Raw genomic sequence first — 1,153,433 nt, 5'->3', positions numbered from 1 at the left:
CATTTGGTATGCTGTCATGAATAAAATTAGGTCCTGCTTTCAAATCCAGGTTTAGTTGGGGAGCATATTTTTAATCTAAGAATTAGAATATACTGTGTTAGCAGAGAGTGCAGAGCAGGACAGGTAAGATCTGGGGTCCCAGTGTACAGCCTACCAGGAGGTAAGGGAATCTTTATTATGCCATCAGTTAATACACTTGTGATATTTCAATATGTGATTTATTCCCCAAGAGAAGATGACCTACCCGGGATTGGGTACTAGGTCGGTCATCTTTGTGTGGATGACAAGATACAGACAAGCCTGGTTCCTGGAGGGCAGAGAAACGAAGAGCTGCTTTTGGCTTCCTTGCTGGGGTTCTGACTTTGAGGCTGCTGGGGCCTCCATGTCTTCTGCAGAAATGCATTCTATCTCTGCAGACCTAAGTGTGATCTTGTATCAGGCTTTGGGATGTCAGGGTGGGGCCACCCTGATCCTTGGCTCGGACCTTCCAGGACACCTGGGCCCTCATTCTGGGGAGTCCCAGCCTGGAGAGGCTGGTCCAGGGTCAGTGAAACAGAAAGGAGGCAAGTTCTGCTGATGGCTGCTTAAAATTCACACTACCACAGCAGCGTGGCACTTGGCCACTGGTGATCTGGCCACACAGAGCTTTGATCCTGGGGAAGGCAGGGTTTCTTTTGCTCTTGAGCTGGTTTGAGGGACACTGCCTTGGGGTCAAGCTTTGGCTTTGCTTCTGGTCCTGGGGATTGTCCCTGAAGGGGAAAGCTGGGGACAAGATGATGGAGCTTGAGTCCATCAGAAGTCAGCTAAGCCCTGAGACTGATGGCACCACGAAGTGGCATGGGGCAGTTACATTCATAGCATTGAGTTTACAAATGCCAAATGGGCCCCTGGAAGAGGAGAAAGGAATGGAAATGTACTTTTGTGGATACCCTCATAGACATAATGGAAATATTGAAGGCCTGGGAATAGATGAAGGTGTTGAGGGACCCAGAAGGAGAGAAGAGAAGAGATACAAAAGCATATCTTGAGGAGGGTGAACAGGAGATCGGGCAAGAGGAACGCAGAGGACTGCCCAGCAGTGTTCAGGACCTGTGGTGGTTAGAGAACAAGAATTTCTGTGGAGGGTGCCCAGGAATGTTGTGAGTGGTGGGGCTGCTCCACATCCCAAGAGTTTTCATAGGCAAATGCCTCAGCCCCACTATTAACTCATGTGTCCAAATATGTGTCCTTTGGTCCAGTATCCCTGTAGGCTGACTCTATACATTTGACTTCTTAAGGCACATTTTTGGTGACTTTCAACCCCTTCTTCTTTTTTACTAAAACATATTTAAAATTTCCCTGTAATATCACTGCTATGAAGTGTGAATGAAAAAAATGCTTTATCCTTAAGCAACTTTTTCTTTCACATTTCTCCTCCTCAACTCATCGTGTATGATGAGGGGCATACAGGTAATAATATATTTTTTCCCTTATACCTATTTACGATAATTTATGATCCATCTGTATCTCAGTGGTTCCAAACTTTCCACCACTAAAGACCTTTTTATTATTCCATTCCACCCACATTTAAAAGTCTGAGAGGAATTAAGAAAGGAAGTTTATTTAGCATTCATATGTTTTCCCACTTTTGGTAATTAAAAGTAACATAGCTCCCAATCAACTCTTCTGAACATTTCAGGATGCTGCAACACATTCATTTAGACAGAAATTGGCCTGTGAGATGAAAGGACCAGAGACAATGCTAGAGAAGTAAGCCCAATGATGAGCACCAACCTAAATATGAGATTTTTCTGAGTGTAGTGGAGGATCACCAAAAGATTTCAAATCAGGAAGGACACGATCCAGTCTGTATGTTTGAAGTTTCTCCCTAGCAGTAATGTGGCAAATGGATTAGCTGAGCTAAGGAAGTGGCAATGAAGGAGAGAAACAGATGTGTGAGAGAGATACGTGGGTGGAAGAATCAACAGAACTTGGGGCGTCATTTGGATACAAAAGGGTGAGAGTCAAGGATAAGAAAACAGCGTTTGGTGGAATCAGATTCAGTCTGAAAGGTAGCAAAGTAAAGTCATACAGGATTCCAAAGAATTGGTCCTCTCAGAGGCACAGCACTGTAAGACAGAAGGAATATATGTCTGCAGAGAAATTTATTAGCTGTGGTATAAATTTATTCATTCAACTATCATTGCCATGAACACTGATGGACACCAGATATGTATAAGAAACTGTCTCTTCTCTGGTGGAACTGAGTGTCTTCTTCGAAAGACAGACATGTAAATACATAAATAACTCATTATAATCTACTATAGTAATAAAGTATGTTACATTCATTCTGGTGTATTTTCCTCAATGTTTGTCGCATATATAACACTTTCTCAAAGATTTTATTAGAGCTTTCTGCTGTGCCTACACCAATATCATGATATTTTACTACAGCTTATTTTGCTATCACCTTCGTCATTTTATTTATTTATTGGTAATGCAGTAAGAGTTGAGACAGGAGTTGGAAAAGGCGGAGAAAAGCCATTCGTAGATAACATGTCTTTAAATACAGAAAACAAAAAAAATCACTTACAATGATTTATATTAACTAAGAATTTAGTAAGAGGTTTAGATAAAAGACAACAATTCAAAATTCAGTGGCTTTCTGGTTTGCCAGTATGGTAGATTTACTGGCTGTGTAAAATTCTTCTTTTTCCCCATTTTTGCAATGACTTCCATGGAGTCAGTGTATATTTCCACCCTGTGAGCCACATGACTTGCTTTGACTAATGGGAACAAAGGAGAAAGTGAGAATGAGCCAACTCCTAGCTGGGGCTCCAAGAAGCACAGCCCGTTTCCCGCGAGTTCTCTTGGAGCCTCTGCCCTGCAGCCTGCCGAGGGCATATTCCGGGTAACCAGTGCTTGTTCGGACAGTGTCTTAAATGAAGGACAGGAACTTAAATGAAGCCTGGAGTCCCGTCTAGATCATCTAACCCTGGACAAGATCAGACAAACGGCAACTGGCCTATAGAGGGCCAAACACGTTTGTTGCTACAAACTGCTGATTTTTAGAGTTGTTTGTTATGCCGGATGTATAAAAACTGACTAATACAATCAGCGATAACCAGTTAAAAAAATGTAATGACAGAATAGATTACATTAACAATAGCTCCCCAATCCCAGTTCTTAGCAATAGCTGTAACAAGTTAGGCATTTGACCTGAATGAAAAAAATACCACCAAACTTTACTGAGGTATTTGAAAGAAGACTTGAGTAAATTGAAAGTTATGTCATATTTTGGAGCAGAAAGAATTGAGGAGTATCAGTTCTTCCAAAGTTACTTTTTTATGTCTAATGAATCTCAAGTAAGGGCTTTAGATTTTCAGATAAATATACATGGGTAAGAATTGTGAAAATAATTTGAAAAGAAGAAATGTCAAAGCAGAGAGGCTGGCACTTTTAGATATTAAAACATACTAAAAAGTATAATATTGAAAACTGTGGTACTTGTCCAAATTGGATGATATTAGGCACAGCCAGAATATAGTTCTAGGAACAGTTTAGAATTTAATATGCAATTTAACATATAATAATATATATATGTAATTTAATTATAAAAAGATTCAGTCAGTAGATGGTACTAGAATAATTAGTTATATTTGGAAAAATGCTTATGTATGCATCACCTAACAAATTAAATTCCAGTCTAATTAAGGAGTTAAATGTAAAAATTAAATCATATTAAAATAGAAGAAAGTGTACGCAACTAACACAAATGTTAGGATTAGAAGAAACTTTATGGTTAAAACTATGTAAGTCAAATAGTGCTAGAAGAAATGGTTATTTATATGAAACAAACAAACAAACAAACCAAACTTAATCCTTATCTCACACCGTACACAGTGACTGCCATTTTACACGGCAGAACACTCTTGGTGCTCCATCTATATGCCCTTGAACTACCCCGGTGGTCAACATGCACAGTTCTCTGCACTCTGATAGCTGCACTCATGTCCTCTGGCCGTGGGGCCATACTTGGTTAATGTGTAGGGCACCCTAGAAGTGCCAGGGAGCTAATGCCCAGACCACAACTTGACCAATGGAGGATGGGTGTTTGTGGAGTGACACTCCAGCTTCCTCACCTCAACCTCCAAATAAGCCACTTGTCCCCAAATCCCTGTCTCAAGGGTGGTGATGATATATGGTGATCCAGTACACTCATATCTGAAACTAAAATTTTAAGAAACAATTCTTATCCCAATACATCAAATGCACTCAGATATTTTCTTTCCATGTGATTCTGCTGGACATGGTTCACTAAACTGAAGTGATGGCACACTCATGGGTCTCGGTTTGCAGTTCGGAAATCACTAGCCCAGAGGGGGGGCGTATTCAGGAGAGCTGGGTCTCGATCATAAGGGCAAGCTGATGGCCGAGCTCTTCCTTAGGAGGTATGGTGAACAGCTGAGGTCAGCTGGGGGGTTTCTAAGAGCCTGTGGAAGCCCCCATGCCATCAGATTTCAAACCAACACTTCTTATCAAGGGGCCACGTCACTGGCCTCTGCTGACCATTCTGGCACAAAGCCAAACAGAAACAATGTCCCCCTTTTCTCTGAATAGTCCTTCGGGTCATCTCAGAGAAGACCAGGGCTGGGAGTGCGGGTGGAGAGAGCAATTATGAAGGAGGAGGAGGGGTGGGATATGGGTGTTCAAAGGTCGGCCGCAGAGTATGATTAGGCAGTGCTTGGAGATTTATTCCAAGGGCCTTTCCTGACTGGAAAAACAACAGTAAAAGAAAGAAAGAAAAAAAAAGCCTACCCAAGCCCACAAGTGGGGTAGACATTGAAGAAAACTTTAATTCATAAGGAAAAGGGCTTGAATAATTGATGCTGCCGCCATGCCAAAGATAATTTCGGCTCTCTCTCTATCTCACAAAGACATTTAGCACTGATTGAGATCAGAGTGTCTCGGACCCCTGCTGCCAGGCCGAAAGGCACAACTGGCACAGGCCTTTCTCTGCTCTGATAATGTCTTCTTTATGTAGTTAATAAAGTGCACACTTCAGTCAAACTATATCATTACAGAAGACTTAGGGAGCTAATAATTTAAAAGCAAAGAATTGCCTCTGTTCTTTACTTTGAACTAAACAACGTTCTGTTGAATGAGGAGGACATCAAAGTCTTGTCACTATTACCAGTGTGGACTGAGAAGGCTGCACCGAGTGGGTACTTCAGTCATCAAGAATAAAAAAAAAGGGGAAGAAGGAGAGAGATGAAAGGTATTGGCTTATCCACCCAAAGGCAGTACCAGGTGTTTTATTATTGTTTTTTTTCTACCATGGAAGCATCAGGTGGTTATCGACGAGTGTCCTTGTTAAATGGATGTATGTGAATTGGGTCAAGACCACTCATTTTTCACCTTGACCCCATTCTGAACTTTGTCTCAGCTACCTCCGTGCTCACGTTCAGCTTGCACACACCTCTCACCATTCCTGGCCCTCTCACCCTGACCCCTCTGGTCCTGTTTTCCGGCTTCCTTGACCTCTCTTTGAGAAGGGCGGTAAAGCTGTGCCTCCCCCTCTCTTACCATTGGCTGGCTGGACGTGACGAGGTTTGTCTGCCCCTACTTTGCCTCTGAGACTCCACTGGCTTGCTGGATGGGGGCATCCTGTGCACATTTGTTTTGTGAGATGCACCATCTGGAGCCGGGCTTTCCTGGGATGGAGAACTCCTTTCCACCAGCACAACCCCCATCCCACCAGGCTGTGAGACCTCCCACCTGCACCCCCACCCCCGACCCGCTTAGGAAGGGGTTCTCATGCCTAAAGAAAAGTGATGTCTTTATTGAAGGAGGTTCTTAGGAGAAGAACCTTTGAGGAGAGGAGGTTCTTAGGAGAAAATTTTTGCAGAAAGGAGGGAAGCAGGACACAGGAAGAACCTAGCAAAGAAGTGGCTCAGCTGAAGTCTGCTCTTAGCCTGATCCCCCGCAGGGCTGGGGGGCATGAATGGCACCACAGGTTGTCCCACCTTGAGGCGAGGGGCTGGCCTTTGTACCTGGTACCAATCAGCATGGCCGCCCTGGTAGGGAGCTGGGCTAACATTCCAGGTAGTTCCCAAGTAGGAGGCTCATGTAGGTCAAGGGCAAGGGTCCGTTGCAGCCAACATGCACAACAGCTGGGAGACAGGTGCAGTAGCATGACAAGTGGCTCTGGGCAGGGTGCAATGAGGGTAAGTCAAATTATTTACCAGAAGACTTAGGAAACATACATATCATCCAACCCAGCAGTTTTGTCTTTAGGCTTTTATCCAGGGGGAAATATGGATATGTAAGAACTGTCATCATCATAATCATCATCTTCGACATCCTTTCTTGACCATGTATTTGCTGAGCACTTCACATATGTCACCTTCTTTAATTCTTTGACGGAGTCTGTGAGGTATTGCCAGTGGCTTATAAATCAAGAACCTGGGGCTTAGAGAGGTTATTACCCTTGCCTTAGAACCCACAGCTCGAGAGGGGTGTTCCCATGGGGTGTTCATTGCAATATTATTTACAGTAATAAGGATTTGGAAATAGCCTATTTCTCCAATGCTGGGGACGGTGAGGTAAATTATTGTGCGTCCATACCATGGCAGAGTATCCAGTCAGTAAGGGCCGTAATGATACCGGGCGGGTCCATAGCTGCGTTTGCTAAATGGAAAACTTAGGCCACACAGTTGCCTCATACTGGTTGGTGTGTGTGTGTTTCAAACATTAAGGGATATTTTTATATCTGCATTTCCTTTTCCCGTTTGCTGAGCCTCCTCCCTACCCACTATTCTTGGTATTAAAATTCAGCTCTTTGGTGCTTGTTGCCTCAGGGAAGGGATGTAAAATAGAAGGTTGGGGGAAAGGAGCGTCATCAGGGTTTGGGGCTTACACGGCAGAAGGCATGATGGGTAATATTTTCCCCAGCTCTAGCCCAGGTGAAGATTCTCCAGGGGTGACAGGGTGGGTGTGAGGCCGTGGAGGTATCCTGGGGGCGGGGGGTGGCAGAGGCCAGGAGCTTAGGGCGGAAGGGTTCCTGAGAAAAAGTCCTGGGCCTTTCCCTTCGCTTGGATGAGGCTGTTTTCTTGGCACCTGGAAGATGCTTCAAAGGTGCCAAGAACCTAGGGGACCTGAGGCCAGTTCCTGAGGGCTTTTGACCCCAGAGAGGGAATGCTGTGGAGGGGACCCTGTGATGGGTCCTCAGGCAGCTTCTACGGTGCAGCCTGGCTTGATCCCAGCCCCCTGGGAACCCACGAGGCAGAGGCCATGGTTCCCCAGGACCTGCAAATAGGAGTGAGACGCAGTGGGCAGTGAACCGTTTGGATGGATGCCTAGATCCATGGCCCACACCCCCTAGCCCTTGACTCCTCCCCCACCTCCTTCATCCCCCATGGGAATTTGGAGGCAACCCCGGGGAAAGAGGGGGATTGAATCAACGAGATTGAGTTCCCGCCAGCAGCAGCGTGTGGGCTCACCACAGACATCCAGTTGAGCTAGAGGCAATAAAGATTTATTTCTTGTCCACCTGAAGGTGTGGACTGGGATTTATGCCCATTACGTATGCACAGGAGAGGTGTAAAAGGGCGCACTGCAAAATTGTGATTCAGTGGTTATCACTGAGTGATTTGGGTTTCCTTTTAGGTGCTTTCTTGTGTTTTTAAATTTGCTTTTGGTTTTTTGGTTTTTTTGCAATAGAACATTCATTAATTCTGAAATTTGAAACAGGTGTTATTTCAGATCCTTCTCCAGCAACCAAACCCAGCACAATAATAACAGCTTACATTTACTACGGAAACTCCCTAAGCCCGACACTGGGCAGCCTACTTTGTCTCTTCCCATTCATGCCTCACAATGGCCCCACAGGGGAGGTCCGATCATGATCACATTTTACAGATCAGAAATGTGAGGCTCAGAGTTGTTAAGCCCCCGGCCTAATGTGGCAGAAACGTGTTCACGGTACACGTCTGTGTGACTCCATGTCCTGGGCTCTTTTCTGCTCACCCCCTTGTCTATCAGGGGAACTTTTTCTGCTAAACATGAAATCAGCCGAAGCGTCTGGGAGGGCGTTAGAGGTGCCAAGCGAGCCCAGGTGCTGAGCAGAGCTGGCCTTGCCAGTAAACAGCAGAGTCCACACAAAGGGCCGGCCAGCATGGGGCCCGAGGACAGCTGTCCATGCAGTGTGAAAGGGAAGCTTGGCGTGATGAATTACACGGATGCAGCAAGGACAGCATCGTTTCTGAAAGAACTGAACTGTTATTAAAAGACAAAGGCACATGAGTCGCATCGGCATTGATCTACTCAGCGTCATTTCCAAACGAGGCAGTGGTTTTGTTTAAAGGTCCATCCTCATTGAAGTTTGGCATAAATAGAAAAGCTCACACAGCGAACCAAGGTACAGCTTGGTGAATTTTCTCAAAGCAAGTGAGTCCATGTAACCAACTCCCAGGTGAGGAAACAAGCATTTCAAGACCTCAGAAGCCCCCTCCTGCCCTCTTCCATTACTTGTCTTTCCATAAAGGTAATGACCTCCCTAATGTCTAACACTGCCTGTTCTTGAACTTTATGTAGATGGGACTTTCTGAACCTTATATAAATGGATTGTAAAGTACATTGAATTTATTGCCATCCCAAGGGGATGGAAGAGGCAACAGGAGTGGAGGAAATGCCCTTAACTCAGGCTTCCAGGCTCCATCCCTGCTATGATGCTTCTATTGGTTCTTCATTGCTGTGCAACAAACCATGTCACATCCTAGTGCCTGAAAACGACAGCGGCATCCGTTTTGCTCATGGACTACAGTTTGGGCTGGATGGGACCTCAGCTGGGGTGATTCAGTTGGGGGTTGAGGGATTCCCTTTCAAGATGGCTCACCCACATGGCTGGCGAGACCTGCGGGCCTCAGTTCCTTCCCCTGTGGACCCTCCATGGGCTGCCTGGGCTTCCTCCCAGTAGGGCGCTCATGTTCCAGGAGTGAGCACCTCAAGACACCCAGCAGAAGTGCACGGCCCCCTTATGACTTAACCTTGGCGGTCGTACAGTGTCACGTCTGATATACCCGACGGGACAAGCAGCCCCCAGCCCCATCCAGGTTCACGGGGAGGAGGAGCCGCAAGGTTCTAGAAGGACCTTGTGGGAAAGAAGGTATCGTGGCCATCTTTGGATAATGCCATCTGCCACGATCCTTTACTATGGGCCCCAGAACTACTCTACAAGTCCTGTGACTTTTATGAAAATAGATGGGTCCTGGGGAGAAGTGGAGAAAAATACAGTAGCCTGAGGCAGAATAGGAAAGTCAGTGTGGTGGCCAGCTAGTGCTTTGGTGTTTTTCCTGTCTCTCCCTCTGGACGTAGACCCCTCCTTTCCCACTCTGTCCACTCTTAGTCAACCACCGCCCTAATCCTGCCTAAGAATGAAGCCAAAGTTGAGGGGCGCCAAGCTCAGAGGTGGTAAGAGAGGTTTCTTGTCATGATGTTTATGGTTCTGGTGTCATCTACACACAGAGGCAAATCTACCTCTGGAGTTTTTGTTTATATACACCAACAAATTCCTTTTGGGACAAAAGCCAGGTTGAGCTGAACTTCCAGAACGTGTAACCAAAAGTCTTCTGATGTACGTAGTGAGCTTCCTCCATAAATATTAGCATAGAGAAATCAGATCAGAGGTTTGCAATATTCTCCTTGGAAAAAAGATTCAAGGCTCCTAGGACCTGAAATCACCATGTAAAATACCTCCTCTTCCTCCAGAATGGACGGATTAGTGGCAAGGCCGGGCCCGAAAGAAACAAAGCCGTGGCTGGGTCAAACATGTATGGCTAAGGAAGATGGGACACGTTGGGTTGGTTCTGCTATGTTTCTGACACCCGCTTCTGGTCATTTTCATTGTGGTATCAAACCCTGGGCAGGATAGAAAACCTTTGTTAGTTGGATAAAGTTTCCATCTATCCATTCACCTATTCATCCATGCATCTGTATTTTGTCCTTTAATTAAACATGGATCCGTTGAGTTTAAATACCTGGCACAAGGCCTTCTGAGAGAGAGAGAGCTTGAAGCACCAGGTCAAGGTCAAATTAGCTAGACACTTCTGTGCCTGGAGGCCTGGGCTCAGCTAGATGCCTTTTTTTTTTTGAATCAGAAAAATGAGAAAATCCAACTGAGACTAGAAAATGCAATTTGCCACCATCCTTTACTATGGGCCCCAGAAATGCTATTGTGAGCACATCTCTTCCAGTACTATTACTTGGTGATTCAAACAATTTTCAAAATGGATGATAACTTAGAATGTTATCTGGGCCAATCTTCACCCAAACCTGGGGAGTTGAGGGATTTGTGCAAAGCCTGACATTACTTCACCCCCCCATGACGTCCTCTTGTGATGATAGCTGGCTGGTGAGGAGGGAAGAGAGACAGTGGGTCCAACATGTAGGTTATGGGGCAGTGGGGCCAGCGGTGTGGTGATGGGCACAGCAGACAGGACCCACACAGCTGAGACACAGAGCGCGTCTGCGCAGACTCAGAACACGGCCCCCTGCCTTGCAGAAGGCAATTTCGGAGTGGTTGCCCCAGGAGGAGGCTCACGGAGGGCGCCAGGGCTGCTCTGCCCAGTAACTGTTCCCTTTACTTCTCTCCTCCAAAAAGGAAATTGCAGGCTTGTTACTGCTTTTGCTCAGGACCAGGGATTATGAAGCTTAAACTCTTTCCTTCAAGCCATGTTCAAGTTTTAACTTAAAAGGGAAATGTTTCATTTTAGGCCAAATGCATCCCCCTCTTCCCTCCCTCCTGGAAGGAGAACAAAGCAATTCAAATCAGAAAACAGAGGGAACTCCGTGCGCACCGTCCACAGAGACCCAGCTCCCAACTGGACCCAACGGAATTTGATTGAAGTACAACTGAACCCCCCCACATTTGTTCAAATGTCATTTAAATAGAAACGTTTCGAATCTCTGCCAAGGAACTGCCCAGGGGGTGGCGTGGAATGGGTCGGGCCCTCGCTGCTCTGTGGGCTGCCTGGGCTGGAGACCACGGGGGCGGGCCCCCCGCGAGGCTGACTCAACCAGGCTCAGAGTGGGAGAAAAGCGGTGGGAAAAGAGGAGGGGGGCTGAGGAAGGAAGGAAAGGGGTGGAGGTGGGCTTTTGGAGCAGTTTCTACACTACAGATACAAGATACGACTGCATTTTGGCATGTTTTTCACTTTTTCTTTGCCTTTCTTTTTAAAGAAACAAATTCAAAGCCTTCAAGGATTTATGATCAGGAGAGTAATGGGGCTTCCAGGTCTGGCTGGTCATCGCTTTGGTGGCATGAGGCCGAGTCCAGCCTCCGGGCACCATGCAGCGGCTGTTTCAGCTTGTCAGTCTGGAAAGAGGACAATGTATCTGGCTTTCCTGGGCTTTGCCAAGGCAACTGGACAGGATTTGGTTTGAGGGTGGAGACTGAGGATGTGGTCTTGGTTTCTTTGCCTCCTGCAGTAGAGGCAGCCATGGGGCCAGGGTTTGATGGGGAGTCTGCAAGCCTTGCTACGGTGGACCCTGATGATGCTCTGTGGGGCGGAGTCCAGGTCTGTCACCTTTCCCTCCACTGTACTATTTTATAGATTGTAGCTGTAGGTAAAATTCTGTGGCAAGAAGATATCTGCTGCTAACACCACTATTTGAGGACCACTGGAGTAGGCATGTCAAAGGGCCCTTGGTTCTAACGTTCTATGAGATCAGCATTGGGAAGAGATTGGAGTGGGGTCGTTCCCTCACCCTTGGGGGCCCTTAGCATGAGAAGGAGTTAACTTACTGCATCAGAACCTCCCTTCCCAAGAAACTAGGCTTCTGGCTGTTGAAAATACCATGTCGATGTGAGGATATAGTATAAGCAACTCATTCAGCATATTTGATTCATATCAAATTATCATGACATGATTATGTCTGGTGCCTTTGTCCTTTGTCCTTTGCTCACGGGAAGACTATAAGGCAGTGGCTCCACATTTCTCAGGATGAGGTCACCTTTTAAACATCAAGAGGTTCTTGCAGACCTCCATATCATAGTAATTGGGCTTTCCTTATCTGTGGACAGAAAACATACATAATGAAAGAAATCCACCCTGAATTTACTAATTCCTTGAGATAGCTTGCATTTTCCTACTACATCTACTTGTATTTGAAAAGTCATTGCACATATATGTGTAATACATTATTCATTTTAGAATTTATGCTCAGTATAAAGATAATTTGAGAGTCTTTATAGCTATTTTAGAGTTCAAAGATTAGTGAGCATACACATATACAAACTTGCTGTTGTATGTAGATGAGGGATGGCAAATATGTGGAATCTATGCCGCCAGGCCCCAACCCCATGCGTACTCTATCACTCCACTTTTTTCCTGGAGCTGACACTCAGCCTCAGAATCCTTCTCAACACAGTATTCTATGAAATCACTATCTGTCTGTGGGAGTTGGCACATGAGGTCATATAAAAACTCGTTTCCTTCCTCTGAGATATACTGCGAGGTTTTAGAGGGTAGGGATCGGAGGATGCTTGCCTGGCATTGTTTTGAGCCTAAAGACCACAATGAAAGGCTTCTAGAGCTTGGGAAGGATTTATATGGACCTCATTTAATCAGGCTGGTCAGTGACTTACGCAGATGGAATTAGGAAAACCCTGCAAAGCTCAGTAATAGGGATCCTACGAGATGAGCCTCCCCCTGAATTGAAATTATTAACCTAAAGATGTATGAGAAGAGGAGTTCAGGAGTCGCTGACGTGAGGTCTTCCCCTCTCTTACAGACATTTGTTTTCTTATCCTGGAGGACCTCATAAAGCAGAAAGGATGTATGCAAACAGGCATAAGCCCTTTCATCACTGTGTTCAGCCAAGACGTAGCTTTGAGGAGTCTCTTTCTCTGAGGATTACCAGCGGAGGTGGCAGCTTCTGCAGTGAGTAGGGAGCAGAGATATGAAGACGCTGCTGCTCACTGTGTCTCAGCCAGTTGCTGAGACCATACATCTTCAGGGTGGAAAGGCACCCAAGAATTATCTCTGTTTATAGATGAGAAAATTGAGGCCCACATTGAACATTTAATTAATTATTGCATTAATTAATTAATAGTGGTCTAATTTAGCACGATCAGACTTCTATACCTTGGTCAAATTTCAGTGACTTTGGTTAAAAATCACAGAAGATATACCATTTAATGTCAAGATGGTATGCTAAGCCCCAACTTAAATTCATTGTGTATTTTGTCACTCTTGGTGATAGATTAAATTGAATGGAAATCGATTCATTTGCAGTTTACTTCCTTTGCAAGTGGCCACGTTAGGCAAATGTAAAATGCTCCCTTATTGGGGTGGCTTGGACAGAAACCCTGTGTCATTCAGCTGTTATTATCCTAGAGTCACAGCTGTATCAGCTTTTATTAGCTTGTGTAAGACAGCTAGTTTGGAGGACATTGTCCATCCCATTTATCAATGTGCTAAGTTAAATTGCCCTTACCTTCCCACAGCTTTTCTTCTTTTCCTTTTTTTGGAGATAAAAGGCCACAGGATCAAAATGTTAACTGGCCTTTTTGTAGGAATTGACAAGCTGATCGTAAAATTCATATGGAAATATAAGAGACCCAGTGTAGCCAAACAATCTTGAAAAAGAACCCAGTTAGAAGGCTCACACTTTTTGGATTTCAAAACCTTCTACAAAACCAGAGTAATCAAGACCATGGGGTCCTGACATAAGGACTGACCAATGGATTGATGGAGTAGAATTGAAAGTCCAGAAGTAAACCCATGCACTTACGATCCATTGATTTTTGGCGAATGTGCCAACACAATTCAGTGGGGAAAGGCTAGTCTTTTCAACAAATGGTGCTGGACAACTGGGTATCCATATGGAAAAGAATGAAGCTGGACTCCGACCTTACCTCTCATGCAAGAATTACCTCAAATTAGTCAAAGCCCTAAATGCAAGAGCCAATACTTTTAGAAGAACACATAGGTATAAATCTTCATGACCTTGGATTAGGCAATGGTTTCTTAGATGCGACACCAGAGGCAAAACAACATAAAAAACCGGTAAGTTGGACTTCATCAGATTAAGTGCTTCAAAGGACACCATCAAGAAAGTGAAAAGACAACCCACAGAATGGGAACAACTATTTCCAAATCGTATATCTGATATGGGTCTGACATCCAGAGGTCTTGCAGCAATAATTAGATGATGCTCATCATTAATCATTAGAGATATGCAAGGAACAGCCATGATGAGATATCACTTCCCACCTGCTGGGATGGCTGCATTAAAGAAAAACAGATAATAACCAATGTTGGTGAAGATGTGGGAGAACATTGCTGGTGGGAATGTAAAATGGTGTAGCCACTTTGGAAAACTGGTAGTTCCTCAAAAAGCTAAATATAGGGTGAAATGCAGCAATTCCACTCCTAGGTATATATCCAAGAGAACTGAAAACAAATGTGACCACAAAAGCCCATACATCAATGTTCATGACAGGATTATTCATAATGCCCAAAGGGTAGAAACAGCCTCCACGTCCATCAGCTGATGAATGGATAAAAAATACCCCCACGTTATAAGACAGAATGAAGTACTGAACCATGTTCCAACAGGGATGGACTTTGAAAACATTCTGCTCAGTGAGAGAAGCCAGGCACACAGGCCACATATTATATGATTCTATTTATATGAATATCCAGTCATAGGAAATCCATAGAGACAGACAGCACAGCAGTGGTTTCTGAAGGCTGTGGGTTGAGGGTAGTTTAGGGAGTAATTGCTAATGGGTACAGGATCTCTTTTAGGGGTGATGAAAATATTCTGGAATTATATAGTGATGATGGTTGAATGACTTTGTGAATATACTAAGAACCACAAAATTGTACACTTTTAATGGGTGAATTTTATGGTATGTGAATTATACCTGAGTTTTAAAAAAGGCCATGGGGATGAATTTGGGGGATGGATTAAGAGAGCTAAGAGGGCAACTGAGAGCTTAGGGGCATCATGACTCATTTCTTTGGCCACACTAGCATTTTCTTTAGTCATCCAATGTACGTGAGGCATTAAGATAGGTCACCTGTCCTTAGGAACAGTGGCCCGAACTAGGTGACTGGGACATGCATGTTTTGGTCTCATTTCTTCCATTGCTGAGTGACTTTAATCTGGTCGATGGACGTCTCTGATTTTTTCTTATATATGTAGGCTGGTTCCATGTAGAAGCAAGAACATGAGCTTCAGAGACAGAGTTGCATTGAATCTTGGTTCTGCCCTTTGCTCATTAGGAGAGGCAAGTTGCTCAACCCCGCTCACATTTAATTTCTGCATTTACAATGCGGACTGGTGGAAAGAATCAGTGCCAGGTACCAGGCTCCTCGTACATACCCAGTCAAGGTTAATGTCTTGCTTTCCCTTCTCCACATCTTCCCAGGCTGGTGAGAACTCAGTGTTTATACTTGTGGGAGCGTGAGTAGGGGAAGGCTGGGGGAAGAGGCAAATTGCCCTCCACGTGCCCTCACCCACATCCACCAGGAAGGGAATCAGGTCACAGTCAAAGCCCACAGTTCTAGATTTTGTCCGAGGACCTTTTCCCATGCACCCTCCAAGAGTTCGTTTGGACCATAAGGCTCAGGGCTGGATGAATTCCCCGAACCAGCAAACCACCCTAAACCAGGTAACTGTGATGAGTTTCCAGGAACCCAAGCCTCTGCTGCTTTCTCCCCACCTGGAAATATTCAGACTGCTTGGCAGGTTCCTAGGGACCTGCGCCATTGAACTAGCTGCCGTGATGTCCCCGGATGTCCCCTAGTGACCTTCCTGCCACGCCCTCCTTAACATCAGAGAACACCCTCAGCAGAGGCAGAAACTGAGTCAGACGGCTTCTTCCAGAAGGTAGCCCCTCTCTTTGCCCCCCTCCACACACTCGGACAGCAATCTGGGTTTCATCCTGCTTCTCTCTCAAGCTGTGAAGAGTATCTCTTCCTAACACCTGTCAGAAATTAAAGCGAGACCTGCTTTCAAATGTTCTGTCTGTACTTGCTGGCCAGGGAGGCAGGTCAGTCTGCAAAGAATCTGCATGTACAATCCCAAATATGCACTTGCGCTGAGACGAAAGAATGTCTTCTTGCTTTCAAGCTGGGTCTGGCGTGACCTCTAGGTTTTAATATTTTCAACAAAGTGCTATTGGACGATTCAACTGCATTCAGAAAGAGGAGCAATATCCTTTCATATATGTGCCGACTGGATTGAGAGTCAGATGAGAAGGCTTAGCCTAAAGCCATCTATTTTATTTTATCTTTTGTTTTCATGTTATTTAATTTAAAAAATCTCCACAGAAACATTATTGTTTTCATTCCTCGGTTTTAGCTTCTGTTTCGGTTAAGAGGGTCAACACGAGCTTTCTTCAGAAGACCGAGATGCCTGCATTTCCAAACACACAAGCATCAAGCCAAGTCATTTTTCTTGTCTTTCTTCATCTCTCACATCCAACCCCTCCACACCCTTCCCCCAGCTCCACCAGGAAGGGAATGTGGTCACAGCCACGTCCCTCAGGTCCACGCTTTGTCTGAGGGCAGCGTCCCATGAGTCCTACAAGAATCCCTCTGACTGTGCTGCCCCGAGACACTGGTCAGTGGTTCCAAATGCCTGTTTCAAGTGGTGAGGCCCCCCCATAGACAGGGAACCCCAAAGCTGCTGCTGCAGGCACAGTCCCGCGGGAGGCCAGGAGAAGGCTGAGTCGTCTAGAGAAGTCCTGTTCATGGGACATGGTCCCCTGGCTCTTGAGTTCTGTTTTTGCTTCTCCACTTCAGGCACAGAAGGCTCCATGTTGACAGATATGTGGTGGTCACTCCACAACTCAGCCTGACGATCAGCTTCTCACAATAATCAGTGTTGCCCCAGAGCATGCCACCCAGCTCCGTTTTACTTAGAAGTCAGATTTTTCCAGACAGCTTCCTTCAACACCCCGAAAGCCCTGTGGCACAGGACAGGGTGGGTTTACACAGATGCTGGCCTCTCTGGTGTCTGGAGCAGGTGCCTCATAACCTCTCTCAGACCACCCTCAAGGTAACAAGCCCCCCTCGGGTCTGAGGTATGAGAGGCCAGTCTTTGGAGAAGATTTCAGGGGGAATCCAGTACTTGCCTAATTGCTCACGGCTGATTGGGGTGTGGGGACCGGAGTCGTCACTGGAGGGCCGTGACACAGAGTCCAACATTAGTAGGGCACATGGGTGCTTTGCACAGCCCTGCATTGATTTGCTATGGCCACCCCTCGAGATTTTAGCATGCCCATTCACATACCAGGAAGCAGGCTCAGATGAGTGAAGTGTGTTACCAGAGGTCACAAAACCAGTAGGCTGCAGAGCTGGGGCCTTGTGGGAGGCCCTCAGAGCCCTTAGCCCAGGCTTGCACCACTGTGCCACCTGTAAAAACAGATGCGACCCCTTGGAGGCCGAGCAAATACCCAACCATCAGCGCGGGCTTTCGGTTTGTAAGCCTTTTCACATCTACTTCTGTTATCTGGTTTCCTCCTTCCCATAGACCTCTGACAGTGTGGCTGGGGCCACGGCAGACCTGGCCTGCTGATCTCTCCTCCAGGGACCCCACCAGCCGCACCTCAGAGCCTCCCCCAGGCATGTGCAGTGACCATCCTCTGCAGAGAGCCTGTCTGGGCCTCATGGCCTTCATTTGCACTGTGCACTGACGAGACTCACCTGTCCCAAAGGAGAAAGTATCTGAAAATTCCTTGAAGTGTTTTATTTTATCTAAAAAAATAGTTCATGGAAAATTATGTTCTATTTTTTCACAAACATTTCTTTTCTTTTTTAAACAATTGTTGTAAAATGGGTATAACATAAAGTTTGCCATCTTAGCCATTTTTAAGTGTAGAGCTTAGTGACATTAAGTACTGTTGCACAACCGTCCCCACAGTCATCTCCAGAACTTCCTCATCTTCCCAAACTGAACCTCTGTCCCCAGTCAACAGCTCCCCAGGCCTCCTCCCTCCCCCAGCAACCACCATTCTACTTCCTGTCCTTATGGATTTGACTGTTCTAAGTACCTCATGTAAGTGGAATCATATAGTATTTGCCTTTTGTGACTGGCTTTTCACTTGTCATAATGTGCTCAATGTTTATCCATGTTGTAGCAGGTGTCAGCATTTCCTTCCTTTTTAAAGCTGAATAATATTCTATTTGAGATATATATATGTGTGTGTGTGTGTGTGTGTGTGTGTGTGTGTGTGCGTGCACATATAACACTTTGTTTATCCATTCGTCTGTGTCAGTTTCTTTTAAATAAAATGTCTTGAATTGCTGACTAGTTAAACAGATCATTCACAGCATAATAAGGCCTGACATGTAGGGCCAGGGGTCAGTAAACCCCTGACTCACCTATGACCTGGGTCCTTCCCAGCACTACCGCCCAAAATTTGCCAAACATGCCTGCAAATGACTGCATGACCATTGTGTTCAAGAAGGTTCTTCCCCAGGAGGTTCTCCATAGACCCAGAAGGAGGAATTCCTCAGAACCACTTGGGGAATTTTGGGGCGGCAGCTCCAGATGCCAGGAGTAACTCAAGTCCAGCCTAGGCCCAAACCAGACCTCTGTGTCCCTTTGCCCCAGGAAAATCTTTGTATCTGCTTACCAAGTATCCATGTTCATTTTCCCTTCCTGGAAGGGATTTTACCTGGGACACTTGGCACTTTACCTTGGGCCCTTAGAGATACTTTGTCCAAGCTGAGAATGCCCGGTTGTGTGGCTGATGCCTTCCTCCAGTGTCTCAGGAGCAGAACAAGTGTGCCTGGGCACAGGCAAATTATGCAACCTTGCAAACAAGATTTCCAGGTGAAGCCCTTCTCCTCTGACTTCTGGAGAGCCTTAAGATGTTTTTAGGAACAGCTTTATTGAGGTATATTTAACATATAATAAGCTGCACATGAAAAGTACAATTTGGCTTTTTTTTTTTTGACGTATGTATATATCCATGAACCCATCTCCATAGCCCAGAGAGTGAACCCCTCCACTGGGAGAGGCTTAATGGGTGCTAGGTCCAGGGTCAGGTAGACCTAGGGTTAGGGCTGGGGGTCCAGGGCTTGGTATATCTTAGGCTATCACTGGGCACACTCCCCTACCTGGTGACATATGAAGAACCAGGGGTGGCAGGGAGGTCATAGTGACCTTGTCTAGACTCTACATTTATTTTTAAGAGACAGCCTTGCTGGAACCAGGGCCCACACTATTCCACATACTCTGAATGGTGCTGAAAGGATCTACTGTGCAGGGGCAATGGCCTAGGTTTAGAGTTTTCTAACTCCATCACAAATTGCCTTTTCTTTGACTTTGAAGCCCTAAGACTTCTTGGCGTGGGGCTCCCTCCTCCCCGCACACCCAGACTCCCGGCAGGAAGTAATGACTGAATTTTCAAGTGCCAGTGCTCCTTGACTCGTTCTCCAAATGGTCACTTCTGCCTGGCCAGGAGCTGGACTCTCCCTCTTCAGGAGGTGACGTCAGAGAGAAGCCACTTGGCCAACAAGGCGCTGGAGTGTTTGGAAACAAATGCCCTGGATTTGTTGCATCCAAGCCCTGTCCTGAGAGCTACCCTGAGGCTTGGGGGTTCGGGCTCACTGTCTTGTCCCCTCGAGGCTGCCCCTCTAGGATGTAGGTGCTCTGCTGACTCTACCTGCTTCACCTGTCTTAGATCTCATTTCATTCTCACCACAACCCTGGAAGCCAGGTAATATGGTACCCATTCTACAGTGGAGGACGCTGAGGCCTGCATGAAAGTAAAGGAGTTGTGTGAAGATACATGGCTAGGAGATGTCGAGCTAGAGCTCAGATCAGGTCATCCAATTCTAAATACAGGGCTTGTTCCATTACACTGCACGGACTTGCATTCATTTCCTAAGGCTGCAATGATAAATTACCACAAACCTGGTAGATTAAACTACAGGAGTTTATTCTTTCTTCAGCTCTGGAGGCCAGAAGCCCCAAATCAAGGTGCTGGCAGTGCAGGTTTCTTCTGGAAGCTTTGACCTTCTTCTGATAACAAGTAACAAGTTGGATGTATGTTAAGGGCTTCACTCCATGCCTGGCACCAAGAGCCCAATTAATATTAGTAATGAAAGTTAGGATATGATTGGTAGGATGGCTTCCTTCTCACTCTGAATAAAGTCAAAAGTCTTTGCTGTGGTGGATGAAACCTTTCACGATACAGGCCCACTTCTTCCCAATCTCTGCTCTAACCCTTCACCCCTCTGTTCTCTGCATTTCAGTTGCCCTGACCTCGTGGCTGTTTCTGTGGTCTGCCCTGGGCCTTTGCACTGTAGTTCTTCTCATCTGGCTTGATTCTAGTCTCTCTTTAAAGGTCATCTGATTTGAGACTTTCCCTGATGTCCCTATTTAAAATGCTGCCCTGTAAAAATAAGTGAAATAAAATTGCACCCCAATCCTCTCATGCATCTTCCTTCCCAGCACTTCTGGGCCTTGGGCTGCTTTGTTTCTTAGCACTTACTACTAACTGATTTATATATTTATTTCTCTGATTATTTATTTCCGTCTCCCTTGGGACTCTGTTTTGCTCACTGCTGAATCCCTAGCGCCCCTGGCAGTGAATGGCAGATAGTAGTTCTCAATTACTATTTGTTACCTGCATGCAGGCATGAATGAATGAAATTTGGCTTTACAGCCCCACTACAGCAAGGCCCTGCATACAGTCTTGCTCCACTGGCCATCTTTTGAAGAGGGAAATGACAATGAGCATCTACCATATATGCCAGCACAGCACTCAGTGCCTGAATTCGTTTTAATCTACTTTTCTAGGTGAAGAAACAGGCTCAGAGAGGCCAAGTCAGCTGCCAAAGATCACACAGTCATTAGCGGGGAAATGGAATTCAAATGTATGTCTGCCTATCTCAGCGCCTGCCTGTTTTCCATGGCCCCACGCTGGGGTCTCCCTCAGCTTTGGGTTCTAGAGGAGGAAAACATGGGTAAAGCTGGAATCTGCCCCCATCAGGGGACTCCATGGGAAATTCTCCAGCCCTGGCTCGCAGAAGAGGGTCCTGGCCTCTGGAATTCTTGGCAGGAGGCACGAGATGTGCCTGGATCCTCCTGTCACTGACCTTGAAGAAGTGTCTTCAGAAAGTCTTTTAATCTAAAATCCCCTGCAGCTTCTAGCCACCCACATCTTGGATGGGGTCAGCAGAACCCTCTCATATTTGACATTCCTTCCCGGAGATCCTGACCCTAGTATTCTCCAGCACAGCCCTCTTCTGCGTTCCCACCTCTGGGGTTAGTGGTGCGCCGGGGAAGGGGGTGTGGGGGCCAGAGGGACAGAAGACTCCATCCACCCCAGCGGGACAGGGAGCAGCAGTTCTCTGCCTCTTTGTCTCAGCAAACTCCTCCCATTGAAAGGCTCCAGAAGCGGCCATGGGAGGTCCTTCAGAGGAGGTGGAGTCAGGGACCATGGTGTCATGGCTCAGCACGTGCCAGTCCAACTTCAATGGCAATAGGCCACCACACAGGCCCTCAGAGTCGTCTCCTGCTGTGGGAGGGTCTGTGCTCCGACAATGGATGCCCACTCCCTCCATCTGAGGCTATTCTGCCATGGTGTCTCCACGAGGACCAAGCTGAAAGTGTTGGTGGGGCCTGCACACAACTTATTCCTGCCTCTGGGCCCTTTGTGCCCACCTGGAATGTCCATCCCACCTTCCCTGCCCATCCTTTGTCAAGTCGAGACCTAGCTCAGATCTCAAGTCCATCCTGAAGCCTTCCCAGGTTAACCTGCCTCAGATTCTGACACCATTTCCAACATGTCAGGATTTTCTCCCCCACCAAACAATTCTCTGCAACACCAATTGGTCCTACCCTTTAACTCAATTCTGACACTGTCTACCCAGAGACAGCGTCAGATCCCGCAGGCCGAGGGCTCAGTTCCACAAGACTGCCTCTCCCCCGACCTACAGATGCCAGTCACAAGCCCACGTGACTGATGGGCTATAGATGGGAGGTTCCAACCACACCCTCCTGAGGTTTGGTGACTTTGCTAGAACGGCTCACAGACTCAGAGAAACATTTTGCTTCCTGGATTATCGGTTTATTGTAAAAGGATGGAGCTCGGGAGCAGCAGGTGGAAGAGAGGCATGAGGCAAGGCACGTGGGAAGAGGCATGAAGCATGTGCGGCTCTCTCTGAGCACACCGCTCTCCCCAAATCTCCGGAAGCTCTCAGTTCTTTTGGGGTTTTTATACGGGCTTTATTATCCAGGCATGATTTATTAAATCATTGGCCACTGGTGACTGATTCAACCTCCAACCTGTCTCCCCTCCCTAACGGTGGGGGCAGGGGCGGGGGCCTGAAATCGCCAACCCTTTAATCACACGGTTGATTCTCTGGGTGACCAGCCCCCGCCCCTTGGGTCAGGACACAAAGTCATCTCATTAACACAACATAAGACACCTTGTGGACCTCTCATCACTTGGGAACTTCCAAGAGTTTTAGGAGTGCTGTGCCAGAAATGGGAACCAAGATCAAATGTATGTTTCGTATTATAAATCACACTATTACACTGCTTCAAATCCCTGCAAACTATTCCATGTGTGGGCTGAGGGGCTCTGCAGAGCCCAGATCTGACGAGAGTCCTCACTTCCCTGCTTGGGATAAGCCCCTGGGCTTTTGCAGCTCATAGCGGCCCCCCTCACTTTCTCTCCTAACTCAAGGGCCACTCTGGCTACTTTCTTTGGCCTGGCTTTCTCTTTTTCCTTCCAGACTTCTGCCCATGCTCTTCTCCCTGGGTTGAAGAGTGTTTCTCCAAAACTCATGTCCTTCCCAGAACCTCAGAATGTGTCCTTATCTGGAAATAAGGTTGTTGCAGAGGTAGTTCATTAAGATGAGGTCACACTGAAGTGCGGTGGCCCTTGATCCAATGTGACAGGTGTCCTTATAAGAAGAGACACAGAAACGTGCAGGGCGGTTGGCCTTATGAAGGTGGAGACAGGGAATGGAATGATGTAGACACAAGCTATGCGGCACCAAGGATTGCCTGCACCCACGAGAAGTTAGCATAAAGCAAGGAGATCTCCTCTGCTAGAGGGTGGTCCTGGTGACACCTTGATTTTGGACTTCTGGTCTCAGAAATGTGAGAGAATTAATTGCTGTTTTAAGTCATCCATTTGTGGTCCTTTATTACGGTGGCTGTAGGAAACAGATACCTCCTGGCATGGACACTGCCTCTCCACTTTCCGGTCACTGTCCGCTCTCTTCTTTTGACCTCCTCCTCCTGCTGACCTTCAGCCTCACCACATCATACCTCCCATTCTAACTTCCCCAAACCAGGTGGGGTTCTTCCCAAATGCATCACAGTTTTCATATTCTAGCGACTTCCTCGTGGTACCGAGAGGGCAAGGGTTCTGGAGTAGGGCTCCCTGAGCCATTTCAGGCAGATTGAAGCATGTTACCCAGAGCATTCACCGAGAGAAGGTTTCCTCTGAATGGGTTCTGTGGCTATACTTTCCAGAACTAGTACCTTCTCAGATCCCTTTGACCATCCCCTTCCTTTCTGCTCTGGGTTGGCGTCTTGCTGGGACACTTCTCTTCCAAAATTAGATGGAAACTCACACACTCACAACTCTAACTTCCTGTGGAGCAGCTGTCAAGGGGCTGGATGACAGAGGAATCAGCTTCTCGTGGACAGAGATTGGACCAATGGGACATGGAGGGGGCTGAGCAGATAAATACTTCTCCCTTTTGGGGGGACTACTCTGGAGTATATTTCCTCCTTGTCACCATTCTGGAGAAATCCTGTGTGCCCAGCAAGCACACCGGCTGAGCAACCTGATGGTGAATTCGCAGCTGGCGTGACGAGGCATCACTCATGTCTCTCCTTGCCTACTTTCCACTTCCTTCATCCTCACTGCCCTGGGCTTGTACCTCGCAAATAAAGCAGCAGCCCTTTCTCTTGGTCTCAGGCTTTGCTTTCTAGAGGGTTTAGTCTAAAACGGTGGTCAAATAAGATTAGGAAATACTATCCACTTGGCCCTGCTCCTCACTTCAAGAGACACAGTGCATTCTGAGCAGTTTTGCAGGAAAAACAACAAAACCCCCAGCACCTGTTACCTTACAAGCTACCATGTACTGAACACTTACTGCATGGTAAACATGAGTTTAAGTATTTTATCTATGTTAACTTGTTAAAAATCTCACTGTAACCCTTGGAGGCAGGAATTATTAATATTCCATTTTACAAACAGGGAAATCAAGGCACAGAGCATTTCAGTGACTTGTCTAAGGTAGCACAGTTAGCAAGCAGAGAGGCCTGGCTTCTGATCCAGGCAGCCTGGCTCTCATGTGTACACGTAGTCATAATGCTGTAAGTACTCTCATTTAATCCAGAATTGCCCTTATTTTTTGATGAGGGGGTTTAAAAGTTACATCACTTGTTAACATCAACTAAGCTGGTTCTACTGAAAACAGTTGGCTTTAAATTTATCTTGATTTTCTGCAGAGATGTCAGTGCAACCAGCGGTGAACCCCCTGCCCTTTTCCCCTCAGAAACCAAGCCCAGCCTCCTTAGAAGCTTGGAACTTTGCATTACAATAAATATTTGTAGGAATGGAAGGAAGGGGAAAAGGAGGGAAAGGTTGTTCTTATAAGAAGACCGGGATCCTTGTTTTAAGAGAGGAGTCAGTGGCACTTTCAATTTTTGGTTATAGCCCCAACGTTGAAAGGGCAAGTCTTCTATTACATGCACAGTTATCAATTGCTCTGCTTTTTTGTGGTTTCTAAGGCTGGGGATGGACAAAAAGAAATCCAGAAGGGTCTGCTGTGATGAGGGGACAAAGTCCCCTGGCTCCTGGCAGTTGCCATGCACAGTTGCACAGGTTGTGTACTGCACAACTATAGGGATGGCTGTTCACATGATTGTCTACTGTACAATGGGCCTAAGAGGGACCCACACTATACGGCAGCCACAGTGTGAGGTTTGGGTGGGGTGGAGTGAGGATAAGTGTGGGACTATAATCATTACAAACACAATCAGGCTTATCTGGGCAGCTCAGGGTGTAGTCCCTGCCATATCACAAAGCACCAGGAAATTCTGACACTGGCGCCTGGAAGCCTGCCCTGTCTGAGGCGAGGCCCGAGTTCTCGGAGGAGTGTATGGTGGCATTGCCCCGACAGGCTGGCACTGAGTACCCACTTCCTCCCAGAGCTCTGAATTGCCTTTAACAACATTTTGGCAAGGTCATTCTCTGTTGGGGGGTGGCTGCTGTGTATTGTAGGGTATTTAGCAGCACCCCTGGCCCCTATCCCCTGTTATAACACCAAAACGGACCCCAGACATTACCAAATGTCCCCTAGGAACAAATTCGCCCAGGATTGAGAGGGAGTGTTCTAGAGGTTAACTCAGTATTGTCTAGGATAGTACCTGCTGGCCACATGTGGCTCTGGAGCACTCGAAATGTAACTGGTCCAAACTGAGATGTGCTCTGAGTATAAAATACATACCAGATTTCAAAGACTTAGTAAAAAACAAACAAAAAACATGTAAAATATCTCAGTAATCATTTTAAAGCATTGATGATGCTATTCTGGATATATGAGGTTAATTAAAATGTAACACTAATTTCACCTGCTTCTTTCTACTTTTTTAAATGTGATCCCTGGAAAACCTAAAATTATGTATGAGTCTTGAATTGTATTTCTATCAGGGAGGGCTGGGTTAGCTTGCCCCTCCTTGCATTCAGTTATTTAAGCAACCTTACAAAATCAGTTTGCTAGGCCTGCCTCTCTCTTACCCCAGCTCCACCCCTGAGCAATTCCTGGGGAACCTTCTGCTGCATCTGAGCATCCAAAGATCTATGCTTAGGCCCATTCCCATGAAAAATACCCCTGCTTCTATACTTGAAAGGAATATAAGACTGTACATCCACTATACTTCAATTAAAGAAAAATGCTCATGCTTGAAACTTCACCCTCTCACTAGCTCCAGGGAGGAACCCCCCGATAGACTTGGTCGTCCAAGCCAGGGGCTCATGCAGGGCCCTCTGCTCCATAAGCATCTGCATTGCTGTGTCAGCCAGTCACGTGGTCCTACAGCTTTTGCCATTCTAGAATCATTCCACCAGTTTGTTAGCCTTTATTCCTGACTCTCGTCTCTTCCTTCTGCACTCTTCCAAATGTATTGCTCTGATGTGACTGAAGTTCAAGAAACTTCAGTGGCTTCTCCTGACACCAGGAGGAAGCCCACATTCCTGAGCTGGGTCTTCGAAGCCGATTGCAAACTGGCCGTGATTTACTTTGGGGGGAAGCGGGGGTGCTTATTGTTGTGGGTTTCCTTCCTGCTGCAACTCAGTGGGCAGACTTCCTTGCGTGTCCTCTTCACCTGGCATTCTCCCCTCCTAGGTCTGCCTGTCGAAACCTGTTCAACCTTTAAGACTCTTTAAAGTCCCTTCTCCTCTGAGAAGCCTTCAGAGTTTGCACTGTCTGTGGTCACCTATCTAATCATCAGAACATATGTTCTATAACAAGTAATGGGGAACAATCACCTGATTGTCTTGAGGAAAGTCTAGTGTCCAACTGTTCTTAATCAACCGCCTCACTTCTTGGCTTTTCCATGTGTTTAGATCTGTATTCACAGAGTTTGTAAATTTCTTGGACCTGACTTATATGAATACACTCATGAGAATAACCAGAAAGGGTATTTTAAACATAGGGATTCCCCCTCTCACACTGGAGATAAATGGTGATCCTCTTTAAGCATTCTGCTATTTCTTAAAACCTCAGCACTGTGCAAGGCACATCTGAGTATTCATAAATGTTTGTTGGTAGTTTTAGTGGAGAACGAGGCCCCCATTCAGAAGAGCAAATCAAGTGGGGATGGTTCAGGCAGGACGGAACTTTGGAAATATTTTGGGAACACCTTACAAACAACTGTCCCTCGTACCTGTGTGTAATCAGCCCCCACTCTGATGTCCTTCTCTGAGCGGGGGAAAGCGGCGAGCAGGGAGTTGCTGGCAGTGGTCTCCCCTGTCCTTTGGCAGAACATCTGAGGAACAGTCTCCCTGGCTGTCCTTTCAATTGCTGATTTCCTCACAAGTGATTATCCTGTCTTCTCCAGCCATCGTATAGCTCAATATTTGACCTGGCAAATTATGGCAATTAACCAGAATGGTGGACCTTATTTCTCTACATCAAATGGTGCCAGGCCCTGGATATGGGGCTGTAAACCCTGATTCACAGGGAGATAGCCTGGGAAGGAGGATGGTTCTTCCTGAATAACACACACACCACAGCCAGGCAACCTGAGTGAACTGCTGCTTTCCCTCCCTGTGCATTACAAAAAAGCCACTCTTTTTTATTTAGCTATAAATGGCCCTTCCTACTCTCCCCATCCCCTTTCCTGACAACCCAGCCAAGCTATGAGCAGCCTCACAAAGGGGCTGATGCTTTGCAATAAAAATTAGCCCTTCACTTTGCTTTGTCCTCAGTGCAGAGATCAGGGTCCTCGCAGGACATCTCAGGGACCAGCCCAGCCTGACCTGAGAGGGGGGAAGAACAGACAGGAAACCCTGCAGAAGAGCTCTGTCTACCTGGCCCCGAGGGTGAGCCCCGTTCTGGAGTTTTCTGGGCGCTGGGCCCAGAGCAGCCAGTAGGTGTCTCTGTTACACACGGTTCACATCCCCTTTGGTTCTTGCAGGATGACAAGCACCAGACATGGGATGCAGAACGGCCTCCATCCCCCTCTGCCAGGCTGCATTACCCACCTTGCCCATGGATGCTTGGGGCTCCTCAGGCCCTGTCTTCTTGGGAGGAAGCAGTGTGTGTAGGGGGTGCACTTTAGGAGCTGGGAGAAGGCTGGGAAGGCAAGACAAAGTGTGATGGGTGGGGGACCTGGATAGAGTACGGGTCTGCATGGAGGGGAAGAGAAGCTGGGAAGGCGAGCAGGAGGGGAGAGTGGGGCGAGCTGGAGGGAAGGAGGGGAGGAGGGAAGGAGGGAAGGAGGGAAGGAGGGAAGGATTACTGAGGAGTTAAGGACACTGTCCCTGGAGGAAGGATTGGGCCTGGGTTTGCATCCTGGCTCTAAGCCTTACAAGCTATGTGGCTTTAGGCAAATGATGCAACCTCTGTTTCCATGGATTCATGTATAAAGTGAACCTATAATACCTGTAGGGGTGTTGGGATGAGAACCCACATGAACGGTGCCTGCCACATCAGAGGCACTCAATATATCTTAGTTATTTCTTCTTAAGTAGACTGGGCAGGAGGAGAGGCTGGTGCAAACTTGCACGCCACTTACCCACCTCCCACTCCCATTAAAGACAGGAAGAAAAAGACAATAAAACAGGGCAGTGGACAGGAACAACCCCTTCCCTTGGGTTGCACAGAGATCTGATACCACCAAGTGATTAGATTGGCTCCGTGTGGAGGCAGGTTCACCCAGAGAAGCAAAGAAGCAGTCAGACATCTTAGAAGCCAGTCCCATTCAAACCATCAGGGCTTGTGGAGACGCCTCGGGGGGCCCCGCAGCTTGTCTGGTGCATATCAGGGTGGAGCGTCATTGAAGGAAAAGAGTGACTGAGACCCGTTTACCGATGACCAGCGGCTGAACCTTTCCTGGGAAGGTGCCAAAACTGACCACCAACCCCCTGGGGGACTTTGGGGTGGTACAGCTCTTTGACTAAGAGCAGGGACCCTAGTGTTCAAATCCTCTCTCACTGGATATGTGGCTAAAGGGCAAGTGAATTAACCCTCTTCGGGTCCTCCCCACCATGAGGATGCAGTAAGGAGCCAGGGAGAAACCTGCGTGAAGTGCCAAATAAATGATGACTATTTCTGAGACACGAGAGGAAATAGCTGAGTGATATGGTAAAGAATACATTATCCCAGATGAATCTCATTTGGTTCATCTTCACTTTAAAGGAGAGCACGGCAGGTTGCGGCTACCAGGGGGAGATCCAACTATTTTGTTAAACCAAGGCTCAGTTGAGGGTAACTTATCCAAAGTCATTTAGGCGAAGGAGAGACCTAGTCTCCTGTCTTTTCAAGTGCATTTAAAAATTATTACACTTCCTCCTGATGTCAAGATTTAATCTATAACAGCATTTCTACAAGTGTTTCCCAAAGGAATAGTTAATAGGTGCTTCTAGAAACAAGGTTTTAAGGATAGTTAGATTTGGAGAATGCTGAGTTAGAAAACAATTATATAGTTTTAAAAAAAATTGCAAAACTTCTCAGAGCCTTTAATATGTCTATATACATTGGGAATCTCCTAGATGCCAGTATTATGAAAAGCATTTCTCATAAGAATTAGCAATGCAAGCCTTGTTTTCTGGGACCATCTCATGTGGTTTGTATTCACGGAATATACTTTGGGTTCCATGTTGGTATGTGCTCACCTGTGTGTGTGTGTGTGTGTGTGTGTGTGTGTGTACACATTATATATAAAAGCTTTTGATTTGGGAATGTTTGCGAAGTAGTTAAGTATGAAAAATTAGCTTTTGGTCATGCTATATGATCAAGTCCACAAATTAGCACATTGAAGTGCAATGTATACCATGTAATCCATGTTGATTAATGTATATATATATATTTAACAGGAAGGATCCATGCCACATGACAGCATTTACATTTGCATGGGGGCATTACAAGTTATTTTTATTTCCTTATGCTTATCTGTACTTTGTAAATGTTCTACCATGAACACATCATTCTGTGGCCAAAAAGAAAAGCCATTCTTTATTGCATAATCAGTGTCATGGCATCGACTTGAAAGAATGCCTCTGCTCTGGGGATGCACTGCTGGGCCTATCTTGACGGATGACTTAAACAAAAGGCTGGAGCTTGGGCTCATCAGATCCTCACATGATACTAAATTTGGTGGGGTGGCTCCGACTCAGAAAGCCAAGAATAAAATTCAAAACAACCGTGACAAATTGAAAACATGGCCCTACAAAAACCAGATGAAATTTAATAGTACAATTATAAGGTGATATATTTAGGGCTAAAAGCGGTCAAAGTAAGTTTAGGATGAAGACAGACGGAGCTTCCATTTGGTCCAACTACTAGATGAGCCCCTGTTAGGTGCTTGACCTTGAGCTAAGGTCTGGGGTCAGATAGAGGGTTGGGAGAAAAAGACTTAGTGGTGATCGCTGTCCATGTCCACGGGCTGAGGGTAAATCAGCAAGACCATCCTCATCATCATCTGAATATTAAGTCCTGCCAGAGTGGCCTGGTATGACGTGTGACTCCTGGCCTGCCAAAGGGAAGGGTCTTTGAAATCAGGATGGCCCTCCCACTCTGGAGTTGCCATCATGTGGCCTCATCACATCAGGACGTCATCTGTCTCCTGCCAGGCTAGGGAAACACTTTGCATCACATCTATGTGTCAGAGCATATCCAGTGCTTTTGCTCTGTGCATCTTTGTCACAAACATTTTTGAGGCATAACTAATTGATGGTAAGGCAATCCTGCCACCAAAGATACAATCATGAAAAATAAAAGTGGGACTTTCATTCAAAAGGACATAATGAAACATGGAAAACAAGTAACAAAATTAAAAAGACTTTATCGCAAGTTACAAAATATTTGAATGCATTAAAAAAATGTGTGTAGATTCATGGCAATGTCACACCAATAACCAATTTTAATTTGTGGGTTATACTTAAGCACTTGCCTTTTAAGTCTTTTGTTCATAGTAGCATACATTCTTTTTTCTTCTCATTTGGCATCCCACTTTTTCTTTTTTTTTTGCTAACATTTCTTCCCTCCTGAAGAGCAGTATCAGCTTCCAAATACCAGGATGCATATTTACAGCTGCGTTTCGTGTTGCAAAAGCCTTCTCCCATGTTGTTTGTTCTCGGCATAGCATCACACGGGTATTGTAAGATATCCCAAAGTTTTACGGGAAATGTGGGTTCCAAACTCTGTACTCCTGTGTAGACCAGTATGAGGGATGAGATGTATATACTATAAAGATGGACGTCCTACGTCCATGGAGAAATGAGACCAAACCGTCAACCGGTTGGTGAAACTAACACACTGTCAAACCAACTGTCAACCAGTTGTTTTTTGGCCTTTATGGCAAAGTGCCTTACAGCCAGTTAGCTATGTGGTGAGAATGTTTGTGCTGAAAAATGCTTTCATAAAAGGTGCTTATGGCAAAAACTACCTGGAACCAGGTAAGAGGCCCTCAGGCCTGCAGTGGGGAAGTTAGAACTTCTGGGACATTTTCCTGGTTTATGGGGACAATCAAATAGACTAGTTGAAATCTGAGCCATCTCCAAAAAGCCCGTCCTGGAAAATTCAGGGCATCTGGTCGTAGTCAACAGAGCTCCTTGCCTTCTTCAAAGGCAACTGGATTCCGCACACATGAAAGGCCCGTGACATGCCCCAGCCCCCGAGCCGTCCGCCTCTTGGTTCCCGCATTAGTCGGCTCCTCATTAGGCGGCTGAGTTGAGTCTGTGACACCCCTCCCGAAAGGGCTTGAGGCTGGAGGGTGTCCTGGCAGGAGCCACAGAAATGATCAAAGCCGTGGAAACTAGGCCCTGTGAAGCAAGGTTAAAGGAATTGGAACTATTTCTCCTGGAAAAAACCAGGGACAGTCTGAAAAACCCAAGTCCAGAAATGAACCACACAAACTCCATGTTAGCCTTGATTTTTTTTGCTATCTGCCGCTTTCATCCAAAGGGGCAACCGGAAGCCCTACTGGGAGCTCACAGGGACGGGGTACTCATTATGCCCCTGGCGTTCTGTGAAGAGCGTTGCACCGTTATCTCAGGTCATCGTCACCACTGTCCTGTGATGGTCCTGCCCTCAGATGAGGCAGAGAAGTTGTGGAACTTGCTGGAGGTCATTGCTCTAGTGAGTGCCGGACACGGTATGCAAGCTCTGGCAGGCAGGCAGTTGAGCGCCATTTCAGACTGTTTTTCAACAGCAAATGTCTTTACACTGTCCTTGACCAATGAGCTCCCTCACCTCTTGTACAGCAGAAACTTGGAGCTGGTTGCTACAAGGAACAGTCCTTAGATGACTGAAGGCACGAGGTGGTCAGCAGATTCCATGTGAACTATGCCTCTTATACAGTGTAACACAACCGATCCCCCCTACCTTCTGTCAGGGGTTATGGGTTGAGTTGTGTGCCCCCCAAATTCCTATATTGATGTCCTAGCTGCTGGTACCTCAGATCGTGACTGCATTTGGGGACAGGGCCTTTAAAGAGGTGACTGAGGGAACAGGAAGGCATTAGGGTGGGCCTTGATCCCACACGACTGGCATCCTTAGGAGAAGAGGAGATTCGGACGCAGAGCCCCTCAGAGGGACGACCATGTGAGGACACAGGGAGGAGACGACCATCTCCAAGCCAAGGAGGGAGGCTTCAGCAGAAATCCACCTTGGCGACACCTTCATCTTGGACTTTTAGCCCCCCAAACTGGGAGCAAATAAAGTTCTGTTGTTTAAACCACCCTGTTTGTGGCACTATGGACGGCAGCCTGAGCAGATGGATCCACTGGGAGATCCTCCAATAGCCTCCTTTTCAGAAGAGGAAACAGAGTCCTTCAGGGTTCCAGTAGCTCTCCCAGTGCCACGCGGGGAGCTATAGATTCAAGCCACTTTCTTGTGACCTGGAGTCCCGTATTCCTTTCAATACTTGCAGAGCCCAGGGCAGAGAAAAGACACACACAAATATTGGACAACACTCACCTGGGAGGGCAAACCCCGATGGACATAGGCTGCATTTCGATTCCGTAGCTCAGCAAGCCCAGGCTGCCCCACCTGCTAGTGTGGATTTGCAAAGAGTTTTAATAGAGAAATTAAACAGGGGTAGTGGGTGGGGATGACCCTGCTGACTGCCAAACAAACAGGGACAGAGGGCCTGGCAAGGTGCTTTTAAAATGCAAGTCTGAGAAAGCTTAACCAGCTCCTCAGGGGAATAATAAAACGGATCAGAGTGTGGAGACACAAATGCAGCCCATCTTGAACTCAGTGAAGTTCTTGAAGATCAAAGAAGAGCACCCTGGCTATCATCCTGCTAGGGAAAATGTGGAATCAGGCTTTTGTAATTAGACCTCCACTTAAGTGCAGGGGCATGATTACCATTGAATAAATAGAAATAGAGGATTAAGATCCATGGGCCCCAGTTCTGAATCCCTGGGCCAAGTGGAAGATGGGCCTAGAGGGAGAGAGCAGCCGTGAGGGACTCCCAGGGGTCCCCAAAGACAGCCAGGCTCTGGCTGGCTTGGCAGGAAGCTGGTTTCTGGGTGGGGAAGTGGCTTCTGGAGGGATGGGCCAGAGAGCTGAGTCCTCTGATTTCTGTCCGCACAGGGCACAGTCTACCTATGACATAATGATGGTGACTACCTATGACCCTTCTGTGGGTACCAAGTATTTTTTCTGTTTTATTTTGAGGAATCATTCTAAGATATCCTTATCTTATACGGGAAGAAATGGAAGCATAGAGAAGTAACTAACCAGAGGCCACACAGTTCATAAACAGCAAACCCAAGTCTTTTTTTTTTTTTTATTAAGGTATCATTGATATACAATCTTATGAAGGTTTCACATGAGCAACACTGTGGTCACAACATTCACCCATATTACCAAGTCCCCCACCACAACTCATTGTAGTCACTGTCCATCAGTGTAGTAAGATGTTATAGAGTCACTACTTGCCTTTGTGCTATACTGCCTTCCCTGTGACCCACCACACACCATGTATGCCAATCATAAGACCCCTCAATCCCCTTCTCCCTCTCTCCGCCCTGTTCCCCTTTGGTAACCGCTAGCCCCTTCTTTGATTTTGTGAGTCTGCTGCTGTTCTGTTCCTTCAGGTTTGCTTTGTTGTTATACTGAATGAGTGAAATCATTTGGTACTTGTCTTTCTCCTCCTGGCTTATTCTGCTGAGCATAATACCCTCTAGCTCCATCCATGTTGTTGAAAATGGTAGGATTTGAGCAAATCCATGTCGTGAACCCCAGTCTGCCTTATTCCAAGGCCCCTGCCCTCTTCAACACACTGTTTTCTCCCAATTGCCTGGCTTCTCTTTGTTTTTCAAACTTTTCGGTGTTTAGCCTGGTCCTGAGTGTGGGGACCCAATTCCACTGGGTCCAATAATAACTAGGGTGAAACACAGACTGCGGGATCGATCTCACTGGACCAGCATACTACTGAGTATTACTAAAGCACCTGTTGACAGCGCTTCTCGAAAAAGTTTCTGTGGTCAGATAGGGGTGGGACTTATATATATGAGTCCCCTCTTTCAGAACCACAAACCATACTGGCATGTAAATGCCTGCTGTCCCCACTGTGTCCCCAGTGCCCAGCCCAGCACCGGACCCCAGAGCTATTCAGCAATTATTTAACTGAACGAATGATGATTATACTGAAACCCCTCCACCTGGATTAAAAGAGTGTATTAGTCTGCTCAGGCCACCGTAACAAAATATCACACACATTGGGTGGCTTAAACAACAGAAATCTTTTTCCCTCACAGTTCTGGAGGCTGCAAGTCCAAGATCAAGGTGCCAGCAGCAAGGCTGATGTCTGTGGAGGGCTCACTTCTTAGGTTGCAAATAGCCTCCTTCCATGTCCTCACACAGCCTTTCATCAGTGTGTGTGAAGTGAGGGGGAGAGACAGAGAGAGTCTCTGGTGTCTCTTCTTAAAAGTCCAGTAATCCTAGCAGATCAGGGCCCCACCCTTATGACCTCATGTAGACTTAATTACTTCCTTAAGAAGCTCCAAATATAGCCCCATGGGGGCTTAGGGCCTCAGCATAAGAATTTTGAGGGGGATACAAACATTCAGTCCAGGACACCCAGTATCTCAGTCTCATCTGTCTGGCAAATTCCTTCCTGGTGTGTGACACCACGGTATGGTGTCGTAGGAGACGACTTATTTCCAGAAGAGCTGGTAGGTGTCAGCGCTGTCTGACAAGAGAGCCGCAGACAACTGGGCTGTGGCGATGAATGCCCACAGTGCCAGGTTTTCCTCCTGATGGAGAAGCTGGAGGGTGTGCAGTGAATGAGTCTGGGGTTTAGAGAGGAGGTGGTGTTTGGGGGTGCTGGCAGAGAGAGGCAAACAGTAGCTGAGAGGCCAGGCTCTGCTGGGAGGGCACGGCAAAGGTCAGGGCATTCTTGGGTCAAACTCAGGTAACTTTGGCAAGAAAGGTTTCTCTCTGAAGCTGAGAGTTCAACATGAGGCCTGGCGTCCCAGTCAGTTTGGGCTGCTGTTACAAAAATCCGGAGACTGAAACAACAGGCATTTATTTCTACTGGTTCTGGAGGCTGGGATATCCAAGATCAAGTTTCTGGAGATCTGGTGTCTGGTGAGAGCCCACCTCCTGGTTTATAGACAGCTGTCATCCTGCTGTGTCCTCACATGGTGGCATGGGGCAAATAGAGAGAGACTGAAGATTGCATAAGCTCAGCCCAGCCTAGGGATGGGCATAAAATGACCTGGCAATGTGTGCACGTCCAAAGAGCAGGGCACGAGGCAGAAAAGAATCTAGTGGGAAGGAGGGAAAGCCAGCGAGTGCCTGCAAGAAATGGAATTCAGCTGCCATCCAGAGCCAGTGAGTGACGGCGGGGCCCTCCGACTCTCCCAGGAAGTGCACCTGGTGAGGGGAGTCAGTGCCAGGGCTTCCATCCTGCTTCAGTGAAGTCGACTCATGGAGACCTGCTCTGTCCTCAGCACTGAATCTGCTTAAGGGGCCTTCTGTAAGGTCCTTTCAACAGTGACGTATGGTTGCATGGCTCTGAAGGTATCTAGGGAGGCTGAGAGCCCATCAGCCAGAAACCAAAAGGTCCGGCACCACTGGAGGGAGGAAGCCACCTGGCCTCCCCTACCTTACCCCAAAGCGGAGCCCAGTCCTAAGGCCCAGGGCCTCATGGCACAGGCAGCTTGGAATATTTTTGTTCCATTCATGTGCCTCTAATGGAATCAAGACCAGGCTATTTATATTTGCAGATGGTGCAAACTTTAGTGGAACATCAAATGTACCAGATGTTGTTAGGACAGAGGAAAATTAGTGAACTTGGCTGATAGAAATCAAAGAGCCCTCTGGAGAAGGCTTTCTGGACCCAAGATGCACAGGACCCTCAACAGAGAGATGAGATGAAATGCTGGGGTGTGAGACCCACTGGATTTAGTACAGCTTCTGCAACCCGGGGAGGAGAGTTTACGTGAGCATGTTTTGCCAGGGGAAAAAATGCAGTCATTGTCTGTTCCCATTGTTCCTTCTGAGTCGATGCAGGGGACCCAAGCAGCAGGCGATTCATCTCCAATTATTTTCAGCAAAGGGAAAAAAACAGATGGTAAATAGCACTGAAAAAAAATTTTTTTTAAAGAATTAATATTAATAAAAGATGTGTTGGAGGCTCTGACAATCCTGGGGAACTGGGGCCCACCTCCTGTGTGGGGTTGGGGAAGGGAAGTAGAGGTAGCAGGGGGACAGGAGAGGTGGCTGCAGAGGGAGAGCAGGTTCACGGGGCCAAGCCACCGCTCCCCAGGTGACCCCTAAGGTGTCAGAGGGTGGTGTGGGAGGCGGTGCACCCTTGGGAGCCCAGCATCTGGTGGGAGCAGAAGCCTTAATGCCAGGAGGCGCCTGCCGAGCTCTGGGCTTGCCGGGGGAGGAGGCGGTGGGGCCAGGCAGAGGGCTGCCCCGCGCTCACAGGGAACGCTGGCGCCACCGGCCCCCCTCCCGCCGGGTGTGGCCCAGATGGCTCCTTTGTGCAGCTGCAGAACACAGAGGAGGCGGGCGGGTGTCCTCTCCTCCCTGGCCAACGCCAGCCTTTGTCCCTGGCCCCGCTCGGCCAGTCCCAATGTCCATCTGTCAGCAGTGCTATCAGGTGTCCACTGGCTGCCCAGCTGTCCCCTGAGTTTGGATTCCATGTTCAAGCTGAGGAACTGTTCTGGCTCCTTCAGAATCTATTTACATCACATGCAGTGGGACACGTGTGGCAAGGCAGGTTCCTGGAGACACTCCTTTATTCAACAAAACCTTCTCAGCACTGGTTAGTGGGGTTGTTCTAGGCCCCAGAGAAACCCTGGGGAAAACAAACCAGCTAGGTCCCTGCCCTCCAGAAGCTTACACTCCAGTAGGAGAGAAGCTATAGTCAAATGCACACACAAGTGCATATGAACCACTAGGAATTTAAATCAATGCATATAAAATGACAATCGGTGACAGTGTTATGAAAGAAAGAACCAGAATGCCACAAGAGCTACACAGGGTGGGTCTGTGCGGTGTGGTTTTTTACCGGGATCTGGAAGGCTTCTCCTAGCTTTTCTCATCTCAGAGGGCAGGGAGGCATGAGCTTGGAGAGGAAACTGGGAAAAGAGAGATGGTGTCACAGTCATGAACTATAGATATTAACATTAAAAAAACAAAAGGCTACTTTACAGGAAACCCCCCACCTGGAACCCTCCTGCTGCCATGGCTATCTGATTTTATTTCCTTCCTTGCTTCTGCTGCTAGGAAGCTCAAGGCAAAAGCATGGTTCACCTTCAGCAACAAACGTAACGGACTTCCTGGATTGTCTCTTATGATGTAATCTTGCCTCTAGCTTCAGTTTTTTTTTTTCCCTTTTCTCATATTCCCTCTGTTTCATATCTTTCATCTTAATATTTTGAATTTGCATTGTGCTGTATTATATATTTGTGCCTTTTTTTGGTATGCTGTTTGAAATCCTTTCTGAAACCAAGCATACGGTATACAAACAAAACAATATGGACATAGACGGGATTCCATTAACACCTAAAAAATCGTGCTTGCTTTCTGAGCATCTAAATCATCATGAGTCAGAAGAAAAAGCCATTGCGATAAAGGACATTATTGGGATAATTGATGAACTTGGAATGTGGATTCGATAAAAGCATTGCCATCATCGAGTTCCTAAATTTGGTAATTCATCGTGGTTATGAAGGTAAGGTCCTTGCTCTTAGGAAATGCGCACTAAGAGGGATGAGAGAAGATGATATCAGCCTATTCTCAAATGGTCCCAAAGTGGGGAGAAAAAAATGTCCATATATTTACATACATTTATATAAACCAACAAACAAATAAATAAATATAAAATGAGAGAGAGAGACTAGGGAATGAGGAAGATTACAATCTCATACTTGACAATTAAAGCACTTGGGCTTCCAAATAAATTTTGTTTCGCAGTTTTAATTATAGTGGCTTAATTCAAAACTTCTGGCCTCCCCGGCTCCCTCTTCTTGCTGCCTGCCCCTTCCCCCTCTGCAAAGACTCCCACCCCCACTGGAATGCTGAAAGAAGACTGAATTTTGGAGTTATTCTGGGAAGAATTGTTTTCGGGTAATTAAGCATGGTCGCCCTCTGCCTCTGGCATTGGTGTAGATATAAAAATCCCATCTGGGTCATCAGTGAGCGTTTAAGCTTTTGAGCATTTTCTTTTGGAGGCTTTTATTAATCCACTGGAGAAACACCTCAACCTTTCTCTCCTAGTCCCGATTTCCTGTCATTTGCAACCCAACCACTCTGGGCTTCAGAAGAGAGAGCCTTGCCAGCAAGGGTAATCACAGACTTTCTAGAATCGGAAAGAAGCACTTCCCACTGGCTCAGCTGCAGCCTCTGCTGGGCTGGAAGTCATTCCAGCTCCGTACTGCCTCCTCTTCCACTCTCATTCCTCTCTCTTTCACTTGCACCCCGAATCCCCCGTCCCCCAGCCAGGACTGGTGAGTACCAACTTGTCACTGTTAAGAAAACTCACGCAAGGTGCTGCTCCAACTTCCTCCCACCCTGCACTCCCATTCCTGAGGTGCCAAGACTGCAAGATGCGGAAACAGCCCTTTAAGACGAGTCTTCAGGTCTGGTCATGTCCCTGCTCCTGTCCTGAGTAACCCGTCTCAGACCACAGGGCAGACACCCCCGCGCCTCTGGCCTGGTTCCTGCCCGGCTGAAAGGACTTAGGGCTGCGGCCGTCCAGTGCACCTGATCATGCCTGCCTCCCCCTTAGCAAAGGCTGGGGGTGGGCGGTCGAAGGGGGCTTTTTATTTATCCACCTTCCTCTTACCACTGACCTCTCCCCTTTCTACAGGTGTCCTGATCATCTGCACTTGCCAAGTGAACAGGACGGGTGGTCTCCCAATCTTCTTTGATTGTCCTTTTCTGTAAGTCTCCAAGTCATGGAAAAGGCTATGGAACCTGACATTTAGTCCAAAGCAATCCCTGTGGGCCGGAGGGTCAGTGGAGGAGTTACACCGTTCAATCTGTTCGACTGTGGGAGGAGGGGAGAGGTGTGCTGACCGCAGATAGGCCTCTACTGAATTAAAGGGTGCTGTGAGCTCCGAGAAGGAGGGAGATGTCCCCTGCAGCATGCAGAAGTGGCACTTCATCCCCATCGTCCATCATTGTCCTTTTTCCAGCTCTCTACTTCCAACCCTCTCGTTCACGCAGTTGAGTGGATTTTGAACCCAAGCTCTTTAATCCCAGCAATCACCAGGCAATTGCCACGTGAGCAATCATGATGGCGATTGGCCTGGGAAGGGAAGCCAAGCCCTGGCAAAACAAAGGGATTTCACCTGGGACATGCTGAGTCGGCCTTGGCCGCCCGGCAGGTGCTCCTGGGAGGCTGGGCTGGAACAGGGCTTCTTGGGCAGGTGACATTGGGGGTGGGCACAGTGGGCCAATTGGGGCTCAGGGGTCTCTCTAGCCAGGGGCAGCAACGGCCATGGGCCAAGGTCAAGGCTGAGAAGTGGGTGCCCTGCACCTTGAACTCTGTTCCACCTCCTGGTCCACCTGTCTCCACTCCTACCCCGTCCCTGATGCCCTCATGCTGTTCTTAAACTACTCACGCCTCCCTGCAGGAGGGACCAGAGGCCCAGGTTCAAGTCCCATCCTAACCACCCGCCAGTTGGGCTTACTTTGATGTCTCTGGGGAGTCGAGGTGTCTGACCTTCATAAGGTGGTCTGTCCTTGACCTAGACAGTCTTGTCCTGCTCTTACTCTTAAGCAAGGGTGTATTTACTTTCCCTGGAACCCTTCTGTTTCAGCCTGCAAACTAACTTCTTCTGAGGTCAATGTAAGCAAACGGGTGACTGTGGTGTCCCTTCTAGGGAAAAGATTTGCATTTAATTTAGTCCTTGAGACAGTACGTAAAGGACTCAGGAATGACAGTTGGCATTTAGGGGTGCGGCTGAAGGCTGTGTAGCACTACTCGTCTCCCCTTCCATACTAACAGTCTGTGGCTCCACCAGAGCAATTCTCACTTACTGAGCCCCGACCCCAGGCTGGATGCTGTGCCAGTCCTGTCCCAAATCATTTAAGATAAGCTAGTGTTATCTCATCTTCTAATCAAGACTCTGAGACCCGAGATGTGGGAGTAACGTGCACAAGGCCCTGTTGCCGGTAAGTGGTCAAGCATCATTTGCAGCTTCATGCTGACTGCCTCCTGCATCAAAGGCACTTTAAAGAGCCCCATGAAACAGTCCAGGGGCAGTATTTTAGTCTTTAAAAAAACATATGTGTGCACGTGCCAACAGGGACACCACTCCGGGGCCGAATAATGACAGCTGACAGTTGTACAGAACTGACCATACGTGCCAGGCACTCTCCTAAGCCCTTCACATGTATCAGCTCTTGTCTCAGGCAACCCTATGAGAAAGGCATGCTTACTGAGGAAACGGAGGTACAAAGTGGCTAAGCAGCGTCCCCAGGTCATCGAGAGAGGCAGGGGGCCCAGCCGCCGCCCACACCCGCGCGGTGGGGCTGTGGAGCTCCTGCTAGCACGGCCGACCCCTTCCTGCTTCCGAGAAAGCTTCCCCGAGGTGTCGAGGGCTCCCAGAGACTCCGGGGCCCGCCTCCGGGGCCCAACTCCGCAGCAGCTGAGAGCAGCCGAGGAGGCCAGCCGATCCGTTTAATTAGGACCCCGCGGGGGCAGTTCGTCCTCAAAAACTGAATCGACTAGAAAGTGGAACTTAAAAGAGAGAAGACACGGCTGTGAATCCTGAGAAGTCATAACGTGCAAAAATCACAGCGTGCAGAGAGGGTGAGGAGAGACATGTCCGCCGTGGCTGGGGCTCGGGCTGGCTTTCCTGGGAAGGAGGGAGGCCGGGCCGGGCCTGCCGAGGAAACCCCCTGGTGCTTAGTGGCTGACACTGGGAAAGCCAAGTCCTTCTGTGGGAAAATCAAGGATGGCAGTGACTGTTCCCCCTATACTTAAACATGATTAAATATGCTCTCTGCAAAGAAAACAGCCCACCCCGTAACCAAACGCGGGGCACCCTCTTTCTCCCAGGCGCTATTATGGTGGTTTATGCGGTGTACTATGTTCTGAACCAGGATCAAGTCTATCAGGCCGAGTTCCAAACTGTTTCCTTTCCCTAGCAGCCTGGCCCTCACTTATGCCAAGGAGAAGGCCAGATGCGAAGGCTCCATCCCTGAGCCACGCTCGCCACTTGGGGTGAGGGTGGGCAGACCCTGAACGTGCCCAGGGTTCTTCTCTGTCTCTAAGCCCCAGAGGAGGTGACCCCCTTCTGAGCCTCCAAACATTCAATTTCCCTTCTCCAGGGAGATGCTTTGGGAAGAACAGAATCTTCTGAGGTAAGAAAAGAAAAGTATACATGTGTGTCCCTTCTTCATGTCAGGCAATTATAGAATTTGTGGGTAATTTGGTAAAACCAATCCCTGGCCCACTCCACCTGCCAATTCAACTCAGAAATAGAGATAATAGTTTCTAAAGTGACCCAATTTCTCTCTCCAGTGCAGTTAGAGGAAAGGTATTTCATTCTTTTATGAGTGTGGACACCCACTCACATGCATAAATACCCACACGTGAGATGGTACGCATGTGGGTGTGTGTTTGCACACCCTCACACACCTCCTTCCAGAATCTTGTAATTAGCACCTTGTAGAGGATGACTCAACGTATTAGAAAACGCCAGCCTAGATCCTGGGTGACTGACAAACCAGAAAACTTAATTTCCCTCTTTGTAGGAGAGATCTTTTAAGCTTCCGTTTGATCGCCTCAGCAGATTAGGCTAGGTCTGAACTGCTTTGGAGAAATTTGTTCCTTTACCCGACACCCCCCACCCCCCGACTCCACCCTCCTCCCCCTTAAGTGACAAGGCATCTGTGAACACTCACTAAAACTCTCTCCAGGCTTCTTGGGTTCGCCACTTTGAAGCAGAAATGCAGGAAGACCTCTGCAGGAGATGAAGATGTCCTGCAAACGAACACGGAAGTGTGGATCCAGCTAAAAGCCCCTCGGTACTCGGGATTAGTGGAACCTGACAAGGTGTGTTGGGATGGAAGATTGAGTTGAAAAATGTGGGGCTTGGATTCAGTCATATTGAACCCCAACACCAGTCACCTCTCACCCTTTCTCACAGATACAGGTACCCTGCCAGACCCTGGGATCATACCCACCTGCAACTTCAGAAAGTCCTTCAGTCCTTAGGACTGTTCCCCTATGTTGTGGTTCTCGAATTTCATCAGGTGTGCTAAATGCAGATTCTGGAGATCTATTGCCACAGAGTCTTACTGGCATAGTCTAAGGTGGGGCTCAAGGGCTTCTGATGCACGTGATCAAGACCAGACTGTTAAAAACACTGCTCTCGAATCAGCTGACAGTGGCGAATACCACGGGCTGTGGGCTGATGGTTATGTACTGCATTGGTGGTGATAATACTGAACTGTTGGGTTAATGGGCTGACAAACAGCCACAGTCTCTAGTCCTCTGGGTGCTGTTCCATTTGCCCTTCTTACCCCAGGATCTGGTGGACTCCCTCACAATTCAGACATGGAAGAGTTAGTGGCTGGTACAGTAGAGGGCCTCTGACCCTAACCTGCTGCTAAGGCCCAGCGTCTGCTCTGACTGGCCAGAGTCTCACTGGTTGTGGAGTATCTTCACTTCCCCCTATGCAAAGGGATTGTCTGGCAAGAACGCACCCAGCCCCCTGTGCTCTGTGCACTCCTGGGGTTGACTGCACCAGGGACATCATTAACCACTCTCTCCTGCTTGCAGCATCTTCTACACCTTCCCTGGTTTTTCTCTATCTGCTCCTTTTCCTTTGTTGCTCCTGTCCATGGTTCTGCCTCTCCGTGATGCTCCCCTTCTTTTGTCCATCCCTAAGTGGTGATTTAAGCATCACCTACATATCAGCATTTGCCGGGGTCTAGTTGCCTCTCCCTGGAACGTATTGCACTGTCAGCACTTCAAACTTCACAAAGACAAAACAGAGCCCCCGAATCCCTACAGTCTCCCCAGGCCCATCCCATCTGTGTAGGTGGTCTTCTTGAAAGGGATTTGCTCAAGCTGAAAGTCTAGGGGCTCATCCCCATTTCCTCATCACCCACATCCAATCCATCGGCAAGTTCTGCCAGCCTGTCTGGGTTCCACCTACTTCTCTCCACCTCAGCCATTACTACCGGAGTCCATTGACATTGCCTGCCTACTGTCCTGGCCCCCTTCTCTCCCTTTTGCCCCTGTGCAATCCCCTCTCTATCGGTGGGCAAGGTGGGTCTTATGAAAACAATCAGATCACGTCACTGTCTTACTTTAAGCTCTCCGAAGGCTTCCTCTTGTGTATAGACGGAGACCCGGGTCCTTACGTGGCAAAGCAAAGCGCCTGCTGCTGAGACCCGGACTTCACGCCTCTCTCTCTCTGGGCAACCCCAGCCCAGCCTCTTGGGTCTTTATTTACAACACCCCACGATCATTCCTGCCTCAGGGCCCTTTTTTCTAGATTGGCCTGGGATGTTATTTCCCCATGGCTGGTTTCTTCTTGTTCAGATCTCAGCTTAAACAGACCTTTCCTGACCTTGCGAACAAAAGTACCTACTCAGCCCCTCTCTCTCACCTTATTGTAATTCTCTGCAGGGTGCTTACACTAGCGGGTGTTTTAATTGTTTACCATTCACTTAATTGTTTATTGTCTGTCTGCCCAACTGTCCCTAATGAGGATGCTGTGCTTTGAGAATTTGTATCTGCTGGGCTTTTTTTTTTAATCTTAAGATTTTCTGCTTCCTCCCTGTTTATGGAACATTGTCACTTTTGCTGTAGTTGGGGACTCCCATCTCTGCCAGCTGCCCTACTACTAATATGTTCCAAACCAGGAAAGCAGTAGGCATGCTCATTGGAATTGTGTACACATTAAAAGCTAATAATTCTGAGCAAGGCAGAGACTCTCTAAAAATGAAAAGATGCGTGATGGTTCTTAGATGTTCGTTTGTGCATTAACTATGTCAAAATTACTTCAGGGAACATCTGAGTGGGACATTCCAACAACTCTTTTCTTGGAGGACCTGGTCCATGTAGGTGTGGAGAGGAGTCTGAGAAGACCTATTTGTCAAAAAGCAGCTGAGGGGGTCCTCATGCTTTGCTTCCCACTAGTTCAGTGCACGGGTGTGAGGATACCTAGCACCGGCCTGCAGGGAGCGACCTCTACCACCTGCCTCTAGGGCAGGGTTTCTCAGCCTCGTCTTTGCCATTTTGGAATGGATCATTCTTTGCTGTGAGAGGCTGGCCTGTGCACCTGAAGATGTTTAGCAGCATCCCTGGCCTCAACCCTGCAGATGCCATACACCTCTACGCCAGTGGGGACAACCAGAAATGTCTCCAGATGTTGCTCAGTTTTCTCTGAGGAGCAAAACGGCCCCTGGTTGAGAACCACTGCTCTAGGGTTTCGGCTGTGTTCCCAGACAGCCCATAGGAGACCCCTATATTCAATGGTCTAGAAGATTCAGTTACCCAAAATACACAACAACATATGTGGCCACTCATAAGGTCAACTTCTGTTATACTAAATGATTGTCTAAACCGCTAAGTGCATATGTGCTGGCTAATCGTGTACATGGAAATCAAGAACAGCTTTTAACTAATCAAAAAGAGATATCCTGGTCAAAGCTTATTTGAAACCTGCCATGTTTTAAAACACGACATGACTTACAAAACAGAATCCTCTAAGTTCCTTGGCTAAAATACTTTCAGGATATATTAGGTGTAACAATAGTTTGCTACATGAAAATGGCTTTGAAAATCTTAAAAGTGTTTTAAAAGAAAAGCTCTGCCCCCCTCTTTTTTTGCGAGGCATTAAATTGGATGTGAATATGACAGATTTCAAAGACTGTCAAAATAACGAATTTACATCATAAATGCATCGGCTTTCTTTTAAAAGGCTTTTCCACCACTCGGGAAGGCATTTAATGGTGAGCAGGTTCAAAATGTCGCCAACTCCCACTGGTACAAAAGGGAGGTGATCTCTACTAGACTCCCCAGGCTTCAGATAATGTCTCTGCCGCTTTTCAAGTTAATAAACTGTAACTCCTGTCAAACTGCAGATAAATGAAAGAGACAGCATCATTGTTTTCTCCCACATCTTGCTAAGAAAGATATCTCCCAATATTTTGGGAGGACCAGTGTGCCAAAAAATAAACTTGAATAAATCCACCCCACTGTGACTTTACCGGAGCAATGACAATGGAATTTCCACAGAAGCACTTTTCTGAAGTTTGCAGTTCAGATAGCGGCTCATTAAGAAGCTTCTGATGCATTTGATTGTTTCAAAGTTAGCCATCTAAATTTTTAATCATGTATAGGTGCAAGATAGTCATGGGGCTGTATGCAAGCACTGCAAAGCCTTTCATTTCCAAAGAGTCATGTCAATATAATACTTTCCTGAATAATCAGCAGGTAGGCTTGAGGAGGGGGTGGCTTCAAACAGCTCTGCTCTTTGATGGAGGGTGGACAGGTTTCTGAAGTTGCCTTTTGAAGGAGAAATAAGTCTGAACGTTTTGAAATCTGGATTCTTTTCCTTTTGGGGGAGTCAGGCTTCCATTTTCTTTTCTCCTCTCTTTTCCTTCCTTTCCACAGGGACAGAACTGCTATGAATACTAGAGGGGAAAATAAGGCTTACCTGGGAGCCCAGCCCCTCCAGCTGGGGTGTTTTGGACAAAGAGCACACTTGTTTATTCAGCATGCCTGGGTTTAGTTTCTCCCAATATTAACTGCAGATCAGTTTGTGTTGTTCTCTCCTCTTTGGGGACAGTCGATTTCTCTTTCTCAAGACCCTCATGTTTGACTGGGACCATGGGAGGGCATGGGAACCGGCTCCACGCAGTACTGTAGCTCTGGTGTGGGCCCAGGGTAGCAGCTCCTTCCTGTGGGAAGCTGTATGTACTGTGACCAAAGGCGAGGGGATGAAGGGGCTCGGGGAGACCTCGCTGCCCCACCCTGGGGAAGAAGGCCACCGCTCACTTGGATTGCCGGCTCCTGGAAGGCCATGAGAGCCACCTTTTGGCCTTGAGATAGCTCTAGATCTGTATTTACTGAGCATTTACTCTGTGCTGGTCTCTGTTCTAGTCGCTTTACTTGGATTGGTGCATTTAACTGGCACAACAACCCTGCGTGGCAGCATCTTTCATTCTCCCCATCTTACTGGGGAGGAAAGCTGAGACACAGAACAAGTGAGCTGCAGAGCCAGGATCAGAACCCAGGCAATCAGTTTGTTCCTTATAGCACTGTTTATAAGAGAGAAAATTTTGACACAACCTAAATATCAAAAATTACAATATTGCTTAAATAATCTGTAGCAGATCCATACCCAAGAATACTCTAGATGAAACGTATTGCAACCATTACACATGGCATGTGAAACAATTAATGACAGAACACAATTCATACTGTATAACTAAGAAAGCAACATTTGAAGCACTGTATATAAAAATAAGGCTTCATATGCTGGTAAATAAAAGTAAGTGTTCCAGGGGAAGAAGGTTATCAAGACCATTAATTTGCTCTGGCTGCCATAACAAAATACTAAAGACTTGGGGAGCTTAAACTGCAGAAACTTATCTTCTCACAGTTCTGGAGGCTGAGAAGGCCAAGGTCTTCTTGGATCGAGGTGCTGGTTGATTAGGTTCCGGGTGGAGACTCTCTTCTCTGCTTGCCGACAGCCACCTTCTAGATGTGTGCTCGCATGGTCTTTGTGTATATGGAGAAAGAGAGGGAGAGAGATCTCCTTCTTATAAGGCCACCAGTCCCATCTGATTAGGACATTACCTTAATGACCTCCTAAAAGCCCCACCTTCAAATGGAATCGCACTGGAGCTTCAGCATATGAATTTGGCAGTGGGGTGGGGGTACAATCCAGTCCACAGCAAAGACCAAAAGGTTACGACTAATTGTATCCAAGTGATGATGATAGAAATCATTTTTAGTCCTTTGCTTTCAAAAGGTTTTACAATAAATATCACTTGCCTAGTGTAGTAAGAAAAAAAAAGGTCCTTATAAACTCAGGACTTGTGGTTCAGGGTGACTTTAATCCATTCCACACAGATGAGTCCCGAGGGCCTCACCTCTAGCCAAACTTCTGGCCCCATCCCTTCACATCTGGGGTTATTTTATGACGCCACAGCCCGTCTCCCTCTGCCCTGGAGTAGCCCGAGAAGGGCTCAGATCAGAGCTTGCCCCGTAGCTGGCTCCTGGCCCGTGTGTGTGGCTGACACGGCCAGCCTGACCCTCGCAGGAGCTGTTCGGTGGCTGGAACCTTGGTAGGAGGCGTCCTTTCAGCAGCTGTGTTACTTGGAAGTAGGACCAAAGCATATTAGGTGAGTGGTAAGTGGTAACTTGAGAAACAAAGCCCAAGCAAGCCAAATGTCTGGGGCTTTGTTCAGAAGGACGCCACCGAATCGACAGCATGAATGTCTGGGAGGAGAAATTCGCCAGACTGGAACAGCTTGAGCCATGGGGCGGGACTGCCACGTGGGAGGCCCTAGACGTGGGTCTCCGCTTCCCGGTGGGTCTCTGCCACCCTCTGACAGAGCAGCTGGGGGTAGCACCGCCACCCCAGGCTGACACAGTATCAAGGACAAGATCTAGGTTTCCACATTTCTAAAATGACGTCCCCAGAACACATCAGTTTCTTTGGTGTCAGGCCTGCAGACTTGGGTGGACTTGCACAGATGAGCAGGAAGCATAAAAGCGAACTCAGGTATGTGCCATTCACTGAAGGAGACCTGGGCCCCAGCCCTCACCTGCTGATGACTGCAGGTGTAGCTTCAAGCAGGCTGTTTGACCCAACTTTCAAACAGAAATAAACACATGCACCCTGCCTAGTTTATGGGATTATTTTGAATGCAGTGTCTCTCTTGCTTACCACAGTATTCTTTGTGGCTTGTGCAGTGCTTGGCAACAAGATGAATTTGGAACAAGGATCTGTGCTGATTCAGAAGTTGAAACCACCTGATCCAAGAGATGGCCAAGTCACTACGTGAGCAGCACAGAGGCAAGCTCTCATCGGCTCAGCCAGGGAGGGTTTCCAGGAGTGGATAGATATGTGAGCAGAGGAGTACTCATCCATGCTTCTGGGGGAGAAAGGGGTACGGAAGATGCCTCAGACCTTAAATTCTTCAGCACACAGTGAAGATTCAATGAAGATGAGCAACTGAATGAAGAAAAATATCAGCTAATATCTACAGTAGTGGCTTCTGAAGTAGGAGGAGCCTTACACTTTGTGGCAGAGACTGACTAGCTGCTTCCTAACTCTTTTTTCCCCTGGACCCATAGCTAGATGACATTTCCCAGAGGGTTTTGTACGAGTGGTAATGCAGAAGCTATGAACACCAAGCCTAGTCATGAAAACATCTGGGAAACCAGGTGTTGAAGCCACAAGATGAAAGGGGACTGGGTTCGTGAATCAGAGGAAAGCCTGTCCCTAGTTAGGCGAACCTGTTTTGATTCTATGTAAGTAAGTGATAAACATCTATTTTGCTCGTGCTATTGTACATCTTGGTGGTTATTTAGCACCTGGTGTTATCTTAACTAAAATACAGTCTCTGGTATGATTCATGTCATCATCCAAGAGGTTCCTGGAGGCCGTGTGACATTGGGGAGACAGCCCAGGTGCACAGTGCTGGAGTCTGATGCACAATTCTATGGCAGTGGCTATAATAGAAATGAGCCACAGAGAGTTGGAAGCTTGTAGAAATGTAATTTTGACAATGCAGTTTCAAATGGCCCCAGTGAGGAAGTGAAGTGGGTTATGCCTGAAGAGACTCACTGCCAAGGGAATTTCAAGAGAGCTGAGGTTCTTAAAGACACATACAACCAAAGATGGAAAGACGTTCACAAGGACGAAGAGAGCAAAGTAGTCTAGAGTCAGGCAACTGAGACTTCTAAAAAACACTGAAGATGACTCCATTATTTAGGGCAAGGCTAGCTACTTAAACTCACAGAGCACATTTCAGCAGTGTAACATAATTAAGACTAGTTTCTCACTCCTGGAACAGTTCAAGGAAAGTATCCTGATTGGCAGGCAGCCTTCCACGTGGTGGTGCAGGGATTCATCTCCTTCTGCCTTGTGTCTCCACCCTCTGCCAGTCTCGGACCCTCTGCAGTAAGCTCGTGGAGGCCGGGGAGGTGGAAGTGAAGACCACTCACATCCTAAGCTCTTTACCCGGGAAGTGATGTTCATCACTTCTCCCACATTCCGTTGGAAAGAACCAGCCACTTGGCACCATTTAATGCAAAGAGGGCTGGGAAATGTAGTCCCTGGCAGGACAGCCCTTCCTAGATTCAAAGCTATGCTATGAAAGGGAAGGCTTAAATCATTGGTGGCTGGCTGGCTGTCTCTGTTACAATATAAAGGGATTTTCTTTTTTTAAAGTGACAGTTAAAACAAGATTAAAAAAAAAGGAATAGACTTGCTTTTTGAGTCTAATAGCATAGTAGTTCTGATGGAAAAGGGATATGAAGTTCCTCATCTTCTCTTGTTCCTCTATTTGGGATTTCTCTGAGAAGAGAATAATTTGTCTGAATAGAGCAGAACAGACATTGGTAAAAAGGAATTGAAGCTATCCCAAAACAGTTACTGACTCCAGATGGATCGGGTCTCCTAGCCTGAGTGGTTCTGCTCCAGAAATCACAACATTTGTGAAAATGATGCCAAAGTAGACCTCACGGACAGCAACAAAAGTGCACGAACACTAAAGATGAGTAAGATGTGCTCCTAGTTGTCATAATGAAGAAGGTGTCTTCATGCATGCTTGCTGGGGGGATTGATTACCAGTTCCGGCTCAAGTCCGAAAAAGTCCTAACAACAATGTTTTTAAAGGACAGTTTTTTATGCTTAGAAAGGTAAATAGTGATGGTTAAGAGTCAGAGACCAAGACAGGACAAGCTAATCTCTATTCCAGCTTCCACAGTCTTAATCTGGTAAACCAAGGAGATGCAGGAAAACCTGATAACTTTTTTTACAGAACTTGTCAAGATCTCTCATAAAATCCAAGGAGACTGTATGGCCTGGGAGATGGTACAATCAGGTGGATTTATGATGAGTTAACAAATCATACTGAAAGGGTTCTGGTGAGTAGGGAGCAGGGGCCCCTAACTCAGTGCCTTGGGAAGTGAGGTAGGGATCATCAAATAGTAAGAATGGGCCAGAGGCTTGATAGTAGGGAGTGGAGAGCCTATGTCCTGCAGTCACAACCTACACAGCGACACACAGCTGCTCTGGCCACACCAGCTGGTTATTGCCATGTTGGGTTGTCGACCCAGTATTGAGACATCTTCAGTCTTTCAGGAGAAGGTAGAAATCCAGACGCTGGCCACTGATTCAAAGTTTAAAAATAAGAGAGAAAATACTATGGCAGACCAAACAAAATACATCTGCAGGCTGCCTCTGACAACAGGATTGTCAGTGTGTGATCTCTGACCCCAAGTAAGATTTCTGGTAGCACAAGGCTGTGCCATTGATCCAGTTCTATTCAACATTTTGATCAATGACTTGCACTAAGCTCTAGAAAACATGTGGATCCAATTGGCTGTTGACCTAAAGCCAGAGGGACAGCTGGATGACTGACTTGGGATTCTGAATAACCTCAGAAGACTAGGACGAGGTCTGAACCACACAAGAAGGAGCTCTTGAATGGACAAATATAGGATCATGTACTTGGGTCCAAAAAAAAATCAGCCATACAAGAAAAGAATGGCTTAATAAGGGCACATGTTAAGAAAAAAAATACTGTAGAGTTTCAGTTGCCTGCAAATCAATACAACAGTATAACATAGTTGCCAAAAAACAAAGGCAATCTTAGACTGCATCTAAAGAAGCAAATTCTGTACAGCTCAAGCCAACCACATCTGGAGCTCCACCTTCAGTTCCAGGAAGCAATCGAGGAGGGGAATGGAGAAACTAGAGTACATTTGGAGGATGTCAACAGGGATGGTGAAAGGATTGGAAACTATTCAAATGAAGAATAGGTAACGATGTTAGGGCTACTCTGCTTTGAGAAGGGAAGGCTTGGAGATACATAGATGCTAGGTTCTAACATCCAGGAGAAGTCATGTGGATGGGGAATTAGACTTACTCTGTATGTCTAGACTGAGACCAAGGGGAAATAGTTCAGAAAGCCAGAGTTCAGCTCAACATTCAAATACCTTTAAAACACATCTATGGTGAGGAGGAGGACTGCCCAGAGAGGAAATTAGCTCCCACTCCACCCCTAAAGGTAGAACTATGGAAGCACAGGGTGGGGAACCTCTGTTCAGGAACAGGGTACAGGGAATTCAACTGTTAGATAGGTGGCCAGTGGACTAGTGATGGGCACACCTGAGATGGAAGGCAGCCAGAGACCAGGTGGGATCTAGGGTTTTCCTGGCTACTCCTCAAAATAAAGTAAACATGTAGTGAGGAATAGCATGTCAAAGAAAGTTTTTGGAGTGGTGGGGAGAGGCAATGACAATCGGAATTTAGGAGAAATCTAAGTATCATCACAGGTATCATTATAAGCCATAGTCTCAGAAGGGTCAGTCATGGTAGGTAGGGTTGGCTGTGGCACATCAGTCCTGTAGGGAGATATGGAACTGAATGTTAATTTGAAATTTTACTAATGGTTGTGAAGACACTGAGTTTCCTCTTGGTAGGTATTGTGTATTACCAGTTGAGCCACAAGTTCTAGAAAAGAGTCTCCTTGAATTCTTCAGGCAGAAGCTTTGTAGATGAACTAGTTCAACCTATTTGTTGTACAAATTAGGAAGTTGACCCCCACAAGGGGAAGTGACTTGTTTAGGGTCACACAGCTGGCAAGTGACAGAATCAGAACTTGAACTAAATCTCTTGACCCAAGTTATTTCCATGGTCGTCATGCTCAGTTTGGGTCCTCTGTGGAAAAACTGACCTCGAACCATGTTGATGCTAAGAAAAGACCCTATATTGGTGACTAAAAAAATGGTCTTGGTAGTAATTATAATGCTCTTCAGATGTGGAGCCCTCAACAGACCGGGGAGATGGATCTTAACCCATCCATTCTGGTTACCACGTCTTCTCCCCTCTGATTCACAATTCATCATAGTCTTTCTATACCATAGATCTCTCCCATCTGTGGTTCCTCTGACATCTTCTTGTCAAAGTGCAGATCCAGTAAGATCCTTGGAGAGAAACTGGAGCCTTCTCAGTTCATCTGTGGAGGCCAGTTCCCGAATCTATTTCATATTCTTTTCTTTGAAGTCCAGATGTCTTGATGGGACAGTCATAGCTGCCAAGGCCCATCCAACAGCCTGTGCCTGAACACATTCCACTCAGACAGACTCTGCCCAAGCTCATTGCTGGGCCGCTCATGTCCTTGACCTCCTCAGAAACACTGCTAAGCTGCCTTCAGAGGGAGAGATGCAGAGGGGTCTTCCTGTGAAAATGGGATTATTTCATTTTGAGGTCCTATCATGGTTCCAGTTTCCCTTCAGTTTCTCCCCACCAGAGGCCAGAAAGGCTGATGGAGCAATGCCCCACTGGAAAGCCGTATGCCCCCAGATCAAGGTCCATGAGTTAGAGCCCTTCTTGTGGTGTCCCGGAGCTTTGGCTGTCATTCTGCTGAGGTGAGGCTTCCTGGGACAGACCGAAAGGGGCACCCAAAGGGTTCTCCTTTTAGTCCGTCAGCGCATCTCATTTCCCTCCTCCACCTTTCGTCTCTTTCTGCTCCTTAGTTACACACTTTGAAAGTTGTAATTTTCTCAACAAGTTAAGAGAAGACCTCTCTCCATTCCAAGTTCTGGAGAATAAGAAACCTGCTCTCTTCCCAGAAGAAATTCAGTCTGGATCCAATAACACCAGGTAAATCTAACTCAAAACACAAAGCAGGAGGGATCAGCTGACTTCTTGTGACCGCAGGAAATGTTCATTTCATTGTTGCCAAAGGAGGAAGAGAATCCCCGGAGCTCAGAGTCATTCCTTACGCTCCTGGAGATCTGTGGCTGCTCTAGTAAGCATTACTAGCACTTCCCAGAGCGAGAAGTGAGCCTCCAGGTATGCCAGGCAACTTGAGTTACAGAGCAACCTCTGCTCCTCTGTTGTGTCATATCACTTCATACCAACTGTCTTGCAGTGGAACAAAATGGACCTTCCATTAAGGACTGACTTTGTGTAGACCATGAGCCTGAACCTTGATTCTGCCCATCAGAGACAACCTTGGTTAGCAGTGCAGTGATACTGGCTCACAGTGAGCAGAGAGTGTCTGTAGGCTGAGACCAATCCCCTTTGGTCACACTTTTAATGTTACCTTTGACTAGACCCTATATATCATCACAACTGTGCACCCACACCACAGTCACTTTCCTGGGTGAAACAACATCTCACTCAGTTTCTGTCCTTAGCACTCGGCCTGGCTCATCACTCTGTGATAGCCAGCCTCTAAGATGGTCCCCAGTTACCCTCTTCTTCTGGTGTTCATGGCCTTGTGCAGTTCCCTCCCACACCAAATAGGGCTGACCTGAAAAAGTCTGGCCCATTGCAGAAGTGACAGACAGTCTGACTACTCAGGCTAGGTTGTAAAAAAATATGACTGCTTTCTCCTCCATTTGTCTTAGACCACTCATTCCAGAGGAACCCAGACACCATGCTGTGAGGACCCTCAAGCAGCCCTGTGGAGAAGTCCATCTGGCAAGGAACTGAGCACTCCTGCCTGCATGTGAATGAATGAGCCACTTGGAACCAGATCCCCCAGATCCAGTTGAGCCTCCAGATGACTATAGCCCAAGCTGACCTCTTGACTACAGCTTCATGAAGCTTCATGAGAGACCCTGGCAGGTCCCACCCATCTAAGGTGCTCCTGAATTTCTGACCCACAGAAATGACAAGAGATAATACACGTTTATTGTTGTTGAAGCTGCTAAAATAGGGGCAACTATTAAACAGCAACAGACAACAACTGATACATACCCCATAAATGATTGGTGAAAGAATGAGTGAGTGAATAATGAATAAATACATCTGATGATGCCTATTTATGACCCAATGGCCAGTGCCACTCACTTCTTTCAAAAAGAGACAAAATGAGCATGTCCTTCCACAAAAATGCCTCAATCTCAACCAATGCAGGAGGAAGTAAGTTGACAGCTTAATATGGCTCCCATTCTACCAAAAGAAACTCATTTCCCACCAAACCCCATCAGGTAAGATATGCTTTAGTCTCCAAAGATCACTCTAGGTGCTGAGGTCTCTCCTTTTGCACCTCCTCACCATTACACATTTACCCTGGCTGGGGGTCCTTCCCCAGTTCTGCCTCCTGGTGACTTCTAATCATATCTCATAAGATGATAATACAAAAATATAAAAATTCTCAGAGTGAGAACTCACAGAGGTTCCCTGTGAGTCCTCAGGGACCTATGGACCCCAGTTCAAAAAACCCAGAACAAAGGGTTACCCACGTGTTGGAATATTATACAGTCATTTAAAGGAATGGTATAGAAGAGCAATTCATGACCAGAAGAGGTGTCTACATGATATATTGTTCACTGAAAAAGGAAAAGAGTTTATAAAACAGCAAGTGCACTTGAACAAATACATTATATAATATTTTTATTTGTATTGTTAATATGTGTTATATAGTTACATGTATAAATGTATGACTAATAGAATACATTCCCAGGTAACTTAGATGTAAACAGATATAGAAGAGAAAATACATCAGATGTTTTAGTTCTCTCTGGGCAGGGCATCATGAGTAATTTTCAATTTAGTTTTTATATGTTCTGTATATAATTCATATTTGTAATTAGAAAAAAAGGAAGTTATTTTCAAAAGGGAGAAAAGAGGGCACACCTGGCTGGGGGCTGACTCCTCCAGCTAGGGACAGGCCCCGCTGGTCGGGGCTGGAAGAACAAAGGGACACCAGCGCCCATCGGTCTTCGGGAATCTCCTGCAGCCACAGGGTGAGGCTTGACGGGAGCTCAGGCCTGGCCAGGCTCCCACCAGCATGTGGAGCGGGGAGTGGCCCATGGGCCACCATCTGGGCTGGAAGGTCAGCATCTCTTCCTTCCAACGCAGCAGGAGCCGGGTGAAGGAGTCGTCCGGAGAGCAGGAATAAAGAGCAGGGTCGAGAAAGGAGGTCGCTAGGAAATCAAGGGCATAAACAAAGGGTTCCTGGGAAGGGGAGGGTCCCTTTGATCCTGGGGTGGGAATGGGAAGAACTGGCTCTGGGAAGAGTGACCCAGTTTCTGCGATATCCTCAGCCCACGGCGAGCTGACCCAGTGTGCGGGGAGGGGCCCAGGAATCCACCCACCAGCTTCACCCCCAACCGTTACTCGGCCCCCTGAAACTGGACAGCGCTGCAGCCGGCCTGCGCCCACCTCCTGCTGGCGGTGCCAGCCACACCCAGCTCCTCACGCGCCCCCAACTCGGCACATGCTCACCCCTCTGCCCACAGTCTCCTCCCTCCTTCCAGGGTTACTTATGTGAAAATTAGGAAGTTACTCGTGTTTTGCCCACTGGCTGCTTTTGCAAGAGAGGCCTTTGGAAACTCTCCTTGTTTTTCGTAAAAGGGAAGCTCAAGAAAGGGTTGCTCTTAGATTTGAGCAACTAATTTCATTAGTCTGAAAGATACACCACACTGCAGATATGCTTAAGTTAAGGCTATGGATTGAGGTGGGGAGTGTATCCTGAATTATCTGATGGGCCTGAAATGCAGTCACAAGATCCTTATTTTCTGATCCTCTCAGATTCAGGAGGGTCAGAATCAGAGAAGGTGGTGTGATAGATGCAGAGGTGAGAGTCGTGCAGAGGAGGGGCAGTGGGCCAGGGAATGCAGGGGTGTCTGGAGGCTGGAAAAGCCAGGAAAAAAGAAGATAATACATTTGTGTTGTTTTAAGCCATTAAGTTTGAGGTAATTGTTAGAGCAGCAATAGGAAACTCATGCACTCCCTCTATGCCATGCTTGCCCTAAGCAGGTCATACAGTTTTTTTCCTTTAATATTTTTTCCTCTTTTCTTTTACGACCCCAGGAGATAAGCTGTTGTTTAATGGGTTGTTCCTACTACATGGATGGGAACCCAAGGAAGGGAAGGGAAGCGACTTACCCAGAGTCCCCTGATGATTGCCTCGGCTAGCCTGTCTTCCCCCTCTGCTTTTGGTAACGCACCCCAGCCTTTGAGGCAGAGTATTTCTATCACATGTACTCTCAGTGAAGCCAAGGTGTGGTCATGTAAGATAAACGAGGCCAGTCCCAGGATGTGAATCTTGAGCTAAGTGGATTAAGGACAGAGGGGTTGGAGCAAATACATTCCAGAAAAGGCATTTTCGTTGCTGTGTCTACTGCTTCCTGCCCACCAGCCCCCAATCCTTCTGGGCAATGGCCCCGACTCTCACCATTTTCCAAACCAACGTAAGGTGGTACAACCATTTCTCAAGGCACGTCTTGGAAAATAATGTGCAGCTTCTTAAAAAATTAACCAGATTCCTACCATATGATCCAGCCATTTCATCCATAGGCATTTATCAAGATAGATATATATTTATGTATACCTATCAAGATATATCCTACATATATCAAGATTTACCAAATTGAACACTTTAAATACATGTAATTTACTGTATGTCAATTTATACCTCAGCAAGTTTCCAAGAAGGCTTTTTTTAATAATAAAGGATGAAAGAATTGCTGTGGATAGTAAAAAAATACTTACATATCAAACTGACCAATACATTAAAATATGCTAATAAAGATGAAGGAGTGAGTTGAAAGACCTCCTGGGAAAGAGGCTTATAAGAGCCCATTCCGTTAGCTCAGAAGCCAAAGACTTGAGAAGTTCTACTTTAACTCACCCATTATCAGGGATAAAGAAAAAGAAAATACAAAACAAAAATACAAGAAAAAAAAAGCAATGATTACTTATGGAGTCCCTTTGCCATGCAGGCTGGACATCATAATCCTCTGAAGAGTCTTGCAAAGGAGATTATATCAGACCCATTTTACAGGTAAAGAAACTGAGGCTCAGGGTGCTTGAGAGACTTGCCACAATCACAGAACTTAGCTTTACTGCCACCTAAATCCTCCCTGTTCTTCTTCAACACTGGGGACCAGAGCACAAGGCAACATTAGTTCATTTGCTCCATTCTTAGCGGCCATGGAAGCCCAGAGCCCCACACTCCCTTGAAATAGATTGTCACAGGCACCCACCCCAGCCCAGCCCAGCACATGCAAAGACCCAAAAAGGCTCCATTTACATGGTCCCACAGGAAGCCTGCATTGAAAGCAAACACACACAGAGCTGATGCTGGTGACTCACCACTTCTTACCCTCCTCCCAACCAGTTGCATAAACTTTTCCAACGTATTGAAGTCTTGCAGAAATAGGGCTTCATGGGAAGCTATCAAGGAAAATGTTCCAGGAGCCAACCAGCAGGCTCTACTCTGAGTCCTCAGCCCCTTTTTGAGGTTTCTCTCCTTTTTTTCCCTCGGCAATTCCTTTCAAAAAAATTTTTTTCCCCTTACCATTGACCTTGTTAGAGTTGCTAGTACATTTTCCCCTTACACTGTAGCACTTCTGTAAATGTTTTTGTGCTTTGTTCTACTTCCTGCTCTCTTTGAGCTTGGCTGTGATGTCTGTTCAGTGGGGCCTTTCTGATCCAATTGCCTCTTGCCTGTACGTCCTCTCCCCAGGTATCAAAAACGAGGGCAGTGGGGCCTGGAGGGCCCCTCATTAGAGGGAGGCGGCTCCGCTCTCCCACCAGTCACAGGTGGAGAGGCCAGAGCTGATTCCACGAATGACCAGTATTGAAAAGAAAGTTCCAGGGGTGAGAGAGAGACGCAGACTGGCAGCGTCAGAAGCAGAAGGTTAAAAAAAGACAAGAAAAGCAAAAAAAAAAAAAAAAATCCCTGACAAAAGCCTTCTTTCTGACTGCCTAAGTGGCTCCCTTTCAGGACCTGAGGCTTTCCAGAAAAACGTCCTATGAAGAATAGACCATTTCATGCTGCAAAGTCTTCCCTCCGAGGGCAACACCTTGGGAAGGTTGGCCAAACTCAACGCTCCAGTCTGGAGATGAGGGACGTCTTTTATGTCAGCAGACTCTGCCATGCCCTCAGCTCCAAAAGGAGCAGAGTCCAGGAACTTCACTGGGATCCACGGGAGTCAGCCTCCTTGGAGGGCGGTGAGGTGGGGAGAGGGCCCTGGAGAGCTGCCCCGAGGTGGGTTGCACAGCTGAGCTCTGGGCAGAGAGTGGCCGTGGCCAGCAAGGGTGCTGGCTCTCTGCAAGCTCGTGCGTGCTGGTGCTTTACAAGGGGGGATGCTTACCCTGGCTATGCAAGCAGCACTGGCCTTGGGCAGCAGACCTGGCTTTGAGCCTGGCTGACCCGGTGTGACCTTGAGCAAGCTGCCCAGCCCTCTCAGCTTTACTTCTCTTTTGGTAAAGTGCTGACAGTATCTTGTCTTCATTCAGCATTGAATGCATGTTTTTTTGAGCACCTACTATGTGCTAGTAGCTAGAAATAGAAAGATGTCAAGGTGACAAGATGCCTGCCCGCAAAGACCACTTACTCTATTAGAGAAGGTAGACTGGTGAACTAATAATGCAAATCCAGTGAGATAAGTACAGTGAAGGAGGTGTGTACAGGGTGAGGGAATAGCATGGGGGAAATAGTGATTATTTCTTTCTAGAGAGGTCATTAAAGCTGACTTTATCTCCTGAAAGCTAACTCAGGAGTTTGAGAGCTAGATCTACCTGTCTACAGATAGATAAGGCAGAAAGAGATGATAGGCAGGGGATGCCTTTGGTGCCAAAGCACAGAGGCATGCTCAGAGAACTGTGATATGCTTTGTAGAGATGGAATATAGGCTACAGTTGTGTGTGTGTGTGTGTGTGTGTGTATGCGTGTGTGTGCGTGGATGCAGGTGTGTTGCAAGTCTAGGGTGCAATGAGCAAGACACTTACCTGAGGCCCAAGTTTAAGGGAGCACCCCTTATCTCTGCCATCAAGATAAATACAAATTTTGTTCAAAGTTTTGAAAACTCAAAATGAATGCAGAAGGTCCACGATGAAAATAATAGCAAGATTTAAAATAAAGACTGGATGAGACCATGTATTTGCATGTCTCACCTCAATGCCTCCAATCCCAACCCTGTTGCACTGGCCTCCGAGGTGGAAGGATGTTGGGGAAGACCCCACTTCCCTTGGCCATTGTGATCCCCCCCGCATGCGTCACCAACATGGGGCTGGCTTTTGTTTGCACAAAAGACACTACTGAAAGTATAGAGAAAAATAGGAAGAAATTAATGTAAGAAGCGGCATCTAAAACTGAATATAAACTGTGAATGTTTCCAGGATCAAAGTGGGTGGTGGGGGGAGAGAAAATAAGATACCCTCTTTCAAGCTGTTCTTGTTTGCCTTGAGGTCTTCTCCTCTCCTCCACTTTTAAGACACAGAGTCACTTCCTTAATTTCTATCTCTCTTTGGAAAAACATTTTCTCCTACCCAAAATGTTTGTCTCATCTGGGAGCTGTTTTATCACCCACCAGTGCAACCCATGGACACAATCATCCCTGAAGTAGAACCCAACTGTCTGAGGCTGTCGGTCTGGAGGATCACCAGGAGGGTCTTTGGGGGATGATAGTCCAGGGTGGGCACTGGCACTCCAGGTTTAGTCTCTTTCAGAGTCTTTCTGCAGGGTAAGGGAAGATAAGCCCCTCATTCTTTTCTGCAGGCTTAAAGCTTCTGCAGGTGAATCTGGAAGAAGACATGTATCTCCTACAGATACAATAAATTCTCAGAGACAGTAGAGCCTACATTTGTACTCAGGATAATATGTTTTCTAAAAACAACATAATTGGCCAAAAGTTTTCATAATCATTCCCTTATAGAGATACAGGAAGAGCAGTTTCTATTTTTCTTCCTCTGCTTATCCTTCTACTTCTAGAACATGTCCACTCATGAACCCGGACATGAGAAATTAGACTGGTAACATCAGCATCACAGACATGAACTCTTCCTGTCCACCTTGGCTACATGAAGACTGGGCAGATGTTTTCAAATGCCACTTTTTTGTCTTCTTTAACTAGATTAAATTCTTAAGCAGGTCTCTCAACACTCCTCCTGATCTCTGTAAACCGAAGGGGCTAGCATTACCAAGGTTTGTACTCCTCCTTCTAGAGCAAACCTGCAAAGGTGAGGAAACAGAGATCGTTCTGCAAAGGATATCAGGCACACTGTTCTTCTGCCAATAATGTTAGCCTTATTGTAAGTATTACTGATTTTTCCCCTAAGTGAAACCATAGATTTCAACCCTAATACATCAGTAAATATATCAAATATGAATGGACTGAAAGTTCTAATGAAAAGGCAAAGATTGCAGACTTAAATTATTTTTTATAAAACCTAGCCATATGACTTTCCCAATAGATGCATATAAAATGTAAGGCTTTGGAAAGATTCAAAGTGAAAGGACAGACTAGGGTATACCATGAAAACATGAAACAAAAGAAAGCTTGTATAACCATATTAAAACCAAATTGATTTTAAGGAGGAAAAAAGCATGACTAGAGACCAGAAAGTTAAAAATACTAAAAATTTAAGTTCATAAACAAATCATTCAATAGTTCTAAATTTTCACGCAACAAACAAGATAACTTCAAAAGGCCTAGAATAACACTCTTCAGAAACAAAAGAAAAAATAGAGGGACATTTTAATATATTCGTGAAGTTACAATAAAACAGACAAAAAAATCAGTAAGGATATCACAGATTTGAACAACATGAATAACAAATTTGACTTAATGGATATACATACAAAACAATGGAATCAACAACCCCAAGGAAACATTCTTCTCCAGCACTCATGAAAAAAAGCGCTTTAAAAATGACTATATGCTGCATGATAAAACAAGTCTCAACAAATTTCAAAGTACTGAAATCATACATAATAAATTCTCTGACCACAATGCAATGAAGTTAGAAATTAATAATGAAACAGTAAATAGAAAATGCCCATGTGTTTATAAATTAAATAAAATGCACTTCTAAATAACCCATAGGTAAAGGAATAAATCATAGTGGAAGGCAGAAAATGTCTTTAACTTACAGACAATGAAATATAAAATAATGTTAAGTTAAAAATTTATGCGATGCCATTTAATAAGAGATGCTTAGAGGGTGCTAGCCTTAGTTTCATTTGTGAGAAAAAAGAAACCCTGCAAATTAGCAATCTAATGACCAAACTTAAGAACCTAATAAAAAGGGCAGTAAATTAAACCCCCCCAAAAGCAGAAGGTAATAAGAAATAAAGCTTAGAGCAGAAATTAATAAAAATAGAAAAAAAAAACGTGAAATAGGTTCAATAATGCTGATTCTTTAGAGTGACTAGTAAAGTTGATTAAGAAAAATAAAAAAGAAGAGACATAAATAACCAGTATCAGAATTAAATTTAAAAGAAGTCACCCCTACGAATCTTAAAGGCATTGCAATTATAATAAAAGAAGATATTACAAAGAATTCCATGCCAATAAATTTAAATGTAATGGCAAATTTTTAGAAGAATTTAACTTACCAAACCTGACCATTGAAGAAGAAAGGTGAACAGTCCTACATCTACTTTAAAAAAAATTTAATCTGTAGTTTAAAAGTTTCCCGCAGTGAAAGATTTAGAACCAGATGGCTTCACTAGCAAATTCTTTCAAACATTTAAGGAAGGAATAAGGAAGGAATAACCATTAAGGAAGGAATAACACCAGTTTACATAAACTCTTCCAGTAGATAGGAAAGATGAAATGCTTTTCTATTCAATTTATGAGGATAGCACAGCCTTACACTGAAACCTGACAAGGTCTTTATAAGAAAGGAAAATTACAGGTCCATGTATCTAATGAATAAAGATATAAATTCTAACACAAGATTGGCAAGTCAGATCCTAAGATATAAAAAAAGATAAGGTGTCACACCAAGCTGAATTTATTCCAGGAGTGTAAGGTTTGTTTAATATTAGAAAACTAACCACTGTAATTCACAATATTAGCAGAATAAATAAGGACAAATTAATTATTGTTTGATAGATACAGAAAGTATATTTGGTGAAATTTTGCAGCCATTTATGATTTTAAAAAAATGAAAGTTTTCATAAATCAGGGATAGAAGAGGACTTCCTTAATAAAGGAAGGGTATTTACAAAAATCAAAAAGAAAACAAAACAAAAAACCCTACAATGTATTGCAAATATCACATTTAATGGTGTCAAGTTAACGTCACCCACTGAGACCAGGAAAGAGACATGGTGCCTATCACCAGCACGTCTGTTCACCATTATTCTGGAACATTTAGCCACTGTAATAAGCTAGAAAAAGATGCAACAGGATAAGTTTTATTATTCACAGACAACACAGTTGTGTATGTAGAAAATCTATAACCATTATTGACAAACTGAAATAAATGAGAGAATTTAGAAAATCACTTGACTATATAAATTCAATATACAAAACCAATTGCACTTCTACGTATGAACAACTAACAATGAGAAAAGGAAACTTTTAGAAATTGTACTTACAATAACATATAAAATCATTAAATGTCTAGGTAGGACTAAAACTAGTAGGGGTATTCAAGACTCCTATCAGAAAGTTACAAAATATTATAGAGGGAAAGTAAAGAAAACTCAACTTGTGGAGATATATAGTATATTTGTATATTGAAAGATTCAATATTATAAAGATATTAATTCTCCCAAGACTCATCTCCAGATTCAATGCAATCTTAATCAAAACCTTAACAGATCCTGTGTGTATATGTGTGTATTGACAAGATCATAAAATTTATGTAGAAATGCAAATAGCCATAAATAGCCAAGACAATCTTGAAAAAGAATGACAAAGTGAAATTACCTGCTCTGTCTGATATGCAGATATTAACCGCTATATAAAGGATTGTGGTCAGGGTGAGATATTAGGTAAGTGACTAAATAACAAAGTAGAGAGTCCAGAAACAGAAACAGTTGCCTACACATATGAAAACTTGATTTATCATACAGGTGGCACTGCAGAACAATGCAGGAAGGATAAGCTTCTCAATAAACAGTGCTAGGTCAACTGGACGTAAATATAGAACAAAATTAATCTTGATTTTTTATATACTATATGCAATAATTAACTCCATGAATTTGGGCCCTTACATCACACTATATATAAAAATTAACTCAAAACAATGGAAAACCTAAAACTGCAAAACTCCTAGAAGAAAACAGGAAAAACTTCATGACATTGAATTTGGTAATGATTTCTTGGATACGAACAGCACTAATGACAAAAGTGAAAACAGAGAAATGAGACTGATAAACCCCAAAAGTTTTACGCATCAAAGGAAGTAATCAACAGAATGAAAATTTTGTCAACTTCAGAAAGGGGAGAAAATAGCTGCAAATTGTGTATCTGCTAAGGGGTTAATACCCAGAATATGAAAAGAACTACAACTCCAGAAGAAAAAATAACTCAAATTAAAAAATGGGCAAAGGCCTTTGAGTAGACACTTTTCCAAAGAAGATATAGAACATAGCCAACAAGCATATGAAAAGATGTTCAACATCACTAATCATTAGAGAAATGAAAATCAAAACCACAGTGAGATATCACCTCATACTTGTTAGGATGACTACTATTGAAAAACTGGAAATTAATAAATGTTGGAGAAGATGTGGAGAAATTAGAACCTTTGTGTGCTGTTGGTGGGAATGTAAAATGGTGTAGCTGCTATGGAAAAGAGTATGGTGATTCGTCAAAAAATTAAAAATAGAATTACTGTATGATCCAGCAATCCCACTTCTGGGTATATATCCAAAATAATTCAAAGCATGATATCAAAGAAATATTTGCATATTCCTGTTCATTGCAACATTATTCACAATAGCCAAGAGATGGAAGCACATTCTAGAGATCTGTTGCACAACCACGTGCATAGAGCTAACACTGCTGAAGTGTACAATTAAAAGTGGCTAAGATGGTAAACTTATGTTTTGTGCTTTTACCACAATTTAAAAAATGCGCTTTCACCACAATTAAAAAAATAAATTCCAGATAGTTTTGGATTTAAATATGAATGGTAACAACACAGGAATATCTTCATGGAGTAAAAGAGATTTCTCTAGTGAAACGATATACGAAGGAGTTGATATTGCAGCCTTGAAACAGAATTTCTTTTTCTCAGGGAAGCCTCAGTTTTGCTCTTAAGGCCTTTCAACTGATTGGACGAGGATCATTCAGATATTGGAGGATAACCTACTTTATTTAAGATAAACTAATTGTAGGTGTTAATCACACCTACAGAATATGTAACAGCAACACCTCGGTCAGTATTTGCAGAACTGCGTACTATAGTTTCTTAGTCTATTAGGTTGCTACAACAAAATGCCACAAACTGGGGGCTTATAAACAACAGATATTTATTCCTCACAGCTCTGGAGGCTGGGAAGTCCAAGATCAGGGTGCCAGCATGGTGGGGTTCTGCTGAATGCCCTCTTCCAGGTTATGGCCTGTCAACTTTTTGCCATGTCCTCACGAGGTAGAAGGGACAAGAATGTTCTCTGGGGCCTCCTTTATAAAGGCACTAATCGCATTGTAAGGATTCCACCCTCATGACCTAATCACCTCCCCCAAATGCCCCACTGGCTCATGCCATCACGTTAGAATTTCAACATATGAATTTTGGGGGGAAGCAAACATTCGGATTCTAACAATAGTGCTTTAAATCATGGATTTTATTATTATTCTGGTATGGCCAGGGCAACAGATCAGGAGAAAAGATAGCTGGCTCTGCTCACATATTTCAAGGGGAGGGGGCATCTCTAGAGAAGGGAGTGGGGGGGCCACATAGAGAGGTACCAGGGTGGGTCAGGAAGCAGTGAGAGCAAGGGTCAAACATGAGGAAGCGTCTCTGCAGTTCCTACTGTCAGGAATGGGTGAGACGGGGCAGGCAGGGTCAGGACCAGCTAGTTTAAATGAGCCCAGCGGCTCTGAGGCCCCAAGGCTGTTCCCCGTGGCCAGACCCGATCCTGGGGTGACTAGGACAGCGAAGGTGGCCCTGAGTGTTTGAGAGTCTGGGAGAGGATTTGGGGGTCTGGGCTCTGGTTAGCGGAATGGTGTGCTTGCTCAGGAGCCTTTCTTGCTCTCTAGAAATTGGCTGCTGCCCACAGGGCAGCCCCTCCAGAGTCAGCAAGGCCCCCAAAATGGTAAAGCAGAAAATGGGAAATAAAAAGGCATGATTAATGCACATAGATACATAAAACTAACCATGGCAATAGATGATTAGAAAAATGAGAGAGAGTTCCCACCAGAAGGTTAAAACGGTTCTCTCAGGGAACAGTGAGATGGCGGGTGTTTTAATTTTTTTCTTCTTCTTTTCTGTAATTTCTAAATTTTCTGCATATGCCTGAATTACTTTTCTTATCAGTGTGGTTAGGGGAGGGGGATAAATTAAAAAATTGTTTTGGCATCCAGAGGGACTAGCTAAGTCACTAACTGGTTACTCATAGTAACTACCTAGTCACTAACTAGCTAAGCGGCTCTCCCTGTGACTTCTGCTCCTGTCTGTGCTGGTTACAGGTGATGCAGGCATCTCCCTGCCCAGCCCTCACTGCACCTGCTTCCCAGGAGCACAGGCTGCTGCTGAGGACCGCGTCACCCCCTCCTACCTCCCCAGGACACCCCATGGAGGTGAGACTGCCCAGCAAGACAGTGGGAGTTTCCTCTGAGGAGCCTGGGAGGAAACCTGGCTTTGGAGGGTTGTGTGTGTGTGAGTGTGTGTCTGCAGGTGAGTATGTCACCCACTTATATATATGTGGGTGAGTGTGCATGAGTGCATGGGAGTTTGTAAGTGTGTGAGTGTGGCAGGAAGTGTGCTTGGACATGAGTGTGTGTGAGTGTGCATACAGGTGTGTTTGTGAGTAAATGAGCATGCATCTGTGTGAGAGTGTACATCTGTGAGTGTGCACGTATGTTAGTACGTGTGCACGCGAGTGTGGGAGTGCATGCGCGTGAGTGTGTGTCAGGTGAGTGATGACAGGGTGTGTGTGCTGGGGGCAGGGACTAGAGGAGGAGAAAGGGTGGAAGCAGCCCAGGGGGCTCCGGGTGGCCCGGCCCCACCCCCACCCCCACCCCCGAGGGCCGCAGCAAGAACCCCAGGCTGAGCTTCTGACTCCTTCCCAGGATTCTCACGTGTGTAACCCCATGTTAGGTCTGCGTGGCTGACCTGGGAGGATCCCCACAACTGAGCCCCTCAGAGCCCAGCAGTATTTTTCAACCAGGAGAGGGTGCCCCGGAAGTGCAGGACGCCTCTGACATTTGGTGCAGGAGGCCAGGCACGCGGAATGCCCTGCCCCGCGCAGTGCAAGCCTGTCCTGCCTAATAGCCAGTAGAGATGGGTGTGGGGGGCTGGCACCCCCATCTTGCAAGTGTCCTCACTGCATGCCCAGCCCCGGGCCCTGCCCCTGGGGACTGCAAACTACCTCCGCAGTAAGACGAGAGCCCATCACCCCCCTCAGACTTCACAAGGCGCCAACACAAACAGCGCTGGGTAATTGCATGAGGAGAGAGTGAGGCTTGTGCCCACCCCTACCTCTCCCGGCCCCCACCTCACATGCGCCTCCCCAGAACCCGGATGACATGGTGGGGGGGGGCCGGGACAGACGGGCAAGGGCCAGGGAGGGAGGAAAACAAGGCCTTTCCTTCAAAGGGGACGTCCCTCTGCTCTGCGCTGAGAAGGCCCTTCCTGGGGGGAATCATCCCCCCAAAGTGATAAGGCCTCTCTGAAGGGGGGCCAGCCCCCAGTCACACTCCATCTTTGAAGCTGATCCCCAGTGCTGCCAGGGCTTCATGGGACGCCCCAGCCCCGTGGTGGGAAAGTCTTTGAAGTGTCTGATGAGGCCGAGCCGCTGAGCAGCTGACCCGCCTGACACGTGGGGAGGGAGGACAGCCCTCAGGTGGGGGGAGGGAGGGAGATGCTGACAGCTCCTCGTCTGCGGATGAGCGGGAGCCCAGAAGCGAGGGGGCCCGAGACCCCTCAGCAGGCCTTTGTCCCCGCCCTGCCGCGCTGAACGCCTCCATAGCTGATCCCCAGGACCCTGGGCATGCGGAGGCCCGGCAGCTCCTGCCCTGCCCCTCACATGGTCAGGGACAGGGACCCGCTCCTGGGGCCCCCTGGCCCCAAGAAAGGGGCAGGCTTGGGCCCGGCACCGAGCATCCCTCTCCTTATGGAAGAGGAACCGCTGAAGGGGATCTTCACCCTGCTGGGCCCTGCCACTCCAAGGGGGGCTGGCAGCAAGGGCCCCAGCTTAGAATGCGGCACCCAGGGCGCCTCCCAGGCCCGCAGTCAGTACCAGCTTCTTCACAAGAACCCCCAGTGATTCAGGAGTGCCGTGACGTTTAAGGGGTGCTGCTCCCCAGGAGTGAATAACCAGCAGCCCCTTGCTCCTCTCTGGGCAGCATGTACAATCCCGTCCGGATCAGAGCTGTGGTGGGAGGCGGAGGAGGCAGGCTGGCCTCAGCCAGCTCAGGACAAACACTTCCTCCTTTACAAAACGCCTCTGTCCTCCCAACTGCTGTGCAGAGTCTCAGTATTAGGTGTTGCCCTTTTGGAGACAAGGAACCATCTAAGCTCGTGGAGGGAGACGTTTGCAGATGGGTAAACCAAGGCATACAGAAGCTATAGACTCGATAAGGAGACGCAAATAAAGGGCTGGAGCTCAGGCCTCCTCCAAGCCCAGCACACCCCCTTTACCAGCTTGAAGACCATGGAGCTGCCAGGCCCAGCGAAGGACGCCGCGCAGGATGGGCAGTCGGGAATCCTGAGTCGATCTCGGTTCTGGCCATGTGTGGCTGTGTGCCCTTCACCTCTCTGGGGGCTGCTGACTACATGATCTCAAAGAACATTTTCTGCTCTGAAATGCTGTGCCTTTTACCTTCCCAGAATTCAGATTCTTTTCCTGTTTTTTAAAAGGTGATTTGACTTCTCGAATGCTGTTTTACATCCATCCATTACCTAAAACGAGGAGCTTATTTTATGGGACTGGGGGCTAGACTCAGGTTTCGAGTGTTGCTACCAGGGAGATGACGGTGCTAAATGCTCCGAGAAGGTCCAGAGGAAGCTGTCACTGAAGGAAAAGAAATTTCCCGGGTAACCGCTGGGTTTCAGCAAATGCCCTCTGGCAATTAACTACAAAATAAACCTCACAGGTGTAACCAGGAGCCTCCCCTTGCTCACCTCTCCTCTCCCTCCTGTTTCTGTGGCTTTTGTCTCTGTGACCTGTTTTCAAAATTTAAACGAATAGATTTTATTCTTTGAAGAAATTTCAAGTTTGCAAAAAATGAGTGGAAACTACAAATTCTCATAGTACTACTCTCCCCACGAACTTCCTCTATTTTTAACAGCTTACATCAGTGGTTCATTTGTTACGATGCATGAGCTGACACTGATACACTATTATGAACTTAAGTTCATCTTTTGCATCAGAGTTCTCTCTTGGTGTCCATTCTATGGCTTTGGACAAATGTGTGACGACATGTAGCCACCATTATGGTATCTTACATAATATTTTCACTGCCTTAAAAATCATCTGTATTCCACCTATTCATCCCTCCCTTCCCCTAAGCGCTGGCGCCCCCTGGTCTTTTTTACTGCCCCCATAGTTTCGCCTTTTCCAGAATGTCACAGAGTTGGAATCACACAGTGTGCAACCCTTTTGGGTTGGCGTCTCTCACTTAGCAATCTGCGTTTAAACTTCCTCCTTGTCTTTTCAGAGCTTGCTCAGCCACGTTTATTTCAGTGCTGGTCCTGTGACCTTGGGCCGTAGGGTAGAAGATCCTGCAGGGTGGAAGGAGGCTGCTGGGGCCTGAAATCAGGGTCCGAGCCTGCCCATCAGCCGAGTCTGCTGAGGGGCTGGGGGAAGGCCTCAGGATAGGGGCACCAGGCCACTGCCAAAGCTGACTCAAAATGGGTGAGTGAGCTCCCGGGAGGGCCTTGTAGATGGGTTCTGGCCTCCTCGGATACGCCACTCCCTCGCTGCAGGTAACACAAGCCATCTCTTGAATAGGGGATGCTGGGGGGTGACAAGGGGACCCCTTGCCACCTCACTCCATACCCAGCCCAATTGCCCCAACTGGACAAAGGAAGAGAATTCTGGGAGAAGAACCTCCCACCCCAGCCCACTTTAAATGTGGCCAGGGAAGCCAACCAGCCACCTCCTGCCCCCTCCACTGGCAGGCAGGAGGTTTGCCAGAGGAACCAGACAGCGCCGAGCACCCCCAATATGCATGGAATCGGCTGGATCTCATCTGTCTACCTCCCTCCTGGGCCAAGACAAAAGGGTCGCTCTGTGTCTGACACGGCGGCCCGAAGTGCTCTCACCCCTGCCGGCCCTGTCAATGCCTCCCAACCTTCTCTTCTTGATCCTGGCTTTATTCTTTGCCTGGCATTATTTATCATTGCAAAATGAGCAGCGTAACAAGCTTTTCACTCAGGGACACCACTCCACTGGAAGAATTCATGCGAAGTTTTGCACAGCTTGGCCACAGTCGAGGTCTTGTCTTCTGAATCTTGGTGGGCTTGGGGAGGGCTGGGGCTCAAAGAATTTCTGCCCAGTCAACAGAGGGTGGGGCTAGGGGCTGGAGAAGAAACACCGAAAACTGGAACCATCCCAAATGAAGAAAAGCCCTTTACACACTGTGGGGCACCTCCTCCCTAAAGGCGTTCGTGGAGCCGTTTTGAAAGTCTACACTTACAAATATGTAGTACCTCAGGCCTGTGTATCTCGGGCGTCATGTCTCTGAAGCAAAAACTACAAAGGTTTCTGATGTTTCTTTTTTTCAGCCTCTTCTTTTTCCACGATTTGAACTTTTTTAAGGCCCCCCCTTCCCAGTGAAGTCTCCTCCATCTCTTTTTCTTGCTGAAGCTGCAGATGGACACGAGGGTAGTGTGAAAAAAGCTAATTAAACTGCAGAGGCCCGGCGGGAGGCAGGGAAGGCCCCGCCGAGCACACTCGATGATTGATTTGCACTGTCACACGGCTCTGCTGGGCGTCATAACTTAGTGACAAATCAAGGATTACAGTGGCCCAGAGTAACTCTCTCCCTTTGTTTTCGGCAGACATCAAAGTGACCAAGCATATTAGTGTTTTTAATAAGTAGTTAAGTCAGGAGTTGCTTACTGTTCAGAATTACTTTGTGTACCACTGAAGGTGTTCGGGGGTGCGGAGGAAGGGTAAGAAAAAAACGGCTCCCGATTATTAGCTGGAAAAAAAAAAATAAAATACACAGAAGAAAGGAGAGGAAAAGGAAATGAAATGGAGCTCCCGTGGTATGAGCGAGTTTTTTCAGGGGTGTTGGAGATCTTGTGTTATTTGTCTAAGCCACACAGAGACCTGCTGGGGCGAGGCATACTGGAAATTAGGTTTTCTAAGGGAAAAAAATAAATGCTACATTTCTGGGGGGCTTCATAAGCAAACGGCTTCATTTTAATCAGTGCAGAAGGAGGCTGGGAGGGTCCCAACGATGCGTTTGAGGATAAATATCCTGCTCCCCAACAATTAGTATCATAGAATGATTGGGGCAGCTCACTTTATCCTGAACGTACATGTGTCTGGGAGGCACTGAGGTCGAAGCTGGTTTCTCAGGATATTTACCTTCAGCAGCAGAGTGGGGACTGAGTATGAGAGCGAAGGGGGAGGCTGCAATTTGTTCCTGCCCTAATGCCATTATCAGCCTTGTCATGCTAATGGCTCTCTAGGGGTAGGACTGAGCTCCTTGGCGGGACACTGTTGGGGCCAAGGCCCTATGACCCAGGATAGCCATTATACTCTGTGGGGTGCCAGCTCTACCCTAGTGGTGTTAAGCAGGTAGATTCCACTAGACAGGGAGAACCTCTGCCCTGATCACATGTGGATTCTAAGGTGCATTAGTCTATATCATTCACGGAAGACCATGCTCTCCTGGAATGGCGGAGGAGCAAAGATATGTATGGCTTGACTGTGTGACTCTGGGCAAGTCTGTCAACCTCTCTGGGCCTCAGTTTTTTATCCTGCAAAATTGGAAATAATCCTTTGTTCTTCACAAATTCCCAACATTTTGCAAATCAATCAGAAAATGGAAACCTGGAAAGAAGCACTCTTCCCACATGTACACTGGGGTCAACATGGGTGAAGGAAGGCTATGAAATCACCCACGTGGGCCTCCCATGACAGACCGAATCTCCAGGAGCACTTTCTTAAGAATTCTCTTTGGTCTATATTGTGCATAAAGTCCATCTGGAGGTAAGCAAGGGCTTTGACTTTCTTTTGTGTGTGCATATGAATCTACATGTTCCTATTTGCATCCTCATGAGCAAAAACAAGAAAAAAAAATCACAATAGATGATTCAGTTTTTATTGTTGTAAATAAGATGATGGAATTGGTGGACTGCGGTCAGAGGTGAGGGTGCTGGGCGATGCAAGGCACGTGGACATATACTATGGCCCCTACGGCTGTGTCTTAGCCTGGAGGATTCCAAAGTGGGATTTTTGTCAGTTTACTAGGGGGAAATGGCTTTTGAGGAACTGATGGTCCCTCAGGCAAATTTATGCTGGCCCAGGAGCCAGAGTGCGCCACCAACACGGGGACTGTGCCCTTAGAAAACTGGGCCCCAGGCCCCAAGTCTTGCTTAGTGATCCCATTGACAAGTCAGGATTCCCTGACTCTTTTATAAATTGCAGACCTTCTCTTTTTGGCATCATTTCCGACACATTAATTAAGTGGGATACAAATAAGCGTATCAGAGTCTATTCTTGATGTGTTCCATTCTATGGTAGAGCAAGCACCATATACAGGCCCAAGTGTGCCATGTTGTATTGATTCTTATTCATTAAAACTGCAGAATTAGTCTTTAAAAACTGATAACTTGCTTTGTAATGATTTTAGAAAACATGTGTGAGCCCACCTAGACTGGTATTCCCCTTCTCTAACTACAGACAACTTCTTCAAATGGATCTCCTATGGAAAAGTATTCTGTCTTATCTAATAATGTTGAATCTGCTCATAACACTCTCAACCAGCAATTCCACTCCTTGGTATGTATCCCAGATACTCCCACCCATGCCTCAGGAGACAGTGACCGGAATCATCACACCATTATTCCCAACAGTAAAAAACAGAAAAATGACTCAGGTCTCTTCCGGCAACAGCAGAAGAGACAAACTGTGGCCTTTTAATGTAGAGAAATGCTAATGATTAGGAAAAATGACTGAACTACAGTTGTGGGCATGGACACGAATAAATCTCAAAAACAAGAATGATGAATAAAGAAATTCAAGTCATAGAAGTCAATATGCATGTGATTAATATAAAAGGCAGGTCCAGGCACCAATAAACAACACATGGATTAGGGATATGTACACATGTGGTGAAACTATGAAGAGAAGGAAGGGGGAAGGAGAGAGGGAGAGCAGAGATGGAAAATGCCTTCATTCCTGGAGAAAGCTGGTGTCCCGCCAGCTCCATGGGACTCGAGTGAGTGTGTTGGGTATGGGGTGAAAGGTTGTGAGGATCATCTCGGGTCTTGGGGTTCCTTTACTGGCATGATCAGATGATATTTAAGAGACATGGTCAGTAGTACCAAGAGCTTTATAATGAGAACGCTCACATAATTGGCATGTTTTCTTCTACAACTTTCTGGAGAAACCAAAAAAGCCAAATGTGGTTCACACCAAGGATACATTAAAAACAGGTTGCTTCGAGGAGATGGTCGGGGGCTGGCAGAAATTCATGTGGGTCTCCTGCACCTTCTAGATCATGCACTTCCTTTTGTGCACATGCTGCTCATGAACTCCTCAGATGGGATGAGGGATATGTGGAGAGTATGGGGATGGGAGGAGAGGGGGTCTTAGTTCTGACACAAGGGCGAGAGGGAGCAGCAGGTGACCCAGAAGGTGGACAGTCTGGGCCTGCCCCTTTAGCCAGTAATGGATGTCAGTGACTGTGGGAGTGACCGCAGAAACACACCTGGCATCAGGGCAGCCCTCACATTAAGCACCAGTAGATACTATAAAGCTGGCAAATAAGGAAGAGATTTACTAGTTATTCATATCATTCATCTTAAAAGCAACATCCTCAGAGAGAGGTTGGGAGTGACCCCCCCAGTCACTTCACTTCCCAACACATCACTCTATTGTAATGCTCTGCAGAGCACTTCGTGGTATCTCACGTTTTTAGGATCTCTTTGTGTGTGTGTTTATTTCTGGTCTGTTCCATCCTTGTCCCTTGCTGCTGTCCCTGCCACTGGGAAGTAAACTAAGTTCTCTTAATATTTGAGTTGATCAGTAGCATCCTCCAAAGACTCCCTCCATTGGGATAATATTCAGATATTCAACACTATCATTGCACAAAGATCTGTAAGAAATAATTTCTTTTTACTTGTCCAGCAAGGACACCAAAGATATCGATAGCAGTAATTGCTTCTGGGAAGTACTAAGGAACTGAGGGGTAGGGATAAAAAGGTAAACTTTTCACTGCATATTTTTTTTCCTATTGGAATATTTCACCAGGCACTTGTATTTCCTATATTGAAAGTTTATTTAAATTAAAAATCTCAACATCTCTCTCTTTCTTAAGTTTCCTAGAGTGAACATTTCCATCTGCCTCCTTTGAAGTCCCTTGGTTCTGACTAATGATGCTTCAAGGGTTCACCTCCAAGTCTCTCCTGTGCATTTGGAATTTAGACAAAATATGTACATGTTTTTCTTGGATTTCCTTCCTTTTTTTTATGAAAGGAGTCAGGAGAAATTTCCAGAAGAATCTTAAGAAAGTCTGTACACCCCCAGAAGTGAAGGCCAGAGCTGGTTTTCTGAGCATTTGTTTGCAGAAATGTTGGGCCTGACCACAGACAGGTGAACAAAGCTTTCTTCTCATTCTTGTGGACGTCTTCTGGAGTTGGGTCTCTGTTCTTGGGCATCTCAGCTCCAGCCTCTCCAGAGGGTGTCGTGCCCTCTTGTCTGTCGCCGGAGGAGTTCCACTCTCACAGAAGGAACCAGGTAGAGGGGATGACCCATCATCTCTGCCAGCTGGCTGAGTTCCTCTCTCAGTTAAATCAGGAAGCTCATAAAAAGACTTTATCTCTGGGTGACCCATGCCTCCCAGTTTCCACCCGCCTGGTGCCTGGGAAAGGACAACAAAGGGGTGTGGAGAACAGTGGCCATCTGTGAAGCTGAGTCCGCACCAGGGGAGGCATGGGAACCCCAGGTGTCAGGCCTCCTCCCCTGGCCGGCTGCCCAGGTGGTCAGGCGTCCTCCTGGTAGACCAGACGGCCGTGGTGGTCATTTGTACTCCCTGGCTTCTGGCCTTACCCACATCTTTTCTTAAGTGTCTCAACTCCTCTAAAATGGTATGATAACTGGCTTAGTTTTCTCCTTCTATTTTTAAAAATACTTCCAGTGTCACAACTCTAGGATAACTATGCTATTTTGCTTCTTACCTCACCTCTCTGGATGGGGCTGAGACAATGTCAGTAAAATGTCACATCCTTCCCCTTTTCTCAGTCACTCTCCCCAGAGCCCCCTGCCTGGTTAACACTCTGGCCAGGGGGACTGCTGCCCTAGGGTTAGCAGGTGGCCCCATGCCCCTCTGCCCTGCCTGAGCCCCACCACCACCTGTAAACACCAGGGCATTCAGTCCTCTGCCCTGTGCCAGACAGTCCTCCCGGGCCCTTCAGGCAGACGCAGGGCCTCAGTGAGTCCTGAAGACAGCCCCTGCACCCCCGCCCCTCCCGCCAAGTCCCAGGGCTCTTGCCACTGCTGAAAAACACCTTGATATTCTATGCTGTCATTTTCCTACCTGCCATTTCATTAGTGTTTTGCCACTAACCTGAGAAATAACATAGATACGTATTTGTATGTCTCCTTCATGGATAAATTAACTGAGGTACAGATTTGTCTAAGGGCATTATTAATTTCAGGCTGCACAAGAACGGGAAAGTCTTGACTCCTATCCCAGGGCTTGTTCTCTGTCACTCCCATCTCAGAAACACTTCAGGTTTGTGGTGCTGTTCTGCCTCACGATTCATATCACAGACTGTTAGAGCTAAGGAGGACTCAGGGCATATCCACGTGCCATCCCTTCACAAGGGAAGTGCGTCCCAGTGAGGGATGGGGCTTCCCAGGCTAACATATGAGGGGGCGGCCAAGGCTCCACCTCATCCCAGACCTTCCTGGTGACTTGGACCCCCTGGTGCCAAGGATCCAAAGCCTCTTTTCCCTAATTTCTCTCTCTCTCTCTTCCTCCTGCCAGGGTGAGCAGGCAGCCCTTGGTCTCCCGACCCTCACTTCTTTCCGCCTGGCCTTTGTAGCTACTAGCACCGCAGGAAGGGCGCTGGAGAGACAGAAAGGATGGATGTGGGAAAGAAAGGGTGAGCCGGGACAGGAAGCAAGACCCAGGGCCTCAGGGAAACCCCTCATCATTTATAATGGTTAGGAGTTCAGTCTGGGAGAACTAATAAAGTAAAAAAAGGGGAAGAGTGTTGGTTCTGTAATACCACCCGGGTTAGAGTTGAGTAGGTCGAATGCCGTCACTGGGGTGTGATAATGACATGGCTCAGTGACAACACCGTAGTCATCAAAGATGTCAGGCAGATCTTGGGTGCAGTCCCCTCTCTGAGGCCAGTTCTCTGTCTCTTGCCTGCTCAGTCTAGCAGTATGGTCAGAGCTTCAGGGTTACAAGGGATTTGAAAAGGCCCCTATTTAAAACAAAACCCAAACCGAAAGAGGATAATTGTGTATCTTGAGTTCTGCCTGCGGCTCCCTCCAGTTTGGGTTTTTAGTATTAGGTCACGACAAGCAGCCACAGGGCCTTCTTGAGTAGCTAAGCAGCCCTGGCTGAAGTACGTTTTAAAGAAGCTGGAGCGAGGAATCAGCGGGCTGCTCGCTGACCTCTTTAGTTCCAGAGGAAGAGCCATGAGTCGCCCTAAATTGGGGGCGTTGGGACTGAAGTGCTGCTGAGCTGGGAGCATGGAGGGACAGAAGAGCACCTAGCTTTTGGCCTGGAAGTTGTCGAGTTAGTGGAAAATTTGGCCTGGGGTTTCCTGACCCCCTTTCAATAGTGGGCGTGGAGTTGACATTCCCCTAGTCCCTAGTAGCTCTTCCCCAAAGCCACCCCAGGTGATATACCGCCGCGTAAACACCCATGCTTGCTTCGCAAAGAGAGCTTCAAAACTTACCCTCCAGCTTACCCTTCCACTAGAACAATGCCCTGCAGTTCCTCCCATATGGAAAATTGGGAGCCACTGCGTAAGCAGTGAAGTCTATTTCCCTAGAGGGAAAAAAAACACCCAAGAAAACTTACACATTTAAAGAAAAAAACATCCCTCAAATTTGATGGAAACACCCTATTAACACTGGCTATCTTTGGTTGGTGAGATAAAGCCTAATTTTTTCTTCATCTGCTTTTTTCATTTCCAAATGTGCTATAATGTATATGTGGTCATATTATGCTAAAAAAGAAAAAAAACACCCTAGAGTTTTTAGAGACCCTGCACTCCTCAAAGGCAAGCTAATGAGACTGTCTTCCCCAAGGACTGAGGGGGCTCTGTGCAGACAGAGTCCCTGGAGGGAAGCGCTTCCCCATGGACGGCGGGCTCCTGCACTATCCACAGAGCCCTCTGCAGGCCCCTCGGCTCCATCAAGAGCTTTTCATTTCTTTCTGTCCCCACTGAGTCAGGGTCATAGGGGAAAAGCCAAGTCCCTCTATCCTCTAACTCAGCTAAATGGTGAGAAAATAGAGACTCGTCCAGGCATCCTGCTTTACTTTGAAGTCTGAACAAGTGCTTCTCAGTCTTTTTCTGACTCACTTGTCCCCGTCTCCCTTTTCTCCTCACCAGGAATAAAATATCTGCAGACTAATAACAGATCTCTCTCCAGACAGCTCAGGTGCAACACTGAGGTTTTAACCTTCAGTGCCCTGCACACACTCTGATCTTCAGGTCTGTAACACCCTGAAACTTTTACTCCTTTAAACTTAGGGCTCCCTATGACCCAATGAGTCCCCTCCTACGTATATGCCTAAGAGAACTGAAAATATATGTCCACGTAAAACTCTGTACGTGGATGTTTACAGTGCCATTATCCATAGGAGCAAAAAGGGGAAGAACATTAAATGTCCACTAACTGATGAATGGATAAACCAAGGGTGCTCTACCCATACACTGGGTGATTATTTGGCGATAAAAGGAAACAAAGTGCAGATCCACGCTACCACATGATACCAAGTGAAAGAAGCCAGACACAAAAGACCACATAGCATATGATTCCATTCATATGAAATGTCCAGAATAGGGAAATCTACAGAGATAGAAAGTAGCTTAGTGATTGCCAGGGCCTGGGGAGCTGGGAGCAGGGGAATGATAGTTCAAGGGTATGAGGCTTCTTTTTTAGGTGGCGATATCTTCACAGATTGTTGTGGGATGGTTGTCCAACTCTGTGAATATACCCCAAACCATTGAATTGCACACTTTAAGTGAATGAATTGTATGAATTACATCTCAATAAAGTTGCTTTTAAAATGCGTTGGCTACTTTATTCACAATTCAATCAATCACACACACTCACACATATGTTCACACTCACGCACACAGAGGTCTGGTAGCAGCTCCAAGCTGGGGCAAGGGAGGGATTCCAGGCTGAACCCAGCTCCGAGGCTGCCGGGCCCACCCTCCACGTGGAAGGCAAACATCCGGCACAGGAGTCCAGGAGTCCAGAGGGGTGTGCCAAGGAGTGGGGGCCAGCATGGGAGGGCTCTGCCCACCTCTGGGAGCAACCATTGAGTCAGGTGCAGGGCAGCGGGGTGGAGGAGGAGCAAGCACTCCGAGGAAGCCAGACCTTCCCCTGGGAGCTGCATTCTCTTCTCTCAAGAAAACCACTCTGTTCCCTGAAGCTGGCTGGCCCATCTTTTCCTCCTGGACTTGCTGCTGCTCTGGGGTGGTGGTGCTCTGGGCCCTTGCTCTCTGGCAGCCCGGTTGGGTTCCTTTCTCCTTGGATTGCTGACTCAAGAAGAAGGTGAAACCCTCCTATCACCTGGGCAGAGCTTTGTCAGCAAGATTTTGCCTTATGGGTTTTGAACTCTGTGCTTTGGGACATTTTAGGCCTTGAACTAAATTGTAAGCCAGAGACAGGGAGTCCTGTGCCAGCAAGAAGCTGAACTGGAGATTCCTATTTTCCTTTAGACAAAAGGAGGAACCCAAGACCCGAGTACATTGCTCTTGAACACAAACCACCCTTGCTCAAAGGTAGCTGCCATGGGGCAAAAAAGGCCAAGGGTTGGAATAAAGTCAAAACTGCCTATATCATGTTCCTTATTGACATTAGGCCATCATCCCATGAGCCTCAGCTTGCTCATCTCTATGGCAGAAACAACTGACAAAAACTGAAAAATGAGGTGATATATGTGTAAGTTTCCAAAACTCTTAATGCATCAGAAAAATGGGGTCTTAGCATCATTCTTCTGTAAAATATTTTAGATACCGGAAGCACCTTCTCCTTTGATCCTGGTTGGAAAATATTATTATAATTTCAGTAAAGATGAAGAAACTGAGCCAAGTCACCTGCCCACACTGTAGATTAGTGAATCATGGGACTCAAACCTCTTCACCTGGTGTGTCTTCCATTACCAGGGGTCTCAAAGTCCAGTGGCAACTGATCCACCCAGGGTGATTGTCAAAATCAAAGAGACACAGAATCCACCCAGAAACCATGGAATCAAATTCGCCGTGTGCAGTTTTAAGTCTCCTCCAGGTGATTCAGGGGCACACCAGCGTTTGTGTGAGCCTCTGCACCAAGTCAGGCAAAATTTGGAGAGAGAAAACCAAAGGAAAAATAAAGATGTCACCAGGCAAACTAGAGGACGAAGAAAGAAACTAGAAACCAAAATCTGCCTATATCTTATAATGATGGCCAACTTTACGGGGTGTTTACTTTGTGTGGGGTACTGTAAGTGCTATTATACTTGATATGAACTTATTTGAGCCCCAGAGCCACACTATGAAGCAGACACTATTTTTATTCCAAGTTTGCAGATGAGAGAATTAAAGTTTAGAGAATTTAAATTATTTACCCCAAATCACACGGCTAGTAAAGAGAGCCAGGAGAGACTCTTAACCATCTTGATATACCTGGAGAGAGCAAAACAGGCCCGGGTAGTGAGAAAGAACAAAGGGCAAGAGAAGAGGCGGCAGGGAAAGCTAACATGCAGAGAAGCTGTGCCCAGGTCCTGATCTGCATCCTGCCTGGGTGCACTGCATCTGAGAAGCCCATCCGGAGACTTGGCAAGTTTAAGATGAGACTTGGGCTCCTGTAGGAGAGCTCATGGGGTAGGGGTGGCAAAACCAGTCCCGAAAGTGGCCTTCCCTGCCGCTCAAGAGATTACCTCACAGGGGGTGAAATGGGTTGAATGGTGGTCTCCCAAAAGAGATGTCGGTGTCCTAATCCCTGCAACCTGTTAATGTGACCTTATGTAGGAAAAAAGATCTTTTAGATGTAATTAAGTTAAGGATCTTGATTTGAGGTCATCCTGGGTTATACAGATGGGCCCCAAATCCAACAGCAAGTATCCTGATAAGGAGAGGGGAAGACACAGACAGAGAGGGGGAGAGGCCATGCGAAGACACAGCAGAGACACAAGGGGCGCAGCCCCACGCTGAGGAGTGCAGACAGCCACCAGCAACTGGGAGACGCAAGGCAAGGAATCTCCCCTAGGGCCTCTGAAGGGAGCAAGGCCCTACCAGCACCTTGATTTGGGACTTCTGGCCTCCAGATCTGCAAGAGAATAAATATCTGCTGTTTTGAGCCCCCCTGGTCTGTAATAATTTCTTATTTGGGCACCCTAGGACACTATACACTGGGAAACTGATGACCAGTGGGATGGATATTGCTGTGTAAGTCTAACAAGAATCCCTTTTTCCTTTACATTTAAACACTCACTTCCTTTAGAGATTGCTCCCTCAAAGTCCTGCCACGTGCTTCTGGTGGCCTATCCTTGCCCCAGACACAGGGAAGGGCCTGTCATCCAGAAATGGCTAATCAGAGAGCCCCATCTCCTTGGCTACTGTCACTGACTGGCCCAGGGGTGACTCGTGGCCCAAGCCTGCCCAATTAGAGTCCTTCCCTGGATTTCTGTATTACTAAGAGGGCAAGAGTTATACTTTTCTTTCTGTTGGAAGTATTAAATTGGTGCATGAAGAATCCAGGCCCTGGGGGACATGTTCCTACTGTGCGGTGGAAGCCCATGTGCTGGAAGGAGGAAGGAGGTCCGTGTGTGAAAGGAAACAGAAGCAAGTGGTCAAATATGAAAGTAAAGGGATCCTGATAGTGTTTAAATTTCTGCATCCTGTTCACTCTGGGCCCAGCCCGCCCTGCCATGTCAACGGTTTACTGTGTGAAACTTCGTGTTTCTTCCCAGGCTAGCTGACGTTGGGTTCTGGTTCTTGCAACCAGCTTAGCTCAGACTAACAGAAAGGATTTAGAGCAATGGCTATTTCCTCCAGGCAGAGGAGGGGCATCTGGGAATAAACTGTACTGCACTGCTTGCATCTCTTCCATTTCAGGGAAGGTTTGAGGACAAGATCAAGGGCTAGTAGTATTATGTGTTGAAGAAAAGAAGATAAAGAAACATGCTTGAGAAAATGGGTCTCCTTGATCTTCAGTCAGAATGTCCAAAAGACTCAAAGGAGACCATTTGCCAAGCAGGAGAATGTTTGCTCCTATTTGGAGGAACCAGGAGAAGAGAAGAAAAATGAAAGAGTCAGATCGGGAGCCGCGCTGAGGTGGGCACAGAGGCCCCGACCCCCTCTCATGACCACGTGAAGCCACCTCTCCATCCAAACGCTGGCCCCAGGATCACAAGGACGTCTGAAACTTCTTTCAGGCATTTCCTTCCCTTCAGATCTCTTTGGGTTCCTCCTTCCCTATGTTGCTAATTTTCTATCTTTTCAAAGCTCTCTATTGCATTTAAAGTCAGAAGGCATCCTATTCATTGCTTCTGAATTTGAGGGGGAGGAAATCACAGAGGTCAGCCTTCCTTTTAATATAGAAAATAAAGGAGCAAAGCCGTGTGCGGATGTGTGAGTTCATGGGAGCGTACACATGGCCTGTTATTTCCTGCCTTAATCCACTTTTCAGCTCTACTGTGCAAGATTACAGGAGAGACTTGGGTGGTACCTCTTAGAATGGTTCCTCTCATCTCCTTCAAGAAAGAGACTTCTTCCCCAAAGTCGCCTTTTGTAGCTCACTCAGTCTGCTCTGAAGTCTCCACCAAGCTAATGACGGGCCAGCAAGTGGCTCCATTCAGCTGGGCACTCACCAGAGGCCCCCTGAGGACCTTGTTTGCCTAGGTGATTATTTTCGTATCTCGCCTATTATGTTCCCACGTGGCAAAGAGCTCCTTCTCTCTTGAGGCAGAGCTGAGAGGAGGTGCTCCCAATTAAAGCAGCAACAGAGAAATGGAGGAAGGCAGGAGCACATGTTTTGACAAGGTTCAACAGCAGGAGGGCCCACAAAGAAACTAAATTTGGCTGCTGTTATTAGTGAAAGAAGAAAAACGGATTTAGAGAAAGAGAGAGGATGTGGAATGGGGGGTGAACCATTGGTTTCCTTCCAGCATAACTGCTAACTTTCCAGCTGGGTCCTGATCACCTGCCGAGTCCCTCATGAGTGGTGCACAGGCCTGGAAATGCACATGGATCCTATTCAAAAAAGGTGGCTTAGAGTGGGTCCTGGAGCACAGAAAGGCAGTGGGGATCATTCATTTTACTAACCAGGGCTTAAAAAAAAAAGGTAATAGAGAAAAAAAGTACTGGAGAACAAAGGGTGGATGGCACTCATTCCCAAGCTAAGTTAAATTCATCATTAACATAAGTTTAACTTTTGATCCAGAAGTGGGGGCAAGTGGTCTTACGAGGAGGAGTACACATGGAAACTATGAGATAGAATGTCTTCAATGTGACTGGCCCAGAAATTACAGGGTAGTCATTCTCAATGGGGGGCAATTTTACCACCCAGGGGAAATTGGCAATGGAGACATTTTTTTATAGTCATAACTTGTGGTTGGGAATGGGAGGGAAGTGTGGTACTGGTATCTACTGGATAAGACAGGGATACTGCTAAACACTGTAGAATGCACAGAACAGGCTCAACAACAAAGAATTATTCACTAAAAGTGTCAACAGAGACACTGTTGAGAAACCCTGAATTGGCACACCCACCATAACCGTCCCAGGCTGCTTTAACCTGTAGGCAGTATATTCCCCTTCCCTAAATTATTCTCACTAAAGATCTGTGGATGCCACCTTTCTTAAGAGTAGTGTTTCCCCTACAAACTCTCCTTTCTGAAGTGGTGGGTGCAGGCACATTTCAATCATGACTCATCGCAGCCCCAGCTGCATCTTGTTGGATTGGACGTGGACAACTGATCCAAACCGGGCCACTCAGATTTTTCTCCCAATTATTTAAAGTTAAACAGGACACCGTCTATTAGTAAGGGAGGGAAGGGTATGCTGCAGAAACAAATAACACTAAAACCTTGGTGGATTAAAGAAAGTTTACTCTTTGCTCATATGCTCATTCCTGGCATTACATGCCAGTGTGGGCTGTCGGGCGTCGGGCGGGTCAGGACCGTTCTCTGATCTAGAGAGTCACTCAGGCTGTAGGGTGACTGACAGAGGTTCGCTGTCATCTCCACAGGAGGCTTCAGTGTTCACCAGGTGGGGAAGATACCCCTGGAGGGGCTCACACTGGCTTTTAAATGCTTTGCCTGGGAGGTGACACTGCCCCCTTCCCCCCTTAGCCCATTGGCCAGGACCGGTTGCCTGGCGCCACCTGCCTGCAGCGGTGTAGGGATGTGCCATCTTCCCAAGAGGTCTGAAGAAGAGGAAAACCGGATACGTACGTATGAGCCCTGGAAGTCTCACACAAGTTAGCTGTGAGAGGCTGGGCTGCAAGGCCCCAGAACCTCAGGCCTTGAGTTGACTGTAGAAGGAGCCAGAACAGGAATTATGGGAGAACAGCTCTCAGGAGCAAACAGAGGAGGCCAGTCAGCAAAGAGACCGTTGGCAGAAGTGTGGAAAGAAGCAGAGGACAGGGGTCGTCCAAGGGACACAGAATGTAGGTGCCTTGGTCTCGGGTAGCTTACTCCACCTTGCGTGGCGCCCCGTGCTGTGTTCTGGAAAACTCTGCGACGGCACACCAAAGGCCTGCCCTGAGCCAGCGGGCATAGATTTTTGTTCCTCATGCTTGCCAGCTGTAGTTCTTGAATCTGTCGTTCCCGGTCGAGGTTGTGGAAGGATGCTGGATTCTCAAACAGACGGAGCTGCCCCAGAGATGACAAATCTCCTAGGGCGAAGCTTTCCAGTAGAGCCCAAATTTCCACCAGCCCTGACCCAACACAGTTGGTGACGCAGACTGGTCCACACAGGCTATGGCCATTGAGAGGCTCAGAAAGACCTCTCGACATGCATGTGCCACCCAGCAATGCCGGGGCAGCGGTTCTGAACTGTTTTGGTGCCATGGAGCCCTCCTTAGAATAATGCTTTTAAACGACTGAAATATTTTTAAATGTGGAAAGTAAAATACACTGGGTTACAAAGGAAATCAATTACATCCAAATATTTAAAAATTGAGACATCTCCACGTACTTGTTATGAGCACATTAAGAAACTCTTAATGTGACAAGTTTAATACTTACCATAATTTCAGAGCAGTGATGAGCATAAATAACAGTGAAAGATATTTGCAACAACTATCGTGTGATATAAAAGCATCTATTCATTTTGTAGGCAATGAAGTAACAGATGCCACTAAAAATACTATGCTTTGTTGCCTACATTAATAACATAAGGATGTGCCAAATTTCCACTAGAGGTTTGTGAAAAGAAAGATAATTTTATTGTTTGGTAAAAATAAATACATATTTTGCTGTTAATGGAAATGAAAATGTATTTTTCCTGGTGATGTTCATGGACCCCTTGAATTCTATGACCTCTCTGTAGTCCACGGATTGACAGTCTCTGACCACAAGGCCCCAGACAGAAAACCCTAATAGGTTTTCTCAGCAGGAAAACAGCCAGAGAAGAGGAAGCAGAAATATTTTATTCTAATCTAAGCCATGAACAATGATTAATACCCAAGGCAAATTAACTTATCAGCTTAGTTCTGATTACCTGAGAGCACCCTGAGCATAAACGGAAGGGGGAAGTTTTGACACGGAACTCTGCAGAGGATACTGAATCGGGAAAATGAGACTTGGCCCACTCGAGTGGCACAGCCAGTGCCGGAGAGAGAAGCAAGCTGTCCCCAGGAGCAGGGACACATTGAACATGCTGCCAGAGGAAAGGGAGAGGTGACTGCCACTGCTCACTGGAGGAAAAGGAGATGCTTTCTGTGGCTGAAGGTGCTGAGAAAACAGAGCTTATATGTGTTTGGAGAAGAATCAAAACTGTCTGAACATGCTTCAGTAGATGAAGTGATGGACTAAGCGTTAGAAAGCTGGGTTCTAATCTCCATCTTGCCTCATTAATCTGCCATGCCATTTTGCCAGTCTGGGCCTCACTTTTCTCATCTGTAAAATGAGAGAGTTGGACTAGATCATCTCACAGCCCAACATTTCACAATGTCAAAATCAGCCAAGGATACTCACTCCAGCACTGTGATTCCCAATCCTGGTTGCACATTTTTAACAGCTCTCCAATGATTCAAATAGGCAGCTAAGGTGGAGAACCACTGTTCTAGCTTAAATTCACTTACCAGTTTGATAAACCAGGTAGAGTAGCAAGGTCAGACCACACCTGGGATAGAAGAAAGGAAATCAGGTTCAACAGGACTCAGGAAATGAAAGCAACAGTTACACAAGACATGGGGGTACCCAGGGAAGGCAGTGCCTATGAGGTATGGGTGAGCAGGGAATGAGGTAGTTTGGCCTGGAGTCAAGGGCCACTTCTGTCCTATTACCTAAGTGAACGTGGGCTGGTCACGTCCCCTTTCTGAACCTCGGTTTTCTTATCTGTAAAATGAACCCTGTGTAAATGAAAGGAGAAGAAAACCCAACACTGAATGCTCCATACTCCCTGGCAGGTTCTGCCCTAGGTTCCATATGCATGTTATCCACTTTCCTTCTTACACTGTCCTTGACAGGTAAGGAAACTTCTGTTAGAGAAGTTAGCGAACCTCTCCTCCACCTCACTGACTTGCTGCAGAGATCAAAATGAGATCGTGTGTCTGAAATAACGTTGCCAGCTTTAGCTAATAAAAATACAAATGCCCAGCTAACTTTGCATTTTAGATAAACAACAAATACTCTTTTAGTGTATGTCTCAAAGAGTGTTTTGATCAACAATGCAAATTTGAAACTATTTTATCAACCGTGAAGCTGGACACACATGTACAGTTTTATTGGGTCATTGGGCTTCTCATTAGTAAGAGGTTTTTCTGTATTAGGGATATTAAGCATCTGACATGTGTCCTAAATGTTTTTCCTATTTGTGTTTTATTTTTTACTTTGTTTATGGTGTTTGTTGTACAGAAGTTTTTAATTTTTATGTTGTCACATCTTCCAATCTTTTTCTTTATTGTTTATAGCATTTGTGCCATGCCTAGAAGTTTCCATCCAAAGATTATACAAATATTCATCCACGCTTTCTTCTAGTACTTTTATGGTTTCATTTTTTACATTCAAAGCATCTGGAATTTATTTGGGGAGGAGGCTGGCAATATTTTTTCCCCCCAAGTGGCTAGCCAGTTGTCCCAATAGCATTCAATAAACTGTCTTTTTCCCACTCCCTTGAAAATGTCCTTTACCATATACTGAATTCTGAGATTTACATGGGTATATTTCTGGAACCTCTAACATGTTCCATTAATCTGTCTTGTCTTTTCCTAGTATGACACCATTTATGTCACTGTAATTTTATAATATGCTTTATTGTCTGGGAGGGCTGTTTTCCCCTAATTTTCCTTCCTTTTTAAGGATTTCCTGGTTATTCTCACCTTTCTATTCATTCTAATGAATTTTAGATTTATTTCATCAAGTATCCAAAATCTTGTTGAGATTTTAATTAGTATTGGGTTAAGTTTTCAAAATAATTTAAAGAGAAAGGACCTCTTAAGAAAATCATATCTGCTTGTTCAAGAACAAGGGATATCTTCATTAGTTATCCTCTTCAGGTTTTCCAGTAAGGGGTAAGCACTTTATGCATGTAAATTCTGTGCAATTCCTATTACATCTATTCCTAGTATTTTCTATTCCATGGATATTCATTATATTTTCTATTTGATTATGTTTGTACATGTATGAGGTGTTTTATTAAAAAGAGACAAAAAAGTAAGAGAGATTAAGACAAATTTGATCTATGTTCTAGCCTTCCCTGAGTCTGTCTTCCTATAAAAGATTCCAGAGAAGGTTCACATCATTATGGTGATGTCATGGAGAAAAAAATCCTAGGTTCAGGGGCACCGGTTTCAAGGTTGGAGGGACAGAAGAATCAGATACAGTTGTCCTCCACCTCTAACTCACTGCCTTTCATGCATGATGAGCCCTGGAGCAGAAGGACCCGCGCCCTGCTCTTAGGAACCTCCTCCATCTTTGCCCGGCAAGGCCAGGCATCCCATCGGCTCTCAGGACAAGCCCTGCCGCTTCCGGCTGAGCCTCTGCTGCTGGCGTTGGGAACTTCTCCCTGGCTTTCTTCATCTCAGGGTGTCATCCATGATCACCTGGTCCTCTGAAGGGAGTCTGGCATCTGTCTGACACACGTTTGCTCAAAGATTTACATTTTCGATTTCCTTGCCCATTTTCTGACTGCATACATAAGAGAGAATTGTAAATGTTTAGAAAAATCAAAGTTCTTCTTAGACACCTGCAGTTCCATCAAGTTAGTATTCTCTAATTCATGCCAAGAACACCCTGAAGAAATGAGGTTGAATAACCTGGCCATTTTCTTGCTGATGTTTTCCAAACTTCATTTCCTCTCACTCTTGGAGTAGCTTCAAGTTTTCCGGGCAGTTTGGAAGCTTGCCAGGCATTCCTGCTTTCCTTGGGCTGGGGTGGTGCCGGGAGGGTGGGCGGGCACTGGGCTGGCCGAGACCGGGTCCGCACCAGGCAGTTAACTGGACGTTCCATTGCCCACTCCCGGCACAGGCCCTCTTGTCTGCCCTGCCTCTGTTTCGCCATCCTTCTCTGCCTGTTCCCTGTCTTTCATTTAGAACCTATGGGGTGCCCCCAGCTCGGCATAGGGCATTCCAGGCTGAGGAGGCTGCCAGCTCTTGACAAATAGCAAATACTTAAGTGTTAATTAATAAACACTCAGAAAGCATGGGCTGCATTTCCATTTGTCTCAGAGGGGAGAATGCAAATGCAGGAATGTCAGTGTCATCCCTCAGGTGAGATGTGGAAGTTGAGCACACTGAATGATCCCAAGGAGGGCCAGTCCTAGACCTATGCTCCTGGCCCATTAGAAGGAAACTTGCTGACGGATAGATGAAGTCTAGGACTTCCAGGCCAAGTGTTGTTTATCCACGGATCTCTGAGACCACGTTCCACAGGTTCATATCAGCTGATTGCACAGTTCTCTGCAGGTTCTTCAGTCACTGACCTTCAAATGCCCGCAGCCAGAATGCTAAGCACTATTAGGTTTCAAGTTCACATCACATTATCCCAAGAGACCCACGCTGTTCTTACTACCATACCTACCACTTGTCATTGGATATGGAAAACTCCATCCCATCAACTAGCATCCTTCTTTCAAATGCCCCACCAGGACCCTTTCAGAGAAGTCTGAAGTATAATGCATCAAATTTTTCCATGTCTTCCAACTTCCGGTTACAAGGGAGTGGGTGGGTCACATTATGATTTCCCCAGGCTTATATGACACATTTCTATTTTCTGCATTCTCTTTCAAGGGAGGGCCCTATCAGACCATCCCCTGGGCAGGGACAGAAGATCCTCTTCTCTAATTCTTTCCCCTGTTAGACACAGTCTTTGTGAGTGTTACAAAGAATGAATATGGCAGAAATATTTTTCCAATAACTGAATTCAAACCCTGATTCCACATACCCTAAGAGACTGCTGGCATTCTCTGTCACCTCCATTGAGCAGTGCTTCAGGAGACAAATTAGCAAGAACCTGGGACTGTTCTGATTGTGTGAGACCTGGGATGGGCACTTTGGGATATAACAAGATCTCACCAGAACAGTAAGTTTGGGAACAAGAAAGTTAAAGGGGAGAGAATCCTGGACAAGGGCTCAGCTCTCAACCCTGGGACCATTCCGAGTGCCCTTCCGTTTTGGCCCACTTACACACCATTCGTGGATCCCTAATTCAGTGTAAGCTTCTTATCCTTCAACCCCGCCTGTAAAAATGAGAACATCTGGGAATTCTAAGGCAGGGCAGTAGGGGAAATCATTTATTTCATGGGTCTTCTCCCTCTCCCAACCTCATAACCTTTTATTGCTTCACAGTTCACTGTCTCACTCTTTCCTCTACCTCCCACCACCGTCCTTTTGCACACACAGGTCCTGTGGGAAATTTCAGCTGGGGAGGGGTTCATGTTCTTTTGGAACAGCCGCTGAATAATGATAGTCTCAATGAAATGCCTGGATGGAAATATCAACTCCCCCTTTAACATTCTCTTCTTCCAGTTCAATATGGAGCAATTTCAAGGCTTGCCACAGCTAGGGCTTGGGGTCTGTCCTTGATTTCTGCTTCTGATCTGTTGTGCATTCCTGAGAACAATCTGGGGATGGGAGCGAGGTAGCAACAATGAAGAGAAGTCTCTGAAACCAAAAGATAATTGAGAAATCCCAGTAAGTTAATTCCCTTTGGCCCAGAGCTCACATATGGTCAACACATTAGAGACCTTGTCCGAAAGACCAGCTTGGTGGGAATGATTTCTGTCATAACTCAGACTACCTTCCCCCAAATAATCAGGCCATCAGGGCTCTGTGTGCCTTGGGTCCATGGCAGGTTTGACCATGTCACTGGTTTTAAACCCAACTTGATGTCCCTTCTAAGAATGGTCCACACTCTAGGAGATAAAGTAGCTGCCTTCATGAGTGATTGCTTCCAGACCCAATGAAGAGAAACTCGTGTGTTTGAAATGCCTGCCATTCTTCTCCATTTCACCATAAAGTAGCCAATTTAATTTTCCCCAATACTGTTTGATAACAACCATGTGTGTGTCTTCTGTATTTATATACTCAGGAAAGGACCTACTTGGTCAGTGTGAGATAATTTCACAAGAAAAATGGAACCAGATGTGACTCCTTTTTATTTGGTTCTACAAACTCAAGCAAACTAATTCCCAGGGTCAGTCTTTACTTGGGTTTTCAGTTACCTTGCAGAAGAGGATCCTTTTACACTATAATGTTTGCTTTTCTGAGGTACCTGAAAAACAGGAATGGGCAAACGATTTTAGGGAGTTGGATCTTAGCTCAGCACTTTCCAACATTTCCAGGATAGAGATTCAGTGGGATAGAAGTTTCCTCTTTTGGAATAGAACATGTCTATCCAATAATAGGCTTATCGGCTCCAGCTAAGCCATTCTTACAGCTACTGAGAATATACAAGCACTTTGGGCCTTAGATCCAAGGTCAAATAGTGCTAAGATGACTCATACAACACTCCAAAGCAAAGGAGTGGGCAGAACTGACATCAGAGAAAGGCAGACTTTTCTCTCTTTTCATCTTATTCCTGTTTTTATTTTTATTTTCTGTCTCATCTTGTGCAGGTAAGCCTGCCATGTACAGTGGTACAATTTGTGTACTGTACAAAAGCGTTCAGACAAGAGTGAATGGAGGCTGAAATCTAGCCCATGCTGTGCTTCTTAAGTGACGTACCCCAGCAGGAGGATAGCTACCTAGAGGAAGAAACACCTTATCTTTAATCCGTAAGTACATTAGTACTTTTCAATAGGCTGCATTCCTGTAGTCTGCCTTGCCTTTCAGAGACACTAAGATTGGTCATTAGGAGAGGCTTTAGATCCAAGTTAGTGGGTAAATATGTGGCACTTGTTGATTAGACATCACTAGTCGATCCCAGAAATTTTACACACTGAGCCCAAATTGGCCTTAACAACCCTTCTCTACCCAGTGAATCACTCTCCTCGGCCTCTACCCACTGAGCTGATGAGCTACAGGAAACCTATCTGCTATCTGTCTCAGCCAGCGATTGCCACAATAATGCTGCATAACAAACCACCCCAAAGCTCAACAGCTTAAAACAAGAGTCATTTATTTTTGTTCACCCACTTTGGAGGCAGCTGAAATTTGGCTGTTATACGGCGAATCATTCAAGGAGGGCTCCATCCGCTTCAAGCTGCAGTCCAGCTGGGCTTGGCTCCTCATTGTGGCTGGGGCTCAGGTGTTCCATGTGTGTCCATTCCAGGGCCTGTGCTAGAGGGTCAGCAGCCAGCCAGAGGACACTCTTCTCCTGTCGTGAGTAGAGGCACATAAGGGCAAGACCAGCCACGCAAGCACATTTTCAACAACACCGCTCTGGCCCAATCACACTATGCAGTAGCCAAGCCCAAAATCAAGGGGCAGGAAGTACACCCCTCCCACTCTAAGACCAAGGTTGGGGTGAAGAGTTGTGACCAAGCCCTGGAGCCATCACACCACGTCTGCCCTGAGCAAAGGGCCCGGGGTGGCATCAAACCACATTTGGTGTGATGACCCCTACTTGGCTGATATAACCCTTAACATCATCAGTAAACCTCCCTTCCCTAGCCAGTCAGCCTCCTGGCCCAGGTATGTGGATAACAGGGAGGACTGAACTTCAGAGCCCAGGGTGCTGGGGTACACTGCTTCTTTATATGCCCTGGCCAGTGAACCTACTGTTTAATGGTAATTAAGATGGAGCTTGCTTTAGAAAATGGGAACATGTAAACAGTGAGAGGGCCAGGTGGATTCAGGGGGCCTGGGCTTCAAGGTATGTGATTTAGAAGAACAAGAGAGTGAAGTAGAAAGAGCAGAGGTGATGGTAGCTTAGCACAGGGGTGCCCTCCCAATGCCCCCGTGGAAGTAAGCATGGGCCTGGAATCCCCTGCTGATCCTAAGAAGCCTTTCATTTTCACTCATCAAAAGTGAAACATCCCTTTAGGCCATACTGTTTTATGACCATCATCAAAGTTTAACCCAGAAAATTACAGAGCCACAGTCCTGCCCTCCAGGAGTTCATGATCTGAGACACACAGGCCACAACTCTAAGGAGTAAACCACCAAGACACTGTGAAACAGGAAGGTGGTAAAGGGGGCTACAACTGTAGATAAGAGAAAGCAGGGATCAATCCAGGCAGACTCCCTGGAGGAATGGGCATTTAGGAACTTCTTATGGAAGTAAGTTCTGTCATCTTTGAATAATGGCTGACTTAATAGAGGTCATGGAAGAAGTGGGGTGTAGAAAGAGAAGAAATTTACTGCAGGATAAGCTGATGGGAGAGGAAGAGAAAGTAGGAGAGAGCTGCATGGAAGGGTCTGGGAGCACTTGGTCTCATGTACTTCAATTGACAGTCAAGAGCTTTGCACCAGCTGCCTTTTTTAAAAATTTAAACTTACAATGGAGGATATTAAAAGAAAAAGTGGTGGGAAGACTTGTGATCTCCTAATCAGAAACTTAGTAAAGGGAATTAGGAAGAGGAGGGCTCACCAAATCTACATACTTTCCTTCCATACCAAACCACATCTAATCCACCTAACGGACTGGCATCTCCAAACATGTGGGTCAAACCCCTATCAGGCCAGGCTCTGTGATAAATACTTCACAGATTACAGCAAACCTGTGAAGTAAGGTTATTATCCCCTTTCACGGAGAAAGCAACTGAAGCATCATGAAGACACATTACTTAGCTGAGGTTACCTGGTTAGGGAATGGCGGTGCTGGGAACTGAATCCAGGCTGTCTGAGTTTAGAACCCACATCCTTCATTGCTATACCATATTACAGTATTTTCTAAGAGGCATTGCTTGCTTGAAAGGTGCCACATACATTGAGGTTCTTGAGTCAGACCCAGCCAGCAACTCTAGGATTCATTTGCCAATCAGACTATGAAGGTGTCAGCTGTCCAGAAAACGAATGTGGCTTCATTTTCCACATTGTACCAGAGAACATGTTTCCTAAAGCAATGAAGACCCTTGGGAATTTTCTTTTATCAAATAGGTCCCAGGTCTTTCCCTCTGCATTGCAAAGTCTTAGCACGTTTCCTTTTGGAGAGAAGTTCAGTGTCAGTGACGGCCAAGGGGGGTGCTGAGAGAAACACATTCTTCCCTTTCAAGCCAGGTTAGCCAAGTGTGGTTTGTCGGCAGGTTAGTCATTGATTTTCCTCTCTTCACCAGACAGAACTGCCATAGTTACCTGGATAAAAGCTGAGGAATAAAGACAGAATTGAATGGTCTAGGTTGAAAGAAAACTTTTGAAACAGGTTAGGAGACTCCAGTTGGGGGCTGGTTTGTAGTGTGAGATGCTCTTATATGAGCAAGGTGTCCATGGTTGTTTACATGTGGTTGAGAGGGAGGGAGAGGTTGTATAATTACCACTCCTTCCAAAAGCCTAAAAGAAACCACTTGCTTTTGTCTTCCTTTTTGTTTCTTGTACCCTGTACCCTGTTCTGCAAGCTCGACTTTCAGCTTGGAATTTCTAAAAGCATTTAGAGTATTGTTGCTATAATGTCAAGTTCAATGCAACCCATGCATAAATTTCATTGTTACCAAGGCTCCAGTTTTGCAAACAACTGGCCCAAAGTCACCACAGAGGGCCTATCAACGCTATGTCAGGGGGGTGAAAAGAAAGCCACATTACCCGAATTTGTGGCAAAACATGCCCTGCTCAGGGCACCCAGGGACCATTTCTGGAAGAATCGTCCCCCTGTAGAGTCCAGAGGTTCAGGGAAGGTAATTCACCTTTGGTAAAAACTAAGTAGAGGAAAATGGTGGGAATGGAAAATCAGAAATGTCAATTCATGTCCACAAATACTCTTAGAGTGCCTATAATCTGCCAAGAAGTATGCTAAATAATGCAAAGAACAAAATCCATTTTTAGCCACTTTTCACGAGAACTTCAAGAAATAATATTAACAAGAGGAAACAAAACAAATAGGCAGACTGGGTTCTCTTTCCAGGCCACAGGACTAAGGGCTCTGAATGGGATCAGTTAGGAGAAAGAGAACTCTATGTACAAAATATTGTGACTGCTGATGCAAGCCAAGCATCCCTTAGCTTTGTGTGGCTTCTGGACCAGTTCCCACTTAGCTGGCATAGTCAAGGTAAAGATCATTCAAGACTCCCCATCAACAGAGCAAAGACCAGGTGATTTTCTAATATGGGGATGGTTTGAGTTCAACTGTCCGTGCATCTCTACGCGGTTTGTCTTGTGATAAATGGCAGCTCTTTGCAAGATGGGCGATCAAAGTTAGAGTTAGTCGAAGTAAAACTATTTGGTCCATCTGGGCCAAGGCAACCCCTTAATTCTGGCCTTATTAATGCTATTCTTACTTGTTAACCAGCTCAGGCACTAGTTGACTCACTCCTTTTTTTCTTCTTAGCACACAAAAAGATTTTTATGTCCAGGTATCTCTCAGGAAGCTCCATTTTGACCCCCTTTCAGAAAACAGCCACTCCTTTTCAGCCCTAACTTACCCGGAGAGACTCAGAGATCTACACTAAGTCACAAAGGTCTCTTGAGCTCAATTTCCAGACCACCTCACAGGTCAAGCCAGGTTTTGGGGGTGAGTAAAAATTAAAGCAACATGTGCAGCCAAATGTGTGCAGGTTAGGGCTTTGTGATATTCGAGAATCTTCAAAGCTATCTGCCTGGTGTGGAAGGAAAGCTGTCTGTGTTCTGTAGATGTGGGTCCACATCTCAAGAGCAAGAATATTGTTTCTTGCACTTTTCACCCATAACAGAGGCTGACAATAGCACTTCTTGCCTGTTTTCTCAGGGATACGATCCTCTCCCCCACCGCCTTTAAAGCTGGGCCTGTGGCCTAAAGACTACAGTGACCGTCTTCCCTTGCAGTTGGCTAAACGCTGCTCAATGAGGTATAGGAAGTGGTTAGTGCTAATGCTGGGAACATTCCTTTTTTTTTTTTTTAACTTTTTATTAAGGTATTATTGATATACACTCTTATGAAGGTTTCACATGAAAAAACAATGTGGTTACTACATTTACCCATATTATCAAGTCCCCACCCATACCCCAATGCAGTCACTGTCCATCAGTGTAGTAAGATGGCACATATCCACTATTTGTCTTCTCTGTGCTACACTGTTCTCCCTGTGATCCCCCACACCATGTGTACTAAACATAATGCCCCTCAATCCCCTGCTCCCTCTCTCCCCACCCATCCTCCCACACCCCTCCCCTTTGGTAACTGCTAGTCCCTTCTTGGAGTCTGTGAGTCTGCTTCTGTTTTGTTCCTTCAATTTTGTTTCGTTGTTATACTCCACAAATGAGTGAAATCATTTGGCACTTGTCTTTCTCCACTTGGCTTATTTCACTGAGCATAATGTCCTCCAGCTCCATCCATGTTGTTGCAAATGGTAGGATTTGTTTCTTTCTTATGGCTGAGTAGTATTCCATTGTGTATATGTACCACATCTTCTTTATCCATTCATCTACTGATGGACACTTAGGTTGCTTCCATATCTTGGCTATTGTAAATAGTGCTGTGATAAACACAGGGGTACACATGTCTTTTTGAATCTCAGAACTTGTATTCTTTGGGTAAATTCCAAGGAGTGGGATTCCCAGATCAAATGATATTTCTATTTTTAGTTTTTCGAGGAACCTTCATATTGCTTTCCATAATGGTTGAACTAGCTTACATTCCCACCAGCAGTTGCTGGGAACATTCTTAAAGGAAGGGAATGTGTGCTTATCCTCCTGCTTTTTTCCTTCCTGCTGGCTGGAATGCAGACATGATGGCCAGAACTAAAGCAACACTTTTGGTCCATGAAGACAAGGGCTATACTATATGGCAATGGTCCTCCAAATTTTTGGTCTCAGACCTCCCTTTGCATGTGTAAACATTCTTAAAGATTAACTGAAATTTTGCCTATGTAGGTTATATATTTACTGATATTCATAGTATTAGAAATTAAAACAGAAAATTTAAAACTCAAGTGTACATGAGCACATATCCCATTAGCTTCAGAGCAACAACACTGTGACATCTCATGTAACCTCTAGAACATTCCACTATACATCATACTTGAGAGAGAATAAGTGAAAAGGCAAGTAACATCTTAGTTTACATAAAAATGTACTTGATCTTGATACCAAAATAAAAAAATAAAAATAAATAAAAATAAAAAATTTAAAAATATAAACAAACAAACAAATAAATAAAATATATATACTTGATCTCATAGATCTCCTGAAAGGATCTCAGAGACCCCAAAATCCCTAAGGGATGACAGAGCAGTCACTGGAAGGTGTCTTGTCTAGATGTTGGAGGAATTTGTGGAGCAAGTGACCGCTATATCGGACATAGGCTGTCAACCTCCAGGCTCTTCATAAGAGAAAATTTAAATTAAACTTTGTTGTTGAAGGTTTTGCTATTTAGAGTCATTTGTCCCTTGTGGAGCAACTTAATCCTAAATAACACACTCTCCTTGGAGGTTTAGTGGGATGTACCCTTTGACTGTGGCCCTATCCTCTGGTATTTGTCTCCCTAGAGGCTAAAAGTAACACATGCATTCTGATGCAATTGAGCAACTATTTTTAAAAGAAAAAAAGTTTCAAGAAGGCATTTCTCTTTCTCCTTTGTCAGTTTTTAAATGAAAATATCATCTTTAACTTACATGGCGAGGAGAGGAAGAGATGAAAAGTCTGAACCACTGATTGATTCATCTTGCTGTGCAGTTATGCTACACTGTAAAACTTGTTCCTGAATATGAAAGCACAAAGCAGGTCATAACATTAACTTAATCTGCCCAGTACCCCAGTGCGATATATGTTATTATCCTCATTCTGCAGCTGAGGAAGCTGAGACATGAAGGAGCTTGCCAATTACTATACGTAGTGTTTTCCATTTTCAAAGCATCCCTGCTCATTAATTATCATGTCCACTCAATAAGCCAATGAGGTAAGTAAGTGCCCTTTTTAAGCCCATCCAAGCATCCCTAAGCCCTTTATGGATCCTGAATTCATTAATATTCTTCCAACATCCCCTGAAGCTGTGGTGTATGTGTAAGAGAGAGGAGTAGGTATGCAGAGGCGAGAAAGAGTTTCCTCAAATTAGAATGTCCACCTGGGAACCTCATCCCTCACTCCTGCTCTGAACTCCTCTCTGAGAGTCTGATACCAATTATCTTCAGGGAAGAATCTGCCCCAGCCATCTCCTCCAGGGTGTACTGTACCTACAGATCCATGAAACACTGCTGCCTGGCCCAGCCAGCTCTCAGCTGCGTCCTGCGTCCCAGTAGAAACACCCTTCTTGAAGGAGTCCTAAGGTCATTCAATAGCCCCTCCAAACTCTCAGAAGGTATTTTCAGTAGGTCTAAAATATAGTAAGAGGAGGAAAACTATCAAGCTATTTATACTCCTCTGATAGCTCTAAGTAGTTGGGAAAATGACCCCCCCCACCTCCAAATCCAGTGGTAGATGCTGCTGCAAAATATGACATGACATTTATAGCTTGCAACATAGTGCCATGGGGGAGTATGCTCAAGGGTTACCATCCCTGCATGCAATTTAGTTTTGGGGGGGAATTTATGGGGAATGCTCAAGTGTTACCATCCCTGCATGCAATTTAATTTTTTTAGTGCTGGTGTTGGTAAGGGAAGAAATAGAAATAAGGCAGCCTTTTGGGAGGTGGGTATGATATTCACAAAAGCATTTTATAAGTCTGTAAGTAATGCCAAGTTGCAAGTAATGTCAAGTTACAGATAGCAAAATTGGTCACATTACAAGGGAAAATGAATAAAGTAGGTCAACATAATTTTTCAGAATAATGAGCATTTTTTTTTTTTAATGAGTGTTGAGTTTTTCCCTCATATTGCTACTCCACAGCAAGGTGATAATGTGTGGATTATTGAAGAATGAGTAAAGATAAACCAGGTGTTTGTCTTAATATAATACATAGAATTAACTAGTTTTCAATGTGATATTAATACAAATAACATTGTTCTTGCTCACATTAAAAAAAAGTCTTTCCTCTTCCTCTTCCTAATTAAAAAGATTATTTGTGGACAAAACAGGAAAACCCAGCCATGCCTATCAAAATCACAACCCATGAGCACTACAATAATTCACAATCACCACAACTGTCAATGATACATCAGTACTTTGGATTCATTACTGGCTTGACACTTTTATAGGGACGACTGAGAACCCACACCAATCTATTGATTCAGATGGAGACCAAGATGATGAACTGTGTTCCCCACCATTATGATGCCTCCATCATCAACAACAGGACGCATCCATTTTATTCTAAGTAACAAAGTAACTGGAAACGCTTAAAACTATTGAGAATGCATGCTCCAAACCAAAGCACTCCAAGGGCGGTCCTTGCTGTTGGTTCACCAACTGTTGTTACCATTCCTAATGTTGCATGAAAGCACAGGAATTGAGACTGAGCATCTAGAAACCTTTATAGCAATTTAACTTTGCCGTCACATCCAAGCACGTGATCCCTGGACTTGTCTCACTGCTCAGTGTTTAGACCATTTCTGGAGCTGTCTAACTCTCATGGTGAGTCATGCTGGTGACAGCTGCCTCCAAGTCTTGTGCAGTAGGACCATGTATTGGTCTGTGATTGAAAATTAAAATGAAACAAAACAAAACAAAAAGACAAAAACTATAGCAACTATAAAACTATAACAGAAAGTTTGAGAAGCACTGCTATTGCCCATGTTAGTTATGGGACCAGTCTCAGCCATTTATCCTCCATAGAGGTGGGTATTTTGCTGATGGGCAGAGTTGGGTACAGAGATTTGAATTCCTAATAAGGGAGCCCCCTAGGGCAGCCATGTCCTTTCAACCTGGGGTGTAGGTATCTGGGAGGGCACTGGAGTTGTTTGGAAGGGAAGGAAATGACCATCTTACCATGGAGGTTGCCAGGTCAGTGAGCAGAACACGAGCGGAATCCATCATGTGGACTCGGCCCCAAGACAGACAGATGTTCCAAATCCCTGGCTGCAGGCCGATCCCCAACTTCCCAGTTCCAGAAATTTTGAGGCAAGGCAAAACTGATGTCTTTGCAAAACTCTTTTTGGGCACAATATTTGATCAGATGCAAGAGAGAGTCAGTTTCTTAGTCATTGAGTGACTCAAGGACACCTATATACCCAGTTTGTTCATCTAGAACAAGTATCAGAGGTAATTAATGACCATACTGAAGTGGGAGTGGTGAGCACAAGAAGAATTCTTCCTGATACCCATCTTAGTCAATGAACTTCTTTGAATATTTTCTAGGTTTAGGTTTTAAAGGCAAATTTGTGCCAATATACAGTTGACCCTTGAACAACACAGGTTTGAACTGTGCAGATCCACTTATATGTGGATTTTTTTCAATATATATATATATTGGAAAAAATTTTTGAAGCTCTGCAAAAATGAAAAAGAAACCACTTTCTTTTCTCTAGCTTACTTTATTGTAAGAATACAGTATGTATATATAATACATATACAAAATATGTGTTAATCGACTGTTTGTGTTATTGGTAAGGCTTCTAGTCAACATTAAGCTGTCAGTAGTTACGTTTTGGGAGAGTCAAAGTTATACATGGAATTCTGACTGTGCAGGGGGGGTCAGGGCCCCTAAACCCTGCATTGGTTAAGAGTCAACTGTATTCATTCAGAGAATGTGCCATAAAAAGATGTCTGGAAACTTCCCATGGCTAGAGGTATGCTACCCAGTGCCATGGTCCACACCGCCTCTCCGGCCCCCTCTTTTGCCTGTGGGTCTTCTAATAGCCGAGTTGGAATCAAACATCCAAGGGAAAAATATTCTAAGCCACAGTTAAAGAACAGTATGTCTGTAATTAAGAAAATATTTTTAGTCCTTAAGCTGAAAACCCAACACATGTTAAATGCATGAAACAGACAAAAGAAAGCTGAACACTTGAAACATTTCATTTTTTAAAGTATGCAGATTTCTAAGAAAATGTCCCTCTGCGGGTATATTAAGTATTTACTTAATACTAATTGACAGTCATGTCAGAGTGAGAAGAATGGTCTGAGGAACATGCCTTTGGCCAGAGTGCTACATGCTGCTGTGTTCTTTAATACTTTCCAGTAATTGGGAAAGGACAGTTAAGTATCTCTCCGTATTGAATCATAATGGAAAGAATCAAAATTCAAGAATTATCTTACAGGCAAAAGTTTGGACAGTTCTTCCTAGAAATGGGGATGACCCAGAAGGTTGTAGCTCAGGTTCCCTCAAATGTTAAACTCCCAGGATAACTAACTTTAAATTAAGGGTATGTCTCTTGATTGCTCAGATAGGCTTAATTAAAAATGCTTTTACTAAATGTGCTTTGAACTTGAGTGAAGTTTGCCAGAGCCTTGAATAACTTATCAACATGCGGGCCAGCAGGACTTTCCTTGCCGCCCTGCCCTCCTCCCCTCCCTCCTTTCCTTCCTCCTTTCCTCTCTTGCCTCCCCCTGGCCCGTCTCTTTCCTTCTCCTCTCCCTTGTCTGGCCTTCCTTTTCCTTACTTCCTTACCTGCTGGCTTCCCTCCCTTCCCCTCCCTTCCCCTCCTTTACCCTCCCTTCCCCTCCCTTCCCCTCCTTTACCCTCCCTTCCCCTCCCTTCCCCCCTTCCCCTCCCTTATCCTCCCTTACCCTCCTTTACCCTTCCCTACACTCCCTTACCCTCCCTAACCCTCCCTTACCCTCCCATGCCCTCCCTTATCCTCCTTTACCCTCCCCTACCCTCCCTTACCCTCCCGTGCCCTCCTTTACCCTCCCTTCCCATCTGCCTTCTTCCTTCTCTCCTTGCTTTTTCCTTCCTTCCTTCCTTCCTTCCTTCCCACTTTAAAAGAAATCTTTCTCATATTCCTTCAGCCTTCTCTGTTTCTTTCTATTACTTCTTTCTCTTTCTTCCTTCCTAATTCGTCTTTCTTTCAACCTTTCTTTCCTGATTTAATTTTTAGCATCCTAGGTATGTGGGGAGGCCTCTTTTCCCAGACTGACCCCATGCAGTGCTTCCTCATCAGCTCTAAGCTCTGAAAGCAAAGGAAAACAGAATGCTTTCGATCATCTATTTCCAGGGCCATAAAGTGCCTTGATAGACCCTAGCTCAGTAAAGTGACTCGGAATGCTAACCTTGCCGCCTGCTGGTGCTTTCCTTCGCAAAGTTGTTCTGAGCAAGTTTCTTTAAAATCTTAGAAGCTTGAAATCCTCATTAATATAAGCTCAGTGTATTTATGGTGTCAAAATATGTTTTAGAAAAGCCAAAAGTAACCGTTACACAAGTTGCCTCATTATCAAGAATCTAGCATCATGCCTTTTATGTGCCATTTCTTTACACAATTACTATCATTGATGACTTTTAGCAAATACATCATGGCAAAGGATTACTCTCATCAGAGGCAGCCTTTGAAAAGGATATGCTAATTTCTAGGGAGCAAGAAAACATCAAAACAGTGCCAGCAAATAGCCAAGGGACTTTTATGTCTTAATATCCTTCAGAAGTGCTTTATCTCCTAGTGCAACGTGTATCATAGTATAAACAGGAAATGAAACAGCCGCAGCATCAAAGAAGTACTGGCCATGGTTGTAATTTCAGATCAGGTTTAATAAAGGTTATCTACAGTAGGCTAATCAAACAAAAGGGTGCATGTTTTAAAGAGCCATTTGGTAATTTCCATTTAAGGTGCCCTATCAAAGAGACCCCAACACTGTCTTAGGACTCCTGCTGCATCTCTGACCTTCTTTCCAACGTGACCCCAAAAGAGGCTGTTTTGATGTCCTAAATTTTAGGTGATTCTAATTTTGAGGTGATTGGCTTCTCAGGAGTTGGCTTGCTTTTATGCCGGCCTGGATTTCAAACATATATGTGTGAACACAGAATCAAAAATGGAAGAGTATGGAAAGTCCCCCAGCCATTGTATCCAGATCTGCGGCCAAGCAAAAGCAAGCTTACCTGTCCGGAAAGGTACTCGGTACCTCCAGTAGTGCAAGCCTCATCTCAAGTCTTGGGCAGCATCAGTTCATGGCTTTTCACCAGAGCACGGCCTTGGGAGCAACTGCAAGAAACAGTCCTTCCTCTACTCATTCTTAAGCCATACAGCCTCTGAGGCTCTGATTCAGGCGCCCAAGGGGCTGCTCGGTATTCCCGTGTTGGGAAATGGCCAAGGAAAGGAGTCCAGTCTTTGGCCTGTACATAGCAGATACTTTTGACAGCTAAGTCTGGAGGTGTCCGGAGAACAGAAGACAGATTCTTCACAGGCTGCCTCAGGATCGTGCTGGGGGCCATTCTGCTGACTTAGGGGACATCGCACTGCACCCCTGACCCACCACCCCTGCCCCTGCTCACTCTCCGCCTCCCCAGCCAAGGCTCCTGCCCCAGATGCCCGCCTCTTCCCACTGGGAAGGGACCACTCCCAACATTTGCAAGTCAAATATGCCATTCAGTTCCTCCCAGCGGAGGGGCAGATGGCGCCCTGAAAAGTGTTCTGTGCCCCTCCTTCTCACCAGGGAGGGGGAGTCCGGGAGGGAGAGGGTCTCAGCCTGGCCAAGCTGGGCCCGTGTGTCACTGGTAATGCCCTCCTTAGAGGCATTCCCAGCAGAATGCGGTAGCCCCTGGCCAGGGTCTCAGTTCGGTCATGAGGGAGGGGGAAAGGCGCGCGTGGGAGTTGCTAGCTGGGGACACCCAGTTCTGATTGGGTCCCTTTCCCCGACAACATCCCAGCTCTCAGCCCCTCCTGCAAGGAACGCCTGCCTTTCCCTGGGCCTTGACCCCAGCCCCTTTGCCCCGGGAGAAGTGGGGAGGGTCCTCTGGCACGCTGCCTGTAATCCATCATCTCAGCCTGTCAGGAAGGGCCGGGGCGGCGTCTCTCCCAACCCCCAGCTGTTTCCCTGACAGGTCTCAGGGCTGTGGGGACCCAGGCAAGCCAGACGCTGGTGGCCAGGGCCAGGCGGGTCAGCGCCACGGCTGGGGCAGTGCCATATGCCAAGGCCCACGGCTCAGGGCTGAATCAGCCAGCCGTCGGCCGCGGAGACCCTCCAGCTCATTGTTGGAGCAGCTGGAGGGCGGAGGGCGGGTCGTGCTTTGTTGAGAGTCATTCTGCCTTTTTCTTCTCTTCCCCAGTGCTGCCGGCCCCCCCACCGAGGCCTGGCTATGCCCTGCCCAGCACAGCACAGGGCTCTGAGCCGGGCTACGTGAGGGCGCTGTCGATGCTCTGGAGCCCCAGGGTTGAGTCTCCGGGCTCCACGATGGGCCACAAGCCCCTTACCCCCTCTCAGTCCCAGAATCGGGTCCCCGCCAGCAGAACTCAAACTTGACAAATTCCCACCACACAGGCCACCCAACCCATCCGAATTCCAAACCTGTCCTGTCATCTCTCCACCCTCATATTCTGTGTGTCAGAATCTGATAAAACAAAAACCCAATCACTCCCACAAACAATGCGGGCTGCGCCGTCCGTTCAGGATAACAGATCAAAGGCCCCAAGGACACACGGAGTCATAAACATCCATCTCAAGCCCCCAAGACCTTTATCCCTCGATCGTAACCCCACCCACTGCAAGCAGTACTTACAAACGGAGCGTGGGGACTCCAGGACGACTTTCAGGACAAGTGTAACTCCTGTCTGGGAAAGCCAGCCTTGGGGAAAGTTCAAGGGAAAGCAAGCCTAGAGGCTTGCCTGGAACTGGAGGTAAGCTTTCAGAATTTTCCTTCTTGAAACTGAACTTGTAGCCAGTAGGGCGGTTGTAATGGGCAAATTTGTGAGGGCTGCAGCCCTAGGACCATTATTTTTAATTTCATTTACTCAATGAGTATTTATGGAGGACTGCTTTTCACCTAAGCACAGAGGAACACCTGATAAATTCAGAACCCACCCTGTTTTACATGCATAAAAGATTCTACCCCTCAAAGTGTAATGATCATGGCAATTGATCATCCTCTATGCTATATTGTCCTGTCCGTTTCTTTGGGGAATCAAAGTGACCCATGAGAACTTGGATGGGCCAGGGTTTTGGTCCAGCTCTGCCCTTTATTAGCTGTGGGAGCCTTGATTTTTCTCATCTATAAACCTCATAGGATTGCCATAAAAATGAAGTTGCCAGTAATTATAATGGCAAATTTACTGAGTACTTAGAATGGACCAGGTATGGCACTAGGCATAATAACTTTTCTTGTTCAGTCCTCTCAATTACACTATAAGGTAGGTACATTTTAAAATTAAGAACCTAAGGCACAGAAAGATCAGGTAAGTGGCCCAAAGTCACACAGCTACCTAATGGTGCAGTTGAAATTGGAACCCAGACAAAAATGCATAAGTATCAAAGTATAATATGGAAGGGCAAGTAAAAACATTTAAATCTGTGCTGTCAGATACAGTAGTCAGAAGCTTCCTGAGGACAGCACAGAGAACATGCCTGTCACTGCAGACAATTCTACTGAACATGCTGATTAAACAGCAGTTGTCGAACATTTTTAGCAGAAATTATTTATCCCTAATAAAATCTCACATGAAATCTCAATGTGTCGAGTAAACAAAAGTACCATTTTAATTAAAATTGTATTAATGTATTTTATAAAATCAAATTAAAAGCATTGACTAATTACGTGATGAGAACCATGATATTTTTATGTTAATTTATGTATCATTTAGTTTCAAACATTTTCATCGTGAAATACTACATACACATCCATAGAAACAAATAGGACATAAGTATGTGATTTAATGAATAATTATAAAGTAAACACCCATATAACCACCACACAGGTCAAGAAATGGATCTTGCCAGGGTCTGAGGCACCCCTCGCCCTCCCCGTCTCCTCTTCTCAATTACATCTCCCTTCATCAGTGAGGTTGTTTCAATGAAAACAATGCTAACATGAGGGATATAGATATGAGATTAGCTCATGAGTTAAGAATAGTTTGGACATTTTTAAGTGGTTGGGGAAATACCAGAATAAGAACAATATTTCATGACACATGAAAATATATTAAACTCTCATTTCAGAATCCACAAATAAGGCTTTCTGAGAACAAAGCCATGCTCCCTTTTTTACATGTATCTGTGGCTGCGTTTGTGCTACAAGGCAGAGTTGAGTAATCATGACACGGGTTGTATGTCCCACAAAGCTGAACACATTGACTATCTGGCCCTTTACAGAAAATGCTTGCCTCCTCCTGTTCTAGATGGCAATTCATTCCTAAACCAGCCTCAGCACCCAGGGTGCAAATTATTTATTTCCATTTTGGTTCTGCAATAACAGGAAGAAGAGGAGAGGTTGACGTAGGTTTGTTTTTCACACAACTCACCTTGCCATTTCAGAGTAAGCTTATCCAAAGACTCAGAAGTAGCTTGAAATTTTATTTCCAGTTTGAAACACACGCAGCGTCTAACCTTGGCTTACAGCCTTTATCATAGATAAAGAAGTGAGGGAGTCAGCATCCTTAATTTAGAATAACTGCAAACAAAAAGTCTGTAATATAACATTATCAGGATGACGTGTACATTTACTCGTTATTAAGCAGCTAAAAATAAGAAAATGCCAAGAGTGCGCGGAGCAGACGGGTTTGAGCTCTGCCTCCATTTGCAGCCGGAGTTTTATGTGAGCACATGTGCCAAGACTGAATTTAGAAAAGACCAGTTCAGTTCCTCCTTTCTAATCAATGACACATTGACAAGATGTTCAAATATATGCTCAGAGCTAGTACGTACAGATGTGGCTGGTTTCTGATATGTTACAATTTGGTAGGTAACACCCATGAGTAGACCCTTTGGTCTGAAGGACAGTTTTAAAAACAGTCTTTATTTGTTTATTTTTTAACTGAAGTTGAATGAAATGGTTGGAGAACCACCCCAGCCACTCACACATACTCCGCTAGCGTTCCGACGATCAGGGACAGAGTGGGAATTTGCTGTTAACGATTCTTAGGCAGTGATGCTTAAAAAGTATGATGGTGGAAGTGGGCCTGTGAATCGGAATTGGGGGGAAGGCATTGCATTCATAGCACAGGCGACACAAAGTCAAGTCCAACAAAGCCTTGGCTATAGGGGCACGTGTTAAAAGGTTGAGAAATACTACCCTGAGGTTGAGCCGATTGTCATTAGCAAGCTTAGTGAAAAGAGGGATAGATCTGCACCAGCAGGCCATGGTTTTAGCACCTTCTAGCACCTTCTTGAGCATCTCCCAATACTCCCAGTCCTTCCCTTTCCCAGTCTCCATCCCCACCAGTCTTCCCTGACAGCTGCTCTCCCCCAGCCCCTCCCAGTGCCTGGCCAAGCCACACTCCTCTCCTGCAGCCTGATTCTGGAGGGCTCTCCTTGTGCCAGGTAAAAACTGACCACTGAAGCTGGCCCGAGATAATGGTTTCTCACACTGCTCCCTTCAGAACTTGAAATTCCATGGGCTCTGCAGGAGGCAGTGAAACCGGATTCAATGTGCATCATTGTGCCATCTTCACAATTTTGCCATAGACAAGACTCTAGAAATTCTATTCACATATTTATCTTTACTATCATATTATCATTAAAATTATTGAAATCTTTATTTCGGTATATAAGTCGATTCTACATAAAATTATGGCAATGTTTATTTGAAAAGGAAACTGTGTATCAGTTCCTTAAATGAAAAACGTGCAGGCCTACTGTGCACAGAAGGGAACTCATAAACATAAAATGAAATGGGAACAAAGTAACATAAAGTAGAGTCTATCTGGGTGCTGCTTGAGCGGAGGGTTCTGAGCCTGGGTTCTGTTCTGCTGCCTTCTGCAGGAGGAGGGAAGCCGGTTAGAGAGGTGTTCAAGCCACCCATTCCGGACTGAGCCTTCTTCTTTGCCTGGAGTCAGGAGGTCTGAAAGAATGTTGCGAGGAGTCTGTGCTGTGTGATTTAACATTACTTAGGCTGTATTCCTTTGCAATCCCAAACCCCCTCCTGTTCTGGGAGTCACACGGGTCCCATACATTGGAAACAATGCAGATGTGGTCACAGAGTCCAAGACTCGGAGCCCGCTGCTGCCGCTGATGAGCTCTAGGACCTTGATGAGTTCTTATAATTTCTACGCCTCCGGTGTCCCTTCTGTATAAGGACAATAACAGACTCTGCTTTGGAGGGAATGTTGCAAGGATTAAACAAGATATGACACATGAAGTTCTTAACAAAGCCCCCGCCATACGGGTACACAATAAATGCATTCATTGATTCAACAAATATTTATAGGCCATCTAAGCTGGGCTGGGCAGTGCTGTGGACACTGAGGATTCCATTGTTAATGGAAACAGAACCCCCTGCCCTTGGGGAGTTATGTTCTGGTGTTGACTGTGGCTGCTGCAGTGGTCCAATGGAGAGCACTTACATTACTCCTGGTCTCCAGAAGGACATCACTGTAGTCGCACAGAGACCTGGGGCGTGCCTAGGGGCTTGCAACAATTTTATCTGCTCTGTGTCATCCCCGCCCTCCAATGTCCTTGTCCCTGAGCTTGTGGAGATGTACTTCATGCCTCAGGCTTCCTGGAAAAGAGCCCTGCTCTCAGGGAGATCGAGGACTCCAGGTAACCAAGGCAACCTGGGAGAGGGACTCTGGGATGCTGGCCTCCCCTTCTGAATCATCTTCAGCTGGAGCTGAGCTGTGTGGTAAATGCTTTCCAAGTGGGGTTGGAATAATCGGAAGAACAAGGTCTCTGGAATACAGAGAACCCATTTTTTTCTCTTGTGAGGAGAGAAGAACTTACCAATGTTACCCAAACTGAAGCTTTAGGGCTGGGAGTTCTAGAATGTTCTAATGGGAGAAGAAACCAGGTTATAATCAAGAAGCATCTCTCGTGAGCATTTATGACAAAATTATTGTTTGCTTTTAGTGATTTTGTATTTGTTCTCTTAGATAGAAACACTCTAAATTCTGTAAGCTTCAGACCCCATAAGAGCTGGGGGTCTCTAGAGAGGTGGATGTGCTCCCCAGAGGAAGCTGGTCCACAGGCAGGGCAAAGCCACGAAGCAAGCAGGTTCTAGCGACAGCTCTTGCCGCAGACAAGGGGTGTGAGCATGGGTAAGTCCCTTCACCTCTCTGGACAATGGTTGCCTTTTAAAGGGGGTGGATGGGCTGACTTCTCTAAGGCCCTTACAACTGAAGTTGGAGCCACTCTTCTCTGCCCTGGCAGGCTCTGGAGCCAGAGGAACTGGAGGCAAAGGGACCACACTACTGTGCGTGGCCTCTTCACACTACTGTGAACCCAGAGGAGGACGGCAGCTTCTCCGGTCCCTCCGCACTAGATGGGCCACCCCGTCCACTGCAGGCAGCACTGTGAAGTTTCGGCACATGCCATTTTCACAGCTTTATGTCCAAATCAGCAAATAACATGATAGCTATTGATAACTTCCCTGTATTTCACTCATCAGAGTATAAATAAAAATGTGCATATTTCTAACAGGGAGTATATGAATGAAGGTTCTTGATGCCCATAATGATAGCCCTGTGAAACCTTCTAGATATACAGCATCTGGTTGAACAAGCCTGAGGTCATTTTAGGTAGGCAACCTGAGGGAAATATCATATGAAAAAAGTTTTTGCTGATCCTGAAGCTTGCATGCATTTGTTCATTAGTCTGGAATTTGATGCAAAAAAATTATTCATTTAGATAAGTAGATAAATAAATCCACATATAGCAGGTAGGATGCTTTTGGAGACAAGAAAACTTGCATCAAGTCAGCCTAAACACCAAAGAGATTTGGGGGTCTTATAATGAAAAGTGCAAAGGCAGGTGGGCTTCAGGAGTGGTTTGATCCAGACATTCCAATGCTCTAAAGACTCCATTGCTTTAGGTCTCAAATGTGTTTTCTCTTCTCTTTCTAATGTATTGCTCTCTTACTTTGAGTGCCCTGAGAAGTAAATCCTGAGACCAGGATTCTAGTAAAAATGGTTTATATGGGAGGTGATTCTGGGAACCCCTGGAAGGAGCATGGGGAAGTAAGACAAAAAATGAAAGGCAGCTAATATAGGGTGTGTTATCAAGCAAGTGACCACTAAAGGCAGCTGGAGCTTAATCCCACTGGGGAACTCAGAAAGACAGTATAGAACATGCATCTCCAAATTATTCTGTCCCAGGGGCAAGGGAGTAAGGTAGGTACGCACCTATTCCTATCAGTAGTTACAATGGACTGGATGTTTGTGTCCCCCTCTCAATCCATATGTTGAAAACCTAACCCTGATGTGGTACTAGGATGTGATGCTTTGGGGAGGTAATTAGGTCATGAGAATGGAGTCCTCATAAATGGGATTAGTGCCCTTATAAAGAGACCCCAGAGAGAGAACTCTTTCCACATGTGAAGACATGAAGTCAGCAGTCTGCAACCCAGAAGAGAACTCTCAGCGGAACCTCACAATGCTGGCACCCTGATCTCTGCGGCCATTTGTTAGCAGCGCAAAATGACTAAGGAATCACTGGTGCAGGGCAGGTGTCCCTTGTCATAAAAATTCCAACACAGTCAAAGGACTCATATGTACCATCCCCCTCCCCAGGGAAAAGGTCCGCCTCCGTTTCCTCTTACCAAGCCAAGCCTGAGAGTCCCTCTGGTGACTGATGGAGCCCATGCACCCAGCCCCGAGCTGAACCAGGGCACAGAATGTGCCCACCTGCCTAGCCCGGAGTAGTGCTGTCTCCCCGACACAGTGTGGATTTCAAACAGAGACCAAGGACTTTGGGGAAAGGGAGGGGGACACGGAGGACACAGGCATGTCCTGCACAGTGATGACATGATGGTCTGGACTCATAAGCAAACACTAGATGATTCAACTCCAAGGTACCAGAGATCTCCTAACAGGGGTCACAGAATAAAATACCTGGGTGTCAGGCACTGATGTCAATGGTCTGCTGAGCAGGCCAGAGTTCCCAAGGTGCATGCCCAGCCAGGGCAACTAGACCCAGCTCTCAGCTCCGGGCAAGGGCTGCCATGGGAGAATGTGGGCCCGGGGATGTCAGATTTCCTGATACTTCAAGAAATCTGGATTTTTATATGAAATCTCCCCATCTGAAATATTGGAAACAAATTCAAAATGTTTGTATACTACACAGGCCAAATAACACACATCTGTGGGCCAGACGCAGCCTTGGAGCGCCCGTTTGCAACCTCTGGTGATGATCCACCCCATATTTTTACAGAAGGGGAAACCCAACCATTCCTGACAGTCAGTGACTCGCCCGAAGTCACGCAACTGGTCAACGGCAGCTCTGGGACCATGCGTCACCACTGCGGTCTGTTGTATTTTTCGATCACTTGCACTCAGGAAAGATCCACTGAGCGTCCAAACCTAGGATGGCAAACTACAACCCTTAGGCCAAATCTGGCTGGCTGGCCATGTGCATAAATAAAGTTTTATTGGAACACATCCGTGCGCATTTGTTTACATATTGTCTATGGTGGCTTTCCTGACACCAGAGTAGGAGTGAGTAGTTCAGACAAAGAGCATCTGGACCACAAAGCTGAAAAGACTTCCCATCCGATCCTATCCCTTGGCATTTGCTTCAAACTCTTGGCATTTGCAGATGTCCGGTTTCTTGTTTCAACAATTTATGAGATGTCCCAATGGTCTGAGCGATGTTATTCAGTAACACATCGGAGTCCTACTCGCAATGCAGCAGATCTGGGGTGCAGGTCCTGGACTGAGGGGGACAGAGACTGAGCCCAGCAGCTGACGTTTATCTTGCTTGGGTGAGTTATTCTCATGCAATGGTGAGCAAGGATCCCACTCCTACACCCCTACACCAGCACCCCCACCAAGTCCTCTGTGGAAAACAGCCTTGAAAGGGGAAAATAGTTAAGTGGAATTAAGAGGCCTGAGAATGTGAAGGCTCTCAGAGGTAAATGGAAATTTTAGATAAGTGGGAGCAGGTTGGTGATAGCAGTGGTCCCAACACACACATACACACACACGCATACATATGCACACGCACACGCACACACACACACACACACACACACACACACACACTCTCCCCTTTGGAATAAGAGAATTTGACTTGTAAAGCAATTTCAGAGATCGTCCCATGCAGACAAAAATTGCACCTCTACGAGTGAGACTATGGAAATGGAGTGAATGGAAAAGGTGCTATCCCGTGCAACCCTCAGCCAGGACTCCTGATTGTTGCAGGAGCATGATCTCAGGAATGTCTGAGGGCCTCTGTCAGAGCAGCCTCCATTTGCTGGGCTCCAGGCCTCCACCTGTGCAATGCCTCAGCCTCTCTTACCACCATGTCTCCTCCCCGCTCCTGGGAGCAGGCTCCAGCTGCTCAGTGAGGCTGGCAGGAGATGCTGGGCATGCTCAGTTCAGCGTCCTGGGCTCACCTTGGCCACCGAGTGGCCCTGGCAGTGCAATCACATCCCTTCTCTGCCACGTGGAAGGCTCTCTGCCGTAGCAGGAGGGGGGTCCACAGCTCCGCCAGAGTTAGAGTGGGTAGGAACGCCTAATTCAGGCTTGGCTGTTAGGAAGCCCACTGTGGCTCTGTGCCTAAACTGCCCTTTTTAATCCAGCTTCTATTGCTAACTATCTCCAGCTATCTGATTCCTCTCTCTGTCTCTCTATTCCTCCCCCACCCCACCCCTCTCACTCTTTCTCCATTTGGAACTTGGAAAAGGGAAAGAGGTGTCACTTATTTGAAGCAAATGGTGATAAGGTAGCAGGGCAGCTATTTTACAATGCATGTTATAGGGGTATTATCCAGTGTGGCTCATATCATATATGTGGGGACTTTGATGTTCTCCATGCAAATATGAAGCAATTCTTCTTCTCAGTGGGGCCCCAGCGCTGTTCTAGGGGCCATTAGCTACCAAAGAAGGGTAAGCCTTTCCCACAGGATGGTTATTATCTACCCAAGACTCAATAGATGATCAGTAAGTGCTTGCTTAATGTATACATATTAACAATCATTGAACAAACACCACACCATTGGTTGGTACATCGTAAAGTTAATATATACAATCTCTTAAAGTAAGTGGATTATGCATCAGGCATTTGTTGCATGTGAATTTAACCCCAGAGTAGCTACTGCTACATGTCTTTTCATTAAATATTTATGTAAATATTGTCTAGGTGCAAGGCAACAGTTACTCAGCTCCCACCAATCAAGAAGTAAGATTGGTGGAGGGGAGGCATGAAAGGGAACAACTGGAAAAAAAATGCCTTAAAAAACCTGCATGTTCTTTGGACATCACCATCTCTCCTGTTTCCAAGGACCATTCTTCTCCTGGGATCAAATCCTTAAAGCTCTAAGAATGCATGGGCTCTGGTGCAGATCATTACAAGAGTTATTCTGGCCTTTCATCCTAAGATTAACTGGAACCAAATCAAGTTAGAAGGCTTTTCTGGAAAGAAGCATATCTGTGTGAATGTGTGCACATGTGTGTATTTATTTACATTTACATAATAAACATGCATATGTAATACATACACATGTACATGGATAGAAGGATAGATAGCATCTCAACTTTAATTTTCCTGAGCACAGATCAACTGACAGAGAAGTGGTGATGACCGCGACTCTCCTTCGTGGCCTACAGGAAGTGGGAAGGGTTCTGGAGATACAAAAATTAGGGACTAATGGCAGGTCCTGGGCTGAGGGGGACTGTTTCTGAACTAGCTTAATCTATCATGAGAACAAATTAGCAATATGTATCAAGAGCTCTTAACAAGTTTGAGGGCTCTGATCTGGTAGGATGCGTTCTCGGGGTTCTTACACTACAGAAAGAATCAGAATGCAGGAAAAGATATATGTGCAAAAATGGACATTATTACTTTATTTACAATTGATAGAGGGGATCAGCTTAAGTGTCTGATGACAGGACGACAGGTAAGACAGTCATGATTCATTTGCCTAGGGGGTGACCGTGATACCTGCCCAGGAAGGCAGTATGGTGGAGTGGTGGGTACGTGGTCTTTCAATCAGATTGCTGGGGTTCCAGTCCTAGATTTACCATTTGCTCACGGTGCAAGCTGAGAAAGTTCGCTTTCTGTGTCTCGTTTTCCCCATCTACAAAATGAAAATGTTGGGGTTTTGTGAGGATTAATTCGGTTAGTACAGGAGGTCCTTAGAGCGGTCCCTGGCGTGTGTGTTAGCCTTTTCTATGAAGACAGACATTTTGCAGGCATGTTTTGGATAATAATAGCTCTTAGGGATAAAGAAAAATTTATATAAATACATTTTTTTAATTGAGGTATAGCATATAATGTAAAGCATGCAAATCTTAGTAATAACAATAATTATAGTTTTCATAGTGGTCATTCTGGACCACGGGATTAACTGATTTGTATTTTATACTACACTGGGTTTTGTATTTTCTGATTTTTCTACAGCAGACATAAATTACTTTTAAAATCAGAGGAGGGGAATGTTCCCAATAATGAGAGGAGAAATGCCTGGAACGGACTACAGGAATATGCTGTTGGTTCTGGTCTCTGAGTATTCATGTTACGGCAGTTGGCAAAGGCCACGGACCAACGTATGATTTATTATTTTTTTGACTATCTAGATTGAAGGAAGTAATGGGAAAAATGTTAATAATGCAGGTTAAAGTTAAAAATATTTCATTTCTGTCACTGTTACATTGTGAATAGTACCTAAAATTTGAGATTTAGGATTACTGTTGCTTCTCCTTAATTTTAATTTTCTGCATTTTCCACATAACATAGTGACCATATATTACTGTCTTAATGAGAATGAGGGAAAAAGACGTTCTTCTAAAAAATTAGCAGAAAATAAACCACAAAGCTATACATTCTAGAATGAGTAGCAACATCGTATTTCAGCAGTCATTGACATGTGACCACAGCTGTGTGACACGCTATTATTTTATCTACCAGTAAGAAGAAAAAGACTTCCAGTTGAACTGCAATCCTTCATGACTTGTGAGTGGCATACAGATTTCAAGGGTGTTCAAATGAGAGAAAAAAAACGCATCCTAGATCTGATGGCATTCGTAGGTAACATCGTGCACACTATGAGCAAAGCAAAGTGGTTTCACAGTTGTGAGGCCTGTGCAGGCCCCATCACACTGCAGTGGAGAGGACCAGGAACTGGGAAGGTAAAAGCAGAGTAGACAAGCTGGGATCCCGGCTCTGATCCCCACTACCGGTGGCCAAGCAGGAAGGAGTCACGCACTCACGGTGTGGCTCCCTCGCTGGAGGACACCCACTGACTGGGCAGGGGGCTGCAACATTTAATTGGCTAATGTCCGGAGAACACTTTGAAGATGAAAGTACCAGGTGAGTGTCCTCACCGTACACTTCTTAAGATGATGCATGGAATAATAATGAAGTTCTCCCTAACTGGGCCTTTCATCCATAGATTTCAAAGCACTTAGTGAACCTTAATGAACTCTCCCAGCACCTCTATGAAGTAGGCATTAATAGCCTCTTGCCTTAGATGGGGAGACAGAGGAGGGTAAGTGACTCGCCCAGGCCCTCAGGGAGTCAAAGACAAGTCACCGTGAAAGCATTCATTCGCTAGATAGACCTGTGCTAGTGTCTCCTCTGTGCCAGGCCTCGTACTGAGCCTGAGGGACGCCCCAGCTAGACCTGGCTGGGAACAGCTAGTGAGCACGTTGTTCCATTTTTGGGAATTTTGCAAACCAGTAGTGAAAGAAAGCCATTACCTGAAATTAAATTATATAAACATATAATTAAACAAATTACATTGAAGACAAGGTGATAAAAACTCAAAAGACATTCCTCCCAACTATTTTACTACATTTTATTGTTACCGGTGCTCTTGAGGTCACTTACATCTGTAAGTATGTGCACCTGTGGTGCGTGCAAGGAGGAAGAAGTGTATGATGCTTTGTCACCGTGTGTCACCCTCCACTGCCCTCTTCAGGGATGCTCACACTGGTCATTTGGAATCAGCCACGGCAGGAGGATTCACACCATGGGAACTAACAAGTGCTACAGACCACGGCTTCGTTTGTTGATTCCTTGACCATGTTACTTTAGGATGAAGTGGAGGAAATGTTAATAATGCAGGTTAAAGTTGATCGTGTGTCATTTCTGTAACCTTGACATTGTGAATAGCCCACGAAAATCAAGGATATGCTCTTCCAGCATTCACACACCTTGATCAATTCAGCAAAGAAGCCACTCGCATTGCTGATGAATGAGTGGCATTCCTACATACAGCTGCATGGCTTCACTTTTGTTTTACTCATCACATAAAGAATATCTGTCAGCTTTCATGTCAGGACTCCATTTTCTTCAACTGCAGCCATAGGTTGGCTGCAAGTATTGAAGCAAATCAATGAAAGCACTGTATGAGAATCAGTTGGCTATATGGAATATAAGCAAAAAGAATTTATATTTTATTTGTCAATTGTATGCTACACCTTCTTTATATTAGTACAATTTGTTATCATATAGGCTTTTCCCCGGTGAGTCTGTTTTATGAGGGCACTGCTGGTGGGCCCGTGGCTGAGCAAGGCGCAGCCCTGGCCCCCTGACAGACATGCCAGACAAACGGGTACTTTCAGTGTGAAGCGTCATGATGGAGTCAGAGGCAGCCTTGGTGTGAAGGTGAGCATTGCTTACACGGGGGGGACCCTAGTACTGCGTTTCCGTGGCCAAACATTTTGAAAGATTTACAAAGTAGTCACTGTGAGACCCCTGCCTCTCCATTCGGACTTGCCCCCCATTTCCCCACCTTATGTCCACCAGCATCGAAGTGGCCTCGGTATTCAGGGGACCCCGCTGAGAATTAGGATTGGGGCTACGTTTAGTTTGGGTTCTGTGGATGTCTATGTAGTTCACCACCACCTCTACACAGAGGAAGTCAACACTAGCCATGAGAAGGCACCAGTGGCCCCCAGGAGGAAGCCTACAACCCGCTGTGCCAACCCACCCAGTAGGATGAGCACGGGAAATCGGGGATGGTAGAGGACAAATGAGGTTTGAAATGTGTGGAGCCAGAAGCTGGTCTGTGGAAAATTCTTCCAATCATCAGATGGGTAAAATTTAAGTGGAGGCTCTGATTCTCATCATTGTCCAGTCAAAACAGAAGTCCTTCCCTCTCTGGATAGGAGATACCCAATGGTATAGTCTTTACGATTGAAATGCACGAGCATTTGCTTTATTTTTTGATGGGAACCATGTGAAATGGGATGTATCAGAATCCCGTGTTTGTGGAGCACGAACCCATAGTGGCACCCCAAATAGCAAGTATGTGAAGTAGCATGTTTGATATATTCTAACATTAAGTAATGATCGCATTTAATTGACTTGCTAATGGGAGATTTCATTATCTTTCTAATTTCCCTGTAGAAAACGACATTACAAAATCATGGTCAATAAAATGACAATACAAAGTCCTACCATACAGTGCAAAAATGTAGGGGAAGAAATATTATAAAGGTGGGTTAAGGAGTTAATTAACTTAAAATTTTGTAGTATTTGCCAGCTTTTCAAAAGTTTACGCCATTTTGTGATTTATTTAATCCTCCTAAATAAGTATTCAGTTTTATACCTAATTTGATATTCAGAATTTAGATGCAGTTTTTTCTGAAAGATCTCCCCAAATTTGCATAAATTTTAGGCCCCGCAAAACCCCGGAGAGCCCCCTGCTGGGGTAAACACAGGAATGCTATGTGAATGCCAGGATGGGTGGCTATCCCTGAGAAAGCTTCCTGGGGAAGAGGCTACTCACCCAGAAGCATTCCTCAGCAGAGAGGGCAATTGCACTACAGAAACTGCAGGCCTGTACCCCTTCTATTTCCTCTGTGTTCTTTAACCTCCACTTCCTTCCTTCCATTCCTCCAGGCTTCCCTGGAGGGTGGATAGTTGGAGGGCCTGGTTCTGCCTTCCCCTCCAGCCACTGGCCTGGCAATCCCAAAGGAGACAGCAAGTGAGCCTGCCATGGTGAGGGGAGCACAGGCCCCCAGAGAGAAAGGGCAGGCCCTGACTCACTCCAAGATGCTGGGTGTGCCCCACTGTGCAAACATCCCCTGGCCTCCAAATAGCAGAATGACACCCCACCTCCACTCCTGTCCACCCTCCCCACAAACCACATCTTCTGCGTGGGCCCCAGGTTGGCCGTGACCCACCCTTAGGAAAGCAACATTCTACTGAAATGAAGGATTGCAGACCTTCAGGAGAGGGCAACAAAAGTGTCAAAAGAGCATCATGATTAAAAAAGAGAGAAACATGTATCTATACACACACATACACTTTGTGAATATGTGTGCATATATTTATGGATGTGCATGTGTATATATGTGTATGAATGTATATGCACATATGAGATATTTTTTTGTAAAGAGTAATACACATATATAGTGTGTGTATGTGTGTGTGCATTTTGTAAAGAGTAGTCTAGACAGATTTTAGAGTGTAAGGATGTGAATACAACCCCACATCCTAGCAAAAGACTACCTTCCAAAGACTTTCCGGGGAACTTCAAAGTGCAGGAGTGGGATTTAAACTTTTCCATGAGAAGAAAGCCCTGGTATGTCAGGAAAATCCCAGACCACACCCTGACTTGTGACAACAAGCAGTACTGTAGATAACTTCTTGCATTGTGGGTTCTTCCAGAAAGCTTGGCCACAGCCCTATAACCCACATGTCTGTGCTACAGCAAGCCTTTCGGCCATCCAGTGGGATGATGAAGCTGTTTAGTCCACCGGGTCTGCCTGCCTCTTGGACACCAGCTGGCCACACATCAGAGGGGCCTGTCTGAGCAGTAGTTGGAGTGCTTCAGACACTCCAGAAGTACCTTTCATCTGAGAAAGCCTATTTAGGAGTGCATGTTCCTCCTAATACAAGTTCCCCAGCTAAGAGGAAGTGAGAGTCCACCCCATTCAAAGGAACACATCTCACCCATCTCACCCCCTTGGCATGGCAGAGAGGTCCAAGATCTGTGGGCTGGATGGTGCACATCTGCCCCATCGGCTTCCCCATCCTGCACCTCCGTCCGCATCCCTGCCAGCACCTCCCTTTCTGACAATCATAGAAACAACCATTTTTTATCATATAGTCCTGCTGCCTTCTTGGCCAATTTTATTGGTCAGAAGCAGGTTCTGGGCTGGGCTGGGCCAGTCACAACCCACTCCTGAGAAACTGGAGTCTGTGATGGAGAAAGAGAGCCTGTCTTTCTGGGGGCTGAAGTCATACGACAGTGACCTGTGGAGTCAGTGTGACGGGGCTACTTGTAGTCCATGTAGAGACAAAGCCCATGAGAGGAGAGGGTTAATGGCGCCAAGACAGACAGTGGCAGGTGACGGGCATCTCCAAGTTTCAGCTCCTGGCTCCAGGTGGCCCTGAGCCCTGTCTGCTTTCCTTCTCTTCTTCCTACTTGGAGATGAACTCTTCTTTGGATTCCATAGGATTCCCTAGTATTCTTCTAGTAAAGTCTCCTTTTGTGCTAAGCTAGTTGGGTTTTAGTAACGTGGAAGGATAGTCCTACCTGGGTTGATTCTTCCAACAAGCTTCCCCAGGCTTCCACTTGAATGTATGATGTGATGTATAAATAGTGAGCCCACGATTCCGAAACGCTGAAGGTTATCCACATAAGACACAGATCAGGGAGATACGTGCATCCCAAAGACAGATAATTGGACAAAACCCCAGTAAAAACCCAAAGTAAAAAGTTAATTCACAAAGTCAGAATTAGACGTGAACTTTTAAATCTGCCTAATCCACCTCCCATCTGACACATTTCTATTTCCTGAAGGATTTAAACCCATTTTCACGGTGTTCTTATTATAAAAGAGCTTTCTAGTTTGAACCAAGATCTGCTTTCCTGTTACTTCCAACCAATGGTCTTAAGGACACACCCTGGAACTATACAAAATAGATCAAAGTTGTTCTCCACATGATAACACTTGAAATAGTTAATGTCAAACTACTATTATTATTATCCCCATTTATTGAGCAATTAGTACATGCACTTTTTTGGTTCCCATCACATGAAGGTGATAACATCCAGAGCCTCATTTTGCACATGAGGACCCTGCACAGTGGGATGGAGCTGAGGGTGGAAAGTGGAGGGGAGACAGGTCGTGATGGGCCAGGGATCTGACTGTCATATGTCACCACCTTCCAGCGAAGAAGGCCCAGGAGCCCAAGAACCTGCACCCAGCCTTCCAGGCCTACTGAACTTACATGTGTCACAAGAGGAGGATGGGACATACTCAGCAGTTTGTTGGCTTGATTTATTACTTTTAATGTCTGATTATTTAGGCATGCGGGATAGGGGCCTCTACATGTACCCTGTCCTGAGCCCTGCAGGTGTTAGATGTGAGCCTGGTGGAGACTGGCTGAGAGACTGTCTCTTGGTGAAGAGCAGCAAACCCTCCTTTCCATATCTGCTCCTTATTCTTTACTCCTGGTTCCACTGCCTTGGGTTTCCTGCAGGGGGCGCTTTGCCTTTCACGCACATTTCCATCCCACAGCCACCTTCCATGCCTTCACTCTGGGACTCTGTAGGCCAGCACGGTTCAACTCCCAGGTCAACACGTGGAGAGCATATTACTGCACAGCAAAGCACCCCAAAACACACGGGCAGAAAATAACCACGCTATTATCCTGACAGAGCCTATAGGCAGCAATTTGGGTGTGACACAGCGAGGAGAGCTTGGCTCTGTTCCAGGGTGCCTGATGCCTCAGGGGGAAGGCATGAAGACTAGGGGCGACTTGACCGCCAGGGGCTGGCATCTCCTGATGGTATCATCACCCATACTTCTTAATACCGGCTGCCAGCTGGAACTTCCGCTGGGCTGTTGGCCTGCACGTGACCTCTCTGTGGTCTTCCCTCCTGGGCAAGTCTGGGCTTTCTCACAGCACAGTGGCTGGTGTCAAGAGCCCAGAGGGCGAGCGTCCCAGGAGAGTAACACACGGCATTCTTGTGCTCTAACTTGAGAAGTCACATAGAATCACTTCTGTCATAGTCTCTTGGTTGAAGTAGTCATAAAGGTCTTCCCAGGCTTAAGGGGGAGGGGATGTGGACCCCACCATTCAACGGGAGGATTGTCAGAGGAACAGAAAGATTGCTGAAGGAGACGTACTCTGAATCAGGTACTCTGTACCGATAGGCACCATGAAGAGGTGACGGGGTTTTATTGCCAATGAGGGATCCTTGAGAGCTCTCTTTTTCCTCTTCCACAGTGGCCGGTAACGCTCATGACGGCAGCTGTTACATCAGTCTGGAGCAGAACACCTGCCAACCTGTGATGGACGTGCAGGGTGAGTGAGAAACACACATTTGTTATTTTAAGCCCCTGGGATTGGAGGGAGTTTCGTTACTGCAGCATAAGCTAGCCTTTCCTAACTGATACAGGAGAAAAGAGAGAGAAGGAACATCCAGGCGCCAATCCAAGGAGCACTGTGAGCAGGCCAAAATGAGGCTGATTGATAAAATAAACAATTTTTTTTTTTTTACCATTCTCTGGCTGTTGTGAAATTTGTAACCTTCTCATAGTAAGATTCTTTTGCATCTCTTCCAGATTTTGCAGGCTTATCTAAAGGAATTTGGACTGTGTGTCTTCAGTCATTCCCCACCCCACCACTTTTATTTAACCCATTCTAGACAGATGGGTTCCCCTTCACACAGATCTTGTCTGAAAGGTAACTTTGATACAATGGCCTGGGGCCAGATTCAAGACTCTGATTCTAAGACTCCCTCCCTTCACTTACCCCAGCTCCAGGTCAGCTGGGCAACATACTCGTTCTTCTGCAGGTTGGCAAAGATGCCCAGGCTTTGCATGCAATGCAAACAGTATCCCCCTCCACGCACTCACGGAGAATCCTCTGGACGATGCCCCAGGCTGACAGCAGCTGGCATTCATGAGCATTCCTAACAGGACACACTGCCAGGCAGGGAGAGGGAGAAGCTTGGTGCTGCTGGGTTCCTGGCTCTGCCAAGGGGCCTGGTTCAGACCATAGTCTTGCCTGATGGAAACAGAGGGCTTGAGTTCCAGCAGAAGCAGTCAAGACCCAGCCTGGATGGCAGGGGGTTGGAGCTCCCACTCCCACTCCATCATCTGCTCCTCAGGGCTTTTATTGCTGTCTGATCTTTAAAAATAAATTCAAGAGGAAAAACAAAGCAAATTGGTAAACAACAATGTGAAGGGTTGACATAATTTATACTTAGAGTCTGATTTTTTATAAGTATAATTGCACCATCTTTAATTCTACGGTCCTATGTTTTTCATCAAACTTTGAAAAAGAGTACCAAAAAAAAAAAATCATGGCCTGCCCTTAGTCACCTGGAGTTGCTCTAGGATTCTCTGTTCAGTCCATCCATGCCTTCCTAACATGATACCAAACCCCGCCCCAGGCTCCAAACAGACTTGGAGCTCTGTATGAGCAGTAGCCCCCCTTCCCCACCTTTTTTTAAACCACTCACTACCTTTGAGCATATTCCCTATATTTGGATTTTCCCCTTATTAGTCTGCATTTCCACAAGACAAAAGCCAGATGCTTACTTTCCCATCCTTCTTTGCAGCAAGGGCATGGCCAGGTAACTTAGGTTCAGCCAATCAGGAACACCTTCATGGGACAAGGATTCAGGAGTGACTCCCAGAATCAGGCACAGCACAGAATCCATTTAGTAAAAGATGGCTGTGTGAACACCTGGTTTACAGTGTAGACACAAACCTGCCAGAGTCAGAAGCTTTATCTGCAGTGGAGTCCTGGGCTCTGCCTGGCGTTGTCCAAGGAGCAGCCCTGGAGCAGTGCTGAGGGTCACTTGGCATTGTGACATGCTAACAGAACCTCCCAGCCTAGTTCTCTGGACCTCTCCCACTTTTAGGAAGCAATTTCTTTTCTGTATAACTTTCCAGAGTGAGTTTTGCTGTTTGCAATTATGAATATTGACTAATATGATAGTTAGCACAGCGCCCCTGCCATCCACATGCACGTTTCCCTTTCTATTGCAAGCCTCATAAACAAGAGAAAAACATTTTCCAAGGCTTTTTTCCAAGGTTTCTTGTCCTTTCCCATTCCAGTATGGTCCAGCAGAGCATCTGAATTTGGAGGCTTTGGAAATGTTGTTTATAGAATCCCTTCATTCAGAAAATATTAATTGAGCACCTGCCATGTTCCAGGCAGGACATAATATGTCCCTGCTCTCATGGGGCTCACAGTATAGTTAAGGGGATAGACTGGAACCAAATAATCACACCAAGCAATATAAAATTGCAGTTGTAACAAGTGCTCCAAATACGAGAAAAAAAAGAATAAACAAGTGCCTTAACTTGGAGATTCGAACCCATCAGGGATGTAACAAAAGGCTTTCTTGAGGAAATGACACTTGTTGTGGAAACAATGCTACATAGTCATCACACTTTCATTTTCTCCCAGGAACATAAGACTACATTTCCCAGCATACTTTGCATCTGGATGGGCCCATGTGACCAGGCTTTGACCGATGGAATAAAGACAGAAAAGAGGCAAGCTATTTCCAGGCCTGGCCATTGAACATCCCCCTTGCAATCTTTTATACTATCTCTTCCCCAGTTCCAAGAGGGCAGAGCCAGACAACAGGAAGATGTCGCTTCGGGGTGTCACCAGGGATGGCTGGTGGAGACACAGCAGAATTCAATGGTACTAGAAAACAGACTTTTATTGTGATAAGCCTTTGAGTTTTCTGAGGCTATTTGTTACTGCAGCTCAGCTCATCCTATCCTAACTAACATGCAGTTGGGTAGAGGACTGAAAAAAGAGTAGGAGTTAACAGAAAGAGGTGGCGGAAGCATTCTGAGCAGAGAGCAAAGGCTTTGTGGTGGGAGGGAGAAGGGCAAGAAGGAGAAGACGAATGGGGTGGGTGGAGTGAGAGTCAGCAGGGTTCAAGGTAGAGCAATGGGGGTCGGCAGGGGCCGGACCATCGGAGCCGTGTGTCAGGCAGTGAAGGAGCCAGTCCGCACGATCCACGCTTGCTCCCATTCCCGCTGCCCAGATACCTTGGCCGGGGGCCTGTTGGTTTGTTTCCAAGCCGGAGGCCCTGGAGCTCTTCACTGTTAGCCTTCCTCACTCCCAGATGCTGGGGGCCTTGAGAAGAAGCTGTACTTTTCTGTCCCACAGTAAGCTGCCCACATCAAAGCCCAAGAAGCCACAGGCATTTGGGGAGTTGTGGGTCAGATATTTAATTATTCTAATCTAGAAGTCTTTTCTCCCCACACTGCCAAGAACAGAAAGTTCCTTTTTGAAAAATAGAGTAGTTCACTGGGAGGGCTGAATCCCATCCTTGATCCACAGAGCTCTCAGACTCACCTTCAGACCTCCGAAGCCGGAGAACAGAGACACCTGCCCTCACCCGCAGTAACGGACACGGTGGGAGGCCTCTGGTGTGGGCTGTAGAGGGTGGTGAACGTGGTGTTAGTCGTGTGCCGTTTTTACGTATTTTGTTAAGAAAAGCCTCCTCTGCAATGAGGAGATGAGAGTGGACATACATTTCTAAACAACAACCTTGTTGATCTGATGAAACCAGATAAAGAAATTACTATAAAAATATTGCCTCATCTACAAAGCTCAGGACATTTTTTTCCCTTTTGCTCTTTTTTTTTAATCTTTGAGAAAGATAATGAAAGAGGAAGCTTGAAACCCCATTTCTATTGATGTTTGAATACACAACTGCTGGATTTAAGAACCAGGGGAGATCAAAGGGAATGGGTCCCATTTCGATAAAATTATAGCAGCGCTGGGGGAGGGTGTGGGGCTCATTTAGGAACTTGGAGGCAAGGAGTTGGTTATGCACCTTCATTTGTGCCAAAGAGAGAAGGAAAAATGCCCGAGAGTCCAAGGGATTAATTAAGAGTGTGGCTAATAACATTATAGCAGCTGCACACACATCCAGCTGATGCATTTCCCTGGGCAAAACCTTCAAGCCCCCAGGGTCAGTCCCATACAAAGGACAAATGCTTGGTGGTGACTCTATCCTAATTTCAAAGGTGGCTTCTCCTGCTATAAAATTTAGCTGGCCTGGGGTCATGAGATCCGCCCTTATGGGGTGTGAGATTGGCAGAAACAAATAGAGTTAGAAATACAGTGGCAGGTAAGAACCAAAAAGATTTCATATTAACTTTGACCGAATTTACTGTTTTCATTTTAAAATACATCTTCCAGTGGATTTCCATCTTCTCTACACCCACCAGTACAGGTGAGGGCTCCTTGCCTGACACCTGACTGTCCACTGACCAGGCTATTGGACAGATATGGCCAAGCAGGTGGAAACTTTTGGGAAAAACCCACCTTGCAGGGGGTGCTTGTAAATACAATCATTGGCTGCATAAATTAGTGCTTATATTAAGAGCTGATTATCTGTATTAACTAGTAGAGACATGAACATTCTTGGGGGCTGTCCTAGTCCTATGCTCCTAAATCCACACCGATTTAAGCAGCAAGAAATTGAAAAGCCTCACCAACTATTTTCATCCAACGCTGGTCATTGCAAATGAAAATAAACACTCAGAGATGCAACTTCAGACAATCAGTTGAGTGGCGTCCACAAACACCAAAATGATTTTAGTATTTGCTTAATTCCAATGTAACCAGGGAAGGTGAACCCATTTTGAAAAGACTGAAGAAAGCATAACTTACCCCTGTTTTTTCATGACCTTTTTAATGAAAAAACAATACTATTATTAATAGCTAGAACTTGCTTAGCTACTGGTAAGTCAGGCCCTGTGCTATATGCTTTATGTACAATGTGCACTTAAGTCATTCAGACCCTGAAAGTGAACCATCTGTACCTTCCTTGTAGTTGAGGAGTCTACCTACAGCTGAAGCAATCGGTGATAAAGACAGCATTTCTAGTGCAGCGGCAAATTACGTCCAAATTTTAAACAAAACCAGCTTACTCTCCCTGTGGCTACTTGTTCTTCGCATCTTGAAAAAGCATCAATAGTAAAGCATACCGTTATTTGGTACAATCTGTCAATAACAGTAGCATGATGTCATTAGCCTATATTGTGCTCTTGCTAAATGATGGGCACCGAGCTGAGCATTTTACACACTTCACCTCATCTAAGCCTCACAACAACCCCACGGAGCCTGTACTTTCATCCCATTTTGCAGATAGGGTCGCTCAGAGACCTGAGATAATTTGCCAAGTGCACACAATGTCTAACTAGTAGAGGTGGGATTCGAACGCACAACGTTCCAAATCACGTTCCACATTGTGTTTCCCCTTTATGATGACAATGACAGCTGCCACTCCCATGATGACTAGCTTCAGCCCCAACAGGTTCCTCCTGCAAGGAACCCCTCTCCAGGCACCTTACCCAGAGCCATGAGAGTTTCCCTCATCTTCCCAGCATTTGGTCCTACCCACATCTAAACCATCACCAAACCCCTCTGACTAATGCCTCTAATTCCTCTAAATGTTAGTCCATTATCTCTCAGCTGTATCTCCTCCTCTCCAGCCCCAATGCCTGTGTTTGGATCTTTAATAACAGACTAGAAGAATGTAATCATCTATGAGAGCATTAGAGATGTCAAAAACGCACTGATAAATGAAAATCACTTGACATGTGGCCAGTGGATCACTACAGACTTAAAATGCTCCATTACAGGCAGGAGGAATTAAAAAAAAAAACCTAATAAACTCTGTTTTGGAAAGTTTAAGTCTCACTCCCACCTCCATTGAAACATGTCTATGGCTGTGAAAATGGATACCGTTATTTTGGAAAATAATTTGGCCGTATATATCAAGAGCCATAAAAACATTTATCTCCTTTGACCCAGTAATCCCACTCCCAGGAATTTACTTGAGGGAAGTAATTCAAACTAATAAAAGAAAAAAGAGCTAGTGGTATACAGATGTTTATTACTTCTTTGTAATGGCAAGAATCGAGAAGCAAAAGAAATAGCAAATTATAGTGGCAGAATGAAGTAAATTTCAGTGCAATTAACTCAGTGGCATATTTTGCAGTTGGAAAAATAATAAATATGGGCACCAGGGAGAACCTTGGAAAAATATACAGGAAATGACGCTGAATGAAATATACATGCTTCACAATTGCAACTACATAAAAAAAATATATATTTACAGATGAAAAATGGACGGGATCAGGGAGAAATACAAATATGTATAGGATTGATTACTGGGATTATGGACATGGCTTCTTTGAAGCCTTATGAGTTGGATGAAATTGTTTTCAAGCCCCTTTGGGGCGTTCTAATGAAAGGAGTGGCTGTGACTCTGGGTGGGGGGCTCCAGCCCCAGAGCTGTGGCAGAGGGGGGATTCATGCTACTCACTCTACTGCACACACCAGGGCTGGCCAGCTCCCCAGAAAGCACCATGGCTGCCCTATGTCAGGGACGGCTGGCAGAGCCCTCAGAGGCCTCCCCTTCCTGGAGACAGAACCAAGCCCTTGTCCCAATTATGCAGACAACCCCTCAGTTTTGGTCACTGAGAGCAGCCAGGATCAGGGTTTGGGTCCTGACCCTTCCCTAAGGGTAGAGCTTGTCCAAGGTCTAAACAGCAAGTCAAGGTGCCCAGCCAAGGGGAGGAACACAGGTCAGGATCCTGGTGAAGGCAGGCGGAGAATGAGAGAGCTGCATCAATGCTGCCAATGACGGGATTCAAACCACAGTGGGCTCCAAATTTGGCCTCACTGACACTACCCCATCTGGGCCTGATCAACTGGCGATTCCGATCTTATGTGCCCAGCCAGTCTACTCCTCAGCTGAGGAACCTCAGCCATCCCACGTGGCATGGGCCCTTGCCTCTTTCTTTGCACCACTCCCTCCTGTTCATCCTAGCCCCTCTCCTTGACCCCAGTCCTGTCACTCACACCCGAGGGCACCGCTAGTCCCTCTGCAGGACCCAGCACTCACTGCAGTCGGTTCATCAGGATGGGGCCCGGCAGACGCTGTCCTGGGGTCATCGGTGTTGTCCCTGCTGAGCCATGCCAGACCTGCCCGTTTGCTGGACACTCGGCTGAGGCTCTCCACGGTGCCATCCTGTGAGTAGATACCACTTTTCCACAAACAGGATGTCCAACACTGGCTTTCACTTGGCTGCACACAGAAGGTAAGAAGAACCAGGCTTTGGCTGATTAAAACACAGCAGACTGCATGTCCGCAGGGACTCTGCCGTCCCTCTCTATCATCTTGGGCTTCTCTCCCAAGCAGCTGCCTTCGGATTTTAAAAATGCATTTGTTCAGGGGACGGGGTTTTTGCTGAGGCTGGCACTGGGCTCAAAGGAGTTTGAAACTGGGCAGTGCAGAATCACAATGATGGCTGACTTAGCCTTTGCTCTCTTGGCAGTGTCCTCTGTGTCCACGAGGAGGTGGACGAATCCCATCTACAGAGAAACGCACAGAGAGAAGAAGGCCTGAATAAATTAGCAAGATGTGATAAACAACATTTTCTTAAGAAACGCATGTTCTTTTCAAGCCCAAAGGTAAAGGAAACCAGGCTAATCCAGGATAGACGAGTAAGAATCTGCTTCAAGAAAGACAGAAGTATTATGCGTTTCTGCACATCACTTGAACGTCAGTGGGTCCGCCTATGTTCCTGAAGGTCTTTAGAAACAGAAAAGCAGTTTTAAATATTCCGCTTGCATTCTTCTTATATTTTGCAGCATTATTCCTATTGGATAGAGTTGATTTAGGATAGAGTGTCTTGACCTGGGCACTCCTGCCATTTGGGGTAGCGCTTTCTTTGTTGTGGGGGGTTTTGTTGTGTGTCCTGTGCTTAGAGGATGTTGAGCAGCATCTTGCCTCTACCCACTAGATGCCAGGACCACCTCCCACTTGTGACAACCACAGATGTCTCCAGACATTGCCCAATGTGCCCTGGGGGGGCAAAATGGCCACCCCACCCTTTTAGAACCTCTGATTTAGGGAGAAGAAGAGATGGAGAAGAGGATGTCAGTTTATTTGAAATAAAATTCAACCCAGCTCCTGCGCAGAGGGTCACTTCCTCATTGAGACGTTTTTATGAAGGGAGGGTTGGTGGAAATTTCTCTTGGAACTTGAAGAGAAAGATAAAGTTTCTAGGAAGGAGGACACACTAGAAAAGTCACTTGTCCCTGTCGGCCACATGATATACTCAGAATGTCCCTCCACAGACCCTTCCGGAGGCCTTGAAAGGGCCTCTGTGCGGGCAGGCATTCTCATAAACTCACACAACAGACGAAGTCAGGAAAATTTTTCTTTCAAGAAAAAAAATCATCTCAGGGTTCCTTGACATGAACATTTCCAGTTGTGTTTGGCGTTAAGAGCTTGACAGACTGTCTGGGCTGCAGAGAAGCTTAGAAGATTAGTCAGGCATGAAGAAAGCATTTCTGAAGTTCTCATGTATGTCAATTTTGTGTAAAGTGTTTTCTACCCTAATTGTTTTATTTCTGGCTTTTCCAGCTATACCTACTGGCGAAGAGATAAACAAGTGATGATGAATGACCTGGGACCTTGGGATACAGACGACAAGCTTGTATTTATCATCACTGCAAGTGAGGTCCCTTTATTTAGCAAGTGTACATATATATATACACAACCAGGTGCTGCCCTAAGTGATCCATAAATATTAATTCATTTCATACTCATAATAATTCTATGAAGTAAATCCTATGGTTGTTTCCCATTTTACAGGTGGGAATGCAGAGGCACAGAGAAGTTAAGTAACTTGCCCATGGCCACCCAGCTGGCAAGGGGCAGAGCCAGGACATCACATTGTTTTGGGGAATTAAAAAGAAGCAGCTGAAAATCTGGACTTGGTCTTCTTGTCCCATTTCTGTCGCTTTTCAATTTGCCCCACGTAGATTGCTTAGCTTTGCTGGGCCCAGTTTCCTCAGCTGTGAGAGGACGTAGTTAGATCAGTGTTGCTTGAAGTGCGCTGTCGTTATTGGTGGGATAAGAGAGTATTTTGTATATATCTCTGACATACACAAATACATGATTAGGTATTTTTTTCATAGGTATTTATTTTCATGTATATTAGAAAGAGCATATATATAATAGACTCTCTGTGTCTCTCTGTCTCTGCCTCTCTCTCTCTCCATATATATATACACACATATATATATAACAGACTAAAAAATAAAAAAGCTGACAAGGTAGACCCTGGACACCCCCCACCCAGCCTGGGTCAGTGTGCTGGGGTGGGGATGTCCACATTCCCTATGCCCAGGTGGACTTATGACTCGGGCCTGGCCTTGCTGATTACCCTGGAGGCAGGCACATCATGCAAGCGGGCCAGCAAGGCTTCAGGGAAAGCCCAGCATTGCCAGGGACAAGCCACTCCTTGGAGAGGATGGAGTCCAGACAGATAGGGAGCTCCAGGAGACAGAGAGAGAGGGCCGCAAAGGCACCATCTGAGCCTCAGAGCCAGCTGGGTGCACACCGGATCTACCCCTGGACCTTCCTTTCCTAAAGCACACATCTTTCCCTAGTTGGAATATGGTTTCTGTCCCTTGAGGAGTTTTGATGATCACAGTTAGGTGTGTGGCTTGGGGACAAAGTGAACAATCATTATTTTCTAGTACCAGGTAGTAACAACATCATCTACAAAGCCACAGCACCTTTGGTGGGGAGGAAGAAGAGATGGAGCAGTCACATGCGCACCTCTGCAGAAAGTGACATCTGTGCACCTCTTCTCTGAGGCAGGCAGCATGGGGACAGAAGAGAGGCACACTTGGGCATTGACTTCCCTCTCTCAACTGCCTCATCTGCCAAATGGGAACAATAATAAATCCTTGGTAAGGTCATCATGTGGCTGGATGGCACGACACCAGCAACCTGTCTAATGCTGTGTCCTGACCCAACAGGTGGTAGTGGTTACTGTACTGGACCAATGCTTTATACAAACAACCATGTGGAATGTGATCCTCACAGCAATTCTGCACTTTAAAATCATCACCCCTATTTTACTCCAGAGACACTGGGAGGCAGAGAGGTTAGGTGACTTGACTGTGACTACATGGCCAATAAGGACCAGGGCTGTTGTTCAAGCCCAGCTGGACACACCTGATCCAGGTCCTGAGTTCCTTGAAGGGACTGTCCGAGGTCTGGAGGCATGAGTCCAAGGAGCTAATCATCAGAGGCAAAGGGATTTGAAGACCACCGGTGGTAAAGAAGTAAGATAAGATAGCAAAGGAAATTCCCTGAGAGCTCTTCAGAGTCCTGCACACCTTGGAAAGTTCCTTGGAAAATCTCGCTGCCAAGACTCAGAGGGAAATCGGCTTCATGGAACAAGGGTATAGAATAATCCAGCAAAGCGCCCAGTCCCGATGCATCAAGACGAGCTGACATGCATACACGACCACAGGTCCCAGATGTTGTTATGGTTGGGTTACAGAGACTTGGAAAGTTTGGGCATGAAATGCCTGAACGATAACAATAGAAAACAGATCAAAAGCCCAAAGAAAGAAATCAGGAGAAATGAAAAACAGAAGGAACTGCAGGGGAAGATGAAAGAGGAGAATTACAATTTGACACCAAAGTGGAGCCAGTGTTTAAGGTTTTGCTGGCAGTTGACCCGTATCCAGATGAGATTTTTGCAGCATCAGTGGAGGTATGAAATTACCATCTTTGAGCAGTCCCGCAGACTTCTGGGACCTCAGGGTCAAAAGAGTTCTCTGACAGTCTCTAAACTTATCCCTCCCTTTAAATAATCTTGAAGGTGATCAGTGCCTGAATCTGCACAGACCATGTCATGGTCAGCAACTCCATAAAGACCAGGAAGGTCAGCAAAGTAGAAGAGGAATTGAAGATACATACAATCCCTGGCCAGTCTCCTAACAGTCTCACTACACAATGGATCAGAACACTATCAGTTTCTCAGTTAAGATAACAGAGAACCCAGTTTACACTGACTTCAGCGAAAAAGGGACTGTGTTGACTCAGATAACTGAAAAGCTAAAAGATATCTAGCTTCAGGTATGGTTTGATCCAGGAGTTCAAAAGATGTCACCAGAACTCAGTCTCTCTGCTCTACTCAATTTTCGCTTTATTCTCAAGCCTCATATGGAGACATGATGGCAAATTACAAGCCTATATCCTCCCAGGCTTGAATACAATAAATCTCTCTCCCAAAAACTGCCAGCAAAAGACACATCAAGGCTCACTGTCTCTAATTGGAGCATAAACCCATCCCAGTGGCAAGAGGAACATGGTATTCTGATATGCCAGGCCTGAGTCACATGCCTGTACCTAGAAGAGGTAATAAATTAAATTCCATCACCAGATTGAGAGGTGAGAGGGTAACTGGATGCTGTAAATCAAAACCGATGGGTATCCACTATTTGCCATCCCAGCTCTGACCTCTGAATATGACTCACCTTTGCCATTTTCTCCCCGTCAATAAAACAGGAAGTAATTGTATTATTACCTGGTCCCTAAATGTCATCCACATAAGAACCACCCACTGGCACCTTCTTTGACCATGTAGTGTCCTAGGTAATGAGGGGCCACAGAGGGAGTCCAGAACCTGGTTCATATCACTGAGAAACCCACACTCTAGTAAGGTTTAGGGGAACATTGTCCCAAAGGGGGAAATATTAATATTAATATTACATTTCTCATGAAACGTCTTGGCTCTTCAGATAACTCTCGGGAAGAGACTGCCCTGTCTCCAGCCCATACTTCAAATCTTAACCAACGACTTGATAGTTAACAACACACCTTTACATTTATTTTTGTTTTTGAGACTTCCTGTGTCTCTAGGAGCTATTTTTATTTGACTTTTTATGGATTAAGGAGGAAAGCTCAGAGAGGTTGGGTGATTCATGTGGGGTCACACAGCTAATAAGTGATTGTACTCAAACTTCAAATTTACTTCCCTGCCCCCATCCCAAAACACATGAGCCTAGGGGAAGTCATAAATGTCCTTGCTCACGCTGAATAAAAAAGGCCAGAGGTCCAACCAGAGATTGTCCCAAAACAGAAGGGCCAGAGCCATTTCAGGCCCATCTTGTCACCTTGCATTCTTACTACTCGAGCTATGTGACAAAACTGTGATTCTTCCTACCAAGTGAATTCATTCAGTCAACACGTGGTTTTTTTTGTTGTTGTTCATTTGGCTTGCTCCTAGATGCCAGGCACGGGGCTCAGCTCTGGAATTCCCAAGACAAAAACGGGTCCCTGCCCTTCCCAAATACACATTCTGGGAAGGCAGAAGAGAACTATTGGCAAAGCCGTGCGATGAAGGCAGTGGTTAAGGAGTGCACAACCAGCTCAGGGAACCGGGCAGAGGACCCCCAGGGAGGCTTCCAGGGGGAAGAGGCCCGGGAGAGAATGTGGGGCCTGTGAGGTATCAGGGTTGGGAATGGGAAGGAATGTTGGCATGAACAGGAGGTGGAAAGTAAAGGAGGGAGCCGGGGAGACAAGACCGGTGATTCTGGAAAGGCTGAAATGGGTACAGAGATTGGCTCCTGAACCCTGGGGGCCATGGGGGGCCCCAAAGGGGACAGGGACTTGTTTCAGTTCCCTCTGTCTGCAGCGCAGTCCATGGGTTGGATGTTGGTGAGTCTGCAGGAGGAGAGAGCAGTTAGGAAGCCGTCCGAGTCACGGTGGGAAGAGTGGTGGTCCCCGGAGGTAGGGCGGCACCGGGGGAGATGGCAGAAACACGCAGGTTGGAGAGGGGCTCGGGTGAGGGATGAGCCGGGCTGGGGGCTGCAGAGGGAGGTGCTATGGGTGGAGCATCAGAGCCGGCACAGAGGGGTCCCGGCCTGGGGACGTCGGTCAGCGGGGGGTGTGGGGGGCACGCGGAGGAGGATGCCAAGTGCTGAGCGGCGTCGGTGTCAAGATTGAGGGGTGTTGGGAATGAAACAGAAATCCACGTGACCGTGGGGCTTGGAGACCGATCCGGGCTGAGAGGAGAGCCGGAATCACCGTGGGATATCCATGGGTGGTCCTTAGGGCTCCGGAGTCGGATGCGTCACTTGGGAAGAGTTTATCAAATGAAAAACAGACCAAGAATGAAATCCCAGAAGACAACGCTTAAGGGGCATGAAGAAAACCAGGACATTTGGTTGTCCTGGGGGCCGGCGGAAGGGAGAGTTTTTTAAGGAGAGGTTAATAGACTGCAGGGAGGTCTGGGGAGATAAGGGCAACATGGCGCTTAGTGAATTTAGCAACAAAGAAGTCCTTGGCCTCCTGGGCAAGCACGTCAGTAGTGCAACCGTAGGACCAGCAGCCAGCAGGCAGCTGATGAAGAGGTGAATGGGAGGTGATGACATAGCTGCCGTGGCTGGGGACAACTCTTTCCAGAAGCTTGGCAGGGAAGGGATGGAGAGAACTGGGGCCATGGGATGCAGAGAGGGTTTGGAGCCTGAGGGGTTAAGCAGTTGTTATTTGAGGATGTTAACAGGTTTGGGCGTGTTTATATGACACCTTAGAGTCTTCAGCACGTGGGTGGTTATTGATCCAGAGTTCAGGGGGCAGGGTGAGCATCCCCCTGAGGCCAGAGGAAAGAAAAGGAGGGAGGGTCCAAATTTAGACAAATGTATCATTGTTGTGAAGGCAAAACTTTGAACAACCTGAAACAAAACATGTGACAACCTGAAATTTTATAAAGAATTAGGAGGAAGGAGCGTCTGCCAAAAGCGAGGGGGCCTCCTGGGGTGGGCCAGGCAGGCCTTGAGGACGGAGGTAAAGATTCTGAGCAGCACAGGAGGGGAGCGAGATGGGTAGCCAGTGGTGGGACCACCGACCGACTGTAGAAGCTCTGGGGCCCCAGGGGCCCAGAGCAGCCCCATTGTATGTTTTCAGATCTTCTGATCTGGAATTCATGGCAAGGTCAACAGGGCTGGGCTGAAATATTTTACTTATGTAGAAAAAATTAGCTAATGTGATAAAGATAATAAAATAAAATTGAGAAGATATTGTTTCATCTGCTCAGAGGAACACACTTTTCAAGCAGTTTAGCAGCAGCCAAGTGAAGGGATGAAAGGAAGACCCTGACCCATTCTTGGAGGGAGGGCTGCAGAATTCCTCTCGGACAACACGTCCTACCCTGATTGCTTTACTAAAAGCCCTTGAAAGTAAAGCCTTCCCAGATGTACTCTGATTTATATTTTTTGAAAATTCAGACTGGGCAATGGGAATGCATGAAAACACATATTTTAAAGTTAAATGGAATGTCACATTTTCAAAAATGAATGCTAAGAACCAGAACACCAGCACGGGGGAAAGTCCAAGTAATGTAAAGTATGCAAGCGGCTCTTAAGGTGCGTGCCTTTCCGCTTGGAGCGACTGTCAGGGCTCTTGTTTACGTCCCTGTAAACCCAAGCAGGTCCACAATGAGGATGGAGAGGGCAGGGGTGCTTAGCCAACGGTCCCTCCTCCCAGCTTTGCAGAGTGGTCTTTTCTGGAAGGTGGGGAGTGAAGGAGCAGGCCCTGAAAGGGAGCGCTGTGCTCAGCAGGCACCCTGTCGGGATAATAACAAAAGCTAACATTTATTGAGTCCTGCTGGTCTGACACTGTGCTAAAGGCTTCACGTGGGCTGTCTCTGGTGACCCCAACAACAACCTGTGACGTAGTTACCATTATCATCTGCATGTCAGAGATGAGGACACACCTATCCGAGGTGACACAGTCAGCAGGGGGCAGAGCCAGGACCAGAGCCCAGATTCGTCTGCCTCAAAGCCTGCACTTAACTGCCCTATTTGTTGCCCACCCTACAGAAGAGATGACTCCAAATATAACACATAATTGTCATAATGATATTAACCCATTTGCATCTGTTAATAAATTCTTTTCAGCATTTCTGATTACCTATAGATGTGTCTATGCTTCAGATTCTCCTTTGAACAGGTTGTAGCATTTTTCTGGAGTTCTCTCATTAATTAATGAATCGAATAAAATGTTTGATGTGTCTATTTTATATTTGCATGACTGTCATGATTTTATGTTTTTGAAAATTATTCTTTAACAGTTGGCATGGAAACATGTTTGTGCTGAAAAGGACTGGCAAACCATGGATTGTGGGCCAAATACGGCCCACTGTCTGTTTTTGTAAATAAAGTTTTATTGGAACACAGACATGCCAATGGCAGAGTTGAGTCATTGCAACAGAGACCACATAGTGTACAAAGAAAAATGTATTTGCTGTCTGGCTCTTTGCAGAATATGTTTGCATGATCTCTGCTACAAAAGAATAATTACCACCAAGTAGGACTCCAAAAGTATATTTTATGCACCTGTACATACATATTCATAGACAAAGTCTAGGGGGATGTACAGCAGAATGTGCTCTAGGAATCTTTCTTGATTTGAACATCGTGCCTACATACTCCAACTAGCAGTCATGGCAAAAAAACACTCTTTAGCTTTAACTGGAAGTCCAACTCAGAAAAGACTATCGTAATATGTCTAATATGAAATTATGCATTCAAAAATATTCATGAACTCTGCACAGTATGCACCCTCTTCCACTGGGTGATGGGCTTGTCCTGTTTTTTTTCCATGACTTTCCCAGTTTTAGAACTGCAAGTCCCATGCCCAGAGAATCTCCTGAGTCCCAAGCAAACCGGGACAAAGGTCATCCTAACTGGAAATCAGACTATCCAGGCTTGGACCCTGGATCTGCTACCTGTCAGCTATACGGGCACCCTTGAGAAGACCGTATAACCCTCTCTAAGCCTCACCTAGTTCAGCTGCTAATATACACCCCAGTTCTGTAGATCTAGTCATGGGGATGAAGTGAGGTTGCATGTGAACACGCACTTAGTAAACCGTGACAGTTCAATGCAAAGGGTTACTAACACACTGTCCCCAGTGTTTGACATTATAACACAAATAGGACAAGAGAACAATTATCTAGAAGGCGGTCATCTAATTATAGGTTGACCATATAATTTGTTATCCACACCAGGACACGGCTGAGCACGAAAGCAGAACTCTTCATAATTACACAGGAGTAAGAGGAGTAAACCAGGACTGTTCTGGGTAAACTGAGACCTGCTGGTCATAGACCACAAATGACTTGGGGCAGCCTCGGCTTCATGCGAATGCTCCCCTGCTGTCACGCCAAGAGAGCCCTGCACATGGTTTAAGGCTCTTGTTGTCACCATCTTGAAATTCTTAACTTTTGAACAGGAGGCCCCCATTTCTGGACCCCACAGACTATGTAATTGGTCTTGGAAGGATCCTATTGTGCAGCAGGCAGAGATGGTGTGACCTCTGAAACCCCTTCCAGGCGAAGGTGGTGAAGCTTCCTGGCCTCCCGGGCAGGAAGTTCTGTTTTAACCTCAGCTGGTTCAAATCCCCTGGACTTAAAAACAGCAGCACATAATGAGGCAAGGGATGGAGCCCGGGGTCCCTGAGCGGCCACATCACCCCACTCGGCCCCACTTGGAGCAGGTGCCGGCCTGCAGTGAGGAGCCAGCCAGCACCAGCTCGGACGTGTTCCTGAGGAACGGCCTCATGCCTCCTTGAACTCTGGTTTTGTCCTTGGCCAATATTTTTGCAGCCTGGCAGAGGCTGGGGCTTCTGAGCAGCTGGATGGGCCCTAGAGGGCATTTGCTTGTTAGTCATCCTGTGAAGTTAAACCCACTGATCTGGCAACTCAGCCCCGCTAATGGCTGCGAATGCCATTTATGGGGCTTTCAAAGGCAATAACTGTAAAATCCAGTCCACCGTCTTAACAAACCAGAACAAAGCTGATGGCAGGGCCAGAAGAGTGCAGCTGCTCGAGCAGTGAATGAGAAGGAGATCCGAAACTCTGGGGTGAACCCTAGAAAGACAGCCGGAAGCCAACCACAGTGCTGGCTGCCTAGCCTTCTCTGGAGGCGGGCAGGGGCAATGGAGACTGCCGTTTTCAGGGCGTGCCCTCCAGGACCCCGCAGTTGCCATCACTCCTGGCAGTTTCTCAACTCTGCATGCACGACTGCCATTTGGGCTTGATCATTCTTTGTGGTGGTGGTGGTGGGGCACCCTGTTCATTATCAGACATTTGGCTGCACCCCTGACTTCTACTCATTAGATGCCAGTAAAACACACACCTCTCCCTGTCGCGATGACCAGAAATGTCTGCAGACATTGCCAGGAACAAAACAGGCAAAACTAAGAATCTGGGTTTATGGCATCAAAGAACATCTAGGGCGACTGGGACAATTAGATTAGTTTACAATCATTGAGAGCTTGGAACAGTGCCTGACAGGGTAAGCAAGCTGTAAGGCAAGTATATGTCAAATGAATGAAATTGTTGTACCCCTGCTTCTCGACATTCGCCATGGAGACAGCATCAGAAATGCTGCACCAACTTACCCCCCATGCCAGCACAGCCCCCACCTGGGGTCTTCTTCCCACCTCTATCTGTGGCTCTACCACCTGCTACCAGACAAATGTCTCTGTCTCTCTGTGCTTCAGTGTCCCCAGCTGAAAAATAGGGATAATCACCGTATTCGTTTCATGTGGTTGTTTCGTGGTCAAGCAGGAAAGGTCCCTGCAGCAGGGGCTGGCACACACTAAGTGCTCCCAGACTGACTAATAGGAATGGTTATTACCGCCCAGCAGTGCCTCACAGGTGTGTAAAAACCATGCACATGCACACACTGTGTGGGCCTGGGTGCTGTGTTTGTGTGTTTAAGACTGGATACTGGGCTCTGGCCTCCAAAATCCGATCAGGAATTTTTTTTCTCTTCTTAACTCTCTTTGTTAACAGGGTTGGTGAGAGGATGGTAAAGTTGGGTCCTACTATAAAAGGCCCACCTCCACTTACTTTACGTGTTAGCAAGGTCACCTTGGGATCCTAGAAGCCCCTCTTCGGCAGATCTGTCCCCTGCAGCTCCTTCTCAGGTGTAGGGAATCGGTGCGGGTGCCTAAGAACAGGGCGAGCAAACACCCAGGTTTGCCCAGGACTGAAGGGGGTCCTGGGAGGCTGAAATCCGGAAAGTTCTGGGCCAGTTGGGAAGAGTTGGTCTCCCTAGCTGAGAGTTTGGTATTCTGTTTAGACTCCTGTCTGGGGTACAGCCCCAGTGGCTGAAATGAGCCTTCATTGTCTGAAACCCTGTCCCCAGAAGGAGATGTGGAGACCAAGAGATGCCCTCCCTGCCATGCCCCAACTCCACTCAAGGCAAACCCTGGTTCCCCACTTCCACAGGGATGTGGGCACCGCCCCTGCTCCTGCCCTGTTCCCACTCTGCCCCTTCCTCGTGCCTTGGGGTCTGTCTGGCAATGGCAGAATCCATCACTCCAGCCACCAGTGCAACCCCCCGGGCTTGCTTCCAGAGGCTCTGCCCCCCCTGGGGGGCCCCAAACACTGGACCTCTCTTTTTGAAGAGAATCACTGGAGCCAACCTTCAGTGACTAATCAGTGTCCTTCTGCTTCCTTCCAAACCTTCCAGAAAGCACACCTGTGGACGAGCAAAGCAATTAATGTTCTCATCCATAAAGGATCAGAATAAAACCCAGTGGCTCTTGTGAATTGTTAGAGCCCTAACCACCTCAAACATTTGGGAGCTTGGAGGTTTGTTTGATTTTCTCTGGTCTGGAGTGGGTGTGGAGAAGAGATTATCTATCTATGGACCTATCCATCTATCTAGCCACATATGTACATATATGTGTGTGTGTGTGTGTGTGTGTGTGTGTGTGTGTAATTTCAAACCCTCCACTCCAGATCTTTCTTCCAGAGGCAGAGAGCTTGGACCCGCCGGAAATCATACAGCTCTGAAATTGGCCTTAGGGAACCAGCCTGGGCAAGGACGCCAGGTGGGACAGACCCCAGGCCTTCCCGGCGGTGGTGAGGAAGGAGCCTGAGGGACCCCTCTGCAGAAGGCTGTGATGAGCCTAGAGGGGGCATTCTTGCTACTGGTACCGTACCAAGCCCCCAAGAAAAAGGAAAGAGAAACACCTCTCCCATACCCCACTCCCATTTTACCGGAGGGTAAAATGATCTGGGGAAGGAACATGAGGAGAAGAAAACTAGACAGAGGTGGAGAGGCCGCCCAGAAATGGCTGCTTTGGTCAACTTGGATTCATTTGCAGGGGAATGCAGTGTGGATGGAAAGCAAGCCTGTTTGCTCCAGGGAACCCCAGTAAAGGAGTGAGCTCCGGGGCTACTCCCCGAGTACAGGCCCCTCTGCAGACAGGTCTGCGCCACCCCTCCCCACGGGCACACACATCCTTAACAATCACTGGGGGGTTAATAACGGCTCAGTAGGCTTTTCCTTGACATAATTTACATCTTGTCTGAGCCTCTGCTTTTCAGGCATTTTTCTGCAGTGGCTCTGGGCCTCTTTTTTTTTTTTTTTAAACAAAATCCATTTAGTACTCATGTTTATTCTTCAAAATGTCTTAGATCAGCTTGTCCAACTTGAAACTACTTTTTTTCCCCATAACGAAGAAATTACCTGGCCCCGATCCGTACTGATCTTTCTTGCTCTCCTGTGGTAGAAAAGTGCCTTTTGTGGGGGAGTTTTAAAATAATTAACGCCAAAGAGTCCAAATGGAATTCAGAGTGGAGCCCATTGCACATTTTATGCTTTTGTGACATTCTTGCTCAGGAATGAACCTTTTATGAAAGATCTGTTTTAAGTTGCACCTTCCAAAACCTTATTTTTGTCTCAGAAGGGAAAAGGCAGAGGCAGGAGCTGAAGCGTCCCGACGCACAGCTTAAATCCCTGAGAATTTAAGCCTGACTTGGCCCTCCGAGAAGGTGGTGGGCTCCAGGCAGGGCTGGTATTGGCTTTGCACTCGGGCCCTGCCGGTTTTTCGATCAGGCTGTTTTCTTCAACTCAAAACAACCCCCTGAGGATTTAAGCACGTTTTCTCAGCTCTTCCCTGGAGGGGGAGAATCTCATTTGATCTCAGGCACCAACTGCTGACCAGTCAGATTTCCCACCTTCGCCAGGGAACAACCCCTTTGAATTCCCTGCCCCTCGTGGGGCCTGGAGGCTGATTCTGGCCCTTGGTCAGCAGCCCAGGAGTTGTTTTTCCAGGTGTGGGGGAGGGCTTCCACAGAGCCTTTTCCACCCACACTTGTCTGTTCATTCCACAGATTTTTACTGACTTCTGTTAAGAGAAAAGGATCCAAACACTTGGTGTAAGGCAAAAAGATTACTTCATGCCCTTTCAAAGTCATCCTGGAACACTGTGTAACAAGCCCTCCTGTCCTGGACTGGATGCGGACTCAGAGAGGGAGCTGCAAGCCACAGGTTTGCCAGGGATACTCTGAGGAAGGAAGGTTGGGACAAGGAGATGGCCTGTGGTGTGGCTGCCACGGAGCCTCAGCCCATCCCGCGGGAAGCTCTGGAGCTGAGATGGCCCTGCCGCGTTGTCCCAAACTGAGCCACAAGGACTAGGCTGGGTACCACCTGTCCAGGACCACCCAGGGGTAGGGGTGGGAGGCGTGACCTTGGCGGGGGGGTGGCCTGCCTCCTCCTCAGGCACTTCCCAGGAGGGACAGAGCACTCAGCCTTCGGCAGCCAACGCCTGCAGTGGCGGGGGGACTGCCATTGAGTAAGGATTCAACCAACTGCAAATTTTATTACTAGCCATTCTTTTTTTATCATGGTAAAATACATAAAATTTGTCATTTTAGTCATTTTTAAGTGTACAGATCTGTACACTTCTGCATTAAGTACATGCACATTGCTTATAACCATCACCACTGTCCTTTTCCAGGACTTTTTCATCATCCCCAACTGAAACTCTGTCCCCATGAAACACCAACACCCATGTCCCCTTCCCAAAGTCCCCGGAAACCGTTGTTCACCCTCTGTCCTCTGTGAAGAGAACCACTCCAGGGTTTCCATGTAAGTGGGATCATAAGCTTTGTTTTTTTGTATCTGAAATGTCATTGAGTATAATGTCTTCAAGGTTTATTCACTTTGGAGCATGTGTCAGAGCCTCTTTCCTTTTAAGGTTGAATATTATTTCATTGTATGGCTAGATGACTTTGTGTTTCCTGTGCATCCGTTGAAGGATATTTGGGTTGTTACCACGGTTTGGCTGTTGTAACGAAAGCTGCTTTAAACATGGAGGTACAAACATCTGTTCAAGTCTCTGCTTTCAGTTCTCTGGGGTATGTACCTTGAAGTGGCATTGCTGGATCAGGCAGAAGTTCTATGTCTAATTTTTTGAGGAACCACCATACTGTTTTTCCACAGTGGCTGCACCATTTTACATTACTCCCAACAATACCCTAGAGTTCCAATTGCTCCACACATCCTCATCAACATTTATTATTTTCAGTTTCTTATTTTACATACTAGCCTAACATGGAGAAGACAAGTAGTGACTCTATAGCATCTTACTACGCTGATGGACAGTGACTGCAATGGGGTGGGGTGGGGGGACTTGATAGTATGGGTGAATGTTGAAACCATAATGTTGCTCATGTGAAACCTTCATAAGATTGTCTATCAATGATACCTTCATTAAAAAAAAATACTAGCCATCCTAATGAGCGTGAAGTGTTATCTCATGGTGGCTTTGATTTGTGTTTCTGTAATTCGTGATGTTGAACATCTTTTCATATGCTTGCTGGCCATGTGTTTGTCTTCTCTGGAGGAATATCTATTGAAGTTCTTTGCCCATTTTAAAAATTGGGTTGTCTGGGGTTTTGTTGTTGTTCCTGAGTTGTAGGATTCCTAGCTATTCTTCAGAAGAGCAAAGCTCTGCCTAGCACGCACACACACACACACTCTCTCTAGGCCATGCAATAGAGTTGGAGTGATGGGCCAGTTCTCAGAAACATGAAGGAAGACAGTGCCACAGCAATGCACAGATGTGCCTGGAAATCAGCCGCTTGGGTCTGGCATGCAGGCAAGATACGCCAAGCAGCCCTGAGCACATCAGGACGCTGGCTTCCTGTGTGCAGCTCTGACCTAGCAAGATAAGTGGCCACAGATGAAGCAAGTCTCAAATACCAAGACAACTTGGCTCACCACGACCCACTGGGAGAGGGCTTGGGCTGTGCACGCCAGCCTCTGTACTGGACTCACCGATCTTATCTGAAACAGAGGAGTTGAACAGCTGGGGCCTGCCCTTCTCAGCCTACCCGAGGCCAAGGCAATGAGGGAGCCAGGGATCAGGAATGTGCGGGCTTAAAAGAGAGAAGATCAAGGTTTTCCCTTCTGTTAAATATGAAACCTGTTCTTCCAAGTCCTGTCTGGTTTCTCTGGGTCGAGCATCTCCCTCAGTGCCTGGAACACGAGAAGGGATTCAATAAAAGTTGCGTTGAACTTGATGGCCCAGGTGAAGCCTGGGAACAACCCAGAGGAAGCGTGATTCTGTCCTCTTAGGAGGGCAATCCAGGCACCCCATTGCTGAGAATCTGACACATCTTCACAGACATCTGAGATAGTTTCCATAGTGAAGCAGGACACAGCACTGCATGGGTATTCATTTTCTAGGGCTGATAACCAGTAACCACAGATGGGGTGGCATGAGCACCAGAAATCTATTGTCTCACAGTTCTGGGGGCTAGAAGACCAACATGGAAGTGTTGGTATGCTCGGTTCCTTCTGAGAGCTGTGAGGGCAAACTGCTCATGCCTGTCCCTCTGGTGGTTTGCTGGCAGTCTTTGGCATTCCTGGGCTTTTGCCGGATCACCCTGATCTCTGCTTTCATCCTCACATGGCGTGCTCCCTGTGTGTTCCCGTGTCCCTCTTCTTATAAGGACACCAGTCTTCTAGGACCACGGACTCCTCCTGCTCCAGTGTGCCCTTATTCCAACTTAACTCATCACATTGCAACAGGCCAAAAAAGGTCACATTCTGAAGAACTGGGCATTAGGACTTCAGCATATGAATTTGGGGGACATATTCAACCCATTACAGCATCTAAAACCTCCATCAGTCACCTCCCTTCATTCTGAAAAGCCACAGAACAGCAATATATTGTTTCTTCAGTAATGTTGGGGAGCAGAGGTGTCCTGTCATCTGGGGTACCCCCAGTCCCTAGCACAGGCTTATGGAAAAGGCAGCAGCCCACGTTTGAGCATCGCACACAGGCTTTTCCTTGTAGCCCAGCATCCCCGTTTCCTTCCTGGGTGACCTTGAACATGCTACTTAACCTGATGATCACTTCCCTCCTGCATATAAAGAATCAAGAGGCGGAGTCGTTGAGACAAAGAAGGTAAACTACAGTGCCTGACCCATAATAAAAGCTTAACCACATCAGTACCAGAGAACAGTAAGGACCACGTTTTTCAATAGGGACAGAGACTCCAATTTTTACCGGGCATATGGCCACCCAACTCCCCGTTGCCGCTGCGTGTGGTCATGTGACCAAGTTTGGCCAATGGTATCTAGGCGGGTGGCAGTTTCCAGGAATCATCCTGAAGAGAATGCTGGTGCGCATTCTTTGCCTTCCTTCTTCATCTCATCCACCTTCCTGCTGCTGATGGACAGGATGGCTGGAGCCGTCTTAAACCATGTGGTAGCGTTGGGCAAGGAGAGCTTGCGTGGTAGACCCAACAGGATGGAAGGAGTCTGCGTCTACCAGGGCTTCCTAGGGCCGAGCCCCCACACCAGCCCTGGACTATCTGCCTCTGGACTTATGGGAAAAAGAAAGAAACAGGCCTCCTGTTTAAGCTGCTATAACTTGATGTGCCCTTGTAGCTGAAGCTAATCCTAACGGATACAGTTGGGTCCATTCCCTGGCTCCCAGGAAGTGACCTTCCATGTTTGTTGGGTCGAATTACACCTGTGGTGTCGCTGGGAGTCCTGAGACAGTCACATGCACAGGCTTTCATTGTTAGACTCTTTCGCTCCTGCAGGGTTGAGCGTTCTGCTGGTGGACAGCAGAGGAGGGGCTGGTACCTTTCCCTCTGATCCCACGTCCCCATGCACGTAGGGGTTAGTCTGTGACCGAAAATAAAAGCCTCATTACCCTCTGTTATTTAGGAAGGCTCCCTGGGGCAGCGTGTTCTGCTGGTGGCACATTGAGGGTGGGTGAGTGGTGTGGGGAAAAAGGAGGAGAGAAGAAACAAAGCAGTTTCCTGAGCTCCTGCTCATTCTGCTTGCTTTCCCAGCCTCTCGGAGGAAGAGGGCTTTTTTTTTCTTATGCACATGATTAGCAATCCGGGAAGCCAGGAACATTTCTCCCATTTGGCAGATGGCGCTCAAGAGTTTGCTCGAGGCTCACAGCTATGCGGCCACCGCGCCAGGATTTGAGTCTGGGTCAAGGTCCCATAGCCTGAGCTCTTTCCAAACCCATATTCAACTCTCCGAAACCTGGGTCTTTGCTTTGGGAAAACTGTGTAATCCCCGGCCTGCACTCAAGTTGTTCTGAGTTGCTCTGCATGCAGGAAGCCAGGGCCACGAGGAGGAAGAAGCAGGATGTGCGGGAGGTAGAGGGAGGGACCAATCTCTGCTGCCTTGTTTAGCAGCTCTGTGGCCTTAGGTACATTCCTCAGCCTCTCAACATTCATTTCTTCCTCTGCAAACGGTAAGAATGCCCATCTCAAGGGTTTCCCATGAGGACTAAATTGGAACAAATGTGATAACTTACGTTAAGTATCTGGCAAAAGAAGGAGCTTAATAAATATAAATACTAACTCTCTTCCCTTTGGCTTCATCTAGAAATCCTGCCTAGTAAGGAATGTGGGAACCAAAATGGGGCAAAACTAAATCATTTCTCCAAATTGTCCCCAAGCCCTTCTGGCCTCTTGCTTGTCAACCTGGTAGAATTGATGGAGATGAATTAGAGAATCAGGAGGCCAGGAGCCAGTCCTGTCTCAGCCACTTGCTAGCTGGGTGACCTTGGGCAAGAAACATAACCTCTCTGAAGACCTAATGAGATTGAACACATGAAAGAATTTTATATATTATAAAGGGCTGGCCAAACCAAATGGTGCTCAGATGCAGCCGGGGGGTAGAAACCATTACTCCCCATGTTTTCTCTTTAGAGGACAGCTGGACAAAGGACTCTCCTCCACAAAGGACTGGGGACGGCAGTTTGGTTAATGGTCCTTCACCCAGAGGCCAAAGGGTGAAAGGTCACAGCAAGGCCTTGTCTACCAGGGGGATTCTTGCTGAGAGGCCTGGGGGCTTGCTGCCCTTGTGAGGCCCAGAGCAACTGGCTCTCTAACCAAAGAAAGGGACACTTTGTTTTCAAGATTCCAGGGAAGCTAAAAGAGAAGGAGGAGGGCGGGCAAGACTGAGGTTGCCAGAATTTCCCCCTTGCCTCCTGGCTCACATGCTGGACATTTACCAGAATCTAGATGCTCATTTACGACATGTCTCATTACTATTATTAGCTAATGTCTATTGAACATTGTCTAAGGCCCAGCCCCATGCAAAGGAAGCTCTGTCTCAGGGAAACCTCATGCCAACTGATGTAAGGTCAACTACCTTAGCATGCCTGTTCCACTGACCTGAGGCTGGGTGGGTCTCCCTGTGGGACCCCAGAGCACATGCCATCCTCCGTGAGTGCTTACTATGCGGACTTGAGAGGGAACGGCTGGAGACACGGAAATAACTGAGCAAGGCCTCTGGCTGGAAGCCCAGGAGAGGCAAAGGCTTAATCAGGGAGAGAGGCATACAGAGAGCTGGTGGGACCCCACCTCCAGCTCTCCTTTCCTTGTTCTCTAGCTCAGTAGGGGAACCACCATCCACCCACCAGCCTGGGATTTTAGAAACTTGAGAGTCAGGGTCTCCCATACCCTCACCCCTTACCCCTAACTATGGGTGGAGGTTGGGGGTCCTAGGCTAGGAGTGACTGGCAATCTTCATTATCCGGCCCCGATCACCAAATGTCTGCAGAAATCACTGCAGGTCTTGTCAGAGGGAAGGGGGACACGGTGAAGACCGCTAATCATTGCAAATATGGATCCGGTTCCTGGGGCTTCTCTGCTTGACTGGTGGTTTCATGAGTTTTTATTTCCTCCTGTAAACAGCCGTAGGATGTGGTTTGTGTCTCTACTTCATAGATGAGGAATCCAAGGATCAGAGCAGGGCAGGAAGAAGCTTGCCAGGGGTCACGCAGTGGGGGAGTGGGCAAGCTGGGTGTTCCCAGTCCAGGGCACTATGCCATCAGATTTGCACAGCTGGGAGAAGGGAGCGATTAATGATGCCTGGAAAAAAGACACTTCCAGAAAGGTTTCTCAGAGGGAATCTCTAGGACTTGGTCTAATCTTAGCATGGGCTTGGAAGCCAGGCTGCCTGGGTTCAACTCTTACCCCACACTCACCAACCAGCCTCTGACCTCAGTTCCCCACTGTAAACAGAGGTGTAATAGTACCTACCTCTTGGGATTGTTGTGAAAATTAAATAAGCTAATAAAGAATGCAGAATAATGTTTGCAACATAGTAATGCAAGAGATATTCTATGATGGAAGGGTAACAATAGTATTCCCCCTAGTAACTATTGAAGGGTAATAACAATTTGCCAGGAATTGTTCTGTGCCGGACACCACGCCTGGCAGTTTTTTTCATACTGTCTATACTCCTCACTACAATATGCACAGTATTGGTCTTTAATGCTCCACCTCAGGAAGCTGAAACCCAAAGGGGAGGTGGTACCAGCCCTCAGGATGGCCCCCAGGGCCCTTATCTCCTGGTAGTCATACCCCTGGGTACCCTTCCCCCACGTGAAGTAGGGCTGACCTGTGTAACTGGTTGGACGTTGTGGAGATGACCGTGTGTGACCTCTGAGGCCCGGTAATAAAAAAAAACAGTGGCTCCCACATGGCTCTCTCAGCTCACCAGTGTCGGGGAAAGCCCATGGCCAGGTCATGCAGACACTCTAGCAGATCCTCTGGGGAGGTGATGTGACGAGGAACTGAGTCCTCCTGCCCCTGGCCAGCCTTGATTGGCCAACACGTGAGTGAGTGGTCCGTCAACGCCAGCTAACATCTTGACGGCAGCCCATGAGACACGTGCAGCCAGTACCACCTGCATGAACCGCTCCTGAACTCCTGACTCACAGAAACTATGAGATAATGTTTTTTAAGGCTCTAAGATTTGGGGTAATCAGCTAATTTTGTGTTACTCAGCAAACAGTAATGAATATGGAGGTTGAGCAATTTGCCTGGGATGATAAGATTTAAACCCATATGTGCCTGGCTCCAGAGTCCATGCCCATGCCTACCCCACCATGGCCAAGCAGGGATGTCCAAAGTGGACAAGAAGAGGAAGGATATTCTGGGCAGAGGGGTGTTGCCTCCTGGCACTTGCCCCTCTAACTGGAGTCCAGCTGGTGGACAGTAATGGCAAATAAAGATATCACGTTGCTAAGGCCAGACCAGGCCTGGTTCAGGGGGTGAACTGAGGGTTGCCCAGGGGCTGTCAGCAGCTGGCTGACTGCCTCACCCCTTATTTGCTGAGGACCTATGGGAGGAAGGGGGTGGTCGTCTTGTTTGGAAGCCCCTAACTCAAGCCAGTGGCCATGGCAACACTCAGCGTTCAAGCTTCCTCCAAGCCTGGGAACTGCCCAGGGACCAGCTACTGCAGTCCAGATATGCCCCCCAGCATCCCAGGCTGCCACCTGCCCCCAGGCTGGGAACAGTGGCCTCCTCTAGGAGCTCTTCTGGGGGAAGGCCAGGGGCTCTCACCCACCCCGCACCCGGGGCGTGGAATTGGGCCACTTTCCTCTGTGCTGCCAGTTACCTCTGCTTAGCAGGGCACGTGATTCCGCAGAAGGGCCTAGGAACCTCAGAGCCGCGGGCTCTCAGCTCCTTTCTCCTGCGCCGCTCAGTATTCCAGGCCCCGGAATAGCCAAAGCACCCTGGCTCGCTTTGAAAGTGTCTGCGGAGCTTTTGATCCCCTCCCCCCCACACAGAAAAAAGGCATTTATTATTAGAGACTGTTCGTTCCAAGTTTTAGTGTCTTCAAGAGACAAAGTGAATTCTCTCTGCAGTTGAGAGAGCTTCAAAATAGGAAATTGGAGGGCTGGAGCGGGGGTAGGCGCTGGCCAGAAAGCCCCATCTATCACGCAGGAGAGGAGGAGGGCCCATAAAACCCAAGAGGGCCACAGGGGGCCTGGAGGCCAAGCAGGTTCCATGGATCCAGACCTATCAGATGCCAAGGAGGAGGGGAGGGCTGTGTGGGGCAGAGCCCTGCAGCCAGCCAGCCCTCGGCTGTGGTGGCCACAATCTGTCTGTCGGTCCTCCCGTCTGTCCTTACCACTACCCTCCCTGGCATCTCCCTGAAAATCTTAACATGTGCTGTGTGAAAGGACATCCTGAACATCCCACAGCCCCCAAAGGAATCCCCGAGGCTGATAATCAGAACCCAGCCCCCCTCCCCTGGTGCAAGACGCCACTTGTCTTCCCCAAGATCTTTTAAACCTATTACTTGTATGAGCCTCACATAGTACAGAGGGAGAAACAGGGGGGCTTGGGAGCCCAACAGACTTGGGTTCCAATTCTGACCCCGTCGCTTTGTGAGACCCTCTGGGTGACCTGGGACCAGTCCCTGGTGTCCTCGGCCTGAGGGCTGTTCAAGGATTAAATGGGTGACGTGTAGAGTGACCAGTGCAAGGCCCAGCACAAGGTAGAAGCTCAAAAACAGTGGCTGTAATTAGCAGGATAGGAAGGAAGAAACTGAAGCCCAGACAGGGTAGGTGACAATCTCAAGGTCACAGAGCACATTGGGCAGAGGCCAGATCAGGCCCTGGGCCCCAGATCCGCACCCACCTTGCCATTTATTTCTTCAAACCAGCTATACATCTCTTGTCCCCATTTGTGAAATTGGGGTGGGGATGCTACCTGCCTGTAGGGGACCCGTGAGGACAAGCAAGAGCAAGTGTGGGTACTGGTTGAACGTGTGGACTCTGCAACCGAAGGCCTGGGCTCAAATCCCGGTTCTCCTTTATGGACTCTGTATCCTTAGTAACCAGTCAACATCTGGGTGCCCCAGTTCTCCCATGTGTAACCTGGAGCTAATAAGGATCTACCTCATAGGCTTGTTGGCAGGATTAAGTGGGTTAATAGGCAGTAAACATCCCTTGATAAGCAGAGCATCAGTCTGATGTCCCACTGCCTAGGGGTGCCCATGCCACAGAGCTCTAGGCTGACCAAGCAGAGTTGGTTTCTGGGAGACAGATGGAGCTGGCAGCACAGTGCCCCCGACATTGACCCACAGAGGGCTTGGTGGGATGGGGAGAGGTGCTGGGACAGGATGAGAGGGACAAGGGGAATAGGAGCCATCCCTCCTCGCCCGCTACCATCAGCCAGGCATTATCTGAGATGTGCCTCCTTGCCAGCTCCATGGAGAGGTGGGCATGCACGCCAAGCTCTTGGGTAACCTGGTTTTGAGCAATTCTCTAAAGGAGTGCAAAGTCCCAAAGGAACACGTGTTGGCCCTGTCATTGTATCTTCTGGGTTTGATCTCTGTTTTAAAGACATTCATTAATCTGTCTCACTCTATTTTTAGACAACTCATGCCTAACCATCAGCCAGACTCTGGCTCTTTTCCGAGACTGGACTTTGTTTTCTGATTTTTAAAAACTGTCTTTTTTCCTAAAATGAGAGAGATCTGAAGCAATTTTTTGACACTCCCTTCAGGAGGGGGAAATATGCAGAGGTCACTTCTTGGCGTATCAACAGCTTTCAAACTATGGAAAGTCAGGGCTTGTTTTTTGATAAATGAAGACAACATAGTTGTCCTGCCAACAATGTGTTCGTCCATCTCTAATCTGGGACTTTTCACCCTGTTTTGTGAGTGTAAATTCAGGAGTCAGCTACCCCTGTCAGACTGGGGAGGCACAGGCTCGTGCTGTTGTCGTAACTTCGGTATTAGCGATGTCAACAGCTAGCGCCATGCCCGAAACCAAGGGCCTCCAGGAATGTTTGTGGAGTGAATGCCCATTCTTGCCATCCCTGCCCTCTCTTCCCTATGGCAAGGCCCGTGGCCGATTGGGGGTAGGCTGTGGGGGATGGGGTTTTGCCAGCACAGGCTCCTCTCCCATCCCTCTTCTGAGACAGAAACCCTCTTTCCACTAGGGACCCACCTCCTCTGGTTCAGAGGAGGTGAACCTTGCTCACGGACTCAGGCATGTGACCCAGGCCTGGGCAGAGCTCCCAGTCTTGGTGAAGAGGGTTGGTGCAGGCAGGGACCTGGGAGCTGAGGAGAGTCCAGCAGGGCGCGCCAGAGAAGGGGCAGCTGCCCAGCACGGGAGGCCCTAGTCACATGGAGCTACTTCAATTTCAATGAATCAAAACTAAATAAAATCGAACATTTAGTTCTTCAGTCACACTAGCCACATTTCAAGTGACCAACAGCCACACAGACTAGTGGCTCCTGTACTGTACGGCACAGATATAAAACCCTTTACATCCAGTGAGGCAGCTTCCACACGGCTTTATCCCTTGGGACACTCCTCCAGGAGCCCAGCCACCGTGCCACGCAGAGCAGACCACGCAGAGAGGCCCGTGTGCAGGAGAGCCAAGGCGTTCGGCTTCAGGCCCGGTTGCTCAGACCATGATAGCTTGTGCCATCTTGAAAGCAGATCCTCCAGGTCCCCCAGGAAAACAAAGCCAGGTGACAGCACATGGACAAGATGAGGCTTCCCCACCGAGCCTCAGCTGAGCTGCAGATTCAGGAGCAATCAATAATTGTTGCCCTCCCAAGCCACTATTTCGGGGTGCTTTGCTGTTTACAGCAACAGATCACTAGAGCAATGATGCTCTGCCTTTGATTTACAAAAGATAAGGTTATAAGGTTATAACCTTAGAGCAAAGTCCCCATCCTGGCCTCAGCCAGCACCCGTGACTTTATTTGACTTGCAACTAAACAATGGAAACTATCGAAGGTCTCTTTTCCCCCCTTTTAGACAGGAGTGGAATGAAGGAAGTACACTGGGGCTGTCTTATGATCTGCACTCCTCCACATGCACTCACGTAGGAGTCCTGAGTCTTACACGTGTATATGTGCATTTGTGCAGCTTTTCTGCCCCCTAAGGAACTAGTTATGGCACTTTGCACACAAGGGACACTCAACCCCAGGCATGATCATCAGCCACATAGTAATGACAAAGCCAAATGACTGCTTCTAATGAGAACAGTGATCCATTCAGGCACAGCTGCTCTCCCCAGCAATCATCACACAACCCTGGAGATGCACGTGCTCCGGCCACCCATCACCCGTCACCTGCTGCAGAAGAGGAAACAGAGGCCTAAAGCCAGGCTGCTTTGGCTGCCTACACCCTCAAAGGTCAGATTCTGAACTCCTGCCAGCACATGCAAGACTCCTAAGTGCTCTAAGGTTGAGCCGGACCTTCAGCCACAGGTACTAGGGACCCGCCTCAGGATGCAGGCAAGAAGGGACCAGAAGAGTGGCAGTCTATTAACAAGTCTCATTTGCTCCAGATGCACTGATCACCTATTGTCACCACAAGTCCTTCATAACAAAATCTCTGTCATGTTAAGATTTCCAAGACCTGCTGGCAAGAACCGACATACTGAATTCCAGTGCAATCAATAAATTCCAGGAGGGCCTTGACACACGTGGCCTGGGGACTTGACCCAGTATCATCTCCAGGGACAAGGAGGTGTTGGGGGCAGAAGGCAGAACACACAGCCCTTGCTATGTATCTCTCCCTAGGGGCTAGAATGAAGGCTAATGTGATGTGCCACGTGGACATCTGCGGAAAGTGGGAGGGCGTTGAATGCCCTGATAGCAAGTTCCTCCCCACGCTGCTCCCATGGGTAAGGTTCCCCAGCCAAACAACCCTCCTTATCAGGAGACTAGGTGCTGTTCCTGCTTTTCACCTGAGTCATGGGTTTCAGTTCCCAACCAACCCATGGAATTATCCAAGGAAGCCAATATATCTCCCATGGGAACCAGGGGGCACCTCACCCTCTTGATGCTACAAAGCAAAGCCTGCCTGTCTCCCAAAGCCCTGGTCATTCACTCTGTGCCTGAGCGCAGCCTCCACGTGGCCCTGCACAGCGTGCAGTGCCTCCTCCCCTGGGATGTGAGCACATGGGACTCACACGGTTGTTGATGTCATCTGACAGGTGCTGTGTCTTCTGCCATCGCGTAACCCTAGGGTGAGAATCCCTTCCTCACCAATGGGATGAATAAGAGGCAATTAAAACATTAGCCTTTACAAAAGGGTCTGGGGTCCCCTCTCCAGCAGCATTAGTGCGCTGGAATTAAGAGTTAAGAGCAGATGCAGTCCCTTTTGTAAGCTAAGCATGTGAGCTTACATGCTAAGCATGTAAGCAGGCTCTGTTGCTTCTGATTCCTCCAGAACATTCTCATCTCATTATGTCTACTAAACCCAACATCGTTCTTCTTCACAGACCAGCCATTCCACCACATTCCCTGTGCTGATGAATAGTGCGCCATATAGTCAACCATCGCTTGTGCCAAAACCTTGAGAGTAAGTCTCAACAGCTCATGTCCCCTCACTTCCTCTCCCCCAAGCCTCAAAGTCACCCAATCTCCTTCATGTTTGTTCTCACAGCTATCACCTCCTCTCCACTCCAATTCCTCCTCTTTCGCATGCACCTCAGTGAATATCTCCCGTCCCTATCCACTCTGCACTGGAATAGTCTAATATGTAAGACTGGCTAGAGCTTTCCCAAAGTCCCTTCAGGAATCACTTGGAAGTAATGGATCCTCAGCTTCAGAACAACGCACAGAGGCACATATCACACAATTTCCCAGAGAATTTCAAGGGATTCACAAGATCCCCATACTCATAAGGCCAGGCTTCACAAACGTTAAATCACCGGGGGATCTTGTTAAAATGCTGATTCTGTCTCCGTGAGTGTGGGTGGGCCTGAGAGTCTGCATTTCTTCCAATTCCCGGGTGAGGGGCATATTCTTGGACTGTGCTTTGAGTGGCAGGGAATTGATGCATAATGATGACTTTATCATCATGATAGTGACCAGTTATTATGTAATCTTATTTAATCCCTCCAGCACCCCTACGTGGGTGGTGTTATTAGCCCCATTTTATACATGAAAAAGCAGAGTTTTAGCCAGCTTAAAGTTCATACCACTAGTAGGTAGCATAGCTGAGATTCAAACCCAGATCTATCAGTCTCTGAATTCTTTGCTCTTAACTTCATATCAAAATGCTTCATAAGCCTCTCCCATCCCTCACATCACCAGGGCAGATGGGACTGTCCCCTCCTTGGGTGCCTGTGCCAAGAGCTTCTTTCAAAGTACCTTTAACGTTTTATCACAATTATTTGTTCACTGAGTCTTTGAATCCCAGCATGTAGGCAAAGCCTGGCACATAGAAGGTGCCCAGCAAACGTCTGAGTGGCTGGGTTTCTCTTGTACCCTCGGCTGGGCACCTCTCTCCAAGCTCAGCCGGAGACTGGTTTGACCTTCCTGTGAAGTCAGTGGGCACCCCATCAAGAGAAGCTGCACAAGCCCAGAGAGGAGAGCCCAGGCCCAGTGCCGGCAGGGTTGGGGCGACCTAACTCCGCAGGAGGCTCCGCCCTCTGAGAGAGGCCGATGGAGGCCATCTGGGCAGACCTGCACACTGAAGGCAATTGTGTCCCTCGGCCAAGAATCGGCCCCTGCTCCTTGCCAACCACTTACGGCAGCTGGGTGGAGGGGGGGCAGTGATTAAAAAGCTGGAGAGACTGACTCATGAGGAAATAAGGAAAAAGCACAACAGTCCCCAAATAAGTTTAGCTTGGCTCCCCTACAAAGGGGGGATGTGATAAGGGCTCCAGGTTAGAGGGCAGCACCAGGGAGGCAGAGAACTGTGAGAGGCTGGCTGGGGAGGACCCCACAGGGAGGCCACCTGACTGATGGAGAGGACTCGGGGAGCTGAGCTGTAGGCAAATGGCTCCGGGAACTCCAGGGTGGCTTTCCACCAGGAGCCTGGGGCTGGGAACCACTGCCAGAGGCTTTAAGCAGCCCCCCTCCCCAAACCTTGCTGGCTTCTCCAGCTTTGGCACCAGACTAAAGGTTTATTCCTTCAGCAACTACTCCCGTGCCCACTGGGTGGATCCCAAGCAGGCTCCAGGGTTGCTCAGCGAAGAGAACCATGTGCTTCCTCCCAGGCCATTTATATTCCAATAGGAAGAATCAGCCTCTGAAGCCTGTCTCCTCTTTCTAGAACGTTCCTCCCCCAGATATCCATATGGTCAACTCTCTCGCCATCGTAAAGTTGAATTCAGATGACACCTTTTCCATGTGGCCTCCCTTATTTATTACAGTGACCTTACTGACCACCTGATTTAACACAGTCACCCACACAGAGCCCACTGCCCACCACCGCTGCCACTGCCCGTAACCCCATTCTGCTCCTTATGTTCTGTTTTCCAGAGCACTTTGCAATTACTAACATGCTAACTGCTCACCTGTGTCGTCTACTGTTTAGTGCCTGTCTGCCAGCCCCTCAGAGGCCCACTGCTGACTTACTGCTTCCAGCAGCCAGGCTGTGTGCGCTGCCCGAAAGGTGACAGGACCGACATGGAGCAAATGCAGGGCCTGTCCCCCGGCTTCAAGGTCCTGTGTGAGTGCAAACACCTCTATACCTTGCTTGCCTCTTGACTCACCTCCTTTGGCCCAGCTGTCTGTGAGCCCAGTGGATTCCCCGCAACTGTAGAGAAATAATAAATAATCATCAGGCTAATGAAGATGGGGATGATTGTGTGGGAACTCCCGGCCCACAAGAAACAGCAGACTGTTGATATATCGTGGGAAAGACGCAAATAGTGGTCTCTCCCCTGAGTGGGAACATATGTTCTTAGTTGTGTAATAGCTGCTAAAAACAAATATATGCCCCGTTGGGGTCTTGCCCCTCTACTGAGGTGCAGAAGTTACTCAGAGGCCCAAGCTTCCCCAGAAGTGAGTGGTGATTACAAAGAAGCCCATTGCCCTCAGCCCATTAACTTGGCTACCAATTAAACAAGCCCAAATAACCAGGAGGGGTTAAGTGTGAGTTCTAGGGTCGAAAACTCTGGGACCTTAAATCCCAACTGCCACTTGGTACGTGTGACGGTAGTTAAGTTGTTTAATGGTGCCAAGCCTAAGTTTTCTCATCTGAAAATGGGTTAATGATAGTACCTCCCTCACTGGATTCTTGATGAAGATCAAGAATGAATGTCAATTGCTTAGCACAGAGCAGGCACTTAATAAATGTTCGCCATTGAGATTATGGAGCAGTTTTATTTTAGCGGCTGTGAAGGAAAGGAAATGTGAGAACTAGAGTCTCTCCACTCAGGGACTTAGAATATGGTTGGGAAGATGAGACAGGGCCCCACGGGCTTAGGGGTATGCTCACCCTCTGACCACAGTGTCCCCACATTCAGTTTGGTCTTTGAGTCAGTCAGCTGTCTTTTCAGCCCCCGGTGCACATTCCTCTACCTCCATCCTGCTTCACCCCTCATCCATCTTCCTCTCGCCTCTGGGGTGAAAAGTACATCTTACTCACATCTTCCTGCTCCTAATCCCACACGAGCAAAGCGCTTTACACACAGAAGGCATCCAATCATGTTGGTTAATATGAATTGAGATGCATGAAGACAGTTGATAAACACCACTTAACCAAGGTGCCTTGTTGTAGATAGAGGTAAACTGAGGCCATGGGGGTCAGCCCAGGGCCCCACAGCCTTTATCATCGGAGCCAGCCCTGGAATCAGAGCCCCTTGAGGCCTGGCTCCAGCCTCACCCACTCACCTTTGAGGTTCCCCACTGTGAGTGATTTGCCGTTCATATTCTTTGGCACCCAGCAACCCAAGAGAGCTGTGCCCATTATTAGAAGGATGCAGGGCCAGGGGCTTACTTTGAACTAGACAAAAGCTCAGGGAGTTCTAGAGAACTCAGAAGTTCAGAGCAAGAAGGAAGCATTCACATCTTGTTAAAATGCTAAATTTTGCCCCAGGGCCAGGAGTTTTGAAGGATTTTTTTCCAGGGGCGGGTGGGGGTGAAGAGGGGAAACGGGAGTGTGTCTGAGGGAGGAGGCCCCGGTGGGGAGGCCCCAGGCTCCCTCTACTCCTACTCCAGTTTTAATCTGAGGGTTCTGCCTTTGCTGGTATATTCCTGGGTCCAATTTCCTTTGAAAAGGGATCTGTGACTAAAAGGATGTTTGAAAGCCACTAAGTATTTCCAGCGCAAGATCAAGGTGCGGAGAAATCAGGAATGGCTGGGAAAGACGGGGCAGGTTTCTGGGGGGGATGACTAGAATGTGGGCAGGCGAGGGAAGAAGAGAAGGGCCCCAGTTAAGGCCTCTGAGAAGCATGGAGTGAGCGCCGGCCGGGCAGCCATGGGACAGCAAGGGGTCTTCTCCGATAAGAGCAAGAGTTTTCATGATAAACAGTTATGTTGATCGAGGATCAGGTTTGAGGGAGAATGGAGCGAGGTGGAGTTTAGGGGATGCACCTAAACTCTTGAAGCTGCTCTGGTCCCTCATTGATGAGATCCCCTATGTAGCAGGTCTAGATTTTAAGGGATCAACAATAATCTCCCCAAACCTGGTTCTGGAACATTCTAAGCAGTTCTAACCTTTTAACCTAAGCAGTTCCAGCAGCACCTAGTGCTTCTACCCTGCTGTGTCTGACCTCCTTGCTTTAGGAACTTACTCCCTAAAGGTTCAAAGGTATTTATCATTGTTAACCTATAAACATCTAGCCCGGCAGTTGTACTCTTGGGCCTTCATCTCAGAGAAATGAAACTTCTTTCATTTAAAACCCATACGGGAGTGTTCATGGCAGATTTATTTGTTAACAGTTCCAAACTGGAAACAACCCAGATGTCCTTCAGTGGGTAAATGGTTAAACCCAGTGGGTGAAGGGCTAAACAAGCTGCTCCGTCCATACCGTGGAATACTAGTCGGCGATAAAAAGGAATGACGTACTGATGCAGAACAACGTGGGTGGCTGTCAAGGGGATTATGCTGAGTACAAAACTCAGTCTCAGAAGGTTGCATACTGTTTGGTTCTGTTTATATCACATTCTTGGTATAACAAAATTATAGAAATGGAGAACACATTAGTAGTTGTCAGAGCCAGGAGTTAGGGATGGAGAAAGGGCAAAAGTGACTATAAAGGGGTGACACCAGGAAGAAGCCTTGTGGTGATGGAACCATCCTGTATCTTGACTGTGGTGGTCAATATACCAACCTCCACAGGTGATAAGATTGCATAAATCTACACACACACACACACACACACACACATGCACACGCACGCACACACACACACACAAGTGCAGGTGAAACTAGGTGGAACCAGAAAAAGCATTATGGATGTGTATCAATGTCAATTTCCTGATTTTGATATTGTTCTATACAGTTAACTCTTGAACAATGCAGGGATTAAGGGTGCCGACCACCATGCAGTCAAAAATCCGTGTATATAACTCTTGACTCCCTAAAAATCTAATTATTAATAGCCTACTGTGGACCAGACCAATAATAAACAGTTGGCTAACCATTATTTAATGTCATATGTATTATATGCTGTATTCTTACAATAAAGGAAGCTAGAGACAAACATCCTTTTTCAGATTGTCGCAAATCTCCAAAAACATTTTCCAATAAATCCACGTGTAACTGGATCCACAGAGTTCAAACCCATTTATTCAAGGGTCAGCTGTAGTTATGCAAGATGTTGTCATTTGGGGAAACTGGAAGAAGGGGAATGGGACCTTGGTAGATCTCTTTTTTTTCCAGTTTCCTCTGCATCTATAATTATTTCAAATTAAGAAGTTAAAAAATACCAGATATCCCTAGGAGGGGTAACAGTTGTGCTTCAGTGAAGAGCTTGTTACGTTGGTCAAATCTTTGGCAGATAGCAAAGGAGGTGGCAGGGAAACGGAGGCCCCAGAAGCTCAGCCAGCACCTCAACGTTGTGGGGGGTTTGCTCTGGCAACAAAGCAAGTAGACTGTTACAAAATTAAAGCAAAACAAAACAACACCAGCAGGATGTACTGTTAGGGTGTTTTTGAAAAAAAAATGATCCAGTGGTGTGCTAGAGCAGATGGATTGGTGACATTTCTTTTCAACTTCATGCTCAGTGAGCTATGTTGTAGCTTAAAATTGGCCATAGTAGGTGTAATTTACACCACAGAAATTGGCCAGTGCTACAAATCACTTTGTTTTACTAATTCAGAAAGCCAGTTGTTAAATATTTACTAGCAAACCCTTGAGACTATCTGACTAGAATTGTCTTGGACATTAAGGACACTTATCAGCATCTAAAAAGTGGTCCTAAAGCAGGGTGTCCCAGGACTGTTAAGCGTGGTAAACTGAACAATGGCCCTCCAAATAGTCACATCCTAAGCCCTAGAATCTATTAATGTTCCCCTATATGGTGAAACAGACTTTGCAGATATGTTTAAGCTAAGGATCTTGAGATGGGGAGATTATCCTGGATTATCTGGGCCTGATAAAATCACAGAATCGTTGTGAGGGATGCAGAATGAGAGAGAGAGATGCAAAAGGAAGAGAAGGTCATGTGATGACAGAAGCAGATTGGAGTTATGCACTTTGATGATGAAAGAAAAGCCCACAAGCCAAGAAATGAAGGAGGGCCTAGGAACTGAACTGGGTAGGGAAATGGCTTCTTCCCTCAGAGCTCCAGAAGCAATCAGCCCTACTGATACCTTGACTTTAGCCCAGTCAACTGATTTCAGACTTCCGACCTTTAAAACTCCAAGAGAATATATTTGTGGCATTTTAAGACACTGAATTTGTGGTAGTTTGTTACATTAGCAGTGAGAAATGAATACAGTTAGGAATGTGGTTTACCAATATCAGGTCTTCTCGGTCGGCATTTCTGTGAGTCCTCTGGCTTTTTCCTCACCGTCACAAAATAGCTGCTGTGGCTCCAAGTATCACACAGCCTCACATGACTATATCCAAAGGTCCCTAACTTATAACCTTTGTTAAGAGGGAGAAAACAAACCTTCCCAGAAGTCCCTGGCAAACGTTCATGCCTAAGGCTATCATTGGTGAAGGAAACAGAATTCCTGGGTTTGGCTCAACCTGATCAATCTTCATCCTTGGTACTGAGAAAGAGTTCATGAAACAAGCAATATTTGAACAGAATTGGGTCTCAGGGAGGAAGACTGGGGTAAAGAAACATGGCCCAGTGATCCCCGGAGGTCATGGGGTTCTTGGGTATATGGACAGTCCTCCTGAAACAAACAGCTCCCCTCCGTCCAGTGCACCAGATGTGGGGTCACTCTGGGAGAAAGTGGGGGCAGAAGGAGTAACTCTTACTGAGTGTGTACTATGTGCCTGGTGTCTTCCAAACCTTCTCACATTGTATTTTCACCATATCTCAGAAGCTTGGGAGCTCAAAAAGGTCTAGAAATTTGCCCAAATATACATAGCTAGTCAGTAACCAAGTTGGGATTGGAACTCTGACCTGTCCTGCTACAAAATGCCCAGGCTTTCCAATGACCACAGCTTCTCAGACAGGCACAACCTCGCTGCATTTTCGCTCCCAGGGCCCGCCCCTCCCCACATTCCCATCCCTTTCCTGCTGCTTCCCATCCCCGAGACGTGACTTGAATCCATCCTTACTCTTCACCAGGCTTTAACAGTCCACGGAGAATTCCGGGACTGTGGTTCTACAACGAGCCAGCAGCTCTGGTGCCTTCCCTGGGCAAGGGCTCCCAGAGGCCTTGGAGACGCACCCAGCAAGCCCCACACCACTCTGCATCGCATCCTCCTGGTCGCCAGTCAGAAACAGGAGGCATGAGGTTGCCGGAAGGGCTTTTCCCCGACCTTTGCTTCACTGGTCAGCTGTGTAAACCTCGGTCAAGGGACTTCACCTCTCTGAGTCTGTGGTCCTCATGTGCCAAGTGGGCTTGATGGGGTTTGGGGGAGAGTCATATGAGACAATTAGGATCACTAGTGCTGAGGTGCTTGGCCCTCAAGGAATTCTCAGAAAGTAACAGGCATTTGCCAATAGAAGACTTTGGGAAACCAAGCTCAGCTTGTGGCAACCTACAGGTGACCCCGGAACCAGTGTACGATGTATGGGGTACATACAGGTCTGGGAAAGGACCAGCCTAGTGAGCCCAGAGCACACTGCGTCCACAGTCACACAGGCACCAGGGAACAGCTCTACCTTCGTCCCCAGGCTCTGGGAAGGGAGCGAGCCCAGAGCACACCCTCTCCAAGGGAATGGATTGCCGGGGACCTAGCTCTGTCTCCCCGCCACAGGGGTGATGAGTGAGCTTCACTGCATGCATCTTCATTGCTGCCTCAAGGGATGTGACAAAATGTCAGGTGCGTTTGCTTGTCCCACTCCATCCGAGCTGGCGCCTGGCCGGGGTTGCTTGCTTAGGCGACTTGTGCCAGGATCAGTGGAAGGTCCGTATCCCCAGGAGCTGCCTCTCACCAGATACACTTTGACACCCATCACCAGCCTGCAGCTTCTTAGTTTGAACCACTGTTCACGCGTCTGTCCTCAGTGGCAGGGTTTAACTGATGGCTGCTGCCTCCTTTACTTAAATGATGGCTGCTCTCTGTCTTGTGACAGGGTACCTGCCCCATGAATACTTATCAGTTGGAGGCACCGGGCTGGGGCCCAAACAACTACCACCTGTCAGCTATATGAACTTGCCCTGGACACTTAATCCTCCAAGCCTCAGTTTCCCTTCCTGGAAACAGGTACGGTGCTGAGAGCAGTCACCCTGCCCGCCGCTGGTTCACTGGAAGGAGATAAGAGGCGTAGAAATGGAAGAATTTTGTGAACGGTCAGGCTCCACTCCAAACTAGACCATCAACACCAGATGGCCCGCTGAGCCCACGCAATGGGTGTGCTTACGGGTGTGTTTCTGAGGATTAAGGGCAAGGGCAGAACACACCCTTCTGATATTCTAAAAGCCACCCTCCAGAGAGACTACTTATAAACTCAACAAAGAGGCCTCCATACAAGTATAATCTATTTTGATCTATTCATCACATGAGGCTGGTAAATCGCCTGTCTTCAGACCTCAGTTTCTCCATGTGTAAGACAAAGGGGCTGACGGGTGATCTACTACTTGGCTCTGACTTCCTGTGGCTACGGAGAGACACTGGATGCTGAGACACAAACCGTGACGTCTACGACGACACCGCAGGCTGTCTGAGCACCAGTGAATTATCCTGGTGGGCACTGCGCTCCGCTGTTTCCATGCTTCAGCTCCTGCATCCCCACAACAGTCGACTTTACAGCTGGGAAAGAGAGGCTCAGAGTTCACCTCCCAAGGCCGCAGGTCATGAATGAGGCCAGGACTTTAACTTGGGCCAACCCCTATCTTACTCCTGCGTTTGCCAAGTGACACAGAGATTTTCCAAATTTGCAATGAGATATTTTCAGGTTGTTTTGTAGGGAAACAAGATATATTTTAAGAACCCTCGAGGTCAAGGGTAGAGTCCTGTAACAGGGTGAATGGCTAACCTCCCCAACAAACAACACCTTATGTGTAAACTGCACCCAGAATCAGAAATTTCAGGATGGAGGAAGAGGGGCTTCGGGGAGGTCGGACACCCATGGCACCTGCCAGGTCTGAGGAGGATGGAAGAGGCTGAAGAAGAAAGAGTAGGAAAAAGCTTTCTTCTGCCCTCAAGTTAGAAAGCAGGCTGAGAGAGCGAGATCAAAAACCAGTAAAGGTCCCTCATGTCCACCTCTCCCTGTTTTAATTAAGCAGCAAGTCCACCCCCTCCCCCTCAAAAATGCTTTGCACTCAGCAAGAGCTGCTGCCCGGCAGGTTTCAGTTAAGCCTTCAAACAACCAGCAGCCTCAGGAAATGCCAGCAGCCCACAGGTGCGGGCACGGCAGGGCCCCTCCAGCCCTTCCACACCCGGGCACGACAGTCACAAGATGGACCCAGAAGCTGCAAGAACACTCCCCAGACCCTCCTCCATGGGGCCCTGACCCATAAAAGTGAGCCTCAAATTGCACCGATCCTCGGTAGGAAATGCATCCTCTGTGGAGGTTCAGCCTACTTCTGCGTACATCCATAAATATAAAACTCAGATAAATTCCCACAAAACAATATCTACCACTGTTATGTGCACTGCATTTGTATTTTTTACTCGATTTTTTTGTTGTTGTTAATGCTGGTTGCAGACTTCTACATTAACTTCACTGCTCAGTGATGGCTGCATTTGGCAAACCCCAGCCTGCTGGATAGACACACCAAGTCTTCCAAATGAGGCCCTGGCCAGGCCTCCCACCTTTTCCCATGTCCTGTACTCTGCCAGGGTCCCATGCTCCAGCCAACTCCTGGCGGTTCCTGAATGTCCCTAGTTCTTCCACACCTCCAGGGGTTGCCAGATTCCTTGGGTAGCCTGGATGTCCACTCTTCTGTTTGCTCATTTTTTCTACAGTTGTGACCACTTTTATGAAGTCTTTCCTGAATTTTTGATTTGTACCACTGGCCATTTGCACACATGCCTCTGCTCTCCATTGATCACACAAGGCACGGTCATCCTACGGGGACTGGGCATGGTCATCCTCCAGGACCTGTTCCTCCTGTGTGGCCAGCATCCCACAAACCAGTTTCTCCATCAACATTTCTGAAAGGGAGAGAGCAGGTAGAAGGGGAGAGTGGGAGGAAACAGGATTTGAATCTCCCCCAGGGGACAGGTCCAGGTCCTAAGGAAGGAAAGTGGCGTTTATTGGGTGCCATCTCTGTGTCAAGGACCTTATGTGCATAGTAGAAAGAAGACCATAGTTTTCAAACCAACACTGCCTGCAGCCACCTTTGTCTCTAGGTGGAGCCATGATTCATCTTGGAGGTAAGACGTTTTTAAAAAAACCCTTAGAGATGCCTTCATGGGTCTTCTCAGAAGAAAAATAAGACCCCTTGGGCTTAATCCAGAAAGATGGGAATGAAGTAGGAGCCTAGGAAATGGGGAGATGGGAGGGGGCTGGGAGAGAGACAAGAGGAAGCCCCCAGAGGGGTCTGCAACTGTGAAGGGGCCCATGGATTGCTCTGTTTCCAGAGCAATGATGTCTGACCTTGAATTTAGAGTCCCCTCCACAACCCCAACCTTCAGTAACTTGTGTCTGTGTTCCTTTAGGACACACAGGAAGAGGGAAGGAAGACCTTCCTCAGTGTCACTTGAGGGTGATAACAGGACCTGAGTCACAGATTTGTGAGGCTTCTGTAGGGACCAAGGGCAGGCTGCCCCATGCCATTATGACATGCAGATTATTTGAGCTGAAAAAAATCATCGAGGCCCAAAAGACTCAGGAAGACACTTTGACCTCCCCCCCCCCACCAACTGCATAAAAAGAATTTAGATGGAGGAACCACCCCGGGAGGAGAGCTGCCACCCTAGAAGCTATATGATGATGTGAACTCGGGGTGGTGGACAGGGAGGGACTGTGGCTAAGAATGTGTGTAACTCTGAGGGGGGGCGGAATCTGTCTCCTAGTCTGGGGCAAATAACCTTTGAAACGGAAATCAGTCAAAGGGAGAAACAAAGTGGGAGAAACCTTTGTGGGAGAAAGCAACGTTTACTGCTTACAAGCAGTCATCCACTTCTGCCCACCAGGGTCTCTTGCAACCCAGCTGCAAAAAAAAGGGACCCCACCCAAACTCTCCAGTCCAGATATGCCCTCGCTCCTCCACGTAATCACCTATTGATGTGGAGATGGACTACTTCTCTGCACCCCTTGGAAACACCTACTGATAAGGAGATGCACTAAGGCCAGGCGAGAGATTCTGGAAATATTGCAATTTTACCCACAATGTTACAATGTCTCTCTGCGCCCCATTGTTTCTGTGGGGCCCATCAAGTATTTTGTTTACGAAATGTTTACTCTGTTCATACTCCTGAGAATTACTTCCGTTTTCCTTTGAAGTCGCAGGCTCCTACCCCTTTTCCTTGGTTCAGGATGGCATACATACCCCATTCTCCCCAGCCCTCTTTAGAACCCATGCCTATGACTTCCCCATACCTACATAATTAAACTTGGGTTGTTTTCCTCCTGTTAATCTGTCCCGTGTCAATTTTATTCTTAGACCAGCTAGAAGAACCTCAAGGGTTAGAGGAAACTGAAATTTCTTCTTCCCCAACAACTCAATGGGTTAATACAAATAAAGCATTTAGGACACAGCCTGGTACAGAACACAGGTTCCATTCATTTTATATCATCATTGACTCTTTAAAGTGAAAATTATTATACCCATTTTACAGATAAGGAAACTGGGGCTGGAGGACTCCCGGAGAATAAGCATCACAGAAGCAGCTAAATAAAGAATGCTTATTGAGTACCTATCCTGTGAAATACACAGGGGGACTTAGACAAAAGGCTACTCGTCCGATAGACACTGATGTTTCCAGGTAGTAAAGGGAAGCTCCAATGAAGGCTTTCTAAATTCAAAGGGCAGAGAAAACCCTGGGGAAGAAAAGGGATTCCAGCTGGTCAGGGAAAGCTTTGCTGAAAGAATCAGGCCTTGAAATCAGGGTTTGTGATTAGGTAGAGAGAGAAAACTTATCAACAACTCCCAGGCAAGGAGATGGCCTTAGTTATATTTGCATCCTCCACCTTCAGGCCCTGCACTAGCCGGTACTGATTACGGAAACAAATTGCTCGGCCAGAGAGGGTCAAGAGACTCAAATGCAGACTTTTGATCTCCAAATGAGGTTGCATATCCTGTTCCAAATCTGCTAGGGTGGAAAAAGGTGTCCCTATGACTGTCATTAAATGCGAAAACACAGTACATATAAAGCATGAAGAGCAGTCATAGGCCAGTGGCCCTCAAACTTGGTGGCATATTAGAATCTCCTGGAAGCCCCGACCCAAGTAAGTCTGAATCTCTGGGGGTGATGCCCAGGTGTCAGCAGGTTTTAAAGCGCCCCAGGGCTGCTGTGTTGGTGAGCACCAAAGCCAAGCTGGAAGCTCTCTTTCTTTGGTTAAAAAAAGACAGAAAGAAAGTGGCCAGAGCCTGTCTCCAGGCAAGAATCGCGAAGCAGGGAAGACCTGGCTTCTCCCTGTGATCCTGGTCCAGACCTCTTTTTCTCTTGCTGAGGGATTCTCTCAGCAACCTCCAAGCAACCAGCCAAGAGACGCTGTCCTGAATTTTCGGTCCTCAGCTATAGAACAAAGAACTCTTTGAGGCTTAATAAAGAGGCTGCTCAGCTCTCTGGCCCCTGGGCTACTAAGACCTAGAGTGAGAGTCCCCGTCTGTGCCATCTAGAAGGAGCGGGCCTCCGAGCACAGCTGTGGGGCTCGAGGACGCCAAAGGCAGCATGACTATCTCCCGCCCACCCTGTTCTGGCGAGAGAGGCTCAGCAAAGCTAGATGCTGGAGATGAAAGCCAGCAGCTCGCCCCCCCAGAGCCCCTGCACCGTGTTAGAACCGCAGCCTGCCCCCAGCAGGAGGGAAGCCAGCTTAAATCTGACTGGTTGGTAGGGATCCCTCTGTCGACACCAAGATCTCCTGAGCCTCCAGCTCCCAAACTTTGCTCTTTAAGGGTGCTCTTTCAAGCAGGCAGAAACTTAGCTTGCCTGAAGTAGTCCTGAGTTCCTCTTGTGTTAGACCGTTGGGAGGATAGGAAATGAGTACTTAAGAGGACCTGGAGCATGGGAATGAGAGCAGGGGGGAAAGGGCATTTTGCTCCACCATTTCCCACCCTCTCCAGCTTTGGTGGCAGGAAATACTGAGTGACAGTGAAGAAAAAGTCCATCAGTCTGAGCCTTGGTTTGGGACACTGCCAGCCATACCTTCTCACTTCTGCAGGTAACGGCCTTCCCTTAACTGTGTCCTCTGCATCCACCTCTCTGCATGTACGTTTCACAGATAGGCGTCATCCGACCCCCTCTGGCAACATCTGCAAGCCCAGCAGCGTGCCAGCCTGCTCTTCTTTCTCATCCCCACCCCCGACCCCCTTCAGGGCTAAGGGACAGTGGTGGCTGAAAGAAGCTGTCTGACAAAGTAAGGGGTGTGCCTGGGGTCTGGCATGTCCTCACTGTGAGCTGGACAGACTCTTCTCATGCATATCAGTTCCCAAGGGCTGTTGTAACAAAGTACCACAGACCCAGTGGCTTAAAACCACAGAATTTAATTTTCTCACAGTTCTGGGGGCCCAAAGTCCGATATCAAGGTGTTGGCGGGCCATGCTCCCTGCTCCAAAGGTTCTAGAGGAAGATCCACCCTCACCTCTTCCAGCCTCTCGTGGCTCCTGGCATTCCGTGGCCTGTGGCAGCACCGCCACGATCTCTGTCCCTGGCTTCCCATCGTATTCTTCCCTGTGTGTTCAGATCTCTTTTCTCTCGTGAAGACACCAGTCCTGGGATGTAGGGCCCACCCTCAATCCATGGGGCTTTCATCTCCAGATCCTTCACTGATTATATCTATGAAGACCCTGTTTCCAAATAAGGCTGTGTTCTGAGATTCTGGGTTGTTATTAATTTTGGGGGGACATTACGGAACCAACCACACCATGATTGTTGATGTGCCTTCATTCCTTTAAAAATAGTGATCAGATGAGGTACTGGAACAGCCAGGGACAAAAAACCCACAAAAGAGATGGAACAGAATGATAATGAAAATGCAATATATCAAACTTTGGAGGATGCACTTAAAGCAGTACTAAGACCCAAACGTACAGCTTGAAGTGCTGATAACAGAAGAGAAGAAAGACCAGCAATCAACTATTTAAGCTCCCATCTTAAGGAACTAGTAAAAGATGAGCAAATTAAGCAGATGGAAAGAAAGAGTGAAAACAAAAGCAGGTATCAAAGAAGTAGAAAATACACTTACAATGAAACCAAAAGCTAATTATTAGAAAATATCAATAAAATCGTAAACTGTTAGCTAATCAGGGAATAAAAAAGGGGAACACACAAATGATCATTATCGGAGTGAAAGAGAGGCAGCAATACAAATCTTATAGATAATGAAAGGATAATAAGGAAATATTGAGAACAACCTTTTGTTAATAAATTCAACAATTAAGATAAAATGGATGAATTACTTGAAGGACAAGAATTACCAAGACTCACCCAAGAAGAAACAGGAAATCAGAAACAGCCCTAATCTAGGAAAGAAATTGAGTTTGAAATTTAAAAAATTTCCCCAAAGGAATGCTCCAGACCTAGTGGCTGCAACTGGGAAATTAAGTCAAGCATTTGAGGAAGGTATATGCCAATCTTTACTGAACTCTTTCTGAAAACAGAGAAGGAACCACTTTTCAACTCATTTTATGAAGCGAGCCAAAACCTGATACCAAACCTAAACAAAGAGATCACAGGAAAACTATAGACCATTATTTCTGGTAGATATGGATGTAAAACTACTTAAGAAAATATTAGCAATTCAAATCCAGCAATAATTAAAATAAATAATACATCATGACTGACTGGGATTCATCCCAGGTATACTAAAATGGCTTAACATTTAAAAACCAACCAATGTTAATTATCCTATTAATAAAATAAAAGGGAAAATCATATGAATAGATGTAAAAAGGGTATCTGACTAAGTAAAATTTGCATTCATGATAAAAACTTGAAGGGAATAGAAAAAGAAAGGACTATCTTAAACCTGATATAGAGTATCCACAACAAACCTACAACTAGTATTAAATTTAATGATGAATGACTGTATGCTTTCCAGGTAAGAGTGGAAATGAGCGAGGGTATCTGATCTCATCACCTTTACTTAACTTTTTACAGCATGTTCTAGTCAGTGTATAAAATGATTATGTACATAGAAAATCCTTATGAAATTATTTTTTAAAAGCTAATAGAAACAAGTGGATTCAGCAAGGGCATATGATACAAGGTTAAAATTTAAACAAATAATTATATATCTATAGACTATCAGAAAACAATTTGGAAAATAACATTTTAAAATACTATTTATAATAGCATCAAAAAAAACCCTGTGAAATACTTAGGAACAAATTAAAAAAAAAAAAAATATATATATATATATATATATATATATACACTAAAAATGACAAAACATTCCTGAGAAAGATTAAAGAAGATGTAAATGTTATTCATGGATTAGAAGACTCAGTGTTGACAAGATGTTAGTTTTACCCAAATTAATCAGTGGATTCAGTCAGTCCCAGTCAAAATTCTAGTCAAAGTCCCAGTCAAAATCCCCAAATGCCAATTTTAGAAGAAATTGGTGAGCTGATTATAAAATTTGTATAGAAATAAAGAGGACCTAAACTAGCCAAAAACATTTTTTAAAGAAGAAGAAATTGGAAAGATACTTTCCGATTTCAAGATTTATTACAAACCTAGGGTAATCAGTGTGTGTTGGCATAAAAGAAAGATAACTTTATCAATGTACCAGACTGGGGAGTCCAGAAATAGACCCACACATGTCAATTCGTTTTTAATGAGGGTGCTGAAATGATTCAACCGGGAAAGGACAGCCTTTTCAAAAATGGTGTTGGAAACACTGGAAATCCATATGAGAAAGAAGTGAACCTTCAATCTTACCTTATACTTCAGAGAAAAATTAACCCCAAATCAATCACAGAGTTAAACTTTATAAAAGCTAGAACAGTAAAAAATTTTGGATGAAAAACATCTTTTTTTTGGCTTTGGCACAGGCCAAAATTAAAAACACATACACACACAAAACACACTATCAAAAAATAAACAAACAGATAATGGGACTTCATCAAAATTAAAAATATCTGCTCTTCAAAGACCTCATTAAAGAATTGAAAAGACTGGTAGAAAACATTTGAAATACAAACATCTGACAAAGGACTTGTATCCAGCATATACAAAGCATTCTTATAGCTCAGGAATAAGAAGAAAGTGACCCAATTATAAAAATAGGTAAACAGTGTGATCAGATGTTTCCCAAAAGAAGATATATTAATGAGCAATAAACACAGAAACAAGTCATCTATGTCATTAGTCACCAGAGAAATGCAATGACACATACCACATGAACGCTAGAGGTTTAAAATTAAAAAGCTAAATTATTCAAATATTGGAGAGAATGTAGAGCAACTGGAACTCTTATCCACTGTTAGTGGAAATATAAAATGATAAAACCACTTCAGAAAACAGTTTGGCAGTTTCTTATAAAGTTAAAAAGATACTGGCCTCCAACCCAGTTATTTCACTTCTTACTTGAAAGAAGTGAAAACAAGTGTTTACACCAACTGGTGAGTGGATATTCATGGCAAACTTATTCATAATGTCCCCACATTGAAAACAACCCAAACGTCAATCAACAGGTGAAGGGATAGACAAGTGGTGGTACCCCCATGCAATGGACTAATCCTCACCAGTAAGAAGGCACACACTACTTGGACACACAGCAACAAGGATGAATCCCAAATACTGAGCAAAAGCAAGCAGACACAAAAGAGTATCTACTGTATGATTCATTCATATGAAAAGTTGGGATTTCCAACTGTGGATGATTTTGTCCCCCGGGGAACATTTGGAAATACCCGGAAACATTTTTGGTTGTCACAAGTTGGTATATGCTACTGACATCTCTGCTCACCGGGTGCCAGCAAGTAGGCTGGGAGGCTGCAAAACATCTTATAATACACAGGGCAGCCCCTACGGCGAAGAACCCTCTGCCTGCAAATGTTCATAGTGCTGAGGTTGAAAAGCCAGGGCTAAACTAACCTATAGTGACAGAAAGCTGACTGGGGATTGCCACTGGCTGAGGGTGGGGTAGTAAGGGTTGACTGCAAAGGAGCACAAGAGTGAAGACAATGTTTTATATCTTGATTGAAGTAAAAGGAAGCATTTCTTTTTATGCAAGTTATACCTCAAAAAAACAGATTAAAAAAAAATTACTCTGAATGCTACTGTGAGTAAAATTGTAATACTTCCAGAATATCTTGCCTAGCTTTAGTGAATCTGCATATCAACAGGCATTCCTCAGGGGTGGAGAAAGGTAGTTTATCTCCATATCAATGGGTAATTATCTGGGTAACTGAGGGCTTATCTGAACCTGAGAGTTTCGGGGGAGGTCTTGCTTGCTTCTGCTGGAGCAGGGAAGAGACGGCCCTGGACTGCAATTTGTAAACAATTATCGGGTTTTAAACTTTATTTCTCCCTTTGACTGATTTCGGTTTTGAAGTTATTTTGCCCCAGGATCTCCTTTCCCCGTAGTTACAGCTACCTTGAAATACTTTTGTCATTCCCACCCATTAGGAAGCCAAAAGTGCACTGTTCTAACTAAATTACCCTGAGCAAATCTCTCAGTGCTGAAGATACATTTTTTATTGGGTAGGACCTGAGATACAGCAACCGGGTCACTCATCACATCCCACAAAATTGAATCCATGTTTCCTAATTAGAATTTGAGGAGGGTGGAACCAGGATGGGAACAAGAGCAAAGAAATCCTTTGATTTAATCAATAGTGTTATAGTATTAGGTTATTACATACACACATATGTGTATATGTGTGTATATGGACATATGCATGCAGCCATTTATTTGCAAATATGCCATTTGCATGGTGCCTGATGCAAAGAAAGTATATAATAAATGTTAATAACCTTTGCCCCAACCCCACATTCTTTGTGCTTTTATCTCTGCATCCAGAGATTGTTTTGATAAAGCCAAAGACTCTAACCTTTGAGCTAGCCTGCAATTTTTTGGAATGGAGGCATTGTGAAGACAAGGCAGCTTCTATCCTAACACCTCAGAAACCCCCCTTTTGGAGCCCTTTCTCCTGGGGTCCTAGAGCTAGCTCACACCAGCTGAAGTGTGAGCAGACTTTAGGTTTGTTTGAAATCTCCCATGGTGAGAGCAGTTACATGGTGGAAATTGGCAAATGCTAGGAATCAGGTCTTGCTCCCCGGAGTGTGGGTGGTTAAATGTTTGCCAGTGTATCACTGCCTCTGACTCAGAAACGAAATTCATACCAAAAAGAGAATGCACATGGGTGTGAACATGGACATTGTGGTTTGGAATTTATCATTTTTCTTCTGTCATAAAGACAATTCCAACTGCCTTGAAGATCCATCTTCCTGTAAAACAAGGGGGTGGGGGGAGAGTGCAGAGCCTGGATACATTCCATACAGTGATTTGGAAGAAAATTATAATTGGATGCATAGAGCACTTCTGGTTAAGCAAAACAAAATGTTTATTTTAAAACCTGTTCTTTGTGCTAGGATAAAGCTAAATGGGAATATAGAGTTGGGTGAGATCTTAGCCGTGTGCTCAAAGGGCAGAGAAGCCCTCATTTAGGGAGGGTCGGGCCACAGCCCCCGTTCCACCTGCCTTCTGATGTTTCATGCAACAGCCTGAGTGTCTGAGAAAACAGAAGTGCTGCGGCAACCTGCAGAGTTCTGGCACCTTCCTCCCTGGCTGCTTTTCCAAGCCACGAAGCCTGGGGTGGAAGGAAGAGAACGTTCCCCAGAGACCAGACTTTCTGGTGAGTCGCGGCTCTGCTCCCCACCTTCCTGGGTGCCGACCTGGCCCAGAAAGCAGAGTTCATTTACCTCCTGGCATGTGCAACAGTGAGACTGAACAGCCAGCCCAACAACAGCTCAGTCAATATTAGCAAAACTGAGGCCTTGGGAGTGGGAGCCAGAGAGTTCTATGGTTTGAAGGCTGTCCTAGAATTTACTTAAATCACCTTTAAAAATGTGATATTTTTTCCCTGTTCATCAAGGAACAGTGTGAGGTCACTAAGAGATACTTGCTAGCCCATGCCCTGGGCTTACGGGTCAGACTCGGAAGGCTGAAGCCTTCTCTGAGCCCCTGTTGAGGGCAGATGCTGGACGCGGGCCCCCTCCACTGCCCTGGGAAACGAGGAGGGCAGAGAGAGGGGGGGAGCTCCCCTCGCGCGGCCGGCCTGCGGGGGCAGCCAGGGCCAGAGCGGGGGCCAGAATCCAGGCCACCCCTGAAGAAGCCCTGGTCTCCTAGGGCACCCATTGGGGCCTGGGGTGAGGCTCATCAGCTCAGCCCCCAGCTCCCAGGGACCAGGGGGCAGGGCAGTCTGCCGTCCTGGGTAGAAACAGCCCGGGAGACTCTCTCTGCTGCCGTCTCCCTCTCATAGTGGGAGTTTCCATCCTTTAAACTTGATGGAAAAAATAAAGAAAAGAAAACAAAAGAAACCCAAAACTGCGGGTGGGGGGTGGGGGGAGGGCACCCCAGGTAGAAATCAATGAAGCCTTTAAATCTTCCGCACTGAAAAAGCCTGCATTTCTCTGTTGTCTTTGGGAACCCGCTGAATGGCTGGGAAACTGTTTTTAATAAACAAGAGTTCAAACGCTGAGGCTCCATAGCCAACAGTCACGCCTTAAACTCTAAACTTTACATGAAAACTCTCTCAGTGCCTTTGAACTCGCCTTCCCTCTCCGGCAGAGCATTCCAGTGTTTATGCATTTTTCGAGATTGCTGGCAGGATCGCTTTGAGTACTTTCCCGCTCTTTAGCAATCTCCTGCCTTCAGAACCTATTAATGCCCCACTCAGCAACATCAAGGTATTGCTTTGAAGTCCCTTCTGGCTACAGGCCTCTCGCACTCTTTGGTTACTGTGCAATCAAATAATTAAATGGATTCTCAGGGAAAAAAAAAATCATTCTTTTCCTTGGTAATTAAACACTCCAGGTTGGACAGGAGTGCTGGGTTGCCAAGGGAGGGAGGATCTATAAAGACTCTGAGCCCAGAAGCCTTTGCTCCTGACCCCCAGGGGAGAAAAATAATAACAAGAGAGGCAGCTCAGGGCTCACTTCCCTTATGCCCTGGCAGCGTCCCTGAGCCCAGGCTCTCCGGTCTCAGGACCTCCCTCCCGAGGGTGGGAGTCAGGGGGAGGGGGGCAGAGAAAGATGCATCACCCCGAGAGTTCCTTTTTGGGGTGGGAACGGCTTTTGCGGGAGCATCTCTTGACCAAAATAAGCCTGCGACAGACTGTAGCTGCTGGAAGGCGGAGAGCAGGGCTGCCCTGTTCCCGGTGTAATTATGCCTCTCCTATGGCTGGGAGGGGGGGACAGAAAGAGGGGGGCCTGGGTGGGGGGAGGGAGAGGGGTGGAGGAAGGGGAAAGAAGGGATGAGAACTGGATGAGAAGCTGGGAGAGGAGGGGAAGGGAGGAGGGGACGCGGGGCAGCGGGGAGTGCGAAGGGCCACAGGAGAGAGGAGAGGGAGGGGAGGGAGGCAGGGGGGAGGTGGGGAGGGGGGAGGAGGGCAGAGGAGAGGGAGATGGGGGAGAAGGAGGAAGGGGGCGGTGGGGCAGGAGGGGCAGAGCTCTGCGCAGGGGCTGCAGTCCCGGTTCTGTGCCTCCCCATCTTCTATCTTTCATGCCTCCACCGGGTTATCTTCTCCCAGATCAAAGCAAGCCTCCCTTATTTGGGGTGCAGTCCCAAGCTACCCTTCACCACCGCTCTGCTTCGCAACCTCCACTCTCTCTTCCCCACCTCCTTGCCTTGGCCTAAGTGGCTCCCCTCCTGGGGCTGCCCTTCCACGATTCTCCTTATCAATTCCTAGAACCCTGTAGCCCAGAAGGGACCTTCCCCCGGGGAGCCCCATGCAGAGGCAGCCCTCTGGGGCTCCAGACAAGCCTCCTCCAGGCAGCTCCTCGCCCTGCGTGGTAACATCTCATCCAGGCGCCCCTCCAGGGTGGGACCGTGTCTGCGCTTCTGTGTCCATCCCCCAGCCCCCCACCCCACGCCCCAGTGCAGGCACAGGTAGCTCCCAGGGGTGGCTGCAGATGGCGAGGATGTTCAGCAGGGGAGACCAAAAGTAGGCTTAGGTCTCGAGGTCACTTTAAGTAAAGGCCATGATATGCCCTAAGCCTTTGGTTGTGAGCGTCTAAACGTGGCATCCCCCATAACTGGACTTGTGCCATCTTTCTGTTGCTCCATGCTGTCTCTCAAAGCGGCCCATTTCCCCTCTGGAACCTCTCTCTCCCTATTTCGGACCATGTGATGACGTGTGTCCCCGGACCTCCAGGAACCTGGGCTCTCTGACATCCAAATTACCCTTGAGAACAGGATAGGAGCTCATAATAATTCTGAATTATTAGTCAGAATTCTTTTGGTTGAGTATGACGAAAACCCAAGTCAAACTGACTTAGGAGAAAAAGAGATGTGCTGACTCACAGGGCTGGGCTTTGGGGCAGTTGAATCTAAGGACCCAAGGGATGTCATCAGGACTTGGTTTCTGCCCCGCCCCTCCACCTTGAAGCTCTGAATTCTTCTTTCTTGGCTTCAGCCGCCACTAGGCATTGCCCACACTGTGGCCCCCAGAAGCCCCAGGTTCTGCCCTACCGTGTTGGAAGGCCCAGTAGATAGAGGACACCTCATTTTCCAAATGCCTGGCACAAGTCCCACAGCTCCCACTGGACCAACTTAAGTCACATGCCACCCCTGAACCAATCACGGTAGCCACAGTGATGGAACATACCAATTGCCCAGATCACGTGCCAGTTTTGTAGCTGAGGGGTGTCTCCCCAGAGAGGAACCAAGGTGCTGTTCTCAGGAGACAAAAGCACGGGTGCTGGGTCCCCTGGTATGGCAGATGAGACCTGCAAGAACCAATCTCCCTGGCGCTTTATGGTGACTCTCAGAAGGAGGTGGCTGAGAAGGCTGTGTGTCAGGAGCAAAGGGTGGCCATAAACCGGGATGAGAAATAAGACCTCATTAGGTATCAAAGGCAGGAGTTGAGGAGCAATAGGAGAGCCAGGCAAGCACGAGAGGAATCAAGAGGGTGTGATCAAGACCAGCATCTCCCAGCAGGTGAGGACAGGCAGGGACCATCAGCCACCCCTTCTCAGTGCAGACATGCAGCTACTGTTCCTGACTCAGGCCAGCTGCCTTCCTGCCTCCAGGTGAGAGAAGCTGTGCTATGCCTCTTGCTGGAAAAACAGGTACAGGTGGAGGATTCAAGGCAGGTCTGCCCAGTGACCAGGGCGGTTTGCAGAAATGATCATGAAGTCTGCTCAGAGTATTCATGCAGGTAGGGATTTATCCTAAAAAATTATGAGATTCCCCAAACCACTGAACAAGAGAGAATGCCATATCTTGGAAGGAAATGCCCCAGATATTATCAATTGGTATCTCTGAGTAGTGCGATTATAGCAGTGGGTGTTTGTCTTATGTAATTCTATGTTTTTTTTCAAATTTTTTTTTACCATGACCATTTTTTGAGGTTAGGGAAAAAATACAAATTAAAGAAAAAAGTCTCTAAGCTGCTCCTGCCAAACACTATACAAGCCAACTGTGTCCATCATAATCCACTCTCGCATTTAATTCGTCCTCGCCATCTCTCTGTCCCTCACCCTGGGGACCTGGCTGTCCCTCAGTCAGGACGGTTGGCCTCTGGCCGGCTGGGAAGCAGGTGGCCCAAGCAGCCCTGCCCGCTAAAGCGAGGTGGGGAGGGAGGGTTGTCTGCTTCTCCGGGGGCGAGGGCTGGGTCTGGAGGCCCAAGCCCGGGTTCCCACTGAGCCTGGCGCTGTGGAGGGGACCGGGCTCAGATGGCCAGCAGCTGCGCCCCTCCCCCAGTTCGCGCCCCTCCCCCTCTCCTCACCCCTGGGCTTTTCCAGGCAGGCTGAATGAACAACAAAGGCCTGTGGCCATCTCAGGCGAGCCAAGAAGTGGGTGTCATCTGGAGGGCGCTTCAGCCCAAACCTTTTATGTTAACAAACCATGTTGATCAGAAGACTAATTGCTTCTTGCTGTCTTCTGCCTGCCAAGTGCTTGACGATGATTCACAAATCATTTATACAATTGATTGTTGCGAAAGACATCACCCTCCTGGAAAAGAGACACCCAGGTACCCACTGCCTGCCTGGGATGGGAGCTGAGACTCAGTTTACCAATGAAGGTCCCCACCAGGACAGACACCATCCCCTACAAATCAATAAGACTCCCCAGTGACGAGGTAGCCAATCCCTTCTCTGGGGAAAATATGACAGAATTACCCACAGGCCTGTGCCAAAACCAGAATCCCAGAGAGGAAGAGATCTGGACAGCTTCTCTAGTCTAGGATGCAGCCCCCTGGAAATCTCTGGAGACGGAAATTCCGTAATTTTTCCCTATGACTTGTTTCAGGGTTTTATATCCTGGTAGCCAAGGTTACTTTTGGAGAGACTATTGCATCTCTTGCCTTTTGTCTTGTTTTACCATGAACAGAGGGAAATGGCTCAGCTCCGAGCTTCACATTCAGTACAGCAAACACTTGAGTGACCTGGATTTTTCCCATTTGACCCAGGCTGAGTGGAAATGACAAGCAGAGGTGTGTGTAACAGTCAGGGTGGAGCGTCCCCAGGAACACCTGGCTTTGTCGGCTGGGGTCCGTGAAGGGAGGCAGGCGGGGAGGATGTAGTTACTGAAGATCGGTGGGCAGTGGGAGGATGGAGGTCTCACATCTGGTTATAGGACATTTCTCCTGGACGCAATGCTTTTTATCCAAAGATAAAGTTTTTATCTTTGGAAGATCTGAGTTTTTCTTTTTCTGTTAGGACTGACTAAATGATAGCCGTCACTATTTTGTCCGTTGGGAGACAGACACCACTCTAGGTATTTGTTATGAGTTGAATCATGTCCCCCAAAATGTTATGGTGAAGTCCTAACACCCAGTACCTGAGAATGTGACTTTATTTGGAAATGGGGTCTTTGCAGATGTAATGAAGTTAAGATGAGGTCATTGAGGCCCCTAATCCAGCATGACTGATGTCCTTACAACAGGCGAAATTTAGGTACGGTCACAGATGTGTGCAGAGGAAGGACTGTGTGGAAGATACAGGGAGACCCAGTGAAGAGTGAGATGATGCAGCCACAAGCCAAGGAATGTCTGGGGCCACCAGAAGCCAGAAGAGGCAAGGAAGGCTCTTCCCCTACAGGTTTCAGAGGGGGGATGGCCCTGCTTACACCTCGATTTCAGATATCCAGCTTTCAGAGCTGCCAGACAGGTAACTTGTGCTGATTTGAGCTTCTCAGTTTGTGGTGGTTTGTTACAGCAGCCCCAAACAAATACAGCATTTTAACATAAAGTACGTAACACGGGGTATGAGATGCTTAGAAATGTGTTTAAGGAATTAACAAACAGGATAGACTGAGCCTTTGGTCATGACTTCCAAAACCCTACAGAGCTCCCCTGCCCAGGCGGTGTTGATGGATGCACTGCCACCGACGCAAGCCTGTTCCCAGACAGCAGTCTCAGCACAGTAGGGGCCAGTGGCTGGGCACGGCAACGGGAGTCTGGCCATCTCCCTCAGCTCCCTGGGTGCCCAGGAGCGTGGAGCTGGGGGAGAAGCCCGTGAGACTGCAATAAAGCCCCTGCCTCCGTAACTGCTTGTCAGCAATCACAGCCAAAGGCGCCTCTGCCTCCCGGGGCACAAACCTCAATGGCGGAACCCACCTTGCACCTAGACACAAAGCACTCTGGGAAATGAAGACTTTAGCTTTCCATTTCTGTAGCATAAGAAAGCATGTTAGAGGTAAAGAGGAAGGAAGATTGGGTGGGCAAGTCACAGCAGCCATCACAACTGGAGCTGCCCGGTTAAATGCCAGCTGCCCAGTTCAGTTTGAATTCAGATAAACAGCAGATCTGTTCCTAGTGTAAGTATGCTCCGGCTACTGCGTGGGACATTATTATACTAAAAAATTATTTATTGTTCATATGAAGTTCAAGCTTAAATGCATGTCCTCTATTTTAATTTGCTAAATCTGGCAGCCCTAACTAAAATGGCGTACATAGTTGATGTCCAGTTTTTCTGGTTGAGATCACTAGGAGAGGGTGGAAGAGAAAGCCAGTCCTCAGCCCTGTGGCCATGGACCATCTCTGATCCTCTCCTTGGACCACGTCTGATAGAAACAGCATGAAAGGCTCAGGGGCTCCCAACAATATAATCTGGTCTTAAGTCAAGCTTGGGAAAATGGAGCGAAGTCAGATGTTGGGTGAAAGAGGGCGGTGTGGCCACAGGATGTCTGGGTGACTTGTACCAGGCACTCTCTTCATCAGTCAGGGGGACCTTCTATCTGTAGAGCTCTGGTGCATCAAAGTCTGAGCCACAGGATTTGTTCTCACAGTGGCTTACAACTCAGGGGAGGAAAAAGAAAAAAATAGTCGAAGTGAGAATAGGCCGAGCACCTGAGAAAGCCAGAGGTCACCGGGGTGCTGAGCGGGAAGCCTGGGCGTGGGCGGGGAGGAGCAAGGATGCTCAGCTAGGCCTTGGCCAACACCTGGGAGAGACAGCGGGGGAAGGGCTTAGCAAAGTCAACTATGAAGACCAGATGGGGACCGGTGGGTGGTAACAGCAGCTAACGTGCACAAGGCCCTTATCAGGGGCCAGGCTCGCCTCTGAGAACTGTGCACACCTTAGCAGCTTCCATCAGGGCTGGGAAGGCATTTATGACTCTCCTCATTTTGCAAAGGGGCAAACCCCAGTAGAGGGAAGTTCGTTGCATGAGGCTATCCAGCTTGCAAGCAGAAATAATACCAGAAAAGCAGGCTTGGTTCAGGTTGAAGAGAACCTTGAATATCCAGGTTGAGATGTAAATTGATGGCATAAACATGGCTTATGTGTCAAACATGTGCAAGGCACTGGAGATTCAAAGACACGTAAGCCACTGCCTGGGACAGTCTGGCAGGACGTGGGCAAAGCCCTAAAAATCACCTTCGATACAGAAGTTCTACATGAAAAACCTTCATCCTAATAATTAAAGACTGTTTTGTTATCAATACAGAGTGTTCAGCTATGAAGATTTCATTACAATGTGACTTATAATTGCGGAATTTGGAAACTCTATGTGTCCAACCATAAGTGATTGGTTGAATAAATGATAGCTCGGCCATACATTTAAGTCATGTTGTAGAATATAGGAAAATATTTGATATGGAAATATGCCAGTAACATGTGATTGAGTGAAAAACAGATTGCAAAAGTGCATACCATATGGTCCTATGCATGTGTGTGTGTGTGTGTGTGTGTGTGTGTGTGTGTATTTTAACCTGGAAGGATATACTGCAGAGGTTTAATAGTAGTTATCTTATCTTAGGTGATAACATAGACAGTTTTTATTTTCTTTTGCTTTGATTCTATAAATATTAAGTGCCTACTAGGTGCCAAGCACTCTGCCAGGTGTTACATACGCAATGGTGAATAAAAGCATACTTACTCCCTGCCTCATGGATGAATAAGTGGGCAATTAAATAATTATTGTATAGTTACAAATTAGAACATGCAGAGAAAGAATGAAGGAGTTATGTGATGAGGATCAAGTGAGGACATATGTGGATCTGATGGTCAGGGAAGACCTCTGACATTTAAGTCATGGCCTGAAGGCTGAAAAGGAGACAACCTCAGAAAGGGCTGAGGGAGGGGATAAGTGCCCACCAGAGGGAATAGCATATGCAAAGGGCTTGCGCAGCAGAGCATATCAGGGGAGGTAAAAGGTCAGTGTGAATGGAGCAGAGGGAATCTGTGTTTTCAGAACTGAGCATTGTCAAGGTGGAGGCTCCCTGTTCAGGGGACAGGTGTTCTTTCTGTGGCAGATCTAAGATCCCGCATCACCCCTCACCCCCAACCCACACAGCTCTCCTAAACTGCCAGGCCTAAGGTTCTGTGCAAATGTACCTGTTTGGGCCCACAGACTCTACCAAGCAGACTGGCTACTTTCTGGGATAATTCTGGTAACAGCCAATGTTTACCAAAATACCTTAAAATTTATGCATGTGTGATGGTGGTGTTTTGATGTGTGTAGGGGTTTTGTTTGTTTAAACCAACTCACTTCCTAGAACAAGTCATGGTACACTAGAGACTTACTTTCATATCAGATTTTTTGAAAATCTGGTTGATAAAGTGGAAAAATAATTGCTCAGGAAGATGTAAATCACTCTTTTGAACTGTTTCCCTAATTTGGGAGTTTCCATAAAACCAAATTATTACTAAAGGTAAAAAAAAAAAAAAAGGAACATTTTTCTTTACCAAAAACAATGATAAAAAAAAACCAACCAATCTTACCTAATTATTCAACTGGAATGAAATATGTTCTTGGGGTAATTACCAATTTCCTTCTTTTTCACAGCATGATTACAGTCCAGGCACATTCTGGGGTGGGGGGAAAATAAAACAGGATCCTTTTCCCAAAACCCCACATTTCAAGCCCCTGTACACAAACTGGTATTGTAGGTGAGAATCCACACAGAATTAAGTACTGCGTAAGGTCACAGAGTTAATGAAGAAAAATTTTAAGATGCTTTGGGGCCCCAGCTCAGCTCTAGCTCCAAGTCTCTGTTCCCAAACGAAGCAGCCTGCCAGCCCATCACCCACCATGTCCTGGTTCTGTGCCTGGGGCAAGGGGAGCAGGGTGCCAGGTCCCAGGTGTTGCAGCAGAAAGTGGGGAGGGAGGCACTTTCCCAGGAGATGCTAATAATACAGGTAGTAAGGATGGTGCTGGCGCTTAAAGTACTCCCAGGACCCTGGGTGAGATCCTAGGCCTCGCCACCCCCTCTGCACCTCCTAGGAGAACACATTTATTGTCCCACTGAATAGACAAGGAAACTGTGGATCCCCAGTGTGACGCCGCCTGAACTGGACTCAGACCCCCAGTCTGCGCCTCCCCTCTGGTAGCTGGTTAATGTAACTTGATGGGGATAAAATGAGAACTAAGGAGTTAGATCCGATTTGAAGCTGGGATTTGGAAAGGGCAAGACTCAGGAGGGCTTGAGCAGCACCACCGTGCACAGGTGTCCCCAGGAGCGGCCAGAAGCCTGTGGTCCTGGCCACTCAGTGGGTCCCGGGTGGGTGGCTGCTCCCAGGTGAGACTAAAGCTGCTGAGGGGGCAGGGAAGCGTTTCTGGAAGAGCTGGGTCTTGAATGATTTGGGGATGGGGAAGAAAGGGGCACCAGCCTTGTCTCGGCTCTTATTTCTGAGTCATAGTTCCCCTTAGTACCAATAGGACTGCGGAGCCTCTCCTCCGAGGAAGGTGCAGGGGTCTCCACAATGTCCAGGGCTCACACATCCGTGCCCACGCACCCAGTGGGGAGCACCTGACCACTAACACGAGAGAAGCAGAGGCACAGGCCCTCTTAGAAGGGGCAGACAGGAGAGGCCGCCCCGTCGGGCTTGCCTTCTCAGTTGCCCACGGTGTCCATGGTCCCCAGGGGTGGCAGCCGAACGTGAACCCAGCTTGGCCGGAGACCTGAGTCTGTGCTTTACTTCACTATATACCCTTTGGGTGAATCAGAAGGCATGATGGTTGAAAGCTGTAACCAACACCCCCAAACACACACAGCAGGGGCATCTCCTCACCCCTTGGGATCCTTGGGATCAGAAAGCAGCTTCCATTCCCAGAGTAGGCTGGGAATGCCTCTGCGGTGAGCCCCCTCTCCAGCCTGGAACTGTCGCTCAGTGTCAGACTCCCTCAAACCCTCCCCCGCTCCCCCAGCAGCTGCCCAGCTCAAGTCAGCCCCTGGCTCCACACAGCCAGGACCCTGGCCTTATGCTACCCAGTCAGTCTCATGCCAGTTTGCATCAGGGACAAAAAGCCAAGCAGATGCTCTGCAGACCCCAGCCCACGAACACGAGAACTACAGTCATAGACACTTTGTTTCTAAAAAGATTGTAGGACTCCTTTATAGACCTGCTCTCCCAGATCTGAAACACAGCCCGGCACTCCTAGTGTCCAGCACTCAGGGAGGGGAACCTGTGTGTTTGTTGTGTGAACAACTGCCTGCCAACTCCTGGGCACCTGGACCAAACTATCCAGCAAATGGTGCAGCTTTCTTAGGGAACCACCTGCTGTTTGTTCCCACCTTTCCGGCCCAGACCCTCAATGAAGCCCACGTCCTTGTTCAAGCCAGTAGATGAGGTCTACTTAGCCATCGGGAGGGTGGCTGGTTAGCACTGAGCTCAAGGTTCATCAGCCCCAGTGAACATTCCAGATCTACACACCATTTCCTGAGAGGCTTCGGTCTGGATGCCTACTGAAATGCAAGTATTCCTGGGAAGACCTCATCTCAGCCCCTTACTCCCTGTACCTACCTGGCCAGATTGGAGATATCTGACTGGGCGGAAGAGGCTCAATATGAGCTAACAGGGAGGACACAGGTGAGACGCTGTCTACAGCCGGCTCCACGACCAGAAAATGCTCAGCCGGTAACCAGGTGCTTTTGAAGAACACTTTTCAAAATCCCAGGGCAGGCCCAGACTGGGTAAAAAGAGATGGGAAATCAAGCACAGACGTTCATGTACAAAAGGGTGTCTCTGTCCTGCACGCACCCCAGGGGGTTCACAGACGAGGCCAATGTTTTGAAAAATATAAAATTTTAATAAAGGCTACATCTCTTAATTACAATAATTAATGTACCAAGTAGTTTTCCTTAAATGAACTCTTTATAATGCATAATTTACAGTATAAGTAGAACAAAATGCCATGGCAAAAGTCATTGAGTACAAGACTTGTAATAAAAAGGCATAAAATATATTTGTACATAAGCCCCTTTCCAAAAAAAAAGGGAAACTTGAGCCCTCGATACAGGGCGACATACACAGGCTGGGATGCCGTGCAGGTACAGGTACTGTACTTATTTAACGTCAAGCACTAGAGATAGTGGTTTAATACTCTCTTGCCGAACGATATCTACAGATGGATAGTACAAGTAACAGTGGCAAACAGAATGTACACATTAACTTAACACAAAAACCCGAACGTCAAAACGAAGGTTTGGAGGAAAGGGTGCTGCTCAGTCTTCCCATAACTGTCCACTTCTTTGGGGTGGGGTGGTGGTGGGGGAAGCTTCCAGAATGGCTGTTGTCCAAAGACCAATTAAAAAAAAAAAACCTCCAAGGAATTCTTATTTCAATAAAAGCACACGCTAAAACACAAGTTTCTAGCAGGCCTCAGCGACTGGGCAGTGGGCCTTGGTGGGGAACTACAAGAAATGACTGGATGAAGCTGGGGCCCTCAAAACGAGGCTCCCTCCTGCACAATGGATCATCCCATCCAACACGATGACCCCAAAACGGTGGCGGTGTTGCAACGTTAAGTCAACTCCCAAGATTTTTATGACAAAATAGAGCAGCACACGGAAAAAATGCACCAATTTCTGCATGTGTCAATGGTAGGGCACCATTTAAGAGAGTCTATCTTCACTTGGAGAAACGCAGGGCAAAGCATAATAATTCCTCTTTTAAGGAAGGACTCATGAATGCACTCCTAGCCCAACTCCTAGATGGAACAATTACAACTTCCTCTCCCCCCACCCTCCGTGTTTAAAGCAGCATATCCATAAACTGGGGATAGAGGAGTCAACCGTTCAATAAATATCAGTAAGGATTCCTGTTCAGGTAAGCTATACACAGTTTCTCTTAGTTTATGGATTTCAGATCCCTAGGAAGTCATATATTATGTATGGCAGTCTCTCAGATAGTCAGCATCTTCAACAGCCAAGAGTGGTCATGTTTTTAATAAATAGTTCAGGCTTTTCTTATCTCAGTACCCAGCTCGTGAATAATGAAATCCAACCTCCCCCCACCCTCCCAAAGGCCAAGGGGCCAATTCTTCCCTAGACTTTGTCTTCTTCATTGGTTTAGTTCTCCTTCAAAATGGTCTACTGCGGTCGCTCACGTCCGAGACCGGCCGCGAGGGCTTCCGCCCCACGGTTCGCCAAAGCCAGCCCCAAAAGGCTCAATCGATTCTCTCCACTTTGCCCAGGATCCTGCCTTCGTACATGGGCAGCACCGTCTCATCGTCCCAGATCTCCTCAAAAACGGCTCCACAGGCAAACTCGTCGCTTGCTTTTTTGAAGTAGTACCTTAAAAGGAAAACCCAAAAAACCATCTTGGTAAACTGGCATTTTGCTCTCGTTTAAAAGAAAGGCACATCACCACCGAGGACCGCGGTATCTTGAGGATTCTGTCACGAGAGGTGTGTGTGGTAACCCCGCCCATCTGCTTTGAGATGGCAACAGGGGGCTGGCCTCGTGTCTTGGGAGGGAAGTGAGGCAGGTGCCCTGTGAGCGGCAGGCTGGGTGGCTTCCCACCTGCAACAGCTCAGAAGCTGCCCTCTTCAGCCCGGAGCCGCTGCTGTCCTGATGCACACGTCCACTTTGCAGAGTAGGGCTGCTTCTTCCTCCCCATTTTTATGGGGGTGGCAGTGGGGGGTGGGAGGAGAAAGCATGCCAGGAGCTCATCTGCAGCAGCGACCATAAAGGGTCCCTGACAGAGACCCCAGACTCAGCCACCCTGACCCCGTTCAGGTCTGCGGAAGGCTGACACCTCCTGCCCGTCCCATCCTCCAGTGCCCATATGCCAATTCTCCGGCCAGCGTCTGGCACGGCCACGGGACAGGCTGTTCCCTCTGCGGCCACTGCAGAAGGCAGCCAGGCCAACCTTCCTCCCCAGGACTGGGAACAGTCCTGGCTCCCCACTCCTCCCTGTTTCTCTCCCTTCCTCCTGTCCCATACCACCCTCCAGGGTCAAACACTACAGGCCCTTTCTTTATGTTTGCTGATTAAAGGGTCTTTCATCCCACCCCAGGCCCCCCTCTTCTAAGTCAGTTTAATTGTCTGGACGTCAATGACCAGCCTCTCAGTAGAATCACATTCAGAAACAAGTGCTTGTCCCCCGGCCGGCTGCTCCGGAGCCCCTTCCCAGGAACCAAGCTGAGGTCTCTTCCTTCCCAGCCCGCAGCAAGGAAGGCCCCTCAGGCGGATTAAACTCGCTCCCGCAAGCTGTCACTTCCAGCCAATAAAGGCCACTCAGAGGGAAGGTCACAGTCCCCTGGGGGAGGGGGACAGCCTCTCTAAAAGTTTGATTGTGTCTCAGAGTTAGGATGGTTGTTTTTGTCTTTTCTCTTAAAAAAAACTCCCCCTGCTCAGAGCTAAATTTCTTTGCTCTTTAATGAAGGCAAGCCAAATACTTTCATAGGAGATAAGGCTAAATGAAGTGAAACAGCTGGGTTTAGTCAAGGTTCTTTGTTTTTAGCATTCCCAGCTGAGCCACAGAATTGGTGGACAGCTTGCCTTTAAAGGGGCAGTGTTGGGGGTGCATGGTGGGGGCAGAGAGCTTGGGGGAGCCTGAGAGACGGTGGGAAAGTTGCGGGGGGGAAGGACCCTGCGCACAGGAGACCCCAAACAGTGGGGAAAAGGTACTTTTCCAAGTAAGAGGCTCACATTCTGACACCACCCTCAGTATGCCACTCGGCCCCCAGCCCCAACCCGCCTGGGGTTTACCAAGCTGGGCTTCCACAGCATCTCCAAGCAAACACACAATGACCTTTTACATAATTGCAACCTCTTCCAGAGAGGAGAGAGGCAGCATTCCCTCGGCCCCACCCCCAAGACTTCAAACACACTGTGCTGCCTTCATTTTCTCCAAGAAACGGGCTTTTCCACTGCAACATGCTTTATGTGGCAAACTTTGCTTTCTTCTGACATCTGGCACCAATAGCGTCTGGCACGTCTGGAGGGGCTGTTCTCCTGAACCCCTGCCATGCTGAGATTACTCAACACAGCTCAGGCGCCCACTCCACAGCCCCTTCATTGCTGGGCTTTTTTTACTGGGGGGTGGAGGGGTGGGCATGCGAACTAAATGTGGGAGCACCAGCCCCGATGGAAGGGCGAGGCAGGACAGCCTGTGCCCCCCATTCAGGAGGGCAGTGGGTGCAGCTCTGGCCCGGAGAGCAAGCGCAGGGCGAAGCAGCGGCTGGAAGGGCCTTGCCACAGCCTGACCCAATCAGCAAAGAATTTGAGAGTCAACCATTTGTGCAAGTCTTTGTGCATTAAAGGGGAGGCCGGGGCTTCAAAGAGGCTTATTAAGTGTGCCTTAGAAAAAAAGAAATCAGAGCCAGATGTGGCCGGAGCGGCTGAGTGTGGAGCCTCCCCTGCAGCCTCTGCCTGGCGTTCTGTGGCCCTTCTCCCCTGAAGGTCACCTGCAGTTCCACTCAAAGCCCAGCTGAGTCAAAGCTGAGATCAAAATGAATCCCTGGAGGGGCACACTTGTGTAATTAGTTTCACCTTGTGTCTGTTCAGGATAAAAAAACAGCAGCAGCGCAGCCAGGCCCGTTCCCCAAGCCCTTGGATACATTCTCAGAACTGTCTCTGCCCAGGTGTGGAAGGAGGAGCTGAGCCCAGCTCCATGCCCTGCTCGTCAGTCGCCTACAGGGTCCCAGCCCCTAATCCCCATCCCTCCTAAAAGAAGGAATCCCTCCGGGCCCCTGTCCAGACCAGCTCCCAGGTGGAGACCTTTGGGTCTCAGGGAGCCAGAGGTGGACTCGCCTGGGTCCAGGAGCAGAACCCACATATTCCCTTGGGATGAAGGCCGTTCAGAGGCACAGGTAGGACGCTGGGCAAACTACCGTGGAGTCGTCATCTGCCCCGTAAGGGGAGAGTGACCAGGAAACGGCCCAGGCTGGCATTTCCGCTGCAGATGGGAAAGGACGGCCAGCCAGAGGGAGGACACAATCCCTCCCTGAGGCCAGGCGGCGAGGCAGGCGGTGAAGCCAGCAGGAAGGGCAGCCAGCCCCGTCTACCCAGTGCCCACCCGTGGGTCCCGCCCCTGCTCTGGTACGGACAACAGCGCGTTCCTGCTTCACGTGCCCCGTCACACAGAGTGGGGCCGTTCTTCAGGCAGACAGGCTGAGTGAGAAGTCAGCCTCCATGTCCAGGCAATAGTCTCTGCCAGTCCCCAAGCCTTCCGTGCAGACAGTCTCTCCTCGACCCAAGCCAGGAGGGCAGCCTCCAGTCTCCTAGTTGGTCTGTCTGTCTTTCTCCTCACACCTCTCTCCCTTTCAGGCAGAACCTCCACAAGACGGCCCAAACCCAGCTCCCCTGGGCGCCCCTCCCCTCAGTCCCATTCCCCATGAGGCCGCAGTGCCCTCCCTGCCACTGTGCTGTCTCTGTTGGTGGCGAGGGGACAGAGCAGAAGAGCCAGAACAAAGCGTCGGGCAGCCCACTCCACGGCCTTCCTGGGGCTTCCTGAGAGCCCCCCAAGCCTTCCCAGGTCTGCCCAGGCCACGGAAGGGCTCTGGCTCTTGGTTCTGAGCAAAGAAACTCTGAAGCCAGGAGAAGCCACAGGACTCTTACCTATAATTTCCCTTTTTGCTGAGCTGCTCTTTAAAGTGGCCCAGGGTCAAGCTCGGGGCTTTCAGCATCCTCCTGTATGGAATTTCTTCTCCACAGAAAAAGTAAGTAACGACCAGCTCACTGGCCTGGAGTGTGGGGACCCCTGCCAGCTTCTTTGGTTCTTTGTGACTGAAAATAAGATGGAATGTGGTTAAGTTCAGCATTTGAGGGCAGCAGGTGCGTGCGTGCACACATACACACAGCCCTCTACACACTGCCCACAGAAATAAAATGTGGCTGCAGCTGTAAGTTCAAAGGGGGCTTGGGTGTCAGCCACCTCTAGTGGACACACAGTCAACCCCAGGTCGCCTGCATGGGGCACACAGGGAAGGACAATTTCCCTTTGGTTTTACAAACTGCTGTTGTTTCCTTCACTACCACCAAAGGGTGGACTGAGCAGTCATACAGGTTGGCACAAATGAGGTGCTGCCAATGAAGATAAGAGAAGAGAGACTATCAGGGAGCCGCAGGGGCACTCTTCCCAGTCAGGGAACCCTGCAGAGACAAACCCCAAGCACCTTCTGGGATGGCATAACCTTGGATGCCAGAGCCCACTGGAGGGGTAGCCCAGAGTCATTTCAACTCCCCTATTTAGTCCCAGTTGGTTAGAATGGCTTTAAAGATAAATGCTGCACGTCTAGATAGCTGGTAGGCTTAAGATCAACCAATTAAAACAAAAGGGTCCAGGGTGGTGGCTCATTCAGGTCTTCAAACATTGCTCACTGCTCAAGATGAAGAAGCTAAGAAAGAGAACTTCAATCATTTAGACCATTGTAGATCTCAGCAGCAGATTTCTCTTTAAATGCACCATCCTGTAATTAAATGAAGCCAGGCTTCTCTGTCCACTTTGCAAGACTGTAAATTTACAAAAAGAATCATGGCACAATTGGGGAAGATAGGCTGTTTGCTCCAAGCAAAACAACAAAGGTGCCTGTCTCCATCTCCATAATGGAGGAGAAATCAGCTTTCCTCCATCCTGTTCAGTGTGACACAAAGATGTTGCTAACTTGCTAACGTGCAAGCCGAATAGGGGCAACATTTCCATCCGGGTCTGTGGTCCCATTTACCCATCTGCTAATGGCCTCATGTCCCAGCTTTTGATTAGTGTGTGCCCAGGAACCCTGACACCGCCCACCATGTCAGGAAGGGACATTTGTGTGCAAGTCATGATGCATTTCTCAAAACAGGCAGGATTTTCGGGATCCTAATTTGTGGCAACATCTCTGTGTTAAATGTTCCTTGCTGCTAACATTAAAACCGAGGTGATTTCATATACTAAAGAAAGTTTTCAAAATTCTCAACACCAGGGAGTGAATATCCTGAAATGTCAACTACTGGGCGGATCTCAACAATGCCGGGCAGACACTCACTCTTCTGAAGCCAGGACTGGGTTGGAGAAGGGTGTGGCTCCAGCCTGACCAGTGGCTGAGTAGTTCCGGTCCCTCTGTTGACTGGCTGCACAGCACCTGAGCGGAAGATTCAGAGGTCAGCCTCCTGGCCCCAGGGCAAATGGGAAGCAGACAGAAAACCACTCTCTGTGGCCTCCTGAAGAGACACCGATCCAACTTCTATCTGTGGGGACACCCACCCAAGACCACGTGTTAACAGGGGCTCCTGGAGGCTGGTAAGGCATCCTGGGAACAGTCATCCTGAGCCCCACAGGAGCCCGGTACTGGGCACCACAGCCCAGGCAAAAAGCAGAAGATTCCCCATCAGTCACAGCTCTGTATCTGCTCACCTAACCAGCCTCAAGTGATGGGGCCATTTGCAGGAAATGGGATTTGTTAAGAATTACTGCAGTTCACTCTTCTCCTTCTAGGCAAGACTTGCCTAACAGATCCTGGTTAGTGTTTAACAAATGGAACTAAAGAGGACAATTTTTAGGGGTTGGAAAGGAGAATCTTAGGCAGCCAGAAGCGATTCTTCCTCCCTGAGGAGGCATTGGGGTCCAGGCAGCCCGGAAGGCCACTCCCAGGGACTGGCCAGGTAGCCACCTCCAAACCCAACCACTGCCCCTCACCTCTGACGCCTCTCCCACTCACCGCTGCTTTGGGGGCTTCGACACCTCGGCCAGCCTGCGGCAGGCCTCCTCCAGCTGGGCCAGGGTGTTGGGGGGGGTCAGTGGAGGCATCGCAGGGTCCTGGGTAAATGGGTGGGCTCGGGGGGTGGCACGGGGGTGCCCGCTGCTGCCTCCCCACAGGTGGTGCCGGCCGGCTCGCTCGGCTGGGGAGGTGCGGGCAGGCTCCACAGGGTGGGCCTTTTTCATGCTTTGGGCACTGAACAAGGAGCAAGGAGAAAGCAGAAGGAAAGAAATTGGGTTAGAAAAACTGGAAAATGTGACTTCGATAGAAACGTCTCTATTCTGCTTTCAGGGAGAGGAGAAAAATATAACTCTGCCATAACATGAACAGGGGGTGTTGCCAAAACACGGCATTTTTGTGGTCTGCTCAGTCCAATGTTTAATATTAAGATGGCAGAGCAAACAGTCACATTTGTTTTTGGCCAGTTGCAAAAATAGCCATCCCCACGGTACCCCCGCGGTGACTGCCCGTGGCCCGCGGCGGCAGCGGTGTTTACCTATGGGGCTTGGGCTTGCTCTGCCGCTCGCTCTCCAGCATCCACTGCCAGACGTCCTGCGACCTGTCCCCTTCCTCCCCGGGAAGCTGCAGCGCCCCAGCTCCGCCTGGGGCCCCTCCTTCCCTGGCCGGCAAGGCCAGGCCAGGCTCCATGCCTTTCCCGCTGCGTTTGGGCAGGGCGCTGCCTCTGCTGCTGTGGGGAACCGAGACCCACACCCACCCCAGAGACCCCGTTACATCTCTGGGATCCTCCCACAGTGCAGTGTGGCAGGTGGTGGGGAGCACCTGCTCCCTGCGCCCCACCCGCCCTGTGCCCTGCCCTGGAATAAATGCCTGTGACCTCTGACCCTACCTCCCACATGCCCAGGGCTCTGGCTAGAGAGATGCCCCAACTCTTGTCTGTCCGACACTTACCCCAGCTGCTCTGCCAGCACGGGCTCCGGAGCCCTGGGGTGGCTCTTGCACTTTGAGTAGCAGTAATAGTCGGCGCCCCTGGCGCAGAGGCAGTGCACCCTCTGTGTGGCCTCTGCCTCAATCTCCTCCTTGGTCTTGGGGACAGCGTGATGGTGGATGTAGTGGTGGTGGACATGCTTTGTCGTCTGCTTGGTCACGAAGCCCCGGGCCCCGAGGGGGCAGCTGGCCGGCAAGGCGGCGGCTGGGGGCAGCCTGCCCCCAGGCGGGAGGGGCAGGTGGTGCGTCTGGTGGCGGTGGTCGGGGGAGCAGGAGCCCGGGCTGTAGCGGCCCACGCCGGGGGACTGGCAGCCAGGCGTCTTGAGGACCCTGGACAGGTGGTCGTCCAGAATGGCCTGCGGGTCCTCCTCACAGCTGCCCGAGGGCAGGAGGGAGAGGGGGTGTGGGGCGGGTGCTAGCTCGGAGCCCTCCTTCTCTTCATCCTGGCAGGGAAGGCGGAGGAGGGGGCAGTGGCTCAGTGAGCAGGTGGGTCCAGGGGACCAGCCCGGGGAGGGGCAGAGCCCAGCTACCTCTCGGATCTGCTGCAGCCGCTCCTCCAGGCTGTGGCGGCTGTCCAGCTCCAGCTTCAGCTTCTCCAGCCTGGAGATGAGCTCGGCCGCGAAGGCGGCTGGTTCCACAGGGGTCATCTCCTTGGGCAGGCGGTGGGTTCTCTACATGACGCGGGGAGGGAGGAGGCGAGGCGTGGTTAGCAGGCCAGCGCCGGAGCTGCCGGGCCCGGCCAGGCGCACAGTGGCTCCACGTCCGGGCAGAGCGCGGACGGCGTGGCGGCCCAGGCTGCTCCGGAGCTTTATGCGCCTGCGCCGCGGCCTCGTGGAGAGCCACGGTCCCCACCAGCGTTTGCCTTGGGCAGGAGCAGTTGGTCGCACTCCGAGACGCCCTGCTTGTTCTCTCTGTAGTACAACCACCCATCGGTAGTTACTCTGAAGTAGAAAATCTTCAAAGACTGTTGTCAAACATCAAAAAAAGGCAGCCCTCTGAGGTGGGGGGAGCCGGGGGAGACCAACCGAAGGAATAAAAAGTAGAGTCTCAACAGAAAGGGAGTTGGAAATCAGCAAAAATAAGATTGGACAGGAGGTGGGGGGTTGGAAAAGGGAAAAAAAAAAAAAAAAGAGAGAGAGAAAAGGGAGTCCCACGGCCAGATCAGAAGGAGTGGTAATTTATTTCCCGGCCTCACACCGAGCACCTTTGAGGTGGTGTTGTCTCAACACTGTCCTAGATCTCCCTCGTTTCTCTCCACCCCTCCTCCCCATCTCTTTGTACAGAAAATGAAGGAAGATGCTGCAGGCTAGCAGCAGAACACTGCTGCGTCCGGCTGATCTACCGGGAGAAGGGAACATCTCCAAATCGGGTACTGAATGTAAAACGGCACCACGGACGCCGGCCAACAGCAGCACGCGGGGAGGACTCCCACTGCCCGGCTTTCTGTCCTCCCTGCCCCCTCCTTCCTCATCGCCCTCTTGCTTTGCCCTTTCCTTAGGGGTGGGGTGGGGGCAGCAGAAGGCGGCCCGCAAAGGCCTGCCTTTCCAGCGATGAGGGGGCCTGGCTACAGCAACCACCTAGCGGCAGACCCGAGGGAGGGGAGTGGAGGGCCCCCTCTGTGGGAGACGGCCTTCTCACAGGGCTGGCTTCAGGTGGCCCCTGATCCAAAGCGCTGCCTTGTGGAGAAAGTCGATTTGCACACCCCAGGACAAGATCATCTAATTTACAAGCTTGGGCAGTCGAACTTTTATTAACACACATGCCTCCCCCGTCCAGCCGAAAAAATTGGTATAATCAATATTGCTGTATATGGGTGTATTGTTACTGAAGAGGGGATGCTGGAGGCAACCCAAAACAACCTTAATATGCTAATTTAGGACAAGATTAAGTCAGCCCTGGACCACGTGAGGTGCTTTTGGAGAGGAGCTGCTCCACCAACAATCCATGCACTAATGCAACACAGATTAGCAAAGTGATGTGTTAGTTTTCTAAATGCAACATAACTGAAGGACCGATTAGATCCTGTGAAGCTGGCAGGAAGGATTCATAAACAGAGATGCCACTCTTAGCTGGGCACTCTCTTTCCCTCCCTAAGGAACAGTCTGCTTGCAACCTGGTTCTCGGTGTATGATGCACAGCTCCTGAAATGCAGGTGGAGAGGCCCTCTTGAGCACAGGGCCCACAGGGGCTGGCTGCCCTCCCAGATTTGGAAATAGAAGGGGAGGTCCCAGAAAGTCCTTCCCCACCATGCTGGCCTTTCATCTCAATCACTGGAAGCCGGTGCTCATGGGCCCTTCACTCTCAAACATTTCTTTTGTTGAGCACTTGTTAGGTGTAGACTCCACAGCAGGGACTAAGCCAAGTTCTGGGTTGGAAAAGACAGAACAGCTGTCCTGCGGGCTTCGGAGGTCAGCAGGAGGAATGGCCAAGCAGACAGATGAGCGGATGACTGAGAGGACAGGGCCGCGCAGTCCACTCAAGGAGAATGTCCCAGGGACATCCTCTTCCTTCCATAGGCAGCGGGGACTCCTCTGGTGTCCTCATTTATCCATTCAATCCACAAGATTTACTAGGCACCCATTATGTGCTAGGTCCCATTCCTCTGTGGATGGGAACTTAACAGACAAAACTCCCTGCCCTCAGGGGGCTTACATTCTAGTGGGAACCCAGTGAGAACATGGATTACCTCCAACTATTTCTTGCCTTCTGGGAAGGAACAGCCTATTTTTTTCTCATAGAGAATTTTCTTGCTGAATTGAGAAAATGTGAATGTTTAAGTAGGTTATCTTCAGAGCTTTGCTCTGCTCAGGGTCACATGGAACCACAGAGCGCCTCTCGCCTGGCTCCCCCCTCCCCTCCTTTCCCTCTAGCAGACCCCAGGCTGCTGCTCCTACCTGTCCTGTGCCTCCCCCCTCTGCCTCCCAGCCCTTGTCTTCAGAGCTCATTGTGGCCGCCTCTCCGTCCAGACTCTACTCACCGGGAAATGAGGTAGAGACACTTGACCGTTGGCCTTCACACTGCGATGCATTTCTCGCTGGAGCTGTTTCTTACTCCCCACTCGGTAAGGAGGGATTCCATCTCTAAGGGAAGGGAAAAGACAGAACCCACAGGCTCCTGAGGATGCTTTCAGCACACTGCCGGCCCCCAAGCTATCCTGCAATCCCACCAGTGGACAAGGCCACGTGCCTCCATGTGATAGTGTGCCACCTGTCCCCACACCATGGCTGTTCCCACGGGAAAATCTGAGATTAAGCTGCTAAACCTGCCATCAGTCATCTTTGGGAGCTTGGCTCCCTCTCGGATTCAGGATCATCACCTTGCAAAGAGCTTGGTGAGCTCCTCCCTTGGGCCCCTGCCTTAGAACCGGGTCACACTCCAGCCAGCCCATGCAGAGTGAAAGCTCTCCAAACAGGACATTCTAAGGTCCCTTCGGTGCTCCCTACAGTCTGTTACCACTGTCAAGTATTACCCCAAATCAGGAAACTGGGGCCTCATGGCCTGGACTAGGGCAAAATATAGCAGGGACAGGACCAGACCCATAGAGGGTTAGGCCAGGCATTAGGGAAGGCACATGTAATTCTCCAAGTCAACCACCAGATTACCACAAGGGTATCTTTAGGTTCCGTCCTTTCTTTAGCTCCAAACCCTAGCACCCCCCAACCAACAAATTCTCAAAGATGCATGACCTCTGTGGGCATAAGGGAAAGCCCTTATTATGTGGTCTTCTGTGCAATTCATTCAAATATTTGAGTCCCTGCTATGTGCCAGACCTTGTTCCAGGCACTGGGCAAGACAGCAGTGAAGGAAGGGGATAAAAATGCAGACAACTGCCCTTACGAAGCTGATGGGGTAGCACAGCCCATAAGCAGAAATAAACAAGCAAAATCTACAGTATGTTAGCAGGACCTAAGTGCCATGATTAAATACACCACAGTAAACAGGGAGAAGGGACTGCTGGGGTCAGGCAGGGAGTTGCCATTTTAAATGGTGCTGGGGGTGGGGCTCCAGCTCCTGTGGGCCCTGCGCTCAAGAGAGCCTCTCCGCCTTCACCTCCCTGTGAAGGTGACCTGTGAGCAAAGACCGGAAGGCAGTATGCACCCCTATGTCCTCCACCCCAGTTCCTCTTCACCTGGAGTTGCTACTTTTTTTTTTTAAAGGAATTTGGGTTTGTTTTTTTTTTTTAAAGGAATTTTGGTCTTGAAAGCAGTGGAATGGTCAAGGTGTAACTATTTCTTCCTTCTGGAGGCCACTTGTTTATAAAAGCCTCAGGGCTCCCACATTTCCATCCTGCATCATACTTGGAGACTGTAAATATTGAAATTAGGTATTTGGTTATTTCCCTTTCCCTGGTGTTCTGTTCATCACAGGGTAGAGGGAAGAAAAACATCTTTGGCTCATCAGCAGCTGTGCCTAAAAATACCCAGGAGCAGCCAGGGGTAACTGCGTGACCTCGAACTCCTTATCTGTAATGCCCTAGAACACTGCACGGCTGCATTTTCCGTAAGTCCGCTGATCCAGGCCACAGAATAGGGCCCCTGTGGGATGGTGCAGATCACTGTAGATCAATAGATCAGTGATCTATGTTAGCCAAACCTTGGTTAAGACGCACAACAAGGATAATCATATTGAGGATTCAGAAGGAGAGAACAGATCAGTATCTACAGCAAAGGCATACACCCACATGTGAGTCCTGTCCCAGAGACAGGCTGAGAGCAGACCCCACGCAGGTGCTGTGGAAGGGAGAGAGCTGCTGACCAGTGCCAGCAAAGCTCTCAGACTGCCTCCTAGGACTTGACTCGGCCCTCAAAGGCCACGTATGATCAAAGGTTCTAAATCCCGAAATGGCTGCGCCACCAGGAGCGAATTTACGAAAAATCAGTGTTTCATCATGGGATTGTTCATAAGACATGGGAAAAACTGGGCTTCCATGAACGTGACTGGCTTGACCATTACCAAATTCCACACCCAGTGACTGACTCCAACCCAAGGCCGGCCCCCATGTACAAGTCCTCCTGTGAGTTAGACACACCTGATACATAATCCAACTTCATTCTCACAAAAACCCCAATTCACCACATCTTACAGATGACCAGAGACACTCTGTCACTCCCTGGAGTCAATCAGTTGTAGCCAGATGCAGGACCCAAATCCAAGCCATTGCTGGACCCCAGAAAACGCGTGTCCTTCCCTGCACTCAAGCCCCTGGAGGAGCAAGCCTCCTGAGGGCATGAACGTGGGGGCACCACTTCCTCAGCCCTACAAGTCACCTGACATTCTGACGGGGTGGGTGGAAGATGTGGGAACATTCTAGAAAGTCCTCTACCACCACTCACTCACTGGCTGTGGGGCAGGGCAGGTGGTTCCCAAGGCACAGTGCAGACCACAGTGGAGGCACGATGTGGGGTGGGGGTTACAGTGGGGTTCCCACAGACTAGGTCCCATGCTGGCCTAAGCAGCCCAGCTCCTGACCAGCAACTCTTCCAGGGACTTCTTCAGGGTAGATGGCTCTGCTCCAGGCCTCCTCCTGACAATCTTGGGGGACAGGAATCAAGCATCCCACTGATGCCTCTGATGACACACACAGGGCTTCAGGAGTCCCAGGGGCCCCCATCCCTCCAGGCCTCTGCCCTCGATGTCCTTTGATAGCCTTCAATCTTTCCTGTTCCCAGAAGGACACCAGTGGTAAGGCCTTTATACCACTTTTTCTTTTTCCATGGAAGGTAAAAGAAAGAAGAGAGAACTGTGGGGAGGGAGATATGGGTGAGGAATGAATGACTGGTTAAGCCCATCCCATACCCATCTGCCCACCTGCCTGCCCCGGCAGGTGAAGCAGCTGCCGCAGGAAAGGAAACTTCTGGCCAGGGCAGAAAAGGGAGACTTCAACTTACAGAGGCTCAAAGAGGCTTAACAGGTGCCTTCATGGAGATGCCACTTTACTTCCCCCCAGCCAAGAATCTTCGTCCAAGACAGCCCCTCATTCCAGAAGGGGGCCTCTCTTCTTTTCAATCAGGCTCTGAAAGTCCATAATCAGTTTCTTGGCTGCTCAGAACTCTGGGCCGAAGAGCGCCCTGTCCAGTCTCCTTCGATCATAAACATTTCAGCTAACAAGCCCGCTGCTGGGCCAGCTGTTTCTGGGGAGCGCTGGTCCTGACGTGTGGACTCCACTTAGCTGCCATTTCACCTAAAGCCAATTAGCTTAGCCTTTTGCCTCTGCCGTGCCCAGCCTAACCTGAATGTCATTTTCCGGAGGCTCTGTAAGAGCAGACACACGTGTCCACTCATATTTTCATTTGGCAACCACTCAGAAGGCAGCCTCTGATCACAGCCAACATCAAAAGCCTGGTTTGTAAGATAAGATAATATTTGAAGTTCGCTTGGATGCTTTCCCTGATGTCCAAAGTAAACCCGTAAGATATAAGGAAATACAAATAAATAAATAAAATAACCTGTGCCACCCTCTGCGTGAAACACAAGGAAAGCATCTTGTGATCATGTGACACCCAGAGCAGAAGCAACCCACAAATCAAGCCGATCCAGACTCTAAGAGCAGCTCTGTGCAAAAAGAAGAGACAGACATGATTCCTCGCCACGGACATGGCTTTCACAGCACCTGGCCACCTACAACAGAAGCCACACTTGGGCAGCAAGAACCTGCAGTTTCTGAGGTTTCTAGCCCCACCGACTTCATCCCCCTAGGCCTGATGGTCCCTGGAATGGCCCTACAGCCTTTAGACCCCCACCCCTCCAAGGGACTTTTCTGCAAGTATAGCAGCTTAACTTACAAAAAAAAAAAAAAATGAAGTTAAAAAGCTATTCCTCCAAGAATGTAGGTCTCTGAGTAACACCCTCATAAAAACAGCCTCTCAGAGGCCTAGTATGGAAACCTAAATCCCCAGCCATGTTAACAGGGCTTTTTACTTAGCAGCAAAACAGGAGTCAGCAGAGGGCTTTGGAGAAGGCAATGATTTCTTCAAAGCTCCGTGTGCAGCTCCCAGAATGACCCAGTGCAAGCCAGCTCTGCCCAACTTCCACTCGGGCCTCTTGCAAAGGCCCCCGGGACTTAATTGGTTCTGTCGCAAATGAGACGATTGCCTCCCCAGGCTTGTGTCTAATGAACTCCAACCTTCTGGAGTCTATTGAAGGCCGCCTGCGACCCTCTCTCCCCCCTCCCCAGCCCATCCCCGCCCCAACGCCCAGCAGGGCCGCCAGCGCCGCTCCCCAGCCCCTGGCAGCCCCCCTCGCAGCCTGAGCCAGCCATTGTGACAAGGAGAACTGGCCAGGGCTCTTTTCATGCTTTATGGGGCGCTCCTATTCACTGGTTCAAGGAAATTTCAAAGGAGGCTGCTACCCTCTTATCCCCTCTGAGCTTCCCCGGATGAACAATGGGCTGAAAGCGATTCAGTTCAGCTTTTCATCCCCCACACACTTTATTTCTCCCTTGCTCAGCGCTCTCATCTGTGCGAGGCCCACAATTGGCAGAGCTCTGAAGAGGGGTCTAATCCCAGCCCTGGGAATCCCGGGTGACCTGCCCGACACTGGGCGGATCATACACATCCAGGACCGACCTGCCAGAAAGTGGCTCAGAGCCTGGGCTATCAAGGCATGCCAAGTCTGTCGGGCAGGAAAGCAGGGAGGGCCCCGGGGACCCCCAGCGTCCGCCCTCTTGAGACCCACAGGAACCCCAAAGCCCGGACATGCACCCCACCCAAGGGCTCTTATTCCAGGAACCTCTCTGTCCTCCACAGCAGGCAGCATGAGGCAAATAGCCTTAGACAAACAGCTCCCAGGGGGGTGATCCCACATGGATGAGCAATGTGCTCCCAGTCGGAATAAACATGCTCAAGTGAGTAGAGCTGTGACAGACACATCGGGGGACCTGCCCACTCGGCTGGAAGGAGCCTCAGAGTCACCCAACGCCGACGTCAGGGTCCAACACCAGGGCCCTGGGTCTGCAAGTCTCCTGTCCTCTCCTGAGGCAGTGACGCTCATCACTGGTCTGTGGCAGCTACATCAGGGTGGGGGGGGCACCTACAGCTTGGGACCCAAGTGTCTGCTGTGCCCCAAAGAGACAGCTGCTCCAGGGGGACCTGTCCTTCTTCCCAGTATCAAAGTGGACTTGACTGGCCCACATGCTAGTCCTTGCCCGCTGGAACGGCAGGCTCACAAGGTGACTTCCCTGACCCCTGACAGAGGCCTGCCCGAGCTTCAAGTCCAGAAGGGCTGTAGCTGGATGGGGAAAGGGAGATGTAATGTCATCTCTAAATAAAATGGAGAAAGCTCTTCTTCTGGGAAGGCAACAAAAGAGGGGTAAAGGGAGCACACAGGGGCAACTTAGAACCTCCTCCCTCCTAGTTTTCCCCTGGCCTACTACAGAAAGAGCAGTGTGACCACTAAAAAATTAAATATAAAAGGAACTTGGAGCCGCTCATTATCACCTGGTCCTAATGACGTATCTCACATTGGAAATTTTCATGCTTGTGGGGGAGGGATTAACAGGCAAAGGACGGGGGCCCTAGGTCTCGCCTGGATTTGAGTTCCGACTCTGACATGAGTAGCTACAGAAGCACTGGGCCTTGCTTTCCCATCTGTAAAAGTCAGAGGTGTCTGCTTACTTTTCTAGTTGGATCTTGTGAGGCTCAAACACATATGGGGAATACACCCAAGTTCTTTCCTCATGAGCCCAGAGTAACACCTCAACAAGGGGACTGAAATGCAAGTAAGGGCCAGGAAGAAAGCCAAAAACAGTCTCAAAGAACACTAAACAGAAGCTGGAGAGTCTTAGGTAAACTACATTTGACTTAGGAGATTCACTCAATGCCCTCATTCAAATCCAACTTACTCCTATTCTACACACGATGCTAAGACTCCCACGCAACCCACGGATGAATAAAAGCTGAAGGAGAAATGCTGCTAAATGCAAGCACACAGACAGTAGCACTAAAAAGCCAAAGCAGGCAGAAAGACCAAGAAAGAAAAGAGGAGCTATTTTTAAAAAGCACACACAGGGGTAGACAGTCTTATACGACCGAGTATTTTATACAATGATACTACCATGGAGTATGAAAATAGATCCTGATATCAATTATTTGAATCAAGAAATAAATTATGCCTGGCTAATACTATTCAATAAAGGCAGAGCAAAAACCTATTATTTTAAGAATTATGTCCATCAAAGTATAACTTTTTCAAGTATAGATATTAAAGAGTTTGGTCAACATGGAAAACTTCTGTGGAACCTTTCATTTTTCCATGTTGGATGAAAGATGTGTACTCTTAATTCTATTTTTCACTAATGCCAAAATGCCATTCCTTTTTGAAATGGAAACTTTCACCTTAAGGATCTCTCTCTCCTTTTACTATTAGGGGAATCTGAGACAACATAGTAAAATACACCGGAGTCATCAACAGTCAAGTTCTAAACCAACCTCATCAACTTTCCTTCCAACTGGTTCCATGCCACAGGCCAGTCACAGGACATTGGCCAATAGAAACCTGGTAATTTCAAACAAACTGGAAAGATAGTCCAGAAAAGGAGCATCTCTATGCCAGAACTTCAAAGCCTCAGTGGGTTTGCTTTTCAAAATTCTTCCTGCAGCAGGAGAGACACCTACTTCGAAACGCGTGTGGGAAGCCTTCAAAGGCCAACTCTAGAATGGTGCTTCTCAACAGGATGCTGGGGGAGAAGCTCAGGGGGAGTTTTGCCGTGACCCAGACTCTACGCCCCTCAGGTATCCTGGATCAGAATCTCAAAGGACAGCAGGAGATGGGAATACCCAGCCCACCACACACGCACACGAACAACTTATGAGTGAGGCTCAGATTCCCTGTTCCCGACCCAGGGAGCCCCACCGCCTGACCTTGAATGACTTAAAATGCAAAGCAAGACCCCACAGGATGTCCTGCGGACCTCATCAGACTGACCACCTGATGACTTGCTCTGTTTCCAGAAATCAAAGTCATCCATCCATCTGCAGAAGATCTAAGATCAGGCACGACTTTGGAGAGAACCCCTACTCAGCGGTAGAACCTGACACACAGTAGGCACTCTGCCAACAGTTCTCAACTGAAAGATGTCCATGTGAACACATCCAAGAGGGAACATTACAGTCACACACGGTGGCCCATGAGAGAGCTCTGGCTTTCTGACCCCTCTTCAATGCCTCGTCCTCCAGGAACAATGCACACCTCAACACAAATCCTTCTAACAGCACCTGTTGGTTTGCAGATGGGGTACGTGGGATTTAAGACCAGCCAAGCACTTCTGTCCATGGGGAGGGCAGGCAATATGACAACCAGATGATGGGTTTTTAAGCTCAAGAAATCTACAGATACTCACTTTAACCTTCTACCTTACTTAAGTTTATTCTGCTAAGGTGCCACCCAACTTCCCTTGCAAGGCTCTAAGCTTTACCACCCAAGCTCTCACCACCACCCTCCTCAACCAGCACCCACCACCGGCACCCTCCCCTCCCACCAAGCAGATGTCCACACACACACAGGGGGGCCTTGCAAAGCCAGGTGAGGATGGCTGAGGACTCTGCCTGGGGGCGTCACACTGCCAACCATGTACATGACAGGGACTCCTGAATACTTACACGCTGCTGTCCGTCATGGACATGGAATCATCAGTCAGCGCGTCACTGGATATCTCGCTATCATTGGCGCTGGTGGCTGGCGCAAAGGCATAGCCCGAACCCACGTGGTATGGATTCACAGGATCGTTCCTCTTGAAGGACCTGCAGGAGAAGTACAACAGCAGTGCATCGCCGATTCCCACCGGAAGCCCAGGACAACCTGGTGCACAGCCCCCACCTGCTAATGCTAACCTGCTGCCCAGGCCAGCGGTTCACCTGGGTGGAGGCAGGGGCCCCAGGAGGGAGGTCTGCTGAGCCACAGACCTGCCTGGGGAGAAAGGAGGCTGGGTCCTCTGTTGCCAAAAGCGGGCCTGCTGGGGGACAGAGGAACACACAGAGCCCAGGGGAGCCTCGGAGTGCTAGCCTCGTTTACAAATGATGGAACCGACTCCTCCAGGGGTGGAAGAGAGCAGGCAGGCAGTGGAGGTGAAGCACCCTCTCGTTCCTGCCCTCCTTGCTAGGCCTGCACCAGAAGAATGCAGTTCCAGGGCCCCAGGACATCTCACGCATCAGGGGTCTGCCAGCATAGCTTCAAGATGCCAACAGCTAGAGGCCTGGCACAGCCTTCTCCTGTCAGCCCTGGGCCCAGTGAGCTGGGCAGACGCGACAGAGAAGTCGAGAACACCGTGTAGGGCTCCCACCGCACCCCGAGTGGGGCCTCCGCCATGTCCTTCCCCCGCCCGGCCTCCTCCTCCGGGGCTGGCCAGGCCAGCAGGGTTCAGATGAGCCCTTTTGTGTCAGTGGCCTCTGCCTCCCATTTCGCCCTCTTGATCTCCCAGAACAACCAGTGTGCCTGTCCCCTGCTGGGCTGCATTCCTCTGGCGTCACCAGTGAGGGACTTAAGTGGGGGGAGCAGGGAGAAGAGGCCCACGAAGCCTAGGCTGCAGGAGCCCTCCTTTACAAAGACCCCGGCATCCCCACCGGCCCACTGAGTCTAAGACAACGGCCATGAAATCACCTGGAGTTGCAGGGAGAGGCTTAGAAAAGAGAACCTATTCTGCTGGACCACTACAGCTGGTCTGTAAAGAAGACCTTGGGTTGGCAGATGAGAGGAGCCCATAGAAGGTCAAAGCGGTCATCTGCATGTGTCTGTGGGGCTCGTGTGCAGGGCTCTGGGTGTATCCAGCCTGGGTCTCTGGTCTCCTGGCACCCGCGGCATGGTGGTGGCGGTGGGGGCACCATGAGGGAGGCAGACACCGTGTTCTCAGAGGCCCAGGCAAAGGGGCACGCCTTTGCACGCATCATCTCATTTAACCCTCCCAGCCCCCTGGCGAGGAGCACTGCCTGCTTTCAGATGCGCCCTTGCTAGGCCCACAGGACAGCAGCTTGCCCCAGATCACAGACCGGGGACTACTGGGCATGAGACTGATTTATGTGGCTCTCAAATTCTCCTTCTTCCTCCTAAAACAAGACTAGCCTCAACCTTGTAAAAAGTTCTAGAATAAGAGACCGGATGAGTGACCTGGTGGAGGTGGCCCTGGTATAGCTAACGATGGAGAGGACATGTCTGGCTGGGGTGGTGGGGGACCCTGGGACAGGTGAAAGCAAGATGAACCTTGATGGGTGAGCAGGTATTCAAAGAGGTGGCCCCAGGACGGGGGGAAAGGGAAGGGTCCTCCCGAGACTGGGCAGGAGGGGCTTGGACAGGTCAGTGAGGGAAGGGCAGGGAGAGGAGGGGCCCAAGGTGACCCCAGCAGCACGGGTGACGCACGCTGTGTTACCAGGTTGAACTGGAAGGAGGGCTGGGTGTGGGCAGGCAGCTGCGGCTGTGGTTTGGTGTGAAGGCCTCAACGGGGGGCCGTGGGGATGGAAAAGAAGGTGGAAGGGACAACTCACGTCTGTGAGAGCTTGCACTCTAGCTGGGGTGACAAACAAGGAAAGTTCCATTTTGAGTCATAACATTTTAGAACCAGCAGGGAACTGAGACATTATCTAACCCAAAACCTCAGTTGACAGATGTTAATAAAGACTGAGAACTGCCACTGAGTACACAGTCTGGGCGGGGTCTTTGTTGTGTCTCCGCTGTACCCCCAGCACACAGTAGGTGCTCAAGGAATGTCTGCTGCCCAAGGAGGTGATGGAGCCCCATGCAGGGGCCGGAGACAGGGGCACGTGGACCCCACATGTGGCCGCCTGGAGCAGCTGGATGTTAGCAGGCACTGTGACTGTGTTTTACTGAGCGAGGCTGGAACCTCAAGTCAGATCATGGGAATGTAACGTAGGTATAGAAACTACTGGAAAGTGCAAGCGAGGAACATCACCCTTAAACCCGTCGAATACCTTGGACCGAGTGGCCTTAACCTGTCACTTGGACACTCTGGCCCTGTTCTCCTGTTAACAACAAGAAGTCTCACCACCTCCCAGGATGTTTTATGATGATGAAATGAGGGTGGCAAGATCTTCCTTGCCTTAGAACTGGTTCCCATGTGCTCAGTATGGGATTTCCAGGCAGCAGGGCTAGAGAGAGGTGAGAGCAAAGGAAAGATGGTCGGTTTTTCTGGAGAAGGGATGAGGGATGAGTTAGTAAAAGGTCTCTTAGTTGATAAGGGAACCCAAAACGAGGGAATGGATGGTTTGTTTGGCATCACCACTAAAGGCAGAATAAGAGGACATGGGCTTGTAAGTCAGAAAGAGGAAGGCACATCTTAATGGACAGATTGGACCCATGGAGTGGCCACGGGCAGGTCATGGAATCACCCCATCTTTAAAACAGCTCAAGGTTCCCAGCTACCCAAGGTGCTTGGGTGGGGCCACTGCCTCAAAGCAGGATGGATGAGGCAACTTCTTCTGGGTCCCTTTCTACCCTCAGGAACTCAGTAATAAGTGAGTTCTGCAAGCTGTTGACAGGGACGGAAATCAAGAGGCCGAGAGCTGGTGCTGGCTTAGCTGCTGGCCAGTTAAGTGACCACAGACGAATCGTGGCCTCCATGGACATGGGGTAACCACCTAAAAATCATGCAGTTCAAGCATGGTCGTCTGCACAAAGGTCTTACATTCTCTGAAGGGTCTAACACGGGGGCTGTAAGTTTGGGGGGATCATGGTTATGCTCCAAACACCCACCCACCCACCCAGAACTCTGCGGTCCTTCTCTTCTGCCATGGTCATTTACCATGACTTATTATACACAGTGTTGGTGTGTTTGCAGGCTGAATACCTGTCCTGCGCAACTAGACTGTACATTCCACGATGGCACGGACCTGACCTATCTGCTTCATGGGTCTCCCCAGTGCTGAGAGCGCTTTGTGGCACACAGCAGAAAGGCCAAACTTTGCTGACCCTCACCTGGGATCACCAAATGGGTGGCTGAAAAGTTCCATGAGTCTAAGAGGCACAGTACAAGATCAAAAAGGCCAGGACAGCCTTAAACAGCACTCACTCTTTCCATCCCATCAGTGTGGCCATCTTTGTGGTATTAACACAACAATGTCCCAAACTCAACAGTTATAATCCAGCCTCTTCAGGGAGAAAATGACTCAATAGAAATTCCTCCTTCCCCCACAAAAACGGCACCTAAACTCCAATCCCACGTGTCCTCAGAGCTTTGCACTCATTGTCAAACACATGGATCCCAAAATAAACTTGCTTCCCAAACAGAGGGCTACTGTGTGACAGTAATTAAAAATGGAGTATACCACTCTGAGCTCAGTTGACTGCAAGAAAGTCTTTGGATTTTCCTACAATCATAACAAGATGAGAGAGAGGAAGGAGGTAGGGTTGTGGGGAGAGACAGAAACTCAATTTTTAAGAATCCAGAACTTTGTCAAAATCACCACATAATTTTAAGAGGATGGATTAGAGCTCTTTTCTTGTGATTACTTCAAAACACACACACATACACAGAAAGAAACTCAACCGTGCTACAGTAATTGTACCCAGATGCTTTGATTATTTCTTCAGGACTGTTGTGCTCCCAGTTGCTGCAAGGATTTTAAATTCCTAGGGAGAGTGGAGGCCTATGGTCTAGAATTTGCATTGGGCCTGCATCCACAGACCTAGTTTGCAACTTCAGTGTACAGAGCTTTCAGCTGTCAGGTAGCAGAGGCTCCTGGGGCCCTAAGGGAAGGGAAATGTTTGCTGCCCTCCCTCCTTCCCCAGGCCAATTCTTATCTCTTATCTTGATGAGATGCTGTGGCCCCTGCCCCCTCCTCACACACACCAGTGCAAAGCCTCCATCCAGAGAGCACAATGGAACTGACCTTTGAGCCCTCATTCTGGGTCCTCTCTCAAAACAATGCAACCTAAGAGTGTTTGCTGCAACCTAAAAAGTATTCCCCGCTAGGACTGTGTGTTTAGAGCTTTCTGGAGGCCCTCGACAATTTACTCTCAAAGTCACTGTCCAGAGGGCAACACTCTCTTCAACAAGCATTTTCCAAGGCAAGAGCAAGGGGCATTCAGTAAGGGGCATTCAGTGACGGGCCTGGCACTCAGATGGCACTAGGTAACTTGGGCCTTTAGGAAGCAGGCAAACTTTACAAGTACATCTTAGCAAACTGCCTTCATCAGAACTTCCATCCTCTAATTGTGGACTACTGCTTCCAGCATATCTTTCCTCTGGCATCATTTTCTTTGATAATTGAAGCCAAGCTTGATTCCAACGGCTTTGCACAAAAACGGGTCTCATCAGCGGGTTCTTTCAGAGAACAGGAAGCACTTGGAGCCAGCAGAGGGCCATCTGCTGGGCTGGACTGTCTTTAAGTGAGGCCAAGGCAGAGGGTCCCATGGGAGACAAACGAGACCCGCCTTGCGCAGGCCTGTACCAGGGCTGGTGCAGAAAGGGCAGGGCACAGAGAGTGCTCTGTGCACCCAACACTGTCTTCTTCCCAAAATAAATGCTGGGCTGAGCTCCTAATCCCAAAGCCCCGCCCCCTACACACACACCTCGGCACTGTGTGTGTGTCTGTGGCTGGGGTTTTTATACGTGCTTCTCCCGCCGGATCACTCTTGCTCTAGGTTATTTATAGAGACCATCAAAAGCCCAGGCATCCCACTCAAGCACTGACAAACCAGAGTCCTTCCCATGGAGGATAATTCCTGCTCTTCCGTTCCAACTATTTATATTAAAACTGACACCCAATCAGTAAGGACACAAACAAGGCATTAAAAATGAGGCTCCTCTGAGTGCTCAAGGTAAACACAGGGCTTGGAAAACTAGCCAGTATGCTCTTGGCCTCCAGCTACCAAGACTGTGACGAAGGGAGGCCCTCTGCAGGGCTAGTGTTTTCTGTATTATTCCTTTATTCACAGGACTTACGAAGCCCATTCCTATGCCAGGTCCCTCGCTTGATGAGTGAGTGTATTGGGAGGGGCAGGCGGACTTAAAGAGTTAGAACAAATCCCTAGCACCCCCAGGACTAGCCCAAGGACAGATTTATGTTCAACAAGTAGAGACAGTTGAGGCAGGCCAAGGGGGAATACTCTAATGAAACTTCAAATGAATATGGCAGGAAGCCAAGCGTAGCTCTTCGAAAGTGATACCCTCACATGCTTGCCCTTTTCACAGACTCAGTTATTATCATTATGAAATTATCCTAACGGTAACACTTTACATCTGTTCAAAACATTTCTTTACAAAAGGCTTTCATCTTTATTACTTGGATCCAAATAGCAGCCTATGACATAAACACAAGGCATGGCACCCACTCGTTTTACAGACAGGTACACGGGGTTCAGAAAGACTTCAACCCAGGTAGCAAGTGGTGGACAGGGCTGGAATTCGGGCCTTTGTGTAATTCAGCACACCTCCCAGTACACCACACATAAACTCGAATACCCTGCGTGTTAGAATGAAATTGGATGTGCCTTACATTGTCTTTGAAATGCCCAGTGAAGACATACGCGCTTCATGGAGTCCAGTAAAACACTTCATTTCAACCCAACTGTGGGAGAAAACACACATGAATATAGTATAGAAATTCAAGAGGTGGCTGAAAGGTGTCACCTATATATTAACTAGGCCCACGGCTCACAACCAGGAAGGCCGCCCTGGAAACACTAAGGCTCTTTGGCTGCTGCCACCAGGATCTCAAAAGCTTCAGAAGAGTCATCTCCAAAAAATTTAATCCCGGTAATATATCCCAGTTGAGGCCTGTGGGAGGGGGAGGGCCGCACCAAAGCTGGGTCTCTACTGCCCACCCACCATGGGGAGGGGTCGCAGCAGGGTCCAGTCTGACATCCAATACCACACACAGTGCTATTTACAAGGGTGGCGCTCCGGGTCTTGACCCCGGAGGCACAGGGGCCCACTGTCAGGAAGCTCCTGGAGAAGCAGTCTTACCACAGGCCTTGAGCTGCCTCGGCTACACTACTGCCGCCTGGACAGCAAGGTCCGCAGGGGTTTACCCAAAGGTTCACCTGACAGCCCGGCCTTAGTGGCAGCGCCCGGTGACTGCCCAGCTATGGAGGCCAGACCCAGTATCCTCCTCCAAATCAATCTGAAACCGAATGCTTAAATTTCCCGGAAATACATTTCACGTGATCCTATGCGTCCATTCAAAAGCCAATCCGTTGCCAGTTAGGTGTCGACCAGATAGATGTCTGAAGTGTAGGTCACCGGCTTCCAAGGCTGGGAGGGCGCCCCCTGGTGGTTACGAACAAGCTGTTCCTCCCTTAAAGCACTGCCTCTAGGCTCGGTCAGGGCTGCTACCCTTCCCTTCCTGCTGCTAGGGGACACTGGGGGCCCTATCCTACAGAGAGAGAGCAACCTCCACACAGGCAGTGTCACAGGAACCTGTCCCCAGTCCCTGACACATGGAGAAATGCACAATCATATCAAGATAAGCCCAACAGACAGCAACCAATTGCCCACATCACCACTCCCTTCCCCTGAAAGCTGTAAGCAACAACCTAGAATTAAGAGGCTCTATCTCGTTTTGGTTATTTAGTGGGGGAGAGAAAGAAAAACTCATTCTAGCTGGAGATCTGAATCTCAAGACTTGGCTATTCTGTAAAGAACTGTGTCTTTGAAGCCTCAAAAGGAGAAAGCACTGCCAGCCAACACCTCTTCTCCATCAGCCCTAAGCAACAGAATGATTAACTGAGGTCTGACCCTCAGGCTGGAAACATTTAAAACCTATATTAATATGGCAGCAGACTCTAAAGCTAAGGATCCTTAATTCAGGAAAGTCACAGGACTTTCTCTAGTTAGGAGGGTTTCTTGCTGGGTAAATAATGAAATCTACAAAGAGAACCACAAGCTCAGTTGTTAAACCAATTGCAAACTCTTATCTTAATACATAAGTTCAGAAGATCCCACTTACCCCACATCCAATGAGCACACACATTTTCTGTGCCTCCCCAGCCTCATTAATTCCACTCTCTACTGATGAGTGGTGAATGACCCCTTCTAAAACTGGTGCTTAGTGTGTATTTGGTGACTCAGAGGCATCAAAAGCTGCTGTCCTCTCCCTCTCTCAACCCCTTCTAGGGCTGGCCTAGGATAATAAGTAACCCGCATTAATGAATACTGCCTGCCACTGTTTGAAGTGAGCACAAGAAGACTGCAGGTATTTAGCTGTGTGTGTATCACTTCTCCCCACTTTAAACAAGAGCAAGATCACATGGTTCACAGCCAGGTGCCCTTAGCTCTCAACAGACCTTTGTCAGCTATCCATCCAGCCATCCACCTTATTTAACTCAAAGCATGTACAGGGTCTGTACCATATCCTCCACCCCCACTCCTCTGCCAAAGTCTTACCTGTATCCATTTTCAACAGTTTCTGTGGACCTCACACTTGCTGTAGCCCTCAGGGTTTTGCTGGACAAGCCAACCACAGTGGGTGAAAGTTTGCACTTGAAGTCTGCACATGTCCACTCCTCTTCTTCATTCAAGGTGGGTAGATAGCCACACACGACCTTCAGGCTCCCCAGGCCCCCGTTACTCATGTAAGCTGTGTTTTCTCCCCCACTCCTCACATATTCGAGGTATATATCAGAAGTCAAAAACATCTGGTAGGCATTTTCCTCCATCATGGACTGGATCTCGGTCTGTGCCTGGTCAAACATGATGGACTCAATCTGCTGCCTCTTAACGCCGTCTCTGATGTATGTCCTGGTGGCTGGCTTCAGCTGCTTGGAGACAATGCTGTTGTTCTCAATGTACCTTTTGTAGATCGCTTTGGCTACTCGTAAGGTTTTGGTATCCTTCAGGTTCATCTGCCTGAATCCATTGCAGGCAAACCAAAAGTCTAAGGTATCCACGCATTTCTCCCTTTCCAGGAAAGTCCGGAAGAGATAAGCACCGTCTTGATCGCCCAGCAAGGAGTGCAACGACTTGGTCCACCTGGTCAGAGGGGAATCCGGAGAGGCCCGGCCCTCGGGCTCCCCCAACCCATCTTCGTTCCGCCTTGCGTTGGAGGAGACAGGCAGGGGTTTGGTGGCCTGGCCCTTTCCAAGCCCGGGCTGGCATGGTGGGGTCTCCCCTTCCTCCCCTGGGACTGGGGGCCTGGGGGCATCCTCTCGGAAGCTGCTGCTGGGGTCTGGCAGGCGCGTCACCAGCACAGCGCTACTCATGGTGAGGGCGTTCTCACGGAGTTTGGGAATGTTTTTCTTCCAGTTTCTCTCAGCAATCAGCGTGGTCTCTCTTTCTCTCTCAAGTCAGCAGGGGCTCATCTGAGCCTCCTTTCTGGAAAGAAAAGGAAGGGGGGAGGTAGGGAGAGAGAAAAGGGTATTGATATAATCAAAACCAGATCTACCCAACATCAAAGCAAGAAAGTAAACAGGCTTTTCAACTCCTCAAATTCAAATCAAGCAACCCAGCTATCTGCGAGGTGCTCATCTAAAGTATCAGACGCTGCTTTGTCAAAGGCGAAATCTGAGCTCCCAGCACACTTGGGGACGGGGGAGGGGCGGGGAAGGTGAGATGGGCGCGCGGAGGGTGGGAGGTGGGGGCGGAGGGGCACGGGAGGTGCAAGACAGAACCTTCCAAAAGCTCACTCAGGCCGGCGCACGCGGAGCAGCCAGCCCACGCCTCCCCGCTCAGCTCCCCCCGCCCGCTGCCCCCCACCCCCAGCATCAACTCCAAAGACGCGCACTCGGGGCCGTTGGGCTGTGTGCAGGTGAAACCAATTTCGGTGAATTTCCCCACTCGGCTCTCGGCACAGATAACTCGAGCTCCAAATGTGCCCTTCCCCGGCATCTGGTTCCCATTCCCCCCACCCGCCCCTTCCCTCTGCACTCCCCCTTCCCACTCCTTAAAAACTCAGAATATCCTGGACTGAGAAAGAAGCCCGCCCCACACGGGGCGGAATGGGCTCCCGGACTCCCAGCTGGAAAACGCCCCCCTCCCCATCCAGATGTGAATGTCCGCTGCTCCCCCGCCTCCCGCCTACAAGCTGATTCAGTCTACACCTCTGTCTCCCCCTCTCTCCCAAACCAGAAATCTCTCAGCTGCGAGTTTGATCTTAAAACTTTGCAAGAGGAGAAACCTCAGAACTTGCCGTCCCCACCGCCCCCCAACATCCTGGAGCCTCAAACCCCACAAAACCGGATCAGAAACCGTCTCAAGCTACTAGACTGTGCCAAGAATCCCAATCTGTACTGGCCTCAAGTCTGTCTTTTTTCCAAAGGAAAAAAGTCTTATCTAACCAATAAACAAGCTGCATTTCCTTAGCACGGGAAGGATAGAACTAAGAAGGGCAGGGGCGTGCCGGGGGAATAGGGCGCGACCTCGCACCAGCGGCCCGATCTCCGGGCCCGGGGTGGGTGCGGGCGGCCCCCCACCTGGGGCCTCAGGCAGCCAGGCTGGGCAACTCGGCCGGCTGAGTGGCGGGGCAGCCGGTAGCACCGCGTTACCCAGGCGGAGGGAAGGTGGGGCGGCCCCGTTACCTGGAAGACGAAGGCGGCCCGAGCCCAGGCTCTCATCTCCGCCGAGCCCCTCTGGCCCGTCCCCCCTCCCACCCCGGCCCAAATCCAACCGAACGCGTCCAGAGTCCGGGCGAACGCGCCGCCGAGCGAGGGGCTGGAGACCCGGGAAGTACTTGCAGCACCCCGAGCCTGGATGCGGATCGGTCCCCGGCGCCGCCGCTCACAGAGGCGCCCGCAGAAAAACCACGGAAAGCAGCAGCCTAGTCCAGAAATGGCGACGCGCGGAGTCCCTGCCTCTCCGCAAAAGGGGTCGGGGCGGCCGGGAGCGCGGGACTTGGGCGGGAAGGAGGGACGCGGGGGACGCGAGCACCCCGGGCTCGGGCTGCTCCAGCGCGCAGACCGAGCCTCGGTGAGCGCTCGGAGCCCCTAAAGCGCGGACCAGTGGCCGAGAGGGGAGGACGGGAGAGGGGAGGAGGGCAAGCGGGGGGCAACGCCACCCTTTCATCCCACCTTCCGAAGGCGCTCCCGCGCACACTCACACCCCGACTCCCATCCATAACGACGAGAGCGAGGCGACACGCCGGGGGAATCTGCCCCCCTCCGCCCCCGCCGCCACTTGCAGAAGTCGCCGCGCTGGGGCCCCCGCCACCCCGCTGGGGAGGGGGCTCGGGCTGGGCGGCCGGGCCAAGCCCTTCGGAGCGCCTAGAGCGCTGAGCGCCCGGCCTGCTGCTCCCCTCCGCACCAGCCGGGAGCGCGCCCCGAAATAGCCGGCCTGCCAACTTCAAAGGGCCGCCCGGCACATCAAAGCGTGCGGGCCGCCCGGCTGCCGCGGCCTGGGCACTCACCATTGATCCGCGCGCGCGCTCCGCGGCAAGACCTCGCAGGCGCCCCGGGCAGGGCCCCGGCTCCGGCCCCCGGATCGGCTCGCAGCGGCAGCCCCGGGCCCCCCCGGGCCGGTCCCGGCGTCAGGGAACATGGGGAGTCGCGAGGCAGGGGAGGAGGTGCGGGGAAACAACAATCCCGGGATTACAGCGAGATCCACCGGCGAGGGAGGTGACGCCGCGCGCTCCGCCGCCCCTTTTATGCAAAAGATCCGAGTGGGCCTCCGCCCCCGCCGCGGCCACCCCCAGCCCCTCCGGCCCCCGCCCGGCCCGGCTTTCAACACAGGTCCTGTTTCCAGCAGCCACTCCGCGCACCAAATGTCCTCCGGGCGCTTCCAACAAAAACTGCGCTGTGGATTTAACTGTGCACTTCAAAGGCGCGAGCCGAGCACACGGTCCTGACAGGGAGGTACGGTGCGGCCGCGCCCCGGCCGCCCCCCGCGCCCCCTCCGCCCCTCCTCGGGGCGTGAGGCTCACACCGCCCGTCTAGGTCCGGTCTCGGTCGGACCAGACCCCTCCCGCCCCTGGCGCCCTCCACGCGGCTCGGCGCGACCTCGCCCGCTGTCCCAGGGGGGCTTTCTTTGAAGCGGCTCTCTGGGGCTGGCGCCTCCACCCCCACCTTTTACAGCAGGGCTTTCGGCTGTGGAGACGGGCGCCTCGGACGCTGGCGGCCCCGAAATCCCTTGCTAGGAGGGGTTATTTTTATTTCCCAGCGCTGGGGTTGTTACTGAGTTGCCAGGACCTTATCAAAGAGCAGCCGGCTGCAGCCGACTCCCCCAGGCCGGGCTCGGGGAGCCAGTGATCCCGCCGCGCCAATCACAGCCGCGCTCGGCTGGCCGGCCCCTCCCGCCTTAAAGGGACAGCGCCCCGCGCCCCGCCCGCGCGGCTGGGCCAGCCCCCGCCGCAAGCCCAGCTCCAGCGTTAACCCATCCCGGTGCTCTTCAGCCCCATCCCAGGCCCCCGCGGCCCCAGGGGCGCTCTCAGCCTGAGTTCTGGTTCAGTCTTTCAAGTTCTCAGGCCTCTTTTCTCTGGTTTCCTGCCCTCACCCTCCCTAGCTTTGGAAAAGCAACAGTTTTTTTGTAGCATTCTGGCCATTGCAAGAACTGCAAGCAAGCAGATTTTTTTTTTCTATCATCAAACACTTTTCTACCTCTATTCAAGTTTCCCTGGGATTTGGGCTTGAAGAATCTTTTAAAGGGAGTTTTAGTCCTGGGATCCACTAACAAGTGTCACAGGGTGAGCGTAAACCCGGACGTAGAAGGCATGTGTAGAAGGCATGAGCGTGTTTGTGCGCACGTGCATCAGAGTGTGGTTTGGGGCCACCGTGCATTTGTAGATGTGTGAAGATGGGGATGTGAATCTTTGAGCACAGGCCTGAGTGCTGGAGCTGGGCTCTGACACCTCCTTAGTAGGCCTGCCCCAATACCCTAAAGATTTCCAGCTTCCCAACCTGGCCGTCAGAACCCTCCTTGAGCACACATCGACCATCTTTCTGCAACAGTTGCATACCCAGCAGTCTCTTGCAAGCATCCCCCACCATCCTCCCATATGTTACATATTAAACAGACATGGAATGCTTTTTTTCCCCTCCACCCACAGTTTTAATGTATTGAAAACTCCTCACCCCACTGTCACCTTTGAATTACTTTACACATTCCCCCAATAATGTTTGTGAGAAACACATCCTTCACTCCTCATTTAAGAAAACAAGCAAATATGTCACAAGCCTAGAACATTATTTATTTACTCATCTATTGCTATAGAATGGTCCCTCATGTGATGAGCTAATAATTAAGTTTTCCTCCTCTTAAAAAACATAAAGGTGTCAATCAAATTTACTCAAGAAACAGAAGAAGGAGCCAGCATCATCAGAGCTGTGCCAGGCTTTGGCTCTCTAACTCTGCTCACTTTTTCTTTTATTTACTTTCTCGTTGAACTTAGTGGATGACAAATCATTTTTAATGCAGAGGTGCCTCTAACCTGTCATGAGGACTTCAGAACTTTGAAATGTACAAGAAGTGTGTCTGTCTGTTTAGGTTTCCTTAGGGAAAGAGAAGGAGGATAACCACCCATGAGCTGCTGGAAGACAAGCGGGGACCTTGCTTTGCTGCCCCCAGATGATGGGCTGTGCCGAGGGGCTAGAGGGCTTGCAGCCCATGTTGCCAGACTTTGCAGCTGTGGGGTGCCAAGGCGGGTGGCATCTCCCTGCCCAACACCTGCCTCTCTGTGTCCATGGTCTGTCTCCCCAGGCTCACCTCCCCAGGCAGCCAGGTAGCATACGGCCAGCAGTCAGGCTGTGACAAATGGCCACCTCAGGGTAAGCCAGGAAGGCCAGTGAAAGAGTGCAGCCCAATGACTCATCTTTGCCTTGGGACAACTGCTGGGGTAAGGAAACTGGAAGCCAGTCCACTTCAGGTCGGCTCCGTCTCACAACCTGACCTTCCGGAATGCTGGTATGTGGGTCCCATGGCCAAGGGCACACCCACCCCCTTCCTCGACCCCAGGAGAGCCAGAAACAAAGCTGTCATGGCTCCAGGGAGTCTTTAGGCCACAGATGGTATTATAGGAACAAAAGTGTGTACAGAGGGGAATGAATGCCCTAGAAGTGTCTATGATATGAACAGCAGCACATGTGTATGTGCATGTGTGTGCACTTGCACACACACACATGCACACACACACACAATGTGGGGGAGGGGAGGTAAAAAAAATCAAAACATCCAAAATCAAAATAAACAACGATCAGGAAGAGGAGGCTTTAAAAAAGGAAGTGGAAACTTGGTCTCCCTGGGTGGTTTTCCTCCCCTCCCAGCTGTCCCCACTGACCCTTCACTGCCCCCCAGCCAGCCCCAATCATCACAGGCTCTGCTTTAACCAAAGGATCTCCTTCCGCCCCCTCATTATCCCAGGGCTGCATCAGCAGGAAGGAGGGACAGGAGAAGGGGACCCAGGAGCAAGGCCTGGCTGGGTTTGGATCTTCTCACTAATGACCCCTCCGAGAGCCTGGTTTCTAGAACAGGTGCTGGGTCACCTTGGGCCAATGACTCCCCTGCTCTCTCCCCTCCCCCTCATATCTGGTGGTACATTTCCCATCCCACAGATGACTGGGCCAAGAGCTGAGAAGCCCTTTGAACCTTCAGATTTTTTGACTACTTGACAATGTTTCTGGAGGAGAATCCAAAGTCCTTTGCTTGTACCCAGCCCCTTGCTCAAGATAGCACCGTTTTCCATTTTCCCCTTCTCCCTGGCAGCAGCGATGTCATGTGACTTGTTGTAATCCTGTATGGTTGCCTGGAAACTGGAAAGCAAGGTGATGGACTTCTGCACATGCTCCCTCTTCCCCCTCCTTTAAAGAAAAACCCTACAGGATAAACAGCCCACTTTGCCCAAGTGCAGACAGACAAGCTTAATAAAGCAGAGTGTAAATTCTTTTCTGGAATTATGTACGAGGCTGAAATCCTAGAATCTCAGAAAATGAGGACTCGGGATGCCCTAAGAGGCATCTGGCCAGATCTCAGATCTTTAATCAGCCCTAAAAAAACCACTCTGGAGGGGAAGTCACACCAGCTGTGACTTCAGACCCACAACACGGCTTTCTAAGATTCAGTGACCTTTGTCTTCTATTTCTTTGGAAAAGTGCCACCTTAGACAATATACCTTTGTTCAGGGGGGAGGTGGAGAGAGACACAGGTAACCTTTCCTAAGACTCCAGGTCACTGAGCCTCTGTGGGCCCCCACGTGTTCACCTGTGGAGAGGAGGAAACCCCTCTCAAGAGGCTGTTGTGAGGACAAGCAGTAAGGTAAATGCACACACAGTGCTTAATGCACAGTTGGTACTCAAAACATGGTGGTTATTTCTGTGTAGTCACCCTGTTCCCTCAGCAGTCTGCTCTGGGAAGAAACTGGCACCCAAACGAAGATGCCCTCCAGTAAGGAGCCTGGCCAAGAGGGTCCTGCAGAGGTGACACAGCCACAGCCTTCCTGCAGGAGAGAGCAGGGTTGGGAGGGACAGGGGCTGTGCTGTGTCTCTTAAGGAGTCCTTTTCTGTACCCCAAAAGAAATGTCAGAATTTCCTAGCCAGGGGCTCTTTAAAGTGTTTCCCATTTAAGATGGGAAAATTGAGCAAAGAGGAGGGAAAGAGATTTTCTCACCATCAGTTTGCCCTCACTGGAGCTGAGCTGGCCCTCCCTAGGGGTTCCCTGAACCACGGTGGGGAGACCCAGGTCAGGGCTGTCTGAGAGGGGCCCTGAGCATCTCAAGTCTGACTTCCACAGCAGGGCTCATAAGCCTAATTCGGGATGCTTTTCTGAAGGAATCACCATAGGGCTTCAACTGGAAATTCTGCAGAAGCACAATGCCTTCCGCCCCTACTTATTTATGTACAGTCTTTACCGCCAGAACTGGGCTACCCTCAACAGGATCCCAGGTGGTTCCAAGGAGACATTTATGGTGGCAGATGCTTCCATAAGCATCTCCGTGGGCCTGGTCTACCTAATAACAGAGCCTGAAAGGGGGAAGAGAAGAAAAAAGTCCCGCTCAACTTCCTGCCATTCTTGCCCCATGAAACTTCCTCTTCCCTTTGCAAAGCGGGGACTGGGAATGTCAAGGTGGAGATTTTGAAGCCGCAAGCATGATAGGGAGCGTTGCCTAAGAAATCCTATTCATAGAAGTGTGAGGGGAAACTTATTTGTTAATAACATTGTTGTCTTTGGTGTGTTAAATTTAAAAACAGTTACGTTAAACAATAATTTAAAAGGAAATCTGATTTACTTTCAAGCGCTTTTAGTATCTATTGTAAATGGAGCTACAGATGGCTAGGTTTTTTTTGTCATTTTGCCATTTACTGTCTTGGAGTTTGGCTTTTAGGAGTTGGTCCAAGCTTGTAACCAGAAGAGATCATCAATATTAAAACTAATCCAGGAAAAAAGGTTCTGATTTTTGAAGTTATCATCTCCATAGTGTCAAGAGACACACATGAAAAAGGTTGTTTTCAAAAAAGGAGGTGATAAACAGGTAGGAAAGAGGACCCCGAAAGCCAGCACTCCGACTGGCAACACGGGAAACTTTGCTAGTAAATAGGTCCGTGTTCCTAAGTTCTCTCTCCGGACATTCTTTTCTGCTCCTGATGTTTCATCCAGCTCATTTTAAACAACTTCTGGCAAGTGAAGTTTTGCCAAGCTTAAAACCAGTTCCTTATTCTTTCACATCAGGGTTTCTGATTTGCTCTGAGCATTTGCACAAGCCGACAGGGCCTCCCTGGGCTCTAAGGGGTTGGTTGCGGTGGCACATAGTTGCCCCAGAACAACTGCAGCGGCTTTGGATTTTGCTCCCTTTTGAAGAACCTTTCTTATGTCGGGTCCTCAGCGTGCTGCGTCCTTATGTCACCTGCTGATGCTGCTCTGTGTCCCCACCCCTTGCCTTCTTGGCTTCAGAGCCTGACTCAGGTAGCATAAGATGGCTAGCAAACTTCTTTCAGGAGGAATCTACACTCGTTGTCTGTGCCTCCCCGGCTTTCATTGTCTCCTCAACTTATGACAGCCTCTCCACCACAGAAAGCATTTTCAACCAGGTAAAAGACACCCTCATTGTTGGGTCCCACGGGCCCATCTGCCGTGTGTAGGCCGGGCTTGTCTGCGGCTCTCTGCCCACAGGACTTTCTAACGGGGACGCCTCCCTCTCCTGCTGCTCAGGAAAGCTCTTCCGCCTCCCAGCCACTCACGTATTGCTCTTCCTCTGGGCTCCTGACCCCTAAAATGTCTTCTGGGCAATCGTCTGTCCCCACCTGAGTTCCAAGCTCCACTCTCTGCAGACCAGGGCCCCCCAGACCTAGAGCCCTGTCCTCTTTCACCATCCCTACCTCAGAGAGGCGGGCCACAAGGTCCCTTGAATTCAGCACCCTTAAAATGGAGCGTCGTTTGTCCCTCACTGAAGCCAGCCATCCTCCCATTGGGCAGCGACCTCACCATCCCTCAGAGAGAAACCTGGGTCATGTTGGTCTCCCTGTGCCTCACGCGTCCCCACTTCCATTCCCCAGCCCTGTTGATTCTACCTCCTAAAAATCCTCTCAAAGCTCTGCCTTCTCTCCACATCCACAACCCCCGACTAGGGCCTGGCTCCTCTCTTCTCTTGCCAGAAACAGCAAAATGTTCCAACTATTCTCCCCGCCACAGTTTACAGCCCCTGCCCTGGGCCCCCCTCCATGCTGCTACCGTAGAGAGGGTTCTGCCATCCAAAATTGACCATACCACTCCCAGCTTCAAATTCTCTCCTGGCTATACATACTTTTCGGTAAGACCCAAAGCCCTTAGCGTGGTGCTTTACATATAGCCCTGGAAACGGCCCGGCCCAGCCCAGATCCAGCTCTGTCTCCTGCTGCCACCCACATGCCCCTGCCAAAGGCAGTCCTGCATGGTGGCCCCATCCCCCACTCTCTGTGTCTTCACACTAGAGATTCCCCTGGCTGGTGGGCAGCCTTCTTGGGCTTCTTCACTCCAGCCTCATCCTCCCAGACTGGGAGAGGCGCCCCTCATCCGCCCTCCTAGGCCCCTGGGTACTACCCACTCAGCCATACACTCTATGAGGAAGTGGCCCTGCTTTAGGATACTTGCATGCCTTAGCCCAGTCCCTGGTTGTACTGCAATGTGGACAGGGTGGACAGGTGTCAAATAGTTAATGACTGTTGAAGCATACACAGGCCAGTCAGCAAGGATGCCAGCCTGGGTCCTTGAAGACCCCACCAGAGTCAGCTTTTGGTCACTGTACCACGGGGTTCTGTAACCAGCACCTTCGAGGTTGGGCCCTGATGACCCCAGCATTCATTCACGGCCAGCATAACTCCCTCTCCTGAGCATAGGTGGGACTTGTGGACTTGCTTCTAACAGATAGAATATGGCAGACATGACAGGATGTCTCTTTTGAGATTAGGTTATAAAAGGACTGTGATTTCTAACTTGGTGTTTTTTTAGGATCATGAGGCGGCCCTGTGGAGTGGCAAGGGATGAGGCTTGCCACTGACCACGTGAGTGACCTTGGAAGATGATACCTACCCAGCTGAGCCTTGACATGACTGGAGGCCCAGCTCACAGCTTGCCTGCAACTTCATGGGAGGCCTTGAGCCAGAGGCACCCAGCTAACCCATCACTAGACTCTGGACCCACAGATTCAGACGTATTCTTTGGGAAGGGGGATGGCAAAAACACACCTGGTGATAAGACTTTTGCCCTGTCATAACATTGCTAATGCTAAGAACCAAATTGAATAGATTCAGGTTACCTGAATCTTTTCTGCACCTTTTTAGATAATAGCACATTGATGGGGAATGGTGACACGCATAAACTGGCATTAACTATAACATGCTTGAAGCTCTTCAAAGGTTACTGGAAGTTTCTATAAAAATATATCAAATTTCTCCAAATAGGTTGTGAAACAAAACAAAAATCATTTTGAGATTTTAGTGGGTTGCAGGATAGTGACATTTGATCACATTCAAAAACAATATTTACTTTGCTGCCACTTTTCCCAGATGCTTTTTCTTCTCTAAATGGGAAGACAGAACTTACTGGTCTAGAAGGTAAATATGAATATTGTTTCTTATTGCACTCAGATTTAGGGGAGAAGAATGAGTCTTCCCTCTGGGGTGATAGGGAACCTGGAAGCAAGATGGTAATGGAAGTATCTTTTGAGATTAAAATGTATTCAGAAAGAGGGGCCTGGGGCTAATTTCTCAAATGATGGTGAGCCTTAAAGAGCCATCCTCAGAATTCCTGACAATGACTTAGATGGTGAGATTGGGATGGGGGGACACATTCCTGAATAACAGGAATTTATTCTGTGCCAGAACATTTATTCTGGGTGGCCCAGAATAACTTTGGAGATCTTCTTTATTCTTTGATAACCATTAAATGTCAGGGTACCATAAGAGTATGTCCTTTGGACAAACAAGGAGAAGTTGACTGCACACCTGATATGGCTGGACATACTTAATAATTTTCTTAGCAAAAACATTAGTATCCCAAACATAAATTAAAATGTGTGGATTGAGCCTCACCTCCTATTACTGATGCTTTCCTGATAAATATTTCTCACATGAATTTTGAGCATAAAAAGATGCAGTAATTATTGAAACTGTGGGATTTGTCTTGATAATCTTAATGAATCACCAGAGGATGTTTGAAAAAAATTAAGCAAAATAAACAAACCTTGAACTAGCCCAGCTCTTCAGACAAAAAAGCCTGGAGCAAGAAGCCACCAACTTCAACAGATGAGGAGGCAAGAAGGCAATTTTTAAGCCGATAATGTTTTATCCCCTCCCCATGAACAGAGTAGTTAATTTTTGCAGAATTGAATTTTTCAAGATCAGTTTGTTCAATGCATTAAATCCATCTACCTTTGTAAAACTTCTCATATGAATCCACTAATTTACAAATCAGAAGATGATCAAGACCTGGTGGCCTGACTTAGGGGTCACAAAATATGTTTACAAACAGTGAGAGAGGAAGGGGCTTCCTCCCCTTTCCCGTGTCTAGGCCAAGGTGGGGACAAGAGAGGATAGTGTGAAGGGCAGGTGGCAGGACCTGCTGAGCGGAGATGGGGTGTGTCTTCCTGGTGGACGCTCAGGGGGTGCCTTGGAGAAGCCCTAGCTGCAGGACAGGTCCAGAGGCTAAGACCAAGGTGAGCTCCGCCCCCCAGGAAGGCAGAAGGGGTGTGGAGGGGCCCCAAGGCCTTTCGCCCATTTCTGCCTTCTCAGGCGGTGCTGCCCACTTCACATGTAGGTCGAGCAGCTGTTCACCTGAACCTGGCTCTTCTGTACTGACATGACCCTCCCATCTTCCACCTTGAGCTTTGACCTTTTCCATGCTAAGGCTGCCTTCCTTCCGCCTCTTCAGCTGTGTTCAGACTCCCCTCTCTGAATTTCCTTGTGAAAATGTGTCAACCTTAAACTCTGCAAGACAGTGTAGGGTGCTGGGTGCCCTTAGGACAAAGCTTTGCCCTAAAAAGGACCTATTCCCAGGGAGCCAGGCTGGGAAGAGGAGGTCTGTCCTCCAATGCAGTGGGTGCTAGGGCCCCAAAGTGGGACCTAAGGCCAGAGTGCCTGCCCTCAGCAGCCTGCTGTCTGGGGGAAGGCGGGGAGGAAGACATCAATAACCCAGAGACTCTGGGATAATTTTTTGTGCAAGGTGCTGGGCAAGGGAGGTCAGAAGGATTTGGGAAGGCACAGGATGGATGCTCTGATTGCCTGGGGTGGGGCAGCCTGGTTACTGGAAGAGCCTAGAATGGGTGTTTCATGCTGACAACAGAGCCTGGAGTGGTGGTGGAAGGGCTGGGCTGTGGACAGCTGGGAACAGGACCTGCGCAGACCCAGGCCGGAGGAAGTTGGGCCTTTTCCAGAAGCCCATGGAAGCAGCCAGGGAGAAAGGCAAGGTGGGGTTGAATGTCTAGGGTGGGCTTGGTGGAGCCTTGTGGGCCACAGGAAGGGGTGGTTCTCTATTCTAACATAATTATGAGGCAGGGCAGTGTGGCATAATGGTTAAACATGGGGCTCTGAAAAGGGGTGGCCTGGCCCCCTACAGAGAATCTGTTACTTCTCTGTGCCTCAGTTTCCCCAAGTGTAAGATGGGAGAAAGACAGTACCTACCCTGGAGTTGGCATGATGAATAAATGAGCTGATACAGTGAAGTGACGAGAGCCCCACCTGGTACCACTTGGTAAAGATTAGTCATCTTGGAGAAAACACGAAGGAGAACATCGGGCTGGGGCCCAGCTTGCCCGCTAAGGACGTCCTATGTCTTCTGGGCTCTTTGAGACCGCCTTTCCTTAATGATAAAAGAAGAATAAAACTAATGGCATATTTGAAGTGGAGTTTGAGTGGAAATGTTCTAGCCAGTAATTTTAGTTTCTGAAAGAGGCAGGTGCTTAGCTTTCTGGCACAAACGGTTTCCCAAGGCCAGCGGAGGTCCCGGCATGCCTTTCGTCCTTCCGATGTTCACTGCGAGTCTTCAACCAGGCGTAGGGCTGCAGCCAGCTGACCTACTGTGTGACTCCCTCGGAACGTCACCCCACGCCTTGCTGAGCTGACAGGAGACGTCTGGGTATTGGCAGAAGGTCAACCTTGAGGCCCGGGAACCCCTGCACCGCATCGGCACCCCAGCTGTGCTGTCTCCCCCAGCACCACCAGCTTCCACTCTCCAGGCCTCTCCTCCGGCTCTGGCATGCACAGCTCTGACGTGTGTTACCATTCTTGCTGCGTCTCCAAGAGCCGCGAGGTGGGCCCTGGGGTGAGGGGAGGAGGCCAGGTCCCCACTTGTCCTCAGACCTACCAGGAGCGCCCCTTTCTCAGAGCACCCCCCAAGCTGCACACCACAGCACGCTGCTGCTCCGTTCCACCATTCTGATGATTGGGGTGTGGCTGCTGAGTCTATGATGTCTTCCTCCCGCACGTTGTTCCTCTCTGTAAATCCTGTGAGATGCTGTGTTCCATTGCTTCTTTTCCGTATAGAGTCCATTCCTTACTCATATTCTGTATCAGAAAGAGGCCTGTTCAAAGAGAATCCTCCAGGTGAGTGTTATAATGGCCGCAGACGTGTCAAGCCTTCCTGCCCGGATGCATTTGTGTTGCTGGTCAGGGCGTAATAAAGTGCAACGGTGTGTGAGATACAGGCAGGGCTTGCCCACCAATTAGGCCTCTGCGCAGTTTTAAGGTACACAGGCTGTAATATCGCGGCGTTTTGGTGGCATTGGACGACTCCCGGGGGGATAGGAGGTTTAGAGGATGACCCGGTGTCCAGGTCGGAGCCCCTCCCGGCTGCTCTCCGGCCCTGCGCCCTCTGCGCGCTGGGCTCAGTGCCCCGGCAGCATGCTGTGCTGTGCCCGCGGCTCCCGCCTAGGCTGTCCTTTCGCTGTGACTGCCTGGCACTGGCCTACACGTCCTGGAGGCTGCTGGCCCAGGGCTCCCAGAGTTCTCTTGGTGGAGCATCCTCAAAAGAAACTGAGGGGCATGCAAGCCCACTTGGGCGTCTCAGAACTGACGCCAGCACAGTGCCCTGCTTACTGGCAGTTAGTGCTGAAAGGTGGTAGGAAAGGAGGCAGAGAGGGAGAAGTGGGTGTGGTCATTCCGGAAGTCCCCGACACTACATCTGGCTGTCCTGCAGTGACTGACGGCCGGCCGCTGGTTTTCAGATTTCATCTCCCTCCCTGGTGGGGATCGGTGGTGGTGCGGGGGGTGGGGGGGTGGGGGGGCACATAGCCTTACTTGGAGCAGTGGATCCAGCATAGGGATTCTGGGCCCTGTTTTCCCGACGCGGGATGAAAGTGCAGGGGCAGGAGAGGGCAAGGGGCACATTTTGGGGTTCTGCAGTGGGACCCTCCATGCTCAGCCTTGCCCTCTTCAGTAAAGGGAACAGAGCCTCCAAGCGCTTCGGGGGTGGACGGCACTGGACAGGTCTCTTCCCTGACCACATCTTTTGACCACCTTTCATGGACAGGCCTGCTCCGGCCTTTGCTGGTCAGCTGAGGGGCTGTGTCTTACCCGCTGCCCTGCATGGGAGCACACTTGACCTCTAGTCCTTTAACTTCCAGGAAGGGGAGGGACCTCTGGCCCCAGAGTGGAGGGAACCAGCCAGGGGGTGCCTAGCTCTGCCCATCCCTCTCTGGGGTTGGCCTGCAGAGTCTCCCCCTTTCTCTGTGCTCTTATAAGCCCTAAGGTGCATAGGGCAGGCCCCCCAGGAAGATCTGAGGTTGTCCCTCCCAACCAGTGTCAGCCACACCAGTAAGCATGCCTAATGTGGGAGCCAGCTCTGGGAAGCCAATTATCTCTGATTATCTCTGTGCACTTACTTGATCAGCAACAAACTTGACATTTGCCTGACTCCCATCATTTCCATCTGCCTGACTCCCTGGTCTGCTCTTAATTTGCTCTGTGCTTCGGCAGGGAGAAGGGATGCTATATATTAGGCCCCCTAGAACCACAACACCCAATTTAGAAGTTGTTTCTATAAATGTACTCTTTGAGGTGGGCCTCAAAGGGGCACTTGAGCCTGGGAGGAGAAGGGGACAGAGGCGGGACACGTGGGGGCAGGACGCCACAGTCACCCCCTCCCCCTCTCCCTCATGCAGCCTGGGCTGGGCCGTTTTTCTATGTGTGTGAGGTACTAGATTTGTCCAGGGATAACTTGACTGACCCAGAGCTATCAGAGTGGCCTGGACCAAGCCTTCCACTTCTTTTGTACCCAGCACAGTGTAATGAAGGAAGAGCCAAGGAATTAATGAATGACAAGCAACACCACACTTAGGACTGTGGAGTCAGAGAGATAGTCAAGTTTCAAATCCTGACCCTACCACTGACCAACTAGCTGTGACCTTGAATAAGATGCATATATCCATTTTAAGCCTAAACATGGAGTTACAGATAACCACTTAAAAAAAAAAAACACTTCTAAGGAATTTTACGACTGAAATAATTTTCAAGTTCTCTATTTCTATGTGTTTCCCACATACCCGTCCTGGGTATGCAACAGGCCCATGGTGCTCTGGGTATCAAGGTAATATATGCAAAGTGCCAAACACAGAGAAGGCAGAGAGACTGCTGCGCGGTTAGGGCCCTTCCCTGCTCAGGGGTAAGTCAGGTCCAGGAAGCTGCCTAGAGGCCTGGGCAGGTGATCGCCACCCTCAATCCCGGGCGGGCAGCTAGCTTCTGGGCCAAGTCAGGCATTGCTAGAAGTCCCTCCAGGCTGACGGAGCTGGTCACGGGAATCCAAGGTCTGTCCCCAGAGGGAAGGCGAGTCTGCACGTCCCTCCTTGGCGCCGTCTTCCCTCACAAAGAGCGGCACTGTCTGAACCTCCAGGCTGAGGGCAGTAAAAGGGCCATAACGAGAGGGAGCTGCCATAAACCAGACACAGAGTCATTAGCAGCTTCCTCTGATAAGGGCTTCAAGGGTTCCGAGGAGATGGCCCTGGTTTCCTGGCTGGGTCCTTGTGTCCTAGATATGGGAGTCCAGGAGAGAGAGGGAGAGGGTGTACACCGAGGGCCGCAGGCAGGCCACAGGGGCTTTCAGGTAGTGACAGGGTCAGGGATGGCGAGGCGAGGAGAAGCTTCCTGAGGGCCAGGCTCTCCACCAAGCAAGGGCCTCATTTATGCCCCCGCCAAAGCCAAACCACTCCTTGAGGCAGACACAACTATCACCAAACTCCGTTACAGAGAACGCTGGCCTGGAGGCGAGACCTGCTTCATAATTTGCAGGGCACAGTGCAAAACATGAATGTGGGCCCCTCGTCCCACAGTTATTAGGAATTTCACGATGGTGACAGGTGGCGCCCTCCGAGTGGGTGACTGCCTGCTCTGACCACACAAGCATGAAGCCAGCCCCGCGGGATGGCTCAGACACTTGATGAAGGTCACACATCTAATCACACATAGTAAGCAGTGGTGGGGCCGGTGTGAACACTGCATAGTGAGAAAGAACGCTCTAGGTTGGTGTCCTGATTCCTCCCAGACCTTCTACCACATGGACCGTGCTGCCACCAGCCACACGCAGAGGCTCAGAGAGGGTAAGTGAACAGTGCAAGGCCACCCAGCTCCCTGTAAGGTAGAATCTCCTGGGAAGGCAGGGAGCTCAAGTGGGCCGTTGCCTTGTAAGATGCCAACCTCCACTGGCTGAGACGCCCTTCTGGAGCAGTGGCAGTGCCCCAGCTGGAAGGCACTGCTGGGGAACATCCCTTCAGGATGGATGTGTGGCCCTGCCTGCCTCGGAGGCCAGGGCTCAGGGCTGGCTGCCTAGCAGATGGGGGATTCCATAAATCCCCAGTGTTGGCTTCCCACTGTACCATGTGGCCCTGCTTCCTTTCTGGGGGACGACTAAAGTCAGTCCCCAAAGACCTAAATGCCTGAAGGCATCCAGTCTGAACTGCTAGTTTTTAGGACTAGAGTTATCAAACTGAAAAGACATTTTATTAATTTTCCAGCTGACTATGTAACCAGGGAAGGTGAATGGGGATCGCCTCGGCCTGCACCCTGGACCTGGCTCAGGCTCCGAGTGGCTCTGTGGCCAGACTGTTCTGGGCTGCCTGGGGGCCGCCGTCACCATGGGGGGTGCCCAGCCTCGCCTCCCATGTAGCCAGACTCATCAGATAACAGGAGCTGAGGCTCAGAAGGGAAAGGTCGGGGCCCCGACTCCTCCTCCCTTTACACAGCAAGGGTCAGCACAGAGAGGTGCAGCCTTTGGTCTTGACCGCAGGTCCTGCATCCAGGAACAGTAACATGGATACAGGCAGATGCTGAGAGGTTGAGACCCACTTCTTCCTTCTGTCCCAGTGGCCTCTTCCAAAGAGCCATCATACCTCTGCCTGGGGAGAAAGGGTCAGGTTTCCCAAGCAGTCCTAGAATTAACAATGAGGTGAGGATGTCATCTTGTGCACTGAAGATACTATTCCAAGCACTCATAGTTATGTATAATTATAGGACTTTGGAAATAACATTCATGTGTATTGGGGAAGTGATTAAGTAAATCATATACACTACATGGGCAGTACATAGGAACATTACATAGTCATTTAAAAGGTAATGCAGTTATAATGATTTTGGAAATACTTACTATACGAAGTTAATTCCAAGAAGCAAATGAAAAATTGTATAGAACACATATTCAGCCAGGTAAAATGTATAGACGACGATTTGACTAGTAGAAAGGAGACTTAAGGATCCTTTTTCTTTTGTTTTTTATACTTGGGTTAGCATGTTTGGGTGGCTGGCCACCCCCAGGCCCTTCCTGAGGGGCAGGTCTGGACATTTTGTACTGTGTGACCCAACCTCCTTTCTGGGCACAGCAGATTGGAGCATGTTAGGCCATGTCATTCATAGGCAGCCGGTCATAGGCTGACCAGCACCACGTGACTTGAGTATTCAGGCCTAGAAAAACGAGCTGGGCTGTTTAGCTTTCTCTTGGGCTCAGAAATTCGAAATGATCGACAAAGAAAAAACTGTGCTCCTGGGAACCAAAGCTGTAGAAGGGGGCCAGAGTGAGGCTTGGCGCATGGTTGCCATGGGCCAGGGACCTGTTGAAGTTATGAGGGACAGGGAGCAGAGGCAAGCAGAGGAAGCAGTCCCAGAGAGCAGGCCTATGTCCCGAGGATAGAGAGGCTCCCTAAGACCCTTGTATTCTGACAAAAACCCCCCCCCCCCACTATTTTCCCTTGGGGTCAACTGAGTGGGTCTCTGATCCTTGCAACTGAACAGTATTATCTAGTATTTTCCAAAATTTCTGCAACAATGCTATATTATTTTTAAATAAAAAATTTAACTACCAAAGAGGGGGTTCTATCCCATCCTTAGGCAACCCTACTATTTTGGGACCCCTTCTTTTATCAGGTCAAATATTTTAAATAAGTTTGGTCCTGCAACATTTCACCAGGGAAGAGAAGAGCTGCAGTTCAAAGTCATTTGGATGCCATGCAACCTAGGATCCCCAACTGGGGATCTTCAACAGAGCTTAGCTCCTCTCAGATGCAGCTTGTCCCTGTTTGTTCCATGCAGACCATGTTTTCAGACCACAGTCAGTGGGTCTGTGATTGCATGAGGCTCTATCCTTCCTTACACGGATGCGGACACTCATGCACCCACAAGCCACACAACGAATGGCCTGGAAATACCAGACAGGAAAATGGAAGAAAATATAAATTTGTCTTATAGAATTTGAAGTCCATTTCCTCAGCGAGGGGACTTTTGTTAGTGAGTCTGAACAGACAAGGATGATAAATTCCCGGCCTTATAATCCCTGTAGCATTTGCATTCCACTCACACGCTTCTGCCCTTGAAATTTTTGTTCCCCACGCTTTCTGCTATCTCAGGCTCTTGGCTAGATTTGCCAACTTGGAAGGGGCGGTAGGGTGGCCTTAAACGTTCTCTCCTCCTGGATCAAATGCATGCAGCCACACTCACCTATCTATTAGTTTTTGTAGACTTTCTGCCTACCTGCTTGAAATGCTGACTGCCGGGCAGAAAAGACCAGGGTGGGTGGAGGAGGGGAAGGGATACAGACTCTTCTCAGAGCTACCAGACAGGCCGCGGGGGTCACACCCCCTCCCTGCTGCACTCTGGGCTGCTGGGAAGAGGACAGGTATGGTGCGGCAGAAGAAAACTGCTTGCGAGACCACAGCCTGGGCTCATATCCCAATTTTACAATTTTACCACTTAAAAGCTATGTGGTTTGGGCAAATTTTTTTACCCTTTCTGAGCTTCAATTTTCTCAGCTGTGCAATGGGCATAAACCACCCTGGTACAGGCAGGGTAAAATGAGAAAATGACATACAGGTCCATGGATACAGTAAGTGCCCTGTAAATGTTTGCCTCCTTCTTAGGGAACCAGGCTGTGGCTGCCCTTTGCCTCCTTCCCCCTGGCCTTCCCAAAGGAAAATGTCCTAGATGCCCTGGAGAGCCTGGGGGTGGGTGGCGCTGGGCGTGATGACACAGGGCAGGCACCCCAGGCCAGGTGGGTGGCCACCTTCCCGGCTCTTTCACGAGCAGACCGATTGCGGGCTTTGCACTGTCAACAGGCGGTACTGCCCTAACCCAGGAAAGGGCACGTGGCTGCAACCAGGTTGGGAAACACATGTCAAACCCGATTCCAACCAGAAGAGCCTGGCCGGCTTCCAAAGACCGCTCTCCATCAGAGTCCTGCCAGGGAGAGACTTGTCTAGATCCTGTCCCCAGGCAGCCAGGCCTGTTTGTTCCCCAGAGTTCTTGGGTCCAGACTGATGAGCCCCACCTCTCTGTTCTGGGGGCTCCATTCAGAAGGCCCAAACCATAAGTCATGGAGCTCAAGGACGCAGCGACCTCCAGGAGAACCCACCTACCCAGCCTAGAGTTAAAGGGGCCAGTCCTCTCCCTAACAGGACAGTGAGCCGGGCCAGGCAGGAGGCTGGGAGACGCTGTTCTCCACCACTGCGACAAGGGGCTTGGACGGGCCGCTGGTCCCCCCAGGAAGTGAAATATCGCCTCTGTAGCAGCAGATGGGCCTGAGGCAATAGGCCAGGAAGCCACGGGCTTCTCTGCTAGGTTAAAAATGGTGGCTGAAAAAAAAAGCATACGCACTGCCACCCAAAAAACCAACCCCAGCGAGTGCAGCATACCAGCAGAGAGTCCAGAAGGAAAGGAAATCCAAATGTTTTGAGTTTAGCTATTAAGCATAGTTTCCAGTGAGTGTACTCATGTCTTGAAATGAAACAGATGAAAGCAACATGTGTCAATGGTTGTAGGAAGGCAATAATGTCATCAACAGGAAATAAAGAAACTGAACGCTGAAGCCTCAGCCCAGAACTTAACTCTTCTCCTGCCCGGGGTCCTGAAGGCTTTCTGCAGGGGAGGCTTAGGAAGCTTCCCGCGTCGCTGGGTCTCTGCCCCCGTGGGCCCGGCGGGGGGACGCCCTGCAAGGATCATGAGCACCAGCGAAAGGACTCGCTTTGTTTCTCAAGGGCTGGTGGCCTCGGAAGGAAGGGAGCCCCGCGGGCTCTGGGCCAGAGGAAGAGGAGCCGCACAGCCTGCCTTTCCAGGAGGAGCTACAAAGCCTTGGCTGTGGCACCAGAGTTAAGAATTCCTGGCCAGGCCGGTGCTGGCTGCGGGCAGAGGCGGCAGAGCCAAGGCCGGTGGGCCGGCCCTGTGAGGGTGGGAGGGCGGGCGGGGCCCCGGGGAGTCCCGCAGGCCCCGCTCCGAGGCCAGGGGTGCAGATGGTGTGGGCCGGGGTCTAGGCGCTCCCTCCTCACCCAATCCCCCCCACCCCCTGCAGGACAGAATAAACACAGTGCACACCACCCCTCTGGCCCACCCTCGGAGAACTTGGAAAAACGGCGACTTTGGGCTCAGGAAAGTGAAACTCCAGTCTACCTACCTGCCTCGAGAATTGTCCAACTAGTGTCTCCAGGGCCAGCCTGCCTGCCTTTGTCTCTGATGGATCAGCACTATTCCTATGGGGACACGTGCCTCACTGTTTATTTACCCTGTATATCACATGCAAATAATGCTAACATGTAAGAATGAAACAGAAAGAGTGGGATAAAGTAGATAATGCAGGATCACAGAGGGAGAGCATCTGTCAGCCTGGTTTTAGGCCTGGCTGTCGCACCTACAGGCCCAGTGCTGCCATACAGGGGACAGGCTGCACCTGCCACCACCCTCGGGTTCTTGGGGAGGTGCAGAGCTCTGCCCCGGACACCCAGGTGTGGGGGGCAGTGAGCGATTCCACGGATTATCAGACTAGCCTGCACAAAGTTATCCTAAAACAAATGGATGGCAGTGTTGTCGTGACAGACAGACACATAGAATTAATGGGCAGACATACCCTAATTCCTTCTCCCACCATGAAAAACAAAACAAAAACAAAACAACAACATCTAGAAGGTCTCAGGGCTGGATTCCAGTATGGGTGCTTTTTTATTCACTCTGATGTGATATACCAAAGTATTTGGGTTTAATATGCCCCCTATGAATCAGTCTGTTCTGGCTAGCATAACAAATTCCATAGATTAGGTGGTTTAAACAATGAACATTTATTTCTCACAGTCTGGAGGCTGGGATTTCAAGATCAAGGTGCCAGCCAATTTGGTTCCTGGTGCGAACTCTCTCCTGGCTTGTGGAGGACCACCTTCTCACTATGTCCTCACATTGAAGAAGAGCGAGAGAGGAAAGAGATCTGCCTTCTTACAAGGGCAGTAATCCCATCACGGGTGTGTGTGTGTGTGTGTGTGTGTGTGTGTGTGTGTGTGTGTGTTTGGCCCACCCTCATGACCTCATCCAATCCTAATGGCCTCCCAAAGGCCCCATCACCAGTATCATCATCTTGGGGGTTAAGAATTTAACAAATGAATGAATGAATGGGGGTGGGAGACAATTCAGCCACAGCACAGCACCATGGTTCAAGGAGCATCACCAGGCAGATCTGACCTGTGTCTGTAGGTGCCTGCCATGTGCCGTGCACTGTGCTAGGCTCAGGGCTGGTGTCACACACAGGCTTGGTCCTCCAAGAGCCCTTCTTCTGTGAGAGAGAAACACAGAAGCAGATGACATAACAGTAACAGAGTAAGGGTCAAAGCAGAGATGCACTCGAGGTGCGGGGCATGAGAGGGGGCACTGAGCCCACCTGGGATGAGATGACAAAGGGCCAGAACCAGTTCAAAGAAGCTGGGAAGGGCAGCTCCAGTAGGTGGAACAGCATGAGCAAAGGCCCGGAAGCTCGACACAGCCTTGGGAGTGCGGACAGCTCCTCCCAGACCCTTCCAGAACCGGCCCAGAGCTTCCGATCCCTGTGGAGTTGGCGGGCTAGATCAAGGAGGAACAATACTCTGCCAGGGGGTTCAGACTTGACTTTATAAGAGAAACTTTTAACATGGTTCGATCTTATCGAGCTGTGTTTCACTTAGTGCCTTTCTGTGGGTGTGTCAGCAGTGGGGGAGCTGGACTTGGCGAGAGGGGGGGATTCAGGAAGTGGTGACCCGGGTTGGGAGTCCATCATTACCTAAGAGGTCATAGCTGCCTAGATATTCACACTTTATTTCAGCAACTGCCTTAGCTTGGGCTCTCCAGAAGCAGCCCCTGAGATGGGAATGAGAATTATTAGAAGTTGTTTCAGCGAAAACCTGTAGGAGAGGAGAAAACTTCCTGCAGGAGGGAAGGAAGCCAGTCTGGCAAATCTGGGGACAGGGTAGTCCACCCCTCACTGTCATCCTGGCTTGGGGACAAGGGAGCTGGTACTTATGCTCCAGCATTTGCCAGTCACTGGTTAAGGGCAGGGGGCATATGATAGGGGATGCAGACACTTCCTGCTTGCCAAGCTTGCAGTGGAAGTGGGTTCTGGTAGCTTCCCCAGAGATGCAGGAAGGAGGCTGGGAGAGAAAGCAGGACGAAGCCAGTGCCCGAGGGAGGTGAGGGGGCCGGAGGACAGGGTACTGAGCTAGTTTTGTGCTGCTGTGATGAGACTGCCCGGGGCCTCCCAGTGCATCCCAGGGCCATGGGTCTCAGCCAGGCCTGGCCAGGAATTCGTGCTTGGGAGGAACTTATATGGTTTAAATCTAGAAGGTCAAGGAGAGTCTAAAACAGGTCTGTGACATCAGCTCCAGGATTGTGGGGACCTTGTGTCTCTAAAGGATTCCTTCCAGCTTTGAAAGGGGCAAGGGACATGGCAGAGAAAGGAACGTGGACCCACACTGGGCTCAGTGCGAACTAGGAACCATTGATGGCTGCAATAGGGCAACAACAGCAAGAACTGGGGCGGGTTTCCTGAAGCCCATCCACGGGCTGCCCATGACTGGTTATCTGAGTGTGGGCAAGGGTGAGTCCCCATCCATCGGTGACTCATTGCCCTTTATCCCCATAACCAGGATGGCTCTACCTGCCCTACCCATCTCTAAAATTGTTATAGAGATAAAAATGGGCATCCAGCCTGGGAAAGTTCTCCAAGAATATTCAAATATACTCCACTTCCAAAATGGTGAGTAATGTCAGATCTGCGCAGGCGGGGCGGAAAGTGACATTTACTGAACATGCCCTACAGGCCGATGACTGCCCTTGCAGGCTTCATGCAAGCGATGAGAAGGCACACAGGGTGGAACTTTGACCCTCAGGCAGGATACTGACAGAGACCTTGGTCTGTCCCTACAAGCCGCAGATACACTGAGACATGTGATCTCCACCCAAATGCACTTAATCACTGAGCATCCGAGTTACCTCTTCAGACTTGAAGATAGAGATCAAAGTCGGCCAGTCAATGAGGCTCTGATAAGCCTTCAACCAGGCCCAGAGCCAGCTCTCCACCCTCCCTCCCAGTCCGGCCAGCCATACTCCGCCAGCCTCCAAGGCCAAGCCAGCCTTCCTCGGCGCTCCAGAGCCATTTAGACCCAAAGTCACCCTCTTCCCCTTCTAATGGGACAGGCAAGCCAAGCCACTGCCTTTCTCTTGGGAAATCAGCACTGGGGGTGATGTGGCTTAGGAGACCCCTTTCGGGCCCCTTTCCCTTGGCAGACCACCACATCCTCCCTCTGGTAGGCTTACAAGCAGAACGACCCCCTCTGTGCCCCAGGCCCACTTACAAGGTCTACTGGTCTTGGACCCTCATGGTTGCAAGACAAAAGTCAAAACTATGCCTGTAACATCTGAATTATTGGGGAACCCCTCCATAACCACAGAGAACTTCTCTGTCAGGGTTTGTGGCCCTGGTACTGCAGGGTAGCCAGGCCCTCCTAGGACACCTGTGTCTACATCCAGGTCCCCATCCCACTGGATGGCAAGAGAGCCTCTCCGCATAGCTCTGGGCCCTAAGCTCTTTAAGGGCAAGGATGAGATTCATTCACTTCTATGTTCTCAGAGCATCAAACAAGGCAGGTGCCCAGCCGAGGCAGGTGGCCTGGAGGCCTAACAGGTGACTATTTTATCACACACCGCTGGAGAGACCGAGGTTTTGACAGGCTGTGGGACTTGTCCAAGCAAAGCTGGTCAGGGAAGGGCAGAGTCTGGACTTGAACACATGTCTGTCTGACTTCAAAGTTTGGGCTCATTCCAGTACACCACACATGTGTCTAAACTAAGACATCTGTGTTACAACATCGTAAAAATCAAAGGTTGGCAATACTCACATTCCCAGCATCCAGTTTCACACATGGACTCATTCTGTCCCCGAGCCAAGGACCTGTGACCCTGACCTCAGGCACCTCTCTGCTGACCGGGGTTCTGGGCAAGAGATGCAGAAGGTGAATGTGTAGCCCCTAGGGCAGGAAGGCCAGGCCAGGCTAAGGATCTTGCCAGTTACCTCCCAGTTCTCTCTTCTACAGAAGTATGTAGGCTATAGTGTGTGATATCTAAACTCACAGATGGCTTTTTAAAAACTTGGGATCTGAACAAACCATATGCAGGCAGACCTCAGAGATACTGCAGGCTTGGTTCCAGACCACCGCAATAAAGTGAGTACTGCAATAAAGTGAGTCAAATGAATTTTGGGTTTCCGGTGCATATGAAAGTTATGTTTACACTATACTGTAGTCCATTAAGTGTGCAGTAGCATTATGTCTAAAAACAATGTACACACCTTAATTTAAAAATACTTTATCGCTAAAAAATACTGACTGTCATCTGAGCTTTCAGCGAGCTGTCATCACTGCTCACGGGCCACCAGAGCAAATATATTGGAAAAATTTGAAACATTGTGAGAATTACCAAAATGTGACACAGAGACACAAAGTGAACAAATGCTATTGGGAAAAATGGCACCGAGAGGCAGGGTAGAGAAAGGGTGGTCACAAGCCTCTGGTTTCCAAAAAAGAGCAATAAAGCGAAGTGCAATAAAATGCGGGATGTCAGTATATTATTTTTTCCTATCAGGCTACACTGAAAACCAATCATAATTTTCTAAGAGCCAACCACATGCAAAGAACTGACTGAGCAATCCTCATTGGCATGACTGGTAGAGTCCTCATTGTACGGCCGATGTATGATCAAGGGGAGTCACTGCGGACCGACTGACTCAATCACAGGTGTTAAAAGGTGCTGAAGCCACGGTGCCGGCTGGCTCCTGGCCACAGCGGCTCCCTGGTCCTGCCCATCTTCCCAGAGCAGTCATTCTGCAAGGGGCTGGCAGCAGCAGGGCAAACACCCCACAAGAGGTGGGGGTGCAGAGGTGCCAGGAGAACCCGCAGCTCTCTTCTGCACCTGCCCTGTTCTTCCACCTGAGGCCCAAGTGTGCAATTCCACTCCAGTCTGGGGTGCAGCTTGAGATGCTGCAAGCCCTTTGGCTAGGACAGCAGTCATTCACACTCCTGCTGGTGGCCCACGCCCTGAGAGCTGGGCGGAGCCCTCTGCGCGCTGCCCAAACTCAGGGAACTTTTACAGAGCATGCACCCGATGGCAAGCACTCTACCAGCCCTGGTGGCCTGGGGTTTTTTCTGGTCCTTTGGGAGCTCAGGTGGCTCTATGCAGGAGCCAGCGAGAAGGGCAGATGGGCCAAGGCATGCTGGCAAGCATGAAGGTATTCCAGTAGCCTCCCCCTGAGGATGGCCCAGGAATGCGGCTGGAGAGCCCTGCCCTACCGTCTGCAGAGGAGTGAGGCTCTAGCAGCCCTGGAAGCTGTTCAAGTGTCATCCATTTCAAAGCCCTATTGTTAAACTTCTAACGGCCAAAAGGACAAGGCCAGCCTGAAGCCTCGCACAGGGAAGGCCTGGCGATTTCAGTGACCTGGAAGGCTGTCAAGCACCCCTTTAACCCAGGAGAATGGAGATGGAGATGGAGCCAGACAATTGCACAATAAATCAGGGGATGGGTCTGAAGAGGCCACACTGACCAAGAGGACGACCCTCTCGCCTTTGGGATTTACTCAACAGCCACATGCAGGTGTGCAGAGCCGGAAGGTGACCCAGAGGGTTTGGAGAGATGCTAACTAGGGATGTGGCAAGTGTTTATGCTAGATGTTGAGTCTCCATTGGGCAATTTTTCTAGTTTATTTTCCCCAGGTCTTGTCTGCTCCTCCATGGTTGGCCATGGGAGCCAGAGTTCCACCTCCGGGCTTGGTTCTGCTACTAGCAATTAGCTGGTGATTTGAGGGTGTCGCCTCACCTTTTTGAAACTCTATTTTCTCACTCATAAGATAGATGTTGGTCTGGTTGCCAGGCCTGATTCTCTCCATTAACAGTGGGGGCATCTTAGAGGATGTAAGGAAGGCAGGTTGAAGGAGGCGGAGGCCAGGATGGGGCTTCTGGGCTCCGGGGGTCCATCCGACTCCCCGAGGCCCCTGAAGTTTCAAGCCCTCTTCCCACCACTGCCCACCCCCCAGACCAGCGCAGAGTGGATCTGGGCTCCAAGGAAACTGGGATCCCTGCTCTGTAAATCCTGCCCCAGGACAGTGGAAGAGGGAGGCTTTCCATCCCTCCCCAAATCCTTACACTTCTTATGTGTGTTCATTTGATTTGAATTCTTGATTGCCATCGTGAAGAGGTGGGGGCCAAGTGGGACCTTCGATCTTCTCCTGCCCCTTCCCCCACGCCCCTCTCCGGGTTTCCGGGCTCTGTGGTTTGGCCGAGAAACCTGCAGTTAGCGGCAGTGCCTGCCATCCTGTGAGGGGAGCGCACAGGCCCAGATTGATGTCAGGTTCCCGGCCAGGCGGAGTGTTACCTGGAGCTTTGAAGCTCCCCTAATGACTCCAGGCCGTCTTCTCAAGCCAGGGGTTACAAATGTTAATAAAATTAAAGCCACCTGAGAGTTCAGCTTGGTGATCCTTTGAAAGCAAGGCTGTGATGGGTTATTACCTTCAATTATCTAGTTGTCCACTCTCTTAGCTTGGGGTTAAACTCTTAACTCTTCCCTTTGAAGTCATTATCCTTTTATCTATGACTGGACCAAGGAATTTCAGGACAATAATCAATGGAAACTTCATAAGAATAGAGGAGGAAAAAGGTGTGAATATCCTTTTAACTGCTGGCCTGCTAGGGGAGGATGGGGGATGGGGCAGGGAAGAGACCCTGTCCCCAACTTGAAGAAGAAATAAAGGGGGGAAGAAGCCCCAATAATAACCACCCAGTGAGCAATTTTCAGATTCCTCGGGAAAACGAAGAGGAATGGATAATTTGGGGGCGATCAGAGAGGTGCAGCCCTCATCAAAGGGGAAGAGAAAGTAATGAAGCAAAAAGACACAATTAAAGAATGGGTTTAATTAGGGCTTTGATGTCTGACATGGTGCATGACACTGTTCAAGGGAGAAGGGGACCAACTATTCATGCACCAGGAAATGGCTTGTTAAAAAGATCTGTCCCCCAAAGGGGCTGTCGGGGGAGAGGGGGGACTTTCATCCCGGCTTCTCCCACCAAAGAGGAAAGTCAGCCTCACACAGATCCTCATCACCAGGAGGAAAAAACATCACAACTATTACATTTCTTTTTTTTTTTTTTGCAAGAGTCTTTCTGGGCTCCCGGAGGCAGCAGCTCTTCCAGGGTCATGATGTTGCCTGGTTCTCTGGCTTAAAAAGAGGGAGAGAGAGGAGGAAGGAAAAAAAGGGGGAGCGGGATGCTAACTAACGTTGGAAATATGTGCTTCATTTCTCCATTTCATTTAATCCCATTTGGAATGCTTGTCTACCCAGAAAAGATGAATGCACAGAAAGGAAGAGTCTGTTTCTGCAGTTTCCCGGTCGTGCTGGAGCAGGGAGCCATCCCCTACAACCAACGGCAGCCCTACCCTGGTCTTGAATGGGACATTTCCAGCGTCTGCCCCTCCACCGCGCAGCCCGCATCTCTCTTTCTGCCTGACACACACATGCACACACACCGCCAACTGTGGTTTTGAAAGCTCACATTTTGCCCTTGTTACAACTCCCCCTCTCCTCATTAAAAAAAGAAATAGTAAAATAAAAACTCGCTTTATTGTGTGCAACATCTGGAAAGCTCCCTTCTCCATCTGCTGGGCCCTGACAGTGTTTTCAACCACAGAGCCAACCTCTCCTCCTGCCATGTGTCTTGTAGCTCCGGAGAGGGGAGCCTGCACAGAGGAAGCCTGGTAGGGGGTGGGTCAGACCGGCCTGCCCTTTGCCGGGCGATGTCAGGGCTCTGTAACGCATGGCTAGAGCTGGACCCTTTGGCCTGGGTTCTGGGGCCTGGGCTTCTTGGTGCTCCTGGGTTATGGGAGGCAGCTGGTGGACCCCCGAGTCTGCTCAGACAGGAAGCAATGGCTACACATTCTCGTGTTCCTGGGAATAACTCGGGCAGGCCCTCCTGCCAGAGCTGGGAGGGACAAACTGCTTTGAGACCCCAACACGTGTGCTTATGATTCGATTGGAAATGAGCCTGTCTTGGGTTTTTGTTTCAAAATGCCTCTGTCCTGGTTTTATTTCTTCTATCTTATTTATACACACACTTCAGCTAGGACTCTGGGAAAAAAAAAAAGGCAGCAGGTTTTCAAAAGTAGAGTGGTTTATGTGAAAAGATCAAAATGTTTCTCATACTTTCTCCAAAGGCCTAGGGCTCTTCTCTCCCAGGGACTGAACTCTTTCTCTGAGAGAGTAATCCTTTAAAGCCTCAGCCCTCATTTCTTTTAGGTCATTCTTCCATTTCTTGGATTTAAAAGAACTGGAGGGGTCACCAAAGTGGGCACATCACTCAAAATGAGCCACGGGGCTTGGGCCTTCTGCTTCTGGGGGTAAGGGTATAGAATGTGAGTCCAAGTAGTGACTCCGCAGGGGGAGAGGGGCAGGTGACCATGGCCCAGCCCTTGAGAAGTCACAGAGATTTGGGGTTGCTTGAACAACTGTAAAGGGCAATGGATGTCCTAGGCTGTGATGACCTCTGACGTACTGCACACATGTAAACACACACTTAGATGAGAGCAAAGGTGCCTGCACAGTCTGGGTGCTGCAGTGCGTCTGCTCCCAATTAGCACTGCTGCTAAAGTTAGCTTAACAAAAAACAAACTTCTTCAAATCAAGTGCAATTATTCTAGATACATAAAAGCTGCTTTATAATATGATTTGTGCAGACCCTAGAGGAACTTCTACTTGAATTGGAGGGTTTCATTTGCATTTTTGCCAGAACTACAACTGCTTAAACATTTCTTCTGTGAAGAAGTAAAAGATTTAAAAAGCACTGTGAGCCCCAATTGGCCCACATTAGGGATAATTGTAACCTCTCTCTCTCACTTCAGGATTTTCCATTGTACAGTGGTTTTCTAATCTTTGCACATTGGAAAGTAAGATGCTTCAGGATGTTTATCATAGGAAGGGGAAAAACTTATGAAGGGCCTAGCTTTTTTTAAGAGCCTTAAAATGTGCTGGGCTATTCTAACAGACTTTGGCAAACATTTCTTCGGTGATTTTTCCTCACAAAAGAAAGATAGGGGATGAAGTATGTTTTTAATAACTGGTTTTGGGGAAAGTCAAATCCTGGCTTCTGATATATGATTCTGCTGGACGGGGCTAGGCAGTACTGGGTTGTGGGGAGAGGACTCTGGGTTGGCACAGCGACCCTGGGATTCCAGTGTGGTGACCCTGAATGTTTTGGGGGGCCTGGGGTCAGGGGTTCACTTGGGCCTTCAGCATCTCTTTGGGGTATGCCAATATTTCCACCTTGCTATTTTTTTTTTTTTAATGTGACAATTATTTCTGCAGCAGGAGAAAATGGATGTTTATTACCAAGCAAAGCTAGACCTGAATTTACCAGGAGGGCTCTCCACAGAGGCTGCGGGCCACAGGGAGTCTGACTGTAGGAAGTGGGTGAGGGCCTTCTTCCCAGGCTGCTTTCAGAGAGAGGGGGGCTGCGTGTGCGGTGAGAATGGGCGTCTGGGAGAGGCTCTGTTAGAGTGGGCTTTGCTGGAGGCATCAGAGGGCCCAAAGCCAGGGACATTCTTTTAATAAGCTTCCACTGGGCTCTGATTTCAAACAGAAACAGGCCCAGGTCTGCACCCAAAAGCTGAATGGCTTGCCTTCCTCAGTCCGCAGTAGCCCACCCAAGGGGAGGCGGGGTGCATGTGTGCGTGCAGGGGAGAGAGGGGTCACTCCAGAATGCTTTTCGGTTCTGTGGGAGTCAAGATTGGGCATAAGACCCACAGACCCCACAGTAAGTCACACCCACCACCCCGTAACCTGGCTTTGCGGTTTTACCTGTCACCTAGCCTGAGTCTACACTTCACTCTGTTGCATTTTGGCTGAGGACAAGTTTCCTGGGACGAGTCAGCTGCCTTCGCTATGCGTCAATTTCTTAGGCTGTAAGATTGGGGGGTGGGGACCCTGCACCTTATAGCAGGTACTTAGTACACTCATTGTTATTTTTGCAATAATTGTTCTGTGTATACACAAAAGTGCAGATGGATTTCATGAAGCCTTCAAGACTGTAAGCTTCTTGAGGGTAGGAAATGCATTCCCCTCTGCATCCTCAGATCCTAGCATGCTTGCCAGGTTCCATGCTAGGTGCCGATAAGCGATGGGCACCAATCGGTGGCTGTGGTGGCTGTCCCAGACCACTGCAGACTTGCTGTTGGTCAGGAGCTGGGGAGAATCACAGTAGCCTTTTCTTTACAGGAGCCTAACCTCTAGGATAGTGACACTTGGACATTGATAAGTTTTACTGAACAGAAGTGGTCAGTGTCAGGTACAGGTTGAAGTACAAGCTGTGTCAAATGGGGGCACCTACTGGGAAAGTGGGGAAATACAACCTGATTCTATTAGACGCGGCCTGCAAATAGGCCAGAGGAAGAGGAAGAGGAAGAGAAGGAAGTTTGGAGTTGGGGGATGGCTGGCTCAGGAAGTAACAGGAGAGAAGAAGAAGGTGGAGAAGACATGCTTAACTTTGGAAGACTCAGCACGTTACCAAGTTCTCCGATTGCTGGCAGTCCGCCACACCTGCAGGCTAAGCACGGCCACTAAGCTGCAGACCCTCCTTCCCCGCGGAGCTGACCTGCAGAACGCCTCTGTTTGTCCAGCAGTTCTCATGAACCCCCCTCCATCCACCCTAGCTATTTTTCTGAGCTCCATGGCCCAATGCAGACATAAAATGACTGACAAGGGCATCATCTTTGACACTGGCACAAAGGAAATGGGATAGGTCAAGAGGAGATCAAAACAACGGCCTTGACGTATTCCCTAATGGATTGAACTAATCAGAGAGGTTGCCCTGCCTGCCCAGGACAACAGTGACTCTGGTGTTACCACAGAAGCCGATGGGAGGATAAGATTTACTTTCTAGTGATCTCTGTGGGAACCCACTCACTTCAGGCACTTGCCTTAAGCTTCGGTCTCGGGTAGAGCACATAATCTGATGAGGTTGTCCACCGTGGTGGCCGCTAACATTCCCTGAGCACCTGCTGCGTGCTGGGTACTGTGCTAAGGCTGAGCAGAGTGAAGGGTACTCCACTCTATTACCATGCTAACCTTGTGTCAGGACCATCTGAGCGGTTCATTCATATTTCTCACCAGCTAGCCACATGGCCTGAGTCAAGACATTTAAATTCTGACTTTGAGTTTCTGTGAAGTGAGGGAGGGGGACTAGATCATCTCGGGAGCCTCAGCAAAAATATTCTAAGCATTATGATGCAAGTGGAAAAGCACAGGTACTTGCCATCACCCCATAGAAACACAGTGTTGCTGGACCGGTAATAGATTTTTCCCACTGTCTGACATGATCATGTTCCACCACATCATCTCCCTTCCCATGCAGATGCGTTTTTCCATCAAAGCTGGCTGCCTCCCTGAGTCCTCACCACCATCGGTGCCAACCACTTTTGGTAGGCTCCTTATTAGAAGTGCCAGAGCACTAAGGGCCTCATGCCATCCTGTCCCTCGACACAAAGGGAGACAAATCCGATACGGGATGGCACATCCTCTCTTCTCTGAGCACCTCCCCAAGGGAAAGAGGAAATTGGGCCATGTGAGATGGAAGAATAAACAGACAGAGTTCTTTTTCTAGAACAGTTGTGTTGATGGCACAGTGGCAACTCATTCCTGAAGTTCCAGTAGTCCCTGATAGCTTGCTTCATATTTGGGGAGTTTTCTGGGACCAGCTGAGTGACATATGTTTCCATATCTTTTGAGAAGATTATCAGGCTTGAGCCTTAGCATCTTAACATTTCTGTAATTATTATTTATCCACTGAAATGGAAATACCTCCCCTCCTACCCTGGTTTGCAGGAACGTTGGGTAGGGTACGTCGTCGTCTGTTGTTCAAAAAAAAAGAGAGACTGTTTGGAACAGTTTGAAATGTCTTTAAAGGAACAGTCAAATCATCCATTCAACTAAATAGGAGTCAACTCCCCTAGAAATAACTTGCAAAAACTTCTTTGGAGTATGACATTTTCAAAGCAAAATTCTTTTCTTTTTTCAAAATACCACAAGCAACGCATTGAGTTCAGGGAATACTGCCTGCCAAACTTCAATTCTTATATTTAACCTTTCTTCTTCTTTTTGTAATGTCTTGCAAAAACATGCTTGAAACTCTTCAAAAACCTTTTCAGCTTGAAAGTTTGGGAAAGAGTCTTAACTGATGAAACCTTCGGTTCCTAGCTTCCCGGTATCATCCCTTCCCCCTCCTCTGGCTATGGAGAAAAATTATTACTGCCTGTTCACCAAACAAGGTTACCTCTGATCAGGCTGGGAAGTCACTGCTGACTTTTAAATCCATGCTACATAATTGAGTCTTAATTAACTCGTAGGTTCTTGGACTATTAAAAGTGAGAATCACACCCCCCCAAACTGTTGTTATGCTAGAAAAATGATATCAAACTTGGCCCACTGCCCTTGTATCATCAGGGCAAATAAGCATTGCATAGTCAAGTTCTGCCAAAGAAATGGGAAATAAATCTATATAGAGTGGAACTAGTGGCTGGTCAGTATGAGAATTGAACTTTTAAAAAGGTGTTGATCAAATACTTGTTAGAACAGGAAAATTGGATTAGTGGTGGTGTTCTGGGCATGACGTCCTTTGGGCTGAAGAAAAAATAATCATCTTGTTCTATTTCTCCTGGAGCCCAGAGCAGCACCCTCAGCCCAAACATCAGTCCCTTAATCTTATTTGCTTTTTCTCTAGCATGTATTTTATTAACCCATTTTCTCATTTACCCACTCTGAATAGCTCAGTGGGTAGCATCCTTCTTAGAAAGTGAATGCCTCTTTGCAGATACTGTGGTGCCACAGAAATGCACACAAGCTCCCAGGCCCGGTGCAGCAAAGAAAAGCCCCTTCTGTAATCCTGTCTGGTGAATCCGCACATTGTATTCCAGCCTGCCGGCAGTGCTCAGACCTTATTAAAACACGGGCAGTCAAGGAATGCAGCTGGCAACGGGCTGGCAGTTTGCAAAGTGATTAATATCTAGGTGGGGATGAAAAGCAGTCGTTCCCATCCAGGGCCCTCGGCAAAGGCAGCTGCTTTCCATGTATCTGCCACCCGGCAACAGGCTACGGTCTTAGACGCAGCGGTACCAGAGTGGATGGTCTCGCAGAGGCTTCAGGTGCAGCCTGCCTTGGACTCCGTGTCTTAGGAGACCAGCCGTGCGTTTCGATTCAGCCAGTGGCCTGGGTTCTCCCCTTCATTGTGCTCCCAACTTGCTGTCATGAGCTTGGACAGCCACTTCCCTCCTCGCAGCCGAGTTAAGGGGAAGGCCTGAGTGATCTCACTGTAGAGGGGAGTTGGGAAGAATTTTGGGACAATGACTACTTCTAGTTCCCTTGGAAGAAAGATGTAGACAGATTGTCCCTATTTCAAAGGCAGAGCCTTAAGGTAGGGATAGTTATAGATCTCCTCAGCTTCCTGTTCTGACTCCTATGGCCTCTGCAAAGTTGAGATGGGGGGAGGTTGGTGGAGAGCTGCACGGAAGTGAGCTGACTCAACTGAGTCCGACAACACTGCGCACCGACCAGCACCCACGTCCTTGCTCAGCCTGGAAATGCAAACAGAAGCCACAGCGGGCTAACACCACACTGCCCCAGAACCATGACTTCAATGGAAACCACTCAGGTTGGCAAGCACGTGAGGCGATGGGAACTCTCATGCACTGCTGATACTGTAAATTGGTTCAACAACCTTGGAAAATTGTTTAGCAATATCTACTCAAGCTAAATAAATGTCTGTCTTTATGGCCCAGGAGTTCTACTTCTGGAACATGTCTAGAGGAAATGTTGCACATGACCCCCACAACACATGTACAATAATATCCACAGCAATTGCATTCTTGGTAGCCCCAAACTAGACACAACTCAAATATCCTTCAATAGGTGGATGGACAAATAAATTGTGGGCTATTTATCCAATGGAAAACTACACAACAATAAAAAGGAATTAACTACTAACACAAATGTTAATGTAGCTAAAACGCACAGAGGTTTTGTTGAATAAAAGAAACCAGGCACAAGAAGACAATATTGCTTTTACATAACGCAGAACAACAGGCAAGATCAACTTTGGTGACAGAAGTCAGACTAGTGGTTACATCTGTTTATGGACACTGATTGGGAAGGGGCACACGAGAACTTTCTGGGGTGATGGAAGTGTTTTACACCTGAGTCTGGGCGATGATGGCCTATGTGTAGACACACATACAATCAGTCAAGCAGTACACGTAAGATGGATATGCTTTGCTGCATATAAATTTTACTGCATATACATTTTTTAATTAGTTAAAAAGCAAAATAAAATAAAATTAGTGCCTAAATATATGTTTTAACTTCTCTTACATGTTTCTTTCGTCTTTTAAAAATCAGACTATAATTTCTTCTGCAGAAAACCATCTCTTATGCTAATAGATATCTACTAGGAAAAACAAAACCCACTGATACCTCAAAACAATGAGACTCCGGCTTTTGCGTTGCAGTCGTTGGTCTCTGCATGCCATGCAGACTGGAGACCGCCCGCTGGGGAGAACTACACACATAGGGCAGTCAGTGTAGATTCCTCCTTACACAGGTTGAATACCCTCCCATTCATGCCTGCTTTTGGCCACTCTCCAGTGCCTCAAAATAGGTTTTTTTTTTTTTTAATGATTTTGTCAAGAGTTTATCATGGTTACCTTCCAGAGAGTGAGCTCAAGACAAGTTGCTCCGCCATTCCTGGAATCAGAACCTGACACACTCTTTATGTTCTTCATCCCCTCATCTTTTATACAGTGAACAGCCTCCTTCTTCCAAAAGCATGAGAATAATTGTGGTGTGGTTACTCTCCTGTCTTGGAACATCTGGGGTATGGGTACGTTTCTGTGTAGTGGGGGCAAGGAGAATGGCATCTCAGGAGATGGTGAGGTATGTCTGAACTTTTCCTAAGCATCCATGGGGCAGGGTACCGAGGCAAACCCTAAGGGCCCTTCAGCACAGAGCCCACATCATCATACTTCCAAGGCACCAGGGCCAAGAAAGCACCTTGCACAAAAACAGTAGCAGCAAATGCTGACCCAAACTGAACTCCTGCTGCCAAAGAGCTTTTAACATGCTCTTAACGACAACAACATGCATTTCACCAAGAAAACAGAAACCTCTGGCAGGTGATTCAGCCCCATTTGAAAACAGCTGCGTGGCAGGGTAGATGGGCATTAAAACCTTTACACCTGATCTGAGGTCCACCACTAACTAGCTGTGATACTGGGTAAGTCCCTTCCGGTGATGTGGCCCCAGGGTCCTCATCTCCAGATGGATGCAGGCCCAGCTGTCCGATCCAGGTCCATTTCTGGGGCTGGGAGCCCCAGCTCTGTGGAGAACATGAGTGTGTTTTGGTTCACAAAGAACAAAGGGGTCCTTGCTGACACTTCTGTTTGGAGCCCGGATTGAAGCTCAGGGCTGCAGTGTGACCTTGACCTGGGTCAGCTTCCCTCTCACACGAGGTCCTGACAAGGAAACTTCCAGGTGGTCGGCCGCTGCTTACCTCGGGCTTGCGATCCCCAGGGAAGGAGGCCGGCTGCCTTCTCTCCTGTTGAGGGCATCAGTACCACCTGTTTGAGCTCCGCTAGAGTTCTCATCTGCAGGAGCCGAGGTCGGGCGGCAGCAGTGGTAACAGTGACCCCAGAAACAGGAACAGTTGCTTTCTGAGCTCCTCCAGTGAGGTGCCGGCCAATTTACAAGCGTGAGAGTAAAAGCTGAGCAGATGTCTCAGAATTATCACCCTCGGAACCAGCTCCTGATTGCTCCCTGCAGTCTGCGCCGCTTCAGTCTTCCCACCCTGCTTAAGGGCAGCTGCAGGCTGTGGGTGGCTCCAGCCACACATTTTGGAGCCATCCTGCACTCTCCTCCCCACACCCTACATCTACTGCATCGAGAAATCCTGCCCCATCTGAATTGCTTGGGTCAGCCCCTTCATAATAGTAGTGGTGTATTCACTTCCCTTTGTTTTTAACTAATTCAACTGACCAGATGATTCCCCAAGATCATGGCTTCAGGTCAGACCAGCTCTGCAATTTTCTGCTTTTGTGGACTTAGGCAAATTCCTCCTTCATGCAGTTCCACATGGCTGCCCTACCCCACCTGTGCCAACTGGCTTAGGCCTGAGGCTCTCCCAAGGTGCCTCCAGCTTCGCTTCCCTTCTGTCTGCAAACCTGCGTCTACCTCCCACAGACCCTCCAGAGCTTGGGACGCTGGTCATTCTGCGGTGCCTGAGGATGAAAGTCCTCAAACCATGTCTCCACGGTGTTTGTGGGCAGTGGCCTCTCTTGCTTCCCAAGGAACAAGACACTGGGGATCGAATCTCACAGTGACTGGGCTGGAGGGCTGCAGACTCCTGGCTTCTCTCTTCTGCCAGCACTGGCCGCCTCCATAAGGACCAGGGCCGCTTCTAATGCAGAAGCCACCCCAAATCTTAAGTCACCCATGAGAGTTGTGGCCACTGAAGGGGAGGCATCTGAATTGGCTCCAGATTTAATGCAACATCTGCTGCTTTTTCAAAACAGAACTTAAAATGAAATTTGAAAAGTTCTATTGATTTTCAATGAGAAAAGTGTCATCTCAACCTCCTGGCCCTTTGCTCATCATGAAGACACAATGAGTTGGCATGGTGCAGTGGGTCCTTATGAGAATGAATGGAAATGACTGGTGATGGGGCCTCAAGTGCTTTACATTCAGAGACAGGATGTTCCCTGGGTGGGACTGAGGCCGAGCTGAGGTTGGCGGTGGGGGTATTGAAGGGGAAGGAGGTAGGGGACTCAGCACTCAAATTTAGGGTTTTGATAAAAGGCCCATCCTTTTATCATCCACCTGCCTGATCCGGCCTTCTGCTCATCTTGGGAATCTGGAGATGTTTAGTATTTTGCATGGGTTGGAGTGGTGGTTCACCTTGGAGAGGTAACATGCCCGGGGAATGCACAAGGCCAGCCTCAGTATAACCCTGTGCAAGGCAGGTGTCATATCCCTGTTGTGCACAAAAGGAGACTAAACTCGATGGGATCAAGTCATCTGTCAAGGTCACAGAGCTACTGACTGCTGGGACCAGGATCTGAAACCAACTCGGGCTGCGTTCCCTTTGTCATGCTCTGCCCTGGGCAGGCCTGCTGGTAAGAGGAGCTGATTCCTCAGTACCCACCGCCCCCTGGCCAGGAATGAGCCACTTCAAAGAGGAGCTGTGAGTGAGGGGAGAGGTCTGGAAAAGTGTGGGCTGCAGGATGCCGTCGATAGGCAGTGGATACTTCCCTTCCCAAAGTGGGAAGGGCCCTGGACTCAGCGCTTTTCCATGTGCTCCTGAGAAGGCAGCACTGAAGTTGCCAGAGTCGGCAAGAGGGGCAGGGAAGAAAGCCAGGACTAACCGTCATTTCCATCACGGTGACGGGGCGCTTTGGCAGCACCAGGCCCCAGCTCGGCTCAGTTCTGGCATTACTGCCTTCAATCCTGTAGTTACCTTGTGAGGCAGGTTTTCTGTCCCTGTAGGTAAAGCCTGTGCCCAGGCTGGAAGAGGCAGATGTTAGGGCCTGGCTGATCCGTTCCCAGTGCGAGTGGTAACGAGAGCAGTAAAGCGTCTGCGGGAGAGACGCAGCACCCGGCGGCTCCAGGTTCCCACCGCCTGCACCTGGACTTTGAAGCGGTCCAGGCTCCCGCAGGTCACCCCTCACCCACAGGCAGCCAAACAGCCAAGCCGTGCAGAGGGGACCTCCCACCTTCATAGACTGATCTCCCCAATATCAACAGCAGGGACAGACGTGTGCCTGTCCTTGCCACCCCAGTCATAGGAAACCTCCTTCCACTGTGCAGGGGCTACTTCCCTGCAACAGAAGATGCACCAAAGCACCAACCGAGCCTTCACCTGGTGGCCAGTTGGGGGGCATGTAGGGCGGAACCCCTCCTCCCGGGGGAGCTCCTTCTCTACTCCTTACAGGGGGTTCTTGTGATTCTGTCAAGTCTGGGATCGGAAGATCCCCTAGCCGTTGTTCGTGGCTTGTTAGAATAATCCAGGAGCTTTTAAAACATTCATAGGTCCCAGTCCAGGTCCAAGCTTTTTCTTTAATTGGTCTAGAGTGGGCAGCAGGCCCAGGTGTGTCTTAAAAGCTTCTCAGATGATTCAGTTGTGCAGCCTGGGTGAGGACCATCGTCCCTTCTCGCTGGGTTAGTGGAAAGGTCTTTATCAGACAGACCTGGGTTGAAGTCCCTGTTCTACCACCAGGACTGTTTCTCCCGGGAAAGTAACTTCTCAGCCTCATTTCTCCATCTGTAAAGAAGAGCTGATGAGACCCATCTCATGGAGCAGCTTTGAGAAAGGCCTGTAAAGTGGCTTGCCCTCAGAAAACAGATGGTTTCCGATTAGAACTGATCCAAACAAGAACCAGCATTTTTAGTTCAAAGTTGGCATGTTGTGTGCTGTTCAAGAGTCAACAAACCCAGAGACTTAAGGTCAGGTTCTTTAAGGAACTGTTTGCACCCCCTTTTTTCAAGCTATGTGCAAACTATAGGAGAGATGGGGTCTCCAGCTTTCTCTGAAGTAATCCTGCCTCCTGATGGCTTGTGAGGGGGTCGGAAGCTGTTGTTCCCTGAGAGATGATCTGCACATTATCCTATCTTGGAGCATTTTATTTCAAGCAAAACATGAGATGTAGCATTTTGAATCTGTCTTTAGCGACAGGAGATCCAAAGTTGGAAAACAGGAGGCTCCGCTTCTTTCCTTCTAAGACATCTTGGCCTGCCCCAGGAGCCAGCAACATTCGTTCACGCCCCTTGGCTGTTTCCATCATCGCCACATGGAAAATCAAAGACGTCAGCAATGGGATAGCCAAATCCTTATGTGTTTGAGTCTTTTGAAGGCATCCAGTTTTAATAATGTCCCTGTGTGAGGGCATCTGGCTGGATACCAAGGAACCTGTCTGATGGCTTCGTACTTTTCCCTCCCACCGCCCAAGAAGAGCTACTTATCTGCATCCTAGGATCTTGTCATAGAATCTTGGAGTTACAAAGAATCCTAGACATACAGATCCAGGGCTTATGCAACATATAATCTCTCCTTCCTACTGCTTCCCTGGCACCACTTCTCAAAGACTTGCAAGACAAGAACCACCAGGTTCAAGGGGAAGGAAAGGCCTGCCTCAGATGGTTACTCTGACCTTGCCACTAATGGGAAAGAAATGAAGTTCCAAAGAGAAAGCATTTCCTTACTTGATTCTAGCAATGGCTAACATTGGGAGACAGCAGCTTCCACACTGACCCTTTTCCAGCTGCTCAGAAAAGCATCTCTCTAGAGAACAGAGAGGAAACTGAGGGCCCAGGCACGAGAGGGAAATTGCTTGAGATCAGAGAGCATTCTGAAAGTGCCAGGACTCCTGTTGCAATTCCTGCCCCACTTCTCACACTTCTTGCCCAAGAGGACCCTTGCACATGCCACTCTTTGCAACTCTGGCAAGTGTTGTTCTTCTAGAAGATACCTTGTCAGGTGGTTTATGAAATTAAGCTTTGATGTCTGATGGCACATTTTCAAACAGACACTGTCCCCAGGGCCACCAAAGGGGTAGGCTGTCAGCCTTTTAAGATCACAGGACACATAAAGTACTAAACAAACTAGTAAATGGACATTGGCCCAAGCATGACCATTGTGAAAAAAAAAAAAAAGACTTGGCTCATATCACCACAAATTTAGGTGAGTGTATCTAATACATTATAGGGGAGGGGGAGAGGGGAGAAGAAATGGGCTTTGAGACCAAAACCTGGAGGTCTAGACCTAATTTGGCCAGTGGTAGCTAATGTTTGATCTTGGAAAAATCACTTTACCTTTGAGCTCAGAAAAATCACTTCACCAAATTAAACTCTCGATCATAAATGTTCCTTTGAAGGCTTTACTTCATGGGCTGGGTTAAATAAATTCCCTAAAAATATGAGTCCAGAGGTGGACAGAAAATAGCATCTTTGTACCAGCATTGCCCATTGCTACCAGGGCCTTGGAACTATGTTCAAAATTTGGGTCATTTCTAGAAAATAGTTACTGCAGTTATAACATGCACGAATGCTCTAGTGGTGACTGCTGGTGGGGAGAGAAGCTTCCATTGCTTGCTCCCTTTCATGAACTTTTCTGCAGAATTCTTTGATGCTTCTTAATAAGTTCTTAAAGCTTTCTCCTATACCTGACATCAAACCAACACGTGCATTTCCAGAAATGATGAAACAGTGCTTTGGTGGTGCTGAAAATGCCTTCCTGCTCTTGTGTGTTTAGGGAAGAAGTGGTTCTTTTGCCCAAACTATTGCTTGATTCTGAAGCATTAAGGATTCATTGCATCTGATTAGACTTCAACCATGTCATCAAAATTTTTTCAGTTCACAAATGAGCCTCATCACATTCCATTATAATCAAGAATTGGCTCTATACATACTTCAAATGTTTTTTGTGTCCTTCATAATTGTGCTCACAGTCAAATACGATGTCTTCCTTTCAATTAAGCGCTTTATTCCCAAAACAATGGCCTTTCTTTATTCTTTTGTTGATTCACGAATGTACACATCACATTTGCTTTTCTTAGATATGGTGAAGCATGAAGACATTTTAATACATGATGACTTTTTTTAAATGAAGTGCTGCAAAAAACAATCTATTTTTTTCTAAGTTGCAGATGGAATCTGGTGAATCACTGCCCATCTTGGCCTTGGATGAGTAGACTGTATATCCAACTGATTTATGGTATAGGCAATAGTGCTTTGGTGGTTAGTAGTGGTTTTAATCAGGTTAAGAGAAGACTTGAAAGCAGGGATGGGCACCAAGGTGCGCTGCTTAGTGTGAAGGGTTGTCTATAGCAGCTACAAGTGGCATTTCCCTTTCAGCATGGTCTAAGTGATTTCTATATTGTGACTTCTATATCTTAAACACATTACTAATTTGGTACTCACATAGTCATTATTTCTTGTCAATTTATCTGGATGGTGAACCTAAGGCAGACAGAGTTTAAGCAGCCAGCCTAAAGGTCAATTCAACCAGTGTTAGAAATTGAATTTGTCTATTAATACAAGCGTTTGCCTTAAATAAGGTATTGTGAACTATACTTGCACAGTAAAATATTTAATAGCTTGCCTGAAGACACAGTAAAATCATACTTTCTCTTTTCTGCTGTCCAAAGGCGTACTGTGAAATTCAACTACCCTGAGAGGCATAATCACAGATAGAACCATTATGACCAAGTAGGAATTTTAGAATAAAATCTAAGTACATAAAATGGAATTATTTAGATGGCATTACATGAAAGCTAATCTGAAATAAGACTCTACTTATTTTTGGCTCAAAGTCCTTCAGATGAGTGTAACCAGTTTTATATACATTTCTAGGAACAAAATTCAAGACTTCTCAACAATATAGTTGGAAACCTCTCCATTTATTCCTGAAGTCCTTGGGTTTTGAAAAGCACATCATGTCCAGCAGTAGCATGGTCAGTATCCGAAAATTAAGCTCATATTCCCTGTGGCATGTCTCAGCTTGCTTGTAGTGGACGCCATCTGGGCAAAGAGTGGTACCACTTCTGGGCCACCAGCAGCAGAAAAACCCCGAGTCAGTGTCTACAAACCTCCCTCTCACTGTCCATCTGGCGGGTCTCCGCGATGGACAAGCTAAACACCGACATGCTTTAAAGGTGCAACTGGGTCCCAACTTCTCTTTATTTGCAGCTGGAAGGGACACATCCTATTATTAAAAAAGAAATCCAGAGGCAGCTTAGCGGTGGCACATTTAATCACCATTAGTCATCTCTGGATGCTCCCAGTGGGGGCCCCCACTCAGCACGCTGGGGAAGCTATGGTCTGGTCAGTTCGAGTTGACTGCATTCTCCCACCAGCTCAAGGGCACCAGGGTAACCTGGGTTCCCTTTCTCACTTCTTTGGAGAATGGTCACATGGTCAGCAGATCTAAAACATTTACACCCACCCACCCACTGCTGGAGATTATAAAGTGACCGAATGTTCTGTTCTCATTTTTTCCTCAGTAGGAGAAAAGGCCTTCTTTTTCCTTCCCTCTAACGTCCGTCCATAATCTAAGCCATTGTGATAGAATTATAATGTCTTGCCTTATTTTCTTTCTAAGTAAGTCCCTATTAGTAACTTTCAGTGTCAGAATGAAGGAAATTTTAGAGTCAAACTATAATAAAAAAATAAGGAAAAGAAGGTATTTATGGCTTCTAGACATCATACTAAACATTTACAAAATACTTAAAGAAATTTAAGGTATTGAAGAGCTTTTATGTAGTAAGAAAATCTTACCTATATTTCAAGAATTTTAATACATTTATTTCCTTTTAAAAAAGGCTGTTTCCTCTCCTGGTGTGCAATACTAAAGCCCTTACACTGTCCTTACATTGCTGTTTTTAATGCAGTCTTCTACACTTCCAAAATGTATTCACCGTCATTCACCTGGTTTTCTTAATTATTGTTTGTTTTTTTGTTTGTGGGAGGGGCAGGACATTAAAAAGTATAATTTTGTGATCAAGTATATAACTCAAGCTTAAGTTCTACCTCAGAAGCAAGTCGACTTCTTGTTGCAGTTATAAAAAATAAAAATGCCTGAAAATCAACCATAATTCTGTATCAGTAAGGATCAGAAACAAAAATCTTCAAATATAGAGGAATGTCCCTCAGGGGTGACCAATTTTATTATCATGATGTATCTTGAGGACTGGTTTGCAACATGGCTAACTTCATTTAGTGACTGCAAAATGTACAAGTCGGTGCAGACCGTATGTGAGAAGAGCTGAACTTTCAAAAACATGTCTCTAAACTTTCATAAGTAAACCTGGACACCCACTCACATGGCTGGGCCTGCAGGAGTTGCAGTGTTTGTGAGGTTAGTGTCCCACGGAACCACTGCCAACTGCAAATTGTTCTCTAGAATCGAAGGAGGAAACCTTGCCTCTGACCACTGAGGAGCTCTCGGGCCTCGTGCCGGTTCTCCACACTCAGCCCAGACTGCAGCCGTCTGGGAGCCACCATGCCCTTCAGTTTGGACCTTCAAGGAATTTAGATGGCTGCTCTAAATTCACTGCCCCTGACTCCAATCTGCATCCCACACCTTTTTAGGCTGAAACCTTGGTCCCACATTCATTTCTTTCTCTTTCACAAACTCCTCAGTCATTCAGGTGCCAAGGTAGTGACTGAATCTCTGACCCCCTTTCCATTCACAGAGCGATGCCTCTCTCCCTGGGAATTGGAACAGCAGAGGGGATCCCTGCACACATTCCTAACTTCCCCTGCCTCCAGCCTCCTGTCTCCCCTAAACTAGCCCACCTCATGCTGTTGCTAGAGAGACACACACATATTCAGACTGTGTCACTCCCCTGCTCAGGACTCTTTACTTGCTCTCTGTTGCTTGTAAAATAAAGTCCAAACTCCTCCTCATCCATGAGGCAATGAAATACAGTAGGAGGAACGAGAATGAGGGAATTAGAGAGACGTGGGTTCCAATTTCTGCTTTCATCACCTATTAGAAATGTGGCCTTGGACACATTTCCAAACCTCTCTTTGCTCCAGTTTCCTCAAGAATAAATAATACTGATCTCATGAAATTATTGGGGATTGGCAGAAAATAAAAAATAGGCTTCATTTATTGAATGCTTATAGCATGTTAGAATTTTTAAATGTATTATCTCATTTAACCTTTATAACCACGTTCTACTGTTTCCTCCTTTTTCTAAGACAAGGAAACTGGGACTCAGAGAAGCTAAGCAACTGGCCCAATTCTGGATCCCTCAGATTCCCAAGCGCTTACCCATGTACTGTGTGTAGGTAGGCAATAAATGCAGTGCCCTTTGACTTCTATTTTCTGACTCCAACACACCTTTTAAATTTTCTCGCATATCGCGCTTCTCCAAGCATGTTGTGATCTAGATGATCTGAATGATTCCACTGGCTAAGACTCCTTCTGGAAAGCCCTTCCCACATTTCTACCCATTGAAATCCGATTCTTAGTCCAATATCCAGTTTAAATGTCACTTCCTTCTCTGAGATTTGATTTCAAAATGTTATTACCTCCTTGGAGTCTCCATAATATTTGATATTTCTCTTATACAAAGATCATGTTCTCTCCTGTATTACTGATCCCCCCCTTTCCATATATGTCTTATGTTCCCTCATGGATCATAAGCTCTTTGCAGGGAAAGAACAGGTCTTGTCCATCTTTGTATGTCTCACAGTCCCAAGCTCAGTTCCTGGTACTTGCCAGGCACACAGCAAAGGTCTATAGGAGATTTAATTTTGGAGCAAATTTATTCAGGTTTTGAACAGCTGAGTTCAATTTACAGTTTGCATGCTGTGAAATGCTCCTCATATGTTAGAGGTGATATCACAGACTGAATAAGAGTTATGATGTGAGATGGAGATGTGGCCAATGAGCCTTTCTCTTCTATCAATAAAATGGCAGAGAGAGGGGACACTACATGGTCTGAGGGACAGGGACCAGCAGTAGGACGTCTTAGGTTTGCTATTCTAATTACTCTATTAAAAGAAAAAAAAGGCACACACACTCACTCCAAATAAGACTGTAGAAAGTATTCTGAAAGAAAAAAAATATTCTCTTAATCCGCCCAATTTATATTTGAGTAGCTTCCAAATTCACATGCCCAAATGCGTAAGTAAAAATACTGAAGAAAACAATCAGATAACACAAGTGGGAACTCAATCAGAGAAAGGTTCCCTAACATTGTAAGAAATATCACTCTAGGCAGAAAACCAGATCCTTAACTCTGAGAGGGAGCAGGTGGAGACACGATGAGGCAATCCTGCCTGGGCTGCACGCGGCAACCACTGTGCCTGGCGTGGGTAAGTATTTTCATTACAAACACAATGATAGGTAAAGGGCCAAATTATCAGTTCTGCAAAGGATTTCACACAGGATTGTGACACTGTGGCAGCTGGGAAATGCGAAAGTGTTGAAGGGAAACGGGACTGGAATCCGAGTTTACAAAGAACTTTGAGAGCAGTAGCAGTGCTGATGTCAGGTAAACGACAGCTTCAGTCAACATGCATGAAGTACAACTGGAAATGCAAACGCGCTGGTGAGAAATCTCAGCAGATGGAAAGATATTTCTGCAAAGAGTACAAGATTCTCAGGACTCCCTACCACCCCGTTTGGAAAATAGTTCCTCTTCCTAAGGAAATGATGTCGTTTCTATTTTCCTTTCATTCTTAAACTGTCAGGCTCTGCTTGCTGAACAGAGCACAACTCCAGGCAAGCCAACTGTTTTGAGGTTGTCAAAGCACAAGCAGTTGATCAATCAAGCAGTTGGATCAATCGCTCAGTAAGATGAAGACAGCCGAATGGTGGCCTAGCTTCACTGACATCCCCAGCCCAGGTCCCAGCAGAGACTAGTGAGACACAGATGGTGGGTTAAGTGGCATAAATGGACATAATTCAGCAGTGGTGAGGCGACCACTGAGGCAATCAGGAGGCTGGTTCATTTGTTTATCTGGATGATTAGTCGAGTAGTTTTTAAGTGTTCTGTGGTTCAGAAATTCTCCCTCACAGGCTCATCAAGTTCACATCCTTCCATGAGCCTGATATTTCCTCGAAAGAAGGAAAAGCCATGCTAAGCATAGGGTCAAGGCTTTGGTGGACCTTTATAATGACACACTTGCTGTGAGATAATGGCAATAAACAATGCATCCCGTGCCCCAAGTGTTTAAGAGTTCAAAGAAGTGTTCAACTGTGGTTGCTACCATCTTCCGAAAGAATCATAGAGCAAGACATGACTCAGGGCTTCCCAAGCAGCGTTTCCAAATTCCTCATTAACCTGTGATTGCAGAAACACAACAAAGACTCACAAAATACTTCACAGGAAGAAACTTTTTAGCATTCACCTGGATTTGAGCTTCTCTGATCAATAGTTCACAGAACTCCCTGCTACAAAATATGTGGACCACTGAAAAATGATTCCATGGATCAAATCATTTCAGGAGAGATTTTAGGTTAAAGGAAGGTAGATAGGTTTCTTTACAGAAGGGTGTGGCAGATGAGAGATGGCCCCAGATTCTTTGACATTGCTGCGCTCTATGTCCTCTACCCCTGGCTTTGCCTTCGACAGAACACAGTAGAAGGGATGCTGGGCCCTTGCTGGGCTCATGCAGGCCTGATGCAACTCATAACTTCCGTGTCTGGCGTCTTGGTGGGCTTGCTCTTGAGGGCTCCTTGCAGCTGCCCTGTGAGTGACCGACCCACTGTGGGCTTGAGACCGTTGAGCTGCCAGGACTGGAGCCCCAGGCAACCCCTGACTGCACCTGCCTGGAACCCCAGTGAGGACAGCCTGGCTGAACCTGGCCAGCCCTCAGCACTGGGAGGGATGATAAGCTGGTGTTCTAACAGCCTAAGTTTGGAGGTGGTTAATGAGCTGTCTCGCCCTTGATGGGTAATCTAATCAATAACTATTTATCAAATGAATGAATGACTGAGTTTTATAAATGTGAATCTTGAGGGGGGGGATATAGTCCACCATGCTTCCTAAATGTGACATCTAATACTTGAAGACAAATCCTATGAAACAGGGCTTGATGGAATACTAGTTTGAGAAACATTCAATTAGAGGATTGAAACAGTACAGTTTGGGAAATACTGGTCTAGTTGTACCCCTTTATGTTATAGATTAGACAAGTGAGGTCCTGATAGGGGAAGAGAGTTGCCAAGGGAAACAAAGCTAACTAGTAGGCTCCAACTACAAACTAATTCCCTTTTCTAGCAGAAGTAAATGCATATGGACGAAATGATTTCACTCACATAACCGCATTTCAGATAACTGATTATGAGGCTACTCACTAGATAGCCTACTATGTCTACTCTTTGTGTCCAACTGTTTTCCATGAGACCTCTCTTAAACAGTAGACTCCCAAAGAAGATATAAAAGTGTCTTTACTAGCCTGATGTCTAGATTAAGCTCAGTTTTAAATACAGCAGAATCTATAGCAATATCTTGGGCCTTTGGTTTTAAAATATTTGCCTGATGGAAATCCTTGCTTAAAACTTAAATGTCTGGAAGACTGAATTTTCAACTGAACTAGGTATGGGTGAGGGATTTCGATTTTAAGATTCCTTCAGTCTTATGTTACAAATTCCATTTCTCTTCCTCCATGTGGGAGGTAAATAATGTAATCTGAAGTTTGACTCAGTTCTTAAAACAATATAGTGAAGTATGTTAATACAGGTCAAAATCTGGGGTCTTTAACTTTAACTTTTCAAATACCATTACAGCCTATGCCACAGTTCCTGATCAAGTCTCCAAATCCAAGAACGACTTCAGTAGTTGGAAAAAAGTTTTATCTAATTATCTTCTTTTCCTACTTTGAATTGACTAACCGTGTATCTTTTTCTGGTTTTATCAAAGGGGCTGCCAGGACAAAAGCACATTCAATTTTAAGTAAGCTTTAGTTAGCAGACTTAAAACTGATCATGAATTTTAGTTTCAGTAACTTGCAATTTCTACACCCTTTGATAATTCACTTTAAAGAGCAAACTGTCTTTAATGACAAGGCTTAAAAGAGACGACCTTTCTGAACAAAATATGAAAGCTGAGAAGAGATAGTTCTTTTAAGGAAACTAAAATGACCTTGTGTTCTGAAGCTTTCCTTCCACCATTTTTGATGTTTTACCTTTCCTTTTTTCTCTTAGAAAGAAAGCTGAAATACCACTGCCTTCTGTGGATGGTGATGCACTTCAATAAGAGCTGCTAATTGTTAATTCAAACTCAGTTTCTTCTTTCTGCACTTTCTCTGCAGCGTCCTTAATGAGGTTGCTCATCACTATAAGCATATGCCTGCTTCTGAGGAAATCACTGGTCATCTATGACATTACAGGGGAATGTTTGAATCCAAGCAAATTCCCTTGAGTCACAGTCAATTCCTTTGTACAAACTATGAAGCAAGTCCATCCATTCTGTGCTCCCTTTCTCTGTGTCCTCCTTTTTCCTGCACTGTGCCCCTGGACCGCTGCCCTCTGAGTTGCTGGTTGTTGAGCGGGGAGGTTGCAAAATCAGAGGACAGACCCTTGAAATGGCTGGCTGTGTGGTGACACAGAAATGGTGGACTCCGACAGGACCAGGACATAGGCAGAAGACGGCAGCTGACTTTCCTGTCAACCCTTCTCCTGCCCAGCCCCATGACGCAACAGCCACACCAAGAACACTGCGATCCCACAGCTCCCCTGCTCAGCTTGCTTCTAGCGCTTTATCAGCCACCACCTGTTGACAGTTGCATGCTGAAATGTGAAAAGCACCGGTGGAGGGCTCAGGGGCCGGCAGCCAATAATAATAACTTGAAATGTAGCTAAAATAGGTAGTTGTGATGGACAATTGATCTTCTACCAGATAAAAGGATGAACTCTTAGATGATTTTATAATAAGGCACAATGTTTATAATTTATTTCCTGAGCAATTGCTTCTTCTCCCAGTAGCCATTTATACACTCAGTGCTCAGTTCTGTAAGGAATTTTAAACATGTCAAACGCAATTTTTCTTTCTCTTTCTTTATTAGAGAATTTTCCCAAAAATTTAGTATTTTTGAATAGGAATAGCCACTATTCCTATCACATACAATCAAACTGACCTAAAGTTTCAGTCCATTTACTCCCAGACATGTATGACACGCTTCAGATGGGAAACAGGATCTGGGTAATGTCAAAGGTACCCCAGTGTTAGTAATTCCATAACCCTTGAAATAAGGAAAAGAGAATCGCAGGCAACTTCCCAATCACCTACTGATATTTACTCAGGGAAAACAAATACTCTTGAGTGGGAGTTCAAATTCCAGCATCCACTACAATTCACAAAGTATTTTCACTTCAAGGAGTTAATAACTTCACTCATGGAATCTGTTGAGCTTCAATCTGTTTTTCACAGCCTGTAGAAAAGTACTTAACACAAATCATGTAGCCTTAATCTTTCCCTTCTGAGTACTGAATCATAGTCTGAGTACCAACTGTCCTCATTTGTCAGGTGGTTTTAATAGCACCTGCTGCAATTCTTGTTTTTCCTGGATATTCTTTCAGCCAGTGTTCTGATTTATTATCTATGCAAGAAAGGCCTGATCTTTCAAAGGATGGAGACTTATATTCCTGGAGGAGGGGTCAGGGTGAACATTAGGCAGAGAGGTGTTGGGGCCAGAGACGATTTTGTGCAAAAACAGACCTCTTGCTGATGGCCGGCCACCGGCAGTGTTCATGCTGATTTTGGCCCTGCCTTTAGAAGTGGCTGTAAAACCTGTTACTTCCTTATCATCTCCACGTCTCAGTTACAGTACCAAAAAGGGCAATTAATCCTTGCACAACAAACAACAGAGATGGGCGTGGGAAAGAGTAAAGAATTTTGAAAAAGGGTAAATAAACGTTCCGCCCTGTCCTTTTACAGTAAACTAGATGGTTACAGCCCTGCCCACAATCCAGATTTTTAAGTGTCTCAGAGGGCCCACTGCACGTGCCACAATGCAGTCAAAGACTATGGGAATCCATCCACTGCAACTCAAAATCTCCTTGGCAGACACGGCTGACCAATCAGCGCAGAGCTGCTCAAACACTGTGCACGGAAGCAACGCCATATTCTCTCAACGGGGAAACGGGACCAACCAAAGCTCATTCTACCTTCACTTGCCAGCATGCTGAGTGTCCTTCTAACGGGCTCCTACAATTTTAGGCTTCCTTAATGGGTGTCAATTGATACAATTAAAACAACCATAAAAAGAGATCAAGAGAATAACAATAAAACCGGAGCTGCCTACTTAAAATTCTTACGCTATCCTGCCTCGGGAGTCCGAGGATCAGATTGGAGACCAACACGACCAATGACAAGTACTTGGACTGATATCAGATGACCCAGTGATTTTTATTCTAAATAAGTGCATGGCTTATGGATTTGGTCTTTGACGGGACATCAGGTATTTTTCCCTGTAGTACAATTTGAGATTTGTCAGTATTTTCTAGGGAAAAAATACCATGTATATGTTATCCTTATTTTAGCAAATGAGGTGAAATAAAAAGTGGAAATAAAACTAAGTACAAAATAATATTTTAATAGTACATGAACATGAACATGAGAACAATCTGAACATGTTAAAAGTTTTGATATGATACTACAAATGTGATTTTGATCGTGTACAACTGGTAGAATTCTATGCAAAAGCGTGAACAGGGCATATATAAGAAATCACTTATTTTTCCAATATAAGCAATTCTCATACACATGCAAATGCACACAAATATGGAAATCAGAAATAAAGGAATGTTAAAAAATAACTTAGGCAGACACAAATAAAACCACCCCATTAGTATATGAGTGATGCATGTTTTTATGATCTTAATTACACTTAAGTATTAAAAAATGCCATTGATCTCACAGTTTACTTTGTAACAGCCAAATCTTCAAACCTGCTGGAAGAAGTCCACAGTGTAGCCCAGACACACATTACTCAGTTAAGTCTTCACACAGTTACCTGAAAATCAAAAATTTCAGTTATGTCTTTCTTTAGGTTAAATGGGAATGTCAATTGTAAAATATGATCACATTCAGGAGGAGTTGGATAGAGGTTAAAAAGGATACTTGAGATCAAAATTTCATCATTTATACCTGTAAGGGATCAAATTCCATCTATAGCAAGTAACAGAATCTTATGAAAAGTGAATGACACACAGGTCTTCGCTTTTATTTCAACGCCAAATAAGAGGTTCTGTCTTATGCTGCACTAAAAGGAAGGGCGTTTCACTGAACTAGAGCAGGAAACATCACCCATGTTAGTGATGTCCCTGGGAACCTTTGACTAAACTTCTCAGGCATCCCTGAGAAGTACACACTGCGTGTGCCGAAGTTAAGACATTGCCATATCACGGAGCCATTTATCTACTTTGGCTGGAGAACATCTGCAACAGCGCCAGACCTCCAGGGGGCATGGGACTTTGAAGACGGGGGCTACCATATTAAGAACCGCATCATCTCACCATCCTAAAGGAAAGACAGTGTCTCCTTAACCCTGCATCTGGGTTTTAAGACAATGTCTTGTCACGTACAACCTAAAAAGAGGGATAATTTCTTACTGTGACTCTGCAGATGAGAGGCCTGGACTTATCAGGAACCTGTAGATTCTCTCACTTCATTCTGATCATACTGACTATACACTGTGATTATTAGAGGTGGGTGACTTCTTAAAGGTAGGCTATTTACTAAACATAAGTCTTTTTTTCAAAATTGATAAATATGTTTATTTTAATAAAGACTTTACTGTCAAACCAGGAGTTTCACAGGTGCAAACAACACAATGTAATCAGAAGTCAGTCTGATCAAGGGCTGTACCTTCGGTTTTGGTATGTAGTCAGTTCTTCTTGAAGGATGGATGCTCTCTTTTGCAGAAAGTTAACCTAGAAAAGACACCTTGTATGAGAAGGGGTGAATCTAGCTTAAAGAGCAGTGTTGTGCTGAAAATATGGTAGGATTTGATTTAGATTCAGACAATTCCCTAGATAAAACTCAAGACTATTTGTTGAATGTGAACGTTGTTTTTTTTTTTTTTTACATTTAATCTCATTGCATCCCTACCAAAAATCTGTCAGAGCCACAGAATCAAGTTCAAATTCCTTATTGCAAAGCCATTTTGACTTGGCCCCAGCCTATTTTTGCTGCTTCATTTCTCCTCACACCCTTCCCACCACCACCACCTTGCGTACCATGTCTTTTATGCAGGCCATTTTCTCTCTGGAATGCCTGGCTGATCTTCCACTATTCAGTTCAAATGTCACCTCGCCTGCCTACTGAACCTCGACTCCTCCCCAGCTACTCATTGCCTCCTACCTTATGCAAAGTAGTGGCTCTGCCTCTATTATTATTAGCACTTCTTGTGCTAATAAACCCAAGAGCTCTTCTGGGGCAGGGAAGGATGGCATTTAGTCATCTTTGTATCCCTAGCTGCTTTTACAGAGCTGGGCATGTAGCTGGTATTAACTAGCTGTTGAATGAATGAATGAGTGAGCAGAAAGAAAATTACTGCTTTCTGGAAACCTCAATCCATCCTGGGGATTCCCTGAGGTTGGAGAGACAATATTTGGTTAGTGGAAAGAACCTAAGCTTTGTCTGGAGTTAGGCCAACTTGGGTTCAATTCCTGGCTTAGCCTCTATGGCTTTAGGAAAGTTACTTAAGCTCCTGAGGCCTCATCTGTGTAATGGGATTACTGACAACTACTTCCCAAGGTTATAATAATGATGGGAAATGACTGGTAGAAACTGCCCAGTGCAGAGCTCACGGCAAGCATCACCCTAAGCCCTTGCTCTTGAGGGCTGGGAATGGAGGAAACTGGAGGGCTTGGCACAGTCTCTTAAATCAGACTTTTACAACACGGTTTGCTTATTTTGAAGCATGAGTTTCTGTATGATTAAAGATACCTATTATCAAGGATAAATTCAGAAGCACCCTCAACGACCAAACTGGAACAGCTGGGGATAACTTACACTACAGCAGATGTAATCAAGAGGTAGTGGCGTTTGATCATTTTAGAATTGTTTACTTTTGCCTCTTAGGTCTGAACTGAAACCATGGCAACAGTCAATTCTGAAATACCGTTTTGAAAGAGTACAGCTGGCAGAATAGAAAATGTGCTTGCAAGAGAGGGAAGCACGGCCTGTCTAAATGGGTACACATCCAAGTGGCCCCCTCAGTTTTGCTCTCTCTAATATCACCCTGGTCTTAATTTTATCCAATTGTGTAGATAACCCATGGAACAATTGATAATTTCGACGGATGCAAGGATTACACTGATTCATCTTCTCTTCCCCCACCATGTTTTGCAATCGGAATTCCAACAATTCTCAAAAAACACAAGCACCTGTGCTTTCAAACTAAATTTGCTCACCCTATGCCTATGACTCCCCCACGCAGCTGCCGATGCTGAGGCCCTGACGCAGCTGGCAGCCCTCTCTTTCTGGGTCAACATCCAGTTTTAGGAGGCTGGAGTGGCTTTTATTACAGTGAAATGATATGAACGATAACAGAAGCCCTGCAGGTGGATATCAGATTTCTTTCTTTCTTTCTTTTCTAAAAAAAAGAAAACCTCCTCCCAAGGTGCCAGGTCCTACATAGCTGACCCTGTGGAGGCCCTCCTATGGAGTTAATGGGTAAACCACACCTCGAGAAGAGTTTTCATGTAAACAAAGATTACTTAACCCTTTGTATTTAACCCCATCCTGCAGCACTTACTTTTACATAAGAGAAGCAATAGCTAACAGTAGCATACAGACTTACGTATTTCAGGTTAAGAGGCTTTTCATTAAGGGGACTAGAAAAAGAACAGCTAAAATTTGCTTCGCACTTCATCTTACCCATTATAAATAGCTAATGTAACATCATCCAACTTATCATTTGTTTTATTTGTAAATAAAAGCACCTATTCTGTGACAGGCACAGAGGGCAAACACATCTTTCCCTCAGGGAGCTTTTCCAGAAAAAAGTATGTTTAACAACAGACAAGTGATTTGCATATATTTTCTCCTATTCCATGGTTGGTCTTTTCAATTGCTGAATGCTGTCTTTTGAAGTAAAGTTTTGAATTTTGATGAAGCCCAATTCATCTGTTTTCTTCTGCTGCTTGTTGTTTTGGTGTTATAGCTAAAAAATCTCTTACTTCAGGCACCAAGATATTCTCCTTCATTTAAGAACACTTCTTAGAGTTTTCTTCTAAGAGTTTTATAGTTTTAGATCTTACCTTCAGGTGCATGATCCATTTTGAGTTAACTTGTGTATAATGTGTGAGAAAGGACTCCAACTTCATTCTTCTGCATGCGGGTTATCCAGTTATTCCAGCAGCATTCTATCATTCCCTCATTTAATTATTTTGGAATACTTGTTGAAAAATCAATTGACCAAAAATGTGAGTTTTTTCCCTCCGGATTTTCAATTCTTTTCCATTGATTTATATGTCTATTATTTGCCAATATCTCGCTGTCTTGATTATTACGGCTTCGTAGTAAGTTCTGAAATTGGGATGTGTGTGTCCTCCAAATTTATTCTTATTTTTCAAGATGGTGGTGGCTATTCTGGGTCCTGCTATTGTTTTCAGCCAATCTCAGCCATACAGAGATTTTTAGAAATATGGAGGTAAAATTTTTTTTGTAGGAAAAAAGATACATTTTAAATTTCTAAGTGTATGAGAAATGGGAATATGTGAACTTTCTCATGCTGGAGTTAAACAACTCATTAGACTGGCTAATAGGTAAAAGCTGTTTATAGAGGTACATAAAGAAAACTTCTGTTGGAAGTTTTAAAATAATTTCAAGTATCTAAGTTTAAGCCCATTTCATCTCTCTTATATACTATATACCAAGAACTACACATTTCAGCAAAAAATATTTAACCTAATTGTCTGAATACTTTGTCATTACTCTGCTTTGAATTTACAATGCTTCTTGTTCTAACAACCATATAAAATACACCAGAATAAAAAATGCTTCTAACTTGACCAGGCTTTTGATTTCTTTTCACTTTCACACAGTGAAGAATGAGCACTGTGCTAGGTGATGGCATTTTGGGACTGGTACCAAGAATAAAAGGGTGAGGCTATATTGGAATGTGAACTGTAAAGAATAAAGTCAGCCATAACCAAACGATTCAATTTCAAGGGTACTTTTAAGAAAATCTCACTGAGACAATGACTTAAACTAGTAAGAAAAAAATTCTACAAAACCTCCAAAGAACAAACAAACCTCAATTAATCCTGGGTAGTAGATTTCGTTATGACATCATGTTGATTTCTGGCATCCACTCAGAATCAAATTTATCTGCAAGTCTCTTTTCCAGACATACACATCCCCTAAACCCTTGGAAAATGCCTTGATTCTAGTAATTACCTGTGACTTTAGAGAGGAAATGGTGTCTTCAAGTTCTTGTCTGAGAGATGCTGGCATCAACCCTTTGAATTTTGTTTCATATTCTTGTCGTATGTAAGTTATCTAAAGTGAAGAAAAAGAAAGCTTATTTTATTTGCCACAAAAATGACTGTTTTGAATTTAAAGAATCTGGGAATAATATTTATTTATCACAAAGATAAGTTTGTTACACATGGTTGGAAACCAGACAACAAAGACGACATAAGGGGAAACACAGCTACCAACTGAAAATGGTTCTCAGACTGTCTTTGTGTCTGAGAGAGGCAGTTTCTGAAACACCTTATTTCTTCAAAATCCTTGTTAGCACAATTTTCAGCATTGGACAAGTAAAATGCCTGTTCTATCCTCTCCACTCATGATGTACACACTATACTAATTCTGCATCCTATTCTTGGTCAGGATGTGGATTATGATCACAGAAAACTGTGATTTGAGGGTAATTCATGGTATGTTGTTGGTTGGATTAAGACACTCCCTTGAAATGGCTACTTACCTGGGTCCTCAATATAATCCATATGATTACGAAGATATGAATGAAGAAGAATCTACACTTCCACGTCTCCAAGTCTCCTCAGCACAGGTGGTCTAAAGTGCCCTTGTCATTGTGAGCTTCTCTGGTTCATAGGTTTCCCTCTCCCTCCAGAATACAACCAGTCTTGTGCTCAACTAACTGATGGTCATTGGGCTGGTAAAGGAAAGGTTAGTGGCTCACCCTATTCATCTCTCTAAAAGCTAAAGATAGAAACAAATGAGGAAAATGAAAGAAAAGTCTTTAGCAGAATATGCCTGAATAGGATGCAGAGGTTCATGCGTGTGGGCATGAATGTGAGCATGCATGTTTCGGTGTCTTTCTCTAGTCGTGTTTCCTTTTTTCTCTTCCTCTTAATCTGAGATATGATAGAATTAAAAAAATTTATTGCATGTGTGCCATGTGTGACTTACTGAATATTAAAACTGAATTGCAATGCACCCCATAAATGATTCATTGGATCCATCTAGAAATAATGTAATATACTATGAAAAAATGTGCAGTGGGGTTCAGTTAGATGAGTCTATGGATTTACAGAGGATAATTTAAAATTACCAACCTTTAATTCCCAACTTTTTGTAAGCTAAACTGAATTCCAGAAGAAATGTGTTCTAATAGCTCATTTAATTATCTACTAATATCTCATGTGAAATGTGATAGAATATAATTCTTTGGTTTTTGGCCAAGTGGTATTTTTTTTTGAGATATGTTATAATCTTGTGATTTTTACCTAAAGGAAAATCAGAAACAATGAAAAATGATCTTTCCCACTGATGCAATATTTCATTTTTTTCCATCTTCTCTTCTTGGACTTAAGTCCAGTAGTTAAATCTTTCAAATGACTCAAATGAAAGGCAAACACGAGGCAAAACACATGTTTTATAAATCAGACCTTAAGAGCAACATTTATTGAGGGTTCATAGGCCACTATATTGACTATATTTTTCTATCATTTAACAATGGTTCTGAAATTTTGAGCTACTAACTCTTTTAAAAAGACTCACATGTGCTCTATTTCAGGTATCCTTGTTTTAGAGTGTCTGCCCACTGGCTGCACATTTGAAAGACCACTCTGCTGGGTATAAAAATGCTTCACTCCCACTTTCTTTCTCTCAGAAGTTTGGAGGCATTTTTCAGTGTCTTCTGGCATTGCTTACAGCTATGGTGAAGCCTGAAGCCAGGCTAGTATTTTCCCCCAGGTTGAATGTGACTTCCCTGCTTGGACGCCCATAAGATCTTCTATGTGATTCAGTAACTTCACTGGGGTATGTAATGGTATTAATGATTTTATATCAGTTTTCCTGAGACATTGTATGGGTCTTTCCATCTTTAAATTCAATTCCTTGAGGACAAATTTCTTCTGTTAGAATGGTTTGCATTCTATTATTGTTATATATGATTTTTTTCCCCCTAATTGTTCTCTTCCATGGGAACATAGATTTTGCATGTATTGGCTCTTCTTTGACAATTACAATCTTCTACAATTACAATTTTCTCTGTTACTTTGCTTTCTCATTTTTTATATCTATTTTATACATTAATTTCATTTTGTGTGATTTCCTCTAGTCTGATCACCATATTTGTTGCGTGTTTTCAGTTATGATTTTTCTGTTCTTGTTTTTTCAAGTATGGTTTCAATCTTTCTGTAGTTTTTTTGATTCTGTCTACCATTTTTCCTAAGTTCTGAGAGACCACTTTTCATCTCTATTGACTTATATTGTCTTTAAACATATATCTCTTCTTTTTTATTCTTCTCCATCTCCATTCACCTTTTTTCTTGACAGAAGATATATCAATGTATTTTGTAAATGCTTTCACATTGCAATGAACTGTGGTATAAAGAACTGTAATTTGTCTGAACCTTCCTTCTGCTTCTTAAGTAGTTTCCCATTTGATCTTTATTTCTTTGCTTTTTGTTTACATTCCTTCTTTCTTTCTCTCTTACTCTAGCAAGGTCTTATGCTAGCTGTTCTTTTTTTTCTTAAAAAGAAACGAACCTCACTTTTGCATAGGCCCCACTATTTGCTGAATGTTGAGGTAGGGGGAGTGGGCTGGGGAGAAGGCCACAGCTATGATTTGGTCTTATTGTCCTCAATATCCTTTGACCAAATCTATTATTTTTTTTCCTCTTGGGGCCCATTTCTTCTCAGTTTTCAAGTACTTTGGAGGTCAAGGGAAAGTCCTTAAGCCCTTTGGTTCATGCTCATAGTTCCCCTTGACTCTTTTGCCCCACTTCCCTTTTCACAACTGATGGTATCTCGATATTGGCAGCTAGGGCACAAACAGCAGAAAATCGCGTGTGAGCAAGCCTGCTCTTTGATCACCAGTATCCCTTCTATCACTTTTTAGATTCCAGATGCTATATGTTCCAACTTTTATTGCGGATCCAGACATTTCTACTTCCTGTCTACTTGTTTTTATTATTTTGGTGATCTGAGTGAACTTAAAATAAGCCCTTGGAAAATCTGAAATTACCTTACCTATGAGTGAGACTATCCATCAGAAAAATGTTACTACCTTAAATCCTTAAACCCAAATCCTGAATTTAAAAGTCTTTATACCATGAAGAATCTTGTTACTTTAATAAAGTCATGGAAAATTTTAACCAATCTGTTTTATCCTATTTATAAGGTTAATAATGGTACTACTAGCAAACATTTATTGAGTACTTTCTATGTACCAGATAAAATTCTAAGTGCTTTAATAAGTGCTTGATCCTTCTGACAACACAATGAGGTGAGCACAGAGAGGTAAGCCGGGATTAGGACTCAAGGAGTCTGACTTGCAAGCACATATTCTTAGCCACTAGGCTCTGCAGCTTCTCAGTCTTTCCAAATGCTGAAATATTTCTTCCACCTCAAAGGAAAAGGACCTCACAAAAACCAGTCGGAGCAGTTTCACCCACTGTACACTTGTGCGCTCCCTAGCATGAGGGCAGCTGGGGGAAGGGAGATGGGATGTACCACTACTGTCTTTCCAGACATCCATCTAGCCTTTGCTCTATTTTTTTAAGTGACAGTGATAACAACGACAATAACAATTGGTTCCAATATGGTATGGTTCCCCCTACTTTCCCATTGGCTTAACATTTTACTTTCTTAAACATTTATATACAAGACTAATTTAAAAAATCTATATAAATGCAATGCACATATTGACCTAAAATGAAAGTTTCACATACCCCCACATAAGAATAAATTTAAAGTCCAACCAGTAAAGGCTATGTCTAAGTTTGTCACATGGCAAAATGAAGAAGAGGAAGTAAAGAATTCCTTCACGTCACTTTTGACTCCTACTACTATTTTTCTTTCCCCACCTCTGATTCAGGATGTGTTTGCGGGGCCTTAATGAAGGAGTGATACCAGTTACCTTAGACTAGCCACAAACCATTAACTGCTAAATACGTCTCTCTCCCTTCTTCTTCCTGCCTTCCTCCGTTTCCCTTGTGATACTGATCTGGCCTGACAACAGATGAAGACCCAAGAGGAAGGTGAGTTGATCTAAGCAATGGTTTGATGGACATAAAATTGCTTTCATTAAGGGAGTTCAAATTTTATATATGAATCTTATTATTAGGTTTGAATATTAATTTTAATTAGTATATAATCCTAGTGAGTGGCATTTGTTAAATGTAGGAGAATTCAAAGACTGTTCTTGCTTAAGTACTTCTGGAAAGGAATTTCCAGGACTGTTGTGGCTCGTTTCCATCCCATTTCACCAAATGTATTGTATATAAGTAATTATCTGCTCTTCTACATTCCTCAACTGCATTACACTAAATAGTCATAAGGCTCTCTCTCTCTACAATGGTTACTTTTCTCTCCACTTTCCTTCATCTTCTTTCCTTTAGCAGAGGAAGATTAGGAAACTCAGGACATCGTGACAAACAATGACATTCCTGTAACATGATAAATCCCTATAAACTGAGGAAATGGAGTATGTGTATCAGGGAACCCATGTGACTAAAGATGGCTGTGCTCTGCACCATTGCAACAGACGGCCCACCTTTCCCTCAAAGGCATAGCATTGACGTGATTTCCTTTAAATTTTAAAGTGGACTATGAAGACCAAGAACATCCATTGCCAGAGTTTAACACTGCAATTAAGTAAAACGTATCCTGGGTAATCAGACAAACACTCATTTGCATAAATAGAAGTCTACAAAATGTACAGCACATGTAGTTGCCTTGAGCCAAGCGGGTCTCTGGAGATATATAATTCCATGTGACACTGAAAAAAGTGCACCTTGAAAATCCATTATTTCATTAAAAATGTGGGAGAGCTAAAAAATATTTAGTGTGAAAGACACTGTATCAGTCATGTTAATATGTCAACTTCCTGTTATGTATTAAAACAATAAATAAGGTAGAAGTGTGCAACTTTGTAGAAACAATTTAGGGATGGTGCCTCAAACCAAGCTATTTTATTACAAGTGTCTGTGTGCCAAACACTGAATTCACTTTTGAAGAGATGAGAAATGGAGAGGCCACCTACTGAGTCACCACTGGTACATGGTGTGGTTGCTTTATTTATTATTGTATTTTGAGGAAAGAGTAAAGAATTTCAGGAAAATGAATGTAACAGATATCACTTTACAAAATCCAAGCAAGCATTTCTGGGGTCAGTCCAGCAGAGGAAAAAGGGAACGAGGAAAGGAGATCTGTCGATGTGATCCCCACTTCCCTGCATCGCTCCTGGGACCACCCCAGTCCCCAAGAGCTTCCTCTCAGCTGGGCCTACAGCAATACCGGTGTGTCGGTTTTGTTTTTTGAATTGAATTTGCTCAACCTTTAAAATCAAAATCAAAATGCTTTATGTGGCCAAAAAGGTCTTGAACAGTCTAGCCCCTCTCCAGCTCTCGCCCTCCTGTCACCCCAGAGAGTCCCCTCATGTCCCCAACATCAGGCATGTTAGCTTTCTTTCAGTTCATTCACCAAATGGCGGAATGCTTGCCAGGGCCTTCCCCATTTTTCTCTCATTGTTTCTTCCTGTTCGTGCGGTTCTGCTACTCCTTTATCTGGACCTCTGGATGGTGGAAGGTCTTGCTCTGTGGTGGTATCACGGATGTTGTAGATCCAGGAACCCGGCATGTTGGGCCCTGGAGAGGAGGCTCGGTCCGGCGCAGCCGCCTCCCACCTTCGTTTGGAAAAGCCACGGCTCGGGGTGAGGCAGGCAGCAGCTCTCGTCAGCTCCCTTTCAAGAACGGGGGCCACGACCAGCCTTTGCTTTCAAGCTTGGAACGAGCCTCTTGTCATTTACCGGGCAAGGAGCCCTTTCAGCAGGTTTGGGCCCCGTTACCCCCGCGCCCTTCTTCCCAGCTGCTCTGAGCGCTGTTGGACTCAGGATCCCGTGCTGCGGCCGCAGCTCACTCACCACTTCGGGGTTCCATTCCATTTCTAGGCCACACAGATGTTCTTTTGCTTTTGATACCAAATAAACCATTTAACTCTTCTGGTTCTCTCTTTTACCAGTCGTGGTTGAATGTTTGGAGCGGAAGGGGGTGCCTCATAACATGACCATCTTGTGCAGGAGGACAGACTATTTTGTAACTGGCCTTTAAATTAACATAGTAAAGTGTAGGGGTGAATAGCTCGGATTCTGGAACGGGGATGTTTGGAGCAGAGTCCGGGTTGTGCCCCTAAACTGTGCGCCCTGGGAAGGTTAATGTTTCGGTGCCTCAGTTCCCTTATTAGGAAAATGGGAATTATAGCTTCTCAAGGCTGTTGTGAGGATTTGATTTGATACATGTTGAAGTTTTTTAAGAGTGGCATTTAGTAAATGTTCAAAAAGTGTTATTATATCACATAATGGAGCTTATACATATATATTCATTGTATTATTATATATATGCATATATATAAACAATTACATATATTTCATTTAGCCAATCCTCTATCATTAGACTTTCTGATTTCTAATTACATGCAATACTATCAATTTTTATAGCAAATTATTTGCATATATTCATGATTCATTTAAGGACTCCATGTAAACCTCTTCTCCATTTTTTGTTATCTTCTGATTACACCAGTACATAATGACAAAGAGCTTCTATGAAATCAGAATCGACTTTAAATGAATTTCTGTTTTATAATTAAAATAATCTACATACATTTGGGAAACAGTAGTTCCTGTTTTCGAGCCTGATTTATCCAGGCTACTGACAATGATTGGTGTACACAGGGGTTTTCTCAGACCCCCGCCAATAGCTCTGGCCCACAGGTGGGGAATCCTTGCTCCATACTACATGGTTTAAGGGAAGGGTCTCAGCTCAAATCGATCTCTCCTGCCATTCTGGATTTCTACCAACTAGAAATATATGGGAAGGTTAAGGGAAATTATCAGATGCTTCTGCTCATTAGTTTACTTAAACCCTGTCCTTCTAACACCTGGCTTAGCTGAATGTCATAGAGCAAATGGAATTTGGCTGATGAGTAAACTGTAGGGGGCTAGAGCAGGGGGACAGGAATAAGAGGCAACTTTACAGCACAGTATATGCTCTGAGGGGTGAAGGGGTGAGTATTGCAGAAGGGGGCTCAGGGTGAGTAGACAGCATCAAAAAGACACTAGGCTTTTGGAGGGCACTGAAAGGCAGGTAAGAGGTGGGCAGGAGGGAGGAGCACAGGGAAGGGGGCTGCTGAGCGACCAGGTGTAAGGCAAACAGAAATGGGGGGATGTTTCTGAGCAACAGGCCTCCATGCAGCAGAAAGTTTTTGCATGGACATTGTAGGGGAGTGGGTGTATAGAACCGACAGGTTTGACACTGAATTTCAATGTGGTTTGAAGAAGAAGAAGGAAAGACATAGTAGTAAAAGATAGTGCCAAAAAAGGTGCTCTAGTGCAGCTGAGAAAAAATGCACTGCCTCCTAAGAAATTTCATTTTTATTGGGGTTAAGGTAGTATGTGTTGCCACAGCAACAGTCAAGAGAGATCCATTTTAAGAAAGGTGCTCGGCAGCAGAGCTTGCGTACTTTGATTCTAAAATACAGAGTGAAAATGTAAAGGTAGCCACAGTTTTCTTAACAACCTTTAAAATATTCCTTTCCTCCTCTTTCTTCAATATGAATTTATCTTACACTTCTTGATTCCAAATGGTAGTCTCTCAGACGGAGGCTGCTGCTTGTGGGAATCCTCCATTCCCTGCCCACAGAGCCCGGTTTCCACCCCAAGGGAGAGAAGCCTGCTGCCGGCGGGGCCCCCCAGGAGAGGGGCCGGCTGATGCAGGAAGCAGCTGTGGACCCCTGCAGTGGGAGGGTGGCTTGAACGAGTTTCCGAGAAGGATTTTGGCTTTATGAGCAAGGTTCAGTTCTCTGATATGGTGGAGAAAATGGAGGCCTGAGAATGAAGAGAATGATTTGAACCTAGCTCTTTAGTTAGGTTTACATGCTCTAAACCCAGCTTCAGGCAGCTGAAAAAATTCCTGCCACCAGAAAGAAAATGTGGGTCTAAAAAGTACAAGATTTAACACACATTGAAAAGACGGGACCAGGTAAGATAGCCAAAGGCCAGAAAATTACCAGTGAACTGCCCAAATCTGTTCATGAATCACAGGCTTAAATATCTAATAAGAAGACCGAGGCTGTCACATGAATAAACACATGTGGATATCACAATTTCGGATGATATTCTGCATGCAAGCTGCACGTTTTACCTCCTGATGGAGATGAAGAAGCTGGAACCACACTGCAGGGCTCCTGTACATAAAGGCGGCCTTTGGAGGTACTCTTAGAATTTCACAAGGTATATGTAGTGGATACTTGTGAGTTTTGTCTACCAGCATTTATTCAAGAGTCTTGGGGTAGCTGGAACCCACTCCTCCCCCACGATGACCCACCAAGGCCTTCGGGGTGGAGCGTGTGACGGAGCCCAGACGATCATCACAGCACATTCCCCTGCGCCTTGACTGTTTAGGGCCTGGGTACTCGATTTAAGTTCAGGTAACCAGAGTCACGGGGCAGATTCTCTGTGATCCAGTGGATTTCACCTGGGGGGCTGTCATTCTGGGGTTGTGACAGCCACCTTGTTACCATGGAGAGAGACAGACAGATTGAGAGTGGAGCCCACCCAGAGGAAGAAGATTCAAGAAAGAGAGAAACTGGGCCCTTTGAAAAGTGGCACCTGAAATTAGCTCTGTCCTTAGATTTTTCAGTTTCGATTGCATTTTCTGTCACTTGAAACAAAAAGAGTCCTAGTCCAAACAATGTAGAATATGCAAAACATTAACTTCCATTTGTGTGTGTCTATTCAACCAGGGGTCAGCAAATTTTGGTCTGCAGACCAAATCTGGCCCATCAACTATTTTTATAAATAAAGTTTTATTGGAACACAGTCAATGCTCATCTGTTTATGCATTATCTATGTCTGCTTTTCCATGACAAGACAGGGCTGAGTGGTCTTGACAGAGCCCCTATGGCCTGCAAAGCCTAAGATATTTTTTGTTTAGCCCTTTTCAGAAAGCTGGTTGACCCCAGTAACAGAATGTGAGAACCCAAGGTAGGGACTGTGTGTGTTTTGCTAACTGCTGCAGCTCCAGCATTTAGCTCGATGCCTGACATATGGTAGCAACTCAATAAATATTTGCTGAGTGAATGAATGAATCAAAACCTCAGAGCATACAACTGTTGGTGTTAAGCCAGTCTTTGTCTTAAGCTGACAGGATCTTCAGAATGTCTAGAGTAAACTAATCATACAATCTTTCCTGAAATACAAAGAGTGGATTCTGTCTTCATGTATTGCAGTTCTTAATCAGCACAGTGGCTATTAATAAGTAGGCCAGCTTCAAAGCTAAGAAAATCGGAGGCAAACACCAGGGCCTAGAGGGCTGCTGAGATCAAAAGGGATCTCAGAGGTCTAGCCTGAAGGAGGGGAGTTCGTTTCAGCCACACTCTGTTCCCTTCTCTACATTTCTTCCCTCTTACTCACTAGTGGACTTTTTATGGAGTTGTGATATTAAGCGACGCATGCTTCTCATTTCTCCCCTAAAATTAAAAGCCAGCTCCTTTCTCATTAGAATATATACGTTTGGTTTCTATTTGTAATGTGTTTCTTCCTAGTAATATTTGTCCTAATATTTTTCTTCAGTTAGGTTAATATATACTATGAACACTCCCTTACTCCCTTCCAAAGAAAAGCGAGTAGAAGTCCTTTAGCTGGTGAAACATGCAACCCTTCCAGATGCTGCGGACGAGGAAGGTGGGGTGGGCACGGCTGGGGAGGGATGTGCTGAGGAGCACAGGCACTTGGAGGGCCAAGTTTGTCTGTGAGAGGGAAGCAACTCGTCTCTGAAAGGTCTGGAGAAAACCCCCAGGAGCGGAATAGAGGTTTTTTCACTTTTGTTTACAGCGCCTGGCCTTCCTCTCGGAGAGGACCAGCCCGTTATAGCTGAGACTAGACGTCCTGAAAAGGTAGAGCCCAGCTACCCAGGACCAAAAACCCAACCAAGGGGCAAAAAAGAAAAAGACTCCTGGGACTTTGAACTGACTTTCTTAATAAAAGGCCCAAAAGACTTATGGAATGAGATTGGCATTCGGTAAGGCTGAGGGGGTTTAGGCGCCCATTTGATTTTTACTCTTTGTATGTGGAGGTAAGGCTGGAACACTTGGCACATAGTAAATGTTCAGTAAAATGGACTGAAAAGCTATGGCTGAATGGGTAGGTGACACCTTGAAATTATGGAAGGCAGTAAAAGTCATGCCAATAAGTTTTGATCAAATGTAGTAGAAAATAAAGAAGTAAAAAGAAAATGGTACTTAGGAACACCTGCCTTATTCCAGGCACTGTATTAAGGAACCAATATGTAATCTTTCACATACTGTGAAGATTCACTTAATCCGTATATAAGATCAGGGAGACAGACAATATCACACCCATTTCATAGATAGGGTGTGATCGGCTCACGGTGAGCGACCACAGGAACGAGGGCTGAAACCTGACGTCTAAACCCTCGCCGTGCCCACGTATTACTAGGAAGTGAAAGAGCGAGGAGGACACACCCAGAAATACTGGGAAGAAATCTCAGGGCAGGAGATGGCCTGGGACTCCAGGGACAGCAGGATGTCGGGAGTGATCTAGGCGAGCGAGGAGCTCTTATTCTAAGGCAACAGCTCCGGAAAGGTCAGAGAGCAGAAGCTGACAATGAACTGGCTTGTAAAAAAGTGAGAGATGAGTTAAATGAGAATTTATGGCCCAGACGTGTGCCTAGAAGAAGTGTTACTGTAGAGATGCTAATGGGTAGAGGGGTTGTGCTGTGTGTGTGTTGGGGAGAAGACAGGATCTGGGCTTGCATTTGCAGAGCTTGAGACGCCGGGCGGCGGGGGGACATGCGGAAATACAGGAGTGGAGCTCATGAGAAGAGCCGGCACCGGACACCTGGGAATCGTGTGCCGGAAGAGGAGGCTGAAGCCTTAGGAATGGAAGAGCCCTCTGCGGGGCAGGGGAGGGGAGACTGGGCATTTCCCAGGGGCAAGGATTCACCCCCCATCCCCAAGGGGCTCCAGTGATTCAGATAGGAGAGAAGTGGAGCAAGGGAAAGATCAGGAATGGTCAGAGATGCGGGATGACAGTCAGGAGAGTGGGGGGCACAGCCCCGGGCTTCCTGGGGAGGTGGACAGTTAGATGCCGAGGGCTGCAGGGCTCAGGACCACTACTGTCTGCCTTGCGTGTCATTACCACGTATGAAAGAGGGCTGCCTGGAGACCATTAGCAGTCCCGAGAGTTTTTGGTGAGCAGCAGTGCTGCAGGCAAAGAGAGTTTAAGATGGCATGAGTTTCCTATTTTACATGTTTCCTATTTTAGGGAAAAATTTACAATAGAAGTGTCCACATCAAAGCTTCAGTTACACAGCATTCAAAATACCTGATTTAGTCAGAGATTTTTGACCTGGTTTGAGGGCCTTTTCAAAAGAGGCAGGCTCTGACTGCTCTTTCTTTTCTGCATATTTAAACCCTTGACAATTGTAAATAAGTTAAATCTCTCCCTGAAAGTGCCAATTATCTCCTTATGTTTGAGAAGGCGTGTCTTGCCAGATATGGCAGTCTACACAAAACACAACATAGGAATACAAAGGCAGTCATTGTCCCACTGGGGCCCCCGGGATTTACTGGGGCAGTCCCAGTGAACTCTAATGAGGATTTGGTGCATGAATCCCCTTACCTCCCAACTACTGGGAGCAGAGACCCCACAACCTCATAGCAGAGAATTTCAAGACACCATTGTAAACAGTCAGTGGCTAAATCCATGAGTGGGTCACCTTTACACAGCAGAGATAAAAGGAATTTTCACTCGATTACAAGTTAGGGAATGTGAAGTTATTAGAAGACTTCATTTAGGCTCTCTGGGTGAGAACGGTCAGGATCTGCATCCCGCCAACATTTATGGGTGATTACTCTGACAGCTCTGTGTGGAGAAGCAAATGTTTTTGTCCTCGAGAAGCTTATACTTTCTACATGGGACATGTGAAAAACAGCTACATAAACACATAATTGAAGAGTCATAGGCCAAGGAAGGGAATAGGAGAGATTTGTTACTTCCAAGTGTGATAATGGAAGTGTTTACAGAGGTGATGAGATTTGATTTAAACACTGTTGGAACTTTCTAGATGGATGAGAGGGAAAGAAATTGCTGGCTGAGGGAAGGGCAGGAAGCATGTAAGTGAACTTGCGTGGCGTGCTTGGGGACTAACGAGTGGTCAGGTGTGGTGGAGGGTGTGTGGTGGGCAGGGGATGAATGAGACAGAAGAAATTATGTTGTTAGGACCTGAAAGGTCATGCTTCATTCTGAAGACATTGGAAAAACTCAAGGTTTCTGACTGAAGGCTAATATATTCTGACTTTGGTTACAGGAAAATAAATCTAGTGTGGTTGTCCCACCTCTAGTTTTTCTTCTTCAACTGATTCTTTGCACCATTGCCCATTTCTCTAAAATGCAGATCTCATCATCTTGGCCTCACTGCCAGTCCCATCATAAGAGCACTTCAATGATTTTTTTTTTTAACCTATAGATTAAAGACTCTTGCCCCTTCTGTGCCCTCCCCTCCTTCTGACTGGCTGGAGCACCACTCACTGTCCTCCCATAGTACTTTCTACAGGACACATTTTCCTCTGCCTTCCAGTCAAGGTAACCATTCCTTCCTCTGCAATGCCTCAAAATCTTGTGCATCTAACAGTTACGATGTTATGATGAGGAGGAGTATCACCATCAACAACTGACATTTAAGGAGTGTTTTCTATGTATTATGCATCACATCACATCCTTCAGCATATATATATATATATACACATTGTATTTTATTTAATCTTCCTACCAGTTCCATGTGGTTTTTTAATGGCTATTTACTTATGAAGAAAGAGGCCTAGAGAGGTTCCAATCTTATCTACAGTCACACTGATAATTAGTAGCTGAGCAAGGACTCATATCTAGGCTTTCCTTACTCCAGCGCCTCTGCTTTTAAATCGTCATTACATAACAGTATATTATAGATTTACACACTGCTTTCTCCTACTAGACTGTAGGTTTCCTGAAAGTAGGTTTTATATTTCACTGGGTATCAATGCTATTTAAAAAGTAAGGAAGATCACACCATTAGTTATTTGACATTTGACAACTTTATAAGGATTATTTTTGCTATCATAAAGGCATTTTTGCCAATCTCTTCTGTAGGCTGGAGTTTGCATGAAGTAGAACCTACCCAACCACATAGATCTGGGCTCACTTAAGCAGCATAACACCTGCTTGAGTGAGATGGAGAAATGGGGCCAGAGAGTGGTTCATTTTCAGTCTTTTAAGAAAGACTTGTTTTCTGTTTTTACAAATCAGATAACTAGTAATGGGTATTAATTTGGCTTGGTCCACTTGGACTTAGATGAAAGTAAAATTTTTGTTAGAAATGGTTACATTAAAGTATCTTTAAAGAACTTAAGTACGTTGTTCTTAACTTAAAACCAACACGATTTTAAGGAATTGTAAGGGGAGAGCAATAGAATGTTAGATTGAGCAAGAAGCTTCCTCTTCTAATCTTTTTTTCATTATTATTTTCACTAGTGCACTCTTCCAGGAATGTCTTGGTACATTCTTTATAAAACTGTTGCCCAGATCTTTTTTAAAACACATCAAACCAACAAAGGTCAAATAAAGAGCAGGAAGATTTTGTTCTTTTAGTTGAAGGCATTTCTGAAGTATTAAAAATGTACTGAAATCTAGAAACATACTCTGATGATGTCTGAAAAGAGAGAAATTCATGGTAGAGAATAAAAAGACAAAGAAAACATTTCTCAACAACTGCTGGCGGATGAGGGCTGTGGGATCCTCATCAGGACAGCTTTTTTCTTTTCTTCAATGATGGAGAAAATTCACTATTTAAAATGAGGAAAACATCCTGAATGTTGTGTGCTGTTATTATGACTAAAGTTATTCTTCATGTTTACTGGCCCTTAAGGTAAAAACATACGATGAAATTTCAACTTCTTCACTTTTACATGGAAACGAACAGAAAGGGTGCTTTTTCTTATTCAGGGAGAATTATCCGAGGCTTGTTTTGCTTTCTTTCCAACGACTGGAGGCTGCTATCAGAAGGATCTTTCTGGATAGCTCGAGAGCCCAGGTGGGTAACTTAGGACTCCATAGCAATTTCATTCCCTTTCTTTATCTTGCACATGTATTTAAACAGACGTTGGCAGCGGAAAGTCTAAGATTTGGGGGATAAGGATAGTATTTATCTTGCATTACACTAACATTTTTTCCCCAGCTTTGAGAAAATCTTTTTCTGGAAGACTTTCTTTGAGAAATTAATCTTGCCTCCTCCTGGACTTAAAAACTTAAATGCTCAGACAGGTGAGCCTAAGTCCCCATATGAAAAGTGGCTTATGTGACCTTTGTCATGTCCAGTGAACTTGGAAATACAAGGATTGTTGTATTGTGAACTTAGGTTAATATATTCTTTATATGTCCCTTAAGACAAAGTAAATGTTTGATGAAATGGGAACTTTCAGAAGACTCATCTGAAATATTAAATTTAATCTATCTGTAGTGTAGTTCAATGGCATTTCTGGATCACATGTCGTAACAAGAAGACATCTGGGGGGCTGGGGGGCAGCCGATGTGGCTGTGTAAGGATTAGGTGCAAGGTATCAAAGGATGGCTAGTCCTAGGCACAGAGGCTTTTGAACTACTCTCCTAGGATCACTAGAGCAATCTTTTCTCTTAATTTAAATGATTCTGTGCCAAAGGGATGGTAGAGCCTGGTGGGAGGTTGGGTGGGAAACTGATTGGTGGAGCTGCTGCAAGGGGCCCAGCCTGCAGCCTGCACAGAACGGGACACATTCTGGGCCAGCGCTCCCCTCTTCACTGCTCCTCATCCGCACCGAGCCCCGAGTAGGTTACCAGTACTGTCTCTGTGGGGAGCACAAAGGAATAACTTAAAAACCTGCTTTCAAGGAGTTTATAGGTTTTTTGGGAAGCAAAATTAGCTCATAAACATTATATATCCAGCTACAGGGAAACTGAGTATAAGTATAATAAGAAATTTGGGGGAAGAAAAAGATCTTTGTGGCACGGAATTGCTTAGGGAATTCTGAGGGAGAAGGTAAGTGTTCAGTGGTGCCCCAAAGGCCAGTGACCATCAGATGGGCAGACGTTTGGTGAAAGGAAATTCTAGGCAAAGTGAAAAAAGCATGAGCCAAGGCAAAAATGAGTGTGGCCAGTAAGGAGCTGATTTAGCTGAGGGCCTGCCTGGAGCCGCTGGGGAATGCTTAGCTTGATACTGGACAATAAGGCCAGACTACAGAGAACCTTAGAAATCGAGCCGAGAAGTCTGGTAAGTGAGTGGGAACCAGTCATTTTTTCTGAGCAGCAGTGGTATTTTAGGAAAATTACTCAGGAGATAAGCGGCAGGGAGACCAGCTAGGGAGAGGCCATTTCATCCAAACATGAGGAGATTAGGATTCAAACAAAGATGACAGTGGGGAGGAGGGAGAAGATGAATAGAATTGAAGTGACGTTTTGGATATAGAAATAACATGACTTGGTGATGAAACATAAAGTGTGACTGACAGATGGGGGAGAATTCTGGACAATGTCAAGGTCTCCAGCACAGTCTTCCTCTCAACCCTGCCATCAATATCAGGGCTCTGAGTCCTCACAGATGAACTGGCCTGGCACCTCGGCTTCTTGATCGCTGCCTGTCTAAGTCAGGCGGGGCTGCTCTAACAAAAATCCACAGACAGGGGCGCTTAAACAACAGACATTTCTTTCTCATGTTCCTGGAGGCTGGGAAGTCCAAGATCAGGACGCCAGCACGGTCAGGTTCTGGTGAGATCTTTTCCTGACTCTGACAGTCATCTTCTTCTGTATCCTCACTGAGGGTAGAGAGAGCAACATCTCTCGGGTCTCTTCTTACAAGGCACTAATCCCATCATGAGAGCCCTACTCTACCGCCTGATTATGTCCCAAAGGCCAGTCTCCAAATATTATCACACTGGAGCTTAGGGCTTCAAAATATGAATTTTGGGGGCACATAAACATTCAACCCATAAAACCATATCAATTTTAATGACCTCACTTTCCACACTACAGACTTCCTTCACCACTACTCTGCCTGTATCACCTGGCCTTTTCATTTGCCAGCCCAGCCCTAACTAGCTGCTAAGACAATGCAGGTAATGACATGAGGTACATTAATAGCTTAGGCTCAGCAGCTGGAAACAGTCGGATTTCCCTTACTACTGGAGATCCAGTTCTAGATCCTCAGGACCCAGGTGATGGTTTGCACCATTAACCCGAGTTCGTATGCATGGCTTGTCTTTCCCCCTGCCTACTGCTCCAGGTCCCAGCTAGAGTCAGAGTTCCAGGCCGGTGAAGCAGACCAGGACCTCTGCAGGAGCTGTGTGGAAGGGCACTTTCTCTTTTCTGATGATTTGAGCCTGGAAACACAGACCCAGGAACTGCTAGTAGTCATCTTGCAACCACGATGGGGATAACTTGCAAAGAATAGAGCCAACAGTAAGGAAACAGAGCTAACACAGAGAGAACAACTGGCTCTTGGTCACATAATTTGAGGAACTGGATTAAGACTCCCTTGAAGCCAACACTACCACTCAGTTACATGTATCAAAAAATTCTTATTGTTTCAACCAGTGTGAGTTTCAAGCAGCTATTTCTAGTGCATTATTTGAGCAGGGCTGAGATTCTCTGCAAAGGGCCTTGACTCGTCATCCAAAGAGCAAGCCTAACCAATCCACCAGCGATATAATCATGGCCACTATTGAAACAGCCACACCCTACGGGTGGACTGGATTGTTCAGCACTGACATCTGCCCCAACCTCCCGACCAACTTCTGCATCTCCAACTGCCTTGCCTACTTTCTCGCTGTTACCTGCACCTTAACTCTGGTCACTCAAACCATCCCTATTCTCCAAATGAATCGGTTAGTTCCCTCCTGAACCTTCCCGCCGACCTTAACCTAGACTGGATACACTAGCATCCTACATTGCTGGGTCCTCTGGGCCTGACCCAGCTCTGCGTACTCCCCACCACATGCTGTCCTCATCCCGAGGCTATCTGTGCTGCTGCAGGAAGTAACAGCAATACAACACGCACAGACACACACTATTCTGACAGGTCAGCTACAAAGTCACGCTGTCTCACCTCAGTGGACCTTCCCCACCGCTGGCAAACCTTTTGCTGGCCTCTGACGTACACTTGTGGGCACCTTTCCCACCCAGCTTCTGTCTTACAGGAGACCTGCACGTGTGGCTGTCTATCTGGCTGCTGCTTGGCTCATGACCGCCCCGGTGTAACTCGGGACCTAACAGCACCCATGCTTGGTGGACCTTCTGGTAATACCGAGGGAGCACCATGGAAAATAACTTTATGCAAAGACAAGGGGTTTAGTTATGAGCTGTGTGTCTTAACTGATGCAGAACATCAAAGCCATACTTTCAGAGAGCAAGGTATAAATCAATAAAATAAATAAATGGAAGTGATTAAAGGACAGAGCCACTTTAAAGCAAATGTTGCCCAATCTCCTGAAAAAAATAACAAACTGCTCTTTTTCAAGAGAAATTACAATGGTTTGCCTTTGTTTTTACTAAAAAGCACTAATAACAAAGAGATATTCAATTGATAATTAAAGATGAAGAGCACTTCTCGTCTGAGCTTTCCTAAGAGCAGCAATATTCTTCTCGAATTATTACAGCCTGGCAAGATATATCCAAGGTGCTTTGGTTCCTTTGTACTTTTCTCCCCTTTATTTCAGATTTTATATGAATGAAACATGAAGAGTAATTCCTTCTTTTTGGATCCTTCAGGATATTATTTAAACACTGGCATCTGGTCTAAGGGAAATTTAGTGCTAAGCCAGAGGAGTACTTGAAAAATAGTTTACATCTGGTTTTGTGCTATCCACCCCTGGAAGTGTACGGTGAGAGCGGAGGAAATGAGCACGTCGCTGGCTCTCTGTGCTCTGGAGCTGGTGGGGCTGGTGCCTTTGGTGTAATGCACACCACAGCATTCCCTTTTATAAAGTAAGGGATTACTGCCACCTTCTTTGTAGCAATGTCATGACCTCTATAATGCTTCTTAAACTGAGGACAATGATGGACCCACCAAGCCTTAACACATGATTTAAATCTGATCTGACAGTACTTAAACCCAGAAGTCCAGAAGGCTAATGGTTGAACAAGCTTGGGAAAATGTCCAGGGAACCAAATGCAGAAGCTCAATGAATTACAGAGAGTAATCACAACTTCAGGGCAGTAGGGCGGGGGAATAAAGTGATTTTTTCTGAGTTGGTATCTGTTAGAGGATTGATGAAACTGTGTCCCCATTATGATGTACCAGAAGCAAAAAACCAAAGCAAGCCAATAACACAACCCAAAACCAAACAGCCAAATAAAAAACCAACAACAAACCAAACAACAAAAACCAACAAAGAACCCCCCAACAAAACCCCTATATTCCAATATCCCTTTATTCTTATATTCCTTTTGCTTGTACCTCTGTAATTTATAATATTAATGATATGCACTTCGAAAACATATGTTCAGAGGAGTCCAAGAGAGACTAAAAATTAGCAGCGGGAATTACAGTGGTTAATTAATTGTAGGAATAAGTGTGTTTTAAATTCCATACATTTAGTTAGACAAAATGGAAACAGGATTAAGATCAGATGGTAATATTTGTATAGTTAGGATAAACTTAACTTGTAAAATCATGAAGAACAAAATATATGCTAGTGTAGCCATCAAAGACCCTCCTCGCTGAGCAGTTACTGTCTCCAGTGTCCCCCGCAGTCCGGAAGGTGTGGTGGCTACTTCTGTCCTGCAGAGTGGGGCTCATGCCTGGGACCCTGTTCTCAGGGCATTCACCCTGCTTCACTAATAAGAGACCTTATTACTCCAGTGACTTGTATTTCAAAATTTTTCTTCTCATAACTCCAATCCCCCACCTGGAAAATCCTGTTTGTAGTTAAGCACTAGAAGTCTATATACTTCATAACCACAAGTTCAGAGAAAATGCTAAAACCACCTGACCACATGTGGCTTTTGGGGAGCAACATTCCTGGGATAACACAAGCTGAGAAGGAATCAAAGGGCACGCTGACAACACAGAGTTAGACCTGCTTTCCTGGGATGGAAGAAGGGTTTCCTTTTCTGTCCAGTTCTGTTGAAATTCGAGTGGTTTCTCTTCTCTCCAGTTCAGCACTGCTGATTCACGATCAGTTAGTCCCACCGTTTTAGCCAAGGATGGGTTTGGACGGGCTTTTTTCACTGTCAGGCCACCACGATACAAAACTCTCCCGGGGCACTTTTCTTCTGCTCTGTCCTTTCTCGGTCCCTCCCCCACACGGAATCTTGCCCTCCCTGTGCTGGTGCCCAATATTTCCACATTTCTCACCACTTTCTCCTACTGAAAGTGTCTTTTGGTAAAGGCTCAGGTGGTTGACCATTTTGAGGGATCACTTGCACTAACAAGTCTTTAATTGAAAAATATAGTTAGCCCCTGATACCTGAAATTTTGCCCTTATAATTTCAGTTTCAGCAAGTCGGTAGGAGAAACATTTTGGGAGATGGGCAGCTGACTCTTCTCTCTTTGCTGAAATCACACGCCCAGTTTGAGTCTGCCTGGCATTAGGATGAACTCTATAACCATTGCCTACTATTAATGACTCCGAATCTCTTATTTGTCAAAGATGTTATGACATTAGCCCCAACTGCTAGATCAACTATGTAACTGAGATTTAGCAGCAACGAGTGTTTCCCTAAAGACTTTGGTTTCAGACTCCAGTGTCTGACATGTCAGAGTGAGATGCATGTGTCACCACACAGATATAAAAGCAGAACTTGAGTTTGAGAAAGAGAGGTACCCTCAGAACAGAAATTGCCACAAGTGAATAATGCAATAAATGCAACAAATAGAATCTTTGTAAAAAATGAGTGCTGAAGCCAATGGGGGATAGATGATATCACTGAGGAAGAGAGCGTGCATTGCTGGAAGAAGGAAGAAACAGAGACCAGCAATCAACAGAGGTGGCCTCCGATAAGGGGAAATGTCAAGACTAGAAGTCAACAGAAGAAACTGTGAAGGTGGCAGTCTATTAAGGAGAAGAAAAACAGAATGGTATTGGGTCAAAAGGCAATCCACGTTAACTTGAAGTCTCTTCCACCAGGCTATGAGCTTTTTCAGGGAAAGGTTACCTCACTCATCTCACAATCCAGAGCTAAGGGTGCCTAGCACAAAGTAGGTGTTCAGTAACTGTCTGCTGAATGAATAAAACCTTCTCCAGTTAAAAAGAGCTTGTTTCTCCCTTCAGCAAGGCTTACCTTTTTTGAGGTTTATTGATGCTTAAAAGAGGGTCTAAAACTTTTGTGTTCTGATATAAGTTGGTCACAGAGATGGTAGCACAGCATGGAGAATATAGTCAATGGTTCTGTAACATCTTCCTACATGGGTAGATAGTAACCACACTAGATGGGGTGAGGATTTAATAATGTGGGTAACTGTTGAACCACTATGTTATTTATTTGAAACCAACATAAAATTGTTTATCAATAATACTTTAATTAAAAAATAATAAAATAAAAACTTGTGTGTTTTGTTATTTTCAACATATACTCTAATTATACTTTAATATAGTCGCATAGAATATTATAGGTAGACTTTCCTAAAAGGCAGATTAACTCACTGTTTGGGTTCCATTACTTCCTGTATATTGTTATAATTCAGTTGAAATTTTTTAAAAACTCATAATTTAAACTCTTGGGAAGTTTTCTGTTTGCTGGCAACATTTTTGCACACACAAATGCAAACACTTTTATCATTATTGTCACCTGTTTAAAAACCAAATACCAAAAAGTGCCAACTTAAAAAATCATGCATTCTTCAAGCTTCAGCCTAAACCTCACTTTCCCCCAGAATTAGATGCTCCTAAACGTCACAGCGCACAAAGAGGTGGAACAGGTACAATTTTCACATATGCCATCATTAATTTTTGGCAAGCTCACTAAAATGTTCAATATATGCATAAGCAAAAATTTAGCAGTTTTAAGGATTAATGGAACTAAGTAGACACTACTTCAAAACAATAAATCTGATTGTCAGCTAACTCAGTGCAAAAACTTATGGAATGTATTATTCATATATTCACTGAACAAGCAGTTGAATGCCTGCTCTGTGCCAAGCACTGGGTGGATACTGTGGTTGGAGGGAGATACGAAGGTTAAACTCAATGTAAATGACTGGGGAATTCACTCATATTACTATCCTTGAAAGAATAACTTAGCACTATAAGCAATAAAGACTATAAATGTAATAGATATATTGACATATAAGTATATAAAAAAATGTGTACTGTTATTTGTAAAGGAAAATGCATTTCTCAGATGTCTTTTGAGGTTGTTTGGCTGTGGAGGGGGAGGGTAAAACAAACAGTGTGCAGCTGGTTGAAAAGGGAAATACTATAAGCAGGTGGCGAGAGGGAAAACAGTAGTCAGTGGACCAGGAATCTGAAGGTCAGACCACAGGGTGACATATAGAAAAGAGACCCCCCTGATTACAGCCTAAGACCTCCAGAAGGGGGAGTTGGGAGTGTGAACATGCAGCTAGGGGAGAAGCACCCTTACACCCCCAAATAGGGGATTCTACACCTTGGAGATGAGAATCCTACACAGCATTTAAGAGATCCCATGATGGTGCAATAGAGAGAGCCAGGAAGTCGCTCTGTGACTGATGAAAGACAAGCTGACAGGGAGTGATGCTTGCATCTTGCATGTGCAAGAGGACCCGAGGCTTCCTGTGCACCTCTAACTGGTACAAGTCCCTGTACCAACCAGAGATACTCTATCTTCTCTGTGGTGAAAGCTGACTAGGGGGTAGATATATGTATTATACACACATCATGCAACACATGTATATGTAAGTATATATGTGTGTGTGTGTGTATTCCTACTATAATATATCCTCTGCCCTCAAATGAGTCTTACTTAGTCTAGTGGGAGTGACAAAACAAGTACACAAGTAATTATGATGAAGTAATGTGTCTAACCCAACAAAGGGTAACTATCAGAAACCAGAACACTTGAATGAAACGTAAGCAGCATTCCCATTAAGGATGAGTAGAAGACGAGGACACCTTCTATCACTGCTGCTCCTCAGTATTGAACTAGAGGCCTAGCCTGCACAATAACAAAAACCAACAGGGATGGACGATGGGAAGGAAGACACAATAACACCTCTATTAAGGAATGACATAAATGCCTACTTAGATAAATTTAAGAAATCACCTGAAAAATCAACAGAATTAATCTTGATAATAGTTCTGCTTGGCTGGATGTGTATAAACAAATATGAATAATTTCCTAAACATCAGCAGTAACTGTTTAGAGAACATAAGGGGAAAATCCACAAAAGGAAAAAAACCCATAATATACCTGGGTATTAATTTAATAAGAAATGTACAATATCCATAAAAAGATAAATTTCAATTGCACTGAAAGATGCAAAAGAAGATCTAATGAAGTGCAAAGAGATGCGAAGCTCCTGAATGGGTAGACTCAATATTGCAGAGGTGCTAGTTCTTCCCAGACTAATTTATAACTTCAATGCTATTCCAATCAACCAATCACTGAGATTTTAAACATGGAAGTTGACAAGATTATTCTAAGATTAATATGAAAGTGCAAATGCTTAAAGACAATTAAGACAATTCCAAAAAAGATGAAGGGAGCCTTTCCTCTACAGATAATATTTACTACGTACTAGTCTAAAGTTGTTACTTATAATATCTGACAATCCTCAGAACAATTTTATGAGGTGGGTACTATTATAAATCCACTTTCAAGATATGAAAACTGAGATCAAAAAGTAACCTGCTTGAATTGCCATAGCAAATATGTCAAAGTGGCAGAACTGGGATTTGAACTCAGGCCCTGTAGCCCCAGAGTGCATGCACTTAAGCACCATCATGTATTACTCATATAAACACAGGAAATGGATGACTAGGAAAGAATATAAAGTCCAAAGAGATTCATGACTATATGTAAAATTTGATTTTTGCCAAAGGTAGCATTTCAATAAGTGGGGGAAGAATATCTTAGTCAATAAATGGTATTAAATAACTGGCTAGCTATTTGGAAATAAAACTAATAAGGTCAGATCCTTTATTAACTTTCTATTGTCACCAACAATTACCATAAATATAGCAGCTTGAAACAACCCAAGTTCATTATCTTATCATTCTATATGTCAGAAGTCTGAGGGGGCTCAGCTGGATCCTCTGTTTTGGTATCATAAAGTCAAAATCAAGTCTGGACTTTGATCTAGAGGCTCTCAGGAAGCATTAGATTCTGAGCTCACTCAAGTTTGGGAAGAATTAATTCAGTTTCTTTCAGTGTAGGGATGACGTCCCCATTGCCTTGCTGGCTGGCATCTGGGAGCCCTTGGCCCCTGGAGACTGCCTGTAATCCTCCCTCATGTTGCCCCCTCCAACTTTAACCAGTGCTGGTGAACTGGATCCTTCTCACACTTGGAATCTCTGACCTCCCCTTCTGCCACATCTCTCTTGCCTCCAGGAAGAGAAAGTTCTCTGCCCTGAGTGGCCATGTGTTTAGATTTGGCCCACTACTTGGATAATCTGAGATAGCTTCCCTATTTTAAGATCACTGGTTAGTAACTTTAATTGCATCTGCAAAGTCTCTTTTGCCATGAGAGCCACTTTTGCATAGAGAGCCACTGCTTCTGGGGATTAGAGAATGAACCTCTTTGGGGGAACATTCTTCCTTTTGTAATCCTTACACCACATGGTATATAACAATAAATTGGAGGTAGATTAGAGTTGCATGTACAACAAAACTCTTAAAAGCACTAGAAGAAAATAAAATTTATTTAAAAATCTTGGGGTAGGGAGGACATTCCTAAGCAACTTAAAAACCATAAAAAAAAAGGCAGATAATGTCCTCAAAAAATTAAAATATTGAATCAAAAACTTAAAAGATAAGCAACTGGGGCAAAGTACTTGCAACTTATTTAACAAACTACTAATGTTCAGAATATGAAGGAAAATAAATTTCTATGGAACAAATTAGCAATGAATGTGATCAAGCAATTCACAGAAATGCAAATGATGGATTTCCACTTCTAGTAATAGTAGCTCACTTAGTTTTCTCCCAAGTTTGTTTCAAAGTATTAGGGAGTTGTCAAGGCAGGGAAGAAGTATGGGGCCAAGACCTTGGAGCTGACAGAAATCAAGAGAGTTTGTAAGTCTAGCATTTGGGGAGATTTTTATATAGTGGCATTTGCAAATTTTTGAGTGGTTGGTGAGAGGCTGAGAAGCTGAACAGATCTTTTAAAAGACTCACAGAAAAAAAGCCATGAAGACACAGATTGTAGTCCTGGGCTCACTAAAGGGGAGTGTCTGGTAAAATCCTACTCCTAAGAGTGGGACTGAACTGGAAATAGACCAACCAGTCCTCTCCAAAACTGGAGTCTAACTTCAAATCATTCCAATCCCTGAAAACAGGTTAAGGTTATTCAAGATGGCAAGTGCCACTGCCTGTCTACCTAGAAGCAAATGTAAATTGTCCCTAGAGGAAATTATCATCACCCTAGGTCTCAAATTATTTCTACAAAGTTCTATATAAAATGTCTGGCACTCAATCAAAAATAACCAGGCTCACAAGAAAGCAAGATCACATGACCAAAAGCCAAGAGCAATAAAGTCAGTGAAATAAGATCTGTATGAATTCTGGTTAAATGGTTATCAGACCTAGACTTTAAAAGAACCAAGATAAGTATGTTCAACAAAATAAGAAAAAAAGTTGTAAACTCCGGCACAGAACAGAAAACTGAAAAAGAACTGAGTATAAATTCTAGTTCTGAAAAATATAACCAAATTAAAAATAGGCTTCACAGCAGATTAGACACAGCTAAGAAGGGAAGTAGTGAACTAGAAACTAGAAAAAAATCCATAATAAATACCGAATATAGGGAACAAAGTTAAAAGGTCTAACATATATACAACTACAGCCTCAAAAAGAGAAGAGAGAATTAGGCAGAAATTAAAATAGAAAATCTGATACTATAACCACTTAAGAGTATATCCATAATTCATTGAAAACCTTCCAACAGAAAAGTCTGGGCCCAGATGGCTTCATCTACCAAACATTTTTTAAGGATGACATAATATCGATATTATAAAACTCTTCCAAAAAATAAGGAGGGAACACTTTATTATGAGGCTAGAGAAGTTTGATGCCAAAATCTAATAAGAATACAACACAATAAAAGAAAATTATAGGTTAATCTCACTCATAAACACAGATGTAAAAATCCCAAGCAAAATGTTAATGAACTAAAATTTAGCAAAAGCAAAGCTAAAAAGCAATTAAATCAGCATGATCAAATAGGGCTTATTTCAGAAATGCAACACCAATTTATTATTAAAAAATCAACCTATGAAGCTTACTGCATTATCAGAATCAAAGAGAAAATTCATATGATTATCTCAAAAGATGGAAATTGGCTTTTGTGTACAAAAAAAAGGCTCTTGGTAAGAATAGACAGAAATTTCCTCAGTGTGATAGAAGGAAACTACACAAATGTCAACTGTATTCTGTATACCAGCAACAAACTGAGAAAATGAAATTTAAAAACGATACCACCTAAAATATCATCATAATATGTCAAATACATAGCAATAAATCTAACATAAGATGTATAAGAGATATTTACATAAATGATTAAAAATTTAACAAAGATTAAAGAGTGCTAAAATAAAGCAGAGATATTCAATATTCATGGATTGGGAGACTCATTAGAAAAAGGCAAGTGAAGTCTAAAATTTATATAGAAATGCAAAAGGCTATGAAAAAGCTAACCCTCAAATATAATCTTCATAAGATTATCACATGATTCTTCATAAGAGCGAATGTAATCTTCATAAGAGCAAAGATTTTGTTTGATTTGTTCATTGACATGTATCAGGGCCAAAAAGGGCCTAATATATAGTAGGTGTTCAGTAAATATTTGTTGAATTGAATTTAAATGTTGGAAGTATCACTTGGAAGTTTAGAAAAAGTTCACTCTGAGTTGTCATTTAGTTACCATGGCATGTTCTGATTTACCATCTCATTTACTTTCCTCTCTTTATCAAGTCAAGCAAAACCTCAGAATCTTTCGAATTTTTTCCCCACCCTTTTTGCGGAGGTATTCATTCAAATCATCTTAAGGCTGAAGGGTAGAAAAATAGGATACATTGCTGTTCGAGTTCCACAGGGGGTGCCAGGCCTGACGGCATGACTGTCTCCTTTCTGCTGCTGCGCCCGAGCCTGGTGTGTGCACCCTTTTTCTCCCACCAGGCTACCTATCTGAGCAGGAAAGAGCCCCCGACGTAAGTCTGTCAAGGCCAACACCAACACAAATTCCTTCTTTATCAAGAATTAGAAAATCTCCCATCAGTGTGCTCTATCTCCTTATCCCTTCTTGAGTGTAAATCTCACATACAAAACCAAAAATGGACCTTTAAAAGATATTTTCCTTTATTGTAGTAATAGAAGCTCCTAGAGACAACATGTTTTCCATGTCATGTCTATATGCTGAGGGCTGAGTAGGTATTAGGCTGTCTGATACAAAACAGGCCTCATATTGCACAAAATTTTAATGATGCCAATGATGCCATATTCTTCAATAGTTCTAATTTTTCCATTTGATTCAATAAGTCATTCTTTGCACTTAAACATTATATAATAATATTTTTTCCAATTGGAACTATGTCTTCTTCTAATTCTGTGTAGAAATAAGTCCAAAAGGTTATCTCCATGGAAAATATACTCAAGTGGCCTTTTAAACTTCTGAACTTTCCTTTGCATTAGATTTTTTTCTATTTTTAATTCTTTTCTTATTTCTAATTTAAACTGATATAAATCTCTTGCCTTTAGAATATCCTTGCTCTTTCATTTGTTTGACAATAATTTTAATTGCTTCTACTTCAAAATAGCCCTTCCTCAACAGAAGAAGGACATCTTTTCTGACCAGACTACAGTAGGAAAGGAATTTCAAATAGTGGCACTTAGAATATTTGATAATTCTTTTCTGAACATGATGAGCACCATAAATAGCTATCAAACATTTTTCCCCTGCAACCATGCCGACTTGTTCCCACTCTTTTTTTTTTTTTGGTATCATGAATCTACAATTACACGAGCAATATTATGGTTACTAAACTCCCCCATCATCAAGTCTCCCCCACATACCCCATTATAGTCACTGTTCATCAGCGTAAGATGCTATAGAGTCACTACTTGTCTTCTCTGTGTTGTACAGCCATTCCCATGCCCCCACCACCACATTATGTGTGCTAATTGTAATGCCCCCTTTTCCCCTTCTCCCTCCCTTCTCACCCATCCTCCCCAGTAACTGTTCACTGGGGTAGTAACTTCCCTTTGGTAACTGTTAGTCCATTCTTGGGTTCTGTGAGTCTGCTGCTGTTTCATTCCTTTAGTTTTTTTCTTTGTTCTTATACTCCACAGATGAGTGAAATCATTTGATACTTGTTTTTCTCTGCCTGACTTATTTCACTGAGCATAATACCCTCTAGCTCCATCCACATTCTTGAAAATGGTAGGATTTGTTTTCTTCTTATGGCTGAATAATATTCCATTGTGTATATGTACCACACCTTCTTTATCCATTCATCTACTGATGGACACTTAGGTTGCTTCCATTTCTTGGCTATTGTAAATAGTGCTGTGATTAACATAGGGGTGCATGTGTCTTTTCCAAACTGGGCTGCTGCATTCTTAGGGTAAATTCCTAGGAGTGGAATTCCTGGGTCAAATGGTATTTCTATTTTGAGCTTTTTGAGGAACCTCCATACTGCTTTCCACAATGGTTGAACTAGTTTACATTCCCACCAGCAGTGTAGGAGGGTTCCCCTTTCTCCAAATCCTCACCAACATTTGTTGTTGTTTGTCTTTTGGATTGTTCCCACTCTCTTTTACTATCTCTGTATTTATCTCTTCTTCTTTTACATTTTCAGCTGTTCACTCAAGTCCATGAATTCGGTGCTTAGTAGCTGCCAGAAAAGTAAGCCTTGACAGGGGACTGACTGCTCAGGAATATAATCATCTTTTTATCTTCCTGGGAGACTACATGCTATCACCCAGGTTAATACTTGCTAAAACTTCTTGTTGCCACCAATTCTAAAATGTGGAAAAGAATGCAACTTGGATTTAAGCTTTTGTTTCTGCTTTTTTCTTTCAGTGCCTCCATCATTTACTGATTTGGAGTAAATCATTTGGGATTAAAGAAAAGAAGACTAAAATTAAAGCCACAGCTACCTAAAAAAAAAAAAAAAATCAAACCATAAGAAATGAGAATGGCTTATCACATTATTTCATTACAGGACTGAAAGATGAGACCAGCCCTAGGCAGGCACCGCCAGGCTTTGAGCCCGGCAGCCCTGGTCGGAACCCCACGCAATCCTGTGGCTCTCACCCCATCTGCACAGTGCCCCAGGGCTCACCGTCCTGCCGAAGGGCCACAGCAACACTGTAGACAATTCATGGAAAATCTCTGCAGTGATGCAGTGGGTGTTGGCTGACATTGTATTTGGTATGTCAGCAAAACACAGGATTAACATGCAGCAGGCACATCAGGGACCTGTCTCCCTCCCCCTGCAGCCCCACTAGCCCAGGAAAGTTAAAAACAGGGAATCACAAGAAAGCAAGGATGAAACATTTACCCCCGAAGCGCTACTTCAATGTATCTCTTAAAATGGTGCAGTTTGGGTACAAGTGTTTGGATATCCAGATATCATAACTTGGACAGTTTTTAGTGGCAGTTTTGGGTACAACTGTTTAACTTCCTTTTCCACTAAAATATACTAGAATAATGGATAATATCAGGAATATTTCAATGAGATGCATATTTTATTGAAAATATTCATGTCCCTGACACTGTGCTTCAAGTGTTTTTCAGAAAACAGAGGCAAGTATTCAAGTTCTCATTGAGAATAAGATGTGGCCAAAATTAAATGTGGTTCTATCTCTCGTAACAACTCAAATTTTAGAATGATGCATCATACCAGCTGTCCAGGAAAAAATGTGTTTTGTTGGCATGGGAAAAAAAAGAATTAGTCTTACTTTTGCAAATAAACTGTAGTTATTAAAATTACTTGAAACCAGCCAGAATAATAACTATTAAACATGAAAAGTCAATAAAAGTCTTTGAATTTTATTTCTGTTGCAATTATTATTCCTGTTTTCATAATGTGCTCTGGAATGAAAACATAGTTTTGAGCTGTTAGTACTTTTAAACAAATTTCACTGCAGTTAGTCAACAGCAGTTAAGACTGTGAATTTTTAAAATCCATTATGGAGAATGGAAACTAAAGGCTCGGAAATCTGTGGAAGACCAAGACTTCCTTTTAACAACTGTCACGATTATTGCTTAATCGATTTTCTGTCTACATAGCCTCTTCCTCTGTAAGACTGCCTGTGACTATAGATTTGGTTGTTAGCCTTGATGATGACTGAGGTGGTCTAAAGATAAGCAGTGCTAGCCGTGTGGGCTTTAAAGATGCTGATATTGGTTCTCCTGATATCCGTGTTATTCTGATAGATCACTGGGCACTGTGGGAGGCAAGGAGATTCTTTGGGAATACAAATAGTAATAGTTGTAATGGTATAACAGGCGGAAGGAGTGAAGGCTCTTCCAAAAGCTACTGATACTAAAGGGATCAAATGCTAATTTTAAACCTGGGGACCCTGGAACCCAGGAAGGAAGCAGCAGAATGCTAAGTTTATCTGGAGAGAAAAGAAAAGGCTTTGTTGGTATCTTTCTTGCTTTGACCTTCTGAGGGCACCTTGTGGAGGAGGCTTACAAGGAAAATCTGCCTTGTTTTAGAGAAGAGCAGAAAGGTGGGGAAAAATGACTGAGGGAAAAAGGAGGAGAGTGGGCAGGGTGCTGGCATTTTGCTTTCTCTTGGTTTTCCCTGGCCTATGGACTCTGTTGGTGCTATAATGTCTGAGCAATAGCTGAAGGCCACAGATTAGCCATGAGAAGGCTCAGTGATCCCACTACCCCACATGAAAATTATAAAAGAAAGGCTATAGTATTTATTTTAACAAAAACCTAGACAAGAATATGTCTAGAAAAAGTCTATTTAGAATATGTTTAGGAGGGCCAATAGGAAGGAAGGATGTGCAATCAATACTCAAGTTCGGTTGCTTCTGGAACTCTTCATCCTCAAGCTCCCTGCAGCATGTGGTGCTGTTAAACCTCCCTCCCTCCCTCCCTCCCTCCCTCCTTCCATGAATTCGCTGAGTACCTCGTGGGCCAGGCACTGGGGTGAATGCTGAGATACAAGGATAAATAGGACACAGTCTCAGCTCAGAGGCCCACCCTCAAAGAACAAACATCTCCTGAGCGAGTATGATGGGAAAACCTTTAATGGAGTTTCACAGGAGTGTTACCAGAACACGGCTGAAAAAGGACATGGAATGGGCAAGACTGCTTTTGAGGATGACACGCGTGGCAGCAAAGCCTTCACAGAGCAGTTCAGGTCAACAACAGTGCGTGTAGGATGTGCCATGAAGGTGGCGGATGCAGTCCTTTCCCTCAAGGAGTTTACAGTCTTCAAAGAGGAAGCTTCCTTTGGTTTTCGTGACTGCATTCTTCTGGCTCTGCTCTTACCTCTCTGACCCTTCATTCCTTTAAAATCCTCTTCATATCCTCCCCTGCTTGCTTTGCTCCCTTGCATGTCTCTTGCCTGCGGTCTGCCCCTGGCCCTCTTCGCTCTGTGCTCTCCTGTGTCACGATCACCCACACCCTGCGGGCTTTGCTGGGCCCCATCAAGATGATTCAGATGCATTTCTTTCTTAAATTCTAGTTCAGATTTTCAACATGTCCAAATGAGCATCTCACACTCAACATCTATAAAGTGATGCTGTTGGTGGTTCATTATTCACCATCTTAACAAGTCAAAAACTGGGTATTATTTGTGACATATTCCTTTCTTTTGCCCTCTAAATCTTTGTGTTCTGTGAATTTTAGCTTGCACATCTATCTATCCTCTCTGCGGCTCCCTTTGACAATATCTGGTTCAAGCTGTCCTGATTTCATTTGTGACTAGTGATGTGAATTTTAGTGCTATACCCTCTGAACTGGCCTCTTTTCATCTCTTGTTCATCTTATCTTCTGCTGCTAGAATAATCTTTCTAAAGTATAAATGAAATCATGTAACACTGCCCAGTTAAAGAAAAAAAATCCTCAATGGCTGACAACTGCTTTCTGATCAATGACTGGATTTTTGAGCATTGCATCCAAGATTGGCACCATTGGACCTAACACACGGCACAGTGCTTGGTAAAGAATAGGCAATAACAAAGGCTTATTCCTATCTTTTTTTTAATGGACAAAATGAATGAAGCTAACTTTCTGGTCTTATTTTCCTCTTCACTGATGCTACCTTCTGGTCCCTGAAGCTGCCTCCTCTGCTCTACTAGAAGGTAAACTCCTTGAGGGCAGGAACTATTACGTATTTATCTTGGGTTGCTTCTTAATACCTATCACTGTCTAGTACAACATGCCCATCAAGAGAATGAAATGTGGAATAAAAAAATGCATGACCCTGCTATGAAATGGGTGGCACTGTATTATATTTATTAGATCTCTGAAGTACTGTTTTTCTCCACTAATTTATTTAAAATAATCTGGGAAACTGAATGACTACTGTAATCAAAGCTATTCTTACTTTCAAAACTTAAGATACCTAGGTCAGAGCAGGGTTTTTGTTGAGTGGATATTACCTACATTATATTAGGTTAAAGTCAGGCATTGTTTAGTGCTTTTGTGATAAATATATGCTTCAGAAATATACTTGTGCTAAACATATCAAGTAAATTTTTAGATTCTTTCTTTCCTTCCCTCTCTTTTCTATAATTTATCAGGCCGCATTATCTTGGCAAAGCGCTAGCATGTTACTTGGTCTCATTGTGAATAATGATATATTGTTTGCTCCCAAAAATGAGATTTAGTTTTACACATCCCTGAATCCAAGTGATAAACAGCATATTTCACATAGTGTTCAATATAATGGAAAATAATATCCTGGGAGTGAGCAGCCCACACTTGGTCGACCACCACTGTGAGGGAGGGCACAGCCTTCCTGGTGACTCAGTTTCCTTGCATATGAGGAAGTTTGATCAGAACTCTGATCTCCCCTCCTTTGGCGCAGTTCTGGGATTCTTGTTCAGATCTTATCTGGAACTATATATTAATTCCTGGTATGGATAAAAATAAAGGTGCTTCTTAATTACTTTACTATTTATGGATTCCAGGAAGGATCATGTTTCCATAAGGCTGACTTAGAAAATTAGCATTTTCTAAATTTATTTGTGTTATCTTGAATCTGCACGAAGGGCAAACTGACCCTTTGAAACGGGATGAACAAGCCTTCTCTGAGTACCCCACTGACTGGCCTGCCAAAGATGAGGGGCGAGAGGTGAGAGTTGATGGCACTGAGGCAAGTGGTGGGCAGCAAGGATGCCACCCAGCAGGACCTGATGAGAAGCAGCGTTTTGTTTTTAATTAAAAACATAACTTTTAAAATGCCTCATTCATTTTTTGTTTTTATAGAATCAAAACACAGGAATTCTTCTTAAATGAAAAACAGAACAGTTTAAACTTTTTTGAAAGCAAGCAAGTTAAAAAAGGAAGCCCAGGCAATTGTCCTTTGTAATTCTGCCAGTTTCAATTTTGATTCTTTATGCAACAAGTATCAGGCAGGACAATAGCATTTGGTCGACGTGAAAGAGAAGAGAGTTCCGAGGAACTGTTTTGCACACGTTTTGGTTGTTCGATTAGCTGATGTCAGCTCAACTACTATTACTGCAGTTGTTTGACAAATGCAAAGAAGAAAATCACAACAGTTTCAAGATCTGACATATCTTAAGTAAGCTGATATATAAGCAGCCCTGAAAATATGCATGACAGCGCTTCTAATTATTTTTGACTAGGTCTATTAGTGTCTTAAATAAAAGGGGAGCATAGGTAAACTTAGATAAAACAAGTTCAATTAAATTAAATATATATGAATAGAATTTATTCAGTGCCCATTATTTGCTCTTCAGTTTTGTTGAAATGATTGGCATTTTTTTCTAGCTATACCCTAGAATCTTATGGAAAGAACCCAACATTTCATGGTTGCAAAGATCATGAAATATTCAGCTTTACGTATGGGTGTTTCCTGGCATTTCTTTGGTAAGTTGCAGCCTAACAGAAGATATCAGGAATGAGCGTAAGAAATAGTCTAAAAGGCTATTGTCATTACAAAGATGAAAGCAACTTTGATGATCAAAAAGAAGTCAATAAAAAAAGACTGCAAATGGCTCCTGAATCCTTCTTTATTGTTCATTTGAGATTTCTTAATTTCCCTACTCTCAATATATTATGGAATTTTCTGTGTGAAGTTTTGCCATGAATTAGAGTGATGTCAACAAAGTTTTACCTGAAGTCATATTTTATCACAGACTGGAGAAGCCCCAGGAGGGAGCACAGTTTCCTGCTTTTAAGAAGCTTGTCATCTTTTAGGTTCAAGCATCTGAGCTATATAGAGGGTGGAGTGACGATCCCAGCTGATCTTCAGTGACCATTAAGCCTATTCAGATTCCCCTTGAACACCACGCTGCCATCTAAGGAGGCATTTTCGTCCATGGCCAAATCTGATCTGCTCTGGTTTCCCTTGCTTTTCGCTGTTCCCTGCCCATGATGGGCTGATGGCATCTGCCACTATGGCAGGTAGAGTAGAGTGTGGAATAGTAGCTCTGTTTCCTGCTATCCTTAATAAACGTACTTTCGCTGTCACTGCTATGTAGTATTTTTTATTAATTAGAAATGTGTAACTTAAAAATTGTCATAAAAGAAGCAAAGGTGTGGAATGCAGATATACCTGGACTTCATCCAGCTCTATTAGGTACTAGCTATATGGTCTTGAATGGGTTATTCAACCTCTTAGCTTTTAATGTGCTATCTGTGAGATGGGAATAATACTGGCTTTATATGGTTATTATCAGGATAAGTGAACTAATAATATGCACAAGTTTCTTGTATAGTGTTTTTGATAAAGTGTAGTTACTATTTCAACCTAGTATTATCCTATTTTGTGATCCTATTATTGACTGTATGGCATAGTCCCTACACAATACATATAGATATGTATATATGCATATCATATATGTACATGAAATATAGATATATCCATGATATGTTTATCATCCAGGGTATATATCAGAAAGTAGGAAGGAATTATAGGTAATCAAGTCAATTCAGTAAGTATTAATACTCAGCATCTATTCGATGCTCACATTTGCCATTTTGTGTAACCCACTGCCTCAGAATCCTGTCTGAAAACATTTCCAGAAGTGGAAAGTTCCCCTATTAGCCTTACTTCAGTGTTTACTCTTCCCACAAGGTCACAATGATCTATCCTATTATTCCTGTACTGAATTTACTATGAGACAACCAAAATATAAACGCCTGTCAGTACCTATGGCAGGTTCTGTGTATACAGACTCGTGACACTTAGAATGTCAGCAGTACTATACCCAACGGCTGAGGACAATGTATTTATGAAGGGTTTCGTTGAGACTTGTGATTGTTATTGACATGTTGTTGACTGTCAAAATTACCACAAAGAATAAGTCACTATAACCAGAAGAATGAAAATAACCCTGTCATTTGAAAATAAAATAGGTCATTAGCTATTGTTATAGCAGGATTATTTTGAGTACTTTAGACTTATTAACATAATGGAAAGAAAGAGGAGAAAGTTAAAACTCCAAAGAAAATACAATTATGTCTCTTAAGTACAATAATGTCCATTTATTTTAATAAGATGACCTGGCAGACACCATTGGCTGCATATCTAGCATCCATTTCCCCCTCCAGGCTATCTTCTCCTAATTCCATCACCACCAGGTAGATCCTGATCAGTCCAGGCTAGTTTTGTTACCCTCTGTCTTCTTGTTAGGGATCGGATATGCTAGGCTGAGCATGTGACCTGTTCTGGCCAATGAGATGCAAAGGGAGGCATGTGCATGTGTGTGCCGGGTAGTTCCGGGAAAGGGGACCCCAGGAAAAGACAAACCCCATCTGCCTCTGCATATTGCTAGGCCTGCATGGATGCCTGGAACTGCTGTGGCCATCGTGGAATCGCTTTCAGGATGTAGCTAACACAGAGGGCAGACCCAGGAGGTTGTCAGAGAAGCAGAGAAGCAGAAGCCCAGAGCCCTATCTCAGCCCTATCCTCAGGAAGCTTACATTATACTGGGGGACAAACAAGAACTATAATATATGTCAGATATCAGGAAGTATAAGATGTGTCATGGGAAACACATAAGCTCCTTGACCTGGACAAAGTAAACAAGCCCACCAGCCAAGCGGTGGAGGCGGGGGAGCGGGCAGAGTACCTGTTCCTGTGACTCCAATTCCTTGTGCTGTAGTTTTTTCTCTGCAGATCGCACTTGATTAGAGCGGTTTTCTAGTTCACCTTGTAAGGCCTGAAACAGTGGAAGATAAACACAGAAACATAAAAATTGGCACTCTTGAAAAAAAAATTTAACCACCTGAACTACCATTAGAAAGGCCTCAGAGCTCTAGGTTATTACGGCTGTTCCAAAGAGCTCAGGCAAATAGAGCAAGACGTTCAATGTCAGGCCCAGATGCCTTCTACTTTAAGAATAACTGGCATAGAAAATTCCAGATATATAAAAGAGACACATAAGCAGGTGTCAATTCATTTTATAAAAATGTCTCTTATATCCTGGCATAGAACCAGAAGCATGCAATAAAGTATAAAAAGATATTGTTAATTAAATAGCCCTATTGGTAAGCCTGCAAGGTACTCCGAAAGGTGTTGTGACAGCTAGGAACTGTAATAGTGGACCAACATGACAGTTTTCAAAATTATATCACGGTAATTTGAGTTAATTATAGTAACTTTAAAGTCATTGATGAGGGTGTGGGATTTGAGGAACCTGTAAGAAGTAGACAGAGATGAACTCTTTCAGTTGCCAAGTGTCTGTTGGGAAATAGAATTCAGGTTAACATGGGGAACTTTGAAACCACCAAGATCAATAATTATTACTGCATCAATTACCATTTTGAGTAACGATGTGAACTAGAAAAGAAATGGCATCTATTCAAACAGTCTAATGTAATTATAGATACAATACCTAGTTACAAAGAGCAGAACATGTGGATCATAACTGCAAAGATGCCAAATAAATTCTCAAAATAACATTCATTCCATTAAGGCTACTGAGTTTCTGCTCTGTCAAGAATTGTGATAGGTACTCTAGATAGAATAGTGAAGGAAAGGGGAAAAGCAGACAAGCTTCCTCAGGAAACTTACATTATACTGGGGGGCAAACAAGAACTATAATATATATCAGTATCAGGAAGTATGTGTCAGTGATAAGTGCACAAGAAAAATAAAGCAGGAAAGGAGGATATTCCAGAGCTGGGTGAGGGAAGGGTGCTGCAGTTTTAAACAGAAGGCCCAAGAAGACCTACCTGCACAACGACTTGATGGGGAACAGAGAGCAAGTCACACACATATTGCAGGAAGAGCCTTCCAAGCAGGGGCCACACTGTATGTGCAAAGGCCCTGAGGGGGCATGTCTGAGGAACCCACGGAGCCAGTGTGGAGAGTGAGCAGTGCCAGGGACTTAATAGGGGTCAAGTCATATTGGTCACATGAAGCTCAGAGGGCAGTTAGGAACTATATTTTAATCAGCAGTAGATGGGAAGCTACTGGAGGTTTGTGGGCAGGTGTTGCCTCGGCTGCTGTGAAGAATAAATGAAGAGGGATAAGGGAAGAAGCAGGGAGGCAGGGCAGAGGCCACTGCAATATACTGGGAAAGGATGATGGAGAACTGGTACAGGGTGATGGCAGCTGGGGTGAAGGAAGTGTCAGATTCCTGACATATTCAAAGACAGAGATGATGGCCTAAGGCGTGGATGCAGAGCATGAAAAAACCAAATGGAGACCCCAAGGATTTTGGCTTGAGTGGGTAGAAGAAAACAGTTGGGGAAGGTTAAGGGGATGCGGGTGTAGGGAGAGATCTGGAGCTCAGCCTGGGCTATGCTGACGTGGAATGCCCATCACACCCACCCACGTGCAGATGTCCAGTTGCAGTGGTGTAAGAGGCGTTCAGATGAAGTGTCTAAGTCAGTGTCTGTCAGTGTCTTTCTAGGCAATGGCAATCTTTTCTATATACAGATACACAATGGTTCTTAACCTTTTCTGGGGTTCTAGATTCATCTGAGCATGTGAGGAACGCTTATGTGGTCACTCCCCACATGGAAACCAAACATGCTGATGACTTTTGCCTCTGATTTCAGGGAGTCTACACATTGTATGATCCCCATCCATGGATGGGCCCCAGGCTAAGAACATCTAATTTGAAAACTAAAATGGTTTGAGAATGAGGTTAAAAGCTTTAGGGGTTCTTTTGAAACTATACTTGATTATAAAATCCACAACTCAACCAAGTCTGACAGCTTAAAACGCCTTATTCTTGTTTATAATTCTGTCACTGTGGTCTCTTTCCAAAATGATGAATGCAATTGTTCCTATGTTTGTTGATCAAGTAACATTTTTTCTCCTTTGGATAGCGACCAATCACTAGGATCCCATCAGCTTCTCTCACGGCATAACTGGGGAGACTGATGACTACTGTCCAGGGAAGACTATGTGCCTGTGTTTTTCTGCCCTTTTTCCTGTTCTCCAATCCACCCTCAAACTGCCCGCAGAGTGATCTTCTTAAATCTAAATCTGATTATGTCATTCCCCCACTGAAGTGTGTAAGCGACGCGCGCGAGCTGAGATGCAGCTGCCGCTCCCGAGCGGAGCAGTCAGGGACCTTCACCTGCTGGCTCGGCCGCGCTGCGCCACGGGAAGCCCTCGAGGCCCGCCGCTGCTGCCACCATCCACGACAACAGGGACGATCGCCGGCTCAACGGATTTTATGCAACCCCGGGCGGCAGGTATTACTGCATCTAGGTGAGGACATAGCCGAGGCGCCGTGGGTTGCAGAGCTTGCTCAGCTCTGCGGGGCTGGGACTCAGGCGCCGGGCTGGAGTCTCAATGCGCTGACTTCGAATTCGGCGTGTCGCACTGCTCCGTGCTCTCTCTCCCCCCTGTATCTACTTTGAATTTTGTTTCCGGAAGCTGCCCCACCTGCTCTGCGTAGTGGCGTGAACTCCCTGTTCATCCTGAGAATTAAGTATGGACTCCATTGGGCTTCTATCCATCTAGTATTTAAGAGAATCAATTTCCATGTCTAGGTGAGACCGAGAGCGGCTGAAGCTCAGGGCTCTCTCCTCTTCATGTCTGCCAGCCCAGTGCCAAGCCAGCTCAAGGCCTGGCACCCACCTGACACTGACTTCCTGTGTGTGGAGGGAACTAGTAGACAGGCGAACTGTTCTCCCTGAGTGAATTCACTTCCATCACCAGGGCTTCCGGCTGTCCTTAGTATGGCACGTCCACCCTAAGGTTATCACGTGTCTTGAAATACAGAATATACAAATGTATCTTACAAATGGCTATTTCTATACACGTTATGTATGTATATAAATGATATTATTTATAATATGTTGTCTGCCTTCTGCCACAGTAAAAAGGTAACAATCCCTTGATTTATTTTTTAGTTTTTATTTTTACTTTACAGAAAAAAGTAAAGGAGATGTGCACCTCCTCTGTCTTAACAAATGTTCCCTATCTCCTGCATTGTGTCCCTCCCCTCCACCAGCGGACGCTGGGAGTGGCCCACTTAACGTCCCGTCTCCCCCTCCCATCCCCTAGCACACCTGTCTCCTGCCCCCACTACTCTCCAGAGCCCAGTTTCACCAGTCACTTGGCACCTCCCATAGGCCAAAGCCAGAAGCCAGTTTTCTTCCTCATTCTAGAGCAGCATCTGGCCCTGCTCATGCCCTGATTGTTTTTTGCCCTTCACTTTTTAGGAAATCGTTGCGCAGAGCGAAGCCAGGGAGCTGAGCGAGAAGGCTGAGGCAGAACTGAAGAGCAGACACGGTGAGAGCTGGCAGGGGGGCCGTGGACGTGGGGATGGGAGGATGTCGGCGGGAAGAGGGCTTACAGGTATCACAAAGCTTCAACACTGAATGACCACAGAGTATGACACCGTGAGCTGACCAAGGGGCAAGGACTGTGTCAGAGGAGGGGGCAGTTGGTTTTGCACAGCCTGAGTTTAAGGAGCTGATGGATTTCCAAGGGAACCAGTCACACAGTGGAAGGGTCTTGGATGAAGTGCAGATGGGGACACTTCCTTGGAGAAGTAAAAGGAGACGAGAGTCTATGGAAAAGGGACTAGTGGTTACCAAAGGGGAGGGGGTGTGGAGGGAGAAGGGGATCAAGGGGCACTATAATTGCCGATCACAATATAGGTAGGTCACAGGGAAGACAGTACAGCCTGGAGAAGACAAGTAATGACTCTGTAGCAGCGTAACTACACTGATAGACAGTGACTGCAATGGTGGTAGGGGGGACTTGATAATATGGGTGAATGCTGAAACCACAATGTTGTTCATGTGAAGCCTTCACAAGTTTGTATATCAATGATAGTTTAATTAAAAAGAAAAAAGAGAGAGAAGAGAGTCTAGAACCTGACCCTTGGGTGACACCCTAGGGTAAGACCAGGCAGAGGGGGGCAGGCCAAGAGGGCTGGTAGGAGAGAGTTCGGAGGGCAGGCGGCCCCAAGAAGCTAGTATTATGGGACTCTAGCTAACAGAGTTCCTAAGGAGACAAGTAACGGAATTAGACCTGGTCCTTTCTCCATACCTTGCACAGGGGAGACTATGAAGTCTACCATATTTTATCAATATTATTAAAATGGAAGTGAAATTACATTTGCTTTTCAAAATGGTATCACTTTTCAAATTTGTTCATATTTAACTAAAGATGTAAACCTAAGATGATCTTTCTAAGGTTAATCAGAGAAAGCAGTAGGTCTAGAAATTAATTTCATTATCTATTGAAAATCAGTTAAAAAAACTGAAGAGTAACCAAATAATATTCCACTCTCAAAAAAGTTAAAATGTCCTAGATGGAAGGAAAATGACAGTTTATATTGGCAGCTGTTTCTGGGTCTCATATTCTAACAAATTATTAGACTATTAGAGTTCCAACCTCAGAATCTGACATAAGAATATGTGAATATGACCACAATTACTCAAAGCACAAGAAGGAACATTCTTGTACATTGTGGCCTCTTTATTCAAGACCTTTGAATTTGACACCTGACACACACAAAAAATCACAGCTTTTCATTTATTCCTGAGAAAAGTGCAAGGTAATTAAAGAACAGAATGTCCAACACTGGGTAAAAAATGTAAAACAAAACCCAACTTGAGCAGTTAAACTGTTTATTCTGCAAAATTATTTCCTCATCTCTCAGCACTGCAGTGTTGATTTGCATCATTACTGAAAAGGCAGCCTTTTCTCCCAGTGAAACCTGCCTGTAAGTGCCGGTTAAGTCGGCTGCTGCGGGAGGCTGCACTGTGCTGACTTCCAGAGAGCTTTGTGTTGGCCGGGAACAAGGATGCCACTTTGGGAAGAAAACTGTAAACGACATAGTAAACTGTAGTACAAGGATAATGAGGGTATACCATGTGCTTTAGAAAGGAGCAGATCATAGGATAAGTAAGTTTGTTTGTTTGAAATAAGAAAATAGAGTAACTTAAAGTATAAAAGATTTAACGTGTTAATGGATTTTGCAGGTGACGAGAAGCCCTCGTAGTTAAGGTGCCCATGGAATGGAACCTGGGACAGCAGTAAAGCTCTCCTGTTCGTTTGGGGAATAGAAAGAGTATTATGGTCAACGCTATTTGGAAAAAATTTATGAACATGATTCAAAACAAGCCACCCAATTTGTAAAACCAGCATTAAGGAATATTATGTAGTCTTACTGAAAACCAGTTTTTCTTGTAGTCCTGAATAAATATGAAATGATGGCAGATACATGCCTTTTAATAATCAATAAATGAGACAAAAGTTCATTTCAATTATGAAGTGGTTAAAAAGTTAATAAAGGAAACTTCATTGAAAGGGAGAAATACTGTGCTATAATGATAAAAAAGAGTCAAAATGTTCCCAGTGTATAAGGCATATGACAGACAGGATGGCTTTTAGATTTAGTATTTCAGTATGACCAGAAGTCATTTCTGACTTTGCTTTTGGTCAACCTTTCCGCCAGCTCCCCAAATGGTTGTACAGTAGGCTGAACATACAAATTTGTCTTCAGCTCAGATATCACCAAGAATATCTCTACTCCAGGTTCTCACCAGAGACTACAATTTCAAACTCTCTGCTTCTCCATCTTTAGCAAAACCTCAGTTGTGAGCAATTTGGAAAATTCCATTTGTAAATCAAAACAGAATCAACCCAAAGAAAACAAAATCTCTATTTGAAAAGATAAATGCACCCCTGTGTTTATTACTACATTATTTACCATAGCCAAGATATGGAAGCAACCAAAGTGTCCATCAGTAGATGAATGGATGAAGAAGATGTGGTACATATACACAGTAGAATATTATTCAGGCATAAAAAAGAAAGAAATCCTGCCATTTGTGATAACATGGATGGACTTAGAAGGTATTATGCTAAGAGAAATGAGTCACATGAAAAAGACAAATACCATATGATTTCACTTACATGTGGAATCTAGAAACAAAACAAAACAAAATGAACAAAACAGAAATAGACTCAAAGACAATGGAAGTGACTGGTGGCTACCATGGGGGAAGGGTTGAGGTGAGTGGATCAAACAAGTGAAGGGGATAAAGCAGCATGAAATCTCAATCATAATATAAATTAGTCCTGGGGATGAAAGTACAGCATAGAGAATATAGTCAATAGTTGTATAACATCTTTCTATGTTGACAGTAATTACACTAGTGGGGGTGAGTATTTAATAATGTATGTAACTGTTGAATCACTGTGTTGTATACTTGAAACCAGTATAATATTGTATATTAACTATACTTTAATAAAAAAATGTATCAACAGTAGAAAAGTCACCCTTCCCCTGAATTGCTTGTTCTAGAAATGTGATCAGCAGTGTGAAGTTCAGAGGCAAATTCTCTCATCCATTTTATGCTATGCAGACTATAGAATTTTGCCCTCCTACTTTTCAAGAATTTTCAAACCAGCTCTCACAGATTTGAAATTTAATTATGCTTCTGCCTCATTCTGTACACGCCAAGTTTTGGCAAAATGCTTGTGTCTCGCCTCTTCACAAATGATCATGAGGCTGACAGGCACATTTTTCTGGACCTGCTGTACACGGAGGGGCAAAGGGTGCACAGATCCTCCCCTTGGTTCTGACCCAAGTGGGGATCTTGAATATTAGGCTGTTCTTTTATTTAAAGGGAGTGGATTAAAGCATATGTAATAAAAAAGATGGTAGTTTAAGTTTCGTCCTGTATAAATATAAAACCGGGGTCCTCAGAGTTGTTGATTTTGAGGACTTTGGAACAAGGAAGCAGATAAGCCACCGCTGGGCAAGGTGCAGAAGGAGCCTCCTTAGCAGCAGGCTCCGCATAGACACGGAGTTTTAACAAGAAAAAAAGCAGAGTATTTGCACTAAAGATGCTACTAAAAAGAAGTCAGTCTGGCAAACTTGAAAACTGGTGAAGCTGGATGATGGGTAGGGGGGGATTCTGCACACTGTCCTCCCTACTTCTGTGTATGTTTGAAAGTTTCCATAAAAAAAAGTAGAACAAAAATTATAAAGCTTTTCCTACTTAAAATACATGCAGTCACTATATCTTTCTTTTCACGAGGTTTGGATTTACTATCTTACTTTCAAGAAAACAGATGATTCATTCATCATTCAATGGGTAGGAGAGATGTAGAAGGATTTCCCTGGGTTTATTTTGGAAATAGAGGGAAGGAAGCAGGGAGTTAGATGTTCATATTTTGAACTAAGGAGACAAGCAGAAAAGGAAGACATTTATATTTTTATTGATATAAGTTATATACAGTAAAATCCCAGGTTTTTAAAAAATAGTAATGGTATGTTTTCTATTTAAAACACGTAATAAGATTTAAAAGTTTGTGTCATAAAATATGTTAAGATTCTAAAACGTTGATATAAACCATCTTCCACTGATTGGTTTATCCGTCAAACAGGAATGATACCTGATCTGTGATGACAGCGAGGAGTCACCAGTTACGAAGGGGAATAAGGATTATCTCATTTAAACCTCAATTGCCTTTTGAACAAATGCCCATGTGTGTTGAAGTCACATTATGTCAGTTTACAAATGGTGTTGAAGATGTTTCTGATGATTAAGTTTCCTTCAACATGTAAATTGATGCAGAAACAACAGTTTTTTTCTATTACTGCTAAGTGAAAGTTAAGGGAAAATAAATAAATGCAACAAAATCTCCCTATTATGTCAGATTTGTAAACTTATCTTTTTTTAAATCACATCTTAAACAACAGGGAAGACGCAAGAAGACCAAGCCCCCTTCCCAAGATGAGGAGATACAGATCAGGGGGCTGGGGAAGACGACACAAGGGCAGGGAGCAGAGAGTGACATTTTTACTGGGTGGTCTCACTGGCTATTTACAGAGGCCACTAGAGCTCCTGCTTTATTTATTTATTTATTTTTAAGTAGGCTAAACCTACTAACAAAAGTAACAAGTCTTCTGCAATGGAAATGCCAGTCAAGATTTCTTTTAAAGTGATTTCTTCATTCAGACCAAACCCAGGACGAATAACAAACCATAAAAACATTTTATTGGTGATTCTACAGTGATGGAACAGGGGCCATACTATAGATCTAAAGAAAGCTAGAACCACAATTGCTGCAGAGGCTACTAACATATTCAAAACACAACAGTGTAATTTTTTTTATGGCCTATACTCAGGTTTTTAATTTTTTTTTTGCATTCCAAGTAAGCTTCTTTTTTTCTTTTTTTAAACCATCATAATTCAGTCCCTTGTGATATTGGCATGAAGAAAGGGAAATCTTTGGGGTTTCAACCCAGTACATATGATACACTTCTCATAGGGCAAAATTCCTTTTGGATAGAAACTTTTTAGTCATTGTTGCAACAAACCGCTTGTATGAGAAACTGCACTTGGTAGAGCTATCGCTACAGTCCTTACGAGGCTGCTGATTCAACATAAAAGGCAAAAGTATTGTGGCCAATATGAAAAACAAGTGTTTTCACCAAAGAATAAGCAGGTTTTCACTTTTTCTCTTTTCATCTCTTTTTCACCTATGTTCTGTCCTTTAAAATTTCCTAAGTAACTTCCTTTAAAAGTTCTAAAAATGCATTTTTTAAGAAGTTAGTGTTCCCTTGTCTTAACAGAGGTTCCAAGAAAATAAATGTTTTTCCAAGACTTTGATGATCTAAGGAAGCTGGAATCTCCTAATGCGCCTCATTAACGTTTCTCTAGTCACACACAAGACCATCCTGACATTACACGTCTCCTTTAAAGCAGCCAGTATATTTCTACTCAGGAAATTCAAAGCACATTTCCTACCATCTGTCACTCCAGACAGCTTCACTTGGGAACAAGTTCTTATCTCGGCTGGTAGAAAGCTAGGATCAAGTTCAAGAACCACTGCTAGGATTTCTCAAGATCATGGAGGAATTTCCCCATCTGGCCGGTGTGATAAGCACTTAAACTTGAGTTCAGTCCCTGCGGCAGAGTGTAACCTGCTAAAGCCTCCAGGCCACGCCTCTCCTGGGCACGCCCAGAGGAGAGGGAACACTCCTAAGTCATTCATTTAGATTTTGATTTTCTTAGCATGGCTAATCATTCACACGCACTACCCCTTGGGCCTGCAGCGTCATTCCAGCCCCCTCCAACAAACCGTGAATTTCTCCTCTGTTAAAACTGAAGTCAAGATTCATTTCTTCCATGAAACGTTTCAATGTTCTGAAAACTCCTACTTCTCAATATGTCATAAGTACATAACATATAACTATATAACATATTTACATACTCACTGTATCAGAAATTCATCTGACTTTTCCCTGCATTTAAGACGATAAGCTTCACAAAGATAACAAGTTTCCTCCCCCATATTTTTAAAGTGATCTCTGAAGTGCTTAGTAAAGTGTTGACACTATGGCAACAGTATGTTCTGGAAACATTAACCAATAACATAAAGATCAAGATGCCTTTCATTTAAAACAATAGGAGTAATGCCACTAAAATTTCTCCAGGTTTCCTTTTTGTCCCCCTTAAACCACAGAACTACATTTCCTCTTACTCTGACCCCAGACAAAAATATCCGAACTTTATGCAGTTTGCGCCCTCAAATGTCAGAAGGGGTGTCCCTTCTTGTGTTCTCAAGATAGCACGTCTCTCAGCTTCCTCACTGCTCTCTTTTCACATTCCTTGGCATCCATCACGACTGCTGGTCTCTCTCCTTCTGCTGAGTGCCTCTTGGCATCCGCACGGGCACACTTGTCTTCACGATGCTGCCCCTCTGAAAACCAGCCTCCGTGCTGTCTGAATGGTGTTCCGGAGAATGTACGCTGAGCGGGAAGATACTCTCCTGCTCCCTCTGACCTGCATAGTCTTTAATTTGGTAATGGCCATGTTTCTCAAGGGTCTTACTACATTACCCATATTTCTCCTCCATCAGCTAACTCCTCCCTCATCTGCAAACTGATTTTGGTCTCCAGCATCCTATTAAACTTGCTCTCTGCGAGGTCAACAACAGTCCTTTTATTGCCAATCCAGTGGCCTTTCCATATCTTTACTCTCCTTGACTTTCTGTGGGAATGCTTCAGCACTGTTAGAATGTTCTCCTTCTATTTGACACCACAAAATCCTGGTTGTCTCCATCCCTCTTCACAGGCTTTTTGCTCCTCGTCATCCTTTTAATTATGGATCTTTCCCAAACTAGGTTCTTGTCTGTCCACTCTTCTTTCCATATAGTTTTCTTTGGCTCATTAATCAGTTTCATAAATTAACAGTAGTATCTCTATAATCTGGGCATATACCATTTGCCAGGCACTGTCCAGATATGGCCCTCAAAAAGCATCAAATCTAATGTACATGACAAACTTATAAAGGAATAACTATAATACACATAAGCAGTGCTAAAGAGATGTTACCAAACACTGAGTGTGAACATAGGAAGAGAGTAACGCGTGTTGGGAAAGCTTGGAAGAGAGAGGACGCGGCGTCAAGGAGGTAATGTGTGACTAGAGAATGTTTGCCAGGAGGAGAGAGGAGGGGTCCGCAGAGATTCAACAGGGAGAAGAAGGCGCGGCCATACAACCCAGCAGGGGGCCCGGAGCCTAGGATGCGTGGCAAGCAGGCCATGGGCGCTGACCCAGGAAGGACAGACTGCGGTTACACAGAAGGCCCATGGCTGGGAGGTCTGTAGACTTGATCCCGGAGCAACGGGGAATCATAAAAAGGCCCAAGGTGGTCAGGGTGAAAACAGAGGAAGAACACACAGGTGGCGGTGAGGGAGGTGATGGCAGCGAGGCCCAATGGAAGCTACTGAGGAGTCTTCACAAGACACGTGGGTGAGTCTATGGGACGGAATCGGGGAAAGGCTGTTTGCACGCTGCCCTCTCAGTAAAAACCAGACCAGAAAAACGTGCCATAAGCCTCATGATCACTGGTGAAAGGCCAGGCACAGGTATTTTGCCCAGGCTTGGAAATACACATGAGATGGAACACCTTAAATTTCAAGTCAGTGAGAGGTGGTTTAGAAATGCTAGAAAATCAAAATAATATAAAAGCACAGTTTTGTAGCCTGCATAACATAGAACATGCAGGAGACTCTGCATTAGGAATTCACTCTACCAAGGCGAGGAGGCCCATTCGGGGCCACTGTGACGACGTGGCAATGGGCTGGGCTGGAGTAGAAATGGCAAGAAGTGGAGAACTGGGGCCTTTCCATACGGGGAAGCAGGAGAGCCAGAGGCAGAACGACGGGCTTGGGAACAGCATGAACGTGCCAGGCACGAGAGGAGGAGGTTCGAGAGTGGCTGTGAGGCCCCCAGCATACCCTTTAGGAGGCTGCCGTTAACTAAGGCAGGAAACACAGTACATTTAAAACATGGAAAGGAAGAGACAAAATAAGTTTCTGTGTGACACAGATTCATAAATTAACAATAGTATCTCTACACTACTGTTATACTGACAACATACTCTGATAGGCCACAGTGCCAGTGGCCTATCAGAGTGTGTTCCAAAGAAGGAGCGGAGGAGGAGGCAGGTTCGGGTCAGGGGGCATGTGAGTTCGGGATTGAGTGGGGACCGTGACCCCCAGCTCTCCCTGCCCAGTGGGCAGTGGAAACACCAGGCCGAAGTAGAGCTTTCCTGCTGCTCATGCCAGAGCTCATCTGCAGACCCACAGCCTCACTGGTCCTCTGCCCTGGCATCTCCAGCTGTCCTACGGGTGCTCATGGCTGCCTCACCATCATCTCAGACTCAGCAAGTCCGAGACCACGCTCATGTTTCCCCCTCAGCCAGCGGCCCTGCCGTTCTCCCATCAGCGGCCCAGCCATCCTTCCGGCCCCCGGGTGCAAGTCGGTCAGTCCCCTGTGAGTCCTCTCTTTCAGTTCTCACTCCTACGGAGTTGCATGAATTCTTCGATTTCCGTTTGGAATGACTCTTCATTTCTGCACTCCGGGACTCCACCCTTCCCAGGAGCGTCCTCCTGCGCCCCACTGGAGGACAGCCTTCTCTCCGAGACTCTCTTTTGCACGCCATTCTGCATCTCTGAAGACGTGAACACCTGACCGTCTCTCACCCCTTCGGGACTAGAATTCCTCCACCTCGTCTGGAATCTCTTCATAATCGCGCTCACTGCGCTCAGATAACGCATGAGCTCCTGCGGGCCAGGCACTGTGCTGACACACAGCAGCTCTCCAGACTCCCTTCCCTTCCCAATAACCCTGAGGTAGAAGCTGCACTTCAAGGCAGCAGCTGAGGCTCCCGCAGGGTGCCCTCCGAACAGTCCTGAAGAGAGGCAACGCCTGCCTCTTCAGCGCCCTCGCCTCGCCTTGGCTGCTGCGAGGCGACTGCGCGCCGTGGGCCTTTGTTGCTCCTCTTTGGATCTAGAATGTGTTCTTCTGCCTGTGCTATTAGCCTCCAGTCACCCAGAGTGATGTGGGTTTGGTTTTAAGATACTGTCTTTACCTTAATTTATTTCAATATATGAAAAGCAGGAGGAAAAAACAAGTTTCTGCGTCACAGATTTAACAGTAATAATGATGTCAATGGCTCACCTCTTGGTGTCAAAAGAGAAGGGATTACACTATGTTATGGGTTGAACTACATCCCCCCAAAAGATATCCTGAAGTTCTAACCCCCCAGAAACCTCAAAACATGACCTTATTTGGAAATGTAGTTAATTCACGTGAGGTCACACTGGACTAGAGTGGGCCCTGAATCCAACATGACTGACGTTCCTGCAAGAAGAAAAGAGACACACAGAAAGAGGTTGGTCATGTGACAGTGGAGGCAGAGATTGGACAGAGATGCCTCTAGGAATGCCAAACTTTGCTGGAAACACCAGAAGGTAAAAGAAGCAAGGGCAGGTTCCTCCCCAGAGACTTGAGAGAGAGCAAGGCTTTGCTGCACCCTCATTTCACACTTCTAGCCTCCAGAACTATGAGACAGTAATTTTGTTATTTTAAGCCACCCAGTTATGGTGGCCCTTGGAAACTGCTACACATGGAAAGGAACTTCCCTGTTTTTTTTTTCCTGTTCTCTCTGAATCACTACAACACAGACACAGACACACACACACAATCCTTCTGCACTACCCAGTTCTACCCATGTGAGGACTAACAATATTTTCATTATGAGAAAATCTGGCATTAGGGGAGTATTATATTTATTCATTTATATTCCTATAATTTTGTCTACATGGTCATATCAGGTTACAGAAGGAGTCATTCCCACATAATGTTGGCACATTCCTAAATGATGAAAGAGAAAATGCCCGGGATGTGGAAGTAGGTGAGCCTGTTTCCGGTGCTTTCACATTCCTATAGGGGATGGAAGTTATATATAACAGATAAAAGTGTTTTTCTTTTTCTTTCTCTCTCTCTTTTACCTTAGGACACTGTGATATCTGGAGTCAGTACATATGAGGGAAGAAGTTTAAAACTTTCCATTTAAACCACTTAGAATGAGAGGATTTACAAAGATCCTGTTTAATGTTCAGCTGACACATTGTCAAAAACATTTGTCATGCGCCCTTTTGAAGTTTCTTGCACTCCCTTTTAGTTATTAAAGCTTGGATTGCAGTTAGATATCAACAACAAAGCATACACGTGATAGTGTTTTTATAGTCAGTCTTTCAGTTTGATTTCTGAAAGACTTAGCAAAATTAAATTCTCCTGATCAGAAAAAATGATTAGTGACCTAGTTTTCATGTTGAATGCACAACACAGTTGATTTCTGACATCACTTCTAGACCTAGAGAAAATGTAGGTGACTTGGAAATTTCATGCCAGTGTTTTATAATGCTCCAAATTGTAACCATATTCAGATATAAGAATGTGCCACTTCAGGCTGTAATTCTTTCAGTGCAAATTAGGAAATAGTGACCTACATTACTGAGATTTCTCTGGCAACTTAATTCCTAATATAAATTTCTTCACATTGAGAATACCTCCAGTTCATATTTTCACAGGAGGAATCAAAACTCTTTCTAGATAGTTCAAACTGAATAGTATTTTTTAAGTATATACAGTATGTTAGACATTATATAGGAAGCAAAAAGTTGGGCAAGATATGGTCTCACCTTTTAAGGAGCTTACACTCTCATAGAAGGTATGTGATAAGGACAAAAAGCAGGGGAGAACAGTAAGTGTCTTAAGTGTCCAATTGAAAGAACAAAAAGGAGAAGGGAAGGACAGAGGAAGAAGTTCAAAGACACCACAGAGAAGCAAGCAGATAAAAGCAGGATGTGAAACAACTGACTTGATTTCTGCAAGAAGTCAATAGTGTGGAATAAAAAGGAAGGGTCTGCTTTAGACTGGACAAGACACATAACATGTTTATAAGATATATAACAACCAAATGTAATGTTTGCATCTTGTTTGGATCCTGATGCAGACAAATCAACTGTAAAGTGGCTTTTAAGTCAATTGGGAATATTATATTAAGAAGCAAGCATGAATGGTACTAAAAGGTAATTGTTAATTTGCTTAGGTATGGTGTTGGTACTGTGGCTGTGTGAGAGAATGTCCACGTTGTCTGAGAGGCATTCCGGAATACATAGGGTAAAATGACATGATGTCTGCAATTTGCTTTAAAATATTGTGGCAAATAAAAAAAGGGAGAAAAGGTAAGTATGGCCAAATCTTGATGATTGTTGAAGCTGGGTGACGGGTACATGGAGTTCATAGTCCTTTACTCTTTACTTTTGGGTATATTTGCACATTTTCATAGTAACACTTTAAAAAAGCCAGATACAAGAAAATGACATGGGGGGAAGGCACAAGGAAATCAGCAGTCTTCAGGTAAGAAGTGGCATTTGGGAAAAACCTTGAAAAAGAGCTACAGTTCTGACAAGCAGAAGGTGGGAAGAGGGAAGGCCTGCCAAAGAAATGGTATTTGCAAAGGTAAGTAAGAGGAAAACGGGGGTGTATTTAGCAAAGAACATGCAGTCCCAAGGAGCAGTTTCTGGAATACACGAGGAAGAGGCAGTGCTGAAAAGGGAGCTAGGGTCAAAGCAGAGAGGCCTCGAACTCCAGGCGGAGCTCACACCTTATCTGGTGAAGAGGAGGAGATGGGCTTTTGTGCAATGCTTAAACTCAAGAAAGGTATACGTAATTATTTCCTAGACATCAATAACGTGTCCCAGGTTTAGCGGGTAAAAACTGGACATCCTCCCAGTTCTCCTTTCTTCCCCTATCGTCCCACCCACCTTTTCTGAAGACCTATTTCTGCTACATATTCAGATCTAGAGTAATGGCATCCACATTCAGCCAGTCATCCAAAGCAGGAACCTTGCAGACCTTCCTGAGCTTTCCCTCCCCTTAGCCTCCCATACTGTCCTGTCTTCTAGGTGCTTCTCTCTGGCCCTACTGGTACTGCTCTTGCCGATCCTTATCGGGATGACGACCACACTCACAGATCTCTGCTTTCCAATTCCTGATGTCATGTCTTCTCAGTGTCAATGAACAGCACCAGCATCACCCACACAAACCATCAAATTATCCACAGCAAAAATTCAGGAGCTATCCTTGACAACTTGCTTTTCTTCTACTTACTCCCTCTCATAGAGACCTGTTTTTCATCATTAAGCCCTGTGGATTCAATCTCTTCAGTATGTTTTGATTCGGTCCACTTCACACTGTCTTTACCAACACTCTTGGATTATGTCCTCAGAGTTTCCTAGCTGGTCTCCACTTATTCCTGGTGGTGCCCATCAGTCTGTTCTCCCCGGAGAAGCCAGTTACCATTTCAAAAGGCAAATCTAGAGTTATCTTTGAATGCTTTCTTTCCCTCTGCCACACCCAGTCCATCAAGTTCTGCTGACTCCACCTTAAAACACACATAATCCACCCACTTCTCTCCATCTCTAGTCCTACCACCCTTGCCTGAGCCCTGGCCGTCTTTCACTAAAGGCTACTCCCATCGCCTCTAGCCTCCCTTCATCTTGCTCCTATGCATTCTGCACACAGTCGCCAGCTCTGTCCGTTTAAAGTGTAATGCTCCTCACCTGCTCAAAACTCACCAGTGTCTTACCATTACACTTAGAAAAGTACCCCAACTTCTCCATGGCCAATAAGGCCCTATAAAGCCTGGCTTCCACCTGTCTCTCAGGCCTCTTCTCATACCAGTCCCTCTTCTGCCCTCTCTGGTCCAGCCACATACTGCCTACCTTTTGTTCCTTGAATGTGCCAAGTTTATGACCTTAGGGACTAGTACAGGCTCTTCTCTTCTTTCAGGAATATTTTCTCCATGATTTTCACATAGTCATCTCCTTATAACCAGTCTCAGAGTATATATTACTTCCTTAGAGAGGCCTTTACTGACCACACAGCCTAAGTTGGCCACCTGGTCCTATGTTACGATATACTCTGTTAAGTCTTCACAGAACACTTATCATCATCTGATACTTTCCTTCTTTATTCTCTTTTATTAGAAGACTCCATGAAAGCCAGGAATGGATCCTGTTCACCACACAACTCCAGGGATCTAGAATAGAGCTTGGCACTTAGAAGGTGCTCATTAAACACTCCTCTATAATATCTGGTCATGTCCACCACTGTTTAAAGTATCCAAAGGCTCCTGCATGGTCTTCCAGGTACTGCCTGCCATGACTCCTGCCCTCCTTTCATCTTCAACTTGACCATCCACACCTATTTTTTCTGCTAGGGCCACACTGGCTCTCTTAGTTTGTCACATGTGCCATCTCTGTCCCACTACAGGGCTTTGCACATTCTGCCCTCTCTGGAGCATAATTTTGTCACTTAACATTTTACCTCTCTTCATGTATCCTTTAGATCTCAGCTGAAACACTGCTTTTATGGAGACACTCTGCGACAGGTCTGTTATGATGGCCTCCCACAGCACCATGCAACTCTCCTTTGTAGCCCATCAGAGTCACAGTTTACATTTATTTTTGTCACCATTTTGGCCAGCATCTGTATCTTCTTCTAGCCATATTTTCCATGAGGGCAGGGCTCTTCTTGGCATTGAAGGACTTTAAAGACCACTATGTTAAAGAGGTCATTCTCCAGGGAAGTGAAATTTGATGATAGTGAGGGTAGAGGAAATGTGTATTGTTTCTGAGTTCCAATCTGAATGTACAATAATGAACGTGAACATTTATGCTCCTAAAAACAGCAAGAATTACATTAATGATGAAATTATGAGGCATCTAGTTGGATGACTTGCGCTGCTCTTTTAAGATTAAAGTTTCAGATTTTCTAATTGGATTTTTTTTTTTTAAGATTGTGGTTTCCTATGTGAATTAAGAGAACTAAAGGATTAAAACTTAAAAAAAAATGACTGTTTCCCCCAACACTAGGAGTAGTACATGATAAGTACAAATAAAAGCCCTTAGGAATGTTTTAACACCTTTCAAAGTAACTTCGATAAAAGACAATAATGTTAAAGGTAAACCATGGCTTAATAAACTGTTAGCACTAGCCTGAATCAAAAGATCCAGCATCCTTAATGTAGGGATGCAAATAGTCAAAATACTATTTTTGAGCAAAAACCAAGGCTGGTCCTTGGCAGAGTATGGGCAAACATATTTGTTCAACCTTAACTTTTCATCAAAGGCTTTCCTTCACTAATGAATTATGCCTGTAACTAAAACTGTAAAGCTAACACGTTTTTTTTCTTTAAGTAAACTGCCGCAAACCAAATACCTATAGCTTAAGATAAGTGCTGTTTCTCTTCGAAATTGACAAAACTCATTTTAGTGCACTGCGTGATTGGTATCCCTGAAAAGTATGTGGTCTAGGAAAGCTGACTCCTTAAATTAATTTTTAAAAATCCTTTTTCCTCATTGATTTACTGTTAGTATGGCTTGTTAGTTCAACTTCTGATAGACACTCAATCTTAGTCTAGTAGATTAAACTCTGTCCTAGGACCTAACATCAATTAAAAAGATTTGTTTTCTTCTTTCCCCCCATCCCAAGTCTTTATGTTTCACTTTTGATTGTAAATAATACATGCTAATTGAAGAAAAACAGAAAAGCATAAACAGGAAAATACAATTTCCATAATCCTTGCACTCAGATATAACCACTATTAGCACAATGTCTTTTTCCCTGTGCCCATGAAACTCGGACGTTGAACCCACAGGGCTCACTGAGTGTAGCCACCAGTCTCTCCCTCTCTCTGCCTCCCACTGCTCCTTAAGTCGTGCTCAGTGGAGGCAGCCCTTTGGGCCTTCGGTGAAAATTTAGAAAAGGGCCTTGATTTTTCAGGTCACTCTAGTTCTTCAGGCACTGAAATTGCACACATAGTCTTAATCCACTGGCTCATTCTCAACAAGTTTAAATTATTCCGAACAGCAATTTAATCAAAGGAAACACATGTTTAAGGGACTCCAGAGCACCAGTCTATGACTTCCTAGCAAGGTACTTTTTACTTCCTGTTTATCTTTGACCCAGGAAGCTGAACCAGCCAGGGGGTCCCGGTGGGGCCCCTACTCACCAACATCCCTAGTGACAGCTGAGATGGGAACGGATGCCTGAGTGTCCCGAGCCCTGCCCTCCTAGGTGTTGTACTTTATTCTCCTCTGGGAACCTCCCTCTGCGTTGTCTTCGCTCTGCCTCCTGGGCTTCTGCCCTTGCTGTGGTTCTCTTTGCTCACTGCTCCTGGCCTGCTGGGCAGAGTGGTTCTCTTCTCCCCGCTCTCTCTTCTGCAGAGAGCGGCATGTTGGACCGGATCCTCACTGTCACCCGGTGTTCATTTAATGGACATGAATCAAAAGCCCCCTATGCTCAACAGAACAATTCCCGAGATGCTGTAGGTGGGGGACATCAGGGCATGAGATGAATGGTTCTTGCCCTTACAGGGCAATTATGGTATTTTTTCCCGTAACTGATGGGTAAGACATACAGAAGATGAATAGTAAGACAAAAAATAAACACCTCTTTACTCACTTCTTTTAGATCTCTGAGAAGACTAAAGTACTCTTTATTTACATGTCAAGTGAAAAGTAGTCTGGAGAAAATGATGTCTAGAATTGCTTATATCTCAGGCAGGAATAGTTACAAAGACTTTTGAAATAGGGTGTATTAAAAATGCTTGGAAAAATAACATAAAACAGGACAGGGTTATCCGCAGCACCATCCTCATTGTGTAGCCACCACCCTCTTCCATCCAAATGGTAAAACCCAGACAAACATATAATTTCTGCTGTACCATGGGCTTCAAAAGGATTTTGAGCAACAAAAAAAGCCTTCTGCTTTCTCACTAACAAATGTAAATAGTGACCAAAATAGTACTAGAAAGCAGGCTGAGTTAGAGCTGTCTGCGCCCTGCTCTCATTTTCATTTCTGATGAGAAGATGTGAGCAAGCGGGTCCTCTGTGGAGGTGGATGCTGTGGGTGACATTCAAAGCGTGGACCAGATGGGGCTCTGAGATGTGCTGTTGGCAGCGCAGAACTATAATGAAGCTTGCATTTGGGCCAAAAATCACCCGTGCCAAGCTGAGTTAGCTAATGCCGGGTCAGGAAGGTGAACTGGGCATACAATCTATGAAAGGCAGGCTCAAGGCAGAAAGTAAATGGGAAACACCTTCAACATATTCAAAGTTCAGTGCCCTGACAACCCAAGCCACACTGTAATCCCCATACGTCAATCAGTAGCACTTTTCCTGTGTGTTTTTCTGGTTTCTGAGCTTTATGCTAAGATATGTAAATGATAAATGGCAACCAAGTATTCTGGTAGCTTTACAGAAATGGGCAAAGTAAGATGTGGCTTTGCAGCAGATAGTAGTGGTCTAGGGTGTTACCAGGTATGCAGACAATTAGATTTATTGATATAATTAACATTACTGCATAGGCTTCTGAAATTGCTGTTTTTATTTTGGAGAACTACAAGCCCAAATTTGCAAAGGATACTAATTATATTAACTTTAGAAACAAAACGTAAGAAAATCTAAATACAGACATTTAAGGAAAACCTATACTGTCTGAAGAACAATTTAGAAGCTATTTTAAGAGCTGTACCAAACTGTGCTACACACTGGTTCCTACAATGCACACTCAGGTGATGGCAAAATTCAAATATTTCACAAATACAGTGCATTTCTAGCTCTCACATTCTCTAATAGCTGCTATTTCCTTCTATGCAGGTTGATTTACTTTCCTTCTTTCAAAGTTCCTCTTCAAGAACCTCAAGAACACGTAAACTACCTCTTCTAATTTTGGCCACTCTATTTGTGCATATCAGCTTCTGAGCAACTCTTCTAAAGGAGTCTTTGAATGTGTTCTCTAAACCTTGACTATGCTCCTCACCTAAATTATGCAAGCACCTTCCACCTTCTCTTCAAAAAGGATTTGATGTTTCCCAAGAGAGTATGTCCCTTTTGAACTCAAGCACAACTTCTCTCCTCCCTTCTTCTCTCTGTTTCTCTCTCTATATATATATACATACATATTTACACTATAATACATATTTTATATATCACACACACACACACACACATTCCTGCCCACAGTGTAAATATGTAACATTTTTAGGTAATTCTGTTGGTTACATCTCATTTATGTTGGTCTCTGATAACTGATCAAAATGTAAAAATGTCAACAAACCAGATATTTTGATGTAATTCTTTTTGCCTCTGGTCTAAATAATGTCAAGATTTTTACCACCGACTTGATAATTATTGGCCAGTCACATGAAGATGAACATTACCTATCAGTATAGACATCTGTCAGTTTACCCTTGTCCCTTCATCTGTGGATTCGGAATGTGACCCGGGCTTAGCCTTCTCCCTTCCCCAGCTCCTACAATCACATGCCCTCAGCGTTGTGCCCCTAGTCATCCTCTGAGCAGCTTTGTTTCCTCTCTTCTGAAGCACCTGGACTTCACCTCCATCTGGCAACCCATTCTATTGCTCTATCATATGCATTACCTTGTTATTTAGAATCGGTACATGTCTGAAATCTTAAATTCAGTACTCTCATATTCTGGCCAGGTAACAGGAATACCACCATCATAGATCTATATACAAGGAAACAATGGGTAGATTTAGGCAATAGAAATACTCTGGTTTGATGCTTAGGGCACATGTAGGGAAGAGCGGAAGATGAGGGTAGATAGGCAGTTGAGCTATTATCTGATGTCTCACTGGGCAGAGAGGAATAACGGAAAGCCTTTGAGTCGGGGAGTGATATGATTAGGGCTGTGTAGATAGATGGCTGATTTCTCTGCTCTGGCAGCACTGGAAGGACTTGGATGGGAAGGAGAAGGAGACTCCGGAAGAGTCTAGGAGAGATGTAATAAGCATAACTCCATTTTATTAATGGAAATAAAAGGGTTAATTTAAGTCACAGAAACAATTGACTCTATGTAGGAAGCAAAGAAGGGGAAAAGCCAGCTGAGGATCTCAGTATAATAAGTCATGAGTAGCAAGAGTGGGAGGAAATATGTGGAGTTTCTAGATGCCAGGAGATCAGCCATACAGAGGTGTCTATTCATTCTGGAACTTGGGGGGAAACTGGAGTCAGAAGCTCAAAGTCGTGCTTCTAATGACGAGTAATTGGAGTTGAAATTGTAGAAGCGATTGAGTTTGTTGAGGAAAGAAGACTAGAGAATGAAAATCCTACAGTGTTGGCACAGAACTGATATTCAGGGCTCCTGAAGATGTAAGAGCCAGTGAATGCAACCACAGAAGACATTCTCAGCGTAGCGTGGGATCCAGGGAGTCGGTCAAGGAGGGTGGTTCTCAGAATCGAATGCTCTTCAGGGGAGCTGGCAGAGACGCTCATTTGGTATCCTTACAATCATCACCAACATCTCAACATCACAATGACGAGTTCTACCGCTACCACTACTACCAATACTAAAAAGAAGTAGGAGGAAGTTAATCATTTCTAAGAATGTGTTTTTATTAGTTGGTAGATGTACATGCCAAATTCATTTCTTCACTCAACAAAAATTTATTGAGGGCTTGCTGTCTGCCAAATACCAGACTGGGGACTAGGTATAAAGCAAAGAACAAGAAATGAACACTCAGTTTGAGAGCAGGGAGAAGAGGCACAGCCCTACTCTTGTAAGAATTTGGTGGCTGTCAGCAGTTGGGAGCGGAAAGTCATCTAGGTTGGGGGGACTAGTCAGAGTCAAGTCAGTTTGCTTTTAGGGGAAGAATAATAAAAGATTATTTAGCCTTTATGGGTCTGAAATAGTATATTGTGCTAATTGTAGTGTGAGCACCATCCATCATTTATAACAATATTTCTGTTGGAAAATGTGTTCGGAGTTTCCTCTGGGATGCAAGGACACATCTTTTCCTACACTAGTCTTGGTAGTGTTAGTGGATTCAAAATTTGGAGGGTAGTGGTCGAATTGAGAGACAGGATTGTGAGACTATGAGGAGAAAAACAATTAGAGAACCCTATAAAAGGACATTTCAGGGAACAATGTGACTCTGTAGCCTTGCTGGGAATGTGATGGGACAAGAAAGGTATAGGAAACGGAAGTCTAGGAGTCATGCTATGATCACAGCCCTGGACTCTAGAAATTATTTATTACTGCCAAAACCTTTAAACAAAAAATTGCATTTTACACCTACAGAAGCCAGGAGTCTCTAAGCAATGGTGCAAATAATTCAAGCCTGATGACTTTCTCAGCTGCAATAAAATCTGTATTTACATGTTCCATTTAATTCCTAGAAAAATGCTAACCTTTATGACTGGGCTTTCATGGGGAAATATAATTTGCTCAGCTAAACAAATATGTATATTTTAGGACTTCTTAATACATCACACGTAGTCTCTACTATGAAGTTAAAAACTTGCCTTGCCCCCAGAAAGAGCCTTTGAAAGGATGTCACGTGCCTCAGGCAAGTGGCTGGCCAGGCAGTATACAGCTCACACAAACTCCCCTTAAACTGTAATGGTGTCATGGATATGAGAACAGGCTAGCCCCAGCGGAGAGAGAACTCCAAAAAGACACTGGAAATAGAACAAAAATAAGGTTTTGAAACTTATTTGACGACTTGCAGAAATGCCACATTATGACCACTGTACTTAGTTTTTATCTATTCTTTTGATTAGTGGTTTTTCCTCTCTGGCTTTGGAATCCTGGCTCTGGCTTCTGGCTCCAGGGCCTAACCTAAAGGCAGATATTTGAAAGTACATTTCAGTGTCCCGCAGTAGAGTAGGTATACCTTAGAGATGCTATATAATATACACAAAGCACTGCTTTGACAAGATTTTTTTTCTCAAATCCTTTCTTCCAGACTCTCCCAGCTTTCCGGTTTTAATCTTCTTGCACAATATTTCTTGGAAAACCAGCAGCTAGAGAATTTGTGCCCAAGTGAAGGCATGGGTGGCTGAAGGTGAAAGTGTCTCAAAGGGCCCCTGACTTTCTTGGCCAGGAAGAAATAAGAGAAATCAATGCAGGGAAGCCGACAGCTCTGTCTTGTCTGCTGACACTCATCTAGGCTGGCAAACCTTACAAGCATTTGTAGCAGTCTCATTCTAAAAAGGAAAGGAATCAAAATCAACTTTTTTGGCCTGTAAATATTCTTTTCTAACAAATTCTATTGATATAAAATTTGATTAACCTCTTCAACTCTCTATCCTTGACCAAGTGAATGTGCTGGAGTATAAAGGTGATTCTTTTGCTGTATCTTAACTTGAAGTTGCATTTACTATTTTAATTTCAAATAAATATTTACTATTTCTCCATAGAATATAACCAATGATTAAATCTTTGCAAGGTGCCTCCTTCAAACTCATCCCAATAAGAAGACAGCCTCTTTTTTATGGGCCCCCTTGATTTTATTTAAATATTTTATTTATTTCATGAGTAGCTAAACATGTACTTGAATTAAATTCTATTGATTTTATTTTGGGAGGATTGAGTTTAACTTTTGCTTTTTTTGGACATATTTGTTAACATAATGAAAGGAATTTTTTTGTTATAAAATAATCTAGCCTCAAAGTGATGAACAAAAACTTGGATAAATATCATAAGGAGAAAAGAAAGGGAAATACACCCTTCAGAGCTTCTAGACAGTTTAGGGATTGACAACAGAGAGAGGACAGACCAGAGAATGTATCTTATCTTACAAGAATGTAAAGCTTGTAAGTATGATGGTTTTCTTAGCCTTAAAAATTTTGTCAAGGGCTTCCACATGAAAAATTCAGAGAAATGTTGTTAATGATTTGCCTCAGAGAGGTAGAGAGAAAGGGGAAACCACAGAGTGTGGGCGGGTAAATCTGAGGACTCACCCCAAAACCCGTCATGGACAGTATAAGGACTTCTGGATGCTTACGAAGTTAAATTGCTTGTTTTCTCTGCATATGTGTGGCCATATCATTCAAAAAAGAAAGTGCTTCCTAGAAGGAACTATAATTTCATTGCCTTATAAAGCCCATGCAAAAGTGGACCACAGGCCTTGGTTTATTTGGCCGTGAGCACCTGGTGGTGAGCTGACAAGTGTGAGCGAGCTCGTCTCTCAGGCACCGGGCTGGGCTCGGGGGCTTGCAGGGAGTGAATCTGCTCTTGTGGAGCTCAGAGGTGCAGGGAAGTAACAGCAGTCACCACATCTTGTGTACCCCTGCTCCATGGGATAGTCAGGGGGCCACCAAAAAGGGTGCCATGTCAGCCAGTCTTGGAGGCTGGAATGGCCAAGGGAGTCTTTCTTGGGATGGAGATGTCTACCCTGGCAAAAAGCTGATGAGAACAAGCCTGTCATATTTGAAGAGTTAAAATATGAGTAATGGTGGAAGTGTGGGGTGCAAGCAGGGGAGAAGTGAGGGGGTGCTGAGACAGGCTGGGCCAGTGTGGAGTCTTGTAAGCCTTGTTAGAGCATCTGGGCTGCATCCTCAGGCCCTCGGGGACCCAGTGAAGTAAATATGATTCCGGTTGTGGTGTGGAGAAGGGATTGGAGGGGGGCAAGCCTGGCGGGCAGGGGCCTGTTCAGAATCAGGAGAAAGCTGGTGGGTCCCTACCCTAGGGGAAGGGCCTTGTGGATGCAGAGAAGCGGGTGAAGATCAGAACTAGATGCCTGGCTGCCTGTGGGGAAGGAGGGAGATGAGGAAAGGCAGGACGGCGCCGTTAACGGCATTTGGGAACAGGAGCAGAAGCAGATGTAAGGGGCTTTAGATGATAATTTCAGTGTTGGACATGGTGAGTTTCAGGTTTCTATAGGACATGTCAAGATCTATGTCGATAGTCATGAAGCTTCCAGAAAGATGTAGAATGCAGTAAGATCTGAGATAGAATAATATCAGTAGGGATATAAAGCTGCCAGTTGTCAAAATACAGGTGGTAATGGATGGGATTGCCTATGTGAGATCATCGAGCCTCAGTAGAAAAAGAAGCCCCCCAAGGAGCAAGGAGTTTGAGGGCAAAAGACACAAAGAGGGCCCCATGGATGTGACTGGGGTCAGATACTGCAGAGAGTCAAGCAGATGAGGATGGAGAGTCCAGTGGATTCAGCAATAAGGAGGCCAGTGGCAACCCAAAGACCAATTTTTGTGGAGTTATGGGGACAGAACTCAGACTGCAAAGTATTAAGGAGTGAGTGGGAATGGAGTACAGACAGTAAGTAGAAGGGGAATGGGATCAAGAGAGGCTTATTTAATATGGGCTACATTTGAACATATCTCAACTCGTATTGGATAGGGTCTTTTCAAAAAAATAATTGAACAATTATGCATAATAGGACTTATTACCCAGAAGACACAGGCTTTCCAGCATTAATTCATTTAATTCTCATAGCAATTCCTATAAATTTTATTATTACTTCCATTTTTTTGAAATGAGCAAACTGAGGCAGAGAGAGGCTAAGTCATGTGTTTGAAATCCCATGGTTTCTAACTGGTAGAGCTATGATTTAAACCCAGGGGGTCCGGCTCCAGAATCCATGTTATTAAACCCTATATCTCTCTTTAATGCAACACATGCAAGATAATCTAAGGGTATACTTTGAGCATTAGAAAAATGAAACAATGGTAACATTAAACAGATTGGGCTTCGTGTAACACTTCATAGTTTGGCAAAGGTTAAAAATGACTCAAGTAATACAGAGTCTGCTATCTTCATTTCTCTGCACTACTGTCCTTCCAAAAATAAAGAACACTGCTGTATGGACCCTTTTCATTTATTCATTGATCATTTGACATCATAGAAATAAAGTCATTTGAATTCAATGGATTCTCAAAATAATTGCTTTCCTCTTGGAAAACTAATTCCTCAGCCTGCTCACAAATCAATCCTGGCCTAAGTGTCTTTGCTGAACCTCCACATCTATGAGGCTGCAAGAGGTCATTATTCATTAACATTTCCTTCCTTTGGGAATGTTCTTTAAATCAGGTAAAGTGCTGAGAAAGTTGCTTTTCAAAACATGACTCTTTTTCTAAGCTGGCCTTGAACATTTTGCTTCCAAGGACAACTGGTGATAATTAAAAAAAAAAATTACAGCGAGCAACAAAGCCAACTACCAATGGGACGGTTTCATAAACAGTCCACGTGAGAACACGCTTTGCTGAGCTCCCCTCTCAAAGCCGAGAGGAAGTTCTCCTTGAGTCACATGGAATCATGTAAGACTGTGAGGAAGATGCTCCATCCACTTGGCAGCTCACATGTATCTTAAAGTAAAACTAAGTATTTCCATTTTCATGTGTATTTGAAAACACGGATTATGAAGGAAAGACCAGAATCTCAAGTCTTGGGTTCATGGCTTGGTGTTGCCAGTGGCTGTGTGTAAAGGACCAGGCACTCCCCTCAGGTGGGCTTAAGATTTCTGTTTGTGAAATGCAATGGGGGAAGGATGAGGACCGGGAGAATGAGAGGCCAGTGGGCCAATTCTCTGAGGGTCTTTTTTAGCTTTAAGATTCTATCAATCAGTGAAATAATATAGGACTAAGATTTTAGCTGGTATAAAAGGAAACAGTTTCCCATGAATCCCCTATATTTAATACTCTGCTCATTAGACTTTGTCAAGAGTAAAGGAAGGATGGATGAGAACGTGATGGAGAAGAGAGATGGGGAGTTCAAGCGGAAAATTGCCATCTGGAAGCAGAGAAACCAAAATAAAAACTCAGCTTGAGGAAATGGGACACAGAATCTGATAGACAAGATTTATTTGAAGGGATCAGAGCTCAAGATCAGTTTTAAAGAAGAAGCATTAGGCCAGGATGCTAAGTGGTAGCCCGTGAGTAAGGCTGAAACAGAGGTCACAGCCAAGCGGATCCAGGGAAGAAGGTCCAGTGTGTAGGCTGGGAGGAGCTTCCGGTCAAGCATGTACCTTTGGCCTCTCCAAATAAGCGTATCTACTTAGTATTTAATCTTATACTATACAGCATGTTCAAAGAATATAGGCACAGTTCAGATGTAGAACACAGACCATCTTGTGATGTTAATCATGAATTTGTTCTATATTTTAACAGGAGTCCAAAATGTTTCTGTATCTTTCCCATGGCAAACATAAACATACAATGAGGTTCAGTTTATTAACTATACCATTAGAAAAATTAGGCCAAACTCAGATTCTGTATATGAGGATTTGTAGACACTACTTAAAAATAAAATGAAACTAAATAAGCCAGCTTGGAAAATGGAGAGGAAAGTAAATATGCCTCTCTGAGGAACACCAATATTTGCTAAAATTTGCAATAATAATTAGTTTTTGAAGCAACAGTGAAATGCTACTGACAAAAATGATTCACTGCACGAAAACTCGCAGTCCAGTTGAGGTCTGGTCAGAGCTGGCCAAGAAGACGAGATTGCTGGGAGGAACCTGAGAAGAACCCAGTTCTCTGGAGGAAGAAATGCAGGCTAGCACCACTTTTGAATTTGGAATGAATTTGCCACTAGAAATGGCAAGAATATAAGAGGTGGAAAAAGAGCAACTGGGAAGAAAAGAAAAATAATGCTTGTTTCTAAGAATGTTGCTGCTCTGTTTTATGAACTAGTCTGTTTGTTTTGGCTGCAGCTAAACTCAAGAATGTTTTCTGCATATTTTACAGCATAGTTTATAGACATCAAAGGGACAATCTCTCCTTTCATCATTATTTACACATAAAAATAATGCAATTTGTGGTGCATGTAAGATATTACTTCTTAAAAAGCTCTCAAGCCTAATTTATTAATTGCCTGAGATTTAAAGTTAAACAAGGGTGAGATGCAAATCACATGTCACTCTGAAATATTTTACCACCAAATCTTGTTTTATTAATGAGATGTTGAGCAGCCATATGAATATTTATTTAGGTGCTTAGAGGGCTTTATGGAGAATCCTGGAGCAAGTGACAGAGACATGAAAGCAAAAGGGTTCTGCCTCTTGTGAAAAAAAATGGGTGCTGTTTCTTTGTTTTTAATTCCACTTTTTCCTCTGCGCTTTTAACATTAAAGCATTCCTGTAACCCACCAACCACCCCAGATCTTTTTCACTCCAAGTTTTTAGTTTCAGCTGCTGCTGCTGCTATGACAGCGACAGCCTCCTAGTGACAACCCCGGAAGTCACATTTTGGTCTTTTCTGAGGGCATGACAGCATCATATTAATTTTTTCCAACAATATGCATTCCAGGTTTATTTTTATTACTTGGAGTTTGACTTAGTTCCTTAGAAATTCTGAGGAAAGCTATAATTAACTCTCTACATTATCCATTCCCTAATGCAGCAAATCCCCTAAAAATAACACTATATGAATGTAAAGCAGAATGAGTGAGGCCTGTCTTAAAATTTTTCCATGATTTAAAAGGCACGGTTATGCAGAATTCATTATGATAATACAGCTGTTTATTCATAGCTTCACTTTTTTTCTAAGATGTATAACAACTGCTGGAAAATAAACATGTATGTATATACATATATGTGCATTCTATTTTGGAAAAGTATAGCCACACAAACACACACGTACACAAATACACCACACACACATATATACATACATTCCACTTCCTTTTTTACAAAGATACCTATATCTCAACCTATAGGTGTCAACAGAAGGTCATGTAAAATACAGTCACCTTGTGAAGTCAGGTGTTAAACCTCCTGCAACAAAGATGATTGGACACAAAGTCCCAACAGCTCTCCAGTCCCTGGCGCTCTTCCTCCCATCCTGGTCTAGCCCCTTCCCCTCGGCCCCCATCTTCTGCCGTAGCCTCTCCTCCTGCCCTCAGGCTGCCTGCCCCACCCCTGAAGACACCTTCCAGCTCTGTCCCCAGGCTCCTGAATCGCCCTCTAGGTCTCCTTCCCTACACCCCTATCCGCATGCCACTCCCTGGCCCTTAAGCGAGATGATCTCATCTAATTGTTACAAAGAAAGACTGATTAAAAATTTCACATTAGTATGTGAACTAAGAGTGTGAACTACTTCAAACTGTTTAAGATGTTAACACATCAAGGATGTCTGCCTCTTAAAAGAAGAGTTTGCTAATCCGAAGGCTTAGATATTTCACGGAAGATTCCCCGCCTCCACCAACCCCCACCACCTGCACGGGGATTCCTACTTCTTTTAACTGCTAGGTTGGTGCTGATGTGCTTAGAGCTGCCTTAAAAAATACAATAATAGACATGAAATTTAGCAATTAATAACTGAAGATTATATTCATTAAATCAACAAAGTCTTTATTTTTGGGTGCCCGGTATTGTGGGTGCTATGCAGAAATCAGAAATAATAAGAGAATCATTAAGCATTAGCAATGGAGTTTCATGAAAGTACAGGATCCCTAGGGAGAGGCGGTCAGAGAAACTTCTTGGAGGAGGTGCGTAGGACCTCGGGACGGCCTTGCTAAACTGGACAGGTCTGTGGGGTGAAGGAGAGGCTGCAGGGAGGAGGACGGTGCCTAGCCTGAGAGAAGGAGGGTGCAGGCACCCCATGCACTTGGCGACAGTGAGAAGACCAGTGTGGCTAGAACAGAACACGCCTGATGAGGAACACTGACAGGTCTGGAGGGGCTCTGAAAGCCAGACAGGAGAGTCTGAACTATATGTTATAAGCTATCCTCTAAATTCCACTTGTAATATGGCATTGTAAGATATACAAACATTGTCAAATGATATAAAATAAAAAATAAAAGTCCTATTCCCTCCAAATGACCAGCTACCCATTTTTGAGACCCATTAAAGCAATTAAAGCATAGCACATTCTGCATTTTTTCCCACTTAGTGTTGGCAGCCTTGTGCTATTTTCACATAGAGAATGATTTCATTCTTTTTAAATGGCTTCCTATCATTCTACTGTATGCATGTACCAGCTTTGATTTTTTCCCCCTAGCTTTTTGCTTAATTAATGCTATAAAGAAATTCTATATTCTTGCAAATATATCCATGGGGGTAAATTCCTATCAGTGGAACGGCTGGGCCAAAGGCTAAGTGCATTTAAAATAGTAGTAGATGCCCACCCCCTTCTGCTGCTCCCCTAGGAGGCTGTACCTTTATACTCCCAGCAACAGTGCAGCATTGGGTAATTTTTCAAATTCAAAACTTATGCCCATCAAAGTGGCAGCCAGGTCCTTCAAAACTTTGTAGTTTTGACTTACATTCCTTTAATTATGAATGGGAATAGCATATTTTTCACATGCTTGCTGGATATTACTTTTCATCTGTGAATCTGTGTTCATGTCCTTTGTTCTTTTTTGTCCACTGGCTTCTTAGTCTCCTCCTATTGATTTGTAAGCACCCTTTGTGGCAGGAAAATCAGTGATTTAAGATTTCCCTGGCAGAGTTCTTCATACTGGACCAGAGCTAAGAGACTTTTGGCAGGGACATCAGCAGAGAGGAGGCTGTTTTAAATCAATTGCAAGTTGAGAAGGGCTCTGAATAGGGTCATATCAGAGGAATAAGAAATACATTCTAGGACTCTGGTGATAGACTTGAGATAAATTGGGATAAAGGAAAGAAAGGACAAAGATGAACCCAAAGTTTTTAACAGGAAACAGGAAGACTGAGGGTAACCCTGATAGACTGGAGAGAAGAGCCAATTTGGAAGGGAAGAGGATAATCCAATGTTACTGAGTTTGAATTAGTGCATTCTCCACAAGAAGAGGATTTACAGGCCCTGTGAGATACAGGACCCCACCGGGAATCAAGTTGAGGTTTCTGGGAAGCATCTGTATAGAAATGACAGCTAAGGTCACAGAGATGAGCTCACCATGGAAGCAAAAAAGAGAAGCAAAGCCCAGGACACAAACTTGAGGAACATGGGGAAGAAGAGAGACCAGCAGAGGAAAGAAGCAAAAGAAGTATCATAGAAAGCAAGAAAAGAATGGGTTTTTAGAGCAGGGGTTAGGAAACTATGGCCCGCAGGCCAAATCTGGCACCCAGCCTGTTTTTGTAAATAAAGTTTTATTGGAACATAGCCATGCCCACTTGCTGACACATTGCCTAAGGCTGCTTTCATACCACAACAGAAAGAACTCAATAATTGCAACACAGACCATATGGCCCACAAAGACCTTATTTACTATCATGTCCTCTACAGAAAAAGTTTGCCAACCCTGTTCTAGAAGGAAAACTGTTACAGTCAAATGCTACTTGGAGTTAGAAGATGATTAGGAGTGGGAAAACACCACTGAATTTAGAGAAGAGGCAATAGGTTACTTGGTAAACTTTCTGTATTACATTGAGGTTAGAAAAGGAACTTGAAGGTACTATTTGCAAGAGTGGAATCATATACACATCAGAGAAAGCACAGCAAATGGTTGGTTGGTACCTGGAAAGAGTAGCAACTCGGAGCGTGGCATGCTGTCTATCCACCTGTCTGTCTCTCCACCTTCTGGGCTGAAAGGGTGAGTGTCACCGTGATCATGGGGATTAAAGTTGGAAGGCAATTTCATCAAGAAAGTGGGCAGAAGGTACTGAGGTAGCAGTAGTATGCCGGTAAATGTTTAATAACTGGCTCTCAAAAGATATTTGTGGCAGTGTGCACTTATCTCCATGCTGGCGTACTCCAGCGGGCAGAATTCCTGACAAGGTGAGGCTGGGTTCGCCCAAGCCTGTGCCAGCCTGTGCCAGCACACCAACCGGGTGCTGCTATTACTAGTGCTGAAGCTGGGGCATGGAGTATAGGAAGGCAAGAGCAAGGTTTGAATTGTTTGGGAACAAGTCCTTAGACACAAGAGATCCTATCAATGATCATTCAAAGGAAGAGGCATGGATTTCAGTATTGATCAATGGTGAAAGAGAGGTTGTTCAAAAGTCACCTGAGACTAAAACTTCTAGAGAAATGGGCAAAAAACCCCAATTCAATCAAGTAATATTTACATGTTTATTTAATATACAAATAATATAGTAAGTATAATTTAATATAATAAATCATTATTAAGTCTCCTAATAATTAGGATTCTGAAAATATATGTGTATACAAATATATATAATTTTGCATACATACAGACATATATATATGTAGCAATTATTCAGTAATTTCGGTTATTGAGGCTGTAGTTAGATATTTCAGTGCTCATTTTGTTCATCATGCTGACTTTGAAACAGTTTCTGATAGCTTAGAATTAGCAAAGATTAAGATCTTTCAAAAGTATTTGTTCATTTTTTTAATATTAAGAAACTAAATAATGCATATGTATTCCAGTATTTGATTAACCTAGGCAATTTGTATTTTGGACTATGTAATAATAAAATTAGCCATATATAGTTACTTGGCGATTTCCAAAGAGTAAAATTTACCCAACCCTTGGAGAAGGAGAATTTGTTTTCACCTGTGTTCTTTCCACCACCCTCTCAGTCATCCCTACATTTACTCATCAAACCCTAACTGATCCCTTAGTATATACAAGGCAGTGCTCCAGGGGCTAAAAATATTTTTCATAGTGTTTGAAGGATTTTGTCAACTGAACAAATAACCTTCAACTAGTCTTTAAATAAAATAAAAACCTGCCAGAGAATATAACTGGGATAAAATACTTTGGAGGGACAACTGTTCATTTCTTCTCTGCTCATTTATATGTCACTGCTTCTCCTCACTCTAGCGAGCAAGGTCATAATTCACTGCCACACTGTAACCAAGCTTGTCTTCCAGAGCATTCTTCCTGGAAAATGGCACATATACTTTATGCTACTATGACTGCATGGCTCTGTCTTCCTTTTAAGTGAGCAGGCCAGCCTTCTCGGGCGGGATGGAAAATATATTTCTATTCTTAGCAATAATAATTCTAATTCAGGAGGGCACAAAGAAAATGACACTTCCCTCTGTGCCCTTAGGACATGCATGCAGGGGAGACGAGAATTAAATAATGCACAGGTCCCAAACAAAGCCAATTGATGCTAGGCACTGAGATTTCTTCTCGTTTCTCAATGCTACTAAAACCCCACAGTGAGGTCTGTAATTTTATTCTTTTGGAAATGGATTCCTGTAAGCTTTAGCACAGTGAGAATTGACCAATCTTATGAAATATTCTTTCTCCCCCAACCCCGCCCCTGCCTCCCAAGCCCTTCTGGTAACACAGACCAGATTTCTAGCTGTCCTACTGGCAGCTGACCTTTTCTCGTGAACTCCAGTCAGTGGCCAAGGGTGAGAAGCATCAGTGCTTTAAAATCTCTTCTCTATGCCTGCGAGCAAAAATTTTACAACATTTCTCCTTGATATGAAATCTCTGCTTGGACATCTGGCTTCACAGTGAGGAACTTTCAATATACTAGCTTCAAAGAAAGGGCTTAGCCCTGGTGGCGCAGTGATGCCAGAAGAATGTTCCAGTCTTTCTATAGAACTATTTCTAACAATTTCCCCCAGTGAACTTTTGTGAGTTCTGTGGACAGCACTAACTAATATTTAGATAAGTTGGCTTTGGTGTACAGCCTTTTGGGGGCCTACCCCTGCAGTATACAAATTGTGCTCTTAGATAATGCATACAACATGCAGGGTGTTTTATTAGAATCAGCTTAATTAGGCAAAATACATCACTGTTACCACAAGGTTTGAGTTATTTTTGCATATCTGCTATACCATCACAAAATGTTTACCAGCTTGCTGCCATCAACAAAATAACATGAGAATAAAATGATATATATAGTTTTTGGAGCATAGCTTTATGAGGTAACATCACTCACTTACTCAGCATATTTCTAGTACTTCCACTGAATCAAACATTGCAGTAAGTGCTTGTTTTCAAGAAGCTTGGAGTTTAGTTGGTGAGAAAGAGAATTCATCAAAATACTGGTTCATGATCTCTTACCTGCAATCCTGAAATTAAAAGATCCTCTGAAAACCACAAATTATCTTTGAAAGGTTGCAGTAACTTGTGAAGCAACAAAACCCGACTGATGTTGCAGGGATGTTTATCATTTCTATTTGTCCCACTTATTGGGGACAAACACTGTGCGTGTGTGCCTGGGCACAGTGTGTGGTCCAGACCCCACTGGGGATAATGGACAAACACAGTACCACCTTCCTACAACCTGCAGATTCTCATTTGCAAAACACACCCAACCTCAAAGCTTTGGATCAGGGATTGTGGACCAGAGTGAAAACGTCACTAGAAGAATGGCCAAAGCTGGAAGAACTTCTCACTATGACACTTCACAGAAAAGGTGACATTTAAATGTGAAAGGCAAAGAGCTTTACACAGAGTTCATGGGGTTGCAGAGAATGGCGCTGAATGTTGAAGACTAGCTGTTGATGAAGTGGAGAGAAGGGCAAATCTAGACAAGTGGTTCTCTAAGTTTCGGTCTTTGGATTCCTTTATACTTTTAAAAATTAAAAACCCCAAAAAAGTCTTGTTTATCCCAAGATTTGAGGTTTATGTGGGTTATAGCTATTAATGTTTGTATTAGAAGTTAAAAGTAGGAAATGTTAAGACATTTGTTTATTAATTTATTTTAAAATGACAGTAATAAACCCATTATGTGTGAACATAAATATACTTTTTAATAAAAAATAACTACTTTCCAAAGCAAAAAAGTTAGTAAGAAGAGTGGCTATGTGTAATATTTTTGCAAATCTTTTTAATGTTTAGCTTATTAGAAGGAAGCTAGTTTCTCATATCTGCTGCAAGCATTCAATCTCTGGCAATATGTTGCTTTGGTCGAAGTACAGGAAGATGATCTAGTCTCATACAGGTAAGTAATAGGAAAAGGGAGGAGTATTTTAGTCGCATTTTCAGATGATTGTAGATATTCCTTGTGACTACTACAAAACTTGACTAGTGGTAGCTTCTTAAAAGTTACTTGCAATGTGCAGTCTGAACTCTATTGGTGAACTTTGTGTACTGTTACATTAAAATCCATTGGTCTCTTTTGTACTTTGAATGGCTCTTTCACCTATGCATGATTTTGTAACACCAGGCATTGGTCACTTGGAAAACACTGGTCAGGGAGTTACATATGTCTTCCAAATGTTCATATACTTCATCACATCCCACCCCCACTTCTTTCCATTCACATCATGAGTAATACCATTGATCACATCAGAAAAGTCTCTGCATACTGGGAAGCCGTCAAGCTTACAGTGATGGTACAAGCTTTCCAAATTTCTAATTTTTGTTTGAGAGCTCAAATATTGTCATTAGCAACAATACAGTCAGTTGTTTTCCTTGGAGTATCAGGTTCACTTCATTGTCAAGAAAACCTCTGCCAGAGAATCAAATCTGAATGAGCAGTTTGCCTGTCAATCACTCTTTCCAAGTGGCTAGAGTTCAGCTCATAGTCAAACAAATGCAGAACTGCTTTTCCTTGAGACAACCATCAACTTCAGGATGCAGGAAGAAGTGCTTACTAAAAAGATGTGTTCTCAGGGGTTTAGATTAATAAAATTAATACACTTCACTACTTCAGTTTTTTTAAGGCACAAATATGTGGTTGTGGTGAAGAAAATGACAGTTTAATGTCAATGCCATGTTTCATGCTAAGACACAAGGGGTTTTAAGTTTTATCCACCAATGCAAATGTGATCACAGTAAAAAAGGCAAATGATGTCTCAGTGTTATTATGAAAGAGACTTCTGACCTTTTCTAGAACCCCTGGGAAGAAGAACTTAGGGACTCACTAGGGTCTGAGGGCAACACGTTGGGAACTACTAGGTTGGATCATGAAGTGTTTCATATGCCACACAAGTATAGACTACATCCTGTAGGCAGTGGGAAGCCACTGATGGATTTTATGTAGCATACTACATGCTCGTATTTGTGTTTTGGAAAGGTCACCTTATCAACAGTGAGAGGGATAGATGTGAGAGGGTCAAGCTATTAGCAGTGATTCTACATAGGAGGGACTGCAACAGGCAAGGTCAAAGATGATGAAGGTCTGCCTAAGAAGGTAGAAACTAGTGACTGGGGAATGGGATATGAGTTTGGAGATATTTAGGTGCCATTTACAGTAACTGACCTCCGAGAGGTGAGGGAGGGGAAGAATTCATTCAAGGGGAAGAATTCATTCAAAGGAACTTCCAGAATCTGACTTATCGACTGGATGGGTTAAGGTGATACTTTCAGATAATCAACACAAGAAGTAGAATAGGTTGGGGGTAAGGGAAGAATGGGAAGAAGATAAATTTGTTTCATAGGATGTGTGGGTTGAGCAGCCTGTGGGCCATCTAAGTTAGAATGTGGGTTAGAAATGTGGTTAAGAGCTCTGAAAGAGTCTGGTGAAGGAGAAGATTCAGATTCATTAGCATGGAAGCTCACATGAAGGGATGAGGTTGTCCAGGGACAGTGCATACAGGGAACAGAAGAGGCCTTGCTTAATGCCCATATTTGAATGCTAACAACAGGAAGAGGAGACAGGCAATAGGAACAGGACAGAGGGTTTTAGAATGGCAGGGGAGCTGGGAAAGTGCTGCCATGGAGCTAAGGGTGTTTTGAGAGACTGTTTTTGTGGCAGATTAAATCATTGTTCACAGTCTCTTACTATGTGGGTGTGTTTCCCTGCCCCACTGATGTGGATGGAAATGAGGCTGAGGCTACAGGGATTCTGTTCAGCTCACTTTTGTACTCCTGTATCCACCACAAGGAGAACACCCCAGGTAGCTACTAGTCCAGTAGATTGTACAGACATATAGAACAGGCCTGAACCCAGGAAGACTGGAGTCAGATCTGGCCAACCCACAGGGGAACCCAAGCCCCAGCAACGAGCCACAGATATGTCTCAAAAAAGGCAAATGTTATTCTCAGTCACTGCATTTGGACGATTGTTTGTTAGGCAGCATTACTGGGGCAATAGCTGACTACCACAGGCTCCTTGGTAAATCTTATAAAAGAGTCGAACAGGCTTCTAAGGTCAGACGGTAGATTGAATTTCCCCCTACCAACACCATGCAAACTGAGTAAATAAAAATGAACAACTAGCAAAAATGTTCTAAAACACTAAAATAGGGCAGTAAGGGAAAAATAATAAAAAAAAGCCCTCAGCAGCCTGTGGTTGAAGAAAGAAACACGATTCGGGAGCACACTAGAGTGCTGCACAGTGATTCAACTTCAAAATCTGCCGATGTCCCCCAAGTCATTATTTTGTTACATGTTAACAAAATCCTGAGAATTTTCATGAATATCACAAATCTGGAGAGAAGAAAACTGAGTAGCTTCATCTCCTTCCTCTCCTGACTGCAAGAAGTGGAGACAGATGTGACAGAAAAACAAGAAAATGTCAGGGCTGTCTATCTCTAAGGGGAACAAAGGTCTCAGGATTTCAGGGATGAACACCCAACTGGGACAACTGCAACCCCAAAGGGATATGAGAGGCTCCCTCCCATTTAGGTAGTGTGAACTCTCAAAGACCAGTCAGCCCAACCAGACTCTACTCTGATTCTTCCTTCCGAACCTTCCCTCTTAGGGAAAATGCAGACACTATGAATAAGTGTTACTTACTGAGAAGGGAGAATTACTGTGCTTCAGAAACAGTTGATACTGAGTGTTCAGTATTTAGGGGTATCCTGATCAATTACTAAATTCATCCTGGTTAATCTATTAACTTTAATACAACAAAGAAAGACTTCTTCAGAAAAGGCAAATCATTTATGGGGTGGGGGGTGGGAACTTTAGCCTTGCCCAGCAATGTTAAATGTTAGAGGAGCAATGTTTACAGTTCCCATGGGAAGAAAATGTGAAAAAGAATATCGCATCCATGTCACTCAAACAATAATGGTCATGGCAGATATAGTACTGTGAGTCTTGAAGAAACTTCTTGATCATGAAATCCAACCAATTTAGACCAGATCAAAGTAAAAACTTCGGAATGAAGTCATTATGCTACAAGGCCTAGTGGTGAGCACCACATCCACTGAAGATCACATGAGTACAGAACGGACGGTTATGGTTAAAGACCCATTGTTAATGTCATAAACCTGGACAGTTTAAAAATACCAATACTACCCGAGGCAGGAGGTGGTAGGGAGGGGTAATGGGAGGAAGTATGAGCATACTCAGGTACTAATTTTTCATCCCCAAATCAAATTCTGTTCAAAAGTTCAAAATCCTAGTTTCTTTCTGTTGAATTAAAGCAAAATTAACTGAAGAGATTTTTCTAAAACAAATTAAAGGAATCTAGAGTATTATCACATTTTATAAGCCTATTTGGCCTTCTTTCTCTTTTTTCCTTACATAGAGTCAGATATTTGAAGTGATGTTCACCTGACTGCTATGACAGTCTTCCTGGGTGATGGGCTCTGGTATGACTCTAAATAATTTCTACCTTTTTCTCCCTGGAATTTAAATTACTTATGAGCATATGCTATTATCCATTTTTACAAATACAAAAAAAAAAAACCTTTTGTATTTGTGTCCAAAAAAGATGGACACAAATGTGCCACAATGGTGATTAACGATGTTGTTTTGGGGAGGTAGGAACATAGATACAGGTATTTTCTTCTTCGTGGTATTTTGTATAGGTGAAGAATGAATATGAGTGAGCGCAGACTACTGTGGTGGTTTTCAGAGGGCCTCACCAGCTCTGCATTCCTCCCACTGAGAGATTATTTCTCCTCTCCTTGGTTCTGGGCTGGTGCTGGGACCTGAATGGCCAATAAATAAAAGGTGGTGGAAACATCACCTGAATCTTCCTTCGGTTGCCATAGTAGAAGTACTGGTCTACCTTCCCATTTCTGGACACTAGCTTCCATGCAGAAAGTCTGACTGCGGAGAGGGAGGCCATATGGAGAGGGCCTGGAACCTCACAGACCTTACAGCCTACGATGTTTGGTGTGCAAACTACCTCTATTAGATAGCTCATTTCAGAAGCTTGACTTTGAAGGCAAGTTATGAGCTAAAGTGGTAAATAAGTGATAAAGATTTTTTTACTCTCGAGAAAGGGGATACTACAGCATAAAAGATCTACCCATACAAATAAATGAGTTTGTTTCTAGAACACTTTCTGCCCTCCAAGAATTCTGTTCTGTGAAAGACTACTTCATCTGTTGGTTCTTAGACAGCAAAAATCATGCCTGCTGTTAATCTCAGCTACCATGATTCCTTTAATATCCACTGGATCCCTTTAGGCTGGTGGCTCTTCCTTTCTATACCAAACAATTCTTACTGTATAAGTGATGTTGTAATTTACAACATAGAGCTAAGATAAAAGAAGAAAATTACCACAGATTCCACCACTCAGAGATACCTATCAGTACAATTTTTTTCACCAGTAAAATTTTGATACATGATTCCCTTCTTCTTTCTCTTTACATGTACTTTTATTTGCAAAAATGACCTCCTATGTACATAATGTTTTGTAAACTGCACTTTCATGGAAAACTATCTTGTGAACACTTTCAATATCCTTAAATATTCTTCTCCAATATCATTTTCAATATTGCAGTTTTTAGTTTATGTGCTATGGTGAAAAATATAGAATAGAAAGGAGATAGAAAATGCTGGTATTAAGGGTACCTAGCACATATTAAGAGTTCAATAAATAGTTACTGGATAAATGAGTGACTGCTAGAATGAGCATATTCTGGCTAGCTAACACTGAGTGCAACTCTTTAATTGCCACCTTAGGGTAAATTCTGGAAATGGGTCAAAGGCTAAGCATGTCTCTCAGGCAATTTAATAATGATAGGTATTGTCAAATTATTCACTAGGAATATTTTATCAAGTTTTCTCAGACTGGCAGCCCTTTAAATGGAGTTTAGTAGCCTTTTTATACCACAGTTTTCCTCTAGAGTTTCTTTAATGAAAGATCTATTTGTCCATGGAAATATTACTGTAAGCTCTGGCAGAGTGAATGCTAGGTTTATTCCCCATTTCCATTCTCGATCACCAGCTGGAGAGCTTTATATCATCATCAATCCAAAAAGTGGGGTGAAGTACATTTCACAATTAGCATACACACTGTTTTTACAGTGCTATTTAATATTAATACTAATTAATACTTAATTTGACAGAATATTAGGTACATATGAGCTTTTTAAAATATATATGCAGACAAATGTATTTGGTTTCAGAAAACCAAATACAAGCCTCATGGTAATTGTGCCTCCCTGTGAGTATCTATACCTACCTATATATCTATATCTATAAAACATTCAAATATAATTAGAATGTCCAAATCAAACAACTGTTACAAAAGTGCTATTATCATTCAGGCAGACAGAAAATTAGAGCGAGGCTATTTAAGTTCATTTTTGTACTTGGTCTTTGACTCACTTTCATACACAGAATGGAGAGACTGAGGTATGGTGTAATAGTTAATAGCTGACCCTTTCAAGTAAGAAAGACTGTGACCTGGACCTGGCTCGGACATTTGTCTAGCAGTATGATCTTGGGCTGGTTATTTAACCTCAGAGCCTCAGTTTTCCAGTCTGTAAGACAGGGATGATAGAAATACCTTCCTCATAACGATTATTTCAAGGCTTAAAAGAGATCATGGAACATGAGGCGAATGAAATGTTTGGCAGACAGCCTGGTACATAGTAAATGTGGAATGAACATCAAGTATTATTCCTATTTTATGTGACATTGCCTTAAAAAAAAAAAAGCAAGGCAGTGAGTGCTAATGGGTTATTTTATGTTAGTAAAGAAGGAAGTCATTCATTTTATACATAATCTAAGTGGTGAATCAAAACAGGGCTGTAGCTTATCTACATTGTAATTTTAAATAATTTCTGATATCTATGTTCTATATATAGAACATAAATATTATATATACACACATATATTTACTGCCCTCTTATTTCAATTCAGTCTGTGACTTGACACTTTGTTGGAATTAGGACCAGAATATTTTTCACTTTTAACAGGTAAATGGATTAAAAATACAAAAACTAATAATTAAAAATAGGCAGTTATTTTTTCCAAGATACATTTTTTTTAACCTCTAAGAAACCATACTAGAAACTGTATTGCTATGGAATAAATTTATGTGTTTCCCTTTTGGATTATACTGGGGTTCAGTGATTTATTTAAAATTTGGAAATTATCTACCACTTGGTATTTGGATATCAAATAGAAAAGAAATTCATGCAAAGTGAAACATTTATATAACTAAAAGAACTTAAGCAAAGTATTCAACTCAGTACATGCAAAGCAAAACAGTTGTGCAGATCAGTGAGTATTTCCTGTGCATTTATAAACCAGAAGAGCTTCAAACATTTTTTTAAATCACTAGAATATGGAAAAGAAGCACTTTTTTGGGTCTCATATCATATGTAGGGGCTAAAAGCTCACAGATGGAAATACATAGGGAAAAGCTCATTAACAACAAAAGCCCTCACCTCTCAAGCGAGGAGGCTGGACATAGTGACCTCCAAGGTTTTGTCCATATCTTAAGATTTTTTTTTTTTATTCAGTGTTGTCCAGGCTTAAAGGGTATATATTAAAAAGCAACTTTTCTCTAAATTACTCAGATTGCCTACAATAGGCTGCAGAAAAGCAAGATGGAGGGCTTAGGTGGAAAAGGGCAGTGATAAAACCCAATGTTTCTTTTATTTTTCTTTGCTTTGTATGATTACTCTACAGGCTTTAAGCATTGTTATAATAAAGCAAAATCACTGAAAAATCTTTTCCTGTGAATTCTTTAAAAAATTTTTGTTCTCTTTTAAATCTTATTTATGAAGGTTTCCAGATACTTATCCTCACAGATTAAACACAGCATGATGTAGACACTTACAACAACATTCACTGCTATGAAGCCAAGAAAAAAACGACTTCGAGATCTCACTGCCTATCACCGAAAGAATCAGGGTCCAGGGAATTTTCTGTTGCTATTAAAGGTGTGATTGTCTGAAGCCATTTGGAAACAACCTAGGTTCTCAGCAGCAACACACCTACCCTGTACTACGTCAGAGCACATCAAATGTTTGGCATTCCAAACCTCAAGCAGGTTATTTCTCATTATGTGAATACAGAATGAAAGGATGTGGGCAAAGAATAGAATGTAAATTGGAAGCTGACTTCTGAATTTATTAGGCAGCAGTACTGGGCTAAGGCACTCATTCTAATTTCAAGAGACAGTTCCAAAGTGGTTCTCAAGAGAAAGGACAGGGTAGTTTTCAAATATTTGTTCAATGTGAATGGACTGGGCTTGCCAAAAATGACTTTTTATGCTGGCATGTGATCTCTTGGAGGGAAGTCAGCCTGAGTCACTGGAGACATCAAAGGTAGAGTCCGGTGAATGGAATTACTGCGGGCTGTGTGAACAAGCCAGATACCTGCATTCATCTGCCCACTGCTGGGATTTTGGCCCTCCTTTTAATTACATTAAAGCAGCTGGTACCACTGGTTACTGAAGTCTTCAGATTACCTTGATTGCTCGGTCATTATCTCTAATCAGCTGCTGCTTCTCATCTTCAAACTTCTGTACAACATCCTGGAGCCGCCTTTCTGCAGCAAGCTGCTGCCGGCTGTTCTCCTCTTTCAGAGAGGAAATGGTTGTCTGAAGTTCTGCTATGATCTAAAATGAAAACAGCATGCTTTAACTTCAAATTCTTCAGTGAGAGGCATCTATTTTATACATATTTATGCTTAACAAAAGAATGGATTTGGCAAAATTCTAGTCTACAAACTAAATACTTTCAATTAACATATCACACACTATAATGCATGAAATTCCGCACAATAAAGGACTATAATAAAAGTGAATCGTGAACAACTGCTGAACCAAATATATTTGGAAGACATTTCCACTATAACATTCCACAATATTTACTCATCAGAAGAAAGAACATCTGTGATCTCAAAAATATGAAAAGCGTCAGATTTTATTTTACTGAGAAATAGACTAGAATGAAAAAAGCTATTTTGCCCTTCATAATATATAGTTTGAATTGTAATAATCAAAGAAAATAATGAACATTTTTCTTATAGTTACTGAATTCTACATAGTAATTTTGAATATTCACTAAAGTTTGTGTCTTGTGCCAAGTGCTGTAAGAGACACATGGTATTATTGCTCATCTTTTATAAATGGAGAAAGAGAGACAGAGAAATAGGTCAATATTTTACACTGCTGAAGATGACAAACATTCAAGGAGACAGCAGGGTTTGAACTACAACAGTCAGATGAATCGCTGCACTCACTAGTTCCTCTAACTAGCCTAGTTTGTTTTTCTTTTAAACAAGGTTTTGGTATTGAGTTTATTATGACACAGTTCCAAACAGGTTGCTTTCTTCCTAACTGATATATACCCATGAAAGTTTACTTTGGCTCAGCCAGCGTCACTGCAGACTCCTAAAGTACTCCCTACGTTTGAAAATCGGTCCTCTCCCTCCCTCCATGTCCGCCAAGGAATCATCTGGTGAAGGGCCTTTTAATCTCATGGGCTTACTGACAGCATTGCCCCTTCTTGGTTTGGATGTGACCATTTCCTTTCAAATTCAATAGTGATGATTTCTTAAAAGCAGGAAATGGTTGTTTCTTCTAATAAAAGAAACTACCACAGTCCTGGGTTGGAATATAATTCTGTTGGTTCTATGGGAAAGGGATGGTCGGTGAGAAACATTGAACATGTTAGTTATCTTCCTTGTAGCTGTTTTTCCAACAGTTATTTGATGATAAAACTAGATTACACAACATTATAAGGCAGTAAATAGATACTGTCTGGAGTCTCCCAGAAGCCAGATCCTTTAGAGCTATTAGGTGTTATTACTCCTACCACAAATAATAGCATATTGACAATAAAATATGGAGTATTTATGCTTTTAGAGGTGAGCAAACTCACTGTAACTAAGTTTAACATTTAGAATTTGTAAGTAATCCTACATTAAGATAACTGAAATAAATGACAAAATGCTTAACAGCAGTATGTTAATATTTTTAAATGCAAACTTGAAACTTTTGCTGTGAGTGGAGAAATTAATTCACTGAGAATTAAAGATGTTTTCATAATTTTGAGTTAATGTTTCCATTCTGGCATCAATTCAATTAATTCTCATAGCCCTTCAATGAAACAGGGACAGCTAAATTCTTATAGTAATGTCAAAAACTGAGGCACAGAATACTCAGCTCATTCATAGTCACACAGCAAGAGGAGCCAGAGATAAGAAAGAGCCAGATTTCCTTGGCCCAACATGAAACCTAAGATTGATATTTTATAAGAACATGAGGCCAAATAGTAAAAATAACTTACTATTTCAAGGACTATTGTAGTGTTTTAAGTTGAGTAAAGTATAACTTTGTGGAGTGGTGAGTTTAATTTTGTAACGTGCTCATTGTATGTTCACTGTGCATGTGTGTGTGTGTGTGCTTAGTTCTTTGTAATCTGATCACAAGTATAGATTCATATATCCACCACCACAGCCATGCAATATGTTATTTATTTATTTTATTATTTATTTTTTATTTTGGTATCATTAATGTACAATTACTTGAACAACATTATGGTTACTAGACTCCCCCCATTATCAAGTACCCACCACATACCCCATTACAGTCACTGTCCATCAGTGTAGTAAGATGCTATAGAATCATTACTTGTCTTCTCTGTGTTATACTGCCTTCCCCGTGTCCCCTCCTCTGCTACATTATGTGTGCTAATCATAATGCCCCTTATTCCCCCTTATCCCTCCCTTCCCACCCATCCTCCCCAGTCCCTTTCCCTTTGGTAACTGTTAGTCCATTCTTGGGTTCTGTGAGTCTGCTGCTGTTTTGTTCCTTAGTTTTTTCTTTGTTCTTATACTCGACAGATGAGTGAAATCATTTGATACTTGTCTTCTCTGTCTGGCTTATTTCACTGAGCATAATACCCTCTAGCTCCATCCATGTTGTTGCAAATGGTAGGATTTGTTTTCTTCTTATGGCTGAATAATATTCCATTGTGTATATGTACCACATCTTCTTTATCCATTCATCTACTGATGGACACTTAGGTTGCTTCCATTTCTTGGCTATTGTAAATACTGCTGTGATAAACATAGGGGTGCATATGTCTTGTTTGAACTTGACTCCTGCATTCTTAGGGTAAATTCCTAGGAGTGGAATTCCTGGGTCAAATGGTATTTCTATTTTGAGTTTTTTGCGGAACCTCCATACTGCTTTCCACAATAGTTGAACTAACTTACATTCCCACCAGCAGTGTAGGAGGGTTCCCTTTTCTCCACAACTTCGCCAACATTTGTTGTTGTTTGTCTTTTGGATGGTGGCGATCCTTACTGGTGTGAGGTGATATCTCATTGTGGTTTTAATTTGCATTTCTCTGATGATTAGCGATGTGGAGCATCTTTTCATGTGCCTGTTGGCCATCTGAATTTCTTCTTTGGAGAAGTGTCTGTTCAGCTCCTCTTCCCATTTTTTAATTGGATTGTTTGCTTTTTGTTTGTTGAGTTGTGTGAGCTCTTTATATAATTTGGATGTCAACCTATTATTGGATATGTCATTTATGAATACATTCTCCCATAGTGTAGGATGTCTTTTTGTTCTACTGATGATATCCTTTACTGTGCAGAAGACTTTTACTTTGATATAGTCCCACTTGTTTATTTTTGTTTTTGTTTCTGTTGCCCGGGGAGATATGTTCATGAAGAAGTTGCTCATGTTTATGTCCAAGAGATTTTTGCCTATATTTTTTTCGAAGAGTTTTATGGTTTCATGACTTACATTCAGGTCTTTGATCCATTTTGAGTTTACTTTTCTGTATGGGGTAAGATAATCCAGTTTCATTCTCTTGCATGTAGCTGTCCAGTTTTGCCAACACCAGCTGTTAAAGAGGCTGTCATTTCTCCACTGTATATCCATGGCTCCTTTATCATATATTAATTGACCATATATGGCTGGGTTTATATCAGGGCTCTCTATTCTGTTCCATTGGTCTATGGGTCTGTTCTTGTGCCAGCACCAAATTGTCTTGATTACTGTGGCTTTGTAGTAGAGCTTGAAGTCAGGGAGCATAATTCCCCCCACTTTATTCTTCCTTCTCAGGATTGCTTTGGCTATTCGGGGTCTTTTGCCATTCCATATGAATTTTAGAACTATTTGCTCTAGTTCATTGAAGAATGCTGTTGGTATTTTGATCGGGATTGCATTGAATCTGTAGATTGCTTTAGGCAGGATGGCCATTTTAACAATATTAATTCTTCCTATCCATGAGCATGGGATGTGTTTCCATTTATTGGTTTCTCCTTTAATTTCTCTCATGAGTGTCTTGTAGTTTTCAGAGTATAAGTCTTTCACTTTCTTGCTTAGGTTTATTTCTAGGTATTTTATTCTTTTTGATGCAATTGTGAATGGAATTTTTTCCCTGATTTCTCTTTCTGCTAGTTCATCGTTAGTGTATAGGAATGCAACAGATTTCTGTGTATTAATTTTGTATCCCGCAACTTTGCTGAATTCAGATATTAGAACTAGTAGTTTTGGAGTGGACTCTTTAGGGTTTTTTATGTACAATATCATGTCATCTGCAAACAGGGACAGTTTGACTTCTTCCTTGCCAATCTGGATGTCTTTTATTTCTTTGTGTTGTATGATTGCTGTGGCTAAGACCTCCAGAACTATGTTGAATAAAAGTGGGGAGAGTGGGCATCCCTGCCTTGTTCCTGATTTTAAAGGAAAAGCTGTCAGCTTCTTGCTGTTAAGTACAATGTTAGCTGTGGGTTTATCATATATGGCCTTTATTATGTTGAGGTACTTGCCCTCTATATCCATTTTGTTGAGAGTTTTTATCATGAATGGATGTTGAATTTTGTCAAATGCTTTTCAGCATCTATGGAGATGATCATGTGGTTTTTGTCCTTCTTTTTATTGATGTAGTGGATGATGTTGATGGATTTTTGAATGTTGTACCATCCTTGCATCTCTGGGGTGAATCCCACTTGATCATGATGGATGATCTTTTTGATGTATTTTTGAATTCGGTTTGCTAATATTTTGTTGAGTATTTTTGCATCTATGTTCATCAGGGATATTGGTCTGTAATTTTCTTTTTTTGTGGTGTCTTTGCCTGGTTTTGGTATTAGAGTGGTGTTGGCCTAGTAGAATGAGTTTGGGAGTATTCCCTCCTCTTCTACTTTTTGGAAAAGTTTATGGAGGATGGGTATTAGGTCTTCACTAAATGTTTGATAAAATTCAGCAGTGAAACCATCTGGTCCAGGAGTTTTGTTCTTAGGTAGTTTTTGATTACCCATTCAATTTCTTTGCTGGTAATTGGCCTATTCAGATTTTCTGTTTCTTCCTGGGTCAGCCTTGGAGTGTTGTATTTTTCTAGAAAGTTGCCCATTTTTTCTAGGTTATCCAGTTTATTACCATATAATTTTTCATAGTATTCTCTCATAATGCTTTGTATTTCTCTGGTGTCCATTGTGAATTTTCCTTTCTCATTTCTGATTCTGTTTCTGTGTGTAGACTCTTTTTTTCTTGATGAATCTGGCTAGGGGTTTATCTATTTTGTTTATTTTCTTGAAGAACCAACTCCTGCTTTCATTGATTCTTTCTACTGTTTTATTCTTCTCAATTTTATTTATTTCTGCTTTAATATTTATTATGTCCCTCCTTCTACTGACTTGGGGCCTCATTTGTTCTTCCTTTTCTAGTTTCATTAATTGTGAGTTTAGACTGTTCATTTGGGATTGTTCTTCTTTCCTGAGGTAGGCCTGTATTGCAATATATTTCCCTCTTAGCATGGCTTTGCTGCATCCCACAGATTTCATGCAATATGTTTTGAAAGTACAAAGTGACTTCACTTCTTTAAAAAATAGTATGATTCAGATTAGCTTTTAATTGACCAAGACTGTAGACAAATATATTTGAGATTCTTTCCCCAAATGACCAGAAGGGCATGAAACAGGGATATCTCATTTTCAAAAGACACTTCAAAAAGAAATAAATGCAAGTTTTTGGAATGAATGATGAGCAAAATCCAGTATGTTCTGAGGAGAGCATGCTTGCTTTTTTGTAGAAAATGAATCCTTAACATTCTTTGGTAGGAGAATGAGGTTATCTTTGGAAAGTTACTTTAAAAGATGATATAAGGAAAGTGCTAAAACACTAAGGTGAAATACCTTGGATAGATAAATAGATAAATTGGTTGACAGACTGATATATAAGACAGATACAGAGAGGGAGCTAAAACAAGAATAATTTTTAGCAACTGATTTGAGGTTTACTTTAAGAATGAGAAATAATCATGCTAACTAGATTAATATGCTTAGGTAAGAAACAAAACTCACTTGGTTGTAGGCCTAGAGTATAAGAAAATATACTATTTTGCCTTAGCTCAGTGCACATAACTGGCATTCATAAATACTTAAATAGTGGAACTATAATCATAGTAAATAAGAAAAAATAATTACCTGGTAAATTATATTATGATAATCTAGGCTTTTTATAGAATAATAACATAAAAAGTATCTGAGAAACAAAAACTAATCTATACAATCATAATCAAAGTCTACCAGTTTTGATTGACTGATAATTAAAAACCATTAAACAAAATGCCACCACTCAACTATATGTTCACTCTGTATTAGCTTCAGAGAAAGGAGAGGATTTGAAGATTTCCATATGGATACTAAAAATTAATATTTTGGGAAGCAAAAGGAGAGCTATTTGGTGTTGATGCTAACCCACAAAAGCTATAATAGTAACTATTGTTAAGGAATTAGTCCTAAATGTTAGTGGTTTTATTAGATCTTAAAAATAGCAGGATTCTAAATAGAGGCTCAGATTTCATCTTTAATTCACTCTATTGTTTTACAGATTGTAGTAGAGTTTGAGATTTTTATAAACCTATTATTTAAAATGCAGTCAACAAGACAAGGGCATACTTGGAAGGTTTGGTGAACACTGAAATAATGCTCCTCAAATAAATCGAAGAGGGGCTTCTTGGCACCTTTTGCATTCTGGGCTGCCACGCTGGGGAGTGGAGTGAAGGCTGGGGTGGTTGGGGCATGTGGAGTAGACCCAGGCGGTAATCTGCACCAGGTGTGTGGGAGCTGGTGCAGGCAGTGAGGAAGCCTGTCCCTTTGCAGGGGAAGCTCCTGCTAGCATTCCAGCTTCAGTCTTCTACACAACTACCTACCTATATTCTTACAAAATAGCAACATTCTTCCCTTGAAAAATGGCTACCAGGTGAGCCAGTTGAGTGGGGAAAGCTGCATTAAAATTGAAAGGCAAGGTTAGTATGTAATGTTAAGATAAAAACAGATACGTGATTCTGCTGGAAATTATATTTGGGAGTGTGTGCAGAGATGAGGCAACATTGCCATGGTGGAGAATGTTGAGAAACCCAGAAAGGGCGCAGGCCCTGGGGAAAGCCCAGAGCTTAGTGTCTGTGGTCTCCTAGGTCCTAAAGGCTTGATAAAATCTGAAAGATTTTATTTACTTCCATTAAGGGTGGAAAATATTTAAAATTATTTCCAAATTTAACCTGATGATCTCCTGGGTACCAGTGTATTCACTACTAATACATTTAAGTTATTTTTTTGGGGGGTGAGCGGTTTTTCAAAAACATCCTAACAGTTAAGGAACTTTGCTTCGGGCATTCTCCTCAGCTTAGATATGAGTTAGAGATGCCAGCAAACTATGCTGGAAAACAGGAAAAAAATCAATCCACAGTTCTGTTTTACAATGATCATTTTTGAATAATCTATTTCTCTGAACTGACTGAATTGTAGACGGATGTTTCTCAACTGCCAGTTTGAAGATATAAATATACATATGAATATGTATATGTATTTAGAGGTGGGCAGACAAAATATATCAATGTAAGGTTGTCATCCTACCTTTTAAGAGAAGGAAGGACTCTCTTTCATTATGATGTTATACTTTTTCTATGACTTTTCTCTTTGCTATTTGCACTGTCCTTTCATTTATGACATGACGGTTATCAGTTGGTTCTTCCTCCTCCTCCTCATTCATGTCTTTACTTGGGAAAATATTTAGCAACTTTATGCCTCTCCAAATTTTGAGCAGAGATTTTTATCAGTTTTTGAGCCGAAAATATTTATAAATTAAAAATAAATAATTTCTTGCTCTTTCCATCCCTTTGTCAGTCTTTGCTCCCTCCATTTCTTTCTCTGTTGCAATCTCAATACTGCCACTCTAAGATCGAAGTTATTAAATGCTTTACTATATAACTAGGTGCTGTACTAAGCACTTTTTTCACATCATGATACTTAATACTTACAAGTATCCCATGAGGTAAGTACTACTCCCCCATTTTACGAATGAGGAAATTGAATTCCAGAGAGGGCAGGTAACTCGCTCAAGGTCATATAAGTGGAAGGGCTCGTATTCAAATTCAGGTCGGCTGGACCCCAAAGCTGAGGCTTTCTTCCACATTAACTTACATTTAATTTGCTTTAATATGAACTAATTGGGCTTCTTCATACATTCCTTTAGGTAAACTTAAATACTCCTGTTTACATTCTCATGATTTAAGCATTTTTCTTATCTTACATCTCACTTTTGGTCTGCCTCTCCCATTTAACATAAAGCAGAGTACGCAGGACGTAAGGATATGCCAACTGGGGATTTTTCATGTTTTAAACGTTAACTTTTGCAGTAATAAGATTTCTTTTGATTATAAAAATATTCTCAGCACATCAAAAAGGATATTTCCCCATGTTCCTTCCTCAAGGAAGGTCTGGAATGATGGCAATCAAGACATAGTCACCACTTTTTAAATAAGCACATATATGTCTTCACTTAGACAAAGCCTTTGGTTTTCTGAATGGGATGTAACTTATATTGCATATGCATATTTTAGAAATAATTGTAGAATCTAAGAAAACTTCATGAGAATTATCACCAAAGTTTTGCCATATTTAACATATGAGGGATTGGGCCAGGCTGGTGCCGTCGGGGTCAGAGCTTCTGCTCGAAAGCCAGGTCCAGGCTGGGTCCTGGCTTAGTCACCTGCTGATTTGTGTGACTCATCTTCCGAGTCTCAGTTTCCTTCACAGGAATAATGGGGCCAGTGACAGTTCCGAACCCCAGACTTACTGGGAATGAAAACCGATGAGTCAATATGGTTAGTGCCTCATAAAATTCTTGGTTTTGTCATCCCTTTGTCATTGTGCTGCTATTACTACCACTGTGTGGTAATTCATAAAAAGGGACACATAAATCCCAGTTTACTGCCACATATCACTGTATACATGCCGAAATACTAAGAAAAGCTCATTTTAAAAATTGATACGTTGCCCACAAAATTTAATGGCTTAATCTCTCCCGCTATAAAATGAAAATTAGTATTTATTTATTTTAGAATTACTTATAAAATGAAGGAATGCTTGGGATTCCCTAAATGATACTACAGAATATTATTATCACAATTTATGCAGAAAAGTCTTCTAAGCATCATATGTCCATGTAGAGACAAGCAATTATTGGCCCTCTACTAAAGTTACTATAGTAACGACATTCAACAAGATATGAATTTGGGACTCATAATTCTTTTTCCCAAAAGGAATCAATGACTAAGCTGCTAATTTAACCCAGAATATTTGTCATTTTGAATGGTATTACTAAAGCAGTCTTAGGTGTAGCAAAATGGAATATTGCAAAAAAGCACAGAGGGTATCAGACTGCTTCCATCACAGATGTAGGTGTGCATTTCCCGCCCTTGTGAGATATGCTTTAGCCTGGGCTTGTTCTAGTGCACAGGCTGGTTTTGCAACATTTGAGTGTGTGTGTGTGTATGTTTGTGTTGGTTCAAAAGTTTCACTATGCTTCATTTAAAATACTTTCTCAGACTAAAATATTAAAATATCAAAAATATGATACTGACCCATAAAAAACTGAAAAGCATTAAGTGTACCTCTTAATGTACAAATGCTTTCAAGTACAGGTTTCTTTCTTTCTTTCGGTTTTCCTTCTTAGCTTTTAACGTTCTTACCTGTGAAGATTTGGCAAGCTTCTGTGTATATTCCTTCTCAATCTGCTTCAGCCTGCTGTTGGCCTGAAAAACACACACACATGAACACACACACGGTGACCTGCGAGCTCACTCTCTCTTCCACACGCCTATCACCAGGCAGCTGGGATGGCTGCCAGCTGCACCGCCCTTCTGGGGCAGCCAGAACACCACAGGGCTTGTCTTTGATCTAACGCCAACTATTCATCACTTAAAAAGCAAAAAGCAAAAGCAAAAAAAAAAAAAAAAAAAAGATCTCTCCTGCCAATTATTAGACAAACACAGACTTCTGGGGCGAGAAAGAGAAAAGGAGGAGACGCAGAAATAGACCGAGCAAAAGGGTGAAGGCTCAGAAGGGAAAGGGAGAAGAAACAAAGGAGAAGGCAAAGGAAGCCAGGGGAGAGGGACTTGAAGGAGGCAAAGATAGAGGTAAATTTAATTCTCTTCCCACACTTCAAAGATAAAAGAACTAGATGTTCCTAGACTGAGGCAGATGGGAGAATTTTAGACTCGGCGAGTTGAGCCCCCACTCTGCCTAACACACAGGAACTATTCTTTGAAGTGACAAATATATCTAAATCAAACAATTTTTCTCCCCTGGGAGTAGGGTGGCCTTCCCAGAATAAGTCCGCATTACTTAGAACTCGGTGGTCTCCTTTGCCACTCAAGTTCCGGTCCTTTGTGTGTGACCTGCTTTGCTCTCCGGAAGCTTTGGGATCTTCACTTTATTCTTCACGTAAGGAAATAAGGAAATGGCACCGCGACCTGCCAGAGACCAGGCCTTTTTCCATCCTGTGCAGGCACTAAGCAGGCCCTTTCAGTCGGAGCTTGCTTGTGTGTCCTTCATTTCTAGAAAAGGTTTTTGTTCATTACTGTCATATTTGCAGCTCTGATTTTTGGACCTCTCAGGTTTATCATGTGTTTTTCTTATTGTTTCTATTTTCCATTTCTTTGTCTTCTTCATCTTTTGCAGAGATTTCCCAACTTTTCATTTTAAACTTTTTATTGGACTTTTAAAAAAACTGCCATACTATATCTAAGACGTATTTTTGTAATTTCCAATTTCTAAGTGGTATTTCTGTTCTCTGAACAGCATAATACCTCCCCCTTTTAAGACAAGGAAACTGAGGCACAGGGAGGTTAAGTAACTTGCCCTGCCTCACACAGCTAGGAAGTGATGGTGCCAGCACTCAGCCCCATGCAGGAGGGAGCCTGGGTGCTTCAGCAGCCAGAGCATATCATACAATGTCTCTCAGTATAGTCCCAAATTTCCCTGAGGTTATTAATTTCATATTACCTATAATTATCTACATGTCTATATCTATACACATAAACACACACACGTGTGTATTTAGATTTCTTTTCTGCTTTCTAGAATATCTGTGTTTTTTCTGATTTCCTTTTATTTATTTCCTTTGCCAGTCTATTATGGTCTCTGTTTTTCCCTTTAGAACTTCCTTCAGCTGTCTAGTGGTGGGCAGGCTCTGGGGACGGGTGGGCATCATCACAAAGGGGCCTGGACTCTCCCTGACTGGACATTCTTTTTGGACCATTTTGCCCAGAGCTGCATCCTCTAGTTTACTTACTGGTAGCATAGATCTGGCTGCCAGTGTTTTCAGAAGGGTGCCTGACTGTCTGGGATACTGATTCTTGGATAATCCCATTTTCATTTTGCCTTCTGCTATACCTGGGACCCTCTCTCATTTCATCTCTCCAGAGATCAAACCAGGGGTGGAGCTAGGAACAGACATGGAATAAATTCCTATGTTGAATCCCTAATCTCAATGCGATGGTATTTGGAGGTAAGGCCTTTGGGAGGTGATGAGGTCATGGGTGGAGCCCTTACGAGTGGAATTAGTGCCTTTATTAGAAGAGGCCAGAAAGTTAGCTTCTTTCTGCCATGTGAGGATACAGTGAGAAGATAGCAGTCTACAGCCTGGAAGAGGGCTCTCACCAGAACTCAATCCTGCTGGCATCCTGATCTCGGACTTCTAGACTCCAGAACTGTCAGAAATAAATTTCTGTTCTTGATAAGCCTCCTAGTTTTGTTATAGAACCTATGATGATAGGCCTGTGTTTTATGGACTTAAGTTCAAAAGCAATTTTTTAGTTTGTTCTATAAATTTATCTGCATCTGCCAGAGACTTTAGTGGAGACTGGTCCTTGAGTAAAGGAGATGGGGTGGGATCTATAGCACAATGGGAGGGGATGGCCTTTCCTAGGCGTTCAGGTGAATCATGACCGGTAACAGGGGTGGGAACTTCTGATTACTTCCATCTTCTCCATGAAATAGGAGAAAAGATTCATCAGATAAGCATGATGATGGTAATAGAGATTGTTGGGAGACTTGAGCTGTAAGGTCATCTAGGAAAGTGGGAAAGGGAAGGGGATGAGGAATATAGTATGAGTCCCAGGGCTCAAGGAAGCATCAGGGCCCATTGGAATTACCAATGTTAAATTTAAATTGAGACCAGTTTGGTAATAGATGAATACCTCTATATCTTTCTAATAGCTAAATGGAGCAAAATCAACAATTTGGAGAATAATGAGAATTGAGGAAATCAATTAATTTACCAACCTTCAAGGTTTTTACTATGTATCTGAACTTAAGTCACAGATGTCTGAATTTCTGAACTTCTCCAATCTAAAAAGCTCCCGTTTTGCATGGTTGGAAATTCATAGCTAATTTATCATGCAGACTGTCCCTAAAATATTTCTTGAATAATTTTATTCTCAGGATGGTACTGACTGTACTTTTCATTTCCATACATAAAATTAAGTTAGGGTTAGTTATTTCTATCCAAGTCTTATTTTTATAGCTATCTTACTATATAAAAATATAATTTTCAAGCAATCATCTGCAGCATGGACTGAACAGATGGAGAATAACAGATGAGAGGAAAGTCATAATTTTAAAGTGAGCAAAATTTTTCTGTTCTTGCAGTTGTTTTAATCTCTGGCTATTTTATGCTTGGCATGCCCTCCACTCTCCACCAAGCACTCAGTTCCCCTCTGCTTTCTAGGGCCTCTTTGTCAGGTTATTTTTCCTTGTTAAAGATCCCAATGTGTTGTCCACTTTCTCTATGCAATTTGTCTCAAAATTCTGGTTTAAAAACCCTAGGAAAGGAACAAGCCAACCAATTTTAACAAAAGTCTCAATGGTTGTTAATCATCTTAATGGTTACCCTTTTCTTGCAGGTACTGTGAATTAGGTCAATTTGAAAAGTCCCTCGTTCCTTTATTTTTCATTTTCTAGCTAATGGTGAAAGTTCAGACACTCAGGATTTCCAGGGAGGTGATTTAGAGGGAGGAAAATTAGGAAACTCCTCTGGAATACTTATGTTTAAGGCAAGCCCAGATCTCATAAATAAATTTTCTTTAAAATATAATAGCATAAGTCTCTGAGTTAAATATTTGTTTTTAGGATTAGAAAAAGGATGCTTCCCAGATTCTTGAAAAACAGCATGAAGCTAAGATTATGATGTAGTATTTTCTACTCAAAAGCTTTGTAGGAATCCATCTGAAGCTTCATCAAACACTAAAAATTCACTTATGACCAACTGGGGCCAGATATTAATATATAAATGGGTACCATCCTATCAACAAAAATATTTGGATAATTTATAACAAATATTTACAGAACTTTCAAATTTGAAAATCTCTGTATTTTACCTCAAAATCAAGGTACAAATATGTGAAGCATAAGTGAAATCTATTAGTTCTGCTTGGGCTATGATGGAGTGAAATATGAGACCATATTTAATCTGCTACAGTAAATTGGTAGTAAACCGGACAAAATACAGGAAAAACTGTCCTTTAAAACAGACTTTAAAATAGCTACTAAAAACATACCTAAATATTTAAACAAAAACATGTACATAATAAGAGAAATGGAAAAATAAAGATAAAACTAAATAGCCTAGAGCATAGTAATATATAATCTGAATGGAAAATTTCACTGGATGGGATTAACAACAGATTCAGCACTACAGAAGAAAACATCAGTGAAAAGAAAAATCATTTAAAAATCCAAATGATTGTCAGAGACACAAAAGTCTGAATTTAATGAATTATCTCAGTAATCTTAAGGTTGTATCACATCATCTAACATATATGTAGCTGTATATCAGAAGGTAAAAGGTTTGGGAAAATATTTGAAGAAATAATGGATGAAAATTTTCCAATATGAAGAAAAATATAAATCTCTAAGTTGAAGAAAATCAATGAACAAGAATGATAAACACAAAGAAAACTACATCAAGGTACATCAAAATCAAACTGTAAGAACAGAAATAAAGATAAAATCTTAAAAGCAGCTGGAGAAAACAGACATATTAAAAAGTTAAGAATGATGGAGGATTTCTCATCTGCAACTATGCTAGTCAGAAAATAACATAATGCATCATTAAAGTGCTGAAAGAAAAAAAATCTGTCAATCTAGAATCATATATTTAGTGAAAATATCCATTGAAACTGAAGATGAAGTTACAGATATCTTAAAAAAAAATCTGAGAGAATTTGTCACAGCAGACATGTACTATATAAAAGGTTAAAGGAAGTTCAGGGAGATGGAAAGTGATACCAAATGGAAACCTAGATCAACTCAAAGGAATAAAGAGCACTGGACATAGACAATATGTGTGTAAATATAAATTATATTTTTTGTCTTCAAAATTTCTTTAAAAGACAATTTACTGTTAAAGCAAAAATAGTAAAAGTATGTTGTAGGGTTTATAATACATGTAGAAACAGAATAGGAGTAGGGAAACGGAGGTATACTATTCTTAAGGTACTTACATTTTATGTAAACTGATATAATAGTATTTGAAGGCAGATTATAATAAAGATGCATATCATGACGAAAGCAGTGAAGAGGTATGTCTAATAAGCTAATAGTAGAAATAAAATGGAATATTTAGAAGTACTTGATGAATCCAATAAAAGGCATGAAAAGAGGGAAAAAGGAACAAAGAGAAGATGGGGCAAATAGAAAACAAAATAGTAAATTAAAACACAACATATCAATAATTACATTAAATGTAAGTTGTTTAAAAATTCTATCTGAATAACACGATTGTCACACTGGATTTAAAAGAAGGTGTAACCACATGGTATTTTCAAGATAAACACTTTAAATATTTAAAAAATTTAAAGGTTTATAAAAGATATGCCATGCAAACAGTAATCATGAGAAAAGTGAAATGGCTAAGCTAACATCAAAGTAGATTTGAGAACAAAGAAGCTTAGCAGAAAAAAAGAAGGATATTTCATGATAAAAATTTTAACTCATAAATATGATATCACAATCCTAATGTGTACACACCTAATTTCAATAGCTTCAAAATACACGAGGCAAAACTGACAGAACTGAGGAGAAATAGGCAAATCCACAAATTGTAACTGAGATTTCAACCTTCCTCTCTCAGAAATTGATATAAAACTAGTGAGGCTATAGAGGATCTTAAAAATGCTGTTAACCAGCTTGACCAGAGAGACCATATTCTGGACCATACAACAAATTTCAATAAATTTTAAAAGGATTGAAATAATCCTTATCATTTTCTTTCTTCTGCTTATTTTATCTCATTTGCTATTCTCTGAAAAGAGTATATTTGACCACAATGAAATTACATTAGAAATCCATAACAGTAATGAATCTGATATTCCCTAAATATTCACAAAATAAAAAATACACACCTAGTTTCTATGAGTCAAAGAAGAAATCACAAGGACAACTGGAAAACATTTTGAAATTAATGAAAATGGAAGCATAGTATTTGTGGAATGCACTTAATTCAGTGCATCGAGGGAATTTTTAGCTTTAGAATTATTTCATTAGCAAAGAAGTAAGTTCTAAAATAAATGCTATAAGCTTGCCCTGAAAAAGTCTGAAAAAGAATAGCAAATGAGATCAAATAAGCAGAAGAAAGAAATGATAAATGTGAGTAGAAACCAATGAAATAGAAAAACATAAAAACAATAGAGAAAATCAGTGAAACTGAAAGTTGGTTGTTTGAGAAGACACCAATAAAATCAGTAAACCTCTCGGTAGACTGATCAACAGAGAGAAGATATAAAACACCAATACCAGGAATAAGAGAGAGAATACATCACTATCAGATTCTACAGACATTTCTGGTGCAATACAACAATTTTATGAACAACATATCACCAAAAAGTTTTGGTAATTTAGACAAAATACAAAACATCTCTTAAATGATACAAATTACCAAGAGTAACTCAAGAAGAAATAGAAAATTCAAAGTCCTATATCCCTATATATAGGCGGAAATTACATCGTGGTAACTGGTTAAAGGAGTGATGTTTCTGCACCAAAATACGGATTCTCTAATACCATCAGAAACCTATACCATCAGCTCTCCCCACCTGCCCCATTTTCTCTACTCTCAGCCCCATTTTCATTGACTTAGTAGTTCAAGAAATAGGTACTGAGCAGCTTGGGGGCTGCCCGTTTTTTACATATGACCTGAGTTTGACTCCTCCCTTCCTTTCACATCACCAGTATTTTCTTTCACACTGAGTTGATTCCGTATGATTATAAAAAGGCTAGTTTCACACACACACACACACACACACACACACACACACACACACACACACACACACTTTCCCTGAAATTCTGATACTTTCCCCGACATTTACTCTGGTGCCTCCCCTGAGTGGGGCACTGCATGTTCACGGAGGTAAAAGGCTTAATGCAGCTGGGGAGGAGGCGGATAGGTGAGCAAATGAAATCCAGCCTAAGCGTCATTAAAGAGCGACGCACAGGGCATTACTAGGGAGACGCTGTGAGAATTCCTCACATCGGAGAAGGCTTTTGCAAGGAGATGAATATTAGAGACAACGATGGGATGATGTGGTGATGACAGCAACAGAACAACAGCTCGTATTTATTTTGTTCTTACTCCACTGACATATACTGTTTAAATGCTTTACATATATTAACCCTCTCCAAAACTCTGTGAGGCAGGCACGATTATTCTCCTCATTTACGGAGAGTGAAGCTTAGAGAAGTAAAAAAAAAAAACTGCTTGACATGATCAGCCAGGGGTGGACAGGAAGCAACTGAAAGAGAAGAGACTTCCAGGTGAAAGGAGGAACACGCGCAGTCTTGAAGGAGCCCGGAATATCTGAGGCACCGTGTTTTCTTTTCTTCCTGCACAGCCACATGCCTTGAAAAGGTAATCTCTACTGTTTGCCCCATTTTCAGTTACTCAGTAGTTCAATAAATAGGTACTGAGCAGCTTGGGGACTGCCCATTCTTCACATTTGGCCTCATTTTGGCTCCTGTCTCTTCCATTCAACTCATCAGTGACCTTCTTATTTGCTATAATAAAAAGCCATTTTTATAACTTTACAGTTTTATTATACAAGTAAATACAGAGTGTGGTGATGGTTGTACAATTCTGTAAATTTATTAAGACATCATTAAAGTGTACTCTTAAACAAGGATTTTATGGTATCTAAAGTATACTTCAATAAAGCTATTTTTAAAAAGTAAATACATGTTTGGTGTGGGTAAAATTGTAGTATTTCCAGAATATCTCGCCTGGCTTTGGTGCATTTCGTATCCTCAGAGAGAAGCTCCTCTCCATGTCAGTGGGTAATTACCTGAGCAGCCGAGGGTGTTTCTGAACCTGAGAGGTGAAGGGGAGGGGCTGGCTTGCTTGCTTCCGGAGCAGGGGACAGAGAAGGCGCTGGACTGCAGTTTGTAAGCAATAAACGGGTTTTAAACTTCATTTCTCCCTTTGACTGATTTCGGTTTTTAGAGGTATTTTGCCCCAGGATTTCATCTCCCTGAACTTACATCAAGTAAATACATGTTTGGTGTAGAAAAAATAAATATATGTTTCACATATATCTAAATTACACACACACACACACACACACACACACACACACACACACACACACACACACATGCAATTTCCTATAACAATATCCAGAGTAACAATGTTGACATCTTAGTGATTTTTATGTACAATATACTTGCATGTACCAAGATATTTTGGAAGTCTGAAGCCTGGTATTTTCTTCCACTCCTCGACCCTTTCCAGCTCTGCCCTCACCATCTCACAGAAAGGATGGCACAACATAAGGAGAGCGAAAACAAAGGAGCGAAAACTTTTCGCTTTGACTGTCTACACTGGGCCAACGGGACTCAGGGCATGAACGCGTTATCCGTCCAGTGGGGTTTACTCTGCCTACTTCCCCTGCTTCCTCCTGGACTAGGAATGATTCTCTAGAATGGGGGGAATGAGGCACAGACTGATGTGAAGGGGATAATATAAATGTTCATCTGTGAATCTGTTCCTGAGAAAAGGCCTGGGTCTTGCCCAATTTTCTGGTCAGGCTACAGGACGGAGAGGCAGAGAAAGCTCATATGAGTAGGGCTGTGCTCACATGCCAGGCAGAGGCAGGCTGCATGGCCTAGAGTTCTTAGCCACACTGGTATGTATAGTGGAGCCAGAAACAGCCTGTGTGGTGTGTGTATTTAAGCAGGCTGGCAAGACTGCTGTCCTCAGTTCCCTGGGGCCTCACACCTCTTCCTGACAGTGGGCAGGAAGAATTAAAACCTCCTGGGCGTCTGAGAGCAGCATGGATATAGCAAAGTGAATGCAAGGTCTGTGGAACTTTCCGAGAGGAAGGCAGGACCACAGAGAAGTGAACCACGTCAACTGACTACCAAAGATCAGTGGGGACAACATATCTCAGTGACGCCGAGGTGCCAGATGAGATGCCGAGGATCAGAGGGCTCCATGTGTCATCCGCCACCCACCCATGGTGTGATGGAGCCCAGGGCTTGGATGCTGTTCTGGGGAAGTGGGAGAGTGTCTGTGGTCTGAGGTGACTGAGGACAAGTATCAAGTTTCTGCCATGCAACCAAATGGTGACTCAAAATTGAAATAAAGGTAAAATAAGTACATCTGAGTTTATGACCTGAGAGTGGCACCCTTTCAGGTAAGATTACTCAGAGTCAGGGTGGGACTTCGGTGGTATTTGGCTCAGATCCTGGCCTGCCATCATACCTCCTCTCCATAAGGAGACGACCGTGCAAGGAATGGTAGCAACAGAGAGACAGATGTAGGCTGGCTCTGTGCTCAGTGCTGCTGATGTGAGCGGGCTGGAATGGGGGGCTGAGTCTCATGAGGTCTAGGCTCCCTCCTTCCAAGCTTGGATTAACATCTGAGGAACTGTAACCTTGGCCAACCTAGGGTATAAGAACCTGAAGCAAGTTCACCTCGGCCTGAGGAGAGATGCCTGGGCCTCCGTGAGCGGGCTCCAGTCATCCCCGCTGCACAGCATGGGTGATACAGGGAGCTCATCTCTTTTCTGCTTCAATACCCCCCAAACACTAACTTCATCCCATTAGGATAGCTCCTCAAAGACAGGAATCTTTGTCTATTCTATTAATGATATATCCCAAGACCAACACACAATACAATCACTAGCTATTGGATGAATTAAGGGGTTTTCCAGACTACTTTATTGCTTTGCAGTCTCCATCCCTCTGCTGTCATGTTTTTTTTCTAATTCTACCAGTGTACATGCAAAGGCCAGTTCAAATGCTAACATTTTCTTTGCTCATATCCCTTAGAACTGATTTGTTTTTCTTCCTTTTGTATTTACAGTCCTGGTACTATGCATGACTGTTCTATAGTCTTTTGAACATGTGTCTTACCTTTCCTAATAGATTATGAACAGAGCTTCTGGCTTTGGCATCACTGCTTTGACCTTAGTAGTTGCTTGGAAAATATTATTTAATGAATTAATGAAAAAAAGGGTATACATGGATTGAATTGGTAAGACTTTTTGATAGTTTTTGAAGAAAAAAAGATAGCTTTCTATTTCTTCATCTCCACTTAGCATATGACAGGTAAGCTGGAAGAGTGGAAAGGTTTATGAGTACTTTTTAGAATAAGATTTACTGTACTTTATCTATTTTAAGAGGAGATGAAAGATTTTGGGGCAAAATGGAAATGGAGAATACATGTTTATGAGAGAAGGCATCGACACTATTTTTTGTCTTGGTAAATACAATTTATTTTATATGCCATAAATATTTTAAGACATTCTAAGATAATTCAAATATTTCAAGGAAGTTGATTATAAAAATAACTTTTAAAAGATATAATTTAATATCAGTTAAGGGGAAAATAATGCTTTTCTCACAGTGCAGCCATAGTGATAACTTTTTCCAAACATTGTACTGATAATATTTTACTTAGTTAAAAACACAAAAGCTACCTTTGCGATTATATATAATTATGCATTGCAGATCACTATGTTGGCTCAAACAGAATATCGGTGTTTTTGAAAAACAGTCTTTACTTTCACTCCCACATCCTTTAATTTTCAGAATAGATTAAAAGTTAATATACTAAAATTTCACTTGTTGTTTATTTAATGGAATATCATAGTGCTCTGCATTCACTGGGTACTTTATGTTTACTGAACTGAATGTGCAAAACGGTTTAATCTAGCCATAACTTGATTATACTAATTCTCTTGATCACATGACATTCTCCAAGATCAACTACTTAATTGAGGATTAGTGGCTAGCTTGCCATTTACAAGACTTCTGATGAACACATTTCGAATTTCAAAGCCTCTTCCTGAAACAAACAGGACAGGAAGTGCGCAAACATTGTTGAATACCTATTAGGTGCCAGGTGAGGATACAGATATGACTAATGTTGCATCCTGATGTTGCATCCTAGAATTTTTGAATCTTACTTTGGATCAAGGGTAAGTTCTCAGATACAATCATTACACAGAAGAGTATTTTACTTAAATGATTCTTTTTATTTTCCATCATAGCATGTAAATCCAAGTTGAGAAAATGGCAAACTAGTCTAAACAGCAAAACATCTGCTAATGTGCGTGCTCCACATTTAGTAGCTCTTCAGTTTCAATTTATTTCTAAAAAATTGAGTTATTTTATATAGTTCCTTTATAAAAAACAGAACCTAGTAGTTAGGAATGCCAAGTGTTTTGGTTTTTGTTATTGCCTATTTATTTTGTAAGAATCCCATGTATATGCCACACCCTCTATTAAAGAAGGAAAAAACTGGACTTTGGACAAGGCCTGTGGTGTCATTACCAATATCACTATTTATGGAGTATCTACTCAGTAAATACTGGCAGATCCATTCACAGAAAAAGTGCCCATATTCCTGAATTTGGCCCTATTTCTGAATATGCCAAATCAGTATTCTGCCTATACAGACGTAATAACTGAATACTGTGGACTAAAATAATGTGTTTCTAATGGGAGCTAACCTAAAAAACAACAAGAGACAGTTGATATTCTGCCCTCACTAGAATTTAGAAGGACTAATTTTCTCACCATTGTAACACATATATTTACATGGCTAATACCCATAAATGATCACATAATATTTACATGAATTTCTACCCTAATTACTTAATAAGAAAGGCTGTGAAACATCTTTATGGAAATAGTTAAAGAGTTAAGATCTAATCATATTTCAAAAGCTCACCCTCAGAGAAGCTCTCTAAGGCAGAGGCCACAGAAACTGAAACTCATTTATTACTTGGGCAGAAATACAAACTTTAGGAGAATGAGGGAGGAAAAAGACCCTTACTTTGCTCTAGGGAAGAAACAACTATTCCCTGATGTGCAAAAAAGAATTTATCATCAAAGACTAAATGTAAATGGGGCCAATCAAGTTCTTTAAGAATCTCTACCTTCTATAATGTTTTTATGTCTCCATTACTGTTAAGCTTTACACCAAAATCTAATGTTGTACAATTCAACAAATGATAAAGGAAAATGACGATTGTATGTAACAAATTTTAACTTACATAATATACATTTTAAATATACCTAGTATATTTACATATGAGTGGCACATTTATTGGTATAGGACTCTAAGGAAGCAGACAGAAGATCTATCTCAAATACATAACTTCAGACATCAAAAAATGTTGACACTGTCTAATGATCAAATGATGTTAGCTGAATAGTTAGTCAGGTAATAAATTATTTCAAATGAGCTTTGAATCTGGAGTTAGATGTCTTGATCTGGCATGCTCACAAATCCCATTAATATTTTACTTAGTGTTTTGGAAATTTTTCTACTTTTTGGCTCATTTGTATAAGAAAAAAAGAATGTAATGAATGTAGTTGGAAAATTTATGAAATAATGTATTTACAAGTATGTTAGTTAGATTGTAGGCAGTTCAATAGAGAGTGGTGACTGCAATACTAAACATAAGTTCTTCCTCTACTGGATAATTTAGAAGTGTGGAACAGGAGCAAAGAGGACATTCTCTAGATTTAGTCAGTAGATCTTCCTAATTAAAAATGACCTAGAACTTTTCTAGTTTTCCAGGGTCACCTACATTGAGATAGAATTACCATTCCAATTCATTTGAAAACAATACTCAAAACATTTGACAACAAGGAGTATGATGCCTGCATAAAACATGCCCCCTCTTCAGACAGTCTGCAAATGTAAGGTTTTCAGTTAATTTTGTTGCTGTGAGGGTGACTTCCTATCACCCAGACCATCAGAGCTAGTCCACCCATCTTCTTCATTGACTCAAGGTGCTTTGATTGACTATCCCAACAACTGTTGCCAAATAGTAAGTAAGCAGCAGAGCATGGTGGTTAGAAGCTCAAGCTTTGAAGTTAAACCGACCTGAGGGGTGTGACCATGGGCAAATTGTTTGACTTTCCTGGGCATTATTTTATAATGTGCAGATAAAGTGGACAATAAAAATTCAATAGGACTGCGGTTTAGCAATGTAGGAATGGTGGAGGTTTAAGATGGCAAGGGATCAGACAGTGGTGAGTAAGCACTGGAACGAAGATAAAGACCAGGTCTTTGTGCGAGAGGGAGCAGAAAAAATCAAAGGTAAGGCAAGAGTGATCAAAAGGAGAACCTGGGAGACTGAGATCTTGCAGGCGAACTAGCTGAGTGATGTTGAGGTCTAAGGCATATCTGCATGTTTTGGTGGATAAAGTGGGAACAAGATAGAAGTTACTTTACTACAGCTAAGCTTACAAAACTCTAGGGTCAGGCTATTATAGAGTCAGTTATTAAAATTTAGTCTTCTGCAGTCAATTACAGTTACTTTTTTTCATTCTTCCACTTTAAGTATGAAAATAAGTATTTGCCTCAGATTTTTACTGGAGAAGCAAATTTTTCTCCTAACCTGTCCCCACTTCTCGATGCTCTGCTGCTTTTGACCTTGCTCATCATTTTTATTTGTAAATGTTTAAATTACATATATATAACTTAATTATAAGTTAAATTATAATTATATATATTTACACGAAAGAACATATTTTGTATGTTTATGAAACCTGATAAAGAACCCTTCTAAAATTATCATACAGCTTAACATCTTGCATTGCAAACGCCAATGCTCCCACTCCAGCCCACTTCATCTCCTAACTCCTAGAATAAGCCACTATCCTGAATTTTATTTACTGCTTTGCTTTAAAAAATTAACACATGTGTATCTCGAACATATTTGGTTTTACTACTTTTTAGCTTTATACAAACATAATCATGTTTTTCCTGAAACTTGCTGTTTCTCACACAATACTGTTTCTAAGATTCATTCATGATGTTTCATTTGAAACTGTATTTCCTTAATTTTCACTGTTTAGGATATTCAATTCTGTGAACAGATTAAAATCATTCATTCTTCTGTTAATGGGCCTTTGAACTTTCTGAGTTTTTTCCTCCAAGAGCTGCTATGAACATTCTTGTACATGTCTTCTGGTGAATATTTGTAAGTGTCAAGGACATATGCTAAAGAGTTGAATTAATGGTTTATAAATCAAATGTTTAACTTTACAGGTTAAGGCCAGCAACACTTTAAAGTCTCACCCCAGTATATGAGTTCTTTTTATTCCACACTTTCAACGATGCTTAGCATTGTCAGACTCCCTATTCTTAATAACAGCTCTTTAGTAAGATATCATTCACATATCATAAAGTTTACACTTTTAATCTGCACAATTCAGTGGTTTTTAGTATATTCACAGAGCTGTATACCTAACACCACTTCCAAATTCCTGAATATTTTCATCAACCTCAGAAAGAAACCCCATGCCCATGAGCAGTCACTCCCCATTTTCACCTCCCGCAACCCTCTCGCAACCAGTAATGTACTATCTTGATGGATTTTCCTTTTCTGGATGTTTCGTATAGCTGGAGTCATACAACATGTGGCCTTTTGTGACTTCTTTCTTTCACTCAGCATGTTTTCCAGGCTTAATCTGTGTTGTGGTATGCATCAGTACTTCATTCCTTTTCATTGTCAGATAATGTTCCATTGTATGGATATATCACATTTTGTTTATCCATTCATTAGTTCATCAACATTTGGGTTGTTCCCTATTATAAATAATGCTGCTGTAAACATTCTTGTACAGGTTGTTTTGGGGAAATATATTTCAGTTTTCATGGGTGTATAACTAGAAGGGGAATTGCTAGATCATGGTAACTCTATGTTAAAACTTTGTGAGGAATTGCCAAACTATTTTTCAAAGCGGCTGCCCTGTTTTTCATCCCCACCAGCATACTATGAGGGTTCGAATTTCTCCACATCCTTGCTAAAATTTCATCTTTTCCATCTGTTTGATTATAGCCCTCCTAGTGAATATGAAGCGGTATCTCATTATTGTTTTGATTTGCATTTCCTTAATGACTAAATATTGTGCCCCTTTTTATGTGTTTATTGGCCATTTATATTATCTTCTTTGCAGAAATATATATTCAAATCCTTTGCTCATTTAAAAAGTTAGGTTTTCATTGTTTAGTGCTAGAAGTGTTTATATAGTATGGATACTAGACTTATCAGATATAGGATTTGCAATTATTTCCTATTTATTCTATGGGCTGTTCTTGAACTTTCTTGATAGTGTTCTCTAAAGCACAAAAGTTTTGTAATTTAATGAAGTCCAATATATCTATTTCTTCTTTGTCATTTGTGCTTTTGGTGTCATATCTAAGAATGTCTTGAAGACTTATTCATGTTTTTTCCTAAAAGTTTTATAGCATTTTTCTCTTTTAGTGTTTCCTTCTAAGAGTTTTACAGTTTTAGCTCTATGATTCATTTTGAGTTAATTTTCGTGTATGTTGTAAGGTAAGGATCCAACTTCATTCTTCGACATATGGATATCCAATTGTCCCAGCACTATCTGTTGAGTTTCCATATGAATTCTAGGATCAGATTGTCAATTTATATAAAAAAGGCAGCTGGGATTTTGATACGGATTGTGTTGAGTCTGTAGATCAATTTGGGAAGTGCCAGCATCTTAAGAAAATTAAGCCTTCCAATCCATGAACATGGATGTCTTCCCATTTATTAGGTATTCTTTAATTTTTTTCAGTGATGTTTTATAGTTTTCAATGTACAAGTTTTCCACTTCTTTGGTTAAATTTTATTCATCAGTATTTAATAATTGTCTGCTACTTTAAATGGATACTTTCTTAATTTCATTATCAGACTGTTCATTGCTAGTATATCAAAATATAATTTTTTGTATATTGATCTGTAGCCTATAGCCTTGAACTAATATATTTTTTAAATAGGTTTTTCTTTTTTTTGGTAGGTATTCCTTAGAATTTTTCCACATGTTAGATTTTGTCCTCTGTGAATATAGTTTTACTTCTTCCTTTCTAATCTGGATGCCTTTCATTTCTTTTCTTGTCAATCTATTAGGTGTAAAAAGGTATTTCATTAAAGTTTTAGTTTCCATTTCCTTGATTACTAATAAAAGAGCAGTTCTTCATATATTTATAGGCTACTTTTATTTCTACTTCTATGAAATACCATTAGGTCTTTAGCCAATTCTTTTATTGGCCATCTGACATAGTATCAGAATAATATCAGGTTTGCCTCTCCACTTCTAATTCGTATCCTATTAATTCTTTTTTCTTGTCTTGTGATTAATGGCATCTCTATTCCAATGTTAAATATCAGCAGAGAGAGTAGGCATCCTTCTCTTTTACAGATTTTAAAGGGAATCCCTCTAATGTTTCACTAGGCCAATGATGTTTGCTCTGAGTCTTTAATTGACATTCTTTTTCAGATTAAGGATGCCTCTATTTCAGCTCATTACAATTATTTATCACAGATAGGGTGGAATTTTACCAAATGCTTTTTCTTCACCTGAGACGATCACACGGGTTCCCCCTTTCATCTAGCAATGCAATGGGTTTAATTAATGGATTTTTTAAACATAAAATCACCCTTGAATTTCTGCATTTGACCTAACTTTGTCACAATTAATTTTTTTATACTGCTAGACTCTGTTTCCAATTTTTTGTTAGGAATCTTACACTTAAGATTAAGTGTGCGATTGGTATGTCATTTCATTTTTACTGCCCTGGCTGATTTTCATATCAAGATTATACTGGCCTTGACTGGACTGAGGAATATTCCCTTTTTCTTTCCGCTGATACATTTTGTGTATTATTGGAATTATTTGTTCCTTGAAAGTTTGATAAGAACTTGAGAATAATATCATTTGGGCCTTATGTTTTCTTTGATGAAATACCTGAGATAAATGCCCTAAAACCCACAGAATATTAGAATTAGAATTTTCTAGTTCTTCCTCATTCAATCACATTTTCTGGAGAATTTTCCATTTAATCCAGATTTTCAATTTTATTGCATAAAATTATTCATTATTTTATCTAATTATTTTTTCTGGATCAGTAGCCATGTTTGCCATTTCCTCCTCTGTCTATTTGTATCTCTCTACTTTTCTGATTAGTCTTCCAGGAAGTTTGTACTATACTAGTTTTCCAAAGAATCAGATTTTGCTTTTGCTGAAATACTCACTTTTTATTAAACTTCCTACTTCCTTGGCATTCATGACATTATTCTTTCCTGGTTCTCTAAGTTCCCCTTGGATAATTGCTTATTGATCTCTAGCCGATTCTTAATAAGAACTGGCCATGCCACCTGCTCTTCCTATCTGTACTCCCTTTTAAAATCCATTCTATTAGTTTTAAATGACCTTTTTATTGGTGTGGCTTCCAACTCTTCATCTCTCACTGTGATATCCATTGCACTCAGACCCAGACCCAGCACATAGATTGGACAGGTGCTCTCTGAGAGGTCACACAGGCACTCAACTAACTGCCCAAACGGAACCACTTTAGTTTTCCTCGAATCTGTTCTTCTGTTCCTCATGAGAGCTTGGGAATCTCAAGTGATCTCTGTGATCTCCTATTGAAGGGTGCCCCTATACCCCTATTACAGATGCTGAGTTCTTCAAACTGTTCAGTTTCTTCCAATGAAGTGACAAAATAATGGCATGTTCATTATGTCACCCAAATCAGAAATTAGAAGACTTTCCTAGTATCCTTCTCCCTCATCCTTGACAGTCCTGCCAATTTTTAGGTCCTCACCTCTCTCTCCTGAATTTATATCAATTCAGGTTGCCCTATTCATTCCAGCTACCTTGCTGTTGTTCTTGTCTGATATACATCCACAATTACTTTTTCAGCTGGAATCCATTTAAAATTTAAGTATGATTATATCACTTTGTAATTTAAAATCTTTAATTGCTTCTTGGCAAATAATACATAAAGGTCTAGTTCTTTAATAGGGCATACAGTGTCATTCAGGACGAGGCCTCTGTCTCTTCAGCTTCATGTTTCTCTGCTTCCTACTCAATCCTAAAGGGGCCAGTCCAGTCCAGGCCCAGTAGTTGCTGAATGTGCAAGTCACGGGCATTTCCAACTCTGGGGGAAGCAGTCCTCATAAACTGCCAGCCTGGGCACCTGGATTCAGCAACTGGGCCCAGTGTAAGTGCCCTGAGTAAGGTGGGAGCGGCAGGGACATAATACTGAGCCATTCTTGATTCAGTCTCCAGCTCTGTAGTCCTTGGCTCTTTTGAGCACTTGCACAGAAGCAGTAGCAAACATATGGGCTTGGGTCATTTTCTAAAAACCCTGCTTACTTTTGGTGTTTCATGGTGATGCTCTGAAATAGTGGTTCCAGTCTGGGGGTGCTGAAGTTATGAGGCATGCAGCATTTATCAGAACGCATGAGAAAAAGCCTGTCTGAAGAGACTGGGACCTGCAAACAGGATCTCTGTGATCTTCTGTTGAAGGAGGCCCCTGCACCCCATCATAGATGCTGAGTTCTTCAAACTGTTCAGTTTCTTCCAACGAGGCCTTTGCGGCATCACTGCCGAACCTTCCACAATAGTTGAACACTCTCCCTTGGGCACACACCTGACTCACACATGCACCAGCCTGCCTTGTATTTCCTTTCAGACCAAAGTCAGAACTGCCGGCCAGCACACCTATATCCCAATTACACTTCATGCTGATCCCATCTGGAATGGACAGGCCTTAATTGTCATATGGTTTTGGTGGGGGGTGATTTGTTTATGTCCCGTGTCAGACTGATTTAGTATAGCACCAGTGTAAATCTTCTAGATTTCATGAAATGAAAAAAATCAATGAAAAGATGACAATAGGAGACTGAAAATAAAACAAAGAACCAGAATCTTGAGTGATAATTTCCCAAAGCTTAAATATCTGTTAATGGGATATAGCACGGAAAAATATTTCCCCAAACATTATAACAAAGGAAGAAAGTAGGAGAAATGACACCTGAGTGAAAGGAGAAAAATGTTATTTCAGATTCTAAGCCTCCTGAATCAGAACCACCAGGCTGCTGTGGCCCCGGCATCTGTATTGAAAGCTCCTCCCTTGCTTCCAATGAGCAGTCAGGTTTGGGAACCACCTGCTCTAGCTAATTGAGGATATGACTGAGGGCATTTTCCTAAACAAAAAAATACAACAATTTATAAAGCACATAATTTCTGCATATTCTTCTGCTGTACTATCTCATTTCTACTGTAATTTTTCTGTGAAAAGAGCCCAACAAGTTGAGATTGGTTGTTTTAAATAAATGAATATCATCAACTTTGATAGCCCAGTTTGTATGGTAACACAGAACAAAGATAATAACCATCAAGATCTAAATAATCTAGGTTGCTTAGTGATCTGAAGCTGGCTTACTTTTAATGGTTTTAAATGCAGTAAAAAGCAAACAGCTCCAAGGAGTCAGACAGTATTACTACAAGATTATTTAACTAATTATGTGACCCTCCCAACCCCAAATAAAATGGAATATATTGTTAAATCATGAGGGCAATTAAAGCACATAAATATAATTTTCACCGAGTCTACCATTCTCAGCAATTAGTTATCTAATTCAAGTCACGCAGCTAGGTGTTAGAATGAACTTCTCTGAACTAAATACAAAAATTGAAACTCATTTTGGTATTTGGTCCTCATTCATTTCCAATCAAATATCCAAATTCATTTCAAATTCACACAAGAACTGCCACAGCTTCACCTAAATCAGTTTTCTACAAGTTAAACATCCCTCCTACACTCAGAGGGGATTGTGGAATTACTTTGATCTTTATTCCCAAATTTATTGCTCCGTGTAATCCATGACAAAATATAATGTGATTTACTATATCTCCATCTGACAGCCCAGCAGCTGACAGAACTTAGTAATTTAGCATAAGGAAAAAAACCTTCTGGCACCAAAATATACAGATCATAATGGGGGCTCTTTAGTATCAGTTTACAATGAAGTCTATACAAGCTAATCATAACTTCAAAACAATTCTTTTTTTTCTCATGCATTTAATGGAGGACATTTTTATTCCCTAAGTATGCTTCATAGCTCCAAGCAAGTAATTTTGGAGCATTTTGCTTTTGTTCTCATTAAAACAATGCGGGACTCATCACATACTTATGTTTTTTCCTCAAAGAAAAGGACTAAATTTCTCCACTTAATTTGAAATAAACGAAACACAAACATGGGAATCTAGGAGACTCTTTAAAAGTAACTTGTATTTGGATATTATATAGAAAAATCATAGGTTCGATAAGTAGGCACTGTAGATATAATTATCAATAGTAGGTGAAAACAAGACCTGTCCTTGGGATTGCTAGAGCTGACGTTCTCTGAATTCCCTCTCTGAACATGAGTCTGCATCCAGGACAGTGTCAGACACATGGCCCTTAGGTCTCTTTCAACTCAGAATGTCCAGACTCCTCAAAAATGCTATTTAGAGGGTCTTGGTAGTCCCAGGATGATGGGTCTGAGGGTCTCTGAGGCTCCTGGCCAAAGTGGGAGATAAAGGGAGACACTTACAGCTCATTTGTCTAGTGCCCCTGCAGATGACTGGGTGGTGTGTGACCAGGGAGTCTCAGCCATATGGTCTGCAGGTGCCCTCTGGGATCTCACAGGTTTGCCAGCACCCTGGTCCTCAGCACTCTGCTCCTAGACTCCTACCCTTGGATCTTTAGGTATTTGCCGGTCTAGGACCCAATAAATGGGAGTCACCTCTTCAGCCTATTAGGTTATAAAAGATAAATTATATATTTATAGCTATAATTCAGAAGTATGAAACTTGAAGTCTTATGTACATTTGAAGGAAAGATTCTTATCTGGGTTAGTCTGCTGTTGAAAAGGCTGGCTGCCAGGTGGCTTCCGAGAGCACCCAAGCACTACTCATGATACCGTCTGCGAGGTGCACCTCATTTGTCAGACGCACTACGGATTACAACCTGACCTCCTGCTTTGCAGGTCCAGAGACTCAATGTTGCCAGTGCCCCTGTGTTGGTTATTTGACTCACAGAGACCAAATGAATAGCAGACCTAGGTTCTGGAGGGTATTTTATGTTACCCTATGTCTATTCATTATTAAATTTCCTTTAGGTTTTCACATAAAATTGTTTGCATTAGAAACCAGCCTCTTGACATGCTGTCATTTGTCACAAGCACTCATCTCTAGTACTGTAATCTCAGAACAGAACTTGGAAAAATTCCAAGAATTTTTACTGTCTCTTGTTTGGAAAGGTTACAGTTAATTGATTCAGAATCTAAAGCTACTAAAATCCTTCAAGTGCATTTCTGATGAACTACATCACAATAGTACAGTACAATTCACCTCTGAATAAAGACCAAACAGAACATGACATACACATGTATTGTGAACCCGACTTTGTCCTGGAGTGCCATAGTGGATTCTTAATCTTTTAAAATGGCCACGAGCCTTCAGAATATTTAAACACACACACACACGCACGTGCGCACACATACAGAACATGAAAACTAAATAATTTACTAGTTAAATAGGGAGAAATAAAATTTTTAAATTTCCTTGACTGGTCAAAGGTATAATAAAAATATTTCACCAAGATACTCAAAAGCTGTTCCCCTCTACTTTGTTTATAAGTTTAAATGTAATAATGTAATATTTAATTCTCCAATGTTGCTTCCCTTTGATTTTGAGGTGAAATGAAGAGAAAAAGTTTGCTATGCACAATCTCCTAAAGAAGGGTTGTTTTTTTCCCCCACATCTGAAATAAAATCCATGGCTGCCAACAGAAGATCCTTGGGAATACCTACAAATAAGAAACACTGTCCTAGACAACTTAGACACAAAGCTCCTAGTGCTCCCATATGACTCTCCAGTACACCAGTCCCTCGGTTTCACCCAGACATACCTCATGATGGGGTGTATCTATTCTCTTCTCTGTCTCCCACTCAATTTGGATTTAAGAGCAGAAATTTCAGGGTTTTGGTCAAAACAAGGCATCTCAGGCCAAGGAATTTGGATTTTATTCTGGATGTAGTGGGATGCATTAGAGGTTGGTGAGTAGGGAGGGAAATCAAGTAGAGCTGCCACTGGGAAGAGAACCTCCTTGAGGCCGTGGAGAATGTGCCAGAAGAGCAGGACACATGACTGTCAATATTAAAAAAAAAAAAATTGCTGCCAGTACACAAGGGCGTTTGTTTAAATTCCTAATACAATCACAGGAATAGATGAAATAAAGGAAATGAATTAGGGCTGTCCTAGCCCCGTGCCTCTTTCTGAAGGAGAAAGCTGTATGAGGGAAAAATCAGAAAATAAAAAAGGAAATAGCATTTTGAACTCTACACATTATTTACCTCTCTACCAGCTATGTTTCACAAACACAGGCACCCAAATACTGACACATTCACAAATGGGTTCGCGTATAGTAATTCTTTGTTTAAAGGTGTTTAATTTTGGTTTCAGAGTACAACTGCCACAAGTGAAAAATGTTTGAGAGCTCTAACTATGGGTGAATCATAAATAATTCCTCAGAAGCTGAGGATAAGAAACTTGTCCTTGTGTGGCTATGAAACCAATCTCTTACAAGTTCCTTATCTCTTGATACACTCCTTTCTCAATATTATGGCTTCTTTTCCTTCCATATCCCACTTTCTCTTTAAAATTGAGAAACAATTAATCTGCCACTGTATTTATCCTTTTAAACTGTGCAATTCAGCAATTTTTAGTATGTTCTCAAAATTGTGCAACTGTTTACCTAACATTCTATCACCCAAAAGAAAAACCTATACCACTACCTGTCAGGCTCCATTTCCCCTCCCCTCAGTCTCTGGAAACCTCTAATCCAGTTTCCATATCTACAGATTTATCTACTGTGAACATTTCATATACATGGAATACAATACATGGCCTTTTGTGTCTGGCTTTTCTAGGCTGCATATTTTCAAGGTTTAGCCATGTTGTAGCTATGAATCAGTAATTCATTCTTTTTACAGCTGAATAATATTTCACTGTATGGATATACCACTTTTTGTTTATCTGTCATCATTAGATGGGCATTTGGGTTATTTCTACATTTTGGTTGTTATGAATAATGCTGCTATGAATATCTGTGTACAAATTTTCACATGGACATATGTTTTCAATTCTCTTAGGATATACCTAGGAAGTGAATTGCTGGGTCCTACGGTAATTTTATATTTAACTTTTTGAGAACTGCCAAGTGGTTTTCCAAAGTGGCTGCCACTTTCCATTCCCTTTAGCAAAGTATGAAGGTTCTAATTTGTCCACATCTTTGATTCTTCTTATTTTCTCTTTTTGATTATAGCCATGCTAGTAGGTGGGAAGCAGTATCTCATTATGGTTTTTATTTGCATTTCTGTAATGACAAATATCCTTGAGCATGTTTTTGATGTGCTTATTGGCCATTTGTATACCTTATTTGGAGAACTGTGTATTCAAATCCTTTGCTCATTTTTAAATCGGATTATCTGTCTTTCTATTGCTGAGTTATAAAAGTTATTTATATAGGCTTCTAGGCCCCCCTTATTTGATAGATGATTTGCAAATATCTTCTCCCATTCTGTGGTTTGTCTTTCCACTTTTTTGGTGGTTATATTCTTAGAAGCACAAAAGTTTTTACTTTTGATGAAGTCCAATTTATTATTTTCTCTTTTGTTGCTGCTGTTTCAGTTGTCATACCTAAGAAACTACTACCTAATCCAGGTCACAAAGATTTACTGCTTTTTCTTCTTTTGAGTTTTATAATTTAGCTCTTACATTTACGTCTGGCAGAGCTGCTATCAACCAGTGCTCTCAGTTTTTGTTGATCTGTGAATCTATTTATTTCTCCTTTGTTTTTGAAAGATGATTTTACCAGATGTAGAATTCTTGCTTGATAGTCTCTTTTAGGACTTTGAATATTTCATTCCGCTGCCTTCTGACCTTCATGATTTTGATGTGAAATCAGCTGTTGATCTTTCCATTAGCTCTTTAGACACAGTTTCCTTAGTTCTTTGAAGATATTTGAAAGAGCTGATTTAAAGTCTTCACCTACTAATTAAAACATTTGGGCTTCCTCAGGGTTGGTTTATATTGATTTCATTTCCCTGCCCACAGGCCATATCTTCTTGTTTCTTTGCATGTCTCATAATTTTTTTGCTGACAACCAGACATTTGGAATATCACAACATGGCCATCATAGAAATCAGATTCTCTCCCTTCCCAAGGGTGCACTGCTGTTGCCGAGGAGTTTTGTTTTGTTTTGTTTCATTTAGTGACTTTTCTGAACTAATGCTGTAAAGGATATATTCTCTGTCATATATGGTCCTTGAAATCTCACCTGGTTAAGTGACCTGCTAATGTTTGGGAAGAGGTTTCTTCAGTTCCTGGAACCACTAAGTTGTCTAGCTTTTGCCAGGGGCTCTTTGTGAGCGTCGTGTGCTCCTTCAACATTCAGATGGCAGATTATAACTCTGTCTTAGCCTTCTCTTCTTACTTATGCAAAGCCTTACGGTCAGCCAGTGATGAGAGCTTAGAACCTTCTCAGATCTTTTCTGAGCATGCACACAGCCCTGGTTGTGCACACAGACCTATGCATGTACCTGGTATTCTAGATTCCAAGGAATATATTGGCGATTACCAAAGTCCCTATGGACAACTCATTCCCCAGCTTTACATTTTAAACTTTTGGCTTGGCCTATTGTTGGTCCCAACTTTTATATACCTCCTAGGCAGCTATGATCTTAAACAATTACTTTTGTTTTCAAAAAATGCTTATATTGAAAAAAACAGGGAAAAGGGTTTTCCTACTGGATGAGCTCCAAATCAGAACAAATAAAGAGCCTTCTGAGTAGGGTCTTCTTGTGAACCATCAGACAGGTCAAATTATTATTGTTCTCAGGAAATGGTCTTCAGAGGAGCTTCCCTGTTCTATGCCCTCTGGTGGCTTCCAGGCTGCTGCTTTTTCCCATTATTGCTGGCTGTTGGTTTTCAGCATTACTGCAGAGTTGGAGGAAGGGAAGGATGGGAATAGAGTAAATTAAAGAGCCACAAACCTTGCTATTCTTCCCAAGATTAAGCTTCTGTTTTTTCTTAAATGAATGCTTCCTAGATTGCTGTAAGCCTTTCTTAATTTCCATAGTTCTGAAAAGGTTGATTCTGACAATTTTTGTCTGTTTTCTCATTGGATTCATGGAGAAGAGAAATTTTGGAAGTCTGTATTCTGCCATTTTCCCTGACATCCTCCCCAGCACACTTACTAAGTGTTGTTTCCTGCAGGATCACATACTTTTGTTTTCTCCTCTTAGTCCACACAATTTCCTCAGAAAATATCATCCATTTCTACACCTTCAAATTCTACCCAGAAGTCATTGACTGTCATATCTACATCTTCAACACAAGCATTCTCTCTAGAAGCTCTATGGATGACCAATGGCCATTTCTTTGTGGATATTTTGCAGGTGTCTCCAGCCCATGATGTCTTAACTCACTTATCCTCTTGGTTACCCAAACTAGGAAACTGGGAAGCATCCTACTCTCTTTCTTTCATTTTCAAGTTCATACTAAAACACCTCATCTGTCAAATCTTCTAACATCCCACTTTCCACAAAGTTGTTTATTATATTTATCCTTTTGTACAATATTTATTTACACAGATGTTCCTCTTACTAGATTTACAAGTATCTTGAAAGCAGGAATTGTATATTATTTATCTTCTTATTCCCAGAACTCATCAGAGTACCTGGTGCATTACAGTCAGTCAAATTTTTTCAGAGGTTTTATTTTATTTTTTTATTATTAAAGTATCATTAATATACAATCTTATGAAGGTTTCACATGAACAGCATTGCAGTTTCAACATTCACTCATATTATCAAGTCTTCACTGCCCTCCCCCCAGCCCCCCATTGCAGTCACTGTCTATCAGCATAGTGAAGATGCTATAAAGTCAATACTTGTCTTCTCCATGCTGTGGTGACTTCCCTGTGACTTACCTTCCCTGTGATTGGGAATTATAGTGCCCCTTTATCCCCTTCTCCCTCACTCCCCACCTACCTTCCTCAACCCCTTCCCTTTGGTAACTGCTAATCCATTCTTGGAGTCTGTGAGTCTACTGCTTTTTTGTTTCTTCAAAAACAAAGTTTTGCTTTGTTGTTATACTCCACAGATGAGTGAAATCATTTGGTACTTGTCTTTCTCCACCTAGCTTATTTCACTGAGCATAATCCATGTTGTTCCAAATGGTAGGATCTGTTTTCTTCTTATGGCTGAATGATATTCCATTGTGTGTATGTACCACATCTTTTTTATCCATTCATCTACTGATGGACATTTCGGGTGCTCCATATCTTCACTATTGTAAATAGTGCTGTGATAAACATAGGGGTACATATGTCTTTTTGAATCTGTTTTCTTTGGATAAATCCTAGGAGGGGAGTCCCTAGGGCAAATGGTATTTCTATTTTTAGTTTTTTGAGGGACCTCCATATTGCTTTCCACAATGGTTGAACTAATTTACATTCCCACCAACAGTGTAGGAGGGTTCCCCTTTCTCCGTATTCTCACCAGCATTTGTTGTTCCTTGTCTTTCCGATGTTGGCCATCCTAACTGGTGTGAGGTGATAACTCACAGTGGTTTTAATTTGCATTCCTCTGATGATTAGCGATGTGGAGCATCTTTTCATGTGCCTATTGGCCATTCAAACTTCTTTGGAGAAGTGTCTGTTTAGATCCTCTGCCCATATTTTAATCATTTGTTTTTTGGGTGTTGAGGTGTGTGAGTTCTTTATATATATTGGATGTTAACCCCTTATCAGATAAGTCATTTATGAATATATTCTCTAGTCAGTCATATATTTTATTAGTGAAGCAGACTATATTTTCCAAAGATGGTCAAAATATATATCCCTTGCCACATGTTCTCCTCACAATATAGTGTCAACATTCTTCCATTAAGAAATGAGGTATAGTGAGGGCGGGGGGACATGGGGAAGGCAGTATATACAGAGAAGACAAGTAGTGATTCTATAGCATCTTACTACGCAGATGGACAGTGACTGTAATGGGGTATGTGGGGGGCACTTGGTGATGGGGGGAGTCTAGTAACCATAATGTTGTTCAAGTAATTGTACATTAATGATATCAAAATAAAAAAAATAAAAGAAATAAAAGAAATGAGGTATATATTCTCTCTTCTTGAACCTGGGCAGAACTCTGTAATTGCCTTGACTAAAGAAATGTGGTGGGAATGACACTCCTTGGCTTATAAAGATTCCACCTGGCTCTCTGTCTCAAGACATGAGCCTTGGGAGTCTTGAGCTACTATGTGAGAAGTTAGCTCACTAATGTCACCACATGGAGATCACATAGAGAGAGAGAGAGATATCAGAGGAGCCCCAGCTATTTGAATCTTTCCTGTACAAAAGCCAGAAATGTGAGTGAAGAAGCCTTCAAATGGCCTCAGCCCCACTTACTGTCTGACTGGAACCACACTGAGAGATACTAAGCCAGAAGCACTCATTTAAACACCTCCCAAATTCCTGACCCACAGAAACAGTCAAGAGATAGTAAATGTTTGAAGCCACTACATTTTGTGGTGATTTGTTTTGCAACATTAGATAACTGAAAAAAGTAATAAATGAAGGAATGTAGATGATAGCACGGAAGTATCTTGGTGTATGCATAACATCCCTCTTTGTTTTCCCTACAATGCATCATTCTTAAATGGAAAAAAAGTGGTAAATATGTGCCTAAAAGAAAAATATCTCATACTTGTGTCAAAATCATTTCTTAAACGTAATTAATGTGCATATAAAATGAACATGCATCTGGAAGTTCTTTCCTCAAATATTTAGGGGTTGCATTATTTTCACAAAACATACTTAATTGCATTTATTTAACCAAGCACCATATGGTATCCTGAAAGGTAAAATCCCTAGTCTCCATTCCTTCCAAATGGATAATTTCATAACTTCTGGGTCATTCATATTACAAGTTTCTAGCACTTTAATATCTAAGTATGTCATGTTTCATGTATGTTATTAGGTAAATTTTTGCTCAATTAAATGTCAATGTGTTTTTGTAGTTTTCTAATCAAAGGAGTCCTTTTATGAATTATTGAGCACTTCTATTCTAAATTTTCACACATTTAGTGATATTTAATAAATTTAAAATTAATTTGTACTTATGAATTATTTACTATATCCTAGCTATAGATAAATCTACAATGACAGAAATAATGATTTGTTTTTAACACACTTAACCTCAAGCTAATAGCTGTTAATATTTTGAGATTATATTTCTTAAGAACAGATACTTAACACAGATAAAAGAAATTAAACATTAAACAAAGCCTCACCCACAATTTGCCACCTTTCAATAACCTCTTAGCATATTTTAAAAGAGTTGGGATTAATTAGCTATAATTTCTAAAAATGAGTTTTGTCTGGTTTACCTAAGCCAAATGAAATGTTAATTTAAGTAAACAGAAGATTCATAAATATAAAAGAATTTCTCTGTATTACTAAAATTAGATGTGCAATCTATGCACATGACATTGTTTGTATCCTAAGTTTATAAAGCTTTTTTTAAAAAACAAATTTTAGATATTTTTCCAATTTCAAATGTACATGAATAAATCTAATTATTCATTCACCACATATGTTTGGAGCACTATATAAACTGCAAAATTTTCCCCTGAAAGAGATAGTTTACAGTTAAATATAAGGAAAAATTTCCTCGATTCACATTTCATTTCTTTTTGCTTGGTACACTGAGCATAATTTTTCATTAACTATATATCTGATGCCACTGCTTAAAAAATCCTTTATGTGAGTTTTATTTCCCTATTTCAGGCAGATGCATTCTGTGCTGAATGAAAAAAAGTTAATAGTACTTCGTGAATTATTTAAAATGCATCATGTATAAGGATGAGTATATATAATTTATTTTCAAAAATGGATAATGATCGTGAATGGAGTGCTAAGAATGTCACTGAAGAAACAGGCATTGAAACTGGGACCTACAATCATCTCAAATATGAATTATACCTTCAACATGCTATTAACAGAATAATGTTAAATACCTCATGCTAGGTTAAGATCTCAGTCCATCTAGCCAAGGGCGGATGCTGTGTGAGTAATCTCCATATGGCAGGAAGAGTCATAAAAGGTCCTCATCAACACCATCATCTTGATGCATGTTATGTTATTTTACTATTTCTACTACCACCACAATACCTCACTTGCCCAGAGGTCAGTGTTCCAGCAATAATCATGTATATTATTTAGAAGCTTCCCTGAGGCCCTTGCTGAAACTATTGGATTTAGAAAATCAGTCAACTGCTTGAAAGCAGCTGCCATCAGAGTGAAGTGACAACTCAGAGAAAGGGAGGTGGAACTAGAACCAGACTGACAATGTGGGGCACATTTATTATAAGGAAAATTTTGTGTGGCACCAACATGCTCACAGTGATGACTATGAGCTGTCAGGAAGGGTTGTTGATATCTTCAGCACTTTTTGTTTAAAAGAGTAGGGGAGTATGTTACAGAAACAGTCTGCAAGTGTAAGTTTTGACACATACATAGGATTGCATTTTAGCTATTTGGAGACTGACATGAGGAACATTTTATTCGTGGACAATATCTGTTAAATGAGGCATCCCTGTACTTCCTTTTATTTATCTTGAAACTATTTCAATTCTTCAAAAACAGTGCTTTGTTGAAAAACAATCTGTATTGACTCATGTAATACCACTCATGGTATTAGATTAGAGAATCTGATCATAGACTCTCTCAATCTCATGCCTAACATGAAAACTGAAAAACCTTCATATGGAAGCTCCTTCATTCCCTTTATCACTTCAGTTATTCTGTTTCAAATGGTTACCAGTTCTCAATTATTTTCAGAATTTTAAGCTTCCTTATGGATACATTCAAATCATATTTGATACAAAAGCAGAAAAAATGTTTTGTTCTGTTTCTGGAGAGCTAGTGTCAATTTTCCGGTTGGTGAAATCAAGGCCCAAGAATTATTCTTCATGAAATCTTTTCAGTCTAATTGGGGTGCTACAGTTGAAAATAGAATATAGATCCATCCATCCATCTACCCAAAAAATTTTTATTGGATGCCTACTATGTACCAGACACTCTTCTAGGCACAGAAGAAGCAACAGTGAATAACAAACAAGTAAAAAAACCAAACAAACAATAAACAAATAAAAATAAATTATAAGAAGTAAGTAGCATGGAGTAGAAAGGTAGGTACAATAGAGAAAGTGAGGGGGCTCTGACATCTAGGCAGGGAGCGGCTGCTCACTGGGAGACGGGAAATGTCAATGAGAAAGCCAGGTAAGGGAAAAAAGTAGACGTAAAGGCCTTGGGTAGGAACAAGCTTGGTGTGGTCATAAATGGTAAGGAAGCCACGTGCTGGTTCTGCATGTTGGTGGGGAGAGGAGAGGAGGTAAGTCGGAGAGGCGGGCAGGGGCCGGATCACACAGCACCTAAGGGCAAAGCCAAGGGGCTTCCACTTTGTTCTAACAGTGACGAGGAGCCATTGGCAGGTTTTGAGCAGGGGAATAAACCACCTGATTTACTTTCAGAAAGACCAGTTGTGTGGAGAACAGACTGTTGCAGAGAACAAGCAGGAAAACAAAGAGACCGAGTAGGAACAATCCAGATAAGAGCCGCTGGTGCTTCAGACTAGGGAGCTAGTGGCAGAAGCGATGAGAAGTGGTCTGAGGTGGGATATATTCTGGAGGTTGAAGCAGCAGGACCCTCTGAATGTAGAGAATGTGGGTGTGAAAGAAATAAATGAGTCAAGAATGACTCTGAGTCCTATTTGCTGATTTGGAGAAGACTCGGGGAGAATCAAGAGTTCTATTTCAGATACGTGAAGTGTGAGACTCCGATTAGAATTCCAGGGCAGAGGGTTAGGAAGAGTTTGGATACACAAGTCTGGAGCTCAGGAGAGAGACATGGACAATAGGTACAAACCGGAGGTCATCAGCATCTGGGTGGCATTTAAAGCTGTGGGACTGGACATGATCGGTTAGGGACGGAGTAAAGAAGCATCAAGCAGTCTGAAGATAAGGCAGGGCCACTGAAGGGGGCAGAGTAGGGGCAGCTAGGCAGTTTGGAGAAACCCCTGGAAAGCGTGATGGTTTCCTAACTGATAAAGTGATTAAAGTCTATCAAAGAGTGATCAACGGTGTCCAAACTGCTGAGAGGTCAGTTGAGATGAAGACTGAAGACTGAACATGCATTTAGGGCAGAGATCATCTGCTGATTCAACAAATGGCTTGGGGTACTGGAGCCCCACTGATGTGGATGAAAGAAGAGGGTATGAGAAAGTGGAGCAAGTAAGCAGGCAACCCTTTTTGGAGAGTTTGGCTATAAAGGAAAGCAGGGAGAAGGTAGAGTGGCTGCAGGGGATTCGGGTTGCAGCAGCATTTTACTGTCTGCGGAATGCCCACTCCCCTCCCCACATGCTTCCCACCTCCATTTCCTTGCGTCTTGCAGGTAGGAGGGGTTCTTTGTCCAGGTCTGGCTAAAGGGCTGTGAGAGGAATACAGGTCACTTCTGGGCCAAAGCACAAAGGATCAAGTGTGAGTTTTTCATGGCCTCTCTTCTCTAGCCATGCGTGACTACTGACATTCAAGCCAGTGAAGTCTCCCTGTTGTACTGCACTGGACCTACGATCTGGGAATGTATTACTTAATCACATGAAATTACCAATAATTAACCAGTTCTAGATCTGCAAAAACAGCACTTTCTCTTAGTTTAACTTAACAATAAAACTTTTAAGCCACTGAGATTTGGGGGTCAATTTGTTAGCGCAGTGTAACAGCATAATGTGGCATGTGTGGTCAAAGAAGTCTTTAAAATATTATAATGTGTTTTTATGATTTTGGAAGTAACACAGTAAGAGCAAAAAGTGTTGTTAAAGAGAAGAGATGGATAATCAAAGGCGAAAAGTCCTTCAGTGGAGGTAAGGAGTGCAGTGCACTAGCAAAGACCTTGGAAAGAGGCACACATTCTTGTAAGGTATCCATGCACTGTGTAGGAATTGGAAGGTGGATATGGCATGGGCTGCTGAGGTGGTTCTCTTGGGTTGCTTCTGCTTTCCCATGGAATAGAAGACATCATTTGAGAGTGAAGAATGACAAGGTAGTGCTGCAGATTAGAAGAGAAGAGAGGTATGGACTTTTCTTAGACAGTGGGCTGAGGGGCCCCTTAAGCTTTTTGGCCTTAAATTTATGTGGGACCAGTTAGCATAAGCGTCTCTTCTCTTGAACCATGTTCAACTGTTTAGATACAAAAGCAGGTACAGGAGTGTTTGGGTTACCTGGGATTGAGGATTTGCCAGTAAGGAAGGTGGAGGAAGGGACGTTCGAGGGAGTGCTTACACTGATAGACCATGAAATCTAAGCTGGGAAGTGAAGACATAAAACAGTTGATGGAAAGTGAAAAATGAAGAGGTTAATGGGTCGAAAGTTTAAACAATTTTGGAGTGAGGATGCTAAACTGAATTAGAAAGATGGAGGGTGGAAATAGAGACAGTGGAATGCCTGAAACCAAAATTTTGAAGCTGGTATGGTTATTGGAATTGGCAAGAACTCCAGGTCATAACCATGAGCAGGTGGCTGAGGAGAACAGTGATGAGCTCAAATGACCCAGGAGGCCAGTGGGTTGTGATGAGTCTCATCAGTGGGTCAATCCACCCAGTGTCAGCTTGGCTATGGACAATGATGATTTGGGTTAGGACATGCTTTGCTCCTTGGGTACTAGTTTAATCATGTACAAGTTACAGCCATGAAAGTCAAGTCCTATGAATGAGATTGTGTTTGAAGCAATACCTAAATTTCATTAGAAAAGTTTTATTTAATTAAAGGAAAGGTTAAAAATTTTTGCTGCTCTTATCAGCTCTTATCTCTTTATCAATCTCCTGTTTAGAATTGAAAGCTAAATGAAAAACCATGCCTTTCTGCAACAACAGAATGCCTACTCTTGGTGTACAACTCCAAATTGATGTGGCACTTCACTAAAATATATGTAAAACCAGTCCTGATTTCTTTCCACTCATCCATATTTTTTCATTGCCCTTTTCCAATCGTAATCAAATATATTAAAAGCACTTTTTTCTTATTGAAAAATATCTTACTCTCCCCCTTGATTTCATTTTCTTGCTTTCTAAGTTATTTACACTGAAAAATGGCTTTTCCCTCTTACTAGGTGATTCATAACCAAGAAAGGAATCGAAGTGTTTTATACTTGGTCATTCCAACATAGACCCAAAGAGGCCAGAGAAAATTATTGTACATCTGTCAAAAGTAGCAGTCGGATGCAGCTGACAAGGACATCCAATGCCACCGAACAATAGTGGACCCATTTGTAACGGAAGGTTTCCTATTGAACTAGTTTCAGTTTCTGTTATATATTCTCTCCACAAGAACCGATCCGATTAAAATGAAATATTACAGTGGAACAACAAAACTTCAGTTTTATTTAGAAGAAAGGCAACCTTCCAAACAAACACCCTCATCTCTTAAAGACAGTGAGTGAGTGATAAGGCAACCTGGCAGCTTTTAAAATAAAGTGACTTTTAATCACTGTATTTAAAGATAAATTTCTGCAGACGCCAATACAGAATTTTTAAAAAGATCTATTAAAAATAAATGTATAAAACTTCAGAATTTATGCAGTCAAAAGTTTGTTTTTTAGTATTTTAAAGATGAAAGCAAAAGATGATAGTGCTCTTCCATAGCTACTACTGAACAACAAAAAAAATCATATAAAAATAAAAATCTAGAGTTGAAATTAAGCACCAAGCAAAAATCCAGAACAGAAGTTTCAAATAAGACAGTGCTAGGGTGAGCATGTCCTCTGGTACCACAGAACCCAGATGAGTAGCAGGAGATTATAGGAGGATTACAGCTCTCGTCATCCCATACAGAGACACCAGGAAAAGGCCTGCTGTGGGTCCAGGGAGATGGACCAATACTTCTGCTAGAAAAGGTACATTAAGAGGATTTCATCAGGTCAAAAGAATCGAGATCAACTTCAAAGTGATCAAATAAGAGCTGAAAGACAAGTCAGGTACCAAATATTCAAGGAGACCAATCAAAGTAGAAATAAGAAACAGAGGTAGGGAGACTTGTGAACAACAGGTGTGGGTAACAAGCAGTTAGGAACCAAATCAGAGTCTAGCTGGGAATTTAAAATGTGGCAACAGGTATGAACTGGTTCATAAAAGCAATATATTATGAAGCAGGAGATGCTTCTGCCTCTCTTTTGTTCTTATCTGGGTCAACAGATGGCTGGATTAGCTGGGTACCGGTGCTGGAAACAAATGATTCCTAGCATAGGTCCATATAAATTAGAATATCCTGGAACTAGAATCTTGGTTCTGCAACTTGTAGTTGTATAACTCTGAGCAAGCTGCTTACTCCTCTGAGCGTCAACATCTCCAACTATCCTAAGGAATAATGACTTCAAAGAGCTGTGAGAATTGAAGTAGATAACGTGTGGCAAAGTGCCTGGCACACAACAGGCATACAATAAATAGCTCCTTCCACTAGGCAGATAATACTGTGCATGCTTATCAGTTGTTTTAACTTACATCGGTTATTTTCAAGAATTTATCTGAGCACAAGGAGGTGCAAAACAGAGGATCTGTGTTTTCTGACCTTAAAAAATTACAGAGGATAGTTAATTGTTTCATGATATTGACAATGTCAACTTTTAACAAGAATTCTATTTAAAAATCTTATATTTCCTGATCAAGTTGTTGGGGTGGAAATGAGAAGGGAAAAGAGCATAACAGAAAAGAGCTTGAACAGGTGGTAGCCATGTAAGTGAAGGACAGAATCATGTTCAGAGAGGTCACTGGTCTAGGGGCTGTTAAGCTAGTTACCAACACGGGTCTGGCTAGAATCCATGTCTCTGCCTGCCAGTGTTCATTCATATCAAAGAGGAAGGGTAAGCATTATGTCTTCAGGGAAGTCTTTCCTAGTCCCACGATCAAGGTGTCTGTTCTGGTCTGTTCTCATAGCTCCCTGCATTCCCAAGCTCAGCAGTCATTATACATAGTGCTACCATGTGTACAACAGAGTAGTTAAGAGCACAGGTTCTACAGTCAAACTGAATTTCAATCTCGTCCCTCCAAATCACTGAGCCCTATCTACACCTCCACAAAGAGAATAAAAAGCACTTCATTTCAAGGGATGTTGAGAGGCGACAAAGACACATGCCTTTACATCAGTGCTTAATACTCGATGTCATAAATGTTGGCTGTTTTTATTACTATTCAGTTATGGTATTTAGGGCAATTTAATGCCAGATGTTCAACACACACACGATGTGGTGCTCCCCTAAAACAACATAGGCTGTGTCTCCCTTGTTGGACACTTAGTGGATTGAAAACCCATACAATTCATAAACTTTGGAGGTAGTTGTGATTATGTTCCTTAAATACAGGCAGTCCTTGCTGTGCACAGCTCAGATCTGCAAGGATTTTCATGGTTGTCATGGTTTAGTTAGATAAACCCAGTGCCTCAATAGCATAGTTAAAATTTCAGTTACCACAATACATCCACTGTGGTGAAGAGAGTTAAATGATTTTCTGATTTTTGAAGTGTATTGACTTGTTATTAAAAGCCGTATTTTTTATATGTGTTGGATAAAAATCCTTTATAGGATACTTATTTTGCAAATATTTTCTCCCAATTTGTGACTTGCCTTTTTATTTTAAGAATCTCTCTTGAAGAGCATATGTTTTAATTTTAAGTCCAATTTATTGATTTTTTTTTTCATTCATGGCTCATACTTTTTGAGTCCAAACAGAGAAAATTTCACCTAAATCACTTAAGTTTTCTCCTAGGCTTTTATACTTTTAGAATTTTTGTTTATGTGCATGGTTCATTTCTCATTACTTTTGTATAAGTATGAGGTAAAAGTCGAAGTTCTTTTTTTCCCCATATAACTCTCCAGTTGTTCAGAACTATTTGTAGAAAGACTATCCTTTCCCCATTCATTATCTTAGCACATTTTTGTCAAAAATAAATTGATTATAAATGTGTAGCTCTATTTCAGTATTCTTTATATTGTCCCATTGATTGATGTTTATCATTATACCAATATCACATTCTCTTGATTACTGTAGCTATACAGTTAGTCAGGAAATCAGGACGTGTACATCATTCAATTTTGTTCTTTTTCAAAATTGCTTTAGCAGTGCTTGGTGTTGTCATATAAAATTTCGAGTCAGCTTGTCAACTTTCACACAAAAGACTGCTGAGATTTTTATTTGGACTGCACTTAAACTGAGGATTAACTTGGGAGACATGACATTCTAACAATGTTGAATCTTCTCACCCATGTATTTGGTATTTATCTCCACTTAGGTCTTCTTCAAGTTATATCACCAATGCTTTGTAGTTGTCAGTACATAGATCTTGCCCATATTTTGTTAAAATTTTAAGTATTTCATATTTGTGTTGCCATTTTAAATTGTTGAGATTTTTACAATTTTGATTTCCAATCATTATTACCATTATATAGAAATAATTGATTTTGCATACTGAACTGCTACCTGTGACCGTGCTAAATTTACTTAGAGGTTTAGTAGAGTTTTTTGTTTTGTGTATGTGGTTTTCATAGGTTCTTTTTTATTATTTCATGTAGATGACATGCTATCTGCAAATAAAGACAGTTTTACTTCTTCCTTCCTGATTTGTATACTTTTTATTTCCTTTATTTCTTGCCTTTGTGCATTCACTAGGACCTCCAATATAAAGTAGAAGAGAAGTAGTGAGAGTCGACATTTTTGCCTTGTTCCCAATCGTAAGGAAAAATCATATAGTCTGTCACCATTAAATACACTGTTAGCTATAGATTTTTCTTTTTCTGGTATCTTCTCTTTATCCTAGTTTTCTGAGAGATACTACTATGAATGGGTGTTAAAGTTTGTCAGATGTTTTTCTGCATCTACTGAGAAAACATCAGTTTTCTTTTTTAGTCTTTTAACATGATGAATTACATTGATTGAGTTTTGAACCAACTTTGCATTCCTGGGAGATAAATCCCACTTGATGTGGTATCCTTATTACATATTGCTGGATTCGATTGGTCACTATTTTGTGAAAGAACAAAAATGCATCTGTAGTATCTTATGTCTTAGTCCAGTTTTGGCATCAGGGTAATGTTAAGTTCATAAGAAAATTGGGAAGTGTTTTTCCTCTTCTATTTTCTGTTTGTGTGGTATTATTTCTTCCTTAATTGTTTGATAGACTTTACTAGTGTAGTCATTGGTTTGAAATGTACTTGTTCATCCATTCATTATTCCTGGCTAATTCCATAAAGAGATTGTGGATGCAGTTTGTAATTCTTTCTTCCAGAGAAAGCTAGCATGGTTACTTGCATAAAGAGATTGCCAAAAAGGATTTGTGACAGCAAAAAATAAAATGTTAGCTGGCTTATGTTTTTTCCTACCTCACTTAAAAATATTTTGTGCATGAACAGACAATATGTAAGTGGTAATTTATATATGTATTATATATAATTTGTACATATATAAAATTGAAGGCTACTTACAAACACAATATTATAAAGGGACTTTTTACACATTAATTGTCAAATATAAATATCAATTTTTAGCATATTGACTAATGCTGTTTAATTAGGTGGTTAATGGAACCACCTAAGTTATGAGAAGAAAACCAAATTATTATATAATTAAAAATATTACAAAACAGTGGCTGAAATGCCTGACGTGAAGATGTATGAGGCTGAAGCAACCAATTGCTTTGCTATTTAACTGAAAGAGATTACAAAATGGTTTCCTAAATGACTTTCTCCTTCTTGAAAGATCTGATCAAAGCAAAAACCAGACTTCTTTCATGCTCAAGTAAGTCCCTACTTATGCAATTTTAAAAAATCTAAGATTGCCCCGAGAATTGTCTGTCAAAAACTGTACTGCTTCTTCTGAATAGTAAATATTGGGTTTATAACATTGGTTCTATTGCTGAGCTGAGGTCTCACAGAGAATTTAAAAAACAAACTTAAATCTTCACATATGGATTTTTTATTAAAATGCTGTCTAATTCATTGGCCATACGAGGCACATTTTAAAAAGATGGTATACGACAGTTATAAGTCATGCCAAAACATCCCTCTGACTGGAAACTTTTACAGTATTTTATTTTCAGCTTATAACCTAATAAATGTAGATAACATGGAAACTCTATAGACCTGGCCACATGAGTCCGTTAACCCTGGGTGAATTCTTTATCTAATTTGAGCTGATGCTATGATGTGGCTATTTTATTTTCAGCTATATTTTATGGGAAATAAGTTTATTTGTAATTTTTAAAAATCTATGTTAAAAATATATTTTGATCTTTTAGGCCTTAATGCTATCCTTTCTTCTTTGTATCTTCCATACTTAACACATTCCTACCCCACATTTCAGGTTCAATAAATGCTGGTTTTGGAGATGAAATTCAACTGAATTAAACTGGTGATGTGTCAACTTGCAAAATAACCCAGAGATTCAGACACTAATATAATATACAATAAAAGAAGCAATTACCCATTTAGTTTTCCTTCACTAAAAGTTGCCCTAAATGTACACATATACTTTGCATACATCAGGTAGGCAGCCATTCATTTAAATATTGGGAAAGGTGTTTTAAGCTTTTTTGTTAAAAGTAGCAAAGCCTTCACTGTAGATCAAAAGTCACATATTTTAAGATAATGTCAAAATCTTAAACATTTTTAGCTCTTTAGGAATAGAAAATGAACAACTATCACCTACACAGCATATGAATACCTCTTTATCTTCCTTACTTCTCTAACATCCTTTTCAGTATTCAGTTCCAGTGGATAAAATTATCATCAGAAGGAAAACCTGAAGTAAAAATTCTCTCAAGAATTACAAGTAAGGCAAATGCTTGGTAAATCTCAATTTCATTAACTTTCTCTTTAAAGTTAGTATTGTGGGACCATCTTATACCAAGGTTATTCTGGGGCATCCCTATTTGATTCCCTTTACAAGGGTTGAGACCAAATGATTTTTACTCCAGAGAAAATACTATTAAAATAAGGTTTTGGTTATTTAGTGCAGTAGCATTCAAATAGCAGGGATCCAATTTTTGTTAAAGTAAATACTATCTGGAAAGTAATTTGTTCAATCCCAAAATAATTTCACAAACCTCCTAATAGTTTGTGAGTTCTTACAGACTTCTGGAGACTTACTGACTTCTAATATATCTCATGCTAACAGTTACTCTATTTTTGGAAAAGTTAAAGTCCAAATAATACCCCTAGGCCTCCATTTTAAGGTAATACTCTATAAAAATTTTATATTCTATGAGAATGTAGTTGAGGATGTTGACCACATAACATACTGTCTTCTTTCTGAGAACCCCTGGTAAATTTTTCTCTGAAGATTTCAATTCTAGCAATTTCAACTAATGACTCAAAATTTTATTGCACTGAATCTTGTTCTAATTGTGATGCTCTCTTTATCTGTTCTTGAGAAAGGTACAGTCAAATTGAGGTCTCTGTCTAGGAGGTATACAAACCTTCATATCATGCATTGAACCTTACCTTAGCCTCAGCATATTTTTTTCTTGTATTTTCCCTTAGATTTGATTCCCTACTCTTAGGAGACTTGCATGTAAAACGTCCCCTTGATTTCCAATATTTTCACCCCTAAAGATATGAAGAAATAAAAATGAAAAAAAATCCCTAAAAAAACCCACACACCCTTAGCATAAGTTAAAGCCAGGAAATACGAAAACGTCAAAGGAACTGAGTGAAAAAAGAGATAAGAATGTTGCAGGCAAGATTTGTCAATGGATGGTAAACCTAGGAGATGAAAGTCTGAGGAGAAACAGGATGTTGGCATTGTCTCCAAGCATCTCTTCAAGATATTTTACATATTACAAAGGGGGGAAAATAATTCTCTACTTTCTTTACAGTGGAGAAACCTGGCATATATCCCAAGCCCTATTCAGGAACCCTCTCTTGCGTCACATTGCACCCCATTCCACAACATTTCACAACGTTTTCTTGCATTCCATAGTGTCAAAGAAGGCACCATTCGCTAATAAAGCACTCAGGAACCGTCTATTGCATCACATTACACTCCATTCGACTCCATTCCACAACATTCCACTCCATTCTGCAACATTCCACCACGTTCTATTGCGTTCCATTCCGTCAAAGAAGTCCCCATTCGCTTCCAAACCACCCAGGAACCGTCTATTGCTTCACATTACACCCCATTCAACTCAATTCCACAACATTTCACTCCATTCTGTAACATTCCACAACGTTCTGTTGCGTTCCATTGCATCTAAGAAGGCAGCATTCGCTAATAAACCAGTCAGGAACCCTCTATTGCGTCATCTTAAACCACATTTCACGCTATTGCACAACATTCCACTGCATTCCGCAAAATTCCATGTAATCAATGTTAATGTCACCAACAATAACATATTTTGATATCATGCACCCCTTGATATAATACACTTGAGAACGGCACAAGACCACTTCTGTAGTATTCCCGCCAAAAATGCATAACCTCAATCTAATGAAAAAACGCTAGACAAACCCGAAGTGAGAAGCAGTCTACAAAATAACCAGTACTCTTCAAAAAGTGTCAAGGTCATAAAAAATAAGGAAAGACTAAGACTGTCACAGATTGGAGGAGACTAAAAAATACGACAACTAAATGCAACGGGAGATCCTGGGTTGGATCCTGAACAACAACAACAAAAGCATTAGTGGAAAAACTGGTGAAATTCAACTAAAAGGACCATTAGTTAATGATCTAAAGTCTATAGTTATTTACCAATGTAAATGTATTTTACCAACGTTAATTTCCCAGTATGAATGACTGTCCTATGGGTAATAATATGTTGTAATGGGGGAAAGCTGGGTGAAGGATGTATGGAAATACTCTGTATGATTTTTGCTACTTTCTGGTAAATGTAAAGTTTAAAAATAAAAAAATTTCAAAGTCATCTTCAAATTTTTTAAAGTAGTTTTTAATAATTCCTGTTTGACATTCTCCCAATTTGACCTAAACTCATAGCTTCCCATTTTATCCCCTTGGACTGCGTCCGAAAATTCTTCATATCTAGTGCCAATTCAAATACTGTACTTCGAGGACCACCTCCTCCATAAAATATCCTCTGATTACTACAGACCTTTTCAGATTTCCCAGCATTGTCCTAATCTACAATTTTATTATGCATAATTATATAGTTTTTAAAGTTCTTTTATGCTTGCATTTCTCATTATCACTGTAATAATAAAGGCTTCCAGAAAGCAGGGACAAAGTTATATTCCTTTTTATGATTGGCACTGAGCTAAGTATACAGTAAATGCTTGTTAAATATATTTTGACTCATTTACCCACAAATTATTAAGGACACTAGAGATTTGGAAGTCCATACTACCCATTTTTTTCCTCTTTGTGCCATTAGACACCAAATATAGGATTAAAAGGACCATTAGTTGATGATCTAAATACAGCAATTCTAATTTCTTGTTCTCATGAAGTCTTTAAAATGTATGATACTTTCTTCAACTTAATAAAGTAGTCTGGGCTGAATAAACATCATCCTCCATATTAGAATTGCAATAGTTAATAGAAAATAGGCCTAAATTATAAATCTTTAAAAGCTCATTTAAAATCTGTTAAAATTCCTCATTCAACAATAATATGAAATGCGCAGTAACATAAGCAACTATCACCAATAATATTCAAAGATACCGATGTTTTATAAGGTATTTTCCATGACCCAGGGTTGCTTCCTTAGAGTATTCCTAGGATGTCTACTGACCTGTTAAATTCATGCAGTGGGAACAAATGTCCACTTTCTTTGCCAAGAAAATATCATAGATGAATATTAAAAACAGTTCTGTTAGCCAAAATTCACATCTGCACACACTTAAAATTGTAGCTTTTCTTTTCTTCAATAATAATTTGTAATACATTCTGAAAAATACAACAAATATTATGCAATATTCTATACCTGGCTGGTTAACTAGTGTTTCAGCCATAAGTGCAATGACATAGCTTCTACAATTATTAAAAATGATTAGTGTACTATAAATTGTGGCTATATTTATATGGATACATATTAGTAACTTTTTGAGGCATACATCTCAGGATATATATATGTCTTCTTTCTCGAGAGAGAGTTGGTTATATCAGAATATAAAGTCAAAATAAACTCTTAATAATGTACTGAATCAATTAAGGGAAATAAAATAATTTTGAGGGGAATAGAATTTAAAATATGGGAGTTAAAGAGATTTTCTACACAGCTTGGATATTCCAATACTTTAAAAAAATCTTCTCAACTACCAAAGTAATATTGCTTATAAAAAGGTCATTCATTCACTGAGAATGACATATCACAAACAATGGTTTCTTTTTCACCAATGTTTTAATATGTGTGCAGGAAAAAATATTTTGGTCCTGATTTCAATATTGTTGTATTGGCAAAAATTTTGTAATATTTAAGTAGTACAAGCTCTCAATCCAATGTAATATTTAGAATATATGCATAAACTATATTACTTTAAAACATTATTAAACCATTTTGATTTTTAAAAAGAATGGTTAATTTGGAGAGTCAAGATCAAGAATAACTTGTACGTTAAAAAGGGATATTTAAAAATATCACTTTGCCTATCATATGTTTGTGTAAATTATTGTTATTTTTTAAAAACTTATATATCTCATAGGACACAACAAAATAAACTTGCTTCTGCTTTCATATATTATATTCATATTCTCTGATTGATGTGATCTCATTTATTCTTCATATGTTACATTTGTTTTGAGGTCATTTTCTAAAATTCACCAGTCTAGTGATGAAATACAGTATTGTGAGAAATATAATGTTTATATATGCTGTTTCATTACAACAAAATTAATAAAATTCCTCATAAGGAAAACTATTAAAAAACAGGTATTTATCTGATTATGTAGAAATCCCAAAGAATTTGCAAAAAAAACTGACTAGTAATAAGTGAGCTTAGAAAGGCCACAGGACACAAGCTTAATATAAAAAAAATCTATTGTATTTCTATATATTACCAACAAACAATTGGGAATTAAACTTCAAAAAAAATGAAATGATTAGGTGTACGTCTAAGAAATAAGTGCAAAAATCTATATACTGAGAACTATAAACAACGATGAAAGAAATTAAAGAAAGCCTAAGTAAATGGCAAGGTAGTCTATGTTCATGGAGTGGAAGACTCAGTATCATTAGGATTTCAATTTTCTTCTAATTGAGAAATAGATTCAATATAATGTTTTAGAAATCCCAGCATGATTTTTGTGTAGACAATAATATGCTGATTCTCAGACAAGCAAAGGAATTACCATAGGCAAAATAATTTTGGAGGAGAACAAAGTTGGACAACTCATACTACCTGTTCTCCAAGACTTGCTATAAAAGACTTTCTATAAAATCAAAACAGTGTGGTGTGGGAAAAGGATGCAATATATCAGTGGAACAAAATTAGAGTTCAATAGTATGCACACATATATGGCCAACTGATTTTCAACAAAGCTGCAAAGACAATCTAATGGAGAAAGGATAGTCTTCCAACAAGTAGTGTTGAAAAAATTGAATTAATACCTTGCATCATTCACAAAAATGGACTCAAAATGGACCACAGACTTAAACATAAAACTCAAAACTACAAAACTTCTAGAAGATGGGAGAAAATCTTTGTGACCTTAGGTTAGGCAAAAATTTCTTAGAAAAGATACCAAAAGTATGATCTATAAGGGGACGAAGGAAAATTGATCTATATAAGAATCCAGAATTCCTGCTCTTTGAAAGACATTGTTAAAAGAATGGAAAGTTAAGCGACTATGAAAGTGTTTGCAAATCATGTATCTTATAAAGGACTTGTATCCAGAATATATCAAGAACTCTCAAAATTCAAAAAAAGAAAAGAAAGGAAAAGAAACTGAATATAAAATTGGAAAAGCATCTAAATAGACATTTTACCAAGGAAGATATTCAAATGACTAACATTAAAAGATGCTCAACATTATTAGCTATTAGGGAAATACTCATGCAACAAGATATGAGAATTAAATGGCTAAAATAACATTACAGATTCAACAACATGAAGTGCTGGTGAAGGTGCAAAGCAACTGGAACTCATTCATTGCGAATGGGAATACAAAATGATGCAGACACTTTTGAAAATAGCTTGGCAATTTCTAACAAATTAAAAAATATATTTAACATACAACTCAGCAATCCTACTCCTTACTACTTACTCGAGTGCAATGAAACATATGTTCACACAAAACCTTTATGTGAATGCTTAACAACCCAAATATTTCTCAACAGGAGAATGGTTAAACAAATGTTGGTACATCAGTGCAATGGAATATTAGCAATAAAAAAGAACAGACTACTGTTATACACAGCAACATGAAGGAATCTCAAATGCATTATGCTAAGGGAAAGAAACCAGATTCAAAAGACAATATGAATAATTCATTTATATGACATTCCAGAAAAGGTAAATCCATAGTTAAAGAAAACAGATGAGTGGCTACCAGGAATTAGGGTAAGGGGAAGAAATGGGGTTGACAAAAAGGGTCTGGGAGGGAATATATGGGGTGATGCAACAGTTCTGTATTTTGATTGTGGTGATGGTTTGTCAAAATTTTCAGAATTACAGATAATTTGTATGTAAATTATATCTTCATAAAAAGCATTTTAAAAAGAGAGGAATGCATGAAGAGTTACAGGTGTACAGGAAAGAGCCTGACTTCTCCTGAGTTGGTATACGAAGGGGCAGGTAAGATCTCTGAATGAGGATAACGAATTCACCAGATATTCCAGGCAGAGAGAAAAACATGGGTGAAGCCGTGAAGGGAGAATGTCCTTGTGGACAAGGGCGTCCTTTGGGATGGGCACAGCACAGACTGTGTGTGTGGTAGGGAAGGCAGAAAGGTAAAAGAAGATACCACGTCATACTCATTATGATTGCTATTATTAAAGCAAAAACAAGCAAACTGAAAACAAGTTTTGGCAATGATGCAGAGAAACTGGAACCCTTATGCACTGTTGATGGGAATGTTCATGGTACAGCAGCTATAGAAAAGAGTATGAAGGGTTCCTCAGAAAAATAAAATAGAATTACCATGTGATCCAGCAATGCCATATACACCCAAAATAACTGAAAGCAGAAACTCAGATATTTGTACACCCATATTCATAGCGGCATTATTTACAATAGACAAAAGGTGGAAGCGACCCAAGTATCCACTGACAGGATGAATGGATAAACAAAATGTGGCATATACATACAAGGGAATGTTAATCAGCCTTTTGCAAAAAGGAAATTCTGACATATGTTACAACATAGATGAACTGTGAAGACATTATGCTAAGTGAAATACACCAGTCACACAAAGATAAATACTGTTTGATTCTACTCATATGGGGCGCCTAGGGTCCTCAGATGGAGAGGCAGGAGGTGGAATGGTGGTTTTCCAGGGCCTGGGGGAAGGAGGAAGTAGGGGGATAGTGTTCAATGGGTACAGTTTATGCTTTACAAAACGAAGGAAGTTCTAGAGATGTATGATAGTGATGGCTGCACAATTTAAATGTATTAATGCCATTGAATTGTACACTAAAAAATTAAAGGAATTAAAATAAATAAGAGGGAAAGAAGGGAAAGGTAGAAAAGGAGGAATGGGGTCTTCCTTTACCCCTGTCAGACCCAGGCCGTTGCTTTCCTTGGGAGATGAGGAGTCCAAAGTCAGAGGACGCACATTTCCTTCCGCCCCCACTAAGGCCGCAGAAGCAAGATGAGAGCCCTATGGACAGGCTGCAGGCAGGCAAAGTTTCTGTTTTCTTTGACACCAATAAAGGCACGGCCTCCCTGCCAGAGAGAAAGATGACTTGGGCCTGGGTATCTGAGAACCCCCACCTCTCAGGCAGGGCTGAGGAGGGCTAGTGACACGACAATCACACTGCTCAGTTTCTGACGTCAGCCAATGTAAAGGCAGGGCCGAGGGCCAGCACACCCTTTTTTCTGGGACTCTGTTCTCCCAGGGGCAGAAAAGGGAAAGCAAGCTTTAGATGCTGTAGGGTTTACAGGCAGGGCAACAGTATAACTAGGTGGTGATTGTGTATATCAGCGTTCAGCTTACAAAGTGGTTATAATACAGAACATTTAGAAAAAACTGAACTTTACAATTAAAAATCACATAGAATCCCATCCTGCAGAGAAATGAACTGGCATATTTTCCATTTTCCCCCCATGTGTAAGCTTGTCTATGGTTTACTTTTTCTTGGTCTCACATCCCATATCAAATCCCTCAGAAATCATGTTGGCTCCAACTCTAAAATATGCCCAGAAGCTGACCCCCTCGGGCGGTGCCGCCGCGGCCTGAGCCCCACCGTCTCCCGCTTGGATCACTGCAGGACCCTTTCTCAGGGGTTTTCCACTCTTGTTTTCACACTGCTGGAATGATCTCTTCAAGCCTAAATAAGACCACAGCACTCCTTCACACAGTACCCTAAGGTTCTTCCACTACTCAGAGTTCAAGGCCGTGCAGTAGCCCCAAAGGCCCTGTATGATCAGAACCCTTGGCATCCCTCAAACCGCATCTCGGACTTCTCTTCCCTGTCTCCTCCACTCCCTCCACCCCAGCTGCCCTGCTGTTCCTTAACCATGCCAGCCAGGCTCCCACTTTGGGGTCTTTCACTGACTCTTTGCTCTATAGACATGTCTTCCTCCAAATGTCTACAGAGCTAACTCAGCTCCTCCACATTGACCTTCTCAATGAGGCCAACCTTGACCACACTATTTAAATGGCCCCAACTCCAGTATTTCAGAATCTCCCCTAATCTTCTCTATCACTTCATATTCAATGGCACTCAGACCCTTCTAAAAATTCTAGATAGGCCACTTATATAGTATGTTCACTGCTTACAGTCTGTCTCTCCTGTTGCAGCGTAAGCTCCAAGGAGCAGGAATATCTGCCTGTTTTGTACATTGCTATGCCAAGTGTTTAGGACCATTACACACAAAAGAGGTATCAAATGCTGAAAGTGGTACGAGTGCCACTCCTGCAGATTGACCCTCAGCATCCACCCTTCTACTTCTTCTTTTAAATAGTAATCTCCCCACAACGTTCAGTGCTCTTCATGCTAGCAAGTCCCGAAGTGTGGCCCAGAACTGAGATTGCTCCAGTGGAATGTGAGTGAGGATGATGCACAACTGCCATTAGCAGTGCACAGCAAACAACTGCACTTCCTGAAAAGGAAATCACTTGCCCTCTTCTTTTTCCCTCTTGCTGCTGATTGAGAAATGGTGACAAGGGGAACAGCAGCCTTTAATGCAGAGATGGAAGGTCCATAATGAAGATGATAAAGCCATGCCACCAGCCAGCGTGGGTTCCTGAATGATCTAGCGGAACAGAACCCTTTACTTCCACCCCTAGGCCACCTTGATACCTCTGGATGGTTATGCAAGAGCGAAACACCTGATCTCATTTAACCACTGTGTTTTGAGGTTTGTTTTTACAGCATCTTAGACTCACCCTGATGAATATCGAGAAGACCATACACAATTTTTCTCTTTGACTCATCAATATAATGAATCATATTAATAGCATTCCTAACAACAAACTATCAAACCATCTTTTTATTTCTGTAATAAAACCCATATGGCCATGATGTATGATGTTTTAAATGAGCTAGTAGATACTTTGATACTTCTGCCTAGTATTTTATTTAAAACGTTTCCAATATTCATAAGTGAGATTAATTTGTTTGTAGAGGGTTTGGTATTGATATGATGCTAAACAAGGAGTAGAGTACTAAATCAAAAGAGAGGAATATTTTAGAAGTCCCTAGTAGAGATTACCAAAGGCTTTCGGAAAGGTTGTACCAATATACATGCCCACTAAAAGCATTTTAGAGTATTTATTAACTTCACCCTTGCTTTTGGTATTACTAATTAAAATGATACTGGATATCATTTAAAATAATTTGTTTATCCAATATGTGAAAAATGGTATCTTGTTTTTCTTAGTATTTCCCTGACTGTTATGAGGCTGAAGAGGTTTATTTAGGCCAAAGTGCATGTACTTTTTTCTGGTCATGTACTTTCTCTAATTTTATTTTATTTTTTTACTGTGCTCCATAATGTATTCAATTCAGTTTAGTTAAATTACTTGACCATTTTTTATTATTAATTTAATCCTCTCAATATTGAATTAGGAAATTCCATCCTACAGGGAACAATTGCCTCCCTTCCATTATGAACAATGGTTAGAATAAGACTTGACCTTTAGCCCTGAGCTCTTCTACTGCACTGTGCTCTCTGACCCCTCTGCAACCTCAGACACTCAGCACCAACACCTACTGCCCATCAGCTCACCTCTGCTCTCCCTTCCCAGAAAGCCTCTAACCAAAGGAGGCAGGAGTCTGAAGAAGGAGGTCTAGGCCTTCACTCCAGCTTCCTTGAGTCTCCTGATAAGTAGAAAATACTTTTTTAGGAGGGGCGGAAGATGGCGGCGTGAGTAGAGCAGCGGAAATCTCCTCCCAAAACCACATATATCTATGAAAATATAACAAAGACAACCCTTCCTAGAATAAAGACCAGAGGACACAGGACAATATCCAGACCACATCTGCACCTGAGAGAACCCAGCGCCTCGCGAAGGGGGTAAGATACAAGCCCCGGCCCCGCGGGAGCCGAGCGCCCCTCCCCCCAGCTCCCGGCGGGAGAAGAGCAGGCAGAGCGGGAGGGAGACGGAGCCCAGGACTGCCGAGCACCCAGCCCCAGCCATCCGGGCCAGAGTGCAGGGCCCTCGATACTAGGAAAACAGGGCAGCAAGAACAGTGAGCAGGCACTGGAGGCTGGGCGACAGAGGACATAAGAAAAGCGCGCGACCATTTTTTTTTAGCTTTTTTGCTGTTTTGTTTTGGCGAGCGCTTTTTGGAAGTCTTAAAGGGATAGGGACCCCAATACTAGGGAAACAGGGCAGCAAGACCGGTGAGCAGAGGCCTGAGGCTGGCACCGGAGAATAAAGAAAAACGAACGACCACCTTTTTTTTTTTTTTTTTTTAATTAAAAACTTTTTTTTTTTTTTTAATTAAAAAACTTTTTTTTTCTTTTTTTTTTTGGTGGGTGTTGTTTTGTTTTGGCGGGTGCTTTTTGGAAGTCTTAAAGGGGCAGGGCGGGACACTTAATCCAGAAGTAGGGAATCCGGGATCTCTGGGCACCCTAACCCCTGGGCTGCAGGGAGCAGGGAGGCCCCTTACGGAGATAAATAGCCTCCCAGCCGCTCCTGCTCCAACGCGACTCCACCATTTTGGAGTAGCTGCCCGAGCCAGGCCACGCCCACAGCAACAGCGGAGATTAACTCCATAGCAGCCGGGCAGGAAGCAGAAACCCTGTCTGCGCGCAGCTGCGCAGCACAAGCCACTAGAGGCCGCTGTTCTCCCAGGAGAGGAGGGCCACAAACCAACAAGAAAGGAAGTCCTTCCAGCCGTCACTCGTCCCAGTTCTGCAGACTATTCCTATCACCATGAAAAGGCAAAGTTACAGGCAGACAAAGATCACAGAGACAACACCAGAGAAGGAGACAGACCTAACCAGTCTTCCTGACAAAGAATTCAAAATAAGAATCATAAACATGCTGACAGAGATGCAGAGAAATACGCAAGAGAAATGGGATGAAGTCCGGAGGGAGATCACAGATGCCAGAAAGGAGATCGCAGAAATGAAACAAACTCTGGAAGGGTTTATAAGCAGAATGGATAGAATGCAAGAGGCCATTGATGGAATTGAAATCAGAGAACAGGAACGCATAGAAGCTGACATAGAGAGAGACAAAAGGATCTCCAGGAATGAAACAATATTAACAGAACTGTGTGACCAATCCAAAAGGAAAAATATCCGTATTATAGGGGTCCCAGAAGAAGAAGAGAGAGGAAAAGAGATGGAAAGTATCTTAGAAGAAATAATTGCTGAAAACTTCCCCACACTGGGGGAGGAAGTAATCGAACAGACCACGGAAATACACAGAACCCCCAACAGAAAGGATCCAAGAAGGGCAACACCAAGACACATAATACTTAAAATGGCAAAGATAAAGGACAAGGAAAGAGTGTTAAAGGCAGCTAGAGAGAAAAAGGTCACCTATAAAGGGAAACCCATCAGGCTAACGCCAGATTTCTCAACAGAAACCCTACAGGCCAGAAGAGAATGGCATGATATATTTAATACAATGAAACAGAAGGGCCTTGAACCAAGGATACTGTATCCAGCACGACTATCATTCAAATATGACGGTGGGATTAAACAATTCCCAGACAAACAAAAGCTGAGGGAATTTGCTTTCCACAAACCACCTCTACAGAACATCTTACAGGGACTGGTCTAGATGGGAGCACTCCTAGAAAGAGCACAGCACAAAACACCCAACATATGAAGAATCGAGGAGGAGGAATAAGAAGGGAGAGAAGAAAAGAATCTCCAGACAGTGTATATAACAGCTCAATAAGCGAGCTAAGTTAGTCAGTAAGATACTAAAGAGGCTAACCTTGAACCTTTGGTAACCACGAATTTAAAGCCTGCAATGGCAATAAGTACATATCTTTCAATAGTCACCCTAAATGTTAATGGGTTGAATGCACCAATCAAAAGACACAGAGTAACAGAATGGATAAAAAAGCAAGGCCCATCTATATGCTGCTTACAAGAAACTCACCTCAAACCCAAAGACATGTACAGACTAAAAGTCAAGGGATGGAAAAACATATTTCAAGCAAACAACAGTGAGAAGAAAGCAGGGGTTGCAGTACTAATATCAGACAAAATAGACTTCAAAAGAAAGTAACAAGAGATAAAGAAGGACACTACATAATGATAAAGGGCTCAGTCAAACAAGAGGATATAACCATTCTAAATATATATGCACCCAACACAGGAGCACCAGCATATGTGAAACAAATACTAACAGAACTAAAGGGGAATATAGACTGCAATGCATTCATTCTAGGAGACTTCAACACACCACTCACCCCAAAGGATAGATCCACCGGGCAGAAAATAAGTAAGGACACGGAAGCACTGAACAACACAGTAGAGCAGATGGACCTAACAGACATCTACAGAACTCTACATCCAAAAGCAACAGGATACACGTTCTTCTCAAGTGCACATGGAACATTCTCCAGAATAGACCACATACTAGGACACAAAAAGAGCCTCAGTAAATTCCAAAAGACTGAAATCCTACCAACCAACTTTTCAGACCACAAAGGCATAAAACTAGAAATAAACTGTACAAAGAAAGCAAAGAGGCTCACAAACACATGGAGGCTTAACAACACGCTCCTAAATAATCAATGGATCAATGACCAAATCAAAATGGAGATCCAGCAATATATGGAAACAAATGACAACAACAACACTAAGCCCCAACTTCTGTGGGACACAGCAAAAGCAGTCTTAAGAGGAAAGTATATAGCAATCCAAGCATATTTAAAAAAGGAAGAGCAATCCCAAATGAATGGTCTAATGTCACAATTATCAAAATTGGAAAAAGAAGAACAGATGAGGCCTAAGGTCAGCAGAAGGAGGGACATAATAAAGAGAGAAGAAATAAATAAAATTGAGAAGAATAAAACAATAGCAAAAATCAATGAAACCAAGAGCTGGTTCTTCGAGAAAATAAACAAAATAGATAAGCCTCTAGCCAGACTTATTAAGAAGAAAAGAGAGTCAACACAAATCAACAGTATCAGAAACGAGAAAGGAAAGATCACGACGGACCCCACGGAAATGCAAAGAATTATTGGAGAATACTATGAAAACCTATATGCTAACAAGCTGGGAAACCTAGGAGGAATGGACAACTTCCTAGAAAAATATAACCTTCCAAGATTGACCCAGGAAGAAACAGAAAATCTAAATAGACCAATTACCAGCCACGAAATTGAAGCGGTAATCAAAAAACTACCAAAGAACAAAACCCCTGGGCCAGATGGATTTACCTCGGAATTTTATCAGACATACAGGGAAGACATAATACCCATTCTCCTTAAAGTTTTCCAAAAAATAGAGGAGGAGGGGATACTCCCAAACTCATTCTATGAAGCTAACATCACCCTAATACCAAAACCAGGCAAAGACCCCACCAAAAAAGAAAACTACAGACCAATATCCCTGATGAACGTAGATGCAAAAATACTCAACAAAATATTAGCAAACCGAATTCAAAAATACATCAAAAGGATCATACACCATGACCAAGTGGGATTCATCCCAGGGATGCAAAGATGGTACAACATTCGAAAGTCCATCAACATCATCCACCACATCAACAAAAAGAAAGACAAAAACCACATGATCATCTCCATAGATGCTGAAAAAGCATTTGACAAAGTTCAACATCCATTCATGTTAAAAACTCTCAGCAAAATGGGAATAGAGGGCAAGTACCTCAACATAATAAAGGCCATCTATGATAAACCCACAGCCAACATTATATTGAACAGCGAGAAGCTGAAAGCATTTCCGCTGAGATCGGGAACTAGACAGGGATGCCCACTCTCTCCACTGTTATTTAACATAGTACTGGAGGTCCTAGCCACGGCAATCAGACAAAATAAAGAAATACAAGGAATCCAGATTGGTAAAGAAGAAGTTAAACTGTCACTATTTGCAGATGACATGATACTGTACATAAAAAACCCTAAAGACTCCACCCCAAAACTACTAGAACTGATATCGGAATACAGCAAAGTTGCAGGATACAAAATCAACACACAGAAATCTGTGGCTTTCCTATATACTAACAATGAACCAACAGAAAGAGAAATCAGGAAAACAACTCCATTCACAATTGCATCAAAAAAAATAAAATACCTAGGAATAAACCTAACCAAAGAAGTGAAAGACTTATACTCTGAAAACTACAAGTCACTCTTAAGAGAAATTAAAGGGGACACTAACAGATGGAAACTCATCCCATGCTCGTGGCTAGGAAGAATTAATATCGTTAAAATGGCCATCCTGCCCAAAGCAATACACAGATTTGATGCAATCCCTATGAAACTACCAGCAACATTCTTCAATGAACTGGAACAAATAATTCAAAAATTCATATGGAAACAACAAAGACCCCGAATAGCCAAAGCAATCCTGAGAAAGAAGAATAAAGTAGGGGGGATCTCACTCCCCAACTTCAAGCTCTACTATAAAGCCATAGTAATCAAGACAATTTGATACTGGCACAAGAGCAGAGCCACAGACCAATGGAACAGACTAGAGAATCCAGACATTAACCCAGACATATATGGTCAATTAATATTTGATAAAGGAGCCATGGACATACAATGGCGAAATGACAGTCTCTTCAACAGGTGGTGCTGGCAAAACTGGACAGCTACATGTAGGAGAATGAAACTGGACCATTGTCTAACCCCATATACAAAAGTAAACTCAAAATGGATCAAAGACCTGAATGTAAGCCATGAAACCATTAAACTCTTGGAAGAAAACATAGGCAAAAACCTCTTAGACATAAACATGAGTGACCTCTTCTTGAACATATCTCCCCGGGCAAGGAAAACAACAGCAAAAATGAATAAGTGGGACTATATTAAGCTGAAAAGCTTTTGTACAGAAAAAGACACCATCAATAGAACAAGAAGGATCCCTACAGTATGGGAGAATATATTTGAAAATAACACATCAGATAAAGGCTTGATGTCCAGAATATATAAGGAGCTCACATGCCTCAACAAACAAAAAACAAATAACCCAATTAAAAAATGGGCAGAGGAACTGAACAGACAGTTCTCCAAAAAAGAAATACAGATGGCCAACAGACACATGAAAAGATGCTCCACATCGCTAATTATCAGAGAAATGCAAATTAAAACTACAATGAGGTATCACCTCACACCAGTAAGGATGGCTGCCATCCAAAAGACAAACAACAACAAATGTTGGCGAGGCTGTGGAGAAAGGGGAACCCTCCTACACTGCTGATGGGAATGTAAGTTAGTTCAACCATTGTGGAAAGCAGTATGGAGGTACATCAAAATGCTCAAAACAGACTTACCATTTGACCCAGGAATTCCACTCCTAGGAATTTACCCTAAGAACGCAGCAATCAAGTTTGAGAAAGACAGATGCACCCCTATGTTTATTGCAGCACTATTTACAATAGCCAAGAATTGGAAGCAACCTAAATGTCCATCAATAGATGAATGGATAAAGAAGATGTGGTACATATACACAATGGAATACTACTCAGCCATAAGAAAAGGGCAAATTCAACCATTTGCAGCAACATGGATGGAGCTGGAGGGTATTATGCTCAGTGAAACAAGCCAAATGGAGAAAGAGAAATACCAAATGATTTCACTTATCTGTGGAATATAAGAACAAAGGAAAAACTGAAGGAACAAAACAGCAGCAGAATCACAGAACTCAAGAATGGACTAACAGGTACCAAAGGGAAAGGGACTGGGGAGGATGGGTGGGTAGGGAGGGATAAGGGGGGGAGAAGTAGGGGGGTATTAAGATTAACATGCATGGGGGGGTAGGAGAAAAGGGAGGGCTGTACAACACAGAGAAGGCAAGTAGGGATTCTACAACATTTTGCTATGCTGATGGACAGTGACTGTAAAGGGGTTTATAGGGGAGACCTGGTATAGGGGAGAGCCTAGTAAACATAATATTCGTCATTTAAGTGTAGATTAGTGATACCAAAAACAAAGCAAAAAAAAAAAAAAAGGGCAGTTCCTGTGTGGTAACCTCCAACGAGTTCTACACAAGGGTATAAAGGGCATATAAAAGTGTAGGCAAAGGGTCTGTTTGTGTTTATACAGAGGATCAAAGCCTAATTGGGCTACCCCGAAAATGAACTAAGATACGATATGAAAAAGAACTTCCAACATCTGCACTCTCTGGAAGACTCATGCCAGAAGATGATCATCAAAAAACCCCAACAAAGATCCACGCACTGCTACAGCTGTAGATGCACTCATCCCACCAGTTCCTGGACTTGCCATGGGAATGAGGAAGGAGATATCTAAGCTGGCCTGTGCATACAGTAAAACAACAAATTTGACTGGATCTATACTGTTGGAACTCAACCAAGAATTTGGAGAAGTGCAAATTGTAGCGCTCCAAAGTCTTACAACTACAGACTATTTACTGTTAAAAGAACATATGGGATGTGAACAGCCCCCAGGAATGGGTTGTTTTAATTTGTCTGATTTCTCTCAGACTGTTCAAGTTCAGTTGGACAATATCCACCATATCATAGATAAGTTTTCACAAATGCCTAAGGTGCCTAACTGGTTTTCTGGGTTTCACTGGAGATGGCTGGTAATTACAGATATGCTTTGGTTATGTAACTATACTCCTATTATGTTAATGTGTGTGCGCAATTTAAGTAGTAGCTTAAAACCTATACATGCTGAAGTTACTCTACAAGAAGATATGTCAAAGAAATAATCAATCTTCCCATGTTTTCTTCCTTCTGCTACTTCTATAGCTTTTCTTCTTCCTTCCTAATTACAACCCTTAAATAGAATTCGTGCCTCATATCAAATTTACCGAGTATCATAATTCTTCCAAGTGGTAAAGATACCTCAAGACAAATGCTGGGCATAGAAGCCACAGGGCATAAATATGCAAAGAAGTAAAAAGCTAACCTTTTCAAACAATAAGGCTTCCCTCTCACTTACCAACTTCATATTTCCCTGTATGGCCCCGGAAGATGACTGGTTAGCCAGAGACGGGTAAGATTCCTCAAGGGAGGAACAACCTAAGACAGGCACAGTCGCAGGGGGGCCATCAGGTGAGAAATTGGGGATCAACAGAGGTGAGGCTTAGAACCTCACCGCCCCTGTTCTGAGAGAAATCTTCTGCATACGTGGATGTTTTATTGCCCTGGTCTAGCTTGGATTAACACATAGTCTACAGGCACACACCTGATCATCTACATTTGCTCTCTTACAACACTAAACTATGTTTTCTACCTTTATCTTGTATCTACCTACCACTTCAGCATTTTATTAAAAATAATAATAATAAAGAGAGAAATGTGGTATCCACATATAAATCAAGTATAAAAACCAAATGAGTATTCATATTTGAACTGACTGTTTATAGTTCATAATGCATGAGCAAAACCGAAAGTTTCTGTGATGACTGCCCTTGTACTGTTCACTATGTAACTTATTCATTATGTAAGAATTTGTTCTCCATGTAAGAATTTGTTTGTTATGCCTCAGAAGATTGGAGACTGACGAAAATTAGGCTTGGGGTGGATTAATGATTGTGCATTGAGCATTGACTCCCCTATACAGAATTTTATTGTTGTTAACAACCATTTGATCAATAAATATGAGAGATGCCCTCACAAAAAAAAAAAAAAAAAAGGACAGACTTCCAATGGTAAAATAAATAAGTAACCGGGATGTAATGTATAGCATAAGGAATATAGTCAAGATATAGTAACAGCTTGGTAGGGTGATAGCTGGAACCTAGAATTATGTATATAAATGTTCTACCACTGTGTTGTACACTTGAAACTAATGTAATGTAATACTGTGCGTCAACTACCCTTCAATAAAAAATAATTATTTAAAAAAAAAAAAAGAAAATACTTTTGATCTAAGTGCATAAAATGCTACTGAAATGTTGGCATGGTATAGAAAAAACATCAGCAAAGGCTAGATGGAATATTAAAATAATTAGTGTCTAGTTATCTATAACCTAAGTTCAATATTACTGTCAAAAAAGTACTCATCAAAAATCTGTGTCACGGGGAGGGTTGTACAACAGAGAAGACAAGCAGTGATTCTATAGCATCTTACTACGCTGATGGACAGTGACTGTAATGGGGTAAGTGGGGGGGACTTGGTGATGGGGGTAGTCTAGTAACCATAATGCTCCTCATGTAGTTGTAGATTAATGATACCAAAAAAAAATCTATGTAGTCACCATTATAATATTCAATAACTAAGTCATAGGATATAGAGAAAAGATGCCTCCTTTACATAAAAAGCACCTTCCTTGTAGGGTAACCATATAACTTACATGTAAGCTAGGGCATGTTTGAGTGAAAGGGGCTGGGAAAAATGCTAAACTGTACAGGATCCTGGGACAACAGGTGCAAACTAGGATGTTTCTGGGCAAATTGGGATGTAGGGGCCCCCTATTTATGGTAAACTACCCAGATAGCACCATGAAGTATTACTTCTGTTATTCTTTGTAATGATTTCATCATTGATGAAGGCACTAATGAAATACATTAAAAAATTTTTCTTCAGTGTTATGAAAAAATGCACTGTCCAGTAAAACTCCTATATGCTTGACTATAAAGCCAAAAGGATCAAAAGGATTGGACAATTATTAGTACTAACCTTACACACAACACACACACACACACACACACACACACACACACACACACACACACACACACACACACACACACACACACAACCAACCAAAAAACCCATACAAACAAAATGAATACACACACAAAAGTCTTTGGGCACTTGCTCCCAATTCTCTGCCTGGATATCAATCTCTGAAGATGGTAAATAAACTGATCTACTTCCAGTAGCTTCTCAAGTCAAATTTCTATCTTTTGCTGCATGAAACTAAGAGATTTTTCCTTTACTCTAGGTAGAAATGCTTTCCCTTAAGAAAGTCCAAAGGATAAAACCAACAACTTCTGGTGAATGGCAGAATTCCCATTCACGCTGGTGCAACTTGAATATTAGAAAGTTAGGCTGGAAAATGACAAGGGAGGATTAATCTTGTAAATTTTAAATATTTACTTTAAAATAAACAATGAATCATTTATAATCCTATATTTTATTTTGAAATAATCATAACATAACATAAAAAACACTGACTTTTAATTTTCTCCAAGTAAAACATAGTTGTTTAGGCCTAGAAAACTAGACTTTGAAGTTCAGCTATTGATTTGCTTCTCAGATTGCCAGAAAATAGGAGTGCCCTTTAGCATTCAGCAAAGAGGCAGAGGGAGCAACAGCAAAAGGCTCTCTGAGAAACAGTGAAAGCCGTTCAGCAGGGAGCAGCCCATTTCCGTCTATCCCTATGACTCCACGTCAGTACTGAGCTTTGCAGCCCCACTCAGATAGGGATGGTAAAACCTTGACAGTGTAAATATTCAAGCATGAATGATGATAGAGACTTTGCTCTTTTTGTTTAATATGCAAACACCCCAGACATTACTCCAGTATTTATTAAATGGAATCACTGTGAAACAGGTGCCTCACGTCAGGGAAAGTAGGAAAGAGATGGGGAGTGGCGTAAAGCTAAGTCTCCGAGGAATGCACAATTCCTCTTGCTACACAAGGACGCACATAAACTGATTTAGCTAAAATGTTTGGATTGGATGGATTTGTAAATGTTGTCAAAATGAGAAAAAGAAGTCTTAGCTTTAGTATAAAACAAGACATTGTTCCTTTCACCATTCAATGAAAGTTTCTAAGGGAGGTCATTTGAAGATGCTTTTAAATTCAAAGCTTAATATAAATGAACACCAATTCATCACATTCAAATTATGAAAACATCCAAAGTTTTCTAAGTTGCCATTTGTGCATATTTTTTCTTTGTAAATTAATTTATTGGTATAGTTAGAGGTATCATTATAGTCCATTATATCAAGCTCTGGCTTACACATTCAGAGGAAAATGCCAACTTGAAATTCATGAACATTTGTGGTATATCATAGAAATTATCCTGGATGTTGTTTGTCAATCAATTTTTATAAATCTGAACTGTGTGAGGATAATATTTAATTTAAAAATTTAAAGACATAAAACTTCATATTTTTAGCAAAAGAAAAAGTCAGGAAAAGATCAAAGTAAAAAGAACAGAATTGAGATTAAAAATTCATTTTAAGCCAAAATGACAATGTCTTCATAAGTTAATATTAATCCTTTAATTATAAATTTCAAAGGTTTCATAGCTTCTATGACCCTAGCTTTGAATAATTATGCCATATGGAGCTTTTCTTAAATTTGAAAAAGATGGTGAATTGTTGCTCAAAGCCTTTTAATAACTTCAGGCTGGCAGAATTCCAGTATAATCCTTCGGATACCATTAAAATTACAGACCAGGAATCCAAGTTGGTAAGTGCTTTGTCAATTTCATAAGAGCTTTTTACTTAGCAGAGTACAGTGTGGAAGATGTTTGATGTGTTCATATATTTTTAAATGCCAGACTGTGAAGCTTAAAACAACTACTTACAATGAAGAATTCCGCAAAGGAAATGATAGACAGATTACACTAAATACAAATAAGATTTGTTGTATATCATAAAATGATAAAAATTAAAAGGCAAATAACATATTTGCTGCAAAGAAAATAATTTTTCACCCTTAATATGAAATGAGTTTATGTAAGATGATGAGAAAAACATTAAACCCAATAGAAGGGAAACTGACAAAGGATATGAACAGGCAGCTCTCAGAAAATGAAATATGAATAACAAATCTATTATAAATGTCCAATCTCACTCTTAAAAATGCAAATTAAAAACAATAATGTTTTTCACAAAGAAAACCCCAGAAATGAAAGAAAAGCACTAATAATACTAAGGACTGGCTAAATAAAACACATATATTCTATTGGGAAAAAAATAAATTAGCAAACCTTTCTGAAAAAGAAATATGACCCTGTAATTCTGGAATCTTAACCTAAGTGAAAAAAAAATGGAAATGTTGACAAATGAAGATGCTAATCTCTGCATCAATTCAGACAATTTTTTTAAAAAGCTAAATGTTTAAAAATAAAGGAATACCACAATAAATTATACTACATCTGTATGATGGAGTATCATGAAATGATGAGACCTGTGTTTCCAAAAAGTTTCAAATGACCTCGGAATATTCTTAGCATAACTTAACTTTTAAAAAAGCAAAACTCTGTCTGTTTATGACCTCAGCTAAGTTAATAAAAGAATTTTACAAACACATTTAATTATTAATATTAGTTATCTCTAGGTGGAAGTAGTAATACAGAATTTTACACTTCTGTATTTTCCGTGTTTTCTAAAATATCTTCTACATCAAGAAAGATTATTTTTTAAATAGATTGAATAGATTTCTGAAACAATGGTAAATTTTAAATACCAAAGTTTTAATCAAACTTCTGAAAATTACCCACTACCATCACTTAGTAATGTTCTTTAATTTTTCAAAGGTTCATATTTTATGGACTTTGTTTTGATTTGATTTGCAAAGATTTCAAAAGACTAGAAAAGCAGCTTTCACTTTGCAAATGTCAATCATTTACTCTCTTGGATTCTGCATTTCAAGTTTTTTGACCTTGTGGAGGTATTTCATGTTTCTCTGAACTCAAAGCCATTGAAGATATCATCTAGGTCTAAACTGCTGCCGACGGACACTCAGGTAGGCTCTGGACGTAGGAGTTCTTTTATAACCATAACATTGTAAATGCTACTAAAACAACCCAGAACCAAGGGAATGTTACATTTAGATTATTTATTATTCTGATGTTATTTTCCTATCTTCTTTGAAACTCAATTTTATACTTAATGAAAGGAAATGTCTAAACCCCTCAATTTTGACTGGATTTTGAACCGCTAGCAAATATTTTAACCTTCAGCAGATTTATTTAAACATGATAAAACATTAAAATGTGTATAAGGTACAGTGATAAAAAGTTAAGTACATGCACGGTGACACAGCAGGCCAGCGATGGAATTCTGTGCCAGCTTGAACTGAACTGGTGTTAATTCAAGTTTTTATAGTAAGAACTCAAATGTGTACTAATTTGTGTAGAAACACTGAAACTATGTTTGAAAAAGTTTAATTCTATGCCTTTAACTTACTAAGTAATATGGAGGAAGTTACAACACTAAAAAAGCAAATGAGTATTTGAATATAAAGATGTATCTTGTTCTACCCAAAGTATTTATAATGGGTTGAAACCAAATTTGGATGAATCAGTGACAATTTTTTATTTATTCATATTACCATTCACAGTGGTTCCCCTGAATTTCCCATTCATCATCATTCTTTTATTTACTCACTTTACATTTGTGAATGCCTACTTTGTATGAGGCATCACACAGATCCTGGGCCTTTTTAGAAACGAGTATTTCACAAGGAAACTCACAGTCCAGGACTTCGCTGCATTTGAAAATCCTGAACTCCTTTTACTAGTTAAGTAAAAACAGTTATGAACTGGAAATAAAAATTAGTCTTCAGATCAAGAGCCCAGCAACTTGTTTTCCATCATATGGACTTCGGGGTTGCCGAATTCCACCAACTGGACAAAAACCAAATTCATGGCACTAAGCACTAGCTCACCTGATCCTCTCGTCTCTGCCACATACTCCCCCTCTGCCAGCAAGACACTGCTTGAACCTCTGATGAACCCCTGCTGGAATGCTGATGAACTTCCTTGGCATATTTATCCACATAAGCTAACATTATTATGCTGAAAGCCCCTTCCTATCTTCTTGTATCATTTGTGTTCTCAGTTCAGTACAGGAGCACTCCGTTCTTCCAGACTTATTGCCATGCTCCCTCCTCTACCTGCAGAAGGAACTCCAATTCCTCCTGAGCAAATTCTCTTACATCCTCCTCCTTTTGGCATATTCCAACTATCTGCTCCGCCTGAAGCCTGGGGTTTCACTATTGAAATTTCTCACTCTGAGCAGACTACTGCGATTCTTTACTAAGAATGGAGATGTTACCCGACATAAGCTCTTCTCAAGTCCTGTCACAGACCTCCTTTGTATTTTTTTAATTCTCTTCTTTCTTCCTCCCTCCTTGAAAGTCATGGCTTGTGCCATTCATTCAGATGTATACTAGGTGAGCAACCACTGTGTGCCCAGTTTTCTAGACACTAGCAGGACGGAAATGAACAAGATAGACAAGGTCCTGGAAATAGCTTAAATTCTAATGAGAGGAAATAGAAAACAAACAAGAGAAAAAAATTAAAAGATGATCTCAAAGAGTAATAGGAACTATGAGCACAAAAGGTCAAGGTGAGGCGGTAGAGGCAGGCAGGGCGCTAGGTCAGGGACGGACACTCGGAGGACTGCAGAATAGTAAGGAGGAGAATGACCGTAAGGAAATAACGGGGAAGAAGTTTCCCGGCACAGGGGTGACAGGTGCAAAGCCCTGGAGAAAGGAGAGAGCCAGGCATGTTCCGGGAACAGACCGATGTCTTAGGCAGGCAGGTCCTAGTGGCCAAAGGGTGAGGGTGGGCCCGTGGTGGTAATTGCACTCACACCCTCATCGATGAGCATAAGCCATCAACTATCTGTGGTTCTCTGCACCACCAAGCTCTTCCTCTCCGTTAGTCCTTTCTCATGTATATCAAGACATTTTCTGCCTAAAAATACACTCTCCTCAGCTCCTGCTGCTCTTTGGAACTACACCTTCCTTTTAATATCAGATTTTCCAAAGCAATAGTGTATTCAATGATCTCCACTTCCTGCGACTCCCTCACTTATCTTTCACAACCATGTTTCTGTCCACGCTCTTATTTTCAGTGCTCTGTCCAAGATCATCAATGACTGCTCGGTTTCAAATCTCGTGACCTTTCCTCCACCCTCTTCCCTCCTGTGGTTTTCTGTCACATTCTTGACAATCTTCCTTTCCAAATAATCTCTTCCTTTATTTCCATGGAAATGCATTCTTCTCCGACTCCTCTTACCTTGACGACCCTCCCTGAACCGTTTCCTCCCCGACCTCCTCGGGAGGCCCTTCCTTCACAACTGCTTGCTTCCCTTCTGTATTCCTCTCCTCAACAGCCTCTCTCTGTGGGGGACTCAGGCAGCTGTTTTTTTCCAGTCCTGCCTTCTGTTATGATTATTTACAAATGACCCTTCAATAGCAAGTAAACATCACAGCTGGGTGTAGTGATGGCACTTCAAACTCAGCCAGTCCCTAACTGAACATATCTTCTTTTTCCCCAAACTGGAAGTTCTCCTACATTCCCAGTTTACTGAGAATTGTGTTCATACTCACCAAGTCTAACCAGGGCCGTCCCTGGGGCGCCTCTCACACACGTGTCCTTGGGCCCGCTGTCCCTGCTACACTCTCACTCCCCAGGCACCTGATGTGCTCCCAGGGACCTCTTGCCTGTGATGATCCAGTCCCCGCCAAACACTTCTACTGCTTGGGCATCTTGCCAACACTGGCAGAAAGATTTTCCTAATAATCCTTAGAATCTTGATACTTCGTTGCTTAATATCCTTCAGTTTTTAAGGATTCTCACTGTTTGCCCAATGAAGCTAAAATACTCACTGCAGCTTCGGAGATTTTCAGTGATTCCCCGCTACATTTCAGCCTGATGGCTAACTACTCCCCTTGATTCACCACCGGGCCACAGAAATGTTTCTGGTTGCTCTTTCTGTTGTTTTTCCGTGGGCTAAGAATGCCATCTTGCATCTCTACCACTTAAAATCCTACATATTACTTATTTCTAGTTCATGTGAGAGCCCTTCTGGGTAATATTCCTTGATTTCCTTAAAAAAATAACCAGCCAATTCACACTCTACCTTGCATTAACAGCTGTGTGTGTGTGTGTGTGTGTGTGTGTGTGTGTGTGTGTGTGTGTGTCTTGTAGTTGCTGTTATTTTATAATCTCCTTGAGGACAGTGCTTTTTTTTCTGTGTATTCCCACAAACCTGTATTTGAAATTTTTCACCTCCTATTAAAAAGAAGCATTTAAAATATGAATATATAATTCAAGGCAATTAAAGCCTAACTTGTATGTTTTATAAGTTTGGCTTTGGTATGACCAGTTTTCTTAAATCAAGGTGCACTGGTACTTGTGCCATTTAAGAGCGTTTTCTTAGGAATACTTTGAACTGTTGGCAGAGAGGACTGAAGCCAAGGGAAGGTGTGTAAGAGTCACCAGGAAACACGAGAGGTGCACCACAGTCACTCTCCATCAGCCTCTCTTCTACCTGCTATTGTTTGAGAATTCAACTATTCCACCGAAGGAAATTTCCCTAATTGTTGAAACTTGTATATGTTAGCATCAGAACATTATTATTTTGTACTGCTTTGATGGGATTATCACAAACAGCCTGACCTGGATGGTATAAAAAGTATAAAAGGTTCTCAACCTGAACACGTCCCAGATGGCCCAACCCGTTACTCCTGCAGTCTTCTTCCTGTCAGCGAAGAGTAACTCTATTTGTCCACTAGCTTCTTAAAGTCTCCTTGGACTCACTCTTGACCGCTCACTTACTCTTGTGCTCCCTGTCTCTCTCTCCTTCCTTCTATCTGGACTAGTGGCAAATCGTTCAGCTCAGCTCCAGGGCAGAATCTTAATCTGATCAGTTTTTACCGCCCTCACTGCTACTGCCCAGGCCCAAGCTTCTATCATCTCTTGTTTAAATTCTTGCAATAGCCTTTTAACTAGTCCCCCTACTTCCTTCTTTCCCTCAATTCAGTCTATATTCAGTGTCATTATCAGAGATCCTATTCAAATGTGACTCAGGTCACGTCACCCCTCTGCTCAACACCTGCCAAGCGTCCTCCGATCACGGAGATCAGAGCAGAGCCCTCTCCACGGCCAGGTCCAGACCTAGGACCTGGGTCCTCCCTGAGCACTCTTCCCTGACTGCATCCCCTCCCTCTCCTCCTCGGCCGTTCATTTCCAGGCCCACCAGCCTCCCTGCTGCGCCCCAAGAAGCCAGGCTGACTTCTGCCTCTTCAGAGACCTTTTTCTAGTTATTTCTCGGTTCAGAGCTATGCTGCCAAGGGCAAAGTTTGCTAAAATGTGACTTTCAGATAAATTAAGATAAACCTGACTCTCAGATAAAGATAAATTAGTGGTGGAAAAAATTGAACAGAATCAGAAGATTCTTAAATCACTCTTTTCAAGTGTCTTGATCCCAAAATATATTGGTTTTAAGGAACTCATGGGGTAATTTATAGTTATGATTAATAGCAATTCACATTTACTACCCAATAAAAATATTTACATTTTTGCAGAACAAAAGAACAAATTAGTTGAGATTGTACCTGGAATATTAATCAGCCCCAAATGTAAACCTTGTATGGACATTTATTTCAAAACTATATACTTCTAAAGAAACTTTCCTTAATTTGAAATATCAGTCTGGGAAAACATGTCATAATTGATGTTAAGCTGTGATAAAAAAAAACTGTGAAATCTACAAATGACTATTAGACAGCCTAGGAAAGATCTGAAATCTAGTCTCAACCTAGGAAAACTTGGGGCCATGGCCCAAATATTCCTGATCAGTACAGTATCTGACAATATTATAACACTTTTATCACAGTGTATATTTAACTGCTGTGGAATGGAATGGGATATTCTGTGCAATCCCTTCCATGAAAGTCAAGGGAAAAATTAGGAAACCTAACTCCCTGGATATTTTAGTAGTACTGAGACATACAGCAAGATAACTTAAGTTGCCCATTTGAATAGTTCATAAATTTGAAGAGTAATTCCATGTCCACTGCCTTTTAGAGACTGAATATAAGGGTGGCAGCAGGGGATTTCAAGCACGGACTTCAAATATCTATAAAAAATCCAGTTGGCTACCTTACCTTTTCCAATGTCATCTCTGTCTCAGCAGCATGAGTCTTTTTCAGCTCTATTTTCATCTTTTCTGACTCAGCCTTCAGTTTATTGACAGTAGTCTCATGGTCCCTCGCAGCCCTTTGCTTCTCCTCTTCATGAAGAAAACCGAGCTCCACCAGCTGCTGTTTCCGCTGTGAGTTCACATGAATCAGCTCTTCTCTCAGCTTGTGAACTTGGGCCTCCATGTCAGCAATAACCTTGTTTTTAAAAATGGAAAAATGGGCAGAGGATATGAATAGGAAAGTCATAAAAGAATTGCAAAATGCTAACAAATATACAAAATAAGTTTCTTCCTTCCTTCCCCTACCCCTTCCCTCCTTTCTTCCTTATTCTCCAATCCTGTGCGATGGGCTCAGCCATAAACACTATCTAGAATATTTTATCATCTACAACATATTTAGTTTTACTTGTTTCAGATATCTATGTAAATGGAAAATCACATGTATTCTTCTGCAAGTTCCTTTTTCAAATACTCAACAGTGTGTTCTGAGATTCATCTAATACGTCATATTGTATTTTTGTCTTTATTTCATTGATTTCTGCTCTTATTTCACTAGGTCCTTCATTTTCCATTCTTGGGTTTATTTTATATTCCTTCTTCTAATTTCTTATTTTTGATATTTTTATCCTTTCTTCTTTTCTCATTTATACACTTAGGTTTAGATATATGGTATTTTCATTTTTGTTTAGTTTAAAACATTTTTTAAATTTCCAGCATTATTTTTAAATCTGACTTACAAACCATTTAGAAGTATATTTCTTAATTCCCAAACATAGGGAGGAAACATTAGTTTCCTAGGGCTGACTTAACAAAGTACCACAAACTGGTACTTAAGACAACAGACATTTATTGCCTCACGGTTCTGGAGACTAGAAGTCTAAAATCAAGGTGTTGGAAAGATTGGTTCCTTCTGAAGGCTCTGAGGGAGGCTCTGTCCCATGCCTCATACCCAGCCTCTGGTGGTTGCTGGAAGTCCTTGGCATTCCTTGGTTTATAGATGCATCATTCCAGTCTCTGCCTCCACCTTCATGTGACTTCCTTGGTGTGTCTCTCTGTGTAGAGTCCCCTCTTCTCATAAGGACACCAGTCCTCTTGGCCCTTAAGGAGGTGATTCATGCCTTTGTAAAATGAGACTACTGCCATTATGAAAAAGACCCAGAGGGATCCCTTGCCCTTTCCACCAGCTGAGGGCACAGTGACAAGGTGCTGGTTATGCACCAGGAATGGGGCCTTCATCATAATACCACTGTGCTGATGCCTTGGTCTTGAACTTCCCAGCCTCCAGAAATGTGACAAATGAATTCTGTTGTTTGTAAGTCACCCACTGTGGGGTATATTTTGTTATAGCAGCCCAGAAGGACTAACACACGGAATCTGAGAAAAAGTCATGGAAAGATTTTATCCAAGTTCAATCTGATTTGAAAGCCTTTGCTTCTTATCGTATACTATACTGTAACAAAGTAGAATTTCTCACAATGAATGATGTTTATTGGATTTATTATTTTACTCTTATTGTGTACTTCTAACTTTTAATTTTCACTACAATTAGTACAAAGTTAACATCCAAAGTCACAAGGTCATATGTCTTTATAAAAAGTTTAAAAATGGACAAAAAAAGTTTTTCAAAAGCATTGACATCATCCCAAACTGAATTTCAATTTTTGTCAGTGTACATAAAAATAATTTTTAATGGTATAGATAATGCTCTGCCATTTCCCACACCTAATTTTACATCTTCATTCCCATTTATTAGTTTGGCTCTTTGATGTTTCATCATTGCACTATAAACATAATTTACTTAATCATACTATTCTTGGACTTTGTTTTATTTCCAATTATTCATTATTTGCATTTCAGACATCTGTGAATTAACTACAGTAATATTTCACTTTTAGGTTATGTTATCAAAATTATTTGGTGAAAAGAATAACTTTTTAACTTCTTTTCCAAATTGTTCTAAAGAAACACTGACTCCATTTCCAGTGTGCACAACAGAGCATATGTGTACCTGTGTCTCCACACCCTTGTCAGTGCTGCATGTCATCATTTCACATGTTTTTTTTTGGTTGACTAGGTATGTGATGGATTTAGAGGGCAGCATTTTAAACTGCTGGCCAACATTGATATGCACTGGCTTTAGTCCAAAAGTGATTTTCAAGTAGAAAAACCATACTGAAAAATGTATCAACTAATTATGGAAAAAATAAGCATTAAATGAAAGAACTTAATGTTGAAGTCTTCCCTTTGGTATTTAATATTTTAACCATTAGCATGTGCTGATACCCAGAGTGATGGAACTGCCAAGATCAATCTAGAATTGATGCATTCATTTTTCTTTAATATTGTAAACAGTGAGTTATAAAACTTCATGACTGAAGTAAAAGAGCAGAATTATGGAAAAATTTCACAAATTAATAAAGGTTGTGTTTGTAAGAGACTATATAAAAGACACTTTAAGGGCAAGTTTTAATCAAGCTGACTTCCAATTAACAGTTAAAAAAACATACAGACCAGAAAACATAGAAGCAACCTAAATGCCCACTGAACGATGAATGGGCAAGCAAAATGCAGTATATACATATGGCTGAATATTATTCACCCTTAAAGAAATTCTGCAATATACTATGACATGATCTTGAGGACATTATGCTAAGTGAAATAAACTAGTCACCAAAAGACAAATACTGTATGAGTCCATTTATCTGAGGTCCTTAGAGTAGTCACAATCATATACAGAGAACGTATAATGGTGGGTGCCTGACACTGGGGGGAGGTGAGAATGGGGAGTTATTATTTAAATGGCATAAAGTTTCATTTCAGGTTTACAAGGTGAAAAGAGTTATGTGGATAGATGGTGGCAATGATTGCATAACAATGTGAATGTATTTAATAACATTGAGCTGTACACTTCAAAATGGTTAAGATGGTAAATTTTATTTTATACCTATTTTACTAAAATAAAAAAATGAACTATAAAAAAAAGGAAACCAAACATATATAGATCAGTTTACTTAGAAAGCTAATGATTCTTGAAACCACTCTGAATCTGATAAGCTTTGGCAAAAGAAGTGGGAGGTTGAAATACCTTATGAGTGACTATGGATTGCCAGGATTATCCTCAAAGTAGTCCCAAACAAAATTTTAAAATGTACTCAATGAAAGCAAAATGTATCTAAGTTGAGGACACATTCATGGTTAAGAAACAGTAATTTGGATTATTTCAAAACTGAAAAATTATTGTAGAGTCACCCTTGGAATAGAGACACATTAACAACTTATTAATATATTAGGTTACCTTTGTACATTCATAGACAGTTTATGAGTAATCACTACCACAAACTGAAATATTTCCCATGTGTTACTCTTTAAGTTATAATTATGTGTAATTCACTATTATTAGGGTCTATGATGTAGAAGCCACCATGATAAGTGACTTCCAGGAAAAAATTTTCCCTAATGAGTTTAGACTATGATACATAAGCTACACATACATGTACACACACACACACACTATAAAAGCCTTAAGATAAGTGCCATAAGAGTTCAGAACAGGGAGCAGTTACTCTGAGCTAGGAAGGATTCTTGAAAATTAAATGAAACTGAATGCATCTCAGAAGACCTTAAGAGAAAAATTAGTACCCTTAGATGACAGGGATAGATACAGGACATTACAGGAAGAAAGAATGAGCCATATGGAAGAAAAATGGAGCATTAAAGAGGAATAAGGGAAACTTAGATTTGGTGCAGATGTTGAAGGATTTTGAACATTAAGTTACAGGGTTTGGATTTCAAGGCACTGGATGACCAGTGAAGACACCTAAGCTGAATGCTGGAGAGGAGCATGTGGGGACAGTGAACCAAGAAAGACCACTGAATTTGTACTAAGACAGACTAATCTGGAAGCAGTTTATATAAGGGGTTAGACACACTCTGGAGATGGGAAGGCCAACAACGGGGCAAGGGTGGGGATACAACTTTAGAAGTAGGATTGAAAAACCTGAAAAATTCAATGTATGTTAAAGGCAAGGAAGACGAAGGAATATGAGTGATTTGAGATGTTTACTTCAAGCAGGTTGGCAGATTAGATATTCTGAGAAGTCCTCATGAAATGAAACAATTAGATTCTATATAAAATATATGTTTTTCTCTTTATTCATTGGAAATAAGAGAAACATTCAAAGGGAAAAACAAAACACAACAAAAACCACACACATGTAAAACTGCATGTGCTGAAAACAGGACAGCAGTGAGCATAAAAAGCAAGGTATCTCTGAGGGCAAATGTTCTTATCAGTGCTGCAGCTTCAAGGGAAAGGGATATGAGAGCTGGACAAGATACCGCCGGATTAAGTCAGAGAAGCTGCAATAGGACTAAAGTGGCTCCAGATCAGCAGTGCTACGTATTCCCACCTGAGGCTAAAACAAATTTACTCTGGAGAAAAGCTTCTTCCGTTTAATGTCTCCATGGTTCCCACAATTAAGATAAACCAAACATGAGCTGATAATAAAACAATTACTAAATCCAGAAAAAAACACCATTGGTAAGGGTCAGCAGAAACAGATTCTAATTGGCAAGCAATTCAGATATGGGAATTATCAGTAAATAAACTTGTATTAACTATTTAAAGAAACAAAGGATGGAATCACAAAATGAGTAAACCAGGAGAGATTAAGCAAAAATGAACAGATTTAAGAAAGAATAAAAAATAATTTCTAAACATAAAAGTCTTGTAATGAAGACAGAATTGGTGACTTAAGATAGCTTCAACATAGCAGAAATAAAGAATGAAACAGGAAAAGAGATCTTAACAAATTACTTAGAAGGCAACACTATAATATCAGAAGACTTAAATAATAATTGAGAAATCTAAAGCTATGGAAGGAAAAATAAGATTTAATATATGTCTAGCATTCAAGAAGAAAAGGAAAGAGAAGGGAAAGTAGAGAATATATGAAAAGATGATGAGTGAATTTTCCAGAACCAAAGAAAAGCAAGAATGCACACATAACAGAATAAATATCAAGCAGAATAGAAAAAAAGAGAAAGTAAAGAAAAGAAAGATAGAAAAGAAATCCACATCAAGGTATTAGGTAATGAAATGGAGAACACAAATGACAAAGAGAAAAACTTAAAAGCCAAAAAAATGGGGCAAAACAGATTACACTCAGTAAATGAAATTGCAGTAGCAACAAGCACACCACTCCCCCAGACACGGGTTTCTAGTACCACTCTCCAATAAAAGGAAAACATGGTCCTTGGACAAATGATTGATTCTAGGAATAGGCAAGTAATACATAAGATGAACTGAAGCATCTTACTGTGCTAGAAGTATGTGTGAGCTCATTAATGGGGGGTATATCAAAGGGACAAGGGACCAACTGAAAGAGCTTCCAATGGTCAAAGCTGAAACAATTTGAGTAACAAGGAAGTATTAGATTATATCCAAAGAACAAAATAAATATTCATGAGTACATACTGATATCAATGATTTAATAAATTAATAAACGGGGAAGAAGTGACAAATCTTTCTTGCAGAAGAATTTCAAATTATAATAGAAAGGCATTTTACATATTCCTCACGGGAACTCCTCGCTGTTGAGGTCTTCAAAATAATGAATATCTGACAAACTATCATAGCAAAGAGAAGACTAAGGAGACATGACAACTAAATGTAATGTAATATTCTAGGTGGGATAGTAGAAAAGAAAAAGGACATTAGGTAAAAACTAAGGAAATCTGAATAAGGAATGGGTTAGTTAATGATGATATATCAATATTGGTACATAATTATAAGCAATATGTCATACTAATGCAAGATGTTATTAAATGGGGAAATCAGGTGCAAGGTATATAGAAGCTCTCTATATAATTCTCTCAGTTTCTCTGTAAATCTAAAACTGTTTTAAAAATAGTGTCAAACTGAATAGCCAAAGCAATCCTGAGAAAGAAGAATAAATTGGGGGGGATCTTACTCCCCAAGTTCAAGCTCTACTACAAAGCCATAGAAATCAAGACAATTTGGTACTGGCACAAGAACAGAGCCACAGACCAGTACAACAGATTAGAGACTCCAGCCATTAACCCAAACATATATGGTCAATTAATATTCAATAAAGGAGCCATGGACATACAATGGCGAAATGACAGTCTCTTCAACAGATGGTGCTGGCAAAACTGGACAGCTACATGTAAGAGAATGAAACTGGATCACTGTCTAACCCCATATACAAAAGTAAATTCGAAATGGATCAAAGACCTGAATGTAAGTCATGAAACCATAAAACTCTTAGAAAAAAAACATAGGCAAAAATCTCTTGGACATAAACATTAGCAACTTCTTCATGAACATATCTCCCCAGGCAAGGAAAACAAAAGCAAAAATGAACAGTTGGGACTATATCAAGCTGAAAAGCTTCTGTACAGCAAAGGACACCATCAATAGAACAAAAAGGTACCCTACAGTATGGGAGAATATATTCGTAAATGACAGATCCGATAAAGGCTTGACATCCAAAATATATAAAGAGCTCATGCACCTCAACAAAAAGCAAATAATCCAATTAAAAAATGGGAAGAGGAGCTGAACAGACAGTTCTCCAAAGAAGAAATTCAGATGGCCAACAGACACACAAAAAGATGCTCCACATTGCTAGTTATCAGAGAAATGCAAATTAAAACCACAATGAGGTATCACCTCACACCAGTAAGGATGGCTACCATTCAAAAGACAAACAACAACAAATGTTGGCGAGGTTGTGGAGAAAGGGGAACCCTCCTACACTGCTGGTGGGAATGCAAATTAGTTCAACCATTGTGGAAAGCAGTATGGAGGTTCCTCAAAATAGACTTACCATTTGACCCAGGAATTCCACTTCTAGGAATTTACCCTAAGAATGCAGCACTCCAGTTTCAAAAAGACAGATGCACCCCTATGTTTATCACAGCTCTATTTACAGTAGCCAAGAAATGGAAGTAACCTAAGTGTCCATCAGTAGATGAATGGATAAAGAAGATGTGGTACATATACACAATGGAATATTATTCAGCCATAAGAAGAAAACAAATCCTACAATTTGCAACAACATGGATGGAGCTAGAGGGTATTATACTCAGTGAAGTAAGCCAAGTGGAGAAAGACAAATACCAAATGATTTCACTCATCTGTGGAGTATAAGAACAAAGGGAAAACTGAAGGAACAAAACAGCAGCAGAATCACAGAACCCAAGAAGGGACTAACAGTTACCAAAGGGAAAGGGACTGGGGAGAATGGGAGGGTAGGGAGGGATAAGGGCAGGGAAGAAGAAAGGGGGTATTATGATTAGCACGTATAATGTCGGTGGGGGGGCACGGGGAGGGCTGTGCAACACAGAGAAGACAAGTAGTGATTCTACAACATCTTATTACACTGATGGAGAGTGACTATAATGGGGTTTGTGGGGGGGACTTGGTGTAGGGGAGAGCCTAGTAAACATAATGTTCTTCATGTAATTGTAGATTAATGATAACAAAATTTTTAAAAAAATAGTGTCAAGGGAGAAACATAGAAAAAAGTGGGAAAGGTGAAAAAAGGAAGATGGTCTACCAATAATCACAATAAATATATGGACCAAAATTCCTGGTTAAAAGAGTATGATAGTTTAGATTTTTTAACAAATCAAAATTAATCTGTATTATTTGTGAGACACACTGAATACACAAAGAGTTTGAAGCTAAAGAGATGGAAAAAGTTATATCACTAAAATAATATTCAAAGGCACTCTCAAAATAGACTACCATTTAAATAATGTTTTAAAATTTTCATTCACCGGGGAGATACCTGTAAACTTGTACATATGTGATAAAACCACCTCAAAATACATACAACAAACTTAAGGGAACTGCAGGGGAAATGGAAAAATCCACAATTTTAGTAGGAAGTTTCCATGTGCACACGCACACACACACAGGCTTGAAACATGTCAACACGTTGCAAAAAACTGTTGGTATCAAGAGACATTCTTTGACAAGATTGTAATTAAAATTGGAACTATGACATAAAAAATAGCAACAAAGCCAAAGTAATTCCCATATACTTCAAAATGTAAAAGTATATACCCTAAGTAATTCATGGTTCAAAACAAAATTAAGGTAAAAATTTTAAGTACTTAGAACTGATCTGCAGTTCTAAGAAGAAGATGCAAGACACATTTTACATTTGTACACTTTTAGATGGGAATGAGGGGGGTTAATACGGACAGGGGTACATGGGAGATAATCTTTTTTTTTTTTTACTTTAAAATTCTTACTGATGTTACCATATTTCCTATTCAAAAATAAATTCATAATATTTAAGTAAAAATTCTTAGGATTGGTAATGAAAACATTAGTTTTCAAATCTTAAAGGATGAAGCTAAAGAGAAGGAAATATGTAGCCTTAACATGCTTAATGAAGTAGGCAACCAATTTAAGATATCAGTAAGATAAAACAATTTCTGGTAAAGCTGATGAAACAGGAAGAAGGCACAAGTAAACAATATTAGAGATGAAAATAAAGCTATGGCAATATTATCTAAAAGCAAGAGTTAAAACTAGCACTGAAATTTAAAAAGGACATACTACAGATCCATCACGGATTCAAAACAAGGGGATAATACCATAAAAATATCATGCTAATACTCAGAAGACCTGGGTGAAATAGATTCCTGGGAATGTATAAAAGGCCAAAAGAAGAAAAAGAACTGAATAATCTAATTTAAGAAACTGAAAGAATGGTTAAAAATCCTCCCATAAAGAAAACCCTAAGCTCAGATAATTTTACGAATGAATTCTAAAAACATCTCCCAAGAGGTAAATCATTCTAGTCTTTTACAAACTTATCCAGAGAATAGAGAAAGAGAAATATACCCACAAACTATTTCAGATGTCATAACATTGCTACCAAAGGATGACAGGAATAGGAAGAAAAATAAAAATTATAGGCCAACTCACTCATGAACACAGACATAAAAATCCCAGATAAATTATTAGCAAACCAAAGCCAGCAATGTATAAAAATAAGTAATCCCAAGTTGCAGGGAATGCAAGGGCCATTTAACATTTATAAAAATCTAGACATGCCAATAAATATCAAAGCTAGATGAGAAGGAGAAATTCCTAAGCTATAACAATTTACTAAAACTGACTAGGAAAAAACTGGAAAATGTGAATCATCATAGAACCATTAGAGACATTTAAATAGTAGTCAAAAATCATTCCAGAAATGGAATATCAAGCCCAGATGGCTCTATTGGCCAGCTCCACCAAATATCTAAGACACAAATAACTCACTCTTATACTAATTCTTTCAGGCAATAGAAAAAGTATTATTCAAAAACTCAATTTATAAAGGCTAGTATAACATCAATTAAAAAACATGTCCAAAAAGGAAATACTTCACGTCAATCTCTCTCAACAATTACTAGTAAATCACATCCTGTAATAAGACACCATGAAAAAAATTGGATGGGACATAATCCTGATATAACGTTAGAAAATAACTTATAATATGATTTACTCCAACAACATATTTTTTTTTAAGCCTTGTGATTATATCAACATACAGAAAACGATTTGGAAAATTTCCTGACAGAAAATCTTCGCAAAATAGGAAGAGTCCATCTTACCAGATAAAAGCTATTTACCAAAATATCAGCAAATTTTATCCATTCTTTATTGTGAAATTTTAAAATATCCCTTCTAAAGTTAGGAAAAAGAATGCTTACTACCACTGCTTGTATTTGTTAGGTGTATGACAAGAAAAAATAAAATTAAAACAAGACTATTTTTAATCATGGATGTTATGACTGTCTATAGAGAATATGCAAAATGAATGCATAAATCAAATAGCTTTTGGAATAAAAAAATCAGTGTTTTAATCAAAAATTTTAAATCATTTGTAAGGTTTATATAATAGCAAAATGATTATAAAGCACCCACCATATAAAACTATAAAAAATGTAAGATTCTTATAAAGTCTACCAAAAGATGTGGAAAACTTTTAAGAAAAATTATAAGCCTCTTTGAAAGACATTAAAGAAGACCTAAGTTACTGAGAGACATATGATAACGGAAAGCCTTTCCATCAGTTCTCCCCAGATTGACCTACAGCATCAATGCAAGCCCAACAAAAATTTCAAAAAAAGCTTTCAAGAAACTTGACAAGCTGAATCTAAAATGTACAGGGATGAACAATGTGCCAGGACACTCCTAAAGAAGGACTGGTGGTATGAAACTCCATACCAGATATCAGGACCTAAAATAATGTTACTGAAATTAATACACTGTGGTATTATCATAGAAAACAGAAAAACTTGACTAATAGAAGATAATGGAGAGCCTAGAAACAGGTTCACACTGGACAGAGGTGGCACCGCAGTTTAGTGGGGAACTGGTACTATGACACTAAGTTATTTATATTGGAAAAAATGAAATCAAATACTCACTTTGCACAATAGACAAAAATCAATGATCTCCCTTCCCAGTTATATATCTAAGAGAAATAAAGCATATTTCTACACAAAAATGTGTACATGAATGTTCACAGCATCATTGTTCCTAACAGCCAAAAAGTAGAAACCATCAAATGTCCATCAACTGATAAATGAACAAATAAGATATATTCTATACAAATAATGAAATATTATTCAGCAATAGAAGTTGAATGGAGAACACATGACATAACACAAATAAACCTTGAAAACATACTGAATGAGAGAAGACCACATTGTATGATTACACTAAATAAGTAGCCAAAATAGGCAAATGTAGACAGAATTTAAATTAGTGGTTGCCTGAGGCCAGCATGTTGGAGGAATGCGCAGCAAATGTTAATGAGTATGAGCCTTTTGAGAGGAGGTGACAGAATGTTATAAATTGATTGGCGTGGTGGTTGCACAACTCTGGGGATACACTAAAACCCCTAACTTGTACACTGTAAATGGGTAAATTGTATGGAATGGGAAATTATATCTTAATAAAGCTATTATTTTAAAAATCAATGCTTAGTGGATTAGAGGCCCAATGTGAAAGACAGAAGTTTTTAAAATATGGGGGATAGTTTTTTTAGTTCAAGGTGAGGAAAATTCTTAAAACATAACTTTGAAAAGATTGATAAATTAGGCTACAATATAATTAAGAACTTCATCAAAGGCACCATAAAGATAAAGAAAAATAAATCAAAACTTGGGAGGGGAGATTTGCCACATAAGTAATTAAAAAAGAATAATATCCAGAATTTGTAAAGCATACTAATAAATAAAGTTAAATAATCCAATAGAAGAACGAGGAAAAGATGACCAGGAACTCCATAAAAGGCACAATTTTAATGGTAAACATGAAAAAGTACAACTTCATTCATCAGAAATGCAATGTCATTTTACAATCATTGTATTTGCAAAAATTAAGAAATCTGACAGTATCGAACATTGGCAAGGATATATATTAATGGCACTTTTACACACTACAGATGTGTAAAACCCCACAGTAAATAAATTTGGCACTAAGTTGAACATATTCATAAGCTATATCCCAACATTTTACAGAGCAACTCTTACATATGTGTATCAGGGACACGTCCAACAATGTACCTAGCAGCATTTTAAAAACTACTTAATTAGAGATGGCCCAAATATCCATCACAATTAACTGACTTCTCATCACACAAGCGGATATTAAAGCCAGAGAAATGAACTAAAGCAGCACACAAGACAACAGATGATTAAAAATAAAATACTGAGTGAAAAATTCAAATCACAGATTACCTACAATAGGCAACCATTTTTACTAAGTTCAAAATCAAGCAAAAGCAAAAATATACTGTTCAGAGAACATATATGTGATAAAGCTATATTGGAAAAAAAATGTTAGGTAACTGTCAACACACCATAAAGGCTGCCTCTGGGGCAGGAATGCTGGGAGAGCGGGAAGCACACAGATAGAGGCAACAGCTTTAAAAACGTTCTAATTCTTTACTTGGGTCGTTAGTTCAGGATGTTCATTTTGTGTGTGTTGTGTGTCTTAGTATTTGAAAACTATGACATACACTCTTTGTATGTACCAGTCAACATACAACAAAAACTTTTAAAGGATGCAGAGACTTTATGCCCAGATGGCAAGGAGAAGGCTTCTAAAAAGGAATAATGTCTTTAATTTTAATACAATACTTATTCTTAATAGTCTTCCTATTTATTATGGAAACACACAATCGTATGGCAATATTTCTTTTCTTTTGGATATCTTTGAGTATCATATTACTTCATTATTCTTTACATTTGATTATTATGTAAAAAAAGTTCAACTGATATATTTTCTTGAGAACAGCATAGTAATAGTACTAGAATATATTTAAGGTATTTATGGTTGAAATTAAGGCCACCACACATAAAACTAATCAAAATAACTATTTTCATTATGCTGGACATGATAAATATATCTTTTGATTTAAGCTTACAGACTCAAGACAGATTATTTTAAATCATGGTGTTTTAATTTTCTAACATTATTTTAAAATATCATATGCAATAGAATTCTCTCTTCTGTTGTAAACAATCCCTGTAGGAACTTTAGCATAAAAGAGAATTCACCCTTGTAAGAACATTGCTTTGTCTCTCAAAGAAAAACATACTAGAGATGATAATTGATCGGTGTGTTTCTAACAATCAAATGCAATATTTAAACACCAGTCAGCTCTGTTCCGAAGCAGGACAACTGGTATGGGATGAACGCCATGGTTCAGGCAGTAGTAGGGTTAGACAATACAGGATTAACAAGGAACAAACAAAATGGTAAAAAGGCCAGTTTAGGAGGTTTGAATTCAGAATGGTCTGGAGCAAGGTGCTCACAGAATGGCGAGTGCCTCCAGACAAACTCTTGCTTTGAAATGGGACTCGAGTCTTTGAGACCTTTGATCCTCTTGGAGTTCACAGCTCTCTGGTCGGCTATGTCAGCCATTGATTTGTCTGCCTATCTATGTGTCCATCCCTCTAAACTTCCACTACCTCAGAGAACCGAATTTTAAGGAGTTGGATGGTCTATATCTATTTAAAAGAGCCTTCAGTGTCCATTTGTGAAGAGCTGTGTTCTCATTTATGCACGAGGTTTATCAAGGAGGCAGAATCCTCAGAGAAAATGATTTGGGATTCATTCCAAGAGACACAGTCCAAGCTCTTGACATCCTCACCACTGGAAATTTCCTCCCACAATGAAAGGGCAAGACCCTAGAACAGGGCTTTGACACCCTTCCCCTGCTGTCCTTAGATACACTTTGGCAGGTCACAGAGGTTACAATTAGGAAGTAGAACAGTATGGAAGTGGGTCACATTTGGTCAGGTATTATAACTGCTCTGTACAGGCTTAAGAGCAAGAGGACACAGAATTCAAGCACACCTGTGTTTCTTACATGACTTATGAGTGAGTACAGATAGGAAGGGTTAAGGTCCCTGCAGATCTCCACCGGGTGTAGGGAGGGCAGAAACACGCTGTTTGCATCTTCCTTGTTTCAAGGAAGTTAACGCTTAAATGCCACAGGAATGAAAACCTCACAGGTGGTAAAACTTGGAAGAAAGATCATCTAGTTTCTTGGCTGGTCAGAAGAGGTAGAAAAAGGTGGAATAGGTCAGAGTACTCCTATACCCACCCTACAATTAAGGGGCCCTGATAGGTTATTTTTATCACCTGTTATTCACATAGTCCTTTCATTTTACATCATACAAGAAGGATTAGGGCAGTTGGTCTGCATGGTTTGTACATACATAAGATGATTAACTTATGTGTATCACATATACCAAGACTGAGTGCACTGGACCAGAGAGGGCAAGTTGCTGCACACACACTTTTAATACCTTAATCTTTCTTTGAAGATTTTGAAAATATTCCAGGTCCATAAAATAATTCAAGGTCATTATTATAAACGCCAATAATCACTGTAAAGTAATATAAATGTATAAGGTTTAAGGGATTGGGGCTTCTCTGTGGTGACCAGATGAATACCTTATAAGTAATTTTGGAAAAAAAAATCCTTGTTATCTGCTATTTACATTTATGGAGCATATATCTTTAAACTCTCCTTACTTCCTTCTTTTGCTTTAGATTCTAAATAATTAGTTCATTATACAATAACTTGACTTTATTTTTACTATGTTACCTACTTCATTTTACGTAAATGTTCAAAATTTGTCCTCTATTAGACATCCCTAAAACTTCACTGAGATCTTTGTCAAGGGAAATATTGGGAGATAATTTTCAGTGTTGGCAGCTGACACCTAATGAAGGAAAAGGGGAAAAAATACTTAACCTATGGCTTTAAAAAAATAATTTTTAGGGGGAAAAAACCCTGGTGACTAGGTTTGAAGATAAAGATTTATGTTAGCTATGATATACTATCTGTCTGTCTATCTATCTATCTATCTATCTATCTATCTATCTATCTATCTATCTATCTATCTATCCATCTATCTATTCTATTGATGGATCTAATGAATTTGCTATTATGTATTTTATATATTTTTAGTACTAGCTATCTATTATAGTTTAAAAATTAAAATATAGATAAAAGATTTTTTCTGTTATAATTGGTTGTTGATCACTTATGTCAATGTCATTTTTGATGAAAAAGTTAAGACTCATTCTTCTAGAACTTTCACGCCACCAAAATAAAATGTCTCATTTTATTTTTTAATGAATAGAATACATTTAATGAAATACTAATTTTTGAGATTTTATTAACTATATAGAATTGATGTATAAGTGAATATTCAGACTTTAAGGAAGGACAGCAGATATGTTAAAAAGTCAGTAGTAGAATATACTAGGAAAATACTGTTCAGTCAATAAAAAATAGTATTTTTTAAGGATTTAACATATCAATTCATTTTATAGAGATTATATTTATATCATGCATAAAACTATATCTGACCTGAGATCCTATGTTTTTTTCATTTAAAAATTAAAATTCAGCTAAATAGTTAAAAAGTCTATTTTACTATATAATTATATTTTACAATATACAATATACCTTTTTAACATTTTTTGAAATTAATGATTTCAAATTAAGCTAAGTGTATAAAGTTATTCTATATGTAACATAGTTTTTTTGAATAAAAGTTTGTATTTTTATATTTATACTTTTATATAGGTAAACATTTTAAAGTATGTTCCCATATATCACTGGGAAGACAGGCAGCTGATAAAGTAGAAAACAGAAACATTAAGAGATGCAGGTAAAGCCACAGCCAGGTCTTCAGATTCCTTGGGCAGTGTATTTTCTGTTCTTAATGTGCTGCATCTAAGCTGCAAACAGAACTTTCTCAAATCATGATGCCTGTTATCTATCAAATGGAAAACATTGTTTAAATCCCTTAAATGACTGAGAGATATTTAGAACCAAGAGCCAGCAGATTTACCTTTAATAATTCCAAAACTTCTCTGAGATCCAATATGAATGTTTGGTATATTTAAAGTACCTTTGTGTTTTAGACTCTTGTTCTACAGTAATTAGACTTAGTAATTAAAGATAAAATCGTTAGCGTGCCTTGGCCTTGCAGTTCAGTGAAAATATTTCCTCTGCAACTTGTAAAGATGAGAAAGGGGCTTAAATACCCCAAATTCCAAAAGAATAGCTTAGTTCTGAAAGGACTTCTACATACAAAATTAAAACATAGTTATCATTGTTCACAATGACACTACAGAGTTACATGATGAAGGAGAGGGCAGAGCTTAACATATATGGGAAAGGCAAGAAAAACTTTGATTTGGTTAAAAATTTTAGAACTAATATTCACTTTTGGAACATACTGCAAAGGACTTAGGTCAAGAAGAAAAAATATTTTTACCAGCAAGAGAAGAAAGAGAGTGTTGTAGGTAGAGAATAGAAAAGAAAAGAAATAATATAGAAGTACAGAAGAAAAGCCTTTCTTAACTTCAAGCCTGTCTGAAGAACAAAAGTTCAAAAAGCAGAAGCAGAACATGTAATGAGTCACAGGAACAGGCAAACATTATGGCTGCATTTCTATCTGTGAGTAATGACAATACTGGTAAAAATTCATAACTGATGTTGAAATTCCTAGTTTGATTCTAAAGGTACCACCCAAACCATCTACTTGATACAGGTCCTGAGGAAAGTGAATTAAGAAATCCATAGCAATTTGCTTTTAGGTTAAAATAAAAAGGGGAAAAAGAGGGTACTCAACACATTGGCCTATTTTGGAAATTTTCAGATAAAATGTCTACTACACTTAAAATGACTGGATATGAGCATTTTATAAATTTAACTATATAGATAATTAACAGAAGCACTAAATACCAATTTACATATATTTCTGAGATGAAAATGGAATTATAAACAACAAATGCTGGCAAGGATGTGCAGAAAGGGGAACCTTCCTACACTGCTGGTGGGAATGTAAATTACTTCAACCATTGTGGAAAGCAGTATGGAGGTTCCTCAAAAAGCTCAAAATAGAAATACCATTTGACCCAGGAATTCCACTCCTAGGAATTTACCCTAAGAATGCAGCAGCCCAGTTTGAAAAAGACATATGCACCCGTATGTTTATCACAGCACTTTTTACAATAGCCAAGAAAAATGGAAGCAACCTAAGTGTCCATCAGTAGATGAATGGATAAAGAAGGTGTGGTACATATACACAATGGAATATTATTCAGCCATAAGAAGAAAACAAATCCTACCATTTGCAACAACATGGATGGAGCTAGAAGATATGCTCAGTGAAACAGGCCAGGCGGAGAAAGACAAGTATCAAATGATTCCACTCATCTGTGGAGTATAAGAACAAAGAAAAAAACTAAAGGAACAAAACAGCAGCAGACTCATAGAACCCAAGAATGGACTAACAGTTACCAAAGGGAAAGGGACTGGGGAGGATGGGTGGGAAGGGAGGGACAAGGGTGAAAAGGGGGCATTATGATTAGCTCATATAATGCAGTGGGGGGGACATGGGCAAGGCAGTATAGCACAGAGAAGACAAGTAGTGACTCTGTAACATCTTACTATGCTGATGGACAATGACTGTAATGGGGTATGTGGTGGGGACTTGATAATAGGGGGAGTCTAGTAACCATAATGTTGCTCATGTAATTGTACATTAATGACACCAATATATATATACCAAAAAAAATGGAATTATAAACATGGAAATCACTTGAGAATGATGACACTGAAAAGACACTATCTTCCAACAGCACTTTCATAATCTCATCTTGAGAATGCAAAACTTGAGTATTAAAAAGCCAACACATAGATGTTATTACCCACAACTCAGTTTGGTGCACTGTCAGAGCTAACGAACAGGACTACATGTTGGAAAGATGTTATTTGCAGCATCTAGTAACATTTAAAGCTATTTTCTTGAGAGAGTGTTTCCAGGAGTGACAGGTAACCTGTTTGGCCTTGGAAGAAGAATAAAATTCAAGCTGAATTATTCTTCACTAGAAACCTTTTTCTATAAAGAATGACATTCAAGTAATTGGAAAGCAGATTTTCAACATTCTCCACTTATTATTATTTCCCCTTTCCAGTAAAGAAAAGTTCTAAGCTAGGTTTTCTGCCATTTCTATATTAGCCACTCAATCCAAACATTCTGTACATAGTAAGGTCACAAGAGCTCACAAGTTATAATAGTGTCATTCAGAAAATAGTTATTATTTTGCTAATAACCACATGACTTTACTAAAGCAAAGGAGTCAGAAGTTGTGGCTGCCTAATTAAATATAAGAAAATCTAGAACATTCTGAAGCAAAAACATCTGACCTTTTAACAGTGAGCTGACGGAAGTGAGGAGAGTCCTGCCCCTATGAAAGTTTAAGCTGACTCCATGACTGCCTACTTCGGAGGACAGGGCACATTCTCCCTAATTATCATTACTTCTAGCAGCATTTCCATCCAATTTGCATGCTTTTCTATGCATTGTGTGCACTTCATGCAACTGATTCTTTAAACATACTCAGAGATAGAACTCATCTTTCGGGGACTTAAAGATAGTGGCATGAGAAGTGAGACAGAAACCTCCTCCGAAAACCACATATAATATGAAAATACAACAAATATAACTAATCCTGAAGGAGCAACAGGAAAGAAGACTGCGACAGACTGCCTACATTTGGGGAAAAAAGAAGACCTCATGGAAAAGGGTAAAGAGGCAAAGCTATGATCCGATGGGAACCAAGCCCTTCCCCCACCATAGCTAACTGATGGGAGTAAGAAAAACAGAGTGGGGCAGGTGTGGAGGGCTAGGACTGCTGAACACCCAGCCCTGGAGATCTGCTCTGGGAACATGAACCTACATTACATGATGTATTGGAGATTAGTGGGATTGGAAAGCAAAGACAGGAGGAATACTTAGAGAGATTGAGATTCCAGCTGGTTGTGGAGAACAGGTACCCATAACCAGCTTCTCGGACAACAGAAAGGTGGGCACTCTGAGAGACTTCCCAACAGTGAGAGGGCTGCTAACGGGGCAAGGACTGCACAGGGCTTGCTGCTCAGCATAAAGGACAGGTGGACAAAACTGTCCCAATGCACTCAGCCCAGCAGGTTGGGAACTTTTGGGAGCTTTGGAGACTCCATCACCCTGGATAGCAATGCAGCCCAGAGGCCCCCCACTGCGATACTCAGCCTGCTGCTTCTTCCTTCCCACTGCCACCGGTTCACAAATCTGCTGTCCCCGTCATTGGACCAGGCCAGCCAGAGAGCGGCCCTGCCTATCGCAGCTACAGGGGCATAGCACTGAGGCTACTCCCTCTGCGCTTGGCCCACTGGCCATGGCAGGGGAGGCAGACACTGCTGCCAGGAAGCAGGAAAGAGTTCTCGCCTTTGGGCAGGCACCAGCGTGATTTGCCTGTGACCCCCGCCATCGCTCCAGGTGCAGAGCAACTCCAGGGAGCAGAGCTTCTCAGCACTAGAGGGTGCCGCCTACACAAAGTTATTATTCCATATTATTCACTATAAATATGAAACATTAGAAGAACCTGGTACAAACCAAAGTCCCACAAACACCAGAAAGAGGGCCAAGTGAAACTGAAATCACCAATCTTCCTGATAAAGATTTCAAAATAAAAACCATAAATATGCTCACAGAACTGCAGAAAAATATTCAAGACCTCAGGGAGGACTTCAGGAAAGAGAAACTTTGAAAAATACAGTATGCAAAACATACAATGGAGGGATTTAAAAACAGACTAGATGAGGTAGAGGAGATGGTAAATGAAATAGAAACTCGAGAAGAGGAATACAAAGAAGCTGAGGCACAGAGAGAAAACAGGATCTCTAAGAATGAAAGAATATTGAGAGAACTGTGTGACCAATCCAAATGGAACAATATTTGCATTTTAGGCATACTAGAAGAAGAATAAGAGAGAAAAAGGGACAGTAAATGACTTTGGGGAAATAATTGATGAAAACTTACACATTCTGGGGAAAGAAATAGTCTCTCAGGCCATGGAAGTGCACAGATCTCCCAACACAAGGGACTCAAGGAAGACAACACCAAGACATATAATAATTAAAATGGCAAAGATCAAGGACAAGGACAGAATATTAAAAGCAGCCAGAGAGAGAAAAAAGACCACATATAAAGGAAAACTCCTCAGGCTATCATCAGACTTCTCAGCAGAAACCTTACAGGCCACAAGGGAGTGGTACGATATACTTAATGCAATGGAAGAGAAGGGCCTTGAAGCAAGAATACTCTACTCGGCAAGATTACCATTTAAATTTGAAGCAGGAATTAAGCAATCTCCAGATAAGCAAAAGTTGAGGGATTTTACCTCCCACAAAACATCTCTACAATCTATTTTGGAGGGACTGCTATAGATGGAAGTGCTCCTGAGGCTAAATAGCTGCCATCAGAAAAAATAAAACCACAGTAAAGGAAGTAGAACAAATAATTACTAAGCAAATGCAAAATTAAATCAACTACATACAAAGTCAGTCAAGGGATACACAAAGACCACAGAATATGATACCTAGTATATAAAGAGAGAGACAGCAGGAGGAAGAAAAAGAAGGGAGAAAAAAAAAAGAACCTTTAGATTGTGCTTGAAATAGCATACTAAGTGATTTAAGTTAGACTGTTAGATAGTAAAGAAGCTACCCTTGAACCTTTGGTAACCACAGATCTAGAGCATGCAATGGCAATAAATACATATCTATCGATAATCACCCTAAATGTAAATGGGCTGACTGCACCAATCAAAAGACACAGAGTTACAGAATGTATAAAAAAAGAAGACTCCAAAACTGGACAGCTACCTGTAAGAGAATGAAACTGGATCATTGTCTAAACCCATACACAAAAGTAACCTTGAAATGGATCAAAGACCTGAATGTAAGTCATAAAACCATAAAACTCTTAGAAGACAACATAGGCAAACATATCCTGAATATAAGCATGAGCAACTTCTTCCTGAACGCATCTCCTGGAGAAAGGGAAACAAAAGCAAAAATGAACTCATGGGACTACATCAAACTGAAAAGTTTCTGTACAGCAAAGGACACCATCCACAGAACAAAAAGGCATCCTACAGTATGGGAGAATATATTTGTAAATGACATATCTGACAAGGGGTTAACATCCAAAATATATAAAGAACTTACACGCCTCAACACCCAAAAAGCAAATAATACGGTTAACAAATGGGCAGAGGATATGAAGAGACGGTTCTCCAAAGAAGAAATTCAGATCACTAATCATCAGGGAAATGCAAATTAAAATCACAATGAGATATCACCTCACACCAGTTAGGATGGCCAACATCAGAAAGACAAAAAACAATGAATGCTGGTGAGGAAGAGGAGAAAGGGGGAACCCTCCTACATTGTTAGTGGGAATGTAAATTAGTTCAACCATTGTGGAAAGCAATATGGAGGTTCCTCAAAAAACTAAAAATAGAAATACCGTTTGACCCAGGAACTCCCCTCCTAGGAATTTACCCATAGAAAAGAAGATCCCAGATTCAAAAAGACATATGCACCCCTATGTTTATCACAGGACTATTTACAATAGTGAAGATATGGGAGCAACCTAAATGTCCCTCAGTAGATGAATGGATAAAGAAGATGTGGTACATATACACAATGGAATATCATGCAGCCATAAGAAGAAAACAAGTCCTACCATTTGCAACAACATGGATGGAGCTAGAGAGTTATTATGTTCAGTGAAATAAGCCAGGTGGAGAAAGACACCAAATTATTTTATGCATCTGTGGAGTATAACAACAAAGGAAAATTGAAGGAACAAAACAGCAGCAGACTCAGACTCCAAGAAGGGACTAGTGGTTACCAAAGGGCAGGAGTGGGAGAGGGCAGGTGGGGAAGGAGGGAGAAGGGGATTGAGGAGCATTATGATTGGCATACATGGTGTGTGGGAGAGTCACAGGCAAGAGAGTGTAACACAGAGAAGACAAGTAGTGGCTCTGTGGCATCTTACTACACTGATGGACAGTGACTGCAAAGGGGTGTGGGGGGGACTTGATAGTATGGGTGAATGTAGTAACCACAATATTGCTCATATGAAGCCTTCATAAGAATGTATGTCAATGACATTTTAATAAAAAAAGAAATTAAATATACTCAGAAACTAATACAAAAGGATCACATGATGTCTTAAGTCAGTGCCATGTCAACAACAGAATCATATTTGCAATTTAACCATGGAATAAAAACATAAATAAGCCATTAATTTTATCTAGAGGCATAAACCTGGAAAAGACCATAATTATTTCAGTCTTTTTTCCCCAAGTACCAGTTTATAAGTGAAGATATCAAGTTTAATATTCCTTCACTAATTGCTTAAAATAATTCAATTCCTGATAGCTCTACTTCTAGGAATTTTGAAAGAAGCTCAAGATAAGTATCCAGACTAAAGGAAATCCACTCACAAGACATCAGGGCATTGGTAGTGAGTGTCTCCAGCACAGCAGCACAGTTCTCCCCAATCAACATGATTTTACAGGACAATTTTACTGTTCACGTGGGCTTTCCCAAGGTATCTTAAGTGTCAAAATACCTTGTATTATGTTTAGGATACAGTGTCAGAAGAGATGGGAGGTTACCTCACTTCTTAATCACCCCCCAACTTGGAAAACATCATGGACAATTTTGACATCAACACAGCAGCCCCATGAGATGGTGCAACAATAGCTTAAAAAACTATAATTTGTATGTTTGTACATAATCGTTTACTTGTTGCTTTTACTTCTCTATTCATATGAATTCAACTAATATAAAAAGATATTTTGTGGGCAAAGCCAATGCAAATAAGTAGGAAAAAAATTCACGAAATCCATGGTGAAATTATTTGTCTCTGCTTACAAATATAAAACATGTAATTTTTATTTATTTTATAATATCACCGTTTCACTTTGAAATTACTTTAAATTATATTAACATTTCTGTGGGGTTTTTTAGCTGAGGCTCTACAAGAGTTAGCATAAAAATGTTTTAAAAATATATCCAAGTGTATATTCAGAAGGTATAAGTGGTTCTATGATAACTGCATATAGACACTATAAACCGAATTCATAACAATGTGTAATATTATTTTATTTAAACTAATTTATAGGAGGATTTAGGCTAGCATTTTTAAGGATTTATCTCACTAAATAAAATGGTAAACTCTTTTCAGGTTTATTTTTTTTGCAACTGGTCAAAGTAGATAGTTATGAAATCTAAGTAAAGCTATATATCTTAAATATTCAAACGATTTGCTACAGGCACATTAATCCTAATTATAGCACTTTTAAAACAAATTAAGGAACAAAAGCTACCTAGATCAAGATCATGAATAGCAATAGATTTTCAAAACCCACAGGAAAACGCTGCAAGTAAATTTAGAGATGAAAAACAAATAAATAAATAAATGTGTTTCAGTTAGCTTAACATTTTTGACTAATATGTGAATTGATCTTTTTCCACTGAACACTAATAAATATCAAATGTGTTTTAAGATTGATAGTTTGTTAACAAAAATGGCCTACACAGTTTAATGCAGAGCACTTCTAAAACCACTGTGTGATTAAAAAGCTCGGTCCATTCCACTACCTACAATTGCCACCGAACCGTCAGTTTGCACCAAGTTTCCAATGCCCATTAAACTATTGCTAGTCTACTAGTTGCCTGGTGTACTCAGCGTACCTAACAAAGTCACCTGACAGTATGATTTATAACATTATTTTCCATTTTATTAACCTAAAAGGTTCAGAAGCTCCCTTCATCCTCTCCCATTAACAGCAAGCACAAGCTTGCGCTTGCCCAGCCACTAACTGGATCACTCCCAGCCAAGGAGGGGCACGCCCACGAGAGCTCTAGCCAAAACAGATCTTGCCTCGAAGATAGGCTCACGGCCATGAACTCTGCTCACCTGCCTGACTAAACCTGTTTGTTACGCTACCCTCAATCTCTGATGCCTGATTGCTTCATAATCTGGGATTTGGATTCCTGACCTTATGCATGTTCCAAAATTAGGGTTACCAGCCGCTCCCCAAATCTGTTGTGATTAGATTCTTGACCACGTAATTACGTCTTCTTTATTTCTTGTTTTAATTACCTGGACTCTCAGAGTCCTTTTCTTGACCTCTTGATCTGATTTCATTATCCTAAAATTGACCTACTTGAATTTATGACCCTCCTGATAACTTAATGGTCCATGTAAATGCCTGGCTACCAAGGTTTCGAGTCTCCTCCCTCTGCCACGTCCTAGAATAGTGATATTACTAGATTTATTCTCAGGCTATTTATTGAGCCATCCTAGTCCGCAAAGCAACCAACAAACCCTAGGGAAGTATTAGAATGAAAATAAACACCTGCAAAGTGTTGAAACAGAAATACATGTTGCTATGGATATAGAACTCTAAGACTTTAATTTTATTCTATGCAGTTCCAAAGCAAAGTAGCAGTACGGAGGCAGAAACTTAACTAAGAATGTGATCAAAGAAATCAGAAAGTACATACTACTTTCATTAGCAGAAAATTACATAAAGGGTTTTCTCTGTTTGTTTTTATTCTAAAGGATACCTTGAATGTGGGTATATACCATATATCAATTTCAAAAGTCATAAGGAAAGACTTTTTCCCAGTTCTGTATGATTACAATTGAACATATACAATAAGGTGGATGCTGTTAACTAAAATGTTATGCATAAAACAAAAACATCACTTAAATAATCCCGTGTATTTCAATTCTACATTTCAGAAAACCATTGTGTGTGTGTGTGTGTGTGTGCATGAATTCTATATGCTCAAAATTTTACAAGCAGCTTAATAGACTTATTTGAAATCCTTATAATACATACGTAGGTATTATCATTTCCATTAAAAATGCCAAAGTGGGTGCTCTAAAAGATCTGATTAAGGTATCCATTTTAATTCACAAATCTTGCAAGTAGCAAGGATTGGCTCCCAGGGAACTCTAACTTTCCTCATCTGCTTTAATAGATAACACTGTGCTTTAGTGAATGAAAGTTTCTTGCTCTAGAACTCATAGAAATTTGCAGAGGTTTACACTAAAGTGACTAGGACCATCTTTTAAGTCCTGATTAAAATTTTTAATGACTTTTATTAACTTAATTCTATTTGAAAAACAGTTGCTGTCTGGATCAATAAAAATGATTTAAGTAACATGTCAATACTCAGTAAATCTAAAATAACATTGGTGGGAAAATCAGATGTTAGAGTCTTCCACGTGGAGTGATTTCCCATGTTTTGGTGAATTACCTAAATAAAACATCATTTTATTAAAGTCTGCTGCTTTGCTTCTCACCTCAAATTTAATTTCTTCATGAAATTACATTTCAACAAGATGGTCAATATTTATTAAGAAAGTCTTGCCTTAATCGGTCTTCTGTACCTTTCCACTAGTATTTTAGTTTTTCATGCAGTTCCTATTTCTCAGAGCTTTCTTCTAAGTCCTTCTACTTGGATTTTATTCTTCTACTCACTAAGACACTGGCTACTGCACACGGGGCCTGCCTAACGTGCTTCCTATATTGATGAAACTCTCGTGTGTTCTCTTCTTCACCTCGGCAGCAGAAAAACATGTCACTCTTATTTAAAGCATTTATAACTACCTTTGCAGAGCATAAATGAAATTTCCCTATGCTACCTTAATTATTCATCCCAGTAATTACTCCAATTGATAGTTATATTGTCTTCCTAACCCTTGTTGTGCCAGTTATAGAAATACCATACTATTTTTATAAGAGCATTGTAAATGATGGTACCACGTCTTACAGGATGCCTGATAACTACATTCTAGAATTTCAGATACAAGTTGGAAATGTCTTCTGAAGAGCTCCAAAACTCTCCAAAACACTGCATCATGGATTAACTAGTCAAGAATTTGTTCAGACTGCTCATGAATCTATTTCTGTGGAACACCTCAGAAAACAAAGATTAGACTAGATGAAAACAGAAAAAAGAAAAATCAGGCCACCATATTGACAAAAGCTTTCTTTATTTGATTTTTTACTCACGTATTTCTTTAAAATTTTAAAATACACATAATCAAACCAAATAGCATAGAAAGGCTCTTAATGAAAATAGTACTTTACTGCTTTTGACTTCCCATCCCCAATCCATCCCCTAGAGGCAAACACATTTAACTCTTTCAGTTGTGTTTGTAACTCTGCTGATAATGACCTTCATACCTTTACCTATTTCATGAGTTATGAATTTACGCATGATCTATTTATTCTCTGTTAGGAAAGATAGTGATTTAGCTTCCTTACACCACCCACATCGCTCTTTCTCCAACATTGAAATACAGTCGCTTCACCATTTTTAGTTCCTTTACTGGTTGCCTTTAAACTTTTCTCTTCTAATTTTATTGATATATACTTAACTTACTATGTTGTGTAAGTTTAAGGTGTCCAAAATGAAAAGGCATCTATATATCTGTTCCAATTTCACTGTTTCCGTTCAATTTTAGATGCTTTTGGTGTTCTGAGCCACATCTCTTTGACTACAGCCTGGCTGAGACAGGCAACTCACACCTAATCCCACCTCAGAAGAACTGTGGTAGGCCTCTGTTTCTCCACCTCGAGACTGTTCCCAAGGCAGAGAAGACCCGCCCCCCGTGCAGGTGCAGTGCAGCCCAGGCGCACTGTGGCTCAAGCACAGGTGCGGAACCAGATGCCCTTCAGGGGCGCCCTCAGTCAGGAGCTGAATTCCATGGACAAATGCTCCAGACTCCCTTTTTTTGGTGGGACACTTCCATGATGTGTTCTAAAGGAGTAGCAGTTCTTGAGTGGAATGGAGTCCCCCTTGCCCTCAGTAGTAACTCTATCAAGAAGGCACCCTGCACTGCCTTTTCTTCTCATTTCCTCACCTCAGATTCTAGAATCCCCTCCCCAATAAACTACCTGCATCCTGATTCTTGCATCAGTAACTGTGTTCAGCATCACCCAAACCTCAACAACACTAAGCACAATTAAGCTACTAATAACGGATTTTGTAATTGCATTACTTTGTAATGTGAAAGTGGAAAGAAAGTGGCAGGATGGATTTCTATTGCTATGTCCCTTCATTCCAGTCCATTTCAGCGGCCATTAGTTTAAAAATTAATATGCATCAAATTATTTGATGTGATATGATATAAATTAGCAAAAACTTTTAATCAATATTCATTCCTTGAATGCAGTATTTTAATCATTATCTGCACAAGTATTTTTACATCTTTAAGTGAATATTACGGTGTATTAAGAATTTTGCTTTTAGTGACCTTTAACCAGTTTAGTAAACTGCTAAGAAGTGACTTTGAGTAAAAAAAAAATTATAGATGTACACAACAAAGCCAGCCATAGAAACAAAAAGAATGGGAATGGCATGTCTTGGGGACATGGAGAAGAGCTTTCAGTATATTTCTCAAGGATAGTGAGTATATAAGACCATATGGAGAAGCTGAGGGATGAAATGCACAGCAAAAACCAGAGCGAATGGGGCAGTCAGTAGAGCTGGGAGCCCACCTATCTACCCACAACCCTCTTGAGAGGCTCTGGGCCCAATTTCCACAAAAAAAGCAAAGACACCAGTAAGGGGTGAAAATAGAACAAGCTCCTGAAGGTCTGTGTCCAGGGAAAATGGGCCTCACCCCAGCCTGTAGACTGTAAGCAAGCCAGGTGAAAAACAGAAGGCTCTTGCAGAGGGGCGGAAGATGGCAGCATGAGTAGAGCAGCAGAAATCTCCTCCAAAAACCACATATATCTATGAAAATATAACAAAGACAACCCTTCCTAGAATAAGGACCAGAGGACACAGCACAATATCCAGACCACATCCGCACCTAAGAGAACCCAGCGCCTCGCGAAGGGGGTAAGATACAAGCCCCGGCCCGGCGGGAGCCGAGCGCCCATCCCCCCATCTCCCAGCGGGAGAAGAATAGGCAGAGCGGGAGGGAGAAGGAGCCCAGGACTGCCGAGCACCCAGCCCCAGCCATCCGGGCCAGAGTGCAGACACAGTACATGCCCAGGAGGCCCTGGATGCTAGGGAAACAGGGCAGCAAGAACAGTTAGCGGGCAGGGGTGGCCTGGCGCTGGAGGACACCAGAAAAACGTGCGACCATTTTTTTTTTTGCTGTTTTGTTCTGGCGAGCGCTTTTTGGAAGTCTTAAAGGGATAGGGCCCCCAATACTAGGGAAACTGGGCAGCAAGACCAGTGAGCACACGCCTGAGGCTGGCGCCGGAGAATAAAGAAAAACGAGCGGCCACTTTTTTTTTTTTTTTTTTTTGTGGTCGTTGTTTTGTTTTGGCGGGTGCTTTTTGGAAGTCTTAAAGGGGCAGGGTGGGACACTTAATCCAGAGGTAGGGAATCCGGGGATCTCTGGGCACCCTAACCCCTAGGCTGCAGGGAGCAGGGAGGCCCCTTACAGGCATAAATAGCCTCCAGGCCGCTCCCCCTCCAACGCGACTCCACCACTTTGCAGCAGAGGCCCGAGCCAGGCCACGCCCACAGCAACAGCGGAGATAAACTCCATAGCAGCCGGGCAGGAAGCAGAAACCCTGTCTGCGCGCACCTGCCCAGCACAAGCCACTAGAGGTCGCTGTTCTCCCAGGAGAGGAGGGCCACAAACCAACAAGAAAGGAAGTCCTTCCAGCCGTCACTCGTCCCAGTTCTGCAGACTATTCCTATCACCATGAAAAGGCAAAGCTACAGGCAGACAAAGATCACAGAGACAACACCAGAGAAGGAGACAGACCTAACCAGTCTTCCTGACAAAGAATTCAAAATAAGAATCATAAACATGCTGACAGAGATGCAGAGAAATACGCAAGAGAAATGGGATGAAGTCCGGAGGGAGATCACAGATGCCAGAAAGGAGATTACAGAAATGAAAAAAACTCTGGAAGGGTTTATAAGCAGAATGGATAGAATGCAAGAGGCCACTGATGGAATTGAAACCAGAGAACAGGAATGAAGAGAAGCTGACATAGAGAGAGATAAAAGGATCTCCAGGAATGAAACAATGTTAAGAGAACTGTGTGACCAATCCAAAAGGAACAATATCCGTATTATAGGGGTCCCAGAAGAAGAAGAGAGAGGAAAAGAGATGGAAAGTATCTTAGAAGAAATAATTGCTGAAAACTTCCCCAAACTGGGGGAGGAAGTAATCGAACAGACCACGGAAATACACAGAACCCCCAACAGAAAGGATCCAAGGAGGACAACACCAAGACACATAATAATTAAAATGGCAAAGATCAAGGACAAAGAAAGAGTTTTAAAGGCAGCTAGAGAGAAAAAGGTCACCTATAAAGGAAAACCCATCAGGCTAACATCAGACTTCTCGACAGAAACCCTACAGGCCAGAAGGGAATGGCATGATATATTTAATACAATGAAACAGAAGGGCCTTGAACCAAGGATACTGTATCCAGCACGACTATCATTCAAATATGACAGTGGGATTAAACAATTCCCAGACAAACAAAAGTTGAGGGAATTTGCTTCCCACAAACCACCTCTACAGAACATCCTACAGGGACTGCTCTAGATGGGAGCATTCCTAGAAAGAGCACAGCACAAAACACCCAACATATGAAGAATCGAGGAGGAGGAATAAGAAGGGAGAGAAGAAAAGAATCTCCAGACAGTGTATATAACAGCTCAATAAGCGAGCTAAGTTAGTCAGTAAGATACTAAAGAGGCTAACCTTGAACCTTTGGTAACCACAAATTTAAAGCCTGCAATGGCAATAAGTACATATCTTTCAATACTCACCCTAAATGTAAATGGACTGAATGCACCAATCAAAAGACACAGAGTAATAGAATGGATAAAAAAGCAAGACCCATCTATATGCTGCTTACAGGAAACTCACCTCAAACCCAAAGACATGTACAGACTAAAAGTTAAGGGATGGAAAAACATATTTCAGGCAAACAACAGCGAGAAGAAAGCAGGGGTTGCAGTACTAATATCAGACAAAATAGACTGCAAAACAAAGAAAGTAACAAGAGATAAAGAATGACACTACATAATGATAAAGGGCTCAGTCCAACAAGAGGATATAACCATTCTAAATATATATGCACCCAACACAGGAGCACCAGCATATGTGAAACAAATACTAACAGAACTAAAGGGGGATATAGACTGCAATGCATTCATTCTAGGAGACTTCAACACACCACTCACCCCAAAGGATAGATCCACCGGGCAGAAAATAAGTAAGGACAAGGAAGCACTGAACAACACAGTAGAGCAGATGGACCTAATAGACATCTATAGAACTCTACATCCAAAAGCAACAGGATATACATTCTTCTCAAGTGCACATGGAACATTCTCCACAATAGACCACATACTAGGCCACAAAAAGAGCCTCAGAAAATTCCAGAAGATTGAAATCCTACCAACCAACTTTTCAGACCACAAAGGCATAAAACTAGAAATAAACTGTACAAAGAAGGCAAAGAGGCTCACAAACACATGGAGGCTTAACAACACGCTCCTAAATAATCAATGGATCAATGACCAAATCAAAATGGAGATCCAGCAATATATGGAAACAAATGACAACAACAACACTAAGCCCCAACTTCTGTGGGACACAGCAAAAGCAGTCTTAAGAGGAAAGTATATAGCAATCCAAGCATATTTAAAAAAGGGAGAACAATCCCAAATGAATGATCTAATGTCACAATTATCGAAATTGGAAAAAGAAGAACAGATGAGGCCTAAGGTCAGCAGAAGGAGGGACATAATAAAGATCAGAGAAGAAATAAATAAAATTGAGAAGAATAAAACAATAGCAAAAATCAATGAAATCAAGAGCTGGTTCTTCGAGAAAATAAACAAAATAGATAAGCCTCTAGCCAGACTTATTAAGAAGAAAAGAGAGTCAACACAAATCAATAGTATCAGAAACGAGAAAGGAAAAATCACGACGGACCCCACAGAAATACAAAGAATTATTAGAGAATACTATGAAAACCTATATGCTAACAAGCTGGGAAACCTAGGAGAAATGGACAACTTCCTAGAAAAATACAACCTTCCACGATTGACCCAGAAAGAAACAGAAAATCTAAACAGACCAATTACCAGCAATGAAATTGAAGCGGTAATCAAAAAACTACCAAAGAACAAAACCCCCGGGCCAGATGGATTTACCTCGGAATTTTATCAGACATGCAGGGAAGACATAATACCCATTCTCCTTAGAGTTTTCCAAAAAATAGAGGAGGAGGGGATACTCCCAAACTCATTCTATGAAGCTAACATCACCCTAATACCAAAACCAGGCAAAGACCCCACCAAAAAAGAAAACTACAGACCAATATCCCTGATGAACGTTGATGCAAAAATACTCAACAAAATATTAGCAAATCGAATTCAAAAATACATCAAAAGGATCATACACCATGACCAAGTGGGATTCATCCCAGGGATGCAAGGATGGTACAACATTCGAAAGTCCATCAACATCATCCACCACATCAACAAAAAGAAAGACAAAAACCACATGATCATCTCCATAGATGCTGTAAAAGCATTTGACAAAGTTCAACATCCATTCATGATAAAAACTCTCAGCAAAATGGGAATAGAGGGCAAGTACCTCAACATAATAAAGGCCATCTATGATAAACCCACAGCCAACATTATATTGAACAGCGAGAAGCTGAAAGCATTTCCTCTGAGATCAGGAACTAGACAGGGATGCCCACTCTCTCCACTGTTATTTAACAAAGTACTGGAGGTCCTAGCCACGGCAAAGAGACAAAACAAAGAAATACAAGGAATCCAGATTGGTAAAGAAGAAGTTAAACTGTCACTATTTGCAGATGACATGATACTGTACACAAAAAACCCTAAAGACTCCACCCAAAAACTACTAGAACTGATATCGGAATACAGCAAAGTTGCAGGATACAAAATTAACACACAGAAATCTGTGGCTTTCCTATACACTAACAATGAACCAACAGAAAGAGAAATCAGGAAAACAACTCCATTCACAATTGCATCAAAAAAAATAAAATACCTAGGAATAAACCTAACCAAGGAAGTGAAAGACTTATACTCTGAAAACTACAAGTCACTCTTAAGAGAAATTAAAGGGGACACTAAGAGATGGAAACTCATCCCATGCTCATGGCTAGGAAGAATTAATATCGTCAAAATGGCCATCCTGCCCAAAGCAATATACAGATTTGATGCAATCTCTATGAAACTACCAGCAACATTCTTCAATGAACTGGAACAAATAATTCAAAAATTCATATGGAAACACCAAAGACCCCGAATAGCCAAAGCAATCCTGAGAAAGAAGAATAAAGTAGGGGGGATCTCACTCCCCAACTTCAACCTCTATTATAAAGTCATAATAATCAAGACAATTTGGTACTGGCACAAGAGCAGAGCCACAGACCAGTGGAACAGACTATAGACTCCAGACATTAACCCAGACATATATGGTCAATTAATATTTGATAAAGGAGCCATGGACATACAATGGCGAAATGACAGTCTCTTCAACAGATGGTGCTGGCAAAACTGGACAGCTACATGTAGGAGAATGAAACTGGACCATTGTCTAACCCCATATACAAAAGTAAACTCAAAATGGATCAAAGACCTTAATGTAAGTCATGAAACCATTTAACTCTTGGAAGAAAACATAGGCGAAAACCTCTTAGACATAAACATGAGTGACCTCTTCTTGAACATATCTCCTCGGGCAAGGAAAACAACAGCAAAAATGAGTAAGTGGGACTATATTAAGCTGAAAAGCTTCTGTACAGCAAAAGACACCATCAATAGAACAAAAAGGAACCCTACAGTATGGGAGAATATATTTGAAAATGACACATCCGATAAAGGCTTGACATCCAGAATATATAAAGAGCTCACACGCCTCAACAAACAAAAAACAAATAACCCAATTAAAAAATGGGCAGAGGAACTGAACAGACAGTTCTCCAAAAAAGAAATACAGATGGCCAACAGACACATGAAAAGATGCTCCACATCACTAATTATCAGAGAAATGCAAATTAAAACTACAATGAGGTATCACCTCACACCAGTAAGGATGGCTGCCATCCAAAAGACAAACAACAACAAATGTTGGCGAGGCTGTGGAGAAAGGGGAACCCTCCTACACTGCTGATGGGAATGTAAGTTAGTTCAACCATGTGGAAAGCAGTATGGAGGTACATCAAAATGCTCAAAACAGACCTACCATTTGACCCAGGAATTGCACTCTTAGGAATTTACCCTAAGAACGCAGCAATCAAGTATGAGAAAGACCAATGCACCCCTATGTTTATCGCAGCACTATCTACAATAGCCAAGAATTGGAAGCAACCTAAATGTCCATCAATAGATGAATGGATAAAGAAGATGTGGTACATATACACAATGGAATACTACTCAGCCATAAGAAAAGGGCAAATCCAACCATTTGCAGCAACATGGATGGAGCTGGAGGGTATTATGCTCAGTGAAACAAGCCAAGTGGAGTAAGAGAAATACCAAATTACTTCACTTATCTGTGGAATATAGGAACAAAGGAAAAACTGAAGGAACAAAACAGCAGCAGAATCACAGAACTCAAGAATGGACTAACAGGTACCAAAGGGAAAGAGACTGGGGAGGATGGGTGTGTAGGGAGGGATAAGGGGGGGAGAAGTAGGCGGGTATTAAGATTAGCATGCATGGGGGGGTAGGAGAAAAGGGAGGGCTGTACAACACAGAGAAGGCAAGTACGGATTCTACAACATTTTGCTATGCTGATGGACAGTGACTGTAAAGGGGCTTATAGGGGGGACCTGGTATAGGGGAGAGCCTAGTAAACATAATATTCGTCATGTAAGTGTAGATTCGTGATACCAAAAAAAAAAAAAGGGCAGTTCCTGTGTGGTAACCTCCAATGAGTTCTACACAAGAGTATAAAGGGCATATAAAAGTGTAGGCAAAGGGTCTGTTTGTGTTTATACAGAGGATCAAAGCCTAATGGGGCTACCCCAAAAATGAACTAAGATACGATATGAAAGAGAACTTCCAACATCTGCACTCTCTGGAAGACTCATGCCAGAAGATGATCATCAAAAAACCCCAACAAAGATCCACGCACTGCTACAGCTGTAGATGCACTCATCCCACCAGTTCCTGGACTTGCCATGGGAATGAGGAAGGAGATATCTAAGCTGGCCTGTGCATACAGTAAAACAACAAATTTGACTGGATCTATACTGTTGGAACTCAATCAAGAATTAGGAGAAGTGCAAATTGTAACGCTCCAAAATCTTACAACTACAGACTATTTACTGTTAAAAGAACATAAGGGATGTGAACATTCCCCAGGAATGGGTTGTTTTAATTTGTCTGATTTCTCTCAGACTATTCAAGTTCAGTTGGACAATATCCACCATATCATAGATAAGTTTTCACAAATGTCTAAGGTGCCTAACTGGTTTTCTTGGTTTCACTGGAGATGGCTGGTAATTACAGGTATGCTTTGGTTATGTAACTATACTCCTATTATGTTAATGTGTGTGCACAATTTAAGTAGTAGCTTAAAACCTATACATGCTGAAGTTACTCTACAAGAAGATATGTCAAAGACATAATCAATCTTCCCATGTTTTCTTCCGTCTGCTACTTCTATAGCTTTTCTTCTTCCTTCCTAATTACAACCCTTAAATAGAATTCGTGCCTCATATCAAATTTACCGAGTATCATAACTCCTCCAAGTGGTAAAGATACCTCAAGACAAATGCTGGGCATAGAAGCTACAGGGCATAAATATGCAAAGAAATAAAAAGCTAACCATTTCAGACAATAAGGCTTCTCTCTCACTTACCAACTTTACATTTCCCTTTATGGCCCCGGAAGATGACTGGTTAGCCAGAGACGGGTAAGATTCCTCAAGGGAGGAACAACCTAAGACAGGCACAGTCGCAGGGGGGCCATCAGGTGAGAAATTGGGGATCAACAGAGGTGAGGCTTAGAACCTCACCCCCCCGTTCTGAGAGAAATCTTCTGCATACGTGGATGTTTTATTGCCCTTGTCTTGCTTGGATTAACACATAGTCTATAGGCACACACCTGATCATCTACATTTGCTCTCTTACAACACTAAACTATGTTTTCTACCTTTATCTTGTATCTACCTACCACTTCAGCATTTTATTAAAAATAATAATAATAAAGAGAGAAATGTGGTAACCACATATAAATCAAGTATAAAAATCAAATGAGTATTCATATTTGAACTGACTGTTTATAGTTCATAATGCATGAGCAAAACCGAAGGTTTCTGTGATGGCTGCCCTTGTACTGTTCACCATGTAAGAAATTATTCACTATGTAAGAATTTGTTCTCCATGTAAGAACTTGTTTGTTATGCCTCAGAAGATTGGAGACTGATGAAAATTAGGCTTGGGGTGGATTAATGATTGTGCATTGAGCATTGACTCCCCTATACAGAATTTTATTGTTGTTAACAACCATTTGATCAATAAATATGAGAGATGCCCTCACAAAAAAAAAAAAAATAATAAGTATACACTTCCAATGGTAAAATAATAAGTAACCGGGATGTAATGAATACAGTCAAGATATTGTAACAGCTTGGTATGGTGATAGCTGGTACCCAGAATTGTCATGTATATAAATGTTGAATCACTATGTTGTACACCTGAAAGTAATGTAATGTAATACCGTGTGTCAACTACCCTTCAATAAAAAAATAATTATCTACAAAAAAAAAAAAAAAAAAAGAATAGAGCAAGTTTAGAAAAATCCTGCTTAGATCCATTATTCCAAAAATGTGTCAATATTGTGTTATATTTCTATTTCTTTCCATTTCTTCTGTTTATTTTCTCTCATTCTCTAACATCCTTGATATTATACCAGAAGCAGAAAAAAAAAAAAAAAAACCAGAAGGCTCTTCCTTAAAAAAAAAAAATCATTTGAGTAGAGAATCCAGGGAAACCTATGGCTTCTGGTGTGGATTCTGCCACCCCAGTATTAAACCCTCCTCATTCTAGCATTTTAAGGGGGCTGGATTGTAACGCATCTTTCAGTCTAAATGTCACCCCCTACCCCAGAACTCACTCTGATTGCCCACTCAGGGAGAGACATATTAGGAGGCAGGGTGGGAAAGGAGGTCTATTTACACAACAAATCATCTATCCTACAATCCTGCCTGTCAGGGTAGGTTAATTTATGTCCCACTCTACCCAAAGATGTTCCCATCCTAATCCTTGAAAACTGTGAATATGTTGCCTTACATGGTAAAAGAGACTTTGCAGATGTGATTAAGGATCCTGAGATGGGAGATTATCCTGCAGCATGCATGTAGCCCAGTGGAAACACAGGATTCTTTTAAGAAGGAAGGGGAGGGACAGAGTCAGAGTGAAGGTGGGGCGATAACAGAAGCAGCCAGAAAGGTGAGCGCAGGGCCACAGGCAGGAATGCGGGCGGCCCCTAGAAGCTGGGAGAGGCAAGGACACATAGCCTCCCCTGGGGCCTCTGAAGGAACCATCCCTGCCGACAACTCGACTTTAATTTTGTAAGACTAATTTTGTATTTCTCACCTTCAGAACTGTAAGATAACAGATTTAAGACACAAAGTTTGTGGTGACTTGTTACAACAGCAATAGGAAACTAACACACCATTCATTTGTGCTCGGTATGACTAGAAAGCAAGAATCATCGGGTACACAGACAAGCCAAGAGCAGTAAATATGAAAGACAAATATAAACAGAAAAACCAACCCTGAAGGAAAGAGATAATTCAGGGAACAGTACTAAAAAAAATTCTAAGTCATAAGCTTGGAGAGAGGAAAATTTACTGTATCTATAGAATGAAAATAAGACGCTCTGAAAAGTTAATAGAAAAAGTACACATAGATCTTTTTGGGTTTAAACATATGATTTGAGGGCACAAAAGGAAGGAAATCTGCAAAAACACTGAGTGAAAGACAAAATGAAGAAAATATTGAGAAAAAAATAAGAGTCACAAAGGCTTTCTGAGGGTTCTGATTTAGGTTAGAAAAGCCTGAGAGGCAATTAACCATGTGTACCTCTGAGATGGGTGGTGCTGAGGACAGGGCTCTCACACCTCTGACCACAGTATAAGGCATGTGGCCAGAGCTCAGTATGAACTAATTGCCTTAACTTTTCTTATTCAAAAATCTCCTGATTCTTTCACATCAGAGTCATTGTCAAATAAAGGAACAATGTTTATTAATTCCACACTCTTAATCTCAGATGAGAAAGTTTACGATTACGGTAAAAACAACAGGAAGAGGAAGCCAAAGGCCCCTTATGGCATAGAGCCATGCTACTTTATTATAACTGATGTTTATGCCACTTTTATGAGAACAGACATGGCCAACTTCACACATTCACTTCAGAGGCAAAGCAGAAAAAAGGCTGTGTGTGTGTGTGTGTGTGTGCTTGTGTGTGTGTGTGCTTGTGTGTGTGCTTGTGTGTGTGCATATGCCCACATGCGTGTGTGAATGTTTTCCCCTTGGCCATCAGACATAGCTTCAAACAACCATCTTATTATTTTACCCCTTAAAAGTTAATTTATTGCCGGGAAAGAGCTAAAGAAGTTCTTGAAGATGATCTCAGACTATGTTCCCTCTGCCAACTAACTACCCTCAATTACAACATTATACCCACTGGACGGGGATAAAATGAACAAGCAATGGCTTTGCAGGACCACAGGGCACCAACACACAGCCTCATGGTGGCATCATCTCAGTGATGGCTAATGGAAGACAACAAAATTAAAACCATTTTCTATGTTGACACCTCCTTTTGAAGATTTTAATATAAATTATGGAGAGGAACATTAAATTACATAGGAATATTGTTCTAACACCATGAATCAGTAGCATAATTCACTCCTGGGCTAATCAAGGTGGATTTCAGGAAAAAAAAAAAAGGAAATTTGGTGGATTATGTTTCTGCTTTTCATGGACATGCCAGCCTCTCCAGGGAGAAATTATATACAGATAAAACACTTTTGTATTTATTGAAAAATCATTAAAAAAATAATAAAGGAGGAAAATTATGCTCTTTTCAACCAAGAGAAAACCTCACAAAAGCAGTGCCCGGGCGGCATGCATGGCTGAGGCCTGGAACCACGGCCCCCGCTCCCACTGCCATCTCCCAGACCACGTAGGTCTCCTTCATGGCTCACGATACCTCACTGTATCTCTAACACGGAGCTTAGCACATTATTGTATGTTTATGTTTCCCGCCTCTTACCGCTTATGATTAGGTGTGTCTTACCCATTTTTGCATCTTCAGCAGCTAGCAACAAGCCTGAAACCGAGGGGTCCCTCAGTATGTCTTGGATGAATATGCCAAAATGGGAACCAGTTCTCTAAACTCATTATTATTTATAGATTTAATAAACACCCTCTGCATATAGAAATCTGAAGATTAAAAAATATGATAGGGGAACAAGCAAAGCTCAGACCTAGACCAAACCCTGCAGAGTTGGTCAGTTTATTGATTTGTGTTTATACATTCGCTGATGAAGCATCAGCATTTGGGCCAGGCCCACCGGTAGGTCCTTAGGATGCAAAGACAGATAAGCTATAGTCCCTCCTCTGGAAGACACCAATATGTAAGTAACAGTGCATTGAGTAATTACAGGCTGATCCTAGACACTTATTTGGGTCATTCTGTATTGGGAATTTTGTGAAAATTCAAAGAGATGGGAATGGTAAGTACATTGACAATGCCATCCACCAATGAATAAACAAAACCAAAAAACTAACAAATCGGTAGCTTCTCAGAGCATGGCAACCATCAGCCTCTTGCTCTGGCCTAACCCAACTCTGAAGCCACTACCTGCTCCTCCGAGTGTGCTTAGCTTTGCTTTCCTGTGGCTCTTACTGATCAGTAAATCTGCCTTGGTCAATACAGATATTTGCAAGTGTTCGCTGAGACCACAGTCTATACCAGGAATCTTTTAGGTATAGAGGATACAGAAGTGAGGAAAATGGAGAAGACTAAGAAGTCTATTTCAGGGAACAGACAAAAAATTAACAAATATGTAATATAAATGGAGAAAAGTGCTATGAAAGTCACAAACAAGAGGCGCTGATAGAGATTAGCAGGGGAAGCCCTTTAAGAGAGAGTCAGTAGGAAGCCCTCTTTGAGGAGCTACCCATTAGGCTAAGACTTGTAGAAGGAGAAAAAGCCAGGCATATGAAGAGCTAGAGGAAAAGACTTCCAGTTCCAAAGAACAGCACAGGCCAAAGTTTGAAGGCAAGAAAGAATATGGTTTGTTTTGGCAACTAAAAGACGCCAGTGAAGCTCAAGTGTAAGCACAAGAGGAGAGAGCTGGAGAAGATGGTGGGAAGGTAACAATTGGGCTGGAACATGCAGGGTATTGTAGGCCAAGCTAAGAAGTTTGGATATTATTTTAAGTACAAGGTATTGAAGGTTTTTTAAGCAGGGGAGTTCCTTGATCCAATATGCATTTTGTAAAAGATCACTATGGCTGTTGAGAAGAACAAGAGAGAAAGCAAGATTAGGAGAAGACTGCTGTGGAGGTCTGGGTGAGAGATGGTGGTGGCCTGGACTAGGATGGGTGGACAGGAATGGGTGAGATCTATTTGCGGGGCTGGATCTGTAGTATTTTCTGATGGGTTAAGAGAAATGGAGCAACTCAAGAATGACTTCCAAGTACTGGCTTGAGCCCTGACTGTACAGAATGCCATTCATAGTCATAGATGGGGCGTGGAAGTTTCAGTTCTGGGCATGTAAAATTTGGGGTGTTTGTGAGCTAGCTAAGAGAAGATGCCAAGGGGCAACTGGATATTTGAGTCCAGCTCTCAGATGAGAGGTGGGCTCTCTGAAGTAATTATCATATAGTTGTTATTTATGCCACTGTGAAGTAGATGATCACTTAACAGAAGAATGAAGAGAAAAAAAGAGGCCAGACTCCAATAGTTAGTGCAGAGGTGGAGGAGCTGGAGGAAACTAGGACTCATAGGGAAGACACAGACATGAGCCAGCAGGATAGAGAGAAAGGGGTATATTCAGTGATGAAAACCTAACTATGTGGTTAAAAGCAACGAAAGAGTGACTGGTCACAGTATAATAGAAAAAGGTGGGGCAGTGGGGCTGAAAGAGGATTCCAGAGCCAACAACAGTGAGTTTACTCAGGGAAATCCAACTTCCTTCAAGTCACTCAGGAAACTCTATAAACCTACAAAAAATATGTAAGGCTCAGGCAAAAGGTATTTCCTGGTAAATCCTGTATGAAAATGTTTTATTCCATGTTTTCTCCTGAGAAGAGAGGGGGAAAAGGAAATGAAACATTCTAGAATATGAGGTAGACCATAGACCATAGACTGTAGAAAAAAGAAGAATTAAATACTGCTCCCCTTACTGACATCTATTTTGAAACTATACATATTTCTGAATTTCTTCTATGGTTTGGATATAAATTTGCAGTTCAAAATAGGAATTCTATTTGAAGAGGAGGAAAAAAGTGATGCAACATCATCAAACCTTCCACGTAAAGGAAGAACCATTTTTTATTCTGAGAAACAGCAAATTTGTAATTGTAGAACAGGCACACATTATCTCAAGGAAATTTTCTAATGGATTGAAGGTATTATTTATCCTGAATTACTATTAGAAATAAACAAATAATTCCTTTTTACTTTCAAGTGGACTTGTGCCTACATTCTAGGTTTGTAATTATCCTGAATTATCTGGTTACTTAACTATTTGGCTCAAGAGAATCTTTCCCATTCAATACTAAACTGAGAAAAAACAATGTTGGAGCCTGCTTTCATAAATAATTTTTTTCCCAGGCCAATAATTGGATGAGGGGATATATATTAATGCAAAATAAGTAAGGCATTTAAAATTATGCTTTTTCCTTTTTAAAAAAAGTGGTTTGAGCTAAGTGCTTATGCTTCATCGCCCTGCGATGCACTTGAACACATTAACATTGCAAGAATATGTAATCATTGAGAAGATGCATCTTCAAATCCTTCCTGTCAAATTTTGAGAGATACCAATCAACCAAACACCTTGCTAATAGTCATGAGACTGCTGTTTTAATTAACTGGTGATATTTTTTACTAAGAAGCTCAGATGATGAAACTGTTTTTCCTTGTATTTAACCAGCTTGGCCCAGACTAGCCTGTCCCGCAGTGACATGTATATTGAATACAAATCAGACAGCACAGCTTTAAATCTGTGTTGCAGCTCTCATTTCCAATTCGAGAACTGTACTATAATCATAAGCTTCTGGTGGATGAAAGGAAATCAGCTCTCTGAATATTAGCTAATGCCACATTTGCAAGTCCTGAAGAGATCTGGGCTGTTAAAAAAAAAAAAATAGATCATTTCGCATGAACCTATATATATGAATTGCTTTGTACTGCTCAACTGATAGAAGCAATGCCTGTGCTGGGATTAAACCCTTTTCATCATAAAACCTCATCTGGTTCGGAGTCCAAGTCCATCAAACCTTTTTCCTTTAAAGTCCCGCCTTTGATTCTACATCAATTTATTCAAACCGCAGCTGGGTGGCTGAAAACGAAAGGACAGCATCATTTAAACCAACCATGTTCCCAACTTGAAAGAAGGGCTATAATTAAAAAAATGGGCATAAAAGAATGGAAATGGGATAATATTTTTTAATGGTAGTTCAAAGGCCGACAGATGTCAGAGCCTTTGAAGATGTCAGTACACTGAGCAAGAAGTTGCCATAAAGAGCTTGCCTGAGAGGTGAAGCAGCTTTTTAATGGCTGAAAAAACCCTTGCAGACACATCCTTGTGTTTTTAATTTGTCAGAGTTTCTGCAGTATTTTCTGATTAATGACACGTGATTATAGCTGCATAGCAGACATATTTTTATACTTGGTTAAATGAATAGTTTATTCCACATTCTTTCAGAACTAGATAAGAATAGGGACACTTTCCTAGGAAGTCCAAAACTCCTCTGATTGCTTCACATATTTATGCTAATTTTGTGGGACTGGCCAAATTCAGAATTACTAGATGTTGCCAGCTTTTGTTCTTTAATAGCTTGATTGCTAGTAACATTACAATTCACATGTGGTAGTTAGAATGCCATTCACTATAGTTCCATTCTTTTCATGTACATGCAACATTATGTGCCTGAATAATTAATTTGTGCACCAAGTCATGTCAAACCAAATTAATGTTTAAAAACACTCCTGAGTTCAATCTAAACAACCATGAGCTGCCACAGGGTTTCAGAAGAGAAAGAATTGCTTAGGGGAAGAAATTGCAGCCATAACTACAGTATGACATTAATGCTTATGCAAAAAGAAAGAGCTGTAATACCGTGTGTAAAATGCTGGGGGACCCTTTGCTAGGATTTGGGGGAGGGACTCAGAGTGCCCCTGAACTATTTGCCCTTCTAATAGTTCTGACGCGTCAATTTGATTTGTTCTGTGAAATTACCCTCACGATATTCATGAACATGAACCACAAGTCACTAGTGGGTAATAGCAAAAAGCCTCTCCCACCAAATGGGTGTGCCTTTCCTTTCTATCACGGTGAGGTGCAGGGGAGAGAGAGTTCACAGGCTTTGATGTCAGACAGTTTGGGATTCAAATCTTAGTCCTTTCACTTGTGAGCTGCACAATGTGGGTCTATCTTCCCTCCTGTAAAAACTGAGATAACAACCTTCCCCCTCCCAGAAAGCATATGAAAGTGCCTAGTACATGACACTGTGCTCAATTCCCTTTCTCAAAGTAAACGATACACAGAAAAATTAAAACCAGGACATCTCTAGTTGAAAATGTTTACATTTCTATATACAACAAAATCACATTTTCATGAAAACCACCATTCTTTTAAAAGTGCATGTTGAAATTTCCCAGTGTTTCAGTCCGATAGCTCCCAAGTACTGCCACCTTCCTCATGTTGTAATCTTGCATGACCATGACTGGGCAAACCCTTAAGCACACAGCCATTTGCCTCTAACAGCTAACCTTTAGTGTGGTCCTGCAAGGACACTCATGGGGGCAGCTCAGAAGATGGGGTACTAGCACAGGGATTGGAGTGCAGGGGAGCAATAACGTTCTCAAGTGGGATCAAACAATAGACATGGGAAGTAGAGGAGCAAGCAATGCCCCCCCACCCAGTGAGAGCAGATCTCCCTCAGGTGGCAGGCCTACAGCCTTACCCTAGAGGAGCTGAACTGCAATCCTCTCAAGCAACTCCCAGGTTTTCTATGAGGACAGGGGCTTCCTGGGGTTCATTTTCCTAGGGGAGGGGCTGTTTCCTCCCTTTGGAGAGGGGCTATAGTCTAGGTGACTATAGTCTGGGCATTATTAACCCCAGGCACAATTTCAAAGCTGGTAAAGGTTGCTTTAAGCATCTTCCTACCTCCTTGTCAGCACTTCCAAAATCTTTTTCTTGACCCCTCCCCCCCACCAGATGTCCAAGTCTTCTGACTGCAACTCCCCCATGGCATCCCACCAGGAAGTTATCTTCCTGCAATATTCCTCTTCCTTCTCCCTTTACACTCTTTCCATCCATCAAAACTCCTACTTCTTCAGTGTAATGGATTTCAGTTTGATGAGAGAAGTATAACTAGGAACAATTTCACAGCATGACAGCTATGGCAGCTATTTGCCTCTCGGCCTCAATGTTGTTCAGATCTTCCCTTCTGCAAAGACCTCCCTGGTTCCTGAAAGCACGTGCAGTCTTCTGACTGGGGAGGCAGGGCAGATCACCAGATAACAGCAATGATCTCATTTGCAATGCTTTGTGTACTTGTTAAATTGCCTGGCAAGATTGTGAACTCAGCCAAGGGAGGGCTCTGTCTTACTTGATTCTGCATACCTCCTCGCAGCACAGTGACTGGTACATGAAGGTATTCAGTAAATGAGGAATGAACAAAGAGATAAATGGAGGAATCCTTGGAGGTACATTTCCATCTTAAAAGAAATCATTTGTTTTTTCTACCATACGTCTTTATTGATTTTAAATTTAAATGTTTATGAATTCCCTATTCAAGAATTCATTTTACTATTTATATTTATCCATTTTGAATTTTGAAATGCATGTATGAGTTAGCTCATAAAGGCAAATGCATTAAATAAAGAAAAGGCAAGTGAGAGAGAGAACATTAGTCAGCCCAAATTCTACTTAGAGATATTTCAAGCAGTGTAACTAACAGATCCCAGGCATGGTGGTAGAATATTCTGGAGTGGGATATTCTCAGCCAAATGACTCAGTCTGAGAATCTGGGCGTCTTAGGGGAGCTTCAGAGCAGCATGTGACTGTCTTATCTCCTGTCAACTGATGCTAGACATGTCCTCCCTCTGATCTCAGATCCGCAAACCCTGAGCTCTTCCCTAGGCCCAGGCGAAACCGGTTCCTTTTTGTCTCACTGGGTTCATGATAACTGATCCCTGCCTCTCTAGTGGAGCTATGAAACCTCTCTCTGTACCCAACCTGCCAGGCTCTTCTTGGACCTGAAACCTCACTGCTTGCAGGGCAGCAGCGGGACTGGAGGCACCGACTGGGCCTGCAGCTGGTCCATTCCACATCACCATGGACACCTGGTGTAGTGCTGCCTGCAAACCAGGCCTGACTGCCACCAACTGCCTGAGTTGCCTCCCTCACCTCGGTCTCATCTTTGAATTGGACTCTCTGATCTCAAAGTGTGTGTCCAGCTGCAGGATTACGCGATGTGAAATCAGTCTTCTTAGACTGCTGCTGTTCATCTGGTGCTACAGTCCATTTGTGTTGTATGGCCACAGTTCACAAATTGAAATAAACTAACATTTATAGGGTTATTAAATGACTTTTTCCCATTTCAAGTTCTCCCAACAAACCAGGAGTTAGATGGGGGTGGTGGGGGTGTTTTTCCTGACTCCTGAAATGCCACATTCTCTTGGTTCCCTTTGTACCACACTCCACTCACTTCCTCAGTCTTCTTGTCCAGCTCTATTTCCTACACCTTTCCTTAGGTGATGAGTGTCATCCCTTCCTGCTCTACTCCCACTCCTTAGGAGATCTCATTATCACCCTTGGCTTCCATCTCCATCCATCCTGGTGACTCCAAAATCTTTATTTCCCAAGATGAGCTCTCTTTTTCGAACTCCAATCCTCTATTTCCAATTGCCTATGTGACAGTGACACCTACATGTCCTGTGGCACATCAAACCACAACTCTGGGTGCCTTCTCCCCCCTCAGTGCCACATCAGCTTCCCACTCTCCAGTGCTTAGCTAAGTCCCTCATCATCTCCCACCGGATGACTCCTGATTAGTCACCCAGTGTCTATTCTCACAGCCTTCCAAGGCTTAATCCTCTGCTTAAGATGCTTCACTGACTTCTGATTGTTGACAGTTAGGACTTCTAAACTTTTTATTGGACATTCCTATCACAAAAAATTGGGGCATTCAACCCAGAGTGCATATGCATAAAACTGTAACACTACTATATTAATACATTATGCACATTACAAACACTTGCAAAAGATCAAATACAAATACACATAAATAGAAGTTTAATTTTTTTCTTCCTGTATCTTACTAGACCCTATTTGGGAACGCATTGTTCTGAATAATTACCAGAAGGGATAGTAAGTGTTACAATACAGCACTGAGATGGAGAAATTGGAGAGATGGAAAGGCGGCACAGATCAGAGACCATTGTTCAAGAAGATTCAGACCAGACTTCTCAACGCCGTATTAAGTACTCGAGGCACTTTTCGGTATTGGTCACGCTTCTGTTTAGGATGCTTTTCCTATTCTAATTTGTATAGTGAATTTTTACTCATTCTTAAAACTCAATGCATATAATATCTCCTTTAATGTAACATTTTCTGTACCTCCCCAAACCCTATGCCCCCTCCCCCCACAACTGCCATATCTGCTTTACTTGGAATCAAAGCACCTTATTTACAATCACCTTATTGCATTTTGCTTTATGTATGTTTGTAACTCTGGAAGGCCTGAAGGCTAGAGGAGGCCAGAGAATATAACTGCCTGTTTTCATGCTGGTATGGCTGTAAGTTTCTTACACACCTAGTGGGCAAGGAAGGCAAGCAGGCAAGGTTTCCAGACAGTAGAAGGGGGCCAGGAGAGTATTAACCTCCCTCCACCACAGAATGGAGAAGGAATTATCTTGAAGGGCCTGATTAGATCATTATATCAATCAGCTGGCATCATCTGCAAAAGGGTGGCTTCGTGGGGACCTGTGGGCCAGAACAGCCTGTCCTTCTAAGCAGGGGTGTTATTGTGTCTCCTATTCTATGCAGCCTTTGATATGCGGTAAGACATATCCTGTGTCTACGTTAAAGGAAGGTATTCTTTGCTCCTGTTAGTATAAATCATATTACCCTCCTTCTATGATGGATGTAGCAAGTTCTGTTTCCCCAGAGACTATAAGCTGGAGGGCAGGGATCAGTCCTTTTCTAATATTCCAAGGTCTAAAATATTCCTGGCCTGTACTAGGAGCTCAACAATGACACTATATAAATAAATGAATATTACAGATACGAAAAATGATATCAGAAATATAAAGTAGGTTACCAGCTTTATAGAGCCAGTTAGAGACTGGCCACAAAGTAGCACTCTCTATTCATATTCGGTAAGAAATTGGTAATTGCTTCCAGGCCCATGCTTTAATTATCACTTATACACTGATGATGTCCAACTTTATATTTCTGGAATCTTGACCTGCATAATCAACTCCCTGCCTGACACATCTCTATCTGGATGTTTAAGACATAGCTCATACTTAGGTTGGCTACAACAGAACTCTTGCTTCTGCTTTTAGTCCCTCCTAATTGTCCTCATATTGGACATCGTTTACCTGGCTACTCAAACCAAAACTCCAAGGAATTCTTTCCCTCGATCCCCATACCTAACTCATCAGCAAGTCCTATTGACTGAAACGTGTGTCACAGACCTCACCACTGTACAACAGCCACAACGGCCTTTTAAAAACATGAATTGTATCATGTCCCCTTCCTGCTTAAAAGCCTCTAATTGTCTTCCAATCACACTTAAACTCCTCAGAGACCCTGTTCTTCCCTGCACCTGCTTGCTTGTGCCACACAGTTCCCTTTCGTGAGCACACCAAGCTTATTCTGCTACAGGGTCTCTGCACCAGTTGTTCCTCAGTCTGGCTGGCTTCTCTTCAACCAGACCTTAGCTTAGATAGCTTCTCCTCAGATCGGCCTTCTCTGCTGGCCATCTAACACAATCACCTGGTCACTGCAACATATCTCTCCATTTTAATTCTCCACCTGCCAGTTATTGCTAAATAATGATCTTCTTGTTAATTTGTTTTTTATGTTGTCTTTTGTCTTCCCTCATTCAAATGCACGTTCCCTTAGAGCAGAGCGCTGGCCTACCTTGTGCTTTCCTGTACCCACAGCACTCCTAAAGGTGTGCACTCCCAGCCCCAGGGCCTGGTGCAGAAGAGCATTTTAAAAATCTTTATTGAAAAAAATGAATAAAGTTGAATAAAACCTATGTCATAAGGAAATTCCATATACATAATTCTGACTAATTTTTACAAACAGAGGAATGTCTGTGGAAATAAATTTACATATTATCTGAAGAGCCATAATTATAAAATTTTTCAAATCATGGAGTTCTATTTTGTCAATATCAATACAGAACAATGAGGTTTCAAAGAGCAATCAGAATAGTTAACAATAATTATGATTTTCATGAGAAGATTTACTCTACTGTTCTTATTTCTGAATTGAATCCTTTTTTTAAAAGAAATACCAACTTCATGGCAATCAGTTGTGATGTTTACTGCATGTCACTGGAACTGATGAGAGGGAAATTGATTTCTATGTTCCCCAGAGTCTAAGCCAGCGTCTGCACAGTCAGCATCAACATTACTAAGGGGCCACCAACACACTGTACCTCTTGAAGTCAAGGCTTTTGTCTAATGACAGCTTTGGCATGACTTATGAATAACTGAAGAACAAGAAGCTTTCAGTCCTTACACCCCACTTCTCTTGTTGCACATGCCAACGACCCTTAATTGGAGCTCTTTCAAAATTTGCCCAATAAGTGAGGATAACATTGACGTTTTAAAAAATTAGCTTTTCAGGAAACATTGGTGAACACATTTGTTTTGTACATTAAATGACATCTTTGCAAATAACAAAACAAATAAGGTCCCACTTGACCCTAGGGACCTGAGCTTTGTTTCATTAATAAATACTGACCTAAGGAGCAAACTTAAGATGAATGAATCACCAGTTTAATTTTAACCTTTTTAAAGATATGCAACTTTCAAGCCCTTCCACTGGAAAAAGTCCCTTTTAAGATGCTAGGCCTGGCGGGACTGTTGTTGGTTTGATGTTCAATGCAAGCTCCTCTGTACCAACAGAGAGATATCAATGGGAGACACACACACACACACACACACACACACACACACACACACACACAAGACTAATGCTGCACTGCAACTGCCCCCCTCAACCACCAACACGGGAAAGGACCCCAGATCCAGGCACATACGTCAGCCAATTTCATTCACCAAGGACTCCCTTAACTCATTTTCAAACATTTCTAATACTTTCAGGCCTTGACTTCATATCTTGACTTCAGAAAAAATAACATAACACGCATTTTCAAACCCTGCAAGTCTAATTGTGTCCTGTTTCTTTCTGATTACATGTGCCCTTCCTCAGCCTCCTAGCATACAAACATCCAAAAGTACTTGAGAGGTCAGGTAATAATTGAAAGTAATTGCTGAAAGAAGTGAAGAAAAGTAACTCTCACTGAATTTTCATGTTTGTTTCAACTGACAAACATGAAATTTCACATTAATCCACCAATTTCAATGCTTTAGATCTCAAGTAGGCCAATTTTTATTGTCTAAAAGTTTCCTCCTGATAGCAAATAGTTCTCAAATATTTTCTGTACATAAGCATTAAAGTTGTTTGAAAATAGACAATTATTTTCATGTAGTGCCTTGCTCTCCTCCTCAAACAGGGGTTTAGGGTTTCCTTGACTTCAATTTCTGTCATTTTGCTCATGAAAAAAAGCTCAGGTGTTAAATATCTTTCATATCAGGCAGCCAGGCATGATTCCAATTAGTCCTGAATGGGAGGCAAAATGACAGTTTAATAAGCTTCAATTTGCCAGCTCTTTGAACAGTTGATGATATCATCGTTTTGCCAATCATTCCTTGCACTTTGGCTTCAACCTCTCTGTCACAAAAAGTTACCTCAAATATATAAATAAAGACATCAGGGATGTTTCTTAGAGAACTGACTGAGTCATAAATCTGAAAATGACTTTTCCAAGACATCAAGGAAGAAGAGTTATTCATCCAGTATCTCCTCCAAGATAACTCCTGCCAACATTCTTAGTAACTTCACCGAGGCAGACGTGAAGAGGAGATGGAAGAGCTAAAAATAACTGAAGGCATTTTTCCTTATGTCAAGGGGAATGACATTCAGCATGTGGAATAACAATTTATTTCTGGGGCATTTTATATAAAAAAGAACTGCTCTGAAACTTTTCATTTTGACCAAAATAACCCTGAAATTAAGCCAAAATCGCATTGACAGAAATTATTTTTGAGGATTCTAAAAGAAACACATTTTCTAATTATTCCTTGTACTTCTATCAGGAAAGTCTTTAGGTTTGAACTTACTAAACCACCTTGACCTCACTTCAAAAAAGTTTTAACTAGCTGGTGTCAATGCAATAGGATCCTTTCAAGGGTTCCTTTAGGGAAAAAAAAATGCTAACATTGGATGGAGTCTTTGAGATTTAAAAATTCTTTCCATAAAATGAGTGGATCATTTGTAATATTCCAAATTAGTATGGGAATATAACAGACATTGACTTATAATAAGCCACTCACAACATACCGTATTTCACCAGTACTAAATGCAAATTCCTAAACAGTTTTTATAGAAATTGGTTGGCCCCACTGACCTAAAAACTTCCTGGATTCTTACTCTGGGCATATCTTCTTATTTTAGTAATAATGTGAATACCAAAAGTGAACCCATTTCAAAAACATACTCATTTTTCCATTCTACAAATTCTGAAGTTTGTGGGGAGGAATTCTATTACAAATAAAATATTAAGAAATGCATATCTCATCAGAGTTACTTTACCTCAGAATAGAGACATAACTATGGCCTGTGGCTTTGGAGAAGATAGAAACCTTAGGCTAAATCTTGATGTCGATTTATACAGTCTGAGTTATGGGTATCAGTATTTTAAATATGACAACACAATAACTTTTCAAAATTGAAAATATAATGAAATTTATGCAGAATAAATGAAATTCAGAGACGACAAGCTCCTACATAAGCAGGCATATGTGACAGGGGACTTTGCCATGAGTCTCAGCCCTGCTAACTACTAGTTATGTAACCTTGGGCAATTTGCTTATGCTTTCTGAATCTTTTCTCATCGATAAAATGGAAATATATACAGTCATCTTCTGAACCAGGTAAGAAGGTCAAAACAGAGTTTCCAAATAGAAATTTAATCCTTATAGGGTCCTGGAAGGGGCGAATGAGACGATGCAACAGAAAGGATGCAGCAGAAAACTTGGCACGGGGTCAACACCCAAAAATTGTCTGTTGCTCTTAAACACACATAAGCATAAAAATTCACTGCTGTTCTAGGAGATACTGTTTATTCAAACTGGAACTCAAGCAGTTATGATTCAATTATGACTTTGCAACAGCATCAAGTATGGCGAATCACTGAAAGGAATGCAAACTGTGATGAGAATTTCAGCGTGGGGAACAAAGAGTACCAGTGTCTCTCTCTTCTACGCTGCTCCTTTTTTTGTTATGTCCGAGTATCTCCAAATATCTAAAATCTTTCCTGGGAGAGGCTACGAGATAAAGAAAGAGCACTACGTTAAGATTAGGAAGCCCTGGTTTGCCAGCTCTGTGACCTTGGGCAACATGACATCCTTGAACTACAGGTTCTTTATCTGTAAATTGAAAATAATTGGATGTGGTCATCTCTTTAGATTGTGTAACCTGACTGTATTGTTGCTGGATATGTAGATACTTGATATGTAGATACTATGGATATGTAGATACTAAAAGCTTCTTGCCTGGCAGAACACCCAGTATACACAGATTTGTATTCCCTTGCAAGCTCCCCAACTGTCACCACTGCAGAGCTACCACATTAAAATCCCTATTTTAAATATCTCCAGCATTTAATTACTACTTTTCCAACAACAAATTTACTATTTCTAAAAAATGTGTTAGGTATAATGAGAACACAAGATAGATTTTTAAAGCAATCATTATTAACTGAAGTTATTAATTCAAAGGGAATACTGTATATGTTATTTGGAAGGTTTGTCTTTAAAAGGAAGTCTTTATCTGAACGTGGACCACATGCCATAGAATGTGGTTTCCATGGTAACTGCCACAGTTAAAAAATATGCACAGCACTAAAGATACACTGTATAATACTTCTACAAATGCATCATTCTTAGAGAAATCAATTCCCTTGTTTCAGCCTGTGTTGGTTTCTTAAATGTAATATAATTTTCTCCACAATGAGAACCAAGTTGAGTTACTTATAATAGTTTAACTATAGGTATACATGCTGCTTCCATGCCTACAAGATGAAAATAATTGCAGAATTTTAGGATGATAATGGGTGAAGAAAGCTGGTGACTACAAAAAATGCTAACTTTACTTGAAAGGTCATTTTCCTGTATTTTTTCCTAATTAATTACCTAAGAAATAGGTTTCTTATATACAGTTGTATATTTAATAGTAAATAAATACAAATATATTAAATTCATATGTAATACTATTAGACATGTCACCATTGGATTCTAATGAAATGAGATCTTCACATCAATGCATCTATGTCAATATAAGAGAAGGTCTTTGGCCCTATTTGGAAAATTCTGTATTACCTACGCAGTAAACAATATTTCCCCAGAGGCTCTTAAAAATGGCTTAGTTAGGAAAACCTCATATGTTAAATGTACACAGAAAGTTTTCGGTCTATCTTAAATACAGTGCTTAGAAAATACTTAAAACTTCATCTAAAGAAAATAAATTGAAAATCAGTAAAGTGTGGTTTTACCACAAGTCCACTGGAAAAGTCTTAAAATTGTTAAAAACATGTTCCCACAACTCTTCAGATGCCTGACAATAAACTTTATGTACATTTCAGCAAAACCCAATGAATACTTAAAACATACTTAATTCCACTCTTTTTCCCTCTAATACAAATAACTTAGTGTATCAGGGATAAATATCACAGTGCTCTGAGCACACAGCCGGAGCCCCAGGCACCCACTCTGATGTGACTGTGTGTCACTAGGGAGGAGAGGGGAACAAACAATGGGGTTACATGAACACCAACAGTGTCATCATGTTGGAGGAAAATATAGTCTCCAGTTTTGTTTTTCCAGGCAATCAGTCCAGTTTGACCCAAAGAATAAAAATATTTAAACCTCAAAGCCAAGTAAATGATATTAGTGAATAAACATTAATCATGAAATACAATCTTGATTATATTGGGTAGGATGTGAATCATTTTAGTCCAGGTAGAAATGTCCTATACTCCTAGATGAAATTACCATTTAATTTTATTATTTCTTATACCTTCCCATAGTATAAATTCAGAGGACAAGAGAATCAGATATAAAAAAGACAGTAACTCACTTAGAAATTAACACTAGGGCATTACCTTTTAAACTGTTTCTAATCTCAGCCATGTTTCTAATCTTAACTTCCTAAAGACATTTTGTAAGGATTTCAGGAACAGTCATATAGTGATTGTACTAGAATTTGTTAGATTTGTGGCTTAAAATATGTTTTATTTTAATTCATAATATGTACAGAATTGGATCTTTCAAAGCAGCTGGGTTTTTTTTATGCTGGGAATTATGGTATTCTCAACAAATTAAAATGAAGTTTTGGCACGTTAAAATAAAACCTGCTAACTAAATTTTGTGAAAGATGTTTCCACCAGATTTTATTTCCAAATGTTTTAACAGACAGAGAACATCACCAGTTATATTGCTCAGTGAGCTTTACATTGTCCCATGTCATAAATATCTTTCAGAATTGACAGCTAGAAAAAAATATGAACTGGTAGGATTCCTTTCATTAGATCATCAGAATTACACAATTCATCATGTTTCCCTCTTTGCTAGGGCTTCTAGGTGAGCTCACAGCTGAAAAAACTTGTACTTAACAGGTTTTCTTTTTAAAGTATACATTTTCTGATGCAATTAATATCATTAATTGGTTAATTATTATTTTCAGTTATATTTTACCTCTATAAATGTGTGTATATTTGCTGCCTCAAATCGTGTTTGAAAGTAGTTGGCAGAATTTGAAATTTAAAATTTCTTTAATTTTAAAGAAGTTAAAATATTTTCAATAGAAAAATGCTACCCAAAAAAGTCCCGAAGACCTTATAGGTTTAATAGTAATGTTCAGGACATACATATTGTTAAATTAATCCTTATGTAATCTTTGAAGAGTGATAGCCAGTGCTTAATCCACTGCATGCATTCACACACCCAGTTTATAAATGGATATTTTTATCATGTGCCCAGATTCTCAAATTCATGGAAAATAAAGGATACTGATATATAATTTCAAAAGTTAAAATTGTCTTATCTCAAGTATCTTTTTTGGGCAACTTTATTTTTAAGTAGCAGAGAGAAAAGGATTTCTGAAAAACCCACATTTTAGAATCATGGTAGGTACACCCTCTTATGTGACTCAAAATGGTAGGATCAAGATGATCTGTGCATTTATTATGCATAAGTTGTCCATATTAGAATCATGATTCTCAGTTAAAGGAATCAAGGAAGGTATCAAGATGCCAATGTTAGTCAAGAACTGCCTGACTGTATAAAAATTCTAACTTTAATGTATTTCCTGATAACACTGACCTTCCTCCAAGTCGGCTGCATCTAATTTGCATTATACTAGTGTGGTTCATAGTGGCCACTGTGGTTAAACTCTCCCCTCAATTTGTTCCTCAGCAGGTCACACAGACAGCTCTCCTAAGATGGTGACAACATTTTTGGGGCAGATTACAAAGGTTCTCTCTGACAGTCTCTACAGTATTCTTACAAACCACTCACTTTGGCAATGAACATAAAAGATCAACCAATCTCTTAAGTGATTCAGGTCCTAAAAGAACAATTAAGGGATCAAGAAACCTATGGGCTAGTTTTCTTATAATTCAAAGGAATAAGTTGCAGGAATTCTTTCACTGCATTACAGTTCAAAGCAAAACAAGAATTACATATAGAACATCATGTTAGAAGCAGCTTTCCTAAAATGATCATAATGAAACTTATAAATTTTCTTTATATTAAAAAACACGATTGAACCAATCAAATCATTCTCCAAGTTAATTACAATAAGAGGGAAATGGAAAATGAGAAATATTTGACAGTGAGGTTGTGAATTTCTATGTCTTGATGCCTACTGATCAGGATGTTTTTTCTTAAATATTATGACCTTAGGTCACATGACCAGACTAACATCTTGTATGACTATGGTAAAATTTAATGTGCCTTTAGCAAATATCAGTATCACAACATAAAATATACAACCACTGAAATCAAGGTATTATGACAAAATACATGCACAGAATAATCAGCTAAATGCACCAAATAAAATGAAGGAAATGGTTAACTGTCCTTAGTTGGGTTACTATACTTTTCACTTCTCTATAAAACAGAAATTACTTAATAACAACAACCTGCAACAGTTATACAGCATATTCACCAAAAGGGAGTTCCTAGTTGATAAATGATTCTTTATGGTAGGTAACTATGCTTTATAATAATGATTTTCTTATTAGCATACAATACATTACATATTTAGAAGAAACCAAAAGTATATTTTCAGTATATCGCCTGCATTCAAGAATGAAGAAAAAGCAGCAAACAGAACTATAAAGTTCCAAAATAGACAATTTCACCGGTCCAGTTTTGGTTAAATATTTCAAGCAGCCCTTTTTACAAAATGGCCTCCATTGCAGAAGAAGAAGAGCAGCCAAACATGAACTGAGCATCGTATGTCTCTCTGGGGTTACAATTAAAAACCATGCAATCCAATATTTAAGACTCATGTTTTTTGCTCTGCATCAAGCCACAAAACAGTGATTTGAAAAAAGATCTTCTATTTTGAAAAAAATATCTGCCCACTTTGGTTTTTTGAAATTTGTGAATGGAATTCAGAACTTAAAAGGTATTATACATGAGATAATTTAGACTACATTCATGAAAGGACACATTTGGAAAATTTAGTACTTACTTGAAGGAAATTTTGAATTAATATCCTCAATGAATAACCAAAAATAAATACAAATTATTAGCATTTTGGTATACATGACAAGGTGTTTCAAAATATAACTTACTAACAAAATTATTTTAAAAACATTCTCAAAAACAACTCAAATAGCTTATATAAAAAATCATTTTCATTTTGGTCAAGAATGCATTTAGCCTAAGTTTCCATTGCTTACTAGCATCTCTGTGACAGCAATTTCAATTGTTCCAAGAATGACACAAAATATGAGAAATATAATCCCATGAAAAAGCATTTGAAGAGGTCATGTGGTCCTTAAACTTAATATTTCAATTAGAAGGAATTCGATTAATAACTTACTATACTCTCCCTGGGCTTACTTACACATAATAATTCTAAAATTTCCCTTTTGTTATTGGATGAACCGCACCCTATATATGGCAGATATGACATATGCAAAGTCACAAAGATTTCCTCTAAGTTTGGCTTCCACTTGTGTCAGCTTTCCACAAAAACACCAAAATAGTAGGAAGTTATATAAATTAATGTATATTATCAATTATTCAATCCTACTGTGTAATCTCAGAACCACTTACCATAGAGGACAATGGTAAGGCTTAGCATCATTGAAGAAGAACATAACTTTGAAAATACTCTTACTTAATCAATTGTATGGCTAACAGAAGATCAGCATATATTTTACAAAAGGCTCTAATGAGGTTGGAGGCAAAAATAAAACACACATTGACTTAACAGGAACCACCTGAGTCTTCTGGTATGGCTACTACAATGACTACCTTTTTAGTTAGCAAACCCCCATAAGACAAACTGAAAATAATTTTCCTAAAAATGTGTACTATCGACAAACAAACCTGTGCCAAGGATGTTTATATTGCCCCAGTCATTCTCCAAAAGTAAAAGACAACTCAAAATGAAATGAAAAATAACCAAATAACTCCTATTCTTTGTCTTACCGCCTCCCGCCCTCCACTCAATAAATTAACATCTTATTTAATCTGTAGAATTTTTATGTTTAGAAAATTATAAATTGTTTAAACACTATAATAATAAGTAAAGGATATTTTGTTGTTTAAAAATTACATTATTTGGAGAGGAAGGATAACTAGTAAGAACCCTATTGTGGTGTGGATAATATGGTTCAATTTCAATGGGGAAAGAGGCATTTAGACCTAGTATATATATGGTTTTATTAGAAAAGAAAATTATATTTTTATTGTTACCAATTGCTCTTCAATCTTTCTTTAATAAAATTTCACAGCAATCTCCTCAATAGGATACACTAAAGGCCTTTGATTATATATACCCTAAAGAATGTATTGTACTACAAAGATACACACCCAATAAGATTTTTTTTCATCTGAAATTTATAAAGATAATTTTCCATGCTGACAGTGCACATTTCATCCATAAGTTTGAAGAGTCAAATGCTACCACAGCTGGGGGTTATTCTGCCAAATGGCTTCCAACAGGGACCACAGAGATGGAGGCTAGGAGGCATGTGTCAGTGCATGTAGGAAAAAGCAACAGACCTGATGGGAAATAGCCCTGCTCTGGAGTCATTTCTATCAGTTACTATCTGAGAGATCTAATCAAATACAGTCTAATGAGAAAAAGCAATACCAGGAAGGGAAAGCAAATATTAAAACAGCTGCTTGATTACCTACAGAGATTAAAACAAAAAGCAAGGAGTGAGGCTGAGATATTTCATAGGGATTTGCTGAGGCTGAGGGGAGGGGTAAGGGGCAGATACCTTTAAAAAAAATCCATCATGAAAGGAACTGAGACAAGATTATAAAAAAAGAGGCCAAGTTATAACGCGCCATGGGATTTTTAATCTGGCTACCTGTGGTTTCTGTAGTTAAAGCCTTATTCATCCCCAAAACAGGGAGTGGGGGGGTAGGAGAAAGCAAAAAAACCACATTTATATGTCAGTTTTGCAAATGATCAAACAGCGTGCATCAACAAGAATAAGAAGAAAACATAAACGCTGATGACTTTTTAAAAACAGATACCCGTTTTATCAAATATTATTGATAATTACCTGTGATTCTCGTTTCTTGAACTCTTGAATTTGATTTTCGTGCTCCATATTGGCAGCGCGAAGCTGTTTCTCCAGGTTTTCAATTTCCCGTTCATGGTCTCGGACTAGGCTATCCTTCTCTGCGTTATGCTGCTGTAATAGGTGCGTCTTCTCCTGTTCATGCTCCAGCCTCAGCTCTACTATCTGATTGGACAATGAGGAGGACAGTTCATCAACAGAACATCCTTGTCGTCATGACAACTCATGGACAGCTTAATTTTTCTCTAATTTGTCCAAGTTGAAAATTGCATTTTTGCGTCATTATTACCTCACCCTTGAAATACCCTCATTTTGGGCAGGGGGGGATTTTACCAAACCTGCTAATATTCAAGACGGTTGGGCATATTCAGGAAATCGTCCTGCAATCTGTTGACACAAATGCCTGAATATTGAAAAAAATTATGTTGAATGCTAGGTATTTCTTCCCCAAAAATGTGGGTATTACTGATCAGCAATGGTTATAAATGGTTAATAGTCAGTATGCTTTGCTTTTAGCTTAAATATATACATGTAAAAAGCAGCAATTAAATCGGTCAGTTTTCTTTATGATTTTCAAATAAAAGATCGGAGCTGAATACGCATCTGGATCATTGCATATACAGTTGTCTTTTTAAAAATAAAATGATAAATTTCAAAGCTCTATTATCTTTTGTCAGCTACGGTATACCAACATAAACAGATGTTATGTGTTCCAGAAGGGCACCTGCTGTGCCGCAAGCTTGCGCCATGATTTCATAAAAAGCATTCTATTCTCAGGATCCTTTCCCAGTCCACTCCACACTGGAGTCTGTGACCTTGGCCAGTCTTAGCCTCTCCCTGCTAGACTGAATGGCAGCCCGAGACCAAGGGCCTGGTTGCCGCAGCTTTGATACTAATCCTCCCAGACTGTGCACAATGGCACCCTACCTGGCCTGCAAACTATAGCCAGCCAGGCTGTCTTTGAAGCAGGTGATGAATAGGGGACTGCAGGAAGCCAGCTTCCCCAGTGAACTCCAGGCCACACAGCTGCTGAGAACAGTCACTTGGATTTTTCTTCAGTTTTGGTGGATTTCAGGGGAAAAAACTGCTGTTATCTAGAATATGTTGTGTTATTTTCGGCGTGAGAATCCATCTTCAAATAAGCTAACAGTAGGAGCCTGCTCCAAATCGATCTTGTTTCCTGCAGTGAATCACCAGACTACCTTATCTTAAAGCTATAGCATTCATTTCTCCAGGAATGCATGTTGCACTAAATTTCAGAAGTTGTTTTCTTTTGAGATTTGAAATTCTCATCCTCTAATTGAAAACTAAGAATCAAAACACAAATTAGATTTGCTCTTAAACACAGGGTTCAAATTTTTTCTTTTTGTGACTTTTCTCAGATTTGGAAATGAACAAGAAATTTCTGACCACTCATAAATTTATTATATTTAAAAGAAAGAAATGATTACTAATTCCTGAATATATCAGAACAAGATAACATAAAAAATAATACAGAACAATTGATTTTGCTTCTGAGAGCAAAGATGTACTTGAGTGAATTTATGTCTATTTAAAATGTAGGGATCTTTCTTTCATATTATTCTACTGTTGGCAATATACAGATAAAATAATATAAAAATTTTCTCCTATATACTGTATCAAGTAGTAAAGTTGTCTTCATTTAACATAAATGTGCATGTTTTACTCTGTGATTCACACAACTGCAATGTAAGTCCCAACAGAAGAGAGAATTTGACATTTTATTGATATTACTGCAGTAAATCAGGCAGCTTAGAGTATGAATTACTGAGAATATTTTTAGTTCTTGAACACATTATTTCTATCCAGTGTTACGCTACCAAGCAATATTGTAATAAAATTATAAATTTATTTTAAATAATTTAAATATGTAACGCACTGAAAGGAAATAGGAGGTAGAAAGTTCTACTGAGATCTGATTCTCAAAACCCTCAGAAAAATTGGCATAAAAACTAGGAGAATGGGTATGATTTAAAATTGATAGAAAGCAAAAATATTTTACAATTCTCTAGGGAAAAGAAACCAACTGACTTATAGTTAAGGCAGAAGAATTACAGAACTTGTCCCCAAGAAAAAAAACTCATGACTAGAGGTCACTGTGAGACCGTCAGGAGAGGCACTGCCTCATTCTAGGCTCTAGGAATAATGCATTTCCTCAGGAACTGCTCTGAGGTATCCGAAGAGTTCTTAGAGACGGATCAATGACCATGCCCGTGTTCAAATTTCAGTTTATTCATTTAAAAAAATCAGGAGCAAATGAAACAGAGATAATGGAATTTCAAGCCTAAAGACAGAGGTTCATAAATAATTATTAGTGTGTTATTTTGTCAGGGCCTGAGGCTCAGTAATGCTAATTAATGAACAAATCTCAAGGCTGCTGGAACCTATGGAAGTGAAAAGCTTAGGTTTGTGTGCTCAATTCAACACTGCGTGGCCAACTTCTAGATGTTAAGAGCCCTTTCTCATCTTTGCCTAGGTTTCCTCACTGCCAGCATCTTCTGGCAGACATGGTAAAGTCTTCTGACAAATGGTAAAGTTCAAGAGAAAAACCATAATGTTCCTGGAAACATCTTAATGATGTTATTCATAACCACAAAGGCCATCATCAAGGTGGCTCTGTGTTTAAGTTCAAGGTTTTACTGGTCTCTAGCCCCTTTCATGTAAGTAAATGTTTAAAGAGTTCTTTGCAGCTTCCATTGCAGTGTTTAATTTGGGGCACATCTCAAAGGTGAACATTAAGGAGCATATCTTCTTTACGTTGGACTACTAGATGCTTTTGGTTGACCAAGCAAGAACAATGTCTAATGGAGTTAATGGTGACCAGGAGGTGGTAAATCATGGACGATGTGGAGGATGTAAAAGCAGACAGTATCCACAAGGAGGAATGTTGAGTGCTCAATGAGGTCTCTAAATCAAGGTGGTCCAGAAGCCATAGTACATGCTACAGGGGGAATAGGATGCACCATTACCAAGGAACCTGCTCAATGAAGGCCAGCTAAAGAGTTCTTTGCAATATAGGAGGCAAAGCTTCAAATTCCCCAGTCCGAAAGCATTGAGCCGTGATAACTATACTGGGTATGTGCCCATTTGACATATATTAAAGCAAACTGGCACATTTTCTAGAGACAGGGGAGATGATTAGCCCTCATGTGCAAGCATCTGATATTGTTGAGGAGTTCTCCCAAATGCTGGGCTTGATAACTCAGTGGTTGGGATTTGGGTGAGAAAATGTCTTCATTGTCTAGCAACTACTAGGTTAACTCACATGAAAATACCATTTTTGTAGGTAGAAATAGGAGATGAGTAAGTCCCGCTTCACCACTATGCTATCCGCCAACACACTCTGAACATGAAGCTCGAGTGGAGTTTTGAAGTTCTGAAGTCCCTGAAAGCACAGCCCTCCATCCAGACTATAACATTTCACATTCTGATAATAATGTCCTCATTCTAACTGAGGCTTCATGTAAGTGTCCAAGATAGGAGTGCATTCCAGGCCCTGAGAAAGGTCAAGACGGAATTGTGTGAAGTTCACTTGCCAGCTCTTGACTTTTGTCTTGGTGCTGAACACACAGTTCTCTCATTGGTCTCTATCTTACCCCTCAGAACAACACACTGGATGCACTGTTGCCACTGCAGGGCAAGACACCCGGATTGCCACTTTAGCCGTGGGGGGCGTTACAGTAATCACTTCTACCTTCCATCCGATGTTTGAGTTGCCCCGCCTGGTGTCTGCCATTTCAGAAGCCTACTATCCTATTGAACGTGGGCAGCCTAGTCCCATGGCAGCATCTCCTACTGATGACCCAGGCATACAGAGGAAGCCACCATGGAGCTGCTCCATAGTACTGGGGCTCCCACCATCGGTGCACATTCCTCAGCACCTTGGGGTTGCTTATCTGAAGTAACAAAATCATTCCAATATTCTCATTTTCCTGAGACTTTTGACCTCTTTCCCCAGTACGGAGCCATAGCAGTACTAGCATCTCCTCCCTGGGTCAGAGAGACTGGAGCAGTATAGAAGACCACTGCCTAGTAAAATACCAACTGCTTTAAATACCCTACAGTCTTTAAAAAGAGAGATGAAGGTCAGTTCAAATATTATAAACAATTATACACATCAGACTAATAGTTCAATGGGCACTTTGCTTTAAAGTGTTAACCATTAAAAGATACGGATTTTTCTGTAAGGCTTGCCAGGTAACACTGCCACACCATCCCACATCCTACTCAAGAGCACCTTGTGGAGAACTTCTGCTTCTTGGTTGTGACATTTAGTACAACTTTCATATAGTTGGTAAGATGTACGGCATCAAGATCCATACCAACAGGTCTATCATTACCTGTTTTTTTTCCATTTAAAGAAATAGACCTAATATCATCAAGTTATGTCTCTGAGTAGTTTCCCATTTGTATTTGCAAAATGACAAATGCCAAAATAAGTTACCAAATTCTCTAGAGCTCCAGAAATTCAGCTCCAGTGAGCCAGAGTCTATTGTAAACTTAGCACAACTTCACTAGGCTGATTTTGTGTTTTTACTAAAAGATTTTTGACTCTTTCTTCTAATTGCAGTTATATGATGTAGAAGGTGCTATTGAACATCCATTACATGAAAGATAAAGACTCCCTTTAAAGATCATCTTAGGGACTTACCCAATATGCTCTGAGCCTTTGGACTCAGAATCAAATTCCTTTCAGTGCAGAAAATACCACAGTATGGCCTGACCTTCTGAACAACACCTTAATAGAAACAGCCACTAAAAACAATAGTAAAACATCAGCAGTCTGTCAAGAGCAGAAATGGAATTTGTCACCTGTGCATGGCCATGTGGCTCCAGGTTTTGATATCTGCTACAACAAAAAAAGCCACCCCTGAAATCTGTCAGTCAACAGTTCAGTTTAGTGGCATGAGTTCTCTTTACTTGCATGTTTAATATTATTGTGCTAATAGCAAGGGCTGCGGACATATACCGTTTCTTCATTCCCTTTTCCCTATAGCCAATTATCAATAGCCAGGGACAAGTGCCTGCAGAAGCTCCCAAAGCTCAGGATACACTGAGACCTGAGGCTGGAAGCACAACAGTGATGAGGAAGGAAGCTGATAAATGTTGCATTTGCCAGAAGCAAGTACATTTATCTGCAATGGTTTTTCCCATTTAATACTTCAGAATACTTTCCTGGCACCTGTAGATAATGACTGGCGATAATCACCCTGAGCTTATAAAGCTTTCTGAAAAATTAGCCACTTTTTCTGCATTGTTATCTGTCAGATCTCAATTAAAACCCAGGAAGGATTCAGATAGTCGAATGCTTCCATGAGATTTCTCTTCATGGTTTAATGATGGTCAACTCAAGCCACTCAAATTGAGGAAATTCATTAACTAAGAATTTACCCTCTTAGATGGAGTTCATCGTTTTTGGGAAAAATATCCCTTATCTGTGCATTTTAATTTTAATGTATTTTACCTTACATCTGTTCCTCTAAAACACATTCAGTTTGTCTTAATCTAGTACATCACTGCAGTTGAATGAATATGAAATATAAATATCATCAGAGTTTCCCAACTGGTATGGAATTTAGAAGGATAAACAGAGCAACCAGGTTATAAACTCCTCCAATATATGGGCCATATCTACTTTCTTTTCAGTTTCCTCACATCACCTACTATAATGCTTCACAATTATTCATCATTCTGAATTAACATGTGGCACCCAGGAAAGTAGTCAGAAGAGGACCACTTGATCACCAGACTGGCTTGTCTACCTGCACAGTCTCTGCCTTCCCTCTGCCTTGAATGGATGGCTGTCCTTGTTGCTCTAAGTGAATTCTTCCATTCGTGCACTGCAGTACATCCCCTTTTGCCAAATCAAGCTTGTTGCTCTCACAGTTACCCCCTCACTCTCTGCGTCATCAACATTTTCTTCTCCATTGGATCATGCTCAACAACAAACAAGTTTTGTATCTGTGTCTTTACTGAACTCATTCATTCAGTAGACGAGGCGGCCAAGTCAACCTGGTGAGAGGGAAGATGAAGTAGTTCTCTTCTGACTACTTCTAGTTTTAGTATCTCATTTTTTGAAAACTTTCCCTTAACCCTACACACCCCTCTAGCTATCCCATTTCTCTGCTCCCATTATTTCCAAAATTCCTCGAAAGGCCTGCTCACATCCCATTCTCTCTCCACCCATATGTATCATCAGGCTTTTGTTCCCATGTTCTACGGAAACTGGTCTTGTTGAGGCAGCTAAAGACCTTCTTGCCAAATCCAATGGTCAGTCTCAGTCTCCATCTGACTTTCCCTCTTGGCAACACCTGAAACAACTGGTTACTCACTTCCTCCTTCCTGAAATGCTTACTGCAAATGCCTTATGGGTAATCATACCATCTGTGTTTTCCCTTCTACCTCACTGGCTGCTCCTTCTTGGGCTCTTTTGCTATTTCCTGCACTTCTTCCCCATCTCTAATTGCTGTAGTGCCCGGGGCTCAGTCCTAGGACTTCCTTTCTTTTCTTTCTCTGCTCACGTGTCAGTGTCTGTCACCACCATCGCCTGGTTACTCAGCTGAAAAACTTATGAGTCATGCTTGTGTTCCCTCTTTCCCCCACACTCCATTTCACATCCATTAACAGGTCCTGCTGGCAAAACATATCCCAATCTGATGGCTTGCCATCACGCCCACCACTCCTGCCCTCATCCAAGCCACAGTAACCTCTCGCCAGAATACCGCAATCATCTCCTGACTAGCCTCCCTGCTTCCCTGCAATCAGCTCCACACAGCCGCTAGAGAGTCTTTTTTGAAGGCAGAGCACATCTTGCTCGAATGCTCCACATCATGATCAGAATAAAACCTAATCTCCCCACCAAGGTCTACAGAACTTGATATAAACTGCCCAAGTCTTAACCGTGGCTAACAGTCTCTCCCTAGTTCACTCCAGTTTAGCCACTACCAACCTATTCCCTCGGCACAAAAAGCTCTTTCCTCACCTAAGATTTTTGTATGCTTTTCTCCTCCACTTGATTCAGATTTTAACTTGAGTATCACTTCTTTAGAGTCCGTCACTGATCTCATCTAAAATAATACCTCATATGACACAACAACCTTATATAACATAGCTCTTTCACTCAGACACACCGTATCCCCCTTTATTTCATAACAATTATCATTACCTTGAGAGAGAGAGAGAGAGAAGGGGGGAGGAAGAGCAGTGTTGTTGTCTCTCCTGCCACAGGGCAGAGCCTCTGTTTTGTAGAGTCGGCCGCATCCTACACACCTATACAGTGTTGAGCACAACATGGTGGCTCAATAAATATGTGTCTAATAATGAATCATTGGAAAGACATAGTTTCTATTTTAGATTTTTAAAGTATCTAGAGAATGCAAATCATTGGTTAGCCGAATCACTACCTAGGGAACATTTTTAAAAGGAAGTATTCCGAAAACAAAACATGCACACTTCATATTACAGTTACTGAAAAGAACCTCTTTGCCCTCCTAATTCCCAGTTGAGATGAAAGTGCCATTTGTTTTAACTAGATGAGAGAACTTCTAAGCCAAAAAAAAAAAAAAAAGGAAGAGCCCCAAGTACCTTTCACTGAGTCCAGCGCACAGTCTGTGAACCCAGGCTCCCCGTACTGGGCCTGGACCTGTGGCCCACGCCCACAGCTTCAGGGCCTGGGTCTCTGACTCTGGCAGCCTCATGCTCAGGAATCTGGCACTTTTCCTGCTGCCTGTAGGACCAGTCTGTGCCTTGTAGCATGGCTGCATTCTCTGAGTTAGGTGGTTATGGAAAGAAACAATTTGAAAGAAGTGGAGCATCACCAGATCAGGGACTGCATTTGCCTTGATCACCACCGAGGAACAGAGTGACTGATACGTAGTTAAGGCTCCAAATGATTTATTATGAACTAAAAATGGAAAGCCAAGCCAAAAGACTCTTAAAGAGTATGATAAGGTGAGCAAAAAGAACAAGACCAAGAGGATAGTAGGCACAGACTACCTGTACAATGAAGTGGACACTTATTTAGAAATCAATAAAGCATATGAAAATCCCTTTTGAACAGATTTTAGGAAGACCCACAGATTCACGGTCATTAGCCTCATCTGGGACCTCAAGATCAAAAAGAAGTTTTACCAAGTTTTTCCAGTTAGATCGGTCACGACATTTCTAAAATGATTTCAAACAATCAGCTCTCATCTATGTAAATCCTCCAGTCCCACAAAAGACCTTGCCTCTTCCTGTCTCACAAAGAAAACGTCCTCATTTTCCTACTGTAGATCAACGAACTTCTGTGCATCTGTCGTCTCCCCCTCATCTCACCAGTTCCAGCAGAGGCCTGCCCCTCTCCACGGAGGCCAGCACCTCCACCTAAGCTGGGGGTCCTCCCAGAGGCCTCCACCTGTGCCGGGCGCTCACCCACACTCCTCGACCTCCCTGGGAACCTCTGCGAGTGACATGTCTTCCCTGCTTCCTCTCCCTCTTGCTTTCTCCTATATCCTTTCTTAGTGCAGTCTAAATAATTTAAAAGAGGCCTATATTTTTAGGCTATATCACCTAAAAAATCAAGAGAACTAAAAACTGAAATATTTACAGGAGAAAAATTGGGAATTGCCTACTATCTGCTCAATATCTCAACTGATCTTAAAATGTCCCAATTGCTTATCTTGAACAATGTACCTTATTTTTACTACTATCTTTGCTACCAAAATATTTTAAGTTTCAAATAACAGTAACTTGTAGAGGTTGGCCTTTCAGTGTTTCTTATAATCATCAACAATAAGCATTATTCTTTCTGGAGAATTAGACCACTCGTTTATCTGTTGAAGTACATTTCCCTTTAAAGGCTTTGTAGTGAAAAGAGAAGATGTAAAATATAAGATTAAAGAATGATATAATGGGATTGCCAAAAAAAATCTCCATAGTTCAGGAAATCCTCGCATGCCTGGTTTGTTGTTTGTTTCCAACTTGAATGAGGTTTGTGAAAAGACAATTGGAATTGTCTCTTTGTTCCAATGGGTTATACAGGAAAGAAACAGGAAATCTTGATGAAAGCTTGGGCTTTACAGGATATTTGTGTGTGTTTATCCCATGTGTTTGATGTTTTTCTCTCTGCATCTTCTCACTTTATGCCTGGATTGGGGCTAAAATATTTTAAAATACCACTTTGCTTTTTCATTTGATTTCATTACAGTTCCTGGCATGATGCTTTCTATATGGCAGGGGCTCAAAAATTAAAACTGAATAAGGAAACTGAGGCCCAGAATGTCACCAGTTATTCCTTTCCTCTGAATGTCAATTCCCTCATTATAAACTGTGAGAACTAGATGGTTTAAGGGCTACTAAAACTTTTCCACCAAAGTACCCCTCACAGCAGAGAAGATGAATAGTAGCCCTCTGGGGGATCTGAGGGCATTGCCTAAAGCAGCCTCTGCAAGGTGGAAGTTTCTCTGAAATGTCCTACTTTATCTTAAAAATTCATGAGAACTTTGCATTTTACAAAACAGGAAAGGCTATGTTTGTTTTAATATGACTGTTACCTCAACAGTAAAGCTACTTTGCTTTCCCACAAAATAATCAAGTGAATGGAGCCTTCCAGGAAATATGCGTGCAGCTTCATGCACCCTGGCAGTTGCTCGCCACCCCAGGGATCACCTACCCGAGTGTGACAAACAAGGGCCTGGGTGATCGGCATCGAATTCCCCTTCCAGTGGGGAATGCTCCAGCCATAATGCTTAAGATTTTACATTTTATAGAAAAGCCGTCACACTTGCACTTGAATGGCAACTGAGATGATAGGCAGAAGCCCTGAAACGAAGAAATCCAGCCAGACAGGTTTGTAAGTAAATAAGCCAGTGGTGGAGCCAGAAATGCCCACATCTGCCCGGAGACGCACAGAGGGGCTGAGGGTCTCATCGGGCAAAGGTGCGGAAAGTTGGAGGATGTGTGTCTACCTCCATTCTCCCACCATTCCAGGCATTTCTTTCTTTCGGCCTTGATGCCCTCACCCCTTACGCCCCTTACACCCCCCAACCTGTAACTCATACTTTTGCAGATGATTTTCTAAATTGAAGAATGGGATTATATATTCAACCCCAATACATTTAATCTTAAATTCAGCTGTTTAAAGCTTCAGAGAACTGATTTTTGTGTCCTCCTTATTAACTACTCTGAACTCTATATCAGCTGGAAACTTTACTTCTCCGTCATCACCCAGTGACTGACACACTTAGAAATCTCCCTTCAGATTGCTACTAGTTATTCAGAGATGGCCCTTAGAAATGCTGCTTAACCACATAAATGTATATCTAAACCATATTTTCCCATATTGCCTTCATGAAGGATCTTTCAGACAGCTGGGTGAAGTCCAGATATATACTACATTTACTCTTCTCTTACCTACCAGCCTGGTCCCCTGTTCAAAGAAGGAAATGAGCTCAGCATAATGGGCTTCATTTTAAGCGAATTTGTTCTGGCTTGTAGGACCACTATTATACATCTATCATTTCTCATGATTAACTTTCACAATAAAAATCTTAACAATGGAGTGGTCAGGGGGAATGCTGTTCCAGTTAATAGAATTTTCTGATGAAAAAAGGTTTTAAAAAGTCAGTGTATCATCACATGATAAATATTCTAAAATCTAGTAGCTCGTATTCCTGCCTTTGTCTTCCCTTAGCGAGTTACTGTCTGGGATTTTCTTCCTCAACACTGATTTTAATGAACTGGCCTACAGATACAGGAAGAATAAATTGGGTGAAGTCTGCACCAACCTGAGAGATCCTTCTGAGGATTTTTTTATTCTGGTTATACATTTGTACATTTGTGTCATTTACTCTTTTTCATGAAAATGAAATACAGAAAAATTAATGCAATAGTGTACGGTCTATTAATAGGATCAACAGGATAAATACTTAATAAGGAAAACCAATTTTCCTTATTAAGTATATTTGACCAAGCCTATGCTAGACAAGGCCATATGCTAGACTTCCTTTCCATGGAACTCTTCTAATTGCTATCACTAAGGAAAATCAAATTCAGTAATTACAAGGAATTAATCAGTTTTTGATATAGTAGGTGGTTAATAACAGATTAAAAATAATGAAAAAAAATTACTCAGATTTCCAGAATAAAATGGTTCAAATATTGACTTTAGGAAAAATTTTCTTAACTGTGTGATTAGGCTAATTAACATTTTTCCAGATGTTAAGAAACAAGACCAACACATTAGACAAATAAGTAAAAATAAGACAGTAACTGCACTAGTGGGGGTGAGGATTTAATAATATGTATAACTGTTGAATCGCTGTGTTGGACACTTGAAACCAAATTAAGATTGTACACCAATGATATACTTCAATAAAAAAATTTTTCAAATTTATTGGTGATTATGTTTTAGTAATATTTTCACTGGGCAGAGATTGTGTGATTCAAAGAGATATTTAAAAGAGAGATAGACATGCATTAAAAAATTAAATGGCATCATCAAAATGAAAGACCACCTCAAGCTTTCCAAGAATTAGCAGAAATACATTTTTTAATAACAAAAATAAACCAACCCTTTTAAAAATCATAAATAAGAGGCAGAAAAAAACCTAAAACCCCTATGCTTCCCTCTCCTACCCTACACCTCCCCACCATCTCCTACAGTCAGGACCTGCCTCTCTACACTCCACTAAATCAGCCTTACTGTCATTTTTGTTCCTTAAACCCTCCCGGCTGGCTCTCATCTCAGGCTCTTGGACCTTGCTGTGCCCCCCCACCTGGAATACCACTTCTCCAGAGACCTCATGCCCGCTTAGAGGGCTCTTCTGACTACCTATCCATGCCGGTAGTCCCCTTCCTAGCCTCCACCCAACAAGGTCTATGTACACACCTTATTTCTTCTTCATAAATCACTCTTTAAAATTATTTCATGTTTTATTTATTGGCTGGCTGCACCAGAATGTAAACTTCATGAGAAAAGGAGTCTTATCATTCCTGCTTCCCACTCTGCTTCATACTGGTGAGTGTCTGGTACACAGAAGATGCCACCCCCCACCCACCCCACAGAACTATTTCTTCAATAAATGAGTAAGTCAAACTAGTGCTCTGACAGGAACAGAACTCAGGAATCACAGTAAATGTTTCAGTTAAACATTCATATTAACAAACTGTCAGAAGAGACTCCAGTGAAGACTAAAAATTCTGTTTCTGGATTTTATTGAAACAAATATTATTTTAATACAACATGGATGGACCTAGAGGGCATTATGCTAAGTGAAATAAACCAGGCAGAGAAAGATAAATACCATATGACTTCACTTATTTGTGGAATCTAAGAATAAAACAAAACAAAACAAACAAAGCAGCAGTAGACTCAGAGACACCAAGAAGTGCCTAGTAGTTATCATGGAGGCGGGGGGGGTTGGGATGGGTGGAAGAAGAGGGTTTGGGGGGGTAAAGGGGCACAAAAACTCTCAATCATAACGTAAGTTGGTCATAGGGATGGTAGTACAGCATGGAGAATATAGCCAATGATTCTGTAACATCATTGTTTTGACAGATAGTAACTGCACTAGCGGGGGTGAGGATTTAATAATGTGTATAACTGTTGAATCACTGTGCTATATACTTGAAACCAATATACGATTGTATACTGATGATACTTCAATAAAAAAATTAATATTTAATTTATTAGTGATTATGTTTTAATAATATTTTCATTGGGAAGAGAATATTTGATACAAAGAGATATTTAAAAGAGAGATAGACAGGCATTAAAAAATTAAATGGCATCGTCAAAATGAAAGACCAACCTGTTGCTCATATCGCTGTTTTACATCCTCAAGCTGCCATAAAAACTCCTTGGATTGTTTCTCACGAAGAGACTTGGACCTAGTTAGATCTGCTTCCACTTTTTCCATCTGTAAAATTTAGAAACCAAATATTAAATTGCTTAAACAAAAAATCATATTCCATGCTTTTATGATTAGTCTACTCACTAAAATGACAGATTTTTAAACACCACACCAATCACAGTGGTGAATTTAAAGTTGACAAAATTATAAAAGACATATCAATTTTTTATATACTTCAATAGTTTGTCAGGAAAATTAAAATTGGTATATAATTGACTAAATTCTGATGCTACCACATTTTAATGGAAATGTGATTTTAAACATTAAAATATTTATTCAGTATGATTTTATTAAGGCCTTGGTATGCGCTGAATAGCAGAAAATATTTGCAAATCATATATATGATAAGGGACTTGTAACAAGAGTACATAAAGTCATCTTAGAACTCAATAATAAATGGGCAACTAAACCCAACTTTAAAATGGGCAAAGGAACTGAAGAGACATTTCCCAAAAAAGACATACAAATGGCCAATAAACATATGAAAAGATGCTCAACATCATTGTCATTAGGTGATTTCAAATTAAGACAATAATGACATATCACTTCACACCCATTAGGATGGCTATAATAAAAAAGGGCAGATAATAACAAATGTTGATTAAGATGTGGAGAAATCAGAACCTTATACACAGCTGGTGGGAATGCAAAATGGTATATCTACTTTAGAAGACAGTTTGGCAGTTATTCAAAAGGTTAAACATAGAGTTACCATGTGAATCAGGAATTCTACTCTTCAGTGAGAAATTAAAGCATACATCCACACAGGAACTTATATACAAATGTTCACAGCAGCATTATTCATAATAGCCAAAAAGAGGAAAACACCCAAATGTTTAACAATTGAAGAATCGATAAACAAAAGGTGGTATATCTATACAAATGAATATTATTTGGCCATAAAAAGGAACGAAATACTGACACACATTACAACATGGATGAACTTTGAACATTATGCTCGGTGAACGAAGGCACTCACAAAGACCATGTATCGTATGATTCCATTTATGTGAAATGTCCAGAACAGGCAAATCCACAGAAACAGAAAGTCGATTGTGGTTGACTGGGGTGGGAGGTAGTTTGGGTGATTTGATTTCTTTTGGGGGTAACGGAAATCTAAATTGATTGTAGTGATGGATATACAGCTCTATGACTCTATTAAAAATAATTAAATTATATATCTACAATAAATGAATTGTTGGCGTGTGAGTTACATCTCAATAAAGCTGTTGTTATTTTAAAAATAATTAAAAGTTAGAGATTCTACCACATTCTATGAGGTCTCATGTGATCTAATCCCAGTTACTTCTCCCAGCTCATCACTGATCACCACCAGTTCACCTGCCTCCTCGCTGGGCCTAAAACATGCTTTGATGTCTCCTTTCCTCTCAGGTATTCTTTAATCACACCAATTAATATAAATATCTTCCTTCTCTCTATGTTCTGGGTCTTAATATCTTTATTTTTCTAGCAATTCATGTTTTTCTCCATAGGATGGAAGTGTTCCAAGTCCATGTGCTTTATTTATCTATATCATGAGCTCTCAAATAAAAGAAACTCTGACTTACATTTATTTTGTATCGTAATTTCTAACTAAATGGCATGGTATGCAGAATAAATATGTTTTAAATGCTTACTGATGAATGGAAGGGTAAGAAAATCAAAAGCAACAGAAAAAAGAGAAGGTAAATCAAGGAGGGAAGATCTGGTTTACTTAGTACTTTTAAGACAGATCTTCATATTCTTCATATCAAATTCATTTTTGGCTCTTATTTTACTTCAGCATAGAGTGAATATTAAAAACAAATAATAAATATTTAAATAGTTAGAATTTTAAACATTTTAAATAAGAATTAGGAGCTTCATGTACTCAGCTTGTAAAAAATAGAATATCTTTCATCAAAAAATAGCATTATCTTCTATAATCAAGATACAACAATTTAAAGCACATGAAAGAACTTTTGTACTAAACATTAAGAAAAATTAAAAGCAAATAATAGCCAACTTAAGAAAATGACATATATGTTATTTTAGTTTATACTGACCGAAAATGCAAGACCCCACTCCATTCTCCTTCCACAATTCAATGAAAAAATAAAAAAACAAGTCTTGTAAGATACTCAGTTTATATAAAAAACACAGGGTTCTCAGTTGCCATAGATATAAAAGATTCTGCTTTGTAATACATCATTCCATATTCCATTCAACTCCAAGTGCAAAAAAAATAACCACAACACTCCTTTTTTGTGTAACTCTGGCTTCAAAAGGACCTAAAAGTAAAACTTGATGGTCAAATTAGAACAGAAAAGGGCTTAGGTGTATTTCTATGAATGTTTAGAGTTTAAAGAAGAGAGTTAAGAAAGGTGTTGTATTTTCCTTATATGGTGCCTCAGGCATTACTGGAGCTACATGTAAGAGAAAACTCAACATAGCTTAAACAACATAGTCCCTTTATGTTTTCCTCAGGTAACAAAAAGTTCAGAAATAGTCTGCTACGTTGGCAGTTCAAAGATGTCAGAGTTAAAGTCTCCGCAATTCAACCTTCCCTTAATAGTTGCAAAATGGCTCCTGCAGCTCTGAACATCTGGCAAAGGAAGGGCAAAGGTGAAGGGTAAAGGGAGAAAGGGCAAAGGATACGTATTAGCTGAGTCATATTAGCTTTTCAGAGGCTTTCCTGTTAAGTTCCTGTCAACAGAAAATTAATTATGCTGTTTGTATTTCATTCATTAGAACTACATTAAAGGCAAGCTCCATCTGCAAGGTAAGGGGATGCAATTTTAAAACTATCTAATGTTGCTCTGCATAAAAGCAGGGCTCTATTAGTAAGAAAGAGGGCATGGACACTGGACAAACATCTAGCAGACTCTTGTCAAATATGGTTGTAGTAAGTTATTGCTCTTTCTCTAGGAAAGTACTCTTGTGTTATATTCTGAGTAATTTGACATGGATACTCAAGTAATTATATAATTGCAGAAAAATACACAATTGAAAATATATTTTATTGTATTTGATACATATTCAGATAAATGACAGAGATAAATAGGTAGGTAGGTAGATTAAGTGGCAGAAAGACAATTATTTCTATGTTTGGCTAAAGACTCAGTAGGAACTAATATCCTTAACAGGAAAAATCAATTCACATACTACTTGATTATATAGTCCTTTTGTGAGAGATGATGATCAGTTGATAAAAGACAGAATATGGCTGGTGTCTGTCCTTTCCTTGTTGACTCGTAGGAGTTCTTTTATTCTGGATGTGATTTTTTTGTTCAATACCTGAATTGCAAAATATCTTCTCACCTTGAGGTTGCTTTTCCTACTCGTCTCTTGATGAAGAGTTTTTTTTTTTTAATGAACTTAAATTTACAATATTTTGTTTTTTTTGTCCCTTTTTGTTTCCTATCTAGAAAATCTCTACATATGTCCAACTATCAAAACTGTTTCTACATTTTCTTCTAAAACTTTTATTGTTTTAGCTATCACTTATACATCTACAATCCTGGAATTAATCTTGTGAATGTGATAAAACAAGGGGCAAGATTCTTTTATTTCCTAGGTGGCTATCCAACTGACATGGCAGCATTTACTGAAATGATCTTTCCTTGCATTTCTTCTTTTGACATGAATCAGCTTGATCACATGCGTGAGCCTACTTTTGTGTGGGGTCTCTTTCTTGAGCAACAGTGATCATCCTCATGCCCAAACCACACTGTATTAATCACTATCGGTCAATATTAGTCTCCATCTCTGGTGGTATAAATTCTCCAGTTGTATTTTCCAGATTACCTTAGCTATTCCCAGACCTCTGCATTTCCATATCCATTTCAGAGCCAGCTTGTCAGTTTCCCTCACTCCCCCCACCAAAAAGCACTTCCAACATTTTAACTTTTAGAATTTTGTTGATTGTATCAATTAATTTGGGGAGAACTGGCATTTTTAATAACACTGAGTCTTTGAATCCATCCATATGATATATCCCTATATTTAGGTCTTCTTTGGTTCCTCTCAATAATGTTTTCTAGTTTTCAAGACAGAAACCATGCACATCTTTTGCTAGATTTATCCTTAGGTAGTAAAGATTTCTGGTACTGTGACATCTTTTTCAGTTTATTTTCTATTTGTTGATCGCTGATATATAGAAATAAAATTGAATTGTGTATCTGACCTTATATTTAGTGACCTTGCTAAATTCATTATCAATAACATTTTATCAAGTAAACATTTTAGAAACTCACAGTTACACAAAGCTGCCATATTTGCAGGTAAATGAATAATTCACTGGGCTGCCTGAGATAGCCCTCCTCTGTGTTCTCTTAATGATCTATTTATTCCACTCTTAATCATCTATTTATTCCACTCATTACGTCATCTTTTATAGTCACATACTTTTATGCACTGATATATGACACAAGACACAAGCATGTCTTAATTTCTGAATTTCCAAAATCTACAACAATGGCTGGCATAGAGCAAATATTCATAAATTTCTCATAAATGAGTGAAAGAAAAAATCAAGTCTGCTGAATCCTTGGTTAGTTAAGTCAATAAAACAGCTGAAGTATTAAAAAATAATAATGTTATTACTGTTTTCACAATTAACAACCCTTCAAATCAGCCAGATACAGACAGAATGACATATTCTCTGGTCCAAAGGTCTCAGGTTTTTTATTTTGTTTTGTTTTTTGGCTTATTTTTCTTCTGCAAAAGAGATTAGTCACTGATGAATACTATTAGAAAGAAGTTTACTTACTACTCAATTAAGCATTTAAGGGTAAAAGCTAAGATTTCTTTTAATTATTTGTTTTGTTTTAATTTTGTTTTTCAAAGCCAAATACTTATACATATGCTTTGGATGTTGTCATTTTGGAATTAATTATCACAACAGCTCCTATTGAAACATTTAAATGTAATTCAAAAAATTTACCTCAGGCTACCTAAGTTCATTTAAAGACAAAATTCCAGTGTTAAAAGGATAGAAAGATTTCTCTATTATCATCAAAATGTAACTGAGAGAAATTGCTTCTATTTACAGTGAACATTTATCATCTTAAAACTGGTCTAAAAAATATATTTTAAATGACCTGAGCCAGAATGACCCTTAAAGGATATGAGGACAAAGTGTAAGTCACAGTGGGTGGCTTGTACAATGATTCTATCTTTCTTTAAGTCTGTTTGTTATCCATTTAAATTTAATGTCACTAATACATCCAGATGGCACTCTTCCTTCCTTTTACTTGAGAATTTTTTTCATTAATTCAATGGCAAGAACAGGATGATGAACTAAATTTAAAGTAAGTAAGAAACTGCTAACCATTTCAATTGTACTAGGAACCAGAAGCAACCTCACTAGTCAACAGCAGCAGGGTTTCAGAATTTTGTTTTTATAGCAAACCAATGGGTTTTCCAAGTATAAACCCAATATGCAGCTGACGACTGTAAAGAAAACGAAGTAGAATTTAAAGCCAGGTGTTTAGGAGCAACATTTAATGAGGATGTATTTTCAAGAAGAGAAAAGTAAGCTAGAAAATCAAGTGGCTCCAGGAGGAACTAGATAGGTGACACCCATGCAGTCAGTTTAAAAGATTAAAAAGTTTCACTTTATAATTGCTGCCAATACTTCAAAAAACACAGCTGTCTTTTTCGTCACTTATTTGTTTCACAGAGACTAGGTAAATATAAGACTCTATTTATTTTAAAAATAAGATTTTATACATATAAACAGTAGTAGTCTAACAGAGTAAGTATACATTTTCACAATAAAATATGTATATTTTACACAACTAGTTGCTGACAGCTAACACAATGGATTTCACCATCAGAGCAAAAACTAGATTTAAGCATCTTAAATGAGATAAAAAGTTCTCAAAGTGAAAGAAACAGTGTGAAGCAATTTTTTTTTTAAAGTTTTAGTCTGTTTCATTTTTTCCCATGGGCCTTATTTTTGAAACAGCAATTCACTTTCTAAAACAAACTCAAAGCTCTTATTTTTTAATTCAAATTCTCATTGTCTGCTGTCTGCTGCAGTTTCCAAATGGAAAAAGATGCCCTAAGCTCTGCTGGCTTTTACACAAAAGATCTTAGCAAGAAGAGAAAAGAGCAGTTCAAAACACCACCAGCAAAGGAAGCCTGTTAAAAATACAGAGTATGGAAAAATCTGAAAACATTATGATTCTCCAAATAATGAATTTGCTGATTGATTTTCTTTAAAAATTTGAGCTATATCCTACTTTTTAGCCAACCGATAATCTGAAATAGAGGATTTCCAGTTGACCATGTTTTGACATAAACATTTTATTTATTTAATGTTAAAATTGATCATGCAAGAATTGTTTGATTTGTGAATGAGCTTCACTATAAGGATTCTGTTATAAATCGGGTTCCCTATTATACTCACACCAAAGGTGCTTTCTGTTTCAGAAACTCAACTGCACTTGGCAAAACTATGTGATTGAAACCATTGAAATACATTTCTTTTTTTTTTTTTTTGGTAGATAATTATTTTTTTATTGAAGGGTAGTTGACACACGGTATTACATTACATTAGTTTCAGGTGTACAACATAGTGATTCAACATTTATATACATGACAATTCTGGGTACCAGCTATCACCATACCAAGCTGTTACAATATCTTGACTATATTCATTACATCCCAGTTACTTATTATTTTACCACTGGAAGTGTATACTTTTTTTTTTTTTTTTTTTTTTTGTGAGGGCATCTCTCATATTTATTGATCAAATGGTTGTTAACAACAATAAAATTCTGTATAGGGAAGTCAATGCTCAATGTACAATCATTAATCCACCCCAAGCCTAATTTTCATCAGTCTCCCATCTTCTGAGGCATAACAAACAAGTTCTTACATGTAGAACAAATTCTTACATAATGAATAAGTTACATAGTGAACAGTACAAGGGGAGTCATCACAGAATCTTTCGGTTTTGCTCATGCATTATGAACTATAAACAGTCAGTTCAAATATGAATACTCATTTGATTTTTATACTTGATTTATATGTGGATACCACATTTCTCTCTTTATTATTATTATTTTTAATAAAATGCTGAAGTGGTAGGTAGATACAAGATAAAGGTAGAAAACATAGTTTAGTGTTGTAAGAGAGCAAATGTAGATGATCAAGTGTGTGCCTGTAGACTATGTGTTAATCCAAGCTAGACCAGGGCAATAAAACATCCACGGATGCAGAAGATTTCTCTCAGAACGGGGGGGTGAGGTTCTAAGCCTCACCTCTGTTGATCCCCAATTTCTCACCTGATGACCCCCCTGCGACTGTGCCTGTCTTAGGTTGTTCCTCCCTTGAGGAATCTTACCCGTCTCTGGCTTGGAAATACATTTCTTCAGCAGAAAATAATTATAAGAGATTCCTGCTCATCAGTTGCCACTGCTATTGCTTTTCAAGGAACCTGAAAAGCACATTAGATCAGGTGGTGATTGTTCACAAAGACAGGATACAGATACAGGGTATGTGGGGGAAGAAAGGGGATCCCAAACAGTAACTGCATGAATTTATATGTCAATTTGTGGAAAGGGCCATCTTGACAATACTGAGTTTTCCAATCCAGAAATGCAGAAGAGCTGTCCATTTATTTAGATCTTGTAACATGCCTCTCAGAAATATTTTATAGTTTTCAATGCATAAGTTTTCAAATGGTTTCATTAGCTTACTTGTAAATATTTTATTCTTTTTGATGCTATGGTGAATTAAATTGTTTTCTTGACTTCATTTTCAGGTATTTCATTGCTACTAAATAGAAGTATGACTCATTTTGTATATTGATCTTGCATTCTGCAAACTTGTTTAAATCGTTTGTTAGTTCTTGTATTTCTCTTATGGATTTTGACCATATCCAGGTCATCATGTCATATGAAGATATTCACGTCACCTGAAGATATTTGGACGGCTTCCTTTCCAATCTGTATGTTTTTGTTTCTGTTTTTGTTTTTGACCTTAGTGCATTGGCTGGAATCTCCAATAAAATGTTGAATAGAGGAGGCAAAAGCAGGTATCTTTTCCTTGTTCTTAGGAAGTAATGCATTAAGTCTTTCAACATTCAGTGTATTAGCTGCAGGGTTTTCATAGATGTCCTTTATTAGGTAGGGTAAGTTCACTTCTAGTTTTAATTCGCCAAGAATGTTTTTTAAGTCATGAATGGTGTTGAACTTTTTCAAATGCTTTTTCTGCCTCTAATGAGATGATCATATGGTTTTGTCCTTTATTGTGTATGATACTGATTTTCAAATGTTAAGACAACCTTGGATTCCTAGGATAAATCCCATTTGGTCATGTGTATAATCATTTTTATAAGTTGCCAGACTCAGTTTGCTAAAATATCATTAAGGGTTTTTATGTCTACATTCATGACCTATATGGCTCTATAGTTTTCTTGCAGTGTCTCTGGCTTTGCCATTAAACTAATATTGGCCTTACTGAATGAACTGGGAAGCCATTAAACTAATATTGGCCTTACTGAATGAACTGGGAAGTGATTCTTCCTCATAAGGAGTTCTAAAAGAACTGAAATAATTTTTTTTTAATATTTGAAGGAATTCACCAGTGAAGCTGTCTGGTAATGGTATTTTTTTGTATGGTTTTTAATTGCTTATTAAATATCTTTATATATAAGACAATGCAGATTTTCTCTTCTTCAGATAGCTTTAATACTTTGCATCTTTCTAGGAATTTGTTGGCATAAAGTTTTCAAAATATCACCTTATAATTCTTGCATTTTCTATAGGATCAGTAGCGGTGTCCTCTCCTCTTTCATCCCTAATTTGGTCATTTGCTTTTGCTCACTTTTTTTTTTTCACCTATCAAGCTAAAGCATTGTCAGTTTTGTTGATCTTTTCAAAGACCCAAATTTTGACTTCATTGGTTATCTCTATTTTTCTGTTTTCTACTTCTTTTTTTTTTTGCAAAAATATAAAAATATTTATTATTTCCTTCCTTCTAATTGCTTGGGAAGGATCTTGTATTTCTTTTCAGATTTCTCAAGATGAAGTTTAGGTTGCTGAACTGACATAGATGTTTTGGATATAGATGTTTCAAGGTATAAACTTTTCTAAGTTCTGCTTTAGCTGCATTCCATAAATTTTGATATGCTATGTTCTTGCTTTAATTCAGTTCAAAATATTTTCTACTTTCCTTGTAATATCTTCTTCTACCCATGAGTTATTTTTAAGTGTTATTTGATTTCCAAATATGTGGGGACTTCCCAGATTTCTTATTGTTGTTTATTTCTAATTTATTATCATTGGGGTCAAAGAACACATCTTGTGTGATTTTAATCCTTTTTAAAATGTATTAAGGATTGTTTTGTGGCCAAGCATATGGTCTATCCTGGAGAATGTTCCATGAATGCCTGTAGACATTGGGTGGGGTGATTTAAATGCCACCCACATCTCAGACTCATTCCTGAGTGGCACAATCCAAACAGACCCAAAGCAGCACAGCAAAGGCTTTGGAACTTAACTCAAACTGAAACCCACCCACAGAGGATGAAATAGGACTTTTGCTCTAAAAGAAGTGGGTTGATAATCTGCTAAAACAAAAAACTCAACATTATCTAGGACATTCTAACATTACCCAGATAATACACAACACACAATATGTACCCTTTTGCTTTGGGCTTCTTTCATTCAACAGGATTTTGAGACTCACCAGTGTTGTTGTGGGTATCAGTGGTTCATTCCTTTTTATTGCTAGTAGTATTCCATTGTACATACTGCATTTTGATTGTCCTTTCAACTTCTGAGGAACACTTTGGCTATTCAACTTTTGGGCTTTTGTGAATGATGCTGTCAACATTTGTGTATGTCTTTGTATGTCTTCATTTCTCTTCATTAAACACATAGGAATAGAATGACTGACAAGGGTTATTATATGTTTAACTTTTTAGAAAATCAGCAATTTTTCCCACCAGCAGTGTGTAAAGACTCCATTTGACCACCCACTTCTTTACCAACACTTCACATTTTCAATCAATCTTTATAATTGAACCATTCTAATGAGCATGTAATGGACTTTCATTTGACTTTAATTTCCCTGATGAATGATGATACTGACATCTTTTCATGTGTTTATTAGTCATTTGTTTATCTTCTTTGAGATGTCCAAATATTTTGCATATTTTTTAACTGGGTTGTTTTTTTATTATTGAGTTGTAAGATTTCTTTTACATTTTAGATACAAGTTCTTGAAAATATTTCTGAATCTTTTCTCCCATTCTTTGCTTGCCTTACTTCCTCTTGTTTTTTAATGGTGTCATTCAAAGAGCAAAGGTTTTTAATTTTGGTGAAGTCCAATGTAGCAATTGTAATTGAAATTTAATTTCTGGTTTTACTGTACTGTGGCAAAAATATGTGCTTCACATATGTCATATTTAGAAATATACTGAGTGTTTCCATATGGTCTACTGAGTTTATAACTATTCCATGGGAGTAGGAATTTAATGTGACATAATCAAAGGGTAGAAAGTAGAAATATAAGCTGTTTTAGAAACTTTATTTAGGCCTCCTATTTGTTTGATTTCTTTCCCCCTTAATCTATCAAAGATGAAGGAAAATATATTAAAGCACTTTATGACTATTGATGTCAATTTCTCCATGTATCCCTAGCACCTTTTCATATTTGATCAACTATTCTTACCTTCGGCATGAAAAATATAACCCTCTGTCCAGTTTATTGACTCGTACTGATGTTAATTTGTATGATATTATAGTCTTTCTTTTTTTCTGAATACAAGTGATATATTTTTATCCTATTTTTAATAAAATTTGTATGTAATTTTTACTTGTCTTTTGTAAACAGTACATATGTGGATTTAAATCAGCTAATCAATACCTTTTTTAAACTAGAAAAATCTAACCTCTTAATATTTATTGTTACAGTTTTATATATATTCTGTCTTATTTTACAGTTATATAATATTCTGTCTTATTTTGGATGTTTTGTTCTGTTTCTGCTTTTGTTCCTTTGGCAATATCCTTTCAAGTTTTGCTTTTATCTTCTCAAGACTTTTATGTGAATGTAACATCTTGTTAATTTTATCAATGCCTTTGATTATACATTTCAAAATTATTTAAACATACAGTTCCCTCATCTTAAAATCCTTGCGTGTCCTTTCTTCAGGGCGTGCTGCTCCTTTCACCAGCTCACTATCCACCTACATCTTGATCTTTGTTAATGTGATCCAGAGATTTACATTTGAGTTGTTGTTATTAAATTTCTATTTTCTTTTTATATAATATTTATATTACATATATATTTATATTCCATTATATTCTTTTTCAAGAATCCTAATTTGTTTCAATAAGCTAATTTGTTTTTACTTTGTTGGAGTCCATTGTTCTCTACTCATCTTTTTATCATGATGTTCCCCATGGGTGGATGTCTTTTGCTTCATCTCTGGATTGATGTGTTCACATAATTATTTCCAGAAAAGAAATAAGTGGTATACATAATGTAAGTTATTATTCAGAAAATGTTTTTCTATTGATTTTGCAAGTGAAAAACTCCTTGGTTGTATATAAAGTTGAGTCACAACTTCCTCTTTCAAAACTCTGAAGCACTGCTCCATTATTTTTCTAATTTCTTTGCTAGTTTTATCCTTACAGAAACATAATTAGTTTACAAAAAGGCTGTATCAAAATTAGCTGTACAATTGGGTCAGGGATCCAGAATGAGAAAGGGATAGTAGCCCTGGCAGAGGACACCCACTTCCACCTGAAGAGCCTTAAGGAGGAAGTGTCCCCTAGCAGCCAAGGAGCAGATCCCTGTTGGAGAGCACTCAGCCTGCAGGCTCACCCTGCTCCAGGCAGAGCATGTGAAGGGAAGGGGCTGCGCTGTCCATTTCTGGCGTGCCTGCTCCGGGCTCCTCCTACACCACTGGGTGGGCACTGATCAGCAAATCCCTGATGGCAGTGAGGGGAGGGAAAAGGGTGGAGAGCCGCCCGGAGCTGTGCCGACAACCAGATGGGTCCTCTCTCCTCCTGCAGGATTCCTTGATTCACCCTTAAAGCAATGCCAGAATAACCACTTTAAAGTCTCATCTACAAAAGTAATAGAGGTAAGAGTGGTCATATTCGCGTTGGGAGTGTGGATCAACCTACAAGTAAAGTCCCATGACCAGTTTCTGTAGAGTAAAAGTTCAAGTTAACCATGTCTGTGTTTGTTCACGTTCCATAAATAGTGTTTCATTGATCAGTTGTAACAAAGTATTTTTAACTGGTATTTCAGGAGGACTGAGGCAGTGTCCAGTTCCTGTACAAGTTAAGTGGTATGTTTTTAGTTTTGAGAGAAAAAAATTGTAAAAGAATAAAGGGAACAAACACCTAGGTACCCATCATGAATCAACAGTTGTTAACACTGTTTATTTACACTAACACATTCCAGATGAAGTTTTAGTTTGCTTTGTTATTCATGTCTAATTACCTTATTCTCTCCTCTCTACCTCTGGGAAAACCACTATAATTAATTTACTGTGTATTATTTTAGTCTGTTTTATACTTTTACATGCATTTATAATGTTCACACATATTTATATGCATATACGTTATAATGCATATATAATATTTGTGCATATCTATGTTTTAAAAAGATAACTATTACAGATTTTATGTTTGCTCTTTTATATTTAGTTTTCTATATCTGTATATAGTGTTAACTGTTGATTCATGAAACACTATTTATGGAACGTGAACAAACACAGACATGGTTAACTTGAACTTTTACTCTACAGAAACTGGTCATGGGACTTTACTTGTAGGTTGATCCACACTCCCAACGCGAATATGACCACTCTTACCTCTATTACTTTTGTAGATGAGACTTTAAAGTGGTTATTCTGGCATTGCTTTAAGGGTGAATCAAGGAATCCTGCAGGAGGAGAGAGGACCCATCTGGTTGTCGGCACAGCTCCGGGCGGCTCTCCACCCTTTTCCCTCCCCTCACTGCCATCAGGGATTTGCTGATCAGTGCCCACCCAGTGGTGTAGGAGGAGCCCGGAGCAGGCACGCCAGAAATGGACAGCGCAGCCCCTTCCCTTCACATGCTCTGCCTGGAGCGGGGTGAGCCTGCAGGCTGAGCCCTCTCCAACAGGGATCTGCTTCTTGGCTGCTAGGGGACACTTTCTCCTTAAGGCTCTTCAGGTGGAAGTGGTGTCCTTCTCCACCAGGGCTACTATCCCTTTCTCATTCTGGATCCGTGGCCCAACTATATGGCTAATTTTGATAAAGCTTTTTTGTAAAGTAATTATGTTTCTGTCATACTTAAGATCAGAATGTACCTTCACGCTGAGAGAGTGGCTTTCAAAAAGAATGGAATGGTGACCTACTCACCTGCTCTTTCATTTCAGCATAGACTTTCTCGGAGTTCAGTTCCACCTGCCGCTTAAATTCTTCCAGGGCGGCATCTGCCTGCTGGGCCTGCAACCTCTGAACTTCAGTCACACGAGTTAGCTGCTCCTCTTTTTCTCTGGAAAAGTTCAGAAAAGCTTCAGAGTTAAAACATAAAATACAATAACTAAGACTGAATGAAAGTGCAACAAAATCCTCTCTAAAATAAAATCCAGATTTCAATCATTTGATCCAAATTCTATAAACTTCCCTCTAAAGAGTTGACAATAGAATAATCTGTCTCAGGACAAAAAGGGTATTTTTTTCTCCATGTATCTCCACCAACTGATAGATGGATAAATAAAATGTAGTATACCCACACAATGGAATATAATATTATTCATCCTTAAAAAAGAATGAGGTTCTGATATATGCTAGCATTATGTTTTCATGGCTGATCCTCGAAAACATAATGCTAAGTACAATAGCCAGTTATAGATCATGTGTTGTGTGACTCCATTTATATGAAATATCCAGAATAGATAAATCCATGAAGATAGAAAGTAGATTAGTAGTTTCCAGGGAATGGGAGGCCATGGGGATGAGGAGTGACTGCTAATGCATATAGGAGATCTTTTTGGTGATGAGAATGTTCTAGAATTAGTGATGACAGATGCACATTCTTGTGATTATACTAAAATCTGCTGTATTGTAGACTTTGAAAGAATTTTATAACATGTGAATTATAACTCAATTTTTGCAAAAACCAACCTACCAGTGGAAAGATCTCTATTATGCATGTCTAGCAGCAATTAGACACCCTGTTGGGCGATAGCTGCAACAGAGCAACACGATGGCCTGAAATTATTCTACCTTCCTCTAGTAAACTTGCTTAAAAGAATGGATAACCATCTCATTTCTTTATTCCTTGAGCTGAAATTATACAGCTAAAAGGGTACAACAAAACAAAAGAAATCTTTATGAATTGAAAGAAGAAAAAAACCAAAGGCTTTAGGTTATAAATGCACAAAAGTTAATAATGGCTAATATTGACTCCTAAGTGCTGGGCACCATACAAAATATTTCTATATATGTTCTTTCATTTACTCTTACAGGAAATTTATATAAGTATTATTACATCCCTAGTTTCACAGTACAGGAAACTGGGGCTTAGAGAATATTTCTAAGGCTACACATTTGTAATAGGTTAAGCCAGGATTCCAGTCCTGGTAGTCTGCTTCCAGAGCTCATGCTGTTGGCTACTCTGCTATGCTGCTGTCCTGATTTTCCACATGTCATACTCTGTGATCTGAATGCATTAAACCATACTCCTCCTGCCCAAAATGAGATTAGCACTTACAAAAAAGGCTCCAGAGATCCCTTGACCCTTCTACCATGTGCAGGCATGTCAAGAAGGTGCTAGCTATGAGCGAGGAAGAAAGCCCTCCCCAGAATACAGCCATTCCCAGTGTCTTGACCTTGGACTTCCCAGCCTTCAGAACTATGAGAAATAAATTTCTGTTGTTTATAAGCTACCCAGCCTGTGGTGCTTTGTTACACAGCCCAGACAGACTGAGACATCATGAGATTAACTTGGCTCACCTTCCCTAAATAGGAAAGCTTACACATATATAAAACATTATCTTATTAACAGTAATACTGAAGAATGGGGGATAGGGTAATTTAACTCACACAAATCAAATTTTAGAGTGTGGGATTCACATATGAATCAAGTATAAAAATCAAATGAATAATGATATCTGACTTGATTGTTTATAGTTCATCAATCAATAGTTCATGATGCGTGATCAAAACAGAAACAGTTTCTGTGATATGACTGCCCTTGCATTGTTCACCATGTAAGAACTCATTCCCTATGTAAGAACTTGTTCATTACGCTTTAGAAGATTGGAGACTGTTGAGAGTTAGGCTTGGGGTTGATTAATGATAGTGCATTGAGTCCCCTATTCAGAATTTTATTGTTGTTAACAACCATTTGATCAATAAATATGAGAGGTGCCCTCTCAGCACCACTCTTGAGCGGTTAAGCCTTGAGTCCCCTGGCTGGTCCTTTCAGATCTTCAATATGTCATCGCGTCCCCTCCCTTATCTGTGGGTCAGAGGCAGCGAGGGACCGACATTAGAGAAACATCGTGGTGGGGAGAAAAGACTTTTCCTAAACAGCAATGCCACTGTTTCTTAAGATGTGGACAAGAAGTAATGAGCTTTCTGGAGTTACTCAGACCTGATTTTAAAAGCCCCTCTAAGACACTTGGTAATTTCTAGGCTTTCTAGTAAGAACATACATGTAATATAAAATATCTAAATACTGAACTTCCTCCAAAAAATTTTTAATGTAAACACTTTCAATTTAATTGAGCAACAATTTTCTTTATATCATCTCATTCTTACCAACTAAGTTTAGTTCATTTACTTTATTAGTAACTTATGACCACAATTAAATTAAAGTCATAAACTTCAGTCATAATCAGGTACGGAGACATATTTAAAATTTTTTAAAATAAAACCTTGTGTAATAAGATGCACTGCTTTTAATCAATAGTTCCCATCCTGACTTATAATAGCAAACATTTTTATATTAAATATCAGGCAGGGGGAAATGTGTTAAATCTTCCAACCAGTTTCCAGTCCTACCACACCTGCTGAGATAATTTGAGAGTAAAGCTAAAAATCAAAGGAAGCCTTGCTCAATGTAAAACAATGTTCCTATCTATTTAAAGCATGACGTATACACTGAGTTCCACTAATATTTAAGAATTTTCTATCTTAATATAAATAAAATACCTGTCTTAAATAAAGAGATGATATTCATTTTAATGAGAAATGTATTTTAGTTTTTCTCAAAGTACAAAAGTATAAGTGAAACTTCCAGTGTTTGGAAAATGGAAAGATCTGCTCCTCACATAAGAACCGTATTCCCTTTTACCACAGTTCCAAATAGTGTGTCCTGTAAGAGGCAAAAATAGACAAACAAATAAGTAAATAAATAAAGTGGCTTTGAAGATTATTTTTTTCCGTGGAAAAAGTTGTGCGGCCAAGTATAAATGCATCACTCAAATGCCTTAAAGTGCGGCCTCCATGAAGATAAAAAGGTGGGAAGAAAATTTGCTTTTTAGCTCTGATTTATTTATAAAATGCGTTAAACTTTCCTCATCTCAGCATAAAAAGCATAAAGAAAAAAGAAGCTGCCTTCTTATACAACCACAAGTCAGCTCAGATTAAAGGATGTTCTGAAGTACATGATTATTCCAAAAAGGCAATAAAATGTAGGAGACTAATGGACTACAATTTAGTATTTCTTGAGCTTTACAAGCTAACATTTATATGTACAGGCCAACCTTAATTTGAAAATCTTCCCTTTGCGCATTTCTGTACCAGCATTTTTGATAATGATGGCCATGATCCAATTTATATTTATAAGGCTTCACATTACAGAATACTTCATTTGCTGCCAGCTTGGCATCTCCACTGGAAACTCCAAGAAAAACAAAAAACTTCAAACAAATCTGAAAAACAGCTAGAAGAGTCTCATTCCCTTTCCAGCTGGGCTGGAAAACAAGACTTCCAAGCAAGTATATCATATATGTTCATGGCTGCTTATTGGTATGCTTAAATTGATTAGAGTCAGTCAGTCAAAAACATTAAGATACAATTATAATTTAAAAGGAACTAAAAATAACACCTTGCACTAAACATGATGGATAAACTTCTTTGGCCTCTCCCTCTTCTTCATATGACTGCTAAAACTTGTGGTCTCTGCTAAATTCTTGTGAAAAATGGTGAACACTCTGGACAGTTAAACATTTGGTACTTTAAGAGCCAGAAAGGAACACCTAGTAAAATGGAAATTAGTATTGTTCTTAATATTGGAAAGATGACAGTACTCCTCAAATTGGTCTACAGATTCAATACAACCCCTGTCAAAATCTCAGGTGCCATTTTGCAGAAATTGACAAGCTGACCCTAAAATTCATATGAAAATGCAAGGAACCCAAAAATAGGCAAAACAATCCTGAAAAAAGAAGAACAAAGTGGGAGGACTCACATTTTCTGATTTCAAAACTTATTACATAGCTAAAGTAATCAAAACAGTGTGCTACTGGCAAAAGGATAGACATATCAATCAATGGAATAGGATTAAGAACTCAGAAATAAACCCTTATGTCAATTATCAGTACATTTTCAGCAAGGATGCCAAGCAACTCAATGGGGAAAGAAAAATCTTTACAAGAAATGGTGGAGGGACAAATGGATATCCACAGGCAAAAGAATAAAGCTGGATTCCTTCTTGATACGATACACAAAATTTAACTCGAGGCGAGCCACAGACCTAAATATGAAAGCTAAAAGCATAGAACTATTAGAAGTAAACAAAGGAGTAAATCTTTGTGATCTTGAGTTAAGCACAGTCTTCTTAGATATAACACCGAAAGCATAAACAAGAAAATGAAACACAGCCAAGTGAACTTCAGCAAGTTAAAAAACTCCTGCTGCTAGGGTTATCACCGAAAGTGAGAAGAACACCCACAGAATGGGAGAAAATGTTTTCAGATCACATATCTGAAAAGAGACTTGTATCAAGACTATATAAAGAACTCTTACAAATCAAAAATAAGAAGATAAATAACACAATGTAAAAATAGATGAAGAAGTGAATAGACATTTCCCCAGTCATTGGCCAATAAGCACAAGAAAGGATTCTCAATGTCATTAATCAAGAAGATGCAAATCAAAACCACAATGGATACCATTATACAACCGATAGTATGGCTGTAATCAAAAGACAGCTAATACTAAGTGTTGTTTGTTTGTTTTCCATTTACCCTGCTTGGGCTTTGCTGAGTTTCTTGAATCAATATAATTACATCTTTCATAAAAACTGGAAAATTTTTGGCTGTTATTTACTCAAATATTTTTTTCTCTATTACTCTCTTCTCTCTACTTTGGTAAATCAAATATATTTTATACATCGTTATTTTCCCCTAAAGCTCATTTTTTTGGTATATTTTCTCCTTTTCCTCACATTGGCTAATTTCTACTGATTCATCTTCATGTATGTTGAATCTTCTTGTCATTTCCATTCTGTTATGTTCAGCCCATATTAAATTTCAAATGCATTTTCACTGTTTTTCTGTTAAGATTTCCTAGCTTTTCTTTCATTACTACCAATTTTCCTTAAGATTCTGGAGCATAATCATAATAGCTACTTTACAAATTTTATCTGCTAATTCTAGCATCTAATTCATCCTGGGGTGGTGCCCATTGATTGTATTTACTCTTGAGAATAAATAGATCATATTACCCTGTCCCCAGGGTAATTTCTTCATATGCCAAGTAATTTTAGCTTGTATCTTTATGAGTGACATATTGTAGACAGTCTGGATTCTATTACTTTCCTCTAAATAGTATTGATTGTTACATTTAATTATTTGTTTTTAGATGGCAGTTATAACTTGAGTGAATCAAACTATAAATTCTGTCTTCCCTTGAGAGACAGAGACTCATATATAAATTCAGCTCTTTCAGCCTTACTTGGACTGTTGGGAATTTTCTCTAAGCATGTATGTTTCAGTGATCAGTTAGAAATATGGATCAGGATTAGACAATGAACTTGGGCTCCCATTCTCTGGCTCACTTATTTCCTAGGTGTCTCTTCACCTTAGTTTGCCAGTGGCTGTGGTTGCCCCATTCTTTCATCTGGTTCTTCAAGCACTAAGACCACAGGTAGATGGGAGGTTCTAGAATTTGGGTAGATGAAATTCTAGCTGTCCCACATGGCACCAAATGTGGCCAGATAAACGCTGTAAAAACGGGAAACTCACCTTTCTTCCAAGTGTGTACTCCTTTCTACTATCACTTCATGCTTATTCACTCTCTAGGACCTTCAGGTAGCAGAATTTTACATTTTGTACAGAGTTTATGTTTTAGGGAGGATTAGTCTGATAGAAACTTACTCAGCTATAATATAAGCTGGAACATTCCTCCTTGTTGTTTTGACTGGCATACTACCGTTCATTCTTCAGGGGCTCAAATGCCAACTCTTCAGATAGAGCTGCTAGCTCTGTCTTTTGGCCTTGTTAGCACTTTTTATATACTGCTATTAAAGCATTTTATATACAGTATAACAATTGTTAATTTATATACTTATTATTTCTAGGATAATCAAATATCTTTGAGGCCAGGGGAATACAGGATGTGGGAACATACTGGTATCTTTCTCATATTTGTATTACATACCTTTAGCATATTACATGTATAGAGTTATTCAATATTTGTTTGTCAAATGTATATTACATCATCTAGATGAAACCAAAGCAAAACCATGGAACAGAACAAATCCCTCAACATCAGCACTATTGACATTTCAGGCCAGAAAATTGTTGTGGGAACCTGTCCTGTGCATTGTGATATGTTTAGGTTAAATTCTGTTACAGTCTTTAAGCATTAAAAATTTTTGCATTTTCTCACTTGACTCCCTCTGAGTAATGTCACCAGGTTAAAGAACAACCTAAAAAGCCAAATTATTTCCCTCGAAGGGAATATTTACATCCAACAGCAGCAAATCTGAATGAGACAGACCCAGGGTGCAAGCACCTACAGACCCTCTCCTTGCTGAAGATGTATCTGCCCAAGTGAGCAAATTCCAAGTTTGATTAAGTGCAAAGAATCAGTACGGTTATGAACCAAAGCTTCTGTATACCAATGACTGCTAAGACTTGCAAAAAAGAAAGGAGTGACTAAAGGAAGTTTTAGTTTTCCTAAGGTAAATTTATGAGGTTGGAAGCCAACATAGAAAAGACATGTGCAATGGGTCACAAGAAATGAGGTGTCATTAAAAACTTTGGGGAGCCCCAGAGATTACCAAGCATCGAAAAAGAAGGCTGGTTCACAGCCAAGGTGCATTTTTGTGAAAAAGCTTTAAGTCCTTATAAGGAAACAACGCTGCCAAACATTTCCGCACTGCTCATATCAAAGGCATATTCCACAGTTCTCAAACATGGTGTGGGTGTTCGTGGTGTTCAATTCAAAATATACAAGGACAAAGAGCTATCCTGAGTCACAGAGTAGGTTGCATATAAGATAGTCATATAATCACTGAAACTTAAAAAGCTAAATATAAATACATCTTTTGAAATATATTGGAAGGTAAAAAAGAGTGTTCTTAAAGATAAATAAAAAACTATATTTAAAACTATATTTAACTACATTAAAATGGCCATAGCAAAACTGAGATTTTCTTAATTTTTCCTCCTAAAAGAACAATGTTTTGAGCTTATAACAGAGTCATTCACGCTTTTATGGACTCATTCAACAAACATTTGGTTAAGACCTACTACATGTTAGCCACCAACTGATACTAAGGAATGAAGCTATATGAGAAACCCTTCTTTCTAAGAGAACTCCATTAAGGGGAAAAACGTAGATACAAATTAAATATTATTACCAGTTTGAACAAAGTGTCTTGAAAAAAACAGGAGAGGGTTCAGAGAGATTTCATTCTACTCCATTCAGTGGAAGAGCTGGATCTGTAGGAAGCAGACGTCTGCTGTAGGGATCTCAGAATCAGCACAACCTCCCTAGAAGCCCCTGAGCAGTGAGCAGACTTACGCAACTTGCTCTATGCAACAGTAAAGGGAGAACAAAGGCCGCCGTTCTCAGTGTCACAGGCAGAAGAAGCTGAACTACAACTCAGGACAGCATTGATAAGCCACAGGCAAACACGCAGTAAGGCTCAGTGAAACCATGATGACCCAGTACTGAACCAGCTAGACTTTTCTCTTGCTACCACAAGAAAAGCCGGACAAAGGTGTGGTAAGAGCGCAGGAAGCCCCAAGGAACTCTCCTTTGACAAAGACCTTGTATTGTCGATGACTTAGGCTCACCCACAGAGCCGCGCCCCCAGGGTTAAACTCCAGTCTTGAGGACCATAGTTAGTTGAATCACGTCAGTTATAAATAAGAATGAGGAATCTTCTTCAACTGTTCAAGTGTCTCTTAAGAAGATATGGATTTCAGCTGGGAGGTCTGTGAAGCCTTTGAGGTCAACTGGATTTGAATCATGATTCCAAAGACCTAATCCTGGCATTAACCTCCTAGTCTATACTCTCAGTAACTTAGTTGTGTTCTAGGAGAGCGGGCAAGGGTAATGGCAAGTTTCGAGATCTGCTCAAATGCTGCAGAAAACTTACAACCATAAGAAATTGTTCTTATCTTGTAGAAACTACAATCTGATTAAAGGTAGAGGAAAATGCAAGTAAAAAAATCAAATAAAAATGCAATATCCTATATATATGTTTTGTGAAAAATCCTAAGTGCTACAGAAATACAAAAAATTGAAAGAGGTAGTGAGAGTCTGTACAAGAAAAACCAGTCACAGAAGATGAGATTTATGGGTAAAGTATAAAATAAAGCACTTTTATACTTTATTAAAATAAAGTAAATGTAATGTAATGTGTGAACAGTTCTAAGGTTACAGAACAATTATGTGCTAAATCAACTTCTGTCTGAGTCTAAAAAAACTCAGCAAATAGAAAAGTAATTGAAATTTTTATGTGAAAATAAAAAAACCCTTGAGAATATGATAAAACAGCTATAGTTTTTATCAAAGAAAAATTCCTTTCAAATTTTTAAACTCTGGTCTTCAAAATAAATCCCAAATATAATGTTGTTTCTTTTTAAACTTTCTATATTCAAGAAAGTACTGGTTTAAAGTTCCATATATAAAGTACACATCATACATACAAAGCTACGTACATATCCACCGATATATCTTATTTTGGAGGCAGGAGTATATCAGTAAATAACAAGGAAAAACATGTTCATCTTATAAAATGACAAAGCCTAAATATTTTGAAATAGGTGCAGGCCCACTCCTCGTTACTGGGGAGAGGAAAAAGCCAGTGTGAAGTCATTCAAGCAGAATAATAAGTAAACCAAAGCCAGATCAAAGGAATAAAGAAGAAAGGCTGAAATGTGAAGCTGAAATATTTATTTCCTTCAAAACACCATCCATGCCTTGTCCCTGGGCAGTTCAACATTTCAGAGTAGCTGGAAAATATTCTCACTTACATTCATCACTATGCAAAAATAGATCAAATTTTAAGTAGAAAAATTTTCTCTTTATTTACCAAATATAATATATTATTTATTATGGAGAAGTTTTTTCTGCTTATCATAAATGATTTCTGAATTATGTGAAATATGTTAATATGTTTTAAAGTCATAATAGATATTTTCCAGCACGTTTAGTGAATGATCCTGCTACACAATATAATGCTTACAGTGTAACCATAATTTTAAATGTTTTTGCAAATGATGAAGTGGAGAGAATGTTTATGGAGTGCTTTCTATGAACATTACAGAAGTTCATATATTATTTCATTTCACTTCAATAACTATAAAAAGTTATTTAGTTTATTTTCACAAATGAAAACAATGAGGTTTAGAAGTTAAATTTATCCAAGCTTATTTAGTAAATGGCAGAAGAAGAAATTAAACCAGCCCATCTGACTTTAACATCCAAAGTCATTCCACTACATCATGCTATTTCTTTTTCTATAAATCTGTACATACGTGTGGTGTGTATTATTGAATCACTGTTCGATATTAATTGATTGAACTTACCAAGTATATCCTTACATAACATTAATATTTGCATATCAAATCACTTTCAGAATATTTGAAAGCTCAAATGTCCATCAAACATTTACTTAACACCTATTGTATACCAGGATTATGTGCTTAGAGGTAGAAATACAAAAATAATCAAGATATTGTCCTTGCTAAAAATCTACACAGTGATATAAACACAATACTATAAGCAAACAAGGACCTAGAGTACAGTAGAAAAGCTTCATTTGGGCATGTCATTTTGGTAAGATCATTACTAAGAATGTTTAATATATATATATAAAACAAGTATATAATCTGTTAACTACATGTATATAAAATCATATGTATTTGTGAAATACATGTTCAGAAAACATTTTGTTTTCCTCTTTACCATCACACTTTCAATGAAAAAAGCAAGTCTCCATCAGAAAAATTTTATTTATTTCAAGAGGAAGATGAATATGGGGCAAGAGATTTCTAAATATAAGATTAAAGTTTCCTTTGTGATATAATAAAATTGACAGCCATTTATACTGATAAATACATAATATGGAAGCTGGATATATATTGATGTTAATATACCAATCTTTATTTAAAAATATGTATCATCCATGTTTCACTATTTCTTCCCACCTCATACTAAAATTTTCCAAAGTCTCTAGTGATTATGTTACATGTGCTTAATAATAAATTCAGTCATCTATTAATCTGCTACCAAGTGGTATTCATTAATTCATTTACCATCAATGTGTCAAGTCCCCATTATGTGCCAGGCACATGGCTAGATGTTGAAAAAACATCTAGCAGTTCCTGCACTAAGGAAGCTTTCAGTCTAGCAAAGGAAAAGAACATTGAATAATATTAACAAGAACAGGAATATTCAGTTCAGTGAACAAAGGAGAAATATAAGGTATTAAGGGTTGTGTAATGGGAGAACCTTACCTGGGAATTAGGATGTAAGAAAGTGATGTTAAAGTTAACTGAAGGATGAGAAAGCTTAGGAAAAAGAAAGTACAGGATAAGGGCATTCAGCATAAAGATAACAAATGGAGAAGCTGTGAAAGGGGAAAGACTGGTTAATTCAGGGAAGAGAAGAGGGCCCAATATGACTAAAATATAGAGAACATAAAGAAATGAGCTTGTGATGAGGCTGAGAAGTACCTTTTCATACTCAAATTCTAAAGGCAGAATTTGTATAGTTTTGTAGAAAAACTAGTGTATTAAGATGAAATACATAATGGGAGGAATTAAAGTCAGATTATACATTGCTAAAGAAAGGACTGGTGAACTTGAAGACATAGCCATGGAAACTAACCAAAACAAAGCATAGAAAGAAAAAGAGAATAATAAAAAAGAAACAAAGCATCAGTGACAAGTTTCAGCAACCTTATGTATATGTACTTAGAGTCCCTAAAGGAAAAGACAGAAAGATGAGGACAGAAACATACTTGAAGTAATAATAGCCAAATGCTTTTCAAATTTAATTAAAAATTATAAATTTACAGATCCAAAAATTAAAAGCACAAGAAAAATCAAGAAACCTACACCAAAGCACATCATAATTCACCGCAAAACCAATGATGAAGAAAAAAACAATCTTGAAAGCAGCTGTAAAAAAGACATGTTACAGAAGAACAAAAATGAGCACGTTAGCAGACTTCCTGGTAAAAACAATACAAACAGGAGGACAGTGAAGCAACATCTTAAAATTACTGAAAGAAAAAAACTCAACTTAGAATTCCTTACCCAGTGAAAATATCTTTCAAAACAAAAGACAAAATAAAGACTTTTCAGACATACAAATGATAGAATAATTCATCAGAAGGAGATGAGCAGTAAAAAAATTAAAATAAAAAAAAAAGGAAGTCCTTCAGGTTGAAGGATAATGACATGAGAAAGACACATGAGAAAGATACAGATATGCACAGAGGGATGGAGACCATGAGGAATGGTAACTACATAGGTAAAATAGAAGACATTTTTATATTCTAAAAAATAGTTCACTATTTGAAAAAAACATAAAACAATGTAGTATGCAGTTTATAGCTTGTAAGAGTAAAATGTATGCCAAGAATAACACAAAGGTCCGAGAAAGTAAAACACCAATAAACAACTTTAAGATTTTTATACACTTGAGGATAGATTATGACAACTTTAAAATTTATACTCTAAACTTTAAAGCAGCCACTAAAATCACAAAGCCATTATAGCTAACAGGCCAATAAAGGAAATGAAAGGATTCATTTAAAAATATTCAATCCAAAAAAAAGGCAGAAAGAAATAAAAAAGGAAACAATGGATGGATAGATAAGACAAACAGAAACAAATAGGAACAGGCTACATGTCAAATTAACCATGTCATTAGTCACATTAAAAAAGTGCTCTAAATATCTCAAATAAAAGGCAGTGATTGTCAAACTTGTTGAAAAAGCAAGAGGCAACTACATGCTATCAATAAAAAAAATACTTTAAAACTTAAGAGGCAAAGAAGTTAAAAGTGAGCTTATTAGTATTTAAAAAGATGTACTATACCACACTAATCAAAAGAAAGCTTGAGTGGTTATTTTTAATATCAGCCCAAGTAGATTTCAGTGCAAAGAATACTACCAATAATAAAGAAGTTCATTTCATAACAATTAAGCTGTCAATTTATAACCAAGACACAACCTTCAAAATATAAGTAAAAATTTATAGAACTGCAAGGATGAATAAACTGCACAATTATAATTAGAGACTTCAATAATCCTTTCTACCAATAACTGATAAGACAAGCAGACAGACGAGGATAAACAGAATCTGAATAACACTATCAACCAACGTGACCTAACTGACACTTAGAAAACATTCCACCCAATCACAGCAGTATACATATTAATTTGAGTGCATGGAACACTTATCAAAATATTATGGAACATAAAACAATTCTCAAAATTTTAAATGATTCAAGTCATACAATGTATACTCTCTGATCACAGTGGAATTAAACTAAAAATCTGTGAAAGAAAGAAACTAAAATAACTGGGAACTAAATAATGCTCCTCTAACCCGTGGCCAAATACAAAATAAAATGAGAAATTAGAAAATATTTTGAATCTATGAAAATGAACACAAAACATCAAAATTAGAGAGATGCTGCTAAAGCTAAAGTTGGGATAAACTTTATAGAATTAAACACCAATGTTAGAAAATCACAAACAGGTTTCAAATTAATGGCATCAGCTTTTATCTTAATACACTAGAAAAAGAAGAGCAAATTCAACACAAAATAAGTTGAAAAAAGAAATAATAAAAATCAGAACAAAAAGTAATAAAACAGAAGCACAAAACATTAGACAAATATCAATAAAACCAAAAGCTGTTCTGGAAGATCAATAAAATCTCTAGACAGACTGATCAGGAAAAAGAGACGATACAAATTAACAATATTACAGTTGAGAGAGGTTACATCACTACAGATTATACACCTATTAAAAGGACAAGAAAGCAGTATTATGAAAAGAAAAAAGAATTTCAAGCCATACTTCAGCACATATAAAAAACTGACTTTAAAAATTTATCATAGTCCTAAATGTAAAACTGAAAACTATGAAACTTCCAGGAGAAAACCTTTCTGACCTAGGGTTAAGGAAAGATTTCTTAGATATGAGACTGAAAGCACAATCCATAAATGAACAAATAAATAAATTGGACAAATCCAAATTAAAAACACTTGCTCTTTGAAAGAAACCATTGAAAGAATGAAAAGGAAAGCCACACACTGGAGAAAAAATTTGCAAATCATCTATTCCTTAGAGGACTTCAGCCAATATATTAAAAAATTTTCAAAACTCAATAGTAAGAAAACAACCAACCCAGTTAAAAAATAGGCTAAAAACTTGAACACTCACCTAATAACCTATGGCAAAAGAGGACATGAAAAGTTTTTCAATATTAGTCACCAGGGAAATGCAAATTAAAACCACAATGGTACATAACTTTTAGAATTGTGAAAATAAAAACATTGACCATATTAAGCTTTGGCAAAGATGTGCAGGAGCTAGAAATGTAAAACAGCACAACCACTTTGGAACATAGTTTGACAGTTTCCTAAAGAGCCAGACATACACCTATCATAGACATTTGACTTTTAGATTTTTATGCAAGAGTACAAAAAGAAAACATCTACACAGAGACTTGGACACTAGTGTTCATAGAAGCTTTATCTGTGATAGTGCAAAACCGAGAGTACGAATGTCATCAATAAACTATGGTATATCCATACAACAGAGTATCAGTCAACAATAAAAAGGAATGAACTACTGATATGCAGTACAACATGGGTGAATCTCAAAATAATTATGTCAAGGGAAAGAAGTGAGACCAAAAAGTACACATACTATATGCTTCCATTTATTTATAATTCTAGAAATTAAAAATAGTGACAGGAAGGAGACTGGTGGTTGTCTGACTGTGGAGAAGGCAGAAAAGGGTGGGCAGGGGAGATTACTTAGGGGCATTAAGGGAAGTTTTGGGAATAATTATATGCTCACATAGACATCTTTTTTGTGTTGGTAGCTTCATAAGTATATGTATATGTCAAAAGGTGAAACTGTACACTTTAAATACTTGAAATTTATTGTATTCAATTATAATTCAATAAGCTGTTAAAATGGCCCTTAAGCATATTAGAATATGTTTACTCTCACTTATTATAAGAGAACAGCAAGTTAAAACTATACTGAGATACTGCTATTTAATACCATCAGATTTACAGAAATTAAAAAAATTTAACAATACATTTTACTTGGGAGACTGTGGGTCAAAGGTCATTCTAATATGTAACCAGTAGAAATTCAATCAGTACAACCTTCATAGAGGGAAATTTAACAATATATAACAAAACTACATATATGCTTATCATCTGACCCAGCATTTCCATTCCTAAAAACTACTCTGAATACATATTTTAAATAATATAAAAATATGTATCTACTAGGTTATCCACATAACAGAATGATTTGTAATGGCAAATATTGGAAACAACCTGTATGCCCATCGGTAGGACAGCTGTTGGATAAACTACAACTCATCCACAGAATAGCATAGTCTGCTGCTGTGAAAAGAACAATGACTAGCAGTCTAGCAGTTTATGATAAATAAAAAAAAGCAAAGTGTAAGAAAGAACAGAAAATAATGAGATATACATGTGTCTGCTCATTTGTGCAAAAAAAACACAGAAAGGATCAGCCAGCGATTGATGAGGTCACATGCCTACGGGGGGCTGGGAATGGAGAAGAAAGATCGAAGTTAGGGGGGTGGGGCAAGACTTCTCTGAATATACTTTTAAGTACAGGCTTGATTCTTGAAACCATGTTGATGCTCCATTTACTGAAAAAATAAAGAATAAATAAACAAGGATGGGGAGGGAAATTCTAAAACAAAATACCAGGAGAAAAAAACATCTAACAGTACTTCAAGTGATCAATAAAATAATCACACTGAAGGCAAGGGTGAGAAATAACCAAATTAACTCTGGAACACAGTATTCGGATCACATGCTCTCAGGCTGAACACGAAAAGAACTCAAGAAGTATTAAACTCTAGTTTCAGGTTTCCTCTTCACAAAGGTATGGTTTATCGATTCAAAAACCATTGCCTGGTATTCAAGGTTTGAGCAAATAACTAAAAATATATTGGAAGTCAGGTTTTTCACTGTCAGAGAAGGCAATAACAAGTAAGGAAAGTGGAAAAATTATTTTTATAAAGAACATGGTATTTGATTGTAACTGGAGTAACTGTGAATTCATTTTCATAACTTAAGTAGATATAGAAATGGAGGTAGATGTATGTGTGTATATGTATATGATATGGAAACATTTGTATATATATATATATAAATACATGGACACACACATATATGCATGTGTGGATGTATATATGCATGTTTTCTATCTGTCAGCTGAGAGGTGCTAAAAGCAATTCCTTTGGAAAGGAGAAAAACACACCATTAGGTAATTTCTAAGTGTCTAATAAGAAATCATATTGAAAATCATGAGCTAGTATACTTGTAATGAACCACAAAGAAAACGCTGCTTATAAAAAGTTGTAGGATACAACTCAGGCATTTCTTAAAACAACTGAAAGCCTTAAATGCATAAATTAGAATAGGAAAAGCTATTGATCTCTTCTTTGGAATCATGTTGTTTTACTTAAGTACATACAGTGAGAGTCCTAAGTTGAGTCTAACTTGTGATTTCAGCTGTGGGATTCATGTGTTCTCTGCTCTCTGTAAGCTGCCCAGTTATGACTACCAAAAGTCTATTTACATAGGGGATAACTCTCCTTGAAGAGAACTCATCCTAATGAAAATCAGGTACCTTTTCAAGGGAGTAAAAGTGCTTTGAAGAATCATGATAAAAGTATAAAATGTGGATGAGAAATGTGATGATCACTGGAGAAGGAAAGAGAAAACCCATACCTATATTTTTTTCCTTTAAACAAAAAGGATCTGGAATAAAAATTACAAAATGCTACTTTTGTTAAATGCATACGTGTGAGCTGAGTATATTGAGCCCTCCTCCTGCCTTCCCTAACTTGGCCCACAGAGTGAGCACTTCCGCTCGTGCAACAAGGCAACTGCCCTGTGTTCTCCCGCTCTCTCCCACACACTCCACCAGCAACTAGTTTTGGGAGAAGCAATTGGGAATGCACTGTGCAGTCCCTTCCTTTCTCCAAGAATGTCCTCCTCTGGTGTGTGTAGCATCTTATTGGCTGTGCTGACTGGAGTACAGGTGAGTCCATTTAATTCGCAGCTGGAGGATTCCCAAGCCTCGTGTTGGCCACACACCTAAACCATTATCCTGAGTCTTCCTTTTTTTTCAAATTAGTTAAAGATTTGAGAGGGAAAAGGAGTATTATTCATTGGCCTCTAATCTCTCTCAAATAAAAAACATTGCAAAATTTTCAGATTTTATACAAGCTTACGTGAAGAATTTATTCCTACTGAATAAACCCTACGTGTTCTTAAAAAACAGTATCATTGCTTTTATTTTCCTGAATAATCTTCCTTAAAATTTCTAAGGTATCTATGGAAGTATGCCATTCCCATACTAATTCAGACTTGTAAGATTGTGTGATAATTTTGAAAGACAAAAAAAATAACAAATTTTATTTGTTTTAAGATAAAATACTTTACTAAAGTACCATTGATATACAGTCTTATGAAGGTCTCGCATGAACATTGTGGTTTCAACATTCACCCATATTACCAGTCCTCACCCCCCATTGCAATCACTATCTATCAGCATAGTAAGATGCTGTAGTCATTACTTGTCCTCTCCATGCTATATTGCCTTCCCCATGACCTACCTATATTGTGATGGTGAATTATAGTGCCCCTTAATCCCCCTCTTGCTCCCTCCCTGACCAACCTCCCCAACCGCTTCCCTTTGGTAACCACTAGTCCCTTCTCAGAGTCCGTGTCTGCTGCTATTTTGTTCCTTCAGTTTTGCTTTGTTTTTATACTCTACAAATGAGTGAAGTTATTTGGTACTTGTCTTTCTCTGCCTGGCTTATTTCACTGAGTATAATACCCTCTAGATCTATCCATGTTGTTGAAAATGGTGGGATTTCTTTTCTTTTGAGTGGCTGAATAATATTCTGCTGTGTGTATGTACTGCATCTGTATCTATTCATCTACTGATGGACACTTAGGTTGCTTCCATGTCTTGGCTATTGTAAATAGTGTTGCAATAAACATAGGGGTGCATGTCTTTTTGAATCAGAGATTTTGTTTTCTTTGGGTAAATTCGTAGGAGTAGAATTACTGGGTCAAATGCTATTTCTATTTTTAATTCTTTGAGGAACCTCCGTATTGCTTTCCACAATGGTTGAACCAATTTACATTCCCAGACACATCTTCTCAGGCAAGGGAAACAAAATAAAAAATGAACAAATGGGAATACATCAAACTAAAAAGCTTCTGTACATCAAAGGACACCAACAGCAGAGCAAAAAGGATTCCTACAGTATTGGAGAAAATATTCATAAATGACTTATCTGATAAGGGGTTAACATCTAAAATATATAAAGAACTCACACTTAACACCCAAAAATAAAAGTCTTTTCTTAATAAATATATTTTGCAACAACATTGTATAGGCCATATCTGATCTATTTTTTAAAATACACATAACTATTTAAATAAATTTCTAAATTCATTCCAACCACACTACCGAAATAAAATGGCTACATACTATAAAGATGCAGGACCTGAGTGAAGTGTTGCCCTTGAGATGGAACTGGAGTAGGCAAAGCATTTCTACACATGGGCTGCATTTCTTATGGCTTCTTTCTGTGCATCTACTCCATTTTCCTCTTGATACTAGCATAGCTACTCAAAACTTTAGCTTGCACATGTCCCATAGCAGTTGCCTAGCCAATCTTCATCATAGTAACCTTCCAGGTTTTCAGCTTCTGCATTGATTGAGTTAGTCTCTAGTTTTGCAGTTCCAAATTCCCAAGATCAGGGAGGAGGGGCAGTGCAGTATATACAAACTGCTTTTAAAAAATGAGTTTTGCCAAAGCTGGGGGTGTTATGCTCCCTGACTTCAAGCTATACTACAAAGCTACAGGAATCAAAACAGTATGGTACTATCACAAGAATGGACCCATAGATCAATGGAACAGAATAGAGAGCCCAGACATAAACCCATGGATATATGTTCAATTAATATATGATAAAGGATCCATGAATATACAATGGGGAAAAGAAAGTCTCTTCAATAACTGGTGTTGGGAAAACTGGACAGCTACATGCAAGAGAATAAAACTGAATTACTGTCGAACTCCATACACAAAAGTAAACTCAAAATGGATCAATGACTTAAATGTAAGATATGAGCCATAAGACTCTTAGAAGAAAACACAGGTAAAACTCTCTTAAACATAAGCATAAGCAATTTTTTCCTGAAGACATCTCCTCAGGCAAGGAAAACAAAATAAAAAATGAACAAGTGGGACTACATCAAACTAAAAAGCTTCTGTGCAGCAAAGGACACCATCAGCAGAACAAAAAAGGCAACCTACAGTATGGAAGAATATATTCATAAATGATTTATCCAATATGGGGTTAACATCCAAAATAAATAGAGCTCATATACCTCAACACCAAAAAAAGAAATAACCCAATTAAAAAATGGGCAGAGGACCTGAACAGACATTTTTCTAAAAAAGAAATGCAGATGGCTAACAGGCACATGAAAAGATGCTCCACATCGCTAATCATCAGGGAAATGCAAATCAAAACCACACTGAGATATCACTTTACACCAGTTAGAATGGCCATCATCCAAAAGACAAGAAATAAAAAGTGTTGGCAAAGATGTGGAGAAAAGGGAACCCCCCCTACACTGTTGATGGGAATGTAACTGGTACACCACTGTGGAAAGCAGTATGCAGGTTCCTCAAAAAATTAAAAATAGAAATACCATGTGACCCAGCAATTCTACTCCTAGGAATTTACCCAAAGAAAACAAGATCCCTAACTCAAAAAGATATATGCTCCCCTATATTTATTGCCTCATTATTTGCAATAGCCAAGTTATGGAAGCAACCTAAGTGTCCATCAATAGATGAATGGATAAAGAAGATGTGGCACATATATGCAATGGAATATTATTCGGCTGTAAAAAAGAAAGAAATCCTGCCATTTGCAACAACATGGATGGATCTAGAGAGTATTATGCTCAGTGACATAAATCATATGATTTCACTTATTTGTAGAATCTAAAAACAAAACAAAACAAAACAAAATGAACAAAATAGCAGTAGACTCAGAGACACTGAGAATTGACTGGTTGTTACCATGGGGGAGAGGCTGGGGTGGGTGGGTGGGGAGGGAGAGCAAAATAAATGGGCACAAAAATTCTCAATCATAAGTTACAGAGATAGCAGTACAGCATGGAGAATATAGCCAGTGATTCTGTAAAATCTTCCTATTTTGACTGACAGTGATGACATTAGTGGGGGTAAGGATTAATAATATGAGTAACTGCTGAACCACTGTGTTATATACTTGAAACCAATACAAGATTGTATATCAATAATACTTCAATTAAAAAAACAGACAAATGGATAAAGATGTGGTACATATACAGAATGGAATATTATTCGGCCCTAAAAAAGAAATAAATCCTGCCATTTGCAACAACATGGATGGATCTAGAGGATATCATGCTAAGTGAAGTAAGTCACTTGGAGAAAGACAAATACCATCTGATTTCACTTATTTGTAGAATATAAAAACAAAACAAAACAAAATGAACAATATAGCAGTAGACTCATAGACACTGAGAAGTGTCTTACCATGTGAGGTGTGGGTTTGGGATGTGTGGGTGGGGACGGTGAGGGTAGTAAAGGGGCACAAAAATTCTCAATCATAATATAAGTTGGTCATGGGGACGGTCGTACAGCATGGCGTATATAGCCAGTGATTCTGTAACATCTTCCTATGTTGACAGATAGTAACTGCACTAGTGGTGTGAGGGTAACTGTCAAACCACCGTGTTGTATACTTGAAATCAATGTAAGATTACCTAACAATGATACTTCAATAAAAAAATATGTACATAAAATAAGTTTTGCAAACCCAATTTCTGAAGAAAGCATCCAATAAACCTAAAAATCTTATGATGCAAATTAAACTTATTGTGTGAAATGGTGTCATAAATGTCTCTTAAAGATCTCCTGACCATCATATTGGACTGACACTCTGTTAAAGCAGTGTCACCATTCCTCATGAGAAGAAATGCAGAGTTCTGTGAAGACATATCTACAAAGAAATACTTAATTGAATAGAAATTTCCTTTTCAACTTGAAACAAGGTCACTACATACTTCTGTCCTGTCTTCAAGCTTTACATTGTGCTTTTTTAGAGAGAGGGTTATGTCAGCATGCTCACTGGGGCTAAGGAATGCTTACAATTAACTGGAAACTTTGCTCTCCATCTAAAATGGTTTCAGATGCTCAAGCAGAGTGCAGAACAGAGAACAGATGGGTCCTCACAACTACCACCACTGATACTTAAGAAAGCTATTTTAAGAAAAATACTACATTCAGTATTTTTAGACACGAAAGTGTAGGGATAACTTTTCTAAACGTGATACAAATGTTTGTATCAATGCAAAACTGAATACTTTTTAAATCACCTAACAAAAAAGAATGTCAATTTCTGTCAGTACCTTCCAGTAATTTGTCCATAATTTCCAACTTCAAATATAATGGTACCAGTTGCAAGAAAAGCAAACTATTTTAGTCCCATTAATCACTAAGAAAAATACTAAAATTAACATCTTACATATATTACAAATATAAATTCACATTATAGCCAAAACCTGTAAACAAATAATTTCACATCATGGGTGTGATAAAACTTTCATGATTAATTGGGATCTTCTCTACTAAACAAGGTGAACCATCTTAGTAATAATTTCAAACACTACTATCATTCAAAACTACCTGATTGTCATAATACAGCAAGCTATGGAAAAATTAACTTCCCAGGTAAAGAACTTGAAATGTTTCTAATTATAATCACATAGCACCCCTTTAAAAAGAAAAGGCTAAATCAAAGATCAGACATCAAAAGACCATTAGGTCTTCCAATATAGACCATTTCCAGACTCCACATAAAACCTCCTTTGGGGTGTTTTCATTATTCACCAAGAATAGAGATATATGGTTCAAATTACTCTAAGTTCTTCAAAGTTCCTTGCCATTTGGGTATTTCACACCTAAAATAAATAGGTTTTATATCAAGTAATTTAAAAAACCCAGAGGATTGAATTTTAACAAAGTCACCAATTTTAAATTTCATTACATCAAACTTCAGGGACTATGATTTGAGGAGAAATAAAGGAAATTTGATAAGGAAATAAAAGCATGTTTTTCTTAAGGATAATCTATGTTTGACATGTACTTATCTATTGTTTATTTCAATCTTTCAAAATCTTTCTTCCAGAAAATCAAGTCTGTTTGCTTTACTCCTAACCTCATGCTTGGACATTAACATGTTACCAGATTCATGTCCTTGAAACATTTATTTCCTCTGGCAGGGAAATTCTCTCTTCTCCACCAGCTCTTTTCTGACCTTCCTTCAAAACCCAGTTCATTGCAAAGAAATATTCAGGAAAGTCTTCCTCCATGTCACTTTCACCAGATACACACTGCCACCAATTCCTCAAGCATTCTCTGGTCCCTGTGGAAAAGAGTACTTCCTCTATCCCCACCTTTGGGGGGACTTAGGGTCCTTCTCAATCTGGACCACCAGTCTCCTATACTTTGTTTCACTGGGCTCATCTTCTCAGGTTTCTTCACATACACTCGGCACTCCTCACCTCTACATATTAGTTCATACTTTTCTAACTTCCTGGATGACTTTTGCTATACATAAGAATAAATATATCAGATACATAAGCCATTATGTTCACAAAAGACCTTGGGGACACCATCAGAAAGAGATCTACTATTAAAAGTAATACCAGATTGAGAGTTAGCTTATACAAATTTATTACTGATGAAACTTACATTCTGAGCCTGCATGAAGAATCCAAAGAATCTCATAGCTAATAGCCAACATAACTGTAAGAAGTTACCATCATGGAGGATTTTTCACAGTAGTTCAGATGTGTTATTTAACTTTGCCTTCTTCCTTTACACTTTAACATACAGGCTTAAGTTCAGTGTGAAGTTAATGGAGATTAAAGAAGCATTGCTTTCAACGTGGCTGATGATTTCTGTCTTCTCTCAATTTCATTTTGTTTGTAAGATCCAATTCTTTATCACTAGCAAGGCACTATTTTTTGATTTTCAAAAATACAATATTAAAATGATTATATAAATGAGCTGCTATAGCCAAAGGAGACAAGACTTAGAAACTGCCCAAGGGTAACACTGTTAGGTGGAATAATGTAACAATACTATTGTAACGCTCTTCTCATAAGATGGTGACATATATACACATATATTTTTTTAGGAGAGCAAGGCAGAGGCTTTTATTTAGAGATAAAGCGAAAGGACAGAGCTCCTGGCTCACGCCAGGAGGGGACAAGAGAGTCCCAAGGTGGTGATATTTTTAATGTACTATTTTTAATGATGATTATACATGGATGGATATGGCAAATAAACATCTGTCAGAGTACTTTTATCCCTCTTTTTCAACAGAGAAAAATTTTGTTTATGAAGCCTAGCAAAGGGGATAGAGGCAAAATATCCTCAAAGTAGGGAAAGTCAACTTCAACTTAACTGCTTACTCTAATTTGATAGAAGTACCACTTAAGAACACCCAACTCTCTTAGTTAGAATGCTATAGTTACTAGACAATACTTTAATCAGTGGTTTGAATAGTATAATAAATTAGTTCATGAGAAAAGAATATTCTTACCAAATGCCTAGAAGTCCTTTACATAATTCTGAACGCCCCTTTCTTCTGGGGGCTATTGCAGCAGCTGCAACTAGGGTAAAAGGGAAATGTATGTGCCACCTGCCAGAGTATCCCTTTGAAGACCAATAATGGAAGCCATGTACAAAAACAATCTTCCTATCAACTCCACTCCTAGGCATATACCCAAAGAATTGATAACAGGTACTCAAACACTTGTATATGTATGTTCATAGTAGCACTATTTATAATAGCCTAAAGGTGGAAACCCAAATGTCCATCAACAGTTGAGTGGATAAAAAAATTATGACCTATACACAGAATGAAATATTATTCAGCCATAAAAAAGAATGAAGTAATGATATAGGCTGTGATGTAGATGAACCTGGAAAAACATTGCGCTAAGTAAAAGAAGCCAGACACACAAGGTGATTCCATCACATGAAATATCCAGATGAGGTAAATCCACAGACAGAAAGCAGAGTGGTGGTTGGGGGGATCTGGGAAGGGCTGGGGAATGGGGACTGGCTTATTTACTGAGCACAGTTTTATGTGGAGGTGATGGAAATGTTCTGAACCTAGATAAAGTTGGTGGTTGTACAACACTGCGAATGTACTAAATGTCACTGAATTGTTCACTTTAAAATGGTAAACTTTATGATATGTGAATTTCATCTCAGTTTTTTAAAAAAACCACTAACTAAAACTAGGAGCAGGGTACAAATTAAAATGCCTACAGAGGCCAGGTAAGAAAAATGGGAAGAGTGAGCCCAAAACAACATGCTCTGCATATAATTATATTCCAGTTTGCGGGTTCTTTCTTAACACTGTTTAATTTTTTCCTTTTAGTCTTTTCTCTTTTTTTCCTGACCAGTCTACTAGAGACCTGTATAATTTATTAACTTCTTTTCAGTGTGGTTTTGGTGATACTCTGCATTGTGTTTCAGTTTCATTGATTTTTGCTCTCAGCTTTATTTCTTGTATTTTCTTTCTATTTACTTTGTTGTCTTTATCTAGCTTCCTGAGGTGAAGGCTTAGCTCATTTCAGTTGAGATGCCAGATTAGAAATACTTCATTACGTCAGATGAGTAACACTTTCATTATATTTTAATTTTAAATATCTGGAAATTATTACTATAATGTCCTTTTCAATCTTGAGTTATTTAAAGGTACAATTTTAAGTTTCTAAACATGAGGGTTTAAAAATAAAACTGGCCGTTTATTTACTACTAATTTAACTGCACCAAGTACAGAAAATGTTGTCTCAAACACAATGATTCTTTGAAAACTGTTGTGACTTCCCTTTATGATTTAATCCCAGCACTGTCCAATCAGCTCCAGGTACTCATTGCCATGAAGGAAGATGGCTTAGTGTTGCCAAATCTTGCATGTTTCTAGAGAAACCAAACTTCATGTGAAATTTCCTGATTTTATAACGTTGACAACTAATTCAAAATTTTCAAAATATTTTGTAGGCCACACTGAACAGAATGATTCACCTTGCAGCCTGGGAATTTGTAACAGATACTGAAAAGCATGAGAGGACATGAACAGAAGAACAACAAAATGGACTAGAAAAAATGGACTAGAAAATCAGAGAGAAGATGAAGGGAAAGGAATAGTTTGTATGACATCCTGAAACTCTGTAGAAAGTGAATTTAAAAGTGAGATTTAAAAAGTGGAAAACAAATAAAACTAGGAAAATATGTAGTAATAAGCATCATAAAGAAAACTGAAGAAGTAAATGCTCTGAGACTAAGGTATACTTCGTAAATTATTGCTGTAAGAATGGTATAGAAAAATGGCTTCTAAAGCCATATTCTTGGATTAGATTGTCTAAGGAGAGAATCTAGAGTGAGCACAGAATAGAATGGACATACAAAGAAGACTGAGTGAAAGGAAGAAAATCAGGAGAATGTGTATCACAAAATTTGGAGAAGAAAATGTTGTAAGGAAGGGACACTGAACAATAGCCAGACTGGAGGTCAATGTAACTTTGGCAGACGTTTTGGTAACATGAGGAAAGAAGCTAGACTAGACTGGGCTGAAGACTGAACACGGAAGATGAGGAAATGGAGGCAATAAGTACAATAACTCTTTACACACTTGATTATAAAAGCAAAGAGGGGAAAAGGATCACAAATGAAGGGTGGCCAGGGGGAGGTTTGAGGTTGAGAAAGGGGATTTTTGATATGGATACCTCCTCTTGTCTACATACTAAAATGACCAGTGCAGTTGAGAGAATACAAAGCGGTCCTGAGTGAGACTGCACAACAGAGAACCAGGCAATAATTGTGAGAGAAGGCAAAGAACTGAAGGCTTACTATGAGGGACACACCTTACAAGTTAACAATATGAGAAAGTAAGGGTTTCAAACAAGGACATTAATGAAATTAAAAACAGTATTTTGGTTTGAGGTTGCAAGAATAGAAACAGCACCAATTCTACATGTAATTAGTGATAGGTGCCTCAAGAAGTGGAGGAGGATGACAAAGGCTTCCTTATATATTCCATGAACAAAGTGCTAGGAATTTTTAAAAACAGGAATAAAAGCTCAGAAGGAGTTGACTATGGTCTATTATATTAATAAAGCATATATCAATGGTGTGAAAAATCAAAGAACGTTCATGGCAACAGAGAATATGATGATTTTTCTGGAGTTAAAAAAAAAACCATTTGGAAGCTCTGAGCCAGGCTTTGATTCACTTATTAATTTTGCAAAAATCTCAGAGTGTTACACTGCTCTGGAGGTCAGACAGCTCCACATGCCTCACTATCCTCTTGAAAAAGAGGCAAAAGACCACAAAGCAAGCTGAGATCAAGGACTTTTCAAAAGTCAGGTTTCAAGGTCATAGGAAGGTCACTGTGTATTTAGATTTTAGTTACACAAACTAATCTATAATTGAATCTACAGCAAATCATAATAATTGATTCTCAAAACAATAATGTTGACTTACTATAAATTGTTTTTGTTATTCAATGGTAAAAAGGATGGGAGTGTATATATCACATTTCAGAAAGAATTCTATCAAAAAATAAGAATAGTTCTAGTCTTCATATACAAAATGACATCTACCTAGCATCTCCTGAATAGTTTCTCAAGAGCTCACTATAATACCTAGAAAGAAGAAAACAATGAAAGAAAACCACAACAATAATAAGAACTGAGATTAACAAAACGCAAGGAAGAACCTGGGAGGGATCTCTAGTAAATACAAAGCAAATAGAAGTGGATTGAAAAAAAAAAATCTATATAGGTCTACCTGAGAGTAAATGTAAACTGGTCTCAGGAAACTGAACCTGAGAAAAATGAGGTAGGAAGACACCTTCTTCCTCTCTCAGGTCAAAGACTGTGTCTAAATAAATAAAAAATCTTGGTAGCTGGAATTCTCCCAGTAACAGGGAACATCAATGTAACATCTATTAATGTTTTATATATATCCATTCAGACCCAGTAACTTCCAGAAAACATCTGTATTCAGAGTAAAGGATGAATGGTGGTGTAGTATATAAGCAGAGAGCTATAATTTCCACAGCATATGTGGAGATTGATAACATACTACTGAACAACCAATGGGTCAAAGAAGAAATTAAAAAAGAAAAAAAAAATATCTTGAAATGAAAATGGAAACACAACAACCAAAATGTATGGGACGTAGCAACAGCAGTTCTAGGAAGCAAGTTTATAGCAGTAAATTCCTAAATTAAGAAAAACACCAAGGTCAAAAAAATAATTTGAATCTACATGAAAAAGGGCTCATGATTAGCATTAGTAATCATCAGGGAAACGCAAATCAAAATCACAATGAGGTACCAACTCACACCTGTTAGAATGGCTATTATCAAAAAGACAAGAGAGCAAGTGTTGGTGAGGATGTGAAGAAAAGGGAACGTTTTCCCTTTTGGTGGGAATGTAAACTGCTACAGTCACTATGGAAAACAGTATAGAGGTTCCTCAAGAAATTAAAAATAGAACTCCACATGATTAAATAATCACACTTCTAGAAATATAACCAGAAGAAACAGAACCATTATCTGGATATCTATATTCCCATGTTCACTTCATGATTATTCACAATAGCCAAAATACAGAAACAACCTAAGTGTCCATCAATGGGTGAATGAATCAATCCATCAATGGATCAATCAATCAATCAATCAAAATACAGAAACAACCTAAGTGTCCATCAATGGGTGAATGAATCAATAAAATGTGATATATATATACACACACATGATGATTATTATTCTCTTTTAAAAAAGAAGGAAATCCTGCCATTTGTAGCAACATAGATGAAACTGAAGGACATTATGCTAAGTGAAATAGAAAAACAGAATAAAAACAAAGACAAATACTACATGGTATAATTTATATGTGGAATCTTAAAAAAAAAAGGAGCTGGGAAGTAGGGGAAATAGAGAGAGGTTGGTAGAAGAGTAAAATTTTCAGTTCTGAGATGAATATGGTCTGAGGATCTCATGTGTAACATGGTAACTATCGTTGATAACACTGTATTGTAATAATTGAAATGTGCTAAGAAAATAGAATTTGAATTTTTAAAATTCATTTTAAAAAGTCATATTATCATCTTAACAAAAATAAAAATTTTTATACATTATAATATCCATTCTTGATTTTAAAAAATATGAAGCACTCTTAGCAAGTTAGGAATGAAGGGAATTTCCTTAAACTGATAAAAGATGACTATGAAAAACCTTCAGCCGAAACTTACACATTATGGTTAAAGTATTCCCTATGCACAAGGATGCCCACATTCATCCCAATACTCAACATTTTACTGGAAATTCTAGCCAGTGCACAGAGTGAGGACGGTAAGAGAGAGAACATAAAAATTGAAAAGGAAAAACATGATTTGCTGATTATTTACTTGTCATTATCCACATAGAAAATCCAAGAAAACTTCCAGACTTTGAAAATAAGTTCAGCCAAGTTGTTAGATGCAGGAGTTCGGTGATTTTTCTAAAAATGTCCTTCAGTTCGGCAGATCATCTGCTAGAAAATGTTAATTTAGAAAGATAAAATATAAAATGGTAGCATCAACTACAAGGTACTTAAGACTAAATCTAACAAAAATATTAAAATATATGTGGAAAAAATTGTAAATACTTATTAAGAAATTAAAATAGATAAATTAATGGAGAAAAAATGGACAATTTATGGAAGAGAGAAACAAATATAGTAAAAATTTTAATTCTACTTAAAATGATCTATAAAAATAATGCATATATAATAAAGATCCCAACAGAAGAGTAAAACCTAATAAAATTGAAATAGAAGAGCAAATGGCTAAGAATAAGAAAATTTGGGGGACAATAGAATGTGGGGGGAAAAGAAGAGAGTGTGGGAAGGGATGTCTCACTCCATGAGAGCTCAAGATTTAGTATGTGCTCAGAGTAATTAAAATGGCATAAAGTAAATAACTTTTTAATGTGATCATAAGCTATTTTGATTTTCTTATCAAGCTCTTTTGTAAATTTCCAGTTTTCTACGGCAAATACGTACTACTTTTGTAATGAAAATAAGTATAGATACTTGGAAAAGTTTTCTTCTTGGACAATGTCAGTACCCAGCCAGAGTTCACACTCCAAGAACTCTGGATAGGTTCACTTTAACATAAGCCCTCTATTACAGTGGTAAAAAAAAAAAAAAAGCATTTATCTTCTGGGTTAGCCTAGAACTTAATAAACTTTTAAATAACTCAGCTATAATAAAATTTAACAATTTCTAGTTTAACAATTTAATCCTACTTTGATATAATTAATCTAATTCTAGGTAGAGAAAACCTAAAATGATTTCATATATGCCAAGTAATTTTATCTTGCTACCCAATTCTTTAGGTTATCTAAGTTATTAGAAGCAACATGATAGGCAGATATGAAAATCTGACATTTTAATTGAATAACACATTATAAATTGTATCTGTTCCTTATTTTAGTAATAATTATAAAAAATTTACAGAGAATTTACAAACTCAATTAGTCTTTAAAGTCATCTGTTCTCACCTAAAACCAACACATCTTCTTAGTAAAGTATAAATTATAGGCTATTTTCAATTTGTAGTGGAACAGTGGAACAGTTATAATCAATCTTCCAAGAAAACTTTTTAAAAGTACAAACCCATTTTCTAAACAGATTAAAATTTCTTATCAAGTTGACCCTGCAAAGATGTTTTCATTTACTTATCAGGCACAAAAATCTTCAGATTGACCATTCAAGTTTACAGGCTTCCTTCAAGCTTCTTTCTACATAGCTCCTTAATTCAAATATTTTTTCCATTTTAAAGTATGTATCACTATTAATTCCTTGAGATATTTTTTTACCAAGCTTATAAACAATTGACCAAGCAACAGTTCCTCACTGGCAATATATAAAACTAACTTAAGAATTATACTCTTCAGCTATTCTTTAAAGTTCCTACACAAGACTGATTTAACCTAACTCTCCCTTTCTACCAAAATTCAAAATTCAAGCTTTTGGGTGAACTGGAAGGTTATCTGCTTTTACTGCAACTTTATCCAAATTTTTGCAGTAAGCAATGTTCCATTAAAAAACAAACCTAATCAAAATGTAGTCCACTCCTTCTGAATAATCACAAGATTTAGTATTCCATTTAAATCCTCTTTAAGATTAGTTTCTAGCAAATAAAAGTACAAAAACAGTCATTATAACTGCAGTTTTATTATCTTTACTCTAAGCCATTCTTATTTGAAGATTAATCCCTTTTCCTGCTAATATTATAAATGTTGACTTATGACAATAAACAAGTAGCCAAAGATAAATGAAGGAGATATAAAAGAACCTTATAGGAAAGATTTTCCACTAGTGTTTAAAAATACAAGTTTTTCATAAATATAACTTTAGGGGTAAATAATCTGTCTTCTACTGTATGAGAGGTTATAAATGTTATATATATTAAGCAAGAAAAAACTGTGTTTTTTAAAAGCATATGTCAGCTTGTTGGAAAAATAACACCCCAAAACTATTTCATACATTTTCTCATTTTAAACAAACTATAAAGTCACACAAAAGAAAAGGTGCTGCTAATTTTTGTATACTTAAATAATTTTATAGAATGACTTTCAATAAATCAGATGGTGAACATTGGCTGAGTATCACTAGCATTGAGAGTTGGCTTCAAAACAGGTCAAATAAAAATGTAATTCAAGAACATTCTGAATTACTTTAGAAAATATCAAGAATGTTTTCCTAATAATTCCATGTGCAAGTGAAATTGTACTTGTAAAGGCAATGGTATATGAAAATATGATTACACATTTTCCAAAAAAAACAGCTATCAATAACAGAAATCTTTACTGAAGGAATATTTAAAAAATCAAGAACATGGTAAAATAAGTCCTTAATAAATGTTCACATTTTTCCTTACTACTAATACTTACTCAGTTTAGCTTATATTCACCCATTCACCACTATTAGGTCCAAGAGTTAGATCACTGTTTTTAGATAGTCATAAACAAAGTTAATATAATGGCTATACTCTCAGAATGAGAGGTTCAAAACTATATCAGGATTAATAAAAGTGAATAAAGGCCTCAAAAACTTCTTCCCTTTGTTCCCAAACCAACTTGAATCCCCCCTAACTTCCACTGGTTCTTTGATAATGCCACTGAATGGTCTGAAAGCCTATCATCCCCACATGTGTCTCACTTGGCACAACATAAAAATTGGATGGAGGTATACATATAATAGAAATGTGTTTACTAAAAGAAGCACAATAAGAATGTTCACAGCAATACTATTAATAATATCCCCAAACTAAAAACTGCCCAAATGGATATTGGCAGTAGAATGGATAAGTACATTGTGGTATATTTACTCCAAAATACTATTCAACAAAGGAGAATGAAAAAACTACAATGATATATATCAGTATGTTTCACAAACCTAAATGTTGAGCAAAAAAAGTTCATTTCTCTTTCACCCCACCCAGAGTACTGAATTGAGAGCTGTATGACTAGGAGATAGGAAGAGGCTGGGAGGATGTCATGTAGGACTCTTAGAAGGCATTAAGGCAACATGGATCTTACTAACTGCTTTGTGCACTCTATCAAGAGCTTCCCCAAGAGCTGCTGGGAATGTGTTACCCACAGACCCCCCCAGCAGGCCCACAGCCAGCATTCTATGAGCCTTACCCACACTTGCTCTGTGGTCGGCTCCATGTGCATGCTCCCAACAGCAGCAGCCAGAGTGAGCTTTAGCAGATGGCTAGTGAGAACACACAGAAAGCCAGCCTGAATCTGAGGGCCAGAGAGAGACCACAAACTTGAGCTTTAGCACCACTTTTGTAACAAGAAATGAGAGGCTGTCAGCACTCGGCCTCATACGTTACAGGATCAAGAAAAGGCATACAAGCTTAAGAATTCTGCCACAAGAGGGAGGAAGAAGCATGGAGCAGGTGCACCCTAGATGGTTGCAAACGCCCCAGAATATCTAGCAGGACTGAAGGAAGGTATTTCTCTTCTGAAGGCAGTTAGTAAAGACCCCTAGTAGGTGACTGCTACTTCAAATATGAGGGTAGCAATGCAAAACTTCAAGGAACACGAGAAATCAAGGCAACAGGACACCACCAAAGGATCACAATAATCTAGCAACTGACCCCAAAGACATGGAGATCTGTGATTTACACAATAAAAATTACAAAATAGCTGTCTGAAGGAAATTTGAACAATATGAGTTTAACAAAGAGATAGAAATCATAAAAAAGAATCAAACAAATTCTCGAGTTGAAGAATACAATAAATGAAAATTTTAAATGCAATAGAGAGCATCAATATCAGAATGGGTCAAGCAAAAGAAAGAATCTGTGAGACAGAAGACAGGAACCTTGAAATTACCCAGTCAGAAGAGAACAAAGAAAAAAGAATGAGAAAGAGTGAAGAAAGCCTACATGAACTATAGAATACCATCAAAAAAGCCAATCTGTGAATTAGTAGTGTTTCAGAAGACATGGAGAAGGGAATAGGAAGCTAATTTAAAGAAATAATGGCTGAACTATGGAAAACAGTATGGAGGATCCTCAAAAAATTAAAAACAGACCTATTGTATTATTCAGCAATTCTACCTCTGGGAATATACATAAAGGAAATAAAAACACTACCTCATAAAGATACCTGCACCCCCATGTTCTTAATAGCATTATTTACAATAGCCAGGAAATGGAAATAACCTAAGTGTCCATTGATGGACGAATGGATAAAGAAGATTCACTGACTGATTGATAGAACAAGGGAATATTACTCAGCTATAAAAAAAAAACAAGGAAATCCTGCCATTTGTAACAACACGAAGACTCTGAGGGCATTATGCTAGATGAAATAAGTCAGACAGACAATAACAAATACCGTATGATCTCGCTTATATATAGAATCTTAAAAAGAAAAAGAAAAAAAACTCATAAAGAAAGACACCAGATTTGTGGTTACCAGATGTGGAAGGAGGGAGAAGGGGAGTTGGAACAAAGTGGTCAAAAGGTACAATTTTGCAGTTATAAGTAAGTAGTAGGGATATAGTATACAACATGGTGACTACAGCATACCCTGCTGTATGATGCATAGGAAATTGTTAGGAGAGTAAATCCTAAGAGTTCTCATTACAAGGAGAAAAATTTTCTCCTTTTTTTCATTTCTTTTGTTGTAGCTATATTAGGATGACAGATGTTAACTACATATTGTGCTAACCATTTCATAATTTATACAAGTCAAACCTTTATGCTGTATTCCTGAAACTCTTACAGTGATGTATGACGATTATAACTCGATAAAACCGGATAAGTAAATAGACAAAGAAATAATGGTGAGAATCTCCCAAACCTGGGGAGAGATTTGGGTTAAAGACATAAACATAAAACCTGCTAAAAAAAAAAAACTCCCTGAAGAAAACAGGTAAAAATCTTCTTGACATTGTTCTTGGTAAAGTACTTTGGATAAGACATCAAAGGCAAGGAACAAAAGCAAAAATTAATAAATGAAACCTTAACAAGCTAAAAAGCTTCTGCACAGAGAAACAATCAATAAAATGAAAAGGCAAATAATGGAATGGGAGAAAATATTTGCAAACTATATATCTCATAAGGGACTAATATCCCAATTATATAAAGAACTCATACAACTCAACAGCAAAAGAACAATCTGATTTGAAAATGAGCAGAGGAACTAAATAGATATTTTTACAAAGAGGACATACAAATGGCGAACAGGTGCATGAAATGATACTCAACATCACTAATTATCAGGGAAATGCAAATCAAAACCACAATGAGCTATCACTTCATTAGCTCATTATCAAATGTTAGAATGGCTATTATCAAAAAGACATGAGATAACAGGTGGGCAAGCATGTGGAGAAAAGGGAGCCCTTTACCCTGTTAGTAGGAATGTAAAGAGGCACAGCTACTATGTAACACAGTATAGAGGTTCCTCAAGAAATTAAAAATAGAACTATCATAAAATACAGCAATTCTTCTTCTGAGTATATATCCAAAGGAAATGAAATCACACCTTGAAGAGACATCTGTACTCTAATGTTCACTGCAGCATTATTCACAACAATTAAGCTATGGATACAACCTAAGTGACCATCAGCAGGTGAATGGATAAAGATGTGGTACACACATATTGGAATATCTATATAATGGAATATTATTCAGCCATAAAAAAGAAAGAAATCCTGCCATTTGCAAAAACACTGATGGACATTGATAGCACTATGCTAAGTGACTTAAGTGAGACAGAGAAAGACAAATTCTGTATGATAGCTCTTGTAGATGGAAACTTTAAAAGTCCAATTCATGGAAATAGAGTAAAGTGGTGGGTATCAGGGGCTGGGAGGGGAGGGAGAATGGGGAGATGTTTGTTAAAGAGTACAAATTTCCCCATATAAAATGAATAAGTTCTTGGCATCTGATGTACAGCATGGCGATTATAGTTAACAATACTGTATTATACACTCAAAAGTTACTGAAGAGTAGACCTTAAATGTTCTCACCACAAAAAGAAGTAATGATGCAAACCGATGGAGATATTAGCTAATGCTGTGGTGGTAATCATTTCACAATATATAAGGTACACATGCACCTTAAACTTGGAAATGTCATATGTCAATTATACCTCACTAAAACTGGAAAAAATTTAACAAAAAAGTTAAAAATCTTTAAATTTGTATCTTCTGATATCATGAACTAGTGTTTTTAAAATTCAGCATTTATAGTCATGTTTGCATTTACTCAACAATCTATATTACTCCTACATGGAATAAAAATACAAAACAGTGTAGCTTTCTATTAGCATACCTCTTGGAAATTACTTATGAAAGTTCATTTTGACTCTGAATGAAAAATAAAAAATGTGCTTAGATAAGACAACAGTTTCAGAGAACCTGCTTTCCCTGGAGGAAAGTAGTCTTACATGGACTATCACTGCAGCCTCATCTTCCTTATTTTCTTGCTTGCCATTTCTTATTACTCGAATTTATGATAATCTCACTCCTGCCAGGATAATCTCCCTAAAGTACAGTTCAGGCACTTACCTACCTTGAAATATCAGGACACTTAGGTGTTGGGACAGGCAGTCTCATGCATCTTTTAACCCCCACTCAGTCACCTAAGAATGGGCCTTGGGCTTGGAACACTCCCTTACCAAAGAGAAAGAGCCCACAAGTCCTGTGCGGGGCTTACCGCCTTGGGTGGGAATATCTTTCCCTGTTTCAGCTCGAAGAATGGTCTTTCGTTTTTGCTTCAAGTGTGTGCATCATATAGCACCTGGCCAACCCCACTGTTATATCTGTCCTCCCCTGGAAGGGGACAGGTCTTCTTACTGCACCACAGGAGAGGTAGGCAACCTGCCATGCACTGGCCATGGGAAGACACTCGTTGCCTGCAAGGGACCAAACCCACTCCTGATGCTGACCTTGCTCTGTCTTCTCTTCTCTATGTAAGTAAAGCATTGTTCCATTCAGTGTGCTTGAGCACTGTGTATTCTTGGTGACTCCAGTACTCAGAGGAAGTGGACAGAAGTGTTTGGACTTCTATTCCTGGTGGCTGGCATTGTGATGGTCTTTACTAACCTCCATGGAGTCAGGAGTCCTCCCCAGGGATTGGTAACCAGTGCACTGTGTCTTACTCTCTTGGGATTGACAAGCAGTGCACAATAACCTACTCTGACATTAGGAATCAACATACGTGTGCTACAATCAGATTCAAGTTTAAAAAGTCTGATTGATAAATTAAAAGTGGAAAATAAACCTATGTATTACATGTGAATTCCCGGAAGAAAACTTAAAGCATGTCTAAAATGTATGATAATCTCCCATGGAGAATACCTTTTACTTTCATTAAAAATATCATAATTGTACACTTATTAGAAAGCTCTATTTCTTATTCTGTATTCCATAGGCCTCCTAACAGCTCTTAAAATACTGTGTCAGAGTATCCTTCCATTATAGGTGAGAAAAACTCTTACTGTAAAAAAATTTTATCTTTCACATTTGAACCATAGGACTCCATTATTAGCTTTAAAAACTTAAAAATTGTAAGGATACAGTTAGCCACTGTTTCACTTTTCCTCATAGTATATTTACAGCAAAGCCCATGAGCAAACTTAACAGACATTCCTATATATATATATATAATCAAGTATCTAATATATCTAAATTTATATTTTGCATACATTTGCAAAAAGTCAGCTAAACATAAGTTTATGGATTATAAAGTAATTGTGGCAAAAATTCAAGACAATGATTAAAAGGAAGACTAATGAAATATCCAATTTTCACAAGATGCCTCTTTTTAACAAAAATGCATGATTAATTTGTTTCAGTAATGTCAAGAGCCCTCTGGCCTGAAAGGTTATGTCCAGATTTGAATTTGCTTTCTCTCTCTGCATTTTTTTTAAAACCCAGTAGAAGTTTTATTTGTGGTATACACATTCACATACAGTCACATTTATGTATGTATGTATGTATAGCAACTACAACAAAAGCAATATGTTTAAGTTAAATAAAGGCTTGCTTCCTGTAGTGACATTTATAACCATATCATCTAAAGAACAGTATTGTATTATGTTCTAGTGAAACCAGCACTACATATTTTCAGCACCAACTGAAAAACAGAGAGCTTATGCATATTAGCGTCAGGGTAGAAATATTTATAGTGTTTACAGTTTGACAATGCAAAAAAATTAATGTGTTTCAAGATAGTTTTGTATTTTACTGCAAAAGAAGAGTTTGAAAAAAGTACCAATCAAAAAGATGACTCTATAATGTTTCACCGAATAGTTTAAAATAGACAAATGATACAGTATCCCAGAACAATGCTTTACTGTTTTTATAGTACCAAAAACTTAGAAATCAAATTTGGTAAACATATGAATATTGAAAAAGAAATAAACTGTATATCTGTACTATTTACATATGTTATTTATAGATTTTAACTCCTCCAAAAGGATATATACTTTTCCAATGTTAGTCCTTCAAAGACTTACACCAAATTATGTTGTCATATATGGTCATTTCCCATTCATTAGTCTAGTAAGTTTTCCATATACTTTACTTATTTTAAAAAAATGAAAAATGAACACATAAAATACATACTATTTACAGTTAGAGTTTCAGATAACTTTCAGTTTGGGGAAATTATTACAATTTTTTTCTATGATAAACATGAAATAGGGAGCAAAAAATGTTTAGGATATGTACAGAATAAAAACTGTAAAAAGTGGTAAGTAGGGCCATAATATTAAACTAGTTTTATTTCTGAAAACCAATAACAATAGGCAAATTAGCTTTACGCAGTTGGCATTTAAAGTGAATGCTAACTTCAAATGAGTGTCCCTCTTAAATAACCCTAGGTTCTGAAGTATCTGCTTGGGCTGTAAAGCAAAGACGGAGTTGAACACATTATCATGTATCCGCATGCATATGAATTCATATGTACATATTTCTGTTCTCTGACACCCTCTATTATACATTCAAATGCACAGAAGAAATAAACCCTTATTGAGTGAAAGAATGATTAAATGAATGAATACAACCACATTCTAAAACTGATATTTTTCACCTTTCTATACATTTATTACAGAAGAAAAATTGCTAGTAATCAAGGCAAATTTCTATACCATACAGCTGTTCTTTAGAAAAAGAATTATCTCTGGACCAACTGGATCTATACTATTCTTAGATTTAAAAGCAATAACAATTGCCCCTCAGAATATTTTCCTTCAGGAAAATAGCCAATGGGTGCTGTTTACTTTGAAGTTCAGACCACACAATAACTTGCTCTGCTATACAGGAGTCTAAAATCATCTAAGATAGCCTTTTTCAAGCCAGATAACTCCTGCTTTAAGAGTCTAAAATAGTCTAAAATAGCTTTTTTAATTCCAAGTAAAATTTGGTATGTTGGTAAAGACCTTTAAAGCTTTAAAGAGTGTTACTTGGCTCAGGAAATGATTATGCTGCATACAGACTACTATGGGGGTGCAATATAATGACGTATAAGAAATACATATTTGGTCATATATTTCCCAGGTATATCTGGTCTTCATCCACAGTTCCTGAAAACACTGCAGTCTTAAAGGTGAAACAGGTGTTTTGTCATGCTATTGAGAGACTTTTGGGTCCCCACCCAAGGGCGGGGCTGGCAGTTGATTCAGCCACTGGCCAATAATGCAGTCAATCATGACTATGCAATGAAGCCCTCAGAAAAACCCCTAGGAAGAGCTTCTCTCTCTGCTCTGCCTGCTCTGCTCAGTTGGATCCTACTTCTCTGTCAGAGAGAGCTTCTACGCTTGGGGAACCAGACGCCTCCATGTGCTACTGAGCCAGGCCCCAAGCTCAACAAGAATGGAAGCTCCTTTATTTGGGACCTTGCCTGTGTCTCTCTTCATCTGGCTGTTAACTTGTATCCTTTATGGTATCCTTTTTTAAACTGGTAAACCTAAGTGTTTTCCTGAGTTCTGTGAGCCACTCTAGCAAATTAATGGAACCAAAGGGGGAGGGTCCTGGGAACCTCCAATCTGTAGCTGCTAGGTCAGAAGCAGAGGTAACATCCTGGCCTCTGGAGTTGGGGGTATAGGGCACTCTTGTAGGACGGGAGCCCTTACTTAACCTGGGAATCTGGTGCTCTCCAGGCAGACAGTATTAGAATTGAGTTGAGTTCTTGGACACCTTGCTGGTATTCAAGAATTGCTTGGTGTTATGTGTGGGAAGACCCCCTCCCACATACTTACACACATTGGAATCGGGTCCAGGAACCCAAACTGAGTTATACTACTATTACTGCTATGTATAACATTGTTATTGTTATACATATGTATAAAAAAGGACACCATTGCATTTGGTGTCAGAGGAATGGGATTAACAGGGGGTTTCAGTGTTCTTTCATAATCTATCAGTGAACATTAAAAGATACTACATTGTTTTACACATAAACTCCCACTATCCCACTGGAAAACATCTTTCTGAATTCAGTTGCACTTATTGTCAGCAATTTAATGCCTGGTACTCCAAGTACTTCCAATGCCCTACCTGGACTATAAAATGGATAAGAACAGTGGTGTCTTGAGCTATATCTTCTAAACTCTTAACATGATACTACAATATATAGAAGTTTAATATGATACTACAATATACAGAACTCTAGGTACTAAATAAATACTTGCTGATTTGCTGTTATTAAAAGGGATTATCTCTTCCTTTAGGGAAATAAAATACAAACCAACAAACCAATGAAAAGAGTAAAAAAAAAATTACAAAACATAGACAAGTAGAAAAAAAGAGAAAGTGGTAAATCAAATAGGTGAAGAAAGTTGTAAACAACATTTTAAGGAGAAAAAAATGAATTAATGAACAAAGGGAGGGCACCCTATCCATTAAGAAAGCAAGAATGCTCTAGTTTAGTCATTACTGAAGTTGCAATACAAAATACACTTATGACTTAGTGTTTGATGAATATTATAGCTCTCTTAGGATTGCATCTAATTCATATGTGGTGATATGTGAACAATTAAGCACCAAATCCTTGTGTAGATAAACAATTGATATCCTGTTATACCATGGTACATAAATTAAGATGATCTATACAGCAACTCAGCCAAAACATTGTACTAACAAACCAAGTGAGACTAGGGAGTGGTTATGCAATCTCCCAGGCAGAATTTGATACTAAGTTTGTTTGATTGTGGGTGTTCTTTTTGGCCTTTCTGTAAGTTATTCCTGTTTGGAGATTTGGGAAGAAAAATGGAATTAGCTGATTCTCTGGGAGTTAACTAGATTAAATGCACTTCATTTCTTAAATCACTTTCTTGGGTCAGGTACCCTGCTGACCTTTCTTCTATTAAAGTTCTTATCACTCTATGGTATAAACTGCCAAACTTCTTGACTATCTTCCCAACCAGACTTAAAGGTCGTGTGGGAAGGTACTACACATTGCCTGACACTTGGTGGGAACTCAATATTTGTTGAATAAATCAATGTTTTCTCAGCTCATATGTGCAACATAAAACCTAGTGATAAGTAAGGCCTAATCAACTTAGTAAATGAATGGAAAGACAAATAAAATCTAATACTTTAATGTATCTGTTTAAGTATCCCATCACGAGACAAAACTTTTCCTAAACAATGCCTGTATAATAGTCCATTTTCAAATGTTACAACTGGAACATCTCATTACCCACATTTCTCAAAAAAACCTATAGAAGAATTTCTAAATGCTCTAAAGCCTAAATCTGGGTTGATTTTTTAAAAATCTGTTTTCATTTAAGAGGAAGAAAACATCTGAAACCACTAAGTTCTATTTTCTTACATTCCTATCACTTAAAAACAGCTGAACTGATTTTTCCTTTTTTTAAAAAAAATTTACTGGTTAGTAATAAAATTCTGAAAATAGAGACTCATGATGGAAAATCCACTCAAAGTAAACCATAGCAAGGCTATTATAAGTACATGATGTTTAGGTTCTAGCTACTTAATTTGTCTCACTGTTAAGAAATAAGAGTATTTTTCAATTAAACATATAATTTTACTCACTTCAAAGCTTCCTCAAATTTATGGATTTTCTTTTGAGCATCTTCTTTCTCTTTATCAAGTTCACTCTGCAAGTCATGAACCTGTCATGATAAAGGCTTGTAAAATTTACTAGAAGACAAGTGAAGTTTATTCAAAAGAAAAATATAAACAATGAAAGAGTAGTCTTAAATCCATTTTTAATATAAAATTATATTTTGATATTTCAAGATTGAGACTTGGTTAACCATAATTATATACTATACAATTATTTTAATACTATATACTTCTAATACCAATTTTCTGGTCAAAGTGAATAATCATTTGAATCTACCTGCATGTGGAGTCCCTAAAAAATAAACTGACATGTAATAAACTCAAAAAGAGAACAATCATTTTTGGATTTTTTTTAAATTACATATTAACTAAAAGGAAAGGAATCTCATGAGATTCAGGAGAATGCAATATAAATTGTGTCTATATTCCCCAAACACAAACAGGTTATGATGAAATAGGCTTCTCTTCTAGTACTGGGAATGATTTGCATAACCATTTACTGCATTTAGGAGGAAATATCCCCAACAGAGTATCTCTTACCTAAATATGGCATCCTTTGAGTTGGGAAAATGGCAGCATGAATAATGAGGGCTAAAAGAAAATTCTCACAGAAAACTGCTCATACGCAAATGCAGATAAATATACCCAGGTCAACATTATATGGGTAAAAAAATGGCAAAGGAAACTGGTCCAGCTGGAAGGAAAGGGGGGGATTAAAACAGCAGCAGCCATGCTTCCACATACACATGACAACTGAGGGTGCAGAGCCTTGCTGGTAGGTTGTGTCACTTAGGGAGTGGGGACACCAGCTATATATGTGAGGGTGAATGCGCACCGGTGGGTAGGTGGGGTGGGAGAGGAAGATCAAGAGCAAAACCAACAACACACACATGGTCACATGCACACCATCACACAATCACGCACACCAAGTCACACACAACACATAGTCACAAATCATTTAAAATACTTAATCAGTGCTAGCCAAAGATACCTGTAGTCAGGCATCTGTATTAGTTTGGATGGAGGTCTATACAACTCCAAAACCTATATTCTTTGACCTTTTCCTGGTATAATTCTCTTGTAGGTTTTCCCCTTGGTGTTTAGTAAAATAAATACATAAAATCAACTGTCTGCTTGTAAACTGAAAGGAGAGAGAAGAGGAATTTTCCACGAGAATATCAAAACCCTTCTCTGGCTGCTATGAGGGCAATCATGGTGAGAAAAACTGAGAAATAGAGAGGAACAGGAAGGGTGGTAGGAGGGCAGATTACCAGGAGAATTCACCCCTCAGCTCCTTATTTTAAATGGTAAAATTAAAATACCCCATAGATCCCGACTTCAGTAGGAGGAGAAGGAGCAACTAACCTGCCTTGCAAATTTTGGCCACTATATTTATTTTATTTTACATGGGGAAAGAAAAGTTTATTGTCCAAAAGTTTATGGAGTTCGCAATTAAAAGAACTATATTACTTATCTTGGATCCCTAGTGTGTATTACAGAGTGTGGCACATAGTAGGCAGGCTAAACTGGAATAAATACAGTAACAAAGCAACAGATCACCATTCCAACACTGATCTAGTCTCTTAAATATATAGAATCAAAGAATTAAAGTCCCAAAATTAAACTCAGAGATGACCTAATGCGGACATTTTGCAAATATGGGTTTTTATACCAGTAAAATCCTTTCTTGAAATAAAATCTTAAGTGGAAATCCAAACAGCAACTTAAGTGAAAATACCAAGAGAAGCAAATCTATTTTAGTGGAAGGTGGAGGGAATACAGTTGGGAAGGAAAGTTAATGGGAGAAACTGGTATCAATACAGCTAATACCTCAACAGTTACTTTTGATTGGTGTTGCTTCTTTGTACTTACCTACCCAACCCCCTCCATATCCACAACGCCTATCCAAACTTAGCTAATCTTTCTCTGTTAATCAAGTTTAAGTCTGTTATAAATATCATTGATTTAGCTTTTGGCCCAAATTATACATTTTATTCTTTCAAAGGGAGAGATTATTGAGTTTATCGCTGTCACTAAAATATTATTTACATAATTTTTCTTTATGCTTCCCGTTTTTTTATGTTCCCTTTTTATGTGGAATGTTTTTGTTCCAAACTCCTCCATGTTCTGATAGATTGACAGATGGATTCAGTTTTTAATTTAATCAATGATATATAAAGATTTCACAATTATTTTTAACCTATATTTCTCTAATATTCAACAAGTGAAAACAACCTTGTGTCCTCTCTCTTTAAATAAGAGCTTTGCACTTGTTTACTGCTCCTTCTCCTATCCATTTGAGTTTTCTTTTAAGTGTTCTGGGAATTTTGATCCAGAGAGCTATTTTAACATTGTTTTTTAACTTTACATCTCTTCTCTCAAGTTTTTTCTGACATTTGTATTGTTTTACATCATGTACATAATAAACATTTAAATTTATCTCTATTATAGTTAATTTTGGCATTTACCACTACTCCTTTTTTATTTTTGAGAATTTTTTGTTTTGTTTTGATTTGATTTTTGCTTACCCTTAGGCTAATTGAAGTGCATCATCCAATCATTTTGTTTTCAAAAAGATATATCTCTAAGGTTTTATATATCAAAAAATGTCATGCTGTTGCCTTCATACACAAAGGAAAGTGTGTGTCTAAGATTACTGAGTCATAATATTTAGCCTAAAAACAGCATATGTCACTCTACTGTTTTATGACATTTAAATTTGCAACCGAGAGGACTAGTCATCTGGCTTTTGCTCTCCTCTTGCTGTGACCTGGATACTTATAACAATTCTCTCTGTGCTGCAGTTGAAATGATTTTAATCTCTTTTTTGATTTTTGTCTGATACAGGGTAAATCTTCTAAGTTTGCCAACACAGACCTTTAGAAGCGTTTTCTTATATCTTTATTTTTGTGTTAATTTATTCTGAGCTCCCCACCAATCAGGAATACCAAGTATTGTATACTGATTTTCTGTTTTCTGTCTTAATATCTATCTCCTTTCTCAATTTTTTGTTGTTATCCTTCGCCCTTTTCCTTTGTGGTCTGAAAGACCATGTTTTGTCCTCCATATCACTGATGTGATTCTTCACATCTGTTCTACCCTAACCAGCTCCTATGTGGCTTTTAAATCTGCTGTTGTGATTTTAGGTCCTTTACAATCCTTCCCACGACAATTACATCCATGTTCTCTTCATCCTTTTACTTCATTATAGTATCTATTCCTCTTTCAGAGCTATCATATCTGCTGGTATTCTACTACGAGGTCCTTAATGTTTGCTTTTGGAGCTATACGTTTTCAAAAGAAACCCCTTTCACTAAGCCTTCTGTATAGTGCTGTCATTTCTTTTCTCTACAGTATTTTTCCACTGACCCCATTTTGGCTCTTTTATCCTACTCATTCTTAAACGGTATATTATCCATTCAGATTTGGTGCTTGACAAAAAATACAGGGGCCATAACCTTGCTTCTATTACATGTCTCCTGGTGTGGTCTCCTCGGAGCTGCAGACGAAATGCAGGTCCCAGGAAAACCCCTGCTGGACCTGGGGATTTCTGCTGAGGCATTTTTCTCCACACCTCACAACCTACTTCTCTGGTACTCGAAAAGATACATTACGTGGAAGACTACCAAGGAGCTGCTCTCAGAGTTATGGAGGGGTCAACAGTATTTTACATACTGGAGCTGTATCTTCAGAGCACTGTGCTGCCAGGGGTTCCCCTCCACTTTCTGCTAAGGTTTTTCCTGGGACTCAGAACTCTCTGCATGAAAGCAAAACTGAGATTCATCCCTCTAAGTGAAAACTTCAAAAGATTAGCCATTTTCTAGAAAAATCTACCTAAAATCACATGGTGATTATGAATGCAAGCTCTGGAGTCAAACTGCATGGGTTTCTCTCCCTACTCCTTCGCAAGTTACTTAACACTGCTCAGTGGCATCTTCTGAAAAATAGGGATGGTAACAGTGAGTATATAAAAAAAACTGTGATGAGTTAATAAGTTACTCCATGTAAAGCTCTTAAAACAACACTGGGAACATAATAGATGCTCAAATATGTTAAAAATTTTTACCTTCTCAGACTGAATACTCTATACACATTTTCTTGAAAACTCAAGGCCATTAAGAACACCCAAAATCACAGCATGCCATAATGCAGTAATTCCCATAATGCATAATTGCTCTTTCAGAAAATGGCCCCTCAATTGCTAAGAATTTTGAGTTCTTGTAAGTGCTTTTTATCACTCTCTAGTAAATCTTAACCTATGTCAAATTTTCAGCTGCCACTTCCTGAAGCTGGTCAGTATGCTAACTCAAGCACCTTGAGCTAATTTATTGCTTCTAAAACTATTAGAACCATTTCAAAGCAGGAATGGGACTATTTCGGTGGGAGAACGAAAGGCTTCCCTCTGAGTTATACATGCATGTTTGCCAATGCAGAGACTTCTGAGCTGAGGGTTCCTTAAAGCTAGAAGCTGTTCCTCATTTATTTTTATATCCCCAGCACCCAGCACAACCCACGACCCACACTAGGAGAGTCAGCGAATGGTGCCCTGGGTTTGTTTGCTCGCTCACTTGTTCTCACTTGAATATATTTGTATTGTAAGTTTAAGGGCCTTTGGGGATTGTATTTTTAGTTTTTGCCTGTATTTCAGAGTTGTGGGTGACAGACATAACGCTATTGTCAACCTTTCCTTTTCAATTACTAAAGGAAGTGGACTTAAGGAGAAAATGTGAGTTGATTTTCTTGCAATCATTTCCCAAATATACATTGTTAATACCAAGTGTATTTTAATTATTTAAATAAATTTAAATAATGAAAATACAAACCAGATAGCTTAAGATACAGAATATATTCTCAGACATGAATTTGTTGTAAATTACTAATTTAAGCAGACACAAGCACATTTAAATGTATATTTACTCGCTTACAACCCAAGAATTTAAGTAATCAAGAAATTTATACAAGTACTTGTATAACTAAGAATGAGTATGTATATATGTAGACTTGTCTGTGTAAGGAAATAGGTATTCCATGGCAGACATCAGAGCATAAGAAAAGCACTGAACTGCTGCTGACCCATACATCACTTATCTTGATGACCCCACTGTGTCTCCTAACCACTCTAACCTCTGTTTCTCAATATGGAAAACATGGAGCGTTTGGCTGCATGACTTCTACAGTTACAATGCACAATTTCATTTTTTATAGCCTCATTCAAGGTCCTTCTTTAAGGTCCTCTTAAAGAAAATCATGCCAGTAGTGCTTGGAAAATACTACACGGTATGTTATATGTTAAGCTGTGGAAATTTTAAATTATTTTTAACCTAATTAAAAAGAATTATGTAATTGCTAAACACTGGAAATAACTATTTGTAATGATTTTGAACTGCAGTTACATCAGAATTATTATAAGTAGATATTACAATTCTAGCACATTTTAGAATATACATGCTTAACATCTGTCTCATGAACTTCTTGAAGTAAACAGCACCATCTTTTACTCTCTGGTGCCTGCTGGGAAAACAAGCAATAGGTTGTTTGTAGGAGGCAGGTGTTTCCTTGCTAGTAAAATCATTTAGCCTAACCATTTCCTGATTTAGCAGATTAGGACACTTCATTAAACAATGACATTTAGTTTTACTACCTATTATTTGTTTGATGTTCAAAGATCTTAAGAGCAAGCAATAGCCACTAGAGATCAATAAAGACCATTAGATAATGTGTGCACTTATATTAGGGACAGCATCTAATGCTGTTTCCCTTACCTCAAAGACAAGCCAGAATCTCTCATGCTGCTTTCTTATTGGCATGAGGAAATAATATCATTCAGATGGCATTTCCTCCTCCTGAACTGATATTCAGAACTAAGTTTTTATACCAAAAGTTATTGAATGTGCTCACCTGTAATGCTGTCTACCAAACAAAACCCCTATACATCCCATTTAGCTATCTAGTTACACAGTCCAGAGTCATGTAAGATTTACGTCAGCTCTCTGAGCAGTCAAAAAGGCTATTCCCTGAGGCGGGTACAAAACATCAAATCTTCAAGGACTGAGATCACAGCAGGTTTAATAAAGAAAGAAGAAAAGACGTAAATTTAAAAGGAGATTATAGAATTAACTGTAAAACAAAAAGTGACATGCTGAGCAAGATTTTCTTCCAACATAAATAATGCTAGAACATATGCAATATGAAGAATTACACCTATTTTCCTTTTAAAGATTGCTATTATTTTAAACACATCTTATTTATATTGATAACAATGAATATGCTTTAACTAGTTAAATTATTAAAAAACTAGGCCAATTGATACCTCTTGGAAACGGAAAAGCTGTAGTTAAAAAAACAATGCCTAGTAAAAGGGATTTAGGTCTCTCCCTGAAGTGAAATAAGCAGGAATGGTCAGAAGGTTAATGGATAAGGAATGAACTGGGGCCTAACGTTCTGTTTCTTGTGTGTGTCCAGAAGGCAGAGGGGCTGATTCAGAAATCTTAGTTCACTTAGTGGCTAACTAGTGAAGACAGTGGTAGAAGAAAGACTATCTGTCCAGCTCTATCTCGGTATCTAACAGTCCTCAGTAGGGCTTAAAGGAATTCGGGATAGGAGTGCGTTCATCTAAAATCAGTCAGTGTGCATCTTTCCCCTTGCTCCAGCCCCTCTCTCTGTCTCACAGGTATGCAGATACCATCTCTCAGGAAGAGGACTGACCACAGAAGATAACGGAGTGGGAGGCCAAGAAGCTGTTCCTTATGGACAGGAAGCCAGATATCTGCTCAAAGAATGAAGTGTGGACTAACAAGTACACCCAGAGGATGCAGACGCCTTACACAGTGGGGAGCAAGGCTTACAATGACGTATGGTGTTCTTTTTGGTAAGCTGCATGGCTCAACAGTAGAAACTGATATAATTCTTTATTTCAGTGAAAGCAATATTTCCCTCTTCTGTTGAGATACCATTTTGTGGACATGAAACATATTTAAAACCTTGCATTGAGCTGTATTAAAACGGCAGCCAAAAAAATATCTTCAGCAATAAAGAAAATTTATTACAATTTTAAAGAGAATATATTCAAGTCAATTTATACCAGTAGAAACAATGACTTTTCCAAATGACAGAACATTCTTCTTCCTAAACACTAAGCTCCTGGAGGGCAGAATCTATGTCTAATTCACCCTCAACCCTTCTCCCCTCCTACTACCTAGTAGGATTCCTTGGCCAATAAAAGCATTGAATAAATATCTGCTGAGTGACCATATGGATAGATAAAGATGTCACGTTACAAAATGTTTTAAGGATTTTGTGTTTAATATATATGTATGTAACTGTTGAAGAGTTAACCTTTTTTTCAGTATCTATTATGTGTGTATTTCACAAGTTGATCAATTTGGTAAATGTTTGAATGGTAAATAATTACAAAGCAGCAACAAAATCTTTGCTATTTCAACTATTCATTTACTTCCCATGTTATATAGAAAATGACTCAAAACTGAACTTTAAAATTCATAAACCTAATAGAACTCTGCACTTTATTGCAGAAGGTGTTAACAGTGTGTCACTTAACCCCCAATTATTACTGATAGCAGAGATACTGGCATATATCAGTAGATATATTCACTAGTCTGAGTGACAGGAAACAATAATCAATTTTTAAGTATTAGATAATTCTTTAATTCTTTTGTTGTTTCATATTCTTTGCTTTAAATATTTAGAGTTTTAGAGTTTTTGTTAGGCATACAATACAACAAACTAAAAAATAACTCTCATCAATTGTATATTTTTAAACTGGTAGAAAGAAAATATAATTTCAAAGTGTTATTACAAGAGATTAATATAAATATTCTTCACTCATTAAATATGACCTATGAATGATGTTTAAATGTTGATATAATTAATAAAGAAGCTATTTATGAACATGAAAAATAAAGAAGCAAAATTTGATTACTAGCTAGTTGAAATAAACTTAAAAAATTATTCTTTAAGGGCTAGAATGCATGGCTTAATAAAAATCAGCCCTCATTCTTAACTGCCTCCTTTGCTATTTTAAATGTGTTATACTTTTCCACAAAACATATTACCTTTTTTTCATAGGTGCATTTTAAATGACTTTTCTCCATTTGAAACTTATTTTCTTGATCCTGTGAATAATAAATACTCATTTTTATTACATTTAAAATTGCTACCAGCCAATAAAATTCATAATCTCATAAAATAAATCAGTCTACTTGATGACAAATTTGACTTGTTTTGCATATTATTAAAAGAGCCCTACCTGTCCAATTTTCTATATGACTAATAGAAATATGAGTAGTTTCATGTTAGAGGTCATAAAACATTAGTTTTCTGAAGATGTTACTACTCTCAAAAGTCCCTACTTTACAGTGGAAGAGAAACTTTCTGGCCCTTAGGATTAGGAGATTACTTAAAAATGACCAACTGAATCAATATGGGAATAGTAAATTCAAAGTTATATCATCTACCAGTTCTTAGTATTTTTTGACTACAAGGGAAAAGGAAAGATCTAAAAAGGTGAGAGAGAGTGCAAAATACTACAAAGATTGGTAGACAGTAATTTAAAGGAAGGAAATTATTTTAAAATAACAATATATTTAAATAAGATTTCTTTTTTAAACTAATCTCAAAAAGGCAGTTATTCAAATTAAAATAATTGTTCTTTACTCTCCAAATGCCGTTAGCATCTACTTTTGTTAAAATAAATAACATAAAAAATGATGCAATTCAATAAAATAATCAGAAATGACTACCTGGACTTTTTTTTAAATCAACTCTCATTTGTACATATAAATCAAGAAAAGCAAAGGTAAGTTATAGCCATTGTTCTTCTGTATGACAATATAGGACTCACCCTTAGTTGTTGCTTTCTTTGAAGTTCTAATTCCTGTAACTGTTGTTTTAATTGACAGATGTTCTGTTCTAATTCTTTAATCATACCAGATGCCTAAAAGGATTTTAAGAATAATAAAAGACAGAATATTCACTTTCGCACCATCCTAGAACTTGAAGTAAATTCACTTTTTTTCACCCTGAAGGTTTAATCAGAATTCATATTTATCTACAAATCTCAATGAAAAATATTTTTTAAAGTTCAGAAATTAAGTTTTTAAAATAAAAATTAAATTCTGCATAGTATTTATAAAGTTATGAAAATATAATACTGATGTAAAAATAATAGGTTTACAGATAACATTTAAAAATTTTTAAACCAAATCCACAGGAACATTTAACTCATGAAATATCAAGTAACTTACTACATTAGAATTATAGCTATGGGATACTCTTTGCAGAAAGTTTCAGTGATCTGACAAAAAGTTTGTAGGTGCCAATGAGGGTGATAGGAAAACTAACGCATAACCAAAATTTCAAAATAATAATAATAATAATGTATGTAGTTACTCTAAAAAGATGTATTATTAGCACAACTGAGCATTCCTTAAATTTTTTGTCTCCTCCATTAAAAACTTTGGTGCTTAGAAGGGTTAACTTATAGCAGAATTTGGTTTATTAAATATTTATGTTATGCTATATATTAGACAATTAGCATTTTCAGTATTTTAAATACCACTAAAAATTCTTGAAGTTTCAGTTATTTTAAGAATAAAGTAAAGGAGAGACTAATTGCAAATGCCAAGTAGTTAGCTTCTACATGGCTATCTGTGGCCATGTGCTGAATAAGTAAATAACTATTTTGCATGGCTGTATCTGCCAGCATATACAATACCTTAGAAGCTGAAAGAGCATGTTCCTTTTTCAGAAGGTTTATATCAGCACCATATTTGCTTTGTAATAGTTTCATGTTTTGCTCATAATCATTTACAAGGTGATCTTTCTCTTTATGCAGTGTGTTGCGCCTAAAAAAAACGAGAGAATAAAACATACTTCTAATATATTTAGAATAAGTCTCTAAAATGGAGTTTTTTAATCAACCAAATCCAAATGCATTCTATCAAATAAGTATCTGCATTTTTATCAACTGTTTTTAAACATTATGCTTCTTATTTTAAATGGGACTTTAAAAAATTAACAAATGGCAGTATTTAGGTTGGAAACCTCCCAAGGTTAAATGCACTAGGTGTGATTAATTCTGGCAGATAATTTTTAGACTTAGTATCAGTACTTTGCAGCCATACCAAATAGACATTTGACTTCAGACAATACCTTGCTTTTACTTCTTGTAATTCAGTACATGTTATCTGGTAACATCTTTCAAGTTCCAGTTTTTCTTGAACTAATTTCTGTCTCTGTAAATTACTGTTCTCTGCTTCCCCAGTCAACTGCTGGACACGGGCCTCCAGTTCTTTGACCATCTGGTTCTAAAAGCATAAGTCATTGTTAAGAAAGCCTCTGACTGACTTTATAACACTTCTGTATCAGTAACGACCTAAGAAAATACGTACCCTATTAGAGAAAAGACAACAGAAAACAAATGTATAATAAACCATGTTAATAAAAATCAAACCAACCGCTAAATTAACCAAGTCTTTAAAAAAAAAAAGACTGCTTTTTCCCATAAAACGAACACCATCATGTTTATATGCTTCAGCTATTCATTCATTCACTTAATGAATATTTACTGAATCTGGTACTATTCCAGGATATACTGTCATAGCAGTAAATAAGATAAAGTCCCTATCCTCAGGAAGGTTACATTCACTTTATGCAATTTAATAAATCCACATTTGTAGGTGAGTATTGAGGAGTGTTCCTTGCTCTTCAAGTTTAGAATATTTTTTAAATTATAAGAGCAATGTAATAACACATTGGAAAAGGAAACATATAACTCACATATTTTAATGCAAAGGTTAACACATAAGTGGCACAGGATATATATGTATAAATATATACATATTTATATATTTTATATCTATATAAAATATATAAATATTATACATATATAAAATAATCAGTAGGATGTGTGTGTGTGTGTATGTATATGTCTCTGAAGCCCACAAAATGGACAAAACCAGTCTCGTTGGCACTATCTGTGAAGACCAACCCAAGGTTAGGAAGTACTGGGGCTATGCCAAACAGAACACTCACTAGAAGGAGACAAAGACTGTAAGTTAATAAAGGGATTTCAGAATGAGAAAGAAGGACAGCAGTCAAGCTAGAGAGACAAGGTAAAAGATGAGTGAGAGTAACAGCAGAAGTGAGGTTTGGTTTGAGCAGGTTTAAAATAAAAAATAGGATGGCTCTAAGCATCTGTGTTTAACACCTGTGTTTGTAGCAGCTGGCATGGCTTTTGTGTAAGGACACTATTAAAGGTGACCCTGTTATGCAGATAAGCGTTACATGAAATAAGAAGGTACTTTCTGTATCAAGATCTATATTTATGGATCTTAATATTATATAAATACTTTGCACATACTGATGCCAACTTTCTGATTCAAGAAGCAAACTGTGTGATGACTGCAATTCATCTAATTATTTTTAAATTTTTTATTATTTACAGCATTTTCTTAACATTCATTGTGTCTTACACAAAATAAAGTAGGCATAAATACAATAAAACTTATAAAGCCTACAGACAAATATGAAATATATTAAGGACAACAATATTTGGCCAAAATAGTCTTTTTTTAAACCGAATGCAAAGAACTGAGGGGATTCAAAATAGTGGAGACCTCAAAATGGGATAAAAGATTTATTCAGGAAAAAAGATGATGATATTGAATCATATTTTGCAGGTTATAACAGACAGGGTAGAAAGGGAACTCAGGGGTATGTAACAGCAGGACCAGAAAGGAACAGGGACCTGGACAGTTAATGACGAACAGATTACCTTGGGTACAGAGATTATCTTCCAACATTGTGAACTCAAAGGTGGTACTTGCAAGACTAGGTCATAGTTCTTGAATGGACATGGCTTGTAAGCAGAAGTCATAACAGGCATTAGATTAGTAATTCAAGTTATTTAGCATGGGAAAATGGGACAAATTGTATTTGTGGAATATGGAACAGAGGAAACAGGGAGAACAATTAGCAGATCAATGTAAGAGTTCCAGAATGAGGCAACAACGGCCCGAACTCAAGTGGCAGCTGTGGAAACAGAAGGGAAGAGAGCAGACCCAAAAACATTTCAAAAAAGTAAATAGTATGATTTACTTACAGTAAATAAAGTATATTTACTTATAGATATGCTAATAGTATCATAAATCTTCCAGGCTCAAAATCTAATATGCCAAGAAAATTGGCATATTGAGAAATAAGAGAAAGTGCAAAGGTGTCTAAAATAATTTATCCATTTTATTGATAGATTGTACTCAGTGTTTGGTGACTAAACGTAATGTTGTTATGAGCACTTTCATACATGTTTTATGGTATAAATACACACTTATTTCTTCTAATTATACTCCCTGTAATGAAGTTGCTGAGTCCCAACTAATTTGAAAACTATGTCCATGCAAACACCTGCAAGGGAATGTTTATAACAGCTTTATTCATAATTGCAAAAAACTGATGTAGGAAAGATGTTCTTCAATAGGAAAATAGATAAATGAACTATGATATATCCATATAATTGAATGTTATTCAATAATAAAAAGAAATGAGTCATTAAGGTATAAAAAGACATGGAGAAACCTTAAATGTATAATTGCTTAATGAAAGAAGACAGTTTGGAAAGGCTATATACTGTATGATTCCAATTACATGACATTCTGGAAAAGATGAAACTATACAGATAGGAAAAAAGATCAGTGCTTACCAGGGAGTCTTAGAGGAGCAAGGGACGAATAGGATGAAGCACAGGGGCTTTTGAGAACACTGAATATTATGTTTGAAAAATATTATGTATGAAACTATAATGGTAGATACATAGTAAGAAGCATTTGTCAAAACCCATGGAATTTTAAAGCACAAAGAATAAATCTTATTTTTTGCAAATTTAAAAAATCATTTAGGAGTTTGGGAGATCCTAGGCAGAAAATACCTCACTGAAGGGATAGGGAAAAGGTGACGACCTAATTTGAAATCAGTGGAGTCTGTAAGACCAAAGGCAAAGGGAACTACATGAAAGCACTGTATTCTAGTTGATAAAGTTGGTTCTGATGGGAATATGGATTAACAACTCTGATCCTGGTATACATGAATTGAACAACTAAACAAATGGATGAAGAATGGTGGAAGTCAAGTTACCACTGTTGGCTGACAATTTACAGATACACAAGGACAGGAAGCTAAAATAATCCATGTAGTAATAGATTAGAATTACAGACATCAGTAAGAAATGATGTTTAGCTTAATATAGATATGGATATTTACATATAGAAATGTTTATAGATATGCATATACACTCCAGTTAGTATATACATATTCCCTTGTTCTATCAGGTAAAAAGGCAGTAAAATAAAATGGCACCCAAGTAGCAATGAGCACACCCAGCACACAGATCTTGGTTTCTAATACCTCTTTCTACATCATCCAATTGACTAGGATATGTCAAAGAGGCACAGGAGCCCACTGAAAGAGCTCCCAACATCCAAAGCTGGAACAATGTGAGCAACAAAATAAAGGAGTATTGGATTATAAAATAAATAATATCCCTGGGTTCATACTGATATAAATAAATGGTTGAAAAATTAATAAGTGAGGGAGAAGAGACAAATATCATGCAGAAAAACTCCAAATAATTTATAGATACTCCACCCTCAAGTATGGAGAGCATAACTCCCCACTTCTCAAGCAAAGGCTGCACATAGTAACTTCCTTCCAAGGAGGACAGTATGGGAAGATGGGGATTAACTTTACAATGGAAAATCTAACAAAAACCACTTGAGCCAGGGGATCAAGGTTAATATTGACAGTGATGAGCCTATAAAAGCATATGCTCGTGATATGATGTGATGAGAACAGCACTTTCCCTTTGTGATCTTACTGCCTCAACCAGTAACACCAGTCTAGTCATTAGCAAAACAGGAGACAAAATCCAACCGAGGGGTTATCTACAATATGTCTGACCAGTATTCCTTGAAATTGTCAAGGTCATGAAAAACAAGGAAAGTCTGAGTAACTCTAACACCCAAGAGGAACCTAAAAAGACATAACAACTAAATGTAATGTCATCTCCTGGATAAGATCCTGGAAAAGAATCTTTTCCAGGGACAATAGACAAAAATTCAGGAAAGCTGAAAAAATAATTAACTTTAGTCAATAATAATATAGTAATATTGATATATGTCTTATAACAAGTGTAAAATAATGTAAGATGTTACTAATAGGGGAAATTGGCTGTACAGTATAAGGGACTCTCTGAAATATCTTCTCAGATTTTCTGTAAACCCAAAAATGTTCTAAAAATAAAATACATTTTTTAAAAAATGATCATCTTATTTAAAATGATGAACTGATGCTATTTCAGGGTTTCTTTATAATCATGAAGCTGAAAGAAATGCTGGTGTCCTATAAAATGACAAATTCTAGCCATTTCAAAAAACAGACAAATTGCTCTATGAATTATTACATGTCACAACAACAGTAGTTAATAACAAAATATTTCAGGGATCTATGACCTTTTGATACCCTTTTAGGTTGGGGCTCTTAACCTGAAACAAATACATAAAAAGAATTCACAGTGTCAGGGAATTTGAATGGAAAAAAAGCTTATCTTATTTTCACTCCCCTAACTGACCTTCAGTGTTTCCCTTCAAGTATGGATATAGTTAAACCAAGATAGTAATAGCAGTACCTATGACTAACAGAAATCTCAGATATTTTTATAGTCTACTCCAGTGTTCGATAATAACTAAATACTGTTTATCCACATATTCATAAATAACAGTAGTTATTAGGCCCACTGCTAAATATTGATATTTATTATACTAGTTTAGAAACATATATATATATATTGCTTCATCGTGACTTTATTAGTTTTTAACAACTATAACTCAATAGAATTTCTTCTCTTTGTAATCTTAACATTTTATTAAATTTAAAAATATTATTCTGAGAAGAACTGCATTGATTTCATGAGACTGCCAGCAGGATCAATGGTACTGAAAAATGTAACAAATTCCACTAATAAAGCCTAATATCTCAATAAAGCCATCCATAGACTTGTCTAAATCCTGATATTAATAGAGTCCTGTATTTTACAGGTGTTAACTCTGCAAGCAGCTGATAATGTTGCTATCTTGTTCATATCTATAAGCTCAAAAATGAAATGTTTACATGTTTTAACTGAGTTTCACACAAGAAAATCCTTCCTAATGCCAAAGACGTAAGCCCAATAATCTATACCAGTGTCTACTTACAACAAGTGGCCCTGAAACAAAACAAGACTCAGCAAAAAAAGAAAAAACCCTGAAAGAACAACAAAACAGAGAAACTAATTCTCAGTGACAGTCTTGTCTTTCATCTTAAGCCATGCCTTGAACTCTACCTTGTTTAATTATTAAATCAGAAGCTGCTCAGCAAGATCTGTCTGGCTTTGATGATTCTTAAATTCAATCCTGCTGACAGACTCTGTCCATTTTTCTCTGTATTTACTATTACTTAGTGACAAGGTCTGAATGCTAATTTTTAAATTTAACTTTCATTAAAAATAAAATGAAGTTTCTCTGGAAGTGATCACCTCTTGACTCCAAAGTTTCAATTTTTTTATATTACAAATTTATAAAAATTAAAAATTCCACTATGAAAGATACTGCTTTCTTAATATTATTTAATTAACAAACTACAACAATGCAGTAAAGATTTTAGGCAATAAATATGTTTCACAAGTTTTAACTTTAAAATTACTTAATATATTTATGTTTGTGAAAATTTAGGATATCGAGAGAACAAAAATGTATTTCAGATAGAAATTTGGTTTCTGTTCATGACTTTGAATATTATAATTATGCTGCTATCCAGAAAAAAAAACTTGAATTTTTCCCCCAATAACCTGATCCACATTCACCCTTCTCTGTCTCACTGAACAGCATCATTATTTGCCAGTTCTCACCTCCAGATTGACATTCAAGTCCAAGCCAACCTCTTTTGCCTAGGCTACTGCAACAAACTCCTAATTGGTCTCTGTGCTCTCATTCTTGGCCCCCTACAGTTTATTCTCTGCATAAAGCCAGAGAGATTCTTTTCAAATATTAGTCAGGTGGAATCACTTCCATGTGCTCAACCCATTAAAACTTAAATACAAATATACTAAAAATTCACTGAATTATGTACTTCAAAATAGGTGAGTTTTATAGTCTATATATTATACTTCAATAAAGCTATTAAAAAAAAAGCTACTTACAATGGTCGACACAGCTTTCTCTGGTATGTCCCGACTACTTTTGCTTCCCCTACCGCTTTGCTCACAGCGTTCCATCACACTGCCCCCTTACTGTTCTCTAAACTTGCCCAATACATCCCGGTTTTAGAATCTTTGCACTGACTATGCCTGAAATGCTTTCCCTACGTTACCACTCAGCTTCCCTAAATGATTCCTCAGGTCTCTATGTAAATGTCCCACCTTCAAAAAGGCTTCCTGTGACTGCTTTCTCTGGAGTAGCACTCTCCTCCACTCTATTTCCTCACACCAGTGTTGTTCAATTATTTTTTAAAGTTATTATTATTATTACTATTATTATCATTATTACCTCCTTAATTAAGGAGCCTGTTAAGATATTCTCCTTCTAGTCATCCCCTCTCATCAAATTTTAGTACCACAGAGTTACTGCTCATAAACTGTGCTCACTGGAAGATCAAAAACCACTAAAATATCTAAGACTTTTATGCCAACAATCAATTTCTGTCCCTTTGAGGATGAAATCACCCTAATTTACAATGCATGTCTTACACTGACTTCTTTTTCTTCATAGCACTTATCACTACTGGACATTTGTAGCTAACTACTGGCTGTCACCCCCACGAAAACATGAACATTGTGGACAGGGACTTTTTGTTCTCCACTATGTCTTCAGTATCCACAGTAATGCCTGGCACATATTAGGTGCTCAGTAACTGTTTGTGGTATTATATGAGTAAATGTAATTCTGAAATACTGTTAACTTGCATAAGCCAAAATTTACTTAGCCTTTTCCATTTTGTACAGCATGCTACATTTTTGTTAATTTATACAGCTGTTATGAGCTTTATTGTGTGTCCCCCTTCAATAAATTCATATGTTGAAGTCCTAACTCTTCACTACCTCAAAATGTGACTGTGTTTGGAAGTAGGGTCTTAAAGAGGTAATTAAGTGAAAATGAGGTCACTAGGATGGGCCCAAATCCAATATGATTGGGTAAGAAGAGATTAGGAGACAAACATGAACAAAGGAAAAACACGTGAGGACACAGGAAGAACACATCATCTACAAGCCATGGAGAGAGGTCTCAGAAGAAACCACATCTATTGGCACCTTGATCTCAAACTTCTGACCTCAAGAACTATAAGAAAATTAATTTCTGTTATTTAAGCCACCCAATCTGTGGTATTTTGTTATGGCAGCCCTAGGAAACTAGTAATGACAACATAGTAATTGATGAGGAAATTATAATAAAGGAAAAGGACAGGTAAAATGAATTTGGGGTAAAACTTTGAGTCAAAAGTACATGCTAACCAATAACAGGGAATCAAAAAAGGAAATTAAGAAAGCAATCCCATTTAAATAGCATCAAAAAACAATACAATACTTAGGAATAGCTGTAATTAAGGGAATGACAACTTTACACTGAAAACTATGAAATGCTGCCAAAAAATATTTAAAAAGACATCAATAAATGGAAACATATCCCATATTCATGGATTGGAAAACAGAATTGTCAAATAGTCACTACCCCAAATGATCTACAGATTCAATGTAATCCCTTCAAAATTCCATTGATGTTAGAATAGAAAGAATAGAAAAATCCATCCTAAAACTCAAATAGAATCTCAAGGAACCCTGAATAGCCAAAATAATCTTTAAAAAAGAACAGCTGAAAGTCTGATACTTCCTGATTTTAAATCTTACTGCAAAGCCACAGTAATCATAACACTGTGGTACTGGTATAAACCAGTCTGTAGACCAATAGAATAGAATACAGAGCCCAGAAAGAAACTCATACATATATGGTCAAATGATATTTTACTAGGATGCTAAGACTATTCAATGGGGAAAGATAGTCTTTCAATGAAAAGTTTGGCAAACTGGGTATCCACTTGCAAAAGGACCCTTATACTATACACAAAAATTAACTAAAAATGGATCAAGGCCTAAACATAAGACCTAAGACTATAAAACTCATAAACAAAAACAGGGGAAAACCTTCATAACTTCATAACCTTGGATTTTGCTATGATTTCATGGATATGATACCAAAATCACAAGCAGCAAAATAAAAAATAGATAAAATGGACTACATCAATTTAAAACTTCTGTGCATCAATGGACACTATCAACAGAATGAAAAGGCAACCTGCATGATAGGGGAATGCATTTGCAAATCATATACCTGATAAGGGATTGACAATCTAGAATATATAAAGAACTCCTACAACTCAACAACAACAGCTTTCTGGGGCTCCTACCCTGAGGCTCACCCCTCTTTGCTATTTAAAGTATAATTGATCTATACATCTGCCAGCTTTTCCCTAATACATGTTAGAATAACTGATAAACCCAAAGGACATGAGCTCATGGTACAAAATAACTAGATACCTTCAGAAAACTATGAAAGCCAGCAATACATGTATATAAATAATATTATGTACCATAGTACAATGTATAACATATATACAATATACTAATATGTAAGATACAATATCCTGAAGGCAAATTATTAAAACAGATGGACCAAAAAAGATAAAGAATATATTAACAATGTGAAACAAATTATTTTTAAAGAAGAAGAAGGAAGAGGAGGGAAAGAACAACAATCAAAGGGAAATACTGGAATGAAAAGAATTGTTGAAATAAAAGTGTAATAGATACAACAAGCAGAAGGAAATCTACTAAAGAATTAATTGGTGAGAGTAAGGTCAGAATGGGAAACTATTCTAGGAGCAGAAGATAGGAAGAAAATATAAGGAGATAGAAAACATAAACCTAAGGGATAGGAAGGATAGATTTTTTTGAAAAAATAATGGAAAGAAATTTCTCTTAACTAAAGAAAAATGAAAAACACAGATTTAAAGGGCTCAAATAATGCCAAAAAAAACACATCTAGAGACATTACAGTGACATTTAACAAAGATAAAAAACAAAGATAAAAATCAAAGACACTGCAGATGTTCGAAACTGCTCATATCCTTTACATTAGGAAACCATCTTAGACCACACTTTTTTTCATGTTTATCTTTTAGTGTCACTGTATTGTCTTCTGGCATCAAATACTGAAATGAAGAAAACTATGGGTGGCTTACTATTTCTTCCTTCTAAGTGACCTGACTTTTTGTTGTTTTTTTCTTTGGGGAGGGGACTTAACAAGCTGGCCACTCAGAATTCCAAAGAGTCTCAAGGACTCCCCACGATATGCTCACCACACTTTGAGAACTGCTGTGGTATGAAATCTCAACTGTCTGATGTCTCCCGATCCAGAGACTTTCATTCTCTTTACAAACACCCTCATGTCTTCTGCTGAGGTGGGTGAGAGACAGTCCCACCCTTCATGAAGAGGGGAGGGTGACATAAAGAGCCAGTTTTTTTATTGTTAATTTTATCGTTAGAAAGAGTCTCATAATGGGACATTTAACACATACACAAAAGTAGAAGGAATAGTATACAATACACCACTCGTATCCATCACCCAAATTCAACATCTAGCTGCTTCTTCAACAAAGTTTCTACCAACCTAGGGTTTGAAACACCACTTGCACCCCCTCTTCCACAGTGACCAGTGCTGACAGGTCCAGAGTCTCCAGAAGGGCCATGGTATAACTCAGTTGGCTTCTTAGATCTCTTCAGTGATGATTTAGGGTTCTGCTTTACTGAACTGGCTAGGTCAGTGTCAAGTCATCCATCACCTTTCCAACTCCAAAAAGTCTATTTCTCTCACATTCTCTTTGTCCTTCTGGGTTTATACCTTTTTCTTTACCCTTTTACTATCAATTTTGTGGGAGGAAATGGAGGCCAACACTGTGTTTAGCCTGACATCTTCAAGCAAACATTGATTAACTTCTTGAATTGAGTATTTTCTCATTTATATGTCTGTCTTGATTATGATTCTGTTTGTTACATTTTCAAAGAAAACAGTAACAATTATTGAGCACTTATGTAACTTAATTTATGTATATAAACTTATTTAATATTTCCAACAACATATATTACACTATACTACTGTTATCCTATCCAATGAGGGAAATTAACATTTGAAAAGCTTACATTAAGGAGCTGGAATTTAAAACCAAGACCCTAATGCAGATTCCGAATCACTGCTGATCCTTTCTCCCATTTCTTTAACTCTGTGAGACAGTCCCTACAGCTGGTCTAGGGGTCTCCAAGACATGCATGGGTAACTGACTCTTGTTCATATTCCACAGCTTTAAATCCCAGGAGGTACCTGTATGCAGCCCGACCTAGATGGGCAGTCAGGTAAATATGGACTGGGCTCATGCCTGGGAATTAAGGCCCTAACACTCTGTGAGGTCACGTCATGCAGTAGGAACATGGCTGATGCGGTGCACTTCGCTTGCCTCAGATGTGAGAGCCCTGCTGCATGTGCCCATTAGCCTACCTGTTATGGTATATGTATTTTAGGAAATCAGCTGAGATTGTAAAAGGCTGAAGACTTTCACTCCCTCAGACCTATCCTCTGCAACTAGGTGGCACTAAGAGGCACTGTAGGGGATCCTCCGTCTTTCCTTGGAGTAACATGGTGACCTCCTTTCGCATCCTTTCTGGAAGGGAACTTGGGGGTTTACACATGTGATAACTATGTCTGGTCCCTCAGTCAAGAAGAATCTACTAAAAAAATCTTAGAGTGCGCACACTCTCCTATCTCCTCATTTGATTTCCTTCACATTAGCATTAAATATGATCAGATAACAAGCAAGTCTTCAGTTGAAAAAAAAGTGAAAAAAAAAACCAGAAAGAAAAGAAATAATCTTAACACAAACATTCAGTGAAAAAAACAAGAAAGACTTGTAAAGGCTTCTGGGGGTTAAAAAAACAGTGACACAAAAATTTCAGAATGAAATCCTATAGCTAATTTCAAGAGACTGTCCACTGTCACACATAAATCTGTACCAAGTAGTAAGTGAAGTGTTTTAATTCTATAACACATTAATTATGCACTGCACATCAGAGAAGCATGGGGTCACGGAGATTAAGGGGATAGTTTCTAAAAATGGCAAGAAAAGAAAAAAAAGACTTACTGTGGACTGCGTTTGTGCCATGTATTCACTCTCCATTTTATTCAGACGTACATTTGTGTCCTCGAGCAATTCTTGAATATTTTCAGTGTGCCTCTTTTGAAGATCAAACTTTTCCTTTTCCATTTCTGCTACAGCATTGTGGAGCTACACAGTGAATTCAATAATTGACTCTTTCACTGCTATTATAGAGTAGATTATCTTATGATTGAGGAAACAAATGTTTTCCTGCATTTCTCACTTATTCTTATGGTGACTCAAACAACAAAAGACCTAAAACTCATAAATAAACATTCAAAGTAATGATATCATATAAAAAGCATGATAAAGAAACCATTTATCTTTACTTTCTTGAACTGAAATTTTAAAGGGTAACAAATATTAAAGGGAATTATCTGCCTCAGGTAGAAACAGTAAATAAGTCAAATAGATATATGATGCCTTGGCTAAGTAATATGTATTAGCCTGAAATCAGAAAACAAGTATTTATAATATCGTTATTAATTAGGAATATTCTCTCTCTACATTTTCATCTCATTTGCATGAAATTTTGCACAAAAGTAGTGTTAAAAATGCTTTTTCCATCACCTTAACCATCAACAAGAAATTTTTTATCCATTCTATAATCTATACAAAAATGGACCAAAAGATGACACTTATAAATCAAACAGAAAAAGAGTTCTCTAAGGAGAACTGTGTACTATATGTCCTCATGTACACTGGTTTTTCTTTATAAAAATTATGTGTATATTACTTAAATGGATGAAGCTCTAAAATATCTATGTAGCTAAGGTAAAGAAACCAAGGTTCAATGGACAGTTTCTAAAGGGAGTCAAAAATATGTGCTCCCAGCCTTTTGTGGGCATTCCTTCACTTACCTTAATGGCAGTGGAATTCTGAGTTTAATTTCTGTCCCCTGCATCCATCCCCAGGCTCCCTCAATAGGTGGGGAGGGCAGGAGTCCAAAACAGTCAAAAAGATATATTTGTTGTCCATCCACAAGCAGTTAAGAAGCAAGGATATGGCACATGCATATAGATCGTTATTTGACTAGGAAGATATTGGAGTAACAGGGAAAACCCCGAGAGATGGTGGAAACTAGGAGAATGTAGGCAATAATTATGCTAATTATAGTTAAGGGTCCCAAGAACTTTTCTTTTAGTTTGTTGCTGAACAGGAAGAGTGAGGCTATACAGAAGACCCTTGAGTTTCACAAATTTAACTTATACAGTTTTGGCTATTTGTAAGTAGTTCCCCAAGCCCCTGATATGTTGTATTTGTATTTTTGCAAAAGTATTTTAAACCAGTGTTACGTCTGATACTCAAAAGTCACTTAGCTGGTCCATGAGTGTAGCCAAGCCCACAGCACCTATTTCAGGGCTGCTTCACAGCTGGTGACTGCCATGCATGGAACCACTTAGGATTCTGTGGTTAGACTTATGTTGTACCAGTTTCTTCCCATTTATGGTCTCCCACAGATCCTAGGACATATGCCTACTGAATGTTAAAAATCTACTGTATTTAGTAGCCCATTAATACACAGCAGTTTCTCAGGTACAGTCCACAAATGCTCTATAAAGAGACTGTGCCTTTGAGTCAGAGGAGTGGAAGTCAGTCTGAGTCATTTGAAACTCATCCAGGGAATTTACAGTTGAGACTCTGAGGATAAAATGACACTGGCAAGAACAAGGATGCTATAATGTGGCTGATTCATTTGAGGATCAAATAGGTGTATCTGGTCTAATAATCTGTCTGGAGATGACTAATACTTATGTATTCATCCAACAAAATTTATTAGTACCAGACTCAATGTGTCACTGAGAGTTTTCCCAAACCTAGCAATGAGCTGGAGCCCAGGTCACTTGGTCTGGGAGGCTTTAAAGGACAAACACTCCCCTGAGAGACAAACTGTTTTAGCAGCAAATATTATTAGGCATGATCTAAAGTATAAACTCTGCTAGGGTTTATTAAGCCATAAGGATGCCATCACGGTCCCGATAATGAGGGTACCTATAAATTCCCAAGGAGATTTTTTAACCAGGGTTTGGCAACGGGTACAGGGGGTGCAAAAGGCCTTCCCAGCATCCGACATACTAGTCTTTAGTCTGGACATTGGAGCATGTAGTTGTCTCATGCCAGAGGAGACCCAGAGAAACCAAGAATATGTTGAATAAAAGTAAAAGTATTACAAAAGCCCACAGGTTAATGGTATAGTCACTTTGGAAAACAGTCTGACAATTCCTTGAAATCTTAAACATAGAATTACCATCTAACCCCAAAATTCCACTCCTAGGGATAGACACATGAATAATAGAAAATATGTGTATCGGTCTCTGCACCTGGTTCCTGGCACAGAATTCCTAAAACCTTTACAATTTCCTAAGTAATAAGAGTACTAGAAGCAGCTTTTGTCGCAGTGTTTGGTCTTTGACCCTGGTCCCTAACACAGAGCTCCTAAATCCCTTAGCATTTCCTAGGTGATGGGAGCATCATTGCTTCTAATGAGGTGTCTCTGGGGGGGCTCCTGCACAGCCTCAGAATGGGGGCTGGTCACCAGAAAGACCAAGCCATGGGTAGAAGCTTCAAACTTTCAGCCCGACCCCCCTCCTCTGGGAGGAAAGGGGGCTGAAACTTACATTTATGATTAATCATGCCTACATAATAAAGCCTCCATAAAAAATCCCAGAAGTGTGGGCTCCAGAGAGCTGCTAGGTTGGTGAAGACATGGAAGTGCTGGGAGAGTGGTGTGCCAGCAGGTGGCATGAAAGCTCTGCACCCCTCCCCACATAATTTGCTCCATGTATCTCTTCATCTGGCTGTTTACCAGTATCTTTCATTATATCCTTTATGATAAAATGGTAAACTTATAGAGGTGTTTCCCTAAGTTCTCTGAACCATTCCAGCAAATCACAGAACCCAAGGAGGGGTGCAGTGACAACCTGGGACTTCTCACTGACATCTGGTGTGGAGCAGTCTTGTGGGATTAAGCCCTTAACTTGTGGGATCTGACATTAACTGTAGGAAAATAGTGTTAAAATGTAATCAAATTATAGGACATCTAGCTGGTGTCAAAGAAATTGCTTGATGTGTGGAAAACCTACACATCTCATATCAGAAATATGAGTGAGTGAGTAAAGGAAAACACAAGCAATGTTTCTCCCTTGCTAATCCTAAGGGCAACTGGGTACCATAGGAATGCTTTAAACACTGTGGTGAGGTAAGCCAGATTTGTGTTTTAGAAAGACCGTCCATATGGTTGTAGTGTGCAGCATGGACTGAGGGGGTGCACAGAGTCCAGTTACAGTCTACCTAGTAGCCAAGAGACAATGGTCCCCAGAACTAGGGAAAGCATAGTGGTGAATACAGTTAAAACAAGGACAATGAACAGAACTGGGCAAGGGATTAGATGTGAGAGGTGAGGCAAAAAGTCTGAGCAGCTGGTTAATTAGCAATTCAATTGGGAAATAGGGAAACCTTTAAGAGGAAACTGTTTTAGCAACAAAGGAAGACGATAAGGTTTGGGGAGAATGATGGAATTTAGATCAAGGAGAGATATTATATTGCAGTTGGAAAACTGTGACTTAAAGTGAGAGATGGAGGATGGAGATTTCTACCAGGAAGTATACACACACACATATCTATCATCACATTGTTCATATAGATAATTTAATCATTGTTGAATGAATGACTGCGTAGATCATGAAATACATCTGGCATCTGCTTATTAATGTTTGGTACCTGCTTGCACCAGGTTTTCATCTCTGATTTACATTCTGATTTATATTCACTTGTACTTCACAAAATAGACCTTCAACCATATTTGCAGTGTTTTCACATACACTAATTATTGTGTAACAGTAAGAACAATGTACTAATCCAGCTGCAAGAATAAAATGTACCCTTGTAATGGTAGAAGGCAGAGGACTTTTCAAATACCCGACAATTTAAACTGGGACACAAGGAACCAGGGAATTCAGACAAAGGGAGGCAGGGCCTACATACTACATCCCTGCAGCAAACACAATACATCACATTTACAGAAAAGAGAGAACCCAGTGTCAGAAAAAGGAAAACTACATAAATTAACAAAACAAAACTAGAAAAGTGCTAACTCAACCCGTCATAATACATCTGCAGCGCACCTCCTGGGCTGGTCCTGAAGCTACCATCACTAGGACATATTTCAGACCAACAGTGTCTGCTTGGGAAGGCATCTATAACTCCCAGTAAAATATTTTGAACCCAGACTAACTGAGAGAGTTTCAGTATGAGTTAACTGGAGATCTTTATGACAGGATACCTCAAAAGAAGTTAACATATTTAATTTCTTTTAAATATATATTGTAATTTGAATTAATGGCTAAAGGCTCCTTTCTGAAGGTACTATATGACTACGTGAGACTCACATATAATGAGTATTTTTATTACTTTATTCTTGGCACTGCTAAATTATATGAAAATATTTTAATTAAATTAAAAGTTTCTCCAAGAATAACCTATTCACTACTGATTTTGTTTACATCAAAAAAAGTTTATACTATAAATATTGTGTTATCTGAAATTTCAGGAAGGAAATGATCCAACAGACTAAATTCAAAATTAAAAACGGTTAATTTCCAAAAATTACCCTACTACTATTTAATTTTGCTTAAAATCTATGGATTACGACAAAAAATTCAGAACATTAATTTAATTCAAGAATTAGTCCAAGGTAAGTGTTCTAAATGAAAACTATATACCATTAGACTTCCAGAAGAAAATACACACCAAAACATGAACAGTAGCTATTTCTAGACAGTCTAGAATTTTAAGTTATTTTTATTTTTTTCATATTTTCCTGTATATTCTGTGAATATTATTTTTATAAAAATTTGCTATTCTTAAGCATAAATCTTTATATTTTCCATTACTATTTTATTTCATGTAGCTTACCTTCTTTTCCCAATCATTATTCAGAGATTCTGTACTTTGTTCACATATTTTTTTTAGCTCTGCAATCTGGTTTTCTTTGGTCTCTCTGATAACTTGACAGTCACGTATAAGGGTCTGAACTGTCAAAAGTGATGTAAACATAGTTAAACCAATTCTAGGTACCACATAAGAGTTTGATGATAAAAAATACAGTGTACCAGTTAGTAGAAAATTCCATTTTTCTCCACTTCTCAATTCTCTCTTCTAAAACATCTCTTATTCTTTCTTCTCTTTGCCCATATTTCTACCATCACAGTCTTGGTAGAATCCATCATAATTTACCCCTTAGACAATTTTAACAGTATGCTGGCCTCAGTATCACTGCCTTCCTGTGGGTCCTTTGTTGCTTTAAAGAGGCCTTTCTACAATGCAAATCCAGTAAGATGCTCTCAAGACTGAAAATATTCTACGGTTCCTTTCACCTTAAAGGTAAAGGCCAAAACGTCTAACATGGACAACCATTCCTCATAACCTGACTGCTTTCTGGCCATATTTTTGCTACTTGCACATTTTTAGACTCGTATTACAAACACACAAACTTATCTGTGGATTCCTGAGGCCATTCCCTTAATATATCACAGCCTGAATCTGATCATTTATCTACCTGGAATGCCCTTCCCTCCCCTGCTGAAAAACTCCTATTCATTCTTGGTCTCAATTCAAGTATCATCTTCTCTATAAACCATTCACCAACCATATTCCTCCTCCTGCTGGGGCAGAAAGAAACTCCTCTTCATTTCCAGGGAACCTCATACATTGCTCCATTAAAATATTTTATTATATTATGTGCTATAACAGTTTACTTACCTACATCCTAAGGAGAAAGATATTTCAACTTTTTATTCACAGGGCATAACAGTGTCACATAAACAAGGACTCACAAAGATGTGTACTGAATAACTAAATAAAGAAACCCATCATTTCAATACACTGTTGCTCCTAAATACATTGTCAAGGTTTATGTTACTGAAACAAAATGTGCCTTAAATTATATGAAATATTTCCTTTTTAAATCATTTAAATTTCTATCTTTTTAAAAAATGATTAAAAACTGTCAGTGATTTAAGTGAAAAAAAAATTAATGTATTTATGTCATTTGGATGGTAAAATAAATTCAGCCATATATTTGCCTGAATGCATTATTTTCTTAGTGTACTGATATAATATATTCTTATTTACTTACTTCAAGATAGCAAAATTTTCATAAACATTTATATAGAAACTTGTTTCACTCTTATATCTCAACTGTACAACATATAAGGGGAGAAAAAGTGCACCTAATAATAGTCTTTAGCAGCTACAAGATTTTACTTCACAATTCCAAAATTAAAACTAAGATCTGTTTGCAATTCAAAAACTTTTAAGAAATATTATTTTTAAACCTTAGGCATGTTTAACTTACCTGGTTTGAATCAGGGTAAGAAATGAAAACCTAGAAAAAAATTTTTTAATATTTCTGTAGCCACTGATATTTGAAGAAAGAACCTGAACAAATTTCCAATTACTTTCACTAACATTTAAGGTTGGAAACAAACCCAAAAATGTCTACTTCATTAGTTAACTTATATATGTAATTGCCAGCCTAAATTTCAAGGCATTACTATTCTCTCAGGTCTGGTGGCTTGGGAGAAAGCCAGTGAGTTCCCTATGGAAACTCTAAATGAGAACCTCTCCTATTTCCTCTTAGTCATGGCTTTTATCTTACATATTCCAAACCCTTCAAAGGCTCTTCTTCAATTCCTATCTCACTATTCCCACTGCCATCATTCAGATATTCTGGGTCCTTATCATATTACATGTAAAATTATAGAAGCACGGAAGCATACCATCCTTGAGTTGGAAGGGACTTTACATATTATCTAGTCCAACCTCACAGTTTTATAATGAGTAAGCCAAAGCCCAGAGGCTTCCTGATGTCATGTAGTAGGGCTGGAATTACAGCCTATGTTTTCCAGTAAGTTGAAAGGCTCCTCCCTCTCACTCGTGCTCTCTCTTACTCACTTCTTTCTTCCTCTATCACAGCAGACTGGGAAATGGGCTCACCATGTTTAGCACACCCTCCATTACCAGGCTATTCCACCTAAAACTCACCTTTCAAAAACATCTGACTCCCCAGCATTTACAGGATAAACTTGAAACTTCTAAATCTGAAATTCACCATCATGCTTTAGTAATGCCAAGTCACCTACTAAAAACTAAAAGGTGATGTTAGGTGATGAGGATATCCGCTCTAGCTAAGTGGTTTTACAGCACTGCTCCTACAGCTTTCCCATATCAACATTCCCATTCCAATACCTAGAACTCTTCTCTCCAACTAATCAAATCTTATAAAACTTTTAAAGCTCGTTTCTCCAAAAACATTTTCAACACTCTAATGACTGACTCTTGCATTTCAATGTTCTGACCTATAATCATAGTCAATCTAACACTTGATTACTTGCTTTCTTTTCCTTTGTAATCAAAGTATAAATGGGGAATACTTTTTAAATGTTTGTTCTGTCAACTACAGTATTAGCATATACTGTAAGGCATAAAGTAGACACTTATGTAATGAACTTTATTAGAACAAGAGGAGTAATTTTCCTAGACTTCCTTGTGGAAGCCAGTAAGTTCTGGTTCTAAGACATGTCCAACAAGGAGAAAGAATAGGGAGTAAAAGGGCAGACTCTTTCAGCTCCTTAACCAAATAATCACCATTGCCACACACACACACAAACACACACACACACCCTTCACCACACACAAACACACAGATAAACACACAGAGTTTTTCCTCATTATATGGAAGCCCACATAAACACATCTACTGAGGAAAGCCACATAAATACTCCCATCTCACAATACAGAAATAAAATTTATTTTCTATAAAATTACTATATATATAATATATATAAAATAGAAATGTCATTAAAATATTTATGTAACAATACATCACCTTTCTTTTCAAGTTTTCTAATAGTCTCCTCTGTTTCATTTTGTTTCTTTATGTATAAAGTCTTCATTTCTTCAATTTCATTATTCTTTCTTTCTAAAATCTGCAAATAAATTTAAAATGTTTTAGTATACTATATTGTTTTATGAATAGAACACATAATTTTTTTGAATGAACACAATATTTTCTGCAGGTCTGTCTCGAACTAATCACATAAATGGTTTCCAAATATATATATATATAAATCATATGCTAGTGCACTGAGAAAATATTAAGTATACGAGAATAATTGAGTACTGAAAGAAATATGTTATTTGCTTTGAATTTTCATGTCCCAATTTTTAAGGAGAATATATTAGGTTATTCTCTAAAATATAATTCAGAGATCAAACTGCCATAAAGTAGCAGAGAGAAACGTTCAGAAACATGATATACTGGTGTAGCACAATTCACCTCCCACTGTGCTGAAATAGAGTATCTTCAGATGAGAATGTCCCCGAATCCTCCCACTAAGGTCCTTTCATTTTCAGGAACAATAACAAGAATTCCAGACACATAGGAAGATGAAATCTATAGTTCTCTTTTATATCTAGCTCTGCTACTGTAAATTGGAAAAGTCAGCTCAAAATAAGTCAAAAATTGCATGAATATTTTACATCATTAGCTTATATTGTCGTAAGTTTTAAAATGAGTCATTTAATGGAATGTAATCATGACTGCATATTACTAAATACATCTGCATTAAAAAAAAAAAACTAGAAAAATAACCAAACTGTAGGAAAGTTAGAAAGCAAGAAAAAAATGTGCTAACTCAGGGGAAGAGAAATCAAACTGAGACAGGAGTATGAATATCCACTTTTCTTGTAGTTGGCATATATTTCCTGAATATACATCCCCAAATTCAGCTTAAAAACAGTTATTCACCAAAGTCGAAGCAGATTTTTCTTAGTGATTTTATTGTCAGCATTTTACTTTATCTTTCTTTGTTTTAGCCCCACCTCTAAGAATGTTCAGTAAGAAAGGGAGGTGGATGATCCTAATGTCCACAAAGATGCAAAAAAGGAAAGTAATGTATGCATATAGAGAAAACACTCTAAATTTTATTCCTCTCCAATTTCTAACACTTAGAAAATGTCATATAAGCAATAAGCTGATGAATGCACTTTCCAAATCTGGCATAAGTTCAAGGATTTTATTTATATTTTACCTGGCACTTCAACTAGTTGCATTGCTTTCTTTTTTCACGCAGATTTATTTAAAAAGAGAAGTTCCTGGAAAGGATTTTATTATTAAATGTTTTTCTTAGAATAGATCTTTGTAACAGACATACCAAGGAGCATATTTCAAAGTCTACTGCCATGATTTTTCCAAATATATTTTTATACTCATTTATCTTAAACATCAAAGATTCTATTTCATTTGGATATATATTATGTTATATTGAAATTACATTACTGAATCTCTAACATTTATGATAGAGAACTGTTTATATCTAACCAATTTAAGCTAAGGTAAAAATCTAGTAAGAACAGAAAGTAATATTTGCTTTTAAATATGAATGAGAAAGAGAAAAGGGGAAGGAAAAGGATTCAACATCTTTCCTCTTTGTAATTTTCAGTCAGTGGTTTCTTTCTTGTTGCTTTGAAAGAAGATGAGCCAAATATGCGCCTCACTAAATATTAATATATTTTCAACTTTTAAGAAGGCTTGAATATATGATGCTATAGCCTCAACTTCCAGCCATCGTCTCTGTCACTCAGTTTTGTGCAGCTGAATTATGAACTTAGCTTTGAAATAGTAAATGCTAAGTTTCTCTTTGGATCAACCTTCAGGTATGTATATAGATAGATAAATTGATAACTTAATTTTTAAAATCAATACTACAATATAGTATCAATTCAAATTCATTGTAGGATACCACAAATTGATGACTTTTGCTATGCCCATTAAGAAAAATAAATTTTGTTTAAGAATGCAAATTTGAAACATTGGAAGGCATAAATATCAGTTAGCTACTGAAAAAGCAAGCCTACACTGTCAGTGCTAGCATTATAATGCGTGATGTCTATACCAAGCAGAACTAAATCCAAGAGCTCCTTTTTAAATTAAATTTTAGTTGCCAGAAAACTAAAAGAACATTAGACCAAAACAAACTCTAGTATTTACAGTTGATGTTGCATTTCACCTTTTATGAAAGGTAATGATACAGTACAGATAAAGGATTATAAGAAGGCCAGCCTTCAAACAATAGATGAGAAAAAACTAAAAGGTGATGTTAGGTGATGAGGATTTGCACATTTATTTAGCAAGTGAAAGTGAAAGATCAATTTTTGTTGGGATATTAATTTAGCAAACTCCATTTATACCTAGGTTACCATAAGTACGTAATAAGTGGATGGATGGGTGGTTGGATAGATGATCACAAGACTTAGAATATGTCGAATATTCAATATTAATAAGAGAGTAAATGGTATATTCCCTACCTTTTGAACATCAGCATCATGTTTCTGTTGCAGTTTAAGCTTCTCTTCATGACATTTAGCTTCCATCATTTTTGTTTTCATATCCAACTTCAAGGAAAATATTTTAAAGTTGTTATTATTTTACTTTCCCATTGGCAAAAATATACAATTAAATTAAAATAACTCTCTATTTGAAAGACAGTATCACTCTCCACTTTTGCCTTATAGCCACTGGTCTAACAATTACATTATATATACTAATATGTTGTTTACATTCATGATTACCTCTAAGGTAATTAAGTCTTTCAAATAAATTTCACTTGATAGGCAAAACTGAGACTCATAAATACAAATTCATCACTTATATCCACCCCAACCTCCAAAAAAGACGTTTTAAAGTGGTATTTTCCTAGATTCACTCAGTATTTTAGCCTTTATTATTACTATTTTATTTTATTTTTTTTTGGAATCATTGATCAACAATTACACGAGCAACTTTATGGATACTAGACTCCCCACATCATCAAGTCCACACCACATACCCGATTACAGTCACTGTCCATCAGCGTAGTAAGAGGCTATAGAAACATTATTTCTCTCCTCTGTATTGTACAGCCCTCCCCGTGTGCCCCCCTATATTATGTGTGCTAATCGTAATGCCCCGTTTTCCCCCTTGTCCATCCCTTCCCACCCATCCTCCCCAGTCCCTTTCCCTTTGGTAACTGTTAGTTCATTCTTGGGTTCTGTGAGTTTGCTGCTGTTTAGTTCCTTCAGGTTTTTTCTTTGTTCTTATACTCCACATATGAGTGAAATCATTTGATACTTGTCTTTCTCCACCTGGCTTATTTCACTAAGCATAATACCCTCTAGCTCCATCCATGTTCTTGCAAATGGTAGGATTTGTTTTCTTCTTATGGCTGAATAATATTCCATTGTGTATATATACCACATCTTCTTTATCCATTCATCTACTGATGGACACTTAGGTTGCTTCCATTTCTTAGCTATTGTAAATAGTGCTGTGATAAACATAGGGGTGCATCTGTCTTTTTCAAACTGGGCTGCTGCATTCTTAGGGTAACTTTCTAGGAGTGGAATTCTTGGGTCAAATGGTATTTCTATTTTGAGCTTTTTGAGGAACCTCCATACTGCTTTCCACGATGGTTGAACTAATTTACATTCCCACCAGCAGTGTAGGAGGGTTCCCTTTTCTCCACATCCTCGCCAACATTTGTTGTTGTTTCTCTTTTGGATGGTGGCGATCCTTACTGGTGTGAGGTGATATCTCATTGTGGTTTTAATTTCCATTTCTCTGATGATTAGCGATGTGGAGCATCTTTTCATGTGCTTGTTGGCCATCTGAATTTCTTCTTTAGAGAACTGTCTATTCAACTCCTCTGCCCATTTTTTAATTGGCTTATTTGCTTTTTGTTTGTTGAGGTGCATGAGCTCCTTATATATTTTGGATGTCAACCCTTTATCGGATCTGTCATTTATGAATATATTCTCCCATACTGTAGGATGCCTTTTTGTTCTATTGATGGTGTCCTTTGCTGTACAGAAGCTTTTCAGCTTGATATAGTCCAAGAGATTTCTGCCTGCTTTTTTCTAAGAGTTTTATGGTTTCATGACTTACATTCAGGTCTTTGATCCATTTCGAATTTACTTTTGTGTATGGAGTTAGACAATGATCCAGTTTCATTCTCTTACATGTAGCTGTCCAGTTTTGCCAACACCAGCTGTTGAAGAGGCTGTCATTTCCCCATTGTATGTCCATGGCCCATTTATCATATATTAATTGACCATATATGTCTGGGTTAATATTTGGGGTCTCTATTCTGTTCCACTGGTTGTGTGTCTGTTCTTGTGCCAGTACCAAATTGTCTTAATTACTGTGGCTGTGTAGTACAGCTTGAAGTTGGGGAGCAAGATTCCCCCTGCTTTATTCTTCCTTCTCAGGATTGCTTTGGCTATTCGGGGTCTTCTGGGTTCCATATGAATTTTAGAACTATTTGCTCCAGTTCGTTGAAGAATGCTGTTTGTATTTTTATAGGGATTGAATTGAGTCTGTAGATTGCTTTAGGTGGGATGACCATTTTAACAATATTAATCCTTCCTAGCCAAGAGTATGGGATGAGTTTCCATTTGTTAGTGTCCTCTTTTAATTTCTCTTAAGAGTGTCTTATAGTTTTCAGGGTATAGGTCTTTCACTTCCTTGGTTAGGTTTATTCCTAGGTATTTTATTCTTTTTGATGCAATTGTGAAGGGAATTTTTTTCCTAATTTCTCTTTCTGGTAGTTCATCATTAGTGTATAGGAAAGCAACAGATTTCTGTGTATTAATTTTGTATCCTGCAACTTTGCTGAATTCAGATATTAGTTCTAGAAGTTTTGGAGTGGAGTCTTTAGGGTTTTTTATGTACAATATCATGTCATCTGCAAATAGTGACAGTTTGACTTCTTCTTTACCAATCTAGATGCCTTGTATTTCTTTGTTTTGTCTGATTGCCATGGCTAGGACCTCCAGTACTATGTTGAATAACAGTGGGGATAGTGGGCAATCCCTGTCTTGTTCCCGATCTTAGAGGAAAGGCTTTCAGCTTCTCATTTTTAAGTATGATGTTGGCTGTGGGTTTGTCATATATGGCCTTTATTATGTTGAGGTACTTGCCCTGTATACCCATTTTGTTGAGAGTTTTTATCATGGATGGATGTTGAATTTTGTTAAATGCTTTTTCTCCATCTATGGAGATGATCATGTGGTTTTTGTCCTTCTTTTTGTTTATGTGGTGGATGATGTTAATGGATTTTCAAATGTTGTACCATCCTTGCATCCCTGGGATGAATCTCACTTGATCATGGTGTATGATCGTCTTGATGTATTTTTGAATTCAGTTTGTTAATAATTTGTGGAGTACTTTTGCATCTATGTTCATCAGGGATATTGGTCTGTAATTTTCACTTTTGGTGGGGTCTTTGCCTGGTTTTGGTATTAGAGTGATGCTGACTTCATAGAATAAATATAGAAGTATTCGCTTTTCTTCTATTTTTTGGAAAACTTTAAGGAGAATGGGTAATATGTTTTCTGTATACGTCTGATAAAATTCAGCAGTGAATCCATCTGGACCGGATATTTGTTCTTGGGTAGTTTTTTAATCCAACTCAATTTGTTTGCTGGTAATTGGACTGCTTAGATTTTCTGTTTCTTCCTTGGTCAGTCTTGGAAGATTGTATTTTTTTAGGAAGTTGTCCATTTCTTCTACGTTATACAGCTTGTTAGCATATAAATTTTCATACTATTCCCTAATAATTCTTTGTATTTCTGTGGGGTCTATAGTGATTTTTCCTTTCTCATTTCTGATTCTGTTTATGTGTGTAGATTCTCTTTTTCTCTTAATAAGTCTGGCTAGGGGGTTATCTATTTTGTTTATTTTCTCTAAGAACCAGCTTTTGATTTCATTGATTTTTCTATTGTTTTATTCTTCTCAATTTTATTTATTTCTTCTCTGATCTTTATTATGTCCCTCCTTCTGCTGACTTTGGGTCTCATTTATTCTTCTTTTTCCAGTTTCAATAATTGTGACTTTAGACTATTCATTTAGGATTGTTCTTCCTTCTTTAAATAGGCCTGGATTGCTATATACTCCTTTCCTCTTAGAACTGCCTTTGCTGCGTCCCACAGAAGTTGGGGCTTTGTGCTGTTGTTGTCATTTGTCTCCATATATTGTTTGATCTCTGTTTTAATTTGGTCATTTATCCATTGATTATTTAGGAGCATGTTGTTAAGCCTCCATGTGTTTGTTAGCCTTTTTGTTTTCTTTGTACAGTTTATTTCTAGTTTTATACCTTTGTGATATGAGAAGTTGGTTAGTAGAATTTCAATCTTTTTCAATTTTCTGAGGCTCTTTTTGTGACCTAGTGTGTGGTCTATTCTGGAAAATGTTCCATGTGCACTTGAGAAGAATGTGTATCCTGCTGCTTTTTGGTGTAGAGTTCTGTAGATGTCTGCTCGGTCCACCTGTTCTAGTGTGTTGTTAGGTGCCTCTGTGTCCTTACTTATTTTCTGTCTGGTTGATCTGTCCTTTGGAGTGAGTGGTGTGTTGAAGTCTCCCAGAATGAATGCATTGCATTCTATTACCTCCTTTAATTCTGTTAGTATTTGTTTCACATATGTAGGTGTTCCTGGTTGGGTGCATGTATATTTATAATGGTTATATCCTCTTGTTGGACTGACCCCTTTATCATTATGTAATGTCCTTCTTTATCTCGTTACTTTCTTTGTTTTGAAGTCTATTTTGTCTGATACAAGTACTGCAACACCTGCTTTTTTCTCCCTATTGTTTGCATGAAATATCTTTTTCCATCCCTTCACTTTTAGTCTGTGTATGTCTTTGGGTTTGACATAAGTCTCTTGAAAGCAGCATATGGATGGGTCTTGCTTTTTTATCCATTCTATTACTCTGTGTCTTTGATTGGTGCATTCAGTCCATTTACATTTAGGGTGATTATCAAAAGATACATACTTATTGCCATTGCAAGCTTTGGATTTGTGGTTACCAAAGGTTCAAGGGTACCTTCTTTACTATCTCACTGTCTAACTTAACTCTCTTATTAAGCTATTATAAACATAGTCTGATGATTCTTTATTTCTCTCCCTTCTTATTCTTCCTCCTCCATTCTTTATATGTTAGGTATTTTATTCTGTACTCTTTTGTGTTTCCTTGGACTGCTTTTGTGGATAGTTGATTTTATTTTTTGTCTTTAGTTAGTATTTGGTTGGTCTGCTTTCTTTTCTGTGATTTTATTTTCTCTGTTGACATCTATTTAGCCTTAGGAGTGCTTCCTTCTAGAGCAGTCCCTTTAAAGAATCCTGTAGAGGTGGTTTGTGGGAGGCAAATTCCCTCAACTTTTGCTTTTCTGGGAATAGTTTAATCCCTCCTTCAAATTTAAATGATAATCATGCTGGATACAATATTCTTGGTTCAAGGCCCTTGTGTTTCATTGCATTAAATATATCATGCCATTCTCTTCTGGCCTGTAAGGTTTCTGTTGAGAAGTCTGATGATAGCTTGATGGGTTTTCCTTTGTAGGTGATCTTTTTTCTCTCTTTGGCTGCCTTTAGTACTCTGTCCTTGTCTTTGATCTTGGCCATTTTAATGATTATATGTCTTGGTGTTGTCCTCCTTGGGTCCCTTGTGTTGGGAGATCTGTGGGCTTCCATGGTCGGAGAGACTATTTCCTTCCCCAGCTTGGGGAAGTTTTCAGCAATTATTTCTTCAAAAAACTTTCTATCCCTTTTTCTCTCTCTTCTTCTTCTGGTACCCCTATAATGTGGATATTGTTCCTTTTGGATTGGTCACACAGTTCTCTTAATATTCTTTCATTCCTAGAGATTCTTTTATCTCTCTCTGCATCAGCTTCTCTGTATTCCTGTTCTCTGATTTATATTCTATTAACAGTCTCTTGCACCTCGTCCAGTCAGCTCTTAAGACCTCATATCGATTGTTTCATTTCTGTTATCTCCCTCCTGACTTCATCCCTTAGTTCTTGTATATTTCTCTGCAGTCCATCAGCATGGTTACGACTTTTATTTTGAATTCTTCTTCAGGAAGATTGGTTATATCTATCTCGCCAGACCGTCTTTCTGGGGTTGTTTGAGTGATTTTTGACTGGACCAGATTCTTCTGCCTCTTCATGGTGATAGAAGTGGTCACAGGTAGGTGGCACATGTGTCAGCTGGGAGAACAAAGTACCTTCCTGCTTGCTGGTTGCCTTGCCCTTCTCCACTGCCTGTGTCATCTACCTGTGCCCTGGGGGCAGTCTATGGGATAATCTACTGAGCTGCTGTGGGCAGGGTGGCCCTCGGGGTAGTTTAGGGTCCTGCAGGGTGTCACAGGCACGCCGGGTGTATTCTCCTATGGGAACGGTGCCCTTTCGTGCCTTCCAGACCTTGCTCCAGCTTCCACAGCCTGTGCCCTTTACCCACACACCGAGGGCAGTCTCTGGGATAATCTCCCAAGCTGCTGTGGGCGAGGTGGCCATCGGCATAGCTTAGGCCCCTGCAGGAGATCACAGACATGCCGGGTGTGTTCTCCTGCAAGAACAGTGCCCCTTCGTGCCTTCTGGACTGTGCTCCGACTTCCTCTGTCTGTGCTGGACAGCTGCCCACTGGCAGTAGTCTCTGAGTCTGTCCTGGTTAGCTGCATGCTGGGAGAAGACTGTGTGGTTGCTGTGGGTGGGGTTGTTCTCCAGCTGCTCCAGTTTGCTTGCAGCGCTGACCAGGGAGGAATGAATGACAGGCTGCTTATCGCCATGAGGGGCCTCAGGGCTGTGTTACCCCCCGGGGGGTTAGGGTGCCTGAAGTTCCTCAAGATTCCCAGCCTGCTGGGCTGAGTTTGCTGGGACGATTTTGTCCAGCTATTAAGCCTTTGTCCCTTTAAGACTTGTAAAAAGCGCTAGCTTTTTTTTTCCCCAGGGGAGCCAGCTGTGGGGACCTTCTCGCAGTCTCTGTCTCAGATTATACTTTCCCATTTCTCTAATTTCCAGTACACCATGCAATGGGTGTCTGTGCTTCCAGTGCAGTTTCTAGGGCTGGTTATTTAGCAGTCCTGTGCTTCCACTTCCTCCCCACTCTGATTCTTTTCCTTCCACCAGTGAGCTGGGGTGGGGGGAGTGCTCAGGTCCCGTCAGGTCACGGCTTTGTATCTTACCTTTTTGGTGGGATGCTGAGTTCTCGCAGATGTAGATGCAGCCTGACTGTTGTACTGTATCTTCTGGTCTTTTAGGAATAGTTGTATTTGTTGTATTTTCAAAAATATATATGGTTTTGGGAGGAGATTTCTGCTGCCCTACTCATGATGCCATCTTGAGCCCCTCTCACCATTATTATTTTTTGAGTCTCTATTCAACCTCTTTACTTTTTTCTTTTCTCTTATCTATATGCTCACTTAAATACTCTTATTTACTTACTTACTTAAATATGACCATTTGAGAATGAATGCCCATAAATATGGTGCATTTTGATAAAGGCACGTCACTCTTAGCAGATTTTCCATTTCTCTCTCCTGGAACCTCATGCTAGTGACTTTTTCTCCTTCAGAGTATTTATTAACAACCCCCATCCTCAAACCAACACCTAATGCACCAGTGTTCTGAGGGAAGCCAACAAAAATGTAACAGTACGTGTTGATAATGAGAGCATCTTAGAATTTAAAAAATAGTAGTGACAAGTTTTAGGAAGAACAACATAAAATTGATTATCTCAAATGTGAAAGTATTTGACCACCTGATTCCTTACTGTTTGAAAGAACATGTACATTGGTGTCCAACAGACCTCATTTCTAACTCTAATTCAACTTCCACTACGTATTAAACTTGTGTGACTTTAGGCAAGTCACCTGTTCAGATTCTATTTCCTCTTCTGCTAAGTTTAATTATCCTTACCCTAATGAGTTATGAAATATATCCAATTATAACATTTAAGTAGCCATACTCATGACAATGCTAGGCACAAAGTTGTTATACAAAAAAATATTAGTCTACAACCTTAAGGAAAATTTTCTTTTAAAATGTTGGAAATGAACTGTCAAAACATTTTCTTGAAAATTTTTGAAATATAGTTTTCCAATTACTGTTTCAAAAAAATGAATTTTATCAAGATAAACATGTATGATCAAATCAACATACTGAAATTAGATTAAAAAATTTTACAAACAAAAGCTAACACAAATTCATGATTTTTAAACATTGAGTGGTACAGAGGGAGACAGCTATCCACTCACTACACAAAAGGAAAAAATTCTGAATGCTTCCATTCTCTTGTCTCTAAATCACATACTTCCTCATTTTAGCAGAAAGCAGGCTGGGTGATCTAAGTCCATGTAAAGATCCCTAACAGAAGCATTTGTGGGATCTGTTAAAAAGGAATCAAACTGAACTTACAATAGCCAAAATATGGAAGCAACCTAAGTGCCCATCAATAGATGAATGGATAAAGATGTGGTACATAACCACAATGGAATATTATTCAGCCATAAAAAGAAAATAAATCTTTCCATTTGCAACAACATGGATGGATTTAGAGGGTGTTATGCTCAGTGAAATAAGACAGGAAGAGAAATAAAATTACACATGATTTCACTCTTTGGGGAATATAAAAACAAAGTGAAACAGGAGGAACAAAACAGCAGTAGACTCATAGGCCCTGAGAAATGACTTATAGTTCCCAAGAGGGAGGGGTTGGGGCAGGTCGGGGAGAGGGTGAGGGGGATATAGAGCACAATAATTCGCAATCACGATGTAAGTTGGTCACGGGGATGGTAGTACAGCATGTAGAATATAGTCAATGATTCTGTAACATCTTTCTACATTGATAGACAGTAACCACACTAGACAGGCTGAGGATTTAATGATATGGGTAACTGTTGAACCACTGTGTTGTACACTTGAAACCAACGTAAGATTGTACATCAATGATACGTCAATTAAAAAAAGGATAAAAGTGAAAAAACACTAACCAATCTGGGAGACATAGGAGATGTATTTCATTGCTGTACCTTTCTGTAACACTTTCAAGAGAACTTGTCATACCCTCAGTTTCTCAGGGCCAACCCTAAATACCATGTAACTGTGCTGCCTATAACCCAACCCACCACTGCCCACCTGCTCCATCTCAATCTTGGTTAACCATGGTAGGTGTACACATCTGACACATGCTTATACAATACATTAGGTAGAGAATAATCTTTCATATGCTCTCTCTCAAGAACTTGAACTAAGACAGCAAGTTACTACTTTGAGAAATAAACCCAGAGGTCTGTCTAGAGGGGCAGCAACCAAGAGAAGGCAGATGAGTCCAGTATATACAAGACAACAAAGCAAACACACAAACACAGCAAAGAGTAGAAGCCACACAGCATCTGAAATAAACCTATGAAGTAAGCAATCTGAGGGTCTAATAGTCTCCATAACACTAGGTTTATTTGAATTTGAAAGGATTTTTTGTGTTCCTTTTTATTCTAGGCAGCCTGATGGATCTCTCTTCTGGCAACTAAAGGGATTTATCTAAACTCAATTTTTCTGGCATAACTTTTTACTGTGGTATAATATAACTTTCATAAAGTTATAATAACTTTTAAAGAAAAGTTACAATAAAAGCACAAGGAGCTCACATATAATATAGCCTCTACCCAAATTCACTGTTTACATTTTACTTTATGAGCTTTATCATTTTATATCTATATCTACATATAGATACACATACAAAATACTTTCTGAACCATTTCTGAGAAAGTCAAAGACATCATGTCTTTTTATCCCTAAAACCTTCAGTGTATATTTTCTTAAAACAAGGTACCATCTCTCATAACCATGGCAGTTATCAAAATCAGAAAATGGAATGTTAACGTATTACATATTGCACTGCAGTCAAGTTTTGTCAACTGTCACAATAATACCATATATAGCTATTTTTTTCCTGCTCCAGGATCCAATTCAGGGTCATGCATTACCTTTACTTGTCATATCAACTAAATCTTTAATCTGGAACAGATTTTCTTGGTGCTCCTTGAGCTTGATATTTTTGAAGAGTACAGCCATTTACTGAATGTCTCTCAGCTTGGATAGTCTGATGTTTCCTGTGATTAGACTTACTAGATTTTGGCAAGAATGATACTAAAGTGAATTTGTGTCCTTTTTGATTCCACCTTAACAGAAGGAGGTTGGTTTGTCCAACTAATGCCAATGTAAGATTTCATAACGTGGTTAAGATAGTGAACACCAAGTTATTATATGGGTAGTATTGAAAAGAAAGGTTCTCTATTGCCATCCTTAAAAAAATAGAGGAGTATCTCTTCTCTGGAAACTCTAACCTTGACACCATAGCTCTATATTTCTTCCCTGTACTCTTGGGGATGATTCACAATAAGTCATCAGGATTGGAATATAGAAATAATCTTACTAGTATAATATATAAAGAAAATACAGGATACAAGATACAGATAGAGACATGTATACATTGTGTTCATCTATATATATATCTGCATGTATATGGAAAAGACAGTAAATGGTGGGGCTTAATTTAACACAAAAGACTGAAGTTGGAAGACTGAATATAACATTTCTAATTTGTCTGGCCTCCAGGTAACTCTGATTCCAAACAATATTTAAGCTTTCTTTAACTGGGCTCAGAATATAGACTATTAATTTCAAACTTAAGAGGCACAGAGATCTACTTCAGGTTATAATGGAGTAACTAGTATCAAACTCACCACTCATTGTTAAACATAAAATGGAGTGAACTATGTACGGTAACCATTCTCAGAACAGAATGGTTTCTCCTAGAAAAGAGGCAGTGCAATACTGTCATCCTCATAAGCTGAGCCCCACTATCGTTCTGGCTCTCTGCATGGACGATGCATAGAAAAGCAAAGGTCAGAGTTCAGGACAGTTAAAGAAGCTGGGATCTTAAGCACAGAGCACTAGGGAAGTGTGACTGCCAGGCAGAATCCCCTGCCAGTCCTTGACCATGGGCTGGGATGTGTGTGCATTTGGTGCACTGGGGGCCTGCACTGGCTGAGGAACAAAACACAGGTAGAAAACACAGCAGATACTACAGATCAAAAAGGTGAGAGATATTGAAGGCCTGGCCCAACCAGAGTGGAGACACCTTCACAACTTGGAACACCTGAGCTTCCTGAAGAAACACCATAAAGGACACACAGGAGAGACAGAATTAGAGTGAATCCTACCACGTGGAAGGAGTTTGGGAAATGTCTTTGACATTCACATATTTGCAGATAGAAAAAATACTATTAGCCACTTACAGGCAAAAACCCTTAAACAGAGGCTGAGCCAAGATGGCGGCATGAGTAGGACAGTGGGAATCTCCTCCCAAAAACATACATATTTTTGAAAATACAACAAATACAACTAATCCTAAAAGAGAGACCAGAAGACACAGGACAACAGCCAGACCACATCCACACCTGCGAGACCCAGTGCCTGGTGAAAGGGGTAAGATAAAGCCCCAGCTTGGCAGGACCCGAGGCCCCACACCCCAGCTCCTGGCGGGAGGAGAGGAGTCGGAGCAGGGACGGAGAGGGAGCCCAGGACTGCTACACACCCAGCCCTAGCCACCCGCACCAGAGCGCAGATACAGTGCATGCGTGGGGTCCGGGAAACTAGGGAAACAGGGCAGCAAGACCTCTGAGCAGGTTCCGAAGCCGGTGCCCATGTGACAAAGAAAAGCGAGTGCTTTTTGAAAGTCTTAAAGGGACAGGGATGCCACAGCTGGATGGAAACATCCCAGGTCACAGTCCAGCAGCTGGAAATTCCAGGGAACTCCAGGCGCACTAACCCCCTAGGCAACAGCTCTGACACCCCTCACGGAGGTAAACAGCCAAACAGCCCCCCGTCCATTACCCCTCCAGGGTCCCACCATAGCAGAGTAGCAGCCTGAGGCTGGCCACGCCCACCGCAAGGGAGCTTCCTCCATACCAGCCGGGCAAGATACAGAGACCCACTCTACACGCAATTGCCCAACACAAGCCACTAGGGGTCGCAGTTGTCCCAGTAAAGAAAGGCCAGGAGTCAAGTGGAAAGAGGCTTGATTTTCGCAGCTGATAGATGCGTCAATAGCATTCCACTGCACCTATCAACATGAAAAGGCAAAAAAATTTGATCCAGACAAGACTAACCCAGACATCTTCAGCATCTGCTACATCTCCCCCTGAGAAGGAACCTGGGGAGATAGATTTAACCAGTCTTCTTGAAAAAGAATTCAAAACAAAAGTCATAACCATGCTGACGGACTTGCAGAGAAATATGCAAGAACTAAGGAAGGAGAATACAGAAATAAAACAAGCTCTGGAAGGACTTCAAAACAGAATGGACGAGATGCAAGAGACCATTAATGGACTAGAAAACAGAGAACAGGAACGCAAAGAAGCTGATGCAGAGAGAGATAAAAGGATCTCCAGGAATGAAAGAATTTTAAGAGAACTGAGTGACCAATCGAAACAGAACAATATCCGCATTATAGGGGTACCAGAAGAAGAAGAAGAGAGAGAAAAAGGGATAGAAAGTGTCTTTGAAGAAATAATTAATGAAAACTTCCCCAAACTAGGGGAGGAAATGGCCTCTCAGACCACAGAGGTACACAGAACTCCCATGACAAGGGATACAAGGAGGGCAACACCAAGACACATAATAATTAAAATGGCAAAGATCAAAGAATAGGACAGAGTATTAAAGGCAGCCAGAGAGAAAAAAAAGGTCACCTACAAAGGAAAACCCATCAGGCTATGATCAGACTTCTCAACAGAAACCCTACAGGCCAGAAGAGAATGGCATGATACACTTAATGCAATGAAACAGAAGGGCCTCGAACCAAGATTACTGTATCCAGCACGATTATCATTTAAATATGACAGTGGGATTAAACAATTCCCAGACAAGCAAAAGTTGAGGAAATTTGCCTCCCACAAACCACCTCAACAGGGCATCTTACAGGGACTGCTCTAGATGGGAGCACTCCTAAAAAGAGCACAGAGCAAAACACCCAACATATGAAGAAGGGAGGAGAAGGAATAAGAAGGGAGAGAAATAAAGAATCATCAGCCCGTGTTTATAATAGCTCAATAAGTGAGTTAAGTTAGACAGTAAGATAGTAAAGAAGATAACCCTGAACCTTTGGTAACCACAAACTTAAAGCCTGCAATGGCAATAGGTACATACCTTTCAATAATCATCCTAAATGTAAATGGACTGAATGCGCCAATCAAAAGACACAGAGTAATAGAATGGATAAAAAAGCAAGACCCATCCATATGCTGCTTACAAGAGACTCACCTCAAACCCAAAGACATGCACAGACTTAAAGTCGAGGGATGGAAAAAGATATTTCATGCAAACAACAGAGAGAAAAAAGCAGGTGTTGCAATACTAGTATCAGACAAAACAGACTTCAAAATAAAGAAAGTAACAAAAGATAAAGAAGGACATTACATAATGATAAAGGGGTCAGTCCAACAAGAAGATATAACCATTATAAATATATATGTACCCAATATAGGAGCACCAACATATGTGAAACAAATACTAACAGAATTAAAGGAGGAAATAGAATGCAATGCATTCATTCTGGGAGACTTCAACACACCACTCACTCCAAAGGACAGATCCACCAGATAGAAAATAAGTAAGGACACAGAGGCACTGAACAACACACTAGAACAGATGGACCTAATAGACATCTACAGAACACTACATCCAAAAGCAACAGGATACACATTCTTCTCAAGTGCACATGGAACATTCTCCAGAATAGACCACATACTAGGCCACAAAAAGAGCCTCAGTAAATAAGATTGAAATCCTATCAACCAACTTTTCAGACCACAAAGGCATAAAACTAGAAACAAACTGTACAAAGAAAGCAAAAAGGCTCACAAACACATGGAGGCTTAACAACACGCTCCTAAATAGTCAATGGATCAATGACCAAATCAAAATGGAGATCCAGCAATATATGGAAACAAATGACAACAACAACACAAAGCCCCAACTACTGTGGGATACAGCAAAAGCAGTCTTAAGAGGAAAGGATATAGCAATCCAGGCATATTTAAAGAAGGAAGAACAATCCCAAATGAATGGTCTAATGTCACAATTATCAAAATTGGAAAAAGAAGAACAAATGAGGCCTAAGGTCAGCAGAAGGAGGGACATAATAAAGATCAGAGAAGAAATAAATAAAATTGAGAAGAATAAAACAATAGCAAAAATCAATGAGACCAAGAGCTGGTTCTTCGAGAAAATAAACAAAATAGATAAGCCTCTAGCCAGACTTATTAAGAGGAAAAGAGAGTCAACACACATCAACAGAATCAGAAACGAGAAAGGAAAATCACGACGGATTCCACAGAAATACAAAGAATTATTAGAGAGTACTATGAAAACCTATATGCTAACATGCTGGGAAACCTAGGAGAAATGGACAACTTCCTAGAAAAATACAACCTTCCAGGACTGACCCAGAAAGAAACAGAAAATCTAAACAGACCAATTTCCATCAACGAAACTGAAGTGGTAATCAAAACACTACCAAAGAACAAAACCCCCGGGCCAGATGGATTTACCTCGGAATTTTATCAGACATACAGGGAAGACATAATACCCATTCTCCTTAAAGTTTTCCAAAAAATAGAAGAGGAGGGAATACTCCCAAACTCATTCTACGAAGCCAACATCACCGTAATACCAAAACCAGGCAAAGACCCCACCAAAAAAGAAAATTACAGACCAATATCCCTGATGAACGTAGATGCAAAAATACTCAACAAAATATTAGCAAACCTAATTCAAAAATACATCAAAAGGATCATACACCATGACCAAGTGGGATTCACAGGGATGCAAGGATGGTACAACATTCAAAAATCCATCAACATCATCCACCACATCAACAAAAAGAAAGACAAAAACCACATGATCATCTCCATAGATGCTGAAAAAGCATTAGATAAAATTCAACATCCATTCATGATAAAAACTCTCAACAAAATGGGTATAGAGGGCAAATACCTCAACATAATAAAGGCCATATATGATAAGCCCACAGCCAACATCATACTGAACAGCAAGAAGCTGAAAGCTTTTCCTCTGAGATTGGGAACAAGATAGGGATGCCCACTCTCCCCACTGTTATTCAACATAGTATTGGAGGTCCTAGCCACAGCAATTAGACAAAACAAAGAAATACAAGGAATCCAGATTGGTAAAGAAGAAGTTAAACTGTCACTATTTGCAGATGACATGATATTGTACATAAAAAACCCTAAAGACTCCACTCCAAAACTACTAGAGCTAATATCGGAATTCAGCAAAGTTGCAGGATACAAAATTAATACACAGAAATCTGTGGCTTTCCTATACACTAACAATAAACTAATAGAAAGAGAAATCAGGAAGACAATTCCATCCACAATAGCATCAAAAAGAATAAAATACCTAACCAAGGAAGTGAAAGACCTATACCCTGAAAACTGTAAGACACTCTTAAGAGAAATTAAAGAGGTCACTAACAAATGGAAACTCATCCCATGCTCTTGGCTAGGAAGAATTAATATCGTCAAAATGGCCATCCTGCCCAAAGCAATATACAGATTTGATGCAATCCCTATCAAATTACCAACAGCTTTCTTCAATGAACTGGAACAAATAGTTCAAAAATTCATATGGAAACACCAAAGACCCCGAATAGCTAAAGCAATCCTGAGAAGGAGGAATAAATTGGGGGGGGATCTCACTCCCCAACTTCAAGCTCTACTACAAAGCCACAATAATCAAGACAATTTGGTACTGGCACAAGAACAGAGCCACAGACCAATGGAACAGAATAGAGACTCCAAACATTAACCCAAACATATATGGTCAACTAATATTCGATAAAGGGGCCATGGACATACAATGGGGAAATGACAGTCTCTTCAACAGATGGTGCTGGCAAAACTGGACAGCTACATGTAAGAGAATGAAACTGGATCACTGTCTAACCCCATACACAAAAGTAAATTCGAAATGGAGCAAAGACTTGAATGTAAGTCATGAAACCATAAAACTCTTAGAAAAAAACATAGGCAAAAATCTCTTAGACATAAACATGAGTGACCTCTTCTTGAACATATCTCCCCTGGCAAGGGAAACAAAAGCAAAAATGAACAAGTGGGACTATATCAAGCTGAAAAGCTTCTGTACAGCAAAGGACACCATCAATAGAACAAAAAAGTATCCTACAGTATGGGAGAATATATTCGAAAATGACAGATCCGATAAAGGGTTGACATACAAAATATATAAAGAGCTCACACACCTCAACAAACAAAAAGCAAATAATCCAATAAAAAAATGGGCAGAGGAGCTGAATAGACAGTTCTCTAAAGAAGAAATTCAGATGGCCAACAGACACATGAAAAGATGCTCCACATCGCTTGTCATCAGAGAAATGCAAATTAAAACCACAATGAGATATCATCTCACACCACTAAGGATGGCTACCATCCAAAAGACAAACAACAACAAATGTTGGCGAGGTTGTGGAGAAAGGGGAACCCTCCTACACTGCTGGTGGGAATGTAAATTAGTTCAACCATTGTGGAAAGCAGTATGGAGGTTCCTAAAAATGCTCAAAATAGATATACAATTTGACCCAGGAATTCCACTTCTAGGAATTTACCCTAAGAATGCAACACTCCAGTTTGAAAAAGACAGATGCACCCCTATGTTTATCGCTGCACTATTTACAATAGCCAAGACATGGAAGCAACCTAAATGTCCATCAGTAGATGAATGGATAAAGAAGATGTGGTACATATACACAATGGCATATTACTCAGCCATAAGATAAAAACAAATCCTACCATTCGCAACAACATGGATGGAGCTAGAGGGTATTATGCTCAGTGAAATACACCAGGCAGAGAAAGACAAGTACCAAATGATTTCACTCATATGTGGAGTATAAGAACAAAAGAAAACTGAAGGAACAAAACAGCAGCAGAATCACAGAACCCAAGAAGGGACTAACAGTTACCAAAGGGAAAGGGACTGGGGAGGACGGGTGGGAAGGGAGGGAGAAGGGTGGGAAAGAAAAGAAAGGGGGCATTACGATTAGCATGTATAGTGTGGGGGCGGGGGGGACGGGGAGGGCTGTGCAACACAGAGAAGACAAGTAGTGATTTTACAGCATCTTACTATGTTGAAGGACAGTGACTCTGAACTTGGTGACAAGTAGTGATTCTACAGCATCTTACTATGTTGATGGACAGTGACTGTGAATGGGGATGTGGGGGGGACTTGGTGAAGGGGGGAGCCTAGTAAACATAATGTCCTTCATGTAATTGTAGATCAATGATACAAAAAAAAAAAACCCTTAAACAATTAGAGATGCTATTACAATAAGGAGAAACCACAGTATAAACCTGCCTCTCTAAATGATACAAGAAAATCATGCTGGTAGGAGTGGTAGCTGCAGAAGGTACTGCTGAAATAGTAGCACCAGGAGGAAGGAGAAACTACAGAACATACTTGACCGATAACAGTCTACCTGCAAAGCACTGTTCCTCGCAATGTACATGCATTACTTCATGGGATCCTCACAAGACCCTTCACACGTGGGTACTTTCACTGTCTCTGTTGCACAGATAATGAAAACAGAACACAAAGAGGCACCTGCTCACAGTCACACGGTCAGGGAGGCAGACTGCCTGGATGCATTCTCAGAAGTCTGGGTCCAGCTAATCAAAAGCTGAATACTGCTGAGTGGCTTTTGAGATATGAGGGTTCACTTACTTCAACCAGCTCAATATACAAACAGAATTCAATTGAGGAAAAAATATGCTCTCTAAACAATCTCATGATTTTAATAAGGAATATTTGCCTGGGACAGAAAACCTGGAAAAACTGGGAAGGGGAGAAGGTCCAGGCATTCAACCCATAAATCATTTACATTCCAAAACATACTGTGGTTCCATTTCTTTCGCTCAGTAAGGATTCCTACCTGTTTTATACCCATTAGTACTTCATACATTGTGTGAAGCCACCTTTTCCTCAGAGATATTTAACAGTCTTTTAAAAATCCCAATCAAGAGTTACCAGCAGAAGTTGCTGTTTAAATATTTGAGCTTTCACCACAAAATACCATTCTTTTTTCTTTTTCCTTCTTTTTTTTTTTTTAGCCAAGGACCTTTTCAACAAGTATTCCATATCCTCTACGCCAGCCCACTTCTTCACCTCCCTTCATGATGTGCCCTTCACCCTTGACTAACACTGCAATCTCAAAGGTCACAATGTGACAGAATTTTCATCTTTCATCCCAAGGTCCTTTGATCACCAAACGTAAGGGCAGACGTCATCCTTTTGTCTTCAGCAATGTGCACTGCGGTCACCTGCCTTCCCCCCTTGGCTTCTGTGACAGTGTGTTATCCTCTTACTCTGGGGAATGTTTCTCTGTCTGCTCTGCACTGTCCAGCTCTTCTTCCAGTCCCTAAAGATTCTGCCCCACCGTCATCTTGTAGAGATTGGCCCTTGGTGACTCTCTCTGGATTTAACCCTAATCTCCCATGTCAGTGAATCACAATTCACCATCTTTAGGCCTCATGTCTTTCCTAGGATCCAACTGCCCTCTACACAGCTCTAATTGGATATTCCTGTAGCACATGGAATTCAACAATCAGTAAAAAATAGTACCTGCTACATACAAGTAAGTTCCTTAACTTGACTCCTCTGTTGCCCTTCCTCAACATCTAGTGAGTCAAGAGGTTCCACCCCAGGCATCATGCCTGTTTGAGCCCCACTGCTGCTGTCCAACAGAGTCCCTCATGCACCCTCACCTCAGCTGTTAAGCAGCCTCTCCAATCTTCACTCCAATCTTCCACCCTATTAATGCATATGAGACACTATTGCCCATTTACTTTCCCAAAGCACAGCTATGAAAATGTCAAACTTTAGCTCCCTGGGCCTTGGCTTGGCAGCAACACACACTTCTGACTTTACCACACTCTTCTTTTTCTTTTCCCTATACACCAGCCAAGCAGTCTACAAGCTCCAGCTAAACACACACTCTCATTTCCTGCTTCCATGTCTTCTCTGCCTATTAAAATCTCACACGTGACTCAATACCTGGCTCAAATGTCACTTCCTCCATGAAGTCTGCCTCAAGTTCCCCCCAAAAAAGTCATTTTTACTTCCTCAATATACCTTATAACACTTCATATTCAGAATTGCCTACAGCTGGTTTGCACTATATTTTTTTTCCTTCTTTCCTAAAATTGAAGTAAAAGTTTTAGGGGACTGTCTCATAATGTTGCTGGGTAAAATAATTTAATTTTGTAGTCACATTTGTATTCCCTTTGTAGAACACATATATTTACACATGTACATATATATTAAAATTAGGTTTTAAAATCTAGAAAAAGGAATGGCTGAGCCTAAATTACAGAGCGTCCAATGTCAGGCTAAGGCACAGGGGGCCACTAAGGAGCACAGGCAGAGAAGCTGTTTTTAAAACAATGCATAGGAAAAGTGAGTATTCTTCTTCCACTTCCCAAACTAGCCATTGTTCAATTTCTTCTCACCTAGCAATTCTCTAATGCTAAAGAGGTCTGGCTTAGAGGTGAAACCTCTCTCTAGGCCATTTGCCCCCATCAAAAACATTTTATGGTGAGAATCAGCTGGGATATATGGAAAGAGGAAAGAAAGCCCTACCTCATTTGACCAAGTCCCTAGGCAATATGACCAGCAGATCCACTCTGACAATAACTTGAACCCCACCACAGGGCTAAACCACCCACTCTAGAAAAAGAAGTAGACAGCCATCAAGAGACTGGGACAACTCCACAGGAAAAGAAGGGGGTGTGACAAGTCATTCTTGGATAACCTGTGAAAGCAAAGGAACTGAAACTAGATAGCTCCACTTTCTACAGGGCATTTCCACAATCTATTTTTAAGAGAATTTCTGAAATTTCTATGTAGAAAGACCATAGGAAATTTTATTTACAAAGTCCACTGGGCCCCATTTTCTCTGAAGTACATACTTCAAAGAACAGCTCTGAGGTTGAACATTCCTACCAAATGAATAAAGCTGATGAATGTGCTCACTTACTAAGTATAAAGCTATTTCCTTGCATTTAAAAATATCCTACTTAAAGTATCACTAGTTATATTTTAGAACAATTACCAATGTAATTTTACTCAACTGAATATTCACAAACCTTGGATTAAGGTGTTTTTTTTTTTAAAGGAACACTTACCAATCATATAATCAGCTATTCAACATTCACTCCTACAGAAGAGCAGATTTCTTACTCAAACTGCTGCTTCTTACTGTTAGTTTTGCATGTGTATGTTGTGTTTTACATTTGATACTGAAATTAGCAGAATACCAAAATGAAATAGCATAAGTATTAATGAAGATTTTAAGGAAAAAAAATGGATTAAAGTTTAGATAAGAATCAACTACACATTTTAAAATAGCAAAGAACTTTTAATGTTATTTCAAAGCTATAATTTTGATCAGCTACCTTAATCATGTCAAAAGGAACAAAATGTACAAAAAATGCAAGATTTATCTTGATGTAGAGAATAATTCCACAAACTAAATTTTTTGATAAAGTATAAAATGTACACCTTGTGATATAACTCAAATATTTTTTGCCTTTATTCACTGTACCTGTGTAGCAATTAAATTGTAAGGCATGAAAGGTATAAAACATTACTGATGTTAACCATCTCTATCTGTACTGCCCAGCGATTTCCAAAGCAACGCAAATGAATGATGTATTTGCTTAGTCACACTTTTTTTCTACGTCTCAACAACCTCACAGCAATTGCAGAGGTGATTTATAAAATAATCACCACCCTGCATACTCAGATACCTAACTATCACAATCATCTTTTTAGGGAATTCTGGTATTTGCTAGTCAAAGGAAATTATATGTTAATAACTAAGGTTCTTCCTGATTAATTATTTCCAGTATATCCTATTCTCAAATATTAACTTGTAATATTTCATAATGCCAATTGTTATTCGTTGTGCTTATTTATAAACAAAGCACCAAAACAAGGCATCTCTCTCTCTTTTTATCTTATCTCTGCAGTTTAGAAACGTATGGAATGCTCCTAAACAGTAATTTCTAATCTCCTCAGAACTCTTCACATGAAGGAAAGAAGTGATGTTTAAACATACATAGTATATGCTGGTATTCTTTTTTTCTAATTTTTAAATTTTGTCATACATCATATACAAATATAATTTACATGAAACATAAACATAATCACATTACACACTGAGTTTTTATTTTGCTTAGCTTCTCTGCTATCCTTAGTGTCCATTTCCTTTTTTATTTTATTCTCTTCCTCTCCTCCTTATTTCTAAAACATCTGCATGGGATATCTATATATATAGATATATATAGTATATTTTTGTGTTTTCTGCCATGCTTACCGAATCATAGACAAATAAACATGAGCAACAATGCGAACACCAGCACACAGTTTTATGGCACAGACTGACAACGCCCCCAGATATCATTTCCTCTTCTTCATTTGGGGCCCCATTACCACCACCAAATTTGGGCTGAGCTGCATTGTACAAGGCTCATGTGAGCACATGACTAGGTATGGGAAAGGGGGATGTTGGGACAGAAATGATGCAGGCAACTTTGACTGGACATCTTTACAAATACAGTAGCTTTCTCTCCAGGTTCTCTTATTCTAAAGGTGGTACTTAAAATATAAGGTACTGGTGAGCAACTGACATCTCAAGATCCAGGAACTGAAGCCACATGCTAAGGACAGTATAGCTTCTCTATTAGCCTGGATCCCTGATAACGTAACAGAGTAGGGCACTCCCTACACCCTGGACTGGTATATGAGAGCTAAATAAATTCTTTAAACCACTATACCCTTAGCAGTACAGATTTTTTTTTAATTGTTTCACATGGAAATATATGTATCTTCTGCATCTTGTTTTTCTCTCTGAACAATCCCTCTAAAAACACCTGTTACAGTTTTTATTCTTTCTTTTAAATTGCTACCAACTATTCCTTAGTGAGGAGAAAACAAAATTGTTCAACCATTACCCTTAATGCATATTCACTTTATTTTCAGTAATTTTCCATTAAAAACACCACCACAAATAAGCCTCTCATGCATGTATCTGACACATGAGAGTTTTGGTGTCTACAGGATGGATTCTCAGGTGTGCAGATGTCAATAGTAGATGTACCTTGATAGATTTTGTCCCCTATTAAAGGTAAATTCACATTTCCACCACAACAGCAGATATCTCATTACTATTCTTATCTTGCATTTCCCTGAAAACTACTGTGTCTTAGCCTCATTCTACATGTTTTTGGGCCATATGAATTTTTTCTGTGAAATGCCCTTCCACAATCTTGATTTTTGTTTCTGTCTGTCAACCAATGAGACTTTCTGGTATGCCATACACATTAACACACACTCTGTCCTACATATTTTCTTTCCCCAAATCTATTATTTTTTCTTTTGATCTTGATTGTTGTATTTTAAAACATATAAAGTCTTTTATTTCACTTGAGTCAAATATTTCTATCATTTATTTTATACCTTCTGGGTTTAGAAGGGATTTTGAGTTAGAAAGATCTTCTGACTGCTACATTTTTTTCCCCAACATTTTTGTTTTAAAATTTTTTGTTTGGGCATTTATAGGTTAAGTTTTTAGTACAACCAGAATTTTCGTTTGTTTTTGTTATTTGAGGATGAGGACCCAATATTGTTTTCTTCCAAGAAAATGAAAGGTTGTACAAGCAAACGAAGGTTTATTAAGTAAGTCTTTTCTTAATATGTTGATAATGAAGTGTTATTAAATTTTTATTTTTACTGAAATTTAATTTTTTTCTTGTAATGTCCTTTTCGGGTTTAGTGTCATAAAATGAGTGGACAAATAGTCCCTCCTCCTCTATTACATCAAAAGAACCTGTGTAATATTGGAATTAGTTCTTCCTTAAATGCTTCCTTACATAATCTGTGATTGTAAAGGGAAGGAGCATTTTAGTATCCTTCTCAGATAATTATAGATATTCTTAAGGAAACCAATGTGCACACATGCTAGATTTTAAAATTACTTGCATTGTGAATCTGAAACTTTTCATACTGTGTGAGTATAAAAATACTGTGGTAAGTTCTGTTCATCTATCTTGAACTTGGATTGACTTTTTTACCTATGTTGATTTAGAACAGCATGCGTTACTCATTAGGAAAATACCAGTTTAATAAGTCATGTAGATTTCCAAATATTGAAAATTTCCTTATATAATATCAAAACTTCACATTGAATAGCATCACTGCCAATCTCAGCAGAAAAGTCTTCGTATTGGAAAGCTCTCAAGTTCACAGTAACTGATCCCAGTATCACAAAATTCTAATTCCATCATTAACAACAAATATTATCAGTTGTTTTCTTGAAGTGATAGGCTCATTTTGGTCATTTTTGAGAGAATGTCTGCCAAACATCCAAGTTGGAATGACAAGAGTTTGCCAGTCATTCTTCCAAATAAAAATGGTATTCCACAAAAACAGCAGCCATTAGAGTTCATAACTCAAAGAATCACACAATGTTTTTTCCTCTGGGCAGCCATCATACTTCCATATGCAGCCTCAGTTCTTCATGCATAGTTCCATTTTAAAACACATATTTTAAAAAGGTGAATATTTGAGGTACAAGATTTAATAAAGTTAGTAATTTTACTGCTTCCTTCATAAAGGACATCCGTAAGTAGAATTGGTAATATTTTCACTGTGCCCACATGACAGTAAAAAATATGACTACCAGTATAATTTGGTACCACTGCCTTGATTTGGGCAAAGATATAGTTTTACCCAGCATTGCATTTGCACCATCAAAGTAAAAATTAATAAATAAGTAAATAACACTTAAACATTACTACAAAAATAATTCTGACCTGAAAGACCTCATAAAAAAGTCAGGGACCACATTCACGGACCACACATTGAGAGCTACTACCTAGAGAAACTCTCACACATGTGAGTCAGGGTACACATACAAGATTGTTCACAGGACTATTATTTGTAAAAGCCAAAAACCTAAATAGATTTATCAACAAAATGGCAAGAAATGGTGGCAGATTCATTTAATAGACAGCAATGCGAATGAATCTACTATGGCTATATGGCAAAACAAGAATGAATGTCAGCAACATACCACTGAGCCAAAGAAGCAAAGTTCAAAGGAATATAGAAGGATAAAATTAATACACAAATATCTGTTGCTTTCCTATACACTGATGATGAACTAGCAGAAAGAGAAATCAGGAAAACAATTCCATTCACAATTGCATCAAAAAGAATAAAATAGTTAGGAATAAACCTAACCAAGGAAGTCAAAGACCTATACCCTGGAAACTACAAAACACTCTTAAGAGAAATTAAAGAGGACACTAACAAATGGAAACTCATCCCATGCTCTTGGCTAGGAAGTATTAATATTGTCAAAATGGCCATCCTGCCTAAAGCAATCTACAGACTCAATGCAATCCCTATCAAATTACCAACAGCACATTCTTCAATGAACTGGAACAAATATTTCAAAAATTCATATGGAACCACAAAAGACCCCAAATAGCTAAAGCAATCCTGAGAAGGAAGAATAAAGCAGGGGAGATCTTGCTCCCCAACTTCAAGCTCTACTACACAGCCACAGTAATCAAGATAGTTTGGTACTGGCACAAGAACAGAGCCACAGACCAGTGGAACAGAATAGAGAGTCCAGATATTAACCCAAACATATATGGTCAATTAATATTCGATAAAGGAGCCATGGACATACAATGGGGAAATGATAGCCTCTTCAACAGCTGGTGTTGGCAAAACTGGACAGCTACATGTAAGAGAATGAAACTGGATCATTGTCTAACTCCATACACAAAAGTAAATTCAAAATGGAGCAAAGACCTGAATGTAAGTCATGAAACAATAAAACTCTTAGAAAAAAACAGGCAAAAATCTCTTGGGACATAAACATGAGCACTTCTTCATGAACATATCTACCTGGGCAAGGGAAATAAAAGCAAAAATGAACAAGTGGGACTATATCAAGCTGAAAAGCTTCTGTACAGCAAAGGACACCATCAATAGAACAAAAAGGCATCCTACAGTATGGGAGAATATATTCATAAATGACAGATCCGATAAAGGCTTAACATCCAAAATATATAAAGAGCTCACACACCTCAACAAACAAAAAGCAAATAATCCAATTAAAAAATGGGCAGAGGAGCTGAATAGACACTTCTCCAAAGAAGAAATTCAGATGGCCAACAAGCACATGAAAAGATGCTCCACATTGCTAGTCATCAGAGAAATGCAAATTAAAACCACAATGAGATATCACCTCACACCAGTAAGGATCGTCACCATCCAAAAGACAAACAACAACAAATGATGGCAAGGATGTGGAGAAAGGGGAACCTTCCTACACTGCTGGTGGGAATGTAAATTAGTTCAACCATTGTGGAAAGCAGTATGGAGGTTCCTCAAAAAGCTCAAAATAGAAATACCATTTGACCCAAGAATTCCACTCCTAGGAATTTACCCTAAGAATGCAGCAGCCCAGTTTGAAAAAGACAGATGCACCCCTATGTTTATCACAGAGCTATTTACAATAGCCAGGAAATGGAAGCAACCTAAGTTTCCATCAGTAGATGAATGGATAAAGAAGATGTGGTACATATACACAATGGAATATTATTCAGCCATAAGAAGAAAACAAATCTTACCATTTGCAACAACATGGATGGAGCTAGAGGGTATTATGCTCAGTGAAATAAGCCAGGCAGAGAAAGACAAGTACCAAATGATTTCACTCATATGTGGAGTGTAAGAACAAAGAAAAAACTGAAGGAACAAAACAGCAGCAGAATCACAGAACCCAAGAATGGACTAACAGTTACCAAAGGGAAAAGGACTGGGGAGGACAGGTGGGAAGGGAGGGATAAGAAGGGGGTAAAAAGAAAGGGGGCATTATGATTAGCATGTATAGTGGGGGGGTGGGAGGACACAGGGAGGGCTGCCCAACACAGAGAAGACAAGTAGTGATTCTATAGCATCTTACTACACTGATGGACAGTGGCTGTAATGGGGTTTGTGGGGGGACTTGGTGATGGGGGCAGTCAAGTAAACATAATGTTCTTCATGTAATTGTAGATTAATGATACCAAAATTTTAAAAAAACTTAACAAAAAAAATACATAGAAGGTTTAGTTCTATTTACATAAAGCTCAAAATCTACTGAAATGAAAATATTTGCATATTTAAAGATTCAGACAATCAACTTTAAAAACAAAGGAGGGAAATTATCATCTGAAAAACTCGGAGAGTAGTCACTTCTCGGGAAGATGGAAGAGAACAGGATTGGGAAGAGCTGGACAGCAGGCTTCTGGGATGTGGGCAAAGATCCAGTCCTTGCCTGGGCATTGTTTACAATGGTACTCCTTCATATAATTACTTATTATATTTTGTAGACTGTATCTGAATGCTATATTCAGAGGAAACATTACAAAATACCAATTCTCTCACTTACTCTGTCAGTGATGTGGATTTCATTATCTTAGATTTATATAAATTCTACATTTAACTAGCAGGCACACAAAAGGAAAAAATGCCTTATACATAAGAAGGAACCAACATCCTCCTTAGGTGGGAACATTCAGTATGGGTAGAGGAAAAGCTCAAAGGAAATTTTCTGTTTTACTTCACAAAAAGAGCAATTTCTACCATCTGTTCTCTGAAAACTGCTGGTTGCTCTGAAAATTGATCTCTCCTTGTGTTGTCTCTTCTTTCATTTTCAGTGACAAAGGTTTTCCAAATGACTTAATCTGTGTCAGAAATCTTTTTTAAGAATACTAAAAAAAACCCACTGCTTGATGGTGCTCACTGTCACACAGTGCTGTGATGTGGATATCACAGGAAATGTGTTAGCAATTACAAAGGCAAACAAGTCCAAGTGTGTCTGTGCATAATTGGCTGAAGTTAAAATAAAGGACCACTGTCACTGAACATATGTTTTTCCATAATGCCCAAAATTAACTGAAAATTTAACAGAACATCCTAAAATAATTCAAAGGTATATTTTTAACTACCAAAAGAAAACTATTACAACTCTTGAACTGTAATAAAATAACACTGCAAATATTACTCATTTAACATCTGTTGTGTTTTCCATACAATTATAAATTTAAAATAGAAGTTTGATTTCTAAAAGCTAATAAAGTATTTAGGATTCTCTAAAATTTCAGCAGAACTGGATTCTTTATTAAATGCTTCATGATACAAGATACTCTGCAATCTGTGTAAAATCTCATGTCATTCAATTTCCTCCATGCTTACTGCATTCTTTAACTTAAGCACTTCAACCTCCTAAATTTTTTTAACGTTAAGAACTGACTAACCTCGATTATCATCCCTACTCACAACAAAAATCTCTGAAATGGATCTTAGTTTTAAATATAAAAAGAAGAGACAAAAATATGAGTTAATTTTTTTCCTATTAGAATAGGAAGCTTTTCTAATTATGGTACAAAAATCAGAAGCCATAGGGAAAAGACTGATAGATTTAACTATTTAAAAGAAGACTTCTATATATTAAAAAACACCAGAAATAAATCAGAAGACATACAGAGAAAAATATTTGCAAGATATACAACAAAAACTGGAATTCTTTAACAAATAAACTGTTCTTAGGAATCAAAATGAAGACAAACAATTCAATGAAAATGTGGAAAACTATTAAGAAAAGACAGTTCACAAAAGTGAAATTGAAAAGACAATCAACAGATAAAAAATATGCCCCTTCTTATAACAAAAGAAGATCCATTTTTCACCTCACAGATAAAAATGTTTATAATTGAGTGTTGATGAAATGGGAAAGCATTCTCATACACTGTTTATTGGTGCAAGTATAAATAGACTTAACCTTTTTTTAATAACATTTTTGAGATATGTATAATTCACATACCATAGTACTCACCTATTTAAAGTATACAATTCCATGGACTTTTTAATGTATCAGAGAATTATGTGACCATCTCCACTAACTAATTTTAGAACATTTTATCACTTCAAAAAAGAACTCATATCCATTACCATCATTCTCCATTTTCTCCCACTCTGCAGCCCTAGACAGACATAACCTTATCTTAGGGCAATCTGTCAATGTCAATCAAAAATTTAAATGCGCAACCCTGTGAATGTGCAATTCCATTCACAGAATTTATCATATAAGAATAAACATATAATACACAAAGATATACACAGAGATGTTCTTGAAACACGGTTTGTTATAGAAAAATACTCTATATAACCTACAACCCTCAACAGGAAACAGTATTAACAAAATGTGGTACATCAGTACATAAAATATGATGCAACTGTTTAAAAGGATGAAGCTATATTTCTGATTTAGAGAAATCATCAAAAGAATATATATTTAAGTTAAAAAAGCAAAATAGTGTATTGTGTATGATCTCATTTGCATAAAAAAATGAGATTCCTAGAAAATGTTAGAGAATACACACTAAATTTTTAGCAATTATTAAAAATGAAGATTAGACATTGAGAAAATGAAGATTAAATATTTAATATCTTATTTTAAAATAAACGAACTCACTTTAAACAATGTTATTTATTATTTTTAAAACCACCCAGCAACAAAAAAAAGTGTTCTTAGATGAGAACATGCACAAGACACATCAGAATTGTCTTACATGGTCACGCAAGGCTCTATTAAATTTCAAAACAGAAAAATACTTATCCTCCTTCTCACAAGTAAATGTTTTTTTTTTTTTTTTGAGGGCATCTCTCATATTTATTGATCAAATGGTTGTTAACAACAATAAAATTCTGTATAGGGGGGTCAATACTCAATGCACAATCATTAATCCACCCCAAGCCTAATTTTCGTCAGTCTCCAATCTTCTGCTGCATAATGAACAAGTTCTTACATGGAGTACAAATTCTTACATAGTGAATAAGTTACATGGTGAACATTACAAGGGCAGTCATCACAGAAGCTTTCAGTTTTGTTCATGCATTATGAACTATAAACAGTCAGTTCAAATTTGAATATTCATTTGATTTTTAAACTTGATTTATGTGTGGATACCACATTTCTCTCTTTATTATTATTATTTTTAATAAAATGCTGAAGTGGTAGGTAGATACGAGATAAAGGTAGAAAACAGAGTTTAGTGTTGTAAGAGAGCAAATGTAGATGATCAGGTGTGTGCCTGTAGACTATGTGTTAATCCGAGCTAGACAAGGGCAATAAAACATCCATGTATACAGAAGATTTCTCTCAGAACATGAGGGGGGAGGTTCTAAGCCTCACCTCTGCTGATCCCCATTTTCTCACCTGATGGCCCCCTGCGACTGTGCCTGTCTTAGGTTGTTCCTCCCTTGAGGAATCTTACCCATCTCTGGCTAACCAGTCATCTTCCGGGGCCATACAGGGAAATGTTAAGTTGGTAAGTGAGAGAGAAGCCTTATTGTTTGAAATGGTTAGCTTTTTACTTCTTTGCATATTTATGCCCTGTGGCTTCTATGCCCAGCATTTGTCTTGAGGTGTCTTTACCACTTGGAAGAATTATGATACTCGGTAAATTCGACATGTGGCACGAGTTCTATTTAAAGGTTGTAATTAGGTAGGAAGAAGAAAAGCTATAGAAGTAGCAGGCAGAAGAAAACCTGGGAAGATTGATTATTTCTTTGACATATCTTCTTGTAGAGTAACTTCAGCATGGATAGGTTTTATCACAAGTAAATATTTAATGAAAGTGACATATGCAAGTAGACATAAAATTATCCTCCTAAAGGATAACTATGCATCTCAAAACAACGATGCATTTAAAATTAGGAAAAAATGCAACTTGGAAAGACATCTCTGGAAAAAGAAAAAATAATAAAGCAATATGACTGGCATTTTCCATTTTAAGTTTGAAAATGTGTCCTGAAATAGCAAAAAATTTTAAGAAAAATACTTGTTCTATATTAAAAATATAGTTACTACTTTTATATTTACAAAGTTGATCTATAAATTGCTACTTTCCTCTACCTACAAATGGCTCCTGATTACCTTTGCCTTTTATTTTCATTCGCATTTTTGCACATAATAAATTCCTTACTTGTATGTTATAGCACCATCAACATACAATTTCCAATAGGCTTCCAATTATTAATTTTTACTCTAGATGTTAAATTGTTTATGGTGCTAAATGTATAAAAAATTCATCATGTTAATTTTATTATGTAAGATATAAATCATTACCCCAAAGAAGTATTTAGAGATAAATATAAAAATAGAAATATAAAAATATTATTCTCCAAATTATTTATATTAGTGAAAAGCATATACAATCTGAATATCCAACAATCGGGATAAATGAGTTAAATTAACTAGGGATACTTCCATACTATGAAATATAACATAGCCATTAAAAATAGATGCTTAGGAATAATAGTTTACAGCACCCAAAAAAATCTTCCAAAGTATACAAAGCAATATTGTGATATCTCAATTTTCTAAGGCAAACTGTGTTTTTAGGGTACACAAAGAAAAAACTAAAAGGCAATGTAATGATTTTTACCAGTGTTTTTAGTTCTATGTGTTAATTTTATAGGTGATTTTATTTCCTTCTTTACATATGTCTACATTTTCGAACATTTCTTCAATAAAAATCCATAATTTATTTTATACTCACAAATACTATTTTAAAAGATGAAACTAAGATAGTTCTCACATTGGACAACTCAGCATATACTTTTAAGTACTTTAGGAGGAGAAAAACATAAAAATATACCATCAAAAATAGAAAGGACTATATAATTGAACAAAGTGTTATTTTAGTTAAAATATACACTGGATATATTTTAAGATATGGAGCTAGTTGGTGTTTAGATGCAAACTTCTCAATGATGCCAAAAATATTTTTACAGTATGCTAAAAAGAAAACAAAAACATAAGGGTGTGGAAATAAATAAAGCCACACATGTTTAAAAATGAATCTCTGATGTAATACATGATAGCTCTGAATGTTTTTTTCTTTCAACGCATATGTGAGAAGCACTGGTATGTTTACCCCTCAACCAAGATGACATCATAAAGAATAAAGATATTATTTCATGAAAGACCAAAAAAATTTCAAAAAGCCACTATTTCCTTTCAATTGTTTTATTTTTCTATGGTAAAACAGCCTCAACAGTAAGAATTAGTACAAAATAAAAGGAAAAGGAAAAATGGTTGGGAATGACTTTGAATGACTTGCAAAAACAATTATAGACAGTATTTAAAAAGAAAGAAATTCAAAACAAGGACTCAAAAGAAGGTACATTTGAATATAAGAAGCATTACCCTCAAAAGGGCTTTTTAACATGTAATTTCTTTTTTACCAGTCTTTTTTAAACACAAGGATTGCAGCAAGAAAAAAGCCCTCAGGCCTCAAATTGGAGCTATGAAATGACAGAATATAACTGCGAGCAGCAGCAATAATTCTACCAAATGGAATGTAAAAAAAAAAAGCCCTTCCTCTTCTATTATTAAAAAAAATTACAGTTATATGCTCATGATTTGTTTTGAGTATCCATGAAAAAAAATCAATGTCTTTCATGACATTTTATAAATATGGTGGAAAGAAAACTCTATCATGTTGGAAATAACCAACCTGAAATTAAATTTCAGAAATTTTTAGAAGCATCCTCATTAAAATAAAATAAATGACAGATACAATTATTTAAATATACATATTAGAGACATCTAAATACAATAAAATTTTTCACATTTGCACACTTAAATAGTACACTGTACTTTACAAGTTACATACATGTTCATTATTCACATTTGATTTTGGCAACAACCTTGTGAAATCAATAGCCTCTTTAAACCAAAACTAACCTAATATTCTTGACTTCTCTAGGTCATAGACAGGCTCCTAATCTAACAGGCTTCCATCACATGACACAGATGACCAAAATTGTTTCACTGGTGTCATGAACAAAAATAAAGATAATAATAATTTTTAAATATCCCAGAAGAAAATTTTTAAAAAGAAAATAACAAAGGAATTTAGCTTTTGTTTAATGACTACCATGTATGAAGTGTATTTGTACTTAACAGACTACAAAACCTTCACACTAACCCTATAAGGCAGCTATCGCCCAGGCTAGATAAGGAAACTGAGACTCAGACTAAGCATCTGCCCATCTGCACACAGCTAAAAAGTAGGACTTAAATCCAGGTATTCTTGACTCTATAGCCTATGCTTTTAACCAATAAACAATATTGCCTCTTTAATAATTCTATTTTCTAATGACCAAGAAAGATAGTATATTAGATCACATATCAGCTATAGTGCAGCTTAACTTAACAGACCAATTTAAATAGTGGAAATAGGAAGAATAGTGAAACACAAAATATTACCAGTAAGATGAGATAAACACAGGATGGAGGGATTCACCGAGATCAAAGACACTGGTTCTAAAAACTACCATTTTCCTTAGCCCCCTAATAACCAGAAATTGATAAGGCAGGAGAGAGCCCTCAGGACACCCCCAGCTAGGACAAAAAATGGGAGATGGGCATTTAAAAATAGACAAACCCTGCTACCTTGTAACATTATTTTAAATTTGTACCAAAGTCAACCACTTCTTATCATGCATCCCTACTCTAAATAGGACCTTAAAACTCAAACAAAATACAAAAGGTGTGTTAATAATCAGTTACATCAGAAACATCTCGATCCTACCTCTTTTTCGTGCAATCGGGAGAGTAAATGATCATCACGGAGACTGCAGGATTTTCTCAGGTTGAATTTGGGAGTCATCTGTTGAAAGAGTAAGAGTGATTCAATACTTTTTCAAACCTGGTGTATCCTTAAGCCAAAAGTAAATTCTAAACTGCCTGAAGTTCATGCCAAAATAATACCAACATTGGAAGAAAAAAAGTGATTTATTCACTTTCATGTGATAGGATTAATACGACTATTATGCTTCATAATGTGGCCCTGTGTTATTCTCTGTAAATAACTTAACGATTATTTTATTTAAAATATCTGCCCATAGGAAAAGTCCGGGGAATTCTCACCTACCAGAGAAACTGGGATAGGTTTCTGTCTCAGGTACCGAGGATTTTCTATCTGAAGATTCAAAAATAAAATAAGGACTTATTAATTTTTGAGTTTTAATTATTATTTGACAAAATATATATGTAAGCTGCCATATGAAAACATTTCCTATATTTCTTAATAGTTAGCATTTTCTTAGAAATGGTATTGCCTAATACATTTTTAGTGGCTTGCTAATAAAAAATAAAACAAACTCCTTTGCAGACACAAATGCACCTTCACGGTCCTCTCACAGCCTAGCTGCCCAGCCTCATCTCTGTTACTCTTCACCTCACATTTTATCCTCCCAGAACCCTGAATGACTTCTACTACCAGAACGTGACAGATCTCTTGTCTCTCCACCTCTAGACATCACTCTGTCTACCCCTCCATCTCCTTAAGCATGCACCTATTCATCTTTCAAGTCTCAATTTAACTACTGCACTTCCAGGCAGATTTGGTGTATGAATCCTTAAATTTACCTCCATAATAGCAACTAGACACAAAATTTCTTTGGGACTCCTTCTATATTGGTCTTTGAGGATCATCTATCCCCCAACAGATCCTGTATTCCAAACACGGCAAACAACTGGTTTTACTTTGAAAGCACTACAGTGTCCCATATCTGAGTTTTTGCAACCTATGAAATCACTCTCCCAACTTCTTCGTGTGGTTAACTTGTTCAAGACTCTCAGTTCAGGAATCATCTCCCCCAAGAAATTTAGTTAAGTTTCTACTACTCTGGTAGTACCCTGGCGGTTTCTTCCCTTTTATAAGTTAACATCTATCTTCTGCAGAAGAGTGTGGACTCTGAAAAGACCATGACTGTCTTGCAACCCATCTATGTCTAGCATCTACGACAGGGTCCAGCAAAGAAGGAAGGAAGAAAGAGAGGAAGAAAAGGAGGGACAAAGAGAGGGAGGGAGGGAGGAAGGCAGGAAGGCAGGCAGGAAGGAAGGAAGGAAGGAAGGAAGGAAGGAAGGAAGGGGCAAACCATATCTGATCCTACTCTCTTACCAGCTCCTAAAGTAGTCTACGTGTCTCTGACGGCTCTTATATTTTAAGTATTTATCAACATGTCTCCACATCTGTATCTAAGCACAATGAGGGCAAGGATGATGACTTCTCAATTTTGTATTGCTGGTGCCTAGCACAATGTAGTAGGCTTTCAATGAAATATTTGTTGGAAATGCTACATTATAAATTTGAAACACTGATATCCCAACTATTTCATTCACAAATGAAGTGATTATTAAAAATCATTGTCATGAAATTCTAATGTCTTGACATCATAAACTCACAATTTACTACATGGATAATCTCAAAATGTACAAAAGTATAAATGTAACACTCACCACAACTTCAATCTAGGATAGTGGTTATTAACCCTTAAGTATATACACCATTAGCATCAACTGAAAAACTTTTCCCAATACATGTTACTGGGATCCACCTTCAAAGTCCCACTGTATTTTCAAAAAGCTCAAGTGATTTATTATACCTCATAATCATGGAAAATAAACAACCCATAGTCAATTTGACAATAAAGAATGAAAAAAGAATCAATTAATTAAAGAATAAAGAGGCAATGCAACTAAAAATAGAACTTACTTAAGTTTAAAAACATAAAAGCCTCTATAGCAACAGATAGGACCTGAAAAGTAACTATTTTAGCACCTATATTTGGGAAAATTTACAAAATAATTTTTCTTTCACAGGGAGGCTGGTTCCCATAAAGTAAGAACAACTGTCTGAACTTATATTTCTCTCCCCACCTCCACACACCCACACAGATAGAAAAAAAAGAGAGAGAACATATAAAAATACCCACCACTCAAGACTTGAATATAAGTCATGAAACCATAAAACTCTCAGAAAAAAATATGGGCAAAAATCTCTTGGACATAAACATGAGCAACTTCTTCATGAACATATCTCCCCAGGCAAGGGAAACAAAAGCAAAAATAAACAATTGGGACTATATCAAACTAAAAAGCTTCTGTACAGAAAAGGATACCATCAGTAGAACAAAAAGACATCCTACAGTATGTGAGAATATATTCATACATGACATATCTGATAAGGGGTTGACATCCAAATTATAGAAAGAGCTCATGCACCTCAACAAACAAAAAGCAAATAAACCAATTAAAATATAGGCAGAGGAGCTGAATAGACACTTCTCCAAAGAAGAAATTCAGATGGCCAACAGACACATGAAAAGATGCTCCACATCGCTAATCATCAGAGAAATGCAAATTAAAACTACAATGAGATGTCACCTCCCACCAGTTAGGATGGCCAACATCCAAAAGACAAGCAACAACAAATGTTGGCAAGGATGTGGAGAAAGGGGAACCCTCCTACACTGCTGGTGGGAATGTAAACTAGTTCAACCATTGTGGAAAGCAGTATGGAGGTTCCTAAAAATGCTCAAAATAGAAATACCATTTGACCCAGGAATTCCACTTCTAGGAATTTACCCTAAGAATGCAGCACTCCAGTTTGAAAAAGACAGATGCACCCCTATGTTTATAGCAGCACTATTTACAATAGCCAAGAAATGGAAGCAACCTAAATGTCCATCAGTAGATGAATGGATAAAGAAGATGTGGTACATATACACAATGGAATATTATTCAGCCATAAGAAGAAAACAAATCCTACCATTTGCAACAACATGGATGGAGCTAGAGGGTATTACACTCAGTGAAATAAGCCAGACAGGGAAAGACAAGTATCAAATGGTTTCACTCATCTGTGGAGTATAACAACAAAGAAAAAACTAAGGAACAAAACAGCAGCAGACTCACAGAACCCAGGAATGGACTAACAGTTACCAAAGGGAAAGGGACTGGGGAGGATGGGTGGGAAGGGAGGGATAAGGGGGAAAAGGGGCATTATGATTAGCACACATGATGTGTGGGGGGGGGACACGGGAAAGGCACTATAACACAGAGAAGACAAGTAGTGATTCTATAGCCTCTTACTACACTGATGGACAGTGACTGTAATGGGGTATGTGGGGGGATTTGACAATAGGGGGAGTCTAGTAACCATAATGTTCAAGTAATTGTACATTAACGATATCAAAATAAAATTCAAAAAAAAGAATACCCACCACTCATGCCTAAATCTTAACAAGGAGAAAGAGATTACTAAGGCCCTTGATTTACATGTAAGTAGCCAAAGAAAGGTCTAAAACAAAGCAGAATGAGACCCTGAGCCAAACCAGGGTAACAGCATGAGAAAATAGGAAGTGCCTCGGAGTCTTAGTGGGGGTAGAACGTACATGCCATCAAATACTGACCTGTGGAAGGAGACTGGCCTACCTTAAGTGGGTCATTAAAAAAAAACCTATGGATCAGAGTGCTGGAGAGAGAGGAAGGGAGTCAAAAGAATGGCATGGGAAGTGTGAAGAACCAGAGAAGGCGGCCTAGGAAGGAACCACTTCTGCAGTACAGAAAGTCGATTTGGAAGGAAGGTTGTCTGCGATAAAGAGAAAGAGAAATGGAGCTGAAGAAAGGGCCCTACAGAAACAAGACAGAAGCAAAGACGACAGGCCAAAATGACACCCATAGAAAGCACCACTTATTAGAGAAAACCAACTTCAGGGAACAGAAGAGGGCCTTCCTGAGCTAAGAAATAAAGTAAGCTACCCAACCACCCCTCCCATCTGATCACTGCCTAATATTGCTTGTTTAGAAAAATCTAACATAAATAATCATGAGCAGGAAAAAAAAATTCGACATCCATAAAAGCTTACTATAAGAAACAGGAAACAAAAATCAAAACTTGTCAGCAGTAGGAATCATTCTTTAAAAAGCCATGAAATAGAAGAAAACAGTAACAAAGTCCTCCTTTTGAGAAGGTCAATATTTGATGATACTCCTGTTCCACCACCACTAGGATAATATGTATTCAAGTGTAATTTTTAAATAATTTCTGTGACTTCATAAAGAACACCACAAATAAAATAAAAAATAGATGTTAAATGGGAGCTGATCAAATTCAATTAAGAACCTGCTTGGCAAAGTTGCCAGATGCCAAATCAACATGTAAAAAAGTCAGCTGCATTTCTGTAAGTTACCAAAACTCATCTAGGAAAAAGATGATTTTACAAAGATATTTATAGCCATAAAACAATATATAATTGTAAAGTTATGTATTTTAAAAGTACATCTAAGAAAAAATATATAAGCCCTTTATGGAGAAAATAATTAAGCTTTTGTGAAGGATATTAAGACTGAAATAGAAAGTGAAACCATGTTTTTGGATAGTCTGAATATTGTAAAAATGTTACTCTTCTTAACTTGATCTAGTGACTAAAGTTACCCAAACAAAAGTCTCAACAGGGCTTTTGGAAAACTTAATAAGCTCATTATAAGATGTATATAAATAAAGGGCAAGAACAGCCAAGACATGCCTGAAGAAAAAAATCAAGGTTGGGTGATTTACAACGGCATAATAGAACTACAATAATGAAGATAAGTCAATGGAACCAACTAGAAAGTACCAGAAACTCAGCTATATATGCAAATACAATTCATGAAAGTTCTAGTATTGCAAATGATTGAGAAGATAAGGACATATTCAATAAGTAGAAGGAAAATAAAATCAGATCCCATCCTCACATCATATATAACAAATTCTCAATGGATTAAATACTTTTAGTTAAAAGCAGAACTATAAAAACTTTCAGAAGACAACTTAGAAGAATGGCCTCCAACTAGAGAGTATTTCTTAAATAAGAAACAAATAAAGCATAAAAAAAGAAATTAATAATTGTGACCACTTGAATTTCTCTCCAAAAAAGATACCACAAATAAAGTGAAAAGACAAGCCATAAACTAGGAGATATCTGCACAAATGCTTTGTCTCCAAAATGTGTAAAGGTCTTTAAAAATCAATAAATGAAAGAATAACAACCCATTCTAGAAAAAAAATGAGAAAAACCTGAGACACATTTCACCGATGAGGAATGTGAATGACTAATAAACATATAAAAATATGCTCAATCTGTTAGAAATATGAAAAATGTAAAATAATACCACAATGAGATGGTATTTTACAGCCACCAGATTGGTATACATTAAAAAATTGGCAATAAAAGTGTTCCAGATGTGGAACACCACTAGGAGTGTATGAATTAGTATATTTACTTTGGGAAAACATTTATTAAGTAAAGATAATAAAATCCACATAAATATCATACCAGACAAAAAGGCATATTCTTTAGTAAATAACACTGTACTACTATATATACACACACACAGGTTTTCGGAAAATGGGTTGCTAATTTCCAGCAGGCAGCAAAGTGCACTCAATAAATATTTATTGTCTGAAGGTATATATATGAAAAATAAGTAACCATTCTCTATTTTTGGATTGGAGAAAGCAGGAATATAAAGTAACTTCTTCAAAGACACACACAAATCTGAAAATATACAAAACTCTAATTCACGAAGCAGAATTAAACATAAGGGGAAAAATAAAAGAAGAGGGAAACAAGGAATTCTCAAAGATGCTCAAGCTCTAATTAAGCTTAAAATTTAAAACCAAAAGCCAAGAAAACCATCTGTGACTTATTTTTACCCAGCTCTACATTTATAAGCAGAGTACAAAATATTGGTTTAGCTAATTACAATGTAGCCTTTCAACTATGCAGAAGTAACTCTTATTTCATCCTCTTCCTCTTTAACAGGCATTAAATACAGAAGGACACATTCTGTTATCATAAACTACCTTTCTCAAGTTGACCAAAAAAAAAAATTTTTAGAGTATTCAAATATTCAAAAGCAGCCATGAACACTGTAAACAAGTATAAATCTTCTGTTGTTATTCATTTACAATAACCAGTTTTAATATGTAATGAGAATTATTCATAGTAAAGCATGTTCTTGAGTCTATTTGGGGGAAATAAGCCATCTATTTTCTGATTTTGTAACAGCAGCCAGATGTGCTTTGAAGTTAAATGTTCCCACTTTGTAATCCACAAGTAACATGGACTTGAAGCAATCTGTAAACAGGCTTCACATTTACTTTTTTCATGCTCTTTTAGAAAACTTCTTGTTCTCTCATAATACATCAGGAAAGAATACCACAATAAAGAATGTCCAAAATGGAAGATAAAAGGACTTATGCGAAACATTAAAGTCTACCAAAATACTGTACAGAAAACAAAGCCCAAAATAATTAAGTTCCAATAGCATGAATAAATCACAAGACAGAACATTTCTTGCTTAAGAAGCAAATAGATAATCACAGTAATAAAATACATAATAATTTAAAGTAGATGTAAATAAAGATATCTGAATGTTTCCTAACGAAAACTGGCTTTTGACATTTTATTTTGTTTAGTTTTTAAGCAATTTTGTTTGGTTGTTTACAGAGGTTTCTGTCAGTATGTTTCTTTAAATTATTCAGGACTTCGTCAAACTGACCAAATTCCCCATTATACACTAATGTTGATCAAATGGAGATGTTCTATGGTTACAGAAAATGGAAAGACATTTTATCTCTTAATTTTAGCTGTCTTAGAGGAAAGGATGTTATCAAGCAACACAACTAAACTAAATGTTTTTAAGTCATAGCATCAGTCAGAACTGCTGAAACTCTATGGAACAAAATAAATTCTGTCCCCAGTGTCAAACCAATTATTCTCAAAAATAGTATTTTTAAGTTAATATAATGGAATTTGAAAAATGTTTTTCCACAGAAATCCTACTACAAATGGACGTTCATTAACTGGTTTACTCAACATTTCATCAAACATTTAAAGAACACAAAATACAGATAAAAAGACACAGTCCACTGGCAAAGAAAAAGCAAAATAAGCCAAAGAAACAGAATGGAAGCAAACATGTACTGTCACCTGCATTTACTGCAGTGCAGCAGGAAAAGAACAGTCTTTTCAATAAATGGGAGTGTCCCCTGGATATGTATAAGTGACAAAAACAAATCTTAACTCCCTACCTTATAACATATATCAAAATTACCTCCAGATGGTATGTAGACCCAAATACAAAAAGTAAGACAACAGAGCTCCTAGAATAAAGTAGAGAACATCTTCAAGACCTGAAGATAGTCAAAAATCTTAAACAGGACACAAAATAGCATGAACTATGATGTGAAAAAATGATCAAATGAATTGCATTAAAATTATACATTTCTGTTCATCAAAGACACCCATAAGAGAATGAGTAAAAGCAACAAAGTGGTAGAAAATATTTATAATACAGTAGTCCAAAAGGTCTCCTGCCCAGAATAGGCACAAAACTCTTACATATCAATAACAAAATTTGCAAAGCTTTAAGCAGGCACTTCACTCTATCAGAGACTATCCACACTGTCAATTAAAAGGTATTTAAATATTAACCATCAAGAAAATACATGTTAAAACCACACGCAGTGCAGTGTTACTAACCACCACTCTCAAGAAAGGCTAAATGTTTTTATTAAAAACAAAACTTAACTGACAATACCAAATACTGAAGAGCAAACAGAGGAAAAGGAACTGGCGTACACTGCTGATGAGGATGCAATGACATAATCACTCTAGAAAATGATTTTGCTCTTTCTATTAAATCAATTAGCATTGTGCTGCATAGCAGATCAGCCTAAACCTTCACGGCTTCAAAGCAAACTATTTTATTTAGTTCACAATTTTGCGGGTGGGCAACTTGAGGTGGCTCAAAGTCCATCCCAACTGCACTTGCGTGACAGCTGCCCCTAATGACCGAGCAGAATGGTTCTCAACAGGCCACAATGAGGATGGCCACAGAGTAGGAGCTAGCCTTCCAACAGTCCTTACAGGGAGAGTAGGCACATTCTTGCAGGGGCCCTCAAGCCCTCCACGGGGATGTGCACTGCACTCTGATGGGCTTGGACCTCCAGCTGGGGCAACCTGATTCTGGGGTGCTATCTGCCCTCTGGAGCTCCCCATGAGATCAGGGGAGGCTTATTCCCACTGACCTCATCCAGCTCCTTCCCCCGCCCAGCCTAGTCCCCCTGACATGGCCTGTCCTGAGAGCTCTCCCTGCATGAATCCCACACCCTGCTTCCAGGGACCTGCCCTGAGGGGTCTACTCAGAGCCCTCACTGTTCATTTGATCCTGGTGGGTGTGAGGCTTTGCGTTCAGCAGGTAAGCCGGGGTGTAAAGTGAGCGGGTGACTGGGATGGAAGGCCTGAGAGAGCCTTCCTCCAAGCCCCCCACCCTGTCCTCAAGAAAAAAGAAAAAAAGGAAATAGGAAGAAAAAATTATATAAAAATTTTTATGAAAAGTATGAAATATATATATATATATTAATAAAGCAAGAAACCTTCCCCAAAACTGAAAGTTAAAAAGGCTAAAGAGCAAGAAAAAAATAATGCAGGCGGAAAATGTAATTGCTAGGTTTAATAAGTAAATCTCTACTTGAATTGTGTTCCACTCCTTGGAAAAAGAATGTATTTGGAAAAGTGTATTTTTAATAAAAACTAGTAATTCAAATTTGCAATATCTAGTAGATCAGAATGAAGGTGTTGACAATCATGCCAGCATATAAAAAAAAATCCTTAGTATAGGACACAAAAATTAACTGGCTATTAACTGATCACTCAGAGGAAGAAAGAAAAAAGACCATTACACATTCTCATACAAAACCAAAATCAAAGCAAAATCTAAGCTTTTTAATATACTGGATACTTAAATTATTCTACTGTGATCAAGAGATACAGTTCAGCCTTATTAATGCATATGTTATAAATATATTAAAATGCAAGACTTTTATATTTTACACTGTTAGTACATTCTTTGAACAATAAAAATGTGAAGCAAAACCCCAGGCAGGCCTAGTTATAAGGCACTACCTCAAAAAATCTTGGATGTTTTATTTTAAATTTATTATGTGAATGAAAAATGTAATCCTCTGAACAGTTAAATAATCGTGAAAAGTACTCTATGTGCTAAGAAACGTACATCAGAAGTTTCAAATGGCTAGGGGCAAAGGCGAGTTTAAAAGGATAGCCCAGAACTTGATGCTTCACTGTGATACTGCTTTCTGCTTTCTGGCGGCAAGAACCTGACTTTCTCAGGCATTTCTCCTGTGCTCCTCTCCCACACTGGTAACTCAGGCCTTCCCTCCAATGGCAACTTGCCCTTTACCCTCAAACACGAAGATGTTTTTCTTTTGACTTACTATCCCCCTCTTGTTATCAATTCTACTTCTCTGTTCTCTTTCACTAACATACTCCCCAAATGACTGGGAGATTCACGTTGCTTTAAATCCTTTTCCATTTCCCTATCTTCTAATCATGGCCCTTGCACAAGCCCGCCCTCCCCGCTCTGAACCCTGAAGACGCATTCCTTGTCTCTGGGTGCAACTACCACTGTAGAAGTACAACTGTGAAGTGACTCCATCGGCTGAGTCTCAGGAAGCTCCAAACCTTGAACTCCCCAATTAATCTCACCATCTCTTCAAACTCCACCAGTCTCAAATAGAACTGTAAACCACTAAAATGGATTCCTCCACCTGACAATCAGTTAACTGACGGAGAGCCACCATTCCCATTTCCTAGAACCAAACCTTCACGTACCCTCCTGCTCAGCCCACCAATCAGCTGCCACTAAGCATTCTTTACTCTTTGGAATGTTTTTCCTTTCTACCCTTTCCACCATCACAGAAATCACACTAATGTGGAGTTCATTACAAACACCTAAAATGACTAGTTCCCTTTCTCTATGTCTACTCATATCCAGTATAATCCTCACAATGCCACCTGAAGCACAGCTTTCCTTAAAGACCATTTATTAGTAGGAAGATCTTAGGATTTTTAAAAATAATAATCCCTAATGTCAGAGAAGAAGTGAAAAACAGATGAAGCCTGAACACTGCTGGTTGGAGAATTGGTATGTACCTTCTGGAGGGCATGTGTCAAGATACAATATAACCTAAGAAAGCAACCAAATATGTATAAAAAGATTCTTGTAAGGAATTTTATTGCAGTATTGCTTCTATTAGCAACAAACTGGGAGCAACCAAATGTCCAAAAACAGCAGAAGGCTTAAATAACTTATGGAATATCCATCCAAAAGGAAAATCGGTGCTACCATTAATATTCATGTTTATGGAACTATTATAAACATATCAAATTTAAAGCAGCACATAATAAACTAGCATTTATAATATGACCCCAATTTTGCTTAAATTTTAATTTTATAAATACACAGGAAAAAAAGGAGGGAAAGATACATATAACAAAATGTTAACACGGCTCTCAGTGTTGCAACTGTAAAACATTTTATTCCTCTGATTTTCAGTATTGTTCAGATTTTCAAATTACAAATTATTTTTTAATAGCAGAGTGTGATAAAAATTGTTTTAAACCCTTTTTCATTTCCTCAAAGCATTTAAACAGTATATCTACAAAGTGGAATGTGGAGGAAAAAATAAACCTCCAGGACTCACTAGTACCTACAATTTAAAATCTAAAATTCTCAGTTTAGCGTTCAAAGCCCCAATACAATCCAGCCTGGTAACCACTGCCCTCTAATCCCCTCCATAAATCCCAGAGATCCAGTCGCGGCCGTTCACTTCCACCCGACCCGTTTCCTCAGGCCGATCCCCCCCTGAACTCCTAGCTCCCCTCCTCTCTGAGGACGCTCAAGCTCCTCGGCCTCTGCACCTGAGAACCGAGGTCCATGATGACGGCTCACCCACGAAACCTCCCCAAGGTTTTTTTGACCCAATGGCCTTGCTTCTCCAAGTCCTCCCTCCTCTCCCCTTCCCCTCAGTGTTCTTCTTTCTAATTCTACTTTCTAATTCTACTTCTAATACTTTTTGGTATTTATCATATAATATCTTAAATTATTACTTAACTATTTATGTCTGTATTTCCTATTTCACCACCAAGAAAGTCAGCTTATTGAGGGCAGGGACTACCGTATGCTTCTTTGGAATGTTATTTCTCTTTCCTGTACCAAGTCCTTCTTAGTACAACCCAGCACCAATAAATGTCTAATATCCAATAGTATTCACTGAATAGAATTAAATTAGTTCAGATGTTTCCCAAAAACAATATGATTCTGCCACATCAATATACATACATAAAACACTTTTTTTTACCCCAAGATTCCAACTATTAAGGCGAGCTTCGATGTCACTGTCATCCAAAGACATAGCAGGTTTTTTCAAATGAACTTCCTGAAATAGAAAAGAGAAAAGAGGAGAGGGCATAGAGGAAAGAAGGAAGGATGGAAGAAATAAAAGAGGAAGGGAAGGCGGGCGGTGGGTGAGGAACAAGGAAAGGAGAGAACAGGAGAGAAAATGGGACAAAATACATGTTATTCAGAGTAATGAGGGTTTGTGCGATTGTTGGTAATGCTCTATCGCCCTCAGAGGAAAGGACCACGTTACAGCTGCCCTGAGTTCTTGGTTCTAAGTAATGACTGTTTACTATAGCTGCTCAGGGCTATGAGGTTCCTTCACAATATATTCACACAGTAAATGGATTTAAAAAAAAAAACTTCAAAAGAATATTTTAAAAATTAATCCAGATTCTTCTCTTTAAGTTATTTTACAAAAACCTTTTAATTGTGGTATACCACAGTAGCTTTAAAGAAGAGTAGGGAAACACTTGAAAAGATTAATTATTTACTCTCATTAAAATTAGTTAACAGAGAATTTATGTTGATGCCCAAAAAGCTCTTTGTTCTTAAATTAATTCTCATTTGTACACTGAATATAAAGAAAAATAAGGTTTGGAGTCACATCATGGAAACATAATTATGTTGATTCTTTATTTTTTTTTAAATTTAAATTGCATGCTTTTTTTTCCTTCCATATAATTAATCATATTGCACATTTATCAGACCAGACTAAAACTATAATTAACTGAGGACAGCCTAATATCTGTGCCCAGAAATGGACAATGATCTGAAAGCTCTAAAATCTTAGAAAGGTAAATCTGTATAAAATAAAGTGCACATTCAACAGCACAGCCAAAAAAGTTCCTTTGCAATTAAATATCTTGGTACAGCATTTTCACACTTTTAGAAAACCTCATTACTAACAAACAAATCTACTTACCCCTATGGTCATTTAAATTATCTGAAGTGATGAAAAATACACTAAGAATTTCATATTTTACTGAGTCTCCACATGTTTACTGAACAAGATTTTGAATTTATTATATATACCATATTTAAATTCATTATTGCTTCATCTGTTGACCCAGTTTCTTGTATGTTTCTCGTTGTGAACAATTATATCTTAAGAAAATGTACCTGCCTTGTTTGAGTAAATATGATTGATAATAAACCTGAAAGTACTTAAAATGTGCTGCCCTTCAGTGAAATAAGCCAGGCGGAGAAAGACAAGTACCAAATGATTTCACTCATATGTGGAGTATAAGAACAAAAGAAAACTGAAGGAACAAAACAGCAGCAGAAGCACAGAACCCAAGAATGAACTAACAGTTACCAAAGGGAAAGGGACTGGGGAGGATGGGTGGGAAGGGAGGGATAAGGGCAGGAAGAAAAGAAAGGGGGCATTACAATTAGCATGTATAGTGTTGGGGGGCACGGGGAGGGCTGTGCAACACAGAGAAGACAAGTAGTGATTTACAGCATCTTACTATGTTGAAGGACAGTGACTGTGAACGGGGATGTGGGGGGGACTTGGTGAAGGGGGGAGCCTAGTAAACATAATGTCCTTCATGTAATTGTAGATTAATGATAGCAAAATAAAAAAATAAAAAATAAAAAATGTGCTGCCCTTTATATTAAAATATTTTTCAAAGTTCCAAACTACAACTAGAGAAAACGCAATGAGGTATGTTCAGAGCGGCATGTGCTAAAGCAGTCATGCATCACACATGATCTTCTTGTAACCAAAAGTCATGTAACCCAAGACAAGTCAGAATTACACAAGAAAGACTATAGTAAGCAGGCAGAGTTCTTCTCTTTACAAAGCTAACTGGAATGCTTTGTAATGGAATGCTTTTAAGGAATGTTCTCATTAGCACCTCGTTCAAACCAATAAGCAACTAGACACAAGAGAAGCAATCATATTTCAAGATATAAACAGTTCCTCTTCATCTGAAAGGCAGCATACCCTACTTCACTACAAACTAATCTCAGTCTCTTAAATTTATGACCACTGGGTGTCTAATCACCCAATGAAAAGGAAAAGGAAGAAATAACCAAAAAATGAAGCTTTCCAAAGTTATTCTTTAATGCACAGGAGAAGCAATAGACTGATTAACATGATGCCTCAGAATCACTGAGAAAGCAGGAGGAACTATGGAGTACACCAAACACACCACTGTCTTTGACATGAGGATGTCTACCAAAACCTTCAGACTTTATTCACTGTTTTTAAGTAACTGTTGGAACTTTGACAATACAATACTAAAAATTTGTGGAGTTCTGTTAAAACAACAAACAATGAAACAAAAGTAGAATCTGATCTTACACAAATCTTTGCGGTAATATTTTGTCCATCTTCTCTGTAGTTTGGACTCATAGAACGTGAACCTGTTTGGAGCTTCGCAGTGTACTGTTCCCTACTAACAGAACAAAACAGTAACAAGTCAGAATTTGGGAAATTCAGAGAACATAGGGGCTTTCAAATCAAGGATTACCAATTTTTTTCTTTTGAAAATGAGATGACTGTTTATATTAACAATGATGCTTCAATAAAAAAGCAAAAGAAATATGAATAATGACCACTTGTATGTCTCACATTTTATTTCATTTAGATTTAATAACCAATAAAAATGTCACCTGAATGCCACATACTTGTTTATAAACAAAAACTATTTTTAAATGGAACTATGACAAATAACGTGTATATAAACCTTTTCTCATGTGTAGAAGAGAGAAAATGAAGCATACATTCTCAGAAGAAAATAACTGTTTTTAAAGGTTAGCAAGTTTTGTTGCATTCATGTACATCAAGCTAAAGCCTTGAAATATATAAAATGACAAAACCTTCATGCAGCTGAAAGTCTGAATTACTTTGAAACCATGTCAGAAACCACAGATAAATTAGTCTTAAATTAAAAATACACCATGTTAATTCAGGTAAAATGTAGGAAGTTCAGTGTAAGTAGGAAAATATTTAAAGCTTCCAAATGAATGTGAACAAAAAGACTTTTCTCCAATATAAAATATAGCATAAAAATGACATTCTCAATATTCTACTTTAGTCTGTTGTCTCTTGCATATTTTTATTCAAGCTACTTTAATGAAAGTTCCATGATTACAAATATCTATTCTCTAAACATCTCCTTCAACATAATGAAATGGAAACTAAACATTTTATAATGAATGAAAGTCACTAACTTTCAGCCACAAGTAATATCAGGATTTCACAAATTGTGCACCATATTAAGTATTCCCAAAAGACAGGATAGTAACTCAAAAAGATTAAAATGAATGTCTTCTTGGTAGTAACACTAATAGAAAAGCATTCCTTAAACTAGTTATTAAGTAATATAGAATGCCTGAAAAAGCTGTTTTAAAGAGAGATATTGATATTTTATAACCCTCGTCAATATCCCAGATACCTAAGTACTTAAAGACAAATAAGAAAACACAAAGTAATATTTTGGCAATAACTTCATCAGCCAATGTGCTTGAGCTGATACAAGCATTTAAAACTCAGTATTGGGATAGGCAGCCTTAGAAAGCATACTAGGTAGCGGCCTGTTCTTCTTTAAGAACAGATTAAACATTCATAAAAAGAACTATACTTAAAAATTGAAAAATGCTTAAATATTAAAACTAATTTTTCCTCATAGAAAATATTAATAAAAAAGAGGTCTGAAATATTTATCTATTTATTACACAGGGTGCATACATAAAACAACACATCCTTTTAATGCACTGTAGCTGTCCTCTGTACCAATCTATCTCTTTCCCTTCAGAATAAAATTTCAAAATTAGTTACTGGTTCCATGTCCTAACCTGCCATATATTTTTCAATTACAATATGACTTCCACTTATCCTGAAAGTATTATAGGTAAACTCACCAACAATCTCCTAGTTGCTCAAGAACATGTCCTTACCCTAGGTGATCTCAGTAAAACATTAGGGACAGTGTTTTAAAGATGCCACATTCATTGGCTCCATAGAACCAATCTTTCCTGGTTCTCATCTGATCCTGCAAAAATTTCCTTCACTAGCTTTTCTTTCTCTACCAACCCCCATACATGCTATGATCCCAGGGTTCTGTGTCTAACCTTATTTATTTCCCTTTTACATGCTTTCCCTGGACAATCCAATGTACAACTAGTTTCTCAAATAATAAGAAAAGCTTTGAATACCAAATCTACATACCCAGCCTAAATTGGTCTCTTGGCCTCCAACTCCCTTATAAATAACATATTGAATAGCCCTACCTCCAACTCAACATGTCCAGAACTCAATTCATTATACTGCCCCTAAAACATGATCCAATGCGGGCCAAATAAAGCAGTGGCATTACTGAAGCCAGCCTCTGGTGAAGGCAGGTAAGCCAAGAAAAGCAGGTCATTATCATTGCTAAAGTCTGGCTGGCACAGAAGTTTCATTTCTGCCACTGAACACTGGGCAAAGAAATTTCATTTCTGCCACTGAGACTGTCTCCAGCTAGAACTACAATTAACTGGAACTCTAAATAGGTAAAGACGGCTGGAATTCACAGTGATGGGGCCGGAGGTCAGGGTGAACAGTGAAACAGAAGGTAGGAGGCAAAGTATACCCTATAAGCCTCTTTATGAAGGATAACAGGTGTGCCTGCCACTGAGAATAACAAGTCATGTCATGGTGCTCATAAAGACAGCCTACAATTGGTACAAGGGACATGATTACAGGGAGCTCATGATTAAAAGTACTGTGCCAGCTAGAAAAGAGGGACTGTGACTCAATTAATTTCAGGTGCCAAAATTAACACAGTAAGAAAATCTTCAGCACATTTCTAAGATTCCCTGACATGCAAATGCCTCTTTACTCCTCTTCAGGGAGCAAAACTATAGGAAATGCAAAATTTCCCTTTAACCTTTTCCTAATGCTAAAATATTCAACAGGAGCCAGAAACATTGTTTCAACATCTTTGTTAATTCCAAATACTAGAGAAACAGAGTTGTCCCTGTAAGATAATGAGATAAGCAGTGAGACACAGAAGATGTAAAAACCTAAAGGAAGACCAATCAAATGTCCTCCTGCAAAAGAAACTTACTATATATATAAAGGGCAACTTCTAAAATGTACTTCTAATTTGGGTTCTCAATGTGATTCAGGGGGACATTTCATATGTAAAAAGGAAATGAATAATCTGTGATCATAAAAATGTGCCTACAAATGAAAAACATGTTTACCAAGTTTTAAAATCATGATGGAAAAAGAGAGCATTAAATATAGCATAAAAGAAAATTAGCAAATTAGAAAACTATCTCAAGAAATATTCTGAGAACACAAAAGAAAAACGGGATGAATATAATAAATGAAAATGCAAGAGGTGAGGAAGATAGATTCAAAATCTCTAACATCAAAATATGAATTCCAGGAGTAAATAAAACAGAAACTGGGGAAATGATAAAGAAACAGTAGTGACAATGCTAATCAAGACTGCATCAGAGAAGAGCCTGAAAGAATAAATTATGACTCCACTTTTACCTAGATAAAAAATGCAATGCCATGAAAAGGATGGAAACTGAAGATCTGCCGAGCTCTGTTTTCAGAAAAAGCTAGGGACAGCAGGAAGTCTGACTGGAGAAGTAAGAGGGAATCAAAGTTCTCCAAGTAGAGGAACAAAGTCAGTCTCACCTAGAAACCAGAGGCAGGGACGGAGTTCCTTGCTCTTGAGAGGAAGCTGAAAAGCAGCGTTAGGGGATCACTTCTGAAAGCTCTCGCTTCTAAGAAGCTATATGCCTAGGAAACACAAAGCACACAGACACAGCCTCAAAACTAAGGAATCAGACTTGCTTCATTCGAAAGGAACGGAGTAAAAATGAAAAGAGGTATTTGCTTCTCCAAATTCCTACACACAGGAAGCAGGCTGAGAGAACTACTCTTAAAAACAGATCACTCATTATGATAAAAGAAAGAAAAGAGGAAGCTGCACTAAACCCTAATCAAGAAACCGGCAACAAATGCCTGGCTAGATTTCAGAATTGCTGTAGAATAGCTGCCGTGCCTCCCTTTCTTCATTTTTTGAATGAGTTCTCCAGTCTCTCTTCACCACTGTGTGCTGGCTGCCCGGTGGGTGGCCAAACTAACACACTCTTTCAGTTCATAGGTTTTTAGATCAGAAGTAGCCACTCCAAGAAAGCCTCAACTATACCTGGATATTATTTTGATTAGATTTATTGAGGTGTAAGTTATATACAATAAAACTGTATCCACTTAAATTGTAAAGTCCGATGAGTTTTGACAAATGTATATACCTGTGTAGCCACCACAATAAAGATACAGACTCTTTCCATCACACCCACAAGTTCTCTTGTGCTCCTTTGGAATCAATCTACTCCCTGTACAAACCCAGGCTATGTGCATTTGACAGAATCTCAGATATAGAATCAAACAGTATGTACATTTCTACATCTGGCTTCTCTCACTAAGGAAAATGTTTTTGACCTTCAGCTATATCATTGCATATATTAAAAGCTCATTTCTTTTTATTGATTAGTTTTTGCATTCCACATTATATGGAAGAACCATAATAGCTTTTGTATTTATATGCTGATGAACATTTAGATTTTCTCCACATTTTAGCTGTTATAAATAAAGCTGCTATGAACATTTAAGTATTTATGTGGACATAGATTTTCATTTCTCTTGACTAGACACCTAAGAATAGAATTGCAGAGGTGTATGGTATCTTACAGGCAAATAGTTTTCCAAAGTGGTTGTTGTGCCATTTTATATCCCCATCAACAATGTATGAGACTTTCAGTTTCATCACATCAACATGTAATTGGTTTTCCAGAAGTTATCATTTTAGCCATTCTAATAGGAGTGTCGTGGCATCAAGTGGTGCTTTATAATTTGCATTTCCCTAATAAAGACTGATGTTGACCATCTTTTCCTGTGTGTATTAGTCATTTATATATTTTCTTCTGTGTAGTGTCTATAGTCTTTTGCACATTAATTGGGTTGTTTTTTATTGAGCTGTAAGAGTTCTTTACATATTCTAGACACAAGTCCCTTGTCAGATATATGTATATAGATCATTTTCTCCCATTCTGTGCCTTGCCAGGTAATTTTCCAAATGGTATCTTTCAAAAAAAATCTAATTTTGCTAGTCCAGTTTATAGTTTTCTTCATCGTTTTCTATATCCTATTTTAGAAGTATTTGCCTACCCCAAGATCATATATTTCTGATTTCTTCTAAAAGTTCTATTGTTTTTATTTAGCATTATCATTTGGGTCTATAACCCATTTCATATTTTCCCATGTGGACATCGAGCTAATAATTTAAATTGAAGACCCTTTTTTCACTTAATTCCACTGCCATCTTTGTGGAATATCAGTTGACCATATATGTGAAGATCTATTTCCAGAATTTGTATTCTATTCTATGTATTTATCCTACATTTATGCAGCTTTAATTCTAAAAATCAGGAATGTTAAATCCTATTTCTTTTTTTTTTCATAATTGCCTTGTTTTTTCATGGATAACGTAAATCAAACAGAAGTTCTCTTTCATTCCTAATATGTTGAGGGTTTTTATTATGGATGGTTGTAGCATTTTGTTAAATGCTTTTTCTGCACCTATTGGGATGATCAGAGATTTTTCTCTCTTAAACTGTAAGATGATATACATAGATTTCCAAATGCCAAGCAATTTCATATTACTCAAATAAACCCCACATATTCGAGATATAATATCCTTTTTACATTTTCTGGATATAATTTGCTAATTAAGAATTTTTAAATCTATATTCATGAGGAAATATTAACATGTAGTTTTATGTTCTTGCAATGTCTTTGTCTTCTTTTGGAAACAAAATAATACTGACTTAAGATGAGTGGAGAACCATTCATTCCCTCTTTATTTCCTGAAAAAATTTCATGTAGGATATCATTTCTTCTATAAAAGCCTGATAAAATTCACCAAAGAAGCCATCTCGGCTTGTAGACTTCTTTGTGGGAATGTGGTTAATTAAAAATTGAATTTATTTTGTAGATACAGAGCTACATAGCTTTCCCATTCCTTTTTAGTCATATCGGTTTTTGTGTCTTTCAGGGAATGTGTCTACTTCAAAGTTTTCATTGGCATAACCTTGTTTGTAATATTCTCTTATATTTTTAATGTCTGCAGGATCTGTATGGAGCACCTCTTCACTCCTGATAGTGATAATTCATGTTTTCTATTTCTATTTTTGGCTAAATACACATAACATTTACCATCTTAACTTTTTAAGTGTACATTTCAGGTTCAGTGTAAGTGCATTGACATTGTGCAACCATCACCACTATCCATCTCTAGAACTTTTTTCATCCTAAACTGAAACTCTGCATCCATTAAACAATAATGCCTCATTACCCTTGCCCCATAGTTGCTGGAAAAACCATGGCACTTGTTGCCTCTATGAATTTGACTACTTTATGTACCTCATGTTAAGTGGAACCATATAGTATGTCTTATTGTGACTTGTTTCCCTTAGCAAAATATCTTCAAGATTCATCCATGTTGTAACGTGTCAATTTCTTTCCTTTTTAGGTCTTGATAATATTCCACTGTACGTAAAGACCACATTTTGTTTATCCATTCATCTACTGATGAATACTGGGATGTTTCCATCTTTTGGCTATTGAGAATAACGATGTTATGAACACCGGTGTATGAATATCTGTTGAGTCTCTGTTCAATTCTTTCGGATATACACCCAGAAGTGGAATTGCTAGGTTATATGGAAATTCTATTTTTATTTTATTTTTTTGAGGAACTGCTATAGTATTTACCATGGCAGCTGTATCATCTGACATTCTCATCAAGTCCCAATTTCCCAACATCCTTGCCAACCTTTGTTTTTTTTTTTGTAGTAGCCATCCTAGTAGGTGAAGGTAGCATCTCATTATGCTTTTGATTTACATTTCCAGAATAATTAGTGTTGAGCATCTTTTCATGTGCTTATTAACCATTTGTATATCTACTTTGGAGAAATGTCTATTCAAGTCCTTTGCCCATTTTTTGATCAGGTTGTTTCTGTTTTTGTTGAGTTGTCTGGGTTCTTTACATATTCTGGATATTAACCCTTTTTCAGATATGATTTATAAATATTTTCTCCCATTCCATGGGTTACCTTTTCACTCTGTTGACTGTGCCCTTTAATGCAGAAAAATGTTTAATTGTAATGTATTCTAATTTATCTTTTTAATTTTATTGTCCAGGCTTTTGGTGTTGTATCCAATAAACACTGCCAAATCCATTGTTATAAAGCTTCTCCTCTGTATTTTCTTCTAAGAGTCTTATGGTTGTACTCTTCTGTTTAAGTCTTTAATCCATTGAGTTCATTTTTGTGTATAGTGTAAGGTAAGGATCAAACTTCATTCTTTTGCACGTGGATACCCAGCTTTCCCAACACAATTTGTTGAGAAGACTGTCTTTTTCCTATTGAATAGTCTTGGTACCCTTATCAAGTTATTTGACTTCATATTCAAGGGTTTATTTCTGGGGTCTCTATTCTATTAATCTATATGCCTGTATGCAAGTATCACATGTTTTTTTATTATTATGGTTTTGCCGGAAATTTTGAAATCAGGAAGTGTGAGAAATCCAGTTTTGTTTTCCTTTCCAAAGCTATTTTGGCTATCCATTGTCACTTGAGATTATGTATGAATTTTAGAATGCATTTTTCTATTTCCAAAAAATAATGCCACTGGAATTTTGATATTACATAGACACTGTACATCACCTTGGTTGTGCTATTAAGTCATCCAATCCATGAACACAAGATGTCTTTCCATTTATTGATAAATCTAATTTCTTTAATTTCCTTCACCAACATTTTGTAATTTTTCAGTATACAAGTCTTTCACCTCCTTGGTTAAGTTTATTCCTAAGTACTTTTTTTTTTTTGCTATGTAAACAGAATTACAGAATTATTAATTGCCTTACGAGATTATTCATTGTTAGTGTATAAAAATGCAACTGATTTTTGTGTGTTGGTTTTGTATCCTTCTGCTTTGTTGACTTCCTTCATTAGTTCTAGTAGGTTTTTGTGTGTGGAACATTTAGGGTTTTCTATGTATAAGTTCATATCTGTGAACAAAGATAATTTTACTGCCTTTCCAGTTTGCATGCCATTTCTTTCTTATACTTGCCTAATTGCTCTGACTAGGACTTCCTTACTATATTGAAAAGTGTCAGGGGTGAGCATTGTGGTCTTGTACCTGATCTTAGAAGAAAAGCTTTGTCTTTCACATTAAGTATGATGTTAGCTATGGGCTTTTCATGCATGGCCTTTAATATTTTAATAGTTTCCTTTTCTTCCTAGTTTGTCGAGCATTTTTATCATGAAAGGGTGTTAAATTTTGTTGGATGCTTTTCCTGCATTAATTTTGAGATGATCATGTGATTTTTTTCCATCATTCTCTTAATGTGGTTTCCATCATTCTCTTAATCAGGTCATATGTTGAATTATCCTTACACTCCGAAAAATATCCCACTTGATCATTATGTATTATCTTTCTAATATGCTGTTGAATTCTATTTGCTAGTATATGTATATATTTTTAAGGTTTTTACATCAATATTCATCAGGGATCCTGGTCTATAGTTTTCTTGAATTGTCCTTGTCTGGCTTTGGTATCTGGGTTTCACATATTTTGTTGTTGAGAGGTTTCTGAAAACTGCTTCAATATCCTTGCTAGTTATAGTTGTCTCTGTTCAGATTTTCTATTTCTTCATGATTCAGTCCTGGTAGATTGTGTATTTCCAGGAATTTGTGCATTTCATCTAAGTTATTTAATTTGTTGGTGTACAACTGTTTGTCATACTCACATAATTCTTTTTATTCCTGTAAAATCAGTTGCAATGTCCCCTTTTTCATTTATGATTTCAGTTATTTGAGTCTTCTTTCTTTTCTAGCCAATTCAGCTACAGGTTTGTCAATTTTGGTTTTTTCAAAAAACAACTCAGTGTCATTGATTTTCTCTAATGTTCTTCCATTCTTAATTTTATCTCTGCTCTGATTTTTATTATTTACTTTATTTGCTAGCTTTGGAGTTTGTTCTTCTTTTACTAATTTCTTAGTGGGAGAATTCCAGTTTTGCTTAGGTTGTTGATGTGACATCTTTCTTTTTTAATGTAAGCTTTTACATTTATAAATTTCCCTCTTAGCACTGCTTTCACTGCTTCCTGTCAGTTTTGGTAAGCTGTGTTTTCATTTTGATTTCTCTTTAGACATTTTCTAATTTCCCTTTTCTATTTCTTGAGTAATTGCTTAAGAAAGTGTGGTTTCATTACCACATAACTGTGAATTTTTCCAGTTTTCTTACATTTTTATCAGAAAAGTATGATTTCAATCTTTTTAAAATGTAATAGAATTTATTTTGTGCCCTATTATGTGGTTCATCCAGGAGAATATTTCACATGCACTTGAGAAATATGTATATTCTGCTGTTATATTCTCTGTATATATCTGTTTGGTCTAATTGGTCTATAGTGCTATTCAAGTCCTCTATTTCTTAATAATCTTGTCTGATTGTTCTATCAGCTATTGAATATGAGGTAATGAAGTTTCCTACTGTTATTATAGAGCACCTATTTCTCCCTTCAGTCAATGCTTTCCTCAAACATTTAGGATTTCTGATGTTTGGTCCATATATGTTTATAATTGTTACATCTTCTTGCTCAATTGAACTTTTTATCATTATATAATAACCTTCTTTGTCTCTTACAAGTTTTTTTACTTAAAGTCTTTTTTGTATTATATATAGCCACCCCAGCTCTTTTGATTACTATTTCCACGAAATATCTTTTTCTATCTTTCCACTTTCAACCTGTGTGTTCTTAAATCTAAAATGAGGCTATAGTTGGATATTGGCATTTTTTATCCATTCTACCAAGCTATGTTTTTTTATTGTGGAGTTATTAATAACTCCTGTTAATAACTCCACACCTATTAATCCATTCACACTTAAAGTATAATTAACAAGTGATAGCCAAACACTTAACTATTGACATTTTATTGTCCTCTATTTCTTTTAACAGTTTTTTTGTTCCTCATTTCCTCTTACTGCCCGCCTTTGTGTTTACATGATTTTAACTTGACTTGGCATGTTTTTATTCCCTTCTCATTCCTTTTGTGTGTATTCTGTATTTTCTTTGTGATTACCACGGAGGTTACAAAAAACATCCTAAAGTTACAATATACTTTAAACTTCATTTTGTATAGAAAAACTCTATTTCTTTACAGCTCCTCATCCCCCACTTTGATACTGACTTTTTGTATCCATGAACATATATTTATAATTATTTTTATGCATCTTTTTAATCATATTTAAAAATCAAAAGTGGAGTTACAAACTAAAATTAATTCTACAGGTTTTTATATATTTACTATGTTTGCCTCTTTTTACTTGATCAGTCTAACCAGAATTTAGCAATTTTATTTAGCTTTCAAAAAAAAAATCTGTGCTTCATTCCACCGACTTTTCTCTTGCTTTTTGTTGCCTATGTTTCCACTTTTATTCTGTTTCCTTTATCCTGCTTACTTTGGTCCATTCAGTTGTTCTTATTTATCCAGCTTCTAAAGGGGAAATCTGTGATCACTGATTTTAGATCTTTCTTTTTTTCTAGTATAAGCATTAAAACTCTAGATTTCCCTCTAAGCACTGCCTTACCTGCACCTCATAAATTTTGATATGTTGTATTTCCTTTATCATTTAGTTCAAAATATTTTCTAAATTCGCTATCTTTTGATCAACGGATTACTTAAAAGTGAGTTTTTTAAATTTGTAAACATTTGAGGGCTTTTCTCAATGTACTAATACTGTTTATTTCTTACTAGATTCCAGTGAGGTCAGAAAACATCCTCTGTGTGAATCCCATTTTCTGAGACCAACTGAAATTTCTTTTATGACCCAAACATGACCTATCTGGATGAACATTTTATATGCACTTAAAGAGTGTGTAATTTACAGTTACTAGATGGCTTATTTTATAGATGTCAATTAGGTTGAGGTAGTGCAGAGTATTGTTCAGATCTACATACTCTACACTTAATTGAATTTTTTTGTCAAGTTGTTCTATCAATTCCCTAAGAAACAGGTATTAAAAATCTGTGACATTTTGGATTTGCCTCTCTCTCTCTTTAGCTGTTACTTTTTGATTCATGTATTTTCAAGCTCTACGATTTGCTATGTAAACATTTATGATTGTTATATCATGCTTATGAATTAATCCCACAATTATTTCAGATGATTCTATTTTCCCTAGTAATTTTCCCTGCCTTTAAGTCTATTTTATCTGAAATTTAACATAGTCATTCCAGCTTTCTTATGCTTATTGTTCTCATTGTTCATCTCTTTATGTCCTTTCACTTTGTTTACTTGTCTTTGTATTCAAAGTATGTCTCCTACAGGTAACACACAGAAGCTTCTTCCTGTTTTAATCCAATCTAAAAACTGCCGTCTTTGGATTCGAGTGTTGGGTCCATTTATATTTAAGGTAATTATTAATATGGTTCTGTGTAGTCTGCCATTTTGCCATTGGTTTTCTATTTGTCACATCTCCTCCTTTTTCCTCTTCTTCCTTCCCTACTGTCTTTTGTGTTCACCAACTATTTCCTTATATGCCATTTCAATCCCTCTAGTTATACTTCTATTATGTCTTACTATGATATTTTTAGGACTTATTCTAGGTAGGTGCTACATTTAGTATTGCTCCCAAGGATCCCCACCTCCTGGTATTCATGCATTTGTAAAGGCCCCTTTCCTTGAGTGTAACCTGAATCTAGTGACTGATTCTAATAACCAGAATCTGGCAAACGTCATGGGCTGTGACTTCCAAGATTGGTTTACATAAAGACTCTGGTTTCCATCTTGCTTCTCTCTCCAGTGGAAGCCAGCTGCCATGTTGTGAGCTGTCCTATGGAGAAGTCCAAACAAGAAGAAACTGAGTATGGATGACAGTCATATAAGACTGAGGCCCTCAGACAAAACAGCTACTGAATCCTATTAACTACATAAATGAGGACAGAAGTGGATTCTCCCTCCAGTCAAACCTTCAATTGAGACCACAGCCCCAGTCAATACTTTCATTGCAGCTTTATAAGAGAACCTGAGCAAAAAAAACCAGCTAAGCCATGTCCATGAGATAATAAATGCTCGTTTTAAGTTGCTAAGATTTGGAGTAATTTGTAATGTAGCAACAGATAATTAACACAGATTTTGGTACCTGGAAGTGAGAAGCTGCCTAAAAATGTGGTATGTCTTTCGAACCAGTAGTGGTCAAGGCTAGAAGAATTTTTAGTACTCTGCTAGAGAAAGACAAAATGGACTTCAACAGGCTATTAGTAGTAATCTGGACTTTGAGGGCATTGCCAAGAGGCTCAAGAAGAAGGGAGACACATGTTATTGAAAACTAGAGGAAAAGGGATTTTTTATACAGTGGCAGAAAGCCATACTATCACCTTTATTAACATGTAAAACAGAAAATGTGCCTAATAAATTGGGTGGGTGATATAGTGAAGATTTCCAAGCATAGTAGTTCCTGCTGCTTACAATAAAATGCAAGAGGAGAGTAATAAATTAAGTGAAAGTTTTAAAAAAATGAGGATTTCACAGTTTTAAAGTTTTTCAGATGTTTTAGCTGGCAAAAGATGCCAAAAAAGAAATGGTACCCAACCAGAGTCTGGGCACTGCTTAGATGTAAAACCAAGAGTATAAATGAAACATCTTTTGTTAAAATCAAAAAGGTCAAAGGTTATACATCAAAGTACTATACATTCACATATAGAGAACTTTAAAAACATTAAGGCCATGTCTTAAAATTTTTCTCAAGCAGGCAAGGGAGGCATCTAGAAAGCTTAAGGATATTGTTCCTCAGTCTTCTCAGAAGCAACCCAAAGTAAGAAGGGCTTATGTCAAAGACATCAGTATATGTGGCTTTTGTCTAACAGGGTAAACAAAAATGAGATGCACAGAAAGTCTACAGAGTTTTTGAGAAAATTCTAGCAGCAAAAATCACTGCTTACTTACTGTAAAGGACAAAGTACAAAAGGAAAAAGGGCCATGGGACCTTCAAAATTCTTCTGAAAGAAAGCAGACTGGGGAAACTACTCAACTACAATTGTATGTTATTTTTCATGGAAAAGGAAGGATAACTCAAAAGATGGAATCAAGAACCTAGTGTGAGGAGCCAAGAGACATGGGGTATTATTCCCAGGTCTCAAGCCTTAATTAAGGAACTTTCAATATTTGTCCAACTGGATTTCAGAACTGCTATGGATCTGTGACTCCTCTATGCCTCCCATTATTCTCCTTTTTGGAAATGTCTATAGTGATTGTTGTATGTTCAGTATTTGGGCAGCAGGTAACTATTAGAATAGACATTTCTTCAATGAAGATAACAAATGACCAATAAGAAGAAGGAAAGATGTTCAGTATCATTAGTTACTAGGGAAATGCAATTAAAACTGCAGTGATCATGTAAGTGTAGATTAAAGATAACAAAAAAAAAAAAAAAGGGGGGGGATTACTCCCTGATAGGATAAAACTAACTGTAAATCAACGATTAACGCATGCTTTAAATATCCTTAACTTTGATCACTTAAAGGGTGTCAGATGATCGGCTATGGAGGTACACTTTTCTGATAATATTCCTTTCTCTTAAAAAAAAAAAAAAAAAAGCAGTTCCTGTGTGGTGACCTCCAATGAGTTCTACACAATGGTATAAAGGGCAGATCAAAGTGTGGGCAAAGGGTCTGTTTGTATTTATACAGAGGATCAAAGCCTAATTTGGCTACCCAGAAAATGAACTAAGATACAATATGAAGAAGAACTTCCAACATCAGCACTCTCTGGAAGAGTCATACCAGAAGATGATTATCAAAAAACCTCAACAAAGATCCAGGCGATGCTGCAGTTTAGCTGCATTCATCCCACCGGTTCCTGGACTTGCCATTGGAATGAAGAAGGAGATATCTAAGCTGGCCTGTGCATACAGTAAAACAACAAATTTGACTGGATCTACACTGTTGGAACTCAACCAAGAATTAGGAGAAGTGCAAGTTCTAGCGCTCCAAAATCTTACAACTACAGACTATCTACTGTTAAAAGAACATATGGGATGTGAAGAGTTCCCAGGAATGGGCTGTTTTAATTTGTCTGACTTCTCTCAGACTGTTCAAGTACAGTTGGACAATATCCATCATATCATAGACAAATTTTCACAAATGCCTAGGGGGCCTAACTGGTTTTCTTGGCCTCACTGGAGATGGCTGGTAATTATAGATCTGCTTTGGTTATGTAACTGTATTCCTATTATGTTAATGTGTGTGTGCAATTTAATTAGTAGTTTAAAAACTATACATGCTTAAATTACTCTACAAGAAGATATGTCAAAGAAATAATCAATCTTCCCATGTTTTCTTCCGCCTGCTACTTCTATAGCTTTTCTTCTTCCTTCCTAATTACAACCCTTAAATAGAATTCGTGCCTCATATCGAATTTACCGAGTATCATAATTCCTCCAAGTGCTAAAGATACCTCAAGACAAATGCTGGGCATAGAAGCCACAGGGCATAAATCTGCAAAGAAGTAAAAAGCTAACCTTTCAAACAATATGGCTTCTCTCTCACTTACCAACTTTACATCTCCCTGTATGGCCCCAGAAGATGACTGGTTAGCCAAAGACGGGTAAGATTCCTCAAGGGAGGAACAACCTAAGACAGGCACAGTTGCAGGGGGGCCATCAGGTGAGAAATTGGGGATCAACAGAGGTGAGGCTTAGAACCTTTCCCCGTTTTGAGAGAAATCTTCTGCATCCGTGGATGTTTTATTGCCTTTGTCTAGCTTGGATTAACACACAGTCTACAGGCACACACCTGATCATCTACATTTGCTCTCTTACAACACTAAACTAAGTTTTCTACCTTTATCTTACATCTACCTACCACTTCAGCATTTTATTAAAAATAGTAATAATAAAAATAAAAAAAATAAAAATAAATTTAAAAAAAAAGGAGAGGGATAAAAATTCGTTTGATATTTTTTAGAAAAAAGAAGAAAAATTCATTAAGGAAAGTGTTTTTGATCTATTCTAGTGTGTAAAAATCTATTCCATGACATTTGAGAACGACAAACCCAAGTCATTTCCTGGCCTGAGTAAGAAAGTGAGGCACAGTTCTAACCTCACCGTTTACTCCCTGGACAGGAGAGCAGTGTGATACATATTGCATAAAATGGATCGGGGCTGGAGGCCAAAGAGCTGGCTCTGGTTGTTCTGCAGCTTCCAGAGTACGGACAGGTTTCTTACCCACTCATTAGTCACACCTGTAATCATGACTCCTCTCTGAAAGAATAGCTATAAGGAGCAAATATGCTCAAGCCAACACCATGCTCTTGAAAGCAGGCAGCATGGCCTTGGTTGATGGGTAGCTCCAAAATGAAGGCAGGAGAAGCTACAAGGAAGTGTAGGGTAGAGAGAGCATGCTGAAGCTGGTTAGCAAGAGAAAGATCATCCTTGTGTATCTCTCCTGATGTTGTGTACTCCAGACGTATCTGGTATTTTTCCAGTTTCCAAGATTCGCTGTGCACTGTCTCCTCTGCCTGACATGCTCTTCCTCCAACCCATTCTCCCCTTTTCCATAAATCCCACTTGTCTTTAAGTCTCAACTTAAATGCCATTTCCCCAAGGAAGCCTGCCAGAAGCCACTCAAACTAGATGAAGTCCACCTTGTTCCCATGGCACATTCTTCTCCTTCTTAACCCTCATCTTTTCTTGTGATTATTTGTGCAAAATCTCTCCTACCTGTCATATCAGACGTGCTAAAGGGCGAGACTCCACGTGTTTATTCAACGGTTTATCATTATAATACAAATGCTTTGTATGTGAGTGGACTGGATGCTCAATAAGTATTTGTTGGATGAATGAACAAATAATTTCAATCTGTTTCTCTGAAGAATTAGGAATATAACAGCAGAAGGACTGAGGCATACATAAAGGATAAATCAAAGTAAGGAAATTTGAAGAATATCTTGAAAATTTTGATTTTTTATGTAAAATAGATGAAATGTAACTACCATAAGTACCATGTATTATTGTATGGCACAGAACCTTTCATGTAATTCACGTTCAATAAATATCCATTTAATAGATATATAATTAAATGAATACACAGTTAAAAAAAAAAACTGCAGTGAGATATCACACATGCCCATTAAAATGGCCAAATTAAAACACACTGACAATACCAAGTTGAGGATATGAAGAAACTGAAATACTCATACATTGGTAATGGAGATGCAAAATGGTACTGCCGCTTTGGAAAATGATTGGCTAATTCCCTTAAAAAGTTAAAAATACACTTACCACAAAACCCATTGCTAGGTATCTACCCAGAAGAAATGAAAAATATATCTGCATAGGAACGTCCACAGCAGCACAATTCATAATAGCCAAAAACTGATAACAATACATATATCCATTAACTAGTGAATAAATAAAATGATATATAGGTCAATGAAATACCACTCAGAAATAAAAAGGAATGAATTTATTGATACATAATGAACTTCAAAATCAACACTAAGTGAAAAAACCAGATGCATAAGACTACATAGTTTATGATTCCAGTCATATCAAATTTCTAGAAAAGACACCTATAGAGACAGAAAGATCACTAGCTTGCCTGGGGTTGGAGTGTAATTTCATACTAATTAAGATATTGATTATTCCCAAATTGATTATAGACTCAATGCATTCCAAATCAAAATCTCAACAGGGATGTGGGTGTGTGGGTCTATAAAAACTGACAAGCTAGTTCTAAAACTTATATGGGAATGCAAAGGACCAAGAAGAGACAAGGCAATCTTGAAGAAGAAAGCTACACTGCATACACTACACTACTAAAAAAATCAGGATTTATTTTAAAGCTACAGTATACTATAGCACACAGATAAACAGGCCAATGGAGGATGAAAGAGCCCAGAAACAAACCCACACAAATAAGATTTCCTGGTTTACAGTAACAGTACCAACTACAGTAGTGGGGAAAGAGTGGCTTTTTTAAATGATGCTAGGTCACATGGCTATCCACTAGCCACAAGGGGGGAGGGAAATGACCCCCACCCTACTTCATACAGAAAACTCAATTCCAGATGTAGTACATAAATGAGAAAGGTAAAAGAAGAAATCTACTGTTAGACAACACAGGCAAATATCTCCATGATCTTGGGATAGACAAGGCAGGAAGCTTTAAACAGGACACAAAAAACCCACAAACAATATCAAGACAAATACAACTGTATTATAATTAATAATGTACAACAGAAGACACCAGTGAAAGTGGAAGATAATTGCCATACATATACCAACAAAGAATTTGTATCTGGAATAAAGAATTGTGACAAATAAATAAAGACTGACGAACCATTTTTAATTTAAAAATGAACGAGAAATAGAAACTACACAAAAAAGGATATCCAAATAACCAACAAGCACAGAAAAAGATGCTCAATATCATTAGTCATGAGGGAAAATGCAAATTAAAATATACATCCACCATATTAGAATTGCTAAAACTGACAAACCAAGTATTGGTAAAGATGGGAAGCCACAGACTTTGAAATCCTACTGGTGGAAATATAAATTGTTATAACCATTTTGAAAAACTCTTTGGCAGTATCCACTGAAATTACACTTCGATGTTAACACAGCATACCTATGTGCACTAACAGACATATAAAAGAATTCACAGGACAATTATTTGCAATAGCCAAAAACTAAAAAATCCAAACATCCAACAAGGGTAGAATGGATGTATAGTATAAGTATGATTTATTTCACAGTAATAAAAGGAATAACCCATGGATAAATATAACAACATGGATAAATCTCACAATGTACTGCTGAGCAAGAAAACTAGAAAAAAGTGAACATACCTTAAGAATTAAAAACAGTTAAAACTTGTCTATGGTGATAGAATGCAGAATAGTGGTTATCTTTTGGGGGAATGGTAAGTGACTGGGAGGCAGCAAAAGAGAGGTTTCCGGAGAACTCGTGATATTCTCTATCCCGATCTTGAAGTCAGTTACTTAGATGTATTCATTTTGTGCAACTTCATCAAGCTTTACACTTAAGATCTATGTGCCTTGATGTACATATATACATTGATTTTAAAAGTTTGACATCATATAAAAAGTAAACTATAGCTACATTTACTAACATGGATATACCTGAAAAATATGATGAGAGAAAGTAGCAAGCTTCAAAATAATATATACAGAATGATTCCATTCATATAAAGTTTAAAAAGCAGCAGCAGAAACAAGGAAATGATTAACACAAAATACAGGACAGTGATCCCCTCAGAAGTTGGAAAGAGGAAGCAATAGAAGAAGGACTCTCAAAGGTCTCCTGGAGTATTATAATATGCTATTTATTGTCTGGGTTAAAAATGTAGGGATGGTTATTTTACAGTTGTTCTTTAAACTGTACCTATACATTTCTGTACACTTTTTACATACATGCTATGCTTCACAGTTGTAAAACATTTTAAGAGATAGACAATAACTGTACTGTGATCAGAAAACTAAAATGAGAACTAACTTTAGATTTCATGTCTTTGCATTCACCCAAACAGCAAGTACTACTGTTATACACCATCTTCAGAATAGCCTTAAAGCATTGCTAAATATCAGTGAAACACAAAAACAAATAACAATAATTAATAATGCACTAAAGCAAATAATACTGAACATAAGAAAATGAAAGTAACTTCCAATGACCCACAACATATTAAATTTTTCAAAGGGAACTTTATTAGGAATAAAAAGAAAAACAAAACCAAATGGAAAAAAATGAGATGCTTGACAAAACCAAAAAATGATGCCCAGATTTGCAAACATTTTAAGATCTCATTTTTCCCATTTCCTACTTCAAAATAATTTGATATGTTTTAGCACTTTAAAAAATTTGATTAAAAAAAAATCTTTAAAAGTCATACATTTAAATCAATATTTATTGATGTATCTCTGGTTTAACAGTACAACATTCAGAGTATTTTCATTCCCTTAAAATTAAGTTTTACAATACACTTATAAGCTTATTGTCATCCCTTTTTGTTCGTTAAAAGGACAATCAAAACTGTTCAATATTATTGATCTCACAAAAAGAAACTTGCCTGTGAATAGATGTTACCACTCATTAAAAATTCTTTAAATAGAAAAAGTGATTAAATTTTCAAAAACGACTCAAAGAAAAGCCTAAAAGAAATGAAAGGCCATTATTTTCAAAGCTCTTCCATCTCAGTCACAATTTACTGCTACTTCGCCTTGGCAAATACCTGAGAATGATATTTAATTAGCACATTAGTGTTAAAAATTAATGAGCAGCTATGTGGTTTTATGACTGTGTGAAACACTACATTTTATTGAGTACCCTAAGAAAGTTTTCATTTCTCATTTATGTAAGCAGTCTTATTTCTAGAGCTCAAGGTTAAGTGTCTACCTAAAAAGTGTCCATTCCATCAAAAATGTCAAATTTATCAGATTTATTCCATACTAAGTGTTACACCCAAACCAAATGATGAGAAAAGATTAGTATTTATTAAATTAATTTAAGAAAATGATTGTCCTTTCTTTCAAAAAGATTCGGTGTGGAAAGCTCCTCTGACACCTGAAACTAACCAACAGAAGAGCAACTAGTGCAGATCATGGGTGATCACCAAAAAAGGGGGATACCCACGGACTACAAGTAAGCACAGGATAAAGGTCTCCCCTGTGGCAAAGGCAGTTTATATGCACCAATACCCAGTGCCTAGGTCCTACTGCCATCCCATTTCCCCACCTAGACAGCAACTCTTCACCTAGTAGGTCATTTGCAATGGCCCAGCAGAAGACCCAGATGTACAACTCCAAGCCCAATACTATAGCCACTAATCAATCATACATGGCTATTTTAATTAATTAAAACTTAAAACTCAGCTCCTCACGCATACTAGCCATATTTCAGGTGCTCAACAGTCATATGTCAACAGTGGCTACTGTACTGGGCAGCAATGCAAGAGAACATTTCCGCAATCAGGGGAGGTTCTACGGGACAGTGCTGCTACAGAAGGTATCTTTGCCCAAACAATAGGGCTATTCTTAAATAAATGAATGTAATTTTTGTGAATAACATTTAAGAACGTTTTATTACATGTGGCCCTAACTATATTTATGCCAATTGACATAAAGAATCCCTAGGAAGGATCAGCTACCCTATAAATTCATCCAACAGTTAAGGAGTAGGGACTATTCATAGTGTTAGTGTCATTTACATATAAAAAGTAGAGTTTAACGAAGTAAAGAGATTCTATTATAGCTTTTTGAGTATCCAGAGTAAAAAATTATACCAGTATTTTTTTAAGTGAAAAATGTTTTTTCACATGTAATACTAAAGCACAAGTACATTTTCATTATGCTTGATCCCCATCTGCTGGTCATGTTATTAAACTACACAAGCAAACGAAATGCTATATTGGGAGACATTTTTAAAGGACATAAACAGTCCCAGCTTCTTGCCGCAATGCATTCCTGGAAAACCACATTATAAAGAGGATCACTGTAAAGAAAATCATATTTTCCATAAGGGCAGGACTATAATTATATTCTTCAGTCTGAACTAAAATCTAGCATCAAATAACCCATGGAAAGATCTCATTAAAACAAGATGCAAAAATTATAGTCATTTAGGGATTAACCTAAATCTAATATGATAGAAGTTATATACAATAAATAATAATTCTGTTTGCATATTTCTAGAAATTCTAAGTAATCTGGATGGTAGCTCTTTATATAAGTGGCACCTAAAGAAACCTAATACCTTCTCTTTCATTAATAAAGTCCCCTAAAATAGACAGAACTAATGTGTTTCTTCCACTGGAAAGCAGTATTTAAAGGTAGGGGTTGATTCAGCTTTACTCCTCTTTGCCCTCTCCTAATTCCTAACTCTTAATCAAAGTTTCAAGTAAAAATAGTAAGTGGTACTAAATCATTCTTTTTCATCTTGCCCTATCTGAGAAACTAACTGCACTTTGGTGATGAGCTACCAGACTACATCATGCCTCACAGAAAAGTAGTCAAATTATTACAAACCATTAAAAAGAAGCTTCAAAACATTTTTCACAAAATTGAGAGACAATGCAACCTATTATATTTGCATTATGTCTTTGGGATAATGCACAAAAAAGAATATGCAGAGATGACATGAACTGAAGTCTAAATATGACTTAGGCAGCTTTTGGTACATGGTGTGGCAAAATGCAAAAAAAAGAAAAGATGGAGCAGGCTGCCACTCTATATTCTTTCTATTCCAGAAAAAGGCACTTGCTGAGCTATCTAAATAAAGTATCCTTCAAAGTCTCTTAAAATACTATTACCACTCTTTATTCTGTGATCATGCAGGATTCATATAATCAGAAACTTGCTGCATGGCCATTTAATTTTCTCAGGAACAAAAAATGATTTTTAGTAACTCAAAGTAATTAATGACCAATGGATTTTAAGATGCCCTTGGGAAGGATTAGATAATTAGAGAAGCAAAAGAATAGTCAAACAACCTAACAAGCAAGCGCCTTTATAAACTATTAAGATAACAATCACCAAACCAATGATGACAGTGGTGGCAACAGCTAACACTTTCACAGTTCTGGTGTTGAAAGTTCTATTATCTACATTTTACAAATGATGAAACTGGAGTTTACAGTAATTAAGTAACTTGCCTGAGGACCCATGGTTGCCAAATGTCAGAAGTAAGATCTGAACAAAAGCAAACTGCCTCATTTTAGCTCAACCTAGGAATAAGCAAGAACAAAGGCACAGTTGCCTATGATTGCTGATGCAGCTCAAATGGGGCCAAAAAGGAGTAAAGTGAAATTTCCACATTTGAAATTTCCATAAAGTACTCATGCCTACACGGTATAGTAGAAATAACACGGGGTCTGGAATCATAAAGACCTGGATTCCAATACTGGATCCATCACTGGAAAACTTGCTTGTCCTTACTGAAGCTGTTCCCTCATCTATAAATACAGAGGGCAATCACACCAACCTCAGGGAACTGTAGAGGGGATGAAATCAGGTAACTTATAAAAGGCTTCTAGAATAGTATCTAGCATACATCAGGTGCTCCATGAACAGTATAACTTGCCCCACTTGGTTTCTAGAAATACATGTGGGATACACAAATTTAGAGTATTGATTGGAAAAATTTCACTCATGTTTAAATCTGCATAATGTTACATGCAGTGAAATGTATTAATGTCCATCACTGAGGCTAACAATGTTCATACCCAAATACATTAACAAGATGTTATTTTGGAGGGTAACTTGACAGTATCTATCAAAGACATAAGTGTATTATTAAAGATAACATAGACACATGCACCAAAAAAAGTTTTTAACTTTCCACACCAGATTACTCCCACTCCCTTAAGGTAAAACAGTTTCGTATGAGGCACCCAGAAATATTACACACACATACACACATATGTATCAACACATCCTCTTTAAAATACACATACACACACTTACGAATGGAGGCTTCTATACTTGTATGTACTTCCTTTCAACTTTGTATATTTTAGATATCTTTTCATACTAGCTCATATATGTTTTGTTAACACTGCACAAGATGTTGAACCTATTAATAATCCCATCAATAGTTTATCCATTAAATTTATTAATGTGCCTAGCTCCTGAAATAGCAATTCCTTTTCTGGGAATCAGTAATAGCCCAAAACACATGCAGGTGCTGAATGGTATATGTACTAAAATTTTACCTAGGCATTCTTTATAACAATAAAGAATTGAAAGCCACAAGGTAGGCTAGTTAAGTTACAGTAAATTCACACTATGGATTATTATCTGCATTTAAGAAAACTACACAGACTACATGACACAAGTTTAAGACACAATTATCTGACAAAAGAACAAGTCCCAGAACAGTACACATAGTATAAGCCAATTTATAATTTTTTAATTACATATGTGTGGATGTGTGCTAACTGTAGAATGATACACACCAAATTGCTGGTGACTGTTACCTCTAATGAGCAAAGTAGAATAAGAAGGACATGAAGAGATGGACTTCAACTTTTTACTCTATATATTTCTACACTGAGGTTGTTACAACAAGCAACTATTATACATAGGATGCATAATTCTCTAAAATGAGGATAGAAAGTGTATTGGTTATATATTGCTGCATAATAAATACCCAGAAACTTAACTGCTTTAAACAACACACACATATTTTCTCATAGTTTCTGTGAGTCAGAAGTGCAGGCACGGCTGAGCTGGGTCTTCTGCTTAGGGCCATACAAAGCTGCAATCGTGGTTTGACCAAAAGCTGGGTTCTCATCTGAAGGCTCAGCTAGGGAACTGCTCGTGTAGTTTTCAGCAGCGTCCAGTCCCTTAAGGCTGTATGATTTATGGCAGCTTGCTCCTTCAACGGCAGCAAGGAAAAGACAGCAAGACTCTAGAGCCAGTCTGCTGGCAGGAAGGGGTCTTATATATCATAATGTAATCAGGGAAGTGACATCCCGTAGTCACTGTAATAATCTGAGCAAGTTGCAGCTCCTGCCCACTCTCAAGGGAAAAGGATTATATGAGACTGTGAATACCCAGAGGAGGCTCATGGGGCCAGCTCAAAGTCTGTCTACCACAAAGACAATTAAGGTCTGTACCAGACCTCAATGGTAAGTATCTGAAGGATGACCAGAAAATAATATATATGGATATAGCTCATGGTTGTAGACCTAAATGAAATTAACCAAATTGTACAGGAATAAAATCTAAGTCTATGGTCTCATTACTAACATTTTGTAAAACCATGCTCCAAACTCAAATATAACTAAAATATTTCATTGTCAAGAAGGTAAGCAGATATTTGATGTAAAAATACAGTAACAGATCACTAATAAAATAGAAATGCAATTTGGAAAGTGGTTTTTCTAGAAGAAAACTTGGGTAGTAACAACCTTAAATCAAGAAATATGAAAAAGGAAAGCAAAGAATAAAGCCAGGATAGAACTGGCAATGTGTCAAACCTGTTCGATGTGAAATGTTAAGATTACTAGAGTATAATGTATATTTGGTGGGGAGGAAGAGGCATGATAATATGTTAGAATATAACCTTATAATACTTCTAACGTGTTTGGAACAAGGCTACATACTATATCCTACAGGAAGAATAAAGGTAAAGGAAAGGTGCCATCTCTACTGAATAGGAGTCCCTGACAAAGAGGCTTCAAAAGGACTCTGCATCTTTAATAATATAAAAAGGCTAGGACACAAACAGCATAATCTAAAATGCCATTAGAAATACTTCACATACAAAAAGGTCTAAGTAAAGCAGGGTTTTATAAAGTGATCAAAAAAGAAACACTAAGGGGGAAAAATCTTTTAAGATTAAAGAGGTTTTTCAAAGGACAAGTTGAAGTGGTTGTAAAATTTATGAGGCAGCATTAAACTTCAGTTCTAAGTAACAATAAATTATTCACTATAAAAACATACATGTGTCAAATATTATAAGTCTCCTAAACTTTTTAAAACAATTTCTTGGAGAACTGATTAGATGTATTAGGTCAACACTAGCAGACACTAACTTTTTCATTAGCACAGTATGACCTCTCAGAGTGAAAGAGCAACAGTACAAAAGAAATATGAAGCAGATCATCGACAGGCTCTTCACCCCCACTTCTGATCTCATCTCACACATAATGTGTTGGGCCTTAGTCAAATTTTATTGCCTTTAGCTAAAGTAAATGTTCATTTTATTTTTTAAATGCCTTCGTGTATAAAAAATTACAAGTATCTGTTAATCAATGTACACATGGATTAAAATCTTAAATTAAAATTTTAAAATAAACCAAATGGTGGTGGATGAAATAGGCGAAAGGGGAAAAAATTTGATATTTGATATCTTGATGGCTACATGAGTGTACATACATGTCAAAATCCATCTAGCTATACACTAAGGTATGTGCATTTTATTGTATATACGAAAAATACAAAAAATTTTTAATAAAGAATAATTAATAAGTCAAATTAAGTTAAATTAAGAGAAACATACAAGAAAAGATACTGTGAGGATTTTTGTTTTTATAGTATTAATTGGCCTTTAACCTTAGTGATATCTGACACTTGACTAGAAAGATAATTTAAGTCTTTTTCAGCTCACTGTCTTTATATTCCTCATGGTGTGACAAGAATATCTCTACAGCCTATATCCACATTTCACTTACCTTCTAAAATTTATCTTTCCCTCAACTTTTTCTAAAAGTTTGATTTTTAATCCTGTGGGCCATTCCCTCTGCCACAAAATACCTGCGTCAAATCCATTTGTTCATTCCCACATGCAGTCACCAAATATAAATACTTTTTCAGACCTGGGATGTCAGGTAAGGTTTTTTTGAATTTGTGAGATCTGAGTGACTGAACAGGATGGAAGGCTTACCTGCTTTTCCCATTAATTATTTACTATAACTGATAACTAATGCCTCATACTCAAGTAATATGCATTAAAATAACATTCTATTATAGGTGAACAAAAGAGAAAAATAAGTCATGTGTTAAAATTGTGGAGATTTTACTATGGTTTCATTTTCCAGAAAAGTCACTGAGAATATTCTCACTGTATTTTCTCAAACTTTATTCTCTGTTCAAAGAAGAAGGAGCCCATTCACCTGCACTCCCTGGAGATCTCAAGTGTATTTCCTATCCTGAGCCTTACTCTTACATGTTACCTCAATCTTCACAAATATCTCAACAACTATACATAATTATCCCTGTACTTAAGTCTTCCCATCTGACACAGTGGTTATAAATCAAATGTCTGCAGGACTTAAAAAAATAACAAATGAGTGATTATGCTGCCAGATAAAGAGAAATTCCTCATGTCTACATAGCTACAGTCTCTCTCCTCTTTTTGAGTCATGTATCTACCTTTCTGCTTTCTACTTTTATGGAATATAAAAATGTGAAATGAATACTTCCTTTATCTCTTAACCCTACTTAAAGGGGGGAAAAGAAAAAAGCTCAGGCTCAGTAATAGATGCAACTGACCTCAAACTCAGTGTCAAGAACTAGCAAGAAATAGAGAAGAAGGGAAGGGAGTGACCAAGTATTACTGAGCTCCAACCTGTGGCTGTCTCCTAGGAAGAGAGCTGGGTCTCCAGTTTTTTTTAATAGATAGAAAATCAGATTTTTATCTGAAGTTCCCCAATTATTCATTTTCAACAACTCATTCAAAAGTCTTTAAAACACTATATAAGTCAAACAAAACAAATCCATCCACAGGATTCACTTGGTCCAGGAAGATCACCAATTTTCAACCTCTGGACTAAGCTCTAACACATGGGAAACTACTTCAGTTCACCTTTATACTGTAAAGTCCGTATTAATGACACCTAGAAAGGAATGCAGCATTTAGTTGGACACTTAACAAATGTTTAGGCAAACACCTGATGGATTATGCAGCCAAACGAAGCACAATCTCTGTAAGCCTCCATTTACCTGTTATGAAGCTAACAAAAATTCCAGTTACACTTCGTCTACTTTTATATATTTGGTTTGTTTCTATCTGTCCCTCTTCAAATCCTCCTACTTGTCTACTCCACCTCTTCTGCTTTTCAGTTTCCCAAGAGATCTCCCAGAGCCTCACCTATTCGCTTTTTACTCTTTTGAACATGTTCTTAATATATCAACTCTTCCTTTTTGCCTCTAGTTTTATTTCCCCTAATATAAAAAACTTCATATGGACCGGCTCTCTTGCTTTGTGCTCATCTGTTCTTTTCCACCATAACACCTGAGGTCTGAAAACCACACAAACAGACTACATCAACTAAAAAGACATTTGAAATTACTAATAACATGCCTATATTTGATTAAGGAATAAGCCAAAATAAATTATAGCAGAAAAGAAAGATTACAGTGATAACCAAATTAGATTAAAAAATTAAAATTACCAAGAGAATGATCAGGAGTGAAGCATGAAGTATGTGGTAAATATTAAGCGACAGTGGCCAATATTTTAACATTTCAGGAAATAATGCCAAAGGTAAAGCTCAAACTCTGATAAAAGTCTAATTTAAGTCAATCCTTCCTTAAGGCCAGAAGTTATACTACAATAAAATCAGTTTTTTGTGTATTTCAAAAAATTGAATGTTTACTTTCATTTGCACTAAAAATCCAATGTTAGTACTTTAGTAAGAAAGCATGGCATAATGGGGTTTATGTTTACATTCATTTTTATTAAATCAAAACATATTTTTCAATGAGGGGAAAGGAGAGAAATTCAAGCATAAGCTTCAAGACGGACATGCAGGATGTTATACATTGTTGCAGCCAATGATAATGTTCTTAGTTCATGCTTGTCATAAAGGAAAACAGGGAATTGTGTTATTTAAAGAGTTTCACACACCACTTTCCAAGTTATGGTAGACAGATAAACACACACATATATAACATATATACACACACATATACATATGTATTTAATACATATCCAAAAAAGTAGCTAAAAACATAATGGAATCTTGAATATACAATAAATGGAAAAGCAAAACTATTATTTTACCTACCCAACATCCCTTCACAGCCCTCAACTTTAACAAAAATAGAAAGTAAACCAACTACTTACCATAAAAAATTAAAATTTTAAAAAAAGAAAAAATTTCAAAAAAATAAAGGTCAAAGACAGCCTAAATGATGATAAAAAATCAAACTTCCATTTTCATAGCATACCTGTGAACATCAGTGGGCGACTGTACTAAAGAGGAATCCTCTCCAGAAGAAAGCTTCCATGATTCATTTAATTTAGGTTCACTTGTCCCCAGCTCACCCATTACCCAGTCTGGTAGTCCTTCTGGGCTTGAACCTTTTGCTCGTGCTGGATTTGGTTCATCAAAATAGATGGACTGATTTTTTAAAATGAGAAAAATTATTCTTTCAAAATGTACTATAATGAAATAATAAGGTCAGATTTCCAACAATTTTCAAGTTGGTAACCACCTTTCAAATACTCAACATAAATTCAGTTACATGACATATATAAATTCAGTGATACATAAATTTATCATTCAACACACAATGAATTATGAAATGTTAAAATACATAAAATGGATAACATTTACATTTTAGTTGTGTTCTTCTCTATAAGAAATCTGACAAATGATAAATTACATAATAGATAAACCTAGTAACAATTGTTTGTATGACAAAAGAAGTATTAGCTTTATGAAAAGATAAGTAGAAAATTCTTCTTAAATTACATGCTCTATTTCTTTTTATGACACTGCACCAAATACAAAAAGAAAAATCAGTGGGCAGAGAAAACACAATCAACAAAAATCAGAGATAAAAATTAGGATCCCTTAATAAGGTGGGAACAACAGAGCTGAAGACCTGGAATGTAGTTCTGGCCATGCCATAAACTAACTGACAAACCCAAGACAGGTCTCTAGGCCTTCTCATTGTTATTATTTGTAAAACATAGTCCTCTCCTTTGATTCTATGAAAAGAGTGTGAATTGGAAGACAAGACATAATATATTCATATCTTAACATTTGAATGTGTTTAAGTCATTAAGAAAAATGACATTACCCATTTGTTTCTCTTCAAGTGAGCCAGATTTCATGACATATTTCTAAAGAAAACTCTGTATTAACTGGATATTTCTGCAACAATTCTCCCAGTTTTCAAGGGGCCATTCTACAGGAAGGGGTGACACATGACCCTCTATCCCAAATCAGACACACATAGCAATTGCTTTAAAATGAGAAAGGCACTCCAATGTTTAATCAACTATCAAGTCAAGTAACTACTAGCCAAAAGACTATCAATCTTAAGCAAAATATATGGCTCTACTTTAATGCACAATTCTAACAGCACTAAAACTTTTGGTATTTCTGCCAAGGATAACAGAAATCATTGTCTAGCATACAGCATGCCTCCTGAATGAATTTTGGTTCAAGTTAATTTACAAAATACAGAATAATCTTAAATAATATTACACAAGTTTGGCAGTTAATTTTTAAAAATATGTGTGTGTGCCTGAAACTAATGTAATGTAATACTGTGTGTCAACTACCCTTCAATAAAAAATAATTATCTACAAAAAAAAAAAAAAAAAAAAAAAGGAATGACTAAGAGAATTAGGATGAATCATTCACATCAGAAGTTTTAAAAGCACCCTCAAAATAACTATCATGTTCACTTGTCTGTGAATCTAATTCAAAGAGTATGAATGATATGCCAGGATTTAAGCTACTGTAGGGTAGATGGGAAGTTTATAAATTACGACTGTAATGTTATGGTTTAACAAGCAAAGAAGACAAGCGGAAGGACTATATGGCAGCTCCTCTAACTGACAAGCAGAGAAACACTATTTAAAGGTAATCTCCAGAGCAAAAGTGGCCAACTTGGCCTCATGCACTCATGCTTAGGCCCCCTGCACTGTTACTGTATTCTATGTTGAAACAATGTATTTAGACACAGCTATAATGAAAGCAAAACTAAAATGAAAATTATGGACGAAAACTTTAAGAGGGCTAAAAAAGTAAAAGAAGTAGTAATAAAAAAAAAAAATGTGTGTGTGTGTGTGTGTGTGTGTGTGTGTGTGTGTGTGTGTGTGTGTGTGTAGTAATAGCAACTACCAATACCTCGTACTGCGGTCAGATTTTTCAAGTATTCAAACACCATACAAATGAAGGCATATTTTATGGTTGCAAGGACCAAGACAGTGACAATTCATCAACCAAGCATAATTACAACTGCCATTTTAACAGCTGATTTCAATAATGAAATTAAATGAAATATTGGAAACCACCTCTAAACTCCAAATTACTGTTGTCATTGTATTAGAGTAGAAAGGAAATTTAGAAGTCACTTAATCCAACCTCTCATGAATTTTTAAATGTTTATGAAGGAGTTTAATAAACTAGAATTTACTGAATATGTAAATTATTATTAATATAATCCAACAAAAATTAATGGGAACTTAAGGCTCAATATAAAAAAAACACTCAGTTTTTTAGAAATAGTGTAGAATACTGTGGGATGACTAAATCAACAAGGACAGTCTCCTTATGGGACAATATTTGATTTCTATTCAAGGTAGAAGAAATTGCATCAGGGAGAAAATAGCAGTTTTAACTAATATATTATCTAGGACTTGCAATTTAATAATATGACCATTCCCAAGTGGGATGACATACTTCCTTTACACTTTTAAAGAAGTGAAACTAACACATCATTTGGTCAATGACACCTACCATGTATGAAGGTAAAGTTTTCAGTGTCCCTGGTTCAGGTCGGTGTATGAAGGGGCCTTCAATTACTCCCTGCTTGAGCATGTGCAGTAACAGCTTCGCATATAGGTTCCGATTCCTCCTGCCCATTATTCCTGCACCGGTTCCTGAAGGCTCACACAGTTTTCTAATCCAAAGTGCACACCTCTGCCGCTCTAGAAGAATACATAAGAGCTACTAGACAGTTGACTGCTCAGAAAATAAAACATTAAGTTTAAGACCAATAAAGATCTGCTTTTGTCTAGAGCAGGGGTCAGCAAACTTTTTCTGTAAAGTGTCAGACAGTAAATATTTCAGGCTTCCCAGGCCTAAAATGATCTCCAGCACAACTACTCAACTCTGCCCCTGTAGTAGGGAGCAGCTACACACCATCTTCATCAAGCGGGCATGGCTCTTTTCAAATAAAAGTTTACAGAAAGGAAAGCAGGCTGGGTTTTGGCCCCAGGGCTAGCTAGTTTGCCAAACCCTGCTCTACGGTTTAACTTTATCAGTTAGTTACTGATCAGGCAAGACAAATGCAACAAATATTTTCTCAAAATTAAAATCCCTGAATTATTACAAATAAATTTCTGAGATACAAACTTTGCTGTAAGAACATTGCTAAAACAATTTCAGAAGTACTGAAAATTTTTCTATAATTCTAATTACTTACACCAAAAGATAAATGAAATCTTATTTATTTTAGCATTTTTAACTTAATCTAAAATTAAATCTCAAATGTTCTGATTGAGAACATTTTTTATTAAAGCTGATAATTTTCAGAGATCTGTAATTGGTATTTAGGGTTTTCTTCTAACCTCTCTAAAAATAATTGGAGGCTACTTACAGACAATTTCATAAAAGAATTATCCCTTGAAAAATTACCTTAAAAATATAGCACAGTTTAATCCAAATACAATGACCTATTGACCATCTTACCTAGCCATGAGACAGAACTTTCTTTAAGTCTCATGAAAACTATTTTGACATTAATCTTTTATCATTCTAACTCAATTTGAGGATTATATATCTAACACAAATCATAAATCTGCTTTAATCTCTTAGTTTCTAATGGTCATATTCATTTATTGTTTTACCTACAAAATAGCTAGGGCAGATTTACCACTTTGCTCATACCAGATTCATCACTACAGGTGTAAAAAGCTAAGCCTCTAAAGAACTTTTGTATTCTTAGAACTTTTGAAATTACATAATCACAAAGGAAACATCATTAAATATTGGTGGTACTTTGCACAAAAAGTAAATACAAAAGTAAAACTGACAAACTTTAAGTAAATAGTTTTTCAAACTATGGATTTTCTAAGTGCCCTACAGCACACTAAAATCCATATAATATTCCACTGGCCAGAATTTAGCACAACTTGGCTAATGAAAAGAATCCCTTCCTTTAGTTAAAATATTGGGAAAACCATTATCAAAAGCAAAATTTAGCTATAAGATATAAGTTATTATGAATGTTCAGGTTCTGATTTGAGATGTGAGTTCCCAAGTGTTGTATGAATTAATTAATTAAATAAAAGACAGCCAGGAATGTACCATACTGACAATCAGTCATGAACGAAAGATTACAATTACTCCAGTTCTATGTACCTAAAGTCCATTTTTAAAAGAAGATAAAATACGAGGATACTCTGATTTGAAATACATTTATAATGTGAGATTTTAATACAAACTTTTCCTAATCAGCAGATCTAAAATAAAGAGAAAAAAAAAAAGGTAGTGAGTATCAGAAGAGGACACAGGGTAGAGATTTCATTAAATACTTATTCAAGTAATTTTGAATGAGCCACAAGACATGAAAGATTCATTCTGAACAAGAGGAGAGGACGAGAGAAGTTACGATCTGACAAGGCAGAAGAAGAGGCCTGAAGGGAAGGTGGTGCCGAGCCGCCCTGGACTAGAAAGCTGTGGGCCCTGAACACTGGGCGCCCAGAGAATACATAGCTCATACATTACACTCCCTTCTCCCAGCGCAGATCCTTGAAATAAGTATCTAATACTGAGTTGGTTCCTCATTTTGAATATAGATTTCACTCAGACGCCCTCAGGCAAACAGGGAACTTAGGTAAAAACCAGTTTCTTGGCCCTACTCCAAATGCTCCACTAAAAAATTACCAAGTCAGATTAAAACTTCCAGCCAGTCTTATACCTACTATGACTTGAGAACCTTCCTGCCCACCCCCCAACAAACTCTCTCCAATTGCTCTCTGATACCTTAAATTACCTGAAAATTCTTTGATTTGAGACAAAGACCCTCATTCCATAAAAGAGAAAACAGGCCAGGAAATGGGGACAAGATAGTAACAAAAATTCATTCAACAGAAAGCCATAAACACTGGATTCAGTAATCACCAAACACTAGAAACAACCAATAAGCATACAAGACCAACAGGTTTTTTTTCGCTTTGATAAACAAACAGGTCAGAGAAAAAGTAAGCTACTGAAGGAGGAAACATTTCCATGGAGAGAGGAAGAAGATGCAGAAAGAAGAGTAGTAGCTGACATTAAAGATCCATACACTTTAAGCTCATGACATAGGAGAAGTGGTTTCACAATTAGATCTTTCTACAGTTTGGTAGACTGTAATCACTAAATTTCTATTCACCCTTTAACAGCTCAAAGTAAACAATCCTACATCAGCTTAAGACAAAAATTGTTATTAAAGGAATGCAACTTTCCTGTCATTTTGAGGGTTCATTGGTTTGACGAAGTAACATAAAAAAATTAATAAGAATCTAATTTTCAAACATAATCTTACCTGACCTATGGGTTAATTTTAGAACAAAAGGCTTCATATCTACAACAAAGTGATCAAATTCTGCATCCAGCTTCTCCCATTTTTCTTCTTCACTTTCCATATCCATAATTCTGTCTGTAAAAGATTTAAAATTAAATGAAGATCTGTATGCTGAAAACTACAAAACTCTGATGAGAGAACAAAGAAAACTCATTAGCATTAAGTACCCCCAGATTGATCTATAGATTTAATGCAATTTCAATCAAAATCCCAGCACTACTCTTTGTAGATACACACAAGCTGATTCTAAAATTTATACAGAAAAGTAAAAAAATTATAATAGCAAAACAATTTTGAAAAAGAACAAAGTTGGAGGGCTCACATTACCTGATTTAAAGATGTACTATAAAGCTATATAGTCAAGACAATGTGGTATTGGTGAAAGAATAAGACACAAACCAATGTAATAGACTAGACAGTTCAGAAATTTATAGATACAAGTATGGGCAACTGATACTTGACAAAGGTGTAATTCATGGAGAAATGATACTTTTACAAGTAATGCTGCAACAATTGGGCATCCACATGCAAAATAAATAAGTAAACCTCAACCTAGTGCTTACACTGTATACAAAAACTAACTCAAAATAAATCACAGACCTAAGTGTAAAATGTAAAAATATTATCCTCTTAGAAGAAAGCATAGGAGAAAAAACTCTTCATGACCTTGAATTAGCCAAGGACTTCTTACCTACGACACTAAAAGCCCTACCCATAAAAGAAAAAATTAATATGTTGGACTTCACCAAAATTAAAAAACGGTTGCTCTGCAAAGAACTCTCTTAAGGGATTGAAAAGGTACTCCATAGACTGGGAGCAAACATTTGCAAATCATGTCTCATAACGGATTTATCTCAAAGAACTCTTGAAACTCAACCACGAGAAATCAAACAACCCAACAACAAAAAAATCAACAAAAAAATTAGTTTCTTTACCAAAGAAGATAAACAGATGAAAGTAAGCATATGAAAAGATGATCAACACCATTAGTCATTAGGGAAGTGCAAATTAAAACCACAATAGATACTGTCACTCACCTATGAAGTCGGCTCAAATTAAAAATGCAAACAACACCGAATGCTGGTGAGGATGCAGAACAAAAAGAACTTTCAGGCACTGCTGGTAGGAATGCAAAATGGTGCAACCCCTATGAAAAACAGGTTAGTAGTTTCCTACACAGTTAAACACACACTTCCATATGGCCCAGAAATCCCACTTTTAGGTTTGTACCCAAGTGAAACAAAATCTCTATTCACACAAAAACCTGAATATAACATTTACATTTATAGCAGCTTTTTCTTCTATAAAAAAATCACCAGGGGGCGGAGCCAAGATGGCAGCATGAGTAGAGCAGCGGAAATCTCCTCCCAAAACCACATATATCTATGAAAATATAACAAAGACAACTCTTCCTAGAATAAAGACCAGAGGACACAGGACAACATCCAGACCACATCCACACCTGCGAGAACCCAGCACCTGGCGAAGCGGGTGAGATACAAGCTCAGGCCCGGAGGGCCCCGAGCGCCCCTCCCCCCAGCTCCCGGAGGGAGAAGAGCAGGAAGAGCGGGAGGGAGACGGAGCCCAGGACTGCCGAACACCCAGCCCCCGCCATCCGGGCCAGAGCGCAGACACAGTGCGTGCGCGGGGCCCTGGATACTAGGGAAACAGGGCAGCAAGAACAGTGAGCGGGCACCGGAGGCCTGGCACCGGAGGATATAAGAAAAGCGAGCAGCCATTTTTGTTGTTGTTGTTGTAGTTTTGTTGAGGTGAGTGCTTTTTGGCAGTCTTAAAGGGATAGGGAACCCAATACTAGGGAACAGGGGCAGCAAGACTAGCAAGTGGGTATCGGAGGCCGGCGCCAGAGAACAAAAGAAAAGTGAGCAGCCAATTTTTTTTGTTGTTGTTATTGTTTTGTATTGGCAAGTGCTTTTTGGAAGTCTTAAAGGGATAGGGACCCCAGTACTAGGGAAACAGGGCAGCAAGACCGGTGAGCAGATGCCTGAGGCTGGCGCCAGAGAATAAAGAAAAATGAGCGGCCATTTTTAATTAATTAATTTATTTATTTATTTTTTTTTTTTCTTGTGGTCGTTGTTTTGTTTTGGCAGGTGCTTTTTGGAAGTCTTAAAGGGGCAGGGCGGGACACTTAATCCAGAGGTAGGGAATCCGGGGATCTTTGGCACCCTAATCCCCTGGGCTGCAGGGAGCACAGAGGCCCCTTACGGAGATAAACAGCCTCCTGGCTTCTCCCCCTCCAACGCGACTCCACCACTTTGGAGCAGCTGCCCGAGCCAGGCCACGCCCACAGCAACAGCGGAGATTAACTCCATAGCAGCCGGGCAGGAATCAGAAGCCCTGTCTGCGTGCAGCTGCGCAGCACAAGCCACTAGAGGCCGCTGTTCTCCCAGGAGAGGAGGGCCACAAACCAACAAGAAGGGAAGTCCTTCCAGCCGTCACTCGTCCCAGCTCTGCAAACTATTCCTATCACCATGAAAAGACAAAATTACAGGCAAACCAAGATAACAGAGACTCCAGAGAAGGAGACAGACCTAACCAGTCTTCCTGACAAAGAATTCGAAATAAAAATCATAAACATGCTGACAGAAATGCAGAGAAATACGCAAGGGATATGGGATGAAGACCAGAGGGAGATCATAGATGCCAGACAGGAGATTACAGAAATGAAACAAACTCTGGAAGGGTTTATAAGCAGAATGGATAAGATGCAAGAGGCCATTGATGGAATTGAAACCAGAGAACAGGAACGCATAGAAGCTGACATAGAGAGAGATAAAAGGATCTCCAGGAATGAAACAATGTTAAGAGAACTGTGTGACCAATCCAAAAGGAACAATATCCGTATTATAGGGGTTCCAGAAGAAGAAGAGAGAGGAAAAGAGATGGAAAGTATCTTGGAAGAAATAATTGCTGAAAACTTCCCCAAACTGGGGGAGGAAATAATCGAACAGACCACAGAAATACACAGAACCCCCAATAGAAAGGATCCAAGGAGGACAACACCAAGACACATAATAATTAAAATGGCAAAGATCAAGGACAAGGAAAGAGTTTTAAAGGCAGCTAGAGAGAAAAAGGTCACCTATAAAAGAAAACCCATCAGGCTAACATCAGACTTCTCGACAGAAACCCTACAGGCCAGAAGAGAATGGCATGATATATTTAATGCAATGAAACAGAGGGCCTTGAACCAAGGATAATGTATCCAGCACGACTATCATTTAAATATGATGGCGGGATTAAACAATTCCCAGACAAGCAAAAGCTGAGGGAATTTGCTTCCCACAAACCACCTCTACAGGACATCTTACAGGGACTGCTCTAGATGGGAGCACTCCTAGAAAGAGCACAGCACAAAACACCCAACATATGAAGAATGGGGGAGGAGGAATAAGAAGGGAGAGAAGAAAAGAATCTCCAGACAGTGTATATAACAGCTCAATAAGCGAGCTAAGTTAGTCAGTAAGATACTAAAGAGGCTAACCTTGAACCTTTGGTAATCACGAATTTAAAGCCTGCAATGGCAATAAGTACATATCTTTCAATAGTCACCCTAAATGTAAATGGACTGAATGCACCAATCAAAAGACACAGAGTAATAGAATGGATAAAAAAGCAAGACCCATCTACATGCTGCTTACAAGAAACTCACCTCAAACCCAAAGACATGTACAGACTAAAAGTTAAGGGATGTAAAAACATATTTCAGGCAAACAACAGCGAGAAGAAAGCAGGGGTTGCAGTACTAATATCAGACAAAATAGACTGCAAAACAAAGAAAGTAACAAGAGATAAAGAAGGACACTACATAATGATAAAGGGCTCAGTCCAACAAGAGGATATAACCATTCTAAATATATATGCACCCAACACAGGAGCACCAGCATATGTGAAACAAATACTAACAGAACTAAAGGGGGAAACAGACTGCAATGCATTCATTCTAGGAGACTTCAACACACCACTCACCCCAAAGGATAGATCCACCAGGCAGAAAATAAGTAAGGACATGGAAGCACTGAACAACACAGTAGAGCAGATGGACCTAATAGACATCCATAGAACTCTACATCCAAAAGCAACAGGATATACATTCTTCTCAAGTGCACATGGAACATTCTCCAGAATAGACCACATACTAGCCCACAAAAAGAGCCTCAGCAAAATCCAAAATATTAAAATTCTACCAACCAACTTTTCAGACCACAAAGGTAAAAAACTAGAAATAAATTCTACAAAGAGAACAAAAAGTCTCACAAACACATGGAGGCTTAACAAAATGCTCCTAAATAATCAATGGATCAACGAACAAATTAAAATAGAGATCAAGGAATATATAGAAACAAATGACAACAATAACACAAAGCCCCAACTTCTGTGGGATGCAGCGAAAGCAGTCTTAAGAGGAAAGTATATAGTGATCCAGGCACACTTGAAGAAGCAAGAACAATCCCAAATGAATAGTCTAACATCACAATTATCAAAATTGGAAAAAGAAGAACAAATGAGGCCTAAAGTCAGCAGAAGGAGGGACATAATAAAGATCAGAGAAGAAATAAACAAAATTGAGAAGAATAAAACAATAGCAAAAATCAATGAAAACAAGAGCTGGTTCTTTGAGAAAATAAACAAAATAGATAAGCCTCTAGCCAAACTTATTAAGAGAAAAACAGAATCAACACAAATCAACAGAATCACAAATGAGAACGGAAATATCACGACAGACTCCACAGAAATACAAAGAATTATTAAAGACTACTATGAAAACCTATATGCCAACAAGCTGGAAAACCTAGAAGAAATGGACAACTTCCTAGAAAAATACAACCTTCCAAGACTGACCAAGGAAGAAACACAAAAGTTAAACAAACCAATTACAAGCAAAGAAACTGAAACGGTAATCAAAAAACTACCCAAGAACAAAACACCCGGGCCGGACGGATTTACCTCGGAATTTTATCAGACACACAGAGAAGACATAATACCCATTCTCCGTAAAGTTTTCCAAAAAATAGAAGAGGAGGAAATACTCCCAAACTCATTCTATGAAGCCAACATCACCCTAATACCAAAACCAGGCAAAGACCCCACCAAAAAAGAAAATTACAGACCAATATCCCTGATGAATGTAGATGCAAAAATACTTAATAAAATATTAGCAAACCGAATACAAAAGTATATCAAAAGGATCATACACCATGACGAAGTGGGATTTATCCCAGGGATGCAAGGATGGTACAACATTCGAAAGTCCATCAACATCATCCACCACATCAATAAAAAGAAAGACAAAAACCACATGATCATCTCCATAGATGCTGAAAAAGCATTTGACAAAATTCAACATCCATTCATGATAAAAACTCTCAGCAAAATGGGAATAGAGGGCAAGTACCTCAACATAATAAAGGCCATATATCATAAACCCACAGCCAACATTATACTGAACAGCGAGAAGCTGAAAGCTTTTCCTCTGAGATCGGTAACTAGACAGGGATGCTCACTCTCCCCACTGCTATGTAACATAGTACTGGGGGTCATAGCCACGGCAATCAGACAAAACAAAGAAATACAAGGAATCCAGATTGGTAAAGAAGAAGTTAAACTGTCACCATTTGCAGATGACATGATATTGTACATAAAAAGCCCTAAAGACTCCACCCCAAAACTACTAGAACTGATATCGGAATACAGCAAAGTTGCAGGATACAAAATTAACACACAGAAATCTGTAGGTTTCCTATACACTAACAATGAACCAATAGAAAGAGAAATCAGGAAAACAATTCCATTCACAATTGCATCAAAGAGAATAAAATACCTAGGAATAAATCTAACCAAAGAAGTGAATGACCTATACTCTGAAAACTACAAGTCACTCTTAAGAGAAATTAAAGGGGACACTAACAAATGGAAACTCATCCCATGCTCGTGGCTAGGAAGAATTAATATCGTCAACATAGCCATCCTGCCCAAAGCAATATACAGATTTGATGCAATCCTTATCAAATTACCAGCAACATTCTTCAATGAACGGGAACAAATAATTCAAAAATTCATATGGAAACACCAAAGACCCCGAATAGCCAAAGCAATCCTGAGAAAGAAGAATAAAGTAGGGGGTATCTCACTCCCCAATTTCAAGCTCTACTATAAAGCCATAGTAATCAAGACAATTTGGTACTGGCACAAGAACAGAGACACAGACCAGTGGAACAGACTACAGACTCCAGACATTAACCCAAACATATATGGTCAATTAATATTTGATAAAGGAGCCATGGACATACAATGGCGAAATGACAGTCTCTTCAACAGATGGTGCTGGCAAAACTGGACAGCTACATGTAGGAGAATGAAACTGGACCATTGTATAACCCCATGTACAAAAGTAAATTCAAAATGGATCAAAGACCTGAATGTAAGCAAGCCATGAAACCATTGAACTCGTGGAAAAAAACATAGGCAAAAACCTCCTAGACATAAACATGAGTGACCTCTTCTTGAACATATCTCCCCGGGCAAGGAAAACAACAGCAAAAATGAACAAGTGGGACTATATTAAGCTGAAAAGCTTCTGTACAGCAAAAGACACCATCAATAGAACAAAAAGGAACCCTACAGTATGGGAGAATATATTTGTAAATGACAGATCCAATAAAGGCTTGACGTCCAAAATATATAAAGAGCTCACACGCCTCAACAAACAAAAATCAAATAATCCAAAAAAATGGGCAGAGGAACTGAACAGACAGTTCTCCAAAAAAGAAGTACAGATGGCCAACAGACACATGAATAGATGCTCCACATCACTAATTATCAGAGAAATGCAAATTAAAACTACAATGAGGTATCACCTCACACCAGTAAGGATGGCTGCCATCCAAAAGACAAACAACAACAAATGTTGGCAAGGCAGTGGAGAAAGGGGAACCCTCCTACACTGCTGGTGGGAATGTAAACTAGTTCAACCATTGTGGAAAGCAGTATGGAGGTTCATCAAAATGCTCAAAACAGACTTACCATTTGACCCAGGAATTCCACTCCTAGGAATTTACCCTAAGAACGCAGCAATCAAGTTTGAGAAAGACCAATGCACCCCCATGTTTATCGCAGCACTATTTACAATAGCCAAGAATTGGCAACAACCTAAATGTCCATCGGTAGATGAATGGATAAAGAAGATGTGGTACATATACACAATGGAATACTACTCAGCCATAAGAGGGCAAATCCTACCATTTGCAGCAACATGGATGGAGCTGGAGGGTATTATGCTCAGTGAAATAAGCCAAGCAGAGAAAGAGAAATACCAAATGATTTCACTCATCTGTGGAGTATAAGAACAAAGGAAAAACTGAAGGAACAAAACAGCAGCTTAATCACAGAACCCAAGAATGGACTAACAGGTACCAAAGGGAAAGGGACTGGGGAGGATGGGTGGGTAGGGAGGGATGGGGGGGAGGAAGAAGGGGGATATTAAGATCAGCATGCTTAGGGGGGGTGGGAGAAAGGGGAGGGCTGTACAACACAGAGAAGACAAGTAGTGATTCTACAACATTTAGCTATGCTGATGGACAGTGACTGTAAAGGGGTTTATAGCGGGGACCTGGTATAGGGGAGAGCTTAGTAAACATAATATTCTTCATGTAAGTGTAGATTAAATATAACAAAAAAAAAAAGAAAGAAAGAAAAGGGGGATTACTCCATGATAAAGTAAAACTAACTGTAAATCAATGATTAATGCATGCTTTAAATATCCTTAATTTTGATCACTTAAAGGGGGTCAGATGATTGGCCATGGAGGTACACTTTTCTGATAATATTCCTTTATCCTAAAAAAAAAAAAAGTTCCTGTGTGGTAACCTCCAACGAGTTCTACACAATGGTATAAAGGGCAGATCAAAGTGTGGGCAAAGGGTCTGTTTGTGTTTATACAGAGGATCAAAGCCTAATTTGGCTACCCAGAAAATGAACTAAGATACGATATGAAGAACTTCCAACATCAGCACTCACTGGAAGACTCATACCAGAAGATGATCATCAAAAAACCTCAACAAAGATCCAGGCGATGCTGCAGTTGTAGCTGCATTCATCCCACCAGTTCCTGGACTTGCCACTGGAATGAAGAAGGAGATATCTAAGCCGGCCTGTGCATACAGTAAAACAACAAATTTGACTGGATCTACACTGTTGGAACTCAACCAAGAATTAGGAGAAGTGCAAGTTGTAGTGCTCCAAAATCTTACAACTACAGACTATCTACTGTTAAAAGAACATATGGGATGTGAAGAGTTCCCAGGAATGGGCTGTTGTAATTTGTCTGATTTCTCTCAGACTGTTCAAGTACAGTTGGACATTATCCATCATATCACAGACAAATTTTCACAAATGCCTAGGGGGCCTAACTGGTTTTCTTGGCCTCACTGGAGATGGCTGGTAATTATAGATCTGCTTTGGTTATGTAACTGTATTCCTATTATGTTAATGTGTGTGTGCAATTTAATTAGTAGTTTAAAACCTATACATGCTTAAATTACTCTACAAGAAGATATGTCAAGGAAATAATCAATCTTCCCATGTTTTCTTTCATCTGCTACCTCTATAGCTTTTCTTCTTCCTTCGTAATTACAACCCTTAAATAGAATTCGTGCCTCATATCGAATTTACCGAGTATCATAATTCCTCCAAGTGCTAAAGATACCTCAAGACAAATGCTGGGCATAGAAGCCACAGGGCATAAATCTGCAAAGAAGTAAAAAGCCAACCTTTTCAAACAATGTGGCTTCTCTCTCACTTACCAACTTTACATCTCCCTGTATGGCCCCGGAAGATGACTGGTTAGCCAAAGACGGGTAAGATTCCTCAAGGGAGGAACAACCTAAGACAGGCACAGTCGCAGGGGGGCCATCAGGTGAGAAATTGGGGATCAACAGAGGTGAGGCTTAGAACCTCACCCCCCCTGTTTTGAGAGAAATCTTCTGCATACGTGGATGTTTTATTGCCCTTGTCTAGCTTGGATTAACACATAGTCTACAGGCACACACCTGATCATCTACATGTGCTCTCTTACAACACTAAACTAAGTTTTCTACCTTTATCTTACATCTACCTACTACTTCAGCATTTTATTAAAAATAATAATAATAATAATAATAATAATAAAGGGAGAAATGTGGGATCCACATATAAATCAAGTATAAAAATCAAACGAATATTCATATTTGACCTGATTGTTTATAATTCATGATGCGTGATCAAAACCGAAAGTTTCTGTGATGACTGCCCTTGCACTGTTCACCATGTAAGAACTTACTCACTATGTAAGAATTTGTCCACCATGTAAGAATTTGTTCGTTATACTTTAGAAGATTGGAGACTGTTGAGAATTAGGCTTGGGGTTGATTAATGATTGTGCATTGAGTCCCCTATACAGAATTTTATTGTTGTTAACAACTATTTGATCAATAAATATAAGATATACCCTCAAAAAAAAAAAAAAATCACCAAACACTGGAAAGAACCTAAACGTACCTTACCTGGGGAATGGATAAACAAACTGTGATATATCCACACAAAAAAACAGTACTCAGCAACAGAGGGCAATCAACTACTGACACACACAACATGGATAAACTTCAAATGTGTTATGCTAAGTGAAAGAACTCACTCTCAAAAGGCTACATCCTGAATCCATCTGTATGACCTTCTAGTAAAAGCACAAAATATGGGCAAAGAAAACGGATCTGTTGCTCACAGGGATTACCAGTGGGGGGGAGTCTGAAAACAAAGTGATAGCACAAGGTAATTATCTGGAGGGTTGATACTATCTGTGTAGAAAGTTTTAAGAACCTATTCTATATACATGTAAAAATTAATAAAACTGTGTATCAAAAAAAGCAATTTTAACTGTATGTAAACTTATATTTTTTAATTCCCCTCAAAAAATTTTAAATACTGGTCCTCATATTTCTTCTTAATTAGTAAGAAAAACACTGACTTATAAAGGGGGTAAATCCCAAAAATCAGAAAAATAGGCTTTTACAAAATTCCTTAAGTTAAAAATATATCCAACACTCAACATGTTCCCTTCTTCATTCCCTAAGGGTTTGCTGGAGAAACAAGGCACTGCCTTGTAGTCAAGGAGCTTCTGACCTCACCCGAATCCTCAGGTGTCTTTCACTATTTCCTACTCCACAAAGCATCTTTTAAACTTTTACCAACCATCTTGAAGCCCCTTACTTTCAATTTAAGAATTCTAACTTCCTGCTTTATGGGAAAAATAATAACCAGATGGTGAAACCCCAAAATACTATTCCCTCCATCTCTCACCTTAGAGAACAGAACACACCCTCACCTCCTTGCTTCTGTATCTGAAACATTATTTCTCCTTCTAATGCAAATAACTCTATCCTAGACTTGTCGATCCTCAGTGTGCACCTGCTCACATTAGTACAGCCGCATTTATCATGATACGTGGATTTTTAAAAAATATATCTGTGTATTATTTACAGGTCTTCCATCATCTGTGAGATGATCCTGTAAGGCAGGGACCATGACTTAACATGTTTTAGTAGGTACCCAACACATGACATGGTATGAATTAGAAGCCAAAGAATTGATGGGTAAATAAATGCTAATTGAAGGGATTAATGTCCCACTTTGACATGACTAATAGTTGGATTTTGTTTTGTTTTTAAAGATTTTGTTTTGAATACCAAATAGGTCTTCCAGAACAGAAATTCTACATGTCCTTAGTTCTGTTCACCAAAAACTGGTCATTCTACCATCTGCATTACAGCAGAAGAAACTTATTTTCCAATTCAAGACTTAAGTTAAAACAAATTCCATGTAAGTGCATTTTCCGATTAGTTAGTTGGTTTGGGAAGGGGAGCCTGTTTGGTTGGTTGGTTTTGTTTTGCACTCCTAAAATAACTAAACTGCATTCCTACTTAATTACACCAGTTATGTATTTGGTAACAGAAGGCCATGATACCACTGTGGGATGTTAGATCATAAAGCTGAAAAGCAACTATTCAAATGGATGAACAAACAAATGGAAACTCATAAACCCAAAATTTTAATCACAGTTCTTGCCCAGAAGTGTACTCCCAGACTTAAACAGTGTATCCCACCCACAACTCAAACATTCATGTAAAAGCACCCACAGCTGAGGCTAAAGCAATAAGACTCCTAATAATCACTAATTCTCAATAAATCCTTTCACACAGGCTGGAGATATTAGTGTTTAATGTTAGAGGAAACAAAGGACAGCTAAAAAGACACACCCAGAGTCATGAAATTAAGCAAAAACTCAGATTAAAATTCCGCAATCCCTAGCTCTCAGATTCATTGTATCTGACCTCTTATCCATTTACAAATAAGTTAGCAATATCGCCAATAAAGAAGTATCTTGAAAAGTAGAAAGGCAACTAGAATTGGTATAATGACATGCAATAAAAAAAACCCACAATAAACAATGTGATATTTGGTAGAAGTTTAAAAAGTCTGCATCTTTTTCTTCCTTATTTATTCTCCAACAAAACAAAGGGATGCAGAAAGAAAAAAAATTAAAGCTACCATTTCAAACCTCCAAGAATTTCTTACTGCACAAATTATGAACAAGTTATATCTACTTAGCTCCAGATAATCAAAAGGCCTTATCAGCATTTATGAGAACTGCAGAATTAAATGATTAGAATTTAAAAATAAATAAAGCACTATCTTTGACTTAGGTTTAAAGTATTTATAGTGTGCCTACCAGTCACATAAATTGCTTCAAAAGCAAAAAAGAAGTAGATTCAGGTGACTCTTGCTTATAGCTATAATCCATATTTGGATCATGTATTTTATTTAACTAACCGGCATTGTCTTTAACTAAATGTCTCTACGTGGACAGCTACAAAATGGGCTAAGACCTTCTCAAGGTGCTTACCTACTGTAGTAGCAGCAAAGCATAAGTCAGCCGCGATTATTAAAAGGCCTTGGGGAAAATGCAGCCACAATTTCTAAATAAAGAATACACCTCACATATATCCTGCCCCTTGCCAAGCACAATAAACATATTCCTGAAATGTGCATAAAATCAATTTTGTTCAAACTACATTTTAAATATATGGTAGGTCATTAAAGAAAACTTGAAATACGTTCTTCAGTAAATCCAAAAAGTTTAGCGGTGCATGTTTTATCTGGTTTACACATTCGGATGTTTGGACAGTTACCGGAGCATTGGTTGCACCGTCCCGGAGCGCGCTGCGTGCTTTACAAACGCGTCCATCTACGCCCTAGGAGACACGCACTGCTCCTGGCCACTCCACGGAGGAAGTGGAGGCTCCGCGGAGATAAGAAACTGACCCAGGGTCCCAGGGAAAGTGGATGCTGGGCCTGAACACTCGCAGATCATCATGCGCTTCACTCTGCTGCAGCCTCACCACTATGGGAAGGCTGTGTCATTTCATTTGCCTTTTCTATCTTACTTTTACAATACTAAGGACAAGTAATAAAAAAGCCGCGCTTTGATCAGCATAAAAGCTCTTCATATTTACTTATGTTGTTCTTTTGAGCACTTAAACTCCGAAACACTCGGTAGCTCCCGACATGCTGTGATTGATGCTGGGACCCGGCCTTCCAAGCGGACTGTTATTAGGACTGTTCTACAAAGGAACCAGCACACCGGTTCCGCGCCAAATCTAGTCACTGATTCTGTTTGGGAAGCGATGTGACAACTCAAGCGGTGCAGGCCCAGAAGGAACTTCCCCCGCCGGGGCGGGCTCCGGGCAGGGGGCGGGCGGCCTGCAGGCCCGCCGCGGCCGCTTCCCTACCTTGTCCCGTACACAGATTTCCTCACAAGCGGAAACCCTTTGGTCCGATTTCTGGACCTCCCCATGCTGACCAGCTCCAACCGCTTATCAGACTTTACTCAGAACTCTCCCAGTCCGTGCCCGGACTGGATTCCACTCTGCATGCAAAGCCTCAGCCGTCTGCGCCGAGACGCCCAAACGGGGAGCGCGCCCCACGGGCCTGAAGAACGGACCCGGGGCCTGCAGGGCGACGCCCCTCCCCGAACTACCCGCACGGGCGGGGCGACGGCGCCCCCCAGCGCAAAATTCCACCAGAGAACCCAGTGTAGGGGCAGGGGATGGAAATTCGGAAAAACAAGAACCTGGCGCCCCTACATGCACGCTTTCCGTTCGGCCGCCGCCGCCGCCGCTGCGAAACGGTTTCAAACCCTTGCGGGCCGTCTCGGTCGCCACCGCCCAGTAGCCCGGGGCGGGGACTTCCGCGCTCACATTCCCCGCCCCCTTCCCCATCCCTCCAGCCGCGGACTGCGCGCCGCGCCGTTGCCATGGCGACGCCCTGGGCTAAAGCAGCCACCACCCAGCAGGTCGGGGGTGGGAACTTCCGCTCTTGCGTTTCCCTCCCCTCCCGGCCGCCGCGTGCGCGGGGCGTCGTTGCCATGGCGACGTTCAGGTCCAAAGCGCCTCCTCGCGGCTTGGCTTGCAGCCGGGCCACATGTGGGAGTGTGTGAGGCGGAGGCTCCCAGGACTCGCAGACCTCGTCTGGCAACTGCTGCGCTGGGCCTGCGCGGAGAGTAGCTTGTGAACACTTTAGGGGCTGTGGCGAAATAGCAGGTAAGGAGTAGAGGATATGAGATTACTGGAGAATGTTCACAGAAGGGTGTGCTCGTACTTGCACAGACATCTGAACAAGTCTGAAGAAGTGAGAACTTACTGCTTGGTACGTCACAACTCGGAGGTGAACGTGGTTGAGTTACACGGGAAATGAGCATTACTTTTTGTTTTTTATTTTCTTGCGTTCGAAACTATACGACATCCAAAGAAACTGACCCCAAATCCTGAAGATGCTGAAATAAAAGAAAAAGGCTTTGTATTTACCAATCCAGTGTAAAATAGCAAGACCAAGTAGAAAATGTATTTTTGCAGCTCCCAGGAAGTCTCACCCACCTCAGGGAAGTCTCCGTGTTTTCATTGCTATGATAAGGTGTTCTTTGGTCTTCTATTACATTTCTGGAAAAGCGCTGAACTGTATTTATTTAAATATCATGCAGAAACAAAATTTGAATTGTAAAAACACTCAAGTGATACTCGGTTTACCACTGTTTTTCATCTGATTTCACAACAGTCTTCTTTCCTTCTGTGGTATCTTTGCGGTATACTCAGTGTGATTGGCAAATATAAGCACAGCTTGAAGCATTCTTTCACTTTTACATAAAGAAAATAGTTTGATTCATTTGCACCTATTGACTTTCAAGCTTCCAGAGGGAAGTCATATTCTTTCCAAGGCTTTTTCAAACCCATCCCATTACAAGTAAAGACCAACACTTCTTCACTGTAGTGACAAATCACGAAGGCTAAGTGAGGGAAAAGGGATGAAATCCATTTAAGAATTAGTTTTCCAAAAGCTTATTTGGTCATGTTTTTAGCTAAAGAATGATCAGGTATCCAAATCATTTGCACTAACAATCAAGATGCAAAAACCCATGCATGCAGTTAATTGCAGGCATTTAACTGCTTCAGTGAAGAGGCTAAAAATATGTCACTGTACTGAAGGAAAAACATGAAATGAATTTGACAAATGGTCTCTAAATAAAATGAATAGAAAAATAGATACAAAAAGGGATCAGGTGAAAGAAAAGTAACAAAGTCGAGTTCATTTGAGAGGAAATAATTGCAGCAGCAAAAAAAAAGTTACCAAAAGTGTAAAGTAAAAAAATCAGATTCCTTAAAATATTTTCTCTAATTAGGTCAAAGTAAGAAGATAGGAAAATCTCCCTTCCTATTTTCAAAAACTATCAGATTGTCTCCTTTTTCATTAAAAAAAATACATATATGTACCTATACATGCATATATTTTTGCAGATTAAAATATTAAGATGCACATGTAGAGTTTTATTGTTATTTATGATCCACATTTGTATCTGAGATACCAGGTTGAACCTACACTTTGTTCAGCAGGATTCAAGCCTACAGGTCACATTTAGAGGACTGGAGGACAACAATGTCCACTTAGAATCTCCTTATGTGAGAACCAAGGGACCTCCTAGAAGGTAACTCATCCTAAGAGATGTTAAACAGACCTTATTCGATGACAATTAAACAAACATTAAAGGGAAGGTGATTCTATAGAAAGCACAGTGCTGGCCAAGGAATGACTTCCAGCTTTCCCTATCATGTAACAGGATGATTCCTAATCTTTTGAGGTGTGAAACTTAACTTCAAAAATCTTAAAATTCTCCTCTGTTACTCCATCCCCACATGCCTCAAATGTGGTTCCCATACAAATGAAAGGGTTCCTATAATTTCTGAAGTCAATCCATGGAGCCTAGATTAAGAACTCCTGCCTATGGATTTTATATCCATTGAAACATTGAGAATAGAAACCCTAAATAACATTTGTGTCCATAATTTCTGAAGATAACACAATATAGACATCATTGCTCTGAATGCTGGGCTCTGGTGCCCTCAAGGCATGCATTAGGAACGAGCAGCAGCAACAGGGATGCCTTAATCAAGCATCAGAGGCAAGAATGAGTATGATAATAACACCCTCACTGTATACACGTGCTTGGAGAAGAAGAAATGATGCACACCATATTGTAGTTTAGTAAAATACAGAGCCCCATGAGACCACCCTGGGGGCTTACAGAAACATTTGGGAAGAAATTGCTGAAATTAGAGTCCATGCAGGAACCTTAAAGGTGAAGCCAGATACTCTTTGAAACTGAAAATATTATTTCCTACCAGCTACAGATGACTTCAATGAAAGTAGAAGGTTTGTTTCAAAAACAAATAACATTTTACCTCAGTTTTTAAAACTCAAATGGTAACATAGATGACAATGATAGCATAAATAGTACCCTAAAAAATAGTTTTTCTCTTTTGTATGGGAAGTTAATTATGGTATACTTCTCATGTTGAAAGGGATCTATATCTATATCTATCTATCTATCTATCTATCTGTCTATCTATCTATCTATCTATATATACATCTTCAAAATGTAAACTTAAAATTAAGAATTAGTCTAGGTAATACTGAACTATGTGTACTTAGTTATTCCCTACATAAAATATGGGGAAATGTGACCATTTCCTAATTAGAAAGATAATAATTATTCATATGTAATTTGAACCAGGGCTTCATTTTAAGTATTAAATCTGATCATCTGTATATTTTAAACTCCTGCTCTATAAAATTACAATAACTATAGCAGAGATCTAGAGGTTACCTCCATTTTGTTTAAGCCACTGTCATTTGAGTTTTCTGAATTTATAAAATCAAATACAAACCTAATTATAACAACTTATTTCTCTTAACTTTAAGTTATATACATATAAAACTTACATATTTCCTAAAGACATTCTGTTGATACCTTAATTGCCCTCAAGTACATTACCAAAAGTATAAGTCTATAATAATAAATACAGAAAGTGAGTTATAAAACAGTTTAAAACCATTATACCATTTTACATACTTGCCATAAACACAGAAAACAGCTTATGAGAATATGAAGCAAATGGATAATGATTCTCTAGGTGAAGGAATTAAAGGTAATTTTAGTCCTGCCAATTTGACTTCCTAAATATTCTTAAATCTCCCCAAAGTGTAGCACTATTTGGAAAACATTGACTTAGACACAAAATTATGAAACTTGCTGTATTTTTCTCCTCTAAAACATTTGGAGTCAAGGTTTCAACATCTTCAATGTGAATTTATCTGGTAATGTGAAGGATCGTGAATAATAAACACATAAAAAAGTAAGTACAAGATAAAATGTTAGTGGCTTTGAGTCACTGTGGTGGATTATCAGGTAATTATTTCCCCTCACTATCAAGAGTAATCAAGAATTAACTGTAAAGAGAAATGAAACTTTTCTCCCTAGACTGAGATGTTTGAACTGCTTTTTTTTCCCCCAGATTATAAAAGTTTTAATGCTATTCTAAGGAAACTGGAAAACATCGAAAAGATTAAAGAATAAAAACTGTGTGTAATCCTGCCATTAAGGAATAACTGCTATTAACAATTGTATTTAGTTTATCCAAATATTTACATATATAATTCCATCATTTGAATGCAACATAGTTTGCTTAATTATTCTCCTGTGATTGGATATGTAAGTTATTAGCAATTTCTGGCTCTTCTAAATAAGACTACAATGACTATCTTTTTATATGTACATCTTGGTTGAAGTTTCAGTTATCTTTCTCCATGAAAGATATTCCTGTGGGCATAAAAAAATTAAGGGTTTTGATCAATACTACCAAATTGTTTTCTAGAAATATTTTGCAAATTTGAAATCCCACTCAACAGTCCCTGAGAGTGGCTGTCTCACATTAACAATTTTTCTAATCTGTGCTCATTGTATATATAAAATAGTCTCTTTAATTTTCACTTTCCAATATTAGAAAGTTGAAATATTTAAATATCTCCATTAGTCCTTTCCTCTTACTATTTTTCAAAGAATCTCTTTAGACCTTTGTCCATTATTCTGAAATTTGATGTGTGGAAATCTTCCACATTTTTATTTATTGTTTAAAAATAGCTCAAACAATGGCTCTGTGCACAGTACTATTTCATTGGGTGATATTCTAAATAATCAAATTTTAGTCAATTCACCATTTTGCATTATTAAGATACTCTATCATTAGAGTGAAATAAATGAATGACTTGTAGCTATCTAAATGGAAAGCAATTTATAAATACCAAGAATGATTACTATTATGTAAACACATTAGAGATCAATATCAGAATAATCCTGCAGCCAATAAATTCCTTTAATTGGATAGGAAATGATTCAGAACTTCCTATTTACAGGTTACAAAAGTATAAATTATACCACAAACAGCTGCAGTATAAAGAGAGTAGAAACAAGAATTATGAAGCATATTTTCTTCACTACTAGAAAAAGGTAGAGTTATTACCTTTAGCACAATGATTCTGGATTCCATCCTTACGCCAGAACTAAGCTGCATTCGCCACTCTAACCCTACCTCTGTGGCTTACTGTGCCCTGCCTTCTTGGGTGATCCATGCTAGAGGGTATTAACAGAGAAACTGGCCATTCTTCCTCCCTCTCATTCAAAAATAGACATACTGCCTAGCCAGTAGCCTTACAAACTGGTAACCACCTACTAGACACCTCATAGACCTATATAAAAATCTCTCCATCAACCCATTTTCAGCACTTCTCCCTATGCTGTAAAATTCCAACTTTAGCTCCAGTTATTTTTAGTAAGTCACTGGGAAAAGTCATAGCTTAACTAGCAGTGTAAGAATGGTAGAAAAGACAATAGTTCTGAAGTTGGGATATCTGGTTCTGTTACATACTAGCTTTGTGATCTGGGTAAACCAAGTTACATCACCTCCCTGAGCTTCAGTTTCTTTACCTTATGGCATGATGGGGAGATAGAATTAGCAAAGGTGAGGTATATGGAAAATTTTGCCCAGTGCCTGACATGAAAACTTCAGTACCAAGTTTTCATTTTCAACTGTTTTGCGAGTTTACTATTTCAAAAGTAATAGACGCCACTAGGAGGCAGTATTAGCACACAAAGAACTAGTTATGCCACACACATACACAGACACACACACACACTCAAGTACACACATTACACATTCACATGCATGCATGCACTCAAGCACATGCTCTCACACATGACACATACATACATGAGGTGTAAATCTGCTCACTCGTGCACACCAACTACACACACATACAGACATGCTCACATACATATGCACACACCCCAAACTATTTTCTTTTCTTTTTAATCTTTTATTTGGGTGATTAAGGTGGTAAATGATCCTCAGGATAGTAGATGTGAATTTTACCAATGAATACTTAACTACTGAGTTTGGGGCTTCAGACATGAGACCCTCTGTATTGAAAGGTTGGTCAGCGTCTTAGAAATGATAGAATTCATTTTCTATGCTAAAAGCATTATATAGATATATGCCATAGCATGAGCATGGATACCTTTGCATTTAGAAGCCCATCCTGCCATAACCCAAGAGAAGAAAGCTGGTCATTAGGAAGCGTCCAGGGACCTACTTGTTCAGAAGAAGAACTCACTGACCATATGCAGCTTACAGGGTTCCGTGGGTCAGCTGTTCCTGGTCAATCACTGTTACATAAGATGGGAAGATGAAATTCAGCCATGCTACATATAGGAAGGCCAGCTCCTTCTGCCCACAGTCTTACTCTTTCTCCGCCTGGCTACCTGTTGGAGAAGGAGGGTAGTACGTCCTGGATAATGAGCCAGCTGGACTACAGAATCACTAAACTGGACTGCAATGGGGCAGTTTCTATTAATGGACCCCTTTAATCCAAATTGTCTCTTCAGATTGTGAAAATAGCAGATTTTTTTCTTTTTTTGAAAATATCATTAAGTTGGAGGAATCAGTACTATGGCCTAAGCTCTGAACTCTACTATGATTAATTTCTCAGGGATCCAAGCCTTCCCAGCAGCCTAAAATGCTTTCCAATGAACAAAATGGTGCAAAAGGCCAACCTCAACAAACTTGCCATGTTCTTTTTTGTTTCCAAACAATAGATATAAAGCTACAATAATCAAGACAGTATGAGTGTGGGTATTGGCAAAATAAAACCAAAATAGATTAATGGAATAGAAAAAAGCCCAGAAATAGACAACCGTAAATACAGCTAACTGATCTTTGACAAAGGAGCAAAGCACTACAACAGGGTAAAGATAGTCTCTTCAATAAATGGTGCTCCAACAACTGGACATCCACATGCAAAAAGATTAATCTACACACAGACCTTATACCCTTCACAAAAATTAACACAAAATGGATCATAGGCCTAAATGCAAACTGCAAAATTATAAAACTTATGGAACTACACAATAAAACTTACAAAATTCTAGGAAGAACATAACATAGAAGAAAATCTAGATCTTGGGTACGGCAACACCTTTTTAGATACAGGGCCAAAGACAAGATCCACAAAAGCAATCATTAATAATCTAGACTGCCTTAAAATTTAAAAGCTTCTGCTCTGCAAAAGACAATATCAAAGAATGAGAAGAAAGCCACAGACTAGGAGAAAATATTTGCAGAAGACATTATCTGATAAAGGATTGTTACCCAAAATATCCAAAGAACACCTAAAATTCAACAATAAGAAAATAAGCAACCTGATTAATACATGAACCAAAGACAGGATGACAAATAAGCATATGAAAATGCTCCACATCAGATGTCATTAGGGAAATGCAGATTAAGAAGAAATACCACTACACACATTAGAATGCCCAAAATCCAGAACACCGAAAACACTAAATGCTGGTGAAGATGTGGAGCAACAGGAATTCTCATTCATTTCTGGTGGGGATGCAAAATGGTACACCCACTTTGAAAGACAGGCTGGTGGTTTCTTACAAAACAACATATTCTCAGTGAAATGGGTTGAAGATGGTCAAAAGGCACAAACTTCCAAAAAATAAGTCCTGGAGATATAATGTACAGCATGGTGACTGTAGCTAATAATATTGTATATTTGAAAGTTGCTAACAGAGTAGAACTCATCACAAGAAAATAATTCTGTAACTACATGTGGTGATGGATGTTAACTACACTTATTGTTGTGATCATTTTGCAATATATACATATCTCAAAACATGTTGTACACCTGAAACTAAAATAATATTATGCATCAATTATCTCAGTAAAAGACAAACATTCTTTTACCATATGATCCAGCAATCATGCTCCTTCATATTTACCTAAAAGAGTTGAAAACTTAGTTCACACAAAAATCTGTTTTATTCATAACTGCTAAAACTTGAAAGCAAACAAGATGTCCTTCACTAGGTAAATGGATAATAAACTGGCACATCCAGACAATGGGATATTATTTTGCACTAAGAAGAAATGAGCTATCAAGCCATGGAAAACATGGAGGAAACTTAAATACATATCACTAAGTAAAGAAGCCAATGTGGAAGCATACTGCATGATTTCAGTGGGATGATTCCATTTTGGAAGCAAAACTATAGAGACAATAAAAAGGTCAGTGGTTGCAGGAGACAGGGAGAAAGACAAATAGGTAGAGCAGAGAGGATTTGGAAGGCAGTGAATATACTCTAGATAGTATTATAATGACACACATATGCCATTATACTTTTGTCAAAATCCATAGAACATACAGCACCAAGAGTGAACCCAAAGGTGAACTATTGACTTTATGTGTCTGTGTAGGTTTCTCTTTGGTAAAAAATGTCCTACTCTGGTAGGGATGTTAATTCCGGGGGAGGCTCTGCATGTGTGGGTGCAAGGGTATATGAGAACTCTCTGTACCTGCCTCTCAATTTTGTTGTAAACCTAAAACTGCACAAAAAACAAAAATGAAGTCTTAAAAAATAAATAGCATAACAATTTTTTAAATGCCATATCTGTGTGCTTGTTTTGTTTTTGGTAAGTGTGATTTATTTTTATGTTGTTTATATCCTTTCGGCATTTTGATGTCCCAGATCCTCCTTAAAAGAAGGCATGGCAGGGAACACAGGGTGTTAAAGTATTGAAAAGCTTGTTCACCAGTTGGTAAACAGCTGTCGCCCAAGAACTCTGAGTGCCAACCACAAGGCCACCAGTTCTTCCTATAAGACCCCCCTCCCCTGCTTTTTTCTGGGGGGGTATCATTAATGTATAATTACATAAGCAACATTATGGTTACTAGACTCCCCTTATTATCATGTCCCCCCCACATACCCCATTACAGTCACTGTCCATCAGCATAGTAAGATGCTGTAGAATGACTACTTGTCTTCTCTGTGTTATACTGCCTTGCCTGTGCCACCCCCCACCACATTATGTGTGCTAATCGTAATGCCCCTTATTCCCCTTATCCCTCCCTTCCCACCCATCCTCCCCAGTCCCTTTCCCTTTGGTAACTGTTAGTCCATTCTTGGATTCTGTGAGTCTGCTGCTGTTTTGTTCCTTCAGTTTTTGCTTTGTTGTTATACTCCACAAATGAGTGAAATCATTTGATACTTGTCTTTCTCTGCCTGGCTTATTTCACTGAGCATAATACCCTCTAGCTCCATCCATGTTCTTGCAAATGGTAAGATTTGTTTTCTTCTTATGGCTGAATAACATTCCATTGTGTATATGCACCACATCTTCTTTATCCATTCATCTACTGATGGACACGTAGGTTACTTCCATTTCTTGGCTATTGTAAATAGTGCTGTGATAAACATAGGGGTGCATCTGTCTTTTTGAAACTGGGCTGCTGCATTCTTAGGGTAAATTCCTAGGAGTGGAATTCCTGGGTCAAATGGTTTTTCTATTTTTAGTTTTTTGAGGAACCTCCATACTGCTTTCCACAATGGTTGAACTAATTTACATTCCCACCAGCAGTGTAGGAGGGTTCCCCTTTCTCCACATCCTCGCCAACTGTTGTTGTTGTTTGTCTTTTGGATGGTGGCCATCCTAACTGGTGTGAGGTGATACCTCATTGTGGTTTTAATTTGCATTTCTCTGGTGATTAGCGATGTGGAGCATCTTTTCATGTGTCTGTTGGCCATCTGAATTTCTTCTTTGGAGAAGTGCCTGTTCAGATCCTCTGCCCATTTTTTAATTGGATTATTTGCTTTTTGTTTGTTGAGGTGTGTGAGGTCTTTATATAATTTGGATGTCAACCCCTTATTGGATATGTCATTTATGAATATATTCTCCTATACTGTAGGATGTCTTTTTGTTCTACTGATGGTATCCCTCTCCTGCTTTTGTAAGTCTTAGCAACTTAAGGGCAATGTCTGGTACATCAGGGGGCTTCTGGCCCCAAACCCTGAACCCAACTCCCAGTCCAAGATTGCCATCCATTCTGATTAGTCCCATGTCCTACTGGTTGCATCCCTGAGATAGATAGGAAATAAATATTTAAATAAACCATTCCTCCTTGGATATGTTCCTTCATCAGGTATGACATGGATTATAGGACTTCAAAAATTCTGGATTAATGTCTTAGTTGAACCAAGTAGGTAATGGTAATTGTAAAATGAAGAGGAAAGCCTGACTGTGAGTTTCTATTGAGAGGCCTTCAGAGACTGAGCAAAAGGCCTGGGGCTCAGCTCTATATTAGAGAGGACCCCAAACCACCCACCAAATGCCAGAGAAAATTTTTCGTTGCTTACCTTCACTGCTTCACAACTCTACCTGTGATTCCTTCTCAACTAAGAAGGGAAATGAGTAGTTTTAATGCCTGGGTATTTTTTAATTTTGAAACAATAAAGTTAATTAGGAAAGCATTTGCAACAAAAGGGAGGTCAGTAGAAAAATGTATTCTCTTTTTCTGGAGCAAACCCAGCAATCATGTCTGGGGTAGAGGGAGATGTCCTAAAATGTTACTGCTCTCTTTCCATTCCCAGAGCTGTCAGGTGGGATGAGGGGGTCGGTCCATTTTCAAATTAACATGTGACGAGTTAAAGAAAACAGTGGTTCTAAAACTTTGTGCTGTGGGGGGAAATCCAGGGTGGATGACTGTTTTCTTCAGCAAAATCCCAAAGTAGGACTTTTTGGTTTAGAAAAGGGAGACACCACACCCTGTCAAACCCAACCCCCCATTCAGAGAAGGGGGAAGAGGGAGAGAAAGTGAGCAAGTGAGTGCCATCAGAGGAAAGAGAGGAGGAGAGGAAGATTGAAAGAGAGAGCGAGATGATGGAAGGAAAGGATTGAGGAAGAAAAGTAAAATGTTCTTTCAGGTTAAATCATGGGAGCTTTTGAGTGATAGCCTGGGAAAGAGGGAGCCATGCAGGTTTCTATAAGAAGGAGCAGAGAAACATCTTGGAGAAGCAATCTGGGCCCCACTACATGGAAGCAGGTGAAGTCCTGATGAAGAAGCATCAGTGAGGTGCTATCTGTAGGGAGCAGATTGTAAGAGTCGTGATGGAGATGGCAAAGACAACACTTCCCAGACTTTTATAAAAACAAGGAATAAAGAGATAGAACAGTAGCTGGATAAAGACTTGAAATAGCAAGAAGGGGTTTTGGTTTTTAAATGGATGATATTATTGTATATTTGTATGCTGATAGAAGTGCTCCAATAGTAAGGGAAAAAAATAGAAATAACCAATCACTCATTGCAGGAGCAAAATGCTGATGTAGAAGAGAGAAGATGGGATCAAGTGCATAAGATTTGCCCTTAAATGGGATCTCAGAGTTCATCAACCCTATGGAGATGGACGGCAGAGAGCCTGGCACATACACTGGTAAGAGGATGGATTTGGTAATGGAAAGATTTTTAAAGGGTCTTTTAATTTTCCCAGTGAAATAAGGAGCAAGGTCATGAGCTGAGAGTGAGGAAGGGGAGGGTGACTTGAGGGCTGAGAAGAGAAATAGCCACCATGAGGAGTCAGGGATTGGAGACACCAGGGAAGGGTTGCTGCACAGAGCTGAGGCCTGTGTGAGGTTTGTGTTCATGAATTGAAAGTGGGACCTGTTCGCATGATTGTGAGTTGTTTTGGGTTTTTTTCCCAGCAAAGTTCAGCCGCTCTGCTGCTGGCCCAGGGAAGGCATCTAGAGCCGGGGCAGCTTTTGCTGGCTGTACTACAAGACGGAGTTGAACATAAAGGAGCAATGTCAGTGATGGGTCATGGGATTTTAGTGGATAAGGCAGATTTTTTTTGATACATATAAACCAAACATTAAGGCTTCAAATCCAGTTCTATTGGCCTAGATGTCCCTGCTTTATTCCTTTATTGGAAAGCTTCTCAAACTTGAGAATACAAAAAACTATCTGGGGACTTTGTCATAAATGCAGATTTGAGGGCCATCTTGAGAAATTCTGCTTCATAGCCGTTATTTTCTTTGTAACAAGTACCAGGTCATAGTGATGCGGGGGTCTGTGGACCATTCTCTGAAGAATACTGCTATTGTTTTAGGTGAAAGCATTTGAGAGTGGAATTTGGGAGAGGGGAACTGGGTTACCTGGATAATTGTTTACACTTTCCATTTCACAGTCATGAAATGATGATGTTCCATATATTTGGGTTTCTTAAGATAACATATAACAGATAACATAACTAAAAGTCAGCTACTCTGATGAATAATTCTGCCATGGCTGATGCAATAAATTCAGTCACTTTATTCTTCCACCTTCATTAGGTTGCTTGGACAGACACAGACACAAGTATGACACCGAATGTTGACTCTGAAAACCAGTTTAACATGGCTTTACATCCCATGCATCCGTTTTCCAGAAAGCCAAAGAACTGTGTTCTGTTTGGGGAGAAAAAGATGAACTTTCTAAGAGAAACAATCATTTCCTAAATGTGTTAAATAGCCCAGCCTATTCAAAGACATTTTACAAACATGTAGAATAAATTTAATTATGTGAATGAAACTGTTTAGAGTGAGGTTTAAGTGATAGGAGAACACATTAGGGAGACGATAAGGCATTCATTTCCGAGAGGGAAAATAAGAGGTTCTATATAACTCTTGACAGTCAAGATTAAGAGAAAAAAAAAAACTGTATCAGAAAAATAAAACCTTTATTAATTCTCCAATGTACCAATAGTGTACTGAATCTGTCTGAAGACTGTATGGGAGAACAGCCTGAAGAAATACATCACCAAAGCTTGCTTTGGTTTTTTAAAAACCGTTTTCTTCTAATATTTTTTCTACTGATTTGTATTCGGTTTATTATGCCTTGTCATTTTGAGTGATTTTAACATCTCACCTGGGTTACTATTTCACATGTTACCTCAACACTCATCATATAAAACCACAACCCCGAATTTCCAGGAAAAGAATTGGAAAGGAAAATGTTTATGCAAGCGGAGAAACCGAATGCAGCCTACCACCATCTTGCTCTTTCCCCCTGGCCCCCTCTCTTTTTAAAAACCCAAAAGCCAGATTGGCATGGCTTCTTGTAGTCATTATGTAATACTAGTGCTAATTATGGTGAGGTGTAAGGAGAAGTTCTAGCTTAAAGTTTCAGTGTTCGACTTACCCTTGAAGCATTTGGGGATTTCAATGGTGCCGTCTATACACTGAGCATCCTCCGTATAGCTACACTTCTTTTCCTTATTTTTGCAGAAGAAAGAAATTTTTTCACCATGCAACATTCCATCCTTAAATTTTTCTTGGAGCTTTACTCTCTGTCCTTCATATAGTACAGTGGCTTTTTTAACAGATAATTTACAAGATGCTGAAAGAGACAATATTTGTAGTCCAAACTTAGGCATTCAGTTAGTTTCTTTTTAACAGAATGTGGCATTTGGATGAGTAGATGAGTACACCTCAAACACATTGCTCAAGATAAGAAGATCCCAAGAATGGACAGAGTAACAGTATCAAGGCTGACAGTGATTCTTTATCAACAGAGCCATTAGTCATGGCTTCCAACATGGTCTTTTCCTCCCCTAGAGAAGCCACATGAGAAAGTCAGAGCAGGAGCATCAAATTTTGGACTTCAGTAAAAAAGAACTTGTACCAAATGCTGCCATTTCATAAAAGCCTACACTACCCCACTCAGATCCCAGTTATTGAACTGGTATACCCATCAGCCAGCCACTGTGAGAGTTGGCTGATAATAGCTCACAAATGCTCCTTCTCTGAAAAATTTATCCAATGGATCACCTTTACTTGCTAATTTATTGTTCCAGTTATTTCCTACTTGTTGCTCAGACTTGCTTCACAGTAAATGGTATGGGAAAGACTTTAGGAGTCACATGTGCATGAGGAAGCTTCATGCTTAGCAACCTTGCTTGAGATTAAACTGAATGACATAAAAAAAATCCTTTGTAAGCATTGATGATATGGTGGAAGATTGTGTGGGCTTCCTGTAATTGCTTTTAGGTCTTTGCCTATGAGCATCCTTTTCTGCTTTCTCTAGTCAAGACTCTGTTGCAAAAACCAAACACATATTCAAACTAGTTCAAGGAAATGAGGGCTTCTTATACTTGGGCAACAGGCAATCGTATGGACATTGATGATGAAGAAATGAAAATCAAGTGGCACTCCTGAGGACTGGAATTGGAAATTAGGAACTATTCTAATAGTGAATAGCCAGTGGCTAAGTGGCCAGGTCCCCTCCCTCTTGGTGAGCTCAGATCTGGGGTAGAAGTTAAGTCTCACCGCTCCCAGGGGCATGAAACTGTAGCTAGACTCTAGCTGAGACCTCATGCTTGTTCAAAACTTAGTCCCTGGATCAGCAGCAGCAGCATTTGGTCAGTTGGTACTAATGCAAATTCTCAGGTCCTATCCCAGATCTACCAAATCAGAAATTCTGTTTAAACAAGCCCTCCAAGTGATTCTGATGCACTGTGAATTTTGAGAACCAGTGTCTACTCTACCCTATTTGTGTCACTGTCTTTTTCCTGAAACCCTCACTTAATAAATTAACTGCACTTAATCCTCTATCTCAGGCTGTGCTTCTAGGGGACCCCAACTAAGACTCTAACCATACATCAGTTTGCCTGTTATGCCTAATTTCCTTTTCTGCTCAAACTGTCCATCCCACATCAATCTGAACAGAAATGTAGTGTTAGGTTGTTCTTTGCATAAGCATGGCACTGCTAGGATCAAGCACAGACACCTAACTCTCAGGGAACCAGCATCTCAGGGAAAAATGGCCGGTTAGTGATGAATCCTTTAGTTGAGAGGTCCTGGTATACAGTCAAGCCAGATTCAAGGTGAGTCAGTAGAGCAACACGGAGATGAGAGAGACCATGAGGACAATGAGATATGGAAGGACTAGGAATAGTTCCTAATTTCCAATTCCAGTCCTCAGGAGTGCCACTTGATTTTCATTTCTTCATCATCAATGTCCATACGATTGCCTGTTGCCCAAGTATAAGAAGCCCTCATTTCCTTGAACTAGTTTGAATATGTGTTTGGTTTTTGCAACAGAGTCTTGACTAGAGAAAGCAGAAAAGGATGCTCATAGGCAAAGACCTAAAAGCAATTACAGGAAGCCCACACAATCTTCCACCATATCATCAATGCTTACAAAGGATTTTTTTTATGTCATTCAGTTTAATCTCAAGCAAGGTTGCTAAGCATGAAGCTTCCTCATGCACATGTGACTCCTAAAGTCTTTCCCATACCATTTACTGTGAAGCAAGTCTGAGCAACAAGTAGGAAATAACTGGAACAATAAATTAGCAAGTAAAGGTGATCCATTGGATAAATTCAGAGACATTTTAAGACCTCATCCATGTTTCATACCTTTACAACTTGGCTGTGCAGACCAGTTTCCAAATTTGTTACATTCTACTTCTTCTGGGCCGTCCAATGCATATGTATCATGGCAACCATATGTGGCTTTATCCTTGTAATAAAGAACTTGTTTTGCAGGATAGTTCACAAATCCATTGTCTGGTCTTGATGGGAATGGGCATGTTACCTCTAAAATGTTTGTTCAGTAAGACATTAGTATAAATGGTAGTGTTGTCCAGTAGTTACAGAATAGCTATTTCTAGTCTCTATTACATTATTGAATCATGAGTGTTCCTGTAACTGGAATGCAATTTTTAGGAACGTTGGTGCTTAATTTAGCCCCCTTATACTCACGGGATCCTGGATGTTGCAAAAGAAAACAACAATACTTTGAAGGTAAATTAATGAGTTACTAAGTTCTTTGGGCTCTCACATAATCATATGGTATTATTTATTGGAAATTTCATCTCCACAGAGTCTAAGATGGTGGGATTGAAAGAAGGGGGAAAAAATCTGTCTCTTTTAATTGGAAAACCATGAAATTAAAACACCAAGACTCCCTCCTTGCTCACTGGCACACCATTATTTGGATTTTAAATGTTAAATCTAATTCTTGTGATTGTCTTCAGACTACACAACAAGTGGCATGAACTATGAAGGAGAAAAATGGTGCCACTTCCTGGCCTTCTTAGGATTCTCAACAGTAGAGTCCCAAACCCAGATCCCTGTTTACTCCAACACAAGACAGCAAGGCTGGAGCCAGGAGCACGGTCCCCTGGGGAAGCAGTTTAATGAGGTAGTTTAAGAGAACAAACTCCAGAGTTGGAACACTTGGGTCAATTCTGGATCTTCCACACATGAATGAAAAATGATCTATGAACCTATATTTTAATACTTAAAAAAAGTATTCCATGGAAGAAAAGTTCTTCTCTGTAGAAGAATGCCCGCTAATACATATAGAAGGAAAGACAGAGAGAGTCACAATTTGCAGCCACCGGTGTCATAACTGACTGAGTCAAGGATCATCAAAGGATGCTAAAATGACTTCTGGAGAATGGATAGTCACACAATACCAAAGTATCCCCCATAGGTTGTTTATTAATTCCAAAAAGAAAAGATGCTTTTCTAAGAGAAAATCTGGCACATCCTAACTGACCAAGGGATCAAACAGAGCATGACCAGGGATGGACTGATGCTATGTGCCTCCCAGTGTGATTGGATGTACATTTACCAAAATTATTTAACTTCAGTCTAATCATGAGTAAGAAATCAACCAAATCCAAATTGCAGGACATTCTACAGGACAACTAGCTAGAACTTACTCTTCAAAGATGTCAGTGGGTGGCAGGGAATCGTTCTTGATTTAAAAAGACCGAAGAGACAGGACAACTAAATAGAGTGTGTGATTCTTGATTAGATCCCACATAAAACAACATGCATGTATAAAGGATATTTCTGGGCCAATTGGAAAAATGTCCATATGAAATAAATGTTGTTAATTGTTTATATTACTATAACTGTTTAAATTATTATTTTTATTTATTTAAAACATGTTAAGTGTCTTGGTACAGTGATAATATAAGAGAATATCTTTGTTCTTAGGACATTCATATTGAAGTGTTTATGGTAAATGTCATGATGTATACAACTTATTATGGTTCAGGAAAAATGTATCTTATCTATGGAGAGAAAGAGAGAATGTCACAATATGTTGACAATTGAGAACATCTAGGTGAATGGTTGGAAAAAAAAGAAAAGAAAAGAGCCTGCTACTTAGGAGAACTGAATGGGATGACATATATTTGGTGTGAGACCAGTACCTGGCCTAAAGTTAAGTCCCTCAAAAGGTGCTATGTGTTATTATTGGTAGTTTCCCCATGCTAAAAAGCACTTCTGTTTTGGAATATGTAAAATATCTACTACAGGAGAAGTTAACTGTCCTTAGCATAACTCCATGTGTGCATGAAATTCTCTATCACTTGTTATACAGTTAACAAATTCAAAGATAGTAATTATAGGTTCATTTGAAGGAGGAAGAATTTTCATGATGTTTTAAACCAAATATTCTTGTGATTCTTAAAATTAAGTAAAGACTATAAAAACTTACAAAACTCTGGCTGCAACTCAGTTTTTCACTTTCATCTCCTAGGACTCCCCAGTTTAATGCAGGCTTCTCTTCACCAGCCTGGCCATGATATCCAGCTGTCCCTGTGCACACCCTGTTCCTCCAGGCCTCCCTGACTTCCCACATCCTGTGCTCTGTGGGGCATGTCTTGCCCTCGTTTTCCACTCCTCCTCGGGGGAGCCTTCCCAGGTAGCTCCAGACAGTTCATTGCACTATACAAAGCTCTCCTAAGATGAGAAACCAGGTCTGGTTCATCTGCCTACCACCCTGCCTGACACATTGTAGGTGCCAGGAAACATCGATTGAAACATTCAGTGATAGTGGAATTTTCAATACTTTTCAAAAACGGGATTGTACGCTACCATAATTATTTTGTCTTATCATTGCACTTACCCCTGCATTCTGGTATTTCAGTCCAGTTGCCATGAGCTGTGCAGGTAATTGTATCATTTCCAAACATCGCATACTGTGGCAAACATTCAAAGACTGCCTTGTCTCCATAGAGGGAGTTGTTCCCAGCCAGTGGCTTATAAACACTAAGTGTGGCAAACTTAGGTACGGGTGGCCGAGGGCATGTTAGAGCTGGAAAAGGAAAGAACTATCACTTCTATGAAAATGATTGAGTCTTTTAAATATACTCTTTCCAGAAAGGAGAAAAACCCAAAGATTCACTGGAGAAAATGCAAAATTTAATCAATTGCAGGGTAAAAACAGCCAATTGTGGAAGTCAAACAAGCAAGTATGAACAGCAAATCAGATGTCTGAACCAGTCAAAAAACTAGAAATGAAGTAAATTTAAGTCTTGCCATCACTAATTTGCCTGTTAAGGTTAACACAACGCTTAGGTTTCCACAAGTCTCTGCTCCAAATGCTCCTTTGGAAAATGTTTCCGGAAGTCGGCATTGGTGGGAGACAATGCCGAGGGACCGCCCTGCCATAGTTGCTGAGGACAGCAACTTGGCACAAAGTCATTTGTGACATTTGAGTTCCACTGCTGGTTCAGATTTGTTTGTTCCTATCGAATACTGCTGCTTTTGCACTCGGTGCGAATGGAGCTTTTACAAGTAGCTTCCCACAGAGACACGGCAGTAGGTTTTCATCCTGACCTGACTAATGTGGAGTTGCAGTCAATCCAGGGAAAGTTATACCAACATAATGGAATTTAGTGCAGACCAAAAATGTGGTTTAATTTGAATCATCTAGGTCCTAGCTACTTACTCAAAGTGTGATCGGCAGACCAGCAGCATGGAATTTGCCTGGGAGCTTCTTAGAAATGCAGAAGCCCAGACCCCACCCCAAACCCATTAATCAGAATCTGCTATTTAACAATATGCCCAAGTGATTTATATGTGCATTATAGTATAAGAAGCACTCTTTTAGATTAGATTGAAGCTAAAGTAGCCTTTCTGCTTATAATGGAAGAAAAGTGACTGTATAATTGATATACATCTGCTCAAAAGGGAAATCAATTGATAGGAACCATGGTGATTCTTCCTGCTGACTAAAAAACTCTACTTAATTTATCCTTAAAAACTATGTTTACAGTTTAGTTTTTCTTAAAACTAAAAAAAGTCTCTTAAAAAATTGCTTCTGCTAGGACAGATCTCACCAAAATGTTAAAACATCATAACTACTATAACTATAATGTCTGGGTCTCCTGGTCAAAGACTGGATTCATGAAAATCGCAAGTTAGGGAACATAAGGATGCCCTTCCCTATATAAGCAAAGCCCAGAGTGGACCCAGATTGCTCCGAACATCAGTGCCTTTTGGAGGAATCTCACTCAGCTCCTCGGATGAAGGACTCTGAGCTTATTGCGAAGGTTACTTGCCTTGTCTCCCTCACCACTAGGCATATTTGTTGAGGTCTCCTTTAACTGAGTCTTTAGCTTTGTAGCCTGAATGTTGAAAGCAGAATATGGCACATATGAAGGCCTCAGAACATGTTTATTGAATACATGAATGAATGAGGTTCCAGAGTGGGAGAAAACTTTTTGATCCCACTGTTTCCCATTCTTCTATTCAAATGGAGGCAGGCCTGATAGACCAATGCCACACATATCCAAGCCCCTGCCAAAACACCGTGGGAGTACCAGAGGTAGTAAACCCGGAAACCAGGTGCAGGACACAAAGGGGTCCACAAGTAGAACGCTTCCCTTTTCTCATTTCAAAGTGGTTTCGTCCTCCAGGATGACCATTCCCCATACGGCTGGCCAGCCATCTCACTGAGCATGGATGGAGGGGTTTCCGGGGCTTGGAACTTGGTGCTAAAAGCAGGAGCATTGCAGGCAAACCGACTGATCACTGTCCCCATAACTGGAACCCACAGACTCACGGGCACAGACAGGCAGGTCAGGACTCCATTTTCCTTCCTCAGTACATTTACTGGAATCAGTTCCATTCAGATAAAATCTGCAAAAGGAAAATTTAATCTACCAAGCAGTAAGATAATCCATCAATGGCATCTCAAATGTCTTCTCTACCGAGCATTGCTTCAGATCAATGCTATTGATTTCTTTCCCATTTTGTAATGCTGTTTTCCTGAGGAACTTAACACTTATCTCAGGCTCATGCTGCGGGTGAATGGTTGAAAAATGAGAGGGTTCCCTAGTTGGTAGATGTTGGAGCCAAACCCCCAAATCCCTCATCACCAACCAGTGGGCCAAGTTAACTGCTTCTTACACAGAGCAAAAAACCATCTCTTTATCAGGATCACAAACATGAACCAAACCGAGTAATCTCTACTATTTGTTTCTGACAGCCTACTGATATGAATGTATAGAGACAATGCAGTTCATTTCCATTGAAAATTTAAAATTCTATCCTTGAAGCCAATTTTTCAAGGTCATTTGTCATCAGACCCACTAGTAAATTGGTGATTCAGAGGAATAGACTAATTTCCCTTTCACTCATAGTACTTCTTAATCTCCAATCCCAAACAAAAAACCTTAGTAAAACTTTGCTGTAACATATAGCCAACATGCTATGGACAATGTCACCAGTGGTGTCTTTGTTCATAAGGCTGATGAGCTATATGATCAATTGTCAATGCTTTCTTCCTGGGGATGCTGTACTGCATTATATGAAGATTAAGAAATTATGTTCTACATCATCACACTTCCAAACTTCTGCATAGAATCCTTTTCTATAGACTGCCAAGTCAGTCAATCAAATTAGGTTTACAACTGAAGCCAAAATCCAGTTCCTAAAGTATTTAAACCTTTATTCCAAGACTTGGCCCAACGGTTATAAAAAATTATCATCTGTTTCAATAATTTCAATGTATCTCCTCAGATAAGTAATCAGAGCAGAAAAATTAGATATTGTAGTTACTTCATATTACCCTAGATTAGACATTACATTCTCCACCCCTTAAGTTGTTATATTCTCCACACCTTACCCCACCCTCAACACCACTGTGGTGTAAATTAAAAGCAGGACTAAAATTAATTTATATTCAGCAAGTCCAGCCTGAAGGCTAGGAATAAAATATTGACCAGTCTTGATGTTTAGCTTAAGGGCACAGAAATGATCTGCATCTATTAGCTAGGAAGTCCTTACCCAGTGTTACAAGCAAAACTGATTGTGTTGGGATATTCAAAAGTTGTGTAGCGTACAGCTCCATGCTCTAAGACTCCAGCAAAAGGACATACTCTGGCTGTGATTTAAAGATTAAAAGGTGAATTTTGACTTACAGAATATTCCATTAAAATAAAAATATACAAACTCATTTCTAGCCTTTGATCTAATAACTTACTGGTATCTAGTCTAAGAAAATAATTCGAAATAAGTCAAATGACATATGCACAAAGGTGTTAATTATAACACTTACCTCTAGTAACAAAAATTGGACAGTCTAAGGTTCACTGTCAGGGGGTTGTTTTAATTAATCATGGTAAATCAACAGTTGATCTATTATGCAGCCAACAAAATATCAATTATGAAGACTATAGAGACACAGTCAGCATTTAAGATATGCTGATGAAAACAGAAAAATACAAAATGGTATCTACTCTCTGCAATGATGCAAAAATATGCATGTGGAAAATAACTTGAAAAAATGAAGTGTTAGTGTTCAAGAGTTATGGCTGATTAAAGAGAAATTTTCCCTTATGATGTTAGAGTGATTTTTCATTACAAATCATGTTTAATCAAAAAGCATATTAAAATCACTTGTATGAAGTACATAATTTTCACAAAGTTCATGTCCACATGACCTAAATAACCAGAGCTCAGGTAGGTCCATATAGTTATTTTTACCATATTTTTACTGCTTAACTTCTACATAAAATTGCCAGAAATTCTATCTGGTTGATTGCTCAATATTTCAGAACCATGTACCAAGGAATAATCAAAAGCAACTATCTACCATAGGGCAATAGTGAGATAGATAGATAGAATTAGTAGCATATTATTAATTTAATTTATTCAATTTTATTATAAATACACAAATAATTTAGATGAAATTTATATTCATTTTAGTAACTATTAACTCTGCTTTCATTTTAAGACAAAGTCCAAATATAGGATGATTCCTTGTGTTTTATTTTTTTCAAGTGTCTCTTTGGCATCTGTTTAAATTTGCGAGTCTCTGACCTTCTCTTTTCACTTCCGAATGCTTCCCTCTTTGACCACACCAGATCTCTTTTTACATCCCTCCTAGTTCCTGCTGGTGCTCATCCCGTCTTCTCTAGATTGCACCTAGTACCCTCAGTCTCCTCTCCTGGGGAGAAACCCCCAGACCCTCCTGTTCTTGACAGCCCTTCACTCGGCAGCTCTGCTGGTACTCTGCACCCTGAGCATAAAAAGGGAGGTTATCCTCCAAATGTCCAGAATCCAAAAAAGGGCAGGGAATGCTAAAGAAGACATGACTTACGTATACATTTCAGAGTGTTGAGGGGCCAAAGTCCTGTGAGTGGGCAGGTAAAGCGTCTCATTCCTCCCCGGGACACGTAGCCCGGCTTGCAGGAGTATATTATCTGTTCCCCTGGGTCATAGTATGTTTTTAATGGAACAACCGTGGAAAATGGTAACTCATCTGGCTTGGGACAGGCTGAAACAGAGCACAATGTGGTTGGTTAAGAAATCTGTGTTTGCATATTTAAGTTCAACCAGCACGTAAATGAAACTGTTTAATGCTGCCAGTATGGCAAGATCTGTACTAAATACTTCATATATTCACTATCTCACTTAATCTCAACTGCCCTTTAAAGATACTATTGTTACCCCATTTTACAGGTCAGTACACTGAGGCTGAAATTGGCTGAATGTATTATGGAAGAGCTGTAAGTGTGACAATATTTAAGAAAAAGTATCATCCAGTCTCTATTATAGCATCCACCCTAAAGAGAATTTAAGTTACCGTTATTGACCCCTAGCATATACTAAGGGTTTGGATATATTAATTATTTTTCGCAAAAGCAAAGAGTACTTACTCCTTCCTGCTATAGCAACATGGCAGAGAAGACCCAAGAACAAGATAAGCACTGGAGAAATCATCGCAGATGATTCACGCTGACACTACCAAAATGACTTTCCTCTACTAACAAGAGAGATGCAAGACTAAAAGGGCTTAAATATTAACCACTTTTATCTGTGTAAATAGAAGATAAAGTATCATGATTTGAAAGGAACTCCAAGACCTATGTTCTTTAATCATTTACTTTTCACTTCTGTGGGTCTGTTGTGAAATCTTTGGTAGATAGTTTTGGTCTTCATACTAATTATTTTAATGGCACAAGCAGCTCAGTATCGCCTCTGCTTCAGTCCTGGTCATTCCCATATTGCCAGGCCTCTGGTCCAGAGCTCTCATTCTCCAGCCTTTGTTTTGTGTACATAGTGGATGGAGCACCAAAAGACTGAAAGGCCTGCTTCACCCCATGGCTTTGACATATAAACTTAGGACCATCACTAAATCTCTGGGTTTCAGTCTACATGCCTTTAAAATGATATTCCAGTTTCCAGATGTATGATTCTAAGGAATGTCTTCATGGAAGATTGATTGTTTCTCCAGATTCCCCTTTTACCTGCAGTTAGTAACAAGATCCTCCTGGAAATTCCAGTTATGACCCTAGAGCAATCCTTGGATCCTCGTTCTCGAATCAAATCAACACAAAGTCCTGTTCATCCATACTTCATACTTCTTAGATCTGCCTAGACAGATTTCTAAGGCTCTTTTAGGTATTGGAAAGTTGACATCGAATTACAAGTTGTGCATCAAAGGAGATAAGAAGTTGAGTAGGAGGAGAGCATGACCAATGCGGATGATGTTGCTTGGGCAGATTCAGAGGGGACCATCTGTGATTCTGTAGTTCTCTCATACATCATTGGCTCTTAGGGACTGAGTGTACAAATGGAAAATGGCCAAACAAGATATAAAAATCAAACTCTGACCCATAATCTCTGTAGCAACCAATCCAGGAAGCCAAGTCACAACCTGTGTAGCAATTGGCCCAACCAGGACCAACCAGAGAAAACCAAATATGTTCTTCTAACCAATAACAGGATGCCCAGCTTCTACTTAGTCCACATCCATCTTCCCCATACCAACAGCTTCCAATCAGGAGAGATTGAAATTTTCCCTTTCTGTCCACTATGAAGTTTTCCCTCTCCTCTAAATGGCTTTGAGTCTCTGCCAAATGCACATGATGGTGGCTGACTTTCTTGCTGTAGCAAGCTCAGAATTAATAGCCTTTGCTTGTTCTCATTTGGGTGGTCTTGGCTTATAGCCACAGGTCTAAAGTTGCTTAAAATACAGCAATTTAAGAGATGCTCTTGTCAGGCAGTGATTCTTAAATTATGCTTCTACTGAACATTGTGTTTATGATAAGAAGAAAGGTATAGTGCCACTACTATAAAAGAATGGTGTTCCTTGGCCTTTTGTGATTAAATCACAACTTTCACACACACACACACACACAGAATTCCATCTTCCCCTTCTAGGCAGAGTCCCTTTTTTTTTTTTTTTTTTTTTGCTAGAGCACTCCCAGGCTCTGCCTTATTATGGTGAATTCCCTCAGTGGGTGGAGAAGAGAGAAAACTAATAAAGAGGGGCCAAGTTGTTCTACATAATAAAAAGGTAGATGAAAAAAGAGCGAAACCAAACAAGCTGCGCATCAGGAAAAGAGACTTAGAGAAATCTGAAATTGAAAAGAGAACATTCTTGGCAGCAGCTGCGGATTGAGTGGTAGACATTGAGAGCAGTGATGACTAGGTGAGGGATTCTTAATGCTGTTTGCTGAAAGGTTTATGCCCTCAGAAGAGGGAACTTTCTGGAAGGGAGGAAATGGTCTATATTTTATTTTAAGTGGTTTTTACTTGGGCACATGCAATTATCAAAATTCATTCAGTTCAACATTTAAGATGAGTGCATTCTGTTGTATGTTAATGATACCTCAATTTTAAAACAATGCATTCCTTCCTTTCTTCTTCCCTCCATCCCTTCCTTCCTTTGTTCTTCTTTGCTTCCTTCCTTTAAATTCTGGTCAGAAGTCATAGGGAAGACCTGAATGGGGCAGTCATGGTGGCCCTTGTGAGAAGATGGCAGCTCAGTTTTGTTACAGAATTGCCTGTGTACAAGGGATGGAGCAAATAAGCAAATACAGGGAGCGGAACAGGTCAGGATGCTTTTTAATCCAGAGAAGTAACAATCCGGAAAGAAAGAAAGCTCCGATGAAGCCAGTGGTATTGGGTTGGAAGGGGAGATATCAGTATAGATTCCACATATATAGAGAAACAGAAGTATGTATAGATATAAAGGTGTGTTCGTGTATGTATGTATGTTGCCTGTACATTCCTAAACTCCTAGCTCTCTCCATGAACATAGCCTGGGCGTGGCAATACATCCAGTAGCAATGAGCATATCTAGTGTCTACACCTCGGTTTCTGAAAGGCATCAAGGCTCCTTGGAAAATTGGCCGATTCTAGGACAGAGGCAGGAAAAGTACAAAAAAAGCCCAGAACATCACGTTGTGAAGAACAACTCAGACAATGCTCAGAGAATGATAGGGACATGTTAAAAGGACCCAGAAATCATTTGAAGGGGTTCTCACTAGCCAAATATGGAACAATGTGAGTGTCAAAATAAGTAATGAGTTGTAATCCATTGACTAAAACAGGAATCAAATGAGTCTACATTCACAAAAATAAACATACTAACAAATATATGGGAAGATAAGAAAGGCCTCTTTTTTAACAGTAGAATGCCATCTAATAACAGTAGGAATACTGGAGTCAGAAAATTGCCATTTGGAAATCATTATAGAAATATTTTATTCTGGCAAGAAATATCAATGGATGCTAAAACTAGGGGGTGTCCTTGGGACTGAGCAAACAAGCAAATGAGATGTTCATGTTGCCTTAAAAATGTCTTCCACATAAAATAATTATTCATTCCAAAGGGGAGAAAAAGAATTCATAGTGGAGGAACCTGGCAGACACCATCTTAATCAAATAATCAAAATTAATGCCACTATTAATGAGACAAATTGGCACTGTGTACCCCTAATAGGATGTGATGAGAAGAACATGGCATCTCTTCTGCACTAATCCTGCCAGAAACATGATGACCTGGGTTGTGACATGAGAAAGTAGTGCACATAACAACTTGAAAGACATGCAAAACGATTGTCCTGTAACCTTCAAAAAGACAAAGGCCATGAAAGGCAGAGAAAGAATGAGGGAGTCTGAGGAGACTGGCTAAGTGAGTTACCACGGGGTTCTCTGTCTCTAAGAACCTGAGGGGATGTTTGCTGAAATCTAAATGGGGCCTCTTGGTAAAAAGTACATGGAAGCTTCTTGTTCTATTCTTGGAAATTTTCTGTATGCTTGAAATTTGCAATGGTTTAAAAATATAACTACAAAAAGAAAAGCATGTGTGCCCTTTCTGTGGTTTCCTTGAGAGTACTCTTAATGAGAAACTGTCCTTAAACTGAACCATAGGAGGTTAAAATAAACCAACCTTTATTTGCCTCACCCCTAAAAATCAATGTCATAGATAGAATTTTCTCAATTTTATGTTCATGTGTGTGTGTGTGTATAACACATATATATACATACATGTATGAAGAAAAGCAATATATGTATACATATAGACTATATTATATATACTCTTTTAAATCATTGACATCTAGCTCCAACTTGCCTGCTCTAAACTTTGGAAAATAATGCAAAAATAATAACAGGAAAATGAAGAAACAACTAAATCAAACTTAGTCTGATGGCTTTTGGGGGGAGTCATATATATTTGGGGTTTGGAGTTTATTTTTGTGGTTTTGGCTAGTAAGATGTTCCTTTGTTGATAATTAAATACAAGGATAATGGATGGTAATATGCACAATTAATAAATTATAACTATTCTAAGTCCTGAATGCTTTGCTGCTTAAACATGACTGAGAATTAGATGTTTCCAGAATTCTTTCAAAAACACACATGGATCTAAGGAAAAGGTTTTGTGGTGAGCCTTAAAATGAGAAGCAACTGTTCACCTGCCAGTCTGTGAGTTACTGTTCTGATAACTTTAGTCCCACGGGGCTGAACTGTAGCCCTATCTATATTACCCTCCATATGGTTCAACTCATACTAATTTATGACAATAATCAAGGAGCTGGCTGATAATCGATGTTAAATGATATTTTAAAGACACATTTAAGCCTTCCACTGACATTTAATTTGGCAGAGCAAATGAAAAACCCAAGGAATTTGGCAAATCATGTGGTTGTTTTATAATGGGGTTTATACTCGCCACTGAAGATTAGCCAACTCTAGGATTTAATGTTGCCCTTAGTATATTACGTTTTATAAACCATGAATGTAGACACTTAGATTGAAGAATACATACAACATTTGTTTCATAAGAAACATAGGATTTTGTATTAGAAATTCTTCATGACTTTATATCCTTTCCTGCTTTACTTTGTAAATTAACCTATAGAGACCTAGACTCAGAGTCCAAGGTTTTGTACTTCCGCAATAACGTTGCATCATATGTCCAAAACCTTTATTTCACAAGCAGAGACTTTGACCATACGTTAAACATTTAGCAACAGTTTAGATTTGGGAAAAAAAAAGAACTAACTTTGATATTGCCTCCCTGGGTTGGGATTCTAGCCAATATCCACCAACAAGCTTCTCGTGGAAAAGTGCCTATTCTCCTATGATAGCAAAATCTATCAGGTGACTATGCATACATTTACAGAGGGGCTCAGGAAACAAGTCACAAGTCCTTAATGAACATGATTAAATACATCTAGAAATATTAAGTCAGCAGCGAGATATCTTTGTGTGTATTCCGGGATCCCCTACATGCAGGGGATGTAGTTTTGAAGAAACTAATATCTTTATATACTGCAATTTGTATCTTTATCTAGAGTAGTTGTTCTTAACCTTGGCTGCATATGCTTTCCCAGACTATTTTTAAAAAATAGGAAAATTGCACAGAATTTCTGAGAGTAGGGTTCAAGCACCGGCAATTTTTTTAAAGTGCCCAGGTAATTATGATCGCCGCAAGGGTTAAGACCCACTGATTCAACATGTCGATAGTTATCTAAGTCAAGTTCAGCTGATTGGCTTCCCCCAGATACATTCTCTCTTGCCCAAGTGAGACCACTTTCTCTAGTTCCTGTATTGTGTGATTCCTTGGTCTCTAGTGAAATAACCTCCTGGGTTCCATGAATTGATTCATTCTTTTACAAACATTTACTAAGTCTTTGCTAAACTGTACTTTTTGGTGGATGCTGGAATTAAAGAAATACACAAGACTTGACTGTTGCCTTTAAGGAGTTCACAGTTTACGAGGATTAAGATACAATGCTACAAATAAAAAAAGAAAGTCTAAGGTACTTATTCTCCTTGGAAACAATTGCAAAAACTTCAGAGAGGCTATTTCATTTGTATTATGTCTTACAGAACCTTGAGTTTGGCAGTTCAGAGGGAATGCAGTGGAGTGAGTGTGATGCTGAGGAGGAGGATACTCCAGAGGCGCCAAAACAAGGAGGCACATACCCGCCTGATGTGTTCCCAGCAGCTGCAAACAGTTCGATGCTGCCGCAGCAGAATATTTCAGGTGAGAAATAGTGGGAAATGAGGCTCCAGAGTGGGTAGGCTTTAGATGACAAAGGCTCTGATAGGTCATGTTAAGGAGTTCGAATTCATCCTGAAGGCAGCGAAAGGGAAGACCAAGGTCATTTGTTTTTCAGAAAAACTACTGACAGCGGCGTAGGAGACAGATGTCGTAAAAGGGATTGAAAAAAGAAAAACCTTGGCAGGCTCAAACTGAACCCACCCTCCCTCTCCCTTTCCAAACCAACTTTGCATTCTGTGGTGTTGGTGAATGGGAGACTTTGTACGAAATGAGTGGCATAAAATGAGCCACGTGTGCACCTGGCCATGAGGAATGAGAACATGAGCTGCTCGCCTGAAACATGCATTGTAGAGAGGGATTTTACCTCTCAAATCATGGCCTGAGATGCTGGGAGAATCGAGTCCCAGCAGAGGGCTAGGGACAGTATTCCAAAACTGGAGGGGATTTTGCTGGACAGAATGGCCAACCCAGAAGTTCAGGTTTCAAACTGGATCTGGAAGAAAAGCAACCCAGAGTTGTGATTTCAAGTCTATGGAGGAGAATGTGAATCAAATAGCAGAAGGTGAAAGGAAGGGAGCGATACACAGCAGCAATTCACAGGAGAATTCCACTTTATTAGGGAGAGGTGCTGGGTTATATAGGAAGGGGCATGGGGTGATTGAGGTGTCACTTCTACGGGGCTGGTGGCTATTGGCTAGGTGCTGGGATTAGGGGAGCGAGGGGTGATTGGGCTTCAGGTGGCGCCGGCGGGAACCGAGGACCCGGACGAGAAGCAGGAAGTTCACCATCTTATGGGTGGGGGCCCTTCACTCCCCCCTTTCTCCTCTATGGGGTTGTGGACGTTGCTTTCTCTCTGACTGCTTCCTGCTGAACGGGGGCGGAGAAGGGAGTGAGGGCTTGAGGACTGGGAGGAAAGGGTTGATAAGACTCCCCACAGTCAGGACGAGTAGATGTGGGCTTCTTCAGGTTGGGAATCAGTGAAGGTTCCCTGTAACCATAGGTCGTCAAGGACTTGTTGATTCTAATGGTGCCAGGAGGATATGGGTGCCAGAAGCCAGGCGTCTGCGGCCATTGTTTCCAGGAACAGTTTCCAGCGGAGAGAGGGGTCCATCTCAGCGTGTGGTGAGGAGGTTACGTGAGGGTGAGGGATCTTCTGTGGCTAAAAGCTGGTAGTTCCTGAGTAAAAGCTGGTTGAAAGTTTGATTAGAGATTTTACCAACTTGGGATTTGATAAACTTTACAAGGCAAGAAGAGACAGGCGAGGAGAATGATAATTATAGGGCCTGCAATGGGCCAAAGCCAGGTAAGGAAGGGGTTTGTTAGTATTGAAGAGAATGGGTTGGAGGAGTAATACTGTGGGTACCGGGAGTTACCCATGTAGTGAATGGCGCAAGACCAGTAGGGACATCTCCGTAGGCGTCTGGCCATCGCCTGCAACAGGCTTGTTTTTGGTCATAGAGGAAGCAGAGGTAGGGAGAATAAAGGTAGCTGCTAGTGAACACTTCGGTGGAGGGAGGAAAGTGGAGATATAAAGGCTCGGAGCAGCCTTTCAGAGGGCAGTCTGATGTGGCAATGAGGGCAGTAATTTTTGTTTGATGCTGTGTGTAAGTCTGTCTGACTTTGAATCGCCATACAAAGGAGGCTGGGGTGGCGGGAAGACAATAGGAATGAGGAAAAAAAGCGAGAGAGAGCGAGGGAGCAGTAAAGGAGGAAAAAGTCATGATTCGGGTATGGATGGCAAAGGGGGTGAACGGGATTTTGGAGGAAAGAGGACAGTAAGGTCAGGAGTCTGGAGGGAGGGAGAGTCTGTAAACTTTTGTAGGTTAAGAGATCCTTTAGGTGATGTGGGGACAGAATGGTAAGGGGCGCCCCGAATGTCAGTTTATGAGCTTCTTTCTGCAAGAGCTGTCCAGCGGCTAATGCCCGTAGGCAGGGGGCCCATCCCCGAACTGTGGGGTCTAATTGCTTGGAAAGATAAGCTACTGGGGCAAAGGATGGGCCATAATGTTGGCCTAGGACTCCTAGAGCTTGACTGGACCTCTCATGAATGTATAATGAGAAGGGCTTCGACAAATCAGGAAGATGGAGAGCTGGGGCTTCCACAAGGGCTCCACAGAGCTTAATGAAGGAGTGTCGGGGTGAGGAGGATAATGGTTCTTCAGGGGGGCCCTTGCTGAGGTCGTATAGGGGACTTGCCAACAGGGAGAAGTTAGGGATCCACACTCTAAAATACCCAGCCAGGCCTAGAAAGGAAAGGATTTCTGTCTTGGTTTTGGGAACGGGCAGGTCAGAGAGAAGCCGTTTTCTGTAAAAAATCTTGGGAGGAGGGGTCCAGAGGGATAGAAAAGAAAAAAAATGCGTCCTTGAGATCTAGGACTGAGAAGTGGGAGGCCGAGGCAGGGATCCGTGATAAAAGGGTGTATGGATTTGGAACTAAGGGATGGATAGGGACGACGGCCATGTTGACAAGGTGAAGGTCTTGGACAAGGCGGAAAGATCCGTTGGTTTTTTAACAGCTAATATGGGGGTATTAAACGGGGAGTGAGTGGTTCTGAGGTAATTTCTGTTTAAAAGATCTTGAATGATGGGTTGGAGGCCTATGAGGGCTGAAGTGGTTAGGGGGTATTGGGCCTGACAGATATACTGAGAGGGGTCACGTAATTTGATAAAGGCAGGAGGACATAGAGCCACGGAGGGGCTTGTAATGTCCCAAACTCTGGGATTTACAGGGTGTATGAGGGCGGAACTGGAACTTTCATTGGGTAGAGGGGGGTCGTCGGCTATGAGGGCCACCAGAAAGGGAGTACTGGGGGCTGTGGGAGTGGATATAGTTATGGAAACATGGAGGAGAGAAAGGATGTCCCATCCTAGTAAGGGGATGGGACACTGGGGCATAACCAGGAAGGAGTGGGAGAAAGGTATGGGATTGTCTTGGATTGTGCATAAAAGGGGGGGGGTTAATGGGAAAATCTGTTTACCTCCTACCCCGACTATAGGAGTAATGGCAGGCGTGGTAGGGCCCCGGTATTCCCGCAAGACTGAGAAGGTGGCTCCTGTGTCTAGGAGGAAGGAGATGGGGCGACCGTCTACTATTAGAGTAACCCTGGGCTCCTGTTTGGTGATGGAAATGGTCAGGCGAGAAGCCCCCGGGCCCCGTCAGTCTTCTTCTTCCAGCCCCACTACGGCGGGCTTAGGATGGGGGTTGTTCGTCCAGCCTCCCCTTTGGGTGGTTGGGCAATCAGACCCCCAGTGGCCCTTTTTGTGGCATATGGGGCATGGGGTGGTAGGAGATCTGGGGGAGGGGCATGCCCTTGACCAATGTCCCTCTTTTCCGCACTTGAAACAAGCTCCTGGGGGGGGCTTGTTTGTAAAGGGCACCCAGGTTGTGGTTTTATCAGCTGGGCCAACATTTGGAAATTGGCCTGATCAGTCTTTTGTTTACGGCGTTCTTCCTCCTCCTCCCGGTTATCGAAGACTTTAAAGGCCACTGTTAGGATCTCAGTCTGTGGGGTAGCGGGGCCCTGTTCTAACTTTTTGAGTTTAGCTTTAATGTCGGGGTAGCTTTGAGCCAGGAAGTATGTCATAAGGACATGTCTCCCGTCAGGCGTTTCTGGGTCCAGGCTGGTAACTGTAATAGGGCTTGAGTGAGTCTGTCTAAGAACTCAGAGGGTGTCTCCTCCCTCCTTTGAATTATGTCTTGGAGCTTTTGAAAATTGACTACTTTACGAGCTGCCTTTTTCAGACCTGCTATTAAGCAGCAGGTGAAGATATCTCGAGAGCGGAGGCCCACGGCGGTGGGGGACTGAAGGGTTCTGGCTCAGTCTGTGGGGGAGAAACAGGTGATGGGGGCAAAGATGGAGGAGGCTCCTAGGACTTAGTTAGAGGGGGGCTGAAAGGCTCAGGCTTGATCTGCAGGGGGGTGAGGTGGGGGAGGAGATGGTGGTGGAGGAAGGGGGAGGGGCTGTTGTAGGAGGAGGGGGAAGGGAGTGGGCGGGAGGCTTCTGCGGGGGAGACGGCTTGCAGGCTAGGAAAACTTGGGGGGAGGCGGGGGGAGGAGGCGGAAAGCTTCGGTATAGGGAATCTCCTTCCAGTTTTTCAGGCGCTGGCAGTAGTTAAAGGATCATGAGTGATGTTAGGATCAAGAGCTCCCCCTGCGGGCCATTGGTTGTTACTGTCTAGGGGGCATGTCGGCCAATCTTGGGAGCAGTATTTACGGAGAAGTTTTGGTTTTATATCAGGCGTCAGGGAGAGGGTGGCTAGATGCTTGAGCAGACATTCAAGAGGTGAACTTCCAGGGAGGGACGAGGAGGCTCCCATGGCTAAAGGACAGAGAAGGAGACAAACAGGGGAAGACGAACGGAGGTCCTCGGACTGGGAGCAGACGGCAAGGAGACAAAGGGCGTCCCCGGTGATCCTTGGGGGTCTGCGGAAACTCGTACACGAGTCGGTTTCTTAGGAAGTGTGGGTCGTCACCCGGGCTTCTCTAAGAAGGCAGAGTGCTGGAGTCCGAGGTACCTAGTACTAGGAGTTTTCGGCGGAAGGAATGGAAGGGGGGGGGAAGGGAGCGTTCTCATCCGCAAAGGAGTCACCTCGTTTATGGCTGTTGGAGGAGGGGCTGAGCGTCCGCCGCAGCCGTGAAGGCCTGAGGCGGGGAGAGTTCCCTCCTCGTCCCCGAGCGTCAGGGCCTTGCCGGACGATCACGGTCAATGGCGCTGCGATAGCTTGGGGAAGAGCGGCCCGCCCCGGGGGAAAACTTACCCAAAGGCCAGAGAGGAGTGGTGAGTGTGAGGAGCCAGCGCCGGAAAAAGAGGACGAGGGCAAGCTGCTGCTGGTGTCAGGGGAAGACGGGGCCCAGTTGGGGTGTCCTGTCTCCCGGGTTTCAACACCAATGAAAGGAAAGGAGCGACACACAGCAGCAATTCACCGGAGAATTCCGCTTTATTGGGGAAAGGTGCTGGGTTATATAGGAAGGGGCATGGGGTGATTGTGGTGTCACTTCTACGGGGCTGGTGGCTATTGGCTAGGTGCTGGGATTAGGGGGGCGAGGGGTGATTGGGCTTCAGGTGGCGCCGGCGGGAACCGAGAACCCGGAAGAGAAGCAGGAGGTTTGCCATCTTATGGGTGGGGGCCCTTCAGAAGGGAGCGCGGTTCTTTGGAGGATGACTCCATGAGGGAGGAAGACAAGCCCATGCTGTAGAGGGAGTGTGGTGTCCTGTTTGAGGACAGAGGTCTTACTCAGAGCACTTGGGTCTGAGTCCTGACTCCGCCTCTTCCTATCCATGATATCTTAGGCAAGTAACCTTCTGCAGTCACATATTCATCTCTAACTTGGGGGTGAAAATAAAACCTACTTCAAATGCTAGCTGGAAGGATTAAGTTAGAATGCATGCAGAGTACTTGCACATTACTTGGCTGAGGGCTTGATGCAATTTAGCTCTCATTAACATTCTTCTTCTCATTAATACTAACAACTCAGGTGTCTTATACCAAAGTACTAATTCTTTAGGGAATTCCTAAAGAAAACCATAGACTTTTATAGGATTTCCATTAGATGTGGTGAACTGATGCTTATTACTAGAAAACACAAAAGAACAAGAGAAAGAGTGACTACATAGTCTTCCATCATTTATATTTTATCTCCTACCTTTTGGACATTTAGGTGGTATCTTCACCCTTGTGAATGATGCCATAGTTATGATCCTTTTACAAAATCTTTGAATAAATTATTTCCTTAGGATCTTAGTTCTAGGTGAGGAATTACTTGGATCAAAGGCAAACACTTACAAGGAGCTTGATACATATTGCTTGGTTGCCATCCAGAAAGGTTAGTTCAGTTTATTGTCTGACCTCAATGTTTCAGAAGATTCTAAAACATAGTATAATGTTAACAATTGACAGAGAGCTCAATTATTTAATTTTTAGTTCCTTTCTGGCTTATTTAGAAAAAAAAATTATACTCACAGTGAAAAAGGTAAAACAGACATCAAGAAGATCAAATTGAAGGTCAGCTAGACAATAATAAAAGCAACTAGCTGTCCAAAATGCATTTCAGGGCTTGAATCCAGGAAGATACATCCCAAGTTGCAAGAGTTGTAAATCTTTATTTACATCTGCCACCAATCAATGTCATCAATCTTTACAATATAGTATGGAAAGGAATATAATCCAAAACATGACTATTTTGTTTACAAAAATATGTACATCACTTCTTGACCTTTGGCTAAGATTGTGTGTAGTATATGTTCTTGCCAGTTTAATATCTGATATGTTCTCTATCCAAGGGCAATATATTATATGGATTTTTAGAGCAGGGAGATGGAATAGGAGCTTGCTCCGTCCACTTCATGCATCAACCTGGTATTGTAGTGCCTCCAGGAACCGTGCACCAAAACAAAGCATAACAAAAAATACGTACAATATTGTAATACTGTAAAGAATATATATAGAAAACTGCTGAAAGCTAATATGCCAAAATATTAAGTGTATTTTAGTTAGGAGATTTTTTTTCTTGTTTTCTCTATTTCTCCATTTTATATAATGTGTTTGTATCACTTTATGGTTTATGGTAGAAGAAAAAAGGAATTTTTTTTAATGATAAAAAAAAGATATTCATGAAAACACTGGAGGAAAAGCAACAGATTATGAAAACCAAGTATCACTAAGTTTGACATAAATCCACATCCCAGTGGCATGAATTGTGATACAATGTGGTTCATGTACACTTAGATGAATGTGAGATTATCACTAAAGACTTGGGCCCTCTTCCAACAGGTCACAACAAATTAAGCCCAGTTATGTTTTTGACAATTGAACAGGGAAGTAGGTAAGAGGAAAGTGCTTTTCTTATAATGTGTGCCTCCATTTTAGCAAAACATTCGATGACATTATCTTTTGAAGGTATCCTGGGGAGTGAGAAGCTGAAATGTGTGTTGACTACAGCGCTACTAGTTGATTTAGCAGCTGCCTGTACAAACTCTACGTGAAAAGTTCTACTCAGTAACTCTAATATGAGTCAACCAAAACCCATGTGGTTTTATTAGCTCTAATATGTTTGGATTAGGTGAGAGTAAAGGAAGGCTTGGAGAATGATTCACTGCTTTTAAGAGACTAAGGCATAAATCTGTCCCATGAATATGATCTATTGCTTTTTTTGTTTTAAATTTAAATCTTTAAATTTAAAGTCAGTGTGGGCATTCAACAACATTGATTTATATGGGCCTCTCAAGAAGATCACAGATTTTAAGAAGCAATCTTAAAGCATCTCATTATATGAACATGCACAAACACATCCAGGACCTTTACAGATGACTTCCCTTGTCTCCTAGGTGAAAATAAATGTGACTGACTACTTAACCTGTCAAGTGTATTCTTCCTTTTTCTACATATTCTCTTATTAGTTTCCTTCAATATAGCATGCCCTCCTTCATATACTTTCCTTGATCCCAAATCTTTGCACTTATCTACTAATGTCCTAGAACTAAGTTTCCTTGCACTAATAGATAAGAATACATTCCTCTATTCACTCAGCCCATTATTTGAAAAGCTGATAATTTAGAAAATTTTTCAGGAAGAAAACCATAACATTCTATCCCCAGTCCTATTCTGGTCAATATTTTCAACAAGTTGAAGACTAAAAAACTTCTACAAATTTTCAGATGTTGCACAGCTGAGAGAACACAGTTGATCACAAAAGCTCAGCACATCAGCCAGAAACTCAGGATAAATTTCACAAGATCAATGTAAACCTCAGTGTGTAGGTTGATTAAGTAGAGGACAGAACAGTTCCAGCTTAAAGAAGTTCCAGATGTTTCCATTGACCCCAAGGTTAACCTGATCTAGTAGTGACATCACTGGGAAGTAACTGAATTATTCAAACACATAGACAACTCTGATCATGAAACAATTGCTTCTTTATATTGTGCTAGTCAGACCAAAGTCTGGCCATCGTTGAGGAGCCCATTGAAAAGCCAGACCTCTGAAAGGCAATGAAAAGTCTGAAAGTCATGTAATAGGATAATAATTCAGAGAATCTTGGATGTTTTTACCCTAGAGAGAAGACTTAGAAAACTGTCTCCAAATATTTCAAGACCCATTACATGGAAGAAGTTTTAAACTTGTTTTGAGTTGTTCCTGAGGGCAAAACTTGGATTAATGAGGAGCATTTATAGGGAGGAAGGATTTAGTATATGAAATAAATGTTAAATCATTAAATATTTTCAGCAATGGAACAGGTTTCTTCAAAAAATGGTGTCTTGTCATTGGTAACAGTGAGTTTCTGGGTCCTTGGAGTTCAACTGATGATCATCCCAAAGAATATATCAGAACATTCTTCTGCTTAGATATTCCATGGCTCCCCATTAAAATTAGAATAAAACACGAACTCCTCACCATAGTCTTTAAAGCCCTGCATGATCTGGCCCCTGCCAACCTGTGTTCTCAACTCTCTCCCCTTTCCTGTTTTTGTCCATTTATTCACTTATTCTGTGACTATTCTTAAAGGACGGCTATGTGCCAGGATAGCTGTGAACAAAGCCAACAAAAATCTCTGCCCTAGAGACAAATAATAATAATAATCACATAGATGAAGTGCTATAAGAAAAATAAATAGGGTAAGAGGAATAGTGATGATGGAAGGAAGTGCTACTTTATTTTATTTATTGTTTTGAAAGGATATTATTTCTTTTTTTAATTGAAGTGTATTCAATCCACAATATTTTATTGGTTTCAAGTATACAACACATTATGAAATCCTCATCCCAAGTTCAACAGTTACACACATTATGAAATCCTCATCCCATAGTGCAAGTAGTATCTGTCAACATAGGAAGATGTTTCAGAATCACTGGCTATATTCTCCAGGCTGTACCACCATCCCCATGACCAACTTATATTATGATTGAGATTCTTGTGCCCCTTTATCCCCTTCACTCTCCCCATGCACCCACTCCAACCCCTCCCCCATAGTCACCACCAGTAGGAAGTGCTATTTTAAATAGGACGATCATGGCAGGCCTCTCTGAAGAGGTGACATTAGACCAGACACCTGAAGGAAGAGCAGGGGTGAGGACCTCAGAGGAAGCATCAGGGACAAAGCACCAGGTCTGGAAGGTGATGGCCATGTCCAAGGAACAGGCTGGTGAGGCTGGAGGGGAATGAGCAAGGAGTGGGTGAGGTCAGAGAGGTAGAGAGGGATCAGTGAGGTGAGGGGCAATCTGTAGGGCCTTGTTGGCCATGGTCAGGATGCAAATTTCACTGGGTGATGTGGAAAGAAGCCCCAGAAGTTTCCGAGCAGAGATGTGATATAATCTGAATATTTTCAAAGGACCCTTCTCGGGGATATGGGGGAATATTCTGTAGGTACAATCAAGGAGACCAATAACTTGGGCTTTCTAGACGCAGTTGCTGAGACAATGTGGGGTGTAAGAGGTTTATGAGGAACAGGAACTAACACTTGTGAAGGAAGAAGAAGCAAGCTTGGCAGAGAAAAAGTTGAACTGAATGTAAACCCAGCAAGTTGGGGCTACTTGGTGGGGAGCCCTGATGCAAGTACTGTCTGTCAGTGTCCTGAAATGGCTGGGACACAGTTGCCCAGGAAGGGCAAGACCTCAGGCAAGCAGCTCTCCAGAGCTAAGGCAGACCCCAGAGGGGGTGACAGCAGGAGGCTGTGTACCGCCCACACTCCCCACAGGTGCTTCCCTGAAGGAAAATTTGCTTGTGCATCTCTATGACCATCATGGAGGTGGATGCAGAGACTGCCAGAGTTTCTCCCTTATTCATTTCAGTCTAAACATAACCCCAAGTTTAATCAGAGCTAATGGCTTCCCAGTTGGATACTACATTTCTCAGACTCCTTTGCAGCTAGGTATGGCCATGTGACCACATCTTGACCAATGGGATGTGAGTGGAAGTAAAATGTTCACACCAAGGTTGCATCCTGACAAAGGAAGCTGCACTATACACACAGACACACACACACACACTCAGTCACTCTTTACCTCCCTTGCTATCAGGCTAGAACAGAAGGAGTAGTGATGAGCCTGCTTCAACATGAAGAAAAGAAAAATGCCTTAAAGAATGCTGGAGACACAAGATAGAATCTGGTTCCCTGAGTGACCTCACAGTAGTAGCCTTCTACCTTTTGGCTATTGGAGAATAAGTAGCTATCTTATTGAACTACTGTATTTTTTGCTAGGATGATATTTTTGTGCCGACACCTTAGCTAAGACCCTAACTACTGCTGAGGCAATTGTAATAGTCCATGTTTGCATAAGGATGATAGTAATGGAAGTGGTGAGCAGGGATCAGATTCTATTTCATTTGGAAGAAACAGTTTTGCATATGGATCTGATATGAGTCCAGAAAGAGAGCAGAGTCACAAATGACCCAAATTGTAAGCCTCAGCAACTGGGGAAACAGAAATGCCACTTATTGCAAAGGCGACACAAAGAAGGGGTTGATTTTAAGGTTGGTTCATAGAACGAAAAGCTTAGTTTTTTACCTAACAGATTTGGGAAACCTACAAGTGTCAAGTTGGATGTAAGAATGTGGAGTTGAAGAGATAAATATGAGCTGGTGAGATGAATCTGGGAGCATATAGATGGTTTTTAAGCCCAGTCTTGTTTCTTTTCTGAGGCATGCCAGAGTCTTTGCCCATGTCTCTGCTTAGAAAACTCTTCTCTCAGATGTTTGTGTTGCCTTCCCTCTTGGTACTTCTGCCTTCTACAAACCTGACTAAAATGCCACCCTGACCCCATTAACGAGGTACCACACTGCCCTGCTTTACCTCCTCCTCACACTTACCAGCATGTGAAATTACCTTTATTAATTTCTTTATATATTTATTGTCCACCAACCCACCTGGAGTGCAGGCGCCTGGAGGACTGACTCTGTCTTCACCTGTAGCATGCACAGCACCTAAAACAGTGTCTGACACAGTCAGTGCTCCACAAAGAGCCATCTGCTGACTGACAGATGTAAAAAAGAGTAAAGGAACATGGCCATTCAAAGCCATTTCCCTGGCAACACTCACCAACTGGAGGTTCGCTTCTGTTGGTAAATCTCTTTGGAAGTGCATATGCTTCCTGGAAAAGTTAAGCCTCACCAATATTCTAACAAAAATTAATTTAATCAAAATATTGTATTAGTACACACACACATATATCAGATAGAGTAGCATTCAAGAAATAAACATTTGGTTGAAATGGGAAGAGAATCTGGAAGGGGAGTACCTAGGCCTGGGTGGGAGCTAGAACGTGACTCAGTGTGTGACTGGCCCATGCAGAGAAAGGATGGAGGGAAAGAGGCAGAAAAGAAAGTGACCAGGGCATGTCTCTTGAAGTTGTGTGCTGAGCCTGAGTTAGAAGGTCAAGAGGGCCATCGTATTGTGTCTGAACTTCTTTCAAATTCATTTCTTTTTAACAAGCCAATGCAGTTTATTACTTAATGCATGTCTTCAGCCAGTATTGTGATGGGGCTTCACGTGGCTATAAATGGAGGAGAATTTACTACACCTCTTAATCTGTTTTCTTCCACATATAGTTGTTGGTCCTTGAGATATATTTATCAAGCTCATTACTTTTTGACAAGCATAAAAGTCTCATGCCCTCATTTAATGTTGTTTGAAAAAAAACACCCTAAAACTAGATTAGAGTAACAGTAATAACAGAAAATATATTGTATCTTGAAATATACATACATTTTAGTCCCAAGATGTCAGCGTGAGCTGTGCCCTGGCCAGCTTGCTACTGTAGGGGGGAAATGATATTTTCCTTCTGGTCCTCTTAGCCGGGGCTCCAGTAACAGAAGACAGGTCAACAAGAGAAAAGCATACACATGGATTTGAATTTTAGGTGGCATGGAGACCCAAAAAAGTGGTTAGGCCTGATTGTTTTTATGCTAGGTTTGAGGAAGAGTGGAAAGGGTGATGGGAAAACATGATAGACCAAAAAGAAAACAGGAGATAACACCTGTTCCTTCAGATTCCTCTTGCAGCCACGTGGTCCTAGAGATAGGGATGGTCCTAGCTGTAGGGTACTTGGAGGGCACTGCTCCCAGGAGAGTCTCATGACTGGCTGCATGGGAAGTTCAGAAAGTCTTTCCTGCACAAGCTGTTTGTCAGATACCTTCAGCTTAAAATATTCAATATGTTGGAGTGCCATATTTTGGGGTAGTGTCCTGAACCTCTTCATTATAGTGCTTTACTTTTCCACCAGTGTGAAAACCAGGGACAGAGAAGAGTAGTTACCTCCATCTGAAACCATCGAGGGCTGCTCTTTTTTCAAAGGAGACATTCTGTGCTAGTTTCTGGTCATACAGATGCTGCTGGAAGTCAGGTTCCCCCAGCCTGGTCAACCATCTTTGAGAACGCTGTTCTGGAAGGACCTCTAGTTTGTCCCGAATTTTTATTCAGATGAGCACAATTGGCTGCTGGTTCTATCTGGCCTTTTGGGTTCAGACCTAGATCATTCCCAACTATCTCATTTGCTCTTTTAGGTGGAGATGGACCGAGGAAGGAAAAAGAGGTGAAAAAGAAGGAAAAGGGATTTGTATATGCATAATCTCTCCTCACCATTGTACACGAGAGAATTTTCACTTGGTGGGAAGCTCTCTTTGTGGAATTCCCAAATATAAGAAGTTCAGGTATTCATTCATCCTTTCCCTGTGAATGTTGAAGGACTGTTGTACAGTTATTAGAATCTACATTCACAGGATGAAAATTATTTCTGTGGTGCAAAATGTAATTGGTGAGAGGTAAGCTACTATCTCATCTCTGATCACCCTGATTCTCCTCCTCAAAGTCAATCGTTATTACCACCTTCTTGGGTGTCCTTCTAGACATATTCTATGCTCATTATATTTTCTATGCTGTTCTTTTTACAGCAATGTCAGCATATTATACATACTTTAATCATATTTATTTCACTTAACAACATGTTTTGGTGATCATCCATATCTGTACATATGGATTTGCCTTATTTTTCAAAGAGCTGCATGGTATGCCCATTGTACTGATTTATCATCATTTAACTAAACTAGTATCCTAGTGTTGACATTTAACTTGTTTCCATTCTCTGCTATTACAAACAGTGGTGCTGCTAGGAATATCTTAATACACATTTCCTTGTGCATGTGTATAAATATATCCATAAGATGAATTCATAAAATGGAATCACAACAGTGTATGCATTTTAAATTTGAGCTATTCTCAAGTTGCTTTCTATTGGAATTTGGCAGAGATTCTGGAATTGCCTTTCACTGAGAAGTTAACAATTTCACACCCACCAATGATTTATAGAAACACTGGCTGTTTAACTCATGTCTCCGTGGATATTTCCTTCAGTGAACACCAGATGGCGGAACAGACCCTAACATGTATGCCAAGCATGACTTAAAGATGAGCTGAAAAAGACAAGCCTCATTTTACTTACGTAGATTTAGTAGATGCATTTGGCAGACCAGTTGTACATTAATGAATCTCTATAGATAGAGATGTTTCATTTCATCAGTAATAGCAGATGGTAGTCTGTGATTTTTTTTCCTTTACTTGAAAAAAACCTAAAATGACCCTCATCTTTTGCTCCATAATTCTTCTCCATTACCCAAAGACTGCCTTTTCTCCAGCTAAACGGAAAGATGTGTGAATGGTATAGAGAACACAAGTTAGCGATAATAACTCTTGGAGTTGCATTTATGTGTGAAAGTGACTTATTTAGTTCATGTTGCTGCAACAAGAAAAATGTATGAACATATGTACATCACATAAGAATATTTCTTCAAGCAAATAGAAATGAATAATTGAAGTTGATGTATTTACTATGATAAGGCTTCCATTTGGCGGAACACCAGCAACTAATTTCACACCAGGAAAACTTTTTTTTTTTTCCTAGAGAGTGTGCCATGTGAACAGAATAAATCCAATTAGAATTGTACATGTGTTGAAACTTATGAGTATTCTTTTTTAAGTTATTAAGGATCCTGAAGTAACAGATAAGAATCCTGGAGAAGCTCACCCATCCCTTCATCCTTCTACTACAATAAAAGAGGCTTCATATAACTGCTTGAGAAGAGACTTCAAACACTTTCCATGCCATTGTTGCTATTGTGGGATTGGTTGCTTGTCAAAGATATATTTTATTTTTCAACATTCCTAACCAGGGATTTTTTTGTTCACTGAGTTTACCAGGCTTTGATCGTTACAAGCAGAAGATAAGCTAGCAGACCACATATTGGAGTCTTGACTATCCAGGACAAAGAGGTGTACAGGGACTCCAGGAACTGGCAAAACAAAAGGACAGGTCAGCAGGTGCATGAGTGTTCTGCCCGTGAGCATTCTTTGCCACCTGCTGCTGTGCCCAGCCAGTGGTCCCCGTAGCTGCTAACAAGATCATGACAATTCAGAGCTCCACTAGGTCTGGCCTGGGTAGTCAATGAAGTCTCCAGGGGAAAGAAAAGAATGTTCTTACCTGAACTCCTCATTGGCCTGGACTCATTACTGGCTTCTCTATAGTTGGACTAAAGCAACAGGATAGCAATTTAGGGATGGCTGCTCTAAGCACATCAGGGCACATTTGCAGAGCAGATGCAGTGGCACCAAGTTCAAGGGAACCCCTTAAGTGCCTCCTACTAGCAATGTGGGTTTCAACCAGACCATCCCAACAAGCTTCCTAAAAAGTGCAGATGATAACGCAATAGCAGTTTCCATGAGCTCTCACAGGTGATGCAGTATCTGAGGGATTGGGCTAACACGGGGGCTGGGGTGGAAAAACAGCAGAAGAAATAGCCACACTCAGCTCCTGGCCCAGAAATCACCTGCTTCTCCTCCCAGCTCTGGCTTCACAAGCCACTCCCATTCTTCAATCTGCTTATTGGTGCACAGGTCCCACTATGTGCCAGGCATGAGGCTGAGTGCTTTCCATACTTTATCTTATATAATCCTCACAATTCTGTGACATAAATATTAGTATCCCCCTTTCTCGGATGCAGAAACTGAGGCTCTCAGTATGGTTAAGTATCTTGCCCAAGGTTATGACATAGAGCTGGGATTCAGACTCAGGCTTTCTGACTCCAGACCTGCCCTCTGAACCCCTCACCCTTGCTCTTCAAAGTGGAGGCCCCAGAGCAGGGATATTGGCAGCAGCAGGAGGTATCAGTAATCACCTGGAGTTGTTAAAAATGCAATCTCCAATCCCTCTGCCACGCTCCACATGGAAAGAGAATCTGCATTTTAACAAGATCCCTGGGAGATTCATGTACTTATTAATCTAGGGAGGAACCAGCTAGCTCCAGGCTTGCTCCCCAATACTGTGCCTCTCCCCCACTTCCACTCCCAGTCCACGTCCATCCCTGGGGACCAGGGAGTGCTGGAGGGAGGGAACGGGATGGGACAGACGTGCAACTAGAGGATGAGATCGTATACTATGAGTAGCAGGGTCCGAATCGGGTGCCCAGCTGAGTCTCATTACTTCCAGAGATGTAACGACTTCTGTTACTATTTCCCAAGCCTGGCAATGTTTCATGATGCTAATGGGCTTCCGCACTCCTCCTTCTAATGTTTCTCTTCAGTGCTTGAATCGCCACCAGGGCAAAGCCACCTACTACTGGCCTCTGTTTCTCAGAGACTTTTAACAGCTGTAGAGCCCATTTCAATGCAGACCTGGTCCCTTTAATAAGCGAGTTGGGACTTAAGCTCTGACTGAGGACGACTATCCAGCCCTGGAATCCGAGCTCTACTGTTGGGGCAGGGGTTAGCCATGGTCCAGTCCTAAGGCCTTCACCCTGTGTCAGCCCAGGTCTAGAGGCTCTTCTAAAACATAACCCCAAGTCCTCTCCAGACTCAATGAATCAGAATCTCTACAAGGAGACCCAGGAGTCCTTGTTTCCAAAATCTCTCCAGGTAGTTCTGGCATAATCTTAGGAGTAGCAACTGAAAACAGTTATTTCTGTTCCCAGCCCCTCCCCTTTTGCAGCCAAAATCCTGGGGACAAGGAGGAATTTTGGTACTTGGTTACCCTCCCTAGTGAGATGGTCCCATTTTATGTTGAGTTCAAGGTTGTTGTTTTTTTCAGCCTTTCAGTAACGTTGGAATTTGCCTCTCTGAAATGTCTACTGATGGTCTCATTTCTGTGCTCTGAGACCAAAGAAAATATGATTGATTCCTCTTCCACCTCCCAACCCTTCTAGTACTTAGAGGCAAAATGAGAAATGGAAGAAGTATGGATTTAGGAATCTTTTAGAACTGGGTTCAAATTGCACCTCTGTGTAACACATGCTACAGCATGGATGAACCTTGATGGCATTATGCTAAATGAAAAAGAAAAAAGACACAAAAGGACAAATATTATATGATCCCCCTCACATGAGGTACCTGGAATATGCCAAGTGATTGGAACAGCAGAATAGTGGTTGCTAGGGGCTGGAGGAGGGGGAAATGGGCAGTTATTGTTCACGGGCTACAGTGTTTCTATTTGGGATGACGAAAAAAGAACTTTTTGGAATGGCTGCATGTCCTTGTGAATGTACTTAATGGTACTGAGTTTTATATTTTAAAATGGAGAAAAATGGTAATTTTTATATTATGTGTATTTTGTACAATATAATTTTATTTTAAATTGCAGCTCTATCATTTACTAGCTGCTCCTCTGAGCTGAGGGTTCCTCATATGTGAAATGGTTATAATAATATCTACCATGCATGGTGTCTGATAGCTTTACTTAAAGTACCTAGCACCCTATTTGTCTTTTCATGGAAACTTTAGAGCGGAAATGTTTATAGGTAATGTAATCAGTGATGGGGAATTGGGTTTGTAATAGCTGGTGATATTAACACTGAGATCAAATCAAAATGAGCAGTTAGGGAGGGCAGAATTGACACTTTAAGAAGTCAGAATGCAAATGAGTTTTAAGACAAAACACTTCAGGGACATTTCAGCTTTTAGTGGTCAGTTGATCGATGGACTCAGACTCCTGTCAGGGCTCCTGGCTGGTTCTGTTCTGTGGTTAGGAAGTGGACAGTCTGAGAAGCTCTGGCCAAGACAAGGGTTCCCAAACCTGGCTGTACTTCAGAACTGCCTGGAAAAAGTATTAAATATATGGCTCCTGGCCCCATTCCTAGAGCCTCTGATTCAGTAGGGCACTAGTTCAGGATTTCAATGGATTTTTTTATGTTCCCCCAAGTGATTCTGATGTGCTTCCAGATGCGAGGACCTCTGGGCTGGGGACTACTGGCTGCCTCTGATGCCCAAGTCATTCAAGTGGCTGTGTGAGGATGGATTTTGAAATAAGGGTTGGGACGCCATCCCAGAAGGCCAAGGAGCCAGAAAAAGAGAGGGTAGCCCTGACATGCGATGAGTCAGTCAAAGAATCCAGGAAGTGGCCCCAAGGAGTCAGAGAGAGAGAGGGAAGAAGAGAGTCCAGAGCTTCAGGCCGGCGTCAAGTTTAGACTGACCTCCATTTGATCGAAAACATGTGACATGGCTCTGCTGTACAGTTTGCTTCCAGAGATTGTTTCTGCAATGAAAATAATTATGCACCTGACTTGACTCGACAATTACCAGCTGGAAATTGAAAAAGTGAAAAAGTTATTTGCCGAGTATGAATCCTGATGCCCAAAAAATCCCATTACTTTATATCTCAAAATCAAATTTCAGGTGCTTTGGGCTCCTACCAAGGACTGCCAGAAAGTTCAATTCCAAGAGATTCTGGAGGGTCCCACCCTTTTTGTCTTGGTCATAAAATCCTCAGGCTTCGGTGGCATTAGGGAAGTGGGGCAGGGGCTGGGGCTGAGGCCTTGGTCCTGATCACCACCATCTTTCTAGTTGTTCTTTGGGCTCCAAGATACTGCAGAAAGGCCCAGGTCCCTGCAAGATGTGGTGCCTAATTCTCAGGCACTGCTGCTGGGGTGGGGTGGGGGGGTGTCTCAGCAGTATCCCCCACAGAGGTCCTCTTCACTGGCCTGGAGGTACTCCGTGCAAGAGGGATGCTCACGCATGCTCAGAGGAGCAACCACTTTCCGTGGTCATTTCTGCCTCCCGCACTCCCTCCCAGATACTCCCGTTTGGTTATTTCCACACGTCCCCCTACAGTGAGCCTCTGGCCATGCCATGCTGGCCTTTTCTAGTCAGGAATGGGAGCTAGAGAGAAATGAAGTGAATAACCCTAGTTAAAGACGATTTCTTTCCTTAGGAATTCCCCCTGGTCCTGCTCCGGAGCCCAGGGTTGGTTTTACAGAACCAGGATGGTCCCCTTCTCTTTCCATTGCCCTCCGCCTATCTACAAAACAGACATATTTGCCAACCAGTGATGGTCAAGGCAGCCCTACAGTCATAGTAACTGGGTCATCTAGATGGCAAATCAAGAGAAAGTGTCCCCCACTCTGCCCCCACCCCCACCAAAAATGGGCATTTCCCCAAGCGCACTTTTCCTCTTTAATTTTGCTGTTAAGAAAGGCCAAATCTTGCCTAAACACAGCCTTGTCCATTATATTAAGTCTGGTCCTAGGATTTGCCCTGAAACTTCCACTTTGCTGAGCCTACTTTAGGTATGTATGAGTCCGGGTTCTGTGCTGCAAGTCACAGCAAGTGACTTTGGCAACTGTGAGTGAGCATGTTGAGGAAGAGAACTAGCATGTTCTATGCATATTATGAGAGCCGGGACTCTATGTATTATCCTATTTAATTCCTATAACAGCTCCGAGAGGTAGGTGTTGTCAGAGAGGCTGGGAATTTGCCCAGGGCTGTCCAGGAAGTGGAGGAGCACAGACTGGGAGCCAGGTTTGTCCGGCTTCAGTGGCTGTCCCCTTTCATTTCCTGCAGCCATTCCTGCAGTGCTCTGCACAGCAAAGCTGCAATTCCCTAATTGCATTGAAGCAAGAGTGTCTTTCTGGCTCGACACACCACTGTAAATGGAGCCAGATGCTTCTTTTCAGCCTTATGAACTTCCCATTCCTAAGAGATGGTTGGTTTTCCTTTTCCCTGGATAGAATATAATTTCCATTTGCTTTTCAGCAATCTTATTGACTGAACATGGTTCTAAACTTTCTCCTCCTTGACACATCACCTTCAAGACAGTCCTTCAGGGCAGGGAGCATCCCCATTGAAGAGGAAAGACCAAGAAAGGGCAGCATTTCTCATGTAATGAGCTGCTTAGCTTATTCCTGAATTAAAACTGAACATGGCTCAGGGTCACAGACTAAAAACCTATCCACCCCTGTGATTTATGGCTGCCCCTGGGGGCTGTAGGTGATAAAGTCACTCAACTTATGGACTTTGCAGTGAATCAGGCACCTCCTTAAAGATGTATGATAACAGGGAAAAAAACTCCCCTTCCTATGATATTATAATAATGATGGAAAACAATGAGATCAGCAGTATTTGGTGAAAAACACATCAGCTCAGGGGGCAGAAGACCAGAGTTGGTGTCCAGGCTCTGTCACTTCCCAGCTGTGTGAATTTAACCAAGACACTTAATCTCTCTCAACCCCAGTGTCCTCATCTACAAAAGGTTTAGTGAAGGTCAGATACAATTATGCTTGAGGAAGTTTTACACAACTGTTAGCTTTGTTACTGTCCCCCCTACAAAGACCATACTACATAGAGCTATTTCCTTGCAAATCAGGCTGATATCCAAAGTATGGAGTAATCATTAACAGTGTCTGTGCAAAGAAACTATTCCAAAGTCTAAGCCTTGTTTAGATATACCCACTGTATGAACAGGAGGAAGAATGAGAACTCATGAAATCCATGTATGAGTCTTAGAAGGAGCTCAAATATATATATATATTTTCAGTGAAGTTGTGCCCTAGCACTTTTTTTTTTTTGAGAGGGCATCTCTCATATTTATTGATCAAATGGTTGTTAACAACAATAAAATTCTGTATAGGGGAGTCAATGCTCAATGCACAATCATTAATCCACCCCCAGCCTAATTCTCGTCAGTCTCCAATCTTCTGAAGAAGCTCAAATATTTTAAAGCAGTGGCTCTCAAAGTGGTTCCAGGACCAGCAGTCAAAGCACCACCCAGGAATCTGTTCAAAACACAAATCTTTAGGCCCCATCTGGACCTATTAAATCAGAAACTCTGAAGGTAGGGCCGTGTAATCTGTATTTTAAAAGATTTTTTTTAATTAAAATGCTTTAATGTAATACAAATTTAACAAGATTAGCGCTCTTCAGGTGACTGAGCTTTGAGACCCAATGCTTCAAATGCATGATCTCAATTAGTCCTACAACAGAGATGGTAGGTAGTCTTTATTATTACCATTTCACAGTCGAGAGAACTGGGGTTCAAAAGAGAAATAGAATTTGCCCAAAGTCACGGGGGTTTACCTACTCCGACATGCTTCCATGCTACACTGTGGATTATCTCTTAGAGGTCTTACACGTCTAAGACGTTGCTTCCAGTAGATGACTAAGTAAGCTGGCACAAAATCCCAGACGAGCCAGTATGGTGACCACAGCAGATCAGGAAGCTGTGTCACTGAGAAAACAAAACCAGCAAGGGTTGTGTTTTATGCCACAGTGACTCACTCTGATTATGAGCATTCCCCAGTGACCTTTACACACCTTACTGATCCTTTCCTACTTGGCTCATCTATACACTGCACCCTCATTCCTGTGCTGCCCCCACCCCACTCCAGCTTCCCACCCCTTCATCCCTGGCCAAGGTTTCAGGTTGACCCGCTGTCCAGGAGTCTCTCCTGAGCACCCTGCCCTCCATGCCCTCCTCAGACTCTCCGGGCATAAGCAGGAACCTGGGCATTTCCATCCTGCTTTGGCTAAGAGTCCCCCCATTCCCCCCACCCCCGCAGCCTCACCTTCACTAGCACTGAGGGAGGGACTCCTCCACCCCAGGCCCTCCCTCCCCCACCCACTGCAGCTCAACAGCCTCTGATGTGTCACCCCACCACTAGTAAGGACAGCAGGAAGGCATTCCCAGTGCTTTACACAGAAATCCTCTTCTCCCCAATGGATTTCCCATTTGCCTCCTCAGGAACCCTCAAAGGTGTTCCTGCTCTTCGCCCGGGAAATCCTCACTCCGCACCCGTATTGGAGAAGAGGGAGCATTTCATCGGGACTGCGTTCTTGGTGAGTCCCAAGGGAAATGTTTCCTTCATGAAATGCCAGGTCTCCCAAAGCTGGGTGGAAAAGGAGACTGATCGGTGTTCTGTTCAAGCCACTGTAAGACCTGGCTGATGGCATTCCAGGGTGCCCTTTGCTTGCCCAGTCCTGTTTACATCTCACTGGACACTGCCAGCTGCAAGGGAGGCTGAGAATGTGGTATTTTAGCTGGGCACATTAACTCCAAAAGAAGATAGCAAGGAAGAAGGGGGAAATGGAGATGCGTAAACAACTAGTATTCTCAGAAACTAGAGGCATAGTTAGCTACAGGAACAGCCATGGCATTATAGAGAAAAGGCCATGCAATTTGGCAACCAAGAGGTCACTAATGACCTTGGAAAGGACAAGTTCAGTAGAGTGCCGGGTTAGGAGCAGAGTGTGATAGAAGACAATTGACAAGGGTTAAACAATGAGTGACAGGTGAGGAAGCAGAGATGTAGGACCTTGACTTCTCCTATAAATAGAGATATTTAAGTAAAGAAAAAAAAAGGGTGAAAGAAAGATAATGGAAATGTACACACCATTCCTAGCCTTTATTTTGACTGCATCTTTTCTCGCAACTCAATCTTGACAAGACTTGCTAACAGCAAAGTTGGCTGATCTGAGTTTCAGCTTCTCTCTCTTCTTCTTCTGGGGAAGGTGTTAATGAGGAATAAAATGGCCAAAGGCTGAACCGCAGGAGGGAGATGCGAGGATCTGGAATGTGTACCAGCTGAGCCTTGAGCCAAGAGGATTTTCTCCATGACAAAAAGCTTCTTGTTAATTTCTTACTCTTATTTCTGCTGGTCCTGGCTTCCTCCTTCCTTGTCTTCTTTTTGTTCTTCCTCCATGCTCCTTTCTCTCTTCCATCCCTAACATACGCGTCTTAAGTAGAGAACTTACAGTATTTGAGTGCCTGCCATGTGCCAGGTGCTGGCCTCGGGGCCTCATGTACACTGTCTCAGTTCTCCCAGCAGCCTCTGTGAGGATGTACATTATGATCCCCATTCTACAGAAGAGGAAATTGAGGCTCACAGAAGTTAAATAACCTGTTGAGCTCAAACAGCTAAGTAGATTGCCCTTGGGAATTACATGTAGATCTGTTTGACTCCAAACTCCTTATTCTCTCCATTATTTTCTGGAGGATCCACAGAGTGCTATCAGGGAGTCACAATGCCAATCACTTACTTGAGTACAAATGCACAAGATGGACACAGAATTACCATTTGTTTGTTTTTTATAAAGTCCAGATCTCTTTATCCAGTGACACTGACCTGCTGATAGAAATCCTCAGGAGACTGAGCTCGAGGGATCCGGCTGTTCTGCTCTGGCCTCAGCAGGCAGCAAGACCCTAGCCACACAGCCAGCCCCCTTCCAAGGCACTTGACCTGTTAGCAGAGGTGGTGAGCAGGAACCAGCGGCCACAGGCCTCCGTTTACAGAACCTCTCAGACAATGGACAAAAGAGTAGCAACTTTCATAACAACTTGACATTGACAAGAGTTTTTAATAAACATAGATATGTCCTGCTGTTATCACTCCAATCTTTTTCATAAAGAGTAAAAGAGGCTTTTGGTCCTTAGATTACCAGCAGTAATGAAACATCTGGAAAGAATCCACTTGGGCCCTTTCCAAGAATTAGTCTCTCTCCCCGCCTTCTCTGCCCCTCCCTAGCCTTCTCTTTCTCTCGCTTCTCCCCTCTGATTACATTTCTGACCACTCACTGAGGCTCTTTTATTTGTGGAAACCTCCCTTAGAACATATTTTATGTGGTCAAAGAGGGGAAAAGTAATGGCTCTAGGCTTATTTATTATTTTCTCATTAGATGGCCTTTTAGTGAACCTATACAACCTGTTTGATCCATACACATTTATTGATCTTTTCTAAGGCTGAGCAAACATGAAAAGAAATTATTTGATGTATTTAGGAAAAAATATCTAAGCTATGGTGCTGGTTCATCTTTGAATTCCAGATGTCTGATAGATCCAATCACCAATTACTTTTAAAGAGGGAGGAGCGTGAGGCACAATAGCCATGGAGGCTATCTGAAGCATTCTTTCATTTTTTTAAAAACTTGGACCAAGACACTGTGTTGTGCAACATGAATATTTTTCTTTAAAAGGCAAGTATATACAGAGGCTACCTCTGGGGGATGGAGGGGAGGAGGCAGTGGGGAGAAAAACATTTCTCTAATATTTGTATTTTACCATGTGCCTTTCTGAGCCTTCTTTTAAAAAACAAAAACTAGTTCATATGGGAAAAGAACACCCCCACAAAAGAAAGGGCACAAGTGGAGGATGTTTTTGAGAAACTCACACCCTCTGTGCAGATTCCCTAGAAACATGTCATTGCCTTTTCTTTCAAGCTGACATGCCTGTTGTAAATTCACAGAGCATCTCAGTGCTCAGCTCACTAAAGGAGGAAAGTGGGTGGAACGGCTTGCAGGCTTTGATCCTAACTTTTGAGTTACTCTGGCTGGGTCACGATGTCACATGCTCCCAATTAAGGGTGAAGGCAGAGGGAAAATGCAGGATTGTGCCTGAAAAATCCGAGGGAAAACATTTGTGGCCGTAATGACCGGGATGTTTCAGGAGAAATCACATTGACTTCAGCTCTCTCTCCACTTTGTTTTGTTTGAGAGCCTCTGGCCTCAGCACGGGGACATTTACAAGTGGAAGCTTTCCAGTTCAGGGCTTCATTAATTCAGAGCCCCTAACTGGTTCTGCCTAAATGAATAGGGCTTCAGCATGTTAGGTGGCTGCAGCTGCAATCCGCATGGAGCCTTTTCCAGTAAATAGGAAACCATTTTGCATGTCCCTCCAGGCAATATAATTGCAGCATGAAAAAAGAATAAGAGATGCTCTCTCCATGTCCTGCACACCACCCTTGCTTATATATTTATTTCTTATCAGCAACAATGTGAGGCAACTGGATGATTGTTAAGCTATTTTATATTACCAAATGACTCATTCAAAAACTGGTCGGTGTTTGACAGTTCAGTCCAATAATTCAACGTTTCCTAGGTACTGGAGTGGGTAGAAATGGATATAGGTATACTTTTAAGTCTCTATATTTGAAAATTCAATTGCTTGAAGGTTAAATTAGAAGGGTTGGACATGGTTTTAACTAGTCCTTTTTTTATTCCATAAAGAATTTCATCAGATAAGAGCTCTTCAAATTCACCCTAGTATTTCTTGGAACGTGATGAACTGGGTGAGCTGGGAATCAGAAGAACTTAAAATTGAAGCCTGGAAGGTCATTGTTATGGATAATCAGTAGAGGTGAAGTCAGAGCATCATCAGAATATCAGTCACTGGACCAAATAGTTGAACCCTGAGCTCCCTGAGGCAGGAAACTTGGCTTTCGTCTCTGATTCCAAGGACCCAGCAGGGTATCCAAGTAGAATCAGGAGCCGTGAGCCATGGACTCTGCTCACCATGCTTGAGAGATGCCTTCCCTGGGGCAACTGGGGTACATTTGGGGTTCCAGGGACATGGGGTTATGGAGACAACAGAAAGGGGGAAGAGCAATGAGGGTTCAGAAAGAGGCCAGGACAGGACGAGAGGGGCAAATGTCTGTGGCTACCACAGCCAGGGCAGGTTCTAGAGTCTGCATTCTTGGGCTCATAAAGGGAGATATTGGATGACACTGCTCAGTAGTCAAGAGCCTCCTGAGAATCAGCCTCCTAGCAGACACAGGGGACAAGGGAATGTGTTCAGGGAAGATGCTGATTACTCCCCCATCTGATGACCTCCATTTCACAGGCAACAAAACTGGGATTTACTCCCATGGCCCTTGATGAATCTGCAATGCTGAGAAGGTCAGACAGGCTTCCTGTCCTCCCAAGTCTCCCCCAAGTTTCCTGCACATGCTAATTTCTCTAAAATGCCAGTAAGACAATCCATAGTTGGACAAAAAAGATTTAAAATGCAAATAGGATCAACTGAGGGAGTTAACAAGATGTGAATGGTTTTGGTCAAAGTATGAAGGGCTGGCACCTGATTCTATTTTATGTTCTGATGGTTCATTTCAGTCCAGCCCACTAGAATGGAATCTCCATCAGAGGACAGACTTTATTTTAGTAACCCTGTATCCCCAGTGTCTGCACAGAGTGGGCACTCCAGGAATATTTATTGGACACGGAATGAATGGAGCTGGAATATGCTAGATGATGTGGTACAAAGCAAGAAGGTACAAAGAAAGTATTTTATGAAGCTAGTAATTGGTGAGACTAAATATAAAAGGAGGATACCCAGAGTGTCCTGGACCTAAGCTTGGAGGGCTGTGGGAGAAAAGAGAGAGAAGAGCATGGAAAGACACAGGAACTACCTGATAAGTAAGGGAGGCTCTACCACTCCTGAATTGGGAAAGAGAGAAATGGAGACAAGCTTGACCATCCCAATGGTATGCCCAAGACCCACCTGCTTAGCTTTATCCATGCAAAGGCCGACCAAACTGCACAGGTGTTTTCGTCTTGATGGTCAGACATCTAACCCTTTAGAAGGAACAACAGCAGCTATCATTTGCAGCACTTTACTCACATCTATGGTATAAATCTAGGTGTATCTGGCTCAAGTCTCTACAGTCTCATTTTTAATACCTGGGATTCTAACTGTTCAGTTTAAGACATCATCAGTTTTAGTGAATTTGCTAGTCTGTGTTTAAGAAACTTTGTAGGAAAAACAATAAAAACTGTGAAGCAAATTTGCCATTAGTTGTTATCCACCTTTCCCAATGTCCATAATATCACCTTTCCTTGCCATATTCTATCCATAAATTAAATTATTGCAAAGAAGAAGAGACTCCTTCCCACAATAGAGAATTCAGAATATGACAAAACACAGAATAGGTCACAGTCACAAAAGTGAAAGCATATCTCCAGGTCTTGCACAAAGAAATTATTCACCAGTGACTCTTTGCTGCTTGGGCTCCTAGGTCAAAATTGATAGAGATGTGGAATAACAAAGGATCAAGCGTTGGCATTTGCGTTCGTTTACATCACCTCTGCCTAGTCCAAGTACTCAGAGGTAAAGTATACACTCTCCCTAAGGGGAAAAAAAAAAGCCTACCAAATAGGTGGGGACTCAAATAGACACGCTGAAATATTTGTGTTGCTTGTTCATGCCTCCTTCCAACTACATAGGGAAGCTCTGTGTTCAGTCACCACAGATCATTCTCACACCACTAGATGGAAGACTGGCTTCTCTCTGACTCTTTCAATATTTACATCCTGTCAGCAGCAGCTTTAGTTCCTCAGCAAAAGATCTCCTAAACTGGGAAAAAAAAAAAAATCCACACTCTACCACTGAGAGAACCAGCTTGGGAGAATCTTCTTGTCAAGGCAGAAAGTTGACAGGAAAAATGGTGCTGATGCTGATGTCAGACCACTAGGCTTCTGGGTTCAGATCGGGCTATGGGTCAAGCTGCCAGGGATCAAATCTCACCTCTGCTAGGGACTGGTTGTGGGATCTCCGATGTCACTTCACCTCTTTGCATCTCAGAAACTTTGTTCCTCATAAGTTGTGAGGATAATATTAACGTCCACCTTGTAGGGTATGATCTTGAATGAGTTAACAGTTGCCTAAAAGGGGTTAAAATAATTCCTAGTACATAGTTAAGCCCTTGATAAATATTAAGCGCTTTTTTTTTTTTTTGTCATTTGTCTCTTGTTAAACTATCTGAGTTATTAAGTCAGTTTGGGTCGGCTTTAGAGAGCTAAATACTCTAGCGTCAAATACACGTCTTTATTGGAGACAATATTTATAAATTTAAACTTTGCATTTCATTGGTGCACATAAGCAAGGACATACCATTGTCTGACGTGCCGCAGCAGCCCTTCACTGGACGTCCTTGTTTCCATGTGAGAACAGCTCTCACCCCAACACTGTGCTTTCTGCTTTCACTGACTTCACCCCTTTCAAATTCCCCTACTTTTTTTTTCTCAGGCTATGGAGCAATATGGTAGGCCAGATTTTCTTTCCATATTAGACCTTCATTTCTCCACATATGCTTTTTTTTTTTTTTTTTAGCTTAAACCATTGGTCAATTACTGATACCTAGACATTAAGAGAAGCACCCAGTTCCAAAGGAAATGAATCTAGATTTGATGACTTTAATCCAATTCACTCTGTATATGTGTTGGATATTTTTCAGGAAGCACATCAAGCACCCTTAGAAATGTATATGTATACCCTAGCTACAAAACTTGGGTTTCCCATTGATTCCTAGACCCTGGTTAAAAGGGCAGGAAAACAACTCTTCATAAAGGTGGGCTTAAGATAAAACTATACACAAAACTGTCAAAGTAAGTTTTTATGTTACCTGAGGCTCACTTTGTCATTCTTTTGTTTTGCCCAGAAAAACATTCAGGATATATTTTTAACATTCACATTTAATTTACTAAAGCTATAGATTTAAATTCATAGTTCTTCCTTAAACTTTTAAGTTCAGTTTACAAATCATTCTCTTTTATTTACAAATCACTTGAGAGATGCTTGAGGAAAATAATAATAAACTGTCAATTGCCTGGCTAACAAAGTTCCCCTCATTAAGACCTAAGACTTACATTTTATAAATCTAAGGAATTAAATTTACAAAGCTGGTGAATCTAAAAATTCTCTTAAGTGTTTTAATGCTGCTTACATAGTAAGATTTCAACTTAAAATCACAGTCTAAATCCATTACTCAGTTACACATTTAAAATTAGAGTCACAAAGTAAATCTATTGAAACTCCTAATATGACAAACTCTCCCAAGCACAAGAATACATAGTTTGTTTCTAAACTTAACTCAAAAATACAAACACTGTAGGTTTATTTTATTATCTATACAGTTAATTCTAGATCTTCTTCAGGTGAAGGACATTTACCCACTGAATAGAAGACATTTACACTGTACCTGCAATTTGAGGTTGCCATCTCACATCTCACCTAGCTGCGGATGTTGCCAGACATTCCAAAAGAGACTGAAACCTGGAACTATGACACCAAGGAATGACTTTTCTCATGATCGACTGTGGAGTTGGGCTCTTTAATAACCTCTTTGTCACAGACTTCAATCAGAATATATATGCCACTGTGGGATATATATATGAATATATAGACATACATATTCAAATAAAATTATTTGAACTGAAGTCATTTGAGAATCAACAGACATAGGAAGAGGCTTTTTCTCTGAACTCTCCCTATCTGCCTAAAAGCAAAGTTTTCCAAAAGACCTTAACTGTCATAAATCCCCTCCCTGGGAATTTCACAACGTATATTACTGAAGATGATGTCATCAGGATAAGAGATCTAAACAGACTCACAGAAATGCCGTATCTCATCTGTTCTTCTAAAGACACATTAATCTTTCCTAAAAGTCATTTATTTTTATGTAAGTGCCCTTTCTCTTCCTCTACTAAGATACTGAATAAGCCCCACATTCTAACCATCCCATTCAGTAACATTTTTTGGTGTGCTTCCACATATATACGTGAATAAAAATTAATCTTTTCTTCTATTAGTCTGTCTTTTGTCAGTTTAATTCACATTTTCCCAATGACTGAACCTAAGTTGGTAGAGGAAAAGTTTTTCTTCCCCAACTCCTATCCACCGTACTTAGCATAACTACTTGAGGTATCTATTTACTTTCCCTCTCCAGGGTCATTCCCGTTATCATAAATGTAATGTTATTGTCTCATAAAAAATGTATTTAGAGCTCATTGACTATCTTCCTCCACTTTTTTTACTCTCATTTGCAGCAGCACTCAGTTATCTCTGACTTCACTTTCTCTTCTTCCCTTCTCTCTTAAACCCCTTGCAAAGGAGCTTTGACACCCACCCCCACTTCTTCATTGAAACTATTTGTGCTGTTCACTGTTTACCTCCAATATCTATGAGAATGCCTGAGCATGTAACAAGTGATCAACCAGTATTTATCAAATAAGTTGTGTTTCTGAATACTTCTTCTATTTTCCCTATTTGTTAGAGCCACACCTCATAGGCAAATTTGAATGACATTTGAATGGATTCCAAGGCTTTGGGAGGTGTCACCATTCTCATCTTAAGACTATGCCAAACACAGATACAACTGCAGATTGTATAGTTTGCCAAAAATATTATTAAGATTGAATTCAGAAGAACCATGCCATCATAAATGCATTGATCCTTGTGAAGCAGCTCCACCAGAGGGGAGGTGAGCATTCTACACCACTTTGTGATTTAACTATATATGTCTTGTTGGACATAACCTTCTGAATTACGTCTCCAAGTTTTGCTTGAAAGTATGCCCTATGCCAATGGGTGGGAGTCATGATATTTTTCTCACTCCATTACTGTGTATACAGCATAAAGCATCCCAACTAAAACAAGATCAATGTTTTGAAGGTAGTTGTGCCTGTGCATTAAACAATGGCTACCATAAAAATAGAAGTGAGCATATGTGATGAGTTAAATTTTGCTTGGTGGAAGGGCCCACAAACTTCCCTCTCCCACTCAAATCACTAAAGAGAATGTACATTACAAAAAGACAGAGATTATGTCTGTTTTGCTCACCACTGTATCAATATATAGGAAACACACAACATATTTACATTCCAGGACCTAGCATTCATTGTTGAAAATGAACAAGAATCTGGTAATTGCCAGCAATCCTCTGCTGAGATAACCTGATGCTCACTCCTGCCCCAAACTACCCTGTTAACCTACCCTGTTTAAAACCAGTTTCCAGGCTTTTTGCAATGCTGAATGATTGAAAGGGTACAGAAGGCCTTACCCTGAAGGGAAAGGTAGGAAGTTTTCATGAAAGTGGTAATAAAAAGTAAAAAAATCAAAGGAGCAGAAAAGGGCATAAAAGTAATAACTGAGGTAAGAAAACAGAACCTGAAAGAAAAGAGATGTATTGTCCCTATCTGGTCTATGCCCTGCTGAGATTAGTCACTCCACTCTGTACCTAGAAGACAGCCAGGCTGCTGCCAAGACCCATTTGGTTCTTAACTCATCTTCCCTGTTACTCTGCTCAGGGATTCCATTATAAGCAACCGCACCCCCTAACTCTCCCCTATGTTTCATCTATTGTGACATGAAAGCTTCTGGGAGATAGAAAGGAACTTGTCTTCATAAAATGTGTGAGGACCTCTTAGATTAAGAAGGCTATGATGAAAAAATTGTGTTTTGTTCTATTGTGCTCCATTTGATTTACGATTATTCAGCAATAAACAACCATGTCTTGAGACACTTATAGTGCTTTGTGGAGAATTTGATCTATTTTCCTGACATGCCCTGTTTTTCATTTCTTCCCTTGCCTCTTCTCTTTTGCCTTGGACTGGAGAGGCCTCCATGACTGGTGAAATTTCTGACCAGATAGAACTTTAAGCAGCTTCAGTCTCTTTAAACACTAACAAACACTGGCTCAAGAGATTGTAAACAGTTCAGCCAACTGCAAACTCAACTAATGGCCAATCAATAGCTTAAACCTGCTAAAATATAAAAGACATTTCTATCATCAAGCATTCAATTAGGCAATCTTAAAAAAAAGAGAGCTGTACTTGGTCTATGTGATATGCTCTAAAATAGTATGTATTTAATATACATGTATGTATATTAATAGTATGTAATTTTTTTTAACTTCTGGAAGGATTAAACAACGTGTTCTCTTTCTTGAAATCTTCAGCTCATGAAGTTGTTCTGTCAATTTAATGAATCTGACAGTGAAATAAAACAATAATGAAATGCTGGGAGATGGCTGTTTCCCTTGTGTATCTTAGCATCCTCGAAGCAGAACTAATAAATATTCAGCAAGTGATCAGATGGTCCATCCCCACGTGCATTCTTCGCATATCCATGCCAGCTACCCTTTCGCAAGCAGCTTTGCTTGGTCATTTACAGATGCACGGGCAGCACGCTGCACCTGCCTGTGTTTCAGTAATGAGCTTAGGATGCGACATGATTTCTAAATTAAGGTTCTGGACTTGTAACATCAAGAAAGCATGATAAAGTGGTAGCTGTGCTAGCCAATGAGTTATAGGAGAAATAACTAACACGAGTCCTCATACCGTCCTAGGACAAGTTAGATATACAAGACGCAGGTGAAGTATGGGTCCACAATGGAAGCAGGTGAAAGGGTCCGTGTTAAGGTCTTTAAAATCGCTCCCTTTCTCCTGCCAATTTAGAAACAGCGTGGAGGTCGAGAGGTTGGGCGTTCTCGGGCACACGCAATTGGAGTGACATTTAGCCAGATGAAACCTCTAATTGACAGGGGTTGATAAAACTCGGGCATGGTGCGCGCCAAACATCGGTGGGTCGGGGAAGATGGAGAAGGGAAAGGCTCTGCGCAAAGGGAAGAGCGAGCGCACGAGCGGGTCGGACGGAGAAGCGGGCGACGAGCTGCGCGGAGCCCGCCGCTGGGCCCCGGGGCTCCTGCCGGCCACGCGCGGGCGGGCGTGTAGCCCTCCGGCCGCGGAGAGGGGAGCGCGGCGAGAAGGGTGGGCGCCCGGGCGTGGGAGGAGGAAGGCGGGAGAGGAGCGGAAAGAGAGGACGGGAGGAGGGCGCGAGGGGGGGGAGCCGGCGGAGGAAGGGGAGGGGAAGGCGGGGGAGGAGGGCGGCCCGCCCCTCCCGGCGCCCTTCCCCGCTCCCACATTCGACCGGCCCCCCGCCCGCCGCCGCGCCGCACCTCTCGGGGCTGCTCGGAAAACGCGGAGGCGCCGACTCCCCGGGCGCCCGAGCGCCCCCGCGGCCCGCGCGCTCGGGGCATGCGCGGTGGGCGGTGCCGCTCCGGGCCGCCTCTGCCGCCGAGAGTAGGAAGCGCGAGCGCCGGGCGCGGGGCTGTCAGTGAGCCTGGGGCCAGAGAGCGAGCGGCTGCCGCTCCGCGCCGCCACGGCCCGACTCCGCCGGCCGCCGCCGCGCCTCCTCGCCCCGACCTCGCCGCCGGCCCGCGCCCCGCGCCGGGGTCGCCCGCGGCCCCGCTCCCCTCCTCCGCCCGCCCCCCGGCCCTCCCCTGCTGCTGCTCCCCGGCGGAGGCAAGAGGTGGTTGGGGGGGACCATGGCTGACGTTTTCCCGGCCAACGACTCCACGGCGTCTCAGGACGTGGCCAACCGCTTCGCCCGCAAAGGGGCGCTGAGACAGAAGAACGTGCACGAGGTGAAGGACCACAAATTCATCGCCCGCTTCTTCAAGCAGCCCACCTTCTGCAGCCACTGCACCGACTTCATCTGGTAGGTGCGCTCGGGGCGCACGGGCGGGCAGCGCAGACGTCTCGCGGCGCCGGGTATGGGGATCAGACCCTCCCTGGCCGGGGGACCCTCGCGCGGGCGCTCCAGTCTAGGCGCGTTCCCTCCGGGGCTGGCTCGGGGCACATGGAGAGCCGGCGTGAGTCCGAACTCTCGCCCGGGGTGACGCGCGCGCCCGGCCGGCCTGCCCGGCCACCGACACTCGCGCGGGCAGGACTCCCAGGGAAGTCGCCGCCGGGTCACACACCCCCTGCCGCAGGAGGGAGGCAGGCGGCAGTGACATTGATTCCTTCCGCGGGTCTAGTGCCCCCACTTCTCCAGGCATCCCGACCCTCTTGTACAGACCGCAGAACGGCGGATTGCCCGGGTGTGAGCAGAGCGGCGAGGGGGAAGCAGAGTTTCCCGGAGGAACGCCGGGGAGTAGCCGGGGCAGCGGCGGAGACTGCGCGGCGCAGTCCGAGTTGCTGGCGAACCCGGCTGGGCGCGTTCGGGGGGGCGTGTATTTTGGGTTTCTCAGCCAGCTTGTACTCCGCTGCAACCTTGGGTCCCTGCCTACTGTAGGTTCTATCTCCTGGGCACGTAGAGACTGAGTTTTCTGGGTGACCTCGGAGTGGAGACGCAACAAACTGTTGAAAGCTTGAGTGGGGGAGGGAGGGATTAAAGCAGGCAAATGGCAGAAGGGCAGAGAGAGTCATTTAAAATAGACCCTGTCAACACGAGCTTAGATCTGTAACCCTGAGGACAGAGGCTTTGTGTAAAAATACCGTAAAGGATAGACGTGTTAGAGTTCAGGTACTTTCCAGTGAACTCCAGTATTGAGTGCGGGGATTGGGAGGAACTGGTGAACGGATGGGCTTCAGGGGTCTCTGAACCCTGTAAAACTAAGTAGAGCTGTATGGGCTTTTTTTTTATCCTGGTGAAGGAATTCTAGCCTTCACTGATTCTCAAAACGCATATGATTTTCACTCCCTCCCCCAAAAGGTAAGAAAGCTGGGGTTAAGGGAACTGCGTCGTGGGCTCTAGTTTGAGCAGTTTCGCTTTTCTGAGTTTGCTAGACACCTGGCCCCTTCTATCTCTTGTTCATGGGGTAGGTAGGAAGCTCCCCAAGTCAGAGGTGTGGCCGGGATTCCTTAAGTCCCCCCGCTGCTGGGTGGGGAGCTGCCTCAGAAGGCACCCTGCCGCTAGCTGGTTGCTGCGTGGCATGTGTAGCTCGTTGGGGCCCTCGGGAGAATGCGTGGATATCTGAATCCATCCCACCTGCAGAAAAACCTCTCAAAAAGCGAGTCCCACAAATGTGGTGCTAATAAAAGTGCTTAATTTTTCTTCTGGGTGGCTTTATCCAAATGCATCACACCTGGGGAGAACATCGCAAAGGGTGAGTCCCAAGCATGTTGCCAATAAGGTGCCTAATTTTTCTTCTTTAGAAATCTCACAAGTACACTTTGGGAAAACCCCAGCTACCTCTAGGAGTTCCTCTGTGTCGTCAGCATATAAAGCAATGGTGCTCAGAGGAGTAGGTAACTGTAGATAAGGTTATTAAAATTCTCGGAGTATCAGGGCAAAGAGAGGATACTGTATTTAAGGGGGCTTCTTCGCCTCCCGTGTCAACTGATTACATTAGAAGACCAGACTGCTGACTTGCAGGAAGTAGGTAAGCTAGAAAAGGGACTTAACAACATACCCCAGGCTTGCTACTGTCTTTCCACTATCAGTTACCTTGAAGGTTTAGCCCCTGGTGAACTGATGTGGCACTGTCAGGCCACCAGGTGTAATGTGAAGTGGAAAATGAAGTTCTTGTCATCCTCCTCCCTGAGGAATCCCTGCACCACCTGTCTACCTAACTAAAACAACCACTTGGGTGTTCCAGAAGACATTCAACAGGATTGTCTAGGAGTGGTTTAACTTTTCCACTTGCTTGTTTCATATCTATGGGTTCTTGCAACATTCCATACTTTACAAGTTTTATTGAAATATTAAAGCACTAATATTTTAAACTTCAGGGTTTAAGTATGGGGGAGGGTATGACTAAATTACAGAGGTATGTCAGGTGCTTTGTTAACTTGAAATGCTGTGTGAAGCGAGGGATTGATAACCTTAAGTCCTGAGGCAGTTCATCCTGGTTGAGGCAGCATTTGCAATTTAATGTCCATGTCAGGTTTCTCTGCTTAGAGTAATGTAACTTACAAGAACCAAAATATCTCTGTTTGCTTTGAGTGCTATTGGTTCTCAGTAAAAATTAATGACGGTCTCAAATGTGAACAATAGGAATAACTTGTAAAACCTGGCTGCTAATTGAGGCCAAAATTTAATATTCAAAGTGTTCTGTTTATATTTACAAATGGCTGAACTGACGAATGAAGCCACTTCGTTGTCTGAGAGAAAAATGATAATCAGTTGGTCTTTGGGGACCAGGTTAGGCCACTTCTTTTTAAAACCATAAAATCCTTTTAGTTACGGAATATTGCAGCCAACAACTTTGAATACATAGTCTTGCTCTTGTTTTGAAATTTAAGTATTGATAGTATAAAAAATTGGATAAAGTCTTGAAACTGAAATCGTTCAATGAGCCTGTGGAGGCCAGATACGTTTATTTAAAGTGAAACCCACGATATTCTGTTTAGACATGTTTTTCATATTAAATTGTTGGGTTTCACGTACAAGCCTTACATGTAGAATATTTGCACATAACTGGCTTAAAATATGGTTGAAACAAAATGTTAAGATACTTTGTTCTTATTTCTGTCTTTCAGGGGGTTTGGGAAACAAGGCTTCCAGTGCCAAGGTAAGTGCCACATGGAATTTTATTCTCAAGTACAACATGAAATAAGCATTCTGAACAGGAACAGTGTATCCAGGTTTCTTTGTGACTCAAAATGTTTAGAAATTTTAGATATTATAGTTATTTAGATATGAGGGCTGTAAACTTGGGCCTTAAAAAAATCTTACGGTATTGCCTACTAATCTGCACATATAGCTACCTTTTTCTCATTGAAAGTCTTCCTGTAACTTAATTTTTTTGCCAAGAGCATTGCCAGAAACTGCTGTTTTTGGGTGTTCAGAAAAAAAATGGAATCTCTTTGTATTCGTGTGTCTTTTCTTTTTTGGTTCATCTTTTACCTGTGTGTTGGGCTGGAGTCACTGTAAGTTATTTTAGGCCATGCATCCTTATAGCAATTTTTGTTTTTGATTACCAATTATCATCCAGAACAAAGCTTGTACATCTTAAAGTTGTATAGCTGATTTGATGAGTGGCTGCAGGAGCATGAGGCACTTTTTTTTCTCCTTCAGCTTAAATGTGACAACATACTATCCATTGCATCCAGAAAGAAACCCATTAGTTTCCTCCTCTGTAGTTACATTTCACACACATTAAATTGCTAACTTTTCATACTCTGTTCTGTGTTTAAATTCAAAGACTTCATAGCCTGTGAAGGCATCCCAGGTTCGTTAGCCTACCTTCTGGCTCTCCTCACCATCTATGTTACGTTTGCTTAGTCCTGGTTACATTTCCCATCTGGGCACAAGTTTATTATTAGGGCAAGTGGAAAGTACACTCTAGCCTGGAAAATATTATCTGAACACTGGTTAATATTAAGTGCATTAGACACTGTACTTTTTATAACTTCTAAATTGTGCTAGTAAGTTGTAGAACTTTTGAAAAGGTAACCAAGTATGTGAACTTGTTTCTTATATTTTCTAAGCGTATATTAGATGCAGGCATTTTATGGTATAATTCTCTGCCTTTACAATGTACTTTAAACCTTGAATAAATCATTGAGAGTTACATTGGGAAATCAAAGGATATCCCTTTTAAAAAAGAGAAAGTTATTGTACCAGTCCTTTGATAAAAGTTGAAAGAATGTAGTTATTTCCATTCCAAAGTTGTGGACCTGAACTTCATAGGCAATGTTTGGGCCTAGATTTGAATGTGACTTCAGGAAGTTTACATATGTAAAGTCAAGATTCTGGGCTAGTGTGAATCATATCTGTTATTTTTGGTAATGTGTTTGGGTGGGGACCTATAGAGACTTTTAAGAAAACTATTTACCAAATCTGAGCATTTGACCAGGAGAAAGAGTTATTTTAAAAGTAAGAAAAATAATATTCCCTAAATACTTGTTCCAGAGGATGTAGATAATGTTAAAAATTGTCATGTTTTGTATACAAAGAGTTTAGGATAAAACTGGTCCTTTTAGACCTCTTCTGAGCAGATTTTGGTGAAATGAGTGGCTGCTTTATTAGGCTACAAGGGGGTTCTGCATAGTTTCCCCCAGGGAGCATCTACTGAACTTTTAGTAGATTAGCCGAAAAAAGTCTCATGTCAGCATAACTCCCATTAAAAAGAACTGAAATTGTATATCCTCTTCTCACCCTCAGGGATAACTTAAGACCATTCATTCACACATACTTAGTTTTTTAAAGAAGATCATATTTTTAAGTCATTCTGCAGCTTTTTTCAGTCAACAATATGGGGTAGGTATTCTTCCATTGCAAAATACCAGCCATCTGATTCTACTTAGTGGTTCCAGGAATGGATGTATCAAATTTATTCATCCATTTCTCTATTGATATTGTTTCTAAGTTCTTAGCACAAGAACTGTCCATGATATCCTTGGACACTAGGTATTCTGTAGATACCTAGAAGAGTGTGTACATCTTAAATTTTAATGAGTACAGCTAAATTACTCTTCAAAAAAGGTTCCGATTTACATTCTCAGTATTATGAGCATAGCCCTTTCCCTTCACTCCTACCAATCTTGGGTAATACATTTTCTGGTATGTGAAAAGGACCTTGTTCTGATTTCCATCTCCTGAATAAGGTTGAGCACTTTTTCAAACATGTCTTAGCCATTTATATTCTGTGAATTGCTTTGTTTTACCTAATATTTGAAGTCCAAGATTTACAAACCAAACATCTATTCTTTGCTTTAGTGAAGAATTAAATCTCAGATCTGAGTTCCCTACTGCATTACAAACTTCAATACCATTTCAAGTATACATTTATTTGTAATATGCTATCTGCTTGTTACATTTTCCTTAGTATGTGTCATCTGTATTTGACTTTAAGTCGGCGTATGCTAATCTGTTATCTCAATTTACTTAAGCATGTGTTAGTGCAGGGCAATGCTTTTTAATTGTACAAATGTGGTGACCCAATGTTGCCAATTCTGGCACTTCTTGAAATTTAACATCTGACCATTTTAGAATATAAGTTCTCTCTAAATGGCATCTACCTTAAGAGTTTTCCTGCTCCGTTTGATAGTTTCATTCTTATTGAGGAGAAAACCTCATTCTTAACCATGCCTTTGACAGAGCACCTGGAGATGGCATCAGCAGGTGACACTGCTGGTAGATATGTTTTCTCACCTGATGGAGGCAGTGTCTTTGAGCTCGTCGTATGTTGTTTTGGTTAGTAGATAAAATAATCTGTGGCTAAGTATACTTTTTTAACTGGAGAGGTACATATGCTCCAAATGAGTCACATGTTCATGCAATTTTAAATCTAAAATATTTGTCATTTTAGTAAATGTTAAAGAACTGGAAGATTTGGAAACAAGTGAGTTTTAGTCCTTAAAACTAAGTTTGTGTGGTCCATATGATTTAAAAAGCATATTTTGCAAGGATGTTAAAATTATTTCCCACTTCTTCCTTTCCCCAAGATACAACAAAATGGAAGAGGAAAGCTTTCTGAAGGGAAGATTTATTGGGCTATTCCCATTTCCTTAATGGCCTCTGCTGCTCACTTTAGATTGCAGTACAGGTTTACAACCCTGAAAACTGATATTACTAGGGCAAGTACCCAGGAGGATCCTGTTAGAATGTGTTGCCTGAAATAATGAAGCCAAGGCCCTAAACACTGGGGAGAAGACTGAGCAAGAGAGCAGGGTCCATCTTAGGAGCCGTGAAACATTTTTAAGGTTCTTACAGATGAAGACAAGCTTGTCCCTTTATAGATCTGAAGTGATTCTGGAACCAACATGTCTTTGCCTTTTGATTTTTTGTGCGGCTTAACATTCTATGTTCTGCTTGATTTCCTCAGTGCTTAGTTCATCTGAGGCCGGGTGAAAGCTAGTCCTTGCCCACATTTTTGGAGAAGTTGGCTTGTCTGGCTGGTCATTGAAGTTGAGATGCAAGCCTGGAAGGTCTGTGTCCAGCCAGTAGTTCTGTACTAGCTGCTTCCAAAAGCAGTTGTCAGAGCAGAGCAATCAGGCTGCTCAAATGCTCTCTTCCTCTGGGCCAGTGGAGCTGAAAGTCTTACCTACTACTTTCACTACTGGAAAAGACAATGAGCCAACTCATTTTTTTCCCCTTCCTCAGTAAGACCCATGCACTTCTCTAATTACAGTGACAGAAACAGCGTCTCAAAACGTGACCTGCTTATTTGACATGCCAAACAGTTACTTAGTCTGTTACATCTGGTTAACATTGGCGTGTTTTTCCTGCCCTTCTATTCTGTCCCTTTGGTTTAATGTCACAATTAAAATGTACTGCTAACCTAGGCTCTTTAAAATACCCTAAAGAGACAGCATCAAAATCCATGCCAGTGACTGTGATGGACAGACTGTTGGCTCTGAATGATAAACACTGGATGTTTGGAGGGTCTGCAGGGAATCATGTGCTTTCAATGTGCCACTATGAATCAATTTTGAATCTTGAGCTAGTTCTCTATGAACACACCAAATATTGTACTTAACCTTACTCTGTAATTGAAGCTCTCTATTTTTCAGGAGTTATTGGTTAAAAATGGGCTTCCCTTCACCTTTGCTGATGACATTCTATTTTGGCCTTTTTAAGGGTAGGATGTTTCCATCAGTTCACCTGAGCCAGGATGATGTTTTATATATTCCTTCCCAGGAGCATGAAAGTTGATGTTTGAGGGAAGAAATGTGACCCCCTCAACTGTACACATTTGGAAATTACATAAAGCCAGGCTGACTTAAAGGCGGGTAACCTCTAGCAGAAAGGGGATTGAGTTGGCAGCTTTTCAGAAAAGGATATCTCACACACCTGGTACCCAAGACATTTTCTATAGTATATAGAGCACTTACCCTACCAGCAGTAGAAACCTAATACTCTGCAGATGAATCTGACATTTGAGTTTCTTCCTTAATTTTGTGATAGTCACTACTTCTGAGTGTTTCGCTCTTCTAAATGACATTCAAATTTAAGTTTTTAGGCACATTAACCCCTTGCTTACTCACTTGTTTTCCTGCACAGAATATTTTCCAAATAGCATTAATTACAGAGCTTCCCTATCCAGATGAAATCTAGCTTCTTGGCAGGGCAGTCTGTCTCTAAGGATGCTTTCCTTCCCCTCTTTGGTTATTCTAAGTTGCAGTTTCCCAAAAAGTCATTTTTCAATTCTTGCCCCAGCCTCTCTTTTTCGCAGATGGTACCTGTTTCACCCATGAGTCTTAGCCTAAAGTTCAGCTCAAACCTTTTCCATTCTCCCTCTTTCTACTCCCTATCATAGGACTCTCACTGGGTATCATTTCTGCCTGACCGTGTCCTCAGCCATCCGTGAGAGCGAGGACTGAATCTTATTTCTCTTTGTCTCCAGTGTTTAATGTAGTGCCTGGTGCTCAGTAGGCACTATGTAAATATTTGTTGGGTGTGTGATTATATAAACAGGGGAGATAGGATATGAATGTCTATAACCAGGAGGATCAGTGACTTCTGGCTTCTACTGTTCTTAAAAAATCTAGTTTTGAATTCAAAGTTATGTCAACTAGGGTAGATCTTTAGGTGGTTTAAAGAAAAAAAAAACTTTCTGGAACTACATGTACTTATTCAAAATACAGAGCAGAGAAGTTGAATCTGAGTTTCATGTGATGCTAAATCTAGTCCAATAGGAATAAAGTACTTAATGTACCTTTTATCTCTAGAAAACTAGGCATCTGAAATCTTACTCCCACAAATAAAACAAGCATGTTCTGGGCCACAGCAGGAGGGGGGAAATGTCTTGGGTACAGGGTGAAAAATTAAAACCAGCCCTTGTATGTATGTGTTTGGTACAGTTATTTGAATGTTCTGTTTTATTTTGGGCTTGCTAATAGCTGAACCCAGATTGTCATGCTCCAAAGGGAGTAGTCGCTCAACTTCATTGATTCTGGTATTTTTAAACTTCTCGTACCTGGGCAGTTTCTGGGCCTTGACGTGAGAAGGATGGATGAGAATGGCAGAGGTGCTGGAGTAGAACGGTTGTAACTGAGTTGCAATTGTTTTGAAGGTTTTATTCAATCAAAAGGAAAGACAAACCAATGTTTAAGGACTGCAGTATGTGGGACTCTTAGGTGCTTTCACATTTCACATACCTTCATTCCAACAGCACCCCAGGAAGCGTGGGATGGAGCTGAGGAGCGCTGAAGACCTCACCGGGAGGGGGGTATGGTTTCCGATTCTAACAGCTCTGCAGAAAACATTTGCAGAGCCAAATGGGAACTTTCGGTACTTACAGAGCCTGGATTTATCTTTGGAAAGGATGATGCCGTTAAAGGAAACACTGAAACATTTCTCTGTGTGAGAATTTGAAGGCTTCAGTGTCCTCATCTGTCTGTCACAATTTCCATGACAAACCCTTTATTTTAGGTCGTGTTTTCTACCAGACCGTGAAGCCTCGGGTTAGACTTTAACCTGAGACATGAACCTTTCAGTACTGGCACAGTATTAACAGTCAAATCTCATTGTAATTACTAGTTACATTAAAAATAAAACCTCTATTAAATTATACAAAGAGGAAAATGGCTTTTGGAAATAGGCTTCTATCAAAAATGGGACAGAGGGGAATGATTTAATTATCAGCCCAAGATGAGAATTATTTAAGAGCAAGTTCTCGAAGTAAAATTAGCATGAAGGCAGGCAGTCTTTAATGCCTTCACAGTGTCTCTATCTCTAATTTTGGCTTTTGGAAAACAGATCCACCTATAGAATCTGGGGTGATTCCAATAGTTAGGAATAATAAACAAGGGTGGAAATAGGGGGATGAAGGTGTTATAGGTATAGATCCCACATGGATAAATGTGTTTGAGAAGTGTAATAAGAGGTGTCCACTTAAGAGCTGACTTCTGCCAGCAAAATTCCGTTTTAGAAGTTAACTCCTGGAAGTCAGTTCTGTGGTGAAACCACAACTCTAGTGATATGTGGAATAGCTCATGTACAATAGTGCACAAAGTCTGACATAGAGGTTTTCCTGTATTCGAAACAAGAACAGTCACCCAGGTAATGCTTACGCTTAGACACTGTTCTGAGCACTTTTCATTAACTCTTTTGGTCACAAATTCTGAGAAGAGAAGCAGTGCTCTCCCCATTTCACACGAAAGGAAACAAGGCACAGAAGTTTAGCCTAAGGTCACACAGCAAGGAAATGGTGGAGCTGGGATTCGAACCCAGGCAGTACGGGTACAGACTCCATGCTGCTACCTGGTGCTCTCCTGCCTCTCGGGCTTTTGTTTTGTCAGACTTCAGTTACGCCACTGAGTCGAGGGGTAGAAGAAGGAACTTTGGTCAGCTCAGTAACATGCACTTACTACCCATAGTGGGGGATCGTGTCAGATAGACCTCTATTGTATCTGTACAGTGTCCCCACATACTGGTGGTTCTACACTGATGTGTTGTTTCCTCTATTTTTGTTATGCCCATTTTTCAGAAAAATGTTCCAATTACAGGAGATTAAAGCATTGTATTTCCATGTGAAAGATGTATTGAAGTTTGGAAAACATCCTGTTTTAGAAAATACTTTGACACTATTCCAGCGATCTATTGCGTTGTGGGTTACTATTGATCAAGGCTTGGTGGAAAGGCCAGGAAGAACATAGAGATTGGAGGTGATACCTCCAGACAAGTTTTACTACATATGCTCCCACATGTTAATGGAAATAATGAGAAAACATTTAAGATCACTGCTTAAAAAGCTGCATGCTGATTCATTTAAAATTTGTGGCTCATCATAAGTAGTTATTCCTTCTCTGTGGGGCTGAACTCGGGAGAATGTTTTAATCCTAATCAGAAACCCTTAGAAAGGAAGGTACAGGGGAGCTATGGAATGCTTTAGGTTGGAACATGTAAGATGGATTTTCGTCTGTATTTTCAGTTCACAAAATAAAGACTCACACAGTCCCACCACTACGGAGATGTGCTTCGGCCATGACCCCACCCTATGGGGAGGTGACATTACTGTCTCAGCCCTGCCGAGGGGGCACCAGGGCAGTGATGTTGAGAAGCTTGCCCCTGATATGTGGCTTTGAGGCCAGTCAGATCTAGTAAATGTCTGTTTGATCATTAGTTTCTGAAGCTATAAAGATAAGTAGCCAATACCTTCTGCTCATCTTTTTTTCCTAGCTTCAGGTTTTCTAATAAGGTATGTTTTGTCATGCTGTTTGTTGTAATTAGAACAAAACTCATTGATTCAAGAAAGCCAGGCTCATGCTTTTGTTAGATTCTGCTCAAACTTGACTTGAAGATAAATGGCAGTAAATGAGCTTAAATCATTTTCCTTTTGTTGAATTAATGCATGCAGCTATATATAACTTACAGCATGAAAATAGATTACTCATTTTAAAAACTTTTAGGTACTGCAACTTGATTCTTAAGTATTTGCAATGTAGAGCATAGTCATACTTCTAAATAAAAGGCACTTGACATAATGCAGCTATTGTCATTATGAACAGTTGTGTATGGATGTTTAACATTTAATAGGTGGATTGCAAAATGGTCATGTCGAGTCATTTGCTGAATTTTGAAACCTTGTGAGTAAATCTCACTTTTTCGCATGCTAAATTTGATCACTAAAGTGACTTTTGTCACTTTGTTTCATACTAGTTTCTTTAATCAGAATGACTCAATGTGGAAACCTGTAATTCTTCCATTTTAATTTCATTTTATCTCTATACTATATATGTGCCTTTAAAAATGAACATTTTTAAACAGTCCAAGAAGCATTTAGGGCTGATCTTTTTATTCTTTAGGTTCAAATTCACGTTTAAAAGACAAATGCCATATGATTTCACTTATTTGTGGGATATAAAAGCAAAACAAAGGACCAAACAGTGTTAGACTCAGACACTGAGAAGTGACTAGTGGTTACCAAGGGGGAGGGAAGTGGGCGGGGGGCGGGGCGCAGAGAGGGAGGGGACTGTTGAATTGCTGTGATGTACATTTGTTAAAATAAAGTTTAAAAATAAGCAAAAAAGAAAATATCTCTTAGCCCTTCGCTGCGCCACAGTGCCTGCTGGTATTGCACTGAGTGTGCTTGTGTGATGCTGATTCACTTGCAGAATTGATTTTATGAAGATTAACTATTGGGTGGGAGCTGTGACAGTGGTGTGCTTAAGATTTGCCATGGCGTCTAAAATGAGATGAAATGCTGTGAAAGAATAAGATGAAAGGTAAAGGCATTAGACATCAGGATAACTCATAGCATGAGTGTCTGAGCTTATTCACTTCTTCCGATAATACTGAGAGGTGTAATTCTAACACGTTCCATTTTTTGTTTCTCATTTAAAGCAGAAACTGGGAGAAATTCATGATACTAACATTGATGGGCTCATTTGTGAACAGGCTGCTTTTGGCTGACTCTCCTGTTGGAGAATGAAGTGCATTAACTTTTGAATCTTCTATTTCCCATGTGTCCCTCTATGTTGAGTTATATCTGGTATTCTGTATATTTTGTCATAACAGCCTGAAACTATGAAGTTGTTTTTCTTAGGATTAAAAGTTATTTATATCAAGTGGTGTAATGTAATCATGTCAGATGGGCAAAACTTTTGGTCACTAAGGAACCTGGATAGTGCTTATAACACATGGGATTTTATTTTTTTGTTTTAATTGGAGTATAGTTGATAAGCAAGATTTAAGTATACCACATTGTTGGATGTAAGGCTTAAAGTGTATGTAGGTGATAAAAACATACTTGTGTTTACGTGTAGTTAATAACCTGAATTCATATACACTTAAGGGCTGACCTTTCTTGACCTCGGTCAATTCTGTACTCACAGGATCAGGAGGAGCTGTGTTCTTAGAACTTCATAGCAGGGAAGGATTGTGGAGACTGTAACTGAGGTCCTTGAATTCAGTTGTGGAGTCAACCCTGAGAGTTAAGTGACTTGCTGTAAACCCAGTAAGAGTGTGACCACCTAAATGTCCCAGTCCCCGCCTCCCACACAGGGTTGCCCCCTCCTCCCTTGTAGCTCCTACACCTTTGTACTCTGGTCTTGAATCTTAAGTGCTACTGCCAGTGAGTATAGCTGCTCATCCTAGTAGTCTCTCTATTTAAACACACACACACACACACAGATAACACAAGGAAACAAAAGTACAAGATTTATTTTCTTGGAAAAATGGCATTGCCTGTTCAACAAAAATTCATCTTTAAAGTCTAGGAGTCTTGCAAGTAAGGACTGTGTGCTTAATATAAAGGCCCTGTTTAAATTATTAAATGTTTATGTCTGAACGTGTATTAAATGAGCATTCACAGGCAAGGAAAATGACTTTTTCTTGAAAATAGGGTTTTCCATACAAAATATACAGAGCAACAGACCTGATAACAAATGTGGACACTTATGTATAATGTTTAATTTTTTTTTTATTTTTGTCCTTAACTTTTTTACCATGATTCTTTGAGGACAGGCTACATCCCTTTGATTTAGTCTACTATTAATTTTGGAGATATGCCACAGCTTATTTTTGCCTTTTATGTATTACAAATCAATTAGTATTCAGTCTGCAAATGCACGTGTTTTTAGAGGTCCCCTAAAGAGTTCAAGAGTTACTAAAGTATAGCCACCTAGTTTATTTGGTGGTTTTGCCTTCTGTAATATAGGTCACCCCACCCAAAAATTTGAAATTATTTCTGTAGTGGTACAGCCGAATCAGAAGTCAAACCTTTATTTCCCATAGTCTGTATTGATTTGAGGTTCTGATCTTAGAAATAGATGACACAGTAAATACATATGCAAAACATAAACAACAGATATGATAACAAATGTGGACCATATGCATACTGTTTTCAACATTTTCTAAATACAAAGACAAGTCTTATAGAAGTTCCTTGGAAAAATTTCCATTTACATCCTGGACTTCTAAGTTCTAAAAATGAGCCCCCAATGAACAATTCCTTTTATTGGTGAATTTTCCTGCAATACACTTACATCTCTGTTGCTCCAAGAGTCTTTGAACCATGTTCAAAATTAGGAAATTCTAACTAAAAAATTCATGGCTTATTTGATGTGCATGAATAATTTTGAGATATTTTGATGGAACTTAAGTGCCAAGGGTAGGATATTTCCATACCACCTTTATTGCTCCTTTGTGCCTGCTCTATCTGGAAGTTATCCTCTGCTTAGAACAATGGCCTTTTCAAATAATTCAGCTCATTTTCCAGGGAAAATCTTTGGGGTGGGGTGATGAGCAGGCTTATTCAATCAACTGAGGCTTATGCCAACCATATCTCATCCTCAAGAGATTAAACCATCCTTGCCTTTAACTGGCGATCTTTCTCATCAAGCCTTTTAAACTTTGAAAGAAGTAGGGTTTTTTTCTCCTTCAAACTTTTATTTTGAACTAATTTTAGACATAGAAAAGTTGAAAAACAGCACAAGGAATTTCCATATATCTCTCATCCAGCTTTTCTCAAGGTTACCATCTTATGTAACCATAGTATAATTAAGAAGAGGAAGTTAACTTTGTACAGTATTAACCTCACATCTTACCTGCACCTTCACCAGTTTTTCCACTAATATCCTTCTGTTGCAGGATCCTATCCAGGATCCCACTTTGCACCTAGTTTTTCCTTAGTCTGGTGGTAATAGTTTATCAAAGTTGTATGGGTGTGGCATATCTGATTATGCATTGTTTCAGTCACATCTTTTTGATCACAATTCAGACTCCTTTTACTTTTCTAAATTACTGTTTCACTGAAGTAGTGCCTCTCTGGGTGGGGTCAGCCTGTGGTCGCTGTGTTTGCTGGATGGTTTTCACTATGAATCTACATTGCTTTTCATTGTCAGGAGTCTTACAAGCAGGGTAATAGAAATGGAAGCCAGTGGATATCAAGAATCTCATGCATTGCCTGCAGAGATGAGCTAGGAATTCAGAGCTTCTGAGATCTGAAAGCCAGCGTATTATTCTTGACTGTCATTGTCCAATAGGATTTTGTGATAGTGGGAATGTTTAGTCTGCAGTGTCATGTGGTAGCCACTAGTACCATCTGGCTCTTAAGCACTTGAAATATAGAACTGTATTTTATTCTTGAAGTTTTAAGTTAAATGGCCACATGTGAGTGGCTGCCATATTGGAGAGCTCAGCCTCAGGGCACTTTCAGGGAGTAAAATTGGATCATACTTCTTAAACTTTTCAGTATAGGATAAAATGGATGTATAAAACCACACACACACAAACATATGGCCTAATTCTAAAGTCAGCATTCCTGTGAGAGTTCCACTAGATCAAGTAGTCGAACTTGGCCAGTCCTCTTTGCCTCAGCTCTTCCTCCAAATCACAACTAACACTACTGTGACTTTTAGGTCCATCACTTCTGTGCATTTCTTGACTATCCCAAGAGTACCTTCATCTTGCACATTTGAAAATAACTGGAAATGTCCTGAAGTCTTTTAATCTACAACTTACTCTTCCATCCCCTTTTCCTTATAATTTTAGAAGTGCCTGAGTATTTGGATCTGTAGTTTTCATGGTCAAAATTTTCCTGATTGTGTGCTCATAGTGCAGTAAGTACATTGCATTCTTCAAACTGGTAGCTGGATCTAGAGGTTTGACTGGACTTGGGCTCAGTCTGGGTCGTAAGGTATTTGAAGATGCCTTTACAACTTCACACATGTATTACATGTGCATTAATACTGATGGGGTATTTTTTTTCTGCCAGTGTCCAGGATTGAGAAGAGTTAACCTAGTTAAATTGGTTAAAGTTAGCAGTAAATAGTATGTGACACGAAAACATCTACATGTTGCTTGTGGAAAACGAGGCTGTCAGGTCTTTCTAAATGTGTGATGTTCATTATACTTTCATGCAAATTTCAGTTTTTGCCAAGTACTTCTGAGGGCAAGAGGTGTGTGTGTTCATGTGTGGGTCTATCTGGTGGGGGTGGTGGAAAGAATTGCTAATTGAATTGTGATAGTCATTTACTCATCTAAACCTCACCCACATGACTGTACATACCATCTTTTTCTTGGTCTTTGAATTTCCAGCACATCAAAATTGGGAGTTATTTTTGTACACTGGAATACCTAGGGGCACAGAGAATAAGCATGTGAGAAGTGAATTAGGCATATTCCTATTTGAAGAAGTGGATGGTCAGCAACCTTGGATCTGTGTGGAGGGCCATACCCTAGCTATTGATATAGGGCAGGGCATTCTTAAGAATTAGAGGGCCTGTTCACTGTCATCAGGGAGTTTAATATTTAACTGATTTAGTATGACTTAGATACACAGAGCACTAAAGAGTACTTCTACAAATATGTCAACATGTATAAGTTAAGGTCTTTTTTTAAAAAAATATATTTATGTGATAAATGAACACCAGTCTGGAAATTAAGCAGTCATGGGTTGAATACAGTTTAGGCCTCTGCTCTTTGTAATGGGGGAGTTGGACTCTATTGGGGGGTAGCAAATACATGACATCTGTGCCAGCTGCAATGGCAGGTAACACTAATCACGGTCCTCTTTCCACTTCAGAATCCTTCTCAGCTTAGTAACCCAAGTAGCCGTTACATATCAGTTGATTGGAATGGATATGAAAGACCAAATGTACTTGTCATTTCTAGGCTTTCCAAATCCCCTCCTAGCTATTGACCTCCAGAGGATAGACAAGATTGTTGGAATTGGTAAATCACCTTGCTACTCAGTGTTTATATTTCTCTTTTTTAAAAATTCTTCCATAGAAGTACAGTATCTTGGAAAAATAATTGTGATACTGAAAACTTTTTCTAAAAATACTATTGAAATATTGAAAGTTTCATGCAAAACAAACTGTTGGTTATTGGGAATTGGCCTTAAGCCAGGAATTGAGTTGGTTTAAGGATGAGGGAAAAAGTCCTGTTCATTCCTGTTTTTCTTTATTAGCAGCATTAAAAAAATTTTTTGACTTCTGTTGCATCCAAGTGAATGCTTCTATCCAACTTAGGTGACCTCCTAGTTGAGATCTGGTATTTGAGTTGCCTTTTGGTTTTGTGGTCCCTTCTGGAGCTCTGTGGCCCAAGTAATCACTCTGCCTCCCCCTGCTTCTGGGTAGGAAATAAAATTGATAGACTGTTATGTTTGATCTTGTAGGAGCTATAATGGAGGCTGAAACAATGGTACCGTAACCCCAGCGATGCTCTGTGATAGTGGGGGTACAGATGGCTGTGTCTGGAAATGCAGAGGAGAGGAGACCCTCTTGGAAATAGCAAGTTGGGGTGGAGTGTTCTTGAAACTGGGAACAGAGTTAAGGAGCAAGAGAAAAGCCCGTAAAGGGTGGGTAGTTGTGATTTTTTTTTTTTGAAAGCTTGCTTACAATCCTTTGAGCTACTAGAGCCGTAGGATTACTTTGAGTTTATAAGACTGCATGCTTTTGCATGCACAAGTCTTATTTGTGCAAATTTGACCTTTAATTTCTGTCTTCCATCCTTCTCTTTCTTCCCTTTAAGAAAAGAAGAAAAAAAACTGGCCTTTTGTGTAAAGTTTATGTTTTATGGTTGATATTAAGGCCCTAAGACCTTCATCCCTGGCTGGCTACCAGTCATCTACTCATCTAATGTATACTCAATGCATATTATCTACCAGGCACTATGCTGGTTGCTGGGAGTAATACCTAATATTTATTGAGTAGGCCTTTATGTATGGTCCAGTGTTAATCACTTTGCATAGATCTTTTCTTATTTAATTTTCACAGCCAAATGAGGACAGGTTGTTTTATGGATGAGGTAAAGAAGTTGCCTGAATCATACAACTGGGCAAATGGGTTAGGTTAGTATTTGAATACACAGACCTTGATTGATTTTTCTTTTTAATCACACATGGATTTTGTGATCTCATCCAAAAGTGTTTAAAAGGGAAAGTCTTCATGGATTTGTACATTTTTAAAAGCAAATTCCCCCTTTTTACAGCTTGGATCTAGATGTTTTCCCTCCCTGCTGTGCCCCCATTCATAATAAAGAAAAATCTATCCATAAGAACATGCTCTTTAATTTCCTGTCTTATATTCTGGTGGTATATGACATTATAAAGCATGTACAGTCAAGCCCAGCAAACATTAAATTGAGGTCTCAAAGATACATAGAATGGGTTTATATTTAATACATGATTAATCCTATGATTTTACTTTATAGGAGAATCTTTTCTGTTGTTACTCAAGATTGGGAAACAACTTTGTAGTTATGTTTGCCGTGTGCCTGCTCTGTCCATCCTTTTGAGCTGCTGTGATCAATTATTAATGTTGAGCTTACCCATAGTCGGGTGTGGTCTGGACGCCACAAACTAGGCTTCTCTTCGAACTGGCGGTGTGTCTGTCTATCTCACAGATTCACCAGATTCATATTTCGAGTTTCTCACTAGAAAGGTCTCTAATTTATCAGTATTTCTAAATTCTTGATATTCTAAAGCTTGATAAAAAGACGTTCTGAAAATGGCATCAGGTGGTATATTTTGTTTTACTTTTGATAATCTTTTTAAAAATATTTCACTATTGTGTCTTCTATCTCCAAATATTTGAAATCAGCTCTGTAAACCTGTTTTTCATATGACTTAATTCTTTATTTCAACTCATCCTTTCTGCTCTATCCTTACCTCATGTTCTTGAAATTTGAAGCCCTATTGCTTGTATTTAAATATTAACATGACAAATTTGGAGAATTATTTCACAAAGGGAGGTCTAAAATTTTAGATGACTATTCACCAAATACTTAACACTGTTGTGTCTGCCAGGCATGGTATCTAATACTGGGGCTGTATATAAGCCAAGCTGAGACTCTCTGCTACAGTCCCTCTAGTAATGAACCCAGCCACTAATCCAGTAATCATGTGGACCAATACCTATGGACTGCTTATGGAATTAGGAAAGGCAAAGGACTCTGGTAGTGGTTAAGAATGGGGGCTAACTTAGTCTGGGGGTTAAGAGATTCTCAAGGGAACATTTGAATGAGCACTAAAGGATGAGGAGTTGTCTAGGTGAAGAGAAAGGAAAAACTTCTGGGCAAAGCAACCGTCATGTACAAAGGCCCTGAAGGGAGGAAGCACTGTGCGTTGTAGGAACCAAGAGCAGCCTTCAGTTACTGGAGTGTTTTGGGAAACAGTGCAGGGAGAGAAAAGGCTGGAGAGCTAGGCAGGGGCTGCCTTGCAGGTCTTACACCGGGTTTAAGATTTTGGTCCTTTAAGAGACATTGGAATCACAATGGGCTTGAAGGAAGGAGGCAGCCTGATCAGACTCCTTGGGAAGGGTCATGCCTGCAATTATACACAGAACTAATTAGAAGGGGCAAGAGTGATAGGGTAGCCTGTTGGGAGGCCAGCCCTAGTTCTTGTGAGAGATTTGATTCCTGAAACTGGAGAGGTGGTATGGAGAGATGTTTACAAATCCAGGGACTGCTTAGGAGGTTGCCCTTTTAAGGAAGGTGAAATCAGCTGGACATAGTGATGAATTGGATGTGGGATGGGGGGGCAGGTGTCAAAGATCAGAAGGGCAGTGGTGCTATTCTCTATTGTGTAGCAAGCTGGAAGATGGTTTCAGGGGAGAGCACAGGGTTTTGAACCTGTTGAGAGATGCCTTAGGGGTCTCCAAAAGCTGGGAGCATTTGCAGGCAAGCATTTGTCAGTGAATGTCAGGAAGGCAGCTGGATTCAAGCACCCGAGCTGAGGGGTGGCCCGAGCTGGTGGGGAAATGTGAGAGTTACCTGCTTACAGGTTGAATTGAATGAATGGCAAGGATTAGTGTGTCTGGGGAGAGGGCAGGGAGTGAAAACATGAGGGTCATGCAGTCAGCATAGCACTGACATTCATCGGCTGTGTGGATGAGAATGAGCCTGCCAGAGAGGGGGAAGGGGTGGGCAGCGAGGCAGGAGTAAAACCAGGGGAAAGGCAAGGGAAGAGGACTTCTGGCTTGTGTGTAGGGTGAGTTCACAGCCAGGAGCCCTGTTGTTGGGGTGGAGCTTTGTTGTCATGGGACAGAGAGTAAAGTAAATGGAAATGGCCACCATCTGAGCAGTAATTCCCCAGACAGTTACTGAGGACTGCTCAGTTACACCATTCATCAGCGTGGTTCTTCTGTCTTCCCATGCATTTTCTTTGAGGTTGTCTCCCTAGGAACGTCTCAATCAACCTGGGTGAAAATGGTATTACTCTTTCTACGGAGAGAAAGGGATAGAATTGAACTTTTTTTTTTAAACTTAATTTTTATGTATTCAATATCCAGTCTTCACAGAGTTGGTCTCACTTGACCCCCTTCCCTCTGCTTCTCCTGGGTATTAACACAGAAGGAAACAGCTGGAAGAAGCTATTCACAGATAATCTGGGTGACTCAGGAAGGTACCAACCCCAACCATTGTCCCTCTGCTTTTATTAACTCGGGATATTTGTATGTATCAGTAAAAGGACTTAATTATTTTTTTTCTAGAGTTGTACGGCTGTAATATCTATTCATCATATCAAAAGATAAAACGGATCAGTAGGCAAGCAAGCATTTGTCGGTGTTCGAGAGAGATTTGATTAAGCTGGAATATTATAGACTCAATTCCATTTTCAAGTATTTTAAAAGGGTCTCAGGATGATTGCAGAAAAAGGTATTTGGAGGGTCATGTGCTCTGGCATTACCTAGATTATAGGATTTTATAAATAAGATGGACTTGAAAACAGGATGAATGATTTTTGAACTCAACTGTGCATGTGGATGAAGCTAGTAGTGGCAGGATTAATGGGCTCTGATTCTGTGGGGATCCTGGTAGAATGAAGAAGGGACATGCTTTCTTTTTCTACTTAGACTGTTTCTGTTCTCTTCCTAAGAATATTTGTCTGTTAGTAGCTGTTCCTTATCTTTAATCCCCAGAGCAATTCCATAAACAAGGGGGCATGTCTAAGATCCTGCTGATAGGGAGCCCTGAAGATAAGGTTTATTGAGTGCTTTTGGGGTAATGTATAGAAATGGGATCCTTGAGTCTAAGAAGCAGGGAGCTATCAGGGAAGGAGCAGATACGTGACTTTCTTAGCTGTGCGTTCTGACAACCTAGACTTGGTAGTTTGGGTTGAAACACTGAGTCCCGTGCTTCCTGTCCTTCCAGCCTTTTTGTTGGCCTTGATTCATCTGAGCTTAAGTATAAACAGGACCCCATACCTCTCCTCTTTAAATTTGGAAGACTCCGATGCAGTTGATACCATGTTATATATTTAATATCTTTACACTTTCATTGTGTTAGAATTGGCAAAGCTATAGGCCGTAGCAACACATTAATCCCCACATCTCAGTGGCTTAGCACGACAGAAGTTTGCTTCTCCCTTGCTCTACCTATCCTCTGTGAGTCAAGGAGGGGACTTCTCCCCACACAGTGTCTTGTAGGATCTTGGCATCTGGACCAGAGGCTGCCCCCTTTAGAAGCTAGCCAGGAGAGAGACTAGACACACAGGGGTTTTCATTGCTTCAGCCCAGAAACTGACTCATGCTTACCGCTCATTGGCTGGAGCCAGCCACATGACTTTCCACAGTGGTGGGGAAGGACTGGATCATAGAGGGAAGAATGGGAGTATTTGTTCTCGTCTCTGCCACTTCTCTATCGTCTTGGTTTCTGTGAAGGAAATTTCTGATGGCTGTATTGTTAGAATGTGACCGTATGTGTACTGGTGTGACCTTTCCTTAATGGGAACTGTCTTGAAGAAAATGTAAAGTACACATAATTTGTCTTGTTAAAGCACTCTTTTTTTAAATTTTGGCATCATTAATATACAATTACATGAGCAACATTGTGGTTACTAGATTCCCCCTATTATCAAGTCCCCACCACTGGTCCATCAGTGTAGTAAGATGCTATAGTCACTACTTGTCTTCTCTGTGCTATACTACCTTCCCCTGCCCTGCCCTCTCCCCCATGTTATGTGTGCTAATCATAATGCCCTTATTCCCCTTCTCCCTCCCTTCCCACCCACCCTCCCCAGTCCCTTTCCCTTTGGTAAGTGTTAGTCCATTCTTGGGTTCTGTGATTCTGCTGCTGTTTTGTTCCTTCAGTTTTTGCTTTGTTCTTATACTCCACAGATGAGTGAAATCATTTGGTACTTGTCTTTCTCTGCCTGGCTTATTTCACTGAGCATAATACCCTCTAGCTCCATCCATGTTGTTGCAAATTGTAGGATTTGTTTTCTTCTTATGGCTGAATAATATTCCATTGTGTATATGTACCACATCTTCTTTATCCATTCATCTACTTATGGACACTTAGGTTGCTTCCATTTCTTGGCTATTGTAAATAGTGCTGTAATAAACATAGGGGTGCATCTGTCTTTTTGAAACTGGGCTGCTGCACTCTTAGGGTAAATTCCTAGGAGTGGAATTCCTGGGTCAAATGGTATTTCTATTTTTAGCTTTTTGAGGGACCTCCATACTGCTTTCCACAATGGTTGAACTATTTTACATTCCCACCAGCAGTGTAGGAGGGTTCCCCTTTCTCCACATCCTTGCCAGCATTTGTTGTTGTTTGTATTTTGGATGCTGACCATCCTAACTGGTGTGAGGTGAAAAGCACTTATTTTTATAGTTTTCATTTTATGTTGGAAGATTTGATCAGTATTTTCCTCCTGAATCTAGTGGTAGGAAACCAAAGAAAACTTTAGCCCTATTCACAACAGGATATATAAAGGTAGTACTTCCTGGAGTAGCCCATGGGAGGTCTGGTGATACCCAGGGCCTCTAATTTGTTACAGTTTCATAGCTTCTGCTGTAGGGTTTGATGGGTGAGGTGGGAGAGGTTGAGGGAGGGAGCGTTAGCATCTAAGACTCTGTCAAGATTAGGTTCTCTTCTACCATTTTCTGTGAGATCTAAAATAGATTTCTGGTATTTAAGGGATCTGTGATTTAAGACTGCTCCTTTTAAGCAGGCTTAAGTCATTTATTGTTCAGATAAAATGAAAACTTCGGATTTTCCTTCAGACTTCCTCAAGCAGTACCTCTGTCCTGTGTGCTGTGCACGGAAATAGCTCTACAAGGGAAACCAGCATGGAGGCAGGATGTCTGCGTCCACAAGTCTTACCAATAACCTTCAAATACACCAGGTTTGCCTACTGGAAAGTAATAAATTGGGTGATTTTTAATAGAGCTGGATTCTTCTAAATGCTGGAAAGTCTTGTATTCATCAGAACAGTCCGTCGCTACCTATATCTGTTAGGATATGAATGTTCAGGCTGTTTTCTGATGGGTGTTCAAGGATGAAGTGGTCTGGTCCAAACAGTGGAACTGTACCAGAGGGATCTACATTCATGGCTTGAGGCACATATTTGCTCAGTCATTTATAGTTCTTTTAATATGATTCAGTTGATAAGGTTATCTGGTTTGAAATATTCTTTAAGTTCTGGAAGGAGAGAGAACGTCTCTTATTTTCCTGTGTCCTGTACTTGTTTGGGAGCTGAGAAAGAAGTCGACTCTAATGGGAGGGAGGGGACTGTGTCCTTATTGAAGCAAGCAATTCTGTGGTCGGCATTCCCGGGCAGTGTGCGGCCCCTTGCGTGAATCTGGTCCAGTGCCCTGATGGGACAAGCAGAAGTAGGTCGAGTCTTCCCTCCTTTGGGTTAGCCTCAGATTCTTTAGGATGCTGTTACTAATTGAAACTTTGATTTCGTGGTTGGGTTCATGTTTTTAAAAATTACTCCTAATGTCTCCTTCCACTAATTATTTCTTTTCAGAAACACTGCAAATAAAATGTAAGGAAGAAATTAAGTCATGTATAGTCTTCCTATCCAGAAGTAATCTTTGTCTTTTTTACTTCCTCTTTTAATGTACTTATATGCGTATTTTTTTTCTTGTATGTCAAAGTATACATGTTTTATGTCCTACTTTTGTTAAGAATATTGTGACAACACAAAAAATTGGCAAAGGACTTGAATAAACATTTCTCCAAAGATATGTGAATGGCCAGTAAGCCCATGAAAAGATGCTTAAGTCACAATCATTAGGGAAGTGGAAATCAAGACTACAATGAGACACCATATTATACCCTTTAGGGTGGCTATTAAGGAAACAGGAAAACAAGTGCTGGTAAGGATGTGGGAAACTGAAATATTTATTGCTGGTGGGAATGTAAAATGGTGGAGTCACTGTGGAAAATGGTGTGGCAGGTCCTCAAAAACTTGAACAGAAGTACCATATAATCCAACAATTTCACTTCTGGGTATATACCCAAAAGAACTGAAAGCAGGGACTTGAACAGATACTTGTACACCTACGTTCATAACAGCATTATTCACAATTGCCGAAAGGTGGAAGCCCCCCAAGTGTCTATTGATAAATGAATGGATAAACAAAATGTGGTATAACTGTGCAGTGGAATATTATTCAGCCTTATAAAGGAAGGAAATTAACATGCTATGAGACAAGTGTTGAAGACATGCTAAGTGAAATTAGCCAGACACGAAATGACAACCAACACTGTATGATTCCACTTATAAGGCACTAGAGTAGTCAAACTCATAGAAACGGAAAGTAGAAGGGTGGTTTCCAGGGGCTGGGGGAGGGGAAGTGGGAAGTTAGTGTTTAATAGGTAGTTTCATTTTGGGAAAATGAAAGTTCTGCAGATGGATGACGATGGTTGCAAAACAGTGTACTTAATGCCACAGAACTGTGTAACAGTTTACCACATTAACTTTTTATCTGTTACTATAACTTAAAAATACATTGTAATTTTCCACATCGTTAAATACTCTGAAGATAGTGTGTATAATATTCCATTATATGGAGTATATTTACCGTTTTCATTGGATCGTGACATTCCACTTTCTACTAAATATGAGCGATACTGTGAATATCCTTGTATCAGTTTTTTCTTTATGGATAATCAAGATGGATTTCTAGAAGTGAGGTTGTCTGTGTAGTATGAACCTGTTTAAGGCACTTGATCCATATTTGTCGCATTACTTTCAGAAGGGTTATTAAATTTCATTTCAGCCAAGCACTCATTTCTTTCCAGATACCATGTATTAAAAACAAATTGCTTGTTAAGCCTAACAATAGCATGTCATTATTTTAGTTTTTATCTGCATTATTACTAGTGATTTTAAAGTTTTCCCACTTACATTAATGCCTGAAACATTGGGAGTGCTTGAGATTTGTGAAATGAATTTGAGTACCGAGTAAATGCCAAGCCCTTTTTAAAAATGTGTCGGACATAATGTTAAACAGGATTGATGCAAGTTGTACTTCCATTGAGCTTACATTGTTATGAAAGGGTCAATTACATAACTATCATGGAAGCGCTGGTGGCCCCCAATCCAGTGTATGAGACAGAAGGCTTCTGCAGGGCATACTAGGGTCAAGGCCTAAGGATAAATAGAAGGTATCTAGATGGTGAGATGGAACACAGAGAAAGAATGTTTCCAGAAGAACCCCAAAGTGCAAACCAAAATTGGTCATTTGTATTTTCTCCTTGAGGTTTTGGCAACTTACTATCTTTTGCTTTTCTCCCCTTTCCTACTGGCTTATTTATTTTTTTACCCCTAATTTGAAAGTATCCTATATAGTAAATTGCTAACTTTTGCCATTCATCTATTTTGTAATTATTTCCCCTTTCAGGGTTTATTTGTTTCCTCCTGTTTCCTCCCAAGTAGCTTCTGTTTGTGATTACTTCCACCTGCTGCGTCCAGAAGAGAGTGAGGAGGGGATGGCTGGGCTGGTCTCCACCTGCCAGAAGTAGAGCCTGCAGTGCAGGACCGAGTGCGTCGTGAGGGCAGGCTGGGCATCAGGCCTGCAGCTGTGGGCTTGGGCTAGGTCCTCATGACTGCTCTCTGCTCCCGTGCCTGTTCGGAGGCTGTGTGTGAGGGCTCTGCAGCTGTGCCCTGGCATCTGTTTTTTCTCTACTGCCCCCGTTCCTCAAGCTCTCATCTGTGCTTAGTGTGGGACTGTTCTGGGAAAAGTGCAAGATCCCAGTTGGATCCTTGTGTGGAACCAGAGATCTGGCATTCACTGCCCTCCTTCCTAGGATTGACGCTGCTGATGAGCATGTCTTTTTTGTTTGTAAGGTTCTGTTTGAGTAGATAATCGTTTTCACTTTCTCTGGAAGTCAGACTAGAGCATCCTAGGCAGAAGAGAAGACAGGAAGACAAGCTGGGACAGGGAGGTCCCACGGGGGCCCTGAGATGGCTGAGGACTCAGACGGGGTTGGGGGCAGGTGAGACCGGTGAAAGCAATAGAAACCATCAGGCATTTGTACCCTGAGGCAGAGTACACTTTGATGTTATCTGTTTCAAAATTTTAAGATTTTTTTTCATTTAACAAACTAGAAAACTAAGTCTCCATGAAGTAATTAACTTGCACAAGTTCAAAGAGCAGTTGTTTGTGGTCGACCTAAGATTTAAACCTGCTTGAACTGATACTGAAACCTGATCTTTTAATGTACCTCCGTGCATTTTGTTAAGGAAAGACCAGAAAAGTTGCCATCAGCCTTTTGACTTTAAAACATTAAAAGAACTTGATTCAATGGAATTCTTGAAGAAATCCTAAATGCTGAAGTGTTAGCCCATGATGATCATTTTTGTGCCTTTCCACGAATCTAAGTCACTTTTAAAATTCTTGTTTCTAAAAATGTATAAGCAGCATAGATATTTGTTTTGGTCTTTTTTAACCTGGAAAATTTTTACATGGATTCCCACTTCTGACAGGTGACTTGATCTTAAATAGTTTTCACTCTGAATTGCTGCAGCAGGCTGTTCAGTTCTTCCTGAATGATTTCCTACGGCATTTGGAAAATCCTCCTGGTTACTGTGTTTAACCTGGCCTCACACATCATCTTTCTTCTGTTAAGTGAGCGTTTGGAGTTGGCACCATCGGGGAGGCTGCCAGGTCTCTGTTGCAATCACCAGGAAACATTGACTTTCTTTGGTCACTGACCAAACTTGTCACTTTTCATTTCAGCTGGGCTCTAAGCTGCAGACTTTAGTCCCATTTTCAGAACTGGCTGTTTTGACTTACTGTGCAAAAACCCCACTTCGGCTGTGAACCACTCTCTACATATCAGCATAAGGGCCGATTGTTGCTTTACTAAATGGTTGTTGAGAGGAGACGATGAGCAGAGGCTGGCGCTGGCAGCATCCACTCGGATCGTGCATTTTCCTTGTATTGGTTTTCCTGATTTCTAGGATTGTTTATACAACTGTTCAATAAGTACATTTGGTATGCAAAGGACATAACATTTCCCCCCACTCATTTTAAACATACAGGGTTTGGGGGGTTGTTTAAAGCCATCTTACAGACTGAATTCTTAGTATATAAACGAACCATGGTTCTGCAGCTATATCTGAACTTTGACAGTGTTCTGGGGAGGTTATAGTGGGAAGAAGGGGGAAAAATGCATTTTGTGGAATGGGCTGTAACCAACAAATCAGATGTTTCTGCAAATTTAATTGGCTTTTCCTAGCAGAGGTTTTATACATCTGTTACTCAGTCTAGTATATGATAAGTAGTTGGAGACAGCAACTGAATTCACAAGGCCTTTGCATTACTGCATTTAGAAATGCTTTCTGATGTCAAGCTCATAGAAGGAAATGAAAAGGACATATTGGTAGCCACCAACCGAGGCTTGTTTGTCTACCCTTGTTTGTTTTATCCTTAGAAATGATAAGTGCTTCAGTGTTAAACAGGCTTGATTATTTTGCTGGCTTAAATATTTGAGAAGTCTGTGTGGGTGGGCAAAGGAAAGTAGATAGACTGGGGCAGATGGTCATTTTGATATTTTGATTCTGATAACTAGTGCTAAAAAGGATGGAATAGACACAGAACTCAAGTGGTTACTGTGACGGTATCAACTGAGAGATAGGGAATGGGGGTGGTTTGCACACTTGCTCCTAGAGTTAGAACCCTTTCAGAGGGTTTCAAAGTTTCTAGCACATACTTTCTACATCACTGCCTTGGTGAGCTCTCACTGTGGTCCTGCTCATTTTTCCTAGTATTTAGTCCATCTTTTAAAATGGGGCCTTTAGAAAACAGTGGCTCAGAGGAAAATGGATTCTTTTTTAAAACCCAAATTTCTTAACCTTCCACTTGGACTAAGATCCCTCTCATTAACTCCAGGATTTTTTTTTTACAAACCACTTTTAGGCTAACTTTAATTTTAGCTTATGGTAAAAAATGTTTTTATATGACTCCTACAGTTTTCCTAGAGTTATTGAAAAGCCATTCTTGTAAAGGAAGCTCAGTTTCTATTCCGTTGCTCATTTTAACTACCTAATATTGTTTTGTCATTACTACTTGAGGGGAACTTAGAAAGAAATATATAACAGCTGTTCTGGCATACATTTAAAGAACTGTAAATTCCAGAATCTGTTGTTTTTCTTGACTCCCTTCTCTCGACTAGACCTTTAAATAGAAGCTGTTTCCTTTTGCTGCATTAACCCCAAACCCTATCTGATTTCTTCCAGTTTCCAAGCAGAGAGTGGCAGCTTGCCTCTGAAGGTCACCAAAATGGATAAAAATGTTTTATGGAAACAGCCTGATGTTACCTCAGGTCCTCAAACTGGAAAGTCCCACTAAAGCAACAAAACAACCCAATATTGAGAGCCCATCTTGAAATCTGCCAATTATAATATGAATGCATGCTTTATCATATTTTCAAATACTTTCATAAGATTATGTAATAGAGGTGAAAGTGAAAGGTCTGAACTATAACTTTGATTGCATGAGCTAAACGTGTAAGCCTTAACATCTGATGTGCACTTAATCCCAGACTGAACAGTAAGGACCGTTTTTTGAGTAAAAATGGTGTGGATTACTGCTGTGTTAAACATACCTTCATCTTGTTTATGTATTACATTATACTCTTTGGGGGAACAGATAAAAAGGATATTTAAACCCTACAAATAAGCTACTCACCATAAAATATTTGTGTCTGATGATTCCATAGACAAAAGCAATGGACTTTTGCTTGAAGATCTCAGTAATGGAAAACAATCACCAAGGCCTCAGAATTAGATTGGGATGAGTGAATTGGCTTTCAGCAGGGGATTGGGGAATCCTACTATCAATGCTGGTAAATAGTTTGTTAGAACTAGGCCCTAGTTTGACTTAGGTTGTGAATATTCCAGAAACACTCAGAGCAGACAGGTCAGTAGAGACATGGTGCTTCTGCTATGCAAACACTGATGTTTTTCAAAAAGGTGTAGTTGGCCTAGGTAATAACCAAGACTTCTTAGCTTAAGGTAGAAGAGCATCATTCTATATTCTGGGGGAAAAGGAGCATGATTACTAGGATATTTAAAATGTTTAATGAAGAGCAAGGAAAATTGTCCTAATTAGTCTTTGACTGCTTAAGACAACAGCACCCATCTGAATTTCGATATCTCAGAAATCCTCTATTTGGGAGTCATTCATATTCATCATTGATAGAGCAACTGAGCACTTTTAGGCCAGAAACAATAATTCTGCTGAAATTGTTTGCCAGTTAAGTTAGAGGAGCCAGTTGCAGGGCCCAGAAGAAACTTGACAGTTCCTGTTCCAAGAGCCAGTGGCCTGAGTCAGGGAAGCCTAAGGCTTACAGGTCACAGACCTCTCTGTCCAGAAGGCTGCTAGCTTCCTCCTCTTTGAGACAGAAGTTCTGGGATATGGCAAGGTTCTTCACTGGAGCATTGCTTGCTGGTAGCAGACTGTAAATATTAAGCCCCTCAAATTCAGTTTCAATGTATCACATCACAGTACATGCTTAAAATTTGCATTCCATCTCTCAGGTGCAAATTATGATGGGATTAAGTGCTTTTAAAATATTTGCAAAATTGAGTGAGGCGTTTTCTGGAATGTGTGCTTGTGATTCTTGCACAGGGAAGAGATGTGCTTTGCTTTGGGGGTGCTTGCTAATCCTGAATATCTTGCCTTGAAGGAAGCTTGCCAAAAGGCAAAACATTTTGTAAACAGTCTTAGTTTTGAAGTTTTGAAAAGTACTAGTCACAAATAAAAAACTGTTTTAATGCACTACAAGTGATAATCAGTCATAAATAAGACTTGACTGTGCCAGTATGATCCTAGCACTGTGCTGACAGCAGCTTTGAATTCAAAATTGAACTTGATCCGGTTATCTTCTGAATGTTCCCCTTTTATGCGAATGAACAATTTTTTTTTTTTGCATGTAGCCTTTTTATATATTCTCAAAAAGCCACCTTGCAGGTAATTGCAACTAATTAAGGAAAAGTCTCAATCAGGAAAGCAGCATGTAAAACTTTGGTAGATTTCCAGTTAATAGCTTTCTTACAGCTCTTGTAAGGAATCAGATTTTGTATTACCTTATGTGGGCCACAGATAAAACATATGGTTTAATAACTATAAACTATTTTCACACTGTTTTGCAGTTACAAATTCCACCACTCAAAAATGTTTCTGGAGCACCTACTATATGCAGACACTTAGGGTGCAGCATGGCTAAACCAGATGTGGTCCTACTTTTAAGGGAGTGCTGAAATGTATCTAATTAAAAGCTAACTCAAAACAAGGAATTAAGAGAGAGAGATATCATGGGAGACAGGGTGAGCATCTGAACAAATTTTAAATGTAGGTAGAACCAATCCCAACAATTAAGGTAATTATGGGTTTAGGACAGAAGGCAAAAGTTACAAACCTAGATACTGTCAAAATGCAACTGAACAAAAATCGGGAGGCACAGAAGAATGACAGGAAGCATTAGCATTCTGTGTCATCCAGATCCATCCATCCATGTATATCATTTCTGTGTGTCAATTTATTTTTGCATTTGTCTTTCTACTCTGCATTGCATAAAATCATTTAAATATTTCACTCCTTAAAAAAAAAAGCCAAGATATCAAAAGTAAATTATTTTGGGTATTAGGGACCTGAATAGTTCTTAATTTCTTTGTGCTTTTAATTGGGGGAGATGAGAGGAATGTTATTTATCATAATAAACATTGCTTACATGGTATACACACAAATCTTAGTTTCCTAAGTAACTGAGAATATAAGTAATGGGTGTTGATATTTTTTAATCATCTCTTCTCTGCCATGCTTAATTTTTGCCACATCCTTTGCTTTCTCCCCCTTCACCCATTCTGGGGCTTACCATTCTTTAACAGTCACAGAATGGCATAGCTTCCTTTCAGTGAAAGAGCTTCCCTTGTTTTGTTTTCATGGGAAGCTATGAGAAGCTGGTGGGAGTGGGGTGGGGAAAGATGATTTGGGGATGATGGGTTTTAGAATTCCACTCAGCCTGCTGTGCAGAGACCAGGTGAGAGTGAATCTGCCCATTATAATCCTCCTGCAGCCATCCTGCCACCATCCTGCCAGAGGATGATGTGACTTGGGTAGAAGAGGTGGAGCTATGAGACCATCCTTGAAAAATGGACAAGACCCAGTGGAAGATAAGAAATGGAGGGGAAGTGAAGGGCAGGGAGTGTCCAGGGTGACTCCTCAGTTCTGAGCTTTACAACAGGATGGATGGTGGTGCCATTCGCTGAGATAAGGCATGATGGAAGAGGAGCTTGCTGTTTGTATATCTGATTCATGAGGCTGGACCAGGTGACCTTGGACTTCATTTCAAAATCGATAGCAGCATAATGTCTGTCATTGTATGTCTCTAGCTAGGACCTGTGAATGGGCTTCTCACTTTAAAGTCATCAGCATTTTCTGGGGAGAGGTTCATTCCCTATCTTTCCTGAGACACTCAGGGAGGACCATGACCCAGGAAAACTTAAGAACCTCTGACTTTCTTTCCTCACAGTGACTGTTCAGTGAGCACTTGTCAAGGATTCATGAAGCCCAAGAACAATACTGATGAGTGAAAATTTCCTGTTCAGCTTTGTGACACGGAGTTTGAACTGCTCTGAAGCATCATTTTTTTTTTTCTCTTGGGACATCTTCCTTAAAACTGGAGTGATCTCTCTACCTCTTAATTCTTTTAGTGATTATTATGTGTGTTTATTGCCTTGTTTTCATACTCTATTTTTGAGTACACTGCTTAGCCTTTCAAATAGAGCCAGCTAGCAGTCATTACCATATCCTTGCGCTCGGTAACTTGTAGTTATCCTTGGGAGATTAGTATTGGCATTTTCATTTTACAGATGAGGAAGCTGAGACCTAAGTAAATGGTAGGTAATAAGCGACAGTCTGACTCCAGAGTCACTGCTTTCCCCTCTACCCACCAGCCAGATGGTTGACAGAAGTGACACCTGTTTTTGTATCTTATCTAGTGCTTTGTACTCAGATCTTTACTGCAAGTATGACTAAGCATCCTGCAGTGTGATCAAGCCTCTTGTGTAATGCCCAGAGTAAAAGATTATTTTATTTTTGTAATTTGTTTCCTACATATTTTATAAATGCCCTTTTTTATCCTCTACAACTGGATTTTCTTAGGGATTTATATACCCTATCCTGCTTTGGAAATAGCAAAATTATTGAAATTCTCAGAACTTATACCCAAGTTGGATTTTAGATTTGTGTGATCATCCTTACCTTCCATCCCAGTTTCTAGCCAGTTTTTATGTACATGATGGTGCTGTTAGTTTTTTGAAAGTTGTGATTGAATTAAGCCTTGTTAAAAAGTTGAATTTTCTGAAGCAGTCATTTATGTTCAGCCTGTGTAACTAATGGACAATCATCTTTCAGTTTCCTCTGGACTCCTGATTTAACGGCTTTCAGAGTAGTGTTTATGCCATCACTTGCTTGATTAGTTTTGTCAGGACATCTACACCGTTCTAGGTCATCATGCCGCCTCCACAGGGGCCACCTCCATTTTTCTGAGACCCTAAAGGTGGCCTCTAGGTTCCCGTTGTTGTGCTGGAGGCTGGCTTTTCCTTCCTTTATCATGAAAAACAGATAACGTGTCAAAGGGGTGGCTGAGTGCACTGTGGTAGCTCTGGATGTTGACAAATCTCTTACGGAGTTTTTAATCTTTGTCATGGAATTGTAGACAAGAAAAAAGAAAATAGCAATAGCCTTCAAATTTAGGATGAAGAAATCTCAATTCCAAAGAAATCTGGAAATGAGCAAAAATTTTGAGTATACTTTATAGAGGGATTCAGAGCCCTGATGAAAAGCAGTTAAGTGTATCAACAAGCAGAAGGCCAAGTATAGTGTCTGGCATATAACAAACTGTTAATTTTATTGAATGAATGCATAAAGAGATAGGTGGATGAATGCCATCGGAATATGAACTCTTGACAGAGTTGCTGTCTTTCTGGTATCGTCTAGAATGTACTCAGCAACTACATTGTGAATAGATAACTAAATAGATTCCAGTAAAAGATAAGTTACTGGATTGGCTTTTAGTACAAAAACTTACCCTAAATGGTAACAGCAAAGTACATTGAAAAAGTCAAGCTTATTAGAAATACCACATGTCCTATGATACAGAAACCTATTTTTGGAAATATTAAATAGATTCTGCATTTAAAAAAATAGAGTAAGGCCATAGTTCTTAAACTTTTTAGTCTCAGGACCCCTTTACACTAAAAATACTGGACTCCAAGAAGCTTTTGTTTATATACATTTCATCTACTAATATTTACCATATTAGAAATTAAAAATGAAATTTATTCATTTAAACCCTTTACATGTTAACATAAATGACATAATTTTATGAGAAAATCATATTTTCCCAAAAACATCCAAGAGTAGTGTTTTATGTATTGAATCCAAGATGAAATAGTTGGACTCTCAGATGCTCTGCTTTCAATCTGTTGTGACGTGTTGCTTGATAGAAGTATATCTAACATGTAATTGGAAAAAGGAAGAATATTTTAATAGATTTTTTCAGATACTTGGGAACATTCTTTGATAGTGATAGTTGGCAAATGAGTTTCTTAAAGGTTATTTGCAATATAGAAAATGAAACCATGTCAGTGTCCATTGGTCTGTCTGAAAGTGTTGAAGGGCTCTTTGAAATGCTGCTGTGACCTTGTTCTTTGGTCGTTTGGAAAACAGCATTTCATTTAGTTGTGAGTGTCTTCTAAAGTCTTTCACGCATTTTATTATAAAACATCAAAAAATCAGTTAACATCACTATCAATCTCATTTTTAAAAGAAGACCTTTAGTATTAGGAAGTTGTCAAGCTGATGGCAGATGATTTCTCCAATTTCATTGACTTGAAAGCTTGAATTTTATCATTGGCAATAAATACTGTCCATTGTTTTGCAGGAAGTAGGAGGCTTCATTTTCAGGAAAGTATCTGTTAAATATCCAAGTCTGAATAACTGTAGTTCTTCCAAATAAAAGATGTTCCGTGAAGAGTGGACACGACAGCCAAGATACTCAGAGGGCAGCAAAGTGCTCTCTGTGCTGCATAGAGTATGAGCATAGGACTAATTTTTAATGTTTCATCAGGCATTCTTAAATATGAAACCGGCATGGGAAGAAATCCTGGGAGTTCATGGCGGGATAGATGTAGTGCCTGTTAGTGTAGAATGGTGCTGCCACATTGATTCATGCTGGGGCACCAGCGGTCTTGCCAACACAGAGAAAGACAAATAATAACTTGGTATTATCAGGAAATGGTTTAGATCATGCTGGCCCCTGAAAGTTTGGGGATCATACTTGAAAGTATGCTTTAAGAGGTTGGAAAAACCATGTTAAAATTCATACTTAACAAATTGAAGGTGTGGTACCAATTACCAGAAAGTTTATAACCCCCAATTTATATTTATCTTGGAGAAATACATTCAAGGCATTTCATCACTACCTTGTTTGGCTTCCGTATTCAATTCCATGTATTAATATTGGTTTGCATATCTTTAGACTGTAACAGGCAGCTTGGCACATTATTCAGGAACAGGTTGGACAGCAGGAGGTGGGCAGCCTGAAGTTAGGATAATCTAACAAATGAATCATCCACATGTGGATAATGGAATTGTAAAATTACTCTCTGCTTTAGTCAGCAACTTAGTTGAAAAGCAGCAAAACTGTACAGTTAAAAATTACAGGTCTCTAAATAGATACTTTGTGCAAACTTTTAATGTAGCATTTAACTGAAAATATATGTTGGATTGGGAATGTTCATAAAGCCTCTCTCTTTTGGAATGTAACTTTGTTATTAAGAGCTTCAGTGATTTCCCTTATGAAGCATTCAAATTGTACCCCAGACACTGAACAAAATGTGAAAAGCTGAGGTTGCTTCTCTAAGGGGGCATCCATCGAGGGAGCAGTTTCCCCCCTTCCTGTGTATAATTCAAGAGACCCTTTTAACTTCTAGTGGATGATCATCTGATAAGAATTACTTCACACCCATGGCAGCAGGTACGGCACAAATACCTTTTGCCTTCCTTTTAAAGTTTGACAATTCAATTTTTCTGGAGACTTTCACTTTAAAAAGGAGAGAAACTTCGAAATTCCTCTAGATGCTGACTTTCTTCTGCTGTTCCATGAGACTCAATGCACCTCTGCGGTTGGCAAGCTTGCAGACTGCTTAGGAGAGGGGTGGAAATCCAGTGGCTGACACGGAACTCTGCCACATAAACCTGTCGTGGTGAATACAGACTTGTACAGAGGTTTGCCAATAAGTTGTCACATTCTTTGTTTTTCCTCTCCTTCTGCTTTTAATTTTTCTCCTGGCCTGATGGATGGAAGAAGTGAATTATCCTTTGCTAGCAGTCTGGCTATGAAGCATTTGCCCGCATGGCAGGCTTAGCTTCCTGGGGCCGCCCCGTTGTCTGCCTCCATGCTCTTCCACCTTCTCCAGGCTGCGGACTGTGCACAAAACAAATGCTAAATTCATTCCTCCAGCAGGAAAACAGTTGGCCTGGCTCCCAAAAAGTGCTAATGCTCTCCTCACTTGCACAGCTTTGATTGAGTGTTAGGTATCTCTTTGGCTGCCTCCAGTGCCTCTTATTTTTAAGGTCTTTGTTAACGTCTTCGTGTGTGAAACGTGAAAACTGAGCCACAGCAGCTGGAATCGGAAACTCAGAGTTTTTAGGCCACCGGTTCCTTATCACATGGTCCCATCAGGTTCTTTAGTTACATAGGTCAAAAAAAAATCCACCCAGGAGCCAGTAGATGGGCGTGGGGGAAGGAAAGGGAGTGGATGAGCACCTCACAGGCAGTGAAAAAAGATATTGTAACTAAAGCTTGGTCCGTGTCCTCAAAGCTGTGGCCTTTGGGTATGGGCAGGAGTCTCCTTACAGCTCAGCCCAGTTACAAATGAGGGGGACAAATTTGTGTTAAGTCCTCTCTTTTTCCCTTTAGGAAACTGCTTTTCATGTGTTGTAGTGGTCCTGGGGGGAGAACCTTGGCTACCCGGTAGGGGACATCATTTCTGAGAGGAAGAACTCAGGAGGGCATGTCCACATGAGCCATGTGACGGTGGGCCGAGGGGTCAGCCTGGCCCAAGACATGCCTAGCAGGGAGCTGGGCACCTTTGGGTGGGTGGCTGTGGACCCGAGACTGGGGTTCATTACAAGAGTGATCATTTCTTCCCCTCCCAAGAGTAAACAGAAAAATGACCTGGCAATACTTAAAATCCTGTTATTTTTCCACCTTTGGAGGGCAGGGTGTTTGGATCGGGGCCAGCTTATTGATATGGTTAAATGAGCATCTGTAAGTTCAGCAGAGGCCTGTGGCCTGTTTGTTCCCCCCTCTCTGCCAGTGCATGGAGCTGCCTGCTTGCTTCCTCTGCAGTCCTACAATACACTGTGCCTCCCTTCTCCCCTAATCATAGACTGCAGTACATTGTGATGTATCTGGTTTCTCTTTCTTACTAAAATGTAAATGTTTGGAAGGAACTGAGTAGACAGGTGTTCCAATCACCACTGTACTCCCCACTACATGGTACTGAGCCTCCTATGTGGTGGGGGTGAGGGCATATGCAGAGACTATCCATTGACTGGGTGGATGCTTGAATGAATACAGCCGAATTTACTGGCCAGGAAAACTATGGGGTGTCAGCACCATTCTTACTGTATTTCCCTTGGCCTGTGGACGGATGCCAGCAGGGCAGAGTCTGTGCACTCCCTAAACTCCAGCCCAGTGCCCCTTTCTTCAGGGCCTTGAATGAGCTTTCTCACCATTGTATCAGTTCCCATGGTATGTGGTTTAAGCCTGGCACTTCCTGAATTTGAAGATTTGAAAGTAAAACCTTTTACCCAAGGTTTTTAGATTTTTAACAGCTCATCACTTAGGACAGGGAGAGTGACTATTAATACTTCCTTCTATCCATGCGGCTGTGGTTTACCAAGGACTATGGGGAACTGTAAAATATATTCTGAAACTGGAAATATATTTTAGTACATGCTGCTAAAAGACTCTTCCAAACTATTTTACTGGAGTTGTGAATCATTAGATGTTAGCTTTTAAATGATGAAGCATATGATTCTGTCTTATTGGTTACAAATAAATGCCTACTCAAACCAGCATAAGCCATGAAAGTAGAACTTACATAAGGATACACAGGGCACTTCATGGGGGCAATGATGGAAGGCTGCCAGGCTAGGCAAGTCTTGGAACCAGGAACTCTAAGCACCAAGAGCTAACCAGACATAAAAAAATTCAGAAAACAATATAAACACTCATGCACCCACCACCAGACAAACTCAATCATAGGAATTCAAGACCCAGCAGCCAAAGTAGAAGTTATCAGACCATCACCACTAGATAAGCAATGGTAAAACTGGTCTCCAAAATCCTAGAAATGTACTGGTTAAAACATCTCACCACCTCCCCTTCATTAGCACCTCTCTAGGTTTTCATTAGCACATACAGCAGGGTTTTACCAAGGACTTTGGGGAACTATAAAATATATTCTGAAACTGGAAATGTATTTTCAGCCTGAGGCACCCCCTGGGCTCACTTCCACTTGGATTAGCTTCATTCATTCATTCATTCTTCTGGTAATATTTGGGTTTTCTCCGTTTTGCTGCTCACAGGTTCTAAAGAGGCCACGTCAAGTTCTGAGTGTACCAGCCTCCAAGTTCAAATGCTAACAGACACATGTCTCAATTTAAATCCCTGGGAGAGAGAATCTGGTTGGCCCACCCTGGTCAGGTGCCTATCCATCCATTGAATTCTGCCCATGGGGAAGGAATCTAAGGGAATGAATGCAGCTTAGAGGGCTCAAGTGAGATCCCAGCATGTGGGAGCTGTCTTAAGATTCTAGAAATAGTCTACCAGGTCTACAAAACTCAGAGCAAGTCCACAGGGTCTGACACAACCTTAATTCCTTTATTGCCAATTATCTCCCACTTTCTTTTGGGGAACTTGGTACGGTCCTGAGGCCTGGAGCCTTTCTTTGTGCATGGAGGGAATTTCAGAGCAATGCGTGTGTTATGCAGACAGCCTGGACTGTGTCTGCTACAGGGTTGTTGAAATAGTAATTTTATTGAAGTGGTGGAATTTCCACAGACAGCTCTAGAGCAAATGAAAAGGAAAGACTGTCAGGGAAGAAAACATCTTGAAATCATGGTGTTGAGTTGTGCTGTCGTAGGGGTTTGGGTGGGAGGGAAGTGGTAGAGAATGTGAGAGAGGGTCTTGAATGTTCTGAGATGAAATCGTTTTATTCAGCCACTTCATATTTCAGAAACATTTCCTAGATATAACTCTTTAGTAATCTGTTCTTGATATCATGTTAGACATCTTAATCTGTCAAAGATTATTGTTCATTGTCAACCAACTTTACCTGGTTGTGGAGAAGATAGCTCTGTTTTTATGTCAAGCTCTTGAGATCTGTTAAACAGCTGGGTTAGATATGCGTGTATTAAACTAATAAAGTCCCCTGGTCAAAAGGGTATGTCCTAGATTTAATATCTGAAATCCTTTCCATTAAGTATAGTACGAGCAGATCTGCACATTTTGGTGAGGCTTACCCATTTTTAATGGCTCACTTTGATCACAACCTTTAATTTTCATAATTGCTGTCGGTAACCTATTTGGGCTGTCTGCTGAAAGGGATACGGCAGGCATCCCTTCCTCTACACAATGGGTGCAGTCAGGTCATTTGATTTGGAGTCTTCTTTCTCCTGAGTTTTGTTATGAAAGCACTGAGGAATTCCCCAGTAGGAACAGTGTGGAAAATACTTGGAAATGAAGGAATTGAAGTGGTGTTATATTCCTGTGGCTTTCAGTTTTGTGGCATTGGTGGACTATTTTCAGAATCTCAAAACAGATGTTAGGATCTCACTTCAAGCTTCTAAGCATCCTCAGTCACGGAACCTTTTTGTTGATGAGAGTTCTTTCCATTGTCCTGAGTTAGAATGTCGAACAGAGCCCCATCACTACTTTGCTAGCATTACCTTTGAACATGTCGTGTAGCCCACTGACAACATCTTAGGTTTTGGGCATCAGGTTCCTTAAAATAAATTTGTGTTGTCTGTTTTATGGGAAGAGCTCTGGCTGGTACTGTGAACATGTGCTTGTCCTTGAATTAGTCAATTCACATCTCTGGATTTGAGATTTCTTTTGCAAAATGGAGAAGTGGGTCTACAGTGATCTCTGATAACTTCCAGCCCATCACACTGGGACTCAATTCTTTGACATTTAGGGTTCTTATGAAGCAGAATAATGAGCTCTGTTAGCTGCATGCAGGCTCCGGGTCCTACATTGCTTTATATACAATACCTAAAAGTTGCTTAATGAACACTGTTGGTTGAGTGAACAGATAGATGCCCAGTGGCCATTCTGAAACTGCTTCGTAGGATGTAAGCTGTGTTTCAAGGCAGCCTGAGTCCGACATCTGTCATATGGAGTCTTTCGAAAATGGAAGATTAAAACCCCTCTTGTAAACTGCAGTCTAAAGTCCTGGCACACCCTTGGATGGCTCAGGTTTCTTACTCTGCAGGATATTTATTCGCAGAAGACTGGGCTGTTCCCTTTTCCTGCTTATTTGCCCAGGACCGCCTACTTGACTAATTAGTTTAAGCTCTTCCCTCTTAGGCCACTAATCCTATTTCTCCAGCCAAGAAGCAGGAGAATAGTAGTGTGTGTCCCATAGCTATTAAAAGATATTGCCTTGCACATAAAGTACTTTTTCTCTGCAAAAGGATGACTAAACAGAAATTTAATTCATTTATGCTTTTGCCTTTTCTTATTTCTTTATATCTTCTCATGTAGTTGGGGAAGAAAGTTTTTATTGCCATTTCTGATTATGTTCTTATTTTCAGCATCGTAACAGGGGTGCTTTCTCATAAATGCTTATATTTTACCAACCCATTACAAACTCGAGTTGCCAGAGGGAGAAAACAGTGAAAAATTGAAATGATCTTCTCTGGCGTGTGGTATTTTCTGGAAGATTAATTTGAAATAAGCACATTTCATGGTATTTGCTAACCACAATATTCTCAATTCCTACAGGTCAAATATTCTCATGAATACTTTTTTTTTTTTTTTCAGTTTGTGTGCAGAAAGCTCTTCATTGAAACTGAGATTCTAATTCACTCCTAAACAGGCAGCCAACCTAGATCCTTTAAAACCCTGCGGTATGTGCTAATGAAAACCTAGAGAGGTGCTAATGAAGGGGAGGTGGTGAGATGTTTTAACCAGTACATTTCTAGGATTTTGGAGACCAGTTTTTACCATTGCTTATCTAGTGGTGATGGTCTGATAACTTCTACTTTGGCTGCTGGGTCTTGAATTCCTATGATTGAGTTTGTCTGGTGGTGGGTGCATGAGTGTTTATATTGTTTTCTGAATTTTTTTATGTCTGAAATATTTTGTCATCACCACTGTCATGGTCATCTTCGTTTTGAATTATGTCATTCCATCCTCTGATTCAGCTTTGAAAATCAGCCTTAACCAAGTAATCTTTGGAGAATACACTTGACCATTGCTGGTTTATATATAACAGCAAGAAATTGAAAACATCCTTTATGTACAGTTTTGGGGGAAATGATTCAGTGATTGGTACTGTATATTCAAATAATCAACTATTAAATTCCAAATCACTGCTTAGGATGATTATGGAGCAATGCTCATTAAAGTACATTCTTCCATTTAAAGGAAAGATAAATGGTGATGGGGATAAGTGGTGAGATGATGGATGACTCTTTTCTTACATTAATTTCTAGTTTTGTGTTCATTTTTTTTTTTTTTTTTGATGGTGAAACATGCCTGTTAGTGTCTTTATTACTCATTATCTTTGGTAAAATTACATTGTTACTGGTAAAGTAATTTCATTGGTTCTTCTATTTTTTTTTTTTGAGGGCATATCTTATATTTATTGATCAAATGGTTGTTAACAACAATAAAATTCTGTATAGGGGACTCAATGCACAATCATTAATCAACCCCATGCCTACTTCTCAACAGTCTCCAATCTTCTAAAGTATAACGAACAAGTTCTTACATGGTGAACAAATTCTTACATAGTGAATAAGTTCTTACATGGTGAACAGTGCAAGGGCAGTCATCACAGAAACTTTCGGTTTTGATCACGCATTATGAACTATAAACAATCAGGTCAAATATAAATATTCGTTTGATTTTTATACTTGATTTATATGTGGATCCCACATTTCTCCCTTTATTATTATTATTATTATTATTTTAAATAAAATGCTGAAGTAGTAGGTAGATGTGAGATAAAGGTAGAAAACTTAGTTTAGTGTTGTAAGAGAGCACATGTAGATGATCAGGTGTGTGCCTGTAGACTATGTGTTAATCCAAGCTATTTTTGTGTTCATTTTTTAAATAAGGGGACCACATTGTGTAATGGAACACCATGTATTTTATTAAAGTAAACAAGATTTACAGAGCAGCTAGAAATGGATACTTTGGTAACCAAGGTAATCCTTAAAATCTTTGAGTATAGAAGGCTTTTGTAAAGACTTTGGTGGGGACAGGGTTGCTAGTTGGTGATCAGGTCCCCAACTGATACCTGTCACAGCTGTGTCACAGCTCTCAAGTCAGGGGTGAAAGAAGTGGAGAGGTAGGAGGGCATGAAAGGCAGCTGCGGTCGAACTCACACTGCATTTAACTTTATTTTTATTGCAACTGCACTATTTTAAAAACGGAAGTGTAGTTGATAAACAGTATTGATTTTGGGTATACAAGATAGTGATTCGACAGCTGTGTACATTACAAGTTACGTACATTATGTGATAGGTAGTTACCATCTGTCGTCATACTAAGCTACTGCAGTATTCACTGTACTCCTCATGAGGTACTTTTCATCCTGATTTTTTTTATAACAAAGTTTGTACCTCTTCCTCCCCTTCACCCATTTCCCCTCCCATATGGCAGCCACCAGTGTGAACTCTGAGTCTATTTCTCTTAGATTCCATGTAGAAGTGTAATCATATGGTATTTCTGTCTCTGATTTATGTCACTTAGCCACTGTAGTTCTCAATGCCAAGTGAGCCCTTCTGAAACCAATATATATCAGCTATATTTCAATAAAATTAATATCAAACTGTGTATACTGGCTGAAGTACTCATCCACTTCTGTGTTTCTGTAGCAATGCTGCAGTGCTTGTCAAACAAGAAGTGAGCCTTGTATTAAGAATGGTAAGATCTGATAGTAGAGGCAGCAGATGCATAATCCCAATAAATAATAAAAAAAACTCTTAGATTTAGAATGCATTATAACTTTTTGAAGAAAATGTATATTCCTAATTTTCTTTAAGAAGGGTTGAATGGCTACTGGGCTTTGAGATTTGAACAGGGTTGTTCACATAATCCCTACTACTTTTAGGTAAGAATTTTGGACAAGTCATTTCTAGTCAGTTTTTTCATCTGTGAAATGGTAGTAACTTAAGGGGTTGTGTGCTTATTAAATGAGAGATAATGTACATGCAAGTTTTTACTATAGTGTCTGGTTCATGGTATGTATTTGGTAGATTATTTTCATGAGCTAACAGCAAAGTAAATAGTGTTTTTTAAAGACCCACTGAATGCGGTGTTATGGAGAATCCCATCTGTCACACTTGCTTGGAATAAAAACCTGGTCCAGAATCTAAATGGTGCCTTGGAAGTGACGATGGACAGTAGAATGGTTGCACATGAATTCCTTGAGTAGGGCATTCTTTCTGGTGAGTTTGGAAGCAGAGAAAAGGGTACCAAAAACTATACATAGTATAATTAGAGTTAATATGACAATTTTGATTTTGCTTTGCTCCATTTCATATTTTACAATTTCATAATCTGACCTCTTGAGCATTTTAAAAAAGAAATTTGGTAAAATGTACTTGTTTGTTGTGTCAAGTGTTGATCTTGAGGCAGGGTTATTTTTATGTCTTTGAGGATTGAATTTAAACATTCCCAGGAAGACAAAGTTAACTCTTAATGGTAATTGAATAATCCATGTCATCCCTGAGTACTAGGGGAACTTAACTGGTCTTTGTGTTCATGGCTTCAGTGGTGTAAGTTCTTTCAGGTGAGACACCAGATTCACATTTTGTCCTGCCAGTGCCTAGAATATTCTTTGCACATACTAACAAATGGATGGTAAACTATTACATTCGACCCAATCCCTTAAAGATTCAAGCCTAGAGCCAACCTAATACTGAGAAAAAGAAACACACCTGAGCAAACTTTTGCTCTTACAGTGCAGCAGCAAGTTTAATGTGTGGGGCTAGTGTTCATCATTCACCAGCCTACAAAGCATGTACTAGTCCCTTTTTACTAATTTTCCAAAAAACTTTTTTTTTTTCTCTCTCACTGTTAGTATATTTGCTGTGCTCAAAATCAAGAGCTTATGGCTGATTCATTTAGTGAATATGGTCCAAATGGCGCCATTCCCACCAAGGGCTTTTATTTTCACACTAACAATCCTGTTATGCTTGATTTCTGTATCTGCGTACAATGTGTCTGAGGAGCTGGAAAGAGATTTAGCAGGGTATTAGGATAAGAGTACCTGAAAAGTTCTGTGAAGGAGGTATTTCACCTCAGTGAATAATGAACCAAGCCTGAAATTTGCTTTGAGTTAATTACGACTTGCAACCTGGTCTTTGTTATCCTCACACTTCATTGGTTGCCTTTTTGTGTTAGTTGGGCTCATGTTCAGAAATCTAAGATTTGATTCTACAAATTTGCCATTCCCAAAATGCATCTGGGAAAAGCAAAGTAAATTAAATGTGAATTTAAACATCATGAATCCTAAGATGTCCCTCAACAAAGAACTCCTCAGAAAATTGAGTGGCATTTAGTTTCATCGGTAACAGTCCAACAGACATAACTCACTTTAATTCCTTGAAAACCTACCCTCCTGAGAAATGATAAATTTATTAGATTTTGGAATCTGCCATAGGTTTCCTTAAAAAAAAAAAAAAAGCTTTAGTATGTTCAGAACTGGCTTTGGTACATGGAAAATGGTTTCCCTGCCTCTTTAGGCATATACCACAGCATATGATAACATGAACCTCTGAGTTGCTGAACAGTTGGCAGGTTCAAGGCCTCCTCTCATTTATAGATGCATCCCTGCCTGTCCATGTAGGTCTAAAATTCTGGAGGGCTTTCAACTTTGAGATTGTCATCTAAAGGAAGGCTGGGTGGTTTTATTTAGAACACCTATGTGCGTGGGGGGGTGTGTGCGCACATGGGCGCATACAGATTATGCAAGGGTTGGGGTGGGTTGACGGACAACTCAGTAAACTGTGTCCTAAATACTAGTAATTCATTCTAGGCCAGCACCAAAAATATTTCAGACATTTTTTAGGTTTCTCTCAAGGAGTTGGGAATAGAAAAGGATTATAGAAATATTTATAGTAGGCATAAACTTGCACATAAACTGGAAGTACTTTTAGCAAGCTTGTTGCAATTATTCTTTTAGAGAACTGGGATAAGTAATTATTTCTTGCAGCCTCTGTTTAACTCCCACTAAACCATGCTCATTGCTTAAATGTCTCTTATTTAGCTGTTTTTCACTGCTTAAATTTAATGTTCCCTAAACCAAAATTATAGCAGTGATGGCCAGGATGTCTTTGAAGACAATCAGATTGTGAGAGGACAATTTCTATGTAGAATTGGAAATCTTTCATATCGCTATGAAGTAGCTATTGGAACAGCATAAAAGCCATTCTTTCAAAATAACTTTTCCACTCAAATGTTGCTTGGCTTGGTTACCAAGTCCCTAAATGGATTTTACTTCTTAATTATAATTGAAGTTGGAGGGAAAGGTTTCCCCAGCTGAGAAGTTCAGCAAACCATGAGGACGTTTCATGAGGGGAATGTGAGGAGTGGTGTTGATCCAAATGAGGTCACCCTTTGATTGGAACTCCCTCTCAATACTTGGGGACCAAGGGGGACAGACTGGAAGGTATCAGTCCTCCAGGGGAGTCTTAGTTGCCAAGATAAATGCCTGCTGTTTGCATGTAAGCCTTGGCACAGTGCTCCGGGTGTCGAGCTTCTCCTTGGCTCTGCTCAGAATTTGGGAGGTGGGGGGATGGATTGGAGGAGAGACTCTTAAATGTTGCTGGTGGTAATGAACAGGGACCAGCTCTTTATCTTAGGTAGTTCAGGAGCCACGGGTCAGATTTAAAGGACAAATGGGGCTTAATCGCAGGATGTTTCCCGTACACCTCTTTATGTAAAGTCCCAAAGCCACACTCAGCGTCTGAACTGGATAATACGGTTCTCAGCTGTTTCAGCACTTGGTTGAATCCAAGGCTCAAGCAGCTGAGCTGAAAGATGGTCAGTAACCATTTCATTTCTTGCTTGAAAGGGAGTCTCAGTGAAATGCAGAGGGAGTTCAGAGAGTGAGGGGCAATAGTGTTGTCTGTCTTTTTTTGTTGAAGGAATTTAGTGTAGAGTCTTCATTTGGGTAGGTGATTTAAAGGAGGGAAGCAGACAAAGATAGGTTTCGACAGCACTTAATGATTTGTGGCTATGTTTTCGATGGAGATTATTTACAAGACCAAAGCCTCCAGGGCTGCTTGGCTAGGGGGGATGTTTGCAAAGTGGGGGAGCCCATCACCAAGTGAGCAAATTGTCCTTGTGTATGCTGGAATTATATTTCAGAATCCGTATATCCATTGAATGGCCCAAAAGCCATTCACACATCCTTTATGGATCTTAAGACTTCAGAGACCAGAACAAATAATCTTTTCCTGTTGTATCTTTTTGCAGTTCTTTCTAGAGAGATGTACACTGGAGGTTTTTTTTGTTGTTCGTTTTTGGTTTTTTTTGCTAACAGCATGGACTCTGCCCAATGGTGTGTGTTCTGTTTTCCAAATAGTTTTTATTGAAGATGGTCCCTGCCTCTTTAGTGTTTACAGATGTGCAGGCTTTAGCTTCCCATTAAGTCAAGTGAATCAGATTTACTGGCTTTAACATAGTAACTCAGATAGTAACAGTGGTGATAGTTCTCTGCATCAGGCCCTGTTCTAAACTCATTTCAACTCAGTCCTTAAACAGCTCATTGAAATCTGGTTCACAGAGAACAGTGTGAGAAGCTGTTTCCCCACTGCCTTGCTGTAGCAGCTTTATCTCCTGACAGCCTCTCCTGCTCTGCTGAGCCACTGGAGTCTTCTAGAAGTCAAGTACTCTTGCTCACCTCTGCCTTTACTTCTGCTTCCTCTAGGTGGAGTCCCCCCAGCCCTCCTCAGCCGTCTAATGCCTGCTGCCTCTTCAGATTGGGTGTTTTCATCTGTTCTCTGCTTGGTTGCCCCATACTTTCCAGTGTTTTCTGCTCTGTGTTATAATTGCCTGGTGTTTGTATGATGCCTTCACTCGATCCCGAGCTCCTTAGGGCAGAGATCAAGTTGTACCTTTGTGTCTCATGGGCCTGGTACGCAGGACAATAGGTATAGTCTATCCACTGTTACTTGATGGGGAAAAGTGTTTTTCCATCATCATAGTGTATTGTAGGTTTGTAGGGTCCTCAAACATGTCTTGTTTTTTTTTTGATAGCATCCTGGAGATCTTAGAGATCCAAGAAATTTGATAGGGTGGACACAATCTAAATGAGATCAACAATCCAGCAATTATTTAATTCACATTAAAAGTCATCTTGTTTTGCTTCTGCAGATATGTTCATTTAGATTAAAGACAATGCAAAATTTTAACCCCAGCTAGCCCAAGGTGTGCAGTGAGCATTGCATGACTACCTTTGTGTGTTTTGTTCAAACTTTGTTACCAGTTTTCTTTACACAGGGCAATCTTTTCCCATTGAATTGCATGAAATGAATCTTAGAGGAAACAGTGACCAAGCAGTAATAGTGGGAAACCAGAAAAATGGAGCAAATGCTAGCTCTTTGTGGAACTGCCCTTTATACTTGGTAATAGTATAGTCCTTTATACTATAAAAAGTTCTTTATATTTATTAACATAAGTAATAACTCAAAACTTCTTAAGGCAAACTATCAGTGAATTCAGTGTTACAAATAAACTCACTAAGAAAAAGCACTATTCTAATAAAGCCAGTTCAATTTCACAAAAAAAGGGGCATCCTCCGTGTGCTCTACACCACTAGCTACAGGAGAAATACTGAAATGGACAAGCCTAGGTTGGGCTCTTAGGAGATTATAATTTCATTAGAGTAGCAGACAAGGGAGCAGCCTGTAATCAAAAGGGGGAATCGTGAAAATGCCACCAGAGAGAAAACCAGTGTGCTCTGAAGTGAAAGACTTAGGAACCAAGGAGGGTAGGTGATGCTTGAGTTTGGTCTTAAAGAATGAATACGCTTCATGTAGTAGCCCTGTGAGGAGATGGGCACTGCAGGAGAGGGAACAGTGTGAGTGAGGAGCAGAAGCACAGAGGCTGAAAATACCAGATCTGCTAAAAGAATGGCAAGAAGTCAACAGAAGTGAAGTGTCAGGAAAAGGTGGGGGATTGCCTGCCCACTGGCCATGGCATGGTGAGGCGTGGTTTCTCCCTGTTTGGGAGTTCCCACCTCTCCATGGCTGCTGCTTGCTCCTGAGTGAACACACAGTGATGTTTTCATTCAGCCAATGATTTTTCTGTTTCCCCCTCATTTCCACTTTTCCATCCTGTGGTCTTCTGAAGACCTCTTCTAATTTTAGACCTAAATGATATGATTTTTTCTTCATTGGTGGCTTAGCGAACCCTCTAAAATATTTTTCCACTTGCAGAGTATTTCAGAACCAAAGAATATAAAATCTAATCCCATCGGGTATTTGAAAAGCAGCGATTTCCGTCATGTGTTCAATGGCTCCCCAGAGGTCGGTCTGTAAGATGCTTCTGCAGGAAATAAATACATCCCAAACATTAGGAGAAAAGAGGGGGGGGATCAACATCTTAAAAAGCATTAAAAAAGCAGAAACACATTTTAAAGGTATTCAAAAACATTTTATAAACTTCACATCTTGAAGCTCATAGAATAAATTCTTCATAATGCAGTTTTCCTGGGTTTTTGGGGGGAGCCACTGACTGGAATGAGGGCAGACATTCTGGAAGTCCCCAAATTCAGTACTGTGTCAGACTTGTACTAGATATTGAGCAAGACAGTGAGATAAGTCTTGGCATTAAATACATTCTACAAGAGGAGGGGAGGCGGGTGGTTTATCAGTCTTGCTGACTACTTAAAGCTTAATGCAGGGGAAAGAGAGGGTGTGAATAGATGACCTGAACCCTGGACTAAGCACTTTATATGTGCAATCCCACCTAATCCTATGTCATTCAGAGGAAATTGCATATCTTAGATATATTTGATTTAAGAGTTTATGCTCTTAATAGAGTTTAAAGGAGTTCAGAACAGTTTAAAAGAGTTTAAACTCCTTACTTTTGATTTCCTGCCTTTGCAGTTACTACTATAATTTTCCAATATGTTAATCTTTGTATACTCTATGACACCTAGCTCAAATCTCATGCAATCTTAAATGCTCAATAAACATGTCTTAAAGTGAAGACTCTCCTTGACAGTATATCTGTTGAGAAGACAGATTTACAAATGCTTATTACTTCCTGATTATTATACACTTCCTTATTTAAGCAGAAGTATAAGATGCATGCTGAAGCCTAACATAAATGATTTATTCACTATTCTATTCAATCTTATCTGAGCCATGGTTTGTTATGAAGTGAGCATTGACAATGTAGCATTCATGTGCTTTTTGTTTCTATACAGAAAGCATTTGAAACAGGTAACTTTCCTGAGTAGTCAGAAATATGAAGACATTTATGTTATTCTATGTCCATATCATAATGAGGATACCTCTGTACTTTCTAAGTTTGCTTTATAATTAAGATTGTGTTAGCTATAAATCTGCCACTGAAAGAATCCCCACAATTTTGTCAGCCTTTGCAGTTACAAAGAAAGCTATTTATGCATTTTTTGGCTTACAACATCAAAGATAAATACCACATACATGAACTTTTCAATGTCAACACAGATGATCTTTTCATGTATTTTATTCATGTAACTAAAATACTTTAAGGAAAAAAATCTTTCTGAAGCCAAAAGTTTTATAAGGCCTTCAATAAATAAAACAAATGCTACTGGTGGACAATATTTGCAAATACAAAATTTTCAAAGCAGAATTTATTCTGTTTGCTGAGTATCTTTCCTGGCTAGGCTTTTCATAGTGAATATGCACCCAGCTAGCTTATTAAAAATAAATTGTGTTCTTATTTTCACAGCCCAGTACTAAGGGTAGAAGTTGGGTAGTTTTCTGTAGGGGTAATGCAAATAGTGAATCCAAAAGGGACATTAATTGACCCACTAACTGAATTCTGCATATAAATTAGTTGTAGGGAGTTTGTCAGAGTTAAATAGCTGTAAATTTGAAGGGGTGAAATAGGACTAGAAGAGAAGGGGAAAAATGATAAATGACTCATAGGCAGACTGCAGGGTGGAGGAAATGAAATAGCAGGCTCTCACTTGGGTGATTTCCTTGAGAGGATGGGGGACACTTGCTCTGGTAAATCTCATGTGTGTCTCGTGTGGACTGAAGAAATTACCATTGACTCAACATGCAGATCACAACAAGACACATGATCCAAAAGTCAGTCTTAAAGCACTTAATAGTGAGCAAGAATTTTAATTAAGTCAAATTATTCAATGATTTGAGAAGCACATTTGGGATTTTTATTCCATGTCAGCCTTTATATCGCAATACTTGTCATGTCAAAGTGATCTTTCCAGGTTGCCCTGTTGCCTGCCCCTCCCTATTTTGTAATTATTTTGTCAGGACAAAACTAAAATCTTTTAGAAGCATTGCTTTCAGGGTGCCGAAAAGGAAAGCATGTATAACAACAGACCTCTCTTTCTAAACAATTTGGAAGTCTGATTAGTTTTTAATAGGACCATGTTGAGTTAAAAAAAAAAAAAATTTCTCCAAAGGAAACAAAGAGGGTCCCAGTGTTCCTTGTGGAAGTTGGTATTCAGTCTTTCAGCAGAAGTGTCTGGGCCATTGGCCAAGAATTCCTCAGCTTGGAACCTGAGCTAAGAAAAAGCCCATGGTCACACTCGTGGCTAAAGGACCTAATGAAAGCTTGGAGGACAGGTGAAAAATAATGGTCTGGAAGCCAGAGGCTGTTGAGCCAGAAGTGACGGAGGTATCTGGTAACAGTGAAAGCCATACCTCAAAACTTAGAAACGCATTTAAAACTTGAGGCTCTGCTATTTCATTCTGTATTCTTTACCCAGACTTCAAAATCTGTTAAGCTGTTATTGTTCTAAAAGAGTCTTGATAGGAAATGAGGTAAAATGGTCTCAGAAGGCCTATTTTTTTGTCCTTCTGGTTAAATGACTAAATGAGTCAAATACAAGGTGGACCTGTTGGGGTCACAAGTAGTCCTTGGTCTCACAGACCAGGTTTGAATCTGAGCCAGGTCCTTGCTGGCCATAAGGTGCTCCACAGATTTTCAGTGTCCAGCTTCATCAGGTTGCCTCATTTACTAAATGGGAGCAACACCGATTTGCGACACAATACAGGCAGTGACGAATTGAAGCGATTTATGTGAATGTTCCTTGTGCAGATTAGCAGGCTTAATCAACTTCACTGCATGCTAACCTAAAAAAGCACTTGAGGGGTGTCAGTGAATTCCCTGCTTATAAAACACACTACAGGCAGGGCTCTCCTTCCTGGGGAGCACCATGAGTAACATGAAGCTATACACAGACAACTTGTCAAGTAGTCCCTGTTGGTCGCTGTTGTGAACTCAGCACTCTGACCATGATATCCCAGCTGTCCATTCAGTGGCATTTTTGCCAGAACATGTTTGACATAATGAAGGTGTTTCTTACCTTTGAGTTGAATTCTGTGCATTGGTTTAGATTAATATAGCTGGGCATTTTGAAAAATGTAGGCTCAATTGTTGATTATTCCACTAACTTTCAAGCCTGAAGCAAATCTCTCAGCATATTATGTTTTGCGTTTGTAATAAAGATAGTTTCTTTAATAGGGGAAGATGTGAACACAACTTCTTAAAATACAAATTTTACAAAATCCATGCAAATGCAAATACTGTGCTTCCTGGTTGATGTAGCTGGTTTTAGAGCCAAGCGTGGCAGATAGAGGTCTAGGTCTTGCATCCTGGCTGGAATCATCTGACTCAGGGGAAGTCTGGGCATCTCCAGGTTCTAGTTTCCTTGTCTAAATGGAGGGAGTTTGACTGGCTGGCTCCCTGAGTCCTCAAACATTCCATTCTAGTTTATCCCATAGATCCCTGACTGCTGCCTTCTTTCCAGAAGGCTGTGATAGGCGTTAGGTCCGAGCCACATGTTGTCTGTAATTCAGGTAATACAGTTTCTGATTCAGTATGTGTGCATTAATTAGACATTCTGCTGAAGGGAACACGAGGTAAACATGCACAAGGCTGGGATTTCTTGCTGTGGCAGAGCCTGTAAGGTTTTGTCTCTTAAGGAGCTTTGGTGACTATCCCCGTCTGATGAGGTCTGAGACAGCCTTGTACTTACATAGGATTGTATGGAGATTGTTTAAGGTCCCAAGACAGTAAGGTAGAGTGTGGTGGGGAGGAAAGACCTGGGAATGGAATTGAAACGTAGGCAGGTGATTTCTTCTCTTCCTATTCTTTTAACCTAATTCCCTACGGCTGACAGCAGCTGGCTGTTGGCCAGATGAAAGCAGTTGGCGCCAACATGAATGATGAAGAACCTTGGACATTTTTGACTTGGGGGCTTGGAGGTACTCATTTAATCTCCCAAGTATATTGCCTAAAAACCAGGGCATAAGGCAGGCAATCTCTTAAAAGTCCTTACTCAAGGCCTGGCACCTAATATACATTTAAATTAAATGAGAAATTAAGGTACTAAGTATCTAAAATACAGGAGAGTAAGAAGCTGTGTCCAGAGGTAAAAGTTGGAAGGATTTAAGATGTGGATAGAGGCTGTGGTGAGGGGTACTACCAGTGGTTATGTGTCATGAAGATAGCACTGTGTTTCTCTCCTGGGGCCTCATTTAAATGTGCATATCCAGCATCTGAGATTCTGACTCTGGGTGTCTGGGTGGGACCCAGGGATCTGCACTGACATAGGTGGTCTGAACCAGATGTGAAGAAAATGCTGTTTGGGCCCACATCTCTAGCTGGGTGTACACGTAGCTCCCTGGCAGTCACAAAGTTAGAAACCTAACTGAAACCACCTAGAAGTTGTATATTCATGCATTGCATGTACAAATGGGGAGAACTACTGAGTCTGCTTATTGACAGAACATTTTGTAGCCAAATTCATAGATGTTTGGGTAGCACTAGTGAATCACTAATTCTTTAAAATGTAAGTACTAATGCATGTACAAAACACTTTCCTGAGAGAATCTGTTATGCAAAATTTGAGAAACTTACTCTTGGCTGAATCTTTGACTTTTATAAGTTAGATGGATTCTTAACACATCCTGAAATTCTTAAATTTTGCTTTTTTTTTTTAAAGCCAGGGCTCACATGTGTGTATAAGTATATTCAGCAATTTTCTCTGAAGTTTCCCTAAGACAGGAATTGGGTCATTGAGCCAAGCTGGACAGCTCTGGTGTCATCTGTCATAGGGAAAAACTAACAATCTAAAAGGGCAGTTAAGGGAGGTAGATTAATTCATGGCCCACATGTACAGTAGATACACGTAGTTATTAACAGAAATGTAGAAGTCTTTGCTGTCACAAAAAGATGTTTGGGTAAATGAAAAGGCAGGTTAAGGAACACTGTAAATACATAATAATAGTGCTAGTATTCACTCAATACTTGCTATGTGACAGACACTTGAAATGTATTTCTTTTAATCCTCACACTAACCCTATGAGTCTGAAATGTTCCCTATTTTCTGATGGACATGTGGCCCAGAAAGGGAGGGTGACTTGCCCAAGAACACACAGCCTGTGTTTTAATGTCACATGGTGCTGCTCCTACATGGATAGGAAGACATTTTCTTTTTTTAGAAGTCTGTGAAGATATCCACCAAAATGTCCTTGATATTTGAATGATGAGTGTGTGATTTGTTTGAATTTTCTTGTTTTTCCCCAACCACCAGTTATTAAATACAGTAACAAGCCTAATGGCTTTCTATGTGCATAAAATTGGTTATTGATATTTTGGCAGAAATTTACATAGAGACCATCAGAGGAGCTGAACTGATTAATTGTAGGGAGGTGCTGTTGAAAACTCCTGTTTGCTTTGTCAACCTGTCGCATCATAGGGTGGAAACTATCTCTTGATGTGTAGTGTATCTGAGCGCTCAAGGCTTGGATGTAGGTGAGAAACTGGATTACGTGGTCCTCAGGTTTTTACCATCTAATCATTTACCCCCAGGCCTTAATAAGCAGCCCTTAGAACTAATGAGCCCAGTGTGCCAGTGGTTAGTGGCCTCGCTCCCAAAGGGGGAGACTGGGGCTGGGTGGCTGCAGTGGGGAGACCAGCCCTTGCTCTGCTTTCTGCCCCGGGTGCATGTCTTCCATTCCCATGGGGACAAGGCTCTGCTCCCCCTTGCTGGTGCCACCAGGTGTATTTCTGGGGTCAGGGGCTGGGCAGGTGGGGCTCTGCAGGGGAGGGCTCTGCCCACCTGTGCTGCCCGCAGAAGCCTGCATCTCGGCCCACTGTGCTTCCTCCTGGAGTTTCCCACCTGCTCTTCCCTCCACCCTGACATCAGCCGGCCCCTCCCTCTTGCCCCACCGACTGGCCCCATCACCAGGGTCCGTCTTGTCACCTGCAGTTCTGCTCTGAGTGCTCTGCGTGGCTTAGCATCCCTTTGTGGAGGAGTGCTCACATGTTTGTCCTCCTAAGACGTTGGAGACCTGCTTCTGGGTTGCTCTCAAGGTCATGTGGCTGACCCCTTGGTATCCTCTGGTGTTCCCATGGTCCCCTGCTAATTACCATAGCACCAGTCCAGCCGAGAGGAGCCTCCACTATCTAATTTCCTCCCCCATGCTCTGCTCCCCTCTGTACTTCAGTCCCCTGACTTAAGCATGCAAACAAATCTCGGATTGCATTGTGAGGCGGAGCTGGACTCCTGGGTCTGGGGGCATTCCCGGTCGTCCGGGAGGGGACAGTAATTGCATCATTACTGCTGCTGTTTTACTGAATAAGCACCTGGCGCCCGTAAGGCCCATTCCTTCTGCGTTGAATCCTCATCCTGCTCTATGTGGCTTCAAGCCAGGTAATAGTGTCATGGGGGCATTTGCTGTTGAATGGAGACATTTATCATTTTACCTGTGTACCCTTCAGGGGGTTTCTGGGTGGAAGTTCTGGGAGGATTGGGCTTGGAGGAAAAGAGTGAGCAGAGTGGACCCATTCTAGCTGCAGGTAAAAACATTTGAGGAAAAGGGTAGTGCTCAAGTCTGGTTAATGAATATTCATTGCCTGTCACCTGGAAACACCTGAGTCTCCAAAGACTTGAAGGGCATTGGCTTTATATAACCGGCAGATTTTCCGTTTGACTTGCCAGCTGCAGACAGACAGCGATGCAGGGGCTGTCCGGTGGTGGATGGCTCGTGCTTCTCTTGTCTGCTTTTCCAGAAATGGAGCCACGGTGCTTCTAGCTGCTCACCTTACCTGTCTGCGTTTTGTCCCGTGGGCTGATGACTCTTGGTGAGGCCATTTTAAGCCTTTGGGAAAAGCACGTATAGTATTCCAAGTGTTGTGTGTAAGCCGCATGTTCCTTTAACAGGTTGTGTGGGGAAGCTTTTGGGGCAGTGCCTGTGTGCGGACTTCCCCGCCGTGTTAAATGTGGTCAGTTCTGTTTCCCTGGGCTTAGGTCATCTGCCAGGGAAATGCTAACCTGGGAGAAAACAGATGCAGTGAAGAGATAAATACACAAAGATAGAAATGCTTGGTAGCTGTAGTAGAAATCACCCACTCCCTGGCTTATCAGGCTAGCCCTGCTCATTGGGACTGTGGAGCTGGCAAGTGGGTCCCTCAGGCCCAGGGGACACTGTAGAGGGACACACTCGTACCTGTCTTGAAGTGTGTTGAGTGGTGAAGATCCACCAAGGTGCTGTGCGCTTGTAAAACATGATTTATGGTCTTAGCGAAGAATCCCTTGTTATCTACATATCTACGGACTTCTGTATGCTGGGGCCCATTGCTTTTTACCAGCTCCTCTCGGGGTTAGTCCCAGGACAGGCAGCCTCGGCATGATGGAAATGCCCATTTCACAGGCCCCACTGCACCTGTTAACTCAGTCTCCAGGGCTAGGACCCCGGAATCTGTGTTTTCACAAACCCTGGCACAGTAGGAGGGATACAGAGACAAATCGGCTAAACACTGGGGGCCGGGCTGGCACAGGGAGCAGAAAGCAGTGTAGAGGGGAACGGGTTGGTGTGCTGGGTGAGGAGCTCTGGCTTTCATGCTCCAGTGTAAGATATGTGGGTCTGACGAGCTGCCCTGGGCCTCTGGGAGAGGGAGAGCACGGCTAGGTGAATACTTGGGAATCCCTCCCCCAGGTGTGGTAACAGCATAACCCCTTACTGTGTCTGGAGAGAGCAGGCTGGAATATGAGTTTTCACTGGAAAGGTAAGTTCAGGCTCCCCTCTGCTGGTTTTAGATGCCACAGAGAGGCAAAGAAGTCTTGAATGATGGAGAAGATGCTGGAAATGCACCACTCCAGTTCAGAGCTTGAGTTCAACTCCCTGTAAAGGGTGGTTTTCACCCCCAAAGACTTAAATTTTTTAAAGCAATTTTAGCATCACAGAAAAATTAAGAAGGTATAGCAATTTCCCATATACCCCCTACCCCAACACATGCTTAGTCTCCTCCAGTATCAATTTCTCCACCACAGTGGTAAATTTGTTATAATTGAACATCAATTCATAATCCCCCCAAATCTATAGTTAACATCTTGGTTTGGTCTGGGTGTTGCACGTCCGGTGGGTTTAGGCAAATGTGTAACGACATGTATCCACCATTATAATATACAGAGTACTTCCACTGCCCTCAAAATCCTCTCTGCTCTGCCTATTCATCCCCCTACCATCCCCATCCCTCCAAACCATTGAACTTTTACTGTCTCCATAGCTTTTCCTTTTCCAGTGTGTCATATAGTTGGACATGCAGTGTGCAGCCTTTCCAGATTGGCTTCTTTCACTTAGTAATGTGCATGCAAGGTTCCTCCATGTCTTTTCATTGCCTGATGGTTCTTTTAGCACTGAATACTCTTCCATTGTCTTGATGTACCACCATTTATGTATTTGCCCATTGAAGGGAATCTTAGTTGCTTCCAAGTTTTGGCAGTTATGAATCCTGTAAGGGGTCTTGACTGCTACAGTCTCCAAAGCCTCAGATTTTTGAGTGTTGTCAGGCCTCTTACCCTCTTGGCCACTCAGAAAACTGAGGCTAAGGAACAGGAATTTGAGGTCCACATGTCATTTTAAAATAGCAGATTTGTTGAGATATGATTTGCATACTGTTACATTTACCTTTTTAAAGTGCACAACTTATTGCATGTCAGTACATTCACACAGCTACCCACGCCACCTAATTTTAGAATGTTTTCATCAGTCCAGAAAAAATCCACGCTCCCATTAGTAGGTGTCCCTTCCCATTCTTCACTTCCTCTGGTCCCTGATAACCATGAATCTACTTTGTCTCTTTAGATTTACATACTCTACATATTTCATATGAAAGGAAGTATATAATATGTGACCTTTTGTGTGTTTGGCATCTTTCGTTAGCATAATGTTTGCAGCGTTCATTCATGTCTTGGCCTGTATCAGTACTTTTTTATGGCCTTGTGTGGGTATATTCCATTAGGTTTACCATTCCAGTTCCAGTTGGTGGACATTTGGGTCATTTCTACTTTTTGACTGATGATGTGTAATGCTGTTCTTAACATTCATGTACAGGTTTTTGTATGGATGTGTTTCATTTTTCCTGGGTATGTCTAGAACTGAAATTGCTGGGTCATGTTAATTTTATGTTTAACATTTGAAGGACGTGCCAAATTATTTCCCAAAGAAGCTGCCCCATTTTGTAATCCTACTGACAATGAAGGGTTCTAGTTTTTCCCCATTCTGGCCAGTGCTTGTTACCATTTGTCTTTTTAATTTAGTCATCCTGGTAGATGTGAAGTGAGTCTCGTTACGGCTTTGATCGGCATTTTCCTAATGACTAAGGGTGTTGGTCATCTGTTTCTGTGCTTATTGGTAATGTCTTCCTTGGAGAAATGTCAAAGTTTCTTGGGTTATTTGCCTTTTATTATTGAGTTGTAAGAGTTCTTTATATATTCTAGCTGCCAAGTCCCTTCTCAAATATGATTTGCAAATTTTTTCTCATTCTATGGGTTGTCTTTCTCAATGGTGTCCTTTGAGAGACAGTTTTAATTTTGAAATCTACACATTTTTTAATTTTGTTTATACTTTTGGTGTCCTATGTCAGCAACTAGTGCCAAACCTAAGATCAGAAAGATTTTTTCCTATGTCTTCTAAGAATTGTATAGTGTTAGCTGTTGCACTTAGGTCTTATGCTCCATTTTGAGTTGTTTTGAGGCTCTCCTAAATTTTGTCATTCAAAGTAATCTTTGTCTAGGGTTATTGAAGTATACAATGGATTAAACTTTGATTTTTCTTAAAAGGATTATGATGCTGGGCTCTGTCCAATTGTTGAAATTACTAGCTGCAGGATATCAGAATTATAGGTTTAGTTTTTTGAAGGAATAAATACCCCAATCTCAAATTTTATTCTGAAGTTTTGAGCTGACTACAAACAAGACCTAGTTTGGCAAATGTTTTGCGATTGCTCCCAGTAATTCAAGAAGCACATGTAACAAAAAGAGAATGTGGGCTGCTTCATAGGGAATTAGTGTATTAGACTTTAAAGAAAAAAATTGAAAGTATATGACTTAGTTGTCAGCCTATTACATTTACATGTGCATGTATATACATTTAGATATGTAAACAGACTATATAGTTTTAATCAGGGAGGAAGTGACATAACTCAGGTTTCTCAAAATTGCCTTTTTTAAAATGAGGAAATTAATAGTACATACCTTTTAGGGTGATTGTGAGCCTTAGATAGGTTGATGTATTAAAAGGTTTGGAACAGAGCCAGATACTTAGTAAATGCTCATTAAGGCTTATTAAGTATTCTACTTATTTCTCTTGATATTTCCAGTGTACAGTAAAAAACTACCAGCATAAACTGTACTTCTCACTTGAATGTTAAACTCTACTATAATCTTAAATTATTGTGTAAATATGTCATTTTTACCCACAGTAAAGGCATGCTAAACAGTTCTTATAAATAACTTAGAGATAAAGCTAATTTTTTTTTGTTTTATAATGTAGTTTTCACTCAGTTATAGGAACTTAGATTCAGAAAGGCATCGTAGAACCAGGTGGTATGTTAGTTTACTTGTCCTTACAGCAGCTTAATGAATGAAATGCTGCTAGAGCTTTTGCGAATGGCACCAATGATGGTTAGAAGAAAACCCAGTCAGGCAAAAATGCCATCTGGTGTGGAATTTACATTTGTCCCTTATAAAGAATCTTCAGGAAAGAATTCTCTACCAAAGCATTTTTTTCTCTCCAGCTCAAACATGCAAAAAGCCACCGATTTGGGAGAGAACTTCATAAGGTTTTTTTGGAGGTGGTGTACGGCCAATTATAAGTCAGCATGTATAAACTCGAGGTTCCATCTCCGTCCTCAAGGAGTTCCCAGTAGGGAAGCAGGAAGGGTGTGTTTGGGTGGGTGACCTGCGGAGGTAACAAACTCGGCTGGTGGGAGGTTGTAGATGAGCCCAGGGACATCACCTAACCAGGTAGAAATGCCCACTAGGAAGGAGGAGGGCCCCAAAGTTTGACTTTGAGGGAGGGAAAGATTTGGGCAGGAAGATTGCAAAGGTAGTTTGAGGCCAGTTTGGAATTTCTGTACAAGCCATCAAAGGGATTCACCGTTAGGTATAATTACTTAGCATAAAGCAGCAAGATAGAGGTGGATTTGCTAATACTTAAAGCTAAAATAAGATGTAATAAAGACTGCCCTCCACTGTCTCACAGCTTAAAATTTCATTGCTCGACTTGGATTCTAAGAAATAGCTTAACATGTTTGCCATAATTTTTAAGTGGTTCTGTGATTTCTCCATGACCTGTTGTCTCAAAAGCAACATGTAGCCATTCAAAATGCTACTTCATTGTTTGTCGAGCTCCGTGATAATTAGAAAATGACTTGAAGCTCCTCCTCAAATGCATGCTGGTGACATGATTATGCATTTCATGGTTTCTCTGTAGAGAATAAGGTGCTCTGAGTGCACCTCAGCAAAATAACAAATATTGTGAAAGGCATATTTCGTGTCTTCCTCTGTTAGTCTCCATTATGAAACACTTTGAGATGTGAATTAATTATGTAGGAGGAAGTGTGCAAAGCAATGAAGGGACTATACTGAGTTTCTTTGTAGAAAAACATGGTGTCCTCCCAAGCCTTGGCCTTCAGGGTGGCCAGAGGGATCGGCGACACTTGTAGAAAATACCCAGGCTGCAGGCTGGGAAGAGACGACCACCAGTCTTGTGTTCTTGACAGGGGAGATGCTCTAAAGCCAGTGGTTTTCAGCTCTGAATAGAGTCATTAAATACTGGATTTTTTTTTATTTCTATTTTATAAAATACAAAAGTAGCTTACACCTAGTGGTTCTCGATTGGGTGATCTTGCCCCACCTGCCTGGGACATTTGGGAATATCTGGAGACAACTGGTTGTCACAGCTGGGGCAGGGTGCTACTGGCATCTAGTGGGTAGAGCTGAGGGATGCACGGTGCTGCTCAACATATTACCTGCACAGGACAGCCCCCATGGCAGAGAATGACCCAGCCCCAAATGCTGGTAGGGCTGAGGTTAAGAAATCCTACAGTGATCCCACTTTAACACAGTAATAATTCACTGTCGCACACGCAGTAGGTGATCCTACCCCTGCTAGCATGTTGGTATTTTTTTGTTATATCCACATATACCTAATTGTGTGCATTGTTTTCTGTGTCTGGATCTTTTCGTTAAGCACTGCATCCTAATTAAAAGGGTTACTATATAGTCTTCTATACTTTGCATCCCATATTTCTTTCCTGGACTATAAATATCCTAATTTACTGCTCTTGGGTAATGAAAAATCAGTGTGCGTTTGCCTTTTTCTGAATTTCCAATTTCTTAAAGGCAGGATTGGAAGTGTTTATTACTTTGTCTAAGGGGTGGATTTTTAAATTTCTAACTTGGAAATTGGAATTATATTTCCAAATTGCTTTCCAAAGGTGTGGCATTAATTTCAGCATGTTCTGAGCAATGAATGGCCTTCCTGTTTGTGTGGTTGCTAGCAGAAAGCATCAGTGTTATAGGACAAGCCTTATTGTGCTAATTCACTGGGCAGAAAGTGGTGTTTCTTTGTGCTTTTCTGTGGGAAAAACCTTGTGAGACACACACGTTATCCTTATTGTCATTACTAGCATCAGAGGTCATTATACAGCCCTCTGCGTCTACTTACACAAGGGTATTATGAGAATAATGCCAGATCAGTAGATCTGGGTGATGCCTGTGCTGACTACAGGGAAATTAAAATAAATTGTAATAACTTCAACTTCCTTGGAGAGCTTTTTAAAGAACTCAAATCATTTGAAGTATCTTGGAAAATTCGGTTAAGTTCTAAAGACAAATCATTTTTGATAAAGTGATGTAGTTAAGATACATTTAAGTATAATTTGGGGTCCCATTATACTTTCCTATTTTCAGTGAATTTTTGGTGCATTTTATGGGGGTACTTAGTCTAGAACATATCACATACAGAGTGTATTTGCTTGGTGCACAGAAGGGTGAATAAATATGTCTTAAACATGAATGTATAAATTTATGCCCACACTATAGGGCTTAGAGTATAATTTCCTGCAATGATGACAGAGGGCTGTGTTTGAGTATTACCTTTTGATGGACTGATGGTCTTGTTATGATTTCCTTGATGTTGAAGTGTTGATTAAGAACAAAATCTCCAATTATACTACCTTTTCAGTGGTCAGCCTGTTTTATGGAATAGTGATTTGTCTTAGAACAGGGCTTCCGAAACTCATTTCTGTCAAAGTAGAGATTTTCTCAGAGTTACAAATATGAAGATAGCAGTAAAAATGATCTCTCTGGTTTTTGGAGATTTAGTCCTTCTTTTGAAAAAATCCATTATACTTCCATATACTGTTTTCTAAGTTTTGGTTTTTGCTTGGGAACCATTCCAAGTTCCCCAAATACTTTAAATATTTGTGTTTGAAAATGATTCTCTTCAGTTCTTCTGACATCGTAAATTACTACTTCTTAGTGCTGGCATATAAGTAAATACCTGCCCTGGGGTTTTGAGAACTCTTACTTTCCTCTTTGATTTTTAAAACTTATTTCTGGTGCAGTATCTTTCTGAATTATGTGGCGGTTTTGCTTCATTTGGGACAAAGCGGGCTCACCTAGACTGGATGCCATGTGATGAATTATCCAACTGGGACAGCAGACGTGAACCAGAGCTGTCCTGGGTCTGCTTTGAACAGGTTGCTTTCCCTCTCTTGTCCTGTTTCTCTGCTGTAAAATGGGGTAGTTACAATACCTACCTCATGGGGCTGTTAGGAATAAAATATCTAATGCAAATGATGCACTTAGAGCAGTGCCTGGGACATGGTGAATGCTCAGTAAGCCTTAACTCTGGCTGTAGTACGTCTTTGCACACTTGAGAGTATGTCAGTGGAATAAATTCCTAGAAGCAGACTTGCTGGATTGCTGGTTTAATTTTTTTTAATGTGCCATTTCCAATTTTGATGAGTATGTCCAGTTGCCCTATACAAATGTTCTACCAAGTTACTCTTGCATTAGTAATTAAACTGATTTTTAAAAGGCATAGTTTGCCTTCTTAAGCATAAGGCTTGAGAGCAAACAATTCTGTCATTACTTCCTTATGCTTATCTCTAGTTTTGACCACAGAATGACACATCTTAAAAGCCAGTGTGACAGTAAGTGCATTGTTCAGCTCTCCCATGGGAGAATTGATGAAAATGTGAAGAATCTCAACAGTCTTTGGACTTGTGGTGGAAATTTTCTCATTGTTTCAATACAGTGTGCTTGACTAAGAGTAAAGGTTACTTCAGTGTGTTTAATATTGCTTGATATTTGCATGTGAGCAGGTACATCCTGCTTGAACAGTGTTGAGACCCACTGGATGGTTGACATCAACTTGTGGTAAGACAGGAAAACACTCTAGATTGTTTCCTTTTCATTGGGTAGGGTTAGACGGCCAATGCAAGTGAAATGCTTGGCTGCAATCAGATGCACTGTCTCGAGCTGATGAGAGCAGCACGGTGGGCAAAAAAATTGAGTTTTCTGCATGCAATGTAATGTGGCGAATCAGGCCTTGTTATCTACCACAGGGCCAGAGCATGTCTAATAGCTGGCTGGCCCCACTGCAGGGGAAAAGCAGAAAAACGAGAGTAAGAGGCAGCCGAGGGGCTCATGGCGAGGCCTGGGGAACACTCGGCATCCTGGGAGAGGTCCTGCCTCCTGGAGTTGGTGACACTGCTCTCCTTTTCATACAGAGTCCAAAGGGGCCGCCTTGACCTTCTTGCAGGCCCAAGAGGGAAGAGTCAGGGAAAGTGGCTTCCCGCAGAGAAGAGAGGATGCAGGCTGGGCTCTCGGAGGCTTTGCTGCTGCTGATTTTGCAGTCATCGTCAGCATCTCCCAAAGATCCCCTGGTTCTCTCTAAGCTGCAGGGCTCGCAGCTGAATTCCTACCTGCTCTTCCTGTGGGAGCCCCACAGCCGTTAGAGCAGCTCATTGAGAAGGAGCCCCAGGAGCTTGGCGGACGGGGGCAGGAGGTTAGAGGAAGCCGTGACGCAGCAGTCCGAGCAGGCCAGCCTGCTCTGTAGAGCCTCCAGATCACTTGGAAAGAATGTTTCCTTCCACGATGCTCAGCCTTAGTTATGTCACTCCCGAAGGTGTCTAGACCTTTGTTCCCTTGCCCCTGTCTCCTTCCTTGGTGTGGAATTAGTCTCTAGAAATAGGTATCTCTGCTTTAAGGGAACAGAGCAGGAAACTTCTGTCTGAGCTTGAATCGGGAGGTGACCATGGAGTGGGACGGGGTGCACATCAACCTGAGGCCCCTGGGTCTGGGTGAAGCCCCATGGTAGCTTCCTTAACAGTCAGTGTCGTCAGAACCAAATGAGGCTGTAGGGGAGGGGTGGAGAAGAGTGGAGTGGGGATGGGGTGAATTTCAGCTTTTCATGCAATCACAGGCATTTGGGTTTTTTTGTTTGTTTTGTAGAATCCAAGAATTTGGGAGACAGGATCTTAGAGATATCTGGTAGATATTAATCTCTTATCAGTCACAGTTCTGTTGCAGAATTTGGAGAAAAAGTATGACCCTCTGCCTAGAAAAATTCCAATGTACTTGCACACAAAGTGCTGTAGGTAAAGGGGGTTCATGAGCCCCTGCGGTTAGTACCTGCACTGTGGGGGCAGCTGCATTGTCCCCACGAAGGATGGAGGTCACAAGTGGAATGGTGACTTGCCCAGCATCACACAGGAAAATGTCCCGGAAGTCACTGGTCTTTTGAGCCCTGTCTTGCCTTTTCTACTTTATTTGCCTTAGTGGAGAGGATGACACCTTTTTTTTTTTTTGCTTAATTTTAAGACCTGGAATTTAGCTGTAGGATATCATATTTACTCTCAAGTGTATGACATTACCAAGGAACACACAGATGTGGAAAGAAAAAGGTGTGGGAAATAGTGCATTCATGGACATTCATGGTGAAAGGCTCATTTAAGCCACTGATGTTGACCATCATGATTTTATTTAAGAAACCACATCATGTATTACAAATACCTTAAGTATTGTGGGACCCTCCCACTCACTTTGCAGCTCTGAGGCTACACTGATGTACGTCCTTTTCTTTCCCTCACATCTCTCCTGGGACATCCGTCACAAGGCCTCACACATAGAAGGTGCTTAGGTGAATATCTGTGAATTGAGTCCACTTACATAAAAAGATGGCCGGGAAGGAAGAGGGGTTTTGGCTCACTTTGGGCCTGTGCCTGCCTAGAGACAGGCCTGCAAACCACTCCTCTTGTAGCATGGCAGGTGTGAGGGAGACCGCTGACCGCTGTTACTCTTGGTGGGGTCTGTGGTCTCCAGCTCTGATCTGCTTGCCTCCTGCCTCAGCATCCCCTTTGCAGAAGGGCACCTCTGCAGGGTTACTGTAAGGAAAGGGCGGAACGTATATGAGAATAGGGTAGTATTGGTTCTAACTAGGTCCTCAGGAAAGGGTGGCCAGCATCATCTTCAGCATCTTTTATTGTCATTGATGTCACTGTCATCCTGGCAGGAGGGTGCCAGTGCTCTGGTCCTGTTTGAAACACATTACTGATGCTTTGCAGATCCTGGCCTAGGAGCAAAGGTGAGGTGGCGTCACCATCTTTTGTGATCAGACTGGTTAGGTTGAAAGTGGTTTTACACAAGTTGACCTGAAAATTTCATTTTCATACAGTCTTCACATTCTTTTGTCCAAAGTCAGAGATATAAGGAACTTACTCATGTAAAATATCAACGAATAACGGTTTACCCACTTACAAAAAATCCAAGTGAAAATAAGTTGCTTGGAACAATATAAAATCCTGAAGGGCAGACTTTTGCAGAATATAGATGTATTTCCTGTGTCCTGGGATGTTTATAATTTTAACATAAGCATTTATGTTAATAGTTTTGCATTCCTGGTCCTCTTGAGCCATAGCCAAAATTTAGTTATGAGAAATAATTTCAAAAGAGATACCCTTGAACCAACAAAGAGAAAAAGGAAGAATGTACAGTTGACTCACATTCAGCTTTTTTGTTTTTTAAGGAACAGTGCTTTGCTTACAAAGACAATAAAACCAAAGAGGCCAAACTGTTTGCACAGATGTACTTTTCTGAGTTGTCGATAGCACCTGCTCTGATTTGTGGAAGGTGGAGGGAAAGGCTGTGAACTTTGACTTCAGCATTTCTCTGTGATGCTCATATTGACACTCCTGGCCATGAGTCCCATCTTAGTTACTGTATAAGTCATACCTTAGCCATTTCTTGTTAACCTTTGGTTGGGGTCCCAGAAGGAGTTTTGTAAGGGCTTCTCCATGTGTGAAACTAAGTAGCACTAGTAAAGCCATCAGGAGCATAGTCTCTATTTGGATGAACAGCCACGCAAGAGGGGCCAGTGTGGTGGCTCTACCATGCCAGCCTTAGAAAGAGATGCTTGTCTAACCTCTGTTCCAAGAATCAAACAGAACCAGGAGCCAGTTCCAGGGGCCGTCAGCACATGAAGCTGAGAAATCTAATCTGGAGACAGAACTCGGCAACCTCCAGGTGTTAGAGATGAAATGAGACCCTTCTGAGAACTTCTGGTGGGGTGTGCCTGGCGTGGAAAAGGATTTCCCAAATGACAGATCACATGGACTCATCATCAGCTGACTTGGCTGACGGTTGACAACTTGGCGTGCCTACTCTACCAACCTCACATGCATACATACACATGTGTGTGCACACACAGACTTCTGCCCAATCCAAAAGTAGACTGCAGACATGGAGGCACTCTACCTTCACCTCAGTCTTTCAGCCTGATGAAAGGAATAAGAGACACCATTAGAAAGTGTCCTGCTGAGGAACACAGTATTTTAGGAGTACAGAGTCAGGGGTAGGAATTACTTTTTTAAAACCTGGAACAATTAGAAATGGTTTCATTGTAAACGTAGCGTCTCAACCACATGTGCATAGGACACAAGTTCATGGTATCTGTGTCTAAAATTTTAACAGGGAAAAGGTACAGTCTTTCAAAAAAGAGCTGACTTACTATCTACTTAAAAAACTAATTCAGCTTTACCATATTTGGGGCTTTTGCTCTTACAATTCCTCTGTGGTTTTGTAATAACCACACTTATTATTTCCTTAGCCCCTCAGGGACTGCCATTGAAAAAGCGCCTTTAATTTTGCTTGTATTTACTAGTAGGTCTATTAATGTGCAGAGGGGCTGCACAGACCAGTGAAATGTTTAGTCAGCTGGCTTCTCCTTGCTGTGTGAAATGCTTGTGAAAGCTTGACTTGGGGCAATGAACAAGTCCAACCTTTGCATCTTAATAATAGCTGTGGCTTAATTTTGTAATTATGCTTAGGAATTCTATACATCCATCAATGAAAGCAAACGTAGGCTGTTGCAAGTTGTCAGGACTTCAGCTATTTCTACCATATAAATAATGAAGTGTCTTTCTAAACTAAAAATATGTCTTTGAAGCTGAAAGGCCACCCTGAAGCATGTTTGGGGGGGCACTGTGTATACTTCATATTGTCTAGAGGCAACGTGATGTCAGCAAATAACTTATGCTGCAGACGAGTGAGAGAAAGGCACTTAGAGTCCTATTACATATTTTGTTGGCTAAATAGAAGGGAAATTATGGAAAATATTCAATATTGGTTTGGAGTAAAAATAGTGACAGCTTGTGTGAAATGAAGGTAATTCCAAATGTAGACTAAGTGGGCTTCTAGGATACAGGGCACCATAAGACGTGGTGGGTCACCCTTAGTAGACCTGGTTCTTGGTTTTACTTTTTAAGCCCCTTTTGGAGTAAGGCTAACCTCTATTTGTGTTAACTTCTGTGTTCTAGTCTGTGATTTTTCACTGGGGGAAGATATGTTAGTTGGGAGATTGGGAAAATGTGGGATGATGGCAGAGAGCGCCTCTCAGCACAACACTGGCTTCTGGTTATTTCGTTCACTGAAGGGTTCACTCAAGACCAGCGCCCTCTGGGTCTCGGGCGCTGGCCATCATTGCTTCACTGACAGGTTTCTCCCAGACACGCACGGTCTGCATTATCACCCAGATGCAGTTTGCAATCATCTCATTTCAGTAGAGGACAAAATACTCAATCTACCTCTCCTTGTTCCCATGAGGGTAGCCCTGATGGACGGGAAGGGGGGCCCCATTTCCTGGCGCTGACCCAGGCTGGAGCTCTCAGTGCCTGGCAGGGCTTGTGCAGAGCCCGAGGTCAAGCATGATGGGGCTGTGCATGCTGTCTTCCCAGCCCCTCGGCATCCTGGGCAGGTGGAGGTGCTTGGGGACCCCTCGGGCAGGGGTGTCTAATCCAAGCTTGAGTGAAGGGCCTCCCTGAAGGTGGAGGTGGTCTTACCCCATACATCACTGGCATTTCAGAGGAGCCTGGGAAGGCAGACGAGATGTTGCAATCCAGGCATGTGGCACGCCAGAGGGGATATGTTTGGTACCATGGGACGAGAAGGCCATTTAGGGAGGATCTTGGTTTAGCATTTTCTCATGAACAAAATGTCTGTCTTCCTGAAAAGCAGAAGTCTACAGAAGCTGTGATATGACTAAGCTCAGAACTCCTGGGCCTGGATTGGAATTGAGTGCTCATCCCACCACCCTCAGGCCTGCATCGGGCGGGCGTGGGAGCATTTAGGGAGACAATGATTTGCAAGGAAAGGCTCACAGCCAAAGCATTAGATCAGAAGGGGAGCTGGCCTACAGGGAATAAGAGAGATGAATGCCAGTGTTGGTTAGTTATTCCCATTCTTCTATGATTCATTTCCTCTTTGCTGTCTGGGCACACAGTAGGTGCTAGGTATGGGGTGTTAAAGCTATGGACAGGGCACTTGAGCTGTGTTTGTGGAGCTGCTGTGGGTGGGGTGGGGGACCCATAAGGAAGTGAATCCCAGAGATGAGCAGGGCCGTTTCAGATGGTGTCGCAGGCTCTAAAGAGAGTAACCATCTTGGTGGCTGAGCAGCACTATCGAATAGCTACAATGCAAACCACATACAGTTTAGCCACATTAAAAGAAGTAAAAGGAATAAGTGAAATTAGTTTTAGTGACATATTTAGTCTAGTATACTCTTATAACATGTAATCAATATAAAAGTGAAATTTTTGCCTTTTTTTTTTTTTTTTGCATCAGGTCCTCTAAATCGGGGATTTTATACTCAGAGCACATCTCTACTGGGACTTGGACGCACTTTAGTATGTGACAATGCAGGCTTCGAGAGTGGTGGGGTAATGGCACAGGTACACTTCAGTGTGGGTGGTCACCTTGTAAACAATGTCCCAACAACTAAGGCCAAGGAACAGTTCCTACAACTGATCTGTTTTGCATTTTATTTGTTGCTGGCATGCCTAGACAACATAGTAAATTGTTATTTTTCAATTCAGCTGATTATTATTATTTTTTTAGCAGTCTTGCTCCGGGCACTGTTGGATGGGATGGCCTGAGGACAGGCAATGAGGGGTCCCTCAGTATTATAAGAGGTGACAGTGGAAATAGAACACTGCAATCCTCAAGAGAAAGCTTTGGGGCTCCCGGGGGCTGTGTTTTGAGAGAGACCTCGTTTTGTGTACAGGAAAGTAGTTAGGGTTGTAGGCTTCTTATTTTCCACTACTTTTCTCAGTGATGGGAACCAACGTTCATATTTAACCTGAAAAGTGTCTCACTGGGAAAAATCACAGGTACAGGCGGTATGACTGTTTTTAGCATTATTTCAGGACAGGTTTAAACTGTTATTCTATTGAATATTGTAGCTATTAATTTTAAACTTAAGGATATGGTTACTAAGTATAGTTTCTCCACCTACTCAGAGCCTTTTGGCTGGGTGAAATACTACTTGTTGAGTAGAATTAAAATAATTTCCATCTGAGTTTTTCTGGTTGAGCTGTAAGTCAAGGAATTGGTTTAGAGTCAGTTTATGGAGGAGGACTCGGAAAGCACTGATTGAGTGTGTTTGGTCTAGAAATGTGGGTTCAAGCAGAGTGGCAGAAACTATTTGCAAAGACTAAGCAAACAGCTTTTACAAATCACCTTCCCCTATCTTCCTGTGTACAAGTACATATGTTCTTTAGAGCCAATTTGAAAAAAAGACAAAAGATTGAATCATTCATAATCCCGTACCTTTCTGTACCACTAGACATCTCTTTTACAGTGCAGTTTTTATCCTTTTTACACTTAGTGTATCAAGAGTATTTTTTCATCTTAAATATTTTTCAAGAATATAATCGCTGCTTAATAGTCTACCTTATGAATGTTCTGTCATTTATTTAACTTTTAATTGAACCTCTATTTTCCATTTTTTACTTATAATGAAAAAAATGTTTCCATTTTTTCTTTATAAGTAATGCTGGGATTAATATCCTTCTACATAAACATTTATATGCAAACCTAATTATCACAGTATAAATTGCTAGAAGCAAAATTATTGTCTCAAACAATATAGATCATTTTTAGGGATTGTGGTATTAATTGCCAAATTATCTTCCAATAACATAGCACAAGTTTACATTCTTACCTATGGTGTGTGTTCCCCACAGTGCAAGCCATGCTGGGATTTATCACTGTAAGGGAATTTATTAAATTAATAGATGATAGGCATGCCATTTTGATGCAACTTTAAATAAGGAATAAAGATTTTCTTTGAAGAAATAGACTTATTTAAAGTAAGTCTTTCTTTTAAATAAGGTTTTATTTGAATATTTTCTTTCAAAGACACCTTTTCTTGCTATTTTTCTCCTTAGCCTGTCTTTTGAAGCCCTTGTCCCTGCTCAGTGAGGAGCATGTGTCTGAGACAGAAGTGAGGGGCACTGGGTACATGGGTCACAGGGCTGTGACCGATAAGCCCTGACACTGAAGACTTGAGTGTGTCAAGCTACTCTAGAGCTTGGTGATAACATTAACACGGGGAATCAGTAAGACATCATTGCCCATGAGCCACTGAAGAGGAAGAGGGATTTTTCTTGATAGTACCATTATTCATGATGCTATGTTGATGGCTGCATCCTGAAGACACCACTATAGTCTGACTCCTGTGTTTTGCAGCATTTTCCATGGCCTTTGCAGAATGTGGGACCTCAGTAGAATAAGGCTCTGTGACATTGTCTAAACTCCAAAAGATCATAGCCATTGTTTTCCCTTCCCCGAGGGAGCTGGTAGCTACTAAAACCAATATCATTTCAGTTGCTCTGTACCAGGCCATGAGCCTCGGCACTTTATTTCCATGATTAATCCTTACAACAACATGTATGGCAAGTAGTACTTCCTTCATTTTATTGATGCAGGGGAAGCTCCGAGTGGTTAGGTGACTTCCTTGGAATTACACAGGAATGGGCAAAGCTGGGGACTGAGTAGACTTCAAAGCCCAAGTGCGAAGTCTAGGCCCAGTATCCCCGATAACTGGGAGGAAATGAAGTAGAGATTAAAGTAGAGTAACAGTCAAAGCCATTGAGATTCCGCTCAGAAATTCTAACTACCTCATGGAGACACAATTTATACCGACAAAGGGAATTGAGGAAATAAGGTGGGTGGTTGTACAGCAGCCTCGTAATGTAGTCATGTTTTTCAAGGAAATAGTGGCTCAAGGAGGCTCTGAGGTGTCTTAGCAAAAATCAAAGTTGATATGGGCTAATTTGGAAGATTCAAAGAAAAAAAAGTAGGTAAGTAAGTTGGTTGGAGTGAGGAAAGAAAGCATCTGAGTGTGGAGAGAAGGGGAAGAGAAGTCCATGAGTAACTGTAGGAATTGTAGGGAACTAGAAGCTAGGAGCAGCATGGCTTAATCAGACCATTAGGAAGCCAGACAGAGAGGGACCGTGACCCAATCTGGAGGATGTATGTTAGTATTCAGGATAACCAGAAAGGGAGAATCATAAGCATATGTAATAAATGGGAGAGGCAGATGGATGGTGGGGGTGGGGTGAGTTACGCTACTCATGTTCCTTTAATATGTAAAATTATAGTATAATTTCATTCACTCACAGAAAACAAGGTTATGCAACTAGGATCCTGCTGCTGTTAAAAGCATCCAGAGAGTGCAGGGCATTAGACAGAGTTATTATGTTTACTTTAGACATCAAGCTGTGCCCTTTCCTGTCTTTTATAACCTGTGCCAATCTGACTCTTAACCATAGCACTAAAGATATCTCTTCATTTTGGGGAAAAAGTTGAAGGTTTAGGGCAAAGAAGAAAATAATAGAACCAGGTTCTAGAAGACACTGGAGAGGGTGGGTTGTAGTCTTTGTGAAACAGGTATTTTTTTTCTCTAAGATTTAAAGATGAAGAGTTTAATCATATGGGTAAGATATTCAGGGGAAATGGACAGAATTGGTTATAGAAAAGCTCCTAAATATAGATGGACTTGGTACTAAAGAAAGATGCTTGAAGGGTGATTTTTGTGATGAGTTCACTCGTGACTTCATTTTCCGTTATCAGTGTTGTTGCTGGCTCCTCCATCAGCTTGAAACCCAGGCTGTGGCTGGCCTAGTTCTGCCCTCAGCAGGAACAGGGTCTTTGATTTCTCCTGCACATAGTGATCCTTCGATTCATATTTATGCATTGATTTCTTTACTCTCAAGATACGAACTGTCATTAAGTACGTGGTACTCTGTTAATTTAACAGGGTTGTAATCAAGAAGAACCTACGGGGCTTTAAGTCTAGTGTCTTAAGCAATAGCATGTATTTTTTTTACTGGTGACTTGTGCTGAGAAATCTGATACTGAGGCATGTTGATGTCATTGCAATGCATTTTAACATTACATGTTTTAAATATGAAGAGGCTTATCGTGCCCTCCGAAACATATGTGCATTCCAGTCTAGCCTACAGAGATGTTATTCCTGACCCTGATTTGGTAGGGAGGATGCAGATGCCACCGTCAGATGATTTACTACTCTGTACGCAGCTGTGCAACTCTACGCTGGGCTGCTAGCTGTAGGAGTGCTTCAGTAATGGGTAAATAGAAATCTGAATCATGTACTGCATTGTAGCTCCCAGGTAAGATGCTAGTGCTATTTATGAATTTACCCGGTGAGTTACAATTCAAATTCACAGCCAATCTAATGACAAAATGAATCACTGTGAATAGTGTTTTACTTGGAATCCATTAAAGCAATTTAAGTGAAAGTTTTCCAGGTATAAGTACCCAGCTCTCTGCAGGAGAACAAATGTAGATGTAGGAATATCTTTATGAATACTGTTGGTGAGAAAGGGAGAATGCATACAGTAGAGTCTTTCAAAGAACTCAGTATAACAACCATAAATCCATTTACGAACAATTCAAATAATAGAGCTTTGCAGCTTATTGCTAGTTTTCAGCAATGTTGCCGAAAGAAATCAGAGGTTTGAGTGTAATGCACGGAGAAATGGGGCATTATAAATTTGAATATAGAAGTATAAATTTTCAGTGGATCCAGCAGATTCCATTATCATTATTTTATTTATTCGGTTTGTTAAATTTAGGTTATCCAAACAAAATGAGTCATATTCGAGAGAAGAGCCCTTTTGTGCTCCATGGTTTAAGGACCACTGTTGCCTTTCCAAAATTACAAACACTTCGTAATGAAGGAAGAGTTCAGAAGTCAACCAGCTATTCATTTTATATCTTCAGAAGGAAGGCTGCAGGCAAGCTTGCATTCCATACTTGTTACCCTGAATTCTTACCCTTAGCTTCTCAATATCTGTTCCACTCACTCACATGCTGAGTGCCTGAAAGGAAAATAATGGATATTAATGTAGTCAGTTAGTGTCCAGCTCAGGACTTCGCACTAAGAGATGCCCAGGAAATGCTGGTTGGTAGTTTTCACTTTGTTCTGCTCGAAAAGCTTCTGCAGAAAATCACCTGCCTGTACAATATCAACTTTCAAATAATCCTGGCAAGATACCTACTTCCCATTCTTGACTGCTTCATGGGGGGAAAACCCAACAAACCTCCTTTGATAATGCTTGCAGCATTATGCTGCCGAATGTGCCAGGGGTGGTTGTGTGCCAGTCATAGTGTCTGTTTGTGTCTTAAGTTCTTGTCTGCTTTGTATTCATTTTTGACAGGTCACTGTTCACAGGCTGTAGGGGACGAGCTACAAGTTCATCCTCAGCACCAATAGCATTTGAGGATTGCTGAAACCTCTTTGCCCGGTTATCACTACCCCTGGTACTACAGGAGTTGGAAGGCTTTCTTGATGTAATTGAAACCTCCCTTCATGGAATTTCAGCCCATTTGTTTCTCTTCATTTCATATGGATGCACAGCAATTTTCCATACGGTGGCCTTTGTTCCCTATTACTGAGAGGGAACAACACACACTTCCTGGAGGTTCGTATGAGGCAAGCATGAGAATGAAGAGCTGCGTGCGGGCTGTGGAGGGTTTCACAGCCGGCAACCCCACAGTCCTTGAGTTGTTGTTACTTAAGTCCTGGGTTTTGCTGCTCACTTCTGATTTCCGTCAAATGTCCCTAGAAACAGTGATGGTGAGCAGGGTTACTGTTTTCCTTGGGCTTACCCAGGGACCGTCCACCCCTCTCTGAGATGCTTTCTGGATCAGGTCCAGCTGTCATTTCCCATGGAAAACATCTACCTATATTTAGTGTCACCACCAGATCCTCTGGCATCAGTGTTCTGTTACTGCATATTCATTAATAATGGGGGGAAAAACCCAACCCTCTTTGTAATTGCTATTTGAATTTCACAGTTACAGTAGGCATTGAAAGATTTGGTTGGCTTGAAAATGTAAATTTAGAATTTCCTGGTGGGCAAAGCATAGTTCTCTAAGGACTTGTAATCCAGTAATTCAACCCCTATTCCTTGGCATGTAAAATTAATCCTTCCTAATAAGTACTAATGCCTGAATGGGAGAAAGTTGAAAATTCTTGGCAGATAGCTATTCTTGTGCTCTTCATTAGCATTTCTTTTTTTTTTTACTTGAAAAAGTCAAGCACTTTGGTTGGAGAATATGGTTTGCTGGGTTCTGCCAGGTTTTCTGTGGCTGTGTTTCTGTCAGTGGGTTTCAGGGTTTCCTGTAGACAATTACCATGGTTGATATGGAGGAAGAATGGGTTACATTATTCTCACCTCTTGACCAAAAAAAAAAAAAAATGCAGCTTCCTTCCCTTGTTTCCAGCCAGCTGTCAGATTTGAATGGCTGCCCTGGTTTGCTCTGTCATACGTTGAGTTGGTGGGCTGAGCAATGAGAGCTGGCAGCAGCCCGTTAGTGTGATTGCCAATAGCCAGACACACCTAAAAAACTCTTGCTGCAGATGTCTAAGAAAACTGGATGAGAGAAATTTGCTCTGGGTTTCAGCACATTGATTCCTGCTCATTTTGACTATAGGTCTCCCATGAAGAAAGAAAAAGACAGCTTTGAGTTATGTCATTTCTTTATAGGCCGAGTCTCTTTGTTAGGATGACTTGCTCTAAAAAGAAAGTTTCTTTGGATACTCTCAGATATTTTAGTTTGTAAAAATACCACCATTGTACAGATGCTGACAACACTCCATAGACAAAAGACTTGTCTGGGTGACCCAAGGGTATGGTTTGAATCCAAAATAAAACTGGTTCCCAGGTGGCTAATTATTACTTTCTCTCTCATGCCTGGAAAATACACAGCTTCTCTTGCCAGGAGTCTATGGCAGGACAGAAACCACTGCCCAGGCAGCCTCATGAAGCATTGTAGGGTTTTTCTGGTTTTTTCAACGTCACAAAAGGTACTGGGGGATATGAATTTGTTTTGCTGAAGTTAGATAGGAATCTGGCAGTTAAAACATGAATTTCATCATTTGGGCAGATTTTGGTAGGTGGTTGGAGCTTGATACCAAGGAGGTCAAACTAAGTCACTTTCCCATTCGCAGCACTGTTTGCGGAATGAGAAGGGACTGTGAACACAGTTCAGGGTTTTACCACGCCTGGACAAAGCTCATGTCTGCTTCTAGTGGACTGAATTCTTGGCAACTTCTTCATTTATAGAGGACACTTCATTCCCAGGAAATCTAACTTCAAGAAAATTATTGCTTTTCTGAAAGTCCTTTCCCATGTGACCTCTAGACAGTCTTCCTTGCTTTGAAAATGAAAACCAGAGTGTTTAATATTATTACACCACTGTGTGGATTTAGTGGAACTAATTTTGTACTTGTCCAGTGGTCCTTCTGTTGAGGTATGAGTTTAATTTCTGGACTGTGATCAAGTCCTCTCTTTATCCATCTCTTATCTATCCATCTGTTGGACCCAAACATACCCCAGAAATTTAGATGTGAGACTCAGTATAGTTTGCATATACACATTTGATGTTTGTGTGACGCTGCTACTCTGAAGAATATTTTGCATTCCTTGTAAAAAAAAAAAAAATTTCCTCTTCCTTAAATTAGCACATTAGCAAAAGTGTTGCATCTTATGGTACGTTGACAGAATATTACCATTTACCATTTAACTCGCCAAGGACCACGGCCTTCGTTTTTGAAAATTGCAAGCAGCATTTGACGTCTGCCTTTAACCTAGGTATACACTTTTATGTGTGTTTCTTAGAAATAGGTAATGAATAAGCAGTTCAAAATCATTGTTGTTCTAAAAACTGAAATTCATTGTTTCGACTGGGCTGGATGAGGGTTTCAGCATGTATGTGATTTGTCAGAACCACCCATAACTCCAAAAAGGTTACGCTCAATTATATAATATAAAAATTGGCATTGACACTAATTCACTTTCTGCAGGTCTTCTGGGGACATTGATGATACACAGCATAAGAAAGACTTACTGGGAAACCTGCTCCAATCAAAATAGACTGTCAAAGGCAACTATAGGTCTATGACATGTTATTTGCAAATAAAACTGAAATTATGCAGAAAGAAAAATATTTGGAAGTGAATTTCAAACTGATTATTCAGTGTTTAAAAAGACCTCCTAGCTATGAGATTGTGTTGACTATGTCTCATCGACGGTTACTTAATTAGTACCTTTGTCATGGCATGATTTATTCAAATCTCTGCATCTTAGGGCAGCATTTTAGTCAAAAGGTTGTCAAACATTTTAATATTATAACTTGAGCTTCGAACACTAATTTGTAAAAATGAGAGAATACATTTATCAACTAATCATTTGAGTCGGTGATTTAAAATCCAGCTTGGGTGTTAAAGCACCGTTATGTGTGTTTGAGTTTGCCTGTCTGAGAAGGAATGTTCAGACCCATCAATGGTTACCTAGCTGTTGCATTTTTTTTTTGGTTTATCTGGTTCTTAAAAATTGTTTTTTTACCTTTACCAGCAGTCAGGGCAGAGAAAGAGAAGGTCAGATACAAACCAGTGCACTTGCTGGTCCTTGGTAAGTTTGATATGAGGGCAGTCTAGCACTTTTGATTGAAATAGTATTTGACAGCTAACAAAACCTGAATTTTTTAAAAGTTCTTAGTTACCACTGATAATTGATGGCTGGAGGAAGTTTAAAAAGCATATTGACGTCCACTTATAAAATATGCAGTGTCCATGAAGTAAGGGATGGGATGGTGGGTAGGGTGGGGTGTAAAAAAGGCTTAAGGATTTGTTTCCCTTTCTCTGCTTTACTTGTTGAAAATCTTGGTTGCTTGCACTAGGTCTTAGCGGGTACCATTGTACCTTGTGCCTTCTCTATTACATTCAAGGCGCATAACATCCTTGTTTTGATATCCTGCCTACAGTGTTCCATTGATTAATTGTAATTTGTGATTCTTCATTTTTCTAGGGAAGAGAAAACCTAGGAAAGCAAGTATCTCTCCCCTGTAATACCATATTCAATACCCTGTATAAAATATCTTCTCATTCTCAGATGTATTGGGACTCTTAGAAATTTTTCACATCTCAAAAAATTAAATATTTGAGAATACATTCATATTTAGAAAGATATGCTCTAGTCCCTTTGAAGAGATGAAATCAGAAGTCCTCAGTATTCTGAGAGTTCCAGGTAGAGATCACACTCAGTTGGCAGATCCTGTTATCATCATGTATGTTCATTCGTTCAACCAGTAAGTACTAGCCAGATGCCTTTCTACATGTCAGTTGCTGTGTCAGGCTGTAGTGTGTGTGATGACTGGTCAGTATCTCCCCTGCCCTTTCCTCAAAAATTCATAGCATAAATGTTAATGGTTTTCTGCCTTGAGAGTCTCTTTAGTTTTGTAGGGGATGGCTCAAGATGGAATTTTTAGTCAGTGAAAATCACATATTCTCTGTTGTTACTTGTGGATGCTTTTTCTTTATTTGAGGAATATTTGTATATCATATAAGCATTGCAAAAAGGACTCCCAGTATAATTTAACTCATAATTGAATCCACAAATGGAGACTCAGAAATGGCTATTCTTTGTACTTTGTCACTGAAAAGTGTACTAAGTTATTCATTTATATCCCTGGTTTGAGGGACAGTTTACTTAGTAATTTTAACCATTGTAAATACCCTAATATAAAGGAACTGCCTCTTAGCCTTTTAAAAAGCAAACGTATTGTTTGTTCTGAGAGCAGTTGAATTGCCAATTCATTGACATTCTTAAGTAGTTGGACTTAGCCAGTAAATGACATCCTCAGATGTGTGCTCTACACTGGACAGGCAGTTTGCTCTTGTTTTTGCTGAGAGATCACTCAGCCAAAGAGAGATGATCTCTGTCAAGTATTCATATTTTCTGTGTTTCATCATTGTTATTTGAGAATTCTTAAATCCTTAAGAAAAAAACTGCTCTTTTTAGACATGCTTAAACATTCTCAAAGTAGGGTCTGTGGACTGCTGGGGGTCTGTAAGACCCTTTTACTGGGCCTTCAAGGCTAAATTAATTTTCATGATAACATTGACATTTGTCCTGTTGGTGCAAAAATGAGTGCTGCATAACAATGGATGGTGGCTCTAAGACAGATTTGTGCCTTTTTCTTTGAGTTATCTGCTGAACTAGCTGCTTTTCTCATGGAACACCACTTTTACTTAAGTGACTGACAAATAATGATTATTCAGATTCAGGCATTTACCATATATTTCCTTTAAAATGAATGAAATTAGCCTGTTACTTGAAGGAAAACAACTGATAGTATTTGTCCTGATCCCAGGAAGTATGGAAAATGTTTTTCTAGGAGGAATCAGCTCTGAACTAAGAACCTGGTGGCTCTATGAACTCCTGCAGGGAGCCTTCCTTGGTCTGCTTTCTGGTAGCCCTACTTTGTGAATTTGCCAGGCACTCCTTACTTTAGTGGCAAGATGGATGTGTTTGTGTTTGGGTTAATTTCATGAAAATGTACCACCCCCAGCCCTTCCCCTGCTCCACATGTACATAACCAGGGAAAATTTTGCATTTAAGTACTAGGACCAACTTGGCCACAGTTCATCTTTTTCAGCCTTTGCAATTCTGGTTGGTTTATGGTTTATGGTGACAGTGTGATTCAAACAGATGTTCATTGACACCAGACATTGTACTAAAGGAAATAGACAATGTAGGGCACTGGTTTAATACATTCTGGCATAATATGAAGCCACAGAAAATGCTTTTAAAGGCTAGTTGGTGACATAGCTAATATTAGGAAAATGGCAGGGTATAAATGACTACAAATAGGCCATAAAGGAAATAATTTAATATATACCCAGGAAAAAAGACTGGAAGGAAACATATTACCATGATAACATTTATCTCTTGGTGTTAATGTAACATTTTTCCTTATATCCTTATACATTTTCAGAACTTACTAAAATGGGCTAGGATTACTTTTTAAATCAGTAATTGAAGTAAAACATTTTTAGACTAACTCATCTATTCCATACTGAAGTCCATTTAATCTCTTCTGACTTCAAGTTCAGCAGTGTTATACATTAACGTGTAATTGAGGCAAGATGCTATCATTTAATTTAAATTTTGGTGTGATTTTCATTCAGAAAACAGCAACGTAGAAGAGAACCTATGGACTTCCTCCAAGAACAGCCTGTCACCTTAGCATAAGGTTGATTCTGAGTTGGCTCATGCCTTGAAGAGAATGCCCTTTGTAATTTTCAGTGATCCATAAGAGATTAAAAGCTTGCTGTAAAGTGGCAGTTCACCTGCTGTAAATTATTAACTTTCAACCCTGAATGTGCTAAACTATTCATTCAGAAATACCTTTGTCAGAGGGCAGAAGTTTGAAAACCAAGTTGTCAGATTTCTAAGAGCTTGCTTAAAGCATTCGTTTCCATAAAGATCAAATATTTCCTTAGATTTTTTTTCTCTAAAGTCAGTTTATCTTAAAAGGAAAAAAAACTTTCTGGTCCTGTCCCACCTCTAAATGGCCCAGGGTCAGGTGGTTTCTGGGTAGGTTGGGTGACAAGGACTTTGCCTGGTTGCAAATGACAAGCCACCTGCTCTCTCAAATTGCATTTGTTTCCGTATCCTAGTTGGTTCTTTGGGAATTTTAGGTACATACCTGGCATACAGTGAACATTCTCAAAATGTTGGTTAAATAAATAGATGATGACTGAGACTCCTCCCTAGATGTGGGTTTTTCTTAATCACCTGTAAATATGTCTCCCATCAGGAGAGAGAGCCTGCATCATTGTCACCCGCTCTCAGCAGTGGATGATGGAGGCTGGATGCCGCAGGTGACCGCCATGTGGGCAGCATGGTCTGGACCCCTGTGGGATGGGCCACCACTGTCTGATTAGCAGAAATTGGACACCAAGGAGGAGGGAGGGGCACAGGCTGTGCAGAAAGTGGGGCAGCATGGAATTAGAGCATCCCCATGTGTGTTCCCATTGGGTGGAAAGGGGAAGGGAAGGAGAGGCAGGCAGGGAAGGTGACAGGAAGTTGACACTGTCACAGGCAGCTAGGGGAGCAACGAGAGTGGTGGGCTGGCGTGCAGAGGCAGAGGTGCTAGTCCTTCACCCCTGTGTGGAGTGGCCCGCCCAGATTCCTTAGGCCTTCTCAAGTACTGAGCATAGAACAGCTGATGCACCAAGATCTTACATAGATTATACTTCCAGGAGTCCAGCTCTCAATCCTGCTCAGCCTCCTGCCTTACTAACATTGTGCAAGGTATGCAGCTCCCATGCCTGCTATTCTGGGTGTCAGAATCTTCACTATGGTTTGTCCATTTGCAATCACCTCTGTCCACGTGTCACAGTTCCTGAAGAAGTTCTGGAACTTTGGCCTTTTTTACAAAGATAACAAGATTCTTTAAAAATCATTAAGTCTGTAGTGCAGTTTACTGTATCATTAAGTAAAATGACAGATGTATTGCTGCCCCCAAGGCCACAGAATAGTCTGGCTGGAGTGCTAACTTGTGGTCCTTACCTGGTCCCCTCTTTCTGGGGACTCTTTGTTCCCAAGGAATGTGAACCATCGGCTTTGTCTAAACTTTGGGGAAAGTAAGAACTAGTTACAGTAAGAGTGAAGAGAAGGCATTTGCAGGAATTTTGACAAGCCGTTTTGATAAAGTCTTTATAATTTGAGGTCAGTTTTGGATCAAGAAGACAGGTAGATGTCTCCTTGGGACTGAAGTTCTGGGATTCAATGACATTGCACCCTGCATTCCCTCCTTTTTTGGAGTTTCAAAATTGTTATAGGGAGGCATTGACCTTGAAAAAGGGAATGATTGCATTTCTACAAGCTTATTGATAACATATTAGGTTTACATGGAAATGGAAATATTCTTAGGTTCTAAATTAGTAAATGAATGTCTGATGGTCTCTGTCAAAATATTCCTACATACTGAATTTTGCTGCAGGAACCAAAGGAACTTATTTTACTACTATTCTGCTCTTAGTCCACATGCAAACCATCTTCTCCTGCTTTTATTCAGTAAGAAGAGAAGTGAAACCAAAAGGTTTTGGTTGAGTAATTTAGAGAGGAGTAAAACAAAATAGAAAGAAACCCAGACATTTGTGGGGGTTTGTCACAGAAGATCACAGGGCCTCCTCATAAAAAGGAGTTTGGGGGGTCAATTTCAGGTTTCATCTGTGGGAGGGAAGGGGCCCCTTTCCCCTTTCACCACTTATCTTTATTGTTAGATGTGTAAATGTGTCTTAAGTTAGCCAAGGCATTTTTTCTTTTTTGTTTTTGGTAGGTTGATTGTTTTTCATCCTTAGAGGGATAGGTATTTATAAAAATCCTTTTTCTTCTACTTTCACGTTTTACCCTTTTGTATTGTGAATCTGTAGTTCTAGGACTCCTGACGCTGGATTCTGTGTGCTTTTGAGAGTTCAGAACACTTTAGCTTGTAATTATTTGACGTGTCATGAATTAGAATGTGAACTTCACAAGGCAGGGATTTTTGTCTGTTTAATTCATACAGTGATGTCCCTATCCACAAGAGCATGCAGTAACCACTCAATAAATATCAAGTGAGGTTGGATGAATGCATGTCAAATATGTAAGAAAGTCAGGAATGCCATAAAGGCCTGTTAGTTTCAATTTTTTAAATGGCTCAAAGGCAGTCATTTTAAATGATTGTCATTCAGCTCCGTGGATTATTATGTAATAATTCCCATAGCTCGTCTTAACTTTGCAGCATCATGAAATGCAGGACATGAGGAAGTTCATGTCAGATCATTTTCACATACTGTGATACTCTGTTTTAAAAATGCTTGGATTATTTATAGCAATCTTAAAATTTATTCAACAATTCCAGGTAAGACCGTACTCTCACCTTGAAGTGTTATTATAGAGAAAGAGGTACTGTAAGAAATCTGGACTCCATTAGTCAGAGCATGGGGGATTTACAGTGGAATTTCATTTCCCTCATCACACCGAGATAATGGGGTCTGCTCAGAGCAGAGAGGATTTTGCCCTGTAGTTTTAAAGTTAGTGCTTGTCCAGAGTTTCCTGCCTGATGCATTCATTCAGTTATGCACCAGAGTAAATAGCTGTGCTTAACATAAATGATTCCCTATTTGGAGATCTTTGATTATTTGAAATTTACAGGTTCAAAATATTAGTCTAAAGATACATTTTAGTCTACAGATTGTTTATAAATAAGGGATTTACTAATCAATAATACAGAAGGATATGACTAAGAAAGCCTTCCTTAGCTTTCTTCTAAATATCTGAGAAGCATCTTTACAGATGATAATTTGTTAACCTGACTCAGAAGATGGTCCCCTAAGGGATGCCACCTGCCAGTTCTGGTCACTGCGTGTACTTTAAAATAGACTATTATTAAGGCTTTTTAAAGTATCCTGGTTTTCTTTTCTTCTCAGGTAATCTGCAATAATAATTATGGTTTACTTGAATGGCCTGCCCCCAGTTGAGAAACACAATCATATCATGCAGTAAAAATATTCAAAGAACACTTAAAATTCCAGAATCTTACATGGATAGCTCTAATTAGACTGGGAGCGCTTCTCTGGAGCTGAGTGTGTTTAAGAATTCAATCTTTTAAGTGCTGGTGATGTCAGTTCTTCAAACAGCAGCCTGCTGTTCCACTCCATTGTGAATCCTCCTCTGGCTGCAGTGCACTTTAGCTAATAGGATCAAGTGCTTGTGTTCAATTTTTTTTTTAAGAGCAGAAAAACTGTTTATTAAAACAATTCTCTTTGGCCCTTTTTGTAGCATTATGATAATGCTACATAAAGGAGCTCCGTGAACTCTGAGGGGGGCGGGGGTCTTGATAGGACCTTTCTTCCCCATTGTATATCTTTGGGAGAAGAATCCTTTCCTAGGTGAAGGGCTCAGTTTGTACTGCACACTTGCCATGTCTTTCTGGTGAGAAGGAACAAGTATTCTGGGTATTGGCCATGATTTTGTGCTCGTGTCATATAAACTCCCATTCGTGTAGAGGTTCACCTATTTTCAAAATACTTGGAGTAAGAGTTAGTGGCAGAGAAAGAAGTTCTCTAAATCTAGAAAATCAATTTATGGAAGATCCATAAGCAATCTGAATGTCTTATTGTCCTGTATACAATGTAAAGGCGTTGGCAATGTGTTTCTATACCATTCCGATGTGGATGAGTCTAGGAAGATGCCACTCACGTACGACCATCCCAGCAGTGGTCATGGGTTCTGTTACTCAGAGGAACCGTGTAACTCCCAGTTTTTGAGCTGACATAGCCAGAGCTTGCTGGATTACTAAATGCTGCCAGGTTCTTTCCTTTCCTGATTAATTCAGAAAGGTGGCATACTTGTGAGATGCTTCTTCCTGCCACCTGTCAGCATCCACGTGCATGTCATATCAAGGCTGTAACTGCCAAGCCCTCTTACTGATCTTATCATACCATGCAGGTTTGCTGGGCTCACCTTCTGAGTGTGGTTTTTGTTTTCTCTGTCCTGACCCCCAGCCAGGCCAAGGCCGCCCCATGGTGCCAGGGATATGAGTATTGCTCTTGTTGCTTATTGAGTGAAGGAAATTTGTCAACTCTATATAATCAACCTTTTGTTTTCCTTATCAAAGGTGTCAGTGGTTGTACAGTGGTAGTTTCACTGAAACGTCACAGTTGAAGGCATATCATAATACTTCCTAGGATGAGAAAAATAACGGTGGCCTGTCTGCCTGATCCTGAAACTAAACAGTATTGCATGTTTCCATGATTGCAGGGAATTCAGAAAAAAGGGATTTGTATCATTTTTCAAACCCAGTGATTCAAAGTCCCTTCCATAAACATGTTGGCCTTGCACAAAAGTACATATTTAACTGGAGATCATTGTGTAGACAAGCGCTTTGTAGGTCAAGAGTGCAGTCAGGACTGAAGATACGCATTTGGGATTTAGTAGTGCATCTCAGAAACCAAGTAGGAAAGAGTTTGCAAGAATAGGTAGTCAATATGTGGAGGCAATATTGGTTGTAATTTCAATATGGTGATGGGGAGCAGGAGCCACATGCAGGCGCTTAAAAAGAGGGGATGAGAAAAGAAACCTAAAGGACAGATTAGTTTATTTTTGTAAATGAAAGTATAACTTTCATGGTTGAATTGTCTGGCTCTAGAACACATTCTGATGGTCTTAGATAAGATTAATGTTTAATTTGGTTGTCCCAGACAAGGAAAAAGTTATTTTTACAGCTTCTGTGATTGCTGCTCCTGTCCCCTGACCCTGTGGTACTGGGTAAAGAGTTAGTAAATAGATGAGACCCTCGGTTACGACCGTTTGACTGATGATATTTTATTCTTACGATCTTTCTTATTCTAAGTAAGATCATCTCCCCACAGTAATGGTCCAAACCATGCTATTGTCTTCAGCAGACCCCGCTCTCTGTGGCTGATGCTGTTCTGAGCCTGTTGGCACAGGTATGCTGGAGAGAACTGGGATTCAGAAAGTCAGTGAACTGTGATGCAGGGATGCATGATCAGAGAAGGTGAATCCATAGGCCTTTGCATGAAGCAATGATACCAGCAAAGGCATCGAGCTGTCTTCAAAACACTAATGAACAGGCGAGATGAGATGTCAGAGGAAGCCTGAGCCAAGGATGATTTATTTGATTGCTTCAGGGGAAAAAAGTGGTTGGTAGCCCATCAGCAGTTTTGCACAGGGACGTTTCAGAAAAACCGAAAGACATTCTAGAAGAGAAGACATTGAGGAAGAAGGCTGCTGCTAGCCAAGGTTATTTCATTTGATGAAACAGGAAATCACTGAAGAAGTGATGGCAAAATTAGATATCTGCTTAAGCCCAGACCACCTAAGGACTTTATGAGCCATTCGTGCACATTGGACTAATAACTGAAAGTTTTAGAAAAATTGTTTTATTTTTTAAAATGTAGTTTGAAGCTCTTTGGGGATGATACAGAACACCTTTTTCTTACTGGGAGGTTTATTCCCAAGTGCTTTTCTGGTTCTTCTACCAGGCCCAAACTCAGAGCAGGGACTGTGTCTGATTTTGGTCAGCTAACACTGACATAGTTCTTGGGATGTAATAGGTGCTCCATAAATAACCAACTGAATAAATGTATTTCACTCCTAGTTTTACAGGACTTACATTTTAAGATGCCCCAGTCAGTCTAGCTCCATGTCATAGGAATATTTTCCAAAATGAAAATGTACAACCTAGCTTTATACTATTTGGTTTTGTGAACCTAATAAGTGTGTGTGAATGCATATATTGGGTTTTGCTGTCTTTTCATGATCAAAATGGGTTTCCAAAAAAAAAAAACGGCTTTATATCATTATGGCTCTAGGAAATAAGGATTTTCCACTTTACTATGGTTTGATTTGTGAGTATCATTTAACCAATTCGTGGTTCATAAGAGGTTGCATGTACATCGCATAGACTGTCAAGGCTGGGTTGTGTTAGTCCGTTTATTTTCCTCATGAGGAAACCATGTTAATGTCTTTACCCAAGGTCCAGCTGCTGAGTATTTGTGTGAAAAGAAGCTCCCACTTACCTGCTTCCTTCTCTCTTCACTGGAACCACGTACCTGTCTCCCCTGCCCCCATACCAGCCTGTACCTCCCTGCAAGATTTAGGCAAAAGCACAGCTTCCTAAGAGTAAACGTTGAAGAGCAGAATCAATGTGTCCTAGGTGGGAATGAACTGAAGACTCACTGTGAGGCAGGTTGTGTCTGTCTGTTTTCTGCTTGCTTTAAGATCTTTTTCTGAAGTGAAACATTTATTGGTAATAGATGTGGGGAACTGTGGGTACAAATACATACTTAGGTTTGTGGCCTGCATCTCTAAGGTCTGTGAGGTAAAATGCTGCTTTGCTTTTCTCTGCATCCTTCAAGGACCCCTGAGCTACACATTCGTTATTTTATATAAAGATAAAAAATATAGACATATCTATATTTGGGGTCATTTCCTTTTCTTTCCCTGGGTAGTCCTTGATGAACTCTGCTCTGCCAAAAGCCAGCCAGCCCTCATCCTCCTTTTGTAATCATGGTTCCTAAAATCTGCCTTTCATCATGACAAGACCCTTGAGCTGCTAGGGGCAGCACCAAATGCAGGGGCAGAGTGTAGTGCTCGTCCATACAGAGAGACCCCCAGCTACGCCTCAAGTCCCAAGAAATTTGGCCGCAGAAGAGCCGGCATCTTCCAGGTGTGGTCAGAAGCCATGCTGGGGCTCATGGTAAGCCAGCTGAGGCATCTGCCATGTCCCTTCCTTGTTCCTGAGTCTTCAGAGTGGATCTTCAGGTAGTCGAAGGGGTGCACTGAGCCTCAGGAAGGATTCCAGATCTACCTCCAGGAGAGAGAGCTTTTCATTCATGATCTAGAGAACCTGCAGGAACGTAGATAATTGACACCTCTCCACTATTGCTCTTGCCATTGCCCACCCAGATGGGAAGTGACAGTGGTGTGTTCTGCAGTCTTGGAGGGCACAAGGAAATGGCCAAGGGGTTGGGCACAGAGCTGACTACGGCTGTTTAAGTCCAGGATCCCAGTAGCAGAGATTGATTGCTGTTGATTGATTTGGTTCTCTTTCATGAATTCTTTACCTTCCATGCAGAGAGGAGAAGTCCGGCGTGCTGACTGGCATGGGGCTTTCCAAGGAAATCACAGGACCCGAGGAGATGTGGAATGTTAATTTACTTCATAGAGTGCAACTGCTTTGTGGAGCAGGGCCTGGGCCTCAGGTCTGCAATAAAATCACAGCCAGCTCTTATTGTTCACAGTGGAAAATGTATTCCTGTTTGTGCGCCACTAATAGTTAGCTTCCAGAATGCTGAGTTTCTCATAATTGTCCACTAATTTATTGTCTTTCTGATGGAAGGGAAGAAGAACAATGTGTTTGAAGTCACCACTGCTCCTTGGGCAACTGGGTTTATTATTGTCAATACTTTCAGATATTTCAAACATGGACCTTTTATGTGGTACAATATTCATATTTATTAGGGCCATTTAATAGCATATGTAAATGAGTTCAGTGCAGCTGTGCTGGACAATAGGCATGGAAATGAAATCATTTAGTCGCTTTTTTCTTTCTTTGATACTTTAGATCTGTTCGTATTTTTCTTGATGGAACAGACCGGGTTCTTTAGGAAAGGTGCCCTCGGTTCCCTTTGCCTGGGGGAAAACAGTCAGAGTTTCATTGTTTCCTGTGGTTCTTGACACAAACTGGTCAGAATAAAATTGATTACCTCAGAAATATTTTGTAAAAGTTTCATCTCAGTTTCCCAGAAGCCTGCAGAGAAGAGTTCGCTCTTGGTAACTGTGGTTTACCCCTCGAAGAGCTGACACACTGACATTTTCATGACTCCCCTGTTCCACTTAAATTCCTTCCGAAACCGAGAACTTGGGATGGAAAGGAAGTGTCCATGAACTGGGAGGGGTGGGTAGAGGCCTGATGGTTGCCGGCATCTTCTCTTTGCCCTACCTCGTTTGCAGCTTTTCATCTTCAGTGAGTATTGGAAGCCGATTACCAAGTATATTAGAATTATACTTAAGGCCAAACTGGCCCTGCGCAAACCTGAGGGCTTCCTGTCCTACGGAAAACCAGTAATGCTTATCCCCCATGTTCGGACCCTTTAACGGCTTGTGTAAGCAGTTCAGCATTACCAAAGTGCTCTCAAGTCCAGTCCCGCATTTCATCCTTAGGCTGTAATGTACCCTGAAAGGTAGGTGAATCGTTTCTATGATTCACATTCAAGAGCCCACCACTCAATATTTGCAGCCATAGGGTAAATATATTAACTCATGTAAGTAAAGAGGAGGCGCTGCTTTGTAAACAGTTTATCTGGGCAAAGCTGGGGGCAGATCCTATGGAGGGTTTTGGGAAGCATGACATGCGGGGCTGGGCAGGCTTTGGGAGGCAGGAGTGTGTGGACAGTAGCCGCAAGGTCATGCGGGTGAGCCTGTTGGCCTCCTGACGGGAACGTGGGGATGTCAGAAGTATGTGTACTGGTGCTGAGCTGTCTCCGATCAGTTAAACTGGCAGTTTCTCGTTACCATGACTGCAGATCAGGTTTTCCTTCCATTTTCTCCCCTCTGGCTCCCCCTTCCCCTTATTGGTGCTTTCTCTGACAAGGCTGCAGGGAGCCTGTAGTTATTCGTTCTCCTTCCTGAGATTTCATTTGCAGGGGTCTGATTTTCATTGCACCAAATATTTGAGAAAACTGAGGCTTAGGGAGACCACTTGGCCTTTCCAGGTTCCCACAGTTGGTCCACAGGGGAATGTAGCCCTTGTCAGTTCTCTGTCTTAGGGGATGCCAGGGACTGTGCCTTACTGGTATGGGCCCCACTAGTGCTTCTCATGTAGTAGGTACTCAATTTGTGTCTGTTGATTGAATAAAGAGAGGCTGCCAGTGCTGGTTAATAGGTCAGATTTTCATTCCAAAAGTCTTAAACCAGTCAGTACTGTTGAAACCCTCCAACTCCCACCTTATCATGCCCCTTTCAGTAGGTGAGCAAGCAGCTTGGCAAGCCAGGCATGCTGTAAGGATTAAGATACTGGAGTCAGAATCCCAAAGCAAGGTTCTGATGTGTGAAATAAGCTATCAGAAGGAGGTAACTCTGAAAACAGGTAGGTGGCTGACTAAAATTAAGAATTCCTCCTCATTTGGGTATATCATTATTGCCTTGCCTTCATTTTTTTAAGCAAAGAGAACTCTACAGATTAAGTGTTAAATAACTGGGATACTTTTGGGAGGCTGTGAGTAAATGGGTATGTGTATTCCCAGGAGTTTGCACCCTGGGTGAAACACCAGGGCCTCCCCTGGGCCTTTGCCCCGGGCCCTCAAAGCATCTTGTGATGAAATTACCTCCACAAAAGTTTCCTGTAAACACAGTCAAGAACCAGCTTCTCTCCCTGCTGAGTTACTGTGAATTGCTCCTGGTCGTGGAAATGTCCGGTGAGCTTGCTTATTGGGAACGAGCCATGCTGGAGGGGCAGGGAAGGGGCTTGAGTGCCTGGAGCCCAGAGGTTCACCCAGGACTTGGCGTCGGAGACACCGAGCATGTTTCCAAAGCGCCTGACTCAGAACCTCCTGGGGGGAGGTTGTCTTTGTAGAGCTTTCCCCAAGAACCTGGCACAGCTCACTACTGGGCTCTGTTCTAGTCCAGCTCCCTGGATTTGTGGGCTGAGCGAGCCGGGTGCACTCAGGCAAGTTCCCGGGCACCAGAGCAGTGGGGCCAGGAAGGAGCCTGGCTTCCGGGCACCCTTGGCTCTTGCTCCTTTTCTCCCATCCAAAGTCTTGTTGGGGCTCTTGCAGCCGTCCCGGACACGTCAGAAGCCAGGGGAGCTAGGGGACAAAGAGGGTTCCGTTTGAGCCTTGGGGCTTGGAGCCGTCTGAATGGGAGATAGTCAACAGGTGATCCTTAATCCTAAGAACAACAGCTTTGCTTTCCTCCTCCGGACAGAGGCTGTGTTGTCCTGACGCTCATCCTGTTGTGGCGCTGTCAGTTTAGCCCTGTTTAGGGGTGGGCTGGCTGGGAGTATGGACGGAAACCAGCCCCTCTATACTAGACTTTTATAATGTGTCACACAACACAGATGTTAAGACATCATGGGCCTCCCAGTACTAAGGGCACTGGAATACAGAGATGTCAGTGGCTTTAAATGATAATTTGCAAAAGGCAGATGACACGTTGATCTGATCTTGTAGGCCTCATCCATGGGTGAACCAGGGAAACACAGAGTAGGGGGAGGTCTCAGTTCATTCCAGCCACTGCTGCTGGGGTTGTGTGAACCAGGCTTCCCATTTCTGTAGTCTTCTCTTGCATTTGAATGATCCCCCCTTTACCGTGGTGATCCAGAAGTGCAGAACCAGATTTATAGCTGCTGTGTCACTCATAGGAGGCCCCTCGCTGTGGTTTTGGAGTCAGATTGACCATTTCAGGCTTTGGCTTAATGGCTTGCTAACTCTGTGACCCTGGACAGGTTGCTTGACTTCTCTGTGCCTTGGCTCAGATTGCAACACCCAATAGTTATAGTATTGTTATAACTGAGGAACTGTCTACCTTGGCTTACTATGAGGATTAAAGTACAAAAATACCATCACGTGCTTAGAGCTTTCCTAGGACAGAGTAACTGTTGAAGGAATGTGAACATAACTACCACAAACAAATCCTAGCTTGAATAACTATATTATTGCTGCCTCTCAAACTTGACCTTTTGGTTTGCTCTGTATTTTCCCTAATGCTGATTTTCAAATGTATTTATACTTTACTGTTTGTAGTGTTTGTGGTTTGTGGATAACCTTTGATCATGTGTGAATGAAGTAAAAATAAAATGCCAGACTTTTCCCATGTAGCCCAATATGCTTAAATTCAGAAGAAGGAAGATTTTTCTAAGCGCAAAGGTGAAGACAGGCCGTGCTGCATCCAGAGTTTTTGGTCTCTGCACTGTGTCCTGACCTTTTGCCGTAGGACTGTTCCCTAAGTTTGTGCACCAGCTTAGTCCTTTCCCTTCCTTAGACCTTAGTCCCCTTCAGGTCCTGGAACTGTACCTCCCTGGATAGGCTTCCTAGTATAGACTGAGACTTCTGCACTCTTTTTAAAGTATAGTGTATGTTTAAGTAGGCAAAACTGTTGTAATCCTAAGGCTTGGTACTCTTTACAACTGGCGATTTGTCATGTTGGTGTAATGATGCACGTGTGCCACAATCTTAAGAATGGTTGTAGATATACCTACTGGAGAAAATCCCAGGTACCACCTATGAGGAATAACTGTTCTGTTTAAAAAGGTTCTTTTTAGTGCTAGACTAGGCTCTTAGGAGAGGTGAGGTGCAGAAGAGCAGTTTGTAACCTTGATGGAGAAGTTCGTTGATTAGGGACATATTAAGCTCTAGGAAAAGTAGAAAGATGTATTTAAAACAATGCACATTAATCACATAACCATGGGATGGTTCTAATGAGCAAGGATGGAAAACTTTTTTAAGAGTGGGTGACACTGAGCTGGATCTGGAAGAGCACAATGAGGAGAGCTTTTTCTCAGAGAAAGAAGGGCGTGTGTTAAGCCAGTGCAGGCATGGAGTTGAGAATGAAGGTATATGTTTGACATGATGACCCCAAAGGTTCGTCCTCTGTTGAACTTGGTAGTGAGGTTGGAGTTGAAGGGGCTGAATTATGAGGCATGTCGGTTGGTCATCACGGGTTAGGGGAGCTGCGGTGGCTCCTGGAGTTGGTCTGTGACGTGAATAGAGGCATCACGTGCTGCAGACTCTCCACCACATGGGGATGTGCAAGAAGCTCCTGCTTCTCAGGAAGACCCTGAGGACGGCTAGGCTGGGGTGCTGACATGGGAGAGGTGGGAAAAGTTGTTAGGATTTGTTCAAACATTGAATGGTAAAGAAAAAAGAGGAAAAAACAATTAATTTTGAATCTCCAAAGCTTGGGAGCTAGTAGGATGCACAGCATTTATATTGACTGAAGATCATGTAGAAGCTGGAAATGAGTATCTTAGCAGGGGGAGATCGTTAGCTCTCTTCAGAAGAGTTGAAGGGTACATCCCTGGTTTGAAATTTAGACTTAACTCCAAATGCCTGGGTTCGAACACCAATTCTACCAGCTGTGCAGTTTGGGTCGAGTTTACCTTTTAGTTTCCTCACTTATAAAATGGAGATGATAGTACGGAAGGTGGTTATGAGGATTAAATGATGTAGTTGTAACATGTTTAGAACAGTGCTTCACACATACTAATGCTCAGTACATGTTAGTGCTGTATTAGTGTTCATGGTGCTGGAAATCAAACCAGTAGGTATGGGATCAGATGTGAGGATGAGAGGGTAGATTTGGGAGATGCAGATGATAAAACTGAGAATAAGGCATCTTCCCAGTGGGGTGAATGTGGCAATTGATAGAGGATCGGTGCAAATGGAGATGAACAGTGTCACGGAGAATACCCTATGGATGAGTGGGAGGGCAGTGAGGAAGCCAAGAAAGACACAGGGAATAACTGGAGAATCAGGAGGCAAATGGAGAGACTGTTGTCATGGAAACCAAGGAAGGAGAGGTTTGTTTTTTTTTATAGATGTCATTCAGTTCTGCATTGAGACCAGTGAAAACGGAGGGGGGGGGGGGACATGTGCAGCTAATAAGGCCTGGATGTTGTTAAAGGTGCTAGAGCAGTTCAGCTGTAGGGTAATTTAGAAGCCAAGTTCAAGGGATCCAGAAAGCAAGAGGGGAGATGATAGGGAAGCCATGAGGTGGTGTTCAGGGGAGGCAGCAGAGCAAATGACACCCCATGGGAGGGTGGAGTATTTAGAAAGACACACAGAAATAACCAATAGAGGGCAAGAAACCAGAAACACAAACACAGGAGGGAATGAACGAGGGGATCCGGGTGGGAAGGTGGCAGCGTGCTGCACACAGAGGAGGAGGAAGACAGGAGGTGAAGAGGGCCCTCTGGTGCCAAGGGAGGGAGGGGCGGGGGAGGGCACGGGCCTGTGCGCAGATGTTCTCTGTAGGAAAAGAAAAACAACCCGTTTTGACTTGCGTGGATGGTGATGCTTTTTGAACCTTAATTTCTAGTTCTTCCCTTTTTGCATATGATAAATTCATTAATTTTGCGTTCCCAGTGCTTAGCATTAACTTGGGGAGCTTGAATGCCACTTTATTTTAGAGAGGTCACTTCTCCTAGAAAGCATAAGTTCGGAAACAATTCACAGAGGGATTTGCCTGCTCCCGCGGGCCGATGAACAGTGGAGCCAGAGGCCTGCTTGCCGGGCAGTCCCTGGGGCCCATGCAGTGTAGGCACAGGTGCTGCTTGGGTGGCTCGGGTCGGGCTGCCGTAAATCCCAGAAGTAAGTGGTCAGTTCTCTTAGGTTTTCTTTCTTCAGCTTCAAATAGGAGACTAGCCAAATGAGTAGGATAATTCCATAGACAGACCAAACATACATAGGTAAATGCATCTCCTTCCCTTTCTTTGCTTAGTTTTCTGAAAATCTCTCATCTGTGTTGGTCCTTTCTAAGAACTGACTCATGTCTATAAATACCTCTTAACAGGTTCTCTTTGTATTTGGACACCATGACTAAATAAATCAAGTGATTTTACAACTGTACAACAGGCTTCTGGATGAGGCGCTGCTGTGTGCCATTTACATGGGTGGCTGGGTTTACAGAGAGCAAATCCCCAAACCCGCAGAGAGGACAGGGAGCAGAGTCCTGAGCGAGCAGGGCAGAGGCGCCCCTTCTCTCAGCCGTTGTGTCACGTGATGGGGGGGTGAGGAAAGTCCCCCGGTTGGAGGACCGGGTGACCTCAGGGTCCTGCTCTTTGTGGCGCGGGGGGCCCTGAAGCATCTCATGCTTTTGGTTTCTCCATCAGTGCGGCAGCTCTGCAGCAAAGGGCATGTTGAGGTGCTTCCACTCCTCCGGCTGCTGCAGCTCCTGTATTTCCAGTGGATGCACCCTGGACACGTGTCCGTGTGCAATGAACAACTGGTGTGAGATCATGGGCCTGCATCTGTAAATATTCAGTTTAGGATCTTATATGGCCAAAAACAAAAACAAAAATTGCACTTTAGACAGGAAACAAGTTGTCTGAAGAACTTTGTTGGGCCAGCTTTCATCATGGACACAGGAGTCATTTTTTGAGACCCACTTACTTCATTTAAACCAGACCAAGAAGTGGAGAAGATCAAGGGGAGAATGGAGAGGTAAACCTCCCCTCTTCAGAGGGATAGGAGTAACTCGTTGTTGTTGTCAGCAGTGACTGGCATTTAGTAAGGGCCCCCGGGCATGAAGCATGATGCTAAGCACTTTGTTCATGTCTCTGATTTCATTCAACCCTCCCAACAACCCGTAACAAATTAGATGCTGCTGTACCCGGTTGGAAAAATTGTGTTGCTCCCCTCCTTTCAACATGGCTGGCCTGGTGCTGTCACGTTTCAAAAATGTGTTTTTAGGTAGCTGAGCAGTTCTCACAGGTCCTCGTTATGTTTGAGTTTAAATACTGTTACAGGTTTGTGAATACAATGCCAGAGCTGCCTGCTTATCTGCGTATTTGTGAAAGGATGTAACAAGCTTTGGTGGACAGTCTTGCCGCTGTTCGTTTTGGCAAGAAGCACCATTTTTCATCACTTGACAAGAAAACCTTTGGTGCATTTGACCTGAAGGACCTGATTATCATAGGCAGGAAAAGGGAACCAGCATTGCCATGCTTGAAAAAGTAAAAACAAGGTGTGTGGGGTTTTTTGTTTTGTTTTGCCATCCCTCCTACAAATCCTGGAAATCCCATAATTAGTGCAATAGCCGCCTTCTGCCCATGGATTTCCTAAATCACTCCCAGAGAGAACGTGGGTGATGTGCACCTTTCTTCTAAATAAGGGTCTTGTTTCATTTATTTTTCCCTCCCAAAATGTTGTTTTTCTGTGACATACCAGTTACACTCCTAAAAATATCAGGTAGAAGTTATTGACTTCTAAATAATGGCAACTACATTTAAGAAATTTTCCCCAAAAACTACTCCGCAGCTGAAGAGGGTAGTGACACTAATGTGTTACTAGTTTTCATTTTCTAAAAATTCTTTTTTCCACTTTTGACTAATTTGGTTATTCAAGACATTGACAACGTCTACCAAGCTCCCTTTCTTTCAAATCCTGTGGTAGACTCTGCAGACACAAAACGGGGCCCCTGGCCTCACAGAATGTTCAGTTTATCAGGGAGATGGATATTTAACAGTAAACCTAGATATTTATAGAATCCTAGTGGCAATGAGTGGCAAGAGGGAGAGGCCCCAGTCACTGGAAGTAGGTGTGACCTCTTCTCTGGGGGTGGTCAAGGGCGGTTTTTCTGAGGCCTGGGCCTTGAGGCCAGGGACTGAGCGCAGGCCAGCAGGAGCCACGAGGGGCCGTTGGGGAGTGAAGCGCAGCGGCACTGTCCCATGGACTCTGAGACACCAGTACTTAGAAGACGGCGTGTCCTTAAATCCACACCTCTGGGACTCCACTTTCCCTGGCGGAGGGAGGACATGTTCCCTGAGGGTGGAACCGACTTCCCCTTTCTCTTCAAAGTCTGTTTCTGTATCTAAAAATGAACTGAAGCCCCATCTGTTTGCTGATTTTTTTTTAAACCCTTGAAAATGTTTATTTTTATACAGCTTCATGTGACTCCTCTCTCGTGTAGAGAAGATGCCTCTCCTCTCCAGGTGGCTTTGCGGCCACGTTGCGATCTGTGTGCATTCCCTTGGGAAGCGGAAAGAAGCGGCTGTGAGCCGCCTTCCAGGGAAGACCAAGGAATAGCTTCTAGGCTATTACTTTACATGGAATTGGTTTTCACGCTGTGTTTGTTCTCGGCACAGTGAATTTAATTCAGGTGAAGACAGAACACTTAATTCACCCAGAAGTGATCTGTTCCTTAGCCCTGGTAATTAAGATGTATGGATATTTATACCATAATAGATGCCAGGGGCGTAATCTCTGGGTGACAGTTTTCTTAGAACAAATCCACACTATGACTGTAAGCTGCTTGTGGTTTTATTTATACTACACCACACACCACACCTGCAGTGCGAAATAGCCTTTGGTCAGTGCTGGGTGGATACATGGATGGAAATGTCACCCATGACCGTACACTCCCAGTTCCATCCAGTTTAGCCTTCTGGCTCCAGCTTTGCCAAGCGGTTTTCTATATGACAGCCTGTTATGTGCCTGCCTCTTGTGGGTCTGGTTCCCCTGCCTCTCAGCTGGTCTCCCCATATCCAGCCCTGGCGCCTTCTCCCCGGATCAATTTTCCACTCCATGCAGTGATGTTTAAAACTCCCTGTCCCACTCCATGGTTCCTGCCTATGGCCATGGAGAAGCTTCCCATTGCTTTTGGGACAAAGTCCAAAATTCTCTGTCACCTGCTGCCTCTGCTGCCTCTCGGAACCTCCTTCCGTATTCTCCAGGTGCTGAGTGCCCTGTTCCCTCTTTCCTGTCCCAGGCTCTGACCGGGGCTGTTCCATTGGCCTCAAATGCTCTTCCCCACTGCTCACCTGGTTACCACCTCTTTTAGTTCCCAGCTGAAGGACTGTTTTTTCTCTGAAAACTTTTCCTTGGACCCCAGACCATCTGGGACCCCTCTCTGATTTACTGTCATATCACCCACACTTTTTCTGCATGGCGATCATCCTAGGTATGATATATTTAGCTTCATATTTATTTCACATTCCTCTCTCCCATTAGACTGCAAGCTTGGTGAAACTGGAGGCCACCTTGGTTTTTACTGACATGTGAGCCCCAAATCATGTTTTTGAAATATTCACTTTTAATATATATTTTGCTTTTTCTCACTTATACATGCATATACTTTTCTTTTTTGGAATAAGTGTTCCAGAATTGAGTGGCTGTAAGCAGTTCCTGGACCCCTGTTTAAGAGCCAGTACCTTCTTGTGTTTGGGAAACATAAGATTTTGCAGGTATTGACATGAAGACAATAAGCCCTTTCCACCATTCCTGGGCCACCATCTCTCAACAGCATGTTGCCTTCCCAGGGGAGTTCCTCATGCAGGCCTCGTGTAATTGCAGGGAACCCCCCCCAGATTATCAGAAACTTTATTAGGCAAATAGCTGAAGCTCAGTGGAGGACAGTAACTTGCCCCATTGTTGCAAGTGGTGAGGAAGGCTGTGTAATCAGATTTTATGACTTTCTGGTCCTAGTTTGCTGCCTGGGCTCCCTTCCTGAACTGTTTCCAACCCAGTCTGTAAACTTGGAAATGATAAATAGGCTCTCCTTCCTGAATTGCACTCTGACTGAGGCTCAAAAGTAATGACAGAGAAGTAGTAACATGGGGACACACATAGGATGAGGGGTTTGGCGCTGTTACTCGTGGAAAGAAAGGTAGTGTAGGTATGGGACCCCCAAATAAAGTTGGGCTGCTCAGATACTGTGTATGAAATGAAGCTTGTTGGCTGTGGCTATAGAGAATCCCCACAAGAGGCGATAGGAAGGGGGAACAAGACTCAACTCACTCAGTGGGTGATAGACTTCCCTTCGGCTGCAAGTAGGTGTCTTTGTTACGATGAGTGACAAATTGTGACAGGTTGGAATACATGCAGCTGAGTCCACGCAAAGCCTCCCCACCCACCCTGAAACATGGGAATGGGTCCTTGTTAACTGACTCACCTCAATGGGGGCACGTGTGGTCCATTTCACAAGAGGAATAGAGTGGGTGGAGGAGAGGGCGGGGTGAGGTTAGCTAATATTAAATTCCTGATTACCCACAACCTAATGCAAAAGAATGGTTCTGCATTGCTTGAAGCCATGGATGGGGCTTCTCCTCCCAGAGGAGAAGGGAAAGAATGGGCAGGTAGATACCTGCTGTACCTGGAGATGGACTTACCCAAACTGTAGGCTGAGTGGGAAGTCTTGGGCTTTGAACCCACACACCCAAGGAAATTTATGCCCCACTTCTTACTGGCCTCTGCAAGCTATTTAGCCTGAGTTTGTTTCCCATTCTGTAAAAGGCGAATGACAAAACCTCAAGGATAACTGTGAGGCTGAAATGCCACAGTGGGAAGCTCCTAGTGCTGGCCTGGGGGCAAGTGTGGTGCACAGCCAGTGAATAATTCGAAGAAGTGAGGTGCCAGATCGCATAAAAGTCCTTGTGGACCTATTTGCTCAGGGCTTCCTGGTGCTGGCTACCTGTTGTGGTTCCTGTAATCCAGGAACTTCTGATAGAAGGTGGGACCCTTTATTGCCACTCTTTATCATCAAATCTAAGACACATGTGCTTATATCATCAAATATAAGACACAGGGTGTCTTATAATCAACAGCATGTCAGTTTAATTGGCAGCCTTCTTAGAGGTGCATCTTACAATGAGCTGTGGCTTGGATTCTCTGAGACCCATAGTTAGCTAACTCTCTGGAGAGATTCTTAGAGGCTGGCTGCCTGGTGGGTGATGACCCTCATGACCTTCAGGGAATACCATTGCTTCTAGAATGTGAAAGAACTAGGTTTGAAGCTTGCAGTTCCAATGAGCTCCTGGTTGGAGGGGGGGAGGGTGTCAGAGCTGAGGCTTGCCGTTGACTTGGGGCTTAGTGGGCTCACCCGGAGAGGCATGTTGGCAGTTAATTTCAGGGAGAATTTTTCCCTTGTCTGCCTGTGTAGGAGTTTAATTGTGGCATCAGGGATTGTAAATTATTTATTGAAAGGTACTCCTATCTCTGAAGCCCTTCTTTGCACCTGATAGAGTGAATAAAAGCTTTTAAGAGCAAAATATAATTTCTTGCCCTGCTTGTTTCTTTTCTTAGCATTTTAGAAAATCCCACTCAATTTTTGGAAGACTTGAGCACCTTTCTCCACTACCTAGAATGCTTTTCCCCACAACGCAGAACATATACTGCCTATGCCCGCACACTCACTGGCCTAATGGGACCTTAGTGGGCACTGGGGTCCATAGTGACAGGTACCCGTAACTGAGCTTGCTGCCTGACTGTGTCTCAGTGTCATGTCTGTGACACTGGCCCAGGATGGGACTTCTGAGTAGAGGCCGTGTCCCTCTTTCTCTGGTTCCCCTCAGAGAGTTCCTTGCAGTTTGGGTCCCTCCTTGTCCATGTGCTCAGGAGTGCTTCCGCGCCTGAAACTCAGCTAAGGGCTCAGAGAAAATGGGAACACTGAGCGCTGCTCCACACCAGAGAGCACGTGGCATTCGTGTTCCGCGCAGGCTGGGTGCAGCTGATCTGGGCCGCTCTTGACACTGGGAGTCCAGGTATTTGTGGCTAGAGGCTGTTCAGGACAGCTGCCTCTGAAGGGGCAGCTTCCGATGGAGTGATGAGTCCCCGGTTATCAGGGTGCAGGCCTGAGCCGCCTGGGAGGAGAGGGGCTTGGTAAGTGACTTCCTCAGAGGACTCGCACAGTCGCATGGTAGGAGTGCTCACTTTGTGGCCGTACATGTGGTGGGGGGACCTGAGATGCTGCTCAGGCACATCTGTTAAACCAGCTCTTGGTGCTGTGCTGGGCAGTAAATGGTGCAGACATGCCCGTGACCGCTGTAGAGGCTGCTGCATGGTCCAGCCTTCTATTTGTGGTGGTGGTTCTTTTAATCTGCATACGTTAGACCTGGGTTCACCTTTACACCAGGAATTAAGGTGGACTTTTGAGCCCTGGTCTTGTCTTTGACTTCTATGATTGTGGCTCCGGAAAGGGGACAGCCTTCAAATTTTAATAAACTCTCCTCCCACTACATGTACTCCCCACCCTCCGTCCCCCTTCCAGAAGATTCCAGAAGCTGTGGTGGTGACAGTCACTCTCACTGTGACGAGCCATAGATGGAAAACTTGGGCATTGAAGTGCATCATCCTGATCCACTTTCTCTTGGACCAAGATGGAAATAATTTCCATCCTTCCTAGTCACCTTTGCTTATTAAAGATGCCAGATGTTTTCAGCATCTCTTCACCGGACCCTGATGGGACACAGTCTATTTGTTTTAAAAATGCAGATTGGGGTTCAGTTTTCACAAGGAGCTGTATTTTTGCCATGAATGAGTTCTGAAAGACCCTCTCTGGATCCTGGTAAAGGCCTCCCCCAGGGCTTTGTGCAAGTCAGTGACTCACTGCTGCTTGCACTGTTGGGAGCTGACGGGAATCCTAAAGCAGAGGGTCCTCTGCGCCCATGTCACTCGGAGGCAGCACCTTGCTCAGTGTCTCCTGTGACTTGCTCCCTAGAAGCCGAACCTGGCAGCCTTGAGAACTGAGGTGTGCTCCTGGGGCTGCCATGAAAGTATCTCAGGGCCCTAATGAGGCCCCGGCTCTGCAAGGGATGAGACAGCTTAGGCGAGTAGAGGATCGGGGTGTGTGTGTGTGTGTGTGTGTTGGAATGGAATCTCCCTGCACTGAACTCGGGATGAAAACTTCTGGCTTGTTTTGCTTTTTATCACACAGCTGTTTCTAAAGTCACGCAAACCCTTTTTAACAGTTGGAGAAATTCACTCTTGACTCCCTTTTACTTTTAGTGAAATAGACTTTTACCTATGTATAAATAGTCCATATATTTATTCTTAGCAGAATCCATTTTCTCACTAAGTTGGTACCTAGTCCAGTGCTTGTTCTCTGTAGACAGAACCTGTGAGCAGTGGGAGAGTGTATGTGCATAGCCTTTGTGTGGGCATATGTTTTCTAGTCCCTTGAGTATATACCTAGGAGAAGAATTGCCGAATCATATGGTGACTCTGTTTAACTCTTTGAAGTATAGCCGAAGTGTTTCCCAAAGCAGCCATGCCGTTTTAGAATCCCATCAGCAATGCATGAGAGTTTCGGTACCTCCCCATTCTCACCGGCTCTCTTTTTGGTTATGGCCATCTTACTGGGTGTGAAGTGGTATCTTACTGTGGTTTTATTCTGCAGTTCCTGAATAATAATATTGATCTCTTTGTAAATACTGGCCATTTGTGTGTTTTCTTTGGAGGAAATAATCTATTCAAATTTTTTGCCTTTTTTAACTGGTTTGTTTTTATTGTTATAAGAGTTCTTTATATATTCTGAATATAAGTCCCTTAGCTGATACATTATCTGTAAATATTTTCTTCAATGAGTGGTCTTCATTTTCTGAAGAGTGCCCTTTTTTAAAAAAAAAAATTGAGGTACATACAAAAAAATGCACAAATCTTAGTGTACAGCTCGATGAATTTTGACATGCATGTACACCCATGTAACCATCACTCAGATGAAAAGATTAAACGTTTTCACTATTTCCCATTCATGCATTTCATATGGTGTCCTAAAGCACAAGTTTAAAATTTTGGTGCTGTCCAGTTTTTTTTTTTTTTGGTTGCTTACACTTTTGGTGTTATAGCTATATGGGAAACCATTGCCTAAATCCAAGGTCATGAAGATTTACTTCTGTATTTCCTAAGAATTTGATAATTTAGCTCTGACATTTAAGCCAGTGATCTATTTTGAGTTAATTTTACCTATGGTGTGATGTAGGGAGCCCCCAACTTTGCATGTGGATATCCAGCTGTGCCAACACCATTTATGAAGACTACCCTTTAAAAAAAAATTCAATTGGAAGAAAAAAAATCACCCATTTCTCCCTACCTGCTGCCTCTGGCAACTACCAGACTGTTCTGTATCAATGAATTTGGAGTGTATGTGCGTGTGTATATATATATATGTCTGTGAATGTGTGTGTATATGTAATTGTAGATTCCACAAATAAGAGAAATCATGCAGTATTTCTTTGACTTATTTCAGTTAGAAATGATTCCCTTTTAGTTTAAAAAATGGTTTAATGTCATCTTAAGCTCCAGTAGTTTACCATAGTCTTACGTTTCAAAACTGCTTCAAAATCAGGCCATCAAAAGACAGGCTAATAAACTATTAAGAGGGTAAGTCCTGTACTTGGAAGGCTAGCTCCCTGAGAATGTGTTGGCAGGAACCTTAACATGTTAGTAATGTGTAAACAGGGAAGTGTCATACCCTTGCAACATGTAAGGGAGGGTGATGGAGCTGAGAAGGGCGTTGCAGGAAGGGAGCAGTCGTGCCTTTTCTAGTCACTGTTCATTTTCCTCCATCAGCTCTGTCTTCAGCCTCCTGCCCCCAGCTTTGGCTGGTGGTCTGGGCGAGTTCAGAATAGGAGACTGAAAGTTTTCATCCCTTTGCCTGGGGACTTCTCTGATGCAGCTGATGTCTTCTGAAGCCTTAGGCAGAACTAATCACTTCTATGCCCACTTTGCAAAGCACTGTGAGCATGCGCCTCACATCGTGTGTATTTTTGGTCATTTCTCTGCCTCTGCTGGGCGGTGAGCATCCACAAGGTGAGGCTGTCTTATGCATTTTGTGTTTGTAGTGAAGTGCCATAAATGGCTCAGGAAGGCATTCAGTAAAAGTTAATGGAATGAATCGAATTAAACCCTTGAAGTACACTGTAGCATTTAGGTTCTTCAGAATGTGACCGTTATGAAAAATGGTCTTTGTGGTGGTTTCATTTTGTGCCTTTTTTTCTAACAAGTTGACGTTATGCTGTTACTTTGTTGTTATCAGAGTACATCTAAGCTTAAGGATAACATGGATCCTTAGACGTTTTGTCGTAATGCAGTTTGTCCTAATGTGGCAAAAAACAAGATCTGGTTTAAAGGAATGGTGAAAGGTTGCTGCTTTGGAACTCTGTGAAATCGGAAGGTTGGTTTTGGAGATCAAGATACATGGTGGAAATCAGTGCACCATTTTAGCTACATTATGCTCTTTGAGATCTATTAGGCTCAATGCCATTAAACTGCTATGTGTAATGAGGGTGGCAAATTGGGAAGCAACTCATATCCTTGTAAATGCTTTTAATTGTTGGAAACAGTTTGTATTTGCCCCGACCCTTTATTTTGAACACTAGTTGCACAAAAATTCATGAAGCTATATACCATAATGTGTGAATTTTGCATGTACCTCAATTAAAATACATTATGAGTAGATTATTCAGGTTATAACAAAAGTCTTTGCTTTCAAAAGAACTCACTGTGAGTTTCCCTGTTTCTTTGATTTATCTGAAAGACAACCAAAAAAAAAAAAAACCCCTAAAAAAATAACAAATCCCTTTAAGCAATTGATGAAAATATTCACACAACTTACCCAAAAATGTGCTTTTGAGAAGTGAGATGAATCTAATCATATACCACTTCTGGGCAGATAGAAGAGAGTTTCTGGCAAAACAAAAATCTAGCAGCATTTTAGATTATTGAGTTGGTCGATTTTGCTCAGTTCTTTTGCATTGTTCATAGTGTTTTGAAGATAGTCCAGCTTTTGGAAAACACTAAACTTAAAAAAAAAACATGCTATATGTGTTTCAAAGAGACTGGACAGGTGGAGAAATGAGGCATTTTTGTTGTAGCTCCTTAGCCAGACTGCCTTTGAAGAACAAACATGTGCAAATAGCAAACCTCACAGGGATCTTGTTCATTTTCTCTGAACTGAACATCTTTGCCCAGGCAATAACACTTCCTCAGCCATTTTTCTCCTCCCCAAATTTAACAAATTCCGTAGCACTGTGCTAAATGCAGAAGTACATTGGTAGGTACAGTTCAGTCCAGAGAAAAGGCACGTGTATATAAAGCTGTTACCCATGTCAGCAGAACATGAGGTGCCCGGGGAGAGGGACTAAATAGACCAGGATGTGGAGCTTGCTTTTAGCTGGGATTGGTGCGTTTATCATTTTAGTGTGTGTTCCTACAGGGTGTTGTATACAAGTGTTGACAGTGTCATGATGGCAGAGGGAAAAGGGCATGGATTCCCCTCTGGCCGTTGGTGAATGTTGCCCGATGGTCCTCAGATGGGCGAGCAGCAAGTGCGTTTTGTTTTTGCCTGGAGTTCCCGTTTGGAGGCAGCATGGTTTGTACTCATGTATTGATTACTTCTAAGAAGTGATTTCTCATTTGGTTTTGTTTTCATTCTCTAGAAGGTGTCCTTTGGGGAGTGGGGATTTTCCCCCATTTTTCTTTAAAGCAGGCTTTACAGAATTTCACTGGAAGGACAGAAAGAGTAGAGGCTTTAGCATTACCTCTTTGTCCCTCATTAACTGAGTGACCTTTGACAAGACAGTTAATTCAGGTAATAATCACTAACTCATGCAAGTTTTATCTTTGCACTTTAACTTTTGAAGAAAATGGTAGGCTGGGACTGCTGCACGGGGGTTTCCTGCTGAGTGGAATTGTAGAACATTGCTGGAAGTACAATAACCCACCCTCTGGCTGTTGCTCTCGCCTTAGTTAAAAATAAAAAAAACACAAAAGTTCAGTGAGGAGAAGAAAAGGGAGAGTTTGAAGTGCTTCAGTTGATTCAGAAGAAACCACAGAGTGAATATAATCTCTGGATCTCTGTTCTTTGATTCTTCAATACATTAACCAAGTATATTGATTAAAAATGAAATCTAAAAAATTAGACATCAGTATTCATCTGTAGGAGGAAATAAAAGACATACATGCCAATCTGGAGAAGCTACATATTAAATCCTCTTAATACTTAAGCTGTACGTATTGTTTTGTTTTTTCTTACCAGATTTGGTCTGTGAGTAGAGATTGTAAAGATAGGATATAACAGAAGTTTAAAGAAAATCAAGGAATATTCTTTAGAGTACAGAACTAGAAATACTTTTGTTCCTGGGGCAAGTTCAATGAAAGGTGCTTTTCTGGCTTTTTTTTGGTTTACATGGGGTCATACATAGCCTAAATTTCATTATTTCGTAGAATGACATAACACTTCTTTTCTAATTAGTATATGCCCGCAAGATTAGCATGTTTTTGTCTTGTCCTAACAGTGGCAGAGGATTGACCGGGTATCTTGAAGGGGTAGGTGTACTTTGGTTACCTTTGTATTTGCTTTCCCATTCCCAGCATGGAGCTGCACAGTGCAGCCCCTAAGGGGAGGCGGGTGGTGGGGGACGTCCAGTGAGGGTGGGGAGGATTGTGCAAGGGTAAGGCAGGCTCCATAGATTGTTTTCCTTTCCACAGCTTGGCCTGCCCACCACAGTTCATGAATCAAAGGCTCCAGAGCAAAGTCGTGTTACAAACCTTGGGTTTCCTGTATAGGTGAGCTAACTTGAGGGTGATCTCTCATAAAGACAAAGGCCAGGAGACAGAAATACCTTTCTGTTGCTCCTGGCAAATACCTTTTTGATTCTGTCTCAATCTAACTGTCCAGAAAATTGGATTGAAAGCAGGACATTGCCGGCAAGTAAATCTGATTAGGGCTTCCTCCGTCGCAGCCTACAGCAGACGTTTCATTTCACAGTGTGCATCCGTCATTTATATGAAGTCGTTTATGGCCCCTCTGTGTCGCAGGGACACCTCCAGACCGACCCAGGGAATGGAAGCTTCAGTGACTTTCCAGTCCGTCCACGTGGGGCCTGGCCGGTTTGGCTTACTGAAATTACCACCCCAGCTTCGCTTTTTCTAGAAAAGCCTCTCCACCAGTTTGCCTTCTCTTTATTTGGGTGCCTCACATGACCCCATTGAAAACTTAGCATCTTCCTCACAGCCATCGTGGCATTTGGCAAGATGATGGGCCCAGATGGGAGTAGGAACCCCAGAGCCCAGGCACATGGGTGTTTCCAGAAGGTGGCCTTGAATTTGGGCGCTTGGGGAAAGGGTTCTGTGTTCTTGTGAAGTTTCACAGAAAGACAATGTGGGGAGAAGGGGGAAGCACAGCTGGTGCTGCAGAAGGAGCAGCTGCATTTCTGCCTGGAGGTTTCCGTTTCCTCTTGAGATGCCACCTGCACCCCAGGAACCTCCGGGAGCCTGTCATTACCACCCTGCTCGATCCCACGGTGGTGCAGCCTGCAGGAGTGGGTGCCCCCGGGAAATAGAACCCCTGGCTAACACAATGTCCAAGTAACCCAAAATGAGCTCCAGACTTTGTTTCTGCAGTGTCTGTTTCAATCACAACATGGGTATCGCTGGAAACTGGGGGATTTTTAACGGGGTCTCAATCCACAGGGCCTCTGTAACCCCCACTGTGCTTGCAGTATCGAGTTGTACCACCTTCCACATTGAACCATGTTTGTGCAGGGAGGCACTTGGGGGTCTTATCTGGAAGGCCAAGGGTATCATTCCCACCAGCAGCCTAGGAAATGAAACAGGAAGTCCTTCTCCCCATCACTTCCCATCAGCCAGAAGGTGATGGAGGTGGAAACACTCCAGGTCTGAAGGCACTGCTGATGGATCCTGTGGCTTGGGGTGGAGGTTCTGGGGTTGGAAGGGTGCTGGGGATCCCAGGAACAGACCGGAAGCCAGCACCCATATACTGTCATGCTTCTACACTTTCAGCCCGTTCCTGTTCCCAGCATCTCTGGAACGGGTTGGCTTGCTCCCCTTCCCTTGGCTGTCATCTGTTGTGGATCGAACTGGATTGAAAGCAGGACATCACTGGGAAGTAGGTCAGATGAGGACTTCCTACCATACCCCATAGGTTTTCTACTCAGGCCTAAGTCTGTTCTGTTTTCTCCCAACTCTCTCTAATGTAAATATGTATGTTTTCATGATTTTCAATAGAACTGCTTCACTTAAATGGGAGTCAAAATACCAGATCAAATCCCAGGGGGCATTCATGTTTTTTAAATTATGGGATATGATCTCTGTATTTGAACTAAATCAGATTTTAAATTGATAACCCTAGTAGTTACGGAGCTTAGCTATTCATATTGGATATGAACCCTGGACTTCTGGAGACTTTATCTAGTTTCTTAAAACAATTCATCATGCCCTAGTTTCATGATGTGATTTTTAGTAGAATTAATATGAAATGACTCAGTTACAAATTAATTGCACTCAGCTTCAAATCCCAGTTTGTGCTCACTGAGCCAGGCCCACCATCCTCCCTGGGGCAATTGCTTGCACATGGCAGCTGTGGTAGGTACAAAGGCCCTGAGGCCTCCTTGGTCAGTGTGCTGGCTTCCTGGGGAAAGCATTTTGGAGCTGACAGTCTCATGAGTCTAAAAATGCCAGGTAATGAGAAAGACCAAGGAGGTGAAGCATCACAGACTTTGGGAGTAAATAAGCATGCTTCTCTTTCTTTTAAAAGAAAAACCAGATTCAGGTATTTGGGACTGAAGGAGTAGTATCTGGATAGGTTTAAGATTTTTGAGGTAGCCAGTCCAAAAGCAGAGGAGGAGGGATATGACAATTTCTGGGGGTGGGGGGTGTCCTTCTCCTCCTCCCTCATTACTGTCAGCTGAGCCACCATTGACCCTGGGCTGGGCCCAGCAAGGGGAGATGCCTAACCAGGGGTTGGAAGGGCCTGGGGGCTGGTGGGCCCAGGCAGTGGTGGGATTTGTGAAGGGAACAGGAAGCTGGGTGGAGGCAGATGGCAGCGAAATGCTAAGTGGTAATGGTGGGAGGTGGGGGTGTCTGTGCTTGACTCAGCTTCCAGGTATGAACTTACTTTTCTCAGGTGAGTATCTTTAGAGCAGCATAAATAAGTCATGGACTGCCCGTATTCCACTTTTCCTTTGGAATGTTCTTATTATCTTCACAAACTGACTTCATTCACTGTCTATTTGGCAGTGCATAACCGAATTTGGAGCCTAGTTCTTTTTGGCAAGAAAAGTTCATTAATTGTAGACGGCTCCCCACACATTTCACAAATGTGCTTGAAAAAATAAAGTGCCTCATATCACCACCCAGGCACCATAAAATTGCTAGGAGTCCTGAGTTTTTGGATAGGAAGAACAACTACATATGTGATGCTGTGAGAGGGTGAGTTGCCCAAGGGATTTTGAGCCAGAGCTGCCAGAAGGCTGATGTTAAATGCGGAAGCATCAGTGAGCTCATAGACTTAATTTTCAGGAACCTGGGAATGATAAATAATCCTACCTCTGAGATTTTACAAATAGTAATCAGCTTTTAAAAGTGATGGTTGTGCCAAACTTATATTCCATTGTCTTAATGCACTTAGAGGAAAAGCCCTGCTGTGGCATTGTGATTAACTGGGATGTTACCTGTGTGTGATTTCCCTTCCACTTAAATCAAGAACTTGGGTGGGGAGAGACTCAAGAGTATGCCTCTACTTTGCTCTTCACCTGCAAATGAGTGTCCCAGGAGGGGACTTTATGTCAACTTCTTATGTTATAGGCGTGGTGACCCGCATCCATTTGCTCCCCTTCCCTTATGTCACCCTGTGTTGGGTTGAATAGTGTCTGCTCAAAATTCACATCCACTCAGGCTCTCAGTGTGACCTTATTAGGAAATAGGCTCTTTGCTGATGTGGTTGGTTAAGATGAGGTCCTACTAGATTAGGGTGGGCCTAAAGTCTGGTGACCATCATCCTTATAAGAAAGACCAGGTGAAGACACACGAACAGGAAGAAGGCCATGCGACATTGGTGAGGCTGGTGTGTCCACAGGCCGAGGAAGGCCTAGGATTCCTGGGAGCCACCAGGAAGTCAGAGCGGTGCGTGAACAGCAGCTCCCCCTAGAGCCTCTAGAGGGATCCAGAACTGCCATGCCTTGATTTGCGGCTTCTAGCCTCCAGAATTGTGAGAGAATGAATTTCTGTTGTGTGAAGACACCCGTTTTGTGGTACTTTGTACCCTGGGAAATGAAAACTCCCCAGTGTGTTTTCCCACCTTTTCCTATGGGGGGCCCACTGTTCACATGATTTCCTCTGGTCCTGCCCCGGGTTAAGAGCTGTACGTGGCTTGTGCTGATAGTCCTTCCTATCCAAGACCCTATAGGAGGCTGGTGATCCCAAACCCAGATCCTGCCCGGTTGTTCATGGCACTGGATTGGCGTGGGTCTTGAGCAACTAGACTTTAAAATTGTCATCCCCTGGTCTGGCTTCCAACTGCAGCTTCTGGGCTTGTTTCAAGCAACCTTCTCCTCTGTTTGAGGTGATTTGGGGTCTAATTTAAGGTTAAATATAAGTATCAGAGAACACAAAAGTGAAAAAAGAAAAATCCCCCTTGGCTTCCCAGACTAGGGCACAAACAGCTTGAGCCTGGGCAGACCAGACCAGACCACACCAGAGTCGCTGCCTGCAGCTGTTCCTCTGATGGGTGCGTACTAGCCTCAGACGGACAGCTTTCTGTGATTAAGGCAAAGCCAAGTGGTGAATAATAGCAGACATGGAGTCGTTCCAGCGGTTTAGGCCGGCTGAGTGACTCTGGGTGTGCCTTGAATGGCAGTGGCATCCACCAGTATGGCTGTGGGAGGGGGCTTGGCGAGGCAAGGGTGGAAAACTTTTTTCCCTGGAGTGATCACGGCAGAGTGATTTAATATTTCAGTATGAACTTAAGGGATAGCATCATTTTGGAATCCTCTCCTTAGGCTGTAACATTACTACCATTTTAGGCATTTGTCCAAGAAAATAGATGAGTTCTTAGGTATTTTGGGCCTATGTGGACCACACATATTTGTGCCTCTGTTGAGAGTAGGGCCTTCATCTTGTTTGGGGTGCAAAGATGTAGTGGGTTTCTTATTCAGTCTTGGAGTATCCCCCTCTAAAATAATTACATGCCACCTCTGAGGGCTGGTGATGAAGTAAAATGCATGTCAAGGCCCAGCACACCTGGCTCACCAATACTATTAACTGAGTGAGGTGCTGGGATCACCCACTGCACTTTGCTGGACTGCAGCCATCACCTTTACAGAATAAAGGAATGAGGCCTGAGTCCTTCATGGGTTCTTAAGAATATTAGAATCTCTGCCATCTCTTATCCATCAAGTGGGTTTGGAGAAGCAGCTTGACATAAATATAACCTTCCCAAAGCTGTCCCATGAAGGTAGTGATTTCCCCACCCCAGCAGCCTACGATGAGAGCTCCAAACCCCCTGGTTGATGGGGTTCTGCCAACTTTACCTTTTAAAACTTGAGATATTATTGAGCCACGAATAAGAACCTGTCTTGCAGAATCACACAGTGAGGTAGTCCTCCTTTTATAGGACACTTGTGTGAATGAATCTGCTTGCTATTTAGGCTAGTGGAATAAAGTTATACATAAAACATTGATTTTAAGCTTAAAAGAAACCTACAACTTTCTGGAACAGAGCCTAGACTCAAACAAAAACTGAGTACTGGAAATCACCCCTAATACTGTGTTCTGTGCTGCTAGGGTCCCTACTGGGAACCACTTCAGAATCTTCTGAAAACTACTTTATCATAATATTTCTTAGAGGTTTGGCTACTGATTTCTCCAGTTTCCATCCAGTTAGAGAAAGCAAAGGGAAAAGGGAAGGAGGAGAGAAAATAACCTTTGTTAAATGCCTACTCTGAGCCAGGCACTTGATGCGGGCTCTCTTATCCCCATTTTACAGATGGGGAAGAAGAACTCCGGTAAGGGAACTTGCTAAAGTTTACCCAGCCATGGAATCATGAAATTGGGACTTAAACCCAAGTTTCCTTGTCTGAAAAACTTTCCCACTCTTGTGTGCTGACACCTCTGTTGGCAAAGTCAGTCTGACATCGGTGGAAGCACTAAAAAGCTTATTGGAACATTTTGCCTGTACCTGAAGGCCGTCATAATGAATACTCATTAGAGGTCAGATGTGTTCTGTACCTCCTGTTGGAGAAGGCAAGAGAGTGTACACTACAATACTCTTCAAAAATATTAGTGGTTCAAGTTATTATAAAAGTTTTGGTAGGTGCAGAGCAAGTTGTTCTTTTTCTGGAAAATTCCTGTGGAGCACCCTGTCTTCTATAGTGCTGGATAAATGAGATTTTGCTGTGTCTCATTTTCATTGTAATACCATCTCCAGCAAGCTCTTTCTTGCTGACGTTAGAGGCAAGGAGAAAAACGTGGTTGTAGGCTGCCAGGTGTTTCTGCTTATTTTTACTATATGTAGTGATCTGATTCCCTTAGAGTGCTTTTAAGTAAATTATCTGGGATGTTGTTTTTCCTGCAGTGCTTAAGAATTGCTCTTTACCTGTTTCCTGCCTTAAAAATTTTTTTTTCAGTATTAAGTGAGAGCATGTGGCCTGCCGGGCGGTGGTTGTATGACACAGTCCACGTGCAGGGAGGATCACACCAGAGGACGTTGAGTAATCCATCCGTAGTCTCTGGATGAATCATTCATGAAGGCAGGTTTTCCATCCTGCTCTCTGGATGCAAGCTTTTCTTGCAAAGTTGACTTTTTTTTTTTAATTAACCTTTGCTTTCTGCCTGTTTCCCACACAGTTTCTGAAATATGAAGTCCAATATGTTATATTTCTTTTTCTGAGTAAGTCTAAAGGGGTGGGTATTTTTAGCTTCAGTTATCATGTAATGAACCCCATAAATGAAATCTATGAAGATTACTGTGGACTTAGAAATGCCTAGCCGAGTTGAATATGTTGTGTAGGTTGCATGTATGTATTCATGGTTCATGTAACTAACTGAAGTCATGGTTCTTACTGCTATGTGCTTTTTTTTTTTTTTTTTATAGTTTCCTTGAGATTTTTCTCCAATGCCCAAAGTATGTGAAGGGTTTTTGTGTGAGACAAAAAATTATGTATACTTCACATACAGAGTTGGTAGGTTAATGCCACCTCTTACAAGCCTACCTGTTTCTTCCTTTACTCCATATCAAACTATCTGTGTGTGTGTTTTGTGCACTTACATTGTTTCTGAATTTCAATAATACAGGAGGGGAAAAGTGCTCCTATCACACTCTTATTTGGCCTCTGGTGCTCACTGAGGTTTAGTGGAATAAAGCTTTGCCTGGTCCTCCCAATGATGTATCTGCTAAGGCTTGGAAAACCAGCTGAACCGCATCTTTGAGCGTTACTGCTGGTTTTTTTGGTGTCGGCCTGCCGGGTGACAGGCACAAACCGCCAGGCTCCAGTATCTCCTTTGCCTGGCAGCAGAACAGCGTTCCCAGGATTTGGCATGTAGGGGATGCTGAAGATTCGCAAAGCAATGGCTAAAGGCTTCACATTTTCCAGCTCTTACCCTGGGGTTTATCGCAGAAGCAGGTTTATGAAATGGACATACATATAGCCTTCTCTGAGATTGTCTTGTATTTGTATATGTTCACTAGAAAAGCACATCCAAATACTTTTGAAGGTCACACGCCAAATTAAAAATTCAACTGCTAAATTAGTATCTATATGTAAAAACATTCTTGAAGCAGACTTCCTCCAGACTTGTTTTGATCAATTTCAACTGATATGTGTTATCTTGCCCATTAAAATATAGGTAGATGATCTTCTAGTAGCAGCAAAATATTCTACAGTGGAACAACAATGGTGTGAGTTGTGATGAAACAATTTCAGATAGCCCTCATTTTCTAATATTCAGAATGAGAAAATGACCTCCAATTCCAGTTCAGTAAGTGCCTTAATTGCTTTTTATGCCCATTTTGTGATGCAGTAATTGAGGTGCAGAGAGCTCATGTGATAGGCAGGCAGCGAGTGGCAGAAATGATGTGAAATTCTCTGGGGGAAATGTATCCAAAGATAAATTCTTATCGGAAAACTGTTCACTGGGCCCTTGGGCCAGTGTTCTTGAGTATCTACTATTGTAATGTAAATTTATTTTATATTACAATATAAATAATTGAGAACCTGCTTGACATAAAGACATTTTGGGGCTTCATGGGGGCTCATGAATTAATTGGCATGTGGAGATAATGGGCAGGTGCTGAGGAGCCCCTGACTCCTGAGGCTGTTCTGGGGGCCATCCTGGCATATTCCAGTCTTCCAAGAACCTCTTATTTTTCAAATCTGTATTTTCATCACTTTTTAAAATGAAAGCCGGGCTGCAGGCTGAGGGTGTGTAATGGATTCCATGACTCTTCTATTCAGATCTGCTTCACTCTGAATTCAGGAGAGGTGGGCACGTTCCTTCAGTGATGGAGGCTGAGTGGTACTTTGCTGTTTCTGAGATCAGCGCATAAGACGCAGCCTGGTTTGTCAGTATTTCCTGCTCATTATTTTCTCTTGAAAACGCTTCCGTCTAGGAGGATGCAAGGGAGGAGACGTGAGTCTGGAAGGCAGCCTCAGATTCCTCATTCCAAGAAGCGCCAGTGGGCCCACAGATTCGGTGGTGGGGCTGCCAAGTGGGAGGACGGGAAAGAGCATCCAGCGGCTGATGTGAATAACTTTGACGATAATGCATAGCTGCTTAGAGATTTCATTTTTCTAATACTTGATTATCTTAAACAGCAAATCAAGGTATTTTGTTTTTATAACCTTACCTGTAGAATCTGTAAACGTTTTCATTATATCAACATCTCTCTCAAAATAGATTAAGACTTCCATCGACTGTCTTTCATTTTACTAATGCACAGAAATAGTTCTCATGTACTTATTTTCTGAGCTGAGATATAGGTCTTCATCACCATTGATGGCAGCTGCTTTACAGTTTACAAAAAACACAAACCCCTACCTACCACCTACAATTTTTGCTTTCTGTAAAAACAGTGTTTAGTAGCTTGAAGGAATAAAATAAAATGTCTTCTTCCAGAAAAAAAAAGAATCTCTTACTAAAAGCAGCCTGGAGGTTTGTTATTGGTACAACCTAGAAGATATTGCTTGTAGGGTGAATTACACATATGTGTATTCATACATACATACACACACCTATATATGCACACATATGCATGTATTATATTTTTTAATGAGTCCCTGGCAATTGTAAGAACTTATTTCCCCACAGTCAGTTCTAACCTGCAGGCGTCAGGGAGGCCCTGGTCCACAGCTTTGGGAGGGGCGTTGGGTAGAGTTGTTTCCCCCCAGCTTGGCCCCTGTAGCGGCTTTGAGGCTCTTCAGGTCCACAGGGAGGCCCTCCATCATTTCTCCACTACTGGGAGAGAAGCAGAGTGAGCATCGGGGGCTGCTGCCGTCCCTGCTGCAAGTTCACAGTGGAACTGAGAGGGAGAGAGAGATTTCCCATATACCCACTGCCGCACTCATGCTGAGCCTACCGCACTACCAATATCCCACACCAGAGTGACACATGTGTTCCCGTCAATCACCCTACATGCACACATCGTTAGCAGCCAAAGCCCGTGGTTTACATTGTGGCTCATTCTTGGTGTTGTATAGTCTTGGGGTTTTGACAGATGTGTCATGGCCTGTATCCATCATCATAGTGTCTCCCAGAATAGTTTCACTGCCCTGGAGGTCCTCTGTTTGGTGTATTTATCTGCCCTGCCCCCCACCACCAATGGTGCTTTTATTGTCTCCCTAGTTTTGCCTTTATTAGAATATCTTACAGTTGGAATCACATGTATGCATCCTCTTCAGATTGGCTTCTTTCACTTAATATTATGCATTTCAGGCTCTGTGCCTTTTCATGGCTTGGTAACTCATTTCTTTTTAACACTGAATAATACTCCATTGTCTGGATGTACCACCATTTATCCATTCACTTCCTGCAGGACATCTTGATTGCATCCAAGTTTTGACAATTATGACTAAAGCTGCCATAAACATTCATGCGCAGGTTTTTGTGTGGACATGAGTTTTCAACTCGTTGGGGTAAATATCAGTAGAGTAATTGCTAGATCATATGGTAAAAATGTTTAGTTTTGTCAGACACTGCCTACTTGTCTTCCAAAGTGGCTGTACCATTCTGTATTCCCACCAGCAATGAACAGGAGTTCCTGTTGCTCTGCATCGTCACCAGCATTTGGTGTTGCCAGTGTTCAGGATTTTGGTCATTCTGATGGTGTGTAGTGGCATCTGATTGCTCTTTTAACTTGCATTTCCCTCATAGGTAATGTGGAGCATCTTTTCATATAGTTGCTTGTTATCCGTGTATCTTCTTTGGTGAGGTGTTAAGGTCTTTGACCCATTTTTAAAATCAGGGTGCTTATTGTTGAATTTTAAGTGTTCTTTGTATATTTTAGATAATAGTTGTTTAGCAGATGTGTCTTTTGCAAATATTTTCTCCCAGTCTGTGGCTTGCCTTCTCATTCTTTTGACAGTGATTTTTTGCACAGAAGTTAATTTTAATGAAGTCCAGCTTATCAATTACTTTCACGGATTGTGTCTTTGGTATTGTTTCTAAAAAGTCCTTGTCATACTCAGTCATCTAGATTTTCTCCTATGTTATCTAGACTTTTATAACTTTGCATCTTAGTTTATTAAATTAAAAAGGGTGGTGATTTTTTCTCTTTTGATAGTAACTCCATGTTACTTCACCAATAACATAACCAATACCTTAAGTAAATAAATGAAAAAATGACCAGGAAAATCCTGAGTGGTCCAACCCATAAGTATTTAATATTTACAGAAGAGGACTAATACTTTACCCTTTAGATTTATCCAGGACTTCAGTCCTATGAGCTGTTACACAAACAAGATTTGTTCCACTGGAAAGTGAACTTGATGTCAGTATTGCCCTGAGAATTCATTATTTTTGGTTAATTCTTATCTTTGTCTTATCCTAATGACTTATCAGGAAATTTGGCAACTGATACATTGGAACTCTAACAGTAGAACTATGTAGAGACTATTTTGTATTGCCGATGAACAAAGGTAACTTTGATTCTGTGGGACAGTTGTCTCCATGATCTCACTTTCCACTCATGCAAAGGAATTTGTTGACCCCAGTAGAATTTAAAACATTTTTTGGAGGTGTTTGCTTCCATGTACTTTCTTACTATTGTGTAAAATTTGGTATTAGGAAAAAATCAAAGGCTTTTCTTCAAACTGAGATACCTCAACTTGTATAATCCAATAACCAATTAATCTCAGTCAAAGCCTCTTCTGTAGGGCTATATAGTTCCCTGAAATAAGGCATTCTTAATTTAGACATGTGAAGAAACACAGCATCAACTGTCATAAATCTAAGTGCACCAGCAGCCACTGTATTGAGTAACTGTGGTTGTGCACAGCCCTGTAGAAAGAAGTATGAGGAGTTACTAAAATATCTCAGCTTAAGGGTGTGTCTAGATCTCCTCACTGTACTGAGCCTGCATTTTTTTCCCCCCACAGTGGATGGGAAGTGTGTGGGTGGATGAAGGGCCTGGGGCAGGCTGAGCTGCAAGAAAGAGATTGGTCCTGTGTATTCCAGCTGAGAGAACATGAGCTGGACCCAGGTAGTCCTGCATTCTTGTCCACCTGCTGTCTGTTCTTGGGAAGCCCGCCTGCTCTGGACTTCTGGGTCTTCACTTGTGGAGTTGAGGTGGGGGTCCGAGTTACTCTGGAAGGTGTTTCCCATTGAGCAACAAGTAGCTTGCCCCCTCACTTGCCTCCCACTTTCTTCTTACCTCAGAACAGGACAGACTTCTTGGAAGAGTATTATTTGCCAGAATTTGGGCACAAATGAACCTTTAAAAAAACACAAAGAACAAAGATGGAATCTCTACTATTGAAAATTAGTATTTCACATATAACCTAGATGTCACTGTCTTAATTAAATTTTGGTGCAAAGCACAAAAACTTAGGAACCTACATTTACAGTCAACCTTATTTTGACTTCTCTGCAGAGTACAGGATACCACAAGTAGGTTCTTCACGCTGGGGTCAGGAAAGGGAAGTCAGTGTGGGAATTTGAGTTGTGACCGCTTCATTAAAAAAAAAAGAAAATTATTCATGCCCTTATTTTAAATTTGAGACTGGAATTTAATACTATGAAATGATTTATTTTTCATGGTAGCAAGACATTTTTCAAATGAAAGTGAAACTATACTGACACTCAAATGGAACCTACCATAGGCTTGTTTGCTGATAGCTCTGTTTCCCAGAAAACATGTAGGACGGAAATGGCTCTTCATTTTAATAACTCCTTATTTTCTTTATTTGAACATCCTGGGGATGACAACATATCTTGTTCTTTTTCACAGGTGGGCATGTGGGGAGAACTTTGTGTTTATTGGCTTCTCGACTTGCATTCAGGCCTTAGCATGCTGTGACCCTATTACAATGAATAGTTAAGTCTCATAGATACCCATGTATTGAATGGGGTGATGTTAATAATACTCCTGTTTCACTTTATAGAACCAGATTTGGTGTGGCTAATGTATAGTAGTTCAACACTCACATTATGATATTTCTGGTTGATGGTCTCAGTTTCCTCATCTGTAAATGAGTTTTTTTGACTAAAGGGTATCTTAGATTTCATTGTGAGCAAGATGCTCGAAGAACAGTTTAGTTTAACAGGTGAACACATTATTTTTCAGAAAAAGCCCTGTAATGAATAGTAGCCTGTTCTGGTGCATTTTTAAATGAAAGTGAAATTTATTTGTGCTTTTATTATTAATACTTTGAGGAGTGTTGACATGACTGTCTCCTTGGTTGCTCCATTTCCTTGAAAATGTGTGTTCCAGAAAAGGTTCTCTGTTTAGTGATTCCTTGTTAGCTGCCGCTTAGCTGCTTCCAGGAGCTAAATGGTCTCATGATACCTCTTTTACTTATCAGCTAAAATGCAAGGTGAAGATATGATACCTCTGAAATGATAGTTATTCAAAAAAGAACATACTTTCCATTTTGTATTTTGGCTTATAGAAATGAACACCATAGACACCCCCACCCCATTATTTTTAATGAACTAAAAGAAAACAACATTTCGTTGTCTCTGAATCCTGGCAAATGCTCACTGCCGCATCACAGTGAGTTCCTGTAGCCGAGGAATTCCATGTCCTCGTTTGTGGGCTGTCTGGGTCTCTGGCTGTCATTAGCTCCCATTGGTTATCTCGAGGCAGCAGTTTGCAATCAGCCAGCTAACTTGTTCCTGCAAATGTGGTTTCCTCTGACAATCATAATTGCTGTTTCTCCTAAGGTCCAGGGACACAGCGTATCTGGCTGAGAAGCATTTTGCTGTACTTGGTGCTTGTTTTCTGACTTACTGGTGCACTTCTCAGTGGGAAGCTGGCCTGGAATGAATATTCAGGGGTCCTTCTCAGCTCTCCAAATGGAGAAACCGCACAATGACAGCAAGAGGCCACAAGAGAAGAACATGGGAAGGGAAGGGAAGCAGGGTGGGGAGTGTGGGTGTTAGCCAGCAAGAAGAGCCGATTCCCACTCACCACTGCTGCTTGCCTCCCTGAATCACCATCCCTCTATCTATTTGGCAGTTAAGGGTCTGCTTTTGTTCCCCTTTTTTCCTAGCAGAAACACTTGCGGGGGTTGGGAAGTAGCTCAGCTCAATTCCCCTCTGGACTGCCGCTTTCGACCTCGCCTTTCTTTCTAGTCAGCCCCAGGAAGGATCGAGGATGGCATTTTAGGGTCTCCACTGCCCCGTGTGTCCACTTCCCCGGCAGATTCTCTGTCTCCTCCAAATGTAAGCACCCCTGTGGGCAGTTTGCCTCCCCTTTCTTCTGGGGCCGTGTGCAGTCACCCAAGATCTCGGGACCCCTGGGAAGCACCCCCTGGTGCCTGCTGCCTTGGGGCGGAGTGCACACGCCCCTTTCTGCTCGGACTTCCATTCTGCTGAAGACAAAGGCAACTATCATTTCACAAGGGCTTTCTTGGATCACGTTTCTCCCGCTCTCTCTGTTGCTGTGTACCCAGCGTGATGCTCTGTTTACTGTGGGAGTAAATGATGGGCCTTGGACTTTTGAAGTTTTTAAAAAACATGTGTTTCACAAGAAAATAAGAAATAATACTGAAAACAAACATAAACCCTCTACCAGATGACAACCTCAGGGTCACATGACAAGAAAGAAATCCCCCTGACATATTTCAGAGCTGATGCTTAACGGACCTGAATGAGTTTGCGTTTTCATAGGGCAGAGACAGAACGGCTGGAGCTCCCTGGTTCCAGCTGGCTTTCGGGACCTGCTCTGGGCAGACCCGGTAATTCCCCGCATGTCACACACAGTTCAGACCTAAAAGCGTGCTGTGAGCTCTTCATTTCAATACCAAGAGTTGCCTTTGTGAAGTGGTCCTGAAAGACCTGATATCCTAGGATTTAATTATTAGGGAGACCAGCAAAGGCAGCGCGATGCAGCACCTGAAACAAATGTTGAGCTACTTGAGTAGAAGAAGAAACAGTGAATTAAAACTCGAAAAGCAATCTTCTAGTCAGCTTCCCCTCCTGGGCTGATTAGGCAACTAGCACCTCCAACTAAGTGTGTGTTTAATTATCCCTGTATGTGTTATTTCGAGTGAGAAAGGAAACATGATTTTCACAACCTTTTATCTGGTCTGTATTTGGTACCTACTTTTTTTTTTTAGTTTCTTTGGTTACGATTATACAAAGTGTTCTATGACTTCTACAGTATAAGGATATGTTGGATAAATGAACTTCAACCTTATTTTGGACATATCTCTGCTTTCTGAAACTTCAGATTCATTTTGCATTCACCGACCTAGTATTTTTGCTCCCATGAGTAGCATTCACCCCAGAGGAAAGTTTTCATGTTAGTGGCATCAATAAGAAAGATGGGTATTCCAGTATACCAAACATATTTTGAGATATCTTCTTAGGTGACACAAAAGATTGTAACTGCAACTGACAACTCGTCCCTCTATGAGAGTGTTTATCATTGTTGGCTGTGTGTTGTGTCTGCTGATTAGGTTGTGAGTGCCTCGGGTTTTTCGTTTCATACAGGGCCAGTGTCTGGGACATAAGATACCTAGTAAAGGTAGATTGAATGGAATCGAGTTCCATCAACGTGTTATAGATGGGACAGTCATAAGAAAATACTGTCGTCACAGAGCAGAGCTGTGCTTCTCAGCCCTCCATGATTTTACAGGAGAGCAAATATAAAACACATTGGCAGCCTGGTGATTCTCAGTGCATTTGAAAAATTGAAGGGACTGTTTCCTAAATTTGCTGGGTCTAGGACATAAAACAGCAGTGGAAAGTACTTTGTAAAAATGGGGTGAGAAACTAGGAATTAAATCTGACTTAAGTCCACAGAGAGAAACCTGTCCTGCTGTGTGGCTCTCCCTATCTCATCCCTATGTGGTCTCATGTAACGGGGTGGTGAAGTTGGAACTTGACCACTTGTGAGCAATTGCCTTACCTTTAGCATCACTGAACAGCTCCAGTGTGGGTGGGGCAAATACATATTCAATTCCTCTAAAGGATTTGGAGAGGATGGAGGAGGAAGCAGAAGAATCAGAATTGGAACAATCAGTTTGATCACAACCAATAAGGCAACCTCCAGGGAGCCCAGGGAGAGGCACGTGGGTGGATAGCTTCTGGAAGGTCTAAGCTGTGCCTCTTGCCTTGCTGCTCCCAGACGCGGTGGCCGCCAGTGGAAGGAAGGCACACGTCCCACAGCTCTTGCAGCCATGATTTCTATTAGCATTTCTCCAATTTTCTCTTTTTTGTTAAGGGAACAGAAATCCATTAGCAGGTGTTTCTACAAAATTGAACTCATATTTCCTTCCCGGATTTAGTGCACAGTTGCCAAAAAGAAGTGAAGAGTAAGCAGAGTTTGGATCAAGTCGCTTGGAGTGGATATCTTCAAATTAACCAGACTCAAGACCCTGCCTGCTTTCAGCCCACAGACGCCCTCTTCTACCCAGGCACGTCCATGCAAAGGAGGTTTTGGAAAAGAATCTTTTTTTTTTTGGATCCTATGTAGATCCCAAATGTAGAGTAGAGGTAGATGTAGGTTACATGTGCAGTGACTATAGTGACATTTTTCAATCTTTAAAGAGACTGGTGCCTTTTTAAGATACAGGAGCTTTTTCTGCCATCATCTCACATGCTTGACCCCCGACCCTCCTGATTGGTGGTGGTGAATGAGACAGCCTTTGTTCTCTGCCAGACTGAAGGCAGAGCCCTTAAGCAAACTTCTCCAACTGGGCAGGCCATTGGCCAGAGCTGGGAGAACAGCCTGCATCCTCTGCTCCCCAGGATTCTCTGTGTGATTGGCCACCTGCCTCGGGCTCCCCTGTTACCTTGCTCTGTCTCACCTGTGCGGGTGGCAGGGATTGTCCTGATCTGCACACAATGCTGCCATCCCCCTCTGTTCAGCTCAGCTGGCTAGGCCTCTGCCCCTTCATCCTGGGTGGTTACAGGGCACTTTCCTGTAACACCCACCCTTCAGAGAGGAGCGCCCTGCCCAGATCCTTGGTGTATCTGTGGAGTCCCTCTGTCCAGCCAGCACTTTCCTGTCCTACTATTGTTCAAACCCAAGAGTGATTGTAGGGACATTTAGAGCAAGACAGTGACCATGGCACCACCCAAAATAAGAAGCCCAGTAGCTGCAATTGTGGAGAGGCCCTGTGCCCAGCAACGGTGTGTGAAAGCTCGAGCTCTCAGACCAGACTGGCAGGGTTAGGACCCAGATTCTTCCTACCCTGTGTGGCTCTGCAGTTTACTTCTTCCCACAGCACTGTTTCCTGGTCCTTAAAGTTAATTAGTAAGAGTATTATGAACACTGTTACTCTTGTTGTTGTCCCTTATTTTATCATGAGGACCCAGTTCAAGTAACCCAGCACTATACAACTTTGAGATCCTTCTGCAGCCCCATTCTCAGACCAGGGGAAAAAACCCACTGATGGTGCTATTGACATTATCAAAGATCTCCAGTGACCTTGTCTCCATTTTCTTGAGTTTATGCGTGAGCATGCATGGGAGCTTTACAAACTGATAAGGACCCTAGCTGGTGGCAGTGCAGCTCCCCTGCCCGATGCCCAGGGAATATCTTCTCAGCATACATTTGATCAGTGAAGGAATCAGGAGTTTGAAAGGCTGTTGTTGCTATGCAGACTGAAAAAGCACACTCTTAAGCTACACTCTTAAGAAACGGCTGAGGGTAGCAGTGTGCTGGGGCTACGGAGTGCGTTTAATAGCTTTAATGAATCAGATGGAAAAAGACCAAGTTTGCAGCTTCCAGATCCACATTCCACCTTAAGCTCTAGAATGTGCTGAAGGTGTTGTCCCGCTCCTGGAAGTAAAGCTTTTTCTCCAAAGAGTCCTATTTAGGTGTGTTTTATTAAATCAGAAGTTCATTACTTTCAGCTTAAATGATTAATAGTAGCTAAAACTTTTTATAAACAGGATTGCTGCAGTTAGTTGCTTTGGTTGAATTTGGTTTAGGATTTTAGGGTGGATATACAAACTTTAAAGTCTGTGTAATCTGAGTCATACAGAATATCTACCCTTTCCCCAGCATTGACACGGAGCAGTTCTGCAGGCTCTGCCTGAACAGCCAGCTCTGGTGGCCACAAGTCCCCCAGAAAGCCTGCTTCATTTTCAGACAGGTCTTACATCATCCTCTCTTATAGTTAGCTGAAATCTAATACCCTGAAACTTTCACTCTGCGGTCCTATAGGGTTCCCATGCTTTAGGGACAAACAGAACAAGCTTAATCCTTCCTGCAAATAGCAACCCTTCAGGTCTTTGCAGATGGCTACATTGGAGGCTGTCTTCCCTTTCAGGCAGACCCACTGTTCCTCTTGTGCGGTTCCGAGTCTCATCATCCATCCCTTAGACAACTAAACTAAAGAGAGGATGCAGCCACAATGATGAGGGACCTTGGAATCCTGAACCATGTCTCAGGAATACAGACAGACTTGTGTGGAGCTGGATGATATACATCTGTTAATGCAGCCTCTTCTCCTAGTAGTTTTTTTAGTAGCCATTCCACATTGTGTCAATCAAAACACCTCAGTCTTTTCGTGGGTGCCGTTGATCTCCTTCTTACTTTGCATTTCCATAGTTTGGAAGCCACGTGTGGGCATTTGGGTTGGCCTTACTACTCAGTGTCATCTTGATAGGGTCCTGTTTGTGAAATCAGCTGGGTCCAGCTTTGGATTTTTCTTCTGGTCTCTAATTTAGTCAGCCAGGATATGTGCTGTTTTTCAGTTTCCCATTTTCTGCCCAATTGAGCAGTTGGCCTTCTGTGGCTTCACTGTACCTCCTAAGTCAGTCTCGCTCTCAGCTCAGACCTGAAATAGATACCGATTCTGTTCGTGAGAAGCTGCCTCAGGACTGTAGGTATTGAGGAGTGCCCTCGGAACTGAGTGCCGTCACAGAGCTGAGGAACGCAGGATTGTGATTTGATAGCTATCGGCAAGGATTTGAAGAAAGGTGTGATTTGAGGAGCCACCTCCTTGCTTGTGGTGGGTTCTTGTTTAGTCTCACCCGTTTTTTACCAGCCCTGGAAGAGGCTGTGGCCTCTGACCCTTTCCCTTGGCAATCGACCCTCCCGCCGAGGCCTGCATGAGCACCCCTTGGGGCTTTCAGCTGTCAGGGCCCAGGTGGGGGTGGGGGCCCAGCTCTGCTGGCTTGTCTCTCTGGGGCCTGTGCCTCTGCACCTTGGCACCCCTCCCCCTTGTCCTGGCCAGGCTCCCTGGCGTGCCTGATTTAGGGGAGGCCCTGAGCTCAAAGGGAGGCTGTGAGCCCCTGAGGGGCTGTCAGCCAAGACACCGCCTGCTCTAGACCAGCTGGGCCGAGGCGCCATCCATGCTGGGCCTTAGGGTGGAGAGAAGGAGCCTGGGAAGGAGGCGGTAAGAAGCCCTGATGGGCCTTCATGCACTTACGCAGTCTGGAAGCTGTGGCCATTTGGATTCCCTGGTGTGTTTTCTCCAGTTACGGGAAATAAGAACAACTCCTCAGTGGCCGGCGTGGGCTGCAGTTGCCTGAGGCCCAGGCTTCCCTTGTTTGTTCTAGTCACTGATTGCCTTGTCGACTGGATGCTGTCTTATGTTCTCTTTATTTGAAAATACTCCACTGTTCCCTTCCGTCAGTCTAGTCACTAGTTAAATGATTTGGGAACCTCTGGAATGGCCTGTACTTTCAGTGTGCCTTTCCTCCCATCTGGGGAAAGGAATAGTAATGATTTGTTGTGCCTACTTTGTCTCGGGCCTCGGCTGGAGCTTAATTTACACCATCCTGTCCATTCCTTAGCCCCGTGCCCAGTGAGTGGCGTTGATTTCCGTTTTAGAGTTGGAGAGAGTGGGAGAGGCTCTGACATGAATGTGCCCAGGACCATGTGTGTAGCTGGCAACTCAGGGGTGAGGACAAGGGCCCAGGGCCTTGGCCTGCCATCCTGCCAGGCTGAGAAGGCTTTGTGTTGAACCCATGCCTCTTCCTCAGAAGCCACTTAAGAACATATTTTGAATACCAGTGAGCAGAGCCATTTCAGAGATCCATGCTCCATCCAGAAAATTTAGAGAGAAAAACTCAAAAGGAGTAAGAATATCATTGCAATGTTAAAAATCATTTAAAATTTGGAAATCAGATATAAAAGTGAGCAGAATGTCCTTTCATTATTACATAGGAACACTGCTTACCAAGGCCATCTAAGGATTACTTATTTATTTAGGGCATTATACCTGTTTTTGTTTGATTGTTAGCTTTTTAAAATAACTAAAGCCTTTGTCCCAAGGAAAACCTTTTTTTTTTTTGGTATCTATTTGAGATATAAGTTAAACATTGTGGTAATCTTTTTGTAATAAAAGTAAGTTATTCTGTTTACCTTCAATGTATACAACATTGTATGTCAGTTACATCTCCAAACCAAAGTGTTTTAAACAGCCAAAGAGCTTTGAGGTTCAATTCACATACAGTTCACTCAATTCAAGCACACGGTTTTTAGTGCTTTCAGAGTTGTGCAGCCATCAGCACGATCCATTTTAGAACATTTTCATCCCTCCGGAGAGAAACCTGCTAACAGTCACTCCCATTCCCTAACTCAGCAAACCTTGGTCAGATGCCTTTCCTGGTAGACTAATTGTTTGAACCAGCTCTACCAACTTAATGGTTCCTTCATTAATGAGTTGAATAGTGTGACAAAGAAAAGTTTTGAGATGTCCTGAAAGTAAGTGACATAACAGCTGGAGAATGTGGGGGAGAGACAAGGGAAGGTAATCAGTTAATAGCCACCAGCTGCCGTAGCTAACCAGAAACTCCACGTTCTTTCAACAATTATCTGAAAGGTCTGCAGAAACACCTCATTTCTTTTGCACTTGAATGGCGCCTGGCCATCATCAACCACCAATCCACGGACCTTCTCTATGGACTAGCCACCTATCCTGGATTTGCCCTGCTTCGTGTTAGCCCACCTTACCTACAGCAGTGTGAATTTGAAGAACCTTCTTTCCTTGAGACCCTTTTAAATGTCCCCTGTTTCTTGAGTCTGTTTCTGTTAACTGGCCTTGCTGCTGGTGAAGCAGAAACATCCTGCCCCAGAACTCAATCCTTTTTCTGGCTGGCATCTGTAAGGGCTCAGTAAACTGTGTCAAATATGTGCATTCTAAAATTCATACCATTTTCCTTCGTAGCCAGCTTTCCTTCCTTCTATTTGGTATGTATCTTAGACATTTACTCACTTCAGTAAGTATTCTTTTGCAACATAGTTTTTATGGCTACAGAGTATCATATAGATGCCCAGTAACCTACAATTTCCTCTTTGGACTCTTCTTTCTGATTTTGATATGATATGATACATAATGCTGTTATAAAATCTCTGTGCCACACCTCTGTGTGCACATCTCTGGTAATTTTTGAAACACTGCTAAGTGTGGAGTTGCTGATATGCAAAACCAGATATTTTTAAGTAGACAGCCATTGGATGTTAATCAGTTTTCTTTCTTTTTTTTTTTTTTGCCTTGTTTTTGCTCTTGGGCTTGTCCCAGTCACTGTCCTCAAGCTTGCCCAAGCTGTGTTTTCTAATTTCTGTGTGCACCCCAGGCTGAGCACCCAGTGACGTGAGTCACAGAATTGTATTAAATGAATATCTGGTAGACTTACAATATAAAAAAAGTTCTAACTGTACAAAAGTTAATTTTTTTGATTCAAAACAAGTACTGTACAAGCTTGTAGCTTATTACTATGAACATCTTTAAAACTGCATTTTTAGTAAATCAATCAATTAATCATTGAAGAAATTAGAAAATACTGATGAACAAAAAGAAAAATCTTCCCAAACACCATCCCAGGCACATGTTAGTCTGCATCCTTGCAGACTCCTGCCCATGCAAAAATAACATGTGCAGCGTTTAAAATCAGCAAATAGCTCTGCATCATGGCTGTTGTCAAATGTTTTTTAAAGCATTATGTCTGTGTAGATTAAAAAGCATTTTGGTCTTAAAATTCTGGAAAAGAATTCCTGTTTTTAAAATTTGCCTTACATTTCCTGGCATGTGATTTTGGCAAAGTAATATTCATCTTGTAAAGTTGCCTTTTTTTTTTTTTTTGGTTTCTTTAAAGTTTTCATTGCTGCTTTGGTGCTTCCTTTGCCAAATGTCCTCATTTGTACGAAAACTCTCCTAGTTCCTTTATCTTAAATCTCTTTCAAGTTGCCCAGCACTTTGGACACCTTCAGATTTACTTTTTTGGGATCTTCTGGCCTCATGGCTTTGTGATTATGTTGTGTTCTACATCCCTGATGCTTTGTTAGTTCCCAAGATACTTGACCAAAGTGAGGTAATTAGTGTATTATGGCGGCTTCTTCTGAGTTGTTCTCCAAGATAAGGAGTGAAAATGCTACATGGGTAAAAATTTGCATAATAATGTGAACAAATTTTGTCGCATAAACTCAGTGTAATCTCAGGAGGATGAAAGCATTGTATTTATGGAAACTTCATGCATGTGTTTATCGCTAAGAATTAAAAACTGCCATCACACTGTGGTAGCCCTCTATTTTCAGAATCTGCATTGTACATGTTTACTTTTATTATGCCCTGCGTTTCTAACTACACTTGAACATCCTCCTTTCAGTGCTGAGACAGTTCCCACCCCCATCCCAACATTGATTGAAATCAAACCAGAACGTTAAATATGAAGCACTTTTTCTCCTAACTTACCCACAGGAGCTTTGTAATTACATGTCTAACACAACAGAAAAGAAAGCACAGGATTCTGAAATGAGAGTGTTTACCAAACTATCTAGAACAACTTCATAATTTTTCTTGTGTGAACCATGAACAATAACAGTATTTTCTTGTTTGAGATGAATCACATTCCTTTCCCTCGGTGCTTGGTTCTCCTGGGACCAACTGCTGGTCTCCATAGCTCGTATGGGGTGGCCCAAGCCCATTTTCGTAATTTTGCATAGATGTTACTGCAGACTGTCAGATGACAGCCCAACTGGTGGGAAAAGTCCCTTGACCTTTTGTCTCTTTCAGCTTTGACAACTTCGTCATTTCTGCCACAAGCCTTCCATGAACCTGAGGCTAGGTGCTTGTAGCTCACACCAGGAAGACCTTATGTACTTCTGCATGATCTTGAAATGATCTATTTGTGTCTGTTTTCCAAACTAGGCTCAAAGTTACAGATCTTCATAGTCATCAGGGCCTAGCACCATGTCTGGGGTATAACTATTGCTCAGTAAACATTTGCTGATCTCACTTTAAGCTGAATGCTTCCCATCTGCTCACTGCCAACTCCTCTATTGCTGTTTTTACTGCTACCAAAACCACGACCTCTGTATAACTTTGTGACCCTCCAGTGCCTGATCTAATAGACTTGCAGTCAACTTCGTCCTGACTCTTGAGAGAGAGACACTATCGGGAACTTCTGTCTTGAAACACTCCCAGCTTTGAGGCTTCAGGGCTCCTGTTTGATTGCCTTTCTCCTGGGTCCGTCTCTGCTCTTTGATTCTCTTCACGTAAGCACACCACCTTTTTTGAAATCTTGTGCAGGATTTCCAGGCCATCTTGTCTCAGACAGTGGCTTCCACTGTCTCTTCTAAGCAGATACCCCCAAAGGACTGCGTTTTATGAAATCCTCAAGTCCTCACTTGCCCGCCAGCCTTCTGGGAGTTTCGTAGTTATTTGTGGAAGGAGTGGCCAGAATGGACAAATGTGAGACTTTATTTTGAAAGCGGATTGGATCTGAATTATGAAATTACAAATACTGGAAGCATAGACATGGCTCTTGGCCTTGCCCCTGACCTTCAGTTTGCCACCAGGAGGCTTATTGGCTGAACGGAGATATGCTGAGGATGTTGCCTGTTTGTGAGACTGCAAGGATGTTTGGCTCAACAGTAAAACTGCAGCCTGGGAGTACACGAGAGGAAAACCAAGGCAGGAAAGAGTCATGACCTTATTACCCACCCAATCCCCCCACCCCCACCCCCAGAAAAGGGCTCCAGAGAGCATAGTTTGCAAACCACTAAGTAGGTTCTTTCTGAAGAATCCTCTGATTCTGTTCTCAGACCCCCAGTGGTGATTACGGCCTTTTAAATTAGTAATATCCTCGTGAAGGTGAGTGCTAAAGGTTATTTCCTGGGCTCTAGGTCCCCTGAGGATGCCACGTGTTAGTTTTCTGGGTGGTTTTACACTTAGGTGGGAATGTACATTATCTTGCCACTGAAGACTGAGGAAGTACTTTATATACAATTCAGCAAATATGCAAAACATGGTTGTGATGATTTTTATTACAAATACAGACTAGTATATGAAGCAGGACCCCCAAAAAGCCAGTCATTTTAATTTGGGGCTTCTGATTACACTTTTATATTAAAGCCCTTAAGAGTTCTTATGACTTTATTAAACCAATTTTTTGCTTACAATTGCCCATAATCTTGTGGGCCCTTGTTCCCTAAGAAACTGTGGACCGAACCCTAATTCATTAGTTTGCTAATTGCTCATTGTTGCTTGGACTTAGAGGTGTTGTGTCTTCATTGGTGGTACAGGTGAATTGTATGGACACAGAGCTCTGATGAAACTTTTCATTGACTCATTTACTTTCTACCAACTGCCTTGGTTATATGTATTAATTTTCCAGGGCTGCCATAACATAGTACCACCACCTGGGTGACTTAATCAATAGAAGCTCGTCTCTCTGTTCTGGAGGCGGGAAGTCTGAGACGAAGGTATGAGCAGGGCTGGTTCCTTCTGAGGCTGGGGCGGAGGATCTGCACTGTGAACCCGCCCCACCCATGTCTGGTGTTTTATTTCTGGCAATTGTTGGAATTCCTTGGCTTGTGGAAGCCTCTCCCCAATTTGTCTTCATCTTCACATGGCATTCTTATGTGTGTCTGTGTCCAAACTTCTCCTCCTCATGAGGAAACCAGTCAGATCAGAGTATTGGATATTAACATTCTAATATTATTAACATAATTATTCAGTAAGTATATTCATGTGATATAATAAGCTAGAAGTTTCATCTATACTGTAGGAGTTGATTCTTCATTTGCATTAGATGGTTTCATCACTTTCCATACTCCCAGAAATCTGGGGAAGATTTGGGGTGTTAGGTGGCATGAACTCTGCTGAAAGTACAATCCTGGGTGTTCATACTTAGGCAGGCCTGTGTCTTAGACATGAGTTACTGCAGAGCAAAGGAAGCTGGTCTTCTCTGCAGTAAGGAGGTTTTAGACTGGGAGAAGGGGAAAGAGAAGGCAAAGTGTGTGGTTCAGTCTCCTCAGCTCCTTGCGCGTCTCTCTCAAGCCCCAGATGAGTCATTCCAGACCGAAAGATGAAAGACTTAAACATATTGCAGAGGGTGCCCCCTAATGTAACCTGCGGATCTTGGGCGGTCCATCAGTGTAGGGTCATCAGTTGCAACCCATGTCCCACTCTGATGTGGAGTGTTATCAACAGGGGAGCCTGTGCGTGTGTGCAGAGAGGGGGTGTATGGGAAATCTCTCTACCTTCCACTCAATTTTGCTATGAACCTAAAACTGCTGTTAAAAAAAAACTTTAAAGAATATATTGCAGAGAAAAGTCTGGTGTTACAGGCTCCATAAACCCTTGTGTAGAACATGTGCAGTGCAACATCTTTTTTAGGGTCAAAATGAAACCCAAACTTGATATTGGCTTAGGGGTGATCAGATATGGAACTCATATGGCCAAGTTATGAAGGCCTTATGCTCTTATGAACTTGAAAGTTGGAATCTTTAGGTAATTTTGAGATCATAAGAACACTGCAGAAATCAAGCCTCGGTATTTCCCTTCAAGCGTGTTTGCACGATTTGTCGCATCCTTTAAGGGATTTTTGTTGTTCCATAAAGCAGATGGTCCTCTATACTACAGTTACTTAAAGCATTAAAATTTTGTTACCCTGTGTTGTTGGTGTCAGAAAGGTCTTCTGTTTCAGTACTGAGTTGAAGAAATTGAAATAAGCAAAAAAAGGGAGACTGTTCAGCAGTTACCTATTGGCATATGCGTTGCTGCCTTTATCTCCATGCTTTCAAGTGTGGAGCTTTGGGCCATGATGGGCCAGTAGCCAAATCTCATCTTTTCTCCTTGACTCTGGAAGAATCTTTCATACTGATTCTCCAGCTGTTCTTGCAATTCTTTCTTCCCTCAACTGCCCTGTAGGTCCCTGCTCTCTCCTGACTCTTTCCTCTTACTTCCCACACCACCACCTCTTTTTCACCATCACCCACAAAATGTGGGTGTTCCCACGACTCTGCTCCTTGGGGTCCTCTTCACCATCTTGCCTTCAGCGGTCTGCCGTGCAGATGCCTCTCAGAACTCGGTGTGCGGTCCCCAGCTATCTTTGGACCTGTAACCCTGGAGTGCCATGTGCTTGCCTGACACACCTCTCTGGGTGACCCGCCAGGAGGTTGCACTCACTTTGTCTAAAATGAAGACTGCTGTTGAAATAGCACAGTGCAGCTCCTCCTCTAGCCTGCATAAGTCCTATGAACAGTTTGCCCAGACCATGAGTCCCCACGTCCAGTTAATTCTTTCTTACCCGTTGGTCTCCCCCATTCACTTCCCACAACCTGCTGCTCTCCCTTATTTAGGATTCTTTCTGTTGCAAGTACAGAAATCTCAATTCAAACTGGCACAGACACAAAGGCTATATGATACAATCTTTTGTATTCAGGTATATTAATTATATATACTTAGACCTTCATATATACCATATAAAGAAAATTGGTTTTTTTTTTTAGAGGGCATCTCTCATATTTATTGATCAAATGGTTGTTAACAACAATAAAATTCTGTATAGGGGACTCAATGCACAATCATTAATCAACCCCAAGCCTAATTCTCAACAGTCTCCAATCTTAAGCATAACGAACAAGTTCTTACATGGTGAACATGTTCTTACATAGTGAATAAGTTCTTACATGGTGAACAGTGCAAGGGCAGTCATATCACAGAAACTTTCAGTTTTGATCACGCATCATGAACTATAAACAATCAAGTCAGATATGATTATTCATTTGATTTTTATACTTGATTTATATGTGAATCCCACATTTCTCCCTTATTATTATTATTATTTTAATAAAACGCTGAAGTGGTAGGTAGATGCAAGATAAAGGTAGAAAACACAATTCAGTGCTGTAAGAGGGCAAATGTAGATGATCAGGTCTGTGCCTGTAGACTAAGTATTAATCCAAGCTAGACAAGGGCAACAAAACATCCACGGATGCAGAAGATTTCTCTCAGAACATGAGGGGGGAGGTTCTAAGCCTCACCTCTGTTGATCCCCAATTTCTCACCTGATGGCCCCCCTGCGACTGTGCCTGTCTTAGGTTGTTCCTCCCTTGAGGAATCTTACCCGTCTCTGGCTAACCAGTCATCTTCCGGGGCCATACAGGGAAATGTAAAGTTGGTAAGTGAGAGAGAAGCAATATTTAAAGAAAATTGATTTTTAAAATGGTGTTTGATGGTTCAGAGGGGGAGGGCCAGGCCAGGACCAAGGTCTGGCTTCTTGCCTTCTTTCCCCTTAGTGCTCTGTGCTCTCAATTTCACCTGAAGGCTTCCGTCTTGGTTGCAGGGTGGCCACACCGTCTGCCCAGTTGCTCTGGCCAGGAACCTAGAGGCCACCTTTGGCTCTGCTTTCACACCTCATATTCAGTCTCTCAGCTCTTCAAAATATGTCTCAAATCCAGAAAGGGAGACATGCAAAGAAAAGGAAGCATCAGTAGGACCTGATGACATTAAAGAAAAGGAAGTTGAGGAAAACGTTAAAGATAGTTATCCTAAGGAAGGTGGCTGGTCAGAAGTGGGAATACTGGGATTTTTGAAGAAGTTTATTGGGAGTAAGTGCACCCATTATTAGAGGCAGAATCAGCACGGTGCCTGAAGAATGTCATTTCTTACAGTAATATATGATAAAGCACATTGATTTGATTTGTTTTCATATAACTCTAATGTGTATCCCACAAAAAGACTGTTTCCATTGTTACAAATCTGAAACCAATAATTTTCTTTTAACATGCAAATATAATATAAGCTCAGATTTTCATTACTTTCCCTACAACGCTGAAAGCAATTCACTCAGACTTTCATTTCATTGTGTTCTGATGTGACATTACCTTTCATTAATCCCTTCTAGCTAAGCAAGATTTAATTAAAACCATCTCACATGATGGCAACCATTTACATATTTAAAAAAGGAACCCGAGGAAGCCCAGCTACTAGCCTTCTGTTCTAAATAAAGCTGAACTATTAAATTTGTAGGTTCTTTCTTGAATTCAGGATTTGTTACATAATGACCCCCACCATTAAATTTGAACAACAGATTTTTATGCATGTGTTCCATTTACATGACCTGAATTTGCAATATGTACTTGAGGGTGAAAGGAAGGGAAATTATTTTTAAAAGAGAAATGGAAAATGATATGTAGTATTTTTTTTTTCCCCTTTAATGAGCATGGTAATCCATATCAGGTGTAAATAGGGGTAATCCCATTTTGCATATAGATTGTGTCAAAGCGTCTCAGGGATTTGGTAGGAGAGCCAGGCCTGCAATCTGAAGGTCCCGGTTTCCATGATCATCATTGACATTCACTGTTCACGAGAGAGGTGTGCGGCTGGTGGAGCACATCTCTAATGGGAGTCTTTTGCTTTGAAGTCTAGATTTTCCCTGTGTCCCCACTCTGTTCTGGCTCTGACTTTATTCAGAACTGTATGCAACGGACGCAGATACTTTCTTGGTTTTATAACTAATTCAACTGTGAACACAATCACAGGAAATTTGCACAAGCAGGACTACAAGGCTATTCCTCTTATTTATAATTTCACAACTCATTCTGGGTTGATGAATTCAATCTTACTGTAGTGAGATATACATACATTTTACCATTTCAGGTGTACAGCTGAGCCACATTAGGGGCATTCTCAGTGTCGTGCAGCCATCACCACCATCCATCTGCCAAACTCTCTTCATCATTCCACACTGAAGCTCTGTACCCATTAAGCACTAACTCTCCTCACCCCTCTTCCTGCACGCAGCCTCTGGTGACCTCTGTTCTACTCTCTGTCTCTGTGAATCCGACTTCTCCCAGTACCTCACAGAGTGCAGTCATGGGATATTTGTCCTTTTGTGTCTGGCTTATTCACTATGCAGACAGAAATCACAGTTCATCCATGCCGTAGCATGGGTGGGAATCTCCTTTTTAAGGCTGAATGATAGTCCATTGTGTATGCCACGTTTTGTTCACCCTTTCACCCATTGATGGACATTTAGGTGATTTCCCCCTTTGCTGTGATGATCCAGCTATGACTATTGGTGCACACATCTCTCTTTGAGACCCAGTTCTCTTGAGTATATACCTAGAGGTGGAATTATTGGATCATATGGTAGTTTGTGTTTAATTTTTTGCGGAAATAGCCGTACTGTTTTCCTCAGTGACTGTACCATTTACATGCTTATAAACAATGGATGAGGGTTCCACTATCTCCTCATTCCCTCCGTCACGTGTTTTCTTTTAATAATAGCCTTCAAAGTGGGTATGAGTAGTGATTAATCACCTTGAACTGAGATCTCTCCTGTCGGAACCGCCGCTGCACCTGCTTGATTTGTGCGTGACTGGTGTCGATGGCATTCCTAGGCCGGAATTCACACTGATGAGCCAGAAGCGCTTAGTGGCAGCGGGTTCCTTTATGTGTGCTATCAGGTTACCACGCTCTTTTCTTCCTTTTTTCCCCCAGTAAAGCACTGTGCCTAAATGGACTGTGGAAATGTGTCTCTGGGCTTAACATTTGTCCAAGATCTCTCTAGGAAACGTCCAGTATCAAGAGCCTCAAGTCACCCACCTGCACAGTGGTATTTAGCTCAGAAAGCATTCTCGGGGCCCACAGGTGTGTCTAGTGGGCCAAGCTGTGCAGTTAAATCAGCTCTTTCCAGATTCTTGGATGGTACAGGGCCAGAAGGGAGTGTGGTTTCTCTCACTCTGAGTCCTTGGCCTTTCAGCCTACCCTTTGCTGGGTTTTGTTCTGTTTAAAGTAATTACTTTAAATGAACCCGATTGAGAACCACAGTTAACATCAACATAGCAGCATTACAACTCACCTGTTTTTAAAAAATTTTTTGAATTCTTGAGTCAGACATGTGTTTCAGAGACAGAACAAGTCACCTACTTTTGACAAATGGCAAAAACTATGTTTAATTTCCATTTAGGTTACTTCCCTAAGTAAGATTAGCTCACGATAGGGATCAGTAGACTGAGCATTCTCCGTTTTAAAGCCAGGTGGCATATGAATCATTCTTTGGCCAAGCCTGTGGTTTGTCTTTATGTGCTCAACAGATCTGGGCATTCCATGTAGCATCCGTCACTGTTGGGCAACGTAAGCATATCAAGTAGAGGATTAAAGGAAAGCTATTTTGTGTTTAGAAAACAATTGGAGATTTCCTTCGTGTCTTTCATGCTGCAGGACAGCTTCACATTTTAAAATCCATCATTTGGTTGTATAAGCAAAGGTACCCAAAGTCTTTGAAAACAAGCCTCCCCATCTCAGATCTGTACTTGCTTAAGCAAAGGCTTAGTTAAGGGCCACGGGTCCAGGACAAACCATGGAGGGGGAGGAATCTGCCATGACCTGTGGCTCCACCTGTTTCTACCTGCCTGTCAAGGTCAGGTAAATAGGTACTGAAAGCACACTGTGTGACGGGTGCCGCCTTATCCCCACCTCTCCCCAGTTCCCCTTGCCCCACATAATATGGTGACATAAAGACCTTTAGAATCCCAAATAAAAAGGATAAAAACTCCTGATTTTCAGACTGAGGAATGTCCATGCTGCCAGTGTCAGCCCAGTGCCTTCGCCTGCTTTATTGAGCCAGTCATTTCCTCATTCCTCATCTACACCAGCCAGCCTTCTCAAATGTCTGCATTATCTCATCTTACAAAACATCCACCACCCAATTCAGTTTGGAAACTGAAGCCAAAGGTCAAGGCCAGCTATCAGTGATTTCGGAATCTCCTGCCCGTACCCTGTTTTCCGGACAGGCCTCTCCCAGAAAGCCGCCCCTAGCCAGTCAGTGCCCCGCAGTTCTTCCCTGCTCACTGGGGTGGGGGCAGGAGGAGGGGCTGCTGGGCCTTCTCTCCTCAGAGTCCCTCAGGGATGGGCACGTTCTGGTTCTTCTTCCCTTGAAGATCATCTGTTCTGAAACTTTAGTTTTAAGAAGGTCTATAGGGTTTTTATCCTTCAGATAACGCGCATGGATAGAAACACAAGCCCTCTTTCTCCATCACTTGTTGGGTGAATCCACTTACTTCTAGATATGCAGTTTCCATGGGAGGTGGGAGGAGACGGGGCTGCTGAGGCAGGCCGGGAGGAAGTAATTGAAGGATAGGTGGGGATTTTTGCTGCCCCTTCGAATTGTACTTTGCAAGGAGGACCTAGTTGTTCTTAGGATACTATTTGGTATGAGATTTTTTTGAGACATGCAATAGAAATACTTCTAGCTGGACATTTATAATTGATAGGTAAATGGGAATACAAAGGACAGATAGAAGAAACAAACTGAATTTCTAAAGGGATTTGATAACTATGAGTTTTCTTAAGTGTTCACTTGAATGCATGCAGACATGGTTAAAAAAAAAAAGACCCAAATGCTTGCACCATTAAGCAGGGAACTAGAAGGCTTATTTTCTCTCTAAACACCATATCTGTAATAAACTATGATGAGGAAATAATGCTTCTGAGACCCTTTTCCTTTAGCAGTTTATCTTTCTAATCCCAGTGAGTGAAAGATGACTGCCGGGGAGAGCCAGCAGATGAGATTAATCTGGGCCGTCACAGCACTGCCTTATTATCTATCCTTGGAGTGTCCTGACAGATGCTTTTAGCAGAAACTCAGTGGCAAGGCCACTCCTCTGAGGGCTTGTAGGAGTGAGGTGCACCATGGGCTGTGTGCGGGTGCTGCCCAGGCAGCCTAGGAGCCGTTTGTCCCTTCACAGTCACCTCCTCCTGCCCAAACTGTGCACCATGGGCAGGTTGTGGTGTGGAGTGGGGGGTGCATGCATGCAGGCAGCCAAGGAGCCCCTCAGGACATCTCTGCTTCTAAAGCGATGCCCTTCCAGAGGTCCACAGGCACCTTCCTGTGGTGGGTTCCCTCCTATGTCCAGCTCTGTCTGCTCCTGCCAAGTCTGCATGGTCCTTTAAAAAAAAAAAATGCAGAGATGGTTCAATAAAAGACCCAAATGCTTGAACTGTTAAGTGGGGAACCAGATGTAAATATAGCTTTCACAGTGACCTTATATTTTGACCACCTTAAAAGAAAACTTTTAAAAGAGACCAACCATCCCTTATCCTACTTCTCTGACATGGCCTAGCCACACCTTCCTCCTCTGGGCTGTATATACACACACTTCTATGTACATATATATACACACATGTATACATACACTTGTATAAACAAATATATAAAATATATAGTTCTTTTCATCATGTAGCCATCCTCCAGTCACCCGTGTGCAGAATCTTGGCATCACTTCTAATGTATTTTTTGTTCCTGTTAATGGATATGATACAATGGGAGGAAAGGGTACTGTGGAGTCATGCACATTTTAGCATGATTCCCATCTCTACTACACAAGGCTGGCCTTACACAAGACTCTTCCTTGTCTGTTGGCTCCTCCCTCCATCTGTCCCCCCGATCCCCTCTCCTGTCCACAAATACTGTGCATGCACCACATGTGAGACGCCAGGGATAAAGCATAGATATTGAAGCATGTTGAGCAGCGTCATGAGGTTCAGTTGGGTAATGCTGTGGAAGGACCCATCAGAATGACACAGATAAATGATGCCTGTGGTCAGCTGGCAAGTGCTGTCAGTTCTGCACTTTCTCTGGCATCTATTTCCATTTTTTTTAGCCCACTGAATGATGATGGCAATTAGTTTCATTCCCAGTCTCTCCAAAAGGCTCCTCATAGGGCCTTATGGCCCAAATGCACTCCATTAAATTCTTCCTATCACCACCATTGGCTCGTCTAAAGCATTGCTTTTGTATGTGTTACTCCTGTTCGAACTTTTCAGTGGCTGCCAACGTTTATCAAAAAAAATACTCGACTGTCTTAGTGGCCACTCGAGGCCCTCTGAACACTGCCTTTGTACTAGGCTTAGCATTTGATCTCCTCTCAGGATCTCAGCTCTTTAAATCTGCCATCCTCTCCTGCCCACTGAAATGACTGACCGTGATCACTTGGCCTTATCTGTGGACACACAGGCGGGGAGCTGCTGTGTCATGGGTGGGAGAAGAGCCAAGAAATGTTGGAAGTATAGCCTGCCTTCAGTGAAGGCTTAGGGTACTTATTGAAGATATATTGTTCTTTTTATCATGTTGCTATTCAAGAATAATAGAGAGGAGGTTATGTCCTTGGAAGGACTAACTAGGTCATTTATTTGTACTCTCCACATTATACCATCCATAACAATCTCTTGGGGCTTCGTTCATTTCTATAACTTAATTTCTATAATAATTCTTTTATTCAGGAGTATTTGTCACAATTGTTGGGCTTGGGAAATATTGGCTGTATAGTGGATTTGCAGGGACTCCCCCACCTGGTGACCCCGTCTATGGTAAGTGGGCATATGCAAGAGGGCCCAAGAGTGTTCCTGGACTTTCCTTCACTTCAAACGACTGTTTTCTGTAGATGGACTTTGTGTTTTAATGAATTCTTTTAAGTGCAGAATTTTGTTAAGGAAGTTCTGTAGTCCGTATTTTAGGGACTCCCATATATTATTTATAATATTCTCTTTATATCCTATTTTTGCCCACAGGGTACAGTGTTTATAAACATTTATATGGGTGGGTGTGTTGGTATGGGACAGTGCAAACTACTTTAAATTTTGATTCCTGGCTCTCTTAGAGAACTATCTTACAGTCTCTAGCTGTCTCCCCATCAACTTCAGAATAGAGGAGCAAAGGTGAAGTTCTCCTTGGGGACTGTGAGTGGTGGCCTTTTGTAGTTCTATTATTTATAAGTCCAATCAATACCAAATGTTGCTGAGTCTCAAATGAAATGCCTTCTGAGTCTCAAGTGAAATGCTGATAATGAAATTGTGTCTGTAGTGAAATTAAATTGACTTCTAACAGCATATAGCTCTGTTTGGAAAACAAAGCTTGTACTATTAAATCTAGACCATTCTAACCTTAGTTTTCTTTTTTTCTCCACCAGTTTGCTGTTTTGTGGTTCACAAGAGGTGCCATGAATTTGTTACTTTTTCGTGTCCAGGTGCAGATAAGGGTCCTGACACTGATGTAAGTAATCTGGAAGCTATTTTTTGATGTTGATGCAAATTTCTGAGTTTGATTTTTTTTCTTTTAATTCCTGCACAACTGTTATTTTTGCAAATACTCTTAATGGGAATACCCATAGATTAGTCATGTACAACTTTGCTGTGTACTAATGAACATACGTCCAGTCCTTTTGAGCCCCGGCAGAACTAGTTAGAGGTTGGGAGAGAACTTCTTGCTAGCTTTTCTTGCTAGCTTGTACTCTTCCATCTGAGCAGCCATATGGACTAAATCCACCAAATTTAGAATAATAGCTTTCACAAACATCATGTGGTTCTTTTCTGAAGATGGTAGCAAATTTTACAATGAACATAAACCCCGTTTGTTTCTTTCTAACGGTTTATTAACTCATGGGACCATCATTGCTTTTGGCTGGTGTAACAAATTATTTCTAGGTTGTTTCTTGAGATCCTTGCTGCCTTTTCATTATGTATTATAAATGGAACTGTTGATTTAAAGAAGTTAGCATCTGTTTCACTGAACAAATGATCTCTGGAGCTGCCCGTGCGTGAACATGTAATTTCACTTGTGCCCTAATTCTGCCTGTCTCTATGGAGCCTCTCTCCATTGTATCTCTTGTTTACTAAAAAAAAAAAAAAAACAAAACCAGGATCAGCCAAGGAGAGTGGGAGTTAGGCATGGGAAATACCAATATCTAAAATATATTGAGTGGAAAAAAACTGGGGCTGTTACATGGAAAGTAACAGTTTAACTGAAGAAAAAGTTGTGGGAGAGGTCTGGAAGGGTAGACGATTCTCTTCTGAATTGCTTCGCTGGAGCATGTTAGTCGCTTAATGTGTTTCTAGTGATTCCTACCCTTGCCTCTTGTTCCCATCAGGAAACTTTGACTTAAAGTATCTTTCCCAGTGTAGGCAGGGCTGAAATCTCCCTTTTCTGAAGATGGTGTTTTCATGGTGAGCTCTGAGGGATTCAGGTTTGCGTTGTTGAGCACCTGTAATGAAGGAATTTGGCATCACCGCTTGGTGCACAGGAACACACTGCATTTTGGGTAAGATGCTGGTGGAGGCACATTGAGCCACTGCCCCGGCTGTGTGCCACCATCCTGCAGAGACTCACATAGCCTGGGAACTACAGACATAATCTTGTTTTGTCTTTGTGGACCAAGAAGCCCAAGTCCATGGTTGCGGAGTGACTTGCCTACGTGCAAATAAACCAGATAGTGTCTTTCACTCCACCCTTTCCATACTCACTTTCTTTCTGGAATATTGTGTCCATCTGGAAGCATTTTAGGGATAAAGGCAGGTGCAGGTGAAGAGCACCAACTAGTAAAAGTTGGCCTGAAACATCATATGGTCCTTTGCCTCCTTCTGTGTTATCTTTCCTCACTTCTCTGTTCCTCCCATTGCAACCCCACCAATAAGCAGTGCTGGGGCGTGGAGTGTGGGCAGCCCACAGGATGGTAAATAGTTTTTGTGTGGCCTCTTCCATTTCTTCATTCTTTTAGTTAAGCACCCTTTATTGCATACTTAATATGGGGGAAGATGGACATTAAAATCAGTCGTTAAACTAGGAAACAGGTGTTCTGAGCATTTTTACCCTAAAGAACCTATTCTGGGTGGTCAAAGTCTTCCTCACAGAATTGGGATTTGAACCAAGCTTCAAGAATAGGTGGGAAACTGTCAAAAGGGAACATGTGCACATATGTGTGCATATGCATGCTAAGGCATAGAAGCCCTATAAAATACTGGTCCAGGTGAAAGGAGTGAGCAAGCCCTGGTGTGGAAAGAGTTCAGTGTCTAAGAAACTGAGCAGGCAGGGTATCAGATGTTGCTTAAGGAGTTTGTTTGAACACAGTCTTAGGAACAGCAGGTCCTCAGGGAAAGGTTTTAAACCAGGAATGATGCAATCCTGTTTGCATCTTATCCTATTTGCACTTCCTTACAGGAAATGGAATGGGTAGGAAGTAGGCTTTCTATGGATGAATAAGGAGAAATATCTGAGGATGGAGAAGCAGCACAGAGGTGCTCACTCTCCAGAGCAAAGATAATGGGAGCTTGGACTAGGTGGAGGCAGTGGGGATGCAGAGAGAGAACTCACCCAGGATACAACTAGGAGCTGCAGCAGCAGTTCTTGGCTACTGGAGGGATCAGGGAGGTGGAGATGAGAAAAACTCCCAGGTTTCTGGCCGAAACACGTGAAGGGATGGAGGCATTCTGAGGCCATGAGGACCTGGTGGGAGAACAGACTTGGGAGAATGAGGTAGGGCAGATCTAAGGGTTTCACTTTGGATATGTTCAGTTGGAGAAGCCTGACCATAAGAAGACAGTTGTGTGAATGAATGTAGGTGTGCAGGTGAGAAGTGAGGTGTGTCCTGAAGACAGATTCCTTTTTTTTTTTTAAGCCTTGGGAGTGGATCATTGTGCCTGGAGAGAGGGGATAGAGAAGAAGAGAGAGTAGGGCCCAGGAGAGAGCTCTGAGGATCTCTAACTGATGGGATGGGAGAGGAAGGGCAGGGAAGGGGACCAAGGAGGAGCAGCAGAGAAATTGGGAAACCAGGAGAGTATGGTGCTGGTTTCACGGTTCCCTAAAGGGGCCATAGGCGAAGTCTCTGACCATGCCTGTGATTTTGTTATGAGTTCTCTGTAAACTTTTGATTATTATACATAGATGGGTAATACACATCCCTGTTTACACGGGGCAGTCTTGGCTTGTGCCTGCTGCAGATCAATGAATGCCTGTTCATTATTTTAGCAGCCCCTTTCATGTTCAGGACTTGTATCCTGTTTAGATGATCATTATGTGGTCACCCTACTCATAGAGCCCTGAGCCAGGCAGAAAACATTAAGGAGGCTCTGCTGGTGTTGAAATATAATGGAGGCACCCCTTATCTGATCCACTGGGATCCACTCCTGCTCTTCTTTGTGTTGTGTTGCCTTCCTGTAGATGCTGAGCCTCACACTTTAATATCCTTGAATGAGAAGTTGATAAAAGACTAATTATTTTTTTAATACGAGAGAAAAAGAAGTTGGTGAACTTCCTGTGTGTTCTCTTCCAAAGAGAAAACATGCCTTTTGGTCTTTGGCTTTAAGAAACCGAAGATTATGGCTTTCAGTAGCCATGGCATGAGAAGTTTCTCCTGTGTGCAGGATGATTATAGTTCCTGTACAAATCTGCAAGATATCCAGACTGAACTGCACCAGAGAGATACTTTGGAAAATCATGAAGGTATCAAGACAGAGCTGAACTGAGAAGGTAGGATTGTCTGGTTTTCAATAAATTTTAAGATCATAGAATTATAGGGCTGGAAGGGACATTGAAGATTTACCCAGGTTAACCTCATTTTACAGACTAGACTGAGGCATATTGAAGGGCATACATGAGCTGGGGCACTTTAATATGTATCCAGGAAGCTTGTGGTTGACTCTTTCTAGGATCCTGAAGGGGGAAGGAGAGCGGTCTGTGGCCTCGTTGTACTGTCAGTGGAGCACCTTGCTAGCTCCTGCCTGGTGGAATCGTGAAAGTTCTGTTCAAATGCTTAGAAAAGTGCTGAAGGGCATAAGAAAGACCAGTTAAAAGGAAGGGAGGATCCAGAAGCATGAAATATAAGAGAAAAAAGACTGCCTCAATCATCTCCCCCCCACCCCCTGAAAATTTTAAGTTTTTAAATTACGATTTTTTTTCGTATCATGGTGAGCACTTAAGATGCACAGTTGATATGCTGCTTAGGGCTGCCGCCTTTGAGTTCAGACTGCAAAGCACTCACAGATGGGGGAAAGAAGTAACACACCTCGTGACATCTACAGATCCTGCACCTGTTCTGCCAGCTTCAGGATGAAAGGAAAAGTACTGAAGAAATGAAATTGCAGCACCCATATTACAGCAGCCAGAATTACAGTAGAGTTAATTCTTTTGCACAAAGGTCATCCTCACGACTCAAGGACCAGGCTAGCTGAAAGGCTGCCAAGGCATAGGGAACCTTGGAAGAGAAAGGGTTTCTGGGTTCAGTGGAAAGACCCCCTGAAAATCATCCAGCCGCTGTCTCAGCCTACCCCCACCTCCTCTGGAGGAGCAGTGTTCTATTGCCAGACATTCCCGACCAGCACATCTAGAGAGAAACGCTGAGCATTTCTGAGAAAGTAAGTGTAACCCTGTGTAAAGCAAATAGAGAACAGAGGAAAATGGAAGACTTTTAAGGAACCCAACCAGAATGGTTACCTCATTCCCTGACACTGCATGTATTTGTAGCGGGGACTCGCAGGCTGGAAATGGCTGCTGACAGCTGCCACACTCGGGGGCTCACGGAACAAGTAGCAAGCACCCTTTCCAGCCGGTGTTGGGAAGGCATTTAGAGTTGGTGTAGAAACTGTGCTTCTAGGTGTGTGGCCTCAGACTGCAGCTGGCCGCAGTGCATCCATGATTCCATACGGCCAAAAAGAAATATTGCCAAACTGGTCCGTGATTAGAAATGGCTCTTCTCTCCCTGCCGCCTCCCCCAGGTAAGGCATGAACTAGGACAGGGATAAGGAGAGAGCATTACCTTGTTTGGCTCTGGAGAGTGGGGACTGGGGTGCCTGCTTTTGGAAAGAGTCGAGGGTGCTGTTACTTCTTCAGCTGCCATTGATCACCCACCCTGATGGCTTTCTTTCCTGCTTTGGCCACGATGGGGTGAGGCGGGCCTGGTGATGGGTCTAGGGGGCTGACTTACCCCCTTCACCTTCTAGTTTCAGCTCACCAGCCTCTTGGTTCTTCTATCTGAAAACCCTCCCTGTTCTTAGAACAACCTCTATCCATCTTAAATTATGTCTGTTCACAAAGCCCCCTGCTAGAGGGAAAATGGGGTGTTTAATGGAACTTCCAGTATATATACATGTGCATGTGTGTGTGTATTCACACATTAAATCGTTTCTTCCACACTTTTTATCTGGGTGCCTTAAGTGAGAAAATTGTGAAGCAGCCCTTTCAGGGAATCATCACCGATCTCAGTCCTGCTATAAATGTGCACAGACGCACCTTTGTAAACTTGGAGGGAGAGAACAAGTTCTTATGTGACAAGTATAAAATGACACAACTGCTAAACAGCTGTTTAGATGCAATCTTTGGGATGTTTATGCTGCACATGGGCTTTGTGGTAATAGGAGAACTGAAACAGGAGGGAAGGACCTGTTAAGAGGCTTAACTAAAGGCCCTGGAGAGAATGAGCTTCCTTTGCATTTTTGTTTGCATTTTTGCTTAGCCATTCTATTTTTATTTCCCTGTTGCATTTTCACCAGTGCCCCTGGCCTGCCTGGGGAGAAACACTTCATGTTGACCTTTGCATTCCTTACATCTGAGCCATACAATTGAACAGAACTCAGGTGATTTAGAAATAACTTGGGTCCCCAGTGTACCTCACTGGGTACCATCGTCCATACAGGCAGTGTTACAGATCAGCTGGTGCCTGCTGGAATATTTGGTGGGGCACAAATAAATGAACTGGTTAAAAGGCAGGGAAGCTTGCTTCTGATATGGGTGTGTTGTCAAGTCTGTGAGGATCATAAAACTGAACCATTTAAAGAAACTTGAGAGCATTGACTATAAATGCTTAGAACCAAAAATGGAACTTACTGCACAAATTGCTACAAAGCAAAAGGCATATCTGGTGTGAAGCTAGACTCCCTGGAAGGCTGTATGTCCAGAAAGCAAAATTATCTTTTCTTTATGACAGTCTTGACAATTCTCTTATTCTCCAGTTCTTTTTTCGGTGTCTTAGAAACCAAAGGAAAAAGGCTGCTGAGTTGTTTAAAATTCAACATTTCAGTTTCATTTATAAAAAACTCAAAACATTTAGAATAAATCTAGAAATTAATTAGTGAATGTATTTTCTCAAACTGTGCTTTTATATGTAATACAGAAATAAAATCTTGTGAGCAAACCCAGTTATACCCAAAACATCTTTATATTCCTGAACTGACAAAGCAGAGCGCGCTGTGTAAAAGAATGCCGATGCTAAAAGATTACGTTAAAAATTCAGTGAGGTCAAGAGTTATGGAGAAGAAATGGGGAATCCTGCCTGGCCCGCATCACTGAAAACCTTTCTAGAACTTGGTTTTCTTATTTATAAATACAGAGGTTGAACTTGGTAATCTTTAAAGTCCTGTTCAGCTCCCAAGTGCCATTCCATCATTAAACATTCCTTGAGGGCTTCACTCGACAGGGTAGGAAGGCGAAGGCAGTTCCTGCCCTCCCAGGACCCTCTAGTTGAGAGGGTGAGCCAGGCCTGCAAATAATTCTACTCTAATTATACCAGGGGATTGCATTTGATAGCTGCCTATAGGGGGAAGGAAAAAAAATGCTGTTGAGTTTCAGCAGAGGGAGGCGAGGGCATCTAATGGAAAACCGAGGGAGGGCTTCCTGAAGATGTCATTTTAAGATTTATTTCAATTCTTTTCGAAATTTTCTTTTACAAACAAGTAGACTGAGTATCATCATGTTTGTCTTACTGGCTTATGGGAGACACATCTCTTGCCAAATGCCACTATCCGGTGGCACATAAGCTCAGGTGATATGTATTTGCAAGAGGACCTGTCAAAGGAACACATGCAAGGGAGGCCCACCGTGTTCTGTGCATCCTGGTGGGATCCCCAGGATAACCCTCGGAGGAAGGCTTTGCCAGCTCCTGAAACCACCCTGTGCACTCGCCCACAGGTACCATTCCTCACGTGCGTGGTGCCACGGGAAACCTTAAGGAGAAGCTATTTCAGGGAAACAAACCCAACAAAAAATTCCCATGCTAATTCTGCTCTTCAGTGGGTGGATTATTTTATGTACCAGATTCACAGTAACCGAAGTATTTCCTACAAGAGAAGGGACTCCTGCTACTTTTGCAACAAATTAATTTAGCTGGGGATCAAAAATAACCTCGAAGACTTGCCTTCTCATTGGCGGTTCTGCTGAGCTAATGGCGACAGCTGGGTGGGGGTGGGGGGGTGGGACGTCCGCACTCTCAGCCTACCCAGATTTGACCAGTAAGCGGGGAGAGAGGAGTAGCCGGTGTCATGGCAAAGTGCCTCTTATTTGAACCAGCGCAGGAGAATGCCTCTTTTCAGGGGAGTCGCCCTGGGGACTTTTCAGCTTAATCCAAAGGTTTAACTTGTCTTAGCTCAAACATCTTTGGAACTTCCCTCTCAGGACAGCATATAAGGCCAGTAACACATTCTTTTCAAAACCTCCACGCTTGGCAAGTTGTCAGCCTTGATGGTGTGATGGGAGTGTTTGAGGAAAGCGGCCAGGAGTCCAGTGGAGCCAGCTCTGCAAAAGGGGCACGATTCAGGGTGGGGGGGGGCAATGCCATTTTTGGTCCAAAAATAGGTCAGGCAATACGGTAGAGTGATTTTCATGTGAAAGTTATGCAGAGTCTCTGACTTCAGGTTTGAAAGAGACTTCTGTGTGTAAAGCAGAGAGAGCATGTAGGAATCGCTGGGTGACTTCTCAGTAGCACTTCTGGTTAATACCCATGTGTTTAAAAAATACTGTTGCAATTAGCACACGTAATGGGGGGGGGCACAGGGAAGGCAGTACAGCACAGAGAAGACAAGTAGTGACTCTATAGCATCTTACTACACTGAGGGACAGTGACTGTAATGGGGTATGTGGGGTATAATGAATGGGGGGAATGTAGTAACCACATGTTGCTCATGTAATTGTATATTAATGACACCAAAAAAAATTACTGTTACATTAAATATGCCTACACAGTGAATTTTTTTCTGGGAAGATCCTGTGTCTTTTCCTTTTGAAAACCAAGAGCCTGGTGCAGAATGGGTACTTTAAAAAATCTGTTTAACCAAAGAGAATGAGTGGATGGAGGTCTAGATAACCTAATTTGATCACCAGTTGTATTGATCTGGTATTGAATTACTTGCATAGTTTTAGCTATTCACAAGAACGTTACTGAACTTCCCCAATGTCTGGGAATGGCTGTTTTATCAGCTTCATTATTATGATACGGGGTGGGAAGACACAGCTGATGGGCTTTCCTGCTTTTTACAGCAGCAATTTCAAACCCTTGTCTTAGTCAAAAATTGGCATGATGACTTCTATTTCCTGACCCATGCAAGTGACTTAGTAATATCAGACAGTTAATGATATACAAACAACCAGTTAACTTGTTCCTGAGAACTGTTCTGAAAATGGTGTGGTGGGGTAAGGGGTAGGGTGGGGACTGCTGGGGACTGCCCCTGGAGCTGAAATCAGCCCGGAGTTTGCTGCACAGTTGTGGTATCTTCATGATATTGCCTGATGTCTGGTGCTTTCCTTGTATTTATTCATTATATGTAATCATTGAATGTTTCTTGAGCATTTATTACTGCCAGGTCCTATGGGGGGCAAAGGTTAAAAGATATGGTCCTTGTCTTCAAACAGCATATCCTTAGTGGGAAGTCATATATATGAATAAACAATATCTATTCAGATAATTCATTTAGTGGATAACATACATAAATGCACTACACATATAATGTTCTCCTTGTCCAAATGTGAAAATCAAGGGTAGGTAAATGAACTTGCTGGAGTCTAGTAGTTAATGGTGCATTAAGCTTTGAACCAAGTCTTTGTTTCCAAACCTGTTGTCTTTCCTCAATGCCATGTGGTTGATCAGCAAAGCCAACTTAAGGGGCAGGTTTTCTGTCAGTAGGGGCTATGTTTTTGTGTGTAGAATCCAGGGTCACTGTAGCTCTGAGAATCTTAAAATGGCAAAAGAAATTTGAATGATACAACCCTAAGATGTCAGTAGTAAAAACATTCATGAGCGAGACCAGTGTAAGCCAGTGAGATGAGCCTGCAGGGCCGAGGGGACCAGGTGAGAGGCCGGAGCAGTTTGGAGGCTTGGTTTGGGTTCTCCTCAAGAAGGTGGACGGTGGGGCTCTTTGGGACCCTGGGTCTCTGGAAAGGTTTGTTACAAGTGGCTTTGCCTTAAAAAGCCAGCCAGAGAGCTTTGTGGCTCATGCCAAAGGCTGGTTCCTCGATTTGAGTGAGTCACTTCTTTACAAGCTGAAGTAGGAATCCCATTCAATTAGCCGGTAAACTCCTCACCTTGGCTCTGTTTTCTGTTTTTGCTGCTTAATGAGTTTCCCGCAGGAGACTCAGAAGAATCTGTGGACACAAAGGACCACATTTCCTCGGGGCTGAGAGAGGGAGGGAGATTTATTGAGGATATTCTAGGTAGGGTTCTCACCATCACATTTATTTACAAGGGCCGAGAACAGTCATAACAATCAAATGAATGCACTTACTAGGAATTCTGTACAGGCCTTAAACAGTGGCTAAGAGAGGTGATGCAGGTAGAGCAAACCCTCCCTGATGGCTGTTTGCATTAGATAAACAGCTGTACCAGAAGCAAGCACTCTCTGTCATGGAGGCCCAGTACTAGTAAGAGATGTGGTGGAGAGCAGGAAGGTCAGTTGTTCAACATTTTGTTGATTCAACATTTCTATTTCTATTTATAATGTGTAACATATTCTCAAACCATTTTTTTTGGAAACCTATACCAAGGGGAAAAGCTACATTTTAAGAAGAATGCCATTGTCATTACAATTGTCATATTGCCCTTCGGCACTGAAGAGTCCTGACTGTGTGAAGGTTTCCCGGATGAAGTCCTTGATGTAGGGGGAGAGCTCAGGTTTTCTGTGGAGGTGTCACACTCATCGTACAACAGTGTCATTTTCTTTACTGTTGCCCGCTCCCCTCCTCCATTCCCCAAGCCAGTGCCCTGCTCCAGTCATCTCCACATATGTGAGAACAATGCCAGATTATCATCTCTACCGTCTCCCAAGCCAGATGCCTTAGGATCATGTTGGTCTCCATCTCTTTTGTCCACCACATCTAACAGGTCTCCGCGTTTTATGGGTTCCGCCTCTGTCCCTCCCTTCCGCCTTCATCTTTGTGAGGACTTTGGCTTGTCCTGCACACTGGTCTTCCTGATGCCCGAGTATTTGTCTAGTCCATCCTTTGCATTGCCACCCAGTGGTACTCTGCTTGGGTCTATGTGTGTGTGTGCGTAAATAAATACACGTGATCATGCCACTGTTCTGTTGAACATGTTCCAAGAGTGGTTTCCAGAGGCTCACGCAGGCTGAGTCCACTGGCTGTGAGCTGGGGCTGCTGGCCAGGATGCCTGTTTATCTTCCATGTGGCCTACCCATTCCCAGGGGACAGCACAGATCTTTTACACGGTGCTGGCAGTTTTCCAAAAGGCGAGCATTCTTGCTCTCTTTAAGCTTTCATTGGGGAATGAAGTCTACGTGCTTTCCCCATCTACCAATTTCACTGTTAATCATCCAGAGACACCCTCACAGAAACACCCAGAATAATGTTTGACCAAGTATCTGGGCACCTCATGGCCCAGTCAGTTAGCCATAACAAAGGGGAAATATACATGGTATGGATCCTGGGAGGGGTGAGTCACCCCATTACAATCTTGGTGCTTGTCTTTTCTATGCCTAACTGTGCCCAAATAGATAATCTATGCAAAACTCAGAGGTTGCTATTCATGCTCATGAGAAAGATAAGATTGCTGTATAAAAATATATTTTGAAATGCACAGATTATACATTCTACAATAGGTAACGTTTCTATTTCACATCATAGAACATACCTAAGACAGATACCTTTCAGAAGGCAACTTGCATGTTGCCTGTTCTCTATAATTTCAAGTCCCTAGCTTGTCCCTCCCCATTTCTTCAAGGCAGAAAGCTTTGTAGGATTAACATGGGGTAGAAATGTTTAAACCATGAGAATTTCATACTCGAAAATGATATATTCTCTGTGGAGGAGGGTGATTTTAGGTTTTTAGATATTAAGCTGTATCATGACTCATTTGTTCTTAAACAGGTCATTCCCCTGTTAACTAAAATTAATCACCAAAGACCAGGGAAGCTTGAAAAAGAAGAGGAGTTCACACACCAGGTCTTAAAATTAGCAAAGCAGTTCCACTCTTTTGCATTTGCTAAGCTTGAATGATGCACCAAGATTAAGATAATTCATCTAGTCATGGCTTTTCATAATGAACTGGTAATTTAGAGTCAGTAACTTAATGTACAGAACTAGAATGAGAAGAAAGATGGTTAGTTGAAAATTTTAAAAGGAATCTCATAAGTGACACAGACCTGCTCTGCCGTCCACACACCCACTGTCGGCTTGGAGATGAGTGCATAGATTTGATCCCATTCTCACATGGTAAACTTCTGTTCACCCAGAAGCAGAGCGACATGAGAGTCCAGCCAAACAGCCTCCGAAAAAGTACACAGATTGTCAAACAGCCTCCTAACTTGGCTCCTCCTTTTTGCTTGTCTCCTACCATTTTTGCAAGTGAAACCTTGTATACATTAGGCAGATCAAATCATTGCATTGCCCTGTCTAAACCCTTCGGTGGCCTCCTTTGACCATTAGAACACAATACAAATTTCATGCCCTCGGTCAACAAGGCCCATGGTGATTGTGATCTGGGTCCTGTCCCCCTCCCTCACCAGAACACGTGAAGCTCATTGGCACCAGATTTTCATGGTGCATGCTCACACCATGCAGGTCTCTGCTCAGATGACATCTGTTTAGAGACGCCTCTTTGGACCACATCCTTCCCGTCACTATTTTCTATTAGTCTGTTTCCCCTTTGTTTACTTCATAGCCCTTATCACCATCAGAAACCATATTATTACTTGGCTGCCTCTTCAGCATGAAGTGCCATGAGAGTAAGGACATTGTCTTACTCTTCTATTGAACTTAGAATAGTGCCGGGCACATAGTAAGTGCTCAATTAATATTGGCTGGATGAGTGAACACGTATTTCTTTTACTAGAGAGATGAAAAAAGTTGCAGGGTTTTGGTTCCTTCCAATAGTATAAAAGGAAATGTTCTAGGACCCATAGGGATTTTTCCTTTTTCTATCATGATGCTATACCATACAGTAAGAAACTGGCCATGTCGGATAAGCCTACATTGTATTTGATTGGATGTATCTTCCCCGAAAAAGTCATGTATCATAATGTTAGTAGTAGGAATATGTAATATATAAAATACATTTTTAAATAAAATGTATACAATAAGCCTGATTTAAGTAAAATAATTAACCACCAGATTCTGAAAGTCAGCCACCCTGGATAAGTGGGAATAGTTTGAATTTAAATCCCTGAGACTAATTTAATAGGATCTTAACATGAAAAATTATGGCATGGCTGAAAAGTGGCTTGGGAGCAGTGTCCTCTTTCTGAGATTTCCCTCTGCAGCCCTCCATTTCTTCCACTAACATTTTTGTTGAACACAATGGAGTTAAGTAAATTGTAATACATCAGCATTATATAATACATGTAGCCATTAAGAAGCATGATTATAAAGACCTGGAAAAATGCTTATGCTCTGTGCAAAAGCTTAATATAAAGGTATTACTATGATTACCACTATGACAGAATTTGTATATTAAGGGGCAGGAACTAGAAGGGAACCTGGGAAATTGATGATTTCATTTTTAAGATGATCAGGCTTAGATTATCTTTCTGGATTTAGTCTTGTCAAAACAATACTTCTTACTAACGTTCTAAAATTCTTATTGAAGTATCTGCACCTCTGTAGTCCCATCCATATATATGAAATATGAGAATATGCTTCGGTCTCCTGGAACATCAAGTGGACTGTATCCACCCATCTGAGAATCCTTCACCCAGTGGTGATGATAACGAGATTTGCTGCAGAAGTCTAGACTGCCACATGCTAACTATCAGTTTAGGGTTTTGCCTTCCAAGGTGAGTAACAGAAAAGACACAGCAGCTGCATAAACTCAGTGGGGGGTTTTGTTCCCCTATAATAAAATGTCCAGCACTGGGTCATCCAGGGTGCACATGGCATCTCCATGATTCCAGGAGGGACCCCGTATCCTCCTGCCTTTCAGTTCAGCTCTCTTACCATGTAGCTTCCATACTCATTGTTCTTTGCTGCCTTGGTTGTAAAGGCTGCTTGGTTACCATCCCCTCCATGTTCCAAGCAGGAAGAAAGACAAGGGTAAAGGTCAAAGTACAGATGCCTGTTGAGTTGACTCCCTTCTGAAGAACTCCTCCAGAAACCCAGTCCAACAGCTTCCATTTACATCATGCTTTCCAGAACTATCATATAGCCCCTTGTACTTAGAAAAAATAAGGTTTTGGTTTATTCTGTTTTAAGCTGGGTATATTTTTACCCAGGACAAAACCAAAGTGTTCAGCAATCAGGAAGAGGAGAATGAGTGTTGGATAGGCTACTAGCCACAACTTCTATGCCACAGTTGTTCAGGGTGGGTTGCCTTCTGGGCATCACTGCCTCAGTCCCATGGTGTCCATTGGCTTCTGTTGCTCTGACTTCATCTCAGTGCAGGGAGGATTCTGTGACATGATGTCATAAGGGTTTTCAGATACAGTCAAACTGAGTTTCTTGATTTATTGATGAGACAGGAATGAGGGTCTTGTGATGAGGTGGTTTTGTTTTGTTTTTTTAACCTTTTTTTCTTTAAACGCTTTGGCTCTTTCTGTTTGGTGGTGGTGGTACTTCTAAGTTACCTGTTTTGTATGGAACATTTTTGTTTTCATAATGAAATATTTTGAGCTTCAAAAGTATCCATTCATAATCTTATTACATAGTTCCCGATATAAATAATAAGGGTTGATTGAAGCAAAACAGTGATATCAATAACTCACTGTTTGTTAAAGTGACTGCGGTCTTCATCAGCATGAGAGCGTCCTCTAGGTCGAGGGAGGTGGCACTCCTCCACGGGTGATGGGTGTCATCCAGGATTTGGAGTGCAGTGTGGGCAGCAGGTCTTAGGGGAGGTATTGGGAAACTGATATGCCTATAGGATAGGGACCCAGTGAGGCAGGAAAGCTCTGTGGGCAGAAAGGAGTAAGTTGTAGGAATTGAGGAGAGCTGCCTTCCCATCCTAGGATGAAGGGTGAACTTTGATTTGCATTTCCCTGATGATTAGTAACGTGGGGCATCTTTTCTTGTACCTGTTGGCCATCTGTAAGTCTTTGGGAAAATGTCTTTTCAGCTCTTCTGCCCATTTTTAAATCAGATTATTTTTTGCTGTTCATTTGTATGAGTTCTTTATGTATTTTGGATATTAATCCCTTATCAGATATCCACCTGACCAATTCTTAGTCTCATTTGAAGAATCGCATTTGGCATCTCTTCTCTCAGAAGTCTTCCCTGACCACCCCATCTAACCCCACCCCATATCCAGTTGCCCCTCCTCTGTTCTCCCTTTGTGGAAGGCTCTGAAGACACTGATAACACCAGGCTGTAATTGTTTGTTCCTACCCATCCATACACTGTAGTCCCTTGACAGTAAAACCCATCTTTCAGATCCCTGTCCTCATTGCTTATCTGGAATCTGGCTTATAGCTGGATCTCAATAAATACTTAGTGAAATTAGCAAGTAAGTGATTAGAAATGAGATGCTGCTTGAGGTAACCTTGATGTTATACAGAATTTCTGTTTTAACTTTGGCACCAATAATATTAGGATTCTTTGAGCAGGTTGTGGCCTCTTAGCATAATGGATGGTTATTGAGAGTAAAGAACACACCGTTCTTTGTGCAAGTGCCACCTCGTTTAGATATCTGACTTCCATGCTTGTGACAAGTTGCAAATTACCTGTCGAGCTGTTTTCACAAAGCAGTTCTGGCCTGTGGGTGGAAGCTCCATTCCGCGTCAGCATGTGGACCAAGGAGCAGCCAGGATGCTTAGAGTAAAACTGAGTACAACAGGCTGCCAGGTCCTCTTTTGTTTATTGAAATAGAATAACAAGAAAGGAATAAGACAAGTTTTAAAAATAACTTGGTACACATGTAGGTGAAATAACCTTACCTCCCAGTAGCTGAGGAAAAAATAGGCCCCAATTCTGGCTGCTGTTCCAGGATATTTTTAGTAAGAGGGCCCTTTTTTCTTTGATGGTGGATGAAGGAAAAAGTCAAGGTAGAAAAAAAATTAGGTGGGGAGAAGGCTGCTTAGGTTGTTTCCTTTTATTTCCAACTGATCCATGAGAGAAAAGCAAACATTAGCAAAGGCTGATAATGAGCATAATAGAAAAGGAAAATGTATTGTTTTCTACTCTCATGTGTTTAGTTATGTATGTAACATATACATATATGCATATATATGATTTAGTTATACATCCTGTTGAGTTATTTTCAATATGTGGTGAATTGTTTTTAGTGCCTTCTAAGAAACTATTGCCTCATATTTCCCATTTAAATTTATTCAGGAAAAAATTGTAAGTTTTAGAATTTATTAGTTTTTAGGTTTTAAATGAATGCAACTTATTTACTATAGCATTTGAACCATCAGCATTTTGCTGTTATTGCCATCTGAAGGGTTTGATCTATTTCTACTAGAATCTTCTAAGAGAAATTGATGAACCTGGTAACCTAATTTTAGACCTTCTGAAATTCAGCAGATGGATGGTATTTATAGTGTTCTGAAATCAGTTCCTATTAGATGTATAAAAATAGATCATTAGAGAATACATTTAAGAAAGGAAAGATTTTAACCCCAAATGTAATGCCCAGAACATTGTTTTTAGTCTCCTAAACTGGGTGTGCATTTCTGGTAGCTATTTCTAAAGAGCCTGCCTCTACTCTCTTCCTTCTCTTTCCTGTGTGATGCTGCTGTTGTCATGGAAACAGATCTTGGAGTTGCTTTGTTATACAGTGTAGGGGAGTCCCTGATATGGAGAGTTACTGCAGGTCATTATCAACACAGAGCCTTTATTAAGTGTTGTGCTATGACGCACATTGTACAAAGCATGAAGATCTGTTTGGGGAGCTTTCCCTAAATAACATGATTTTGACACCCGTAAACAAACATCAGGGTCCTCAGCCACTGCCTTGAAAAGTACAAGCCATGCACATGCTATTTCTATTGTAGGTGTTGAGTTACATCCTTGTTCAGGGGTAGGTCATTACCATGTGTCCAGTTAGGGTTGGCTTATTGAGAAAGGAGGATTAGGGCAGTTTGTTTGTACAGGGGAAGGAGTGAACCAAAAGTTGAAGAGGATTGTTGGAAATTCCCAGCAACTACATAGACATGGAAATTGGCTCCTGAGATGAGAAATGGCCATGCGTAATTGTGTTTGAATGCTCCAAGGCCTCCAAGTTAGAATGTTTTATTAGCAAGTTTGCAAATTGTAAGGTAGCCAATCAGATAGTAAGGCAGGTATTTTTACGATGTTTGTGATATTGTTGATTGGGGTCTAAAGGGGAGTGAAATAATTAGAAGGTGTGGTAGACTCTGCCTTCCCTGGATTGCCTCTTGCCTTTTTAGTTGTCAGCAAATACCATAAACTCCCTGGACCTGTTTACTCACCTCAAATGGGGATGCATCTGTCTGTCATACCGGGTGATCAAGGACTTCGTGATGCCTGGTGCTTGGTAAGGGCTAAATCTCCCATGTCCTTCAATATTCCCTGGGCAGTGGTTCTCAAAGTCTCCCACCTGCATCCCACACCTGCAGCATTAGTACCACCAGAATTTGTTAGACAGGCAAAAACTCAGGTGCCACAGATGGACTGAATAAGCAACTCTGGCGAGGGGCCCAGCACTCCGGGTTTAACAAGCTCTCGAAGTGACGCCCTCTATTTGAGAACCACCACCTTAGGAGTGTTTCTGGGGATGGGCTTATTTATCTTGGACATGATTGAGAATGGTCCTTGTTGTCATGTAAGATTCCTGGTCACTCACAGAGCTCACCTACTCTGCTGTTTAAGGAAAGGCATTGAATCAGGTGACTTCAGATTTCTGAGCTGTTAGAAGAACAAGGTAACTTTGAGAAATTTGTATTTATCTTGCTATCAAATCAGGTTGAATTCAACTTGTGAAATGCAGGGCAATTAGGGACCATTTTCCCCTAAATTTCAGATGTCCATATTTGTTTGTAATTAACTTTCTGCTTGGGCTAAAGAAACAGGAAGAACACTCTCTTCTAACTAATATCCTGCATTCTTAGTCCCAAGTGACTTGATTTCTGGGCTTTTAAAACCCAAAAGGTTTGCCCCCGATAGAACAGGAAAAGGAAAATGCCGATGTCACTTACAGCTGCTATTTTAGACACAGTGGAATTCTCAGTCCTGTCAAAACCTGCAATAGAATTTTTTTTTTTTACTGCAATGATTTTTTAAAGTCTCAGGTTGAGGTCATCGTTTGTATATTAGACAAGGGGGCCTGAATTCATGAGACGCCTCAGATACTGTATGACATGCAGCATTGTCAGGACTCTTTGGGGACCTGCCCACTCGATACAAAACAATTGTAGCTTCAACTAATTCGATTCGGAAATTGCCCCCTTAAAAAGAAAAGTACTAAAAATGTTTGACATTTATAGGATTTCTGCCACCGTCTGCAGTTTCTCTGGCAAGTGTATTCGCAGACGTTGAAAGAATTTGACAATTGCTAACTCATGTTTTTATATAGTGTAGGAGTACAAATATAGTCCTTCTGGTATATTGTGATGGACAAAGAAAATATAATCAAAGTCAGAATTTTCATTTTCATAGGTTTTTAATCCTGTCTTTAGTATCTAAATGCAAACTCATTTATAAGGATAATGGTAGTGTGTGACCACAGAATTTTTCTGTCCTCTTTCTGAATTGCTTTTCATACTTTTTCTAATAAGTACTGTATCAAGGATCTCAGAAGAGTGGTATAAATTACAAGGTGAGGCTCAACTTTTTTCTAAGGGAATGTGGTGTTTTCCCCCTTTTTTGGCTGAGGACTACTAAAAGTAAACATCCAATCATGCACTGATAAATCTGGTCTGGCTCTGTCTGGATCCCTGTAGGAGTCCTAAGTTAGAAGAATGTATGCTGAAGAGACCAAAGACAAATTCAGATTCTTACAGAAGAAGAGAAAATAGGGTCAAAAATTGTTTTATCCCTTCACTCTGAAAGGCAAGGACACGGGCTCAGGAAATAGGGAGTCCTGATTTCTACTTTCAGATAGGTCTTCAAAATACTGAATGTTCTTTGAAATAACAAAATACTGAAGAAAGAATTGAGTAACTGAGTTCAATTTAGTTCTGAAAGAACCCTTCCTTCAACCCATGCCGCTGCTTGGTCTGGACCACACATCCCTCAAGATGACCCAGGACTGGTGTGACATGTGAAGCTAGTGAAGCTGACTGCAACAGGCTGGAGCACCTGTACTTTATAAAGCAACCCCCCATTTTAATTTGGATTCTTGTAATTTGTTATCTCCTTTTAGTATTTAGTAATGTCTTCATGAGTCTGTCTCAGCTGTGCTAGGCAGAAAGGAGTTCCTGGCTGTTGGAGCCAAGAAGAGAGAAGAGCATGGTTGGAGAGCAGGCAGGCAGTAATTGAAGCAGGAGAGAGCCTGTGAGCAAGGAGAAACTCAGGGACTGATGGGAAGTTCATGATTGTGATCTGGAGAATCTCACTCCTGTGCTGAGTGTTGCATTATTGTTTTATAAAGGGGCTGAGTTATTCCTTTACAGGTGATTTTGCTGAATCCTAAGGGTCCTTTGAGAGAGGGGGATGACCAAGCTAAAAGGGTATTTGAGAGTGCTATGATGCCCAGTTTAGGGGCATAGCAGTGAAAGCCATAGTTTCCATTCTGAGCATGTGGAAAACTGTGTGAAATTTTGTAGCTGGGTCTGTCACTGGATGACATGAGGCGTGGGGTAACTCATTTTAAAAGGCCCCAAAGAAGAGAGCCTAGAGCATTATTCATCATGAAACCCACTGTGAACCTCATGGGGCCTTGAACTCTGGTCCTTTCCTGAGCCACGATGTCAGGACTTCCTTGGCAGACTCTCAGTGTTGCTGCCTCATGAATTCTGTTACTGCCGCTGGTACCTGGTGCCCTCTGGTTTCCATCGATATCCAGAAAAGGCTGTGGAGGAGTCCATGAAGAGGTTGAGTACGGGGGTGAAGAAAGTGCTCTGTGCGGTGTGTGTAGCCTGTGCGGAGCTGAGAACAGTGGACTAGGGTCAGGTTCTGGTCACACCATCATCCCTGCTTCAGAAAAGCAGACGCAGGATTGGACAGTGTAGGGTTGCAGAGAATAGGGTAGTGACCCCCAACCCTGGCTGCACCTCTGAATTGACTGGGATACGTTCTAAAATGCATTTCCTGAGTCCCACTCCAAACTCAGGCAGGTTTTAGTTAGGAAGGATCAGGACTTAAGAAAGCATGAACTTTAGAGGCAAACAGTCCTAGGGTTGAATCTCTGCACCAAATGCCCTTACTAGTTATGTGACCTTAAGCAGATCTGTTAACCTCTATACATCACAGCACTTTCATCTATGGGTATAGGACAAATAATCATAGAGTCTGGGGATGAATTAAATGAAACAATGCATGTCGGATGCTTAGCTCATTGCCCATCACATAATCATTCAATAAATAGTAGCTATTATGCTTAACCAAAATGTGCATGTCAGGTGGCTGCTCAGTGCAGTAGGAATGTGCAGAAGAATTAGAAAAACCATACTCTTATGCACATACAATGCAGATGGATGAGAAAGCAAGTTCACATGAACATCTAGTGAGCTTTGCAAGAAGAGGGAACTTTTTGATGAAGTTGAGGTCCCTGGAATATGCTAGGAGGACACAATTTAACCTGAGGAAAGTCCAGAGTGGTACCAGCAGAAGCAAAGAAAGCAGTTACTCAAGAGAACTTTCAGAGCAAGCGTCAGGGGGGCCTTGAAATGAATAGAATTGCCTTGTGATGATGTCAACCTATCTAATACAAGACTCTGACTAATTTCTATTTATAGTTGCTTATATTCAAAAGCTTGTTTATACCCCTGAAAACTGTCAGCTGGGTGTAGAAAAAGGCTCTCAGAGCTCAGTTTGAACTCCTGAATTCTTGTCCTATCTCTGCATCTCTTAGGCAAACTGCTTGACTCTGAGGTCTCGGCTTCCTCATTGTGGGGCTCGGGGACTAGACACTTGCCAGGGTCTTCTGGCTCCAGCATTAACTGTCTAACATTCAACAAAAACATCTATTGCATTTCCTCTCTGAAGCATTTATTGTGCATTCCTGAGTTCTGGGTCCTGGTACTATGTAAGATCCATTGTTCAGTTAATTTGTGGCTCACAATTCACATTCCTATAAAGTTCACAAAGACAAAAATTTCCACTTATAAAGGCATTTTTCTTCTATTGGAATTATAGAAAGTCTACTTTGTTGTGCTTTTGTTCAATTTCTAGTCTCAAAGAGCTGTTTATGTCACATTGGAAGACTAATGCGGAAACGTCTCAGCACATCGGTACCGTGCTCTCATTCAAAGCACTGGTAGTCAAACATGTGACTTCAGATGACTTAATACTCCCAAGTTAGTATTATCCTGGATGCCAGATCTAGTCCTCATCACCCACTGCAGAGCTCCTTGGTAATTTTCAATCAGAATACCTATGAGGCATCCACTCCCTCATTTCACAGGTCTTCATTGCTAGTCTACTCTGGGCCAGGCACTTTTCTGTGCACTGGGAATCCATTAATGAACTAAACAGACAAAAATTCCTGTGCCCAAGGAGCTATGTTCCAATGCCATTAGCCTGGAAATGTACCTACTCTATTGCCCCAGGTGAGGAGTAACCTGTGATAAGTGTCTGCATCTTTTTACCTTTATTGAAGGTCACTTGCCTGTCATCCTCAGAATTTCCCATGTGATTATGCAGGGAGACTCAAGAAAACTACAGTGCACTTTTACATAGAAACGATAGAATATGCAAATGTTAGGTACATGTGGTATATTGCAAAGAGTGTCCACAGATCCTCCTATCCTTGTAACATGACTTTGCCACACCATTGGTCAGGAGGTAGAGTCCCTTTTCCCACTCCTGTGAGTCCAGACTGGCTTTTGGGACTGCCTTTGACTAGTAGACTGCAGCATGAATGATGTTGGAGTTCTGAGCCGAGGCTTCACGACTTTACAGTTCCCACTCTTGCTCCATCCCTTGGGACTTACGCTGTAGGAAGAAGCCCTGACTACCCTTGGGGAGAGGCCTCATGGAGCAGAAATAAGCCTTCTGGCAGAGGAGCCCTAGACCAAGCCAGCCCCACCCCCCAGGCCTATGCATGAAATCAGGCCTGCCTAGCCTGGCCCACTACCAGACGGATGCAGCTGCAAGAACTTGCACAGCTTAAAATCTCAAGATGCTCACCATCAGCATCATTGCAAATGGTTCTTATTACAATTGAAAGTTTGTAAACAGTTTATTGCAGATATTAATATATTTCCCATGTGTTATGAATGGCATAGACTTTGGAAAGCTGGCTTTAGAAAATGCCTTCAACATTTAAAATCATATGCTTAGAGCCAAGCCTTTGTAATAGAGAACCACCTAAAATTTGGTGACTGTACATGTTTTGTGGAGAGATTAGCCTAAACGAGGGTGATATCGCAGTCATTAAAGGGTAAAGCATTCCTAGGACACACGGACCTGCCTCATAGAAATACAGATAGTTGGGGTGTCCTTGGATAGATCATGGGTCTGAGATGACCCTGAGCAGAATTTGGGTAAGTACTTTTCATTGAACTGAGACTTGCGTCTTCACTAGAAATGTTGATGTAAGTCATGACTCAGTAATATTAGTTCAAAGCAGAAAATGGACATGTCTCCATAAATGGAACAGAAACAGGTCAGCCCCACTCACATACTTTTCCAAAAGTCATGAGTTTTTTCATTTTTACTTTAATTCAGAAGGATGTCTTGGAATAAACTGCATAATTGCTTTATAAACATCATTTTATCTAAGGCTCTTGCTGATAATACTTCCTGTAAATAAACAGTCAAAGTCAGCAGAGTTCCAGATTGCTTTCATATTGTTGATAAACGATATGTCTTATGAAGTGGTCTAAAACTGACATACTGCTGTGAATGAAAAATTTTGGAAATCGCATATGGTACTACAGAGGTCTGCCCTGCTTTTTGAAAGTTTCCATTACACCAGTTTTTTTTTACGGAAGACCTGTTTTTTATGTACCTGCTTTCGCTAACCACAAGAAATCCAAAGGGGATTTTCAGTTTTACAGAAAAAAGCAAAACATGAAAATAGCATTCAGCATTGGTTTTGCATCCACTCTACAGAGGCAGCGCACACCAGCGAGAACAGCGCCCCCACGCTTCTTCTCTGGGAACCACACAGCATTTTGACACAAACTGTCACAGCTTTGAACTCTGTCTGTGAGCGTCTGTGTTCTACCTCAATTTATTCTGTGCATCTGTTAGCAAGATGTGTCCTAAGAAGTCAGGAACGCTCAAGAGGGGTTATTTTTTGGATCTGGAAATGCTAAAAAGCATTTCCACATAAATTAATGGTAATTGCTTCTTTGTTTTATGCCATTTTGGCTTATAAAAAGTTTCAAAGGAACATACTTTCAGATAGTGGGGAATACCTGTATTGCTATATAGATATGTTCCGATCCCTAGATACACACTAGACATTAAGAAAATACTGAGAAACTTAAATATATATATGTTAATATATTTACATGTATTTGTCAGAGATAGCAGCAAATTGTTCCATAGAGGGAGATAAGGTTTTCTATGGAGATGATTTCAGTGGGGATAATTGGGTATGTGTGAAATAGAGGCAGTTTGCTTTCTGATTGACAAACTATTCATATCAGTTTACCTAACCACTCCAGAAATCAATGGCTTTGAAACAATGATGATGTTATTTACATAATCTGCAGGCCTTTATGTGGTTTGGCTGATCTAACTTGGGCCCCTGGACACCTCCCTTCTCATTGTGGGGCTGAGGTCAGACAGTTCTCCCACATGCCTTTCATCCTCCTCTGACCAGGAGACTGGCTTGGCTGTGTTCTTCCTGGGGCTGGCGGAAACCCAGGAGCGCAAGCAGAAATGTCATAAAATGCTTCATTCTGAGCTTGGAACTGGCACGTTGGCATTTCTGCTTCATTCTGTTAGCCCAAGCAAGTCACACGCCTGAGCCCAAATTCGGGGGCAGGGCCGATCTTTATGGGAGGAATTAGTGTAGGTGAAAAAGGGCATGGGTACACAGAGGGGTAAAGAGTTGGGGTCAGTGATGAAATATAACACCTTAGCTGACTCTTAAAGCCAAGACTTGCTAAAAATGAGCAAAAAAGTAAATTAGAGATGAAGAGACAGTTTGGGGATACTTTGGTCTTTGCATAACATAAAGACACCTGTCTTTCTATACCAAGGGGTTACAAACTGAAACTCACTGGACCACATCCCATCCAAAGCTTGTTTTTGTAAATAACCGTTTTACTGGAACACAGATGCACGTTGTTACTGGGTGTCTCGAATGTGGCTGCTCTGACCCTATAGCAGTGAGTCAAGTATGAGCACTTGTGACAGAGACTGAATGGCCCCCAGAAATGAAAATATTACCTGGCCCTTAACAGAAAAAGTTTGCCAGCCCCTGTTTTATATTATGTGCCTAAATAGCTTACTTGAAACAAATTATGTTGCCATCTCTACCTCTTCCCCTTCCCTCAGCCCCAGATCATTAGGGTCTTCCTAGTTTGCATTGCATCCTTATTCTTGTGTGTTTTTGCCAAATAGGTAAAATAGGGAGCTAGCGAAATCCTGGCACTTGGATTTTGGCAGTGAAAGACAGAACAGTTTACATGCACAAACTGTAATCCTAAGCCAAAGTTTACAAGCCGACAAATTGCAGACTATAGAACATACAAATGAGGGAGCCCATTGCTACTTTTTCCTTTACTATTGATGCTTTATGGCCCTGTCGGTCATTCATGATGATAGACAATAGAGCGATTATTTCTGTTCTGCTGAAAGGCATCTGATTGTGCTCTGTGTAGAATGAAGAACACATCAGCTCACCTCTACTCCCATGAGAAATGCTGCAGACCTTCGTACAAACCCCTTCTGTCAGCTTTGGTGTTGTGGTGGGTCAGCATATATTCCTGCTGCTTTCTATTTTCCTTACAGTTTTTTTTTTTAGTTGATAAAATTACTTGTTGGAAAATATTACAAAGAAAATTTAAAAGAAAACACCATTCATTATACATACCCCCCTTTAGCTTCTATTTGTAATGGTTTTATCAACTAGGTGGGACTTTATATAGTTGAAAAAAATCTTGATTATGATTAAGGAAAATGTTTGCAATACAGTGTTCCATTAAAAAAAATACTTACATATAAGGGTGATGCAGGTACACTGTTCCAACCATGTAATAAATATAATAAATATGTATATCTGTATAGTAGACAGAATAATGCCCCCTGAAAGATACCACATCGTAATCCACAGACCCTGTGAATATGTTACTTTCGTGGCAAAAAGTACTTTGTAGATGTGATGAAGCAACTTGAGATGGACAGATTATTCTGGATTATTTTGGCAATCACATCCTGTGTAATCACAAGGGTCCTTATAATGAGTGAGGCAAGAGGATTGAAGTCAGAAAAGGATATGGAAGCAGAGGTTGGGGGCTTTTGCTTTGAAAATGGAGGAAGAGGCCATGTGCCAAGGAATGTGGGTTGCCTCTGGAGGCTGGAAAAAGCAAGGAGACTGAGGCCTCCAAAAGGAAGGCAGTCCTGCCAACACCTTGGTTACAACCTTGTAACACTCGTTTTGGACCCCTGCCCTCCAGAACTGCAAGATACATTTGTGTTCTAAGCCACTAAGGCTGGTGTTTTGTTATAGCATGAATAGAAGACTAAAACAGTACATACAAGTGGAAGGGAAGATATTTTGAAATGATACTTGGAAGTGATAAAAATATATATTATTTGGTTAGTGTTTTAATGGGGCACTTGATGAGTTTATTTTCATTGGGTGGTTAAGACTAAGAGGCAGCAAGTGTCTTTTAAATGTTAGAGGAGGAAAAATGGTAGCATTTGAAGTTCAAAATCAAACAAATGGCATGTAAACCCAGCAGAGTTGTTTTGTAGTTTGGGTTTTGCTATGTCAGGGTGGCAAATGGTTCCAGTCTTAATGGGGAAGCCAACTTCTTTTTTTTTTTTTTAAGTCTCTCTGGGTTTCAATAGACTTTCTTGGAACTGAAATGTCATCTTTGAACACCATTAGTATCCTTATAATAAGGGCTTTGCAAAAGTTTGAGTGCAACAGTCAAGCTAAGTGCATGTGTACAAACTTGCATCAGATTCTCTAAGGTGACAACAGCATTTTGTAATGTAGACATCATGTACCAATTGTTTCTCCATCCCTACTCTAACTACTTCCAAGTCAAAGAAGCTGTTGTGAATAATACTAGCTGCTCACTTTGTCCAGCAGCTGACCGCCTGGGTTTTTGAGCTCAGTGAGTCATTTCCTAGTCCTGGCACTACTGTTGGAGACACGTGACCTTACAGAGCCTGGTGCTTCATTGATAAAAGGAGCTCGTGCCCATGCCAGGCCTCAGGGACTGGGGGTAAGGGCTGTGTATCTGTAGGTGGCATCACCAGCTCTTGAGCATTTCCTTGCAGTGGGAACTGGCCCACAGGTGTCACTCCAGAATCTCATAGACTGTCTTCGAATTTTTCTCCACAGGGAAATGAGATTTCAAAAATTTCCATTTATTTTTATTTGTCTCAAGGCTAATTTTACATATTTTTGAGCAGCAAAATGTAATCACTTTGAAAATGTCCTCATGAAAGTCCTCCTAGGACTGTCTCATTTTTGTGACGACTCATATGAAATCCCTAAATATTGCGGTTCATGGCTTATCTGGGTAAATCAAACTCTCTTAAGTCTCAAAATAAGCTGCTGATTACCCTGCCTGATGGGGCACAGGCTAATCAAATAGACTTGATATTTCAGCTGACTCACTCCACATACTTCCCCTTGCTGCTCTTCTGTCATCCTAGATCGGCGGCACACGTTAAGGAAAACCAAGTAAGGGAGGAAATAGGCCTCCTCCTGTCCCTGTGAACCAAACTAGGAATAATGCTCTTCTGGCTTGGATATGTCCATGTCATGTCCCTTTAAGCTCTTAGAAAGTGAATATGTTAACTTGGCTCCTGCCCCAAGTTCACTTCCCTCTGATTGGCTGCTGCATAAGGGCATCCTGGCTAGAATCAGTTTATTCCAATCCTTACTGTCTTGAAGTTCATCAAATATTTTGCACTCTCAGAGTGGAAATGTAAGCCGAGTATGCTTACTCCAGTTGAGACCATCGTTCCATTTGAGATGTGGAAGGAGGGGTAAACACACGAGTATATTTAATGAAGCCAAGGACCATGACTCAAAGTCTGACTGATAAATGCAGATGTGGATGGCAGAATGAACTTCACTCAGCATACTATCACTGAGATTCCCAAAGAAATGGGGAAACTAAAAATCTTGGGCAGAAAGCAAATATCATCAATTAACATTTTTTTCAGCTATAGAGATGGTTGGATTTGAACAGAACAGGACCTTTGCAATCTTGTACTCCTGTATTTGTTTCCGCAAGAGATAAAATGGATGTCTTGTCCCAGCATCTTCTGTTCTCTGTTCCAGAGAAGTGCAGGAGGTATGGACTCCCCAGTCTGCAGTGTTTTGTTGTTAGAGGGACGAACTGTATGTGTATCCAGCCCAGGGGAAGAGGGCTCCCCAACCTACTTCTAAAGGTACTCTCAAAGCCAGGAATTCCTTTTTCAGGTTTCAGCCACAGTTCCTGCGCAGCCACCCTGCTTGAAATCATCATATTCCTTCCCTGCATTTTAGAGGTGACAATACGGGGTAAATGATGGAGATCTAGAAAAATTTTCTTTGTGCTCCCACTTTGTTCTGTCTGTGGCATAAGCAGCCAGGCCCCTGGCATGTCTGTCTCATCTGTCTGCCTCAGTCTCTCTCCCTGTCTCGTGTTCTCCTGACAACACTTTCACTTGTTTGATTGCCTAGATTTTTGTTGACAATTAGGATCTTCTCAGAAATATTCGTTGCCCCAGTGGGACTCTGCCGTCTTCTGTTCACTCAGCAAATACCTGAGCACAGGGTTCCACGAAAGCCTGCGGTTAAACGGGCCAGGGAACAGACAGCATGAAAGTCCTCTGTGCGGTGGGAGACCAGCTGAATGGCAGGGAGAGCGGCGATAATGTGAGGATCTGCGGCCTGGGAGCCCTTCCTTCCCTGGACCCTGCAGACCAGGGCTGCTCAGCTCCGTTTGCACCTTAGAATCACCTGAGGAACTTTTAAAAGAAGGGCGGAGGCCTGGGTATTCTCCAGGTCAATTAAATCTGCATCTCCAAGGTGGCGGTTGGTGACTTCAGTGCTTTATTAGAGCTCCACATCAGACTCAGTTACCTTCGGTCTTTGGCTTGGCAAGAGGGACTCCCTTTGTGGCGGATGTTGGAGGCAGAAATAAATGCTGGGTTGCTGGCTCCCTGATTTGTCCCGTTTTTGTGGGGTGACTGGGGTGAAGTGCGCTGGCCCACGTTTTCTCACGTCGCCCTACGGGGGTCCTCCCAGCCTTGTGCCCTCCCTTTAGGGGTCAGGCCTCTGCCCACCAGCAAGAGCAGTGACAAACTGACTCTGAGACTTCTGTCCCAACTGCTGCTTTCATGCCCACTTCTTTGTCTCCCGGTCTCAACCTGTGCACAGCAAATGGCACCAATGGGTACCACACATCATGGATGTCTGCCAGTCCCTGTTTAGCAATCAGCGTGCAGAGAAAGTGGGCTTTCTTCTTAAAATGGTTTTCTTAGTGCTTACCTCTCCCAGACCTCACATCCTGGAGCCTGCATTTGCAGCAGCGGAGTTTGATTTCCCCCGAGAGGAGCTAAGCAACCACGCGTTTCCACCCAGAGCGCAGTCAGCCGCCACCCGGCCTGCTGCATCTGCTCCTGCATTATTTAGCTCCTTCGCAGCTGGAGCACCATGTTCGCCTCTAAGCAGATCAGGGTGAATTTCCAAGAGGGAAAACTGCAGATGGCTTTGCCTTAGGGGATGGCTTTTTCCCCCTTGTGACCCACTTGTGGTGGAGACCTGGCTACAAAGCGAATCCCTTGGGTCTCTTGGCCACCTTGCTCAGAAGGAATCCTGGTGCCCGCTGAGGGCTCACAGTCACGTGACAATTCATTAGCGTTTTGCTAGTGGTTTTCACCAGACTCAGTTCTTTTTCTTTAATCCACTTTTTAAAAATACGATTTAGTCCCCTTTTTTCCCCACAAGTCTCCATTTGTCCTTTCAATTGCAACCACATTGTCCTTCCCTTTTTGTATGGGAAAACGCTGTAAGGACTGGCTTGGATTCATGTTTTCACCCACTGACGGTTGGGCTTCCCCATCCATTGCAGTGGCCATGGACAAGTGCGACCCCCACCCACCCCCACCGCCTCTCCAGAAAATCAGTGTATATAACACCTTCCTTGAGGGTGTGTGAGATGCTTGATTCCCAGCCACTGAACTGGCACTGTGGGTGAGTTGGCCTGCACACAGCTTGCCACCTAGGCAAACCGCGCTTGCTCAACACAGAGCAGGTACGTTTGCTTCCCCTGTCTCTCTGGAAGGAAATCTGTGGCTGGAAAACACTTGAATGTGGTTGTAACCTTAGGCAGTAACACTTGGGCTGTTTGAAAATGAATTTCAGTGCAGAAGAGACTTCAAATCTTAGAACCTGTTGTGACATATGTCTTAGATAGTAAATACCCTTTAGATTTCTATACCTTCTTTCCCCTCAGGTGTTAAAGGGACGTCCAAAAGCGTGCAGAAACGTGGTAGGCTCTCCTTTTATTTCATGAAATTAGCTCTTTCTCTCCCCTAACGCTTCCTCTCTTCTGCATTTGGTCTGCCTGAGAAGAAAGTGTCCTCTGCTCCTGTGTTCACCACGGGTTTACTGCAGACAAGTGCCTCTCCATCCTCAAGAAATCTTCATGCTAATAAGGCCATGTGTCCTGGAACAAAGCACATTCAAGGCCACGAGTTGCATGGCGACCACTTGGTTTATAATTTGTTCTCAATTTGATAGAGCAGGACTGTTGGAAGGTCAGCCTTCTGCTCTTTCCTCCTGAACGATGGAACAGTCTTGCTGGTAGGTTTTTCCCATCTAAGGCTTTACTTGGATACCTAGTGGATTGGTCCTCAGTAACCAGGGAAAGATCCAGAGGAGATTCTTCCTGTTGCCTCCCACCCTGGCCTGGTGGAATCTTTTCCTCTTATAAGGCTCCTACCGAAAGGCTGCTGTCAACTCAGGAGAGCTGCTTTTGATTGCTCAGGCTTATTTCTGCCACTGCAGAGGCCTTTGGAAAGGGCAGCCAGAGAAGCTGGCTTCTCAGGCATTTAAACAAGTTGTCTGAAGGTTGTTGGATTGGACTCCGTGGGGGCAGAAGCCAATCCTTCCTTTCTTTTTTTTTTAACACCGAAGTGTTTACTGAGCACTCCTTTGTGGAGAGGTGGGAGTGGACCTTTCAACTTGCAGCCGAAGATTTTCTGTCTTTCAGAGGCAGTATGAAGATCGTGACCTTTTCTGATTCCCCCATTTTGAAAATGATTAGTTTTGATTACATTGACCTTGACTGCTTTCCTCTCTCATGGAGCTGACAGTGATTTTGTGTTAAAGATCCGTATTTGCATATGCCCTGGGATGAGACCTAGCAGTGGCTCAGTTATTGTCCTTCAGAAGGGCAAAGGGGGAATCTCTGGTGCATGAAGGGGAGTCCGTTGTCTTCTGTCAACTCTTGGTAAATCTGATGAAGGTTGCATTTTATTCCTAAATGTCTGATGTTCTCCTGAGTTATGTATTCTGAATATTAGAAGTCACAGGTTTATCTCTCTGAATTTCTGGGCCAAATGTGTTTAAATAATAAACTCCCAGGCTAAGAGAAGTGGACAAATAAACTTTAAGACTTCTTATTTGACTCACATCTGTACTATTGTTACAGTGAAATAAGGGAGGATCTCCTGGGGCAGACTCGGGCTGTCTAGTGGCATATGCCAATTTTATGGGTGCAAAGAATTCCAATTGGAATATATTTCAATTACATTGAGACCAGAGTGTAACGAGTGCATCGTTATTATTACACTGTCATAAGGAGTAGTAGTTAGTGTTTACTGCACACTAAGTACCAGGTACCATCCTCAGAACTTGGTGTGAATTAGTTCCTCAGATCTTCTCAAAACTCTGAGATTGCACAATTAGCACCTTCGCTGTTCAGCTAAAGAAACTGTGGCCTAGAGAGGTTTAGCACCTCATCTGAGGTTTGCTGACAGCCAGGATTTGAGCACCTGCAGTCTGATTTTTAGATCCACACTTGAAACCACTCTTGACTGCCCATCTATACTGCCTCTTACCCGTCCCTCATGTTTTTGCCAGATAGAGAAAACTCACCAGGGATGAGGCCTACTTAAAAATATTCTTGAGTGTAAATAGGCCATCTGTTGATAATACGTCCATCAGGCCAGGGCTCTTCCTTCAAGCGAACACACAGCAAAGAAATATATTGACGTCTTGGGTGATGGCTAATGAAGTGCAGGCGGGGCCCCTGCTTCATCTGCTGTCTCTCTGGCTCAGAGGGCCTCGCCTCTGCTGCCCACAGGCTTATATGTGTGGGCAGGTTTCCCCATCAGATGCCTCAGGGTCAGCACTCTCACCCACGTATGAGGCCCACGGGGGGTCCTGCAAACCGCCTGAGCCACAGAGACCGTTCCTTTGTGGGTGGTGCCTGGCCCTGTGTGCCCATCTCTCCTTTCTCCGTTCCTGTGGGCCCTCTTCCTTGCTCACTCATGTCTAATCTTTGTTCTCTCAGCAAGAAAACCAGGCTCGTAGGATCTTGGGCACTGGGACACCACAAAGTCTTTATTTTAAAGAGGGACCCCCATAGCTGGGTATTTAGGTCATCCAGGCCAGTCCCCCATTTCCTGGCTCTTTCTCTTATATTAAAATACCTACATGTGAAATAAAAGGGTAGACACCAAAAACAGTGTCACGCCTGGAATGCATTGGGCAGTCAGCATTCGTTTTCTTTCTCTTCTCACCCTTGTGGTAACCACCTGTTTGCCTAGACCTTGGACAGCCATTGGCTTCTGGCCTTTGATATTTATGTACTCATGATTTCTGTTCCTTACCTGGGTTTTCATTCATTCATTGCTTTCTAGAAACTTTAATTTTTGCCTGTGTCCCCCTTTCCTAATCCTGGCAGTTATTCCTTATAGCCCTTCAGCCTGCTGCTGATCACAGCCCTGGATGATAGCACCGTGTTGGTGTGGTGTTGAGATGCTCTGATAGGAAGCTATCTAAGACACAAACAATTTGGTGACTAGAACCTTCATGGTGTGCTCTAATTCGGTCCACCTGCATTCAGTTTTAAGTGATCTAGATAGATCCTCCATTGATCAAGGGAGGCTGATTCACAGATGAGCCACAGGAAACGCAAGATAAGAAAATAAAACAGAGAAAAGCTTTATGAAGTTACAGCGTTGATTAGATTATGCAGTTTGGGGGCATTTGGTGTGGTGTGGGGGGCGAGGCAGGAAGGGTGATGCAAATCAAACTCTGGAATGTTATTAGGACTGTTTAACATGCTTAACTTCAGAATCAAGCCCTGGTGGAAGCGGCTTCTCCCCTTCCTGGCTCTGCACCCAGGGCTGTTGGCTGAACCTCTGTGAGCTGTAGAATGGGCTGCGGTTACCACCTGCCCCACTGCCAGCAGCTGCAAGAGCCTTATGGCTGGTTGAGAACACATTTAAGTACTGTACCTTCAAAGGTTTGTCGTGGGGCTTGAGAGGCAAACACGAGAGCGCCCTGCATGCTTCGCTGGGCAGGCCCTAGACGTGGTTCTCGCTCCCGTTCCCTCCCTTTAAGTAAATAGGGAAGCATCCAATACCTTTAAGAAAAAATTCCATCAAATGTTCGGTACAGTCTTGCAACTCTGAAGCAATGTACCTGAAACTTTCTGAACAATGTAAAGAAAAGACACATCTCCTTTACCAGGGATTAGGGAGGTTTTGCTTTTCTTTCAGTTAATGGATAGCAAATAACGTACATCCCCAGGCGAGGAGGCATCTGGTATCTCAGGGAGCAGAAGTGCTGTCTCTCCTCCAGGCTTCTTCTTTTTACTTGTGAGATGGTTACTGGAGGGGAGAGTGTGGCTGCTGGCCTGTGAATTTCAGATGAGCGGGTGGTGTCGACATGGATATTCATAGATGTCTGTCTTCCTGTTTCCTTGTGACTGACATAACTGCCTTTTCATCCCCATTTTACAGATTGGGAGTTGAGTTAAGAAATCCTAATTACCTCAGTTGTGAGTTGAGGAGAAATTGGGAAGGTTTGTGTTTCTATGCTTTCAGGGGAGTGGGTAGGAGGTTCAGAATCAGTAGATTTGGCTCTTAAAAAGAAAGTGCTTTTTTTCTGTCAAATTAGAATCTCTTCAGGTCAGATTTTATTGAGCATATGCTCTCCCAGGGGCAGGTTGAAGATTAAGGTTTGGGCTAATTTGTGTGAGAAGTTTAGGAATATGGACTATCTTTGGGGACAAGTAAATTTTTACTTGACAGATGCTAGTTAAATTCTTAATCTGAACTTGCCACCTGAACCTTTTAATTAAAATGCACATATTTTAACACAAGGTTAAACATAGTCACCATATGACCCAGTAGTGCTACTCCTGGGCATTTACCCAGGAAAAATGAAAATATGTGTCCACACAAAAACTTGTATTCAAATGTTCACAGCAACATTATGCAAAATAGCCAAATAGTGGAACTAACCCAAATGACCATCAATAGATGAATGGATAAGTAAATTGTAGTCAGTCCTTACAGTGGAATATTACTCACCCATAAAAAATAATTAGGTACTGATTCTTGCTACAACTTGGATGAACTTTGGAAACACTATAAATGAAAGAAGCCAGTCATAGAACACCATGTAGTGTGATCCATTTACAGGAAATATCCAAAGTAGGCAAATCCAAAGAGATGCAAAGTAGATAAATGGTTGCCATAAGTGCCAATAAGGAGAGGAGAAGAGATCACGACTGGCAGTGGGTATGGGGTTTCATTTCAGGATAAAATGCTCTAAAGTGAGGTTGTGGTGATATTTGTACAACCTGTGAATATACTAAAAGTCTTGAACTGTATACTTTAAATGGGTGAATTACATGGTACTTGACTAATAAAGCTGTTACCAAAAAATAGGTACATAATTTCCATACAAATGTACTTAATGTTAAAGTAAGCCTATATAAAGAAGGAAAAAAGCTACATTATTGACTTGAATGTTTTAATTGAGAGCAAGACAAACCAAAATAAATTTAATTAGTAACCCAAGGTACCTCCTGAATTGAGATTTACTGTTCAAATCCTCAAGGTTTTTAGAAGATGACAGCAGTTTGGTCTTGGGTTGCCCTATATCCTTCTCTTTATAATTCACACTGAGAAGTATGTGGAGAAGTGGACTAACTTCTGCCCCAGAGTAGTACTTATCACTGACCTAGATTATTAGATAGATTCTGGACATTCATTTTATAGCTTGCCAAAATCACCTGTTTGGAGAACTTAGACAAACTTGAATTCCCTTTCTTTTTCTCTGATTCTGTGATTTAAGGTTGTACGGTAAACCAGAATGGATTTGATTCTTGCAGCAATAAGCAAGAGAAATCATTCTCCGTACTTCAAGCTGCTCAGTTCTTCTAACAGTGAACCCCAGATTCCGAAAGTGTCCAGTCTGAAAAAGCTTTTCCAATGGGCACTGTAGCTATAGATGATTGCAAGTGGTTGCTGGTGTTGTTTTAGCTGTTAGTTCTAGCCTCCTATCTGACAGAACCCATAAGCAGAGCTCCTGAGAGGTAGACAGAAAACCGAGAATGTTCGCCCCCTTTCATTTCCTGTAGCCACAAAATCAAATGAACAGTGACAGGTTCAGAACTTATAGGAAGAAGGAAAAGCAGTAACCAGAGCTCTTGAGAGGATCCAGAATTGAAAAAGCAGCCACTCAGAAACTCAGAATTGAACAGGAATAGAATACCCAAGCAACTTGTCTGAGGCTGTTCATTCACCACCCCTTCCTTGAAGTGTGATGCTCTAGGCAATGTAGTATAATGTAGTATAATGCTTGAGATTTGGGCTCTGAATTCAAATCCCTGTTGTGTCACATGCTAGCTCTTTGACCTTTGGAAATTAAACTCCACTTCTCTCTTCTGCAAAATGTGAAAAAAAAAAAGTGCCTTTTCATGGGGCTGTTATAAGGACTCAAATGCTTAGTACAATGCATAGTGAATATCAGATGCTCAATAAATGGTGGTGGTGGTGACTGTTGCTAGTAGTTACTGTTTAGTAGTAGGAAGGGCTAACAAAACAGGCTCTGACCACTCTTCCCCCTTAGAAATTACAGCTTAGTGGATCCTGTGGATGTCTGGGGCAGATCCAGGGAGAGAATATGGTTACCTAGTCACCAGTCAGTTCCTCCATCTTCCTGCAGTGACTAGATTGAGAGCCAGTTGGGGCCAGTCCCTGCCGTGGGTGCTGGATAAACAGAAGTGAATGACTTGGACCTGTCTTTCAGGAGCCTACCTCTAAAATGTCTCCGCTGTACCTGACACATGAACCCAGGCATTCTTTCTGCACTCTGCCCTAGCTTGTTAACACTCTGTTTTAGGAGCTCCAACTCTTCCAGGTAAGCTCTACTCTTAGGAAGCCCTCCTCTCTGCTCCCACCACGCTCCTGAAGCTCATTTTCCTCATAATAATTTAGCAGATATCCAGATGTTGAGAACTCTTGCCTGCCTGAGATCAGAACTACAATATTCTCAAATTCTTTTTTTTTCTTTTGAGAACAGTAATTCACCAAAGCTTCCTCAGCCATTATTCCTGTAATTTATGGTGAAAATCATTTGGGGCCACAAGTAACATATTCTTGCAGGTAAGAATCATTGAGAAAGTAAAACGGAAGTCTGAACTGGACTCTAAGCTTGAGTGATTCTGTCGCTCCAAGGATGAGTTTTAGGGGGTGGTGGTAAGAAGCACAACGAAATCATGAAACACTAAGGGCTCCTTGCTATCTGAGGTCTGTAGTAGTAACATGTTTTCTTTGTGGCCAAATGCCATATGGCCTTCATGTCACACTAGAAAATTCACAAGACACAAATCTGATCGAACTTTCCTTAGTGTGTCTAAGACTGACCTCATCTGTGCTGTAAAAAAGTGCCAAGATTTCCCTCAACAAAACTGGAGTGTTCTCTACTTCCCTACTTCCAAAGTTCTTAAGTATTTATATTTCCTTTGAGTAAAGATTTCCTTCCCATCAAGGGGCCTCTTCATGATGCCTCCTCTTTATCTTGGTGTTACCCAAGACTTTATCGTGGAAGCCTTGAGGACCCAGAGCTGATGGGCCTGAAGGTGCGTGCCCAGGGTAAAGAGCATAGCTGTGGGATGCCCGCTCTGCCTCGGTGACGCTGGGGGGATTTCAGTCACCCAGCCTCCCTGAGCTTTCGTTTCCTATTCTGAGAAATACATACATACCCTGGCGTGCTCTTGTGAGGATTAAATGAGTAGATCTAAAGCATCTGGCAGACTGTCTAACAGTAAGTGGTAGCGATTGCCTTTATTTTGCCATCTCCTCCATTGTTGGCAATACTGTCCTGGTCTCAGCCTGGACATCAGTGGCATCTGGGTCTTGGGCATGACCTGTCATAGGTGGAAATGGACACCACATGCAAAACAGAATTCTGCACTTAGCCAGGAAGCAGTGAAGTTAGTACAGTACTTGACAGTGTGATGTCCCTGAAGGACCCAAGGAGGGCCACCCTGGAGAGGACAGGGCAGCCATTTCTACCCATGATGTGTAGGCCCTTTACCTGAGGCCTCCACCCAGCCTCAGGCATGTCAGCTGTTAGACCTTTAGACTGTATCCTTTTATCATCCAACTTGCCCTGAAAAGAACAGTGTGCTCTCTCCTGACGTCTTCAGCGCCCCCACCCCAGCCCCCGAGCTCATCTATGCACAGGCACATGGACTAAAATGCTCATTGGAGGCTGTTTCGGCCTCATCGTATGTCTGTGCAGCATCCTTGGATTGTCACTGTTGGTTTTTTGTGTTTCTTTTCCTTGTCTCTGCCTTCTTTTAAAAAACGTGTTTGCATTTGTAAAAGCGTCAATCTGGGTGTAGTGTGTGTGTGTATAAATAAATGCCTTAGGTGGAGAGTATCTTTCTGTTGTGTTATTAGCAGTCAAAAGGTGCATCAAGACGGAACAGATTTCCAACTTGTGAATTACGTTTCTCCTTCTCAAGTCTTTTGACTTCGTTATTGAATTTAAGCTTTCAGTCTTAGAATGGTTAACTTTTACATGAGAGTTTTACATCAGAAAACCACATTGTGCCCATAGATGGTTCTTTTCAGATTTGAAGACAGGAGTTTCCTTATCCCGGATCAACGACTCACTCAGATGTACATTTAGTTTCAGGTGGCAGCAATTAAGAGTGAAAAGCATACAACAGTTTTAGAAAAGGTCACTACACTTAAGAATCCACCATTACTCATGCAGCCCGAGGGACTTGAAAATAATTTTAAAAATCAGCGTAAACATGTAGGCCACCCATCTGTCCTGGGGAAATTCCATTTGTCTCTCCTTTAGCCTGGGTATTGTGGAGCTGTTCCATTTGTTGCCAGGAAGGCAAAGTTTTCCCCATTGGGAACCCCAGGCCAGCGAACTTCTGGAAGTGTCTGTGGCAGCTTGAATGCTGCTATTTAAGAGCTGATGAAGAGGCAGCTTGGAGAAAACCTCAAAAATAAATACTCTGATTCATCATTGTTGTTCAGGCTCTCCAGCCGTCAGAGCAGCCCAGGGCTTCTGAGACAAAGGGTAACATTGAGCATAGAGCAGGCTCAGCCCAAGTCAGGAGCTTGACTGCCGGTGAGGGGGTGGAGAGGGGAGCAGCTGACTGCAAAACCCGGAACGGGGCTTGGTGCTGAGAGGACAGCCTGTGCTAGTTTGCCTCATAGGGGGGATGAAAAACCCAAAGACGGATGTCTTGGGAGAGCAGGCCTGGCTCATAAATAGCCCAGAGCAGTCGGTTGGGAAGCTGCCTCTGTGCGGGGGGCTGCAGTTAGGAGCAACACCTGGAGGGGGCGTTTCTCTGAGGTCCTGCAGCTCAGGGTGCTCCAGCCCTTGGCTGGTATGGTGGAGAGCCGCTGGCTTAGAACACCTGGGCTTCTGCCCACAGTTTGTGTCAGAGAAGGGACTTATGCTGCTGCATCTGAGAGACCTGTGTCCAGTCCCCAGTCCTGCCTCCTTCACTTCTCTGCATCTCTGCTCGTCCCTGTCTATGAAAAAGATGACAGATCTCCCTTGTGGAGATTGGCTATGACAGCAGACAACAAGGTCATAGCAAGCAGTAGTTATTAGTATATTGTTTGATGTCTAGATCTGACAGTCACTGGATGGTTTCCTTGCACATGTCCCTCTAAACCTTCTGAGACTGTTTTCTCAGCTGAAAAAATGGCAGCCCCTATGACACCCCACACCGAGGTGAGGAACCAAATGAGAGAAGCTGTGCGAGGCTTTGGTGAAACTCCACAGAGGTAGGAAGTGGCTGGCGGCAGTTTTCCCCACGTGCATCCGCTGGTCATGACGATGCTAGTCAGTGACTGTTCTAACACTTCGAGAAGGTCTGGGGTTAGAAAGACCCCCCAAACCAGTCAGGCTTGTTATTGGTAACAGCGCTACTAAGAAGATTTGATGGACAACGATGTGAAAGTGAAGGTTGTTTTTGTTTTTAACTAGATTTTGAACTGTTTGTGCTGTTTTTGCATTGCAGAGACAAGCAGAGTGAGCTGGAGGCCTCGTGGGCCGTGCTTGTCCTGGTCCCTGACTTGTGTTCCTGCCTCTCGTGTTCTTAAAAGGGCCTGATGAGCCTTAGCAGAGCTCAGGGAAAGCAAAAGGCTTTGGAGGCTTAGCTCCTTCATTATTTTTTTCTCCCCTCTCTGTGGCTTAAATGACTTTCTGCAACAGATAAAGAGCAGTTGACTGGCATTCAAAGCTAGTTTACCCTTCTGGACTTCGATGTGGAAGACAAAAAAAAAATCCTGACTTGCTGAGCAGAGGAAAACCCAGAGGCAGCGGATGGCAGCTGTAGTTCTGAATAGGAATTACATGTGCCAAGTGGAGCTCACTTCCCGTCCACTTTGGTGCATGTGACTCTGCCTGCTGTATACAAAAGCTGCAAAGGGAGTGACTAATTATGCTGAAAATTAAGTAAAAATTTTGCCAGTTTATGCCACATTTACATATCTATTCTGGGGATTGCAGAAAAAAACATGTGCCCTGTAAAAATGTATAATTATGTTGTTTAAAACTCTTCTGAGTTTAAGATTTTCCATTAATGTATGCTTCTCGGTTATCAATTAAATGTCTAAACACCAAGTCTGAGCCGCTAACACACTTGCGGGTCCCACAGCAGATTTTTATAGATAGATTGACCACATTTGTTCTATATGAGGCTGATAGCCACCACGTGGAATCCCATGGTGGGCGTTTATTATGAGACATTTACAGAGGTAAATTTAACCGGTATTGTAATTGTTACGGTTCTATATAAAGCCACAGGGGGAAAAAGTCATTTCATGCTTTTAAAACTTACTAATTAATGTTTAAGGAGTTTGTACAGAGTGGACTAAGCCACACATTTTTGCCTAACCTTAAAATTATTACAGAGAGGTTATAAGAAACTGTTCTGTATCAGGGTTAAAAATAAGATTTTTTTTTTTCTTTTTGTCATGCCCAAGATGTCCATGATCGGGTTTTCAGTTAGTTTACTTGGGTCACATCTCTTGGCATCATTTTGTACAGAAGCCTCATGCTAGTTTCTGTGGCCCATGCAGTGGTGGTGGTACTTGGCATAAAGAGCTTCCTGGGGGTGGGTGGGAAAGGACAACTAGTAAACCATGTGCGTGCGGTAGTAGAGTCAGAACATAGGAGACCCACAGGAGGAGTACTGACTGTTCATGGAGAAGAGAGCAGGGAGGTGGTATTTGTGCCCAAAGAAGGCCTCTTGGAAGAGAGAGCAGGTATGAAGGATCTGGGAAGAAGGTGCAATTAAGACTTGGATGAGGGGACACTGTGGCTCCAGTGTACCTTCCAGTAATACTGTGCCATGTCATATATAGTGTAAGCCCCTTATAACCATTTACTTCCATTTTCCCTCATTTCTGGGCAAGCATCAAGTGCTATGCCTTAAGGTCCTAGAGCATCTCCTATCTGCCCCTCCTATATTCCTATTGATCAAGGCAAGCCCATTATTATTTCTTGTCTCCTGTCTTTAGTGGTCTTATTTTATCCATTTACCATGGCATTCAAGACCCTCTGTGATCTTGCCTCTACCTATCTCTCTACCTTCATTTCTCAAGCCCTGTTTTTCTCCAAATATGCCAAGATGTATCACTTCTCTGTACTTTTTGGTCACAATGAGCCTTAAACTCCATTCTTCTTACCTTATCCATTAAGCAGTTATTTCCCTTTCAGAATCTACTTGAGTCATTCTTCCTTTGAATCATCTGGTGAAGCCAGCCAGCTATGGTCCCCTGTGGATAACATACCCCGCAATCCTAGGACCCACTACTTCTCACCACATCATTTGTTACTGTCCCCCTCCCGAGAGGACACACCTTATAAGAGTCTCCATCTTCTATAATCTAGGATATCACCAGACTCACAATCACCACTCAAAAAATGTATACTGAATAGAATGATGAATGAATCATTGCATGCTGACTTCACCATCCTTACTACTTACTGAAAATCATTTACAAACAACTAAACCCTCCCTTAGCAGGTGTTATGATTCTGTCCACCCTAAGTAAGTTCTTTGTCCTTTCAGTGTTAACTTTTTAGAGTGTTACTTGACAGTCAAGAGTCATTTTGATAGTTTCAAATAGCAAGAAAAGGATCTGGATGTATTTTCCAGACACCTAAAAAATGTGATTTGCTCACTGATGTCAGAAATAATGACCCCTTAATGCCACAAATTTGAATATTTACCTTAGCAGATGATTTTTCACAAGCAATGAAGCCATCTTAAGATATTTTATTTCAGTGCATCAAAGCACTTAAAATTATGCAGATAGCTTTTAGAGAGTTATGGGAGATATTAATGGTATATTGTTGCTGCTTAGAATTTTGTGCAACATGTTGCTTCATTCTTTTTTCCTTAGGCTCATCCACAAATCCCAAGTCATTCTTTAAATATGGGAATGTTCAAAGGGTTTTATTTTTTTCTGACTAGAGAAACCAAACCCATTCTAACTGTAATAGTGGGTCTAGAGCCTTAGCAGTTTTTGCTGACTCTTGTACATGGAGATGCCCCTGAAGTAGGTAGGGGAAGAGTATTGTAAAGGAAACAGTACAGCGACTTACATTTCTCATTAACCATGAAAATGAATACCCCAAGAAAAAGTAAAATCAGGTAAAATCCAGTGCACATGAGGGTGTTTCTCCTCAGTACTCTCTTCTCCTGAGCAGGAGTGATCAGATCATCTGTCTTGTCCTTCCCTCCAGAAAATGAATTAAACCGAGAGGTCTACCATTAGCAAACTAATGGTCCATACACAAACTGATGGACAAGTACTCTAATGAACAAATATTTGAGTTACATACTATGCACCAGGCACCAAGTTAAACACATTACACAGATTTTTTAAAATTGAAGAATAGTTGATATGCAATATTAGTTTCAAGTATACAGCATGGTGATTCAGCAGTTCTCTGTTATTAAATGCACACCTGATAAAGGTAGACTGTCAATGTAGGAAGATATTATAGTAGTATTGACTATATTTTCTATGCTGTACTTTCAGGTATTTTCCTATTTAATCTTCATGACAGTCCTTTAGGATAGGTGCCATCGTGTGCTGAAGAATGGCCCCCCCCAAAACATGCGCACATTCTAATTCTTGGAACCTGTAACTGTTGGCCTTATTTAGGAAAAGGGCTTTGCAGGTGTTTCTAAATTAAGGATCTGGAGATGGGGGCATTGTCATGGATTATACACATAGGCCCCAGGTGCCATCACAGTGTCCTCAGGCAGAAATTGGAGTGACATGGTCAGAAGTCAAGGGACAGCAGCAGCCACCAGAAGCTGGAAGAGGCAAGGAAGGGGTTTCCTCCTAGGGCCCCAGAGGGGGCGTAGCCCTGCTGACACCCTGATCTTGGCCCAGGGATGCGGACTTGCAATTTCTGGCCTCCAGAACTGTAAGAGAATATACATTTCTGTTGTCCGAAGTCACCAGGTTTGGCATAATTTGTTACAACAGCCACAGGAAATTCATAGAGGTACAGATATCACTTTAAGCAAACATGTTTTATGAAAATCCTGATTTATATATGAGATAAAAGAGAAGGAAATTTTTTCCTCTATTGAAGTATAACTTCCAAATTATAAAATGTGTAGCTCTGAAGTGTATAGTATGATGAGTTCTGAAAAATACGTAGGATTTTTTTTTCTTAATAAAAGCCGGACCATGAGATTTTAAATGCCAAATACTGTAGAATTATATTAACCAATGTATGTATTAGTTACCTATGGCCACATAAATTACTCCAAAACTTAGTGACTTAGAGCTACAGCACTTATGACATCACAGTTCCTGTGGGTCAGGAATGACCTAAGCACAGCCTAGCTGGGTGCCTGTGACTCGGTCTGCCATAGACCCCAGTTCGTGAGCTGGCCTGGGGCCTCCTCATCTCAGGGCTCACCTGGGGAACGATCTGCTTCCAAGCCAGCTCACGTGGTGGTCGGCAGCGTTGTTCCTTGTGGCTGTTGGACAGAGATTGTTAGCAGCTCACTGTCTGTTGGCTAGAAACCCCCCTCAGTCCTCGACTCATGGGTTCTTGCTCACTTCCTAAAAGCATGCGATGTCAAGAGAGAAATGCCGGCAAGGTTGCAGTCACAGTCTTCTAGAACCTAATCACATAAATGACAGCCCAACACTTTTGCCATATTCTGTTAGTTAGAAGCAAGTCATCAGGTGCAGCCCCCACTCAAGCAGAGGAGACTGCAGAGGGTGTGGAAACCAGGAAGGAGGCCTTGCTGGGAGCCACGCATCTTTGAACACACAAGCAGAGTTGCTCCTTCCCCACCCAATGTGGTAGACACTCTTTATAAATTGCCCCTCTTTGTAAATATAGCTTGTTTATAAAAAATTTCTAGTTTCTAACTTCATCTGAGAAATTTCTAGGTAACATGGTGGCTCAGCCTCATTTACCCTTCAAGACCACTTACGCTACTGGAGAACCGTTCCACCCAGACTCTCATCTGAGTTACAGGGACAAGTCTTTATACGCATTTTTTAATCATCATCATATCACTAGCACTTCTGTTATGAACTACCACCGTTGACAAATTCAGTTTCCATAGGAATTCTACATTGTCCTTGGGTGAAGGGGTTTTCCCTCCAGATGCTATTTAAAATTGAAAATGTGAGGCATCCGAGAAGAATTCCTAAAGTGTCTCATGTGTCATACGTTGGCAGTGGATGCTACTGATTATTTTTTGTTCCTATCATTACATACAGAGCCTTCTCGTTTATTTAGCCAAATGAGTTTTTAAGTTTCTGCCACTTTTTCTTAAAAAAAATGTTCTGTGACAAGGAAGACATTGGTCCAGCTCAGCTCAGCATGGACAAGACGTCCAGGGGGCCTCCCTGGGCCTGGGCTGCTTTTCCACCGCTGCCCGCTCAGAACGCCTTTGAGCATCGTGTTTCTGTTGACTGCCTGGAAGCTTTCCGTTTTGAGAATGTGCAGGTCTTCCAGTGAAAGGCACTTTAAAAATTCAAGATTTCGTTTTTACCACCAGAAAATATCTATTAAATATGCATCTGCACCTGGAGCCAGATGCCTGAGTTGACTCCTTGCTCTGGGGATGATCTCCCTCTCCTCTTTTTTGTTTAAGTCAAGACAGTAGTTTTCATGGCATTAGGTGATGGAAGTCGTCCAATTCCATTTTAGTCCCTGTTACATTATTTAAAGAGATTATTGCAGCCTTGACTCCTGGACCTAAAGAAATGAAAATGTTTAACCAAAGGAAGAGGAAGTGTGAAGACCTCATAGCTGTCTGCAGACATTTGCAAGATGCGGGGGGGGCGGGGGGGCTGCTCCTCACTGCCTCCTGGGGAGAAACGCTGTGGGGCCAGGGTGGGTTTGAGGGAGCCGGTGGGGGGGGCCAGTGTGGGAGCACACCTGCCAGCCGTTTGGTGACTGAGCAGGTGGTTTCACAGACTGTAAACCTCTGGGCTCCAAAGACATTCAGAGATGCAGTAATTCCTTACCCCCTGTGTGGCAGGGGAATTTCTTCAACTGGGATGAAATGGGGTGGGTAGGAATCATTTAAGGGATAGAATATTATCTAGTGTGTCTGGTTTTTTTGTGTGTCTTTTTTTTTTTTTTTTTAAGCGACGTGGGGAAGGACACAATGAATTATTCAGGGACACCTCTCTGTGAAGCAAGTTGCACAAAGACAGACAACTTGATACAAATTATGATTCTAAAATTGTTAGTAATATATTTTATTCATGCACTCTACTCACAATAGATTTCCTGCTTGACATTTCTCAGACATATCACTCGTGATCCCACAGTTCCTCTTTGAATGGTTGTGGAACCTGATGCAAAAAATGATGTACACAGTCTAATGGGTTATTCGAGTCTTAAAATTTGGGGGGGAAAGGATTACTCATTAGGATTTTCAAATGCATATATTCAGGATCATTGTTGATGTAACACTTCTCTCATAAAATAGGTACCAAAACATGTTTTATATGGTGGGAAGGGACTTCTCTGAACAATTTTAGCAAAGGGCCAATCCCTCTTTTATGGTACATTGTGGTAGTGCCTCCAGAGATTTCTTCAGACACAATAGTTTTTCTCATAGTTTTAAAATTTGGAAATTTTTTCCCAGTATTTTCCCTAGTGAATGGTAAGACCCACCTTGGTAGATTTTCTGCAGGCCACTGAGGGGGAGTTAACCAGAGAACAGTATTTGGAGTTCATATGTGGAATAGATGCCATAAGATACCAGTTTGGATCTCAGTACCCTGTCTAGCAGGCCCAAGTCCTAAACAGGCAGAAGGCAGGTATAGTCCCGGTGGTTGCCTACCAGCAAGCACGCCCATGTGCTGGCATCTGGGGAGGCTGGGGAGGCTACTGCTGCCTCTGAATAAAGCCCACTACTGCCAAACTCTGACATATTTAAGAACTTTATAGCCCCAGCCAACATGGGGGAAGCTGTATGTTCAGGGATCCTCATGAAGCATGGCAGGGCTGCTCACTGCTGGGTTTGAAGCCCAGGCTAATGATTGTTGGTTCCTGCGCCAGATACTTAACAGCAACTACCTGCCAGGTGTTGTGTAGACACTGAGGCATAAACAGACATTTCCCTTCCCGAGGCTTACAGTCTAGGGGAGGAGATAGTGAACATACATGCAAACATATACGTTATTTCAAGTCGTACTAGGTGCTGCCTAGATCCAAAAAACTAGGTGTATTGATATGGAATAAGTGCCACCTTCTAGATGGTGGGGGTGGCTTTGCTAGGATTGGACCTTCACCCTGAGATGCATAGAGTGCGTAGGAAGGTCTCGGTAAGAGCAGAGGAGAGAGCATTCCAGGTAGAAGGGAGCTTGGCAGCCCTGGAGCATTGGATCAAGGACCAAGGTGAAGCAGTGAGGTGAGCAGACAGGGCTGGGCCTCGGAGGCCTTGGTGAGAGACTCGATCCTAACTGCTGCCCGGGGAAGTCGCTGCAGAGTTTTAGGCTGAGAATGAGAAGATCAAGAAGAGGACCCTGGCTACTGCCTGAAAGAAGAGAGAGCTTGAGCAAGAGAGAATGGGGGGAGAACAGTGGGGTAACCTTAGTTGCTCAGGTAGAAGATGGTAAACCTCGGGCTGGGCATGCTTTTCGATTCATGTCTGAAGCTGCCTCCCTAGAGGCAAATGGATGGGTACAGCGCAAAGGGGAGGCCGTGCTGGCGGAGGCTGACAGTGCCAGGAAGAACGCGTGCTGGAGGCCCTCTCCTTTGCTGGACAAAGGCACCCTTGAATCAGACTGTTCCCTCAGAGTCTAGGAAACTGAGGCTCAGAGAGGTTATGGGTTATTTATCTCAAAGACATGAGCAGGTGAGGGGCAGAGCCAGCAAGAAACCCTCAGCTTAAGCAAACTTCCTTTTGCTGCTCATTTTGAGTGAAGATTCTGGAAACCTTCATTAAATCCTTCTGGGGTCTACCTTTAAAAATACCTTTCAGAATTAATTTATTTGAGGATTAAGCCAATCAAAACCCCAGGACTGTTTCAAGTAAACAGCTTAGAAGTGGAATCTTAATGTTATCAAGATCATTTCCCTTGTATGTGAGCTGCAGTAAATTGGGCTTCAGTCTCCCATGTTGAGAAACCAAACCGTTTCAGATATAATGAGTCCTGGCCACTGGGGCAGAGAAATTTTAGAATTCAATCTTTATTGTTCTCAAGTGGCACTTTCCCTTTTTTTTTTTTTTTCTCCTAAGAAATGCTGAGCTTAGAGACAGCCCCACAGAGGCTTAGAGCATATACAGCAGGGCTCTGAAGGGTTGTGGTGGGGACGTAACAGCTGAGTGGCTCCTAGTTCAGACTTGGAGTTGAAGGTATAATTTAGGATGTTGGCTATTCCTCATTAAGGGAGGCTGTGCCCTCCCAGGTAACAGCAGGTAGATCACTTGCAGAAGGGAATGCGGGGAAGGCAGGTGCCCTTGGCCGAGTCAGATGCTCCCGCCAAAGACTGGCAACTGCATTTATGGTGCCAAGGAGAGTTGTATAATGGTTAAATAAGGAATTTAAAGAAATTGTCAGAGAGGGCCTTTGCTGGGCCCAAAGGAAATCAAGAAAATGAGCAAACAAGAATGCAATTTAAAATGCAAAATACAAACTGGAATCAAAGCCATTTCTATGAAAACTAGGAGCATTCAGTAAATATTGCTAGTCAGACTCAGGAAAATGTAAAAGATTGTCTGCATTTCAAACCCATCATCAGTGTATTCTTTGGAGAGGGATCTCTGATTTTTTTACAGAAGTTTTCCCACGCTGAAGCAGCACAGTGAGGCAGAGAGCCCTGGGCTTGGACTTCAGGGCTGTGGGACTCTAGCCAGTCGCCTGACCTCTCAGGCTCCATTTCCCCATCTGTAAAATAGCAACAGCAGGATGAACCCATCTCACCAAGATGAATCGAGGGGATCAAAAAGCAATTTGTCAGCTATGTAACACCATTCAAAGTCTGTTTGTTCCCAGCTCTCTTTTTTTTAATTCAAGCTGTACATTAAAATACTACCAACCTCACCTCTGGTGTTTTTCTTCCACTTGGTCCAGGTTGGCATCAGGACTTGGGGGTTTTCAGAACAGTTGACATAACTGGGCAGGCCTGGCTGAGAGAAGCAGGCCTGATGGGAGCTCTCTGAGTGTGGGGGCCTGTCCTGGCCTCTGCCTTCAAAGTCAGTCGTATGTCCAGGGATTTGTCAACTGTCTTCTCAAGGCTGTGCTCCCCTCCCCTCTGGTCACTTCCTGTCTCTCATCTCTTCCCCTGGAAGTTTTCTCACCCAAATATTGATTCACCAAGGCCCTGCTGGGCTTTGCAGTACTAACAAGACAACTGCTTGAGATCATGGGCCTGAGCAGAGCAACAGCCACTATTTTCCTCAAAGCATATCATTTTAAATGATTCTGAAGTGAAGCCTGTTAAACCAATGAGATCAATCTGATGAAGTGGTAGACAGAACTGCAGAAACCATCATTTTCACATGCTTTTTCAGTCAAGATTAACGAAAGATCTGTGTTTTATCAAAGGAGCTAGAATTTAAAATTTTGCATACAGAATTCATTAGCCCATTTTAATGAAGAAATCCAACTTCTTTGTCAGTTCATGAAACTGAACTAGAGTATAGCTCAATGCTACTTTGAGTTATAAAGATCACAAGGGAACAGAGGGAAACCATATTTTACCCTTATAGCAGAATTAGCTTTAATTGTGCCACTTAGACTGTTTTCTAATCTTAAGAGAGTGAATCCTCTAGACTTTATATTGTCATTCATTGTGTGTGATGAATTTCCATACCCAGGGATAATGTGTCTTCTAAAAATAAAGTGTATAATTCAGCAATTCCATTTCTGGGTATACACCCCAAAGAAATGAAAGCAGAGTCTCAAAGAGATATTTGTATACCCATGTTCATAGCAACAGTAGCCAAAAAAAGATGGAAGCAACCCAAGTATTCATCAGTGGATGAATGGATAAGCCAATAGTGGTATATCCATACAATGGAATATTATTCAGCCTTAAAAAGGGAAGAAATAATGATACATATAACAGGGATGGTTCTTGAAAACATTATGCTAAATGAGAGAGCCAATCACGAAAGGATAACTTGTATAACTCCACGTATATGAGGTACTTAGAATAGTCAAATTCATAGAGACAGAAAATAGAACAGTAGTAGTTGTGCAAGGGGTGAAGGGAGAGGGGAATGAAGAATTAGTGTTTAATGGGTGTAGAGTTTCAGTTTAGGAAGATGAAAAAGTTTTGGAGGAAGATGATTGATGGTTGCACAGCAATGTGAATGTATTTCATGCCACTACTTAAAAATGGTTAAAGTGGTAAATTTTATGTTATATATCTTACCATAAAAAATAACAAGTAGAGCAAAATAAAAGAATATAGGCCTTCTCCATCCTAATTCAGAAGGATTCTACCTGGAAAAGTCTTAAATATTTTTGCCAGCATTGCGACCACAACGCTTCTGTATTGCTGACAGTGGTGGAATGGAAATGGCAGTTGTCAAGATATGTTTGGAGCAGCCTGAGAAAGAGACCCTAAAGGAACCAGTGATGATGAGGGCAAATAAAAGGAAAACCACTCAAGTGGTCCATTTCATTGACCAGTGGGGTCACCTGGCATTTTTCTAGGTCCCATGAGTCCTGTGTCTACCAGCTTAGTGTTCTCAGATATTCCAGTGTCTGTGAAAATAATAGTATTAATAGCCAACATCAAATGTGCAATATGCCAAGTCCTGTGAAAAATGCTTTAAATAGAACAACTGTACAAGGTTCTAGTGTTAGCCCCATTTTAGAAATGACCAAAATGACAGAAGAGTTGTTCAGGGCACACAGCAGGCAGTAGCATCAGAACTGGGATTTGACCAGAGAGGATCTGGGTTTGGGGGAAGATGCTTAATGAAAGGATGTTTTCTAATTTAGAAAGAAAAAAGATAATTTACTGCTTAGATAATTGAAGCCTAAATGGAAATATTAGAAAGTATAATTATCACATTATATAATGTTTAAACATTTTCCACTGCAAGTGAGCATATTCTGTACTTGATGTGGAAAATGTGGGAAAGGCAAACCTTTCTGCTATGGTAAGTAAGTATTAAAGGGACAGGAGGCTGTGTAGGTGATTCAGTGAATTTCCTGTAATCGTTTATTTAGCTCAGTATGAAATGAATATAAGCAACTAATTTCTCTAAGTATTAAAATGCAGTATTGAGCAGATAGGAAATGGGGTGCTGAGGTGATGAGATAAGGCAAGATGGGCTGTACATTATGCAGCATCACCAACTTCTGGAACATTCCAGAGTGTGGGTGTGTAGCTGGTGGGGGCTGCCTAGCTCAGTGTGGTGAGTAAGACTGACACCTGCTGGTAAGTTATTACCAAATTGTGGATGTTAATGAGGCAGGGTGTCATCCCTAAGGAGGCCAAAGGTCCTACTAGGCTATATGCAGGTCTGTCCCTGAGGCCATATCTTGCACTACCCAACCCTTGATACCATTGGCAGAGTTCCTAGTGGAAATGGAAAGGGACCTAATAGTTTATAGTTTTTTGGTTCAGCCATTCACCATTTTCTATCTTTTCCACCTGTTCCCTTTGCAGAATTTCACTGTTTCCATTTCCTGTCCTCTGTTATCCTCAAGGTTTCATGGAAATAAAAAGTGGATCCTCTGTAACATGACATAGAGGTTGGAATTCCAAGTTACCTCAGTGTTAGACACTTGAGAAACTGATGCCAATATACTGTGTTTTGGGAAACATTAATATAGTCATCTAAGAAAAAAATTGAACTTATTCACATCTTAAAAATAAAGAACTGATGGGAAGATGTCCAGATGTCTGAGTTCACGCCATGCCTGTGATATGACCAAAGTCGTAGTGAGCCGGTAAGCAGGAAAAAGAAGCGATAATATCACACAAGACTATTATTTGTACATGTTTCCTGGAAATAAGTCTTGACAAAAAAAAATTTTTTAAGATTAATATTGTACTATACTAAAATACAGAACACTAGAGTCGCCATTTCTGTAGAGGTTAGCCTTCTTCCTTCTAGGTTTTGCAGCTTGTTCTACGGGATGCTATTGGGTGCCACAGGTAAGGAGAGAGCTTGGTTTAAGGACTGAGCACTTGGATATTCACTCAGAAATGCACATTTCACATTAGGGTATCAGAGACCAGGAAGGCTTGCGCTGCAGAAATCCGATTTTCTCTAACTCCTTCAGCTGACCGCTGTTCCCTGGGAGAGGTCCTTGGAATAGCTGATGTGGAGTTCATGAAGTCGGGATGTTTTTAAAATGAAATTTAAGAAATAGGCCTTGAGAAGTACATAAAGAGTTCCTTGTGATATAAAATGACATAATCCTTTCATTTTGAGACGATTTAAAAATAATGTTGTGTTCTATTGTCTAAAGCTTACCAGTCAGGAAAAGGAATAACTTCTTTCATGACTTTATGAGGTGGTGAAATTGAAAACAAAGCCTTTCATCTTCGGACTTAAGCTTCCATATTCCTATGGAATTATGCAAGTTAATTTAGATGAATGAAGACTGAAAACTTGTGGTCTTTGGGCATTTTTTCTTTATACATTTAAGGTCATTTTATCATGCTGAAGCTGAGCAGGGGGAAAAAGACAGTCTTTTCAATAAGGGAGTAGGGGATTCACATAAAAAATTCAAGTTGCTCCCTACACATCAACTCCAAAGGGATAGTAGATCTAATATTAACCCAAAACCAGTAGAGGTTCTAGAAAATGAAATGACAGAGGAGCATGTTTAAGCAGAAGTTAAAAAGCACTAACCACAAAGGAATGATCAATAAATATATTGGGCTACAATACAACAAAGGACTGCTGTTCATTAAATCATTGGAAGAATGTAAGAAAACAGAAATGGGGAGGATATTTGCTATACCTATCACCACTAAAGGGCTTATATCCAGAATAAAAGAACTCTGAAATCCTATAGCTCAATAAGAAAAAGACGACCCCTTAGAAAAACAAGCAGTAGATTTGCACACTTCATAAAAGGGAGCATACAGATGGAAAATAAACATGTGAAAATACACTCAGCCTCATTAGTCATCAAGGGAACGCAGATTGAAACTGCAGTGAGGTGCCACTACCTCTCACAAGAGCGAAGAAAATTAAAATTTACAATACTTAGTGTCAAGAAAGACATCTTTTAGGGTTTACATTGGTATAACCACTTTGGAAAACTGTCAGTATCAACTAAGGCCTAATATACACCTCTATGACATAGCAGTTCCACTTCTAGGTATATACCTAAAAGAAATATATACAGAGGCATACCAAAAGCCATACACAAGAGATTCATAACAGTATTACTCATAATCGCCTTGACCTGGAAACAGCCCAAATGTTCCTTACAGGTAGAATGGATTTTTCTGTATAATCCTACAGTGAAATATTACATAACACTGAATGAAAAACCTATTACATGCCACAAACGTGGTTCTTTCAGACATAATGCTGAGCTAAAGAATCCAAGCACAAAGTTATGTTTTTTACGATTCCATGTATATAAAACTAAAAAAGAGGCAAAACTTGTTTGTAGTGCTAAGCATCAAGATAACCACTACCCTGCTGGGGAGGATAATAACCAGACGAGGTGCAAGGGAATGCCAGGTACTGGTTCTGTTGTTACTATTGTTTGGGTGGTGGATACACAGAGGGGTTCATTTAATAACACATCAGGCTGTGCATTATCATATGTGCATGTGAAAAATCTGTTATACCTGTTTTTAAGAAAAAATTTAGAAATGCCTTCAAACACCCAGGCTAATATGCTGCTTATTGATAGTAGCTGCATTGAGCTGCTGAATCACTAGTGACAGGAGGAAAGACGCCCGTGAGTAGAAAGTGAGACCATGCAATTGTTAAATCACTTGCTTGTGGTGAGAAAGACTCTGCTTTAGCTCTTTTTTCCAGCTTCCCTGCCATTCTTTACTATTTTTGGCAGTTTTCCTATTAAAATTATATGTAACGTCTGGATATAACTGTGCTTGTCTGGAGCTGAGTATTTAAATAGCTATAAACTTTTCAACCCAAATTGTGGGAATTAAGTTTTCATTAGCAGATTGACAGCATAATCCAGTTGAATGTGTACTCCAGAGTAGAAGACAAGATTCTGACTTGGAATAAGTTGTTCAGCCCTTCTCTATAGGTCCCTCCCTACCCCTACATGAAAGCTACGTGTGGAAACCACAGCACGTTTCTCTAAGATAGCTGTGAAGGTAAAGTGAGGTAATATCTGTGAGCATGATTTGCAAATTGTGATGATAGAGTAAAAATAGAGTAATAAATCCACTTACATAAACTATACCTTTAGTGAGGCTCTTTTACATGCGTTTCTTAAATTTCTTACTAAATGTCTGTAGACAGGTAAGGTGTGAAAATCAAAGCAAGTTTAAAAAGTCAACATGATGGAAGAATGTTGAAGAAATCTTATGTGTGTTGAATTTTCTTGTTCTTAATCTCCATTGTATTGCAGAATTGCAAATATTTATTTCTATGTTTTCATTTTATTAGATGACCACATGGGATGATTTAATATAGAGGAGAGGTGCTAGCTCAGGAAATTGGTCTTTTACCCATATTTCCAAAGTAATTGTTGTTAGCTTATACAGATGTTTAAATTTATTCAACTGTTAACAAATAATATGCCAAATTAAGAAAAAATTTGACGATGCTTAACTGTTTTTTATTGAAGTATAATTGACATGCAATATCCTAGTCATTTCAGGTGTACATTGTAGTGATTCAGTAATTTTATACATTACAAGATGATTTCCATGATAAGTCTAGTTACCATCTGTCACCATACAAAAGTATTTCAATATTAATGACTGTATTCCCTGTGTTATACTTCCATATCCATGACTGACTTATTTTATAACTGGAAGTTTGTATCTCTTAATACCCCCTACCTATTTCACCTGGCCCCCAGTGCTTCTCCACTTTGATAATCAACTGTTTTTTAGTATTTGCAATCTGTTTCTGTTTTGCCCTTTTGTTTTTGAGATTCCACATATAAATGAAATCACATGGTATTTGTCTTTCTCTGACTTACCTCACTTAGCATAATATTCCAGGTCTATCCATGGTGTTGCAAAGGGCAGGATTCATTCTTTTTTGTGGCTGAGTGATACTTTATTGTATACATGTACCACATCATCATCTTTATCCATTCATCTATTCATGGACTCTTAGGTTGCTTTTGTATCTTGGCTATTGTAAATAAGGCTGCAGTAAATGTAAAGGTGCATATATCTCTTCAAAAAGTGGTGTTTTTGTTTTCTTTGGATAAATACCCAGAAGTGGGATTGCTGGATTATATGGTAGTTCTATTTTAATTTTTTTGAGGAACCTCCACACTTCTTTCCACAGTGTAAATGGCTGCACCATTTACAGTCCCATCAGTAGTACATGAGGGTTCCCTGTTCTTCACATCCTTGCCAGCCCTTTTTTTGGTCTTTTTAATAGTAAAGCCAATTTTTTTTAACAAGAAAGCCAATTTGACTGGAGTGAGGTGATATTTCATTGTCATTTTGATTTGCATTTCCCTAATGATTAGTGATGTTGAGCATCATTTCAAGTGCCTGTTGGCCATCTGTATGTCTTCAGAAACATCTATTCAGGTCCTCTGCCCTGTTTTAAATAAGGTTTTATATTAAGCTGTGTAAGTTCTTTATATATTTTGGATATTAATCCCCTATCAGATGTATGATTTGCAAATATTTTCTCCCATTCAGTAGGTTGCCTTTTCATTTTGTTGCTGGTTTCCTTCTCTGTGCAAAAGATTACTTAATCACTTTAACTCTTATCACTGATACTTGGAATGTTCTCCTGATGGAAAAAGACTGATTTGGAACCTTTAGTCAAATAAATTGGTCAGAAGGAATATTTCTGAGAAAGAGTAAGAGCAAGAGCAAAGCCATGTTATAATTAACTTTAGTTTAATTGAACAACCTTCCAAAGTGAATTCTTTGGAAATTGTTATTCTCAGAAAACAGATTGTTGATCCGGGCCAGTTGTTCTAGAACTTTTGTTTTAGCAGGAGATGTATACTTCTGCAAATAAAACCTGTGTCTGAATCTCAATATATTGGACAGATAAAGGGGGACCATTTTGTTTGACATATTTTACTACTGAAATTTGAAAAACTGCTGGACACAGTGTAAAGCCGGGTAACTATTATTCCATGTTTGATATAAGGCATATTCCATATGTGTGATTGTATTGTGTTGATATTCTGTCACGACATGTTGCCCATAACTGGGGTGCTTATCTGGGTGCTGATGGAGATAGAATTCAGTAACTATCGTGTCTGTGATGCTGTGATGCTGTGATCCTAGAGAAGATAAGTTAAATTCCCAGGCCCTCCAGATGCTGATAGATTTGCCCTCACTTGAATTTATACAGCTCCAGAATAAATAGTGCACTTTGAGAGGCTATGAAAAATATTGCTAGTAAGTACTTTAAAAAAAAAATCCAAGATGAACCAACTTTCCAATGTTAAACAAATTTTCCAGGTAACTCACATTTAACTTCTTAGCCATTAAAACTTTCTTGAGACTTTTTTGATTAAAGTACATTAAAATATATTACATAATTTTTTGTTTTTGCATTAGTTTTTGTAATGTATGAGGGATGTATATCTGTCCCATTTTCAGTAAACTGTAGTACTGAACTTCAGTAATTCATTGAGTTCAGAGAGACCTTATTCTCAAGCCCAAAGTGTAATATCCCTTCTCCAGCATTTCTGAGAAGATTGACAACTGCTGGCCCAGGAGCTGCAGAGAGGATACATTTGTTTTTATGAGCTTGAAAGAGCTGCATTCTGGTCTACGGAGAAACCTTTTCATGGTTCTCTCCTCTCATATTTTATATAGAAACACTTTGTTCATGTGTTGAACCAATGAGCTAACTGGAAAATAGTTAAAGTAGACACGCACAAAATAAGTCTTTCCAGGTTAGTTCAACAATTGTTGTCAATTACTGTAAGGGCCCTGCCATCGGCAGGTAAGCCCATATTTCTGAAAAGCCCTTTGGTTACAAAAACGAACACATGAGATAAAGGAATTTTTGAGTGATTATACTTCTGTCTAGTACACCAGTAAAAACCAGTGAATATAGGAAAACTTTAAAATCTCTAAGACTATAGTACACTCCCAACAACTCTTGATCTGATTCTGCTAAAATCAGGGTCGCTTCAGTGATGAATCTATTAGTAGAGAAAGCAAAAAAGCATTACCTAAATACAGCCATCTTTGTCCCCTTCAACTTGAAGTGTCTTGTTTTTTTTTTCCTGATTATGTTCATCAATGAAAATTCTATCAAAGCAGTATGAAGAATAAATAATCACCCAAAATTCAGGGGGTAGGTTATTAGAAAAACATTGACAAGCATTTGTAACAAAACACAACCCTATTCTTTGACTTCATGCTTTTGCTACTGTTTTTAGTGAGCTATATGTAGTTTTAAGTATTTTTTATTTTGAAAGGCCAGGCGCATCCACCAGAATATACACCTAACTTATAGAAGTACTCCACCTTCTCAAAAGATGAAATAACACTTGTGAACAAACATCCAGAAAAATGGCCTCCAGGGTAATAAAGACAACAATGTGAAACAAGACCCTACTTATGAAATTAATGAAATCACAACACCCAGGGCTGGTAAGGGAGGTAAAATTAAAATGGCAGTCTCTTGTCTGTGGCCTGTAAGTTACAGTCTTTTTGGAAATGAATTTGGCAGTATGTACCCAGAAGCTTTACTGTTTACAGCCACCCCCCGCCCATCTGCAGTTTCTGTTACCCATGGTTCCAAAGCAGATGATCCTACTTCTCAACCTGTTGTCAAAAAGTGAACATCAGCCTAATGCTCTGTCCCAGGGTCTATTTCCCTCACCTCGTTTCATCTCATCGTGTCGGTATTTTATCAGGTGATGTCATCACAAGGGTGAGTAGAGTACAGTAAGATATTTTAAGAGACCACATTCACAGAACTTTCATTATAGTATATGTTATAATTGTTATACTTTATTGTGAGTCTCTTCCTGTGCCTATTTATAAGTTAAACTTCATCACAGTCTTTTCCTTGTGTGTCTAGGAAAAAAACATAGTATATATAAGGTTTGGTACTATCCAAGGTTTCAGGCATCCACTCTAGGTCTTGGAACATAAAACCTGTGGATAAGGGGAGACTACTGTTTAACCTGGACCTAGTGATTTCACTTCTATGTTTATTGCTAGAAGAAAGAAACTGTATTTTAAAAGCTCGTGGTGTTGAAATGTTCATTCCAGTGGAGTAATGGTATAACTACAGAGGGTGAGCTGTACCTCGGTTAGACTTGAATCCAAATGGCTACCTACCAGCTCTGTTCCTTGGACAAGTTGCTTAATCTTAAGCCTCAATTTCTGTGTCTGTAAGTGGGGATGACAATAATCCTTCCCTCTGAATGCTTTTTGAGAATTAAAATGAGATTTATGCAAAGCACTTAGAACCCTGTCTGGCACATAGAAAACAATGGGTAAACATTGCCTGTCATCACCTTGCATACTGTTGTATTAGTTGAGGTAACACATAAACACAGTGGATAGCATAAACAGTGTTAGGTGTTAGTGATCATATTAATATTAGTCTGTAAAGTTAGAAACACTTAATCACCAATAACAAGAGAAAAGGCAAAATACAGTGGTGCCAAATGGTGGCTAAGAGAACTATATCACAGGACAGAATATCAGTTACAATGCAGTGTTAAACATAAGGATACCAAATTCTATGTGCTGCGGTGTACCTTTGTAAAGAATATATTCATAGGAAGAGAAGCTAAAATTCATTTCACAGCTATGGTACCAGATTCTATGGTGGTTGACAAAGCATAAAGAAGCTTGGATTCTGACCTCATGAAATTAAAGCATGAGAGGGACTTAAGCCTTACTATAGATATCATTAAGATGAAGGAAGAGCTTGAATCATTCTGAGCCAGTCTATAATTTGAAATAAATGTCTTTTGAAGTGCCAAAGCCCCTGGATCTTTACTTCAGCATGTAATTTGCTCCCTATTGATTTTTGCAAGGTGCTTGAGGACTTTTTTCATTTGGAAATTTCATTTCTGCCGTTCACAGAACAAGAGAAATTTTATGTCCATGTATAACTTGGCCAGGCTTGAAATTTCATTTTATTTGGTTGCTCAGCTAGTCATACATAAATTAGCAGATTCAGATTTCAGTAGGCAACACACACAGGGCCAGCCGCCGTGCTCTACCCCTCTCTCCCGAGTGAGAGGCCCTCAGACCGTTCTTCTCACTTGCAGAGGGTTTGCTGCTCTTTCATTTCTCCTTTCTCAAACCCTGGAGTTGTTTTTTCTGTGGAAAAGCAGTGCCCTTTGATCTCAACAGCTAGAGGGGTTAAAAGATGGTGAAATAAACAGGCTCTTGGGTTCAGAACATTTGGTAGGGCATGGTGGGTATTCTGTGGGAGTTCTAAAGATGGGGATTTTTATATTCCTCCCATTATTAAGGCCTTCGTTTCTGCTTCTGAGTTCCACTGCTGGCGTTGGCCTGAGATGCACAAGCTCCCTTTCCAGAGTACAACAAAAGCAGTTGATGGCTCTGACTAAGGTCAAGGACCTCCCAGGATGTAGCCAGGGCAGGGCGTCCTCTGGGGTCAGGCATCCTAAGCTGCAGCCTCCTTGCAACTAGACCAGCATCCCTCCCACTCCTTTGCTCAGGCCACTTTCAGTCCATTTTTCTGCACCAGCTGAAACCACCCATCCCCTTGCCTGCTTCAGACCTGGAAGTCAACCACAGCAGGCCTGTGGTTTCAGCCCCCATTAGAGCTTTGGGTTTCTGCTCCATTTCTAGCCCACGCAGATGCTTATTTTCTATATATCTGTTCAGATTCCCTCTTGTATTTCTTCTCGTCTGTGTATTTGGAGCTGAATGAGGGGTTCAAAGCAAGAACTTAACAAAAGTATCCTAACCGGAAGTGCCATGTCCCATTCATCCTTAGAGCAGAGAATGATGCTAAGGTGGGAACATGGGTGCCAAGGAGGGAAAGGGCTTCTGCTGGCCTGTCCTCTGACACCACATGAGTCACTGTTGTCCGTCCTGGGTGCTTCACTTGCAATCCTTGCCCCCTGGACACCTGCTCTGCGCATGGGCCAGCTTTGAGTGCAGGAGGTGTTGGAGCCACCTCCGCCCTAATTCTCCCTTTAACCTCTCGGTCCATCCCCCCTCAGCTCCCTTCAAGATGCCAGATTCAGAGACTTTCTTTTCATCTGCGAGAAAGGAAAAGACTGAATTTTAAAATAAAAGGAAACAATCCAACATTCATTGTCTCTCTTTGATTTTTGCTTCCATTTTGTCCCAGAGTCAGGGCACCCCCAGGTCAGCACTCTTGAAGGAGGCCCCACCTGTGGCAGGTAGAGCTCTGCAGGCCGGCTGGGGCTCCCACATGGCATGACCACACGATTTTGTCTTTCTGAAACCCTCTCATGGGGTTCCAAGTCCGTACAGAAGGATAAACTGGAATTGGAATTCTGCCTGGGGGAGTCATGTCTGTTTATGTCCATTACCTTAAAATGACAGCCATCCAGGAAGCACATCTCTTAGATAAGGTGAGCTTAGCAAGCCATTCGACCCTCTGGTCAACAAGAACAAAACATAGATGAGGCCACTGCCATGTTTGGGCTTGGTTTGGTTCGTATAAACTGCCCTATTGTCTGGGTGATATATAATAAAGAAGAAAATAAGTGAAATAGCAATCTTTTATTTCAAGTCAGTCCCCTCCTCTACATGGTGGTTTGTGTCCTCATCCAAGTCTGCCCTGATAAACTCCTAACTGGCTGCCTGTCTGCAGGCTTGACCACCTCCCAGCCTTCCCCCGGCTTCTCTAGACCGTGGGTCACACCCCAATGTCAGTGCTGCTGTGTTTCTGGTCTTCTGCCCTGAGCCCAGCCCCCCATGCCAACCTTTATAAACTCACCAAGGGCATCTCTCCAGCCCCATCCCTTGCTTCTCACCTCTCTGTCCCTCACAAGGGGCTACCTGCACTTCTCAGGTGGACCACAGCATCTTGGGGCTCTCTCCACACTGGCCTGGGCTGCTGATCTTACGTGCAATGTGTCCATGCACACGTTCAACAGTGAGTACCTAAGTCAGTCCCCACTGTGGTGCTGGGGATGCAGCACTGCATAGACAGAAGTGGCTCTACCCTCGTGCAACACAGACTAGTGGGGAAGACGCATCAAAGAAGCCATCATGGAGCTGATGACAGAACGAAACATGGTGACAAGAGCTGTGAAAGCGACCAGAGAGAGGCAAAGCAGGAGTCCGTGGTATGACACTGAAGCTGGACTCAAGGTAGGAAGCAGCTTCAGGCAGGTGTGTGAGCCTGCGGAAAGATCTTTGTAGGTCCCGGGACCAAGGTGTGCGAAGGTCTTCGTGAGACAAATGAGACTGGTAGCAATGGCTGTCAGTGTGCACACTCGGGTTTCCTCTGTGCCAGGCGTGAGGTTAAGGACTTTGTATGAACTCATAGCCTCATCAGACCTGACAAGGTAGGTGCTCTTCTCATCCCCCACTTTACAGACGTGGAAACTGAGGCACTGGGAGGCTAGTAGGGTAGCAGGATTTGAACCCAGGTAGTCTGGATCGCAAGCCCATGCTGTAATCGCTACATTGCCTTGCGTGGCCCTCCTAGGCCTTGAACGAGGCCTTTGTGGTTGCAGCTTAACTAGAGCGGTGAGGCTAGAAGGCAGACACAGGGCCAGTGCAGCTATGTTGACAATTTAGGGAGTGGCATGGTCTAACTTGCATTTTTAAGTGACCGGTCAACTTGCTTCGGAGGGCAATGGATTAAAGGGGGAGCAGGGAAAAATATACACTGTCGCTTCCTTGTTTAGGTGCAAATTGCGGGTTGAAGTTCCCTCCTCCCTTCATCTGGTGCTTCTATTCATCCTTCAAAGCCCAGTGCAGGTATTCCTGTCTTCATGAGATCTCTCTCCACCACCATGCTGGAGTTCCCTCACATAGTAGGTGCTCAATAAGATGGTTAAAGGAAAGGAGGGAGAATAAATTTACAAAGCTAAAAAGTCAGTTATCCTCCTGAGTCATATGATTTTTCAAGTTGAATGCCGATGTGACTTTCGCACTGTAAACTGCCTGTGGCTTTGTCCGAGTCTCTCCTTAACCAAACTGGTCATTCTCTGAACTCTCTTCTCAATGAGGCCCTGACTATTAAGGCTTCTGGGTTTCTCTCTGCATTGTGCAGTTTGAGCAAGAATCCTGCCAAGTCAGTTTAGCCAGAACCCCCACCCTCCGTGTCTGATCCGGTTCCTCATCCTCTGCCAGCCCCCCGGGGGTGTCTGATGGCCCTGGCCTGCCTTCAGCAAGAATCCTCCCTCGCCCCACATGTTTCTGCATAGTGATTTTCCAGCTGCTGACCCCCACCCTGCTCCCTGACTGCAAGGTGCTTCTCTTCCTTGTTGCATTCAGCATTGAGCTCCACCTGCCCGGCCTTCGGCAGACCCCATTGTGACGGACATCTACTGCGACGGGCCCCCAGAATGAAGTCTGCCTCGCTATTCTTTAACAAGTGTCACAAATAATTCATTTCTTTAGGCTTCTAAATAAAATTAATTCCTTGCAGGGTACCAATGGTCTGTTAGGAAGGCTAAAATTTCCATTCCCTGAATAGCATGAGTGACCAGGATTGCTCCTCCAGCTTCACATTCTTCAGGAGTCAAAAGGTTCCTTGCAGGCAGTCCAGTCCACGCTGTCCTCCTGGTGTCCCTGCATTCCTGCTCAGCGCACCAAGACGCCGGGACGGCGCAGTGCTCAGGGAGCAGCAGGGTTGGTGGTGGGGAGGCGGCTGGGAGGGGATGGGAACAGGCTGACCCTCCCGGTTCTCCTCGTGGGCCTTGGGGCCCGTGAACTCCAACATGAGCCCTCAGAGCAGTGTTTGAGCTTAGGCCTCCAGGGTTCTCTGCATTCTCAGAAATCTAAGAAAAGGCCACACACACATTAGCTTCCACAGAGCCAAGGATGGGAGAAGCTGCCCATATTTTTGTATAAACGTTTACTTCATAAAGGGTTGTATATCATTAGTGTGCAGCCCAGTGGACTTTAACCAGCCAAACACACCTGCATAACCACCCAGATCCCAAAACAGAACGTGACCCTGCGTCCCCTCCAGCCACTGCCCTCCCCACCAGGGAAAAGGCTGCCTTCGCTTCTGACAACCTTGACTGGTTTTGCCAGGTTTTGAGCTTTACGCCAATGGAGTTATGCAGTGTGTAGGATGATCTAAGGTGATATTTGGGGTTAAATTCTTTTTCCCCCTGATCCTCCATTTGTCACATGCTCCTGCAAATAGAAAATAAGATGAGCGGAAAGGCAGCCTCTTTGGAGGAAGGTTATCCATCATGGCCTGAGCACACTTGGCACAAGGCCGCCCTTCAGAATTGATAGCATTTAGTAATCATAATGACTGTGTTATTTGTAAATTGTTTTATTAGTACATTACTGCCTTGTTTATTTTGCATCATTAGAGAAAGAATAGTTCTCCTAAATAAATTTTCTAGTCTGGTGACCGGCAAACTTTGTCCAAAGGGCCAGACAGTAAATATTTTCGGCTTTGTGGGCCGTATGGTCTCTGTCAGAGGCACTCAGCTCTGCCGATGCGATGCGAGGCCATAGCAGCCAGACGAGATGCACCACCGAGGGTGGCTGTGCTCCAGAACCACTTGATTTATGGACACGGAAACGTGAAGTTCACATGATGTTTGCTTGTCAAAAGATACTATTCTGCCTTTTTAAAATTTTAACTGTAACTGTACTTGAGAGGGAATCTCTAAAAATTTCAAACATGTCTACATTCTCAGAGTGAGCTCATTACATTTTCTTAGTAAGTTTGGGTGACATGGTACAGAAACCCTGGCCCTCTCCTCCTGCTGTGTGTCTTTGGATAAAGTACTTAACCTCTCTGGGTCTGTTTCATCTTTCTTTGAAACTCTGAATAGGATGATCCAGCTGGTCACCCCAGGATGGCGTGCTGGTTATTCACGGACATGATCCAGTCTGCTGAGTCACAGAGCCCCAGTGCCCAGGGCTGTGCCACTTGTTAGATATTTCAGATATCACCCTTGATAATAAATAATGCCCCCCCTCCAGAAGTCTTCTTGGTGTCATTCCCAACATTTGCCTAGTGTTTAGTCATTGCTCTTCCTCCTCCTTCACAGAAATGGTTCCAGGTGCTCTTGGCTGAGAAGGATACTTTAATTCTACAGAAAACTACCCCCAACCTTGAGCACTTTAGTAAGGATGCCTACATTTATAGGTCCCTATTCCCATAGTGGCCCCAGGAGGTGAGCCGTGACTTCACCTGGCCTGCCTCAAAGTCTTCCCCTGCCACTGACTCTACCTTGCTGTTTTTAATTAGCCTAATTAAAATGAAAGTGGGGAGAGAAACCTGGTGTTAGACCCTCAGCTGGGCTCTTAAGAACATGAGCTTCATGCAACACAGGGGTCAGGAGCATAGACTTTGGGGCTGGTCGCCTGGTGGAATTCCAGCTTACCACTTAGCGATGCTGTCACTCACCCTCTCTCGTCCTGAGTACGTGTTGGCATGTGTCAGTTTAGGCACAGAGGCAGCACTTTGTTCACTCATTTGTTTTGTTTCCTTCAGTAAATGCATTATTGTTTGGTTCTGGAGCCTGGTAAGATTAGTTGAGGTTCCCAGATATATGACTGCCAGATAGAGAAGCTGCATATTAAATGACCAATATTTTTTGTGGGAAAAAAAAATCTCATGGTATTGCTTTTTGATTTGATTATTTTTTATCACATCTCATTTTATTAATAGCTCTAGGCATCTAATCCTGAACTGATCTTTTTCTGTTTTGGAACTCAGAAACATACTAAAATGCAGAGGTTAAGAATGGATAATAAAGTCTTAAGTACTGTGCAGAATGAATCTATTCCTATGAGAGTTAGAGTGACATTCTGAAGGAAGTCACAGTTAATGGTTAGTTTCCATTGGGGACACATTCTTAAAGAATTACAGTGCTGGCCTCGTATCTTTGATGGAAATCAAACAACTCCTGGATTAATGTTTAGTTAAATGAACTAAAAAATATCACTTAGCTTGGTTAAGAGCAGAGAAAGATTATCTTAACTAAGAGATAATTTCTGTAAAAGAAATAATTCTGTTAAGATGGTGAGATTATGGGTGATGACTGGTTTTTTTTTTGAAGATGGGCTTGCCTCTTCAAAGGAGAAGAAGAGAGAAAGCCCAAAGCTGTTTATTAGTCTCTTTCTAAAATAAATGATCTTCGTTGCAACTCTAAGATTGCAGGGGATGTGTGTCATAAAATTAATACCTGCAGTTAAAACCTTAAATAGGTAAGGATACTCCTAGAAACTGGTAGTACATATTCTAAGAGCACTGACATTTCATGCTGTTAGTTTCTCTGGTCGATCTGGGATTGAGTTCAGAGCAGAAGTCCTTTGAGTGGGCAGGTAGGAAAAAACATCACATTTGGAGACAGGAGGTCCCTGCCCCTCATCCTGCTCTGCTCTGCATTCTTCCTGCCCCCAGCTGCTCCTGGCTTTGAGTAAATCAAGGTGTCAGCAGAGCCATGCTCCCTCCAAAGGTTCTAGAGGAGGATCCTTCATTGCCTGTCCCAGATTTGGTGTTTCTTTGTGTCTTGCCAATGGGTTTCAGCCCTGGACAAGTTCACTGTTAATTCAATGTGACCAAAGAAATGACAGTAGAACGTTCTTGGAGTGAAAGGGTTATACCCAACTTTATTTCCCCAGTGGCAGGTCAGTCACTAAAATCCCGTCCACTCAGAGTGAGTCTGCATGCAGCAGGCTGGTCTCTGCCTCTGGGCCTCTCTGCCCGCGCAGCCGTCTCAGTCTCTGTCCTCTGCTCTGCTCTCCTGCAGCCCTGCAGCCATGCCACCATGTCGCCCAGAGCACTGGGCGGAGCTCTTTCTATAGAGTCAATAACAACATATTGCCCACACGTGTGTAGTGAGCTAGCCAACCAGGGCCAGGTGAGAATCCTGGCCACAGGAAGCTTCACTTCATGCATACTTTGCTCATAGAACATCACTCCAGTTTCTGCCTCTTGTCACATGCCCTCCCCTGCATCTCTGTCGAATCTCCTCCTTCTTTCTAAGAACATCATTGGATTTAGGGCCCACCAACAGGATGGCAAGATCCTTCATTACATCTGCAAAGACCTTGTTTTCACAGGAGGTCACATTCCCAAGTACTGAGGGTTAGTACTTGGACTTACCTTTCTGGGGCCACTACTGAACCCACCATAGTTGGCTTCACCAGTGTTTTAGCTGCCACTGTACAGAGCTTTCCTCCCCAAGGACACACTTCCCGTCCCTAGCACACTGGCAGTGTGGAATAGAAGTAAGCAAGCTACTGGGTGGGGGAGCCAGTTTGGAAACCAGCTCCCCATTCACCTGTGGCCTTGAGGGCATGTGAGTGTCTCCCAGCCATGGCTCTTCTCTTTTGTAAAAGGTGATGCTACCTACCCCCCTGGGTCCTGAGTCATATATGGGAAAGCAGCCAGCATGATGCATGATGTACAAGTGCAGCAGGACCTCAGTACATGTCTCTGAATCTGAAATCAGTCACACGTCAACTTTAACCTTAACTTTCTTGCCTTCAGATGGATTACGTTTGACAAAAATCTGTTGGGTGAAACCAGACAAATTGGTGGCGGTCAGGGGGTGGGGGAGGCGGGTGCCAACCTTTCTCGGTGGCACAGGTTGTTGACAGGACCCAGGGAATTAGAGTTTGGGCAGTACCTGGCCTCTGTTTGTGGTTGTCGTTGCTGTGCTTGCTGCCGCTCCATAACCCTGCTGACTGACCTGAGGCAGCACAGACAAGGCCTCCAGGAGACCGCTGGAGGTCACAGCAGGCGCCACCCTAAACCCACACTGAGGGACATAGTGAAAATGGCTACCTGCTTGGTCTTAATGTTTGGCCTCCTTCAGACCAGGACTCAGTACCCGGTGGACCCTCAAAAAATACTCTCGACTAAAAAAAAAATTATTCCATGTGTTCAGGTAAGGAGCAGAATTAGCTCTGCTCCCAATCACATCTTTAAGTAACATGATGGGAGTAGAGTGTAAGTAGCGGCCACTGCAGGAGATTGTTGCTGTCTTGATGCCAAATAACAGAATACTGCTTTCAGCTCAAAGGGGCTTCTGCTGAGTCCCTTTGGCAGCTTGCTCCCCAGGTGATTCAGTGGGTTCCTGCTGCCCACAGGTGTATGTGCCTTCGTGAAGCCTCATTTCCCTTATGATCATTCTCGTCAGTTAACACTGACCGAGCACCACAGTGTGCAGGGCTCAGTCAGAATGCAGAAAGGGAACACTGCCGGCCCCTTCCGAAGGTCTGTGGGCCTGCAGGCCGCTGGAACCGACGCTGATGGGCACAGTGCAGGGTGTGAAGACAGGCTGAGGATAACGGTGAAGGGCTGCCCCGTTGCTCATAAGCTGGCATTACGAATGCTGTGAGCCTGCCCTGCATGTGTACTCAAAACCTGGAGCTCTCCGTCTTCCTAAGGTAGAAAAGGAGCACAGTTCTGGACTGGAGTCCCAGAAGTGGCACATGACACGGTGTTTTCTAGCATCACTGAGGCCTCATCTCTTCCCACATTCCCACAGTCCTACCCAAGTGTCTTCCTAACAGTATTTTCTTGTGTCAAATTTTATTTCAAGTTCTTGCCCCTTATCCCTTTCCCTTCCCCCATCCTACCAGGGGAACTGCTGTCAGAGTTGATGTGCACTGTTATTTGCCTTTTTAACATGTGTATAAAAAGCTAATGATATAACATCATTTTATATGTTTTAAATGTTATATAGATTGTGTTACCCTATACAAATTCTTCTATATCTTTTTCCCCCATTATAGATTTGAGATTTATCCCTGTTGATTCATGTAAATCTAGTTCATTCACTTTACTTGTTACATGGTGCCAATAATTTGTCTAGTCCCCTACTGGTAGACAGCTAGGTTGCTTCTATGTTTATGCTCCCTTAAACAGCAGTCTTATACACCCTTCCTCAACTTTCCTTGCACACATATGTGAGAATTTCCCTGGGTCTGGGGCCCACAGTGAAGGGGAACTGCTGGCTATAGGGTGAGCAGAGCTTTAATTTTACTGGGCTTGACAACTTGATTTCCAAAGCCTGAACCAGCTTACATTCCACCATCAGGGTTAGAGGGTCCTGTTTTCTCCAGTCCCAAGCAGTGAATGATTTTCTCAGATTGACCAAAATATTTCATGCTGACAGGTGTGAAGTAGTAGGTGTTTACCTCTCTGTAATTACTGGGGAGGTTAAGCACCTTTTCATATGTTCACTGGTCATCCCGGCTGCTGCTTCTAGGAAATGTTTGTTTATATCCATGGCATAATTTTTTCTCTGTCTCTTTTGGGAATGCATGGGAGAAGGGGTTCTCTTCTCACAGGTGGGTAGAAATTCTTTATGTATTCTGGATACTAATCTTTTGTTACAAGTTGCAAGTATCTTCTGATCTATGACATTTTTCACTAAAATATTTTTATGAAGGAAAAAGTGAGAAACGGGGAAGAGCAATTCAACCTTTGGGAAAAGTCTCTGTGAAAAGGTCTGTTGATTTTGCTTTTGACACTAGTTGGCGGTGTGCTAAGCTAACATCCTCCGGATGAGGATTTCATTTTTTTTTTTATCCCTGAGTCTTAGTTTTGTTTGGCCTGTTTAAGGTATTGCCTGTAGAAAAATACCCTTGTTCTTGGTGGTTCTCCAGGCTCACTTATTTGGGATTAAGGTAATGAGTTGCTGACGCCGCCGTCCATGCCCCAGGAAGAACGTGAGCCTGGCCCCTCGCAGTTCCTGCTGTCCCAAGTTCCCATGAGCTCTCAAAGATTTAAACATGCCTGCCGACACCCACCAGCGCACGGGTGATTAGCTGCCATCCTCCCAAAGTGGAGACATGTTTTCCCTAATACAGAAGCAATGTCTGTTCATTACACACCCTGCCAGAAGGTGTAATTCTACCCAAGAAGAAACAATTGTTCATACTTGGACGTATACCTGAAGTTTTTCTAATGCTGCAAGACTGTATGAGTATCATAGAATAACAAAAATGTCATAAAGTACTGTTTCAGGTCGTACATTTTTCACTTAATATTCCGGAACTCTCTAGGTTAACGGATATGATTCTACAGTGTTAACTTTAATGGCTGCATAATTTTCCTTTCTCTCTTGAAGATAATTAAAAGATACCTTATTGGATATATTGGTACTTTGTGTGTGTGTGTGTGTGTGTGTTAGAAGCAGCCCTGTAGTGAACATGGATATTTGTAAATATCTTTACTTCCTGGTGGGGGGAAAAGAAATCTGAGACCTAGAATTACTGGATCAAAGCAGGGCTCCTTTCTAAGATTTTGGTAGATAACCCAAAATTGTTTTGTGTGATGGGGAAAAGGGAGGGGTTCACTCATTCTTAGGATAGTGCCGTGTGCCAGGCGCTTTCTGTGAGCTGAGAATGGGGAGATGCTCGAGATGGTCTGGGGGCTGTGCAGAAGGAGAGAGCAGGAAAGTAGCAGGCTTGGGACATGAGGGGGCTGTGACTGGCAGGAAGGAGGTTGTGCTCCAGTTAAGGGACATCCAGAAATTGTCAGGATGATGCACAAGGCTCCCCTCACTGCACATTAGTTTTTCCTCTAAATGGTATAAAATGCTCGCCTTGGCCAAAAGTGCAGGCACGCCTATATTTGAAGTGAGTCACACAACCTCTTGTACAGTCTCCACCTTGTCAATAGGGGGTAAGAATAACACCAGCCCTGCCCGCCTCACAGACAGGAGACTCAAGTCACAGAGCGGATGAAAAAGTGGTTTGCTGACTGTCAAGTTCGATATAAATGTTGTATGAACAGTACTGCTAATGTTCTCGGGTGTGCACAAGGGCATCGGGTGAGTAACAGCTCTCCGAGGACAGGAAAGAGGATGCTGGCTCTGAAATGCAACCTCCCCTGCTGCCCGGGAGCCGCGCAGCCATGAGAAGCCTACTGGGGGTGAGAATCGTCCTCAGCAGAGCCCTGAGCAGACAGCATGTCCTGTTCCCGCAGAGCCCACGCTCAGAGCCCAGCACGGCAATGTCCGGCAAGTGACAAGCTCACTCCCTGTGCTGGAGTTTCTGCATCTGTAAAATCAGGACGGCCATTGGGTCCTCATGAGAATCAAAAGGAATAAGGCATGTAGTGCTTGACCCAGACCTGGGTGTAAATGCTCCGTACATGTGAGCCGTCATTGGCATTATTGTAAATTGTTAATCCTTGTGAGGCAACAGAGCAGAAAATATTCCCTCCACAGTTTAAAAGCAACCTTAAATCAAATTCTTTTACAGTAGAGTTTTTATTCATCATTCTGCAACTTCCTAAATAGCTCCTTCCCAGTAAAGGGCCCTACTTTGGGGATTTAATTACGGGCCATGAGGATTTGCTTTTTCTGAATAAGCTTTGAAGAAAGAGCCGGTTTGCTGCCACAGAAAAATGAGTAGAAGCTGTGTCTGTTGAGGGCCTGGGGGAGTGCCCCAGGAAGCCTGTGCCCAGGGCTCTTCTGCAGGGGGGCCTGGTGCTGGGCCATGTCTGGTTCTCCAGGAAACGGGGTCCTTTTATATAAACCTGAGCATAACCACATTGGCAAGAGAGCTGTTTTTTTAAATTGTCACTGAAATGACAGTTGCCTTTGCTCAGAGTCCCCCTTGTGCCCCCAGAAATCATAGAGTGTTAGGGCTTGTGGGTATCTGGTCCCAGATTTGGGGATTTCATGGCCTAGCAAACAATCTTTTAATGAATAGGATGAGTGTCAATTAGAGTGGTCACCTTTTAATTTTTCTAAGTAAGGACATTATTAAAAGTTACTCTCAGCCAAACTAAACTGCCATTTTATCAAAGAAAGCCCTTTTTAACACCATCTCCCACCCAAAGGAAAATTCAAAAGGGAGGGAGGGAGGAAGGGAAAAAGAGAGAAAGGACATAAGCTCAGTAGGTTTCCAAAATTGCATGAATTAACTTCATAAAAAACTTCATCATTGTTTCTTTTCTCTTGTGCATCCAAGGAATCTGATTTCAACCACATAAAGAAAAAGAGATCACATGACTTGTTCAGGGTCATGTGGCAAATGATATTCAGGCAAAACTGCAGTGTGGTCCTTCTGAAGCTTTGAGCCTCCTAGGCTGCTGATCACTAAGTTGTTTAAACTGCCTCTAATTCTTATATTGTGTGGAAGCAAACTGTGGTGCAGTTAAATTGTGTGACTCATTTTCTAAATTGTTCATAACCAAAGATCATAACCAATTCATTATATAAAAAGGCATTTATATAGTACTTAAATGCCTGACCCTCAGAATTTATCAGAATCAAGGCTAAGCTGCTACAATAAAGAGAGACCGACTTACAGTGGCTAAGATTAGAAGTTGATTTTTCCTTTTTGCAGTGGTCCTGAAGGTGGTGCCGCAGTTTTGCTCCATATGGTTGGTCATTCAGGGACCTGAGTGTCTTCAGTCTTGATGCTCTGTTCATTTTCCAGGATGCTTCCTTCTTTGCACGGAATCTGGTTTGCATGGAAGTGGGGAGGGTAGATGGGGCACTAAAGCTCAATGTCTTGAGGTCAAGACCCAGAATCTGAGTCAAACAGCACCTCTTTTCATCGCCCTCTAGCCCAAACCCAGTAACACAGCTACATCTAACTGCAAGAGAGGCTGGCACGTGTAGTCCCTAACCAAGCAGCCAGATAGCCAGCTGCAACTTAAGGGTGAGGTGGGGAGGGGTTTCTATACTAAAAGAAGGGGAGAATGGCTGTTGGGGGCAAATAGCAATCTTGGTCAGTCTCAAATGTGAAGATGTTTTTGATCATGTCATTTTTTTTCTCCAACAAGAAAAGAAAATTCCTGCTCCTTGTACTGTTTGTTGTCAGACACTCCCCATATATTGGAAGGCAAATGCCCAGGAAGTCATGGTTGGCGTGAGAGTCAGTATGTTCCATCTCAGTTGTTACCCCCAGAGGTCTGGTGTGATGGATTGTCAGTCTTTGCCCTTTTCTCCAAACATGACTCTCCTCTTGTATTTCATGGAGACATCCAAGGACGTGGTTTGAAGACCTAGAGTTCCCAGAGCCCAAACCTGATGATGTCCCCCAGTGTGAGCAGGGATACCTCACTGACACATGTTAGTCGGGTGGAATGGTCCAGTGACTGCAGGCTTTAGACCTGTAGTTACCAACCCTTGGATCCTGCCTGAGGATTCTCAACAGAATGAACAAAGCCATAGATCACACTCTCAGGTGGCTTCCGTATTTTTAGTTAGGCAAGAAATTTCTGGAATCTCTATTCATGATGATGGTCTGAGTGACTTTAATAAAGGACAAACTCAGGCACTCCAGGAAAGATATGTTACAAAGCATATTATTACCCAACGCACTCAGGCAAATCATAGCTAAATTATGTTTGTTTACAACTCGTGTTCGTTTTTCCTCTGGCACATATATAGTTAAATCCCCCAAATCCAAGAAAACTACTCTAGGTCCAGGGGAAAGTAATTAAGTTACAAATTAAAATGGAACCCCTGCTTCTCTCTACCACAGAGAGCCTCAGACATTTTACACTCTGCTACAAAATTGCATCCTTCAAGTGGGGCCATGGAATTGCAGGTGACTCACTGATCCACAGTCCTAGATAAAGGACCAAGATAGAAACCTTTTTAAATACTCCTACTGAGGGGGTTAACATTTTTATTAGTTTTCTGGGACTGCCATGACAAATTACAACCACTTGGCTAAAGACAATAGAAATAAATGTATTTTCTCACATTTCTGGAGGCCAGAAGTCCAAAATCAAGGTGTCAGCCAGGGCAGTTCCTTCCAGCCCATCACACACCTCGCCTCTGGTAGCGGTGGCGGTCCTTGGTGTCCCTCGATTCATCACTCCTGCCTTTGCCTCTGTCTTCATGAGGCCTTCTTTCCTGTGTCTCTGTTTCAAATCTTCTTTCTCTAATAAGGAGATCAATCACTGGATTCAGACTTAGGGCCCACCCTAAGTTCTAGATGATCTCATCTCGAGATCCTTGACTTAATTATATCTGCAAAGATCCTGTTTCTAACTAAGGCCCCATTCACAGCACCAGGGGTTGGGACTGAGGCGTTGTCTTTTTGGAGGACACAGTTCAACCCACTACAGTATCATAATAAACACACACATTAGGAGAGGAATTTAAACCTGTTTCCACCAAGCCCCCATTTTGTTGACTGCAAAGACTTAGATCATAGTGTTGGAAACACAGTAGGCCCATTTTTCATAGTCTGAGATCAGGAGTGCCAGGAAGGGAGTTGGCTCATCCTGCAGAGATGGGTCGTGGATGGTCTCTGGGCCTGCTCATGGTCACAGGCATCCCCGCTTGCACAGCTGCGTGTGAACAAGCTGGCTCGCTCACGGTCAGCGCTGCTTCTGTCAGGCGCTTGCTTCCCCTGCCTCTGTCGTATTTGGTGAGTGTGGCACCTGACGTCATCTCCTAGGGCTTGATGGGTGGTGGTTTGCTCGATGGACACCTTCAGGCATACCTTCGCTGTTTATTGTGGGTCCTTTGAGCCCCATAAAAGCAAGATAAAAAAGCAAGTGAGAACAGGGCAGGAAAAGTCAGAGCTGTAATCGAGTCGTGTGAGGTTCAGTTGGATGTGTTTTCCCTTTGCCCTCCTGCCTTCGCTGCTTCATTCAGAGCCAGGCTCTGCTCCACTTCATGCCAATGACTTGAAGCCAACCCCGTGTGTTTCATCCTGTCTGTGGGGTAATCAGTATCTTGCTAGGTGCATGATGGAAAGGGGAAGATTGTCATTTCCATCAGATGTTCAGGGTCTTTGTAGGAAATTGAAGAGAGATTAAACTGATAATAATTCCTTTTATATTAGAATGAGAGAATGTATTGGGTTTGAATATGAAACAGGGTTGGGTATGACTCTGTTTAAAGGTGGACCCTAGAGATTCGGGCTCTGAGGCTACTGTGTGGAGCCCTACTTCCTGGCCTGGAGTTTTTAGAGCTAATTGGAAACTGTCTCCAGAAGGTGTTTTCTGTGGTGGGGTAAATGGAAGGCCAGGGCCAGCTGCTTCGGGGGTCACTGGGCTGTGCCCCTTGGAGTTCTGGCCCTGAGTCCGTTCCTCAGCACACCATCTCCTTGAGAGTATGAGAAACAAGAGGATACCCTTGTCCCAAAGCCCACATGTGACTCATTTTTTATTTAGGACAAGCAATAGCCTTAAAAATAAACCTCATTTGTGTTTCCTCTGTTGATAAGCAAAGAATTTTAGATCTAGGTTCTTTTATACACAAGCATGCACACATTTAAATGGGGCCCTCTTGAGATCTTCTTCAAGTGAAGGGCACAGTGACTGCTTAGAGATGCCTCTGCGTGGGCTTGGGTAGTCAGAGTTGAAGGCCTGTCTATCCCTTTTTTTTATTGTAGTGAAATATGCATAATATAAAACTTACCATTTTAACCATTAAGTCTATAGCTCAGTGGCACTAAGTACATTCGCATTGTTGTGTGACCATCACCACCCTCCAGCTTCAGAACCTTTTCATCAGCCCAAACGGAAACTCTGTCCCCATTAAACACTAACTCCCCATTTCCCCTCCTGCCCAGCCCCTGGCAACTACCCTTCGGCTTTCTGTCTTCATGAATTTGACTCTAGGGACTTCATGTAAGTGGGACCATGTAATATTTGAACTTTTTGTTAACTGGCTCTTTCACTTAGCATGTTCCCAAGGTTCATCTCTGTTGTTGCATGTATAAGCACTTCCTTCCTTTTTAAGGCTGAATAATACTCCATTGTATGTATATGCCACATTTTGTGCATCCACTCATCCGCTGATGGACATGTGCACTGCGTCCACCTTACCCCTTCTCTTGCTGAAGCCTTCCTCTCATGTCCACGTCGAGTTCCTGCTTCCCTTTCACGACGTTCACCAGAACAGAATTTTGCGGTTATGAACCAGCTCTACTAAACAAGATCCCGAGACTTTATTAAAAACAGAACAGAGAGCAGTTCCAAATAAAAACCTGCTTCAGAGAAGCCTTGGTGACATTTATGAGAAAAAGAATGACCTCACTGACCTGGGAGACGGCGAGGCTTCCTGGCATGGAAAAGCATTTCTTAAACCCATATGCAGACCCAGTGGTAAATAATGTGGGAGTTCCCTTCTAGAAGAAAACTTGATTTTGGAAGACCATGCACAGTTCTTGTATTTTATCACATGCTGTCTTTGTAAGAGGAAAGAGTTAGAACAGAGGGTGTTTGCAGTAGCTGAGGTTTATCTCCTGTCCGTTTGCTGGATGAAATGTCTGCCTGGCCACTGAATGAAGGCATGGTTTGCTGAACCCATTTCAGTGGCATATGCTCAGGACAAAGTACACGTCTACCCCCAGGTTCTCTTAGGGCATACCTAAGAGAAGGGCGTCTGCTTCTCAAATGATAGTCTTGATTTTCAGTGGAACTTGGTTTAGCCAAATCCACAGGACCACTTTTTTTTTTTAAGTCCGAATTGATCTTTTGGGTTCTCTGAGGCAGTGACTCTCTGGGGTCTGCAAAAAAAAACATCAAATTTGAGAAATAATTACAATCCTTATTTTACCTTTAGGATTTAGTCAGTCCTAAACCTTTAACCACCAAAAGACTGAGTTTGTGGGTGTGTTGACTATGATGGAATGCCGAGTTATTTTGGCAGAATCATGGAAACTGTTGAAACAGGATGGCAAAGGAGTAACATTTTGTCTGGGTCAACTCCTCTGTGAAGCCATTGCCGCCTCCCCCACTAGACGTGAGCATCCTTTCTCCCATGCCCTTGAGGTTCCTTGTGAAAACTTCGTTAGAGCACTTGTCACATGGTCTTGGAATTATATACATACAGGGTCTGCAAACTACACCTTGTTTTTACTGAGGGCACCAGATTCTGTATTGTTTCATCCCAAGCTCAGGGCCAGTGTATGGTAGGGATGATGTCCACCCCTTATTAGATGCCTACAGCATGGCAGGCCCTGTCCTAGGAACTTAATACAGTGAGGAGGGCGTTATTAACTTTGCAGCCTGGTAGTTTAGAATTCCCACTGGCCACTCCGCTCGTAAACGATGACATGAAGCCTGTGGGCCTCCAGAGCTAGAATCCTTCCCATAGAAGGTGGCTTCCCTATTGGAACGACACCATGTCTCATGGAAGAATTAATGATCAAAACCACAATGAGATATCACTTCACACCCACTGGGGCAGCGAGAATCAAAGAAACATGGTCACAGGTATTGGGGAGGATGTGGAGAAATCAAAACACTCAAAACTTGTGGTAAGAATATAAAATAGTACAGCTACTTTGGGAAACTATTTGAAAGTTGCTCAAAAAGTTAAACATAGAGTTGCCATATGACCCAGCAATTCTACTCTTAGGCATATGCCTGAGAAAACTGGAGTCGTAAGTTCATACAAAAGCTAGTATAAGAATGGTCATAGCAGTGTCATTCCTAGTAGCCAAAAAGTAGCAACAACCCTAATGTTCATCCAGTGATGAATGGATAAATGTGATATATGCATACAATAGGATATTATTGGTCAATAAAAAGGAATGAAGTAGTGGCACATGCTTGTACATGGAAGAACCCTAAAGACACCAGTAAAAGAAGCCAGCCACGAGAGGTCACGTTTTATGATTTCGGTTATGTGAAAGGTCCAGAATAGGTAAATCTAGAGAGAGACAGAAAGTAGATTATGGATGCTTAGGGCTAGTGGGGGAGGGGATATAGTAAAAACTATTGAATTATACACTGTAAACAGATTAAATATGAATTGGATCTTAATGCTGTACATATGAAAAAATTAATGTAAAGCCTTCCCTGCCTTGACAGTCCTCACTAACAGTACCAAGTTGACATTACACTGTAAAAACTCAGTCTAATGTTTCAGAGCATAGTTTTTGTGCTCCTGTGTCACTGTGGGGACTTGTAGGAGTTCATCTATTAGTGATCAGTGGTGGGAAGAAAGCATCACAGAAGCAGTGTTAATTACCAAAGACACTCACCTTGAATGTATTCCTTTTTCATTCATCTTTACCTTCCCAGGGTCTCTGAAGAACCCCTTCATCTGGCCTGTTTCACGGCCTTTTAAAGAGATCCTTGCTGGCATACGGGACCACAGCCTGGGTGTGGACCTGTGATACAAAGCTTCGGGCCGAAAAGGGCTCCTAGCAGTGAGTTGTGCAGCCCAGGCATTACTACTGACCTGTTTAGACTCAGCCTTTGCAGCAAGTCTGGTCGTGCGCTCTTGGCCATAGAGGAGAAATGGGACTCTTATTTCTGATACCTTCCTTCCCTGACCATAAACGCTTAAGAATCTGTGCCCCACTTCAGATTTTCACTACATCATTAGGAGTCTTTGGCTCAGCTTTCTGTCCCAGTAGAAGAGCCCCCTTATTGATACAGCATCAGAGCCCCTGGCCACCAGCCCTTGGTCACCCCCAGGTGCACTGAGTTTCCCATCAGTGGATTTCTCACAGCAGAAACAGTTCCCAGCAGAGCAGCATGTCCCCAGAGGCCATTTAAGTAAACGTGGGGTTTTCGTAAGTGGGGTTGGCAGTGTAGTTAGGTTGCATTTTAAGAGGAGAATCCCTTGGATCTTTCAGGGACTCACTCATTCATTTAATAGGTGCCCAGCACTGCTGTAGGTCCTGTGTGGAGGCTGAGGTCATGGAGAACACACGCAGCAGTCAGAGAACAAACAATGGCATGGAGATGTGACGTGCGCTTTGACGCCCGTGGCAGGCACACAGAGAAAGGAAGGCATCGCTGTGAGGTAGAGGTGGTCGGGAAAGCTGCCCCCACTGTGTCCCAGCCCCTGGGTCTGTAGTCTCGCAACACTTGGTCGCTTTCAGTCTCCTGATCCTCAGTTTCATACACTGCAAGTCACTCTCTCCTACACCATCCTGATTAGTGTGGGAGTGTCAACAAAATATGCCACGTTTTCTTTACCTGTTCATCCACTGATGGACATTGGGGTTGTGTCCACATTTTGTAAATAATGCTCCCGTGAACATCACAGGTTTTGTGTGGACACGTTTTCAGGTTTCTTGAGCATATACCTGGGAGTGAATTGTTGGGTCATGTGGTAACTTTACATTTAGCAATTTGAGGTTCCCACAAGTAGTTTTCTGAAGTGGCTGCACTATTTTACAGTCGCGTCAGCGATGTAGGAGGATTCTGACCTCTCCTCATCCCTGCCAGCACTGCTTACCACACAGCCCAATTCTAGACATCTGAGGGGTGTGAAACGGTATTGCACTGTGGTCTCGGTTTTCATTTCTCTATTGGCTAATGATATAGGACACCTTTCATGTGTTCATTGATCACTGTCTCTTCTGGAGGAAGGTCTATTCAAATCTTTGGCCCATTTTGTAATTAGATTATCTTTTCATTGCTGAATTGTATGAATACTTATTTTATTTTAAGTGTGTCTCATTGTGTGACTAGAAAAATGAATGGAAAAATAGCAAATATTTTGAATGCTGAAGAGACATTATGAACAGCTTGACTGATGTTAATATAGTTCCATGTAACCTAATTTCAGGGATCGTTCTGATGGTTGGAGAAATCTGACATTGATAATATAAGTATGTTAAATATGGTCCACGTACAGATCCTGAATCCTTTTGCAGCCTGTTAAAAGGATAGGTGCTAGGCCTACTAGGGGAATACTGAGTTAATGGAGATGACTTTTTAAATTTAGAACATTTTGATATATGTGAATTTCTGGTATGTTACAAAAATTCAAAAGTCATATGCACAATTGAGAATATTTCTATTGGAGGTTTTTGTCTTTAGCTAAGTTGTTTAGAAACTCAAGAGATAAATATCTCATTTGTGATATTGTGCATTTTTCCAGGGAAAGAAAAAACCTTTTTTTTTCTTGCAGAAGTTGAAGGAAATTACCGTTTCTGTCTTTAAATTATCATAATTGGTTTTCTCCATCACAGACTTGTAAAACTATGGAGTGTGTATAAAGTCATGTTTATTCATTTGCTATTCTGAACATAAGTATACTAAACTTGATTATGTTAATTTCAGAAGAATAGCACATGAAGTTTAGAATTTAGGCAGATATATACAAGTTGCAATTGTGTACAAGGATTGCTTATCTCTCTGAGATAAACTCAAATCTTATCCCCAGATCTAATTAGCAGCAGCTTATTGGTGTATTTGACAAACAGCCTCACCTCCCTAATGACGACATCATCAACAGACAAAGTAGTAGATCACTGAGTGTCAAGTACAGTTCTCAGCCAGAAGCCTAGAGCCACGCACAGGCCCCAGAGAGTTGAACCAAGGACAGCACAGTGGTGATTGTGTGGAACAGAGTTCTTTTTCAGATATACAGAAATGGATCTCAGTATTATAAATACTTTCATTAATCGATGCTCTTTGATACTCTAAGTCTATGTTAGTTTCCTAGGGATGCTGTGGCAAATTACCTCAACTGGTGGCTTAAAACAAATGTATTCTCTCACAGTCTTGATGCTAGAGGTGCAAAATCAAGGAGATGGCAGGGCCATGCGCCCCCTGAAGGCCCCTGAGAATAATCCTTCCTCGCTTCCCCTGGTTTCCCGTGGCTGCTGGCAGTTCTTGGCAGCCTCGCCTTGTGGGTGCAGCACTCTAGTCGCTGCCTCTGTCTTCACATGGCTTCTCTCTGTGTGTCTGACCTCGTCTTACTTTAACAAATTACATCGCAAAGACCCTATCTGCAAAGAGGTCTCCTTCTGAGGTTCTGGGGGGATGTGGATTTTGGGGGATGCTATTCAACCTAATACACAAACTTAGCCTCTGCATTTTCCAGGTACAAGTTTTTAAATTAAATGATCATAGGTTCCCATGTATGTTACCCACCAAACAAAATAATCTAACCAAACACATCTCGAAAATATGGGGGTGGGAGAGTATGTTTCAGGAAGAGCTTTTAAAAAAACTCCAGATGAGAACAGATATATTTTGGAGTATCTACTTCAGGGCAAGCACCTTTACACCTATTACCTCATTTTATTCTGTCAAGTTACCTTCATTTTTATTCGAGCTTCTCATGAAATTGCAATTTACTAAAATTGTTGGAAAATTCCTTTACATGTTACCTTTTCCTACCTGTTAACATATCTATGTCTATCTCATGCCAAATATATAATTCTTACTCAGCCACTTAACAGCTGATTTGGCACAGATTCATAAGCAGCTTGAACCTCAGTTTCCTCAGCTGTAAAAGGAGGGGGCAGTAATTCATAATTACCTTATACAACATAATAACACATGTAACTAACACAAATACTATGTTTGTCAAGTACGAAGTATTCCACAAATGACAATTTCCACTTCATAGTTCTTTTCTGGCTCTTCCAGAAGCATGTACATGTTCTTTTTGTCATTACTGCCAGAGAAGGTTTAAGGATGTATATATTGCAGATACCCCAATTTCCCATAAAGACATTGTTATTCATGGGCTTATCAGTTTAGAATTGCATGCAGCTATATGCAATAGGGAAGTACCAAATGACAGCAGATGAAATAAGAGCATCTGTTTCGCTCTCACATAAAAGGAGTCAGCCAGGCCTTATGGAGCACAGTCATCAGGAACAAGGCTCTGTCTCTGCTACATCATCTGAGTCAATGGCTTCCATGTACAGTCCCCTGTGCTCCAAAGTGGCTGCTGAAGCTCCAGCCCTCATGTTTGTGCTGAATGTCATAGAAGGGCAAAAGGGGCACCTGTCCCAGCTGAATGGCCTCCCCCTTTACACAGCCTTTTAGGGAGTCCATGTAACACTTCCAATTATCTCATTTGTCACATGGCTTCACTCAGCTGATAGAACAGTGTTTTCTTTCACTACAGATCTCGGTGTGCCCAACTACAGTGGGGATTCTATTACAAAGGAGGAAGAGGGAGTAGATGTTGGGGTAGGTACCAGCGTTCTCTCCTGTAATGGGATTCCATTCTGTAGGGCTCTGAAGATAGCACTTCAGGACTAAGAAATGGGAAGCAAACCTTAAATGTAGCCGTGTTTCTGCAGTAAAGCATCCTTACTTAGAACAACCTTGCAAATGATTTTTAAAACAGCCCATTCACAAGAACTGTCTATAGTCTAAGCCTGAGAGAAAATGAATAATTCACTTCTCCGTTTTGACCATTTCCCACCATAGCCATTGGTCTTTCCAGGCCTGTGCTCTAGGAGAATGAAGCAAAGCTTTGTTAGAGCCACCTCCTCTGGTTTACAGAAGGACGACCCACAAACCCTAACCACGGAAACCAGAGCACCTCCATGCGGTGAGAGGAGCACCCCACCAAGAGTCATGCCCTGTGCCTGTTCGGGGTCTAGGTGAAATCCCTTCCCTTGTGTCATCCTGGATGTCATGCCGGTTACCCTGCCCCTCCCACCCCTCACCCCTGCACACTGGGATGGGAGGTGGAGCTCCAGGGTCCCTTTAAACTGCTTGGATTAGAACATTCAGGGTTTTCCTGGTAGATTAAGAACTAAGAAAACTTGCTCAACACTTTGTTCAGCCACTTTACTAAGTGAGGTTTTAGGCAGTAAGACAGGCATCCCTGCTCTGAATCCTGGTTTCAGATGGCAAGAAAAGTAGACAAACCTTTTTGTAATTCACATCCTTTCCTGAGAGCCCGGTCAGAGGGTCTGGCTTGGCCCTAGCAAATCATTACTTGCTAAGCATCCCATGAATTTTGGTTCTAGGAAGAACAAAACAAAAAATAAAAATAGGTAGAAATCAACATATTATTTGAAGTTAATTTGTCCATCTAAGTGGCTGTATAGGTTCTTTCCCCCTACACCCCCAGTAATGATCATAGAAAGAATTTTGTCCTTCAACTGTAAGGATGGATTCTAGTTCTGCCCCCAAACCAGACAGATGAATAGCTTCCAGCAAATCCCTTTCCAGTGGAAGATGAGTGAGTGTAGTAATGAAGAGCCCGTGTAGTCTTGAGATTTGTTTATTCTGTTCATTCTGCATCTTTTGGGCATCTGCTGTGCCTCAGGCACTGTGCTAGGCACCAGTGGTACCAAAGTGCAGAAGGCTTGATGGCCGGCTCCATCTCGCTCTGTGATGTACACAAACTGGGCTCAGCGCTCCATACACAGGCACCAGGCACAACAGTCCCCAGCTGCCAGAGCCCGGTCCCAAGACAGTGGATGCCCCTGGGTGGAATCTACACTTTAATGAGGCAGATTTCCTCTGAGCCATCATCACACAATTAATTAATGAGTTATAATTGTGGTAAGTGCTATAAGCTTCTGTTCCAAAGAGATCCAACTGGAATAAAAGGAGTGGAGTGGCTGGCAAGTTAGCAGTGAGGAGGCAGAGAGGCAGGACAGGGGCCTGAGGCCTGGGAAAAAGCTCTCACAGACCATGAGAAGCTACCAGAGGGTCAGAAAGGTGGGGCCATGGTCAATTTATTGATGAGAACGGGAATTCCACCTTTCCCGTGGCTGAATGGGAGGTTGAGTAAGAAAGGTATACAGGTCTGAACAGCTCACAGTATTAAAAAAAAACTAAGTTCTTCATTTATAATTCTGATTAACACAGAACATTTATAAACTGTAGCCTCTGGAAAAGGGACACGGAGTGCATTTCAGCATGTCATATTCAGTCTCTTCCTAATGAAAAATGTGAAGAGCCCAAGATCAAAGGACACTGATGTTCGGGAGCTGTTTCATCTCAGGGCCTGATGGGGACAGGATGATGGACTGGGTTTGAAACATGGAATATCTGGTCCTTTTCATGTCTTTCCGACTACCTAGGTAGGGGCTGTTTTTCTTCATTTCTGTAATCTAGTTCACCTCTCTGGGCTCACTGGCTGGGTTTAAAGCCTACCTTTGTTCTTTAGAAGGGCCCTGGTCCATCTGCCACCAGGCACCTCATGTCATTATCTGACTTACACCAGCATCGTCAGTATCAAAGGGGGAGGATTACAGGGCCATTAAGATCAAAACAGGGCAAATTTGATGATGAACCAGGGGAAATGGACTAAAGTTTGTTCTTCATGGGTCTGCCCCATTTGGGTGAATTATGCATGAACTGGCTTGGAGCCAGTGGGTCTGCCTCCAGCTGCCAAAACCCAGATACGCAGATACGGAAGGAAGCACCAGGTGGACACCCAACTGTGGCCACAGATGGATGCATCATTTACCTTCATTTCCTATAAACCATATTGAAATTGGGACAGTGTTAGTCCCACTCCTCAGACACCAAACTCAGTGGTGTACTTTTTTTCATATATATATATATACACACACACACACATATATATATATATATATATTATGCTCTGCAGTAATAGTATAACTCCAGGTTTCCAGACCTGATTCCAATGTGTGTAACTATGTGGAAGGGGGGTCTTCCCACACATACTAACACCAAACAAGTCTCGAAAAGCAAGTTCAGGGTGTCCAAGAATTCTGCCCGGAGACAGCACCGGATTCCCTGGTTAAGGGCTTCGTCCTACAAGACTGCCATCCACCCCCATGCCAGATGCTGGTCCCAAGCCCCTGGCAGTTCCCGGGGCTTCTGACCTACAGGCTACAGATTGGAGGTTCCCACCACCTCCCCCTTAGGTTCGATTAATTTGCTAGAGTGGCTCACAGAACTCAGGAAAACACTTAGGTTTACCAGTTCAGTAAAGGATCCATAAAGGATACAAGTGAACAGCCAGATGAAGAGAGACACAGGGCAAGGTCCTAGATGAAGGAGCTTCTGTCCTCAAGGAGCTTGGGGCCTGGCTCCCCTAGCAAAGAGGCCCTCTCTCCACCTACAGAGCAGGACCCCACCAGGCAGAGCAGAGGGGGTGGTAAGCTCCTCTCAGGGGTCTTCGTGAGGGGGTCATTGCTTAGTCATGATTGACTGAATTATTGGCCAGTGGCTGATTCAGCCTCCAGCCCCCGCCCTTGGGTGGGGGTCCAAAAGTCTCTCATTAACATGACAAAACACGTGTTTGACCTTTAAGACTGCAGTGTTTTCAGGAACTGTGGATGAAGACCAGATATACCTGGGAAATATATATTAGGCCATCTGAATGACCAATATGTATTTCTTGTTACTCCTTACATCGCAAGCAGTACTCCATAGAACCATCTGAGGACCACTGGCCGCCCTCGGTCAAATCCTTGTCAAGGACATAAGGGTCGTTTGGAAATAAAGCACCTTCATGACCACCTAGTACAGTAGAGTAGGAAGTTCTGTTACAGTGAGAAACTCACATTGTTTTGAACAAATATGGAGATTTTACCAAGCTAAGAAGTAGCAGGCTAATTTTTTAAGGATTTGTGGTGCCAGAAACATACTGTATCATGGAAGTTTAGTTGGCCCAACATGGTCACCTATTTGAGTAGGATCAGAAGAAATGCTACATTAATTTTTAACTTTCAGAATAAAGTTACCCTTGACCCAGGACACTATAGGACATGTCTAGAGATGCTGAGATTGCCTTCATTAAACTTATCCATTCATTTATTTGTTCATGCTTTCTCATTCATTTTTTTCCTCCTTAGGTGTTTAATCTTTTCTCTCCACCCATACTCTCTGTATACACATATTATAAGTATTTCATTTATGAACCAAATAGATTAACTATTTGGGGACCTATTATGACTTTAAAAAAAATCATGATTAAAAAAAAAACTAATTCCAGGTACAATTCTGAGAATATTCTGGATATTAAACAGTTCTGTGGCTTTCAGAGATAAGTAGCAGACATCAAGTAACAGGGATTACAGTATTCGAGACTTCAGTCATGTATTTTAATAAAAAAATCTGTAACTCAAGCACTCACATTCTATACCACTTGTCTACATTCTACAGGGACATAGGCTAATAAGAAAGGGACATAACCTTTGCTGAATATCTCAAGGGGAGAGTTACAGCTGGAGTGTCTTCGTGTATAAATTGCTCCTGTCTCTGTCCTTTCTTCCATCCATCCATCCATTTAGTTGTCCATCCTTTAATCATCTTAGTTTGCTTTTATTTCTAGAATCATTAGACTCTCCTTGGAAAATAAGGAAGGAAGGGAACCTATATGAATGAAATTGAACATAATTTGCTCCCAATATCACATAACCTTACCTCAGGAACTGAGAAACTAAGGCTTGTGGATTTAAAAAAATCTTATAGTCTTGGCAGTTTTGTGTGGTATTTGGAGGATCCAGGATCAGGAAAATAATGTTGCAAAATGGCCAAAGTCGTGCTTCTTCACCGAGATGGCTGCATCGAGTCTCTCTCGTGAACGGTTAGATTATGGAAGTCAGAGCTAGTTGCAAAGGGAAATAACCTGGGATCTCTCTTCTTTCGTCCTCTTTCCTGCATCTGTGTCAACTACTCTAAATCAGTCTGTGACTCTAGCAGGGAGCCACCCTCCAATGGCCGTGGGTCTGAGGAAGCCCTGAAGCCAGATGTGTAGGGGGACCACTAAGAGCTTTCAGCGGTGAGAGCCAGAGCCAGCTCCATCTGAGTGGGGCTTTTTTGTCTTTTTTTCCCTGGGAGAAGTGACAGTTGAATGCCTGGCACTTACACATGTCCTATTTTCCCTGTGGGAAATTTTTTAAAATAACCATTAAGGCTGGTTTGTATATGCAACAGAAGGGCATAATATGCCCCTCAAATGAATATCATTATCTTCATCCGTGAAATAAAAAAGCCTTTGAGGGATGGCAAGGCTGTGTAGATTCCTCAAAGGCTCGGGTTCTGACAAAGCTCAGCGGTATTGAAACCAGTCCCTTCTCTCTCCCCAACTCAGTGTCTCAAGGCAAAACCTCATTAAGCAGATGTTTCAAGGAGTTTATATAGTTCCTTTTGAAACCTCTAAAAGGGAGGGAAGGAAAGAGGAAGTGGAACTGCCTGTACAACGTCCAGAAGACTATGATTTTCTTTCCCCTTTCTTTGCTTTCATAATCCCATCGTGAGGTTATTAAGGAACAGAGGGGGCTAAATTGAGATGGGGGTGATCGTTACTTAGAAACTGCTCAAAACATCTAAGAAAACAGGCTTTTTTGGGTAATTAAAAAAATTTTTCGCTAGTCTGACATCCTATCACATGTTCCCTTCAATGGCCACAATGGGGAAATTGTGAACATAGATACATGAACGTGATTCCCATAAAGAACAGATCTATGTCCCCATTACATCAACAGCAATGAGAGAAAGAAGCAGAGGCAACAAGTTTGGCTTCTCTCTAACTCTGAAACTTGGTGGCATGGGTACAAGCCCACAACTGCTCAGCGGCTCATTGGACAGCCTCTGTGGCTAGTGCCTGTTTTCCTGAGAGTTTGAACAACCCTGCTTTCTTTTTAAGAGAGTTGCCAAAAGCCTCCATTTCCAAAGAGGGGAGGGATTGCTTCTGGTGATAAAATGGCCTTTCCACCTTCAGGTAGGAGATGAAAACACGGAAACAACAGTGGGAGAGAAGCACCTATAACGTCTGATTGGCCAGAGCAATGTCACGTGGCTACCTCTGTAGCTGCAAGAGAGGCTGGAAGGTGTATTTTGTTAGCCAGACCTGTCGTTCCAACAAAAACCAGAGATCTGTTCACAAGGGAAAAAAGGAAATCGGTTTTGGCCAGGGACCTAGTAATGTCTGCTACTGGGAGGGAACTCAGGTCCCAGTAAATGGAAGCTGAATGCTTCTAAGAAGTCAAAGTGGGCATGTTTTCAACAGCCCATTGACACTGTGAATGGCATGTGGCCTGTCCAGTTATCTTTCAGCTGTCCACAGGAAGTGTACATTCACAATTTGCCAAAGCCCTCTCTCAATTATTCTCTGCTTGTTTTGTAAAAGGAAATAGTTCTATCTTGCAGCTAACAAAATAGCCTTGAGTCTTGGGGTACGTTTTATCATGGAGCATCTGAAAATAGCTCTGAAGTTCCATGATGAAGCTGTCCTCTGGCAATGGAGGAAAAACAAGTTTTATCCATTCATCAGCACAAGTTTAGTTAGGCCTTTTAGTGACTTAGTTCTAGCTTATGCCTTGGCTTCTAACAAATATTAACCCCTAATAGCCTGTGTGCAGAGACTCATATTAATGTTGATGTTCGTCAAGTTAAGAGGCTTCCTTCTGTTCACAAAATTTTGGATTAATTGAACTGGCCCAGTGAGTGAAATCTTGTGGCTATAGGATTCAGAGAGCTAACAGGGCCACCCCAAGAGAATGGTTGAGTATTTGAGTTATAAGAAATGAAATTTTCTTGATACCAGTTTTGTAATTCAGGTGTGTCTATAAATTTTTCTTTTCAAACCTTATCAAAATCATGATTTTATCCATTGAAGGATTTCAAAATGTGATTTTTTTCTTCTCCTAGGTCCTAGAGACTCCATTTTTCTCCTATTTTTTTATGCCAAAATATATATTTTGCCCAAAAATTATAATTGTAAAACCTGGTATAATCGATTAAATTTTACCACCTGTGACATACCACTTAGTATTCAACCAGAAGGATCATTTTCTTATTTTGGAAGTAGAAATCTTTTCACGTCTTCATTAGAACCAGATTGCATTATAAAGTCTGTGGTCTTTGATATAAGAGTTAAGCAAAAACATTAAAAATGTACACTGATGGAATAGAGTGCACTTTTCAGAAGGGCAGATACCTGTAACTGGTCTGGTGTCTGTTGTATTTTCTTAGAAAATGTCAAAGAAACCTCAGAGAAGGGCAGGGGTAAGAACTAATTTCCTCTAGCTGCATATTGGTTCCAGATATGATCAGGAACATCTCATTTAAAGCAATACGTTGTGTCAAAATAACTTCTGATCCTCAGATGTGTTTGCTGGCTTAAAACCTCAACAGGAATTTGCAAGTAAAGTCAGAAAATCCATATTTTGAAAAGGGTCTTAAAAATATGTTTAATAACAATCATAACAATACATTGGCAGCCAGCCTGCAGACTTCTCCTGAATACTAACTTGTTCGTAATTAATTGCCCACAAACAATGGCCATCTCCATCTGTAATCTGAGAAATGAGATAAGCAATTGCAGAGGAAAGCCAATTATGAATAGATATGTGTACGGCCAAAATTTCAGCCCCGCAGAGCAGATTCGCCACCCCGGACAATGGCTCGCCACTTTCAACCAGTGCTCAAGGACAAAACAACAGTATAACCAAATAATTTTCAAGTGAGTTGTAATAAGACTTGACTTGTGGTAGTTATGTTAACCTTAGGACTGTTTTTCATTCCAAATGTGGGAAACTGACATCCTTAGAAAAGTTGGAGGGATACTTGTTAGGTGATTAGCTCCATAAACTGGAGGGAAACAAGGGCACTGACCTTTCCCAGGGAGCTGTGGATCTGTGAGGAGGTTGAATGCCAAGACCTTTTCTTTAGAAGCCATGAGCTCTGTTGCATACTCAGCCTTCTCTTCCCACTTCCTGAAGGATAGACATGGAAGGGTTTTTCTTCCCTGTCTCATCCTGGTGGGAAAGCCTTTCCACGCCTCATTCCTTCGGTAAGAGAAGGTGATGTGCACCCTCTTCCCACCAGAAAGCCTGTGTCATCCCTTTCAGTGGCATAGATTCGCAAGTGAAATCAGCTAAAACTTCTAGACTTTTCCTAAATGGGTAACATTGTAACTATTATTTGATCATTCCCTCCTTAAATATTGAGTTAGCTAGATTTGGGGGCCTAAATGTGAGGTAGGCTTTTTAAGAAACAGATACATATCAAAAGATAATATGTCTGTTTAGAGACCCTGGAAGGTTCATTTGCAAAGTGCTTTCATTTCAAGGTGTATCACCTGTGAGTCGATGGTTGGTTGAAGGCTGCAGCTCAGGTTAAGGGCTGTTGTCGTGATCTTCAGATAACATGTATTGAGCCCCCAGGAGGAATAAGGTACGGCCTCTGATCTCTGAGAGTTTCTCATCCATTGGGAGGGAATGTAGGGTTTATTCATTTACCAGATGTTCATGAAGAGCCTGCTTTAGGCCAGGCCCTTGTTCTGGGTACTAGAGGTTCAGCCATGAATAGCAGACAAGGTCCCCTCTACTTGCAGAATTCACATTTTAAAGTAAATAATTGCAAATTTTCAACAAAAACTAAAGAAAAATAATTTCAGATTAAATGATGAGAAGAAATAAGATAAAGGAACGCAGAGTGTGGGAAAGGCCCCTTTAAATGGGAGACTCCAGGGAAACCTCTGTGGGCAGGAGGGGAGAGGGACAAAAGCTGAGCTGAGCGCTGAATGACAAGACAGACACCCATGTGAGCAGCTCCGGGACCTGGTTCCAGGCAGAGGAACGGCAGGTGCAGAGGCCCTGAGATGAGGACAGAGGATGTGTTCAGAGGACAGATGAAATAACAAAGATCCTTCATAAACACCTAGAGGATGGAAGTTGGAGTGGGAGCCAGCCACGAAACCAAAGAGGACGACTATAGGGAGACGCAGTCGGAGAAGATCTTACGGAGGAAGCAGTCTAAAGATGGGCCTTGAGGCATGTTTAGAACCTATGCTGAGAAAAGGCAGGGTCAAGAGGGGGCTTTTTCCAGGGGGATGGGGGAGGCCTGTGGGTGGGCAATTGACAGGAAGTCCCCCAGGGAGAAGGATGGTGGCCAGTGGACAGTTGCACTGTGGCTGGATCACAGCCCTGGGGAGCCGCTGGAGGTTTTGAGCAAGGGCATGGCATGTGCCAGGCCATGATCGTGAGAAGGAGTCTGGTTGGGTGAACCAGGAGTGGGGAGGGAAGCCTCCAGGAGACTAGACATGCGGCTGCAAGGGCTGGCTCAGGTCAGTAAAGTGGGGTCAGCCCAGAAGGGCCGGTTAAGAGAGGTGCCCGGCCACTGAACTCCCATCCAGCTTGTGCAAAGAGCCTGAAAGTTTCTCCCAGTGTGTCTCCCTCATCAAGGTACTTTTAAGGAGGTATACAAAAAAGTCGTAGACTGTGACAAAGTGCCTTTGGGAAGGGTGTTGTACGCTTGCATTGTCCAGCACAGTAACCACTAGCCACCTATGACTATTCATTCACGTGAACTAAAAGTAAACGAAAATTGAGAAATTCAGTTCCTCGGTAGGGCTACCACAATGTCAAGTTCTCAGCGTGTGGCAGCGGTTACTCTATTGGACGGTGCAGATAGACTTCGCCGCCGTTACAGGATGTTTCGCGGGACAGCGCCTAGCTGGGTCATTAATTTGATGAACAAGCACTTCATCCTGCTATAGATCTTAAGAAAGTCTACCTTCTCTCTTGAAATTTCTGTTTGCGTAGAATATATCCACTTCCGGGTACCAATTAGATTCTTCGTGTGTTATCTTGGTTTGGCTGTCAAATGCTATGGACTTGCTAAAGAATAACGGAAAAATCACTTTCAGAAAGAAAATGTTTGAATTGCATGTTCTCTTAGAAGCTGACAAAAATGTCAGCCTGATGTAACTTCTGGGAAGCAGACTGTTTAAAACACTTTTGACTTGCATCCCCTGCTGTCATTCTATTCCCCTCTAGTGGAATTCGAGGGTATCTGTCTACACCAGCCTAGACAGATTTGCAATAGTAGAAATGGAAATCTGGAGATACTAAATATGGGAGATGCCATTATCCTTTATTTCCATTTCATGATAGGCTGCTTCTATTCATTTTATCTTTTTTTCCTGTTTTCAGGGGGAAATCGCTTTCTACTCTATGTCCATTTGAGTTACTTGGGAAAAAAATAAGTTTGGGCATCTGTATACTATGTATCAAATTTGTCCTGATACTAGAATAAACCTTATTGTCCATTATATTACTCTATCTGCCATTGGTTCAACATCTAGCACAGAATCGGGCCCACCAATTGAGTCAAAGGCCTGTGTTGAAACCCTGATTTTACCACTTACTAGTCATAGATCTTGCTTATTAAATCATTTCCTTTCCTGAGCTTCAGTTTCTTCATTTTTCAAACTGGGGACTGTCCTCTGACCCTCTATGGCCAGATCACAGATAGAAGGAAATGAAGCAGGCCGTTTGAGAACTAAGGTGGGCTCTGTAAGTTCATCTGACCTCATGTCCCGCCCCTCGCCCCCCACCCAGCACAGCATCCTTGTAGCAAGGATGGATAAGCAAGTTATCTGGAAATATGTTTCTGAGCACTCTGCATTGGCTTCAGGGGACCGCAGGCTGTCATTTGGTTCTGTTATAGTTCCCCTTTTCTTTTGAATGTTGACTTTTTCTCAGGTTAAGCCAATTAACAAGGGAGGAAATAATTTTTAGAATACTAGCAGTCACAGGATTTCTGTATCCTCAGATAAAAAGAACATGACTTAGAGGTATTTGTGCCCATGCATTTAAACACCACCCGGTCCCCCCTTCCCTTCTTCGAGCCACCATTTCATAGCCCCTCTGCACAGGGGGGGCATCTGCACTGAAGGTTTAACATTTGTGGGGACAAGCAGCACTGAATTTCTACCTTCATTTTAACACTGAAAACTATCTGCTGCAAGTAGAAATATGAGCACGTTCTCAGTGATATTCTTGTTAGGTATTTGTTTTACTTTAAAAAAAAAAACAGAAAAAAGCAAATTTCAAATGTGCACAGTAGGTTTTTACCACCCCAAAGGGCAAACTTCAAATCTGTGTAAGAATTGAGCAACTAGTGCCAGCGGTTGAAGACATGGGATTGGCGGTCTCTGATGCAGTCTTGGGGGACAGCTGAACAAAGCACTGTCTTTGTCATTCTTTAGGTTGAATTCTGGGAGGCACCGCTTTGGGGTGCATTTAAAGTCACAGCTGGAGGAAAGCGCTTTAGTGTTTTACCTCCTATTGTTTAAAAAGAGAGAAAGAAAGGAGTTTATCTCCTTGACACTTGTGCATGCTGTAGACCCACCAGCACACAGCCACCGAAGGCAGAGATGCTGGGACCAAAATGAGGAAGGCAGGTGCAGGGTTTGACGTGTAGCAGGCAGATGCTAAAGGATGATACGGCAGTTCCTGTGACGGTGCTTTTCATGAGTGAAGGCCAAGGTGGAAGTGTCTTTCACTCAGTGCATCAATGAAAAACAAAGTACTAGGAACTTTACAGATGAAAATACAGATTTTTTAAATTTCTAAGGTGTTCTGCTGCTTTTTGGCTTTAGATCAGCCATCCTTAACTAACAAATGGTTGGAGATTTACTATCCAAAAAAAAAAGATTGAACCTTCATTGTTTCTCAGTTCTCAGCTTTAGGAAAATGAGCAAAAGATGGTAATTGAGAGGACGGTAAATCCTTGAGAAGAAAAGATTGCAGTTGGGGAGAAGAAACTGTAACCATCATTTTGTGAGGCTCTCAGCAGTCATTGAGCAACTGGGGGAATCCTAACTCAAGGACAAATGCCTGTACCCAACAAATCAAGTAAAAACCCAGAGCTACATATCACTGTTTAGCCAAGATAGAAACCTCGTTACTTGCAAGCTTATCCAGAAAGTTCAGGAACCGTCCAGCATAACCAGAGTGACTTAATTAAAAACAGACCCCTGGCTTATAATGGATGGATAGCTTTTAAATTTAATATTTTATGTTCATCCCTTTGGCCCAAAATGTCCACTTCTGACTTTCATCCTGAGGAGCTGATAAGACATGTGCACAGTGTGTGTTCACAGATGCTCATGGTAGTGTCGTTTATAATAGTGACTAGGAAATGTCCAGGAATTGGGGATCTGCTAAATCAATTATAGTACTCTATATGATGAAATATCATTCCGTAAGATGTCATTCTACTTTATATTTAAATGACATGTAAAGATGTTTAGGATGAGCTGTTTAAACAAACAAAACTAGAGACTCAATCCATTTAGTATGATTCCTATGAAAATACACACTCTCATATCATACCAAAATTGGTAGGTAGATATAAACTTCCCCTTCTACTTGACTATATTTTCTAATTTTCTTATAGGGAATATGATTTTATCTACATAAATGAACATGTGAATAAACAACTGAAAATAGCAAGTGACTAAAATAATTAATAGTTTACAATAAGATGCACATTTTTTAAAAACCATGAGGTCATAACCAAAAAGATCATTGGACATCAGGAAATCAATAACTCAACATAGCTTGGAGGGTTGCTGTTTGGGAAATATTTTTTGGGAGTAGTTAGCAATCTGGATAAGGAGTCAAAAGTGCTTGAAGGAAAAAAAAATCTGCCCCCTTTGGGCCACGCAGTCAGGGAAGAGACCGGCACATATCTTCTGCCTTTTCTGTTGTGTTTAATCTGTTGAGCAATTACCAGCTGTTGGGGAATCTTCCAGCATTAAAGGGGGGCATAAAAATCAGCCTTCTTGCAAATACTGTTATACTTTTTCAAATCCATGAATAAATAAGTGTAGCATCTCGGGCATATTATCCACCTACTACCAAATATTAGGCTTCAAAATATATCTCACACCATCTTAGCATGTCAGGGTTCTCACGTGAACAGCAACCCAATTCTGTCTTTACTAAATTAAGCAAAGATGATGGGATCTTGGTGACTCTTAAATAAATATGTTTGTATTTATCTCTGATGTGTTCTCAGATAGTCATATAAACTTGGCCATGAATTTTTTTTTCTTTTTTTTTTTTTTTAGGAGGTAAATAACTTTGTTCCAGGCTGACAGGGGTTCACATAATTAAAATGCTTCTTGTATTCCTGTTTCATTTTCCTTCCAGACTATGGCATTGGAGCTACCCAAATCTTTAATTAGCACAAACATTATTTGGTGCTTAAAAAATGCTATGAAAGTTTATCTAATAGAGAACAGATCAGTGGTTGCCAGAGGTTAGGGATGGGCGTAGGTACAGCTATGAAATGGAAGTACAAGGGAGCTTCTTTGTGGTGATGTGACTGTCTTATCATGACTGCAGATGTGATAAAATTTCATAGCACTCTCTGCATGGACACACAACAAGGGCACATAAAAACTGGTGAAATCCATATGATTGCCTTCTGCCAGTGTCCATTTCTGGACTTTGATCACATACTGTGGTTTTGTAGATGTTATAATGGGATGAAGCTGGGTGAAGGATACATGGGAACTCTGCACTATCTTTATAACTTGTAAGTCAAAAACTATTTAAAAAATAAAACATTATAGCAGGAAAAAATAACATTTTTTTTTTAATGTGAGATATTCCTGGAAAGGTTACCATTTGCAAGGTTATCATAATAACTGGGTAATGTAATCAACATGCTTAACTGAATGGGCCAAGAGGCGTAGTATTTGAATGATTTTTTCTTAGAGCATCAGTATGACTATAGGAAAGAGAAAAATGATTTATGCTTGACTTCCATGAACTCTTGAGAATTTGGTGTAGATACAGAAATAAAGAAAAAATCTTCCACATCTGTGGAAGATTGTATAATTGCTGCCCACCGTTCCTGCATCACCTGTATGACCATAGATTCCACCCATGGCCAGGTGGCTTGCAGCGCCCCCTGGAGGAAGAGCACCGCCCACCCAGGGGCGGGCCCTATGACGTGGTGAACCAGGCCGCGGGCCTGGGGAGTACACCACTTGGCAAGAAGCCTTAACAGATCTTCTTGTTCAATTCTACTTCTTGCTCTTCCTTTCCCTGATAATGTTATGTCCCAAATAGTGGTTGTCCCCTCACCCCTCGGTCCCAGAATGAGCAGACAGGTGGGTGCTTCTACATGACATCCAGAAATAAATGTTTATTGTGTTAAACCAGTGAGATTTGGGGGCGTGGGGCTCATTGCTGCTTTGCTGCTAAACTGATGTAATATCTAAAAGGTGGATGGTTTATTTGACATCGCCAGCTTTAAACTATGTTGTTGACCTTAAACCTACAGCTTTTAAAGTTTGAGGTCTAGGCCATTGTGTTGTTTAGTCAAATGGCAGTAGACTTTGAGCTTTCTGTGGGTCTTTGTAGGTTATATTTTTATTCAGAATGTTCACTGCTCCTTCCAGGGAAGGATTATATTTCCAACTTGGCCATGTGTCTTGCTTCAGCCAATGAAATGTGAGCAGAAATGATGGCATCATTTCCAAGTAGGATATTCAAGAGCCATTGAGCAGTCTGCTATTTCTTTTTATCCTTTGCTATGAACTGGCAATATCCCAAACGGGCTACTTTCTCAGCTTAGGTCCCAGAGTGAAGAGTGAGAAATAAATGTTTGTGTTAAGCCAATGAACTTTAGAGATAATTTGGCAGAATATTTAGTGATTTGTTAATGCAGTATACCTCAGCCTTTCCCAAGAGAGACAGGAACCTGAGTACCACCTAGAATCTTCACCACCATGGACCTACCACTGGGCACATGGCAAGTATATGGTAAATTTTTGAGACAAAATTAAGAAATTGATAGCTAACTTGAAATACTGTATTTTTTAATGAATAATAGGCTTTTAGTGTTTGGTTTTCATATTTGCACATTTCAAACATCTTATTTTAATAATCAGAATTTCATACTAAACCATCAAGGATTCTTTTGGAATTTGAGAGCTGTAATTGCTAAGGCATTGCTATATGTCAAGTTTTGTCCTGAGATGATGACAATACATAGCATTTATTACAAGTAGGGAGATGTTGGATATACTCTGTTATAACTTTTAATTACGATTTCAGTTTTACTGATGGCTAGTGGTACCAAATATCTGCAAGTAGACACCTTCTCTGCAACTGCCAGAGAAGCTATCTATGGACAATGACTATTTATCACTAGATATAACATTTGTGCCCTGGTTCCTTCAACATGCCTAGGTTCTCTGTCCAGTGGCATCTCATGAACCAGTTGAATTATAACCAACTATATTCAGCTGGGATTCACGGTAATTTGGATTATATAGATAATTTAAGAATTCATTTATTTTTAACTTCAATATTTTCTTATAATGTCTAAAGCCTCCTCTTACTGTCATCTCCAAAACTGGTCTGTCCCTGCAGTTCCCCAGAAGCAGTTTACTTATATATCTACCTAGAGAAAAGCTGTACTGTTGTTCTCTATCTGGGAGTTATATTTGATCCTGCTTGTTACATAAATGTCATTATATTTTATGGTTCATTCTGTGGCTTGTTCTTTTCATTAGACTGTATGTCTTGGAGGTCTGTCCATGTTGTTACAGAAGATTGAGCCCATTTGATTTAACTGCTAGGTAGTATTCCATAGTATAAATAGATTACGGTTCCTTTAGCCATTGCCTTGCTGGTAGAGATTTATACAGAATTTTTTTTTAAAAGAATTTGTTGCTTCACATGAAATATTACAGCATCTTGTGCAGCTGGGCAAAAGACCCATAAGAATCCTTCTACTGGCAAAGCTTGGTTTGACAAGTTAGTCTAACTGTAAAGGTGAATGTTAGTCATCAGAATAAATTGGAGTTACATTAAGATAAAAAATTAACTGTAATCAGAAATGGAAGTCCTTAGTTTTTTCTTAGAATAGGCAACATTCAACAAGACCATTGCAATGAAAGGCCAGGTGCCCTCCCTAAACCCCAGTGAAGAGCTGACAAGACTAATTCCAAAAGGGGTGTTGCACTTTGTACAGTACATGATATCCAATGTAATAATTATGATATCCAGGTCACATAAACTCATCCTGATCCTGTTACCTGGTTCTGATAGTACTGTCATGTTAAAAAACAAACAAAAAAAATCAAGTCAAAAATTTTTTAATTGGAAAAAAAACTGCTTCCCAAGAAATTTGAGATCACAGAAATGATGCCAGATTTGCCCTGGAGCAACGTTGCTGGTATTGCTTGTATAGTCAGCATGTGGGTGACATTTAGGTCCAGGCTCCGCTTACAAGTATGATTCATGAGAACACATCAGATGGGGAGAGCGGGGAATTTTTCTTGGTATTTAGAAGGAGCAGCTTGAAGGAGCCACCCTGCTCCGGGTGATTGCGAAAGTCACCCTGCAGGGCTTCACTCAGTTACAAACACCCTTTTCCAAAAACTCTTAAAGTCTGAACTCCAGCCCTCAGTAACAGCTGTTTCAGTCCTCCAGGAGAAACCCATGGGGCATTCAGAGGCACACAGAAATGGGTGGAAAATTCAAGGAGGATGAGCTCCAGCCAAGAGCCTGGCATTATTTTATTTATCAAGTTACAAGGGCATTTGAAACTATGTCTATTCAAATATAAACAGCCTCCTTAAAAAGCATTGACTGCCTGCCCCCAGTACTGGGAGCTTTATTGCCTCTCGATGTTTCCCATTACACATTGCTAGCATGGTCTCCATCTTGAAGACTGCAACTTAAAACTTACTGGAAAACACATCTGGGTGATTATAGATAATACAACAAAAAGGCATATGGGAAGTTTAAGGCATTAAAATGTTGTGCAGTGTAGATCCAGGGGGTGATTTTTACACACAATGACAGGGATGGTTGGGATGATGATGATATTTTGAAAAATCCCAGTAGAAATGTTGGAGAAATGTTTCTGAGGAAGGCTAATTATTAGGTCGCTGTATTATAAAACTAAGACATGAGAATCAGACTAGCATATGCTTTCCACAGAACTTGAAGTGTTCATTTGTTATTTTTTTCCTGAGAGGTCTAGGTTGAGATTGTGGATTAGACTTCGTTTGTGCCTATGGAACTTGGTTTAGTCAAAACCTTTTTCTCCCCCAACTAGGATGACGGAAGCTTCTGAGCTGAATGTTTCTCCTTCCTTTATAATATAATGTCAGGCTTGTGACATGTGACAGCAGGTTTCATACTCCACCTAATGAGAGGCTGCCAGTGCCTAAAGAAATAAAAAGTAAGATTTATATGTATTGCACTTAAATAGGAAAATGTGACTCACTTAGCAATAGTGAAGACTCAGTATATACATACCAGCCATGGTTTTTGCGATGCTGTGTGAAGCCAAACTTACCGTAACTACTAGGTGGATAACTTTATCTAGAACTTTCACATGAATAGTGATAAAAACACACTTTGTTGAAGGTTTAGTGGTTCCTTTCACACACAGTTATTGAATGTTCACCGTGTGTGAGACAAAAAGTTTTAAAGGATGCTAAGAGTCCTGTGTCCATGGAGGTGGCTTTGCGGTCCCAGGGACCTGTTCTGTTTCTTTTCCTTTTTTGCTTTGGTTTCCAGGAGGCGTGGAGATAACGTGAATACCTAAACCCTAATTCCCAACCTTGGTTCTGGTCCAGCTGCAAAGTCAGCATTGTGCCTCAGGAACTCATACAGGCTTCACTATCTGACCTCTGGGTGTGTGTGACATGAACAATGAAAACGTGAAAGAGGAGGGAGATAGAACATTAACTCATTAGAGGCGTATAAAAGAACAAACCTGCTCAGGAAGGTCAGAGGAAAGTAAAACCGTAAAGGTGCTGGTGGCCCCCTAGGAGGCCGAAGCAGCTTTGTGCCTTTTTAGGTGTTTCAGCGGGTGGGGTCTTGGCGTAAGCTGGTTGCACCAGGTGGAAGGAACAGCCAGAGGACAATGAGAGAGGCCTGGGTGCCCACAGGGGGCCCCCAAGTGAAGGGCGGGGTGTCAGGGCATACAGATGAAGGAAAGAATCCTGAGGCCTCATCAGTGCTGCTTCTCACAACCTCAGGACAAGTGGCACCTGGACTCCAGAACGCCTGAGACTGAGACTCAGCTCCTCTTCGCCTCCCTGGCCACTCGGAGCCTCCTAGGGACACCACAGCAGACTTGGTGTGATTCACTGGCAACCGTCCTGAAACCTGCTCTGGAGCCAGTGGGGGGCAGTTTGTGCCTCACTGTCCTTTTCTTCCCATCTCGGCTACAAGCATCCCCAGGAAGCCTGTGACTTACCCACCTTTCCGTGCCCGTGACCCCTGGCTGATACCGTACTTTGGGGGAGACCTCAGTCAAACTGTGCCTTGAAATGATTTTGTTTTGAAAAAACTGGTCAAGAAGTTTTGGAAACAGCATATGTTTACTTAGAGAAAAAGCATTTGGATCCTACTTTTCAGATAAATCTTTAGACTCTTCCTCCCATGACCCCGTCACGTGAGACCCAGGGGGTTATATATTTGATCAACTAGCAATGGATGATCCTTTGGTGGTGGTCTGCTTGAATTAGGGGTATTTACCCAGCAAATATGATTGTATTCCCCATCAGTGCGCAGTGTGTAATTCATAAGCTGTCCAATAAAAATGCGTGTGTTGGAATTACGCATACAAGATCTGGCAAACCCCTCAAGGCTGCAGTGTAGTTAGTGGTATTGTAGCACCGTCAGGGGGCTGGTTTTGCTGATGGATGTGGTTATGTGAGTTGTATCACTGGGGAAAGCTGGGTCAGGAGCATAGGGGAATGTTTGTACTTTTGTGCAAATTCTTGAGCCTTAAATTATTTCAAAATAAAAGTAAGTCGTCTTCTTAAAAGCAAGACAAACTCAAAGCAATCATCTAGTCCAGTTGTTTTCACTTTTAACGGTGACCTCCGTTCCCCTCTCCCTCCCCCCTAGGGCTCCTTGAAATACCTCTTGGAAAGTGCTGACCCAGCCCAACACCTTCTGGTTCCAAATGAGGAAATCAGGACCCAAGGAAGTAAAGTGCACTGCTAGTTCGTGGCTACAGAGAGCCTGGGGTTCTTTGGTGCAGTTGGTCCCTGCTAGGCCCCCTGTGTGTGTCACAGCTCTTTAGCTAACCCGGGTTTCTTTTGTCAGCCTAGGTGAGGTTATTTAGGCTGGGAAAGAGTTCCATGCCCCTGCTTCAGTGGTGTGGGAGACGAACTCCGCCCCCGTGGTTGGGTTCATAACCTGGGTGGGGCGTTTGCTCAGCAGCCCGTCTCAGGCAGAGGGCAGAACTCAGAACTCAGGGCTGCGGGCGAGTCCCCTGCCCTCTTGCCAACTTGGCCTCTGCTCCAGCCACCTGTGAGGACTCTGGTCCAGTAGCTTTCCTCTGCCTTCCCATTCAGGTGCAGTCACTGCAGCACTGGGAAACCTTGGAGTCTGCTTCCAAGGACCGTAGGATGGCAATAATCTTCTCTTGTGTCTGTCAAGGGATTTTCAGGTTGCAAAGCCCATTCTCGAATGTTTCCTAAATTAAGCCTCACCCCCAGACTATGACATAAGCAGACTGGTTTTATTTCTGTTTTGTAAATAAGCAACATGACTTTTCCAAGGGTGTTGAGTTTGTACCAAGTCTGGGGTCGGAGCACAGGTCTCCAGAATGCTGGCAAATGCTCTTTTTCTAGGAGATGTTGGTTATTGTAAAGCACATGCACATACTTGATCAACAAGCAGGTGTTGTTATTGTCATCATTATTATAGCGTGATCCTTGGCCACTTAGGATTTTGGAGTGGGAGGACTCTAAGACTCGGTCATTCTCCACACTCAGGATGGAGGTGGCGGTGATAGCTTTCCCTTCTCCTACACCTCCAGTGGGTTAGAGCCTGAAGATGCCACGTGGGCCTTAGATGAGTGAGACTCTGATTTGCCTCAAGAGTGAAGCAGGTGGCCTCTATGCCATGTCAGTAGAGAGCAATGTGGAAATCACCTGGCAGGACAGCCGCCTGGAGCTGCCTGGCACATCCAGGCTCCGGAGGGCTGTGCGTGAACTGCCATGCTTTGTTTCATGCCAGTTGTTGAGGCCTTGCTTCTGCGGCAACAGTGGCTGCTTCCTTTCCCCTTGCAGCTTCTTTGACCTCCACTTGGTAGGACACCACTTTTACTGTCAACGTGGGGACTTTTCATTGGTAGTGACACTGGCCTCTTCCCTCAACATTATGCCTAACATCCTAGGATATTGGAAAAATTGGTGGGCTCCTTTCATGGTGGAAGGCTAAGCCCATATCCAACCATATACACAGCTACTGCTTGCTAGGAAAAGTAATCTCCCAGGGAAGACACTGATTTTGCATACCCTAAGACACATTTAGAAATTAACTAGTGACCCGCCTCAGTATGTGAATCATCTAACGGGTGTGCACCTAGCACCTATCAGGCACTTGCTGATTATTGTAGAATAACCTGAAGCAGTGGCTCTCAGTCCTCAGTGTGCCTGCAAACACTGGGATCACCTGTCAGGCTTGTCGAAATACCAGGAGGCCTTGTCTGCAAAGTTTCTGATTCATTTGGTCTGGGGTGGGGCTACATGACTTTAACAAGTTCAGTTGATGCTGGTGCTCTGTGGGGACCATACTTTGAAAACCTAAAGCAGCTCTTTAGCTAACCCAGGTAACGTCTTCTGTAAGGGCCAGAGAATAAATATTTTAGGCTTTGTGGGCCATGCAGGCTGTGTCACAGCTCCTCAACTCTGCCCTTGTAGCCAAAACATGTTAAGTGAATGAGTATGGCTGTGTTCCAGTAGAACTTTACTTACAAAGCTGGGTGGTGGACTTGTTTTTTAAAAACTGTTATAAATATGAAAACTTTTTTAAATGTTAAGATCCACCCCCTCGTGCTGGAATGATTTCTGAAAGTTCTTGGATGGGAATCAGGGTTAAAGATGCAGACATTGGTCAAATCCCATCTCTGATCTTCACTGGCCATGTGACTTTGAAGGTCATTACCATCTTGTAAAATGAAGATAATAATCATACAGTGAAAAAGCAGGCGAATAATTGTCAAGTCTGCGTGGTGCCTACATGAGTGTTTGGTTTAATATTCTTCATACTATTCTACATGATTGAAATATTTCAGGATTTCTAAATGTGTCTTTTAAAAGTAATCATCATTCATTGATACACGTGGCTTAGATTTTAGGTTCCACCGTCTACCAGAAGGTGAATTATCTTGTAAAATCAAAATCACTTTTGGAAGTCCCGCAAACCAGAAAGCCAAAAGCCAAGACCATCTTTCTTAATGTATCTTTGCATTTGAGGAACACTAGACTAAAGGTTAGGTCAGGCTTATCATGTCCACAGTGCCGCTCTGGGTCCCTCACCCTTCCCCCCAACCCTGCTCGTCTGTCATCTTCCTGGATTCACTTAGGGGAAGTGCTGTCTTTACAGCTGCTCGGATCACAAGGAAGGATTCAGGAGCAGGAATTTAATGAGGATGTGTTCTGAAACGGACATGTAGAGTATGAAATTGTTTTCTAGTTCAGATAGGACATAAAGATCTTTCTGCTCAGCCCTCTGCTTTTGCATATTAATAAGCAGGCCCGGGAAGCAGAGAAGCTCATCTGTTTTACACGGATTTACCTATCAAACCATTTTACTAAGATTGACTTGTTTTGTCCTCACCACCACAGAGGATGGGTGCTGTTAATTTCCCAGTTTACAGAGGAGGCAGAAAGGATCAGTCATTTGTCTAAGGTCACACGTCTGGGAAGTAGCCGACCTAGGATCTGAAGCCCAGGCAGTCTGACTACAGAGTCCATGCTCTTTAGTTACCCTGGCATGCCATTTGTAATTTTACTTCCTCGCTGATAATCTGTGTGTGAAATGAGGAACAAAAAGGCTGCTGGAGACGCCCCTGTCTTGTGCCTGCAGTAGTCTGTCTGCGTGTCCTGCCAGAGAAGGTAATGTGGCTGCAGCAGGGGCCCTGGACAGTGTACTCTCCGTGCATTTCCAGTTTCCATCTGCTTGTGCTGGAGTTTCCCTGTGTAAGTGCATACAATGCTTTGGAAATTGGGCAGAGACAGGAAGATGGCTCTGTTGGTTTGGGTGCATACCTGGCCTTACTGTTGTCTTTCTGGAAATCTACCCAAAAGGAAATCACCCAAACTCCTGAGTGGACCCCAGGCAGCCAGTTAGCTCGGCTTCACAGATATGTGCCGGTTTTTGCATCTACTCTGTGCTGCAGCCTCTGCTGGGTGCTGGGGGTGCAGGTACCGCAGTGTCGAAAGCCCTATGCTTGCCCTCAAGTGCTTTAGTGGCCAGGGTTCCCGAGGTGAAGATAGCCTCAGTGGAAGCCCTGGTGTGTGCAGACTACACCCCGTAAACAGAGGAGTCCTCACACGGCCCAGAATAGGCAGCCTGTTAAAACATGATGTGGCAAAGTCACCATCACCCATTGTGTGACCCCAGAGAATGGTACACAGTCTGATGCTGTCGGACCTTGACATGAGGATTGGGAGTGGTGGGCTCTGAGCTTGGCTCAGTCCAGAAACATGGTCCTTTCATGACTGGAATGAACAAAGTGTGTCTTCTCCCCACAGGACCCCAGGAGCAAGCACAAGTTTAAAATCCACACTTATGGAAGCCCCACCTTCTGTGACCACTGTGGGTCATTGTTGTATGGCCTTATCCATCAAGGGATGAAATGTGACAGTAAGTAAGTTTTCTTTTCCAGTAGCTGGCGAGGCTGTGCGACTTAGCCCAGGGTTTACAGAGCACTTCAAGGTTCAGTAATTTTTCAACACCAGCTCATCAAGAAAGAGAATTCGTTCAGACCAAAAAAGTGTAGGATCTCTCCACTGTCAACGTTCTGGTGTATTAAAGTGCTTAGTTGCCTAATTATGAGCTAAAGAAAATAGTCCAGTGTATAAATGAAGTTGGTGCTGTCAGTTTCCCCTTGGTGGGAATCTTTAGTTACTGTAAAATGCAGACTAGTCAAACCCCAAAGCAAATGCCATGTGTTGAAGACTCCCCACCTCCGGATTCCACATTTGGTTAGGCTACAAAATAAGCTAAGCAACCATCGTCATTATCTTCCGGTGTCTCTAATTAGTGGGTAGACCATGGAAAAATCCACTTGGTTCTCCTTAAAACTGAAACCACAGAGAAAAGAAAAACGAGGCGTACTTAAGTTCACTTGCCCTGCATGTTCACGGGCAGGTCAAATTTCTCTCCGTCCCTTTAAGAGGTGCAATCACTGGAGACCCCTGACAAGAAAGGCATCGGCCATCTGCCCTCCTCCGTTTTTGTTCTGTGTGTATCTCCATTGAATACCAGGCGGAAAGAAAAACAACTGGGGCAACTCGGCTTTGCTAATTCTTGTATCATGAGATTCCTCGGGCTATTTATTTATTTAAATAGAAGTTCCTGCTCTCAGGACATGAAAAGATTATTATGGAACCTGTTTTTCTAGTAGATAGAGAAGGATTATGGAAATAGCAGTCTATTGTCATTCATCAATGACTGTAATTATGGCCAAAAGTTTTACATGTATATCCTACATGGAGAAAAGACAGTATATAAAATGGAAATATACGAGCATTATAAAGTAGATGGATAATTTCTCAGAACACAGGGACTTTTTCTTTGCCTTAGAAACCTGTAGAATTTAATAGCCTAACAAAACCTTTGAGATGATCCAGGCCAGTGGCCTTCCATGTTTCAGGAAACCCTAGGAGTCCAAAAACATGCTTTTTAGGGGTTCTGCTAGTACAAATTCTAAGTGCATTTGTAAATATACTTTTAACTATCTTAAAACTTGGAACAAAAATGAATACTTGAATGTGTTGCACATTCAACCTTGGCAACTTACAGATGACACTGGACACTGTTGCCAGCTTCACTTATTCAGCAGAACTTGCAACCCAGTTTCTATTGGTGCATCCACCTAAGGGACGGGTATGCTGGGACTGTGAAGCATGCCATTAAACATGCTTCTAATCAGGATTTGGGGGTGCTGTACATCTTTTAAAAATACAGACATAAATGAGTTGTCAAAAGTGAACTGAGATGTCAGCTAGTATCCCTAACAGGGTTTCAAAATGTTTGAATCAGAAGGCTTTTCTGTTTCTCCATAATTGTCTTTATAGTATATAAGTGGCATAAATTGGGATTTATTAACTAAGTTTATGCTAATGAAATAACACTCATCTGGTTTAGTAGGATTCCACTTAAGGTTTTTTTTGTAAAATGTGTTCCATTACTGAAAAATTTTTGAAAACCCTGGCCTGGACCAGTTTGTTTTGTTTTGTTTTATTTAAACTCTTTTCCTCAGAGTCCTAGGTCTTCTGGGGCTGCTGCTTATGTTCCTTCCTCAAAGGGGGAAGAAAATAAGATGAGTGCCAGGCCCCGTCCCTTGCCTTCTGCAGGAAGAATCCTCCTCCTGTGCCCTTCCCCATTTTAGGCTATGATACTATGTACAATTCTGCTTAGTGGTGGTGGTGGTGGGGGGAACAGTTAGCAACCACTTGTCAAGGCCTCTGAGTTTGCAGAGTAGGAAATGGAACCAGAGTAAGTGAGCTTCCCGAGATAGAAAAGCCACTTGATGGTATAACCAAGACAAGAATTCAAGCCAGGGTCCTTCCACCTCCCACGCCTTGCTGTCACCCATATCCTTCCCAGATGCTCTGGCACCCAGGCACTTAAAGATGCGATTTGGCTAACACAAGTATTTCAACAGCACAACTTTTCAAGAGCCTTCCTATTGGCTGAATCAATTACATGGTTCTGAACAGTTAAGCTTTGGAACTAGACTCCTCAGCAGAATTCGCATTTGTGAATCCACTAACTGTTCTTTCCTCATTATGTCCACTCTCTTGCTTAGATCATAGCCAAATACACATTATTCATGACGCTTTTTGAAACCTACTTCACCATGTTAAAATTAAACACTCAAAGAAACAGGATGAAGGCTCCACGTCAAAGTTACAGAGAGCCTTGCAGCAGCGTCCCAGCCCTCCATCTGGAAGCCTGACGGTGCGAGGATGAGGGAGCTGGCACACCTACACAGGCTTACGTTTGTATTCAGCACAGGATTCTTTTCAGGGTTTCTTTGGTTCACTGCAATAAGAATGATCTTTTTTTGTCCTCCCCCGTGTCACCCACATAATGTCATCTGGTAAGGGATGGCTGATCGTGGCAGGCGTGTATTTGTTTTACTTGGAATAATATTTAAATATTTGAAGACAGGTTTAAAATATCAAACACAAGTTCTTTAAAAAAAAAAAAAGCAATAAAGGCAATGTTCCTAAGCCTTTTTAAAAATAGAGAGTTAACTGAGGAAAGGAAATTTTTATGAATTTCCTGTACTTGACCCACAGATTCTCACTCTTGCTGTGTGGTGAGCTCAGGGAGGCTTAAGCAGTTCTTTGGCAAAAAAATACCCTCTGTTTTAAAATTTGCACATTGTCTGCCTCTGTGTATATAGAATATTAATTACCTTACACTTTGTATGCATTTACCTATGTGAATTTTGTATGCTGCTAAATATTTGAAGAATTTACAGAAGACCAGGCAGAGGCGGTTGCTTCAGTTAAGACTAGACAAATACGGGTATTTTAAGGCTATTCTCAGTCACACAAAGCCTGTGCTGTAAGGGACATCTGCTTACAGTTCTTCATGTCACCAAAAACATTATAGCAAAGTATCAAGTTAGAGGGCAGCTCATTTTCACTTTTGCTTGTAACCAAAACACTGAGGAAGTGATGGTTTGAGAACATATGTCCAGCCTTACCCTTTGCTCTCTTGATTCACAGCCTGTGATATGAATGTGCACAAACAGTGTGTGATCAACGTGCCCAGCCTCTGTGGGATGGACCACACGGAGAAGAGGGGGCGGATCTACCTGAAGGCCGAGGTGGCCGATGAAAAGCTCCATGTCACAGGTAAGGCATGCTTGCGGAGGTGTCGGGCATGCAGCGTCTCCGCAGGAACTCGGATGAAGCTCAGGTGGACACCGAGGCAGGGCTGGGCAGGTGGACCCCGAGCCACGGGTTCGCATTAACATATCTCCCAGGAAACTTTGCTCTGCATGTCGACTTCCCAGATGCTCCGTGTCACCCAAAGTCATAAAGGCCAGGTGGGTTGGGGTCCTCTGACAGCATGGCCAGTGTATTGCCCCGCAGTGACAGGGGTACAGGGAAGCCAGTTAAGCACGGCACTGTTGGTGAGAGCAGAGCTAGGGCAAGAGGAGGCAGAGGGGTGACCCAGATATTTGATGGCATCAGGCTGTGGGGACCTGTTAAGTCCATCACAGTAGACAGCCACTGAGTGTTTATGCTTCCTCTGTGTTAGGCACAGTGTTAAGAATTTCACATAGATTAATTGACTTAGTCTCCACAGCTGCCCAATCACTAGCCTCATTTTCCAAGTGTAGAAGCTGAGGCATAGAGGGATTGGAAACTTGCAGTGTCACAAGGTAAGCGAGGTGCCAGGATTGGAACCAAGACATCTGGACTCCAGACCCTAGGCTTCCATCGGTCACCCGCACGCACCTCCTGCAGACAGCGCAGCCACAGAATGGGAATTCCCTCTCTGTGGGCAGGACATGCTCTTGGTGGGGCTGTCTGCAGGGGGACTCTGCCATAGTGTGGCTTTCCCTTTGGTTTTCCCATCAAACACATCAGGTTATCCTGGAGTCTCATTGGTCCAGGACCCATCCTGTGTCCTCAGATACTTGGCGTGCCTGTGCTGTGACCCACTCTGTTGATTTATGTGCCAACCCTGCCTCCTTGCTCTTGGGTCTCCGTCACGTGCTGCCACGTACTCTCTTGTCTTTGACAAGGGCATTGGTTTTCATTTGAACAGCCGAGGTATCATGTTTCTATTTGTTAAGCTGTCATAAAAATGGAAAGACCGACTGTCATGTTTTCTGTTTATAAGTGATGGAAGTTATTATAGAAAAGACTGAAAGGGTCAGTTTAAGGAAAAACAGGGGCAGGAGTTGTTCCAGAGAAAGCTCACTTTTTAATATATCCTCACATTTTTTTCTTTGAGAAATAAGCAAATTGTGTACCCAGTGCAGTGCTCTCAGGTAAGAATTTAGGGGAAAACAAAAGAGAGTTTGAGGTATTGCTAGGAGAGGGTCAGCACACTGCCTGTGGATAACCTTATGAAAATAGCCAAATACAGCTAAAGGCCAAGATGGAATTGTGAGTGGAATCCCGGTCATTGACACAGAATCCCTTTGGCCTTCGTGTGTCTTAGGGAAGTTCCTTTATTTACTCAGATCGATCCCTCTTGCCCCCTGCAGGCAGCGCGGTAGCTCTCCCTCCCTTCCTCTTTAATTGCACTGATACTGTTGACAGAGTCTGCTCTCTTCTCCGGGCTGACCTCCAGGGCCTGTCCTCTGTCCTCCAGGGCCCCTCTGCCCTTGTGGGACACATGCTCTCTGCCCAGAATGTCTGCCCCATCACTGCCTCACACTTATTTCTCACTCTTACCTGCTGAGGCTCCTGTCTTGTCAAAGTCATGTATTGGGGGTGAGGAGTATGCTGTTTAGGAGAAAATTATGATAAAACGTTGTTGCAGTAGGTGATAAGGGATTGAGAAGCTAGAACGGAACGCCAGTTGGCTGCACTATTCTGTGCTTTTCCTTAGCTTTATAAAGCTACCGCTGTTGGCAATATAATAGACGTTACAAGTGAATAGTCAGAACTTAACCCAGGGTTCACAGCTCGCTGTAAGACAGAAATGCCTGGGTAGAGTTCAATGTTCAGCTCTCATTCATTTTGCTTCCGAATTCAGCAAAACACAGAGTGCATGCTGGGCCTACCCCGTGCCCTCTCCTCCAATGACAGCAGCAGCCATATGGTGCTGCCTGAGATTTCTAGGCTCTTGCATGAGCCTCAAGAGGCTGGCATATAGAAAATTGTACAGAGGGGCACAGATGCCCTGGCTGGGGTGGCACATGGGACGCAGAGAAAGGAGGTCAGGCTCATATGCTAATTGCCCCAGCATTGCCAAGAGCTGAACATGACTTAACAATTGTAGAATCAGCTTAGGGGTCAACACCCTTCACTGAGTTAGACCTAGACTTCTCACACATGAAAGTTATACTGCCAACCAGTATAACTACGGCAACAATCTAGGTCAAGTCTCTTGAGAATCAGTCTGAAATATTTTGCATATAGATAGCTCTGCTCTAGGAATATGAATTCAGCCATAGTTTAATAATCAAAGCAATAGCCATTGATGCTTATGAATGCTTCGAAGCACTTCACATAGATAACTAACTCTTTTAAACTTATGTGGAAGTTTACTTAATTATACCTACGTTACAGATGAAGAAGCTGAGACACCAAGAAGTTAAATGACTGGCCCAAAGTCACACAGATGGCAAATTTAATGGTTAAAACATAATTGATAGACATAAAGATAAGATATTTTAATGCTAGTAGCACCAAGTATTGGGATCTTGTAAGTTTAGGCTGCTATGACAAATACCACAGACTAGGTGACTTAAACATTGATTTCTGGGGGCCGTTCTCCAGCTGTGTCTTCACTTGGCAAAGACAGAGAGGGGAAAAGCAAGCTCTCTGGTGTCTGTCCTTATAAGGGCACTAATCCCATCATGAGGGCTCTACCCCCTGATCTATCTACCTCCCAAAGGCCCCGCCTCCAAATACCATCACCTTGAGGGTTAGGGGTTCAACATAGGAATTTGGGAAGGACACAACATTCAGTCCATAGCAAATCTGTTTTTACAATATTTTTGTAAAGGAAATTCAATCCTAAGTACAGAAAGCTACACTCAAGGAAGTAATTAATAACTAATCATTTCTCTAAAACATTTCATTGAGAGTAACTTTACTGCAGGGAATAAGCAAAGCCCCATTAGAGCTGTGCCTGCTGGGGATGGCGAACCCCTCCCCACCCCATTACCTGCCTGGATCTCCTCTTAATCCAATAGTTTAGGCACAGGTTTGTCTTGACAAATGGTTTAAGTAACAGCAGCTTCCATTTGTCGAGTGCTCACTGTGTTCAGGTCATAGGATTGGCCCTCTCTTTGCGCTGAGAGCTTTGTATTCGTCTTTTCATTGACTCCTGAAACAATGCCACAGAGTTGTTGTCACCCTCATTTTTGAGATGAGCAAATGAGCTGAGAGAAGGAACAAGATGGTTCCAAGTTTTAAGGTAGAAAGTGACAGACCTGGAGCTGGACTCCGGGTCTGCCTCCCACACCCTTGCTTTCAGCCCGCAGGCTGTGAACTTCCCAGTTCTCTCATCTTAACTAAAGAGTCTACTTTTGAGTAAATAGCAAACCATAAATATTTGCTAAGCCCATATTCAGCATTCCACAGGCTCTCTGGGGTCACAGAGGTCCAAATGTGGACCAGAGGAGAAAAAAGAAACAGTGAAGTTGTTAAGAACAATCCACGTACATGTATAATTAGGTGCTCAATTATGTGAGTGCTAAATAAGTATACCTTTAGGAGGGAAAGACCGCATGGTGGGGAAGGTGACCAAGGGCGGTAACTACTTGAAAAGCAGAAGGAGGAGACCTCCAGGAAAGGGCTTAAAGGGCGTGGAGGAATTAGCCAGGCTCTAATGAGAATGCAGATATAAATGATAAGCCATAATGAGGAGAGCTTATGGTCTAAATGCAAGTGGTTTCTTGGAAAGTGCATTTAAATCCCAAGCTGTTGTGTTAATCATTCAATTAGCTCATCCCCATTTTACCTGTGCAAAGTTGCTCAATTGAAAAGAATTCCCAAAGTAAAATAGAAACTCCCAAAGGATTCCTGCTTTGGGACAGAAATCACCCCTTTGAAATTGAGATGGGTTTCCTTTCCAGATTGGTGTGGGATTTATGGGAAAGGCCTCTGCTTCCTTAGTGTATTTTTATTTTTGCCTTTGGGCAGTGGTGCTGATGTTATCTCAACCGTATCTTTTTGCTTTTTTTCTTTCAGTATGTGGTTTTAATAGGTTTCCTACATTCTTGTGTGCTTTTTTATTTAGTTTGGAGGAATGGTAAAAAAAAAAAAAATTCTCTCATGGGAACACATTTTCAATTTAATGCTGTAAGTAAATGGAAAAAAAATATTGTATGCTTAACAGCTGTTTCAGGAGCACATCTCTCCCATAAATAGATTATTCCACAGAAAAGTCTAATTTTCTCAAATGCTTTGGGTTGCTAATTTGACATGGAGAGTTGAAGTTCTAAAGCGCGTTCCGCTGGGGGAGGAGAGGGCTTCCCACAGGGTCTGGGGCTCCTTCCCCGCCTGCCTTCCAGGGCTTTTAGAGTAGATCCTCATGCCTCACCCCTGGTAGCGAGACTCACCATCAGGCTGTTGTGATTAAAGCAGTAACATTCCCTCTGTGTGTTCTTCCACCTTATAGGAATATATCTGCTACAGAGTCAAAGCAGCGAGACTCAGCTGTGTATAGTGAGCATTTTTTCTTTGATTCTTCCATTCACTATACACTGAGCCTGGGTTAGGTTCCTCGGCCAGGCACGGGGACGGTAAGAGAGCTAAGATTGGGCCTTCATCCTGGAATGTGCCGTCTTTGGGGGGGAATTAAGACATGAAGAAGGGCAGTGTGCAGGTGACTGTGAGTGCGGTGGGAGAACCTGCCCGGAGGACGCCGCCGATGGCCTCACGTAGGAGGTGACAGTGCAGCCGGGAGGGTGGGTGGGGAGACGAGGCGTCAGGTGAAGATGTAGAGCACATAGGACATGGTGTGTTTGGGAAGCTCTACGCAGTGCAGGATTTTAGGAATTTGAGTGTAATACGGGAAGGGCTGGAGGGAAATTTCATTCCATTCCAGGCAGTAGGGCTCGAGTCTTCACAGTCTACAGATTGCACAGTTCTTCAGGACCATGGAGTGCAGGCTCTGAGTTTAAATATTTCTTTTTCAAACGGGAGGATTTTAAGTCCCAGGTGGCTGTGTTTTCTCCTAGTCTGAACTCCGGGCATCACGCCATGGTTCATAGTAACCTCTGACTTTCTTTGTCAGTGCTGGGAAAGGCGCATCCAGCATGGAGCCAGTTTGTAGAGATGCTTTTCCCCATGGCAAACAGGCTTATGGAATATAATAACCAGGGTGGGGCTGCCAGCAAGGGGGAGGTAGACCAAGCTGCTTGCTGAAGGAAACGATATTTGTTGGAGGTAATTTCTATTACATCTTGGCCATGGCATTTGGATCCAGCTCAGGAGCACAGAAGCACCTGATTTAGCTGGTCCTTTGGGTTGAGATGGAGGGGTGGGGGCCAGCAAGAAGCTGCTTACCCCCAAGTATATCCAGGTTACCATTATTGGCGATGCTTCATTTGATCCACTGGTTAAGGTATTTTCATCAGATTCCCACCACTGCCAAGGTACTTTTTCTGTTTCTAGCTGATGAGGAGTCTAGGTGTCACAGGTGGAGACCAGCAGCCTGTCACCCAGTGGTTTTCACAGCCACGGATGAGCCTTACTCAGTTACTGCACTGATGGTTGCAAAATGATTTTCTAATTCTGTAATACCTTCTATATTCATTCGCTGGCTTTTGTCTGAAAGAAAACCTTTCCCTCCTCCTACATTTTTTTTAAAGTAGCAATTTGGACTCACAAGTTCTTTTTTTACTGTCTTTTTTAAATCAAATTGTTATAAATGTGGCCAGTGGGAGCCCCCTTCAAACTGGATCTGGGTCATTTTGGCACAGCCCATCAGGGTAGCATTTCCTTTCTTTCAGGAACGCAAGAGTTCACCTTGTACTTGATGTCTCTGAGTTACCCTGTTTTGGGGTTTGTTTGTTTGTTTTACTGGGAAATAAAAAGAACCCGGGACCTGAGAGCTAGGGGTGCTTATAGCTCCTGGACTGCCACCATTCCGAAGCTCTTTCAGTAGACAAAGTGGGAATTGTTTTTAATAACTTCACATGGATGTTTCCCATGTGATCCCAGCCCAGGATTCTCTCTACCTCTCCCCTGTCCTTATTCAGTCTCCCCCCTCCCTCAGTAAGCTCCCTAGTTCCTGATGGCATCAGTAAATTTACTCATTTGCTCTGTCCCACATTACATGCAGCAGACTTTCAGAATTCGTATACTGATACCTCTACCAAGAACAAGTCTTCTCAATAAAGTTCAAGATTTATTTCAGTTTTTAAAAATCTGTAGATGATACCCCACTGAGAGTAGCTAGTCAGAATACTGTTACTTGGACTAAATGTTTTCCTGTGTAATTTTGTTAACCATTTGATGTACACTGCCTTAGCCAAGCAGTCAAATTCAGCCCCACCAATAATCTGACAAAATGAAGGCATGTGCCTGCTGACGTGATGTGATAAGAAGTATACAGTATCGCCTAATGAATATCTTTGCCAAAATTTTTTAACCTGAGGGGGAAAAAAAGACAAATTCCAATAATGTGCCCCTCTGTTTGGCACCTGGCCTGGACTTTTCAAAAATGTCAATGTCATAAAAAAACAAAGTGTCAAGGGGACTGTTCTTCAGGAAACTACAGAGACGTAACAAGCAAATGCAATCTGTAACATTCGATCGGATCCTGGATCTAAAAAAATGACTATGTGTGATGGGCGGTGGGGGAAATCCAAATCCAGACTGTATTTTAGGTCATGTTTTTGTGTCATGTGAAATTGTCAGGTGATTATGAAGCTGGAATATTGTAGGGGGGGATGTTTTCTGATGCTTACAACTTCCAAATGGTTCAGCAAAGATGACAAACCAAAAAGCTGAAGATATACGTATGTATCACACACAGAAATCACATGTGGCAAAATGTTAATAATTAGTAAATCTAGTTGAAGGATATGTAGGTGCTCTTATATATTGAAGGATATATATTGTACTGTTCTTTCAAACTTTGCTGTTGGTTTGAAAGAGTTCAGGGCTCCAAAAAGTTGGGCAATGAGAAGTTGGAGCCTTTTGTGGCTTTCTGCACAGATCACACTCAGCTGGAGGGAGGTCCCCAGGTGACCAACATCAGGACCAACATGGGATGCTCATGGCCTGCAAAACATGCATCAATGTGGGAAAAAGGGACATTAGAGCAAAGCAGAGACGCTGCTGGCGTTCCCACTGAGAGCCTAGGTCCCATGAGATGAAAAAAACCAACTTGGTTAAGCACCTTCCATGTTCAGACCCTGACTGGATTTGCTTTCCTGTATGTTAATTCATTACAGCAACCCTTTGAGAAAAGTGCTGTCATTCCCATCATTTTGTAACTGGGGAAACAGGCTGGGAGGGCTCCGGGGGCCTGCCCAAGGTCACACAGCTGCTCAGCGGGGGGACTCCTGGCCCCCCGCGCCCAGGCGCACGACTCCCACCCTGACTCAGCCAGCTCCTGGCCCTGCTGAGAGAGGACAGTGCTCTCGTTTGCTGCCCTCCCTCTAGCACAGCCGTGGCCCACACTGCTGCTCAAGTGTTGGCAATTCCATGTTTCCATCCTGCAGTTCACAGGGGAGGCTACTCTGTGATGGCCCTATGGGCCCTGTTATTACTGCAGCGCCCTTGACAGCACAGTGGGCGAGGATCTGTTTTCATTTCCCCCAAGCCTCCCATTTCCAGGGCTTCTTAATGGCTGGAAATAAAAATGGCAGCAGGGAATCTGTCTGAAAACTTTGCTGCCCTACAGTGAAGAATTAAAATGGAGAAGGAAGGAAGGGAGGAAATACCCCTTCAGGATGCGCTCCTGACTGTGGGTGAGCTGGCCAGATGTGTTGGTCAGCATCATTTTCTGATGCAGTGTTTGCTTTTGCCTTAAAATACCTTGATATCCAAGCTCAAAGTGACGTGGCTTCTGTTCTCCTGCTTAAGGTGATCTGAAGCTCCTAGGTTCATTACAGGGACCTTGGTAATCCATCCACTTCAACCAGTGCCACAAAGAAAAGCCCTCTTAAAGGTGGGCTTTGAATAGTTACATCCCTGGGAAGAGGAGAAACAATTTATTTCTAGGACCTCTTTTAAGATTGAACAATTAGCATACAGGGACGTTGACATTGACTGAGCAGGTCATTCTTGTGCAGGATTTTAATTGCTTCTAATTTTAGGATTATCATTTAAGCACAAGATTAATTACCATGAAATTATTGCAAGGAATTTGATCTTCTTCTAGAAAGTAAATGCATTCGCCAAGTGAGGAATCTTTTAGACGCTTGCAAATGATGTCTTTTTTATCACTTCCATTGAAATTTTCTTTTAACTCTTCAATGGGGAGAGGAGATGTTAAGGAGATCAGGATGGAAGAGGTAACTTTTGTTTGCTCACCAAAAGGTTGGAAAACTTGAGTATTCGGTGTTTGGGAATCATTTGGGTCACCATCAGAAATGTCCCGAAATAAATGCTGAAACTGTTCCTATCCATTTCTTCTTCAAGGGTGGGTTAAGAGTTGTCTACAAGAAAGCTGAAGAGGCAGACACCGTGTTTTGGTGTCCTCCAGCCTGAAGCTGTTCTGAGAGCCCACCAACATTTTTTTTTCCAAATGATTTGAAAAGGAATCTCCCGTGAATATGTATACACATGCTCTGGTCATTGGCATTGAAACGGTGCAGGGAAACATCAGACTATGTTCATCTCAGCTTCTAGGCATTTCCACTTGGAAAGAATGCGGATTTCCTGAGAAAGTACAAGATAAGTTAGGCTCCTGGGGTTGTTCTAAAATATCCCCCTTGAATAGAGTTGGAAATGGCCACCTGCAGAAAGCTCTGCACCAGAGCATCCCCCATGGGGGACTTTCTTTACTGAGAAGAACAGTACATGTACTTTACCATCCATTTTCCATGGTAATTAATGCAAGGTTTGTGGTTAATTAAAGACAGTCAGGGTCCCTTTTAAAACCAAGACAGGCATTTTTTCCTAGAATAATGAATCAAGAACAGATGCAAGGCAAGCTTCCTATAAAAGTTTTCAAGGTGGGGGCGCTGACTCTGGGGAAAGTAATGTGAGGGTGTAAGTGTCATTTCACACTCTTAGACCCCCTGGAGGCAGGGGATGTAATCAAAGGAGATGCCACCTTCACTGAACACCGAATGGGCAGGTGGAGAGAAGGGGCTCTTGTCCTAGAAAAGACCACACTGACATCCCTTTCCCTTTGTTAGGTCACTCTACCTATAGCCAGCCACTGCCGGGAATGGAGGTACAGGGTATAGGGGGAATATTTCTTCGGCTATAATATATTGCCACTCTCATTTTATCAGCTGGCTGCCTGGGTGATGGCCAGAGAAGAACTCTGGTAAACATCTTCCCAGAGGCTCAGAAAGGAATGTGTGTGTGTGCTGCATGATTTTAAACATCACGGCCTCATTATTATTACTAATTCCCAGCTACTCTGGATGACCCTTAAGCTTATTTCGAACATCACCCCACCTCTAAGAGAGCAAGGACTCTGTTATCCTCAGAACTTTGAGCTTCTGAAGGATGCCAATATATTTTTGGAGAAGAATCCTCAGCACACATGTTAAACAGTGAACACTCCATAAAGAAAGGATATAGGGGCTTATGTTTAGAAGATGGTAAAAATGATCTGATTTTAGAGGAAACTGGCATTGGTTTTGGAATCAGACAGATTGGATTTGACACCCGCTGTACCACTAATGCTCACCAAGGGTTAGGGATTGTTACTCTGAATAGAATTTTGTTGCAGCCACGTTTAAGTTATATAGTTTAACAAATCAGAGTGTATCATTCACTGACATTAACTCTTTCTGTCCTGACTCATTCACAATGTACCTGTAACCACAGTGGGACTCCAGGCACACCCAGGGAAACCCTGATTTCATGTGTCTTCCCTTTCCTGTACTGCTAGGCACTACCCGTGAACACACTTGGAATCAGTGCTTTAAGAATCGAAAGAGCTCTGTAGGAGTTGAAGAGTGAATATTAAGCTGGGAATATTCACCTTAAAGATTCTAACTTGCTGTGACCCTTGGCCTTATCAGCTAAGCTCCCTACATTTCCCCTGCCTTGTCTGGAAATTCAAATTAGGGCACGTAACTCTAAGAACTCCAAAGTTCGTTTTATTGCTGTGAGCCATTTCAGAGAGAGAGAGAGAGAGAGAGAGAGAGAGAGAGAGAGAGAGAGAGCTCAGCCTTGGTGCCAGTCAGCATGCCCTCTTGAGGAAGTGGAGTAGATTTGGAGATTTGAGGAACTCTGCAACTGGATGAAGCCTGAGATGTTGGTGTACTGATTTTCCAACAAGTGTGAACTGCAAATGCCCTCAAGTACATCTTCTGTGGAGTGAAAATCCACCCCCCCCACCGGTTAAGGGCGGAGGGTGTGGCACCCACCTTCTTCCCTCTGCCTACCCTTCAGCTGTGGACCAGAGTTTAAACCTCACTGATGTGGACCAACCCCCTTGTTTCACATATGCAAACACCAAAGCTTAGAGAGGGGACTTGACTGCTAGGTAGGATTTGGGGGTTGTATGAGACCAAAGCAAACCTCAGCCCACTCGTGTTGAAGAATTATCAAAGGAAATTTGGAGCGTCTTACGGAACTTGGTGGGTGTGCTGTGGGACCCTGGGTGCACTGGAAGCAGCCGCTGCCTTTGTGTATCTCACCTCTTTCTACATACTGCTGTCATTCATCCTCAGAGCAAGTTAACGTATTTCTGCACATTGCAAAAAACATGGCCCTGGACAGTTTACTCCTTCACCTCTTTCCAGCTTCACCTCTCCTGTGTCAGACACAAATCCAAAAGTCCCAGGGAACGGATTCATTGACTCAGTTTGGGGCATGTGCCACCTCTGGACCCATTAACAGTGGCTGAAGGGCAGAGCCTTGAGAGGGCAGACACAGAAGGGGAAGGACATTTCCCAGGAATGCTGGGTGGTGCTGAGCTGTCAAAACAGTGGTAATGCAGTCCTGCCATGAGCTGGTAACCAGGGTTGTGCAGAAAGCTACTTTGGGAGTTGGTCCTGCCTTCTACTCTGGTGCCTTTTTCCTTCAACCATGAAGTGAAGTTTAACTAAAGAACAGGGTCAGTGTCTGCGCAGCTGTACAAAAGTGGATTTGACTCATAAGTCCCTTTTGAACAAATATATTTCTGGCCTGGCCATTTTCCAGGAACAGCCAAGGATAAAGAAAAAAATTGATTCAGCAACATTTGTCCAATCCAGCCACCTGGCACATTAATTATCCCTCATTTACAAGCTGTAAAACAGCCCTCCAGGTTCCAAGTGTAAATGGTGTTGATGTAGAAGAGGCTCGGTGATGGCGGTGCCCACAGGAAGCGGAGTTCTTTGAAGGGGCACAGTTAGAATGTGGCACAAGTGGCCGGGAAGGTGGAGAGATTTGATTAGGGCTTGGGAAAGGAACAAAGCCCTCCAGCCTGCATTTTGAGCTGTTTGGCCTGAAAAGACTCTCCCCCTGGGCAGCTCTCTCTGAGGCTGTGGGGCTCCTGGGTCCTGGTAGCCCTGCGCCTCTCACCCCCAGAGCTTTGCTTTCATGAGGAATTCTAGCTGCAAGAGCAAACTAGTTGGCAGCATGCTAACAATGCCCCTGGATTCTTAGCCTCTCTCTGAAAAAAGCCAGGTTTCTGTTAAGGGAAAAGCAAAGCCCTGTACATTTTACCCATGAGTCATCCCCCACGGTTAGGAAAATGATGTGTCTCCTGCTCGGGTCTATAAGCCGTGGTGATTATGCTCAGGACGGCAGGTCCCCTCTCCATTCTGCCTTCCCTAAGTCACTGAGATCTCACCTGCCCGCCTCTTCAGGCCTCCTGGGGAATGGCGTCTTCATCCTGTGGCTAGTCTTTGACTTGTGGGTCAACAACACTCGCTGGCTTCCTGTTTAATCTCTGTCTGCCTGTTGATTTGGCAGATTCAGTGATGGCCTTAGCACCTGGCTCGGTGGCATGCAACAGCTTGGTTATTCCACTGGAATAAATGTTTTCCAGCCAAGATACTCATTGGGCCCCCAGGTGTGTCTTTTCAGAATTAACCGAATCTTGCATTAGCTTTGATGGCTGCTATCACCTTGCGGTGGTCTGAGGTGTTGACAGATGGCTCCAGTCAGTGACCGACCTTGAAGGCAGTAAGAAAGCCCAGATTTTTTTTAAACTGTGGTTGAGGTGATAAGAGGCTTTTCCAGGTGAAAATCTCTTAGCCCTGAGTTTAATTAATATTTACCTTCAGCTTTGTATTCTCAAATTAAAGACTGCAATGGTATAACAGACAGAAAGGCTGCAAAAATGGATTAATTTTCTCTCTCTGAGGACTGTAGTGGTCCAGAGACAAATATTAAGTCTCTTGTTTGCACGCACCCAATAGCTCCTGATAAGTGCGACCCTCAGAGAATCAGCTCCTAAACCCCTTTTTGGTGACCAAGAGTGTATGGGGAGATCAATAAGCCCACAAGTGCTGGGAAGAGCCCTGGACTGGGATGTATTCCCACTGGGGCTGCCCAGTGTGGGGCGTAATGCTCCCCGCCTGCCCCCCCCACGCCCTCCCCACCCCGTGTGCACTGTGGCCAGCTAACCAGGCATCATGCATGATGCTCAGCCAGCCCATTCCAGGTGGGGAAGCCCAGCAAGGCCACCAGAGATGGGCCCCCTTGGGTAAGCTAGCAAGAACAAATCCCCACTCATAGCCAGCGTCCAAGGCTTCTGCCCTCGGCCCTCGTATAAAAGTGATAGAAAGAGGGTTGGTTTCATTGGGCCTTGTCTCTCGAGGGCTCATCTACTTCGAGAGGAAAATAACCATAGAGAACCAGTAAACATTTTTGTCTTTTGTCTTTGCCGCACTGATGTGAATGCTTATGATTTTATTAGCAGCTGCCTCGGAGCCAGGCCTGATTTAATTCAATTTAACCTCCCCCAGTTATTTTCAGTTCAGCTCTATTTTAAGCCCGGATGAAGGGGAAAGTACTCAGACTGAGGGGGCAGATGAGGGAGGGGTGGGAGGCACCTTCTCCCCTTGTTACTCAAGCTTAACCCCAGTTGACATAAAGCAAATGACTTCATGGAGACAGGTCAGCCAAACCAAGTTCTCGTTCTCCACCGTGTTCATCTCTGGTATTATCTTTGGTATTGTCTTGTTCCTCTGAGAAAAGAAACATTATATCAGCTGGGGTTCCAGGGCTGTTGGCGGGGATAATAATTATGCAGCCAGAAATACAAATGGAGCGATTTTCTATAGTGCCAGGAGACAATTGAATGAGGGCACCTTCCCCGGCCCCTCCCGTTTTCCTTTCAGCAAACTGCATTTATCATGGTAGCGCTGAAGCCCTTTCTCTTCAGAGCACTTTTGTGGATTTCAAGTTCCAGTCTCGTAGCAGGTTACATTTACTTCAAACAAAAACAAGTGTCTATGCAGTTGGCATGGTATTCGGGGAAGTTATTAAAACCAGAGCTCTCTGTTACCCAAAGCAGACAGACGTGTGGAAATGCGGTGGTGTCCCAAGGCAGGAGAGGGGGTGCAGCTGATCCTGGCCTTCCGTTTTGAGGGCCCCAAGGCTCGCTCCTGTTACCATTCAAAGGTGGCCAGGCCCCCAGACGCCAGATCCGGCACAGGCCCGACTTAGCAGTGCACCAGAACGCCAGCTTGACTTACAGAGGGAAATAAAACTGTCCTTGTGTCTGTTGGTCAGAGCAGTCATGCCAGTGTGGTTAAGACACCCAAGAAGGCAAATTATCATGAACCGGTTTTATTGATTTACTTTGTAAAATGCTGTCCCTTAGGCCACAGATAGCATAAATCCTCCTCCTTCCCTGTAGACAGTCCTCAGGGGATTCAGAACACTGCCAAGGGAATGTGGACTTACAACAAGGGAATTAGATCAGTGTAATGGAATCAGGCTGAGATGGAACATTCACCTTTAGGAGGCGGCAGCTGTGCCTCTGTGTCCAGACGCACCGGAAGTTGAGCGCTCAGGCACTTCCCCCGGGGCGAGTCTCACAGACCCGATTGGGGTTTCCGTCGTGCCTCTGTTTCTCTCTCTCATTTGAATATAATCATGCCAGACATAAGCTGGCCTTCCAAGTTTCGAAGCCCTATGTCTCCTTCTGGGTCTTTGCAAAGCTCTGTTCTGACCCCACATCAATGGGGCCTGAAGCTGGTGCCCAGTGGAGACTCTTGCCCCCCTCACCGTGTGTGGACTTGAGGAGGGGGGAATCGCTTCACTGTGGCTCCAGAGTTCAGCAAGTCCCTCTGTCTTCATCTTCTGCAGGAATGCGTTCCCTGAAGTCTTGAGTGACTCCTCTTTCAGATGATCTGTGTAAAATGCCTCCAAGTAGTAGAGAAGCTGGGCTTGTGTTTGAGCAGGTTCTTAGCTTCAGATCTGTGGCAGTGCCCCTGGCCCCAGCCAAAGTTATATGCAGACTTTTGTGTCTACGTTCTGGGAGGGAGAGCAGCCACAGCTTTCATTTTGACCCCCCACATTGAGGGTTATTTCCAGGCTGAAGGGCAATGTGAGGTGCCTTTTCCTAGTACCCAGACTAGGAGCTTTGGGCATAGGTGATACCATGAATGTGGAGGCATGAACATGTGGTGAACATTGATCTGCAGGCAGCTTATGTTCAAAGTGGAAGGAGTCTTAGAGATTTCCTAATCCACCAACCCCATTGCTTTCCAGGCAGATTACATGATCCACTGGCGATGGAGACCCAGGAAAGGGAGTGGTGGGCCGAGCAGGCTGGAGAGCCACTCTCCGCCTGGCCCGGTGCCCTGCCTGGCATCTCTGCCCTCTGAGTCCCATCTAAAGCATCTGGAGGTTTTGTAACATCATAGCTGGAGGTGAAAGGCCCACAAGATGCTATAGAATTGAGTTAAATGGACTCAGCCTCGGCCTTTGAAAGACAGATCCCTCCAGGGGAAGCACATTGAAAAGCTACCCGCACAGTGACAAGACGACAGCATTAATGCAAAAGTAGGGTGTTTTCCATGAGAAATCATGGTGGGCAGCTTAGATTCAAACTGAGAGTGGCCAAGAGAATTTACTCCTCTTCCACTTAACCAGGCTTTCTAGAAACAGTGGTATTCCAAGAGCTGCCTAAGAAATCAGTAGGTTTCTGCATTGAACTAAGGTAACTGGCTGAAATCCAGTCTCTCTTGTCCCCTCTGAAATGTTAAGACCCAGGAAAAGACAGAAACCTACAACTGAAATTTGACAAACCACTGAACTGCAGTCTTAGAGAAATTGCTACTGTTAGCCTAATGGGTCTGTATTTGCATTAAGAAAAAAATGATCAGTGGTCTGGCCATCCTTGGTGCATGAAACAGCAAAGTCCTGTACACCTGAGAGAAAGAAGGAAGATTCTGTATGCCTCCCCCTTTGCTTAGAGAAACAGGGTCTTCACCAGCCAAAAATCCTAGGCAGTATCCCTGCACCGCAAAGGTTCTCTAATTTCAGGTGCCCAAATCCTGTTCTCTCTCATCACTCCACACAGAATAACTTCCCAGAGAAAAGTGAAAGGACTGGCTGTAGGAAAGGGCTGGTCTTGATGGATTGTGTCTTGAGTATTCTGAGCCCTGTGTGTGAAGTTCATGGACTGGGGTGGAAGTAAGAAGCCCGGTGTCAGTGGTGTGTTAACTTTAAATGGATGCCATTGAGTCAGCTGTGGGATTACGTCATTGTGAATTGGGCATGGTCGCACTTGGGTCCAGCAAAGACACACTGATACCAGATTAGACGCCATGCATATCAGTTTGCGTGCCGGCTTAGTTTTGAGGAAAGAGAGTTTACCAGTGTCCGAGTAGATGGTGGCCAGAGCCAGCGGGGATATAAGCATAGTGTCTTTTGGCAAACACCAAGTCTGGACATAGCTTTCCTCATTTGAAAATGAGTAAATAAAACATGCACATAAAATGCAGCCCATTTTAGAAAAATATGGAGGCATAAAGGGAAAAGAATATCATCGTGGGGTACATATTTGAAAATCGATTACTGAAGGGAAAATGACAACAAAAGAATATTTGAAAACTCCATATGGACTTCCGTAGAATCCTGCAAGAATACACTGTCTTTGTAAAACAAATCTGGAAGCCATTTGAGCAAATAGGTTGAGAGAAAAAGCAGACAAGATGAGGTTTTTTTCTTTTTCTTTTTCTTTTTTTCTTAATGACAGAGGGATATACCAAGAGGTAGACAAGATGAAGGGAGGTGGGCAAGTAAGAAACGCCTGCAAGGAAACTTAAATTGCAGTAACATAATTAAAATCCTCACAGCAGTGAAGAGTAGAAAGTCAAATCAGTCTGTGAAAGAACCCTGAGACGCTCTTGCAGAATGCAGGCAAAAGGATGGTGATGAGAGAGAGGATGATGAAAATGGAAGGCTGTAAACAGGAGGTAACTTGAGAATGAAGAGTGTTATCCCCAGGACGATAGAAGAAAAACTGAAACAGAGGCAGTAATTCAATGCAATAGGAACAGATTTATGGAGCATTCAAACTAAAAGGAATGCTCTCTCTTCTGGAAAAATGAATGGAAAGAAGTCTGCAGCTAGAAACACCCTAGAAAAATTTTAATTACAGAGAAAGTAAACACCTTTCCTTCCAACTTTATAGGTTACATTTAGGGAAACAACCCAGGTTGACATTAGACTTCACTGTATGCAATACTAAATTTGAGGAGAAAAGGAAGCATTACTTACAGAGTTTGGAAAAACAAAGTTTATTGCCCCCAAATTTCTCATCCACCCAAATTGCCATTCATATAGCATATTCTCAGACATGCAAGAACTCAGAATAGATGCCCCACATATCTTGAAAAAGTTACTTGAAGGCGAGCTAAAGAAGACTGCAAGGTAAAGATGAAGTAAAATTAAAAGTTCTGGAATGGGGAAGTCATGTATTAGGATAAGCAGCAAGCATTAAAATCAATTGAACATGCTAACGTGAAAAATAATTATTGAAAACTATCAATCCTATAACAAATTAGGAACCCCAAACGCCGAGTAATTTTATGGTAACAAAGATGGGAATTGGGATGGGAGACAGTGGGGTGGGAAGGCCGTAGAACACAGTGTGCAGAAGTCTTCATGCACAGGAGCAGGGTCAGAAGTTGCTATTTCATTCTTTCTTTTGGCAATCAGAGAAATGTAGAGTTTAAAAATGGGGGCAAACCTTTAAGATGGTCATCAGTAAAATTAATGGATTTATACTTTCTAAACTTGCTGGAAAAGATAAATATAAACAAAACACAGTCTAACAAAAGGCTGAAAGCACAACATAACTAGGAAGCAGAAGAGATAACAGGTGAAGCCACCCCATAGGCAGTAGTTCTGTGGAGGTTAACAATGTACTAGAACCTGCGTGCTGGCCCCTCTCTCCACTAGCTGGGTTACCCACTGTTTAGGTGCCGCTTGATCCCAGCTTCCCCATCTGTGAACGGAACACCACGCGGGCCCTCCTGGGGATCAGTTAACTTGTCCAATATTCTGAACATTTTGCCAGCAGACACTTGTGCTTACAAACAGTGAGGATGGAGTAACAGGTTTAAACTGCACATAGTTTTCAGACTGGAGAGATTTCTACCTTGTACGAGAGGAAAAAAATCTTTTACTTTCTACCCTTCCAGGTTCTTGGCTGGGACTCTTAACAAGAGATGGATTAGCGAGAGAAAAAACAACACACTTTTTTTCCCTCCATTTTCTTCTTCTTTTTTTTAATTGAAGTATTGTTGATATACAGTCTTATGTTGGTTTCAAATATACAACCCAGTGGCTCAACAGTTACCCCTATTATTAAATCCTCACCCCCCTCTAGTGCATTTACTATCTATCAGTGTAGTAAGATGTTACAGAATCATTAACTGTATTCTCTATGCTGAACTCTATCCTGGAAACACACACATTTATGTGATACACATTGTGACGGGGGAGCCTTCATAAGGAAATACCAAAAGAAACTGTTAACCTTCAGTGTTTCTGCAACTGGGCTTGATAAGGGGGAAGTCATGGGAAGATGTGATAGGACAGAAGAATATGAGCTAATGCAGTAAATCGGGGTGATGGTGGGTATTGGGGGTGCTTAGTAAGTTCTGTTTGGGTCCCTCCCAGGGGTCCCTCCATCTTTGAAGATAAGGATGTTCCTTTCCTCAGGTAGTGGGAAGGCACCTCTCACGTTAGAGTGCATGACCTGCTTCAGGGAAGACAGGAGGTCAGAGAGGGTCCTTCCTGCTCCTGCCATTTTTCAGATTCCATCAGCTTAAAATACTCGGTATGCCAAGGTGTTGTATTTTGAGGAGGGCATGTCCTGAACCCCACCAACCTAAAGGAAGTATTGCATAAACACTAAAAGTGATAAAGAATGGGCAGAGATGCATCAGGTGAACAGAAAAAAAAGCTGCTGAAGCGGAATTACTGTGAGTCATAAGACTGTGCCCCTGGATGGGAAAGGCTGGACTTTAAAACATGTTGAAAATGTAGAACAATTGAAAGCATAGGCTTGTTGTAAGAATTAACAGAAAGTTGAATATGATCAAATAGATGACCTAGTACAAACAGAAACCACATGATCCAATGAAAAGATATGGCTCATGCCACAAATGTTGGGAAAGTAGTCTAAACATTTGGAAGAAAAAAATAAATTTTGCCTCACACTGTATACCAAAATAAATTTCAGATGGATTTTAAAAGTTAAATAAAAACAGAATGATAAAAGAAATATGAGTGAATGTTTAGCTACTCTCAGAAGGGCAAGAATTTTTTAAACATAAAAGAAACAGAAGACATAAAAGAAGTGTTGGACAGATTTAACTATGTAAAAACCTAAGCTTCTGTGTTTCTGGAAGCATTGTGACTGCAATCTAAATGCAGTTTGCTCCAAATGTGATCAAGTGCTATTATCATTCATAAGAGCTTTTCTGACCTGGTGAGAAAATTCTTTAACACTCTGTAGGAAACTTGAACAAGGAGTAAGTTAAAGAGATATAAATGGCCCCATAACCATATTCAAAAAAGCCTCAAAAAATAATCAAGCCAGAATTACAATGCTATTTTTTCCTTTTCTCACCACACCGTTGATAAGACGTTGGTCAGGCTTTGGGGAAGGAACCCGGTAGCACGTACGTATCAAGTGTCTTAAATGACTTTGTCCCCTCTGATCCACTTACAAGAATTTGTTCTAAGGGAAAAAAATCTGAAGTTCAGATGAATATTGTGCATGAAGGTGATTAGTTGCTATGTTGCTTTTAAAGGTGAAGAATTTTTAACTACATAGATGGCCCCAAACAGGAGATTGACTAAATAAATTATAGATGGGAATCGGGATGTTGGAATTTCAAATGTTTTCAAGGCCTGCTTCGTTGTTATAAAGGCAGAGCCTAAAACTCTGTTCGTAGCTGTGAATTCTATAAAAATACTTCAGTATAGATGTATGCAGAGCAAAAGAGACTGGTAGTAAGAATACGAGTATATCAAAAGTGGCTCTCTTAAAGTGTAAGTGATTTTAGGTTTCTTCTTTATCATTTATGAATTTAAAGTTTTGTATGATGAGTTTATCTATTATTCTTGTAATAAAAGAATTTTTTTTGTTAAAATCTTCCTGTGTTTATACAGAATCATTTCAGTCTCTGATAATTTGGAAAATACTATTTCTCTTACAACCAGATTCCATTCCTTTTGGAGCATCAGAGTGAAAGAACTTTAATAGACATTTTTATTTTCTACTAGCTGTAAGAGAAAAAGTAGTGAAGTATTTATGATCTTTTTCTAAGGAACTAATGTTGCTCTTTCTCCTCTCTGGCCATACTCTGAATTCTCTTTTATAAATTTATTTCAGTGGGACTTTGAAGAGTCACACTTTATTCACTGGAACAGAGATTTCATTCTTATCCCCAAGCAGTGAGTCTCACCAGTGAAACAGAACATTAAGTAAATAGGTCCAAAAAATGTGAGATTACTTATGGCCCTGAATCCAGATTTATATGTGGGTTGTAGATGATGGGATGGAATGGTTGAGCAGGTGCATTTTTAGTGTATCTCATTCTTCTTGCCTTTGGCAATAAAGGAATTTACAAATATTATAAAATGTATGGGCCATATTAACATGCAAGAGATCAAATCCAAAATTCTGGGGGTTTCAACACAGATGGTACCAGCAGACTTGACACAGCATAATTAGAACAAATGGACCAAAAGCAACACCAAGACCTTGTAAACAGTTTATCATTTAAACTGATTATATCATTATATGCAGAAGCAGTTTATCATTACCCAGTCAAAAACTGTTCATTGTTGTTGACAGTTTTTTGCATTTTATTCCTAAGATCTTTAGAAATTCTACATGGTAATTTTATCCCAAGAGTAAATGACCCTTTCTGATACGTTTTTTCTGAAAGCTGGAGCTACATTAAATTTGTGGGCTCCTCTACGCTTTCTTCAAGACATTTAATAACATTTTCTAAGAAGTGCCTGACTCGTTTTGGCCTGCCTTCATTCTCCAGCGCAAAGGCCTGTTAGGTTTTTCCTTGTCTGAGAGTCCCTCCAAATGGACGTTTTATGTACTGCAAGTGAGAGATGAGAAGTTTGCCAGCTTTCCCGTCTGCTGTAGCTTCTCAGAGAACAACAGGAATCCCTGGGCACTCACGGTTTCGCCTTGCCCTGTGCTGACTGGTGGGGAGATACCCAGGTGGGGTAGGCTGCAGCCCCTGCTCCCGGGTTGCTCTCAATCTGGGCTGGGCTGGTAGAAGAATGAAGGTCAGAGAAGATGGGCCTTGCACCAAGTATGGGCTAGAAGCTCTGGGATAGATGGAGGGCGTGTTCCAAGTGACCCAAGGCTGCGGCAGCATGAACCCAAAGTGCAGGCCAAGGGTGGCAGGTGGCATGGAGATTTCAGGTATTTAGCAAGCAGCTACTGAGTGCATATCAAGGTGCTACACCAGAGAGTAGGGGTTCAAAGTAAGCAGTAGCAAAGAGCCTGGCCTCACTGGTGTGGAATGGGCTTAGATAAGTGCTAAGTGTGATGGTTGGGTGCAGTTAAATATTTAACATGCTCAACATCAACCAGGCAGAACCAATGCCGGCTCTGAACTCATGCCACTGTGCCCTAGGTGAGTGTGGACCAGAGCACGGAGTGGCCCTAATATTCGGGGAGAAATATTCAAGTGCATGCTAGAGAATGCAGGCTGTTGGCCTCTTTTCTGTGTTGGGAGCCTCAGAAAATACTGTGCCCACTCGTGCTATGATTGAAAATCTCTTCAGTTCTGCTTTGCGCGAGGAGAATGCGGCTGTTCCTCCTGATCAGTTCTGTTGAATCAGGCCGCCACCCAAGATCAGCTGCACCTGGCCTATCAACTTTTCATGGGTATCTGTGTGAGAAGTTACCTCCTTCTGCCAGGTTGAGCTTGTGGGCACCCACAAACATGCACCCATGTCCCTGTGGAAACACGTGCCCCTCACGGCCGCCCTGGCCGTGGGCAGACCACCTTCCTTACCCCTCCCAGCCAGTTCTCACTCCCCTGGCCAGGACCGTCCCAGCTCCCAGACCTCTTCCATCCACAGCCAACATCTGGCCTCTCCCTAAGGAGTGCTCCGGCTCCCTTTGCAGGCAAGTCCTGAAAGCATGTGCGGAGAGGGAGGGACGGTCCCTCAGTCCTGGGGGAACTGGGCTCAGGCCACAGCCAAGGTCCTCAATCCAGGGCCCACGAGTGCCCCAAGTTATTAAAAACTGTAATATTGTGTTAAAGGGGTTTATGGTTTAAAGAGAATAAAGAATCTCTAGCCCAGAGGGCTTTAAGATGGACCTGTCACCCAGAGTTAAAACCCGTGTGCGTCAGGAATGTGACTTGGGAGCTGTATATCTGCCTGCTCCACTGTGCCAGCTAGAGCCTGCCTAGGGTTCTTCTGCGGTGACCTTCTGTGGTGACCTGATGACCTTTGGCCTTGCTAAATCTGGTCCATCTCAAACATGCTGACCAGCTCGCTGCCACCTATGACATGCCCTACCCTTGCCAGGGCTTGTCTCTCCGATGGTTTAAGAGGCTCCAACTCAGATCCCCTAATCCTGGAACCTTGCCTACTGCTAGACAGCTTGGCCACCCCCAGCACATTTCACGGGAAGGGCGTTCAGCAAATCCTGTTCCGGAAGCAATCTGTCACTCCACCAGTTTTCCCACCAACATTTGGAGCTCTGGCTTTTGGCTCTCGGTGCAGAACTGACTTGTAGCGACACGAGGGAACTGGCAGCTCCTTAGACACAGTTTCTCCCTGCAGCATCGTCAGAAGAGGCCCAAAGTAAAGGCAAAAACAAACCTTGAGAACACGACGTTCTTCCTAGTAACGTGACCAGGAAAGTGCAAACTAGAGGGATCGTCAGAGCTCTGTGGTGTGTGGTGTGGGTGCGCTTCACCGTTGTTCTGAGCTGCTGGGGTGAGGGTTTTCTCCCTTTGCCTATCTGATCCTGCCCATTGGCCACTTGAGATGCTGTGAACTGAGCACCTGGGTTTTGGTAACTTCCTCAGCAGGATAAGCACTTATTAGCTCTGTAAAGTGCAGCTAGATTAACCAGGAAGCGGAGGGGCCTCTCCTGCACTGGGCGCCCCTCTAACCGATGAGCTGTTTGCATCCCAGTGCTACTGGGTACACATTCCTGTAAAAGTCTTATTTCCAAAGCAGCTGTTGCATCGTTAAAGAACAGCCGTGTTGATACCTTATGAGCCCACTGTTTGCACTCGGCCCCTGGGAGGGGCCAAGGAGTTGAAGGGGCTAGGGGTACCTGCACCAGGTGGGGTTGGCCAATTGCAGGTCATGGCCAGATGAGATGTCCAGGGAGGAGGCATGAATCAGGTTGGTCTAGGAGTGCAGACTACTAACGCAGCCCGAGGAAAAGAAGGCCAGCCAAGCACACATGAGAGATGCCAGCTTCTGCAGGTTCTGCTAGGAAAGGAGGCAACAGCCAAGGACAAGGGCGGCCTCTAGCTCCTGCTGGGAGACACACCCTCTCTCCTCAGTCCCGACCCAGGTCTCCTCCCAAGCTTCAGGACGAGGTCGGAGTTCAGGAGGCTCAGATCAAAGCAGAAGGAAGCAGAAGGATGTGGATTCTTAACCAGGAAGTAGAGGTTCCTTTCCTGTGGAAGCTTCTCCTCAACCTGTGATTGTGGTGGGATGGTATTGGTTCTAGGCCAGGGATCAGTAAACCACGGCTTGAGAGCCAGATCTGACCCATAGCCTTTTATGTTTTTAATAAAGTTTTATTAGAACACAGCATGTTCATTGTTAACATATTATCTATGACTCCTTTTGCTCTATAATAGGAGTTTTGAGTGGTCATGATGGAGACTTTATGGCCTGCAAAACCTAAAGTATTTATGATCTGTTCCTTTGTAGAACAAGTTTGCTACCCCTGTTCTACACTAACAGCTGGACCTGAGGGCAGAGGCTGCCTTGGGGGGGGGCACCAAGGAGAGGTTAATGCTCAGGCCCCAGAGCCAGGGCTCAGCTGCACCCTTGACTCCATCACTTATTAATGTCCGACCTTGGGCAAGTTACTTACTGTCGCTGTGCCTCAGTTCTGCATCTGGAAAATGGGCATCTGGGTCATTACTTCACAGGAATGTTGTAAGGATTAAGCGAGCAGGTGTCACAAGGCACACAGAAATCCATCAATAAATATCCCTGTTCTTTTTGTTGAGATACAATTCATATACTGTAAAATCACCCTCTTAAAGTGTACAATTTAGTGGTTTTCAGTATATTTGCAAGGTTGTGCAACCATCACCACTATCTAATTCCAGATCATTTTTGCTACCCCGAAAAGAAACTCCTTAATGGTACCTGCGACCAATGAGAAATGAATACCATTTTAGATACATGTGTACTGTTTTGTGGAATCTCATTTTCCCTGGTTACAATGTTTGTCTTGTGATCTTAAAAATCCCTACATTAGTGCAAATTTACCCAACTTGCTTTACACCTACAATGTGAGGGAACTGACACCTTAGACACAATTTCTCCCTTGCAGCAGCACCAGTGAATCTAAAGTTCTTTGAAAGAAGGTTCTATGTCTGTCTAATAATTATCAAAATTAATTCTCTGTGTTTGTTCAAAGGCATAGTCCGTGGGATTGGGAAGCCTCTGCCGCCCTGTAGCCTGATGGTAAATGGGACCAGGTTCTTTTGACCACAGACACTAACGCCCCACTGATTTCTTGTACTTGTTTGTTCCCCTGATATTTTTGCTTTCACATTTCTTCAGCTGTTGGTAACTTCAAACAAAGGAGAGTGGGGTTTTTTTCCTGTAGATCAGAAAAACATAATTTTTGCTTTTGCTAATGCCAGGCAGGATTAGAGAATTTTGTTTACTCTTGTTTTTGCTGTGGAACAGGGATGGAGGTGGGAGGGGGTCACCTGGGTCTGCACACAGTGAACAATCCTGACTTTGCAGCAAGTCCCTGTTTTGAGCCTTGTCAGCCTTTTAAACACAAGCCATGAACAAGAGTGCTCTTAGAGTGGGAAAAACAGCACTAAAAATAGAGGATTCTTTTCTAAAGTGAAACAGATCATTTGAAAGGGCCATGTTGTCCTTGAATCTGGAGGCACTTGACTTTTTTGTGCCTCACCAAGCAGTGTCCCTGTACAGATATGAGCTCTGTGTTGGGCAGGGTTACTAAGGGTCACTGAAGACAAGTCCAGTCTGCAGGCAAAGGGAGATATAGCTGTGTCCTCAACAAAGCTTTTAGTTTATGTGTCATAGATGAATCCTTCGGAGTCTTCGTGTGCCCAGCCAGAGCACCCTAAAGTAACGTCAGAGTGAGGTTAAAAATCCACAGGGACATAGGCAGAGTCAACAGTGTTGGCCTGATCCAGTTTTCTGGTAGGTGGTGAGCTTGTGGATGTTTTATTATCATACTTACTAATTTATGCTACATATATTCTTGGGATCAAGAGGCCATCTGGACTATTCTCTGAATGGATCAAGGATTGCATTGAATTTTTCTATTTTAATCCCAAGCTATTTGGAACAACTTGGAGCTATTGAACTCTGGCTTAACCCTGAGGTCTGGAAATTCCAATGCTGTGTTAACTGTCACTTTAATGAACTTGGTTTCTTTACTCTGAAGAAACAACCCTGCCTCCTGGCCCAGCCAGGAGGACTAGATAATGATGATGATGGTAAAGATAGCAAACACTTACTTACCATGACCATTATAATAGTAATTGCAAAGACTTACATAGCACTTTGCTCCAAGTTCTCTCCTAAATGCTTTACATATATTAACTCCTTTAATCTCACAACCTTATGATATCGGCACTATTATCATTGCTATTTTGTAGATGAACACACTGAGAAGCCAGATAACTTGTCCAAAGTCATGCACCTAATAAGCAGCAGAGCAAGGACTTGAACCCACCTGCCCACTAAGTCACTGCCCCCTGAGGAGTCAGCCACCAGCCATGGCCACTATACAGAGCCTGTCACTGAGCACCCTCGGGTACACAGTAGACAATTCCCTGACTGCAAGTCTCGTGGATATGGCTTTTCTCTTCCCAAGAAAGTATGGTGGTCACTTCTACCTGCCTGCGTTCGTATCTCTACTTCCACCCCAGCAAGCAGGCCCTTGGCAAAACCTCTGGCTTTGTTCCTAAGTGCTGGCTCCTCTACCTACCCTGGGGCCCTTTGATGTAGATTCTCCAGTCTGGCTAAGGCTGCCTCTGAGCTCCTGATGAGACCGCCCATTTGCCTGAACACTTATTCAAAACCCACATGTCCTGGCCTTGCCTACCCACCTATATCAGATATCTCTAGGGCACCATGGAAGTGTTTTTCAGTCTTCATAATCTTATTTGAATGGATTTTGTCCAGACATATCTTACATTATCAGGAAATGATACAACCTTTCAACCCAGGCTGGGTTTTCTCAGTGCTGGGTGACGGCTGATGATTTCAAAGCAGGCACCTCAAACCAAAGAAGGTAAATGCCATGAGTATTCTACATTGCTATGAAAGTTCTAGAATTGCACAACAGCTTTTTATTCTGAAAGGGCCCAAACCATGGCACAGTTGTATTTCTTCAGCAGTTGTGTCCTCCTCACAGAGGCTGCAGACCCCTAATGAGATGAGAGGGGAGCCTTCCTACCTGTAGTGTGCATTGCACCAGCGGCTCTGAGCCCATGGGGCAGGCCCTGGGAGTGTGGCCCGTACAGCCAGGTGAGCAAGGGATGTGTGCTTCTGCACCGCTATTTAGAGACCATCTGCCTTTCAGAACTTGAGTTGGCATGATAGAACTTTACCCCCAAAAAAGCCTCATTCTCAATATAATTTCTCAAAGCAGCATGTTTTTTCCCCCCCTGAAGTCTGTGTGTCAAAACAGTTCAGCTCTTGCAGAAGATGAGAGAAAGAGCTGAGCCATGCGACCTCTGCTGCATCAGTAGGTTCTTGGACCTACATGTACTCATAGGCTGGGAAATATTCCACATCCTTAAAGCCCCAGAACTGGCATCCCTCCAGCACACTTCCCGGGAGTGGGGCAGGGGCACTGAGGGGCCATCACTTTTGGTCGTACTTGACATGATTTCTGAAGGCACTCACCTACCATTAAAAAGCCTTACATTACATGGCGAGAAAGTTATTTCCCCTTTCACTTTTTCCTTGATTCTTGAATGTAGGTAGAGCAAGACTCGTATCTGAGGCTGGAATATCCTTAACACTCTAATACTTGTTAATTCCTCCCTTTGTAACCAAGAGCAGGCCTCAGGCAACTGTATCAGCTAGAAATAAGGAATGCTTTGATTTTCATTAAATTTATTTTTATGGTTGCTTTCTATTTAGGGCAGACAGTCTTGGTTTTTCATTTACCGTAGTGATATGTCTCCTTTTTAAACGCTGAGTGTTAAAAAGTAAATTTTTTCAATGTGAATTATATACCAAGTCCTCAAATGATGCCAGTTGATGGGGATCCTGGGACCACCCTTTGAGAATGACTGCCAGGTGCATGGAATGGCTTCACGTAATACTCTCCCGAGCAGCCTGAAAGGTGCTAATGCCTGGACCTCAGCCCAGACCATGTCGATCGGACTCGGGGTGGGGGGGGACCCAGACATCAATATATAACAAAAACATCCCAGGCATTTCCAGGGCAGAGCCAAGGCAGAGAGCGCAGCCGCCATCGGCACCTCTGCGGGGGCTGCGTCCTTACTGCCCTTGCGCCCCACATCATGACTGCATTTTCCCCTCCTTTCTCTCTGCCTCTTGCCCTTCTCTTCCACCCACCATGTGTCCTGCTCCTCTTTACCCTTTGCTAGCGTCCCCTCTTCCTGCCTCCCTGTCCGTGCTGCTCTGCGGCCCTGCCTCCTCACCCCGGCCACTGCTGGCACCCCCAGCTGCAGCCACATCAGAGAATTTCCACACCATACTAGTCCTGGCCATTGCTTGCCAGTTCATAAGCTGTCAGTCCAGTTCTGAACATCTAAGCCTCTGGGGGGGTATTCTCTGCCAGGAACTTGTATTAACAACAGCAGTGACAACCATCACTGGGCTCTGTGTGCCTGTCGCTGTTCTAAGCACATCACAGGTGTGAAGCTGTATAATCCTCTCAGGGAGGTAAGCTTTTTCAGGTGAAGATACTGAGGCGTGGAGCGCTTAACTGTCTCGCGTGGGGTCACACAACCATGACGTGGCAGAGCCAGAATTCACACGCGGGCAGCCTGGCCCAGAGCCCACATTCTGAGCAGAGGGGACCCCCACACTGGCTGCTCCCAGTCCTGATCCGGGTGTCCAGCATGAGACGAGCTGCACTCAGTGGGCTCCCCTCCGCTGCAATAAGAAATTGGACTTTGGACCCACTGTCTACTGCAATGACATTTGGAATTGATAACTCTTTATTTTCAACTTAAATGATAGTATCTCAGTAGGAAGCACAAAGCTTTAAATCCCATCAAGATTTTAACTCATCACCATTCAGAAGAGATCAGTCTTAAATGATTCCGTGTGTGCGAGCTGTCAGGACTATAAATTGACAACGAAAAGGCCGGACGCGCAATCATTCTGCAGCTGGCAGAAGGAGCTCTTGGCAGCCGTGATGGTTCCTCATTAGTTTATCTGGGATGCAGCCTTGGTGTTAGACATTCTGGGGCGTTCTCTGCCTTTTAAGGAGTATCTGATTCTCATTTCATGGCTTAATTGGAGAGAGAGCTTTTGGCCTCTTCCCATTCCTTGTGGGAGACCTCCATTTTTATGCTCAAATTTCTCTTCTGATACTTGGATTGCTGTTTTAGGAGACTAGACCTTGTGCATTGCATTAAAAACCTGCGTGAGCTTGGGGGAATCCTGCAGGGGCCAGGTCCCTCAGAGACTTCCTGCCTCCTTGAAGATTTTAAAATTGAGGGCCGTGGGGATGAGTCCAAAGCACTGTGCCTGGGGCATGGTAAGCAGTCACATCATGAATTTTTTTCCTCCATTTCCAAGCCACCAACTGTATAAGGCACTTTATAGACATTATTCATTCAATTCTCCCAATAGCCCTGTACCACTGGAAATACACCCCTGTTCTTTTTTCTAGAGGACGAAACAATCTCATGAACTTAAGTGTCCCAGTGCTTGACATTATGTGATGAAGGCAGGATTTGAAAGCCGGTCTGCTGAGATGCAAAACCCATGCTTGCTTACTTGCTTATGCTCTATCCACTTCCAACTGGATGGAGTTTGATATTATGGGGAAAAAAATCCTTGGAAGGCATAATGAGTATGAAGAGCATATGCCAGCTTCTCTGCGGCTCATAGGTCAGAGCCGGCCCATTCCCTGCTCAATCCATTTAAATATGGTCCCGTCTGTCATCTGCCTGGGCTAAGAATTCCAGGCAAGGCGGATATAAGGCCGTGGGCCAGCGGGCATCAGCCCTGTGTCGCCAGCCTGGGGTGGGGGGCAGTGCTCACCTGTGACTTCTGCTCTGACCAGGCTCTTCAGCACCTTCCATCCCCTTACTCTATCCCTGCCCACTCCAGCACCTTCTTCTAAAATTCTTCTAAATTCTAACAATCAGACTCAGCTGATGGTCTCCAATCTTCTGGAGGCTTGGTAAACACAGACCACTGGATCTGCCCTCAGAGTTCTGACTCAGTTGGTGGTGCCCATGCTGATGGCCCAGGGGTCACCCAGGAGAGCCACAGGGATAGCCCAGTCCCGGTTTTATGTGCACCCTTGGTATCTGGCTAATTAGGGGCCCTGATGAGGGGAAAGTTCAGCCATGGGAGGAAGCCATTGGAAGATGGCGAGGGAGACACTGGGTAAGGCAGCCTCCGGCTTTTGTCCCTTCTTGTCACAGTAATAGATCATGGCCTGTTTCACTTACATCCTGTGCTTTTAGCCATTCCCGCTGTTTTATTCTCTGCCCAGCTCCAAGAGTGCCTCCCTCCGTGGGTGAAATGGCCTTTCCTCCTAAGTATTTTGGATTCCTGTATGAGTACTTCCTGAGCTAGAATTTGCATTGGAATCACCTGGGGCTTTGTTAAAGTGAGACTTCGGGAATTAAAGAGAATTTTGGGGGTGGGGCCTGTGATTCTGCACGTCTGATGAGTGCCCAGGTGACATCCCAGGCGGTGAGGGTACATCAACCTGCACAACTCGCCACAAGGCCATGGTGCCCCTGTGGAGCTTATTCTGCATTACAACTGTTGGCACCAGTGGCTCTTTCCCCTGCTTCACAGTAGTCGCCTGGGGAGCTTTAAAAACTTGGGCCACACCCATCAGGGATTCTAATTCAGTTGTGAGCACTGGGATTTTTAAATGCCCTCCCAAGTGATTTCCAATGTACAGGTTGGAAATCATCAGCCTTTAGAAAGAAGAGAGAGGACTCCTTTGAGGAGCTTACGTAATGCAATGCCATGGACTGCGCCAGCCTGCTGCCAAGGGGGAGGTGCCCCAGTTCCCCTGGAGAAGGGCTGGAAGCAGGACCCGGGAAGCTCACTAACATGCAGATTCTGCTTCAGCAGGTTTGGGGAGGGACACAGGTTTCTGCACTTCTAATCGGTGCCCAGGAGTCACTGATGCTGCCGGTCCAGGCTGATGCAGAGCCCCAAGGCTTGACCACAGTGGCCCCGTGATGCCCATTATCCATAGCAGAGATTCAGTGCGTTGCTTTTCTCGTGGAAGATCAGAGACTTTTGGCCTCCCCTCCCCTCCTTTTAAACCATCTTGATGTCACTCTCATTCAGCTCAGCCTTGTCAGAGGATACCACGGGACAACACCGGTCCGTTCTCTTTTTGTAACATTTGATCTTTCTTTTGTCTTCACAGTGCGAGATGCAAAAAATCTAATCCCTATGGATCCAAACGGGCTTTCAGATCCTTACGTGAAGCTGAAACTTATTCCTGACCCCAAGAATGAAAGCAAACAAAAAACCAAAACCATCCGTTCCACGCTGAACCCCCAGTGGAATGAGTCCTTTACGTTGTGAGTTTTCTCTTCTCTTCTCTTCTCGGTTGAGCTCCCTCCCTACACACCACAGAAGTGCCCATCTCATTATTAGAGATAATGAGGTGAGTTTGTTATAAACTCCTGAGACTTTCTCAGACTGCTGCTAAAAGGTAGCTTTTATCACTCCTGTTTGATGGGTGGTAACTTGGTTTACCAAGAGTCACATAATGCAGGTCCCAAATTATTATGAATACCTACTGTGTACAAAAATTCTCTTATGTTAATGATGATATAAAAATATATAAATTGTGTCCCACCTCTTGCTGGACTTAGGTTTTTTTGAGGGTTAGGAGAGGGTAAGATAAGAATTCAATAACTTTTAAAACACAGAATATGTGAGTAACCTGGAGGGTGCTGTTGCCACTGAATGGGAAGAGCACCCTTCCCTTTCAACAGGGAAGACTTCCTGGAAGAGGTGACATTTAAAGTGGGACGTGAAGGAGTGCCAGGATTTTGGGGGTAGAGATGGTAGAAGAGAAAGAAGGAAAGAGGTAATGGGAGGAGGGAATGGCATAAAAAATAGTCAGGGCTGAGAAAGCACTGACTGCCACTGAGCATACGTAGGTGGCCCTCTTTGCAGACTAGGACACAGAAACCGGTTGATCTGGATTGCCAGAAAGGTAGTGTATACCATTTAGAGTAGACATTGGCAAGCTTTGCTGTGTAAAGGACTACATAGTAAATAGATTTTATGTGTCATATAGTCTCTGTTGCAGCTACATAACTCTGCTGTGGTAGAATCAAACCAGCCATAGACAATATGTAAACAAATGGCCATGGCTGTGTTCCAATAAAACTTTATTTACAAAAACAACCAGTGGGCCAAATTTGGCCCATTGGTTATAGCTTCCAACCCCTAGTCTGAAGCTCTGGTTGCCAGGGGGCTGGTACTTTGTTGGCAATGGAGAGTCACAGGAAGAGAATTGAATATACCATTTTTTTTTGTCTCAGGCTCAGATCATGAGCATGTGGTGTCTCCCAAGATGATCAAGATGACCTGTGCATGTGTGCATTCTTTTGTAGCAAATTAAAACCTTCAGATAAAGACCGACGACTGTCTGTAGAAATCTGGGACTGGGATAGAACCACCAGGAACGACTTCATGGGATCCCTCTCCTTTGGAGTTTCGGAGCTGATGAAGATGCCAGCCAGCGGATGGTGAGGAAGCCCAAGGCTAAATATGTCCATGTCAACCAAGGGTTAATAGTCTAAAACATTAGTGCATTTAGAGATTCAGAAAACCTGCTGGTTTGAGTCTATCATGACCATTGAATATGAAGTCACAGGGCTACGGTCTCCGCATGGGATGCATCAGAAACCAGACTAGAGGGTTCGAACCTGGGCTGATGCAAACACAGTGCTCCTGACTCTCCTTCTCTCCCGTGTCTCCGAAAGGTACAAACTGCTTAACCAAGAAGAGGGGGAGTACTACAATGTGCCCATTCCAGAAGGGGATGAAGAAGGAAACATGGAGCTCCGGCAGAAATTCGAGGTGAGGATACCAGGAAAGTCACCGAATCACTTTTCCTTTAGAAAGTTTAACTTCAGGAAGGGCCAGATTTCTGTGGTCACATTGCTGAAAGGCAAAAAGTGATTTACATGTTAATCCTTTTTATTTAAAACCATAAACACTGAGTAATCACCTTCCTTTGCAAGCTGCTGACATTCTATTATCATTTAGCTAGTGAAAATTGGAACTGCCCCCAAAATAAGTGCGCTTGAGGTCTGCATGAGAAATTGGTTTGCCCAACGGTAGGAAGACAGGCAAGGCTCTGAGAGCAGTGCTCTCCTCAGAAAGGAGGGCTGTGCTCCTCCACATGGCAGGAGGTCAGGACGGCCTTAACTCCGCAGGTGGTTTGGGTCTGATTAAGCTGCCCTACCAGCATCTTAACGTCTGCTCCAGATCTTCAGAAACGGCCAGCTCTTTCTCTCCTCCTCACTGGGTGTCTGTGTTCACCTGTCCCAGATTCCCTGTCTTCTTTCTCCCTCCTTTTCTGGTGTCTCTCTCTCTTGTCTTTGCTTCTCTCTTTCCCTTCTGCCCTCTTTCCATACTTTTCTATGTAACCAGTTACCTCAGCCTCTAATGACCATTGTTTTCTCTAAGCATCCCCACTATGTTCTAGGTCACAGCTTTTTATTTTTTCTCTCTCTCTAATCACCTGCATTTGGCTGTTTGAGGGATTCATACAGTAGTTGTTTCCGTCTGTGTAAGTAGTTAATTCTTTTTTGAATCTTCTTTAGGCTAACTAGGATTCCCCAGAATTCCCCTACCCCAAAGAAATACACATGTACACTCCTGTATGTGTGCATAGATACAGAACAGTTCCTGAAATATTGGCTCTAATGGGGCCATGATGGTCTTGTTTTTCTCCTGCTGTTCTCTTCTCCCAGATAAAATTTTGTTCCAAAGAAACATACAGGTCAGACCCAAATGAATTAATTCCAGTGGTTGTAAAACATAAAAGTGTTGAGAGTGTTTGTGTTATACTAATATTTGTTTAAAGTGGATGTTGATAGCAAACACTTAAGGCCAGAGGCTGTGAGCCTGGATGCCCTTAGGAGCACAAAGAAATGAAATGAATAGAGATAACATAAGCAAGTTCAGTTTTGATGAGACAGTAGGGAGCAGTGGGGCCTGGGGTTAGCTGGTAACATAGACCCCATAGAAAGGTGGCAGCCACTGCTATTCAGCACCAGTTGATCATTGCCGCACACAAATGAGGGTCCTGTGCTGCCAGATCTTCTGGTTCTTCAAAAGAAGACAAAAAATCCAGATTGTTATGTGACTTATTTTGGCTTTTTTTTTATATTGGTGGCTAATTAAAACTTAGAACTCTCTGTAGGTCAAATATATCTATTGCTTTAGACAAAGGTAGGATTCAGCTACCTTGCAATCTCTGCTCTTAAAAACTGTAAGAGAAAAAAATAGGAAAGACAATAATGTACACATATACACACACATATATGTACATATATAAACACACATATACATATATCTGTGTATATGAATAATTAAGTTCTTTCTAAAGAGGCCTTATGTTTAGATAGGCATTCAGGCGCAAGGATGCAAGTTGGGGTTTTAGGTCATCTCAGATATCTATGCCGGTCATCGCTATTTTTATATTTATTTTTTCCTCCACTTGCTTCCCCACAGCTGGAGGATAGGTGCCCCATCCCCAATGTCCTACCAGCTCTGTGAGGGATGAGTCCTCCGGGAGGGAGGTGGGATACTGAGTGCCAGCATTCCTCAGATGCCCCAGGCAGAGGAGAGACCTGAAGAGCTAAAAGGGACCTGACTGAATTCCATGCTTTAGTGTAGGGCCTCAGCCATCAGTGGCCAGAAACGGCCGGCACAGAGCACATCTGAGGGAGGGGCAGTGTTGGGGCATCATGATGGTGCCACTCTTGGAACTGAGACTTAGCTTTGCTGATGGAGAATTATTGACCCACTTTTGTATAGTTCATTTCCATGGCTTCCTGGTGAGTAACCTTCCTGTTTTTCTGGGCAGTGAGTCCAGCTTTTTATAAAGGTCAGAGTTTCAAACTCAAAAAAAAAAAAAAGAAAAACCGGTCAGAAGGCTTGGGGCCAGAAGTGCCCCATCTCTCTCCAGAGGCTGGTTAGAGGCCTTGCGAGTGTTGTGCTAATACTGTTCCCCCCCTTGGCAGGGCCACGCACTTCACAGTGGAGCGCTGGCCCCAGGGCAGGCGACATCGGGGAGAGGTGACCTCAGCACAGTTCCATGGTGGGGCTGAGCCTCTGCTGACCAGCTTACTGAGCTCTGTGCTCAGAGCACCTGCATGAACTACACCACAACTTTTTTTTAAACCTGTCAGCTCTCTGAGCTTTCCTAAATTTTACTGGAGTATTTTAGCTCCTTAGAGCATTTGTAAAGCACAACTGCAAGAGACTGGGCAGAAAGCCGCTAGATGATGGTGTCAGAAAGATGCTCAGAATTTTATGACAGTGTCATCCTACATTTTAAATGGAATATTCAGACCTGATTTAGGCAGGGGTTCAGTCATATAATGGTGTTTTGGTGAGGTCTGTAAATGTGAAAGTCGCGATACTTCCCCAGGCTGTCAGGAAGCAGTGTGCCGGAGCAGAAAGGCCGAGCAGCATTGGGTGGCAACCGCCTTTCCCAAACGGGGTACCAGTTGGCATCAGGGTGCAATTTGGGGAACCTCCTTTAACCGCCACCCCATTTCCTCCCTCTCAGTCCGCAGCCCTAGTACCCCTGCTTCCCAGTCTCTGCAGACTCTCCCGGCACCCTTCTCTCCGTGTGATTGCCATCCTGGCCTGCTTTCCATTATTTTCCATCCTTTTCCCCCACCCACTCTCCATAGATACTTTCCCACCCTCTGGTAACAGTCTGATTCAGCCAAGTGCCTTTTTTTTTTTTTTTAATCAAAAATTTGGCGGTGAATCATGATTGGATGAAACATAACATGATCATTAGTCCTTTTAGGAACAAGCATGACTCAGTGCGATTGTACATCTAGTTAACAGGGTGAGTCTTTCCACGTCCAGCTGTTTTTCTAGAAAGAGTTAACTAAATGTGGTGTTCGAATCCCTCCCCAGAAATCAAAAGCCATTCAGTCTCGTGAATGAAAAATCAAAACAAATGAGCATTTACAATTCTCCCACTGCGTAGTCAAACTTTCGATAATAACATGGAAAAAAATCTCAAATCTATTCTTGCGTCTAGAATCTTGGCAAACAGAATGATCAGCGAGTGAAGCTCTTAGGAGCCACAGGAAATCTGGGCTGGTTGTGAATTACCTTAGCCTGTAATGCTTTGTCCCACCAGAGCAGGTCATCAGCCTAAAAGACCAGAATCTTGTCATCCGTATTCATGGATACAGTGCACCTGTGAGCCTTTAACCTGTACCACGTTTGTCTTCAAGTCAAGTACACGTGGTCCCCGCTTCACAAACATAAAGTATGTATTTGCTCACACGTTCAATAATAATGTTCCAGCAGTAAATAAAGTAAACAGTCCCTCCTGTCTGTGGAGCTTATGTTCTGTACCTGCCGGCTCTGCATGAAATCTTCTTGGGATTGAGGCAGGAGGCTTATTGAGAAATAAACATACCACCCCTTGTGCTGGTCAGCAGTTGCCCTGGACCTCCCCTCGCTGTCCTTGAGGACATCGAGGGTTTCTGTTCCTTCCTGCCCCATCTGGGCCCCCACTCCCCAGAGCATGGCTGTTGGCCAAAGACAGAGAACAGAGAAAAGGGGTTTGCCTTCCCTTAGAGGTGGGCCAGGGGATGGCTTAGCCCTTGCTCAGCAAATTTTCTATAAAGGGTCACTTAATCAGTATTTTAGGTTTTGCAGGCCAATAGGGTCTGTGTCACAACGGCTCGACTCTGTCTTGATAGCACAAAAGCAGCCACCGACAAGATGTAAACAAATGCACATGGTTCTGTTCTAATAAACCATTATTTACAAAACCAGGTGGTAGACCATGTTTGGCCTGTGGGCCATAGTTTACCAGCCCCTGGTTTAGCCCCTGGATTCTAGAATCAGATACAACCCCATGACCTCCCTGTGCATGTCTTTCACTATTAAGTGGGAATAATAGCAGTATTTCCTTAATAGTTTTGTTTTAAAGATTAAATTAAGCAGTCAATAGAAAAATCCTAAAAGCCTGCTGGTTATACAAATGTTAGTGCTATCATCACCCCCCTTATGTCTCATTGCAGAAAGTGGGTTATAGAGAGCCCTGTTTTTTAACCTCTGGAGCTCCCCTGAAAAAGAATGAATTTGCATGCTGAAATCATGCTCCATATAGTGGGCATGTTCTATGCCCTGTTGTCCACCCATATTAGGAAATAGAGGCATTTGTGAAAACTCTATCATCATTTATAACATTGTTTATATGGGAAAACATATCTTCATTTACATTGAGATGGATTTCTGGAACATAATGTGTTTGTAAATTGGGAACTCAGTGTAACTGGCCATGGATCAGATGATCTGGACGAAACAGGGTTTCAGTGGCTGTCGGGAGTAAACAGAGGCTCACACTGAGGGGTCCACCTGCACTCACATCTCTCAGTGCCGTGGTTTGGTTTAGGGCCCTCGCTGAAGAATCAAAAGTGATTGGAAGGTGTTTAATATAAACCACCCCACACATGTGCACAAGCAGTATGAACATAAGGATAGTAGCACCTCATGATTTGTTAACAACAGAAAGGACACATTGACTTAACTCATCCCTTTCATAGGGAAGCCCAGTATTTCTGTTGGTGTCATGTTGCTATTTTGATCTTTTATACTATCTGGAATCGGAATCATTCGCATCTTGAGCTACGCCTAGGGACTTAGGCATGGCATTCAGCTTTCCAAGTGGGAGAAAAGTATCTTCTGACCACCTTTTCCTCATTTAAAACATCTGCAGAACCGACTGTCATTTGTCTTGTCCATTTCCATGGCTGTTGGCGAGCTTGGGCATTTTTGTGTTGTGTTTATCAGTCAGCAGATTCTTCCCCTGAGCCGTTTGGGCCACTTCTACCTCCAGAGTTGGGGTTGTCCTAGAATCAAGGAAACAGGAGGAGGTTTCCGGACGAGAACAGTGAGGCGGCCCAGGACCAGCTGCTTCCCTTCCCGGTCGCATCCCCGCCCCGGCCGCCCCCCTTCTCCTCAGTGCAGGGTCTTTCCTGTGCTTCAGGCAATTCATTCTAACCAGACCTCCTTCCCCAACCCTGCCGCCCATGGAGAAATGGAGCCAGAAGGGCTGATGGCCTGGACCCGGCTCCCTGGGGCCAACAGCGCTGGGGGCCATGGAGGCTCACGTCTCCCCTCTCTACATTCTGTATTTCAATATCTAACAAATTAAAACCTAAATTCTCTTGTTTTGCTCCAGCATCATAATCACCACTTCTGATTTGTATTTTGATGACTTTTAGCCACAAATGGACTTTCAGTGAACCCATCTCTACCTATGGACTTGCTTCTGTCTTCCACATGTTGTTAGCAGTTCTCGGAGGTTCTGGTATTAAAATGTCAAGCAGCTTTCCTTAAACGAGGTTACAGAATTCTCTCCTGCCTGATTGTAGAGGCTCTTCATTGTTCTCATCATTTGTTTTAGATCATTTAAAAACTAGAACAAAGCAAGAAGCTAAAAGCACCTGAGCCCTTTTTTCTATTCTTGCCACCCACTGTTCCTCCACTCCAGGGCAAGTTAAAATCTAATATATTTTTTGTAAAAGTTGAAAAGCAAAAACAGACACATTCATAGCAGAATGAAGACAGCTAGGAGGCAGCATGCTTTGAACTTTGTCTACAGTGGAATATTTCTTTTGTCAGAAAATAATGGGAAGTCATAAAAACTCTTTGGAATGGCAGGATTCAAGAAAACAAGATGAATGTATTTAAATTTCAGTGTGCCTTGAAACCTGTGTGAGCTCTCTCTAGGGAAATACATGTAAAGTTCTATGAAGAGAGAGATTATGATCAAGTGTGAAATACAGCAAGCCTCTTGTGGAGAGGTCACGACTACCCCCTCCCACCCTGTCCCATCCCCGGGGCAGGAGGTGGGATGCTGTTGGGTTCAAATCCTGGCTCGTCTCTGTCCCAGTTGTGAATTTGGGCAAGTTACTCAATGTTTCAGCGTGGTATTCTAGACAGAAAAAGCAGTTTGGAATAGTTACCATAGTTCCACATCCTGGCTCTACCACTGACTAGCAGCAACTGTGGATAAGTTTCTTAAATGCTCTGATGTTTAGTCAGCTTGTTTATGAAATGGGGATGTTAATAGGATCTACTGCATGGGATTGCTGTGAGGATTAAATCGGTTCAGTTTTTTAAGTTTCTTAACCTAGTGTATAGTAAGTGCTCCATATTAGCTATGACTATCTTTTTCACTTTTATCATTGCTGATTATATTAAATAGACTTACTCAGATTTGGGGCCCACATTTATGAAAACTTATAACCTGAGACTGTATTTATATAAGAAAAAGGGAGCTACTGGGAAGCAACAGCTCTTCAGAACCCTGTTTTGGGAAATTATGTCTAGAAATCAGTCCTGAGAGCAGCCCCATGGATTAATTGCCCCAATATTCACAGTTTCTAGAGCCTGACCCTTACCTCTAATTCTCCCATCTTGACGATACTTTCAGCAAGCAGGCTTCTCAATCCCTATGTGCTTGGGGCTCAGTTTCCCATGGCACGTGGCACACAGGAGGCATTTCAAGGTTGTTCGAACTTCAATGCTTACCTGACGTGGCGTGGCCCCTCCGTGGGATCTGCCCTCTGACAGATGATGCCACCCTTGGCTAGACTGTGCCTGAGACACCTCTGCTCTGTCCCAGACACTCAAGTTGACCCTCATGATAATTCTCATTCCCTCCCCCCACCACAGACCATCATTTCCTCCAACTGACTTACCATACCCCCCTGGCCTTTGTCTTCAGATGGTCAAGGAAGGCCCAAAGCTCTTCTGCCCACTGGATTGGTTGGCCCACAGGAAACAAGCCTGTCATCTCTCATGGTTTGAGTACATAGTCTAAATATTTATATAATCCTAAATTCCAAAGAGCAATAGCTGTGTTCTCCCTGACCTTGAAAATTTTCTGGAGCTGCACTGCCAATTCAGTAGCCACTGGTCACGGGTGTCTACTAAACACACAAAATGTGGTCAGTCTGAATATAGACGTGTTATAAGCATGAAATACACACTGGATTTCAAAGACTCAGTACAAAGAATTTTAAATAACTCATAATTTTTCTATTGTATGTTGAAGTATTTTGGATATATTGAGTTAAATATATATTTAACAAATCTGTTTTATGTGGTATTCTTTTATATATTAGTATTAACATTTTTTAAGTTAATTTCACTTGTTTTTAATGAGGTTACTGGAAAAAAATTTTGTATATAGCTCTCATTGTATTTCTGTTGGACAGGGTTACTCTAGAACATTCCCCTCAATGAAGAAAAATAGCTTACTGTAGGGTAGGGACTGAAATGCAAAACCCATGACTTGCTAATATATTTTTCCTGGACTTATAAATCATGTGTTTCCAAGAAAGCTGGATTTCAGAAAGTGGATTCTCCCAAGATTCTGGGCATGTCACTGCCTCAGGTAAGGATGTATTTTTGCCTGGCTAAATAACTATATTAGAGATGAGTACGTAACAAAGCTGGGATAATATTTGAGTTACCTAATAATTTAGTAATACACGTTTTTATTAATAGTCCCAGAAGTCATGATGAAATTGATATATTGAGATTCTCTGACTAGTTGGAAGGCTCTGAGCAGAAGGCCAGAGGTCTGTGGAAGTGCAGGTCTGGAGAAGTCATCTGGCCCTGCCTTCTAGACAAAGTTGTTCTACCTCTCAGACCATAGTAAGTGCGTCACCTAATGGCAGTGAACCCATCATATACATGAATCTTTACAAATTTTGGAACTAGATGACACCAATTTCATGATGTCATGAAATATTCATGGCTGAAATATTTTATTTGAAAGACTTGAATAGATTCTACAAAATATTCATTGGTCAGAATCTAAAGCTGGATTAGTAATGGCATCTGTCAAAATAATAATATATCATGTCCACGTATTTCACAGTTTTTATATTTGTCACCATTCAGAACCATATCAGGGTCTAACTCAAAAGAAGCCAAAATAAAATCGACTGCTATGGTCTGTTGGAATAGCTGCTTTGTGGGGTTCGTGATAGGGTTCCAGAAACTTCCAAAAGTATCACCCTGGAGACTCTACAACTTGCCTTAGGATGAGATACATCTTTTTTTTTATTCCAGGCAAACATTTTGAAATTATCCCTATTACTGATTAACAAATTAATGTGATGCAATTACTATTACAGTTATGCTACTCAAATCAACATAAACAAGTCTCTGTTGCTAGGTTGTATGTGGAAAGAGCAGGCAAGCATTTTTCTCTTTACTGTTGTTGAAATTGGGTTTCCCAAAAGCCTCTATTGTCTTTGAAGATTTTATCTAATTCAGAATGTTCTTCTCAGGATGGGGAAGAAAAAGAAATAGTTCACTGGAGATCCTCAGATAAATTGTAGCTATTTGTTGATGTAATCAGGCCGGCTACTGTTACTATGGAAACCTGAGTACTTTCCAACGACCTTTTGGACACAAAACAGAAAGTCAATGTGCCCCAATATGGATTCTTTCTTTTGGTCCCCAAATAGCTTACTTCATTACTTTCTGAATTGTGTGATATTAAGGGGGGGAAAAATCTATAAAATGAGCATGAGTTGAAAGAGATATTTTGACCTTTGTACTTTAGCTCTGTCTTAAATGCCAAGTCTTAAACTGAAACAGGACAAGGTATAGTGTTAGAAATCATTTCACACATTCATTAAATCATTGTCAATGGAGGTTAATTTCGCCACTCAACTAATCAACTCAAAGCTTCTGAAAGCAACTTCTCAGGCTTTTCTATTAGGGCGCAAGGGGGGGTAAGTGATTTATATCATAGTGCTGGCAACATGTTTTCAGTTTATCTTATGGAAATACTTTGGCTGGGAAACCCAAAAAAGAGTTTGTACATGTGGGCTGTCTGTTCCATCCTCATGGATTCCTGAAATGACACAAAAAACCGTGTGTTTGTAGCTCGGGGGGTGGCTTTGTGGGTGGATGCTGCTAGTTGAATAAAGAGGGCAAGCCGAGTGTTAAGCACCAGAAGCAGCTGTCCTCAGGTACCCAGGCCCTGGTACCCACAGGTAATTCCCTCGGTCTTCAGGGAGGATAGAGCCAGTGTCCATTGGCAGCTAAGCATTGGCACAGGTCTTTATGGTTCTGTCTCAAACACCTAAGGAGCTAAGGCCCCCTAAAAGCAACGCCCAGAATAAGGGTGACACACAGAAAGCTGCTTGCTCTTTTTCCCAAGAAACATGTCCTAGAAAGAACTACGATCGGCGGTCCCTAGAGAGGTCAGTCCCAAGGATTCTGAATTCCCTGGGTAGCCCAAATATCAAAGTGGTGACCACCCTGGTCGCTCCATGTCCTTGCAACTCCAAGTATGGTACTGGGGCCACCAGGATCTACATCATCTGGAAGCTCATTAAAAATGCAGAATCTCACACCCTAAAAGAGGCCCAGGAACTGGTGGCTGGGGTACTCATGGGTATTTGATGAATTTTAGGTTTATGATAGGTTTTGTGTTTGTTTGTTTTCCTGGATGAGGTCTCTGCCCTTTCAGACCGTCTCCTTGATGTGCAAGGGACTGTGGCTTTTCCCAGCTCATTAAGCCAGCCCTGGGGCTGGGGGAGGGGGTGCCAACTGTCATTGGGAAACTCGATGAATTCGGTGGCTGTTGTGTCTTCAGCCCTGAACTGAGAACCAGTTAGTCGGCACCCTGGCAGTGGCTGCTGCCTGACATGTACCGCCTGCACGCTGCCCAGTGTTGGCTTCCTCATCTCCCACCCCAACATCAGGTGCGAGGTTGCAGGTGGCCCCTCAGAGCTCTCCTGCACGGGTAGAGGGAGAGGTGTTTGGGGCATCTGGCTGATGCACTTCATAAGCCTTTCTTTGATCTTCTTTTTTCATACGGAGAGATGGGTGGTGTGTCATGTCTAAACTCACGGCCATTGTCTCTGCTAGAGGATTTTTTTCTGCCTACAGAAGCAGGTGACCTATTGCTGGTGGAAGTTGGATGTAGGACCCTTCTGAAGCCATGCCACGTACTTCTCACTCAGGGCATCTCAGCCAATCCAGAGTCCTCTATACCTAGAGGCACTCAAAGATTGGGCAACTCTTTAAGAAAGTGCAAGAGAAATGCCAGATTAAATTTCCTCTAAGGGCCTTTCCAACACCAAAATTTCAATAAGGATGTTTTTTGCTGTTGTTAGTTCTCTTTAATCTTGATGTGGATTAAGATCTCTAGCTGAAAATAGAGCTTTTGGAATTGGAATAAAATGGCCTATTTGGAGAGCAATTATAAATAGATTTGTGATTACAGATTTAAAGGACCAGAATTATAAAATGTAATAGAAGATAATCTATCCATACCTATTCAAAGAGATGTGAAATTCATGAATTGACCAGTTAGCTATATTAGTAGACAAAGCCTTCCAAGTACAAAGTATATTGTGTCTGTCTCTGATCTCCTCTCAGTTCAGGCTCAGGGTGTTGTGACCCTTTCAGGCTGTGGAACTGGGCTTCGAAAACCAGCCTCTCTCCAATTTTCTCCCAGAGACTGATTCACATTCTGTCTGGACTTGTAGGATTCATCTCATGACTCCTTGTATAGAATCCTCTGTTCAGATGGTTTCGACTTATTTTTCTCACATTAGTACTGAGATAGTAAAGTCCAGTCATGATGGTTTTTTAAGATAGAAGCTGAAAAGTGAAATGTATGCTGAAGAGCAAATACCTGGTTACCTGGCATTCAGTCAGCCAGAACTTGGTTAACCAGCTGCCCAACCAATTAATGTTTCACCAGTGATGGTGGGTTCTTCAGGAGACTGAAGAGCCTTCTGAATTCTCAAGAAAAAGAATTTTGTTACAAACAGTTTTAATAGTAAGTAGGTTTGGTTTTATTCTAATTTATTGATTAATGATGACCTGTGTGTAAAATTACCAAGTAACTAACTGTGTACCACCTCAAACACTTGATAACCAGATACCCCCTTACTCCATCATACGGACTAGCTGAAAGCAAAAGAAACATACTTGAATGTGGTGGAGCTGTTCGATGTGATGTCGTGTCTGGCCACATAAATGCCACAAGAAAGCAGACAGAGAGGTCATGGTTCCATGTGGTCTGACATTAGCCCTTTTACCACTCATGCAACAAGAAAGAGTTCATTCCCGCCCCTTCAGGGGCCACATCACACCTGCAGCTGGCAAGCCCCTGCAGCGGTGCCCACCTGAAGGCCTGCCTGCCTTCACGCTGTGTCCTAGGCTGACTCTGTCCCCATGCTTTCTGGCTGCACTGTACACGGGACCTCTGGTGTGTTGCGCTCCATTTGTATCTTTCTCATGGTGTGATGGTTTTCCTGTGCAATCCAGCATTTCCCCCACTAACCCGGCAGTGTTTCTCCCCCCATCTCTTACAGGGATTTCATGTCCACTCCTTAAAGGTAGTCCTTCCTCCACTCTGTCCTCTTCCATCTTTCCTTCCACAAAAACGCCCACCCTGGTGTTCGTGGCTCCCAGGCCTGACCCTCCAGCCGTGCTCTCCTCTCTTAAGGATGCACTGTGTGTTCTATGCCTACTGTGACCTAGTCTGTGTGTTCCTGTCCCCGTGGCCTCCAGCCCTTCAGGGAGGAGAAATGCTTCGGTATCAGTCACCCAGACAGTACACCAGACTTCCCCACTCTTCAGATGAGGTTCATTTAAAATTTTACCAGGGAAATATTGAAATCCCCTATCGGTGACTAAAGATAAGTTCAAGTCTGTTTTGAAAGCATCAAAGGAACAGAAAGAGTGCATCTTTAAATTAACTACACATGTTCCTTTCTGTTAATATATATCTAATCATGTGTTGACTCATTTGCAATTTTATATAGACATCTACATTAGCATGCAATCAATATGGTGTACTTACAGTGTGTGTGCTTTTGTATGGAAGATGTAATACATCATGCTCTGAAATCATCAAATTTTTCTGATGTTCTTAATGCCTGGCTTAATACTGCTCACTGCATTTCATCTCTTTCATTTTTAATTTTTTTCAAACTCACATGTCATAATCTAATCAACCATTCTGCCCTCAAACTATCAAATGAAATTTTGCAACTTGCATGTAAATTATTTCAAAAACCTACTCCATAGTCATTTCTGATAATTCCACTCTTTTTTGGGGAGTTGGCTAGTGTCATGTACCAGCTGTGCTCCCAATGTATTCCCTTTGTTAATTATTACAATCAGCTCTAGGGAGTTACAGCAAATACATATTGGAACCAACTGGAAAATTTATAACCTCAAATACTTGGGTAAAGAATTTGTAAGGGGAGAATGCCACCCCCTACCCTAAGCTAGAGTCAATATATAACACTCTAAAGAACACTGTACTAAAGAAAACACCAAATAAACAGTGTTTTTGAAGTTTCTCATCTCTAGAACTTGCACCTGACACTACAGATATGTCTGTCCTCTGAAGGGGCCTCAAGATTAGTGATCCAGGGTTGTTGGAAATGGGAAAGAAAAAAATATTCTTTGAGACTTCACAAGTCTCACAGAGTGGAACCATCATATGTGAAAACCTCTGCCTTTCAACATTCCTCTTGTTGCTGCCCTTCTGTTGTTCGTTCTTTGAAACCCTGTCCGTTGATGCAGTGTGTTCACTGTGGAGAAACATCTTCAGAAGTCGGCCACACTTGAATACACTGTGCCGCCGAACAATCTCTTCCCTCTGAGTAAAAACGTCCCGCATCCTCGGAGTAGGGAGCCGTCTCTTGATCATTCCAGGATGCGGAGACAGCTCCTGCTGAGAAGCAGCTACGTCACCCGTCATCTTACAGCCCTGCTCGGTCAGAGGAGTCCCGACGACATGAGTTCACACTTGGGTCCTCAGACCCTAGTTACGACCCAAACGTCTTGAGCCTGTGTGGCGTGACATGCCCGGGCGGTGTGGCGTTTTGTCTTTGTTGTAGGGTTGGATGCCTGGGTGTTCGAGGGAGAAGTAGTGTACATATTATGGGGCCATATTCACAACGTGTAGGAAAACCTTGGTGCTGGCGCAAATCTCAGATGTGGCTGGAAAGGAAAATAAAGGAGTAAATGAGGAAAGGATGAGGGCGGAGCATTTCCGTCCCTGGGCCCCCCTGGCAGGTAAGCCTTGACCCCTCCCACCTCCTGTGAGGGGCCGTCGCCCCTTTGAGGACTGCCCTCTCCCTGCCGCTCCACGGAGGCAGCGCAGCGCTTAGGCGCCACGCATCCGGGCCTGGGTCCCAGCTCCGCCACCTCCAGCTGTCCGAATGGCCCTGGGCCGCTCAGCTCCTCATCTCTCTTGTCAGTTTGTCCTTCTTTACATTGGAGATGATGAAAGTACCAGCTTCATAATGTTGGAAGGAGGCTTAAATGAGCAGGTACAGCTGCCTGCCACTTTCTGAAAGCGTGTGTTGCTCCACTTCGCTTTTACAAAAGACCTACGTTAGTACCTGTTTTCACTAAGCTAAATAAACCCAAAGGGGATTTCCATTTTTACAAGAAGGGTGAAAGCAAAAAGAACAGTTAGCCTGGGTTTGCTGGGAGTCCTTTCAGAGGCAGCGCGGACCCTGAGCAGGAGAGGGGCCCCGGGAACCCCCCTCGGCATTAAGCTGCCAGAGCTGTGAGCTGTGTCTGTGAGCCTCTGGGCCTTGTGCCTGATCTCCATTTATTCTGTGCATCCGTTAGCAAGATGTGTCCTAAGCAATCAGAAAAGCCTAAGAGAGGTTATTTTTTCAGTCTGGGAAAGCTCAAAAAAGTTTCTGTGTAAATTAATGAGAATTGTTTCTTCACTTTATGCCATTTTGGCTTATGAAGGGTTTCATAGGAAAACTCTACTTTCAGATATTGGGGGGACCTGTGTAAACAATGCCCAGAACAGTGCTGGGCTGGTAATATTGCTTACGGCGCTGTTCTCAGCATCCTCCCTCCTTCCCACCCCCAGGTATTACGGAGTAGGGGTCTCACCTAACTGGAGGGCCTCTGCGCCCCACGCTTACTGGAAATCCACCACCAAAGTTAAAGTGAACCGTTTGTCATGCTTTCTAAACCAGTCATGGCCTCTGGGAGGGGAGACCCCACTTGTGCATTAGACAAAGGGTCCAACATAGAGAAATAGTGCCGCGCCCCCAGCCCCTGCTCTGCCAGCAGCAGGGAAGTGAGGCCACCCTGAGTTCACTGCACAACAGAGTCGAGAAGTGTCCACAAAGCCCCTTTTCTAACATGCTTTGTGCGGGTGCATGTTTTTGATGTTTCCCATGCCTTTTGCTGCGGGTCTTAGGACAAGAAACACAGATGGCTCTACCTGAGAACGGAACTGTCCCTGCATGTGGGAAATTCACCCTGACCCCCGCCATGAAAATGGAGCGCCGTCGCTGGCTTGCACCTCTTTCCAGAGTGGCATTGCTCACCTGTTCATGAACTAATCTTCCAGTTGTGGCTTTTTCTGAAATTATGCTTGTCAGTCATCATTCCCTGGCTGGCCCCCAGGGACCTTTCCTGTTGGCAGGCTGGAAAAGAACATGCAGGAAGGACCCTCGCCAGTGGCCACAGGTGGGCAGCCAGATGTGCACAGGACTGCCTGCTGGGGGTGGGGCATGGCCTCCCCCTTGCTAGGGGGTTCCTTTTGCGGCCCACATTTTCCTAGGCCCTGGCAGTCTGTGGGTACCTGTGGGGTCACAGTAATTGATTAAGTTTTACTGGCTCTTCCCGGCCTGTTGACACAAGACCTCCATCTGCTTCAGAGGCAGGGAACATCCTACCCCCTGACCCGACCCCAAATCTCAGCCTCACACACCCTCCCCCAGAGCTCCTCCTCAAAGGCCCCCTCCTGCCCTGAAAACCAGCTTTAACAGCAGGGTGCCTGTGGGCTGCTCAGCCAAGTCCCCTGGGGGCTGGGACACTCCCCTCTCGCCTCTTGTTTGCAAGAGGCCCTGCTTGTCCCTGTGCTACATCTCTGCCCCTTTCCTATCAGGAATTTCTCTTTCTGATGTGGCAGCCTGGCAGCAGTGACTGAGCTCTGGCTGCACCCCGGTCACTGTAGGAATGGAGGGCTGTCCGCACAGGAGGAGGTAGGGAGTTTTAGTCCATTTTATGGACCAAAAACTGAGACCTTGGGGAAGCCAATGGCACTGTAACTGATTTTTCCTGTCCATATGTGGTGGACTCGAATCCCATGCTCTTCACCATTGGCAGCCCAGAGAATAACCCAGGACAGTGCAGCTGCCACCAGTCTGGGAAGTGGGTGGCCCATTGAGCTGTAATCAGGTCCCTCATTTTTAAAAATTGGTGTGGTTTAAAATGCTCAGTGGAGATAGGATGAAATCAATGGTCATGGAAATTTTGTGCTAAATTTAATTACAGTCAGCCCCACTTTCAAAATGCTTGCCGCTGTCAGAGACAAGCTTAAATTGAGTAATTGAGCAAATGTGTCCAGGATTTGGGGGAAAGGATCGTTTTTTGTTTGTTTGTTTTTACTGCCGTGCTGTTGCAGGGTCAAGCCCCTTTCGTGCCCAGTCCTGCTCACCTTTCCTGCAGCATCCGCAAGCTATGCAGGGAAGTGTCTGGAACTTTCCCCCAGGGATCTGGGCTTTGTTGCCAGTTATGGTTCGGTTGTGGAGTGTTTTCTTTTCTTTCTCAATTGATTTCAGGAGCTGCTGTTCTGTGATCATTTAGCTCCGATTGGATTTCCCCGGTGGCGGCTTTTTCATTGAATTCAGCCCTCATGCAACTATTGTCATTTCTCATTATTTCCCAGGTTTTTCTGTGTGTTTCTACCTCTAAATAAACATGGGGGCTCTCTCAGACTACCCCAGGGCCCTTGCACCCCTCACTGCCCCCCTTTCCCCACTTCATGCAACTCTGACTTACAAAATCTGGGCTCAGTCCAAGGTTTAGGAAGAGATTTAGGAGACAGGTCTAGAACAGGTCAGGATTTTGTTTACTAGAAATCACAGAGAGACTATAAAACACACTTCCAGCATTAGTACATAATCTGTTGGCATTTTGCAAAAGCCTGCTCTCACATTAGAGATCTGAGTCATCTTCCTATAAGGATATAGCTGGGAAGATACCATCTGTGTCTTGTTCTTGGTATTTTGCAGCATTTATAGAAACTTCATCTCTGCTGGCCAGGCAGGTGAACCTTTGACGTTTCTGTTGAGTCCAGTCAAAATGTAGGCGTCTAGAAAATTAAACACCACAAGAGGGCAGTCAAGATTCACAAATAAAAGACGCCAGGAACACCTGCACAGGGTAGTTAGGAATGTGTGTCTGCATCTTAATTTATTTTCTGATGGACTTAAAGATCAGGTTACCCCTTTATGCTCCCAATTGTTCCTTGGTTTTATGGAATCATCAGGGCACCAAAAGCAAGAAGGCAAGGGTGTCTCAAGCTCTGTGTGACTCCTGCCATCTCTTCGGGCTTGCATGGATCCAAGCCCATTTCATATCTACCCTGCTCTCTTAGCAGCAGAGAATTCCCCACTTCTAAGCAATATTGCTGACAGTCGGGAAAACCATCTCCCTTGATAGCACCCAGGAGTTCCTGTGGCTCCTGCCCCCTGCCACGGCCAACTCATAAAGCCAGCACGGTGTTGATACCAAAGGGAACATTCCTAGCAGGAGGGATATAGGTTTCAAAAAATTACTGAGAGCCAGAAGCACTCTAACAATGACATGCTAGTCCGTAGCCACTCACGCCAGGCCTTCCTCCAAGGTGGGCGTCAGACAAAGGTGTACCGTCAGCCCCCTGGTGAGAGAAGGACCGTCTTTTTGCAGATGGAAAAGCTAGGGGTGGGTTTTGGGTCCTGGGTCCCTGCCTAAGCCTGCCCTCTGAGCAGCTGAGGAAATCTAAGCACAGCAGACTTCCCAGGCCCTATTTAGCAGGTAAGACGAGGAGTTCTGCTTCAGCCTCATAACCTTGGGTCAGCCAGCCTGAGATGTGTCAGCAACTAGTGAACAAATGGGGGAAACAGGGGGAGACTTGGTTAGCTGTAAAGAAAACAGCAGCGCAGGATACTAGAGGTGTGTAATTCTCAAGACGGAGAAAAGCAAGCACGTTGTATTTTCCACATCGGGCAAAGTGCTCACAGGTCACAGATCCCACATGGTTGCTATGACAACAGGCCTGCTGGCTTCCTGGGAATTCAACAATGGCAGCAGCCTAAGTGGATGTGTCCTTAAAAATATTCCTTATTAAGAAAATGACTTCTGTGACTTCCCTTCATTTCTGCTCTACTGAGTAAACTTCACTCCCCATGTTTTTGGCTGGGAAACAACTTTTCCTGTACTAGTCAGTTTATCAAGCATTATGGAAGAGACAGATTCATGGTTCCATGCTCCTGGTCTGAGAGGTGAGCAAGGAGATACAGATGTTTCATTTAAATCTAACTACAATGAGGCTGAAGGATTTGAGAACCTGCGTGGTACAGGGCAACAGAAGGCAAATTCTCGCCGCTGCCTGGTGTTGTAAATAAGGTTTCATTGGAACGCTCACACTCATTCACTCGTGTGGCCTTCACACTACAATGGCACGTTAGGTACTTACAACAGAGACAGTATTTGGCTTGCAAGGCCAAAATATTTACAGTCTCTCTTTACAGAAGATGCTTGCCTGTCCTTGACATAGGAGGATGGGCCCTGAATTCAAAGACCAGAGTTCTGGATGCAGAGCCCAGAGAGGAAAATTGACTGAGACACATCACTTAGCCTCTGGGCCTCAGTCTCCTCATCTGTAACGTGGGTGACCTGATTAGCTTATCTTCATATTCCATTCACATACTGAAAGCTCCCTCACCCCTGTGCTGTGGGTAAATTATGGTGTGGATAAAATGAGAGTTTCTGTGGCCAGGATTCTCACCTGGCCCTGGCTGACTAGCTCACTGCGCACCTGTGGGCAATACATAGCTGTTGACTTTATAAAAAGAGCTCTGCCCAGTGCTCTGGGCACAACACGGCGGCAGGGCTGCAAGGCTGCAGGAGAGCAGAGCAGAGGCTGGAGTGGTGGCAGCGCCGAGGACAGAGGCCTGGAGGATGGCTGTGCGGGACGGGTGTGCAGAGAGGCCCAGAGGATGGCTGTGCGGACAGAGAGGCCCAGAGGCAGAGACTGGCTTGCTGCATGCAGACTCGCTCTGAGTGAATGGGATTTTAGTGACTGACCTGCCACCTGAAAATAAAGTTGGGTATAACCCTTTCACCCCAAGAATGTTTTGCTGTCGATTTCTTTGGTCACACTGAATCCACAGCGAACTTGCCTGGGGCTGAAACCCATTGGCAAGACAATTGGCGAAAGTCGGCAGGATTCAGTGTTGACCAAGGAAAAAGACAGGCTGCCCTTACGGGAGGGGTGCTTCAGCGGGCTGCCCCTGTGAATGGGGAGACAGTGGATTGTCCCCCAAAGGGTATGTGGTCTGAGGTGGCTTGCCCCCTAGAGGACTGGGCCCCACCCCAGGACTGGAGGCAAGTGGAGGTGACACCTGAGGCAGTAGGGGTGGCCCTTGGTATAGTAAGCAGATCCTTTGAGAAGCAGAGTGCCCGGGAGGCAGCGGGGACTGTGGGGTGGCTGCTTCTCACAGTATATAAAAGTCTACAGAGGAGACCCAAGAAAGGGCGGCGCGAGAGTGCGAGCTGCAAACCTCTGTGGATGCCCTGAGGAAGGAGATGGCCTTGATGCGGAGGAGGCAGCACAAGAGTCCCGGCGGCAAGGTGCCATTGGAGACAAGACGGCAGCGCTGCCAGGTGTTTTGAAGGAGGAAGAGGCCATCAAGGAAAAAGACGAACTCCCGAGGGAAGCACAGGCGGAGGTGGCGCAAGAACATCAGCTGTGAAGCATTGAGCTGAAGGTAAAAGACCTGAAGACTGAGTTAGCGTTGTTGCAAGGCCCTGTAGCAGAGGAGGCACTTGGGGGAGTGGAGAGAAAGGTGCTGTCAGCCCCAGAAATGGAGGAGCTGGGGGAGGATGAAGGGGTGTTGCCGGAGGCACAGGCCCCTCCTGTATTGAAAGCATGCCCAATGGTTGTAAAAAAAATAAAGACCCAGCAGCTGCAAGTTCCCCAAGGAGAGGAGCAGCCCCCTCCCCAGGTCAGGGAGCACTCTATGGTCCGCCCCTGTACTCAGGCAGAGCCAGTGGCTGTGTGACTTAGGGGTGGATGGACTTGCTCTGTCGGGATCAGAGATGGGAAAGCTGTCTTCCCTCACAGTGCAGCCCGCCTTGAGGCAGCGATTACAAAATGCGAGGTGACACGTACAGTAGCTGAAGCAACGAGAACCCAGAAAGAAATAAGACCTGTTACAGGAGGAATTTGAGGGGCCCTGTGAGGGTCACAAGGACCCAGATGTGGGTTGATTTGATACGGGCAGGAGTAGATGGAAGGAAATTAGATGGGAAGCCAAATAGGATCTTACTAGAGCTATGGCAACGACCGAAACCAGAGCAGCGGTTCCAGCCATTAAAACCAAAGAGGCAGAGGCCAGAGACAGAGCCACGAGTCCGGCCTGTGTGTCTGCAGGACTTTTTGCTGGAGAGGCTGGAGAACAATGTTCGCGAGCTTCCTTGCATAGGGACCATTGCAGAGGACTAAGGGCACATGGATTGAGAGGAGAGAATCCTGGAGGGGTGGAGTGTGGATAAAATGAGAGTTCCTGTGGCCAGGATTCTCACGTGGCCCTGGTTGACTAGCTCACTGCACACCTATGGGCAATACATGGCTGTTGACTCTGTATAAAGAGCGCCGCCCAGTGCTCTGGGTGCGACACAGTGGCAGGGCTGCAGAGCAGAGGCTGGAGTGGTGGCAGTGCTGAGTACAGGCCTGGAGGACAGCTGTGCAGGACGGCTGTGCAGAGAGGCCCAGAGGACAGCTGTGTGGACAGAGGGGCCCAGAGGCAGAGACCGGCTTGCTGCATGCAGACTTGCTCTGAGTGAATGGGATTTTAGTGACTGACCTGCCACCTGAAAATAAAGTTGGGTATAACTCTTTCACCCCAAGAATGTTTTGCTGTTGATTTCTTTGGTCACACTGAATCCATAGCAAACTTGCCCGGGGCTGAAACCCATTGGCAAGACAGATGGCATCCCAGATGGGGCAGCTCCCAGCACAGGGGATGCTCCTCTGTGGGATGGTCCAGGGTCCCAGTTCAAGGACCAGTCTAAAGTAGCATCCTTCCCCTTCCTCTGCCAGTGCTGCCGTGGCCAGGGTCAGTGGCCAGAGGGAGGAGTTAGCCCTCTAGACCTCATGTCTTCACCTGTACCAAGGCAGGTCACACCTTCCCAAGGACCTCCCTATGGCTGACAGTCTGGTTCCGAGGAACTCCTTGCAGTTGCCAGCAGGAGAATGAATGATACACACCTGGGATTTGCAGTCCACCTGTGATCCCCAATTGCAGAGGAAACTCCAGTGGGCAAGTGTTGACACTTGTGTAGGGGAGGAATCACCTGGCCTCGTGCCCCAGGTCACAGGTGCAGATTGCATTGTCAAATGCAATGGGGGGTGGCGGAGGGGGAGTATTATTAGAAATCCCAACCAGGAAATTAGGCACAACGGCCTGACACACCCAAGGTCCTGCCTTCAGGAATTAGACTGTTGACTCTTTGGGTTTTCCTCATTTCTCCCTGACTTTCTTTGACACGGTCAGATTAAAGTGCCTGGCCTCAGGCACCAACCTCCGTGATACCTGTGCCTCTGGACCGCAGCTCCACATCAGGAATCTGTCCTGCGGAGATGAGGGACTGCTCCCGAGTCCACGCTCTTGCCAGCTTGCCGAGGGACAAGTTGTTGAGGCCAGGAAAGCAGCCTCGTTCCAAAAGCCAGCAGACTGAGAAGGTGGCAGACTAATGTCCTAAAGCCCCATCTTAACTCAGGGTTGATCTCAAGCTGCTCGTATGCCAGAGAAGGGAGAGCAGGTGGGGAATCAGGTAGGGAGAGACCGAAGCCCACAGGCATCTGGGCACCTGCAAGGGTCAGAGGAGAGCTGAGAAACTCCCTTGGTTGATTGGTCAGCTCTTCCTGGCCTGGGTCTGGGCACCGTGTTCTAAAACTCTCTGACATGGCAATCACTATTCGTTATGTATATTTCCCTATCTTCTGTGGGGAGGCAAGCTTCAGGTAAGGAGGTATTTGCAGAAATCTCAAACTGGAAGCAAAATGCCTTTTGATGATTAAAAAGCCTGCATGCAGAGCTGAGCAGAAAGAAACCTTTTCCTTTTTTTCCTTTTGACCCTAAGGTTAAGATAGCAGAAGAGACAAATAGAGTATGGAGGCAGAGATGCCAACCTTTTTCTATCTGTTACAGGATGTGCCTAGAGATTTGGACAACAAAATTGTTCATCCACACGTTATTGAAAACAGTGAAAATTGGAACCAACCTAGCTGTCCAACAATTGGGGAATGGTTAGATAAACTGCAATAGTGCCAAACAATGGGTACTATGTAGTCACTAAAATCATGTGGGAGAATAGTGCTTATAACATAAAAAGAAGTTCACCTATTAAGGAAAGCAGGTTACAAGCAATATAATTCTCAATATGTCAAAGAAGAAGACATGAAAAGAGAATTAGAAGAAGGTAGTAAGAAGAGTGGGAGGGAACACACACCACGGGAAGGGGAGCACATTGAAGCTTGTGTTAAAGCATCACCTGAGCAGAGACAGGAACCCATCATGTGCCTGTCTGGGTCTAAGGAAGTAGAAAGTACAAATTATTTAGCCAGGTAACAGCAAGCATTTTACTTACTCTGGCTGTGTTGCCCAGGGGACTGTACTGGCCATTAAATAGCATCATCTTAGCCAGTTACCTGATTACTAAGTAGGAGGTAATAGATGTTATGGTGTTTGGCTTGTTAGAAATACACAGGCCATACCCTATAGTGGTATCAATGAACACACCTTCCCACTTCCTCTGTGATTTTCCTCTCCTGAAACCACTGGCTGTCTCATACCTAACATTGCAGAGGGTACAGGTGAATACCTTAGCAGTGAGATGCTGTGCTGAGATCCTTGGTTATATTTGGTGTAGCTATTTCCATTTGTTACCCATGCCTTAGTTTATGGAGCAGCACCAAAACACCATCAGTCTGATGTTGCAGGGTTGTTCAGATATACACCCAGAATACAGAACATTTTCATTATAGAAAAGAAAAAATTATAGAAGAATCCACAGTTTATACATTTGCCCCTACAGTTGGCCGTTGTCTACCCTCAAAATCATAGAAGTAGAAAGAACCTTCCACTTTGTTGGGTTCATCTTTCTACACTTTGCAGACATCTTTTATAAATATATTCATCAAAGCCATATTTTCTGTTATGCTAGGAGATACCACATTATTGAAGACATATTCACAAAATAAGTACAAATGGGCACATTGTACAAGGGACTGTAGTTAAACATAAAAGGCATACTTCAGAGGATTTCCCAAAGGTTCTTTGACTCTAGGATAGACCCACTGAGATGCTTGGAATTCAGTTTAAGTCTCTGCATTCTTACTATAGATGAATCTTTGGGCTTGGATTCCTTAAAGATAAGCCATCTCCTCTGGAAGAAACTGGGCAGGGTGCTATTGTATTAGAGGCTGGTGATTTATGACTGTACTCTTCCCCCATGTCTTTATTCTGTTTTCCCACATAAGCAAAGCTAACATTTAATCATACAAAATTCAAAAATTGTGCTGCCTGTGGTATTAGGTTAAACCATTTGGAATTGTTATTACTGTGCGTCAGATTGTCACATCTCAGCAGTTACAAATAGTCCTACATAATACAAAATGAATGTCTCCTGCACTCTGATCCCTCATAAGTATGCAGTGTCATAGTTTGGCACACACATCTCCTCAGTTTTAATTTTAAAACCCCCCAATAGCTGAATGTGGAGAGCTTCTCAAAATGCACACCAACAGCTCCTCAGACACGGGCGTAAAACATACACACACACACACACACACACACACACACACACACACACACACACACACACACACACACACACACACACACACACACACACACCACACATCAATCTCAACCTGCAAAAATTTGGACTTGCCATACACAAATTCACTTTGGTGTGCTTTACAGAAAGGCCACCAAAGGAGTTCTTTAAATTGTGGACACCTCCAGCGATTGCAGACTGTTATGACTTTTTAAGGACTTAGCCATTATATAAAATGAGACATGTCGATTATTAGTACATTTTCTGATGTGGAGAGATCACTGCCTGTCCTCACAACCTGGTCATCCAGTAAGGATCATGGCGCCGGCATGACCTAATGCTAATGTGCCATCTTCCAAGGAACCTAAACCTCCTGGGATCTGGGTTATTTAATCATAGCCAATAAACCATGCTGTGTTTTAGGCTAATGTTTTTTTTTTAAAGAGCATACGAAAGCTTCAGCATTTAAAGTCACTTTATTTTGTTTTTACAACATGATACATTTGTTCCACCTTTATTTCCTCTTTAACAACTTTCTATGCCATTTTAATAAGTCAAGGTCTTTTCCTGTGAGGTCCTAGTCCCTTAGGGGGCTACAAGAGATGTTCTGGAAATGAGGGGTGAGCAGCTGGGGTTCAGACCCATTTCCTCCCCTGCACCACCTGCAACAGTGTGTGGAGGCGTGGAAGTCGGGCATGTGCCTCGCCCTCCCCACAGGTCCCAAGCTCCTATATATCTGTAGGATATATATGTCTATATGGCTTGCAGGGTTTCCGGGCTGTGAGTCAGCCAGGCAGAGCCCTGACCCAGGCGACCTGCAGTTGCTCGCAGGGGCCTTCCATTGTGGTCAGGGAGCAGGTGTGCGCCAGGAGCCCTAGGGCAGTGCCAACAGTGTCTCCTTCCTGGGCAGAGGAAGGAAGACCAAGGTGACAGGTGTGGTGTGAGGTGCTGTGCTGGGGGCCTTCCCAGAGGCTCCCCATGTCAGCTTACTACCACTGTATCACAGGTGAGGAGCCCGAGGCCCAGGCAGTGTGGTCTGTGAGCCACACAGCAAATATGGGGAAGGTCTCGATCAGGCCCAAGCTCTTTGGAACTCAGGTCTGGGGTTCTTTCCGGAGTTGCTACTGATTTTATGTGATCATTGAAGATTGTTGAAAGTGGAAATTGTCTTAAGACCCCTGAGCCAGACAGGGATGTCTGGCGAAGCATCCCAGCTGTCTCAGAGCAGCACATCTTGAGCTCAGATGTGCTGTGGGGGGTCACCCACACGCCTACTAGAACTGTGTGTCTTGACTCAGTCAGTCAAGGGCCGGGCCCAAGAATCTGCATTTCTGACACGTCTCCAGGTGATGGCAGCGCAGCTGGTGCACAGACTGCTCTGAGCAGCAGTGACACAGGCCGCGGCACCTTTGGAATTAAGTTCTCTAGAGGAGAGGCCAGTTCCTGAAGATCTGGTTTCTCCAGTACCTGGTCCCATGTCGGGGCATGACAAGCATGCAGCTACTCATGGAATAAACAAACAAATATTCTAAATTCACACAAGGACCCCAAGTTCAACAAGAAATGTGTCCTGAGCTGGATTGTGCCAGGGCTCCACGAGGCTGTCTTGGGAAAATAGAGATGACTGAAAAGGAAGAAGTAAGAGAGGCGCCAAGCTCTGGGCACTCACTGGGTCCTGCTGACTGCGCCATACATGCCTGTGCCTACTCCTGCGGTGGGAAGGTCGCCGGCAGAAGGTCCATTTTACAGACGAAGGACCAGGGGCCTGCAGTGGTTAGCGGGCTTGTCCACGGCCACACCCAGTGTGTGGCACGGTCGGGGTCCACACCCCGCGCTCTTGGTGGCTGCTCTCTGAGGAAGCTGGCACACATTGTCTGAGCAGAGAGAGCGTTCCACCTGGCGGAGGAGGGCTGCTCGGGAGGCTGGCGGTACTGCAAGTGTGGTTATTGCGAGTGTGTATCTCATTCCATCAACTTGCTTTATGTGACTGTTGGGGGCGAATGAGATCCAATGAACTCAAGATTCGGGACTTGCCGGCAAGGAGCATTACCAGTGGGCTCGTATGCGCTTTCGGTCCCCGGCCCGGCTGATGCTCTTCTCTCTCCTGTGAACATCAGTCTTCAGGAGACATTCTGCTTTTCATGTCAAATTCCCATTTGCTCACGTCCCCCCGGCAGGGTGTCTGGGTGTGCTGGGCCGTGTCTGCGTTGCTGTAGTGAAGGATGTCAGCACACTTGTCACGATGCCGCCTCTAGTTTGCTGAAACCCACAGTCAGGCTATTGGCTTCAGCTTTATCCCTAGACCCATATTGATTTTATTTGCACTCCTGGTGAAGCCTGAATTACATTCAGACAACCAGAGTTATGTCAACAATATGCAGGCGGGGAAGGGCAGTGTCTCCGAGCTAGATTGTGCCGGGAGACTAGTTGCCAAACAACCCATTAAAAAGCTGAAAGAAAGAAATGCCAGCATAGGGACTCCCTGGTGCTCTTCATCAGAGATCCCAGCTGGCACGTGGGCAGGCAGGCCTTCTCAGAGGAATGTCGCTTCAGAGAAACTTCCAAGGGTGTGGCCCAGCTACCTAGCGTGCCCTCCCGGGAGGCTCACCGAGTGGCGACCTCCCCAAAGGCAGGGACACCCTCCCAGCATCTATGGGACACCCACCCAGTCTGTGGCTGTGCAGCATGACCAGCGATTGCTCGAAAGGAGAAGTTCTGATTACATATGAACATCTACATGCACAGGGTCCAGGGTCAATAATCTGAATCAAGCCTCGTGATGACGGCTTTTCTGTATCATTCGGCAGCTGGCTGGCTCATCGTGGCTGCAGGTTGACTGTACGGTTTATAATTTGGCCTCTTTGAATTCCGTCAGTCCTAGTGCTTCATGAAGACGTGAGTTTTCATATGAATGAGATGCTCGGTGCATGTGTGACTATGTGCCCAGTTCAGTGCTTGGCCTAAGGACACAACGATGAGCGAGACGGCCCCCAGCCCCCAGGATCTCACCGTCCAGTGAGGAAGGCAGAGCAGGAAAGTCTGGAGGGAGGCGCACACATCCGTTTAGGTTCCCCAGAAGCAAACTGCCACAGGCTTTGGAGACCAAAGGGTTCACTGGGAAGGGATGCGCAGAGGCTGGGGGCGCAGGGATGTGACACGGAACGCAGGAAGCCCGCCGGGGGTGTGCCCATTATCCAGCTGGTCCCCACAGTGGGCACACTGCAGCTCCGTCTGGCCGGGGAGATGGGGAGACAGGCTGGAACACGGTCTCTTTGGATGAACAGGACAGCAAGGCCCCTGTGGGAAGGGCGAGCAAAGCCCCAGGGCAGGAGCCGTGCTGTGTGGCTGGGGCCGTGCAGGGGGGCGGGGACAGGGTTGGAGACAGAGGCTCACCGCCCCCACCCACCACCTCGGACCCCAGGTCTGCCTCTCATCCACTGTGAGGACTCGGCCTTTTTGTCTCCACCAGATGGGAAGCCGGAGGGCGGGGACAGGATCCCATTGAACAGGATCCCTCCAGGGAATATATAGAAGGAGGCAGAGGAAGGGAGACCTGTGGGGGGTCTGCTGGGGCTTTGGCGTGGCCTGCTGATAGGTTAGCTATAGACTGATGGCAAGAGGCATTAAATGAACAAACTATAAATAAATATTTACGAGGTGCAATACGAGCTGTTAAGACCAGCGTGCTGTGAGGGAGAACAGCAAGTCTCTGGGGAGGAGGAGTCTGAGCAGTGGCAGGTATGTGGGGACCTGGAGGCAGGGAGAAGTCAGCCAAGTGAGGGGCAAGGGGACACTGCAGGCATAGACTCGGCGGACAGCACTCGGCATGAGGGGTGTGGCCAAGGGGGTCTGAAAGTGGGCTGGAGGTTGAGGCCGGGGTGTAGACCCCCTTCCTGGGGGTCCTCTGCCCTCCCTGCCCTCAGGCCTCCCCACAGGTCCCCCGCAGCACAGGTGCTAAGGCTATTCACTGGCTGTCTCCTCCAACCCCACTGTTAACTGGACCCAGGTTGAGAGAGACTTACCCAAAGTCAGGCCCGGACCACTGAGACTTTGATGTGAAATTTTCCTTGGTGGAAGAGCTGCTTTTGAAGACTCAGCCCTGGGGATGGCGCTGAGCCACTCAGCAGCAAGGCCTGCAGGTGGCAGTGTGGAACTGGCTCTGGAAGCGTTTTTCTCTGGGGGAAATGTGGAAGAAAGGCCACTCTGGTTTGCAGGACAGCTGTGTGAAGACCCCCAGGCTGCTCTTACCTCAGGGTTGGTTCGGGCTGGATAGAAACCCATTCCCACCCTCTGGGCCAGACCATGAGAAACCATCCCTCTGACTGTGAATCTCATGTCTCTTCCCTGTCCTGTGTCACCTCTTGGGAGCGTGAGTCTTCTTTGTCCCAAACATCACGGTTGATTTCAGAAGAGCGCAAGATCATATTACAGTTGGGGTCAGAAGTGCGCAAACGCAAATGCTTTCCTTGTAAATTTATGTCCCATTGGGGATTACCTTTTCCCTATAACCAGACTAAGGGCAGAGCACAAAACTCACAAAAACTGTTCAGTGTTGGCCACCAGTGAGGACAGTATGTGAAAAGCCCCGGATGCCTTCCGGAGGCCGTCGCCGACATCTGCCCATGCTCCCTCCTGCACTGTCTGCGGGGCTGCAGCGACAGAGAAGGAAGGACAGTGACTTCAGGAATGCCGAACGAGTCGGGAGCATCTGCTCAGGACCGCACGCTACACGCAGAGGGAAGCTGGGCTCACATCCGCAGCAGGAGTCGCAGCGTCATCCCGTGAAGATGCTCTCGGCTGTTTTAAGCACCTTAGCAATGAGTGCATCGTGTTTGAGTCTTTTCAGATGCTCCTGTAATGTTACTGATGAAATGAAATTTCTTTGTGTCTCTGATAGCTTTTTTTCCTTTGTATAAATCAGAACAGAATAGAATGGCCCAGCCAGTGTTCTCATCTCAGACTTGCTGATGATTTACTGAAGTTTAGACACAAACCAGAAGGGTGGTGACTTGGAGTCACACCTGGGGCAGCTGTCTGGAGGAGCTGGTGCTGTGGCTGAGGGGTCCTCAGGTAACCCAGGTGGTTACATCCTGGCTGTTTCTCACAAGCCTATCTTAAAACGCCTTCCACCCTCTGTTGAAGGGGAGGCCACTTTATGTGTCATTGTGGGTCATGTTTTGTCTTTATAGAGCATCAGTACTTCCAGTGACCCCCCCCCGGGTCCATGTGGGTTTCCCACCAGGCACTGCCAACAGGGGTAGAGTTCAACTGTGTCAAATGCCTGCAACCCTGAAGCCAGGAAGTTCAGCCACCTATTGTCCATATTTTAGTGTCTCTGCCTCAGTGGGCCTGCTCAAGTCATCAGAGCATGCCCTCAAGCCCTGATGTTTGATCCCTGTACCAAGGAGTTATTTTTATTAGAGAAAACCATCGCTGTGTTGTACAGCATCTGATGAACACATTCAGGCTTCATTTCTTTATTCATTCAACCAAAATGCCAAGCGCTGTGCTGGGGCTGGAGACCCAGAGATGGCCAACGGGGATCCTCCTGCTAACCAAAGCCTCGTAACAGAGCCTGGCACAAGGTGGCTCACTTAGTAATTATGAGGTGAAGGGATGTGTTGCTCAAAGGAGTACAGAGAATTCCTCCAAAGCCTTCTCCGCAAGTAAAAAAAAAAAAAGCCAAATCCCCCGTTTTCCCCAAGAGCGAAGAGCCGATGCTGCCAGTGCTTAGGCGGCCCAGGAACATCCTTGAACAGCTTCTTTGCCTCCCGCGCCGGCCTGTTGGTCACCACGTCGGCTTGAGTGGCATCCTGCTCGGAGGCTCAGAGCCGCGCTTCGGTCTGCCGCTCCGGGGACCCTCTCCTTAGGAATGTATCCGGAGCAAGAGTCTTTGCCCTTGGGCTCCGGGCTGTGGCGGTTCAGCCAGCCCCCTGAACCCCGGCCTTCCCAGCAGCTGGCATGTCCGGCACCCGGCTCCTTCGCTCTCAGGCACATGCCCAACATGCAGAGTCCGAGGGGAGTTTCTCCGGCCACTCCAGGCTTCTCTGCGTCTCCACGGACTCCTCTGCTGACTGTTGAGGTGTCCCCATGTGTTCCCATTCGCCTTTCCCCTTCGGCTGACCCCTCTCCACCTTGGATGTGAAACTGTCCCCCATGAGAGTAATGAGGGCCTGGTCTCTCCAGGGCTTTTGTGTGGCATGATTCTAGTTATTAAAACTCAGGTGGTCACTTATATGCCGCTGACCAAGTGTTCTTCGGACTCAGAGGGTGCAGTGAGTTCTGTGTGAAATCAGATTCTGTGTATGTTCTGTGCATATCACCATTTCTTTTTATGTGTCCAGCTCTGGACCTACACTTCTGTTCTTTCTGGGCTTTCTAAAGTAGCAATAAGTCATCACTACGACATGCCATTTAAGCAGCTCCCCTCCAGAGGACACTTCTCTCTGCACAGGTACATGTTTCCTTTGTGCAGACTAATCTTAAATTGGAAAATTTACAAATAAGAAAAAATATCCATACACAGCTTTTTTTTAACTGAAGTATTATCGACCCTGTATCATTTCAAGTGTACAATATAGTGATTTAACATTTTTGCACGTTACAAAATGCTCACCACAAAAAGCGTAGTTACACTCTGTCACCATATACAGTATAATTCTTTATTATATTAATTAATGGTTGGGAAGCATCATTTCCCCAAGAAGTTAACTTCCACATCCCAGAATGAGAATCAGCCAGCCCTTGGCAGAGTCCTGTGACTTGATTCTTGGTTCCCTGTATACATGTTGTCTTCTCATATCTAAGAGCAATTTTTTGCTACTTTGTGAATATTGCCCATAGGGTGAGCTTAGCCACTGACAAATGAACAGATAATTCATCTCCTTCAGATTCCTTTCTCCACCCTTCCCACCTCCCAGCAGGCATCAAGCTCAGATACAATGTTGTCTACCATTTTCTCTGGAAGAGTGACTGATGGTTTTCATCTGTCTGCTTGTTGTTTAGAAAGCCAAGCTTGGCCCTGCTGGTAACAAAGTGATCAGTCCTTCAGAAGACAGGAGGCAGCCTTCCAACAACCTTGACAGAGTGAAACTCACAGACTTCAACTTCCTCATGGTGCTGGGGAAGGGGAGTTTCGGCAAGGTAAGAATGCCCGGCGGGCGCTGCTCTCCCTGAGGTTTCCCGAGCGGCTCTTCAGATTCTCTTCTCTCTGTATAAGACACCCTATGCCTTTCTCACATATTTCCTGCTTCATTCCATTAAAAACAAGTGTATCCAAAAAACTACAAAGGGTTCACTGTATGTCACCAGGTCAGTGTTCTGAACAGAAAGGGTGCCCCAAAATGTTGGTTGAATGAATAATTTCCACGGCTAAAAATCAAATGTTGACTTGTAGTAAGTGAATGTAAATGACTAAGAGGTACTGAGCTGATTTCTTCGGAGATCAGCCTGTATGTCTACAATTGGCTCCTCTGGCCCCAGATCTCATGATAGATCCAGGTACTGATTTCAGTCCTGCCTTTTTCGTTATCTTGGTTCCTGTCTCATGAACAGCTTATGAAGGCCAGCCACATTTTTGCCCTAAGGATGCTTCCGGAAAATGTGCATGGTGCAAAACTAATGCCAATAATGTTGGGCATTCCTTTAGCAGCCACAGCACCACCATCGTGTAGCAACAGCCTGCACAGTGTGCCCATGTCGACAGCTTAGAAATTGTACAGCGCTAGAGGAATTTAATTTGCAGTGACATGCAGTATTTCAGAATTCGCACATCAAGTGGAACTCTATGAATATTTCATATTACACATTTCAGAGTGCAGGGACTGTCATGTGGCCTGGTTCCTCCCCACGCCCAGGACCAGACAAACGCTTAGAAGTTTTCAGGTCATTCTTCATCCACTGTCAGGTGATGCTTGCTGACAGGAAGGGAACAGAAGAACTATACGCTATCAAAATCCTCAAGAAGGACGTGGTGATTCAAGACGACGACGTGGAGTGCACCATGGTGGAAAAGCGAGTCCTGGCTCTGCTCGACAAGCCGCCTTTCCTGACCCAGCTGCACTCCTGCTTCCAGACAGTGGTAAGGACCCAGGGGCGTGTGTCCATGGCACGGCATGCCGCGTCACCTCAAGGGCTAGCCCTGAGCCAAAGTGTCCTCAGCCTCTGGGTTAACCTCACCCCTGGAGAAAAGGCTGAGGAAAGGACCCCTCAGCCCCGACTGGTCTCTGCCAAGCAGAGGTGCCTCGGGCAACCTCTCTCTCTTGTGCTGTAGGGACATTTGGGCAGCCCCTCCCTTTCATATGCCCTGCGTAGAGACTTGGCATTAATTCCATTTAATTCAGCAAACATTTGTATCAAAGGTTTTTTCATACCCGGCAAAGTGCCGAGACTTAACGGTACAAAAAAAAAACATAAAATAACTCATACTCCTGGCTTTTCCCAGCTGCCAAGTGTGGGACTGGAACATTAGGACACCTGATTTCATAAAAGAGTGTGTTCTTGTTTAATACACACAGCAGAGTCAGCAGTCTGGCCTGTTTTGTACTCTAAGAAAGGTTTAAAAAAAAAAAAGCCCAAAGAACACTATTTTGTGACTTGTGAAAATTAGATGAAATTCAGACTTCAGTAAATTTCTGTGTCCATAGATAAAAAGTTTCCTTGGAATACAGCCCTGCTCATTCGTTACCTGTCAACTGCAGTTGCTTTCATGCTGCAAGATCAGTGGTGAATAGTTGCAAGACACACACAAAGCCTAAAATAGTTACTGCCTAGATCTTTGCAGAAAACGTTTGCTGAGCCCTGTCATGTAGTACAAGTAAACAGAGGACCAAAAAAATCCCAAAGCTCTCATTAGCCAGTTGTGGGGGCAGGGGGCTGGCATGGTGCTTCCAAGGGGCTTGCAAGAAATATAAACATATGGATGGCACCATAGTGAGGGATTCCCAAAATTGGGCTTTCCACTCCTTAGCAGCTGTCCTTTTTAAGACATGACAAAATAATCAGTAGCTCTAATTGTGACTGTTATGATTATTACTATTTTCAACATCCTGATGGCCAGAAGTTGACTTTCTGTTTTATGCCTCCCTCAAATCTCTTGGGAGTCACCCCCCAGTGCTCTTGGGTTTTAGAATCTCAGACTGGCAGCACAACCACATACAGTCTCAGGATGAGCAGTGCGCCACAGAGTCAGGTGCCGGCCACCACGCGTCAGCTGGACGCTGATGGCGCGGGTCAGCTGCCTGCTCCCAGCAGCTCCAAGTCATGCCAAGGAGAGAAGAGCAATAGGCTGGGAAGAGAGAACCATGTCTGAATCCCAGTCCAGATCCTGTAGCCCTTGTTGTACTGATTAAGCTCCAGAAAGCTACAAAGCATAGAAATAAAGATGAAATTAAAGCTCATAGCAGGAAAGCTGGAGATGGAAGTTCCCAGAGCTGTTTCCTGGCTATTAGCACCGGCTTCATCATTTTTTTCTCCCTGGGCAACACTTTAATATTTAATAACTTCTGTGAAACAGTGATACTGTCTAGAAGAGAGCAGAGGTCAGCTCTTGGTGTGCTGTGCTCTGAGTTATGTCACCTTTAAGCCCCTCAGCCCCTCCATCTGCCCCATGTAACATCCTCATAAATATGCAGATTTGTTTGGTTCTAGGATGTATGCCCTTTGTGGGGCCAGCACTTAGCATACCAGTGACAGAGAAAATAAGAAACAATATTTGGGCATATTATGGATGCAGCAGCACATTTGATTAGCCTTCCCATTTATGGTCCCCTTCCCCGGAGTACATAGCATTGGGCATTTATAACTTAAAAGCCCAACCTAACTCATGAGATTTATTTTCAGGAGCATCCAGTTAAATACATTACTGCATTACTATGGCATACCTCCTAGACGCTGCAAACCAGAAGCAAGGGTTAAAATTGGATAACAGGCCCATGTGGATTCTTCACACCATCCCTAACTCAGACTTGTGTTAGGGGTTCAGGAGAAAGGAAGAACGTTTCAAGCCCTTGCTATAATAGGGAGCATACAGAACAGGAGGGTGCAGACACAGTGACAGAAAGCTATTATTTCAGAGTTCTGTAATGACTTTATGCCTCCCAAGACCCTCATGCAGCAGGGTTTATAACTTACTCTTTATTTTGGAAAAAAACTTTGAAGGGCTCCACTGAGCATATCTGCCGCTGCACATTTTGCTAACTAATGAGAAAGCAAAATGCAGTCTAGAAAAAGGGAAGGGCGTCGTGTGCTGGTGGAGGGGCCCCGCTCACACACTAAACCTTCGTCTCCAGGATCGGCTGTACTTCGTCATGGAATATGTCAACGGCGGGGACCTCATGTACCACATTCAGCAAGTAGGAAAGTTTAAAGAACCACAAGCAGTGTGAGTATTTTCTTCTAAGTCCCTTAATTTAGACAACACAGGACTTCCAGCCGGGACTTCTGGGTGAAGTCCCAGGGGGCAGATTGACTGGCAGGGTCCATCTAAACATTGATTCTACTTCCAGGAAGTTGGAGATGCTGGTCTCCCATCACCCGGTCCCATCCTTGTGGACTGAGCCAGCCACTTGTTACCAAACATGGTCACCGCACACCCACAGGGGCACCAGGCATTGGGGGGCGGGGGGTTGAGAGGGTCAGGCGGGAGGTGGTCTGGGGAGCATCGTGAACTCAGTTTGGAAGGTCCCACTGAGATGCACAAGTCAGCGGCGTAAGAGGGAAATGTGGGCTTCAGGGAAAGTGGGGAGCCCTCCAGCCACAGTGGGGAATTTGATACCTGAAAACTCATCCTGTTTTTAGGAGGCAGGAGGCCACAGGAAACTCAAGCTCATCTAAACACACAGCTATTTCATCTCCCTCAACAAGGATGCATAGTGAGCATGTCTCTGATGAACCAACCAAGTTAGCAAATGTTAATCGGACTCTGGCCAATTAAGTCCAAAAGATAAATCTGAAGAACCTTTGGCCTGTGTAGGACCATCCGTCCTGGGAAGATTACCTGAAGGCAGAATAGGGAATTCTTTGGCAGCAGGCTTAAAAAATGCAAAGGGGGCTTTTGTATTTTTACTTTCACTTTTCAGTGTTCAGAAATTGCCTGTTCTTATCCCTGCTCTTACATTGTTAAAAAGCATTAAAATGCTGGGATTATAAAATAAAATTTGATAACACAGAGCTATAAAGAGCAAATGGCAGAATGGCCACTTTATACTATGAGGTAACTCAGAGGTGTCCCGGGCAGTATCCTTTCATTGTATTTGTGTTGCTGGAGAGTTTTCATCTTAAAAATACAGAAAAGCATGAAAAATAATGTAACAGTCGCCTATAATCCCATCTCTTCTCCCTCCCCAGTTCCGCCCTTCTCCCACCAGCCCTCAGAGGTACCCCCACCTCAAGAATTTGGTCCTACCATCGGGGGATTTTTCTCCACTCATGTTGATGTGTGTGCTTATTTTAAGCCTCCTGGGTGTGATGTTGGCATAGCCTTGAACCTCTCAGACTTCAAAGATTCCTAAATGCTATGCAAATTCTAAACTATCCTTCAGCATTAATTGTGAGTTTCAGATATTAACTTGTTAACAATTGTGAACTGATGGCAGTAACTGCTTTTGATTATGAATTATTTAAAAGCATAAACTCAGGCATGAGTCATGGTATGTGGCCCATTTATCTCAGCACTTGGGGTGGGGGTGGGATGAGGAATCTAGCTCATCACATGCTATACTTTGTCTTTGAGGGAATAATTGTATTTCAAACACTAATATATTCTGTCCATGAATAGGAAAATGGAAATTTTCTCCACTCTAGTCCAGACAGAGAATAGTCTAACAGCCACTCTTTAAAATATTGCATTAGGGATTTCTTCTAAGCAGTAAATTACCTGTCCAGCTGCCTCAGAGAAGAAGTACTTGTTTCTGGGTAGGTAATAAACCAGTCTCATTGATTTGTAGTGGCTGTATCATCCCCTGGGAAAGTTGGGATAATAACATGGTAGGGGACGGGCGAAGGGGTGGAATACCATGTGCAGGGCAGTGATGACCCCTAACGGTCTTCAGTTCCTTTCCCTCTTCGACGCCTGACCTGGAGGGTACAAGGTGTCTGAGGGTCCAAAGAAGCAAGTCAGAAATCTGACAAGCATTTTCTTTTGCAGATTCTATGCAGCAGAGATTTCCATTGGATTGTTCTTCCTCCATAAAAGAGGCATCATTTATAGGTGTGTATGGAAGCTCTGCCACTAGCAATGTTTGAGAGTGTTGCTCGACCTCTGTGGGCATGTAATCCTATGATGGGAACCTAAGACCTGGACTTGAAAACCCCTGAGGTAACAGAGACCTGCTGGGACCCACTCTGCAGCCTCCAGGCAAATCAAAACCATCTTCTGATTTCTGGACTTCAGAAGATTTTACATCTCATGTCTGCCTTCCATAAGAAAACATGCTTTTCTCTCCAGTGACAGCCCCTTCCTCTTTGTTTTATTTAGAATGGAGGTCAAGGGACCGTGGAAACCAAATTTGTGTTACAGGTGCTCAGCAGGAGAAGAGCATGAGGAGCTTGGAGAGGCAAGGGGAAAACTCGAATTACATTCTTTGGGTTGTTAGCTATAGTGAGGACTAGTACCAAAGAAAGAAGAGCATCTTCCAGTATTAACTGAAAAGTAACTAAAAGGACAAGTGGCACCAGGCAGAATGGAAGGGACACATGTGTGACACAATGAGATTATTCTAAGAAGTTTTATTGTTCTGATTGTACATCAAACCCGCTGTGTGGGATACTAATAAAGCAAATAACCAGGGTCTCCCCAGACCTAATAAACAGGAACCCCTGGTGATTCACATGCTCGACCAAGGTTGGGTATCACTAGTTCAGCCATTTAGTCATTTATTTCAGTATGCATTTATTAAGTACCTACCATATCCTAGGCACTGCATTAGGCTTCAGAGATTTTAAAAACCAACCATGATAATTCCTGGTCCCAGCTCTCCCAGGACTTATAGCTGGTATGTGTTGAGATGGTACTAGTCAGATATCCTTCTGACCCACCAGCTCCTGAGCAAACTGTGTCATGTCCTGGGAAGGACACTGATACTGTCCTGCTTCCTTGCAGGGATCTGAAGTTAGATAATGTGATGCTGGATTCAGAAGGACATATCAAGATTGCTGATTTTGGGATGTGCAAGGAACACATGATGAATGGAGTCACAACCAGGACCTTCTGTGGGACTCCAGATTACATTGCCCCTGAGGTAGGGACCCCGATTCTCCTTGTTTTCTAGAACACTGCTTTCAAAACTGCAGATACAACCCTCTCGTTGGGGCATAGAGTCATTGGTGAGTCACTATGTCAGTGTGTGGGGTCATAACCACAAAACAGACTAAATAGAGCCAAATAAAAAAAAAAACTGAGAGTGCATTGCACATGATAAGGATATGTCTTGTTTCGTGGGACTTTTTCATTATGTGTGCATGTGAGCTGGTTGCATGGTAAAATGTATTTCCTACATGATCATGGTCAAAACAATTTAAGCAAGCCTATTAGGCAGAGAGGAGGATCTTGCTTGTAAAAATGTTCTGCATGCAAAAACTGGGTCAGAAGGTGGTTCCAGTGGTGGCTTTTAGCAAAATCAGAGTGATTAGTGGTCTAAATGACATGTTGAGACTGATCATGGTGTTTAATCAAGGAAGACTGCTTCGATGTGGTTATAAGCAAAGTGGTTCAAGATTTGTATTTACTGCAGTGACTGTACTGTTTTGTCTTGTTATAACACACTGGGTCATTCTCTTTCCTGCATGCCAGTGATTGGACAGGTTATAACCCTGGGTAGCCAACTTTCTATCCACATGCAGCCCCGTAAATGAAAGAGTCTCTTCCCATATGAGCTCCCGCGTGGTGGAAAGTAATAGATGCGAGGTTAGGCCAACCTTCAACCTTTTGTAGAGCTCTCATATTAGCTATTGGCAGCTTTTGTGGCATTTCTTCAACAGATATTGCCCATGCATCTTTCTCAGTAGACAGTAGTTATAGTGGAAAAGATACGAGCTCAGAAATCAGGCCAATGTGAACTTCAGTCCTGACCATTATTTACAGGCTGTGGGCACTCAATCTAGTTACTTAACCTCTCTGAACTTCTGTTCTACAGTGACAAGTTAGAGAACATATTATCCTTATAGAATTGCTCTGAGTACAAAAATGCCTAATACAATGTTTTGTGCCTCAGATCCTCAGCAGTAGTCATTATTCCAAAAGGGATGCTAATTTTTTCTCTTTGTTAAGGGTTTTTTTGTTATATGCCTAGACAGTGTGGAAACAAAACATCTACTTAGGAATTGAAATTTGGAATTACATGGCCAAAGGTGACATGTTCTCTTGATACCTAACTTAGTGGGGGTTTCCTCCAGAACATCATACATTAGTATTTTCAGCATAACACGAGCTTAACTAGTTGTATTTTTCAAACATGAAGAATAGAGAGGCTGTATGATAAAAAATGCAACCTTCTAATGCAGTATTTATTCCGAAGCCTTCTTCTGACTGATGTGTATTAAGCAGGCTATGATTATGAGCTATGCCAGCTCCATTTCACACCCACCAGACACTGTAAAAGCTTGGTGATGAGGAATGGCAGCATTTTTAGAAATAAAATGAACTTCCTCATCATTAAGACCCAGCCTCTGCCAATCAAATACCTTCCTGTGTTCAGTAACACCTCAGCCTCTGAGAGCATCTGACAGCATTCCACATAGATGAAATTTTTCCAAATTACTGAAGTTTATTATGCTTTTTTTTTAACGTTCCTCATTATATTAGTTTCCTATTGCTGTTATAACAAATAACCATGGACTTAATGGACTGAAACAATACAAATGTGTTATCTCACAGTTTTTGCCATCAGAAGTCCAAAATCGGTCTCACTCAGTTGAAATCCAATGGTCAGCAGGGCTGCCCTCCCTCGGAAGCTGTGGGGGGATCCACTGCCTGCCTCTTCCAGCCTCTGGGGACTGTCCGCAGCCCTTGGCTGGTGCTGCCTTCCCCATCCATGCCAGAAGAGTACCACATCATAAACCGTCTTTTCTAACTCCAACCCTATATCCTCTCTCTCATAAGGACCTTTGTGGTTACATGGGGCCACCCACATAGTCCAGGATCATTTCCCCATCTCAGAATCCTTACCACATCTGCAAAAGTCCCTTTTACTAAGCAAAATTAATATAGTCACAGATTCCAGGCATGAGGAAGCGCACGTCTTTGGGGGAGGGGGACATCATTGTTCTGTCCACCATACTCACGATGGCATTCTAACTATTTGATAACCTCCCACCTTCCCCGACCAAGGACAGCTAAACATACTTCTAACACCTGGGTAACTTTGGACCTCTTTAATTTTTTAACTTGCACTCATCTGTGTGTATGTTTATTTCATTCTGCACAACTTGATCACACATGCAAGTTCACATGTCCAGGGCCACAGTCAAGATTCGGGACAGTTCTGTGCTCGTTGTCTTTTGATAGCCACACCCACCTCCCTCCTGCACCCTCATCCCTGACCCCTGGCTGCCACAAATCTGTTTTCCATCCTGGGACCTTGTGATATAAGAACGTTATATGATGGAGTCACACAGTCTGTAAGCCTTTGAAATTGGCTTTTTCATCTGAGCACTTTCTAGAACTGCAGCCATCATGCTCAGTAGTGACTGTTTCTACCATTTGGTCAGGTTACCTACACATCCCATGCCTCAGTTTCCTGCCCTATAAAATGGGGATAACGTCTGCCTCATCAGGGTGCTGTCTGTAACTTGGCGTACTGTCACCAGGCAAGGTGGTCCTGCCATGGGTATCGCTCACTCAACTCACTTGCCACATTGGGTCTGAGCCCCTTGCAGCCTTCCTTGGTTAGTCCTCGTAACAAACCCCGTGAGGTATGGAACAGGAAGCGCAGGTTTCAGAGGAGGCGCCTGAGGCAGTAAGTCATGGTCTAAGGCCACAATACTAAAATAATGCCAGAATCAGGCTTCACGACAGGCTCAGAGCATCTCCACACCCTTGCGCTGTCCACTGAATTCACTAAACTCCTGCTCCAAGCCTGAGCAATTCGTGCATTCAGAGAACATTCTGCATTCTCACTGCAAAGCACGGTACCACTGGGACACGGAGATATATCAGGCAGGGACCCTGCCCTCGAAGTGTTTTGTAGCCTGAAAAGGGGACACTTGTGCTTCCAAACAGGAAACAAAACTTGATTAGATTCTGGTTGACTTTCATTGGAAAAGAAGCCACACTACTTTAGGGAATCAGCCAGGAATACCTTCAAGTCATTTCACCTTTTGCTAGCATTTTTCTCATACAGATCCAGGAATTTGGCATATTGAGCCATAGGAATAATTGCAGAATGGAGGAAGACCATCTAGGTTCAAGGTGTCTGAACTTGCTCAGAGGTTAAAATAATCCTGTCCTCTGTGTAAATCTTCCTGTCAGGCAGAGGCAAAATAATTATCTAAGATGGCAGTTTCCTAAATAGGCGAAGCGGAGGCTTAAATATTTATGGCTGTTTGTTCAAAAACCTTGAAATGGATTAGTACTGTAGCGTCTCCTTAACCAGTGAGGATGAGCTAAGGCAGAAAATGTCACTAACAGATAGGATTTTAGTGTTGAAATGGACACCCGTGAACAGGGCACTAATCAGAAAATAATTCCTGAACCTGACCTCGCAGGGGTGCTTTGCTTCAACATAGAAAATACTCTTTTGGGGTCTATGAACATCCCTGAGAAGCTGAGTAGAAGCTTTATCTAGATTTAATCCCCCATTGAAGGTTATTCCATGTGAGAACCAGTCACAAATCAAGTGCCTCCCAGCAGCCAAGAATCAGACTGATACTCACATTGCCCACTTTTCCCGGAAGAAAGAGAAGCAGCAGGGAAAGTATTTGCTTCTGGCTGGGGCTCCTCTGAGTACCTCCTGCTAGAGGTGGAGCAGGCTTTTAAAACATGTGCTATGGGGCATCCCTGCTCACAGCCCTCCTGTGGCAGAGGGGCATGTTAGACCACATGCAGGGGATATCACCTGTGATGTGGTCACTGTCTACTCCAAACCAAGCCCTCTGAGCACATCTTCTAGTCTGTTATGTTTTATACATGAGCAGAGGTTAAGTGACTCACCCACTGTCACACAGCTGGTCACAGGCAGAAGTGCAATTTGGACCCAAGACGTTCTGACTCCAGAGCCCATATAGTCTTTCCACATGTTGCACCATCTCCAGAAATATGAGAAGACTCCCCAAATTAAAGAGCAGCTGACCATGAGCACAAAGATGCTAAAACCATCTTTGGCGTCTTTTAGGAGAAGACGTACAGCCATCCATCTGAACTGGGATCAGGGGCCTGGGTCATGATCAGACCTTTGCATCTCTAATGCAGCCAGTGACTGGGGATTGTCCTCTAACTGTTAACACTGGGCAGATCCCATAGAAGCCAAGGGTGAGCCAGCAACACCAAAACCCCTCCCCCACACATGGCATCCCTCCATCAGGCATTCACTGAGTGTCTACCAAGTGCGCAGGCATGCTGGGCATGGAAGGGGAGACTCACGGGGGCCTGAGAGAAGTGCCCGGAGCTGAAACCAGTTAGAAGTGGGCCTCTGCAGCCCAGGAGAGAGGAGGGTTGCAAGACACAGATTTAGAGACAGTATTCCCCTGCGCAGTGACAGAAGGCACCTCCAACGCAGCCAAAACCATGAGGGGAGGATTCTGCAAGCATGCTTGCCTTACGCAGATGTGCAGACTCCTGTTGGTCTAAGGGCCAGGTGAGTACAGGTGGTTGGAGGCTATCCTGGGGCTGTGGCTCCTTCATCCCAATGGGAACACAACCCAGTATTGCCCATCAGCAGCCAGAAGTCTGCCTGTTCATGTAAAATTTGCCTCATTGTTCAAAGTTGGCTCTAATGTGTATTAAGAGAAATGGATGCCAGTAAGATTCAGCTAATGGACTATCAGCTATGACCTCTCTTCTGGAGGGGGTCCAGGGTCACATTTGAAGGGAGCTACATATTAGGGATAGGAGGAGAAGGACAAGGGATGTCCAGCAAGGCAGAAGAACTGTGGAGCTGTAGTCTTGGAAGGGAAGTGCTCAGGGACACAGTGGCAGCCAGAGACTGCAGAGGTCAAGGGGGTGGGGTGGGGCGGGCCCTGGCCACAGGGACTGGCGATCCCCGAAAGCAGGGTCTGCTCAGGGTCAGAGTGGAAGCTGGGCATCAGCAGCCAGGCTGGAGCCCTGTCCTGGGGGGGAATCTATGGAAATTAGAAGGAGAGGAGGTAGATGGTCACTTCCAGGAAGGCTAGGTAAGGAGGCATCAATTAAGCTGCAGAAATGTGAGCATATTTCTAAGCCAAAGGGAAAATGCCCAGAAAGAGGAAAAGAAAGAAGCATAAGAGAGAGATAGAATATACCACATGCCAGGGGGAGCAGGACTAGGGACCCACGAGGAAAGGAAACCCTCCTCCTCGAGTGCGGAGGAGGTGGAGGTTGGGTGGCAGAAAAGCTGGCACTGCAGAGGGCGAGGCCAGGAGGCATGCAGCATGGGCCTGGGGGTGGGGTGTTGGGTTGGGAGTAGATGTGTGTGGATAAAATGAGAGTTCCTGTGGCCAGGATTCTCACCTGGCCCTGGTTGGCTAGCCCACTACACACATGTGGACCATACGTTGCTATTGACTCTATATAAAAAGCTCTGCCCAGTGGTCTAGGCGACACGGTGGCACAGCTGCAAGGCTGCAGGAGAGCAGAGCAGAGGCTGCAGTGGTGGCAGCGCCAAGTACAGAGGCCCAGAGCACAGCTGTGCAGGACGGCTGTGCGGGCAGAGAGGCCCAGAGGCAGAGACCAGCCTGCTGCATGCAGACTCACCCTGAGTGAACAGGATTCTAGTGACTGACCTGCCACTGTGGAAATAAAGTTGGGTATAACCCTTTCACCCCAAGAATGTTCTGCTGTTATTTCTTTGGTCACATTGAATCCGTAGTGAACTTGCCCGGGGCTGAAGCCCACTGGCAAGGCACTGTGGATGGGGGGATTTGGTGGAAGAGGACAGAGGGAGGCTGGTTCACCGAGTCCGGAAAGAGAGGATTGTACAACCAGCACCCCATGCCCAGTAACTCTCTCCGGCAGTTCGTGGTGGTCCTGGTACTGGGGGAGAGGGATTGCTCGGTGCTGGGACCTGTCCAGGTGAGGGTAGGTGCTTAAGGAGTCCCCTGCAAGGCTGACCAGAGAGTGGGAGCAGGTGAGCGAGGCGGGACAGCACTGAGGGGCGGGATCCTCAGAGCACAGAGAGCATGTTCTGTTGTGGTGGGGTGCGTGGGGATGAGAGCCACAGAAGGCTGTCAGGGCTGGGTGGGGGGTTCACTTCCGAATCGGGCGTCCTGGAGAAGCCGAGGTTTTCCCAGTAGCCTGAAACCCTTTGTTGTCTGGCCTCCTTTCTCCCATCCTGATCTTTCTAGACCAGCTGCACTGGCTTCTTTAAGCTCCCCAGATTTGCCAGACTTGATCCATCCTGGGCTTTTGCTCTCACCATTCCCTTCCCTGGGATGTCCTGCCCCGGGTCAGAGCAGTCCCTCCTGCGCCTCAGCTCAGATGGAGCCCGCTGGGGACCCGTGGGTGCAGCTTGCTGCGGAGGAGGGGCGGCAGGCACAGAGCTGCGGGCTCTGGAGTTGGGAGGGCAGGACTCTGCAGGAGGCAGCAGAAGGGCGATGCCCATTTGGTTTGCCAGTGGGTTTCAGCCCCGGGCAAGTTCATTATCGATTCAGTGAGACCCAGGAATGACAATGGAACGTTCTTGGGGTGAAAGGGTTTATACCCAACTTTATTCCATGGTGGCAGGTCGATCACTAGAATCCCGTCCCCTCAGAGTGAGTCTGCGTGCAGCAGGCCGGTCTCTGCCTCTGGCCTCTCTGCCCCCACAGCCGTCTCAGCCCCTGTCCTCAGTGCTGCCACCACTCGAGTCTTGTCTCTGCTCTCCTGCAGCCGTACAGTCCTGCCACTGTGTCGCCCAGAGCACTGGGCGGAGCTCTTTTATAGAGTCAACAGCAACATATCACCCACCCGTGTATAGTGAGCTAGCCAGCCAGGGCCGGGTGGGAATTGTGGCCATAGGAACCTTCACTTTATCCACAGGCCCCGACACGGGACAGGATGCAGAGGACCCCTGCCTCATGGACTGAAGACAGCTGATGTGCTCAGGGCCTGGGTGTCCAAAGCCGATGGGACATCAGCCCGGGCCCCAAACAGCCCGAGGTGCCAGAACATTGACCTTCCCAGAGGCTTCCCTGGCTTTGGGGGAAAGGGTCATCAAGAGGGGTCAACAATGAAAGGTGGTCTACAAGTTAGATGAGAAAACAGTTGGCACGGTGCACCCAGCCGGGCAGTCTGGCAGTTAATTAGCACTTGCTAAGGTGAGAAGAAAGGGGGGAAAAAAGGGGGGGGAGTCAGTCTTCACCGCAGATCAGCATTCTGACCCCAGGGCCTCACACCAAGCCCGGGCGGGAACAAGGAAAAACGCTAGTTTAGAGAGTGAGTGGGAAAAGCAGCAGATGACCCTCCAGGGAAGGTCACGGCCCCACGACTGTGGCATTGTAAGAGAAAACCAAGCAGTCACCCTCCCTCAAAGAAATATTTAAAGAGCCAAAGTCAGGCTTTCCTTCAAGTTTCTCCTTAAACCGTGTGACTCCCTCAGATCCTTTCTGGGAATCGTGTTGCTTATGTTTTGTCTGCCCTTGGCTCCTTAGCTGTCTCCTGATTCTCCTGGCCTCAGAGTTGAGTCAGGTCCGCCCCGTGCCCCGGGGGCACCATCACGCGGCAGTGCTGTGCTCCCGCTCAGGGTAACGGGAGTGGCCGCCAGGGCCTCCTGCTCCCACCCTCCTTTGCAGGCTCCCACCGGGACAGTGGCTCGCCGGTGCCCAGCCGCCCCCTTCCCAGGGCCTGCCGCACAGCCCTCCTCCTCTTGATTCTCTTGAATCCTTGGGTCAGCTCTGCACAGTTGGTGGTGTTGCCTCGGATTTTCAGATAAGGAATCCAAGGTGCAAAGAGTTTTGTTCATTTTTCTGACAGTCCCAGTTCAAGGCGGACCCAGGGCCGAGCGGCTTCTCCCCGCGGTGTCTGCTGTGTTGAGAGGAAGGCCCTGCAGCTGCAGGCTCGCTTGCTGCCCAGAGCATGCCTGGCTCCACAAGCCCAAGGGAGCTGCTCTCACAGGTCTTTTGCTTGTTTTTAGGGCCCAATATGCTCTGAAAAGTTTTTACTCCCTGTATTCTGTGCCTACATTCATTGGCTCTGCTTTGGGGGATTTGCTAAAATCCTGGGAAAGTGGGTTCAAAATTTCTGACTTGTTTCACCTTTTAGTTTATAAATTACCTGTACAATTGGGGTGAGGGGGGCAGAAAGGAGTGGGTGGGTATCCTGAGAGAGACCTCCAACATTTGCTCATCTCCTAGGATGTGCCATGCACATCTATCTGTGGCCTCGTTAAATCCCTACAATGGTGCCCTGAGGTCCGTGGTATAATCCCTGTTTTACAGACAAGGCAAAGGAGATGTGGAGAGGAAAGTGTCCTCTCCACGGCCCGTACAAGCAAGTGGCACAGCTGGACCCTGGGCACCTGCTCCCAATCTGAGGCCTTTTACCCTGATACTGTCAGTGGCCAATCTCTCCCCTCAGGTTATCACTTTGCACTCTTTTACTAAGCAAATCTATAAAGGCCTGGTAAACCTCCAGTTCTGGAAAATCTTTTATTCTGGCTAATAAAGCTCTTACAGGCACAAAATGTATCCCGAACTCCCAGTTCATTCCTTTATTGCATGATAATAATTTTGTCTGGTTGCACAGTTATGGTCAACAGCTCCCTGTTCAGCAGAGAGGCCTGAGAGAAGGAGCCTTCCCACGTGGGCCCTGAGCTGGGACCCTGGCCCGCCTCTCCCCAGCCCCAGCCACCCCAGGAGGGAGAGTGATGGGGCTGTGGCGGCTGAGTGTGAGAACCCCTTGACGAGAGACTGGAGGGCCGCCAACAACACACTGCATCCCAGACTGACTCAGTTCTGTCATGATTTCACCCCAGGCAGACTTAATGTCCACCCCCAGCGGAAACTTCCTGTGTGATTTCAGGTGGCTCTTCATTATTGTTTAGTGAGCTCTGATTGTCACTCGGCTCTTTTAAGAACTTGGGTTGTCATCTGTAAAATGCGGATAATCATAGTACTTGTGAGTTCACCCATAATGGGATTAGCCGGCCTCAGAGGAAGCCCTCTGTAAGCCCTTGTCCATTATCTAACCGTTGCATCTGTCGTGATTCTGTGAGTCGGGGCTTCAGGCAGGGCTGGCTCCTTACTGCTGCCGGTGGGGTCGGCTTCTGTGGTTCTGCCGGGTGCTGGAGGATCTGGGGTGGCCTCAGGCTGCTGTCTGCTGGCCGAGGTCCCCCAGGTTCTCTTCGTGGTCTTTCTGTGTGGTGCCTCCAAATCCAATAGGTTAAAGCACTTAACATGGTGACTAGCTCCCAAGAGAGCAAAAACAGAAGCCGTAGGCCCTCTAGGCTGCACCTGGAACACACCTGTCTCACTTCCCCCACACTCTAGAGGTCCCAACAAGTCCCAGATTCTAGGGTAGGGGATATACATGCTCCAGCTTGAGGGTGGGGGGTGACATTGTCACACTGCAAGAGGGCCTATGGGATGGAGCATTATGGGGGAGTGGCCTGTCACACTGCAGGAGGGCCTATGGGATGGGAGGTAATTATGGGGGAGTGGCCTGTCACACTGCAGGAGGGCCTATGGGATGGGTGGGTTATGGGGTGAATGGCTTGTCACACTGCAGGAGGACATATGGGATGGGCAGGTTTGCTGTAGTCATCTTTGAAGATAGTCTGTCTTCAGAAACAACTGGTTTTGAGCTCTGTGTGGCTGCCAGAAGGGTGCTGAGCACACACCCCTCGGAAAGGGGAGGTCCCAAAGTGCCTGAGGACCCAGGCAAGAGGGTTGCCCATGTGTTAGATCAGCAAACTTTTTCTGCTAAGGGCTAGAGAGTAGGCTTTGCCTTAATCTAAATTGTAGATTTTGCTAAGAGGCAGAATTGAGCAACTAACTATTCTTGCCAAAAGGCTGACAGTCTTTTTTACATTTTTCATTTTACATGTAAAAATATAAAAACCCTGTTTAGCTCACAGTCTGTACACAAACAGGAGGCGAGCTGGATTTGGCCTAAACGCTGACAGTTTGCCGCCCCCGATGTTAGAGTTCTCCTTTGGGCCTCCTCAGCCTTTACTCTCCTTATAGGGCCAAAGGCACGGGCCACCGGGGGCCTAAGGATTCCCTTTCAAGATCTACATGGGCCTCTTCCCAAAGCCATTCTTCCCGGGGCACACCCTGCTGGTGGGTGCGCCCCTGTATCCGAGCCAAAGGTGCTCAGTGGTGGCCGTATGCGGGGACTGAGGGGCAGAGCCCGGACGCGCGGGCCAGGTGCACGAGGCCCTCACGGATGTGATGAAGAGAAGGGGAGCGGGCCAGGTCTCCGCCTATGAGAGTTCCATGAATTCTGAAGTCGAACTGGCCTTCCAGGTTGTCAGGAAGCATTATGGACTGCCATGCCCCCTCCAAGTCCTTATGTTGTGCCCTACCCCTCAACGGGAGCATCTGCAGACATAGGGTCTTAAGCAGTGTTCATTGAGGTCATCAGGGTGGGGCCCTGTCTGAGAGGACTGGGGTCCCCTTGAAGACTCAGAGACCCTGAGGATGAGCCCTCACGGAGGAGAGGCCCAGCGAGACACGTGGAAAAGGAGGGTGTCCGCCGTCGAGAAGAGCAGCCTCCCCAGAAACCAACCCTTCTGGCACCTGGAGCTTGGACTTCCAGCCTCCAGAAATGTGAGAAAACAAACCAGTGTGTCCGTGGTGTTCTATTATAGCCTGAGATAACGGATACAGAAGATACCTTTGTCAAGGTGGTGGGGGAGAATGGGCTGCATTCAACAGTTCATTGGCTTGGTTTGCAACATATGTGTTTGGACATATGGTACATGGACCTCAGTTACTCTCACTTCATTTTCCTCCCAACACCCCCCGCCCACCCTGCCCCCTGATGTCAGAGAGGGACCCAGCCTACGGCAGTATTGAGTCCTGGATTTGGGCCAAGTACATTTTTGGGGGAACCAAAATGTATTTTATATATTCACAATGAACACCACTGTCTCCCTTCTGAGGCAGAAAGGAAGGAGGAGTGAATGAGGGTCTCAGAGGTCAGAGGCAAAATCTCAGATGTCCTTGTCCCTGCCCAGCTTCTGCTTTCACAGAGTGGCTTTCCCAGACAGACAGGGAAAGCGAGAGCCAGGGTGTGTGCTGGCCCTGCCATGTTCCCGCCGTGTGTCACCACGTGTCCCTGCACGTCACCACATCTGCACTTGCCCTGCCATGACACCCCCGGTGGCCAACAGTAGTACTGCCGAATGCAGCAGTGCAAGGATGGTTCTGGGGGTAACTGGATGAATTAATTGATTTGACCTCTGTTCTTCTTAGTATCCCCCCATTCTTAGTGTATCTCACTATTGGGGAGGTTCTTGAAAATATCACGCTGAGAGAAGAGAGAGAATCTAAAGAGGTATTCAGCTTCTTTGATGTGACAAGAAATCATGGAAGTTCACTGGGCATCGGGCTGCAGAGGTTGGGTAATTCCAGTGAACTAAGATGGTGTTTTCCCAATCCCTGACTTCTTTATTGACTAGCAAATGTTGCAGAGGAGCTAGAGAGAGGTGAGCCCGAGTAAGAGACTAGAGCTTATGTGGAAGACTTATTTTACTCAAAACTTGAGTGGGAATGCTCTCTCACCGTGTGACTCGGTGTCATTAAAGCCTCATCTGCAGATCACAGAAGAATCACTTTCCACATTCCAGAATCAGAGAGACACCAGGTACAGGGGGCATCTTTCTGCCAGATCAAAAAGCTGGCACTTCATTCAGAATTTTACCTATGGCCCCTTCAGAATTGGTACAGCCACTTTGGAAGACAGGGTGGTGGTGTCTTTACTGTAAGATCCAGCAGTTGTGCATCCAGGCATTTACCCAAATGAACTGAAAATTTACGTCCATGCAAGAACCTGCACACAGATGTTCATAGCAGTTTTGTCATAATTGCCGAAACTCGGAAGGATCACGATGCCCTTCAGTAGGTGCATGGACAAATAAACTCTGGTCCACCCAGACGATGATGGAATATTCCTCAGCACTAAAGAGAAATGAGCTACCAAGCCATGAAAAGACAGGGAGGAAACTTAGGTGTCTGTCACTAAGTGAAGGAAGCCAATCTGAAAGGCTGCATACTGTATGTTCCCAACTACATGACATCCCAGAAAAGGCAAGTCTGTGGACACAATAAAAAAGATTAGTGGTTGCCATAGGTTAGTGGGGAGAGAGAGATGAGTAGGCAGAGCCAAGGATTTTGAGGGCAGTGACACTATTCTCTACAATATTACAATGGTGGATACTGGTCATAAGACATTTCTAAAAACGCATAGAATGTGCAATGCCAAGAGTGAGGGCTGATGTAAACTATGGACTGATGAATGGATGATAATGAAGTGACAGCGAAGTTCAGTGGTTTCACTAAACGTACCACTGTGGTCCAGGAGGTCAGTTGGCCGAGTCATCAGGGGGAAGATTGTATTTGCAGGGACGGGTATACCGAAACTCCATGTGTTCCACTCAGTTTTGCCATGAAAATAAAACTTCTCTTTTAAAAAATTTATTAACTAAAAATTCTAAATGAGAGTCTGGGGTGGATGTGAGAATGGGGTCTGCAATCACCAGGCTCTGGGCTTTGCCTCTTCCTCCCTCCCTCCATCTTTCTTTCCTCTCCTTTCCTCCTTTTTTTTTCTTTTGCATTAATTGCTACTTAAAGCCCGTGTTATCTTTGTACCACTGGATCCTCTCCAGAACTTTTCGGGGAGCAGGACTCAAGTTGACCTGCTGTTGGCATCCATCCTCGTGGCAGAACATGAACTCAGAAGGTAGAGGAGGTGGTTACCATGAATAGATTTGAAAGCACTTTTATTACCATTAGAAAAGTCATTTTCTGTTCTCTCCACTCCTAGACAGAGCCACCGTTTCTTTCTAAATAGAAAATATGTAGTTTGGACTCCAGACTTTCTCATCTGGTGGCGGTTTTCTTTGTACTTAGGTAATGCATTTCATCCCAAGATTTAAAATATTGCAGATGTCTGTCGTGTGATGTACTAAGAACCTTGATACAGATCACATTTTGGCATATGTATCTGTTTTCATGTCGGTCTCCCTAGTTGGGCATACTCCCTGTGCCTAGCAGGGTGCCCAGCCCAAAGAAATGTACACTTGGCATACACAGCGTGAAGGGAGGAGGAAGTAGGGAGGGCGTGTTAATTCCAAGAAAGAAGAGAAGCCTGTGGTTTTGCTGCTAATTCTGTAAAAATTAATTGCCTGAGAGGGGGATTTTAAAATCTGTTTTACTGATTTCTATACCCCATGCCTAGAACAGAGTAAGCCAATATTTGCTGAAAGAATGAATGGAAGGCTCAATGTTGACTGAGAATTTCCAGGTGCAGTGTTTAATACATACTATGAATATAATCTCTCCCACCATAATGTTTCCTATGTCCTCCTGTGATCTGGGTTAGTTTACTGCCATGAATCACTTTCACCTGCCTGCAGTGCTGGGCACCAGTTCTTATTTCTGATGTTAGGCAGTTTGGAGTTTCATGTATATGTATGTGTGTGTAGTAAACACATTTTACTATACATGATGCCATTGAATCCCCTACTGCATAGTTGCTAGGTGGGTGCTGGAATTCCAGTATCACAGCTGAGCTTCCATTCCAATGGAAGCTCAGAGAGGCTAAGCAACTTGCCCAGGGTCACACAGCTCCTGCAGCGTAGAACGGGTCTCCTGCAGTCAGATTTGGAGTTTTCTTACCACAGTGTGCTTTCCATGCAGCGGCTCTTGGTTCTCTAGGCCTGGATGTGCCACTCAAAAGGAGTTTGATTGGGAAGCACCTTGACTGGGCGTTAGGGATGCATCACCTTTACCCCAAGCAGTTATCCTGTTTTTTTGTGCTCGGGTCCAAGCCAAGTGCTGCAGCAAGAGGACACAGGAGACATGGCTGCTAACCAGCCCAGTGACCTTCCACTTAGCTGGTCTGAACCTCAGGTTCCTTTTCTGAGCCCTGGAGACACTTTGTAAACCATCTCTAAGGCCCTCTCCAGTCTAGCAATCCAGCCACCATACAAGCCCTTTTGCAATTAAGAGGTGAGTGGGGTCAGCAGAGTGAGCTTGTTCAGACCCACCCATTTCTCCAACACAACCTGAGGGAGAGTCTGCCTGGCCGGGGTGGTCCTGGCACTGGGCACACAGCAGGGGAAGCGGGGGCTGCTGGCAGCAGGTAAGCAGGCTCAGTGGAACGTGGCACAGGCTGCAGGAGCTGCATGGCCCTGGCCGTGTAGGCTTGGAGGAGACAGTGGACAACTTAGGATCCCAGCTGTCAGGACAGGGCACCCAGAAGACACTTGTGCCCATCCTCTTTCTTCCCAAATGGCACTGCTTTGACATGTCTGTGTGTTCGACCATGTGCATAGAGGTGCCTCTTGTGTCCCATGTTCCCTCCTTGGGAATTTATGACAGTTTTCAGTCATTTTTCCATTAAAATAAAATATTTTTATTTTTGATGAAAGGGAGAGAGACAGTTTCCCTGAAATGGTAGAAGGACTTGAGTGTGTTTTATGCATAAAGGCCAGCGCCATTTTGGAAAGAGCCTTCTGCGGTTAGGCTGTTTATTGTAGACTGGGTTCTGGGGTTTGGCTGGTAAATAAATCTGAGTGAAGAATGGAGTCCAGTTAAGGCACAACCAGGAATAGAAGCCAGGGTCTCCCTACTTCTCGTCCCATGCATTCTCGTCCCATGGTACTGGCCCCTCAAGCCAAACCGCCGGAGCCGGGGTCCCTGAGTGAGGGGAGCACCTTGGCCATTCTGATCCTGTCAAGCATTTGAGTTCCTTGTCAAGAGTCACCTTCACTGGGTAGTTACCCTCATCACCACCTGGGGAACCGCACATGAGCCCTCAGTTTAGAAGAATGGCCAAACACGTGGATACCAAGGCCGACAGCCAGAGTTCACACCCCAGCTTTGCTACGTACTAGCTGTGTGACCTCAGGCAAGCTACTTAACCTCTCTGTACCTCATTTCCTCATCTTTGAAATGGGATGTCCTGCCTCTGAAGAGCCACGTGAGGGCTAAATAAGGTAACGGCACCTGGCACATGGTGAATGTCATGATGGCATGTCGGCTCCAGTCACCATGGCTGTTGCCAATGCCATCGAGAACCTCACCGTGACACCCTGAGTTCTCAAAAAAGCTTCTGAAGCCCCATCCTCGTTGGGACACCTTTGAGTATGTAACCCTGGCAGAGAGTGGAGGGGTGGGTGGCCTTAGAACCACGTCCTTCCAGCCACGGTGGCCCTTCGGCCTGGTGAGAGACAGAAGCTGCCCTGGCCCCTGTCGTTCCTGGTCTTGTACCCAGGCTGGGAGAAAACTCCTCTGTCTCACTTTCAAGACAAGCAGCCATTTGGATCGTCCTGACACTGCCCTCCCCCAAAGCCATCGGCTCATTGAGTGTAAGAATAATGGCCATCATGGCAGAGAGCAATGAAACTGCACAGCCCTGCTGGGGGCCCGTCTTTGAAGCGGCAGCTCAGCCTCCCGTGTGCAGGGAGACCTGCCAACCCAAGCCCTCCTTGCCAGAGCTGCCTCTCTTTTTGTGAGTTTCTCTGCTCTGGGAAGCCAGCTTGCATCCCAGCCCCTTGGCAGGGGCTTCACAGTGTCAGGAGTCCCTGGGCTTGGTGACAAGCCCCCATTGTCCCACAAGGGCCAGAGACATCTGCCCCTGTCCCCGTGGGGAGTAGACACAAGAGAGCCTTGAGGTCCATTCTGAGGTTTCTGAGGCGGGTCCTCAGCCCCAAGCCGGCTCCCTAGGCCGACAGGAGCCGGGGAGAGGGTCTATACCGGCACCGTCCCATCGGCATGGAGTATAAGCCAGACTGCATTTGGCAGTGGTGTTATTTGAAGTTCAAAATGAAACAGATGAAATTAATTTTAATATATTTTATTTAACTCGCTATATCCAAAATAAAAAATTAATGAGATACTTTGCATTTTTTGATAGTAGATCTTCAGAATCTGGCATGTATTTTACACCTAGTGCACATCTCAACTTGCGCTAGCCACATTTCAAATGCTCGGTGACCACACGTGGCCAGTGGCTATTGGACGGTGCAGGTTGTAGACACCTCACGAGGGACAGTGTAACCAGTATCCGAAAGTATGTGTTTCTAAATGTTTAACTTCAAACGGGAATTTCTAACACTCTCCCCTTTGCAATGAGGTTTTGGATAATTAGAGATTTATTAATAGCAGCTGATCATTGAGGGAAACATATGTTTCATTCTAGAAGAATTTGCCATGGTAAAGTCGCACCCCTCTACCTCCTAACTGGTATCTTCCCATTTCATCTAGTGCACAAGCCAGGGGTAATAGATCTTGAACTTCTCCAGGAAGACATGCTCCAGCTAATTTCTGAATCCTATCCTATCATTCAATTGAGGGCACTGCAGTGTTCAGAGTGACTTTGTAATCTTGGCCCGGTGGCTGAGCTGGCAGGCTCTAGGGACTGACAAATGCTGTCGCCAAGAAAAACAAACCATTGGCACTTGGCGTGCGTTTTTTGTGAGCCTTGGAGGAAGGAGAGGGTGTTGCACCAGGAGCCATAAGAGTTTAATGCTGTGGAAATAGAAAATGAAAAGCAAGTTGGACCAAAGCTGATACCGAGTCAAAAAAAAAAAACAAAAACAGGTGGCCATGGCTTTTAGGATTTGTGAATCATTCTGACCAGAAACAGGGTTTGCACACCCTTGACTTCAGACAGCTTTCCAAACTCAGGTGGCCGATTCCACCACCCAAGTAGAGAGGCTGGTTGGTGAGGCTGCTCGGATATCTGTAGAATATAGGATATGAAATCAAGTGTGACCTCCCACTGTTCAGCCCCCACGATTCATGCAGCATCAGGGTGCCTGTGCTCTGCCTGCCTGAAAAACAAACTTACTAGAACACTGATTAATGAAAATAAAGTGCAGGAACTAGTTTCAATACAGTTACAAGAACAAATTTTAATTCAGATGCTTTTGAAACATAATTGCAACAAATGAAAGGACTTCAGATCTCTAAATCTCAAAGCCCTTTTATTACTGTTTTATCAATCCCGGTATGAAAACCATAAGTTGTATTTTTAAAACAGACATGTCTCTATTCAGAGCACGGCTTATTCACTTTGGATAAGTCTCTTAAACTTCTCGCACCTCAGATTTCTCACCAATAAAATGGAAATAGTAATTTCTGCCTCATTGGATTATATAGACTGTGTGTAGAGCGTCTATTTGTGCTCCAGTGCTCAGCAAGTGTACCTTCAGTCTCCCAAAGAGAACGTCTAAGGTCCACTTGGTGAAGGCAGGCTTTGATCCAGTCATTGCCTGACTGGGAACTAGAAATGATGTGCACCATTTCCTGGCCCCAGGTAATACAGACTCATTTCGGTAGAGTTTTTTATGCTTATTGTGTGTGTATTTTCCAGGTTTTCAGAGAAGAGTGGTGTAGTTTTCAAAAAGAAATGAAGGCCTGCCTGTAGGTTCCCTTGGTTATCCTGTTCTCATCAGGGTAATGAGCTCCAAAGCTGCCAGACCCAAATGTGTACCCCCTGGGTGCCCCCCACCCTGAAGCACGCCATAGGCATTTGTATTCCTCATTCCACAAGGAGAAATATTACTAATACATTAAAGAAATGGTGATGGGCTGACAGGCAGAATGTTTGCCTGTGTCCTGGGACATTTAATTAGACATAGGCCATATAAAAAAAAAAAACAAAAACCTTAGAACACTTCAGAGTCCAATTTGTATGCAAAATGGCAGAATGGTTGTGCTGAGTACCTGTTAGTGTGTCTTTCCCCCGATCCTGGGGTGCAATCCATAGGTTTGGGAATATGGACATTAGGTACACAGTTTACCTGTGAGGCATGAAGCTGGTGTTTTAATAAGCCATGCCACACTTAGAAATTCAAATCAGTATTCCTCCCTTCCCCAAGGGCAGGTTGTAGGATTATTCTAGTACTTCTGATAGCCACAGATGTAGAGGGGAAGGTAGGGGGATGGCGCGTCACGGCCTGCATTTGGCCAATTCAGCATCCCTTCTTCTCTGCACCTATTTTGCTGAAGCATATAAAACAAATCTAAGACATCATGTCATTTCACTCATAAATACACCCATCTCTAACTGAAAAGAACATTTTTTAACTCATCACCTTGCCACATATCCCATCTACCATATTAACACTGATTCCTTAATATCATCTGATATCAAGACCATACTTAAATTTTCCCAGTTTCTGTTCTACAGTTGGGTGGTTCGAATCAAGATTCAGACAAGGGCCAAATATTACCTTTGACAATTCACATCTCTTTTAAAACGTTTTGAAACTTTAGTCATTCAACAGATACCATTGTACCTCTTGTGCTCACACAACAAAATCAGTCTCTAGTCATTCCTCCTCCTCTTCCCACTCTGTATAATTATCATTATCTTCTGTCATCTTTATCTTTTTAGTGAAATTCTATTAAATTCTGTTGCATAGTTTATGTTATTAGACCCCTAGCTCTGAATGACCTATGGCTTTTTCCAAAATTAAATCCACCTCAATGTCCAAATATTTTTCACCAATGAGGATAATTAAACCTACCTTCAGACACAACTGTGGTACCTCCAGTTGGATGCAGAAGAGTCGTTCCAAAGCAGGTGTTTGGGGCAGTGACTCATGGCGTGATTGTTCTCCACGTTCTCCACGTGTCTCATTGGAAGGGCCCTCTCCCCGTGGTGCAGAGATCAAAGACAAGTATGATCGCCACCTCATTTGCATGAACTGAGTGTGTAAATGCCTACATGCTTGAGTGACTTGTGCTTACACAGGCTTTTTTATTTGCTTCTAAACATAATCGATGTGTTTGTTTTCACCCAGATAATCGCTTATCAGCCGTATGCAAAGTCCGTGGACTGGTGGGCCTATGGCGTCCTCTTATATGAAATGCTAGCTGGGCAGGTAACGTTCCACTACATTTTGTGCTTGTTGATTGCTGGGTAATGTGAATACTGCAGCTCTGTTCAGCCGTGATAGCAGGACCTGGCAGTGTGGTATATCTGATGCTGGTCTGACTTCCTTGATCCAGGTGAAAGAGGAAGAAATTTGCCCTTGAAAGTAGATTATATTCAGGATGCACAGAAATTATCTTCTGGTTATAAAAACCTGAAAGCTACCAGCTGGAGTGTAAGCAATACAGCGTTTGCGTTGTACACAGATGCATCCTCCATGCAATGATGATGACAACAGCCTCTGTAAGTTGTCAGTTCTCAAAACTGGAGCTGGCTTATGGTTCCCTGCAAGTGTGTCTGCAAAAATGATGCCAGCTGCTGCCCATGTGTATAATCAGTATTATTATTAAAGAAAGAAGGCAGTTAAACTTGAAGATGTGTTTTAATAGCATCTCTCCATCTCCTCTTATCTCACCCTTGGCAATTCATTGTAATTTTCCCAAAAGTCCAGCAAGGCTGAACTTCCAGTTAAGAAAAGGCGAGCTAGGTTTCTCTTAGGAATGCAACATATATCAGATAACAGTTCATTAACGTAATACAATGGCCTTAATATCTGTATCACTAGGGTAAGTCACGCTAGCTGCTTTAACAAGCAAGCCCAAAATCTCACTGTCTTCAAACACCACCCAGGTTTTTTTTTTTCACATTCTTGGCACAGTCCTAGTGGTGGGGGAGGGGGAGACTGATCCACATGGTGACTCAGGGACCCAGGCTTTATTCAGCCGTTGGCTCCACCATTTTTGGCACCTCAGGTTCCTTCACTGAATCCTCCTTAGTCAACTGGCCGGTGGCGAGAGAGCAGGAGGACAGTTACACAAAACATTTAAGAGGCCAGGCTAAGAGGTGGCATGGGTCACTCTGCTTCCATTCCACTGGCCACGTGGCCCCACTGAGACGCAGAGGGCAGGGAAGCATAGCACACCTGTGAGCTTGGCCAGGAGAGGCAGGTCTGGTGAGCATCTATCAGATCTCTGCTGTTATACCCAAGAACGATTCTGCTGTGGGCAGATTCTTAAAACTCCCAGCACCCAAGTGCTGGGGCCAAGGAGTTTGACTCTCTGTAGCCAAAGCCTTAGTAAGAGAGAATGAAAAGAAATCCCACATTGAGCAGCAGAGCTACCCCCAAAGAAATCTCTGAATCATCCTTCCTGGGCAAAAAAGTCCCCCTGTCTGACATGGTATCTCTGTTGACTCATTTTTTCATTCAGCACCGACTTACTGAACGCTTACTATGTACATGCTAGCGGCCATAAACGAAACAGACAGAAAGCCTACAGTCTAGACAGACAGACAATAGATAAGTTAAATAAGGAAAACATAGAGTAGTGATAGGCTAAGAAGAAAAGTAACAGCAGGAAAAGAAGATACAGTTTTGGGGGAGGGTTGGAATTTTAGCTCAGATGGCCCAGGAGGGACCCGTGTAGAGATTAAGTTAAGACCAGAAGAAAGGGAGAGAGAATGTCCATGTGCACATCTGGGGATAGAGCATTCCAGGCAGGGGACACAGCAAGTGCAAAGGCCCTGGGGTGGAGTGTGTGGCCATGCTTAAGAAATGGAGGGAGGGGAAGCTGCCAGTCTGCCCAGCACAGAGTCGGCTAAAGAGGGAGTAAGAGGCCTGAGGTCAGAAAGCAGAGGGGAGCACCAGGTCTTGTGGGCATGGAGGTCATTGCAAGACCACTGGCCTCCACTCTGGGGTGGGAGGCCATTGATGGTCACCCAGTTATGTCTCTTCCATTACGTCTTCCATCTTTGAGATACAAAGGTAGTAAAAGACAGGACTAGCCTCCATTTGGTCATTATTTCTCAATGATTTTTAAACCCGATTGATATTTAAAAAGTGGTTTGTGTATTATTCAGGTTTTTTCCCCAATAAAATGTTCACCTTAGGCCAAATACCTCTGTTAGTAAACATGGAGAAGCAGGTTATAGAAAACCCCTGTCAATGAGAGAACAGCTGGCAAAACACAAGTTACCTGCTCCTGAAGTTCATTTCCCCTCTTTAGAGAACTTTGACAGTAAAATGTAAGGAATTATCGGCCCCGTGGGAGCCATGCCCTTCATGAAAGCATAGAAAGTGGGGTTCCCCTCCTTGGTCCCACTTGAATGTTCTGACTCTTGAGTCCGGAAAACAAACCCTCTTTTCATTAAGAGTCACATTTGCATATGCCAATAAATGAAATTAGTTGTGTTAGATGGAAATAGGATCTGTTTCCAAAGGCATTTTACACAAGAGAAAATGAGGTGGCATTGGCCAGCAGGAGACTAGCATTTCAGAACCCAGGCCTGCAGGCGAGTCGTCCCCCCACCCCCAGGAGGGCAACACACACGCGCCCACTCCCATCCTTCTCTCAAGGCCTTCCTGCGACTTCATTCCCCAGGAGAGAGCTCAGGGAACACTGCACTTGTGCAAGGATGTCCCCTTGGGGTGCATTTTGAAGTCCTATCTCAGACTGTCCTTGAGTGCCCAGACTTGAAGGTTTACCTCACCTCCCTGACGGCTCAGCACCCTGCCACCCCCCAACACCCAGTGGTTCCGTAAGCATTCTGGCACATTTTCATCATTTCCCATCCTGCTTCTCGGAGTCACTTAGCCTGCCTTGTATGATCCCTTGACGTTTTCAGAGTCTCTGATGAAAATGGCAGGACTCTAAATGTGACGCCTTAAAGGCATCCCACATTCAGGCCCTGTGGAAGGTGTTCGGGCACAGGCATTGTATCTCTAAATCTTCGCTGTGCCTGCCTCAAACACAGTATTTTCTTTTCAGAACCCACTTCTTCATCATCCCCTCTGATTCAGTGCAAACTTAAACATAGTCGTGGGCTGTGACTCAGCCCCGAAAGGATAATGAAGGCTCTGCTCGTATTACCCAAAGCCCCCCAAAAGCTGGAGGAGCTGCAGAGACCCAGCAGGGGCAATAGATGCTGTTATTGAAAAGTAAGATTAATTATCAAGTCACTGATTGGGTTCTGGTCTAAATTTGTCCTCTTTACTCACAGAGGGCTGAAGACAACCAGAAAAAAATAGTTTATTGCAATTTTCTCCTCATTTGGTTTATTTATCGTCAGAGGCCAAGGGGACAGTTAAGTATAAACAGCCTCAAGTCTTTCTCCAATTCCTAGATTGCTTGACAAATGTGATTACTTTGGGGCATAAATAGTATTTGCCCAGCACTCTAGTGAGCAGGTTGAGGCTCCGAATGCCCATGAGTATTCATCATAAAGGGCCCGGCCTTCTCTTCTTTATGCTACTTCCCACCAGGGCTGTTTCTGCTTTGTCTTCATTCCTGATGAATTGGAAATGGGTACTTTATCCCAAAACTATAGCCTGAACGACCCTTGGGTGCTCTCCCACCCCCACCCTTGGTCATCGGCGATCTGTAAATAAACACACAGGGCCCCCACACCATGTGCGAGTAAGTGATTAAGGAGTCACTTTGGAAAGAGTGAACCGTCACCCCCACTTGTCTGTTTAAAACCCACAGATTACACGTTGCTAGGGAGGGCACCTGCTGATGAGAAAATGTTCACACCAAGCCAGGACTTAACAGGTAGCTTAGCTTGAAACACTGTGTCCCTCCGTACAGAAATTTAAAAATAATCCTGGCAGTTGGGGGGGAAAGAGGAAAGAGAGGCGACCCACAGTGGTCATGCATTACAGACCTCACCGACGCATTGCCTCCAGTTGTCCCCAGGCTCCGTAGCTGTCGTGACTGGAAAGGAAAATGAATATAATTATAACTTTTCACCATTGACCTGCCTTCAACAGCAAGGCCTGATAGCAAGCAATTACCTGTAAGAGTGCCCCAGGGGGGGACCTAGGGAGACTTAACAAGAGCCATAAAAATGTTCACATCCTTTGGCCGCATGATCTCACACCTGGGAAATTATTCTTAGGAAGTAATTCAGAGAAGGAAAAAATGGTATGCGCAGAGATGCGTACGGTAGCATGAGTTATTAGACTACAGTGCCGGAAGCAGTTGTGAATGTGCCCGCTGACAAGTGACTCAGTCTCTGATGATGGATGCCCTCAGAAGACTGGGCAGCGCCAGAGGAAATGTGTGTACGGCTGTCGGGAAAACAAGGAACTCCAAGTTAGGCATCATGATTTGAAAATACTGTGAAAAGCCTTAGAGTCCACAGAAAGCTAAGAGCAGTTTTTGTGTTTAGGTAAAGAGAAAGTAGCCACTTTTGCAGACTTGCCCCCTCCCCCAAGAATACATCATTTTAGTTTAAAGTAGGGCTCCGGGGAGCTTTCCTGACTCTGATGTTCACCACTGCTGGTCCCTGAGCATTTGGGTGTCCCTCACATGGCTAGTTCTCCCAGTGAGGTCCGAGTGGACGTGCTCCGGGCAGAGCCCCTATGTGCCCGAGCAGGATGCACCAGAGCTCCTCTGCCAACTTCTGCAGCAAGGCCAGGATGGCAGCTGCTCCATGAGCCTGGGTCCCTGGCCACCTCTGCTGAGCCACAGTGGGCATGTGGCACAAGCAAGAGAGAAGCAATCCAAATTAAGGCTGGGAAATCATGCCAGGTCTCTATTCTAGAAACAGTCCCTTTCTCTGCAATGTCTTTAAATTTCTCCGGCCACGGCAACTGCCTGCTCTTTATCTTCAGAACTCACCCCTACCCACCACGCAGGATATGGATCAGCCTTTTAAAGTTTGCAAAAATGATCTTCACCAACAGTCACATCCTCTTTACGTGCTGGGTGAGCACCTCCCGCTCAGCCCTACCAGCGGCAGCGCCAGGGGGCCACCTCAGCCACTAGGCACCAGGACAAGCATGGGGAAGTGGCATTGCTCAGAATGGCCAAGAGCCCAGGCTCTGAAAATCAGGGTGCCTGGGTGGGCATCCGGTTCTTGGACACTCCACTCTGCAGTCCCACCCAAAGCACTTCATAGAACCTCAGTGACCTCAGCTGTCACCTGGGATTAATAGAAACTATGTCACCAGGTTGTTTTGAGGATTGAGGCCCACATGGCACTCCACGTGGTGCCTGGCCCAGAGCAGCAGCCTAAGAAGTAAATGGTATGGCTGCTGCCCTCTCACAGACACTGGCCGTTCTTTACCTGGCCGTACAGGCTCTCACAGCACAGTGGGTGAGAACAGAACCTCAGGGGGAGAGGCATGTGTCCTCCCTGGGATGTGCTGATCCTCGTGGCCTCACAGGGATGGGACACAGAGTGAAACCCCTAGCCTCTGCCACAAGGGTGTGTGGGCTGGTGGCTTTTGTTACTCCTTGGGAATCTGACCGCCGCAGACGAGCCTAAGGGGCCTCAGAGGATCCTTGCAACCCCAGACTGTGATGACTCACAGTGGGGTAAAAGGCTTTCTTTACTGCAGGACTTCTCAGGGCCTTTAAAATGTAAATGTTAAAGAAGACAAGTAGTGATTTTACAGCATCTTACTACGCTGATGGACAGTGACTGTGAAGGGGTATGTGGGGGAGACTTGGGGAAGGGAGGAGCCTAGTAAACATAATGTTCTTCATGTAATTGTAGATTAATGATACCAAAATAAAAAAATAAAAAATAAAATAAAATGTAAATGTTAAGGCAGATCTCCTGAAGTGACTATAGGCTGCAAACTCTGACCCACGAATATCCTGTAGGGTTAATGTTCTAAGGAATACTTTCTGGGGTGGGTCAGCAGCCAAGTGTCCTGCCCTCACTGGGGACCTGGAAGGACTTTGTAGTAAAAGTCTTCCTTTGACCTGCAGTGCACAGGCCTAATCCCTGACATGGCAGCGTCCGCTTCAGGAATGAGCCATGTGGGGAAGCTCACCTGGGCGAAGCGGGGCCCATGCCTAGCGACAGTTAAGCAGCTGCGATAGGCCAGTGGCCTGCACAGAATGTTCCCCAGACAATCCCTGTCTTCTGCATTTGAGAGGGAAATATTTGAAAGAAGGAAAGTCTACTGACCACTGCACAGTTATCTTTTGTCCCAAGTATAGTTAAAATTTAAGACAGACTCGGCATTAGCTGAGTTATGACCATATCAGCCAGAGTGACCAGGAGGCCTCTTTCCATGAGAAGGAAACTATACATGGGGTTCTCTTATCAGAGGACTGATCCCTGGTCTGCCTTAATTGTGCTGAGCTCAGTTAGCTGAGCCAAAGGAGAACATTAAGAATTTTCCCATAAACTAACCTATCCTGTGTGCTGTGCCTCCAGAGTGACAGGTACTTTGCTAGGCCCCTCAGGATTAAAGATGCCAGAGGGCATCTGAAGGGCATCCAGAGCTCACCTGTGCCTCCTGAGGATTCCAGGAGCCCTTCCTAGACAGTTTGTCTGCCTTAGTAACAATACCAATACTGCTAAGCACCTTCATTGGGTACATACTGGGTGCAACACAACATATCAGGCACTTTACAGACTCCCCAGGGAACCCCATTTTGCATGTTGAAAAACTGTCTTAAAGAGGTAGGACACTCATCTGTGGGCACCCAGAGCTGGAATTCTGGTCCACATCCACCTGACTTTGAAGCCATGACCTCCCGCAGTGCACCAGGCCTCCTGCTCCCTGCCTGGGTACTATAAACCCAGCAGAAGAGGACAGGGAGGTGTCTGGTGGAAGCTAAACTCATTCATCTCTGCCACCATGTAGGTGGCAGGCCCCCCAGAGAGCGGCTCCCTGGTGGGTCAGGCAGGCTCTGATGTGAATTCCTGGACCTAGACTTGTGGAAGTGCTCCCTGCTCCTGTTCTGATGGCCCCTTCTCGCCACAAAGGCATTAGCATTCCCCATCTGCCCCCACCTCTGAACACAAAGCCATCTGTAACCTAACATGATCATAATTAGATTTTTTAACACATAATTACAAAATTAATGAATTAATTATAATTTATTTGCAAATCATTAAAAGCATGGCTCAAAAAACATTTTCCCTAATGATGGTTTTGGGTTGCTCAGGCCGAATAATTAAAGGGATAGAGTTAAAACATGAAGAACAACCTCCAACCTGATTAAAGATAATCACATAACCCCACACATTCACTGAGCTACTTCTGTAGCCTGCGTGTGCCCAGAAACCGAGTCTGTTCCTTGGTCCTGAATTGAATCTTCAGGCACCATGTGAATGAATTCCCCTACCTAAATATTTTCCTATCTGTCTGTTTTCTGAAATAGCCTCCATTCGACGGTGAAGATGAAGATGAGCTATTTCAGTCTATAATGGAGCACAACGTTTCTTATCCAAAATCCTTGTCCAAGGAGGCTGTTTCCATCTGCAAAGGGGTAAGTAGATTTGTGTTCGGCAGGAGAAACACCCTCCCCACACTTGTGAGAGATGGCAGAGAGACCACACACCCATGCACACCCATGCCAGGACCAGCGCTTGATGACATGCGGGGCGTAGCGGGAAACGGGGGGGCCTGGAAAGCAGGTTCAAACCCAGAACTTCTTAGAACTCTGGCCCAGGCAGTTAATAGTCCTGTGCTTTGGTGTCTGACTCACCTTGTGAAATTGCAGTGCAAGTTACAGGAATTGCAGGCTCTTAGGAAATGTGAGTCCCCTTCTCTTGCCTCACTGGGTGTGTCTTGGTTCGTTCTTCATTCGTTTATCTGTCTTTGAGATACAGCATACAGACAGAAGTGGGCACAGATCGGCAGTGCGTAGATCAATTAATTTTCACCAAACGAACACACTCATGTAACTGGTCAAGAAAGAGAATGTTCCGACACCCTGGGGGCCCCTCCTCTCCCACCCCCAAGACAAGCAGCGTCCTACTCATAACTGCACGGATCAAAGAGCCATGCCTGCTTTGAACTGTGCACAGTGGAATCATGCAGTGGGTGTCAGCATTGCGATCGTGAGCTCCCCTGTACTGCTGTGTGTGGTGGTGGTCCTTTCATATTGCTGCGTGCTACTCCATGCATGGATATACCGCAGCCTATTTACCCATTCCCCTGCTGCTGGGCCTTAGGTTGTTCCCACTGTGGTTTGGGGCCAGTACAAATAGGACTTCCAAGAACCTCCTGGGTCTTAGGTTTGGAGAATAGACAAAGACATTTCCATTGAGTTAATACTTAGGAGTGACTGGTTTTTAATAGTCAAGTTGTAGGTCACAAAATCATTTCAGACCTAGTAAGATGGAGAGCAAAACACTCCCAACATTTTCTGGTGAGTCTGACCATTTGGGAAGCGTTTACCACATATCTTCCAAGGACAAGCCCCTATTTATGTGTAAATAGGGAGAATGGGTCCTGACTTCAAAGAGCTTATGGTCAGTGCTCACCTCCACATCCTGCCGTGGGTGCACTGAAATTAACTAGTCTCCTTCCTTGTTACAGAATTCATTCATTTTTCCAACCCATGAATCCTTGATTGATAACTTTTGGTCCAGGCACTGAATAGACATGTGACGCTCGTTACAGCGTCTTATGTGATCCTTTCGGCACTCACCACTTTTAGTTACGTACGTGCCTTCTCACATACATAAGTTCACATACATATAGAATGGCAGCCTTCAAGCAGAGAGTGTGTAAGCATGCCGGTTTAAGTTCTTAGGTTTGGCTATGGGACCAGATTGCTTCCCTGTTTCCTTATCAGGAAGATCAGTATAGAAGGACTCACACTTGTGAATGTTGTGTTTGTGAGCTGATGTCACCCTGTGCAGGCCTGCAGCAGAGCCAGCAAAGGGGAGGTGCCACGTCCAGAATTTTCTTTTTCTCCTACTTTTGTGGTGAGGTTGGGAGGGAAAGGGGCTGGAGAGGGTCCTTCTGTTTCTCTTTTTTTTTTCCAGTTCTACTGAGGTATAACTGACAAAATTGTAATACCTTTAAAGTGCGCAACAGTATGATTTGATCTACGTTGCAGCATTGAGTTAACATCCATGCCTCACATAGCTACTTTCCTTTTTTTCATGGAGAGAATTCTTCGGTTCTACTCCCTTAGCACACTGCAGTTGAACAGCGCGGCATTACCCACTGTGTCACCACGCTATGCATGAGATCCTTTTCCCCTACTTTTCTAGCTGATGACCAAGCACCCAGGCAAGCGGCTGGGCTGTGGGCCCGAGGGAGAGAGGGACGTGCGAGAACACGCCTTCTTCCGGAGGATCGACTGGGAGAAACTGGAGAACAGGGAGATCCAGCCACCATTCAAGCCCAAAGTGGTAAGTCACAGACGCAGCCTGTTTCCTGAGCCATATGTCCGCAAATCTGGGAGGTGTCCTGCCCACCCTTTTTTCTGGAGAGAGGAGACCAGGGACCCTGACTTCTGCAGGGTGAAAAAAAAAAAAAAAAGTCAGATCCCAGCCTCACCCTCAGTTCTGTGGTCTGAGCAACTGGGACCCCTGCCGACCAAAAGCGAGCGCAGCCCGGGCAGGAGTGGGACCCTGTGCCCGCCGCACCCCCCAGTAGGGCGGCTGCAGAGCGTCTCACAAAGCTCTGAGCCTTTTAGGCCTGCTCTGGGGATTAGGCATGGTGGACTCGCGCACCCGGCTGAGCTGTGACCCTTCTGCGGCCTTGGCAGGACTCCTCAGGTGTCTCTGTCTTCCCTGGGTTTGCCTTGCCTGGATGTTAGCACTGTAGTGGGACTGGGCCATGGCCAGCTAACGCTGGCGGGCCCTGCTGCGGTTCCCACAGTGGCCACAGCTCCAGCTGCAAGGAGTGTGTGTCAGCCCCATTCCTGGCATCGCCATCTTTATTCACGCTCTTCCTACATGGCCCCCTTTCTTTTTTTTCATTTAACAAATGCTATGTCCTCAACGCTTTAGAAATTAGTTCGTTTAACCTTCACAACAGCCTTGCAAGGTAGGTGCTGTTGTCCCCAGTTTCCGCTGAGAAGACTGAAGGTGTAGAAAGGCTGAGTGACTTGCCTGAGGACACCCAGCTGGTAGGTGGTGGAACCAGGTTTCACACACTGGTGTTCTGGCTCCAGGATGCGTGTGCCCCCCGCTGCACCGTCAGTCCGTCTCAGGGATTGCCCTGAGCCAGTGCCCTGGTCCTTCGTGACAGCCACCGCTGGCCTTTTGAAAGTTTCTATTTCTGGAGATAAACTGAGTCTTTAAGACATCGGCCTCCTCGCTCACGCCACCTGCCACTTTGCAGTGCCCCGCCATGTGCATTCCTAAGGGCTGTGCATCTGCGCCTTCCAGCTTCACCACAGTGCCTCTGTCCCCAAGACTGCAAAGAGAGCAGCTTTACCCCGCCGCCAGTTTGGGGAACATCCGTATATTGGCTGGGCCCAAATCTGTCTCCTCTGACAGGTGCCCCGCGAGCAGGCAAAGGGACCCTCCCAGGGCGGCTGAGTGACTGACTGGGTAGCACCCAGCTTTATTCTTAGAGCAGCAACTTCCTTATCAAATATGTTTTTGTGTCCTCTATCCAAGAATAAAACTGCTGTTGGTGAGCCCACTGGTTTTATTTTTCCAAGATATATTTAGCACAAACTGAAGAAAAACTAAGATTAATCAGGTCAGTTGACTTCCTCCTGAATCATCATCTCAGATAGGGCCCTTGCAGATCTGCCACCCCGCCTTCTCTGTAGCTGGTCCTGGACTCTGATTTGGGGGGACCTCTCCTAGGGTTCTGAGCCTTCGATTCACAAAATCTGGTTTTAAGGGGGGAGGCAGGTGAAGACAGAGTGATACATGAGACTGCAAACGTCTCAGAACATTCTGTTGGAGATTTTCTTTTTTCCCTTTCATATTTATTTAGCCTTCTTAAATATGAAAGGTGCACAATAGCATCTTATACCCAGCTTAGCTTCTTTACAGCAGCAAAGTAGAGACACAGGCTGACCCTGCCTTAAAGCATTGAGCCAAATGCAATTGCTTGTCAATCACTTCCCAGAAAAAGACAAGGTGCAGCAAAGTCGACCATAAAACACATCTTTTTTAATTCCCACCTCACTTTTAGAAGATACTGTTTATCTGCATAGTCTCCCACTTCTTGTGCACACCGCAGCCCTAAACTCAGCTATAGCAGAAAAGAGGATGACTTGGCTCTAGCAGCTGAGAATGTACATTGTTCCCTGTGGGCTGTGGAAACTACTGGAAGGAAAGTCACACTGCGGCAGGCAGTTGAGCCATAAGCAAGTGTTCATTTATTTATTCCTGAAGTGCTGCTGTTTGTTTTGTAACTGAGTACTGGTTAAAATAAAAGAAGAAATGTCTCTGGCTGTGAAGAGACAACCCCTGAGCTCCCAAACAGAAGCAGAAATCCCGGACTAAGGTCCTAAAAAAGGTTTTTTGTGAAAAGCCTGTTTGGCGAGGCCTCCGGTCAGAAGGAAAGGAGAGACCTCTTCTGTTCACAGCAGGACTTCTCAGATGGAAGCCCCCGTTCTGCTGGAGAACCTGACTACAGAAAAGAAGGAGCTAGAAAAAAATACAGGTGTCCAGAAGGTGGGACAAGTGAAGAGACAAGACCAATCGTGGAGGTTAGAAGCAAGCAGCTATAGGAGAGAACAGCAGACGTTTTGTCCCAAAGCAGAAGAGAGTCAAGGGCAGAGAGATGGATTAGGAAAGATTTGGACCCCGGGAGAGGCTTGGTTTCCCCCGCTCACCACACTGTGCCAGCCGCGTGGTGGCGGCTTAGCTCCTAATCCCAGAAGAAGGGGCATTGCCGCAGCCCCCGGGGCAGCATCCTTTCTGTTCTCGTGGTCCCATGCTGGATCCGAAAGACCACGCGCCGAGAACAGTCCACGCGGCTGAAGAGGACACTGACCACAGAAGAAAACATTCTGAGCCTGAAAACTACCCTGGGGTCCACACAGCAGCAGAGAGCTAACTGCATATAAAAACTACTCCATGATGTTGCTTCCCAGCTTTCCCATTGAAAAAAAATAGTTCTCAGATCCAGAGTTAATTTAAAAGTCAAAAGCGTGTACAGATAAAATGCAGAGCCGGGTCCTCTCTGACTGGCGGTTTTGTTATTTCAAGGAGAGATGCAGCCATACAGCCCATATAGCGCTGCTGAAAACCAGTCAACGCATCACCACCAGAGGCTTTTACTTAACGTGTGCAGTGAGCCCGTTTCCGAGAGCGTCTCTCCTCTGAGCAGTTTTAGTCTGGGCTGAGAAAACCTGTCTGTCTGCATGGAGTTTCTTCACGTGGTTTTTACCAAGTGCTAGTGAATCAGTTTCCCTGAGATCTATCAGGTGAAGGACCATTAGCTCCTAGCTCCATGAAATCAAGCTTCTGTTTATCATGAATACCCACAGTGACTTTGAGAGCCCAATTATCTGCAGGTGGTGCCTCTGGAGAGTGAGTTTGTGCTTGTATTCTTGGTATTTGGGGGCCTCATCTTAATTTTTTGACCCTCCCAGGAGAGATGATTCCAAAGTCACCAACTTCCTTAGGGGAATAGAGGTGCTCTATTGCTGGGCAGCCACAGAGCCTGTCTGGAGGAATCGGGGTTCCATACTGTCCTCTCTTTTTATTTTTCTGAAACCAAAGTGACATCGCAGAAGCTAGAGCAAAATGCCATGGAAAACGCGGAATTCCACCACCAGAGGCAGTTGATCCAGCAGGAGGCTCCGCACAGGACTTGCCATCTCAGGGTGACATTAAGGTCAGGATCTGCAATGTGGCCGTGGCCTGGATTCTGTTTATGGTCACACTTCCAGGAGAGTGGAGAGAGGAGAGTGACCAGCCTCAGGTGTGCGGGACCACGGCCACCCTCCACTGAGGGTGGCAGGTCAGGAGGCCCAGAGGTGCACCTGCTCACCGTCAGGCACAGAAGCGGCCGTGGGAGAAAAGAGCCTGCAGGCGAGGAGAGCCTGCCCGGCCACAGCCCGCTGTGGCAGAATCCAGGGCCCCCAAAAGGCCGCAGTTGTCAAGATGAAGATGATTTTTCTAGAAGACAGGGTGATCATCTGTGTTGGTTTATTTTGTAAGACAAAAGCCAAAGTGGACAGCTGTGTTAATGCTGTCCTGGACAGGAGGCAGCAGCATAACTCTCTCTCCTTTGTGGAAAAAAGCACAAAGTGAGTTGGTTTCCATTTTCTCTTCAAGAAGACACAATGTACAGGAGCCTGTGCTGCATAGACAAAGGCCCATCAGCTCAGCATTTGGCTGATGTTCTGAATGACACTGAGTTGTCAAAAAGAGGATGTTCAGAAGATCCCGTGTAAGAAGGCAACGTTTTTAAGTTAAAAGTGATGTCACCCCTGGTTAATGTTCAGTGACTAAGTGAGAGCGGAGAGGGTCCAGGCTGCCTCCCATGGCATCAGGTGAGCGAGGAGGTACCGTATGGAAGGAAGATGCAGCCCGCCTGTTGGGCCCAGCATCCTGAGAACCCACCTAGGGAAGGAGAGCTCTTTCTGCTTTGCCTGAAAAATAAAAGGCCTGAGTTTGTGTCCCTGCAGCCTGCCTTCAGAGGCACACAGGAGCCCAAGATTCTGATCTGACATCATTTCAGATCTTGTAAGCTTCCATTCTAATTGAGTCATGAGAAAAAAATGCCCAAGAACAGCCTTCAAATTCCCATTCATACTGCCCACGAGAAATAAGTTTGTACAACATCAGAAGTGGAAAGTTAATTGATTTTTATTTTTTGAATTCTACCCTTTGGCACCAAGGAGCAGAACAGCTAGTTCACAGGCAGGCCAAAAACATACACTATGCTTAACTGGTCATCAGAGAGAGAGAGATTCACCTATAAAACTGACACTGGGAAACCAGCCCAGAGTTAATGGATGCACAGAGTACTTTGGAAATAGACCTGTCTTTCCCAGGTAGCGTTTCTTGGGAAATTACTGTTGTTATCTTATCAAAAAGAAACAGAAAAAAATTAAAGGAATTTAATCCAGACATTGTCATCCTTGCAGTGAAAGCCACAGAGAATAAGAAAGAACACTGAGAGCAAGCAGAGGTGCCGGTGAGAATGCACAGCTGGGTTCACGTCCCCATCACCCGGAAATCCTTTAGTGCTCAGTGCCATTAGCTCTGTTAGAGAGTTTCAGGGTGGCTTAATGATTGAAGCTGGTGCCACCTTCTTATTTATTTCTTTTTAATTATTTCAAAATAATTTCTAATTATAGTCTTGCAGAAGGGTTTCAAAAGTAGTATAAAGAACTGCTTCATTGTCTTTACCCAAGTTCCCTCAGTGCTAACATTTTACCACATCAGCTATATCATGCTTTCTCTACACCACTCAATGTGTGCGCCTGTGTATGTGTGTGTACTGACACACACGTACCTATGTTTTTCCAAGCCATTAGAGAATAAGTTGGCGATGTAACACCTCTTAACACCTAAATAATTCCAAGTATATTTCCTTCAACTAAGAACATCTCATGGTACTGTGTTCTTTTTAATCATTGCTCTGAAAGTTATTTATGCAGAGCAGCAGCTAACCAGGTAAAAGGAGAAGGGAGTACCAGAGTGGTCACCTAAGCGATGAGTGCTGTAGGCAGCCTCGGGCTGCAGCTAATCAGTTCTTGCAGGGAGCGAGGTGCTTTCATTCTCTTGGTCTTTCAGTGGAACCAGCAGCAGGGATGCTAATTAAAATTAAGATTCTCAAGGCTCACGGAGCTTCACTGATGACAAGTAAAACTAACCAGCTTTTGGAGATGAGAACTGGCCACATCATGATGCATGTAGGTTTGATTTAAGCATTTAAATCAGCCTAAGACAGCATCTTCTACTCGGTTAATTAGAGGCAAGAAGTCTCCTCTTTGATAATTACTCTCCCTATACTTGTCTGCTTGAAAGAGAAATAGGAAGAAATGAGACATTTAAAATAATAATCAATATAAATAAGTAGCTCTATTGCGAGCCTCAAGCTCAGCAGTGAGTGACAGGTTAAATGCAGACCCTGTGAGCCTCCAGTCGTGTGAATTGACACATTCCCATTGTCTGAAGTGAAGGACTCTAGCCCTGATGGTCATTACAGGAGCTTTTCTTGGGAGAGGAACCTTGAACCCTCTAAAGCTGACCATTGGCATGAAGAAAGATGAAATAGAGTGCATGCTTTTATTCCACAGGCTACAGCCCAGGATAAGCCGGAGCCTTTGACCTCACTCACACGTGGCTGTCACACTCATTTATGTGTGGCTTATAGCCTGTGTCTATCAGCAAACCTGTCAGCAAAGTGGGTGCCCTCCAGATCGGAATCGGCCCCTTCTAAGACAGGCCCCAAGGTGGCAGGGGAGTGAGTGCTGTTTAATTTTGCCGGAGAAACCAAAGCCTGTCTCCAGGCTTTCACCCCAGGTGATGCTAGCAGGAGTTTGCAAAGGAGCTCCTGATCCTTTTTTTAAACTATGGTTTAAATACTAGCTCTGTGTGGGGAAACAGTTGGGAAGGATGTAAAATTAAAAGATGCTCTTTCCCCTTCCCCAACTGCTAGTCCCACTATTCACTCTGTTTTATGTAACCTTCCAGAAAGTTGTATGCATGCGCGCACATGTACACAGGCAAGGTTATACCAAACATTCTGTTTTGTACCTTGTGACTTTCACACCATGTATCTCAGAGGTGTTTCGGGGTCAGCTCATGTGGGTCTGTGGCATCCTTTACACGGGCCAGTTCAGTGGGGGATGGGTGCTGACTGTTTTCCAAATACTCTCCCCTGTCCGTTCTTATTCTCCAGCCTTTCTGTACCAAAATGCACTGGCTTCAGTGGGCATCCAGGCCTTCGGTGAGCACATTTCCAGAACTTTGAGTGGCTAAATGAGCAAACTAACCTCACTTTCTAACCCTCAACGTGTGCTCCTGCTTGTGTTGGGTCGTGCACGGAAGACCATTCCTTGAGCATGCTGATCTTAGAAAGGACAGACCCATGGCTGCCGCCCAGCAGCCTGACCCCCTCGCTGGATGGTTCCACAGTGTGGGCATGACCTCGCAGGAGGCCCAAAGCAGGATGCACCCACTCGTTTCTGCTGCTGGTTGTTTAACTAAATGAAACAACACACCACCGTGAGTCAGAGCATCAAGCACTGACATTGGCACTATTCTTACTAACACACTCCCCTAGGACCACGGCACGGGGCTACAGTCAGCCCCCAAACCCAGGACTTGAACTTGAGGTTCCCCTAAAACAAAGCCCATCCTACTGCCTCTAGAATTGCAGGTGACGTTCCCCGCCTTGTAAGTCTCCTTTCTCCTTAGTGCTGCAAATCGCCTTTCCTCCTGGTTTGCTCTGCGCTACTGCCTGCTCTTCTGGGTTTGTTTGGTTTGGCTTTAAAATGGCAGCGTTTTCGGGCTACTCACACATCCCCTAATTCCCATACCAGCAACCGTGGGGTTATATTCCGCATGACTGGAACACCAAGGTAAAGGACAGGATTGGGGCCAACGCATGTATCGTCCGTTCTCGGTGCCCCTCACTGCCGAGGAGCTCACTTGGGTAGTGCAGGCTCAGTCCCACCCCCACAGCCCTTTACACAGGATGAAAACACGGTCTGCACTCGGCTCTCAGGCCAATTTCTACCCGTTCCCACATCCCACCCGGAGTCCTCATCTTTCTGTGCTTTTTGTCACATCTTTACCTGGGGTTTCTCTTGGGTTCATTTTATCGGTTGATGATTTTACCAGACGGGTAGGATGTCAAACCAAGAAAGGGGTACAGTCCTAAATCCAGAGTGGAGGAAGGGAGGTAGCTTGTTAACAGTGTTCACTCACCCCTCACGTATGGCTCGCACGCCCTCTACCTGCCGGAGATGTGCCAATGTTGTACCTCGGGTCTTTACAGTGCCCTGTCCTTAGAAAGCGTCACACACACTAATTCCTTTTGTTTCTACACCAACCTTGGAAGGTGGGTATTCACATCCCCATTTTATCTTTACAGAGAAATACAGTGAGTTACCCAAAGCTGTACCCTGGACTAGACCTCTGGTTGGGCACTTCACCCCACTGTGCCCCCCTCCCCCCTTGGGAAAACACATCAAAAGTTGTCCTGTAAACGTAGTCATCATCCACTCTCTGTAGCAGAGGAACGGTCTGGGCTCAGGCACCAGCCTGGCCGGGCTGGGTCGCCTCCTGCCACCCCCTGCCTGCTCTTTGTCCCACACCGGTTGTGTGACACATCACATCCCAGATGACCAAAGCCTCAGCTGGTAGAAGGTGTGAGTAGCCTTTGGAGGTGAAGGTGCTCCACACCAGGGGTTTGTATTTGCTCACAAGTAGTAAATGTTGCCTTTAGCCACTGTGTACCGTCAGATGGCCTAGAACTCCGAGGCCATGGGCAATCCACGCCTGCCCATTGGCCCGCACTGCAGGGACGCTGTCTTTCCCATGGCCTCGGTAGTAACCTTCCTGCATCGTCCCCAAGGAGTGCTGGGAGGATGTCTGGAGCCTGGCCGCACTGTTCACTCCCGCCATCACTCACTCACCTGCCCATTCATGTGTCCACAGGCACCACGAGGTGCCCTGGCTCTGGGCTTACTCAGACCCTAGCTGGCACCGGGGCCCGCTGCCCACAGGCTGATGGTTATGAGTAGGGTTGGCTCAGAGGTGGAAGGAACGATCTTTTCTGTGTTAGAAATACAATAGCTTGTTGAAGCTACTGTCTGTCTTTTCCCTAAGGATCCAAACAGCACTTTCATTATCCTTTGCAGTAGGTGGTGGTGGAGATAGAATTCTAAGTAGTAGAATCTTAAGTACTTCAAGATCTCCAATTTGACTTCAAGGAGATTGTCTCTTTCTGGGCCTAACTTTGCTAAGAGTTGTGGAGGGCTCGTTTGTAAAGCATTAAGGGAATGAAAAACTCCAGATGAAAAACTAAGCATTATCACTCACAGGACCGAACCTGGGGTAAAAATAGCTGTGCTTGCCCTGCAACTGCCCCCCTGGTGTGGGGGAAGCGCCTTCTCTTTGGTGTGATCTCTCTCAGAATAAAACGTCATCCTGGGTCTTGCACCTCATCTGACCCTGACATTCAGCCTCCAGCTTTTCCAGGCCTTTCTTCTCCGTGGCTTGCTGAGATACTCAATAGGTGCTGTTTTTATTCTCTGCCCTCAGCCTGTCCCAACCACAGGTGTCTCCATCTAAGTGAACAGGTTTAAGAAAGGCTTTCATTTATTAAAATATGATTTCTTTCTTTGGGGACCAGGGAGCATTCCAAAGAGAGTTAGAGGGAGAAAGAAAGGGAAAGGTTTCTGATGGCAGGCGGGTTTGAGACGGACGGTCGCATTCCCGTCCCGTATAATCACAGAGCTGTGCACAGGCTGCGCGGGTCTCCATGACTCCCCCATAGCTCTGGGTCAGCAGCAAAGCGTGCATCTTTAGGCAAGGAGGGTTCCTGCCCCATGTGTTACAATACTTGGCTTTCCAAACTCAGGCAGCCCTTAGGAGTGACCCTCCTCTGGACAGCAGCTTTAGAATTTGATGTCCCTGAGTATCCATCCCTATCCCCAGGCTTCTCAGTGTTGGTGTTTATAGGTCCCCCTTCTAGGTCTTGGGAACTCTTAGTTTTTTCTTTCTTTTTGGCAGTTAAGCCATGGCTTTTGGAACTTCCCGTTGGAAGATAATTTGTGAATACCCTGCAGATGGCACTCAAAGGAATGGTCAGACCTGTGCAGTTTTCTGCAGAACAGATGGACAAACCTAGAACTAGATGGGGAGATCACCAGCTAGTGAGGGACATTATACGTGGGCTGGCCTTCCTCATCCTTTTAAAGACTTCACCTTGAATTTTTTCCCAGAAATTCCTTTTTGCTCAGCTTGCATGGCTAGTGAATAGCAAAGGGAATGCAAATGATCTCTTCTTAAGGGAGCACAGGTCCCAGCCTCCGGAGCACTGAAGTAGATTCACTTGAAATCTTCCAGGCCATGGGTGTCGATTAACCAGGTTTCCAAAGGACCGGCTCCTCGAAGCCAGCTCTCCTGGGGCTGTAAGACTGGCTTACGACACGTTTGCCTAGAGCCTGTGCAGCTTCTCCATTCTCTGCTCTCACATATGCCCGTTCTTGCCATTCCTTGTTCGGCATCCACATTTTCCCGCACAGTGACCTTGAGACCTACTCAGCCCTGCATTACAATCCTGGCGCTTCCCGGGGTTTCTCCCCAGCAGCACTGTTGACGTCCGGGGCTGGGTCCTTCTCTGTGTTGTGAGGAGTGTGCTGTGCACTGCCTGATGTAACAGCCTCCTGACCTCCACCCGCTGGGTGCCAGGAGCACCCCCTGTCCACGGCAGGGCAGCCAAGCATGAATTCGGACCTTGCCACATGTCCCTGGGGTGCAGATGGGGGACACAGAGCCGTCCCTGTTTGAGAACCACTGGTCCATCCAAAGGAGGCCTATTTCTTCAGCTGCTGTCATCACTGCAGTGTCTGAAGTTGGTTCCTGTTGGTTGATTTTGCGGTTGAATCCAGGGCAGACCCCTGATTAATTCTTGAGAAGAGACAGTGTGCCTCCTTTCTTCCCCGACATGATTTTGAATGGCTCAGAATGGCCTGAGCAAGTGGGGGGACGCAGGTTCTGCTTCTGCTGACCTTTGCTTTGAAGGCTCTTTGTGCTGGTCCAGGGAAACGCACATGGAAATGGAGAGCGTGGAGCGAACGCGGGAGGGAGGACCCGGGTGACGAGCCAGCCTGCTAGTCGCCATGGCCTCTGTAGAGCGACTGGAAGGGGCCCAAACAATCCCCGCCTCCCACCCCCACCCCGCACACATGACCCCCACATACCCGCCCTGCAGTCACTGGTCTGAACTCTCTTCCAGTGGAGAGCAGGTGGCCGCTTATGAAAAGGAAAGCAGCCCCAGAAAGGAAAGACCTTCCACAGGCTCTTAGGGGCAGGCTTCATTTGATGGTAAGAGGGTAGAAACAGCAAACAGAACTAGATTCTCAAGATGGGGAAGCAATGTGAAAGAAGACGTGAGAACAGAGAGCCTGTGAGACGAGTCTGACCCAGCAGAAATAATCGGGACGGCGCTCTCACCCAGGCTGGGCTCTGTGCAAAACACAGGACCTTTAACCTTCTTAGCAGCCCAGAGAGGAAGGGACGTTGCTCTCCCCATTTTACAGATGAAGGAATGGGGTAGACCCCACTTCACAGCTTACCTAGGGCTATCCTCTGTTAAAGACCCAGGAAAACCTAGTTCATGTAAAACTTGTGCTGACTCAGGACTAATCCGTGCTGCCATGCAGTAGCAGCAGATAAAGGGTGATCGTTTGCAACATGTGGAATATCATGATTTGTATCACCGGTGCAACTCCCAACACACCCAGTCATCCTGGGGGCTTCGACATGCCACAAGCTCTGGCTGGCTAGGAAAGTGAGGACACCCCTGCTCCTATTTAGGACGGAGGGCTCCCTGCAGTGCTGTGGAAGCTTCTGTGATTCTCAGAGGCTCTAACAGGGGGCCTCTGTCTGCAGCCCCATCGGCACCGAGTGCCCTGGGGGACCCTGGAAGACAGGAGTGTTCAGGACAGCAGACTTTTCTCTGCCTCTTCGGGGCACCAGAGCAAACCCCCTCCAGCCTCGGACCACCTACCAATGAACTCCATGGCTGCCCATTGGACAGACATATCTAGATATGCTGAAGGCCAGCTGGGACCAAGGGTCAATGTCCCAACCTGACTACCACACCCACCTCAGTATTGGTGGAAGATTATTTTAGGGGCTGAGGTTTTAAGGACCTCCCAGTTAGAAAACAAGAGCAGTGTAGCTTTTACTTTATTAAAAATATGGTTGCAAAGAACCAGCCGTAGGACAGTAATCACAGCCTCTCAGTTCAGGGGTAACTGCCTGCATTCCCACCCAACATCCTGGCCTCTCCAGATGGAACTGGGTTGATGGCACTGTGCGTGTGGCATCTGTGCTCATGGCCCCATTTGCTCTGGGAGGTAGAGGCAAAATAAAGGAGGCTGTCTCCTTTCTGCTGCCGTCCTGGCAACAGTGCCTTTGCACGTAGGGCTTCAGTTCCAGGGATGGTTAAAGATTTGTATTTGAGCGACTCTTGGTTATTATTTGCTGTGCCTGGCTTTTGAATCCAATAAGCCTGCAAGTTTTCCAAATTCTTCCTGCCTAACCAGCCCCCACTCCCAGAGGCCGTGCGCTGCTTCCTGTGTTTCATGATACTTACGACCTTCCCCTCTTCTGCTTTATTTTTCCCACAGTGTGGCAAAGGAGCGGAAAACTTTGACAAGTTCTTCACACGAGGGCAGCCTGTCTTAACGCCGCCGGATCAGCTGGTCATCGCTAACATCGACCAGTCAGATTTTGAAGGGTTCTCGTATGTCAATCCTCAGTTTATACACCCCATCTTACAGAGCGCCGTATGAAACTCACCAACGAGAGCAAATGCCTCCCCAGCCCCCAGCCCCTCTCAGTGGGAAACAATCCTAACCCTAAAATGTTAAGGCCACAACCTTGTTTCTTGTTCCAGACGGAGGCCTGAAAATTGTAGGGTTCTTAGTCCAAATGTGATCAACTGTACAGGGTCTCTCTCTCACAACCAAGAACATTATCTTAGTGGAAGATGATTCAATGTACAGCGTCCAGTTTAATTATGTAGAAGTCACATCTGAGTGTAGGTTAACCCCTTCCCGAAAGCATACAGACTCTTGCCCCTTTTCTGGTACGATTTGATATCTTTTCCATACCCTCTGTCTATTCATTTTCACCATTGGGATGCCCCCAACCAGAGATGTTAAAATGAACCTGCCCCAGTCCAGTGGGCTGGAAACATCTCCACCCAAGACATCTTTGGAATGAAAAGCATGGGGGAGCCCAGAATGGGAGCAAGGCAGGACCTTGGGGGGCAGGGTGGGGGAAGCCTCCAAGCACCCACTGCTTCTGTTCTCTGCCTCGATGGACACAGTCCCTGGAATCCGAGGGACAAATCTAGTCCCACTGGTGACTCATTTGCAAGCCCGCTGTTCCCAAATGTTGACAGTCATCACCCAATCATGGTCCAGTGGTTACCCCATTTTAAAAAAGAGAAAATATGAGTGTCGGGTGAATCCACCTAGTACCCTACTTGGTTGATAACTATCTTGATACTTGCATTTCCTTTTAAGAGGCCAAATCTTCTAAGGACTTTGCTAAAGGAGCATGTGAAATCATTTCAGATCAAGGAAAAACCAGTGTGTGTGTATGTTCATTTTAATCTCTGGGAGATTTTTCTGTGATCAGGGTGCCATCAGCAACCATGCCACTATTCACGAGTGTTGTTAGCCAACCCCCCACACCAGTGTTTTGCTACCTATTTCCTGAGAAGCTGAAGTGTACGCCCCCTCCCCTTTTGTACTTATTTATTTAATAGGCTAAAGTGTCATTTATGAGAGTACAATGTACAGTAACTTAATCCAAGTGTTGACTCTAGCATCAGTCCCTTTTGATTGATTTCCCTCCCATCTCCAGCCTTTAACATCCACTTAGGGATGAAAAATAATAACCGCTTTGGTCCCCATTTCCAGTACATGCTGGATGACATGCCTGGAGCTGTAGAATCAGGATGCCCGGATGCATATCAACTCAAAGGTGTTTTATCACTAGAAGGATTTTAATATGTTTTGCTAATGCATCATGCAATGAATTTTGCATGTTTATAATAAACCTTAATAACAAGTGAATCTATATTATTGATATAATTGTATTGAGTATAAAGAGAGTATTATAATAATTTTATAAGACACAATTGTGCTATATTTGTGAAGGCTCTTGTTTCTAATCTCTTATGATTAAGTTTTAGCTTAATTCTTTGTAACGTGCTTTGCCTCCCTTCCCCCCCCATGCATACCCCCATTGTATGGGATACATTAATTTTTTATCATAGATCTAATTTCAAAAATGAATGACTACATGATCAATTAGGCATATATATAGAGAGAGAGAGATATAGATATATGTATGTGTGTGTGTGTGTATATATATATATATATATATATATATATATATATGCATATGATTCTACCTGCAAACAAAGGTTTTGTTTGGGGGATTATTTTTGAGATGAGACCCGATCTTAGCTTCTTACCACCACCCCTGGCCTGGCTCCCCCACCACTCTTCTCCTTGGGGAATAGCAGGAAGTGTTTGACTCCGGTATGCCTAGTACGTTTCTGCAAGCATGCTGTCATCACAGCCCAGACTGGACTTTGTTAGATTTGTTCTTCCTTTCAGCCTTGTTACTGTCAGTGACTTGGGGTGGGAGGGACGGAAAGAAGCCCTTCTTCAAGTGTGTGTGTGGCATGGCCACCCCAGAAGCCTGCTGTCCATTTTGCTGCCCCTGGAACAATGTACAGACTTCATGAGACCAAACCCCCCACAGGCCGGGGCACAGCTGTCCCCTGGAGCTCTCCACAGACTCTTCAGGAGCTGTACATCATCTTCTGTTGCTTGAAACCATCTTTCCAGCCTTGTGAGGAGCACCTCTGTGGTGAGACAAGGTCCTCGGAGAAACCAGCCTCCTGCACCAGAAGGAACATTCAAAATGGAATGTTCAGTCCTTAGGGCTGCTCACTTTCCACTTGGCCCCCAAAAGCATCTGTTAGCTAAGTACCCCCCCATTTTTATTCTCTGGCTGTTTGCCTGAAATTCACATACCATAAGGGTCTTCTAGGTGAGAGACATCATCTATCCTGGGAACCCTTGACTGGAGGAAGAGATGGGGTGAGAGATGGGTCAGACGGCACAGCACCTCCTGCCTTCTTTCTTGGACTGGGGACTCGAGAGCTCAAAGGGGGCCCCAGCGCACCCAGAGCTGTAGACCTCCTGGTCAGTGCACGGTTTGGGGGACACTTCCCCACCAGGTGCACCCCATTTGGTCTAATAGAAAGGGACCAGTTCATAGAAGGAGCTTAGGAGACGAGCTGGTCGCCCTGCCGCAGAATGGAGCCACAGCAGGACAGACCACCAGCCACTCCCCGGGAGGTGAGCACGTCCCAGGCAGGAGCACATGGGGCTGTAGACCGTGAGTCCCTGGTGCGTGCTGCTGCCTGCTTGTTATAGGCCAGCAGCGGGCTCAGGCTTTCCCTCAAACAGCCAGCACATTTCCAAGTTATTCACATTTCTCTAGGAAGCAGATTCAGCCTCTCAGCTGGCTGATATTCTTTCAGAATCTCTGGCAAAGTTTTAAAAGAAAACACCCTGTCTGTGGGGCCCAGTACTTTGCCTGAGGGACAGCAGGCTTGAGGACAAACCTGGGGAAAAAAAGAGTAAAAATGAGGGCCCAGGGAAGTGTTAGCGTGATGTGGCCCGTTCAGTATGTTGCTATGTACTGAACTTAGATAAAGGCCAGTGCTTTAAAGAGCTGAGCAACCCAAGACAGTTATTGCTGAAAACAAATCATGTGGGTAACCATTAAAAACTGTTAGCCACCGAATCGATTTATAAAACTCTCTGGCCTTGTCCCACTTCCCTGGCATTGTGTGAAATAAAGCCGCTGGGAGGGGGCCTCTGCGGAGGCCGGAGTGAGCAGGAGCCCTTGAACAGTCAGGTCCCTTGGGGGCCCTTGGGAAGTGCCAGCCCCGCGCACTGCCCATAACTCAGGCCCCCCTGGCAGAATCTAGCGGTCTGGGTCTCTGCCAGCTCATCTGTGACTCCAGAAAGCCATTCAAGTCGCCTTGCTTTATTTCCCCTTGGGAGGTGGCTGCTCAGCGGTGGAACTTCATCTGTGGCTGCAAGCTGACTGGCTGGCAGCCCTTCCCCTGGCGTCTCACCTCAAGCCACTAGGCGCTTGGTTGGGAGTAGACGGCATGTGCTGCCAGGTGCAGCCCTCAGAAGGTTAATGGGAGGTTCGCTCAGGCAAGAGCGAAATCAAAAGGTCGGGATGAGCCCCCAGGAAACAAAATGATGGCTCTTCAGCATGTCTGCTTTACCCCTATGACCTGGTGTGCATTAATGCAGAATCACTAGCTTTTCTTGAGATGTATTAGGCTTTCTTACTGGGAATTTTGGCAGAAAATCAGAGGGTTAAGATCTTTGGGGACTTGACCTGAGATGGTTGGTTAAAGATTATGAAAGACCAAAATTAGTGCAGCCCAGCAAACGAAGGGTAAGCACATGTCTGAGCTACAGCCCTTAGGAGCATGTGGTGACGTGCTGGAATGAGGGGGCAGCCCCCCACGAGGGCCCCCTGTTGGTGCTCCAAGAGGGGAGAGGTTGGTAGACTGAGGTCAGCACGGAGTTCAGAGAAGTGCACCCAGAAGGATGCTTACGGGGCGGAGCCAGGAGGGAGGGGACAGAGAGGGCCTCTCCAGGAGGAAGCTACGGCCGTGTCCCATGGCTTCCCATTGGAGGTCATGTGTGCAAGTGAAGGTCCTTGAAGCCGAGCTTCCTGCCGGGGACACATAATCCCTTCCTCCTCAGAAAACTTCTCCCAAGTGCCAACAGCATCCTCCCCAGCTCCCGACCTTGGAGTGTCTCACAATTCTGGAGGCAGAGCCAACCCCCCAGGGTACCCTGGAAGCCAGTGAGTTCCCACGCTTTCGCTCTGTGGCTTCCTGCGGGAATTATGGCCCCTGAGAATGGATGGAGAAGGCGTAAAAACAACGATTGCCACCGTTCCCACCTGGCTCCACTGAGAGGAAAAAGCTGAGTTTTTTGCTGGGGCTTGTTTTCTCAGTCCTGAAGAGGGGGCAAAGTTCCTAAATGCCTCGGAAAGGCAACACCACCTGACAGTTATTTTCTCACTTCAGTCTTATGAAGCACCTATTTGTTGTGCATGCGCATCACACCGTTCCTGTCTCTTTTAACCCAGCCAGGCAGGAGTGCCTTTTCCCCCACTGAGGCATCTAACAGTCCTGATCATGAAATGGACACTGAGCCAGGGACCCAAAGGACAGTGACCCTAAGGGTTGCAGAACGGGGGAGTTAAAATGAAGGAAAAAGGCCCTCTGGTTATTAGGGACTATGCATTAATTTGACAACAAGTATTGGGAAATATTTTTAAAACATCTTCCTTGAGTTTCTTGGGTTACATTTTATGAAAGACACCAGACTCAACATTTCTGTCATTTCCCATTGGGACTGAGGCAGCAAATCTGGGGAATGCCATATATTTTTGCTGTTAGAAGATACAGAAAATTGGGAAGGGTTACCAGAGTTATACATGGATGAAGGCAGTCGTCCTGGAACGGTGTCAATCACAATTTGCGGATTCTGTAACATCAGGGACTCTCTGGGAGGGTGGGAGGCAGTATCCATGCGCCTCTGATCTGTGTGGTCAGGTGTCAGTGACTGTGAAGGTGAAACGCAGTCTTCAAACAGCCTTGGCTTGACCCTCCTAAGGCCCACAAATTCCAAAGACTTTTTTTTTAAAACCTTAAGGAAGAAATTGACTTAATTCTGATAGAACAACTGAACATACTGGGCTATTTGTACTTCTTTTATAGAGAACTTTAATAACTCAATTCTTCTTTAAAAATGAGTTTTTAAAATAAAACTACTGACAGTTTCATAAGATTCCAATCCCATGGAGCCTGTAGGAGGACTCAAATGGGGTGAGCTAGGGTGCCCCTGACCTGCCCTCCCATTGCAGGATTTTCCATGCCGGTGGGGTATGGAGTCCACCTCAAAATGCCTGGGAGTTTAGGTGGAAGGTGTTGGCAGACTAATGCCCCCCATGTTTTTAATAGACACTGGATACGACTGTCTGAGGTCTAGAAACTTGGGCCATGGGAAGGCTGGCTTTACTGTCCCCATCCAGATGCAGCCCTAGGGTAGCATTCTCAGGGTCCTGGGACCTTCCTTTGTCTGGAGGCTGTGACCAGCGTTTGCCATGGCGGGGAGGGCACTTCTTCAGCTGTGCCTTCAGTCCCCGAGCATCCCTAGGTCTCTCACGCTCGGTGAAAATTAAGAGATGCCCTAGAAGGATTTTGCCCACTGGGCAATCCAGAAATACTTCAGCCCCAAGAGGGAAGAGGCGGCAGCCAGTGCCCCCACTGGCACCTGTCTCACAGACATCCCTTACCTGAGTAGACAGAACCCTACTTTTCGGAAAATAAGTATCCAGTCCACTTTCTAAGAACCTTTTTTTCTAAAGACAAACGGTGGCTTTGCATTTTCCGATTAAACAATTGTGTCTTTGTCTCCTCTGCTCAACTTTAGGAGTATTTTTTTCCTGTGATTGTCTGTAGATTTTTGTTGATACACTTCCTGGAAGAATGTGATCCTTGAGGGGATTAGTGGATTATTCCAAATCATACATAAAGGCAATTTTATTTTTGAGTCCAAATGGTCTGAAAATCTACCGCGTATGCCCGTCTTTCAGGTTTTTCAGAATACCTTTCATAAATGGTCAGAAACATTTGAAATCATTGCTTTTGCTACATGATCTTTTTGGAGAGGTGAACGACATGCCATGTTTAAATCGTTTATTTGAAAAACGTCATGTAAGACCCCATATTTGTATGGAGGAGGAAGAGGAAGAGATGGAGGCTGAGGCGTTTCCTTCTGTATAAGCATCTACCGACAAAATGTAGAGGCCATTCAGCTGTCGAATAACATTTGGTTTCTGGCAGGCGAGATGGATGTACACTGAACTGCATCACTTTCCTCAATCTGTGTAACCTCTGATCTTTGTTTGCATGCTATGCTTTGTTAGATACATTCATTGTAGTTTGGAGGCAAGTGTGTATGAATAAATATAATGATCATTCCATAGTGTACTTGGTCTCCTTTGCCTCCCTTGATGGCATCATAATCACTGTTCGTTAAGTGTTCACCTCATGGCGTCTGACTCTGGACACGCTCTGCAGAACCCTTTCATCTTCTCTCCTGTTGCATGCATGTCTTTCCATTGACTTTCACTGTTTTTTCCTTCTTAAAATACTTCATGCTTTGCACTGAAACCTAAACAGTTCCTGGAAGATCATTTATTCATTTATCAGCCGCTCACGGAGCCCATGCTGGAAGCCAGGAGGTGTGTCAGGCACCGGGAGCATTGGTGCAGAGGACTGGTGTGGCCCCCGCCTGCATGGAGCTTACGTTCTTGCACTCCCAAACTGCAGGGGACACGCAGCACCTGATGAGGACGCCATCCAAGGGTGTCCTGTTCAGGACTGTCACCATTTTAGTATCAGCAGCCCTCATCCAATACTTGTTTACTCATGGGTGAAATTATCACATGTGAAACGGGGAACATTCCAGAATATGCAGTGTCTTAAAACTCAACACTCTGGAAGGGATGAGCTTCAAAAATAGTTAAAAGTCAACAGCAGAAACAACACGGGTCAGCCTTGGCCAAGTTTGCCATTGTTTGCTTGCTCGCCTCCCACCATGCTCTGCGTTCAGACCTACCTGTCCTGAGGTTCCTTTCCTTGAGGCCTTGCTCCCAGCCCACTGAGTACGTTACCCAAGTGCTGGTGTGCGCTGGGTTGATGTTCCATCCCCAAACTGCTGCGGTCGCACCGGAGTCTCCGAGAGGCTTAGGGCCTCTCTGCTGCCCGTGCACGCGCTGCTGGGAGACCTGTTTTGAGGCAGGGCAGACAGCACATCCAGGGCCCTCGGCAGTGTGTGGGCTCCTGGGCTGGCCCGGAACTTCACTCTGGGCTGGTCGCTTTTATATATGTATGTGGTTTGTAGCTATTCCTCATGTTGCCTAGCAGAATGGCAGTATGAAGAATGGCCTGAGATGGCTCTTTGGCATGCTCTCAGCTTCTGCCTGTATGCTGTTCTATTCTCCTAAAGTCTGGTTCAGCTCTGCATTTTATGTTACTTCCTTTTTACTGCAGTGAGACTGGAGCACAGAGGGTCCTGTTGTGCAGAGCCACATCCTCAGAAGTAGCTGGTGACCAGGAGGGCCTCAGTCGGCCCACTGTATTTTACCCCTGCAGGGCAACCCCGAGGCCAGCAAGATCAAAGGGGTGGGTCCTCCTGGCCCCACAGAGCCCAAGGAGAAGTCCTGAGCACAGGAGGTAGACAGGCAGACCCATCAGGACCTTATACACCACCAATCTTCCCTCCCACCACAAGGGAGGGAAACTGGGGATCGGTCCTGCAAAGACCAAAGTGGGAACTGCCACTCTCCAGCTGTCCCTGGAAGCCAGTCCCTTCCTCTCCCCCACACACCCAATACCTGTGAAGTAGGTGAGCCACTGGCTGGACTGGCAGCTTGTCACCAAGTCAAGACAGAAGGTCGTTCAGCTTGGCATGGTCTGTGCACTTACGGGCACACAGACCCTCATCCTCATGCCCGATCCTTGCCCTGCCCTCATGGCCGCCGCCTCTGCACACATCAACACCCATGCGTCTCCGCACCCTACAGCCTCCACCCCTGTGTCTCCCATCTCTGGAGAGGCAGCAGAAGGGGCAATTAAGAGCAAACCCCACAGGCACACTGCCCAGTGTCCCACTTAGTAATTGTCTGATGAGGGGTGAGTTACTCGTGCCCCTGCCTCCCCGTCTGTAAAGGAGATGGCAGTGACGGTGCCTGCCCCCTCGGGTCACGGTGAGGGCCGGAACAGTGAATCTGGGTGAGGCCTTAGAGCGGAGCTCCCACAAGGGAGGCGTTCATTCCGTCACAAGGGGGAGAAACTGGCCCTGCATCCTGCAAAGATGGAGCAGAGGGTGGAGCTACAGCGAGAGAATGGCCGCAGGGTTTTTCTTTTTAAGTTCTTTTTGAGAAAGGGGGCTGTGTGTCAGCGGAGGAGGGGATTCCCAGTGTGGAGATACTTACTGAGCCAACCTCAGTCTGGAGCAGGGCTGAATGGAGGCAGCGGGCACCCCCAGCAGGCTTCGGGTGAATGCTCTGTGAATAGGAATGCCGTGTTTGCAGGGAGGAGCGGCTGAGCACGGAGGGAGAGCAGAGGGGGCTGCCAGGGCCCAGCGGGCAGCTCCCCTGGGCACAACTGGACCCCGTGCGGGGACGGCCAGGCCACCACCCAGCCACCTGCCCCCAGGCCAGTGCTGCAGGAGAAAAGCCAATGGCCCCTGGAGCAGGAGCTCTGGGCGCCCCCCGAGCTGGCCCCCATGCCGTCACGGCTGCAGAGAGCCCCACGCCTGGCCCCCCACAGCTACCCAAGCAAGTACCTCTTGAAGGAATGAGAGTCAGTCTAATGCATGGAGGGATTCCAGCCTGCGTCCCTCTGGCTGACAGAGGCTCCCTAATATACCTGTCGCTGCCCTGCCATTACAGCCAGTGCCACTAAGTGCGGATGTGGGAGGGGTCTCTAATTGTTCTGTCAAGTTGGGAGCTCCCTGAGGGGCTAGGCAACAGACAATTCAGGGTACACAGGGGCAGGCCCTAGGTAGGCACTTCAGCCACAGAACCCCAGCTTCAAGCAAGAACTGCTGAGCATCCATCCTCCTGCACCGGCATCTCCTCCGTGACCCCCACACTCACACCTGTACATGGCCCACCCTGACTCCCAAGGGAGCCTCCTAACTGGCTGACTGCCTGTGCTCAGCCTCTCCCGTCTGCCCCCTCCCAACAGCCAGAGTGAAGTCCTATCCTGCCACATCTTTTCTTAAAACACTCCAGGGACATCCCATTGCCCTTGTGAAAGACCAACCCCCAAGCACAGCTCTGAAGCCCTGTGCTAACTCTCCCCACCTCTGGCGTCATCTGGCCCCACGTTCTCCTGGCTCTCTGACCTTCCTTCAATTCCTTAAAAATGCTGTGATGTTCCCAACCCACAGGGCCTTTGCACCTGCTATGCTCTCTGCCTGAAACATCCTTCTTCCAGCCTAGTTCATGCCACCTTACTCTTCATGCCTTAACTGATGAGTAACTCTTGGAGAAGCCTTCTCCTTCCTCTCTGCAGCTCACCCTCCTCCATCCCCCTCATACACTTGCCTAGGTGTCATGCTGGGTTGAGCCAGCAGCTGGTGTGATGTGTGTGTGTGTGACTGCTTGTGGGTGCTCCAAACCAGTCCTCCATCCAGTCCTGCCTTCACTGTCCCATGCCCATCCTGCCCACTGGTACCCATCCATCAGCAAGCCTGATGTTGGATCTATCCCAAAGCCATGTTTCTCCACCAGGGGTGACTTTGCCCCCCAGGGATACCTGGCAATGTCTGGAGACATTTTTGATGGTCACAACTGGAGGGAGGTGCTCCTGGCGTCTAGTAAGTAAAGGTCAAAGACCAAGGATGCTGCCAAATATTCCACAATGCACAGGACAGCCCCCCGCAGCAAAGAATGACAGGCCCAAAATGTCAGTGGTGCTGCTGTTAAAGCCCTGTTCTAAAATGTACTCAGCCCCACGTCCACGGTTCTCCCTGCCTGTCTCCCTGAGGTCACCCCTGACGCCCGTAGCCCTCTCCGCACAGCAGCCAGCGTGACCTTGTCTGGCAGATCCCTTCCCTGTGTAAAGCCCTCCTATGGCCGCCCATCACCCTCTGGAACCCATACTTCCCCACGGCCTTGCAGCCTCCATGACCCGGCTGGAGGCACGCTGGTTCAGTGGTCCAGACTTGAGCTCAGTGACGTGCTGACTTGTTTATTTGTGTGTGTGTGTGTGTGTGTGTGTGTGTGTGCGCGCGCGTGCGTGCCCCTTCCCAACAGGGTGTGCACTCCCAGGGAGGAGCAAGCTGGCTGGTCCTGTTTGCCGCTGGACCCCCGCACTAAAGCAGTGCTTGGCACAGAGCAGGGGGCTCGGCAGAATGTTCCTTGAATGAACGAGTCCCAAGACTGCTCAAGTGTAGTAAGGTGTCATCCAAACCATTTCTTGTCACAGCCCTTGTCCTCAGAGTGTTCACAAACTAATTAAAGAGATGAGAATTAATTAAAGATCAGCCCTCAAATACCCTTCGTGAGCTGACGCCGTGGAGACCCACCTTCTCGATCTCTGTCCATGGAGCCAGCATCTAGAGGTGATGGCTGCCTGTGGTTATGCTTGGGTGACTGTTGAAAGCCCCGAGCTTCTCCTCCAGCCTGTTGTGTGCTCTGCGGCTGAAATTACGGCTTGGCTGAAATGCTAGTGCACACCGGCAAAGCAAAGGCCGTCTGTTTTCACACTCTGCCCCCATCCTGAGAGCACACATCCCAGGGAGCAGGGTGTGCCTGTGGGGATGTGTGAGAGGTGCTTTTGGCTCTGAGAAAGCAGAACTGGGTCTCTCCAGGATTCTTTTTTGAAAAAGCTAATTCAATAAATGTGTGGCCGAGAGGCCTATTCTAGGCAGGAGAGGGGAAAGTTCAATATGGTTCTAAAGAAAAGAAAGAGCTCATGGTGGGCCCAAGGGCTCAACAGACATGGGTGAAAATGGCAAAAAGCCAAAGCATAGCACAAATTATGAATACACACACCCACACATACTGAGGGGGCGCCAGAACTGCGTGAGGCACAGTCCTAGTTACTTTATATGCATTTATTTAAAGCCCACAGTGTCAGTGACCACTGCTAGCAGGTCCTATTTGCTGTGCCCATTTAACAGAAGAGGAAAGGGAAGTCCAGAGGGGTTAAACAACAAGCCCTGGGTGAGCAACCAAGCAGACTAGGAGAGCCAAGATGTGAGTGGAGCCCGGGGCCTTCCTGGAGGAGGAGGCAGGAAGGCAGAGGTTTGATGAAGGAATGGGAGGAAAACATAAACCAACAGAGTGGAGGGGAGAGTGAACTCTTACCCGGGACCCACTGGGTAATTTCAACATCATCACCTCATTTCCTCCTTGCGGCACCTCCTCGGAATAGAAGTCACTGTTCACATCTTACAGATGGGGAAACTGAGGCCCAAGTTAACTAAATGTCTGCCAGTTTCTTTTTTGAAACTTCTGGGCAGTGCAGCGAGGCTGGACACAGGGTCTCTCTGACCTTTCTCACCTTGCTATGCTCAGGGGACCAAAGAGGCAGCTTGGGTGGGGGGATGCAGGGCCTTCCTGGGGCGCCTCCTCGCCTGCGGCTCCCTCCAGTGTCCACCCTATCACCATGGCTACGCTTCCTTCTCTCGGCTCACTTTGATGCCTATGAGATTAGAGGCCCTTCGGTAGCTTTTTCTGGAAGCCTTTCTCCCACCTTCACCTGACTTTCTCAGTTTAGTTTTTTTTTTTTAGGTTGTCTGGGTGTGGGTGGAGAGAAAAATAGCATTTCTGTTCTCAGAACCCCGCAGGTATCTTTGCAGCCACCTCCACCCGGCTGACTCTCACATGCAGAGGCCCGGGAGGGAGAAGCAAGCTGGCCAAGAGGGCTGACTGGCCCCGAGGCTCCCCCTCCCACCACAGGACAGCCCTGACACTGGGCGCTCCCCACCCTCCACCACCCACAGAAGTCACAAACAGCTGGGGCTTCTGTGTGCAGGAGAATCCCAGGGCGAGGGGCAGGGAGGAGAGCTGAAGGCCGGCCAGGGAGTCGAGCATCCTGCCATGGCTAGGGGACTTGGCGACCTGAGCCATTCGGCAATGGGCGGTCCAGGGAGGAGAGGGTGGCTTTAGCTAGGGCTGAAGGCTATGGGAATGCTTTTACTTTTTAGAAATTTTACAGAAATAACACCTGAATCCTATAGCTACTACAGATAAGGAAAAGAAAAGCCCCCCATCCCAAGGTAACTATTGTCGTGCTTAAACTGCTTGATAACTTGTTCCTTTCATTTAAATATCATTCATTATTTTGTTACCTTCTCGTGATGGGACAATGAAGCCCTCTATCAAACTCCACTGGGACTTCAAGCTGTCCATCTAAAGCAGGGATCACAGACACTGACGTGAGCACCCTTTAAATGTTATTGTAACTTACAGCCTAGAAATACACAACCATTCTCTGAGAGGAGGTATCTCTTTCTTGCATAATCTATAGCCATAATGTTTTTCTTAAAATTTCTCATTTGAGTTGACTTGAAGAAAAGCAAAATATTCACAAAGCAACCTGAATACAAAGTCCTACATTTTTGCAATTCTTTCTAGTCTTTTGTAGTTGCTTTGCCCACAACTAGCTCTATAGCTATTTTTTTTAAACTCATCTTTATTATCTTTCTTAAACATTCTATTTTGTGTTGATGGCATGGCAGCTGGCTTCCCCCAAAGCAAAAGATCAAATCGATAACAAGGAAGAAACAGTGCCTTTTATCATCTACTCTTGGAAGTCACGCGTTAGCACTTTCACTGGGTTCTATTTGAAGCAAGTCACTAAGGCCAGCCAGTACTCAAGGGGAGAGGAACTAAGCTCAACCTTGAATTTGGGGACATATTTTTAAGACACCACACCTCAGTTAGGTGAGCCTTCCAAGGCACTGACTGTTGTCAAGAGAGAAAAGAAATCACTTCAGTTGCCTTTTGATGGAATGATACCCTTGTCCCCAAATGCATTTCAATGAGTCTTACTATTGTATTGTATCTTTTTCTTTTCTCTTTTTAATTAAGCCTTTCCTCTTATTATATAATACATGCTTATTGTTGAAAACTTGGAAAATAGAGAAAAGTCAAGATAAAATGATAAAATTCACTCATTGTCACACAACCTAGAGACAACCACTAGTAACATTTTAGTTGATTTCCTTCCTTCTATGCCCATTTTCTTATATCTTAGGGAATATAATGAATATACAATTCCTAACCTGTTTTTTCATGTAATATTACTGCACACATTTTTCTTCAAGTCATTAAGAACGCTTTGTACTGAATTTGCACCATAATTTTCTTACTAATTCCCCTATTATTGGACTTTTAGGTTTCTAAATTATTTTAAATAACTCAGTGATGAACATTTTTGTTCCTAAAATTTTGAACGCATTTTGGGTCATTTCCTTAGTTGGGTTTCCAGACATATAATGACTGAACATTTTTGAGACTCTTGGTCCTTATTTCTATTTTTCTTCCTGAAGTCCTACTTTCCATGGTAATGTTTTCTTACCCTTGGGATCAAGTAGTTACTAGTGTTTCTTTTCAGTCGGTGTCAGTGCTGTTCCTAGTTGGTTTGTTGTCAACCTTCATTCATTAATTCACTTGACAAGTATTTATGTGAGCCCTATGTTATGTGCCTGGACATGTGTGTCTGAGCTATGCATTATGGGTAGAATGATTACCAGAGTTCATAGTCAAGGGAAATTGTGGCTTTTGCCTCTTTCCACAGCATTTGAAGTGGCTTGCAAGTAAAACATTTTAAGTGAGCAATAAAAATTGAAGGTCAGGACTGAAGATAATAAACACATAAATATATTTCCCATAAGAGTGAACAGAACTGCTGTCAGTGATCCTCAGACCTGGCTTTGCATTTCCTAGCAGCCAAAAAAGTGGGAACCATGATCAGTTATATTGTTCTTGTAACTGGAAAAGAGGAGGCATAAGTGTTCCTCCGGGAATGCAAGCCTTTCCTAGCACTGAATTCCAAAGGAAATGTCTTGGGTGTAATTTTATTACATGGAAGAGAGCCTTAGCAATATAAGAAATGATGTCTTCAATAATGGTTTGAGTTTTTTAAAACAATAGAGGCAGTAGTAAATTCCTCATGGCCTTTCATTAGTGATCCTTACCAAGTTAGGGGCATAATATTGAAATACAAGTTCAGGAAGGTGACTGAGTGAAAAGCTGAACCCAAGTCTCCAGGTAAGTTGCCAATAATGTGGTCCTACTTGGTCTGAGAAAATAATTTAGAATTCCTGGAGGGAAAAGAACAACGTGATTACCATGTTTTACCCATTAACTTGGCAAAGATTAATCTTTCTTTAACAATTAAAACCCGATTTTGGCAAGAAGGGGAAGCCAGCCTCTCACACGCTGCAGTTGGGAACATAAATTGGTCAGATCTTTCTGGAGGACAATTTGGCACAAAGTAACAAGAGCCTTAAAGATGTGCTTACACACAGCAGTTATGCTTACAGCATTTTTTTCTAAGGAAATAACAAAAACTGCATACAAAGACTTACATACTGGGAGTTTGTTCATCTCGGGCTCCCTGGTTTGCAGTAAGCCAGATAGACCCACCCAAGACCTGGAAATCTCTGGATTTGTGGCAGCTCTGAGAGCTGGGGTTTTTTTCTGTCACTCATGTTAATGTCTCAGCTTCTCTTTTTCTTTTTGAAACTTTTTTTAAAAATGTAAGACTCAGAAGAATTAACAAAAATAATACAGGAAGTTCCCACATACCCACCACCCAGCTTTTCCCCATGATAATATCTTACGCAATCATAGTACATTATCAAAATTTGGACACTGACTGAGTAAAATACTATTAACCATTAACTAAATGGCAGACCTTACTCAGATCTCACCAGGTGTTACATGCTGCGTGTGTGTGTGTGTGTGTGTGTGTGTGTGTGTGTGTGTGTTACTATGAAATTCTATCATACATAGAGATTCATGTACCCTCTGTATTCAGGACTGAAAACGGGTCTATCCAGAAAGAAATGCACTTGGACTACTCCCTTGTAGTCGCGTCCTCCCCCTACCATAGTCCCTGGCAACCACTGATCTTTCTCTGCCACTGTAATTTTGTCATTTCAAGAATGTGATATAAATGGAAGCACAAAGCATGCAACCTTCTGAGCTGCTTCTGCTTCTCAGCCTGCCTGTTTTCTCAGAATTTTGGCCAACCATCCCCCCTCAGCCTAAGTGGGTCGCCCTTGGTTTTCCCCCAAGAGAGGGACTCCGATGGCGCAGCACACGTCTAGGTCGGGCCGTGTCACAGGGCAAGCCTGTCCCACTTCTGGTCCCATCATCTGTGGCCAAGGGGAGGGGTCGTTAGATACAAAACATGGCCACCTCTGCCCATCCCTTCATCAAAGAGAGGAGCAAAGGGAGTGGAGCTGAAAAGGGGTGGAGCTGAGCACATACTTTAACTGAGGTACTCACTTCCCAGTCCATTGGAAAAGCGGACACGTCTGTGGCCTAGCTGGTAGCCACTCCAGTGTTTTCCTTTGCTAACAAAACCCCAATCTGGGGTAGATTTGGGATCAACATATGTTCTAGGGCCCCAGGGGGTGGGTGCTCATTGGTGTGAGCCAATCACAGGAATTCCATCCTCCTTCCCAGAGGCTGGGTTAGGCACTAGCGTGTGACCTACATGAGGCCTTCTGTGAACAGCTCAGCATCCAAAAGGCCTGAGGGAGTTACCTGGGTTGGGGGGAGGGGTGGCGTGGGGCCAGTTACCTGGGGCAGGTCTAGGAGAGAATGGAGGGCATCAAAGAGCTCCCGAGCGAGTCTCAGGTGTGGGAGGGCATCCTGCTGGCTTTTCCGCAGGTCCTTACCCAGGAATCACTGGCCCAAAACTCACGGCCGCAACAACAGTTTATAGCAAAGCAAACAGGACAAAAAGCCAATACACCAACTTCTGCAGAAAGATTATAGGCCAGAGAGGAGATGCTGGGAAATTCTATGAGATGGAAGAAAACACAGAGCAATCATTTTGTTAATTAAGAGTATTATGGTTCCCACGGCCCTGAGTGATTTCTGTGTCTCCGTGAAGGTTTCCGTCCACGTCCCCAGGCACCTGACGCCCTCCTGTCTCCCGGCTTTGCTTTGATGCAAAGGAGCAGAACTTTCCTTGTCCAGGGGCTCTTGGTGGCCATTCCTTGGGCCTAATGACAGGGCAACTATGTAGCTAATTGCCAGACCAGGACACATAGGAAAGTAAAACTGAACCCCGCTGCTTCTGCTGGGGCAGCGGACAAACGGGGGGTCACCCAGCGATCTGCCTGCTTCCTCTGGGGGAGCTGCCACCTGCCCCACCCACCCCACCTCACCTTTTGGGAGCTGCGTACGAATCTGATATTTCATCTATTTCAGGGTTTCTCAACCCGGGCACTCTGCCACTTGGGGCCTCCTTATTCCTAGTCGGGGGGGCTCCCTGTGCACCGCGGGATGCTCCACAGCTCCCCTGGCCTCTGCCCGCTAGATGCCTGTGCCTGTAACACCCTCCCCCAGGCGTGGCGACCAAATGTCTCCAGACATTTAGCAAATGTCCCCGAGGGAGCAAAACCTCCTGGTTAAGAACCACCAATGGCGTCCCATCCCCTCACTGTTCCTGAGGCAGCTCTTCTGGCCCAGGATCGCTTTGGGGTTAGAGTTTATGAGTACGGTTAACAAGTCTGTAATCCCAGGATCCGAAGAGAGGGAAGGGAGTCGCAGAACCAGGCAGGGAGTCAATACTGTGGGTGGGCACCCCGGGGCTTGTGGAGGACACCGCAGGCAGGAGGGACAAATATGCTCCTTTCTTTCCCACGTTGTGCCTGCGTGGGTGGGAGAGCTTCCAAGTCTCCCAGCCGAATCCCCCCGTGCCTCTGGCCAGCCCGTCCGGGGTGCAGTGCGCTGGCCAGAAGCGCGTGGCCCCTGCGATGGGGATTCCTGCACCTAGATCACTCCCCACCCCAAGGGCATGCCAGGCATGCTTAGTGAATGAGCGAAGGAGTCCCAGTTCAATGGGAAACTTGGGGAGCGGCCAGAGGGCAGGTGCATTTAGGCTACCTCCTCTTTGCTTTGCCCGGTTAAATAATAAAGAAAAGAAGGCCTCCCTGCCCCACAGCCCTGTAGGATGACTAAGGTCTGCTGGCGCATTCTAGTTTTGGAGATCTGTAAGTACCTACCAGAGGAAGGCCACTGATGGCTGGGAGGGGTGTTCACAAGGAGAGCAAGGCCTGGAGGGAGATGATCACTCCTTTAGCTGCAGGGGCCATGCTGTCATTTCACCGGGCGCTACTCCGGTCCCACAGCCAGGCCACATGGTCCGGAGGAGAAAAGCAAGACTTGCTGTAGAGAGGGTTTTGCTCTTAAGTAACAAAAAAAAAAAGGTGGGGAGGGAGAGGTGTGTCTGTTTCTTTCACTCAGGATTCAGAGCCAGGGTGGGCTTTCCCACAGGCCCCCCACCAGCCCACCCACTTCTCTGCTTTGAAACCAGCAGAAGGGTGGGCAGAAAAAAAGCCTCAGGTAACATATAGCCCAGGGGGCATCAGCCACAGTGGTTATGGCCCCAGGGAACGTTTGCTGACATCTGGGGATGCTTTTGGTTGTCACAAATGGGGGCAGGGCTGCTACTGGTACAGTGGGGTAGGGCCGAGGATGCTGCTAAATCTACAGCACAGGGGACAGCTGCCCGCCCCCAACCAAGCATGGAGAGTGCTGACGCTGTGGATCCTAGGAGGCCTGAGGTCAGGGTTTATCCACATTCCAGGGACCTTGGGCTGCCTCTACCTTCCTCCGGGGAAGGTTGGGGGTCTCTGCCCTCCACCTATCCCATCAGTGGAAAAACTGGATGACCTCCTTACAGAGGTTTAGGAAGACACCAGGTGGTCCTGCCTACACACAGAAGACATTGCAATCAGGAGAGACATAAGCTGATCACCCCAAACCTCCCTGGCTACCACCCACCTTCCTAGTGGGCCTAGAGGGATCCTGGTACATCCAGGTTACTCACTACTGGGTACAACAATGGTGCCCAGAAGACATTTGTTCCCCACCTGCCTCTCCTGTGCTCTCATGCTGCCAATACCTGCTCTAGAGAACATGCCTGGCTCTTTGGTAGATGCTATGAGTGATCTGTGTGGGTAAAATTACAATATTTCCAGACTCTTTTGCCTGGTCTTAGTGCATCTTCCTATCAATAGGTGTTTCCAAAGGATGGAGAGAAGTAGTCCATCTCCATGCCAATAGGTGATTACAAAGGGGGCAGAGAGAAAACATGCACCTGGACCAGAGAGGTATTTTTGTAACCAGGTCATGAGAGACTCCGGTGAGGAGAAGTAGACCACTGCTTGTAAGCAATAAATGGGTTTCTCCCACTTTAATTCTCCCTTTGACTGATTTCAGCTTCAAAGTTTATTTGCTTCTGGCTGAATAACATTACAATCACTTTTTACCAGAACCTGTGCTACATGCTTTGCATATATTGTCTTCTTTATTCTTTCAACAAACCGTTCAGGTGTGTGAGGGCATTTTGATGAAACCAAAACTGAGAGGGATCCAGTAATTTACCTGAGTCACTTGGCTCGTAGGTGACAGATGAGACTCAATCTCAGACCATCTCACTGCAGAGCACGTGCTAGGTTAGCTGCAGATAAATGAGTTACAGGCAGACAGAGGTCCCCTGAGCCAGTGGCCCCCAGCTGCAAGCAGTCTCAACCTTCCACCCAGCAGCCATGCCTAATTATCATTGTCTTGAAAAAGGGCAGGAAAGACAGCCTTAGCTCCACCTTCTACAAATGGTCAGATCTGCCAGGAAATTGTAGGCATTTGCAGGTAGGAGGCAGTGATTAAGGGAAACAGGGGAACCTTTCCTATCCCCATACCATAATCTATGACCTTTCCAAGTGATGGCTAAGGGATTTGTCATTCTCAATCAAGGTTTCCAGAAGCTACGGGCTTCCAAATAACCTAAGACAGGTCTGCTTTTCGAAGAGGCCAATTTGTTGTGCCCAGAGAGACTCCCACTTCCTGGAACCAAGCCCAGATACCCTACAGATCTTTGCTGGCTCTGAGAGGGCAGCCAGAGGAACTGGACAGGCAGGACGGCTCAGATTTTGGAGACCTGCTCTGCGCACTGTCACCATCACTAACCATCTTCTCAGACTCCTTGCCCTCCAAAATCAGTTCCTTATACCTCACACCCAGGAGGAGGACTATGGTTAAAAATAAAAGAAAGAAAAGAAAAGAAAAATAACAAGCTTTGGGGAGAATGTGGATAAATAGGATCCTTAGAACATTGCTGGTAGAAATGTAAAAGGGTTCAGCCACTGTGGAAAACAGGTCCTCCAAAAGTTAAACATAAACTGCCATATGATCTGGTAATTCCACTCGGAGGTATATACCCAACAGAATTGAAAACGGGTGTTCAAACAATTACAAGTACACACACGTACATAATAGCATCATTCACAATGCTCCAAAGGCGTGACCACACAAATGTCCACCAGTGGATGAGTGGACAAACGTGGCATTGACACCCAGCAGGACGTGAGTCATAAAGACAGACGCAGCGCTGATGTGCGCTGCAATGCCAGTGAGCCCTGACCACACTACGCCATGTGTAAGAATCCAGACACAAGCGGTTATATGTTACACGATTCCATTTTTGTGAAATATCCAGAATACGTAATTCCAGAGAGATAAAGAGCAAATTGGTATTACCCAGGGGGTGGGGAGAGGGAGAAGGGGAAGTAAGAGTTTATGGGTAGAGGGTTTCCTTTACGGGTAACGGGAGTGTTTTGGAACCAGATAGCGGTGATGGTTGTTACAACACTGAATGTACCGTCACCGAATTGTTCCCTTTAAAATGGTTAATTCTATGTTATGTGAATTTCACCTCAGTAAAAAATTTGTTTTCTTAATTAAAAAAAAAAATTAGTGTCGCAGTGAGTCTCAGCCTGGGCAGGGGGTGAGCTGACGTCACAGTATTCTTCCTTGGCCTCTGTGTGGTAAGCATTGCAGATTCGGTGAACATCCACCCCTTTCTCCAGTATCTATTCCCAGGTTTCCCTCTGAGGACCTGTTCCTACCCCACCGTCAGTCTAAATGCTGTTACATGAGTCAACTCACTCCCTTTCTGAGTTTATTTTTCACTTGCAACCAAAACAATCCTGACTGATACCATCATTTGCAGTGTTTCTGTGGGCAGAACCCTTGTGTATGTTTGAGTAAATTTCCGGAGATTGCACAGCAGTGTAAATGTACTTACTACCAATGAACTGCACACTTAAAAATGTTTGAAATGGTACATTTTAATAATGATTTAATTATTTTAAATTATTACATTTAAATAGCAATTTAAGATAATAGCAAATGTTATTTTTATCATAAAATTAATATATATTCATAGTAAAAAAAAACCTTTTTGAACAATATAGAAAATATGAGAATATAATCATCACCCATAATATCTCTTCTAGAGTTAACAATTGCAAACATTTTGGTATATTTCCGTGTAGTCTTTTTTATTTTTCACAGTGTATACATGCCTATAATTTCACTTTTTTTCACAGAGTAGATATTGTTATATAAATATATTTGTGTCCTGATTTTTATTTAACTATTTACTATGTATATGTTTATGACATAAATATGTAACAAACACAAATAGTATTTATGTACTAGGAACAGTTTTCTATATCTTAATTTGAAAACTTGGTTTGTAATCACTATATAATATTCCATCCTATAGATATAACATGCTTCTCCTAACGGATTACGAAATAGTAGATACTTAGGGAATTTCCTGTTCAACTCCATCATAACACTCTGGTGAATATTGATGATTAGATCCACAGAAGAGGGATTACCAGATCAAAAGCTGCTAACCATTTCAGTGCTTTTGATCCACACTGCCAAATTGCCCCACAGAAAGTTGTCCCCTCCTCAAGCTTTAATCGCTGCCTGCGGGAGGGGTCTGGCCCAGTCTGGGGTGGGAACCAAAGGGTCTCTTCAGCAGACCTATGACTGGAGGATACTGGTGTGGCTGAAGGGGGCGCAACTGGCCCTCACCTTGCTGGCTGGCTTAGTGGCACGTACCGCCTTCTTCCCAGATGCTGACTGTTTGGAAAATCACCCATACTCATATCTTTCAAAGCTTTTTTTCATTAACTTCAAAGCTAGGAAATGGCTATTTAAGGTGCTATTTTCTGTCACCTCAGGAGCCAGGTAACTGGGGAGATGGCTGGAGCCTAGTCCTGCCTTCTTTGTTGTGAAATTGTGGACACACTCTCACTTGCTGGCCTTCCTTTCTCCTCACTCCCACCCCAACTCCAGGGCTCTTGGCCTGCTGCTTTGGGAGCCCTTTCCCCACCACACCCCTGATGTCTACCCTGTGATTTGGTTGCCCTGTGGGAGGTACCAATTACCTGACCCTTAGGTGAGATGAGCTGCTCACTGCCCTTCAAGCCGACAAGCCTGCTGGGCTTACAGTCACTCTTCTCATGGACAGAACCTCTGGAAATTCTCTAAGGAACTATGCACATGTCACCTGGCCCACTGAAGACCTTAGCCCAAGTGAGTCCATGCTGATGGTAGCTTATCAGATGTCACTGGTGTCCCATTGAGGCCTGAGGGCATGAGGCACCAGGCAGAGCATTTTTATAGAGTTCAATTGAGAACAAGAAAAAGTCTAGAACTATGAAGTTTCAATCTTTTGCAAAGATCTTCCACCAAACACCTGGTTCCTTAAGCCTGCAGGGAGCTGTCCAGGTGCTGACCTATTTGAGTACCATCTTCCTTGGCCATCTTCAGACCTTTTCTGCCAAGGTCTCTTTCTTTCTTTCCCCTGCTGATTCAGCCCCATCCAGGACCTTCATTTCAATGTCACTTCTTTAAAACCCTGCAACTTTCTCAGCAGTCAAAACAGAGAGGAGTCTTCATTTGGTTGATGGGCTCCCTTGCCCTTGGAACTGTTTTATAAGCAATAATCTAGTTGCCAAGGGGACAAATTATGAAAGCATAGGCTGAACAGCTGGTCTTAGGGGACACGGAGTGCAGCTTGGAGACCCGCCAGTGGGAATGCAAGTGGCTGCTCGTTCACCCAGCAGGGACGTGAATGACTGTGTGAACGCTCCCAGGTTTCACAGTCTGCTGAATCAAGAGGAGAGAGCACATTCTAGTTGAAAAAAAGAAATCCGTTTGCAGCAGGCCACATTTGGAGGCCTGACAAGGCACTTAGTGGGCTGTGGAGAGGAGAGGGGAATTCGCTGGGGGCATGGGAGCAGCTTAGACTGAAAGGAGAGAGGTGGCAGGAGGGGGTGTGTGCTGAGTGAGGTCTGAATGGGTCGGCGGGGCGGGGGGCTGGTGTAGAGGCAGTGTCCTTGCAGACCCCTCTCCACCAGCAAAGTCAAGTCCAGGAGGGAAAGAAGGAAACTTTCAAATTGAATCAGTGGGCAAGGAAAAGCAGGTGAGTAAGCAATCTCACCTGGAGGTCAGCACGGCCCCACCTTATCCCCACCAACCAGCTAGACAGGAAGCGTCATTTGGTGACCCAGCTTCCTCCTTGACGAAGAACAGAGGCTCAGTCCCCTGCTTCTTGAAGTCTACTGCTCCTTGAGGCTTGAACATCCTTGTGGCCAGTGATCCTGTCAGCCCAGCCTTCCCTATTTTCCCTGTGACCCCCCCAAACAACTCCTTGGTTTTCCTGTGTTAGACCAGAGTTTGTGTGCTGAGCCCAACAGCTGGCCGATAGATTCTGGCTGCTATGCCCACTCACAGCATGCATGATGCCAACATAGATGGAGCCTGAACATGCCATTTTTTCCCTTGAGCACTATAATTTGGGCATTTCTAGGACAAATTACTACTTTAAACCCCCATTTCCTCATCTGGAAACAGGGGCAGTAGTGTCCTAGCTCACAGGGTTGTTGTGAGGACCACATGTATTAACACGTGGAAAGTGCTTAGCAGAATGTTCCATATAATTGATATTAGCTGAAATAGGTTCTCACATTATCATTATTAGCTAACCCTCTGTGGGGAAAGCTCTACACTGAGCCCAGTTCTCCTTGCCTGGCCTCGCCCTGTTCTGCCTCCCACCCCAACATCTGCACTGGGTCCTTTTCCATCCCTCCCAGCCACCTGACACACGTACACGACCCTGCGTGCCTTGGGGTCATGCCCACTTCAGATTCGATCTGGATCTGCTGAGAAACTCAGCTCCTCCAACCTCCCGCTATCGACAGCGCCTTCTGGCCGTCACTGGGTCAGCCCCCATCAGTGCCGGAGACCACAGAGGCCTGGAGCTCAGGGTTCCCCGGGCGCATTTGTTCACTGAGAGTGGAGCCTGTGTGCTTCTAAGTTAAAGAGTCGGATACTAGATGGTGTAAGAGAGGGAAGGAGGGGAGGAGAGATGAATCAAGTAACAAATAACCCTCTAAGTCCAGTGACTTCAACAAAACTTTTCTTCTTGCACATGCTGTGTCTGTCAGAGGTCAGCAAGGAAGTTGTACTCCTTGTGATTACTTAGAGATTCAAAGTGACAGAAGCTCCATCTTGACTCATGTCTCCAAGATCCCAAAGGCAGAGAAGATAGGATGGCAAAGCACTCAGTGGCTCCTAAAGCTTCGCCTGGAAGTGACACATGTCACTTCTGCTCATATTTCATTGGCTGAGGCAGATTCTCTGCACAAGCCCGACTTCAAGGGCCATGAAGGAAACCCCTCCCCCAGGGAGGGCCTGGAGCTCCAAATATACAGTCTCCTGCTGGGAAGCGCACACCTCGCGGACCCTCCCAGCCAACCCAACCCTCCCAGGGCAGCCAGCCCCCGACTCCCCCTCCAAGGGGCCTGGCAGGGCCTTTCCTCCTCTGAGACACAATTGTGCATTTCCCTTGACATGAACACAAGGCATATTTGCAAAGCTCAATGTGCTCATGTGCATGTATGTTTCTAATTAAGACCTAATGCACAAAGCCATCAGATTCGCTCAGACTGGCCCAGGATTCAGAAAAAGCTGAGGTTTTTCGAAACTCCTCAACCAGTGGGGAAAGCACGAAATATTGAAAGGACAGAAAAAGAGACCCAGGGAGGAAAGGCTGCTCCATTATTCATCAGGCCCGGAGTCCCCAGGTCCCCAAGCACAGCTGCCGGCTTTGACACCTACAGCATTTTCCCATTTATGCCTACAGCAAACGTTTCAAACTTGCCGTATTGACAGCCTCCAAGCAAGGCTCTCGCCCACGCCATCCACTGCCTGTCTCATTATCTGAATCAGTCCACAGCCCAACTGGGGGCTCAGGATGTTGGTGTTTAAGGCGCCCACCTGCCTTCCCTTCCTGGGACTTTCTGCTCACAGGCCTCCAGGCCCAAGGCCCAAACTCCCTAAAAGAACCTGAAGTCCTTTTATTCTGGCCCAAACGGCCCCAAATAGTCCCGTCAGCTTTATCTCCCTCCACCCTCCACCCTAAATACTCCAGACCATTTGCCTTTCCCCGAATGTAGCGTCATGTTTTCAGACCTTCACCCAGGCCAGCCCTCTGCCTTGCCTCCCTGTCTACCCGATGAACTGCTTTTTTAAAGACCAGATCAAAAGAAGGAGAAACTAGCTTCTTATGAGAGCCCATGTGTTAGACGTTTTTGGTAAACATCATCTCAGTGAAGAGTCACCATAACCAGGGAAGGCGGGTGTCTTTACCAGCATCAGCTGCAGAACCTGTAGGGTCCACTGCAAAATGGAGACCCTGCTCCCTGTTCAAAAATGATTAAGACTTCTAAGATGGCAAAAACATCATGAAGCCAAGCATTTCTAAGAGCAGGGCTGCGTGACCATGCAAGCCACATGCCCATGAAGTTAGCCCTGGTTATTGAGAAGTAAACTGAAACTCAGAGAGATTAAGTAACTTGCCCAAGGTCACACAGCTATTTGGGGACAGAATCAGTCTAAGGACTACATTCCATCTAATCCAAATCCCTCTTCTCTCAACCACCCACCTCAAGAAGCCTCCCCACTTGCCTCAGGCAAAATAATTGGGAAGAAGGCTGTGAGCACCCCAGAAACTGATTTTCCTTTTAAAGGGCCTTCTCTAGGCAATGGGTCTGTTACTTCGCCATGAACATTACAAGATGACCTGGAGAACAGTGTCACACAGAACAAAGAGTGGACTGATCTGGGGAGCAAGCAGGCATTCTAACATCCCTCAATCAGCCCACAAGGGAGGACACCCACTCCTCCAGCCAACCCTTCCCTCATATCCTCAGACTTGCTTACACCACCCTGGCCCCCATTCCCCCACCCTTCAGTTGCCTAAGAACATGGCTGTTGCCCAGCAGCAGTGAGCTGTAGGACAGGGATCCCAGGCAGCATCTCTGGCCTCTGCTGGGAATATAAAATGCAGATCTTAAGAAAGGCACATCTCCTGGCTGCTCTGCCCATTTTTCATCTTTTCATATCACTGATCCAGCTCTACCAATGGTTTTGTTTGGTGGTTTCCCCTTAACAGCTTCAGTCTTAGGGAAATGCATCCTACTTACATTCATGCAATCAACAAATATTAACTGTGCACCTACTATGTGTCAGGCCTTCTGCCTTCAAGGAGCTCACCAGCACAACCGGTGAGACTGACAGTAAACTCACCATTGCTCAATGGGTGAGAACTAGACAAGAGGCTCCTGGATCCAGATGAGGGAAAGAGAAATTATTGGGTCAGAGGGAGCAAACTAGTAAGGTCTTGAAGGATCTGTAAGAGTTTTCCAAGTGGAGAAGAGGGCAAGCCAAGTAGAAGAAACTAGTACATTTGGAAGAGTGTGGGGGTGATGGGGGTTGAGAGATTGAGAGACGTGGGAATCCATCCCACTTGGGAGATGTGGACGCCTGTCAATGGGGTAGAAGTCCTCACCATCAGGGACTTCTGGGGGGTGGGGAGGAGCACTCCTGGGGAAGGTGGGAGAAGATAGGGAAGCATGGGAACAGAAATCTGGTGTATCCTTTCCAAAACCTTCAACTGTCCCAACCCCACTTCTTCAGTCTGTCCCATTCACATGTGACAATGTTCTCCCATGACGTCCAGGTCAGGAGATCTCAACAGCATAGAGACTTCTGTCCAGGCTGCTGCCATACAGGTTTCAACAAATATGCTCATTGCTGATGTCTTCTGATCGACAATCTGCTATTGCCCCCAAACAAATACATACTCCATGTCTTTGACCACTTCATGGTCTGTAGGGATTTTAGTGACCCTCTAAGGGAAGCTCCTCATGGCCTGACTGGCCAAGCTTACATCCTAGAGACTCAAGCTTTGCAGGGCAGCCTTCCTGCGTATAGCAGAGGGCAGAAGCTGCTGGTCTGTGAGCAAGCCACACAGCAAACTGGACAAGGGTTTCGGTCAGGCTGCCATTAAAGAGAAATGAGGATGGGCAGGTAGTCAGGCCAGGAAAGGTTATCCCTTAGGTTCCACCATCCAACCGGACTGGACAGGCCATCCTCGCTCCAGCTGCAGCTTTCAAATTAGTCATCGATTAATAATATTTACTGAGTACCTATTGGGTGTCCAGGGCCCAGAGAATAAAGAAGACATACAGACTGAAGAAAGGAGAAAAAATTTAAAGTGGTTGCTATCATGTACATATATTTCCATTTTATAATTTAGAGGGACAAATAATTTTCTTACTGCAGCCCAGAAGAAAGCATGATGAGGCTTTAAAAGAACAGGTCCTGGAACCAGACAGACCTTGGTGGCAATGCTGGCTCTGCCATTTTCCAGCTGTGTGTCCTCAGGCACCTCACTTCATGTCTCTGAGCCTCAGTTTTCTCACTGTGAAATGGGATTGTTTTGAGGATTAAATGACTTCACACATGCAAAACGCTTTGAGAAGTACCTAGCGCACAGTGAGTGATCAATAAATAGTAGCTGGCCTATTGCTTATTGTTTTCTTATTGTTCTTAATTTTTGTTATTAAGCAGCAGCTGGAACGTGAGGCTAAGTCTGACCCATCGCGGGGGTCACAACCAGATCTCACGCGGCCCCCGAAAGCCTTTCCTCCCGTAGCCTAGCTGCTAAGTCTCCACCTGCGGACGCTACGCAGGTGCTTCCCCAGACGCCGGCACCTCCCGGGTGAGCCCAGCGTCCGCAGGGTCCCGACGCCCGCCGGCAGCCGGCCGCGCCGAGACGGGGAGGCCCCGCCCGCGGCCCCGCCCCGCCTCCCCCTCCCCTTCCGAGTCCGCAGCTCGGGCGGCGGCGGCGGCGGCGGCGGCGCGGTCGCCGCGCGGAGCCGTTCGGCTGGACACGTCGGGGCGGGCGCCCGGGGAGCTCGCGCGGCATCCGCAGCCCGGAGCTGGGCCGGCGAGGGACGTTCCGCGGGGTCGGGGTCGGGGCCGCGCCGCGGCAGCGAGGTAAGGGCGGCCGACCGGGAGGGCCGGTTCTCCCAGCCCGGGGCGCGTGGGGCCGCCTCCCGCCGGAGCCGCGGCCACGCGCCCAGCACCGCGCAGCCGGGGGCCGTGCGGAGGGGCCGTGCGCTGGGAGTTGGGTGCGTGTGTGCGTGTCGGGGATGCGGGGAGGGCATGGTGCCCCTCTCTGCGGACGTTGCCGGGCAGTTCCCGCTGCCCTCTCCAAAGCGGAGGGCGGACCCCCACCACGGACCTGAATGCGGCTGGCAGAGATTATCCGGGTAACGTGGGAGGGAAAGCCCGCCGCCACCTGTTGAGCCGTCTAAGCGGGTCGCGAGTGGAAATCCCCGCGTACACAACCTGCAGGGTGGCCTCACTTCCCCAGCGCCCAAACACCCGTCCGCCTGGCCCGGAACTTCTCCCTCCGGCAGCCAGGATGGCGAGGGTGCCCGGGTCTCGCTGGGTGGGTAGGAGGACGTGTCCCTGCCATAGGCCAGGGAGCAGAGGGGCTCTCCCCGGGCAGATGCGGGGCCGGTAGACAGATGCTGAGTGTGAGATACCAACACCCCAGGCACACGCCAAGATTTTCCCTCGTTACTCCAAAGTCGCCCACGTCCACCCTTTTAATTACTTGATATGTCTCTCTGCCCTCATCCTAATTGGGCAATTGATGAAGATGCATTTGTTAAAAATTTTAAAGTGAAGTTAAATGACCACTTCCTGGGACCAAAAGGGACTTAGGTAAAATGCCAGGAACCTGGTAGGGGAGGAAGGAGGCCCCTGTTCCAAGCCCCTGGATCGTGGACTGGGTGCTGGCCCGGTGTGGGGCTCACCGCCTCCTGCTCTCATCTGCCCCCTGGAACCTTCCAAGCACGTTGCTACCCCCCTTTCACGGCTACGGAAGCTCTGTTCAGGGGAGAGAAGGGATTCACCCACTGGTTTATCAGAGACCCGGTGAGAGCGGGACAGGACAGTTTTCCCAAGTGGGAGCCTCTCTTAGGTTGACAGATGTCACACTCCAGCTGTCACCAGCACCGGCTCCTGCCCCACGCCAGCCCAGGGAGCACAGACCAGACCTCTTTCCCAGCCACCTCAGGCCTACTGCCCCACCTCCACAGACCCTGTGGCTTGATGAATTAACAGCCCAGGCTGCACTGGCAGTGGGTGTAGGGGGACTCTGGCCTGGATTGGAAGCCCTGGACCCTCAGGACCACAGGCATCTTGGGGACAGACTGGTTGTACCCCTCTGCTGTCACCACAGCCAGCCCCCACTCCCAGAGTCTCCTGCCTGCCTGCGAAGCCCTAGCTCTGCTTCATTTCTCTGAGGACACCGCAGCTGCGTATACTGGGGCCGTCCCGTCTCGGGGCCATGTCTCCAGGGTGCTGCCAAAGGGGGCAATTTGTAGCTGCACCTGAACTGTGCCCAGGCCAAACTTCTGCCTCCCCTCACATGTGGAAGGCAGCCCATGCCTCGAGGGGCAGGGTGGATCCAGGGCTGCCCTGTCTCCTGGGCTGGGGGGCTACACCAGCAATAGGCTTGTGAGGGCTCTGCCAGTCTCTCGCTGTGATAGGGGCTCCCTGACTTGGGGTGGGGGAGGGGAATGCAGGGGGGAGGTTGGCCAAGCTGTTCACAGTGGGCTAGAGGAGGCAGGTCCTATGTCATGATGGAAAAAAATCCACAATCAGCTCGGTCACTGACTATGTGATGTTGGTCAAGTCACAGAAACCACTTGGAGAGTCAGTTTCCTCATCCATGGAACAGGGTGGGGAGGGTGGTGTGTAAAGCAAGGACAGATGTCAGTGTCGGGCTCACTGGAGGTGTTCAGCGCTCCTGTCCACTTCCTTTAGCCCCCAGCCTGACTTTCAGACACTGGGCCTGAGGGAGGTGACTGTGAAACTAGGATCCCTCATGCCATCCTCCAAGCTGGGAGGAGTGGCGTGAGTTTTCTATCAGGATAGCTCACAGATATCTGAGCTCAGAGTCTCAGAAAATGAGGATGCAAGAGTTGGAACCCAGTTTCCATCAAGCTTTACCTCTGGGGGAGCTGGCACTTCCGCTTCAGGCTTCTAGCCATTGGTGCCCTGGGCCTGCCCTGCACAGCCTCCTGGCTCATTCCCAGGTGGCACTGGGCATGCTTCTGCTCTTTGATTCCATCCTGGGTTTGGGGTTGGCTTTCCTCCCTGGCAGATCAGGGAGAATCAGGGCCAGCTGCATGTGACTTCAGGGGCATCAGGAAAACCCCTGCCTGCCCAATCTCATCCCGTTCCCCCAAAGCTAGCTATCTGCTAACAATATTCCACCATTAGAGACTCATTCCTTTGTCTTATAGCCTTGTATCCAGTTATGTCAACTACTAAACCTTAGCATCAATAACTTGTTGAGAAGCCTTCAGGACCTGTGTGAGAGACAAAGGGAGAGGGAGAAGAGAGGGAAGGAGAGAGAAGGTGAGGATAGCAGGGAGGGAAGATGGTACTTTGTCTGCCTCAGAGTTCTGCAGAGAAAGGCCCAGCTGTGAGCCCAAGGGGGCATCAGGGGGAAGGAAAGACTGGGGGAGATGGGGCGGGGGCAGGCAGCAAGCAGGGAAAGTTGTGAACCTCAGGTGGGAATTCGCGGTGGGAATGTGGGGGTGGGTGGGCTGGCAAGGGAGCAGGTGTCAGAGATTTCCGGTCCTGTGGCTGCGGGGTAGGGCCTCTGCTGCCCGCTGGGAGGGGAAGCGGTCCACTGGGAGGCGACTGCCTTGTCACACTTAGCCACCTTCCGCGTACAACATGGCCTCGTGGTTAATGTGCTCCGTGGGCGGTGTTCTCCGCGGTTGGAAGGCCTGGGCTAGTCGCACTGCCTGTGTAAAACTCAGCGGCGATTTGTTAGCCAGCAAAGGGCCTGGGCTGAGCTGGGCCAGGGGAGGATTCAAACCTGTGCCTCCCTGAACATCCTGACACTACTGCCTTTTCTTGAAAGAAGCAGAAACAGCGTAATTCACTCTGATGTGAGTTTCCTGGGTGGCAAGTGGCCTAGGGGTGCAGGCTCAGCCGGGATCCCCCTAAAAGGCTTGTGGAGGTGGTTCCTTGCCTGTTGGGCACATGGTCCTGAGTTTTCCAGTGTGGGGGCAGGGTTGGGGGGACCCTGGGTGAGAACTGATCTCCCTGCCTAGGCCGGCTCCGTGCAGGGAGGGCCCACCACATCCCTGGGGCTCTCAGCGCCTGATTCACGGACCACCGGTCCTGGCTCCTGAGGGCCCCGCCAAGAGCGGTTTGCAGCCCATTCTGAGCACTGCTGAGGGCAGAGCTCAGACCAGAAAGAAGTCGCAGGTCACCACTATGACCTGTTGGCCATGAACTCTCAAATGACAACCATTCTTTTCTTTTAATGGAGGTATAAGTGACACATAACATTATATTAACTCAACAACTGTTCTTTAAGATTATTCTCAACCGCATCTGTTTTTAAATAATAATGATGATGATGGCAACGATGACAGCAGCTCTTCATTCTTCATTGCAGTCATTTATTGAGCACCTACTGTATGCCTCTTGCTGCTATTCTAGTAGGCATACGACTGTGATGCTGTTGGCATATAGGGACGGATTATTCTTTTTGGATGGCTGTCCTATGCACTACAGCATCCCGGCCTCTCCCCTCTAAATACCAGTAGCACCCATCCTCCCCTTGTGACAAGCAAAAATGTCTCTAGACATTGCCAGATGTCCCCTAGGGAGCTAAGTTGCTTGCTGCTGGGAACCATTAGGGATACAGCTATGAACAGAACAAAATCCAGTTCTGTTCCCTTAGGAGCAGGCATTCTAAAGAGGGAGGCAAATGTACAGTAGGTAAAAATGCTAGGGAGAAGACAAGACAGGGCCGAAGGGTTAGAGAGTGGGGAGTGGGTGGGGGTTTCCATTTTCAAAGAGGGCTCAGGAAAAGCCTCATTGATGAGGTGACTCTAAGCAGGGGCCGGAAGGAAGGGAGGGAGCAAGATCTGGGGGAAGGGCCTTCCAAGGGCAGCAGGAAGAGAAAGTCAAGGATCAAGGAGGTATAGCCCGGTGGGCTCTCATGGGCCCACCACGTTAAGGTCATAAGGAGTTCAGCTCCGCACCCCCCCCACGCTCCCCCCAGGAGGAAGGGGCGCCAGAGAGCAGGCACTACCTGCTAGGTGCAAACTCCACCCAAAGTGTTCTTCCACGTCTAGTTACAGGAGTCCTGTAAAGTAAATACATTCCCTTACATCATGCGTTAAGGCCCAGAAGGGTCAAACGATGCAGGTGTTACAACTGGGACACGAACTTGAGCAGTCCTCGCTCTATCTTACACTGAAATGTGGATGTTGGGGCCACGCAAAACTGAGTTCAAATCCGAACTCAGTCACTTACTAGCTGTGTGTGGCCATGGACTAGCCACAAAGTCTCTCTGAGCCCCAGTTTTTGCAGGGCTTTGTAGGGAGTGGTGTAGTGTCCTTGGTCCCCTGTGCTGCCTGCGCCCGTCACTCTCGCCCCCTCCCTCTGCCTGCGCTCCCCCCAGCAGGAAGCCAGAGGGCAGGCAACGCCCCCCACCATCACCACCTGCCCAGATTTCTCCCAGCTACAGGCTCTTGTTCTGGGCATGTACATGTATTCACTGAGCTGCAGCAATGCCATCTGACGAGGTCAAGGCCAACATCTTGGGTGGGGGCTGCAGTCAAGGGGCATTAAGTGCTCCCTCTCCCCCTCTGAGGGCTGAGGAGGAGGGACCACCCTTTCTGAGTCGCCTTCACCCTGGGCCTCCCAGGCCAGGCTCTGCTGAGTTCCTCTGAGGATGCTGGCCCGGCTTCTCCCGGGAGCTCAGCTGAGCTAAAGTCGCAGATCCATCAGGTGGTTGAGCAGGGACTGTGACAGATGCCACAGGTCTGCTACCAAGACTCTATAACCCCAGAACCCTAATAGTCTCTGTTAGTCTCAATTAACCCACTGGCAGTTTTCATTTTTTGAGTGACACTTATCAGAAGTAGGTTCCTAATTAAAAATGCGGGTTTAAAAACTACCCATTGTCAAGAATTGAGAAGCATTTATGGTGTCCACAGACAACCTCTCTGGCGACCCGCCCTGGGCAGGGACATCTCTCCTGGGGGTGGGCTGCAGCAATGGGGGGACCCTCAGAAAGGGAGTTTCTAGGGCTGTAGCGCACACAGGTGTGTCATGTGTGCTCGAGAGGGTGTGAGGTCCCTTTCAGGAGGTGTGTGCATCGGCTCTGCCATGTGTGGGAATGTCTTCGTGCATTTGCCTCCTTTGATTCCTGGGCAAGTGGCTATCAGAGGTGGCTCTGTCCTCTGCATGGCAGAGGGATGATGGGATGTCTGAGGCCCTCTGACTTTGCTGGGAAGGCCCACCCGATCTCCACTGCTGGAATCTTTGGTTCACCTGAAGACAATGCCCAATGGGTAGACAGCTCTCTCTGCACCAGCCCAGAGGTGCGTGCTGCCCAGCTGTCTCCCAGCTGCCCCAGGCAGCAGTCTCAGAGAACAGCCCAGCTGCTTCCTGCCCACAAATCTGGGGCTGCAGCAGGAGGAGCCCTGGCCTGGGATGGGCATCCGGAGACCTGGCTTCAGGCCCAATTACTCTTACTGTGTTGGGGCTCAGGCAAGTCCCCACTGCTGTCTGGGCCACGTTTTCTGATTTACTAAAGGATGGGATGAGAAAAAGGATTCATTTTCTCAGCACATTTCTGGAACACCTACTGTGTGCCAAGCCTAAGTTCAGAAGCTTCCATCCACAACCTCTGAAAACCTAGTTCTAGAACTCAGCAGGGCTGAGACTCAGAGAATAAACCAGGACATGCTACAGGAGCTGTGGGGCCACACAAAGAAATCAAAGGCTGTTTTATTACACAAAAAGCAGTGGCCAGAAGAGGGCGCCATTCCCTGGTGTGGGGTAGGTGCACCTTCAACTCCCCCTTCACGCTCTACCGCCACCCAGTGTCCCCCACCTCCACTGCCAGATGGGTTAAGCTGGTGGTCTACAGAGGACGTGTGTAAAATATAAAAATGATTGCTCGGTGGTCTGCCAGCAAAGCAAAGCCAGCTGGTGAGATGGCAGCTACCGGCCGTGCAGAGTTTATACCTGCCTCCACCACTCGCTGCCCAGGGACCTTAAACAGCTACATGCTCCAACTCAGCTTTCCTCACTGGTAAAATGGCAATGAGAGCATTGCTGGAAGAGTTTTTTGGCTAGTGGTGGGGTTTTGGGGGTTTTGTTTTGTTTTGGGGTGTTTTTGGTTGCAAATCAACTTTACAGATGAGAAGCTCAGAGAGGCTGAGCAATCGCCCACATTCACCCAGTTAATAAGTGACAGAGGCGACATTTGAACCCAGGCCTCTCAGGGGTCAAATGAAGCTTGGGAGCCCCTTCCGCAAGAAGTAGCTCAAGTAGAAAGGAGGAATTGACTGGAGAGGCATGTCCTGGAGCCCAGGGATGGGCCGTGCCCCAGTTTTTTGTTTGTTTGTTTGTTTGTTTCATTTTATTATCATTAATCTACAATTATATGAAGAACATTGTGGTTACTAGACTCCCCCTTCACCAAGTCCCCCCCAACAAACCCCATTACAGTCACTGTCCATCAGTGTAGTAAGATGCTGTAAAATCACTACTTGACTTCTCTGTGTTGCACAGCCCTCCCTGTGCCCCCACATTATACATGCTCATCGCAATGCCCTCTTTCTTTATCCCTGCCCTTATCCCTCCCTTCCCACCCCTCCTGCCCAGTCCCTTTCCCTTTGGTAACCATTAGTCCGTTCTTGGGTTCTGTGATTCTGCTGCTGTTTTGTTCCTTTAGTTTTTCTTTGTTCTTATACTCCACAGATGAGTGAAATCATTTGGTACTTGTCTTTCTCTGCCTGGCTTATTTCACTGAGCCTCTAGCTCCATCCATGTTGTTGCAAATGGTAGGATTTGTTTTCTTCTTATGGCTGAATAATATTCCATTGTGTATATGTACCACATCTTCTTTATCCATTCATCTACTAATGGACACTTAGGCTGCTTCCATTTCTTGGCTATTGTGAATAGTGCTGCGATAAACATAGGGGTGCATATGTCTTTTTCAAACTGGGCTGCTGCATTCTTAGGGTAAATTCCTAGAAGTGGAATTCCTGCATCAAATGGTGTTTCTATTTTGAGCTTTTTGAGGAACCTCCATACTGCTTTCCACAATGGTTGAATTAGTTTGCATTCCCACCAGCAGTGTAGGAGGGCTCCCCTTTCTCTGCAACCTCACCAACATTTATTGTTGTTTGTCTATTGGATGGTGGCGATCCTTACTGGTGTGAGGTGATATCTCATTGTGGTTTTAATTTGCATTCCTCTGACAAGTGATGTGGAGCATCTTTTCATGTGTCTGTTGGCCATCTGAATTTCTTCTTTGGAGAAGTGTCTGTTCAGCTCCTCTGCCCATTTTTTAATTGGATTATTTGCTTTTTGTTTGTTGAGGTGTGTGAGCTCTTTATATATTTTGGTTGTCAACCCTTTATCAGATCTGTCATTTATGAATATATTCTCCTATACTGTAGGATACCTTTTTGTTCTATTGATGGTGTCCTTTGCTGTACAGAAGCTTTTCAGCTTGATATAGTCCCACTTGTTCATTTTTGCTTTTGTTTCCCTTGCCCTGGGAGATATGTTCAAGAAGAGGTCACTCATGTTTATGTCCAAGAGATTTTTGCCTATGCTTTCTTCTAAGAGTTTTATGGTTTCATGACTTACATTCAGGTCTTTGATCCATTTCGAATTTACTTTTGTGTATGGGGTTAGACAGTGATCCAGTTTCATTCTCCTACATGTAGCTGTCCAGTTTTGCCAGCACCATCTGTTGAAGAGACTATCATTTCCCCATTGTATGTCCATGGCTCCTTTATCGAATATTAATTGACCATATATGTTTGGGTTAATATCTGGTCTCTCTATTCTGTTCCACTGGTCTGTGGCTCTGTTCTTCTGCCAGTACCAAACTGTCTTGATTACTGTGGCTTTGTAGTAGAGCTTGAAGTTGGGGAGATCTCCCCCACTTTATTCTTCCTTCTCAGGATTGCTTTGGCTATTTGGGGTCTTTGGTGTTTCCATATGAATTTTTGAAATATTTGTTCTAGTTTGTTGAAGAATGTTGTTGGTAATTTGATAGGGATTGCATCAAATCTGTATATTGCTTTGGGCAGGATGGCCATTTTGACGATATGAATTCTTCCTAGCCAAGAGCATGGGATGAGTTTCCATTTGCTAGTGTCCTCTAATTTCTTTTAAGTGTGTCTTACAGTTTTCAGGGTATAGGTCTTTCACTTCCTTGGTTAGGTTTATTCCTAGGTATTTTATTCTTTTTGATGCAATTGTGAATGGAATTGTTTTCCTGATTTCTCTTTCTATTAGTTCATTGTTAGTGTATAGGAAAGCCACAGATTCCTGTGTGTTAATTTTGTATCCTGCAACTTTGCTGTATTCCGGTATCAGTTCTAGTAGTTTTGGAGTGTAGTATTTAGGGTTTTTTATGTACAATATCATGTCATCTGCAAATAGTGACAGTTTAACTTCTTCTTTACCAATTTGGATTCCTTGTATTTCTTTGTTTTGTCTAATTGCCATGGCTAGGACCTCCAGTACTATGTTGAATAACAGTGGGGAGAGTGGGCATCCCTGTCTTGTTCCCGACCTCAGAGGAAAAGCTTTCAGCTTTTCACTGTTCAGTATGATGTTGGCTGTGGGTTTATCATATATGGCCTTTATTTTGTTGAGGTACTTGCCCTCTATACCCATTTTGTTGAGAGTTTTTATCATGAATGGATGTTGAATTTTGTCGAATGCTTTTTCAGCATCTATGGAGATGATCATGTGATTTTTGTCCTTCTTTTTGTTGATGTGGTGGATGATGTTGATGGATTTTCGAATGTTGTACCATCCTTGCATCCCTGGGATGAATCCCACTTGGTCATGGTGTATGATCCTTTTGATGTATTTTTGAATTAGGTTTGCTAATATTTTGTTGAGTATTTTTGCATCTACATTCATCAGGGATATTAGTCTGTAATTTTCTTTTTTGGTGGGGTCTTTGCCTGGTTTTGGTATTAGGGTGATGTTAGCTTCATAGAAGGAGTTTGGGAGTATTCCCTCCTCTTCTATTTTTTGGAAAACTTTAAGGAGAATGGGTATTATATCTTCTCTGTATGTCTGATAAAATTCTGAGGTAAATCCATCTGGCCCTGGGGTTTTGTTCTTGGGTAGTTTTTTGATTACCGCTTCAATTTCTTTGCTGGTAATTAGTTTGTTTAGATTTTGTGTTTCTTCCTTGGTCAGTCTTGGAAGGTTGTATTTTTCTAGGAAGTTGTCCACTTCTTCTAGGTTTTCCAGCTTCTTAGCATATAGGTTTTCATAGTATTCTCTAATAATTCTTTGTATTTCCGTTGGGTCCTTCGTGATGTTTCCTTTCTCGTTTCTCATTCTGTTGATTTGTGTTGATTCTCTTTTTCTCTTAATAAGTCTGGCTAGAGGCTTATCTATTTTGTTTATTTTCTCAAAGAACCAGCTCTTGGTTTCATTGATTTTTTCTATTGTTTTATTCTTCTCAATTTTGTTTATTTCTTCTCTGATCTTTATTATGTCCCTCCATCTGCTGACTTTAGGCCTCATTTGTTCTTCTTTTTCCAATTTTGATAATTGTGACGTTAGACTATTCATTTGGGTTTGTTTTTCCTTCTTTAAATATGCCTGGATTGCTATATACTTTCCTCTTAAGACTGCTTTTGCTGTGTCCCACAGAAGTTGGTTCTTTGTATTGTTGTTGTCATTTATTTCCATATATTGCTGGATCTCCATTTTAATTTGGTTCTTGATTCATTGACTCTTTAGGAGCGTGTTGTTAAGCCTCCATGTGTTTGTGAGCCTTTATGCTTTCTTTGTACAATTTATTTCTAGTTTTATACCTTTGTGGTCTGAAAAGTTGGTTGGTAGAATTTCAATCTTTTTGAATTTACTGAGGCTCTTTTTGTGGCCTAGTATGTGGTCTATTCTGGAGAATGTTCCATGTGCACTTGAGAAGAATGTGTATCCTGTTGCTTTTGGGTGTAGAGTTCTATAGATGTCTATTAGGTCCATCTGTTCTAGTGTGTTGTTCAGTGCCTCTGTGTCCTTACTTATTTTCTGTCTGATGGATCTGTCCTTTGGTGTGAGTGGTGTGGTGAAGTCTCCTAGAATGAATGCATTGCAGTCTATTTCCCCCTTTAGTTCTGTTAGTATTTGTGTCACATATGCTGGGGCTCCTGTGTTGGGTGCATATATATTTAGAATGGTTATACCCTCTTGTTGGACTGAGCCCTTTATCATTATGTAATGTCCTTCTTTATCTCTTGTTACTTTCTTTGTTTTGAAGTCTATTTTGTCTGATACTAGTACTGCAACACCTGCTTTTTTCTCCCTATTGTTTGCATGAAATATCTTTTTTCCATCCCTTGACTTTTAGTCTGTACATGTCTTTGGGTTTGTGGTGAGTCTCTTGTAAGCAGCATATAGACGGGTCTTGTTTTTTTATCCATTCAGTGACTCTATGTCTTTTGATTGGTGCATTCAGTCCATTTACATTTAGGGTGATTACTGAAAGATATGTACTTATTGCCATTGCAGGCTTTAGATTCATGGTTACCAAAGGTTCCAGGTTACTTTCCTTACTATCTAAGAGTCTAACTTAGCTCTCTTAGCATGCTGTTACAAACACAATCTCAAGGTTCTTTTCTATTTTTCCTCCTTTTTCTTCCTCCTTCATTCTTTATATATTAGGTATCAAATTCTGTACTTTTTGTCTATCCCTTGATTGACTTTGGGAATAGTTAATTTAATTTTGCATTTGCTTCGTAATTAGCTGTTTAACTTTCTTTACTGTGGTTTTATTACCTCTGGTGACAGCTATTCAACCTTCGGAACCCTTCCATCTATAGCAGTCCCTCCAAAATAGACTGTAGAGATGGTTTGTGGGAGGTAAATTCTCTCAGCTTTTGCTTATCTGGAAATTGTTTAATCCCTCCTTCAAATTTAAATGATAATTTTGCCAGATAAAGTAATCTTGGTTCCAAGCCCTTCTGCTTCATGGCATTAAATACATCATGCCACTCCCTTCTGGCCTGTAAGGTTTCTGTTGAGAGGTCTGAGCCGCGCCCCAGTTTTATGAGAACCTGGATTCAGTTGCTGGTGAGGACGCACGGCCCACAGCCCTCATAGCCCCTCCTGCCCCAGGACTCCTGGTCTCATCCTTTGCAACCCTCAGCCACGGAGCCTGCAGCCAGTTGAGCTCGAAAAGAGCACAAGCACGCCCCAGGAGATGGCGTCTGTTTGGACCAGCCTAGATCAGGCATCTACCTCTGGACCAATCAGCTGTGACTGCAGGGACCACTTCTGGGGTAGAGAGGGCGGTGCTTAAAAAAAGGGCAGGGACCTTGGGCGGACAAACAGGCCAGAGGGTGGGCGGGACAGAGAGGTCCAACGGCAGGTAGGGTTATTTTCGGCAGTACTATCTTCAGGCCACATGTCAGGCAAATGGAAAGAAACTGATGTTGAGACATTTCCATAATATAGTGGCTAATAATAGCTAATACCACTTCTGTGGCATCTGGTTTGCACCTGGTACTTATTGCCCTATTTAATTAAGTCCCCACAATAGCTTTGGGCAGAGGGCTTTATTATCCCCGCTGAAACGGGCCTGGAAACATAAAGTAACTTGCCCTAAATCACATGACTGATAAGTGGCAAAGCAGGGACGGAACCTCAGACTCTGATGCTAAAGGGGACAAGCGCGCGCTGTGTCAGCCTGTGCCAGCACCTGAGGAAGTGCAGCAGAAGAGGGGAGAGCACGTTACAGGAGTCACATTTTGGAAGGAAGTCATTAAGTTTAAATTACCTTATTTATTGTTTTTATTTTCTGGTTATTAAAGTTGTTCTTGTTTATGGCACAACATTAGGGAACTGAGGTTCACTGCCTGGTAGACTCTGAATTGGCAGGAAAAAGAAGTGACCGGGAGTGGCCGTGGCATGATCTTACTTCTGCTCACTTGGCGGTGTCACCTGATGGGGGTCCCCACCTCCCCAGAGTTCGAGCCGGGGCTGCCTGGATCACAGCCCAGCAAGCACAGCCCAGCAAGGATGCTGCCGGAGGCATCCCTGCTGCAGGACGTCCCTGAGCCCTTCACAAAGGGGACAGTGTGCAGTTGGCTCAGTAGCGAGCCCAAGGGCAGAAACCAAGGCAGCTGGCAGGGGGGGCAGAGGTCAAGAGGAAGGTGCTGCTCCTGCCTGAAAAGGTGCCAGTCTGGACCTGAGTGGGGGGCAGGAGCCCCTGGAATAAACCAGCGTTCCCATTGCCCTCCCGGTGGGGTTTCTGAGCAAAAGCTTAACCGCTGCACCAGGAATTCTCATCTGTGCAGCTTGGCATCGGAAGCAGAGCGGGGCAGGTAGAAAGATCCTGACTCAAGTGGAAAAGCCTGGGTGGGGGGAGGGGGACCCCCACACACTCGGGGTCCTGAGGTGGTGAGCCAGGCAGCGGGTCTCAGCTGTGCCTCCCAGGACAGAACCCCTCGGGACACGGATCCCTGGGTAGCTTCTGGTTAGGAGGAGGCAGAGGGAGTGACAGTAAGAGTAACAGAAGCTAACATGTCTTGGGGACTTCTCATGTGTGGAGTCTCGGGGAAGCTTCCTGCCATTTGGTCCTTATGAGATACACCTTTCTGTCACATCTGTTTTGCAGACCAGGAATCAGACTTGGCTGGTAAGCATTGGCCTTGGGGTGCAAACCCAGGCTCTGAATCTCAAGTCCCACTACCCCGATACCGAGTGGATGGGTTGGAGCCCAAACGCTCCATGTGACCTTGGGTGAATTATTTACCTCTTTGAGTCTCAGTTTCCTGAATCTAAAATGAAGGGGAGAGTAGTTGCCACATAGGTTTGGTGTGATGATGACAGGGAGATAGCAGACATCACACAACGTCAGGCAACAGCAAGAGTGCTCAATACGTGGCAGTCGCTCGCTTTGTGTTCCTGGCCCTGTGGACGTGGAGCCTGTCACACCCACTCCATGACATCTGAGAGAAATTCTGCTGAAGTCTGGCTGGGAAAGAACAAAGCCAATGGGACCTTACAGGCACCTTGTCGGTGACCCTGGCCCCAAAGCCACCACCAAGGGTAAAGGGTATGGATACAAGGACAGTAGCTCCTATGCATATGCCCCTCGCCGGGTCTCCCATCCTGAGCGCTCTACTGTCCTTATCTGACAACACTGTGAGGTCATTGTCATCAACCATATTTTATAGATGAAGAAACTGAGGCACAGAGAGCTCAAACTTGCCCAGAGACTCCTAATTCATGAGTGTTAGAGCCAGGATTTAAACCCAAGGGGCCCATTGGACTTTTTGAGACCCTTGGAATTAGAGAAAGGAAAATGTAACCAAGTCATCAGGCACAGAGTCTGACTCCTCCAAAATCTTCTCTTCATTTAAAACAAAACTCTTCTCTGAACAGAAATCAGGGCAAGGTAATAAACTCAGCTCAAGTGTCATCTCCTCCAGGAAGCCCTCCCAGATGTTCCCTAGCAAGGGGCCATTGTTGTGCTCCTACGGCATCCCTGACATACCTCCATCAGCCAACCTGCCCCAAATATTTCCAGCATCTGTTTCTTTCCACCTGTCCCAACAGACCAGGGCTTGCCAGCAGGGTGCTTGCTGCCTGCTTGTTGAATGACATTCGTTCCCACTGATCACCAAAATCAATGCCCAGTGTTCCCTTTGCCCTTTGTACATCTTCCCGGGCCCTTGAAGCTTGTGTTCACCAGCTCTAATCATGGTGCCTCCCAGAGGTCAGTTACCAGATGTTGAAAACAGGTTCTAGAGTTCTGTGCCTGGGTGTCTGGCTGCTCCAGGGGGCAGAGAATCACTTGATTCTCAATGTGCAGCTGCAAGACCTTAAAAACCCAACCTGTCCTGCCTACTGCCCAGGGGTGCAGGGCCATGTGTGAAAGGGTGTGGCCAGGAGAGGCAGAGACCTCTGATGAGGGAAGCTGGAGTTGATGAGCAGTTACCTTGCGTCCAGCTCTGTGCTGACCACTTGCATCTAGACTCCTCTGTACCCCCAGATGCCTCCTCCTGCCGCGACTGCCTGTATGCATACACTTTTGGTATGCACTCCTTAAACTGTGGTGAGTCATGTTCTTTGATAAAATAGATGCAATCTTTACGGGCTAATTCTATGTTTAACTTATTGAGCCACCTCCAAACTGTTGGCCCCAGCAGTTGCACCATTTTGCATTTCCACCAGCATTATATGAGGATACTCCAGTTTCCCCACATCCTCGCCAAAGCTTGTTACAGGCAGGCCTCAGAGATATTTCAGGTTCAGTTCTAGACCACAGCAACAAAGCAAATATTGCACTGGTGTGAGTCAAATGAGTATTTTGGTTTCCCAGTATATATAAAAGTTATGTTTACTCTATACCATAGTCTACTAAGTATTCAGTAACATTATGTCTAAAAACACAATGTGCATACTTTAATTAAAATACACTTAGTTATGAAAAAATTCTAACCATCATCTGAACTTTCAGTGAGTCATAATCACTGATCACAGATCACCATAAAAAATATAGTAATAAAGAAAAAGTCTGCAATATTGCAAGAATTACTAAAATGTGGCAGAGATACAAAGAGAACAAATGCTGTTGAAAAAATGGTGCTGCTAGTCTTTCTCAAGGCAGGGTTCCCACAAACCTTCAGTTTGTAAATGATGCAGTATCTGTGAAGCACAGTTAAGTGAGGTAGGCTTGTACTTCCTGGAAATCTTTCTAACTGTGGCTATTTTCTATCTATGGTTATATTTTATGAGCACCTGGGAGCTCAGGGCAGTTAAGTGACTTGTCCAAGGCCACACAGCTGCTTGCTTTTCTTCTAGTGCTCATGTGAGGCCAGGGTCAGAGGCTTAAAGCTCATAAGCACCTCACTATCTCTGGCTCCCAACCCTGTACCTGGCATTCCTCTGCCCAGCATAGCTTGTGCTACAGAGGCCCCACCTTGGCATTCCTGGGCAGCAGGCGATGGCATGCCAGGAAGCAGTTCCTTCCCCCACACAGGTGCTACCCCCACCCCCAGCCTTTGCCCTAGGATGCAGGTGGAATGTGAGTGACGTCACCGTGAGGGCCCCACCTGTTTCCTAAGGGGCATGTTGTGTCCTGGAGGAGGCAGGTGGGATTCACTCTGTGCACAGAAAATGTCTCCTTTTACCTTCTGCTGCAGGCCAGCCTGTCCACGCTCCCCACCGACCTTCAGCTCCAGCTCCACTCTGAGATCACCAGCCTTGAGGCTGCCCCATAGCAAAAGTCCTGATCTTTCTCCTAGATCTCAACCCTGACAGCCCGGACCCCCCGAGCCCCCAGACACAAGTCCTGTCTAGGTGGCAGTGTGGAGCCATTGTGAGCTTTGTGGCCTCAGAAGCCGGGCACAGAGCCCACGCTCACCTCTCCCTGTCTGTGTGACCGTAGGCCGGTTCTGTGCCTTCTCTGAGCCTCCACTCCCACATAGGTGACCAGGAAATGTCGGGGTGGTGCTCACAGAGTCAGCTGGGGCCTGAGTGGGGTCGCAGAGACACGGCTGGAGCACCGCCAAGCCAAGGCCAGCGTTCCCAAACTGTCTTCCCCCTGCTGTCCCAACCAGCCTTGCCAATTGCTCGGCCTGATCTGAGATGCCTACTGAACTGGGACCCAACAGAAGGGATCCTGGCACCCAATCCCGCTCTTATTTTTTCCTTACCTGCCAGGTGAACTTGCTGCCCCAGCCCCAGGTCAAGACCTGAGGCCCTAGTTCCAGGGAAGCCCTTGCTGGCAGTAGCAGTCAGGGGTGGGGTGGCCTGAGCCCTTTCTGGGCTTGAACAATCCAGAGCATTTGTAGCAGGAATCCTATCCACCTTCAGATGTGAGAATCTGCCACAGGGAGCTCTTGTCCAAAACCCCAGCACCGGCACAGGTATGGGGGGCTAGAACCGCGGTGTCACAATAATCAGAGCCGATCCGACTGGAGGGGCTCCCATGGGCTGGACACGGTGCCATGTGAGCAACTAACGTGGCGCACTCAGTCCTCTCTCAGCTACGTGGAGAGGGTTCTATTTTTATCCTCCCTTTATATATGCAGATACTAAAGTACAGAGAGGAGAAGTGACTTGTCCAAAGTCACACAGCTAAGTGATTTGTGATCATCACACAGCTAAGAGCTGTGATTTGAACCCAGAACAAATTTGAATGAAAAACACATAACTTTTGTGACTTAATAGGACAGAGCCCTGGGTGTGAACTGGCAGGGGAGAGGGCCTTCCGCCTCTCATGTTTCCTGTGCTCTGGAAGCATTGATTGCCCCCCAAGGGCCCCGTGCTGGAGGCTGAGCACCATGGACTTGGCTCCCTGAGGGGAGGGGCTGGGCCCAGCACCCCGCCTTGGGGCCCCAGCTCTGAGTGCAGTGGGGGGCACGTGGTGACGTTCGGAGCTCACTCGGCCCTCTGCTCCCTGGGCTGCCACTTGCTGCCCCTCTCTGAAACCTTTCTCCTGGACATTGCTCCATATTTCCAGGGGCCCCTCTACCCTTCCCTCACCCTCCTGCCACAGGAAGCTTCCAGAAGCCTGAGGAGGGAGCAGCTGCCATGTGCCGGGAACTGTGCTAAGCCCCCACATTCAGTGTATTTTATCCTCTTAGCAACTCCACCAGCAAGTATTATTTCAGGTTCCCAGGAGAGAGGATGAAGGGCCTAAGAGCTTAACTGAAATGTCCAGATGAGCCCACAGAGTGGGCAGAACAGTCGTGTGCCAGACAAGTGGGGGCACTGGAGGGCCAAGGCTGCAGCTGATGACAGTGCTGGATGTGGGCTGGGCCCTGTGCATGAGTCACTGCGTGCACTTCTTACCATGTCCCCAGAATAGTTGCTGTGACTGTCCCCATTGAGGACCAGGCTCTACAAATTTGGCCTGACATGTTACTGGCTGATGATGCTGTTTGCACCGCTTGGAGTTAGCTCATCTTTGAATGGTATTTGAACCCAAGGCAGGTAGGAGTTTTCACCTCTGCAAGAGAGATGGGTTTGGGGCTGTGGCAGAGGTTCCTTGGACCTTCTCCCTCATTGCCCCACCCAGCTGGTGACCTGTGTTCAGATGCTGCTGATCAGGCCCCAGCACTGTGAGCAGTGAGGAGCCAGGACATCCAAATCAGATAAAGAGGCAGCCCCTGCTCATTGATTGAAAACTCGTTGTCAACCCAAGTGCCAGCAGGCGATGGCTGGCCATTAAGGAAGCATCATGCACTCACCCAGCTTCTAGATCAATTCATATCAAAACTACTGCCAACATTTTTTTCCATCCTGCCTCCGTGGAGAGAAATAAAGCGCGGGAGGCCCCATAGAGAGACATCATTCTCCTTTATTGAGTTACTCCCCACCTCTCCCCTCCCTCCGGATAGGAATGCCTGTCTCCCTCCTGATGAATGTGTGTGGTGAGACGGATGAGGAGCACATCATCAGAGAGCCCGGGGACCCCCCGCAGGGGGGAAGGCAGGCAGGCCCACGCGTCCAGCCCAGGGAGGGGCCCCGGGGCCCTGAGCCAAGTACGGGGGATTACACTCCCTGGCTCAGCAGCCCCCAGGACTCTGCTCTGGCGACTGCCTGGGGAGGCACCCTGCCTCTTTCTGGGGAGGGGGGGTACACGCAGGCAGGGGACTGTCCCCCAGAAGATGCAGTTCAAGTCTGCACTGGCCTCCCAGGCAGGACTCCTTTCTCAGACTTGGTTTTCTCACTGGCAGAGAGGGTTGTGCCATCCATAGCACTGTTTTCCTGGGTTGATGGGAAGTCACAAACCCATTTGAAAGTGTTTAGTAAAACATCATTGATGCTGAGGGTCAAGGTCAATGCAGTCAATCAACAAATGCTTCTGTGCTGTGTAGTTTCTCCATGTTTGCCTGATGACACACCCCATTGTCTCAGAGGCCCCTGTGTGTGTAACTTGTATGGGGTCAGATGGTCAGAGATACAGTTTAGATCACTGTGAAGGTCCAGAATTAAGTAACAAAGAAGACGAGGTAGCAGACCTAAAGCCCTTTAGCCCCCAGAAGGTGGGTCTCAGTGAGTCATAAACAAGCCAGTAGAGGTTAGAAAACAAATCAACAGTCAGACCACCTCCAGCCCCAGAAGCCCCTCAACTCCTGCAAACTGCTCAGGCTGCAAGTGGGCACTCTCCACAGGCTTGCACATCTTCCCAGGACCCCTTTCCTGGTGTGTGCCACTTGCTTTACTCCCTTCTATGCCCCCCCGACCTTGGCAGCCCCATCTTTGCTGTCTTGGCCTTTGGCTGAAATTTACAGGGGGGGTGGGGGTGCATTAATGGCCTGCAGAGCTCCATGTGACTTGAGCATTGGTAGACTGAAGTCAGTTGTCCGTTAAGCTTTAGAACTGAACACTCCACTTAGCAGTGTATATGGGACACAGTTAAATAATGAAAATAAAAATAGAACAATGCAAAAGCCTGGGGCAGGCTGCCTTCTGCCCCAGGAACAGGCAGAGAAGGCCATCCCAGGGGGACAGGAGGGAGCTCACAGTCAGCCTCCCTCGGCCATCAAGTTGCTATGGTTTAAGATTTATTTTTTTCTTTATATATAGGTCACCTTTTGTTAATTTTTAAATTAAAGTATGCATACACACACACACACACACCCCAACTGGAGAAATAATTTGTGCTTGTTACAGCACATTGGGAAATGTAGAAAAGTAGGAAGAGGCAGCTTTCCCTTCTCTCCCCAACTGCATAATGCTGTGTGGGGTTGTTAGAGATAATACCTAGTTTAGTATTATTAGAGGTAATGCCTAGTACCAACCCTAGGAAAGAAAAGGGGATAAAAACCAGGGATTGAACTAAAGACTCCAGTTTGGGCAATAAGTAAGACTCAGCTAACATTCACCCATCCAACTACCAGCACTTAAGAAGACGTTTAAGTGCACAGCTGACTCGTAAGAAAGGCAGAAGTCCTCGAGGAACTCAAACTCAGAGCTTTGAGCATGCAAGCTGACACCAAGGAGGCCCAGGGGATATGAGACCCAGATATGCCCCTCGTAGCCCTGGAGTCTTAATGCCCACCCAGGGACAGGAAGATGTGGCCTTGGGTCCTGGCAAGACCCGAAGTTGCCACCGAGACCCATCCATGAATAGGAAGCTATATATCTGCCCTCTATCGGCCCAAGAAAGCTGCCAGGACATTTCACTCTGTCCAGATGCACTAGGTAGGGAGGAAAATGTTTCCTTCAAGAAGCCAAAGGGCAAAGAGTGAGCTACCCATAGATGCAAAGTCTAAATTTACAACACCCCCCTCCCACAAGGGGGAGAAATCTGGAGCCAAGAATTTAATGTAAATCCTTGGACTGATGGAACCTGTAGCTCACCCAGCTGAATCAAGTATAAAACTGCTTTCCAGAGACTCTTCCAAGACTCAGAGCCCATAGGATTCCCACAGAGGGAAAAAAGCCCTATTGAAGATGAGTCACAATAAAAATTGCAAGCCTTATGAGGACATGGTTTACCTTGAGGCAAGTTAGCACAGTCAGCAAATGGGAAAATTAGCATCTCAAGTACTTGATTGTAGAACCATTCAAAAAAATCATTTTAAAGTCCAATGTGTTTAAAATAACCAAGGAAATAAAAGGACTAGAAGCCATAATAAAATAACAGAGCAGATTTATCACCAGCATCAATGGTTTACAGAGAAAACAAAATCCAGAGCTGGTCCATTTGAAAAGGTTTATGAAACAGCTGCAACTATGGCAGTATTAGAAAGAAGAAAAGACACACAAAAGAAGATAAAATACAAACAATACTAAGAATGAAAAAAGGGGGCAAAGCTACACATGCAGTAATAATTTAACACATGAGAGAATATCCTGAGAGTTTATGCAAATAAGAGTGCCTTTCAAGAAGAAATAAAAGCTTGAATAGACTGTAGCCACTAATGAAATTGAAGTAGAATTAAAATATATTCACAAAAAGAAATAGGCCCTCATGATTTTACTGGCAAGTTTTACACCTGTAAGGAACTGATAATTGCTGTTTTATGTAAACTCCTTTATTATGCTTTAGGAAGCTAATCAACTTTTTAAAAGAATAATTTATATATGATATAATTCACCATTTTAAGCATACAGTTTGATGAACGTATGTATAGTCATGGTACTGAGCATTTCCATCACCTCGAAAAGTTCTCTTGTACCACTTTGCAGCCAATCTCCTGCCCACAACTGGTCTGCTTTCTGCCCCTCAAATTCTGCCTTTTCTACAATTACCTGTAAAGAGAATCATGCAATATGCAGTCTTTTGTATCTAGACTCTTTCACTTAATGTAATGTTTTTGAGATTCACCCATGTTGTAAGTACCCATAGCTTATTCCTTTTTATTGCTGAGTGGTATACTATTGTATGGACGTACCATCATTTGTTTATCATTCACCAGTTATGGACATTGGGTTGGTTCTACTTTGAGACTATTATAAATAGAGTTTCTATAGGAAACTGCAAACTGCTTTCTAAAGTAGTACCATTTTGCATTCCCACCAGCAATACAGGAGAGCTCCAGTTGCTCCAAATAATATGGCTAAAATTTGCCATATTAGTATGATAAAATACTAATCTTCATCAACAATTAGTATTGCCAGCCTTTTTAATTTTAGTTATTGTAGTATGTGTATATTACATCTCACTGTGGTTCTAATATAACCTTGATGATGAAACTAAATAGGACAGTGGGAAGAATTATAGGACCATCTTACCCATGAATATACATACAAATGTCATAAATATAATGTTAACAAACTAGAATAGATAGAGAGACCCTACAACAAAAGCAAGACTTACCTCAGCTCTGCAAGAATGGTTTAACATTAGGAAATCTATTAATGAAATTTACCTCTTAATGGATTAAAGGAGAAAAAATAAATATCCCAATAAATGTAGAAAAGATGTTAAAAGTCAATATGGTTGGTTGGTTGTCTGTTTTTTAAAAGGAACCTCATAGCAAATTAGCAATAGAACTTCTTGACCCTGGTAAGCTATATTTCCAACAAATATCCTACTTAATGTAGATGTTAGGATCATTCTCTTTCATATCAGATCTGTCTGTCTCTATCATCCCTTCTAAGTACTAGACCTCCTTAACTGTGCACTAAGAAAAAGAAATAGGAGATATCAGAATTGGAATGAAAAACTACGAAACTGCCAACATTCACAGATTATATGATCATCTACATAGAAAAATCCAAGAGAATCTTGTTCAGCGAAGTTGCTAAATACAAGATCAACATACAAAAATCAATAATAGACCAAGACATTCTAATATTTAAAAACTTCACGAAAGATACCGCAGCTGCAGACTGTGAGAAAATGTTTTAGCACATAAATATGATAACAGATTAAAAGATCATTATGTCATTCAAAGAAAAATGTGGTACATATTAAATAAAATTGGGGAAAAGGAACAGTAATATAGAAAGAATAAACAAATTCATCCATAATCCTATAAAAGCATCACTATTCATCATCCCACATGATAACAGATTTTTGTTCTACAAATTAGCAAATTACTGATATTTTGTATCCCACTTTTTTTTTGTATAACATTATCAGCATTTTCCATTAATGACTACATAATAGTCCATCGAGTGGCTAACCATACTTTACATAACCCTTCTCATTCAGAAAAACATTTTGATGGTTTCTTGGCATTTTTTGATGGCCCTGCAGAATGCCACGCGATCTCTGCCTTGCTCAGTCAGAAACAGTCCCCACGGCTGGTTTTAAAGTGAGAGGCACCTGAGCACCCTCTCCCATTACTCCCACCCTACCGGCGCCATCTTCCATTACCATACACTGGGGTCAGCCTCCTTGGTGGCCAGTCTTGTGTCCTTTCTGGACCAAGGAATGAAGATGAGCATCAGCTGAGAGCCCGCGACCTACTTTACAGCCACTCTGTAAAGAAGCCATCACTCCTGTATTATTGATGAGACTCTGAGGGGCAGAGCCAGTTGCCCGAGCATTTTGCTATTACAAGCCACAGTGAATAAATATCTTTGTGTGTTTTCGTACTTATATTTATATCTACTTCCTTAGCTGCAATTCCAAGAATTAGAATTATTGGGACCAAGAGAAATGAAAATGCTTAAGGCTCAATGCAGGTCGCCAAATTGCTTTTCAAAAGGGTTGCCACCACATGATACTCTCACCAGCAGAGAATAAAAGTTACTGTTTCAGAAATGAGGTTGTTTTTCCTAATTGAACTTATTTTGAGATAATTATAGACTCACATTCAGTTATAAGAAATCATACAGAATGATCCCATGTACCCATTACCCAGTTTTGCCCCCAATGGTAACTAACATCTTGCAAAATTGTATCACAATGTAGCACAACCAGGATTTTTACATGGGTGAGGTCAAGGTGCAGAACATTTTCAAAACTTGATGTTGCTCATTTAGAGCCACACTGGCCTCCCACCCTATCCACTCCAGTCCCTCATCCCAGCAACCACTAATTTACTCTCCATTGCTTATTTTTTGTCATTTCAAGAATGTTGTATATGTGGAATCATATATATAAAAGTTTCAAGGAAAATGATTGTCAAAAACCAGATGAAACAAACTTAGAAATACAACTATAGAAAACCTTTTATGCATTGGGTAGTCCCTATGCCAGCATTGTCCAATACAAATACAATGCAAGCCACATTATGCAATTAAAAATCTTCTACAGCCACATTAAAAATGTATAATGACATAGGTAAAATCAATATATCTTCTGTAGCCCAGTATACCTTTTCAACCTGTAATCGATGTTTTAAAAATCATTAATGAGATATTTTACATTATTTCTTTGTACTAAGTCTCAGAAATCTGGTGTTCGTTTTGTACTGACAGCGTGTCTCAATTTGGACTAGCCACATTTCAAGTGTTAAAAAGCCACATGTGGCTTGTGGCTGCCATATTGGATAGCTCATCTCTAGTCCAAACTGAACTGAAGTCAGACCGAGAGTGTGGGGCCTGTACGTCTCCAGGTTTGTGAGGGTCCCCTGCTGGCTAGTGACTCTCAACCTTGGCTGCACGTTGGAATCACCTGGAATTTTTTTAGATGCTGATGCCTCATCACCCCAACCCCACCTCTAGTCCCCTCCCAAAGGGTTGGAAGTATTTGGTCTTAGAAGGAGCCAGCATTGGGATTTCTTAAAAACCACAGGTCACAGTAAAGGGCAGCGGGGGTTGAAGTCCAGTGGTTAGAGGGCTTGAGGTCGAGTTCCATCCGATCCTGGCTGCATGGGATTCTGGGAGAGGTCTGGGGGTGCCACTTGTTTTTCTCAGTTCCCAGCCTGACCTTTTGGAGAACAGGCACTTTCCTTTCTAGCTGTTCCTGAAAGCCTCTGCGCTCTCTGGCCCTGCAGAATGCCACGCGATCTCTGCCTTGCTCAGTCAGAAACAGTCCCCACGGCTGGTCTTAAAGTGAGAGGCACCTGAGCACCCTCACCCATTACTCCCACCCTACCGGCACCATCCTCCATTACCATACACTGGGGTCAGCCTCCTTGGTGGCCAGTCTTGCATCCTTTCTGGACCAAGGAATGAAGATGAGCATCAGCTGAGAGCCTGCGACCTACTTTACAGCCACTCTGTAAAGAAGCCATCACTCCTGTATTATTGATGAGACTCTGAGGGGCAGAGCCAGTTGCCCGAGGCTCCAGCTCCTCCCCAGCACAGGCAGGACTGGAAGCCAGACATCCCCCCAGGGCCCCCACTGCACATCCAGGCCTCCTTGCCAAACGGCCAATGGGATTATGAGCAGTGAGGGCCACTGAGGTCCACACTTGTCTGGCCCCCAGCTTCTTTTTCCAGACCAGCAACTCTGAGACCTGCGAGGTGGCATCCCTGGCTGAGAAACAGGGAGAACAGCAGGCCTTGCCTCCCCCACATTGTCCCCAACCATCTCTGGGGCACCCAGTGAACAGTGAAACCCTCCTCCTTGGCCCCGAGTCCCCTCCAGGCTTTAGTCCTCTGATCCAGTCGGGAGACATTAAAATCTCTTTTAAAATACCATAAGCACCTTGATTTCATCTCTTGAGAGTCATGAGGCATTTGCTGGGGTGCAGACTTCCCTCTAAGAGCCACGGAGCCGCTTCCAGGGCCTGGGAGCCCACAGACCCTCACCCTGCCTCCCGTGCAGCCCTGGGCGCCCTCACCCACATAGGGGCCATGCTCAGAGCCAGGGCATTGCAGGCCTCGGGTGGGCCCAGACAACCCTTCATCTTAAGTCATGGGGTGTAAGGGGGGCATGGGCATTGTGTTGACAGCTAACTGTTCAGAGTAACGCGTCCTCCCCTGTTAACGCTTTTCTCGCCCTGCTTGTCTCATTCATGGTTGAAGTGGCTGACCCATCATCTTCCTTCCAGTTCAGGAGGACTGGAGCTCCAGACCCCCCTTGACCTGTCTAGCTCTCTGTATGACCCAGGGCTGGGGACTCAATAATGCAGGGCTGTGGGGCAGTGGAGAGAGGGGAGGCTTAGGCATGCGTGCTGCAGACCCTTAGAATCCTGAATTATGGTAAAACACGCTGGAGGCAGAGACACGGTGCTGGCAGACGGTATTTACAGAAGCACATCCCGGTGCTTTGTAACCTGGCCAGGCCACATTGACTGCCTTGCCTAGTCCTGGGGACGTGAGGGAGGCATGCCTTCTGCAGGGCTCCAAACTGGCCTCCAAGTGAGACCCAGGTGCTTCTCCAAAGAACTGTTGCCTGGCTTTGTCCCTGGGCTGCCCTCACCCCTCCTTTCTCCCTTCTCCCATAAGAAAGAATCATCAGAAAAAGGAAGATCTCTCTTGAGCACAGACGCTGACTATAAGCCTGGAGGCGGGGCTAGGCACAGCCAGAATAACTGCTTTCTTCTCCTCTTCTGCCTGCCCCTCCCGCCGCCTCCTTCTCCTTCCCCTTCCTCATCTCCCCCTCCGTAATCACTGCTTTATACGGAAAATCTCGGTTTGTCCCTGTACCTGAGCCATGCCAACGCCAAGGAGAAAAGGACTTGAAATCTTCAGCCCTTACCTTAGGCAAGAGGCTGGTAATGTTGAAAAAATTAGGACAAAGTTTCCACTGGACAGTCAGGAATCTCCACTTTTCCGAAGAGAGAGTTTCCAAGGTGGTGAGCTAAGCACTTTGTCAAAACTCCCAGAGGGCCAGGCTGACCGTTGGACAAGAGGCAGTTCAGTGTAGCAGATACAGGGCCCGATTGCTGCTTTCAAATCCCCGCTCCCTCGCTTTCTAGCTGGGTGACCTTGGGCAAACGGCTTAACCACCAACCCCCTCATCTATAAAGTGGGCATAATGACTACAGTTAAGATTAACTGTGTGCACAGACACTGCACCAGGTTGGAGCTCCTATTTTAAGCTGGTTACGTGTTAGCTCACTTAATTCTCATTATCCTATTAAAAAACTACTAGTACTACCTCCATTTTAATAACAGTGCATACCCCAAGGGGTATTTTGCAAGAATTATGTGAATTAATATGTGTAAATTGCTTGGAACAGTGTCTGGCACATAGTCCTAGTCCAGTCAACATCAGTCTCCAGGAATGGAGGCGGCCAACGTTTCCATAAGGGAGAAAAGCAGCAGAACCAGAGTCCGGATGCCGAGGAAAGAGAATCCCTGGGCCCAGCTCACTCTGCAGGATTCCGCAGCCTGGATCTGATCGATGGCCAATGTCACCAAAATTAGATCAAGTCTGAACATTTTTCCTGTCTACACATATTAAGACACAGGGTACCAAGTTGTTTTTCATTTCTCACTGGCTTTTACTGCACCCGGTAGCCGCGGGGACAGCGATGGTACATGCTAGGTCGGGCTGTTGGAGGTGTGAGCCGGAGGAGGCGGCCGCAGGAACAGGCTTCTAATTGCCCACAATTAGGACTTCATGCCAGTGAATTATGTGGTTTGCAACTCCCCCTCGCAGCTCTCTTTAAGTGGAATCTAAAGAAAGAAGGGAGTATACAATCCTGCTTTTTCTAAAGGGAATTTTGATTTCTGCAAATGCTGCAAAATGAAAATCCATTTCTGTTGGAGCGGGAATGAGGGGGTGGCCCCTTTCATGACCCCTGGTGTTAGGACTGGTCAGGGCATCTGCTGGTGGGCTGGTGGTCTCCTCTGCTACCAGGGTCCCTGATGTGCCACACAGCTGGGTGTGACTTGGTAGGGCCGAGGGAAGGGTGTGCCTGGGGTTCATGGCCATTGGCAAGGCTGGGAGTGATGAAAGTCAGGTCAGGACAGATGTTTGCTCGAGAACCCACCTCTGTGTTGTTGAAAAAAGAAGGCAGAATTTTTTTAATTTGTGGATTAAATGGATGACCAGAAGGGCTGGTCTCCTTAGCTGCCTGGGAGAGAAATGCACAGGGCTTGGGTACCAGGCACACCTAGATTTGAATCTAATCTCTATCAGTTATGGGCTGGATGACCACCACGTATTCAGCCTCAGGTTCCCCTATGTAAAGAAAGATAATAATGTGACTTTGGCGGGTCCATAGCAGAAGGAGATTATAGATGCTCAGTCCAATCAGTAGCAACTATCACCCCCCTCCCCTCCACCTCCACCTCCTCCTCCTCCTCCTCCCCCTAATTGTTTGCCTGCTCTAAAGCTCATATTCTGAGTCTCTGATGCATGTCTGTGCCCAGCGTGCATTCACAATGCAGGCCTGTGAACTAAAAACACTAGTTTCCATTACCTGCAAAGCTCCAAAGTCAGCCTCGGTGGTGAGTGCCCTACACCACCACCCCCTTATCAAGTGCTGCCATCCTAAGTGCCTTCACATGAACCAGTTCACAAGTCCCTAAAACCACCCTGTGAGGAAGCATTACTATAATCCCATTCTACAGACTAGGAAGCCATTCAGGTAATTCTTTATGTGAATCATTTAATGAAATCCTCAGCCAGCCTGTCAAAGTGGGTATGTCTCCAGGCGGGAGCTGAATCTGAAATCATTTGATCCATTGAGCCGTGGAACACAGATGGATGGCTAGAAAAAAAAGGGAGGAAATGGAGCCCTTGTCCCCCCTCCCTGATGCCTCCTGGGGTAGATGTGGCTCAGGAAATGGGGAGAGGTGGGGAGACTCTGAGGGGGGTGGACACTTAGAGCCGGGGGTGTCCAAGGGGAGCGCCATGGCCATGTGCCCCCTGCCCCTCTGCCGGTCCCCCGCCGGGGCGGGCACAGCAGCCCCCTCCCTCTGCCCGGCTCTCTTCTCTTCTGGCTGCACTGAAGGCAGGACCTCAGCCCCCAGCTCCTCACACAGGGAAGCCATCACCATGTTCTCATTTCTGCCACAGCAGGGGGTGGATCACGATGGAGAAACATGCCTGCAAGGAAGGGAAGACGGGCATTCATCTCCCTTCCTTCTGAAAGCATTGCCTTAAGAAGGGAGTTGCTGAAGCCCTCTGAACACGCGTACTTGGGGGCCTAATCACAGAGCAACCCTCCCCCACTTCTTTTATATTGATTCAGTGGAGCTGGTTCTCCCCTTGGCTCTAGATGAACACTTGGCAGCCTCGGTGGCTTTTCTGGCCTCTCACCAATACGAAGTTCCCCAGCCAGTAACCGGACCGTCCAGTCCCGATAGTCCAACTTCCCTTATTTCCTCCCTGGCCCAGCTGTGTGGTGGTGGGAAGCCCAGAGCACGCCAAGGGGTCCAGCTGGCCCCTTTTCTCCTTTGCTGCCCTCCTCCCGGGTGCTGCAGTTTGGAGGGGGAGCGGGAAGAGGAGGCAGGAGAGGTAGAAGAGTGCCTGCTACGGTCATGAGAGGGCGTCATGAGAGGGCACAAACTCTCTGGGCTTGGGGGTGTTCGAGGCTGGGCCTGCCTCCCATTGTCCTTTCCCTGGGTGCGTCAGAGATGCCCGCGCCAGGGCCTTCTAAGGTGTAGCTCCCTTCCTGCGGGCTTTGCTCCCTCGTGGTTCCTTCCTCAAACTCACGGGCATCCAGTGGTTTTCCCCAGCTTCTGTCTGCCAAGGCTCCTTCGCCGTCGCTGGCAGCCATCTCCGCGCCAGCACCCTCAGCCCGGCCCACCCGTCTGTGGACATGCTCGCGTAACCGCTGGCCCCAGCAAACCCATAGCAGTGCAAGCCAATTGCAGAGCATCAGCAAACTGCTTTGCTCCCACCACCCGAGCAAGTAGCCAACATCTCTGTCCTTCTAGATATTCTAGGCCTGAGTCACACACCAGGCCGCCTGTCTCCCAGCATCCATCAGATCCTCTCACAGACTTGAGGTTGTTTGGGGCAGGGATTCCCGGATCCTCAGGCCCTCTGTGAAATGAGGGATGTTTAACAGCTAGGGGTACAGCAGTAACCCTCTCTTAGATTCTTCTCCCAAAGCTCTCATGGTCTTCACCTCAATGAACAGTCTCACTGTCAGTGGGTGGTGCAGCCCTTTTAGACTCACAAAGCCAGTTCACCATCGCCTCATTATGCTGTCTTATAGCATGTCTGCTTACAATTTGGAATATACTATCTACTGTCTTAGGAATCTTTTTTTCCTGTCTCTATATATTTGTATATGTATAATTTATAAATATATAAATATATATGCACACATATAAAATATTTATATAGTATACCTGATTAGTTTTTTTACCCAAGAGTACCATACTATACACTACATACCAGGACTTTTGCATTTAGCACTTAATAATCTTGGAAAGATTTCCATATTGAACATATAGAGGTTCCTCATATTTAATAGTTACAAAGTATTCTAGTACGTGGCTGAATTCTAATTTACTTCCCCAGCCCCACCATTGGTCATTTGAGTTGCTTACTGTTCCTTGTGATTGCATATGGTGCTGCAGAGATATCCTTCTATAGGCATCTTGGTAGTGTTGTGAATATATACAGAGTAGCAGAATTACTAGGTCATGCGATAACTGCACTTTTTATTTTGGTAGGCATCACCAGATAGATCTGTACACTTTGACCAAGTGTATATGGCAGTGCCTGTGTCACACAACCTTGCTAGCCCTGGATATTCATTCTCTCTCTCTCTCTCATGCATACACACACACACACACACACACACACACACACACACGCTAGGGCTTTACCAGTTATGCTGGTGGATTTGTTTGTATTGAATGCTTGCTTGCTTTTCATTCAGTTCTGCTATCTTATTATTTTCTTCTACTTATTTGGGGGAGGGATTTTATTTGAAATTTTTCTCCATCTTCCCGAGACATGTAGTTAGATCATTTACTTTCAGCCTTACTTTTTTTCTAATATATGCTCTTAAGGTTATAATTTTCTTAAGCTAACTTTACCCCACAAGTTTTGATAAGTCATATTTTCATCATTATTGGTTCAATGCACAATCTTAAAATTAATTAGAGAGAAAAAGGCACATTCGCTTTAAAGTAATTCTATGTACATTTTAAACCCACCATACTATTAATTTTTTCTTTTACACTCAACTATTTATTTAGACTTACCCATATAATTACTCTTCTCATTCTTCCTTCTTTCCTGTATCTGTGTTGCCTCTGTACTGTATTATTCTGCCTGAAGGCTCTCTTGAGTATTTATTTTGATGCAAGTTTGCTGATAACAGATTTCCTCAATTTTTGCTTGTCTGAAAATATGTTTATTTTTCCTTCAATGCTGAAGGATATTTTTTCTGGGTATGGAATTCTAAGTTGATGATAATACCCTTTTTAAAGCACAGTTAAAGGGTCATCATGTTGTGTTCTGACTCCCATCATTCCTGTTTGTGGTGTGTCTTTTTTTGTCATGGTCTTGCTTCTTGATATGTCTGGTAACTTTTGAGTGAATGCTACACATTTGTATGGAAAATTGTAGGAGTTCTTGATGGTGTTATCTTTCCCCAAATCGGATTTGCTTTTGCTTTTGCTCTTCACAGTCTGTTAGATCAAAGCTTGCCTACATCCTATCATGAGTTGAGCTGATTTGACATGGGTTACAATCTTGATGAAGGCTGATCTCTTACTTATTCACCTAATTGTGTGAGCCTTCCCAGGTCCTCAGTTTGAAAGAATGGGCTATTTATCAGACCTGTCCTCATTGGTGAGCCCTGAACTCTAACATTTGACTCCATAGCATCATCTATCTGTTGTAAGACCTTCACAGCTCTTAGCTCAGCCTCTCAGACCCACACCCCGTATGAACTCATACATGCTTCAAGTGGAAAAGTTGTACAAAATGTCAAGCTTATATCAAAACGTTTCTTTTATCTTTGGGTCTTGACCTCTAAAATCTTGGTTTCCTTGATTTCTCTACGTGTCTGTAAACATATATTTTACACTTTATTCAGCCATTCTAGTTAGTGTCTGAAAGCGAGTTCGTCTAATATAAGCTAGTTCATCAGAGCCAGACATGGAACTTAGCCAGAGTCTGAACTCTCTTTTTAGTTCCATTGATTGATTGATTTGATGATGTTTTAATCAGCATCAAACTGTTTTAATTGTAGTAGCTACATAATAAGCATACATACCTGGTAGTTCCCACTCATCTGTCTTTATTTTTTAAAGGATTTTCCAGGCTATTCTCAAATGTTGTTTCCTCTAATTTGACTCCAGAATCAATTGTCATCTTCTAAAAAGAATTCATTGCATTAAATTCATAAATTAGAGAGAATTGACATTTTTCATAAAATGTTTTCATTGTCTTTCTATCCAAAAACATGATGTTTTATTTTACTTACCAGTCTTGTTTTATGTTCATCACTAGTTTTAAGGTTTTCTTTATGCAGCACCAGCACATAACTTGTTAAGTTTATTCCCCTATAATTTACCATTTTATTGCTGCATAGATAGCATTATATTTTCCAACTGGCTACTGTGTTATAGCTGTTGATTTTTTATGTTATGTTTGTGTCCACCCTTTTATCTCCACAATAGTATTCTTCCTAATGATTCTTTTCAGTGGATTTTGACCTAGGCATCCATATGTCTGCAGTCTTTCACTGGTGATGATGATTCACCTCAAAAAGTCTCAAATCTCTGATGTAAGACATTTTGCCTCATTTACATAGGAGGCCCTGAAATTTCCTGGAGCATCAATAATAATATAGAAGCCTTAGTCCTGAAAATCATGTTGACACAGTTAGGATAGCAGTCAGGGCACAGCAGAGCCCAGATTCTAATGCTTTCTTTATTCTCAACAGATATAGGGAGGACTCTTCTGATGTGGGGCAGTTGAGAATTTTCTGTGTCTATACAGGGGGACCTTTGTTATACCCCAGGCAACAAGGGTAAAACTACCTTTGAAACCTTTTGAACAAGGTGTGACAGTACTTCTAAGAGTGCTAAAATATTTCCTACCCTTTACTCCAGAAATTGCACCTGAAAAAATTTATCTGGAGAAAATACTTGCAGATGTCTGCAGATATTTAGCTAGAAGGGTGTTTGCCCATCATTGTTTACAGTAGGGAGGATTTTGTAAACAACCTAGCTGTTCCACAGTAGGGGAAATGGTTATAACAGTTTTGGTGTATCCAAATCAGAGATATATATTCTGCAGGTATTAAAAATACTGCGGAAATATTGATGCAGTTAAGTAAAATAAAATCAGACTATGCAATAGTATGTGCAGAAAGGTCACATTTCTAATGCATAAAAAATTTTAATTTGTATAGAAAAGTTTTCAAAGAAAATAATATTAATGATATAATCACTATTATCACTATTTGGTTGGTACTCCCTGGTTATATGCTCTTCCACTTGGCTTTGTGCCTATGGCCAGGCTTTGGAGAAATGTCGTGGATACCTTACAAGCTATCCTGTTGGACCTTCAACAAAGTCTCTTTTCAGCAATCTCTCTGGTTGGATTTCTTTTTCTGGCAAAAGCAGTGGCCCTTGGTGGGTACCCATGGTGCCCCTTGGTTTCCTATTGAAACCAGTCCATCAGTAACCTTCTGCCAAACCAGTTTTGTCAGACACTGACATCCTAGAAGGTTTGCCCACACAGTGTCACAGAGTTGTGCCAGAGCTCTGCATCCTTGGCTCTATAGCCTGCATTCCTGGCAGGCAGTCTGGCTGGGGTTTTTGCTCTTATTCTTGAGTCTGAGAGTGCTTGAAATGCAGAGAGCACACTCCCTGGGTTTTGCTTTTGTCAAAGGACAGCCAGTCCTCGCCTGGCAATACTCACATTCTCCAAAGAACATTAGCACTGTGGCAGGGAGAGCTTGGTGAGGCCAGCATGGAAAACGGGCCACTCATCAGTGCCTAGCTGGCAGCTTCATCACCTCTTGGTGGAAGGCAGTGTCTCTAATTAAAGGGGGGGTCCCAAATTGGGAGAGCAGGATAGTAATGACACCTAGAGGTCTCCAAGGCTTAGGTGACAAACTTCCTTCTAACGCTGAGCCTCCATTGTACTTAATACTTAAACAGTTGATACATGTTTGCTATTATATTTATTATCTGTGTCTACAGAAATGTCATGGTACCCACCCACCACGAAGGCACCCTTTATATCATTATGCAGAGCACTGTAGTTCCTGAAGTAAGAACCTAAAATCTCTTTGGTCCAAATGCCTTAGTTGATATGGAGGTGAGGGAGGAGACAGGGGGCCTGAAATTTGGTAAGGATGGAAATGAGGACAATTCTGCAGGGAACAACTGCCATGATGAGAAGGAGGTTGGAGAGCAGGATGGATACAAGGAAGTCTGGACCATTTTGCCCCTTTTCAGTAACATTTACCCTATTAAGTCCGCCCTGTTCATTGACCTTTCGTGTCAGGTGGTTTTAATCTCCGACTGCAGCACTGTTCTGAGATGGCCTGAAGCAGCCACCTTATTCTATTACACTTGTGTAAATCTTCACCACAAAGGAATATAAGGCTATCCCTTTATACAGATGAAGATCCTGAGGTTCAGAGTGGTCATGGGACTTGCTGATGACGTGATGTGGAAGAATTGGCATTCCAACTCAGATTGGCCTGATCCCTCAGGCCCTCCATTACTAAGTCTACATTCCAGAGTGACTCTTGAGGTTTATATCATACTTAGGCAGTAAGAAGAAGATGCTAATTAATTGAGTAATAGGGTTATTTTGGTAACTTTCACTAATAACAAATTCCCTCAAAACAGAATGGTATAAAACACAACTATCGTTTTGCTCATGATTTTGTGGGCCAGGAATTTGGGAAGTGCTCAGCTGGGCAGTTCTTGTTCGGAGTTTCTCATGAGGATGCAGTCAGATATTGGCTGGGGCTGCAGCAATCTGAAGGTTCAACTGGGCTGGACTTCAGGATGGCTGGGTAGCCCCATGCCTGGGAGCTCAGCCAGGCTGTCCACCAGAGCACCTATGCATGGCCTCCAAGGCAGTGGTTCTCAATCAGGGGTGTTTTGCCGCCCAGGGGACATTTTTATTGATTATAGCTAGGGTGCTACTTCATTTGGTGGATAGAGGTTAGAGATGCTACTGAGCATCTTCATATGCACATGACACCTCCCAGTACAGAACTACCTAGCCCCAAATGTCAGTAGTGCATGGCAATCTCAGGGGCCTTGGGCTGCTTACATGATTTCTTACTTCTTTCCCCTTGAGCGTGCTCCCAAGGGAACTAGGTGGACTGCAGGTCCTTTTATGACCCAGCCTCAGAAGTTACAACGCATCACTTACGTGTGCTCTACTGGTTGAAGTCATCATAAACCTGCCTAAGACTCAGCCTGTATGGACCCCACTTCTGAATGGGAGGAGTGTCAAAGAATTTGTGGTCACTTTTTCACCACCCTAGAATGGAAAGGGGATCAGCATGATGGGAAGCAGCAAAAGCCATAGGACCCCTGGGGGTTGGCCTCTGGTCACCAGCTCACCCTGCTGGGTGTTGGCCAAACTGATGCCGAGTCACTAGGCCAGCTCACAGGGGCAGCTGCTGTAACTGGCTCAGAAGTCCTGTTGAGAGCCCCTGCACCCCAAATCCTCATCAACTACTGGGTTTTCTCTGGGCTAGTAGGAAACGGAGATCAGGGTGTCTACACTGGACCGTCCTTCCACTTTCTGTCTCCTTCTCTGCAGTTCAACCCTGTCCATCCTCCCCAGCAGCTCCTAACTGGGCTCTCACTCATGCCTGTAACGTCACCTATCTCAGCACCTAAGCCCTTTATTGCAAGCCTTTTTATTATTGGCTTGGGCAGGGAAATGCACCATTAGTGATTTAATCTCCACAAGACATTTCTTCCTAATTGCTAGCCAGGGATGATAATTAGTGACTGTTAATTCCTGATAATTAACAAGTTAATACTTAGAGGTAATGGCACCAGGATAATCATCTTAAAAGGCTCAAAGCTGCCGTGCTTCTGGGCCCCTTGCTCCAAAGGATGACGCTGCATTTCAGCATCTCTAGCCCAGGAGTTTAGCTGGGCCCTGCATTTCACTTTTGTTTATGAGGACAGTGATTGGAGAATTGATGGCTCTAGTCTTTAGTTTTCTTCTCTGCCTATAGAAATAATACATGCTCTTTTAGAAGCTTTGTTGAGTGCAGAAAAATGTAAAGACAATCAAATATACATAACCTTATTACCCGGAAGCATCCACTGTCAACATTTTGGTTTATTTCTTCCCAGTCCCTGAATTTTTTTTCACAGTCGAGTTCAAGTTAAACAAGTTGTTTTACATCCCGCTTTATTCATTTGATATTATAGCATAGACATCTTCTCTGATGGTAGCAACTTATAAAAATGGTCTGCCTCCCCCATCAGAAAAACCAAATGGATGGGGCTCTTGGGAAGGAGAGCGAGCATGTGAAAGCAAAGCCGTGGGCACAGGCCTGATTGCGAGGGAACTAGGAACTCTCTCTAGACCACAGTATCTGCAAGGGCACTCCTGGCCCTGCCCCCACCCACTGAAGACAGCGAGAGGAGGACAATGTGTACACACGTGCCCAGTTACACAGGAACAAAAAGACTGCAAGGCAGTGATTTAAGGTGTTAATAATGGAGTTGTTTTCAGAGTAGAGAAACACAGGTAATTTTCATCTTCTGCCTTATAATTTTCCATGCAGGACAGAGAAAAAAAAGCACTGGATCAGTTTTCAAAAGATTTCCAGCTCATACTCTTGTTGTGCCTCCGTGGCGCTGGCTGGGTAATCCCAGGTAATCTCCCCTCTGGACCTGGATTTCCTAATACAGGCTTAGAGGGAAATATTAAGGGGGTTTTCTTCCCGTCCTAGAAAGGGGGTTTTCAAAATCGGAAATGCTGAGTTAGAGTGCACTTCCCTGAACCTGACATGGGAAGATACACCCCTGGCCCCTCGTAGCAAGCCCAGGTGGATCAGGCAGAGAGGAGCCCTCATGCAACACTTGCCTATTTACAAAGGCAGTCTTCCGTATTATCATGCCACCTACATTCTTAGATTCCCTAGTGACCTACTCTGTGCCTCTTCGCTCCAACCCTTCTTAAAACCCATTTATTTCTTCCATAGGGAGATAGTATAGCTGGAGCATAGACTTGGAATTATTCCTAGGTGTCAACCCTCCATCTGCCACGCACCTGGGATGTTCTTAGGCTCCTTAACATCTCTGAGCCTCAGACCCCATCTATGAAATGGGGCTAATACTACCTGTTTATGGGATTCTGTGAGGTCATGATGAGATCAAAGGCTTTCAGTACTCCGCCAATGGTATTCTTTATAAATAAATATGGTTTCATAATAGAAGTATAAATATAGTCGTTTAATAAGATGGTTGTTTTCCATTCTGTGCAGACTTCCATAAATTTGCTATGTACTCTGGAAGGGGGCTTTCCCCTTCTCCCAGCTCCCTCCGGGCTTCACAGGCTGCCAGTGTAGGGGTTCCCAGGCTGGGTCAGCTCCAACCAGCTCTTTTATGTTTTGCTTTTATAGATTCAGATCCAGTCTTCTCTCTACTTTCATCTTTCCAAATGTCCAAGATCCAAATCTTTTTCATCTCTCTGCCAAGTTTACCATTATAATTGGCAGTCCAGCTCCAGCCAGGCAGTGGAGGAGCCCCGTTCTGTCTGCCCCCCAAGAACAGAGGCTTATTAACCCACTGTTTCTCACAGTACTAAGTCCTTACACAGGTGAGGGCTTTAGATCTTCCAGAGCACTGTCATAGCTGCTGCTGCGTTCAATCCCCCAGCAATTTTGTGGAGTGGGTCAGGCAATTCTTTTTCATTCTCCATGGGGGGCAGCATCATTCCCAAAGTGGGTTCCACAGAACAAGAAGCCATTCTGTGGACAAATAAGTTTGGGAAACACTGGAACTAGAGAAGCTAAATGGGCTTTTCAAGACTTTAACATTTTAATGTACAATGTGACTCTTCAAAACCTAGATGCCGTGCTTCCCAAGCTTTCTTCCACCAGAGTCCTTTTTCTAGAATATTCCTTGGAAGTACTGCTCCATGGAACCCACTTTGGAAAACACTCATAGGGACAGCAGGAGAAAGGTCTTGAGAATGAGGCAGGGTGAAGTTCAAATGCAGGCACCGCCACTTGCTAGCTGAGTGATCTTGGGCAAGTTTCTTAACTTCTCTGATCCTCCGCTTGGGATGGTAATAGAGCTGTAAGGATTAACATAGAATAAGCGCTTAACAGAATGCCTAACAATGACGAGAGCCAATAAACTTTACGTTTATGATTAGTCTCTTCCCCCTATGTTACCCAGGAGAAAAACAGGGCTCAGAAAGGCTAGTTTTCCAGCTCACACAGCTCTTCCGTGACAGGGCTGAGTATGAAGTCCAGCTTTCCTGCCTCTCCGTTCAAGGCTCCTTGCAGCACCCCGGGCAGGTGTTCTCATCCGGGCATCGTACCCCTTTCTCCTCTCCTCCCCTTGCCCACACTAACCATCCGTGGTGTTCTAATTCCATTCTCTCTGGCAGATTTTGGGGTTTTGCAAGCCTCAAATGTAAGTGAAAGTACTTAGTAGACCACCATAAAAAGGTACTATCATTACCCCATCACAGCCCATCTGCCAATCCAAATAGCCATTTCCCTAGGCTTCCTCCAGGCAGCCTGCCTGCCACCCCTCCCGTCCTCATTGGGACCAAAGCTTCCACCTGCTAGGATGCTGCCCCACCCTCCCCCATAGTCGTGATGCTATTGTTTCCTATTTTTCCAGCTCGTGAACTCTGCAAGCTCCTGTGCCTCTGTTTTCCACTTCCACAGCAGCAAGCACAGGGCTCCACGCATAGTAGGTGCTTTATTAGATACTCATAAGCCCATCAGGAGCCAGATGCTCCACTGTGCCTCCTACCCCACTGAGTGGAGAATGACTTGGCTTGGTGGAAGGCTGGCTGTTCTGCATTTCATTTTTCCCTTTTTTGTCAAAGCCAGTGCAGGAGGGACTGGCTTGGATTAAACCCCAGCTCTCCGGTTTAATGATCCAGCGGACAGGGAGATTTAGCTTCGTGAACTCACACATGCCTCCAGGAGGCCAGCGTGGAGATCATTCTATTTATCAACTTCCCCATGAGCAGCTGATAGGGCAGGGCTGGGGCTGAGGAATCAGGGCCAGGATGTCCCCCCTTCTTGCAAAGAGCGCCCACTTTCCTCCCCCTTTCTCTTCCCCACCTCCTACAGGAAGCTCAGACTCCACAGACCAGTCAAACCTCCACACCTGAGTGTGGCTTCTGTCCCTTTCCTGCTGGCTCAGCCACGATCCACCTGTGTCTCAGCTGAGATATGATGCCATGTCTTGGGTAGGGTCCCTGCAATCATCCCTGGCCCTTGAGTTTGGTGCCGTGGCACCTGACACTTCCCTGAACAGGAACGTCCTGTTTCAAAATTTCTAACTTTGTGTTATTGCAAGAAGCCAATGAAAGACGCTGGCAGCTAGCGATGTTGCAGGCATGACTGGGTTAGGCGACGTACTGAGTTGCCCAGGCCCCACCCTCTTTAGAAATGGCTCTGTCTGCCCCTCCAGTCCCACTGGGCCACCCTCTTCTGGACTCTCATCACATCCTGGGCTTTCCACATCACAACAGTTACTACACTGTAGTGTTGTCCCTGTTTGCTTGGCACAGTCCTTCTCAGGTGTGCAACTCGCCTGGATCTTGTTAAAATGCAGACTCTGATTTACAGAGTTGTAGGGACCTGAGATTCCACTAGCTCCCAGGCGGTGCTGATGCTCCTGGTCCCTGGATTACACCTGGAGTAGCAAAGATCAATGCTTCGCACCCCGGGCTGCATGTTAGAATCCCTGGGAGCACTTAAAGATACCACCATCCCCGTGTGAGACGCATTGCATCAGAATCTCCGAGGCAGTAGGGATTCTTAGATGCTCCCTGGGGGACTAGATTGCAGGCAGAGTTCAGAATCCTTGAGCTGGGCTGTGGGCTCTTGGGGGGCCAGCCTCAGTCAGCCTCAGTCCTCACTTTACTCAGCTCTTGGCCTGGTCCTGTGCCCAGCCCTGGCAGGGGCCAGGAGGTGTGCTCCCTGCAGCACATCTGTGCACACCTTGCACAGACTCCCAGCCTCTCCTTGGCTGGCTCGGAGCTGGCTCCTGCCAATACCACGTGCTGAGCAGGCAAGAGTCATTTTCTGAGGAGGTGGGCTTAGGAGACCCACTGGACCTGGATTGTGGTATGGTTTCTTTAGCTGTGCTGACCCAGAACGACACATGATTAGGGTCCATGAGGAAGACGCCGTCCCGGGAAGCCTCCTCCGCCCCCTGCCTCTTCCCAAGGCTCAGCCACTTGCCCCGCTGATTCCGCTGCTCTCGGCCAGCAGGGGCTCAGAGTCCTTCTCCTCGCAGAGAGGTGGGCCCCAGCAGCCTTCTCGCCTCCGTTCCTCCACCGTGCTCCAGCTCTAGGGCAGATCTCAAGCTGCATGTTAATTGCCTTGAGTGTATATTTGTTCTTCTAGATGGGAGCTCTGCAGGGCAAGGCTGCTGAGTGGTGTGTTTGTCTTACCTCCACATCAGCACAACAGGTTGCTGAATGAATGGGTGGGTGGCATTATCCAGCCAGGGGGACTCCCAGAGAGGAAGGGAGTTGCCCTTGTACTGGCCTGCCAAGAAGCTGTGAAGTCCTGACAGGGGTAGGAAGAGGGTGTCACCTCTCTCATCGTGGTGGCCTGCTGTCCAGGGAACTGTCCTATTGTCCTTGCTCATCTGTTTAGCCAGGCAGGTGTGACATTAGCCACTGCCCCAAGGCCCCCATCTTGGCTGCTCAGAGCTGTGGCTGCTACTGCCATCTCACCCTGTCCCCTGTCCCCAGAGCCCACTCCCTGCTGGTGGGACCTGCAGGTGCACACAGCTGTCCAGGAAGATGAGTGCGTGCGGGCGGAAGGCCCTCACCCTGCTGAGCAGCGTCTTTGCCGTCTGTGGCCTGGGTCTCCTGGGCATCGCAGTCAGCACCGACTACTGGCTCTACCTGGAAGAGGGCGTGGTCCTGCCCCAGAACCAGAGCACCGAGATCAAGCTCTCCCTGCACTCGGGCCTGTGGCGTGTCTGCTTCCTGGCAGGTAAGGGGGCCCGAGGTTGGGGACAGCCCTGCCCCAGAGAGAGGTACAGTCCCTCCCCCCGAGAAAACCTGCTCAAGAGGCCCCCACTGGGAGGAGATGCCCAGCCTAGAAGGAGGCAGTTCATGGCGGACAATCCCCAGGAACCCTGGGCAGGGCTCACTGCAGCAACCAGGACACGCTGCGATGCTTCGCGTTTCTCTATCCCGTGAAATGACGTAGAGGAACCGCAGACCCAAGCCCAGACTTGCGATGTCCATCTGAGCAAGTCCCCTTATCTCCAGGGTCCGTGCCCTCCCTCTGGAGAGAGGAATGCAGCCCCGCCTGCCCCGCTCTCTGCCTCCCAGGCCGAGTGAGGCTGGCACCACGCAGGTCTAAAGATGCCCCTGCATGCCATAGCTCATTGAATTTTTTATCCAAGTGCCTCCCACACAGTGCAAGGCAGGCCTAGTTATTATTTCCACTTTACAAATGAGGAACTGAAGAGCCGGGAGGCGAAGGAAGTGTTGACTCATCCTCACTTACCTCCACTAGCTGGGTCCACAGGGCAGGAAATACTCGGCAGGTTCTCTCTTCATCTTCCATGAAATGGCAGAGAAAAAACACAGGCTCAGGGCCTTCCAACTTTGCAGGGGGTGCAGTCTTTGATCCTGCCCCTCTGGGCCCCTCTTCAGCCTGCCAGGTCTCCTCTGGAACCCATGAGTTGCTGCTCCGGAAACTACGTCCTTGTTCCCTTTACCGTGGCCGGACCAGCCTGCATAGGAAGAGCATCTCCAGGCCTGCAGACTGGCCACAGTCCTGAGCCGGCCGGAGTCACCACAGTGCGGCTGCCTGAAAGGCCCTGTACCCTACGTGCACGCTGGGCAGAGGGAGCCCCTGCTCCTCCCAGCTTCAGGGCAGGGGCCTGGGGGTGGGGGTGGGGGGTGAGCAGGGAGGACCCCGGAAGGCCTGGTCTCCTGGTGGCTTACTGGGTCTGCTTTGGGAGTGGCATTTGACACCTCACCTCCCACTGCCTAGACTGTGTGACATCGGTCTCTGCTGAGACCTGCAGCAGAGTTTGAAGTCACTCAGATCTGGCTTCCAAAGAGGTTGACAAGGCTTTTGGATACCTACGCTGGGGAGCCCAAGTCAGGCAAATGCCAGCATCAGCGGAGTCTATCCCAGTGCAACATGCCGGCCACAGGTGGTTTTCTCAGTCTGGGGTCTGCAGTGCTGGCTGCTTTCGGGTGGCCTCTCAGCGCCAGGGTCGCTCTTCACAGCGGCACTTCTCCAGGAAAGGTGTGACATCAGGGGGTCAGCAGCCAGGGACAGGCCGTTTGGACCCAGCCCAGGTGCAAATACACAGTGGGTCAAAGATCCTAGAAGACCTGAAAATACCATTTGAATGTACCAACTGCGAATCTGTGTTCAAGAAGGACCCAGGAATGTTAGTGATTCTTGTCTTCCTAGGTGAGGAGCAGGGCCGCTGCTTCACCATAGAGTACGTGATGCCCATGAACGCCCAGCTGACGTCAGAGTCCACTGTCAACGTTCTAAGTAGGTGCCTCAGACTGTCCAACCCGACTCACTGGCTGGACAGAGCAGAGCGGGGCAGGGGGAAGCTTGTTTCTCGGGAGCAACTGCCCTTACACGGCTGGTCGTGCTGGCCTGAGCTCGCCGGAGCTCACTCTGCTGAGTATTTTTTCAGTGGTGCCGATGGGTTTCTAGAGTCTTCAAGCCCTGGGACCCAGGCAAGTGAGAGGGCACCCAGGCCCAGTGTCGCAGTGCGGGCTGCAACAGAATGCCGTAGACCAGGTCACTTCCCATCAACAGAAACTTACTGAGTTCTGGGGGCTAGAAGTCCAAGATCAAGGCTCTGGCATGGTCACGTTCTAGTGAAGGCCCTCTTTCTGTTCACAGCTGGTGTCCCCTCGCTGCGTCCTCACGTGGTGGGTGGGGTGGGGCAGCTCTCTGGGGTCTCTTTCATCAGGGCACTAATCCCATTCACGAGGACTCCACCCTCATGACCCAAGCACCTCCCGCAGGTCCCACCACCTGATACCATCACACTGGGCATTAAGTTACGACATAGAAATTCTGGGGGCACAAAAACATTCAGACCATTGCACTCCAGGAGCTGATCAAAGCTCTCTGGCCCCCAGTGAGACTGACGTCACGCCCCTTGCCCCACCAGAGCAAGATCCCCAAGGTGAACCTGCTATACAATTCTGATACTAATCACCCCAAGTTAGCAAAAACTTCACAGGCTAAGGGCACAGTCCCAACCAGAGTGTGCTCACCTCACACGCCAGCCGCAGGTTGGGAAGTCCCCAGGCCGTGGCACTTCTGACCAGTGGGCTACAACTTGGAGGTTCCCGTGACCTCCTGAGGTTCAAAGATTTCCTAGAACTAATGGAACTCAGGAAAGCACTATACTTACCATCACAGTTTTATTATAAAGGGTGTGAATCAGCACTGTCCAAATGAAGAGACACCTACGGTGAGGACTGGGAAGGTCTGCAGGGCAGCGTTTGCACATCTTATCCCCACGGAGTCAGGACGCATCACCATCCCAGCACATCGATGTGCTCACTGACCAGGAAGCTCAACCAGACTTTGGTGCCCAGAGTTTTTGTTGGGTTTCATTACATAGCACGAGTGATAGAGCTATGGACCACTTCACTGAACACCATCTCCAGCCCCCTGCCCTCCCCCATCAGGCCTTTATCACATGGTTGGTCTTTCCAGCTCCCATGCTGAGTCATCTGTTGCCAAACTCAGGTGTGGTCCAGGGCCACCCCCCACCCGTGACAAAGGTACTCCTATCCCTTGGGAAAGTCCAAGGACTTAAAGGTCATCTCTCAGGAACCAAGGGCAAGACCGTTACAGTGACCACTGCCTGAGTAATTATTGCTAACGAAGACAGAGGCCAGGGACCGTCTCCTGCCCTGCTCCGAGCAACTCTTGCCCACGGAGATGACAAATGCCCCAGGGGAGGAAGTGAGATGAGGTGGCTGCAGCCCACGCGCTGCAGGCAGGTGAGACTCCTGCTAACCCAGCTGGAGGGAGCAGTTTCTGCCTGGAGAAGACAGAGGCCCTGAATGCGGTGGCACCTAGAGGTCTGCCTCAGGACAAAAGCCTTGTGGGTGCCAAGGTCCCCCGGCTACCGCGGGAGGGGCTGGACCCCAGGTTGCCCGTGCAGGCAAGGGCTTTGGGGACCAGCCAGACAACACCGGGAGCACCAGCTGGGGGTGGCTGACGGCGTCCTCTGGTCCCCCCAATCAGAAATGATCCGGTCGGCCACACCGTTCCCGCTGGTCAGCCTCTTCTTCATGTTCATTGGGTTCATCCTGAGCAACATCGGCCACATCCGTCCGCACAGAACGATCCTGGCCTTTGTCTCCGGCATCTTCTTCATCCTCTCGGGTACGTTGCATCACTTGCCTTCAAGCACTCTGAGCTTTCGTATTTGACCCCTAAATGCTCTGCTCTGGGAAGTCCTGGTCACGGCCGTAGGACCACCCCTTGCTCTGGACCAACCGAGTCAGTGCCCAGGCAGGATTGATGCAGGGCTGGAGGAGACGTCCGTGACCAGAGGCCCAGCCACCGCCTCTGGAGGAGGGGGGGCCTAACAGGGTCCCGTGGGCAGAGGTGGGACTAGCACCCAGGGTTCATCCTCACACCCTGCTTTTTAGTTCCCGCTGATAATGAGTGTTGCTATTTTTGAAGGGGCTATGTCTTCATGTTTTTGCATGAAAGGCAAATACAGTCTGCCTTTGAAACAACGGCCCTTCTACTTCCCAGGAGATTCCTACTGTCCCCTTCACCTTCCAGTCACACCCATGCCCCAGGCCTGCCCAGGTGCTTTCCCTGTGGATCTGCCTTCTGGACTGACACCAGGCTGTACTTCATCATTCTTTCTGTCCTCCATTCACAGTAGCTACCAGGTCTTGTTCTGGGAGCCAGCCCCACTGCCTACAAGGTCAGTGCTGTGGCCAACATAAGAGGAAATCCGAACACAGCATGAGAAGACGGTGGTAGTGGTCAGCAAGGCCTGCTGTGGGGCCAGGACCAGTGGTCGAACCTCAGACCAAGGGTCGGTCAGGGAAGAGGCTCACCGTGGCGGGAGCATAAGGAGGAGAGACTGGGGAAGGTGTCGAGGTCCCCTGTGGATGTTGGAGTTTGTGAGAAAGCTTGGAAGGATTTAGAGCTGAGGAATGATGTGATCTGAGCTGAGGATTTTCACACTACTCCTGAAGGGAATGGAGGGAGGATGGCAAAGCAGGCGAGAGGCCGTTTCAGTAGTACAGGGAGGGGAGGGGATAATAGCAGGAAAGAGAGAAATAAGAGGATCCAGGTGACATTTAGAAGGTAAACCCAGAGGCCTAGGACCCAGCTTCCAAGGGAAGAGTCAAGGGCAAGTGCTAAGTTCTCGCCTGGGCAATGGCCAGATGGCACGTTCCATTGTTGACCTAGAGATCACAGGAGAAGAAACAAATCTGGGGCAAGGACTATGTATTTTGTGGGAAATGCTGAGTTCGGGGTGCCCATGTAACATCTGGGAGCAGATGCACAGATGGCTGATGGAGGCTCTGGGTCTGACGCCCTTGGAAGTGGCCTGATCCAAAGACAGAGGTTTGGGAGCAGTCAGCCCAGGGAGTAGAAGAGAGACCTGTGGACATGGGGAAGATCACTCTCAGGACTGTGCAGAGTAAGAAGGGGAAACAACGTGGTGAATAAGGATAGGCTCTTGCTCCCCCTCAAGGAGACCTGTGCATTTTCATGAGGACCTTTTATTTTGGAGATAACCCTGCAGGCCAACTGCCAGAGCTTGTATTTAGGTGTCCAGAAGCCCGGACCTGTGGGTGGGTTAGGGATAGCCAGGGATGGGCTAGGGAGGGGAGGCTCAGACAGTGGATGGACAGATGGACGGCTTGAGTAGTGGGTGGGTGGATGGGTGGGTAGGTGGATGGATGCGTGGGTGGAAAGAGGAGAGGAAACATAGCTCTTGTGTGCCAGGTATTCTGATTGTCACCTGGCTTACACTCCAGTTTAGGTTCCTTTTCCTAACATTTTCTTGTCAGTATAGCTCAGGAGCCAGGTGGCAGTCAGAATGCCTGATGCCCGAGAGCCAGCCTTCCTTTCTTCCTTTTCTTTCCCTGCCTCTCCCTCCCTTTCCTTTTTTCGTTTCTCCTTCCATGAATTCATCCTTCCATGCATCTGTCCACCTGCTTTTTAATTCGCCCACTCATCTTCCATCCATTCTTCCTGCTATGGATCCATTCACCCACCCTTCCACCTCTCCATCCAACACATATACATTGGGCACCTGCCGTGTCCCACCCTCTGACATTTCTACCTAGTCCCAGATGTCCAGGCCCAGGGTTAAGCCCCTCCTGTATCTTTCTGGGAACTTTGCAGTAGTCAGAGCTTATGGCAGCTCCAAGGCACCTGAGGTTTCCAGCGGCAGACAATATGGTCAGAAATCTCAGACTGAACTGGGCCACATGAAGTTGTTTTAATAACAATGGAGAGGGTTCACTTGGGCCAACAACGATTCAAACGTGAGTTAGGCTTGAGTCACACATATTTTCCTTTAACATTCATCTTTGAAGATGCCCTACTTTAATCATGTGAATAGAATTAAACCTGAACAACTCAAAACAGAGTAATTAATTAGGTCCTGATGCACTTGCAGCCACTAATTGATGGGACCCATACCTGAGGTCATCATTTGCACAAAGGCAGTAGGAGTTAGGGCCCCACTGGCCTCCCAATTTAGTTCTTGCCAGAATCTGGGTAAACTCTTTTTAAACTCTCCTGCCTAACAGTCTCAGCAGGCCACAGCCTGGCCTTGGGCTGTGTAGACCATGGACCACTTGGTCTCCCTCATGATGTTACCACTCACCCACTGCTGGAGTCAGGGATCAGAGGCCCTGGCTGCCTCTGTTAAGGGAGCCTATCTCATCCCTCACTTTAGCAAAGGATGCTGCTAGCCGGGGTTCTCACCCTCTGTTCACATTAGCACCACCTGGGGAGCTTTTAGGATGCTACAGGGCCAGGGCCCCAGCGCAGGCCAAGGGACCCAGGATGTCTGGGGGAGGGGCTCAGGCATGTACGTCTGACAGGTGATTCCAGTGGGCAGGTGGGTGAGAACCAGCAGGCTTACTCAGGCTGAGGAGGTGGCTGGAGAAGGAGCTTTCTTACCTGCAACTCTCTGCTTTCTAGAAGGTAATAGTCTGAGCAGAGACCCCAGGAAGAGGACTCCTGCCCTCCTGGAACTCCAGAGGCGGGGCATCATGTCCACAAGACCAGTGGCTTTCCACCTAGGCCCCGAGGGGAGGCGGGTGCCCCATCAGCACACTCCTGGGCCTCTGCTCAGCACCCCCTTGCCCTTGACCCAGGCCTCTCGCTGGTGGTGGGCCTGGTGCTCTACATCTCCAGCATCAATGATGAGATGCTCAACAGGACCAAGGACCCAGAGACCTACTTCAGCTACAAGTACGGGTGGTCGTTTGCCTTCGCTGCCATCTCCTTCCTCTTAACAGAGGTAAGCCCCTTCCGTCAGGCTGGGTAGGGGCGGGGCAGTGCCCAGGTTGGGAGGGAGGAGGTCAATGCCCCGCACATCCTGGACCCACCGCCTCTAGCGCCAGCCTCCTCCCCCCGAATGCGTCACTCCCTCACCTCCTGTGCCGGCTCCATCCACTCGCGCTGCGTCCTGTGCAGACGCTGCGGGGCAGCAAGGCCGGGCCCCCAGCCGCGAGCTGCCCTCTGCTTTCTCCTCCCTGTAGAGTGCCGGGGTGATGTCCGTGTACCTGTTCATGAAGAGGTACACCGCCGAGGGCGCGTACAGGCCTCACCCCAGCTTCTACCGCCCGCGCCTCAGCAACTGCTCTGATTACTCGGGCCAGTTCCTGCACCCGGACGCCTGGGTCCGAGGCCGCAGCCCCTCCGACATCTCCAGCGACGCCTCCCTGCAGATGAGCAGCAACTATCCGGCCCTGCTCAAGTGCCCCGACTATGACCAGATGTCGTCTTCCCCCTGCTGAGCCCGGCCGCCTTCCTCCCTGGACTGTGGGCCCCAGACGGCCCCTCCCGTGCTCCCCTGCCGGCCCGCGAACCCCAGACCCTCAGTTGACAGGCCCGGGCTACCTCCTTGCTTAACTGCTACCCCTTGACCTGCGTCTTCCCCTTGCTTCCCCCAGAATAGCTCTAACTGCCCCAAGGTGGGTGTGAGCCTACCGGCTGAGAGCCTGGGTTTAGACCCCCCTCCTGTGCACCAGTACTCCTGCAGGCCTCCCCTTTCCTGGGAGAGGTGAGTGCCCCAGCTGTGTGTCGGTCCCTGCACACCCTATTTCATGGCCCCAGACCCAGGCCAGCTCTGAGATGCCAAGTTCTTTACACAGACCCAGCCGGACTGTGCGTTTGCCAACTGGCCTGGCCCTCACGCTCATGTCCGGGCCATCCGGCCAAAAGGAGACCGATAAGGAGGTCTGGCTGGTTCAGAATCGTCAAGCAGTGTTTCCTGTGAAATCCTGTATCCTTTTTTGTCACCCGCATCCCCCCATACACACACCTGTCTGCGCTCTCCACCTGCCCCTCCACCCCGCAGGCTGTGAATCTTTCCCCCTCCGCTCCCACCAGACCTCGGGGCAGTCCTAGGCTTGGCCCCCAAGGGTGGGTCTGAGGCCACTCGAATGAAGTCACAAAGAGATGTTAATGGCTGACGATGTCTTAATATGCAGGGCCCCTTCATAACATATAACAGGGTCTCTAATGCCTTAACCCAAAGGAGTGGCTCTGACAGTAAGAGTTTCAGAATTTGGCTGGCCCGAGGCAGTATTACCAGGAGCCGCTGCTTCAGGCCCTGGGGTCACAGTCCCCGCTCACAGGGGCAGTATTTCCCATCCAAGGCCCTGAAATCTAATCATGTAGACAGACAACCGTCCGCACCGCCTAAGTAGAAGGCAGCTTTCTAAGAGGTTGCCTGGCATTTGGAGCTGGATTTGCCAACACCTGGTGCATTTTAAGTCTGAACAAGCCAGACTTGGAACCACCTAGCTGCTCTTCTGAGGGTGCCCGTGAACATTTGGGGTTTGCCAATTAAGCCAAATATAGGGCAGTGTCTGCTTTCTCGGTCTGGGACATACGTAGGCAAGTAGATGCCTCCAGAAGACGAGGCAGGTGGTGCCCATCTTCCCAGTAGGAAACCCGAGCTGGGAAGTGCAAAGCTCCTTCCGCAGAGCCACTGCGGGAGGGAGGAGTGGCAGGAGGGCCGCTGCAGGACACGGCCCCCCTCGGTTCCCCGGGGTCTTCTCAGCACATGCATTTTGGGTTTTGAGATTGTGAGTAGCTCTCTGCTGGGTACTTCTGCCAACCCAGCTTTTCTCTCTTGCTCTTCTTAAGACAGCATTTCAGTTCTGGGTACACGGCCACAGTGGGCGACATGGGCTCTGCCGAGCAGCACAGAACACAGGGCATCTAGCGTGTGTGGCTTTCAGAAGGGCAGCATGTTAGTCTGCTAGGGCAGCCATAACAGAATGCCAGAGACTGGGCGGCTTAAGCAACAGACATTTATTTTCTCAGTTTTGGAGGCCGGATGCCCGAGATCAAAGGGTCAGCAGATTTGGTTTCTTCTGAGGGTTTTCCCTGGCGTGCAGATGGCCATCTTCTCGAAGCGTCCTCACCTGTCTTTACTCTGCACGTGTGCACACCCCTGGTGTCCACATTGTCTCTTACAAAAACACATTGCATTGGATTGGAGCCCATCCTAATCACTGTTGAGGGGCCACCATCTCCAAACACAATCCTATTCTGAGGTACTGGAGATGAGGGTCCACCATATGAATTCGGGGGACACAAATCAGCCCATAACAGGCAAGTGACTTCGTAGGTAGGTCTTTCTACTCTTTTCACAGCATAGTAGAGGGGAAAGAGAAGAGAAGCCCATTCTGGCCCCAGTCCAGCCACTGTCTCAGTGTGAATCCTCGAGCAGCCCCTTCCACTGAGAGCGGCTTGGCCTGAATTATTTCCAAGCCCCTCTCCCACACAGCCACCCCAACTCTAATGGTTCGTCCTCACGTAGAAAGCTCCCAATTGCCCTCATATGTGCCTAACCCTTGCCTATAAACTGGTAGCAACTGTAAAGACCCAACGTTCCAGCCCATTAGGCCCCTACAATGACTTGTAGTGTCAGGTTACTGTTTATAGAATGATCCGGAAACCACATTCTCCCCTGCAGCAGAGGAATGGGTTAGTGTACTTGGAGACCATTAGATAGCATTTCCAAACCAGACAGTTGTTGAAATGTGCTTTATTCCAGTTTTTGCCATTGTAATTAGCTTAAAATACCCTTTTTCTCTCTCTGTAGCATTCCTTTCCTGTCACTGTGCCAGGCTTGTTTTTGTGCACGAGGGAAAAATGGAATCCACTCCTAAACACGAGCTGATTATTGCCTGTGACATCATTCAGACAGGCCTTTACTGGCCTGGATGCCGAGCAGCTGATGCAAGCAGCCCGTGCCCCGGGGGCGTGCACTCTACGCCTACCTTAGGAACAGGTTCTGGGTTGGTGTCTCCCCTCATAAGGGACGGGTGAATGCGAAAATAATTGTGCAACCATTACAATGTCTTTTCCATCTATAAATTAGTCTCAGAACTGGGGCCTCTTTGCAGCCTCTCCATAATCAAAAGATTTTTATCAGATGTTAGTGTGTAAACTCAACTCAGAATCACCATTAGGGTCCCTTCCCCAATTCACTTTCTGATCTTTTGTTTTCTCCAGCAATTAAAAAAAATACATTTGTGAGTTTTTATCTTTTTCACCCTCAAAAAATGGGAGGGGGAAACAAAGTCTGATGAATTATGGAGTAAGACCACTTGGGCTCCTAGTCACTGGGCAGGAATAGTTCTGACGCTGGTCCCCTCCCACCTGGAGCCCACCAGCCTCCTCCTCACCCCAGGGAAGGGCAGTGACCCCCCCTCCCCACCAGCCAGCCTCCAGAGGAATGGTCGTCATTAGGGCTGCGTGTGTTGAGGGGGCAGGTCCCCAGGCGCCACCAGCTTCTCTGTGATGTTCTCAAGGGCCGTGTGTGAGGGGAGCCACCTCCTTTATGTTTGAGTCACTGTCCTTTCTCCCTAAATGGAAGTGATGTATTAGGGTTCTCCAGAGAAACAGAGCCCACAAGATGTGGATACATTAGGTTTAAGGAATTGTTCACATGACGATGGAGGCTTGGCGAGCCCAAAATCGGGGGGAGGCCAGCAGACTGGGGACTCAGGGAAGAGTTGCAGTTTGAGCCTGAAGGCCATCTGCTGGCGGATTTCCTTTCTGCTCAGGGGGAAGTCAGTCTTTGTTCTATTTGGGGTCTTCAACTGATTGGACAAGGCCCACCACACTATGAAGGGTTATGTGCTTTACTCTAAATTCACTGATTTAAATGTTAATCTCATCCTGCAAACAACCTTGACAGAAACAGCCAGAATAATATCTGAGCACCATGGCCCAGGCAAGCTGACACACGAAATTAGCCACCACAAGTGGATAAAGGGCAGAGGAAGACAAGAGAAATGGCATTCCACCTTAAGACTTACAGGGTGGCTGCGGGAATGAGGGTCAGGGGAGTCGGCACCGCCATGCATGGCATGCCCAGTGAGAACACAGAGATGTTTGCAGCTCCCCAGTCTTGATTTTTCTCTCACACTCAGTGACCACACGCTCACATGTTAACATGATCCTTGTGAAGTGAATTTGCTTCTGGAACACAAGCAGTCCACATCATGAGTGGGTGCAGAAGTGAGTTCTGCTGAATGCACTTGTGCTCAGGCCCAAATGGGCCAGGTCCCAGCCTGGACTGCAAGTGTGAGCTCTGCCATGGCAGTGAGGCTCAGCAGCTCCCATCTGCTGGCCCAGAACTACCCCCAAGGTACAGGATGGTGAGCCATAGCCCGGCCATAGCCCCTCCAGGATGCAGGAGGGGCACTGGGGCCTCGGACCTGCCCTTCTGGCAGAACTAAGACCTCTGGATTCCCACACACAACTGTACTGGGATCCTAGAGTTCTGCCCTGTGACCCTTGGTCTGCCCCAGCTTTCTCCTGTGCTTGAAGCCTGATCTCCCTGCTCTGCTGGGTCCAGGGTGGCAGTGGACCCACTATTCAAAGGCCTGAGTCCCATCAGGGTGCTGCTCCACCCTCTCTGTGTTGCCAGCAGCATGGGGCCCTCAGCTCTTCATTCATATAATGAGGGGGGTGGATGTAATTGTCTCCAGGCTCAGTCCCCAGACTTTGTCTCCAACTTTAAAGGCTGTAGGTGTTTCAACAAAACCCAGCCAAGCTCAGATGATGGATCCACAGGTTCTGCCTCCTGTCAGGAGCATCCAAACGACACCCCCCAAAGAATGTGGAATTTAGATGAGTGTAGATACTTGGGGGACACCCACAGAAGAACAAGACTGCATATAATGGAGTGCGAACGGCAGGCCCCCCAGGATAGCTAGAGGGAGGGGCCTAAGGCAGAACCCAGCGGCCCATTCCCTCCTCTCAGCCACAGGGGATGGGGGACAGCTTCTCAATCCAGTGTCTGCTCCCCTAGACAGCATTGTGGGGAGTAAGGCCCTTGTTCAGCCATTTTCAGAAGTTTTAAGCACAGGTTCAAGGTCAAGAGGCACCACTTTCATGCTAAAAGAAGGACAGAAAGATGCTCCTGCCTGAAAGGCTCCTAAGATACGACTGTCTGTTAGATGAAAGCTTCCAGGCGGGCGTTGGGTGAGAGAATTAATGGTTCCCTGGAAAAGCTGCCCTAGAAATAGTGTGAAGAGCTCAGCCTCAGCCTCGGCTCTGCAGGCAAGACACTGGCTGGCTACCCTGATGGCTGAGGCCTCAGGGATGGGATGGGGTCTGCAGCGTCCTTGCTGAGTCCCAGCCCCGGCTTCCTCTAGGCAGGAGGAAGGACCTCAGGCTGGGCCTCGAGCACCCACTGCCCAGCCACTTCCTCTGGGCAAACCAGTAGCACATTTTGAGCCTCAGTTTCTCCATCCACAAGATGGGCAGCCTCCACAGGCACCCTTCCCTGGGAGGAAGTGAACCTAAATGAGAACTTAGATGGGAATTCGTGGGGGGTGCCCATGGAAGATGTGCTGACTCGGGGCTGAGGGCCCCCTCATGGCCACCATCTCTATGACCCAAGCATGCTGACTTGCATTCTCAGCCCTGCCCTCCTGGGCTGCCCATGGCCTGGGAGGGGCTTTCTCCCCACCCTCTTGCTCTCTCCTCACTATCAGGAGGAACAGTTCTGGGGGGAAGACCTCACCCCCCACTGCCCGTTGACCCTACCTCGAGACCCTCCCTTTTCAAAGATTTGCAGATTGGCTTCTGGCCTCCACACTGCAGCAGGTAGGGCACTTCAACAGCAAGTGAACTCGACTCAAATGCTTTAAACAAAAAGAGTTGATTATCTTCACACCTGGAAGGCCACGGGTAGGTGTGGGTTTGAGGCTAGCTGATTCAGTGGCTTAGTAATGCCATCAAGAACCAAGCTCTTCCGTCTCTTGGCTGTGCTGTCCTCGGGCTTGACTTTATCCTTGGGTTGGTAGCAAGGTGGCAGCAGTGCTCCCAAGCGTCATAGCAACGTCAGAAAGAAGAAAAGGACTGGCTCATCTTCTGCGGCTTTCTCAGCAACACAGATGACTTCCCGGGAAGCAACACCAGAAGGCCCCACCTCATGTCTTACTGGCCCAAACTGCCCGTTCCCGGCACCTGCCCCTTCCTAACCCACCCTCTGGCAAGGGCAGAGCTCCAGTTGCCCATTGATAGATAACAAACTATTCCCAAACTCAGTAGCTCTAGACAATTGCACTCATATCATCTCTGACAGTTTTAGGGGTTGACTGGGCTCAGCAAGGTGATTCCACTCAGGATCGCTCGGGCTGCTGGCATCAGTGACTGTCGCCTCGGAACATACAATCTGCTACACCACCGCTGGCTTTGGCCTGTTGTCCTCCTAGTCCAGAGATTCTGACTGTGGTCTGCAGTGGGCCCTGACAGTCTGTTTCTCTGACATGCTTCCAGGTGACCTCAAGGCTATGCCAGCTTTAAACGCTAGGGATTGGGTTCCAGACACATGAATTTTTTTTAAAGCTCCCAAGGTGTTTCTAATGTGAGACCAGGGCTGAAAACCACTGACTCAGCTCTACCAGGATTTACCCCTGGAACTGGGGACAGAACCACCTCTCCTGAGTCTAGCTGGGAGGGGTGGCTTCCCACAGGAATGCAGGACAAGAAGGGGAAATGGTGCTGGGTGGGCAACTGAGGACACTGAAGTCCCAGGCATCTTGCTCGCTCCCTCCCAGCCTCCTGAGACAAGGCTGTGCCTTGAGCAAGGTACCAAGTCCATGGCTCATGCCCAGCCTTTCTGCCCCTGGGCCGTGCCCGGGTGAGCTGGTGTTCACTGGGACGCAGCAGGAGCTTGCCCTGGAGAAAGATGACAAGCAGCGCTCGGCATCCGGAGCCAAGTGTTCTCCACCCCCTGTGGGCCACGGGCCGGACCCCCGGCCCTGAGGAGGCTGCCAGGCGCTCAGAAACGGCCTTGCAGCCTCATGGCTCCAGCTGCAGGCTTTAAATCACTCTTCATCACTGGTCTTTGACTAGTTCATTTTACACTCGGCAATCATAAAAAAAAACAACAAGGCCTGAAGGCTTTAGAGCTTTCTAATCAAGCAATAAAGAGACCATCACAGTCTTCTCAATAGATGGATTTGATCAATTTTATCTTAAATCTACTCACACTCACATTTCAGATACAATATCTAATTTCAGACTCAATAGAATCCATGTGAGTCTGTTAAAAAAAAAAACAACACTGGGTATGTAAAGTGCAAAGTCCTTCTCAGATTAAGTTATTTTTATTAACATAATGGAAAAGAGACTAAATTAGACAAACCCCACAGGAGACTCCGGGTGAGTGCCACACATTAAATCCAAAGCAATTCTTGGTTC

At 42.7% G+C, this 1,153,433-nt stretch overlaps 5 protein-coding genes, 1 long non-coding RNA gene and 1 other non-coding gene across 25 annotated transcripts; 4 read left to right on the top strand and 3 right to left on the bottom strand.

Moving 5' to 3' along the window:
- Positions 1-181,248: 181,248 nt before the first annotated feature.
- AXIN2 (axin 2) lies at positions 181,249-211,194 on the bottom strand. 10 transcript variants are annotated; one of them, XM_057501637.1, is made up of 12 exons: positions 211,045-211,194; positions 207,437-208,363; positions 205,548-205,619; positions 199,704-199,844; positions 192,086-192,188; positions 189,639-189,779; positions 189,073-189,551; positions 188,660-188,851; positions 188,125-188,358; positions 187,453-187,548; positions 186,044-186,211; positions 181,249-182,773 (listed from the first exon to the last, which is right to left on the bottom strand). In XM_057501637.1, exons 2-12 carry the CDS (start codon positions 208,249-208,251, stop codon positions 182,647-182,649), a joined length of 2,568 nt encoding a protein of 855 aa, XP_057357620.1. In that variant the 5' UTR covers positions 208,252-208,363; positions 211,045-211,194; the 3' UTR covers positions 181,249-182,646. The 10 variants fall into 10 exon arrangements, with proteins under 10 accessions (XP_057357620.1, XP_057357619.1, XP_057357625.1 ...); XM_057501636.1 differs by lacking the exon at positions 211,045-211,194 and adding an exon at positions 210,390-210,678; XM_057501642.1 differs by lacking the exon at positions 211,045-211,194 and adding an exon at positions 210,390-210,678 and having other exon boundaries at positions 188,660-188,848.
- Positions 211,195-257,698: 46,504 nt separating this feature from the next.
- On the bottom strand, positions 257,699-663,631 carry CEP112 (centrosomal protein 112). 6 transcript variants are annotated; one of them, XM_057501633.1, is made up of 27 exons: positions 663,525-663,631; positions 650,306-650,419; positions 647,512-647,702; positions 644,984-645,156; positions 617,513-617,606; positions 615,164-615,241; positions 604,043-604,090; positions 603,701-603,778; positions 571,375-571,461; positions 568,895-568,994; positions 565,921-566,039; positions 560,992-561,135; positions 549,874-550,028; positions 549,437-549,566; positions 548,564-548,656; positions 547,776-547,835; positions 539,671-539,750; positions 499,569-499,704; positions 486,109-486,216; positions 473,279-473,461; positions 416,400-416,630; positions 351,077-351,139; positions 341,551-341,700; positions 298,655-298,744; positions 263,131-263,232; positions 259,591-259,655; positions 257,700-258,736 (listed from the first exon to the last, which is right to left on the bottom strand). In XM_057501633.1, exons 2-27 carry the CDS (start codon positions 650,409-650,411, stop codon positions 258,733-258,735), a joined length of 2,868 nt encoding a protein of 955 aa, XP_057357616.1. In that variant the 5' UTR covers positions 650,412-650,419; positions 663,525-663,631; the 3' UTR covers positions 257,700-258,732. The 6 variants fall into 6 exon arrangements, with proteins under 6 accessions (XP_057357617.1, XP_057357618.1, XP_057357616.1 ...); XM_057501632.1 differs by having other exon boundaries at positions 663,538-663,629; XM_036899724.2 differs by lacking the exon at positions 663,525-663,631 and adding an exon at positions 663,184-663,510.
- A 210-nt stretch (positions 663,632-663,841) lies between these two features.
- On the top strand, positions 663,842-709,150 carry LOC130683597 (uncharacterized). 3 transcript variants are annotated; one of them, XR_008997425.1, is made up of 5 exons: positions 663,842-663,993; positions 674,487-674,609; positions 680,711-680,875; positions 691,591-691,747; positions 699,816-701,195. It is a non-coding gene; the product is annotated as an uncharacterized LOC130683597 (long non-coding RNA). The 3 variants fall into 3 exon arrangements; XR_008997426.1 differs by lacking the exons at positions 680,711-680,875; positions 699,816-701,195 and adding an exon at positions 705,728-709,150 and having other exon boundaries at positions 663,853-663,993; XR_008997424.1 differs by lacking the exon at positions 680,711-680,875 and having other exon boundaries at positions 663,853-663,993; positions 699,816-701,192.
- Positions 675,363-686,265, bottom strand: APOH (apolipoprotein H). Its single transcript, XM_036899803.2, has 8 exons — positions 686,121-686,265; positions 685,562-685,738; positions 684,247-684,343; positions 683,021-683,097; positions 681,080-681,268; positions 678,571-678,750; positions 676,352-676,549; positions 675,363-675,618 (listed from the first exon to the last, which is right to left on the bottom strand). The coding sequence occupies exons 1-8, from the start codon at positions 686,182-686,184 to the stop codon at positions 675,563-675,565; spliced, it is 1,038 nt and encodes a 345-aa protein (XP_036755698.1). The 5' UTR covers positions 686,185-686,265; the 3' UTR covers positions 675,363-675,562.
- Positions 697,967-698,156, top strand: LOC118919746 (U2 spliceosomal RNA). The gene has a single exon (XR_005027641.2). It is a non-coding gene; the product is annotated as a U2 spliceosomal RNA (small nuclear RNA).
- Positions 709,151-723,693: 14,543 nt separating the features above from the next.
- On the top strand, positions 723,694-1,078,984 carry PRKCA (protein kinase C alpha). 2 transcript variants are annotated; one of them, XM_036899733.2, is made up of 17 exons: positions 723,694-724,050; positions 726,816-726,847; positions 860,551-860,633; positions 960,987-961,098; positions 964,200-964,328; positions 994,552-994,708; positions 995,756-995,890; positions 996,128-996,224; positions 1,026,291-1,026,428; positions 1,027,192-1,027,365; positions 1,029,575-1,029,666; positions 1,031,431-1,031,493; positions 1,032,385-1,032,523; positions 1,051,370-1,051,450; positions 1,058,625-1,058,732; positions 1,060,471-1,060,611; positions 1,072,500-1,078,984. In XM_036899733.2, the coding sequence occupies exons 1-17, from the start codon at positions 723,878-723,880 to the stop codon at positions 1,072,662-1,072,664; spliced, it is 2,019 nt and encodes a 672-aa protein (XP_036755628.1). In that variant the 5' UTR covers positions 723,694-723,877; the 3' UTR covers positions 1,072,665-1,078,984. The 2 variants fall into 2 exon arrangements, with proteins under 2 accessions (XP_036755628.1, XP_057357613.1); XM_057501630.1 differs by lacking the exon at positions 1,072,500-1,078,984 and adding an exon at positions 1,067,033-1,067,119.
- A 20,844-nt stretch (positions 1,078,985-1,099,828) lies between these two features.
- Positions 1,099,829-1,149,332, top strand: CACNG5 (calcium voltage-gated channel auxiliary subunit gamma 5). Of its 2 annotated transcripts, XM_036899924.2 has the most exons (7): positions 1,099,829-1,099,977; positions 1,135,047-1,135,137; positions 1,139,219-1,139,465; positions 1,140,912-1,140,998; positions 1,142,727-1,142,867; positions 1,145,846-1,145,991; positions 1,146,233-1,149,332. In XM_036899924.2, the coding sequence occupies exons 3-7, from the start codon at positions 1,139,270-1,139,272 to the stop codon at positions 1,146,488-1,146,490; spliced, it is 828 nt and encodes a 275-aa protein (XP_036755819.1). In that variant the 5' UTR covers positions 1,099,829-1,099,977; positions 1,135,047-1,135,137; positions 1,139,219-1,139,269; the 3' UTR covers positions 1,146,491-1,149,332. The 2 variants fall into 2 exon arrangements, with proteins under 2 accessions (XP_036755819.1, XP_036755820.1); XM_036899925.2 differs by lacking the exon at positions 1,135,047-1,135,137.
- Positions 1,149,333-1,153,433: the final 4,101 nt, after the last annotated feature.

Source organism: Manis pentadactyla, chromosome 4 (assembly GCF_030020395.1).
Source record: "Manis pentadactyla isolate mManPen7 chromosome 4, mManPen7.hap1, whole genome shotgun sequence".
Taxonomy (NCBI): Eukaryota; Metazoa; Chordata; class Mammalia; order Pholidota; family Manidae; genus Manis; species Manis pentadactyla.
Note: the sequence above shows the minus strand (reverse complement) of the source record. Positions and strands in the feature narration are given on the sequence as shown.

Bases quoted from the DNA above. Each gene is read 5' to 3' on its own strand.
- AXIN2 (XM_057501637.1), bottom strand. From the start codon at position 208,251: ATGAGTAGCGCTGTGCTGGTGACGCGCCTGCCAGACCCCAGCAGCAGC. The intron at 205,620-207,436 runs GTAAGACTTTGG...TTTCTCCCACAG, and splicing joins ACTGTTGAAAATGGATACAG to TTGGGTTGAAATGAAGTGTT. The intron at 186,212-187,452 runs GTGAGTGTCTGC...TCTTATTTTCAG, and splicing joins CCAGTCCTGGCTTCAGAAGA to TCACAAAGAACCAAAGAAGC.
- CEP112 (XM_057501631.1), bottom strand. From the start codon at position 658,406: ATGATCATCTTCTGGTATGAGTCTTCCA. The intron at 604,091-615,163 runs GTAAAAAAAAGT...TTGAATCTTCAG, and splicing joins TTAATAGTTGGAATCTTGGG to ATAGAAAATCCTCGGTACCT. The intron at 561,136-565,920 runs GTAAGCTACATG...TTCACTGTGTAG, and splicing joins ATAATGATTGGGAAAAGAAG to CTCCACAATGCTGTAGCAGA.
- APOH (XM_036899803.2), bottom strand. From the start codon at position 686,184: ATGATTTCTCCAGTGCTTATCTTGTTCTTGGGTCTTCTCTGCCATGTT. The intron at 684,344-685,561 runs GTAAGTCATGTC...TTTAAATCACAG, and splicing joins CAACACTCTGAAATGTATAC to CCAGAGTATGTCCTTTTGCT. The intron at 683,098-684,246 runs GTAAGGACTTCC...TTCCTTTTGCAG, and splicing joins AGTTTTGCTTGTAACACTGG to ATTTTATCTGAATGGAACTG.
- PRKCA (XM_036899733.2), top strand. From the start codon at position 723,878: ATGGCTGACGTTTTCCCGGCCAACGACTCCACGGCGTCTCAGGACGTG. The intron at 994,709-995,755 runs GTGAGTTTTCTC...ATTCTTTTGTAG, and splicing joins TGGAATGAGTCCTTTACGTT to CAAATTAAAACCTTCAGATA. The intron at 1,058,733-1,060,470 runs GTAAGTAGATTT...CTACTTTTCTAG, and splicing joins CTGTTTCCATCTGCAAAGGG to CTGATGACCAAGCACCCAGG.
- CACNG5 (XM_036899925.2), top strand. From the start codon at position 1,139,270: ATGAGTGCGTGCGGGCGGAAGGCCCTCACCCTGCTGAGCAGCGTCTTT. The intron at 1,142,868-1,145,845 runs GTACGTTGCATC...CCCTTGACCCAG, and splicing joins CATCTTCTTCATCCTCTCGG to GCCTCTCGCTGGTGGTGGGC. The intron at 1,145,992-1,146,232 runs GTAAGCCCCTTC...TCCTCCCTGTAG, and splicing joins TCTCCTTCCTCTTAACAGAG to AGTGCCGGGGTGATGTCCGT.